The 1,153,433-nt window shown below is 38.9% G+C and overlaps 2 protein-coding genes and 1 pseudogene across 4 annotated transcripts; 1 reads left to right on the forward strand and 2 right to left on the reverse strand.

Annotated features, from left to right (window-relative positions):
- The first annotated feature begins 116,673 nt into the window (after nt 1-116,673).
- PDE4D (phosphodiesterase 4D) lies at nt 116,674-677,510 on the forward strand. Of its 3 annotated transcripts, none has more exons than XM_060009455.1 (15): nt 116,674-116,849; nt 452,520-452,711; nt 473,275-473,311; nt 481,107-481,180; nt 486,357-486,406; nt 622,547-622,659; nt 660,369-660,462; nt 661,834-662,006; nt 662,561-662,659; nt 663,508-663,672; nt 664,930-665,029; nt 669,580-669,734; nt 671,100-671,222; nt 671,713-671,895; nt 672,606-677,510. In XM_060009455.1, the coding sequence occupies exons 1-15, from the start codon at nt 116,803-116,805 to the stop codon at nt 673,017-673,019; spliced, it is 2,019 nt and encodes a 672-aa protein (XP_059865438.1). In that variant the 5' UTR covers nt 116,674-116,802; the 3' UTR covers nt 673,020-677,510. The 3 variants fall into 3 exon arrangements, with proteins under 3 accessions (XP_059865438.1, XP_059865440.1, XP_059865441.1); XM_060009457.1 differs by lacking the exon at nt 116,674-116,849 and adding an exon at nt 318,930-319,229; XM_060009458.1 differs by lacking the exons at nt 116,674-116,849; nt 452,520-452,711; nt 473,275-473,311; nt 481,107-481,180; nt 486,357-486,406 and adding an exon at nt 622,350-622,460.
- A 137,843-nt stretch (nt 677,511-815,353) lies between these two features.
- RAB3C (RAB3C, member RAS oncogene family) lies at nt 815,354-1,118,117 on the reverse strand. The gene is made up of 5 exons (XM_060009460.1): nt 1,117,978-1,118,117; nt 1,090,985-1,091,212; nt 977,570-977,688; nt 874,293-874,417; nt 815,354-815,869 (listed from the first exon to the last, which is right to left on the reverse strand). Exons 1-5 carry the CDS (start codon nt 1,117,999-1,118,001, stop codon nt 815,682-815,684), a joined length of 684 nt encoding a protein of 227 aa, XP_059865443.1. The 5' UTR covers nt 1,118,002-1,118,117; the 3' UTR covers nt 815,354-815,681.
- LOC132423562 (pre-mRNA-processing factor 40 homolog A pseudogene) lies at nt 1,043,263-1,045,748 on the reverse strand (annotated as a pseudogene).
- Nucleotides 1,118,118-1,153,433: the final 35,316 nt, after the last annotated feature.

A 1,153,433-nucleotide genomic window follows, 5' to 3' on the forward strand; every position in this document is an offset into this window, starting at 1 on the left:
CTCTTGAGGTTGTCAGTTTATCTGTGTGGTGGAAATACTATATAAGGAAGTGATACTGCATATCTCTTTCCAACTCTACATTTAGTGGTGTCACATTGGAAATCAGACAAGGGAGAGGTATTTATACCATGGAAATTGCCAAAGCCTACAGATCAGGGCATTTTCCCCCTGGAGAGCCATAAACATATTTTTGCCAGCACACCAGGGGCTACATGTATAGAGAGATCCCACTGTTTGGGGTAGACATTCATTTTGGTCCATGACATAATTCAGAAGGTAGCCCATTCAGTCATGCCCCAGTTCAGCATGCGCCCCCTTTCCGCAGCTCCCCGTGTCAGACTAGGAACAAGAGGATTGTTTTTAAGATCCACAAGTGAACTGCTTTAGTTATAAAACAGAGAGCAGGTGCCTTTTGGGTACTTCTATTTCATGTCTTTTCAAAAACATCTCAGAACCTTTTTTCAAATCTGTTTTCCTTCCAAAGTCGTCTGATGACTGTGCCTCTATTTTATCATCATTGACAGCTTTTGAAATTACTAGAATTTTTTTTTTTTTTTTTTTTTTTTTTTTTTGCAGTACGCGGGCCTCTCACTGTTGTGGCCTCTCCCGTTGTGGAGCACAGGCTCCGGACGCGCAGGCTCAGTGGCCATGGCTCACGGGCCCAGCCGCTCCGCGGCATGTGGGATCTTCCCGGACTGGGGCATGAACCCATGTCCCCTGCATCAGCAGGCGGACTCTCAACCACTGCGCCACCAGGCAAGCCCGAAATTACTAGAACTTGAAGGACATTTGCAATCTCTCTTAAAAGCCAGGGAGACTATAGCCATGGTTGCAGAAAACAATGGCTTATTCCCCCTTTCACTGTAGAAAACCATTCTTTATCTTTCTGGAAATAAGAAAATGAAATGTTTTGAGAGGTCAAGAACAATCTCAAGATTTTTCTGATAGCCTGTATTCTGACAATGTGGGCGTTACTCTAAGCTTATAGTTCTGCTATGGAAGTCCAAGAATCTTCCTCTTGCAAGGACCCTGAAAAAAGCAAATTGTGCTCATAAATATTATGTTCTGTGCTTGTGCTGAAAGCTGAATGAATGGCTGAGTATTCTTCAGGAATTTTTTATTTCTCAGAAATGCCTTTGAGGGTTGTAATCCTTACTTAAGCAGACATCTGTTTAAGGAAGGATTCTGGAGAATTTTCCTTTCATGATTTTTCAAAAGTTAAGAAAGGTGTTCACCAGTCTGTGATAGATTTGTTGTGAAAGAGAAATGTGGCTTCTCAAAGACAGTGCTATGACTTTGATTCAAGCAGACATAATTAAGGTGTAAACATATCAATTAGTTTGTTTTGATTAAACTTTAGATGGAGATAGAGAATCAAGTTCATTGAGGTCAAAATAAGTATTCTTACTCTGAAATGAATGGAAATAGAATGTCCAGAAACATGAAGACAAGGACCTAAACATCACTAGAGAGACCTTGCAGGTAAATGGAAGTATCCTTGGGAATTATTTAGTGTTTTCCAAGCTCGGTCCTCAGACCACTTGAAAATGGAGCTTATAACACTATATTTTTGGTTGTCTACACCTAACCAACTGTACTGTATCAGAGCAGGGTATAGGGATGGTCAGAAAATTTGCAGTTTTTTCACAAGGTCCTTGGAAGATTTTTATGTCCACTAAAGTTATAACCCACTGATTTAGAAACTGTAACTGGGAATTTGCCTCAGTTTCTTCAACTGCAAAATGGAGATGGTAAAAGTAGGGTTGTTGGCAGATTGAATGAGTCAATATATATAAAATGCTTAGGAGAGTATGCTATAGAAGAGTATGCTATTTTAGAGTAAATGGTATGTTATCAGCTATTATCACTACTGTTGTTATTGTTGTTGTTATTTTTGTCAAGGGATTATCAGTGTTAGCTGGCATGGAAACAAACTAGAATGCTTCTAATCATTGCAACTATCAGAGGCCTTAAATATCTTAATGAAGCCAACACACAGCTGAAGAGCTATCCTCAATTTAATAAATCCTCGATGTTGAATAGCCATCCTAATAATTTTCCATAGTTTCCTACTGAGCATGTAAATTTTTTGTTTAAGCACTGTATTTTTCTGGAAAGGTTATATTCCTTTTTATTACTGCAGAAATGTTAGATGTCATTCTAGAATCATGGCTGTGTCTTTACCTTGCTTGTGGAATTCAATTTTTATATTCTTTACAAACAAACGACATTTATAAAAGATAATGATGGGCTGACAGTGAGTCAGAAGATATGATGTTGATTTACATGGGTTCCCCCAGTGGCTCCGTTCTTCACTGGAGTCACTGGTCCCTGAGGCAGGGAAAGCATCCCTGAGTGGCCTTGCTCTGTGAGTAAGGACACACACATCCTCTCCTGGACAGTGGGCACTTCTTCCAGGTGAAGGCCATGCTGATTGAGGTGCACTGAGGGTCATGAAGTGGATGAAGGCTTTATGCTGCAGGCAACAAAATGAGACAATACCCTGGGGTCAATTAATGTGATTCAGCTGGGAGAGAATGATGGCGGGGAGCATTTCTTCTGTTTTCCATCAGTGACACACCCATCATTCCTGCTTGGCATTGAGCTTTTTTTAATTTTAATTTTTTTTAAATGAAGTATAGTTTATTTATAATGTGTTAGTTTCAGGTGTACAGAAAAGTGATTTTTATATATATATATATATATATATATATATTTATCCCTCCAACCCCTTCGCCTTTGGTAACCACAAGTTTGTTTTCTATGTCTGTGGGTCTATTTCGTAATAAGTTCATTTGTATCATTTTTTGTATCACCCATCATTTATGCTTAGCAATGAGCTTAATGAGAAAAAATTTTTTATCAGTGCCTAGTAATAGATGCTTGACTCCATGACAGTGGAGAAACCAGTGCAGATTTAGAGCCAACCTGGTTGTGATTTTATGTAGTTTCTCATATATGCTTAGTAGCCACACAGTTTTTGTTTTGTTTTTTATTGAGTTGTAAGTGTTCTTTTTTTTTTAACATCTTTATTGGAGTATAATTGCTGATTCACTTTGTTGTATAGCAGAAACTAACACAACGTTGGAAAGCCACACAGTTTTGAGTTACATTGTATTTGAATAAATAACTTGTTTATTATTAGAGTTTTGTGTTTTGTATTAAGGGTGATGATTTGGAATTGCTGAATCAAATATTTTTTTCCTAGATTGCAATGACATACTGAAGATGTTGAGACATTTATATTTTAAATAATTACTCCTCATATCTATTGTAAGATTACATAAAAATTTGCATGTAAAGTGGATTCTAATGTGCTTTACATGACACAGAATGTTCTGTGATACAGCTCAAGGATTTTATAAAAGTGTATTGGATTAGTTATTAAAAGATACGTAGGGGCAAATAGAATGTACCTCAATCTAAAGAACATGAGAATGGTTTCTGGATTAGCTTGTTTACGTATTTAACAAACAGCACAAATTTTGTGTCAGTATATGGCACATTGAAAGTACAATGTAAGTGCCTGATATAGCAAGTAACAAGAAAGCCTTTTAGATAGCTAATACGATTATTAGCCACATTTTACAGATAAGGAATTGGTTGCACAGAAAGGTCAAGTACCTCTCCCAAAGTCACACAGCTTAGTAAGTATGATCCATATAGGTCTTTTATAGGAGTTTGTTAGAATCTAGGTAAATGGCTGTATAGCCCCGGTAAACAATCATCTAGTTGTGGTTCACTAGGTTAATTCAATAAACTTATAGGCAGAGCTAAGGCTGAACCTTTAACACACCCTTCTATTTCCATGGCTTTCAGAGATGTTAAATGGTAAGTGAAGCAGGATTCCCTGTGAACACCTAATGAGTCTTTTAATCACTGTTCCCTTTTCAGTAACACCTTTCTCATCATGTAGTTGTTGTTGTCTTTTTTTTTAATAAAAGAAAAGAAAATACTACTATGTATTACTAATTTGTATTTAGTTGATTTGATTGTGTAATAATTACTTAGTTGTTATAAATTTATCTTGGTTCATTATGCTCTTTGTACTGTAAGTTTTCAGTCACTCTGTAATAAACTAATTAGGTCATGTTATTGATAGAACCAATGTTTTTACGAATTTATCTTATAGGCATTTATAAAAATGTGCCTATGTACAATTATAAAAAAATAATTTTATGGGTACCATAGGCAGTTTTTAAAATATTAAAAATATAGAAAATTCAAAGCTCAATATAATAAATACATGTACAGACCAATTAGAATCAAATTTTTATTATCTTTTCATATTTAAATTTTAAAAATTATAGATACAAATTAGAATCCTCTTATTCTGCATCCTGATCCCATTTCACCCTGTGCAGTCAAACACTGTCATGCAGTTAATGTGTATATTACTTATTCATTTTTATGTTGCTTTAACATACATGCATACACACATATGCATCCATAATATTGTGTTATGTTTTATGTGGTTATAAATTTTACACAAATTACTTATCATGCAAGTAGCATTCTACAACATGCTTTTTTCACTCAACAGTATTTTTTCCCTCCATTTTGTGACTGTACACTTCTTTATTTGCCTGTTACCGCATTGGTGGTTATTTAGATCCTTTTAAACTTTTTAGTATCAAAAACAGTACCGGGGCTTCCCTGGTGGTGCAGTGGTTGAGAGTCCGCCTGCCGTTGCAGGGGACACGGGTTCATAACCCGGTCCAGGAAGATCCCACATGCCGCTGAGGGGCTGGGTCCGTGAGCCATGGCCGCTGAGCCTGCGCGTCTGGAGCCTGTGCTCCGCAACGGGAGAGGCCACGGCAGTGAGAGGCCCGCGTACCGCAAAAAAAAAATAAATAAATAAAACAGTACTGGAACACACCAATGAGGGCACGGAGAATTGTCTGTTTTAGTCCCAGAGATAATCCCAAGCAAATAAAACTGTGCACTCAATGAATATTTGTGAAATGAATAAATGAATGACTAAACACTGCAGTGAACATCAGTGTCATGTTTGCTTGTGCACATTCGGAGAGCTTCTTTGAGGTGCATAACCAGAAGTGGAATTGCTGGGTCTTAGGGTAAATAGGATTACCGATTTCCCTGAGTAATGCAGTTATTCTCTGAATGGTTGCAAGGTGACTCTCCGGTAATCAGCATATGAGTGTTATCTGTCTACGGCATTGTCACCACCATTTTATCAGATTTAAAAATTGTTGTCTCTTTGTTAGATATCTGTCATTATTGTTTTAATTATTTACTTTTGTCCTGATTGCTAGCAGAGTTGTGTATCTTCTCAAATGTTCATTAACCATTTTTTCCTGTCAGTTTTTGCATCTAATTTAAACAAGACTATTATAACTTTATCATATGTTCCTAAAACATATACTTATGTCACAGAAGATCTAAGGGTAGAATGGCAATGTGTATGCAGACCACTTACAGTTTAAATGTATAGATGATAAATAACTTTAGCCACTAAATATTCCACAGTGTATAGTAAAATATTAATGCTGAACGATTCACTCACAAACCAGTAAAAAAAAGTCATCTTTGTTTCTTTATCTATAATGAACATAGAGCATAAATCTTAGGCCCTTGCACGGAGCCTTCTTCTAGTTGCAGTAATTGTGAAATGAATTTTATGTACAGTTCTTTGAGAGTTAAACTTACTCTATAAACAACCATATAGCAAATACATCATAGTCCTAGTATATATATATATATATATATATATATATATATTTTTTTTTTTTTTTTTTTTTTTTTTTTGGCGGTACACGGGCCTCTCACTGCCATGGCCTCTCCCGTTGCGGAGCACAGGCTCCGGACGCGCAGGCTCAGCGGCCATGGCTCACAGGCCCAGCCCCTCCGCGGCATGTGGGATCCTCCCGGACCGGGGCACGAACCTGTATCCCCGGCATCAGCAGGCGGACTCTCAACCACTGCACCACCAGGGAAGCCCAGTCCGAGTATATTTTAAAAATAGCTTAAAGCTCATTGGACAGAATACGTATCAGTTTTTATCAGTACTTCTTGGGCAGGATGAATTCTGTAGGCTAGTAATAAATCTTTGGTGACAGTAGTAGGGTTTTAATTGGCAACATTATAACTTTGGATTTTCATAAAAACAACTACACGTGCAAAACTTAACAGTTATTTCTGTATTTGTATCATTGCGGTTCTCTGATATGTGAAGACTAAGGGAGAGAAAGAGAGAAAGATATTGAGAGAGACAGAATGAAATCATTTAGACCGGAAAGGCAGAATAAGATTGTGAGATTATGGAAAGAGAATGAATATGGTAGAAATAGATGGAACTGGAGATAATGAGGAATTATTGTTCTTTACTTATGAGTCTGCCCCAGGATGACTTAGTTTGATGTTATTTTAGCCATCTCATAGCAGTTTATACCCTAAAAGCAGTAGAAAAAAAAAATGCTCAGTTTCTATACTATCTGAATGTTGTCAGTGCAGGTCCAAGTATCAGAAGTCAAATTCAAAGTCACTGAGGAAAATTCTGAAAAACTCCTGAAAAAAACCAAAGGTACTTGATTTTTTTTTTAAAGGAATTTGTATTTTTTTTAAATTAATTAATTAATTTATTTATTTATTTCTGGCTGTGCTGGGTCTTCGTTTCTGTGCGAGGGCTTTCTCCAGTTGCAGCAAGTGGGGGCCATTCTTCATCGCGGTGCACGGGCCTCTCACTATCGCGGCCTCTCTTGTTGCGGAGCACAGGCTCCAGACGCGTAGGCTCAGTAGTTGTGGCTCATGGGCCTAGTTGCTCCCCGGCATGTGGGATCTTCCCAGACCAGGGCTCGAACCCATGTTCCCTGCATCGGCAGGCAGATTCTCAGCCACTGCGCCACCAGGGAAGCCCAGGTACTTGATTTTGATAATATAATTGACAAAGGAAATTGCAGTCAAATATGAGAGCTAATGAAAGACTGCATGGATAAGTAAAATCCACAAATTATCATAGATGTCATTTAACCGTTTCCCCTTTTTTACCCAACAAGAAAATTTCATGAGAATTGCTATCAATAAAACTTCAACATCACGTAAGCGTTATAAGCTTCCCCCTCAACTAGTCTCTCCAGTTGAGGCACCAACGACAAATAATGTGTCCATAATATACAGAAGAAGGAAGATGTATGATGAATGTATTGATAATATACTATCAATTAAAAATCCTGGAATAATTCAGCAGTGAAGGTGATGAAGGCATGAGAACCAAGCTGTATGGATTAAAACAACAACAACAACAAACAAACTGGGAAGTGTGGGTCGATTGTAGGAAATGACTAACAATCCGTTCTGATTGTGATTCCCAACCAGCTTTTAGTCGGAGCCTTGGGCACAGCAGCTCAATCCTAGTGGGGGGAAAAAAAATGCAGACAATGTGAAGGGAGTGGAAAGAGCAGAACAAAGTATGATGAAAGACCTGAAATATTATGCAACAGAAGAATATTTACAGCCTGGCTAAATAAATGAACATATTAGTTACTTTATTTTTAAAAGAGAATAAATGCTTCAAGGGAAAGAGATTTAAGGGGTGATACTAAGGGCAATTATGAGAATTCCTGGGACAAAATAAAGGTTTTTTTTATCAAGAAAAATTCCTGGGAGTATGATCTGTCAGAATGCAGAAAACTTTCCAATGAAGTTATTACGAATTCCCTTAAGACATTGGTAAGACACCCATAGAAAACAGTGTGAGAAATAGCAGAGTGGAACTATTGTAACTTTGCATCTGTAAGTCCTCTTAGAGAAGGCATGAGAGAACTTTTTGAGAGGCACTAGATCAAATAGTTAATACATTTTGTTTTTGAGTCTCTGTCCCTTATCTGTGAGCAAAGGCAAATTACTCCAACTTTCTACATTTTAGTTTATCTTGTCTGTAAAATGTGCATAGATTTATGGCACCTTATTAGGCTATTGTTAATATCAATTATAAAACCATGTAAAATTTTTACCATACGCCGGTGTCTGTCAGTGCTCCACGGGGGCAGCGATTGGCTAACCTATTTCTTTGCTGTCTAATTGAAAGTAGGATATGTGACTTTTTTTTTTTTTTCTGAAATAGTGAGCTATTTATTGAAAAAAAATGAAAAACTTCTGGAGTCAGAAAGACCTAAATTTTTTTAATTAAAAATTTTGTTTTTAGTTTTCTGCTCTTTTTTTTTTTTAATTGAAGTCTAGTTATTTACAATGTTGTATTAGTTTCTGGTGTACAGCAGAGTGATTCAGATATTATATATGTTCAGATATATATGTATATTTTTTCATATTCTTTTTCATTATGGTTTATTATAAGACATTAATATAATTTCCTGTGTTATACAGGAACCTTGTTGTTTATCTAATTTATATATAGTAGTGTCTGCTAATCCCAAACTCCTAATTTATCCCTCCCCCAGCCTTCCCCTTTGGTAACCATAAGTTTGTTTTCTATGTCTGTGAGTCTGTTTCTGTTTTGTAAATATGTTCATTTATGTCATATTTTAGATTCCACATATAATTGATATCATATATTTGTCTTTCTCAGACGTGACTTTTAAATATCAAAATATGACATCTATAGGATTTATAGTAACAGTGCTGATATCAGTGAAATATATTATTAGACTGGATCTTATTACTTCATTTTTAATGTTGACATTAAGTTAAATATTACTTTTGTTACTTGAGATTAGCCTTTTCTTTTCCCTTTTCTGAGAACAAGTACAATTATGTTACTAATGAGATTTTGAGAGATTAAGGTATAATAGACATTCTCATTGAATTATTAACATGCCGAATTCTAGAGTTCTGTCCTTTGCAAGAATTCCCACATTTCATTTTAGATAAAGAGTAAGTTCTCTGCAGCAGTGGAGGCTTCAGAAGCCTTTGTGCGTTCTTTTGTCATATATTAAGTCGAGGTTTTCCTACTTCCCTGCCTCCTATCGAGCATAAGCCCCTTCTGCACTTTTCAGCGTAACCAGGTCCGATCTCAGCTGTAAAACTCATCTGACTTCTCCGTGTAATCGTTCTTGCCTCATCCCTGTCTCAGCCCCTGACTTGAATTCTTCCCACTTCCCTCCATACTGAACTAGCAGAGTACTGTTTAGTTGTGTAATTGTTTATATACTTGGGACGTGTTCTCATACACATATTTACTCTGTCCCATTTAGAATCAGAAAGCTCTCAAGGATGTAAAGCACATCTTCTCTTTCCCTAATAATCCCCGAAGCCCTCGATGCCATGCTATGCCCCCAGAAGGGAATCAGTAAACCTGATACAATGGATTGGAGCCTCCTCTTCGCCCCACATTTGCCTTAGGCGGTCTCCTGCAGAGCTCTGTGTAAAGTAATTGAGCCTTCGGATTTGTGCTCTCATGCTAATGGTTATTACTTCCTTTATTTTTGAAAAACCGGTTGTTGGGCTCTAAGCTAAACATGCTATTTTCTGCACCCAGTAATTCTCCATGAGAAGCCGCCTCTCAGTCTTATGCTCTCTTAGGCCATCCTCCTCCCCCCAGTAGGAAAAGGATAAGAGGAAGTTGCAATATTTACTCTGAGATGGAGAGCCTTGAGCACTTGAGCCCCAGGGCTGCCTCTGGACCAATGTTTCTGTTCAGCTTCTCCCAGGTTTTTCAGCAAGAGCTGTCAGAAACCAAGTTTGTGCCTGAAGAGCAACTTCATCTGTAATTTCCATTTCTCTGGACTCCCTGCTGTGTTTCTTGCTATCTGGAAACTTCTCTCAGAGTAGCAGGCTCTTGGCACCACTAATCCTTTTCCTCTCTCAAATGCCATATTCTTCCTTGGAATGTTAGTTTCTTTTTCAGAAAATTCTATCTTTGTAAAACTACCCAGAAATCAATGTTAGGCGTTCAGCTGTGAAATTACTTCAAAGAATGAGTTAAAGCAAAAGAGGTGTCATTCTTTTGAAGAGCTTAGATTTTCTGTTTATAGAGAAGAGTTCCTGGGAATTATGTGCTTGGCTGAAAGTATTAAACACTTTTTTCTTCAACATTAATTTTTCTTCCTGGATTTACAGAGGAGAAGGTTACAAGTTAAGGGCTCTAATCATGGTTTATTCTCTAGCTTGGTCATTTGAGGCAAGTTCCTTTACATTCATGGACTTCTATTTTTCTCTTGTATTGATATAAAATGATGAGAAGTGTCAACTGAAAATAATACACAGCCTGAAAGTTGAGAATTATGTTTTATTTGGATTTGCTAAGGACTTAAGCTGGGGAGACAGCCTCTCAGACCGCTCAAAGGGACTGCTCCGAAGAGGTAAGAGAGGAACTAAGATATATAGGAGTTTTTGCAACCAAACAAATAAACAAACAAAAAACAGGTAGTCAGAACATCAAAAAATTACTGTTAAGAAAAAGCAGACTTCTCAAGTTAATAAATTTAGCACTTTTCTATGGATGGAAAGATGCAAGAGTCTGGGCTCATTGAAATCATTCCTTTGATATGTGCCTTAACTATCTAGGGCCAGTATCCTGTTTTCTCCATCCTGAATCCCCTCCGGGTGCACCATAGGTGTAGCTGCAATGGCTGGTGGCTTGACGGCTGCAACATCCTTTGCTCACTGATATGGCAGGCAGCATTCTTCACCCACAGTAGAGTGACATATGAAAAAGATATTCTTTAAAGCACCTTTCAAATTTAAATGTTATTATTCTACCACCAAATTCCCATTCTCAACACCAGATAAGACTTAGTATTAGTGTTGCTGAAAATATATATATATATATTTTTTTTTCCATCTGCACTGCTTGACATGCAGGATCTTAGTTCCCTGACCAGGAATAGAATCCGTGCCCCCTGAAGTGGCAGTGGAAGCGTGGAGTCTTAACCACAGGACCACCAGGGAAGTCCCTATTGGGGGATAGTCTTGATTAAAAAAAAAAAAAAAAAAAAGACGATCCACATGAAAAAGAAAGAATTTTGAGCCAATGCTCACAACTTTAGTCAGGGTGACTTTCATGTCCTAATTTGAAGTAAGCAAGTGGAACATTCATTAATGGGAGGCTTAGGTAATCCCTCTTTTATCAAGATTAATCACTTATTTTTACATTAGTCATTGTGAATTAATATAGCAATTTGATCCTTCCTAGTTATCAGGTTCTTTTTGATGACTGTCTTAGCCTACATTAATTAGAAGAGAATAAAGTACATAGGTGTCCACTTCACATCCAAGCCATTAGGTATAACATAATAACAAAAGCAAATATTGGATTGAATTGTGATTTCCTCTGTCAGCTGAAAAATATGCACAACCTCAAAGTTGAGAATTATGTTTTATTCAGTGGACAAACTGAGGACTTAAACCGGGGAGGCAGCCTCTCAGATACCTCTGAGGGACTGTTCTGAAGAGGTAACGGAGCAGCCAGGATATATAGGAGTTTTTGCAGAAAAGAAAACCACACCAAAAAACCCAAGTAGTTGGAACATCAAAAGATTACTGTCAATTAAAGAAACACCAGACGTCTCAAGTTAATGAATTTAGGCCTTTTCTTTGTGTGGGGTGGGATGGCCGCAGTGCCTGATGGCTGGATGGCTGCAACAGCCTTTGTTTACTGACTCAGCCGGTGGCATTCTTCGTCTCCACCCTGCAGGCTGTTGCTGTCCAGGAAGTACAAACTGCCATCCAGCCTGTTTTCCTAAACTCCGTAGACTCAGCAATCTGTCCTTTAGACGTGCTGATAAGTGTCTTAATGGAAGATGAATGCCAGGCTGATGTGACAGTGTTCTTGGGGCAGGATTAGCTCCGTCTCTAGTCACAATTTGGTGACAGATTCCACTTAAGGCAACAGGACACAAGACCCAGTTGGAGCCCTAGGTGGAGGACACCATTTAGATTCCTGTATATCCCTGTTCATCAATGGTAAGGGTACAGTTTTTGAATCCAATGACATTTCTTGAATTCCACTCAGTTCACCTGTGAGAATGCTTTGAGTTACAGCTCAAGATAGCAACAGTTCGTGCTCTTACGAATAGCCGTTTTTGGCCTCTCTCTCTTTCTGTCTGTCTCTGTCTCTCTGTTTCTCGTACACACACACACACACACACACACACACACACACACACACACTACACTACTTGTACTGAAATACTTTAAGATACATTATTTCAAACTGTATCACAACATAATAAAAATTTCTAGTAGTACCAGAGGATATGTCTCTGAGTACAAAACTATACAAATTTTGTGTAACTTTCTCAAAGTAGTCAATGAATATAAAAATATGTACGTGTAGATAAATCCCCCCCTTTTTTTACATAAATAAGAACTTGCTATAAATACTGTATGTACCTTGGGTTTTTCTTTTAAACATATAAATTCTCCTGGATATCTTTTTATAGCAGCATATATAATACAGCTCTGTTTTCCAGTATATATATTGTGTGACTATATTTGTATAATTTATAAATTAATTTATATTTATCATTTATAAAGTAATCCATATGGGTCACGTGTCCAACATTTTGTATTTTTCACTAGTCTCTGAGTGATGGTAATCATGTGAGCACTCCCAGTTTGAAAAGGTTAGGTCTAATTGAAATTGATAAGTTCTGTCATTCATGAGACCATAGATTGGCAAACTTTTTTTTAAAATAAAGAGCCGAGTTAATAAATATTTTAGGCTTTGGGGGGCCATAAAGATTCTGTCTAAAATCTGTTCTCATAGCACAAAAGTAGCCCATGGCAATATGTAAACTAATGGGCATGGCTGTGTTACAATAAAATCTTATTTCAAAACCAGGCTAGGGACTTGGTTTGGCCTGAGGGCCAGAGTTTGCTAGGCCCTGCAACTAGACCAGCAACTGGAAGTGACCAACTTGTGGATGAGTTTCCACAAGACGGCAAGCTCCGTAAAGGCAAGGATCGTATATTTTCATGTCCAATTCCCCCCAGTGCCTAGGTGAACAGTGACTCAACAAATATTTTTTGAATTGAAGAATTCGTTCACAGAAGAGGTATAGAATCAACCCATTGTTTGACCATTTACTGTCTCTGAACATGAGCATGTTGTTTTTAGCTGAAGATAAATGTATCCCTCACATGTATAGCTAAGGAGATGTATAGGTTTTAAACATATGCTCTTACTAATCATAACAAAACAATTTCACCAAGAAATAGAAAAGCAGTTTTTAACAAAGCTGAGGTGCTTGCTTCATGCTGTAAGTTCCTGCTGTCTTGCTGATATTCTGCTATAAAACTTTACTGGATACTGTGTTTGAATTACTGGTTTCATTCAAAGCGTCTCATGATGATTGACCCAATTTGTTTTCTGTTGTCCATAACCAAAAACAATTGAGCATCACTGATATGCATACTCTCTTCTTTAAGTTTTGAGAAAACTACTCAGTAATATTTATTAGGAGCCATTATTTTTATCAAATATATATATATATCAAATATATATATGTTTTATCAAATATATTTATATTAAGGAGACAGAGCTAGAAAAAGGATCTGTGTTGGGCTTCCCTGGTGGCGCAGTGGTTGAGAGTCCGCCTGCCGATGCAGGCGACACGGACTCGTGCCCCAGTCTGGGAAGATCCCACATGCCGCGGAGCGGCTGGGCCCGTGAGCCATGGCCGCTGAGCCTGCGCATCCGGAGCCTGTGCTCCGCAACAGGAGAGGCCACAACAGTGAGGGGCCCGTGTACCGCTAAAAAAAAACAAAACAAGAAAAAGGATCTGTGTCTCACTGTGATACAATTCTGTGCTCTTCCTATTGCTGCTTCTACCCTACTATATTGAAAATATCTATCTAAATGTGTCATGTCTTGTAAGCAGATGTGCATTCTAGAATTCATTTCTCCCTAAGCCATGAAGCACCATCCATAAACAAGATGAACTCCCTGAAACCTCCGTAAGCCACACTGAGAGAAGAACCTAGGTCAGGTAGAGCTGTGTTTACCTTCTGGGCTAGAGAGATAGTTCTAGGCCTGATAGCCTTATAACTTCAGCCCAGAATGTCAGGCTCCCATTACTTTGGCCCTTTGGTCCAATCACATTGTTTCTGATATCCTAGCCTTTAATTATTTAAATTCCCAATCTTGCTCAGGAAGGTGAGCCTTTGCCAGTTTAGTCAGCCTTAAGCTAATGGCTGAAAGGATTGTCATTGGCCCCTGTATCCAACCCAGTTACTTCCTGATCTGAAGTAGCCAAACCAGCTGGGGCACAAATAACCATGAAATCCTCACGGCCACGCTTTCCCCTGCCTCTTGAGAGAAGCTTCAGGAAAAAGAGCAGAAATGAACTTTTGTAAAGGGATTAGCTTGGGTGAAGAGCATTACCCGTAACCAAATAAATGGATCCTGGTGACTCACCAGGCTAGCCTTCAAGTCACCAGTGCCTCTGGGGATGCTAGGGTCTGTATTTCATTTCTGCAAGTTTAAAAACATCAGGTAACTCTGGAAGGGTACCAGAGGTCAAGGTACAGGTCTACAGATGGATCAAGCAAACATATCAGACTTAATCTCCAGAATTATCCTCTGAGATTGGTAGTACTGTTTTCTTCATTTTGCCATTTGCCCAAATTCTTGCAAGGATTCGGGTACAGACCATTGAACGCCAGAGCCCTGACTTTTAACATTGTGCTATAATCCACCATTTAGAGTAGTGGATCCCACAGAAAGGTAAGTAGGGATCACTGGGCTGCTGTGCTAAGCATTATCCTAGCAAATTCTTGGGAAGAATAAATACCATAATGTATATGGAGTGCTGTGTACAATTCCTGGCACCAAGTTAAGCACTGTAGAAAATGTAGCCATCAATATTAGCAGCTCACATAGGCTCTGGGCAAATTAGCAGGAAAAGCCTTCTTAATTTTATTCAATACGGTGTTAAAATCATCTAACCAAGTGCACAACAAGATATATATACCATAACCTGGGAAAACTGTCTTGCTTTTTTAAAAGAATTGAATTCAGTGAGAAACAGCTTTTAATGGTTGAAAAGTGAGAAGTGTAGGGAATAAGAGACTCTTTCCTGTGTTTATATTTGAGGCTTGCCTTTCTTACTTTCAGCTTTATCTTCATAACTGCCTCCCCTCTGGGTCTGTGTCTTCTTCAGTTTTTTTTTTTTTTTAGAGTGATATCTTCCCACCCAACTATTTAATTTATTTATTTATTATATTTTTAGATGTTGGGGGTAGGAGTTAATTAATTTATTTTTGCTGTGTTGCGTCTTTGTTTCTGTGTGAGGGCTTTCTCTAGTTGTGGCAAGCGGGGGTCACTCTTCATCGCAGTGCACGGGCCTCTCAGTGTCGTGGCGTCTCTTGTCGCGGAGCACAGGCTCCAGACGCGCAGGCTCAGCAGCCATGGCTCATGGGCCTAGTTGCTCTGCGGCATGTGGGATCCTCCCAGACCAGGGCTCGAACCCGTGTCCCCTGCATTAGCAGGCAGATTCTCAACCACTGAGCCACCAGGGAAGCCCCGTCTTCTTCAGTTTAAAGAAGGTGGCAAGACAAGTCCTAGAACATTTTGTTTGTGTGTAATTGACATGACAAATGATGGGCTCTTACCTAAGAGGCCCCAGATAAGAGGTTGGTTACTAATGCAGGGGGGGACCAGTGGGAGCAATTGTCTCTGGTCTCTTATCGAGCCCAGAACAATCTTTCATTTACTATATTCATGCCGCAAGAGCACAGGCAACATTAAGTTCCAGAAAAAGGAAAAACTCTCCCACAGAAACAGCTGTGTTCATTACACAGCCAGTTTACTACAGTGAATTGCTAGAAATGGAAAAGTTTCCATTTCTTTTTGTGTTTATCCTTGACAGTTGTCTTATAAAATCTGCCTTTTGTAAATAAGGGAAGGCTGGTTTTAAACAGCTTTGACTAATATCTGTAGTTGGAGTATTACGTTCTACAGAGTTTCAGCAAATTAAAATAAATCTGATAGAAAGACATATATCTTTCAAAGAAAATATTGTGAAGCATCCTGGCCACAGAGTTCCATTTTTCCCCCATCTTACATGTAAATTGGATTGTGTTCCTTTTATGTCTACATTGTCACTTAGTCTAAAACCTGAGAGATGTCATTTAACCTCAGAGTTGGACCCCACTGAAAGCTTGTCTGTGGACACTATGCTGTCTTTGTGTAAATGTTCATTGCTGATGCATACTACAATGGAAAAAAAAATTAGTTTCTTGAACACCAGAAAATACCCACCTGTTAATCTCACTGGGTTGCAGCAAACAACCCAATGGATTGGTGGATTCTCTGAGAGCAGGAACTTAACTGTGTTCTCTCCAGGTCTTATTCAGTTCCAAGCACAGTGCTGGTAATTCTTGAAGTTCTCAGTCAATGTTGAAGAACTGAAAAACAATCCACAAAATTCAGTTGACCAATTAGCTAGATATGCCCTGATACAGAATTCTGTCCATGGCAGAAGTGTTTGCTGATCAGGGAAATGGAGTAACTACTACAGACAGCCAGAATCCCGTTAAGCATGGTGCGTTAATTACAATAAATAAAAATTTGGTGCTTGAGAGAACGAGTTTTGCAAAGTATCCATATTAATATCAGGGAGTGGCCTAAGCCTTGGGGAGATGAGAGTCCTCTGCTTTTAGATTAATAAAGCTGGGCTTTTGTTTTGTTTTCTTGTTTGCATTGTAAAAGAGGAGCTGTTAACTTGTCACCTACATACTATTGTGTGAGTGACTAAACAAAGGTGAAATCCCAGGTATATTCCATAGTGTTGACAGTGACTGAGTGTTCACTCTGATGGGAAATTTGTCAGTTGAGGGGGTTATCTCCTTCACACTCCTTGAAATCTTTTTCTTCATTCAAATTTTCCTAGCTAGTGTACAAATGTTAAATTTCCTGTTGTGTAATATAGACTGTCTCTGTTTCTGTCTCTGTCTTTCCCTCCCCAGCTTGGCCTCAGGGATATCTAACGAAGTTTGCTCAGTACCCTTGGTCCCTGTCACAATATCAGGCAAATGCTAGACGCTGAATCATGGTTTAATGAATTTCTCTTGAATGGATGTTATCTTGCTTCAAGTCATTCATGCAAACATTGAAGAGGACAGACAGAGCTCTGCTGACCTCCTCTAGCAAACCACTCTCTAGTAGACCTCAACACATCAGTCTGTACTCTTTGGTTACAGTTGTTCAACCAGTTACTAATCTAACTAATTGTAACCGGTTGAACAACTGAACCCAAAGGGTGCAAAGTGGAAACATTTCATTGGGAAGTCGGCTCTGGACAAAGGAAACACCACCAGATCCCCTTCAGTATGCAAAGGGGAAATTCCTTCTCAAGTAGAAGCTGCATGGTGCCTCTCTGAATGATCATTAATTTGTAATGCTGTGTGAGTATCATCTGTTCTTTGGGTGAGGCTTATTTGAAGTGTAAGGTGCTGCCTCCATAGAGGGTGATACTGACCGAGTGTTAAATAACTGTTGTCTGAAAATAACCGATGATATGAACAATAAAAAGCTTTTAAAAATAAGACGTTTCTTTTATTGATAGTCGTCCAGTCCATCAAGGTTGAAGTGACATATGCAATGTGAGATGTAAAATCTGATGTGAAACAGACAATAATTTGTGGTTTATATGAGGGAGTGTATCCATGTACATTGATGCTTAAGAACAGGAGGCTTTTAGGTCATTATTCTAAAGTTTGTTTAGAGAATAAGTTTACTTTTTATTTTCTTCAAAATAAATTTCTTTCTCTTGATATTGTACAGTATTTGCAAAATGTTATGATGAAGCTGTTGCTCGTTGTTTCACAATGTTTTCTCTGTGAGGACCCAGGGAACATTTCTACCTGATGCTTCATGTTGTCTGAATAACTTCAAACTGTAAAAGATTATGTTCTCTTTTGGCCACTAAGAAGCTCACTTTTCACCTGTGGTACCTGTGGGATGCATTTTGAACAATAACTTTGTTTTCTTATTTTTCCTTAGCACCACCAAATCTCTCTTTTTTTTTAAGGCAGACTATAATTAATAAATGCATAGCAAACAAAAACCTGTTTTTAGATGAGATTGCTGTTGATATATGAATTCATCTATCATCCAGCTTCCCATCTTATTCTCTCCTGCCATATTTCTATTGACTAGGGCTTTTATTCCATGAAGAATTGATTAACTTTTGCCATGACCTCCATGCCAAGGCCACACTGAACACCTTTATGCTCCTCTCTGCCTTCAGACCTCTGTATCCACCTGTAGGTGCTCTTTCTCCTGCGGGGCCTCAAACCTAAATGCAAAGCTGTCCAGTAGTTGAGCTGTGTTTCATGAGGAATCCAAGAACCTGCAGCATGGGTGAATTTGACAATTTTGCCAAAACCTTGAAGTGTTGTGAGGAAGAGTCACACTGACCGTGCACCATGCAGCCTTCTTTTGTCTTGCTGGTCTCATCTCCTCACCTAGGCATTCCTCTTGGAGTCTTAGCTTTCTAAAATCAGCACTTCTACTCTCACCATGAGACCTGCCCTAATTGTGAAACTCCCTGGTCTGTGTTAGAGGGCTTCACCCCCCGCCCCATCCCTGAATTCCGAGGAATGACATTTTCTCTGCCTTGTTTACAAGGCAATCAATCAATTCACGTAACAAATCTCTTAAATGTATCTACTATGTTCTAGATACTGGAGATACTAGCATAAATAAATAACACAAATAAAGCCCATATCCCTAAAAGTTCAAATTGAAGGAGTTCAAATTGGGGGGTTAGAGAGCAAAGATTTAAATAGATTAGAGGAAACATACGTGGTGAGTGCCATGATTAGCAATAGGCACAGGGCTTTATGGGAGAGGGTCTCACCTGGAGTGGAAAGGTATGATCTCAGGTGAGTCCTAAGGAATGAGTGTGGGCTTGGGGGAGGAGAAGGTGGAGGTTCCAGGAGGAGGGGGCTAGCAGGAGCAGAGATGTTGAGGCAAGGAATCACATGGTGTGTTTGAGGAAGGGTCATTGACAAGATCTGAAGCTGGAAATAAACAAGGACTGATTTCTAGGGACCTTGTGTGCCAGGTTAAGGACTTTGAGTTTGTCCTGGAACCATGAAGTATTCCAAGTAGTGGGGGGAGGGGGCAAGGTCAGATCCTGGAGGCTGAATGGAGAATAAAAATGCAAGGACAAGATTGGAGGCCTGGAGTGTTAAAGGAGGTCACTGATGTGGTTTGGGCAAAGCATCACGAGGGCATAAGCCAGGTCGGTAGTTCTAGAGATTGAGAGAAGGGCGTTAATTCCATGAATGTGTACTAGATAGAATTGTCATGTTGTACGAGTGTACTTGGGAGGAGGGGACTGGTCATTTAATAAGTAGTTATATCATTGGTGGATTGGTGATTTCCTCAGTTCTTGCCCTTTCAAGGGAAATAATTCAGTTGAGAGATGTAGAGCATTTTTAAGGGGCAAGAGTTTTATTAAGCAAAAGCGGAAGTATGCTCTCGAGAAAGGATGAGAGCGGGCTGTCTGGAAACCAGAAACAGCCCTGCAATGGGGCAGGGATAGGTTTTTTTAGAATGGTGGTCCCTCCCTGTGTCCTGCGTCATTTGACTGACAAAGCTGATTGACAGCTTTAGGTTATATAACTTTTCTCTTAGTGCGCAGGCGCTTACCCGTAAGCTCCCAAGCAAAAGCCACGGGGGCGGGGGTGGGAACTGCAATGCTAATTTGTTACAAATGTGGCACAATGAACCCCCGGGCACCTTAAGTCACCTTTTAGGTCTTGGTGCGTCCTTGCCAACCTGTGCTGGAGGTTTTAATCTTGCTTGGTCCTGATATGGCTGGAAACCTAGCGGTGGTCCTTGACCACAAGAGGGAGGATCTCTGGGTGTGTTCCAACCACCAGTGTCCAGGTGGGGGAGGGAAAGACGAACCATCCAGGATGGGGCGGGACCTGCTCATGTCTGACTAACTACCTAACAGTTATTGGTCATTGATAAATAAGATGCAGAAGAAGGTGAGGTTTTGGGGCAGGTGGAGTGAATTTTGGAGGGAGTAAGGGGCTTGAAGTTATGTAGAACAGGAGGATGGGGAAATCTAGGAGGCAAATAAGTATCCAAACACCTCATGTATACATTTATATAAAACATGGATAAATTTATTCTCCTTCTTTGCCCATTTTTTGGGTATTTTATATAAATATAGCTGTTACATCTGGTAATTTTTTCCTCCCATATAATTTTTGGAATGCAATAACGTGAATCATGAGGAGATGACCATTTCTACTTAATCTCTGCAAAGTTGCATTCTTATCCTATTTTGATTCATAATAAAATGCCTAAGTTGGTTTTTTCTAACCTGAGGCACACGATTTATAGAAGGAAAATAAAAATGTCAAAGGTATAACTGCCCAAACTTGGGATGTTGGTAAAGTGATATAATATCAAAAATGTTTATCTGGTTAGCTGACTACTGAAAAGTTATATTAGTTGTGTTTACAATTAACGGATGATTTCTCTTTAGGCCAGAACCAACAGAGATTGTAATCCCGCAGCCCTGCAATTTTGAATGTTTTTGTTCTCCCTTTTGGAAGTTTTCCAGGTATTCTTAGTTGGCAACTGGAAACAGTTCAGTAATGGCTATGCAGCTTCCTCATGCATGGTATTGAAATTTGTGACCAGGGATCCCTGTAGAGCTACTATTGACATTTCACCCCCCTCTTAGATTAAATCTACCTATACAAGCTCAAGGGGTCCTGCATGGGGCTGTCTGATCAATACTCTATAGCCCCTGTGCAGAAGAAACTACAAAGATTTTCTCAGAAGGTAGACTGTTGAAATTGGATCTAAGTAGTAGACAGTGATTTGAATGAGGGATATACTGACAATTTGCATCAATCTAGACTTGGGAATAGTTTGAAAAAAGTAAATTGCCTTTTGTCTCAGCTTTGAAGGGATAGATGTTAAATATCCCTTGTTCTCTATTATTGCTTCTTAAGTATTTATCAGGAAAGTGGTATAAGTCAGTCCATAGACAAGGCTCCCCTGACCTTTGATCATCAAATCATCCTCCCCGTCTTCCTCTTTGTTGCAGTCACTGCAGTCATCACCACCACCACCACCATCATCATCATCTCATTGTCATCATCACATCATCATCACAGATAGCTCCACTTCTTGGGTGCTCAGGTTTGCCTGTGTTTGAATTAGGCATTATGGGTCCAAAGCCCATGATCTTAATTTCTACTCCATACCTCTTTTCTAATAGCCCAGAGACTCCCATGGGTGGGCAAAAGGTTGGTGCTGTGCTTTTAAAATGGACTTGAGATCTAGTAAGTTTTGTTTCTATTGGTGTCTTTTATATAATTTTGGAAGGTAATGTGAGAAGACTCAACCTTTTGAATTTTTTAAAAAAAATTTTGAGACACTTGTAACCACCAGCTATGTAGCTATAATTTATTGCCAAATTTAGTGTATTAAATTGTAACAGGTATTTCTGATTCTTACTCCCCACTTCTCCCTTAAAAAAAAGCATTTGTTAATTTAGCATACCTCCTTCTGTCTGTTCCATGAAACTATAATTTCTTTTTTTTTTCTTACATCTTTATTGGAGTATAATTGCTTTACAATGGTGTGTCAGTTTCTGCTTTATAACAAAGTGAATCAGTTATACATATACATACGTTCCCATATCTCTTCCCTCTTGTGTCTCCCTCCCTCCCACCCTCCCTATCCCACCCCTCCAGGCGGTCACAAAGCACCAAGCTGATCTCCCTGTGCTATGTGGCTGCTTCCCACTAGCTATCTACCTTACGTTTGGTAGTGTATATATGTCCGTGCCTCTCTCTTGCTTTGTCACAGCTTACCCTTCCCCCTCCCCATATCCTCAAGTCCATTCTCTAGTAGGTCTGTGTCTTTATTCCTGTCACACCCCTAGGTTCTTCATGACATTTTTTTTTCTTAAATTCCATATATATGTGTTAGCATACGGTATTTGTCTTTCTCTTTGACTTACTTCACTCTGTATGACAGACTCTAGGTCTATCCACCTCATTACAAATAGCTCAATTTCGTTTCTTTTTATGGCTGAGTAATATTCCATTGTATGTATGTGCCACATCTTCTTTATCCATTCATCCGATGATGGACACTTAGGTTGCTTCCATCTCTGGGCTATGGTAAATAGAGCTGCAATGAACATTTTGGTACATGGCTCTTTTTGAATTATGGTTTTCTCAGGGTATATGCCCAGTAGTGGGATTGCTGGGTCATATGGTACTTCTATTTGTAGTTTTTTTAAGGAACCTCCATACTGTTCTCCACAGTGGCTGTATCAGTTTACATTCCCACCAACAGTGCAAGAGGGTTCCCTTTTCTCCACACCCTCTCCAGTATTTATTGTTTCTAGATTTTTTCATGATGGCCGTTCTGACTGCTGTGAGATGATATCTCATTGTAGTTTTGATTTGCATTTCTCTAATGATTAATGATGTTGAGCATTCTTTTATCTGTTTGTTGGCAGTCTGTATATCTTCTTTGGAGAAATGTCTATTTAGGTCTTCTGCCCATTTTTGGATTGGGTTGTTTGTTTTTTTCCTATTGAGCTGCATGAGCTGCTTATAAATTTTGGAGATTAATCCTTTGTCAGTTGCTTCATTTGCAAACACTTTCTCCCATTCTGAGGGTTGTCTTTTGATCTTGTTTATGGTTTCCTTTGCTGTACAAAAGCTTTGAAGTTTCATTAGGTTCCATTTGTTTATTTTTGTTTTTATTTCCATTTCTCTAGGAGGTGGGTCAGAAAGGATCTTGCTGTGATTTATGTCATAGAGTGTTCTGCCTATGTTTTCCTTTAAGAGTTTGATAGTTTCTGGCCTTACATTTAGGTCTTTAATCCATTTTGAGCTTATTTTTGTGTATGGTGTTAGGGAGTGATCTAATCTCATACTTGTACATGTACCTGTCCAGTTTTCCCAGCACCACTTATTGAAGAGGCTGTCCTTTCTCCACTATACATTCCTGCCTCCTTTATCAAAGGTAAGGTGACCATATGTGCATGGGTTTATCTCTGGGCTTTCTATCCTGTTCCATTGATCTATCTTTCTGTTTTTGTGCCAGTACCATACTGTCTTGATTACTGTAGCTTTGTAGTATAGTCTGAACTCAGGGAGCCTGATTCCTCCAGCTCCATTTTTCGTTCTCAAGATTGCTTTGGCTATTCGGGGTCTTTTGTGTTTCCATACAAATTGTGAAATTTTTTGTTCTAGTTCTGTGAAAAATGCCAGTGGTAGTTTGATAGGGATTGCATTGAATCTGTAGATTGCTCTGCATAGTAGAGTCATTTTCACAATGTTGATTCTTCCAATCCAAGAACATGGTATATCTCTCCATCTGTTGGTATCATCTTTAATTTCTTTAAACAGTGTCTTATAATTTTCTGCATACAGGTCTTTTGTCTCCTTAGGTAGGTTTATTCCTAGATACTTTATTCTTTTTGTTGCAATGATAAATGGGAGTGTTTTCTTGATTTCACTTTCAGATTTTGCATCATGAGTGTATAGGAATGCCAGAGATTTCTGTGCATTAATTTTGTATCCTGCCACTTTACCAAATTCATTGATTAGCTCTAGTAGTTTTCTGGTAGCATCTTTAGAATTCTCTATGTATAGTATCATGTCATCTGCAAACAGTGACAGCTTTACTTCTTCTTTTCTGATTTGGATTCCTTTTATTTCCTTTTCTTCTCTGATTGCTGTGGCTAAAACTTCCAAAACTATGTTGAATAAGAGTGGTGAGAGTGGGCAACCTTGTCTTGTTCCTGATCTTAGTGGAAATGCTTTCAGTTTTTCATCATTGAGGACGATGTTGGCTGTGGGTTTGTCATATATAGCCTTTATTATGTTGAGGAAAGTTCCCTCTATGCCTAGTTTCTGCAGGGATTTTTATCATAAATGGGTGTTGAATTTTGTCGAAAGCTTTCTCTGCATCTATTGAGATGATCATATGGTTTTTCTCCTTCAATTTGTTAATATGGTGTATCACGTTGACTGATTTGCATATATTGAAGAATCCTTGCATTCCTGGAATAGACCCCACTTGATCATGGTGTATGATCCGTTTAATGTGCTGTTGGATTCTGTTTGCTAGTATTTTGTTGAGGATTTTTGCATCTATGTTCATCAGTGATATTGGCCTGTAGTATTTTTTTTTTTTTGTGACATCCTTGTCTGGTTTTGGTATCAGGGTGATGGTGGCCTCATAAGAATGAGTTTGGGAGTGTTCCTCCCTCTGCTATATTTTGGAAGAGTTTGAGAAGGATAGGTGTTAGCTCTTCTCTAAATGTTTCATACAATTCGCCTGTGAAGCCATCTGGTCCTGGGCTTTTGTTTGTTGGAAGACTTTTAATCAAAGTTTCAATTTCAGTGCTTGTGATTGGTCTGTTCATATTTTCTATTTCTTCCTGATTCAGTCTTGGCAGGTTGTGCATTTCTAAGAATTTGTCCATTTCTTCCAGGTTGTCCATTTTATTGGCATAGAGTTGCTTGTAATAATCTCTCATGATCTTTTGTATTTCTACAGTGTCAGTTCTTCTCCTTTTTCGTTTCTAATTCTATTGATTTGAGTCTTCTCCCTTTGTTTCTTGATGAGTCTGGCTAATGGTTTATCAATTTTGTTTCTCTTCTCAAAGAACCAGCTTTTAGTTTTATTGATTTTTGCTATCGTTTCCTTCATTTCTTTTTCATTTATTTCTGATCTGATTTTTATGATTTCTTTCCTTCTGCTAACTTTGGGGTTTTTGTTCTTCCGTCTCTAATTGCTTTAGGTGCAAGGTTAGGTTGTTTATTCAAGATGTTTCTTAAGGTAGGATTGTATTGCTATAAACTTTCCTCTTAGAAGTGCTTTTGCTGCATCCCATAGATTTTGGGTCGTCGTGTCTCTATTGTCATTTGTTTCTAGGTATTTTTTAATTTCCTCTTTGATTTCTTCAATGATCACTTCGTTATTAAGTAGTGTATTGTTTAGCCTGCATGTGTTTGTATTTTTTACAGATCTTTTCCTGTAATTGATATCTAGTCTCATAGCGTTGTGGTCGGAAAAGATACTTGATACAATTTCAATTTTCTTAAATTTACCAAGGTTTGATTTGTGACCCAAGATATGATCTATCCTGGAGAATGTTCCATGAGCACTTGAGAAAAATGTGTATTCTGTTGTTTTTGGATGGAATGTCCTATAAATATCAATTAAGTCCATCTTATTTAATGTATCATTTAAAGCTTGTGTTTCCTTATTTGTTTTCATTTTGGATGATCTGTCCATTGGTGAAAGTGGGGTGTTAAAGTCCCCTACTATGAATGTTTTACTGTCGATTTCCCCTTTTATGGCTGTTAGTATTTGCCTTATGTATTGAGGTGCTCCTATGTTGGGTGCATAAATATTTACAATTGTTATATCTTCTTCTTGGATTGATCCCTTGATCATTATGTAGTGTCCTTCTTTGTCTCTTCTAATAGTCTTTATTTTAAAGTCTGTTTTGTCTGATATGAGAATTGCTACTCCAGCTTTCTTTTGGTTTCCATTTGCATGGAATATCTTTTTCCATCCCCTTACTTTCAGTCTGTATGTGTCTCTAGGTCTGAAGTGGGTCTCTTGTAGACAGCAAATATATGGGTCTTTATTTTGTATCCATTCAGCCAATCTGTGTCTTTTGGTGGTAGCATTTAGTCCATTTACATTTAAGGTAATTATCGATATGTATGTTCCTATTCCTCTTTTCTTAATTGTTTTGGGTTCGTTATTGTAGGTCTTTTCCTTCTCTTGTGTTTCTTGCCTAGAGAAGTTCCTTTAGCAGTTGTTGTAAAGCTGGTTTGGTGGTGCTGAACTCTCTCAGCTTTTGCCTGTCTGTAAAGGTTTTAATTTCTCCATCAAATCTGAATGAGATCCTTACTGGGTAGAGTAATCTTGGTTGCAGGTTTTTCTCCTTCATCACTTTAAATATGTCCTGCCAGTCCCTTCTGGCTTGCAGAGTTTCTGCTGAAGGATCAGCTGTTAACCTTATGGGGATTCCCTTGTGTGTTATTTGTTGTTTTTCCCTTGCTGCTTTTAATATGTTTTCTTTGTATTTAATTTTTGACAGTTTGATTAATATGTGTCTTTGCATATTTCTCCTTGGATTTATCCTGTATGGGACTCTCTGTGCTTCCTGGACTTGATTAACTATTTCCTTTCCCATATTAGGGAAGTTTTCAACTATAATCTCTTCAAATATTTTCTCAGTCCCTTTCTTTTTCTCTTCTTCTTCTGGAACCCCTATAATTCGAATGTTGGTGCGTTTAATGTTGTCCCAGAGGTCTCTGAGGCTGTCCTCAGTTCTTTTCATTCTTTTTTCTTTATTCTGCTCTGCTGTAGTTATTTCCATTCTTTTATCTTCCAGGTCACTTATCCATTCTTCTGCCTCAGTTATTCTGCTATTGATCCCATCTAGAGTATTTTTAATTTCATTTATTGTGTTGTTCATCATTGTTTGTTCCATCTTTAGTTCTTCTATGTCCTTGTTAAATGTTTCTTGCATTTTTTCTATTCTATTTCCAAGATTTTGGATCTTCTTTACTGTAATTATTCTGAATTCTTTTTCAGGTAGACTGCCTATTTCCTCTTCATTTGCTAGGTCTGGTGGGTTTTTATCTTGCTCCTTCATGTGCTGTGTGTTTCTCTGTCTTCTCATTTTGCTTATCTTCCGGTATTTGGGGTCTCCTTTTTGCAGGCTGCAGGTTCGTAGTTCCCGTTGTTTTTGGTGTGTGTCCCCAGTGGCTAAGGTTGGTTCAGTGGGTTGTGTAGGCTTCCTGGTGGAGGGGACTAGTGCCTGTGTTCTGGTGGATGGGGCTGGATCTTGTCTTTCTGGTGGGCAGGTCCATGTCTCGTGGTGTGTTTTGGGGTGTCTGTGGACTTATTATGATTTTAGGCAGCCTCTCTGCTAATGGGTGGGTTTGTGTTCCTGTCTTGCTAGTTGTTTGGCATAGGATGTCCAGCACTGTAGCTTGCTGGTCGTTGAGTGAAGCTGGGTGTTGGTGTTGAGATGGAGATCTCTGGGAGATTTTCGCCATTTGATATTATGTGGAGCTGGGAGGTCTCTTGTGGACCAGTGTCCTGAAATTGGCTCTCCCACCTCAGAGGCACAGCACTGACTCGTGGCTGCAGCACCTATAGAGCCTTTCATCCACATGGCTCAGAATAAAAGGGAGAAAATGTAGAAAGAAAGAAGTAGTAGAAATAGAAAGAAAGCAAGAAAGGAGGGAGGGAAGAAGGAGGGAAGGAAGGAAAAAAAGAAAGAAGAGAAAATAAAATAAAGTAAGATAAAATATAATAATAAAATAAAAAATAATTAAGAGAAAAAAAAGGACGGATAGAACTCTAGGACAAATGGTGGAAGGAAAGCTATACAGACAAAATCTCACACAGAAGCATACACTCACAAAAAGAGGAAAAGGGGAAAAAAATCATAAATCTTGCTCTCAAAGTCCACCTCCATAATTTGGGATGATTCGTTGTCTATTCATGTATTCCACAGATGCAGGGTACATCAAGTTGATTGTGGAGCTTTAATCCGCTGCTTCTGAGGCTCCTGGGAGAGATTTCCACTTCTCTTCTTTGTTCTCACAGCTCCCAGGGGCTCAGCTTTGGATTTGGCCCCGCCTGTGCGTGTAGGACTCTGGGGGGCGTCTGTTCTTCGCTCAGACAGGACGGGGTTAAAGGAGCCGCTGATTCGGGGGCTCTGGCTCACTCAGGCCAGGGGGGAGGGAGGGGCACGGAGTGTGGGGCGGGCCTGCGGCGGCAGAGGCCGGCGTGACGTTGCAGCATCCTGAGGCGCGCCGTGCGTTCTCCCGGGAAGTTGTCCCTGGATCCCGGGACCCTGGCAGTGGCGGGCTGCACAGGCTTCCCGGAAGGGGGGGTGTGGAGAGTGACCTGTGCTCGCACACAGGCTTCTTCGTGGCGGCAGCAGCAGCCTTAGCGTCTCATGCCCGTCTCTGGGGTCCACGCTTTTAGCCGCGGCTCGCAGCCGTCTCTGGAGCTCCTTTAAGCAGCGCTCTTAATCCCCTCTCCTCGCGCACCAGGAAACAAAGAGGGAAGAACAAGTCTCTTGCCTCTTCGGCAGGTCCAGACTTTTCCCCGGACTCCCTCCCGGCTAACCGTGGCGCACTAACCCCCTGCAGGCTGTGTTCATGCCTCCAACCCCAGTCCTCTCCCCGCGCTCCGACCGAAGCCCGAGCCTCAACTCCAGGCCCCGCCCCTCCCGGCGGGTGAGCAGACAGGCCTCTCGGACTGGTGAGTGCCGGTCAGCCCTGATCCTCTGTGCGGGAATCTCTCCGCTTTGCCCTCCGCACCCCTGTTGCTGTGCTCTCCTCCGTGGCTCTGAAGCTTCCCGCCTCCGCCACCCACAGTCTCCGCCCGCGAAGGGGCTTCCTAGTGTGTGAAAACCTTTCCTCCTTCACGGCTCCCTCCCACTGGTGCAGGTCCCGTCCCTATCCTTTTGTCTCTGTTTATTCTTTTTTCTTTTGCCCTACCCAGGTTCGTGGGGGGTTTCTTGCCTTTTGGGAGGTCTGAGGTCTTCTGCCAGCCTTCAGTAGGTGTTCTGTAGGAGTTGTTCCACGTGTAGATGTATTTCTCGTGTATCTGTGGGGAGGAAGGTGATCTCCACGTCTTACTCTTCCGCCATCTCCCCAGAAGCCTCGAAACTATAATTTCTTACAGAGCTATGAGAGTAATACATTTCTCCAGTTCTCAGTAGAAATGAATGGGTTAAGAAATTCTGCTTTAAGATCTCAGATGGTAAAAGCCATTGACCACTGAAAGCTCTTCTGCTTCCTCTGATGGAGAATGTGGTAATGGAGAGGTACAAAGTGTACCACGTACCCAACAAGCTAATTGCCCACTTTGAGTCCTCTCTCAGGCCCAAGTGCCAAGTGAAACCTCTGCTCTCAGGGAAATTAGGCGACTGACACAGAGATTGGGTTCGTTAGCCTTATCTAAATCTGTGATGAGCTGGTGATAGTCTGTGCTAATGAACGTGATTCTTTGAATCAAATGCTTGTTGATGTGGGTTTTCTGAAGTATAATGTTGATTTGATATTGCCATCCCTGTCACAAGAGCTGCATATGTAATTATGGTTTCGCTCTAAATAGATTTGCTTTTGGACTCTAAAGCACGCCCCGTTACTTCATGTTCTTTCTATCTCCCAACCTCAAAAAAAAAAAAAAAAAAAGACAGACCAATAAATCCAAAATATCTTTAAGCACCATATGTGGGCTTGCATTCTTTTTACATTTAGTGTCTTAACGTTTTCAAACAACAAATCAGTTTGTAAGTAAGGTTCTTTGTGATAGGATTTGAGCATGCATGCATGTGATGCTTCCTGTCTCTGTCCTGCCTGACTCTTCATGTTGGTAATGGTTTTAAATGGCCCAGTGGGAGATCAAAGCACAAGTCAACCTTTCAAATATCCATACAGTGTAGAAAGTCAGGGACCAAGGTTCTTAGCACGTGATCTGCTCAGAGGGGACAGGGCTATTTCCCTCCCCTCTAGTACGTACCGGGACACACCTCAGCCAACCATTCACAGTTTGAAAAACATGATGGGCTTTGTCTGGTCCCTGTAGAGGATGCTGTTCTTTCTCCTTCCTTTCCCTAGCATCCTGCTGCTTCTCTCCAATCTCCAGGTCAAAGACCAGCTCCTCTCAAAAGCCTTCAGACAAAATAAGGAGCCTCTCAAAAGCCTTCAGGCAAAATACATCAGAAAGAGAAAGACTAATACCATATGATATCACTTATATGTGGAATTCAAAATACGACACAAATCAACAGCTCACAGATACAGAGAACAGACTGTGGTTGCCAAGGGGGAAGTGGGGTGGGGGAAGGAAGGATTGGGTGTTTGGGATCAGCAGAGGCAAACTATTATATATAGGATGGATAAACAACAAGGACCTACTGGATAGCACAGGGAACTATATTCAATGTCCTGTGATAAACTATAATGGAAAAGAATATGAAAAAGAATGTAGATATGTATAACCGAGTTACTTTGCTATACCGCAGAAATTAACACAACATTGTAAATCAACTATAGTTCCAGAAAACTAAAGATAAAAATACATAGACTGTTACTTGTTACAGTCAGTTGCCAGTCTGTGATTTGTAGGAGCAAATCATCATGGGGATGCAGAGTACTCTTTGGCCCTGCTTCTCAAAAAGTACTGTAGGCACCTGGTCCCTCCCAATCCCTTGAATTAGTTTGAAAGCAGCCTCCCTACTAATCCTGAGATCTCTATGCTGGATCTTCTACTTCAGACTGTGGCAAGAAGAGCATGGACTGGTTGTGCATTCAAGTCGGAAGTCCAGAAGCTCTCTTGATGGTTTCCCACCCAGTTATGGCATATTACTGTAATCCCACACAACAGCTGAAACATCTTTTTCTCATTTCTCTAGATTCCTGTAGCATTTGATGTCTCTACCGTGTAATTTACATTTAATTCTAAGTCGTTTTGCATCATTTTATGGTTATTTCAAGTATAAATGTCTTGCCTTCCTCAGAAGATTTTTTAAAAATTCCTTTTAGAGCAAGGGCTCCCTGCACAGTACCAGGTAGAAACATGGAGTAAACCACGAATACTGATGTCACCTCAAAGTTACTTAACCTCTTCTCAGCAAAGAAGGCTAGTCTAGCATATAACTCATTCTTCTAACCTGTACCTACTTTATAGAGGAATAAATACACTGAGATAGTGGGAGTTTATGAATGAAGTGACCAGATTTTTAATAAGATAATGCAGGTTTTTTTAATTTAAAAAAAGCTGCTAAATGAGAAATAGATTTGGAAATGGAGACTGGGGTTGGGCAAGGGTAAAGAATTGTGCCACAACTTAGTGCTGGGAAAATGTCTGACTTAATCTAATGAATAAATATGACTGTCTTTGAAGTCTTCCATCCCTTCCCCACTCCTCAGTATCAATTCAAATGCTATCCATGTTGGAGTTACCCCTACTTATCTCCACACTTAAGGCAGCAAACTTTGATGTCTTATTTTCATATCCATTTATCTCTTAGAACTGATATTCAGTAGAACAAAGGTAGAATAGATTTATCTATGCCTAAATCCTATCCATAGAAGATTTCAGGCTTATTGTAGCTGAATCTTATATAGGCTCTTTTCATTTACCTTCTCACTGCAAGATGGATGGTTACCTAGAACCTTTGATACTAAGGTGTGATAAACTACTTTGCTAGGAAGTAGATAAAGAAAAATCACTTTCCAGTTACTTAACAAGTACATCCCTTCATATCTCGTCTAACTTATGGGCCAATAACTGTGCTCTGGGACCCTCTTCAGAGTCTTTACCAGAATGGAACCAATGGAACCATTTTTTAACGCCTTTTAAATAAAGTTTCATACCACTGAGTCCAATTATCTCTAAGGATAAACAGTGAATCCACAATAAAAAGTTCCATTTGTTTCACTAAAATTTGTAGATACGTGTGACATTTTAAAATATTAATTCAATTTGACCTTGAAACGAATGAACAAAACTTCTTAACACATTTTTTAAGGTTTATCACATTTCTTTTTTTTGTGGGGGGGGGAAGTTAACTTTAATAACCACATCTAGTATATAGCACAAATCTATGTGATGCTGAGAAAAACATCCATAGGTGTAAAGATTGTTCATATAAAAGTTTTGAAATGAAGTGTTATTTGGTAGAGACTGTGGACATTTGTATGAAGCACTTCATGTTCCATTTGTTTATTTTACTATGTTACCAGCTTATGGAAATAGGGACTTGAATTTCTACCGGGCAATTTGCTCTTGGAGTTAATTATTGGTAAAATTAAGTCTTTGTATATGTTTTGAATACTAAAATATGAGATAAGTTGGTGGTTATTTCTTTGTGAATTTGAAGCCCCAGGTATTTCTTATGTTTGTTTTTTAATGTTATTTCAAATAACCGATCCCCTTGTTTGTGTTCCTCACTTAAGCTACTTCTTTCTTTAACATTTTTTTATTAATCTGAATCTCTAAGAGAGTGACCAAAAACCTGAAGAAAACTGAACTGTTAAACTGTTTCTTGAACAGTTGAAGGATTTTACCTTTAGACTAATATGCCATTTGAGGATTTGGCAACTCCATCCTTTTCTTGTAGCTCCCCAGACATTTGTTTCAGACAGGCCCCTTCTCTCTCTTACTTGGGAGCATTCAGTTCTCATCCTTAGGCAATCAGTAGAAAACGCACTGGTGCCGGGCCATTTGCAGGAGGAAAGAAATAACCTATACATTGGAGTGCTTTGTTATGCAAATATTTCTTGTGTTGAGATACAGCCTGAGTACATTTAGTAAATATCAATAATATTCATTTGCTTATTATTTATTCATTCAACAAATGTTATTGAGCTATGCACTAGGCATTGTTCATTCTTCTAATTTTCAAAATTATAATCAATTCTATTTTTATAACCTATTATTTAACAAAGTACTAATACTGGGATCTTTCTTTCCAACTGAGTTTTGGATGTATAACATAAAGATCATGAGATCGGGCTCTAGAATCAGAGAACTTATGAAAATCTCAGCTCCCAACACTTTTTAGCTGTGTGACTTTGGACAAGTTAATGAACTTCTCTAAGCCTCACTTACTTCATCTTTACAATCGTGATAATAATAATACTTACCTCACCTCCATTTTCTGAAGAGTGAATGAGAAAATGCACGTGAAGTATATTACACTGGGCTTGGCGGGCAAGAAAGTACTCAACAGATATTCTTTGCTATTGTTTTTAAATCATAGTGCTTGGCTACTTGATTGTTATAATCTTTCTCAACATTTATCGAGCATATACCTATGAAGTGTACTCAGAATAAACTTGGACAGTCAGAGAGACAGCACCATCTGGCCTGTTGTGTTATAAACAAAAGCCCTAAAACTGGATCTGGCAGTGGTGAGGGTAACAGATGCTCTGAATGCCTTCTAGAATTTGTTTTTCACTATATGTTTAAGCTGTGATGAATGTCATTAATGTCATCTCTCCTTTTATTTTAGGTAAGTACATCACCATTTTTGAAACTCTGTGCAGATGGGTAAGTCTTGCTGTTGGAGCTTTTCATGTTGATTTGCATACTTGGAGAATCTGGACCAGACAATGTGCTTATCACGGTCAGACAAATGCTTTTATTTTATTCAAGCAGAGATCTGGAAAGATAACAACATTTCCCACACACATTCCATCTCTGTTTCAAATCTTTGGCAGAAAAAAATGCATTCACTATTTTAAATTGGATAACATGTTATGTTTAATCTAAATAATTGAAGCTTGAGTTTTTTACTCTGTCAGTAGAAGGCAGAGTATTTGAGACTTCAGGAAAGAAAAAAATGATTTCCTTTCAATTAACAATCGTAAAAATCTCTCTGAAGTAAACATACAAACCTTTACTTTTCTGCTTGAAAATGAGGAATCTTCCTTTTTTCTTTTTTTTTGGGTGAATAAAAGTCAGGTATTCCACGAGTAGATTATATTAATGAGACGTAATTTTGTAGCAAATAGAAAATGTGGCTAATAGTCCTTCAAGGTCATGTGTACAGAGCATTGTAGAGAGAATTACTGTTATGAGTGAGAGTTTGCATAGTTAATTTAGTATTTCTATAGTTGGCTGTGATCTATCCCCATAGAAACTGAAGTGGAAGAAAAGAGCTTAAAACAAGGGATTTAGTATAGACCTAAGTTGGATGTGAAAGATGATTAAGCTATGAAACAACTCACAAAAGGAAGTTATGAAATCTTTGTCACTGGTGAACTTTAAGAACTACATGGACAGTTCTATTTGTATTAGGAAATTAAGATTTATCCTGCCTTGGGACAAAGTATTGAATTTACTAGTTGTCCAGAATGATAAAAATCAATTTGCTCCTCCAGATTTAATTTCCCCTACTTACTCCATGTATACTCTGTACTTTCTGTGTTAGTCTCGGTCTTCCAAGAAGCCAGTGCTAAAGTGGGATTAGAAATGCAAGGATTTTAGGAAATGCTCATGTAAGAGAAAATAGAGAGGGAGCCAGATAAGGTTGAGTGAGAACTGAGATTATGATATAAATTTGACCGTAAGTGAAGAAGAGAGAGATGTTGGGTGGAAGCATCCTAGATTGGGTTAGATAACGCCTTACACATGAAGTCCTCAAGCCAGAATCGGCCACCAGAGGAGTCCTGTGTTTCCTGGGAATGGGTCCGCCTCAGTGTCTCTACGTGATCAGTCATGGCTGGGAGCAGGTCATGGGAAGTATGGTTGTAACTCAGATGCCGCAGTGGATTTCAGAGGCAGCAGCTGGGGACCTTGGCCAATTATCATCCCTATCGTTGGAGTCTGCAGTGCCTTCTTATGGCCACCACACTTAGGCTCCTAGGTCTTTCTGTTTCTTGTTCTCTATTACAATCCCTCTCCTACCATCATTTTTGATACACATCCTACTCCTTCTTCATGCTCAGATTAATTAGCAGTTCCTTAATGATGTGGGCAAGCAAGTGGCTGGTGGTTATAGCTCTTTTTCGGAATTTTATGATTCTGTGTATTTTCCTATGGTATTTGTTGCCTTTTATTGTCCATTTGTTCAAAAATAATCATCAAGAGTTGTGCTTGTGCTAGACATCTTATTCTCTGGGGAGGGGGTCAGAAAAATTAAGGGCTGTGTAACATTTTGAAAAGCTCATGGTAGCCTAGTGGGAGAGACAATATTATAAAATATATTAAATTAAAACAGTGTAAAAGAGAAGTGTGAGCAAAGAGCTATGAGGCAACAGAGAAGGAAGAATTACATTTTGGGGGAGAAGGGAAGACAGTGCTGAGAGAGGGAGGAAAAACTTCATGCAAGAAGTGACATTGAAATTTGTCTTGAAGGATGATCAGGCAGCTAGGGGTTGCTAGTGGAGAGGGCACCATGTTCAAAGGAGTGGTGGCTCGAACCATCATAGAGAAGATTGATGGTCCAGTGAATCTTACATGACATATACATACAATTGTATATAATTGTAATTCAAGTATCAGAAACAAACGCTTAGCTCTATCAAGTGTGATACATTCTAATACTCTTTCTTTTATTGCAGCTCATTAAGAAAGTTCTGGTCATATCCCACTAAATCAATTTCATAACTTACTAATAGATTACAGCTCACAGTTTGAAAAATGCTTATGAGGACAAAAGTAGACATTTGTGTTATTATTCAGAAATAAATCTATGAGAGCCATTTATTACAATCGGGTCTGAAAAAAAAAAACCCAGCCAAAGAGTCTAAGTACTTTCTCACTAACAAAGGAATTTATTTTAATTTTTAATTTGACGTAATTTCAGATTTACTGTAAAGTTGCAAGAATGGCACAAAAGATTCCTGGGTACCCTTCACCAAGAGACCTCTACCATTCTCATTTTCCATCTTCTCTCTCTCTCTCATCTATCTATCTATCTATCTATCTTCTATCCATATATACACATGTATATATACAAATATATGTTTATTTTTATAGTTTCTTTCTTCTGAACTGTTTGAGTAAGTTGTAGATGTGATACCCTTTTACCTTTAAATACTTAAATATTTCATAAAACATGGAATTAGTTTACATACAGGTCAGTGATCAAAATTAGCAAATTAATAGTGTTACAATGCTATTTTCTAATCTATAGACCTTGTTTCAAATTTCAATAGTTGTTCCAATAGTGTTCTTTATAGCAAAAGAAAATACAAATGAATGCTTTGCAATTAGTTGTCATGTCTTTTAAATACCCATTAAACTGGAACAGTTTCTGAGACTTTCATTGCTTTTCATGACAATGGTGTTTTCTGAAAAGTACAGGCTGATTGTTTTATCGACTGTCCTTCAGTTTGAGTTTTACGTTTCCTTGTGATGAGCTTCAGGTCATACCATTTTGGCGGGACTATTACAGGAGTGATGCTGAGTTTTTGTATCTGGAGGCACATGCCGTTGTTTAGTTGTTTCGTTCCATTACTACAGTTTTAACTTTGATCATTTGGTTAAAGTGATGTCTGCCATGTTTCTCCACTGTAAAGTTACCATTTTCCTCCTTTGTAATAAAGTGTAACTTGTAGAGTGTTACTTTGAGACTATGGAAATATCCTGGTATTTCTTAAATTTTTATCCAACAGTTAGAATTCATTGATGATTTCTGCCTGGATCAGTTATTATTATGATGGTTGCTAATGGTGATCATTTCTTCTTCATTTATTAGTTGCCATCTTATCATATGGAAGAGTGTTCCTTTCCTGTTTATTTGTTTGTTTCTGTTTAGGTGTATGGATTCTTGGTTTAGCAGATTGTAGTCCTTTATTATTGTTGCTTAATATAATTATTTATTTTGATGCTCATACTGTCCCAGATTTGGTCAGTGGGAGTTCCTTCTACTTGGCTCATTGCCATTTTGACATGTCCCAATCATTCCTTCAGTACTTTCTTATTTTTTGGCACAAGAGATCCAAGACTCTAGTACTTTCCCCTGCCTCAGCTTTGGAACCAGCTGCTTTTTTAAGGATTCTTTGTTCCTTTTAACAGAAAAAAAGATATTTAGAAACCAGAATTTGGAGAGAGGGTGTGCTCATTGCTATTGGGGAGTTTTTACTTCTAGGCTCTCTCAGCAGATAGATCTGGGGAAAAAGTATATGTGTATACATACTTATATACATAAATGTGTGCATAAATAGACATACCAGTGTATATCTGTATCCATGTGTACATCCAGGTGTCTCTATAGATTCAATCTGTGATTGCACACTGATACTTCCAATTCCAGTCTAATACCACAGCATTCATTCTATCCTCCATTTTCATCTGTGTAACTTCTTCACAACAGTAAAAAACCTGGCTCTCATTATTCACAATATATTGCATGTTTGCTTCATCCTAGAATGTAGTTTCACAAAATAGTTTGAGAATTGCTAACCCATGCCTCTGTGGAAAAAAAAGGAGAACGTGGGGAAAAAAAAAAAGTTTGTAAGCCTTTAAATTAGGTTTTTAACATTCTTTTGGTCTCGTATACCTAATCCTGTATTCAAAAGTCACCTGGTTGGTTCCCCCTTCACCCGCATTCTCATCCTCCTTCAATGCAGTTGCGTTATTCATTCGAAATATGATTCAGTTGGTTTGTTTCAGTTTATAAGTTTGTTTCCACCTAGGGCTGAATCCTACAATATGGGGATTGACATTTTCTATTTCTATATTTTAAATATGGTGCTAGTAATCCCATTTCCACAATAATGAGAATTGCTTCACCCCATTAAATACCCAGCTGAAGTAGGTACTATTTTTTTCCTGGAGTATATAGCTACGATTTAAGGCAGAGTATCTGCTGAACTTTGTCTTGGACTAAACTTCAGGATCATCTGGAAGGATAGTGCAGGAGTGTTTTCAAACATGTTTCTGAGTGAATTACAAATATATTTCTGGGTTTTGATAGCTGGTTATTTGTACCTCATCTTATTTTGATTAGTGTAGATGATTAAGATTAGGAAACAAAAGCAATCTTATTTATTTATGTATTTTTCATGCTTTTTTTTAAAAAAAAGGATTTAAAGGTATTCTAATTTAAAAAATGTACAAATGGACTAGGTAAAGCTTAGTCAGAAACACAAATGTAAAAGTATATTTCGTGTTTAGAGTTAAATTTAGATCTGAGTTTCCTCAAAGACATAGTAAATAGGGAAATCTGATAATATTAATATCTTTAGCAGTAAAACTTTCATCCTGTAATTAATGCTAAGATTTTTCATTCGTATCTTTGTACAAAGCAGAGCAACAATGTCTTTAACTACAGTTTTATGTGAGTTACCTAAAAGCACATTATTCACTATTCATTGTGGGTAAATATAAGTATTCTTATACTTGGTACAAGTCTAGTTATTGAACCATTATCCTATGTAGGATTTTTGTAAGAGCTTAAGTCATTACAGGTCTGATGACTTGATATTTGGAAACAACTTAGTATACATATCAGAATGGCTTTTCAGCCTTGCCATTGGATTACCTTTGTCATATATCACTTGGTTCAACTTAACTTGACAGGAACTTGATTAGAGAAGCTAGATGGTGTCCAATTGACATTTAGCCCTTTGTTTGGAGTGTGAATAATCTGAGATTTCTATTGGAGTAAGTTCTAGAGGGTTTATGTTACAGGATTATAGTTAGCAAAATCACCAAGAAATGTTTATGGATGCAAGATAACCACAAATATATCTGTTACCTATTTAGAGCACTTGCATTGGAATTTCTTAGTGTTTCTTAGGTAGTCAAAAGCAATAAAATAAACTACAAAGTATTATGTTTTATTTTTTTCCTTTTTACAATGGAAAAGTAATTACTGTATCAAGATAATCAGTTATGTTTCAATCAGTATGGAAAACACCCTTCCTTTAAGCCATTGTTCCTATGACACTTAAATTCTCTAGTCTAGAAAATGTTTCCAGGCTCAGCAACTTTGGAATTAAAATTTATTGCCCTTTCCCTATCCTATAGCTGTAGAAATAGGAACTGTATCATTACAAGAGAGACTGGCCATGTAATACATATTATGGATTAAAAATAATTCTTAAATTCTTCTACTATTGTTGTCTTTTGCCAAAAGAGAGAAAAGAAATTGAGGGAATAAGCTTGTCTCTGAGTCTTTGTTGAGATTAATTTGAAATTTTACTGGAAACATTGCTAACAGTGATACCTAGTGTGTTACATAAAGATGCTCATTAATGAGTTATTGATAATAGTCAAATGTTTGAGGTGAATATATATCAACAGCAGACTATTTAAAATTATGATGCTCCCATATATTTACAACAAAATGATAGAGATATTAACATTAAAATTTGTCACAAAACTATACATACTGCAGTTGGTTACACATTTTTAAATACTTATACTAAAATATGAAACCAGTTCTATCTGATAGAATTATAGATATTGTTTCCTTGTGTTTATAGTTAGACCTTAAATAAATTTTGAAATAATGTTATTACTTTTACAATGAAAAGTTATGACAATATTACAATAAAAATAATCTAGCAAGAATTTTCTTTAACATCACACATTTCTTGAAAGCAAGCCAAGAATACTTTTTTTTATTCCTTTGATGATGAGTTTAAGGTATACGAACAAGTCTTGGGGGACTAACCCTTCATCTTACTGCCTTAGAAATTTATGCATGCACCTCAGTTTTAAGCAATGAGGAGATCATTCATCATTTATTGAGCACTTATTATATGCTTAATAGGACTTGAGAATACAAAGATAAGTGAGGGTTTTGGCCCCCGGGAACTAAATGTTTAGTGGAGAGATGATCATAAACATACACAAATCCATGTTAGGCTGTGCCAGAGTGTGAACAATGTGGTTGGTGACAAATGACTCTTCTTGAAGACTCACACCCAGGAGGGGCTAGAGGGGACACATGGCTGGAGAGTGGGGTGACCTGGATTCCTGGATTGTTGGGTTAGCTCAGGGCTAATTCAGAAAACCTTCCGCTTCAAGTTTTTCTATTAAACACCATTATAGTAACAGTGTCCATTCTGCTATTATTAAGTTAGTCTTGGTCAATAACAGCCTTAGAGTAATGTAGATCTGCCATTCCAAGCATCAATTCTGTCTATGTATATGTAAAAGCAATTTGACTGAACTTTTATAATCTATAATTCTGAGAAATCCACAACTCCCATTGTTCTTTTTCAGAAGAACAATAGAAGAAAATTATTGCCAGTGTAACTTGATTTTCTGTGCATCTCCCTTGCTCATCTGTCCCAGATGGTTCAGGCTGATTGCTGTCTCTCTCTTTTAATGTGATGAGTCAATAAGATGATTACTTCAAAAAACCTTAAGCTTCTACTTAGAAAAGGCTAGATAAATGCTAAGTAGTGTGTTATTTAGGTGGACCAAGAGAGGCCAGATCACTAGAATACAGATAGCATGTAAGTTAAATCACTGGTGTAAGACTGCTAAACAGTGAAGAAACATTTTAATATATTTCATCCAGAATATGCCTTTCTGCACATATGCGATAGCAAATAATGTCGATTCTGTTACTTTGTGGGCATCTATACATAGAGCTACTGATTTTAAAAATTATGTACTTTAAACAGTTTTTTCTTTCAATTGACAAGATTGGGGAATTCGGAGTTATAGCTATTCTTTTCTTTCATTTTTTTTCCTTTTTAAAGCCATCCACATTTTCTTTCCTGCTGCTTTCTCACACAATATAGTATATAGATGCTTAAGTATATGTATTTCATATCAATACATACTTTGTATAATGTCTTTATGAAACACAGAATAGTTTGAGACTTAAAATAGATAAAATGATTCTTTACACTCTAAAAAATTATAAAGTCCTTCAGCTTTTAGTAGCTCTCAGCTGCCTTATTCATCACAAATTTAACACTGCATCTAGGTTTAATCTGTGTTGTAAAACACAAGTAGATCATTTCCAAACCTGTGCTTGTCACAGAGAAGGCCTTTTATAAATATCGGTTGACTCAATGAAGTTATAAATAAATAAATGTTTTTAGTCCTTTGAAATATATGAGATGTGTCTAAAAATATCTGTTACTCAAAGTCAATGCTAAACATAAAATGAATTCCTAAGAAGGCTCTTCCAGGCATACAACCATATGGATTAATGTTTCAAAACTAGTCATTAAAAACCTCTTTCAACTGATTTTATTTTCCTATTTCAAAAGATAAATGCAGTTTTTAGTGTCTTTGCTTAGAGTTCCTGTTTTCTGTTTCACAAAAAGTGTGTACTTGTGTTATTGAATATACAACTTGATCCCTCATCTCAGTTAGCAAGCAAGTCCTCTCTAAATTTAAAATCATTATAGATCACACTGTGATCTCTTAATATTAATTTTGTCACAAGCATGTTTCTTAACAGACACTTCAAAATTACTTTGTAAACTATTGCTCTCTTGAAAGTTCCATGTGTGCCCAAATGAGAACTTTGGGTCACCAAGATTAGCAGAGAGCATCTCCATGAGAAAACTTAGCCTCAGAGAGGTGCAGTAACTGCTCAGACTACAACGTAGAAGAGTCACACTTGCATCCAGGTCAGAAGGCTCTGAAGCCCTTTTAGTTTCCTTTACAAACACTGCTTGATTTGTTCCCCAAAATATCGTGAGAGTTTGTATGTCCATTGTCATTTCATATCCTTCAAACAGCTATAGGTCGGGAGGCTGTAGCCCACAGACACATTTAATTATCTTAGGGACAAACAACTGTGACTTTATGATGGAGAGTTGTATGGCTAAGCTGTAGGTATCTATGGACGTGTTGGTTTAAGAAAAACAAACAAAAAAGCATTCCTTTTCACCCTGTGACAGTCTTTGCACTTTGAGAGTAGTAGTGTCATGGGAGGTTTACTGTAGGTTATGGAACAATTACTGACTTGAATCCCAATTCAGCAACTAGAGAAATCCAAATCTACTTTTTTTTTGAATTTTACTCTATAGAGAAATTAAATGTTTTGAAATATTTATTTGGTAAAGGGCATATCTGAATAGTCTCATTGAAATTCATTATACCCCATAGGGAAAACCTAGTTACAGTTAGTCGGGGTACAAGCGTAGATACTATATAGTTGATGATGACACATGTATGCCATGATTTGCCTAAAACTGACTGGACAGTAAGAGTTGATTAAGGAAGTTTCCTGTGGAGATGAAACGATGTATCAGGCATGTTCCTCGTCTCTGTGGAACTTTCCAGAGGGAAAAGACTGGGCCAAATCTGCCAGGACATCATGAGGCAAGTGTACCTCACACTATTCATATCTTCATAACACCACAGTTAAACTAGAAGAGCAATCATGTGCTTTTTCCTGACAGTAAGGAACTCTTTTGGTTCCACGGTGAGTAATGTTTTATTCTTTAAGTAGTATGCCATTTATTTCATCTAACTTTTTCCTCTGTGTTTTAAAATATTCGACAATTTAGTAACATCCCAACAGGGTGTCTCTTAAAGCCAATAAAATGAGGCATTTTTAAGTAAATATATTTTACAGTGCAATGTTTGAAATTATGTTTCAAAAGTTTCATTAACTTCTAACGAGCCAAAGACATGGTTCATTGATATTAACTGTTCCACATAAAGACATCTATTTTGGAAACTATATGACTATAACAATGGTAGGTTGAAGTTAATATGTGACCCTAAAAAATCAAGTAAGTGACCCTAAGAGACTGGGAATGCCATGTTCATATAGTTATAAATCACGTTTTTAAAATAATGACTATTCAGAATGGAATACATAGCAAATAGCCAGGTAAAGTTCCTGCCCAAGGAATTTCTATTATATTTCTCTTCTTTCAGTTCTACTCTGTAGTCCAATTCCTCACTGTTAATACCGAGTTCAGAAAGAACGCGCAGATGTGATTTCTTATCTGATCGCTAGATGGCATCCTGCTCCCCCATAGAACACAGCTGCTCAGGAATTTCCAAGTGCAGTTCACATAGAAGCCTAGAAGATGAGGAGGCAGTTGATCTTCCCGTACGGTTTTGATTTATTAAAGTCATCAAAGCAACAAATAAGCACGTGTTCCTTTGCAGTCAAAAGGAGGGTAATGATTGGGTTTGTAAACAGTATCAAGGAAACAGTCATTGCTTAGGAAAAACGTGAAGTATGCCTTTAGGAGGTAATTCAGAAGGAGGTCTGTTTTACTTTCCAAAAACTCATCAGAAACAAGGAAACATCTTGTTCTTGCTTGGGAAACTGGTTCCTAGTCAGTGAGCTATGTATTAAAGAATAGAAATACTGGCGAATGTTGTAAAGTGTACACAGTCATTTTCTGCAAACCAACGAAAAGATAAATTGCATTCTGCGCAGTCATAGGCAAACAGTCATGGGCTATTTACTGTCCTACCCAAAAAGGCCATGCCAGATCCCTCAGAGCACAGGGATGTATCTAAAGTGTCCATTTAACCTTCGTGAGCAAAGATGTACACTTGTTAAAATGGAGCAGAAGACTTCTCTGTAGGAAGTACTATTCATGTCTGTAAAATTGTAGACTTTTAGAAAATTGAGTTAAAAGGATTCAGAGGAAGTCGTCTCAATGCCCTTATTTTAGAGAAAATATGGAAGTTGCCATTTCATGTACTTAAGATATTAATGGACTAAATCACAATACATTTGTGACACATTTTCACATTATAATTTCCAAACTATTTGTCAATAAATATATAAGCTCAATGGTATAATTTGGGAAGGTGAGATATTGCTAGCTCAGAATATTAAAAATCCTTTCCCTTCTCTTCTGGCACATGAAAAAATAACTATTCCATAGAACTTTAGAGACAAAAAATCTGCACCAATAAAATTTAAAATAGATTATGCAGAAAGAATTACTGATTACATGCAGTGTTTTTCAGGGTGGTGATTTTAGTATGGTGTTGGTATTTTAAGGATATATGCAAAAAAACAATTATGTATTTGGCTACATTATTGTAATATAGCTAACTACTGAGAAATTGGAAGGGGGTGATAGTAGGTTATTATCAAATTTCAGAACTGGGTTTTCCTGCTTTGGTTCATTGACTGCACTGAATCTTTGTGTTGTGGGTGGTGTGAACGTTTCCTTTTCATTCCTTCTTTTAGGAGTGGCTCTGGGGAATCATTAGGCAAATGTTTGTTGGTTTTCCATAATAATCATCTCTGAGCCTTAATGGTTTCTGGTTTTGGCCCCTCTTCACTTTCTCCAACTTTAGGCAGGAGTTCAGAATGGCTTCCAGTTGCGAAAATAATTCTCAATACAACTTACCATGTAGTCTCTGTCTGTGTGGTCTTGGCCAACTCTTCAGGCCTGGCCAGGCATGATGTTGTTGGCAGCAATGAGGCTCTGCCTCAGCTTGGGCTCCAGCTCTGCCTTTTTGCCTGAAGACTTTCAAGATTTAGGGAGAGTCCATGAATATGTGAAACATTTTCTCTCCAAAAATGAGCCATAGAGACATGGAACTCAGCCATCTTTTAAAGTTCCTGAGTTTAGTACTATACTTCAATGCAAGTTCTCTTAGAATTAAAATTTTTAATCACTTCGAAAGTATCTGGGGAAAAGGAATTCCAGCATTTGCTGAATATTCCATGGGTAGTGCTTTTGATGTGAAAGGTTTATTTAACAGGAAGATAATAAACCAATACTTGATTTCTCTTTACTGTTTGGAAAGATAACTAATTATCATGGTTGTTGTCTTTGTCAACCCCTATATACAGTTTTGTATTTTCATCGCCTACCATTCACCCCAAGCTTATTTAATAGTTGGAAAAGAATTGTGCTAGCCAAACAGGAGTTATCTTTCCATGAGGTAGAGGAGTTATTGCTCTTTCATGTGGTGATCTGTTTACCTGATGTCTATTTGGATCTTTGATAATTTCTTCCTTTGATCCCCCAAGTCAAAGGAAGGTGGTCAAGGCCATGATGTTAGCTTTAACCAGGGTGGGAACCTGACCTCAATTTATACATTGCCTCTTAGATAATTCGAGGAGGTAATTATCAACCAGGACAGGATCACTGACCGTATTTAACTCTGCTGCCGTTGCCAGGCTAAATAGCCAGAGCTTATACTTCATTTCTGCTCTATCTTCAGAAACACTCTGTACATGGAAACATGTGTTGAAAGTGTGTGGGTATTTGTTGGGTGTATGTACTATAAATTTCTCCTTGGAATAGTAACTAAAAGAGCTATGCTGATCATTGCAGTGATTAAATCAAACAAAAATATTAACATTAATACCTGACATAGAAGGGTTTTTTCCCCCATTTTCTTTATTATCTCTCTTCACAATTCCAGAATTATTATATATATGTTCACCACAAACATTGAAATAATGGAATCCTGTAATAATAATAACAAAAACAATAATAATAATAGCTGACATGAGGTATTTATGTGTCAGGTACTCTCTAAGCATTTTATAAACATTAACCCAATTTTCCACAAAAACTCAAATTAGAGGCATGATTGTTACTCCCAATTTTTAAATGAGAAAATGGAGAAGCAGGTGGTCTGATCTGTGTTCTCTACCATAATGCTATGCTATTTTTCATCAGCCTGCCACTGCCTTTTCTGCATTTGTTGATGGGAGTTCAGGGCTATAGAATTGACAAGGTAGAGCACAAATTAATTTTGCATAAGGTGAAAGTGAAGCTCAAGGAACAGTTAGGGAATGGACAATGTGCAGTGTTGTGGATCTAACTTTAAAATCAAGGGATTGAACTAGATGATCCCCAAAATTCTGGGTTTTAAACGGTGGCACTGACTGGTAAAATACAAACTTAAAATTATTTAATGTTTTCGCATTATGAACTAAAAGAGGATGAAAATGCATAAAAAGTTCTGAGACTGTGGGAGGGATCTGTAAGCTTGCAAAAAAATTTTAAAAAAAGAAAAACAGAAAAATTCTTATGGTCCATATTATGATATCAAAATATGGAATGAAAACTCTGGTTTTAGAAGTCTCCCATGAAGTATTTTAAGTGTTGAAAAGCAATGTCCTAGACCAGGGCTCTCAGCAAGCCCATGGCATCCTATAGTGCCTAGCGTGTCACAGCAACGGTCCAGAAATAGTTGAAATTTAACCGTTTTGTGGAGTACATTAGTGTGAAACCAGCTTTTTGACGGATAGGTGGGTGACTTCAGCATGAGTCAAAGAGCAATTCAGCAATCAACATTTATATAAATATTTATTTTAAATTATGCATTTATATGGGGTATTTAAATAATTATTTACATTCAAATAAAGAGAATTATCTGTATGATCATAATATTACAACTCTGTCTTTCTTTTCTTTCATACCCTGTGTCCAGCAGTTTCTGATTCTATTATGTCTTCTGAATTAGCATCTATATTCCAAGAGTCAATGACCCTCAGTAGCCTGTTTTTAAGTAGCTGAATTAATTCTAAGAGAAATATCAGCATTGACCATAAAAGTGATAAACGTAAGTCGAATCCCAGAAGGATGCCTTACAAGCATATATAGCATTAAAGAGGTTGTTGATGACACTTTCCATTATACAGAGCCTGTTAACCTTTACTCTTGCTTTACATATTCATCGTATTTAAAAGTTTCATAATTTCAAGTATTTTCTCAATATCAGTTTAAAGATGCCAAAGAGGGGGCTTCCCTGGTGGCGCAGTGGTTGAGAATCTGCCTGCCAATGCAGGGGACACGGGTTCAAGCCCTGGTCCAGGAAGATCCCACATGCCACGGATCAACTAAGCCCATATGCCACAACTACTGAGCCTGCGCTCTAGAACCCGCGAGCCACAACTACTGAAGGCCGCGTGCCTAGAGCCCATGCTCCACAACAAGAGAAGCCACCGCAATGAGAAGCCCACGCACCACAATGAAGAGTAGCCCCCCTCTCGCCGCAACTAGAGAAAAGCCCGCACGCTGCAACAAAGACCCAACGCAGCCAAAAATAAATAAATAAATAAATTTATTTTTAAAAATGCCAAAGAGACTTAAACTGTTGTAGTCATCATATGTAGTCTAAGGATACACTTATTCTCAACCCTTTAAGGTTTGATGATGGGTAGGATTTCTACAGAAGTTGGGAGAGCACAGTTATAGACAGAGGAAAGAACCCTGGACAAAGGCACAGAAACAGGAAGCATGGTGCAATTTGGGGAGAGAGCCAGTGGGCCAGTGAGCTCAAGAACAGGATGAAAAGAATTAGCAGGCAGATGCTGATGGAATGTCATAGGAAGATCCATCTGGAGTGGTTTCAGGGGAGCATAGACTGGGTGTGTGGTCTAAGAAACATTGACTGGTGGATTAGACTTGGTAAGAGGTAATGTGGCCTTAAGTTGGTGACAATGAAAAGACTCAGGGACAGATAGTACAGGTATTTCAAAGATATTACACCATATTACACAAATCAGTATGGTCGTTGAGAAAGAGTGAGACACCCAAGGTGATTCTCGGGCTCAGGCCTGAATAACTGAGAGAGTGATGAGGCAGGAGCAGAAATAGGGAAATCAGGAGAAGATCCTGAATTGGGAGAAGATGTTGGGAGAGATTTGTTGAGTTTGAGTGTTAGCAGGCGTTTCAGGTAGTTATGCCTAACTTGGAAGTGAAGTCAGGGTGGAGGTAGGAACTTGGAAAGTGTTTATATAATTGGGCTATTCAAAGCCAGTGAAGTGGTTGAGAGAAACTTTAGAAAGCAAAGAGAAGAGGGCTTATGGTTAATCTTCAAAAAGGGAGTGGGAAGTAGATGCAAAGCTTGTGAAGAGAGATGCACCTGAGTAGATAAAGCAGCAGGAGGAGAACCAGAGTAGTTCGATGTCCTGGAAACTCTCTCAGAATTTCATAAAGGGGGATAAGCAATAGTTATCCAATCTTTAAAATCAACCTGAATGATAAATTGTGGCACTGTTATGAATCTCATGAGAGAAGAGGGATGATTTTAGAGACTCCCATCTTCCCTAACACTTATCTTTTAATTAAACACAGATGGGGACTTGACTGCAAATCACATTTAGTACTGTATATAATCTAAACTTAGCGACACCAGTGGTTGCCCCTTCACAACCTATTTCGTCTCTTATGTTGCCAAAGATACTAATTCTTCAGATGCCACTCTTCTCAGGGAAGGCAGTCTTATCCCCAGGTCAGGGTACATTGGGTAGTCTACATTAATCAGGATGATCTCTTGTTCCCTAAAAGTGATTGTCGTAGTAATGGGCAGGTGACACAGTTCTGGAGCATGAGGTGTGAAGTAAGTTTGCTGGAGGGCTTCTTAGCTATAGATGCTTAGGGGAAGCATTTATTCTGTGCCTTGCCATGTCTGCAGGTGATCTTAGTGCTATGGTAGCCATCATATGGTGGCCACTAGAGGAATCCTGGCACTTGCAGGGTGTGGAGCAGAAAGATGGAAAGGATGTGTTTCCCAGGATATTACTGTCATGCACGTAACCAAACCGGCAGTCACCTGTCTGAATTTTCTGGCAGCTGAAATTTGATATTTCCTCATTTTTAAAGCCAGCGGAGTCATAGTTTTCTATTACCTGAAGTCAAAAGCATGCCAACCGATATAAAATATAAAGTTTTCATTTTAACTTTATTGTCATCATCGCGGAATTGCCAAAGCCTCCATATAAAGAAGCCCCCAGAGGACAGCTTGATGAAAGAAATATTTTCTTCTGAACCATAATAAAAATTTCTGGCAGGGAAGCTGAGCAAACCTAGTGAAGTTTCTCAGGCTAACTGGAAATGTGTGTGTTTTGCTAAACAGGCAGCAGTTGGTAAATCTAATTTTTGAATTGGACCGCAAGTTGTATTGGAATGTAATATTCACTCACATTGTGCATTTCACGAAATTACCCTGTTTTTGTTTTTTATTTTGGCATTTTCTAGGTTCTAGTCTGACCCAAACACATTATTCATTGTACAGTACCTAGGTCCTGCCTCACACATGTTTAATACATACACTGAAACTGAGTGTCTGCCATCTGGAAGAGAGTACTGCAGTCCGTCTTGCAGAAAAGAGCTCGAGTATTAACAAAACAACACAGATTTCACTCTGACACCAATAGCATCTGTCATACCCCTAACACAGTCTAATTATAAGCCAACACTTTCATTCTTCTTGGAATCCAAAAATCAGGAGGGTTGAGGGGGCGAATTCTTAAGGGATCGTGAAATCTATCATTAGTAAGACTTTTTACAATTCAGTTGCTTACTCTTTTTAAAGATCTGCCATCCAGGAGTCTTTTTTGGTAACAGTAAGCCATGCTATGCATTCCTATGAATAAAATGTACAGTAACTGCATCCAAAAATCAGTGACTGAGCTGTTTGACTCCTCCTTGGATACTTTTTAAAAATCTGTTTAGGCAGAGACCCTTTATTGCTTGTTGAAAGATTCCAAAAGATTTGAGACTATGTTTAATAAATTGAAGTCACTATATAGGATTCCTAAAGGATTCCTATAGTTTTTTCTAAAATAATGTTTTTGGAGATTTTGTTGTTGTTACTATTATTTGGGGGGAAAGGCCCATTAAAGAATCCAGCAAATATTGGGAGAATTAGTCTTTTTGGCATTTATAGTAAATTAGGTCATTTCAGATAATCTGCACATTAAATTTTGCTACAATAATTGTGTGCTCTGTACATAGGCCATATGTAAGCTATCCAATCATAAGACTTTGCTAGAGGGCCTGAGGAGAAATTGTTTTGAATGTAATGTTGTTAGCGTCTTTTTCCTTAGTTGTATTAGATTTCTTTTTTGGATAGAAATTTTATGTTGGGAAAAGTAAGAGATTCAGTGACCTGAGGCAGAAAAAGTATATTCACAAGAGGGTAAGATAATTACTGCATCAACTTGGAATTCTGTTTAGAATGTCAGCACCAATAAGAGTCCTTGGAGCTTTGTGACTACTCCAGCAAGTGCACTAACATAAGAAGTCTCTCCATTAGCATCGATCACAAGGTCATGGTTACTTTGTTTGCCAGAATACCTGGAGGGAGCTCAAGGTACAAACTCACGTTTCTACCCTGGAACATTTACTTTCATCACCCTAGGAAGACTCTGGGCAGACCACCAGTCGATATTCCTTTGGTGACATTTCAACTTTATTTGTATGGTGTACGAGGTCCAATTTTAGGGGGACGTATAACTGTAGAGAACAAGAGGTCATTATAATGAAAAGAAGTTACCTCATATTGGTGATGAGGTGTATGACTCCATGAACATGTGTTTTCTTAGACATTAGTAATATCCTTTTTGGAGGTGCGATAGCATTCCAAAAATGTCTGTCCACAGGAAATTGGCAGTACCTAAAGATAATGATAATGAGGGGAATATGTTCATCTTAGTCTGATGTACAGAACTTTCTTTGCCATTTAAAAAATTCATTTCTCTGAAGTGTAAATAGGTTAGCTTTAATAAAGAGTAAAATGTTGTTATTGACATCTGAACTTTTATTGACTCTACAAATTTCTTGTCAAGATTTCGACTGTTCCTAAAATACATCAAAATGAAGAAAATGCCTTTAAAAATAGGCAAACCGTGGTTACTTTGGCCTTCAATTTTAAAACAAAGTATAAATCTTTATTTACAGATAGTATATATATATTTTTTGCATGTGTTTTCTGCCCTTAAATCTTGGTTTCTCAGAATTGGGTACCGAACCCTATACACCAAACTCCAATATAGAAAACAGATAAAACTGAACCATTATGGTTGAGTTAGGGCAGGGATGAATCTGGAGACTCACTATTTATCTTTCTCCTTGCATCTTTTCCCTCTCTACTACAGTTTCACTCAAACTTTTTACCGAAAGGTCTTTGTTTCTAATTCCCAAGTCTTGGCACCAATTTGATAGTTTTCTCCTTGAGTCTGAGCTCCATCAAACTGCATAACCTGTACCCCAGCCTCAATTTCCCTTGTCCCTCTCTCTCTTCACATTTCGTCAATCATTGCCATTTCATCACAGAAATGTGGATGCATCTGTCTTCTCTATTCCTTATGTCTTAATTCAGGCCCCCCTTTTTTCTTATTTGGACTGTTTTCCTAGGCCCCTCACTGATTTTCTGTTTCTGATTCATTTGTTAATAGTTTATAATTTTTCTGACATCATATGTCATAAGACAAGGAAAAAGAAAGATTGAGTATGGACTCCTAATATGTTTATCTAGGTAGGTATGAATTTATATGTTATATATATGTACTAATATGTAAAGTTTAAAAAGACAAATATCAAAATTAAATAGGATTTTACATTCACACACACAGCCACACTTTTATATTTCTTCTCATACCCTGTAGATGGCTTGACTACCCTCTAGCATACCCTCTAGTGGAGTGTGTACTCCACTTTGAAGACTATTGCTCTTTGTGTGACAGGGAATCTTTCTGAAATGAAACTACATACTTAAAGTCCTTGAGTAGATCTCAGTGACTAGTAGATAAAGTCTAAGTTCTTACACAGAAGCAAGGCTGTTCATGAGCTGACTGTTGACTGCTTCTCAAATCTAAAATAAAATAATACCTATAAAAGCTCTTATTAAACAGTTTACACTTGCCAAGTTATTAAATGATTTGAACTTATCAAAATAAATATGTTAATACATAGCTTCTTGAACAGTCACAGATTTAATTGTGTTGTAGGGTTGACTGGGCCAACATTACAGCCAGACTATGTGGCATAAAATATCTACTTGACTCTCACAAAAATGTTAATAAACAAAGAATGTTAACTATTTGGAGGGTATTGGGGAATAAAATGCATATGTGGGGTTCTAGAGCATTTATATATATCAGTCCTTGGGAAATTAGTGAGTAAGCAAAATAAAATAAAATAAAATGTTGGTATTAGCATCAGAAATTTCATTGGCTCTACAAATTTCTTGTCAGTATTATGACTATTTCTAAAGTACATCAGAATGAAGGAAATGCTTTCAAAAACAGGCAAACCAACCAACAAAAAAAAAAAACCAGGCAAACATTTGTTACTTTGGCTTTAATTTTAAAACAAAGCTCCACATCTCTTTTGTTTCTTTGTTTTTGTTGAAGTGTAGTTGATTTACAGTGTTTCAGATGTACAGCCAAGTGATTTGTTTACATATATATGTATTTATTCTTTTTAAGATTCTTTTCCATTATAGGTTATTACAAGATATTGAATACAGGTCCCTGTGCTATACAGTAGGTCCTTGTTGTTTGTCTATTTTATATATATAGTGTGTATCTGTTGATCCCAAATTCCTAATTAATCCCCCCCCCCACCGCCTTACCCCTTTGGTAACCATAAGTTTGTTTTCTATGTCTGTGAGTCTGTTTCTGTTTTGTAACTAAGTTCATTTGTATCGCTTTTTAAGATTCCACATAGAAGTGATAGCATATGATAATTGTCTTTCTCTGTCTGACTTACTTCACTTGGTGGAAAAAGAGACATTTCCTGTACCTGTGTTAAGACGAGACGAGCTTAAGAAAAAGAGCAGAGCTTAATGTTATGTTATCCTGCTAACCTTTGTCAGGCCCTTCTGCCTTGATATGGTTCAAATTTCTGCCATATATTTTGATACTTTCTGTCTCCATAGCAGTTGCCCAGGAATATATTGCCAGAAATGACACTGAAAATGCAATTAATTTATAAATAGATCCTCCTGTTTCATAGAAGCCAATATTTAGGAAATTACGTGAGGTATTGTGGGAGACTGAACGTATGGTGGAATAGTTCATTTGCTCAGAAAAATATAAATAGTTAGAAATACCAGAATATAACCAAGCAAGCATCAGACAGATTAAATTAAATGATTATTCAGTATTTCTTTCATATGGCAAAGAAAAGATTTAAAATTGATTTTCTATTTGAAAAATACCAGTGGAAATAAGCAAATGGGTAATTTCTAAACCTTATTTTCTATGTAAGTGATGAAGAAATAAATAACTTTGTTCTAGAAGTATTAGGGAGACAAACGGCAAAGTTTAATATGAAGCGCTGACTCATAATAAATACTTTCTTTAAACCTAGTGCGTATTAAACTAGGGTTAATATTTTCCCACTTAAAATTTCATCACTGATGAAGAATCCTATATGTCTGTTTGTACATACATTACTTATTCATAAAAACGTTTGAGTAGAATTAGAAATGTCTGCAATATATAAACTATTTTGAAAGGAAGACAATTAATGATAAATAGCAGAAGTAAAAGTTATCTTTCTGGAATCTGGGAATCTCTCCCTTCTCTGCCTGTTTTCCATTGTTTGACATATGAAATATTATAAAATTAAAATATAAAACAGTGAGTATCTAACTGTTAAAGTTCTTTTCATGGAGGGTTATTTGCCTGGTTTCTTAGATGCAATTAAAAGGAGAGGGTAAATGTGGTTTCCTTAAGAGAGTGCTTTTCTTTCTTTTGAGTTTATGAAATTGCTTTAGGAATAGCAAACTCAGTGCACCAGTGGTGTTCAGTTCTCATGATTTTTCATTTCAAACCTTTTAAAAAGTAAACTCTATGAGTAATGTGATCAGATGCACGGGAAACTGAAATTAAAGCACTCAAACTGTTGTGACAAACAACAGATATTCAGGGTCAGTGCAAATAAGGCTACAGATAATCACTCTATCTGCTCCACTGTTGGCAAAAATGAAGCCCAGATGCTGCAGTGTACCTTGTCTTCCTCTTGTATCTTGGCCATTGACACATAGGATTTACAAACGGAAATCTAAATTGCTCAGGCTTTCCCCTGAGATCATGTGAAAGAGTTCCTCTCCATCTAAAGTATTTTCTTGTTTTCCTGTTGATTCAGTAGGTTGGGCCACTAGATCCATTAGAAGAAAGTGGAGAGAAGGCCTCAGTGAAACCTTCCTCAGGGTACAGCTGCTTGGGCCTATGGCCATTGAACTGCTGCTCTTTCTGTCACCAGGCCGCCAAGCCATCCCTAACGGACTCTCAACCTAATGCTCAAAGGAAATTAGATTTAGAGAGAAGCAGGCCTCTTATGCTATTTTCTTTTTCTTTATAATAGATAATTACATAGCAGTCAGCTCTGCTGTAGTGACAAGCAGCCCCACTCTCAGTGTCTTAAAAATTCCAAGCCTGTAGTTCTTGCTTGTCTTACATGTAGGTGCTACTAGTCTGCAGCTCTGCGCTGTGTGTCTTCTCGTTTTGGGATTCAGGCTGAAGGAACAACTCCCATGTGGGGCGTGCTGTTCTTATGGCAGAGGGAAAAGAGAAAGAGGCTAGTGGGAGCTCAAGATGCTTTTTAGAGTTTTTGGTCTGAAATGACATACTGTCACTTCCACTCACTTTCCACTGACCCAAGCAAGTTTATGACCAACTAGACAATGAGGCAAAGCAATATATCCCCCCCTGCAAGAAGGCCTAGAAATTCACTGCAAATCTTCTTCTAGAGAAGTGAGTGAATTGTTGAGAGCAATAATGCAACCCACCATGGTATACAGTGGGCAAAATGCCTACCCCCAAGGCACAGCTTTCTCCTACACTGCAGTGTTCCTTTGCATCATTTTTTCCTATCAAAAATGAACCACCCTCAATTCATCTTAACCTGATTTTTACACACCTATAAAGAAGGCAAGAGAGATGCAGTGGGCTCAGAAATAAGTGAGAATATTGCCATATGTGTGATTTATTCTAGACTCTGTCCAGGTTCTGCTTCATTCCTGGATATCTTGTTATGGACGATTAATAGATGAATGGTACACTGCTTATGCACAAGTTTATTTACCTAACTTTAGCTCAGAGAGTACAAGCCAATTACTGGCCACTTAAACATGCAGAAAGAAGTACATCTGCATGTTGTTTATGCAGAAGTCCAGAGTCCTACGTGTCAGTTTGCAAGCAGACAAAATGTGGGCTGCATGTGGGCTAGATATGTCAACACCTTGGTCACTTTACCTGTCATTAATTGTTGTCATATAAATTAGCATCCTAATGACACGCCCTCACTGCTTTTACTCTTTTTTTTTTTGTGGTATGTGGGCCTCTCACTGTTGTGGCCTCTCACGTTGGGAGCACAGGCTCTGGACGCGCAGGCTCAGCGGCCATGGCTCACGGGCCCAGCTGCTCCGCGGCATGTGGGATCCTCCTGGACCGGGGCACGAACCCGTGTCCCCTGCATCAGCAGGTGGACTCTCAACCACTGTGCCATCAGGGAAGCCCTGCTTTTACTCTTTGTCCTCCCTAACCCCTTAACTTGGGCCAGGGAGTAAAGTTTTCAAACATTATTAGATAATTTTATCTCTTCAGAAAATAATACTAGGGCAAAGCTCTTTAATTTGAGCAAATTTTATCTGTTTACTTTTAACAAACATTTATATTACTTTAACAAACAAATATTTATATTGTGAGAAATTTAAAAATTATAATGTGGTTATTAAAATTTGACTTCATAAAAGTAAAACATGCTAAGAGCTTCAGGAAGATCATTGCAGGAGCTAGGTGACAAAAAAAGGTAACAATATTGCTGTTAATGGCAGTGTTGGAAAACTACTCCTGTGGTTACAAGTGCATCAGTGAAATCACCCTTTCTCCTGTGTCTTTTTAGTAGTAGCCATAAAGTAGACTGGCCAGTAGGGGTTACTCTATGCATTACGATCTCAGAGTGGTGAATTAGAGCTTGAAAAAATAATGACAGTATCTTTTAAAATAGCTATTCTCATGGTGAATTTAGTTACAAGACTCAGGATTTGTAATAACTTGTTTTGAGTACTGTTTCAGGAGCTTTTATCCCATTCATATGACTTTGAGGTATATCTCAATAATTCATTCAGTCAGCCTTACTGATTGTCCTTTATTAAACAAAATCCAGAGATTAAAACTGCAAAGTAGCTCTATAATTCCAATTTAGCATCCTTTTTTTTTTCTTGGGCAGTATTCTCCATTTCTGAGGTTTGGATTCTAGACATCTTAGAACACAAAGTTTTGTATGAATGCGGTCACAATGCTAATTTTTAAAAAGGTAAATATACAACCACTTTCAGTGACCCTAGAACAGCACCTGCTCTCTGGTCAGGTGGCTCTTTAATTTTAGAAAATAAATTGCTTTTGAAATTTAGAGAGAAACTTGGAGAGTAAAAGGAGGGCAAAGTAAATAATTCTCATGGTTGTTTGTACTTGAGGGAGAGAAGATAAATGAAAGTTAAGTGGTTTTAAATGCAGTTTCCATAAAAAAAAAAGAAAACTTGAAAAAGATAAGTTTCCTGTCTGAAGCCCACATTGATAAAAATGAGTTCTGCTTTCCAGACATTGGACAGAAAGACTTCATTAGAATAAAATGCTATCACCTTTAAAATAAATAAATAAATATTATCAAAGGATTGAAATGCGAGTGTTATTAATTTGATGTATCTTTTAAAAACATTTTTGTTGATATTTTATTGACATAATTCAACGTTTCTTTAAAAAAATCTAATTTGTTACAAGATACTTGCAAGAGAGTGGGAGTCTTCTCGCTGCCCATATCTTGATGCATTTGGAGCCCAAGGACGCACAGCATGGTTCAGACCATGCCCTGTACACTGGAGCAGAAGGCTGGCCTTTTGATGGGTGGGAAAGAGTATGTTATAATAAATAACTTGTTCAAATATGGTTAAAACTCTTCAGGCAGTTTGGTGTAGATGTTAGTGTAGCTGAACACCATGTCAGAGAAAGGGCACAGCTGCAACAAAGTTCTAAATAAAAACAATATTTTTGACCATCCTTACCTGTTAAGGCTTAATCTCTTCTCTCCTAGCATTACTACTGGAAAGGCCCAGAGGCTACACTTTGAAAAGAAAAGCACTTCTTAGTTGTGGTTTTAGTTTTCATCATAGTTTTCCCCACTCAGCTAGAAGAAACCAAAATGCAATTAGTCATTCCTCTGTACCAACAATCTGTCCCTAACTACCTAGATTTAAAAGATTTTTCTTCCCGGTTTCTTCTACTTCTTGTGTGATGGAATCATTTTTAGGACTTTATTTCCCTTCTGTTCAAAGTTCTCTTCTAGTTCTTGGAAAGAAAGATTTACCCTATTTACCTTATGTTTGCTAATGAGGAACCAGTAGGTTTGTCCACCTCCCTAAGTGATTCACTCTAAGCAATTTCTCCCACCAGACATGTGGTTGAAACTTGCAAAAATTGCTTTTATTTACTGACTAAAACATATCCCTTCCTAGCATAGAGGTCTCTCTTGGAATTTGTAGCTTTAGATTATACAGTGAAAGCTTGGCCTTAAAATATTTAAGTTGCATCAAAATTTTCTAAAAAAAATTAAAAGACATTTTTCAAACCATGCAGTAAAGGAGAATCTTTGGCACTGTCATTTATAATTATGGACCACTGGAGTCATTCAGACAACATCAGACATCAGGTGGCCCATTTGAAAATCTAGCTGTCCAGCTCATAGGTAGTGGGTATAGAGTCAAGTTTCAAAGTTTGGGGTTTGAATTCAGCAGACCCTCAGGATCCCAGTACCCAGGGCTATCACTTGCTTTAGTAAGTATTTTTTCATGAGCTTCAGGTCTTTCTTCCTTTCTTTTTTTTAATCTTAAGCTACAGTAATGATATCTCTCTCTTATAATTTTTTAAGGATTAAATGAGATAATATATTTAAAAACTGATTATCGCTCTACCAGGCATAGAGTAAACAAACAGTGAGTTTTTTATTTTTAATAAGTGGTATTTGTAATTATTCTTTTTATATGTTGATTCTAATTCAACAAACTAGGGTGAAACTTAACGTCCCCTTTCTCACCCATCAAAGGGCCAACCTTTTGCTCCAGTGTACAGGGCATGGTCTGAACCACACTGTGCATCCTTGGGTTCCATATGCACCAAGACATGGGTAGTTAGAAGACTCTCACTCTCGTGCAAATAATAAAATTTCCCCTAAACCTATTTATAAGGATACTTAGGGGGTTTAAAGCCATTATGTATTTTTAGCTATAATTCAAATATTTCGATATCTGTGATCATAAGGGCTATATTAATTTGCAAAGAGGAGTAACATAAAACACTGACTAAATTCAGATTGCAAGATATTAAATAGTGATTATACAATAAAAGTGTAATTTAGAAAAAGCCTTATTGTAACATACAAAGTGTATTAGCACTCTTTGGCATGAAGAGGATTTATATATCTTTGTATTTATTTTATACATCTGTCATGAGCTAATGACGTGTGTGTGCCAGTTTGAAGAAAGAAGATGGTTTTTTGAGTAACAGTCTGGATGAATCTAAATACCAATGGATTGACACACAAATTTCAATCCTCCTCTTTACAAATAATTAGATGGTATATATATATATACATATATATATATGTATATATATATATATGTATATATGGTATATATAGTTAACATAAATATTGTAAGCTTATATGGAAACATATGGAGTTCCTGTTATTTTTTAGGAAGTAAATGATGAAATGTATTTTTCACGAGAAATTTAACCTAAAACTTTCATTTGTTCAGTGGTCTCGATTCATTTTAAGGATTTGGAGATTAAGACACAGTTGCATCCTCAGTTCGTTGGTAATAAAAGGTCCACTCATTGGCAAAATGGGAAAAAAAATCACTAGTCTTGTATGGAATCGTTTGACTCTCCAGACTTTCAGTTTTGCTTGCAATTGTGAAAAATAAATTACTCTTTCTTTTTTTTTTTTTAATAAATGTATTTACTTATTTATTTTTGGCTGCATTGGGTCTTCGTTGCTGTGCGCGGGCTTTCTCTAGTTGCGGCGAGCGGGGACTACTCTTCGTTGGGATGTGCAGTCTTCTCATTGTGGTGGCTTCTCTTGTTGGGGAGCATGGGATCTAGGCATGCGGGCTTCAGTAGTTGTGGTGCGTAGGCTCAGTAGTTGTGGCTCACGGGCTCTAGAGTGCAGGCTCAGTAGTTGTGGCACACGGTACTTAGTTGCTCTGTGGCATGTGGGATCTTCCTGGTCCAGGGATCAAACCCATGTCCCCTGCATTGGCAGGCAGATTCTTAGCCACTGCACCACCAGGGAAGTCCAAATTACACTTTCTGAGACACTCTTCGTTTTAGCAATTATTATAGCAAAGAATCATGATTATTCATAGAAGTTATTTGTAATGTAGCAAATGGTTATCATATTTCTTATAGAGATATTACTTTCAGATAGTCTGTTTTTAATTTTTTCTTTTCTAATTTGTCCTTTCAATATTTCAAAAACTTATGTTGTGACTACAATTCTAAGTATATATTTTTCAGGGATGAGAATAATTGTAACGGTAGCAGTAGATACCATTTATTGAATTCTTACCATGTGCTTAGTATTTAATGTGGAGTTTTTGCTCCTAGAACTTACAACAGCTGTAGGAGATAGGTTCTATTATTATCATAGTAAAGACACTGAGGTTTAGAAAGTCCTAAAGTTCTCACAACTGATGATGGTATTGTGGCTAAGGGCTTAGAAATATCAGAATCCTCTGCTGTTGCATCCTCCATACAGTTTAGGTTTCAGGAGGAGATGCCTAGCTGTCCTCAAAGCCCAGATGCAAATCTTTGGTTCTGATTGCTTTCTTGTCACCCACATGACACATGGACTTGAGAAGTGCTTTCTAGCAAGAGAGATGGCACACCCTGACGCTGGTTACCAGCCAGTCCTGGAGGAAGGAAGATTAAGAGAGAGTGCAGCATGTCTCCTTATCACACTGAGCCTCTACCCTAGAGAACTTGACCCAATGCCTTGTAATCCGATGCATCAAATTCACAAACTTTTCTTCCCTTATGTGTGAACATGTGAGTGTTTTTTGTATGTAGGTGTGAGGTATGAATGTGTGAGAGGTCTGCGTGTGGTATATGTATATGAATGTCATATGCATGAGATTTTTATGTGAGTATGGTATGTGTAGAGTGTGTATGTATGAGTACGTTCTGTGTGTTTGCGAAGTGTTTATGTGTGGGTGTGTATGTGTTCTTTGTGTCTGTGAGGTGAGTGTATGTGTGAGGTGTGTATATGTGTGCCTGTGGTATGTGTGGTATGTGTGTGTATGTGTGTTGTGTATGCATGTGTGTGAATTGAGTGTGTGGTTCAACTATTGTGTGTGGTGTAAGGGAGGCAGGGTTGTAGAAAGGAAAGGCAAGAGTAGTGATTGGACAGAGGGACATAGCTGAGAGTTACTTTTGACTAGAATAGTTATAACTGAAAGTGCTCTAGACTTGAACTTTGGAGTCTTGGGGTCAAGTCCTACCCAGCTCTGTAACTAACTATTTAATATTTGAAAGCAGCTTAGCCAGTTTGATTTTAGTTTTCTCATCTCTGGAAGAAAAAGACTTTTAACTTAAATGCTATGTGGGTTAAGTGAGTAATTTTAGGTTGACGTTGCTGATAAACTGGAAAATGCTACATAAATGTAAGGTATTGCCTATTTGTATTAGTAGTGGTGTTATTTTTCCAACATGTTTTATGTTGAAATTCCAGAACAACAATATAACATGCAAGGGATTGTAATAAATTTATTACTATGTGCTTCTATCTTCAAGGAATTTTTAAAGTTAATTTTCATAGGTAATACATGGTATGTTGTATCAAAAAGAAGAAAGACTTATGCTGTTATAATTCCATGTCTAGTGAATGTCTAGGATATTAAACACTTGACAGTGTTAATTCATGGAATAATAAAGCCCATTTTAACTAGGAGCTTTGCTCTAAGATGTAGGGCAGCAAACTCTACCATAATAGAAGAACTTAACATTGACTTTTTCAGATCCTTATTTTTTAGATATATGAGAAAGGATGAAAACGATATGGAACATAGCCATTCCTCAAATAGTTAAGCGTAGAATTACCATGCGATCCAGCAATTCTGCTCCTATGTATATACCCCAAAGAATTGAAAACATATGTTCTCACAAAAGCTAGTAAATGAATGTTCATAGCAGCATCATTCATAATAACCTAAAAGTAGAAACTCTCCAAATGCTCACTAACTGATGAATGGATAAATAAGTGTGGTATATCCATACGATGGAATATTATTTGACAATAAAAAGTTATTCAGTACTACTTCACACTATTACATGGATGAATCTTGAAAACATGCTAAGTGAAAGAAGCCAGAACAGTATATTACATGATCCCATTCATATAAAAGGTTCATAATAGACAAATCTATAGAGACAGAAAATATATTATTACTTAAGGCTGGGGTGGGGGGGGGCATGAGGAATTGGAGGTTGATGGCTAAGGGGTGAGAGATTTCTTTTGTGGGGTCATGAAAATATTTTAAAATTATGGTTGGGTGTACAACCCTGTGAATATACTAAAGCCATTGAATTGTATACTTTAAATGGATGAATTGTGTGGTATCTGAATTATATGTTGACAAAACTGTTAAAAAATATAGAACAATTTTTCTAAGAAGTGAACCCTCCCCATTGATTGTACCGATAGCTCTGGGTGCAGCCCGTCCTGACCTTCCTTGTTACAAATCCACAAACACAGACAGGATAGGAGGCAGTTATACTAACAAGGCATTCCAGACCACAAAGTCTGCCTGTAAGCTGATGCCTTTTTTATCAAGGGTGAATGTCCAGCAGTAGGTGAGCAACCGTCAGCGTTTTAGTTTCCAGCAGTATGTTCTACAAGCAGCAGGCACGGAGGAATGCTGTGTGAAGCGTCATTCTCTTTTCTCCTCCTGTCCTCTCTCCTCTCACCCTACCCTTCCTCCTTCTCCTTTCGCCTCTCTCTCCCTCCCTCTCCTCTCTATTTTTTCCCCATAAATTGCTCTTGTGACTCATTCATTTAGAGTTACGGTTGAGTGTACATTTGAAGTAACTGTTTTCTTTGCTTCCATGGTTTTGAAGTACTTTCTTAGACAAGATTCGGGAAAGTACAGAGTTAGAGTGAATCTTCTGTGGCCTAATTGCTAATAGGAAGTCTTTTAGGTATGAATGCCCTCATTCTTTGCTCTTTCTGTGACTTCTAACTGAATCTCCAATCCTCCAGAGTAGTATGTTCTGCTTCTAGTCTTACATTTCCACCCCATTCCACTTCCACATACAAATATCACATTCACCATGGTTTCAGATGATCTCTCAGGAGTAAGATGTATACTTCTATTACATTCTCACATATAGTTACTGCCTTTTTAAAACCTTTTTTTTGCTTAACATTTAATTAAAGAATAGTCAGCTCAATATGCAGCTACGTGAATCTAGCCAATAGATGTATTTTATTAGCTTCAATTTTGAAAGGGGGGATAATATCTTTCACTTATAAAAACCGATATTTCTATGAAGTGTCTTTTTTTGCATTGAAATGTTTCTGGAATGTGACAGTTCAGTTCTAATAACTATGATTAAGTATCCATGAATTTGTTTTGAATAAGCACAGCCAGATAAGTGGTGTTTATGTACCTTGCAACACTATTTAAGATTGCCTCCTCAGCATGGAAAGAATCACTGGCTTACCAAATAAGAGAATTCAGGACCTCTTGTTTGTCAGTTCCACGTTAACTGCATTTATAGCTCTGACAGTTTCCATGATGGAATTTGTAAAAAAGAAATGAGTATACAATCAGATCTGAATTGGTATATTTAAATGAGTGTTTCCTGATTTGCAATTAATGGAAGTGTTGAGATTTGAAGAATGCTTGAGGAGTCAAGGTTTTATAATTGCTCTTCTGGAGAAAAAAATGGGTAGAGAGTAAAGTCCTGAAAGCTCTACTATCAAACAAATACACAATCATAAGGAAGTTAAAAAGCCACAGTGAAATGTACACATCCTAATTACGTTAACTTTGATATCTATTTTAAATAGATAACCAGTATTAGCTGTAAGAGTTTCATATGTTTTGCAGGAGGGAGTTCTCTTAGTGTACTCAGTGTACTTATCACTGTTGTAAGCTTATACCCTGAGCTTACAACACAAACATTTTGTGCAAAGAATCCAGGCTGGGATGTATCAGTGCTTATGTGGCCTGTCAGTGGAGATGGGCAGAATGGAAAATATGGAGAATTGGAAAGCCTTCTAGGGTTCATTTTTTTCAGTGGTTTTCAAAGTTAATAGCCAACTCTTATAAAGAATAGTGGTCTGAGGCAGGGACTACCTATATACCCACGATGTTCTGAAATGATTGGTTCACAGACTCTGTGAAGCAGAGAAGCAGATTCTGAGAAAGAGAATTTTGGGACCACCACCTATGGAAGGGGAGAGAAGAAAGAAGGTCTGGAGAAGAGGGAGAAGGAAAAGTTGTTCTGCAGTGCAGTCTCAAAAAAGGCCTCAGCAGACCCAGCAGAGAGTATGGAAGCTGGGATGGGCCTTCAGAGTTGTCCTAAACAACTCCTGAGCTGGGCCTTTATACCCTCTTGTTTACTTGATGTTAGATGCTTGGACAAGGTGGCCCTCATTAGCTGACACAATTCACAAAGAGGGCTGACAACTGAGAGCACTTCCTAAACCTAGGGAAGTGAGTCATTCATTCCTGAAGGGGTTATCATGACAGCATCCACTAGGAATTGTGAGTTATTTTAGAACCAGCAAGCATTGGGAAATGCCTTGTGGATAGACTCCTTGCTTCTTTCATTCCTTTGTTTCCTTCTTTCTCTCCCCCAACCCAGTGTTTTTCCAAAAATAAAGGACTAGGCTGTGAGTTATCATGTGGAAGGAAAAGACATAATCATTTTTATGAGTCCAACTAATCTTTTAATGTCAAGACATGGGTTAGTTATTATTGAACTCAACAATCATAAATGTTTTCCATGGAAAACTTAGCTCCATACATCTGATGACCCAAGTACCCCTTGTGACAGTTCCTATCTATGTGATGCTAGCATCCTGACAGCCAGATGGAATGTCAGGAGGAAGGTCCAGATAAAATTATTTTTTTCCTTTGTCCTGAAGAAAAAAGGAAAGCATATTTATTTAGCGTCCACTAAATGTGACATCAAAGGTTTTTCTTATCTGGATTAGAAGTTGGTAACAAATGAAACAGTACATTGATTTGAAAAGCTTTGTTCTCATTTTAACCACAATTTTTTATAAAATAAAAATTTACTAACCAAGGTATAAAAATAGCATTTAATAAAACCTACGGCATATTTATTTGGGCTGCATTGTTGTTTCGACTATCCACGTTTATTTTTTGGATTTTTTTACCTATTGCATTGTTTTGAAGCACCACAAAATAGCAAATGGTGGAGAAGCTGGTAAATGGATATGCAAAAGCAGTATATTGAATTGGCAACAGAGTGATATTGTTTATTAAGTGCTGATTTTTTTTAGCAAGGCGTTTCAATAAGACAACCTTACCATTAAACATAGCATAGAAACTACTAACTGGAAAACTTCTTAGGTCTTTAAAGTTGTTTTCAATGCTATTTGCTTTCAAGGCACTTAGAAGTGTCACCTAAATGGCCCTTAAGAATGGATATTGGCTAAAGGCTGTGAAGTCTTCTAAGATTTTCATGAATTTTTTTTTTTTTTTTAAAGATCCCTCCTCAGTCAATTCAGGAGAGTTGTAATTGTTGGCTATACAGCACAGTACAGATTCAGCCCTTGAAGACACACAAAGATAACTCAAGGAACTGATTTCTGCATCTTCAGCCACCTTATTCCATTAACTCTTAGAATGAATTCCCTCCAGACATAATTTGTATCAAGCAAAAGATTAGGAGTGGGGACTTCCTTAGCGGTCCCGTGGTTAAGAATTTGCCTTCCAAAGCAGGGGGTGCAGGTTCAATCCCTGGTCAGGGAGCTAAGATCTCACATGCCTCACAGCCAAAAAACCCAAAACATAAAAAGAAAACCAGAAGCAACATTGTAACAAATTCAATAAAAACTTAAAAAAAATGGTCCACATCAAAAAAAAAAAAATCAAGAAAAAAAAGAATAGGAGAATTAGAACAGCTTCTGAGGCTTTTCCGTGACTGAAAGAGTGATTGCTTTTTCAACAACCATAAGTGTTAGATTTACCAAAAGGAAAAAGTGTCTTAAATTGAACCACTCTTCTAATCCGTGAATCTTAGTTCTGAAGGCATGTGAGTAAATACCATGTTGCTGAATCTAATTTGAAAAAGTGAGGGAGGGAAAGTACTGGATTTTTTCCCTCTTAGAAATTACATGCTGTTTGCAGTGTTAGGTTGACTGTACTTTTCTTGTAAAACCTCCTGTACATCAAGAACGAATTCAAACTAAAAATAGAATTGCCGTATGACCCAGCAATTCCACTACTGGGCATATACCCTGAGAAAACCATAATTCAAAAAGAGTCATGTACCACAATGTTCATTGCAGCTCTATTTACAATAGTCAGGATATGGAAGCAACCTAAGTGTCCATCGACAGATGAATGGATAATGAAGATGTGGCACATATATACAATGGAATATCACTCGGCCATAAAAAGAAACGAACTTATTTGTAGTGAGGTGGATGGACCTAGAGTCTGTCATACAGAGTGAAGTAAATCAGAAAGAGAAAAACAAATACCGTATGCTAACACATATATATGGAATCTAAGAAAAAAAGAAAGGTCATGAATAACCTAGGGGCAAGATGGGAATAAAGATGCAGACCTACTAGAGAATGGACTTGAGGACACGGGGAAGGGGAAGGGGAAGCTGGGATGAAGTGAGAGAGTGGCATGGACATATATACACTACCAAATATAAAATCGATAGCTAGTGGGGAGCAGCCACATAGCACAGGGAGATCAGCTCAGTGCTTTGTGACCACCTAGAGGGCTGGGATAGGGAGGGTGGGAGGGAGGGAGACGCAAGAGGGAAGAGATATGGGAACATATGTATATGTATAACTGATTCACGTTGTTGTACAGCAGAAACACACCATTGTAAAGCAATTATGCTCCAATATTAAAAAAAAAAAAGAATAGATGCTCTTTGTCAACTTGTAGGCAAAAGTCTAAGCAGTTCTTTAAAAGAAACTCTGTAGCATAAACTAGCAACATTTTCTAATCTCATGGTCAACTTTGTTTCTCAAAGTGGTGGTTTTAAATGATTATATAAGAATAGAACTATGTTTTTCTTCAATTATGCAACAAACATTTCCTGACAGATGCCAAGCAAGTGGCACCCATGTGCCATTTCTGGTATCAACACTATAAAATGCCCAAACTTTAGTAAAGCCCTCATTTTTGTTATTTCCAAACTTCCCTCCTCCATCTTCATGAAGGTATTACTCCTGATTCAGGAGTAGGTCTATCCATCCTTGTCTTTTGGTTTCCTGTCTCAATTCTGCAATCTCCTCTCCGGCCCTTACACTCTTGAATCGTTTCAAAATCCTGCCTCCCAAGGTAATCTGTCTCGCTTTTCTAATCTTCTAAGTTCCCATTACTCATCATTTCAATTCCTTCTACTGGCTCCCAGTTGCTTTGCTAACCAAATTTGAATTACTTATCCTTATTTCGAAGGCCATTCACCACTCTGCCCCTGCTGACGTCTTTTTCTTTATCACTACTGAGTCCTCCCTTTGCCCACACTTCCACATGCAAGTGCAGTTCCAGAGCATGAGAATGCTTTGGATTTATATAATGCTTTTGCCTTGAAGAGCTTTAATCTTTTCCTCATATCTTCTTAGAGAAGAAGGTAATTGAGCTGTGGTTTAAAATTCATGAATGCATTTGGCAGTAAAATTCTGTATTTTGTGTACAACTTATTCTGTACTGACATCTCTAGTCCTTGGCCTCCCATGTAGCATTCACCGATTGCTATCTAAAGGCCATCTTTAGGTAGCTGCCCTGTTATCAGGCCGTGGCAGGCTCTACGGTGGCCAACAATTATTCTTAATAAATCATAGAACCACAGAATTTAAGTTAGAGACAGGGATTTCCCTACATACCAAAGAATCCAAATTCCCGCTCAGCACAGAAATCCCTCTCAGAACATTCCTGATGCCTAAAATGGTCTTTTCAGGAGGGAAAAAGCCAACTTACAACGACGAGCTCTTTCCTTGTTGCTCACAACTCATCTTGAGAAAAGTATTCTTTGTGCTGAAGAAGTCTGGTTTCCTACCACCTCCTGTTGGGTATCGCATGTCACTTGAGAGACCCGAAATAATTCTAACGATCTCTCTTTGCCTTGAAAATACAACTGAGAACAGCCACCATCTCCTCCGTTAAATGAATCTGTTTGGGGTTAGATGTCCAAGTTGCTTCAGTAATTCCTCTCGTGGCAGACTTTTTTTTATTTGGCTGCGCTGGGTCTTAGTCATGGCATGCAGGATCTTCAGCTGCCGCATGCAGACTCTTTCTTAGTGTGGCAGGCATGCGGGATTTAGTTCCCTGACCAGAGATTGAACCCGGGCCCCCTGCATTGGGAATGCAAAGTCTTAACCACTGGACCACCAGGGAAGTCCCTTGTGACAGACTTTTGGAGAAAGTCCACGCTGTTGCCTCACCTCTTATATAGCAGACTTCACAATCAGGCTTGCTGTCAGTGTCAGGCCTAATGTTGCTTTCACTTACTGCTCCGGTCATTAATATTGAAGGCAGTGTTTTATAACTTTAAAATAAATGAATAATTAATCATCCTCTTTGTCCTTTAATGAATTTGAAAGCTCATATTCATACTATTTTGGCTACTGAAGTATCTCTAAGCTCAAAGAGTATTTAAAATTGTCATGCAATGGTTCTGACAACATAGGAGTAACATATAGTTGTGTTTGAGACTGACTTGGGAAAAGACTCTGGTTTTTAATCTGAGAGTTTGAAGAATTATTGAGATGTCACTGAACAGTATTTTTAGAATTTTCACATTGCTAACACATGAGCACTTTGGGAATTGTTCAGTGGATATGTCTCCTGAGCACTTTGTTCCTTGACATTATCAAAATCTTGGAATTTATTTTTCTCCCTATCTTGTGATGCCTGGGTGGAACCGGGACATCACTATCACATTTAGAAATTCATTTCTTTTCTTTGTTCTTCCCCATGAAAATGCTCTATTCCAGTTGGAAAATAAAATAGATTAGGTTTATGTTTTTTACTCTTTTAGGGGTCTGGAATCCTCTAAGTATCCAATGAGATCTAGCAACACTCTCTTGGAAACTATATGTATACTGATAATCACACGGAGAATTTGCCTTTAATTTTAGGGGTACAGGTGCCAGTGGGATCATATACATGTTACCGTTACAAGGTACTGATTCCAGGTTAAAAATCACTGATTTGGTTGAACCTTAGTTTACATATATCTCTTCCTGAAAAGATATATAAAAATAAAATTGTATTAACAAGTTACGTGTTTAGTAGTTCCATTCAGTAACCTTTTAAGGCAAATTATTTCCTAAATTAATTTTAATTCAAATCTTTATAGAATATTGGGTTTCTTAATGTGAGCACATTTGTATAATCTTAGGCTTCAGCCTTTTTCTTCTGAATGCTTTCTTAAAATATGTTCGTGATTAAAAGGATTGAAAATACTTTTTCTCTGTAAACCCTCACCTCTGACCTTCTTCAGTCTTATCTGCAGTTATTGCCAGCACAAATAATTGATATGGTAGAAGATACATCTTGAGACAAATTTTAATTCTTTAAAATGTGTCACAATACCTGCATATTTTACAGGTATGTTTATGCAGGTATAGGTGTATTTGAAATCACTGTTTTCTTTATTTTTAAAAAAAAATTTAGATTCCCCAACTTCAAAAATAAGATTTATAAATGTATATTTACAAATAATGTACAAGGAAAGGACAGGAAATAACAGCATGACTCATATGTGTATTCAGCATATCTAAATTCATAGTTTTAAATATAATAATCCTATTCTTATTAGCTATAGATAAAGGTTTGATCAGTGTTTTTATAATATTAACCTTAGTTTACCAATATTAACCTATAAATTATTACACAAAAATGATCTGTAACACCAGCTCTATTGTAACAGTCTTTTGTCATGTGTGATTTATGTAATTTGCTGAACCTGATGAAAACGTCTATCTCGGCCTGAAGGCTGTGGAGATGCTGAGCTGTGTGCAATCTGTAGGAAGGGCTATGGGGCTGAACAAGTACAACAGATGTGTGGAATATATCGTTTACAAGTTTTATCACTTTTGGTAAGAAATGTACAAAGCCCATCACAATCTTAATCCTAACTTATATATGCTTGTGAATATTTAATCAGAGGATTGTCAAAATACATTGCTATACATTGAGAACATAAACTTTGGTTTTATGTGTAACGATTTTTAAAATATACTTCGGGAGAACTATGCATTTACATCCAGCACTTGTAAGGCAAATTAAATTCAGAATGTATTATGAGGAATATAATATTTTTATTTCAGTGCAATCACGAAAGGGGGGCAATCTTTTCATCTTAATTAATTAATATATTTTTAGCTTGGCAATAGGAGTAAGCCTATTATATTCCTGGGTGACCACCAGAATCAGTCCCTAAAAATGCTGAATATCACCATTTGGTGTTTAACAAATAGATTCATATTCATTGTATCGTTTAGTCATAGTGTAAAGGAAGTTACCTCTTCATATCTCAGGGTGGCTTTTGTGGTTGACAAGGGGTGGGTCCAGACTGTATGGCACCTGAGCCTTTATACAACTCCGGGAGCCCACTTTAAGACAAATACAACATTAAGTAACAACTGAGTACTTATTTAGACTAAAAAAGGAAATCATGACAAATTACAAATTTAATAACGCTGACAAATTTCACAGGCGTCAAAAAATCTATAAAATTATGATTTGGGGGGTGCTTTATAGTTTTTGGCTGTGTATTCTCTGATTGTCTCTTCATATGACCATGATTCTATAATGTTTTCTATGTAGAGAATGATAGGACAATGCAATTGTGGGACAGCTAGCAGTAACCTAAGGATACAGGGAAGAAACTGAGAGCAACCAAATAATCTCACCAGACCTGAACTAAATGCATCTCTAGTTCAACTTTTAATTAGCCAGATCTCAAAAAGGTCCACAGTCACTCCAGTGCCACCCAACCTAAGGGGAAGCGTCAGTGCATAGAAAAAATCAGTGAGTAGACGTTTTTAATGACTACAGTTAAAATATCTTACTTTTGCAAAATTCCCAAATCATCTGAATATGTCAACCCAGTATTTCCAGTGCCTTGGAAAGAGGCTTGAAACTTTGCCCTTCATGATAAACCCTCTTCTGTGGTGGACAGGAAAATACCTAGACCACAGCAAATTGCCTAAGGAAACAAAGAAGTTGGCCTTACAGTTATACAAAAGTAGTTCTATTTTTCCTAGAGTTTAGCCACCATTTCTCAGATATTTCAATGAAGTTCTTTTCATGCATTCTCCTCTAGAAGTTTTTAATTTCACAACTTATACTACTTTAATTCACCTCAGTCATTTAATAGCATAATCTTTTGAAGGGGAAAAATAGCTGGGCTCCAGTAAGCTTTAAATGTGCATTTGTTTCCCAGTATTATGACCTGCATAGAAAGAAGTAATACCTTTATGTGAAACGTTCCCCTTGGTTTATTTTAAAACACCAAATGGTATTATGTGATAATAGGATGTAAACCTAATTCAGAGAGTAGAAAATGCTATTTATGATCTGGACTGTCCTTTAGTCCTCAAGAAGCTGAGAATTCACCATTGTCTGATTAAAACACACACACACACACACACACACACACACACACACACACAAGAAATACAAATTCTATAAGCATACATATTGATAGGTAGGGCAATACATCTGAAAAACCTGAAATAAATGCTGATGAGAACCTCTGGACTAAGTTTCAGTGTAAACAAGTGGGTTATTTAAATTCTCTCTCAATATAGAAACTTCAAGTGAACAAGGCAGCCTGACTGTAGGACCATAATTCAGAAACAATCTGTAAGGCAAAATATAGAGGCACTAATTTTGTTGCATTTGCAGCCCACATACTGTAACACTGGGTTTATTCCTGTTATTCTGGCTAAAGATGAGTCAGGGACCTCTAATATAGCCATTCCTAAAAGACAGTAATTGATTCAGAATGTGAGACTGAGAGAAATCCTAGAAGTTTGACCTTCAGATCAGTTTAAGTGTAGATCAATAATACATTACTTAGACCAATGCAGTATCCCAAATACCCACAATTGGCTGCAAGATAATATTATGCCTCAAATAATTTGTTTGAGAGCAGTCAATATAGATAATTTTGTCCTGATGATAATTTGCTGATTCAGGGAACAAACATGCAACATCCAGCCACGATGTAGATATAGCTCAGGCCAGCCCCATAGAATATGGTCACCTGGCTTTCCCATTTTCCTATAAATGTCCTATTGGAAGAATAGCTCTTAATGTTCAGTGAAACAAAAGCTTGTTCTAAATTCCCTAGACTTTGCTTCCTGAATGATTATACCTATCTTAGCATGAAATCCTTTCCCTCTTGGAGTTAATAACATTGATATATCTTCTAGAGATGCTAGGCATCATCAGTATTATGGGGAGAAGAGGGTGGGCAGACTCTGGTCTATGGCTTTGTGTGTTATTAGTGAATTATGGTTTGTTAGCGTGGTAAGTCATGATTAAATAGCCACATGTTAGGAAAACTTTGATCCAATAAAGAAAACCACCAAAATTTTACCAAATGTAAAATAGATAGCTTGTGGGAAGCAGCCGCATAGCACAGAGAGATCAGCTCGGTTCTTTGTGACCACCTAGAGGTGTGGGAGAGGGAGGGTGGGAGGGAGATGCAAGAGGGAGGGGATATGGGGATATATGTATATGTATAGCTGATTCACTTTGTTATAAAGCAGAAACTAGCACACCATTGTAAAGCAATTATACTCCAATAAAGATGTTAAAAAAAAGAATTTGCTGCATCTGGTTACAAATTATACAGATATTTTGGTAGCATCCTCACTTGCTTTCTTACAAGGTATTGGGATAGCATGAAGAGATGTAAATTGATGCTAAGTTGCATGGTGTATATGAAAAGAGTTAATTTTAACAATATGCTACCCCAGCAGTCCGTTTTAAATCACATTAATTTTTCTTTACAAAATTATTTTAAAAACTCCATTGAGATAAAACCATATACAATATACTGCACGTATTTAAAGCATACAATGTGACAAATTTTGATGTATATATACGTCTGTGAGAAAATTACTAAAATCAATACAACAATCCTAGATATTACCCCTAAAAGTTTTCTCTTGCCCCTTTGTTATCCCTGCCTCCTGCCCTTTGCTAGAAAGCCCACCAACCCAGCTGATGGATGCTCAGCTGAAGAGTGGAGGGGAGCCACTGGGGACGTCGAAATTCTCTGTCTGGGGGCCCCTCTGTCGCTCTGCTCAGCAAACTCCACCTGCCCTGACCTCCGCACATTCCCAGCTCCATCGCCTCGATTTAACCAATTTGCTAACAAACATCAACTTGCTCCTAACTTGTCGATATTGTTCACTTGTTTATTTCTTTAGTATTAATTTGTAGACAGTTGCTATATCAAAAATAATGTCCATTTAGTATTACAATAGTTCTAACCAAATTACCCTCCAGAAATCTGTCCTTTTTTTCCATCGATATATTACTGTCTCCTTTCAAAAACCCTCTCCAACCTTTAGCATTATTTTTATCTTTGGGATCTTTGCCCAAAAGATCAATATAAATGAATACCTCTGTTATTTTAATTGTCATTTCTTTAATTATTAGTTCGATTTCAACTTGTTTTTCAGCCTTCTGGGGAGGAAGGGGGATTCTTTGCCTATGTACTTTGCCTAGTTTTATTATATGTTGGCATGTTCATCTTATTTTCTAATTTGTAACAAATCTTCTTAAAGGTTCCTTTTTCCCCCTTGGATAATTTTGTCACATCGTAAAGGAATCTTGTTATATTTTTTATTAAAATAAAATTGAGTTTATAGAGAAGTTGGAGAGGGTTTGATGTCTGAATATGGTATGCCTTCTGCAAAGGGAGTACAGGGGTGTGGAGGGAAGAGGGATTCAGAAGGAACCTAAGGGAACTTTTAGGAATGATGGATGTGTTCATTACCCTGCTTGTGGTTATGTTTTCATGGGGATATGCATATGGCAAAACTTGTCAACTTGTACACTTTAAATATGTGCAGCTCATTGTATCTCAGTCGCGGCTCAATAAAGCTGTTATTTTAAAAAGTGACACCAAGCATTCTACCCAAAATGAGAATTGAGTTTGAAAATAAGAATTGAGTTTGATCAGAATTTTTTTTTTTTTTTTTTTTTTTTTGTGGTACGTGGGCCTCTCACTGTTGTGGCCTCTCCGGTTGCGGAGCACAGGCTCCAGACGCGCAGGTTCAGCGGCCATGGCTCACGGGCCCAGCGGCTCCGCGGCATGTGGGATCTTCCCGGACCGGGGCACGAACCCGTGTCCCCTGCATCGGCAGGCGGCCTCTCAACCACTGCGCCACCAAGGAAGCCCCCTGATCAGAATATTTTTGTGTGTCATCTTGGTTAAATTTCTCCTGTCACAGTTACAATGGCTTTCTAAAATAAATGGGGAAGCCAAAGAAAGTCACTTTCACCTTCAATATGAAAAAAATTGAACCAATAAAATAAGTGGTTCTGAATCAGAGTCAGTCTAAAAAAAACCCTGAATAAAAATGACTTCTGGGTGGCATTATATGGGAATCATAATCTATAAATCTCTGGGAATGAAGAAGAGAAAGCAAGAGAGAGGTACAGGATGGCTTTAAACCTCATCCATGTAGTTAAAGAATGATAATGGCCTTATAATAAATTTTTAGAGATTTTTCAGTATTGAGAAAGAGGCAGACTTAAAAATCTTTCCTTTTAGTACAAGAAGTGACTATTTAATGATTCCAAAAAGCAGTATGAGCTTGAGTTGCACCCATACTTATCAGGCAGGATTTATGGAGTCGAAGGTCACTGAAGAGTACAAGAGAAGAACAGGTTACTAGGAAAGGGTTCCGAGTAATATCCACAGGGCTGTGAGTCAGCCAGGGCTTCCAGTTTGTCCCAGTGGGGCAGCAGGCTGAGTTTCCATAGTGAGAACAGACTGAAAGTCTTGTGCATCGGCTCAGCTGTGCAGTACAAAGGCAAGACTTTTATCAATTTTCATGAAATGACTTGAAAGTTTCCATGCCGTAAGCATGAGATAAACTTTGAATTAACAACTTAAAGTTTCATGATTAGAAGGAGGAGAAAGAGAAAGTGGAGAAAGGCCGTAAAGAAAAAAATGATGCAGTTGAAAGATAGTGGGAAAAACTCTGCTGTTGGAGTCTGAAGGGCAGGGTTCAAGTCCCAACTTTGATATTTATCAGCTGTGAAACACAGAAAAATTATTTAGGTTTTCAGAACCTCAGTTTTCTCCAATTGGTAAATTTGTAATAAAAACATACACACCTTTTAAAGTTATAGTAAAAATGTCTTGATGCAAGTGTAAGTATTTTTCAAAATATAATTCTACCTTCCAACAATGTTTTTGGTTCCAGATGCACTCTGATTTTAAGTCTACAATTGTTTTCCTTCCTCAATCAGCATCCTCCATTGTGAGATCAAAGCTATTCTTTAAAGCTGAGGTGTTAATGTTTAAAAATAAAACTAAAAAAATCTGTTACCAAATTCAGTAACTTTGGACAACAACAAAAAGAAACTTTGATGTGTAATCCCTATCCCACCACATACTCATTATATTTTTAAAATTTGAGGGGTGAAAGGAGAAGGTAATGGGAGCAAGCAGATGGGCACGTGATAGCAGAGTGAGTATCGTAAAATAAAACTAGATTTTATTGCTTTCGTCTTACATGTATAGATCTGAGCAGGTCTCTGTCATAGGATCCTATTATAGCTCTACCTGTGCTCTGCCCATTGACTGTTTCTACCAGGATGCCTTGAAGCCACCTCAAGCAGAGCATGTTCAATTTGGAGCTCATTATCTTCTCCCCAGTTGTTCAAGCTAGAAGCCTTCAGGCCACCCTTGACTCTTCTCTCTTCTGAAATCTCTCCTCTGCCCCATATGGATCAGTCTCCACAATCTGTCAATTCCACCTTCTAAATGTCTTTTCTGCTCTTATCACTTGCGCTTCTGTTGCCACTGCCTGAGTTTAGGTTATAGGCTTCTCAGTGTTTGGTCTCCTCTCTCCCCCAATGGATCCATCCCCCAAATTGTCACCACCAAGAACTATCATTCTAAGATACCAACTATCTTTCCAGAACTCAAGACTCTCTCTCCTCTATAGGAATATAACTTTAGGGTGTATTCAGATAAATGAGCCAAGATATCTGTCAAAAATATGTTCACTTCAATATTGTTTATAATAGGAAAAAGGGAAAGAACCCCAAAGAGGGGACCAGTTATACCAATGGTTCTACCAATAGACTATAAAATAGCATTAAAATGGTGCTACAGATCTGTAATGAATAATTTGAAAAATCATTAATTATAAAAATCAAATTACTGCAAAATGTTCATAAAATTGTAGAGAATATATTTTACTATGAAGAGAGATTTCTGGTGGTAGAATTCAGCAGGAATTTTTCTGGTCCCACTTCCCCCAAAACCAAAAGCAAAATGAAACTAAAACAGAACAAAAACCCTCCTATGTGGCTCTTTATAAAAAGTAATACTTTTGGTAAGAATTTCAGTGACCATCCCAACTTCCACAACTCAGCACAGCAAATGTGAAATGCCATAAAACAAATTCACTAATGCCTTAAAAGTTATGAAAACCAGGGGCTTTGAGACATCCTGTATCTTCCCCATGTTTTTCACAAAAAATTTTTGTACAGTCTCTCACATGAAATACCACGTGGTGTCCTCAATACACTATGGTTTACTCCATCTATTCATAATTGTATTTTCTATTTATATTTCTTTAAAAAATAACTACATTCATGTGTATCTTTGAAGGCCAAAGAAAAATAATGCTGTAAAGATTGGGGGAGAGAGGAAGGGACAGACAAACCCTGTTGTTTTCTTGTTTGGTTCTATATTTGTCACTCAGCTAAGGCCCCTGATAGGAGCTAGTTATCCTCAAACACTTATATTGGCTGATTCATTGTCTCTTAAATGGCATTTATAATCAATTTTTCAAAACAGTAGTGGGATCTGGTGTTGCATATAGCCTTGCTCTGTCAGAAGGCTTTGAGACTAAGGCGCCTGTGGGCACGTGCGCGCGCGCGCGCACACACACACACACACACACACACATGCACACTGTAGCTTTTCAATTTGCATATGTTTTGACACTGGTGGGACTGTTCATTGTTTTTACAGAAATGCCGTTATTAAATTCTACGTAGTGTGGTATGTTAAGGGTTTTTCATTTTTTAATAATCAGTTGCCTCATAGCAAATATCTTAATCATTGTCACTGATTAAACCTTAATCTCTTCTCAAATCACTTCACTTTCTATTGATATGATGTTTTCCATCTGCCCCTCTCCACACCCCATTTCTCTTTTATGTTATGAAATATAATAGAGATGAGTAATGACGTTAATAGTATCTACTATTTATTGGTGTAAATATCCAAACACAAAGATTAATGGAGGATTCTGAAAAAGACAGCTAAATAGTTAATACTGGCACTTTTGCTATTTCCATGGTGACTTACTATATATGAAAGATAGGTCTTTCAAATGTATAGAAGAGTAGGATTGTAAAATACTCCATGGTAAGTAGTATTTAGGTCTTTGAACATAAGTATTGATTTTTTTCTGTTATAGATAGCTGTATGTATTATATCTATTACTCAAACTTTATTAGTTTTGCTTTAGAATTTTAAAAATTATCAATGTATGTTAAAATCTTTTTGACCAAAATCAAAAGTAAAGTAATTATCTCAATAGTAAAAAAAAGCCAAATAAGCAACAATAGAAACCTCCTTTTTTAAGGGGATATGGTGAGATGAGAGGGACTGTTATTAAGAAAATAGGCTGTGGGGTGTGATCAGTCTGGGCTCAAACCCACTTTCTAGAATTAACTAGCTGGGTAACTTTAGGCAGCTCACCTGAACTATTAAAGCACTCATTTCCTCCTCTGCAAAGTGACAATAGTAATAGGACATAATTGATCATGTCATTATGAGATAAAATGAGGTAATGCCAGGTAAATTGATTGACAGTGTGCTTGGTACTCAAAAAGTATTGATATTTTAAAATAATTTTTAATATTTCTAAGAGCCGTTACTTATAGATAGTAAAAATTATGCCTTTTGCTTGCATTTTACTTTGCAGTTCACAAAGTACCATCACAAACATGATCTCATTTTATCCTCACCATAAACATGACATAGAGAAACTCTAAATGAATCTCAGGAAAGATCAATGACTCAACAAAGTTCTACAATAGGACTAGGACAAAGTACTTCCTGTGAAGGTCATACTGAAGCTAATTGATATATCTATATCTATATCTAATCTATACCTATATCTATATCTACCTCCTAGATTATAGGTAGGCATATTTAGTATAGGCAGCGGTTGTATTTCTATATGTTCATTTCTGGCATTGGATGCTATTCCTTTTATAAAAGTTGTGACCTTGCCACTCACGGAACAGATGGCATTGCTTGATTAAAGTCAGGCCATATTTAGAACATTTCTAAAAAGCCTTTCTCATTTGGATAAACATTTCTGCCCACTGAAACGGTTTCTTTTCATCAACTGAGCAAACCAAATCATGGACTGTTCTCCTAAGAGCTCTCTGCCATCCATTCCCAGGAGGGCAAGTGTTGAGCTTATATTTTCAGAAGTGAACTTTCATACTTTCCAGAAGAGAATGTCAAAGCTTCTTTGACAAAGGTGAGGGTCTGTGAATGTGCACCCTTGTTCATTAATAAGCAAATTTCCTCATGGAAATAAGACTTTGAACAATTTGTTGTCTTTTGAACAGGTAATAAAAAAGTATCAACTCTTACACATGAAAGACAAGGGAAAGTAGTGGGGGAAAAGACTGAGAAGAAGATTGTGCATTTTACATAACGCTACTTAAATTTACCTAAAATATACAATAGGCTAAACATGTACTGTATGTATATGTAAGTACATATATATAGTATGTATATGTATGTAACAGATGGATAGGTATAGCCATATCCATACTCCAAAGACCAAGATTTATATATTATTAAGGGAATTAAACATAGAATTTGTTTTAAACAAAAAAACCAAATAAGACATTTCTGCTAAATTTTAAAATTTTATTTTAAGCAAAACACTACATTATAGTCATTATTATATAGGGTAATGTTATTTACAGACAAAATTAATTTTTTAGTTTGCATTGAAACAGATATGTGTGGAGTCAGGAAAAGATGAGTCAAACCAGTCAAAGAGAGTAATATCAAGAGGACATTCGGGTGCAGCAGTCAGGCCAACTCAGATTTCTGTCTGGACTCTGCCACAGAGCAGCAAAACTTCCTCAGTGAAATTACTTAATCTCTTTAAGGTGAATAGCCTCATCTGATGAATGAGGACCCCAATGCCTAACCCATAGGATAGGTTTGAGGATTAAAGGACATGCACAATTCACACAGCTTATCCATCTATGTCTACTTGTATTAGTTAGCTAGGACTGCTGTAACAAAATACCACAGATGGGATTGTTTAAACAACAGAAATTAGTGTCTCATTATTCTGGAAGCAAGAAGTCTGAGATCAAGGTGTTGGCAGGGTTGGTTCCTTCTGAGGGCTGTGAGGGGAGATCTCTTCCAGGCGCCTCTTTATCTGGTAGATGGTGTTCTCCCTGTGTTTTTGTCTTTCCTCTGTACCTCGTTCTGTGTCCAAATCTTTCTTTTTCATAAGGACACCAGTCATAATGGATTAGGGCCCACCATCCTCCAGTATGATCTCATCTTAACTAATTACATCGGCAACAACCCTAATTCCAAATAAGGTCACATTCTAAGGTACCAGAGGGTGAGGACTCCAGCATCTGAATTTCAACCCATTACACTGTTCAAAGGTTACTTTTTCAGAGAGATCTTGCTTGACCATCTTTTCTAAAAATGCTTCTAGCCCTTCCCAACACACTCATACTCTTGCCCTACATAAAATGTATAACTGTGGCAAAGTAAATTATATAATTATTTTTTTTCACTCTCTCACACTAGCCTGGGACCTAGACCTTACCTGTCTTATAAATCATTCTGTCTTGGGGCACAGTATGTGCCTGGTACAAAATAGTCCCTCAATAAATATTTGTGGAAAAAAAAGGTAAACTTTCTGGCTCAAGATCAGGGCTCAATAAATGATAAGCACTATAACTAAAACATAGGGTCATTCTCCATCCAAATTGGTAGTCACTAGCCACATGTGAAATAAACTAAATTTTAATTTAATAAATTTAAATTTAAATAGCCAGTTGTGTCTAGTGGTCATCGTATAATGGGCAGTGCAGATATAGAACATCTTCATTATTGCAGAGCATCCTATTGGACATTGCCAGACATGGAGAGAGAACCATGGATGCATAGATGAGGGTATCAGAGACAATGCAGAACTGAGCCAGTGCTGCCTGACAGAATCTGACCACACTGCCCTGCGTCGTAGCTCTCTCCTGTCACTGAACAGCTCCTCTTTTCTTCCTTATGGTACAGGTATATTGCAAACATTCTTTTCTTCAGTTATTAAATCAAAATATATAACTTGAAGATTTAAAAAGCTCTAAAGGGATTGTCTTGAGAATCGCATTAACATAATTGCTGTGGATTGTGCCACAGCAATTTTTACTTTTAATTCCTTTCCTCTTTGCTATTCAGATGAGTAAGAGGTAAGTGTAGATAATTAATCTACAGACTCTGGCTTATGAAACTTACAAATGGCTCTTTGAGAAACAAAATCTTTAAGGACACAGAACAGGGCTATCTCTTTGCTTAACAAGCAAATGGATGCAGGCACAGGTGTGGCTAGCCAGGAGCCAGCAGGTATCTGTGCGTGGGCTCAGTTCTTCCCGCAGCCCCAGGAAGTATGCAGGTTTTCACCAGCCCTGTTCAGCCTCTGCTATGAATAACAATCTGTACCAAAAAGTTTTATGAAAACTCTTTTGGCTTCATATAAAAATCTGTCTGATACTTCAGGTCAGTAGCACACCTTCAAATACATTTCTGAATCCCAGACTATATTCCTTAAGGATGGATTCAGTGATGTTACCTGTTAAATAAAAGGATGGAGAGAGAGGGAGGGCATAATTAATGAAAAATGCAGTTAGAAAGCAATAGAAAGCATATTGTTTATATAAAATGCAGTGCCTGGATAAGAATAAAATATTAAATGTATATGACAATGAACTTAGAATATCCTCCTATTTGGGAAAGAAATCCTAGATTTTTAAAATAATTTGTTTTTGTCAGTTAATCCTCAGTTGAACAGTAGCAAAATATCCACGCCACCTGCTTGGTGACTTTCCTGAAAAGAATAGGTGGTCTCCGCGTATTCCCTACTGTAATGGCATTGATCTGACCAAACTCATCACCATCCAGTTTAATGAATTACTTAATTCCTGAGAAACGTTGCTTGCCTCAAGTGAGCCAGGCATATTTATCCTAGAGAATGAAAAACACTGCTGGAGGGGCTAGACTCTTTGTACGTAACTGAGTTTTTAATCACCTAAATGTGGTTGTAGAGCAGACTGTTCTCAAGCAACTGAACAAGGGAAATGTGAAAAATTAAAGGCAAAATATAAAACTTTATAATGGGTCTATTGGACTGTTTTTCAAAAGAAGCAGAAGCTTTACCATTTGTGGATTGTAGCACTAAAAAAAAAGCAAAGTTGGAAAATATTTATAAGGAATAATTCTTAAGATGTAGACTAAAGATCTTATTTATGTTTTAGGAACAGGAAGCAATAGAAGCATATACTTCACAGGCTCTCAAAATGTCTCCACTCATCACTGCATTTTGGTATTTTAGTTCACTGCTCATTAAGGTTATTACCTTAATTTATTTAATCAGAATATTTATTCTCATGCTGCAAATGACTTGTGACAAGATTTGGTTCTTACTATGCTTTTACCAATGAAAGCTAAACAAAATAATGCTCATCCTTTCACCATTAAAATACTAATGTTTTTATAGTGTTTTTATCTTAGTTTAGAAGTTTCTTTTATAAAAAACCTTTGTTTCTATGTTCACAAACCACAGACTTTCAGTTTGTTTAACCAAAATTTATATAATTAAAATCTCCAAATTAAGAAGCTAGTTAAGTCACCCATTTGTTCTGTAATGTAACAGCCAGTAAATAACAAAATCCATCATTCCCCATTACTGATTTGTTTTGCCTATCTAATTTTCTAATAGAAAATTATTTCTAATAGAAATTATTTATTTGAGTGTTTGAGATATGGAAGCTCATCCCATTGAATACTTCAGAATCCAACTGTGACTTTATAGAATTCAACAAACATTATTTTAATACAAATTAGGACACTAGCCATTAGTTAAATAAATTACCTTATTTTGGAATGTTCTAAGGAATCTGTGATTAATATAGTAGTCCAGCTGATTTTTTTAAAGAGACTGTTGCCAAAATCCCTTTGTTTTTCAACTTAACCTGAAGTGAGACTTTATTTTAAAAGAAAATATACAAATTAATGTTTCAAAGCTATGAGATACTCCTTCCTCTTGTCTATGGATACAAAAGATGCAGCAATATATTATCCAGTTGCTTTTGGCTGTGTTTATTTTTCATTGCTGCATAATAAATTACCACAAACTTAGTAGCTTAAAACAACACCCATTTCCTTCTTTCTTTTCTATAACATCTCACAGTTCTTAGGTCAGAAATCCTGGTTGGCAAGGCTGGGTTAATTGCTCAGAGTCTCACAAGGCTGAAATCAAGGTGCTGGCTAGCTGTTTCTTATCTGGAGCTCAGGGTCACCTTCCAAACTCATTCCTATCATTGGAAAAATTCAGTTCCTTGCAGTTATAGGACTGAAGTCCCTCTTTTCTTGCTGTCTGTTGGCCAGGGATTCCTCTGGCCTTCTAGAGGCCACTCAGGTTCTTGCCCCATTGGTCATCTCCATCTCAGCATTGGAGAACCTCCCTCCTGTTGAATCCTTCACACATTTCTAATCTCTCTGACTTTCTCTATTTCTTCCAGCCAAAGAAAACTATCTCCTTTCAAAGATCTCACAAATTTAGACACTCTGGAAAATTTCTCTATCATAATGTCAACTGACTAGTAACCTTAATTACAGCCACAAAAATTTCTTTTTCCATGTAACTTAATATAATCATTGGGTAATACCAGGGCTGATGGTAATGGGGGCTATCTTAGAATTCTGCATTAAGATGTACAATTCTTGTCAGTTAATTTAAACAATAGAAAGAACATAAAATAGAGTGAATGTTGGGATGACTCATCACTTTATATTTAAATGCTAAGACAAATAATACAGCCATCAAATTTGGTCAAATGATGATCTCTTAGGAATTGAAATATAGGGATAAGAACTGATACAGACAGAAATCAGATTGTAAGGGCTTAAATGCGTGCTGAGAGTTTTATCATTTGCGAAATGAAGAACTACCAGGTAAAATGAAGAAATGCCCAGGTAACTGAAAAGTTATATGAAGTAATTTTTAACTTTAAGACACAGGCTAAATATCTTGATGGTTGGATCCAGAGGCAGAGGCCATATAATACCTCTATGCATCAATCCGTCTGGATATTTTAGTTTGCTGCATATTAAAGCCGAATGCTACTGTATCTGTGCCACAATACATCCATGGCTTCCTACCTCACCACTGCTTGGGGTCATGCTTTGCACTGTACCGCACTTCCCCGCCACAGTTTCACAAAGTTTGAAGGGGTAAGAAAGGAAAGGGAGGAGACTGGAGAAAAACTTAGGCAAATTTGAGAGAGGAATTTTTGGGTTTTAAATGAGAATTTGTAGGTTGAGTGGAAAGACACTCTGTGAGTAGGGACAGAAGCATGTGAAGGAAGGGAGAGAAATGAATGTGCCAAAGAAAGAGAAAGAGAAGGTGCCGAAGGATGAAAGTGTGGATGGAGTCAAGACAAAGATCCTCAAAGGTAGAATTAAGAGCATGCATGGATTGATTTACTTTGGAAAGGGGAAACCTTTTTTCTCCTTTACAGGAAAAGGAAAGAGGACGAGTAGTGGTTTCACATGAGCTATGTTAAGCCAGTTCATGTAAAGTAGCTTCTATCCTTTCATTTTATTGAGACCATTTTATATATATTTCTTCTTCTCTAAAGTGACAAAAAATAGTAGGGCCAAAAGAACACAGCCCATGTGAATATTAAATGATGTAACACATATATCATGCTTAGAATAGTACCTACCACATTATAAATGTTTAGAAATGTTAGCTATTATTATTATTTTCTACTGACAGTAAAGGAAAATGAGGTAAGGTTGGGGACTGAAAAATAATATAATGCTCTTTACTAGATTGTTGAATAATAGGACTCCTCTCCTGGCACTGAACTCCTGGTAAAAGTAAATAGCACTATTCATGGAACATCCAGTTAATGTGGTTAATAATAATAATACTTAACAGCCTGAAATGTACAGAGAAAGCAATGGGCATCGAGGTTTATAAAAAGTCAGAGATAGGAGCTCTGGGGAATCTGGTTATTCTCACGAAGGTAGATATCAAGTTCAGAGTGAGCTAGGAAGTTTAAATAGTAAAATAATGGATTTCATTAGAGATGCAAATTGTGATAGTGTTTTAAGTCTTGGAGATGGAGGGGGAACTGCAGAGCTTAAAGTATCGGAAGGCAGAGTTGGAGGTGACCATCTCCATGACTTTGGCTTTCCAAAGTGAGGTGGAAATGAATACGAAGAAATTGTCACCATGATTAAAATTGTATTGAGGGTAACAGTACAAGCTAGGACAGTAGGATAAGAGTCTTATACAACTGGTGAAAGGAGTTCTGGCTGTCAGGAAATAGAAGATGATATGGACTCCAGAGGAGGCCGGGTTAGTTGAAAGAAGCTGTTCGAATGGCAGACCAGAAGGGCAATGGAGAACCAGCAATTGTTAACCCCTCCTCAAGTTCCAGTAATGTGAGAAACATAAATAAAGTCCATTTTTAAGAACTGCGGGAGAAGTAGTGCCCATTTAATGGAGGCTCAGGATACTAGATCTGGATTCTAGAACTGTGCTAACCAATACAGTAGCCACTAGACACATGTGGCCATTTACATATTAAGTTAAAATAAAAGAAAAATATTTATTTCTTCAGTTACACTAGCCACATTTCAAATGTTTAATAGCCACATGTAGACAGCAGAGAGTTTAGAACATTTCTGTCACTGTAGAAAATTCTAATGGATAGCACCGTATTGGAAGTACAGTGGAAGTGAGAGTCTAGTCTTACAGAAAATGCTGGAGCAGAAGAAAACTATGCTGAATGAGGATATGAGCAAGGACATTCTGTATTTTGACCATTTGAAATATTGTTTTATTATTATACCATTTCTGAAATCAGGATGAGTCATACAATCGATGTGGTCATTTCAGAAGGTAGGGTTTATTTTTTCTCCTGAAAAAAACTGTTAGCAAATTGATGATGCATCTCACAATCAGTGGCATCTTAATGTCAATGGAATGCAGTAAGAACAAAGCCAAAGGGGTTTTCATCTGGGACAGTGATCACTGAGATAAAGCATCAGGATTAACAGGAAGATTGGAGAGTGATGGTGATCATGGGAAATGAGCTAAATTTAGTAAGTACTAGCCCCAAGACACCATTTGGAACTTTGGAGTAATGGTGTATTGGCAACAGTTTAAAGTACTTTCTCAGGTTCTGGACTCTCAGATTCTGATTCTAGATTCTTAGACCTCCTGCTGACTGAGAACTGGGTTGATGGCGAGTCTCAGGCTAGTAACCCCAGTCATTCTAAAGTACCAAACCGCAGTGTTGAGCAAATACCTGGCTTTGACAAGTACAACATGCCTTCCTTAAGATTGGATGAAAGGGAGAGAGCTAGAAATGTGTCCAAAACAAAGGAAAAGCCATTGTGATAATTAAGGTAACAACAGCCATACATCAAGGTAGCCAATATCTTCAGACTGGAGATCTGAACTTGAATGTCGATGGGCCACGAAGTACCTGTCTCAACAGAGAGGCATGTCAGATGAGAGCTGAATTTTTGTTGTTGTTGTTGATTTTGTTCTGCTTTTTGCTTGTTTCATTTTTCAATGTCATAATAACTCTGGCATGCCTTTTTACAGTAAATTAGAATTAAGGTTTTAAAAATTTGTCTCACGTGGTTATTGACAGCTACCATAACACTTTTTTTCCTGGAATTATGTTTGTTTTCTCTTAAAACATACATGTATGCATTTACATATATTGTTATATATGTGTGTGTGTGTGTGTGTGTGTGTGTATACATATATATTTATATAAAAACAGTGTAGTAGAAGGAATTCTATTCTCTGAGTCAAAATATCTGATTTTGAACTTGGAGTCTAGTATGCCACTTAATTTCAGATTTAACTTCAGCCACGTTTTATCTTTTGAAGCCATAGGTCAGTTTTGTGGGTTTTTTTTGTCACTATTTTTAAGACCAGTTTTAGATTTACAACAAATTGAGAGGGAAGTACAGAGATTTCCCACATACCTCCTACCCCTACATGTTCACAGCCTGCCCCTTTATCAACACCACTAGCCAGAGTGGTACATTTTTCACCAAGAATGAACCTACATCAACACACTCTAATCACCCAAAGTCCATACTTTACCTTAGTGATCACTCTTGGTGTTGTACATTCTGTGGATTTGGATAAATGTATAATGGCACAGAGCCATCATTATAATATCATAGTATTTCCAATGCCCTAAAAATCCTCTGTGCTTCACCTATTCATATGTCACTTTCTTTTAAAAGAGGCAATACTTGTCCCCATGGTTGTAAAGATCAGATGAAATAAGATATATGAAAACATAAACTACAATATATAGATATTCTCAACTGTAAAGTGATACACATCGAACGCATTGAAGTCATGGTTGTTATTTATTGGAGTCCACCTCTCAAATGCTGCTTGTTTCTTGGGTACAGAAAATTGAGTTTGACTCTCAGTATTATGCAGCCTAATTTAGCAACATCTCTTTATTCTTTGCTGATATATTATGTAGGAAAAAAAATCAAGTAGAATTATTTAGATACCTGAATCTGAGGAACTCTTGATATAGTAAAAGCCAGACTTGCTAGGGACAATATTATGAGTGCTTTTATTTATAACCATGATCTTTTTTCAACCGTAGACATCTCAGGGTAAAGTCCTGGGGCTCTGTCACTGCAGGAGGGAGAACAGGCAGTAGAAATGTCCCTCAGGTTTAATCAGCTAGAAACTACGAGGAATTAGCCACAGTGCCAAGAATATCCAGTCATTATTTTGCTGTTTGGGTAAGCTGAAGCATCATTCATGGACCTATCAAATTTGCTTTCTGATAATATTTAAAACCTTCACCTGGGTGAACTTCTATGCAAACCTATAATTCCAGGATACTGAGGTCACCAAGGTGGAATTCAGCTGGCTTCTTCTTCATTGCGTCCCAGATGGATGAAGGTGTTCTCTCCAGGAATCACTAAGAATATCTGCCAATTTTGAGCTTTTATTCATAAGACAAAGAGTAATGTTAATCCATAACCTCTGCAAGGGGTCTAATCAATTCTTTAATCTCTGGGGCTGGGTTGTGGTTGAAAAACTAGCAAGGGCAGGCCCCAGGCTAAGAAACTGAAGACACCAGTCTGAAGTCGAGGAGGGAAATTATTGCAGAGTTGAGTCTGGGAGTGTTCTATAGGCCTATATCTCTAACCTGGCCTGATTGAACTGTTAAAAAGAAAGTAGGGATATGTTTGAACTCCAAGTCTATGGGGAAAATAGAGGGAATGAGGGTTTTGAGTGTTTTTCTAGGTTCCTGTAAGAAAGAAGTCTGACAGCACAATCCTACTTCGATTTATCTTTTAATACAAACCACAGCATATCGAAGAGGGTTTGAAATTCTTTGTTGCTTCCCGTGCTGGCTATTTTGCCATTCCCTTCATCTCCCTTAATGTTTCCTTCAGTAAGAGTTCTAAAACCCAAAATATCCTTATAATTTTCCATCTTGAGTGACTTTGGAATCCAGTTAGACAAAACAGGCAGCAACTGAGCTCTGTGGTTCTCAACCTTTGTACCTTTAAAAAATATTCATGCTTTGGTCCTGTCCACAGAGATTCTGATTTCACCTGGGCCTGTGTATTGAGAGTTTTTCTAGCTCCCCAAGTGATTCTGGTGTGCAACCAAGAATGAGAACCACAGCCTTATTCTCTAATCATCACTTTCCTCAGATCCATTGACCTTGACTTTGGTTCTACTCTGACCACTTAGCCCCATGGCCACTCTCAAACCTTGTGATCGTCCAGAACTGCTCCAACCAACCTTAAAATCTTAAACATCCCACACCCTCAACGTAGCTTCCTTTCTTTCTAGCACCTCTCATTACATTGAAGACCCAGTAGTCTGATATTTCAACTGCTCTCTTGCTAAAGCCTTCACTGTTCTTCTGCTATACCCAAATAAGAAGTTCAAAGTCAGGATTAATTTACCTGTGCACTCTCCCCATTTTTATCCCTAGTGTTTCCAGAGGAAATCACAATCACATACAGTGGTGCCACAGCAAAGTTATAGTCTCTAGTCTCAGCTGGAGGGAGCCTCAATGCTACCAAAGCATCCATTTGTTTTCATAGTTGGCCTTGTCTCCATTTCTCCACGCAAGGCCCCTTCCCTTCCTAGGAAAAATCCTACCCCCGTGCCTTGAATCCTACTCCCTCTGCCTCTTTAGTGGACTTGCTCTTTCACCTGTCACTCTTCTTGTATCACTGGCTTTCTCCATATATTGGTTCTTTAACATCAACCTCCATGACAACATGGATAAACCTGGAGTACATCATGCTAAGTGAAAAAAGCCAGATGCAGAAAGACAAGTACTACATGATCTCACTTATATGTGGAATCTAAAAAAAAAAAAAGGTAAGGGTTGAACTCATAGTAACAGAGGCTGGGGGGTAGGGAAAGATATTGATCAAAGGGTACAGTCTTTTTCAGTTATAAGAAGAATTAATTGTGGAGATGTAACGTGCAGTATGGTGACTGTAGTTAATACTAATGTACTGTAAACTCAAAATTTGCTAAGCGAGTATATCTCTTGCATTCTCACCACACACAAAAATGATAAGCATGTGAACTGTTGGATATGTTAATTAGCTTGATTATGGTAATCATTTCAGTGTTTACATATATCAAAACATCACGTTGTACACCCTAAATATGTACCATTTTTATTTGTCAATTATACCTCAGTAAAGCTGGAAAAAAAGATGAACAAGCTCAAAACACTCTCTTCAAAAAACAAAACAAAATGATGAAACAACAAAAACAATGAAAAAACAGACTTTCGTTGGCCCTCTTTTCCCCCTTTGCCTAATTCTTTCCTCCCTTTCACACCCAGAGGATTTTACATTCTGACCCCCATTCTTGCATTTTCCTCCACCAAAGATACTGAAATTTTTAGCACTAAGTCCCGGTGTGTTCTCAGTCAGCATTTCACTCGGACACACTTCAAGACTATTAGTAGAGTCTTGACCCCTCTCTGTTCTTAACCAGTCTCTTCCTGCGTGTACTCCCAGTTCTTCACCTCAGTTTGTCAGTCTTCTCTGAGGTTTCTTCATCCTTTGTTCAGACCCCAGTGTTCTTCTGGGTTTTGTCCTCAGTCTGTTCTGTCCTCATGCCTTATCCCAGAGGCGCTCTGCAGTGGTCATGCATCCAAAACACCTGCAAAACCTGTGCAAACACAGCAGCCTGTTTCCTCTGCTAACCATCTGAATCAGTTCCTATGGGGTGGGGCCCAGGCACCTGCATTTTTCAGCAACTGCACAGATGGTTCTGATGTTCAGCCAGCCTTGACAACCAGCCTGAGCCTGTTATTCTCACCCATGCCTCCACGGGCATCCAGCCCGTCTCCCAATTTTTCATCTGGATTTTTCCCTTGGGCCCGAGGTTTGTTTTCTAGATATGTCTACACAGGGTCTCCAAACTCAGTGTATCTACGACTGCCTTCCTGCCTTTGACCCGTTCTCTTCACATCCAGATCTGCTCCTTCCCCTGTGTTGCTATCTTAGTGAATGATGCCAGACTTCACCAAATTTTACAAGCCAGAAATGTGGTCATTGCTTCTGAATTTTTTCTCTCCTTCATCCCCCATGTCTTGTCCACTGTTTTCCACACTCATAGACACTACCTTAGGCTAAGCCACTATCGTCTCTCTTCTGAAATACTAAAACCACCCCCTAACTGTTCTCTCAGCTCTCACTTTGGCTTATTTCCACCCATCTATTCCTCATACAACACTCAGTATATTTATTTCTTAAAGGTAAATATGATTCTGTATGTTTTCTGCTTAAAAGTTCTATGACTATCTGATGCCTTTAGAATCAAGTCGAAACTTTGTAACACGACATATATGACCTATCAGAATCTGACCCCTGCTGTCTTCTCCGGTCAGGGCCCCCCCTCCATTCTGCACACAGTTTTTTCCTAAGCCTTTATTACTCCTTTTGCCTATAGTGTCCTCTTTCCCTCGGCCCGGGTCTCCCACTTTCCACCCCTGCCTTGGTAACCCTTCTTACTGTTCTAGTTCATATATCACTTTCTAAAAGGATCTTTGCCTAACCCCGCATGATGGGCTTAGAAGAGCTTCCTATCCTTATAGTTCAAGACTTCTATTCTTAGAGTATAAGGCTGTACTCCACTCATTGATTTACTTCTCTCTCCCACCTGACTTTAACTTTATGTTTCTTGAGTACAGAGACTCCTCTTATTCATCATAGAGTTTTTGTTTTGTTTGTTTGTTTGTTTGCTTGTTTGCATGACACACAGCAAACTCTCAATGTCTATTGAAGGAATGAAATGAGAAGGAATATTCAGAAATGTTAGTAAAACAGTTCTCAGAAATGTTAGTAAAAAAACAATTCAGAAAGTAATGGGAGAGTGAGCTCTCCAGAGGAGCGGTCAACAGGTCAGAAGCTACAAGTAGAATGAGCTGACTGGTCTTGAAAAGAGGTCATGCTTAGAGGAAAGAGTCTCACTGGTGTGGTAGGGGTTGAAGCCAGAATGCAGGAAACTGAGGTTGGGTGGTGTATTCGTTTACCAGGGCGGCTGTAACAAAGTACCGCAGGCTGAGTAGTTTAAAGAGCAGAAATGTATTGTTTCACAGTACTTGCTGCGAGAAGTCCAAGCTCAAGGTGTCAGCGGAGACTGCCCCCTCTGAAGACACTGGGAAAGGACTCCTTCCTAGCTTTTGGCACACAACTTCAGTCTTCCCCTGCATTCTCCCTGTTTGCACATCTGTCTCTTTACATGGCGTTCGTTTTATAAGAACACCAGGAATGTTGGATTGGGGGCCCACACTACTCCAGTATGTCCTCATCCTGATTAAACCTGAAACAACACTCTTCCAAATAATGTCACATCCTTAGGCACTGGAGAGGGGCTTTGGAATTCAACATATGAGTTTGGGGGAGACACAATTCAATTCATAACAAGTGGAAATTAATGAATTTTTTCATTTTACTTCATGTGCTATCTTCACTTTACTCATGCGCTATCATTGTCAGATTCATGTAATAGGTCAGTACTAGCTTTTCATCTTTTATTTGAGTACACATTATAGTATAATGTTTATTGTGGTGACCGTGGAAGAGAAGTAAGTAAATAACTTTTATTATACAGGGCTGCAGCACTGGTTTCCAAATTGTGCTCTGCACAGCTGGAGATCCTCAGCCACAGCAACTCTCTCTGTATCCAATTTACCCAGAGAAAGGTTGAAAATCTACCTGTTGAAAATTTAGAAATGTTGGAGGATAGATTTTTTTTTTTTTTTTTTTTTTTTCAGTACGCGGGCCTCTCACTGTTGTGGCCTCTCCCGTTGCGGAGCACAGGCTCCAGACGCGCAGGCTCAGTGGCCATGGCTCATGGACCCAGCCACTCCGCGGCATGTGGGATCCTCCTGGACCGGGGCACAAACCCGCGTCCCCTGCATCGGCAGGTGGACTCTCAACCACTGCGCCACCAGGGAAGCCCCGAGGATAGATATATTTTTAGTCGTAATGTTGATAGCAAATAAGACAATCTGTACTCTCAACAATTGGAAATAAGAAAATTGATGGATAGTTTTAAAAAATAAAATAACAGAAAATATGAAATATTATGTCCCCGTATTATCAAATACTTTAAAATCTTGGATAGATGTATCATTATTAGATCTAAGTAATACACTGGTAAGTTAAACACTTGATTATCTTTGTTGGAATATATATCTATAAGAAGCCTTTCCCACAATAATTTTAGCTCTTGAAATGCATAGAGTAGAAAAAAAAGGAGAACTGTAATCTCCATGGGAGCAGCTTTATACCAAAAACCACAGAAGCAATTCTGTGTGCAACTTGCCAGAATATTAAATTTTAGATTAACTTCAGCGGTTTACTTTCATTTTCACGAATAAGATTTGAAAAGACAAGGGCCAGTGACCATTCCATGGTTTGGGAGAATTGCTAGTAGGCATTACACTATTGTAGAGACTCTGGTGACTTAGAAATAGCTTTTTTTTTATAGGTGGCTCCTATTCTTAAATTCAGTATGAGTTGCCAATTTGGAAAATTGCTATATTATATTTATCACACAGTTATAATTTCTAATGGTTTGAGGAGTCACAGATCTGACCACACCAATACTTGGCTCATTTTCAAAACGGAAAGAAAGTGCTGAAACACCACAATACTGTGCTGAATTCTTCAAAATGGAAAAACAACTGGTTTGAATGTAAAGTAAAATAAGAATCAGATGGGTGGAAATGACTGCATTTTTGAAATTCCATTGTAAATTATAGTCTAAAATATTAAAAAAAACAAACAAACCCAGTATGTTAGCAAACATGTTTGACTTGCAGTGGAAATTAGAGGGCCTTATTGCTTGGTTTTGCTCTTCAGACAGATTGTGGACACTTACATAAAATATACTTTTCTTAGGCCTTGGAAGACCATTTTAAGGACTTCTGTGATAATTTACTAAGTATATTGGAAACTTCCTATACTTTGCTAAAGACTGGGTTAAATGAGATTGGTGTAAACTAGATCCTTTCTAAGGCCTTTCAAGTACTAATTCTCTCTCTTTATAAGATCGTTACACACATAAGGTATCTCACGATATCTCAGTCAAATTCTCAATTGATTCTGAATGGATCAAGCATAAATAAATAATCATTTTTCACTGAATGTAGATTTAAGGAATCAGGGAGGAAAAAAGAACTTCATAAAAAGTTGGAGATATTTTACAAAGCTTTAAATATTTCGAGGAGAGAACCCAGTTTAATTCACAAGATAGTCCTCTTTTGGTATAAACTCATTTCTGTCTAGCTAACTAGCTAGTCAAGAGTGTAAGGTAGGCAGTCTAAGGAATTTTAAACTTACTAGGGTCATGTTCAAAATAAGCCTACAGCAAAACCAGGATGTCAGACTATCTTGGGTCACGGAGACTGCAGCGTGAACTGTGATGTTTGAAGAGCTTCGTTTCCTCACAATTGAAGGGAACAGGAAGACTGGTGAGGTTCAAGCAAACGTGGGTACTTTTGGTCACTTTTATCTTGTTTTGAATATGCTGGCTGAGTCTATGTCTTCTGAGCATCCTGAAGATATTGAGGGGTCAGCAAAGTATATTTGACTCTTTGCCAAAACACTTTCCCTAATGTGTCTCATAGCCTTAAGTTGTTCCTGTGGAATTTAATCCATGTGCTTATGATTCATTTACACTAGACTCATCAAAATGTCATAGGGAGATATTGGATGTCCGAGAAACCTTAAAGTTTATGAGGCCATTTAAGGCATTTATCTCTGAACCAGAAAGTCAGGGTGTACCAGGAATACTCAGAATTCAAACATAATGGGGGCACAGTTTCATTTTGTCTAATAACACCCTAGGAAACCTTGGAGTGGATTCAAAATTTCTACACTCCAAATGCTAGTCTAACATTCACGTTACTAATGGCATCCCAATAACAAGTACAGGGCTAGAACAAGAATATTCAACATTAAAAATATCTGAAAGCCACATTTTGAATAATTTAATTTGAGTATCTGCACAGTGGCCTGAGGACCTATAGATTTAAAGTTAAGTCCCTTCTAAGTAACAAAAGCAATTGGCACTTCTTAAATTTTTACTCATTAAAAAGGAAGTTGTTCCTATGTCAAAGGAATCCTTTGACATTCTTTAATATTCTGTCATTTAAAAAATGCTTTAAAATTTGTAATCTCATCTGATTAAGTAAATAGGTCTGGTGTTGCAATCTCCATTTTTCAAAAGGGAAGATGGAATTATATGTAACTTTGAAAGTTGTTGCTGTAGTTGCAATAATATGTACCTTGTGATAGCTCTGAGCTGTGATTGCGTTCACTAATAAAAGCAGTGCTGCATATATCCCATGTAGCTCTATTTTACCTTTACATTCATCTTTCCCACACTTGAAAGAAATCTTTGACTTGGATTGTTAGTAAAAACCAAACCAAACCAAACCGTAATTCCTATTATAACACAAAGCATGAATATTATAATTGCCATAAAATTCCGTTCCAGTTTTTCTCCAAAAATAAGATGCTTGCTCCAGCATGATTCTCTTCCTTCCTAATTCCACATATTTGCATTTTAAAATGGCCTTTTCCTATGGGGTAACATAAGCTCAGAGTGTTTTTTGAACTTAACGTATACCCCATGGTCAGGTCAATTCCATCAGGGCAGAAACTAAGTGGGCCAGAACTTATTTAAATTATGTAGTTGCCTGGAAATAAGTTTAACTTACACAAGTGTGCTGCAAAATGTGAGTGGAGAATATTTTTCTCCCTTAATAAACTGTAATTCAGATCATTCATTTTTTAAAAACTGAGCCAAAGATTAAGATAGTCTCCATTGTGTAACATTATTAACATAATCTGATAGTGGTCTTAAGAGAGTTTAATTTTGATGAACTGACTTATAATCAGTTAATCTTGCAGATTTCATAATTTCTGGCATTTCTTCCTTCCTTTATTGTTTCTATTTTGTCAGCTGCTTGACTCCCCAAAATATACAACTAAGTTAAATGGCCATCCTGGCGAAAGTTTCTTGGCATGTGAAGCCTGTGACTGAATAAAACTTACAAAGCAGATGTCTCCACACTGACGCTCCGGACCATTCAGAGAAGAAATACTACCTTCACTAGGGTTTCAGGGCATCTCATCCTCCTGGTGTTCCTTTCTACTTTGGTTATTCATTCTCATTCTCCTTTGCCGCTTTCTCTTGAGCTCCTCAAATTGTTAGCGTTGATGTGTCTCAAGCTTAGCCTGTGGCCTCTTCTGTCCTCTTTCTACATATCTCCTACCTGATCTCATGTAATCATACAACTTTAACGTCTATATGCCATTGTCAAATTTCTACCACCCACCTGGACTTCTCCCCTGAATATAGACTTTAATATTCAACTGCCTACCCACCATTTCCACTCGGATGTCTACCATATATCTGCAACCTAACTCGCCCATAACCAAAGTCTTGTTCTTTCTTACCAAACCGGCTTCTGCTACACGCTTCCTATCTCAGGCCAAGCTTTGCAATGATCTTGGACTCCTCTCTGTTTCTCACCACCCTCCCCCCATCCAGTCCAATCAGCAAATCCAGCCAGCTGTCACGCAGAATATAACCCAGAATCTGACCACTTCTCACCACCTCCACTGCTCCCAGCATGGTCCTGGCCATCAATCTTTGTCACCAGCCACCTCTGCACCTGCATCCCTACTTCCCCCGTGCCCACTTCAGTCTGCCCTCCACACATCAGTAGAGTGGCACTGCTGAACCTAGGTTGCGTCAGGTCACTCCTTCGCTCAGAACCTTTCAGTGACCTCTGATCTTTATCAAAGTTAAAATCCTTTATAACAGCCTACCACCCGTGGGTTCCTATTACCTCTGATTCAGTTCCAACTCCTCCCTCTGTGATCCAGTCATACTGATTCCCTCCTGTTCTTCCAACTCTCCAAGTACAGTCCTGCTTTGGGGGCTTTATACTTTCCATTACTTCAGACCAGAACCTGTATCTTCCATTATCCCCTTGTTTTACTTCCTTAGTTCTCTCGTTCTTTATGCAAATATCTTCTTAGTGAGGCCTTTCCTGTCCATCCTCTTTAATAATTATATCCATACAATCCCTGTTCCTGGAACTCTCCGTGCCACTTCCTTTTTAAAATTTTCTCCTTAGAACTCATCACCATATAAATAACTCTATAGATTTTGCTTATTCATTTTATTTTCTGCCTCTCCTTCCCCAAGTAGAAAGAAGGCCCTAGTCTATTTTATAGCTCACTGCTATATTCCCAGCTTCTAGAGTAGTTCCTAGAACATGGGGCAGTCAAGAACTATTTGCTGAATTAAAGAAGAATGAATGATTCCTGCCCATCTTTCACTCCTTAAGTAGAAGCAGGAAATGTAAAAATATGAATTATTAAATTATCAGACTTGCTCATAGTCATCTGTAAATGTAATAATCCAACTTGGTTGTTGGAATATGTCAAAAAAAGTTATGAGAACATGCATTTTTAAAAGCTTGATCAAACACTGTTTTTTCTTCAAATCTAAGAAAAACCCACTGTTAGTCAAGAAACCAGAATTATATTGAATTAATTGTTTCTAGGTCATTAGTCAACTTGACTGTGCTGTTACTCTCAAAGCACTAAATATAGCATGTATCAAACCAAAGGTCCTTCATGATCCTTGAAACTTCCTTGCATTTCTAAAGAAATACCCAAGCTTATGGGAGAAGTTTTAATGAGACATTGTGCTGTTCAGGAAAGAGGAAATCATAATTTTTGACCTCGGGAGCATTGATGAAATAATAGAGCAAAGGCTCTAGGGATATTAGTTTTTAGGAAGTGGAATCCAGTGGTTCATTGCACATTCTAAATAGCATCAGAGTAAGAATGACAGTCTGGCTGATTGGGTTTAGTGATGTGGATAGATCTGGCTGCTGTATCATCCAAAATAGATTGAAAACCCCCAAATATCAATGAGACCTTACAAAGGTATAAGGACTATTGAGCAGTAATTCATTCTAGGACTCCATGTAAGTGAGAACAGCAGGTAGGCCAAGAGAGGTCAGGACAATTTCAGTATTGGAATTATAATCAATGAAGATAGATAATCTTAAATTTGTTCTTGTGCCTATCCTGACTTGTTCAATCCACAGATATTTCTGACACATCTACTGTGTACCGGGCACTGTGTTAGAAAGTGTACACAGCAGTGACTATGACAGATACGATCCCTGCCCTCATGCAGCTTCTGTCCTAGTGAGGGAGACAGACACGTAGACAGACAAATGAGTATATAAGTGCAGATTGTGATGGGTGCTTGAAGGAAGAATGGAAGGGTGCTTGTGGGGAGAACAACAGGGCCACCGACCAGGTTGTCATGAAAAGCTACCCTGAAGGTTCAGTTTCAGTCCTTGAAGTGTTTGAGGAAGCCCTGTGTGCGAATCTTGTGTAAGGACATTCAGATTTGTCCTCTAGTTCCACTTCTTCCCACTTTCTAAGACACCTTGTGCCCCCCGCCCCTATCCTTCAGCCAGTGCTTTCCATTTTTCTCCACTGTCTCCCCACCCTCTGCATGATCAGTTCTCTCCTATTTTGAAATAAAGCCATCACATTTGACTTCTTCTCTCCAGCCTTACTTACTTTATTTCCTCACCACTAAAAACCTCCCATAGTCCCCTCCTAACCCCTTGTTGATTTTGTTTCATTGAGGTGTATTTAAATAGGCTTCTGAGGCATAGGTCTGTCCAAAAGACTGATGCACATATACTTAAAGTTTTAATTCAGCTGAACTACTAACATCTTTGCTTCAAGTACCATGTCATTTTTCATTAAATTATAAGCTACTACATCTTAAAATAATAACCATGTGATAGTGTTATTTTTGCAGTTTCTCACAATAGGTGCAGTTGAGGACAGATTAAACTGTTCTGGGCTAAAATGCAGCTCTTGCCAAAAGAATTTTAAATCCTTAAGCTGAGACTAGATCAAGGTAGAACCACATATTGCCACATGACACAGTGTGGATGTGGAATGGGTGGTTGTAATAAGCAAATTAATAATAAACAAATAACAAAGTGATTGGTTTTTGTGGGGGTTTTTTTGGTGTTTGATCTGCTAGCAGATGGGCGTAAATTAGGTCACATTAAAATGAATTTTCCAATTTTGGTAGTTCTATGCCAACCTGCTGGAGTGTGAATCCCAGTGACTTGCATAATCTCTCTTACTCAAGCATCTCTGAGACCCTTCGGAGCAGCTGACAATCGCCCCTGCGTGGATCTGCCCAGGATGCTACTTTGTACTGGCCTCTGCTCTACCAGTGGCCTCAACCCACATTCATCAGTCTCTAGAGCACCTGGCAGCAGACACCAGCAAGATCGTTCTAGCTATTAATGCTCTCTGTTCCATCTAGGGGGTGTCAGCACATTATTCTCTTGCCCAGTAGAAAGGAGACTGCATCCTCCCTTCTAGTTCTCTCAGGGGAGCCAAACAGCAGTGCTTCTTCTTGAACTCTCAAGTTTTAAGAAATTAGTAAAAAAGTTATTCCAGTTCTCACACTCAACCCTTTGTCTTTCCAGATTGTGACTGGGAGAGTTCATATGCTCATCACCACAATCTACTCAAAATCACTATACTTTCTGGAATCCCAGGCTTTATAGCTGAGTCTGGTTATTCATACTAGATTTCTTAGATTTTCTTAGAGTTAATTCCTACCCAGAGTCTTACTTTCTGTTTTAGTGAGGATGGTCTAGATCATGCTACAAGAAAGAACTCCAAAATCTCAACTGCTTAAAACAATATGTTTATTTCTCATTTATGCTGTGTTTTCATCATAGATTAGTAGTGGAGAGAGGGGGGTTCTGCTCTTTACCTAGGGACATGGCTAAACTTCACCATTTGGAAAGTTTCCATTCATGGTGGCACAGGACACTACATACCGGTTCTTAGTGGTTTTCCCCTGTAAGTGGCATGTGTCACTTCTGCTCAAGTTTCCTTGGCTAAAGTCAGTCAGGGGACCACACTTCAAGGGACCAAGGAAGTGCAGTCCTGCCATGTGCCTTGAAGGAGGTGAACTGGGAATGTTGGTAAACAGCACTAGTAATGATCACACCGCCTTCCTTGAAATTTTGCTTCTATAACCTTCTCCCTCTCCCTGCCCACTCCTGCCCCTTAAGACATAGCTCTATTTGTATGACCTTCAGTCATGTAAATGGCTCAAGTTTCCTCCATATTAGTGAGTGGTTCTTGCTAAGGGTCTCTCTTGAGTTGTTGGCTTGGACTTCAGTCATCTCAAGGCTCATCTGCTTTTAAGGTCACTCATATAGTTGTAAGACCTCAGTTCCTAGCCATGTGGCCCTTTCCATTGGGCTGCATTTAATATGGTAGCTTGCATCCCCCAGACTGAGAGATGAGAGAGAAAGAGACATCCCAAGACAGGTAGAAGCCACAGTGTTTTTTAATCTTATCTTGAAAGTGACATGCTGTCACCTTTTGCCAGATGATGAACCCTGGTACTGTGTGGGAGAAGAGACAAAGGTGTGCATACCAGGCGGTAGGTAATTGAGGACCATCTTGGAGTCTAGCTAGCACTGTCCTTCAAGAAGGCTCCTCACGCCCCATGTAAATCCATGGCTACAAATAAATGCTTTCTGAATCGCAGCTTCTGCCAAGCAGTGTACCCAACACAGAGCAAATATAATTTAGAATTTCTCTCTAAGGGGTCACTTCATTTAGACTAGTGTTGGTCTTCTATGCAGTTAAATAGTCTTGTATCTTAATCATTTTCTATGTCCCATATCCAAGGAAGTACATTTACTCTTCCACAGAACATTTGCTTTATTTATGTTCCAAGTGCTATTTTTAAGTCACTTGTGTTTAGGTGGTGGTTGTACTTCAAATGTTAGCAGACATAATATATAGCAAATAAGAGCAAATAGATACTTGATACTTTCTCCTGCCCCTTTCTATAGAAGGATGAGCTATGTGACCTAAGTGTGACTTTAAATAGGACACTGGGAGGAATTAGAAATTGTGGCATGGTTGCAGAAACCCCACATTACAGTCCATCCTTGTCAGCACTCTGATTCCATATACCAGTATTCCTTTGGGGTTAATCAAGAAATCATTGAAAGATATTAGAGGGAAAATACAATTTTTTAAGGGGAAGGAAGTTCATATTTGGAAGGAGAGATTATGCATGGCCATTATAATAACAAATAGGGGAAAGCATATGTGAATTTTTATGCACTCTTGGTTTTATTGAGCAAAAGTAGGGCGATTTATTTTCCTTTCTTTGTTAATTGTTCATACAGAAATAAACCCTACTGTGCAGGAAACTAGGCACTCTTCCCTACCTTCTCCTGGTATTGAAAGTTTATTGAAATCCTCAAATCAGTTTCATACCATGGTACCAGTGATGTCTCTTGGATTAATTCAGTCAAACCATGCAGTGTGACCAATGCAGACAGTCTGTTAGAAGCGTATGGATAGCTCACCTGTTCTTCATTCTTTCTGCCTCTACTGTTCCTGCATTTTGTTTGCTTTTATCCTGCCGTCTTGAATCTCTTATACCCCAAATTATAGTATGCTCATTATATGCAAGGTTTCTCCTCCTACCCGCCCCCTCTTCCTTCCCCCAGTGACATCTCACTTCATTCCCAAGAAAAACATCACCCTCCCCTCTCAGCCCACTGTGTTTACATTTCTCTGCTCTTTTCCTCTCTCCCCCGGCATGCTGGTTTCATCAATTTTACCAAATGACTTTCCTGGCAGCTGTAAAAAGAAAACTCAGAGCCAGTTAATAGCAATCTAATACAGTACTTTTTGTCATGTCTCTGAAATGTACAGGAATGTTTGGTCATTGGATTGATTTTTAATGATCTAAATGATCAGGTGTCTCAACTCTGCACTGCAGTAGCCTGATAATAAATAGGAAAGGGGAGGGGCTTGGGCACTGGTTGCTCACTCAGTGCCACATAAATAAACCCCCAAATGCCAGCCAAAGAGACAATGTGAAATATGTCTTTGCCAAATCATATATTAGCATTTTTAAACAAAGGCACCTAGCTCTTTTAATTTTGCATATGGAGGAACTAAAACAAGATGTTTTGGATGACGGTTTAGAAAGCCATTGATGGGTTTAGCAATCAGACCGCAGCCTAATTCTATGCATATCTGTTGACATAAGCAGGACGTCAGCAAAGTGCTTCCCAACATCCCCAAATAGCATCCTGGCATCTCAAAGGTAGGGGGAAGCTTTGGCTATCTTTTAAATTAAAGGCAATAGAACTCTCAAACATGTACGGAATCAGTAAACTGCAAAACAAGTCACTTGTTTTTTTCTCTCTGTAAGAAATAAATTTAAAAAAAAAAGATAAGTATGGGGAAAAGAAGCAATGAAATATTATGAACTCCCCATAAGGCTTATTAACTAGCTGTGAAAGCTTGGGTGACTTGCTTAACTATTCTGGGCTTTGGTTTCCTCACTGTAAAATGGACAGACTAGTGGTACTTTTCTGGATGATTAAATGGAGAGCAGCAAGTCAGGTGTTTAGCATTGTGTCTGGTACCTACTTGCTACACAGCTCATGATCATTTTTTACTGTATCTACTCTCTATAATTACCCCTCCCCACAGTCCTGTCTGGCCAGGTCTAAATCCACAGCATGAGGCTGCTCTCACAGTACCGTGGACAAAGTGGTTTGGGAGTCCAGTCGCAGCTCAGACACTTACTTTCTGGGTCCATGAGCAATAACCTAACCCCTTCTAGGCTTTTTAGCTTCCTCACCTATAAAGTGGGCGGTGTTAATACTAGCTTTATGGGGTTATTACAAACATTAAAAGAAATAACTTGTGTAAAACTCAGTGCACAAAACCTTTCCCCATCAAAGGGACTCAAAAATGTTAGCTTTATTTCATCCTTCTCCCCTCATTTCCAAAAGTTCTAAATGCTGTGTGGAAGGAAGCTCATTCGTTTCTTATGCTAATGTTTCAATTAATATGACGTTCTTTTGAGAAACTCAGCTCAATTTACATAGCTGGAGCTATACAGATACATCCTTTACACCAGGCTGATTTGGGGCTCACACTGATGAAGGGAGTTTTATATGTTTTCTGTCAAAAGAGTATAGTTCTCCTTGAGAAAGAAGGCACTGTTTCATTTTAAAGCCTGGGTCTTAGTTATCAGTACAATAAAATAGCCAAGTTGGGCTGCCTACCAGTCTAATGAGTTTCTGTTGGATTAGTTCCATTTAGTCTGTTTCATGGCCTGGGTCAGACAGCTCACTAATGGATGCACTTAACGATGCCACTTCGGTCCAGATGGTGTGACTGAAGAGGCTCAATTTCACTGCTGGTAAAAGTGACCCAGAGGCACTCTTTGCTGACGATATTAGGGGCATATGGTCTTTGTATTTGAAAGACACCATCTCCCTCTCCCCATCCCATATTGCAAGAAAATTAGATTCTAATAGAAAGAACAGGGCCCAAGAGTTGTAGTAACAGTTCATACCCTCATTTGAGAAATTTTGTATTCCTGGGGTAAATGAGATCAATTTTGGCTTATAATAAGTGTTCCTTATGTTTTTCAGATGTTGGAGAAAGTGTGGCAACAAAGCAAAGCAAAGCAAAACTTTGCAGTTACCATGGTGGGTGGCAGTGGAGATATAAAGCAAGAAAGACATAAAACAGAATAATAATCAAAATTATAAATATATTTTACAAAGGATTGGAAAGCTGAATATCAATTATATTGTTAAATGTTTCAAAATTTTTAAATGGATAGAAAAAATCTGTTTGGACTTAGGATCCCTAATTATTATTTATTTTTAGCTCTGAAAACAGCAAATCACCTACACATTTTATATATCTATATCATTGTCTTTGTACATACTAAAAATGTCTCGAGCATTTGTTAGTATTTTGTCTTTGTTAGTATACATTTTTAAGCGTCTTCAACCCTATTAAATGTTTGGAGGCTTGGAAGTTATTAGGGAGGAGAGAGAAAGGTACATCTTCTCCAAGAACTCAGCATCTGGTCAGAGAGATAGAAATAGGATCCTTTTATTACTGTCAACAGTTCCCAAATGAATATCCTTGTGTGTGTGTGTGTGTGTGTGTGTGTCTGTGTGTGTGTGTGTGTGTGTGTGTGTCTGTGTGTATTTGCACTAAAGGAATCCTTTTTGTAGGATAGCCTCCTGCAAATCAAAGTTATGTGGTTTTACATTTTAAAAAGTCTACTCGTTTGTGCTACAAGAAGGTCTTTCCAATCCGTGTTTCCACCAAATATTTTGGGTATACCTGTTTCCCACCCCCTCACCATCACTGGATATTTTTAGTCTTTCATTTTTACCAATGTGATAGGCAGAATTTCTCATTGTAGTTTGAATTTATTCCTTTGGTTATCAGTGAGATAGAATATCTTTTCAAATGGCTATTGGCTATTTGCAGTTCTCCTTATGTGATGTTTATTTGCATCCATTTCCCATTTGTCTTTTGGGTTGTTGGTCTTATTCTAATTAATTTATAGGTTCTGCTTAAAGCAAATGATACAAAAATCATACGATGGCTATGTTTATAGCCTACTCTGCTAACTCACTTTGCATTAGTCATTGCTGGAGAAGCCTATACTATTTAGCTTTTTCATATTTCTACAGTGTTGTTTTTCTTCCTCCCAAATTTAACATTCCCACCATTGAAGTCAGCAGGTTAGATGGCAAACATTTGAGGAGGTCAAGGGCAACAAATATGTATTGATTTCTTGTATGTGTTAAGTGGTTAACCTATACCTTCCCATGTACAGTCATTGTACTACAGTAATCCCAAACAAACCTAAGAAATAGGTATCATTGTTGTTTTCCAGAGGAAAAAAAAATAAGATTCAGAGAAGGTTGAGAAATGAGCCCAAGGTGAATGAAGTGATGAGAGACCTCAGGTCTGTCTAATAATACCAAACACCTGGGCTCCATCCGCCAAACCACACCTTCTTCAGTAACACTTCTATTAACTTAGCAGGGCAAATTAGCTCGTTTATACTCAGGGCTCCTAGAAGATGTAATACAGAAAGAGGCAAAATTGGGACTTAGGTTTATCAATCTCAAGCTTTGGTTGGGGACTAGAGGCGGGAGGACGAGGCTAATGGTAAAAGGGATCAAGTCATCCTTGGATTAACTTGAGTAAAGGAAGAAAAAATGGAAAAGGCAATCTCGACAGTACTGAGGATAGGGTGCCCATATCAGTGAGCTGGAGCTTGCAGACAAAGAGGAAGAAGGGAGAGACCATCCAAATAGAAATGTGCATCCACTTCAATGTTCATGAACCATCAAAGAAACAGCATCAACAGAACAACGACAACAGCATGGACTGGAGAACAGTTAAGACTAATGGTGCCTCATTATGGGATGCCATTCAGACAATGGAGGTTAAAACAAAAAAAAGCAGAACTTCATACTGCTGAAAGTTCTCCCAATAGGAAGCGTGTTCAAATACTAGAGACTTAGTTTCATGAGAAGAGGATTAGTTATACCTTGGCCTGTTTATCCAAAAGCAAAGACGTGGGTAGCAAGTTTACTAGAAGTGTCTTCTTGGAGTATAAGGGACAATTATGATAGCTTAGGCCACCGGCTTTCAGTAAATTCCATCTTGTACTTTACAAAAATTAGCTCATTATTCTGCTGTTCTTATGAATGTGTTAGTCTGCGAACATATCGTTGTCACAAATTAGTCACCTAGTGTTTCTCTGAAAGTGATTTAAAATAAGCACACCCACGTCATAATATGGAATAGTAAAATAGGTCCTGGCTTGATCCTTTAAATGGAATTCAGCAGAAAGTATGCTTCGCTTTCCAAGGGGTTTCTGGCGCACACATCATCTTCTGATTTCCTAAGATTAGAATGTGATCCTTGCCCTCAGTATTGACAATATCATGTAATATAAGAAACCTCTTTAGTTTCCCTCCTGAACTCCAAGAGAGAACCAAGCCTACTGATAAATGATGGATTTGCAAATTGAACATAGCTTTTGTTTGTTTTTATTTACATTGCTTGTCACAGGTGTCATCAGTTATCACAACTTGTTTCAGTTCAATAATAGCAATTTTGAGGATTAAACATCTGATTTTAAAAGTTTAGTTTTGGCAGATGAGCTTACTCACCAGCTGTTTAGAAAGAAAGAAAAAATGTGAGAAACCATAGCTTCCCTCTTCTAACTTGGTTACCTATTGAGAAGTGCCCTGGATTATAATCAGTGTTTCATGTTGAAGTCTCTCAGGGAGGATGCCTTTGGTGCAAGTTTGGAGCTGCTAACTCAATGGCTTAACATAAACAAATAAGGCAGATGTATTGTCTTATAACATGAAATTCCAAGGTAGAGCATTCCAGGGATGGTCTCTTTTTGTTTTATTTATTTGTATTATTTATTTGTTTATTTAGTTAGTTTTCAGGGATGGTAATTAAGAGGCTCAGGCACATCACCCAGGTTCTACTTGCCTTCTTAGCATGTTGTTTTTTTGCTCAGACTGACTCTCCTAATTATCACAAGATCATGGCCCCAGCCAGGCACAAGGTCCAAAGGTAGAAAATGAACCCTTTCTTTCTTGTGCTTCTCTTTTTTTTTTTTTTTTCCTTGCGGTACGCGGGCCTCTCACTGCTGTGGCCTCTCCCGTTGCGGAGCACAGGCTCCGGATGCGCAGGCTCAGCGGCCATGGCTCACGGGCCCAGCCGCTCCGTGACACATGGGATCCTCCCGGACCGGAGCACGAACCCGCGTCCCCTGCATCGGCAGGCGGACTCTCAACCACTGTGCCACCAGGGAAGCCCTGTGCTTCTCTTTTTAAGAAACGCTTCTCCCAGAAGTCATCTCAGCTGACTTCATTTTATATCTCTTTGGTGAAGTTTGGTCTTAGGACATAAAGGAATAATTGGCCAAAAAATGGGATTAGACTGTTCAGGATTTACCCTGAGCTGGGCAGGGAGTCACTTTCTCTGAGTACTTAGCTGCCTCAAAAAGTAAATTCCCGCAAAAATAATTGGTTTTCTGCCAGCAAGGAAGAGGGAGGGTGGATGTTGAGTGGTTGATCAGCGATGGTAAAGGAACCATGGTGTTAACCACATGGTAACAAATGTTAAAACCGCAGTTTCAACAAAGGCAGTGAGGTACGATAGCCACATTCCAAAGTGTGGTGCCCGTCCTAAATTCCAAGTTTCAAAATAGGTGGCCAAGAGTCAGTTTCATGACATTTGGGCCACTTACACCAGGGCCCTTAACTCAGGTCAAGGCAATAACGGAGTTCAGAGAGGGGAAAGGAAGTGCAACTTATGAAAAGCTATTATTCATTTTTTATAGAAAGAGATAACTGGGTGGTGCTATGAGCCCTACCCTCTCTTCCCTCAAAGGGGGCTGCAGTCATCTCATTCACATCAAACCTAGAAAAAGAGGATTCGATGGTGGGAATTTTTCCCATGGACTGCGTGTACACCGCACATGAGAGAGAGCTGGCCCTGAGCCAAAAGGCACTTGGACTTCAACAGCAAGGGTTTGGGTTTATAAGGATTGGATCCCTAGAAAACCGTGGGCTTGGTGGGGGGCTGATGAACCAGCAGTACTCCGAACACAAGCTCTTCCTGGGTCCTAGGAGTTGTCGCCAGAGGGACCAGCGGGGATGTGGCTGATGAACCCACAAAAGTGCCCACGAGACAAAGAAGCAGCTTTCAACATCTGCCAGGTCCCCAACGCAAGTTGCCATCTTATGACAGTGCCAGTTCAAAAAAAATATCTTCTCCTTCCTTTCATCACCTCTCTCCATGCTCTCCGACCCCAGAGTAGTCAGTACCAACAGCTGTGAAGTCAGGCTAGCAAGGAGAGGGGAGATAAACCTTACCGCTGCCTCACCCACTTACCCTGTTGCAAGCAGCTAGTCTGCAGTGGGCCCAGCTGGGAGCTGGAAGATGTGAGTTAAATCAAGTTTGGAGTTTCAGATTACAGTTTGGAAGGGACATTCTATTTTTATTTATCTATTTTTAAATATTTATTTATTTATTTGGCTGTGTCGGGTCTTAGTTGCGGCACACGGGATCTTCATTGCGGCTCACAGGCTCTTCGTTGTGGCATGTGGGCTTCTCTCTAGTTGTGGAGTGCAAGCTCCGGAGTGTGCAGGCTCAGTAGTTGCGGCACACAGGCTTAGTTGCCGTGCAGCGTGTGGGATCTTAGTTCCCCGACCAGGGATCGAACCTGCATTCCCTGCATTGGAAGGTGGATTCTTAACCACTGGACCACCAGGGAAATCCCTGGAAGGGAACTAATATCTGAATAGAATCTGAGTTGATGGTTTAAAGAGAATATAAAGTTCTCTGTTGCCTGAGATTGCCCAGAAAAGTGATAAGACTTTCTCCATAAATAAAACTTAAAGGGGTAGTGAGAAACCAAAATAAAATGTGTTTTTAATATGTATCACGTGTCCTTATTTTCCATGACTTTGTTATAATATTAATACTCTTTAAAAACATTTTTTTAATATCCTGACAATACCACATCACATTTGTATCTCTAGTTGCATGCTTCTCCTTTCAATCATCCTCTAATATTTGAAAGGAAAATTATTTACACTGTCCAGCAAATATTCTGATTTTTAAAACACCTATGTGCCAGTGGAAGAATCTCAAAGAAGATCTGTGTTAAAGGTGTAAGAAGCAGTAAGTCATTGTGAAAAACAAGGGAAATGGGAAAGTTAGTATTACTGGTAGTGCCCTTGTAGCCCACTCCACTGCCTTTCACTTGCCCTTGTCTTTATTCTCTTCTTCTTCCTTTCAGACTCCTTAGGACTGGGAGTTCAGGATTGTCACTTGCTCACAAAAGGTACAGCCCATGAGGAGAAGTCACCAGGGATTCTGGGTTGCAACAATGGCTTGATCCTTCTCCTTCAGGAACAAAAATATTCCAACCCTTGACACACTATGGTAGCCTCATCCAAATGGCCTGTGCCTCTAATCAGTGGGTATTTGTTGGGCAGAGGGAGAAAGGTGAGGAGTTTATTCATTAACTTTGTTCCTGCTTCCAGTGCAACTTCCATTCTTTTAAAAATAAAGCAGGCATTTCCAAAATCACGGAAGCTTGCTGAGAATCCTGGTGACAAAGGTTCAGATCCTCATCTACCTGTTCCATCAGCCATCTAAAGGGGAGGGGTCAGTGAGAAGAGTGGAGAAATCCTCAAAGTAAACTTCCTGTTTGATCAGCTTTGCTACTTTATTTTGTGGAAAAATTTAAAGTTCTTTTGTGTCTTTATCCATTTTACAAACCTCAGAACTAAAAACGGCAGATGAAATCATGTTACAATTCACATTGACTTCTTCCCTACTCATGTGACGTGCTTCCCATAGAGAAAAGTATAAGCTACATGGCTAGGCAATTAGATCACATATTAGTATTTTTCTTTTTTCAGTTTTGGACATGGTGTTTACGTTTGCCTGTTTGTATCTGTTAAGTGAGCTGTGTGGTCTGTAGTGATGCTTTTAGGGGTGAAGTATGCCAGTTAGAGAGAGAGGCAGGCTAGTTGGTAGTTTCAAGTGCCCAGTATTATGGATTCTCCTCCAAGTCAGAACATTAAAAAACAGAGCAGAGCAGAAGGTATTAAATGCTAGGTGACGGAGGAGTTATCTGTCTACAATAGGCAACTAGGATTTAGTAATTAGTCTTGAATTTATTTTGCACTCAAATGCCAAGAATGTTTTAATTAATTATATCAAAATGACTTTAAAACAGTTATTCTAAAATATTGACTTCTGGTTTCAATGTTTTAATATTTTAAAACTGTTAAATGATTATTTTAAAATAATTATATGAATGCCCTTTTTTCTCCCTAAAAAGGAATTATGCCTTTCAAGTACTAAATTCTCTTCCTCCATAAAGCTAATAAAAATCACACTATTTTCCCCCTTCCTTAATCTCTCTCTCTCTCTTTCTGTCTTTTGCCTCCTTATCTGAAACAAATTAACATTCAGTGAATAAAATGATGAAAGGGGTTTGAGAAAAATAAGAAGCTAATATTTTGACTGGAAGTGTAATAGATGTCAGTCAGAGAAAAAGGATGCTCTCTCCAGAATCCCTGCGTGTGGATGTAGATGTAGGTACATTAATTGTTAATTCCTCTGTGTGTGTGTGTGTGTGTGTGTGTGTGTGTGTGTGTGTATGTGTGTGTGTGTGTGTTTTAATTTAAGCCCCTTGATTGAGTAACCATCAATTCAATGTCAAGCTAATTCACTTGGCTAATTCACTATTACAATATAGCCTTAATTTTAAATTGCTTTATTTTGTGGGGGAGGGAAAGGATTTATGAATAGCAACATAAAATTTCTTATATGGTGACGCATTCAGTCAAGATTTTGATTGCAAGAAAAACTGACTTAGACTAGCTTCTGTGGAAAAGGAGGGAATGTCGTTACTGGAAAGATACAGAAAATCACGGAAACAAAATGGAACTGGGTCTTGTTGGATTTGTAAAACTCAAGAATTGAGGCAACTCCTCTTTCTGTGGCTATATAATCATCCATTTCTGTTTGTCTCTGTGTTGCAGCTCTTTGCCTGCTTCTATCTGTAATTGCTACAATTTCCTTAGTCATTAGTTTGCACTTGACCCAAAATGCCTTCAGCCCCTAAGTCCACATAACATTTTGGTTCAAGCTCATCTGGAACTGATTAGATTCCCTATTTTCTTATGACCATTCACATTCCAAATATACAAGATTAATGTTTTCTATCCAGTGAATGAATCAGGTGCCAGTGGGTCAAGTTTTCATACCTGTTGCAGTGAGGTTTTAGGAGGGTAATAAGGGTGTAGGTAAGGAAAGCTCTTTAGAAACAGCTGTAGGCAGACAAAAATAATCATGTTTGGTATAGTGATTGATTCATTTATGATAATTATTCACTCAACAAATATTTCACTGAGCACTTCTTATGCACCAGACACTATTCTAGGCACTGGGGATACCAACCAAAAAAACCAACCAAAAAAATCCCAGTGCCCTGATGGAATTTCTCTTCTTATGATGATCATTAGCCCTCTATTTCAAAGCTAACTGAAGAAAAAAATGGAGTAGCAATGTCCTCATACAGTAAGTACATGTTGAAATAACAATACATATGTATGTGTCTTTATATGTATATGTAATATTTACATTATAAATATATACATATAATTTGTAAATATCATAATCATAATTTCTTTTACTTAGTTAACTGTCAATGGTGTGTGAGTGGGAGCGTGTGTGTGTATTGGAAGCAGCAATTGAGGTCTTTGAATTTTAAATGACATGTGATTTGCAGATTTTGATGCAGCTTCTTTTAACTTCCTATGAAAATGGCTATGAAAATATACCCTCCCAAAATTACAATTAAAAAAGCCCTTAAACCCAGGACCAGGAGTGATTCATTGCCAGAATATTAAAGAAACAATAAATTAGATTGAAAATATAAATGATAGACCATCCATCCTATTCCATTCTAAAAGTAGGTAAAAATAATTTCTTGGATTTACCTGGACCAGAAAACATATATACTGTATATCGGGTTGGCCAAAAAGGTTTGTTCGTGTTTTTCCGTAAGTTGTTACGGAAAAACCCAAATGAACGTTTTTGGCCAACCCAATACTACTACTATAGTAGGTACATAACTACCTTAAGTTTTTTAAAAGAAATATACCAGCAGATACAAAGTAGGATCAGAATTAAGGAGTTAGGAAATCTTCAGGTTTGCAGATACTTACGTATTTGAGCTGGAGTAAAATAAACACATCCTGTTATCAAGATGTGCAATCAGATATTTCATTTTGCAAGTATATATAGCTTTAACGTCGATGGTTCCAACTCTGAATAAGTACTGCTTCTGGCCCCAGTTACAGTGTTTGTATGGGCGTGGAAAAAGAATAAATCAGTTATTCGTTTCTCTTTTTAAGACTTGATATTGATTTAGCTAATGATGTTAGTGCAATGTTTGAATTCTTGAATATACATTTTGAATTTAACTGTTCGGTTTTGAGGTTTGACGTTAGATATTTCAAGTCTACCAGAGATTCTATCTGACAAATATTAGAAACTTGGGTTTGATATTCCAATACACTGATATTAACTATAAATGACTATTCTTCCTTAATAAATACTAGGTATATTTTTCTCTTCATTGGTGTCTCAATTATGCAAATAATACATGGAAATATTCTCATTAAGAAGATTAATCAATTCAGAAATATGTAAAGTAAAAGGTGAAAATCATTTTTTAACGAGGCCTACTTTTACTTCCTTATCTCAGAGGTGATTAGTTTGTCAGTAGCTTGGTGTATATCCTTCTAGATCTTTTCCTCTACATTGGCATAAATATATATTTATATTCACATGCATATTTAAATTCATATTAAATAATTCATATTAAAAATATTAGGCTGCAAACCTGAGGGGTTTTTTTTTTCACCTACCAGTATTTCAGATATTTTTTCCAAGTCATTCTTAGAAATCTATACTATCCCAGAAACATGGGTGTATGTTGAAGCTGGGTCTTATCTTATTACATGAGAAATATTTTTACTCCTTTAAATTTCTGAAACAAATATGATACAAAGCTTTTAGAAAAGTTTAAGGTAGAAATGAAATATAATTCCATTTCAGAAGGGACTTCCAATACTATCTTATTGGTTTTTGTTTCCATTTTTGTTTCCATTTTAATTTAAGTAAATTGCAGACCATGTGAAGAATCTATATTTTATTACATTTTCTAGTGATTGAATTAAAAGTATATGTGAGCAACATTTAAGGAGCTCTCTTCATGTTACAAAGTGTTTTCTATAATTTACCCCAGAAATTTAAAAATTATAATAACCTATAAGTTTGCTATTATTTCTGTTACAATAAGGAAACTGAGCCTCACAGAGTTTTAGTGAGTTGTTCAAAATTACACAAAAAGTGAAAGGCAGAACCTGAAATTAAGGGCTCACATCTTGAGACTCTAAGAAAGAATACAAACTCGACTTTTTCTTCTTCAAACTTGCTGTAGTTTTTTTTCCACATTTGATTTTTGAGTAACCAATAGTAAGTGCTTTCTCTGTATCCTAGCATTAGTTATTCCAACACTTCTACTTTCAAAGATATTAAAAGTGGAATTTAGCAAGCTTTCTAAATATCCCAATTATGAAATGTATTGTGTTTGATGGTATGAGAATTTTGTCTTGTAAATGTGTTTATTTATCATTTAAGATGAGAAGATTTAAGTTTAGGCTATATGATCCAAAATGACTTGTTATATTAGTTAAATCGTGAAAATTTCCATCAAAGCATCTGTTGGTTTTAGGTGATCAAAATGGGTGTTTAATGAATTTCTTTTTCACTTTTCTGTTGGTGGTTGTATTTTTGGTCATAAGAACATGTAGAAATTGAATGAACTAGCAACTTGCTGAAACATGACCCAGTTCCCTGATTCTTAGCGGTTGAAACCAATGGCTTCATAAAGAGCTCCTCTTATTTTAGTTATAAAGGTGCTGAACAGTGTGCCTTCAGGCTTTGCTAGAATTTGCCAGAAGTGGGAAGTCATCACTATCAACATGGTCATTAGTTAACGTTTGTTTACTGAGTGCCAGCAACGTTTTTGGTGTTATAAATACACAGAGAAAGACACTGTTGGGCTTGGGATTGGTTTTCTACAGCGGTGGGAGAGAGGATTTGGTCTTGAATGTTCTTTTCCTACTCGGAGGTAGGGGTGGGGAATGTGCGGTCATCTTGGGTCTCATTCTGTGTACTGGGATGCTACTCTCACCTGTTTTATTAATTGATGATATATATAATACATAGAACAAAAATATGTATATTTACACACACGTGCACATGCATAAGCAAAAAGTACACATAAATTTCATTTTTATTAGACAATTTAAAAAATATTTTGCTATTTTGGCTTTTGGTGAAAAAGTCATATCCCCCAAGATATCCAAGTCACTGTATCTTCTAATTATCTTCTATTTATAACATACTCATACTGCTAATATAGAGAATGTGTTAAAAAATTACGCAGAGGTATTTGTATATATAAAGATTTTTATGCAAAAGTTAACCAGCTTCTTGAAAGAATGGGAAGCTTCTCTAAAATATCTGAAATGACAATTAGGATTCCTAGAAGATTAATCATAGAATACCTTTTAGACCCTTGTCCATAACCAAACCTACAGGAGTTTTAATTTTATTTCACCCAAGTTATTTAAGAGGCAATCATTGATAGTAGCTGTTGGTTATAGCAAAATGTGATGGTGACCGAAAGGTACACCTTAACACTTGAAATTAAAATTTCATTCTGAAAGTGAAACTCGGGAAAATCAATGAGTTAAGTCATTACATCAGATAAGTAACTGTACAGATAAGTGACTATAAAGAGTTTTAGGAAACACACAAGGTTTGGACTAGGGTGTGTCTTTATTATGCTATGCTTATGTTAGCATAAAGATATAACTTAATGATTTGTTTTAAACTCATTGTGAAATTGAAGGGGTTTGAAGAGAATGGAGTCCTGAAACTGACAATACAGGGGTAAGACTTTGCCTAGAGAGTGTTAATTTTGTATTCCTACTCTTATGTTTTTGTAAACATTTTTTAAAGAACTCCCCTTTTCAAACCAAACCTAGATATAAAACAGGTAAAAGCAGAGGGGCTCTGGTTGAAACAGTACAAGGTAGTTGGTCTTCCCTTTGCCCTGAGTTGGCTTGAGGCAACTTTGCCAAACCACAGGACTCCCAGGAATTTAGTTTGAACACCATCACCCTTGGGAGCAAAACCCCCTAGCCATGGCAGAAAGAGACTTTAATTATAGGAAAAGGGCATGGGGACACTGGTTAGTTAATGCTTCTCTGACTTTGAGTACAGTAAACAGTCTTTCATGAAAATGTTAGAGTATTCAGTTTGCTCAGAGTTTGTACTTTACACTTTATCAATAAAATGGCATCCTGTTTTTAAATTTTTTTCTTGTATCAGTCTCCTATGAGGATAGTTAATGTGAGTCCATCCTTGAAAGACCGAATACTCTTGTGCTTATCTTGGAATTAAAATTTTAAAAAGGAGAGGATGACTAGCCTTTGTGTTGTTAGAGCTGAGCCTACACCATGGCTGTAGGAAGTCTGTGCCAATCTGTGGTGTCCTGCTAATAATTAGAGCTCCTTTATTGATTGAAATGATGGGGCTGGGATCTGCCATAAAAGTAATATTTAATGCTTACTCCTATATTTCTTAGAACTTCCATGAAAAGATGATTACCTTTTAGTAGAAAAAACAGATTTGTATTACCCTAGTCCATCAACATTATTCATCTTTGAGAACTTTTTTTTTCAAATTACCAACCTATTAGTTCTGCCCAAATGTTGTTTCATGAAGACCACACATTTGTGAAATATTAAATAAGTCTTGTGAAGTATCAGTTTGTAAAATAGTGGTCATAACTCTGAAGACCCTGTTTATAATATACATGGAATAAAAATGCTGGAAATCAGCTATTTCTATTCTCTAAGCAAGCCCATTCTTTTATATATGTTTGTTACCTTGAGTTTTCAAAATACTCAGTTTAGGATTGCTTATTAATGTGTAATCTTGGTTCCCTGAACTGTGAAGTAAACTACGTTTTTTTCTTTGTTGTCCCTCAGGCAGAAATTTGGCTTTTCTACTATTTATCATAGCTTCTCAGTTGTGTGTCCTTTCTTTCTAATTTATACCTTATTCTAGACAGTTGCACCTATAAAAATAGGAATAAAAAGCCAAGAAAAGTTTACTTTAAAAATATTCAGTTGAAATCTCCTCTTAGTTTACATATATTTTAAGTTTACATTTCCTCTAGTAAGCCGATGACTAAATTATTTACATTTAAAAAATTTTTTAAGTGATTTATTATATCATTGCCCACAAATGGAAACATGGCTAACAAGTATTGAATGTTGAACTGTGTGGTAATTGAGAGAGATTCAGAGATATTTTTGGTATTATTTCACCCATGGGTGTCACTTTGGCATACAAACAGAGTAGAGTAGAATGAAGTAAAAAATAAGGAAATTTCAAATAAATGTTTATTACAAGGGAAAATAAATTTCTATATCATTTTAAAAAATCTTTGTATTTGCTACTTTCCATGGAGACCTACTCTTTAATGTAGTGTGAGAACTAACTATGGGTTTTGAAATAGGTTAATATCCATCATCCTATCATCATCACCATCATCATCAAAGAACACTAACCTGTCAAATAATCATCAAATAATCTGAATTTTCTTCCACATCTACTACTAACATGATTTGTGATGATGAGCAAATACTACCATTTTGGAAATTCATCTCCAAAGTTGTCATAATAAATGTCCTACTCTCCTCAGCATGGTTCTGTGAGGCTAAAATAATACCTGTAAAAATAAAATTTTAGAAAGCATAGCACTAATGCAAGATGGTATTCTTATGTACAGAGGCACCAAAATATAGTGGTAATGCAGGCAGGCTTTGGAGACAGACTTTCTTGGTTCATATTGTGACTCTTACTAGATATTTGACCTTGAGCAAGCTGCTTAATCCTAGAGCACCACAATTTCCTCATCTGTAGATCAGGGCTAATAATAATCCATCCCTGATAGTGTTGTTGTGAGGATTAAATGAGATAATAATGTATAGCACTTAGTACAGAGGCTGGGACGTTGTAAGTGTTCCTTGCTCTTAAATAATATTTAAATATCTCTTGTAATAGCAAATTTTGAATTACTCAGTGATGCTTGGTTCAAGCATTCATAGCTTGTTAAAAACAATTCAGACTGAAGTCTTCTGGTTCAGATCACAAATGACTTTATGGAAGAGATTTATTCCCTTCAGCAAAAGGGGGTCGTGAGGATACTGCCTAGGCTACAGGAAATCCCAGGAAATATTCTCAAATTCCTTTTCAGCTGTGGTACCATCTTTTTGAACCTACAAGTTCAAATTGCTTTTAAATGAATCACTCAGTTCTTCCTCTGGCCAGGAATACTTTCATTAGGATTATCGTTTGATCAAAATGAAAACTCCCCAAATCATGGCAGTTTTCACGACCAAATTTCTTTATACCTGGTTTTGACTTTGTGGGAAATGCCACGCCCCACTGCCCCGACAGCTCTGTGTAATGTTTTCTGCTATGACAGGGCCTCACTGGGGAAATCCTAGCTGAAGATAATAGCATGATATATTAAATGTTGCCAGTATTCCATTTAATAATAAGCAATTGTATAACAGGCTTTTTAAATACCTAAGTAAAAAGTGATACATTAATATTGAGTACACTGCTACTGTAAAGTCCATTCTCCTCCTGATTTCCAACCAACACCATTTAACTGCCAACCTACTATTACAAGAGTTTACTATTTTATTCTTGCTCCAAAATGGCATCAACAGCGATGGGGTGCTTTCAGGGGATTGTTGAACAGATTTTTTTCAACAAAGGGGGAAGCTTGAGGAAATGCAAAACAGCCACTGTAGGCATGGCAAAGCTTTATCTCAGCACGCCTCAAATCCACACACCCCTTAATCAAACAAGCAGCTTTATGGCATGCGCAATTGCAACTGAAATATAACCGACTTCCGCAGAACTGGCTTCCAGAGGATTTCCTGTCCAAAAATGACCGTGTGGTCATCTGTAGCTAAATGGTTACAGATCGTCAAGTCAGCAAGGCACCCCCTCCCCAGCATTTGTGTGTTTTAAAAACAAGAGAGTCGAAGTGACCAAACCCTGTCATTTGCAGATTCTCTCTCTGGACTTCTTTGATTTCCTTTCTTTTCATTGGGTAAAAAGGGGAAAAACAAAACCCAGCCGACAAAAACCCTCCCTCCTTAATATCTGTTTGTTCAATGTGTCATTTCCCTGGGAGGTTATTTACAGGTTTCTCGCTGCTTAGCTTGTCTTGCCTGGTGATCACTGACTGAAAGAAGAAATCTGCCTTTTTGGGGCGAGCTGTGCCTTTAACCCCTTTGGTCGGCTCTTCCTTGGAGGCGAGCGAAGCGCGCTGCAGTGTCCGGGAACCCACCTAGAGGGCCCCCTTGACGCCAGCACATCCCCTGTCGGGCAGCTGCCTCTGCAGCCGAGCGGGCTGCTGCAGAGTTAATGTACAGTACCACGGAGCCTGCAAGTGTCCTGAGCTGTTCAGAGCCGCCGGCAGGCACAGCCCAGGGCAGACGAAGCGGCTGCGACGATTGCAAAGGTTCTGCTGGAAATTCGGCGCTGGGGGACCCCAGTGGGAGCCTGTTGCCATTGTGTTTTAAAAGCATGCAAGGTCTGTATAGCTCGGGCGTGAGAATCTTTCAGAAGCTGTCAGAGCATCTGAGTAAATGACACCTACTGGGAAATTGAATTGGGGGTAAAAAGAGAGAGAAAAAAGAGAAGAGAAAGACAGCGGGGGAAGAAATTCTTAGACAACGTCTGACTTGCAGCTGTGAAAATTCATTTCTTTCCCAGGCAAAATATGAAAAGCCCGCACATGGATTTGATAACAACAAATTAGAGGGGTTTCTGCAGGGAAAGGATCAATAGCTTAGTCATTTGACTGAAAGAGAGCAGACAGCCTTATTAAGGGGTTAGGCAGCAGAAATGAATTTCCTCCTGACAGCACCTTCTGAAGTCATGATGGGAGCTCATGGTGATCCTGTCCTGCAAAGCAGAAATTGCTCCTTGCCTTCCTACTTTTGCAGTTGAAAACCAGCAATTCTGAGATTGGGGAGAGAAGTTGGCTTTTGGTTATACATGGTTGCTAGCCCCTCTGCCCAGGTCTTTGTCCGACACGTCTCAGAAGGCAGCACTGCGTTAAAGTGACCACACATGAATATGTGCCTAAGAAAGAAGAAAAAGCAGTATTCATTTCTAAAGGACAGCATGGCAAAGCAACCTGAAGTTTCCCATTTCCCTTCTAACACTTCTTTAACAAGGATAACAAGAAACTGTCTTTTGACTCCTTTTTTCCCACATTCCAGAGTCCTTCCTGCAAGGATGCATTAATTTCCACTCTAGGCAGTTGGATTTTACTGGGACAATATTTGTCACCATTTAGGATTAGCGAATGAACTGGTTATTTTAGTGTGTTGACTAACTAGTGGAACCTAAATGGGTGGACCGATACCTGCAGTACTCTGTGATGTTTCTTTCTTCAAACCCTGGAAAGGCTTTTGTTGTTGCTCTTTGTTTTTTTTTGTGGGGGGGTGATTTTTGGGGATTCAGTACTTGTTGCAATAATTGCCCATGATAGCTGCTCAAACAGGAGAGTTGGAATTCATCTTTGAAAATCACTACATGTAACATACGAGACAAGGAAAATATTAATGACAGAAGATCTGCCAACATGATGCACGTGAATAATTTCCCCTTTAGAAGGCATTCCTGGATATGGTGAGTAATCGATATCCCCTTCAGTTGGTAATGCTCAGAATTATAAAATTCCATGACAGGTGCCAGAGGTGGGTTTGTCTTGAAAAAGAATATTGGTCTCAAGTGAGGATGAAAAGTAAAACATGTTTAAAACCAAATGCTGTCTGAGAAAGTAATGGTTATGCAAAAACAAATTTCTTGTTAATATAAAAGCATCTCAAGTAAGAAGTCAGATATGAGGGCATTGACAATTGCTAACTGATTTCATTGAGAGACAAAAACAAACCAAAAAAAGCAGCACAGCAACTTTGAGAATGACAACTATTTAATAAGTAAAAGAAAAAGGGAGGTTTGGGATTTGACTTCTGCTTTTTGTCTTCTTTTATTTGAAAACTCCCTGGGGAAGGACACATGTGCATTTCTGACATCTCATGCCAGTTTGCTTGGCCTTAGATCTTTGTAAATTTCCAAAAGAAGGTTAAGGGAAAACTTAGAATGTTGACTCAGTTTTGAAATGACATTAAGATGTGTTGGTGCCTCACACTAAAGGAATATTTTAACTATTCAAGAAATATTTCTACCAGAATGAACCAATTTCATAGAATTCTAACAGATGAATCATGAGGTGCTCAGACTCTCATAGAACATGCTTAGTGCATTGAGATTTGGTCATGTATTAAGGTTCAGTGTAATGAATTAAGGTCCCTGGGCATGTGACATCATGCACTATTTCTTGTTGGAGTTTATGACTAGACATTTATAGGAACTAGTTGCTGAGGGTCGTGTAAGGGCAAAGCTCACTATTTAAAGATTGCCTGTTTCACCACACCTTTAGGGTTGACTGGATTCAATTTCTCATAGCAGAAACTTTGTGAATGCATGATAAAGGCACAGTTTAAGGTTTTGTGGCTATGAACATGGTTTGGTTTGGATACTGCAATGTATCTCATTTTGAAAGTATATTTCTCAGGTATATTTTTTGGCTGACCTTAGGATAAGTGATACACGTCAAATACAGGTTTCTGAGGGTTTTCTAGTTGCTTTTATGGCAGTGTCTCAAATGAAAGTGTCCTGATATCTTGAGGCTCCACCAAAACCCCCTACTGATTTATTACAGACATTTTAGCTGGTTAGCTGAAAATCAGTTACAGAGAAGGGTGAGTGACCTCCTCGGTCACTGGGCAGGTACTCATTTTCTATCAATATCAGATACATCCAGAATCGACACTGTGGCGTATCTTCCTTCTCTGCCACCCAGAGCCACTGTCCCCAGTGTCTAATGTGCTTGGGAGGGAGTCTGGGTGACATGCCTGCAAACCTCAGTGGCCCACTTCCAAGTGCATCATCAGAGTTCCCGACTCGGGGGGAGCTTTGGTGCCATCGCTTTGCTGGACCTGATGGTGAGGGTCAGGCATCAGCAGTGAGGTCTTTGTCATTCTTACCGATACAGTCACATAAATAGTCTTAAACCCTAAGATTAAAAGGTCATGGAAACAGTCCCTGGCACATAGTAGGTATTTGTCAATTTTTTTTTTCATCGATTTCTTATGCCTTCCTTCAAGGTTAATTTTGTGCCTATTAAGATTTGTTTAGGGGACAAAATTACCATTCTCATTTCTATAAAGTGTACTTTGCTATAGAGCAACAGTTTTTGTTCTGCCTAAGCCTTGCTGTTTGGGTCTATTTGTTTATATGACAATAGGAAGGATGCAAGGTACTCTTTGAATGCCTAACATCATAACCACCTTTTATTTTGCTGTTGTTGCATTTACCTCGCCTCTGCTTTTGACTAGAAAGAAACGAGCTATTCAACTCTATAGTTTTTGAAAGAATGCAAATGTGCTTATTCATGCTCCTCTAGATCTGTAACATATATGTTTGAAAGCGTTACAGGGAAGTTGAGAGCCCTGTTGGTTTTCTTTTGTGCCTGAAGCTAGGTAACCCTTCGTACATTTCACTGCATGACGTGCCAATTTGTTGGTATCGTGGTCAAACAGATCCACGCTGGAATGTGAGTGTTCTGTGTATCTATTCTTGCCTGGGCCCTTTGGAAGGATTCATTAATAAGATGTTAAACTCAAAGGAAGAAGGTGGTGGCTTTTTCCAGTTGACCCAATTAATGTTGTGCTCTACTTCCCCAATTGTTGTTTCTTTTTATTTATAACCTCACCTTTCAGTACCATGGTAAGAGATTCTAGGTGTTTGTTGACAGAAAACCTTCTTTCCCTTTGTCCTACTGTACGTGTCCCCCATTGGATTGGATTGCATGCTTATGAATGATCCTGCTAAGAAAAAAGGATTTGCCAAGTTGTTCTCTTTTGCATCTCCAAAGTCTCTCTTTCCTCATTCTCACATGCGGGTCTTTTTTTTTTTTTTCCCCACAAAGTGGGTAGATCAGAAGTTGGCAACAGCTCAATGCCAGGGAGTAATAAACATTTTAAAGGAGATGTGTGCTTCGGGTTTCACAAGCTAATCTCTACGAAGGCTCTATACCCTTTGGATAGGCAGGGTACAGAGGTGCACACTTAGTTCTCTTCTGCTTTTTAAAGGAGCAAGAAGGAGGGAAAGTTGAGCTGCAGGAGGACCACGTGGAGTCTTCAAAAGTTCATCAGAGGTAGTGGTTCCAATAGAAGCCTAGGTGTAGAGTTCCTACTGTATCTCTCATCCTCCAGCCCTGGGGCTAGTGTGTTGATAATTGAGCAATAGTATGACAGATTCATCGTTTAATGGTTCCAAGCAACAGTTAATAAGCAGTCTTTTACTTGTCTTAATAGAACACTACCCTTTGAGAGCTAAAAGAGTCGTAAGAAGAATGTGCTTTCCCAGTTGAAAGCTACGTTAGAAAAATTTGCTGGAGGATTTTATTGCAAAGGCTTCTTTCCATTACACTTTTCAACCTTTTTACTGCCAAGCCAAACAAAGATAAGGGTTCACCTCACTCGGTAAATAAGTACCACATAGCCCTTACTTTTTATTCTGGCTACTTGTGAGAATATAGTGGTAGCCTGGCAATTCAGGAATGGGTCTTCTTGCATGGTTGGAAGAAGGGAAATGCAAGTCAGCTTTCTAGGAATTTAAATTTCATCTCGTAGCTATTAAGAGGACTCTTTAGAAGCATCATGACATGGAATCTTTATGCAGGGATCTAATACGAGGGACATAACATAGTGTGCCTAGCATGTGTTTGCAGCTTTTTGCCTTACTTAAAATATGTAACAACTTTGTATAATCTGATTTATAAAAACTCTGTAATTTCATGCCAGAAATGCCAGGGCCATGTTGCATGCAATTGACTTTGACATTTATAAAATTTAGGAGGGCATTTTATTGAAATACCTTGGCATCCTTTTTTATGATGGACTCCAAGGACTCAGGGAGAGGACTGTGGGAGATAGAAGCCAAGGGCCCCTGCTAGGGCAGACTGTCCTGCGCTGCTCTCTGTGGGCTCCTCTGAGGAAACCTGAGCAAGATTTGGGACTAGTGATTGTGGACGGTGATTAACTATTTCGCTTATTTGACACGTAGGATTTAACTTTTTAAAGCTCACACGTTTAAATACTTTTACCAAACTCTCTCTGTGGTACTGAGAGGTCACTTCCATCAAGAGGCAAAATGGGGTGATTATAGCACTTTGACTCAACATTGAGGCTGCTTTTTCCCTTTTCTAGACCCCTACATCCTTTCATTGGATTTGCCCTTTCCTGGTTCCTAATAAGATTTAATCTAGCAAGTCACAGTTTGGTTGTTCCTCTGTAAACCAAGGGTTCAACTCACATACCAACCCGTTTTGTTTTTTTTCTTTGACCTAATTCCTTTATGGAATGAAGCATGATATAAATATATCAATGATATTGTACACACACACACACACACACACACACACACACACACACACACACATAATTTCAACAGCAAATCCAGTGACATCAGAGAAGGCAAGATGGCCTGCTTCTTAATGAAAGGATAGTCCTTCTTATCTAGCCTGTTAGAGTCTCATCTTTTAAGTTTTTCTTCTCTTTGTATGTCAAGACTACAGGAACTCAACCCAGAATTGCATTTTCCAGAGTTTATGTTTTGGCCTGTACATATAATATTCTCACTTGTCTTATGAGAGTTTTAGTGGGTGGGAGAAGTGTTGCGTTCGATGACTGTATGCTTTGAAGGACAAAATGTATTAAGTCTCATGCAAGATAACAGAGCTCTGCTCATTTTAGTCAAGCTAAAATTCTGCCAGTGTCTGCTTGTCTTCTAATGACATTTCAGGTCATGGCTGACCTTGCTTTAGTAGCATGTCTTCCTCTGAGTGACAGAACTACCCAGAACTTCCCGTATGCAAATACCAAACTCTCAGCTTGATTCTGAATTCCTGTTATGGCCATATACAATTTGTTTGTAAACACTTATGGCCAGTAAAGTTTAGGTAGAGCTCATAATTACACAAGCTCATCTTGTGCACAGATCCCTGGGGCTCAATAGCAAAGTCAGCCACTGTTTAAAGTGTAAGTTCAGGTTAAGATAAAATACAGCAAAGATTTTCTTTTAGATGAAATATTCATCCTATTAAACGTATAATTTTTCTCTTGGCTTACTATTTTACTGTCTTTTAGTGCCCCTAGCTATAGCCTCCTTAATTTCTGTTAGCAATACCTTATAATTTAAGCATGAAGATGAAAATTCATTTTTTACATTTTTAAAAAAATTTGATTAAGGAATGGTATGACAGAGGAGGAAAGTTGCTATCAGTAATATCAGTGTGCCCACAACTTACGAAAATTAAATATAACTTTCAGTTGCAGCAGACTTTCTACTGTAGTAACATAGTTTGTGTACTTTAAACTGCTGATAGGTTACATCCTCACTGGGCTAAGTGGGTGGCCCAAGACAGGGAAGTCTCTACAGAAGGAAGAAAGGGAGAAAGTATTCTCCATCGTCTGAAAATGATTAGCTGTGGGTTTGGGATGTTTTGCTTCTATTAAATTCTTCACTTTCCACCACCTTGTTTCTGCACTCACTTGAGCTGACTGTTACTGAGTTACTTCCACTAATGCTGAGGTATCCAGGTTCCAAGAAAAACAAGCAAGTAAGGGAAAAAAGGAAGATAGTTCAGAATTCTGAGAGGAAGATCCCAAGGAGGGAACTTAACAACCAGTTTCCCACTTGCCTCGGGCTAGAAGTTTCTTTCTTTCTTTTTAGAAAAATAGCCGTACTTCACCCCTTCCCCCTATGCCTTCAGTTGCCCCCCACAGACATTCGTGCTCACAAATACCCTGGCTACCTATAGAATCATCCCACTATTTTTTTTTTTTTTCGCTCCGCGGCATGTGGGATCTTCCCAGACTGGGGCACGAACCCGTGTCCCCTGCATCGGCAGGCGGACTCTCAACCACTGTGCCACCAGGGAAGCCCCATCCCACCTTTTTTTTTTTTTTTTTTACAATAGTTCCAAAGTGTCGCCAGGCCAAAGTTAACTTCTGTAACTATTTACCACTTGATGGACTATTAGATGGTGTTTCTAGTTGTTACAGAAGTACCAGACTATTAACATACCCAAGACAACATATTTCAACTGGTGATTATATTGTGTAAAATTCGGAGATATATATTTGGTTTCAAAGATGGATAATCCAGATTCTATATGTTAGGCTATTGGCTGGAGAAAAAAGAAACGAAACAAAACAAAAACCCTCCAGGTTTCTAACTCTAATTCTGGTGTTACTGCTTGGTGTGACCTTGTGAAAGCTCTCAGAGCTCTTTACCTGTTGAAGACAACTCAGGGGATATTTACCTGCTTCATTTTGAAGAGTAGACCATTAAGGGAACTTTCATAGCACATTGGTAAGAATCACTTATTAGACTGGTAAACATGACATGCCGAAGTCTTTCGGGTGAATTTCTTAAATATAGGTAACAAATGTAACTACTGTGTATTTCATGGAAGAGATCAACACTGATTGAACCCAGGCCACATGTTTTCACATAAATGACATCCTTTAATGACAGTGGTAACTTTCAGAGGTGAGTCTTATTTGAACCCCTGTTTGCAGGTGAGGACAGTAATGCTCATAGAGGGTAAAAAACTTGCTCAAGGTCGCATGTCTATTACTTCGGAAAGCTGACCCACTGAAACCAGGTCTGGCCTCATTTTAAAACCCAGTGTCTTTTGATTCACCATATTGTTCTGTGGCAGACGCCTTAGCATTCAGTCTGTGGACCTTCTGGAAAATAGATTAGCAATAAGACCAGAGAAAATAAGCAGATTCCCTGTTAGTTAGCAAGTTGGGGAATTACACGGGGTGACTAGTGAATGTCAAAGGGTTTCCCTGAGAAACGCATCCTGTTCATGTTAGGACTATGACCTGTACTTCGGCCATGGCAGCAGATCTTTTTGTGTTTTCTCGAAATTTTACAGGGAATTTGAAGTGACCCCTGTTCCTGGGGCCACTCTGGCCTATGAGGTTTTTTTCTGTGAATTAGGGAAAGGTGCTTCTTTGGGCGGATACACTTCAGGCAAATGAATTGAAAATGCAGACAGTGGCGCTTGGTGAATGGACAGAGCCTCTGTGCAAAGCAAGAGGCACCCCTTCCTCTGTGCACAGCCTCAACCAACAGAGCAGAGATGAACTCAGCCTCGCTCACCGAGCTCTTGGGCAGTGATCACACTGCACAGCCCTGGCCCTTCTTTGACCTGGGTTCCACCCCAGGTCAAAGGCGGTTGTGACAGTCAGATGAGAGTGCTTTGCTGCCAATAAACACCATACAAGGTTTGGGTTTTGCTTTCATCAATATTACTTTCTTCCCAATATTCTAATTACAGGTCTTTAGAATTTTTTTTTTTTGCACAGGTAAAGAATATTAACGTTTTCTACAATCAGAGCTAATGCGAAACAGCCAAAGAAACATTTTAATCACAAAATTGCCTGATACCCGAGCTGCTGAAAAATGCCATTCTTAGTGAATTGGATTAGAACACGTGGATTAGAACATGCTGATTTATTTATGCATAGGGGATGCCCAGATAAATATGATAACTACCAGTCCTGCCCCGAAGATACTCATAGACTAGTGAGGAGAACATCCACAGAAATGAATGATTACAGAACAGTGGGGAACATGTTAATACAGGAATATACAAAATGTTATGGGAGTTTAAAGGAAGATGCACCTTCCTTTAAACTGGTTGGTCTAAATACCTTAAAGAAGTCTAGAAATGAGGGACTAAAAGTGTATCTGATGGATTTGAGAGTTAGTAATTATTGGCAACACATTGGAGAGTGGTTGAAGCGGGGGAGTTATACTTCGGGGGTTATAAAAGCACAGAAAAGTAGTGTACACTCCTTTCAAAATTTTGGACAAGAAGGACAGAAAGAGGAGAGCAGAGGGGAAAAGGAGAGGAAGGCGCAGTAGTTAGTGAAGAACACCAGGTAATTTTAATGGCCTAGAGCACGTCCCAAAGGAAATATCCAGATGTAGGCCCTGGACAACGTGTGAAGGACACGACTTCCTCCAAGATAGGAGGGAGGTGTGGAATGACAGAGGCAGATCGTGTAGAGATAAGGGAGGTAGAAGGGGAACTTGAGGCAGTTTGGTCTCATGCCCTCTGTTTTCTTTGGAAGGTAGAATTCAAGATAAAGATCAAGGCTTCCCTGGTGGCGCAGTGGTTGAGAGTCCGCTGGTCAATGCAGGGGACACAGGTTCGTGCCCCGGTCCGGGAAGATCCCATCATGCCGCGGAGCGGCTGGGCCCGTGAGCCATGGCCGTTGAGCCTGTGCGTCCGGAGCCTGTGCTCTGCAACGGGAGAGGCCACAACAGTGAGAGGCCCGCGTACTGCAAAAAGAAAAAGAAAACGGACAGCGATATGACAGAAATGAAACAATCCTGAACTACTAAATTAGGAACTGTTTTGTAATTACAGTTTCTCCTGTTGATTGTGTTTTAGGGTTTCCAAAGAATGCAGAATTGATTTTATCGTTGTTGTCTTCTCCTTGGTAGTGTGGAAGTTGTTTTACGAACATGTTAATTAGACTGCAGTTCCAGTCTCATGACCTGATTTGGGAAATGTGAGATTTCCTAAGCTGCAGGGAAATAACTCCGGGGTGGCAAACAGAAGTTCTAAGATTTTTACCTTGAGTTTTACCTTCAAATGAGTAAAAATCACAGTGAGAAGAGAAGGCAAAATGATCCAACTTTGCTCACTTTTTAATGGGTGCCTACCTTTCAGTGGTTTATATTGTAATGTCACAAATCCATATATATGTAACCTGCTTTTACAAAGATTTCTTCAAAATCCTTCTGAAGTTGACTTGAAAGTGTCACCAGTCTCTGAGAAACTTACTGAAAGTAACAAAACATCATATGACTTTAACCAGAACTGGTATAACCTAGTTTAAATATTTATACATTTAAATTCTCTTTTATGTTTCCATGATACCTCAGGGGGAAAAATGACAAACATAAGGTGTAAATTAAGGGAACATTTTAAACAGCCTTATAATTTTTTTAGGCCATAATTATAAACCCTATCGTGTACCATGAGTTTGGGAGATATTACGAATTCCTTTTATCTCTTCTAATCACTAGAACATTCTCCCAGGTCAGCAGAGCTTCCTCTTTAATATTCTTGGCGTCCAGTGCTCACGATTACTTTGTACAGGGCTTTCTGTCTGGGAGTTCTGCTTCAGCTCCAAAGCTCTAAATAAGGTCCTGAGCAGTCCTAGTCACTTATAAGGAAACTTCATTCTGCCCTCCTTTTTAGTCCTCATGTTTTTCTCTTTTATTTTTTGCGGTACGCGGGCCTCTCACTGTTGCAGCCTCTCCCATTGCGGAACACAGGCTCCGGACGCGCAGGCTCAGCGGCCACGGCTCACGGGCCCAGCCGCTCCGCGGCATGTGGGATCTTCCCGGACCAGGGCACGAACCCGTGTCCCCTGCATCGGCAGGCGGACTGTCAAGCACTGCGCCACCAGGGAAGCCCATGTTTTTCTTCTTAAATCTGAAGATGGGGGGGTGCAACTAAATGATCTCTGTGGTGCTATAAAAATACCTACAGTTCTAAAGATTACCTTATCAATTTACTCATTTCTGGCTTGTTCAGGCATAACTGTCCTTCAGTTAAAGGGAATGCTGAGAAATAATACATCGATCTGCAAGCTACTCCGGGGCTGAACTCCGATGCTTTTCTGAAGTATTTGACCCTTCCTGTAGACAACTCAGCCTCTCAGCCTTAGGTATTTAGCTTAATTCCTTCTACATGCAACTTTATTTTTTAATTAATTTTTTTAATACATCTTTGTTGGAGTGTAATTGCTTCACACAGGGAGGTCAGCTCGGTGCTTTGCACACAACTTGAAATAGCAGCCTTGTTCATGGGTAAGATGGCGATTTTATGCTCCTTAATGCTGATATCACCAGTAATTGAGAAAATGTGTCTCACGCACCATTTATGTGTCCCTTATATCTTCCCAACTCTTCTCTGGGTCAAAAGTCTGAAGCTTATCCTTGTTCATCCAGCCTCCATCTAGTCTAAGGAAGTAACATGGGGTGAAGTTCTCAATATCAGATCCGTAGTTGTTGGGTTGCTTTGTGTATTTGCTTAGTATATTTACAACAAATAATTGGCAACATTATGGAGAGGCCCCTGATGTCTTAGAGAAGAAACGTTAGCAAGTTGATAATGGGCAAATTGATAAGACCCCAGGATTGCTGAGAGCAGTGGAAGAGACCTCTTGGAAGTCATAAAGTGTGGCCTTGGAGTCTTGGCAGTTTGAGTTCTAAAAGAAGAAAATATTTGTGGAAAAATCCCATTTTCTAGAAAGTAATCCAGGCAAGTTTGATTTCTGAGAGAAGTGAAATGTTCTGGTGGGTCAAGTCGTCACCATTTTAAAGATTGGCCACGTTCGGCCTTCCTGCACATGTTGCTTCCAGGAACTTCCTGTGACCAAGCTAACCTGTGAGACTTCGCAGTAACAAATGACATTCCGTTCTCTTCGTGAGAGTAGCCACCTAGACCACTTTGTTCTACTTTCTATCCTCAGCTCCCACACATTGCTACACCCACAGGTACTCTATAAATTTTTCCTCAGTTAATGAGTATGTGCAAAGAAAAGAATGAGTAAAAAAAATTGTATGGTTGGGTATTATTTACTTCAGTAACCTTTTGCATTATTCAAATAATGTTACTGTGCCATGTTTTGAGATGAAACAAAGGAACTTATGCTATTAAAATAATAAAGATAATAATATATATCACATTTGAGAGGTTATTAATGCCAAGTATAGACTACAGTTTCTATATACGTTATCTCATTTAATCCTCCCCAAGATCCATGACAAGGGTGTGTTATCTGCTTCTTAAGGTGTGTAACCTTGGGTAAATTATCTAACCTCTCTTTGTGTTTCAGTTTTCCCACTAGTGAAATAGGGGTAATCAATAGTGCTCACTTCTTTGGGTGGCCTGAAGATTAAATGAGAACACCTGTCGCTCAGTTAAGCAACCAATAAATGCTGGCTGTTGTTATCGTGCAGATTAGGAGAGTAGGCTGTGAAAGGTTAACCAGGTTGCCAAGGGTAATCTAGATGTCTAGTGGCAGGCCCCTTCCAACCTAGGCTCTGGATCGTTGGGAAGACTAAACTGCTTCTTTTGTATCATATTCTTGGAACCTTACGGCATATATCAGAGACAACGCCTTGGGTTGAGTTTGAATTACGGGGAATAATGCATTTCTCCTCATCTCTCTAACCTCAACAAGAATCACCAACCCTTAGAAAACTTCTAGAAATTTCCATAAAAATTTTCATCTTGAACATACATAATTCCCACACATCTTGGTTTCTGACACTCAGGAGAGTTTAACCGAGTTTGCAGAGGCACCCATCCGCTGAATTGTGTTTATCTACAAAATCCAAATGCTATTGTTCCAAATCACCTCTGTATCTAAGATACTCCTTATTTCTTTAAAACCAATAACCAGTTCATTCACTTTTATGTACAGGAATCTTTCTTTCCTTGAAGATGTCTATGTTTTCTCTTTCTGGCAAGACAATATTGGGTAAATTAATATGCAGCCAGTCCGTATCTTTATTTATAACATATGTCCTTTTCTTCATTTATAACATTTTAATTATTTTTTGACAATACATGATACAGTTCTCAGACATGGCCCAGCCTCCATGTATGGCTCTTATCTCCTCTTTTCATACATCTTACGCTGTCAAGCTAGGCTCTAAAAAAGTTGTCCCCTTCATATCTCTTCTTTTGCCTAGAGAGTGTATTGGCTCTGTGTTGTACACCACAGAACATAGGCCCTGCTCACCTGGCCTCTGCCTTTCTTGTCTAATGCATATGCGTCAGCTTCTGTGAGTATTAGTGTTTCTTCCCTTCTTATTCCACTATACATATCCTTGTATATACCCTTAAATATATCCATCTTTAAGACTTTTCTTCTCAAATTATGAGGCATTTATTAAGAACACTGTGCTAAGCACACAGAATTTAGGCAATAGTTTCAATCCTTGAACATCTTACTTGAATATGACCTAACTCTCCATGTACAGTTGTTTAGTTTTATTTTTTTAAATCAGAAAATGTGTTTTATCAGACATACTTCCCATGGATTATTTTTACACCCATAAGTTGCTTGTTTTGGCAAATATACAAAGTCATGCAATAATTATCCCAGTTTCTTTTATGCCCCTCTCCCAGTTCCAGCCCCCAAAAACCACTAATCTGATTTCTGTCTCTATAGTTTTGTTTTTTACCAAATATCACATAAATGAAATCTATAGTTAAAAAAATATATATACACACACACACACGTATATATCCATCTTTAGTATAGAAGTTACAAACATATTTTTAAGTCACAGAACCCTTTCTTCAAGCAAAAGCTTAGGCAGTGACTTAATATGTAAAATAGATATGACAGGTGTTGGGGAGCAGCTTTATTTAAATGCTGCACTTTGGAAGAAGGGCTGTTATAAATAAGGATATGGACTGGCTGCAGATTAATTTACCCAATATTGTCTTGCCAGAAAGAGAAAACATAGACATCTTCAAGGAAAGAAAGATTCCTGTACATAAAAGTGAATGAACTGGTTATTGGTTTTAAAGAAATAAGGAGCCCAGCTAGTCACCAGCCCCCACCTTGACCCCCTCTGCACCTTGCTCTAGCACCCTTGATGGAGCTCCATGGTATCCGAAGACACTACCCTCCTCATGATGGGCCTTGTACTGCAGTGCACTTCTGCCCTCTTGACTTTTGTCATGAGGAACTCCTGCTCCATTGGGACTTGGTTTGCTTGTCCTTCCCTGACCTCCAGGTGGAGTAAGCCTTTCTTCCGTTCTCCTAGAGGTCCCGTACTTCCTGCAGCACAGTTTGTGTCACATACAGTAATTTCCCTCCACATGAAGAGAGATGGCTAACTTAGTGACGAAGAGCACTGACTCTGGATCCAGAGTGTCTGGTTCAAATCTGAACCCAAGCTTTTTAGCTGTGTGACCATGGCAAGTTGTTTAACCTCCCTGTGCCTTGGTTTCCTCATCTGTAAAATGGAGTTTATAATAGTTTTCACCTCGTAGGCTGTTGTAAGGATGGAATGTTGTAACATTTATAAAGTGCTTGGAATGGGCCTGGTGTACAGATGCTCCAGTGCGGTTACTTGTTACCGGAGAAGTTGCGCATCCTGTCGAGTTGGGGTCCCTCAGAAGCAGGCCCTGAGAGAAGGACTTGAGTGCAAATGGTTTATTCGGGAGGTTATTCCAGGAAACACTGGTGGCGGGGAGTGGGAAAAGCAGACAGGAAAGGAGAGAAAGCGCATACAGGGTACGTGAATTAACAAAAAACTGAAGTAGGCACCTGGGTCTCAGTCCTGCTAGGGACCTCTAGAAGATGATGTAGAACTTGCTTCAGAGTTGTCCTTCGCAAGAGATGAGGACCCTGCAGCATTTATCTTCCAACTCCCATTCCTCATTGTCTGATGGCTACTCCTAGGGGTGAATTCCTAGTATTCCAGCCTGACCTGCATTCAGGCAAAGCCTCAGGCAGAGTATTGCACATGCTTAGACTAGGATTCCACTGGCATGTTATTGCTAAGGGGATATGGATAGGGCCCTGACAGTGATTGCTACAAGACTGTGAACAGAATTCTCCAGGGCTTTCTGTCTTATTCTGTTTTATTTTCCCTGGCCCATGTACTAGGCATCCATAGACCTTTATGGAGTGAGTGAATGATTGAACACATGGATTTTCTCTAATTGACCTTCAAAGGTTTTTGTAATTGTGTCTCACCCTATCGGTCTTTTTTTTTTTTTTTTTAACATCTTTATTGGAGTATAATTGCTTCACAATGGTGTGTTAGTTTATGCTTTATGACAAAGTGAATCAGTTATACATATATACATGTTCCCATATCTCTTCCCTCTTGCGTCTCCCTCTCTCCCACCCTCCCTATCCCAACCCTCTAGGTGGTCACGAAGCACCGAGCTGATCTCCCTGTGCTATGCGGCTGCTTCCCACTAGCTATCTACCTTACGTTTGGTAGTGTATATATGTCCATGACTCTCTCTCACTTTGTCACAGCTTATCCTTCCCCCTCCCCATATCTTCAAGTCCATTCTCTAGTAGGTCTGTGTCTTTATTCCTGTCTTGCCCCTAGGTTCTTCATGACATTTTTTTCCCTTAAATTCCATATATATGTGTTAGCATATGGTATTTGTCTTTCTGTTTCTGACTTACTTCACTCTGTATGACAGACTCTAGGTCCATCCACCTCATTACAAATAGCTCAATTTCATTTCTTTTTATGGCTGAGTAATACTCCATTGTATATATGTGCCACATCTTCTTTATCCATTCATCCGATGATGGGCACTTAGGTTGTTTCCATCTCCTGGCTATTGTAAGTAGAGCTGCAATGAACATTGTGGTACATGACTCTTTTTGAATTATGGTTTTCTCAGGGTATATGCCCAGTAGTGGGATTGCTGGGTCATGTGGTAGTTCTATTTGTAGTTTTTTAAGGAACCTCCATACTGTTCTCCGTAGTGGCTGTACCAATTCACATTCCCACCAGCAGTGCAAGAGTGTTCCCTTTTCTCCACACCCTCTCCAGCATTTATTGTTTGTAGATTTTTTGATGATGGCCATTCTGACTGGTGTGAGATGATATCTCATTGTAGTTTTGATTTGCATTTCTCTAATGATTAATGATGTTGAGAATTCTTTCATGTGTTTGTTGACAGTCTGTATATCTTCTTTGGAGAAATGTTTGTTTAGGTCTTCTGCCCATTTTTGGATTGGGTTGTTTGTTTTTTTGTTATTGAGCTTTATGAGCTGCTTGTAAATTTTGGAGATTAATCCTTTGTCAGTTGCTTCATTTGCAAATATTTTCTCCCATTCTGAGGTGTCTTTTGGTCTTGTTTATTGTTTCCTTTGCTGTGCAAAAGCTTTGAAGTTTCATTAGGTCCCATTTGTTTATTTTTGTTTTTATTTACATTTCTCTAGGAGGTGGGTCAAAAAGGATCTTGCTGTGATTTATGTCATAGAGTGTTCTGCCTATGTTTTCCTCTAAGAGTTTGATAGTTTCTGGCTTTACATTTAGGTCTTTAATCCATTTTGAGCTTATTTTTGTGTATGGTGTTAGGGAGTGATCTAATCTCATACTTTTACATGTACCTGTCCAGTTTCCCCGGCACCACTTATTGAAGAGGCTGTCCTTTCTCCACTGTACGTTCCTGCCTCCTTTATCAAAGATAAGGTGACCATATGTGTGTGGGTTTATCTCTGGGCTTTCTATCCTGTTCCATTGATCTATCTTTCTGTTTTTGTGCCAGTACCATACTGTCTTGATTACTGTAGCTTTGTAGTATAGTCTGAAGTCAACACCCTATCGGTCTTTAATTCTCATGATTTCATTCTCATAATTCCCAAACTATATTCCTCTTCTTTAATCATGTCAGTCTTCTTGCTGTTCTCAAATACATCCATCTCTTTACATGGGCTGCTCTGCCCTCTGCTCTAACTCAGCTCTACTCATTCTTCAAGTTCCCTCCTGTCTCCAGCATTTCATCTCTTCCGTGGAACCTTCTTTGAGCTCAGCTCACTTCTCTGAAGTGCCATTAACATAAAAAGACTGCACAATTTAGTGTTTGATTATCTGCTGACTGGTGAGGTTCCATAATCAATGCGTGTTTCAAGGATAAATAAAAACATCCATGTCTTATATACCTCTGGTCCTTTTCACGAACTTGGGCACATCATACGTAGTCAGCACTATTAAATACTGAGAAGCAGTAGTGCCTGGGATTTGGAGTTAGACAACCATGATTACATCCTTGCTCTTTCACTTACGAGCTGTATATGACCTTGGGCAACTGGGTAACCTACTTACATCTCTTTTTTCCTTCATCTAGAAAATATAGCTAATGATCCTGCATCATACTGCTTAAGGATTAAATGAGATATTGTATGTAGCCCAGTTCTTCTCAAGAAGTAGGCGCTCAATCTACAGGATCTGACAGGTTCTTTTGATTCTGAAGTAATCAGTATCTTCTTAGACTTTTTGCATAATTCTTCTTTAGTTTTTCATTTTGCTATTGCTTTGATTTTTAGTTGTTTTCAAGAGACATTAAATGACATCTCAAGACAAAGTTTGATATTTGAAATGTTGAAAATGTTAAAATTTTATATGAAAAATAATTTCTCAGTTGAACCTTTGCAGTGAAAATGCAGTATTTTTCATGTTTCATTTAAAGTATCAATCATATCTATTAGCTAAGATGATAATTGGAAACTTTAAATTCCTTTGCATAGTAGAATAAAGTTTTGCTTTATCATGAAAGAGCATCAAGGACTATTTTATATATATATAATTTTTTGATCGGAGCATACATTGAAAAATTAACTGCAACTTTAACATTTTAAGTTTCTAGAGCTGTGGTTCTCTCGTGGAAATGGTGAGGGTTAGAAAAGGTGTCATTGGGGAAGATAATTGTATCATATATCAGAAATTCCTGGAAGAGTTTGTGCAAAAAAACATTCAGCCCTCATCTTATCATCCCAGTAACAAGGACTGTCAGAATCTGGGGATGGAGGGATGGGTGGGAAGAGGAGATGACATGTGCATTTTGGCAAAGCATTTGAGGGGTCTCATACCCACTCTCTTAGCAGGTAGTACTATGCAAGAGAAGGAACCCACTCTTTAAAACCATATTGAACTGAGTTCAGATTCACCTCTGATAGTGACTGACTCATCTGAGCAAATGATCTGACTTTTATGAGCATCATTTTTCTCATTCAAAAAAGAAAAATACAGTAGTACCAATCATCCAGATTTGTTGACGGGATTCAGTGAGATAATATATTATTTATTTGTTGGTTTAAGCCTTGCCTTGTTTCAGGCAGCATTTAAGGCAGCAGCAAAGATGTAGAACTATAACTGATAAGGGAAAATGGTAGGGAAGGGCAAAGGGAAATGAGGTATGATATTAATACTCATATGCATTTGTAATGAGGTGAGGGAAATTATGTTACCTTCACAAATGGCACCAGAACCTTCTTGGGGAAGAGAAATGCCTTTGCTGGAAGAAATACTTTAAAGATGCCCTTGGGGTAAGGAGAGAGTCCTTGAGGATTTGGCTGCTGGTAGGTGCTCAAGTGATCTGGGGGAGAATTTGGTCCTGCCGAGCCAACTAGGATGGCAGAGAAGCGGAAAAGAGATTAGAAGAGAGGAGAGGAAGAGGAGAAGCCTAGGAAAGGCTGAGACCTCTGTGCACTCTGTCCATATACAGACGCCTCCTTCCCCAGCGACAGGAGAAGAAAAAAAGACCATGAATATCTGTATGTCTGATTTCAAGCCTTAGGAGGGCTTGAAGTAAGTCATTTTGATGGTGTTGATGGTACACAAATCAAAAGGACTTGTGTTGTATTAACAAGAGAGGTCAATGAGCCCCACCCCAAGAAATGATCACATGTCAAGGGTTGAGTTTGGAGACTTGCTGGTCATGAAGTTGGGAAGTTCAACACAGTTTTGTCAGATCTCAAGAGAGCTTTCCAGCTTCTAGGAGTTTAACAGACCATGAAGTCCAAGCGTATTCAGATAAAATATATAAAATTCTTGCAAAGCTTCCTAGGAGCCGGTGTAAATCAGGAAGCTTTCTTACAAATCCCAGTGTCCATTAGATATAAACAACTCAGTGGTTCAGGGGAAGCACACCTACTTCTGATACTAAGATTGAAAGGAAATTTGTCCTAAGGATATGGATAAAGGGGAATGAGATATATAAAAATCAGAGCACCTGATATTTTGATACTTAGGATGTTCGATGCATTTTAATTCCCCTCCTGTCCCTTTCCTTCCCCACAAGTTTCTGTGAAGATTGTAGTATATTTGAAAGCTCTTGAGAAATTGTTAAGTACTGTTGTTAGTTAATAATCCAAAGAAAGTTATATACCATATTTCATTAAAATTTCATTAAATACTATTGAGGTGTTCATAAAAGGATAACCTGAATAACAAAATGTGTTCTTTATGAAAAAAATACTATGTTTTTCCAAGTTACTATCTTGGAGTTAAAAACACTCTCCCATAGTTTGAGACCTCTCATAGGCCGTCCTAGCACCAGGTTTTAGAATCCTGAGTCCTGCTCCATTTGTTATGGCAATAGGATTGTAGGGTGATGCAGGCTTGTGTGACTCTTAAGGAGATCTGCAACTCGGAGTCAAACGTTCTTGAGTCTGTACATGACTTCTGTTGTGTAAGACCAAACATTTAAGTCACACTTCTGAGTGAGGCCGCTCCCAGTTGGATCTCTCAATTCATGTCAATTCACAAGATTGCTTCCCTGTGCTTCAAATGTTTCCAGCATAAATTCATATGATTAGGAAAATGAGAACCATGAAGATGTTTATGAAATGACAAGCAGCCTGGAAAGAAGATGTAGACAAATGCCAAGGCTTCTGGAGATGATGAAATCCTTTTTTATGAGGATTTATGAGGCCAAGTCCAATAAGTAGTTTTTTCAAGAATGTGTGATGTGGCTGCCATTTATTTCCCCCCAACACAATTTCTTTGGTAGTTAAAAAAAATTACTACGTACACCCCCAAAAGAATGGAATTCTAGAATATAGGATATAAAGGCTCCATACATTGTTCCATTTCTTATCATTTCTTCATTGTTTTCCCACCTAGGCGAATTGGCTATTAAATGTTCACACCATGAATTTGATTCTAATACTAGAATAGTGTTTGAATTAGCCACGAGTAAAAGATCTTTGATTGACAGGTGAGTCCATTTGTATCAAACATCTTTAAGAAAAATCCACTCCTTTGGAAGCAATAACACATCAAAAGAATTTTGGAGATTATGGCCATTACCCCCCTTCCTTTCCTCAGAATCTGTTTTTATTCAGCCTCATCGTGAGCATCTCCTTTGGGTAATCTGAGTTGCATGCTTTCCTCACTCCTTCTGTATCCTTAGTGTCTTCAGAGCTTCAATCAAGACAGGCGAAAGATAAAAGAAAATAAAAAGGTTTTATTTCCAGGGAAATGGCTTTTCAGGACCTGATTCTTCATGCCTATTCATCACTGCTAAGTGCTCCAAAACTGCTGAATACATTGTTCAGGAAGCAACTAGTACATCAGTCTTATGTCTATTGTTCTTAAACTGAGGTCCCTGGTGCCTTTCACGTTGTGTTTTGTGCTTCAACAAAATGATGTGTGTAGAACCTTTATGTCTAATAAAGGTTAGAACCTTTATGTCTAATGTGGGAAAAAAATCTCCTTCATTCTCATGTTACCTTAAAAAAAATCAATCTCAAATCAAAATACTTCACGGAGAAGCAAATCGTTGTTTCATATATGCTATAGTGCATAAGAAGAGTGGACATGAGTACCTGTTTCTTAGACATGTGTATGAGTTAGTCTGTAAAAAAAACCCAAACAGTACCATTTCTCTTGTGAGGAGCTAAAAATTAGATATTTTTATGGCTGTCTTTTTCCTGTGCTAATTTATTCAAATGTAGTCTTGACTAATCTATTATTTTGTTAACATGTCTACTTGATTAATATGTTTTTCCTCTCCTCTGATTCTGATCTACAAATTCTACAGCCATTAATTGTGTTATTTAATCTAAGTCCACTATAAATAAACTCCTTAAGATTAACGTTATTCATCTTTCTTGATTGAGGATACCAATAATATCACTAAGTAGCTTCTTTCAGATAGAAATTTGGCTGGTATGTTACTTGTTATTTTTTTCTTGGACATTTGTCATTTTGGGGGCATATTTATCAGTGTTGTGTATTCCTGAAAGCATTAATGTTTAAAATATCTGTATCTTGGTCAGTAAAATTGATAGAGCTGAATCAGATGGATCGAGAACAGGACTTTAAGTGCATTTCAAGGAAATCTATCGCCTGCATTGTCCTTTTATTCCAACACAGTTTTCACAATTTGCAAATGAAATTTTATATACAATTTTATATATTTTCTATAAAGATTAGAAAAATGTATTCTTTGGCATCTGAATTTTAAAGTGTTCTTGAAGTATTCATCAGTATTTTCTACGTGACAACATTATTTATTATCTCATGGTGATACATGTACTTTAAGATATCCAGAAAGTACCAAGAGATTAAATATGGAGATTAAAGAGTACTCTCTTCCTACTGTTATGTTCAGTTCTGATTTTGTATCTGTGTAGCTAGAACAAACAAAGGAGGTGTGGGGTTTATTTTGTTTGTTTGTTTTTGGCTTTTTTGTTTATTTCTGAATAAGGGAAGGATGGGCAGTGTGTCATCTGAGGGTACCTCTGGCTGTGTCATCACAGGAGGGCTGTGATACATGAATACTCAGAGCCTCTAGGAGGCCAAGTATGATATTTACAGACAAATAATAAGGTGCTAACCTCATTCACAGTAATCACAGATAATGTAGTATTTGTATCCACTCTCCCGTTTTGAAGGTAAAATATGGAACTTATTTTGGAGATTTCACATAACAATGTGGGTTACATTAATAGAACTAGAATGACCCAAAATAAAGAGGTAATGAGTGCACTCACCCCTGCATCATTCAGACCTTGGCTGGAGTATTGTGCTCACTTCTAGGCTGCAGACATATCGGAGAAGACTCAGAGGAGAGTGGCAAGGATGGAAGCAAATTCATACCTTGTCACATATAAAGTGATTGAAGGACTGTGATTGTTAAAGAGGATAAAGAAAATGATGCAGTAGTTGAAGGACTGGTGCTTAGATGAGACTGGTTCTTTGTGCCTGCAAATCTGAAATGTAACTAGTGGGTACACCTACCGTAAGAGAGACTTTACCCCAGAATGGGTCTGGGTGTTCTCATAGTCAGAAGAAGCATTTCATGTGACATAGCCTGGTCCAGATGGGGAAGTGTAGGGATGGACAAATGGTCTATGTCTGCTAGGGAGTCCCTTGCTAGGACTATGTTTGCTAAATGGACATGGTTTGCTAGGGTCAAAAATCATGAGCAAGTGATAACATCTGATCAACTTGCTGAAATTTATCTTTTTTCTGGTTGGTTTAAAAAGTTGTATTTCTTCCCTAGTTTGCCCTCTGGCTTTTTGGTGTGTCTTAGAACACTAAACCATTCTTGACTCTTTTCTCTGTCTTTTTGAAAGATACATCCATATGGATAATGCATACCTCCTTTTTAGTAAACTTTTCTTTAAATGAGTAGACTTATAGTCAACTTTTCTTTAAATGAGTCATATGTTTAGCAATTCCCTAACATTCTAACCTGTCTTTAATTGATGATGTGTAATATGATCTAATGTTTTCTAAAGAAATGTAAAGAAAGCAATTAATCATAGAGCTTAATATATGAAGAATACTATGTCTTTTTGTTTAAGAGAATTAAATGTTGGATTATATCAGTAAGAATAGATTTTACTATTTAATTCTACCAGTTTAAATTAAATTTATTGACTTATAGGGTTTCTTTAAAATCAAGGCTTTTATTTTAAAACAGTTTTAGACTTAGGGAAAAATTGCAAAGTTAGTACGTATACAGCACACCCACTTTCGTCTATTAACATCTTATATGAATATGATATTTTTGTTATAATTAATGAACCAATACTAAAAGAGTATTATTAGCTAAAGCCCCTAGTTTATTCATATTTCCTTAGATTTACCTAATACTCTTTTTCCTATTCTAGGGCCCCATCCAGAATAGCACATTACATTTATTTGTCATGTTTCCTGAGACTCCTCTTGGCTGAGACAGTTTCTCAGATTTTCTTTGTTTTGAAAATGATCTTGGCGGTTTGGAGGGTCCTGGTCAGGTATTTTGTAGACTTCCCCTCAACTGGGATTTTCTGATCTTTTTCTCATGATTATACTAGGGTTATGTGTTTTGAGGAAGAAGACCACAGAGGGTAAAGTGGCATTTTTATCTTACTATCAAAATGACTTATTGCTGTTCACGTTAACCTTGATCACCTGGCCGAGATGGTTTTGTCGTGGTTTTTTTTCACTGTATACTTATATTTTTTAACCTATTTTCATACTGTTATCTTTGAAAGGAAGTCACTATGCATGGCCCACACTTAAGGAGGAGGAACTTATTCTCAACCTCCTTGTAGGCACAATATCTACATAAGGTATTTGGAATTCTTCTCCATAGGAGATGTGTCTGTTCTCCATTTATTTAATTGTTTATCCAATCATTTGTGTACATCGGTATGGACTCATGAATATTATTTTCTACTTTAGGTTATAATTTCATACTGCGTTGTGGCTCCGATTGTTCCAGCTGTAGCCATTGGGAGTTCTTTCAGTTAGCTCTTGTTACTCTTTGACATGTCCCATCATTGCGGGATTTTTGTTTTCTTAGAATTTTCTTACTTTCTGTCATTACAAGATGCAGGCTCACCTTGTACATTTCCTTCCCCAGTCGTAGATTCAGCCATTTTTCCAAGGTTCCCTGGTTTCTTTCATTGGAGTTTGATATTTAAAACCAAGATTTGGTGCTAAGTATTCTCGTTGCTGTTGGGTATCATTGCTTCCCGGTCCTCTTGGCTGACAAAGCAAAGAAATACATGTGTGTATACTGACGTGTGTAACTATCTGTATATATGGTTAAACAGAGAGATAGGTAAATAAAAAAGCATGACTTCATACTGGGGTTGCCACATGGATCATTCTAGCTTCTTCCCCTTGCTCTGTGTAACCTTCCATTCCAACAAAGAAACCTCACTCCCACCATCTACCATTGTTCAATTCCAGTGGAGTTGTTCCAGTTATCCTGGCTGAAGTTGAAATACATAAATAAAAGTTGTATTTTTCTAAAAGCCTTATAAAAATTCAGTATTACCTTTTTCCAAAAAAACTTTTTTTACCCCCAAAACTCATGACTTTAAAGTAGTGTCTGGGTTCCAGACATTTTTCTGTATGTAAAGATTGACAGAGTCAACTTTATATTGTTCACAGTAATTTGGGTTATAGATCATGTAAATTCTCAGATATTTCCACAGTTTAAATTTATTACTTTAACCTTCTTTTCTAACAAGCATACTTCCTACACGAACACTATGTCTGTAATAAGAAAATTGACTAATTTGCATTTTACCTTCTTTACATAAACATCTCCACACTTCCTGGGGAGATGCCCAAGACCTGTATGTTGGCCATCTCCTGCAGGTAGCTCAAGGAGAGAAGAAGCTTGTAGGACCCACCATTAGCAACTGAACATAGGCCCCCTCTGATTTACCGAGAGTCCTTGAAATCACAAAGGAAAGCAGGGATTTGACTTCAGACATTAAATCACGTCTTTTTGAGTGGCTAGATGATTAGAAACACACTGAAGAATGGATTTTCAATAATAAACCATACTTTCAATGAGTGTCCTAAGGAAAATAATGTTAAGATCCTGCATAAAATAGTTAACATGCCTCCAATTTGCATTTAATTTTGTGTTAGGTTGAAAGCTAGTATAGAAACCTATAATATAAAAATTATGGAACTCAAGAACACTTGCTTCTCCTTGAACTCTAACAGAAAGTATACTCCCCAGCAGTGCCTTTGTTTGTTGTTGTAGTCTGAGATTTTAGGGAACTAAAAAATAAAAAATAAAAAGCTAAATAAAATTTTAAATAGCCATATTTTCCCACTCAGTCCAGAAAGAAGAAATACAATGTGGACATAATACTTAGGATAGGAAAGTGGTCAACAGAGTATGTTGATTTTGACACCTGTTTTCATCTTCAGGTCCCTCAACCTCTTCCCACACCCTGATATCACCACATGCGCACACATACTTATTTCCATTCACCATTCATTTGTAGACATTGAGGGTCACATGGAGAGCAAAATCAGACACTGTCCCTGTCTACATGCAATCATAGTCAAGTGGGGGCAAGGAAGCATTAATTGGATTATCACACACACGTGCCTGAAACCGCACCTGGGGCAGATGCTACAGAAGAGAGGCACATGCTAAGAAAATGCTAAGAAAACAAAAATCCCACAATGATGGGACATGTCAAAGAGTAACAAGAGTTCAGAGAATCTACGAAGAGGTATTTGACCTAGTCCAGGAATGGCTTCCCTAAGGAAGGGTTGTTTACACTGTGATTTGAAGGATCACTAGCAATGAGCCAGGGGAAGAAAGACAAGAGAGAGAACTTCTGTGGTGAATGGACAAGCAGCGGGTGGTGAATAAGAGCCAGAAGGGAGGTCAGCCCAGAGGGGAGAGATGAGGCTAAGCAGTGGGCAGGGGCCAGCCCAGCCAGGCTTGGTAGGCACACTAAAGATGCTTTTGGTACCCTGAAAGTAATGGGCAACAACTGCATTTCAAGATCAAGAATGCACTTCTCATCTCTGTTCCTCTGAATGTCAGAATATGGTCCATATTTTGGAGGGCAGAGAAAGGAGACAGGATAGGAGAGGACAGGAGAGAGAAGATGATAGGGGATGGCGAACTGGAGTTCAATCCTGAGCACCCAGGGCCTCACCTTCCCAATCGTTTTGCCATCTTTACTTGAAGCTAAGGGGAGTCTGGTGCTTCACTCTTCCTCATGAAGTTGAGGCCATAGTCCATTCACTGGGTCCCTCTCATTTTTCGCTCCATGCAGTAACTTTCTAAACAGTGTACAGCCCTCAGTCTCGCCACCTGCCCCGCTCTCCTTGCCTCTTCCTCCACAGGGATCTCTCTAAAGGGCAAAGGTGAGCCCATCCCTCTCCTGCACATTCTTCCATGAGCCTCCAGAATCTTTAGTACCTGATTTCTCAGCCTTGGGTTCCCCACCCCAACTGCACGCTGTTCGTGGGGAGTGTCCTGCAACGCCTTAAACATATCCTCTTATTTCATTTGTCAGCCTTTGACCATGTGATTCCTTCTGATCAGGTCTCTCCTCCACCCACCCCAGTCTGCCTGGCCCCCTCCCTTTTGGACTCATCCGAAGGTTCCTCTCTTCTTAGAAGTCTTTCCCACCCCCTCCCCTCGTGTTGCATCCCAAATTTCCGTGCTTCCCCTGCAGCCTGTGCATTGCTTTTTGGTTGGGTTTTTAATACCACCTCTCGAATAGAATTGTGCCTCCTCTTTTCTTGTCTGTCTCCCTCATGAGAATGAGTTTCCTGGGGGCTCCTGCCATTTCTACCTGGAATTTGAACCCAGGCCTCTCTGAGGTGAGCCCAGGCGTGCACTTTCCTTCCATGCTATACTCTCCCCCCTCCTACGTAGTCACATGCAATTCAGGATCCACTTCTCAAGGTTTTTTCTTTGTTTTTTTGTTGTTATTCTTTTATTCTTCTTCTCTTTTTTCTGTGGAACTGTTTCAACAACTGTGTACTTCTTGGCACTCAGCACCTATCATTTTCTGTATTCTCATGTTCATTATCGTTTCATACATATAGCTTGTCTCCTCTTGGAAGCAAAGACTGGGAATTTTCTGCATTGTCATTTCCTCCCTGAGAGATGGTAGATCTTGGGTTGTGAGGGAGGCAGGTTTCCTTATTCCGGCTCTCCTTAGTCAAGTTCCTTCACTTTTTAAGCCACTGTTTCTGCATCTGTGCCATGAGGCAAGTCGTGATTCTTACCTCTGAGAGTGACTGTGAAGATGGACTGGGTTAGTGCCCCCAGAGCACTTACAACCACGCCTGGCACATAATGACATTCCCTCATAGCCTGCGGGGTCCTTTGCACCCAGATGATGTCCCTGCATCTCAGTTGAGTGACTGGTACAGGATGTCTTCTGGCTGGCGGCTTGTTGGAGAGTTCTGTTAACTACCATGGGCTTTGATTTGCTTCTCTATCTATCATGGAGCCCTGCTGCTCCAATCCTGGGGAAATGAAACGTTGTGAAAGCTTTTATTTGTTCAAATTTCTCAGACTCCAAGATTCCTCCAGGGTCGCTGCTGAGGGCTTCATGTGGCAGCCCCTCTCTCCTGTCTTCAGCCCTATGGCGATCGTTCACTCAGCAGTGTGTCCAGCACCTGCTGTCACCCGCCCCCCACCCAATCCTTGCCACATCCTGAACAACCTGGCCATGCCCAGAGGGGCTACCCCCGCTTGGAGCCCTCTGGTAACACAGTTTGGAATCAGCAAACTGACAGCTCCTTTCTCCAAATCAGGCAACAGAATCACGTGCACTTTCATATTTATCGATAGTTAAATATTGAAAGATGAGAAAGAGCCTCCCGGTTAATCCCTATCTCTGATTTTACAAAATGACGAAGCCGTGTGTAAAATATCTCACAATAACACGCCCTGTTGTCCTGAAGATTCAGCTCTACTGAGATCCAGTTACCACATGAGAGAGTGAGAAATAGATTTTCTCTCTCTCTGTAGTACACAGAAAATAGAAAATAGGCCGCTTTTCTTGGTCACCAACATCAGCTTCTTGTTAGGGTTTTGCTTTGGTTAAAGTAGTATTGTTTTTACGAAATAAAATAAAATAAACTCTAAGGGTTTTTTCTAAAAAAAGACTCAAAACTAAGTAGATAAATATACTTTATTTCAAGGTTCACCCATTTGACATAACTATGAGTGACAGAGAGGAAAAAAAAACATGGTTTCTTTTTTTCAAAAAAGAAAAGCTAATATTCTAATGATTTCCACCCCAGTGGTTTATTTGGAAATGAATTTCCATCCATAACATCTTCATTTGTCTTCTGATTTTCATGCAATTTGAAAGGGTTAGGTTCCTTACCCAAGGGATCATCCTGACTAGATCTCAGTGGATCAGCTGAGGCATTCTGATTTTACAGGCGAATTTATATCTTGTCATTTCAGGGAGTATTTCAGGAAATGTTTCCTTCACTACCATCTTCTAAGAAATATCTGATTTGGTTTTTTTAATATTTATTTATTTATTTTTGGCTGTGTTGGGTCTTCGTTTCTGTGTGAGGGCTTTCTCTAGTTGCGGCAAGTGGGGGCCACTCTTCATCGCGGTGTGCGGGCCTCTCACTATTGCGGCCTCTCTTGTTGTGGAGCACAGGCTCCAGATGCACAGGCTCAGTAGTTGTGGCTCACGGGCCTAGTTGCTCCACGGCATGTGGGATCTTCCCAGACCAGGGCTCAAACCCGTGGTCTTCTGCACTGGCAGGCAGATTCTCAACCACTGTGCCACCAGGGAAGTCCTGATTTTTATAATATATGGACATAGTATAGTCCTCTCATGAGACTTACTCCATGTAAAATTTTAGATGAGATAAATTATTTGATTTTCTAACCATAAGAATAAGCAGTTTTCCTTTTGATACTAATTTTAAATTCTTACTGGTACAGGAGATTTAAAAGCATTTCCAAAGAAGGGCCTATCAATGAATTCTCCACTTTTTTTTTTTTTAAGGAGATGTTTAGATGCATCTCTGAGAAAGAAGACTTCTGGCTTCCTCTGCATTCTCCAACATTTCTTAACACTTACTGACATGTGGGATAGAGACAAATTGGTGCTGGGAAGCAGGCAGTAAGCAAGCAGAAAGTACAAAGAATAAAAGGCATGTAAACAGGTACCATATTCACTTTTTGGAGCTAACCTATTCTTTTAAGATATTGTAATACCGATACCATATTACTGATGTACTACTTCTTTCTGAAAGTTGTTAAAGTAAATGCACACTTTCTTCTTTGTACTCTACATTTCTCAAATTTCCAAAACTACAAACTAATTGCAAGTAAATAAACAAGCAAAAGCTCTATTAGTTGTCACTTCTAAGATCTGGAAGGAGTGATTTGATTGACCAGTACAAGAAACTTACTTTGGACAGGTAAGCAGCTCTAAGAAGGAACATACTTGTTTTCATTGAACAAATTACAAATCAGGGCTAATAGCATGTTAATTAAAATATTATCACCCTTACTTGGGTAGGTGTATTAGTCAGGGTAGAGGAAGTTATACCGCAGTAACAGACAATCCCACTGGGAATCCAGGTGACCCTTCAGGCCAGCAATCTTCACATGATCACTTAGAGCAACACCTCCACATCAACCATAGGCATCTACACTCCGCACACCAGAAGAAAGAGTTAGAGATCCAAACAGTAGCAATTCAATTCTTCCACCCACATAGAAAGGAATCCTATTTCATTTTCAAAGCAACACAACTTTGTTAATTTCAAGGAGGCAGGGGTGCACAATTCTCCTATGGGGCCAGAAGGAGAAGAAAACTGGAAATTGGTGAATATGTGAAAATGTCTGCCTTAGTTTACAAATGAGGATCATAGTATTATCTTACACTGTCATGTTTTGCAAAATCACTTGCTTACAATTTTTTAGTGACTTCCCAGAGCCCTGAAGATAAAACAGAAAGTCCTTAGCTGGGCCTTTTGCAGCAACCCAGCACCTGCCTCTCTGTCCATGTCCTATTTGTCATGTCCTATAAGACTCTCTCTAGGAACAATAAACGTATTGTTCTCTATTTCCTGCTTACTTTTCCTACCTTTGCACAGTCGGCTTCATCTGCAGGGATCACCCTTCCCTAACTAGCCTTACTGTCCATCTCCTTTGACAATTCTTCTTCCACAATGCCACCTACCTCCTCCAAGCCCCAGGCCTAAGGATGGGATTGTGGCTGTAGCTCTTCCTCTGAGTTTCATCAGCATCCCGGGCAAAACTTTAACATAATTCTTGCTGGGTTATAATAAGCTGTTTACCTGTCTCTCCTCCCTACTGAAGATTAAAAGTACTAGAGAACAAGAACCAGATCCCACAGACCTTGATATCACCAAAAGAGCATCTAACCCAGCAGAGGGGCTTAATATCTACTTGTTCAATAAATGAATGAATGAATGGGTTTTACCTGCCTGACTCTAGCTGATTGTTCGTATTCTTCAGGGCAGTATGTTTTTCTTATGTCTTTGTACAGACAGGCATTTCATAGAGTAGTACACAAGAAATGTTTAAATGAACTGAGTTTACCTCATTTACTTTGAGCTCTATCACTAGGAATTGATTTCTGATCTCTATTACATTTAGACTTTATATGCTAGACTATGTTTAAAAACATGGAGTCACCCATAAACCACATCTGGGACTCATTTTCATGGATTTATTAAACTTCACATTTAATCAGAATATCTACTGCCAAGGCCTCTGGTGTCATATCTTAAACCAAATATTTAAGAAACATTGTCTGCAAAACAAGGCTGCCCTTGTGCTTTGGAAACTCTTTCAAATAACATGTCATCCCTTAACATTGAATCTATTAAAGCCTTACAATTGCAGCAATTCACTGGACTGTATGTCCAAAAAATGTTATTTTGAAAGGATGGCATGTTTCTTCATCTGTATGTGAATTATTCCCATGTGCTTTGGATACAAAAATGGAAATTGTGGAAATGTACTTAGCCCTTAAAGAATGTGATCGATCCAGGAGGACATCATTCCAGAAAATAAGAGCAAACAGACAAAAACTCTCCTTGAGTGCTGTATGCAACTTTTCAAAATATCCAGTATAATCCTGGGAAAGGTTTACATTTTTTTACCTTTCCTAATCAGAAAGTCTTCAAAGCGTATTTTAGCAATGTGTTCAGTATTGTGGATATGTTCTGTTCATGAGCTATGAGGTATAGCTGACCTTTGATATCACAGGTTAACTCTGAGAATGACTTCGTGAAATGTTTTCACACCAGGAAGTTTCACATAGAACAGAGTCAGTTACACTCCTATCTACAATTTACGTCCAACAGGGCCATTAGAGGCTTCGATGCTTTGAAGTTAATAGCATGAAACTTCTCCAGAACAAACATTTAAATTTTTTTCTACCAATTTCCTTAAAGCTCATGCAATAAATGAAATCATCTCTTTTGAATGACATGGTAATGAATCACACATATCAATGGGTCCAGAATTACTGGAAATCCTAACATGGCTCATAAGAAGTAAGAATTACATTATTTTATTTTATTATTTTATTATTATTTTTTTGTGGTACGCGGGCCTCTCACTGCTGTGGCCTCTCCCGTTGCGGAGCACAGGCTCCGGACGCGCAGGCTCAGCGGCCATGGCTCACGGGCCCAGCCGCTCCGCGGCATGTGGGATCTTCCCAGATCGGGGAACGAACCCGTGTCCCCTGCATCGGCAGGCGGACTCTCAACCACTGTGCCACCAGGGAAGCCCAGAATTACATTATTTTAAGATTTTCTTTTTATTTTAAAACTCTAATAATAAATAGCATAATGGGCACATATATTCAGACTTTTTTCTCAATGAATATCTTTCCTTAAAAGATAGAAACCATTACATAGTCTCATAAGATGAAGGGTGACTGGTGCCACGTTAGGAGTTTTACATGTATTATTATTAGAATTTATTAACATTTAGTGAAGGAAGTAACTGAAGTTAAGCAGTTTCCTCATGACCCAGAGGACAGAGCTATGATTCTATTTGAATATGGGGTATTGTGGGCTCACGCTCTTTCTCTTTCCCCCTATTGCCATCAGTCAAGGCCACACTTATATTTTTTTTTAGAGAAAGGTGACTAGCTTGCAGTTGTGAGGTTCACAACCCTTCCACTCCACTCGTTGATTTTCCCCACCTATTTAGTGCATCTTAGATCTATGGAAAATCCATGTGTTTTGGGTACTGCTTCTGAGATTGGGGGTAGCACACATGTTGTGTTCATGACATCTTTGCCTATAGTATGAAATATAAGCACAGTGGACATTAGTAAGTAGCCTTGAATCTCCTGAACTCGCTCATCACCCTAACATAACTCTCCAAGCAGAGATGTGAGAACGTCTCTAATCTTCCACCAGTATTTTTCATGCCAGAAGAAATCGAACCTATCTGCCTGGTATCTGGACAAGTAGCCTGAAGTTATGGTGTCAAATACAAATTTTTTAATGCCTCCAGTTTTATTTTTGAAATCTATGTGTTCTGGCCCTTTACCTTTCTCTGTTTTTTTCTTCAGCATAAAAATAGGTTCTTTGTCTCCAGATTTTTGGCTTTGACTCTGCTTTTCCTATTCCATCATCTGCATGTCGCTGCTTGAGAGGCACAGTCACACCTTATAGAAAATGCTTTCCCCCAGCACATTTAGATTCCAATGAGGTAGTGGTTTGCTTTCCACCAGATATTTACATGGCTTGTTCCCTTCAAGTCTTCACTCAGAAGTCACCTCATGTAGCATTTGCTAGACAACAGCTTGAGAGCTAGACTTCATGTCAACTCCCAGCATTGCTATATTTTTCCTTCTCTTACCACAATCTAATGTACTTCATAATTTATCTCTTCATCTTAATGTCCATATTCCTCCAACTAAAATGTTAACTGCATAAGAAAAGTTGTTCTGTTTTGTTTCCTGTTATATCCTCAGAGCCTAGAACAACACTTAATGTATAGCAGATGCTCAATTCAGATTTGTAGGAAGAAAACAGATGAATTTCCCTTGCTGTAAATCTGCAAAGAGTCATTGTTTAGAAGTATTCTTGAAGTTTATGGTTCCTGCACAACCAAGTATCCCTGTAGAGCCATCAATAACATTCCATATTAAATGTACATTATTTTATAAAGAGGTAGAACTATAGTGACTCTTCACCCTGTCTCTAGCTCTTTCCAGCTGAGCTGAAGTGAGGTACTCCTGGGTTCCTTCCTTCCATAAGTTCCCATTCCTTGCCTTGTCAGTTTACACTTTCCTCCCTTTAGCTGATTTCATTTGCAAATATAGCAATGCTGATCTGTGCTTGACATTGTGTGGCTTCAGTGTTTATTTTCTTTATGTCCACTTTGCTATTTTAGCTCCTTCTTTAGTTCAATAGAATGCCTTGTTCTCTCAGGATGTCAGCAACTAAAAGAAGGGTATGCCAACCATAATGGTTAGTGTAAAATGCTTATATTAGCTCATAAGACATACATAAATGGACGTAAACCTACTGACGAAATTATTTTGGAAGTATATTCTATAAACCATCATTGCACTGTAAACATCTGACAAAATGACGAAAGCTGGCCACAGTCTTCAACTCTGCTCAGTGTCTCTGTGGCTTTTAAGACACGTAGCCAATTATCAAAGATGGCAGGACTGGCACGTAAAGATTCTCAATCCCAAGATGCCAACAGGACCAGGAAATGCTATTCATGGTGTGATATCATTGCAACAAGTATCTACCAGTGTAGGGGTTGAGGATGGATAACATAAAGTGCAAATGGGTATAAAATCGGAGCACGTGATATTTTCAGTAGTTACTACATTTCTTAGAATGGCATAAAGGATCTTATGGATGAAAGCGTAAATCACAGCCGTACAAAGTTTCATTTTACAGTACTCCATATTGTAAGACTAGGTTTAGCAAAAAACCTTTTGGTTTAGGTTTACTCTTGGGGAATCTTGTGATGTAGTGAGCAAGGAACATTAGATCAAAGACTTCTCTGCCTGAAAAAGTTTATGTATTTCAGCGTTCTGCTCTGCTTCATTGTCTTATTTGACAAAGCTTTATATAAAGGATTTCTAAAGATAGTGTTCCGTATAACATTTCATTAAGGTTTTATTTATTAGAAAACAGACCTCCCATTGTTTAAAAATATAAGTGACAGTCATTTTATATGTTTACCTCCTTGACTCCTTCCTTCCTTCCTTTATTTTTTCCCTGCCTATTTATAAAAAGGACTTGCAGTGTCTTACAAAAAGTATAAAGTCAATAAAGTCTTTTCTTAAATTAAGATCTTTAAAAATGGAAAATTGGAGGAAGAGAAAGTGGATATTCCAGTAATAAGGGTCACTGTGTTTTCTCTAAAGGAGCACAGAAATCTATGTCATAGATACATGGTGGCCAGTCTTAGCAGTAAAACAAGAAAAAATGTTAGATGAGAAGAACACAACATCCATTTCTCAGGGAAGACAGAGTTTTCCTTGTACCAAATCCTGAACTGTACTTCCTTGGGGCATACTGTTTGGATAAAGAACAGTGAGTGCTATAATAGCTTGTGTCTTTAACACAATTTCACAGCAGAGAAGAATTCCCAAGCCATGGAGATGGCCCTGTGCAAGTAACCTCTCTTCACCTCGGAGCTCTCTGCTCTCATATTTGGAAACCACAAGTATATCCCTTGTAGGATTGTTGTGCTACTTACCGGAGGGACTCTTCATCCAGTGGACACCTAGCATGAAATAAATATATAAAGAATGAGAGAGAATTTGTATACAAAGTCAAAGTCAAAACATGATGACGTGGGTTAGGAATTCAGTCCCGATTCTGCGAGGTGCTCTATCTCAGGTGTGCAGGCCTGAGATGTCATGTGATGCTCACTGCCCCTCAGGGGAGCTCAGCGTAGTCAGAAAAGGGAAGAAATAGCATTTACATTGGGTTCTGTGAAAGCTTATTAAAAAAATATCATCAAGGACAGGGTTCATAAACTCTGGAAAGCAGCCAGAAAGAACATAGAACATTAAAATAACTTTAGAAGAACTAAGGAAACCTGAACTGTCTATCCACCTGAAGTGGGACCATTCCACCTCTTCCAGCAAACAACTTGAGGAGACCAGGGTCCCATGGAGCACAGATTGTCCCATCTAATGAAGCTCCTGCTCTCCCATCACTAGCGGGAAACAAGGTCAGGGTGTTTCATCCCTTGACACAAAGAGTGAGGATCATGGGGTATTCTCATTTGTCTTGGAATACCCTCATTACAGTTGGGATCTAAGTGGTAGAAAAGACGTGGATTTGCTTGCATACCCTCCTCAGGATCTGAAAATGTCAGTGGTGCCAGTGGTGGACTCCTTTTGGTTCAGTCCCCAAAGGCTTGGGTTGAAAGAGAGTCCACAGAGGGTCAGTAATCTTACAGATTTTCAACAAGTTGGGGATGAGGGGTAGCGAGCAAGACGACCTTAAGGAAAGAATTATACTTGTTACCAGGGGACCAGTGTATTCCTTTAGCTCTTTTCCCTATACTTTTCCACAAATATATGTACTTTCACCTTGTGTGTTTCATCTTCTTACACTCTTACCCCCTCAGAAGTTTAGAATGAAAATACATTTATTCAGATGTTACATACCCTTTGTTTTTCTTACTTTTATGCCAGCATTCTGAATTACTGTGTTGAACATAGAAACAGGATCCTACAGTCTTTGTAGTCAAGCTTGGCTCATGTCTTCTTGGAAAGTGAGACCTGCTTCTGACTTAGGTGTCGACATTGTTTCACGGTTAACCTTCATGACACAGTTTCAGTTGTTTCACTGTGTTCCTTCCTCGGTGGAGACTTGGAAGAAATGATGTCTAAGGAAAACTGCCCACCACAGAATAAGAAATCATAGCCTTCGCTTCCAAGTGCTAATTTAATCGTATTTCTTTAGATTTTATAAAAATTATTCCTCAAGTTCAGCCATCTTTCCTAGTGGAAATTTCTGAAAATATAGTAATTAAAAACTTAGAGCTTGAATTAAATAGTCTGGGTGCATATTCTGGCCCTGTCACTAGCCAGCTCTGTGACCTTGGGTGGGACAACTTCTCTTAAGTCATAAATGTCCTTCTCTATTAAGTTAGGGTTGGAGCGATCACGGTCCCTATTTTATAAGGTTGTTGTGAAGTTTCAAGAAGAAGATGATACAAGTAAGGCACTTAGAACAGTGCTTAGCATGTTGTAAGTAGCTTATAAGTTAGGCATTATGTATTCTCAGATAGAACTTGAGTCAAACTTGAAACAGTGGTACAAGGTAAAGAGCATGGGCCTTATTAATGGTTACTTTCTAGTTCTGTGACCTTGGGGTCTGAGACTCAGTTTCCTCATCTCAAGAATGGGAACAATAATAATTGGTATGTAGGATGGTGATGAGAATGTAATGAGATGGTTCCTATGAAGAACTTGGCACCTGGCACCTAGGAAATGTAAGCTATGCCACCTCTCCTCTGTTCTGCTTCTTATGGTTGGTTGTCAGTTGCCCCAAGTGGTAGAGCTCGTGTGTATAACACCTAGCATTATGCCAAGTGTGTGGCAAGTGCTCAAAAAACTGTAGCTATTATTACATTCCATACTTTGCTTCATTTGTTATCAACTCAGTAAATAACACAGTGCTCCATGAGGGTCTGCTGGAAGGAAGGTTTATTTTAGAAGCTTTGTTTCCTCCAGGTTTTGCTTTGTAATGCTTGACTTATCTTTCATTTTTTTCAATCAACAGTTACTACACTGGTTCCTGAATTATTAGGTATCATTTATTGTGCTCTGTTAATCTTTCTCAGTTAGTGGCATAAAAAATATTTTAAATTTCTATTTGAAAACTCGCACTAAGCATTCATTTAAATGTTGCTCAAAATGTTATATAATATTTAAAAAAGTACATGTTCTTTCTGAAATTAGTCCTGAAGAACTCCCTGGATCCAGAGCCCCAGGTAGTGAGAATGGAGACAAACAGCTGAGAAGTGTTTCTGTTATAAATCTTACTGCTGATTTTGAATTTCGTGAAACACCTATTAAATCACTTAGCAGCTAGATTATGAGGGGTGGGGGGGATGCCTGCTCACTCTTTTAAAGCTGGAAGTGGAAAAGTACTCCCTGGTGATTAGGAAAAATGATCACAGAGGTGTGCATTGTTGGCATGGAGACCCATCTATGAGACGATGGTGTTTCTCTTGGGAGATGGTGAAAACTTGAGAGAGGATGCTTTATTTCTCACCTGCTAAAATGTCTTTCCCAGTTTTCCGTGGTGAGAGAAAATGAGACACAGTCATGTCTAACAGTTGGTGAAACAGTTACATATGTATGTAACTATTTTATATATATATATATATATATATATATATATATATATAAAGAGAAAGAGAATGTATTTTATTAATTATATATAATAGAATGCTATTTACTAAAACTCTTGATTAAATGATGCCTTTCTGTAAAAATATATATTCGTGTGTGTGTATATATATATGTATATATATGTAAAATTGACATAAGTTGAAGTATATAACCTTGATAAAGCAATGTCTGTTGGGAAAAAAAGTGGAAAAGTTGCTTTTCCAAAAAAACAGCTCTGCAAAAACATCAGAGAATTTCTTTGAAAGTGTTTACAAACACTTCACACACTTTGAAGAATAAAAAGCTGGTATGTTATTTAAAATTTTATAAAGTTTGTGAACAGAAAGTCAACTTTACATTTATTGTATGAACTAGACCTAACTGCAATAGAAAATCTCTGACCAATCTTAACATTAAAGAGATATAATCCTAAGTATAGTATTAATAAATTGAATCCTGCATTTTGTTAAAAGATTCATGTTCATGTGAAATAAGAATGATTCTATACATAAACATGTGGTTCATTGTGAGGGAGTCTGCTCACAGGATCCATCATATAAATAGGTTAAAAGAGAGCAAGAGGTTTGCAATGACAGATGTCAGAATTTGACTAGCATGTAATTACCCATTCATTGTTTTAAAAAGCGAAACTCAAGTGAAATAGCAGCAGAATTATAGTGTCTATCTCAACAGCCAAAAATATTTTAAATGAGTCATTTCTATTAAAATAAGCTCAATTATAAGCTCTATCATGTAATATTAATATTTTAATATTATGGAAAGTTCTAGATAGTACAATTATTTGAATCATAAAATATAAAACGTAAAGTGAATTTACTACTCTTTGGGTACATACATGGAAAAAAAAACTAGTTGAAAGATTATTAGAAATAATGCAGAGATTCAGTAAGGTGGCCAAATACAAAAATACATGGACATCATTAGCTTTTCTATAAAAGAGTAATATCAGTTATAAATTATAACGAAAAAACTAAAATACCTTTTAAATAACACAAGATTGCTGTCACAAAAACCTACTGTACCTATGAATGAAAATAATAAGAAATCAGAATTTGTCATCAAGAAACCAATAAATTGTAACTAAAAGAAAACTCAGAGACATAATATTATCTCATACTAATTATGCATTTAAATACCTTACACATTGCATATTAAATCGTCTGTTAATTCTATACAATCCTATGAAGTAGCTAGTTGTTATTATCTTAATTTTACAAATTTGATAACTAAGATTCAGAGAAATTAAGCCACTTGTCCAAGGTCATAGATCTGGTAAGAGCTAAAGCTATGCAGAATCTATGCAGACTGTTTCTGCACTTACTGTGTATGGGAAGACCTATTTAAGACCTTAAAAATATCATTTCTGGCCAATTAAATCTACACAATTTATTCAGTTATACTCAGTACCAGTGAGATATTATTTTTATTTTGATTGTTTCAAAAGTTTACCCAAAAGGATAAATATATGAGAAAGCAAAAAAATTAAAAACTTGAAGCACAATGGGTGAAGGGTAGGTAGATGGAGAACTCACCGTTTCAGAAATTATAACATGTTATAAAACTATAAGAATTAGGACAGTGGTTTAGGTGAAGAATTAAAGATCATTTGAAAAGGCTGTAGATTCCAAATAAGACTCGTGTGTGTGTGTGTTTGTGTGTGTGTGTGTATGTGTGTATCCATGCATATACATATATACACTTACTATGTGATTAGCATTTTATTCAATGGAAAAATAAAAGAGATAGTTTTCAATAAATGGTGTTGAGGCAATAGCTGATTATTTGGGAAAATAATATAAACTTAGATTCCTTCCTTATGTCTTACATAAAAATATATATTAAATAGGTTTTAATGAAGATAAAATAATACTATTTATTAATATATATTTTTTAATGTAACAACTAAACTATTAAATTACTATAAAAATATAGGTGAATACTCATTTAATTTCAAAGTGGGAAAGTATTTCTAAGCCTGTCATCAGAGCTAAAAAACATTAAGAAAATGTTTTACAAATATGTGTACATTTAAAAAATCAAATATTTAGGCACATCAAAACACACCATAAATAAAATGTAAAGGCACATGACAAACCAAGGAATCTGTTTCCAACACTGCTAAAGGGGCATTACCTTTAGCAGTGAAAATTTGAAACAGACTTTCTAGAAGGCAATTGAATAATCATTACCAAACACCTTAAAAAAAAAAAACTTTGTGAACCAGCAATTTCTCTTTTAAGAATTTAACCTAAAAAAGTAATTAGGGACATATGAAAAGATTTACAACCATCATTGTTTATGATAGTTGAAAATTGGAAATGGGTCAAATATGCAGCAATATCAAGGTACATGCATATGATGGAATATTGATGTACAAGGATAATTTTTAACATGGTAGATAGTCACGGTATGTTAAATAAAAAAGTATGTAAACAGTACATAAAATGAGAGAGCGCTTTTAAATATGAGACCTATGCATATACAGCTATATGTATATACTAATTCATAGGAAAATACCTGGAAGGATATTCCAAAATACTAACAGTAGCTATGGCTCAGGGTATTATAGTTGATTTTTATATTCCTGGTGAAGTAACCTCTCTGAGACCTAGTCTCTTTACCTGTGAAATAAAAGTCATACTAGATTAATCCTAAAGTCTTTTCAGCAAACGTGTCTCATAATTCTAAGGATTAATGATAGTTAATAATCTTGAGAAAATGGTTAATGCTTTTTTTCCATTGAACTTTGGAGGTAGTAGAGTAAAACCAGGTTTATCCTGAGCTATCCCTTGTTTTAGTTAAAATTCAAAGCCCAGTGTCCATTTATAAAGTGTGTGTATATGTTGTGCTTTCTTTTATGAATGTCTTTTTGGTGTGGTGTGAGGTGGAGTGGGTAGAGTTGCATTAAACTTAGGTACATTTCCCTATAGAATTCTTAGAAACACAAAGAAATCTTGTTAATATGTAATATACATTTTAGAGTTTCATCTACCATTTGGAACCCTTCCAACGGTTCTTGTTTTTGGACAATTTCTTTAATCAAAATTCACATGGATAAACTATAAGAGATTCAATGCTTGTAAAAAGTCCTTTTGCTAAAGAGAGATTTGTGTGTGCTTTAAAAATTGCTGGAAAAATGATTGTTATTATTTAATGAATATTGCTCTACTCTTATTTCTCACTAATAGTGGAATTGCCTGGAAAATGATAAGGACTAATATTTCAAGTGATTATTCAGAACCTTATTGTGCTAGTGAAATCAAAAACATGCTCAGTTTTAATTTGCTGTTAAATACTCAGTATTCACAGTGGTTGTTTGGAGGCCACATACAATGGTAGCAAAGTGGCTTTTGAAAAATGCTTTGCCTCATTCTTGCTGAATCTAGGTTGTCAAGTGGTAAACCTGGCAGACGTCATGAAACTCCAAGAGGGAACATATTTTATTTGCCTTGCACCCCCAGAGGATTTGGCCAATTATTGCTATTTGTTTAATGTTGGTGTTGACATAGTGCCCTTGCCCTGAGGAACCCCAGGTGCTTTATAAAATTAGTCAGCAATTCACATCACAGCCTTCACGCCAGAGAGTGTACACTGAAAATAATAATGATTCATGGAACTTACAGCTATCCCTAACTCATATTTCTGTTTGCCCAGTGAAACAAAACAAATAGGCCAGTCCCCTCAGAGAGCCAGCAGTAAAAGGTTCTAGTGTGGAGGAGGGGGGCATCAATGGAGTTTCTCCCTTGTGTAAATAGGTGAACTCCTGTCAGGAAAATTTGCCCTGCACCCTACCGGTGAGCCTGACTATACTCTCTTTCAGGACCCATACCTTCCTCAATAAGGAACTCACTGTCTTTAGATCTTTGCTCAAATATCGCTTTCGTAATAATACCGTCCCTGACCATCTATTTAAAAAACAGCAAAACATAACAAGACAAAACCCATCATCAACCCAGACATTGTATATTCTTTTTCCTGCATTAGTGTTCTCTATAGCACATGTTGCTATCCAATATATTTACATGATCTCTTTATTCATCACTGTTGACTCCCTCCTACAGATGATAAATTTTATGAAAGTAGACCGTTTGTCAGTTTTGTTCAATTATGAATCTTCAGCAGGTGCCTGGCACAGAATAGGTCTGTGGTAAGCATTTGTTGAGTGAATGAATGTACGAATGAATGAATGAAGTTGCTGCAATAGTGCAGCAAGAAACAATTGGATTCTCTTATTGTCAATCAAATACAAAGGCAGTAAAGAGAGGGATAAGTAGGGCTTCCTTGGTGGCGCAGTGGTTGAGAGTCCGCCTGCCGATGCAGGGGACACGGGTTCGTGCCCCGGTCCGGGAAGATCCCACATGCCGCAGAGCGGCTGGGCCCGTGAGCCATGGCCGCTGAGCTTGCGCGTCCGGAGCCTGTGCTCCGCAACGGGAGAGGCCACAACCGTGAGAGGCCCGCGTACCGCAAAAAAAAAAAAAAAAGAGAGGTATAAGTAAGCAAGAGTGAACTTGCATCATATCAATAGACTATTTCTTAACATTGAAAAGATCCATATGGTGAAGTGGTATATCAGTCAGACTGTTCTCCCCCATTAGTTGCAAGTAATAGAAACTAAATATTTAAACCAACAGAAAGATGGCTTATGGAATCTTGAAACTGGGAAGTCCAAGGAGTGTAGCTGATTTTCATGGGCACAAGGCTTGCTCATGTGCTCTTGCGATGTGATGAGGACGTTGGTCTGTCTTTCGCAATCTCTATCCCTCTCTGCATTGCTGGCTTTCGCATTGCTGGCTTTCCCTATGTGGTGGCAAAGAAAGCTAAGGCAGCAAGTGGCATGACTCTGCCTGTGGTAATTCCAGTGGCATAAAAGCATATATTTCCCCATGGCTCCAATGAAGACTCAGTCCTGACACAGATGGGTGGACTTGGAGTGCCAGCCTTCAACAGTCATGTGACTAACCAGGCCTCTGTGTATCCCAGTCACAGACGTCAGTTCCATCCTTTAGAGGTGGTTCTCCAACAAGAAATTTTATCAGAATAAGAAAGGAAAGACGCATGACAAATCTGCAGAGACGCACTGTAACCAGAACAATGTCATATTTAAAGAATTTCTCATTTCAATGAGGCAGAATATAATTCCAGATCTTCCAATGTTCTAATTTTATCATATCCAATGGCCATATATTTAATAGGCTAATTGTGAAAATTATATTTTTAGAGGGAAAAAATTAACTTCTGCTTTATTTTCAGTGGCAGGTCCTCTCTACTGGTTTACCTACATGACAGTGAGATATTGTTCCTACCTTAGTGAAAAGGAGATAAAAATATGGGGGAAAAAAGCTCAGTTTTGGCTGTGCAATAAGGAAATGTTTATTCAAGGTTGTTGTTATTTTCTTCACATATAATTTAATAATTCTTATTATCTTATTTTGCCTTATTAGTCATATTTTATGTAGGAAACATGTTATATTCTAATTATTTTCTATATTTGTTTTAAAAAGAGACTACTTAGAATATACTAGATCAGATAGAGAAGGAAAAATACTGTATAATATCACTTATATGTGGAATCTAAAAAATACAACAAACTAGTGAATATAACAAAAAAGAAGCAGACTCACAGGTATAGAGAACAAACTGGTGGTTACCAATGGGGAGAGGGAAGAGGGGAGGGGCAATATAAGGGTAGGGGGTTAAGAGGTACAAACTATTAGGCATAAAATAAGCTACAAGGATATATTGTACAGCATGGAGAATATAGCTAATATTTTATAATAACTATAAATGGTGTATAACCTTTAAAAATTATGAATCACTATATTAGCCCTGTAACTTATACAATATTGTACATCAACTATACTTCAGTAAAAAACTAAAAAGAAAAAAAAAAAGAATGTACTAGAAACCCTAAAATTTTCAGTTCCAAGTACTGGAATTTAGATTGTCGATATACGGGTACTTCTCTTTCCTATAAAAATTTTATGGAAGTTCATGGATAAATACAATTCATAGATAATGCTAAAACTTCATTTCAAGCATTACTTCTTGCCTCTTTCTGTACCAAGAAATACTTGACCAAGACTCCAGAACTGAAGGTATTTGATTTCCACTCCTCATTATTGCATTTGTGTCTGTTGCAGACTAGTTAGAGCTAGAGGAATAATGAGATAGTATGCAGAAATCAACATCCTATTAATTCAGCGGCAGGGTGGCTGAGGCATCAAGGCATGCCCTGGTTGCCATAACAACACAACGGCTGTGTGAACCAATGTTAGTTATGCTGTACCATATGAGAAGGGCTTTCCTGATATTAGCTTTGATACCAATACTAATTCAGTACCAACTCAGTAGTGTAATATGACTATCTACCGAAGTATCCACCTAGATTCAGGAAATTACTCAATTGAATCAGCTAATTCAGTGTTAAAGCAAAAAAGTTTTGTGGGTCAGCATTTCTAACTTAGTGTTTTTCTTAGTTCATCTTCCTTCATTCCTCTGAAATTGTGATTATTTCTCAGTTGTTGCTTTCCGAGTAAAAGCAGAAAGGAAGGCTTTCATAAGAAATCCTTTCTTTCATGGCCCAGTTGAATTGGATTTGTGATTGATATTCATGGATGTGCTACCAATATCCAATCCAACTGATAAGAATTTTCAATGTTTTTTGTTTGTTTGTTTGTTTCTGAGGGATTGGTTTTTGTGGTGGGAGAGAAGAAATAAAAGGCACACAACGTTCATGTGTCCCTAACATCCCAACAAAAAATAATGCCATAGAAAATTTATAAAAATTAAAAATAGCCCAGCTCGAGGCTATACCATGACTTTTGTGGGCCCTACACACTTTGGGCTTTGTGGGCCTCTTTTTCCATTAAAAAAATACTAAAAATTACACTTTATAACCGCCTTGATATAAAGAGAAATGTAATCTAAGCTGGATTATAATCATTTCGTTTCTGATTTTAAAAGAAATTAAAACATTTTCGAGGACTCCTAAAAATATTCTGGGCCCAGGGCAGGGTACCTACTGTGCTGTACCTACTGGTGGTAGGAGGTAAGCTGCCTCTGTTGTAGCTCAGTTGGTTACATTTTAAGCCAAACAACTGTCTTCTGCCTATTGTTCTTTTTAGTTTAAATGTATTTTTATAATTGACATTAGTTGCTCCACGTGGGGTGGGAGTTGGGGGAGCGAGGGTTTGGAATAAGCTGCTCTTAGGCTCCATCAGCAAAGTTATTCCTGAAAATCAGTATCAGGTTTGGGGCCTGTAGTCTCTTTTCACAGGATTTAAAGCTATTTTACTTAGTTTGTCAATATCCGTGTTCTTCAAAGGTTTGCGTTTTTATATGACCGATGCTGTGAAAGGAAATGCCATCATGATTATGTTTACATTATGCATTTGTACAGGAAGGAAAAACTAGAATTTTTCATGCAGAGAGCACTTAGGGGTTTACTCAATATACTTTTTCGAAGTAAAATTGATGCTGGAATATTTCTGTCGTAATCCAGATGAAAAGCCAGCCTCTAGTTGAACAAAGTAAATGCTCATTCATGTGTTTAATAAAAACTCTGCTCCTCCCACTGAGGCTGACTTTTATCTGAATCTTTAGTTTCCTCTTATTTTTTGGTTTTTGGGAAACAGAGCTAACTTGGATACATGAATTCTGTCAACGAGTATTTCTTGAGAACCTCTTGGTCGTTAACTATCTAGAATGAAATGGGTGAACTAATTCCAACACCCATTCTTCTGCCAAACATCAAATAAAATCCAACAGTTTTTGCTCGCTAGGTGTTGAAATTTGACAGTTCTGCACTGAAATCCAGTGTCGTTGCTCCTGGCTGTACGGCTTCAATTCATTCTTGACGTTTCTGATTGTCCACCAGATGCCAATCACTGTTCAAGGCACTGAGGGTGAAAAGGTGAATAAGATGCAATCCCCACCTTTAAGGAAATCACACTTTAAAAGGAAGACAGGCAAGTGAAAAGCTTATGAAAAGAACAATGAAAAATGCAGGGATAAAAGGAAGGTATATGAGCATCTCTTAAATTAGGTTATCCCATCAAGCAAACCTTCTTGGAGGAAGCGATGTTTTGGTGCATCTCTTTACCACTGAGCCTCTTTTGCTCTGTATGTAATTGGACAGTAACCTGCTAGGGTTAAAGATGAAAATGTATGAAATCATGTAGCATCAAGCCTGGGACATGCTTTTTGCACCATAGTTTGCACTTCCATCATTACTTATTTTCTTATAAAGAGATGTGAAAAGGAAAAGATGGAGGAAATGACAAATCTCCAATTAGATAATCAGTCCCTGAATGAAACAGGTAAGAATATAGGGCTTCCCTGGTAGTGCAGTGGCTAAGAATCCACCTGCCAATGCAGGGGACACGGGTTCGAGCCCTGGTCTGGGAAGATCCCACATGCCCATGCCACAGAGCAACGAAGCCCGTGCGCCACAACTACTGAGCCTGTGGTCTAGAGCCCGCGAGCCACAACTACTGAGCCCACCTGCCACAACTACTGAAGCCCGTGCGCCTAGAGCCCATGCTCCACAACAAGAGAAGCCACGGCAATGAGAAGCCCACACACTACAACAGAGTATTAGCCCCTGCTAGCCGCAACTAGAGAAAGCCCGCACACGGCAATGAAGCCCCAGCACAGCCAAAAATAAGTAAAATAAACAATTTTTTAGAAAAAGAATATATATTGTTCATGTTTCATGGACTATGTATATTTGTGTTTCACTAGGAGAGTCTGTTAATACATTCATATGTATCATTTATCCCAGGTGGCTCTGTCTGTTCCAAAACAGTGATGACAAAAACAAAACAAAGCTCAAACATTAATGATTGGAATTTTCTGTTTCCATGCATATATTTGGTTGTGATGTAGAGAGTGCTAGAAAATGAAATGCTTCATGTTAGAGGAATCAATCTATGTTCTTTTTAATTTTATTTTTTTATTGAAGTATAGTTGATTTACGATATGTTAGTTTCAGGTGTACAGCAAAATGATTCAGATATGTATTTTATTTTTCAGATTCTTTTCCCTTATAGGTTATTAAAAAATATTGAGTAGAGTTCCCTGTGCCATATAGTAGGTCCTTGTTGGCTATCTATTTTATACATAATAGTGTGTATATTAATCCCAAACTCCTAATTTATCCCCCTCCTTTCCCCTTTGGTAGCCATAAGTTTGTTTTCTATGTCTGTGGGTCTGGTTCTGTTTTGCGTATAAGTTCATTTGTATCATTTAACATTTTTTATTTATTTTTATTTACTTTTAGATTCCACATATAAGCAATATAGACTCAGTTTGTTGAAGGAAATAAACTAATACTTGGGAGGCATCATCATGTAATACTCACACCTAGAAATTGTACCTCTGTTCTGTCTATAGGTTGCTGACTTGGACGGGAGTTACACTTAGAGCACCCAGTGACACTACAGATGACATTTGAAGAAGCACTTGTTATCCCAGCTTCCTAACAGATCACCTCCCCTAGTACCCACTGTGGAGATAGCTTTTACTTAATAGCTTTAGATCTCCCAGACTAACCAACCACTAATAGCACAGGCTACCATGTGGTGGTAGGAATCTCTCTCTGTTGCTCCGAATATAACTAATAGTGATGGGTTTCTTGTTTTTGTCCTTTCCTTTCTGTGTGGCCAGCAGCAAAGACTGTTTCTCATCAGTTTCACATATCCAAGTTCTGTTTATCTCTCATGCCGACAGATTTAAAGAGTCACATCTTGGGATCGTTGTCTCCTGTGTCCCTCTCTAAAGTCCAAGTCAGAATAGGAATGCTCATGACCAAGGCTGGTGAGAAGCCCCTTTTCCAGCACTTCTCTATATAGGTGTCCTCTCTGTCCACACTAGGGACCAGAAAATTCTGCCTAAATCCAGAGCAACTGTGGCCTTTAGCAGTCTTGTAAGCGTTTGCCTTCTGGCATGGGTAGAACTAGCGTCACCTGGGTAATTCAGTCCTCGAGCTTCTTCCATGAATGAGAGAATCCAATAATTGGCTGCCTCTTCCTTGTGCCCAGTGTCCTTTGATGCAGGGTGCTGAATGGTGACGGTCCATCTTCGTATCCTCCCCGCTCCTGCCACTACAGGATTTATGGTCTGCACGCCCCAGTTGTGAAGCTGGCCTGTGGTATTTTGCTGCTGCAGGCCTGTGGATGTTTAGAATTGTGTGTTTATATTTCCAGGGCTACAGTTTGAAAGTCGAGGGAGCAAACAGATAGCAAAGAATTCATAGGTCAAGCTGCTACTGCTTCCTCCTTGGAGGACTTGTTTTCTGCCTGTTATCGTCCATACCTACGTTCCTATGGAGCTTCTGGTTTTATGACTTTCATTTCTTTGGTTAGATGCTTTCACGTGGGTTTTTCTGTAAGAAATCCCCATAGAAGAGGTGTTTACATGAAGAGATGGGGGAGTGGAGTTTGCCTGACACAAGGAACCTCGGAAACTTCCCCGTAATGAAAAGGTCTAGCTTGTGGGTGGGCGCCCTTCCATCCAGACAGACGGGAATGTGACTTGGCAGCCAGAGACACATGGACTTGTGACCACTGGTAAAGGCACCTCACTAGAAAAATCCCAGCAGCTGGGCCTGTTCATCTCTTCTGAATGTACTGGCAGGCATGAGACTGCTTTAAATCTATACTAGATTCCTTTTATGCCATTGTAGTCATTATTTTCCTCCTCAAGGATTCCCTTATGTGGATGCCCTTAATTAAACCCTTTTTGCCTGCTCCCCTCTTGACCGCGGTGACTTAAATATGAACGTGAATTTCACTAATCGTGAAAGAAATCAACATGGCCTTGGTGAGGCCATTTCCACTCCATTTGGTCCTTTCCTTCTAAGAATTCAAACAAGTCTTTGCACCTAAATGGATGCTTTTAGGCACTTGACAGTTATCATGAACTCAGTGTCCTTAGAGCAGTTGCCAAACTACGCTCCTAAAACTCAGGTGGTGTGATTGCCCGCCCCTCTCCCTGCTCCAGCTCTGGATGGATAAATGCCCTGCATCACAACCAGCACCTGAGTACAGCATCATTTATTTTGGTGTCACTGCATGACGAAAGCCCAGCTGGCATTAGCTCAAGTTATGCAGCTGGCTATTAATTGAAGAAAACTTCTCTGTGAGTCCTCAGTCAAACACAATCTGATTCAGCAGATCCTTTTCACTGGCCTCCCTTCTATTATACCAGAAGAACAAACGTAAATAACTCCCACTGGGCTCAGCTTCTCATGGCTTGTAAATTAGCTGGCAGCATGCAGACTGATGACATTGATGCTTTCTGGGCTGCTCTTCTTAATTGATTTTTATTTCTAGAAGAAGTTGGGGCATCTCATTTCTGAGGCTTTAGTGTTGTCCAGTGGACAGAAATATTGTAGCCTGCCTTTGTTCTTATATCTTGCATAGCTAATTTTCAAAGTCATTTCAACACAATTTCAAATGACATCACCTGTAGGTAGGTGCTGGTCTTCTGTGAGTTGACGTTCTGTTTTTCTATCATACGTGATTGTGCTTGTGGTTGTATTTTAAACAGAACTTCAAGAGAGATTTGTTCGGGATTTTAGAAATATAGAAACATGTAACACGTAGCACATGGTGTGCCAAACATTTCTGATGAGTGCATTTTGTAACTCTTAAAGTATGAAACTACTTGGTGTGAGGAGATGCTATAATATGTTAAAAATCGTGGAACTTTTCCATAAAATAAAATTCTGTACAGAAATGATGTAGGAGAATTCTTGCAGGAGTGCTAAAATAGTATATCAATTTGATCCTCCCTGGATATGAGAATTCACCAATTATATTCTTCTGTAGAAATATGTTTCAGCACCGAGGACCTCTTCAGTGCCCTCCCCCACCCCAATTTCTGTTCTTTGTACAATGTGCTTGTTGGATGCTGAATGACTAGTCATTATTATACCCTGAGCCCTGAAAATGAACTTAAGACATCAAAATTGTACCTTTTAGGACTTAGGGTGTCAATAAAGGGCTCAGTGGAATTTTAGGAACAGAGACTGAGAAAGAAATCAGAACTTGGCAGAAAAGAATAGAACTCTGGTGCTAAGAGACCTGGGAGAACTGCCTTGTCCCTAGAAGCTGGTCTTGTGACTTATTAGAGGAACAGTATCCAAAGGGCATCAGAGAGCCTGGCTTGGATTAGGCTGTCTTGGGTTACAGGAGATCCAAAGCTAGAACTGGAAATAAAGCATCATGGTACGAAGCGCTCCTAATTCGAACATCTGATGCAGGGTCTAGTGTCTGTGAAGTAGGCCTTAGAGGTTTGAGTGATCTGGGAAGAGAGTAGATTATGCAGGAGCCAGAAGTCACAGCTGACCTCTAGATCCAGATCTGAGTGGCATGACCTAGATGCAGCTGATGTGCTTGTAATGGATCCCTCCCCGGAAGGATTCTTTCATGAATTCAGATAGGCTAAGGCTGCAGTGAGTAGATTCAGTTGAAGGGGCTATAAAGCTCTAGAAGCTGATATGACTGCAAAATGGAGAAGATGCTTTGAAGACACCATTGGTGTTAAAAAGAAAGGCAATCACATTTGTCTACTTAATAATTATATGCCCTTGCTACACAATTCTGTATTCCCTCTATAAAGGGAGGTATCTCATGAGGAATTCCTTTCCATTTATGAACTGGCAGACAACTTAATTGAAAAATGTTTTACTAGTTTGGGCATTTCTTGAGTATAAAACCAGGGATTTAGTCCTGAAAGGTAAATGTATATTTATGTTATCGCCAGAAATCTGGGGATGGATATATTTGTAGACTGGGGGTTAGAGGAGGTTATATTCTAGTGAGATATCTTCTGATTTGTTTCCTTCATTTGTAGAAGCAATCTCTGTTTTGGTAACATTTAATTTATGAACTTTGGTATCATGTTACACTTCTTTAATTTTTATTGTGCATCACCTACAAAGCTTATAGTTAGAGCCAGTCAGGCAATAAATGTTACCTATTGCATGCCTTCTATTTTGGGGGCACTCATTTAAATTCTACAGATAAAGCAATGAATTAGACAGAGTCCCCACTCTGAAAGAACCTTCAAAAAGTGGGAGCTTACCTTGTAATGGTCACAGTAGGCGTGCCTGATTTCTTCAGAAGCGATTACTAAGGGCTTTCTTGGTAATCACTAAGAAATCACTTTAAATTCTGAGACTTGACTCAGCTGATGCCAGAACTGATGAGAATTCAAACTCTCTAAGACATCGTATCTTTCTAAGAAGAAGATTGAAATAACAAATCTACAAGACCAAAGTAACCCTCCTCCCAAGCCCAACTCAAGACAAGGTTTTCACCTTGCTCTTCTGAGCACATTATGACAGACAAACCTAGAGGGAACAGAAGGCTTTGGAACAAAGCAATCCCATGAATGTCACTTTGTTGGTGGACTTCACGATTAGTTCTGCATTGTTTAAAGAAAGATGACTTCAAGTTGCTGCTTTAAGTTAAGGCTATAAATGGTTTAAATGGGGGAGGGTGTGACAGGATCGAACATCTTCCCCTTCCTTTGTGGCTCTGAGAATTCAGAATGAGCAGCCACCATTACGTAACAAGAAAAGAGAAGGAAGTAGAACTTGGAATGAGCCTCTGTGTGGGCCCTCATTGTTCCAGGGTTTACAAAGGACTACACTATCATCATATGAGACAAATGGCTTCTCCTCCACTGCCAGCTTAATTGCCAGCTTGGCTTCTGAACAAAGAAATCTCAATTGAGGCAAAACACGCTTACCATTGAAGGTAACAATCTTAGAGCAAGCTTCGGGTTGTGTTTCCATTTAAGTTTTTAAACTTGCAGAAGGAGACCTCTTTTTTAAATAAAATGATGTACCCTTATGCTCTTACGTTTCAGTATTGAGTATATGCTGCACATATTAGGTGGCAAAACTGAGTCAGATACCAATGACCAACGTGGTTAAAATAGTATGTTTTATATTATGTGGCTTTTACCACCATAAAAAAAATAAACAACAGAAAAATAAATAAACAGGAAGGGTGAGTGGGATAGGACATGTCAAAATGCCACGTTACTGGATTGGCCAAAAGCTCGTTCGGGTTTTTCCATAACATCTTACCAAAAACCCAAACGAACTTTTTGGCCAACCCAATATAACTACATAGACAGAGGCAGAATGTGCTCCTCTACTATAGGTTGCATGTATCGGTTACATTGCAAAGTGTGGTCCCTATTGATATCACGAGAACTCCTTAGAAACACAAATTCTTTGGTCCGGTTTCAGGCCTAATGAGTCAGACACTCTGGAGGTGGGCCCAGAAACCTACATTTTCAAAGCCCTTCCGGAGATTCTGATGTGTGCTAAAGTCTGAGACCAACTAATGCAAAAAATACCACAAGGCAAATGTAGAACAAAACTGGTTCAGCAAAATGAATTATGACAATATTTAGAAATTTGAAGAAAGGTATGTAAATCTGTAGTGTTATTTTTTTCTTTCAATCAGAATTCTGTGTTTGGAAATACGGGTTAGAATTTCTTTCATCGTTTTTTTTTTTAATTATTTTTGAAATTAAAAAGTAAATGGGGAGGAACAATGAGGCATTTATGTTATTGTGTGGGATTAATGGAGTTTGTTCTAGTGGAAAAGGGTATCTCATGGAAAAACTTCAGTAATCTGTCTAGACACATATTCTTTTTAGAGGCAAGAGACACAAAAGGAAATTGGCTTCTTCATCTAGTTCAAGGAAATGGTGTTTTAATTCTGTAGAGAAGTAATTTCATTTTCTTGGAGAAATGGGTAGACCGATATTAGTAATTTAATTTTCTTAAGTATAACGATGGTTGCTACAATTCTTACCAATGCTGAAAGAAGTAGGGTCAAAACTAGAAAATGATTGAATTTTTTGGAGGGGGCAGTGATGAAACTGTACGGCAGGGAGTTAACTTTATAATAACCTATAGCTAGCAAATTATCCTGTACTATTTCCTGTAGTACTTTGACCAGACAGCTAAGGGCAGAAACAGAAATCTGAACTCTGTGGTACATAACTCCATTTGGATTTGTTCATTTAACAAATATTTGTGGAATACCTACCATGGGCTTAATATATTAGCATTGGACAAATGAATAAGACAGTCACAGCCATGGTTCTTGTGAAGCCATAGGTCCAATGATAAAGCTAGATGATTAAACAGGCAACTACAAATGAAGTGCTGTAACTTCCAGGATGAGGCAGAATATAGGATGCTGTCTATGAGAGCAACTCTCCTGGACTTGAGGGTATGGGCATGGGTGGGCAGGAGTGGTTCATGGAAAAGGCACTAGAACTGGCAAGGCTGAGCAGAAATTAGCCAGGTGAAGCAGGGGCAGACGGAGAGGAGAGCATGTGCAAAGGCCGAAGGCAGTGACTTTTGGGCACCATCCTGTGACTGAACATGGCTCCATCTGGTGGAGCTTGGAGGGCAGGTGGTGGCTGCACACGTTCTGGAGAGAGACGGGAGATGAAGCTGGAAACATTAAAAAAAAAAAAAAAAGCCTTGCCCACCATGCTAAGGATTCTGGACTTTATTCCAACAAAATGGAAAGCCTTTGAGGTTGTAGGATTTGACCGCATTCTAGAGACTGGATTGATGAAGCACAATGCTGGAGGAAGGGCAGCCAGTGGAGACCCTGTTGCAACAGTTCAGACAAGTATTCATCCCTTAGACCAGCAGCAAGGTGGGGATGAAGAGAAATGAAAAGATCTGGAAAATAGCCATTTAGGAAGTAGATTCAGTGGGATCTGGTAATTCATTAGGTGTGGGAACAACTAGTGCCATTCATTGAGCTAGTGCCACAGGAGGGGTGGCAGGTATTAGGGTGAAATGATATGTTCCATATGGAACTGAGAGTTCCATATGCTGAGTCTGAGAATTCTGTGGTTGTCCAAGCAGAGACGACGAATGCACTGTTGGAAATGCAGCATAGGCCTGGAATACAAGTGATCCGGGCTCTTCTCTTAAGCCACTCTGCCCTCATAAATGTTTTCCATGCTTTATCATGCAGAAACCACAGCCACAGAACTTTCTTTATGGTCCTTGATTACTCCCGTAGCTATTGGGCACTACTTTTTATTTTAAATTGAAGTAGAGTTGATTTACAATGTTGTGCTAATTTCTGCTGTACAGCAAAGTGACTCAGTTATACACGTACCTACATTCCTTTTTTATATTCTTTTCTATTATGGTTTATCCCAGGAGATTGGATATCCCTGTATTGGGCACTATTCTTGACGCCAGTTTTAAGTGCTAAGTGAAACTTAAAGTCATAGAATTTCTCTGCAAGAAATCCTAGAAAGCAATTTGATTTCCTCATTGAAACATACTCACCGACGAAGCATCTTTCAGTTGGTGTTTTATTTCAACAATGGAAGAAAGTAGAGAACTAGAATGATCTAACCCCAATTTAAATACTCTGATCTTCATTTACATTAGAGATTATTTCCCTGTACCAGTAAAATATAAATATATTTACTATAGATTTGTTGTTTGCTGAGAACAACACTAAAATATGAAGAGGTGAATATAATAGCTAAAGGGTAAAATAAGTATTCACATTTTGAGGAAGAATTATGTTTATCACACAACTCTCCTTAATTTTACAGTAATGTTATAGCAGTATATTTTCAAATAAAATATTTAAATTAGAACTTTAGAAGTTTCTTTTGTCATATCTAAAAAGAGGTTGAGGGCATCCCATTTACTGAATAATTGCATACACAAGTGATGGTTTTCGAAAACTAAAGAAAAATCTCATACAAATCATGAACTACTCTGTACATTTTTACCCAACATTCCCTCCATAATTTTGGAACATTTGAAGTTATTTTTAAGAAACCACAAGTTGTCAGAGGAATTAATATACAGACACGTAAATTTCAACTAGCCTTCAGGAATAATGAGAGCAAGCATTGTCATCAACAGAATTTAGAATGGTGAAATCCCATGAGTGTTCGCAAGTTACCAAATTAGAAAAGTTAGGAAGCATGTATAATATATTTCTGATGATGCAGTCTTTTGAACTCACAGTACTTTAGTCTGTTAAGTGAACGGTTAAGCCTCCTTGCGTGATACACTACATGTAAACGTTTTCCGATGAATAATTGGGAGGCTTCTATTTGAAGTACGAAATTCCTGCTCATACATAATGTAGATGAAAGCTGAACAGGTTAGGGGCTGATCAAAACCGTTAAAGCTTGTCTTCCAGAGTCTCATTTTCTTTTCCTGAGCTCTTTGTCCTAATTCAGATCATCAGAACCCTTCTTCTCTCTAATAAATGCTTTATTCCAGCCAGTACAGTGTTCATCCTCATATCCAATCATGACTTTGTCTTAGCCATTCAGCAATGGCTGAATGTGTATACATACACACATGCATATTTAACTATCCAATAAATTATGTTAAATCTTTAAGTTTAGGATAAGCCTGTTTAAATTTGGGGTGAATTTTATTTATCTATTTTTTTAACATCTTTATTGGAGTATAATTGCTTTACAGTGGTGTGTTAGTTTCTGCTGTATAACAACGTGAATCACATATCCCCATATCCCCTCCCTCTTGCGCCTCCCTCCCACTCTCCCTATCCCACCCCTCTAGGTGGTCACAAAGCACCGAGCTGATCTCCCTGTGCTATGCGGCTGCTTCCCACTAGTTATCTATTTTACATTTGGTAGTGTATATATGTCCATGCCACTCTCTCACTTCGTCCCAGCTTACCCTTCCCCCTCCCCATGTCCTCAAGTCCGTTCTCTACCTCTGCGTCTTTATTCCTGTCCTGCCCCTAGGTTTGTCAGAACCATTTTTTTTTTAGATTTGGGGTGGATCTTTACTGCAGCTTTCCAAATGGTCCATAGACTATTTACTGGACATAATATATGGAACAGTATTATACTTAGATCTGAGGTCCTACTTTATGTAGGATGTCCCAAATTTATGGCAGTAAACAAATTAGATTAGCTCATTCACAAAGAATACAAGAATGCAGAATTATCTGTATTTTTCCATAATGTCATTCGCTGCAGTAGGTACACAGTAAACATCATATTAAAGAGTAAAGAAAGTTCATTTTTGAAAACCTGCAGGGGGAAGTTGAATAAAGGCCTTAGAAATATGCTGCATAAGTTAAAATCTAAGAGATCGGGAAAAGTGGGAGGAGCTAAATCTTATAAGCACACAGAGCCCAGAAGTCTTAAATGGACCCTGACCTGGGTAGTGCCAACGTTTGTGTTGAAAAACTTTAGAATAGGCAAAAGCTACCTCCCTAATCACACACTACAGATAGAATTTTATCTGTATTGTTACACTCCACATGTGTGTATCCAAAATTACTGTGATCTGTGCTTTTGCTTTGTATCTTTATTATTTCAAAATAGAATCCACTGAGGCCTTTGTTTTGATATTTTCTCTTTTTTATATTTCTTATTTTTGACTCCCAACATTTTTTCTTCTTCTTTTCTAATAATTTGAAATATTATATTTATGTCAGTGCTCTAAAGAAATATACTTATCCTTTGTTCAGGCATTTTAATTATTTAAGAGCATGCTAGTTACATCTCTGCCCAGGTTTTCCTGCTTCTGAGTTTCAGTCACTGTTCCTTAAGGCTTGGTAGAGATCAATTTCTTCAGCACAACCCAACCCCAAACAATGTAACATTAGTATAATATGTTAACACTACACACGTGCTGATGTCGTTCAGACATTTACAAAATCTTTCTTGAATATTAAGCATGTGCAAGGCAAAGTCAACTTGGGAATTTTAGGATTTATAGGATTTGTCATCTATAAGATTTTATGAATCAAAGTCAACCCGCCCAATGAGTGTTGACATCAGTTTGCATTTACAGCCCCTCTGATGCCTTTTAAAAAATATATCCACTCATTTTATGTCAATAAAAAGGATATATTTATTATTAGTTGTGATAGCTAGTGCTTATGAAAAGTTTATAGCCTCCAAGTTAAAGATAAAAGTGAAGAAATTATGCTACTTTGGTGTGTTTCCCAGTGATTTTTTTATAAGGTTTATATACTCCCTACAGAAAAGTTTTGAAACACTGATGCTGATAATAGGGCCCAAACAAATACCAGCTCAATGTACATATATTATCTTATTTGTTTTTGCATCATCCCTAGGGGGTAAATATATCATGCTTTGACATCATTAGCATCGCAACAAGATTATTAGGCAAATCAACAGAATGGAAATTTAAAGCTACACTATCAAATTGAAAAAGCCTTCACTTATATTTTCAAGCCATCGTTTCCACCCACCTTAAATCACTTGGGGAACTTTTAAAAATCTGGTGCCCAGGTCAGACACTTGACCGATGACATTGGAATTCCTGGGAATAGTACCCAGGAGACGGTATATTGAACACCTTCCGTGACTCCATTGATTTAAAGGCTCACCGACCTCCCCTCGTAGAACTGCTGGTTAAGAAATGCAGCCACCACACCTGTTCTGCCTCCCAGTGATGCTGTTTTCCACCTGTTCCTTTCATTTTGAAAAGTGATCACTTGGACCATCTGGATACATGAGAGGAGACCCCCGCCCCCCACTTCCTATCTAAGCATAAAAGCCTTATTTAGCCATCAACAGTATGCATGGATAACTAATGCAAAAGAAGCACCACACCCAATATTAAGAAATGCTTAATATGAGGTTCAAGATTCTGCCTTGTTTCTCCCACCCCCGGCCGTCACATTCAAACCCACCTTAAGTGTCTCTCAAGTTCTTGCCTGCATCTCTGGCACGCCTGCTTTGACCCCACCTTTCGTTAAGTTAGAAATTGCCAGAATTCTCTGACATGAGTCTCTGTGAGATTCAGTCCAGAGCTCCCACTTTTGCCAGAGCCCATTTTCCTAACAAGAGATTGTGTTTTGTAAATCCACAGCCTAGAAACTCTCATTGGCTCTCTGCTGCCCACAAAGAAATGCAAACCCCTTGACTCAGGAAGTGTGGCGTCCTGCAGCTTCACGGCCTGCACGTTCATCCCAGTAGGTCCCTTCATGATGGGGTGCTCTTGTGTGTGCACTGTTTCTCTTATGGGAAAAATCTTGAATCCCGTTCTGTACCCTGGAAACTCACCATCCAAGACCCAGCTCAACAGTCCCCCTTTTGAGACAATGACCCTGGTTCTCCAGGAAGAATTAGCTGCCACATCCTCCAGCCTCTCCCAGAACTTTGGCATGACCTTTACTATAGCAATTATTATGTAGGTAAAATGATATTTTCAGTTATTAAAACTATAGACAATACGATAGATGTGTTTTGTGCATATTTGACTCACAAAGGAAAATACCCATTTTTTTTTTTTAACTCTGGAAGTTTTAAAATCTAGTTGTGTAGAAAAGAGTTTTGTTTGGTTTTGCCTTTACATGGTTCTGCCCCTAGGCTCTTTAATTTTTGTTGAGAGAGGAAACCTATCTCTGGAAAATATATCTAAAGGATGAGAGAAGAATTCCAATAAAATATCCCAGGTTTCTATTAATATCAAAAAAGCATTTCTTCATATGATATATAATGCTTATTTTGCACAAGTGATTTATGTAAACTGCAGAAGAATAAATGAGACTTTTATATTTGGTTGCAGGGGAGGCTGTATCCTCTATTCAGCTGTTTCAAATATCCAGTTTTCAAAATAATCTGCCCATATACTTTTTAGATATAACTTAGTCCAAACAGCCAATTGTTGACTCCACTTTTCACCTGTTAACGAGCAATTGTGCTTTTCCATATGCAACATCAAACAAGAAGTAAGGCATTACATTTTAGAGTAAGAAAATAAAAGTACATTCACTGTGACTTCAGCCAAGGAGTTCTCAGACTTTAGTGAGGTCTGAGTTCTCAGACCAACTTAAAAAGTATAGTGTTAATATTTTACATTTCTTTAAGAATTTTCAAACCATTTCAGTGTAAATCATATTCACGCTAAACCACTCTGCAAAGCGGACAAAGCGATCACCTGATTTTTCAAATGGCGACTAAAGATTATTTAATTGGAGGGATGCACTCCTCAAACACAGCTAGTAGAGGCCTGTGTTCTAGCACCTGCACTTCAGATAGGGCTCACCGTCAAGCAAATCTGGCTTTCATTCATTCATTGAAAATATTTACTGAGTACATACTGTGCACCAGATGCTGTTCTAAGTGCTTAGGACACAACAAAACAAATGAAATTGCATAACCTCATGGAGCTTACATTTCAGCGAGGGGTATGTATGATAGGCAGAATAATGGTCCCCACAAAGATTTCACTGCCTAATCTACAGAACCTATAAGTATGCTATCTGAATGGAAAAGGGGATTTTGTAGATGTGATTGAGACCTTGAGATGTAGTGATTGCCTTTGATTATCCAGGTGGGCCAAATCTAATCATGTGAGTCCTTAAAAGCAGAGACTCTTTCTTTACTGCACGAGAGGGAGAAGTGATTACAAAAGACTGGTCAGAAAGATGCAACTTTGTTAGCTTTCAGGCTGGAGGAAGGGAGCCATGAGCCAAGGAATGCAAGTGACATCTGGAAGCTGGCAATGAAGGGAAACAGATTCTCCCCTAGAGCATCCAGAAGGGAATGCAGCCCTGCTATCACCTTGACTTTAGGTCCCTGAGACCTGCTTTAGACTTCCCACCTACAGAACTGTAAAATAATAAATTTTCATTGTTAAACCACTGTGTTTGTTGGAATTTGTTACGCCAGCAATGGAAAACTAATGCAGGGGAAGATGGAAAATAGTCAAGAAAAATAAGTAATATATATTGTATGTTGGGTAGTGATAAGTGCTAAAGAGAAAAATAAGTCAAGAGTATCAAGATGAAATGCAATTTTAGATAGAGTTGGCTTCCACCTTGAGACTTGGGTAAAGAGTTGAAGGAGGTGAGGGGTAAAACGTTTCAGAGAACAGGAGGTCAAAGTCTCCCTCAAGGATGATGACCCTGCATGTCTAGATCCTGAATATGAACATGAAAAGAACAACAACCATTCCAGAATATCCTAGCTTCCTCCAACAACCATGTATGCTGATTGGAATAAAGGCTCAAAACTCAAAAGATGACATTCTGATATTTCTATAAGGAAGTAAATATCCTCGTTTAAATAGCATCATTCATTTTTCCTATTTTCAGGAGAGTACATGAAAAAATGCACTATCATATAATTCATACTATATTTTTTTAAAAAAGGTAACTTAAAACTTAGGCTAAAGCAAACACCTTAGGTACATTCAGACCTGAGTTCTTTGGGACCATTTACTCAACATCATTATCAACCAACAGCTTATAGTACTGTAGAGGGATCTCAGATTATATCTGATCCTGGATCGTTGCTATAATGAATTGAGTGCCAGGGAAAAAAAAAGCTGTTATAATTATTTTATTATCAGAGACTAACATACTGTAAATAAAAATAATATCAGACTGCTAATTCAGTGCACCATTGGCCATCAATCTTGATGGAATTATCCATTGATATTTCCAAGTTATCTGATTATGGAGGCCAAGTCAATGGTTTTATATAATCATTCTCTTAAGTGGCTGGAGGAAAAAACCTGGATGTTTGATTTTTATTATGTTTTATTATAGCATATATTTTAATTTTCAGAGAAATAAGAATAGAAACCCTATGCTCTGTGTCAGTAAAAATGTTAATATATAAAGCAAAGAAATCATTGGTGTAGTAATAAACATTCTGCAATAATGCTTCACGGGACATATGCCTTACCTTGCTACTCAAAGTGTGGTCCTTGAACCAGCAGCATGAACATCACTTGAGAACTTGGTAGCATGCACATTCTTGGACCCCACTCCAGACATACTGGGTTACCATCTGCAGTTTAACAAGATCCCAGGTGATTAATAGGCACAGTAGGTGTGAAAAGCATTGGATTGGGGCAGTATCTTGAACCCTCATTACAAATAATGCCACCAAGTATTTAATGTTCTCCAGATTCTGATAGGTCCACATGAACTCATATAATTCTGGATTTAGTGCTTTAGCATATAACGTTTGAGAAGCTATTGAGAAGGGAGTGTAGGATCTCATGCCTCAGAGGAGAGCTACGGGGAAGTAGGTAGTTGGTGTGATGCTTTTTGAGAGTCTGGCAAACCTTTGGGCCATATATTGTTTATATTTCAAAACCTCGAAGTGGTCAACATATTTTTAAAGATATAATAGTGTAAGTTGAGGGGTGAGGGGTACAGAAGTTTAATTAGTTCAAAGGAAGGTACATTGAAAATACAGAGGAAGACAGAAAAGAGTACAAACTTCTTGCTGAAGCAGAATTTTCAAGTTGCAAGAAGACACCCGTGCCCTCTGGTTCAGAGCTAATCCAAGCTATGACTTGACCTTTCCAAGGCTAATGCTGACTGTCCTGTTGAGGCTCACACGGAGAACTCACCCTTCTCCCAGCACCTTTTATATTTTGTTGGCCAGTTCTGTGTTGTCGGCTTGTTCTTGCTTTCACTGAATCAACTTCTGCCTCGATGAGTCTTCCAAGTAGCATTGCTGCTACCTCTGAAGCTTGGAGACACAAAAGGCAAGTGAAATTCCACTTTCTCTTCAGACTCTTTCGTATCTTTAACCATTAGCTCTGTCCCCTATTTGTCCTATTTCTTATGGCGACTACCTGTATACTATGGCATCTATCTTTTCATATCCTGGTCACTCTCCTTTAGACTCATCCCTATCTCACAACATTCTTTTTTTAAATATGTGGCCGAGGGATGAGCAAGTTATTTCAAAGATGATTCAAGTAGCCCAGAACATCGGAGAGACTTTTTTTTTTTTTTTTACCTCATCCTGGACTTTGTCAATGAACGTGACTTGGAATCATATAGACTCTTTGGCTGTCCCATCCCCTTGTTGTCCCAAACTGACACACACTTCACTAAACATGCTTGGCTTGGCCACCATCTCCTTTCCCCTTGGTAGCTGCTCAGTTAGATGTTTTTGTTCTAACCAAGGGGTGGGACTTCAAATGTGTCCCTATTTAATACCATCTTGTTAGATTCGGGCCATTAAGCTCTGTTTATATCATGATTCTACCATGCATCCCAGTAGCTCTTCCTCCCAGCTTGAAGTCCCAAAACCACACCCCTTTCCTTAATAGTCTATCGCTGCTTCCTTACTCCTTCTCAAACAAGCTTTATCATATGTCTGTGAGGAGCCCTGTAGCTGATGTTACTAAGTATGAATTTTTCTGGCACATGTGTATGTGTCCTTAAATGCCACTTAATCACAGTTTTTCAGTTAGATTACAAACTCCTGTTATTAAGAATCTTCTGCTTCGTCTTCACAGCTTGGCTTTAAGTATACATAAATAATGTTGACTTTGCACGATGACTGATGGTTAACTAATAAAGAAGAGTGAGTTGAGGATTTGGTGTTTTGGATATAACAGAAGGATGATGAGGAAATGCCTTTTAAGGAACAAAACTCTAGCTTTTGTTAGCAAAATAGGAGGTTCAAATGAAGCTGGGGTGCATCACAAAAGGCTATAATAGGTTAATTCTTTTCAGTCCCTAACCCATGGTGGTTGTATATTAGCCAAGTACCTTGCATTTGATTTTAAAACAAATCAGAAAGTGGATGACTCAGAAACGGGTGACTCAATCAGATTATAGGCAAATCCCTTGCTGCAGTGATTCTTGTTAATTAAATATCTGTGACAGCAGAATCAAAACAGGAGGAATTGTATACAATTTAGAAGCAAGGCTGTAACATTATTCCTTTCAGCTGAAGACACCTTAACTCCTTAAGCACGTCACATTTTTGAAGGAATAAGAATGGGCCTTATTCTACTTTGTAAAGGAGACTTGAATATTTGAAGTTAGATTTCACTTTATCTCATTTAAATCAAGTACACTAAGCCTCATCTGTTCTGGTTTCTCTCAAACGTTGGAAGAAGAATTTTCAAGTAAACTTTTTTTTTTGCCTGCTGTAATGTACTTTTCTTCAGTGATTGAACAAATGTAAGCTTTGTGAACATATTGCTGGAAAATGGCTATGGTTTTGGCTACTTTAAAAACCTCACAGGATTAAAATCTAGCGTGTTATAAAAAGTACATGCAATACCATCCAATTTTTACAAATTGATGCATTTGTTTATTTACATCTATATATAAGTTTGCAAATTTACATATATGCTTATACTCGGAGAGTAAAGGATAAATGTATGAACACACACACACACACACACACACACACACACACACACACACACACACACACACACACACACCCCACCACCACCACCAAACCATTCAGTGATTATTTCAAAGTAGGATTGTAGATACTTTTAAATAGACACATTTTTGTTCTCCTGTATTTTCACTTGTAAGTTTTCACTTTGACATAAGAAGAAAAATGTAATGTTTTCAATTGAAAATTTCCTCAAAGCATTCTGTGTAGTAGTGAAAAATGGAAATGAATAAAATATCTATTAATAGGGGAATGGGTCCATAAACAAAAAAAGACAAATAAGAAATAATATTATTAAGCTATGGGAAAAGATTCTTGTGGCTATTTTCAAGGTTGATCAACATGCAGATTTCCTTTGGTGTTGGATAGCAAGATAAGCTAACTTCCTGAAACAGCAGTTGTTATAAATAATAACATATAAATGTTTTGCTTTCCCTGACTTTATCTAAAATAAAAGCAAAGAGAAAAAGTGCATTGCAGCAACATACACTTAATTATTTTAACAATAATTCTCAGTTTTAATGTTCTCGAGTCGAACCACCAATGGAATGGTGAGTAGCAGACATCAGTCTTTGTCTTCCCCTGCCTGGTCCCTTTGCTGTCCTTGATGCCAAGAACCAGATAGAGATTCGCTGGCTTCAAAGAAACATGCTTTGATATTGAAAGTGGTAGTAAGTTTCCCCTCATGGCTTCATTGTGGTTTTGTATCAGGCTGCAGCGTCTCCTTTTGCAGAGCTTTGTAGTTGGCTTCCGTGGGACTGTTTGCCCCGTGATGTTCCTGGAGCATGTTGATCTGGAGATGAGCCCCCAGTGGCCCCGGGAAGTGGTTCCACTCTGAGGCTCAGAGCACAGAAAGCAAGGGGGGTGGCGCAGTTTTGCTCTACACTGTCTCTCATAATACTTAAAAAATGAAAATGTTTATGATTGCAAGAGTTGGTTTTTGATAAAGGGAAGTGTATCTTTTTGTTGTTGTTATCTTTCATTTGTTTTTTTTTACAGAGAAGCTTATTAAAGTTAGTAAGTAGTTTTCTTAGGGGCAGCCTTTCTCCCAGATATGCAAAATTCAAATGGAATCAGGCAGAAAACTCTATTCAGAGCTCATTTTGTATAAATATCCTAGGAATGTTTTCGTGGTTCAAAACTGATATTTGATAGCTATGTAAATATGTGTTAGATATCTATAAACATTTTACAAGATATGTCTATAATCTTCAGGTAAAACAGTAGTATTGGTCCTAAAGTTCTGTGTTGACCACAGGTTTTGTGCTTCTGCAGGTACACTTTGATTTACATCTTCTCAGTGGGAAAAAATGAGGGAGCAGTGTGTGTTTGTGTGTGTGTGTGTGTGTGTGTGTGTGTGTGTGAAATGTATGAATAAGGGAAAGGGAAAAAGAAGTGAGAAAGAGAGAGAACCACTGACAGTGGTGTTGGTCAATTTCAAAAGCCACCTACCCCAATTTAGAGAATTTACATTTATGACTAATTAAATTAGAAGCTAATTGAGCAGGAATGGAGTTAAGCTTACTGATGGTGCTTCATAAATATTCATATTAACCATGATAGAAGATGTTCTGTTCCATGGTTTCTAAACTGTATGCCGTGTGAATGTTGGGAAGTCAGTGCTGTTTTGCTCCTGACCTTCCCTGTCCCTTTTAACAATAATTCCTACTCAGGTTAATGACACACAGACCTGCAGCAGTAGAACCCCTCTGTAAACTGAGGAAGTTCTCCAATGCTGTGAAGACGGCAGGCATTTCAGTATCACATCCTGTAGATGGTTAACGTCAAATGGCATAAGCAACTTCCTTCGACCACAAGATTCTTTGCCTGGAATTCACATTTTAATAAGAACAAGTGTTAAAAATTGTTGGCGATTTCTCCAGCTCTTTTGGAAACAAAATGGTCTTCTCAAATTACAGCTTTGGTGCATTAAGAGTTACCCTGGTAGCCTAAGTGAGTGAGTTAATGTGCGGATTAAATATCTGATGCACACCCGGAAGTAACTCGGGACTGGGGAATCACCCTCCCTTGCTCCTTGATTGCCCTTTGCGTACAACAGTGCAGTGAACCTGTTTGTGTGTGGCTAGCAACTGTATCTAAGACTTGGGTTTATAGGAGAATAAAGTGCACTCCAGTTCCATGAGCACACGTATATTGACCTTGATTCATAGGACTTGCTTTAAAACTACCCACCAAATAAACCCGCTTTTAAATTTAATTTTTCTACATTTCTACATGGTTATTCTTAGTTCAAGAACAAAATATTTAAGTGCTAGCCATTTAATGACTATGCCAAGTAAATTTCATTTTTTTTTCTCTAAGGAGATGAATTGATTCTCAAATTTACTTTATATGGACTTAATTTTGGTTAAATTGTAATGCATTTATTTTTTAAATTTGTAAATGTGGGAGATTATACAGTGTTCTGTAATAATTATAACCTGAGTTTTCTTTTCATCTCAGTGAAAGATTATTCCTATTCATTCAGCATTCTTTTTAAGGTGTCTGAGTGCCAGCTGCATCTTATCTGAAATGTAGATTAATATTAAAACCTTTTACATTGCCAATAAATGATCAGTTACTGTCTTCATAGCTTCATGCTCCTCAGTAGTCAACATTCAACCTTCAATGGTTAACAAACATTTAAGTGCTTACTATGGACCATGCAGTTTTCTCCCTTCTGGGAAGACAGATGTAGAATAACAAGTGCATCAAATCTTATAACAGGGAGGTGGGAGAGGTGCCTCAGGATTAAATAAGAGGAGGAGGGCTTTCCTGGTGGTGCAGCTGCTAAGAATCTGCCTGCCAATGCAGGGGACACAGGTTCGAGCCCCAGTCCAGGAAGATCCCACATGCCGCAGAGCAACGAAGCCCATGCGCCACAACTAGCCTGCGCTCTAAAGGCTGCAAGCCACACTACTGATCCTGCGTGCCACAACTACTGAAGCCCATGTGCCTAGAGCCCGTGCTCCGCAACAAGAGAAGCCACTGCAGTGAGAAGCCCGCGCACCGCAACGAAGAGTAGCCCCCGCTCACCGCAACTAGAGAAAGCCCATGAGCAGCAACGAAGACCCAACACAGGCAAAAATAAAATAAAAATTAAAAGATAAAATAAATAAATAAGAGGAGGATATAAATATAATTGTAGAGGTGGGGTGGGGAAGAGGTGGGGGATGGTGTTAGAATAGGTAACTTTTCTAGAACTTACCAGGAAGTTATGTAATGTGGGATTTGGGGGTAGAAAAAGGTGGGGATTGTTGGGAAATGAGGTACAGGCAGATGGTAGAGGATTTGGTATTTACTCAAGGAAAGTTTAGAGGCCATTGTGGTTGGCTGGTGAAGAATGGAGTGCAGAAGGGCAAGTGAAGATGTGCAAGGCTAATTAGGAGGTCACATCTATAGCAAACTCAAGGGATGGGGATGACCTGGATTAAGAAACAAAAACCGTTCTATCTTTTACGTGTAAAATGATCGATCATTGGCTCTGTCTCCCCTCCATGCCAGAGTCAGGTTCTCCATATTATGGGCAAGAGATTGAACAGTCATGCATCTCTTTCTACTTTTATTCTAACTTGGTTGCTTTATGCAAGATGGGCCAAGTCTCCCTGATAAAACATCAAGAATGTACTTATGTAAAGTCAAGACACCTTCGGCTCCCTCCAGCCACCTTTCCTCCGTTCTGGTCCTCATGCCTCGGGTCCTCTCTCCCCATTCTCAGCTGCACATCATTCACTATTGCTGTCCCTGTCCTGCCTTAGTTTCCCATTAGTTTTATTTTGCAGGGGAGATCTTTTTAGGAATGATCCCTTATTGTTCCTTTCGATTCCTTGAAATACACCTAGTTAACCGTGGTGAGCTTCATGAGGCAGGCATATCTCTAAACCTCAGGAATATAAGGGTTTCTTGCATATCTAAAGGACCAATTCCATGCCAATCTTTGAAACTGAAGCTTCTCATAAATTTCATATTTCATTGGTTATGAACAGCTCTTTTTTTTTCTTTTAAAAGCAGAAAAATACTTAAAATATTGACATTATTCAGTGAATCGGTAGTTGAAATTTAAGGATTTAAGAGGCTTTTACTGGTTTAAAAATAAAATCTGTGAAGTAAATCCTGAGCCCTTTTATATCTTTTTTTGAATGAAAGTTCCCATGAAACTTGTCCTCCTTCCTGTCATTTTAAATCTACTTCCCTCTTTTGCTTCTCTTAGTTCTCCTTCTTTCGTGTAAAATACATGCTCAGATGAGCATCAGTTTCCCTGAGAGGCACTTCTCTCCAACACTCATGCCCCTTCTCCTCTTCTCACATGAATCGCCTTGTCCCAAATCCCTCCTGTGACCCTTCTTGCCTCTGTGCCTTTCATTATCCCCCTCGTTTGGGATTCAGTTCTACAAACCTTTTAAGCACCTTTGTCTGAAAGCATGCTTAGGCACTGCGGTCAGCACTAAGGATTACAGACGAAAAAGGTGTGATTGCTGGTCACTGTCAGCAGCCATGGCTTAACGAGAATAGAGCTAGAAAGACAAAAGTGCTGAAATAGAGATTATATATGAGAGAGGGAGATGAGTGGGCCTTTGCCCCCAAAATCCAACTTGTCTGATTGCTTCCAGTGCCTTCCCCCAGGACTAAATATTTGATCTGACTTAGACTGTTGTGGCACCCTCCTACCCAGTTTCCTTACCTGTGCTCTTGCCTCCCTCCAGTCTCTTCCCCACACAGTGGAGTTATTCTACCAAAACAATAATTAGGTTACATTGCATTGCTTTCCACTCAAAGCCATCCAGTAGCTTCCCATACTATTTAGAGTCAAAGTTCAAGTTCTTGCTGTGTCTTTTATTAAAGGTCTGTGTGGTCTGAACTCTGCCATCTACCTCCTAGGGATCTGACCTCTTCTCAAGCCACTGTCCCCCCCACCCAGTCACGGCCACCACTCTGTCTTCATTACTGTTCCTTGAACAAACCAGGCTTTTTCTGCATCGTGGCCTTTGTACTTACTGTTCCCACTGCCAGGGAATTCCTTTTTCTCACTGTATGCATGGCTGGTTCCATCCTGGGCTTCAGATCACTGCTCGTGTGTCAATTATCAGTGAATGCTTTTCTGTCCATGCTATTCCCACCACCATGAAACCCCCTGCTCTGTTTTTCTTCATAGCAGCTGTGACCTCCTATACCATTTCTTGTGTCTCTGTCTATTGACCATCTTCCTCCAACAAGAATATAAGCCCTGTGAGGGCAAAGGCTTTTGCCTGCTTCTTCACAGTTGCATCCCCTAGGCACCTACTCTGTGTCTAGAAGGGTACCTACTATATGCTCAGTAAATGTGCTCAGTAAATGTCTGCAGAAGGAAAGAAGGAAGGAAGGAAGGAGGAAAGGAAGGAAAGAAGGAAGGAAGGGGAAAGGGGGAAGGAAGGAGAGAAACAGGGTAGGAGAGAAGGAGGAAGGTTGGAAAAAAGAAACGTAGGGAGAAAAGGAGGGAGGATGGTAGAGAGGAAGGACGGACATGAAAAAGTCCACGGTAGTGTTACTAAATCTCCAACTTACATTAAACTTTTAAGTTTTACTTAGTGTCACAAAGTCTCTAACACTTCTTAATGTCTGCTTAATATCTCTTTTAAAGAAAGGCAAAACTGACCTCTAGCCCAAACCCTTTGGAAAGTAGCATTCTCTGGATAGAAATTAGTGAGGTTGTTTTCTGTTTACACTGTGTTTATTTTCAGATACCTTCTACTTTTTTATGGGAAGTGGTATTGACTTACCATTTATGGGAGTGTTATAAAGTTTCTCTTTAAATAAAAGCATTTAGGGTTTCCAAAAACTATTCTACTTTGGAATTTTTAAATAAATAATGGTATGGGGAAATTCAAAGACAACAAAACTCATGAAGTTGTACTGTAGATATGGCAAAATACAGAGCTGGTAGTTTAAGGCCTGAAATTGGGGGTAACTGACTTATGAAAAAGTCTACTTGTCTTCATCCATTGTTATTCCCACTTCATCTATAAAACATTCCCTGACTCCTGCCTTCCTCACCTCCTTGTCTTTTATTTTTCATTTGACCTGAACACTATCGTAGGTTGACCTAAAACTATTCGGTATGGCTCATTGTTGCTTTGGGTCCTTTAATTCTGTCTCTTTAAATTGATTTGAGCTCCTTGATGTGAGTGATCATGTCCTGCTCTCCTCTTACACAAACCACATTGCACATCCTAGCGCTGACATAACAGACCATTAATAACCTGCCTTTGTTATTTTCATCATGACTCAACTACACAAGGTGTAGGTTGGGCGTGGAGTTGGAGTGTTCAGACAGCAAAAATACCTCAGCAGGCCTTATGATTGCAAAGCTACGGAATGATAGTAAATGGCAACCATTATTTTGGCTTGCAAAACTGAAAACACTGTTTTGCCCCTAGTAAAAAATAATATTCATATTTATTCAATCTGGTAAGAGAAATTAATCACTAGGGCAAAATCATGAAATAATTGGGGCCGAATTCTAGCACATACAATCTGAATGCATGAGAATTAAAAGCTGCTAAAATTGCTGATCAGAATAGAAGCTATTCATAACTATATTAGTCTGGCACATTTTAATGAAAGTGGGGAACAAACGATAATAAGTTTTTTTAAACTAATATATTTTGATATTCTGTGTGTCAGGGAAAATCTTTGTTGCACTGTTTTACTGATATAAATGGTGTTAGCATTATATTTTCACTGGAAACTTTTAAGTTTAAAATACTATCAAAATACTACCAAGAGGGCTTCCCTGGTGGCGCAGTGGTTGGGAATCTGCCTGCCAATGCAGGGGACACGGGTTCGAGCCCTGGTCTGGGAAGATCCCACATGCCGTGGAGCAACTAAGCCAGTGAGCCACAACTACTGAGCCTGCGCGTCTGGAGCCTGTGCTCCGCAACGGGAGAGGCCGCGACAGTGAGAGGTCCGCGCACCGTGATGAAGAGTGGCCCCCGCTCGCCACAACTGGAGAAAGCCCTCGCACAGAAACGAAGACCCAACACAGCCCAAAATAAATAAGTAAATTAAAAAAAAAAATACTACCAAGAGCAAAAGCTAGATTGTCTGAAATAACCATTGTTTTGGTGATATTTTCTGCAGCATGATCTATTATTGTGTGAATAATGTGAATAATAATAGCTAACACTCATAGATCACTTGCTGTGTACTAGGCCCTGCTCTAAGCACCTTGTGTTTTAACTCACAAACTGCCACAATTTAATGAGGTAGGTGCTCCTTCAGCCTCATTTTACTAGTGAGGAACCAAAGCTCAGAGATGCACAGTTACTTACCCAGGGCCACACAGCTAGTAAGTAGCTGAGCGGGGTGTTGACTACCAAGTCCATACCCCTAAGTATGAGACCCTTGAATGCTGCTGAGTCCTTCACGAAAACCACCTTTGTGGTCCAAGTAGACAAAGCCACAAAGCCACAACAAATGGGTCCCAGGGCCTAATAGGAAGTTTGAAAGGTGGCTGTAAAAGTAAGCATTTGATCCTTAAAAATTAAGTGAATTTGACGTGTCTTTCTCAGTGGCATTTGCAATCAAAACATTTATTGTAATCTACATTAAAATTCCAATATCCTTCTTTTACAAAAAAAAAGACTTTCAAGGAGTATGAATGCATTTTATACAAGGTTGAAGAATGTTTTAATGAGGGGCTGATCAAAAGGGGGTGAAATGCCTTTTCTGTAATACATTTTTAATTGATGTAGTATTAAAATATAAAAAATCATGTGGCCAAGCATTTTTTCTTTTCTTTATAAACAATATAATTATATTAAACTAAGAAAGTTAGTTTTTATCATTTCTCAATAACAGTTAAGTTCAAACATTGAAGAAAAGTTTAACACTTTACATAAAGAATCCACAGGCGATAATTTTTAAGTGACTTAGAAAAGGTTTACCACATTTTATCCTTGAATGACTCTGTATGTGTGTATGTATTTGTGCATGTGATTGTGTGTGTGCATGTGTGTAAAATTTAGTGATTCTCAATGAGTGAGATGTGTGGTCATGTGCAGTTTGTAAAAGTTAAGTGATTCTTTTTTGTCACACAGTTTTTTCAAACTAGTGGTAAGAAAATGATACTAATTGTGGTATTAATGTTAATTTCTCTGTTAACTAACAAATTTGAGCATTTAAAAGTATGATTATTAGACATTCTGCTAATAAAAAATCTGCCCAAGTGTTTTGCCCATTTTTCTCCTAGGCTGTCTTTTATTGCAATGATTTTTAGGAATTCTTTGTGTGTCGTTATAATTCCTTGTTGATCATAAGTATTGGAAGCATCTTCCCCCAGTAACTGTTGAAGCCTTTTGAGAAACAGAAGTGGTTTTTTTCGCAGGAATTTCTTCTAACAGTTTTTCAAGATCTGCCTTTTACATCTAAGTCCTTTTACATATTGAGTTAAATGTTGTATACAGTGTGAGAAGTAATCCAGTTTTATGTATGTGTTCCACATGGCTAAGTACTAACTGACTGCTCCATCATTTCCTGCTGACTGGTAGTGCTACTTTGATAGGTGTTGAGTTTCTTAGTACTGTTGGTCTATTTCTGGGGTTTGTATTCTGTTCCATTTGTCTGTTCCTTCTATGTTCCAACCCCCATGGTGCTAATATCTATAGGATTTCAATAGTGAATACCAGGTAAAAAATTCTTTCTGCCTCATCTTGTTCTTTTTCAGTTGTGTTGACTATTCTTCATCTTTATCACCTCCATAATTTAAAAAAAAAAACAGCTTATTAAGTCCCTCGAAATAAACTATCATGGTATTGATGGAAATTCATTGAATCTGTACATCAGCTTAAGAAAAACTGATGTATTCAGGATATTGTATTTCCGTCTATAATTTATAAATGAATCTCAGTGTTTCTGAGATTTAAACCTACCTTTTCAGAGGTAACTTCAGAAAGTTGGAAGAGTCTGTCATAACATATCATGAAATCCTATTTGTACACATCAAGGCACATTTATTTGTTATAACTCATTGTTTGAGTCTTCAGGTTTCCCTGTCACATGGCCTTTCTTAAATTCATATTTATTTGTTGCCCTATTGGTAACAACTCAAGGAATTTTTTCTTTGATACAGATTATGATACAGAAGAAAATGCAGGAGACATTATCCTGTTCATGAAGAGTATGAACTGAATCTTAAAGATTTAGTTTCCTCATCCATGAAAGGAGTTTGAGCTAGGCAGTCTCTCATCTCTCTACCAGCTCTAATGTTAAAGGATTGTGTTCATCCTTACACAGTGTTTTCTCATTAAAATGCAAATATGCATAATTATCATCATGGAGGTTGATGAAACCCATCACCTAGATGATGTGCTAGACTGATTTTTGTCAATATTCTTGACTCCACTTGAAAAAGTCTCGTTAATATGATTCATATGGTCTAGAGTGGCTAATTAGTTCCAAGCCTTAATCACTCTCTTGGGCATATTCCTGTAGACAATTTTGTAATGATAGATTTCGTAGAGAAAATACAATGATAATATTAAATTAAACCTAACAAAAAAGTAAATGTAACTAAATAGCCATACAGTTTTCTGATTATTAAAAATATATGGGTGAAGGATATTAAGAGGTACAAACTTCTAATTACAAAATGAGTCACAGTGATGAATTGTACAGTGTGGGGAATATAGTCAATTCATCTTTTAAAAATTAAAAAAATAGATATGGGCATGAGAAACCTCTATATTTTTTCCTCATTGTTTAAGGTGAATACTTGGCCCTTCATATTCATCATTGATTTTTTAAAAATCACATTTAGACTTTGGAAATTATATACAATGTGTTTGTATGACAGTGAGCAAAACAACCTAGACTGTACAGTCAAATAAACTGTCTGAATTTTACACTTTGCCATGTTTTTCTTTTTAAGCTAGACATCCCTAATTTTTTTCCAAACATAGAAGTAACTTTTTCTCTTTGTCTTTCGTACTGTTTCACACCTGTTTGTCCAGTGACATTGCTATTCTGTGATAAGATTTTATTAGAGAAAATGTCCCTACTTGTACTTGAACATTAACCTTTCTTCTTTTGTACAAATGCCCCTTGTTTTAACTTACATCAACTGCTTTCTGAATGAATACTATCTTTCCAACTTCCATCCCTTTAAAATGATAAATCCAATGTTACACCCTTTAATAAGGATGAAGCCTACACATGTGTATCTAGAATTTTGGTTTTACCAGTTCAGTGGAGTTGAACGTTTTTGAAATTGGAGAGACATTTCAACGTTTACTTCATGTTCATTCATCTATTCATCTTCTCTTTAATTAGATCTGGTTGAAAAATTATTTTCATTGATTGATGTGGCTTCCGGGAATATGTTTTTATAAAGATTAGGTTTCTGAGACTCAGCAGAAAAGAGTGTTTGGTTAGATAAGTGATTCTGCAGTAGACATATACACACTGAGTGGGATTTACTGACTCAGGGAGGAATATAGCCTTAATGGAGACAAAGGCAGACAAGAGATCTTTAGGTCATCTGACCTAGCCTGTTTTCTTCCAGGAAATACATTACCACTCATCCAAAAGGGAATTGTCTATAAATATTTTTAGAATCCCTTAAGATGTGTATTTTACAATCTGGTATTAAATAGCGGAAATTAATTTTTCATTTTTTTCTCTCTTAGCACTGAATCATTAAAATTTCAGATTTTCTATGGCTATAAGCAGTTGAGCTTATAATACCAGATTTTAATACTGGATACAGTAAAAAATTTAGACAGCCACATCCATTTTATGTTTTGTTTATACTTCATTTTTTTTAAATTGAAGCATAGTTGATTTACAATGTGTTAATTTCTGGCATACAGAAAAGTTATTCAGTTATATTATATATATATATATATATATATATATATATTCTTTTTCTGATTCTTTTCCATTATAGGTTATTACAAGATACTGACTATAGTTCCCTGTGCTGTCCTTGTGATTCATCTCTTTTATAAATAGTAGTGTGTATCTGTTAATCCTGAACTCCTAATTTATCCCCATCCCCTTCTTTCCCCTTTGGTAACCATAAGTTTGTTTTCTATGTCTACGAGTTTCTGTTTTGTAAATAAGTTCATTTGTATCATTTTTTTAGATTCCATGTATGTGATATCACATGCTATTTGTCTTTTTCTGTCTGACCTACTTCACTTAGTATGATAATCTCTAGGTCCATCCATGTTGCTGAAAATGGCATTATTTCATTCTTTTTTATGGCTGAGTAACGTTCCATTATACGTGTGTATATATATATATATATATATATATATATCCCACATCTTCTTTATGCAATTCCTCTGTTGATGGACATTTAGGTTGCTTCCGTGTCTTGGCTATTATAAATACTGCTGCTATTAACATTGGAGTGCAAGTATCTTTTCAAATTAGAGTTTTTATCTTTTTCAGGTATCCCAGGAGTGGTATTTCTGGATCATATGGTAACTCTATTTGTAGTTTTTTTAAGGAACCTCCGTACTGTTCTCCATAGTGGATGCACCAATTTACATTCCCACCAACAGTGTAGGAGGGTTCCCTTTCCTCCACACCCTCTCCAGCATTTGTTATTTGTAGACGTTTTAATGATGGCCATTCTGACTGGTGTGAGGTGATACCTCAATGTAGTTCATTTTAAAATTTCTATAATTCTATTATCTTTTCATTGTTACTGGTATCTGTTCTTACCATTATTTCCTTTCTTCTACTTTCTTTGGGTTTATTTCTCTCTTCTTCCTGTTTTAAAGTAAATCACTTTGTGCATTAATTCTTAGCTTCCTTTATTTGCAAGATGTTCATTTAATTTTACTGCTTTAGCTGCATCTCACATATTTGATACACAGTATATTTACTATTCAAAATACTTCCTTAATTCTATTATGATATCTTCTCTGACCCAAGTGCTACTTAGAAGTTCTTTAATTTTTTTTTCCAAAGGAAAGGGTAATAACCCTAGAAAAATTTCCCTGAATATTTAACATAGTAAAGGCTAAAATTAAATATTTTTCCCCTCCTCCTCAACAATACAAGAAAAATGGATTTTAGTTTTCTTCGCATTTTGGACATTATTATCATAGTCCAGTAATAGTAAATATTCACAAAACATGGACCAATCCATTTTTGTGAATATTTACTAGTACGTTTTCTGTTTTCTTTTCTCCCCCACTGTTTCTTGGCATCTCAGACCTTCCTTGTTCTTAAAGTACATCATTTACAAGTTCCTCTAGTGCCCAATAGTAGAGAATTCTAGTGTTTGATTTTCTTAAAATCTTATTTTGCACTTTACACTTGAAAGCTAGTTTTGCTGTATCAGTATTTCTAGGTTGACACCTCTTTCTCTCAGCACTTTAAAGATACTATTAAATCATCTCTTAAGAAATCATCTTTCAGTTGGAGCAGTGTTCTTTTGATCTGTTTCTTCTGTGTGGTGCTCTTAAATTCTTTTTATCTTTGCTGCACAGTTTCACTCTAATGGGTCCAGATGTTGATTTTTTTTTTAAAAATTTGCCTTACTTAAGATTCATTAGCCTTCCCATATGAATATCTGTATCTTTTTGTTAATTTTGCACAATTCTTAGCTGTTATCATTTCAAATATTGTCTCATTACTGTTTCTTTTATTTTTTCTATGAAACCCTAATAAGACTGATGTTGACCTTCTTACTCTATCGTTCACTTCTCTTAATCTCTCTTTCATATTTTCTGTCTCTTTTATTTCTCTATTACATTCTGAATGTTTCATTCATATATGTGTCTGGTTTACTAATCCAACCTGCAACCAGTGTCTAATTTGTTGCTTAATCTGTTTAGTTGGTTTCTAATTTCAGTTATTGTATGTTCAATTTTAAATGTTCTATTTGTTTTTATTTTAAATATGCCTGGCAACTTTTTAATCATTTTTTAATCTTGCTCGTCTGCTAAATTTTCTATCATTCCTTATATTTATTGAAATAGATTCAATATATTATTTTATTTTATTTATTTGGTAATTCCAATATCTATAATCTTTGTGGTCTCTTTCTATAGTTCATTATTTCTGTCGAGTTTTTTTCGTGGGAGTTTACTTCTTCATGCATTCAGTGATTTTTCTGAGATGCTCCTTAATATTTTATCTGTGGGAATGAGTTGTGTTTACTGTATAGTTTCTCCAGAGAAAATTTGCTTGCGCCAAGAAACTGCATGATCCATCAACTATAGACCTACTTGAATTTAAGTGTTCAACTTCCGGGCCAGACAAATACCCAACCCTTTGAGTATGCACTTGTGATTAGAAATTTTCAAAATAACCTTTTTCAAAAATATGCTATCTGGAAGCAAGGCAAGTCTTATTCTGCATGAAAGGTTTAATCTAGAACACTCTCTGGGTATTGACTTTTGGGTATAAGACTGCCGTGGAGTCTGAATGTGACTTCCTTCTCTATTTAGGCTCAGCGCTTTGATTGTTTCCCCGGCACATGAAACATGGGCAGATGCCTTCAGGATAGACATCATCTCTAGTGCTTATCTCTGTGGAACTATACTTTCTTAATTCCAGGCCTCAAATTAGAGCTCCTAATTGAACACTTTAAAACAATCATCTAGTATAATATTTAGAGCAGATTTTGGTGAATTATATCATAGAGAAAAACACACAAGCCTAACTGTACAGCATGATGAATTTTCATGAAATGAACTTACACATATAACCAGAAACTAGATCAAGAAGCAGAACATTACCAGATTGCTGAAGCTACCTTTGTGCCCCCTTTCAGATACTGCCTCCCAGGAGTAGCTGCTGCCCTGACTTCTAACACCGTAGATGCCGTTATTCACCAAAAATAATGTACCCTTCAGTGTCTGGCTTCTCACGTACTGTTTAGGTTCTTTTTCTCAACATTATATTTGGAACATTCATCTGCCTTTATGTGTGTAGTTGTAGTTCACTTTTATCCTTATACAAATATGCCATAAATTATTTATCCATTTTCTTGTTGATAAACATTTGTTGTGCTTTTGTTTGAAGTTATTACAAATCCTGCTGCTATGAATGTTATTATACCTATCTTTTTGTGCACATAAAGTATACATTTATGTTGGATATATAGTCAGAAGTGAAATTCCTTGGTCGTGAGGCATTAGTTATTTTCAGTTTAGAAGATACTGCCAACAGTTTTCCCAAGTAGTTTTTCCAATTTAGATTGCAGCCTGTACTGTCTCAGTTTTCTGTTTGCTCCACATTCTTACCAGCACCTGTTATGTCTTTTTTCATTTTAACCACTCTGATGGGTATGTAGTGGATGTTGTTGTAGTTTTAAATTTGCATTTTTCCGATGTCCAGTGATTTTGTGCATGTTAACATTTTTTGGTCTCAGCCTTTTTTTTTTTTTTTTTTTTTTGCGGTACGCGGGCCTCTCACTGTTGTGGCCTCTCCCGTTGCGGAGCACAGGCTCAGCAGCCATGGCTCACGGGCCTAGCCGCTCCGCGGCATGTGGGATCTTCGCGGACCGGGGCACGAACCCGTGTCCCCTGCATCGGCAGGCGGACTCTCAACCACTGCGCCACCAGGGAAGCCCGGTCTCAGCCATTTTTATCCAGTCTTTTGAAGTGTTCCCTACTGAAAAGTGTTCCTCCCTGTAGGTAGTTCACCATATTGCTGGGAATTCAGTCTGTATAAGATGCCGTCTAATAATTTCACTGGGCATCTCTGTTCTTAACTTCCTTTTTCTTCGCTTCAACACTCTCTTAAAATATTTTTTTCAGTACTCTTGAAGTCAGCCTTTAATTTGGCCAACCTGTCTTTGAGCTCCCTCTGCTGTTTTCCCACTTAAATTATATACCTGTTTATTAGGCATAATTATCTTTAAAATGATGGATTCTTAGACAATAAGCTATTTTAAACAAAAACATTTCCTTTTCCCAAAGAGAGGGTGTCAATCAATTTAGATACTAACTCAAGACAAAAGAAATTTAAAAGTAATACTTAGAAAACTAGTACTTTAAAATGTTATTTGTCTTATCTAGCCATTTGTATTAATGTAATGAATTAACACTTCAAATTACTTAAAACTAGACAAACTACCGAGTCATATGTTATCTTCTCAGGTATACCATAAACACATTGAAGTCAACATTATGACTTAACCTCTTTCTCTCTCCTTCTTCACAGTTCCCAGAATATTTACTTGGATGTAATTCAGTTATTAACTATTGAAAAAATCTAAAGGCGTTTATTCAGTTGTCTTGCTACATCCAAATTCATGGTGTACATTTCTTTAGGGCAATGTAGCTAAAGTGAATAAAGCATACTGTACAGTGTTTATATGTATTTCATCAACTGTGACAGATAATGTCTCCCTACATTAGAGTATAATAAAGGTTCTCCTGCTCAAGCTTGCCAGTTGATTAGCTTCATAAAGGCCTATTCTACCTTAAAAAATGACCAGGAAGCAAGAAAATTCATAGCCTTATCAATGTAGATTTGAAGCCATATAATGAGTACATGAGTTATGAACTTTGGATGTGACTAAGTCTCAGTAATAATATCTAATCTATAGGATCTTTGTAACGATAAATGCAGTAATGTGTGTAAAATGCTTAGCACGGTACTTGGCACGTAGTAAATTCTAAGCTGTATTTTAAACAGCTATCATGTTATGAATAAGCCCTAAATCGGCATTTTTACCTCTTGAGAATGTTCTATTTGAACGTTGAAAATCTGATTTTCCCCTGTTCATGTTCATTTCCTGAACATTAGTTTTGGAAATGGTGCCACATGCCCCTATATTAATGCACTGCAAGAGGCCAATCAAATGTAAGCATAAAAAGAGTAATTTCCTGCTCTTCTCAGCACTCTCTGCTAATAAAGCTGTTTGAACATATTCTAGAAAGGCTGTTGATGCCAGAGCCAGTTGAGAATTAGGCAAGTGGGTGGTTTTAACTTCTAATAATAATATCACTTCCCTCAGTTCTTGCTGTATTAAAGCTGCAGTTCCCTTTGGCTAGCTTCTGAGTGGAACCTGGCTTATGTTAGCTTTTTTAAGAGGGGCAGAGGAGGACCAAGTAACCAAAGTCTAGGTGATTAGACCATTACAGCCATTGTGTGGGATTCAGATGAACTGCCACCCAATTTGGTTTGAATGTAGAGACTAATGATCACACACACACACACACACACACACACACACACACACACACACGCATGCACCAGGAGGTCATGAAACATTTATTACCTAGATAATTGAGACTTTTCTGGAGCCAGCAGGGCAAGGTGACTGGCTTGGGGATTTTAGGGCTTTTAGGGGGTGAGGCCCAAGCTGACAGAGTTGCTTGGTAGAGGCTTGCGGGGGTTGAAGCTCTCACCGGCACCAAAGGAGAGAATACCTGGGCTTTCTTATCATTTTGCCCAAATGTGGGGCAGAGGTGAAGAGGGAGGTGTGAGATGTAAGAACCATCATCAAACATCAAAAAATGGAGTCAGAGGGGCTTCCCTGGTGGCGCAGTGGTTGAGAGTCCGCCTGCCGATGCAGGGGACACGGGTTTGTGCTCCGGTCCGGGAAGATCCCACATGCCACGGGGCTGCTGGGCCCGTGAGCCATGGCCGCTGAGCCTGCTCGTCCGGAGCCTGTGCTCTGCAACGGGAGACGCCACAACAGTGAGAGGCCCGCGTACCGCAAAACAAAAACAAAAACAAAAACAAAAACAAAAACATGTGGTCACCCTACTCTTTGCTAGTGTCTAGCTACTTCACTGTATTGTACACAACCTGCTGTTTTCTCTTTCTAGAACATCTACTTCCCTCTTTCTTCCCTAGATGCCGCTTTCTAAAGACTTTTTGAGATTCACCACAAACTGCATATACCTCTAGACACACCCCCCCAATTTCCTGCCTTCGGAGAGGCATTTAATACCTCCTTTGTGTTCCCATATGCTGATAGGTATCACTCATTGCACTTGTTATGTAATATTGAAATTTGCTTATGTGTTTATTTTCCCCCAAGGATTGCAGGTTCCTTAAGGTCAGGAGCTCTTCTTTTATATAGTCATGCTGCCTAGTGTATTTATGTTTAACAAATATTTATTGAAATGACCACATTTGAACTTCAAATTTATCTATGTAATCTCCTTTTCCCAGTACAGGTCAAGGATAAGCTACTGATTTTTTTGGGGGGGTGGGGGCAATAAAAGTTTGACAGATTTGTCTACCCCCCAATTTTTTAAACCATCAACTGTATGATCAAACATTATCAAAGTTAGAAGGCAAACAGAGTGAGAAAAATATGTATTATAAGTATTGAAAGATATGACTTTGTTATTATTGGGAAGAACACTTATAATGGGAAGAGGGTTTGGGTTTCACAAGGTGGAACTCTGGAGGCCAAGGATGAGAGATTCAAGAGTGCTAATGTGAATATGGTTGGGAAATGGAATTCTGGAATCTAAGCTAAATAAGGAAGAAAGTAGTTGGTCCAGCACCTGAGGCTATAATATAGAAAAAATAGGAAAAGAATACTGTACTGGAAGTGATAGTGGGGAAAAAGAGAATATCAGAAGGGATGAACAAAAGAAGAAATGGAAGGATTAGAATTTACGAACTTCATCATAAGAAGCGACGCAATGACCAGTCAGGGTGGGAGAGGTGTCTGTACTTCTGAAGGATGGAAATGCAGTGGAGATATGGAGGTGAGGATTTGTGATGAGGCTTGTAGATGTTTGATGATAAATTTCACCATGAAAGTTAGAAAAAGGGTCCAGAGGTTGATAAATACTGGACATGGAGTGAGGGGTACAAGTAAGTATGATGAACTTACCAAAGGGAAGCCTTGTTGAAGAATAGAGATAGGCTAATGGACTCCAAGAATCATAGCACAAGGAAACCACTTCTGATAGAAAAAGCTTTGGAAGTCAGTGTCATCAGGAGAAAGCTTGATTTCAGTGTGGTCAAGGAGCTGAACAGGCCATCTTCAGAACTGACTGAGGATGTATGTGGGTTTACTCACAAAGGCTAGATCACAAAGGCTAGAGAAGACCCACAGAAGGCTCGTGGGGAGGTAACGGTTGGTGGAAGAAGTGCAGCTGAACTGGGCTGGATAAGGCAGAAAGACCATACTGACAAAAATAACAGCCAGAGATTTCCGCCTTAGGTGGTAATCGCAGAGAGTTGTCTGAACGGGATTTGAACACAGGAGTCTGTGTTAGAGACTAGTTTTTTTATGACAGAAATGTAGAGAATGAATCCATTCATTCCAAGTGAGGCTCCAAGTGAAAAATAAGGTTTGGGTTCACCTCCGAGTCTTCCTTAATCACTGAGTGATTTTTTTTTTTTTTTTTTTTTTTGTGGTACGCAAGTCTCTCACTGCTGTGGCCTCTCCCGTTGCGGAGCACAGGCTCCGGACGCGCAGGCTCAGAGGCCATGGCTCACGGGCCCAGCCGCTCCGCGGCATGTGGGATCTTCCCAGACCGGCTCACAAACCCATGTCCCCTGCATCGGCAGGCGGACTCTCAACCACTGCACCACTAGGGAAGCCCACTGAGTGATATTTTTTCTGGGCTTGGGAGAAGCAGACTGCTGGTGGGACTGCTTCAAAGTCCTAATGCAGGTGCATGGAGCCTGTTGCTAGACATTAGGAACTTTCCCTGGCCTCTTGGAAGATGGAGATTAGGGGTAGTTAATAATAATTTAAAAGACCATTGTGCAACCTTGGTCACACTTCTTTGCAATAATTAATGAAAGTCACTTAAAAATTTGCAAAAGTTGGAGCATAGAAGAATTTAAAGCATCCTAATGAAATGAAAGCTATGACTAACATTTCAACTTTCTGCTGATGTCTCACTTTGTAACCGTTAACATGGACCAAGAAAGAAGTTTCCCGGTTTTTAGCTTGGGTTTACAGATCTGGTATTCATATCAAATGAGAACAGTGACCTTCCCTAACAGATATTCAGGAGCTGAATATGTATCCTAATTCTAGCTAGTATTTGTTTTTGAGATCTACAATCCAGTATCCTAACATGGCAATGCCTCAAAAGTTTAATGGCTATATAGCTTCTAGAAAGTGCTTTCATTGCCTGCCTGACGCATTGTGATATCCATAAATGGAGCACAGACAACTCTGACAGCTTAGATGTATTTTCCCTGCCGTTGTTGATCTGAACTCACTAGGTAGTAACACTTAAGAGCATTACATTGTCTGTCACACTGGGCTGCACTGCTTTTCGATATCATGCTGCAGGCTACTAAGGAAATATTTCTCTAATCTTAATTGGGGTTGCAAGGGTCAAAGCCAAGTTTACAAAGCTCATGTTGTTTCTAATCTTCTTCCCTTGCCTGTATAGTAAACCATTTAATTTATGAAGTCTTTATTATAACTGGGGAAAAAGACCTGTTGTGTAGTTGGTCACATGTGATCAGATCACTGTTTTTATGCCCAGATACATACGTTCCACCTTCTTCCATAATGCTTTAATATCCTGACATGGTGCACATCCTTCTGGGATTGTGTGGTTTTGTGAATTTAACTTAAACAGTCGTGTGTTTTCACAAATATGTAGAATCAGTCTTCCTGCCTACTGTAGTGGATCCTACGATACCTTGCCACATGCATCTCTAGTTAATCATTCCATTTCTGTTATAGTAATTTACCTACACACTAAAACGTTACAATTATATATTTAAATCACTGGGACATCTATCATTTGGAGTCTGTAACATGAATTGTTTTTTATTAGAAAAAAACTATTGAGTTTTTATTTATAACTGGATGAGATTCTGGTCATTTAAAATGCAGTTTAACTTGAGAATGAGAGAAGATGGGGAAATAAGAGGCCTTATCATGTTTCAACAACTTGTCATTAATTTTTGAATCTTTACAAAGGATTTTAGCCACCTGAAAAAGAAAAAGTTTCTCTTCTTTACCTAGTTGCCTTTTTTTTTTAATGTGGCTAATGCATATTTTGTAATTTTTGCCAAAATGCTTAAAATAAATTATTGAAGTAAAAAAAAATCATAGTTTGGGACCAATCAGACAGTAAATTTTTAAATGTTTATTATATTTAAGTACTCATTTATTGTTAAAATAAAATCAGATAAAGTAAGAAATAAGGTATCTGAGTTCTTTGGATCTGCATGGATATACATACATTTAATCAGGGATATCGAAAGTGCTCTAAGTTTTTATTTCATCCTTCCAGAGAAATATTGAGAAAAATATGTGAACTTTACATAACCTAGTTATCAGTTACTATACAAAATGAGAGTACAGAGGTTTGCTAAAAATTTTAAGTAAAACTTGCTTTCTATGTTATGTGATTTTCCTGTATAGTAGTTACTTAATTAATACTATATCAATCAATACTGACATTATTAAGTTGCTTCCCTAGAAAGTCAAAGTTCAATCTTGTGACTGAAATTGGTGAGCCAGAAGGTGATGGTATATTGGAAAGAAAATAACTGTAAAAGTATAGGGGAGCTAATATTTGAGAGGTACCTACTATGTGTTATCTACTTCATATATATCTGATTTAAAGTTCACCTCAGCCCTCCCTCCAGAAGTGGCTATTATCAAATGTCATGTTATTTATTTATCCATTTTACTCTTTTTATTTTTCAAATGAGATGCTTCAAACGTAGAGAGAAGTGCAGAAAGCAATATAAAATCACATATGTAATTATTGCCCAGAAGTAACTAATGTTCAGTACCTCATCATAAGGCAAATTTGCTTCAGAAAATAGAAATAAATAAAATCTTATAGATACACTTGAAATACCTTGTAGCCCTTTCATGTTCAAGCTGAGGAAAGATAAGTTCAGAAAGAGATGAAGTAACTTGCCCAAATTCACTTGGCTAGCATATAGACCCAAGATTAGATCCTCCATGAGGGGGCCTCTGGATCTCGTGTTCTTTCCCTCCGCTATGCAGACCACCTCTGTGCTCCCTGATGGGCTCACAGCCCCAGTAGAGACATATTTTGTAGAGCTGCTTTATCGTGGGGGAAATGATCGAACCTTTTACTTTTGTGGTACCGTATCAGTTGCCAGTTAATATTGGCACATAATACAGTATTCTGTGTTCACTGTTCAATTATTTTCTGTACCACATCAAGAGAACAAGATAATTTGGTTATAATAGCTTCATTTACTTGAATTTAATATTGTTAGTCATTCTGGTGCACAAATGCAGGTATACAATGGAATGTCACAAAAATGACAAATGTAGAGTGTAGCAAATAAACAATACTGCATTTCTAAGTGATTTAAATTCTGTATCTGAGCATATATTATTGGAATAGAATTTTTTTTAAAGAGAAGAAACAATTTTAGTTGGTTTTAGTTCTTTACCACATGTCATTTACCTCTCCCTCATTATCTATAAAGTGGGGATCATAATATGTCTTTAATGGGACTCATATAAACATGCTGTATATGTAGATGATGTATATGAAGGCATTTGACAGAATGATTGTCTTACAGGAACAATTCAATACTTATTTTTCATGGTCACTTGAAAACCGGTATTTTGCATGTGGTGGTGTGGTTAGGAAAGAGCTAATATCTTACATATTTTAAAATAATTTTATTTAACTGAGTTCAACCAGCTGCTCTTTAAAAAATCATTTGGCAAGTAGAGAACTATTTTAAGAGGATACTTACTTCATAGCTGATTTAGAAAAGAGAGAAAAAAATCAATCTACCTTCTTGTAAGGGTATTTTATTTTTGTGGTTTATGAGAACTCGAAGAGATAAACAAATATTTGAGAAATGGTATTCTTGCTACACTGGCAGTAATACCAATTAAAGTGTTATTTTATTTAGGCAATGCTCTTATAATAATTTCATTCTCTAGAGAAATACTAGGGATTTTATTAAGCACACACTTTCAAAAAGTTGAAGTCTTGGACAATATTATCATTAATATATATGTGAGAAAACAACTGCATTGGGAAAGAAGTGTTGATAGGTTATTAAAATATAAAGCAATAAGGAGGAAACTGAAAATTCCATGCTATTATCAAGGCTTCCTTGAGACTCAACCATGAACGATTCCTTTATTTTAAGATTTCTTTCTCATTGATGAGTCATTTTGAGCTCTTTTTTTATTTTTGCACAAGGAAATGAATAAGAATTCATCCCCATTGCTAAAGCACCCTGAATCTTATTAATTCAAATGTTGGGAGTATTGAAGCAGTGAAGAAAAAACGAACACTGAAACTCCATATATCTGCTTTCATTAAAATAACAAATATCTCAGTTTCTTACCCCAAACATCTCTGTATTTTCTAAGCGTGGGTTCCTTAAGATACGAATTTTAAACATTGTATGTGATTCTCCCTAGAAATATAGAGGTCTGAAAAACAAAGTAATTCCATTTATCAACTTAACTTGCATTTAATTAAAGAATAGTTCTGACATATCAAGAGAGAGGCTAATTAGTATTTTCTAAAAACCTTTGGTTTTGTAAGAAACAAAAGAGCCGAAGTTAGTATAAGCCTCAGAAGGAGGATGGCATTGCAGAGTGAGGAGTAGAAACAGTTCTTATTAATATTAAAATAAGAAATTGGCTTAGATTGGAAAACAGCCCAAAGCTTATTTGCCACAGGAGCTTGGCATTTTTCTCCTTTTTTGACTCATCTCAATTGGAAAGCACAGATGTTCCTTACATCTGCCTCTCTCCCACTCACCCTTAAGTTTTACTTACCAGCTGAACCATCCATCCTAAAACACGCACAAATATTTTATCATGCTAATAATTCAACTGTTGTATTTGAATGCATACAAATTTCTTGAAACCATAGATCTTCCAACCATACTTTGAAAGCTCTCTGAAGACTCTTCCAAAAAAAAAAAATTGTCCCAATGGTTCTATTTCATTAAAATGTTTATTGTTCTACCGAATATATACCTAGTTATTTTTTTTAATATGAATGCATTTCTTGGCATTAAGTAACTGTTTGCTAAGCAGTGTGCAGAGCTATGCATATACTAATGCCATCATTACCAACGTTATTAAAAAGCCAGGATGCATAGCAAAGCGAAGAAGAGGTGTTCCCAGTAATGGTATTTCAAATGCGTATTTAAATAGCTTATCTACTCTCAGTTCATTTCTGATAGATTAAATAGCTGTATTCCAAGTTTTACAAAATGAACATCTCTTTGCTGTTTGTTTTTTTTTTTTCCTTCCTCAGCTTGCATCAGCTGAATAGCTCAAATTATTTGCTGCAAGTAAAGCATGAAAATGTGAGATAAAAAAGGAAATGAAAGCTATAGACTGAGTGGCCTACAGACCTTAAATATTGTAGCACTTTTGAATCTAGTATATTTATTTTGCTTCAACTGTTAAACTTTTTTTTTTTTTTTTTTGCTCTTGCTGATGTCGTAAGATCTATCTGGGTTGTGTGTTCACTGCTTAATGATGATCTGGCTAAAACCTGAGGGAACCAGGGGCAACCAGTCAAATCTAAGTAATTAGCTAAAGAATCCTTCCCACGGAAGGGCTGGGCAGTGTGCAGGAAGAGTGATGCGCACTGTGCTTACTCCACTGTGTGTCTGATGGAGCGGAGAAGAGAGCAGGGGGAAGTGGAGGGGCAGAAAGTGCTGTGGTAGTTCTCTAAAGAGACAGTCTTCATAGGCTCCCTTCCTTTCCAGCTCCTATACTATGTGCTGTTGTGTAGAGCAGAGGAGCCGAGCGGAAATTAATATTTGTCACTTGCAGGATCTCCTTGATCTCACAATGCTAGGAGGGAGATTTTTCTCTTCTTAAGTTGTGTAGCTCACCAGGTTTCCCTTGTTCAATGGTTGCTTTAAAGCTTAGAGTCAAGTTCATAGCCAAGGCATACTTCTTTATGATTGGCCTTTTTGTATTAACCTCATTCGGGCTCTTTTTCATGTTCTTCCCCTTCCTGATCTACTTCTTAAAATGTTACCTTAACTTATTTGGAGTTAGTATCCAAAAATATACAAAGAATTCATACAACTCAATATCAAAGAAACAATTCAATTAAAAAATGGGTAGAAAATCTGAACAGACATTTTTCCAATGAAGGCATGCAGATGGCCAACAGGCATGTGAAAAGATGCTCAACATCACTAATCATCAGGGAAATGCAAATCAAAACCACAGTGAGATATCACCTCACACCTGTCAGATTGACTGTCATCAAAAAGACAACAAATAAGAAGGGTTGGTGAGAATGTAGAGAAAAGGGAACTCTTGGGAATTCTTGGCGGGAATGTAAATTGGTGCAGACACTATGGAAAATAGTATGGGGGTTCCTCAAAAAATTAAAAATAGAATTACTGTATGAATCAACAATTCTACTTCTGGGTATTTATCTGGAAAAAACAAAAACACTCATTCAAAAAGATACATGCACCCACAGTGTTCATTGAAGCATTATTTACAATAGTCAAGTTATGAAAGCAACCTAAGTGCCCACCAATAGATGAATGGATAAAGAAGATGTGATGTGTGTGTGTGTGTGTGTGTGTGTGTGTGTGTGTGTGTGTGTTTACAATGGATCATTCAGCATGCAAAAAGAATGGAATCTTGCTACTTGCAACAACATGGTTGGACCTAGAGAGTGTTATACTAAGCGAAGTAAGTCAGACAGAGGAAGACAAATACCATATGATGTCACTTGTATGTGGGATCTCAAACAAAATGAACTAACAAACATAACAAAACAGAAACAGACTCATGGATACAGAGAACAAACAGGTTGTTGCCAGAGAGGAAGGGGCTGGAGAGTGGGGCAGACTAGGTGAAGGGGATTAAGAGGTACAAACTTCCAGTTACAAAATAAATAAGTCACAGGGATGTAACGTACAGCATAAGCAATGTGGTCAGTAATATTGTAGTAACGTCATGTGGTGACAGATGGTAACTAGACTTATGATGATGATCATTTCATAATGTATAAAAATATTGAATTACTGTGTTGTATACCTGAAACTAATGTATTGTAAGTCAATTATACTTCACTTAAAAAAAGTTATCAAAAAAGCTTAGCTTAGGTAATTTCTAATTTTTATATAATTTTTAAAGTTTACTTTCCATTTACCGTTATTACAAAATATTGACTATATTCCCCATGTTGTACAATACATCCTCGAGCGTATCTTATATCCAATAGTTTGTATCTCCCACTGCCCTGTTTTATTTTATTTTATTTATTTATTTTTTTAACCAGGTGGACTATTTTATTCTTTTTTTTTTAACATCTTTATTGGGGTATAATTGCTTTACAATGGTGTGTTAGTTTCTGCTTTATAACAAAGTGAATCAGTTATACATATACATATGTTCCCATATCTCTTCCCTCTTGCATCTCCCTCCCTCCCACCCTCCCTATCCCACCCCTCCAAGCAGTCACAAAGCACCAAGCTGATATCCCTGTGCCATGCGGCTGCCCTGTTTTAAATGATTTTTCAGTCATTTCCATTTCTCTGTGTTTAACAATGTTATCTCTGCTTGAATTCCTCTCCCCCTTTTCACACCCAGTAGTTCTACTCCGTTTTCCCGAGAAGAGTTGGAAATACCTTCCCATGAAGCCCCTTTTGTCCTGAAAGAATGTCATTTTTCCATCACTTATCAGACTCTACTTTGTCTTCTATTATCAACATAGAAGTTTATTTCTTCCTTGTCCCCATACTGGCTAGGATTTTGTTTATTTCTTTTCTTTTAATTTAAATCACAGGTACTAGAAAGATGGTCTTAAAATTTTAAATGGTGGACATATGATCCTTATTATTTTACTCCCTCTTCAAAACATTCCTGAATTAGACAGTTCTTGGGTTGGGAACTGAAACAAGAAGGTGTATTAACTATTTCTGTAAACTAAATTATATTTATAAAGTTCTCAATGTAGGGCAAACAGTTTATTATTTACTTTTTGGTTTCCACTACAACACAGGTGTGTCAAGTATTGACTTACAATAAATGTTTAGTAATAACCTAGTGTTTTTAGGCAAGTGGCCAAGGCATTGTATATTTACTTCTTTAAAGGTATATAGATCATTTCTTTTATGTGCTTTCCATGCTCTGAAAATGAAACAATATATACTTACTAATGGCTAACAACATGGGCATTTTAACCCGACTATACAATTAAGCTTTCAGCTTCGCTACGTGCAAGCTGTGTGACACTGGACAAGTCACTTGACAGCTGCGGGCCTATATTTCTTCACCTATAAAAAGGGGATAATGATAATACTATCTCCTAAAGGTGCTGTGAGGAGGGTTGACTGAAATATTCAATAATACATAATATAAATCAGAGTGTAAGAGTATGGTAAATATTTTGTAAGTGTTAGCGTTTATCATTAATTTGTAAAAAATTAAAGATGGCACAGAAAAACATCTATGGGAACCAAGATGAAAGGTTTTTAGCTGTTGGTGGAGAAATAAGTAGAACGATATTTCAAATATTTGAAAACCTTTTTCTGTTTCTGAAGAGCAACCATGGAAAATCTGTTTTGTGGCATTAGATAGTGATTTAGAGAAAATTCTAGGGGAGGTAAGGATGGGGGATGAGAGCTGGGGGAGCGAAAGAATCAATACCATCATAAGGTTTCCTAGACAATGCTGTTTGCAGAATCCCAGAGGTGGGAAGATCATTACAGAGTCTACAGCCAAGTCACATCCATGTGCCTGTAGGAGGTAATTTTAAGCAGGGTGCCAATTGTGTCTACTTTATTTATTTATTTATTTTTTATTTTTTACATTTTTATTTTTTAAAAATCCAAATTTATAGCAAAGTCACAAGAACAGTTAAATTAACTCCTGTATACCCTTTACCTACATTCACTAATTCTTAACATTTTACACAATTGCTTTTTTTTTAACATCTTTATTGGAGTATAATTGCTTTACAATGGTGTGTTAGTTTCTGCTGTATAACAAAGTGAATCAGCTATACATATACATATATCCCCATATCCCCTCCTGCGTCTCCCTCCCACCCTCCCTATCCCACCCCTCTAGGTGGTCACAAAGCACCGAGCTGATCTCCCGGTGCTATATAGTTGCTTCCCACTAGCTATCTATTTTACATGTGGTGGTGTATATATGTCCATGCCACACTCTCACTTTGTCCCAGCTTACCCTTCCCCCTCCCTGTGTCCTCAAGTCCATTATTCTCTACGTCTGCGCCTTTATTCCTGCCCTGCCCCTAGGTTCTTCAGAACCTTTTTTTTTTTAGATTCCATATATATGTGTTAGCATACAGTATTTGTCTTTCTCTTTCTGACTTACTTCACTCTGTGTGACAGACTCTAGGTCCATCCACCTCACTACAAATAACTCAATTTCATTTCTGTTTATGGCTGAGTAATATTCCATTGTATATATGTGCCACATCTTCTTTATCCATTCATGTGTTGATGGACACTTAGGTTGCTTCCTTGTCCTGGCTATTGTAAATAGAGCTGCAATGAACATTGTGGTGCATGAATTGTCTCTACTTTAAATCAAACTATTTTATATCCTGATAGTGGTCCTAATTGAAGGGAATAAAAAAGCATTGATCATGTTCTACAGGCTTACTGTTGGGTGGTGAAAGGCATTCAAATGAGCTTAAACTCTTTTGCCAGTATTTCAAGTAGCTTTGATGGCATTTAGATGGCAGCCTCATTTTAAAGAGAATCGGGTTTCTCACGGAACCCAGGAGAATCAAGCAGCTGGCATAGCCAGTTATCTGAATTTGATCTAAATTGACGTCAGAGAGCTGGGAATGCTCCAGGCAGTCCTGCATTCCTCCTCTTTGTGCACTATTTTAACAATAGTGAGAATGTCTGAGTGTTCATCATTCTCTGACAGTGTTGGCTCTGATGTTATGCAAAAATGAAAGCATTTAGAAACTTTTCCTTCTTACTCTTCAATGAGGGCATTTCTTCCAGAAAAACTATTCTGCAGTAACATTGTATATAGCTCTACAATAAATATATGTACCTATATAATGTAAAAATATGTAACTGCAGAGTTTGGTAGAAGAAGTCTTACTTCAGGACATCATTCTTGGGAAGAGAGGTTATTTTGTAGAATCTTAAAAAAAAATTAAGCCAGACTTTTATATCCAAATATAAATGTTAATTTCCTAAGTATATCTTTTTTTAAAACTCGCAGTGTGGGTATATAAGCAGGGCCAGATGTCTCTGTCTTAATCATTCATGCTCTTTAATAAATAACAGTGACATACAGTCAAAATAAAGCCCAGATGGCTGACACATTGCACAAATCATTGGATGCACTGTGTAGCCATTCGTTAGTTTCCTGAATACTAATATATAGTACAGATCATCTTTTTATTTATTTGTCAATCAAATAAGTAATTACAGTGTTTTCTATGAAATAAGCACGGGGCTAGTGACTAGGCAGATTATAAAAACACAGATACTACCATTTGCTTTTATTTCTATTTTCCTCAGGCTCTAGGCTTCCCTAGGAGACTCAGGTTTCTTGGAATTCTTTTCAAGAGTGCTCCAAAAGCAGAGCTGAGTTTGCCTTGGTGGTTGCTTAACCAACTGGTTTACTAGCTTGAGTCTCATGCATCATGGTGGATATTACTGGTTGTCAAAGAGTGGTTGATGAATCATAGAATCATAAAATTTTAGAATTCTCAAGCAAATTCGGAGCTGACTCAAGTTACATTTTACAGAAGAGATAATGTGAAACAAATGGCTGAGTGATTTCACCAGAGCCAGGCAACTAGTTAGTATCAAAACTGAGGCTTAAACTATAGGCTGCTAACTTGTGATCTGATGGTCTTTCTAGTGTAACTGAATCACAGAAGCGTATGGGATTAAAAATGCCATCATGGGAATGAGGGTATAGTATCGTGGGTTTGCTCCTGACGTTGACTGAGGATGGGATGAAGGAAGAGCCACAGAACATCCCCAGTGTGCCTACTGTGTTTATTTGTTCTGGAATGTTAATGGGGGTGTGGGAAGTAAGAAAATTGGATCTGGCTCCACAAAGCCTTAGCGGAGGCTCTGACTGGTCTAGGATTACCTAGACTTTCTCAAAGTACAGAACACCATAGTCACAGAGTCTTGAATGACAGGGAGGTCATTTTTGTAGGTATGGTATTTACAGGGCCAGTGTGGAAAATAAAGATATGCTAAGTGGTTGGCTTTAGACAACCATAGTCCAATACATGTTGGGCATACAAACACAAGCATTATTCATCAGGTTCTAAGTTGCCAGTTATTACTGGTATTAGGATAAATCCATTTGGCGTGGAGCGTGTAGATGTGACGCTCCAGGAGAACCACAGCTTGGCTTGCCTTCCCCAGTGGAATTCCCCAGAGATGTCTTACTTCATTGGGATCCTCTGCAGTTGATGGTGTTGGGAAGAAGCGCAGAGCCAGGGGAGACAGCAGAGCTGTGAGTCAGGATTATCCCACAAGATGGAGACGCCCAAGTGAAAACCAGATGTGCCTGTTCCCAACCCCCCCTAAATTGCATCATTCCTGTTGAAATGTAGTTATGTTGTCCCTCGAGCAGAAACCGTAATACTCTTTGCTACAGTGGTTCACTTTCAGTGTTTATACTGCTGTTTGCCAACTTAGTTAACGATCATTAACGTTAGCCTTAATAAGGAAGAAAAGGGCATGCTTCTTTCTAGCAAACATAAGACCCAGTCTTAGAGGTAAAAGGAGGTGCAAGTGTGTTACTAAAAACTAAGACGCATCCTGACCCCAGTGTGGGTGGAGGCCACTCTTGACAGGCAACCGGCCTTAACAGGTCATACTTGCGGGTGAGCTTTACATGAGATCATTTCAGCGTCAACCAAAATGCCCTTTCCACTACCTCCTCCAGCCCCTCAAAATGAGCTACTCAAAACAAAGGGGCCAGGATGCTTATTCCATCAGCAACCCTGGAAGAACTCACTGTGTCTTCTCTCAGAAAAATGGGGAAAAAAATAAAATTTTACAGAGTATTGGTTTGTCTGCTCTAGGCAGGCCCTTGGAAATAGGAAAAGATTTTAAAGATTATGAATATTTTTATCTATGGAATTTCAACAAGGGGATGGACTCAAGTTTATACATGTGAGATGCTCCCATATTTTCTTGTTTAAAGATTTTAAAATGTATTTCCAAGTATATATATTCACATGTAAAATAATGATTGAGCTCATATGGGATATAAGAAAATGTGGATTTTTATTAGAGAGGAATATAAGAAAGTGATTGTCATTAGAAAGACCTCTTTGCTGATGACCATTGAACAGGAGTGAATAAAGTTTGCCCTATTATGATAATGATTTATGCACAGGGTGTCACAGTAACTTCTGTGGGTCTGTTTAAAAAGAGCAAGAGAGAATCACTTTTTTTCTTTCATTTCTTTGACTTATTCGGATTTTTTATGAAAAATTTTGAATTTCTGAAAGCATAGTCTCTTATTACTACAGGGATGAGTTTGTCTCAATATATTTGAAATGGCATTGCAAAATGGTCTCCTGTAGAGCTTATCACTGTAGCAGAGGTCATTTTAAAGACAGTATTTTAAAGAACAATACCAAAATAAAAGGCTCCTGTCCCTGCCCTTCTTCCCTAGAAAGAAGAGGTGGAGAGACAGTGGTTGAACCAGCATGTTTCAATAAACACATCATCGCTCAATTAACTGAAACAGTTTTCCAGAAATTATTTTTTAAATGTGTAATTAAAAATCACAAATTTAAAGATTAACACATGCAATACTACAGAATACACGAAGCTTCAAATAAGTCCGGCCATGAAGGAATGTCTGTTATTTGTTAGTTGACAACCTGGAGACAGTATGAGTAATAGGGGTATGTTGGAGACTAGAAGTTTACTCTTTTGAGTCTAATGCATGAGCTTAGAATGTGAAAGTTGAAAACTTTTTTTCGTGTATGTGTTTCCTTTTTCTTAAGGAAGTATGTTTTATATGCACAAAGAATGTAAAGAGAGAATTATGCCTACAAGCTGAGGAGTGGTTTCAACAAAGATGGCATGGCTAACAGTTGACAGTGATGGGAACACCACAGTAACCAAAGGGCCTTATTTCCCAAAAAAGACAAACCATAAAATCTTAATGTTGGGAGAGATCATGGAAGTATTCTGGTCGAGGAGTTTTCAAACTGTGTCCTGGGTACAGCCTTTCCCCACTACCACCTGGAGGTACCTACAGAGCAGAGGAAAGGGGCCAGGAACTTTGTGGAGATTTCCAAATGGTGGATTCGCAGGCCTAATTCAATTCTCATTTTAGAAATGAGGCAGGTGTGTCCTAGAGGGGCTAATATATATTCAGACACACAACTAGTTGCTGCCAATCCCAGACAAGACTTCCTGAATCATATTTGTGTGTGTATGTTTGTTTTGTTTTGGGTTGTTGGTTTTTGTTGGTGTTGTTGTTTTTGTCTACATTATATTCCTTCTCAATCTATTAGAAAGAATAACTGCCGTGTTGAATACCTAGGATTCATGGAGCACAGTCAGAAAGCATTGGTCTTTCCCTCCACTGCCCTTAAAACCCAGTGGAGAGGTAAGACTCAGAATGATTGCAACTCTCCCAACATAAATTCTCTCTCGAATTTCCTGTCTCTCCTTATTCAGTCCTCCTGGCCTCTTTTTAAAGCTGGATGTGGGGTGTCAAGTAGGTCAGAAAAGCTGCACCTTTCAAGTCCTATGAGATGGTCTAGCAACTCCAGGCTGTAGGATTATTTGCCTTTTATTGTTTTGTCTTTGACCTTCTTAGGACCACGGGTGAAATGAGAGGAAGAGCCCCATGAACAACTTGGTACACAAGCAGTTGTTGAGTTCAAGCACACCATGTGCATGGTGTTGCCTGGCCAGTGCTCTCCTGGTTACTCTGCAAACACTAAAGCCTATAGGCCTTGACTTTAAATCCATTTCAAGGGAGGAGAATGACAAATTATTTTAGTCAGGGCAATTTGCTTATAAGGAAGTAGACTCCATAAAGGCTGGGGCCACCCTGCCATGTTGATTAGTATTGACTGTCTGGCACACAGTAGGTACTCAATTAGTGAATGAGTGAACAGAAACTGCTTAAAATTAGCTCAGGTAAAAAGAGATTTGTTGGAAGGACACAAAATAATTTCGGTGGAATAAACATGCTGAAAATAATGCCTGGCTTCACAGGGTACCCCATCCTCACATGCTGGTTCTGTTAGTGTCCCTGCTGATGAAGCTCAGTGACCCAGCATGGCTGTACACCAGGATGATGCGAATACAGTGCCCATCATGAATGAAGAAAAGTAGAAACATTCTTGAGTAGCCTGGACTGGACCAGAAGCTGGGGGTTAGGTGACAGTGGGAAATAGGATAAAGGAGGTAATCTGTGGTAATCTGTGACATTGGCAGACAATGTTTTTAAAATTTTTTTCCTTTTTCTCTTTTTCTTTTTTCGGCTGTGCTGCGTGGCTTGTGGGATCTTAGTTCAGGATCTTAGTTCCCTGACCAGGGATCAAACCCATGCCCATAGCAGTGAAAGCACAGAGTCTTAACCACTGGACTGCCAAGGAATTCCCTTTTTCTTTCTTTCTTTTTTAATGGAAGTATAGTTGATTTACAATGTTGTATTAGTTTCAGGTGTACAGCAAAGTGATTCAGTTATACATACATATATATCTATTTTTTTTCAGATTCTTTTCCCTTATAGGCTATTACAAAATATTAAGTATAGTTCCCTGTGCTATAGACAATTTTTTTTAAAATTTTAGACCATTCGGAGAACGTGGGGGAGCATTATGTCCACTGCTACACTCTACAACCTTAAAAGATAGGTTTTCAAAGAGAAATACGTACTTTCTGGGCAAGACAATAATATTGCCACAGGAAACATCATTTTCTCTTATGTAAATTATTCCACCCTTTTTGATAACTTGGCAAATTTTAAAATATCACTGAACAGTTGAGTAAAAGAAAAACTCATAAGCTTTCGAGTACTAGAATATCCTAGTACTAAAATCTTGGAGAAATTTTCCAATAAGGAAGTTATTGAAGAGTTTACACTTATACAAATTTTCAGTATTGAGCAAACAGAATGAAAAAAATACAACTTCCAAAAATGTCTCCTGTGAGTAGGGTGACCAACTTGTATGGCACAAAATATTAGTAAAACAGTTAAAGATAAAGGCAAGAAAGTTCTTAGGAGTGGAAATTAGAAATTAATTTGCACATCCTCCCTACCCCTATATGCATTTATAGGATATATACCATGGTTATTCTATTAGATGATATTTTTATGAGTTTAGTACTACTTTGGTTAATATCATGACTGGATAAACTCTTATTTTTCATGACATTATAGAGGCTTATCAGTCTTCTGATAGTGAGAAAAAGATAAGGAGTTCAAACTGGCCAAAAGCCCAACAACCTACCGCAGAAATCATTTTACTTTACTACCTAGCACATGTATTCACACACACACACGTATATTTAACTGAGACGAAAGTTTCACAAAGTTCTTCTTACTCTTACTACATGTGATGAATCTAATCTATTCCATTAGTCATAAAATGTGTCACAACCCATGCCATTTGTTTCACAACCTTCCCATTGGTCATGAGCCCACAGTTTGAAATACACTGACCCAAGATAAAACTGCAAATAGGGAATTTGAACATATCATCAAAGATGGAAAGGTTAATAAATAGAATGTTTGTATTATTTTACCTTGCTTTCCTCTGAGGACAGATCAAAGGAAAGGAGAATATAGTTAGATATTGATCAGGAATTGTTTAGACTTAACCATGGCTAGTAAAGGCAAACTATGGACTTAGTATAGTATCTGCCTAAGAATTGTGATGGTATGGGTCTTCCAATCCTAGCAGTGCTTTAGAATCACCTGGGGAACATTAAAAACATATGGATGTCCAGGCCAATTGAATCAGAATCTCTGAGCACAGGCCCTGACCATCAGTACTTTTAGAAAGCTCTCCAGGTAATTCTAAAATGCTGCTAAGGTTAAAATCCTTGCCCAAAACTCTCAGTCCATGTTTCTGTCTCGTGCACTGAATACTCTTGTCATTCTAACAATTCTTTTTTATGTGATATTTTATGGGATGCTTCATGTGCGTCATCCAAAAGCAACAGATGTTACAAAGTTAATGAGGTTAGATAGAGTAAACAAGTATACACATCATTAAGCCTTACATTTTAAGATACTCGTTGCTAAAGTATTATAGCTGTAATTTGTTTACTAAAAATCTTATAAAGAATCCATTGACAGGAGCAGGTACATGTTAAGTACTACTTTGCTAGTTGAGTGTGGCTTAGGAGAAACTAATTAACTAATTAAATCAAATGGGTAGTTTTGAATATTTATGTTTATTCAAATAATACACTTAAATGATCCTCAGATATTTTATCTATTATCTTTCAAAATCAAAAATGAATGCTATAATTTTGTCACGGATTTTAATTAAAATTGTTACAAACACACACACACACACACACACACACTGTAAGTTTTTTTATAACATCTTTATTGTGTTAGTTTCTGCTGTATAACAAAGTGAATCAGCTATATGTATACACATATCCCCATATCCCCTCCCTCCCACCCTCCCTATCCCACCCCTCTACGTGGTCACAAAGCGCTGAGCTGATCTCCCTGTGCTATGTGGCTGCTTCCCACTGTAGCTTTTAATCTCTGTGGTATGTAATGGTTGAATTGTTTTCCAGTGTCTTGAATGTTTAGTAAACTAATTTAGAGTTTTAAAGTACTGACAAATAGAGAATTTTTCTGTACCCAATTTACAAGAAGATAAAAGGATTTGTAGTTAGCATATCCATTTTTCACATTTAAACAGAACTTAAGAAGTTCTTAAAAACAGGTTGTTCTTTTAGGTAATTTCAACATTTCTTCTGCAGTCTTATTTCCAAATTTAGTTCAAAATGTTCTTAATCTATCTGAAAAAAAGTGGTGTGGTTATAAACCTTAGGTCCATGCTTATATAGATTGTTACCATTTCTAATTAGATAATTCTCTGGCAAAAATTACTCATGCCTAAAAGAGAATAAGAAATGGATATTCCTGTATGACAATTTCTAAATGTTCTCAACTAAATCCGGTATTTTTAAATTTTCTAAGAGTTTGTTACTTGAACCTAACCAAATCTGTTTCTTTTCATATCATTAAATTATATACAGTTTTAGCCTTTACTGATTTTTTAATCATAAGTGTACGTATTTCTTCCTTAATATCTATAAAATTAATAATCTATCCTTTTGTTTTTAAAAAATAAAACATATTAAATAATATGAACTCCTTCATATGATTATTAGTAAAACCAATTTAGTAGCCATTGCTACTCAGTGGAATAAGGAAGTTATAGAAATGTTTATCTTAATATCTCTATCAGGTTCTTTTTTTCTAAAACAGAATTAATATTCTCATTACGTTTCTGTAGGTGGTTTTTACATTTGGCTTAAAATATCCCCTGTAAATTGTGAATAGAAATTCAAATTCTTAAATTTTATAATGGTGTGGTTTCTGTGTTCCCTCGCTTGTATTTATAGACAGATGGTCCTATTGTTCTTTTTTATGTGTTATTACAACCTCTGAATATTTGTCTGTAGATTGTTAAAACTTACGAAATTTAAATTATTTACCTTCTAAAATGATCTGTTGTTACGTGTTATAATGCTCTTAGGAAGTGTAGTTTGTGTGCAATGTTTCGAAGCTTTGTCAATTTCAAACATAGCGCAGGATATTTATTCTATAATTATCAGCTACATAGATTCTGTATGAAATATCCTCCTTTCCCCCCTCATGAAATTGATGCTGAGTTGATGCTGAGTTGAGTTATGGGGGTGGGGGAAGATTTGACCACATGCAATGTGGTTTTCCAAAATTTGTAACCCAAAACTATATTCAGAGCAAATGCAATGCTAAATGGGTGAGGCTTTGTACAAGACCATGTTGCATGTGAACTTGTCAGCCAGACGATCCCATCTCAGACTAGCACTTATATAAAAGTGTCAGAGGAGGGCTTCCCTGGTGGCGCAGTGGTTTAGAGTCTGCCTGCCGATGCAGGGGACATGGGTTCGTGCCCCGGTCCGGGAAGATCCCACATGCCGCGGAGCGGGTAGGCCCGTGAGCCACGGCCTCTGAGCCTGCGCGTCCGGAGCCTGTGCTCCTCAACGGGAGAGGCCACAACAGTGAGAGGCTCACGTACCGCAAAACAAAAACAAAAACAAAAACAAAAACAAAAACAAACAAACAAAAAAAAAGTGTCAGAGGAGAATAATTCCAATGGGGGTAAACTTGAATGCATTCAAAATGGCTAAAAGTTAAGATTCCCAGAGAAAAATGTACGTTATGCTTGGATTTTGCAAATGATGTGTTTCCAGGCATTCACCAGCCCTATTACAATCAGTTAACATTTTCTATTAATAAATATGTTATTGAAATAAAACCTATGTACATGTAAGTATCCAATTATAAGTGTAGAGCTTGGTGAATGTCCAGGAAATGAACATATCTGTGTAACCATCATCCAGATCAAAAGATAGAACATTATCAAGTCTCCCAGAAACCCCTGGCACCATACTGTAACCACCCCTCTCCCCACCAAAGGTAACTGATATCCTTTGGTTTAGATTATGTTTTGTCTTTTTTTTTTTTTTAACATTTATGTGTTCTTGGTTAGACTGCTGCTTTTTTGTAAGCTATTAAATCATAGTCAGAAGCAGAACTCAGGTAAATTTTCATTTCACCATTTTCTCTCCCTATAATGGAGGGAAGGATGGAAGGATAGGTGGCTGGAAAGAAATTCCTGCTTCTCATTCATTCCCTACCCTGTGACATATGTAACCAGGCTTTAAGAGTCTTGCTTTGTGTCTTTTGTGATATGCTTGGCAAAGCATTTGAAAACGTCTAGTTTGGGTTCTTTACACGTCATGTGTTGTATAATTTTATTTTGTATGGTTTTAATGATAAAATGGAAACAGTCAGAAATGTTGGAAGGAGAAGAGTGTCTTTAGAGGACCCTACCTACCCTATAACTTCCTCTTGGGCTTGGGTGGCCAGTGGGAACACCTGAGGAGCTTAGGGACACTGAGGCATATAGCAATCAGCAAGCCCAGCCCCAGAGCAATTGAGTCAGGAAACCTTCGATTCTGACAGTCCAAAAAGCACTGTATCAAAAAAAAGCACTGTGTAGGAGGCCAAGCCGAACTTTCATTCTTTATCTTTTTAGAGGGAGACACAAGTAGACTTAGGGACTGGGTAGAAAACTCATAATCCTTGACCCCTCTAACACCTTTTCTGCAAATCCTTTGAGATCAACTCTAGTTAACTTCCTGGTTAGAATTCAAGTTAGGGTTCCTGCTTTGCAAGGCTAATTTGCAGTTTAAAGTGGCAGAAGTAAAAATTCTTGCCATGGCCACATTGATCTGAGGGTGAAAGTAGGGCTACAGATTTGCCATCCCCAAGAGTGGTGTCGAATCGAATTAAGATTATGGTTTATAATTTCTCCTTTAAGTAGGGCCAATGTCTAGCCATGGTTCTTAACCTTATTTTGGATACGAGACCCCTTTGAGAATCTGATTAAAGCGATAGGCCTTCTTCTCTGAAAGTTGTACAGACGTACCTGCAATTTAGCCACTTGCCTAGTCAGACCCCCTTAAGCTAATTCATGAACCCCTTGGGGGATCCTTGAGCCTCATTCTAAAGTTCTCATTCTAAATTCTAAAAGTTCACCAGTGGAAACAATCTGGGAGTGATGCAAGTGTGTCCCTAATAATAGTTTTCTAGGGAAGGAGACTGCACAGCCTTCATTATTTTCCCCAGTTTCATCCTCCTTCCTGATGATCTAAAAGATTTTATTTTCTTCTTTTATTTTCTCTTATTTCCAAACCAAAATCATCTTGCTTCAAGTTAGTTTTTTTTTAATTAAACAGAAGTCTGTGTCTTTGGAAAAATTGTTAATACCTTTCCAGTGGGAAGAAAAAGACACAGCCCTGTTTCTATACTTGAAGATAGTAATTAAGTCAATCCTCAGTTGCTTTTCATTTTTGAACTTAAATACTGGCCATCGTTAACCTTTTTTTTGCATAAAACTCTTCATGACTTCAGTTATTAATATTTTTGTTTTGATGACTCATTGTACAAGTCAGATAGGCTAGACTATTCTGAATTAATCCAAAATCTCAATAGCTTGATACAACAATAGTTTATTTCTTACCCTTCCTACATATACAAGATAGACAGGCAAGGAGGCTCTGCCCATTGTAGCCAATCTGGAACCCAGGGTTCTATATGGGAATTGTCAAAGGAACAATGGCAGTGTTGTTCCATTCTTTATTCAGCAGAACTGACTCCTGTTGTCCTACTTGGAGTGACATGTTGAGTGATGAGAAACTCAAATCTCCTTGGTCATTTTCCTCTAACAGTTTACTTTAAGGCATCCTTATTGGTCGACACCTTCCTTTCAGCCTGACCATTTGCTTGAGGGTGATGAAGGGTGATGATGACAGGATGGATGAGCTCTAGATTCACAGATTTCTTAAACACGTGTGAAATAAATGCAGATCCATTGTCAGGAATAATAACACCTGGAAATCTGGACATTGAGAAGCCCCCTTACAGAACTGCTTTTGTTGAAGCAGAGGTATTTTGAGATGGTAGCAGCAGCAAGCACAAAATTCTTGTCCTTGCAAAATAAACAGGAATTCTGACCAAGTCATCTTGACCATTTTCCATGAGAAGGAAAGGGGTCATTGGTGGATTATTTGGAGTGGTCTGGCATTGGCTACAGTCTTCTAAGTATCACAATTAATTACAGGCTTTAGATATAATTGTTAATATATAAATCTTCATTCAAGGGGCTTCCCTGGTGGCGCAGTGGTTGAGAGTCCGCCTGCCGATGCAGGGGACACGGGTTCGTGCCCCGGTCCGGGAAGATCCCACATGCCGCGGAGCGGCTGGGCCCGTGAGCCATGGCCGCTGAGCCTGCGCGTCCGGAGCCTGTGCTCCGCAGCCGGAGAGGCCACAACAGTGAGAGGCCCGCGTACCGCAAAATAAATAAATAAATCTTCATTTAAAAATTCCTGAGTGAATTGCATATATTATTGCTGTAATAATATGATGAATTATATGATGTCTCTCCTCTGGTCACTGGAAATCAAGGAGCAAAGCTTGGATTAGAAATTGAGGTCTGAACTGTATATTTGGGAGGTTTTAGCATAGTTAAAACTATGAGAGTAAATAGGCTCCCTGAGCTAGATCATGTAAGAAAACAAAAGATCTAGAACAGTCTTGAAAATATCCTCAGCTAAGCTGAGGAACAAGAGATAGAGTAGATACAGAGATGAATTCAAAGTACACATCCCCAAAATAATGAAACAGAAGAATAATGTCTTACACTATCGGGAAGCATGAGTTATAAGGAAGTATTTTCAAACTATAAGAACAGTGAAATGGCAAATGTTCTAAAGCAATAAACTCCAAATGATTGGCAAGTAATCACTTGTCAGGGGAAAGGTTTAGCATGGGGTCTATGTATATTTCAGATAAGGGACTGCATCCAGTTGCCAATAAGGAGTACTTCAAAGTGAAGTCAACTGCCTGTTGCTTCACAGATTTGTTTGATCAGGATCCAGTCGTTAACACTGCAGGAATAATCAGGCTCTTTACAGAATTTGGTTCGTACTTAAAAAAACTAACATTTTGCCCTTTGGACTATTTTTAGAGCAATTTTGGGCTAATTTTGTACTTTGAACTAACTTTGCCCTTAATCACTATAACAAATACAATTTATTCTGCACATATCATATTCTAGACTTTCTTCTAGGTCATGTTTTATTTCTTTTCTTCTATATTTTTTTAATTTTTTCATGAGGAAATGGAGTGATTCGAACTAGATATAATTAAATTGAAAGTCATGAACCTAGCTTTTTTTTTTAGAATCTTAAAAAAAAAACAGCTTTATTGAGATACAATTCACAGATCATACAATTCATCCATTTAAGGTGTACAATTCAGTGTTTTTTAAATACCTTTAAAAGGTTGTGAAACCATTACCACATTCGATTTTAGAACATTTGTATCATCCCAAGATGAAATCCTTTGCCCTTTAGTTATTGCCTCTATCTTCCTATCTCCCCAATCCCCAGCCCTAATAACCACTAATCTACTTTCTGTCTCTATCAACTTTCCTATTCTGGATTTTCAAACAAATAGAATCACAGAGTATGTGGTCTTTTGTGATGGCTTCTGTCGCTTAGCATGATGCTTTCAAACTTCATCCATGTATCAGTACTTCATTCTTTTTTGTGGCTGAATCATGTTGCACTGTGTGGTAGACCATGTTTTGTTTATGTGTTCATCCATGGCAGACTTTTGGGTTGTTTCCACCTTTTGGCTGTTATGAATTACGCTGCTATAAGCATTCATGTACAAGATTCTCTGTTGACATATTTTCACTTCTCTTGGGTGGATACCTAAGAGTACAGTTGCTGGGTCATATGACAATTCTCTGTTTAATCATTTAAGAAACTGCCAGATTGTTTTCCGAAGGAGCTACACCATTTTGTGCAAAAGAATGCCTTTTCTTTGCAAGTAGAAGGATTACAAAAACCCAACAAGAAGTATGCCCTCCGAGAGGATGGGTCAAAGGGATCTGGGGTAGGCACCAGGGGTAGCTGAGTGTCTGGAAATGACTGAGGCTGAGCAACGACCCTGTTCTGCCCCACAGGGGTAGGCATGCAAGAGGGTCAAGGCACCCAGGACCAGTTTTCAGCAAAAACAGAGACATCGAGGTTAATGCAGGACCCTAACAATGAACGCGATCAGAACCAGAGAACTAAGGAGGGTGTGGGAGGGTGAGTTCTGGAGATGACTCCTCTCCAAGATTGAGTCTCACTGCATGGTGCACATCTCCATTCTATAGGCCCTGCTGGCAAGTTACCTGTGGGCACTGCAGGAGCTATCCATAAGTCTAAGGACGGTGTGGAGAAACAAGAACCTAACTCTCTTTAACAAGAAAATCTACATATGGCTGAGTCGCTTTGCTGTGCACCTGAAACTATGAAAGCATTGTTACTTGGCTATACTCCAGTATAAAATAAAAAGTTAAAAAAAAAAAGGAAATCTACACTCTTGTTGCTAGAGTTGACTTACTCCTGTTTACAGGGTCTGATGTGTGTGTGGGTTGAATGTAAAAGAAAGTAATCCTTCTCCTACAACCTGCTTCTAGTCTTTATTTTCCATGTATGTTGAAAGCATTTCCAGTCAGGGTTATTTTTTTTAAGCTGTCAGCAAGTAGTACTCAGTCTCCAGTAACTTTTTAATTAGTTTGTGACATATTAGCCCTAGGAATTAGGGCTAGGATGAATTAGGCCTAGGATGGCTAGCCAGCAGTCCTCAGTGTCGGCTGTAGGTAGGCATTAGTGTGATAGTATGGAACTGGTGCAAAGTCTTAATTTTAAAGCATATCGGAAGACAACTTTATGAATTGTGCTGAGAGATTTATATGACCTGTCAAAACAATTCATAAAATTCCTATTTTGAAGGGGAAATTAAAAGTCAAGGTGATGGGGAGGTTATATTTATGCATTTGCAGGAGATGAACAAAGTAGATAGGATGCCTTTGAAAGCTAATGAGAAAGCTGCTTGTCAGGCAACCTGTTCCAGAGCAATGTCAGCAAGTGAAATGGGTTGTTGCCTTTGGGGAAATGATTCATAGTATCTGAAAACGATGAAAACCATCTTGGTTTAGGAGCTGGGTTGACCATGGCACATCTCTCTCCTGACTTTTCGGGTCTCCCTCCCTTCCTGTTTCCAGCACAAAATCAACTTTTGCTTATGAAGAATGTTATCCAAACGTACCTTCTACTCATGTGTGTTCTCTGTATGATTTTAAATAATGAAATGGACATTGGACACGTCAGGAAACAGGCATATTTACTTTAGTTACTTTTGTATTGACCTACTCTTTGTATTAACTCCAACAAAGTCTGCTTAATTTGAGCCCTAATAAAGTGTTGTGCTTTCAAAGAGAGTATGCGGAATTAAAAGAATATGCAATTCCCCTTTGTGGAAAAAAAAAGTAACCTTTCCCTTTTCTTTTCCTGTGTTTTTCCCGTGTTTCCTGTGTTTTTCTCATCTCCCTGCTATCTGACCTGGTCCTGGCAGAGACCTTATGTCATATCCCTAGTTCTTATATATATGTATATTCTACCATTTTAATGTGTAATAAAGCAAGTTATAGTTTTTAACCTTTTTTTCATTAATACAAAAATAGAATCTGTATTCTAAGCAAATGATCTTGAACACAGAGTAGCTCTTCTGGAAGCTTGGCTACTTGGTGATACATGTGGGGTTATCATGTGCCATATATCACCTTAAAAATAAAGAAAATGGGACAATACTCTCTGTGCTGCTAGAGAAAGGACACAGAGCCAAACTGCTTGTCACTTTATATTCTTCAGGCTTTTTAAACCATCTTCCTTTTGGATGATGCATTTTGTAGCTGTTGTCTCTTGTGCAATTGGAAAGGGAAAGGAAACAAATAACATGAGTTGCAGGAGCGTAGAGGGATGTGAGTCTTATGATGATCCTTAAGATTTACAGAAGCCTTTAAAGCTATTTGTGCTGCTTTGTGGTGCTCTGTGCCCCATGTCAGTTAATATTTCATCTTTACTCCTTTTTTTTTTTTTTTTTTTTTTTGCGGTATGTGGGCCTCTCACTGTTGTGGCCTCTCCCGTTGCAGAGCACAGGCTCCAGACGCGCAGGCTCAGCGGCCATGGCTCACGGGCCATGCTCTGCGGCATGTGGGATCTTTCCGGACTGGGGCACAAACCTGTGTCCCCTGCATCGGCAGGCGGACTCTCAACCACTGCACCACCAGGGAAGCCCTTTACTCCATTTTTATATTCTAAGAGGACCTGTTTTAAAAATCATTGTTTTGACCTCCTTTCCAAGTTCACCCCCAAGTCTTCCATCTTCTGGCCAACACTATTACCTTCTTTGATTTAATCTTCACAGTCCTTTGACTTGGTCAAGCAATGCAAAATGAATGCATCTATGCCAAGACAGACACATAGAGCATCTTTTAAAATGGCAGTACAGGTTCACCTGCAAATATGAAACATGAAGGAATTTCCATTTAACCTCTGATGAGTGTAAGTATTAGTACTGAGGTCACTTCACAGTTGGCTGATATTATGACTAGTTTTTTTTAAGTTATATTTCACTTAGTAGTGGAGCACCTTACTCTGGACAAAGCATCTCTTTGTATATAGTATGAAATTTGATATACTCCTGTAAAGCACTGTCTCATCCTTTTAAATATACCACAACATCCTGGAAGTGAAATCAAGATTTCAGAATGTCTAAAGCAAAGAAATATTGGAATGTAATCAAAACATTTTCTGAAGAAAAGAAAACAACTTATTTTGCATTATTCAGACAGAAATAGCTCAAGGCTAGCTAAGGCGTAGTAATGAAAATGAAGGTCTCCTAGGTGAAGAGATGCTAGAATAATGATGCTAAATTAAAGTCCTCTCAAGTTCACAGGAGTTTGCACTAAAGAGATTTTGCTGTATACTCTGTAATGTTCAAAACTATTCCTTTGATCAATTCACCGATGAAACTGTGAGGGGGTCTTGGTTTGTTTTGTTTGTTATATTTACCAACTGCCTGCAACAGAATGAACTAACAAGAAAATAGTGCCCTCTATGCGTGGGTGTGCAGAAAGCATCTTATTAGCAAGAATCAGTGTCTTGTAGGAATGGAAAACAGCATGTGGTGGCACAGGCCAATTAAAAGAATACATCTTATGCTAGTTTATTTTTTTTTAACCAGTGGTTTGTTGAATAAAAATAAAGGGGACATATTCCCTATCTCTATTCCTGATGTTTTATTTAATTATGATCTTTTATTAAATTCGGACATAATGATGTAGCTCAGTCACCTCAAAGAATGACCTCTGACCAGCAGCACTTAAAAAAGTGAGAACCCACACCTTCTAGTGTGTGGTTCCTAAAATGATATAAAATAATCATAAATTCTCCAGGGGTACTTATTTCTTACTTTTTCTTTATTTTTGGTTTTGTTTTTTTCGTTTTTTTTTTTAACATCTTTATTGGAGTATAATTGCTTTACAATGGTGTGTTAGTTTCTGCTTTATAACAAAGTGAATCAGCTATACATATACATATATCACCATATCTCCTCCCTCTTGAATCTCCCTCCCACCCTCCCTATCCCACACCTCTTCGTGGTCACAAAGAACCGAGCTGATCGCCCTGTGCTTTGTGGCTGCTTCCCACCAGCTATCTGTTTTACATTTGGTAGTGTATATATGTCCATGCCACTCTCTCACTTCGTCCCAGCTTACCCTTCCCCCTTCCCGTGTCCTCAAGTCCATTCTCTACGTCTGCATCTTTATTCCTGTCCTGCAGGTTTTTCAGAACGTTTTTTTCTTTTTTTTTAGATTCTATATGTACATGTTAGCATACGGTATTTGTTTTTCTCTTTCTGACTTACTTCACTCTGTATGACAGACTCTAGGTTCATCCACCTCACTACAAATAACTCAATTTCATTTCTTTTTATGGCTGAGTAATATTCCATTGTATATATGTGCCACATCTTCTTTATCCGTTCATCTGTCGATGGACACTTAGGTTGCTTCCATGTCCTGGCTATTGTTAACAGAGCTTCAGTGAACATTGTGGTACATGACTCTTTTTGAATTATGGTTTTCTCAGGGAATATGCCCAGTAGTGGGATTGCTGAGTCGTATGGTAGTTCTATTTTTAGTTTTTGAAGGAACCTCCATACTGTTCTCCATAGTGGCTGTATCAATTTTCATTCCCACCAACAGTGCAAGAGGGTTCCCTTTTCTCCACACCCTCTCCAGCATTTACTGTTTGTAGATTTTTTGATGATGACCATTCTGACTGGTGTGAGGTGATACCTCATTGTAGTTTTGATTTGCATTTCTCTAATGATTAGTGATGTTGAGCATCCTTTCATGTGTTTGTTGGCAATCTGTATATCTTCTTTGGAGACATGTCTATTTAGGTCTTTTGATCATTTTTGGATTGGGTTATTTGTTTTTTTGATATTGAGCTGCATGAACTGCTTGTAAACTTTGGAGATTAATCCTTCGTCAGCTGCTTCATCTGCAAATATTTCCTCCCATTCTGAGGGTTGTCTTTTCGTCTTGTTTATGGTTTCCTTTGCTGTGCAAAATCTTTTAAGTTTCATTAGGTCCCATTTGTTTATTTTTGTTTTTATTTCCATTTCTCTAGGAGGTGGGTCAAAAAAGGATCTTGCTGTGATCTATGTCATAGAGTGTTCTGCCTATGTTTTCCTCTAAGAGTTTTATAGTGTCTGGCCTTACCTTTAGGTCTTTAATCCATTTTGAGTTTCTTTTTGTGTATGGTGTTAGGGAGTGTTCTAATTTCATTCTTTTAAATGTAGCTGTCCAGTTTTGCCAGCACCACTTATTGAAGAGGCTGTCTTTTCTCCATTGTATATTCTTGACTCCTTTATCAAAAATAAGGTGACCATAGGTGCATGGTTTATCTCTGGGTTTTCTATCCTGTTCCACTGATGTATATTTCTGTTTTTGTGCCAGTACCATACTGTCTTGATTACTGTAGCTTTGTAGTATAGTCTGAAGTCTGGGAGCCTGATTCCTCCAGCTCCATTTTTTTTTTTTTCTTAAGATTGCTTTGGCTATCAGGGGTACTTATTTAAAATGGAAATTCCAAATCTTGCCTTCAGAGATACTCATTCAGTAGGTCTAAGTGGGTCCTAGGAATGTCATGATTTTTACCTAGCAGCCCAGGTGATTGTGACACACTGTGGGCTCAGAAAATGATGCCTTTTGGTGCCTCTGCCCTTGGCATTTCTCTCCTCATTGTAAATAGAGCTCTTCTACTCTTCTCTCAAAAGTTCCATTTTATCTCAGGACCCTTTCTCTTGTTTGGCTTTTGCCTGTCAAGGATGGAATAGGAAAATCATTTCTTCTGAAGGAACTGTTCCTTTGGTTTTTGGTAACTGAGGGACTGAACAAATTTCTTTACTTGGTATGCCCTGTACTTTTTACCACCCATTCCAGTACTGCCAGTCACTAGTGCCATGCCGAGCACATTTCCTACCATCTCTGTGATCAGCATACTCTCCAAGACATCATACCTACATGCAGCTGACACCTTGACAGAAACCACAGATGTTTGCCATTTATGGTTTCAGTGTAACTTCCCTTAAATGCATATAATCATTCCTATTCTCTGCTGTAGGCTACATCTGATTATGTGTGTTAGCTTTGATGTCATCTATGTTAATTATGCCCCACTTCTCATAAAGTGGACCCTTCTGCTGACATTAGAATGGCTCATGGTAAAGGAAGCCCAAGGCCTTATAGGCATGAGGATAACTGTTAGCAAAGCCTTTGTTTCTCTCACAATCTACCAGTGGCAGGCATGTCCCTGTCCTCTCTTCCTGATGCTGTTGGGAAGCATGACATTGTAGCTCTGGTTTAGCAGAGATGTAAGGTCTAGAATCAAGATCTTCTGGCTTAGAATGATGAAAGTGTTATTATAGGCAGTTAACAAAACCTGTTTAAGTACAAAGAGAGATTATAAATTAGCCTCCCCAGGATGGAGTCAGCGATAATGTAAATTGCTTGGAAAATTGAAATGAAAATAAAATCAAAATTTTGCTTAACCTATTCACTTAAGAAAAGAAAAGAGGACAACCCTTTGCTCTTTTAACTTTCAGAAGAGTGTACACCTTATACTTTCATTCCTTGCTGTTTCATCTGCTTTATTTGCTGGATGGTTCAGCGCCTTTAGATGCTTTAGGTGTTTTTATCCCCACCCCACTGCTTTGTCAAGCATTCAGTCCTGCTCACGAATTCACTTTAATCCTTCTCTTTTTGTGTTCTTTTGTTTTTAGGTAAGTACTTTTGGTTTTCCTCTTCCTTAATGCAGAAAGAAAATGCACCTGCTTGATGTAGAACAAATGGCTTATAAACACAAAAACCAAAAGATAAAAAATAACGTCAACAGTAAAGAATGACCTGCTACCCGCTACTGGTAAGAATGTTCAGTGGCATTTAAACACTCCTCTCTTTTCTAAGGAAGGGGACTAACCGTGAAGGAAGATGGGGTGTGGGATTGTTGCTGTGGGAGAAAGGAGAGGATCACAAGGGATGTTCATGAAATATTTATTTACACCTGCTTATTGGGCAGATGAGCAGCTGATGGTTCTAAGCCAGTTTGCCATTTCCCAGATTGGAAATTAGTCACCTAAATGTAACGTTTAAACATTTTCTGAAAATCCCAAATGGAAATGGATGTGGGCAATACTGAGGAGTTTTTTGCCTGTCTGTCTGTTAGGTTGTTTGTAAAATGGAGGTAAATATAGAAAAAAAAAATCATATTTGATTTTCATTTGTATAGGCATGAAGCTATCTACTTAAATGCTTCAGTAACATCTGATCATGAATATATATACATACATATATATATATATATATTTCATCTAGAAAAATCCTAAAGCTTTTGATAAATATGTATAATCTGGATAATGAGAAAGAAATACCAATCAACTCAAACGACATTTATTTCATGTATTTCAGGTATCTTCTCTTTCTCTTTTTATATGTGCCTCCCCCCGTACCTATGAAATAACATATAAAATACAGTTGAATATTAATGCTTCCATGGTATTTTGCCAATACTTACAGTCATTCTTTATTTGGCTATGAATTTTAAGGTTTAAACATGCATGGTAAATAGTATATGTTCATATCAATGTTGGTGTAGCCCTTTGAATAATAACACATTACATTTAATGTAAATTGAAATTCTCTATCCAATATGAGTAAATACATTAATAGAAACACACTAACATTTAATATAAACAAATTGCAAAGGTTCAGGCTTTAAAGACTGTTACCAATGACTAACCTATTTTCTCTATCGATTAAAATGCTTACCTCATTGAGTTTTCCGCTCTCCTAGAGTATCATCTCTCTGGCTCTCCTTCACTTAGTTTTTGTCTGTGTTCAATTCTGACCTGTGTCCTGCACAAAACCTTCTCAAGTACTCCAACATATAACCTCAACCCTAACCCTACCGTAACCCTTATGCATGCTTTGGTAGCATCCCTGTATGTTTGCTAGGGCTGCCATAACAAAGTACCACAAACTGGTGGCTTAAACAATGGAATTTTATTTCCCCATTGTTCTGGAAGCTAGAAGTTTGAGATCAAGGTGTCGGCTGGGTTGAGTTCTTCTGAGGTTTCTCTCCTTGGCTTTGTAGACGGCCGTGTTCTCCCTGTGTCTTCACATGGTCTTCCCTCCTATGTGTCCTAATCTCTTCTTTTTAAAGGGCACCAGTTATATTGGAGTAGGGCTCACTATAAAGACTTAATTAACTTATTACCTCCTTAAAGATACTATCTCAAATATAGCCACATTCTGAGATACTGGGAAGTTAGGATTTCAACATATGAATTTGGGATGGAATGCAATTCAGCCCATAACTGTCCGTATTACAGTTTCTTAATTATTTTTCTAATCATTCCACGTAAATTAGTTCTGTCTTCCCCAGTTAGAACAGAAGTCTCGAAGATAAGGACTGATCATATTTTAAGTTCTATTGACTATTCATAGGACCTAGAGGGCCAAGCACATAATATTAAATAATATATGTATTTATTGTTTAGAAACGTTGGAAGGAATAGGGTAAGAGAACCGAGTGAGAGTCCTTTTGTCAATTCTTGCTGACTTCACCTCCCTTACCTTGCCAGAAAGAAGCCAGTACCATAGGTCTTGGGGTCAGGCAGTGGTCAAATGCATTGTCTACTTCACTCCTGGGAGCCCCATCTGCATTCTGGTCAGCAGAGGCAGTCTTGTGGAATAAAATGCTGATATCTGCAAATAGGTGAAAGTGTAAAGGACGATGAACCCAGGCACATACCACAGAAGACAATTTGGGCTGGTGGAAAATAATTACCCAATTAAGAATCGTCAGATCTAGAGGCAGGTTTTGGAAGGGTAAAATTGTGAACACATAAATGGCCTCAAGGTGGTAAATTAGGTGAAATCATGTTTCAAGTTCTGAAATCCTGCTTAGCTCTTTACTAGTAATTCTAAGAGTATGCTCTCTAATTTTCATGTAAAGCGATTACATCATTAAATTTCCAACACTAAAAAAGTGGGTTCAGTTTGTGACCTTTCTTCAGTTTTTGTTACATTCCATTTTCAACAATTTCTAGGGCCAGCATTCAAAAGTATTTTCAGTGCTTTAAAATAAAGTCATCCCAAATTCACATTATGCAAATGCCCACTTAATGCAGTTATAAACATGGCTCCACATTTCATAGAAAACCCTAAGAAAATACAAAACCCTCCAAACTTCAGTATAACCATGTTACTTTCTCTTCCCGGATGTGTGTTGTTGGATGAGTTACTAAGCCTCAAGTGAGTCTGAGGTTCTCCATCTCTTAAAAGGGAATAGAATACCTACTTTACTGGGTAGTTGCTGGTATTAATACGTGCAAACGGTTAGCCCAGTCCTTGTAAAACAGCTGAGTTCAACAAATGTTCCTTTCTTTTATTCCTCCTTCAGGTTGAATTTGGCTCAGTGGATTAGCCATCTCTATAGAAAAGAGACACACATTTGATAGATTTGATTGATTCACTCATACTCTCATTTCAGCAATATTTAAGTATTAGGATTCACTGTATCCTGGTTTCATGCTAGATGTTGGCTAAATAACAATGAGAAGAAACAGAGTCCCAGCTTTCACGGAGAGATGGGCATTAACTAAAAGGTCCAAAAATATATGCCAAATTAAAGTAATGATAAGTGCTGTTCAGTGCTAGAAGATTTTGTAGCAGGGAGACCTGCCTTTTTTGAGGGCATGTGGAACACATCAGGAAATATATCTCTTTGAATATAGCATGTGAGCTGAGTTTGAAGGTATGTGTGTTTCGGTGTGTGTGTGTGTGTATTTCAGTAAGAATAGTGGTTAGGGTGATGGTGGTAGCAGTGTTAATGGTGGTGGTGATGGAAAGGAGAAGCAGGAGGTGAAATAGCAATAAATAAAAGATGGGTATACAGGGAGCAACATGTGTACAGTCCAGACCTGGGAAGCTGTACAGAGAGTACAGTTTCCCAAAAGAAGGCCAGTGAGTCTGGGATGCTGAGAGCACAAAGGAAGACAGTAGCTTGAGAGGAGGGTAGGGACCAACTGAAGCAGAGCCTTATAGACTAGTTAAGGAGTTTGTCTTCTATCCTAAGAACAATAGGAAGCCAATAAAAGGCATTAGTGGGTGGGAAGGTGAGACCCAAACATATTCAAATTTGTATTTTGAAAAGATTTTTTGGTCCTCCTGTGCTTTTGCAAGAAGATAGCAATTCAGAGTATGTGTATTTACAGCAAACACACAGAAATTTCCCATCTTATCGGTGTTTTAATTGCATTAATTTTGCACATGATCCCTGAATGACCTAAGAGTCTTTAAGGTCCCAACACGTTCGATTTTCTGAATCAGTGACACTTAAAAAGGAATGTTGAGTTAAATTTCCAAGTACAGCTGCTATTTTGACCCAGTTAGCAGAAGAATTTTCTGACAAAATATCTCTCTGCTAATTTCACTGAGCAGTTGCTTGGTATAGCAATGGAAAATTCAAACAGTAGAATGATTGTCATAATTTCCCCTGGAGCACCTTTATTGTCAGAGATGAACCCTTGGCCGCCTGGTTTTAGTAGAAAGATAATAAGGAGTATGTGATTCAGGGAGGGGACAACCACCCCTCTTGATTCTGGAAACATCCTGTGAACCAGGTTGGCACCAGTTATAGATTTTAATAATGAGAAACTTTTGCTTTGTTTCACTGGCAAGAAATCTTACTTGGAGATTCTGTGTATGTGAACTTAACCTTGTTTTCCATTTCTTCTTAAAGCTTTCTGTGGTAAACATATGAAACAAGAGATTAGTGTAATCAGTAAAGATTCATATCAAGTGTAGGGAATTGGAGGATTCCCACATAATACATGTTTTCACAACAAAGCTCATGTTTCAACATGATGTGAATGCATGTTCATCCTATCATTTCAACTGAGTCCTTCCTACACACCCCCAATTTAAATAATACAACATTTTATCCAATTTCCAACAAGAGGCCCTCATGTTAACCTTGAACTATGACAATGCCTACTGGACATGTAAGAAATTTAATTGAATTTCATGACTAGCGAAAGAGACTTTAGTCATTACAACTTCTTAAACAATTATACGTAAAGCATACAGGAGTAAAGGATACAGGTATTTCTAAGTAGGAAGTTTAAATACTTAGTGATGAAAGGAAAATGTGTCTGCAGGTTGCTTACAATTGCCTTATGGAAAGTGATTTCCCCCATTTACTCATCCTGCTTCCTTTGTCATTGGTGGTGGTAGCAGTGGGGTATTTTTTAATAGTTACCAAACAAGCTAAAGAAAAAACTGAGGAAAGGGGGATTACCGATCCACCTGAGTTCCTCCCAGAAGTCACTGCTTCCTTTGTTTTTAAATACTGTTATGGAATCATATTAGCAACAATGGAATGTTAGAAAATAGGATGTTAATTCCACATACTAAAGATGCAGTTTGTTCTACTAACATCATTGAAAAGTTTATATCCAAAGACGTATCTTTGGTGTACCAGTCCAGATTCCTCTTATTTGCTCTCTGCCCCATTTAGTAGATTTCATGCTAGATATTGACCTAAACAAGTCAACCATGGCCAAAAGAAGTGCTGCTGGTTGTATATGTTGGATGGTTAGGAAGAAAATGCATCTGTTTAACAAAGATTGATTTCTGTGTATGTGGGGAAAAAATGATGATAAGATAATACAGGATTGTACTCCTCTGACTCACAAAACCCCAGGTTGCTCAGAACTATTCTAATGTGCAGGAGGCGCTACTTAGGAAGGTAGAGGAACAGCCTGCACATTATTGGCTGATGTACGCACCCAAATAGGAAACACCTAGGATGTCTTGGGACTATCTAGAGACACTAGCTAATCTTGCCAGGGTAAATGGGAGAATCCAAGGAAATAGTTTTGTCACACACAATTGGCAGATGATATAATAATATAACTAAAACTAAAATAATTTGGGAAGGAGATACGGAGAAAATTTAGTTTAGTTTAAGTTCTACTTGCTCTTCTTGGAAGTGTTTACATTTTATCTTCAGAAAAAAAATTGTTAAATAATTGCCTTAACTAGTGTGGTAATTTGCTCATTCTAAACAATTTTATGAATGCTATGATATTTTTCTCTATTACTTAACCTGACCTTCAGAGTACAGCTAACCTCTTAAGAATGACAGCTTGCAAATACCAACCACATAGGCCAGTATGTTTTTTTTAACAAAATACTAGTAATTTTTGCCTTAAATTCCAAACACTTAATCTAGTTTTCCATTAAGAACTCTTAAAATGGACAAGAAGTAGGGACCCAATATGATCATGAATAGAAGAGTCTACTGAGAGCCTCTGGAAAGGATCACCAGATTCCAGAAAAATCTGTCCAGTTTACAAGGTGGCATATTCAAAAAACTAAATTGAGGATCTAAAGAACAACCCTTTTGAAAAGTCTAGTTTTCTCTGAGGCAGGGATTAGTTAAGGCCTACACAAATATACTTATTTTGACAGAGCTGAAAAAATCAGACAGATGGCCAATTCAGTGGAAAAAATATAAAGTTCAGTCTTTAAGTTGTTCACGTTTTTATCACTTTGCATTGTTCTTAGCTGAACTGAATGCAGGCAAAATGGTGAAAACATTTTGGCCTAGAAGGCAGCCAGAATGACCAGGAGAGTAATTTCTTAATCACCAAATGACTCTATTTTATATTGTCCTTTAGGAAACTAAGTTTAAAAACTCTGTCTAGGGCTTCCCTGGTAGCGCAGTGGTTGAGAGTCCGCCTGCCGATGCAGGGGACACGGGTTCGTGCCCTGGTCTGGGAAGATCCCACATGCCGCGGAGCGGCTGGGCCCGTGAGCCATGGCCGCTGAGCCTGCACGTCCGGAGCCTGTGCTCCTCAACGGGAGAGGCCACAACAGTGAGAGGCCCGCGGACCACAAAAAAAAAGCAAAAAAAAACAAAAAAACAAACAAAAAAAATTCTGTCTAAAAGAAGCCCAAGAAGTTTGAATTTTTAGTGTTTATTTTATTTTTTCTTGATTATAAAACTATTTTAATCTTTTGGTAAAACATCGAAGCACTGCAGAATTATGAGATTTAGATTAAAACGCATGTTTGCCACCTTCTCTCCCCTTAGGTAACTGTTTGTAAGACCTTTTGTATGCATAGCTGGATTTTTTTGGTACATGTAAATATGTATACATTTTTTTTTACTGAAATGGAAGTTTGCTACATGCTTTTCAACAAACTTTTTTATATACAATGTCTTAGCTATTTATGTAAGTCAGTACACATTGCTGTATCTATGAAGTTGTACACAGAACAAAGCAGTTTATTCCCCAAGAAAAGCCCTAGATATTTGAGAGTATCCAAAAAGGTTGGGTCAATTTGCACCTGGTTTTGCCTGAGAAAGCTAACATCCTCCCCGTCTAACCTTGAGGGCAAGTAGGTTCCTTCATGGTAGCCATGTGCCCTGGCAGAGCTCATGGACCACAGTTGCAGGCAGTATAGGTTAAGGAACAGGCTTCCAGTGAATCAAGGCTTGGTAAGAATAGTAGAGGCTATAATCCCCCTGGCCCTGCATCATCCCTCTTTCTTTTTTTTTTCTTTTTTTTTTTTTTTTTGCGGTACAGAGGCCTCTCACTGTCATGGCCTCTCCTGTTGCAGAGCACAGGCTCCGGACGCGCAGGCTCAGCGGCCATGGCTCACGGGCCCAGCCACTCCGCGGCACGTGGGATCTTCCCGGACCGGGGCACGAACCCGCGTCCCCTGCATCGGCAGGCGGACTCTCAACCACTGCGCCACCAGGGAAGCCCCCATCCCTCTTTCTTGCTGTCCCATTTTTAGGGCAGCTGTAGAGAGGACCCTTGTCAGTGGGGTTCTGACAAGCCTCAAGGTTGCTGGACTATCTCAGTTTAGATGCCAGCTCGTTAGAGGAGTTGTCTGGCAAAGCCAGCTGCCCAGCCCTGGAGACCTAAGGAAGCATAGGAAGTCACAGCCCCTTCAGCCAGCAAAAGGTTAAGCGCCAGTCTCACGGGATGCTGAGTGTGGCGAGGCCTCTCCAGATAAGAGAAGGGAGACGTTGCCAACAGCTAGTTCATTGTCTAATCAACCCAGTGTGAGCTATCAAGTCATTTTTGGACCGTATCACCCATGATGTTCTCCTGGTTAAATCATTATTCCTGGATAGGCTTGAACAGTAACAAAACTGACATCGTGGCATCACTTCTTGGTTTGGTAACCTCTGTTTAATTTTCTAACACAGTTGGTTTCTGCAATACCTTCCTCTAAGTAATTTGGTGTTGTTTCATCCTGCCAAGTCTTCCACAAAGGCAAGAGAATAAAAACCATCATTTTAATTAGCATAAAATTTGCCTATTATATTTCTATAGGAAATGCGTTAGAATTTTATTAAAAGAATTTTACATTAAATGCTAATCCCCAAGAGAAGCCCTAGGTATTTGAGAGATTCCACAAAGGTTGGGTCAATCCAATTTTCTTATGGATTTTATATTTTATATTCCTTTCCAATTCATATCTGTATAATATACATGGTTAATTAAAGGGTATATATAATTTTATCCTGTATTTTTTCACTTATGTTTATTTTCTAAATATTTATTTTCTAAATAAACATAAGTGAAATTTCTAAATGCTTTTCCATATTATTTTCACACGGTCATCATTTTCCCATTTAAGGCCTTCTTTATTCAAGCATTGACTATTATAAGGCAGCTCTAATTATTAGAAAGTCTTCCTTATACTGATTTGAAGTTTACCTGATGGCAAGTCAGCTATTGTTCCTAGATTTGTGCCTTAGAGGAATCAATGGCTGGCTTCACATGGTCTGGGGACACTGACATTGTACATAAAGTTTTATACAAATATGCAGCCTTCTGGAGAGTGTGTCCTTAGCTTCATCAGATCGGCAGAGATCTATGAGTAGTTAAAAACCACACAGGGGGCTTCCCTGGTGGCGCAGTCGTTGAGAGTCCGTCTGCCGATGCAGGGGACACGGGTTCGTGCCCCGGTCCGGGAAAATCCCGCATGCCACGAGCGGCTGGGCCCGTGAGCCATGGCCGCTGAGCCTGCGCGTCCGGAGCCTGTGCTCCGCAACGGGAGAGGCCACAACAGTGAGAGGCTCGCGTACCGCAAAAAAAAAAACAAAAAAAACAAAAAAAACACAGGGCTGAGTCAGCTCTCCTTCCACAGCTAAAAGAGTCGAATAGACTGAATAAGTTAAGTGATGCCTAATAAAGTCTGTAAAGTTAATTAGATGTTTAGACTACTAGAACTTAGTAGCTACTTTTGGTATGGTTTCAGTATCATAGCATCATCTGACTAGCCAAGCTGTCTCAAATTCCTGTTAGATTGAAACCTTGACTGTACATTAGTTTCACCTGGGTAACATTAAAGATACTGTTGCCTGGTTCCCACCTAGGAGATTTTTGATTCTCTTCGGTATTAAATGGTTAGGGTAGGGGTCAAGTCTGCAGCCAGAGATGAGAACCACTGGATCTGAAGCCTGAATGAATAGAACATGAGATAGTTAAGTGCTGTTGGAACTAGCAAGAGAAAAAAAAAACAAAACAGGCACTCTCCTCTATTTCACCTCCATAAGAATATTTTACCTACTAGAATGATACCAAACCCCTCTAAATGAATACTTTTAAAAATTAACCTGGTCTTCTGAAACACCATTGTTTAAACTTTAACACAACTTTCTCCTCAAATTACTTAAGGATGAAGTAAGCAGTCCTTCTGCTTTGATAGCAGTGAAACTAAAATTAGAGAATCTAGCATAGAGGGACATTGGAGAACAGTTTTTATTCTAAAAGAACAAATTAAGCATTGAATTAATTCATGACATTCATTACAAATTTAGTCATGAAGGAGAATATACATTATTTATATTAAGATAAATATAAACTATTATTAGCAAACAACTTTATAGTTAATTTTTCTAATTTAACACTTTCTGAATCTCTTGCAAATTATGCCTTTTCATAATGCCTCCGGAGCCTGTGCTCCGCAACGGGAGGGGCCACAACAGTGAGAGGCCCGCGTACCACACACACACACACACAAAAATACTCCATCGGTACAATGAAAAAAATAAAATCCAACAAAGCAGAAAATTTCAACCAAATTATTTTAGGAGTCATCAGAACACCAAAAGAGTATATTGTCTTTACTAAACAGATTTACATTTTTTTGTGTGTTTAGAGTTAGCTCAGCCATCTCTCAGGGTCTCTCTGAGTTAATTAGACTTTGATAATGGTTTAAAATCATTCATTCATCAGTTGTGTAGTTACTTTCCAAAATGCAGGAGTTTTTTTTTAGCATGGAAAGCAGTTCAGCAACAATGGAAGGGGTAGGGGGCCCAGCCACAGACCGAGCCCAGAGAACATGCAAAGGGGAGTTTGAGTTCAGGATCAGGCAGTTAATTCCAACTTTGTCTGGTGATACATCCTCTGATGTTCAGTATCTGTTGATTAACTCGTAGACCTCTTTCCAGCAAAGCTTCAGCATGAGTTCCTTACTGTCAGGGGCTGCCTTCCTGTGTCTTAAGCAGCTAGCATACCTTAAAAATTACTTATGCAATAACTCGTTCACCAAATATGTATATCGGAGGCCTATTTTGCTTATTAAGTGCAAGGCATTAAAGCTTTGGTAACACAGCAATGAATACAATTGATAATTTCTTTCCTCACAGAGTTTTCAGTTTAGCCAAACTTACTAGATGCTCGATCCATGTTTGTTGAGTGGCTAAATGAGTAAGTAAAAGAATGACAAAAGTAATCATGTTATCTGAATCACAACCACCAATGAATGGCCACATGCTTTTCTCATCAGTGTTTTGTTTTTTTTTTTTACATCTTTATTGGAGTATAATTGCTTTACAATGGTGTGTTAGTTTCTGCTGTACAACAAAGTGAATCAGCTATACATATACATATATCCCCATATCTCCTCCCTCTTGCATCTCCCTCCCACACTCCCTATCCCACCCCTCTAGGTGGTCACAAAGCACCGAGCTGATCTCCCTGTGCTATGTGGCTGCTTCCCACTAGCTATCTATTTTACATTTCGTAGTGTATATATGTCCATGCCACTCTCTCACTTCGTCCCAGCTTACCTTTCCCCCCCCGCATGTCCTCAAGTCCATTCTCTACGTCTGTGTCTTTATTCCTGTCCTACCCCTAGGTTCTTCAGAACCATTTTTTTTTTTCTTTTTAGATTCCATATATATGTGTTAGTGTATACGGTATTTGTTTTTCTCTTTCTGACTTACTTCACTCTGTATGACAGACTCTAGGTCCATCCACCTCACTACAAATAACTCAATTTCGTTTCTTTTTATGGCTGAGTAATATTCCATTGCATATATGTGCCACATCTTCTTTATCCATTCATCTGTCGATGGACACTTAGGTTGCTTCCATGTCCTGGCTATTGTAAATAGAGCTGCAGTGAACATTGTGGTACACGACTCTTCTTGAATTATGGTTTTTATCAGTGTATTCTGAGAAACATTATCAGAAAGCCAAATAATGCAAAACAGCATACAAAGTCAGTATGACATAGTAACAAGTGTATGGACTCAGATAGACCAGACTCAAAGTAAAGAGTCACCTCTTGGGACCCTGCATGGTTACTTTTCCTCTCTGGGCCTCATTCTTCTCATCTGAAAACGATGAACAATGGTATTATATTCATTTGTTCATTCAGCCAATTTTTACTGAACGCCTCTCGAGTATCAATTATTTTACTAGAAAAGAAGGAAAGCCTGACACACCAGCTCCATCAGAATCCTTGCCTTCATGGGCCTTGCAGTCTGTAACAGAAGAAAAATTTTAGTAAGTAATGATATAAAATGTAGTGAATGTTTTTGTGCTGCCCTTGGGCTTGTCTACTCTCAGACCCATTTCTTGCTCTTCTCTTTCTCTGCCCTTAGTTGTGGGAGGCTAACCCCTGAAGCCTGCAGTTCCCGGGCTGCCATGTCTGTTGATTGTTAGGTGGATTCGGTATGTTGGAGACACTGGCTGAGCGTTTGGAGAGAGAGAGAAGCCAGGATGTTTCCCTCTCTCTGCCTGAGACAGTGTCATGGGCAGTGGCTTGTCTCTTCCAGGGCACCAGCCTCAGCCAGGTGACCCCCAGCCCTGGAGCCATCAGCCCTCCTTTCTCCCTCCAGACCAGGGTTGGCAATAGCTTTTGCTGTTGGTACAACCTTCGGATTGCCTCACAGTCCGCATTTGGCATCTCACCTCTTTCATCACCTGAATGAATTACTATTAAATTCACTCCTTCTGTGTCTCTCTCTTCTTCGTCGAGTGCTGTTTAATAAAGTCTTGATAAGAATGATAAAGGGAGACCCTATGTTAGAAGTAGTCAAAAAAGGTTTACCTAAGATAGTAAAATTTAGACCGAAATCTCAAGAAGGAGTAGGCATCTGTCAATGAAGAAGGGGAAAAATGTTCTAGATCACGTATTGAGGGGAAAGAAAATGAGACACATTTCGGGAACTAAAAACACGTGGATGACTGGAGTGTGACAGAGAGGGAAATACTGAAAGAATATTAAAGGTCTTTCAAGCTTTAAGGATTTTGAATGCAAACCAATTAGTAGACATTGCAGTGGAATGATATGGGCATTTGTGTTTTCTGAAGTCCGTGGCTACAGTGTATAGAATTGTTTGTAAAGGAGACAAAGAACCATTTATAAGACTGTTGCAGACAGCGGTGGCGTGGTAGAGTATATGATAGCACAGCAACAGAGAAAAATGAGCCAGTTTGAGAAATGGAGCTAAGAAGTGGAGACTGCATGTCTTGGTAATTGATAGGCCCTGGAGACAAAGTTGAAGAAGGAGTTAGTATTGTTCCCAGGATTCAAAATGGGTTGACTGGGTGAATAAACGGGGCATGATCTTCACTGCAAGAAGGAATACTGGGGGAGAATTTTGAGCGTGGTTGAGCTTGAAGTATATGTGGGACATCTCCAGGTGGAGCTGCCCAGGAGCCAGGTATGATACACGTGTCGGGAACTCAGGAGACAGATCTGAACTAGAGAAATTGATTGGGGTCTGTCCATGCATAGATAGCCATGGAGGGCATTCGAGTCGATGAGATCAACCAGAGGGTGTGCAAGATTAGGAGAACAAGAAAGTCAAGAAAAAAAGGAGTGTTTCAGAAAGGAGGGAGGGACCAACAGTTTTGGAAATGTTCATTGGATGTAGTGAGATGTAGGTCAGATGGTGACCTGGTGAGATAAATTTCCATAGTGGTGGGAGCAGAAACCAGAATGAGGTGGGTTGAGGTGAAAGTGTGAGAGGGGAATCAAAATAGTCTAAAGGAAATTACCGCAAGAAATTCGGCTCAGAACGAAGAGGAGGTCTGGAGGTAGCTGGATGAAGTAGGAATTGAGCGAGGTTTTATTTAAGATGGGAAATATGGCTTCCATTTGAATTCTTATGGAAAGGCTTTAGTCAAAAGGAAGAAAATAGGAGATGATGCATAGAGCTGGGCTTCTGAGGATGGCAGAGGGACTGAGATCTGACTGAAGCACAGACGCTACCAAAGGTGGTAGCGTTTGCCTGAGGTGGTAACAGGAGCGAAAATGGAAATCATCAATGTGGGTGTGGATGAGTTTGTCAGCTGGGTGGCTGGACATGGAGAACATTCGTTTTTGATGGTTACTATTTTCTCTTTGAGGAGGAAAATCATCTGCTGTGTGTGGGAAGTGGGGAGTCAAGTGTTTGAGAAGAAAGAAGAAAGGACATTTGCTGCAGTCCTTAGGGAAAATGAGAGAGAGAGATGATTAATAGTTGTTAGAATTTTTAAATGTATGTATGGTGCTTGGGTTGTAGTCGTTTAAGGAATATTAGCAGCCTTGCCTCTGCATTTTATTGTTGATGCTGCTAAACCTATGTCCGCAGTCCCTCTTTCGACCACTAGATGGTGCACTCTGCGCTGAAATGCTGACCTGCCATGTTCCTTTTGTTACCAGCCAATACTGACAAATCGGTAAAGTGAGAGGTTAACTTCTTGATATGAATTGAGATGTTTTTCTTTAAAAAAATATTTTCCTTAAAAAAATCTTAAATAACACGTCCCTCAATTTTACATACAGTTTATGGGGCAGAGAATGACTGTGGCACCACAAAAGCCTTAGGAAATACGTGATTTGACTTCATACTAAGTGTAACATGCAAAACATACCATCTCTTTCAAATTCTTTGCCTTAAGAATGCTAATCAGTTGGCACTCGGCGATCATTTGCATAATCAAAATAGAGCTTTTGGCTTAGCATTTTATCTTAAAATAAAGCAGAAATTGCCTTGCTCTGGATGTCAGTATGGTACATACAGCCAGAATGCTGAAGAAATACTGCCAAATGGCAAACGCCACATAGAAACCGAATTCCATCAGTCAGCTACCGTTTGGCAAATGTATGTGTGCTCCTGGGTGACTGAGACGTCAGATATTAGTCCAGATCTTTGTTTTTAAAGAGGTTTTTGTTTTCCTTAAAGGTTTTTAATAGTGCCCTGTAAGTTGAAGTGATACAAGGAAATCAAGTCATTCTATGGAGTTTCCTCACTGCTTCATAACGAAGATTGGGAAGGGGGATGACCGTGAAGCAGGTGGCCTTTTCCTGCCACTATCATTTTTTTAGGCATACCACCATCCCCCCAACATGAGATGTTAGATGGAAAAAACCTATACAATTTAACCAAGTAAAGAATATAGACATTTTAAAAATACTGAAAACAAAGTTATTCTTTTGAATCCCAACCCCAATTATTTGACGTATGTCCTTCTTCTTGCAAGGAATTTGTGACAGGTAAAAAAAAAAACAGAGGTAACAGAAGGGAGTTCTATATGGATAATCAGTATAAAGTCTCCAAGATTAAGAAAGGGATACTTTTGTACAGTGGGTTCAAGATTTTGTTAGGGAGGGTATTTTTAAAGTTCTTTTTTAGCACATTTGGAGAGGGGGAGACCTGGGAAGAAAGCTGTATAAGCCTAATATGAGAGAGCGCTGTGGAAAATTCCTGGCACAAACTTTTCTGGGCCTAAACACTTCCTGATACTGAACCTGGATTTAGAGTGACCAAATAATTTGCTATCTAGGAGTAAAAGGGGAGCTATTGATAATTGTACAGGAATAGGAGCAAACCCAGGAAGAGGTGCAAAGCAGGGCTGTCTTGGGCAGACTAGGAAGGCTCTAGGCAAAATGGAACACTGTTGGGGAAAGGGCATTAACAGTCACTTGAGCACGTGACTGCAAATAGAATTAGTATTTGTAGGACCTGGTGCATCAAAAGTATAGTTACATGATCAGCCATCTTTCACACCTGTCAAGCAGGGCCTCTCAACCTCTCAACCTGGAATTAGGGACCAGAGACGACATATGGGTGGGAGGTGGAGGGTTGTAACAGATTCCCCTGGGGAAAGATATTTTTATTTTTTATTATCATTATTTTTGTTCCCAAACTACAACAACTCTCCCTTTGCTCTCTGTGTTGGCACAGGGGGAGAAAAAACAAACACATTTGAGGATCCCCACTGTAAAGATTATTCTTTGAATTGTGGCTGCAGTTACTTCCGTTGTAAATTTCCGTGGATTATTGTTATAACGATACCGGGAATGATACCCTGGCGTGTTGAAAATTCAAGCAACTTCATTCCCCATTCAACCAAGCACTACTTACTAGGGAAGTGCCTGAGGCACTTGGGAGAACAGAGCCCAGAGAAGAGAGAAAGGAACTAGGAAAAAGCTTCCCCTCGGTGTGTGGCTGACTGGGTGCTGAAGCGTGGCATAGAGACTCTTGCTCAAATGGCAGCGGAAGATCTTATTAGCATTTATTGTCAAAAACATCAGGACAAACTAGAGAAGGTACCATTTTATTTTGCCAAATGACTTTGCCTTTATCAACTCAGACTCCCTTTTGTCAGCCCACCTTGTATAAAGAAAGTAAAAATGTCTGCCCGCTATCTACCCCTGACAACTGTGAACTTATTCTTCGTTTCCGTTGAGACTAGCTACGCTGAGGTAACAAACCACTCTGATATTTCAGTGGCTACAACCACAGTTTTATTTCTTGCTCTCATTATGTATTCTTAGCTGGTCGACGTTGTGCTGTTCCTTACCCTTTTCATTAAGGAACAGCCCATCCGGAGCCCATTCTGAGACCAGCCCCTCCTGAGATGGCAGGAAAGATGGGGAGGGACTTCCCAGGTGATGCAGTGGTTAAGAATCCTCCTGCCAATGCAGGGGACATGGGTTTGAGCCCTGGTCCGGGAAGATCCCACACGCCACGGAGCAACTAAGCCTGTGCATCACAACTACTGAAGCCTGTGCGCCTAGAGCCCATGCGCTGCAACAAAGAGAAGCCACCGCAATGAGAAGTCCACGCACGGCAACGAAGGGTAGCCCCTCTCGCTGCAACTAGAGAAAGCATGGATGCAGCAACAAAGACCCAACAATGCCAAAAATAAATAAATAAATTTTTAAAAGAAAGAAAAGAAAAGATTGGGAGATGGCAGGGCCACTTAGTAATGGCTTTAAAGGCTCAGAAATGCCACAGATCTCTTCCACTCACAAGCCATGGACCAAAGTAAGTCACAGGGTCAAGCTTGGCATCGAGGGGCAGGAAGTATAACTCTTACACAGGAGTGGGTTTGGAAAGTCAGTAAATATTTTGGCAATAACATAATATATCACATTCTTGCAAGTTAATTGTAAAATCTACTTAAAGTTTTAACATATATCCTGTGTCCTGCCCCTCATACTATCTCTAATGTTACTTTCTCGTGGTGACAGATTACTATTCTTTTTCTTCTTACAAATGCTTACAAACTCACACAGTCCAGTAGCACTTAACACACTTGTGCTTGGTTTCCTTGTCTCTCTCCTTTACTCTACTGCGGGCCTTTGAGAGCGGGAGTAATCTGTGAGTCCCTGGTGTGTGGTTGGCACATAAAAGAAACCCTAATAAGCATTTAGTGACTGCTAATGAATTAATAGATAAATGAGGGAGTGTTTGCCTTGCCGTCTCCATCTTCACACCTCACTCCCTTCCAACAAGCAATCTTGTAAAAGGAATAGAGATCACAGTGGAATCTTGAGGAATGGCTAGGCATTCGCTACATGGAAAAGCATGAGGGGGCAAACCCAGGGAAAGAGAAGTTCATGGATTCAGTTGCAGTCTTGTTGAGTGAAGGTAAAATTCTCTGATTTTGCATCCTGAATGCAAGAGTCCATACAACATCAAGCTTGGTCACTGCCAGGTCTGATGTATCCCGTAGCAGTGGTGTAATAAACTGCCCGTGCAGGGCCCAGTCTGACAAGTCTGACCCTTATTAGACTCCCCCGCCCACCAAAATCTTTAATTCACCTGCACAGATGATGCAGAGTCATTGCAGGCATGTATAAATCAATAATTATTTTTCAGGACTTCCGATGTGACATTTTATTAACTGCATACTTATTAAAATCTGCCGTACCATAAAGTCTAAATATAGCATCACATCTGACATTGACTCTGGAAATTACACAGATTTTGCTTTACTATTTTTAAAACATATATGAAGAGAAAAAAGGGAGACAGATTGACAAGAACATACTAGCATGTATACTTTGACCAAATAGAGATTGAGGCTTCCTGAATGGTTCCTGTGGGAAGCTATCCACCTCTGAGGATGTTGCCATTATGCAAATGTTTGGGGGATTCTCCTTTGGAACCTTCCTTCAGAGTCTGTGCTACACTGATTTTTAAATTCATTGATGACAAATATCCATCTGCCGAAGGCGGATCTGAATCTAGGAACCTGCCAAACGTCCTTTGGCATTAAGTCTTTATGATTAAAGCGGATGATCCAGTTAGCTAATGCTATTTGGGTCGAATGGGAAGTGACTATGAAATCGAGAAGCGGTTTTCTTATACACGCTGGAGTTGCTGGTAATGATAATTCCCGAAGCATTATGCCAAAAATGCCCTCAGCCCTGGTAACGTTCATTCATTCAGCAAGCAAGCTCTACTGATTCACTGAAATAAGTCATTTAGGAAATACTAATTTGAATTTGCGAAGTGGTGTACGTGTTTGAAAAATCACTCTCATTACTTTATAGGCAGTTGACTTAGTAATTACTTAAAACGAATATAAATAGAATGATAGATTATGATAGCCATAGAATATTTACATACATAAAGGATTATATATAACATGTGTATACCACATACATATGTAGCACAGTGAGCAAATTATCCTTTTTTATTGAAGTATAGTTGGCTTAGAATATTACATTAGTTTCAAGTGTACAACATAGTGAATTATTTATGCATTATGCATCATACAGAGTTATTCCAATATCATTGACTCTATTCCATGTGCTGTACATTACATCCCTGTGACTTGTTTATGTTATGTTATTCTTTTACAGTTCTTTTCAATTTTTAAAAATCCACATTATGCTTTTAAGCAAATGCATTTGTTATATCATAACTGTTATTTCAGTTTGAAATAACAAACTGAAAAATACTACTAGGTAAATTACTTAATTATTGGGGATTCTATCTTTAAACTAATGGGCTTCCTTTATACCTAGTCAACACTCAGCTGTATATTACCACATGGGATAGTTAGTGACAAAAAGCTACTTTAAAATATACATTGTGTGCTATGTATCATACTTTCTCTTCTTTAACATTTCTAGCAATTGTAAATAAATTATATTGTAAGGCAGAGAGAGATACATTTTTCTAAAGTGATGTATGTCGTCTTTCCACAAATATGTAAATAAATAAATATATACGCAAGATAAATAGTATAATTCCCAAACTATGAAATTTTCTGCTAATCAATCTGAAGCACTTGAGTAAACAAATGGGACCTAATTAAACTTAAAAACTTTTGCACAGCAAAGGAAACCATAAGCAAAATGAAAAGACAAGCCACAGAACGGGAGAAAATATTTGTAGACGAAGCAACCAACAAGTGATTAAACTCCAAAATATATAAACAGCTCATGCAGCTCAATATCAAAAAATCAACCCAATCCAAAAATGGGCAGAAGATCTAAATAGACATTTCTCCAAAGAAGACATACAGATGGCCAAGAGGCACACGAAAAGATGCTCAACATCACTAATTATTAGAGAAATGCAAATCAAAACTGCAATGAGGTATCACCTCACACAGTTCAGAATGGCCATCATTAGAAAGTCTACAAACAATAAATGCTGGAGAGGGTGTGGAGAAAAGGGAACCCTCCTACACTGTTGGTGGGAATGTAAATTGGTATAGCCACTATGGAGAACACTATGGATGTTTCTTAAAAAACTAGAAATAGAGCTACCAAATGATCCAGCAATCCCACTCCTGGGCATATATCTGGAGAAAAACGTAATTCGAAAAGATACATCTACCCCAGTGTTCATTGCAGCACTATTTGCAATAGCCAGGACATGGAAGCAACCTAAATGTCCATCAGTGGAGGAATGGATAAAGAAGATGTGGTACATATATACAATGGAATACTACTCAGCCATAAAAGGAATGAAATAATGCCATTTGCAGCGACATAGAGGGACCTTGAGATTGTCATATTGAGTGAAGTAAGTCAGACAGAGAAAGACAAATATCATATGATATCACTTACATGTGGAATCTAAAAACAATGGTACAAATGATCCTATTTACAAAATAGAAATAGAGTCACAGATGTAGAAAACAAACTTATGGTTACCAAGGGGGAAAGGGTTGGGGAGGGATAAATTGGAAGATTGGGATTGACATATACACACTACTATATATAAAATGGATAACTAATAAGAACTACTGTATAGCACAGGGAACTTTACTCATTGCTCTGTAATGACCTATATGGGAAAAGAATCTAAAAAAGAGTGGTGAGATATATATATATAAAACGTATATATAAAATATATACATGTTACATATATATAAATATATATAACATATATAATACATATATAACATATATATAATATATATATAATATATATATAACATAACTGATTCACTTTGCTGTACAGCAGAAACTAACACAACATTGTAAATCAACTATACTCCAATAAAAATTACTTTAAAAAAAAGACTGGAGTGAAGCTATGCCTACGTGTTGTTTGAAAGTATTTGAAAAGTTACAATTTGTTCATGGTATTATTTTGCCTACATGATCTCAAATAATTTTGACTAAATCAATTGGTATTATTGAGGTCATGTAGATAGTCTTAAATTCTCAAATAATTGACTGCCTTTACAGTTTCACACAATTGCATCAGGAATCTATATATTCAGGCAGTTTAGTCTACAATTTAATGGCCTGTAAATGTTGAGAACAAAATTATTGGAAATTTCAGACATATCACCATAAACCAGAACTGCAATACATGTCAGTCCCATTGAGAAAGTATTTGCAGGCATAAACTCGATATGTTTCTCGGATACATGAAAAATGTGCTATTGAATGATTCTTCCTTCACAAAAATTGACTATATTGATCTTGGTTTAAATATAGGTCTGTATTGGTAAACAAAGGCATTTTTTCACAATACCCTAGTAAGTTGCTGTTACATACTAATGAGGCAATTCCAGAGCTACTGTGAAGCTTTGTAAAGAGTTGAAAATAGTTCCTGAAAATGGTAAGTCACGTTAGGAAGGCCAGCTGAGTGCTAATGTTTTGATTAGAATTTGACCAGTTTATAGCAGATTTACTTCCTTCCCAGCTCAGAGTTTCATTTGAAATGTCTTCAGGTCAAACACTTACAGAAGCTAGGAGGAGTGTATCTGAACTAGGTAGCCTGGCTGGGGATTGCGTCAAAATGAAGAATACCTGCGCCATGTAAAGGAGGTAGCTGATATTCTGGTATAGTTTTAATTCACCGTGTAGGAAGAGAGGGCCTCCCTGTTCTAGACCTTATAACTTTTCAAAAGAAGTCCAAATCTCAACTTTAGTGTAGACATTACCCGTGTGCTTTAAATGTTGGATCAAAAGAAAATAAATTAACAGTGTATTGGTCAAACTCAGGTCTGTTAGCCGTGTGTGGTCCAAGCATGACCAGTTCACCCACTTCTACTCCATCCTACATCTCTTTCCTGCCCACAGTGTTTCCTTTCGTTCCTCTTACATAGAATTGTAAATTTTATACTCCAGTTTGTCCACAGCTATGAGCAAGGCCAAAGGTCTGTAGCCAAGCCCTGGATTTGTTTCTGATATCTTTAGAAAACCCCCAGAAGGATTCTTTGGTTTTTCTCACCATGTCCTAAGGATAAATGGCCCAAAACAAAAAGACAAAGTACTCCAGGTATTGTGAGCTGTTAAGAATCCAGGTCACTTGCTAAAATTGGAGTATGTTCTGTACGAACAGGATGTCATGAAAGAAAGGTATTAGAGTTTGGGATTAGGTACTGTCTTACTTGATCTCAACTAGTTTAATTCTTAGTGACTTGCTAAGAAAGATTGCTTCTTCAGTGTTACCCTGCTGTATCACCCAAGAAACCACGCGTATTTTCTCATTTCTCTCTTGCTTTTTCTTTTCTTTCTTTTTTTCTTGCCTTCCCAGGCTAAATCCTGGGATTTTTTTCCCCATTACCTGTTTTCTGTCATCTTTGTGTCCAGAAGGTCAAGTGAAAGGAAGGGGTACTTCTCAGCTGAATCGGGTTACCTCTTAGAACATCTGAGGGCAAAAACATAAGCAAGGGTTAAATGCCAAATGTATTCACTCTGCTAGTACACATTTGTGGTTTAAAAAGCACACTTCATTGAATAATTTAAAATATGTTTGTACCGTCTGCTCTCTTGGGGATTAACGTTGTTCATGATAGCAAAATAATCACATGTTAAATGAATTCTAGATACTGCATTCTATCATTCATAATAGCAATAATACTGGTAATTCAGATGACCTAGCCTTTTCTTTCTCTATGTAATTAAGATGACCTAGCCTTTTCTTTCTCCACGTAATTACACCGTTGATTTTCCCGTATGGGAAAGAACAACTAAGTACATGCTTTTTCCTAAATGGAACATGCAGTTCAGGAATTCTGTCATTTCTTTTATGGAAATAAAAAAAGTACAAACGTATGCCATCTTTGAAGGTAACGCTATGTAAGTGCTTGGGAATAATATTTGCTGTCTCTTTATCTACTCTTCTGTGTAAATTCATAAGAAAAATGATAAGATTGTCATATGCATATTTTAGAAACTATGCAATCAGTTTTATCCAGGGATTCTGTTGTCTGTCTAGAATGATATAGGGCAAGAGTTTCTATGTAAACTGAATGAGTTTACTTCAGGGTGGAAATTGACTTTTTTTTTCCCCCTGAGCTCTTACATTTCATGTTTGAGCCTCAGTATGGACTGTCTCATACTGACTGCAAATTTATCCATGTGTTTGGGCCTTTTTTTCCCCCAAAACTATTGTAAGCTTTGTAAGGGGTTTCCCACTCTGCTGGGCTTTTCCAAGGGCAAAATAAATGATGAGTAAATGATTGATTTTTTAATGCTATAAAATAGGGAGAAAGGTTAAAAGAAAAAGAAAGTTGATTCTGGTAGCACATGTTCGAGATATTTGGGTCAATGATTTCTTTTACTCACACCTAATTCAGGTGTATAAACTGTGTGTCCTTAGCTTGGGCTCTTCCTGTGTGAACCTCTATGACAGTAGAATATGGATGGAAGGGCCCCTGAGGACATTTCAAAAGTCTTCCAAACAAATACCCTGTGCTTAATAGCCATCTATTGTCAGATAACCTTCCCGAGTTGCTGCATTCTATTCCCCGTGATTCTCTTTGAAACCAAATCTTATCTCCTAAAAGAGGATGGAATGCAGTAGGCATCATTATGCTTTGCAGAAGGTCTCCAAGTCATGTCATTAAATCACCCTTGTCTTCTCATCTCTAAGCAAAATGGCAGCAGTTTATTTAAACATTCTTTCTTAGTCCCAGTATATCCTCCTACTAAAGTTCTCTGAGTATCACTCTTCAAGCTGACTGAGGTCTCTCATTTGATCAAGGAGTCGATAAAAGGCAGATTGAGTTCAAAGACCCTGATGTTGCAATCCTTTTTGTCATCCCATTTGACCTTCTTGCTTTTGTCCTGAGCTGTTAACTTGCTGATTTGTCACTAAATTATCATGTTATGTATACTTGGTATTGGCGAACTGGAATTTCATTCCCCTTTCATGTTCACTATTTGGTGTTCCCCACAAGTTACACTCCCTTGGTCTCCATTAAATTGTTTTTTCATGTTACAAAGTCAACTTAATATCTGAATGATCTTCCAAGATACTGCCTATTATTTCTTTTACTTCTGTGTCACAAAGCTTTCAGTCTGATTGATAAAAATATCTAGTCCCAAAGCCCATCGTTATCATTTGCATTTGCCAATTCACATAGAATTAGTCATAGTCTCACTGTCACTTGTCTGGTAAATCAGACAAGTGCCGTAGAAATAGTGTATTTTTATTTTGGTAAGGAATATGAAAAGGTCTCTTGTGGTATAACTGTAGATACAATGGATATGTGGGCTGGATGAAAATGCAGTTAAATAGTTTTTTTTCTAGTTGAACAATATAGATGAAGATTACTGAATAACAAATAGAAGATTATTTATGCAATCCAATGTACAGAAAAATGGACTTGAAAGTGACAGGGAACACACTGGAATGCAGTCAGGATCAACAGTTATTTACGTTTGCTAATAAAAATGACTGCAACTTCAAGTTCACAGTTAATCTGAATTGGATTATGGAATCCTAAGGAAGATAGTACATTGATTAAGAGTATGGGGAGATTTCTGTCCTAAGCCTCATGTATATAATATTTATTTTTTATTTTAGTTTTTTATTGAAGTATAGTTGATTTACAACATTTAAAGTGTACAGCAAAGTGATTCAATTATATATATATATATATATATATATATATATATATATATATGTTTTCTGTTTCTTTTCCATTATAGGTGATTACAAGATACTGAATATACTGAATATAGTTCCCTGTGCTGTACAGTAGGTTCTTGTTGTTTATCTATTTTATATATAATATTTATATGTATATATTTATATATAATGTGTATATATATATTTTATATATATATATTTTTATATATTATATATATTTTATATATAACATTTATATATATATATTCATATATAATGTGTATCTGTTAATCCCAAATTCCTAATTTATCCCTCTCTCACCTTTCCCCTTTGGTAAAGGTCCCTCTCTCACTTTTCCCCTTTGGTTTTTGGTGTTTTTTGGTTTTCCCTCTCTCACTTTTCCCCTTTGTTTTTTTTTCTATGTCTGTGAGTCTACTTCTGTTTAATAAATAAGTTCATTTGTATCATTTTTTTTAGATTCCACATATAAGTGATAGCATATTCTATTTGCCTTTCTCTGTCTGACTTACTTCTCTTAGTATGAAAATCTACAGGTCTATCCATGTTGCTGCAAATGGCATTATTTCATTCTTTTTTATGGCTGAGTAATATTCCACTGTATATATGTACCACATCTTCTTTATCCATTCATCTGTTGACGGACATTTAGGTTGCTTCATGTCTTGGCTATTGTGAATAGTGTTGCTATGAGCATTGGGGTGCGTGTATCTTTTCAAATTAGAGTTTTTATAATGAACAGAGAAATGCAGATGATTGTCTCTCTCTGCCCCATAATAGTCATATCACACCTGGAGTGTTGTTTAATTTCAGATACAACACTTTTAAGAGGAATCAACAAGCAGGAATAAGTCCAGAAATCTGTTGCCAGGATGGTGAAGCATCTGGAAATTATGACATATTTGGAACAATCAAAAGATCTGAAACTGTAGCCTAGAAAAGGGAGAGGGTGAAAGGAAAATTCTCTTCACAGGGTTGTCATAATAAAAAAGAATCAGGTTTGTTTTTGAATGACTCCAGATCTAGGATCAAGAGATAGTACATGTCGAAAGGTGAACTTTAATTTGGTACAAAGAACTTTACAATATCTGGATCTGCTCAAAGCAGAGATGCTGCCCCGTGAAGCAGGGTGATCCCCATCCCAGGAGGGGCCTGAGCAGGACCATATACTTGTTTCTCCCTGGAGAGTGTTCATGCATTAGGAGAGGAATACATTTCCAGTTGCTTCTAATAAATCTTCCAATTATGATAACTTATTACATAAAAAGTTCTTAGCAGAGTGCCTTTTATAGACTCCTTGATCAAATACTCAGGAGATATTAGCTGTAATTGTTATTGGTAGTGACTAATCCATGAATTTGTAACTGATTATTTGTCTCAAGGGAATAAGTAAAGGGAAGGTGTCTCTGTTTAAAATTTTAGCCAGCTTCTGTTGCTAAATAATTAAGGTACTTAACAAGGGCCTGTGCTACTTGTAACTGATTTACTCTTAATTTATTACCACTTTATGTTTTCTGTAATTGCCTTTACATCCTATGGTACCTGGATTTGGGATTAATTCATCACATTTAATGGGAAAATTTTAAAGAGTTGCTAAATCACAGTTCCTTACATTACATTGTCTAGTGACTAACAATAGCAAATAGTCCATCAACAAAGGATTAAGTCATGACAAAAACATGGATCTCTTCCATTAATTAAAAGGAATGTTTCAGTTTAGGGACTTTTAGAATCTTAAAAACAATTGTGTTCTATGTCACGTTAGCTGCATTGGATTTTTTCTTGGGTGATATATTTATCTTTCAGGATTGCAGGTAATATTTATTGAAGGCATTAATTCATTCACCCACTTATTCATTCAATAAATATTGTACCAAACACTGCCTGGGTCTGCATCTGCCTCCTTATCTCTGTATAGTCTCCTTTTCCCTTTATCCCCACAGGAGTCAGGCACCACAGGAAAACTAGCCCCTGCACATCCCCACATCCCCCAGAGTCTACCACCAAGGGCTTCACGGCAGTGAGGCAATCCCCCTCCTTACCCCATTCCTGAACTTGTTGTATCACTTCCCTGCTGCATTTTTCTTTCTATCATTTATCACCTCTCTTATATGTTTTGCTTAGTTATATGTCCATCTACCTACTTCTACTGGAATGTCAGTTCCATGAAAGCAGACACATTTGTTTTGTTTGCTCCTGGATTCCCAACACCTAGAATAGTAACTTGACAAATATTTGTTGAATGAATGATTAAAGCTTAAGTGTCCTGGAAACTGATACTAGAAAGGTGTCGTTAATCCTCCAGGGTTACCTAACCCATTTTTGGCAGCACAGAGCTGTGAACCAAAGTCCCTTGGCTCCAAAACACCATCCTCAATCTTGATCTCTCCCTCATTTACAAATAACTCCTGAATTTTGCTGAATGAACCCAGGAATCTAGAGGTATTTGACAATGGCAAAGATATTTCACTGCTGTATGGATTTGTGTACAGGGGGATAACTTTTGTATCATCCAAATTTAGGAGAACATCCAGGTCAATACTTACCTGCCTAATCCCTTGCTATGCAGATCACTCCTTTACATTTTGTTTCTTCTCTGAATTTATTCAGTTTGATTAACTCTATCCTGAGCTTTTCTATTATCCGTTATTGTCTCTTGGGTCATTGATGTAGACCCTAGAAGAAGCGGGGTACAGTGATAGATTTGGAGAAGCAATTATGGGTAAGGCTCAGTCTTTGCCTTTGAGTTGCTTTCAAGCTAGTGGCTGAGATAGCCTTGTATATTTGCAGTTCCAGAGTCAGATGATAGCCAGATAATTTAAAATCCAAACAATGATACTTTTGAGAATAAAAGGAGACACTATTTAATAGTCATACTGGGACAATAGCTAGTTTAAAAAGTTAATGAGTATAAAATATGAGTTCAAGTCCTTTTTAACAAATATTTACTGAGCACGTACAACACGTAGACCGATGTACTAGGCTCTGTGGATAACTCAAAGGTGAATATGCATGTATCTGCCCACCTTGTGGTTTGTAATCCACTTGAGGAGAGAGACCATTAACAACTCAATACAGGGAAGTAAACGATGGCATAAGCCGAATATAAACTTGATGTGATGCTAGCCAACCACAAGGTTTCAAATAGGATCAACTGATGTGGCAACTTTTCGTTTCTATCTCACAGTATGGTCATTTGAAGTGAGTCCTTCTGTGATGCATGAATTGGACATCAAATGGATTTATGACTTCTTTTCCTAGTTAAGAGTTACAGCATTCACTTCTTCTGTGTATATATAGAAGATGTTCAACTCATGCTGGCTGACTGGCTAGCTGGCTGGCTGGCTAACTGGCTGAGGTAGAAGAATGAGTTGATATAGTTTTTTAAAAGTCATCTGGCAACCAAATATAGAACAATCTTTGCCAAAGACACCTCCTTTGTGCTTGACCAACTAGTTGACAGAGTAAGAACCTACAGCAAGATTATTTTTCATCTTCAGATTTTATAATGATAGAAGACGTTTGGTTATTGGAAAATAAGCTTAAAAGTGTTTTAATTCTTTCCACTGCTTCCTACTGTTGGAAATTCTTTTGCAGCTGAATACTGGCAACAGTTTGTCTTGGCAAGTAAACAGTGCTGTTTAAGGACGAAAGTGTAGGAAGTTAGTGGAGGACATCTGTTGAAGAAGTCATGTTGTCAAAGCCCATTATGTATGTTAAACTCATTTGTTTCCATTTTCATACATTCTAAAGCAAAATGTCACTCCATTTAACAGTCAGTTTATAAGAGCTTGGAGACAAATTGTGTGGGCCTACCTGAGACTTCAATGAATGAGCATCATTTTATTCAGTTGATTTTATTGCTCATTTAACTCAGACTAAACTTTGGATATATAATAGGTTTGTTGAGATAAGATTATCAGTAGTCGTGGGCCTTTGTTAGGTGTGAAGACTGAAACCGACAGAATTTCCTGCCCCTGTTAAATGATACTGGGATCAGGCTACTTTCCCATCCCTGTGTTAAAGAAAACTGAGAACAAGCAAAAACAACTTAGCTGCTTGCTTCCCTGACTTCTTCTTATAGGGTACTCTTAAGACCCTGTCCGAATGGTCTTCTCCCTTACTGCAGTAGGTTTAATTAACTTTATATGTTTGACAGGTTTCTGCTGGGATTTTGAGAAAGTGACAGTTAACAGATATTATAAAATTTTAAGAGAAATTCGTCAGATGAATAAAACTTTTCTAAGAAGATGAGAAGCTCTGGTTCATTTATTCCAAACTTGCCTTCTTATAAAATGAAGCAGTTGATTAATTTAAAGAAAAGCTATCCTCGCTATAAGGTTAGGCCTGCTGACTAGGCTGACTGATTTATAGGGCTTTATGTTTTTTTAAGTTCTAAAAGGCATGCCATTGAGTCTCTCATGAGTTTTCACAATCTGTGGAATTGAGTCATGCTAATAATTTTCCCAAGAGGCTAATTTATAAGTCAGAATGTTAGCACTATCTCTTACAACTGAAGATATGACTGGTCTAAGAACACCAATTCCACGTGACACCCATTTTCTAGGTAACTCTAATCAAGAAGCCAAATTCTAGATCAGAAAGTTGTGAATGTCAATCAGATTAAGGGGCTTCTGAAGGAGACAGCTGACTCTTTCATTTTTCACTGTATTTTACTTTATAAATTATTCTTTAAGGATTTTTTCATGTGACTAACAAACAAGTTATCTATTTTTAGAATACTCAATGCCTTTGTTACTATGAATGAATTCATTTTTTTCCAACCTCAGCATGACCTATGCCCCCTCTATTTGCATCTATAATAATCCTATTGTCCCCCTTCATTTTAGCATATTTTTTTTAGCTAAAGTTTACAGATTCATTTTTATTGAAATATGTTCCCTAATAAATAAGGAAGCACCTTGACTGCATAAACTTTTGAAAACAGTTCTACGGTCTGTGAATCTCATCTTATTAGCTTTGGTCCCAAAGGATACCTAGATTTTAGGGCCTCCCTTATCTATAGGAACTATATTTTCTTTTTGTTCTCTACTCAAATCAGAGCAATTTTTTGCTAGTTCTACAAATGTACCTGAAGACATGCCAAAGATGCTACAGACACCAAGTGCCAAAAAAAAAAAAAAGTCATCAATATTTCTATTATTTTCTGCTCTGTAATTTGCTAATTGATAACAATCAATAATTTCTCTCTAGTTGATGGAATCCAGATTTTGACATTTTAATAAAATTTCACTTGTTAAAATAGTGCTTATTAAAATAGTAACACAAGAGACATTCTAAAATGCTTAGATAATATAGGTAGGGGAAAAGAAGAAAATTAAAAATCATCTATTTCTTCCCATCCATGTATATTTTTATATTCTGATGTGTATTCTTTTTGTTCTCTTGTTTTTCAATATATATTTTTCCTTTGTTAAAAACAATATCATACTGTTATACTGTTTTATAACCTAGTTTTGAACTGTCAATATTTTATGAATTCTTCTCCATGTCATTAAGTATTATTTCAGAAACATAATTCCCACGATGGCACATAGGTTCCCATGGAGGGTGCCACATACTCTACCCATTTCTTATTCACAACTCGGAGCAAACATTAGCATAATAAAAACTCTGAGGGCTTCCCTGGTGGCGCAGTGGTTGAGAGTCCGCCTGCTGATGCAGGGGACACGGGTTCATGCCCTGGTCCGGGAGGATCCCACATGCCGCGGAGCGGCTGGGCCCGTGAGCCATGGCCGCTGAGCCTGCGCGTCCAGAGCCTGTGCTCCGCAACGGGAGAGGCCACAACAGAGAGAGGCCCGCGTACCGCAAAAAAAAAAAAAAAAAAAAAAAAACTCTGAGTTCTCCTGCTCCTCCAAAACCACCTATCTAACTTTGTTTAATGGAGAATTTCCCAAATGCACGTGTCTATGGAATTCATGTGTTTGTATTTCTGTGTTTAAGATGCCTATAAGCATATCTTAGTGTAGTCTGAGAAGAGTTTTTCAACACAATCATTTTAATGGGTTCATGATATTCATACTGATTGGATATTCCTTTTTCTTTTCAAGCATTAGGAGATTAAGGATATTTACATCCTTTTGATAACCTTCATGGTAGTTTAATATTCATATGGACTTGTGGTGTTTCCTTCTGTTTGAAACCATTTTGTACATGACTGTGTGAAGTGTCCTATGTGTAGTGTTTCAGAAGCAGATTATCAGAAAAGCTAATGCTTAATAGAAGAAGACTGATAAATTAATTAATTTGAAATTTGCCGGTTGTATTCTCAAAACATAGAGCGTGACTAAATAAAGGCATAATCCCATGATTAATCAGGTGGTTGAACAACTACTTGGATAATTTTTACTTACTGAACTGAAACTGTCGGCCCAGGCAGACACATCTCCATCACCCCCCAGCTAAAACCCACGTATACTCCTTATTCGCTGTGAAGGGGCTTTGTCCTCACATTATAGTGGATGCTCTTTGGAAAATATTTCTGTTTGATAAAATATAGTGAATAGCTCGACTCCTAATGTATTTTAGTAGTTAATAAGTTTATTATTATTCTGGAGGAGTTGCTGAGAATGAGGGATTCAGGAAAGTCTTTGGGACATGCAGTGCCTTACAATTTCAGCTGCCTTATTTTACAAGCAAGTATGGTTCGACATGCTCAAGTTGCAAGTCAAATAAGGCAGAATGTCTGCCCTCAAGAAACTCCAGTGCCACAGGGAGAGTTATAAATGTGTGAAGAGCTGTGAAACAATGCGCTAGAGTCATAGGTGGGTGGGAAGACTAGAGGAGCGGCATCTCAGTGAGACTGAGGAATGGAGACCATGTTTCAGAAGAGATGACACTTCAAAGGAGTCAGCCAGTCCGAGAAGGGAGAGAAAAGTCTGCTGGTCAGAGGGCTTCTCATCTTTGAAGACCCAGTGGCGTGAAAGAGCCAGACTTCTCAGGACATTTCCAGGGTTACTCATGGCAGATACAGGAGAGAACGTCAGAGCAACATCAGAGGGGATCTCTGTGCTAAGCTTTGGATCGTAACTTCTGAACTTTATCACTACAGGAATGGGGAGTCATGGAATGACTATAAGCAAAAGAATCACACGTTCAGGTTCCCATTTTCAAGTGGCCCACAGGACATGCAAGTGAAGGATGGAATTAAGGTGAAAAAGCCTGGAGATATTAACTCTAGGTAAAAGATGAAAAAATGGAAAATTATTTAATTAATTAAGGAAAGCAAAATCTGCCAAGAGGAATAACATAGTCTGATTTTGGGAGCCAGGTTAACTGATGCCTGACTCTGATTCCACCACTTAACACTCTGTTGGACCTGGGGCATCTGTCTCAATCCCTCTATGCCTTGTTTTTCTACAAAATGAGCATAATGCTAGTGCCCAATTCATAGAATTTTATAAAGATTAAAAGAGCTAATTCCGGGCTTCCCTGGTGGCGCAGTGGTTGAGAGTCCGCCTGCCGATGCAGGGGACACGGGTTCGTGCCCCAGTCCGGGAAGATCCCACATGGCGTGGAGCACCTGGGCCCGTGAGCCATGGCCGCTGAGCCTGCGCATCTGGAGCCTGTGCTCTGCAATGGGAGAGGCCACAACAGTGAGAGGCCCGCGTGCAGAAAAAAAAAAAAAAAAAAGAGCTAATTCCTACCAATAACAGTGTCTAGTGCATAGAAATTACCTGATCAAGGTTAGCTATCATCTATTGTTAATATTATTATCATTGCTAATCTAATCTAATTATAATATAATATTATTATGTTATAATAATATATTATTTAATGTAATATATTATTGAACATTATTTATGTCTTTAGGATTCATGGCCTGATTAGAAGTGATTGTCGGGTGATTGGCTGAATGGTGAGAGGGCCAGAGAAAACAGGAAGAAATGTGTTTTGGGGGGGTAGGGAAAAAATTGATGTGAATTCCATTATAAATGCTGGAATGAGGTAGCTGTGGGACTCCCAAATGGAATTTTCTTGTGAGCAGAAAGGTATGGACTCTGGAAGAAGATGCGGGATTGTCTTGGAACATCATGGGTATTTGACGCCACTGGATTGGATGCATTCCCTGGGAAATACGTAGGTCAGAAAGTGAGAAAAGCTTGGACAGCTGAAGGTGGGTTTGAACCCCAGAAGCATTGCTTGCCAGTCTGGGTGTGATAGAGAACACAGGGTCTGGGAGGGAGTCCTTCTAAACCACGAGTAAGGGAAAATGATTCAGCTGATTCTTGTGCTGTAGGGTTGTAAACAGATGATTTCCTGGTGTCCTGAAAGAATTCCTCCAGCTTAGCGAATTGCCAAACCCAGGCCAGGGTAGAGCTAACAGCTGAAAGAATCTTCTTTAATAAATAGTGGAATTATTAGAAGAAAAGTGCTCTTGCCTCAAACTGTTACTTTCTAGCAATTACTTTTAATTGCTGTTAAGAACATTACCAGCATTGAACTTCTAGTATACCGAAAAAATAAAAATGGTTTTCTAGATACCCTGATGTGATTTCTGCCCTTGTTTCAGAGTCATGGGGTTGATGAGTGAGATTTATGCTAGATTTCCATGCCCGAATGCCATGGGCAGTATGCAAAAACAAACAAAATGTAACTAGATAAGCCTGGTCATTCCTTAGTGACATTTGAGCCCTATTTTATAACATTAAGTTCTCCAGTGTGTTTGTATTTTCCATAATGTAGAGTCCCTAGCCACCTCTACCAAGCCTCAGAGAAATGGAATTGTGGAAGATAGGAAGGTTTGATTTTTGCCTCCGAGGCCACCCCTGCTAATTGGCCATCATTCCCACAGATTCTAAATTCTTGGCAGGTTGGATTTAAGATGTAATCCCTTCTCATCTCAATTTAAGTACAAGTAATCCCCAGGAAACCCTGCCAGGCTCATGGTAAATCATTGCCGAGGACAAGCAAAAACCTAGGGGCAGGACAGGAATAAAGACACAGACATAGAGAATGGACTTGAGGACACAGGGAGGGGGAGGGGTAAGCTGGGACGAAGTGAGAGAGTGGCATTGGACTTATATATACACTACCAAATGTCAAATAGATAGCTAGTGGGAAGCGGCCGCATAGCACAGGGAGATCAGTTCTGTGCTTTGTGACCACCTAGAGAGGTGGGACAGGGAGGGTGGGAGGGACGGAGACGCAAGAGGGAGGGGATATGGGGATATATGTACATGTATAGCTGATTCACTTTGTTATACAGCAGCAACTAACACAACAATGTAAAGCAATTATACTCCAATAAAGATGTTAAAAAAAAAAAAAAGCCCTGCTAAGAAAATCAAGGAATTTCACCTATCTATCGGTGGCTGTATATTTCCTCCCCTAGAGGTTTATATCTTACCCTTCAGTTTTTTATTTCCACCTCTTTTAGGAAATTCTTATTGGCAGCAGATCTTATTCTCGAGTACTGGAAAAAGACTCCTAAATTAGCTTACAGATAAAAATATTGTGCATTTGTTCTTAGGACTCTAAGATGGGCAGTAGGTCCAAAGGGCCTCTTAAATTTGAAAACTATAAATTATACACAGTTGTACATCACAATTAGTTGGTAATCATTAGGCACTACCTCCACGTTGTAAAATTATATGTTTCCCCAATTATGAAGTATTATTAAGGAAAATATACTAAAGAGCAGAAATATAGCAGGAACTCCGTCCATATTTTATCTCCCCTTCATTATGCAAATTAAGCAAAAAATTCCTTGCTACCTCTACTTTGCTTGGGTGTGTTCTCTCATGTTGATGAGGTTCCAGACTTCTGCCTGGTATATCTCAGTTCAGGTAGGTTGCCCTTTCCTTCATAGGCACCTTAATAACAGTTTCATTTTTACAAGGAACCGTATGCAATCCCAGGGCATTTTGGAGAGCTGGCTACCTTATTTTTCTGCTATAAGGAAACAGATTTGAATGTCAGTAGAGGGTGTTGTCAAGAGTATGGGCAAATAGACCTCTTCCGACATTTTAGGAGTATGGACTGCCATAGCCTATTAAAGGGAAAACTGCACAGGATTTGGGATCTAGCAACCCACTTGCAGAAATAAAAGCACCAACCAGTAAGAATATATTAACAAATGTGTTTATTGTGTATAGAAGCCCATTCATTCTATGGAGTCTTATGTAACTATTAAAAAGAACACACTGGGTTTCTATGCATTGCCTGAAAAATTATCCATGATTTATTTCAAGTACAAAAGTACTTGTAGAAGATTATGTATAGTATAGCCCCACTTTATAGAAACAGGATGGAGAAGCCCTGTGTATGTGTCAGTGTGTGTGTATATGTATTATAGTGTGTGTGTGTATGTATATATCTGTATGTATATTGATAGATTGATAGAATTAGCATAAAGAAAATGGGTGAGATTAATGCATAGGAAAAGACAATAAGGGTTTTATTTATATACCTTTGTGTCATTTGGCGTGTTAAAATGACCATGTGTCATTTTGTAATAAAAAGGTACAAAAAAGAGAATCATTAGATAGGAAATGCTTCTTGTCAAATGGGAAATTATCTTCCCTTTCGAACTAAAACAATTCTGAATTTAAATGGTGTTATTTAAATCCAAACAGTGTTTGAATTTGGCCACTACAGAATAAGATATAGCTTTCTCTCGGTATACTTTGTGTTTGCCCAGGTCCCAGGACTCTTAAATAAATAGGTTGTGTTTATTCAAATCCTGGATAAGAAATCATTTTTCAAACATAAAAATTACCCTGCACAGTACTCTGAACCCCTATATTCAGACTACACACAAGGGCTGCAATCGTTTTGTTGCTGTAACACTAGGAAATGAGGTAGAGACTAGAAAAAACTGTGGGCTCGTGAAAGCTGTAACTTTTCTCTGAGATGCTGCAGCCGTAGGTAGAATTTTGGAATGATTTACACTTTGTCCAGTTTGTCTTTCATTGTTATGAAAAGTTAACTTCCAATTAGTAAAGAATTTCCTATCAGTTTTTCGATAGGTCTTCATCCGATGAGCAGCTAGAGGTTCCTCCTGAGAGAATATTTCTAATAAGAAAAAAAATCAGTTTCAAAGTTCAAGTTAGTATACAAAGGGCTTTGCTGACAATTTTTATGTTCCTGAGAGTCTAGTGCAATTCTGTTGTGAACAGTAATTTATGAATGAGAACCCACAGTTTTTGACCAGCAAATTGGAAAACCCCCATAATCATTTCCATGTGCCCATCTCATTTTCTAAGGCTCTATAATCAGTTTAGCAAACAGTTCTCCCCCTTTGAAAACATACCAAATACTTGATTATTTCCTCCCTACCAGATGCATGTTTGGTGTATAGGTAAATAACTGATTTCCCAACCACTGTTACATTAGGTCGATGTGCTTTTAGACATCAGATATTTTTTATGGATTAAACCTTGCTACCTAGTCAAGAGATCTGGTTTGTGGAAATAGGTTTTTTGTGGCGCTCTACAGAATTTCTACCTCATCTAGTCAGACAATAATTGGTCAGAGCACTGACTCTGGTTAGAAATAAGCAGCAAGCTTCCCGTATCCATGAAAAGAAAACAAGAGAGCGCGTGTAGCCTCCGAGAAACACGCATTTACTCTTGAAGCGAAGCAGCACCCGGCGACCAGAGAGCAGCATATGTCTGAAATCCATTCTCTGACAGGTTCTTTCCAGCATTCCCAGGAATGCTGGGCTGACTACTAAGATTTGTGTTTACTTCCTGCCTTTTGGATAAAATGAGTTTGCCAACCAGCTGTGAGTTCCTAACACTGGGGAAGGTGGCTAGGTTCCGAAGCGCTGCTTATGTTCATGGATCGCCTTATGCAACCCACAAGCCCATTGACGTTAAGCCACAGAGGAGACGGTAACTGCTTTCCTTTCTTCTAGTTGTTTGTCTGTAAAAACATGTTTTGTTACCCTTTGGTAGCTGCTTTGGAGGTCTGCTGAGCTGGGAGGGTCAGGGTGAGAAGTTAGTTTTAAAATCCAGCATACGGGATAGTTCGGAAAAAATTAACCAAAGAGGAAATCTGGAAATTATTCTTCGCTTAGTTAGCAAAAGCCGATCCGGTTTCAGGGTCTGTAGGTTTTAACCATTTGAGAGATTGCTAGTGCTTGTACTACCTTCAGAATCATCCATGAGGAATATTTGAAAGAGGATTTGGCCAACTAATGGATATATTTATTAAGATCTCTTATTACCAGATACCCAGTATCTCATAATGTACGTATAACATTCCTTAATGCCAAAGTGCAATAAATATGTTAAAATTCTATAAAAAGCATTCATTTTCGTGGAGGCCAGAATAGGGTTAGATATTTCTCTGAAGAAGAAGATGTCATTTCTAGGTCAGTGTTCCAGAATTCTGCGAACTCACAGTCTCCACAACCCGCCCCCACGCTACAGACACACTACCCAGGCAAACTCACGTTGTATAATTAGGAATTTCAAAGTTGAGCTCAGTGTTTTCATAACAAGAAAAGAGAGTGCGCAGTAAGGAAAGCCTTTCCATCCTCTACCCTTTTTATTGCAGTGTCAGAATGGGGATGATACGTTTGACTAATAGGTCCAAAAAAATCATCCATCAGTTTAGGTTTTATACAGTCATTTTATTCAGTGTTTCAGAATGAACTTCAGAAACTTTTTACAATGATATTCTGTTCTCTGTGAAAATGCCAGTTCTCCATAATTTTATGAATTCTTGAAATCAAAATCCAAAATTCTAAAAGCAACATAATTTACTGGAAGGCTATCATTATCATCTTATGCTTCTACTTTTCCTTTTCTAATCACACATGCATAAACTCACACATAAAGCATACATTTTGCCAGCTATGACCTTATTTGTAAACATAAAGGAACATTCAGACATTTAAGTGATTTTTTTCTAAAAGTTACCAAACTTCAGAAATGCCTTGGGATTAGTTTTTCAACTGGAAAAAAAAAAAAAAATTGGTGTGATGGGAATGAACTATTTTTTTTAAGTAGATTATATATTGTTCAAGAGAATTATCTGTAGCTCTTTTATAAAGGTAAAATCAAAACTTCGTGATTTAATTCATTCAATACACACATGCACACACACATATATATGTGCATATATAAAATTATTGAAATGATAATAACTCAGCTGTTGAGCTTAAAATAATTTTAATAGATTATTGAATATTCCATTTTACTTGGCTAGGTAAAAATATTGTTAAACACATGTAAAACTGAGAACCTTTAGTCCTATATATACATTAAAATATATCCTTGATTCCATCTTTGGAGGTTCACTGGAAGATGAAGAAAGCATATGATAAAAAAAAATAGGAGAACATCTGAATTAAAATAAAAACTACAGATGTCCGAAGCATTATAAATTATACTTAAATGCCAAACTTCAGGTGATCGGGAAACATATAGAACTGATTATGCTAATTATTCTGAGCAAGTTGAATAATTAGCCATTTAAACCTATTTGGAAATGCCACAGAGAAAAAAAGTTTAATGCTGTAAAAAATTGATTACATTTTTTTAGAGGGAGATTTCAGGAAGAAGTATGACCCAAAGATATAAGAATGACACCATCAGATCTTTACTAATTTACTGTGGCATAATGTCATGCCCAATTATAGGGCAACTTTGGTTATACCTCCCTGAGAACTATCCATCAGTCATCAAGGTTATATTAACTCATAATAAAATATATGCAGAGGAACTGTAGTATTTTAAAATATTTTACTAAACTTACAGTAATACTGTTTATGAAGCAAAAATAATAGTAATGCCATGGTGCAACCACTTTGGAAAGCATTTTGGTCTTAATCTTTTTTGTTGTTGTTTTTTTACAGCAGGTTCTTATTAGTCATCAATTTTAGAATTTTATCCACATCAGTGTATACATGTCAATCCCAATCACCCAATTCATCACACCACCACCACCACCACCCCTGCCGCTTTCCCCCCTTGGTGTCCATACGGTTTTTCTCTACATCTGCCCTGCAAACCGGTTCATCTGTACCATCTCAGTTTCTGCCCTGCAAACCGGTTCATCTGTACCATTTTTCTAGGTTCCACATATATGTGTTAATATGCGATATTTGTTTTTCCCTTTCTGACTTACTTCACTCTGTATGACAGTCTCTGGATCCATCCACGTCTTAACAAATGACCCAAGTTGATTAGTTTTTCAACTGTAAAAAAAAAAAAAATTGGTATGATGGGAATGAACTTTTTAAAATTTTTGTGAGTGGAAATATTCGATTCTCTTCTCCAAGTACCATGGCTCTTCCTGTTGACCTATAACACCATTTGAATTTATAACAGGCTGGCAGCAACTAGCAACTGTGTCCAAGTACATTTAGGAGAATGTGTCCTGAGACCCCCTACACAGCTCAGTGTTCATCAGTCACCCAAATCCCTTCTGTAATCAGGGGTGCGACACCACAAAGGCACACAAATTGCCAAATTGTTAATGTATGTTCATGAAAATGTAAAATTCTTCCATAATAGAAGATGTTGCATCTTGAAAGCCTAGTTGAAATGGATATGCCATACAGATAGATAGGATTATTGCCTATAATTTAACTTTGACAAAGTTAGGTAATTTTTACTAATATCTCATTCATTGAGCAAGACATAGTGGTTATGGCATTGGCTTGAAACCAGTTAAAGAGGGTTCGATTCCTTACTTTTTTATTTTAAATTTACAGAAGTAGGCTCTTCAAATGTGTCAATGCTATGTCCCTATTCACATTTTTTCTTACTTTTTTCTCCACTTAAAAGTAATCAACTTTCTGTGTAAGTCAGTGGAATCATGTGTTTATGTAACCTGATGAATATATGCATGTAGTGTGGACTCTTAGCATACTGTATTATACTCAGGCAATTTCAGACTTGCCTCCAATCAGTTTTACATCGGGCATCACAGTGTATTTTGCAAGCAAATATTCTTGCAAGGCGTTTGGCAATAACCAGTATTTTGTAGTATAGACCTCAAATTTGTAAAAATATCAGGTCCAGCTTGTCCTTTAGTACAATACATTGCTTATATATAGCAAGTAAATGGCCTTTTGTTTAAAAGATGTGTAGTCATTAAATCATTATATCTAGAGCTTATATCCCATAGAAGTATAACTATGGGAACAAATTTGTAATGACGATGGTTGAAGGGGTGGATGAACGGATGAAGGAAGATACAAATCGTAGACAATGTCTTTTTATTCTGTAAATCATTTTCTAAAGTTGTAAATTTCCTTTATTTGAACTTCTTTTTATCTGCTGAGAAAACAATACATCTGGAACTGTGGTAGGTCTTTGTCCTAGATGCACTGAACTTGAACCCAAATTAAATGGTGAAGTTCCAGGATGCTTGCTGGGACTCATCTAAGATTTGTCTAAAACAGTGTGTTTAAGTTTATTTTCATGTAGTTACAGTCGTGCTCTTTGGCAGAAAGGATATTGTTTTGATAATTACTAAGAGGGAGGGAAGGAAGGAGGGAGGAAGCAAGGAAAACATCTAAAGAAGAGGAGCTGTATGTTGATGTTTTAACCTAGTCAATGAAGAGTAATATTGAGGTGGTAAAAGAGATCTGGCTTTTCATTAAATGGAGAGAATAAAGTAGGAAATCTAATCAAATATGCAAAATATAGCTCCGACTTCCCTGGTGGCGCAGTGGTTAAGAATCCGCCTGCAATGCAGGGGACACGGGTTCGAACCCTGGTCCAGGAAGATCCCACATGCCTTGGAGCAGCGAAGTCCGTGTGCCACAGCTACTGAGCCTGTGCTCTAGAGCCCACGAGCCACAACTACTGAGCCCACGTGCCACAACTACTGAAGCCCGTGCGCCTAGAGCCTGTGCTCTGCAACAAAAAGAAGCCACCGCAATGAGAAGCCCACGCACCGCAATGAAGTGTAGCCCCCGCTCACTGCAACTAGAGAAAGCCCGTGCACAGCAACGAAGACCCAATGCAACCAAAAATAAATAAATAAAAATAAAACAAAATATAGCTCAATTTAAATCCCAATATATCCTTATAAAGTAATGACTTCTTGAAAGAACAGCATGTTGTCTTAGAACACAGGGGAAATAATTTTCCATATTAAAAATTAGCAGTATTGGAAGCGTGACCACATGGTCATTTGAAGTTCTGAATTCTTGTTTCAAAAGCAGCAATGAAGAGATTAACAAAGCAGCTAACAGTCCTAAATCTTAATTAATCTCAGTGTTGAAGAGAATGACAGTCCTATCATCTGTGATCCTAATAATTTTCTATATTCATGATTTTAAAACATTTTCCTCCGCAAACTCTAGGACTCTGTATTTACTCTTGCAAGAAAAATAACTTCCTTTAAATGTTATAATACTTTGAAGTCTCAGTTTTAATCCATAGAGAAAAAAGTAACCAGATTTAATCTGGTTCTCCTACTCCGTCCTCACCCAATCAGGCTGCAGAGTTTTTGAGTGTGTGGATGACGTCTTGCTCATTGTTACATCCTTGGTGCCCAGAATAGAGGCAGGCACAGATCAGACAAATGCTTGTTTAATAAATGATGAGAAAGTGATGTTACCCATCTTGGCATAGGTATATATATCACTTCTCTGGGCGCCACCATATGGAGTCTTTGGCAAGGCTTTTGCCTCTGCTCTTCTCCTGGGTCAGCTGAGTTCCCTTCCTCATTTCCCTATAGAATCTGCATACAGCACTGATTGACTTCAGATCCCTGGCTTAAATGGTTGGGATCATGGCTTTTGTTTTTATCAGGTCAGCAAAGCATATTTTTTTTTTTTTTTTTTTTTGCTTCATCAAATATAACCATATAGTAAAAAGGAGAAGAAATAGTCACCGTGAGAGGGGACAGAAGAAAGTTCCTAGAGGAAAAAGGTATTGCAACTGTCAGAAATGTGATAGAAGCGCAAAAGTTTATAAAATAAGTTACAAAAATTGCGAACTGTAAGTTCTAGTTTTGTTTGTCCTGCAATAATGTAAAACTCAGAAAAACAGTTTTTTAGCAAAATAGAAAACAAAACTTGGGAGCAGCGAAAGAGGTGGGTCAGGACTCGCCAGCACCCTAAGGTACAGAAAGCACCTGTGCTCCTGGGCAATACTTCTCACAACCTAGCACAGGTCTGCATCTCTTCCCAGTACCTCTGGGGGCTCACACATCTCAGCGGCTCTGCCCCGTGTCTCTGGCTGGTGGGGCTCTGTCCTGTGCCCTGCTCTGAGGTCCCTCTTGCTTCCCACCTTCTCTCATCCCCTCCAGCCTGTTCTCCTAAATCCTATAGGTATGCTCATTGTCTCTGTAATCTCTGGGATCAGAAAAAAGCACAGCGCAAGAGAGCCAGAAAATAGGAATGAACACCAGGAATCTGAGTATATCTTAATCAGCCTGTTTTCTCCTTGAGGAAAGATTACAAAATTGCACACTTAGATTTCTAACCAATCATCAAGATTTCGTTTACTCAAATTATTACTTTTAGTTCATTAGTATTATTATTCTTAGTAAATTTTTATTCATATTTGTTTGCTAGGGCTACCATAACAAAATACTACAGGCTGAATGGCTTAAACCACAGAGATTTATTTTCTCATAGTTCCGGAGGCTAGAAGTCCAAGATCAAAGTGTTGTCAGGTTTGGTTTCTCCTGAGGCCTCTCTCCTTGGCCTGCAGATGGCTGGCTTCTCACTGTGTCCTCACATGGTCTTTCCTCTGTGCCTGCACCCCTGGTGTCTCTGTGAGTCCAAATTTCTTCTTCTGATGAAAACACTAATCAGATTGGATAAGGGGCTCATTCATCACCCCTTTAAAGACTCTGTCTCCAGATATAGTCACATTCTGAAGTACTGGGAGTTAGGCTTCAACATATGAATTTTGGAGTGACACAGTTTAGCGCATAGCAAATTGTGTTCATAGAAATGCTTTGCTAGTAATGACTGTGGAAGGAGATAGGAATTGGACTATGATTCCTCAATAATTGGTGACCTCCTGTTCATAAAAATATGTTCAGTCAATGAGTCTGAACTTGCACAAGTGAGGCACTGCAGAGTATAGATGAATACTTCCCACTTTCTGTACCAAAGGAAAACCATTCCACGCTGTGAACAGTCAATCTTTGTCAAATATAACCTCTTTAACCTGGAGTCTAGAATCATTCAGACAGGGCCGAAGCCAACATTTGCTGTTCTACAGCCCTTTTTGAAAAGTGGATATTAAATTTATTGTCAATGTAGCCAGTAGTTTTCAACTGGGGCAGTTTTACCCCCAGGGAACATTTGGAAATGTATAGGGACATTTTTGATTGTCACAAGTTGGGGGGTGACTAATGGTATCAAGTAGGTAGATGAACAGGATGCTGTTAAACATTCTCGTATACACAGGGCAGCCCCTACAGCAAAGAATTATTCTTAAAAAAAAAATGATACAATTGAGCTTATTTACAAAACAGAAATAGACTCACAGACATAGAAAACAAACTTACAGTTACCAAAGGGGAAAGAGGGGGAGGGATAAATTAGGAATTTGGGATTAACACACACACACTACTGTATATAAAATAGATAACCAAGAAGGACCTACCGTATAGCACAGGGAACTCTACTCAATATTTTGTAATAACTTATAAGGGAAAAAATGTGAAAAAAATATACGTATGTATGACTGAATCATCTTGCTGTACACCTGAAACTAACACAACATTGTATATCAACTATACTTCACCTAAAAAAAAAAATCTTAAAAATAAAAAGAAATATTTGACCCCAAATCCCAAAATCCCAACAGTGCTGAGATTGGGAAAGTCTTGTATAAACAAATTGGATTGGGGAGTACTTTGAAGCTCTTTGAAGGCCTGTATTTGTATCCAGATAATTGATTTTTTTTTGATATTTATTCATGAAAACACCTTCATTTTTCTCGTGGTAACTACTAGATAATGCTCTCTTAGCCTGGTTAAAAATAGACAACTGCCACACTTTTTAAATGGTCTAAAATATTCAGTGATTCAAACAGCTTTATTGCATTGTCAGGGCCTGTTATTATTTCAGCAGAGCTACTACGAAGATTTCATTACAGAAAGCTGAATAAATGCTCTAATACATTCTTGTCGCTCCAGGCTAGGTGCTAAACATTGATCTGCTTTTCAAAGTGAAGTGAAAAATACTAGGTAAAATTACACAGAAGATAATGAATATCGAGTGACCATCCCACTGGCCTGGTATAGTGAAGCTCTGCTGGACTCTTGTCACCTGTCCCCATGCCTATGTGCATGGGCACATGTTTTGGGAATGTGTGAGCCAAATGTGGGTTTTCATTATAACCAGCTCAGCTCATCCTAGCAGCAAAGAGAAGATTTCGTAAGGGGAAGATTCTGGGGGAAAAGGAAGTACTTCCTCTGATAAGAGGTCCTTCTTTCCACTAACTAAAACTTCTAATTATCATCAAGATTTCTTCTAAGCCTCCTTTCATCTGGATAGAAATTATTGGTGGTAACAGTTTGAACTGGAATGTGTATTACCAGCCCCTCATTCTCTCCTCAAATCCAAAGCAGTGTTACAACTGTCTGCTAGCTAAGGGTTCTCCAGAGAACTCAGACTCAACATATTTGAAATTAAAATTACTCAGGGTCTCTCACCATCTTCCATTTCCTCCATGATCCATGGCGCTTACCAAAAAGTCATCCTCACTGCTTCCTCTCCCTCAGACCACCCACCCCATCGCTACCTAGCATCAGGTGCATTCTTTCTCCTTCCTTTTGTTGCCATCCCCAGCACGCCATCCTAGCTCAAGCCCTCATCCTCTTTTGCCTGAAAGACTCCTAGCCTCATAATTGTTCTCTTTATTCTCCTATCATCCTCTTTCTGATTGTCATTCTCTAAAATTTCATCATGATGCTTCCATGCTTATGCCAGTAGCTTTTCATTGCATACAAAAAAGGCTCGATTCCAAATGTTCCTGGTCTACTTCCTCCAAACCCTCTACCCTTGTAAATGCCCCCTCATCACCCACTTATACTCTGTATTGTAGGTGTAAAGAGCTACTGACTATACCTATTTTTAGCCTGTAGTTCTCCTCTCCCCCCTTCTGTGATGAACCCCAACTCATCCTGCAGATATTTTTCATTAATCCTCTCCTGATTCCCTAGTTCCAAAAGGAAGTTTCTCCTTTAGCTAGCTGTTGTTTCTTTTCTTATATGTTTATCACAGCATTATCATATAAACCTCAGTTATTTATATACTGTCTTTCCTGCCATTTAGTAGTGGCATGATGGAAACAGCTGTTTTAGGAAGAATAATTTGGCAATATCTCGCAGCATAAACTGAAATGGAAAAGACTGGAGCCGTATCCTGTTTGAAGCAAGGAGAGTAAAATCCTGGCAGGAACAATTTCATTACAATTACAAAATACATAAGTATGTGATTACAATTGTGAGAACGGCTAAAAAGGAGACAAGGGCCCAATAAAAGTATATAAATACATACCTAACATAGTCTGAGCATTTGGAAAACGTTTCCCTGGGGGTGAGGAGGCCTGAAGATGAGTAACATGTTCTGCAGAGAACTGTATGAGGGAGGCCCTGACATTAATGTTAAAGAAACTAAAAGGATAAGGTGTCTGGGCTATAACAAGGGAGGGCAGAGAGTGGCAAAAACAAAGTGACAGAGATTGGTCTTAAAAGTAAATGAACAGGAGGCTTCCCTGGTGGCACAGTGGTTGAGAGTCTGCCTGCCGATGCAGGGGACACGGGTTCGTGTCCCGGTCCGGGAAGATCCCACATGCCGCGGAGCGGCTGGGCCCGTGAGCCATGGCCTCTGAGCCTGCGCGTCCGGAGCCTGTGCTCCGCAACGGGAGAGGCCACAGCAGTGAGAGGCCCGTGTACCACAGGAAAAAAAAAAAAAAAAAGTAAATGAACAAAATAATTTCTTTTTTGGAGAGAAACATCAAATGATTTTTTAATGTAATTCTTTCATTGGAAATGCAGTTTTAAAACATATCCTTTGTGTCTTATTTATCACTGAGGATTTTAAAACACTGAAATAAACAGTAGGTAATATTTTCCAACTGAAGTTAGAAAAAAACGGTCTATTTTCCTATCTATTGCCAACTGCTAGAGATTAATAAAACCAGTCATAAATATTCACCTTTGTCCCTCTGCACCAGTTCAGCGTCCACCCATCACCTAACCATACAGCCTCTCCTTTGCCAAACGGAGTGAAATGAGACTATTTAGAATACTTAGAATGTTTACTGCCATGAAGTACAGGAGATTCTACACAATCGCAGTGACCTTCATGTGTTAGTCACAGGACACGGGGAGTGGGCAAGGTAAGCTGGGATGAAGTGAGAGAGTGGCATGGACATATATACACTACCAAACGTAAGGTAGATAGCTGGTGGGAAGCAGCCGCATAGCACAGGGAGATCAGCTCAGTGCTAGACCACCTAGAGGGCTGGGATAGGGAGGGTGGGAGGGAGACGCAGGAGGGGATATGGGGATATATGTACACGTATAGCTGATTCACTTTGTTATAAAGCAGAAACTAACACACCATTGTAAAGCAATTATACTCCAATAAAGATGTTAAAAAAAAAAGACATCAAATTACCCATCCTTTGAAACTTCTTTCAGTAATTTTCCTTTTTTGTTGTTTTGGTTTGTTTTTCTTTCCTTTGGATTTTTCTCTTTCATTAAACAAGATTATTACATAGATAAACTCATGCTACAAAGAGAAAGCTTTTATTATCACCTTCATTTTACTTTGTTAACTGCATACATGAAATCGTGAATTCTGACAAGCATTGCAGGCTTAGCATAGCACCTTGCTATCAAGCAGATTATATATTGATGTAGAAGGTCTGAAAGAAGCAAAGACAAAAAAAAAAAAAAAAAAAAAAGGGATGGGCAGTCAACTTTAAACTAAGATTGATGGCTTTGGACTTGATCCCTAATGCCATGTTTTCTACAGCCCCAAGAGGAGGGCTGCTTCAGCACAGAAGATAGTTTTGCCAGTGATGATACCCTGGAAAGAAGAAGTTTGTTGAGAAGGAAGTTTCAAGTGTCCAAGGGAAAGCTAATCAGCTTCCCAGACAAGATGGAATGTGTTCTAAATTTCAAAAGATGGTCAAGGCTTCATTCATGTGGTTTTCAGTAGCTCATGGTGTTACTCATCCTTCAGGCCGCATCATCCCCAGGGAAACATTCCCTAAACACTCAGAATCTGTTAAGTACCTATTTATATACTCCTATTGCACCGTTATCTTCTTTTTAGCAGTTCTCACAGTTGCAATCCCATATTTATGTATTTAATTGGCCTCAGAGCCTACTTCCATAGTCAATTATGGGATCATGGGAATAGGGTCTAAGTCTGTGTTTTAAACCACAGTGCGTCCAGTGCTTTGTACAGGGCCTGGAACATAATAGGCATTCAGTTAATTCTTATGAAATGTATTATTCTAACTGGGAATAAGAAAGTCATCAGAGACAGTAAATAAACATGTACCTCTTGGAGAAACATATTTCATTCAATCTAGCAACTTCCAAACTTGTATCTCAAGCCCTGACCGCTCTTCCCATTTACTTGTATCATTCTCACTGCCTTAAATTATTATGAGTGTTCTCATGGCCAACATTGAACTCATTGTCTTACTCTTAAGATTTGTTTCTCTTCCATTCCTTGATTAGAAGGTCTAATGGATTACTCCCCAGTTACCCAAACTAGAAATATGGGAGTCACTGTAGTCACCTCCCTTTATTTTAACTTGCTCCCTCATCACCGGGTTCTCTTTTACCTACTATTAAATTCTTGTGTCAGACACTTCCACTCTGTCTTTACTAATACTGCCCATTAATGTGACCTGTTATTAGAACCTCTTAAATGATTTCTGCGTCATTGGTTTCTGTATAATCCACCCAGAATGGCTTTGAGTGTGTTTGTTGGGTTGTTTTCGTTGCTATAGTGATACTTCCTTTTTTTGCCAGACTAGTAAATTATACCAAAACCCTTTGGTGGTAGATACTCAGTTCCGAAGCTTTATGATTATCCCAAGTATAAAAAATACAAAATTCTACCTTTGTGGTGTTTTTTTCCTGAGCAATGGCTGAGTCAGGAAACAATGAATTTGCCTAATTTGCATGATAAAGACGTTTAAAATTCCTCTAAGATTTCTTGAAATCTGAGCTGATGATTGTACAAGAATTCACAGTAAACCATCTCACAAAACAGGTAGCCTTCAGTTTATCATAATACATGAGGGATTAGTGGCATTTAGTTATTGATTTTTAATCCAGGCAAAAGTTAGAAAAATATATATACATATAGCTACAGAAGTCTCCAAGTCTGTTGAGTAGTCAAAATTCTTCAACTTGCCCTTGTGATAGGCATACAGCTTTCCTAAATTTGCAGTTGTCCTTTGGTCCCTGCCACCTTGATGGAAAATATGTGCTCTTGTCTGTGCTGTTATTTCTGAACAGTGTATACTGGTATCTGATGTAAGATGAGTCAAGCGGTACCGGCGTTACCATGGTAATTCCTCATGTAATAACAAGAACATCAAGAATACCAGCAGCTTGCTGTTCCCTTTGAGTTTCTATTTTCTTTCCTCTCTCTCTCTCTCTCCTACTTTAGGAAACCAGTGGCTGTAACACCAAGAGTAACACAATCAAATTTTCCCTTTCTGTAGTTTGTTGGTAGAATTCATACTCTGCTAGCAAAGGAATTCTTGGACATTTTGACTTGTAAGAGAGTTTGCTTCTCCTTGATATTTCTTTTTGTCAGTATAGTTTTCTTCCCTCCAGAGGAAAAATCATTTGAATCCTAAGGCTGATACATGTCAGAAATCCAGCATGATAAACTCTGTGAAACCAGAACATTCCAGCCTTGGGGTTGCCATTGTCTCTGACTTCAGTATATGTTCAGAATCACCTCAAAACAGAGTTAGAAAATGAAAGTTAGCCTTTACATCACTAGGAATTTTTAACATAGCACACTAGGCTCTCCATGTCAGACTTGGAAATAAGGTATTACAGGGATGATTGGGGTTAAGTTACTCAGGACCTAATGATGTTTATAGAGATCCATTCATCTTTACAGGCTATTGAAAAAAATTTCCTGCGCTGTGACTAAGGAGATACTGTAAAAGAGCAATTCAGTAGAAGTGCACTGTCCTAACACTTAATAATGCAAATTCAAATATACATGCTAAGCCAAGCAGGAGAGATAAAGGAGAGAGAAATACCAATTTAAATAGGCAAATCCGCTTTCTCCACCTGCTACCACATTGAACGAATCTATGCCCACTAGTAAGTGTGAGGTAGGAGATGGGAGTCTTTTGCTCTCTCCCCATCTCAGTTCCCCTGGGCCTGCCATAGCAAGAACATCTTGACTTACATTTGGGTGTTTTAAGGGATTCTGCATGATATGGAGATATGGAATGGATTCTCCATTCTCCATGATATTGACCAGACTAATTTTCGCCCCAAGGGCTGATGTTAGAACGTAACCTAAGTAAGATCTCCCCCCACTGAAGTTTGTATTACTGTACCATCAAAAGATGTATCTATGTTTATAGACATTCTTATATTTGATTTGAGAAGGAACTCCAGTGTTGATAGTAAATATAATTAGCCTCATTTGCAGAGTTAAACAGATATTAGGATTGCATGCACACCAGGAAAAAAAAAACTGTCGCACAGGAAAGTTCTATATGAAGGAGCATTTCAACTCATGATCCAGCTGAGCTACATTTTTCTATTCAACTTTCTGTAAGTATTTGTTCTGTATCATGCATATGGAACTATATGGATACAAAGATGGATCACCCAAGGAACCTCTACTCATGGAGCTTATAGTCTAATGAGAGAACACAAGTACTAAACATAAATAACTGATTCACAAGATCCAGATATCAGCAAATTCATTTATTTATTTATTCGTTCACTCATGTATTCACTCATTCAATGAACATTTACTGAACAGGAATTGAGTTCAGAGCTTTCCACTATGATTGTACAGCTAGGTAAGACAAATTTCCAGCCTTCAAAAAGATCGCAGTCTACCTGCTCTGGCAAAAAATTAAATTAAAAAATTGAATTATAACCACATAAAGACTTTAATGATCCTCTAGGGACACATAGGGCCAAACACCACCACCTGTTCAGGGAAGGTCTTACAAATTAAGTCATGAAAGAGGATGAACCATTCTCTTTAAAGGCAGTGCCTAAAAGGGAACACCTGGCAGAGAATGAACTCCCAATATATAGCACTTTGTAGTTTACAAAGTAGATTTCCATATATCATCACCTTTGGTTCTCACATCAACTGATAAGAAAACTGAGGGTTCAAGGGTCTTGCTCACAGCCAGAGAGTTACTTAAATGGTAGAATTTGTACTCAAGTCCCAGTCATCTGTCTCTACATTTTGTACTGTGTACCCCTAGGAAAAGCAGAAGCAAAACACTTTGGCAGCTCTGAGAAGGCAGAGTTTACTTCCAACTAGGGATGCCATAGCGTGCTTAATGGGCAAAATGACATTTGGTCTTGAAGTTTGCACTTAGTTTTGTGGAGTTGAGAATCTGGCAAAGGTATGGTTATGGGAAGGTAAGTGAACATTTATAGGGAAAAAAATAAGTGTGGCCAAAACTTAATGAACTTGAGAAGCAATCATGGGAAATAATATTGGAATGAGTGAGACTGTATTTTTAGGGTCATGAAAACCAAGCTAAGGAATTTTTTCTAAGCTAAGGTAAGCTATTGAAGATTTTGAGCAGGGGAATTCCATAATCTTAGCCTCTGCTTAATGAAGAATCAAATGTCACCAGTGAAGACATAGTTTGGAGCAGCAGAAGATAGAGTAAGGAGACCAGTGGGAAGGGTTATAGCAATAATCTACTCTAGAGGTAATAATAATACTCCATACAAGATGATGGATCAAAGTATTAATTTATGTTATTCTTTTTGTATATTTTACATTTTCTACAATGACTGTATAAAAATTTATGAGGAAAAGTAAGGTTGTCTCTTTTAAAGAGAGCATATAATTAGGGCCTAACATGAAGTGGTACATGTAGTAATAAGTTGATAGGAGGGAGACATGGAGGAAGGATCAGCAAGACTTGAAAATTTTTGTGAGAAAGAAAAAGAGGATGCCGTTTCCGTGGTGATACCTGGACATCACAACTCTTCCTGAATTTCTGGCAAAAAGAATTGTACAGTTAACAGAAATAGGGACTAAGAAGAGGAGCATCGGGCTTCCCTGGTTGTGCAGTGGTTGGGGGTCCGCCTGCTGATGTAGGGGGCGCGGGTTCGTGCCCCGGTCCGGGAAGATCCCGCATGCCGCGGAGCGGCTGGGCCCGTGAGCCATGGCCGCTGAGCCTGCGCGCCGGGAGCCTGTGCTCCGCAACGGGGGAGGCCGCGGCGGTGGCAGGCCCGCATACCACAAAAAAAAAAAAAAAGAGGAGCATCAGGTTTGAGAGTAAAAATAATGACTTACTGATGAATAAACTGATTTTGAGAATTTGTCAGGACAAGTAGATGGAGAAGAGCAAACAAATATCAAAGAAAGAGTGAAAAGAAGTCAGTGTTGGAGATATGAAAACTGAAGAGGGCCAAGCGAAGGTCTTTGGGGAACATCTACATTCGGAGTTAGACTTAAATTTAGCAAAGCTTAATTTTTTGTCAGAGTCAATCACTTTTTTGTTTATTCGTTTCCAATTCAGAACCTGACGTTCACCCTGCAATATATTGTGCAGATCTCTGAATGCATCTTGAATAGAAGATAAATAATTTTCAGAAACATCCAAAATACATCAGACTTTGTCCCTAAATATTTTATTGCTGAGGTCACTCAGATGCTGGCTGAACTGTAAGATTGTAAGGCTTTGTAAAATGGCATTTATTTTTAAACTGACCATGAATTTCAAATCAAATTGTCATAGTGAATCCTGAATCTTTTTGTAACCAACAAAGGCTTTCACAAAGTAAATATTAACAAGATGATCCAGTACTGATCTGTTCTACTACTATTATTTTCTCAGAAATAAATATTAAATGAGAATGTTGAAGTGGCACAATTGCCAGAAATCAACCAAAAATGGCCTAATGTTTAGGGATGTGTTGACTACGGATAGAACTACATAATTTTGGAATTATAGAGGACAGCAGAGAAGCAACCAACAAAAAATAACATACTGTGACCCAGTCACTGGAGAGAAGTATGTTCATAGCTGCACAGTGAGAATTAGCTATGAGACTGTGTTCTATCCTTTTCTATTGTGTTGCTTGTGAAAAACAATGTTAAAATAGACTCTTCCTTTTAAGCAAACATTTCTTACTGGAAATTCAGTAGGCACACGTTTGTCTTGTTTGGCCAGATGTGGGTATTTGTCTTACTCCCTTTTAGTAGTTCTGAAAGCACTTTTATCAGTAGTTAGATACAGTCCTTTCCCAGGAGCTTGGGTGTTTTATTGAGGCTGTTTCAAATGCACTTAATGTCCTCTCTAACGGATTTGTTTATCTGTTTCCCAAAGCCCTCTTTTCTCTTGGCCAGAGAAGTTACTTTTCATGTGCCTTATAGTATGAGGACCTCATTGCTACAACCTATAGTTTATGGCACTTTAGTATTTCATACATCCTTTTAATATGATATATATCATATATAACTTGTAAGTAAAAATTTATAGAGAATTTATTGCTTGTGATCTCCTTGTAGAGAATTGTTATAAACAGTGCATAGTCAATACTTGAAAATAATAATTAAAAATTAAAAAGGAGTGAAGTAGATCAGTTTATCTTTCGCACTGAGACTTCATATACAGTAGTCTCAAAAATTGGAATATATCTTGGAGGTTGAAATTATTTCATGCAGATATCATATAACTGTGGAAGTATAATTTTATAATTTTATCCTATGGGCTGGGAAGACATGGGCTACATTTTCTACACCAAGAACATTCTCTAACCTGCATGAAAGTTTTTATGAAACCTAAAAACCAAAGGAGGATTTAGTGGTAAGTTAAGAACAGAGTGCTTAATTGAATAAAGGCCAGGAAACACACACATTCTTATAATGGCATTTGGCTACGAATTCACTGACCTGAAGTATTCTGTGGGTAGATCCTAAGTATGTCAAGGGAGCTGGCATAGAGAGTGGAAAAAATACTACTCCCCTTAGCTAGCAAGTAGATGTGGATTTCCGACGTCTGACTTTGGTCATTCTGGGATGAATCAAATGTTTACTCTGACCAATTTAAAACATCTGGATAATTCCAATTTGGGGGACATATTGCTTCAGATACACTGAATCCTGAAAATTCGTAGAATTTTACATTTCTTCTCTTGATAAATGACATTGCCTTAATTTTTGTCATACCCAAAGATTCACAAGTCCCTAGCCCTTGCACTATTCTTTACATTAATTAAATTCTTCTACCTTCTATTACACATATAACTCTCAGAAGAGCAAATGTCTGGATTATTATCAATAGTTCTCAAACACGCCAAGGTTTCACTATCAGACTATAATCCCCCATTAAAAAAAAAAATCCAGGCATACAAGGCTATACTTTGTTATTGAATAACTCCTAGTTTTCTAGCTACTATTTTCCTAGAACAGCTCTGAGCAGTTCTTGGTGGGGTCTCCTCTGGGGTTTTGTTTTTGTTTGTTTGTTTGTTTGTTTTATGGTACACGGGCCCCTCACTGTTGTGGCCTCTCCCGTTGTGGAGCACAGGCTCCAGACGCGCAGGCTCAGCGGCCATGGCTCACGGGCCTAGCTGCTCTGCGTCATGTGGGATCTTCCCGGACCGGGGCACGAACCCGTGTCCCCTGCATCGGCAGGCGGACTCTCAACCACTATGCCACCAGGGAAGCCCTCCTCTGGGGTTCTTTGATAAATCAGTTCTAGATTGAGATTGACATGAAGATACAGCTTGAGATGAAAGATAGAAAACAGCTGTGAGCAAAGTAATTCACCTCTGAAAGGTAAACAAATACAAGACATACCAAGAAAAGGTAGTTAGAGTTGTTGTTTTCCCTGAAAATGGTGAAAGAGTTGACAATATAAAAGAGTGGGGAGATTAACAATCAGTCCAGGGCTCAGCGTCCCACTGAATTAAGACAATTTCTATATTCTCTACAGATGTTGTCAAAAATAGTCATCCGGAATGGAAAAAGAAATAACCTGTGTTCCCTTAACTATGTCATTTGTCTTGTCATGCAGTTGACCTCTCATTTATTTATTTCTCAGTATTTAGACCTACAATAGCCAATAGAAATACTATGCAAAACACACTTGTACTTTAAAATGTTCTGGTACCACATTTAAAAAATAAAAAGAAACAGATAAAATTAATTTCAAAATATTATAATCAATATATAATCAATTATTATTGTAAGCAATATATAAAATTATTAATGAAATATTTAAAACCTTTCCTCATTCTGGGCCTTTGAAATCCTGTCTGTGTTTTATATATTGATTTAGATGCTAACTTTCCATCAATCTTGCTAGATCTAAATTTAGATTTCATAAAATTTACAAAGAAATGTAGATTCATTTACTCAAGTTTCAGATTTCCAATAACTGAATCAGCTGTCAGTTTCATAATTTAAATATTAATTACTAAAAATTAAATTTAGTTCTTCAATCACACTAGCTTCCTTTTAAGTCTCTATAGCCCTGTGTGACTGGTGGCTGCCATATTGTACAGTCCATATTTAGATTATCTAGGTTTGAGCTCAGGCTCTGCCACTCACTTACAGTGTTACCACAGGAAAGTTGATTTCTCTTTTTGTGCCTTAGTTTCCTCATCTCTCAAATGGAGATAATAATAATACCTGCATCTGATGGTTATTATGAGAATTAAATGAAATAATGCCAATTATACATATAAAACACTTAACACAGTGCCTGGTATGTAATGAGCTCTCAACAAATATTAGCCTTTATTATTACTGTTGTTTTTATTGTTATCATGTATTTGCTCTTATGATTTATAACATTATCAATTCTAAGTATCTGGCAGAAGTAAACGTCTCATCTTTGGGGTTTGTAAAGCAGATAGATGCTGGACCAAATGCAAAAATGTAAGCTTTTTTTGCTCCAGATCTGTATCTCTAACTGCCTAGATATCCTACTGTTCAAGTGTCAGCCTGGCTAACCTGAACTCACCTTTCTTCTTGAATCAGTTCTGCTGAATAAGACTCACATATTCCTCTTCAGGACAATGCCATTTTCCCATTTACGTAAACTCAAAACCTTAGAGTCATCACTGAATCCTCCTCTCTCTCATCTGACCCTCATCAGTCAGTCATTGTCAAGTCCCTCAAGATTTTCAGTATAAAAACTCACGCTTCCCTGCCTTTTCATTTCCACTGCCACTACCTTTCCTCTTGCTGGAGAGCTGAACTGATCTTCTATTGAATGAATTGGAGTCTCAGTTTCCAGTCTCTAACCATCGTATTGTGCCCATTGGATGCTACTGAATTAATCTTCTGAAAATGATATTTTCATCATATAATTCCACTGTTCGAATCCTTTCTTCATTGCCCATCACTTCCAGAATAAACTCATCTCCTCTATGAAGCCTTTCTCAACAATTCCTATGCCCATGATAGGGGACCCAAATGACGACCCCCTTGCTGTGTCACTGTGACTGTCACTCAAACTTCTGCCACAGCCCCAGAGCATTATTCCATGTACTGGGGCAAGTGGACCTGTAGCCCTAGAAAGACAAAGCCTATTTTGTTGCCAGGTTTGTTTTTTGGGGTCTTTGTTTGTTTGTTTGTTTGTTTCTTTTACGTCTTGATATTTCCACAGTGCAGCACAGTGCTTCCTCAATAAACTCATTTGTTTTATGAGCTATCGAATGACACTCCTGTGTCTGGCCTTCAAGGCCTCTAAAATTAGCCCCAATCTACTATTCTGGTCTTATCTCTGGCTTCTCAGCCACATCATTTATCTCTAAAGAAATTGGTTTGTAGCTGTCTCACAGATCTGCCTTCTCTGTTTCCATCTCCACGTCTCGGTTCACCATCCCCTCTCCTGAAGTATCCCTCTCTCCTCTTGACCTGCCCAAATTCTACCCTTTTTTCAAGATTCAGCTCATCCTTCTGATATGGTAACATGCACAAAGCACCATGTACTCCACCATGTTTCAGAGTCAGGATTGCATGACCTCAAGGAAAGAGACCAGACTTGGGGTCCGAGTGGATCTATTTGTTTTCCTGACCAAGCTGCCTACCTTCTCTGAGCCTCACATTCTTCCTCTATGTAATTAGAGTAGCAAAGCCTAAGTTTCAGGGCTATCTTGAATATTATGACTAATGTATATACTGGCATGCAGTGAGGGTTCAGACGGAATACGTGAGTTCTCTTATTTTCAGTTCCATCGTAGGGCATCTAATCATGCAGCTCTTTTACCGTGAGATTTCACTGTCATTTGGATCACTCTACAATACATGCTTTATTCCCAACTAGACTACAAGTTTCTGGGCTAAACTAGCACTTAGTTGAATTGTGGGCACACATACACAAACAGATATATGTGTATATATTTATAGACAATAAAAGAGAGAAGGATGTTTATTGACTTTCATGTATATTGACTTTAATCTTTCCAAGAAAGCACCATTTTACGAGGAAGTTGATAATGTCCCTATTTTATTCATGAAGAACTGAGACTTGGAGAGTTTGAGTCCCTCCCAAATCAATCCAGATCGTGGTGATAGAAGCAGGAAATTCAAACAATGCTGACATATCTTCCCCAAATCTATTTTATTTTATTCTTTTCCACATTTCACATCTGCGAGGTCCTCTGCCTAGATCAACATATATGCTCACCCCCTGTCTATTTTGATCTGCGTGCACTTGGCAGCCAGGTTCAGGGGTTGTGGAGGGAGGTGGATAGCTGTAGGAAGGATACCGCATAGTGTGGGAGGCAAATGAAGGACCCCTTCAACAAGACAACCATGGCAGTTTTCGTTAGGCCACTCAGCATTGCTGTCAGAAATGACAAATGATGCTTGAGTTCCTTTTTTCCTGAAAAAGAGTAAAAACGGCCTATAGGTAAATACAATGAATATATATACACATAATATATAACAAGGCTTTGCTGCAGACAATGGTTTTGTGATTGGAAAATCCTAAAATTTAGTTTATTTTTATCCAAATGCTCCCTAGTATCAGCAAAGTTTAAGGTTGGCTTAATTTCACATCTGGACCATGATGCAGCACCAGTCATGCCAAAGTAGAAAATTTTCAAGGAAAGATACAGAATAAAGAAGACCCCATATAAATTATCATCTTAAGGTTAATCTTACACACATAGAAAATCCCCTATAGCCAATGGAGGGGGAGGGAGATATATGCACAGAATATTCTAGAGATAACAGGTGATGATTTCTCATCAAGAAATTCCAGGTTAAACCAAAATCGGTCCTCATATTTTAGTAAAGGACTGAGATAGCTTACTAGTAAGTGAAATGATCATTTATGTATTGCTTTATAATCATTCTGCATGCACGTTGTATAGATGGTCAAGGCAGAGATCAGCAGTGCAAAGTAACAACCTCTCATTGCTTAAGTTCAGGTTAATCATTAATATTTTTCCATGGATCAATACCCCTTAGAAGCCAGAATTGTAGCCATGCTCTTCAAATCCATGTGTTTGCCAAGTGTGAAAAGCCATGGGCCAGACTTGTTGGAGCTTTGTCATATGCTACTTTGTCACAAGCTCTTCTTAGCTCTTCTCTGAATGGTTCTTCCCCCGCCCCAGTCCTCCTCAGCCTGCCCTGAGAGGGTAGATGTGGGTGTGTAGCTATGGGGGGGGAGTCCTTTTAATGCTGCTCTATTCTTAACTTTCCTCTTCAATTGAAAGTTGAGTTGATATATTCCCTGAAATGAAATGGTGTAAGGAAAAGTAAGATAAGACAACCCTTCTAAGTGTGTGACTTCTGAGTAACAAAAGTGACTTTTTTTTTAAAGTGTGAAACATGACATTTTATGTAAAAGATGAGATATGTTAGTATCCACTTGGAAACATTCTGTCAAGTTTTTTCAGAAGAATCACCATTAAGGTGTTAATAAATATTTTAAATTTTAAATTCATAGATTGGGTCTGACTTACCTTTGTATCCCTTGTGCTGCTGAACCAGAAATCTTACAAAAATAGATGCCCATTAATTGTTATTTAATAAGTGAGTGAATGAATTAATGAATATTTATATTCTTTTTTCTATTCTTTTCCATTGTAGGTTATAGCAAGATATTGAATATAGTTCCCTGTGTTATACAGCAAATCCTTGTTGTTTATTTTATATATGGTAGTGTGTATCTGTTAATCCCATACTCTTAATTAATCCCTCTCCCCTTTCCCCTTTGATACCCATAAGTTTGTTTTCTATGTCTGTGAGTCTGTTTCTGTTTAGGATACAGGATATTTTCAAGATGCTTGGAGTAGTGTTAAGAATTTTTTAAAAAGTTTTTAAACATACCTTTGTTATGGGCTGAATTTTGTCCCCTCACATTTCATATGTTGAAGTCCTAATCCCCAGCACCTCAAAAAGTAACTGTATTTGGAGGTAAGATCTTTAAAGATGATTAAGTTAAACGATTATGTTAAAGGCGATTAAGCTAAAAGTTTAGAGTGAACCCTAATCCAATATGACTTGTGTCCTTATAAGAAGAGAAAATTTGAAAACACAAAGAGAAACACCAGACATATGGACACACAGAGGGAAGACCAGGTGAACACACAGCAAGAAGGCAGCCATCTGTAAGTCAAGGAGAGAGGCCTCAGAAGAAACCAAACCTGCTGACACTTTGATCTTGGACTTCTAGCCTCCAGAACTGTGAGAAAATAAATCTCTATTGTGTAAACCACCCAGTCTGTGGCGTATGCTATGGCAGCAGGAGGAAACTATACAACCGTCTTACGCTGCAAACTTTGAAAATCCTCTCTTAAAATGATGCTAAGAGAATAGAAGGGTATAAATCCCCAAGAATAGAGGGATGAGGAAGGAGAAAACTGGACATAAGAGAGGAGTATTTTAGAAGTGGAAAGTAGAGAACTGGAATTAGCAAGGTTGAGAATGCTAATTACAAAATGCCCACAGAGGAGGGTATCAGGAGAGGAAAGCAACTCCCTTTGTGGAAATCTGGAAAGAATTGGGACTTGAGGAACCAAGTGTGCTTAAAAATAAGTGAAGATTGTTGGAAAATCTGCATATGAAATGGAGGCTTCCACAGCCCTCCTCTCACCCTGCGTAGCTAAGAGACCGATTCCATTCCATTCTCATCAGAACACTGGAAATTTATTCTATGAAAAAATTAAACAAGAGGGGTTCAGCCTTGGAGATACCAGATACAGTGGAAGGTGAGAGATTAAATAGAAGTCTATCAAATGAATACCAAAGCCCTGGCTTCCCTAGTAGCATTTTAGGACAAGAAGTCTGCCAGTCAGTCTTAAAATGCCATGGCAGGAGATTGAAGAATCCTTCTCTAGAAAAATGGAATCACCACTCACAGAAAAGACCTACAGATACTGGGATTACACTGTTGCCAGTGAAAAAGGCAAAGTTCTTTATTTCCCAGTTAACCTACAGTGAATCCCAAGAATCCATGAGCCCACTTAGGACATGCAAAGCTTCTAGTCAGCATTTTAGTGCCTCCCTCTTTAAAATGAATGAACTGCCGAGGCTCCACAAACCTTTAAGGAAACTCCCCCAAAATAAAGTATAAAACAAATGAAAATAATAAAACAATGGACAATTTAAGAAACAAATAAAAGTTTCAGGAAAAAATATTATCTTCTCAAGAGGCAAAAACTTATTACATTCATTAAACAAGATGATAACATACAAAATTAACAAGTAAGAGCAAAAAAGAGTTATTAAAATTTAAGACAATGATAAAATTAAAAATTTAATGGAAGAGCTGAAAAATAAAGCTTTAGAAACCTACCAACAAAAAGGCGAAAAGATGGACAACAGAAGTTAAGAAAATTGGAAAAACAATTCTGTGACTAAGCTCTAACTACTAGGAGTTTGAGAAAGAAAAACAGAGAGAGAAGAAAAACAAAGGAAATGAGGTCATCAAAGAAATAACACAAAAGTTTCCTCAAATTGAAGAACATATTTTTTTTTTCATTTAAAAGGTCCATAAGTACCTAGAACAATGAAGGAAACAGACCCATACAAAGGATATATCTTGACATTTCTGATAGGGCCTCATGAAATATTGATTTTATCCTCTAAAAAGCACATTGATGCCTAGGAGACAATGGAACAATGCATTCTAAATTCTATGTGAAAATGATTTGCAGCCCAGAATTCTAAACCCAGCTAAATCGTCAATCACGTGTGAGGGAACTGATAAAATAATTGATATGCTTTACCCAGGCAGAAAATATATTACAAAGAGCTTTTGAAAATTACTTTGGAGAGTTCTGGAATAATTAGTGATAATGCCACATAAAATTAAGCAAATAAAAAGGAGGCAATTTATAACTCCAGAAAAAAACAAAAGGTTATTCAATAAGTGAAACATAATCATGGTACACTATTTGGCTTATCAGTAAACATTACTTCCCAGGGATAAAAAGATAAAACCTGAATATCCATTTAACTATCAATTGTTAGGTAACTACATTGAGAGGATAGAAGGAACTAAGTGAGGAATTGAGATGGTAAAAGTGTGAAATGCTCTTTGTCTATAATGGGAAGCCAGAGGTATGGAGTTACATAGCAGAAGAAAGGACTAAAAGAGTTTCAGAGAGAGTGAGAGGGATGGCACAAAGGACACCTGTTTCTAGTTCTAAGCTAGTATAGTACAATTTTGGGGGGAAATGGGTTAAATAATTCTTTTGAAAATTTAAAAGGAACCAAAGCAACCAAATTTCCAAATATGATAAATGTCCTATGTTTATTGGCATGATCACAGTTAAATGTCTTGGGTTGGGGTTGTACAATATTAGAGTGGGCTATTCCATTTCCCCTTTAATACTTGGTAGGTTTAATAGCATTACTAGCTGTAGAAAAGGGACTGATGGTGCTCTTTATTGACAGAAGTGAGGCTGGCTTCCCCTAACCTTTCAGGAGAGAGAAGTCATGAACCAGTCAGACTAGCAGATTCAGTGCTGGTTGATGAGTGAGGTTTCAGACATTGAAGGCAGTGTGTTGTTCAGGTGTTAGATTATCTTACTGATTCTGGTAGCTTGGCCTCTGTGCACTGGTGCCAAATCAAATCTCGGAGACAGTTTTAGGTGAAGTAGAAAAGAATAGCTGTATTGCTTTGCCAGGCAAAGGGGGACACAGTGGGCTCCTGCCCTCGAAAACTGAGTGTCCCGATTCAGTAAGATTTGATGAGGAGTTTTATAGCAACTGTTCAAGGGTGGGGTTGCTGATGAAGATTAGGGTGTATGCAGGGCCTGCACTCCTCTGATCTGGTCTCAGGTAATCTTCTTGATGAGCTTCTCTGGTTCCTGGCTTCAGGTGGTCTTCTCTGGTATGAAGAATGCTGACATCTTCCATTTGTTGGGTTTTAATTCTATAAATAGCTTAAAGACATTGTTATGTATATCCCTTGAGGCAGAACCAGGACCCTGCCCCAAGGCTGCACCACTGTTTCTTGGCTGCCCCTCCCTTGTCTTTGCATTGCTTCCCAGATTAGTGACTGTTTGAATCTGCCCTTTGGAACTCAGGGAAGTTCATGAAGGCTGGAGTAAAGAAATGGGGGACAGAAAGGCTTCCTTGCCCAGGAGCCCCACAGGGTTCTAGCTCAGTTTCACTACTACAGCTCTCTAAAGATGATTTATAAATGATGCTTTCCATTTCCAGTCTTTTCACTTCTCATGTAAAATAATCAGGATAAAAAGAGGTCGCTATATCACTTTGAGTTACTGCATTCACACTTAGAGGAGGTTATCCTCCTTACAAAGAGTGAAATAAGCATAAGCAAGTTGGTTTTCTGTGCGGGGCTTTGCAGAATACATCTGACTTGTTTACAGTCACACTTTCACTCTCAGAATTACCATGACCCAAGCTGTTCCTTGCAGGTTTGGAATTCCCTTTGCCTCAAAAGCATCTAGAAAAAATTGTTTGACCTTCACCATGGTTGGCAGAACATATGCTGTGAGGGCTCCTTGATTTGACAGAAAAGTCCTGTGCTTTCCAGCATACATTCATTTGGCTTGTTGGACTGCCAGCCTCCCTGAAAGACTGGTGTGTTGGGAGTAGAGCAGACAGAATCTCACAGTGTCAGACTTTTCCCTCTAGAGCAGCACAATTCTGTTGCTGAAAGGCAAGGACCAATGCCGTCATGCTGTTCCCTCTCTCTTTTCTGTTAACTTGGAAACCCAATAGCTGCAAGAATGACATCAGCAGAGCTAAATGTAAGTGAAGTCAATAGAGAGAGACAAAGAGCCCAGGAGAAGCTTGTGTATCTCAACGTGATGCCGCAGAGTTCCACACTATAGGCCTGGTGTTCTGGAGCTCATCTCTCACTTGCCCCCCTCACTTGCACACTGGCATTATTCATGTACACATCTCTCTCCACCATGGGATCACAAGTTCCTGTGAAGGTGGGGCCTGTATATTACCTCCACCTTGCATTTCACCCACTACTTAGTGTACAGCTTTGCACATAGTGGGCCCTCAAAAAACAGATGTTAAATGTATTCTCCAATGGACATCATATGTTGTAAAACACGATCCCCTCGGTGTTAATTCCTTGTGGTCACAACCTGTCTCACTTACACCTGCGTTTCCAGAATGCGTTGTCTATGGCCTAGCACACTGGTGAAGGGGCCAGGCTTTGGACTCAGTATCTAAGTTAAAAGCCCAAGCCCTCGCTTATTAGCTGTTTGTCCTTGGGTTCTTAGAGTTTTATCATCTCTAAAACCAAGATGGTAATGTTAACCTCTGTGAAGGCTAAATGAGATGATATCTGTATTGCAGATATTAATATACTGACACATATTAAACTCACAGTGTTTGCTGTTATTACTATTACTGGCATTATCCATTATTACTGTTATTATTTTCCTAATTTCTAAATGAAAACAATAAAAATAATAATGCCAATCTTACAGGGCTATTGTGAGAATTAAAATAGTTTATATGAATATATATTTATATATATGTATATACTATCTGTATATACATATATATTCATACACATGTATATGTGTATATACATACATATACATATATGCACACATACACATATATATGTATAATAGTAACTAACACATAATAACCACTCATGTTAGTTTTTATTGCTGTTAGTATAAAACAGCAATAATGAGTATGAGTAATAACTATGAGTAATAACTATTACTATATTATATATTATATTATATTATTATATATATTATTATATTATAATATTATATTATATTATTATATTATTATAGTTTTCTCTTATATCTAAAATGAGGTTGGTAATGCTAAGCTTATAAGGTTGTGGAAAAGATTTTAAAGTTAATGTATTTTAAGGTCTTGGAACTGTTCCTTGTTGATGGTGAGCACTATAAAAATGTTTACTTTTGTTATTTTTACTGGTAATACTAAAAAAAGATGATTATATAGTAAACATGTAAGATACCATATGCTCAATAAGTTGTTAACTCACTTTGGTATTCATTTCCTGGTACACTGATAGCATTAATGGAATGACTATAAATGACCACACATGCTTTAACGGTAATATTAATTATCTTTCTACATACTGGGAAAAAAAATTCCAGGATGGCAAAACATCTTGGTCCAGAATTCTGCCGTCAGCAAAACAATAAGATGTGAGTGAGGAAAATATGCCTAGAGGAATTGTGAGGGTGGCATTTTGCCTGCTATGAATAGTGATTGCCAATTTCCCTCTCAACAACTATGACAGTGACACTGATGCTAGTGGAACAACCTGCATAATGCTTCAGGGGCACATCCTTTCTCTGAGGCTGCAGGCTCGCAGAGGAGACAGGATGCATGCTTGATTCCACCTGTTGTCATTTATCTGCCAGTACAGATAGCAGGCATCTGTGGGGCTAACAGACTATCTTCTAGCAACTCAAAGGAAACCCCCTCAGAGTATTACAGGTGGAAAACACCTTATGATCCCTTCAATCCAAAGAAATGAGTATCCAAAATTTGAAACATTAGACTCCAAAGGCAATGGCCCCTTAATAACAGAATAAAAAAGAAAACTTCCAACTTTATAGACTGAACTTGTTTTAAAGAGTCTGGAGAAAACTTTTATCAATTTATCTTCCACTTTTAATGAAAGTACCTGTTTTCTAGAATGACAAAACTTTGGTTTTAATCAAGTTTTAGAGGAAGGGCAAAGAAAGGAGACCACCTGTTATGTTCTTAGTGCTGTCCTTGGTGCTGCCCTATGTTGAAGAAGATGAATTTTATACAGCTTTTGAATTAAAAATAACCAGAGTCTTTTTAAAAATTAATATTATACAAGCCAGAAGATAGAACTACTTTCTCTTTACTCAGAGATTTCCACAGAGTATATAAATGGTCTGGACATAGAAAGTCAGGAAAGGAAAAGGAGGGAACCTATTCAAATATTCATGGTGCCGTTTATAACTTGTGTTCACTAGAATGAGATTATCTTAGATTCAGAATGGAGAGGGAAGGGACACACATGGAGTGTGGAAGCAGCCAGTTTCAACACACTGCATCATGTGCACTTGTGTTTGAGTAGGTGTGTGTCCTTTGGATGGGGGGAGAGAGGAGTTTTTTCTTCACATCTCATTCCAACCACTTGACCTATAGTTGAGAATCTTCTCTTCTATACCCTATTTTTATCTCTTGTTCTATATATTCTGTTCTTGAGATGGTCTTCATCATAATGTGCCTTTTCATAGGTGGTATATAAACACAATGCCAAATTGAATCCTCATCTCTGATATTGATCTCAAAGTCCTTTTTCATTATCAAATACCTTTGAATCTGTGTCTTCAAACTCAGCTTATATTCATCAAGATCAGTATATTTCTTTCTACATGTAGGTCTTCTGATCTCTTAAGTTGACTCTTTCCCAAGTTCTCTTAGAACATGGGGAATTACCATTCTCTTAATCAATCACTATAGAAATATCAGTCATCATTACTCTTTCTTTTCCTTCGTTTCCAATATCCAACACATTCTTAAGTCCTGTTAATCCTTCCTTCAGGCTCTGCTTCCTCAGCATGTGAACCTGCCACAGTCCTCGTTGTTTGTACCTGGACTTGGACAAAAGATACTGGCATGTCTGCATCTAGTATTGTTACATCCGTCCTACTCACTACTCCCAGGTGATGTGGTGAAAGTTCTTATTTGATCCTCTCACTTGCCATTTAGGGCTCTCTCAGCAGAGGTCACACATCAATGGGGGTCAGGCAGTTGGAGAAGGCAGGCGATGATTCTGACCCAAGGGAAAGTGCACCCTGCTCTGCCTGCACAGCTACTTCTAAGCACCTAACAGTTGTTGCATGTGAAAGCACAAGCCAGTGTTGGCAGAATTTCTGATTTTTCAGGAGAACAAATAAACCAAGACTTTAAAAAAATGTTTATTCAATAGATATCTATTGTAGGCATACTAAGTTCCAAGCTTTATTCTATGTGTTGGAGGAGATAACAGCAATGAACAAAAATTATACCCTCTTGATGGTTATATTCTTGTTGGGGGAAAAGATAAGAAAATAATAGAGAGAAAGAGAGAGGGAGAGAGCGAGTGATTTTTGTGATCAATGCTATGAAGAAAAATGTATTGGGAAAGAAGTTAATGAGTGTGTGTGTGTGTGTGTGTGTGTGTGTGTGTGTGTGTGTGTGTGGTGGAATTTTCAGTAGGATGGTTAGGAAAGATCTTATTGAAAAGGTGGAATTTCAGCACACACATGAAGGAGGTGGGTATATGAGGGAAGAGTGTCCTAGGCAGAAGGAAAATAAGGAGTCTTGCTGCCATGATTGAGGAAGAGTCAGGAAGCCCTGAGGGCTGGGGTGAAGTAGCAAAGTGGAGCACAAGAGGAGACAAAGTTGGAGATGAAACATAAGTGGGTAAAGGGGGTAAGGGTGGGGGCAGATAAGTGGCAATTCTTGAAGACCTTTGTGGACCTTCCTAGTGACTTTGGTCTTAATTCTGAGTGAAACAATAAGCCAGCAGGGAGCTTTGAACAGGTTTTAGCAAGATCACTCTGACTACTAATTTCAAATAAACTTTAGGAGGTTAAGGGAAGAAGCAGAGAGTCTAGGGGGGACATTCATCGTGAGAAATGATGGTGGTTGACCACGGTTCTGGGCTGAACAACTGGAAGGATGGAGTTGCCAAAAACTGAGATGGGACAAGACATCAGAAAAAAATAAGGCTTGGAGAGGGAAGATTAGAAGCTCTGTTATGAACATATTAAATTGAAATGTTTATAAGGGGATGTTGAGTAGACAGTCTGACTTGTAAATTTGGAGTTCAAGGTTGAAATGGAGGAAAATTCTGAATTTGGAGAGAGACAGCTAGACCACATGCCTCAGCTCTCTTTCTCCTAAGATGAACCCTTTTCCCTGAGGTCTTTGTGATTTTTGTTTTCAGTATCATCATCTTTTAATGAGGCAGAGACTGCTCCTCTAAACCCAATTTATCCAAATATGGGGAAAAAACAAAAAAGCCCTTTGTTTTTCGGTGTCAACAACTGAGACAAAGTAGACATTTTTAAACAAGACTTTACTGACGAAAGGAAACATGTAAAATCAAAACAGCATGAGACTAGATAATTTGACTTATTATAGGAGCTATTTTACTCAAATTCAGCCCCTTATGAAAAGCCTTCCCTCTGGCTCTCACTCCACACCAGGCAGCAGAGGCCTTACCACAAAGATAAATTCTTCTCTCAAGAGAGAGAGAAGCATGACAGGGAAGCTTAATCTCCTCTTATGCTTACAGCTCACCTCCTTCATTCTGATTTTCTATCCAAGGACCTTTCTCTTCCTTTGGTGATTGTATACTGGGATTTAGTACAACATTTAGGAAAGAACCACCTACCCTCAAAATATCCAAATATAGCACCACAGTTCCAATACTTTAATAAGAGGCACATGCATATATCATTAAGTTAGAGGGATTATTTAATCGCAGCATGAATCATACTGTGTCCTCAATAAACATTAATTACCTTTCCTTCCCCGTGGAATGGCTTTCAACACTCTATAACTCACCCAGCCTTAACTGCAGGGAAGCCATTTTCTTGCATGCCATGACCACATCATGCCAAGCTTTTTCTTGTGATATTTGCCCTTTCTGGAATATTTCCCCTTACCTTCCTCTCATACAAACCTTGCAGTTCTTTATAGGTCGAACCAACATCACAAGGTCTTTTATCTAATTGAATCCCACATTGATGTCTCCTCTTCTTTGTACACCTATAATTTGTCTATACCAATCATTTTTCATGTAAATATACTATGAAGTGTTTGGGTATGGAAATTTTGTCTTCCCTGAAGGATAAAAACCACGATTTGCTTTTTAAACTTTAACTCCTTTTTAAAAAATTCATCAGCATGCATAGCACAGGGCTGTGTATGTAGGAGACAAATAACAGTGTGGTAATAATGTAGTAAATAATCTGTAAATGTCTGCAATATCTGTTCATTAATCCATTCACTAGAAAAACATTAACACTTTGTCAGGCATTGCTAGATATTCAAGCACAGAAATAAAACAATGTTGGAGAACCATTTATTGTGAATATGAGATTTTTAGATGAAGAAAAGATGTTAGAAATAGCTTTTAAGAAGCTGGTTTGGTAAACTCGTATATCCAAGATTATAGAGAGCCATCTTGTGGGCAATTCAGTTTCTCACTCAAATAAGATCTTTAAATAGAGTTTATATATATAAACTTTATATAATTAAGTATATTTTAACCAGTTCTCATAAACTACTTATAGTCTTTACAGTGTTTTTTAAATTTCTTAAATATCTAAAAATAAAGGTCCCAGCAAAGAAATTACTAAATGTCATAAATATGACTTATGATACTTTCCATAAAACATAAACTGTGATCAGAAGATAAAGAGCATCCTTAGAGATTATCTCCTCAAATGATCTGTCACTTTTTGGAGGTTTAAGGGTACTTTGAAAATTTGATTAAATCTGTGATTCTGCTCCCTTGAGAAATGTGAATATACATACAATTTTGCATATAATTTCAGGTTCTTCAGCAACTCCCCTGCAGTTTACTCATGAGCCTGTTCATGGACTTCATATTTTAAAATCCTGTATTTTACATAATACACAGGAAGGTCTAGCAGATTTGGGTGAAAAGAAAGATTTGATCCCATTATTTCTCCATCCCCAGAAGCTCATGGTCATACATCAGCTGAATAAAATCATGATGAAATATTTTTGCCATATTGTTTGTGTCTCTCAGCTAAATCTTAATATTTATAGTGTTTAGTTTCTTAAAGTTCTTGACATCAACAAAGACAATGTTTTAATATTAGGTCATGTCATTCATGTTGTGTCAAAATCTGTGATGTTTCTTTTCTCTAAAATAAAAGATGTATTTTGGAATTACATCTTACCCTTGAACCCACATTCATGGGTAAATGAAGTCCTGGCAGTATGAGGTTGATACATTTGAGCAAAAGGTCCTGAACCATATGCTACCCTACACATATACATACAATCAGACTGTTCTCTGTCTCCTCTTCCTTTCTCACTGAGAAACCAGGTGCATTCACAAAAATCACCTCTTTTGGTCAGGACCGTTGGAGCCCTTTTTTTTTCTTTTAATACAATACTTATGATAGTTTATGTTTTCTTCATCTCTTGCTACTAAGAACTCTAGTAGCCTAAGTCAGTATGTCCCAAAGTAAGTTCTGTGGAATACGAGTTCCATATAATATCAATAGGTGCTACAAGCAAAACGATTCTATGGTCAAATAAGCTGTGATTCACAAAATTAAACTGATGTATAACTGTAAGACTCCTAAAGTCTTTAACAGACTAAATAAGTATTTTAAATCTCCAGGAAAGAGGTACCATATGCAGAATATTCCAAACTTTATTAAATACGGAACTTTTTTGTTTCTTTATTTTCAGAGTATCTAATGGGTTTGGTGCTCCACAGAGAACATTTTGGCCCAAGCTAAACTAGAAATACAAAGATAGATTTAAAAATACACAGGGATTTCTTGAACAAGTTTCAGGATGGTGAGAAACTGACTTATAGTGTAGAATATTCTGGGCAAGGAAATTTTACATTAAATGATCATAATTCAAATATTATAACTAATTTTAATTTAGCAGGCAATTTGATCTAATAGATAAAAGCACTCACCTGAAAGTGAGCTACTGTATTTTGTTCCTCAGTACAGTCATACTGTTTTTCAAGTGATTAGCAATTCATTTTACCTCTCCAGTTAAGTGAAAACAATTCTTTAGGAGTAATAGAAACACTATGATTCATATAAAACTCAGTTTAAGATGCCTTGTGCAGCAATTCCCAAGTAGTATTCTAAAAGATGACTTACTCTGATATTAACTGATGTCCGTGGGGAATGGTTTAATTTTTCTGCAAAAGTTCTCCACCTTCTAGAATAGCCTCATTCCAATTATTATATCCAAAGCTCTTAGAAGTCCTGCAATGAAAAAAAATGTTTTTCTTCAAAACTGTCAAGCCAGTATCTCCCCCATTGTTTATATTTTACTCCCCAAAATATGTTTTTAATTCACAGATTTCCTGGGTCCAGGGAATCATTTAAGTTTTTGGTCTAAAACTCATCTACTAGGTTCAGATTATATATGAAAAAGGACTCTATTCATAGAGAGAATTGGCCTTTAGAGAATCTCACTGCCAGCCCTACTGGCATCTACAAGAACTAGAAAGCATTATTTACAGAGAATAATCCACACAGTGATAATTAAGGATTAGCTATGCTTATGATGACAATTTTGCCTAATTTACTGAAGAAAGAAGAATTAAAATGCACTCTGATTTGAGATTTACTGATCTTTTTCTTTTCTCTTGCAGGTAAGTTTGGAAATAATTTATTTTGCTTATGGAATAGAGGTATGGTGTCACTTTTTTAAAATTTTAATTGCTTTTAACATTGGGCATGACAGATGATACGTTTCACCATGCATTTTGTTGCTGCTGTTGTTGCCAGTATTTGAAAGGTAACATTGCGGGTTTCTTTGATTCAGAGTTTTCAGTATGTGATTCCATAAAGTAAGTCTATGCAGGGTTTGTATTTGGGTTTGTGTTTAAATGATTTCTGTGTCAGATACAAGGATGGAGACTGTAGTAGGAGGGTGAGGGAAATATAAGAAGAGTAGATAATACGAAATCAGTGAGAAACTGTAAGGCTGAGAAGGGCAGCAAACTTCAGTTCCAGGTGTGTAATCTACGACGACCATGAATGTGTATCACAAAAATAAGATGCCTTTTCATTAGCAGAGGTAATCAACCAGAGACTGTTTTCATTCACTTTTCCAAACCTGTGGTGTTGTGTTTTCTTCTGTTATTGTACAAAATTTCTGGCCAGGGTATTGTTGATGTATATCTTTGTAAAAGGAATGGCTATAACCATTGTGAATCAGAAGTCAATTTTTAAGTTAGAAAACAGTAAAATAGGTCCACTCCCTGAAAACCATATGGAAAAGAAAAAAGAAAAACTCTAATGAACTACAATTAACCATTTCCGATAAGAAGAAGGAAGTTTCAGTAAATCTTCTAGATACACAAATGAGAAGGTGAAATATCAGAGGGGCTTGGGAAGAAGTGGGATTTGTCTTAGGGAAGGAAGGTAGCCTGTTAAGTTGCCCACATAGGACTATGGCCTTATTATTGTTCATTATACTTTCATTCATTTATGAAAGAAGTGATTGAGATTTCAATCAAGCTTGAAACTGAAGTAAGCTGCATGTTAATTATAACTGATATGTTTACTTTATTCTAGAAAGACTGTATGAGTTTGTAAAAGCAATTGCAAGCTTTAGTATTTATTAAATGTATAAAAATAGAGAACTTGCTAGTCTGAGTTCTACCTAATCAATAAAAGATGATGTAGCTCAGGAGGCAAGAGAGTTCTTGGGCCCTTGGTCTTGGTGGGTAAAGAACTTTAATCTTGTTTTATTCTCACCGATATAATCATATCAATACCAAAGTCATCAAGAAGGAGTCAATATTATCACCCTGAGTAGGCGTGTAAACGTTTTCACTGAGAAAATACAAATTTCGTACTTGAACCACAAAGCTAATTGACATGGCTACTACTCTTTGTTTGAACTAGTATTCCATTGTTTGATGGAAAGGAATGGAATTAAAGGACATTGTAAAATGTCATGATATCGTTAGGAAAATACATGTATTTTTTTCCTCTTCCAATCTAAGTATCAGAGAGATTCTTTAACCCAAGGATAAATCAGTAAAGTTTTTCTGTGAAGAGGTAGATAGTAAATATTTAGACTTTGTAGGACATAAGGTCTCTGTGGTACAACTCTGCCTTGTAGAACAAACGTAGCTACCCATAGACAAAATGTAATGAATGAGCATGGTATATTCCCATAATGCTTTATTTACAAAAACAGGTGGTGGGTGGGATTTGCCCTGTGGTAGGTTTGAAATGAAATTAAATGAAGAATTTTAAGTAATCTTTAAAATTTTTGGAACAGTGTATATGTTGGCCACCTTTTGCTATAGAGAAACCCTGGTATAAGTAAGAATGAAATGGTGTTCAGCTCTAGTTTAGAAATGTTACAAACTTCTCAAAAGGTTGGATGAATTTAAACACTAGAGGGCACAAAAGGATATTTTTAAGTCAAGGACCTTTTCTAAACAGAACTCTACAATTATGAAACACTGTCTCAAGTCAAGTGCTGTGACCTCAATGTACTTAATTTGTCAGGGATGTGGGCCTGCAGTTCCAGTAACCTCGCCAGCCACAAGAACTTGAAGTAGTTGACCAACTCTGTGTTGCTATAGTAATAGCCATATGTCTTTTTTTTTTTTTTTTTGCTTGCTTGCTTTTCCATAAAATGTGGCCCAAATTAAGGATTTATAGGGCAGAATTTTTTCCGTCTTATAAGAGAAGAATCATTTTTTGATTGCTCTAGGTTCTGACTAATTTTCATGTGGTGAGAGTCTCTTTGTAGTAAATAACAAGTTATTTTCAATTATCTTTTGTTTTACTAATCCTAGTTTTACTAATCCTAGTATTATGACTATTACTAGTCATAATAAAATAATGCATATATAGTTTTACTTTGATTTTTCAACTCATTTGAGGGTTTTAGTTCATAAAAATGATTAAAAATCATTAGGAGCCTCAAGCCTCAAAAATACTCCTGCCCTTTAATCTAGTAATTCTACTTGTAGGTATTTGGATTAGGAAAGTAATCTGAGATATTAAAAAGATTTATGTTCAAAGATATTCACCACGAAAGTACTTACAATGTTGAAAACCTACATATACTCTAACTCTGCCACATAAACTAATGTTTAAATACATTTTCATATTAGACAGAAGAATCTTATCAACCATTAAAAATATTTTCAACTAATTTTAGGATATGGGAAATTTCTTATGGTATAACATTAAAGGCAAAGCAGAATCCAAAATCTTATACACTAAAATCTCAATTGAATGTTAAAATTAGATGCATATATAGAGATATGTATATACATATAAAAATAAGGAAAAAATGAGCCACAAGACTTACAATCGTTACCTCTTGTGTACTTGCTCTTTCTTTTTTCCTTTTTCCTTTTCTGCATTTTCCAACTTTTCTATAAGGAATATTCATCATTTATATAGTCATGAAAAATAAATGTTACTCAAACAGAAAACTGTTTCAGCATTCTCACAACACTTTTTTTAGGTGTGATTTTTAGGTTAATGCTGGTAAAAGTCAGCAAGGTTATAAGCAAAGTCTATTATTTTATGCATCAGAAAATCCATTTAAATGAATTATTGATTGTTAGGCAGACACACCAACAGAGTCACCTTTTTAGGCCTGCAGGACAGACTTCTGTGATGTGGTTGAGTAGTAAGAGGGGCGCAGAGGCGGGGGAAAGAAGACCAGTGAAGCAAGAGCCTTCTGGAAAGGCCTGGCGTGCTGAGTTTTAGCACAAAACCCCCCTGTAAGCTCCCTAGACTGTGGTAAATCAGGACGTTTGCAACAGGCTTGCGTGCGCGTGCACACACACACACGTGCACGCACACACACACACATCTCTTGGAATCATTCTTCCTCCCTTCACAATCTGTCTGGTGCCCTGGCCTTTCCTTGCTAATGAACTTCAGAGTATGTATGGAGAGGGGCTAGAGATAGAAATGCAAGAGACTGAAGGATGCTAAATTGGACTTTGCCTTGAGGACAGAATTCCTGGGAAATGACTCTGCATAGAATATCAAAGGAAATCCCATAAATAATATTGGCAAAAATACCACAATCATATGGAACAAAGCAAAATATTGTCGCTAGTGTCAGTTGAGCTTTTCCTCGAGACATTTCTAGTAGGATGAATTATTTACTAAAATTGTAGTTTTATCTTTTTTTACTTTATAAAAAGATAGCTGGTTGTAACATTTGTGACTATAGTGAATAATACTGGAAAGGGTGAATATAGCATGAGCATAGGCACACAGGTTGAGCTACATGGAATTACTGCTTTCTTCATTCACTGTGGATTTTGTAAATTTCCTTGGAGCTTTTAATCCCTAGTACCTAGGAGATTGAGAACCATGTCTACATGTTTACCTGGCAAATAATTTGATGAACTGAGTGAAAAGGTGTAATTGAGACTGCCTAATGCCATCAAACAACCCTTAGGACTTAATTTTCTCTCTGTATAATTTTCCCTTCATTTTAAACTTTTGAACCAAATTGTCTTGTAACATAAATTGATAGAATCAGTCATTTGGAATTTTTCACAAAGTTATGTCAGACATTCTGAAGTTTAAATATGGAACTTTTTTAGTTTATATTCCCAAATGATAGTGGTTTATATATATATGGTATGTCTATGTATTGTTCTCAAACATATCAAGGTCAAATAAAGCTGTGAACATTTAAGCACTAGCTGTTGTCCACTGGGTAGTGCAGAAATGGATGACTTAGTTTATCTAAACTAATTACCAAAGGAAATAGAGAAGCCTTTAGTCCTTTCTTGAACAAGGCAGAATTAAATATTCATGACAAGAAGGAATAGTAGAATTTAGAGCAAAATAATGAAATGTCCCTGGAGCCTGACTTCTAAGAGGTTTGAGGGGTTCACCGAACATACATTTATTTAGCTCCTACTGTGCCGGGCAGTCCCAGGGTTATGTGGCCCCAGGAAGTTCACGGCCGAGTAGAACACTGAGAACATAGCACTCTTTTTCTTGACAACACAGCTCCGGAGACAGGATGCCTGCAATATGCATTATGTCCTAGAAAAGAAACAAATTAAAGTGACTACAGGTGCCTTCAACATGTTTATCCCCCATGCACTCATACCTATAGCTCACCAGCTAACTCACAGCACATTTCTATCCAACCTTATCTTTTTTCACTTCCTTATTTATTAGTTCTCAGATAACCTGAGGAGAATGAATCTGACTTTTTCACACCTGTAGTAGGTTCACTTTCCATTCCAGAGAAACCATAGACAGACCTTTTCTCAGCTAAAGTATGTTAGTTAACATAAGCAGCATGGACAAAGAGATTCCTAATTGAGCATGTAAAACATGGAATAATACAGTTGTCTAAAAACTGCGTTGGAAAGATGAATGAGTTCTAGAGAGCAGCTGTATACTATAGTGCCTATAGTTTACAGTGTGGTATTATGCACTTAAAACTTTGTTAAGAGGGTAGATTTCATGTTAAGTGTCATTAACGCACACACACACACACAAATCCGAAAACCAGAGCGACAGAAGGAAACTTTTAGGTGAGTAATATGTTTCTTACCTTATTATGGTGATGTTTTTACAGGTGTATGTGTATGTCCAAGCTCATCAAATTGTATACACTAAATATATACAGGGTTTTGTATATCAATTATACCTGAATAAAGCTGTTTTTTAGAACCATATTGATTATATATGCTAATGTCTTGGATATTGAGATAAATGAGGATTTGAGGGGGAGAAATCCATGACATTTGTCTCCCTGGCTCCAGTCTTCCCTGCTCAAATCCTCGTGGAATAGAGTCAAGCATCAATTGTTCTAAAATTCTGCTTTCATTATTTTGCTCCCTTGTTCAGAAACTTTTGATGATTTTTCACTTTTAAATGGAACAAAGGTACCACTCCTAACAAAACATTCAAAGTGTTGCACACTCCAGTCTAAACCTTTCCTTCCTACCTTTTCCTGACAACCACTGTTCATAATAATCTCCCCTCTGAACTCCAGTGGTTCACCATGCATGGGATACAGCTTGTCTCCTCGTGCACTGGATACATTATGCTTCTGAAGAGCAGCAGCTGCTTCTACAAATTTGTCACAGGACAATGCCAGTCACAGTGTTTAGTAAATATTTGATTAATAACTATCAGTATTTATCTCATATGGCTATGAGACCAGTGAATTCATCCACTTAGCAGATATATATTGAATGCCTACCACTAACAGACCCTATTCTAGTTGATGGTAAACAGCAGTGAACAAAGCAGAGTCTCTGTTCTAATGAAACTTGATTTTTGTGCGTGGAGGGGAGATAGACAATGTAAAATACACAAACATATACAAAATATACAGTATGTCATGATGATAAGTTCTATGAAGAAAACTAATGCAGAGTAAAGAAATAGAGTGACGGCAGTGCTATTTTAGATATAGTCAGAATAAGTAGCCCTGTCTATTTAACTGACATTTGGATCTTAACAGAGTGAAAGGACTGTGCCAATGTCTGAAGCGAGAGCATTTCCGGAAGAGGAAACAGCAAAGTGCAAAGGTCCTGAGGCAGGAGCAGGCACGCTGTGTTAAAAGAACAGGAAAAAGACCAGTATGGGTCAAACCAAGTAAGCAAAGGGGAGAAGAGAAGGAAAAATGGTCAGGAGATAGTAAAGGGCTTTTGTAAGCCATGGTAAGGAGTTTGGATTTTGAAGTGGGAACCTAGAAGAGGGTTTTGAGCACAGAAGGGACGTACATGTGCAAAGGATCACTCTGAGTATTCCGAGAAGAATAGACTTGGAATGAGGCCGGAAACAGTAAAAATGGTTACGAAGCCACTTCAGTAGTCTGGGCAAGAAACAATGGTGACCTGGACCAGGGTGGTGACAGTGGAAGTGGTGAAGAGTGACCAGATTCTGGCTCCAATTTGAAAACAGAGCTAACAGTATGTGATGATGGATTTTCACATGAGAAAAAGGGAAACAGAAATGAGTCAAGATGATTCAAGGCTTTGGGTCTGAAAATATTAAAAACTTGTGTTTTCATTTGCTGAGTTGAGGAAAGACGAGAGAAACGTAGATTTAGTGGTAGGGTGCTGGAACATGAACCTAAAATTCAGCGTGGCACCTTAAGTCTGAGCGGCCTATTTGTGGCGGAGGTTTCGGGCCCCGCCCCATTTCCCCTAGACTTACCCCAGATGCCCCCTGCCCCTGTGGCGGGCAGATCCTGTGTGCTCAGTAGACTTCTCATTTGGGCAGCTGGGTACTTTCTCTGTTCAAAGGAGCTTGCTAGACTGGGTGTGGGCTGCCCAGAGGGCAATCCTCAGACATTGAAAGACCAGAGTATGCTTCCATGCCCCACGTTTCACATGCCTCAGTGGGATGAGTCCTAGACGTGTGTGTACGGTCACTCAAAGGGGTCCCCAAGAAGCTTGAGTTCCATGTGCTCGCAGTGGTCACCTGCTCATTAATGCACACTCCACTGATTCTCGTCTCTCCCTTCCCTACTTCCCCAACCCCTAACTTCCTACAATCACCTCCCTGCTTCCTCTCCAAATAAAGTACCCACACCAAGATTTTGCAGCATCTGCCTGGAAGCAATTCAACCTAAGACTATTATACATCCAAATGTCAATATTCAAGAAGGAGGAAAATATGCTCTTTTGAAAAGAGGGGAAATGTCAGGGGTGGAGTATAGCTGGGAGATGTTAGTCTTTAACAACCCTATGTGAAAGCACAAGGTGTAAATACGGGTTGGTTCGTATACATGTTTGTTCCTTTCTTCTCTGCCGCATGGTCATTTCTCCGGGTGAATACAATGGTGCTCACTAATGAACAATCTGAGCTTTCCGCAGAGGCCACAGCAGAATATCTAGAGAGTAGTAGCCTGAGGAGTGATGACAATTTGATTGGAAAGAAGGGGATCTTGGGAACTTGTCTTAAATCTGCATTTGCATAGGCAGGCCATTGTTTTGACTTTTCTTCTATGTTTGTTGGGGTGGTTTTGAAGAAACTGGAGATTATAGAAGGCCATGCCAAGCCACCCTTTGGTGTCGTCTTTACTTTTTCCTACTAGTTTATGCTCAGCCATACTATTTCTCTTGCCTGGCTCAGGAGCATGTTTTCTGTGCCAGTTTGAGGAGGAAAGTGAGTAGCGATGAATGAGATCCTCATTAACTAGGTAGGATAGCCAGTCGCAGGCAAAGCAAAGACCGTTCTTACTTGCAATCAATTGTTCAACTGAATGTGAAAACAAATCAGTTTCTCTTGTTTTGAATGAGAAGATCAGATAAAACACAGTTCTCTTTGCCATACATTGTATCACATTCCAGAGTAATTTCAATTTCACCTTTGCAGGAAGCATCCAGAATTTAATGTTTTCTGCTGAGCAGTTATCCAGATCATTGTAAACCAGTGGAAGCATTGACATGAATAAGATTTTTCTTCTAATTAAAGAGCTAATTCAAGCATAGAAAAATGTTCCTAGTTCTCACTAAAATGGTATTTTTTTTTTTTTTTTTTTGTGATACGCGGGCCTCTCACTGTTGTGGCCTCTCCCGTTGTGGAGCACAGGCTCTGGACGTGCAGGCTCAGCGGCCATGGCTCACAGGCCCAGCCACTCCGCCGCATGTGGGATCTTCCCGGACCGGGGCACGAACCCGTGTCCCCTGCATCGGCAGGCAGACTCTCAACCACTGCGCCACCAGGGAAGCCTGGTAATATTTTTTTTTATCAGTCGTTATCATGTAAAGTTTCAGGTGACTAATACATTTCCAAATGGCCCTCATAACCATGCTAACATTTTATAATTACATGGTTCTCTGTTTTTAAGATGAATGGACAATATCTTATTTTTAATATATTGTCCAATTTTCAATATTCATTTGCCTTTTGTCAAATGGAGAGACAGTATTCATCAGTGCAAGAGAGCAAGTTTCTGAAGTAATGGGGGCAAACAGGGATGCTGATTTCCTATACTGGGAAAGTTCTTTTTAAAACATTAAACATTAAGAAACACAACCATGTAGAATATTTATGTACACATTTAATAACAGAGAAGTAGGTTACCAAGTCTTGGAATTGCCCATACCCACGTATGCGTCCTCCGTAAGGTCCGTAAGTCAGTTCCCAGATGATGAAGACTAAGCAAATGCCCTGTAGGTCTAGTTGAAGCTCTGGGCTCTTTCTTGGGGCGAAGGTACAGTCCTGAAAACCTCTCTTAACAAGGGGGAGCTGTGCATACATCTAGCTCTTTTCATAGAATTTCCTCGCAGACTGGCGGGAAGTGGGTCTCTAAATCTACAAAGAGCTTGGTCTCTCTTTTTGCTTCTTTTCTGGCCATGGTTTGTTTACCTCGAGGAGGCAGACTGCTCTGTCTTCTCTACTTAAATGTCTACAGATGGTATCACGCTGCCTCCAATTTGATTTTACGTCAGATCTTCCTAGGCGTTAAACGATGTGTATGCTTTCTGGCTTCCCTGCACTTCTCTCTCTGACCCTTTAACATCTCAGCAACGTGTAAATTATGAGGCGCGTTTAATTTAACATGGATTCAAAAGTTTTTGTTCATGACCTTTGGTTGAAATTTAATCAAACTAAAAACCTAACACTCCTAGTGGTAAAAAGAAATTGGGTTATTCAAGGTTTTTAGTAGCAAATATTTAGTTTTACCTAATTATAGAAATAATCCCTATGCACGGTAGAAAATTTGAACATTACAGAAAAGAACATTTAAAAAGGCCTATGATCCTAATACCCAGAGATAACACTGTCAATATTTTGGTGTATATTTTTATTAATTAGATTTAATTGGTAAATGCTTTTCACGAGTAACTAGATTCTACTTAGTAATTTATAATGCACCTCTATCATGTCACATAATTATTATTTCTTTTTTGTGGTGGAAATAGTTAAGATCTAGTCTCTTAGCAAGTTCAGTGTTTATAATACAATACTGGTGTCTATAATCACTATACTGTGCATTAGATCTCTTGCAAATTTGTACCCTTAAACAAAATCCTTCCTGTTCCCCAAGCCCCCACTGCCCCAGCTTCTGGTAACCACCATTTTACTGTTGTTTTCAATGAGTTCAACTTTTTTGGATTCCACATGTGAGTGATATCATACAGTATTTGCCGTTCTCTGTCTGACTTATTTCACTTAGCAGAATATTCTCAGGGCCCATCTATGTTGTCACCAATGGCAGAATTTCCTTCTTTCTCACAGCTGAATAATATTCCATTGTGTGTGTGGGTATTTTATATAAATATGTGTGTGTGTTTATACACCTTACGATGCACTTTTTAACAAGGTATTAACATTAACATCTTGAAAATGCCACTCTATGCTTTTTTTTGCTATATTTGCCATTTTCACTGACCTGCTATGATAAGTTACTACTAGAGTTGCAAATACACATCCTTCAATGTACCTGAAGAGACATTCCTCTGAATCTGAGATGCTCCACAGTCCTTGGAGCACCTGAGAGCCAAGGCTTCTGAGATGACTCTGCAGTACTTACTCCTTGATTGGATTCAAGTACCCAACTCCAAACATGGGCTGAGAGTGTTTAGTAATTATTTGTATGAGTTCTTTAGTTTCATGGAGACTAAAATTAGGTTTCCTCTGTCACTCTTATGATGTCATTTGACCTTGACCTGCATCTCAAATTGCTGAGACGGTAGCAAGCTTTCTCCCTAAGCACATCAGAAATAGTAGGTGAGGAGGGGACATTTAAGATGGTGGAGGAGTAAGGCATGGAGATCACCTTCCTCCCCACAAATACATCAGAAATACATCTACATGTGGAACAACTCCTACAGAACACCTACTGAACGCTGGCAGAAGACCTCAGACCTCCCAAAAGGCAAGAAACTCCCCACATACCTGGGTAGGGCAAAAGAAGAAAGAAAAAAGAGAGACAAAAGAATAGGGATGAGACCTGCACCAGTGGGAGGGAGCTGTGAAGGAGGAAAGGTTTCCACACACTAGGAAGCCCCTTCGCGGGCAGAGATGGGTGGGTGGCGGAGTGGAGGTAAGCTTCAGAGCCACAGAGGAGAGTGCTGCAACAGGGGTGCGGAGGGCAAAGCGGAGAAATTCCCGCACAGAGGATCGGTGCTGACCAGCACTCACCAGCCTGAGAGGCTTGTCTGCTCACCCTCCAGGGTGGGCAGGGCTACGAGCTGAGGCTCCGGCTTCGGTCGGAGCACCGGGAGAGGACTGGGGTTGGCGGCGTGAACACAGCCTGCAGGGGGTTAGTGCGCCACAGCTAGCTGGGAGGGCGTCTGGGGAAAAGTCTGGACTTGCCGAAGAGGCAAGAGACCATTGTTTCAGGGTGCGCGAGGAGAGGGGATTCAGAGCACCGCCTAAATGAGTTCCAAAGACGGCGTGAGCCGTGGCTATCAGCATGAACCCGAGACGGCCTGAGACGCTAAGGCTGCTGCTGCAGCCACCTAGAAGCCTGTGTGCAAGCACAGCTCACTATCCACAGCTCCCCTCCTGGGAGCCTGTGCAGCCTGCCACGGCCAGGGTCCTGTGATCCAGGGACAACTTCACAGGGAGAACACATGGCGCACCTCATGCTGTTGCAACATCATGCTGGCCTCTGCTGCCGCAGGCTCCCCGCACACTCTGTACCCCTCCCTCCCCCTGGCCTGAGTGAGCCAGAGCCCCCTAATCAGCTGCTCCTTTAACCCCATCCTGTCTAAGCGAAGAACAGACGTCCTCAGGTGACCTAAATTTAGAGGTGGGGCCAATGCAAAGCTGAACCCCAGGATCTGTGCAAACAAAGAAGAGAAAGGGAAATCTCTCCCAGCAGCCTCAGGAGCAGCGGATTAAATCTCCACAATCAACTTAATGTACCCTGCATCTGTGCAATAGACAACGAGTCATCCCAAATTAAGGCACTGGACTTTGGGAGCAACTGTAGACTTGGGGTTTGCTTTCTGCATCTAATTTTTTTCTGGTTTTATGTTTATCTTAGTTTAGTATTTAGAGTTTATTATCATTGGTAGATTTGTTTATTGATTTGGTTGCTCTTTTCCTTTTTTTTTTTCTTTTTCTATATAGCTATATATTTTTTTTTTCCTTTTTCTCTTTTTGTGAGTGTGTATGTGTATGCTTCTTTGTCTGATTCTGTCTGCATAGCTTTGCTTTTACCATTTGTCCTAGGGTTCTGTCCATTTTTTATTTTTATTTTTTAGTATAGTTTTTAGCGCTTGCTATCTTTGGTGGATTTGTTTTTTGGTTTGGTTGCTCTCTTTTTTCTTTCCTTCTTTTTCTTTTTTTATTACTTAACATTTTTTTATTTTTAATAATTTCTTTATATTTTAGTTATTTTATTTTATTTTATTTTTTCTTTCTTTCTTTTTTCTCACTTTTCTTCTCAGCTGTGTAGCTGACAGGGACTTGGTGCTCTGTCCAGGTGTCAGGCCTATGGCTCTGAGGTGGTAGAGCCAAGTTCAGGACATTGGTCCACCAGAGACCTCCCAGCTCCATGTAATATCAAACGGTGAAAGCTCTCCCAGAGATCTCCATCTGAATGCTAAGAACCAGCTCCACTCAACAACCAGCAAGCTACAGTGCTGGACACCCTATGCCAAACAACTAGCAAGACAGTAACTCAACCCCACCCATTAGCAGAGAGGCTGCCTAAAATCATAATAATGTCTCAGACACCCCAAAACACACCACCGGAGGAGGTCTTGCCCACCAGAAAGACAAGATCCAGCCTCATCCACCAGAAAACAGGCACCAGTCCCCTCTACCAGGAAGCTTACACAACCCACTGAACCAACCTTAGCTAGTGGGGGCAGACACCAAACACAATGGGAACTACGAACCTGCAGCCTGCAAAAAGGAGACCCCAAACACAGAAAGTAAAGCAAAATGAGAAGACAGAGAAACACACAGCAGATGAAGGAGCAAGGTAAAAACCCATCAGACCAAACAAATGAAGAGGAAATAGGCAGTCTACCTGAAAAAGAATTCAGAGTAATGATAGTGAAGATGATCCAAAATCTTGGAAATAGAATGGAGAAAATACAAGAAGTGTTTAACAAGGACCTAGAAGAACTAAAGAGCAAACATACAGTGATGAACAATACAATAAATGAAATTAAAAATTCTCTAGAAGGAATCAATAGCAGAATAACTGAGGCAGAAGAATGGACAAGTAACCTGGAAGATAAAATACTGGAAATAACTACCAAAGAGCAGAGTGAAGAAAACAGAAAGAAAAGAATTGAGGACAGTCTCAGAGACCTCTGGGACAACATTAAACACACCAACATTCAAATTATAGGAGTCCCAGAAGAGGAAGAGTAAAAGAAAGGGACTGAGAAAATATTTGAAGATATTATACTTGAAAACTTCCCTAATATGGGAAAGGAAATAGTCAATCAAGCCCAGGAAGTGCAGAGAGTTCCATACAGGATAAATCCAAGGAGAAACACGCCAAGACACATATTAATTGAATTATCGAAAATTAAATACAAAGAAAAAATATTAAAAGCAGCAAGGAGAAAACAACAAATAGCATACAAAGGAATCCCCATAAGGTTAACAGCTGATCTTTCAGCAGAAACTCTGCAAGCCTGAAGGGAGTGGCAAGACATATTTAAAGTGATTAAAGGGAAACACCTACAACCAAGATTACTCTACCTAGCAAGGATCTCATTCAGATTCAACTGAGAAATTAAAACCTTTACAAAAAAGCAAAGGCTAACCAGCTTTACAACAAATGCTAAAGGAACTTCTCTAGGCAGGAAACACAAGAGAAGGAAAGGACCTACAATACCAAACCCAAAACAGTTAAGAAAATGGTAATAGGAACATACATATCGATAACTACCTTAAATGTAAATGGATTAAGTGCTCCAACCAAAAGACACAGACTGGCTAAATGGATACAAAAACAAGACCCTTATATATGCTGTCTACAAGAGACCCACTTCAGACCTAGGGACACATACAGACTGAAAGTGAGGGATGGAGATAGATATTCCATGGAAATGGAAATCAAAAGAAAGCTGGACTAGCAATTCTCATATCAGACAAAATAGACTTTAAAATAAAGACTATTACAAGAGACAAAGAAGGACACTACGTACAGATCAAGGGATCAGTCCAAGAAGAAGATAAAACAATTGTAAATATTTATGCACCCAACATAGGAGCACCTCAATGCATAAGGCAAATGCTAACAACCATAAAAGGGGAAATTGACAGTAACACAGTCATAGTAGGGGACTTTAACACCCCACTTTCACCAATGGACAGATCATCCAAAATGAAAATAAATAAGGAAACACAAGCTTTAAATGATACATTAAACAAGATAGAATTAATTGATGTTTATAGGACATTCCATCCAAAAACAACAGAATACACTTTCTTCTCAAGTGCTCATGGAACATTCTCCAGGATAGATCATATCTTGGGTGACAAATCAAGGCTTAGTAAATTTAAGAAAATTGAAATCGTATCAAGTATCTTTTCCAACCACAACCCTATGAGACTAGATATCAATTACAGGAAAAATTCTCTAAAAAATACAAACAGGGCTTCCCTAGTGGCACAGTGGTTGAGAGTCTGCCTGCCGATGCAAGGCACACGAGTTCGTGCCCCGGTCCGGGAAGATCCACATGCCGCAGAACAGCTGAGCCTGTGAGCCATGGCCGCTGAGCCTGTGCGTCTGGAGCCTGTGCTCCGCAGCTGGAGAGGCCACAACAGTGAGAGGCCCGTGTACCGCAAAAAAAAAAAAAAAAAAATGGAGGCTAAATAATACACTACTAAATAACCAAGAAATCACTGAAGAAATCAAAGAGGAAATCAAAAAATACCTAGAAACAAATGACAATGTAAACACAATGACCCAAAACCTATGGGATGCAGCAAAAGCAGTTCTAAGAGGAAAGTTTATAGCAATACTATCCTACCTCAAGAAACAAGAAACATCTCAAATGCACAACCTAACCTTACACCTAAAGCAATTAGAGAAAGTAGAACAATAAAACCCCAAAGTTAGCAGAAGGAAAGTAATCATAAAGATCAGATCAAAAATAAATGAAAAAGAAATGAATGAAACAATTGCAAAGATCAATAAAACTAAAAGCTGGTCCTTTGAGAAGATAAACAAAGTTGATAAACCATTAGCCAGACTCATCAATAAAAAGAGGGAGAAGACTCAAATCAATAGAATTAGAAATGAAAAAGAGAAGTAACACCTGACATTGCAGAAATACAAAGGATCATGAGAGATTACTACAAGCAACTGTATGCCAATAAAATGGAAAACCTGGAAGAAATGGACAAATTCTTAGAAAAGCACAAATTCCTGAGACTGAAACAGGAAAAAATAGAAAATATAAACAGATCAGTCACAAGCACTGTAATTGAAACTGTGATTAAAAATCTTCCAGCAAACAAAAGCCCAGGACCAGATGGTTTCACAGGCAAATTCTATCAAACATTTAGAGAAGAGCTAACACCTATCCTTCTCAAACTCTTCCAAAATATCACAGAAGGAGAAACAGTCCCAAACTCATTCTATGAGGCCACCATCACCCTAATATCAAAACCAGACAAAGATGTCACAAAGAAAGAGAACAACAGGCCAATATCACTGATAAACATAGATGCAAAAATCCTCAACAAAATACTAGCAAACAGAATCCAACAGCACATTAAAAGGATCATATACCATGATCAAGTGGGGTTTATCCCAGGAATGCAAGGATTCTTCAATATATACAAATCAATCAATGTGATAAACCATATTAACAAACTGAAGAATAAAAACCATATGATCATCTCAATAGATGCAGAAAAAGCTTTCAACAAAATTCAACACCCAGTTATGTTAAAAACCCTCCAGGGAGTAGGCATAGAAGGAACTTACTCAACCTAATAAAGGCCATTTATGACAAACCCACAGCCAACATCATTCTCAATGGTGAAAAACTGAAACCATTTCCTCTAAGATCAGGAATAAGACAAGGTTGTCCATTCTCACCACTATTATTCAACATGGTTTTGGAAGTTTTAGCCACAGCAATCAGAGAAGAAAAAGAAATAAAAGGAATCCAAATCAGAAAAGAAGAAGTCAAGCTGTCACTGTTTGCAGATGACATGATACTATACAAAGAGAATCCTAAAGATGCTACCAGAAAACTACTAGAGCTAATCAATGAATTTGGTAAAGTAGCAGGATACAAAATTAATGCACAGAAAACTCTTGCATTCCTATACAGTAATGATGAAAAATCTGAAAGAGAAATTAAGGAAACACTCCCATTTACCATTGCAACAAAAAGAAAAAAATACCTAGGAATAAACCTACCTAAGGAGACAAAAGTCCTGTATGCAGAAAACTGTAAGACACTGATGCAGTAAATTAAAGATGATACAAATAGGTGGAGAGATATACCATGTTCTTGGAATGGAAAAATCAACATTGTGAAAATGGCTATAGTACCCAAAGCAATCTACAGATTCAGTGCAATCCCTATCAAACTACCAATGGCATTTTTCACAGAACTAGATGAAAAAATTTCACAATTTATATGGAATCACAAAAGACACCGAATAGCCAAAGCAATCTTGAGAAAGAAAAACGGACCTGGATGAATCAGACTCCCAGACTTCAGACTATACTACAAAGCTACAGTAATCAAGACAGTATGGTACTGGCACAAAAACAGAAATATACATCAGTGGAACAGGATAGAAAGCCCAGAGATAAACCCATGCACCTATGGTCAACTAACCTATGACAAAGGAGGCAAGGATATACAATGGAGAAAAGACAGCCTCTTCAATAAGTGTTGCTGGGAAAACTGGACAGCTACATGTAAAAGAATGCAATTAGAGCACTCCCTGATACCATACACAAAAATAAACTCAAAATGTATTAAAGACCTAAATGTAAGGCCAGACACTATAAAACTCTTAGAGGAAAACAGAGGCACAACACTCTGTGACATAAATCACAGCAAGATCCTTTTTGACTCACCTCCTAGAGAAATGGAAATAAAAATAAACAGATGGGACCTAATGAAACTTAAAAGCTTTTGCACAGCAAAGGAAAACATAAACACAATGAAAAGACAACCCTCAGGATGGGAGAAGATATTTTCAAATGAAGCAACTGACAAAGGATTAATCTCCAAAACTTACAAGCAGCTCATGCAGCTCAATATCAGAAACAAACAAACAAACAAACAACCCAATCCAATACTGGACAGAAGACCTAAACAGACATTTCTCCAAGGAAGATATACAGATTGCCAACAAACACATGAAAGGATGCTCAACATCACTAATCATTAGAGAAATGCAAATCAAAAGTACAGTGAGGTATCACCTCACACTGGTCAGAATGGCCATCATCAAAAAATCTACAAACAATAAGTGCTGGAGAGGGTGTGGAGAGAATGGAACTGTCTTGCACTTTTGGTGGGAATGTAAATTGATACAGCCACTATGGAGAAGAGGATGGAGGTCCTTTAAAAAAGTAAAAATAGAACTACTGTATCACCCAGCAATCCCACTACTGGGCATATACCCTGAGAAAACCATAATTCAAAAAGAGTCATGTACCACAATGTTCATTGCAGCTCTATAGCCAGGATATGGAAGCAACGTAAGTGTCCATCAACAGATGAATGGATAAAGAAGATGTGGCACATGTATACAATGGAATATTACTCAGCCATAAAGAGAAATGAAATTGAGCATTTGTAGTGAGGTGATGGACCTAGAGTCTGTCTAACAGAGTGAAGTCAGAAAGAGAAAAACAAATACCGTATGCTAACACATATATATGGAATCTTAAAAAAAAAAAAAAAAAAAAAGTCGTTCTGAAGAGCCTAGGGGTAGGACAGGAATAAAGACGCAGACTTAGAGAATGGACTTGAGGACCCAGGGAGGGTGAAGGGTAAGCTGGGATGAAGTGAGAGAGTGGCATGGACATGTATACACTACCAAATGTAAAATGGGTAACTAGGGCTTCCCTGGTGGCGCAGTGGTTGAGAGTCCGCCTGCCGATGCAGGGGACACGGGTTCGTGCCCTGGTCCGGGAAGATCCCACATGCCGCAGAGCGGCTGGGCCCGTGAGCCATGGCCGCTGAGCCTGCGCTCCGCAACGGGAGAGGCCCGCGTACCGCAAAAAAAAAAAAAAAAAAAAAAAAAGGATAGCTAGTGGGAAGCAGCCACATAGCACAGGGAGATCAGCTCAGTGCTTTGTGACCTCCTAGAGAGGTGGGATAGGGAGGGTGGGAGGGAGACGTAACAAGGAGGAGATATGGGGATATATGTATAGCAGATTCACTTTGTTATAAAGTAGAAACTAACACACAATTGTAAAGCAATTATACTCCAATAAAGATGTTAAAAAAACAAAAAAAGAAATAGGAAATAGGTTAAAAATTGTTTCAGTGATATTGGGATTTTTTTTTTTAACAAAACAGAGTCTCTTATCCATAACACACTAGGCCTAACACTGATATGTTAAAATATATAAAAATATAACAAAATATATTAAAATATGAAATATAAAAATATAAAAAAATATATTAAAAATATAACAAAAGGAAACACAAAATAAAACCCAGAGAAAAACCAAAGTTCCCATTTTTTGAAACAGCTCCTGATTCATAGATTTTATAGGGTATTTTGTACAATATCAGAAACGGTGTAATATGCCCAGTCATCCCATTTCTAGTCACCTGACTGAAGTCATAATTTACTGAGAATTACCCTGTATGAAACCATCCAGAAAACGTATTACATAGGACTAATGTGGAGTAAGAGCTCATGATTGACAGCTGTTATCACCTAAATGGATATTGATTTTGATAATTCATAATCTTTAGCAGATCTTTAACATTTACTGTGTAGTCATTAATTTGCTTTTGCTAGTAAGATTTAGGAATTCAAATACACTATGGTATTTACATTACATTTAACAAATACATCGTCTTTGCCTATACAAAGTCCACACTTTACAATAGACTCAGTATGAACTGAGAGACTTAAATGTAGGTCATAGGGCATAGAGACTTAAATGTAGGTCAGCATCATGTACAAGCCATGCATATTGTTCAGATGAATCTCACTATAACAGTATAGTTCTCGTTGCTCAAGTCCAATATAATAACCACCTGTTAAGAAGCAAGCTCTTAAATGTTACAGGCAGAACCTAAGTTGTGGCTGCACAGCTTAGGTAAGAATTCACTGTAGAATTCTTTCAACTTTTCTAAAATTTTGAAAATTTTCATAATACTATTTTGGAAAAAAATCTCTTTTTGATATGGCAAGAACCATATTCTACATTTTTTTCTGAAACAAGTTTTACATGGCTCATCAAGTTTGTGTTTTTGCCATCTGTAATTCAACTCATTCTGGAATATTCCAGAACTGAGTGCCCTATTTACAGCATTCTTTTTTGTGCCCCCTTTATCTGTAAAAGAAAAATGCCAAGGGACAGTTAGTCAGTTTTAATGTTGTGAGCAATACTGATACATTTTATTGAGGAAATGCTGACCACCATTAGGTCACAGAGATGTTTTTATGAGGTAAGATGTTTTCTCAGTCACAATCCTCTACAAAGAGGGACCATTTTTCTTTTGTATCCTTAGCCACTTCGCACCGATTTAGACCCACACCCACTCTCCCTCATTCATTCCTCAGCTCACTTATTGTCTAGGCATATACTGGTTAACAACCTAGGTTTTATAACTGTTGAGGCCTCAATTTTAACCTCAGCTTTGCCACTCATTGGCTGTGTGAGCATAGGGGCAAATGACTAACTTTTTAAGCCTCCATTTCCTTAGCTAGAAAACAGAATAAATATAAGGTAAGCTTTTATCGGTATATTGTTGTGAGGATAATATAAGTTATCCTTATCACACTGTAAATACCAAATAAGTAGTTGATATTGTCATAGTAAAATAAGGAATTAAAAAAATACCCTGACCTTATGATGATGTTTACTTCACAGAATCAGTCAGTGCACGGGGAGTGGCAGGGTGAGGAAGGCGTCCTGGGGGTGTCAGGTCAATAAGTGCCCAGGAATGGGAAAGTTTATGAATATTGGCTCCAATAAACGGATATCCAGATTTAGTGAGATATTGAACACTGTCATGGAAAAACTTCCTATCGCCAAAGTTGAAAGCATGAGATTGTTGTTATTTAGAGATTCATGGTATTTGGGGACTTTTTGCTTTCTCCCGAGGGAGTAGTTTTGTTTCTCAGCCTGGTAAGTCCATCACTGCTTTTCTTGTTTGTTAACATAATTCTAAAAACTCAAAGAGGCCATTTCTGCCCTTATTTGGTGTGTGGTCAACAAGGAGAGCAGCATGAGTTGGAATCAGTGCTGCGCTGCAGATGCTTTTCCAATTAAACACCTTGTTTTCAGGATCCCATAAGTTTTCAAAAAATAAATGGTAATGGGGCTTCCCTGGTGGTGCAGTGGTTGAGAGTCCGTCTGCCGATGCAGGGGACACGGGTTCGTGCCCCGGGCCGGGAAGATCCCACATGCAGCTGAGCAGCTGGGCCCGTGAGCCATGGCCGCTGAGCCTGCGCGTCCGGAGCCTGTGCTCCGCAACGGGAGAGGCCACAACAGTGAGAGGCCCGCGTACCGCAAAAAATAAATAAATAAATAAATGGTAATGTTTCTATATTTAGGTGAAGCCCAGGATTTTGAAGAATTGAGAAAAATTCCATCAGCTAACTTTAGTAGAATCTCTTACCACTTAATTTTTTTTTTTTTTTTTTTAGTTTTTTAAACAGAACCAGTAGAGGGTTTTCAATCTGCAAATAAACATTAAAATTTTGCTGTGAGATTAACCTTTAAACGTAACAGCTTGATATTCTGTCCTTACACACTTAGGATAAAAAATTAAAAATGGGGGAAAAAAGGACAATCAAAACTGAAGACTGTTACCCTTCTGAAACAGGTTAAATGATATGCTGACTTACCATGCTCATGAAGTGACCATTTTAGAGGACAATTCTTAAAACTAGAAATGTTTCTAACAGTATGGATAATAGTTTTTCTAGTTCTCCAAAAAGCTTATAAACATTAGTAGCAGTGCCTAAAATCTGGGGTGACATTTTCTAAATGCTTTTTTTTTTTTTTCCGGTACGCGGGCCTCTCACCGCTGTGGCCTCTCCTGTTGCGGAGCACAGGCTCCGGATGCACAGGCTCAGTGGCCATGGCTCACGGGCCCAGCCTCTCTGTGGCATGTGGGATCCTCCTGGACCGGGTCACGAACCCGTGTCCCCTGCATCGGCAGGCAGACTCTCAACCACTGCGCCACCAGGGAAGCCCTCTAAATGTTTTTATGTAAAGTACTCCATTCATCTCAAAAACTCTGCAATGGTTCTCTTTTGGATAAGACACTGAACTCAGCAAGGTCAGGCAACAGTGCTCAAGGTCATATGACAAGTTCATAGCATAACTGTGGCTCTAATCTCCCTTACTGGGGCTACCCTGAATACTTGCCCAATGGTGTTTCATCAAAAATCAGACAAACAAACAATTCTGGAGACAGGCCTGTATTCATTTGGTCATAACAATGACAGTGGTTTTTCTGGTTTTGTTATTTTATTTTAATTGATTGATTGCTACAGTTGTGACTTTGTCAGAACGTGCATCTAAGGACAGAGAAAATAGGTAAGTCCCACCTAAATTACCCATGGTGAAATTTTTTACCCTTATTTAGGAACATAAAAGAATATAATGTAGGTGATGCATCTTATTTTCAAGAAGTCCTGAGATGGTTGGTTTACTGATTCATTAAACAGAATTATTGTGACTTGTTTATTTTGCTAGGCACAGAGGATGCAGTAGGAAAGCAGGCACAGTTTATGTCCTCATGATGTTTAGGTCTATCAGGGAAGCCAGACATTGAAAAAGTAATTGCAAATGTGCTGACAGTGACAAAGATTAAAGTGCAGAGTGCTGTGGAGACATCCCTTGGTCTGAGAAAGCAGGGAAGGCTTCCTGGAGGAAGTGGCTTTCAAGAGGAAGTTCTGTATCCACCCTTTCACTCACCAGTCAATAACTAAGGAGGATTTTTTTTTCAGTCTTCAATCATGAGTACAATATTGAAAATAAAATTTTTCTGACTTTTAAAATCTTCACATACAGAAATTTAGACACTTACTGACCCCAGAAGACTTTTACACACATTTTAAAACATCATGTTTAGTTCTTTATTTCAAGTGATTAGCCTATACTAATTTCAAATGTTAAAGAATTTGACTCTAGAAATATTTCCTGTTGACTACTTAAAAAAATCTCCTAGGACTTTGTCAGTCACTTACTAGACACTTAAGAAACATAAAACGTCTTTCTCTTCCCTCTCATTTCTTCCTCCCTGTTTTTTCCCTACAACCTTCATTTACCCAAGTGTTTAAATAGAACTCAGTGCCTTACTGATAGAAAGGGCTTGACCTAATTATCTTCCAAATTGCTAAAACATTCCTAAAACATGTAGATAGAAATCTTGAGTGTATAACAAAGAACTTTGATTCACAATCCAGTTTTATTTTATCTTTTATTCTTATATTTAATCATGCCTCGTCATTTATTTTATTCTATGTCTTCATAATTTTAGCTCTTTTCAAATAACAATTGCTGGAGAGGGTGAGGAGAAAGGGAACCCTCCTGCACTATTGGTGGGAATGTAAGTTGGTGTAGCCCACTGTGGAAAACAGTATGGGGGTTCCTCAAAAAACTAAAAATAGAGTTACCATAAGATCCAGCGGTTCCACTCCTGGGCATTTATCCAGACAAAACTATAATTGAAAAAGATACATGCACCCCTGTGTTCAAAGTATCACTGTTCACAATAGCCAAGACATGGAAACAACATGAATGTCCAAAGATAAATGGATAAAGAAGATGTGATACATATATACAATGGAATACTACTCAGCCATAAAAACAGAATGAAATAATGCCATTTGCAGCAACATGGATGGACCTAGAGATTATCATACTGAGTGAAATCAGATAGACTAAGACAAATATATGATATCACTTATATGTGGAATCTAAAATATGACACAAATGAACCTATCTACAAAACAGAAATAGTCTCACAGGCAAAGGGAACAGACTGGTGGTTGCCAAGGGGGAGGAGAGGTGGGAGAGGGATGGATTAAGAGTTTAAGGTTAGCAGATGCAAACTATTATGTATAGAATGGATAAACAACAAGGTCCTACTGTATAGCACAGGGAACTATATTCAGTGTCCTGTGATAAAAGAATATAAAAAAGAATGTATACATATGAGTACACATGTATAACTTAGAAACTTTGCTGTATAGCAGAAACTAGCATGACATTGTAAATCAACTATACATCAATTTTAAAAAACTTTTAAAATTTTTGTAATAAAATAATTACTAATAAAATAATAATAATTTTAGCTCTTTAATTACATTTTATTCCTGTTTGTGTCCTGGAATATATATGAATAAAGGATGCATTTGAAGCAGATTAATATGCACAGTATGCTTTCCTAATGCTCGTAAGACTATGGGGTACCTTCAATTCTGTTAGCACTCCCCTGGGTTACAGCTCATAAAAAACAGTTTCTGAAGTTTCCTTCATTTCAGAACATGGAATAATTCACCTCTAAATCAAGTAGACACACATAAGATTTACAATGACTATTTGAAAGCAATTCCAAGAAAACAGCGTTATTTTGCAGCATTTCCATTTGGAGTAATAATTGATAGTTGATGATGATACTGTATTAATGTAATAAGAGGGCTTGTTTAAACCACAGTTACTTACATGGAATGAATCAGGTTTCAGAAGTGCACAAGTCCACTTGTTAAATTTCCTTTCGGCACACTCTTTTGCAATGGATCACCCTGAAAATCGAATTGTTATGATGAAATGCTTATCAGAGGTAGCTGGTAACATGAAAACGAAATGCGATTGCTGGCTTCCACATTAACTTCTGCTGCCTTTGAGTCTGCAACCAGCAGCTATTTCAAAATACTGCATTATCCTGCACCCATATCTCTGCCTGCTCTGGTTTCCTGAGGCAATGTATTTCAACATCACACAAGCCCATTAATCTAACTGTCTGTTTCTCTGAAGTTTAGCTCAAAACTTCTCCTTCCGCCTATCAGACAGTGGCTTGGTGTGTAAATAAATGCTTGTGTGGCTTATGTTTAAATTCTCCTACTTTTAAATTTGGGATTTTTCAGATTTCATTCACAGTAGCCATCTCCTATAAAGGAAATTCTGAATTTCTGTGTCAAACATCAAACCCCAAACTTGCATTTTAACATCTGGAATCTTGGAACCAAAATCCCAGAAATGTTCAAGAGGCAAAAACGTCTTACTTAGAGCTCTGCAAAACATAAGATCTACGTTATTGGCAGGAGGCAGGCATTTTCTTGCGATTTTGGAGAGGATAGGAATTATGTGAATAACAGTTGGGGGAACACAAAGTTTAGATTTCAGAATGTGGTTTTCTCTGCCATATAAGTTTAGTTTCCAACTTGTAAAAGAAGAGTTTGTCTCAGGGACAAACTGAGGGAACATCTCTCCCTGATATTCAATCATGCTTTTCCAAAAACAACTTCTGGGAAATAAATGCTTACTAATATAACAAATTAAAACATTTAAAAGATTCTACTTCATTTCCTTCTCTGTCCTTTAGTACATGTGAAGTGAAAGTTATAACCAGCTGTTTGAAATACAAATGACAGCACAGGTTCATCCTAGCAAACATCTTATTTAATTTTCTTATTGTTTCCAATTGCCTAAATTCTCATGTCTGTGAAGTACTAGCCAGTCCCTCAAAATAATATTAATGTTTATACTTGAAATCAAGGCTTAACTTCGCTCATAATTAATCTCAGAAATAACTAGTTTATTTCCGTGACCTTGCTGAGACCTGGTCACCTAACTGTACAGAAGAAATGGGATGGAGGTGGTGAGTAATTATTTTTAAGGAGAAAAGAACATTAACATTGGCAGATACTTCTTGTATCTTTATCTAATTTCACATTGGGAAAAAGGACCAAAGTTTCCATTTTTCTGCTCATCATTTCACATTTATAGTTCCATTGTTTTGATCTTGCTTAACTGTTCTAGATATCTGCTTTCAAGAAGCAGAGAGGGAAAAGAAGAAACGTTTCGGCAATAATGAAAAAGACAACTCTGCATCTCCTTCAATTTCTTTTAGAAGAAGGTAGACATTCTATAATACCTTCATTGTGCATTATTATTATGCCCTTATACTTCATCAATTAGATATCAACTAACAGAACACTCTTTTCAAAATGTAAATTGGTATGAACAAAGACAAGCATCGATCAAAATGCGTGTTGCTGGCTTTAGCCTGGCTGGGAAGACAGGGTCCATCTTTCCTTGACAAGTGCGTTTGGGCTAACAATGCAAACAGTATTTTTCTGCTTCCAATGTTGTATATATGGACTGCAGCTTTCGTATTTAAAAACCAGTGATGCTATTTGTCCTACAAAATTTGAAATGCCACTGGATAAAATGAGAGCTTTGTATTGCATGGAAGGTGAAGGAAGGAACTCTTCGCCAGTACCTTCCCTCCTATTCTCTTACTTGTTCTGTGTCCCCCCGCTTCCTTCATGCCAATCCACCTCCCACTCTACCAGTTTTCAGAGACATCCCCCCTCTTCACCCAGACTCCCAGTTTTCTTCCACTGTCTGGCTTCAGTCTCAGATGAAGCCATTCTATTCAACCCCGACTTGTTCAGCTCTGTGTCAGCTCTTCCAGGAATGTTTGCACTTCCTAAGAGCCGTCCTGACATGGGAATTAAATAGAATACGGGAATAAAGTGCTAATGGTGGAATTTCATACACCAGAAGGGCAGGCTGGGGTAGGTATGGACATTTTCTCTGTCCTTTCAAAGAATACCAGGAAGTTGACCACCAATCTTGCTCCTGTGAAATGGGGATCCACATACAAAAGGGTGTAGTTTGTGGAGCATGAAAATATTGCTAGTTGATTCGGAGAGGCTGTGTTTAGCTTTGAACTTCTGGCTTCTCCAAGGTCGCTGCTGTTCAGTCAGCTATCACTCACCCTCTTTTAGCCCATCTGTCAGATAACACAGAGGTGAAACCGTAAAAACGTTTTCTATTACTCATTCCCGAGGCTGATACGGAACCTGTAGCGTTCTCAGGAACCCCTGGTGTGCTGGATGCTGTCATGAAAATAAGTGTCATGTTTACTGACTTGAGCTTTTACAGAAACTACGGGAATAGTTTGGACCCCTTGGGTATATAAGAAGAGATAGTTTGGCTACAGGGTGTCTCAAAATTTGGCAGACGTGGTGATGCTTACCAAACTCAACTATTGGTTATATTTGTCCAGTCCAGAGGGAGTTAAATCACTGCTGGGCACTCCACGCCTCTCTAATCTTATCCCAGAGAAGTGGAGCTCTGCCTTGGTTTATAGTTGAGGTCACAGGCGGGGCAGTGTTTGGACGGGGACTGGTGGAATTATGCCACATTGTTAACATTAAATAGCACTTGGTGGTGAGGACCTATGACAGCACTGGGGTCCTTTGACTCCTGAAGCATACTCTTGAAATAGATGCCTCGCTGAGATGTGCTGGACTCTTACAACATGTGAAGGGCTCTATGTGGCTTCCATCATTTATTTCATTTGAAAGAAGTTTGTTTTAAGAGACTTATCAGACAGTTAAGAAATGTTTCTAGGGAATAGAAAATGAACAAGAAAATTGATCTCTGTTGTCAAAGTCACGCGTTATAACTCACTTTCCAAGGTGACACAGGATCTCCTTGAGGGAAAAACTGCCCAAAGCGCTGAAAGTGATCTGCCTGCTTTCTTCTCAAGCTGACTTGCAAGGAGGTGCGGGTCTATCGAGACCATTAAATCCTTGTGTGAGGTTTGCTAATAACTATGTACATCCCTGTTTCTAAGAGAAGTTGAAATAAGGAAAATGATATTTGGTGGCTAGTTGTGTGAAAGTTAGTAAATCTCTGTTGAATTTCCCAGTCATGGGCATGTATTTACTTTTTTTTTTTTTTTAAACAAAGGCCCTCTGTTTACTTTTTTTTCTTAAACTTCACACTTCAATCATGCCTTTCACAGTGTGTGTGTGTGTGTGTGTGTGTGTGTGTGTGTGAGTGCATGTTGTGCTTTGCAGGAGTGGCATGTGACTGTGCTGTTTAATCAGGGCTATATTTAAAAACAAATTTGCAAGGGAGCGTTTCTCACGTTATTAACGAGATAAAGTCGAAGTGAAGCAAGCTCTGTCGCAAAGGGCGAGTGTCACGCAGCAGGAAGTCCCAGCCACCTCTTCCAGTCCTGCTTCAGCCACCCGCCACCTCCCTGGCAACACAGAGCACCGCACAGAGGAAATGCCCTCCCTTGGCCACAAGTACCTCCTGGTCCTCCGGGGGCCATCCGGCCCCAGGGCCCTGCATCCACTCTGACTTGCCAGCGATCCTGCCAACTTCTTTACACATGGCTTTTGTTTGGGATCTTCGGGGAGTCACAGTGCCAGGACCCTCCACAAGAGTCAAATCAAGATTGCGTTTCTCAAAGTCCTACAGGTATTGCTCTTTCTTTTTGTGGCTGGGAAGAGTTTTCTTTTTTCATCAGCCTCTGTAGCTTTAGGCCCCCTGCAAACAAGTCTTTGCCCTGTGTTGATCTGTTTAATTTCTGTTTCCTATACTACATTACATTGGCAGGATGAATTGGTAGTGTACAGAATAGGAGCTAAGAAGATGTGAACCGTAACATAGTCAGGGGTATTTGGGAACCCACAGAAGTAGAAGGAAATTGACTAACTCTAAAAGCTGATTTTGAGAGTTAAATGGTGAACTTATAAAAGCATTCCTGTGACTGGTATCTGGAAAAGAAGTGTGTTAGCCAGCCAAATGGACTTAATGTAGCCAGAATTGGTCATACTAATCTTCAGTTAACCCTTTAAATGTAAGGAAAGGGTTCTAGTTTGATTCAGCAAGCAAACAAGCAACAACAACAAAACACTGCTGTGTTGTTTATAAGTGTTTCAGGTCACATTCACACGGAAAAGTGGAAACTATCTCTGTGGTCTAGGTTGTAGTTCAGAGTTTCAATGTTGCCCAGGAGAAATAGAAACTATGAAATTGAAGTATATATGTTATTAATCTGTTATGTCTAAAGATTTCTATAGAAATCATATGAAAAATGTTGACCTCATGACCTCAATAAATTGTCAGTTACAGCTTTGCTTTACATCCAAGCTAGCTTATTTTGATCAAATAACTAGGAAAAACAGAAGACAGAAAAATCCTTGATTTCCTTCTTTGCTCTAGTGTTTTAGATATTTACAAGAAAAAAGATTGATTCTTCACACAGTTTTTGTTTCTGATCGGTTAGTCTGTAGCACCGCAAGCTATTTCACCAATAGCAAATGGAGGTGAAGTTGTCTGCAAAATCTCAAGAATAGGTCTTCCTTCTTTAGACCAAATGTAACATATGTAGAAACTACCAGCCTTTATAAAAGTATGTGTTAAATTTGGATTAAAATGTGTTCTGATTTACTCGCACAGAAAATATTCAAAGTTTAGATTAAAATAATTCACAAGAATTATTTATTTGTTTTAGACAGGGTGAAAGATAGTACCCTTGGAATATTTTAGGGAGCTATAAAATCAGAGGAATCAAATTACAAAATTCCCTAGTAAAAATGCATAAGCAAACTTTGAAAGGGGTAAATAAAAGTTGGCAGTTAAAGGTGTAAGTAGTACTTCCTTACTACTAGATGTACATCTACTTCTACTTCAAAACAAAATAAATGCCATTTATTTTTATTAATTATGTTAATTTGTTACAGTTAAGACTCTGCTTCAACATTAGAAATTATATGCCTACTCTATGCTTTACTTTCTACTGAATGCACTTCTCATGTTTATTATTTGCATCTCATGCTTATTATGGGCTAAGATGTATGCTCATCAAAGATTTGTAAGCTTTACTGTACATATTTCCAATAGATGGTAGTTTCTAGACACTTCTTATCGTTGAGATCTGATAACAAGTTTCTAAATATAAATATCAAACTGCTGGGTAAGGTGAAAACAATAGTGTGTTGGACTAAAGAATTTCAGAAATCTCAGGAAATGCAGAGTTTAAGCTCTACTGTATGATTTGTAGACATATTATGAAATTTGCCTTCTTGGTATGCCAAAGATATTTTCCTTTTCCTTGGTCAATTTAATCCTTTCAGAAATACAACAAACACTGGAATGTCTAAGGATGAGTTTTCTATGTATTTAAATGCCCTGTGTTTGTAGTTCTAACAAGTTTCTTTCATAATGAGTTTAAGAGGTGAGAGTGACATCCAGAATAGCCATCATGGGCCAATCTCCTTTGAAACCTGAGAGACTTTGTCCCTCATATATTTGCTTTTAATTTGAATATTAATTGCCCGTAAAATAATTAATTTTTTATATGTACTGTCTTCATTGTTCTGTGGATCCTATTTTCTCTCTCCCTGTGGACTATAAATTCCTTGAGGCCAGAGGCTCCCTTACATGCGAGGAGATGCCATTAATGCATGTTCGATGAAGCATCTTGCTACACTCTCTTAGTTGGTGTCACCCTTTTATTTGTAAAATCAACTTGCTGATATGATCAGGGCCTATCATAGGCCAGGAGTCCAGTGGAAGGTTAAGGAGCTAGTACAGCAGTTGGACACTCTCATGTCACATTTTCAGAGATTTCTCAGTGCTTAAAAAAAAGAGAGTATGCATCCAGTCCCAGCAATATACTGACAATAATGAAAAAAAGATGCTTATTGTACAGCTTTAAACTTTTAGCAGGCCACACCACCTCAAATGCACCATGAATGGAAGTATTTATGTATGTGTACACACACACACACACACACACACACACACACACACAGATCTTTAAAACATGGAAGTAACTTAAGCTTATCTTGACCTTTGAGAGGCTTTACACATAATTCCACTATTGAAGCAACTGAAATAACTAGGTGTTAACCAAAATTTCTTTGTTGAGTTTCTCCTTTACAAGTTGGTTTCTTTAATAAAAATAATTTTGTATTTTGTAAAATCCCCACACGTGTCTAGTAGAGTGTTAGTTTTTTCTTTGAAGATTGAATGGATATTACACATGATACTGGTGATACACTTGGGTTTAAGCTGGAATATTTGTCTCTGGCATTGTTTTCACTCCCTGGTGGCATTCAGGATGAAGAAAAGCCAAGTCTGTAAAGAGTCTGATTTTTTAAAGTAACAGTAAATCATATGTATTTGATGAGTGTTGATCCCTGAGAAATACAACCTTGGGTAGTTATGCTTAAAGTAGATTTGAAAGTCGTTTTTCAGCGGTGGCGAGTTTTTGCCTTTTATTGGTAAAATGTACTTACAGAGAAAGCCAAATATAATTAATATGTAGCTTATTAAGCTAAGTTTGACTTGATACGGAAACAGAGAGAGTCAGAGACAGACAGAGAGAGAAAGAGGATTACATCCTAAGGAGGCTAATTTTCCTCTGTGGACCTGGAATAAGAATCAATCATTACTTTAGAGCCACACCTCTCGTGTCTGTCTTAGAGGAGAGAGTGGGGGGAATGATGTGCTTATGTTAGATCTGAGAAAATAATGTCAGTGAGTGAACTCACGTTGAAGGTTTGAATATAGGACCTGAAAAAAATTGGGAAGAAAATGATATGGGAAGCGAAGAACGAACAAGGAGCTAGTACTTAGCAGATTGGTGGGCTCTGACAACTCCCCAAGGGAACACTAGGACATTTTGTTTTTTAAAAATGTTGTTGTTTAAAGTTATAGTAACAGTCGAGGAAACTTGAAATAGCAAGTTACTCTTCTAGAGATGGTCTTGTCTTCCAACCAGAACAAATCACAAAACTTTCTGCTTTCTGTCTTCTCAAAAAGGAATGTTAAGAGGAACATATTATATGGGGACTGTGGAGTGGGTATTGTACAAGTAGAGGAGAACACCATCCAAGGTACCTTGAAGTGCGGGGTAGAGGTGATTTCACTAACATCCCACAGGTCAGAAACAAAGCATGCTCTAGTTTTCCTGCCCCTTACACTAATAGGCGTCATGGATTATACTACATTATTGACTATTTGCAGAAACAAACAACCCTAGATAAACTTAAATCACCTCCTGTGCAAATCTTGGACAGTTATGCTGAAATCCACAACTTTGATCTGGAGATTTTTAAGTAGCAGTTAAGTAGCAGGGACAATTGGAAAATACTGTCTCTTAGCTACTCTTTGTTCCAACTGAAACGGAAGTGTAGCACATCAATAGCTGTCAAATTAAACCTCAGTTTTCCCACTAGAAAATGCTGGCTAGAGCCCAAGTCTTAGAAGGAGAAAGGAGAAAGAGAAAGGAGCGCCACCCACAAATCAGTAAGCTAGGATGTAACTTTCTAAGTATCACATTAGCACCTCCTGTTGTATGCCATTAAAAAAATTTTTTTGGAAAGCTTTTCAGATGTAACAGATGTTAATAACTGCTCTTTTTAGTTATCTGTTCCGTAGCTCATCTCATTCAATTTTTTAGGGTAAGTGAAGAGGATGGATATAATTACCACCAAATAAGAGAAGAATTGCAGGTTCAGGGATCAGAGGCTACACAACACACATGTGGTCAGAAGTCCAGAGTAAGAGTAATAAGTTTTAAATTGTATTGGGAACTTATTATGTGCCAGACAGTGTTCCCAGGGCTCTACATACATTATCTTATTTCATCCCACAAAACAACCACACAAGGGGGACTGGCGTTGCCTTTTTCTTACAGATAAGGAAACTGGGCAGAGAGAGTTTCAGAAACTTGCCCAAGTTTGAACCTTGGCAGGCTGTCCTAGAGGCTAGACTTCTAGTCACTTGGCCACCTCCCGTTTCCTGATCACATCTTCTCATCACCACACAAGGAGAAGTTCCAAAATGAGAGGTGTCATTCCAACAGACTAAATTGCCTCATTTAACTCAACTCAGAATCTTCCTCTGAAGAAAGAACACTTGTAAATTTGGTGTAGAACAGGGTTTAGTGATCGATCAAAATATAAAGTTATCAAATAATATCTGAACAGATAGCCTCATCCACCAGAAGGCAGGCAGCAAAAGCAAGAAGAACTACAATCCTGCAGCCTGTGGAACAAAAACCACATTCACAGAAAGATAGACAGGATGAAAAAGCAGAGGGCTATGTACCAGATGAAGGGACAAGATAAAACCCCACAAAAACAACTAAATGAAGTGGAGATAGGCAACCTTCCAGAAAAAGAATTCAGAATAATGATAGTGAAGATGATCCAGGACCTTGGAAAAACAATGGAGGCAAAGATCGAGAAGATGCAAGAAATGTTTAACAAAGACCTAGAAGAATTAAAGAACAAACAAACATAGATGAACAATACAATAACTGAAATGAAAAATACACTAGAAGGAATCAATAGCAGAATAACTGAGGCAGAAGAACGGATAAGTGACCTGGAAGACAAAATGGTGGAATTCACTGCTGCAGAACAGAAAAAAGAAAAAAGAATGAAAAGAAATGAAGACAGCCTAAGAGACCTCTGGGACAACATTAAATGCCACAACATTCACGTTATAGGGGTCCCAGAAGGAGAAGAGAGAGAGAAAGGACCCAAGAAAATATTTGAAGAGATTATAGTCGAAAACTTCCCTGACATGGAAAAGGAAATAGCCACCCAAGTCCAGGAAGCACAGCGAGTCCCATACAGGATAAACCTAAGGAGAAATACACCGAGACACATAGTAATCAAATTGGCAAAAATTAAAGAAAAAGAAAAATTACTGAAAGCAACAAGGGAAAAAAGACAAATAACATACAAGGGAACTCCCATAAGGTTAACAGCTGACTTCCCAGCAGAAACGCTACAAGCCAGAAGAGAGTGGCATGATATACTTAAAGTGATGAAAGCGAAGAACCTACAACCAAGATTACTCTACCCAGCAAGGATCTCATTCAGATTTGATGGAGAAATCAAAGCTTTACAGACAAGCAAAAGCTAAGAGAATTCAGCACCACCAAACCAGCTCTACAACAAATGCTAAAGGAACTTCTCTAAGTGGGACACACAAAAGAAGAAAAAGACCTACAAAAACAACCCAAAACAATTCAGAAAATGGTCATAGGAACATACATATAGATAATTACCTTAAACGTGAATGGATTAAATGCTCCAGCCAAAAGACACAGGCTTGCTGAATGGATACAAAAACAAGACCCATATATATGCTGTCTACAAGAGACCCACTTCAGACCTAGGGACACATACAGACTGAAAGTGAGGGGATGGAAAAAGATATTCCATGCAAATGGAAATCAAAAGAAAGGTGGAGTAGCAATACTCATATGAGATAAAATAGACTTTAAAATAAAGAATGTTACAAGAGACAAGGAAGGACACTACATAATGATTAAGGGATCAATCCAAGAAGAAGATATAACAATTATAAATATATATGGACCCAACATAGGAGCACCTCAATACATGAGGCAACTGCTAACAGCTGTAAAAGAGGAAGTCGACAGTAACACAATGATAGTGGGGGACTTTAACACCTCACTTACACCAATGGACAGATCATCCAAAATGAAAATAAATAAGGAAACAGAAGCTTTAAATGACACAATAGACCAGATAGATTTAATTGATATTTATAGGACATTCCATCCAAAAACAGCAGATTACACTTTCTTCTCAAGTGCACATGGAACATTCTCCAGGAAACATCACATCTTGAGTCACAAATCAAGCCTCAGTAAATTTAAGAAAATAGAAATCACATCAGGCATATTTTCTGACCACAATGCTATGAGATTAGAAATGAATTACATTGGAAAAAAACGTAGAAAGCACAAACACATGGAGGCTAAAAACTACGTTACTAAATAACCAAGAGATCACCGAAAAAATCAAAGAGGAAATCAAAAAATACCTAGAGACAAATGACAATGAAAACACAACAATCCAAAACCTATGGAATGCAGCAAAAGCAGTTCTAAGAGAGAAGTTTATAGCTATACAAGCCTACCTCAAGAAGCAAGAAAAATCTCAAATAAACAATCTAACCTTACACCTAAAGGAACTAGAGAAAGAAGAACAAACAAAACCCAAAGTTAGCAGAAGGAAAGAAATCATAAAGATCAGAGCAGAAATAAATGAAATAGAAACAAAGAAAACAATAGCAATGATCAATAAAACTAAAAGCTGGTTCCTTGAGAAGACAAACAAAATTGATAAACCATCAGCCAGACTCATCAAGGAAAAGAGGGAGAGGACTCAAATCCATAAAATTAGAAACGAAAAAGGAGAAGTTACAACAGACACCGCAGAAATACAAAGCATCATAAGAGACTACTACAAGCAACTCCATGCCAATAAAATGGACAACCTGAAAGAAATGGACAAATTCTTAGAAAGGTATAACCTTCCAAGACTGAACCAGGAAGAAATAGAAAATATGAACAGAACAATCACAAGTAATGAAATTGAGAGTGTGATTAAAAATCTTCCAACAAACAAAAATCCAGGACCAGATGGCTTCACAGGTGAATTCAATTAAACATTTAGAGAAGAGCTAATGCCCATCCTTCTCAAACTCTTCCAAAAAATTGTAGAGGAAGGAACACTCCCAAACTCATTCTCTGAGGCCACCATCACCCTGATACCAAAACCAGACAAAGATACTATGAAACGGAAAATTACAGACCAATATCACTGATGAATATAGATGCAAAAATCCTCAACAAAATACTAGCAAACAGAATCCAACAACACATTAAAAGGATCATACACCATGATCAGGTGGGATTTATCCCAGGGGATGCAAGGATTCTTCAATATACGCATATCAATCAATGTGATGCACCATATTAACAAACTGAAGAATAAAAACCATATGATCATCTCAATAGATGCAGAAAAAGCTTTTGACAAAATTCAACACCGATTTATGATAAACACTCTCCAGAAAGTGGGCATAGAGGGAACCTACCTCAACATAATAAATGCCATATACAACAAACCCACAGCAAACATCATTCTCAATGGTGAAAAACTGAAAGCATTTCCTCTAAGATCAGGAACAAGACAAGGATGTCCACTCTCACCATTGTTATTTAACATAGTTTTGGAAGTCCTAGCCTCGGCAAACAGAGAAGAAAAAGAAATAAAAGGAATACAAATTGGAAAAGAAGTAAAACTGTCACTGTTTACAGATGACATGATTCTATACATACAGAATCCTAAAGATGCCACCAGAAAACTATGAGAGCTAATCAATGAATTTGGTAAAGTTTCAGGATACAAAATTAATGCACAGAAATCTCTTGCATTCCTATACACTAATGATGAAAAACCTGAAAGTGAAATTAAGAAAACACTCCCATTTACCACTGCAACAAAAAGAATAAAATACCTAGGAATATACCTACCTAAGGAGACAAAAGTCCTGTATGTAGAAAACTATAAGGCACTGATGAAGGAAATTAAAAGTGATACCAACAGATGGAGAGATATACCATGTTCTTGGATTGGAAGAATCAATATTGTGAAAATGACTATACTTCCCAAAGCAATCTACTGATTCAATGCAATCCCTATCAAATTACCAATGGCATTTTTTATGGAACTAGAACAAAAAATCTTAAAATTTGTATGGAGACACTAAAGACCCCAAATAGCCAAAGCAGTCTTGAGGGAAAAAAATGAAGCTGGAGAAATCAGACTCCCTGACTTCAGACTATACTACAAAGCTACAGTAATCAAGACAGTATGGTACTGGCACAGAAACAGAAACATAGATCAATGGAACAAGATAGAAAGCCCAGAGGGAAACCCAAGCACCTATGTTCAACTAATCTATGACAAAGGGGGCAAGGATATACAATGGAGAAAAGACAGTCTCTTCAATAAGTGGTACTGGGAAAACTGGAGAGCTACATGTAAAAGAATGAAATTAGACCACTCTGTAACACCATACACAAAAATAAACTCAAAATGTATTAAAGACCTAAATGTAAGACCGGATACTATAAAACTCTTAGTGGAAAACATAGGAAGAACACTCTTTGACATAAATCACAGCAAGATCTTTTTTTGATCCACCTCCTAGAGTAATGGAAATAAAAACAAAAATAAACAAATGGGACCTAATGAAACTTAAAGTCTTTTGCACAGTAAAGTAAACCGTAAACAAGACGAAAAGGCAACCCTCAGAATGGGAGAAAATATTTGCAAATGAATCAATGGACAAAGGATTAATCTCCAGAATATATAAACAGGTCATGCAGCTCAATATTAGAAAAGGAAACAACCCAATCCAAAAATGGGCAGAAGACCTTAATAGACATTTCTCCAAAGAAAACATACAGATTGCCAACAAACACATGAAAGGATGCTCAACATCACTAATTATTAGAGAAATGCAAATCAAAACTACAATGAGGTATCACCTCACACCAGTTAGAATGGGCTTCATCAGAAAATCTACAAACAACAAATGCTGGAGAGGGTGTGGAGAAAAGGGAACCCTCTTGCACTGTTGGTGGGAATGTAAACTGATACAGCCACTATGGAGAACAGTATGGAGGTTCCTTAAAAAACTAAAAATAGAATTACCATATGATTTAGCAATCCCACTACTGGGCATATACCCAGAGAAAACCACAATTCAAAAATACACATGCACCCCAATATTCATTGCAGCACTATTTACAATAACCAGGTCATGGAAGCAACCTAAATGCCCATTGACAGATGAATGGATAAAGAAGATGTGGTACATATATCCGATGGAGTATTACTCAGCCTTAAAAAGGAATGAAATTGGGTCATTTGTTGATACGTGGATGGATCTAGAGACTGTCATACAGAGTGAAGTAAGTGTAAGTCAGAAAGAGAAAAACAAATATCGTGTATTAACGCATATATGTAGAACCTAGAAAAATGGTACAAATGAACTGGTTTGCAGGGCAGAAATTGAGACACAGATGTAGAGAACAAACGTATGGACGCCAAGGGGGGAAAGCCGCGAGGGGGTGGTGGTGGTGGTGTGATGAATTGGGTGATTGGAATTGCCATGTGTTCACTGATGTGTATAAAATTGATGACTAATAAGAACCTGCTGTATAAAAATATATTAAAAAAATAATATCTGAACAGTCTTCTAACCTAATTGAGATTGGCTTAAAGTAGTGTTAAGCGAACGCATCAAAATATGTGTTTCTTATGGAAAAAGAAAGGAAACTAATCAGTGATTTTATGTGCTTCTCTCCTCTCCCTGAGTTTTGCTTCATCAGCTTCCATCTAGTCTATTTCCTGTGGCCAAAAACACTGGTCATGGTCGTATTTTACTACCAAAGTGTTGCTCCTTGGCCAGCTGTTCAGAGGAGCCAGAAGATTCTCTGAACTACAGAGGTCAACTTCATCCTGTCTCATGCCTATTTATTCCATTGGCATTGTCTTGAATGTAGAAACATCATTCTTAATGATATTCCAAATCGTGAGTAATATTAGCTAAATTGAAGATGAGTAAAATAGTTTCCTTATAGGCAACACAGCAGTCATTATGAGAATAACATCATGGTTACCAACCATTGCACATTGTGTTAGGGGGCAGGGTAGAGGAGGGAGACTTTGGCTTTAGAGCCAAACAGACCAAGCTTGAATGCCAGCTCTGCTGCTTTCTTAACTGGGTAATTCCCTAACCTCCATTAGCAGATTCCCAGTCTGTAAGTGGAAAATAAAAATGTCTGCTTTAAAGGGCCAGTGTGCCCTTAAATGAAATATGTACATAAAAGTTGGCCTGCCTACCATCTCTTTAATAGCATTTTCTACACTTCCCTTAGGGTTTCACCAATTCTGTGATGCTTCTCTTGTAAGTTACATAGTGGTTAACTGTTATCATTGGAACCACTCTTGGTTACAGAATAGCACAATACAGCTCACCTATAAACAATTATCTTATAAGCAACTTGCACATAGAAAAACAGCGTCACCTTGACAAGGTGCCGGGTATGGTGATTAAGAGCTGGTTGTCTCTCCAGCTGCACTGCTGAGGTTGAAATGTCAACACTTTTACAGCTCCGAGACATTGGTCAAGCTACTTCACTTCAGACTGCCTTAGTTTTCTCATCTGTTAAATGGGAGGGTGTGAGGATTAAGTGTGTTAGCCATAGGTCATGCCTGGCACGTAGACAACACTAAAATTAATGTTACTTAGTAGTAATACATACTAGAATGTAAGCTCCATGTGGCAGCAATTTTTGTCTTTTTTTTCACCTCTGCATTGCCAGTGCCTCGAAGGTTGTGTGGCATATAGTAGATGCTTGATGTATATGTATTGAACGAATGAACCGATCAGCCAATGTTTTTAGGCCCCTGACAAGAGTAAGGACACTCTGCCCTCTTTCCGCGTATCATGGCACAGAGAGTTAAAGCTGAAGAGACGTCGGAGTTCGTCAGCTCAAACCCATCACCCAGCATTGAAAAGCCTGAAGACCACTCTAGCTCTTAAGTAGGTGAAGTCAATGTAATGCAAAAGACAGACATCCCAAGAGCAACAAATGTGTAAGCGACATTCCAAAAAGAAAGGCTGGGAGTGAACCTGAGAAAGAGGAACTCTGTGCTGGGCTAGAGGAACACACTCTGTAAGAACTAACGTGACCATGAATAAAACACTCGAATGCATTCATTCAGAGACTGTTTGTTAAATGCCAGTGATAAGCCTGGTCAGTGGCATGCTGGTAAATGTTAACAGCCAGTTCTCTGTGAAGACACCAGAAAAGCTTATTTGTAGTATTTGCTGATTTCTGTGGCAAAAATTCTGGCACCAGCCCACTTCAAGCCACAGAGGTCACTAAATATGCAGTTGGCGAGAGATGCAGAATGGCATATATAGGTACAATAGACGTAAATGACCTCAAGAACATAGATAATAGTAAAGTGTAGTCAAATTACTAAGTGATGGGGCTTCCCTGGTGGCGCAGTGGTTGAGAGTCCACCTGCCGATGCAGGGGACACGGCTTCGTGCCCCGGTCCGGGAAGATCCCACATGCCGCGGAGCGGCTGGGCCCGTGAGCCATGGCCGCTGAGCCTGCGCGTCCGGAGCCTGTGCTCCGCAACGGGAGGGGCCACCACAGTGAGAGGCCCACGTACCGCAAAAAAAAAAAAAAAAAAAAAAAAAAAAAAAATTATTAAGTGATGAGTTTTGAATATTTAATACCATTCTTTTCAACATAATTTATTTAATTGTAAGTTTAAATAACTTAATTTTTATAGTCACTAGGTATAACAACTGACTTAGAAATACTCCTGAAAATGTAACAGTTCACTTTTGCCAACTAGTGTGGACGGTTCCAGCACAGCCCTGTGCCTGGTGCTTTATTAGCCACGTAAAAATATTGACCTTATATTGGGGATAAAATGAAGAGGAAAGTGGTTGGGGGATAGGTCTTTGCTCTCATAAAGCTTACTTTCTAGTGGAGGATAGCAGAAAATAAACAACAAAACGAAATAAAATAGGGACTGCAATGGGAGATTCTGCTTGGGGAACTCAAGGGAGCCTTCATGGAGAAAATGTCAATATGTAAGTTGAAACATTTTCATTCCATACATCCATGGGTACATTTGCAGTCCTAGGCAGACAAGGCATCACTTAGATTGCATCAAGTTGATGAAACTATATGGGTATTGACCTCATTACTGACTGTGTTCTTGGTCAGATCAGACTCCAATCTCTTGAGTGAATTTGCCTTTGCTTCACCTTTATTGTAAAAATACACGGAAATATAAGGAGATGGAAGAGAAGGAGCGATTTACACAATCCAAGAAGCTATACTAGATTCACACACAAAAAAGAAAAAGGAATCCAAACATAACAACAAAGATAGTCATCAAATCACAAGAGAACAGGGCTTCCCTGGTGGCGCAGTGGTTGGGAGTCCGCCTGTCGATGCAGGGGACACGGGTTCGTGCCCCGGTCCGGGAGGATCCCGCATGCTGCGGAGCGGCTGGGCCCATGAGCCATGGCCGCTGAGCCTGCGCGTCCGGAGCCTGTGCTCCGCAATGGGAGAGGCCACAACAGTGAGAGGACCGCGTACTGCAAAAAAAAAAAAAAAAAAAAAAAAAAAAAATCACAAGAGAACAAAAGAAGAAGAAAGGAACAAAAAAGACCTACGAAAACAACCCCAAAACAATATACAAAATGGCAATAAGAACATGCATTCAGTAACCACTTTAAATGTAAATAGACTAAATGCCCAATCAAAAGACATTAAGTGGCTTAATGGAGAGAGTGTTTTTTTTTTTTTTTTTTTTTTTTGCTGTTGTGACATGCGAGTTGTGACATGTGAGCTCTCTAGTTGAGGCGTGCGTGCTTAGTTGACCTGCGGCATGTGAGATCTTTGTTCCCCAACCAGGGATTGAACCCAAGTCCCCTGCATTGGAAGGCAGATTCTTAACCACTGGACCACCAGGGAAGTCTCAGTGTGATGAATTTTTGATCTTCAAAACTAATCATACAAATGTAAAATCTTGGATTAGAAGGAAAGCTAGCCACACCAAACTTTTCTCTAACACATACATTTTTTGGATGGTACCTTTAAGTATTAGTCTTCTAATGCTTGTTGCTTGATCCCTCTTGGCAATTAACTTGTCTTTAATTGATTTGTGGACTATCTACTGAAAATTGTTATGAGTAACAGAATGTAATGGCAGAATTTGTTTATATAGAATAACAAAGTAGATTGGCTGGGAGGAGAGGTTTAACTCTGTAAAGTATCCATGGTTTTCAGAGATTTTTCTTTTTACATATGGCAGTGTTGAGATAGAGAATGAAAAACTAGCTGAATCTGATTAGTGTTCTCATCCAAAGGGAAGGTTGATGTCCTATTTAAGAATCACATTAGCTTGATGACATAAATACATTCTCTAGTGAAAGGGTGGTCACTTTAGGGGAGAGAAAAACATAAGAAGAAAATCCTTCTGCCATCTTTGGGTTGTACTTTACTAAAAGCTCTCATCTGTGGGTTCCACAAAGTATCACTGCCCTGGTATCAGATGAACTACAAGAGGAAAACATTTTATCACTCACATTACCATTTTATTTTTATAATATTACTGTTTCCTAGAAAATGACTAGATATTTCCCTGCCATAGCTTTCCTTAGCTCTTTGTCATAAACTTCAAAATGTCTTGAGCAAAGTTGCCAGTGGTACTGCTGCCAGTGGGCATGGTTTTGCCCTGTCTTCCCTTGTCAAGGATAAGAATGACGCTTACAACTTCTGTTGTATGTGCTGCTTTCCTAAGCCTTGGCTGAGATACTTAGGGACAAGAAACATCAGGTTTCTCCTGCTAAAGAAATCCATGTGAGCTGAGGCAACAGAGACATCGGGAACATATGACTTGCAGAAATGCCAAGAAAGGGGAAGAAGAAGTTATTGGCTGGGGAGACAATATCTTGTGTTTTGGAATGAACTTAAAAGGCTTAATGTTTATGTTAGCCCTCTATGACTTAAAAAAAAAAAAGTATCTTGCCTTCCCAGTGTTGGTTAAAAAGGGAGAGGTTCTCTTTCTATGTCCAGTTATTTCTATGTAACCCTTAGCACTCTGTGAGATTCTAATTGGTTATTATAGGTGTGAATGTGCTACTAGGTGAGAAAAAAAATGCTTAACCAATTTTACTCATATAACCAGTAGTCAGCTCCCAAGGATACCCCTTCATGCCTCCCTCCAGTCACTCTCATTCCAAAGATAAGCACTATATTAACTTCCAAGAGCATAGATTTGTTTTGCCAGTTTTGTGCTTTTATGAATGGAATTGTACAATACAATCTCTTCTGATTTGGCTTCTTTTGGTCAACAATGTGCTAGTGAGATTCTTCATCCATATTCTTTTGTGTGGTTATAGATTTTGCTCATTCTCATTGTGATAGTATCGCATTGAGTAAATTTACTGCCAGTTACTATTGTTGGTGGACACTTGGGTATTCCAGTTTGAGGCAACTATGAATGGAGCTGCTCTGACATTTTAGGATATGTCACTTGTTAAACAAATTTGCATGTAGTATGTGTAAGTTTGTGTGCATACACATAAGTTCGGTATATCTCAAGGAGTAGAATTTTGGGGTTGTAGGTTATGTGTATGGTTTCAGATATTGCCAAATAGATTTCCAAAGTGACGGTACCCTTTATATAATCCCCAAAGCAGTGTTCCAGTTTTCCACATCATCACCAATGAGGTATTCCACTTTCAATGACAGCATCTTAATAAATGATTACTTAGTAAGAGCAATGTAGTCTAATACCTTTTATTTACAGAGATGGATCTTCTGACCGATTGGACCCGTTTTTCCAGGAATGATATGGGTAATAGTGAGATATTCACACTGTATTTCTCCTAATGAAGAATAACACGTAACTGTGAAATAACTGACTATAGTAGGAAATTTGGCCTGTTGTGCAGAAATAGAACTTTCCCTCTCTTTGACCCATATTTAGTTTAAGTCTGTGATCTTATTCTTACATTTTATCCATATACATTTGTCAGCCCAGTAATAATCATTGTTATCAAAATCAGTTAGTGATCTTCTATTTTAAAATTTCCGTCTCCTATTTTTTATTTCTAGTTATGCATCTTGTGCTGAGTTTAAGTCAAGTTTTCTCTCCCATAAATTATTTCTTGGAAAAGTTGTCTTGAATGTTTCCTAAGTGAACTTAACCTGTTTAAACATGCTAGTACATAGGCAATGGAAGTCAAGAAACAATAAATTTGTATTGCTTTTTTCAAAGATTTTTTTCAACTCATGCACTTAAAGCAGTTTTTTTTCTTTTCTTCTCTTTCCTCTTTCTTTGTCATTATTATTTTTTTAATGTCGAGATTCTGCTGACATATAAAATCCTGTCTTGCCTCTAAAGTTCATCATAAACTGATTGATGATATCAGTCTTACCTCTAGTTTATCAAGTAAGCAGGCTGACCCAGGTTCAGTGTGTACCATGTCAAAATGTAATCATTAATTTCTCAAAGATGATTGGAGAAATGTAGCGTGTGTAATAACTGTGGGTCCTATTTCTTAAAGTTTTCAAAATCCAGTCCTAACGTCCTCTAATTGGTGGCATATTAGGTAGAATAAAAAGGAAAGTTATGGCCGTATAAATGTATTCTGGGGGTTTCATGACATGAAATAATATATACTTTATTACCAGACAGATGCTTGAAATCATGAATTTTGAAAAGTTAGTGTCAGAAATTGGGAAAGGAATTAAGGATTTATAATGTTCTCTTTTAAAATTTAGTCTCTGCCTTAGTGGCTTCTGGATGTTGTTATATTTGAAATTTACTTTTAGATTCCTCGGAAATGAGGTTTTCCTAAAAATATAATCCTCAGAACCAACTTTCCTCAGTGCCTCAGTAACTCCCTGGGTCTGGCTAGAAGTCGTATTCATTTTTTCAGTTCACTAAGATATTGTTTCCGATACAAACCAAATAGCTTCTTCAAATGGCTAATTGTTTGATCAGTGATAAATTAAAATTTATTATGTGGCATGATAACGTCCACAGGATTCACTTGACCCAATATTTCAACCTATCACACATTTCAGCCAAACTACTAAAGAAAAGCAAAATGACTAATCTTAGTTTTCAACTCCCTGTTGTCCTGTCTGCTGCCAGGGTGATAACAAGGTACAAAATATCCAAATTCAGACAGAAAGAGGAGCGCTAGGGACAAGGATCATCCTCTAAGTAGATAATCAGCCCCATATTCATTGAATACAGATTGATCCACGTGGCATGATGGAGTTCAACCTCCATTGGAGGAACTTATTCTGAGAAGGTGCCTTATGGAGGAATCTGACAGCAAAATAAACCTGGGAAAATAAACAAAGGACGTGGTCTGTTTTTCAGGGCTTATTTTTACCTTGGAAATGTTTTTTCTTTCTTTTATTTTCAATCATTTTACTATATTTGAATAAATAGCTAGCTTAGGCCCAGCACCAGAAACTGCAGGGGTACTTAGGCTTTTGCTGAAGAGAACAAGGCAACTTATAATCAAATACTAAATTCTGTGGCTTAGGCCAGGGCCTCTCAACACTGAATGTACACACTTAATTCCTGGCGACCTTGTTAGAATGCCGGTTCTGGCTGAGTAGGTGTAGGGTAGGGCCTGACACTGCATCTCTGACAAGCTCCAGGATGGTGTCGATGCTACTAATCCAGTTTGAGTAGAAAGGGTTTTTAGGATGTAGATGTTAGAGTAAATCCTTTCAGATGAAGTAAATTTTGCACATAAAATACAAATATCTTGATCCATGTGAAATCGGTATGAAAAAGTCATGCTTTTAGCAGAATCCAAAAGTAATCCTAATTCTTATTAGCGTAGGAGAGATTTCATAATATCATAAACAGATGCACAAACAAAATATTTAGACACTGGAAAGAAATCATGGGGACTTCTGTAAATACTTAAAATAAATACATATCTGCAGCATTTAATGATGTACTCCTGCTTGACAGAAGCAGTCTTAAGATGACACTATTGAGAGGAAACATGGAGAATGTAAGCTATTTTTTTTTTTTAATGTTCAGAATGAGGTTTCCAAGGCATCTGATTTTGCATCAAAAAGTTAGTTAATGAATCTTCATTTTCCGTGACTGATTTAAGCCACTGAAAAAGAGTCCCGAGACATATCTAAAGTAAGAATTAGAGAGGCTGAAAATCTGGCCCCATCCACCCGTATCATTTCCATTCTCTGAGACGAATTTGTCATGCTTCAGAGAATGCTGTCATCCTACGCCATTAGAAATATCAGGAAGTCTGTGTCACAAAGTTAATAATCACTGGCCACTTTTCAAGCATTTTATTTATCCTTTACTATTGGTGACAGTCAGTGAACTAAGAGCTGAAGGGAAGGCATGGGCCAGTGCCTCTTTCAGTTTTCCTTGTTTGGCAATGAAAACTAAGTAGTGACTGAATAAGTAGAAAGTTATTTTTTTATTATGACACCCGCAGCAAAGAAGTCCCTCCCATAACCCATTCTGTATATTGTATGAAGACATAATATAGTGTTTAATACACAAATCCAATCTCAGACTTCAATTATCTACCATTTATTATCTATTTCATCATGCAAAATATAATTTCTTATTTTTACTATAAATTTTCTTTATTATCATTGTGATGAAGTCCCAACACACAGTGTTTCTTTAGGTTACATTTATATGATGATCAAAATATGAACTATATCAGTTTTTGCATGGAAGACTGGCAACCAGCTGAACGAGATTTCCATTCTTATCTTGGCTCATTATATATCAGGCAAGTTCTCTGGGTCTCAGCCTTCACATGTGAAATTAAGTATATAGACTGTATAATTACTGTGTCCCTCTAAGTTTATAGGAGTAGCATTATGGAGGTGTAAGAAAACTATAAATGACCCTGGATATATGCCCAAATATTTCTCCATACATCAAGCATTCATTCATTAAATCAACACCAAGCCTGGGAAAGATCAAAGAGCACTTCAATGTCCTTCTGAACTTATGTTCAATTCCATCATTCATTGAACAAATGCCTATTGAGAACATATAATCTGCTACATGTGTGAAGTCTCCAAATGTATGCTTTCAACTCTGATATCTGTTGTTTAAATCGAGGGTTGGCAGACTTTCAAAAGTGACTCTGTTGCTAACATTACTCTTCTGAATAATAATAACTATTAATAATAACTACTCAGAAGGAGAAGAATTATTCTTCTGAGTATAAGCAGGAAGTATGTATAGTATAAGCAGGAAGTAAGTATAAGCAGGAAGATGGATATGAAGATGAAGACTGATTCTTACCTTATGATGTGTGTTCTGGGGTTCCAAGAAAGATACCTCCCTAATGTCTACTCTCAAACGGATTAATATGAAATTAATGAGCTGTTTACTTGCCCAGTTGGTTCAACTAGTTTATGTGCAACTATTAGCCATTTAAACCCTGCCACATTGTCCAAATAAAAATTTAGGTACGACTAAGGTAAACTTGTTCATTCTAAAGTTTCAGTTTAATAAATGAGAGAAATAAAAAGGCTTAGTAAAAATTATATGAAGAAGCAAGTCCAAGTATGGTAATTTACAATTCAAAGGAGAAAGGTATTTGTCATTTCTCAAGAGCCACTAGACCACAAAACGTCAACATTAAAGATGAATGCAAGCACTGGGAGAAATGACACAGATATGAGACGCCATATGTTTTAGATTCAGGAATTCTTCAGAGATAAGGAATGAAGCTGAGCCTTTTCCTGGATGGATCTCGATGAAATAAAATGAGAGGTAATGCTAAGTATAAAACTATGTATTTACAAAATTCTTTCCCACTAAGATCTTCAGAAATATTTAAATTCATAAGAAATATCCATATTGTTTTTAAGTACCTGTTAGACAACAAACTGTTATCTAGAAAGAGAGTGTGTAGAACATCACACGTTTAAAGTGAGTAGTTTAGCTTTATGGTTGAACAGAGATTCCTTTGTTCAAATTGTGGCTTTCCCATTTGCAAGTGTATGACATTTATTAAATTTCTTAAATATACTCTATTTCAGTTGCCTCTGCACCTACGTCATTAACTGCTGTGAGTATTAAGAGAGATAAGGGATGTATAGCCCTTAGACCAGTGCTTGGCATATAGTAAGCAATCAGCTTGTGCTAGTTATCATTATTCACAAGAGTAGGCTACAGATTTCTTTCCATCAAAGGTAAAGTTAAGTGTGAATAGGAAGTTTGTTTATGAAACAAGACTGATTCTCTGTTTTTTTATCTATGGTGCCCATTATTAAAAAAAAAAAAAAGACAAAATAACAATCACCAACCATTGACCCTTTTAGAATGGGTGGAATTTATGCTCTACATGTATACATGCATATGTGCATATATGCATATATTTGGATATATATATGTGTATTTGTGTGTGTACATACATACATACCACTGCGAGGAAAATTGGATTTCTAGTATCAAGTAACTATTCTGAAATGTCTTCATATCTAGTCACTATTCCGAAATATCTGTCGAGACCCAGCCAAGTGTCGTGTATGCAATTGGTATTCAACATATATTTGCAGAATTTAACTTTTTTTAAAATTTCAGATCACTATTATTGCTTTTTCTACTTGTAAAACAATTACAATAACCCCTTGGCTTTTGTGATTTGGGCTATTACGTGGAACTCTGGGACTTCATGACAGGTAGTAATTTGATCCCTAGTACAACCAAGCTCTTCTGTGGATTCAAGTTACTTAACTATGGAATGAGCCAGTATCCACATCACAATATGGTTTCTTCATTCTCCATTCTTCCTTGCAAATGCAATAACTGTGAAGTGATAAACACATTGTATCTGTAGAAAAATGGCCCCCAGAAGAAAGCTGACTGTTGATCTAGACCTGGGCTGTCCAACAAGGTAGCCAGTAGCCACAGAACCCTTGAACTGTGGCTAACCCAAGGGAGAGGTGCTGTAAGTGTAAAATGCACAGAAGATTTCACATACTTAGTATGAACACAGTGAAAACTCTCTCACTAGTAATTTTTATATTGACTACAGGTATAAATGGTAAATCTTGCACATTTGGGGTTAAATAAAATATATTGTTAAAATTAACTTTGCCTGGTTTTTCCAAAATCTTTTTTTGTAATGTGGCTTTTAGAACATTTAAAATTATATGTATGGCTCTCTTTTGTGGTTTATATTGTATTTCTGTTGGACAGCCTTAATCTAGACAGAAGTGACAAGAAAGAAAACAGCTAAGAAAATGATAATTCTTAGAAAAATGATAAAAATTATGAAATTTAAAATGATTAATGAGAGTACATTCTATGAACCAGTCCCCCATAGTCCACCATATGTTTGTTTTCAGGAAAAAAAAAATATTGGGGGATTTTTCATAGAGCATTCCAGTCAGTGTAAGATTGCTCATCCAGGGAGAATTAAAAATTTAGCACACCAGTACTGTTAATGGAAGTGAGATTCTAGGAAAGGCAAGAAGGCTGAAAACATTTCCATAAAGTAACAAGTGGTAAAAGCACCAATGAGAGTCTTTATTTATTTTACTAAATTTTCTAAGGGAAAAGTATACCCCATAGCGATATTAGTAAATTTGGAGGTTTGTGAAGCTGCATTTGAATGTCAAGGATATAATGCAGTTTTCCCCAGTATTTTTAAATTTAATGATCTTTTGTTAACCTCAAGACATCAAGGCTTAGAGCAGTTCAGCAACTCTTTCAAGGCTGCACAGCAATTCTGAGCTGGTACAGGAACTCAGATCTGAGTGACTCCCAAGCTCATGTGACGAAGTGTACCCATGAGATCTTGGTTCTGGGACCACTCTGCAAAATAATGCTCGTATGCTCAAATAGTTTTAAGAAAAGCTGCCTATTCTGTTTCCTTCTCAAACAGTATCCATTCATTAGCATATTAAAGGTACTGGTAAATACTGAAAAACTTTGCTATATTTTTTTCTCAAACGTATTTTATCACATAACATCTGTTCCCCTTCATATGCATCTGTATATCGTATATCACCTATGTATTCTAGAACTAACCTAGAGAACACTATTTGGAAATGCTAAAGTATATTCAGCTGCCTCCTATCATCTTTCATTATTGATTACTAGGGAAAATGAGAAGATCTAAAATAGTCAGGAAAATATATACTTTAATGTTCTGATGGCTCACTCCTAACTTGATCAGAGAACCAAACCTAAGATTTAAAAATATACTTAGACATATTTCTTGGTTATTCTTATATCCATAGTGTGTGATCTAGAGAGATTGAAAGAAAGCTCTCTTTAGACTGATCACCTGCCTAGGAGTCTGTCTGCACTGGACAAACTGTAGGACTTACATGCAATGAAGCTACAGTTCTGAGTAAGAACTTCTTGGGATTTGGAAAAGCATTGGCAAGATAACAAATACATCATCACCATCAAAAATGTAAACTGTTGCACAACTGGTGCTGGTTACATGGTGGACAGAAGTTTCATAGTGTATCTCTTATTTTACATTATTTTTTTAATTTTCTGACTTTTTTTTCTATAAATCATGCTAAAAACGCCATCAGGGATCATGAAAATAGACTGTCATTAATAGTTGCTATAGCAGTGATACATTTGTAAGAGTTTAAGTCAAAAATAAAACTTGTTGTTATTTAGCTATTCTGTATGCTGAAATTAAGCATTTCTCAGGGGGCACCTCTGCCCTCAATCTGTCCCCTGGTGCCTTGGACACTGCATACTTATACTGGGGTTTCCAAGTAGTATCGTAATCATACTACTTTTATGTCCACCATACTCTGATTATCTTGGATTCAAAATATGACCCTCTACCTTCTATACAGAAAGAAACAACTTAGGAACATGAGCTCCATGGTAACAAGTTTCAAGAGCTAATGGTGTGCATTCTCTCAGCCCTGCTTCGCCAGACACTGTTGAGATAACCAGCTTGTTTAGATTTGACACTTGAATGAATCCTAAAATAAACAAAGATATGAGATTGTTGGGCCTTGATTTCCTTGTGCAGAATTTAGTTCCCTGAGAAGACTGTTTTCACCAAGTCATATGCTAAGAGTATAACAGAAGACCTTTTGCACTGATGTAAGTTATTACTGATGGGAATTGTGGACCTAGGTGCTAGCTTTAGGTTCTGTTTTGACTGTGCCACATACCTTGGATCCCTATCTTTGCCTCTGTAACATAGGGCTGTTTTTCTCCTTCCTACTCATCTCACAAGTGTGCTATGTGGTTCAAATTAGATCATGCTTACGAAATAACATAGGGATGTGTAGTATCATCACGGGATGCAACATTTGCTGGTGGGCATCGTAGATGAATGGAACCTTATAGAATCCTTGCTTGAGAGACTGAAAGATTCACATGAAATCATATATGAGACCAGTGGTTCTTGTGATTTTTAACCTATGAACTTTCCCGAGTCTCTTCCCACAACATCCCTCCCCACTACCAAAGAAATGCAGTTTACAGCCATGTGTTTTGTAACATGAATGAAGATGGGAATGAAGGTGGTTGGAAAGAGGGTCCACAAGATGGAGAAGGATCCCATTGCCATGCCTAGCTTTGAGCTAATGCCCCTATGACCTCTTAAAATTTCTCCATGCCCCCTCAAAATTCCCCAAGAATACGTTGGAGGCAGAAAAATTGACGTTTTGAAATCATTCTGAATGTTTTAGTGGAACTGTGTGCAGGTCCTCTTGAGTTCAACTGCTCGTCCAAGGGAGGCAAAGTCCTGGTCTCTGAAGTCAGACCAGATCAGTCTGCTGCCTCCTAGCTGATTCTAACACTTACCAGTTGTGTTCCCTCTCTCTGCCCCAGCGTCCTCATCTGTAAGTGGAAATAATAATAGTATCCAACTCACAAGGTTTCTGTGGGAATTAGTAAGATAATCTTGTAAAGTGCTTAGTATAGTACCTGGCACTTGGTAAGTAGCCCATAAATGTTAGATGTTTACTACTGTTGCAGCTGCTGCTATTTGCAACCATCGTCATCAAAGAGGGGTATTTATGAATGCCTTTCACATGCACTCATGCCTTTAAAAATATACTAATAGTGCCATTAAGAGAATACAAAAGGGATAATAATGGCAAACTACGATAAGTTCCTGGCTACCAAATTCTGTTCTGGCAAAACTGCAACTTGTTTTAAGTGGTTCTTTCTTTTAAAAAACGAATATAGAATGCATAAATGCTATGACCCCTTTCTTTGGCAAGCAAACACTTCTGTATCTGGGGTTAAGAGAAGTTTATATAGATGTTAGCTTTTCAAGATACTGTTTAGGAAACAAAACAGTAAGCTTTAGCTAAACTCAGGATAACTAATTCCCAAGTATGTGATTGTACATGAAGAGAGTAATGTAGATTCTGAAGGTCTTAAATCTCTTTTATGTTTTCTTTTTATTCAAAGAATAGTGATCAGCCATAACCTCTGGAGTCGTTCTCAATACACATCTATGAACAAATGAAATTCATGCTTTCCTCTTTACTTCTCAGAATACTAAGATTAATTTTCTTGATGATTAAAAGTTCACTTTTAATGGCATTTTAAGCTTTAAAAAATTTTTTTTTTTTTTTTTGCGGTACGCGGGCCTCTCACTGTTGTGGCCTCTCCCGTTGCAGAGCACAGGCTCCGGACACGCAGGCTCAGCGGCCATGGCTCACGGGCCTAGCCACTCCATGGCATGTGGGATCTTCCCGGACCGGGGCACGAACCCATGTCCCCTGCATCAGCAGGTGGACTCTCAACCACTGCGCCACCAGGGAAGCCCTAAAAATTTTTTAAACGTTTTGCTTAATAACACAATTGTTTGAATACTTATTTTAACAAATAAAATTCCTATAGAATATATTAAGTATAGTCAGTCCATATCAGAAGAATATTCAGCATAAGTAATGCAAAACTTAACATAGATTATATGCCCAGTTCAAACATATAACAAAGATTAGCTACATTTTAATGATGGTAAAAATGAGGCTCTTAGAATCTGTAAACCTCAACAAATCAAGAAGTCATTCATCTGCTTGGCCACATATAAGTGTAATGTTGTCCAACCCACGTCTGTGTGCCCAATGCACAGTGAGACCAAACCAACCAAAATGTCAGAGTTTGGAGCAGAGAAAGGTTATTGCAGGGACAATCAAGAAGAACAGGTGGCTCATGCTCAAAAGACCTGAACTCCCCAATGGCTTTCAAGGAAGGGTTTTTAAAGGCAACATTTAAGGTGAGGGCTGTAGGGTGCACGATTTTCTTCTGATTGGTTGGTGGTAAGGTACCAGGGTGGTGTTTCGGGAATCTTAATCATCACCCTTCAGGCTCCACGTGGCCTGGGGTCTACCTGTTGGTACTCAGCAGGTAGTCATCATCCTCCACCTGAGTGGGGGGGGAGGTCTTAGTTCCTGCAGAACAACTCAAAGATACGCATCAGATTGTTATGTGTATCCCTTGCGGGGCTAGGACTCTGTTTTATCACTGAACTAACGTTTCTTGACTGCTTTTCCTTTGTTTCGGCATTCCCTCACAGCCCTAACCAGTAACTGCTTGAATCTACTCTGTGGAACTCAGGGAAGGCCTAGGAAACTAAAGCCTTTTACTACAAACAAGAAACAGGGGACACAGAGGGGTTTTTGTACCCGGGAGGATCCCGCAGGGTCCTGCGTGGTTTCAATAACTTACTCTAATGATACGAGAGGTAACTATCAACTAATACGCTTTTATTTTAACAAAAGGGAAAACATTGCACATTAGCAGCATTTTTCTGGGTAATATCTCAGTGTAGGGCATTCTAGACTCCCACTTTGTATAAGCTGCTGGATATTTAAAAATAAGATACTTACTGTTTTACTTATAGCTATGTATTTGAAATATCCAACTTCCCCCGTTTCACATTTTTCATTTTTAATATAGCTGCCCATAGACCAAATACAATGTAAAAACACCCATCTGTGAATTGAATTTTCAAAGAATCCCATAAATAAGAGCTTTGGATAATAGGTCAGATTACTATGACAGGCAAGATGAGGATTAATTTGGGGTTGATTGTTTGTAGAACATCCCTGTGAAAACAAATATTAGACCTAAATATTTTGGCTGTAAAACATGAAAAGCTAGGAGTACACAATGTAAGAGGCACACAGGATTGATTCACCAAAGAATTGGGCAGAGTCAGGGTGAGCTAGTTCAATAGAGTGACTGAGGGCAGGTAGCTTGTCTTTTGAGATCTTCCTCCTTCATCTTTCTCCTCTTTCTGTGTCCCCCTTTCTTCTCAAAGACAAAGCCCTTGCTCATTCTGTATTCTCCTTAATAGAATCTGCTCACAGTAAATTGTAAAAAATGAAGAAGTGTAACTAAATAGTTAGACATGAATTAATGCTTTTTTCCCCTTGGGAACTTCTGCATTCTCACATGAACTGAGCACTGAGTAAACAGACTGAATCCTTAATGGGGCTACATCCTGTGTCAGCCACACAGAGCTTCCCAGTGGGCAGCAGACTCATCAGGCAGTCCAGGTGGTCAACTGCTAGGAAGGCTCATACACTGAAGATGGAGAAGATGAGGAAGAAGAAAAGGCCAGAAAAGAGGAAAGGAATGAGATTTTGAGACATTAAATCCAGATTATAGACCTGACCTTGTGCTGGCCATTTTCAGTGGTCATTTGGTTAATCCTCACCAGCTCCAAAAGGTGGGCATTATCATTACACACACGCCCACTTTTGTCAATAGCTGTGAAAACAGCAGTCCTGTGGGCAGTGCTTGCTGAAGGTCATATTGCTAGTAAGTAGCTAGTACACTGAGGTTTGAACGCTGGGCTGCCTAGCTCAGCAACTAAACTTTTTTTAAAACTATACCTGCTTCTAATATCAATAACCAAAAGTACCTTTCCAAATATATGATAATAGTCATAAATAGGAATAAAGAGAAGTCATAACAAGAATAGCTCAGTTGGGGCTTCCCTGGTGGCGCAGTGGTTGAGAGTCCGCCTGCTGATGCAGGGGACACGGGTTTGTGCCCCGGTCCGGGAAGATCCCACATGCCGCGGAGCGGCTGGGCCCGTGAGCCATGGCCGCTGAGCCTGCGCGTCCGGAGCCTGTGCTCCGCAACGGGAGAGGCCATAACAGTGAGAGGCCCGCGTACCGCAAAAAAAAAAAAAAAAAAATAGCTCAGTTGAGGTCACGGAGGGATAGGAAAAAGGAAATAAATGCAACTTCTTTTCTACAGGGTTTCCTCTGAGGATCACTTTCCCTGGCTGTCTGGCCTTGTGAAATTATACCTTCCCTGATGGCTTGGAGCTGAGCGTGCCCTTCTTTCTGTCAAGGGCAGCTTGAAGCTCATGGAATAGTTTATTTGAAGCTTGCGGGTACCAATTCCAGGCAGCAAGATACTACTTTCAGAGACTAAATTAGCTTTCTTCAGAGGCACGGCAAAAAGAGATACAATTAAATTGATTCCTTTAAAGTGCCTTCTCAGTTTTTTTATTGCTTCTTGAGCCAATTTGTTCTCTCAGCGGTGTCACTCTTACAGAAGTTAGTCTATTCTGTATTCTCATTTTATGAATAGGAATCATCTGTATATAGCCATAGACATCTAGTCTAGACCATTTTTCTCAGAACTACAAAGATGGGGAAAATTCCAAACCGTACTTGTTCCAAATGGTGGGGAGTGGCTTGAGAAGTTATTTCTGTAATCTTTTGAACTATTTATATTATTTATGTGAATACTGCCATTGGTTGTAAGCATGCTTATATCTAGTAATTGATAAGGCCTTGGGAAGTTGTGATAAAACCAAGGCAGTCTGCTGCCACCTAGCTTTTTCTGTGTCCATCTTCAGGAGTTCCCCCCAGGGTTTTACAGAAAGATATTTTTTAAAAATCAGTGCTTCTTTCATCGCTGAGAGGGAGACACTTGTAATGATACTGCAGAATCTCTTTAAAAAAAAAAATCTTTATTTTACTTGTGTCTTTTTTTTTTAAGTTGATCCTCGAGTAAAAATGATGAATGAAAAAAAATAAGATGAATGTTCTAAATCCATTACAATAACTAAGCACCAACCCCCCCTTCCAACAGGGGCAAAATATTTTTTTTTGGTAGCAAAGAATAGCCACCACCATGACCCTTGGCAACACTGTGAAACAGATGCAGTTCTTTTTTGCCATCTTCCTTTTTTTCCAGAGTCTGAGCACTTCCCAATCTTTACAGCACTCTCCTCTGCAAAATGGACATTTTGCAGAAGGGAAACTCCTGCTGTTGCTATTCTTCAGGGCCTGATTCCCATGCTCTGAACCCAGGAAGGCAATGTGAGCTCTACTGCCCGATACATTTATTGAGCTCATATATTATCCTGTACTAGACTGCGCTCCGCTCTGAGGAAACAGAGGTGAATAAAACAGACATGGTTCCTGTCCTGGAGAGTCTGACAAACCTTAAACGAGTCATCCCCAAATGAAATGCGTAATTAGATGAAGTGCACTGAAGAAGAAGTAAAGATTCCAAGAACATATTATACAGGGGAGAACCAATTAATTTGGGGGTGGGAAATCAAAGCTTCTAGGACGAAATATGTAAGCTGAGAAATGAAGTGTGAACAGGAATTAGTCAAGTGCAAAACAGAGATAGAATATTGAGATGAGGGAAAAATATGTACCAGTAACATTTCAAAAAGAGGTGGGGAAAGTCAGATGACTTACATCATTTTTCCTAATGAGTGACTGACTCATTGGTTTATCTCTTCTGTGGATGATGTGTATACAGTGTAATTAATTACTCGGCTGCAAGAAGAAATTTATTTCCAGGAATGGGGAGGTAAGGAGAAGCCCTGGTTAGTGTTATGTGCCCATGTTAATATAGTTCTGCTTTGCCTGTAAACCTCAGTAAAACAATAGTGGTACCAAGGGGTGGCTGGGAGGCATTCGTTTTCTTAGCATACTCCCAACTAACATAAAATCTAAATCTCACGTAACCAGTGTGCTTACCGAGCAAGCACAGCATCTCCTCCAGATCGCCTCCCCCAGCTTGTTAGCCCTAATTCTTTCCCATTGAGCTGCTTTTGTCAATCCTACAAAGGTTCTCAGACCTGTGCAAAAAGGACACTATTAATTTGGAACTTCTTAGAGGTGTAATGATCCTGTGCGTTTTGTGTGTAAGCTTTGTATCTAAAAGAGAGCCCTATAGCTTAGCATTAATAAACAAGTAAGGGTACCTATTGTTCAGACAAGCAGTAATATTATTCTATTTAAAGACTTGGCAGCTTTGGATCAACATAAACAAAACCTTCAGGTTTAGAAACTTGCATATATTGCCTGTATTATATACAATTTTGTATGTGCTTCATGAGATTACTGTCCTGGGGTTTCAGGATGTGTATAAAATACAATTAAGGCATTAAAATCAAATATAAATTGTCCCCACCGGAAATAATCCTAGCTGGTTATTTACTGAAGAATCGGTGAAGCCAGCAGATCCAGGGGAACTCCCCAAGGAGACTTTAATTAGAACTCTTTAGGACTTGGATGAACTGGAACCAAAATCCCTCCATAAACATGAATAATGCCTCGGGCTATGTCACTTATAAAACCTGAAGCCCTACAGCGTTATGGCATTGCACCAGCTGATTTTAATTGCTCTGATAATAAGCCCGAGAGAGGTACAATGAGCTTCCTGAATTTATGTTAGAAATAAATGGGATTCTTACCCACTGGGGATCACAGTTATGAGGTGTTCTGCACAAGGAATGTAAAACAAATTTTTTTAATTAAAAAAATAGGTGGACAACAAACATTCTATGCCATTCTATGCCTTCTTCACTCATGGAGAAGGAGATTACAGTAATGTTTATGTGAAGGCTATCAGTGGATTTCTCACTTAGGTCCCTCCTTTCCATCTAATTTTTAATTTAACATTTTCCCTTCCTTAAGAAATTGTTAATAATAATCCCTGAGGGAAAAGAAAGAGGGTAACAGAGATTCTCTTACTGATGAGTGATTTATGTGAAAATAGCCAGCTCACTATCCCTTGCTTCCTTTTTTAAAATTAATGTGTTTTTTATTTTGTATATATTTTTCATTGAAGTATAGTTGATTTACAATGTTATGGTTGTTTCAGGTGTACAGCACAGTGATTCAGTTATATGTGTGTGTGTGTGTGTGTGTGTATACACACATATATATATTCTTTTTCAGATTCTTTTCCCTTATAGGTTACTACAAAATACTGAGTATAGTTCCCTGTGCTATACAGTAGGTCCTTGCTGACCCCTCGCTTCCTTTTGACCTAGGGAACTGGATTTGTGGGTTTGTAACTAGATTTTGATTAGGGAGCACATTCTAGGGGCCATAGGGGCCAAAGAAAAGGTTTTCTTTGTGGAAAACTCAAACTGTCAGCTCTGGTGTATTAGTTTTGAATGCTTTCAGCTATAAGCAACAAGAAACCTGGACCAAAAATCGCTTGAACAAATATGGGTTACTTTGAAATAAGTGGCCACTAGAGCCATTTGAGCTGCTGTATGACGTTATCACCATTTGCAGAAGGCCAGCATCTATACAGTTTTCTTGGCCTTTCCCTCATGATGGCAAGATGGCTGCTGCAGCTTTAGACATCACATCTGTGTTCCCTGCAGTGAGGGGAGGCGAGAGGTGGAGGGGGAACAGCTCTAGTCATATCTACCCAGTTACCAGAAACCCAAAAGCCTTCCCCAAAGCCTTCAAAAGACTTCTGCTTATAACTCATTAGCCAGTACTATGCCTTATGGCCATCTCTAGTGGGAAGGAGATTAGAAAGTTAACATTTGCTTTCTAGGCTCTATAATACATGCAGCAAAGATGAAGGGAGTTGGAAAAAGCTATGAACTAGACTATGAAAACTTTGGCCACTTATGGCCTATATTAATTTATTGTTCTCAGAGACTTAAGGCAGCTTATTAAGGTTTCTGTAGGAAAAGAGGATAGGGGAGAACTAAGATCTTTGTGCCAAATGCAGAGTAAACCTTGGAAAGAGTAAAGTAGAAGGGAAAATAAATTATAATTGACCTAAAAGTGCCTTGAAGACAGAGCTTACAAAATTTTTGGCAAACCTGTCACTAAAAATATATTCTAAGGTCCTTTAACTCATAATGTAGATAATAAGAACATTTCTACTAGTTTTCACAAAAGTCACCAAAAAATTTTGGTTAAAAAAAAGTGTGGGGCTTCCCTTGTGGCACAGTGGTTAAGAATCTGCCTGCCAATGCAGGGGACACGGGTTCAAGCCCTGGTCCGAGAAGATCCCACATGCCGCGGAGCGGCTGGGCCCGTGAGCCGTGGCTGCTGAGCCTGCGCATCCGGAGCCTGTGCTCCACAACGGGAGAGGCCACAACAGTGAGAGGCCCGTGTACCGCAAAAAAAAAAAAAAAGTGTGTGTATATGTATATGTATAAGATTAGCAATCTATAATTGTTAAAAATAAAAAGTAATTTGTTATTTGGGGGAGAAAAATAATCAACCAAAATAATCATTGACTCTTTTAGTCATCAAGCCGTGGTTTATGCTGTGTCTATAAGCTGAACAAAAGAATAAATAATAATTGATAACTGTTGGAGATATTTTAATCATATTGACACCTGAAACAATTGATGTCAAGTAGACTGGCTTTAATCAACTCAATAAATGGTTTATTCAGTACCCATGATACTATGAGCCCTCTGTTAAAGGGGTACTTAGGATTTAGGGAGTGAGGAAACCGGCAGAGAAAGATAAAATAAGAGAGGTTCAGGTAAATGGGCTATGGCTCGGGACCCAGGAACCACAGTTGTTTGGAAGGATGTAGAAGAGATTGAAGAAAGGTGATGGTAAAGTAAACTGACATTTGCTTAGCGCTTTGAAAGATGATGCCATTCTTAGAAAAATATAAATGGAAACAACGGAAGCACAATATAGAGGCCTGCGTTTGAGTAATCCAGAGTGACTATGTTTTATTAGAATTATACGAAAGGAAACTTGAAAATGGAAATGTGGATTATAGAGGGGCTTGAATGAGAGAATGAGGAAATTAACATGGCACAGTGGGGCTTTGGATTCTGAAGAGAGCGTGTTTGTTTAAGGAAGTGTCTGTGGCTGTGGAACACAGTTTTTCTAAAGACAGTCAAAATAATTCTGGGGAAAAATATTATGACATTCTGAGATGAGAGCGTGTGCCACAGGAAGAACATGAGTGCTGTAGACTGAATTGTGTCCTGCCAAATTCCTGTGTTGAAGTCCTAACTTCAGTACCTCAGAATGTACTTGGAGATTGGGCCTTTAAACAGGTGACTAAGGTAAAATGAGGTCATATGGGTGGGCCCCAATCCAATCTGACTGATGCCCCAATAAAAAGAGGAAATTGGGACACAGACAGGCACAGAAAGACCATGTGAAGACAAAGGGAGAAGGTGGCCACCTACAAGTCAAGGAGAGAGGTCTCCAGAAGAAACCGGTCCTGTCCACACCTTGATCTTGGATTTCTAGCCTCCAGAACTGTGAGAAAATAAATTTCTGTTATTTAAGCCCCCACCAGTCTGTGGTATTTATTATGGCAGTCCTAGAAAACTAATATAATGAATAAATATTATTTTTGTTAAAAAAAAAAGAGTGATGAGACAATAAACTAAATTCGTGTATGTGGAAATAGAAAGAAGGTAGTTTCTGGAAACATTGTATAGGTGTAACATCATTGAAATTTGCAACGAATGCAGTGGGGTGTGGGGATGAAAAGTCAGTCATAACTGAACTCTAAAGACTGGGAAATAGGAAAATCTAGAAGGACAATGGGCTGGTAGAAGAAAAGGATGAATATGGTCTCAGCTATGTTCTCACTGAGGGGGGCTGCGTCCTCATAGTAGAGGCATCCGTCAAGAAGTCAGAAATGGGGGCTTCCCTGGTGGCGCAGTGGTTGAGAGTCTGCCTGCCGATGCAGGGGACACGGGTTCGTGCCCCAGTCAGGGAAGATCCCACATGCCGCGGAGTGGCTGGGCCCGTGAGCCATGGCCGCTGAGCCTGTGCGTCCAGAGCCTGTGCTCCGCAACGGGAGAGGCCACAACAGTGAGAGGCCCGCATACCGCTAAAAAAAAAAAAAGTCAGAAATGTGTGTGAGACATGAAGACACTGATGAGATGGCTGAGGAAGCCAATGTTGAGTATAAACAGAGAAGCACCACAGCCTGAACAACCAATGAATCAATTGTGCAGTTCTTTTTAAGTCGCTGAAACAGCATGATCCAATTTGTCAATTTAGTTTGTATATGTACTTTCAGTAACAGGCACATTTCTTTTATCTTAAAACCAAAAAAGCAGACCAAATGACCATATCTTCCTGATGCCCAATGCTTACAATTTCTTTTGAAAAGGAAAAAAAAGTTTTTTTGTGTTTTGGCCTTTTTACACAGAGGTAAGGCCAAAAAGGTAAATACCTCATAGAAAGGTAAAATAATGGTTTGAATTCATACAAGTATGAATATCTGAGATTAGATTCTTTCGCAAGAACAGAATTTTATTGGCATTAGTGGGGAGTGGGAGAATCTCAAGACATGCTTCCCCCTCCCTCACAGGAGAGCCATTTTGTGGGCGGAATTGATGAGTGCCACAAAGAACAGGTCACCTGGGGCCAGTTTGCGGACAGCATCCAAAGCATCTCCCAATAGTGAAAGGAAGGATCGTATTTTCCCTACCAAGGGAAAGTTGTCTTCAATTATGCATTCCACTTCTGTGCCAGATTTTGCTTAAATGCTACCCTCTGGGAAAATCAAGAAATTTAGACTCAGTTTTCCAAATCAAGAGAGTACTCCCTGCTTTTAGCTCTTGTTCCTGAAATGTCCTGCTGGTCCTCAAGTGTAATGCTTGGCTCACATGCCTGCATGAATTGTTTATATTGTTCATTACTTAATGTGACGAACATATTAAAAACAGGACTCCCAGTTTTCATCCTGAAGTCGTGCACATAATAGCAACAACCTTTAGCCAAGTACTGCATTATTTATTTATAGAATGGCTTTGACTCATTGAATAATGCTCTGTAATTCATTTGTAGATTACTTTTTGACTTTGCACAATTATAATTTAGCATTATGTTCCCACAGAGGAAAACGTTTTTGTTGTTGTTGTTTAGTATTGATCATTTTCTCTTGATGTGCTCAAGACTATTATGTCTATAGATAAATGTAAATATTAGTGTGGTTAAAATGACCCAAACTTTGCAGATACTCATTTATTTCATAACTATTTTGAATATCTACAATGTTTCAGGCAATGCTGCAGGTGTTGGGGGGATGATGTTGCATAAGCAGAGCCTGCCATTACTTGTTTTATATTCTTTTACATTCTTGTTCAACCCTTAAAGTTTAAGTTCAAGTTGTAGGAGAACAAAAGATGATGAGAGAATTTTTAAAACCATCTTGTTTTATCCTGGAGTGAATACAGATGTGCTCAATTTTATACATTTAATACCTAAAGTCTCATCATGGTTGTTAATCCAACTCATGACCTTCAGATATTACACTAACCTTAATAATAAAAGATTATCTGTGTTTGATATATTCCATTGTCATGATATATTTAAGAATTTCAATAAGTATTTAGACGAAAGAGAGCAACTCGATCAGGCAATGTAATTTCCGAAGAGGATTTCTTTCTGAAGCAGGCATACTGATTAGATTTAACTGGGGTCTTACAAATGGTATATGTCAATGCTTTTCTCTAGGGGGTTTTCCTAGCAAATGCCTCCCTAAAAACGTTTGCATGGAACTCTCATCTCTGCCACATTTGCCTGATCTTGGGTGTCTAAGTCAACAATGCTGATGTAGCAGATGGTCAAATTAGATAAGAAACAGGTCACGACTTTCCTGTCCGGTAGGTGTAGTCTCGTGGAAAATCACTACTGAGTCCAACAAATAGAAGGAGGCAGCTAGTCGTAGCCTATGGGAAAATCCTAGCGGAAGTCCCCAACTAGCCGTCTCCTTTCCTTCCTCACACCCTTGGACTTGGTGAAGCAACCAAAATGACCTTCCTCTCAAGGAAGATGCAGTCAATGATTCACTTACTGACAGATAGCTGTTTGTGGAAGACATGACCCGGCTGCAGTCCAGGGCCTGAGCGGTCTGCTGAGCTGATGAATTGCCCCTCTGGATCCTTCTGGGCTTGCAGTTAGCTCAGATGAAAAACCCAGGCTTAAGAGCTGCCAAAAAGTATTTGGCGAAGAGCCCACCTTTTTTTTTCTCAAGTGCAAGTATTCAGTTGACTTGATTCCTCAAAGAGATATGTGAGAGTGAAAGTAAGTTCATTGTTGACCTTTCATAGTCCTGAACTTTTAATGAGGTAATGGATGTGAAAGTGATTTTTTAAATCACAGTGCAAATACAAGACACTTCTGGGTGTTATTTCAGTACCTGAAAAAAAAAAAAGTAAAAATAAAGAGGGACTCAAATTTGACCAAGGTCCCACGTGAGTGTACTTTGTTTCACCGTATATTTCAGCCCTCTAAAAAGTGTGGGCTCATCGAGGCTGTCGTTTTGTGAATTATGTACTGAATTGCTTCTCTTTGTTCTTCCAGCATGCGTTTGGGGTACTTCCAAAGTGTGCATGTGAGAAATCTATGCTATTTTTCAAGCAATGTAAAACAAATGCTAGCCAAGAGTTAGCCTAGAGTTTAAAGAAAGCATCATAGAATGAACACCTAAACAACAGCTACACTAATATAATGCTTATACGTGCCAGCCCCATTCTAATGTTTTATATATATTAAGTACTTCATTCCTCACAATAAGCCTATGTATTATTATTATCCCCATTCTACAGATGTGAAAAGTAAAGAATAGACAGATAAAGTGATCTGTTTCAAATCACACAGCTAGTATATGATAGAGTCAGAACTCAGATCCTACTAGTTTGTCTCCAGAGTCTGTACAATTAACCATTACATCATATTCTTTTAAATATTAGTTTTATGAATATTGTGCTGTTTCTAATAGGAGACATAATATTTTTGTTATATACGTTTCTTCTTTGTCTTCTCCTTTGGATCTAGGATCACATGTTATATGACCAGATTTTAGCTCATAAGAGACATCTGTGATGATTATATATGAAATAGTTTACATTTGTAGAACACTTATACATTGTTAAATATTTTCCCTTACCAGTATCTCATTTGATCCCCTCGCTAACCTTTAAATACATAGGACTTTATCCTTATTTTTCAGATGAAGAAAACAGGTCAGAAAGATTAAACAGTTTGTTCAGTTTCACATCACAAGTGCATAGTAGCTCTCATAAATCAAACTTACTGTTGGTCTCCAGCACTCTTCCCAATATATCAGACTGTTGCCTCATTTCTTTCTCTTCGAGTTTGGAAAAAAAAACTGAAAAGAAGTTTAAGAATCCCAGTAAAATTGGAAAAGCACTTTTTAGAAACGTTTAGAATAATTTGAGAACACTCCTCACTAAAGCAGAAGGTGAAAATGCATCCTGTGAACAGTGAACTTGGTTAAGTAAGTGCATACAGCTGGCTTCTGGCTCAGTAATTTTCAGTGTCTCATTTCTCAGCCTGCCCTATGTGAACATTTGGACAGGACGAGTCTCAAGTGCTCTCTTGCTTTATGCTGCTGCTTTTTTAAGGCAGCTCATTTGTATTTGTTCATCATGCTCTTTCTTCACTCAATCCCGGAAGCTGTGTTGCTAATTATTGACCCAGGAAAGCCTCAAAAAGGACAAAGGCAGCTAAAATTGGAGAGCTCTTGACGTAGAAGCACAATGCAATTTACATTTTTCAGAAAGAGCAAGGCATTTTTAGTTGTCGGATTCAGAGACCATTCAGTTATATGGACACGAGTGTCTGCTAAAGAACTGCAACTCAGTTTTTCAAAACAAACACTTTTTTTGGTATTTCATTCACAGCCAGGTTATTGGTGTGTATGTGTGTGTGTGTGTGAGAGAGACAGAGACAGAGACAGAGAGAGAATTTTTTTTCTTTCTGAATCAACATGTAAGACAGGGAAGAATAATATTCATTAATCCCATAAATATTTCTTGAAGACTTGCCAGGAGTAAAGAGTAGTACTAAATACAGTGGGAGATATTTAGATGTCCAATTACCTTATCACAGGACCTAACACATGATAGATGCTCCAGAAATATTAGTTAAACTAAAATGAGCTATCCCATGAACTTGGAACCTATTCGGGAAATTATGAAGTCATTAAATATTTGAGAATTGGAAAGGAATTCAGGAATCATCTCAAGCAGGCCTTTTATTTTAGAGGTGAAGCAGTCAAGACTCAGACAGTTTCTATGAATTTTCCAAGAACACACATCTATTTAGAAGGAGTATCCTTTTTTCATCATAATGTGTTTCAGAGATTATACATGTGTCAGTGTGTACAATGCAGGGCATCATGTGAGAGGATCTGATGAATGTTCTTGAACAGTGCTACCTAATGGAAATATCATGCATACCACATATGTAATTTAAAAAATTTTAATAGCCATATTTAAATTTCTTTAAAACTTAAGCATGTATTTTAATTCAGTATATCCAAAATATAAGCTCAATATGTAATCAATATAAAAATTATTAATGAGTTATCTTATATTCTTTTTTCATACTAAATCTTCAAAATCCAGAGTGTCTATTATACTTTTGACACATCTCAATTTGAACTAGCCGTATTTTAAGTACTTAATAGCTACATGTGGCTTGGAGCTACTCTGTTGGATAGTATAGCTCTAGAATCATCGGGGGAAAATAATTATGCATTTTTAAAGCTGTAGTACTTTTATGATTACTTATTTTTACAGTTTGATTTTGATGTAAACCCACAAAAATAAAACAACCCAAACTGACTCAATGAGATATAAACAGACTGGAATAGACTTATAACCATTAGAGAATTGAGTCAATAGTTACAAATTTAATATCACCCCAAAATGAGTACATAAACAAATCATCAAAAATATTGACTCAGATGGTTTCATACTTCTACCAAAATTTCGAGGAGGATGTAACTTCTACCTTATACAACTTGTTTTACAAGTAACTGTCCACAAGTATACAATCAGTTCTATTTGCAGCACTAATAGAAACTTAAATTGTTTACCAGTTTTTGAAAAATATGATCAAACAATAATCTTGTTCCAATAATGTGGAGCAATATCCAAATTCATTACCTTATGAAAATGAAGAATTGGTTCTGTTTTGGTAAATGGCAGGGAGCTGCTATTTAATAACCAGCTGCCTCTGTCCTCCCTGACATCTACTTAATATTAAATGCATAAAAATGAAGGTAGGAAGAAACTTCCTATCATAGGAATCTAAGCTCACCAATTTTTTTTTTTTTTTTTTTTTTTTTTTTTGCGGTACTCGGGCCTCTCACTGTTGTGATCTCTCCCGTTGCGGAGCACAGGCTCCGCACACGCAGGCTCAGCGGCCATGGCTCATGGGCCCAGCCGCTCCGCGGCATGTGGGATCCTCCTGGACCGGGGCACGAACCCGTGTCCCCTGCATCGGCAGGTGGACTCTCAACCACTTCGCCACCAGGGAAGCCCTCACCAATTTTTTTTAGGCCAAAAATAGAGGATTTTTCTTTCTTGTTATTCTCCACATTCCTGTTTCCAACAAGAGATTCTGCCGAAGCAGAAAGACTACTGCATTGTTCAATGTTCAGATCCACAAAAGGTTAATGTGACTGTGGGTTTGAATATCACCTTGACCTTTTCTTGGGTCTTTGTTCAGAGCCTAGGTGAATATGTTGGTGGGATTTTTCCCCTTTTAGGTTCTTCAGCTTTTGAAGTAAAACCAGGACTGGCATGAGAAAGAAAGAGGAAGGCAAGGGGCTAAATAAAATTAGGTCACATTTCTGGAGGCTTCTGAATTTGGTACAACCCCTGTGATCACTTTATACCCAGCTTTTTAAAGGACTATTACAGGTTCATTTTATTCTCTGGCCCAGAGAATAAATCAGTAGATTTCTACAGCATTTTCTGTAAAAGCTGATTCTGATTCTCTCCGTAGTACCACATGAATAATAATTTTCCTTATTGATTACCGTAAAGCCATGCAACCTTCTAAGATGTTTTCTTTAAATTCTTAGTCCTTTTACAGATCCTATTTACAAACATAAATTCTTATTCATATCAGTACAGTAAGGAAGATAGACAAGTGTGTAAGTCAGAATGCTTGTAGCTGTAACAGAAAACTTGAACTCAACTGACTTAGACCGTAAGCAGCCCTGGACGGGGAGGCGGGGCGCAGCTCAACTCACTCAGTAACTCAGTGACGTAATCAAAGGCTTGAGAGTCTTTTCTATCTTTATTTTTTGCCTTCCTCAAGTGTTGGTGGTTTTTCTGGGTTGTTCCCCCATGATCTTAAGATGTCTGTCACAGTTCTAGCTATCAAAGGCAGATATCCATGACTAGTGAAAAAAGAAGGATCTTTTCTTTGTCTTCTTTTAAGAGAGAGAAAAATTCTTCCCGAACAGCCTCCCGTAACTTCTCTTCAGTGTCTCATTGGTCAGAATTGCATCACGTGCCAACGTCTTAATCACTATTGCAGAAGTAGTACCTTCATGATTAGCTGAGACAATCAGGCTTCCTTCATGGGAGTTGAGGCTGAGGCCCACCTTTCCATAGGTGCATGGCTACAAAGGTGTGTAGATATTTGAATTACACTAAGGTTCTAGCTGGAAGATGAAATGGCTCTTGGTTAGGCCAGCTATAGAGTCAGCTGCAAACTAATTAGAAATTGCAGTGTAGGATAACAAGTGCTATAGGGAAGCATGTAAATCCAGGATGCTGTAGAAACATATAAGAGGGGCACTTTCCAGGCCTATGAGAGCAAGGGGGAAAGGAAGGAGTCGGAGTGGTCTTCTAAAGAAAGTGTTATCTGACCTAAGACATAAAGGACAAGAAGAGAGAACCAAGGGAAGGGTCGTGAGAGGAGAAAGAGGGTATCTGATGGACAGAACAACATGTGTAAATGACTGGGAGTAAGAGAGAACATAATGGGTTTTGGGTGATGCAGAAAATTCAGTTTGCCTAAGGTAGAGAACACAAGGTGGGAATTAATCAGAAATAGGCTACAGAACTATACTGAGGTAGATAATAAAAGGTCTAATAAGTCAAATAGAAATGTGCACTTCATCCTGCTACAGTGGGGAGCCAATCAAAGATTTTAAGATCAAATGCCATAATCAGATATGAACTTTAAAAAATCTCTTTGGCTGCTATGGGAAATTGGTTTGCAAATGGTTAAGATTGGAGATAGGTGGCACAGGTGAGAATTAATTACAATAATCCTGTGGGGAAATGGTGATGGGGCTGCAGAGAAGTGGATAGATTTGATTGAGATCCAAAAATCCTAAATAGGAGTTTTGATGAAGCAGGACTTGGTTAATAGGTGAAAGGAGTAGAGATCAGTTATCACTCAGATTTCTGGCTTGGGCAACTAGGAAAATGGAGAAGACATTTATTGTGTTAGGGTCTATAAAGGAGAAGCAGATATGAAGGGGAAGTGGATTGCTTTAAATTGTACCTGATTATTTGAGGGGCCTATTCTTTTTGAAATTCGAGAGAAATATTCCTGTTCTTAAAGTTCTTTTAGATGCTAAAGGATATATTAACCAATAAGTGATACAGGAGAATACTAGAGGTACTGTAATTTGTTGCAGAAGGTGATATGCAAAAGAAGAGAGGGATACAGTTTAGAGAAGGAAGTGCTTCTTCCTGAGGGATAAAAGAGTGGAAGAATCTGAAATTTTTTACGAAAGATAAAAATTTTAGTTGAATTTTATGTGTAAAAATTAGACAAATGGGAATTGTAGAGGGATGAGAGTATTGTATTATTTATCAGGCAGATTTGAGGAATGGTATTGGCTGGATTTCTAGGGCAATAAAGTTTGTGGACTGAATTGGCCAGAACTCTTGGGATCCCAAGAGAAACTAATTATACATATTAACTATATTGGTCTTTCATTGCAAGGTGTGGTAGTTAGCTGTTGATACAGTAACGCTACCTAGCAACCAACCACAATACCAGTAGCCGGTAACTATAGGTGTTTGTTACCTGCTCGTCAGTCTTCTCATAGGTGGGCTGGGATGCTGCTGCTTCATGTTGCCGATTGTCTTCTTGTTTATTCTCATGTTTCTTCTTCTTCTTGGACCAGTCAGTTTCTTGGACCTGTTCTTGTCATGGCATTGTTGACAACTCCCAGAGTGACAGGAGGAATCCCTTTGTAACTTGTAAGGTCTCCGCTTGGAAGAGGCATAGATCATTTGAGCCCACATTCTGTTGGTCAACCCACATAATCTGACCAAGCTCAGTATCATTCGGGGGTAAAAGGACAAGGAAGGCAGTGAATGTTCGATGAATAACAACCTAATTTATGACACAAGGTAAACAGAAAGCTGAGATATCATGGAATTTGACCCATCAGTCACAAAACTGTTGGAAAACCAAGGTTCTCAACTGTGGAGTGCCCAGTGGGCTTCTTAAACAAACGCAGGAGAGCAACCCAGTTTGAGCGACCTCCTTCTTTGCCCTGTGCTTCTGCTTTGCAAAGAAATGTCATGGGCTCATGAGCTGCTCATTGGTCAGAATCAGAGCCAGCTGCTCGTGACCCTCCTTGGTCATGATGAGTTTCCTTTGGTCTCATGTAACAGTATCAGTCCCTTTTTCTAGGACTAGTTAGAGTTTGATATTACCTCCCTCACCACACTAATGAGTGAGTGATGAGAACTAAAGCAATAAAAAAAGATTGTATTATTTTCCTTAGCATGTATTTTTTGGACTTCTTCCAAAAGTCCAGCACATTTATGAAAGCGAGCTAAGGCATCATGCTGGCTATTATCCAATAATGTGTCTTAACTATCTCTAAGAAAATATGCAGCGCATGGGAGTGACATAATTTTCCCGTCATTGCAGAGCTGCATTGTATGCCTAAGACTTGAAGACATCCTCAAACTATGTTATCTCCAAATCTCTACTTAACTGCTGCATAAGCAAGAGATTTTAAACATGTTTTTGAGTTCCCGAATTGAAGATATAGGACAATTGCATTAATTGATCTATAAATTCTCAAGCCCAAATAGCCCCATGGTGCTTGAGTAGAACCTATAGTGTGTGTGTGTGTGTGTGTGTGTGTGTGTGTGTGTGTGTGTGTGTTCTGTTTTTAGAAGATCTTTTAATATGAATACTGGTGATATGGTCAGATAATATGCCAAGGGAGCTCACTTCCTGCTTCTCTATACTTCCCAAATTCTACTCAGCACTTTCCTCATTAAATTCTGTGGCTTCTGTTCTGCTAGCAATGACCAGTGACTCAAGAAGGCTGCATACAGTGAAAAGAGATTTCCTTTCCAGGCACAGTTGTTCCATGAGGTTCCTTTTCCCACCACCAAGATGCAAATGTGTTACCGCTCCTCTTCTCTCCATCCCATACACATTTCAGAGCAAAGCTCGGGCTTCTCTTTTATTATTACTTTTCCACTTCAGACTCTCTTTAATGCTAAAGTAGGCCTTTGAGAGAGAGGAAAGAAGAGCAGGGGGAACATGAAGACAAAAAAGATGAGTGAGAGGCCAGATTTAGGAAATACATTCGTGTTTAATCCTTTACAAATTAAATCCTACCAAGGCTTAAATATTAATTGTCACAGGGATACTGGGATTGTGCTTGAAAATCTGATTCCAACCCTGAGCATAAGTATCTTATCCAGGCAGAGCTGTCCATCTGAGGATTCATTACTGCACCTGTCATTGGAGTTAGGGCTCAGTCAAGGCCAGTTTCAAGGAGTGGCCTCTCAGGGAGCAAGGAAGACATAGTCTAGGTACCACAGCAGGTGCATTGTGAGAACCCATGAGGGTGCCAAGTTGGAGGAATAAGAGGAGAAGCAAAGTCAGAGAGCAGGCTTGAAAGCCCAATAGACATAATAAACTGAGACTGGGCCTTCCCTGGTGGCGCAGTGGTTGAGAGTCCGCCTGCCAATGCAGGGGACGCGGGTTTGTGCCCCGGTCCAGGAAGATCCCACATGCCGCGGAGTGGCTGGGCCCGTGAGCCATAGCTGCTGAGCCTGCGCGTCCGGAGCCTGTGCTCTGCAACGAGAGAGGCCACAACAGTGAGAGGCCCGCGTACTGTAAAAAAAATTAAAAAATAAAAAAATAAACTGAGACTGAACAAGGTACAGATAGAGTTAGGTCAAGTTTAATATGAATATTGTGAGAGCCTGTGTTCTATCCCTGGGTTAAGTACTTCCCTGCTGGGATGAGTCCTTAGAGCAACAGACTTTGGAAATTGAATAACTTTAACTTATCTGTTTGCTACAAATACACTTACCAATTGAAAAAACAGTAGACTACTTAACTGGTTTGCCTTAATGAAAAAAACAACAAAAGCCTTCAACAAATCATTGTTGTTTGGCTGGATGGGTTGAAAGAATGAACAAAAATTAAGGGAGAGAGGGAGGAAAGAATGTGTGGAAGGAAGGAGAGAAGCGAAGAAAAAAAGGAGAAAAAGAGGCAAATGAAAGAGGGAGGAAAGGAAGTGAAGGAGGGAGATCAGCGAGGGAAATACGTCCCCTAATTTCACTAGTTTTTTTTTTTTTTTTTTTAAGCTATGTATTGATGTTGTGCAGAGTAGTAGTTTTCAAACTTTCTTGTGCAGTGGAATCCTAGAGGACTTGTTAAAACTGCTTGCTGGGCTCCATCCCAGAGTTTCTTTTTTTTTTTTTTAAGATGTTGGGGATAGGACTTTATTAATTAGTTTATTTAGTTTTGCTGTGTTGGTTCTTCGTTTCTGTGCATGGGCTTTCTCCAGTTGTGGCAAGTGGAGGCAGCTCTTCATTGCGGTGCGTGGGCTTCTCACTATCGCGGCCTCTCCTGTTGCGGAGCACAGGCTCCAGACACGCAGGCTCAGTAGTTGTGGCTCACGGGCCCAGTCGCTCCGTGGCATGTGGGATCTTCCCAGACCAGGGCTTGAACCCATGTCCCCTGCATTAGCAGGCAGACTCTCAACTGCTGCGCCACCAGGGAAGCACCGAATTTCACTAGTTTTAAAAGCCAATGTTTATTATTAATAAATTAGGTACCCTCTCAATCAAATCTTATACTCCTTTTTTTCCAATCTTCACAACTCAGATTTTCATATCTCAGTGTAGTATGTTCATAAAACGCTTTTTTGGATTTTTAAAGAGATGATTAACAACGTTAGCAGCTCAGAGGTTTTTTGCTGGAGACTAATTATGGATAACAAATTATATCAAATAAGTATAATTACAAGTCAATGCTTCTAAGTTTAAATTCAGTAAGTTGTTATGGTTAAAAACATTTCACTCTATTTTCTCCCTGTATAAAGGCTTCCTATAAATAATAGCTTATACTTACAGAGTGTCCATAAAGTCTGGAAATATAATGTTTTATATTTTAATAGGCCAAAGATATCCTTTTTGATATCATGTGTTGTCACCCATGTTTCCAGACTAAGTTCCAGGCACTGTTCTAAGTGATTTACATGTATTGATTCATTTAGACTCTGCTTCGTTAGTATTTTTCTCACCTTATCACCACCTCACCCCTAGCAAGTGAGTTTGCACACACACACACACACACACACACACACACACACACACACACATCTTTGCAGTTGGAATTCTGGCTCTCATGGAGTTCTAGAACATGAGAGCACACGATTGGCCACAGAGACTCAGAAAAGCGTAGCTGCGGATGTGACCAGCACTACCCTAGCATTTATGGGTGTGGACGGGTGGCCGCCACACTCACCCTTGGCTGTGGTTTTGCTTCCTTGCTTTGGAAGTGGTGTGGAGAGTTTTATTTTACTTTTTGGTGTTTCTCTTGGTTCCTGTAGAACTGGCTCAAGGTTCAGAAGGTATCCTCCCACATGCATTTGGAAAAATACATTTTGAAAACTTTTCCTGGTAATGGAAATTTTAAAGTCATTGAAAAACTTGTGCGATAGCATTTGTTGAAACAATTTCATGACAGAGTGCTTTATTGCTTTTCCCAGCAGAATTTTAGTTGTATATAATGCAAAAAAGTACATAGTCGATAAATCTAAGAGGCAAAACTATATCAGATATAGCAACTATAGATCACCTCGGAAATATTGGTGACATCTTTTTTATACAGACTTTGTTGATATTTTACGCACTCACGCAAAAGAAAAAATGCAGAATCATGGCTGGAGTTTATATAGGGCCAGTCTAAAGCCAGCCATAGCCATGTATAATTTCCATGATTTTTCTCCCCATCAATGGAAAATTACTGTCAGCTGAGCTGGGGTCTACAGACTGTGAGCAAATGTCTGTTTTCTTTGCATAACTGAGTGTTTGAAACTTTTTTCAATCTGTAAAATTACCACTAACGGTCAGAGATTAGTTTTTCATGCATGATTAATTCCATTTGCTTTAAAAGTATTATACCAGGAGAGTAGGGTTTTTTTTCTGACTTTAAAACCAAATTAGAATTCAAATATTCACAGTTTTGAGTCAACCCCAAACCATTTCCTTCTGTTTATTTTCCCTTGGCAAAATGGTACTTTTTTAAAATGGAGATGAAAGACTTCTGAAAGAAATATGTATGTTCTCCCATATTTGAAATTAGCAAGCAGTCTAAAGATACTGAGCACCAACTCGATGGTTCAGTTTAACTTGTCTTTCATTAGATTCTAACCACTTTGAAAGCAGGGACTTTGTTGTTTAAATAAATACCCTTCGTAATTGATAACCTGTTTTTTTTTTTTCCTTAACTAATGACTGCACAAAATAAACATAAAGGCTATGTTCTTCCTTCTTAAGGAAAAATTTTCCAACTCTATGATTGGAGATAAAAGATCTTAAAAATTAATCTGCATGTAGATTGAGCTAAACTGCTATGACATCAGCAGCCATCTTGTGCAGAGAGGCTGGGCTTCCATAATTTATCACTTTAACACATTGCTGTTAATTACAAAAATAATACATCCAGAAGTTGTGGAACAAGAAGTTAAAAAATCTCACCTAATATTCTACCACAATAACACAATTATATTTTAACATTTTTTCATATTTCTTTACCTATTTTCTCTTTCCATAAATTGCAGTCAATCTGTAAATGTACTTTTCTGCTCTGCTTCACTGACTACAAGAGAATAGTTTCCCCTCTTTCGGAACCTTTATTTACCTTTTTAATGACTTCTTCGGTGTGTTTGAAGTAATTTCAGCTTAACTTATTGCATGTACAGATCTTTCTCCACTTAGGATGGGGTTATGGCCCCATAAACCCACCATAAGTTGAAAATATCGGAAATCAAAAATGCATTGAATACAGCTAACCTATGGAAGATCACAGCTTAGCCTAGCCTACGTTACACACTATTAGAATATTTACATTAGCATACAGTTGGGCAAAATCATCTAACACGAAGCCTATTTTATAATAAAGTGTTGAATGTCACATGTAATTTATTGAATACTGTACTGAGATTGAAAACCAGAAAGGTTGTGTGGGTACAGAATGGTTGTAAGTGTACTGGGTGTTTATCCTCGTTATCGGATGGCTCACTGGGAGCCGTAGCCCAGCATCATGAGAGAGGATCATACCACATATTGCTAGCTCAGGAAAAAGATCAAAATTCCAAATTCCAAGTACAGTTTCTACTGAATGTGTATTGCTTTTGCACCACTGTAAGGTCGAAAAATCTTAAGTGATACCTTGTAAGACCTTGTAAGTTGGGAACCTTCTATTCTGTAAGCAGCTGCCCCTCAGGGAATACACAGGTTTTTCTTTCAAATATCAAGGAAAATGCAGAGTATTTTATGATTTTAATTAATTACTTCTTGTCAAAAAATTTAGGCTCGGGCTTCCCTGGTGGCGTGGTGGTTGGGAGTCCGCCTGCCGATGCGGGGGACGTGGGTTCGTGCCCCGGTCCGGGAGGATCCCACATGCCGCGGAGTGGCTGGGCCTGTGAGCCATGGCCGCTGAGCCTGCGCGTCCGGAGCCTGTGCTCCGCGACGGGAGAGGCCACGGCGGTGAGAGGCCCGCGAACCGCAAAAAAAAAAAAAAAATTAGTCTCACATTCTTACCCCTGAAGAGGTATGTGTCCCTAGCTGTGTGGCCTAAGCAAGTTATTCAACTGTGCTGCACCTCAGTTTCCTCATCTGTAAATGAGGATAGCATACAGAGTAGGACTAAATGCTAATTTGTTATTGTTAGTATTATTTTTAGTCTAAAACTTCCTCTAATTTGACAGAAAAGATACATTCAAAACAATTCACTAGGTTTGTAATAAACTATGTGACAGTTATTTAAATGCCTTCAGTGTATCCCACACCAGAAGAAACTGGGACTTAGACTCAAATGTTGATTAGGTATTCTTTCTCAAGGTACCTGCCATTAGTTAATTTAAAAATGCAATCTATTCTCTGTCATTTGTCAAAGCTCTATTACTCCTGGCTTATTTTACATAAAGAGGAGAGCCGTCTGTCAAGGAGGAAGTAAGATGGGTGACAACGAAAATTCCATATGTGCTTTAATCTTGCTGCCTTCTGAGAGGTTGAGATCAGACACATTTGCTTTGGTTTGAGGAATAACTGGGTACCCAGTCCACTGTCATCACAGAGAGACTGGAAGTACCAGAAGGTAGAATGAATAGTTTACAGTGAGCCTCTCTGCTCTCAGCTCTGAGAATATCCAGCTGCATAACCTCAAGGGAACTACATGGAAAAAATGAAGGAAATGCTTTGAGTTGGAGAACTTTGCATTTCCTGTGAGCAACGCATCTTCCGCCCTGCTCTGGCCCGCATCCCCATTATTCTCACATCACGTCTTCCGGCTCATTCACTGCCTGGACCTGGTGATCCAGATCCTTAAGATGTTTATGAATATGAAAAACAGATTAAGTCAGACTGAAGTTGACTGTGCCTGCTGGGACTGTGGCCGGTAATTTGGGGTGTCATGTTACGTTGCAGAGACTGAAAGTGGGATGGACCTAAAATATGTCTCCTTAATGAAAAGGCTGTTGGGAAAGCCTGCTGGTCCCCTCACTGGGTGCTGCTATCTAAGTGAGGCAATGTGCTGATTGATTTCAATGAAGAGCTGAAAAAAAAATCATTAACCGGCCTCCCTCCCACTGACTGATGAAGGAAGATAACACATGCGCGCTTGCCCTGTTTGTCCCCTCTAGGGAGAGGTATGAATGCAGCTGCTTCTGGAGGGCCAGGATGGGGTCTTCTCAAAACCTTCCCTGGCTGAGGTTCTTCCTGCATGCCAGTTGCTCCCTACCAAGCCAGTGGGTGCTCTCAAAGTCTAGGCAAGTGCCAGAAACATCTTGGTTGACTGAGATGTGCACTGGCCTGCTAAAGGCAGCCGGTATGTGAAGAGGGAATGTCACCAGCTCCCTGGTCTCAAATTATCAGCCTGCTTTGACAGCTGAGCAGGTGGTGCATGCCTGTCCTCTGGCACTGAGGCCATGACCAGTGTTTGTGGAGTGACCACAGTCTCAATCCCTAAAGTAGCCTTGGAAATATTCCACTGAGACCGGAAGGCAGCACTTGAACCTGGCATCAGGTTTTGGAGTTGTGTCTAAAAATGGGCTTTCTCGTTCCTCTACCTCTGCCCATGTGTAAGGCAGCAAATATTTTCATAGAGGTGAGAAAGACGGGTATTTATTATGGTATCTGTTTATCTCAGACCAGTCACCATGCCAAGTTCACAGCCGTCATCAGTTAAGTTTGGTGAAGATTACCTCCTCCACCCACAACTGAAATGACAGTAACCACATTCTAGAATTCATTATGCAGAGCTGTTCTGTGGATAAGTTAATAGGTAGTTTAAAAAATTAACTAGATATAGCCTTTCCTCTTCCACATAAGTCAAGCTGATTTCTCTACTTCTCCTCTGCCCATCTGAGTATAGTTTGTTTACAAATCAGAGGCAAGATGGAAATTTACTCTGAGCTTTATGGGGTCTTAACCTGCTGAAGTATCTAATTCTTTATACATTTCCTTCTTCCCCATTTCTAACCCCAAACACACCTGCACTTGCTTGCTCTGGAACGTGATCATCTATTTGGAGGTATATTGACAAACCAACATTGTATATATTTAAGGTTACGACAAATTGGTTTGTTATACGTATACATTCTGAAATGATTGCCACAGTCAAGTTAAGGTGCACTTCTGTCACCTCATAGTTACCATTTTCTTGGTGTGTGTGGTAAGATCACTTAAAATCTATTCTCTCAGCGAATGTCTATATACAATACAGCATTTTCGATGGTCACCATGCTGTACATTAGATCTCCAGAACTCATTTATCTTATAACTGAAAGTTTGTACCCTTTGACCAACATCTCCCCATGTTCCCCACTCCCCAGCCCTTGGTAACTACAGTTCTACTTTCTGCTTCTATGAGTTTGGCTTTTTTAGATTCCACGTATAAGCAAGACTACACACTATTTGTCTTTTCCTCTCTGGTTTATTTCACTTCCCATAATGCCCTCAAGGTTCATCAACATTGTCTCAAATGGTAGGATTTTCTTCTTTCTTATAGCTGAATAATATTCCCTTGTGTATATGTACCCCATTTTCTTTATCCATTCATCAGTTGATGGACACTTAGGTTGTTTCCATACCTTAGCTATTGTGATTAATGCTCCAATGAACGTGGGAGTGCGGATATATCTTCAAGATAGTGATTTCATTTCCTTTGGATATATACCCAGTATTGGGATTTCTGAGTCATATGATGGTTCTATTTTTTGAGGAACCTCCACACTGTTTTCCATAGTGGCTGTACCAATTTATATTCCCACCAACAGTACACAGAGGTTTCCTGTTCTCCAAACCCTTGCCAACACTTTTTTTTTTTTTTACTTTTTGATAAACGTCATGCTAACAGGTGTGAAGTGATATCTCATTGTGGTTTTGATTTGCATTTCCCTGATGATTAGTGATGTTGAATACCTCTTTATGTACCTATTTATGTATGTCCTCTTTGGAGAAATGTCTGTTTAGGTTTTCTGCCCTATTTTTAATCAGATTATTTGGGTCCTTTCTTTTGTTTTTTGGGTTATTTTGCTATTGCGTTGCCTGTGTTCCTTATATTAAATATTTTGGATATTAATCCCTTGTCAGATATGTGGTTTGCAAATATTTTCTCTCATTCTGTAGGTTGCCTTTTCATTTTGTTGATGGTTTCCTTTGCTGTGCAGAAGCTTTTTAGTTTGATGTAGTCTCACTTATCTATTTTTCCTTTTGTTGCCTATACTCTGAATGCCATATCCAAAAAATCATTGCCAGGACCAATGTCAAGAAGATTTTTCCCTATCATCAGCTACATAAGCTATCTCTATAACATAAAAAAAAATACATTTAATGTTCAAAGAAGGAGTCCAGGTAATATCTTTTAAAAGAAATAGTTTTACAGAAACATGTGAAGAAAAAAGTTGCTTTCATAAACTTTGTGATTATGCTGGTTCCAGATCTCCAATATGTCTTTATGATTGCAACACCCTATAGCTCTGAAGCTACAAGCATTCATAATGTGGAAGTTTGGGCAATTATTTTTATTTATCTTTTGATCAAATATTTAAATGATTGTGAAAAGTCTAGAAACATTTTACCCTTCTTTGTTCTCTCATTTCTTTCTCATTCTTTCTTTCTCTCTTTCTTTCTCTTCTTAACATTTAAAACAGCTCTAAATTCATTCCTATTCCTACTCAGCAAAATGGAGATCAAAATCACACTGAAATGTCTATTCCCCGCTCCCCCCGCCCCCCCGCCCACCGCTGTCTCACCATTTCACAGTGGGCTTTCTCCTTCCTAAGCATTTATGGAGGGAAAGAGTCGAAAAGGTCCTCTACTGGCCTCAGACATCTGAAGAAGATCTGTCCTTTTTCTCTCCCCAAGTTAAAATACTTGCTCTAAATAATTGGAGATTTGGGGGCCATTCTGACACATCTGGCTTTTTAATAGTGTTGACTAATATGAGTCTATGGTGGCTCCAGGCTTGTCGTTTTTGTTTTGTTTTGTTTTGTTGTTGTTTTTCTTAAGACAGGTAAACCTTGTTAAGGTTTATTGTTGATTGATTTTCAGTATCTTTAGTGTGCTCATTTTATAAAGGGATATGTCAAGTGCACACACATGTATGTGTGTTTATGTGTGTGTTGGTTCACACCATCAGAAAATATACTGATTTCAGAGTAACACTGATTTAGGTCCAGGCAAATAAATGCACATTGCCATTTCTTCTAGAAATAACATTTGCCTGGCAACATATGATTTATTCATAATGAGTGCCTAGCACACACACAAATGGTAAAGTATGTTTTGGTTCATGTAGTAAACACTCTGAAGCTGTAAGCATTTTTTTTTAAAATTTCAATGTTTCTTATTGACCTACCCCCGTGGCATCCCACTTCATGTGTGTATGTGCCAGGGGCTGAAGAAGCCAAATGTCAAAGAAAAGCAAGGACGTAAAGAAAAACAGGAGGAACTTGAGAAAGGTTGTATTAAAGTAAAATGGTAACATTTCAGTGTTTGAGAAAGAACAAACAAACATAACAATCTCACTTTAATCCCCTTTTATTTATAGTTTCCAAGTCCCAATCAAAACTCTTCTTTGGTGTCACAAAATAATGGAAGAGGCGTGTACTGGTCTAGGTTTCCCCAGAAGTAAACCTGAGACAAGAAGTACCACTAGTTTATCTAGAAAGTCCACAAAACATAAGTAAAGAAGTGAGGAAGTGAGACAGGGAATGGAAGGACACAAATGCATCCTCAAGCCAGTTACCCCAGTGGGCAAGTGAAGCTGAGTCCCACTGGGCACACTCGCAAGACAGTGTGTGTGGGATACTCCTCAGAGTTACGCCATCCATGGGATGAGGAAGCTGGAGTCCTTATCCACCAACTCCCCCATCCATCACCTGTTTCTGGGGGTTATTAACAACCCACCACTCTGGTTTACTTATCCATGGGTCAAGCATGTTACCTATGGCCAGAAAAATAGCCCTTAGACAAAGACTCGCAGGTATTTAAAAAACAAAACCAAACAAGCAAACAAACAAACAAAAAACGTTCAGGTGGGGAGCTGCAGATTTTGGAGGATTCAGCTTTGAGAGGCAGGTATTCAGAGGATATAGGCGCCAATACCTGCCTCTATGTAGGTCATAGATACTGAGTTAATTTCATCTGCATGTTTATACAAGTATTTTCAATTAAGGCTTCTCTTTATTCCGTGTGTTTGGAAAATGTAAACAAAACTATTATTGTTTTTACATTAGTGTCTTGGCATTTGAATATATGACACCAGAGATGATTTAATAAATATAAAGCAAATCCATCTGATTTCTCACAGCATCAGATGTATGGCCATATATATTTACTTGAAGTTCTCTGTAGACTACCATTTGAAAGAAGAGCTTCCATAGGGTGTGATTTAAAGACATTTTTCTACAAGCTGTTTAATTAGAATGGGCTTTAAAAATACTGTATCATATCATAAACCTTCAAAACAAAATGGTTAATCGTCTTCTGAAGGCCATAGAAAATGTTTCTTAAATGTCATTCTCAAATACCACTTCTAGAGTGAAGGTAAAACAATTGTTTCCCCACCAGCTGAAATGTGGTTTCGCCAAATACAAGATGAAATAACTCCAGTGGTTAACTTAGCTTTCTCTTGATTTAGGAAGATAAACGCAACATTTTAGTTATGATTCACTCAAGGAATTTAAGAAGTTCTCTTAAATTATTTTGAGCAACAAAGCAAAAACAGAGGCCTGGAATCCCCGTGTTCGAGGGAACCTTTAAAAGTTCTACCTGCTCCTCAGGGCCTGACTGCCCATTCTCACATTTTCATTGTGTTTTTGTTCTACCTAAAGCTCCAATACGTCTCCTCACAGAAATCGCCTCTTCCAGCAACCCCAAGGGAGCCTATTCTATTTTTGTTAAAACGTTCTTCTTTATGTAATTCCAAGTCTCTTCATCAAGATTTCCTGGTGGAATAACACTTTACATCGCTGTAGGCATCTCTCAGGTCTTGCCCATCCTTTTTGTCTCTGTCATTCCTCCCAGAAGAATGGTCTTCTCTTTTCTACCAGCTTTCAAGACCCAATCCAGGATCCTGTTTCCTTGACATCTTCTCTGACTATCCATCCCACAAGGATTTTTTCCTTCTCTACCTTTTTATCATAACATTCCTGATCTGTGTCATTCATTCATTTGTTGATCTGCCCAATGTTTGTTGAGTGCTTCCTATGGTCCAGGCACTGTTCCAGTTACTGGAGATATAGGAGGATGTAAAGCAGGCAATTCCTGTGCTCATAGAAGTTCTATTCTAGGAGGTGAGATCCACAATGAAGAACACAACAATTTCACATATGATAAGACCTAGGAAGTGAATAAAATACAATAATGTGGTGCTTTTCATGGGTGTGTGTCTCTTACCAACCACCCCCTCTTCTTATTGTAAACTCCCTGAAGCAAATACTACCTCTTTATATTTATTTGTATTTATTATAGTGACCCCAAAATACTGACTCATCTTCATAAGTATGTGATACTATTCTAAATAGATAGTGTTTAATCATTTGGGATTTATGTGAAGTTGGATTAAGTTGGTAATGTCTTAATTAGAGTTGATGCTGCTTGGAAAAAACACATTTGACACTTGTGGAAGCCTTAACAGATGTCAGAGTGTTGGTAGGTTCCCTTACACGATGTTAACTCTGAAGCTGTCCTGGAAGTGTATGAACTAGTTTCACTTTCAACTGTCTACCCTTGACTTCCTATGAAATCAAGACAGATTTTGCTATCCCTTAGCTTTCCCCTAACTTCTGTTGACCCCTCCCCCTCCAACCCCATCAGGCCCCCACTTCTCCTTTAGAAAAATCGGAAAGGTTAAGTCACCTACTTACATTTAATTACACGCCCAACTCTGTTTTGATTTTTGTGTTGACTATAAGGAACTATGAGATCCCAGTTAATGTATACATTGTATACAGTGCCTAACAATGAAATATGATGACTCCAATTAAGATGAAACAGCTTCTATTTATCAGCACAGAATTATTCCCTTTGAATGATCATACAGCAGCTGACCCTGTCTAAGCGCATGAACTTAACCTTGTTTTTAAATTATCATACAGCAGCTGACCCTGTCTAACCTCGTGAACTTAACCTTGTTTTTGGGTGTGTGTGTGTGTGTGTGTGTGTGTGTGTGTGTGTGTGTGTGTGTGTGTGTGTGTGTTTTACTGATTGCCAGTGGTACCAGATCCTGAATTAGTACTTAGCAACATCAACATTCATAGCATAAAAGAAGTGCATGGTCCAAAGGAGTTAGGCATGACCTTTCCAAACATCAACTTACAGCTACAAAATAATGAATAATTGCAACTCCTTAAGGGGTTGTTTTGAATATTAGAAGAAAAAACATAGATAAAGAACCAAGTGTAGGGCTTCCCTGGTGGCACAGTGGTTGAGAGTCCGCCTGCCGGTGCGGGGGACGCGGGTTCGTGCCCCTGTTCGGGAGGATCCCACATGCCACGGAGCGGCTGGGCCCGTGAGCCATCGCCACTGAGCCTGCGCGTCCGGAGCCTGTGCTCTGCGGTGGGAGGGGCCACAGCAGTGCGAGGCCTGCATACCGCAAAAAAAAAAAAAAAAAAGAACCAAGTGGATAGTAAGTGTTAAACAAATACGAGTTTCCTCTACCTTCTCTGAGTTACCAAATTACTCATTCAGCTAGTCACTCAGACTTTGGTTAATGATTAGCTAAAGAGTAACAGTGAAGATTTTTATTTTTTTAATTGAGTCTACTAGGATTGGTTTCATGTATGGATGGAATACGCACTTGCCGTTTCATCACAATTAATTCTCCAAAAATTTTTTGTTAAAGGCCTGAAATGTTTGAAATTAATTCCACTGGTTAAGTTATTGTTATTTACTATACCTACTCTTAAAATATAAATAACTGATATTAACTCACTGTTGCATTAGCCAGTCTACATAAAGGAGTTTCTCTGAGATTAGTAAAACGGTAAGTCAGTAAATCCTAAACGATGGTTAAAAGGAAATTTGGTAACACAGCCAGCACTCCCCACATCAGATTTATTTTGTTTGGCTTTACAGTGTTGGCCAGGCAGTATTTTATAAATTTTGAGTTAGCACCACTATTTTAAAAGGAGAGATCTCTCATATAATTCCAAATTTCTGTTTACAAGCAAAAAACGTTGGTCACGTTGGGGTATCATTCCTGGTGGATGAGCCATTCTTTAGGAAAGAGTGGCTTTTTATGGACATCTGATTACCCCAATAAAAATCTTCAAATGGTTCAATGACCTTTGGCCATCGTCTTTTCATTTTCTCCAAAAGCATCCTGTTAAACTATTCCTAGTACTCCACTTTAAAGGGCACATAGAAAATGTTTCCTCTGGAGCCATAAATACTCTTGAGGCCAAATTATTATTATAATACAGCTATGATTGTTTTTTCATTCATTCCAGAATCTTAACAATTGAACAAAAGGGAGATACTATCTTCTTTAATAGTAAGAGTTAACATTTATTGAGTCTCTGACTACGTGCTGAGCACTGTTCTAAGCATTTTACCTACATCATCTAATATACTTCTCCCAGTCACCTCAATTACACCCATTTTACAGTAGAACAGACTAAGGCATAGAAAGGTAAAGCCACGTGGCTCGGGTAAGGAGCCAGGTTGGGATTTATATGTTGTCACTCTGACTCGTGGTCTTCCTAACCACTGTCTGATACCACTTTCTCTGTATTGCCCAGTGTGTTAGCCTCAGTGCTTCAACTGGAGCCTTTGGGATCTATTTAAAGATGAAAAACACAGTTGTATTGTCTCATCATTTGAGAAACAGAAAGATAGGACTGCCATGTTGCAGGACTCAAAAGACACAATTCACATCATGGGTTGTGTAAATGGTACCCCCTGGAGTTGTGCAAAGTACAGTTTGCATAGACATATGCAGTGGCCCTGCTAACAGGATCCTGCCCACAAAAGGAGATCTTTACTGTTTGTTCCTTTAAAGATTTTTAGTGAGCCGCCCCCCAGACAGCTTCTACTTAGGTCTCTCCTCATGCTAGGAATCAAAGATCACCATTGTTTCCACAATTAGTTCTTTCACATAATCTAAAGACTGCCAGGCAGTTCTTTAGAGTGAACTGAAATTCTCTGTAGCCGTTTCTTCTGCTTCCGGTCATGTCAAGCAGTAGTTGAAGACATACGTTCTCAGAAATAATCTCTAAGGAGTTGGAGCCAGGTTGCTCACACGTTATTTCCCCAGGATAAGCAAGCGTGGTTTTGGCTCTTCTGTGCTGTTGCAGAGCTTGGTGTGCAATGGTGACTCACCATCCTTCCACAGCACATGTGGTAACCCTGCAGCCAGACTGTGCCCCGTGGTATGTGACTCCCATTGAGTCAGGAGAGTCGCTCAGGCATTAAAATTTGACCTCGTGGCCTACCTGCCGGTTACGAAAGGGCAAGAATTCCTCAGCATTACTGAAGCCGTATCATTTTCATTGTAGGACCTATTTAGGTAACAGCAACAGCAATGAAGAAAAAGCATTTGGTTATTGAGGCCCCTGTTGAATATCTTGTGCTATTTCAAAAGAACACATTCCATTTATCCTTAAAAAACAGAAAGTTCATTTCAGAGGAAATATATCAATTGTACTCACGGAGCAATGGAGCAGAATAAGAGTCAGAGTTAACTCAGATATGCCTGTTTCACTGTGGGCTGAAATCTTCTCTTCTTGTTTCTAGTTTCTCTAATTGAAATGGAAACCTAACCCCATTTCAAAACACTATCCCCTGGGCCTGAATAAAAATAAAGTTGGCCTCATAAGGAGTCTCATCTGTCTTCTTGCACTATGGCGGAATGCTGGGTCCCCAGCAATTATCTTAGTGCCTAAGTCACTAGGCAGGCGTTTTAAAGGACAATTTAACCAACGATTTTGGTACAACCAGACAATAATATTACTGTTTTAGTCTGGTCACTCAAGTACCCAAACCCTGAATTCATTATCTCACAAGCACATGTGTTCAGTTATTAAAGAGAAATTCTAACCTTAAGGAGAATAGTATTTTTTCTTCCCAACTGAAGTATTAGGTCCTCCAGGGCGGCAACCACATCTTGTGCTTTTTTATCGTCCATGGGATCTAGAATGAGTAAGTCGTGAAGGCTGGATGCCTTACTTCACCTCTTAGCAAAGTAAAGTATAACTCATAAGTATCAATGTAGTGCAGGAAATAGCACACTATCTGGAAAGGTTAATAAATATGTCTCCTTGCATGAATCACTTCTTACCAGAATTCTCTTTCCTCCCAGATCCCAGCACCAGGGTTCTGTTGTCCATGGCACGTACTCTAGTCCTCAGTGTCTAGAGCCTGTGAACTCTTTATGGGCCTTTGAAAATATTTGAGAACTGAAAAGTAAAGTAATTGACTCCAAAATACAAAAAGAAAACTTCAAAATCCTGATTGAAGTTTAATTAAATGTTCAAAAGTGTAGCATTATGTCAACTTCGATAATTACTAAGTATTTATAAAAAGTTTATTATATTTGGAAAAAAAAACTTGTGGGCTGAGGTTTTTTTTCATTTCACAAGAATTCTAAAGTGTGTTGGATGATTGCAGAGAAAGCAGGGTTAGTCGTTAGCTAAATGAGTTTAGTAGCAAATAATTTCAAAAGCAAAATTATAAAGATCCTTTCTAGATTTTCATAACAAAAATATTGTATAATGTGGGAAGTGGATCCATTTTAATGTACTGGATGTAATGTGTAGTAGGGATTAAACTACTGTCCATTTGCAGGATTATTTTTTAAATAACTTATTTTTTTATTTATTATTTTTTAAAAAATAAAACCAAGCTGTCATTGTCATTTGGAGTTCCTATAAGGTAACTCTTAAGAAAAAGGTTAACTATCTGCAGAGAAGTCTGAATGTTAACTGGGGACTAACTTAGTCCTGGGGGAAACTAACTCACGGAAAGACTGTCAGCTGAATGAAGGCTTAAATTTCATGGACTTGGAGGGAGAGCCTTTTCACATTCTCTTCCCATATGGAATAAGAATCTGCTCTGAAAGTGGAGAGTATTTTGCATTATCTCTTCTAGCTCCTTTGCTTTCGACTTTCCATAAAGCAACTTCTGCGAATTACCATCTTTAAGACTCAACTTTTTTGCAAAATTGTCAAAGTACTCTCTTTAAGAACACAGAGAACACACTAAAGTAGTTCCTCTGAAAATCACAGTTCTCTGCTGTGTACAGCTATTTTTTTAGAGTTCACTGCCTGCCTGGAATGAACAGGCTGTCTTTCTCCCCAGAAGAGCACAGGCTGATACACAAGGTCAAGTTAAACAGTATCTAAGTCTGCTTTCCTATCCCTTATACAGGAATTATCTGTTCTAAAAGCAAAATTTAACTGTAAATATTAATATACATATAGAAATTGTTGAGTTCAAAAGGAAAATTAGTCTTCATTTTGAAAAAGAATCAACATAATAAAATAAAAGTGTGTATTTTTTTTTCCAAAAGTGATTGTTGACTACTACATTTGTATATCTGGTATCTAAAATACTTGAAATATTTGTAAGTTTTAATTCCTAGAATGAAAATAATGGTTAATTTCTAACGATTTTGATGTGTCCACAAAAATAACTGTGACCAGTAGTGAATGTTTATCCATCCCATCATCTTTATCTTAGGATTGCTTTAAAAAGTTAAAAAATAAAAAACTCTCCTGCTGAGATGCTATTAGCAATGCTATTTGTTTAGTTCTTGAGGTCTAAGTCCTACCCTAAGGCCTTGAGAATGCTCCTCCAGACCTCAAGGCTCCTTTCCTCCTCAACCGTTTGAGGAGGAAACTATAGTACTTAGCTCATGAGTTTGTTTGTGTGTTTTCTTTTCTTATTTTTTAAATTTATTTTATTCAAGTATAGTTGATTCACAATGTCATGTTAAATCCTGCTGTCCAGCAAAATGATTCAGTTATACATATATATTCTTTTTCATATTCTTTTCCATGATGGTTTATCTCAGGATGTTGAATATATCAAGTTCCCTGTGCTGTAGAGTAGGACCTTGTCGTTGATATGAGTTTGTTTTAAATATTAATGAGATGACATGTGTGAGCACCTTACCCGGTGCCTGGCACATGGTGAGCCTGAGTTCTAGCCACTCCTTGCACTCAACTCTCTGGGGAAGCACTCTCTGGACTTCAGTTCCCTCACCTGATAAATGGGTACGTAAAGGCTTCACGTGGCTGATGTAGAAGTCAAGTGTGTTAATAACATCAAACATTCAGTGACTCCAAACAGGTTCTTCGAGCTCTGGCCAGAGCAGACTTCCCGTCCAGAGGCACGGCTGGCTCTCTCATTCACAGGCCGATGGGTAGTTGGCTTTGGCAGATTTTGTGGGTCTCCACAAGCACCCTCTCATTTTCCTTTCAATATGTGGTAAAACTCTTCCCGGAAAAGTCATTTCTTTGAATTGAGCTTGAAAATATCCCTGTTAGAATTGAAGTAGTTTATCTGGATTTATAGCACATGACATAATAGCTTCTCCTAAACACTTAAGAAAGAATCTTTTCCTCCTTAAAAATGATGCTGGGGTCAACTCACTGACTGCCCAAGCCTTCTCCCAGTGTGTTTCTTACCCAGTTCCTTTTTCTTTGGGAAAAAATTTTTACTGTAAGGATGTGGGAACTCTCGGCAAAGAAGGTCAAAAGTAGCTTTCAGAGATAGAGGGTTATGAAAAAGAACTCAGGCAAGATCAATTTTTGAATTCTAATTCCAGCCATGAAGCAAATGCCACAAAAGGGCACAGGAAGAAAATCTGTAAAATGCTTATCTGCCATGGTTAACCAAAAATGTACTCTGTTGTTAAGCTGACACCCTGTGAGCCAGATATCGTGCTAGGCACTGGGAATACAGAGATGAATAAACCGCATTCCTGCTTTCAAGGGGCTCCCAACGTTGTGGGAAAGCCCACATGTCTGTTTAGGGCCAGACACTGGGGATACAGGGATGGGAAGCCACGATCCCTTCCCCTTCACCAGATAAGGAGAGGATCACACTGTGTTCGTAAGCACTCCGGTTAGAATTAGCACCGGAATCTGGAATTTGCTCAGCCTAGGGCAGACTGAAAAGCAGTGGGACTAGAGGAGCTGACCCCTGAGTTAATTCCTGACCAAAAAAAAAAAAAAAAAAAAAGAGAGAGAGAGCAAGAGAGATAAAAGGGAAGAACAATAATGCTGCCAGAGAAGCCTGTGCAAAGATCTGAAAGTGGAAGAGAAGGAAACCTTGCAGGTGGGCAACATGTTGTCTCCTTCCATCCCAGAACAACCCTGGGAAGAAGATAAGTGTGTTATCTCATAGAAGAAAAGTGGAATCTTAGGAGATTAAGTTGTTTTCAAAGATCCCAGTCAAAATCAGTTGGTTGAACAGTAGCTGTGGAACTCTGCTGTCCCTATAATTGCTATTGCATACTGCTGAGCATTGTAAATACATTACAAAGAAGTAAAACATATACATATATAATAGTAGTAATCAAAATTAACCCAAGATATTCACCAAATTGAATGAAGCCAAGGAGACTGAACTTCTGAGCTTGTCTTGGAGTTAGCTGGCCTTTACTGCTGCTTGTGTTAGATCTTGAAGGGTGATGGGGGAGAAGGTGAAAGGCCCACAAGGCAGGGGAAATGGCATGGGAAGATTTGGGGCAAGGAGTGTACCATGTGTATGGCTGTCATCATAGGAGAAGGCTGTAATTGATTCGGTAGGGAAGAGGAGGCTATTGAAGGTTTTTAAGCAGGGAATTTAACATTTTAAGTTTTGTCTTTGAAAGATAACCCAAAAACAATATAGAGACTAAACCTTAGATGTGTAAGATGGGAGGCAAGAGAACTATTCACAGTCTATTATGTAAAGGGAGTCAGGGGATCAGGGTCAAAACTAAGACGGAAACATAAAACAATGATTTTATCTTTTTTAAAATTTTTTTATTGAAGTATAGTTGATTCACAATGTTTTAGTTTCAGGTGTTCAGCAAAGTGATTCAGTTTTATGTGTGTGTATATATATATTCTTTTCCCTTATAGGTTATTACAAAATATTGAAAAATATTGAGTAGAGTCCCCTGTGCTCTACAGTAGGTCCTTGTTGGGTATCTACTTTATATATAGTATTTGTGTATCCATTAATCCCAAACTGAATTCATCCCTCCACCACCCACCCCTTCCCCTTTGGTAACCATAAGTTTGTTTTCTATGTCTGTGGGTCTATTTCTGTTTTGTAAATAAGTTCATTTGTATCATTTTTTTAGATTCCACATATAGGCGATATCATATGATAAAATGATTTTAAATCAAAGTATTATAATAGTAACATCATACACTTTAAAGTTTTAAAATCGCTCTCCCTCATATTTATTGAATTCTCTTTTAAAACTTATTTTTAAGAGAAGATATCATATATCGAGCCCTCACTATATGCCAAACACTTTTGGCAAGATTTTATGTGTCTCATTTAATCCTCACAAACCCTATTTTATCTCCATTTTATAGCCTAGGAATCAGGCTTAGAGAAGGTTAAGTACCTTGTTCAAGGTCAAACAACTAGTCACTAGTGGTGTTTGGATTTGCACCCAGGCAATCTGACCTCAAAGGCTACTTTTTAACCCTCTTTAATTAACAGACATTGTCTCAAAAAGCAGACTTTTTAAATTAAATAGAACTTATTTGTAATTGTGGTCAAGGGGAAATTACTTGAGTTGCCTGGATTATTTTACCATTACTTTTAACATGGGCAAGGAAAAATGTTATCAAACAAATGTAAATTAAATGAGTCCACTGAAACTTTGCTTTCTAGTAAATCAATTTCCTTCATTATCTATTGCATCAGGTGTTAAATTATCATTAAAGGACATTCTATGTGCATTTATTTTTGACACATTTTTTTCCAAATCCTATTTTAATGAAAACCTCCAGTTGTCTCACAATGTTAGAAACAAGGGCTTCAGTTGGCAATGTGATTTTTCCAGTTGTATGATGTCTTTCAAAAAATCTTTTAAAAATTATTTTTATTAATTTAATTCAATTTTAGAATATAGCATTGTCCCTTGAGATAGGTAAATAGCATTAGGAACCACTTGATTAAACATAGGCTCTGGTATGAATCTGAAAGCAGAACTAAAGATATAATATGACCTATAATTTGGATACATGCTGATAACATTTATGTGCATTTAAACAAAGTACCAGCTAAAGAGATGATTTAAAGGAAAAACAGACATTGGTCAAGGCAATATTTTTGCTCTTGACTGTGTCTATGTAACAGCAAGCAACACTATAAAATAGAGTCAGTGATGAATAAAGCAAGTACATTGATTTCTCAAGGTGAGAATCCATGTCTTAAACCTTTTACTTCTTTTTCTTTTCTTTTTTTTTTTTTTTTTTTTTTGCGGTGTGTGGGCCTCTCACTATTGTGGCCTCTCCCATTTCGGAGCACAGGCTCCAGATGCGCAGGCTCAGCGGCCATGGCTCACGGGGCCCAGCCACTCCGCGGCATGTGGGATCTTCCCGGACCAGGGCACGAACCCGTGTCCCCTGCATCGGCAGGCGGACTCTCAATCACTGCGCCACCAGGGAAGCCCTTAAACCTTTTATTTCTAATGCTTTGCTTTGCTCTTTAAGAACGAGACATCTAGAACAAGACTGGCTATCAGTTCCTGAATGTACCATTAAAATTTAATCTTTTTGATTCCACTTACATCAGTACTTAAATTCATGGAGACAGAAAGCAGAATGGTGGTTGTCTGGGTTCAGGAGGAGAGGGGAACGGGTGTTATTGTTTAACGGGTAATACATCGTTACACTTTGAGAAAATGAAAAAGTTCGGAGACGGATGTTGGTGATGGTTGCCCAACAATGTGAATGTACTTAATGCCATTGAGCTGTACACTAAAAAGGGTTAAAGTGGTAAATTTCATGTTATGTCTGTTTTACCACAGGAAAAAAATAAACTTAATCTTGACGTTTGCTTATAGAGGGTCCAAATATAATTAGCCGTTTGATAAAGAGAATAGCTAATTCCTTCATTTTAAAGTAAAATCTATAGATTGCTAGCTTCAAAATGGTGGACAGACGACCTCCCTACCCCACTTTTCTCTAAAAACATCACCCAAATCAATAACATGAGTGAACTCTGAAAATAGGGATCGTACAGAGGTGTGTATAGTGTACACCCATCCACAAGCCCTCACTCTCAGTATAGTCAGCGTACCCTCCCCTTGGAAGACAGAGATTCTGGAATAACAGGCAGAGAGAGCAGCAGGAGTAGCTGTGCAAACAGGAGGATGAAACAGAACTCTGCAAATTGATCAGGAAGACCTCCACTTCCCTTCTGTTGCCCACATCGGAACGCTAGCAGGCAGATTTACACCCGTCCCTAGAAAACGCAAACTACCTCAGAGGAAACAGTCTTACAGTGACATTTAGGGTGGTCAAATAAAATACCTGCTGGGCACTGACCACACTATAGCCACCCCCCCAGTGCACAAGCCCTACCCAGGCACCCACAGCCAGCATCATGCTTCTAGGCCTCAGCCTCATCTATGAACCAGAGTCAGGGATCCAGGCAGGAGTTTGAGGATCCTACTCTCACCACTGTCTGATGAGCTATTTGAATGCATCTCTTTAATACCATTTAAATATTTCATTAAAATGAGGTTACATTTACAAAGATACATGTAATTTGAGAATTAAGAGGACCATGAAGAGTGAAAAAAGGAGAAGCAGGGGTTAGAATATAAAGGAAATACAATAGCACTTATGAAACTTTAAACAACTTACTTGATCCATGCCATGTGGGTTTTTGGGTTTTTTTGATCCAGTATTTTGAATTAGTGCAAAGTTCTCAAAGCCAATTATAAAGTGCATATCCTGTCCACATTACTGATCCCAGGCAAAAATGTTGATACTAGTTTTAAAAACTAGTTTTCTGCACCTTTTAACTGACAATATAATTTGTTGACAAATGTTGAAATCTATACCTTATCAGAAGTCTCACATATTGTTACCTTTTAAAATGATCATTTGTTAGCCAGTATTACTTAATGAGGCAATCAAAATGCCATGTGTTGTGTAGGTAACAGCAAACCACCCTTACCCATGCTAGGAGTAAGACTAAAGACCTTATCCCACTTTACAGCTAACAGGCTCATGATCTTGTCATATATATCCTCATTATGAATCTAAAAATTAGAAAAAGGACAGTGAACTTAGATTGTTTAATCCTGGATATATTGAAAATCTAGAATTTATTGGCTGTTAAATATGTCCATTGTTATGCCAGTAACATGCACACATACACCATTTACAATGGATATTTATTCATTGCTGCTGTCCAGCTGAAGAGAATGGATGTCTTAAAAACAATTCCCCAAAACATAATAGCAACTTTTAATCTCCCTCTCTTCTCCCTCACCAACCCACTCCCCTTTCTCATAAGCAAACACACACACGCGTGTGTGCACACGCGCACGCACGCACACACAGCAGATACATCTGGATCCAATTACTTTTTCTACCGCCAGTGATATGACTTTGAACAAATCACTAGCTTTCTTTATTCATAAAATTATCACCCCTAATTTGCAGGGTGGCTGTGATGAATAAATAAGAAAGTATATAATGTACTTATTAGGTAATTAGTAAATAATAGTAATTATTATTTTTTTAATTTATGACAGCTTTATTGTTTTAAATTAATTTTTCAATGCAGAGTCAATCTCTAATCAGTGTAGAATCATTTAGTTTTTCCATTTGTTTTGTCAATTTTGTTGGTTGTGTTTTTCAAGGAATTTTTCCATGCTGCTTAAAATTTCAAATTTATTGGCATAAAGCTGTTCGTAATACATTTTCATTAATTTTTTTATGTCTATAGAACTGACACTGATAATTTGTGTTTTCTCAGATCAGTTCTTTATCAGCATTACTAGGTGTTCGTCAATTTATTATTCTTTACAAGGAACCAGCTTTCGGCTTCGATGATTTTCTTTTTTATGTCATTGTTTTATACTCTTATCTTTATTTTTTATTTTATTTTTCTTTTATTCTACTGTTAAAGTATAATTAGCTGTTATCTTTCTAGCTTTTTGATATTATACTTTATAAAATGTTGTCAATCTTTCTTCTTTTCTTTTTACCCCCCAGCTTTATTGAGGTATAATTGGCAAATAAAATTATGTGTATTTAAAGTGTACAACATGATGATTTAATATTTGTATATATTGTGAAATGATTACCACAATCAGGTTAATGAACACTTCTATCACCTTACATAGTTACCATTTTTTATGGTGATAATACTTAAGACCTACTCTCTTAGAAAACTGCAAGTTTACAATACAGTATTAACTATAGTCACTGTGTGGTATGTTAGAGTCACTGAACTTATTCTTCTCATAACTGAAGGTTTGTACACTTTGACCAGTATCTCTCCATTCTCCCCTCACCCATATTACCATTCTAAACTCTGTTTCTATGATTTTGACTTTTTTTTTTTCTTTTAGATTCCACATATAAGTGAGATCATACAGTATTTGTCTTTCTCTGGCTTATTCACTTAGCATAAGGTCCTCTGGGTTCATCCATGTTGTCACAGATGGCAGGATTTCCTTCTTTCCCGTGGCTGATTAATATTGCATTTTACATATCTATAAATATATATACACACACTACATATATATGCTATATATACTATATGATCTATGATATATATATCATATAATCTTTACTCATCCATTGGGGGACACTTAGGTTGCTTCCAAATCTTGGCTGTTGTGAATACTGCTGCAATGAACATGGAAGTGCGGATATCTCCTTGAGAAACTGGTTTCTTTCCTTTGGATAAATACCTAGAAGTAGAATTGCTGAATCACATGGTAGTTCTATTTTTGATTGTTTTGAGGAACTCCATTCTGTTTTTTATAATGGCTGCACCAATTTACATTCCTACCAAGAGTGTACAAGGGTCCCCTTTTCTTCACATCTTTACTAGCATTTGTTATTGCTTGTCTTTTTGATTAAAAAAGTCTTAATAGGTGTGTGAGGTGCTATGTTATTGTGGTTTTGATTTGCAATTCCCTGATGATTAATTATGTTGAACATCTTTTTATGTACCTATTAGCCATTTGTATGTCTGCTCAGGTCCTTTGCCATTTATTAATCATATTATTTGGGTTCTTTTGCTATTGAGTTGTATGAGTTTCATATGTATTTAAAATATTAACACTTTATCAGATATGTGGTAACACTTTATCAGATATGTGGTTTGCAAATACCTTCTCCCATTCCATAGGTTACATTTTCACTTTTGTGATATTGTGATTTATAAGAAATATATATTTGGTCATTCAGCTGACCAAAATCTCTTTCTAATATATATTAGGTCTTTTTCCACTCCTTCCTGGTTCATACCTCTTAAAACCGCTGGAATTTCCTGTGGTAAGGGCCATAAAGGTGTCTTTTGTTTTGTTAATGAGGTAACTTAAGGAAGAGGACTGTTGGTAGGGGAACCCACCAATCCTTTAGAGGGTTGGAACTTTCAGTTTCACCCAGACCTCTGGGAAGGAGAGAGGCTAGAGGTTGAATCACTCCTCAAAGGCCAGCGATTTAATTAGTCTTACCTGTAACAAAGAAGCCTCCATAAAAACTGGAAAGAATGGGGTTCAGAGAGCTTCTGGATTGGTGAATATGGGGAGATGAGGGCCAAGTGGTGCTCTAGAAGAAAGAGTGTGGAAGCTTTGTTTCCTTTCCCCGTACCATGTATGCATCTTTTCCATTTGCCTGTTCCTGAGTTATATCCTTTTATAATAAACCAGTAATCTAGTGAGTAAATGAGTTTCCTAAACTCTTGTTAGCAGCTCTAGCAAATTAATCAGATCCAAGGAGGGGGTCATGGGAACCTCTGATTTATAACCAGTTTTTCAGAAGCACAAGTAACAACCTGCGCTTGCAACTGACATCTGTAGAGAGCAGGAGGCTGTCTTGTGGGACTGAGCACTTAACCTGTGGAATCTGATATTATCTCCAGGTGGATGGTGTCAGTATTGGGTTGAATTCTCAGACACCCTGCTGGTGTCAGAGAATTGCTTGTTGGTATGGGAAAGCCTTCCCCACACTCACACACTTTACAATTGGGTGCAGAACCCAAAAGAATTTCGTTGATGATTTCATTTGCTGTGCAGAAGCATTTTAGCTTGATGTAAAGATTCAATGCAATACCTATAAAAACTCCAATGGCATTTTTCACATAAATAAAAAGGACAATTCTACCATTCACATGGAACTACAAAAGACCATTAATAGCCAAAACAATTCTGAAACAGAAGGACAAAGCTGGAGGCATCACATTTCCTGATTTCAGGCTATACTGCAAAGCTATAGTAATCAAAACAGTATGATACTGACATAAAAACAGACCCACAGATCAATGGAACAGAATAGAGAGCCCAGAAATTTACCCATGCATTTTTGGTCAATTAATTTTTAATAAAGGAGCCAAGGACATACATTGGGGAAAGGATAATCTCTTCAATAAATGGTGTTGGGAAAACTGGATAACCACATGCAAAAGAATGAAACTGGACCCCTATCTTACACCATTCACAAAACTTTACTTGAAATAGATTAAAGACTTAAATAGAAGACCTGAAACTGTAAAATTCCTAGAAGAAAATAGGGAAAAACTCCTTGACATTGGTCTTGGCAATGATTTTTTAGATAGGACACCAAAAGCACAGGCAACAAAAGCAAAATAAAACAAGTAGGATTACATCAAATCATGATAATTATTGTTCTAACCTGACATTTTACAAAAGAGGTAGGAAACCTGAAGGTCAGAAGCCTTCAAAATGTAATACTTTGAGCTTTTCCTCGGAGTTAAGGAATTTAGCTCCAAAGACATTTATGCTTATAGAAAAGTCCTTGAATCCAAATGTATACTTAGTGAGTGTAGTAAGATAATAGAAACAGCTCAAAATCTGCTCCAGATTCCCCTCCAGATAAAGGAAATACCACATTATTCCTCAATAAGGAGGAAGTGGTGCAAGATTTCAAAATGTCTTGTTTTTATAATATTAGAGTACAGTGTAGAATGCCAGGAAACTGTAATCAAAAACAAAAAACAAAACCCTGCAGGTCCATGGTCATTTTTTCCTAAAAAGTTAGTTGACATATATACAGTCCTGAATTTAAGCACATTTAACAGGCCTGCATATATTGTTAGATCATAGCATGGTTCTCAAAAATCTGCTCATGACAGATCTGTTGTAATCTGAAAATAAGAGTTTACTCAGAGAAGATGTGAAAGTGGGCAGAGTATTTCAAAGTAATAATATCTGAAAAAACTTGGATTGTATAGTAAAATCATTCCTTAACCGTTCATTCAGTTGGTTTCAATTACTGTTTTATGTTTAACTCTTGGCTTTTGGTAAACGTCCTTAGTCCCATAAGTCATGCTCACCATTGAATAAGAGAAGGGGAATCATGTTTAGGGTGCACCCAGTCTAGTTGCATGCAACTGGTGCTTTCCACAGGAGTGTTGCCCATATTGCCTTGTGACACCAATTAGTATGAGAGAGATTTTCAGTGATAGTTGGACCTTTTTTTTCTCTATTAATACTTATATTGGGGGGAAAATGTAATCAGCATATCAAACCCATTTATCAAATAAAGTTATCATTTAAATTTATGTTAAGTTAAAAAAAGTGAGTCAATGAATAAAAATATCTAGTAAGTAATGGTATAGATGGTATAGATGCCAGTATGGCAGAGTTGTAGAGGTTGTGTCCAGATGCCTGAGGTTTAGGAAACATCATACTGCACAGTGGTTTGATTCAACCAAATGTATATGGTTGGATGACCTCAGTGAACATAAACATTTGTAGTACAGTCCTTTGAAATGTTGTGGTGACAATAGTCAAACAGAGGTTTATACAACACTATACAATTTAGTGCATCGGGGAAATGCTAGAAATCATAACAGCTTCTAGATTAAATGTATGCTCTTCAAAGCCATCCAGACAAGTGCCTCATGGTTCCTAAAGTCCACTCTCCTCAGATTCAGGCATCCACGTTAGCCATCTTATACACTATCATATATTTGTATACTAACAGGAATGTTTGGCATTGGGAGCAGAGCTATATCCCTCCATTCTGAGAAGCTTTTCAGAGGAAAATTATGTGATAGTCAACATATAAAACATTATTTAAGAAATTTCCCTGTGACTCCAATAAAGATGTAAAAAAAAAAAAAGAAATTTCCCTGTGAAAAAATTGCCTTAGGATGGAGAAAACACTGTAATATTCAGCAAGTATTATTAGGGTTTTTGAAAATTATTAGTATTTTGTCACTACCTTTTTTTTAGCACTTTTTAAATATTTATTAAATTTAATTAATTAATTAATTAATTTTGGCTGTGTCAGGTCTTAGTTGCCGCATGCAGGATCTTCGTTGAGGCATGTGGGCTCTTTTGTTGTGGTACTTGGGTTCTTCGTTGCAGCATACAGGCTTCTCTCTAGTTGTGGCGCCAGAGCGCGTGGTTTCTGTAGTTTGTGGCACACGGGCTCTCTAGTTGAGGAGCGCAGGCACAGTAGTTGTGGCACGCGAGCTTAGTTGCCCCTTGGCATGTGGGATCTTAGTTCCCCAACCAGGGATCGAACCCGCATCTCCTGCATTGGAAGGCAGATTCTTTACCACTGGACCACCAGGGAAGTCCCCTGTCACTACCTTAAATGTTAAGGGTAAGAGCAAAAGTAAAAATTTCATCTCCATGGCCTGGTACTATTGTGTATCTGTCTTTTTCTGTAATGGCAACCTTGAAGTAGGGATCCAGGAAGCTTTGAATCTTCTGGTTAGTCTCATATGTTGTCAGATTCCCCGCTACTTAAACTCAGTTTCTTTGGGCACAGGGATGATATATTAGTCATTAAGGGACTGTTACACAGTGTTTAGGAGATACCCAACAAGTGGGCTAGGATTTTCAGAGATAGATTCTTGGAATACGTGTAACATTGAGCAGCACACAGGACAGCACTAACCTAAAGAGGTTAAAGATGTGTTTGTGACAGGGAAGGGAGTGCCGGTGGGCTAAGTAATCTCACTGGGACAGAGCGCCTTCTGGTGGATGGTGGAGCACAGGACTGACTATTTCAGGAGAGTTTAACACACAACATTCAGACATTACATTTTGTGATCACTGTCATTTTCTTTCTGAAATGACAGTTAGAAGATATTTGCTGGACCTTGCATGATAGAGAACAGTGCTTCAAATAAGTAATAGTAGTTGGTTACTTTTACTCAGTCTGGGTTTTTTTTTTTCCCCCCACATTAAAATTCCAGGAAAAAAAGATAAACCTCTTTTTGTAAGCCCCCTGAGTAGTTCCCTCAGCTTTCTTTTGAATTTCTGAAAGTATGTGATTGGTTAACCTGCCTTAAAGTGGCAGCAACATGTTAAACACGGAACAGAGCCAAGAATCCATGAAGGCCCCTGAATAGTCATAGGAAAACTGAAAAGCTTAAGGAGATAACTATATGTCAAGCAATTTATTGGTATTTACCTGAAGAGTCCTGAGGGTCACTCAGAGGAGACTAAATAATAAATGCACCTTGAAGTGTGACCAGGGGAGGAGCTGAAGTGTTTGTTGTAATGAGCAGCCAGAGGTCTGGCGGGATGCCTTACTACATTAATTTTCCAAGTCCTTTGGGTGGGTCACAATTGCGCTAAAACATCCTGCCTGCAAATGCTAAATAAATACCAAGTTCACGTCAGACTAGAGAACCAACGTACTAACTAATGTCACTTAAGAAATCAGAACGCTTAAATTATTTTTCACTTGATAGTTCACATCCAAAATAACTGAAGTTGGCACACCCAGAGAAATATATATCCTCGGTGCAGATGTTTAGAGGGATGGGGAGGGAGGTCAAATCCTCTTCTCTTAGAAGCAATTTGAATTGTTTTGTTTGTTTGTTTTTTTGTGTGTTTTTAAAATTTTTATTGGAGTATAGCTGATTTGCAATGTCATGCTAGTTTCAGGTGTACAGCAAAGTGATTCAGTTATACATATACATATTTAGTCTTTTTTAGATTCTTATCCCATATAAATTATTACAGAATATTGAGTAGAGTTCCCTGTGCTATACAGTAGGTCCTTGTTGGTTATCTATTTATATACAGTAGTGTGTATATGTTAATCCCAAGCTCCTAATTTATCCCTCTCCCCAACGTTTCCCCTTTGGTAACCATAAGTTTGTTTTCAAAATGGGTAGGTTTAATTATGTTTACTATAATAGAAAAGTTTTTATTTCAAATGTAGGAGGTGGGGCAGGGATTAGTCTTCACAATAAGAGATGTTGAGGTGATATGATATAAGCTTCATTCCTTACTGAAGGACTGTTAGGAATTTGCAAACCCAGAGTCTTGGTATATATAAAGCAATGAAATTTGCATATGATTTTCAAAATGAAATAAGATTTAGAAAACATTGTGCAAGAAAACAGCCTCAGTACATGTAGCCACTTGTCCAGCAGAAATTCATTAGATTTTTCAGTTTAAACATCACAGCATGACCTGATGCAACGTTGCCTGCTACGTTCTGTTGGATTTTTAAGAGGCAGTTTGTGTCTCTACAACCAAACCCAAAGTGTGACATTTCATTAAATGGACTCAAAATGAACAGCTGCTAAGTTCCCCAAGTCCTCTCAACTTTGCTTTTGACTAGAAATTTTAGTTTTCAGTGCCAGACTTTGAGAAAATGATTTTTTTTTTTTTTGAGGGAGGATAAACAAGTCTGTGGAAAAGGGGTGTGTTCCTTATGAAGGTGCTCAGGGAATCTTACCCTGAATAACACAGACACCTCATTGCCCAGACGAGGAAATGGATTTATAAATTTTGAGATGTCTTCTGCCTGCTTGGCTGGTTTACACTCCAGGTCTCTGGTGCTATCTGCGGCGAAGCTTTATAAGTTTCAGCAATTGACGAGGCTGGCTGGGCGCCAGGTCTTTTTTTTTCCCCCTCTCACTTCCCTGCGATGTTTTGAACTGCCTTCCTACAGACGTCATACAGCCCTTGAGGAATAGTTTCTGCCTGGTGAGATTGAATGATAGTTCTCATTCACAAAGGCTTGGAGTCAGATTCTAAGCAGGGGACACAACGGAAATTACGTTCACAGGTACAGCAGCGAGCCCAGCTCAAGTGTGGAGAGCTTTGTTCCCTCCATGACTTATTGGCTCCCCCCGGAGAAGAGTGTTTTCCTGTGGTCGCCCTGAAATGGAACTTCACTGACAGCTCTGTGGTGTTACTGTACCTCGCGGTCATTTTCGTTTCCTTTCTCTCTACCTGAGCACTTTTAGAGTGTCAGAAACCTTTAAACCTTTTATTGCGGAATTGTAAAAAGGATGCGATCAAGTGGCTCTTTCACTGTGTTGGTTGCCTTTGTGACCAGATGAAGAATAGATTCAAAATCCAGTTCCTCCCTTGGCAATGCAAAACAGAAAACAAACTGTCACTTAAGAACAGCCCGGTGCTGGCGTAAATTCGGTATGAAAGAGGAAAAAGCTCCTATGTCTTAGAAGCCTCCCTCAGTTCTGGACTGGAGGCAGGAGTTGGACTCCGGGAAATTTGGATTTCTTCAAACAACCTCCTTTGGAAATGGAGTATATTTCAAGCCATCTTTTTCAAAATACAGCTGAAATGTATTAATCAGAATACTTGAAGATTTTTTCTTTCTTTTTTTTCCTCCAAAATGAGCATTATTATGAAGCCAAGATCCCGGTCTACAAGTTCCCTGAGGACTTCGGAGGGAGTGTGGTAACGTGCTTTTCTCTCCTGCTTCTCCCCTTCTTTCCTTTTAAGATTGACGTAATAGTGGAGTATTTAGTAATTGCTGACTCGGAGCTTCAAGAGTTAAGTGTGATGTTAAGGCTTTGTAAGAAGGAGCACACTGTTGGTGACACTTTCATTCTCTATTTTGTGCCTGATTTTGTCTGTTTTAAAAACAGTGGCGCTCACACTTTTTTTTTTAACTCCACGTGGACCATAGCAATTCATCTGGTGACAATTTTTAGAAGAGGAAGGAAACTCGCAAAAAACGTTGGGAGTTTAGAAAATGAAAACTTGTCGTTTTTCACTGCCTGATCAGGCTGTGTGTTTTCTTATCTTTCTTGCCTGATGCAAGCAGGCTGGTAGTTGACAGTCTTTGTCATGGTCTTTAAAAGTAGTACCTTGGCTTTTAGCACATGTGTGTTAGCGTAATTAATAACGTCATATATTTTAATCATATGAACCAACTTGAATTTAACTATGACTAAATGTATATCAAGTTGCTTATCATTCAGGAATCTCCTACGTTTTATTTTGTTAGTATAGTGTTCCATGATAATTATGTTTTTTGGTAATTTTAGTGTTTTCATCCTAACAAAAAGTATGTTAATTTCAATTTATTGCAATATTTAATTCTACTATTTCCTCAATATTGTTTGATGTGGTCATACACACATGGTCTTTAAGGAATAGTTTCTCAATAAAGTAATTTTTGTGTCTAAAATAGTTATTTACAAAAATGTTTTTATGGCTGTTTCAGAGGTTAATTTTACTTTGTTTATCTTAGTGATTGATTGTAAATAAATAAATAAACTCACTTTTTGAAATGGAAATAATCCTTCAGACAGGAGAGTTAAAAGCAATGATTGAAGGCAGGTGTTGGGGATAGAATGGAAGCAGGCAGGTAAAATGTATTACATATAATTATGTGAGCAGGCAAATACACAAATAAATACTTACGTTATTTGCATAAGGAATTCAGTCCACATTTATGTGATTGGGTAATCATTTGCTGTTATTGTACTAGTGTTTTCTAGGGGACTAGAATCAAGAGTTGTCCCTTCAGTGGTATTTCTGTGAGTTTTAATAAACTATAGATGCAGATTTCATCTCATATCACTTGTGATCTTTTAAATAAATATGTGCAATAAATTCCTCCTTGAGTTTATTTAAAGAAAAGGTTGCATCTGCAAACAAATTCGTATGGCTCTTTACACCAAGTAATAAATACTGGGAAATACTTAGAAACCTTCTATTAGTTACCATAGCTAATGTAAATCTCTAATATAAATGGGTGATCAGAATTTATAAAATTCACCTGTGATTTCTATCCTCTTGTATGTGAATAAATAGTATTTAACCAACCTATTTCTTATTTGTGCCTAAAATGCCGGGAGACATTTCCAAATTCAGGGTTCAATCAATCAGTAACAGTTAGTTCATTTCAGGAGTCTAGTAACATTGACATCCTTTACTCCTCCGAGAGTGTCATGGTCTGTTTTAATCCACAACTGCTCTATTTTATTATTCTAAATTATAAACGGTATCATCATAGATAAATAGGGCCACAATTCAAAGTATATTTTTAAAAATATTGATTTATGAATGTGTATATTGTTCCATTTAATTTTAAATAGTTTGCATAGTGTTTGGGTCAGAATGGTGTTTATGTAAGAAATAAATGTCTCTCTTTATGCTGATGATTCCTAATGGCACACTACGGAAACTCCCAGTTATTAATCTTACATCTGTCTTATTAATAATATGACTGTTTAGGTATATCACTGCTACCTCTAAATCATTTGACCTGAGATTGTAATTGCTGTAATTAGTTTAACTGTTTTATTATCCCTTTTATCATTCAAATTCTATGCACACATTTATTTATTTATATTTATATTTTTAAATAGTAGAATCTACATAGATTATACATCAAGTGTATAGAGGAAATATACATGTGTATGTGTATACGTATACATCTGATTAGGAGATTACATGGCAAACTCCTAATGATATTATATACCCTTCCTCTTAATTCATCTACTTAAAAAACACGCCTTACTTATAGTTAAAATTCTATTAATTTCCAAAAATAAGATTAAAATAATCCTGAAATTAATCTGTTTCCTGATTATATAATATTGTAAATATATATAAATTTAAAGTATTATATGACAAGAATATATACTAGGTAGCTTTTAGCACATCTTTTTTTTTTACATCTTTATTGGAGTATCATTGCTTTACAATGGTGTGTTAGTTTCTGCTGTATAACAAAGTGAATCAGCTATACATATACATATATCCCCATATCTCCTCCCTCTTGTGTCTCCTTCCCACCCTCCCTATCCCACTCCTCTAGGTGGTCACAAAGCACCGAGCTGATCTCCCTGTAGCACATCTTTATATGTGTAGGTGTCTGTATATCTGGTAAACAACAATTTGCTCAGTGTCTAAGGTATGGCAGATAAGCATTCCAATACTGTACAGATGTGATTTTCTGAATAACATTGCTTCTCAGATCAATAACTGATTTCTCTTTTCTATTAACTCTCTCCTCCTAAGGTTATAAAAGTTCGGGCTGGCTGAGAATTCTTATTTTGGCCTCATGATCATAGTAAGAGTATTTGAGTAGACTAAAACTACTAGTTTTCTAATTGAGAATAAAAAGATGTAACAACAATAATATTTTGGAGGGAAAATTACTTATAACCCCCACTATCCCATCCTCAACTATTCTCATTTTTCACTTTACTTACATATCTTGAACAGTTGTAAATTCTGTGCTCTGCTTCTTCATTTACATGTCAGCGTGTACTTTTGTAATAATAATACTTCTAGCTTTCATTTTATTGAGTATCCCTTGTGAATGTGGACTCTGTAGAGAATTTTACATACAGTATCTTGTTTAGTCCTTATAACAAAATTGAAGGGAAGGAGTTGTTAACCCATATTTTACAGATGAAGAAATGAATCTAAGTGATAAAATAACTTGAACAGGGCCCTTTAACTGCCAGGGAGGGCTGGGATTGAACCCAAGTCAGTCTACTTCAGAAGCAGTGCTCTTTTTATTTCAGCATGTTGCCTCCCTCTGCTGTCTATCTAAGTATCATTTTTAATGACTGTAAAATTATTCATCTTGTGGCTATATCTAAATGCACTAAAATATTTGGTTAGATATTGGGCTATTAAAGAAGTAAATTGGAAGTTGTCTTTTGATAGGTATGATAGCCTACAAAGTTTAAGGCTGATGTTGGGCATTGAAAAATGACTATTTGAAAAACTTTTGTAATTATTTTCTACTGGTAGAAAAGAAGGTTCTCTCTTCCCTATTAAAGAGAAATAAGAAGCAAAAGTCAGTGCTTCTCAGTTCTGAATAGATAGATCATCTTTCCAATGACATTAGCAAGTTTTACTTTGTTCTCTGCAAGCTCTGTAAGGCTTCAGGTAAGAAACAAGTACTATGTCTCAGACTTCGTATGAAGTTTCATACTGTTTTAAGTCAGCTTTGAAAAAGGTACAAAATCTTCCTTTTTTACATCGTTTATCTTACAGGCCTTTGTAAATGGGAAGACAAATGGAATCTGCACACTTTCTGCCTGTTCAGGATACACTGACTTGGCTTAGGGAAGTGACTATTTTCAAGATTGGTTCAGAGTTTTGAACCTGCAATAAACTTTTTTGATCCTATTACCTAAGTTTGTATCATATCTGGTATATAATACACCTAGAGATAAACAGCTTTGAAGAGAAGTGGTTAAGATACCTTGAATATAATTTAAGACATAAAAAATGTTTTAATGCCAGGGAAGCACAGAGTGGATCACAGATAGGTTTACTCTTTAAAGTCATGAATTGTGAAATTCTCTGAGAAAGCCGTTTGTCCACTCTACGTCTAACTTGCTTTGTGTCCCTGGAGAAGCCACCTAGTCCCTCTATAGCCAGGTTTACTCACCTGTCAAATAAAGGGAATAAGCTAGATCAGTGAATTTCAAACATGTATTTTCAATGAACACTTTTTACAAATGATATGCTAATATAAATAAGGAAATGTGTACAAAACATTTAAAATTGTATGTTTATATTTGGTATATAGAGATAAATTTTTTAAAGTATATATGTATGGTATATATAAGTAAAAATCTATAAACATACATATAACAATAAAACAACCACTGAGCTAGCACCTTTACTCCCCACCCTTGCAGTACCTTTAAAGAGCTTTTTTGAAAACCACTTTGCAAATAAACTACTATGATCCCTTATAGTTCTACTTTCTGTAGTGCTACACTGCCACTGGAGAGTCATTTGTGTTTTCCGTATCCCTTTGTGGACTGGGATAAACTTGCTGGTAATTAAACTTCCTGGGAAGTTCAAATAACAACAGTTCAAAGACTTGAAAGACTTTAACATTAGGGGAAAAATCTCATTTCTGGGAAATCACAGAAGAGTTGTAGTTAAGATCCACTCATTTTATTTAGCATCTTATTTTTTACAAATCTATTTTAAACTTGTTTTGGGTGGGAAAATATTTGTTTATTACATATACAGATAGTGGACGTCAGGAATACAGCATGGCAGTTGATAAAGAAATGCTGAATTGGTATTGAATTGTTTAGAAGAAAGGTGTTTCTTTAGTTTGGGTATTGACAAAATGGGGTTTTCAACCACTTTTTCTATCATGTCACTGGTGACTAAAGGTCATAGGTTAAATTGCCCTGTGCAGCACTCTCCTTAGCTACACTGCAATCTATAGCCTCCACATGAATAGAACTGGCTGTGGTTATGTGTGCAGCAACACTTACTCCGACCTGTAACTCTACTCTTTTCTTCCCCAACACCATGGTGTTTGCCCCATCACTAAAACCTGCCTTTCAGCATAGGTTTTTACCTAATAAGGTCTTATTAGTCCCTCTGTCAGTCATTCCAATCATGTAGTGAATTTTATCAGAAGAAGTGAAGATATGAACGCAATCATGGGTATAGGAGTAGTTAGTCATGGATCCATCCAACTGTTACTAGCAAGATTGAGTAAAGTAGATTCTAATATGAAGCTGAAGAGGTTCAAGGAGATTTTCCTTAGGGAAAGATGCCTGAGAGATATGTATAAATATTCTGAATAATAGAAATACTAAACATATAGAATTGCAAAAGCCTGGATAAAGGTAACAAGAATGGGACCTGGTTGCTATTAACTAGGTTGGTGAAGAATATAGTCAGAAAGAAAGCACAGTCTTAATGAAAAGCCAACGTAGATTTTTAACGGAGCTCCTCCAGAGATTATCCAACTTCTCAAGAGATAAAACAGAGGTGTTTTGTCTCTTGAGAAGATATATTAGAAAATGGATACTAGAAGTAAAGGATGCTCTAGCCAAAAGCACCAAGTCTCTCCAGGGATCCGAGCCTACAGGAAGCCTGGGGTATCACAGAGGCACAAAGACCAAAGACAGTGAGCCTGGATAAGGCACTATTAAGTGTAACCACATAAACGTAACTAATGGGAGGCCATGCCTGTGATGTGTCTCAGCTCTCTAAATGCCTTGCTCTGTGGTCAAGTTTGGCCTAAACTCGGAAGTCCTTCAGAAGGATGGAGAATAGGTAGAAGTCCAGAACCTATGGATGCAGCTCTTAGCGTAACAGGGGAGGTATGAATGATATATGTTCATTATCTACCTTCAGCCTTCCGTGGGGGTTGGCTCTCCTAGGAGCATCCTGGGTGATGCGTGAGGGGGTGAAATGGGGAAGCTAAGCTAAGTTGCTCTTCAGAGAAAAGTGAGAAACAATAAGGGAAAGATTGTGGGAAAGAGCTGAAGAAATGGTTAGAGAAGTAAGAGGGATGGTCAGAGGGGAGGCCGGAAGAACCCCATCCCATTTTGAACCAGACATCCACCATCTGGCACCCTGCCCTGTTTAATTACACTGCCACCTTCTGGCAAAAGCTCCGATAATGAACTCGAATGTGGTAGTGGGGTTTTCTTGTTTGTTTGTTTTTGGGGGGGGGTTCTCCCCCTCATCTCAGCACTAAGAACTTCTGCCAAAGGATACAGAGAGTCAACTTCAAGTCTTTCCATTTCTCTGTTAGGTGAGGGAAAACAAGAAATTAAAAAACTAGAAACTAGGCGTAGAATATATGCACACCAGGATTACAGCTTCCAAAGCTTCCCTACTGGAAAAGTGCTGATGTTTTAAAACCTGCACAGTTCTGACGTTTTGTTTATATCTAATACTAGTCTCCCTTGCTTAAATTTTAACTTATTTCTTCCTAGTTATCAGGGGTAGTGAATCAGTAGTTAAGCAGATTCTCCTTTATGATATTTGAAAACTGCTAGTAAGTGACTTCATGGTCTTTTTTCATTTTATATTGCAAAATATTCATTCTGAATTGTAGAGATGGCACCAGTGTGACCTGTTAAAAGAAAGGTTTCATAAAACATAGTTTCAATATGTAATTGTTTTCAAGCCTCCCATTGTGCCTAATTCTCTGTCCTGTTTAAAATACATTCAAGTTAAGAAATTCAACTTTCTAAAATGAATACGTATGAAATATTCATGTATATATGCAATACAGAAAATAATCATTCCTAACATCCATGATTTCATTCCACTTCAGTGTGGTACAGAATTTCTTCTTTGTGTCAAGGAATTTATATGACCGATACTATTTTAGTTAGGATAAATTCCTGCAGAATGTGTCAACTTTTAACCAATGGCATTCTGGCATACAGACAGCCACTGCTGTAATGTTTCATCTGAAACAGCTTTGTCGTGGAACAGCAGGTGACTGATTGGCAGCTAGATCACCAGCTAGCTAGGACAGCAGCTCCTAAGTCTATAGTGGTAATTGGAGTGGTGACCATTGTAATGAGGACAGCTGTACAATATTGAGCACCTACTGTTTGTCAGACACTGGACTTGGTGCTGTACTTGATGTAGCTCATTATGTCTTCATAACAACTATATGAGACAAAACTTGTATTTAAATAGCAGTGCTGAAGGAAACATGGTCTAATTCTAAATCCCACATTTGTTGTTGTTGTTGTTCTTGTTTTATTTGCTTTTCCCCACTATCTCCACTGCTTTGGCCGCCCATGGTTCTGCCTCCTGGCATTCCAAAAGTGGTCAGTAGGCTGCTGCTTTATACCTTTCCTTCCTGTCCTAGATTGTTCAAGTTTCTCCTTTTAACCATGTGCAACTCAAGAACAAATATCTTTGTATTTTTCTGCCTTCTTTCTCAAGATTTGCACACAAGCCTTCCACCATGGACCATAGAGATGGATGGAGAAGTAGAAAATGGACTTTGACCCAGATTCGTTCTCTAGAGATCTCGCTAGTTCCTGATGCGTTCAATTTATTGACCCTCTCCCCCTGGTCAGACTATAAATTGCACTATCTTCCTCTCTGGCACTGGACCAATGATTAGAACCATAAAATCTTGGAAATGAATGGGACTACAGAGAATAAACTATAATCTAATTCTCCCCACCCCTGACCATATTTCGGAAGTGGACAAGTTTTGCTTAACATTTCTAGTCAAGTAGGGTCAAGAAAAATGGTTAGAAACAATGTCAATGATTTTGTGGCAACAGATTTTGTTGGAGAAATATTTTCTAAAAACAAACGTGAAGTTTGAGGTGAAATAGAGAGCTAAAACTTTGTCAGCCAAATGTGTGAAATCATTTCTATTTATAATTTGTATGGGATTTTAATGTAATTCTTAAACTTATATTTGTAAAGTTAGCTAACACCATGATAATTCTGTCATAACTTCTCAAAAAATTGGATTGGAGGAATATGTACGGAGAGGTGTGGCAGATGAGACCTCAGCGATCTCCTGAAGGAAATTTAAGACAGTGCTTTGACCAAAGTCCTGCCCAGATAACTGAACTCTGATCACTACATTTTTTGGAAGCCACATAGCTAATTAAGTTGCTAAAATCCATGTCTTGAAATTGTAACTTCACTCCTCTCTGTTCTCCTAATATAGTCTGCACAGAAATAAAAATCGTGGTAATTGTTATTTACTAAGTGCTTCTGTGTGGCAGGTACCAGGCTGTGCATTTGACAAGAATTATCCCATGAAGTCCCCATCATAAATCCTGTGAGGCACCCATTCTTATCATTCCTCATTTTATAGGTTAGTGAGGCAGACTTGCTTGCCCAATGTTGCGTGGTAAATAAGAGAATTTCATGGAGTCACATGCTTTTTAAAATTATTAAATGTTACCTTTAGTAATTATATATATGTTAATATGTCAAATGAGTTAACTCAATTAAAATTGATTAAAGTCCTTAGCACAGTAGCTGATTCCTCGTGAGTACCGGGAAATGTTAGCTTGTATTACGCATTTTTCAAGTTTGTATATTAGTGGTACTTTCTGAATAGTCAAGAACTGTAAGTGTGAAACTGATTCAGTCTATAAGAGCTTCTTTTCCATAAGGCAGTCTTCTTGGGCACACCTCAAACGGAGCACTTATTCAGAAGCTAGGTATTCTGGATAAATCCCATTCACACTGTGATTCAAAGAAGATTTACTTCTATTCAGGTGGGTGGATCAAAGAAGTAAACTACATAGAGAAGGTGGCAGAATAAGAAGTAATCAGTTGAAAGCTAAAATACCTCTGATCTAGTTATTTAAAAATTGGTCAGAATCCTCTAGGGCAGCAGTCCAGGCAGGGGGTTAATCTCACAGGAATGGCTGGGAGCCTGGACTTCATCCGTAGATGCATCTGTGTAAAGACTTTCTCCATGTAACCTTCCTACTTGGGGCCTCCTGGTGGTTCTGTGTTACTCTATCTCACTGCCAGGCCTTCCCTACCTCTCTAGATCCCTTGCTCCTCTTGTCCTGACATGCATTCTGGGTTGTGTAATTCATAGATTGTTATCTCCTAATTCACAGATTGTTAACCTCTGTAGCCTGCTTCTACTCCTCCTGAAGCAGATCCCAGACTGGGTAGGACTCCTATTTAGTTTATCCTGCCATCCTGGCATAGCAGAAAAGGTCTTAAGCCTCTTTCTCCATCTGTTTCTAGAAAGACAACAGGCACAAAAGGGATCTGGTTAGAAGATCTGTTTCTATGGCCCAGAGTATGATTGCTTCAGGATGAGCTGAAGAGCATAGAGGCTAGAAATGTAGTGAGTCCAGTGGTTTCGTGAGAGCAGTTAATTAGTATTCCATTGTCTCTGGTATCTACTTATTTTATTATGAGCAGTTACCAATAAAAATGTGTAAAAGTATTACTTGGTTATAATTAACAACTGTACATTGGGTTAAAAAGTGTGATTGAGGGTGCAGTTAACCACCTTGAGGGAAAAACCTGGGTCACTAAAGATTCCCTGAATCTCTGCTTGGAAAAAATATTCCTAATTATTTATCTGAGTCCTTTTGTTAAAATTGCATCTAATTGTATATGAATCAGTGTTTCCATGGTAATGTAAAAGACGGAAAGCAGCAAACTTGCTGTTAGCAAACATGCCTTTATAAAGGTGTGATTATAATTGGGAAAATCATTTTACATACATAGGGGTGAAATTTTACCCTGACCTAGAAATACATTGAAATTTGTCCTTAACTGTAAGGTCTTTCTCATGTAAATAACAAAAGAATTAGCCAGTCCTCATTGTTTAAAAGCAAGGTGGCTTATCGTTTTCATCTGTGGTCAGTTAGTAGTAGCCACATGGAATGAAGTACTGGGAGCTGCACTAGGACTCAGAAGAGGTGCTGCCATCAATTGGTGATGCCACCGGAGAGACGAGGAGCATCGTGTGGCTGTTTGCCATTTAAGTGGCCCTGGTGATCTCATAATTCTTTTTTTTTTCCCGGTACGTGGGCCTCTCACTGTTGTGGCCTCTCCGGTGGCGGAGCGCAGGCTCCGGACGCGCAGGCTCAGCGGCCATGGCTCACGGGCCTAGCTGCTCCGCGGCATGTGGGATCTTCCCGGACCGGGGCACGAACCCGTGTCCCCTGCATCGGCAGGCGGACTCTCAACCACTGCGCCACCAGGGAAGCCCTGATCTCATAGTTCTTTATATCTAAACTCTGCCATTAAATTTGCATGCAAATGAAGTTGTATCAAAAGCAGGATTTGTACATCCATACAAATGTGCGTGTATATTTTTAGAAATTTTTGACATGTTTTTGGTCATTTGTCACCTATGAAAAACATGTGTGCATATCATAAACCATAACAACTCTTTTTGGATGTCGCAAACCAGAAAAAGAAAGAAAGACAAATTAGTAATTCTGATTATCAGTGGCTACCCTTATAATCACCATCCAGATTAAAAATAATGCTACCAGTAACCCTACAGCCACCTCTGTGCCCCTTTCAGCCAGTGCCCATCAGCACCAGGTATAACAACTATCCTGATATCAAAAAGCACAGAATACTATTTTCTACTTTTCAATGTTATGTAAAAGGAGTAATGCAGTTTGTAATACTATTTTTGTGGCTGGTTGGGTTTTTTTCCCCTGCAAATTAGGTGTTTGAGCGTTTATCCCACGTCGATGTAGTTGTATGTAGTTCATTCATTCTCACTAATGTATAGTTAATTAAGCAAACTTTTGTTTGAAACATAAATTCAGGGCAAAAATTATTTATGCTAATTGCTTAGATCACAGTTTGGTATATAGGACTATATGCGCATTTAAAACTGTTTGCAATTTACCGTAATCATTTGAATACAATTTCATGTGCAAACTCTGTTGCTTAAATTCACCCTCGATGGACGTTTCTTCTGGGAAGCCTTCCTAGCCTCCCCATTCAGAATGAAAATGCCCTTCTATGTGTTCTCAGGAGACTGGGTCCATTTCTCTAGCACAGCTCTTGAAGCATTGCAACAATGGTCAGCTTTCTTGCCTGCCTGTCCTCTGGGACTGTGAGTGGGTTGTAGGGTAGACTGGGTTTATTCATCTTTGTACCTGTGCACCCAGCACAGTGCTCGTCCCATCAGCAGCATTCCACATCTGTCTGGTGCATGCAGAGAGAACAGAGAGTAGTTTTACATCACCAAGAAAACGTTCCAATCTGTTTTTATGTTTAATTTTCTTTTAATAGATGGCACTCTGCTAGGGATTGTACTGAGTGAGTTGTGGAGACAGAATTTACTCTCTGGGGCAAGGAATTGTAAAGTATTAGATCGGGGAGGACGTTTGCCTGTTTCCTGTGGGCTTCACCCTTAGTTTCCCACTTTCACTAGTAATTCCAGCCTCAACACTTTTCCTCATTCCCTCATGAGTCTCCTGTTCTAGAATCTACACTTCCCAGTTTTCCTCAACATCTTCTCCTTGCCTGAGTGACTCATCTCAGTACCATCAACTAGTCGTGAATGGCTCGTACAGATGCTGATGTGTGTTGCACACGTTAATCAGCCAGTTGACGTGGCTGACCTTCTCTAACTCTATCAATGCAGTGGTCTCTCCATCTGAGACACCTGCTGGGAGTGAGGACCACGACCACCACTTCAGGCTCACCCCAGCTTCATTGTCAGCCTTTTGAAACCAAACACAGCTGTCCCATCAGACAGACTCCGTAGCTGGGATGCTGAGTCAGAGACCCAAGTGTGGCCTAGAGCCCTAACAAATGGAGTTGAACTCTGACCTCCAAAGTCAGGGTTAGCGTTCCTGCCTGGATTATGCACTTTTCCCACTATTAAGTTGCTTTTAGCTTTACCACCTAGATTTAAATTTTTTGGAATGCTAAGAAATTAAGGCCTAATCCTTAGTAATTGAGAAAGTGATTTGTTTTTAGTGTCAGACAAGATCATTTTCTAGACACTCGACCATGTAATCTGATTCTGTAGCTTAAAATGTATAGTCCTTAAAGAAGAGTTTTCTTTCTGTAGCTTTTATTAGTTGCAAAAGTAAACATGCATTTTTTTTAAGACTTTATTTTTTTAATTAATTAATTAGTTTTATTTTTTTGGGCTGCGTTGGGTCTTCGTTGCTGCATGCGGGCTTTCTCTAGTTGCAGCGAGCAGGGGCTACTCTTCATTGTGGTGCATGGGCTTCTCATTGCAATGGCCTCTCTTGTTGCGGAGCACGGGCTCTAGGCGCACAGGCTTCAGTAGTTGTGCCTTGCGGGCTCTAGAGCTCAGGCTCAGTATTTGTGGTGCACGGGCTTAGTTGCTCCGCAGCATGTGAGGTCTTCCCGGACCAGGGCTCAAACCCATGTCCCCTGCATTGGGAGGCGGATTCTTAACCACTGCGCACCAAGGAAGTCCATCGTGCATTTTTCATTGCTTCACTTAACGATGTTTATTAACTCAGTTCTGCCCCAGGCACCCTGATGGCTCTTAGAAAGACACTGATGAAGTATTAGCCCTCACCTTCATAAAATTTCCAATCCAGTGACTTTCTAAACTATTCCTGTGGGGCAGAGGATTTCTACTTTAACATTTTTCTATATCCCTGGTATATTTTTTACTTTCATGATAAAAGTACATTTATAGTTTAAAAGTGGCTCAGTTGCTGTCAAAAATCCCGTGGTGAGCAGAATAATTTAAAAACCTCACTGCTTAAATTTGGGGTGGGGTTATATGAAATAAATCTGGAATATTTGATTTTTTTTAAACCAAATATTTTCCCTGAGCTAGAGGGATATTTTCATTCTAAGTAAATTGTTTATTCACTCACCTCCTAACAAGGCCATGTCAGCCAAGTTAAATATTTAAGTTCATTTTATTTAAATAAGTTTTAAAACCAACAGATTTCTTTCATATTTAGATGAATTTAGCTTTTAATTTTGCAAACAGAAAATATATAAACTAGGGAATTTTAATGTATAGAGGAAGAGAACATGAGAAGGGAGCATCAGAAAAATAGGAAGAAATGAAGTTTAAACAAAAATAACTCAGGTTGACATTTGACGTAGTTTAATTTATTGCCAAAATGTGTGTCTTCACAGATAATCTCCAGGAGACTTTAGTGTTTATAGGTCCTAGTTAAGTTTTGAAAAATGTTTGAGGGCTCTATTTCACTAATAAGGGAAATAAACTTATCCTTTCCACAAATGACTGCTACTAGCTTCTTTGCCAGCTCTGTAAATAAACTCATTTTACTGTTACCATGGTTGAGTGCAGTTATATTCCTTTAAACATCTTGCATAATCCGTGGCTTCAACTGCATTAATCTAACTAAGGTCATGTCATCAAATAGGGATCTAACAGGAGCTTTGGAAAGAACTGTCAAAGACCAGATTCCATATCGAAATCAGAAGAAAATGCCATTCATGTCTCACTGTAGTTCAGTGTAAAGGATTTGCCCCTAGTGATTACAGCTGCCATACAAGGGGACCACACAACAATGGAAAACCTGTTTGCCAACAAAATATCAAAGTATTATCAGACTTTCACAGTGAACCATATTATTACATTATTTCCATCAAAAATCTGGACTACTGGTATTTTTGTGCAATTATAACAGCTCTGGCTGTATATTAACTAGTTTTGAACTCAGTCTGACATTAGAACCTACCCCATTTAGTATACTGTAACTTTTCAGTACATATTGTGGGCAATTCCATAAATAACTTTTATAAACTTTAGCCAGTAGTCAGAAAAACTATAAGATTTTGTTTATAAACTTTATAAAGTTTATTTATAAGATTTTAATTAAATTACAAATTAATTTCTCACTTGAATCTCCTGCTTCTCCCAGCATTATACCTTTGGTCACCCCTTCTTAAATGACTAGTTTTGAAATTGGTTTTTCTTTTCTACTTCTAGTTTTGTTCTGTTGGTGATTTGACTTCCTTTGTAAACTGTTGGTAATTTCATGTATAAAGCACAGATGTTCATTCTTTTAAATTTCACCCATGTGTCGTACCCTAATAGTCATAAATTTCCAATACACAGAGCAACATTTTAGATAATTTACTTCAATAAACTAGATAATTTATTCAAAGCACCAAACCTGTTTGCTTCCATGATTCATGCCATTTTTATGTGAGTGAATGTATACACAAGAGATGGGTAAAGTATGAATACAGACCTATACATGCAAGCCTGGACTTCCCCACATCTTTAAAGTACTAAATTCCCTTGGTGCCAATCCCTCAAGGCATTTCATGTTCGCTCAGCTGCTTCCTGAATATTGCATAGGTATAACCAACCCTGTAAATTTCAAATTCACATAAAGAAGCTCTAGCCTTCAAAGCAAGACTTAATTGAATACCAAATGAATACCTATTGTTTTCTGAAATATTTCTGAATAAAAATTGCTTTTAAAGTCTTCTTTGACTTTCTGTATTCTTTCTTAAAATATTTATTTATTCATTCATTTATTATTTTTGGCTGCGTCGCGGACTTCTCTCTAGTTGTGGCATGCAGGCTCCAGAGCTCCAGAGCGCGAGGGCTCAGTAGCTGCAGTGCACGGGCTTAGTTGCCCCGTGGCATGGGGGATCTTAGTTCCCCGACCAGGGATCAAACCCGCGTACCCTGCGTTGGAAGGTGGATTCTTAACCACTGGACCGCCAGTCCCTGACTTTCTGTATTCTTTAGTGCCCAAATTGGAATGTCACCCTATTTGAAGAGAGAAAAAAAAAAATCTCTCAGGACAATCTTTTTAAATGGGTGACAATCTGTTCTGGCTAAGAGAGAGTACATTCAGTAGTCTGATAAAAGCAAAGGTAGTGCCTTGCATATCAACTCATGTTGGAACTTGTGATTTCCTATAAAGTTTGCTGGGAAAGGAAGTTCAATCCATGAAAACTTCTATAGTGTTTGGTCTCAATCCTAGCGATTTCTGATTCAGTATAGCATCCTGAATAAATTCATCCATACTGGTGGGGAGAAAGAAATATTCCTTGTAAAATATGAGTTGTGAGTAAGAGGAGTAATCGTTAGAAAATAAGGGCCGAGACGCAAGAGGGAAGAGATATGGGAACATATGTATATGTATAACTGATTCACTTTGTTATAAAACAGAAACTAACACACCATTGTAAAGCAATTATACTCCAATAAAGATGTTAAAAAAAAAGAAAAGAAGGGCCAGTCCCTCAAAATAATTCTGGTGACTTAAGACAGGTTTGGAGAGGGACTCTGAGTAACTTGGAGTTGCTTTTACTGGTAGGTGGGTAGGTGGAAAGTTATGCTGCATATAAAGATATTTAATCTGGAATCTTTGAGAGAAAGTCAGTTCTTTTTTTCTCAGGTATCTAAGAAACCCTTTATCCATTTTACAAAAAGAAATCAAAAACACTTAGAAAGTTTGACGTAGCCTGTTTAAGCTTCCTGCGCGAGGAGTAGACCAGATAGTCACGTTCTTAATGGCTCTATAGCTACTCTTTTTTGTTCCATGTAAAAGTTAATGGCTAGTTTTAAACCTTGAGATCACTTAGATGTGAGACCTTATCTGCTTTACTTCATTCAAAGTATTTCTATTTCTTTAGACCCTAGGAAAACACAGCATATGGCATCATAGAGCTGAAACTCGAGGAAGTTTGGAATTGCCAACAATAGGTCATGGGGAGATGGGGAGGGTCCTGAACTCAGGTCAAGTTCAAAACTAGGCTCCTCCAGTTACAAGCTGGGTGATCTTGGACACAGGGAAAAACAACCCTTGGAGTTCCTAGAAAGACTTCATAGAAAGTGCTTTCTTGGCACAAAGCTGGGCACACAACAAACCGAATAAGTGTTAGCCAGCTTATTATGATTAGGAGGGGAAAACTCCTAATAATGTTTTCTTGTTTCTGTTTTAATCTTAGTTTTCATGTTAGTTTAGACTCAAGTTACTCTTTGATACAAATTATTGTTTGAGGCTGTAAGAATTTTGGCCATTTAACAAAATGGTATAAGATACGACATGTATATAATCTTTCACAAGTGAAATGATAATGGAAATTTTACTGAAAAAAATGTCGTAACAGCTCTAGGTAAAATCTAATTATTGTTTAATATGAAGATGAATACATGTAAATCTTTGCTTGATCTAAACTTATTATTCTATTAAATAAATTTACATGAATATGGAGTAAATCAACCTCACTTCCAGCTAAATCTAGCCTGAAGCCTTCTTTGACATAGCCCTCTTAAAAATAGATATTATTTTCTAAATATTACAGTATTTAGAAATATGTTACTTTGTTCTGTGCTTAAACATATGTAAGTTACATTTTAATAGTAGTCTACAATGATGCCACAAGAAGATAGAGATATAAAATGCTTTTTTATGAGAAATAGTTCAACCAGGCTTTTTGTTTAGGACAGTTTGCTGTAGTTTTGTGTAGGGTAGTTTCTATAAATTTCTATACAGACAAATACATATTTGGTCTCTTCTATGTGCCAGGTGCTGGGGATGCATTGGTACTTCCCTCCCTTCATGGATCTTACTGAGTAAAACTAATTATTTTTAATTATGTTTAATTAACAAATCAAATGATTCCCAGTGTGGTAAGTGCAGTGAAGAGCATACTACACAGAGGACTAAATTAATGTCTGTGTGTGTGCGTGTGTGTGTGTGTCCTGGAGATGTACTTTAGTTGGGTGGTTGGGGAAGCTGAGAACTGAAGGAACCCGTCAAGTAAAACAAGGGGAGAAGAGGATTACCTCATTTATATGGGCCTCACATTCAGATTTCCAGTGAAAGTTGGAAATCTTGAAATGATGGGTTCCCCACTGTCAACCCTTGGTTTTGGTCTTTGGCTGGGTTCTTTTCTAGCACCAGCCTAACCTCAGGTGCTAGAATGTTCTTGAGAGTCCCGGTGGGCTGAGGTCAGAAAAAGTGAACATGCTTAGGGATGGAAGGAGAGCCTTCTGGAGTAAAGGTGCCCCCAGGGTGATATGCAGCTACGCATTTCCCCTCTTAATACAGAGTTTAAGAGCCCCCCAAGAGTTGACTTGCTAGGATTGGAAAGCATTTTTTATTAGGCTTAAGATTTTCATTGCCTTGCAATGCCTCTCCCAGCCAAGGAAACTATAGAAATGCCAGGAATCACTAAGAACTACTTAGCCCTGTGATCACACTTAAAACATAACACTAGCATCTGTGTTTCCTTATGGCAGATTTACCTGTATTTTAGGTAACAAGTTGCTGTTGAATTTTCTCTTGCTATGAGTTCGTAGATTTCAGTGTTCTAATACCTCTGTGGGCTAAATTTAAAGTTTGAATTCAAATCGTAATTGGTAAATGGATATATGTGTGTAAAAACATGGTTCCAGCAACTGGTTAGAATAATTTGCCCAGAGGATATAATGTTGGCCTTCAGCTGACAGGAGGGTGTGTCCACCGTGACAACATGAATAGTGCAAAAGACAGAAGTTCTAACTGGTAAGACTGCTCGAGACATAAGTCGTGTTCTTTTCCCTGCCACCCTTAAGTATTTCATGAATGGGTTCTATCAGCTTCAGACAATGAGTACACTGAAACCCGTCACAAATTATCACCACAGTCATCATCCTGTGCTCATCCTCCAAGTTCTCAAGTACTTCCTGGATCAAAAAAACAACAAAATAATGACAAAGACAACAATAACCAAAAATAAGTAAATTAAGGTCTTAGTGTGAAATATAGCATATTGCATTCTAATTCTTTTGACAACCTAATGTTTATTAAAGGTATATGTATAACTCTCTGTTACTCTGTCAACCATAAGAGTTTGTTAGTTAGTATCTACTATTCCTTGACCATAGTGAATAACAGTTTCCTTTGCCCAGCTATGTCTATTTAAGTAGAGATGATAATGCAGCTAAGAAGAACCACTCAAAAACAACTCCAAAATGAGCCAGAGAGAGTGGAAGGAAAAAAAGGGGAGAATGCATCCAAACATAGCCCTGAGTTCCATGGACACTCAGTAATATCTCTTTGCACCATCAAAATTTCACACACTTAAATTTTACCACATTTTCTGCTGCCCTGATGCTTTCCGTTTTTTTGATGACGGTTTTGCCTTCTTGGAATTCAAATAGTCTAATCGGGTCTTGACAGTTGATGTTTATCTTAATTGAAACTGAGATTTTCTTCATCCTTTTTCTCGGAGACTCCTACTTTGAGGCTGAAAGGTCACTTGAAATGTGCACAGCATTTGGGAAACCACAGAATGAATTCAAATAAATTCATGCCTATTAAAAGGAGGCCTCTTGGGGGCTTCCCTGGTGGCGCAGTGGTTGAGAGTCTGCCTGCCGATGCAGGGGACATGGGTTCATGCCCTGGTCCGGGAAGATCCCACATGCCGCGGAGCGGCTGTGCCCGTGAGCCATGGCCGCTGAGCCTGCGCGTCTGGAGCCTGTGCTTCGCAACGGGAGAGGCCACAACAGTGAGAGGCCCGTGTACTGCAAAAAAAATTAAATAAATAAATTAATTAATTAAAAAAAGAGGCCTCTCTTGCTCGCGTTCCAGAGCTTATGTAGAATAAACCATTTGGGTTTTGTCTGAATTTATTTTCAAAGGACCTTATTGTGCTGCTTCTTTAATGCTCTCATGACAGAAAATGGGAAAATTCTCAATTTTCATTTAATCTCTTTCAGAAAAATGCATTTTGCTCAGCGATTATGATTAAACTCTGAGTTTTTACAGCTGCTACAGCTGTCAACAAATTTAAGAGGTATTCTTTGGTTACATTATTTAAGGATTTCTTTATATTGTGTATCTTTAATGTAGCAACTCCACTTTAAAAAATTTTTCTCTATCCATATGCTTGTGTGTAAGTGCAAAAATATATGTATAAAAATGTTCTGCAGCAGTTTTTATAACAGAAAACTAGGAACAGCCTAACTGTCAATCAGTATAGGGCTAATTCAACGATTTTGTACAACAGCAATGAAATACTGTGTAGCTGTGAGGAAGGTCTCATGTACTGGTATGGAGCTATCTTCAGGCAATGTTACTGTTATTATTACTGTGATAATTTGGAAAGATGGTACTCATGTTCAGAGGTCTCCACTCTCATTAGTTTTCTTTGTGTATCCCTTAGAGTTTATGTAAAAGCAAACAATGAGACTAGGTTCTATTCACTCCCCCTTTTTACACATAAAGAAGCATAGTCGATACTTTCACTGTCCTGCAGCTTCCATTTTTCACTTGACAATGTGTTGGTATGTGAAGAGGCTTCTTGCTTTTTTTTTTTTTAGGAGATTTATTGAGATAGAATTCACATACCATATTATTCACTCACTGAAAGTATACAGTTATTTAATTATTAGTATATTCACCCAGTTGTGCAACCGTACCACAATCAATTTCAGGACATTTTATCTCCCTGGAAGAAACCCAGTACCCTGTAGCTGCCACCTTCCAATTCTCATGTCACCTGCTCTACTCTAAGCCCTAAGCAACTATTAATCTACTTTTTGGCTCTATAGATTTGCCTGTTCTGAATCTTTCATTTGAATAGAATCATGTAATATATAGTCTTTCCTGACTGACTTCTTTCACTTAGCATAACATTTTCAAGGCTCACCTATGTTGTAGTGTGTATCAATCAGTATTTCATTTCTTTTTATGGACAAATAATATTCCATTGTATAGATATACAAACTTTAGTTTATTCATTCATCTGTTGATAGAGATGTGGGTTGTTTTCACCTTTTGGTTATCATGAGTTATGCTGCTATGAACATTTATGTAAAAGTTTTCTTGTGGAAAAATATTTTTACTTCTCATGGGTATGTACCTAGTAGAAGAATGCTGGGTCCAATGATATGTCTATGTTTAACTTTTTTTTTTTTTTTTTTACTATTTTCCAAAGTGGCTATATTCTCACTCTTTTTTTTTACAGCAGAAAGTTATGCTATGGAATAACTGCATCATTATTAATTTAATTGTCTAGGTACGTTTTTAAATGACAAAGTCAAAGTACAATGTTTTGTAAATATACAAAGACTCTCAACCCACATGAATATGTTTTCACCCGCCGGCGTATTTCTGCGTGTGCACTCAAGGCAATGGCGGTAGTTGCTAGCTTTAGAGAAGAGATGGCTGCTCTGGGCATCTGAGGTGGAAGGGGGCTGAGTACTCACCATTTTGAATTAGAGGGATTTTTACTATGTGCACAGATTAATTTTTCAAATGAAAATGTGATTCATTATGTAAAAAGAAGAGATATATTTTCTTGGTACTCTTCTAACAAATGTTGGTCGGGCTAGAGACTTCTTTATCTGTGCTATGCATCAGTCTTCCTGCACTATGAGGTGTCAGTGCTACACAACCCGTCTTCTGCCCAGTCTGGTGTCAGTTTTAGTTGTTAGGGCAAAACATTAATGTCTGCTCTTCTATCTTTAAAAGCCAAGGTATCATTTCAAAAATCAGATATTGTTTAGCTCTTACTCTAAAATAGTGTTTCCGAAGTGTTTTGTACAAACCAGTCCACGTCAAAGGCAACAACAACAACAACAAAAAAAGCTAGGGTGAGCATCTGGGTGAACCCTGGGATTGAGAAACAAGAGGAAGGTGGGTGAAATAAAGATGAAAGGTGTGGTACGTGCCGAAAGCAGGGCTGCTTAGTCTGAAGTCCTTCAGTTTCCTGTACAGTCTATCCAAGTATTGTGTGTTGGTGACTGAAAGAGGGAATCCTTACTTCCTGCACAGCGTCCATCATGTAGTTCTGAAACGGTTCTTTGCTTGCTTTCATCTGTGCTTGAATATCAGATTTTTTTTAGTGTGAGTTTTTCTAATTATGTAAGACAGAACCTATAGTGTTTTTTTCTATTTAATCTACGGGTGGTTAAACACAGTACATTCTGGTTTCTGTCTTTGGTTAAATGAGCTTGTCTTACTGAATGATAGAAACATGCCTGCCTGCATTTGCTTGTTGATTTGTTCATTCTTGAGTTCACTCATTTATTCATTAAGCATTTATTTCTTCAACACTGCTGTGACACTCCACCTTAGTGAGCGATGGTTCCTTCTGTGGTGCTGGGAAGGCATGATTTGCAGCTGGAGAAGAATAATTTCTCATCCTTTAATCGTCAAAATCCTTAACTATTTTTTTTTTACATATACTAACAAAACCTAATTTTGAAAACTACATGACTTTGGTGCACTTAGTTCTATAAAATGAAAAAGATCATGGCAGTGATCAGTATTGATTAGCTTAAAAATATGTCAAGAAAGATAGAAAGAGGAGATTCTATAAAAATAAGTCTTTAGGAATAATGTAAAATAATTTGATTTTATCAGAAATTTATAAAACAGATGTTCCTTAGGGCTAAAAAGTCTTTTTCAAAGGAATAAAACCATGGATGAATAAATGAATACATTTTTCTTCAATCATTGTCTACATCCTGCTGTGGGGATGAGGAATATGCTGTGTCTGGGGATGGAGGGGGGTTGAGTGATGGAATTAATAAAGATGCCACCAGAACAAACATTACATCCAGTTGACTTGCCTATTAACAATCTATTCCTGAAGAGTTCATTTTTGAAGATGACTGTAACTAAAGAGAAGTCTTATTATATTTCATTTTATTTAAATAATCGAGCTATCTTATTTCGCAAAATTTATTCCTTTCAAGTCATGATGCATTTTGCCTTTGGCAGGACTATTGTTATTTTTAGAGAAGATGCTGATTAATCACAGTATTTCTTCAGAAATAAATAGGGATTTTTCTGCCATGAGGCAACTAGTAATTCATTTACCAAATGTCAACAGAGTTAACAAAGAATTTTGTATCATAAAAACCTCACAGTTGCCTACTTTTCTCTCTCATAGTAAAAAAAAAAGCAAGATCTTTCACATTTTTATGTGTAATGTGACAAGAGAATGTGACTCCACTGTTGATCATGGTCTAATTGCAATTGCTAAGGACTGAGGCTGAGCTGGCACTGGGTTATATACATTGATTTGCAAGCACCCAGTGAAGAAAGCCATGGTGAGGGTATCGCTGGTTATTTATTTATGGATCTCTTTCTATCCGTTCCTTACTGTTGCTTCTCCATTTACAGTTTAGATGACATGAATAATCATATGAAGCCATCATTCAGTTATTAGAAAATGGGGTTGATAAGGCATCTGTGCAGGGGAAACAGTGATAGTATCTGGTTAGTCGGGTGAAGCTTGCAGAGATAGGGTCACCTGTGTACCGTCCCTGTGCCCTACGTGGTGGAGTGAAAACTCCCACCCAGGTTGCCGGACACCCAAGCTCACACCCTTGACCGCTCTGCTGTACTGTCTTTCCGACAACTTGCCTTATGGGAAACTGCCTCAATACAACTTGTAAAAACAAAGCATAGCACAGTTGTGGCTTGCCCCCAAGTCAAATATGAAAGGTGTAATATTTCACAGATTCTAACCATGTTCAGTTGTTGAGGACTCCTTTATATTTTACTCAAATAGGAAAACGTTATTAATTTAAATTTTCTTTTCTATAATCTGCAAAATATTTACAATCAAGGCACACTAACCCTCACATATTTTCTTTTATTAAAATAAATTTTATTATAAAAGCAATTCATGTGTGCTCTAGGATCTTTTGAAAATACAGAAAAGTGCAAATACAAGTTACTCATAAACTCACCACTCCCCAAAATGACCACTGTGAAGTCTTAGGTATTTTCTTCCAGTATTTTTCTAAGCAAACATGGTACTGATAGCAGTCATATGACTCATGTACTTTTACTTCAGGTTTTTAAAAATTTAACGTTTTAGCATGAGCATTTTCCCATACCATTTAATATTATTTGAAACACTATTTACATGCATGCACATATTCTACCTTAATATATTTCATAATTTAAATATTTGACTATTGTTGGACATTTAAGCTGTTTCTAATTTTTCCCCAACTTAAAAATATTAGCCATTCTTTGAATTTTCTATTTGCCTATTAGTTGTTTTTCTCTTGTGGTCATATAGTTGTTCTTGTTGGTTGTAAAAGTTCTTTACATATTAGATATATGAGTCTTTTTCATCCCACATTTGTGGTAATTATATATTCCAGATTTTAGTTCTTTTTTACTTTTGTTTATGGTGTTTTATATAGTCAAATCTATTGTTTTTTATTCTTTTATAACTTCTTTCTTTGCTTTAACAGTATGACTGTTTTTTCCTCTACTAAGAGCGGATAAATATTTAACCATGTTTTCTTTGTGAATTCATTTTTTACCTAATTCTTTAATCAGTTTGGAATTTATTTTAATATAAGGATCCAAGTTTACCTTAGTTCCAAATAGTTAAGCATATGTTCCAGGACCATTTGTTAAATACCCCCTACTTTACTTATTTTTTTGTATCGCATATAAAATTTTATGTGTCACCTATCATGTGTACACTTGTCAGTTATAAAATTACATTTTACAATTAACATCTTAAAAGAAACCAGTAATAATTTTAAAAGCCTATGCAGTTCATTGATAGAAACATACTATATTAAACTATTATAATTGTTTAACTGTTTTTACATTTACCTTCAAGAACTTTTTATTGCTTGTGTCCATTTGCTCACCTTTGTAGAAACCTTTATCCTTTCTTATCTCACAGACTTGATAAGTTAATTATATTAGTGTAAGGCAAAATGAGAGAGATTGGAAGCTAGAATGAGCCCTTTCATTAGGATAAAGCAGAGATTGGTGGGACCTGGTGGTAGGTGGGTGGAGGAGGTAGATGAAAGCAAGAGCACTGGACCACCCAGAGGGGCTGGGGAATTCCATCTGGCAGGCATGATGACAATATCATCTACCAACTGCTGTTTGGGGACAAAACATGCTAGTGTCCTAACAAGTGGCTCAGAGCAGGTGATTCTTAGAAATATATGCCCAGAGTGTGGACAAGACAACTTAGTGGAACGTGGAAAGAAAATGGTATATGTTTTTCTCATCCTCTCAGAATTTATCTTTGTAGTATATTTCATAAAGTAGATAATATTTTGGTATAGTAATGCAAGAATATAACATAACTTATTAAAAATAAACACCAAATGGAGGTGCTTGCATTTAGAAATGTGCTCTCCCGTAAGATCGGAGATCACTGGTCTAGATCATGTGACCCCAGGGAGGTCTGTAAACCAGCTTACGTTTCAGGGATAGAATAGGAACAGAACAGCCAAGCCTACCTCTGGACGTCATATGAACTGAAGTCTCAGAAAAGGAAGACAGGCACACGGAACCAAGGAGGAAGCCAGTAATGAGATGAGGCATATATTCGAAGTGACCGTGGCAAGTGTGATGCCATCTCCCAGAGTGATGCTGAAGGGCTCCTAAATTCGCTCCTGCTTAAAATCAAAATTATTCCTAGAGAACGGGTAGGAGCAGAGCAACAGGTGAGGTTCAAGTGACCTCAGGTTGCAGAACCTGCGATCCAGGTCACCTTTCAGCAAGTTTCCATTTTTCAAGCAAGTTTCTAATATATAATAGAGGGTATTTTTGACCAATAATGTAGCCTAGGGCTACATTCCATTTCTATTTAAAAAGCATCCACCAGTCAAATGTTGCACAGCAGATTTCATGCATGTGAAAAGCCATTGTATTCAGTCTGGGCAAACTATCCCAACCTGGTCTTCCTGAAGTGTCCATTGTGGAGGCTCTGGGAAGGTGAGATTGCCCTTCGCTGGGAGTGAATATGGGCAGGACCTCTTGTTTCTGCTTTACTCAGCACACGTAGGCTTCATCTGCATGATGGTGCCCACAGACTTTGAAAATACTAACCCAGCTCCTGAAAATCAGCACTCTACTGTTTTCACAAGAATCATGCCCAATATTTGTCCTGTTTTTAGAAGATAACCATCAGGGAGAATATGCACTCTAGGGGACTTGTTTAGCTGTTGGTTGAGGGACTTTGTTTTTTCCCATTTTGATCTTGTATCAATTAAGGGTAGACTTTAAGCTGTACAATAATATATTACAAAAAAAATAAGGTATAAATCATCTTTCAAGTAAAGAATCACATTTCCTGCTTACTTAGAGTTTAACTTCTGAAATAATTGATCATTATTGCAGATTAATTGTTAGTAGGAAGTAGATGAACACTTCAGCCTTCACTCTCAAGTATTCTCATTTCTCTCTTGAAGTAGCCCATGATTCAACCTAGAGTCACCACAATATATATGCATAGTGTACAGATCATGAGAACAGCTCTTTAAGAGAACTCTGTGACAAAGTATAAAACCCATAATTTTCACACTTCGAAAATTGCTTTTGCTTTGCATAACCATAAAGGGAAAATTAATATTTTTAGCTAAAATAGTGAATAAATAAACATTAGTCTTTGCTTTTTCTAGATTTTAACCACATAAACATTTTACTATAAGAAGGTATTTATACGTTCATGTCTTTATTCATTAAAACTATTTATTGAACAAATGCTGTGTGCTAATGTGACCTGTGTTCCGTTTAAAAGTAGGAGAGATGATCTGGTCATCTAAACGATATATCTGAGTGAAATATTTAACCTATCACGATGTTGCCCTTTTAAGGGATTGTTTACTGTGTGCCTTTTAATGGAAGAGCATTCACTAATTTAACAAGGGTTGCAGGACACATGTCATTAATTAGCTCGGCTAGCGTGGCTGTGGGGTAGATGGTCCTGTAAATCAACGGCTCTTACAGTCACTAATTAACTGACTTAGTTTCATGGCACAGGTATGTATTTCAATTAGACTGTGGTTCCTGTTATGATCAAATGAGGTCAAGTATACACAGTAATGTGAAAAGTAGGGACACCAAAGGGGAAAAGTGGCGGGGGTGGTGGTAGTGGTGGGATGAATTGGGAGAGTGGGATTGACATGTATACACTAATATGTGTAAAATAGATAACTAATAAGAACCTGCTGTATAAAAAATAAATAAATAAAATAAAATTCAAAGAAAGATAAAATTGAGGTATAATTGACATCTAACACCATATTATTACTTGAAGGTGTGCAAAAAAAATAGTAATGTAAAAAGCCATATTATAATGGTGCATGGATGTGTATGTATGTGAGTGTAGGTGGTTTTACAGGCAAAATGTGTAATACAAGCATTATGGCTTGTAACTGAAATAAAGTTTACAAATTTAATTGGATTCTCATCCCATAATATATGCATACATGTATGCACATGTACACAAACACACACACACACACTGTGATAGAGTATTTATCTATGTATTTGAATGATATAAATATTTAATTTTTGGAGTCCTGACAAAGAAATAAAGTAGTCACACTTTATCTGGGTGAAGATCAGCATCTGGAACTATACAAATGAGCATTCCAGATTTTTGACTAATTTCATTGCTTTTATTAGTATGTTGACTTCATGTAGATCCAGCCTTCCTTTCAAGGGGGAACAAACATGTAGAATACTTCCATAAATGGTCTCTCTTCTCTCAATAAGAGCAGCCATATACAAATTATAGAACGTTTAGTCATCATGGTTGAAAGTATCACATAATGTTAATATAGTCCCCATCTGGTGATACATTTTAAAATCGGATTTATTAAGATCAGAGTTGGTTTTGACTAGGGCTATGACATTAACCACTGTTATTTAATACGAGATAGAAGGATAATTGTCTATTTCTTTTCAGACATTTATGTGTTTTTATTAGGATAATGAATAATGAGTACAGAATTATCAACATCATTTTGTGTAGTTATTCTGTTTGTTTTTAAATAATATCTGTAACGTCAAGCTCATCTTTATTGCATGACCTAAGTACACACAGAGCCTACAGTGAAGCAAAACAGAGGTTGAAACATATTCATTGCCCTTGGCTTTTAAAGAAACCTCTGAGAAGTTTGCCTCAATATTTAAAAGGAAAAAAGATGGGTACCTTTCTGAATAGATGCCATTGTGTTGCTCAGACAAAGCTGACTCTGTAGAAGAGAGATTTTGCCTTTGTTTTGCCTTTGACCAGTGAGCATTGTCACCTGAACAGAACTCACTAGGGACAATAAAGGATTTTCAAAGGTTTAGTTGTTGTTTAAGCAGATATTAGTTATTATTCCAGTCTTAGAGATATCTAAAATATATATCTACATCTATATCTCTATCTATATGTCTCATCACACACACACACACACACACACACACACACACGTTTGACTACATCCCTTTATTCCTTGAAATGCTTTGAGAGGCCTGAAATCATCTTTCGGTCACCGAGAGGAGACTGGGTTCAAGTTCACTTGTATTCGGTCTTTGCTGTGTGCCTGGCTTTGTGCTCCATCCTTGATTCTCATTTTTTCACCCAACCTCCCAGGACCCTGTGTAGCATCAGACTGTTTATATTTACAGATGACAAAACCAAGATGCAGAGAGGCTAAGAAATCTGCCCAAAGGCACAAAGCTATTGGCAGAGCCAGGATTTGAGGCCAAGTCAAGGTTCTAATACACACGTACCTAAGTGTGAACTCAAACTCAGTTGAAAATAAAGTGTTAAAGAGGCTAAGTGTCACAGCTCCATGATAAGAAGTTTAGGTTTGTTAAGATCTTTCAGGAACTCAGAGGGTTTATTACCAGTTTTACTCTTCTCTTAAAGAAGGGTTTTCTCCCATTGCTGGCATGTGCAGTTATAAAAATAAATTAGAGGTAAACAGATAACAGTTTCCTGGCTGCCTTCATGTCTGTGAGCCTGACACAGATCCCAGAAGGAAAAATATGCTGCAAGGAGGCTTATGTGATGTTGCTTATTCAGGGATCCTTTGATCACTTATTTACGATATCCAGTTACGGCCACGTTACTTTCCTTTTTGGGCAAAAGCACACATTCACTTGACCATTCTTCAGGCGGAAGCTGACATTGTCTACCACTTCCAATATGTCCTTGTGTGCCCAAGCTCATAATTGCGACATTTGAGTTCAGAGCTCCCATGACAGCACAATTACCACCAAATTCACCGCCGTTGGGAACATTGGTGAGGCCTGCCTCAGAGGCCTCTTTGTTAGTCAGGAACATGCAGACATGCTTCATTTTGCGTCATAAAGGTATTTCCAAAAGGAGTTTCTCATTGAATTATTTTGTAATAACATATTTTTCTAAGTACAAAATAAACACATGTTCTTGGTGGAAAAATTGAGAACTACAGAAAATACATGTTATAATATATAAATAACCTGCAACAGCAGCATGCAGGGATAGGCATCATATACAAACAGGTTGGTTTATTTCCCGGATAACTTTTTTTTTTTTAACATCTTTATTGGAGTGTAATTGCTTTACAATGGTGTGTTATTTTCTGCTTTATAACAAAGTGAATCAGCTATACCCATACATATATCTCCATATCTCTTCCCTCTTGGGTCTCCCTCCTCCCACCCCCCATCCCACCCCTCTAGGTGGTCACAAAGCACCGAGCTGATCTCCCTGTGCTATGCAGCTGCTTCCCACTAGCTATCAATTTTACATGTGGTAGTGTATATATGTCCATGCCACTCTCTCATTTTGTCCCAGCTTACACTTCCCCCCTCCCCGTGTCCTCAAGTCCATTCTCTAGTAGGTCTGCGTCTTTATTCCCATCCTGCCCCTAGGTTCTTCATGACCATTTGTTTTTTCTTAGATTCTATATATATGTGTTAGCATATGGTATTTGTTTTTCTCCTTCTGACTTACTTCACTCTGTATGACAGACTCTAGGTCCATCCACCTCACTACAAATAACTCAATTTTGTTTCTTTTTATGGCTGAGTAATATTCCATTGTATATATGTGCCACGTCTTCTTTATCCATTCATCTGTCGATGGACACTTAGGTTGCTTCCATGTTCTGGCTACTGTAAATAGAAGTGCAATGAACATTGTGGTACGTGACTCTTTTTTGAATTATGGTTTTCTCAGGGTGTATGTCCAGTAGTGGGATTACTGGGTCGTATGGTAGTTCTATTTTTAGTTTTTTAAGGAACCTCCATACTGTTCTCCATAGTGGCTGTATCAATTTACATTCCCACCAACAATGCAAGAGGGTTCCCTTTTCTCCACACCCTCTCCAGCATTTATTGTTTGTAGATTTTTTTTTTTTTTTTTTTTTTTTGTGGTACACGGGCCTCTCACTGTGGTGGCCTCTCCCATCGTGGAACACAAACTCCGGACGCACAGGCTCAGCGGCCATGGTTCACAGGCCCAGCCGCTCCGCAGCATGTGGGATCTTCCCGGACCGGGGCACGAACCCATGTCCCCTGCATCGGCAGGCAGACTCTCAACCACTGTGCCACAAGGGAATCCCTGTTTGTAGATATTTTGATGATGGCCATTCTGACTGGTGTGAGGTAATATCTCATTGTAGTTTTGATTTGCATTTCTCTAATGATTAATGATGTTGAGCATTCTTTCATGTGTTTGTTGGCAGTCTGTATATCTTCTTTGGAGAAATGTCTATTTAGGTCTTCTGCCCATTTTTGGATTGGGTTCTTTGTTTTTTTGATATTGGGCTGCATGAGCTTGTAAATTTTGGAGATTAATCCTTTGTCAGTTGCTTCATTTGCAAATATTTTCTCCCATCCTGAGGGTTGTCTTTTCATCTTGTTTATGGTTTCCTTTGCTGTGCAAAAGCTTTTAAATTTAATTAGGTCCCATTTGTTTATTTTTGTTTTTATTTCCATTTCTCTAGGAGGTGGGTCTAAAAGGATCTTGCTGTGATTTATGTAATAGAGTGTTCTGCCTGTGTTTTCCTCTAAGAGTTTTATAGTGTCTGGCCTTACGTTTAGGTCTTTAATCCATTTTGAGTTTATTTTTCTGTATGGTGTTAGGGAGTGTTCTAATTTCATTCTTTTACATGTAGCTGTCCAGTTTTCCCAGCACCATTTATTGAAGAGGCTGTCTTTTCTCCATTGTATATTCTTGCCTCCTTTATCAAAAATAAGGTGACCATATGTTTGTGGGTTTATCTCTGGGCTTTCTATCCTGTTCTATTGATCTATGTTTCTGTTTTTGTGCCAGTACCATACTGGCTTGATTACTGTAGCTTTATAGTATAGTCTGAACTCAGGGAGCCTGATTTCTCCAGCTCCATTTTTCTTTCTCAAGATTGCTTTGGCTATTCGGGGTCTTTTGTGTTTCCATACAAATTGTGAAATTTTTTGTTCTAGTTCTGTGAAAAATGCCAGTGGTAGTTTGATAGGGATTGCATTGAATCTGTAGATTGCTTTAGGTAGTACAGTCACTTTCACAATGTTGATTCTTCCAATCCAAGAACATGGTATATCTCTCCATCTGTTTGTATCATCTTTAATTTCTTTCATCAGTGTCTTATAGTTTTCTGCATACAGGTCTTTTGTCTCCTTAGGTAGGTTTATTCCTAAGTATTTTATTCTTTTTGTTGCAATGGTAAATGGGAGCGTTTTCTTAATTTCACTTTCAGATTTTTCATCTTTAGTATACAGGAATGCAAGAGACTTCTGTGCATTAATTTTGTATCCTGCTACTTTACCAAATTCATTGATTAGCTCTAGTAGTCTTCTGATAGCATCTTTAGGATTCTCTGTGTATAGTATCATGTTATCTGCAAACAGTGACAGCTTGACTTCTTCTTTTCTGATTTGGATTCCTTTTATTTCTTTTTCTTCTCTGACTGCCGTGGCTAAAACTTCCAAAACAGTGTTGAATAAGAGTGGTGAGAGTGGGCAACCTTATGTTCTTCCTGATCTTAGGTTTCAGTTTTTCACCACTGGGGATGATGTTGGCTGTGGGTTTGTCATATATGGCCTTTATTATGTTGAGGAAAGTTCCCTCTATGCCTACTTTCTGCAGGGTTTTTATCATAAATGGGTGTTGAATTTTATTGAAAGCTTTCTCTGCATCTATTGAGATGATCATATGGTTTTTATTCTTCAGTTTGTTAATATGGTGTATCACATTGATTGATTTGCGTATACTGAAGAATCCTTGCATTCGTGGGATAAACCCCACTTGATCATGGTGTATGAGCCTTTTAATGTGCTGCTGGATTCTGTTGGCTAGTATTTTGTTGAGGATTTTTGCATCTATGTTTCTCAGTGATATTGGCCTGTGGTTTTCTTTTATTGTGACATCTTTGTCTGGTTTTGGTATCAGGGTGATGGTGAACTTCTAGAATGAGTTTGGGAGTGTTCCTCCCTCTACTATATTTTGGAAGAGTTTGAGAAGGATAGGTGTTAGCTGTTCTCTAAATGTTTCATAGAACTCGCCTGTGAAGCCATCTGTTCCTGGGCTTTTGTTTGTTGGAAGATTTTTAATCACACTTTCAATTTCAGTGCTTGTGATTGATCTGTTTATATTTTCTATTTCTTCCTGGTTCAGTCTCAGAAGGTTGTGCTTTTCTAAGAATTTGTCCATTTCTTCCAGGTTGTCCATTTTATTGACATATAGTTGCTGGTAGTAATCTCTCACCTGCATAACTTTTTAAAGTATACATACACACACACACACACATAGATACACAAACATATTCTAACACACACTCATATATGTATATGTAAATAGGGAATGACAAAAAAATTAGGTCACAGAGATTGAACATTTGAAACATGTTTATTGCTATATAAATCTTACTGTCGTGTACCAAATGACTGTCAGGACTATATATATCATTTTTTTCATTCTGCATTTCTCACTTTACCTTTGAAATACGTATTTTCCCATATCATTTTGTATTCTAGGAAAACCTGATATTCTGATGGTGGCATAGAATCCTTTTTACATAAAATAAAATGATTTATTTAGCTATTCTTTCAATTGTTGGGCATTTAAGCTTTCTGCCTTTTTCTCTATTATAAATAATCTTTGTTATAGAAATCTTAATCTGTATCTTTGTTATAGAAATCTTAATCTGTATCTGATTAATTAGGCAAAATTCTTGGAAATACCATTACTGGGCCAAAGAGCTTAAATGTTTATTAATCCCTCAATACACACTATATTGCCAGGTTATTTTTTTTTCTTTTCTTTTTTTTTCCCTTGATTTTTTTCATTTTTTTATTGCCAGGTATTTTAAGAAACATATTTCAAGCCTACTTAAAGAAAATTGCTTTTTCAAAAATGTTACAGTAAATTTTCTTTTTTTTAAGGACAATCACTTGTAATTGGTATTTTTAATAAAATCTAAATTTTCATAATATTTTATCTAGTCAGACACTTTTTTTTACAGATGGGAAATTAAGGCTCAAGTTCCATACAGAAGACAGAGTAACACAAAATCTATCTTCCAAGCCTGGTCAAAAGCCGTTACATTTGTGTTATCAATTCAGTAGAGAAACAGTTTGGGTTTCAATGGTTGAGACAATTTCTGGTGGGAGGGAATATTTCAGTATTTCCTTTAAGTGTGGTGTTGTGTTTTGACTCTCATAAGTAGGCCTCTATGGTAAAATGAGAATCATTTTATTCAATCTGGTTCATGTAGCAATAGTATTCTGTGAAATCCATGCTGCATAAAAAAATATGGTGTGCGTAAGAAATACTGTGTATGTGTGTTTTTAAATGTGGAGTCTTGGTTTTCATCCTTAAGACTGATTCACTAGCTCTGAATAAAACTTAGAACTCTTCTTTTTAACAAGCAACGAGTTAATTCTGGGGCAGATGTTCTAAGGCCACACTGTGAGAAATACTGGTATGATGATGAAAAAGTCTGTTGGACCATGGTGCTTCGACTGTAGCTCTAATCTGTCTGTAATTGACTTAACTTCTCTCTGCCTCAGTTTTCTTATCTATAAAGAGGGGAGAGAAATACTAGTTTTCTCCAGCTAGGATTGTTGTGAGGATTTAGTAACATAAGACATGCAAAAGGATTTAGCGCAATTCTCAATAAACAAATCCTCAGTAAACACTAATTTATTGCCATTGTTTTCATTGGCATCATGTCTAGGTCATTATTCCTGCACTGGCAAATTAAAATGGATACTTTTAAATGGTTGGTATTGTTGGTGAATTATTGATTGTGATTTTTCCTGTTGTCCCTTCTGACATGGCTAACTAAATTCTATTTACTTAGATATTTCCCTTTTATTTTTCTCTTGTTTCCATCCATACACGCCACTATGGTTGAAATTGAATTGAGGTCACAGGTAGCAAGACCTACCCAGAGAGTCTGGTAGGACCAGTTGAAAAAGTATCAGTGAGTCTTGCTGCAGATAAAATAGTGATTCTGCTGCTCATCTGCTGAGAGACCCCATTAGGAAGTGTCAGTTCTCCTGAACACTGTTGAGCTACAATTTGTGCATCATATCAGCCATGGCATGTGTTTGCATAGTTAATTCCCCCTCAGCTGGTCCAGCAATAAAACCTGTGTTAAACAGAGAGATTCCTTTAAGTGGTTGTTGAAGTCTAGGTATAGCATACACATTCAATAAATAGTTATTAATTTCCTACACATGGTGTCAGAACTGTGTTTGGTGCTGGGGATACAGAAATGAATATATTAAAGTAATTTAATTCCACTGTTTCCTGGGATCATCTTTCTTTTTTTTTTTTTTTGGTACGCGGGCCTCTCACTGTTGTGGCCTCTCCCGTTGCGGAGCACAGGCTCCGGACGCGCAGGCTCAGCGGCCATGGCTCACGGGCCTAGCCGCTCCGCGGCATGTGGGATCTTCCCAGACCAGGGCACGAACCCATGTCCCCTGCATCAGCAGGCAGACTCTCAACCACTGCGCCACCAGGGAAGCCCTGGGATTATCTTTCTGAACAAAACAGTATGATACAGAACCTTCAGGCACTATTCAATTCATGGCTACTTCCTACTAAAGCTGAATTTATCTGAAATTGCTGGCTGCTAGATATTCCAAGCATTTCAAATAGTACTAATTTAGCTAAAGAGTCTACTTGGACGAAAATAGGACACCTTAAAGCACAAGTCAAAGTCTTAAGAGAAAATGACATCACACCAGCAAAATCTCTGTATAATCCCTAAAGAAATGTCCTCTCAAAGCCTATTTATTTCAGGTCATATTTAGTTAAACTACATAACTTAGGCATTCCCCTGAGTGTCAGTAGAATTTCTCCCGGCGCTGTGAATTTGTCAAGCCAAGTTACTCTCTCTCCTGATCCATGGAAAGAGACAACATTTATTGAGAGGTTATTGTATGTCAGTCCTTAAAGTGGGTACTCACGTGTCCTCTCATTAAAACCTTCTAACAGCCCTTTCTTATAGCTGGGACCTTGTAAAGACTATGTCAGGAACAGAACAATAGCGTTTTAAGGTTCAGGCAGCCAAGAAGCTGTTTTGCTCAAGTTCAGAGAAGCCATTGCTGCCAAGATCTTGTGGCTGGTACAGGCTGGTGCTCCTTGGAGAGAACAGAGGGCTGTGGCTGGACCCATTGTCCTGCCTCCTCAGGGCCAGGCAGGGTAGCAGACCCAGTTGTTTAATGCCCTTTTGTTGATATTTTTACTTTAATAGGACCTTGTTGCTTCCATGGTAGGTGGATTGTCCTTAGCTGGTTTTAACTCTTTCCCCATTTCATAGAAGAAATTCTGAACCTGGAATCCACAAAGAGGCTTTAAGGACCTGTAACTCCCTTAAAATAATAACAATAAAAATTTACAAAGCACTCAATGTCCCCCTTCACATTATTTATCTTATTTAAACCTCATCATGGCCCCGTCAGATAGGTGCCGTTTTTATTTCCATTTTGAACATGAGGAAAATGAAAAGAGGTTAAATATCTTGCAGAAAGTCTATAACTATGTAGCAGCAGAGTAAGGGTTTTAATTCAGGCTATCTGGATCCAAGCTAAAACTCGTAGGCCTAACCACTAGGCCATACTAAACTTTCTGGAATTATATCCAAAGGGGTGTGTGTGTGTGTGTGTGTGCGTGTTTTTGTGTGTGAGTTTTATTCTGAAGACTTACATTTCTGAAGATTTTCAAGTCATTTGATTCTTAAAGAGATCTGTCTTTTTTTAATTCAACTATAGTTAATTTACAATGTCTTATTAGTTTCAGGTGAACAGCACAGTGATTCAGATATAGATAAAGACATAGATATTCATTTTCAGATTTTTTTCCCATATAGGTTATTACAAAATATTGAGTATAGTTCCGGGTGCTATACAGTAGGTCCTCGTTGCTATCTCTGAGCTCTAAAATTTGAAACCCTCTGCTACAGAGTTGCTATTATGCATGAACATTTATTAGAATGATCTGAGTGGAAACAGTCTCTTCCATACCTTTGGGGAGTCTATACTTGTGTTATCAGTTGAACCACTTGGTTCATTCACCAGGAAGGTCTGCAGGTCTTGAGCTGAGAGCCCAGCGCTTCCCAGACCTGCATCATTCCTTCCTTCTGCCCTCTGACCACACCTCTCCTTGGAGCACCACACCAGGTTTTATTTCGAAATAAAACCTATGCCACTCATGAGGTATCCGGAAAACTAGGAAAGCTGCAGGAAACTAAGAAGCAGGTGAGCTCAGGGGCAAAGAAATCATAAATTTATAACCTTCCATTTAGCTTTATCATATCTTGCTAAAACTGGCATGTTAACCTAGGCGTGGATTGGAATATGCTATTCAACAGTAAAGAATTTTCAACTAGTTTATTGTAGTGAAATTCGCTTTTCTTGGAACTAGGATTAAAGTCACATCCTTTCTCTGCTCTAACAAAGCACAGCCACATAAAAGGAAAGTCTTAGAGTCCAAGTAATAACAAGATTTTGTTACGATAGAAACTATAAGTATACCAACACCTCTTTTAAAAATATAATTGGACCCCCTGAAGCGAGGAGGCTATATATTGGCCATTAGTTTCAGTCACTGGAAGGGCTGCAAATAATAATTTCATTTGTGTTTCACTGGCCTCAATGTGCATGCAGTGAGTCAAATTACGACCATCTTAAAAAGGGAATTAACATTTATTGAACACTTACCACCTTCAAAACACTGTCTTGGGTGCTTTAATGTTCATTAGCCCATTTTGGTTTTCTACATGTGAGTGCTTTATAATCCCTTTTCAACAAGCGTGGAAGCTCGGGCTTAGAGAGCTTTGCTTAAGGTCCCAGAGCTGGCAGGGAACAGAGCCTCTTCAAATCCAGATCTGATCCCAAAGTCCATGTTGTTTCTACTAAGATATGATACTTGGGGGACCTAGTTTTCATTAACTGCATCAGTATTTTTTAATGCTGGATCCTAGAGAAGCAATGATGTATAATAGATAAAAACTTGAACTTCAGCCAAGTTACTTCTCTGAGCACCATTTCTTTCTCCAGCATAGTAATAAAAATCAAATGAGACAATGGATCTAAAATGCTGAGAATACTCTATTCTCTATTGTTATTGTCTATTGTTATTATTGTGTTATCCTTAAAAGGCCTATAGAACAGGGGCAGTAAGGTCCCCATGGACAGTGAGTCTCCCACTTGAGGACTGTGTGGGAGGACTTGCCTTTGGGAGCTGCTAGGATATCAGCTCTGATTCTGTCAGGGATGCAGTGGCAGAGAACAGGGTTAAGGAAAGCTTGACAGATAGTCAGGTCTCCAGTGTGGGAGACATGTCATCAGAGTAATCAGTGTCATCAGCTTTGAAAGACGTTGAAGACCACACTGTCTTCTAGGGACATCAGCCAAAGTTGGAAGCATCCAGGAGAAAGTATCTGTAGAGCAACACATAACAGTTACAGCACTGATGGTAGATTTAATACCGGGCTCCCAAAATTGTTTGCCTATTTTACTTTACCAAACAGAACTCCAGCAAGGATGGGAAAACCCTACTTCTGTGGTTCCTCTCTCTTGTGTACTGTTGCTTAAGCAGTGTTTATTTTGGTAACAGGAATACCTGGCCTTCCAGAAGCAACTTAATCTTCACCGTTCCAAAGATTATCTCTGTGCAATAAATAGCGCAGGTTTCTTGTGATTCCCAAGGACACAGATCTCACATTACTTACCATCTTATAGTCAAAAATACCTTTGCTCTTCCTTCCCACTATATACAAGGCTGGAGAATGGAAGAGATGATTATATTTTGCTTGATATATTCTGGCATTACCAGTAGCGTGTACTTTTATTATTACAATTTTTAACTATGGTAAAACACGTCTGAGATTTTTCAGGTGAAATAGAGGCTGCGATGTAGTGTTCAAAGGGGAATAACTCTGATTCCGGGAAACACGTTCTAAAGCATTGGCACCCTTTTTCTCCTCTCAATTCTTTCTGTTTGGTGGTGGGGCAGGGAAAAAAGAGGTAGATTCAGTCCTGTCAGACGAGAGCATCAAAGGCAGTAACTGGAGCTGTTCCACGAAGGTCAAAGGACTTTTTTTCCTACTCCATTCATAAATCCATGAGCACGGATATCTCATTGTGTTTAAATACAAAATGCACACTCCCATTTCTTTTTTCTATAGATACGTGAGTTCTCACGTGTTGTCCAGATGCTCATCTAATTACCATTATCTACTAATCCAAATAGAAATGACAAGGTTACAGTGTTCCTTTTGTTCCTGTTTTACAAGAGTTACCAATACATTTGGTTGAGAAGCATAAAGGCCAAGTATTCTCTCCTTGTGATAAGCATAGTGCCTCCCAGCACAGGAAAGAGCCAGCAATTACATAGTACTGAGCACATGCCAGCTACCAAGCTAAATGCTATTTTTTTCCATTTCATGGAAGAGGAAAGTGAGGCATGGAGAGGTTGAGTAACAGCCCAGCTCGCATGGCTAATAAGAGAGAGAGTCAGGTTTTGAACCCAGACAGCCTAGATCATGCGTTCTTTTTTTTTTAATTAAATTAAAATTATTTTTTTATTGAAGTATAGTTGATTTACAATGTTGTGCTAGTTTCATGTGTACAGCAAAGTGATTCAGATTCTTTTTTCTGAATCAGATTCTTTTCCCTTATAGGTTATTACAAAATACTGAGTTGAGTTCCCTGTGCTATATAGTAGGTCCTCGTTGGTAATCTATTTGATATGTAGTAGTATTTATCTGTTAATCCCAAGCTCCTAATTTATCCTTCCCCCCTCCATTTCCCCTTTGGTAACTATAAGATTGTTTTCTATGTCTGTGGGTCTATGTCTGTTTTGTATATAAGTTCATATGTATCATATGTTTAGACTCCTCATATAAGTGATATCATATGATATTTGTCTTTGTCTGGCTTATTTCACTTAGTATGATCATTAGGCTTACTTCACTTAGTATGATAATTAATCTCTAGGTCCATCCATGTTGCTGCAAGTGGTATTATTTCATTCTTTATTATGGTTGACTAATATTCCATTGTGTATATATATGCCACATGTGTTCTTAACCACCAGGATGTAGTGCCTTTTAATGTTTTTCCCTGAAGATAAGAGGTTAAATTCTCAGGAACAAACATACCCACCACAGGTAGGCATGTGCACAGAACTCAGGCACAATCAACAGAATGACTGCCTGTCACACAGTGTAGAAAGCCAGCATATAATGAGTACTTGCTCTGTGCACTCTGTACATGCACTGGAAGGGTGCATTTACAAATTTTATACGATGGAACTCTCTCACACACACACACACACACACACACACACACACACACACACACACACAGAGTATTATTTCTTCATGCGATAGATGAGGAAAGAGAAGCTCAGGCAGATTAAGTTGTTCAATGTTGTCCAACCAGCAAGTGGTGAATTCAAGATGCAAACAGGTTTCTCTGTCATCAAAGACCATTATTTTCCCACAGTGCCAGGATGCCTCCTCTCCCCTGTCATTCATGCACTCAATCATTTAATATGCATTTATTGAGCACCTGCTATTTGCTAATGCCTTGGTAGGCAGTATAGGGGAAGCACAAGATTTAAGTTCACAGGATCTAGATTCAAATCTCAGCTCCGTCATTAATCAGCAAGTTATTAAATTTTTCTGAGCTGCAGTTTCATCATCTATAAAATAGAGAGTGACAATCATATGCATCTCATAGAAGTGTTATCAAGAGCAAATGAAATAATAGATACAAAAAGCAGTTGGTAAAAAATAAAGCACCATGTAAATCTTATTTTTATTATGATAATTAAAGGAAGTGGTATGTAGGTAGCCTCCCAACCTCAAATAGCTGGGGAGGGGCAGCTGATAAGTGGAGAGATGTTTCTGAAGCCTGTTGCAGTACTCCAAAATAATGCTTTATTGAGGACGCGAGTAAGTTGTTTGGAATTGCAGGAGCAAGAATTGGAGGCATATTAGCCATTGTTTAGTCCATGTGGAGCTTTGAAGAATAAGAAAGATTGCATGGGTAGAAATAGGTGGGGCTCCCATAAAACTTCATCGCCAGCAAATGTACTCTGGATATTGAGTACAGCGTGAGGAATAGTATCTTTGGAAGGACCAGAGATGAGGTTTGGGAGGGAGTTGGGACCAGATTTTAAAGAAATTCAAATGCCATGACAAAGAATTTTCATCTAGTTTTATAGGCAAGAGTGGTTATCCAAGGAAGTAACATAACCACGTTTTCCCACCACACCACGTTATCTCTGGCCCCCTCCTTCCTCCTCTACCCCTCTTCCCTTCTTCCCTTGTTTCTTCCTTCCATTCAACTATGCACAAAATCCCAACAGCAGTGTAGAGAATGGAGTAACACAGCAGACCAGTGGGCAGGACACCACCTAGGAAGCTGATATGACAGTTGGGTTGAGAACAGCACTGGCTCTGGATACCCTGCCTCACGAGTGAGGGTGGAGTCCAGGAATACAAGCTGAGTTCAGTGCTGTGCAGCTGAAATCAGAAATGTTAAGGCTGGAAGAGGTCTTGGAGACAAATCTGGTCTTCCTAACTTGCCAAGACATCAAATCGCCTGGACAGCTTTTTAAAAATACATAGTTCTGGGTCCAACCCTAGATCTACTGACTCAGAGTGTCCAGAAGGAGACCTAAGAATCTGTATTATTAAAAGTCTTTCTGAGGTGGTATGCAGACCAATAATTGAGAGTGACTGGTAGTCAACCTTTTTATTTTATTGATAAAATTACTAAATCCCAGAAAAGTCAAGCGGTTTGCCAATGTCACAACTAGTCGGTAACAGTGTTAGAACTCAAACTTGGTGTTCCCAATTCCCAACCCAGTACTATAGCCCAGGGTCAGTTCTTATCTTTATGCTAGAGAGAAATACATTTCTTTTTTGTCATATACTCCTGCTAGTATGAAATTAGAACCCCTTTGTCTTGCAGAACTGGTCCGTATTGTATTTAAGTAATTTTAACCACATGGTTGTTGGCTACATCTTCCTCCAATTATTATTAAGCATTTACCAAACATTCAAGGCATTACAGTGTGGTCAGGGTGATTAGCAAAGTTACCAGAGTGGAGGACCCTTACTTTAATTCCTTTCAAGTTTTTGTCATACTATTATTTAGAGACATGTAAACATATCCATTCATTTCAGCAAAATGTCATGTTCTACACAAAGATTTTGAAGGTTATGCTCAAGGCAGCTAGATAACATCTCACATAGGGGACCATAAAATAAGAATTTGTCTAGGTTTCAAGCTTTATGAAATTAAAACGAATCCAGTGGTACAATCCTCCATTTAAATCTTTAGTCCAAAGATCAGAGTATTTTGTTTTAAGTCATAATCCAGTCACTTAAATCAGTGAGACTCCGAATAAACCATTGCCCTCCTTCCCGAGCCTCAGTTTTCTTTTCGCAAATGAGGATGAACATCCACAGCCCTCACCCCCACTGCCATTGCCCGGGGTCACTGTGTGAATTCCACTGAACTGTGACAATGAAAGGGCTTTAGAAAACGATGTGGGACTGCAGAGGAGAGGCACAGTTAAGGAGGGGCCTTTGGGAGAAATTCTTTTGTTTCCCCAGGAAGGCTCATCATAGTACAGGTCATCAAGAGCCACAGATGGAGCTCAGGGACATGGCAAATGGCTACAGCATCCTGCGAGATTATTTCCATGTGGACTGGGGGCCCAAGTACGTTAGTGGGATTGGTGGCAAACATAGTATTCAAACTTGGGCTTCCCTGGTGGCGCAGTGGTTGAGAGTCCGCTTGCCGATGCAGCGGACACGGGTTCGTGCCCGGTCCGGGAAGATCCCAAATGCGGCGGGGCGGCTGGGCCCATGAGCCGTGGCTGCTGAGCCTGCGCGTCCGAAGCCTGTGCTCCGCAAGCGGAGAGGCCACAACAGTGAGAGACCCGCGTACCGCAAAACAAAAACAAAGTATTCAAACTCATAATTACATTGCAAGTTTAAAGGACAGGTGTGTACAAGGAAACCAAGAGCAGAATAAGCATAAATGTGGTGTGGATTTTTTTCCTCTTCTCAAATTTGATTTCTAGGTCTAAACTTACAGGAAAAGAAAAAGAAGTGTAAAAAAATCACGTTAAGATTTTTTTAAGTTCTAAAGCTAGGGAAAAAAGCAAAAAATAATAATAATAAAATAAAAAATAAAACAAAGAACCCTCAACTGAATGAATGCTTATAAAAACTCCGATTTGGATTTCGAGACGTATAGGTATCTCTAGGCCTATTTTCAAAATTTGGTCAAAATTAAATTTTAAAGATCAGCAAAGTATGTAATCACGTTTGGGTTTTTTTCTTCCAACATAAGTTTAAACAACTGACATCTATTCTTTTTTAGACTCTCTTTAATGTATGCAAAAGAACAGGATTTATTTTATAAGATATCTATTCTGTGAAGGTAAACACATTTTAAATTAGATTATCTACCAGTGGTACTGATTTTGTATAGGCAGGCTGGAGAATAAGGTTTATTTACATATTTACACTATGGTGGTACAATGAAGTACTAAATAGTTTACATAACAGGAATCAAAACAATTACAGTTCCTATTAGGAAAGAATATATCTGAGGATTCTGGCATGACCATCTATAGCCAGTTAGAGAAACTTTTGCTAGATTGAAAGGTTGTCCCGTTACAAATGTCCTTGTTTATGCTGTACTTAGAGCTCCATGTACCATTTTGGACTCCTCATTAAAAAAGCATAAATCATTTTTTAAAAGGAATATAAATTCTACCAAAAAGGAAAAAGAAAGACTAAATATACACAGTTGGATATCAGAATCCATCCAGAAAAGAGGCCAGTTGGCACAAATGGATGATTATATCTAAATATTTGGGATCTATCATTGCATAAAAATGAAAGGAATTTTTATGGCTAAAGAAGTAAAACTTGACTTTTTAAAAAAACATAATGTCAAAGCAAAGGAGGTCAGCAGTGACAGCCATGCATTTTTCTTAACTATGGACTTGGCAAGTCAATAGGACTTATGAACCGTCTCACCAGGAGTTTGGTTGTCCTGAAGGAAAAAAGTCTCATTTTAATTTAGGAGCAGAAATTCAGTGCAACTACTACAGTCCTCGTGCCTTCTCAGAGCACTCCATTTCTTCCATGATATTGGGCAGTACTAGGTGGTTGATGAGTATCTGTGGAATCGATAGACTCGTTTCTGTACCTACTTCATCACCTTCAGTATGTATGGATCATTTGAGTTTGATCTCTAGGGTGACAATGAAATATTTTTCATACCAGAAATACATTGACACTCAGTGAAGGGAAAGAAGCCCGAACTAGACAGTACTCCATTATTGTAGAAGCCATACAGCCCAGAGAATGTCCCAGGTAACTTCCTTTCCTCCTTCTAGAAAAACCTATCTGGCTCTAGAAGGGCATTTAGTCTATGAGTTCAGAACAGGAAGGATGGCTTTAGACATTTGATTCAACTTATATCATCATTCCCAGTCTGAAGAATCAACTCAGATCTGATTCTATTTCAAATGAGGTAGAAAATGGTGAAGAGTGGTTCTGTTCTAGATTTGACTAAGCTATGAAATATTTCTAGAATTTTTTTGTAGTCTCTGGCTGTCCTCTTCAAAATGTACACATTCAGAATGTCATTTTGGTCTGGAATCCTATTCTAAGCAAGGCAAGCCTAGTTTGATCCGGTGTTTCTGAGACCTCATTGACTCCAGTGGAGCATGGATCCAAATCCGGGGGAAAGGCAACTCCTTGTCCTGTATCTCTTCTGTGATCCAGAGACAAACTCATGTTCAGCTGGTCCTTTCTAGCTTTCCGGATTGTCATCAAGGAAGGACAGAACCAGGCTGGCTTTCGCTCTTTACAGAACAGCCACCACTGTGTGTAATGGTTATAAACTTATTCTCTAACACTTCTTCGGCACTGGATGATAAGAAATGTCTTCATGAAAATAAGTGCAATCGAGGAAGATGGCGGGGTGTGGGGGGAATCTCAACCAAGTGTGAAGACGGTAGAATTAAAGAGGCAGTGGGTTTCACTTGGGCCTCTATGGGGCGCTTTTTTTTTTTTTTTAGTCCAGAGGTAGATTGCATGTGAATGTTGACAGTTTAATACGTTTTCAGTACTGCCAACTTAGTTTGGTGTAATGTAGTGCGTTAGATGTTATTGTGAAAACAAATAAACCCCCCCAAACTGAATGTTTTTTAAAAAGTGAGTTCATTTTTCATCAAGTAACTATCTAGGGTGGTGTTCAGGAAGACAGGGCAGCTGTCCTCCTCGTTGTCATTTGGGGACCAGGATCCTTCCATCTTGTGTTCCCACCATCGTTCGTGGCTGCAGAACCTTTGGCATCCAGCTGGCAGAAGGAGAAAGAGCACACAGCCAGGCATGTGGGAGGAGTTATGAGCCAGTCCTGGAAGTGGCATGCGGGATTTCTGCTCACATCCAGTTACGTGACCAAATCTAATTGCAAGAGAAATCTAGAAACCAGCACTTCTTGTCTGCCTAGGAGTAAGCAGAGAATGAAATTTGGCAGATGGCAAGCATAAGTTGCCACATTCACGGTCCTGATTATCGAATTCTATGCTTTTCCAAGATTGTTTTGTCCTTAGTCAGGATTACAGATAAAACCATTTCAAGGAAATATAAAAAATATCTTTACTCTTCAAAATCGTTACTGAAGTGGATCGACCCCACAGCTCTTCGACAGTCCATCCCAATGTCATAAAACATTTGAAGGATCATTTGCAAGCACATCCAGTGTAGGAAATCACAAAGGAAAGCAAATATCGATGGTCCTATAACACAATGATATGTAGGCAGTTTGGTGTGGGCATTTACATCTTTCTTTTTATTCTCTGTGATGTATTTTTAAAGAATTGTGAAAGAGTGTGATTGTTTATGACCATCATAGGACAATATTACTACAATTGCTTTACCTTGGTAGAATTGAAGAAATGGTATCTAATTCAGGCCACACTGCTCTCTGAAGCCCTTCTCTGTTTGTTCCACTTCCACTAAAATGGAAAAACCCATCTGTTTGGATCACTGAGATTGGAAACTGAGTGATATCATTTCTCCAAAATAGATTTAATAGTATGGCTTGGTGAATTGTTTCCTGACCTGTTTGAGGGAGAGTCCACACCTAGAGAAAAACATGGTGTATAAGTTTTCATATTCAGTAGTGGAAAAGAATCAGATTTGGATTATATACTTTTTAAATTTTATTTATTTATTTTTGGCTGTGTGGGTCTTCACTGCTGCACGCGAGCTTTCTCTAGTTGCGTCGAGCAGGGGCTACTCTTCGTTGCAATGCAGGGGCTACTCTTCGTTGCAGTGCAGGGGCTTCTCATTGCAGTTCTCTTGCTGTGGAGCACAGGCTCTAGGCACGCAGACTTCAGTCCTTGTGGCATGCTGGATCTAGAGTACAGGCTCAGTAGTTGTGGCACACGGGCTTAGTTGCTCCGCGGCATGTAGGATCTTCCCGGACCAGGGCTCGAAACCATGTCCCCTGCATTGGCAGGCGGATTCTTAACCACTGCACCACCAGGGAAGTCCTAGGTTATATATATATTTATTTTATTTTATTTTATTTTATACAACAGGTTCTTATTAGTCATCAATTTTATACACATCAGTGTATACATGTCAATCCCAATCGCCCAGTTCATGACACCACCATCCCACCCGCTTGCATCTTTCCCCCCTTGGTATCCATACGTTTGTTCTCTACATCTTTGTCTCATCTTCTGCCCTGCAAACCGGTTCATCTGTACCATTTTTCTAAGTTCCACATACATGTGTTAATATACGATATTTGTTTTTCTCTTTCTGACTTACTTCACTCTGTATGACAGTCTCTAGATCCATCCACGTCTCACCAAATAACCCAATTTCATTCCTTTTTATGGCTGAGTAGTATTCCATTGTATATATGTACCACATCTTCTTTATCCATTCATCTGTCAATGGGCATTTAGGTTGCTTCCATGACCTGGCTATTGTAAATAGTGCTGCAGTGAACATTGGGGTGCATGTGTCTTTTTGATTATGGTTTTCTCTGAGTATATGCCCAATAATGCGATTGCTGGATCATATGGTAATTCTATTTCTAGTTTTTTAAGGAACCTCCCTACTGTTCTCCATAGTGGCTGTATCAGTTTACATTCACACCAACAGTGCATGAGGGTTCCCTTTTCTCCACAGCCTCTCCAGCATTTATTGTTTGTGATTTTCTGATGATGCCCATTCTAAATGGTGTGAGGTGATACCTCATTCTAGTGTTGATTTGCATTTCTCTAATAGTTAGTGATGTTGAGCAGCTTTTCATGTGCTTCTTGGCCCTCTGTATGTCTTCTTTGGAGAAATGTCTATTTAGGTCTTCATTTTTGGATTGGGTTGGTTTTTTTTTTAATATTGAGCTACATGAGCTGTTTATATATTTTGGAGATTAATCCTTTGTTGATTCATTTGCAAATATTTTCTCCCATTCTGAGGGTTGTCTTTTCATCTTGTTTCCTTTGCTCTGGTTTCCTTTGCTGTGCAAAACCTTCTAAGTTTCATTAGGTCCCATTTGTTTATTTTTGTTTTTATTTCCATTACTCTAGGAGATGGACCAAAAAAGATCTTGCTGTGATTTATGTGAAAGTTTGTCCTTCCGATGTTCTCCTCTAAGAGTTTTACAGTGTCCAGTCTTACATTTAGGTCTTTAATCCATTTTGAGTTTATTTTTGTGTATGGTGTTAGGGAGTGTTGTAATTTCATTGTTTTACATGTAGTTGTCCAGTTTTCCCAGCACCACTTATTGAAGAGACTGTCTTTTCTCCATTGTATATCCTTCCCTCCTTTGTCGTAGATTAGTTGACCATAGGTGCATGGGTTTACCTCTGGGCTTTCTATCTTGTTCCATTGATCTATGTTTCTGTTTTTGTGCCAGTACCATATTGTCTTGATCACTGTAGCTTTGTAGTATAGTCTGAAGTCAGGGAGTCTGATTCCTCCAGCTCTGTTTTTTTCCCTCAAGACTGCTTTGGCTATTCGGGGTCTTTTGTGTATCCATACAAATTTTAAGATTTTTTTTTTCTAGTTCTGTAAAAAATGCCATTGGTAATTTTATAGGGATTGCATTGAATCTGTAGATTGCTTTGGGTAGTGTAGTCATTTTCACAATGTTGATTCTTCCAATCCAAGAACATGGTATATCTCTCCATCTGTGTCATCTTTGATTTCTTTCATCAGTGTCTTACAGTTTTCTGAGCACAGGTCTTTTACCTCCTTAGGTAGGTATAATCCTGGTATTTTATTCTTTTTGTTGCAATGGTGAATGGGATTGTTTCCTTAATTTCTCTTTCTGATCTTTCATTGTTAGTGTATAGGAATGCAAGAGATTTCATTTCCTTTGGATATTATATACCCAGAAGTGGAATTTCTGGATCATATGGTAGTTTTATTCTTAATTTCTTGAGGAACTTCCACACTGCTTTCCATAGTGGCTGTACCAATTTACATTCCCATCAACAATGTACAAGAGTTTCTTTCACTAGGAAGCTAGCTAGGAAAGGCTAGGAGATTAGGATGGCAATTTTAAATAGAGTAGCCTGGGAATATCTCACCGTGAAGGTGACATTGAGCTGATACCTGGGTAAAGAATATTCCAGCAGAGGGAACTACAAATGCAAAGTCCCTGAGGAGGAAGCGCTCCTTGAACATGTGTTCAAGGAACAGCCAGGGGACAAAGAGGCCGAGGCACAGTGAGCCAGAGGGAGAGAGGTACAGGGTGGGATCAGAGAGGCCTCAGGGGCCCATATCCACTGAGGAGGGCCTTAAGCCCCCGTAAGGACAGAGTATTTATTCTGAGTGCAATAGAAAGCATTGGAGGTTGCTGAGCCGGGACTTCTAGGGATCTGATTAACGTTTTAGTGGGATCACTCAGTTTGCGATATAAAGAATAAAGAAGTCGGGGGCACACCATTGATTACCAGTGTTCCAGTGTGGGCTTATCAGAGCAATCTTAGTTGCTCTGTGTCACAGAAGAAATAAATATACACAGAAACATCCTCACCCCCACCTTGTTAACAAGACGCTCTTCCTCTCTTGGGCTTTAGCTTAATGAAGCCAAGGTTTGATGAAAACTGCATTTTGGAAATAAAAGAGCTCAGACGTGGTCTCAGAGAGCAAAAGCCTGGTGGTAAGGTTGGTATTTTCCTTGCACACAAAGAAAGTAAAACAAGGGGAAACCTTGCAGGACTGCATCTGATGCTCACGTCCAGCCCAGCCGGGAGACCTGTGCTTTACTCTTCCCGTCCCCTCCATACTCTCAGTTTGAGATTAGCACCTGAAAACTGGATGTCAAGGAAAGGAACACGTGCTTACTTATTTTATTCTCAATCACAGTGAAGCCTGGATGACATTTTCAGAAATATTAAGGTCTACCAACAACTACAAAAATAGACACTTTCGTTGTCAACATATATAGAGGTTAAATATATGACTTGAACCATTCATTAATTTTAGAGATTTACTGCAAGTATGGACCTCACTTTGCCACCGCAGGCTTTGCCTCTAACTCCCAACACTGCAGCCCCATGTTAGGACCTGTTTGAGAACCTTTGTTAACAAATTTTCAGCCATAAAAAAGAATGAAATAATGCCATTTGCAGCAAATGGATGCCACTAGAGATTATCATACTAAGTGAAGTAAGTCTCAAAGAGAAAGACAAATACTATATGATGTCATTTATAAGTGGAATCTAAAAAGTGACACAAATGAACCTATCTGTGAAACAGAAACAGAATCATAGACATAGAGAACAGACTTGTGGTTGCCAAGGGGGAGGCGGTTGGGAGAGGGATGGAGTGGGAAGTTGGGGTTAGCAGATGTAAGCTTTTATGTACAGAATGGATAAACAACAAGGTCTTACTGTATAGAACAGGGAACTATATTCAGTATTCTATGATAAACCGTAATGGAAAAGTATTTTAAAAAAGAATGTATATATGTATAACTGAATCACTTTGCTGTACAGCAGAAATTAACACATCATAAATCAACTATACTTCAATAAAAATAAATTTTAAAAAGAAATAAACCTCAAGTAAAACAATTCTGAGTTTGAGCTTTTTAAATTTTAGATCGAATCTTTTAGAAAAATCAGCCTTTTGCCATTTTGTTTGGCAAAAACCTACTAATCAAGTCCGGCTTATTCCTTCTGGCCTCCAGTCCAAACATCAAACTCACACCATCGTTTTCATCTTTAATCTCTTTATTGGCCTCTGTGACTTGAGAGTGGCATAGACATGTCAGAAACAAATGTGTGTTCCCTGAGATCATCTGATATTTTTACTCATAAATAAGCATATTCCTATACCCTTTTTGCCAGGCTTTTGTTTATAAAAACCATGTGTGAAAACAAAGGGTAAAATTACATTCTCCATGCAAATATACGTATTATGCAAGATAACATGCACACTGTCACCTCTGTAATCCACTAATGTGCTAAATACCATGCCCTCTCATGGTGTCCTATTCAAATTTGAGATGCAGTTTTGGGATTGATTGGAAAAAATCGTCATTTATGCATATCACTGTAAAATGCATTTTTCCACAGTCTCATCTCTATAGATAATCTGAACAAAGTAAATATTAAAATGGGGAATTGGAAGAAGCAGTATTTATTCTCTTTACTCCAGAGAAGGTATTTGATCTTGCAGGAAAATTTTGAATGCTAAATATCACTGGCGTTGATTAGAAACAGGTTTCATAGCCTCGTGGTATTGATAACAATGGTAAAATACTTATAGAGAGAAAAAATATTGTTTTACATCTTTATTGGAGTATAATAGCTTTACAATGGTGTGTTAGTTTCTGCTTTATAACAAAGTGAACCAGTTATACATATACATATGTTCCCATATCTCTTCCCTCTTGTGTCTCCCTCCCTCCCTCCCTCCCTATCCCACCCCTCCAGGCAGTCACAAAGCACCGAGCTGTGCTATGCGGCTGCTTCCCACTATCTATCTACCTTACGTTTGGTAGTGTATATATGTCCACGCCTCTCTCTCGCTTTGTCACAGCTTACCCTTCCCCCTCCCCATATCCTCAAGTCCATTCTTTAGTAGATCTCTGTCTTTATTCCTGTCTTACCCCTAGGTCCTTCATGACATTTTTTTTTCTTAAATTCCATATATATGTGTTAGCATACGGTATTTGTCTTTCTCTTTCTGACTTACTTCACTCTGTATGACAGACTCTAGGTCTATCCACCTCATTACAAATAGCTCAATTTCGTTTCTTTTTATGGCTGAGTAATATTCCATTGTATATATGTGCCACTTCTTTATCCATTCATCCGATGATGGACACTTAGGTTGTTTCCATTTCCAGGCTATTGTAAATAGAGCTGCAATGAACATTTTGGTACATGACTCTTTCTGAATTATGGTTTTCTCAGGATATATGCCCAGTAGTGGGATTGCTGGGTCATATGGTAGTTCTATTTTTAGTTTTTTAAGGAACCTCCGTACTGTTCTCCACAGTGGCTGTTTCAATTTACATTCCCACCAACAGTGCAAGAAGGTTGCGTTTTCTCCACACCCTCTCCAGCATTTATTGTTTCTAAATTTTTTGATGATGGCCATTCTGACTGGTGTGAGATAATATCTCATTGTAGTTTTGATTTGCATTTCTCTAATGATTAATGAACTTGAGCATTCTTTCATGTGTTTGTTGGCAGTCTGTATATCTTCTTTGGAGAAATGTCTATTTAGGTCTTCTGCCCATTTTTGGATTGGGTTCTTTGTTTTTTTGTTATTGAGCTGCATGAGCTGCTTATAAATTTTGGAGATTAATGCTTTGTCAGTTGCTTCATTTGCAAATATTTTCTCCCATTCTGAGGGTTGTCTTTTGTCTTGTTTATGGTTTTCTTTGCTGTGCAAAAGATTTGAAGTTTCATTAGGTCCCATTTGTTTATTTTTGTTTTTATTTCCATTACTCTAGGAGGTGGGTCAAAAAGGATCTTGCTGTGATTTATGACATAGAGTGTTCTGCCTATGTTCCCTCTAAGAGTTCGATAGTTTCTGGCCTTACATTTAGGTCTTTAATCCATTTTGAGTTTATTTTTGTGTATGGTGTTAGGGAGTGATCTAATCTCATTCTTTTACATGTACCTGTCCAGTTTTCCCAGCACCACTTATTGAAGAGGCTGTCCTTTCTCCACTGTACATTCCTGCCTCCTTTATCAAAGATGAGGTGACCATATGAGCATGGGTTCATCTCTGGGCTTTCTATCCTGTTCCATTGATCTATCTTTCTGTTTTTGTGCCAGTACAATACTGTCTTGATTACTGTAGCTTTAATTTCTTTCATCAGTGTCTTATAATTTTCTGCATACAGGTCTTTTGTCTCCTTAGGTAAGTTTATTCCTAGATATTTTATTCTTTTTGTTGCAGTGGTAAATGGGAGAGTTTTCTTGATTTCACTTTCAGATTTTTCATCATTAGTGTATAGGAATGCAAGAGATTTCTGTGCATTAATTTTGTATCCTGCTACTTTACCAAATTCATTGATTAGCTCTAGTAGTTTTCTGGTAGCATCTTTAGGATTCTCTATGTATAGTATCATGTCATCTGCAAACAGTGACAGCTTTACTTCTTCTTTTCCGATTTGGATTCCTTTTATTTCCTTATCTTCTCTGATTGCTGTGGCTAAAACTTCCAAAACAATGTTGAATAAGAGTGGTGAGAGTGGGCAACCTTGTCTTGTTCCTGATCTTAGTGGAAATGCTTTCAGTTTTTCACCATTGAGGATGATGTCGGCTGTGGGTTTGTCATATATGGCCTTTATTATGTTGAGGAAAGTTCCCTCTATGCCTAGTTTCTGCAGGGTTTTTATCATAAATGGGTGTTGAATTTTGTTGAAAGCTTTCTCTGCATCTATTGAGATACTCATATGGTTTTTCTCCTTCAATTTGTTAATATGGTTTATCATATTGATTGTTTTGCATGTATTGAAGAATCCTTGCATTCCTGGAATAAGGCCCACTTGATCATGGTGTATGATCCTTTTAATGTGCTGTTGGATTCTGTTTGCTAGTATTTTGTTGAGGATTTTTGCATCTATGTTCATCAGTGATATTGGCCTGTAGTTTTCTTTCTTTGTGACATCCTTGTCTGGTTTTGGTATCAAGGTGATGGTGGCCTCGTAGTATGAGTTTGGGAGTGTTCCTCCCTCTGCTATATTTTGGAAGAGTTTGAGAAGGATAGGTGTTAGCTCTTCTCTAAATGTTTGACAGAATTCGCCTGTGAAGCCATCTGGTCCTGGGCTTTTGTTTGTTGGAAGATTTTTAATCACAGTTTCAATTTCATTACTTGTGATTGGTCTGTTCATATTTTCTATTTCTTCCTGATTCCGTCTTGGCAGGTTGTGCATTTCTAAGAATTTGTCCATTTCTTGCAGGTTGTCCATTTTATTGGCATATAGTTGCTTGTAGTAATCTCTCACGATCTTTTGTATTTCTGCAGTATCAGTTGTTACTTCTACTTTTTCATTTCTAATTCTACTGATTTGAGTCTTCTCTCTTTTTTTCTTGATGAGTCTGGCTAATGGTTTATCAATTTTGTTTATCTTCTCAAAGAACCAGCTTTTAGTTTCATTGATCTTTGCTATCGTTTCCTTCATTTCTTTTTCATTTATTTCTGATCTGATTTTTATGATTTCCTTCCCTCTGCTAACTTTGGGGGGTTTTTTTGTTCTTCTCTCTCTAATTGCTTTAGGTGCAAGGTTAGGTTGTTTATTCGAGATGTTTCCTGTTTCTTAAGGTAGGATTGTATTGCTATAAACTTCCCTCTTAGAACTGCTTTTGCTGCATCCCATAGATTTTGGGTCATCGTGTCTCCATTGTCATTTGTTTCTAGGTATTTTTTAATTTCCTGTTTGATTTCTTCAGTGATCACTTTGTTATTAAGTAGTGTATTGTTTATCCTTCATTTGTTTGTATCTTTTACAGATCTTTTCCTGTAATTGATATCTAGTCTCATAGCATTGTGGTCAGAAAAGATACTTGAAACAATTTCAATTTTCTTAAATTTACCAAGGCTTGACTTGTGACCGAAGATATGATCTATCCTGGAGAATGTTCCATGAGCACTTGAGAAAAATGTGTGTTCTGTTGTTTTTGGATGGAATGTCCTATAAATATCAATTAAGTCCATCTTGTTTAATGTATCATTTAAAGCTTGTGTTTCCTTATTTATTTTCATTTTGGATGATCTGTCCATTGGTGAAAGTGGGGTGTTAAAGCCCCCTACTATGAATGTGTTACTGTCGATTTCCCGTTTTACGGCTGTCAGTATTTGCCTTATGTATTGAGGTGCTCCTATGTTGGGTGCATAAATATTTACAATTGATATATCTTCTTCTTGGATCGCTCCCTTGATCATTATGTAATGTCCTTCTTTGTCTGTTCTAGTAGTCTTTATTTTAAAGTCTATTTTGTCTGATATGGGAATTGCTACTCCAGCTTTATTTTCATTTCCATTTGCATGAAATATCTTTTTCCATCCCCTTACTTTCAGTCTGTATGTGTCTCTAGGTCTGAAGTGGGTCTCTTGTAGACAGCAAATATATGGGTCTTTATTTTGTATCCATTCAGCCAATCTGTGTCTTTTGGTGGGAGCATTTAGTCCATTTACATTTAAGGTAATTATCGATATGTATGTTCCTATTCCCATTTTCTTAATCGTTTTGGGTTCATTATTGTAGGTCTTTTCCTTCTCTTGTGTTTCTTGCCTAGAGAAGTTCCTTTAGCAGTTGTTGTAAAGCTGGTTTGGTGGTGCTGAACTCTCTCAGCTTTTGCTTGTCTGTAAAGGTTTTAATTTCTCCATTAAATCTGAATGAGATCCTTGCTGGGTAGAGTAATCTTGGTTGCAGGTTTTTCTCCTTCATTTAAATATGTCCTGCCAGTCCCTTCTGGCTTGCAGAGTTTCTGCTGAAAGATCAGCTGTTAACCTTATGGAGATTCCCCTGTGTGTTATTTGTTGTTTTTCCCTTGCTGCTTTTAATATGTTTTCTTTGTATTTAATTTTTGACAGTTTGATTAATATGTGTGTTTGCATATTTCTCCTTGGATTTATCCTGTATGGGACTCTCTGTGCTTCCTGGACTTGATTAACTATTTCCTTTCCCATATTAGGGAAGTTTTCAACTATAATCTCTTCAAATATCTTCTCAGTCCCTTTCTTTTTCTCTTCTTCTTCTGGAACCCCTATAATTCGAATGTTGGTGCGTTTAATGTTGTCCCAGAGGTCTCTGAGACTGTCCTCAGTTCTTTTCATTCTTTTTTCTTTATTCTGCTCTGCAGTAGTTATTTCCACTATTTTATCTTCCAGGTCACTTATCCGTTCTTCTGCCTCAGTCATTCTGCTATTGATCCCATCTAGAGTATTTTTAATTTCATTTATTGTGTTGTTCATCATTGTTTGTTCCATCTTTAGTTCTTCTAGGTCCTTGTTAAATGTTTCTTGCATTTTGTCCATTCTATTTCCAAGATTTTGGATCATCTTTACTATCATTATTGTGAATTCTTTTTCAGGTAAACTCCCTATTTCCTCTTCATTTGTTTGGTCTGGTGGGTTTTTACCTTGCTCCTTCATCTGCTGTGTGTTTTTCTGTCTTCTCATTTTGCTTATCTTACTGTGTTTGGGGTCTCCTTTTTGCAGGCTGCAGGTTCGTAGTTCCCATTGTTTTTGGTGTGTGTACCCAGTGGCTAAGGTCGGTTCAGTGGGTTGTGTATGCTTCCTGTTGGAGAGGACTAGTGCCTATGTTCCAAGGGATGAGGCTGGATCTTGTCTTTCTGGTGGGCAGGTCCATGTCTCGTGGTGTGTTTTGGGGTGTCTGTGGACTTATTATGATTTTAGGCAGCCTCTCTGTTAATGGGTAGGGTTGTGTTCCTGTCTTGCTAGTTGTTTGGCATAGGATGTCCAGCACTGTAGCTTGCTGGTCGTTGAGTGAAGCTGGGTGCTATTGTTGAGGTGGAGATCTCTGGGAGATTTTTGCCGTTTGATATTATGTGGAGCTGGGAGGTCTCTTGTGGACCAGTGTCCTGAAGTTGGCTCTCCCACCTCAGAGGCACAGCAGTGACTCCTGGCTGCAGCACCAAGAGCCTTTCATCCACACGGCTCAGAATAAAAGGGAGAAAAAGTAGAAAGAAAGAATTAGTAGAAGTAGAAACAAAGAAAGAATGAAAGAAAGAAAGGAGGGAGGGAAGAAGGAAGGAAGGAGAGAAGGAAGGAAAAAAGGAAAGAAGATAAAGTAAAATAAAATAAAGTAAGGTAAAATATAATAAAGTTATTAAAATAAAAAATTATTATTAAGAAAAGAAAAGCAAAAAAAATTTAAAAAAAAAAACGGACGGATAGAACCCTAGGACAAATGGTGGAAGCAAAGCTATACAGCATAAATCTTGCTCTCAACGTCCACCTCCTCAATTTGGGATGATTCATTGTCTATTCATGTATTCCACAGATGCAGGGTGCATCAAGTTGATTGTGGAGCTTTAATCCGCTGCTTCTGAGGCTGCTGGGAGAGATTTCCCTTTCTCTTCTTTGTTCTCACAGCTCCCAGGGGCTCAGCTTTGGATTTGGCCCCGCCTCTGCGTGTAGGTCGCTGGAGGGCGTCTGTTCTTCGGTCAGACAGGACGGGGTTAAAGGAGCCGCTCATTTGGGGGCTCTGGCTCACTCAGGCCGGGGTGGGGTGGGGGAGGGCGGGGCACGGAGTGCGGGGCGGGCCTGCGGCGGCAGAGGTCAGCGTGATGCAGCAGCCTGAGGCGCGCCGTGAGTTCTCCCTGGGAAGTTGTTCCTGGATCCTGGGACCCTGGCAGTGGCGGGCTGCACGGGCTCCCCGGAAGGTGGGTGTGGATAGTGACCTGTGCTCGCACACAGGCTTCTTGGTGGCGGCAGCAGCAGCCTTAGCGTCTCATGCCCATCTCTGGGGTCCGCGCTTTTAGCCGCGACTCGCGCCCGTCTCTGGAGCTCCTTTAAGCAGCGTTCTTAATCCCCTCTCCTCGCGCACCAGGAAACAAAGAGGGAAGAAAAAGTCTCTTGCCTCTTCGGCAGGTCCAGACTTTTCCCCGGACTCCCTCCCGGCTAGCCGTGGCGCACTAACCCCCTGCATGTAGTGTTCATGCCACCAACCCCAGTCCTCTCCCGGCGCTCCGACCGAAGCCCGAGCCTCAGCTCCCAGCCCTGCCCGCCCCGGCGGGGGAGCAGACAAGCCTCTCGGCCTGGTGAGTGCCGGTCGGCCCTGATCCTCTGTGCGGGAATCTCTCCGCTTTGGCCTCCGCACCCCTGTTGCTGTGCTTTCCCCCGCGGCTCCGAAGCTTTCCCCCTCCGCCACCCATAGTCTCCGCCCGCGAAGGGGCTTCCTAGTGTGTGGACAGTTTTCCTCCTTCACAGCTCCCTCCCGCTGGTGCAGATCCGTTCCTATCCTTTTGTCTCTGTTTTTTCTTTCTTCTTTTGCCCTACCCAGGTACGTGGGGACTTTCTTGCCTTTTGGGAGGTCTGAGGTCTTCTGCCAGCCTTCAGTAGGTGTTCTGTAGGAGTTGTTCCACATGTAGATGTATTGCTGATGTATCTGTGGGGAGGAAGGTGATCTCCACGTCTTACTCTTACGCCATCTTCCGGTGAAAAAAATGAGAAAAAATATTTTTGAAATAATTTTCCAACTTGCTTACACTTCATTAAGCTTGAGGGCGAACCATCCCCCTCATCCTGAGTGGTAAAGCACCAAAATGGATTCCGTCATACGGCCAACAGCATGGGCTACCATACATACAGCAGAGTCAGGTAAAGGAGAATAAACAGCACTGTAGTTGTGTCTCAAGTACCGGTACCAAGCTAGACCCAGTGGCTGGAGGCCTGAGGTCGGAAGGACTGTTCCTGCTCATTCTATTCCACCGGAACCCCACCCAGGTTGTTGGGATCTCCATGCCTTCCATGTTCCTAGCAGGAAATTGTTCTTTCTCCTCGGTGAGGAATATCTAGAGAAAAATCAACAGTCTCTACTCTCTCCCCGGATGTTATCACACTGGAATGATGGAGTGGAGTGGAGACAGCAACTAAGTTATGAAAGCAGCTCAAGCCGTAAGAGCGATCTGCCTCTAGCACCTGTCACCTCCTTGATTGCCAAGGTTGATCCTGGTGCTTTGGCTGACCAGCCCTCAGTTCCCTCTCTCTCCCATCTCTCCCTGTAGGTTCTTCCCAAGGCAGTGTGCTCAGGAAAAATCTGTATGGAAAGTACCCCTTAAAGAAAAAGGGTAATAATAGTAAAAACAACAATAGCTGCTAAGTATATGGAATGTGCTGGCTGCCAGGCAGTGTGCTAAATGCTTTCCAAATATTATATAGGGCCTTATAATTGCCCTAGAACTAGATACTGTAATTGTCCTTATCAGGGAATGGGAGCTTAGAACGGTACAGTAACTGCCCAAGAGCATGCAACTAGAAGGTGGCAGAACCACGATATGAAATTTAGACGTTTTCTAATTCCCAAGTGAATGTCTTTGGAATATTTTTGGTATCTCCCCATCTCCCAGCGGGAAGATCTCTGTTGTCAATGCACCATTGTTAATACACAGCAACAGAAGCAGCTCTCAGATGCCCCTGACTTGAATAGAGCCTTCCAGGGTCCCCTCCAGCGTTCAGCAGATGCTCGTTCTCTCCAGGGTCTTCCCCGTGGGAGCTCTTCACAGATGCTTTGATAATGGGACCTCTGTTGATCGGGGCTTCCCGCAGCTGCTCCACTGGAGTCCTCATGTGTCTCACCTTCATCAGACTCCACACTGGAGGTCAATGTTGAGTGTAAGGTCCTGATGGCCAGGTGACATGAGATGAGCTGTTCACCCGGGATGATAGCAGGACCACGGCTCAGGAGAGAGTCCACATCATGGGCAAGAAGGGATGCAAAATATGTAAACCAGAGAAGCAGGGTGTAGCATCAGGCCAAAAAACTGAGAAATGATCCCAAGCGGACAGATGATTACAAGGTCAGTAGACACAAAGTGTGGGAGCAGTGGAAGAGGCTGAATGGAAGGTGGATCACGACAGGTAGTCCAGTAATTCTACTGATTTGGAACAGTGTAGAGAGCTGGGGAGCAGTTTGGTTGGTTGGTCAATTTGCTTGTTTTCTCTTTGGTTTTTAAAGGGTCCTGAGTGGAGTGAATGGTCCTGAGTAGTGCTAGATGCACACAGCCTTCAGTAGTTCTAATTGCAACAGGCTGGCAGGGCCATTACTCTTTACCGCCCCCCACTGGGGACCATGCACAGCTGCGTTGCTGCTTCTCCACTAATGACTTCTTGGTAAAAGCCAACTCTGTCAGGGAACATATACATCATTGAACTGCATTAAGGACAGCAAACATGTGGGACAATGGAGCATCTCGCTTAGTTTCATTTGCTAAGACCTTCTGCAGACTCACCATCCCTCCTTATTCCAAATGAACTCTAAAACTCTGTAACGAAACCCACCCAAAAGGTTTCAGCAGAGACTGTTTTGCACCTTACTGTTGTTTCAAAACTGAAAAAACAGAGGATTTCGAAAATTCCAAAATTGGGGGTCATATAAAGACCAAGGCCCAGAATTAGCCTTGGCAAACGTGATCCATAAGTTGTTCAGAATGTTAACATTTGAAGTTCTATCCTGGTGAGGAAGCTAAGAGATGTTTCTCTATTTTTATAATGAATAAGAGGAGGCTTTGCAATAGAGAGAGAAACACAGGGGCCATTCTCCCAGGCTCTGGAATCAGTGGGTTGAGTTTAAAACCCACTGACAAACTGTATGGCCTTGAACATGTGACTTAACATAGAGCCACTTCTTTATGACTCAGATTCCTCATTGGTCAAATGGAAAATATAGTGGCTACTTCAAAGGGTTATTGTGGGGATTCAATGAGATAATGTACATAAAGCACACAGCACAATTCCTAGCGCTTGGAGAGTGTTTCAAATGCTTTATTATCATTATTATCATCATTATGATTATTATTCTCACCATCATTATTAGTCTCAGACATTCTTACTCTCCCCAAATCTATACTTCCTTTCCTAAACTTCTGCTAATCTTATACTTGGGCTTCATCTAATTGGCAGTGAGTCAAAAGAGGATTCATTATATCAAAGTGTTTGCCAAAGAGTGTTTTTGGCAAATTCACAACTGATCTCTTTGGTCCCAACGTCTAAGGTTAGGGTTACCCCTCATCACCTTCTTGTCTTGTTAATAATACCATGACATTGACTGTTTATAAAGTTACGTTTCAAAAATGAACAGCTTATTTGAAGCCATCCATATTTTCAGGCTAAATAAAGTCTCAGTTAATATGCTATCCACCGAATGAAGTACTGCCTTGAAGTGTTCCCAACCTAATCTCTCCCAAGAAAAGATCCTTAGTTCTAATATTTGAACAAAAGAGCTCATTTTTTTAAGTAAGCATAAATGTCTAATAACAGATCAGTGACCATTTTTTAGATCATTCTCAATCTGTTTGTAAAGCTAATACTAATATTTCTTAGGCTAATATATTTTCATCAATATTTGGTAATCACTTCCTATAAATTTTGAGGTTTTATTTTTTGGATAATATTTAAGAGGTTGTTTTCATGAGTCTTTAAGAAAAAGATAGTTTTGGCCTTTATTTACAGTAGATTTTCCTCAAGAAAGTGATCTCCATCCAATGGCCAACTTGTTATATTACAACCTGCAAAGAAAAGTATCAAAGCCCATATACTCCCATATCAAGCACTTTATGACCTACTAATAACTGTTTGGTTTTAATAGGTAATACTACCGCAAAAACTGTTAAATATTTTAAGATACTTATCAGTATTTGTTCCAAAACTGATAGTGGAGAATTTTTTTTGTTAAGTCAAGACTTGCTTAATTTAATTGGAAAGATTGTAATAATAAAAAAGTGCAAATTTCTGATTTGGGGGTAATATTGGTATTTCCTCAATTGAACTGAGAAAAACTAAGCCAAAAATCGTACTCCTGTATCTCCTATATTTCTGTTTCTGCATAGCATGAAAAGGATACCATATTTTATTTTTTAAAACAGTAACAACATTTTGATATTGAAGGGGAATCAACATAAACATTTTTTATGTGATCACATTAAGACCTCTTCATGCTGAAGAGCGGCCATCACTATCTCCTTAGAGCAGAAATCACCCCATCCTCTCCCTATGCAGAGGTCTTTTATGTCTTTCAACTGTATACTGAATGCCTTCAAAAGCCCTCTTTAAATACTACTTTTCCATGAAGATTTCTCAGATATCCCAGCTTGGATTAATCTCATTTCCTTTATTTTTGTACCTCAATGTGCTTATGGTAGGTACTTAATAAATGCTTATTGAGTTAAGCATATCCAAGAAGAGCCTGCCAGAGATCCTGAATAAGTCTCTTTAATGATTAGAGGTCCCTTCCCTTTGGCCTTTCTCAGGATTGTTAAAGTCCCAGATGCATGAAGTATCTGTCCGCAAGAAACAGATGTCCCTGTTTGGGTGTCATAGTTGCTGGTTTACAGGATTATGCATTACAGCTGGGAGAACTTCAGGAATAGTAGATAATTAAATCCAGTTAGCTCAGTAACTTGGTCAATTAACCTTTCTAGGAGCTGGTATCCTTGTCTGTAAAATGAATCTGCTCAAGTAGATAATCTCTCAATGTCCTGTAAGGACCAAATGAATATATCTGTAAAGTGACAAAATTCTAAGAAAATTTTAAATTGAAAAACATGTTTATGACTGGCTAAGCTAGATTATGAGTTTTCCCTTTTTTTTTTTACTAGACGGATTGATTTGGAGTCAATGTTCTACTTTGGTCATAGATTCATAGGTGATTCATGAAACATCAAGCCCCTGGGTAATTCTTCCAGTTTGGCCTCCAATCTTTGGGTCATAACACTATTTATTAGTAACTCCAGTAGAAAAAGTAAAAGAATATTTTAAAATTAGCCAGTTAATAGTTTGGATAAAAGTTGTAATAGGAAAAACGTTGTTAACAACTGAACTTGAATTCATTTGTTCACTTCATTCAACAACTTTTTAAACCACATACTTGCTGAGCTATCCTGAGCTATCACCCTCCTTTTATAAGAACACATGAGAATTGACTTTATTTTACTACTGGTTGATGCTAGACTAGAAAAGCTCTTTGTAGAAAGTTTATCTAGATTATAAAGACTGTGATGTTAAGAATGGCATGTATGGTTCTTTTTTTCCCCCAAACTCTAAAATCTGTATTGCCAAGTATCATGTCTTTCATTCATTTGATCATTAATTCAAACCACTTAGTAAAAATTTTCTGAAGTGCTTAGAACACCCAGAATCTCCCTTCTCAGAGAGCTCACAGTCTAGGAATGGAGATCAAGTGGTAATTATTTCCAGCTCATTGTAAACGCTATCAGTGGGGAGTGGGAAAGAGTCTTGGGAACACAGAGAAAGGGCATCTCATGAAGCTCTGGGGTATCAGGGCAGCATTTCAGATGAAGGCTAAGTCCTCAAGGATAAATAACAATTAGGCAGGAGATTGGAGGGTTGAGAAATTGGGGAGCAGAAGGTTAGGTAGTGAGAGTCTGATACAAGTAGGTGGTGGTTCAATATGAGGGGAGTATGAAGTTCCCGACGGAAGAGTGTTGCATATCGAGGTTGCGAAAAGCATTCGTTGTCTTTGAGAACAGATGCTTAAGACTCTGTCAGTTCAGCCAAGAAATGTGAACTTTATCTTGAGGACAACAGTGAGCCACTGTAAGGTTTTGAACTGATGAATAACACAGTCAGGTTTAGATTTTAAGAAGAATCATACAAGGTGGAAAATGGATTCAAGAGACTAATTTAAAGGCTCTTATAATAATGTAGGTGACAGTTGACAGAATCCTGAACTTAGTATACTGGCAGTGGGGATGGAGGAAAGTGGCCACAATAGAAATTAGTGATTGGGTAGGTGTAGGTGGGAGTCGAGAAGCCCAGGTTTGGGGAATCAAGGATATTAGGCATGTAATGGGCACTTGTTGAACTGAACCCAAATATTTAGTGAATTACTATGTAAAAGGAATTCTGTACTTAGGAGAGCTAGTCTTTGCAGAATGGCTCCTTGTAAACTGAAATTGAGTTCAGAGAGACCTATATATTTTGTATTTGGTCAGTGAACAAGGTACTCGAAGGTGTAGGAAGACAAGTATATAAAGTCAGTGTTTTTTTTTTCTTTTGTGTATTTTGGTATTACCATTTTTTTTGACAGCAGGAATCAGCTGTAAGTTTTCCTATTGTCAGTTCCTAAACTGAAGTCTCCCTTTACTAAACTATTAACATGCAATTCACAGCAATGTCATTCTTTCTCCTTAATTGACAGCTTCGATGTGGACAATGGCACATCTTCTGGACGGAGTCCCTTGGATCCCATGACCAGCCCGGGATCTGGGCTAATTCTCCAAGCAAACTTTGTCCACAGTCAACGCCGGGAGTCCTTTCTGTATCGATCCGACAGCGATTATGACCTCTCGCCAAAGTCTATGTCCCGGAACTCCTCCATTGCCAGTGACATGTAAGTGTGAGGGGGAGCAAAGAGAAGAGGGCGTGCTTAGAGAAAAATCAAGTAAATTTCCCTCTAGAGTTGATAAAACCAATGATATTTGTTCAACTGCATCATTCTCTAATTTAAAAAGGATGGTGGCTAAAATTATACAAGTTGAAGATAAATGGTAGATTGAATCTGTCACTCTTGATAAGAAACATTTATTTTCCCAGAGAATACATTGTCTGGGAAAAGAGAGAATTAAATTTGCAATGGAGACATTTACACTTAAAACTTTAGCTTATATTCATGTAGGACCTGAGTTTAGCTACCCAACCATGTGAATATTTTCGAATATTTTGACAGGCTTTAAACTCAGTTTGCAAGTCCCTGTGATATTAGCACATAGAGCCCTTTGAATATATCTCCATTGACGTACTGTGCAGATGTTAGCCCTGGTTTGCCAGTTCATTTGAAATCTTTGTGAAGGTTTGCCTAAATTAAACCATTTTGGGAATAGTAATCACGGGAGGCAAGTACAGAAAACATTAGACAGACTTGAATATCATTTTAGACATGCCACAGCTTGGAAAGTAATTAAAACTGATAAGCAGGTTCGCGGATCATACACCATCATTAGCTCATTTTCTTGTGCTTACTGTAGTGTTCATTAGTTTCCTAGTTTCTGGAGGCTTCTAAATAGGGTCTAACTCTCACTCAATACCTGCACTGTCGTTGGTGGTCACTCTGCCTCTGTGTAGAGTTAGTGTCTACTTTCCTCCTCTGCATCTAGGCAACTGTCTGATAACATCACCATCTCCTCATGACACCATCTCAAAAACTCAGCACAGGTTGCAGTACATCTTAGAGGAGCTGTGGGGTTCCCGAGGGTCTACTGTTATTCTTGGTTTTCTAACAGACCATCAAGGTATCTTAATAGGTCTCTGTGGGATTCTAGAAATGGACTTATGCTTTACTCACTTCCCAACCTATGGCTCTTAGTTGCCATTTATTAATGGTTGTAAAATGACAACATTGTCTTCTCCCTAGGAATGAGCAGCTAAAGTACAATCACTTTGATTCAAATTCTGAATTATGAAATTCACATTGTGTAACTGTCTTTGAGAACTGCAGGAGAGAGAAGAAAACTCTAAGACAGAGTTCTTGTCTCAGATAACTAATAATCTTATGAAATGACACGTTTTAGATCAAATAATTAGTGAAAAAGACAGTATGTAAGTCCTAATTTCTGTCCTTGTGGTCTACAGGCAAAAGCATCTCATCACCTACCTCTATGCACAGGTCTCCACCATCTTTCAAAAACTATCCAATCTACCCTCCTTTTTTATCTGTTGTTTTTGGTAATAAAACTTCTGCATAATCATATCTCTGCCCATCCTTCCAAGCCCACCCCAAGATCTACATCTGTTCTCTATATTTCCTTATATGTTGTTGTTGCCTTAATATTCTGAAATCTATCTTCAAATCATACTGACCTCTGAAAATCCATGAATTCAAGTAATGTTTATTGGCCACCCATAAAGCAGAAGGCATGGTGCCAGTTATTAAAGGAAATACAAGGTGCATTTCATCTCCTAGCTGCCATCACTGTTGTGTGCTCTCTTCCCTACTGCTTGCAGACCTCTTCTTCACCAGCTTCTCTTATCACCCCTTAACACATTTCCCCAAAGTATAGCCCGACCCTCTGGGCTCTGCTTTAGAAAACTCTTTTGTATGTATGTTCGACTATCAGCCTTCATCAGATGACTTACTGCTCAGTATCTCTGGCCCTGCAACCTCAGTTGAGCTCCAGATCCGTAGCCCCTAATTGCCTTCTGGAAATTTAGACTTTCCCGTTCAACTGTTCCTTCACACTCACTAATTAGTACATATTCAGCATGAATTCATTGTATTGATGGTGTCCACTCTCCTTCACTACAAAACAACTTCCTTTTCCCATTGGCTTTATTTCTATGTTATTTTTATCCCATTTTCTTAGGTTTGAAAATTAAGACATTTGTTTATTCATTCACATGTAATAAAAATACGTACTGAAAAGCTATGGTGTGTTTAAAGCTCCCCGTCTGCATGGGGGTAGGGGGAGAGGCAGGGCAAAAGAGCTGACCTTTTAGACCTTTGGAATAAAATCTGGTGAGCGCCATCCTTGAGGCATTTATGAGAGCAAAGGAGAAGCGAAGGAGAGTTTGCCAGCCAGGGATAGTCAGGTGAAGGGGGCAACATTTAGGTAATGTGGGACGAGGGAAGTCATGGCTCAGTTAAGGAATGACTGGTTGGTGTGAGTAGGGAAATGTGGCAGGAGAAAAAGAAGGTCGGAATACAGCGTATGGGACCTCAGAGCCACAGGTTTTTAGCTGGGATCACGTGATCGCATTCTTGTTTTTATTGCTTCTGATTACTCTATTGTTGAATGATTGTATAGAATGAAGTGATTACAGGGAAATAGATCATGTTGAAATTCATAGAAGCAAAGCAGGCTGAATATGATGGAGGCCCAGGTCAAGGGAGTTGGGGGTAGGATGAGGTTAGTCCAGATGCAAGAAACAATAGGCTTACAGAATGGTGTGTGTGTGTGTGTGTGTGCGCGCGCGCGTGTGCATGTTGGGAGATAGCCAGTGGGCAAGGAGAATCAGAGAGAATGTTGATGTTTTGACCCCGAACAAGTAAATGAATGGTGATGTTGACATGGGAACACAGGATAGAGTGGACAACATAATGACATAATGAATTTGGCTTTTACACGTTGAGGCCAGAACTCTAGGAGAAACAAGACAACAATTAAAGGACAAGGACAGAGAGCAGAAACAACAGTGCAGAGGGTGAGGGGAAACTAGAAGAACCAATTCCCTTCTGTAATGACTCGATTTGGGATGAACAGTGGGAGAAGCATCTTAGTGGGGTAATAGAAGAATTAGTGAAGGAGTGAATTGAAAGTAGAGATAGCAGCAAGTGCAACCATCTCTTTAAAAGTTTAGTAAGTTAAAGAGGAAAAGAAAAACTAAAGCTGCTTGAGGGAGAATTAGGTTCAAGGGAAATTTTTTTTGAATTCAGAACACTTAAGCTGAGGGACGCAGAGGTTAAGTATGGAGTTGTAGCTGCTGATGAACATATGATCACGAGCCTAAGTAAAGGGACTAACCTTGAAAAAGTAGTAGAGACAAGTACTGCATTCTTTATAACAATGAGAAAAAGAAGTGAAAGGGGGAGCTATAAATTTGGAGATGGATGGCTGAAATGTTTAGAGAATTGATGGCTTCTGATCTCTACTTTTTCGTGCAAGTAGAAAGTATATAAAAAAAAGAACATATATATGTGGATAACTGAGTCACTCTGGTGTACAGAAGACATTGGCACAGCATTGTAAATCAACTACACTTCAATTAAAGCAAAAAAAAAAAAAGAAAAAGAAAGTATAGCCATCGATGATTAAAGGAAAGAGTGATGGGGTAGCTTGAGAACGGGGAAAAAGCTTAATAGAGCCACACTGCAATTATAAAAAGAGAACAGAATAGGGGTGAGTAGAAAAGAAAAATGCTGAAAAGCCCTATAGATAATTATATATAATGTTGAATGGATGAACGACCAGGTTGAAAGTCATCTCCTCCAGCTTCATCAAATGTGAAATAACTGGGCTTTTGATAGAGGCCAGGGACAAACTCACAGTGACTTAGTAGACTCTGTTTTACATAGTTATGTATTCTATTGGTATTTTCTAAAATTATAGCAAATTGATTTTTGGATACCAGTGTGTATCCGTGCATTTTATGAAAAGGCTACCATATTTAACAGCTAAATAGTGCTTTTCTTTCCAAAGTAAACTTACGAGGATGACCTCATTTTTCCCTCTACCTATTCAAGAGTTCCTTTATCTGATTGGACTCACATAAGAGTGACAAATCTAATTAGACCGTGATGCAACTCTATATTTTGTTGAAAAATAATGTCTTGACATGTTCAGCTTTCTCATTCCCCCTGGGTATTTATATTGCAGCTATACGGTTTTCCTTTGACAGTAACTGACTCCTGAAAAGCATTCTTTCTACTATGGAGATGTTTCTATGAGAAGCAAGGTGAATAGAATAAATAACTACCATTTCAGTCTTCAATCTGATACTATACATTCCATCTACAAATAAAGTGTTATCCTTTCTCTTCATGTGGCCATATGTAAACCTCCATTTTCTTACCTAGTTCATGATAATGCTGGGAAGATTGTTCGGTGTCTTTAATTCAACTGCACTTTATAGAGAATGACATTATTATATATTTTAATCACTTTTGATGATTTTATACTTAACTGTTCTAGTTAAGTTTTCCTATTGAGAAAATCCCTTAGAAATTTCAAATACAAACAGTAGCAATGAAAGTTTGTGATTATCTATTTGAATGAAGTGTTTTGGAAAACCATTAAATGCTCTTTAAGTTGAAATATAATTGTTTAATTTGTTGGTAAAGAGAGAAGGAAGATAATTACCTCCTATAAGACAGGATGGCATTATCTTATCTTCTATAAATAGATACTGATTAAATAGCTGAGGCACAAGAAGAAAGTAAGACTAATAATGGTAGTAATAATAATCACAGCATACGTTGCATGTGGACATGACTCTTCATTCTTCTAAGTATTTCACATCTGTAATCTCATTTGATACCTTCCACAGTCCTATGCAGAGGGATATTATTACGCTGTTTTACAGATGAGAGACCCAAGGGCCTGAGAGCTTAAACTTCTTGAAAAACACAACACACATTTCGATCATTTCTACGAGAACATTATTTGCAAATGCCATAAAGTGCTGTGAACTATTGTGGCAAAACTGCTGAGAAGCAGAAGTACCTGTTCACCAAATCCAGTTGATCAAATGAATGACTTGGCATTATGAAAATTTAGTTTCCATTTATAGTTTAAGAATAAAAGAAGATACAAGCTCACATTGGTCAGAGAAGTAATAAAGAAAATATGCAACTGACTCTTGGAAAATATGCAACTGACTCAAGTCTATAGAACTAGGCTAAACTCAGCATCTAAAAAAATTAGCTTGTACAAGGCAGAAGAGAAGTTCCTGGCAGCCTCTGCTCAGAAGACTGTTACATAGTTTGTTAAATGTAATCCCGAGAAGCAACTTAATTCTTAAGAATAATAAGAAATAGAAATAATTTTAATGATTAGCTTGAGTACAGTAAAGAAATAAATACATGAAAAGTAAACTTAAACTATCATTAAGGGCTTCCCTGGTGGTGCAGTGGTTGAGAATCTGCCTGCCAATGCAGGGGACACGGGTTCGAGCCCTGGTCTGGGAAGATCCCACATGCCACTGGGCCCGTGAGCCACAACCACTGAGCCTGCGTGTCTGGAGCCTGTGCTCCGCAGCAAGAGAGGCCGCGACAGTGAGAGGCCCGCGCACCACGATGAAGAGTAGCCCCCGCTCACCGCAACTAGAGAAAGCCCTCACACAGAAACGAAGACCCAACACAGCCAAAAATAAATAAATAAATTTATAAAAAAGAATTAGTATTTTTTTAAAAAAAACTATCATTAAGAGTAAAAAATTATTTTATAGGAATAGAAACAACTAGATAACAGAAGGTTGCCCAAGTGCTGTCATGAAGAAACATGAAGAAAATTACAGAATAGATGGATAATTACATTAAATATGTGCAGGTTTTTTTCCCTCTTAAATTCTTCAGAATGCATTTAAAACTATTTTAACTTCTGGATAACAGTTACTTCTGTTGCTGCACTTCATTCAATGATATGTTATTTGTATTTACAAATACATAGATACAAGTCCCTGGGAAAATTAACAGGAGAATTATCAGTAACAAAACAAATAGAATTTAATCATAAAACTATGAGTTTATTGAATACAAACTGCCTGTCAAACCACATCAGTTGAAAACACGTTTCAATTCATCTGGATAATGGACCTCTAGTCTCCGTCTTCTGCTGAATAAACACTAACACAGAGAATCCAAAGATGATCCAAGTTGCTCTTTACTCATATCTACATACTGATACATACGGGGGAGGGCGTGGAAGGGGCAATGAAGAGGAAGTGAGCGGACCCAATGTACCATAGAAAACTGGGGCACACTTGGCAGTCTAGCTAATTAGTCCCCGTCACCATACAGAAGGATAGGACCTCATTTATCAAGGCTTTGGGGTGCCCCATGTGGGCATTCTTTCAGCTAGGAGACACTATCCCCCATCCCCAACTCAAATTTCTACCCTTTCTTTAGCAGTTAGGAAGTCCCTCACCACCTCTTGAGCCTTTGTGAGTTTTTGTTTGTAGCTGTTCCTGGCCTCTTCCTATGACTATGGGGTAGAAGGTGGTATTGCCTCTAGTCCTGAGTTTGAAAAAGGAAGAATGATTGCTTATATACCTATTCATCAATTCTATTGCAGGTTACATTATTCTTCATTAGTCTTACTAAGGCATCTCTGAAAATAAAAATAAAAAGAAATGTTGCACCACAAAGGTTCTAGTCCTCACTGGATCTACATGAAAAGTCTGTAACCCCACCTAACTATATTTTTAGATCTTATTAGCACTGATGAGCATCTGTCTCTTTTCTAACCTTGATCTGCCATTTGAAAGTCCTCTACCATCATGTAAACACAGAAAGGTGCTGTGATCAAATAATTCCTTCCTCAATTCCTGAGTTTTCCCAACTGAGGGAGTGTCCTCACCCCTCACTCAATGGTTTAAGAGTAATGAAACTAGGGCCAGGACATGTGCTGAGGTACCCTGGACCACCACAGGGAACTCACAGGGGTTCCAGAGGTATTTTAAATTTTCAGGGAAAATTTAAACGCAGAAACATCTGTCAGTCACCTGGAGAACTAATAGCTTGAAATAGTTCCCAGTTTCAACTTTAGATCATTCCTTTTCTTTCCATGACATCATATCTTTGCAAAACTGGGTTATTGACAATTGCTGTGATAAGAAGCAAGCAATGCACAAAAATCAGCGTGGACCAGGAAGTGAGGGAGGCAGAACATCCAGGCTCATTCCGGAGTGAGAAGTTGTGCAGGACTCAACGAGTGCTCAGTTGTGGAGGCAAAACCTTATTAAATCGTTTGAACTAAATTCTTAAGAATTGCCACTGGTAGTTATTTCTTTTGGCCAGTGAGGTGCTGTAAAAAACTACTGAGGTGCTAAGAGTATCATGAATTGAAGAAGTTTGAGAACCTCTGGATTAGGGTGTTTATTTGTGTCCTTAGGATTGGAGCTAAATCAAATCTTTGTGTGAAGAGAAATTTTGTTAAGAGAAAGAAAAAATTCAGCAGATTTTGAAAGCCATGAACTTCCGAATGAGCTCTAGAATTGAGAATTTATCCTATCCTTAATTCTGTTAGGACCCCAGGTAGACAAATAATTCATTATTATCAAGAGTGATATCATTTTGGTAGTGAGCCAGATAAACTAGGATTTTTCTTCCACTCCTTGAGGGTTGGCAAGTTACTACTAGTACTATTATTATTATTATTATTAAGTATTGATACAGACACTAAACTTACACTAGCCATTAAATCCCAAGAAGTCTATTGACAGAATATTCTAAGGTCATTGGCTATTACAGTACTACTACTAGTTGTGCTACCTTTTCTCATCTTTCTGTTGTTTTAAAAATTCCACTTCTCTGTTCAGTCCCTGGGGCCGTTTTATTTCTAGCTCAAAAAACAGGAGGGCCATAAATGGTTAAAAAAATACTTATAAATTAGGTAAACATGCTTATTCAATTTTTGAATTAAGGAATTAAAAATAGCAGCTGAATACACATTTTATATTTCTAATCTCATACTTAAAAAATCATAAAAAGGAAGCTCTAATATTCTGACATTTTGAATGAGCATGTTTGTTAATGACACAAGGTAAAAATAGTGGATTTTAATGCATTACCACAGCATTTGTTTAGTATCATTGTGCTATGCTCCAGTCTTTTAAAACAACAAATTAATTATGTGTTCTAATATCCCTTGCTTATCACTGCCAAAGTGATATATCCTGAGGTCTTAGGGGACATGAAGAGATAAATATTAGTTATGAAAAGTTCTTAAGGCAGAGGGAAAAAGAAATTGAGATTGACAAAACTTACCAGTAACTCATTATTTTCATGCTAAGGTTACTAAAATGCTATTACGTCTTTAGGAGAGTTTGCCCTAATATTTAGCATCCAATTTCCTTTTCTGAATTTCCTTCATACCCAGTATGCTCCTCAGTGTTTGGACTCTAGTTTTAATTGTGAAAAAAGAAAAAAAACAGAAAAATAGTCACCTGAGTGTTTCTCAACTCCCGTAACTTTAGAAAAAAAGGCACTGTGAAGGTAAACTATTTAAACTTGTAAATGATTGACTATGCAGTTATGCTTTTACCTCAGACTTAATACTTTACACAGGGTAACATCTGCTTTTTAAAAAAATGTGGGAGAATGGTAGCTTAATAATAAAAGTGATTACTCCATAATTTTGTGAGATCAAATCCCTGCTAGAGAGCAAACTCATATCAACCTTGATCAAGGAAGAGCTGGCTTATTATGCAGTGTATACAAAGAACATCATCTCTAAGAGCAAAGTATGAATAAAATTAACTATGCAACTAAAATTAGGAACATTTGAAAACCGTCTTCAATGAAAAAAGCACAGTAACCTGCATAGTGCTCTCAGTGCAGTGTGACCCTAGATGAATGAACCAAGTTGAAAATTATGAGCTTTTCCTGCTTCTTGTAATGAACAAATGGCCATTACACAAGAGGATCTAGTTCTGTCAGTTATAGATACCGTGCCTGGGGACTCTCACTTGCTTTTTTTAATCCCAATGCTCTTTCCTCCATGTACTAAAGGAGACTAAAGTCAAAACCATGCTCTAGTGTTATAAAATGAAAATTTTCTGAACTTTAAATCTTGGTAGTAGGTGGTGGGAATGGAGCGAATGGTGACAGGTCAGGAGAAAGGAGAAAGCTGATTTCCAATGGAGGTAATCTGTGTCTTCTACCACATTCTAAATAAGTATATTGATTGGCTGCATTTTTGAATGAGAGTGTCATGCTTTCACTCAGCAAATATTGACAGTACCTACTTCATGTCTGGGTATCATTTGAAGACACCATAGACCCATGGAAACAAGACAAAAATTTTGTTTGGATGATGCATTCCTGTCATTTAAAAAAAATTCTAGATACTTACCCAGATAGAAAAGGACATTTACCCAGTCAATATTGATATTCCTATGTAAATCCCTGTTTCCACTAATACATCAATCACTTTAGCTATTGATTTTGTTTGACATTCTTAGATCCTTAGTGAATTTTTCTCAGTGTCTCCTGTACAGTTGTATGAGCCATATAAGGAAAAATAATCACACTACTGGAACATTTATGTGATGTGCTTCTTGAGATAAGATATACCAGGGATTGTTAGTAAATCATCCTTACTAAATCCCTGTAAGATGAAAATTTAAAGATATGCTATTTACAAATATGAAGAAAGCCTTCAACCATGCCTGTGGTTTTTCTTCAGAAAAAGGCAAGTCAAGAATATCGAACACTGGGCTTTGCTATCAGATTCCTGGCACTTTGTGGCATGGTTGAGGTGAGATTCACTGAAGAAATATCCCCAATTATTCCATCCGCCTATTGCGGTTTCTCTCAAGCTTTGTGTCAGCTTCCCATTCATTGTCTTGAGACTTCAGGGTTTTCTTAATCTTGGATGAAGAAAAATTTGTTGTCATTGACTACTGGATAGTTATGTCTAGACATATGTAAGACCTTAACTCCTACAACCTGTCAATGGAAGTAGAAGAGTTAAAAGCAGAAAAAGAGCTGCATGAACTGTTTGTATATTTTGGAGATTAATCCCTTGTCGGTAGCTTCATTTGCAAACATTTTCTCCCATTCTGAGGGTTGTCTTTTTGTTTTGTTTATGGTTTCCTTTGCCATGCAAAAGCTTTTAAGTTTAATTAGATCCCATTTGTTTATTTTTGTTTTAATTTTCATTACCCTGGGTGGTGGATCAAAAAAGATCTTGCTGCAATGTATGTCAAAGAGTGTTCTGCCTCTATTTTCCTCTAAGAGTTTTATAGTGCCCAGCCTTACATTTAGGTCTTTGATCCATTTTGAGTTTATTTTTGTGTATGGTGTTAAGGAGTGTTGTAATTTCATTCTTTTACATGTAGCTGTCCAGTTTTCCCAGCACCACTTGTTGAAGGGGCTGTCTTTCCTCCATTGGATATCCTTGCCTCCTTTGTCATAGATTAGGTGACCATAGGTGTGTGGGTTTATCTCTGGGCTTTCTATCCTGTTCCTTTGATCTATATTTCTGTTTTTGTGCCAGTCCCATACTGTCCTGATTACTGTAGCTTTGTAGTATAGTCAGAAGTCAGAGAACGTGATTCCTCCAGCTCCGTTTTTCTTTCTCACGATTGCTTTGGCTATTCAGGGTCTTTTGTGTTTCCATACAAATTGTAAAAAATTTTGTTCTCATTCTGTGAAAAATGCCATTGGTAATTTGATAGGGATTGCATTGAATCTGTAGATTGCTTTGGGAATATAGTCATTTTCACAATATTGATTCTTCCAATCCAAGAACATGGTGTATCTCTCCATCTGTGCTGTCTTTGATTTCTTTCATCAGTATCTTATAGTTTTCTGAGTACAGGTTTTTGCCTCCTTAGGTAGGTTTATTCCTAAGTATTTTCAAATAAAACCAAATAAGCCAATCAAAAAATGGGGGGAACATCTAAATAGACATTTCTCCAAAGAAGACATACGGATGGCCAATAAACACATGAAAAGATGCTCAACATCACTAATTATTGGAGAAATGCAAATCAAAACTACAACGAGATATCACCTCACACCAGTCAGAATGGCCATCATCAAAAAATCTACAAACAATAAATACTAGAGAGGGTTTGGAGAAAAAGGAACCCTCCTACTCTGTTGGTGGGAATGTAAATTGATACAACCACTATGGAGAACAGTATGGAGGTTCCTCAAAAAACTAAAAATAGAACTACCATATGATCCAGCAATCCCACTCCTAGGCTTATACCTGGAGAAAACCATAATTCAAAAAGAGACATGCACCCCAATGTTCATTGCAGCAGTATTTACAATAGCCAAGACATGGAAGCAACCTAGATGTCCATCAACAGAGGAATAGATAAAGAAGATGTGGTACATATATGCAATGGAATGTTACTCAGCCATAAAAAGGAAGAAAATAGTGCCATTTGCATAGACGTGGATAGACCTAGAGACTGTCATACAGAGTGAAGTAAGTCAGAAAGAGAAAAATAAATATCGTATAATATCGCTTATATGTGGAATACAGAAAAATGGTACAGATAAACTTATTTGCAAAGCAGAAATAGAGACACAGATGTAGACAACAAACTTATAGGTACCGAGGGAGTGGGATGAATTGGGAGATTGGGATTGACATATATACACTACTACGTATAAAATAGATAACTAATGAGAACCTACTGTGTAGCACAGGGAACTCTACTCAATGCTCTTTGGTGACCTAAATGGGAAGGAAATCTAAAAAAAAGAGGGGATATATGTATACATATAACTGATTCACTTTGCTGTACAGCAGAAACTAACACAACATTGTAAACCAACTATACTCCAATAAAAATTAATTTTGAAAAAAGCAGAAAAAGAAAGGACATCTGTTTACATCTCTGCAAATGTGGGAGTCAACACTGTGACAGAAAATCATTTAAGCAGTTCAGTGCATGATGTTGCCTGCTAGTAAGTGTTATGAATGATCTCAAGACCAAGCCCTTTTAGCTCCTAGTTTTCTTTCCAGGGAGAACAGGGCCACATGCAGATCTCATGTTTCCGTGTCTCAACATCGATTCCTCCTTTGGGACTTAGAGAACTCCAGACTGAATTTGTTCTATCCACCAGGGCCAGTTTTGTTTGTTTGGCTGGTTATTTTTTGTTCCTTTGTTTGATTTTTGGTTTTTTTGCCAGGAAAATCAGAAAACAAGCATTATGATTTATGTGTTATCTAAAGGTTCCTGTGGTGATCTTTAAAAAAGTGCAATAAAACTTTCATTCAATCACTGTTATTTTCAATTATGAGTACATTTTTACAGAAGCTAAAAAAGAAGGCAGTTGGTAAAAAGAACTCTTTTGCATCAAATCACGGAGTTAATTCCATGTGTTGACAGCACACTTTTGTTTTATGTCTTTTCATGCTCATTATTTATCTTCAATACATTGAGTTTCCATTCATTTCTCCCACCTACTATAGAGATTAGATAAAATTTCCTACATGTTTCACTATTTCTTGGTGTTTTTTGTTTGTTTGTTTGTTTGTTTTACATTTGTTTAAAGGTAGCCCATCTTGTACTATATTTATCCAGGAAAGGAACCTGATGTTTCCCAGACAGACAGCTTATCTATAACCCAGCACTCCAAACACCAAAGCACTTTGAAAGTGGTGAAAGGATGTCTTAAAGGTTCATGAACAAACCTCGAAGACATCAGTTTAAGTTCAGGATATTTACAAGGTCCACCATGTTTTGCCCTTTGTGGCTCTAAGTTTCGGTACACTCTTTGGGAAGTGATGTATATAGAAAGGAATATATTCTTAAAATTGCCTGAAGTCTGTATAATCTTTATAGCTGACGTAGAATTCTCCTCTGAAGTTTAATACTTGATCCTCAAAACAATCATGTAAGGAAACAATGGAAAATATTAACTCAGTTTCAGAAATACAAAATTCTGCTCAAAAATGTGTCTTGCATATGCACACACATGCACGCCATGAATTAGAATCCAGGTATCTTGACCCTGAACATACTGATTTCGATCAGCAGCTGCTGCTAGACCATACTTTTTGGCATTTGCTGGCCGGCACAGTAGCCTCTAGGTGAGAGTATAATAAGCAAAGCAATTAAACTAAAATCTTTATTTCCCTTTCAGGGGTGGAGAATCTTGATGGCCATTTGGGCAAATCTTTCCACTTAGGGTCTTTGCCAAACAATCAAGTATTTTTGTTACGTTAATATATCAATGCTCTTCTGCCCCCAAGCTTAGAGTAGATTTTTGTTTTTTTCAGTTATATAAAACATTGTCTTCCCTTGGCAAACTTAAAACTGAAGTTTTGTAAAGATTGCTCAAGAGCTGCACTGGTCAAGATGATAGCCACTACCCCAGGTGACTTTCTCTTAATTTAAATTAATTAAAATTAAGTAAAAGTGGCATTCAGTTCCTCACTTGCACTAGCCACATTTTCAATGCTAAGTAGTAACGGTGGCTAGTGGATACAGTATTAGACAGCACAGAGAGAGAACATTTCCATCACAGCAAAAACTTTTGTTTGACCGTGATGTTCTAGAGTCTAGAGTATGTACTTTTATGGGGCTTCAGAATAGCCTGAATCCGTTTGTGCCTGCAGAAAGCAGCATGATGCAGTAGAAGCGAAACGGTATTTAAAGCCTGGGTTTAAATCCAGCTCCACTGCTCATTTTCATGCCTTGGGATTTCATGACTCACGAAGACTTCAAAAACCATCTGGGGGACTGACCCAGGGTTACTAAGTGCTTACTTTGCCAGATAAATGACTTTATTTATTTAACAAGGAAATTCCCGTCGATACACACAATCATTTTATTTTCCAAAGGCATTTCGCTAGAATTCTTTACAAAGGGAGTGGCACATATTCTCAGAATAAAGGAGAGTTTTCCAAAGGAATATGGTTAGCTTTTGTTTTTTAATATGACTTTTTAAAAATCCTTACTCCATGTTTCATGTTTATTCTCACCTTCACAAGAACCAATGAGCATTCTCTTGGGCCAGTACCAGGTCTCAGCCTGGCATTTGGAAACCACTGAACTCTGCCACTTGCCAAGGGCATGACCACCGATGAGTTACTTAAGTTCTCAGAAACCAGTTCCTTATCTTAGGATGGGAATATGAGCAACCATTTAGTGCAGAGGCATCAGAATTAAATACCGTGTTAGTAGAGCAGGGTCTGGTAATAGTAGGCATGCAGAAGACATACTGCTGTCACTCCTCTCCCCATTTGATCACACCCTTCCTTTTAATCTCCTGAATCATTTTACCTCATGCAAATCTTAAAAAATTGTTGTTCTAGCTACCCATAAATCTTTTCCCTGGGAACCCATCCTAGAGAAAAACCAAGAAGGCAGAGCCACTGACGGTAAGAACGGGCCTGTCAAATAAGATAAACTAGAAAAGAAGAACCTGTTCCTACAACAGAGTGAGGGCACTTGTGAAAGATTGCTGTGTACTTGGTCCTTTCCCCGTCCTCCTTCCCCCTCCCCCCGCCCATGGAGGTCAGTCATCAAACTTCTGTGACAATAATTTGTGACATCAACATGCCTAGAAGGACCCCTTTCTTGTATTAGCTTTTATTAAACAAAATAAATAGGCTTAGCAAGTGTGTCTCTACATGTGCAAAACACTTAACTTCTTACAACTGGAAAATCTTTTGCTGAATAATTCTGAGAACAGATGACCTTTCATGCCATCATTTAACTAACAAATTTGAGGCCATTTATTGGCATCATGTACGTTCTCTAACGAAGCCTAAATTTTTGTTTTATGACAAATAAAGAAGAGATTACACTTCACACTAGAGAATTTTTGCTTATGTTGCATTAGCTCCAATTTCATTTACTTTCTCATCAGTGTATGTGATATGAGCACACATGGGACAAAAACTGAGGGTTTTGTTTTTAGAATGTTTTTGGTCAAATATCAGGCCAAGGCCTTAATTATTAAAACTGTGAATTAAGAAGTGAGCAAATGATTTAGATTTCAGAAGACTAAATAACTTCCAAGGTCACATCCCTTTCTAAAGTTATACGATATATTTTTGTCTTTTTAATTTTTTAAGACTTCAGACAGCATTTCTAGTTTCACAGCAAAATTAAGACGAAGGTATAGAGATTTCCCATATACTTTCTGCCCCCATAACAGAGTGGTTCATCCGTTATAATTGATGAACTTGCATTGACACATGATTTTTTTTTTTTTAGATTTTTTTTGATGTGGACCATTTTAAAAATCTTTATTGAATTTGTTACAATATTGCTTCTGTTTTATGTTTTGGTTTTTTGGCCACAAGGCATGAGGGATCCTATCTCCCTGACCAGGGATCGAACCTGCACCCCCTGCATTGGAAGGCGAAGTCTTAACCACTGTACCACCAGGGAAGTCCCCCCATGATATGTTTTTAATCTTAGGAAGTATACCTTAAAATGTAATATTTGCAGAGCAGTTGGTCTTTGAAGGGTTTTTATACTGAGTAAATATAAAATATAGTAAAAATATAGCAAAATAATATAGTAAATTTTCTTTATGCGGGTAAGTATGGTGGTGGGTACAGTACCTTTATCTCCCTCCCACCCCATTTGAAATACAGAGGCAGAAAATCAAAATGCTTTCCCTAGGATTATACTCACATGCACACACAATATATACATAAATACATTTATATGTAGATGTTTACATATACATGTATATATGCACATAAATGCCATCTCCAGAGGCCTTTGTTACATATGATATGCATGTAGTCTTGCTACACCCTGAATATGGACATATGATATTAAACTCTCAGCCAGAATTATCACCTCAGTAGGAAACCAAAAATTATTTTATTTCATTTTATTATTTTAGCTTAGGGTAGAAGGACATGAAAATCAGCAGGTGGGTAGAGATTGTTTAGTTTTGTAAGTCATTTTAGTAATTTTTTTGTTTTAATTTTTTTTGCATTTATATGTTAACTCTTCCATTTGTTGTCTTTATGGTACATATCATCTTTATGAAATGGAAAATGCCTAGAGATTAGGCATTGTTTGGGATGTGCTTTTGGCATTGATAAATGCCATTACTGGTGCAGAATTGCACAGTGTTTAAGCACAGACCCACCAGAGTCATATTGCCTGCCTTTGAATCCTGACCCCATCACGCCATGGGCGTGGTGATTTTTTTTGTCCTTCTTGGGCCTTCCATTCCTCATGTACAAAAAAAATTAAATAGGAGATAATCAGTGAAATGTGCTTTGCACAGTTCCTGGCACAGAGTAACCATTTGATAAATATTGGTTATCATTATTGTTTTATAAAAATTATAACTGTTTGAAAGTAATACCATTATTATTTATCAGTTTGTTGGATATTTGTACTCTGATTTTTTAAAATAATTATATTGAAAGCCCATTTAAGAAATAAAAAATACTGGGAACATATTAAAAGGGCCCCCAGAGCTGAAATAAACAAAACATTGAGTGACTTTCCTGGGCATCAGTGAAAGGGATGCCAGGATTAGTTACCACTCAAGCCTATTAGGAAATTACAATTCAAGGACAAAGAAAGCTGTTTCCTCATAAAGTTAAGAACTTGGATGACTTCAGTCACCTGTTTTTGTAGAATAAGTATTAGTTTATTTGTCTGTTAAAACTGGGGAAAGGGCTGTAATTTGGTTTCTTCTTTTGGTGCTGATTTGGAATATAAACACAAAGGTGATCTTCAAGTGAGGGTAATCATTTCAACCTGATGATTGATAACTAGTTAGCATTATCGATAAACTATCAGAGTTGTGTATACAGACATGCACAAATGGCTTGGAATTTGACATTGAAAAATTTCAAATTGAAAGATACTACTGTACACAATACTGAACTGCTTTAGTTTTGATCTTATATTAATGTACATTATTTTTAGTTCTCAGTAAAATGTTGCTGGACATTCTTTCCAAAATGCAAGTTTCTGTAGTTGTGATTTTGACCACAGGACCAAGCTTTTGTGTTAAAGGGATTACTTTAATTCTAAGTGGCAGTAGCATCAAAGAGGAAGATCACTTTCAGGTATGGCTGAGGTTGGCTTTGTGTTATAGGAACTTCAGTCCCTGGGGTTCCATAAGGCGAAAGGACTAGTTAATTCTTTTTACTTACAGTGGAGCTAGTTCTAAACTAAAAGGCCAAGCAATGCAGAGAAGCCATATCCTCAGGTGAATCTGCTACCGATGAAGCAGAGTTTTTCATTTGTGTTTTGTTTTAGTAGTATTTTGTTTACTAGAAGTTTATGGAAATCATAATACCTCCTTCAACAGTAATTTTAAAAGCCTCATTATATTCTTAAATGTGACATTTACATTTTCTCAGAGCCCACATTATTTTTTTGGAAAAAAACAAATCATTACAACAGTTATCTTTGGATGGCTCTTAAAATTTTTCTGTATTTCCCGAAGTTTCTACAGTTAATATGTGTTTTATATTCAGTATATGTATAAATGTTAGCTTTTACAAGATCAAGTACATTGTGTATGTATTTGTTTGTTTATTTTCTATGTCTGTACTTCTGTGAACATGGGAGTAAAGAGTGGTGAGTAGAAAAGTTCCTCCTGGGGCGAATTCCTGGGTGTTGTCAAGCAGGGCTCCCAGAAGCATTTTTATGCTTCTAAATGCATTTTTTGTGTTGGGCTCCCAGTAGCATTTTTATGTGCATATTAAAAATAAGAACATACTTGTTCTCTAATGACTCTCTAATTTTAAAAGAGGTGGATCAAAGATGGTGATGAATGGGTGATAGTTTTGAGTCTAAGGGAAGAAAGACACCAGGATTTCACAATACCACTATCTTAATCCTACTGACAAACTCCAGAGGAGAATGTCTTTCTGGTTTTATAGCCAGAGAGAGTGAAGCACAGAAGATCAAAAAGTTTGCACAACATTCAGGAAGTAAGCCTCAGACCATGGTGTCTCTTCAAAGCACTAGTTCATCCAGCCACTTACCATCCTGAAATTTGCAATGCGTGATATTCAGAAGCAGCAGATACTTTGTGGCCTCTGATGCTTTTCACAGCTTCGTAGGATTAGAAATCTTCTCTCAATAAAATATAAACTTTCTTCTAATTAACTGCTGGTTTGGTAAAAATAAAGCGTGGAAAGGCCCTTTTCCTTCTGGTTTGGTAATAATAAAGCGTGGAAAGGTCGTTGCCTCGTGTGTTTCAAACACAATCTTGAAATGAACTAGGTTACAAAACGGTATTTTCAGGCGCTGCTGTTGGTTGAGTTTATTTTGCAAGAGGGCAAGAGGCTTTTCCCCATTTAAGTGCTTAAACAGTTTTCTGGATCCCAGTGAGATGTCTGTGAGGGTTTGCTTTTTGATTTCTCTCTTTCAGTTTCTTGCCAGTGTTTCTGGCTTCTTATTACAGAAAGAATGAGAGTAGAAATGAAAGCACTGTAGTAAATAATACAAAAGTAGCGGAAGGATGGCCAGAGACATAGGGAGTAGTTCTATCGTCATACCTCCCTGGAAGAACAGGAAGTTCAGTGGTGTGCTACTGTACTGAGCCTCCTATCCCCACCTCCAGTGGCCAGCAGTGCAGGCTCAGAACTCCGCAAGCTTCTCTTTGAGGGAGGGGAGGGGCTGCCCCTGCCCCAGGGGCCAGAGTGGGTGGCACCAGTTCAGCCCATGGTCTCGAGGGCAGGCTACCGACAAAGGCTTGGACAAAGATTCTGTCATTATACATTCGGTATATATTCAGAGATAATGTATTTTTTTTGAAAAATTTATTTATTTATGTAAGTATGTTTGGCCGCGTCGGGTCTTCGTTGCTGCGTGCGGGCTTTCTCTAGTTGCGGCGACTCGTTGCGGTGCACGGGCTTCTCATGGAACGGGCTCTAGGCGCGCAGGCTTCAGTATTTGTGGCTCGCAGGCTCCGTAGTTGTGATGCACAGGCTTAGCTGCTCCATGGCATGTGGGATCTTCCCAGACCAGGGCTCGAACCTGTGTCCTCTGCTTTGGCAGGCAAATTCTTAACCTCTGTGCCACCAGGGAAGTCCCTATTCAGAGATAATTTAAACCTTACATAATTTTGAAAAGAAAAGGATAGGTTATTTATTGAGGACATTTGCCACTGAATTGCTAGAAATAATTCTACTGTGACTAAAATGAGACGGTCTTGAGATATTTGGCAAAAACAATTTCTGGGTAGGTCAAGAGTGAAATATTTCCATCACTAAAATTATAACTAATTTTCTTTATGCTTTGACACGGAAAGAAAGCAAGACTGATAAATTACCCTAAATATTGTATATTCTAAATAAATATTTTATAGTGCTTGGGAATGAAATACAACCAAAGATAGAATTAAGTGTTTTAATACACATGCACATGCTTTTCAGTTTAGAGTGATCAAGTCCAGTGTAATTCATGTGAAAAATTAAAAGACTTATTTCCAGGGATTGATTTCAGAATGATACTGTGCCTTGGCCAAGATGACTAAGTTCTTAGAAAATAAACTTTGTAGTCGGGAAATTATAAAGAATAAAATGGAAGCAAAGACTGTACCTCGGGAAAATATCTAGATTTCGTATTAGTTAAATTTTGGCCCTCTGAATGATCTCTCCAAAGAGCAGTGCCCCTCAAAAATGTAACTGTGGAACGAAGAGGGTGCAAAATAACACACGTTTCCTTTAGAGTGTGTTCCACCCCTTTTCTGCTTTATTTTTCCCACACTTTGAATTTCAAGATCTCTGTGTAATTTGATGATGCCCTTAACAACTGGTCTAATTATTGGCAGCAATCCATTTACTAACGTCATCCATATGCTGCCTGGGCCGAAGCATATTTCATGAGTGCTGTTGTAGGTCACTCAAGCCCTTTCCAGAATTGTTCATGAGTGAGTGAACCATTTAGTTGCAATATTCTCAGTTAGGGTCATGTCCGGAAGCTTTCTGTGTAGAATAATTCCATTCCCTTTTGATTAAAGAGTTCCAGCTAGCTAGATCAAGAAATATCCCGTGGAGAGTTTGGAAATCCTTCTCATGAAGTATTCATACTAAGAAACACCACGAAAGAGCTTTGGGCCTGGGTTTCTTACTTTCTTCCAAGCAGAATGTTCACAACTTTCCTTGCCTCTCCCTGTCCCTCCAAGACACGTCATGCTGACACCTTGCTCCTGCATCCTCGGCACAGTGTCACTGAGGTTGCTGTAACAACAGCACACACGGGGTAACATTCCCCCGTAACTACGCCGGCTGGGACGTGAGTCAGTTGAAAAGTTTCACTGGTTTTTATTAGAGTATGACGCAGTCTTATGTCATCCACAGTTCCAAGCCCATCCAAGGCTCACACATGATGATGCAGAGCACCTGATGCTCATCACCTTCCAACGTTAGATGGTCCAGGGACCTCTCACCAGAGCCATTGCCGTTGCTGGCTCCTTCCATAGTGCCCTTCAGTAATACTCACCATAAGCAGCAAAGAGTAAAACTCAGGCCCCGCTGCTGGAACTCCGTTTCTACTGTTACATATTCCGTGTGCATAATAAGTGCCAGTGACCTTGGTTGATGATCAAGAAGCCCCTCTTTTCACCCAGGGAACTGGACAATGGTTAACATCCCAGAAGACACATCTTCACGCCCATGACTGAGAAGAACATGTGTTGAAGAATAAGGATGGAATTACTGTAATTCTCTGTGGGGATTTATGAATGAGAAACTTACTATTTAATATTGCTTGAAAGTGGTCCTAGAGTGATCAGTGCCATCTAACGTGGGCTTTGGTTTGTTTTTCAGACATGGAGATGACCTGATTGTGACTCCCTTTGCACAGGTAAGCCCAGCTTGCTGAATGGACAGGTTTCTCACTCATCTGAAAATTTAATCGTGAGGGTTAGTTCGGGTTCTTCATTTCATTCTAAATCAAACACAAGTACAAATACAAATTCTGTGGTTCATTCCAGTAATTTAAAAGCCATGCTAGAGAATGTGACCTTTGCCATATTGGTCTGTTTCCTATAAACCCATAGACCCAATGAGTATCTTTGCTTCAAATTACAAATTACCCAAGTGACATACTTAAATGGGACCACATTTCCTTAACTGACATAAGCACTAAAAGAGGAAAGCTATATCATGGATTAAGTTACATTTATTATAATTAGGTGCGTGGTCAGTTCTTGAAATTCCATATTCCACTTCAACCTGATGCTTTATTGACTCTTTTTTTAAACACGTTATTTGTCCAAAGATTTAACTGAGTGACACATTTGTGTTTATTTATTCCTTTTAGGTATACAAATCATGAAAATACTTTAACCACATGACAGAAATGCTAGAAGGTGAAAAAACCATCTAAAGAATTTTGAAATATATATAAAGTGGTTGATAACCCGATATTCTTTGTACAGACCAGTGCTTCTCAACTCTAGCTATGCAATAGAATCATCTAGAAAGATTTTATCCCATGCTGCACCTCTGATCAATTGAATCCAAAAATCTGGGGGTTGGACCCAAAGACCTGTAATTTTTAAAGGCCCCAGTATTTTCTGAGGAAAAGTTGAGAGCCACTGGTATGGACAGACTATGGATAGAATGGGATAAAACTGATTCAACCTGGGGCATGAAGCATGTTTAAAGCCAACTGTTAATAGGACTGTTAATAGGAAATGTTAACTATCGGAATACAAGTGATCTAGAGGGTTATAAAAATCATAATCAAGGCTACATCAAAACTAGCTCTACTGCCTTGGGCAACTCACTTAACTTGCCTAAGACTTCTTTTTTCCAATTGGTAAAATTGGGGACTCAGCTGGATTAAGATAGTCAGGGCCCAGTCAAAGCCCATCATCTACTCTTGCTAAATGAATGAACTTGGACAACTGACTGAACTTGGGCAAGCCTGGTTTCCTCCTCTGTGAAATGACACTTACAAGACTACTCACCTCATAACATTGTCAAGAGATTGAAATAGTACCAAGCTTGTAAAATGCTCAGCACAATTTCTAGAAAATAAAATACTTACTGAATTTTGTGTTGTTATCAGTAAGGGCTCTTTCATCTCCAAAACGTCATAATACGCATTGTTTTTAAAAAATGCATAATGGCAGGGTTTGGATAGCAGTATTATGTATGATTCTTCCACTTTTTCAAATTTCCTGAAATTTTTTAATTGCTATAATTTAGACCAAAACTTTAATGAGTCAGTAAATAGCAAAGTATATAGTGATCTTTTTCATTGATGCAGACAATTAAAGATAGAATGCAACCACCATCCTTTTAGAAGGTTAATGTCTCATTTGCGTCAAGTTTTGCTGGATATCATTAGTTCTTTCTAATATCTATATTTCTATGTTCAAAACATTTACAATCATATGTTTTCATCATATTTTGTGATAGCAAATCTTACGAAGCTAAGGACTTTTAATTGGTTGCTATTGAGGACCCATAACTTTATATCTAAGAGCTCAGAGCTCTTAGATATAGAGCTCTCAGTAGACAGAATAAATCAGGCAAAATAATTTATAAATGACCATCACCAAATGTAGAAACAATCATTCCAACTTGAGTTTATTTAGTTTATTATTCTTGCTTCTAACTAAAATCTCTAGGTATTGTTGTAAGAAAAATATATAGAAAAATATGGAAAAAAATAATCTGTATATGATACCTTATCATCTTACTTCAGGTAGTTTGTATGAATCTCCAATTAACTGGTCAATAAATTTGACTTGAACCTTGCTATTAGCACCCTTAAATTCTAAGGAAATCTAGTCTTTTACATAATTAGACATTTTTTTTAGTGTACTTACAGCCTCCAAAAAACTAATAGAATTTCAGTATACTGAGAAATATATATATGTAAAATATCATTTAGTCTGTGTTAGTGAACTGTTTAAATAAATAAGATATATACTTAATGCCCTTGAAATTGGAACTTTGAATAAAACCAGCTCTGTGTAATTTGTAAGCATATACGATGCCTGAAAATAATCCTGGAATCTATTTAGGAAAGTTTCCTTATGATTAGCTTAATGACTCATGACACCTTATAGAAGGTGGTTATTGCCCCAGAGGCTGCAGATTCTTTTTCAGTGGCTTCGTCACAGTTTTCACAAATGGCCTTTTACTAGGGTATATGATCTAGAAAGCTCTACTAGAATTTTTTTTAAAAGCCTGTTTAACCCTGAACAGTTTTGATAGAGTACTTTGGGGAAGCAGGTAAGAAAGAAGGCCCAGTTAGTGGCAGTTGTCCATGGCCTTCTCTTCAGCCCGATTGGGCACCACTAACTTATTTCATTGACCTAACCAATAACTCCTCAAATTTTTAATACAGGCTGGAGTATTCACCATTTAATGCTAAATATTATAATGCTTAATCTGTAAGATGTTTATGTCACTTGAATTGATACCAACATTATTTGGTCAAATATACCAATGGACAGAAGACAGTGGACATTAGACAGGTCACTCAGGGAAGTGTTCAAATAGGCCAAAGAATTCCCCCCTTTCCCCAGCATGCTTTGGGGTTTGGAACTTCACTCTAGATCATTCTGGTGAAAAAGCCATACTGCTTTCAAAATAAAATCTTTTGCATAGAAAAGAAATATAAGCAGAAGGAAGAAAAAGAAAATTTCCTATAATTCCAAACCCCAAAATAACTACTATTGACATTTTACTTTCTATCCCTTTCGGTTTATTTTTCTGTGCCTAATTTCCTTCCCATAATTCTTTAAAATGGGCCTCCCACTCTAAACTGGTCAAAGTCTCTTCCCAAGCCCATCTTATCTTCTGCCTCCTCTTGAGAACTTATTTCTTTATGCTTGCCTTCATCTCCAAAACACGAAAAGATCCCTCCCTGTTGTTTCCCAGTCCCAGTTTACTGTGAAGCTAAGAGAATAAAATCTTAAGTTACGAGAGAATTTAGGAAGACGTGCAAGGTCATATTCCACTTTGGTGGATAGGGCTGAAGCATCGTGCACAGACGTAATCTTCAGCAAAGATCCTACAATACAAGATCCTACAATACCCCTCCATATTCTATTCCCAAGTCTAAAACACTGCCAGGGTTAGAAATTCTTGCTGGTGTTCAACCTAAACACTTTTCCACTTCCAATTTCTTATGTTTTCCCCTATAAGCTCAGAATCCTTTTGATCCCCAGGAAAATAAATATTTCATTGGTTTCCATTTTGAACTATTCTCCTGTGTTTGGGTCAAAATCTTTTGGTTTGGGTATTCCCTTAGGGTAAGTGTTGACAGGGATGATGCCGTGTCACCTGATGCCAGTCGGCAGGTGGCCTTTTCCTCCCAAGGGTGTAGTCACAATTTGGCCAGAGTTCTTGAGGGGACCAAGGAGGCACAACACTGATGAAATGTAGGGAACCCTGCTTTGTAGTCAGTTGCCTTCAGCCCCACCTGTCCCATTATTTGTGTTGCATCATTTGTGACTACCTTGTAGAACTCTAAGTCAACTAGAATCCTCCTCTGGAGGTGTGCAATAAAAGAAGTGGAATCTTTGGTTAAGGAAAAGGTAGGAAATATCCAAGTATTATCCTGGATCCTTGGAGAGACCTTCACGTCATTCAGACTGAGCAGATATGCCTGATTTAAAAATACAGGGTAGGAACAAGCAAGTCATTTCACCTTTACTCTTACCAAAATACAGCACGTGGGATAATTTTAGGAAAAATGCAGTGGTTATTAACGCTGTAGAACATTACTGTTCCTTGGTAATTGGACATTGTCAATTTTATAAAAATGCCCTTGCGTGTCTCTTGCCCATTTCACCCAGAAACAGGAATCTTGTGGTCTCATCATTGAATCCAACAGGCTCTCCCTGCCGGGCTAAGAAAGAAGAAAATCATCACATTTCAGTTGCTTATACCTGTTAGGTTTTTTTTATCCTTCATTAAAATAAATTTCAGTAGCATGTTCTAGGAATCTAAGTACTTTGGGAGTTGAACTATACGAAACTATCAATATTCAACCTTTGCTGACATACAAAAACAGCAAGTTCATATGGTTTAACCAAAACGTAACTTGGAAAGAGGTTTTCTATCAAAATGACCTCTTTGTCTTGTAAATAATCATAATTTGGCTCCAGGTTTTTCTGGAGGTAAAACCAAGGCAAGGAGTTCTTTCTCCCTCCTCAGCCCCTCCCACCCCACCCAACCCAAGGCCTGTGGCAACTCATGGTCTGTGTTTTAGTGCCATCTAGTGGCATAAAGTGTATTTGGAATCAAAAACAATCCTCAAAACGATTTTTTCTTTGTTTTTGTTTTTTTTGGTTATTTTTTAAGCAGGAGTTTTTTTTTTTAACACGGATGTTATTGCCACATCTTTTTTTTTTTTTAAAGCAATCTCCTCTTCAAATCTTTATAAGAATTTATTATTATATACGTACACATTTCTTTTAGGCTAGTGTGTTCAGATGTTTAACTTTTTAATGAAGTCCACATTTTCCTGCCATTTTCAGTGAATCTTATTGGTTAATAAATGTTTAGGAATACCTAAGAAAATCTGAGATTAGTGTGTGCAAATAGCATTTAATCCCTCTCACAGACCAGTACAACTCTGTGCAAAAGTTTTCCATAACAATGTCATCATTTCTTTCCTAAAGTGTATTATTTCTCCTCATTCCCAATGTATTTTGACCTTGACTGATTATACTTTTGCTTGGAGGGGCAGAAGAGAAAGAAATGACCTTCATTTTCTAACGGTTGAGCTGGGTGGGAGAAAACCTCAGGGACCTTTTTGGGTAGCAAGCATTAAAGAGTGAAGAAAATTATAGGAGCGTCAGAGCCCTGACTATAGCTCTTAGAGGGTTGAATTCAAGAAGAGTGAGAGCTGCCCTGTAACAAAAGCAAAGAAAGATTGAACCCTAACTAAGGGGCTTGTGTAAAACTGTTTCTAGTTCTTCCCCACAGCCTCACTCTTTGTGTCCTACAATGTAGATGCCTCATTCTTTGTGTCCTACAATGCAGACGGGAACAGAAAAGACTAACACAGTGCCTTTGGGATGTGGTCACCCAGGATCACTCAACTCGGCCTAGGGCAACACCCCCTTATAACATTTGGTTGAGACTTTTATTTACACTTCTTGCCAGTATCATGTGTCATAGTGCAGGCGAGAATAGTTAATACTTAACATAACATGTATAAAATATTATTTGTCCTACCACAAAAACAACAATGTAATACTCGCACACATAGGGAATGACATAGCTGCAAGGTTATTTACTGCAGCAGTGTTTGTAAAAGTGAAATTTAGGAGACAATCTAAAAGTCAATGAGGAGAGGGCACAGGCAGCTGAATGGAGAAGGGGCTGAAAGGGAAATTTCTTTCTTCACTTTCTATTTTGAAATATTTCATCCATATAAGAGAAGCTATCTAGTGACTTTCTAAAATATAAAGAATAGTACTCAAATCAACAGTTTAAGAACTAGAACAGTGCCAAGATTTTAATGCCCTGAGTGTCCTTCCCTGATTTCATCTATCTGCCTCCTCTCAGAAATCACAATAATTTTGCTTTTGTCTTTGTTATTGAGAAAGAGACAGTCTACGTTTGCTTAAATTCTGTACCATGTGGGGATAGAGATTATGCAAAAATAAATATAAAATTTAAAAATTAAATTTAAATTAAAAACCAAAATAAAATCATCTAATTTAATATCTTTATTATCACAGAGGCAAAAACCTGTATCCAGAAAAGCAAGTGGAGTAGATCTTTCATGAAGTAATGCTTCCTTTCAAATGAGCAGAGAACATGAATTACCTGCGCTACTATTTCTGTTTGCCCAGCTGTCAGATGCAGTGCACTTACTATAATTTATTAAAATAAAGTTCTCTGAATTCTGAGGTTAAATTTTTGCCTAGAATAAAGATCGATCAGGGGGTACAATAATCTTATTTAAAATGCTTTATTAGTGTATTTGATATTCGGTTCTTAAAGCGTAAATTCAGCCTGCATGATTTGTCAGATTTCTTTCTGCATCACTCAAGATTTCATGCCTAATAAAAGACATCGTGGTTTGATGTCAGCAGTTGGCTATTTGAATACTCCGTCATAGGCAGCGTGACCTTTCGGCAATGTGAGTTGTTTATATGTGATAATGAGCCAGATTTTTCCAGTGACTGAGTTAATCGTGGTTGGCACCTTAGGAAACACCATTAACTCCTTCAGGGGATAATGCTGTAGGTCACTGTCCCAGGGCATAAGCAGTATCCCAGTGACTTAGAAGAATGAATGCCCGTTTCAAAAATGTCTGAGACATTTTGTCTTAAAACAAAATTTAGGCTGACTTTAGTCTAGGTCAGTGCCAAATGACAAAATTCTGGAATCAGCTCTGGAACCCTTGGAGCAATTATAAAAAATTTGCCCTGCTCCCACTGCCACCGGCATATTGTCAGTTACAGGCATTAAGTGAATTCCCTGTGCGCACGCCAAATCATTAAATGGAATGTTGCCATAATGGGCTAATATTCACTGAGTGCCTTCTGTTTGCCAGGCACTGTTTTTGGCACCGAAACTGTCATTTAATCTCATTTTCACAGCAACCCTGTGAGGTAGATGTCACTATCCTGGTGTACAGATGAGAAACTAAGGGTCAGAGAGATGATGCAACTTGTCTAAGTTCACACATTGACTATATAACAGAACTAGGCAGTCTGGGGTGTTATTGGTACCTAATAAGACATCTGAAATCTATGTTTTAGGTAAACTTAACATTGTCGTTGTCACCCAGATGACCCATAACCTCACCTAATATAGGCTCCTCCCTGGGGGAGACTTGTCCATTCTAGGAGAAAGTGAGGGGGGTAGAAGGAGACAGTGCTCTTGTCACTTTTCTCTCCTAGTCTTTCGATTCTTTTGCCACTTTATAGTTTCACTAGAATTAGAAAAAGGAGGGGCTATCAGAGGTAGTGGGACCTATTGGTCCAGCCTTGTGTATGTGGATATGTTGTGTCTATGTATTCATTTATTCAACAATAAATTCAACTGAGTGCCTTCTGTGGGCCAGGCACTGTGCACGTACAGGACAGTCTCACTTTATTTGAGACCACGTAATTCATGATTCAGATAACCTTAACGAAGAAAAGAACCTGTTTACCAGCTAGAATAACCATGTGGCAAAGGTGAAAAAACAATTTAAAATTTACTTTGTTTGCCAATTTCAAGATTATGGCATCATTGGTGAACGTTTGAAGAGAACTTGGGGGTCATTTTGTTTGACATTTTGCCCCTATAGTGAGACTTTATTAATATTTTATATTATGCTATTTCAAATATGCATAAAATGCAACAGCACGCTATCCATATTGCCTGGGATACTGTTTTAGTGGCTGGGGAATCCAGGAATACTGTGCAAACTGCTGCTATTGTCACCATATTCATAGACGATGAGGAGAAATATCTGGAAAATCCTTAAGTCTGGCCTCTCTGGCTTTCAAATGGATCCACGTAAACTTTACCAGGTGCTGGGAGATTCTTCAGTACTATATGAAACTAAGTTGCAAGCAATATCAAATTTTCACTTAACAAACCATTTTTAAAAATCACCAAACCACTTCATAGTGCATTAAAGAGGGCCTTATTTCAAGAAGTTTAAAGAATCATTTTTGTTGTAGGTCTTGGCCAGCCTGCGAACTGTACGGAACAACTTTGCTGCATTGACTAATTTGCAAGACCGAGCACCTAGCAAGTAAGTTATTCATTTTTCCCCCCTCCTTCTGGCTGAACTTTTTATAGTGTTTTTTCCATTTGATTGAACTCAAGGCAGCGTATTAGATTTCTCTGAATCATTGCCATGCTGTCTAACCATTTACACTAAGTCATATGAAGTCCTGTTAACTTTCTGTAAATACTTTGTAGTGATGGTTCTCATAACAGAAATGAATCAGGATGGCAAATAAATATGGTGATTCCATCTGTCAGAAATCACCTGGCAGGATCAGTCCTCTGCCCAGTTATTTACACTCAGGGTAACTTTATAGGTTTGGCTTAATTCATAAATTTACCATGGGCAAATAACGTCACCAAGCTTTGAAGTCAACCCAAAGTTATCCTCTTACTTCTAAGACAACCATTACTTGGAGAAGTGTCCTATCATAGGGAAGATCTCTAATTCTCTTGCTGTTACTGACTCATATCGGCAGCAGCATGGAAGAGTTAACAAGATGGGGATTTATGGGATAACAGGGGAAGCATTTGAGAGAGAAAGCTCAGATGGAAAATAACTATAATTTGGGGGTCCTAATAAAGATGGAAAATGAAAAAAAGAAAATTAATTTTCTAAGATTAAATGGAAAACTGATTATTCAAATGCCATAATTTTGACAATCTATTATGAATAATACAATATTATCTTTAAAATATCAACTCTGAAGAATTTTCCAGAAATAAAACCATTTCTTTTTTTTTTTTTTTTTTTTTTTGCGGTACGCGAGCCTCTCACTGCTGTGGCCTCTCCCGTTGCGGAGCACAGGCTCCGGACGCGCAGGCTCAGCGGCCTTGGCCCACAGGCCCAGTCGCTCTGCGGCATGTGGGATCTTCCCGGACCGGGGCACGAACCCATGTTCCCTGCATCGGCAGGCGGACTCTCAACCACTGCACCACCAGGGAAGCCCAAAACCATTTCTTTAAATCAATATTAAGAGGACAGTGAATAGAAATTTATTTGAACTTATCTAAGCATATAAAATTTTGTTGTAATTACTACTTCTTAAAGAACACATGAAAAAAATCTAAACTTTCCACCCCATAATAATAGAGTCTACCTCCCAAATTCACATTTTCCATGATTAAAAAAAGCTCTGGCCATTATGCACATACTTCTTGTGATAGAACAAGGTTTTTTTTAAAAAAAAAAAAAAATCAATATAAATGCCACAATGCAAATAATTGGAATGGAACCCAGAGGTGTCAGTTGACTGTTGTGTGTTGCAGGTAATGAAATTTTGCAGTCCTGTTCCCTTAGCCTGAGCATTTCTCACCTTCTTCTTCCCCTCCTCATCCACTGGGCTAATTGTAATTCATTCTTTAGGTTACAGCTTAAATATAATTTCATTTGGGGCACTGTCTCTGACTAACACCCAACATGCATGCACACCCACAGGCCCCAACCTGGGTGGTATGCTTTTCCATTGCCATCTGATTGCATCCTGTCCTTAACCCCTGCTTTAGCATGTTTCTCTCAGTGTCCAGTTACCTATTTGCTTGTCTTAAGAATGTCAGTTCCCAGAGAGCAGAGGTCATATCCAGTCCACATTTGAATTCCCGGTGCCTGGTGTAATACTCAGCACAGCGTCATCACTCTGCACGTGCAGCAAACTGGCTAGAGGGGTGATGCCAGGATGTAGAATGGGAAACCTGAGCGTGGGCTTCAAGCTGTTTGTTCATAACCAAACACATCTTCCATGTTCAATCGCCCCTTTGGGGCTTTCGGCATTTGGTAGCTCCTAGGTATAGTCACCTCCTCTTTGGAAAGTCTCAACCCTGCAAGAGAAATGAAATTACTGGTGTCCCTTACAAACTTTTTTAGCCTCAACTTTTGTCCATGAAATTGAGATTTTTGTCTTTGAAAGGTGAACAAAACTTTTATAACGAATTCCTTTTATGCTTCCTTCAGACTTGGTCACTTGTGTAGCAGCATCTCTACCTGTGGCAGACACATAGTTGTTCAGCAGGTGTGAAGGCATCAGGCTGGCCTTTCTGTCCCCAAAGAGATGATCTGAGGCCCATTCTATATGAGACAGAGGTTTTCAGCTGACCTACAGGGACAAAACAGATTAAAATGGAAAAGAGCATCTACAGGAGGGTAGAAAATCATACTTTATGCCTGAACTTGACCTGTTTTATAATGCCCTGGGTGAAGTCTAACCAAACAGTATTATCTGGCAGACCCTAAGTACAGGTGTTTGTGGTCTCTCTGTTGGTCAGTACAGATTTGTACCTCCTTTACTGATTCAAACCCAATCAGCCTTTTCAGGTATCAGAATAGTAGGACTCAATCTACACATAGATAAACTCTGTTCTTTTCAGTGATAGCAAAATGGATATGGATAGCAAAATGGTGCGTCACGTGATGACCCCAGGGAGCCAGAATTCCCCCGCAGGGTACTCACAGTGCCACTAGAACGCTCCCAAGCTTACTGCTGGATTTTGTGGAAGGCGTATGCTAGCTTGCATGATGCACCTTTACTATTTACTACAAGAAAGGAACCTACAATGGTGTGTTAGTTTCTGCTTTATAACAAAGTGAATCAGTTATACATACACATACATTCCCATATCTCTTCCCTCTTGCGTCTCCCTCCCTCCCACCCTCCCTATCCCACCCCTCTAGGTGGGCACAAAGCGCCGAGCTGATCTCCCTGTGCTATGCGGCTGCTTCCCTCTAGCTATCTATTTTACATTTGGTAGTGTGTATATGTCCATGCCACTCTCTCACTTTGTCACAGCTTACCCTTCCTCCTCCCTGTGTCCTCAAGTCCATTCTCTGGTAGGTCTGGCAGTTCCTTAGTAAATTAACATGAAATTACCATATGACCTCATAATTTCATTCCTGGGTATACACCCAAAAGAAGTGAAAAGGTGTTCAACAAAAAGTTGTACATAAACATTCTTAGCAGGACTATTCACAATAGCTAAAAGGTGGAAACAACACAAATGTCCATTAGCTGACAAATGGATAAACAAAATATTGTTTGAATAGAGTACTGATACATGCTACAACACAGATGAACTGTAACATTACACTACATGAAAGAAACCAGTCACAAAAGGCCATATTATATAATAAGTATGAAAATAAATATTTTATTTTCACATGTTAGAGAAAAAAAAAAAAGAAAAGAAAGGAGCCTAGAAGGATGCATCTGAAGCCCTGAGCCCTGAAGGTGCTCACTTGCACGTGGCTGACTTTTGCTAACTCACTGCTGGTTCCTGTCCCCTTGCTCTTCCTTGCCCTTGAGATTTTCCATTCCAGAAGTGAGTTCTGGCTCATTCTTCAATAACTGATTTATCACTGTAGCCATGGATCAAATGATTGATATTTTCTGCTTGTCATTACTTGTTGAAATATCAAGTTCCCAAGTGCCCGTTATAGGATTGAAATCAAAAGAAGATAATAAGAAACAAGTCCATGATGTGGTTTTCAAAACTATAGAAAAGTTTAAAAATATTTCTTTGATGCCTTTCCTAGACAAAATAAATGCTTTCTAAATTTTCACAGAGCAAGGACTAGAAAGGAGTAATCATTATATAAATGATTTGAATGATAAACTCTCAGCAAGTAGATATCTATTAGTATATAGACCAAAACTATTTCAGAGTAGCAGTTTTAAACATTAACCTTTCTTTTTTATAAAGCATGAGTTAAGTTTCAAATTCCCTCATTTTATTTCATAATAAAAACTGAAATAACTCAGAAGTAGATTTTGGTGCATTTTCAATCAAATGCAAATTTTCAATCCCAAACTGCTATCAGTAAATTTAAGAGCAATAAGACAGAGCCAGATGCTGACTGGAACCAAGGCAGTGGGAATTTAAAAAGTACCAGACTGCTTTCCCCATGTATCTTCCAGCTCTGCTAAGAGATTCATCATCTCAGGAAGGCAGATTGGACCAGGGCTCTGCAGGAACCTGCCATCTGCAGAGGTTCCACGAAAGCAGCCTAAAAATAAGGCAACATAGCAGGGTGCAGGCCCTGGAATCACATTGCTTTGGTTCAAATCCCAGCTTTCTAACTTTGAAGAAGTGATTTACATTTCCAAAGCTTGTGTTTTCCTCATTGGTAAAATGGGAACCATGAGTCTGCCTGCCTTAAGGTTTGTTATGAGGGATTAAATGAGATAATTCATCCAACGTGCTCATTTAGCACAGCATCGGACACACAATAAGTCCTCATTAAAGTGTTAGCCACTACTAGGAGTACCAAAACAAACAACCCCCAGAAATGAAAACAAACATTTTTCTGACACCCTTGAATGTATCTATTTTCTAAAATGTTCTTAAAGATCACTAATTTTAAGAGCTTTCAATTGTAAGTAAGAACTTTATAAAAAATTTAATAGAGATTCCATAAATGATAGTTTCTTCAGCATAATTGATTAAGCAGTGGATACATTGTGCTGGGCTCTGCAGGGAATACAAGTTAATCAAATAGCATGGGTGTTTTTTTGTTTTTTTTTTTTACCCCAAGGGGTTTATAATCATCGTGTGAAACTTCGCCAACATCTGAAAAATTAGAGAATACAAAATAGAATTGGTTTAAGCACCTTTAGTTTATAGTGTTTCTAAAGTCTCCGTAGCATCTATTTGGACCCATCGTTAATATACCTCTCTAACAAATGGATCAGAGATGTTTCTTAATATAAGAAAATAGAAAGGAAAAAGTTGAAGTACAATAGCTTCTCAAAGTGCAATATAGTTTACAAGGAGTCATTCACTTCTGATAATGTATAGGCAATCGTGAGAATTTATGCCAAAAATAAAAGTTTCTTAACACTGTATTAGAGAAACCAATTGTAGACTGACTGCTTTTTCAAGTTCAGAAAGTCTGTGTTTGCTCTGTAAGCCCGGGCTTAATTGAATACGGTCAATCAATAAGGACTTCCTCTTCTCTCTTGTCTCTGTGACATTTACATCAGCTTTATTTACCCCAAAGTCTATCACCATGTGATTTAGCTTTTTTTTTTGACACGTGATCAAAGGGTACCTAGGAACTTGACTGGCTAGTCTGAAAGAAATCTTCATTTGCATGTCCTAACTTAAAAATAATCCTTAAATTTAAATGGCATATCTGAAATGACTCAGAGAGTCCTCAGACCAACAAAGTATCATATATTTACAGCTCTGTATTTTTCTCTCTTTGTCAGAAGATCACCCATGTGCAACCAACCATCCATCAACAAAGCCACCCTAACAGGTAAGAAGGACCTGGGAGATTATTCTTCTCACATCTAGGAAAAAGGCATATTTTCCAAGATTCAACCTTATTAGCACCAGTTTTTTTCTGCAATTCTAAAATCGTTAAGAAATTAGTCCTTTCTTCTCTATATTATCATTTCTCTCACTGATCTCACAAGCTGTCCATTTAACCTATTGGAAAAACTTAACTGGTGTGCCATTTTTTTAAAACAAGTTAAATGTTTGCTCTTACTCTGTTGAGTGTTGCTCTGGGCGTTTGTATTTTGAGAGATAGCATTACCTTCGAAATGCTGACCATGTTTCCGAGCTTGTGTTATCAGCATGATGTTAACATATGGTAGCTTGGTTGAATGAAAGTCAAAGCATAAATAAAAGATACCTTCTTGGTTAATGAATTTCCCAGTTGTGTGTAGGAAGGAACACCATTCCAGTACTCCTGATTTGGACCCAGAGAGTTGAGATTAAATTCAGTCTGAGATTAAATTCCGTATTTTACAATACAGAAAAGTTCAATGAGATCAAAAGAACAGATGTTTGGGGAAGAGAAGTGGATGGAAGGATGAGGGGCGTAGAGGTCAGAAGAATAAAATTACTCCGATTCCTATTAGTCTATTTTAGACATGGGGCTTGACCTCAGCTGAGCCAAAAACAGAACAGATGATCTCATTTTGCTAAACCTGAAACCAAATTGAACTCATTTGATCATTTCTTGAAACCCCAATTGATTCATTAAGATAATTGCCTGGAGAAGAAAACCCATGTTTTCTAAAATTATTACCAGAAGACAATTAACATATTCTCCAAACTAGACCAATACTTCACTTGATTCAAGTGTCTTCCTGGGACTCCAGCTCGTAATATGCAGAGGAGCTCATTATTACATTATCAGTGACTCTACTTTGCTTGAAAGTTAACTTCATCATGTCCAGTCAGGACCTTTCAACTGGGCTCCTTTGTGGTCACCACATCAAAGTGATTCTGGGACAGCAGTTAATGTTGGTCTTTCCTGAATGCCTTTCAAATGGGACTTGTGTTCCACTGACTATTACATTATTGGTTCTCTTTTCCACATGTATCTTTCAAGATCTTATTGGTGATGATTTTCAACTGGCATTTCATAGTCTTATATAAGTCTGGTTTACCCATTTTCTTCTTGGCATTGGTCAAGAGATGAACAATAATTGAAATTCCTACGGATTAAAGTAAGTTCTTTGAGTAACAGATTTCTTCTTCAGAAACCCCGATTTAATATGAAAGAGCCCAAATCTACCTGGGGCCTCTAATGAGAGAGACCACATGGAACCTGGTCCCCAGCCCTGCTCCCAGCACTAGACCTGACCCATATAAAGAGGGAGACCATCACCCCCTTTATCTTTGCAATAAGTAAGACTCCTCTGACATCAGTTTGTGCAGAACTCAGTGCTATTTTGGCCCCTGAAAGCTTGTAGCTTGAGGTCACATATGAGCCAGCCCCACAGAGCATCCTACCAGAAGAGCAGCTGCAGGTACCAGTGGAGGCTGCTGTGTCCACCAGGAGGGGGTGGGTGCTCCGTGGTCAGGGCAGCTGTCCGGCCACCCTGGCCAACGTCTGGCACTGATTAGAGAAGGAGTAGCTGCACTCAGAGGGCACAGACTTGGCCTTGAACACATATGAGAGGCCCCGTCGAAGCTCCCAGAAATTTCACATAGTGCTGAGGCCCGGAAGCAATACCAGAGGGGACTGTGAGCCACAGAAATCTGGGCTAATATGGCCTCATTTGTACCCACATGATCTTGACCTGAGGCCTGGGGACAGTGGGGCTCTAGAAATATCTTATTTAGGAAGGGAAACTAATTAACTGTCATTAAGGGCTTTGTGCGGCTGTGTTCATCCCAAAGCACAACAGGAAATTAAATGACTTGTGAATGGAAGCCTTTTTCCTTGCCCAAGAATAGCAAACCAAGGTGAAAAAGTCAGATGAGGGGGTGAGGGAATGAGGGCAACAGCAAGGGACATTCCTCTCTCTGAGCTCATTCTGAAAAAGTATGCCCTTAAAACCATAAATCATGAAAACAGTAGTGGTTGAGACTTCGATGGGAGACTTCAGACATACAGAAAAGGTGGTGCTTGTGAATTCCTGCCCTCAGCAGCTGACTGCTCAGGACTTCACTCCAAGTTTGCTCCCTGGCAAGTGAGTGCAGTGGAGAAGAGCGTTAAAAAGAGTCAGTGGGGCACGCTTGAAGAAGAACTTGGCCTTCTTAGAAATTTTTCTTAGGTTCTAGAGGAACAGTGTAGTATGCAGGTAAGTTCATGTTTGGTCCAGAAGGCCGCTGTGGTGGACAGCACCAGGGGCCTCTGGAGGGCAGCTCCCTAGAACAGCACTGACAGGGCGCTCCTGGAATTGGGGGGCAGGGGGCGGGAAGCTGCTCTGCGTGTCCAGAATTCAAGCCATGTTCTATCATGATAGCTGTGTGGTTCTGGGCAGGTTACATAGCCTATCCCTGCCTGTTTTCCCATTTACAAAACAGCGATCATACTTCATACAGTTATTGCTAAATAAATGAGTTCATTTGTACAATGCTCTTAGCATAGAGTAAGCACTCAATGCATCATTTTATTTCACTTTGTTGTTGTTTTTATTGGTTTTTGTTTTTAGGATTCATGCTGTATGTAACTAGGGGTGATGGAAAGAACAGGCCAGAGAGATGAGAAAAGGAAAGGGAAGAGTGCAAGACAAACTGGCAAGGTCATAGGAGTAAAAGTTATGGATCCCCCCCAAAATGGTCAAAATGCACACACTTCCTTTGTGCCTGTTGTAAGTGGGGCCTCTGCTCCCAGCACTGTATCCCGGCCTCTCATCACAGCCACAGGCATTGGTGCCTTTGTGGTGTGGATGATAAACTATTGTTCAGGATTATTTTCAAAGTTGAAGAACTTATTTTTGAGTCACAGAACTTTGAAGACAGAAAATTAACTCTCCGTAAGTCAACTTCTTGAGTTTTATAAAAGAAGAGTTGAGAACTTTCACTCTCTCTGTCTGTCACACTACACCTTCTAAAACTTGCTCCCATGGAACTTAGACAACTCTTTTCCCCCTTAGAGGTTATTCCATTTGACATGTGTTAAAGCCAGGAAAGTTTGAGTTTATATCATTAGGGCTAAAGCATGTTAGTTAGTTGCCAGATTTTATATCTATACATAATAGGTAAATTCATAGCTCTACAACGATTTAACAATTAAAAAAAAAAATAAAGTTTCCAAATGCGCGTTTAGAAAAGAGCCTTCCTGCTAAATGGCTCTCTGTTCTTTAGTGTAATATAACAAACAGACTGGCGTGTGGCATTTGGGGCCTGAGTGCAAACCCTGTATCTCTCATTCACTTTATTCCCTCGTTTGAAAAATGGAGATAGGAGCTCCTCTCAGTGCTGTTGCAGGAATTCAAGGAGGTAAGTTAGATGAGGAACAGAAGCCTGTCATGAGTAACTCACCAAGTGTTTCTTCCTACAGCCCTCCTCCATGCCTGACATTTTGTTGTTGTTCCTAAAGCTATTTTAAAAACGGGTAGCGTAGAGGAGGACCTTGATGACGTGTCAGCTTTACTCGTGCACTTCATTTATGATTTTGTTTGCAGACAGTAATGATGGGGCATTTTTAGGAATCCCTGTACTTAGTGCAAGGCTCACGTGCATAGGTCCTTAGCGGATGGTGAAGAGCAGAACTAAAGAGTGTGTTGAAACATGAGAGGGCAGCAAAGAGTCAGAGCTGCCCAAGCCATACCTGCGTTGTGACACTGAGCCCTGGTTTGGGTGCAGAGCCATGTCTTTGGCGGCACAATTGGTTCTCTTGAGCATTTCATTTTCAAATGATATTCACTCAAGAAAAGAGTTCTGTGGCCATCTCATGAGACCTTATCACGTCTCCACGATATCACTTTACAATGTTTGTTATTTACATATTTTCTGTCCCTTTATTTAATCATATTTAAACTGAGGATTTTCATGTGAGAATGTAACTGAGAGAAAATTTATTTAAACTTCTCTATTTTAAAGATGAGAAAACTGAGACCTAGTGAGAGAAAATGCTACTTAGAGGCAGAGCCAGGAATAAATGCAGGACTCCTTTTGGCCAAGTCTAGGATCCTTCTTATACATAACCCTATAAAATTATCCATCAAATTAGGGTAGCCTTCAGACCCACCATGGAAGTATATGTTTTGGAGAAAGTAAAAGAAATCTTACAGGATATTGATTTCTGGGTAATAGATATAACATTGGATTTTCTTTGTATATGGACCCCAAAATTTGAAAATATCCTGTCCCGATTTCTCACTGGACAGGTCTTTGTATTTAGAGCTATTTTTATTATATCCACAGCCTATATCTTAGAGGCCCTCAGGTAAGTAAAGATTGGCAGACTAAGGAGAAAATACAACTTCTATCCATGCAATAAAACTAGTACAATTGCCTCCTCTTTACCTGTAGAGGGAGTGCAGGGACAAGCGTAAAATAACGCAAAAGTAGTTTTAGTCCAAAAAAAATTTTGGTGTATCTCCACTCATATTTTTGCCCTGAATATTCCTAACTCCTTTAAAAAAAAAAAAAGAAAAAAAGAGTGCATTTTCAAAAGAATTTAATCAGTTGGTAAGCAGAGGATTTAAAAAGTAAACTATCCAAATATACTAGTTAGTCAGAATACAATAAGACACTTACTCTTGTTTGTTTATTGTTCTTCTAAAGCACAAAGCAGCTTATAAAATCCATTGAAGAAAAAAAAAAGCAGATTTTTAACTGGAACAGTTATTTTGTTATTACCGGGACTAATCATTTAACACTTTGTGCCACTAAAGAAAGGAAACTAAACAACTACTTCATGTGACAATAGCAATGCTAGTGACTTATGTAGGTTTGCCTTTTAAATCTGCGCGTGCGCGTGTGCGTGTGTGTGTGTGTGTGTGTGTGTGTGTGTGTGTGTAATAAAAACAACTAGTGTACATAACGTACATATATATTTAGTAGTTGGAAGCACGAGCCGCTAAAGAAGGCAAAAGAGACCTCAGTGAGAGCAATACGCGAAAGGGCTGAGGGGACATCGAACTAAAAATGTATGTTAGGGCAGCGAGTGTGGGAGGAGGACGAAGACCCAGCCATTGCCCTGGAAGTCTCACCCTCTTCATCAGCCACTAGCAGGCACTAGCTTCATCATGCAGCTCTTTTTCTCCTTTCTTTTAACAAGAGCAAAGATTGTGGCAACGCTTTAAGGATTGCAGAGAATGAGTGCGCAGTAAGCTCTTTTAGGAATGTGATTGAAGAATGCTGAGTACACATTATGCTTAATAGCTTTAATAAAAAAATAAAAATTGTGTATGTGAGTGTTAGACATTGGCTTTTGTGGGGAGTTTTTTTGCTTGTTTTACTTTTATATTTAATACATCTGATGAATGTGGAGTATTCTAAATTTTTTGAGCCAGAGGAGTTTACTTTTACAAAAATCCCCACATTAAAAAGACCTCTCCGGGAAAAACATTGAACTAAAAGATTTGCTCAAGTGCATGGAGTATGACTACTTGTTACTTAAATTTATGATCTTTTAGAGGGTCAAAGCCTGTTTTCTTCCTTATAGGCTAACTTGTTTTGCCTTCTTATGCTTTCACTAAATAAGTAGAGTTATCTCTATTAATTTGTAAAAAGACCAGGTCTGACAATCACTTTTTGACCAGGAATTGATTAAAGTTATATTTGGTTTTCTAAACAGTAAGAAAACAAGTGAATGTCACAATCATGGGAAAATATAATCAAATTGTAACTGTATTGCCTGAATATCTGCTCTGGGTATTTTGTTATAACTTTAATTGAAACAATTAAACAAAACTGCATATTCATTGAGTCAGAACAGCAAAAAGGTTATGAGTGAAACCATATAGATTGAAAACCCAACTTTCCTCTTACTAGCTATGTAATCTTGGTCAATTTACTTAAATTCTCTAAGCTTTCATTTTCTAATCAGTAAATTCTAAGTCAGTGATTAGCATAGTGCTTGGTACCCAGAATGTACTCAACAAATGTTAACTATCATTATTCCTTCAATTTTATTATTATTATTATCATTATTATACATTCGGTCAACAAATATTTTCTGTGTACCTTATATGTGGCATGCAATAAGGTAGGTGTTGGAAATAAAAAGATGAGTGAAAGGTGACTACTGGCTTCAAGGAAGTCACATGGGGACACCGAACGGAACCAGGAATAATTAACAAGCTAAGTGCCACGACTGAAGCAAATTCAAATACATAAATGTATTTGAAGGAGAGGGCAAGTGATTCTACCTAGGGGAAGCTCCCTGCTGAACTTAGAAGAAGGTGGAGTTCTCCATATGGTTAGAAGGAGAACACCTCATGCCAAGGGACCAACAACAGTGAGTGCCGGTTCAGCTCAGGGGACTGGAGACAGTAAAGAACAAAAAGAGTTCAAAATGTATGGGAGCAACAGAACATGATCTCCAAGCGTAGATTAAGGCAGTAGCATGAAGAGCATTAGAAGTCAGTGTAAATAACAGTGGACTATATTTTACGGGCAATGGAAAATCATCAGTCATTTCTAAGCAGAGGAACAAGTACATATGTTAGAATGACAATGTTGGATGCTGCATAGAAAACAGATTGAAAGGAAGAGAGACTAGCGGCAGCCTCATACTCATCCAAAGGCCATTACAGGCCAAGTACCCGCTGAAGCTCATGTGAATCTGGACTGGGGTGGTGGTGTTGGGGGTGGAGATGAGGAAATGGATTCACAAGTCTTTTCAGAGAGTTGAGAAAGCTTGGTGGGTGATTAGATTGAGAAGTGAGGGAAAAGAAGAGAAAAATGAAGTCATACACACAGGTGTTCATCACAGCATTGTGCATTTGTACAAGAGACTGAAAACAACCCAAGTGCTAAATAATATGTGAGTTCTATTTAAGTATCAAAAATTCCATAATAAAAAAATTTAAATAACTTATTCATGAGAAAAATTTTATAATGTAGAAAAATGCACCTAATTTAAAGAATATATGTTAAAGTTCTAAGTAAGCAATAGCCACACATTTCATGTATTTTAATTATGTATATTGTATTTAATTTAAGACACTTTTGGATGTTGACTGGTAACTAGCAAAGGCCCATTTTACATAGAATCTGGTGACAAACTTGTAAGTATCTCTCAGATCAAGATTTCTGTTTGCCTCTCCTCACTAGAAAAGGTACTAATGAGACACTGCCAACTGATCTTTCAGTATTATTGTGCCCCAGTGAGCATTCACTGTATTTTCAGATAATAATATGCCTTGGATAGGGCAGCACTCATGGTGGTTATTGAGCTTATGACAAGACAGCTCTATTATCCTCCAGTCGATCAGAAAAGCTACCATGAAAATAGAGGCATTAAAGTCACCAAAGTCCCCTTTAGCCTGTACCCCTTCCTCACCACCTCGAGTTAGAAAAACGCAACATTTCCCAAACCTGCCTGATCTAAGGAACCCCCAAGGGATCCTTGAAAATAAACACGAAAAAACAGATCCCAAGACAGTGCAGGACGAAATCTTTGGGATAAGTCTCAGGATCTGTATTCTCAACAAGTGCTCCAAATTAACGAATCAGCCAAATTTGGGAGAATAATCGGATACTGGGTGAAGTAGGCAAGAGTGCTGCTCTGGACAGTGTTGACACTGCGTTGCTGGACAGTTGTTGGAAAATCATTGTCTTTCTGGAAAATGTATATAGTGACACCCACACCCCCATCCAACAAACAACGCAGCCTAGGAAAAACAAGATAATATGTGTGAGGTGCTTTGCGATTAGCAAAGGAAATACAAGGTGACGTTATTATCTGTGCCATCCTCATCATCATGGTCATCATCAGCTGGCCCATCATCCCTCTTATCTCTCCAAATGTATACAAATTTTAATTAGGCCAGCTTGCCCCTCTCCTAGAAGAAAATGAAGTATCATGTCCATCTTTGCGTATGAGGGTGGGAGTGAGTTTGGGAAATGTTATGTTTAGTAACTGTATTCTTTTTGTCTTCTCACACACTGTACCAAGTTTCCTTTAAAAAAAAAGAAAGAGAGAAAGAAACAACAAAAGCTGCATTCTTAAGTCACTCCCTTTATCCACAAAGGGCTTCCCACCCATGTATGCCTTAAAAAGTATTCCCCTGGGCACACTCAAATACAAGACTGTGGTAGGGCAAAACAATGAAAATTCCTTTGGGTCTAATTTCCCAAATTTTCCTATTTGAGTGTTACACTGAGTTATTTAACTCTATGAATAAATGAGGATTTCACTCACAGCATTCTTTCTTTCACTATCTCAGAAAATGCTTTTTTAAAAATTGGATCTATTATTAATACTAATAATAATAAAAATTAACATTTTCTGACTTTTGATATTAAAGACTCTACCTGCATAATCTCTTTTAAATCTTATGATAATTCAATATATAGCTTCAAATGACAAAGTGTAGATTAAGTATGACTCAAAGGCAGAACCTAGAGGCTTCCCTCCCTTAAAATGTATTGATCCATGCACAGAAACACACACAACCTGCTGTCATCTTCTCCCCAAAGTTATTCTTTTCTTTCTTTCTTTCTTTCTTTCTTTCTTTCTTTCTTTCTTTCTTTCTTTCTTTCTTTTTCTTTCTTTCTTTCTTTCTAAGAAGAGACAGCAGAAAATGAACCTACGTTGTCTATTACGGAACATGTATGAATGGAGGGGATGATGGAGGATGGATTAGATCTGTGGATACAGAGCAACCCTTTGGGAAACCCAAAGGATCAGTTTTATAAGCTAAGGAAAGGACTTTTGCTTGTGGGGTAGAATTCCTCAAGCCTTCAATTCTCACAGTTCTCTTCCTGACTCCTCTGAAGTGCCTGTGTGACAGCGCCCAGGGCAGCAGCATCAATAAGGAAAGGACCCCACAGTGTGTGTGAGCAGTGAGGATGTAAGAAGGTTCGGCATAGGGCAGTGCTTGAGCCTCTGCGCTCACCTTGCTTCTAGGACCAGTCACTGTTAACCCCTGAGATAACAGTTTCTATCATGGGGTGATATTCATCTTCTCTTTGTGCGTAGACTCACCGTAGGCTCTTCATCTCCATGATCATTTGCTTGGGTACCAGTTCTAGCCATGACATTCCCCAGCTCTCTGTGCCCCAAATGCACTTCCTCTAGATATTTCTGATGTCTACATATCCAGTGCTTTTTAGTGCGCTATCTTCTCTTTTGTGGTTCTTTTTCGGCCCTGTTGGCACTCTGAAAGCATTTCTAATTCACTGGACTGTTTTCTTCTACCTGCCTAGCAAAACAAATGGATGTTCACGTCTTTTTTTTTTTTTTCGGGCATGTTTCTGGTATTTGCATATTGCACACTGAATTGTCCATGTGGAGAACTTCATTAATGGGTTTGCTCCTTCACTCATTCAGTCACTTGGATGTGAAAGACTGCTTGGGCTCTCAGGACCCAATGAGGTATAAGATACTTCCCCCGAGCTTTACGACCATTATCCTAGAGGTTTGTGGAATTTAGAAAGATAAAATGTGTTCTGTTGAATGATAGAAAGCATTAAGTAAATAGAAAACAGAGGGTTTGTAAATGAGTAGATAAATGAGTTGATAAAATAAGGAAAGTAGGAAGAAAGGGAGGAAGGAGGAAATTGATCAGGCTGAGATCGTTTTCCGAGAGAGCCAGGAGGCTGTCTACAGTGTCATTTAGCTTAGAGACTGGAAAAAGTCTGGGAAACCACTTGAGGAACTTAGGGACTTAGCAACACAAACATGTAGAGGAGTGAGAGTAGTAAAAGAAAGGTTTTCTGAATCACCAAGGAGGAAAATAGCAGACGATGGGTCGGGGAACTGAGACCTCAGTTGAGGAAGATGTGACAGACGGTCTCTAAGATACTTCTTCTGTCACTGACTGTGCACTGACTGTGCTCTTTTAAATTGCTTATGTGGAAAGAGATCTAGGTTTTCTCTTCCAGCAGGTTGTAATTTTGTAAAAAAATTCAAAATGTTGTATGTTTTGTTTGCTTGTTTGATGTACAAGTTAGAACGTACATAGAGGACTAAGAGCAGGGCTCAGAAGTTGGGAGGTCTGGGTTTCATTGCTGGCTCACCTGCTGACCCACGTTGTGACCTTAGAAAAGTTCCTCAAACGCTGTGAGTCTTTTCTGTTAAAAGTGTTGAATAATAACAACAACAACAACAACAATAATAATTGTGCTAATACTTTCCTGATCTTGAGGAACATACAGGACAATCCATGTAAACATTTTGTCACAGTGTCTGGTTGTGTCATTCATGCTGATCCTCAAAGTTGTCATCTTTGTACACCGTACACTTTTTTGGCCCTGCTGCCATTGATAAAAGCATTGGGGGAATGGCTTTAGAGACAGTTTACAGGCCATACAAGAAAAAGCCATCTTATTGGTTTACCGTCATGCTTCACTTTTGACCAAAAATATTATTTCCAATATGATTACCAACCTTAGTCACCAAATAAGATATCAGATTAGCCTGGATGAGGCTAATTCTAAAAATGTAGCCATTCCAGGGGATGAGACGATTTTGAGGCATTTGAGAGAAGTATAATGTGGACTCTGAAAGCAGTTCCAAGACAGAGTGTCACATCATTAGAGTGATGGCAATATATGGAATAAGCACACACACACACACACACACACACACACACACGTTTTCCCAGTTGATACTTTGAAAGAGATAACTTCCTCTGAATTCTATGGGGTGGAAATGGTCTCATCTCTAGGAGTCCTTTTTACTTTTCAGCCACACTTCATAGAGTCTGTGTTTCTCCAGATCTTCACAGCCAGGTTCCATTCCCTGGGAACTGCCGAAGGTGCCATAGATAAAGGAGAGGGCTGGTGTGCCCCAGCCCACTGGCCAGGGAAGGCTTCACCCCTCATCATTTCCACAGAACGGGCAGCAGAGGAAATGAGCCTGGCACTTGTCACACTATTATTTCTCACTGCCTCTATTCAGTTATTACCGGGCACCTATAGAGCCTCAGCATCCTGTTCTTTGAGCGTTCCATACAATTCTCTCCTAGGCTGGCTTATAACCCCGCCTTCGATAACAGCGTATCAGCAGTGATCCTCTGGTTGCAAGATTAAAAACCAACTCTGCTCACTTAAGCAAAATGGGATTTAGTGGAAGAATATTGGGAGAATTTCCAATTCCCTAAGAATCAGTGGGGAGGCTAGAGGATCAGAGTTGAAGGAATCAGTACATCTTCAGAGTAGTAGAAAGCCAAAGGGTAAGGGGAAAATCTCATGGCAGGATCAATCAAGTGAGATCCCTGCAACTGCTTTTAGTTTCTTTGTTACTCTGTTTAAGAGTCAAATTCCAGTGAAGGGGTCCAGTGGGTCTAGTTTGGGTCTTGGGCCTTGGCTAAAGGAGAACAGGGCATCAGGCTATTTCACCAGACCACGTAATAGGATGTAGGGGTGAGAGCCTAAGTGATGGGGCCAGATTACGAGGATTCGTTTTCTAGTTCTCCCACTTCCAGATGTTTCTCCTCAAACGATTCATTTAACCTCCCAAAACCTCAAATTCCTCGTTTTTGAAGTGGGCAGAATAATAGTAATTATCTCCTAGGGAGTTCGTGAAAATTATTTGAGAGATATTAAAGAAAAAGTAAGCACAATGCATGGGCACACAGCACTTGATCATTGTGGGCTGTTTCATAGTTAGGATTATCTAATGGAAATGCCAAGTAATTTCCTGAAAGAAATTAGGGTGCTGTTAGAAAGGGGAAATAAATAAGTGCTGGCGGGCCAGAAATAATTATTGAGTATAGTGGAATAAGAGGGTTGGCCTCAATCCACTATTTATTTTACTAATATATTTCTCAGTAACCTACGCTTTATGATATTAAGGTTCTTAGGGATGCAGGATGGTACCTGTTTGTTAAGGTATCCCTGGGAACTCAGTTCCTCTGAAGGCATGTGACTTCCTGATCATTTGATCCACACCCATTTATTGATGCCTCCCTTATGCTTAGATCTAGACAGGATGCCATGGTCTGTGGCTTCTGGTTTACTCACAAGTGTAGGAATCAAAGTAAGGCATAATTTGCCTTCCTCTGATCTTTGTTTAATAGTCATCTAAATGGACTGTTGTCTAATAAGTCACCACCTAATTAGGTTTACTTTAAGGGATACAGGATTATAGAGAGAGAAGGATTATTTTTTAAGCCTCTCCACTTCCTGAGAACAACATTGAAGTAGGCCCCAGCATATGAAGAAGCTGGCATTCTAAATTCATCCAAAGGTTCATTGTTTGAACTTTAGAAAAGACTATCCACACACTGGCACTCATCAAAAGCCCCTTAGAACCAGCCTATATATCTCCATTCCAGGAAAGTGCAGGTTTTCCAAGGAGAGAGAATCTGAAGGAGAATTTGAGGTCCCCGAGAAAAGGCATTTAGGTCCATCAGTGGGATGAGATGGGCTGAAATCTCTGAAGGCCAATGAAAGGTCACTGTGGAACACTGCACAGCCTACCCACTTGGAAAGTCAGAGTCATTGCGAGGAGGAGAGCCCAAGCCCAGGCTTTGGGAAGCTGGATAGACAGAGTGTCATGCGCCAGGACAGAATCAGTCAGGCCACACCTCACTGCCCCATGGCTGCTGCCTCCAAAGCCATGGAGGTGCTGACCTCTGACTACATGCTGCCACCTGCCCGCCACACCCCTCCACCTCACACGCTGACTGAGCTTCTGAAGCCACCCAGCCTGCAGCAGGCCCTGGCCTCTGTCTCTAGCATCTCAGCCCTGACCGCCGTCTCCATTACCCCTCACCCAGGACCAGTCATGCCATCCTCACTACACCTTTTCCAGCATCCAGCCTTCCCCAGACCTGACCAACTCTGGCCTCTCCTCCAACCTCACCACACCATGTCACCCAACACCAGAAAGGCATGACAGAATTGAAACGGAAATGGAGCCACCCTGAGTGTTAGTTTCTTACAAAGGTATCTGTCTTTTTCCAGGGGTGTAGCTAGTAGGCATTGTAAGAGGGTGGGCTTTGGATTCCTTGAATCAATACAGAGAATTCTAGCTATGCCACCTCTTAGCGATTTGACTTTGGGCAAGTTATTCTGTAAACCTCAACTTTCTAATCTACAAAATGTAGATAATAACAAACCTACCTCAGAGGGTCACAATAAGGATTAAATGAGATGTATGAGCACCAAGCCTAGTACCTGGCACATTAAAGAAACTAAAAATGAAATGCTAATTCTTGAATAAACTTTTCTTTTTTCTTGCGTGTACTGTGACACTTCCATCAGTGAGTTTCAGAGGCAAATGAATCTCTTTAGACCTGGAAGCTTGACACAAGGAAGAATGAAGTAAAGAAAACAACTGAATTTCTCTTAAAAGCATTTTCCCTTACTGACTTTTCTTCCGTTGTCTGTGTTCATAAGAAACCAGCTATGCCTGCAGAAATGTCTGCCTGTTTCCTTTTCTACGTGTTTAAATTCCTAATTGTGCACACAATCTTAGTCACTGTATTTTCACGTGCAAGCAATTAAGGACTCATTTAACAGCCTTCCCCCTGGAAGGTTTTGTTCTCCATCTGCCACAAATCAGATTCCTTAGGAACATGTTTGATTTTGAAACAATGTGAAAGTACTGTTCATTTTGTTCAAATTTCATTTATGTACCATTTTTTAAAGTGATGTAAATGGACAGCCACAAAAAGCTCAGCAGCTGGTCAAAACAAGACTTCAAAGAAACCATTGAAATGGGGCAAAAAGAAATTTTTTTTTAAACTAATATGCTAGGACAAAGCCAAATAAAACCATAGTATGATAAACAGTCCTCAGACATATTTCACTCATAACAAATATTTACTTTACAACAGATTTCAAATACAGGAAAATGGGAATGCACCCCAGTTCCCATTCTGAATCTTGGAAGTCTTGAGCTCACAGCAATGAATGTGAGGAAAAAGGGCAGAAGAAGCCAGGAAAGGGGAAAACAGGAAAAGATTAGATTTCTCAGGCTTTTTGGAGAAACATGGTACAAAGATACACATTTCAATAATAGTAACCGGAAGAATCAAACAGATTTATATGACTCTTTGTTGCTGTACACCTGAAACTAACACATCGTAAAGCAACTGTACTTCAATTTTTTAAAAAATCAATTAGATAACTAATTTCTCCCTCACCACAGGTGAAGTCCATTTTTGTTAATTTGTTCAATAGGTTTCCTTACTTTAGAACATCAAATAGAAGCTAACACTTGGTCAAATTAAAGGCAAAAAAAAAAAAAAAAAAAGGTTAGGTTCTGAACACAAATAAGTGCCTGTGAATTGGTAACAAAAACTCAGCAAACATTTAAAAAGGATTAGATTTTCTAGAAGAGTCTCAAAATTAGATATCGCCATTTGAAGGCAGCTTGCAAAAAATATTAGTTTTCGCTACTTACATTTCCCGTTGTTTCGGGACTTGAAACAAAAAACCAGCAGAGTTAATGCAGTCAATCCCTATTTATATATTAGTTGGATATTTTGTCCACCATCTTCCTGAGGCTTTATGAGCTGAATTGTTTTGATATCATTCAAGGAAACGTTCTGTAAATGTTCAAAGTATTGCTGTTATTTTGGGCAGTCACACCTGCACGTTTAAAATGCCTTTTGTGCAGAATGTAGCCCAATTTGCTTTCAAATCAGACCTTCAAAGAAGGGTAGATTTATACCTGTGACAGATCCCCTGAGGTGCTTCCCTACAAGGAAAAGTTAAAGCTAAGAGAGCCACTCCCACCCACCATCTTTGTGTCTTTGTGCTTAGGCATCAAATGGCATCTCTAAAAAGAAGAGCAGAGAAAACATGAGTACCTCTCTGCTGGAGATCCAAAGCAAGATACAGGTCTTCTGGAAGAAATGGCACCTAAGAAGTTGCAAGTAGTTGGTAAATAAATAGAAGGAGAAGGTGAAAATGGAGGAGTCCGCACCTCTCACGAGCAGTGAATATTTATTAAAAGGCAACTGTTTTGTAAGAGCAGCTAAGCTCAGAAATCAGAGACATGGAATGTCTGCCATTAAAGGAGTTAGTTCTACTGTAGGGTGTAATTAAGAGTCAAATGAAAGGTGTGCTAAGTATTTAGGATAGTGGTTCACAAACTTATCTCTTCATTAGAATCACCTGGGAATCTTTTAAAAGTTCCAAAAAGTGAAGGTAGAAAATATCAAAGGTTTGGAGACCAGTTGGAGGACAATAACACTGTTCAAGAATAAAGTCCAATAAGGGCCCTACTCCAGCAAAGTAGCTGGATAACAGGAATATAAAGGAAGTGGAAGAGATAGTTGTAAAAGATGAAAGGAGGACCCATGTGTAGGATTTAGTAACTACCAATTGTATGATTTTATTGAGTGGATGTAAAATGTTCTGAAATATATGAAGATTTATAATCTTATATATGGGATATATAGGATTATATATAGGATAAAAATAGGTTGACACTTGGATTCCAATGTAGAATTGAAGCCTGATTTATCTCAGTGCCTAGATTACCTACATTTCATTTAGGAGAAAATGTTCTATATGTCAAATATTCTAGAAAACCAAGGATCATAATCTTATATGAACTATTTGGAATAAAAATCTTTAAAAGGTGTTATGTTCCTTCTCAATCCCTTAAAGGCATGTACTGAATGTACTTAAATCATTTTTCGTGGCTCTGGTCGTCATTGTGCACATCTGCTTTTATACTCCTGTGTCAGTCACAGATGCCCCTAATGATCTGTGGACGTTTCCCCCGACTGTAGAGGCCCCCAAACTTGGCTGCACTTTAATTTCTCATCGCCTGCTCCCAGTGGCCATTTCTTGATGTTGGTACTGAACTGGCCTTAGTGCCGTCTTTTCTGATCTGCTGCTCCTTTCTCCTTGACAAACCAGTTTACCAAGCCGTTGCATGGAGCCTAAAATAAGAGCAAATTAACTCAAAATTAAAATGGGGTTTGGGGGCAATCCATTTCAGAGGAAAGGCTTTAGGATATTTAATGCATATAACAAATATGGCTTTAAATTCATTTAACTAGTATTTTGGAGTACATTTCACCTACTTAACTGGTGTTGAATAGTATAAATTTCTGGATAATTAATCTCTGGACAAGTAAGTTGTTACTCTACTCCTAGAGCTAATAAAATTAATACCGGTTTATCTTTAACCAGTCCACAAAAACATGTTTAATTCTGTGCTCTGGGCATCAGGGCAACAGAAATGAATAAGATGTAGTCCCACCACCCCCAAGGACTTGGCAAGATATAATCGTACATAGGTACATGAAAAGGTACCACGAATCTAAGTCCCAGGATTCCACAGAGAGTAAGTATCATAAGAATTCAGAAGGAAAAAAAAAAGAATTCAGAAGAGCCAAAGATCAAATTCAGACAATAAGCAGTGATGGACCTTGAACATTTCCCAAATACTTTAGAATTAGTGAAATGTCCCACCTGGCCAGACTTTTATAATGGGAGTGTTAATGGATGATCACTACCTAACCACAGAGATTTAGGACTGCTTCCAGCATCCCAGCAAAACAGCCCTTTTCACCCAGGACCATTTGCTATTACAAAAGAGAGGTGATGGCTTGTGATTTATTAACATTCCTTCATTTTGCATCTGACACTGGGCTTGTGAAACTTGTGGAAAGATCAATGACCTCAGGGTTTAGGGAACAGAGCTATAATTCCAGCTCCGTCCCCAGCTTCCTGTTTAACATTTGGTCAGTAATTTAACCTGGTTATTCTTCAATAAGATGAGGATATTAGGTTAGATAATATCTAAGGACCCAACTAGCTCATTTTATAGTGTTTTATTATTTTAAAAAATGCATGCTTCTGATTAATTGCCTTGATTTTCTTTAGTTCTATTTCCCTAAGACGTGAATATAAGATGCACTAAATCAGTATATGAATTCGCTTTTCCCAATAGATAGAGGCTATCCCTGACACCATTTGCTGTTTTGAGTTTTCAACAAAGAGTTAAAAGAAAATTCTGGCTCCCCTGGCTATCATCCTCTCCAGTTGGCAAAAGTCTTCATGCAGACTTGATGGTTGCCTAGAGCAACAAAATATTAGGGACAGAAACATGTTCAGGGACTCGATTGTATAAGTGACTCAGAGCTGAGAGACCTTTCCCAGCTTGAAGGGAGCCCATACTTAGCTAGAGTGGGTATTTGTCTATGCCTGTCTGCACTACTCTTCTGACTTAGAGGTGACCATAATTTTGCTTACTAAAATATAGACACCAGCCTTGAAACCTGCAGAGAGGAGTTATATGGTCAGAAGGCAATCTTCTTCATTCAGCATGTCTCACACATGAAAGGTCATTAGGACGAGTGAGTATACACAAGATGAGGAGACCAATCGGGCTTTTGAAGAGCACATACCAAGAACATTATGAGAACTCAGTAAAAATTCATTGTCAGAGCCACTTTTCAAAGCCAATTATCTCTTTTTCTTTTTTAACATCTTTATTGGAATATTGCTTTACAGTGTTGTGTTAGTTTCTGCTGTATAACAAAGTGAATCAGCTATACACATACATATATCCCCTCCCTCTTGCATCTCCCTCCCACCCTCCCTATCCCACCCCTCTAGGTGGTCACAAAGCACAGAGCTGATCTCCCTGTGCTATGCGGCTTCTTCCCTCTAGTTATCTGTTTTACATTTGGTAGTGTATATAAGTCCATGCCACCCTCTCACTTTGTCCCAGCTTACCCTTCCCCCTCCCCGTGTCCTCAAGTCCATTCTCTAGGTCTGTGTCTTTGTTCCTGTCCTGCCACTAGGTTCATCGAAACCATTTTTTTGTTTTTTTTAGATTCCATTTGTTAGGAGAACCCAGTGGAGGAGCTACTCCTGAAAATTCAATACCCTTTTCCTTCCCTCTGTTGGAGCCAGACATCACTAACTATGCTGTGAACTAAAATGTGAATTTAAAAATAGTTTTTCTGTTCCTGCACTCCTTAAATCTGAGGTCATCCCCTCTCTGTTCCATCAGTCTGTCTCCATGATAACCAATTACTCAAGCTTGTTCAGGGAGTTATTAGCATCCGGGAGTTCAGTCTTTTTTTTTTTTTTTTTTTTTTTTTTTTTGCGGTACGCGGGCCTCTCACTGTTGTGGCCTCTCCCGTTGCGGAGCACAGGCTCCGGATGCGCGCAGGCTCAGCGGCCATGGCTCACGGGCCCAGCCGCTCCGCGGCATGTGGGATCTTCCCACACCGCGGCTCGAACCCGTGTCCCACTGCATCGGCAGGCGGACTCTCAACCACTGCGCCACCAGGGAAGCCCCGGGGATCCAGTCTTTTGCTTCTAGTCAATGTTGCCTAGAGCAAGAATTAGAAGAGGATTAGCCAAGTCTCCGTACTTGAAGTCCTTTCTCTTCAGCTGCTTAACTAGGTTTCATTTTAATTATGTGTTTGGTTGGTGTTGTTTCTCTACCCAGTACACATTCTTCCCACTTGCACTTGAACAAGTTCATTATGATAATAATCACAATTATCAACTATTACTTTTTATCCTGTTTGAATACTTACTGAGTGTCAGTATAATTAGAAACTGGAGTTCTTGGTTTGGACCTTGTGATTTGTAATGAATATTCTTTTTGAGTGATTGGAAACACAGTCCTAAATTCAAATGGTTTACAGTAGTAACCCCCGAATAACCGTAGCAGCTGTTTGGAAACATGGCTTCAGATCAGTTGTTTGCAAATGTCTTTTTCAGTACAATCCTGCATGGAGTGGAACCCATATACGTTACTTGACATGTGAAACACATGTGACCCAGGCAGATGATTCGGCTGACCTTAAAAACTACAGCTGCTAGTGCCTTTAAAAACAATGCAATACAAGTGATTTACTAGGCTTGGGCTTAAACCATTTTATGCTGACTGAAGGGAATTCTGACCCTTCAGGGAGGGGATAAAAAAAGTATAAGACAATGGAAATGTGTCATCCTGGGTGTTAATGTTGTCATTCATTTTAACACATCTCTTTACAAAAAGTGCAGAAAAGACTGCTTAGTGTTACAAGCAAAAAACCCCAGTAATATCCATGTGGCTTTATTTTGCTTTATTTTATAAAAATTTAATGAAGTCCAAGTTTCAACTTTGTTTCCTCTCCATCCAAATCAAGAGCAGTCTATAATCTTCTAAAAAGAGCGACGCTTCTTTACTTACGTCCCTGCTTAGGAATTACGTTGTGGAGCATTAACATTCTCTTCTAAGCTGGCCTTATATGTGCTCCAGTTGCTATATATACACACTATTTTAGCTAGAATTTTGTTCAGCTAGAGTGAAAGAGACCTGAAAAATTATGCTTTAATAAAGACAGAAGTTTGTATCTCTTCCCTATAGATAGCTAGTGGGAAGCAGCCGCATAGCACAGGGAGATCAGCTCGGTGCTTTGTGACCAGCGAGAAGGGTGGGAGAGGGTGGGAGGGAGGGAGACGCAAGAGGGAAGAGATATGGGAACATATGTATAACTGATTCACTTTGTTATAAAGCAGAAACTAACACACCATTGTAAAGCAATTATATTCCAATAAAGATGTAAAAAAAAAAAAAAAAAAGAGAGAGAGACACAGAGTGGGTAGTCCAGAGCTGGTATGGATGTTCTAAGACTGTCAGGGACCTATGGTTCTTTCAGGTAATTCCTCCATCGTCCTAGATTATGGACTTTACATCCATGGTCCAGAATGATTTCCAGAGCTTTAGCCATCACATCTAAATTGCTAGCAGCAAGATGGAGGAAGAAGAGCACACACCTTCCTTTTGAAGAGACTTGCCAGAAATCCCACGTAATGCTTCTGTTTACATCTCCTCGACTCAAATTCCATCACATGCCACATCTAGCTGCAAAGGAGACTGGGAAGTAAAGTATTTTTTTTCTGGCAATCCCCTAATTTGAGGATTTCAATCTCCCTCGAGTACCCGAGCCCTCACCCAACCTCTCCTTCTTGTCTACCCAGTCTCTCTCATCTACCTTGCCATCCTGTTCTTATACCTCTTGGGAGAAACCCATCCCTCTGTCAGTTTCACAATCAGCCTTCTCCACTTCCTTTGCTGAACTCCTGGTGGGGAAAATCCCATGTCACAATACTTTAAACTGGAATTCCGATTAAGTCAAGAGCGCTCACCTCAGCTGGATCCTGAGATTCACTTGACATTTTTTTTGGTTTTTGGTTTTTTTGGCCATGCTGCGTGGCATGTGGAACTTCCCCAACCAGGAATCAAACCCGCGCCCCATGGCATGGAGGCGCGGAATCTTAAGCACTGGACCGCCAGGGAAGTCCGCGCTTGACATTTTAATCCTTGCTCTTTTCCCTCTCTCAGCCACCTTGATGCTTATTCCAAAGCTCCTCCCCATTCTCAAGCGTCCTGAACCAGCAGCTGCTCATCACCATTCAGCAAACTATTTTATTCTTTGCTCAGTGAAGAAACTCATTGTCAAGACAGGAACTTCCTCAGTTCTTACATCCTCTTCCTGCCATCCGGACCCATCCTTGCCTCCCTCCTCCCGGTCTCAGCAGATGATGTGTCCCTCTTCCCGCTTTAAGTCAGCCCCTGCTTCCATGCTCCTGATTTTCTCTCCTCCCAGCACCTCCAGGTCCTTGCTCCATCTATTTCCTTTCTTTTTCTCGCATCTTCAATTTCTCCTTTTCTTCTGGCTCTTTCCCTATTCGTGTGTCTCTTGATCTTAAAAACAATACAAAACCAAACAATAGCAAAGTCTAGGAACAGACCCTTTTTTGATCCTTTAGCAAGTTCTCGGCAGTCAGGTGGCTTCACATCCTCACCGCCCATGAATTCCTCAACCCATCGTAGTAGGATTTTCTCACACACACTCTGCTTCAACTGCTTTGCCTTCTCCTTGCTTGTCTTAGAGGCCTTCCTCTGAAACTCTCTCCTCATTCATTTACTCAGTAAATATTTATTCGACACCTTTTTATGGGAGCCATTCTCTCCCAGGTGATGCCACTCTCTTCTTGCTGCTCTGCTACTCTTTCACACCATCCTCTGTGATCGGTCTTCCTCCCCTCATCCCCCCACTTAAACATGAGTCTTCTGGATGTGACTCATTGCTTTTCTCAGTCTGTGCATTCTCTAGATGTTTTCATGTACTTCAGTAGTTTTATTGCCCGTCCTGTGAAGGTGATTCCCCAAACTCTATCTCTACTCAGACCTCTTCCCTGATTTTCAGACTCCTATATACAACACAAAAGCCCAATGCCAGATGGTGTTCTAGTATTTTCAAAACTGGATTCAGGCATTTCTTTGCAGATCAGCTTCTCCTGTCTCCATCAGAAGCACTTTTATCCTGGAATGAAACTTGGAAACCATACACCCATCTATGAATGATATTTTTATTTTACTTTCTAAATACCTCTCAGATCTGTCCTCTCCTCTCCAACTCACTAATACTTCTCGAGTCCAGGACTCACCAGCTCTCCCCTGGATTACAGTGGAAGTGCCCCAAATAGTGTTTTTATAACTGTTGGTTGCATGTAGCATTTTATAAAAAAATATTATATAGAATTGAATTGAAAATAATGGAGTAGCAAACCACATCTGTAATATCAAGGATAAGTATTGTTTTATGAAAATGTTGATACACACACACACACACACACACACACACACAGAGCCATTTTGCCGTGAAAATGTATTTCTTACTATAAATCGAAAGATTTGAGAACCACTTTCCTAAATAGTCTGTCTCTAGTATACGCTCCTCAGCTCTGTCTTCCTCAGTGCAACCAAACTGATGTAGCTGGAAAATGAGACATTCTGAAAACGTCATAAAACCCTTATTAGTCACAAGATGAAATCTAATCTCCTTGGCATTGGTACACGAGGCCCCTGCCCAGCTGTACACCATCCCTCCTCTCCAGGCAGTCCCTGCCACCTGACGCTTTCCACCCGCACACTGTGCCTCACAGCTCACTGCGTTTGCTTGTTCTCTTCTTCCCGTCTAGAACTCACTTTTATCTCTTAATTGCCTGGTTCACTTCACCTCATTCTTTGGGTGAGGTGACACCTGAAATCTAAGTCCTATTCCCTTCCTCAGGTTGGGTCAGGCCCTTGTCCTCTGTGTTTCCATGGCCCCGTACCTACCTCTAGCGTAACTCTAATGAAATTGTTCTAAAATTGTAGTCTATGCCTCTGTATTCTCAAACAGCCTGCCCAGTGCAACGTCAGTTCTTTGCTGTCTTCACCGTACAGTGTGTGGTACTAGGAAACCACTATGCTCAACTTGTGTGTGTCCAGGAGACCGGAACTCCGGAAAGTCCTCGCCTTATATTTCTTCTCAGAACTTCCTAAAATGATAATTAAGGAGACTACAGAAGGAAAACATAGGGCAGTAAACGCCAACAATGAAAACTTTTTTTTCTCCTGCACAGCAAGGAAAAGTGGGATGAAACTGTGCTTCTTGAACCCTTTGATAGAAGGCAATACCTTGAAAGAAGTGGGTGAAGGATGGTCTTCTCCATGGTGTCACACTTATGAATCAGAATGTGAGAAGCCATGCCGTTACTGGCCTATTGTTGCATTGGCCAATATGTTTAATAACTCAGGTGGTTCCGTAAAAGGACAGGTTTTTGTGAAAAGAATAGGACTCCTTTTGCTTTATTCTGAGTGGCATTTAAGAGTAGCCTTACTCATGGTCAGTGAGGGTTGGGCTCTCACCCCCTGGTCACTGGTGAGTCGATGAGCGCACTATTTGTTCAGCTTTGTGGAAATGCTAACGCGGAATGTCCGTGATCTGCCAGCGTGCAGCTCCATGCCAAGTGCACCTTGGAGCATTTCTGTGATGAGCGTAATGAGTTTTTTCCTTCTGATTTGGTCTGTAGTTTCATCCCTCCTCCCCAGTGTAAGACTAGACCTCTTTGATATCTCTTTTCATACTTTGGCTACCCTACCCCTCCACTTTTCCTTCTCCTTTTCTTGAGAGGGCCAACTCCGAAGAGCCTTCCTTTTGTGCTTTGGGCCAGTTCTGTTGAGTTGTTTTATGGTCTTGGACTTAGAGCTGCCTCAGCACTCAACACTGGCCCCTGGACTGTGAGACTAATGAGAAAAGCAAAATAACCTCAAGTAAAAGGAAGTGGTTTGTGTTGTGGAGAGAAACTTGGAAAGATACACCACCAAGAACAGGAGGGGCTCTGTTTTCCCTACTGTCTACCACTGGGTTAACACATTTCAAAATAACCAGTCAATTTAGTTAATTCCATCAAATGGCTAGTCAATACAGTCAAGAGGAAGGGAAAATAAACAAATGGTTTTTTGGATGACTGGTTTAAGCTTTGTGTAGCTTTAATCTTTCTCATTTCCAGGGAATAATTTTAACTCTTAAGGAAATGCAGACTACTACAGGTTAGTTCAGTACAAAAATACATTTTAAAAGGTATTCATATTCAACACACAGGTGGTTTTCCCAAGAATCATTAAAACAGGTAGAAATGAGATAGTGGGCATAGAAACTTGGAATGATAGTATGAGGAAAGTAAGGTTAAAATCATTAGCAGAAATTTACATCTTTTTCATTCTTCCACTGTCTGACTATCTGTCCTCCCTACTTCCTTCATTTCGTTCTTTCCTTTGTTCTTCTGTTCCTCCTCTTTAAACCTCGGTAACGGTGACACAAACTCTGTGCCAAGCATGGTGTTAAGAGTTGACATACATGATCACATTTAATTCTCACAACAACCCACTGAGGTAGGTAGAAGGATTACATCATTCTACAGAAAAGGAAACTGAGGCTCAGGGAATTTAAGGACATTTCCCTCAGTTGGAAATTCTGGAAAGTTGTAGAGCTGGGATTCAAACCTTGGCAGTTATATTTCAGATTCCACACCCTGAACAAAATTCTGCTGTCCTTCTCATTTCATTGAAGTTCACTTTAGTTTTCTCCACATTCTCCTCTTTTCTTATCTTTTGCACTATACTCTCTTCCCATTTCCCTTTCATTATATCCTCTGCTTCTTCTTTTTCCAGTCTTCTCTCTCACTTTCCCCCCTGTTTCTCTGGGACCTCCCATTCCTTATCTAACATCTCTTTCCTTACCTTCTTCTCAACTCCCTAATCCTGCATCACACTCCCCTCAAGATGTCCCCTCATTCCTCACTGCAGTCTTTCCCAGGTCCAGACCCTGCCCCATCTGTCATTTTTCCGCCTCTGCTTTCCTAACATCTCTCTCTCTAAGTTAGAAGTGGTGCCCAGTTTTAAGCACAAGACAAAGCATGGTTATGTTCAAGAGCCTGTGTCCCTCTGCTCCCATACACAAGGAGTACTGTCTGTGATTATCAAGTGATTATAAAAAGGAATTTCATTCCTGCCAGAGATCTCACGAATTAGGTTTCTGTTGAACTCCAGATGGTCTCTAGTGACTAGAATGCCTCTCGCTCTGATCACTACCAGGAAGTGAGCTCCAGGCAACAGATAGAAACCAACCCCAGAACTGTGAGATCCAAGACGAGTAAAATTCCTATGTATAATTCAATTTCAGTAAACGCTGAGGGGAACACCGTGATGTAGTACTTTGAACAAAATTATATTTTACTCAAGTGACCATATTTTCAACCAGTCAGTACAGAAGAGTTTCATTTCCTTGAATCAAAGCTGTTTGGTGACTTTTCCTGGAAATACTCTAAGAGTTCCAAGAAAGGACTCCAGATTCCCAAGCTGCTGGCAAAGAGCAGGCATCTTCTCTTCACACAGTAATTCACAAAAGTTCCTCATCAGCATATGGTAACATTACGATCAGATTGGCTTGGTTATCAGAAATAACTAGGTCAAAATAAAAGTCATTCTTAAATGAATGAGGGTGTTAAAGTTTTGAGGAATCATCACATTCTAGAGACCTTCAACTTTCTCTTTTGCTTGTACGACATACAGTATCTTTCTTGAGACTCTGCCGTTTGTTTGTTTGCTTGGTACGTCCAGTGTGTTTTCTTTTTGCGGACTTGCTTCCACTCTTCATCCTCTGCTTTTTTGTTGTCCCAGCTTGCACATGGCTTTTGCCAAAGCTTCTCCAGCCCCAGTTTTACTACAGACCACCTAGAGATGCATTTTTTTTGACACCTCTTAACACCAATTACCTTACTGGCAATTTCTCATTTATAGTTACAAGTAAACAGAGCCTACAAATTTACAAATACAATAGGACAATTTTTCATTCTCCTCGTATATTATAGGCCATTGGTTACTAATGCGCCCGTGAATTGCCTGCCTTTGAGTTAGATCTCCAGACTTGGTCTATTCAACAATTTGGACGACATTCTCTTAACAAATAATTTCTTGATAGTCTCCCACGTGCCAGACCTAAGCAAGGCTCTTGGGATCCAGTGATGACCCAAAGAGGCTTTATCCTTGGTCTTAGTCCCTATAATTGGGGGCCAGGAGAAGGGCCAGTATTAATCAAATAATCACAGCACTGAGTATAAAATTCCAAACTAAAGTATGTGATATGAAGGAAAATTTTTATGAGACTGGCAGGCTAGAAGAAGCCCAGTCTGCCCATGCTCCCGGCATCTCCTGCAAAAATAAATACTTACGTCCAGCAACCTGAGTGTTCTGAGAAGATTCCAGAGGCATGTCACCCAATCAAGAAGAATGAGCAAATTTAGCCCAAAAGCCATTTCTTCTGTTTGTGATGATCCTACTTCGGAGCTTCGCTCCCGGCTGTCCCACCCAGAAAAGGTCTCTGTCTTGGAAAGGTGGGCACTGGCTTCTCTGCCTCCATCAAAACAACTGGAACGGGCTGCCCTGGTGGCGCAGTGGTTGAGAGTCCGCCTGCTGATGCAGGGGACAGGGTTCGTGCCCCGGTCCGGGAAGATCCCACATGCCGTGGAGCAGCTGGGCCCATGAGCCATGGCCACAGAGCCTGCACGTCCGGAGCCTGTGCTCCGCAACGGGAGAGGCCACAACAGTGAGAGACTTGCGTACCGCAAAAAAAAAAACAAACAAAAAAACAAAACAAAAAAAAAACTGGAACATCTTCCTTTCAGCTCGAAGGCTCTGAATTTGGACCTCCCACGTGGTAGGACTCTAGACTAATCCCTTAAGCCTGCTAGATTTCCAAAACATTCATTCAGATTTGGAATGCCTGGGGCCTCTTGGGTAGCCCTGGCTGTGTTCCTTTCTGCACTTGAATTTTAAACCCCTAGAGTCAGGATTTCACCTGAAGACTTCCAAGTAATTGCTTAGATGGCACCAAAAAGATATCCAGGTTAAAACAAAAAAAATTCTATACGAATGAGTCTGTTGGGTTTGTTTTGCAAGATACAATGATGGGGGAGGGACGGGCTTCCTTTTGGACAACTCTGCCAAAGCCATTCTGAGTTGTAGTCATGCTTGATCCCAAATCTATTGACAAGAAAAATTCCAGGAGCTGGGGAAAGACGAAGTTTACGTTTGTCTTTTAACTAACCAGTACAGCCACAGAGAACCAGCCATAAGAACCTGACATGAAAATCTTAAGGACTGTTTTTTTCAGACTCTGAAATTCTCCTAAATCCCCATCGCAATATCACTCAAGGTCTTAAAACCTTTATTTGTCCCTAAACTGTAACTTGTGCCTGGAATTCCTACTCTAGGGTTCCCTGGTAATTTTAATAGTGTGGTCTGATGTTGCAGCCAGCTTCTCCACGGTTTGGGAGTTAAATGGAACGCACTGATTTGGTGTGCTCTGATAGCTCTTGGAGGAATGTTAGGACAAATTAAATTCCAAATAAGGTAGCACCTGAAAGAACCCAGTCACTTAGTGAAAGGACTTAATACTACAGAAAGGAGGGCTTAGCAATTTCTGTTGACCCCTAAATGATTAAGAGGAAGTGCTTACTATTGATCGAACTGAATTTGGAATTGGCTTTGGACTCAAATGCAGACCATTCACTTAGATTCACTGATCATTTGTGCATCTAGTTCTTCTGTTCGCTTCTCTGCCTAGTTAAGCCTGAGGATGTGTGTTAAAGAGAAAGTGGTATTCTTAAACTAAGGGGTACCCTTACAGAAATGGGGGAGGGCAATAATTCACACCTTTGCTCAAAGCACCAAGTTCTGTGAGCTGATGATGGCCCAGTTTAGGCAATGATTACTGCCATTACTACTCAAATAGGTCTGGCATTTCTTACACATAATCTTGATGCCCAGGTCCATGCTGAGCAAAAGCATTACAGGATTTCACAGCCTGATGTTGGGCAGCTTTTCTTTTGAACAATAGTTAAACATCATTGGTGCGTTTGGATGGTGTGTGGTTTTAGAGTAATAGAAATATTTTTTAGAACAAACCAACTTTAAAAAAACATATATATATATATATATACATATACTTTATATACTATATATTTCTATACATTATAGTATACATGTGCATATGTATTTTGGTAAACAGTTTTATTTCCTGTAGATCTTTACTATAGGTCCACTGAATAACCTATTATCTATGGAGTTCCTTTTAAAAAGTCTTCATTGGGGATGGATTTATTCCAGGGAGAACAGGTTACATGTAAAATACAACGAATACCTAATTAAAATAATGACAAATAACTTGCATTCTGAGCTTCCTATGCACGTGCCGGGCTAAGCTCTCTACCTGCGTTGTTAATTCTCACTTTCATACATGTGAGCTTCAGGTCTGTCGTTATTATCTCTATGATACAAATGAGACACAGAAGCTTAGAGAAGAGGAATAACCTGAGGGTTTAGACAGTATTTGAGGAGTTACAGTAAAAAGAAAACAGAGAAGTCTCCTTCAGTTTTTGTAAATGTGCTTCTTGCCCCACTTGTCATATATAATTTTTCTCCTCTCCCCTCAATTGAAATAAGGGCACACGGCCTGTACATTGTAGGACCGGGGCTCTAAAGTCACTGCCACCAAAATCCCAACAAAGTAAAAGTCAGCAATTTAGGAAAATACATTTTTTTTCTAATTGAGGATACCTCCATTTGACATGACTAAATTACCAAGTTAAGATTATTGGCTTGAGTACCAAATCATCTCTCTGCTAAGAAAAACAGGAAATAACTCAGATACGAATGATGCAAGTGACTGCTGAGTTAGGAAGACATCCGAAAATCCCCTCATGCCAATAAATTACACATTGGTGGCCTAATGTAATTTAGTGGGCGATATTTGTAACTGGCTCTCTTATTTGAAAGATTATGGAGACTAGAGAATGGGAAGGCCAAGAAAAAACTCTTCAAATAATAGAATTTTATGGGAAAAAATAAATACCACATCTCACTGGACATTGTTGGAGAGAAGCATAGAAATTTTGGCAAAAAGAAACCAACAATAAGAAATAGAGTTACTAAGTTAAAGCTCTTGAGTTTAGTTTATAAATATTTATAGAGCCAACTAGAATTGTGGAGACAAAAGCAGGACTTTAAGAAATTCTAAATGCCATTTATTTAGAGAATCATTAAAGGACTAGAGATTTAAACAGTGTCAAAACTTGTGATCTTCAGGGGTCACACTCAAGGTGAGATTGTAGACCAGTAACACTGTGTTCCAATTTAGCCAATTTGGTCTTCACACCACTGCTCAACTCATTGAAAAATGTAGGCAGCTTGGACAAGCAATTAATTTTATCAGTATTCAAAACTGACTCCATCTTAGGAATAACTTGAAGATTTAGACAATATTTGAGTTTTTAAAAGTCTCCCCCAGTCCAACTGAAAACTCTTGATAAGTATTTCTTTTCTACTGCTCAAAATAATTTTTGTCCTCTAGTCTCAACCGTACCATAAGAATTTATCTTTTGTTGTGTTGTAAGGAATATTTAAAACAGAAGTATCAAAGACACTCGATTTTTAAAATTTTACATGGAACTGTTGACATCATGGCCAGAGATGTGAAAGCATTGTTCAAGGGAAATATAATTCTAACCTGAGTATATCCTTTATGACATTTCTATTTATTTTATTAAGGTAACTTTTTTACTCAGGAAATAAAGCTGTAGGCAATTGTTTTCTGCAGTTTTCCTGTAGAAAGCCTTATCTAATTATATTATCAATTTAAGTCCTACTGCTGTGCTCTGGACAGAATATGGATAAGGAGAAACTCTCCAAATCCAGTTTGGAAATAAAAGTATCAAAACTCAACAGTTTGTGCTGGACTGAATTATTTGATCTGGAAGAAAGTGAGTCAAACCATTTCCATTTCTTTTTTTAGAATTTATTTTTGGCTATGTTGGGTCTTCACTGTTGCACGCAGGCTTTCTCTAGTTGCGGCAAGCGGGGGCTACTCTTCGTTGCGGTGCGTGGGCTTCTCATCGTGGTGGCTTCTCTTTGTTTCGGAGCACAGGCTCTAGGTATGTGGGCTTCACGTGGGCTCAGTAGTTGTGGCTCAAGGGCTCTAGAGCGCAGGCTCAGTAGTTGTGGGCATGGGCTCAGTTGCTTCGCGGCATGTGGGATCTTCCCAGACCAGGGCTCGGACCAGTGTCCGTTGCATTGGCAGGCGGATTCTTAACCATTGTGCCACCAGGGAAGTCCCCATTTCCATTTCTTGATGAAACAACTAACTCATTTACTTGCTTTAAAGAAATGACTCTCTTCAGTGGCTTTGAACATGTTACATTTCTATCCTACACTCCCTGTAGTAATTACCCCTCACAGTTAGAACTGTTTTTTTTTTATAACTGAAAATAGATAATAGATGCTCATGCTTCAAAATTCAAAATGTGTCCTAGCAAGGATCAAATGTTAACAGTATCTTGTGTATTATATAAATATATTTTATGCATATACAAGTAAAAAATACATATTTTCTAAAAACCTTTTAAAAACATAATAGGAAAGTGTTTAACCTTATTTAGTATTTTGAAAGGTATCATTATGGGGAAAAAAAGCTTCCTGCAGTTTTTTTTCACTATTATTTTTTTAAATAAGAACAGGATTTTGCTTTTTGTAAAAAACCTATTAAAATTGTCTTCAGACACATATTTTAAGTTTTTCTTAAAATATATTTGTAAATATATTTATATTCATTAGACACTCTGCATAATTTGCCTGGACATGGAATTGTGTGAATGCAATCAGCAATTTTCATTTAGGGCTTAATATCATTAGACAGAATATATCTTTCTTTCACCCTTTGCATCTCTGGCATAATGTTTTTCTTGCTTAATTCAGTAGATTTCTTATACCTCTAGGAATGGCTTATACCTAGTATATTCTTTTTTTTTTAAATAAATTTATTTATTTATTTTTGGCTGTGTTGAGTCTTCGTTGCTGCACACGGGCTTTCTCTAGTTGCAGAGAGCGGGGACTCTTTGTTGCGGTGCACAGGCTTCTCATTATGGTGGCTTCTCTTGTTATGGAGCATGGGCTCTAGGCTCATGGGCTTCAGTAGTTGTGGTGCACGGGCTTAGTTGCTCCACAATATGTGATATCTTCCCAGACCAGGGCCCGAACCCGTGTCCCCTGCATTGGCAGGTGGATTCTCAACCACTGCACCACCAGGGAAGCCCATACCTAGTACATTGTTTGCTGGAGAATGTAAAATTGCATTTAAAATTCATTCATTGGGAATCTGATTTTCTAAAAATCATACTAGGAAGGTGAATGTACATTTTTAGTAACCCAAGCTGGTCAGTAAATCTCATAGTATTATTTTCTCATAATCTTTGTCCATAAGATGTGAACCGGGACTCCCCACTCTGCCCCCGCCTACCTCACCCTAAGCCCAATTCCAGACAAGCACTGAGGATGAAAGGAAGCATGAAAGAGTGGAAGAGCATGAATTTGGGAGCCTGCCAAACCTGGGTTTAATTCCACCTCCCCGATTTATTTACTGCGTGAATTCAGGAAAATCACTGGCCATCCATGAGCCTCATTTCTATCATCTGTCACATAGTATGGTGATAATACCATGTGTTATTACAAAGATTAAATGAGACCATATGGAGAATGCCTAAGACAACTTTGTACTTGAAAATGGTCATTCGATTAAATCCACCCTTTGTTTTCTTTAAGATTAAAATATATATTTTTCTGCATTTTCCAACTTCCTATCTTTCATGGTATATATATTCTCTAATAAAAAACCACATATTTTAACATCTCTTTAAAAGAGCAAGGACATCTATAAAATAACAACAACAAAAAGTAACTTCTGGATAGGAATCTTTCATTGTTAAAGGGGGAGAGTCTCTAGCAGGGAAATCTGAAGAACTGTGTTAAACATATAAACTATTTATGTCATAACCCTAAGTCAGTCTAACTAGGCTGATCATTTGTTTTGATGTGATTTATACGTCACCTTTTAAAGAATTTATATTAAATCTGCATTTTTCTTACCTGCCTACTTGATTGCATGCTGCTGCAGGATAGAATTTATTGAAGCCGAACTTTGTCAAAGTCTGAGACACCTAGATACAAACTTTATACACTGTCACGTGCTCAAAAATGCTTGCTGAAGACACACAAATCCCTGTTATATGCAGCCAATTAATTATGAAGGTAATTTTAACAGCTGAAATATTGTGCAGATTAACATTCAAAACACCACTCATCTTTTTTTCTCATTGAAGAATCTAATGAATAGCGTTCATTGATTTTTTATTTTTATATTTTGGTCTCATTCTCTCTTCTATGAGTATACCATTTACAGCCTTCTAGTTCATCTGGAAAAGTCACTTGGTGTGAAATAATGGGCTGTTAGGGCAGGAAAGGACCTCACTGATCATCGATGCAAGGTCCAGATTAGAGACAAGGCAAGTGACTCATCTCAGTAGTCAGTGGTCACAGCTGGTCAGTGACCAAAACTCACATTTCCTTACCCACAGCACATTTGGATTTCCACACGACTGGCCGTCTTGGTTAAGGATAAGAGAAGAATTATTTTCTCTTTACCAAAATAAAATTAGACTAATAAAGTCATTAGAAAGATGTTTCCTTTTTATTAACCATAGAGAAGTTCCTAATGGTTCCTTTTTTTGGATTTGTGATCTTCAAATCATGCAGCAAACCTCTATAATTGGATTAAAGTGAAAGCCCATGATCATGAGGAAATTGAAGTACCTTTGCCTAATTCTCCTTTGCTAGCCAGCTTCAGGGATGGAAGCACACATTGTGACAAGCAGTGAACCAACATTAACCCTGTGCAATTCTTGAGACTGAGCTGCACCTTCCCAAGTTCAAAGCCTACCAATTCATTATTTTTTTTTGAATTTTTGAATTTTATTTTACTTATTTTTTTATACAGCAGGTTCTTATTAGTTATCCATTTTATACATATTAGTGTGTACATATCAATCCCAACCTCCCAATTCATCCCACCACCCACCCCCACTCCCGCCACGTTCCCCCCTTGGTGTCCATACATTTGTTCTCTACATCTATGTCTCAATTTCTGCCCTGCAAACTGGTTCATCTGTACCATTTTTCTAGGTTCCACAAATACACGTTAATATATGATATTTCTTTGTCTCTCTCTGACTTACTTCACCCTGTATGACAGTCTCTAGATTCATCCACGTCTCTACAAATGACCCAATTTCGTTCCTTTTTATGGCTGAGTAATATTCCATCATATATATGTACCACATCTTCTTTATCCATTCGTCTGTCGATGGACATTTAGGTTGCTTCCATGACCTGGCTATTGTAAGTAGTGCTGCAATGAACATTTTGGTACATGACTCTTTTTGAATTATGGTTTTCTCTGGGTATATGCCCAGTAGTGAGATTGCTGGATCATATGGTAATTCTATTTTTAGTTTTTTAAGGCACCTTCATACTGTTCTCCATAGTGGCTGTATCAATTTACATTCTCACCAACAGTGCAAGAGGGTTCCCTTTTCTCCACACCCTCTCCAGCATTTGTTGTTTGTAGATTCTCTGGTGATGCCCATTCTAACCGGTGTGAGATGATACCTCATTGTAGTTTTGATTTCCATTTCTCTAATAATTAGTGATGTTGAGCAGCTTTTCATGTACTTCTTGGCCATCTGTATGTCTTCTTTGGATAAATGTCTGTTTAGGTCTTCTGCCCATTTTTTGATTGGGTTGTTTGTTTTTTTTATATTGAGCGGCATGAGCTGTTTATATTTTGGAGATTAATCCTTTGTTGATTCGTTTGCAAATATTTTCTCCCATTCTGAGGGTTGTCTTTTCGTCTTGTTTATGGTTTCCTTTGCTGTGCAAAAGCTTTGAAGTTTCATTAGGTCCCATCTGTTTATTTTTGGTTTTATTTCCATTACTCTAGGAGGTGGATCAAAAAAGATCTTGCTGTGATTTATGTCAAAGAGCGTTCTTCCTATGTTTTCCTCTAAGAGTTTTATAGTGCCCAATCTTACATTTAGGTCTCTAATCCATTTTGAGATTATTTTTGTGTATTGTGTTAAGGAGTGTTCTAATTTCATTGTTTAACATGTAGTTGTCCAGTTTTCCCAGCACTACTTATTGAAGAGACCGTCTTTTCTCCATTGTATATCCTTGCCTCCTTTGTCATAGATTAGTTGACCATATGTGTGTGGGTTTATCTCTGGGCTTTCTATCCTGTTCCATTGATCTATGTTTCTGTTTTTGTGCCAGTACCATACTGGCTTGATTACTGTAGCTTTGTAGTATAGTCTGAAGTCAGGGAGCCTGATTTCTCCAGCTCCATTTTTCTTTCTCAAGATTGCTTTGGCTATTCGGGGTCTTTTGTGTTTCCATACAAATTGTGAAATTTTTTGTTCTAGTTCTGTAAAAAATGCCATTGGTAATTTGATAGGGATTGCATTGAATCTGTAGATTGCTTTGGGTAGTATAGTCATTTTCACAATATTGATTCTTCCAATCCAAGAACATGGTATATCTCTCTATCTGTTGGTATCATCTTTAATTTCTTTCATCAGTTTCTTATAGTTTTCTGCATACAGGTCTTTTGTCTCCCTAGGTAGGTCCATTCCTAGGTATTTCACTCTCTCTGTTGCAATGGCAAATGGGAGTGCCTCCCTAACTTCTTTTTCAGATCCTTCATCATTAGTGTAGAGGAGTGCAAGAGATCTCTGTGCATCAATTTTGCATCCTGCAACTCCACCAAATTCATTGACTAGCTCTAGTAGTTCTCTAGTGGCATGCCTAGGACTCTCCATGCACAGTATCATGTCATCTGCAAACAGTGACAGTCTCACCTCTTCTTTTCCAATTTGTATTCCTTTTATCCCTCCTTCCTCTCTGATTGCCATAGCCAGGACCCCCAAAACCATGTTGAATAATAGTGGTGAGAGTGGACATCCCCGCCCTGCTCCTGATCCCAGAGGAAATGCCCCCAGCCCTTCACCATTGAGAATGATGCTTGCTGTGGGCGTGTTGCACATGGCCTCCATTATGTTGAGGTAGGTTCCCTCCATTCCCACTCTCCGGAGAGCCTCCATCATAAATGGGTGTTGAATTTTGTCAAAAGCCCTCTCTGCATCCATTGAGATGACCATATGGTTTCCAGTCTTCAGTTTGTCAATATGGTGCATCACATTGATTGATTTGCATATATTGAAGAATCCTTGCATCCCTGAGACAAATCCTACCCCATCATGGTGCATGATCCTTTTAATGTGTTGTTGCATTCTGTTTGCTAATATTTTGGTAAGTATTCTTGCATCCATATTCATGAGTGACATTGGTCTGCAATTTTCTTTTTTTGTAGTATCTTTGTCTGGTTTTGGTATCAGGGTGATGATGGCCTCATAGAATGAGTTTGGGAGTATTCCCCCTTCTGCAACCCTCTGAAAGAGTCTGAGAAGGACGGGTGCTAGCTCCTCTCCAAACAACAGAATTCACCTGTGAAGCCACCCAGTCCTGGACCCCTGCCCATTGGAAGATCTTCAATCACAGTTTCAACCCCACCATTTGTGATCGGTCTGTTCACGCTTTCCACTTCCTTCTGGTTCAGTCTCGGAAGCCTACACCCCTCCAATAATCTGTCCATCTCTTCCAGGCTGTCCATTCCACTGGCATAGAATCAATTGTAGTAGTCTCCCAGGATGCCCTGTATTTCTGTGGTATCTGTTGTAACTTCTCCTTTATCATTTCTAATTTTACTGATTTGAGTCCTCTCCCTCTTTTTCTTGATGAGTCCAGCTGAAGGTTTATCAATTTTGTTTATCTTCTCAAAGAACCAGTTTAGTTCTTTGAGTTTTATCGATCTTTGCTATTGTTTTCTTTGTTTCTATTTCATTTATTTCTGCTCTGATCTTTATGATTTCTTTCCTTCTGCTAACTTTGGGTTTTGTTTGTTCTTCTTTCTCTAGTTCCTTTAGGTGTAAGGTTAGGTTATTTATTTGAGATTTTTCTTGTTTCTTGAGGTAGACTTGTATTGCTATAAACTTGCCTCTTATAACTGCTTTTGCTGCATCCCATAGGTTTTGGATCATCGTGTTTTCATTGTCATTTGTCTCTAGGTACTTTTTGATTTCCTCTTTGATTTCTTCAGTGATCTCTCAGTCATTTAGTAATGTATTCTTTAGCCTCCATGTGTTTGTGATTTTTATGGTTTTTTCCCTGTAATTGATTTCTAATCTCATAGCATTGTGGTCAGAAAAGATGCTTGATGTGATTTCAATTTTCTTTATTTACTGAGGCTTGATTTGTGACCCAAGATGTGATCTATCCTGGAGAATGTTTTGTGCGCACTTGAGAAGAAAGCGTAATCTGCTGTTTTTGGATGGAATGTCCTATAAATATCAATTAAATCTATCTGGTCCATTGTGTCATTTAAAGCTTGTTTTTCCTTATTAATTTTCTGTTTGGATGATCTGTCCATTGGTGTAAGTGAGGTGTTAAAGTCCCCCACTATTATTGTGTTACTGTCAATTTCCTCTTTTATAGCTGTTAGCAGTTGCCTTATGTATTGAGGTGCTCCTATGTTGGGTGCATATATATTTATAACTGTTATATCTTCTTCTTGGATTGATCCCTTAATCATTATGTAGTGTCCTTCCTTGTCTCTTGTTACATTCTTTAATTAATTAATTAATTTATTTTTTACATTCTTTATTTTAAACTCTATTTTATCTGATATGAGTATTGCTACTCCAGCTTTCTTTTGATTTCCATTTGCATGGAATATCTTTTTCTGTACCCTCACTTTCAGTCTGTATGTGTCCCTAGGTCTGAAGTAGGTCTCTTGTAGACAGCATATGTATGGGTCTTGTTCTTCTGTCCATTCAGCAAGCCAGTGTCTTTTGGTTGGAGCATTTAACCCATTTACATTGAAGGTAATTATCGACATGTATGTTCCTATTACCATTTTCTTAATTGTTTTGAGCTTGTTTTTGTAGGTCCTTTTCTTCTCTTGTGTTTCCCACTTAGAGAAATTCCTTTAGCATATGTTGTAGAGCTGGATTTGGTGGTGCTGAATTCTCTTAGCTTTTGCTTGTCTGTAAAGCTTTTGATTTCTCCATCAAATCTGAATAAGATCCTTGCCTGGTAGAGTAATCTTGGTTGTAGGTTCTTCCCTTTCATCACTTTAAGTATATCATGCCACTGCCTTCTGGCTTGTAGAGTTTCTGCTGAGAAATGAGCTGTTAACCTTATGGGAGTTCCCTTGTATGTTATTTGTTGTTTTTCCCTTGCTGCTTTCAATAATTTTTCTTTGTCTTTAATTTTTGCCAATTGGATTACTATGTGTCTTGGCATGTTTCTCCTTAGGTTTATCCTGTATGGGACTCGCTGTGCTTCCTGGACTTGGATGGCTATTTCCTTTCCCATGTTAGGGAAGTTTTCAACTATAATCTCTTCAAATATTTTCTTGGGTCTTTCTCTCTCTCTTCTCCTTCTAGGACCCCTATAATGTTAATGTTGTTGCATTTAATGTTATCCCAGAGGTCTCTTAGGCTGTCTTCATTTCTTTTCATTCTTTTTTCTTTATTCTGTTCTGCAGCAGTGAATTCCACCATTCTGTCTGCCAGGTCACTTATCCGTTCTTCTGCCTCAGTTATTCTGCTATTGATTCCTTCTAGTGTATTTTTCATTTCAGTTATTGTATTGTTCAACTCTGTTTGTTTGTTCTTTAATTCTTCTAGGTCTTTGTTAAACATTTCTTGCATCGTCTTGATCTTTGCCTCCATTCTTTTTCCGAGGTCCTAGATCATCTTCACTATCATTATTCTGAATTCTTTTTTCTGGAGGGTTGCCTATCTCCACTTCATTTAGTTGTTTTTCTGGGGTTTTATCTTGTTCTTTCATCTGGTATGTAGCCCTCTGCCTTTTCATCTTGTCTATCTTTCTGTGAATGTGTTTTTTGTTCCACAGGCTGCAGGATTGTAGTTCTTCTTGCTTCTGCTCCCAATTCATTATTGATACTAAGATCTAACTTGGCAGGAGCATCCAGTAGTTTTTACAAAATTATCTCACTTGAGTGAGATAATTGTAAAACACAGTAGAAGCACATGAATTAAATTATTGCATACTCATTTGCATAATTAGGTGGAATACTGGAGTGTCCTTTGCTTTATTACTTTGCAATGATATGAATAGTATATTATAATGTTAACACTATATTAATTATATTTGTTGAGTACTTACTATGTTCCAGGCATATCTAAGCTTTTTATGAACACATTATCATTTAATCTTCACAATTACACTTGGAGATGGATAGTGTTATCCCCATTGTTTGTAGGAGGATGTGTAGTTTAACTCTCTCAAGGACATACATGGTGGAGCTGGAGTCCAGACTGCATCTGGCTGACTCAATAACCTCTTAATCCCTGTGCTAAATCAATTTCTCTGCCCATGCTATAAATTTCCTTGATTCTTTAGTTGATTTATTGATGGTGACATTGAAATTTAGTTTTCTTCAAAGTGGAACCCTTTTACCCTTACTGTAAAAGCAAATCAGATTGACTGGAGTTTGAATTTGGATAAATGTTTGGAGATAACTGAGCATTTAAGGGTTCTAGGAAGGATGAAGGATGGAGAAAAAGAGGGAGGGTGGGAAGGGGAAGAAAGGAAGGGGTGAGGGAAAAGGAAGGGAAGGAAAAGTAACTTAGTGCCTCTTTAGGCACTAAGTGTTTTTTATGAATATAAATTTTAGAACATGTTTCCCAATCCTACTTTCTATTCCCATTTCTAACCCATTACTTACAGATCATTCTTTATAATCGTTATTAAATCCCATTTTAGTAGGAAAAATTTCTTTCATATTCCCCAAGCAAATACCTTCAGGAAAGACTTCTGAAAAATGGAGACACTAACTTTAAAAAGTCTTATTCTGTGGAAGATCTTTTAATTGCGATGATCTCTGCGAAAGAGATTTTGGTCTTCATGATGGGAGAAGCATAATTTTTAAAGATACTTATTGAAGCGAAAATATACATTAGAAAAGTGTTAATAGAAAGCTTTTCTCAGACCCCCACGCAGCCTGAGAGCCACTAATTGGTGTGGTTTCTACCCTTTGTATGCTTCTAAAAAGGGCCCACCTTTAGGCAAAACTTAGCAAGAAAACAAGTGACTTAGTCACTAATTGCCTGAGGTCAAGTATCTCCCCCCCACCCCCCACCCCCGCAGTAAAACTGTGAAAAGGACTTTAAATTTGAAGATTACAACCTGGAGTTTGCTTTGAGATGGAAATACTACATAACGTCTGGGACTGTTGTAAGCCTTCTTGACCTAATTTGCAATTAGAATTGAAAGAGGAAGGAAAGTGAGGTTGGAGAGCTTGGAGGTTGGGAGAAAGAAAATTTAGACTCTCCTTATAGGTAGGAAAAGATGAAATGTAGCCCAGGAATAAAATAGTAAACAAAAGAAGAGAGAAAGCAATCATAAAAATTTCTAAGACTAGTGGAAAATGAGGTTGAACTCATTTACCTTCCTAACACATCAGGAATGCTATGACCTTGTCATTTCATCATTGTTACATTTACTATCTCTTATCTCTTTCCCTGCAGTTATTATCAACCCATATTCAGTCAGTCAGTCGGTCACATGAGTCTCAAGGCTTGTGCAGAAACAAAAAGGTGGGTCCAGTTTAGGAGATTGTGTCCCTAACCTGAAAGTAGGTGTGTCACAAAAAAGTCAGGGCTGGCCTTAAGAGACACAAGCTAACCATATCCCATGGGTCTGTGGAAGAAAACAAGAAGATAATTAGAAAATCATCTGAGGTCAGAAGGGATCCCCTGGAGGTATAACTACAAGAACCTCCAGACCCTATAACAACGAGGCCCCAAGACACCAAGTTAGATTCTGGGGAAAAATCCAAGATGAGTAGGACAGGGTTCTGGCCTTTTGGAACATGTAGAGTGCCCACAGATGTCGGGACATCTTCTCTTTCACATGCCCAATCTATCAGCAAGGTCCTGCATGTTCTCATTTAAAAATTTCATTTAGCAGAAGATGTCTTCCTTCAAATCAGTGTTATTCAGAAAGAAGCCCGGTATATAACTCTGTGTAACACAGCAGACCTGCTTGAGGTGAAGTGTGGCCAGAGGCCACAAGCCCCACCTGGTTGCCTCTTTACCTCATTTACTTTCCAGGACAGGGCCCTCAGGAACTGCCTCAGGACCAACAAAACATCAAAAAACAAGATCCCGAAGTTGTCCATAGTCTTGATTTTGTTAATGACAGATTATGGCTTTGTGACCTTGAAAAAATTGCTTTACCTCTCTGGGCCTCATCAGTGAATTACAGGTGTAGCCGAAACTACTTTTTAAAGATGGTTTTAGGTGTGAACTTCCTGAAAATTGCTGTCAAGCTCATTTGGGCAAGCAGGTTAGTTGCAGAAAAGGAACTGAAAGATTATTTAGACTGTGGTATAATTTACCTTGAGGGATATTTCTATTTTGTAGGTGCAAAGAAATGATTATCTAATTGTGAGTTTTCAAGTAACAGTGTTTGTAGGAAATGTTTTTTATTAGAAGTTGAAAGATCACCAGACTGGTTGCCGTTTTACCAGTTATATTGCATTTTTTTTTACTACCTGTAGATACTGAAACCTCTGGAACTTTCTTTCTGCCACGCAAGTCAAATGTCCACTTGCAGTATGTGTAAACCACTTATACTTTATAGATGGAGGATTCTTTCTGATTTTACAAGTAGAATACGTATGCATAGGTATAATTTTTACCTTCAAAGGAACAAAGTTTCCCTTCAAAGGAACACTGATTATTCCTGAATCTAGCCAGACTTTTGCAACCTTCAAAGAACGACTGTCTCCTTGACTCTGAGATGTAAATCTGGTAAAGGTTTTAACCTTGTATGACAGAATCACGTCGAGGAATATTACTACTTCTTTAGTTCCTGTAACCATATCTTGATGATAAGGATATTTGCTTGCCATCTCAAAATCTTGATCCTCTGGTGCAAACACTTCTCCCTACTATAAAGTACAGATGTCTGTGTATATCTTATATGTATACAACAGAACATATATTTCTGAACAAGATCAAGCCGCAAAATTTTCACTGAAAAATGTTTTTCTAATTCTTTCAAAAACAATTTCTAGCCTTCTGGACTAGAGCTTATGACAAAGCAGTCTTTAAGAACAACACTCTGATTTTTGGTTTACCTCCTTAATTTGTGCAAAATCAATGTATATCTGAAAAAGATACATTTCCAATCCAAAGAGGCATTATAATACTGTCAAATTTTTAATTCAAGAAGTAAATTAATTTTGCCAGCCCTGAGTGAAGATCCCAATCCACTCCCCTCTCCTATTCCTGAGCTCTTTAACTAGACCTAATTTGCAGGACATGACTTGATGGAAATTTATAGCTACACTGAGACATACTGCTAAAGAAAGCTCTTAGGCCAGCCATCACCTTAAACTTCTAAAGTAGTAGGATCACTTAACAGGAGTATAATAACCCTTGGCATTAATTACGTCAGTGCAAGTTGCAACTGCTTCATCTTTTCCCAGTGTCTCCAGCTGTTGCCCTTAAGAAGAATGGATGTCTTCTGCCAGCCCGGCCATCTATATGGGACTATATCTGTATGCATTTTGTGTTTCTCAATTTTGGAAATTTATTATTATTTAGCCCTCTAACCCCTCCCCCAACCCCACTCCCCTTTAAGATGGACCAGAGTTTCCAGGATCCAACTTCATCATTTCACACTTGCATGTTTCTAAACATAAATGCAAGAATGACCAAATCAAGTCCTAAGAAATCCTCAACTTTTCTGTACGAGCCACGAGATACTGACCTTTGTTGCAAAAAAAAAAAAAAAGAAAGAAAAAAAAATGTTTCTCTCTCCTTCTGGGAAAGCTCCCTCCCAGTTTTCCCTGGCTTCAATTCCCCCTCCTGAATGTAACTGTCAGAGTAATTTTTTTCTAAAATGCAGTTCTGATCATATCTCTCTCCTGCTGATACCGTCAGAGTCCTCAGTGCCTTCAGGGGAAGGTTTAGGCTTCTTTACCTTTCAGTGTCCTGTAGTAAAATGACCAGGGGCTTTGGTATTAAATACACCTGACCTCAAATTGTGGGTCAGCCCAGGTGTATAACCTTTCTCATCTTCTGTTTCCTCATCTGCATGATGGAGTAACAGACGTTGTTAGGAGGTTATTGGAATAATCACACGAGATACCAAATATAAAAAGTCTGGTACAAAATGAATTCTCAGTTAATGACTGCCCTTTCTTCCACCTTCCCCTCACTGTCTGCTCTCACTTAAACCGGTTCAAGTTCCTTCCTTCCATCCTGTGCCCCCCCCGCCCCCGATTCCAGTCCACAGTTTGTAGTTTCCTGATCAAGCTCTGCTCTCCCACACCTCTGTAGCTTATGCTTATACTGTTCTGCCACCCTTGGAAGTCTTCCCCACCCTCATCTCTTACAGAAACTGGAGGGTCCCTCCTTGCCCTTAAAATGGCGATTTCTGACTTCTTCCTGAGTTTAAGCTTTCCTCTTCTCTATGTCCATAAAATCAAGGACACACCTCTTTCATCTTACAATGTCCTAGTATTAGTTGTCTTGTCTTTTCCTTCATGTACCATTACCTCCTGGGACTGAAATCTGTGTCTTCCTCATCTGTGAAATTCCAGCGCCCACCCCCTAGCAGATATTAGCTAAAGGATTGCATGGCTTTGAAGAAGTGGCAGAGGCTGCTGATATATCAATGCAAAAAGCAACACACCCACCCACTAAAGGGCAAAAGTGTTGAAGGCCGGAGACTAGATAGCTTGTAAATCACAGTGAGCATTTTTTTCTGTAGGAAATCTTAGAAAATGCAACCAAGCTGAAACGGCTTCAGCTTTCCTTCAGTAAATGGTTACTGCGGGGACGGGACATACACGAGAGGAATACCAACATCGTCATGAGAAACACATGCACTGAATAGCTATGCTTCTGATGCCCTTGTTCCCAAATCGGAAACATTACCCGCTTTCAGGGACCAAAGGGAAGTAACATGTGTCCCCAATGTTTGGCTTCCCTCTTGCCATGGACACTGTAAACAATGAGATTCCCCAGGGACTTCTCCTTAACCCTTATTAGGGTTGATGAGGGCCATCGCGTGCACACACCACGGCACCTGCCACTGGGGATAATTTAAGTCTTCTGCTGTTAGTTACTCCCTCCAGAGTGTCCTGGGTCATATAGACAGTGTCAGAAGAAGCATCCACGTTGTTAATTACATCCAGTGGTTCCTAAGGGTTGGTGTGTTTTGTTTGGAGAGTTTTCCCCTAAGACGACCCCCATTTTTATTTCACTTAATTTCATAGATATCAGTTCACTTTTTCTGATGAATATGGGTTTGTCCCTTCCCATCCATACCATGAAGTTTTTTTGTCACCTTGAAAACCTCTTTGGATTTATTATTCCCAGACCTACAAATAACTTTTTTTCCCCCTCAGATCCAAATTCCTTCCCTCCCAGTTCTTTCGCAACAGCTTCTTTTTTGCTGGAAAACTGTATACAAACTCCAGAAAACCCCCAGTTTTAGATCCTAATCCCAAAGGTGACATCACCAAAGCAAACTCAAAATTCTTGCACCAAAGGATAGAGGTGGAATTCTGGGATAGGGAAAATTGTGTGGACCCTTTGACCTATAGGTAGAGGTACAGGGAAGCTGGAATGTGGGCAGGAAAGAAAGTATGTCAGCTTCTCCTATGCCTTCAGTAAATGCATAAGTCTCTGTAGTAACTTCAGGGTTGGCTCCAGAGACCAGCAGTTCCACATGGCCTGGGACTGAAGAGCTTCTGGCATGTGGGACATTCAGGACTAAAACTAGAAAAGTCCTGGGCAAATTGGGATGAGTTGATTCCCCTACCTACCCTTTGTTACTATGCTTCTCTCTCTCTGTCTCTCTCTCGGCCCTCTTTAAGTCCTCATTCCTTTAAAAACATGTATTGATCTTCATTTCTTCCTGATTCAAGCTATATGCAAATCTTCAAAGATCTTGGACCAGCACATCCTTCCGAGAGAGCCCACTTACAGTAAACGTTATCACGTGAGAGAGCAGGAAAGCATATAGGTGTCCCTTGTACCAATTCTAATTGATGGGTCATGACGATCTAAAGTGTTACTAGTTTCTTGCATATCCTTCCAGAGAGTACTACGCATACTATTCTGCGCCATGCTCTTTTTAATGTAACAGTATATCTTCCGGCTCTTCTGTATGTGTTTATATAAATAATGATCTACATCTTATTCTTATTACCTGACACATGGTATTTCCCTATGTATGTGCAATAATCCATTTAACGCTATTGATAGACCTGTAGATCATTTCCAGTTTTTTACTACTACAAATAACACTGTGAGCTTCCTTCTACCTGAACATTTTTGTGTCCTTTTGTATGTTCATTGAATAAGTGTTTAGCAGTGAAATTGCATCTAAAAATTTCATGGATGTTGCCAAGCTGTCTTCCAAAAATACTACTTCAAGTTAGAATCCCAGGATCAGCCTAAGAAATTGTTGTATTCCCACGCCCACTGACTCTGGAATTCACAAACAGAATATTTTGCCAGTCTAATTTCATCATAAATGAGGTTGGTCACGTTTTCATATATTTATTGGTCACCTTTTTTCCACTTTTTAAAATGAATGTAAAAGATTCTTTAAAACAGTTATCCTTTCGGGAGTTTTGTATATATTTTTTTATCAACACGTTAATGTTTTGTTAAGAAAATGAGCCTTGTATGCAAACATTTTGTTTTCCTTATTCTAATGCAACTTTGTTTAGGGTGCTTTTTACCAGTTAGGCTTTTAAAATATTTCTGTAGCCAGTCATCTTTTTCATATGATCTCTGGATGCCTCAGTATCTTTTATCCTTGTTTCCTGGCACTTGGTGTGACATCTATTACATGGTAGATCTTTCGTAAATTTTTTTTTTTTTTTTGTCTGCATTGGGTCTTCGTTGCGCGTGCTGGCATTTTCTAGTTGTGGTGAGTGGGGGCTACTCTTCATTGTGGCACACAGGCTTCTCATTGAGGTGGCTTCTCTTGTTGCAGAGCACGGGCGCTAGGCACATGGGCTTCAGTAGTTGTGGCACACGGGCTCAGTAGTTGTGGCTCGAGGGCTCTAGAGCACAGGCTCAGTAGTTGTGGCACACGGGCTTAGTTGCTCCGAGGCATGTGGGAACCCGTGTCCTCTGCATTGGCAGGAGGATTCTTAACCACTGCGCCACCAGCGAAGTCCCCAATAAATGTTTCTTGAATGAATGGATAAAAAAAATCTGTGGAAAAAAAAAAAAAAAAATCTGTGAATAAATTGATATTTGCTTCTTCTTATTCATCCTTTGGTACATAGAGATTTGGAAAATGAATGCTAAAACCTCTATTTCAACAGGATGTTACAGTGGGTCATCTTAGGGCAGGGATCTTGCTCGACATGTCATCCCTGTCACATGTGTCACAGTGCCTGGCACACAGATGATATTATATGTGTTGAAAGAATGAATGAACTATCAGAATAATGAGATAAATAAAACTTGGATGGACTTTATCCTCCTATACCAATGACAGGCCTTTCTGGAAAATGAGCCCAGACCAGAGAGGGTTATACTTCCTGGCCCAGAATTTCAACTTATCTTAATATTGCTGGAGTTTCACACTTCTTTCCTTGGTTCCAAGTACATTAAAGGGAGTGGCAAGAAAAAGAAAAAGAGTTCTAACCATCATCCTGGGACCAGGGACCCTGTTTAATTGAATTTATAATGCCTATAACATCTCTGCTGTGTTTGAAAGGTTAGAAATTTCCTAGAGAAAACAACTATTCCTACTGCTTGCCAAAGTACTCATAAAAAGGCCTGATTGCTAAGAACAGAAAACAAACCAAACCAAAATAAAATGAACCAAATAGCAACAGAAATAAATGTGCCTTAGTGTCGTTGGATGATTACCAGATCTGTTCTCCACAGACCACCATCCTTCAAAGTAAGGCCATGTCCTTCAGGATAAGTGCATCCTGGTCAGGGGATGTTTAAGGAGGTGCAGTCCCTTCCGTGCGTCAGTTTCCTGGGTCATTTGGGGTCTTAGGAAAATCCTCTTGTTAGTGCACTGAACTGCACATGCATTATGTAACTCATTGCAACCCAATAGCTGAGCCCATGGTTTCATAGCTCTTAAAATATGCCACAGACCAAACCACCTGTGAGGCGCCAACTCAGCAAATGTGCCTATGTGAAAAACAGTCATAAAAAGTACAGAAAATGAGGATGAAAGAAGACTGAATAACAAGCTAAAGCTCATATATTTGATGTCATGAGGCATGAGAGGAAAAGTGCTCCATGTTAGTTGAAGGAAGATGGCAGCCATGGGCACTGGAATTGAAGACCATTGTCTCTATGTGAAAGGGTCATACAGTGTGGCATGAATCAGACTGACCACTGTGGGTCCCCTGTTGGAAGAACTGCAATTATGGATAATTATGTGCAAACACTAGGAGAAATGCCAGCCGTTAGAATCTATGTTTAATGTGAAAATTGCATTTCGTTTTTTGTGGAACCTCAATATATAGCTTACTCTATAAAATGCGGGCATATTTCTGAAGGAAAGAAAAATGCCAGAGTTGCATTTTAACATCCTGTTACATTTTAGTTAAATACAAAGGAACATGGCTTTTCAAAGAGAAAAATCTCTCAATATCTCTCTCCTTCTCTCTCTCTCCGTCTCTCCTGCAAGACAGCATTAAGTGATTCCAAACATCTTATCTTGGTTTATAAGTTAAACTAGACTCTATGGAAGAAAAGGAATGATGGTTTGTCCTCAAAATCCCCTTGTTCTACTGACTGGATTAGTTATTCTTTGTTAATAAGGTGGGAATGTGGCCTTAAGGGCTTCTACTGTTGAGGGAATCCAAGGAATTATAAATAAGTTGAATTGGTGTATTGATGAATTATGAATTTTCTCTCTCTCATTCTTGTAGTATAGTTGCCTTGTTTTTCCTAAACCTCAGTCTTACCCCAGATTCCCTTAGAGATAGCTTACATGCTAACATTTTATGGGAGAGGGAGAGTCGTGTATCTCAAGGAAGCAAGAACAGAGTGGGGTTGAAGGGAATAGCAGGAGGGGAGAAGAGAAGTAAATACAAAGTAATGTGTTACCAAGCTTGTCACATCTTTACAAGAAATGCCACAGCTAGTTGCTAAGTTACAAAAAATATTGCTTATGAGGTTGTATAGAACCTCATTTCCACTTGGGGGAAGAGGGGTGAGCAGATTTTCTGCCCCAACATCTATTGTCTCTCATTGGTCAGTTTGCTCTACAGAACCTTGACTCCCTTGACCCTCCAGAAGTCCCTGGGGAAGCCACAGGTTCCACATGTCTTACATGGAGCCAGATGGTTCCTTTCAAGTCAGAAACTGTTGCTCAGGCCAGGTCCTCCAGAAAAAGGATGGGGAAGCAGAAAAGATGAGGCAATTGCAGTGATGGCCAAGACCTTACTGGGGCTGCTCCCATCAGGAAGCTGGGAAAGTAACCTGTGCCCAAGGGGTCAGCTGGGGAGAGCTAACCTGGGAAGGCCATACAGGGGGCCCAGTACACTTACCTACAGTTTACTGTCAGAATTAGAATGGATCAGACCAGAGGCTTATTAAATTAAGCTTCTCTACTGTCCTGATATAGCGCACTGTAGTTTAGTGCTGTATCTCCTGTTGTCTGAGTGCCTCATTTGTATCAGATGTTGTGCTAAATGCTTCAAGTAAATTATCTTTCTGAACTTCCACAACTCTATGAAATCTAGTTTACAGACGAGAAAACTCAGACCGAAAGAGGTTAAGTAACTTGTCTGTGTTCACATAGCTAGGAAGTGGCGGAGCTGGAATTTGAACCCAAGCCTTTCTAATTCTAAAGCTGCTGATCTCCTACACCATGGAATGAGTATCCATTTGACTATTCCTACTAGAGAAGTATGAATTCTAGCTATGAGTCACAGTGAGGAGGGGCACTCTCTTCCGCTTCATGTTATCAAAATCTTCACCTTTTTCTTTTTGTGTTTCACGGACATGGCAAGATTATCACAGATTGTGTGAGAGAGAGACAGAGAAAGAGAGAAAGAGGTAAATTTTTCAGGTGAATTTTCCAATTCTCCAAATAACACGAGAATGGAAAAACAGATGAGTGATGAGCAGAATGTCTGATGCCAGCGTGTTCTTGGACATAGACTGATAACGATGCTAACTTCAGCCAAAGGAATAAAGAAATTCCTGCTGCAATAGGAAGATCTCCCTTCACTAGAACAGTGAAATTGTCAAATTTTGTTAAATCAGGCTGAACATGTGTAACAACATGATCATTTTTACAGCTCGTGGGGTTTGACTCACAAGGACATTTCTAATATATCATCTTGAAATCAGGTATTAATGCCAAAGCAAAGCTAAAAACCAATGTCACTTCCCACAATCAAATGGAAATGTTAATCACATCAACATGCCAGTAAATGCCATGAGGTCCCATGCTGTATATGTAACAGGAAGAGCAATAGGAACTTTTTTAAAAGAGAGGATAAAGCTACTGTTCTCTTCATTTGTTCATTATTGTATGCTTCGCTCTATTACCTGTTTTTTAAAGCTATAGCTGAAATATAAAATTTGAAATCTTATTCCATTGAATAAGGTCATCTGAATAGTTGTGAGTTGTAGTGTTCTCAGTTTCAACTTACGTGTACATTGAATCATGTAAAGGTCATTTAGATCAGTGCTTTCCAAATGGCACCTTTGGAATTAGATTTCTAGTGAAGGCTAAGTATATTTCTAGTGAATGCTAGAGTAAGTAAGGAATGTGGCTTGTGTTCCGTCTCCCACGCGTTTGCCTCGAAATCCGAGAGGAATCACTATCTTGGCTCAATTTTGATCCCTAACCCTTGGCACACTATTAGGAGGTCTAATGTATGTAGAGAAAACTTAGTCTACCTTTCCTTTAAAGGTTATACCTTTAATTATTCCAGTGGACTGTGGGTGAGTGTATCAGACCCATCTTTATAAGGTATATAATTGGAATTTTAAAATAACTTCTCTTAAAGTGAAATAAACTGTGTAATAGATTCGGAAGGCCTCAAGTGGGGACAATCATTATACAGAATTGCACTTTGAAAATAATAAAGTTAGGAAATAGTATGGTTGTAGGAAGCATCTGAAAAGTTAAAATATAAGGATTGGGAAGTAAAAGAGGGAAGAATCGTAAGCTGGAGCCGCGCACAATTAGAAACAAAGACGCGTATCACAAGAATCCTCATCTGGGTTCCGATGGGAACATGCTGCTGCCAATGGTTCCCAGACTTTGGAATTTCAAAATAAAAACTTCAGAGGTCCAGTATAGGATTATCAACTCATCAACTCTGTTTTTAGCCAAATAAAGCTATTTTCAACGGAACAACTGCCATATATGAGAACCATGATTTTATATGAGGATATTTATATCCTACATCCTACATACATGTAATATCAAAAAACAGGAGAGGACAAAAAGAGCAGTCATTCCCCAAAAGGGGACTTTTGAAACCTTTCATTAATGTATGTGTGCGTGCGTGCATGTGCGTGTGTGTGTGTGTTTAACTATGTTACATTGACCTTACTTTTTTTTTTAATCATTTCACCAAATGCCCATAATGTTTGGGTGTGACCATGATAAAGTCATTCACGAGGGTATGGAATTATTTCATATCCTCTCAAAAATAACTTCTAGGGCTTCCCTGGTGGCGCAGTGGTTAAGAGTCCACCTGCCAATGCAGGGGACACGGGTTCGTGCCCCGGTCCGGGAAGATCCCACATGCCGCGGAGCGCCTGGGCCCGTGAGCCATGGCTGCTGAGCCTGCGCGTCCAAAGCCTGTGCTCCGCAGCGGGAGAGGCCACAACAGTGAGAGGCGCGCGTACTGCAAAAAAACAAAAACAAAAAAACGTGACTCTAATACCTTGAAAATATCAGTACAAGTTGCTGTGAGAGTATATAGTCAAATCAGCATTAAACTTTGCCTGACAGGACTGCCCCTGTGCCTTTTGTATATTTAAGTCATCTTTTGTGTATTTCTAAAAGGCACCATCTGTCGGCAGAGAGATTACAAAAGGGCCATCCCCTTGGATGGATGAATTAGAAAGTGACTCTCTTTCCTCAGGTTTATACAGGCCTGCCCGCTGGGAGCATGGCTAGATGGATGGAGCCTCTCTAGTGAAGGGTTTTAGGGGAGGGAAGAACATGATCAAATTTACATTTTAACTTATTAGTTTGGGTAGTTAGAGGTGACTAAACCCTTTCCATTTGCTTGAGTGAAGTGGAAGCGATATCAAACATTCACAGTTGGCTAAGATATCGATTGGGTACAAAACTTTTATTAGGTTGGTGGGTAAGACCTAAGGATTCATTTAGAAAGGAGAGTGCTTTTTCTCTAGTCTCTTTTTCTCTAGTCCCAGGCAGAATTGATTGATTCAGGGCTAACTCACCAAGATGGACACCCTTTTCTGAATCACACACAGGTCTTTTGACATCTGAGTTTCCTTGATTCACATCCAACCTAGCATTTACTCAGATCACTCCGGTTTTGCTTATGAAATTTAGGTGAGTCACCTTATACAGGCGTGGCTGTAATTTGTTTCTGAGTTAAACGCTATTATCGTTTTATATTAGATTATTGATTTCTCCAAAGAGAAAGCATTTAAATTTTGATACATTATGATGTTAATTAAATGAACTAAGTTTTGCAGTAACATGGTATACAGTGAAAACAGGCTTTATGGGAAGCTGTGGCTTTGCTTCCAAATGGACAGCTAGGCTTTCCAAAGCCCTTGCGCTTTTCCTGTGGGTTTGCCTTTAGGTTTAAGGAATTACTTAGGCTTCTTATCTCAGTGTACACAAAGCTAACTTATTGCCTAGATGAGTACTGGTAGTTTGTCTCAGAGAGAGGAGAACCAGAAAGTGGCTCAGCCCCTAAGCACTTACCTTTCAAGTCTCTCTCACAGACCAGTTTCAAAATAATCCTTGAAGAATTTTTAAGAACACAATTAGATTTTGTAGCTACTTGACATTCAATTGCAATTAAATGCTCAGTGCAAAATGCATTTTATAGAAACTTATCATGTGAGCCTATGCTCATATATTTGGTTCGGATAATTTGTTTTTCACTAGAAGAATTCTTTAAAGGAATATACCCTTCTAGTTTTAGTGGTACTTCTCAGCTCTAACTCTGGTCACAAGGGAGAAAATACTGTCTGTCCTCTATCTGCTGTTTGTGCTACTTTGTTAGTCCTTACCAATTTTATGATTCTCCCCATTCATTTTCTGGATCATCATTTGTATCATTATCCTTTAATGAAGTTTCTCTTATGTGCTAGACATTGTGCGAGGAGCTCAGTAAGCATCATCTCTAACCCTTTCAATAACCCTGTAAGGTAGGAATTATTATTCCTATTTTACAGATAAGGAAACTGAGGCTCAGACAGGTTGAGACATGCCCTAAATTTTTATAGTAGCAAGCGGTTAAGCCAGACTTCCAATTCAGGTGTGTCTGACTCAGAAGCCATCATGTTTCAACTCCGTCCCATCTCTTCTCCTTCATTCTGGACCAGAATGTGATACATATCTGTCAAAAAGAAAGTGCCAAAAGGTGACTTAAAAAAGTACTCAGAGTCCTGTGTGGAGAAGGCAAAACTAATGTGGAGAGTGCTGGGGGGAGGGGCGTCATGAAGAAGGGGGCTCTAAAGATCTTGCGTAGAAGTGAGGAGACAGTAATCCAATGGCTTGAATCAGGGAACGAATGAATTCCATGAGGATTACAACATTACAATCAGGTGGCTGCAAGCTAGGTAGTAAATGAGGCAGAATGATGGCTGGGTGCAGGGGGTTCACATATTTGGAACCCAGATAAATCTTTGCTCTTTCTTCCCAGACTCTATCATTACTTTTTTTAAGACCACCTGAATTTCATGCATATGTTATTTTTTTCCATTCTATTTAATAATCTTGTCTTGGGACTTCCCTGGCAAGTTCGGTGGTTGGGACTCCACATTTCCACTGCAGGGGGCACGTGTTCAATCCTGATCCCAGTTAGGGGAACAAGATCCCACATGCCTCAGGGTGTGGCAAAAAAAAAAAATAATAATAATAAATAATCACTAGTTGTGGAACTTACTGAAAACAAAAAAGAAATTTCATAGAACTCTGTTCATTCAAAAATTCCTGAAAACACACTTTAATAAAGAAATTCAGAATTATTCTTCAAGTTTGTATGAAAAATGGAAAGGTCCTAGGCAAATGGGTTTGGGCTTTTAAATAATCAGGAGCACAGTGTTGTAGTAGAGAGAACGTACCATTTCGCATGGGATAGTTTGAGTTTATCAGGCCTGACACTTAATAGTTGTGTGACTATGAATAAGTCATGAACCACCTCTGAGCCTAGTTTCCCCACATGAAGCTGGAAGGGTTAAACCAGATGTAAGCAGGTGCCCTTTAATTTTGTGATTCTAAATAGTTCTAGTTGGAATTAATGATTGTGCATTTCATATGTTGCTAAATGGCTTCTTTCCAGTACAGTCGCTCCTAATAAGTTTATTATGGATGGCTCAGTAATCTTCAAGAGGAACCATTGTTATTTGGATACCAAGACCGTTTTGATGTGTCCCTGTCAAAGATTGGGAAGATGAAAGCTGCCTAGATGTGTACCATTCTGTCATCATGTTAAATGACCTTGAGTCTTCAAACATCTAGATTTGAACTGGAGACATTTCCGAAATGCCTGGGGGTACATTTGGACCATAATAAACTCCACTGCAAATGAAAGTTTCATCATCATCATAACATCTTCCCCCAAACTTCTGGGTGGGAAATGAATGATGATTTTTAACATCTAGGCTACCTTATAACATCAACCTTTGAGATCAGGCCTCTTAAGTCAGGAATATTTAGAGGAAAATGTTAAATTCTCAATGATGCTTTTTTCACACTCAGCTATTATTATTGCTATTACTGTTGTTCAACGGTGATTCCTTCCCCTCTCTGCTCAACCTCCTAATGTTTTCCTTATAATAAAAAGAGGAGAGGAGTGCTTGCTGCAACCTGGAGAAGTGAAAATGGGCTTTTGCTTTTTGGACCTGGGCTCAAGTTCTGACCTAGAGAGTAAGCTAGGAGCACTTCACCGAGTGGGTCTTGTCCATGGCACGTTATAGGGGGAATCATCAAAGGCTTTAGCAAAGCCTAAAGAATAATCAGAAGTAGGTCAACCAGTCTTGCCTAGGTGGAGGTACACACACACACACACACACACACACACACACACACACACACACACACGGGCAGATCTCTGAAAGCTGGGACACAGAGAAGGCCCTGTGATCCACTTAGTCCTCTCTTCCCCTTTGGGGTCTTTGCAGGCGAGACCACTAAGGAACAGCCTTAACTGTCAAGCTCCATCCAGAAGAAGAGGGTGTCTGGCTGAGGCTTGCTAGGAAAGAGGAGTTAGTCCCTTTCATTTCAGAAATCCACTCCACGTTTTACCAAGAGCCCAGACCCGGTGAATAAGAGGAGCCTCAGAGGGCTGGTTTCTGATGTCGCACTAGGCACGATAAGAATGCCATTGACGTCAGCAGAGTCATCATCAGGGAGAATGGCACCCCAGCTCTTGAAACCACACCAAGCAATTGCAGTGCTTTTGAAAATTAAAAGCCGGTGCTCGGGGGGGAGGGGGCATGAGGGGAGGAAGGGAAAAAAGCAAAGACGGGGGAGTGCTGGCTCCCGCTGAACTCTTTTCTTTCTTTAGTGCATTTCCTGTATTTTCAAAAGACAGGCACTCGGGCGCTCCTGGGTCCAGCACACAGACCCTTGCCTCAGCTCGGCCTCAGTGGGCACTTTAACCTGAGTTGGTGGGGGAGGAGCTGGGGAGAGGATGGGAGAAAGAGGGGGACTGGAGAGAGAAGAATTTAATTTGGTTAACATTTCTGAATTCAGAGAAGACAAACCGTGCCACCCAGGTGCTGGACAGAGGCCCTGAACCACAGGAGAAAATATACACAAGCCTCGGGAATGAAACGGTTGAGCTAAAACTGATATGCTTGAAATGCCTGTTGATGAATAGATTACAAAGGAGGAATTAAACACTTCAAAAGAGCTGCTACAAAGCAGCCTCCCTTCCCCACCCCCACCCCAGCATCACTGTGGGCTCGTGAGTGTTTGTGCATCTGCCTGAGAAAATGACAAAGTCGTGGGTTTGCAAAGGGAACGCTGTGGGCAGGTTGTGATTGCAGCTTTCAGAGGCCGCGCCAAGAACATCACCTCCAGCTGCAATTCAAAGGGTCCCTCCGCTGGAAAACGTCTTGGAGGTTAGGAAGTCTTTGAAAACAATTCTTTAGTGTAAATGGTCCCCACTTTCAAATTCCACCATTAATCTAACCCTTTCATTCTCTTTCGCTCTCCCAACTGTTCTGCCAGATTCACCCTCACTCCAGCGCCACCCGGGCCCCTCCCCTCCCCTCCCCGCGCAGCGATGTTAAAACCCCATAGAGTAGACTTGATGGCATCAGTGCACAACGTGCTTTATTTTACAGCATTGATTGGCGGCTTCCCAAAGCCATAACATCTTTTGCTGATCTGATTTTAATATCCATATCCTTCAGCTATACCAGAAAGAATGGTTTCCGAGTTGGGGAAATGTTAGGAGGGAAACAAAAGAACATATGCACATAAACCAGAATCTGGCAGAAAACGTGGATTTCATAAATTGCATTATTTGAAGCTCCTATTTTAAAGGGACTGGTAAGAAAGGAGCATGAGGGAGAAGCACAGTAACGGATCTTTCTTTTCAAAGACCTGTTTATTTTTGAAAAGGAAGAAGCGGCCAGCAGCACTCCTTTCAAATGCACAAATAGTACTTGGGGTGGAACCCTCTTCCTCCCTCCCATTTGTTCTTGAAAATTGTACAGGTTACATTAAGATGGGCTTCCTCCTTTCATGTGACCGATTAAATACAGGAAGAAGGAGTTTAGCACAGCACGTTTACTAGGTACACTTAGTGCATCCATGCGGTACTGTTGGTTGCGCCCTCTGACAGGTCCCACGTAAAACATCGTAACCTGGCTCATATTGGCTGTTTTTGTTTTGTTTTGTGTTCATTTTTGTTTTGTAACAGACCTCCCTCCCTTCCACCCTCCCTTCCTTCTTTCTTTTCTTTTTAAAAATACTGAGTACTTTTTTTTTTAACATCAAAAAAAGAAAGAATTCTGAACCTGCAGTCCCAGCATCTTACAGGGGCCTGAGGAGAATCAGAGCCCCCGCTCCAGTTGCAAGAGGTTGAGTATGTGAAGGTGCACCAGGTGATGGGGTGAGGGTGGGGTAAGGATGAGGAAGCAGGGACCACAGCCTTCTCACACGGCTTTGTCCACAAAACGGTTAGAAGTACTGACTTTGATGTTAAGCCTGTTAAACACAACGCAGACCAACGGTTTCCATTCTCTTCACCTTTTCTGCTCCGTTGCCTTGATTACAAGCATTCTGACCTGTCTCCCCAAGTTGTTCCCGTTCCTGTCGGTGTGTCTGTCATCCCCCACTCCTGCCCCAGCCCTCCCCCTTCTGTGGTTATCCGTTATTCTCTGTCCAGATCATTTCCTCCAGCAAAAAATGGCAAACGCCTTTCTCCCTCCTTCCTACCTAGAGATTCCTTTTGTCTCTTGCTATATTCCTTTCTCATGGCTGGAACACTCCCAGACCCCTGTGATCCACCACTTCCTGGCGATGCTTAGGTGCGTTTTGCACCAGGCACCCTAGCAGGAAGCTCAGAAGCCCCCCGGAGTCTGGGTGTGTTTTAGAGATGTCAGGCTCCAATTCACTGAGCACTAATTTGCAACGGGAAGTCCTAGTGAGCCTGATGAGGGATGGGAATTAGCAAATAGGGTTGGCAGTCAATTGACAGAGGAAGCTTAAGGAAGGGGTTCATTTAGAAAGGAAAAAGAATTTAATCCTTTTCAGGTGTGTTAATTTCCTTTATGGGCAGAATTACCATGGACTTAGGGTATTTTTTAGTCTTTCTTTTCCCTAAGGTCTGACCTCATTTCATAGGAAGGAGGAAGGATAAATGCAGTGAATTTGATTATGGACACTAGCCTAACCCTGGCTTAATGAGCCATGGAAACAAAATAGCTCAATCTCCCATAACTTCTGTAATCCAAAACTAGAAGCACTGAGAGCAGTGTGGCTTTGGTTACACATATTTGTAGTGTACGCCTTGCCCCAGCATTTGAAATGTTCATCAAGAGATCTGAAATGTCTTAGTTCTTTGAGTAGCAGGTATCAATGTTTTTAGAATTAGTTTAGAAAAAACAATACCAGAAATGAAGAGATCTAAAAAAAAAAAGAAATCCACAACTTAGAATTAACAAATATTAATATCTGTCATAGCTGCCTCTGACTTTTTTTTAATAAAAGAAATAAAACAATAGAGATAAATTTGAAGATCCTATGTCCCCACCACCAGCAGCAGCCCCACTTCCCTTCCTTCTCCAGAACAACCTCTGCCATAAATTTGGGAAATAGTCTCAAAGTTTTATCTTTTTACTATAAATATTTTATTCATAAATAATATACTATAATGTTAAAAAATACCAATATCTTTTAGCTTAAAAAGTTTTATCGGGCTTCCCTGGTGGCGCAGTGGTTGAGAGTCCGCCTGCCGATGCAGGGGACACGGGTTCGTGCCCCGGTGCGGGAAGATCCCACATGCCACGGAGCGGCTGGGCCCGTGAGCCATGGCCGCTGAGCCTGCGCGTCCAGGGCCTGTGCTCCGCAACGGGAGAGATCACAACAGTGAGAGGCCCGCGTACCGCAAAAAAAAAAAAAAAAGTTTTATCCAACATTGTGTGTTGGATTTTTTTCTCTTTTCCTTTTCACTATGTAATTCCCATTAATTAACTGGTTGCAGTAGATCAGCAGTAAAGTAAGTGATATGAGAAGGTTAGTAGAATTACCACTTTCAGAAGGGATCTCAGATGGGGGGGCTAGTTAGGCTGCAGAATGATCAGGACAAAATTCAGCGAAGTGGCTTCGGGTCAGGCTGAGCTGCGATAAATGAGGAGAGGGAGAAAGGAGGACATGGTCGAGTCAAGGGGAAATCAAACTTGCTGGGGACCAGCTTAGGATGGGCTGGTTTTACAGCATGCTTTTCTGTGTGACCTTGAGCAAACCACTGAGCATGATGGCCTCTCTCTACTCCTTGGTGGTTCTCAAGTTTAAAATGCAATCCCGGAATCCCAGAGTGCAAGTAATAGAACTCTTCCTCCACCCTCCCTGAGTTAATAACCAAGGAATTGAAGACCTATGATTCGTACATACCCATCAGAGTGAAATCGGAAGCTGGGCGCTGAGTAGGAAAAGTTATTCCTCTTTGAGTACATTTCCAAAAGTTATACCTTTTCAGCAGTTTCCAAGGTAATAAGTGGATTGACTTGACAGTTGGTCAAATACTGAAAGTGGTGTAAAGGCAAGGCCTGTGCATTAAACAATGCTGCCTTACTACTGTGTACAGCTGACGCTCAGACGATTTAAGCAATGTGTTGAGGGTTGCATAGCTTATAAACGGTAGAGCAAGATTTGGCTCCAAGTCTGTCCACCTTTCACAAACATGTTTTTTTTTTTTTTTTGCGGTACGCGGGCCTCTCACTGTTGTGGCCTCTCCCGTTGCGGAGCGCAGGCTCCGGACGCGCGGGCTCAGCGGCCATGGCTCACGGGCCCAGCCGCTCCGTGGCATGTGGGATCTTCCCGCACCGGGGCACGAACCCGTGTCCCCTGCATCGGCAGGCGGACTCAACCACTGCTCCACCAGGGAAGCCCCCACAAACATGTTTTGAACTGCTGCCCCAGTACAGGCTCCTTTCAAAATGCCCTTACTTCCATACATCTCTGCCACTTAAGCTGCCCCACCCAGAAGGTTTCAGATTTATAAGGACATACCTATTTCCTGTCTGTAAATATTAGGGCACAGGGTGTCTGGAATAGAACCTCAGAAGGAGGGTGAAAGATGCTGGTATTAAGAACTTCAATGTCAAGAGAAGGAGCCTTGGCAACTAATACTTTCAATGAACTGGAGAGGTCACAGGTTTTGGAATCAAATGTTTTGCTGGCAAACAACAGTGTAAGAACCAAGGATTGGAAGCGTTTAGAAAAATTAAGAAGGAAGAGGATATGTAAACCACAGGCTATGGAAGGGAAACCAAGATTACCTGGAAAGAGTTTTGCTTTCTTAATCAACTAAGTTACCTGAGTTGGCAGTAAAAGTAAATATCAAAGCATTTACTGACAGAATTGCTGATAGAAAATTAAACAAAGAAGATGCAGTGGAGACATTTTTAGAAAAAGCTGAACTGCTGCTTATGGCTGAAGACAGAAAGAAGATTGTGTGGGCTTTAGACATGAAGTGCTGAGGCACAGGGGATAAATCAACACACAGATCTGTGAGTTCTTCACGTTGATTGAGCTTTAGAAACTGTGTCATAATACTATCAATACAACAGTGCCTTAGCTACCAGCCCGAAGGAAACATCTACAGGCTTTGGGAAATGAGAATCTGGAAAATTGACCAAGACTGAAAACGAAACAAAGAAACAAAATGAAGTATGCCATTTAAAAAATCCTAAGATAGAAGACTGACTCTGATTTTAAAAGGCTCTTTGAAGCAGTATTTTCTCTCAATGTCATTATTTAAGTTAGAGTGATTATTGACATAGAAAAGTTTTTCCAAAATGTGTTTTTAAATGAAGTCTTCCCACACGTTGAAATTTAAAGTGGTCTTGGAGGAAGAAACTGCTTTATAAATCAGGGATTTTATTGGAATGATAGAAATCTTTGGAACTAGGTAGAGATGGTGATTGCACAATGAATTTCACCTCACTAAATTGTATTGAGAGAGAGAGAGAGAGAGAGAGAATTTAGCACTACAGCTTTATGAATTAAAACAAAAAAGTGATCTTGGCCACCATAAGCCTGTGATGTTCTTGAGGGTTTACTTTGTGTCTTATTGACAGTGGAATTAGCAGTACTCAAAGTGCCTGGCACATAGATGGGATTCATATGTGTTAGATCAATGAATGAATGAATGGATGATCCTGACCACGTCATAGCCAGTGAAGGCCACTTCATGGGGTGATCACTTGACTCTATTTTGTGGGATATATTAAAGGAAAATAGGACACGAAAAAATGAAAGTTACTTTCAACTTTTTTCTTAGGTTGGTTGGTGGAAGAATAATATTTTCAGATTTTAGATTGTTGTTGGTTTGATCTTGTTCTGCATTTTTCTCCATCAGCTTCTGTGGAACTATAGATCACAAGTAGGATTTTCTTCTGTCCTGCTTCTCTGTCTCAGGCCCTTCATCTCCATTTCTCTGAATATGAACAGTTGGAAAGGTAGTGGAATTGAAATGAATCACAAGACGTTTCCACCCTATCCTTCTTGGAAGATGGTTGAACAGCTAATGTCAAGACATACAGCAGAGCTCCACGGTTGAAAAATAGTGATACTGAAATGAAAATCACTGTATCCTAAGTTTTCTTTATTATAGGCTTCTGTTATTTTCTTTGTCATATTAGCACCATTGAAAAATACAAGTTGGAGGTGGGATGGAAAAAAGTAATGACAGTCAGTGTTTTATAAAAAGTAAAAAAATTCAGGCTTCATAAAATTCATCTATATCTTCTGCTCTGGTGTTCGAAACTTTCTACTTGAACTCTCTCAAGAATTACTTCAATTCCCCAAATAATATACTTCTGTAGATAAAGCCCACATGTTGACAGCCCCTATATATTTTTTTCCCCACACACACACACACACTGTATTTTATTTTTACAAGAGATAAATAGACTGACACCAAGCATTGTAAATGGATGACCACAACAAAAGCAACAATGATTGCAATTACCACACACGAAACACACTCACACTATGTCATAATATTGACATTCAGTCCAGGAATCCTCCACTGTAACAGCTCCTTTACTTTGCAGTGAAAATTGATTTGTATATTTTTTGCCTCTGAGTCCTTGTGGGATTTTTTTTTTTATTCAAACAGAAAGTCAAGGAAATTATAATCATCCTCATCAGTTCACTCAGTCCCATGTAATTTTTTTTCATCTTGATCTTTTGTTAGCACTTTTATGAATTCATCAGTTTTCCATTAGAGTTCTGAAGATGCTTATTCATTCAGTTCAGCAGTATACTCAGTTACCAGAAACCTGTGCTTGTCAGAGTCTTTTCCATGAATTCCTTGAAGATGAAACCCTTTTATAGGAACATTTTTACAAAAGCATCAGAGTACACCCAGAACTGTCTGTAAATGACAAAAGACTTAAAAATGACCACGGTTAAAGATTTGATGAAAGTTCATAATAATGCAGTTGACAAGGAAATTTAGTCATTTCTGAGATATACATTTTAAAGTAATAACTAGAATTATGACTTATAACATTATACCAGAACATATAAGATTTTTAGAAATTTCATGTAATGTCTGAAACATTTATATTAACATATTTCCATACAAATAACCCAAAGAAAGTTTAGTATTAGTTGTTTTTTTGGTTTGTTTGTTTGTTTGTTTATACTGCAGGTTCTTATCAGTCATCAGTTTTATACACATCAGTGTATACATGTCAATCCCAATTGCCCAATTCAGCACACCACCATCCCCACCCCACCATGGTTTTCCCCTCTTGGTGTCCATACGTTTGTTCTCTACATCTGTGTCTCAATTTCTGCCCTGCAAACCAGTTCATCTGTTCTAGGTTCCACATACATGCGTTAATATATGATATTTGTTTTTCTCTTTCTGACTTACTTCACTCTGTATGACAGTCTCTAGATCCATCCACGTCTCTACAAATGACCCAATTTCGTTCCTTTTTATGTCTGAGTAATATTCCATTGTATATATGTACCACATCTTCTTTATCCATTCTTCTGTCGATGGACATTTAGGTTGCTTCCATGACCTGGCTATTGTAAGTAGTGCTGCAATGAACATTGGGGTGCATGTGTCTTTTTGAATTATGGTTTTCTCTGGGTATATGCCCAGTAGTGAGATTGCTGGATCATATGGTAATTCTATTTTTAGTTTTTTAAGGCACCTCCATACTGTTCTCCATAGTGGCTGTGTCAATTTACATTCCCACCAACAGTGCAAGAGGGTTCCCTTTTCTCCACACCCTCTCCAGCATTTGTTGTTTGTAGCTTTTCTGATGATGCCCATTCTAACCGGTGTGAGATGATACCTCATTGTAGTTTTGATTTGCATTTCTCTAACAATTAGTGTTGTTGAGCAGCTTTTCATGTGCTTCTTGACCATCTGTATGTCTTCTTTGGAGAAATGTCTATTTAGGTCTTCTGCCCATTTTTTGATTGGGTTGTTTGTTTCTTTAATATTGAGCTGCACGAGCTGTTTATATATTTTGGAGATTAATCCTTTGTCCGTTGATTCATTTGCAAATATTTTCTCCCATTCTGAGGGCTGTCTTTTCGTCTTGTTTATGGTTTCCTTTGCTGTGCAAAAGCTTTGAAGTTTCATTAGGTCCCATTTGTTTATTTTTGTTTTTATTTCCATTACTCTAGGAGGTGGATCAAAAAAGATCTTGCTGTGATTTATGTCAAAGAGTGTTCTTCCTATGCTTTCCTCTAAGAGTTTTATAGTGTCTGGTCTTACATTTAGGTCTCAAATCCAATTTGAGTTTATTTTTGTGTATGGTGTTAGGGAGTGTTCTAATTTCATTGTTTTACATGTAGCTGTCCAGTTTTCCCAGCACCACTTATTGAAGAGACTGTCTTTTCTCCATTGTATATCTTTGCCTCCTTTGTCATAGACTAGTTGACCATAGGTGCGTGGGTGTATCTCTGACAGCCCCTATATTCTATATAGAGGGCATAACTTTCCTGTACTCTCTTGATATTTAATAGTAATTAGGATTTTTCTAAAAGCATTTTATTTTTATTTTGCTTTCCCATTGTTAGAAGGAGTCCTGGATCTATGAAACAAAAATAAGATTTTGACAGTTTACAGAGAAATTCACTTCTGTGAATAGGGTAACATCAGCTATCTTCCTTAAAGAAGGAGGCAGGCAGTAAATTTGAATTAAGAATTTTAGAATATTGCTACCTTATTTGGTTCTCAAAAAACTTTAAAAAAAAATTTCATCCTTTCCACCCCAGTTTATACAATTCTCTTATGCTTTACTTCACTCTAGTATCGTTTCCCCTTTCTTCCTTAATGCCTTACCTCCCCCAAGTCCTGCGGCCTATTTTTCATTTGTAAGGCATTAAGCATAGAACAATAGAACGACAGTGAAGACTTCCCAGGGATAAACAAGGTATCATTTGGATTGTGGTGCATCTACACCACACTACACTACACTGTGGTGGATGCTGAAGAAGAGGAGAAAGAGGACAGAAGCATGTGCACAAGAAAGGACATACAAACTAGAAGACAAAACCATGATCCTGAAGAGACAGGAGAATGCGGTCAGACACACTGGATGGTGCATAGAAAGAAAGCAGTGCTGGGAGTGCTCATTGAGATGGGAATAAACTCTCTCTTTGAAATTCATGTCCTGACAGTTACTTTGTATATTTAAAAAACAGTGGAGCAAAGTCACTGAGGCCTATTCATTAGAGTCATCAATGCTGTGAACAAGTGCCAAAGCAGACCTGCCTTATATAAATGGCTTTATTCATTTATCTGAATTGCTGTGTTCCCTGTCAACAAATATTTATTGGAGCACCTTCTGCGTGCCAGGCATCTCAGACCTGGGGAAAAGATAGGATTTAACATTTACACCGCTTGCTGTGTAGTGGAGAGATAGACAGGTCAACAGACAATGAAAATACAATGTGTTTAAAGTGGAGTTATTAAAGTCACAAAGGTCACTCAGTGGAGGTAGGGCTTCAATGGCTTGGGCCAGCCAAACTGGGGAAGTGGCCTGTGGAAAGTTACAAACTTAGGAAATACCTAAGATGTTTGGGAAAGAGCTCCAAGGTTCTAAGGCTAGAAGTGAAAGGGCAATGTGGAGCCCTGGAAACTGAAGCTAGAAAGGTAGAATGATCGGCTCTTCATTATATGCTGTGCTGGGCACCATAAAGAATACAAAATATAGAGGAGATATAGCTAGCTACTATGGAGTCTACAGTTCAATTTTGATCCATGGATATACGTCCACGTTGGAATTTAATTCCTTGGGAAGTCATGGGTTACTTAGTCCTGGAAGTATTTAAATTTATATTGGCTCTCCATAATAGGGAATTGACACAATATTTTAATCGTAGTAAGGAGAGTTAGATTGGAGAACCTGTTGCAGTGGTGTGCTGGTAGACCAATTCTCTCCTTTTCCCCTTTTCCCACCAAAAAGCAATCAAACAAACACAACAAAACCTGATCGTAGTGTTGGCCTATTGGCATCATTTAAATACTCCCACCATGGCTGATTTCAAGCTACCATTGGTTTAACAGTCCTTTTGCAAAATTCTTGAGTAGTTAACAATTGACAACAGTCAGTCCCAGAATATCACTGCAACAGTAATTCTGTAATTCTTAAGGTCAAATAAATAATAGAACCAATAAATCATATAGATATGAAGGAAAAGAGGAAGAGGAAGAAGAGGAGATCTTTGAGAGCTAGATTAGTCAGGATATGCTCCATGGAGGAAGCAAGGCTTGAGTTGGGTCTTATGGATAAAGTATTTAAATAGATAGAGAGGAACAGCCATCCCAAATGAGATGGACAGATGTTGAATCAGGGATGTATGTGACAAAGTGACAGTCTTGTAGCAGAAGTCCAGATGAGTGAGGTTAGAAGGGATTTAGGTTGTGAAAGCCTTGGCCAGTCAAACTATGATGTTTTGGACATTAACCTAAAGTTAGTAGACAGTCATTAATGGTTTTTGGACACAGATGGGCATAGCAATATTTTCACAAAAACAATATTTTAGAAAAATTTATCTGACAATGAAATGAATAACTGATAGCAGTGAGACCCCAGAATAGAGTAATATGCCAATGAGAGCTACCTTGTGCAAATAAGAGTAATTCAACTCAGCTGCAATCTTGGAGTTTTGCTTTTGACTTTTTTTTTTTTTTTTTTTTTGCGGTACGCGGGCCTCTCACTGCTGTGGCCTCTCCCGTTGCGGAGCACAGGCTCCGGACGCGCAGGCCCAGCGACCATGGCTCACGGGCCCAGCCGCTCCGCGGCACGTGGGATCTTCCCGGACCGGGGCATGAACCCGTGTCCCCTGCATTGGCAGGCGGACTCTCAACCACTACACCACCAGGGAAGCCCCAATCTTGGAATTTTGTAACAACTCCCATGTTGAGAAATTGTAGCCTAGAGTGTTGGGTAAAGCCACTGTGAAGGCAGTGAAGTAATAGTGACTAAGTGTAGAGAAACTGAATTCAGATGGAGTTGGCACACAAACCCACGGCATATGTAAAGTATTTTTATTGGTATTAGTCTTGCCATTATTGTTGCTAATGATGATATTGAATAATTATCAACTGTTGTTAATTATTTAAAACCAGGTGCCTAAAGCAAGCTCTCATCTTGCAGAAAGTTGTCTTTCTTTGAACTTTTAAAAAAACTTGTTTGAAACATGGAAACTTAGAATAGGAGGTCTACCCCAGCAGCACATCTGCAACCTGTCTCATTCCTGTTGTCTTTTCTTCCCTTTCATCTTACACTCCTGCCCCCATCCTTCTCCGGGCCAATGCAACTTTCCAAGCTTTCCAATCCTTCTCCCACCTCTTGCCTGGCTTCACAATCATCGTTCAAACAGCTCTGGATCTGTATCTCCTTTCACCAGAATTCCTGCAGCCGTGGAGTACATGCAGAGCATCTTTCTTTGGACTCTCTTAAAAACTCTGAGGGTGTTTTCTGACACACATTGCTTTATAATTCAATAACAGCGCAGTCGTGGCTTTTTTTTTTTTTTTTTTATGGCTGCGTTGGGTCTTCATTGCTGCGCACGGCTTTTCTCTAGTTGTGGCGAGCGGGGGCTACTCTTCGTCGCGGTGCACTGGCTTCACATTGCGGTGGCTTCTCATTGCAGAGCACAGGCTCTAGGTGCGCGGGCTCAGTAGTTGTGGCACGTGGGCTCAGTAGTTGTGGTGCACGGGCTTAGTTGCTCTGCAGCACGTGGGATCTTCCCGGACCAGGGCTGGAACCCGTGTCCCCTGCATTGGCAGGTGGATTCTTAACCACTGAGCCACCAGGGAAGCCCTGTGTGGCTTTTTTAATTGCAGTTATGCTGATTTTTAAAAGCACTCAGAGTGAGAAAGAAAGGAAAGGCAGTAAAACACGTGTACGTAGATGTTCACTGAGCACGTTTGCACATGCTCTTGGCAAATGTTATTTTCAAAACCTGTCTGAGCAGGTTTGAGCTGCATTTTGGTAAATCAGGGTCAGAGGGCAAAAATTTTGCTGTGTCCCCACTGTAGAATGTAAATTACACATCTCATGTACATTATAAAGAAATCCAAGGGATGAGCTTTCTGAAATTTGTTCCTTCTTGTTTACTCTAATTATACAGTGGGGAATTATATGCTTTATGCCATTTTAATTCCTTGAATATATTTGCTCAAGAAAAGTACATTATAATACAGCTTAGTACCGTACATGCTGAAAACAGGTTGATAATGAATCTGGGCAAAAATTCCCATTTCATTTCCTGAACTTTACAGTTTTTGGCTATATATTTATTAGTTAGGACTCCAGCAAGCATTAAGGCACCGACTCTCTGAGATAAGAAGTGTGTTTTCCAATAATAATTATAAATCTGCCAGAATATTGTAGAAATTACGTTGTTGGGTATCTAAACAGAACCAAAATCATTGCAAATTTATTTTAAAACTGTTGTTAATTATTTATATAATCATAGATTATGGCTTGCAGAAGATGCTGATGAGATCGTTCCACAAACTAGCTATGTAAGTTTTGTAGAAGGGCAGTAACTCTTGATAAATAAGCTCAGAGTATTCCATCAGCCTTTTCTCTATATACACACTATGTTTTGGTAAACATGATATATACATATACCTCAATTATTGACAGCAATATACATTCTGACTATTAAGAATTCAGCTCCCCAGCCCTCACAGCATCCCTTTTCTCCTATAATAGAGATCAGCACCAAGAAGGAAGCAACACAGGTCTCTGAGTACCCAAAATAGATGTTCGCAACTTCACCCGGTAAAGATAACGCACTTCATTAGCAAGAGAAATGTATACCCATGTTTTAGTGATGATTCATACACACTTGGTTATGTGGTTCCAAGCCTTCCATAATCGGATGAGCAAATTAGAAAAGGGTGGGTAGGAGATTGCAGGGAAAACCACGACTCATAGTAGTCAAGTGACAAATGATAGCCTGAAGCAGAAAGTCTATCAAAATCAACCAAAAAAGCACAGCTGTCTGGGGCCTTTTGGAAAGGGACAATAAGGTCAACCTGTTTTGAGAAACAGTAACAGCATCTCTATCTGGACAGCCGAGTATAGCAATTGATGTTCAAATTGATGACACCAAGTCATCAAAAAAAGGCTAACTTATATTCTGCTCAATCTGTATTGATTTTCTATGTAATATGATAGAGAGATTTCTATTTTATGCACTTAATAATAAGGGGGAATACTCCAAACCTAAACCTGTCCCCTTCAGTATTTCCCCTGGCTATTGCTCCATCCATCATATTCTCTCTTTGACCTACTCTCTACTGGTTTCTTCTTCTTCAGACTGGTTGAGTTCCTCACTTCCTAAGGAAAAAAACTCCCTTCTCCTTTGATTCTGTGTCAACCATACCTCTATTGATTTTCTCACACACACTTTTAGAAAGAGTTTATACTCACTACCTCCATTTTCTTTCCCTCCCTTTTATTCCTCAATTCACCTGCAGTCAGCTTGCTGTCCTACAACTCTATTGCAACTATGGTTCCTCTGATCTAACTGCCAAAACAAATACTTTTCAGCTCATTTCTTACTAGGTTTCTCTAAGGCACTTGTCTGTCTGTCCTCCTGGCTTGAGGTCTTGCATTCTTTCTGTCTCCCTCCTTGATTTCGATTCCTCTTCCTCCACCCTTCCACCTTGGTGGAAACACCTTGGTGTTTCCAGGATCCTGTTCTCAGTGAGCTCTCCTCACTCTTCATGTTCCCCAGGATCTACTAATTCATTCTTGTTATTTTAACTACCACCTCTATGCTGATAACTCCTAAATTCACATCCAAGTCTATCTTAGCCTCTTCCATAAAGCTTGAAAACTCAACTATTTATTGGAATTTCCCACCTGAGTATCTCACAGGTTTATCGAATTCTTTATATCCAAAGTCAAATTTAGCTTTTCCCCTAAATTTCTTCCTTTTTATGTATCTCAGTTGGTCTCACTACTCAGTCATCTGAGCACTTCACTCATGTTCAGAAAATGAAATAAAAATGAGTCACAAAAAATATTAAAACCTCTACAGACCTAGACATGCAGAGATAACCACTGTTACTATTTGCTTTATAGCCTTCCAAATGTTTGTGTACTTCTGCATATTTTTAATGAAATCATAATATTTGACCATTTACCATTGCAACAGTTTTTTCATTTAACAAAAAAAATCTTTTTTTTTAATTTATTTTTTAAATTGAAGTATAGTTGATTTATAATGTTGTATTAGTTTCAGGTGTACAGCAAAGTGATTCATATATATATATATATATATATATATATATATGAATCTTTTTCAGATTCTTTTCACATATAGGTTATTACAGAATATTAAGTATAGTTCCCTGTGCCATACAGTAGGTCCTTGCTGTTTATCTATTTTGTATATAATATTGTGTATATGTTACTCTCAAATTCCTAATTTATCCCTCCACCATCCCCACCTTTCCCCTTTGGTAACCATAAGTTTGTTTTCTATGTCTGACAAAAAAATCTTGAACATTTTTCTGCTTCAAAATATACTTCTTCAAAATTATTTTTGAAGTTGTTTGCGTTCAAGCCAATAGTGTTACTTTTTTTTAAATTTTTTTAATACAGAGAAATTCCTTACCTTTTTCTTTTTCCTTAAATTTTATTTATTTATTTTTGGCTGTGTTGGGTCTTCATTTCTGTGCGAGGGCTTTCTCTAGTTGCGGCGAGCGGGGGCCACTCTTCCTCGCGGTGCACAGGGCTTCTCACTATCGTGGCCTCTCGTTGCGGAGCACAGGCTCCAGATGCGCAGGCTCAGTAGTTGTGGCTCACGGGCCCAGTTGCTCTGCAGCATGTGGGATCTTCCCAGACCAGGGCTCGAACCCGTGTCCCCTGCATTGGCAGGCAGATTCTCAACCACTGCGCCACCAGGGAAGCCCCTAATAGTGTTATTTAACCAACAGTATTGAGCATTTATATTGTCTTTCTCAACTTTCTTTCCCTCCTTGCTCTTTCCTTAAGAAAGAAATTATTGCAAATGAGAAAGAAAAAAAGGCATATAACATCAAATACGAAAATAAGCTCCTGCGAAGGGAGGAGAGAATTCCTTGGTGGATGGTAGTAGCAGTAAGATTAGCCTAATTACACTCAATAAGTAGCACCATCAATTGAGTGCTTTCTGTGTGCCCCACTGTTCTAAGGACTTTGCATAATCCTCACCATAAATCTGTGAGGCTGGATAAATTATTGTTCTTATTTTATAGTTGTGGAAACTGAGACACAGAGAGGTTAAATAACTAGCCCAGGGACACATAGGTAATACAAAACAGAGCCTGGAATCAAACTTGGGCAGTCTGTTCCAAAGATCAGTCTCCTGACAGCAGTGCTAAGCTGCCTTTTGTTGTACCCTAGGGCGTCCTTTCTACTAGAATGTACCACTTAGCAGTCAATTTCTTAGAATAAAACCAGTAAATAATGTAGTTAGTTGAGTTCTTGAAATCTTTAATGGATAGTGGAGAGAGAAACAAAAAAGATGCCATTTCTATGAGATAGTAATGAATGTTTCATTCATATCAGTGGTTATTCTGGTTGGTTTGTTTTTGATAATATGGTGGGCAAAAAAATGTGCCAACCACTTAACGATGGAACCCTAATTTCAGGTTTAACATAATTTTCTAAGTAGAATCGATATGGAAGTTTTGCTACATTTTCCAAATTATGGTTAAAAAATTGTGACTTCCTCAAATCTGTTAATATCAGAAGCTAAATTTTTAAGAGGTGAGTGATAGAATGCAGGAGGTGCCCTGCCATCAATTCATCACTGCCTCATTCTGTCATTCACATTCTGTTTGCTGGTGAGATGCATTGAGTCTGTTGTATCTCAAGGTATAATGTCTGGCATTTGTAGATGTGCATGAAAAGAAGGAAATAAGGAAGAGTGGGGTAGAAGGAATAAAAGAAGGATGGAGGGAAGGAAGGGAGGAAGGAGGGAAGGAAAGAAAGAAGGGAAGGGGAGGGAAGGGGAGGGGAGGGGAGGGCTGATCTCCAGATATTCCCAACCTCTTCCCAATTTGCTCTAATCATATCTTCCCCATCTCTCTTGCTCAGACCAAAGTTTGGGGATATCTTTGTGTGTCTTCTTTCTTTTCTTTTCTTTTTACTATTTATCTATTTATTTGGTTGCACCGGGTCTAGTTGCAGCAGGCAGGCTCCCTAGTTGCAGCACATGGGCTCCTGAGTTGCGGCAGGTGGACTGCTTAGTTGCAGCTCCAGGGCTTCTTAGTTGCGGCTTGTGGGCTCCTTAGTTGCAGCTTGTGGGCTTCTTTTTTTTTTTTTTTTTTTGCGGTACGCGGGCCTCTCACTGCTGTGGCCTCTCACGTTGCGGAGCCCAGGCTCTGGACGCACAGGCTCAGTGGCCATGGCTCACGGGCCCAGCCGCTCTGCGGCACGTGGGATCCTCCCGGACTGGGGCACGAACCTGCGTCCCCTGCATCGGCAGGCGGACTCTCAACCACTGCGCCACCAGGGAAGCCCTTGTGGGCTTCTTAGTTGTGGCATTTGAACTCTTAGCTGTGGCACGCATGTGGGATTTAGTTCCCTAACGAGGGATCGAACCCGGGCCCCTTGCATTGGGAGCACGGATTCTTATCCACTGTGCCACCAGGAAGTCCCCTTGTGTGTCTTCTTTCTGTTGCATCTCATTTCCAATCCATCAGGGGTCCTGAAGCCCCTACTGTGAAAATATACCCAGAGCCCAAGTCCATCTCCCCACCTCCAGTTTCTTTTCCTGTTGCAAGCCATCATCTTGTCTGACCTGGATGATTGCAGTGGCCTCTTAATAGGTATCTCTGCTTCTACCCTTGCTACACTACAGTCTGTTCTAAGACAGCAGCCAATGCGGATCAAAGTGCTTATTGTGGCTTACAACGTCCAACCTGACTTGGTACCTCTTTCATCTCTGACCTTCTTCCCCATTCTTCTCCCCTCATTCACTCAGCTCCAGCCACACCAGCCTCCTTGCTGATCTTTGAGAACATCAGGCACTCATGTGTCTTAAGACCTTGGTGCTGTATGGAATGGTCTTCCTTCCACTACCTTCAGGCCAGTTCCCTAATTTTCCTCAAGTTTCTGCTCATGTCTCATCTTCCCCATGAGGCCAACCGTGACCATACTATTTTTAACTGCATCCTGACTTTTCTCCATTCCCTGTCCCTGCTCTACTATTTGTATGTTTGTTGGCTTTCATACCATGTCTTTCCTTCTGACATAATTTACTACATTTATTATTTAGTGTCTCTCCCCATTAGACTGTGAGCTCCTTGTGGGCAAGGATCTTTGCCTGTTGGGTTCACTGGTACAGACATATATAGAACAGTGCTTTGGTCATGGTAGGTGCTCTGTACATTCTTGAATAAGTGAATAATCACCCTACTCAGTGTCTCTTATAGAAATGATTTGGCTTCAGTGGCTTCCCATTAAGAGCATTGTTCTCATTGCCAAATCCATGTCCCCAGTCAAGAGGTTTCACTAGGAGATCAGGCACATCGGGGACAGCCCTTTCGTGCCTGAAAGCTGTGGTCTTGGTCTCTGGCTGCCTAATTCCCTCTGGATTTAGGATAGGAAAATGGAGGTAGAGAACACATTCAAATACCCCAAACTTAATAAATATTTTAAAAGAAAGGATGACATTTTTTGAAAAATAATGTCTTAGTACTGATTGACGTTTGTGTAAATGACCAGTCCTACATTAGGGCACTTACACAGTAGGAGGCATCCAGGGGGACACTCATCACCCCAGGAACCTCTCCAAAAGTAGCTTTCTATTATCACCTTAGGAAACTACAGAAAGTTCCCCAAGGATAAGCCCGCATTTTGCTGACCGTCTTCTAGTTCCAGCCTCATGCTCGCTCAGTCGTAGGTTGGGAGGAGCCAAATTGAAACAAATTAAAAATATGCAGGTACCATCCCCTGTGAGATCACAGAAAAGCCAGAAGGAGAAAAGATGGGATTATGGATAGGGAGCTGGGCTACTTCTCTCTGATTTGGGTGAAGCATTGGTGAACCCAGAGGAGAAAACATCCAAGTCCTGTGTGACACCGAGAAAGGTGCGTAGATCATCAAAGCATACAGGTAGCGGTCCTTTGTTCTCCCTTCTCCCTTCAAAGAAAACAAACTTCACAAGCTAGAGTTTGGAGACGAATGCACTTCTAGACAATCCTCCTTGGTCCATCGGCATCAGCAGGAGGCAGCATCCTATAGTATTGGTCCAAGGTGCCAGCTCCGGAGTCACACTGCTCTGAATCCCAGCCCTGTCATCACTGCTCTTGACACCTCTTGCCTCCTAACCTCAGTTTCCATTGTCGGAAAAGAGGAATAATAATAGCAGCACCCTTAGTAGGAGGATTAAATGAGGTAATCCACACAGTGCTCGGCACAATGCCTGGTACACGGGCAGCGTTCAGCAGAAGGTGATGTGCTACAGAGCTGCTGGAGCTACTCTCCCTGTAGAAATCTTACATGAAAAATGGCATGTGTGTTGGGGGCGGAGGATTATCTAGGGTTACTGCCTGGGGAGGGACAGTTGGCCCCCCAGACAGATCCTTACAGAGTAGTATTTTCCTTGGTGAATTAACTATATTCCAGGGTTTGCCTGTCAACCATGCAGTCTTAGAAAGATGATCTCGTGCTTCTCAGGAATGCTGACTGCCACTTTCAAAGCCCAGAAGATTTAATTTATTTTATTTTTTTTATACAGAATGTTCTTACTAGTTGTCTATTTTATACATATTCATGTATATATGTCAATCCTGATCTCCCAATTCATCCACCACCACTGCACCTGCCCCGCCAGTTTACCCCCTTGGTGTCCATACCCAGAGGAGCCTTAAAGCTAGAATTATCAGTTGATTAGTGCACACGTTCTCCCTCTACAGGTAAGTTCCAAAGGCCAAGCGCCTACACAGTGTGGATTTAGAATAAGCAGAGTCAGAAGGTTTACTGTCTCCTGGTTTTGAGGACCTAGGACATGCAGGTGAGCAGGAAGGACAGTCTTTTTCAGGAGGACAGGCTCACTCCCTGGGCACACACAGGCACCCCCTCTTCCCAAGGGCATCACAAGTCAAGTCGCCTTTTTCTCCAATTTACTTGCTAGCCACCCTCCCTTTAATGGGAGCATTCTTTCTCCAGATGTGTCAACACCTTGACCAGTTACTGTCTGGGTTCAACTTGGGTGTCTGTTGCAGATGATTTTGCATACCTCTGGATCAATCTCGTAATTCCATCCTGAAATATGGTAGATGATTTTATTTCATCCATTTCTGGACTCTAAGAGGAATACTTCAATGTTGCCCCCTTGCACTCTTTTCTCCAGACCCAGCAGACCAAGAATTGAGAAAACGCTGAATAAAAGCTGGGCCCAACAAGCTAAAGGCCTGTGCCAGCACTGCACCCAGCTTTAGGACTGGATAGAGCTTCAGCCCGGCCTAGGCCCCCCTTGGCTCTTTCAGCACCTCCTGCTGTGCTCCTCTGCTAGTCCTTGGCAGGCCAGAAAGTCTGGAAATGCTTTGTCTAAAGACTGACCTCTATGGCTTTGGCCTTGCCCTCACTTGGCATCCATGAACAGATCCACTTCCACACTCCACAGTCAGTGGAGTCTCCTTATGGCTTTTTATGGTACCCATACTTTTCCTTCCCAGCGTTTATCACAAACGAAATGAAATCATCATATTTTGTTGTTGTTACTGTTTAATGATTAATTTGCCCATGAAAGAAGAAACTATGTTTGTTTTTTTACTGCTGTGCCCAAGAGTTAAAACAATGCATGGAACATACAGGGTTTAATGAATGTATATTGATTGATTAATGATCCTCAGGACAACTGTCTTTCAAACTGAGGGGCTTAACCTACTTATGTGTTATGAAATCAGTTTAGTGGGTCACAACCAGCAGGAAGAAAAGAAGAAATGGAGTAGGATAGAAAAGAAGAAATGGAATAGGATAGAAAAGATGATCATGTATCACACATAAGGAATTCTTTACTCATTCCATGTGAGTATGTCTAGACAACACAACACATACACACATGCACAAATGCACACATACTCTGTAATCTGAATAAGGTGCTATTGTCTAGGACGGGCAGAAGGAGGGGTGATGCAGGGAGTGTTGTTTGAAAAGCCTGCTCACTTTTATAATAATTTTTATTTGTAAAAAAGAAAAAGAATCCTCGAATTTTGTGCACTCAACTCTAATAATAAGGTTCAAAACCAGTTTTGACTAGTGTGTGTAGAAGGACAGGGCTAAATCTGAATCTCCAGGTAGGTGTATGAGTTTTATATTCATCAAAAGGAGGTGCTGGGCTTCCCTGGTGGCGCAGTGGTTGAGAGTACGCCTGCCGATGCAGGGGACAGGGGTTCGTGCCCCGGTCCGGGAAGATCCCACGTGTCGTGGAGCGGCTGGGCCCATGAGCCATGGCTGCTGAGCCTGCACGTCCGGAGCCTGTGCTCCGCAATGGGAAGAAGGTGCTGATTTAAAATATTGATATATGCTCTGTTTCAGTTTTCTATGGCTGCATAACAAACTCTTCCAAAGAGTGGTGTCCTAGAAAACAACCATTGTATTCTGCAGTCAGCCCTGGGCTTAGCTGGGCAGTTCTTCTGGGCTTCCTGTAGTCCTGAATGTGGCTGCGTTCAATTGGCTGGTTGACTAGAGGCGGGGGGCTCAGCTGAGATGACCTTACCTCCGTGAAGCTGTCTCTCTTCACCGAGTCTTGGGTCCTTCCTCTCTCTCCATGTGGTCTCTCCAGCGAGGTGTACAGACTTCCTTACTTGGCAGCTCAGGGCTCCCAGGACTTCTTAATGTGTAAGCCCAGAACTGGCACCTGGCCAACTTTGCCACCTTCTGTAGGTTAAAGCCAGTCCCAGGCCCAGTCCTGATTCAAGGAGAGGAGACTATACAAGTAGTAATATTACGACAAATGTAATAGCATATCATACTCTCCTTGGTCCAAACTGCATATTCCTCCCACCCCACCTCTGATGTTTTGCTAACGTGAGCCCAATTTCCTGCAGTGCCTTCCCTTGACTTCTCCATTTACTGAAATCCTATTCATTCTTCCGGGTCCGGCTCAAAGCTACTTCTGCGTCTGTTTCCTTGACACATCCCCTTATCTCATGCTGGAAAGAATCATGCCCTTATCAGTATTCTCAGTACTCAGTACTCTCATGGCGTCATGTCTGTATTTCATATCATGCCTTGACATAGAGTTTTACAAACAACGCACACAGGTGTATCTCCCTTTCTAGATTCTAAGCTGCTTATCTAAGATTAAGTGATCAATAGCTTTTGAAAAATAAACTGGTTCTTTGTGCCTTTTCCATGATAACCCTACATATTTATAATTTCTCACTAGTATAAGGAGACAGGTAGTGAGATGCTTAAAACCATTCGAGTAAAAAACCAATATGGAGCACCAGCATAAAACAACAATTACCTTTTACATCTTTAGAAATCCCTTTTCTAGACAGTAATTTTCACACCTGGATTTTTTTGTCTTGCGTTTTTCCAAAATAGTATATACTTAATTTCTTTATATGGTGATTTCCCTTTGCCTATCACAAAGAAGCTTCATCTCTTACATTGGAAAAATATACATTTCCACCCATTTATATTTTATGGAAATGATTGAAGAACCATCAGCCTTTACACAGTAGTATCATCGATCAAATACATAGCAGATTTGAAGTTACCCTCTATTACTGTTAAAACTATGGATTTTTCCCCTGCCCCTACTATGTACATTGGTAGTCTTAATTTGTGATCTGTGGGCCCCATGGTGGTTTATGCCATTCAGAAGGAAGTTCAGTGAACTTTCTGAAATTATACGTATGAATGTGGGTACACATTCATATCTGTATTTTTCTGCGGAGTTAGTCCAGTCATCATGTTTTTAAAGTTGAAGAACCCCAATTATATATTGATTGTAAATCTGCTTACCCTCTTAGCATTCCTCTCTTACTAATCCAGAAATAAGATTATTTTTGTACTTCATAGGCAATCAGTTTCTTCTGGAGAAATTGGACATTTACATAAACGCTTCACTCTGTCTTTCATCTTTGCCTTATACTTCTAGTTAACACTAACATTATGCTACCAACTCTCCTACCTGAGATTCCCTGTCATCTCTCTGGAAACTTCACCAACATGAGCTTTCTTAAACTGGTGGACTTGCTACCTCTCATGTGAACCCTGGACCAGCAGTGTGAGCATCAGCTGGGCACTCGTGAGAAACTCGAAAAGGCAGACATGTTAAATCAGAACCTGGGGACTTCCCTGGCAGTCCAGTGGTTAAGACTTCCCCTTCCAGTGCGGGAGTGTGGGTTCGATCCCTGGTCGGGGAGCTAAGATCCCACATGCCTCAGGACCAAAAAACCAAAACATAAAAAAAACAGGAGCAATACTGTAACAAATTCATTAAACACTTTAAAAAATGGTCCACAACAACAAAATCTTAAAAAAAAAAAAAATCAGAACCTGCATTTTAACAAGATCCCTGGGAGATTCCTAAGGACATTAAAGCTTAAGAAACCTAGAACTGGTGCATCTAATATCTCACTTTCCTGTTTTTCAAACTTTAAGGATTTGCGTTTTAAATTTTCTATAATTCCATTAACAATTACCGTAAGATTTATATTTTAACATCACCTAACAGTTTTGAGTAAATCTCTTAACTTCAGAATTTGCAAGGGGCTAGGAGTGGGAGAGTGAGTCAATTAGTTGGTCTGAGTATTAAACAGCACTACTATTCAGGACATATGTATAGTTTCTGTGATTCCCAGCAGAATTTATGGTACCTACAGCCTCTACTCTTTGTTTTAGTGACTGTGCTTCTCTACTGTATTTTAAAAACATTTACAGGGAGAGGCCAGAAAATTAATTATTTTAAGATGAATATTATGGAAGAAATAACTTTACTAAAAATTGAAAATGCAGTGCTTATGTTGAATTACATTGGAAAAATCCAGTTTATAATCTGAGAATTTTCTAAGGCAGAATTTTCTGTCCCAGTTTCTCATGGGAAATCTAGCAGTACCAAATTAGACATCTTTTCTGCTCTATGGTGTGTGTACCAAACACTCTTTCTCTCCAACATTGGACTTTCATCTCTAAGAGTTTAGGGAATTTATGGCTTGGTGCATTTGATGTGGCACCATTCCACATGTGAGGCATGGTAATTTGGATAACACGATAGAAGTGTGTGCCAAGAATAATTGGCTTCTGTATTGCGGAACAACTCAAATACTCTGTGTATCACAGCATGTAATTTGGGTGTACAAGATGCCTGTAGTTCAAAGTGCTTTACTCCTCTGCAGTGGCAAGCCGGGCTTCCTGTTGGCTGGCTCCTTGTGTTTGCATTCAACAGCCTGGGTGCAGTTAGAAAGAAAGAACCCATCTAGAAAGTGCATTCTCATTATCCTGCAAATGGATAGACCTTAGCTCCAAGATCCTTTCCCTCCCTCCTTCCTCCCATTAAAAATAATACAAAGCAGTTCTTTCTCTGCTTACTTTGACTCTTTGTCAGCTTTCTCAAGCAGTGTTTCCTTGCTATTATTAAAAATTAGCTGAGGCTCTGATACAACATGCAGATTCCCAGGCTACTCCTCTTCAAATCTGATTGAGTAGCTTGGGAAGGAATAGAAGAACTTGCATTTTAACTAGTGTCCCAAGCTTAATAACCAAGCTAGTTTGAGAAGCACTAAAGTTCTCATATGGAAAGGCTTTGGAGTAAGATGGACCCTGGTTATCAACACCTGCTGTATGACTTTGGGTAAATTACCTAAACTTTTTGAGCCCTGGTTTTTAATGTGTAAGAGAGGGGTAATGCTAACTCCTAGTATTGCCATAATGGGACAGTCTGTATAAAGCACCCAACATAGTGCGTGATTTATAGTTTATAGTCAGTAATGTTTATCCCTTTATCTCATTGCAGAGTAAGGCTTTTGAAGGGTTAATTTTGAATTTTCCCAAAAAGTTTATATGTGTTAGGTATAATTTCTAAAGTAAAACACAGGTAATGAAACACATCCAAATTTTAATTCAGCAAAGGTTTTTGAGGGTCTATGGTATGTCATGAATTTGAACATACAATTATCTAATTTAATCATCACAATAAACCCTATATGTGGTAGATATAGTCATTCCCATATAACAGATATATCAACTGAGGCTCAGGGATAACTTTACACTTAGTTAAGTGGCAGAAGCACATCTAGATATTAGAGGCCCAGTCCAGTAGTCTTTCTCTTCTATCACGACAACTTTTGCCCTCGATATTTTGTCTGTTTTTAAAATAACTAACGTCTACACCCTTGTCCACATATTTACACAAATAGCTATGAAGGTACAAAATAAAGTTAATTTTCTGAGTGATTTTTTTTTCAGATCATCTCAATTATTTATTTCATGAAAACATTTTATATGGATCAGTGGTCCTCAAACTTAAATGCATGAAGGGTCGGGTAGGTAATGTAAAAGGACGAGCTGGGCAGCTCTCAGACAAGAAGGAGTGGTAGGGACTATGGCAAACTAGAGGGAATAGCCCCTCTAAAGGAAGCAACTTCTGTTCAGCTCCAGGCTCTTGTTGAAGGGCCAGGATGTGGGTTCCCTAATGTCAAATCTTTAGCTTTTTTAAGACAGGAAGAATTCCAGAATTTTATGTGAGATTTCCCAATTTTTAAACAATGTGTGTGGGCCAAACCACATCTGTGGACCACATCTGGCCGGAAGACTGCCAGTTTGCAGTCTTGACCCAGCTGCCCTTAATTCTCCACTTCTCTTGACCTGGTAAATAGTCCATTTAAATAGCTTGGATACATAGTGGGCCCTTCTGGGTAGTGTCTTCACAATATACATAAATTTCAGGACTGACCTTTAGTTTCCCAGGTTCAGAATTTCTATTTTCTCAGAACCCAGTTAGGTTGAGTGCTCTTACTGTTATTCAGGACTCAAGAACTTCATGCAAAAACAAGGACACTAATGAAGTAATTTACAGTGAGAAATATATTGCTGAGTAGATAGGATACTATATTAGCCTGATCAGTTAGTTCTCTCCTTGTAATTCATCCACCTGGGAAGCAAACTCCTAATCAGAAGCTGCTTTCATGCATAGGGAGTCAGAACCCAGAAACAGACGGACTTGAAAGAAGTACCTCCCTGTAGTGGGTCTTAAAATCTTCCTCTCCTTATGGGAGCCTTGCCAGTGGGTTGAAATATTAGGACTCTGCCCCCACCCCAACTCAGATATGCCAAATACACACTGACCAAGTGCCTTCTTTACTATTATAGGACTGGTTCTCAAACTCAAGCCCAGAGATTTTATTAAAACACAGATTGCGGGGCTTTATACCCCAAGGATTGTGATTCAATACTCCTGAGGTCGGACCTGAGAATTTTGCGTTTCTAACAAGTTCTCAAGTGATGCGGATGCTGATGGGCTGCTAGGTGGGGAACTCCCTTTGAGAACTATTGGGTTGGCCAAAAAGTTCATTTGGGTTTTTCCACAAGGTGTTATGGGAAACACAAACGAACTTTTTGGCCAACCTGGTACTTCGCTCCAATTCATCTTCACCTACTGCTCTTGTCTGTGTCTCTGCTATGCTAAGATAGTCACATCCTAATGCTGGGGATGGAACCCGGATGTTTGGACAATTTTAGGTTGTCATTTTTACCTTTTTAAAGTATTTCACTTAAGTGAAAATATTTGATTAATTACTTTAATTTGTCAAATCCAAAATGCCATTGATTGTTAAACGCACCTAGAGTTTAGAGACATTAAAATTGCGAAAAAATGAATGCACTATGGGGCAATCTCCCTGGATTATGTTATATAAAGCTCAACTGGGTGGATACATTTGAAGAAAGGACCTGTATCTTCTTTGAACAAACACAAGATGAATTTGAAGCTTACCTTTCCCAGTTCTTTTGTTTTTTTAAAAAATTTTTATTGGAGTATAGTTGATTTACACTGTTGTGTTAGTTTCAGGTGTTCAACAAAGTGAATCAGTTATACATATGCATATATCAACGTTTTTTTTTTAAGTCTTTTTCCATATAGCCACCTTTCCCAGTCCTTAGTAGAAAAGACACTGCTGGCACAGTGATCTATGGCTGACTTTGTCATCTAATTGAAATTTATTGTTATTGTATTTGTCCTCTGCTGCTCCAATCCGACCCTGGAATGCCAGATCTTCACTATGGAATGAATGTCTTTTTGCCTTACTAGATTGGTAGGGCCATGCACCTTTTTAAAATGGTTCATTATCAGACTCACTGTTTCCTTGGCCACACAGGAAAGGACAGTTAGGACAAGGGTTGCTCAACTGTCCTAATCCTACCTTGTCTTTATGGTCATAAATTACTGGTCCTACGAAAAACGGACTTGGAAAAAATGACTGTTAACTTTAGTAAGCATCTTCATGCATATGTAAGAGGATGACTTGAGAGGCAGAAATTCTGACTGTATGCTTGCACTTCTCAGTCTATTATTGGAAACCTCTTGGGGGTTCATTTATTTATTAGTTTTTGAAAAAAATCACTAAGTGAAATCCCTTAGTTATGTAAATATTAGGCCAGGCATCTCTTTCTTCAGAGAAAGAGTGTGAAAGGAGCTCCCCCTTTTCATTAAAACCTGCCCCTCTCCTTGGCAATATTTAAAGAGAGAGTAGACCAATTTACCTAAGAATTTGGGAGTGTACTAGGAGAAAAAGAGACTGAACCCTCAGCTTTCTCTCTGAAATGAGAAGTAAAGGAAACACATTAAATGGATCAAGGTAGCATCACGCGGTCTGTGGTCAGGAGAGAATGTTGATACAACAGGCCTTGAAGGGGTTAACACATCAGGATGAAGGGGAAGCCTGAGCTGCCTGCTCTAGGCAATGACCTAAGGTTGATGATGAGGGCTGATTTTTGTCTAAATAAGTGAGAGTGATCAAAGAGCTACAGTCTTGGTGTTTGAGGCTGGTCCCTCCTAGAAGCCAGGGGAGTCCTGAACCAGCAGATCATAGAACTTCACAGGACCAGTGTTCAGCTGTGATACCACATGGCGATGGCAGAAGCCTTCATGCTAATTGGCAGTCCTCTCTCCACCTGAAGTTTAGAAGCAAGGCTCTACTAGACTGAATAACCAAGAAGGGGGAGTTTTCAAGGAGGGTGAGACTGGATTTCCTACTGAAAGGCTCCAGTAATTAACTGGAAAAACAAAAGAGATGTGACAATATTTACATCTAAGTATTATGCCAGCCTCTGTGGATATAGAATCAAGTGAGACAAGATCTATTATGACAAGCAGGTAGACTCGAAAGAAAAGTATTCAAGGTTAGTTAGGGAAACTGACAGTTATTCATTTAGCAGACTATTGAGTATCTCCTGTGTGTCAGAACTGGGACCCACAGTAAGATGAAATAACACAGCCTCTACACTCAGAGGGTTTTCCAAACTCAATGGAATAGCTGTAATACTGGAAGTGCTTATAAAGATATACTCAAGTTTGCTGTCCAAGTTTCCCTGTCTTCTAGAAAAGGCTGGATATACATACTGTAGATAGTAATTGACTTACACCCTAGAGGCCATTTGGAACCTCTCCATAAATAAAAGAAAGAAGGGCATTTCAGACAGGGAACAGCATTATAAAGTCAGACATGTGGAAAAAGAGATGATTATTTCTGAGTAGCTAGTAGTATATAGGGTACAAACAGATGGAAAGGAAAGGAGTAAGATTAGGTATGAATGCAGGTGGAGGCCACCTTCTAAATTTTTTAACTTATATTTACAGATAGTGGTGCACCACCAAATATAAGTATAGCTTGCTGTGTTCTATATTTTTGAGAAATCACTTAGGTGACCTAGGTGGAACAGGTAGTGAATGAGACTGAGAAAAAAGGATCAGTGAAGCCCCTGGAAACAGGGAGGGAGACCAGTTTGGGAGAGTATTAAAACGTGCTAAGCATGACATTGTGAAAGAAAATTGGAATCTGTACCATACGCTGAGTGTTATGGACAATAAAGATGGTATAGACCCTGCTCTCAACACGCTTAAGCCATAAAACAAGTAAAACATGAGAGCAGGAGGCTACGTAGTTCAAAGCACTGAAGAAAGTATACAGTAATGACTTACCATCCTGGTTATATTTGGTTGAGAATGCTGCTGGGAGGAGAGTGTGAGGAAGTGATTGATGACTGTCGTGGAGGAAGAGATAAGAGGATTAGAAGCAATAGCTTAAAAGAAAAAAGGCTTCAGAACATTCAAACCTCCTTCGTATAATGGTGGACACTATTTTGAGAATGTCAGTTTCAGGAGACACCATAATAATGTGTTTGTGTGTGTGCTTAAAAAGCCACCACCATAAAAGATCTGGAGTCCACTCATAAAGTTCAAGTACCAATTTTTGCCTGTGAATGAGGAACATTCTGCTTTCCTACAAACATAACTGTCACATTGTAAGGCATAGCTCTCATTTTCTTGGTAATTTAGTGTCAATATAAACACGTATATGACTTGTGGTAAATATGGTGATTCTCACTTTATAACCAAAGAGGGTGGATGTTACAGCTTGTGAGCAGTTATAACCGTAAAGCCTGCAGTGTGAGTCACCAGGTTGGCCCAGGAATTAAGATGTGTTATTATTCATGCTGGTTAGCTGAAGTTCCTGTGCTAACCTCGTTGGAGTTTGCATTGTTGTCAAAGGACGAGATCTTTAGTGGTAGATCAAGTGTGTGAATTCTGCTCCTAGTTCTTTTGCTAACTGGTTCTGTAGTTTGGGGCAAACTTTTTAATCTTTCTGTTCTCAGTTTCTCTATCTGTAAGCAAGGGATCAGACCAAATTCCACCCGATATTGAGAAATCAGCGATTCTGTGGTATGGCAGAGACTGCTAATGATGACTAAATATCCTCAACAGATTTGTTCAGTTGGTGACCAGTACAGTGATGGTTACAAAGTGAATCTTAATTATATTGGGTGGCATCTGCCAAGCCTAAAGACAACATTTCTTAGCCTCCCTTAGAAATAGGTATAGCTAATGAAATGTAAGCAGAGGGAGCTCCTGCCCAGAAGCACTCCCTTTTACCCTTGCTCCTCTTCCTGTAGCATTGACTTGGGATAGTTCATGTGATGACTGGAGCACCAGTGGCCATCTTGCAACCTGAATGGTCTAAAGAATACGAGGCATATCTTAAGGATGGTGGAGCAGAAAGATAATAGGAGCCTGGTTCTCTGGTGAAAATAGTGTCATCATTCAACCTTGGCCTACCTCTGGATTTTCTTCATATGAGACAAAAATAAACCTCTCTCATTGAAGCCACTACTAGCCACCTAATTCAATTTCTAACTAATGTATTGGTATCAGGTTACCTTTATATAATTTTACATCACTAGGTTCTCTCTTTGCAATTTTGGAGACAATAGCTTATAATAAACCTGGAAGTTTTTGGTGCTATGAGGTACAACATAATTCACCAAATATCTAAAATTAATTAATGAATGAATTTATGAAAACACAGCCACAAGATGTAAAGAATTGCCAATGTTTGGTACAAACTGGGAGGGAGAAAATCAAGGGAAGTTTATTAATCAAGGAAACTGCAGAATTTTTAAAATATTGGAAGTTGTTGGGATTTGGGGAGCTAAAAGTACTTTTGATCTTAGTTTGTAGCAAGTTCACATTTTAATAGAATGGAAACCTCTAGTTTTCAGTACACCTGTGCTTTGATCTCCTTGTCTGTCATTGCAATGTGATTATGAGGATTACTGGGTCATTCTCAGACTAAGTTGTTTTTATGATTTAATTTTCTGGGAGAGGAAGGGGATCATTAAAGGATATCATTAAAAGGAGAGACATGAGGCTTGTAATTGACCTTCCTTGAAAGTAGTCCCATCTGGAAGATTTTATCGGTAAACATTTATCAGTGCATTTGGCTTTTAAGCAGATTCTTCTCCTCTATTCTTTAAAATAAGCAGGCAAAGTCTAAAAAGAAACCACATGAGTGCCCATAGGTTGCTTTTGTGCATACTCATTGGGAAGAAAATTCTCTCCTAAGATAATTATACGATTCTTTTTTTAAGCTTTGCTTCAGTGATTCTCTTTCTCAGATTATAATTTGCAGGTAATAGTGTTCTTCAATGACAGTGCTTTGTTGTGATTTGTTTTCATGTATGTTCAGAGTGGAGGTGTTAGGGATGGGATATTTGTGAAATCTAGTGTGCAGGTGCTTTGAAAATCTGTTAAAACTCTGTTAAGCCCAGCACTAGTCTGAAACTTCATATTGTACTTTTCTAAAGTACCGCAACTGTTTTTTAGGAAGACAGACGTTGCTGTGGTTTGAATAAAAGTACCAACATGACGTTATCACCTACCAGTCAGAAGACATAACCCAGGCAGTCTCGTAAAGTTGTGTTTTGCAGGTATCAGAAGAGTTGCTTCCATTTTCACACATCTTAAAGTTTTCCTGTTTGGTTGGTTTTGCTTGTTGACTTGTGTGTGTCGATAATCACAACCTTTGTCATTTTCCAGTTCCATATCCACTTTCAGAGAGAGAAAATTTCTTTTTTAAAAATTTTGAAGTTTTACATTTCCTGAAATATTTCCCCTCATTGATAGCCAACTCTGTTTCTTCCATTCCCTTGAGCATACTCTCTAGTCAATTTAAAAAGCAACATTGACATATCACACACCCATAAGCAGTTGTTACACACTTGTTTTCACACTCAGTAAAATGTCCTGGCTGCATTTCTCCTACATGTTGTATATTAGTGACGTCATCTCTCCACTTAATGGGGTTCCATGAGGTTTTAGGTAAAGTATGGGTACCATTTGGATTAGTCTATGGGTCCTATTATCAGAGCTCTCTCCAATTTTGGCTTCATCCCATTTCCATACACCTGGGGACAGCACCAATGTCAGAATCCTAGAGCTGTATCTTTCCAGGTTTTTCATCCAACAAAAAAAAGAGCTTCTCTCTCTAGTAGCTCCCATACAATAAGGTTGTAGACACTACAACCAATCACAGTGACCCCACCTAACAGTGAGCAGGTTCCCTGAAGGGAATCAGAGTATTGTTTTCCAAGGAAAGGAAAACCGAATGCTGGGCATCCGTAACGACCAATTGCTCACTAGCGATACAGGCCTATTTCTTCATGAGATAGCAGCTTCTCATTGTGTATGGACTTCATGACAGATCTATCATAGCTAACTAGTAAATTCTGAAGTCTTATTGCATGCCTGAACTCTAGGCCAGTTACATCTGTTTATAGCTCAGAAGGACTGCCGCAGCAAAGGGAGCAGGGCAAACAAACCCCATTACACTAATTATCAAGTTAACCATCGCTAGGGCCCACCTTTGTTCACAACTTGATGCCCCTACAACAGACTCCCACACAGATCACTTATCTCCATCTTGAAGGAAAACACTAGATGTTTTTATCCTCTTACTTTTCTCTGCAGTAACCAGCACAGTGCGTTGTACATGATACACAATTAAGTAACATTTGTGAAATGAATAAAGAACATTTGGGGGAAATAAAAAGCAATCATTCCTCATCAGGAATGAGTTGAGAACCACCGGCATAGCCTGTTTGACAGCTTGGACTGGATTCTGTTTCAGGTTTGGTTTTTGGAAACTCTCCTTATTTTAAGTAGGAATGATTACTCAAATGATTTCATACTTATTAATCTATTATTATCAGTCTTAGCCAATTATAAAAATGGCATGGAAAATTAGGCAGGAAAAACTTGAATGTTATAAACAGTTGAGCATATTGTATACATAGTGAAGAAAATATTTTCTTCATTTTTTTTTTTTTCTGGTAGCTGAGGTAATACCAGAAGAACTCAAGAGTAGACTTGAAGTGATATCAGAAGAAGGTGGTTACCCAAGTTTACTGACTGCTGGTAGGTGGCCAGAAATAATGAGAGGGTACAATAGATATGTTCAGTTTTCTTGGCACACATAACTATTTAATTATCTCATTTCTGAAAGAACTATAGCTCCACTGTTACCTAAGTTTATCCTTTAGCCGCTTAATATAGTAATACCCCTGGTGTAAAAGAGGGAATCAATTACTGTGATAACCTGGATCCTTTGTAAAAGAATACTAGCATACCAAGGAGGGTTTTTGTTTTTTGTCTTAGTCTATTTTTTGTCCCATTCCTTTTTAGGTAAGAATTAGCGTCTAAAAACACCACATTATGGGATTGTAAATACAGTGTTTCCGTTGTAACTTAATAAGCATAAAAATAAACAGTCACTTCTCCACTTTTGCCATACAGGAGAGTTGAATGCTGGGTCATTAGTTACTAGCAAAAGTCCTTCTTTTTTATTTTTTTAATGACTTGCAAAATTTGCTGGTAATACACAAAGTCTAAGCGAAACTGACTTCAGAATGAGTATTGGGCTTTCATTGTTTACTGCATATTGCTCACTGACCCATCTTTTCAGAGGTATCAGCTGTATGAAAATAATAGTACACTTTTTCAGAAGCATAAAGTCGGTCAGAGTTCATCACTTTGCTCAGCCTCTTGAGACCCTGACCCAATGATGTTAGCAAAAAAGAAATTGTCTTAGGACTCCAGAGTCTCAGAGAAGTGCTAAGAGTACCCATCATTCATTCCTGTGTTTCTACATTTAGTTTCAAAGTTAAGGATAAAACTAGCTTCTGAGATTCCCTCCTGGGGCATCTTTTGTGTCTACTTGGGTTTCGCCAGTCCTTCATTTGAACACTCAGGCATCTCAGGCATGGTTTAACTGTAATTGAATTGTAAGTTACAAATATATTTTCTCAACATTTTGCAAGCATCCTTCCATTGTTTTCTAACATTGGTGACATCCCAATGTCTATTCAAAACCTATTTTTCTTTGTAAAAAATTTTTTATGAACTTCTCTTCATCCCTGATATCTCTACACTTCATGATCAATTGTCTTGGTCTGGGTGTTCATCTGCTGTCCTGGGCGCACACTAGATCTTTTCACTCCAGACATATGGGTCCTTTAACTCTGGATTTGTTTTCTTTTCTTAGTTCATTCATAATTGTACCTTTTCCATTTTCTCTGTTTTCTCTTCCTGGGATTCGTTAGTTGAATGTTGGACCTCCTAGATCAGATCCTTTAATCTCCTCACTTTTTTCTTCTTCTTTTTCATCTCTTTGGTGTTTTGTTATACCTTATAGAAATTTCTTCAAATTTATCTTCCAACCTTTCTATTAAAATTTTCATTTTGGCCATTTTATTTTTCAATTTCAGTACTTTCTTGTCCTCTGCTGTTGCCTTTTTAACAGCATCTATTCTTATGTCAGGAATGCATTATCTTTGTACACAAATGATAGTTCTTTAGAGGTTTTCCTCTGTCTGTTTCCTGTGGATTTCTTTATTCAGTTGATGTGGTCTCCTTATACTAGTCTCTCTTCTTTATTCTGGATAATTTCCTCAAGAGGCTGTCCATTCATATTTAAAGATCTCACACCACACACACACACACACACACACACACACACACACACAAAGACAATCAAACAACAACGATGATAACAGCAACAAATATACCACCAAAGTTCTTTGAACATGGACGGGGCTTGTCAACTGCAGGGTTTCACTATAGCATGATTGGTTGTTCAGTTGGGTTATTCTTTGGGAATTCTGAAGTGTCATCATGACAAGATTCTCCAATTTCTGCCTGGAAGATATGCAACTGAGGGCATATACCTGACTGCTAGGGTTTGGGGAACATGGCTTATAAGGAGGTTGTGTGTCTTACTGGGAACTCTGCAGTTAAGCATCTGTTTTTCAACCTTGGGTGTCACCTTGTTTGCCACAGTGCCTGATGTCCTCAGTTTGATGTCTCTCTAGCTTATTTTCTCCAAAAAAGGTAAGATTTAGTCTCCAACAGGAGAGGGAAATAGTTGGGGTCCAAAGTCTCCATATAATTTTCATGTACTTTCAGCCTCTCACTAAACTCCTGCCTTCCTTAGTGTAAGCTGCCTCTGAGCTCTGCATGTCTGGGTTGGGTAGAACGTGTTGGTTCACTTTCCCTTGGAATTTGCTCTCTGTAATCATCTTCTCAGTTGTGCTAAGGCAGTTTCTACTTCTCATCCACTCTCTCCTTTCTAAAAATCATTGAAATTTCTCCTTTGATGATCTCTCCTCCCTCATTATCTATGCCTTTGTAGATCTGTGTGTTTTTATTCCCTTACTTTCATTTTAGTGAGGTGTCAGAAAGAGAAGATAAGCATGTATAGTTTCCCCATCTTTGCTAGAAATCCAGGGAAACTATAACTGAGGAGGAAGGTGGCTTGGAAGAGGACTTAGAAAAAAAGTGATCAAACAAGTTGAATGAAAGATAGCAAGATTCTAGAAGGTCCTGCTTCTGACGATAGCTAACATTTATTGAGTGCTCATTATGTGCTTGGAGTTTTGCAAAAAGTTCTTTATGCGGGACATTTATTTTTGTCCTTGTAAGAACACCAGGAGGTAGGCACTGAGAAATAGAGAGGTAATATGACTTGTCTACATTAGTAAATGGTAGAGCTGGGATTTAAATCCAAGTCTGACTCCAGAGACCATCCTCTCAACCACTAAACTATCTTGCCTCCTGTAAGTGGCTTAAACAGGGATTTTAAATGAAAATGTATCTGAAAAAAATATTTTTCATGTCTATGATTTAGGAGACTTTCTTTTCTACCAAAATTATTAATTGGCCTATTTAATAATGTTTTAAGACTAGAAAATTCTTTCAGGTTTGAAAAGTAGTAAGAGAACTTTCTTCAGATGAATAGGTACTATCTGTAGGACTTTATGAGACTTAGGTACTCATCATTTTACAAACCTATAGACCATCTATTTGAATTCTGACCTCTTACCATTTTGTAAAATAAATATGCTCTTTACAACTGTGGTTTTACCTTTTTTTTTTTGCGGTACGCGGGCGTCTCACTGTTGTGGCCTCTCCCGTTGTGGAGCACAGGCTCCGGACATGCAGGCTCAGCGGCCGTGGCTCACGGGCCCAGTCGCTCTGCGGCACGTGGGATCTTCCCGGACCAGGACACGAACCCGTGTCCCCTGCATCGGTAGGCGGACTCTCAACCACTGTACTACCAGGGAAGCCCTGTGGTTTTTCTCTTAATATTCATTGGCATATAGTTGCTTTATGGCATCGTGTTAGTTTATACTGTACAGCAAGTGAATCAGCTATATGTATATGTATATCTCTTCTTTTTTGGATTTCCTTCTCATTTAGGTCACAGCAGAGCATTGAGTAGAGTTCCCTGTGCTATACAGTAGGTTCTCATTAGTTATCTCTTTTATGCATAGTATCAATAGTGTATATATGTCAGTACCAATCTCCCAATTCAGCCCACCCCCCCCCAACTGTGTTTTAAATCATATGTAGAGAGATGGAGGTTGCGTCTGTACAACACCAAACATCTGGAAGAAAAAAATCCCCCACCAAAGCTTGTTAAAAGAGATTCATAAGCAAAGCATGCTTTTGAATTATGAAAACAGATTCATGTCCAACATCTTGAAGAACTCTCACATGTATGTTTATGTTTCAAATATAGCTTAGAGATCATTAAGATTAAAATTCAATTGTGTGCTCTGTTGTCTTTGCCATCAATTTCAGTTAAACCAGACTTGCTTGGCAATTTCGGAGAGAAAGGTCTTCAGTGCTTTTCCTTTTGCTATTTTGACTTCGGGTTTTTTTTCCCCCCATAAGTACATATTATTTAAGGAGACTCTTTATGTTAAACCTCTAAATCATTCACCAGGTGGTCTTCATCAGCACTTATACAGATGAAATAGAACTAAAAGTTTCCATAAATTAATCTTTTTTAGGCTTTGTAAAATTTTTGTGAACTTCCAAGAAGCCACATGTGTTCAGGTTTTTGTCTTCTGTTTTTATTTTTTTGTTTTTTAAATAGACTTTATTTTTTAGAGCAGTTTTAGGTTGACAGCAGAATTGAGTGGAAGAGATTTCCCATGTACCCCCTACCCCCATATGTGCATAGCCTCCCTATCATCAACCCACCCCACCAGAGTGGTACATTTGTTACAACTGATGAACCTACACTGATACATCATTATCACCCAAAGTCCACAGTTTACGTTAGGGCTCACTCTTGGGTTGGGAGAAATGTATAATGACGTGTATCCACCATTATACTTTCATACACAGTATTCTCACTGCCCTAAAAATCCTCTGTGTTCCACCTGTTACGCCTTCCTCCCCTCCCTTCCCCCACTGGCAACCACTGATTTTTTTAACACTGTCTCTGTAGTTTTTGTCTTTTCCGGAAGTCATATAGCTAGAATCATACAGCATGTAACCTTTTCAGTTTGGCTTCTTTCACTTAGTAATATACATTTAAGTTTCCTCCATGTTTTTTCAAGGCTTGAGAGCTCATTTCTTTTCAGTGCTGAATAATACTCCATTGTCTGGATGTACCACAGTTTACTGATCCACTCACCTACTGAAGGATAGCTTAGTGCTTCCAAGTTTTGGCAATTATGAATAAGGCTGCAATAAACATATATGTACAGATTTTTGTGTGGACATAAGTTTTCAGTGTTTGGGGGATAACTACCAAGTAGCGCTATTGCTGGCTCACATGGTAAAAGTATGTTTAGTTTTGTAAGAAACTGCCACACTGTCTTCCAAAGTGGCGAAACCATTGTGCATTCCCACCAGCAATGAATGAGAGTGCCTCTTGCTTCTCCACATCCTCTCCAGCACTTGGCGTTAACAGAGTTACAGACTTTGGCCATTCTAATAGGTGTGTAGTGGTATGTCATTGTTTTAACTTGCATTTCCCTGATGACTTATTTGGAGCCACTTTTCATATGCTTATGAAATGCGCCTCTTAAGGAATTCACCTATTTTTTAATCAACTTACTTGTTTTCTTACTGTTGAGTTTTAAGATTTCTTTGTATACTCTGAATGACAATTCTTTATCAGATATGTCATTTGCAAATATTTTCTCCCCAGTCTGTGGCTTGTCTTCTCATTCTCTTAACATTGTCTTTCACAGAAGAGAAATTTTAATGAAGTCTAGATTATCGATTATTTCTCTCATGGATTATGCCTTTAGTGTTGTATCTAAAAAGTCATGATGAAACCCAAGGTCATGTTTTTCTCCTATGTTATGTTCTAGGAATTTTATAGTTTGTGTTTTACGTTTAGGTCTGTTACCCATTTTGAGTTAATTTTTGTGGAGTTAATTTTATAAGGTCTGTGTCTAGATTATTATTATTATTACTATTTTGCAATGTCTAGTTCTTCCAGTGCCATTTATTGAAAATAACATCTTTCCTCCATTGTATTGCCTTTGTTGAAGATCGTGCTTCTTTGTCAAAGATCAGTTGACTGTGTTTATATGGATCTATTTAGGAGCTGTCTGTTCTGTTCCATTGATACATTTGTTCCTTCTCTAATACCACACGCCTTGATTACCATAGCTTCCTAGTATCTTTGTAAATTTTAAAATCATGAACTATAACAAACATTTATAGAAGTACATAAAACATAAGTGTTAAGTTTAACCAACAATTTTAAAGTAAACACCTATTTTAATCGTCCCTCTGAAGCACCCTGTTTCTGTTTCCTATCTCCAAAGAGATAACTACTGTCCGAATTTTTTCTTTTCCTGCTTGTGTCTATGGTATGGTTTACCACTTATGCATCCATCCCAAAACAAAGGAGTTCAATTTAGTTTGTTTTTTGTATTTTATGTAAATAGGCTCATCTTGTGGATACTTTTATGTTTTGCTTCTTTTACACAATGTTATACTGGTAATATTCATCAATATTGCATGTAGCTGAGGACCACACATTTTCATGACTATATCGTGTTCTGTTGTATAAAGTAACCACAATTTATTTGTCCAATCTCCTCTTGTCAGGAAGTTGGGCAGTTTCCAGCTGGAAAATATTATGAATAAAGATATTATGGATTTTCATTTACACGTATCTTAGTGCTTATTAGCATGCATTTCTGTGGGGGAATGCACCAAGAAATGGAATCTTGGGTCATGCATGTCTTTAACCTTGCTATGTAAGGGGAAAGTATTTGATAAAGTGCATAAAAAGTGTATGAGAATTCCTGTAACTCCACATCTTAGCCAAAAAGCACATTGTATTGTCAGACTTTCTAATTTGTTTCAAGTATGGAGATTTTATAATGAGATCATTGCATTTCCCTGATTACTAATGAGGGTGAGTGCTCTTTCATATGTTTAGTGGATATTTGAACTTGCTTTTTGTTGTTGTTATGCTTCTTCATGACAAGTGTTTTCTAAAAGGCATTTTCAAGCACCGTTTAGGAAACCAAAGGCCCCGTAGATACAATCTGTGCCACAACCTGTAAATGAGAAAGGCTAATAATACTCTAGAGGACTCAATGATGGAAGCTTCTGAGAATCTATAGTATATAGAATGCAAATATTAGTTTGGATTCAGTGTCATTGTTCTTGTTTCCTATCCTATCATATTTTGCATCCCTTCTCAACATTTTTATAATTTGGGACTGCCTTAGAGATATTTTTCCTTATTGTTGCTCTTGTGTATAAAAGAGATGGTAGGGCTTCCCTGGTGGCGCAGTGGTTGAGAGTCCGCCTGCCGATGCAGGGGACACGGGTTCGTGCCCCGGTCCGGGAAGATCCCACATGCCGCGGAGCCTGCACGTCTGAGCCTGCACGTCTGGAGCCTGTGCTCCGCAACGGGAGAGGCCACAACAGTGAGAGGCCCGCGTACTGCAAAAAAAAAAAAGAGATGGTAGTAGTGCTTCTCAGGCCAGTATGTCTGTGTATAGCTTATCTTGTAAAGAGTTTAAAGAACTTTACATTGTCTTACCAATCTTCAGAACATCCTTCTGAGATAGAGAGGTGGCCAGGGCATTAACATGCTCCTTGTCACTGGGGGAGGCAGATCTCCCCAGAGGGAAGTGGCTGCTTCTTTATTGACATGGGCCTAAGCTGTGCACAGAACTCAGGTTTTTTAACTCCTAGGCTAACGCCAAATGCATTAGACATGGCACCAATTGTTCTATGCATAAAACATGAGCAGTGTTCATCACCCGATTGCTAATGCCAATTACCTAGAACATGAATTTTTTAAAAGAAAGATATATGATGAAACTATATATGATTTTATAGATGTTTCTGATAATTTTTAACAATTTGACGGTATTTTTATACTTTAACTCCTTCTCGAAACCCCATTAACTCTGCTTATCCTATAGTAATTGTTAACGTTCTTAAACTGATCAAGAAAATAATTTATATTCCTCTCTAAATAGCCAGGCTTCCTACCTTCTTGCTTCCTACTCTCCTCCCATCGAATCTCTCCCTTGGGTTTAGCAATAAAACATGTAGCTTAATATGTTTAGTGGGAGCTTAAACATTCCATGCTGGTGTCTCATCTCTGCCTTCATGTGGACTTTTCTCGAAGACTCTTTTTTTTTTTTCAGATTCTTTAAAATGATTTAATGTACTGTAAAAAAAAAAAAATCCTTGAATTTATGACACTTTTCAGTTTATAAAAGACTGTGTAAAGGCTTCTCCTCATAGGCTGTAAGGAGTGCAAGGACAGTGAAACTCAAATAATCAAATGATATCCTTAAATTTATTTCACTATTATTTACATGGCAAATTCAAGATTAAAGACCTGGTTTTGTAACAATCCATCTAGTACTGCTTTTATAGGCAGCATAGTACAATTGTAAAACGTACAGATTATCTGTGCTTAAATTCCAGCTCCACGCTAACTAGCTCAGTTACCCTGGGCAAATCACTAAGGCTCTCTATGCCTCAATTTCTCCAGTAGTAAAATGGGTATAATAAGAGTTGTTGTGAGGATTAATTAATACCTATAAAGGTGCTAAAGGGCTTCCCTGGTGACACAGTGGTTGAGAGTCCTTCTGCTGATGCAGGGGACACGGGTTCGTGCCCTAGTCCGGGAAGATCCCACATGCCACCGAGCGGCTGGGCCCGTGAGCCATGGCCGCTGAGCCTGCATGTCCGGAGCCTGTGCTCCACAACGGGAGAGGCCACAACAGTGAGAGGCCTGCGTACCGCAAAAAAAAAAAAAGGTGCTAAAAACAGATTATCCAATATAAGTGCTCAATAAATGTTAGCTCTGTTGCGATCTTTTCTGATTATTTACTCTTAAAGAGCAATAACATGTTACCAGAAATAAGAGGTAGAGCTGCCAGAACTAAAAGTGATTTTTGTAATCATACCTATCAGCCTAGATTAATAGCTTTGATTTCTTCATCTATAAATATAGAATAATTAATCCCTAAAAAATCCCTAAACATTGTAAAACTAATACATAATGTTGACTAGAACTCAATACCGATTAGTCTGTTTATCTTGATGAAACCGTATCACCCTCAGAGCTAAGCTGATAACCTGAAATCATGCACAGCCTCTGTTTCTTTTCTGAACTCATAATTCCATCCTCCAGCCCACTTAGTACATTTACGCCAGAAAATCTATAAGTTGCCACAATTGCTTGAAGTATAACACTGGGGGTTTCCACGCAGCAGGGTCTTCTGATGTAAGTGTACATTAATAGGCATCGTCTAAAGGCAAAATGAGGCTATTCCACAAATATGGATTGAATTTCTACAATGGTCTAAAAACTGTGAGGAACAGAGAAGATATTATGAGTTCTTGCTATTCTTTTGAAGCTAAGACCTACATGACTAAATGATTAGAGAAAAAAAATATGCTCTATAGGGGCCAGAATGATGTCTAATTCACCTTTGTGTTCACTCACACTAACAAATAAATGATTATTAGTGAATGAATGAATTGCAGTAGGAAAAAGAAAGATAAATACAGATAGAGGTCATTGGTCCATTTAACAAACACCTGTTGAGTGCATTGGAATTGTCAAGGTGTGTAACTTTTAGCTATGAAATTTCTCATATAGGCACCCTCTGAGAGTTGTAAAGTGTACTTAGAAATCTGTGACCTCTTAAATTTGAGAAATGCTCATATGGAGATAGAATCAGGGTGAATAGGGGAAAGACAGGCACCAGGAAAACTGCAGTAATCACACACGAAACAAAGAGGACTTGAACTAAGGGAATTCAGAAGAGAAGAAATAAATCCAAGTTATTTATGAAGTAAAACAGTCAGAACTTAGTGATGTCCAGGGGTTTGGGCTTGAGAGAGAGAGGACTCAAGGAGCATGCTTGGATTTCTGGCTTCAGTAACTGGGTGAGTGATTGGGGCATCTCAGTAAGAGATCTCTCCATAGCAAGGTAGCAGACAGAGTAAGTACCAGTGTTGGAAATACGGAGTGTGAGGTGTCTGTGCACATTCAGGTGGAGATCTCTGGAATGTGGAAGAGCAATTTAAACTGTAGTTTTCAGAACATAAGTAGGTAGATATTGCAGTTTTGGGGGTAATTCACTCACAGGGGCAATGAGTAGGGCGAGAAAAGAAGTGTAGAGAAAGATGAATCCAATAAAGAGATTGAAAAAGAGTGACTGAGAAGTAGGCAGAAAATCAGGAGAGTGGTTCCCAAATCCAAGGTAGGAGAGAATTCCAAGAAGGTCTGAATTGTTAGAAAACCTGTGTGGAGAAGGTAATTGAACTGGGTATGGAAAAACAAGTGGAATAGGTAGGGCAGAAAGAAAGGAAGAGGTATGGATTCTGGGTTGGGAGACATTATAAGCAGTCTTATAAGAGATGTAAAATGTGTACAAGAGGGTTGGCTGGAGTAGGCAGGACAGCACAGGGCTGAAAGATGGGCTCTGAAACCGAACTCCTTAGGTTCAAATCCCAGCTCCCCACTTTTAGCTATGTGATCCTCAGCAAGTTATATAACCTCTGAGCCTCAGTTTTCTCACGTGTAAAATGGGGACAATAAGAGTTCATTCTTCATTAACTTGTTTATTTTTTACTCTCCTGTATAGATGTCCTTGCAAAGTCAGAATGATTTTATATATACAATATTGTTTTTAAGTATCTCTGAATATTTTATTCTTTGTTCTCCTACCATCCCAGCCCCATTTATATTTTCCCATTTATGGATACTTTATTTTAATAAACAGAAGTTTTAAACTCTTTATATATAGCCTATATATTAAAGTATATAGATATATTTGATATATCCTTAGCAAGTCTTTTCCTACCCCAATATACGTACCTATGTTTTACTTCAGTCCTTTATGGATTTACATTACATGTTTAAATTTTTAATAATTATGGAATATATTTTATTGTAAGTCACGGCTGTGATAGTCTTTACCTAGGTTTCTTAGATTTTCAGAACACTATTTATTAAATAATCCATAGTTTCCTTATTGGCTTGAGATGTCGCTTCTCTATTTTACTAATTTTAAGGGTGGCTGGTTCTGTTTTTAATCTTTAGAGACTGTTCCTATATAAAAAGCACCATGGTATAATTAGTATTTATAAACAATACATTTTAGTATCTGGGAGAACATGTGCCCTCTTAATTAATCTTATTTTTCACAATTTTCCAGTTATTCCCACTTGGTCTTGCTAATTTATAAATATTACTTTAAATATTATAAAAATTAATTTTATAATCAATTTGCGAAGCCCTCCCAAAAAAATCCTACTAGAATTTTGATTGAAATTGCATTAAGTTGCTAATTAAGCAGTGTACAAGTGCTACACAACTGCTTATGAAACTCCTGAGAAACTCCTAGTTCTTAAATTATAAATATTCACAGTCAACAAAGGATCACGAGGCGTTTGAAGAAAACCAATAGCAAGAACAAGAAGAAACTAATGAGTGAACAAAACAAATGTATTTTTCTAAAGTAAATTTGTCTTCTGTTTCCAGAAGAAACAGAGATGATAAAAGGTATAGGAAAAAACCCTTAAAATATTAAATTTTCAGAGATTAGGGGAAGAGTACATTCATTAAGTATGCTCAGGTTTCTGTGAAATAGGAGCAGGATGCTGAAAAAATAGGAAGATTGGATAAAAGACTGAGTGTGCTTGGAGTCTGAATTAGTCAAACAAAATCTCACAGAATGTAGAACAAGAAGAGAGGGATACAAAATATGGTAGAAAAGAGATAGGAAGAGTGAGATGGGAGTAGGGAAGTGAGAAGAAACAGGAAAAAAATAATTGGAAAAAACAAACAAACAAACAAACAAAAACCCCTCGACATGAAGAGTGATTCAAGTCCTCAGACTGAAAGGTTCATCCAATGCCTGACAGGGGAAAAAAAAACAAACTGAGACACACGCTGATAAAATTTTGGAATTCCAAGGATGAGAAATTGATCCTAAAAGGTTCTAGAGAACAACAAAGGATCTTTCAAAGGTATCAGACTTCTCATCAGCAAAGCTGGAAGCTGGGACAGACTAGGCAATGTTTCAAAGTTCTGAGGAAGATTAAGCAGAGCCCTAAGTTGATAGCCAAACTATCAAGTGTTGGGACAAACTAAAGATGCATTTAGACACATATGGGCTTTACACTCCAATAAAGATGTTAAAAAAAAAAAGAAATTAAAACTGAAAAAAAAATCCATATATGGGCTCAAGTTTACAAGTTTACCTCCTATAGATCCTTCCTAATGAAAAAAATATATATATTGCTCAAAGATACATTCAAGCACAACAAAACAACAAGAATTCTACACAGTTCACCTAGGATACAAAGAGCACTGGAACCAAGCCAGCTGTCTTACGAAAATAAATCCCAGGATGACAACAGTGAAATAGGCCTAGAAAGCAGGCAGCCTAAATTAGAAAGAGTTGTCACAGAGTTCCAAGAAAAATGTCTTCAAGAAGAAAGTAGGTATCGTAAATCAAATTGCATAGTTAAGAACCTTTTAACATTTAAAGCAAAGTTAATTGCCTTAAAGTTATAGATTAATCTGTCTTTATAATATTGAGTCTTCCCATCCAGGAAATTAGATATATGTATATTTTTCTAGTTTTTTTTTAACGTCCTTCAGTGACGTTTTATAGTATTATTTATACAAGACTTTAATATCTTTTATTCAATTTATTTCTAGATATTTTGTATGTTTTATGCTATTGTAAATGGGGTACTTTCTCTATTTTCTAACTGGTTATTGCTGGTATATAGAAAGCCTATCGTGTACTATATGCATTTTATAATGTTTGCCTTTCTTATAAATCAAAATGTTCTGCCTTTCTTATATATTTTAGTTGGTTGTCCTGAAATTTTGAGTTACAGAATTATCATTTGAAAATATAATTTTGTACCCTCCTTTCAAACATTTTGTACTTTGTATTTGGTTTTCTTATTTAATTACCTAGGTTAGAATTTTCTGAGCAGCATTAAATAATTGGAGACAGTGGGTAGCCTTGGCTTGTTTCTGATTTGCTTCATTGTTAATTATAGATATTGAATGAAAACTATGCACTAGCATAATAAGGAACCCTTCTTCTATTCCTGTTGTACTAGGAGTTTTATTTTACTGTCAGCTTTCTAATAAGCTTGCTGGGATGCATCATGGACATTGTTGAATGGTAGGAAAAAGATTGTGGATTCAATTTTATACTATAGGGGACCATTGTAGAATAATTTGATTTTGAGGAAAAGGTACATAAAACTGTTTAGTAATTCACCCATCCAGTGATAATTGTATAACCATATGGACAAAAGTAGAGGAAGTACATACAAGAGGATTGAATTTAATAGATAGGTCAGATAAATAAATCCAATTTTCTTTCCTGATTTCTTTTTGCCCAAAAGACTCAGAATATTTGATAGCAAAACAATTTGAAATCAATGTTGAATAAAATTTATACACGACTGCTAAAAGCAGACCTATTTTTCTGCTTCTTATCATGTATACATATGTATAAAAAGCAAAACTGAATAGCAAGAAATTATTATTCCTTAAAGATAGGACAGCATTCAACTTTCCCTTCTGACATAGGGAACACCAATGATTGATACTCTAGTCATTTTTCTCAACAATTTTCTAGTTTTTATAAAATATTGTTTAAGCCATAATTGGCTCCCACCATCTATTTTGATGACTTAAATTTTTTTCAAATAAAACATAAATGAGTTTTCATATTATGGATAACCTGGCAGCATTTAAAAACATGAATTATCCTTGGAGATGGCAGGACTATGCTTTCTCCTCATTTTTCTGTAAACAATAAAGTTTCAATAAAAATAATCAATAATTTGAGTATTAATATTTACTTGAAATTAGTCTATCACTGTTTCATTAAAAATGTCTAGCACATAAACTTCTTGGGATGTTGATGAAAACTTTTCTTATTCTGCCCCTTCAAAATGACAGATAGTATCAGGCTATAATTTTATTTTTAAGATTTTACGTAATTATATTGGGGGTAAGATTATAAATTTATATACTATCTCCTTCATATTAATAGTACAGATCTTGAATTATGAGTTTCATGATTGTATTATAAGATTAAACATAACATTGGGGAAGCTTCACATTTCCTCTTTGTGAATCTGACTTCCATGCCTGTCAAGATTGGTATAGATTCAAGTTTGTTTTCAATAAACTTCAAAGAAGATCAAAACCAGGGATCATCTGTATCATTGCTCTCACATGATAGCTGTTTAGGACCCCTGTTTTGCCCCTGTTTTTCCTAAGGAGAAAGCCACATTTTCAGGTGACTACTCGCTTTTACAGGGTTGGTATTTGTTTTTTTTTTTAACAACTTTAGGTAATGAACTGCAAAAAACAATGTGAAAATGTTGGTAGACGGAGAGATACACTCCTTCACCATCTGGTGAGCATCCTAGAGAATGGAGACAAATCCCACACCATGGAGGAGTGAAGTCATTTTTGCAGGAAGTTCAGCTTTGAGGATTAGTTTGAGAACTCAGAGCCGGCTATATTGTGGTGGACAGTTCCGCATGATTCTTTGTGGTTTTTAGTAAATTACAGACTGTTTACACTGGAAGGGACTGTAGAGGTCAGTTTAGAGATGAGGAAACTGAGGCCCACAGAGGTCCAGTGGAGTGTCCATAACATTGACTTGAACCACGTATCAGAATCCACATTCCAAAATGTGCAACTGCTGTCTTATTAAGGAATTTACAAGGACACATTCTGAGGTCATGCAGGAAATGGACTGAAATGCTAGGGATTAGGTCAGTAGCTTGAGACAGTGCAGTCTTCCAGGCAGTCTTCAGCTTCCCTAACCCAACTGGGACGGGGAACATAGAAAACACGTGTGTGTGTGTGTGTGTGTGTGTGTGTGTGTGTGTGTGTGTGTGTGTGACTATAGCACCATCTATGCATCATGTTTTCAGCTGAGCTTTAAGTTGTACAGAAAGAAACCACAGCCTACTTTGGCCAACAGTTCCTAATACTGCTTCTTTACAGAAATCAACTTTTTTCAATATTTCAAACATTTTAGAATATCAGGTCAATGAGATGAGACCCAGTTATGCTTAAAAATTTACTGTGTGCATATATGTGTAGAAAAAATATTAACTTTGAATAGTAATGAACATTGGGTTGTAGAAGTAAGTATATGTGCTTTTTCTTTATTTTCTCTACTTCTTCTGTATTTCTTAATATTTCTACCATAAGATTGTCTTTCAATGTATAGTTTTATTACATAAGTAATAAATAAATACTTTTATGTCATAAAATACTTAAAATGTTGTGGAATATGGGAAAGACCTCCTCCATGTTCCTTTAGGCTTGCTTTCCTTGAAGGAACCACTTAACGATGGATACAGTTTGGTGTATAACCTTCCAGAATTTTTAGCTGAATATTCAGTTATTTGAATTGTGGAAATGTTTAAAATCAAAAGTGATAAACTACACATGCTTTTCTAAGACTGACCTGTGTTTGCTATGTTTTGGAGAATATGTATTATTACATTCCAGTACATATAAATCTGTGCCGATATTCTTAAGTCACCACATACCATGTATGTCAAATTTCTTATTTAATTATATTCCTATTGATGGACATTTTTTTGTATAACAGGCAGTATGTACTGCAGTGAGCATTGTGTGCATGCTTGTTTGTTGCGTTGAGTTTTAAATCTGTGAACTAGTTATAAAGATGGAAAGAAAGACGACAAGCAGGGAGATGGACATGAGAAGAAGAGGTTAAAGGAGATAGAATCAGATATTTCTGGAGGACAGAATATTCATCCCCTAGGTCTCATCAAACTCCACAGAAGATTCAGATGCTCACTCAGGAAACAGCAACTCTGCTGTAGAATATTTTTTGGAATTCAGGGCTGCTAAGAAGTTTGGGTAAAAACCCACACTACCAAGATGGTTTTGGGCTTTGCTCTTCTTGTGCAAGAAAGAGCACCTCCTCTGACCTACAGGTGGAACGTGGCTGCCTCAGGGTGGGGGAGGGGCAGGTGTCTGATGGGTGGGAGGGCAGGCTCTTGGCCGATGCCATCTCGAGTCTCCTGTCCTAGCCCTGAGGCAGTCTCCTAGTGCAACTGACTGATCCTAGGCACATGGTAGCCCTCAGGTGTGTCTGAGACAATAAATTATTGGGAATTCTTGCCAAATCTTGAAAATCAGCTGTCGGACTTATGCATGTACGGTATGGTGTAACTGCTCCAGCTGCCTACAACTCTCTTGTACTATTCAAAACAAATGGGAGAAAAATGGGGGAAATTTTTCCCCTAGAAAAGCAAAATGACAAAAAAGAATTGTTAAAAATCATGGTTGCATTGAATGCACCTTAAGGACAACTCCTTCATTTATTTAAAACTTCAGTTCTCTAACAGCTAGCCAGTATTTGTTATCGTTTTGTTAACTTTTTGTAGACATTATGCTAAGAGTTTTGTATATAATGCCTTTTTAATACTCAGAAGAGCCCTATAAAAACTGTCACAACTTTACAAATAAGAAACCTGAGACCTGGTTAAATAACTTAAATAACTTAACCAATAGTCATGCAGTTTTGAACCCAACTTTTATTATATTTAAAATTCTAGCTCTTACACCAGATTGGAAATAAACCTATATTTAGCTGTTAGCATGTTTTCATATTGGTGGCAACTCCAGCAATAATAGTATGTTTCACCTAATACATATGTTGTCGATTAGTACTTTGGGTTATATTATCGCTTCAAATTATGGTATCTTTTGTAAAATATAGAAATGCTGCGTTGTAGATAAGACCATATAGCAGTAAGAAAGATATGACTTTTGCTTTTATTTGTGTCAATCATACTATCTTGTTTGAGTTTTAGAAGAGGGAAATGACAGGGTGGGGAGAAACAGAGCAGATTAGCTGGTATATATGATTCTAAAATCTGAGTTATTTGGCATTTTTAAGGCTAAGCACTGATTCAGTTTTATAAGCAGAAGTTGGCAAGAAAATTAATACCATGTGCTCAATAACAATTCTTTGCTCCTAGGAAAGAGTATTTGTTTCAACTTGAGAGTCATAATCATATTTATCAAACTTGCTGATTGTGTGAACTGTATGTAAATTGTCAGACTCGTAAAGGTATGCATTTATGGTCACCAGGTGCTCCTAGCTTCCATATTTGCATTGTTGGGGGAGTTAGATTTTTTTTTTTCTGTGTCTCTTATTGTCACTGAAGACTTTAAACAGTCTAGCTGGTATTTTCTGTGATTATATAGGAATATTCTCAAACCTAATTGCTTACACAGAGTACGAATAAGAGACTTTTCCTGTTAGATTTTTAAAGTACTTGTTCTCTAGATTTAAGCTCCAGTTTTACTAATGGGAATAAGTTTTTCTTTTATTTGCCAAGAAGCTCCACTTACAGTTGGAGAAATGTGTTGTTTTCCTATTTATAAAAGTGTGAAGCATGTACTGTGTAGAATAGAAATTACTGTTGTGAAGTGGCCGTTTTAGTTTACATTGATTGTGAAAGTGAGCCAGGGGATTCTGTTTGATTAACTTTAGGGAACCTATAGTTTTCTTCTGTCTCTTTAGCCTTCCTTCTGGTTTACTCCAAGAATTTTCAGCAGGTTGCTCCAGAGCTCCAGAGGAAAGTACGATTCTTGCAAAGTGCTTTCTGGAAGGATCTGCAATGGCATTTAGGACTGCCAAGCATCAGGAAATAGAAAAATGGAGAAATAAATTACCTCATTTACAGAGAATGTCATTTTAGGTTAAATCACATAGAAAAAAATGGTATGGGTCTTTAAAGACTACAAACAGATATTTATAACTGAAAAATATGGATAAAAAGTAGGTTGTGGGAAATGTTTAGAAAAAATAAAATAGTATTCTAAAAGGTAACTTTTATGTCTTCCTAATGTTCATCTTGGAAAAATGGTGAGAATCTCTTGTATGCTCTATATTTGTAAGAAGTAATAATAGATTTTGAAATAATTCCATATGATAGAAAATTTTTTTCTTTGTACCTGATTCCAAATAAGCAAATGTTTGAAGAAAATCTGTGATTTTTTTATTTATAAGAAATGCAGTCTATTAATAAATACCTAATTACTTAAGTCAGAAGATAAACAAAATCTGACAGAATGAGTTTCCTTTGCAACAAATATACATACCCACAATTTGAAAGTTTAAAAAAATAACACTTTCTATTTGAAAGCAATCAAGGTGATTCAAGAATAGTTTTGCATAATCTCATAGCGAATAGTAAGCCTACCCACTGTCCCAAAGAGCAAACTAAAACAAGAAATGAGTTGAAAAGGGAGAGGTTTCAGGTAATCTAACCCAACATTTAATGACTTTTTCAAAAGAATAAATTTGATAAGATAAACTAAACCAAAATGAGATTAGTCATAAATTATATGTGGTGTACTCTTTTCTTTCTTATTTTCCATTTCTTGTTCCCCATTACATCGTTCCTATACATGGAAAATAATTGTGTGGCATTTCCCTCATCCTGTACCCATCATAGATATACATAATTAAGAAATCGTGCTATTTCTGTAGACCTCAGAATCCTTCTCAACAAAGCATTACAAAGGACCCACTAGCAATAGATTAGAATTGTATGCTAATTGTGCCTCCTAGATCTTCTGATCAGTTCTTTTTATACTTGCTCTCAGGAAAATAATCTGTATCTACAATGAGACGTAAGGAACTGTGTGATATGATAAAAAATGCCTAAGAAATATCAGAACATAATGTCCTAGTCCTGTTTCTGTCACTGAGAGGAGAATCTTGGCAACTTGTAACTTCTCTAGGACTGATTTCCAGTCTGTAAAATTGAGGGGGTTAGGCTAGACTCTCTTTCTAAAATCCTGTCTAGTGTCAACTTGTTATATTCTATACCTTCAACAACCCCCCCGAAGACTTCTCACCATTCCCTAAATACACATTGTTTTACATCTGTGACATTGTGCACATTCTCTTATTTCAGCCTGGGAAGGCTTCTGTCACCTTTGCAGCCTGGCAAAACCACCACTCATCTTTCAAGATCCACCTCCTTAGCGCCAAAGTCTTCCCAAGTTTCCCTCAACTCCCAGATCAAGGGAGTTGTCCTCAGCTTTGTGCTTCTGATCTACATGAGCCTTCATTGCTTTATAATTATTTATTGATCTGTCTTCTCCTGAAAAATCCTGCAAGGAAGGGACTCAGACCCTTGAAATTTATACTCTCCAGGATGTGGTGCTTTATACATCCCAAATGTTCCATGGAATTGTATTGAATTAATACAGTTGGAGGTCAATATTTGCCTGTTATAAGGGTAAAGCCTAGCGATAGAAGGTTGTTCTTTATATGATTTTACAAACATGTATTTTGGTGAACTATTCATAGTAAGTTTCATTACATCTGTTCCATCTAAGCAATACATGACCTGTGTACGTTCTAAACCACAGGTACCACAGATAATTCAGTGAGCTTTGAGATCAGTTGAACTAAAGATATTAGAGGTCAGGGGTTAATACAGTAACAAAGAGCTCATGCAAATAAGTAAGGAAAACACAAAAGCTTTGATGTTAAATCATCAGAGACGTGTTCAGACTATTCACAAAAGAAAGTATATAAATGACAAGTTAGAATAGTAAAAAAAAGAAAAAATTGGGATGTCTGGATAAAGATAGAGCAATTAACACATTCATTTAACACCTCTACCTTCTGAAAACCATAAGCATAAACCACAATGACAAAGAAAGTGAGAAAGGAGTAACAACAACAAAATTTTGTAAGCTCAAAACAAATGGTCAAGTGGTAACTGCCTTAGTAAACAGTTAAAGCTGAATCCTATGCTAGCATTGGGGAAAGCAGAAAGAGCAATCCCACTAATAGTGCCAAACAGCAAAAAGACAAAAATCAGCCATACCCAGTACCTAAGAAAGTGGTGTAAAGTCTAAAACTGTTTAAGAAGCGGTTAGACGTGCGGATCCCATCATATGTTCTATGGAGCGGTGTGACAGTGCCTCATTCACCCCAGCAAAATAGTGGACATTTATTCTCAGAAGGGTAAAAGCCCCAGTCCTTATAACAGAGAAAGTCATTTATTGAGACAATGCCAGGTCAGGTTAATGGTGCCAAGAGTGGAATCTGGATGAAGGCTAACCTAACAAGGCCATCTGGAAGTGTGAGTCACTCCAGCACCATGGACCAGAGGCTTGTGCAAGTGTGCCCTGTGTTGCAGTGACTGCTGTTTTCGTGATTGCCCAGGAATTTCCCAGGGAAGAAGGAGAGGGCTTCCCCGTTGGATAAAAAAATGAACTTCCTGTCTTGGAACAGAATCCACAAATAGTGTATGTGATAAGGGATGGGTTTTTATTAAGGTAGAAAATAATGATTAGGATGATGGTAGAAGCACCGCTGAAATATTCCTGGACCAATTTTTGGTCCTTTAATTGCATATTCTGGACCTGCTGGAGCATCCAGACTCTCACATGGGATGTGTTTGCTGTTAACTTTTCTTTCTCTGTTTTACCCAACGCTGTAAAATCTGCTAATCTTGATATACCCAGCCTCTTAACACTGGGTTATTATAAAAGAGGTCTGTGTTTCCATGGTATGGGGAATGGAGACGAGATAAGGAGAAAGAAGGATTTAAGTTAGTTTTTAGGATGCTTTCCTTTGTTTATCAGTTGAAAGAAGAGGTAGAAAGGCGGTTAGTTATATAACATTATGCTCCAGCTGCACTGATCATCCAGCCATTTCTCCAAGAAACCATTTTAATTCCAGCCACTCGAATTTGCACTCTGTTCCTTCTCTCTAGAACACCCTAACAACCTTTTTCTGTCTGATAAACTTTACTGACTCTTCCAGACCAAGTTGAAATGTTCCCTCCAGTGTGAAAACTTCCATAACTCCAGAATATAACATCATAATAACTGCAATTTAACGAGCCGCCTGGCCCTTTAGCCGATTCTTATCTATCAGATAAGCAAGGTAGTTTTCTTCTTTACAGAGAAGGAAACTGAAGCTGAGAAGACTTGAGTGAGTGGCTCAAGAGCAGAGACAGTTGTCCCTCAGTATCTGCAGGTGATTGGTACCAGGACACCCCTCAGCAAAATGTGTGAATGCTCGATTCCCTTATATAAAACCGTGTAGTATTTCCATATAACCTAACATCCTCCCTACACTTTAAATCATCTCTAGATCACTTATAATAACTAATACAATCTAAATGCTGTGTAAATAGCTGCCAGTGTGAAGCAAATTCAAGTTTTGCTCTTTGGAACTTTCTGGACATTTTTGGGTGAATACTTTTGATCCACAGTTGACGGAATCCAGGAATGTGAAAACTGTGGATACTGAGGACAGACTATAGTGAGATTTGAAATCCAAAGCCTAAAGCCCATTCTTTTCGAAATCTGCATCACTTACCAATCATTTTGTTTTATGTTTGTTAACATGCTTGTCTCCCTCACTGGACTGAGTCTTTATTCCTTCATGGAAAATAAATTGTCTTGGCGGGGGGTGGCATTTTTACATATAACATTAATCAGATTTAAATTTTTCATTTATTGTTGACATTCCTTGTTTGACTCTACAGTCCACAGGGCAAGGTGTTTAAACCAGATATGTTTTATTCATTATTGAATCCAACACCTGTCACAGTGTCTGCCACAGGAATTGCTCAATATATATTTTTGAGTGAATAAATGAATTAACTAACAACTGAATGAACAAATGAATGAAGCAGAAGGACTGAAATTCAACTCCTAGCAAAATCATACTTTTTTTTTTTTTTGCGGTACGCGGGCCCCTCACTGTTGTGGCCTCTCCCGTTGCGGAGCACAGGCTCTGGACGCGCAGGCTCTGCGGCCATGGCTCACGGGCCCAGCCGCTCCGTGGCATGTAGGATCCTCCTGGACCGGGACACAAACCCGTGTGCCCTGCATCGGCAGGCGGGCTCTCAACCACTGCGCCACCAGGGAAGCCCTACTTTTTTTTTTTTTTTTTTTTTACTTTCATTGTCCCCATTGTCTGAATAGGCAGTGATTTCTTAAACTAATGTGAAATATACCATCAATGTCAACAATCATGTTGACCCAGATGAAATCTGTACCCTAACAGAATCTCAGCATGCTGGCAGTGTGGGTTAGGGGCAAGTTTTACTTTCTTGTAAACAAAGAGACTGAGACTTCAGAATACTCAGCCATAGAGATGTTGGATTTTGTATTTCTTACATATAGGCTGTTGGTTTTTTTTTTTTTTAAGGAGGACAAAACTAATATACTTTATTTTTTTTTATTGCAAGACATACAAAGACATTTGGATTTTTTTTTCTTTTTAAAATTTTTTTATTTTATATTGGAATAGAGTTGATTCATAATGTTGTGTTAGTTTCAGGTGGACAGCAAAGTGATTTAATTATACATATTTATGTATCTGTTCTTTTTCAGATTCTTTTCCCATATAGGTTATTACAGAGTTAGGCTGTTTTTAATTGAGAACTCAAAGAGACAGTTTTAAGCTCTGGACGTCAAGCCAGTGTGGTTCATGTTTTTTCACTACAGGCTCTACAGTAGAACTTTATTTTAGTAGTCTTATGAAGTTTTCTTAAATTTTGAGTGATTAAAAACTGACCACAAAGAGTATTATAAAAGATTGCACCAATTACAAGGTACTTGGCCTCTAGGTACTAACTTACAATTTCCTTAGAGTAAATTGAGAAATATATGTTTACTTGGAAAGTCCTTAAAGTCTAAAAATAGTATGCTTTTTGTAAAGAAAGCCCACGTCCTATTTTTCTTTTTTAAAAAAATTAAAGCCCATTAGAAATAAGACGTAACAAAAAGTATTCAATTATTTCTTCCATAATAGCACAATCCCACATCAGATTTTTAATATTAATACAAAAGAATAGGCAAAAGGATAATGGCACAGACTTCAGTTCTAACCCAAATAAGGCAGGAAATTTAGTGAAATCAGTTTTCCTCTAATCTTATGTGGGAAAAAAAAGTGTCATATGGCAAACCCATATGATTCCAGTCTGCTGGGCTTATTCATCCCTGCAGTGACATTCAGAAACTATATCAGAAACATAGTCAATATTTCAACACCATCATGCAGGCTAGAAATGTGGGTAAGGTATGTGATAACTTACTGCATTTCAAAAAGAAGTGTCCTTGGGCTTCCCTGGTGGTGCAGTGGTTAAGAATCCACCTGCCAGTGCAGGGGACACGGGTTCAAGCCCTGGTCCGGGAAGATCCCACAAGCTGTGGAGCAACTAAACCTATGCACCACAACTACTGAGCCTGTGCTCTAGAGCCCACAAGGCACAACTACTGAGCCCACACGCTGCAACTACTGAAGCCTGCATGCCTAGAGCCTATGCTCTGCAACAAGAGAAGCCACTGCAATGAGAAGCCGTCGCACCACAGTGAAGAGTAGCCCCCGCTCACCACAGGTAGAGAAAGCCCACACACAGCAACGAAGACCCAACACAGCGAAAAATAAAGTAAATAAAATAAATTTATATGTATATAAAAAAGTGTCCTGATTGGGACAAGATGTTGATCATATATCTTCTTCTCTCTTCAGAAACTTATGTCTGTTTTCTTCCTTGCAACTCATTCTCCGTAAAGGCATGTTTTCTCTTCTTTTCTCCATAGAATGAAAAAGAAAAAGAAGAAGGATCAGTATCTTAAAAATAAGCTTTCCTACCACTTGGGGAGATGACCAACTTCCTTTACTAGTCACTCATTTCGCATGATCCTCTCCTGCTTCAACTTAAAATGTTCTCCCACACGTGCACCCTCTCCTATAACAAATACACCGTTCTCATGACTTACACCTTTGTCCATGTTATTCTCTTTGTCTGGGACCCCTCCTCACCTCCCCACTCCTTCCCCCACTCCACCCTTGCTCCTCTTCCCTGCATCTAATTCCTGCATTTTTTTCCCCCTTTTTTTTTTTTTTTTTTTTTTTTTTTTTTGCGTTACGCAGGCCTCTCACTGTTGTGGCCTCTCCCGTTGCGGAGCACAGGCTCCGGATGCGCAGGCTCAGCGGCCATGGCTCACAGGCCCAGCCGCTCCTCCCGGACCGGGGCACGAACCCGCGTCCCCTGCATCGGCAGGCGGACTCTCAACCACTGTGCCCCTCCTGCTTTTTGATGTATCAAGAATCAGCTCCTCGGGCTTCCCTGGTGGCGCAGTGGTTGAGAGTTCGTGCCCCGGTCCGGGAAGATCCCACATGCTGCGGAGCGGCTGGGCCTGTGAGCCATGGCCGCTGAGCCTGCGCGTCCGGAGCCTGTGCTCCGCAACGGGAGAGGCCACAACTGTGAGAGGCCTGCGTACCGCAAAAAAAAAAAAAAAAAAAAAAGAATCAGCTCCTCTAGGAAGCCCCCCAAGAATAAGTTAGATGCCTCTGTGTTCTGAATGTGCTGTCGGAACCCTCCTCAGTGGTCCACTAGGATTGTTTGTTATCTTTCCTCACTTCTTGACCAGACTGAATTTCTTAAGGGCAAGAACTTATCTATTCATTATTGCATGTCCAGCGTTTAGTATATATTACATGTTCAGTAAATGTTTGTTGAATGAATCAATGAATCAGTGGTTTTCCATTAGGAGAGTGAAGAAGGTATATTTCTTAGAACAGAATCCGAAAAGCACACAGGAAGAATTGGGACATTTTTGGTTGAGGTAAAAGTACTTTGACAGGGACCACCTTTGAAACTCCATCTACTCGGGCCTCTTGTATTCTTTGTGAGATAGGAATATTAATTCTCAGATCCTATCAAAGGAGATCTAGTTATTAAGGGCCAAAACAAATTGGTATAAAATCAAATTTCTTATAAGAGACTCTCAATTCATATATCCTAAAGACAATATTATAATGAAGTCTCAGTAGCTTCCAAATACTAATACATGTAATATCATATGATTAAAACAGTATGAGTCAAAGGAAGGAACAGGATGTCTAGGTTTTCAGATTATTTGGTATTCCTTAACACAATATTTTATTAGTGTATAGTCTCTTGACAATTATTTCCTGATCTTATTTCCAAGGAAACTTTAGACTTAAGATGTTTATTCTGCAAAGATAGGTGTGTGATATTTTATTTTCATTATAGATATAACAAGTAGAATGCATTTATCCTTTGTGGCCAGGGAATAAAAGGAGCCCCATGTGTAGAAAGCAATGAAATCTCCAAAATATGAAAATTGGGTGTGGGTAAACTTGAAGTCAGTGTGTAAGGCAAGCATAGAATCTTCTGACTTTCTTTTCTTTAATAAAACTTAATTATTTATTTATTGTTAAGGAAAGTCGGAGACCCTGTGGACATTTCTACAACTGAAATACTCCTTACACTTGGAAGTCAGGCTATTTGTTGGAAGGATAGAAAAAAAGGTAACGCCTAAAAGAAAACTAAGCTTGGAGAAGGGATCATCACTAATAAGAGATATATATAAGATATATATATATATATATATATCATATATATATAAGACAATAATAAAAATAATAAGATATATATATATAAGATCCATGTATTGCTGATCCTCTGATTAAATACTTTTTTAAAAAAAGTTATTTGGTGAATGAATAAAAACAGATGGTTTATTGACATTTTAGAGAGGAGTAACAAACTCTAGTAAAAAGAGTCCCAATCTGAATTAACAAATCACCATGTTGTGCAGGATGTTGAAATTTCACTGCCAGTAGATTCATGGCCTGTTCTGAGTATTTCATTCCCATTTGACTCATTGTGATAAAATACTGGGGCATGGGTAGTCTTTAGGACCTGACAGCAGACTCCACTTTAGTAGGACCAGCATCAGGGCTGTGTGGTTTCTTTTAGGAGGCAATGTAGTCTACCTAGCCCCAAATGGACCAATGAGAGCTTGGCTAGGACTTGCTTATGGTAGCCCATAGAAGTCACCTGAAAGAGTACCAAGGATGCAGATGTCACCTCGGCCAGTTGGCCTATCAGTTGACTGAAAAAATAAAACACATTTCTAATGTAGTTTAGCAAAATACGATATTTTGAAAGGGGTCTGAAATATAACAGGGATCTTAAAGCTGGATTTTTGTTTCTTTCCAGACTTTGTCTCTTTGTCTGTCAGTCAGTCAGTCTCTCCGTCTCCTTCCTCTTGTCAACTGGTAGGTAACAAGAGAAAACATATATATTGTCTCATGTTTCTTTATTAATAACAACAACCAAACACTTGAATTCTGGCCACCGTCCACGTCAGATTTTTAATTTAAATGGTCTCTTCCTTGGAGTTACCTTGGAATTAGGTTCTTATTCCTTCTCTGTCTCTTTTGTATTTCTGAAAGATATTCATCAATTTAAAATAAGAATTCCAATTTCATTCTAGAGAACTAATACTATCTGATTCTCACTCATTTTTTACTTTCTTTTTCATTCCCCATACCTCTGCCACTGCCAAATAAACTGATTATCTCAATTTTTATCTTCTCCTTTATATTTTTAAGGCAATAACTAAAATTGGCTTGCTCCGAGGCAGATACTCTAGGTGACGGGATAACTTGAGGCAAAAATGGTTTGAATCAATTTATGGGTAGTTTTGATCACATCTATCAGTTTTATGACCTGCCATTCATAATAGATCACTTCCTAACCTGACCCTGGCCCTGGCCCTGGCCCAGTTTAGAAAATTACTAGCATAGTTACTGGTTGACACTTAAATGCATATCTTCAAGTTTAGTAATCTGAAGGAAAATTTCCAGAGGCATGATAATAAGGAAATTTAATTAAGAGCTCATGTTGACTCAGGAATACTGTGTACAGCATTGATCCATAGTATAGCTAATACATTCATTATGCTGCAGGTTTCAAGTGATTTCTTAGTACACTGGCCAATCAGAGTGGAACCTGTCTCAACAGGAAGGTTGAAAGAGGCAAGGCAATGAAACTTTCATCTTCACTGGGAGTGAACTAACTTGCCAAATCTGGGCCATCAATCATAGTGAATATGTTCAAAACAAATCATACATCTTCCACAGTTCATTGTATTCATCAGCACGTTTGAAGTCAGCAGTCCAAAGTAGTTGCTTTTGGCCAAGTTTTCCATAGCCTGTGGTTTAGGCAATATGCTTCAGCTGTCTTTTTCAAGGCTGTGGTTCTCATATAGTTGTACTCCATGGGCCAGTGTCAACGAAATCTGAAAGGAGAAAAGGGTGGCCTCGTTTATAAGGAAGGTCATTACATTATATCTTTGAAAATGCTGTCTTAAAAATCAAGGCATTGTCTAAAAAGTCTTGGAATCACTTAGAGCTTGAATGCATGAATAGATTGGAAGACTGAGTTTCCCACTCATGTACTGTGCTAGCACTCACTGTATAGGCAAAAAAGTGCAGTATGAAGTGTTTATACATGGGGGGGTGCAGGAGAGTGTTCAAACATGAAATAATTTATTGTCACTGTTCTGATTGCCTCTTTAAAAAAATGTTTTATTTGGAAATCATATCAAACATAATAGAAAGCTTTGTGAAGAGTACAGAGAACCCATATGTATTCCTCACCCAGATTGACCCATTGTCAACACTCTGCCCCATGTGCTGTATCACTGTCTTTCTCTTTGTGTACACACACACACACACACACACACACACACTACTTTTCTTCTTAGAAGCCCTTGAGAGAAAGCTGCACACATCATGGCCCTCCATCCTCCAACTCCCCAATCTATATCTCCAAAAAACAAGTATACTTTTCTAAACAACTATAATATAGCATCAGACACCTGATTGCCTTTGGATATTTCAGCATGAATTGTTTTTATACCTTTTTACCTCAAATTCTAACCCAGATACTGAAACTGGTAGAAAGAATAACTCAACTATCTAAAAAAAGTCATATCACTCCCATTTTAAATTTTGCCAACAAACATGGTATGTCAGTATGTGGGAAATGACTCATTGTTGGTTTTAGGAAAAATACACGTGTTAATACTAATAGAGATTTCCCTTAATAAAGAAATCTTATCTGTTTAGGGATGCATCTTATCAGTGGCACTACAGTTAGCTAGCATTCATTAGGACAGACAGAACATCTTGTCTTTCTGTATTTTTGACCCTGTTTTTCCTCTTGTGATCAGATAACCCCAGGTTTTGAAAGATTTCAGTAGTTTCTACTTAGTCAGTGCCCTTGCCTTTCTCCCTGGCAGTAAGCAGCAGAGAAGTGGAGGGGGCATTGGCAATGCCAGATGGGTTTTGGAGAGATCAGGGGTCCTGTGGTCATTATCCTGACACTACACCACAGCCATTCCTTCACTGAGACAGTCCCAAAATGGTTCTTGTAGCTGTTTTTATCTCCTGTCTTATTTTTTTGAATGCAGGTTTACACTGCTGTGAGTAAATAGAACTGAGATTTATGTTTAATAAGCTATGTAGCTAATTTTGATAACGCATATCTGACAGTTGCAATTTTTTTCCCAAAGGGCCTTGAGCTGGTATATCCCTCTCCACCCCAGTGTATCCAACAATATGCCTATGTACTGGGGGATCCAATTGAGAACAACAGTGCTTCAGGTATTTAGAATGGGCAGCAAGATTTTCTGTAGGACGAAGTTGCGATGCTGCAGCAATTTATGAAAAACTGGCCCCTTGGTAACTATGGTGGACACTATAGTGGCACAATCCTGCAAAGTCGTCCAGGAGGTTGTGTGTTCATCCAGTGACAATGTACACACAGAGGTGGGTCTCAAGTATGTGCAAACAACAAGTTTACTACCCTGAGCAGACTCTTCATTTATTCATTTAACGGATTTACGTTGAAAGGGAATGTTCCAGGAGCTGGGGATTTGGTAGTAAATAAGACAGCCATGGTCTGTAGTCTCATGGAGCTTACACATAAACTGTTTTGCTTTAAACTATTATACATTAAGAATTATTTGTTCTCTGACCATATGACCACCGTATGTCATTCTATAAACCTTTCAGACATGACTTGGATCCACAAGAATTTAGTTTTAAAGCTGTTGGATCTGCAGGAGGAGAGAACATTGGCTTTGAATGACAAATCATAGAAAGAAATAATTTTGAAAAAGATCGTCCAGGTTGTAGCGATATAACAAGAGCAGTGTGCTCAGAGACTACTGAGTCAGAAAAAATATGTAAGCATCCGTGTGTTCAAGTGTATAAATGAGTGGGGTGGGAGTCCGGGGGGAGAACCTTCCCAGAATGAGGACAGTGTTCTTCTTCATGGTGGGGACACCATTTTTTAGTTCATCACTTCCAGGCTCCCATCAGCTTCCAGGCTGGAATGGCTTCCAAATTAGGCTGGAAGGGCAAATATCTGAACCCTAGGGGAAGCTCTGGGGGTTCTTGCAGGGTTTTGTTTGGCCTGTTTTCTCAAAATTATTTTCAGATAGTTCCAGAGCAAGCTCTTAATTCACAAACTATCACTGCACAATATCTTTGAATTAGAGTAAACCAGAAACCAGTCATCCGTTATCTAAATTTCAGCCTGGCCTATGTCAACACACTTCTTGTTGACAAGACTAAGCTATAGTCCTAGATAATAGGTGAATAGGAGTTTTATTAATGGTTTTTGTATTAGTTGGGATTGTATTTGGCTGTGAATATAGACATTTAAAATAGAAGTGGTTTAAACAAGGTAGATGTTTATTTCTGCATCATGTTAAAATCAGAAGGTAGGTAGTCCAGAGCTCATGGGGCAGCACTTCTATTCCATAAAGTCTTCAAGGACACATGCTCCTTCCATTATGTTGCTATTAGACGTGGCCTCAGTGTGTAAATTCAACCCATGACCTGATATGGCAACCCCAGCTCCATCCATCCACTTCATATTCTAGCCAGTAGAAAAGAGAAGGGAATGGAGAAAGACACATAAAAGATATATGAGAGATGTCTTTTAATGAGAGTTCCTGAAACTTCCATATAACACTTCTACTTCCAACCCATTCACTAGGACTTAGTTGTATGGTAACACTAGGATTCTGGGAATTTTCTGTTTTGAGTATCCATTTGCTTAGGTAAGAATTGGGATTCTAATAGAGACCTGATAAAGAAAAGCACCAGTGTTAGGGACCAGCCAGCAGTCTCTGCCACAATGTAGCCTGTTAATAATGTTGCATGTGTTTTAAGTATTTGACATCAGTGTGCAGAAGTGTATTTGCACTATCATTTGTAGTATGATCTTGTACAGTACGAGCTTAGTAGCTGCAGTTTTCAGGAAAGTCGTGTGAGGCTCTGCTAGAATATTTTACCTACCCTGGGTAAGGGTCTAAAGATTACATGTGCTAGCCTAATGACTAATTTCAATGGTGTGTGGAAATAGATTCCCTACCTCAAAGGTGGTGTGTTCACCTACAATTGGGGAAAGGAGAAACTGGTAGCCCAGAACAAAAGTCGTTTGGGCTCTTAAGACTGTTTGAGGCTCTTCATGTTCTTACCAACTCATACCCTCATCTAAATTTGAATCACGGGTACATTTTGAACTCACAGTACAGTCCTAAAGTCCCACACGAGGATTACTCTGCTTGTTCTAACAAGATTGTGTCCCAGCAGGCATGCCACAATTTGAGGGTTACAAATAGGGAGGTCTGAAAAGAGAGGGGCGGAGGGGGTCATTTCTCTTAACTCTACTGCAGTATCTTGGATTAAGGTAGATAATGGTTCCCATTTTGCTGACATGAGGCAGCTATGTCACTAAATAGAGAGAATGAACAGTCCCAGAGCTGATTTAATTTCCAGCGGGGTTTATGGAAGCACTGAAACATGCTGTAGCCAAGTGTTCCTAAAAGTATGAAGTAATCTAATTCATTCCATCATTACAAGAAATTAAAGCCAAGAACAATTACATCCCAGTAGTAAAAAGAATCAGTTCAAGTGCCATTGTTATTGACTGAATGAAGTGAGCTTTCTGATTACCTTGACCAGCCAACATTTTAATTTTCGTCTGTCCATTTATTCCAAATCGCATTAGAGGGGCTTAAACTGGTTTTGACCAAAGAAGCTACGTTATTAAGGTGCAGTTTAATCTGAGAAGCTTAATTACTAGATTAGAGTTTTTGAATGGACGTGTCTTCTAGATTTCAGTAACTGGGGATGTAATCGTTAGTGATTCTTTGTTTCTCAGTGTTCCTAAGTGGTTCAAGATGAAAGAAAGACTTAAATTTAGAGAACTGATTTTTTTCTGTTGTTTCACCAAGAGTGTCTCTGAACAGAGGTGCCTGTTCTTCTAGCAGTAGGCTCAAAGCTCCTGTATGCTCTGGTGATTTGAGAGAATTGCTTCCATAGAGGAAAGCCTTGGGCCGGTGTGGTACCCAGACTTCCGGAAGAGGCAGGGCTGGGCAGCTAAATGATGTGTGATGAACTCTCCCATAGTGTCCATATGATTTAGCTTCCACACCAGGACACTTCTGAGAATGAAATGCAATGCTATTCATATTTATGCTGGGATAACAAACATAAACCTGGTAACTTCAAGGTCAATTAGAATATATGAAACCCCTACCCATATGGAACACAGGGCAATAGATATTTAAACAAACAAATGAAATGGGGTGTTTAGGCACCCAGAGAATAAGCCATTCTGTAGGGCACTAGGAGGGGAAACTGAAGATAAGGTTCACTATGCCAGGGATTTCTCTTCGCAGCACAGTTACTCTAATCACGCAGTATCTCAGAGCATGAGGCTTACTAGCCCCTGAAGCATGTTAATATTTCTCTAACAGTCTAGTTGTTGATTCTCAGAGGTGTGAGAAGCTCTGGAAACATCACAGAAAGGTAGCCTTAATAAAGGGACTGTTTCATGCTTTTTCAGTTCAATTCAATTCAACAAAAATATTGGATATCTGGTACGTGACAAACCAGTGTTTTGCACCAGAGATAGAAAAATGTATTGATATGATCCTAACCCTGGAGAAATTCATTCTAGTATTAAACAAATCATGGCAATAGATTATTTAATGATTTAATTACTCGAAAAGTTGGCTTTCATGCATCAAATATGATATCTGCCAGTCTCTGTCTTTAGAGGGAACTCCTGCTGGGTGGTAACCTGGGTTTTTCCAGACCCCCTACTCATGCTAGACGCTATGGTAAACAAAAGGGGCGAGTGGGTTGTTATAGTGACACCGTTTTTACTCAGAGGTCTTTGTTTTCCAGACTGTTAATTTACTTTTTTTCCACCTGGAAAGCCCTTCCCAACCATCTGAGCTGTTCTGACCAAATCAGCAGAGACAGGCTACAGAGATTCAGGATGTCTGGGTTAAAAAGGTTTGTTTGTTTAATTAGATAAACAATTTGAGAGTACTTTCCAGGATTACTCTTCTTAGTCACCTCGGTAAAGGCTGGGAAGACCCTCTCAGTCAGTCAGTGAATAATAGAATCTGGGAGAGGAGTGAAACGCTGGAAGGAGCTGGAAATAATTCAGAAAATCCTAACATACTCTTTGTGCCTGCATGTAAAATCCCGCATCATCATGCTTTTCTGAGCACTTACTTTACACACACGCAATCCAATTAATCTTCAGAATCACCCTGTGATGTAGGTCCTGCTCTCGGCATTTTTCAAATTAGAAAACAAGCTTAAACAAGCGAATTAGCTTATATGAGGGTCTCAGGCTAGTCAGTGGCAAAACTCAGGTTGGGAAACAAGGACTGACTTACTCCAAACACTGTTCTCTTGAAGTTTCAGTCCCTCTGTGGCGCAGAATAAACCAGCATATAGTCCACTCAGAGATTAAGGGGAGTCGGGGCCCACCCAGCCTCGTTTCTAAGTAAAAGAAGAAGGGGTGGCGGCAGCTCAGAGCTCCAGTAGGGGCTTTACTCCTGTAGAAGAAGCACCTTCCTTCTGCAGCCAGCCGGCCAGGTTCAATTCAAGTGTCAGTCTCACCCTGAAGGACAATTACGTTATCAATGGTTACTTGCCCTGATGAATTCATTTCTAAACTTTCAATCCGCACAAAGAGAGCAGGACCCTGGGGCCCCAGAGACCAACTCATGGGGAGGAGGACGGGGCACGCAGAAGGGGCAGCAAATGGGGAATTCGAGCTGCAAACTTTAAATTCTCAAAGGGTTGGATTTTTTCCACCGGCTTATCTGCCAGCCCCAGGTTTTCTCCTCTGCCCCCAACAGTTTCCTTGTCCTTTTCACATAAGCATTGTCTTCTTCATGTTCTCAGCTTCCAGTTGGCTGGATTTCTCCACTTTTAGAGACCCATGCCTACCCTTTCCTCCTTTGCCCCCGTGCTTGTAGCTCTCTGCCTCCTTTTCTCTCTCACTCCTAGGCTTCCACTGAAGAGAATTTGGAGACTTGGAGAAGGAAAAGACTGTTTTTGTGTCTGGTGTGCCTGAAGCCTAGTGCCACGAGCTGGTTCTTGCCCCATCTGAGCCACCAGGTCCACTCTTGCTGTTCCCTAAATCCCAACCCAGTTTGCAAACTCTGATCATGAGTTACCAGGTAGAGGAGGGCTTGGACATTGTCTTCAGGAAGACTGGCATGCTTCTGCCTTAGCACGCATGAATTTCTTTTTCTTTAATTTTTATTTTATATTGGAGTAGAGTTGATTTACAATGTTGTGTTAGTTTCAGGTGTACAGCAGAGTGATTCAGTTATACATATACATGTATGTATTCGTTTTCAAATTCTTTTCCCATTTAGGTTATTACAGAATGTTGGGCAGAGTTCCCTGTGCTATACAGGAGATCCTTGTTGGTTATCTATTCTAAATATAGTAGTTTGTATATGTCAACTGTTTGAAATCACTGTGACTGTTCATTTTTGGATGAGCACCTCTAGACTGGGGGCTCCCTGAAGCCAGAGATCTGAATTCAGCTCTGTACACTGAGCACCTCTTAGAGTATCAGATACCCCCTAACAGATGTTCAACAAATATTTGTTGAGTAATGAGTCGAACCAAAGTTTTAAGTAGACAAGAATGAATCAATGCCAATGAAATCAAAACAATGTCTAGTTTCCCAACTTTGTCCAGCAAAAGGACTTACCCCCTTGGTAAAACCAAAACAGACAAAGTATATGGATTCCCTCCAGCTCCAGAACCCATCATCCTAAATCTTCTCCTGAGTGTCCCCCTCCCTGGGTGATCTCAGGATCACTGCTCCCCAGACTTTCCTGCTGCTCCTAGGGAGAGCTTGTCATCGGCTTCTATGCAGAGCTTCCTTTGGAAGAACTTTTGCATGAAGGAAGTGGCCTGTGAAAGGCAGGAATGGAGTAGATGGAAGAAAAGAGGGAATGAAGGACTGGATGAGCAAGGGGTAAATATGACCAAATGTGCAGATGTGGGACTCTGGGGGGACTTGCTGACAGGAGGTGGGGAGTGTAGGTGGGGTCAACCACAAGGGATGGTGAGGACAGATGGGTCTAGTGAGATGGATTTTAAAGGACATCCCAGGAGTCTAACTGAAGTTTAGATACAAACCTATATGCATTAGAATCCAGAATATGGTCTTGTGTAAGGAGAGATATTATTATTATTATTATAGAAGAGGTGCTTTGGGAACATAAGATTATTTAGGAGGAATTGAAAGAGGAAAAGACCCCTAGAAACTGAGGCAAGAGCTAGGTTTTCTGGGAATTTCTTTGTAAGAGTTAAAATGTGGGCCAAATGGAAAAATTTATTTTTTCCTATTCACTTGCCAATGAAAGGGATAGGATGTGTGGCAGTTTGGGGGAAACAGTGCTCCCTGTTCGGCTGGGTCATTAGTAATTTTTAGGTCATTGGAGTCATATCTTTTTGGTCAGGCCAAGTTCCTCACAGCACATCTCATAGGGGTCCAGTTGGTGCATGGACAGCTGAGATCATTTGGCCAAGACCGTCCCTGAGTAATTATTGGAACCTGGTAAGGAATCTCTGTCTTTTGACTCCAAATCAAAAGTCTTTGTGACCCTACATTAGCCTTCCGGATTCCAGAAACATTTAACTTAATTTTTCTACCTTGAAATTATAATGTCCTTATAGGCTTGTCTAAAATGCTGCTCTCAGGAAGACTTCTGTCACTTGTGCTAATAAGCACTGCAGATATTAGACGTTGCAAACTGGCCACTAAGGGTTATGACTTTTATTTTGTTCCGTCCTTAAAATGTTTAACTTTTTAAAACTAGTTGCCAAAACTTTAAAAACAAATTTTGCATATAAATCTCCAAATGTGGGGATTCTTTTGAAAAATCTGAAGATCTGGCAACAGTTGGCCATCGTTCCCACATGTGCCCTCTGACGTCTCCACCTGCTTCCCCCTCAGTACCCCCAACCACATCATTCATCCATTCATTCATATGATCTGTCTGGCTCCTATAAGGCTTGTTAGTGAGTGATCTATGCTTTATGTGTTCAACTGCTAAGCCTCTAGTGTCCTAAGGAGCCCCACACATGTATGGAGAAATGACTTATGAAGTATCTGCATGTTAGACAGCTCATACCATAAAGAGCCCTGTGTTCTACTTACATCTCCCTTGCAGTAGAAAAGTAGAGGGAGAGTTTTTGTTTGTTTGTTTGTTTTTGGTTTTTTTTGCAGTACGCGGGCCTCTTACTGTTGTGGCCTCTCCCATTGCGGAGCACAGGCTCTGGACACGCAGGCTCAGAGGCCATGGTTCACAGGCCCAGCCGCCCTGCGGCATGTGAGATCTTCCCGGACCAGGGCACGAACCCATGTCCCCTGCATCGGCAGGTGGACTCTCAACCACTGCGCCACCAGGGAAGCCCAAGGGAGAGTTTTTATTACAAAATGGGAAGAAGAAACAAGAGGGAGACAAAACTAACAATTATTAAGCTAGATGATTCCTTACCTCCATGTTTTCAAACTTATTGGTAGATTGCAAAATCAGTTTCATGGGTCACAATCAATATTCTTAAAATGAATAGAATAGAAAACATCAGAGTGAATCATACATGGTAAGAGTAAATATTTCATGTAAGTTCTATTCCAGTTCTTTATATACTGGATCAAATATGTGTCCAGTGTGTATGTGTTTCAATTATGTATAGATTTCCTTTATATGGTGTGTATATCATTCTTTCACTTTCACTTAAATGCATGGTTTGTTAAACAAAGACTATAAACAAATTTTGCCATGACCATTATATATAACACACGAAAGTTGCTTTTAATAGGAGCTCACTCCCTCCTACCTTTTATTTTTTTTCAGTAGTGTGTATGTGTTCATCCCAAACTCCTAATTTATCCCCCCACCTTTCCCCTTTGGTAACCATAATTTTGTTTTCTACATCTGTGAGTCTCTTTCTGTTTTGTAAATAAGTTCATTTGTAATTTTTTTTTGGATTCCATATATAAGTGATATCACATGATATTTGTCTTTCTCTAACTTACTTCACTTCATATGATAATCTCTAGGTCCATACATGTTGCTGCAAATGGCATTATTTCATTCTTTTTTATGGCTGAGTAGTATTCTCTTATACATATATATATAGTTATCTAGTTATAAATATATATGTGTATGTGTGTATGTATGTATATATGAAACCACATCTTCTTTATCCATTCATCTGTTGATGGACATTTAGGTTGCTTCCATGTCTTGGCTATTGTAAATAGTGCTGCTATGAATATTGGGGTGTATGTATCTTTTCAAATTAGAGTTTGCACCTTTTCTGGGTATATGCCCAGGAGTGGGATTGCTGGATCATATGGTAGTTCTATTTTTAGTTTTTTAAGGCACCTCCCTACAGTACTCCATAGTGGCTGCACCAATTTACATTCCCACCAATTGTGTAGGAGGGTTTCCTTTTCTCCAACCCCTTACCTTTTTAAAACAAACAGGTATCAAAACCTTCCTGTACATATTTTTTATAGGAGGAGTCAGCACCCACACTTCTTCAAAAAATGAGCACAATTAACAATAGTATTCATTGTACTTCCTACTTTAAACAAGTATACTGGTCATAGTATAAAATGTGTTTCTTACTGTGGTTCACTGTCAAAAATATTTGAAAGCCACTTCCTAATTTCATAAAATCTTCTCCCAAAACTCTGTATGGGTAGAGTCTGAACCTTTAAGAAAATGACAGTCTCTACAGGAGTTGAAGTTCCCCATAATTTTTACTTGTTGGAAGGTCTCAGAGAATGCCAAAAAGGAATTAGCTGGGGCCTTGAAGCTGATGAACAAAGGGAACTTTCAAGCTGGGAAGCCATGATTATTAGGTCACCAGGACAAATTATGAAAACAAAATATACAGACTGGAATTAGAATGTGGACCTAAATATCCAGAAGCTTCTCCATTGGTTATTTTGCAACAGAAAATTATATGAATGAAATAAATAATGCCAGTGAAATGGTAGATGCACTGAGAATAGTGCTGTTAGCAAAATGGCAAAAATCATGAAACTTAAAAGTTGTATTTCAAGAGTTAAGGTATGTAATACCGTTTAAAAATATAAAGTAAAAAATATGAAGTCACCAGAAGGACACACCACAGCAACTTATTTTAATGGATCTCAAACTTGTCTTAAATCTAAACCCTTAATGAACTCAATGTGAAATGGCCACACGTTAAATAAATAATTCTAGCTGGTAAATATATCCTGGAGATTTATAAAAATATTTATAATATATGTGTAATCATTATGTTTTCAGACAATAGGAAGAAAATTTCTATTCAACTTTTTTCTCTCTAATCAAGGAGCTGTAATTTATGCATAAACCTGGAATGCTCAAAATAAAATATGGTTTTGCAAGATCAGAGGATGGCAAGAAGTGTCCAAATTGTTTTGAAATAATATATATTTTCAAAAGCTAATCTTAAGAATGAAATAAAACACGAATGGCATGCTTTAAGCATCTAGCTTGATAAAACAACTGCAGTTTTTTGTTGTCTTTATTGGAGTTTAATTGCTTCACAATGTTGTGTTGTTTCTGCTGAACAATGAAGTGAATCAGCTCTCTATATAAATACATCCCCTCCCTCTTGGACCTCCCTCCCCCCCCCCATCCCACCCCTCAGGTCATCACAGAGCACGAGCTGAGCTTCCTGTTCTTTACAGCATGTTCCCACTAGCTAGCTATTTTACCCATGGTAGTGTATAAATGTCAATCCTAATTCTCCCAGTTCGTCCCACCCTCCCTGTCCCCCTCTGTGTCCACATGTCCATTCTTACGCCTAATAGTTTAAAGTAACAGGTACAATGAATACTCTTGCTCATTGTGTTAATTTTCAGAGAGATGCAGGGGCTAACTACTACTAGTATCAAAAATATGTACAGAATTGTTTTGATAACTGTGTTTGAAGAAGAGATGAGGAGGAAATGGATGCAGTTAAAATCAGCTGTTACATTGGGCTTCCCTGGTGGCGCAGTGGTTGAGAGTCTGCCTGCCGATGCAGGGGACACGGGTTCGTGCCCCGGTCCAGGAAGATTCCACATGCTGCGGAGCGGCTGGGCCTGTGAGCCACGGCCGCTGAGCCTGCATGTCCGGAGCCTGTGCTCCGCAACGGGAGAGGCCACAGCAATGGGAGGCCCGCGTACTGAAAAGAAAAAAAAAAAATCAGCTGTTACGTGTTACATGTAACAAACTTGATAAATATTTATAATTTTTTAAACAAATCATGCATTTAAGTTGAAAGGAAACCAATAAAACGAAATAGGCATATGGATATGTGATTCTTTAAGTTAGTCTTAAATTCAAATAAAATATGGAACATGGCCTGGGGTTCAATCTTCTGTGGGGTGTATTTTTAGCTCTATTTACAAATGAAAAAACTGATAGATTGAAAGTTCAATAATTCACCCGGCTTTGCCACATTGCTAAGTTGCAGAGCCAACATTTGAGCCTAGGTCTCTGTCCCCAATGTCATGCTCTTCCTATTGCTCGTGACTGTCCTAGGAGGCCACTAAAATAGATACCTCTAGAAATCTTGGTTCATTGCTCACTGTGCATCTGGACTCCTGCAATGCATTCTTTTATTTATTTATTTATAATTTTTATTTTTGGCTGAATTGGGTCTTCGTTGCTGCATGCGGGCTTTTCTCTAGTTGTGTCGAGTGGGGGCTACTCTTCGTTGCAGTGCGCAGGCTTCTCACTGCAATGGCTTCTCTTGTTGCGGAGCATGGGCTCTAGGCGTGCGGGTTTCAGTAGTTGTGGCTTGCAGGCTCTAGAGCGCAGGCTCAGTAGTTGTACGGGCTTAGTTGCTCCATGGCATGTGGGATCTTCCCAGACCCGGGCTCGAACCCGTGTCCCCTACATTGGCAGGCAGATTGTTAACCACTGTGCCACCAGGGAAGTCCTGCAATGGATGCTTAATCTACCTCCTCCCTTCCTCATTTTATCCTCCTGGGCCACAAGTACACTTATGCAATTCCCTTAATATCCATTAGCTCCAGGCCACACATTGAAGTATTCCACTGTTTCCCTCCTGCTCCCTGGAAGGAGTCTACTCTATCCGGGCTATTTTCCACCCACACATGAAACCTTTATTCAGGCTTCAGATGTTTGTTTCTTCTACCTGAAAAGAATGCCAGTTGACTCCCTCCTCCCACCCACAGCCCTTCAAACCACAGACTGCGCCGAAGACCTCCATCCAGGTTCACCTTCTTCCTGGAACCCTGCACACCTAGCTGCCGTCCATACCTTCTGCTCCCTGCCCTGAGCCACAGTAGCGCTTCCAAGCTGATGATTTCCATGCTACCTTCCACTGTCTCTAGGCAGCAACTGGTCATGTGTCTGATTTTCTCAGCAGGGTATTATAAGTTCCTTCCCAGGCCGAGGCCGCCGAATCTTTCATGTTCTTGTGTTTCACAGCAACCAGCACATCAGAGAGGCTCAATAAATATGTATGGATTGTTGGACTGCTCTCTTTCTGGGATGAGAGAGAGAAAGGGGGAGGAAGGGGAAGAGGAAGATTACTCTCTTGCCACTTCTCAATAGTACATGAGGGCAGGAGGAGGGGAAAGAAGATGTCCTTGGTGGAGATTTCAAATATATGGGAACCTACAGAACAGATGTATTGTGTTTATGTTTTTGGACTCACCTGACATGATATAGAGCAAAGTTTTCCAAAGTATGCTTCAAGACATTATAGTTGTTGCACTCCAAGATCAAATATGTTTTAATAATACTTGTTAAGTGACATTAAATAGGTCTCTTTGCTGTAGAGCTTCTAGCTTTTGGTAGGTTCATGTCCATTAAAATCACTGCTCCTTAAAATCATATGTAACATTTCCCAATGTTGTTTGCCCACAGAATTCTCTTAATAAGGAGACTCTCATAGCAATTATGTTCATTTAAACATTCTTTGGGAAATGTTGGAGTGATATCTCCCAGTAACTTCATAGTAAGTGGTGTTCTGTCATTAACCAATGACATATTTGTACTTTTTAAAAAAAAAATTTATTTATTTACTTATTTATTTTTGTTGTGTTGGGTCTTCGTTTCTGTGCTAGGGCTTTCTCTAGTTGTGGCGAGCGGGGGCCACTTTTCATCATGGAGCGTGGGCCTCTCACTATCGCGACCTCTCTTGTTGCGGAGCACAGGCTCCAGATGCGCAGGCTCAGTGGTTGTGGCTCACGGACTTAGTTGCTCCGCGGCATGTGGGATCTTCCCAGACCAGGGTTCGAACCTGTGTCCCCTGCATTGGCAGGCAGATTCTCAACCACTGCACCACCAGGGAAGCCCCCGTATTTTTAAATGCTAGTGACTTTGCGTGATTTGGTGTGGTCTTGTGAAGGCTATTCTAGATCTTAGATTCTTCACTCATGTTCAGTGCAGAACTGGTTAATAATTGAAGGATGATGGTAAGAAAATAGTAATTGGCTTAGGATTGAGAACCTGTGAGAGTGGAAGTAACCCTTTATGTATGAAATGCCTTATTGTAGATGAATTTATTTAAACAACCTTATAAATTGGGTCAGAATAATAGTTACTATTGATTACCTGCTATAAGTCAGATATACGTGCATTACATGCATTTTCACATGCATTTCTCATAAAAATTAATTCCCAATTTATACAATGGGCTCCGGTATTTAAACGACTAATTTAAGATAACAGGATGACTAGAACAATGGCAAAGCTGGAAGTCAAATTCTGAAATCTATGCTCTTTCCCATCTGTCATACTGCTTCCCATGGGGAACTCTACGGGTTGTGGGTCTTTGCATGTGTGTGTAAGAGCTTTCTTATCCAAATCTAAACCTCCCCAGATACTCTTGTACAATTAGAAAACTAATTTTTTTTTTTTTTTTTTTTTTTTGCCGTACGCGGGCCTCTCACTGTTGTGGCCTCTCCCGTTGCGGAGCACAGGCTCCGGACACGCAGGCTCAGCGGCCATGGCCCACGGGACCAGCCGCTCCGCGGCATGTGGGATCTTCCCGGACCGGGGCACGAACCCGTGTCACCTGCATCGGCAGGCAGACTCTCAACCACTGCGTCACCAGGGAAGCCCGAAGCTAATTTCTTTTACTTAAGCTTGTGTATGGTGCCAGTTCATGCACAAGTAGACCATCCATGTATATATGGTATAATCTTGAGTACTAAAACTTGCTCTATAATGTATACACATTTAACAAATGCAGGTTTACCAGTAGGCTGACGTGGCTTCTCACTCATATGTTCTACTTATAGCACAAGTAGTGAGTATAAACATGGGACGTAAGAAGTTACCCTTCTCAAACCTATTCATAGCCTATTTGAAAGAGCCTAGTCTTTCTCTGGACACCTTTTGTATAGATATATTTTTCTTAGCTCAGACTTCAATTCCCTTAAATGGAATGAATGTCTCTTTGGCATTACTTCTCTTTAGGTATCCCTAGTGAAGGGTAGTAAGGAAACAAAGGAGGCAGCAGAGGTACCAATTCAGAGTGAAAAATTCTGGAGCAGTTTTGATTAAAACAATTATTTTCTTTTCTCCATGCAGGAAGGAATTCTCCACCTGGAGTCCTTGGGGACTTCAGGGAAGCCAGTGAACACTTTTAAAATAAAAACTCTGATTATATGAACCTATGTCCAGTTTTCTGGAGAGGTTTGCTTTAGATTCTCAAAAGGTTTATTAGACTTCCAAAAAGGTTTACAAGCATTGTGCCTTTTGAAGTACGGGGAATCAAAATAGACCTACCACCAATGTCTCCTTTATGGGCAATCACTTAAGGGAGTTTTCCTTCCATGTGAAAAGTCAGAACAAAGATTGGGAGATAAGGATGATGGAGTGTACAAGATAGAATAGTGAGCAATGAATCAAGTATAGGTAATGGTGAAAAGAAATACGTGATATAATGTGACCATGAATTATAAAGATTGAGAAAGGATTCTGAAGACAGAAAGGTCATATTCTAAGGAAAATCTAAATAAAAGTCTGGAATTAAAAAATCTAAATTATTTTTTAAAGCGTAAAACCAACAGAGTATGTATGTGTGGGGTGTAAGAATGGGGAAATAGATGGGGATGGGGTGGATGGGGGAGATGAAGTAGTGAAAACACAGAATAATCTAATGGGGAGGCCATAGACAGTATTTAAGTTTATTACATTGAGAGAGAAATATAGATTTAAATATGGCTGTTAGAAAATAACATGAGCACGACAGATTGGCTAAACTCAGAGCGGCAAGAATAGGTAAGTAGGTAGGAGATCCAGCTATTCTCCCAATTTTGATTTGCACGGGGAACCTGTTCTCTTGATCTTGGTCGGATGGATGGCACACAGCCTTTAGTTCATTCACTTGTTCCCCTCAAACTTCATACCTGCATATTGATGGAATCTTTCAAAATTTTGCCTGATTTTATAAAGTTCATTCTCTGTATTTATCATAATACCTATCATTTCAGTATAATATTAATATATCTTCCAAAAGACACCATGATGCATTAACCATGCCAAAGTTCTGGCAATGTTAGCTTCTGATACTCTTTAGCAACAGACAACACAGTTTGAAAGCAAGAGATGTAGCATAAGAGATACACGAAGATGGCTACATCTAGAGAGGCATACCCAGGACATGATGACTACTTAAATCTTACTTGGAAAGAGATATTCTTATTTGTTATAAAGCATGCCTACTTATTGGTTATTTGCTCACAAATACTTGTTGAGTGCCTGTAAATGTCAGCAACTGTCCTACGCACTTGTAGAAAAGCCTAGAAACATATATAAAAGTGACATAAACACAGTCATAGAGACAGGAGCCAGCAAATTGTATCTAGGTGGAAGGATTGGCTAAGAATGGCAGCCTTAGATGGGATGGTGAATAAGAGGATCTGGAATGGTGTGGAAAAGCCCACTGGGAAAAAAAAAAAAGGCCTTCTGTGAACTCAAGAAGTATGGCTTTCATAGAATAAGAAGGAGGGAGTTTGTGCAGCTGAATTTTGAGTGAGGAACTTACACATTAAAAACAGAGCTTAAGTAAGATTATTCTGACTTTATAAACAGGACTGTGGTGAGAAAAACTGCACCCAGGGAGATCCAGTAGTCCGCTGTTACACGAATCTGGAAATATATAGATGAGGATTTGACTGAAGGTGGCAGTTGTATAAATTAAGAAGAAATTGGTAAATCAATTGGCAAAGTATTAGATGGGAATATGGTTGGGGGCAGGGGTAGAGGATATAAATATACAGCAGAGAAAGCAAGACTTTCTATTTATCAATAACTTTCTTTCTCAAAATATCTCAATTTCAAATGTAAAACACCCATACCTGGTATACAGTTGAACCAAACTCACAGAGTTCCAGAACCATGGTATTGGATGGGACCTTTGAAGACATCTGGTCAATTCTGGAATGCCCTCTATAGTAATACCTGACCCCACCCAGGTTAATCAGTCATGAACAACTTCAAAACCAACACCTCACCCAGATTAACATAGTGTCAGAAGTTATGAAATAAGCAAGTATCAGAGCTGTGTAGGAAGTAGAGATCACCTAAGCAAACTCCTTACTTGCTATAAGGAATGCTTTGTGCAAGAACTGACAGAGATAAAGATGACTGTGTCATCCCTGAAGGTTGACGGAAACACAGATACCCTCTCCTACAAGCCCCCTCCCCATGGGAATCAAAATGACTCCTAAAGTTGTAACAGGAGTATGAAAATAACATACATAGTTCTAATAGTTTTTTTTTTCAGCCTTTTTGCAAAATGTTTGTTGTTCTTTTATTGAAACAAATTCCCAGAGAGAAGCTTCCTCACTAGCATTTCTAATCTTTGTTGGTGAAATATAAATTGGGAATGAAAATCATCTTACCTCAAACTGGTGGGTGTCTATGGTCTGTTTTGGATATCAGTGGCTATGCCTTGATACTCTCTCCTTTGAAATTCTTTTTCTTTGCTCCTGAGAGGTTCTCTCCCTACCTTTCTGGCAGCTTCTCCTCTCACACTAGGCCTCCTAACTGGTCTTGTCTTTCTCCAACCCTCTTTTCACACTTCCCAGAGTAATCTTTCTGAAAAGCAAATCTGACCATGTGACATTCTTGCTTAGATTTTTAGTGGCTCCTTGGGGAAAAAACCATAAACCCTTGGAATAGTATACTAAATCCCCCATAACTGCCTCTCCACCTTTATCTTTGTCCATTGCTGGATCCCAAACTTAGCATTCTTCTCTGCTTGTAGCTACCTGAATGGCCTATGTTCTCTAACTGGCAGTGACACGTTACTCTCTATCTTAGATGTCACCTCCCATTTCTCACCTGGTTAACTCTTCAGTTCATCCTTGGAGACTCCAGGCTGGCATTCCCTCTTTCAGAAAGTTTTCCCAGATCTCTCCTGAGATGTGGTAGTTTGCACCTTCCCTGTTCCCCATCTCTGCCTTATGCCGACTTTGCCGTACCTACTGCCTGGTTTTGGTGGAAACTTACATACATATCTCCAATAATTGCCTTCCTCATTGGACTATGAGCTTCTTTAAACCCAAAGTTATTTCCTTCCATTTGGTGTACCCAGGGCCTGGGACCTAGCAGGTGTTCAATATATGTTTATTCAAATGAAAAGAAAATTATTATAACCAGTAGAATGTAAACTCCTTGAGAGTAGGCAGGAACTTTTAACTACCTTGTTCATTGCTAAATCTCCATCATTTAGTGCAGTGCCTGGAAAAGAATCTAGTAGGTAAGCAACACAAGGTTATTTAACTCATGGTCTCTCACTTAAAATAATCTACAAGGTTCTTGTTATTATCCCCAAACTACAGGTGAGGAAATTAAGGTCCAAGAAAGATTAGGTGATGTGCCAGGGATTATGGCTTGTATGTAGTGGAATGGAGATGGGAACCACCTCCTACTCTTCTAGTTTCCATCAAGGAGTAATATTACTTATAGTCGTTCACATGTCACATGAAGTCCGCAATCCAGATGTCTGATTAAGCTTAGCTCAAACTCCAATTCCTTGGACAAAATTCCTTCCTGCTCTTACACTGAGTTCCAAAAGCTTCCTTCTCTTTCTCTGTCTCTTCTCAGTGTCAGCTCAGGCTGACATTTCAGTTTGAGCCAATCTGGCCTCCAAGCTCAGATCAAACAAAACAAAATCTCTTTATCTCAGCATTTTGTACCTTCAGTAACTTTATTAAAGACTGGGGGGAGTGGGAGATTTATAGGGTGAAATTATCCTGTAAACAAAACTGACTCCTTTCTGTTATACACGCGCGCGCGCACACACACACACACACACACACACCCCCCCCCACACACACACATATATTCCCACTGGAGCAACAAGCATATTCTTCCCCTTTCCTATGTGGAAGAGACCACAGGTTAGTCCCGCCCAAACTTCTCAAGTCCCATCTTCTGTAATAAGTAGCCTTGTCAAGCACTTTCTTGCACTCTCCCTGAAAGAAATTCTGGTGAACAGAGTTATGATGAATACAATATGATGACAATTTCAGAAGACTGTAGTTTTTAAGAGCAAGAAGTCTATTCCTTTGGAAGTCCCACTGAGCAGTCCTTCAGTTCATGCCTGACATGTCATGAGAGCATATGCTTATGTCAAATTTTAATACTGAGGGCTTCCCTGGTGGCGCAGTGGTTGAGAGTCTGCCTGCCGATGCAGGGGACACGGGTTCGTGCCCCGGTCCGGGAAGATCCCACATGCCGCGGAGTGGCTGGTCCCGTGGGCCATGGCCGCTGAGCCTGCACGTCCGGAGCCTGTGCTCCGCAACGGGAGAGGCCACAACAGTGAGAGGCCTGCGTACCGCAAAAAAAAAAAAAAAAAAAAAAAATTAATACTGAGATTGTTTTAGGTAAGAATAATCATCAGAAAAGCAAATATTCTGTAAATTATTAATTTTATTCTACCAATAACATGGCTGAAGATAATGGTCTCACTGACTTCAGCCTTGCCTCCCTCAATCCCATTTACTGCAGAGTCCTAGAATTTTCCATGTTAATAAAACCAGATCCCCTATTGAGCAGTACTCCAAATCACTCAGTGGCTCGTCCTTTTGAAGATTCAGTCCAAAGCCCCTACACATGCCTGACAAGACTTCCATGACCAGTGTCTGTGGATTTCTCCAGCCTCTTTCCCCCTGAGCAAGGTCCTACTCATGGGAGTTCCTTTCCCTACATACACATATACATACATCTTTTGAACACAGGCCCATGTGCTTGTTCATATTATTTTCTCTTAAAAACTCTTCCCACCCCCTTCACTTACCTCCTGTTTCATTCTTTAAGCCTCAGCCTTCTCCCACTCCACCTCTGATTTAAATTGCCTTCTGGTATTCTCCCATAGCCTACATGCTTCCTTCTTTCAGAATGCTTTCTACAATATAGTATGCTGAAACTATCTCCACCCCTGGACTCTTAAGCTTTCCTTGGATAAGGGGCACATTCTTTCATTCATCTTGTTTTTGCAGACTCTAATAAAGTGTGTGACACATACTTGGTGCTAAATAAATGTTTGTTGAATTTCTCATGGTACTAGAAGTCAGTGAAATCCAGTCTTGTATTTATTTCTTTAAAAAATTCTACTAGAGCCTTAGGCAGACCCAGAAAGAAAATCATAGATAGTGGGAAGATAGAAAAAAACTCACAAAATTATGTACACCTGCTCCTTGGAGGTCTTTTGAAGTACTAAGCGAAATTTTATATTTTTCATAAGATTTTAAAACAAGAACTTGATGCCAGAAATACACTTGGAAATGAGGACAGCTTGCCACTGGCAAGCTCTGCTTAAACCTGTTACATGTACACATTGAAAGTGTAACCAACACCTTCATGTATTTCCCATCAGATAAAATGTAGAGACAAAAAAAAGTCAGCAAAAGTTAGAGCTAAATTGCATCAATCTTTTACTGTAGCAAATTCAGGGAGTGACTAGCTTGAAGCAATACATGGTGAAGTGGAAATCATTTTTCTCCAGTTCTACCTACTTTAGACACTATCAATTCCATCCTTAGGAACAAAGAGGGAATTTGGGTGGGAGTTGGGAAAGGAGAAGCTGGAATTGCTTAGGAAGATATACATTTAATTACTCGCTCTTAGGAGATGTTTAGTGAAGGGCTTTTTTTTAAAGAACAATCTGAATCAGCCGTTACAGTTTGTATTTATTTTTTTTAATGAAGGGAAAGCAAATGGTGTCCAAGGTAAAGTGATTTTTTTGGACTTGTTCTCTTCATTTACACCAATAGGCCTGTCTAGGAGTTATGACAAATTTATACAGACCTTTAATCAGTCAAGAGTTGGCAAAGAAACTGACATCCATAGAGTCACACATTATGTAGAACGGATCCTTTTACCTCAATGGTCAACATCGCTGTAAGTTGTGGGTAAGAGTAAGCGGCTGAACATTTCACAAGAAAATGACCTCAACCTCTAGCTCACTGCTGTGGCTCTGAGGCAATTAGTTTTTTCCTTTTCAAAAGGAAGCTGCTGCTTCAGCATCTTCTCCTGGAGCTCCTGGCACCATTTCAGGCCATGTGTCAGGGGAACCCTTGATCACATCACAATGACGGAAGCCAAGTGCTGGCCTGCAAGAATTGAGGACTGTTTGTTCACAGAAGATCCTGAGCAGAAACACGGGTGTCACATAGTTCAAGGGGGCCTTGAAGGAAACTGATGCTGCTGTAGGAGGGGACTTCCAAAGGCTCAAGTTATTTCTCAGTTGCTGTTCCAGAGCCCTCTCCTGGCTTTTATGGAATTTGGCCAAGAGTTGTTGCTTAGACAGTTTCTCCCTGTGGTCCCTTGACTTAGCAAGATTTTGGACGGGAAAATAGAATAGTTTTCTTATATTTTCAAGTAGTGCCACAGTGACTGCTACTCTCTGGGGAGAAAAGTATTTTATTCATGAATGCAGTATGTGTTCTTGGTAAAACCCCAAATTAAACTAGCTCACTGTTTTTGTCCTGCGAAATGTTGGTGACATTTAGGTGTGTTGTTTGGTGTGCTGACTCAGTTTCCTGGAGGATAGCTGGCAACTCCACATTGAGGCTTTTTTAGTGGGGATGAAAAAGTCAGTTACTTCATATTTTAGAACATTTGGGGTTAAAATTCCTAAAAGTTAAGCTTTAACACTGATCCTGAAAAACTGTGGCTACCCGTATTGCCTATAAACCTAGGAATTTGGAAAAAGTAGTATTCTCAGCTCTTTGCTAATATCAACAGTAATTCTTTATTTGAGCAACAGTTTTATAGAACAAACTGTTCTTTGCTCTGTTGTTAGTAATTATTTTCTTACTTATTGGTATGTAGGTGTGCTCTGGTCTTTTTTTTTTTTTTTCTTTTTTCATTCCCCAGATTTATACAGTGCATGCAGAAGTAGTTAGAAGTTAAAATACATACACAATAAAGGTGTTTAAAAAAATAAAAATAATAAAATAAAATACATACACAGGCCACATTCTTATTGTACTCAAATGCTGATTTTGTCAAAATGACTAATCTATGATTGGGACGTAAAGTAGACCTTCTGAAACAAGCTGTCCCTCTTGTCGCTGTACTGCCTTCTTAAGAGCAAGTCCTGTATTTAAGTACCTAATGTCTTGAGGCATTGAAACTTGACTGAATTACTTCTTCACTATTACAATTAAAAATTAAACACTGGGCTTCCCTGGTGGCGCAGTGGTTGAGAGTCCGCCTGCCGATGCAGGGCACACGAGTTCATGCCCCGGTCCGGGAAGATCCCACATGCCGCGGAGCGGCTGGGCCCGTGAGCCATGGCCGCTGAGCCTGTGCGTCCGGAGCCTGCGCAACGGGAGAGGCCCCAGCAGTGAGAGGCCCGCGTACGGCAAAAAAAAAAAAAAAAAAAAATTAAACACTGAAGTGTAATACGTGGTGCCACATCCTGCTAGGTCCAAGGCCTATATTTCTGAAAAGCTTTGAGGAGTTGGTGAAGATGGGAGGGGGACTGGGAAGTCCCCCTGGGGCTCAGACTTTGGAAAAGTTGGAGAGCAGGGGAGAGGAACACGGAACACCAAGCCTTTGAGGTGTGGAGAGGGGATTCCTGGCTTCTAGATATAACCAGTGACTGGAAAGATGGCAGTGAACAAATCCTAGATACAATGGTCATGCATCTTTAATCCATTGGATGAGCTAACTATGGGTAGCCCAAATCAAATCACCTAAAATAAGTTAATTTCCTCTTAAAATTCCTACATCCTTATTTTATACCTTGGAAGAAAAAAATGCCAAAATAAAACCATATAGTACATGTACTTCCATCACAGCTAGGTAATGCTATAGTTGCATATGGAAGATATTAAGTAAAATGAAAATGTGTTATGGTCATAGGCTTAATTATTATTTGTGATCTTTAGGGTATGGGATTACAAGGAACTTTCTGCATTACATCTTTGTGTAATGTTTCAGATTTTATAACAAGCATGTTCTAGTTTTATATACTTAATCAGGGAAAGGCTATACAGATAAAATACTTTATACTTACGATTTAAGATTATCTTTAAGGCTTTTCCTTTTGTTGGGGGAAAAGCTCCAATCACACTTTAATTCACCTGGCAAGGTTAGGTAGTTGTTGTTCCCCAAAAGTATATATTTACAGAGATTGGTGCAGGAAAAAAAAAAGTGGAATAAAAGAGGCAATTTTTAACCTAGAGTTCCCAAAGTGAATAGAAAACAGTTCAAGAATCCCTGATAATAATAAGCCACATGGCCCATGTAACAAATACTTTGAAAGTTATTCTAACTTTTACAAATGTTATATAAAAACCTATCTGGAAAATCCCAGGAGCCCGAGATTCAGTCCATGAAATTTTTTGTTGTGCCACTCATCATTTATGGAGTCTAAATTTCAAGGGCAGAATTTCTTCTTCAATACCTGTATATTCGAAGACCAAGGAAAAGGATCTCACCAACTTCATGTAAGCTTTTCAGTGTATTCTTTCTAATTGACAGTAACAAAGTTTCATAAGATGGGCTCTTGGGAGTTTGGATGTTTTCCCTCCTCTAACAGGTTCACTTACCTGCACACTAATATAGTGAAGTTCTCTGCAATTGATCCCTTACTGTAGACCTCCCCCAGGGTCAAATTTTGTAAATAGAACCTGCTTCCATACGCTGTCTTTGGATGTGGTCTTTCCATTTTCTCACGTTTGTAGTTTTTCCTGTGCACGGTGGGTAGAAACACTCTTCCAGACTCTTCCCATTGGCATCGAAATACCATCCCGGTCCCTGATTTGCAATTCCACTGACGAAGGAAGCATGTATGCAGGACGGGCGTAAATTGCCCATACGGCGTGCTGCATTCACATTGCTCTTCCTTTACTGTAACTCTTAGACAATTCTGAATGTGAAAACACAACATATTGCCAAATCTGTGAATTCTAAGGCGTTCATATCCACAACATTGTATGTTTTTGTTTGCTTGCTTATGTCCATCCCGAAATTTAGACGTATGGTTCTTAGCAGAGGCTGGGCTGGGAACTGAGGGTCTGGTCTTAATAGAAATACTTTTGATTGCACAACCACCCTGTCCTCTTGAAGTAGGTAAATCCTAAACCCTCAGAAACGAAGCCTCAGAAACACTAAAACCCAAACCCACACAAACGGTTGCGCGGGTCCTAAATAACCATCTTTTGCCGCCCGTCGGGCTCTCCGGCGAAAGCTCGCAGGAAGCACGGGACAGTGGAGACGCGGAGGCTCGGGCCGTCTGGGCAACCGGGAGGGCCTCGGCTTGGCTGGGCGCGCGGGGTCCCCGCGGGGCAGGTGCGCCGTCGCGCGCGCGTGCGCCCCAGGGCCCGCCTGAGCCCCGCGGCGGGCGCGACCCCGGGCGGCGGGCGAGCCGGCGGCGGGTGCTCCACGCCGGGTTTTCCGCCGCTCCCCTCGCCCCGGCCCCTGGCAGCAGCACCAACACACACTCTAGCGCCCGCGCCTCCCCAGCCGGGCTTCGGAGCGAGCGGCGCGGGGCCGCGCGGGGTGATGCTTAGGCGAGGCGGTGGGGCGGCGGGGGCCCCTGGCGGGCCGTGGCTCCGGGCGATCTCGGCGTGAGAGAGCCGAGGAGGAGCCGGGCGGCGCCAAGGGCCGTGCGGGGCGCTAGGGGTAGTGTTCCCGGAAAGCCGCGGCGATGGAGCCGCGCTGCGCCCGCCGCCGGAGGAGTTGAGAAAGAAAACAGGAAACGTGGTGGCTGCGCACCCGGCCGCGGCTGATTCATTCGCTTTGAGTGAAGGCTCGGCAGGAGGGGCGGGCGCGGGGCCGCGGCTCGGGGCCGGGCGCCGCGCAGATCGCGCCGTGGACCAGACGCTCCCTCCGCGGGGCGGGCTCCCGGGCGCGCGCGCCATCCCCTTCGCCGTCCTCCGGCACCAGGACTTCTTCAAAGTCGCATCTTGAGGGTTTTGGTCCGTGTAGAAGTTGGCTTGCCGCACTTGGCGCGCCCTTCCTGGACGCCGAACAGAGACGCCAAGCTGGAGAGGGCGTGCGTTCCCGAGACCGGCCGCACCGTTAGCAGAGCCCCGGCCCCCGTCGCGGTGCCCGGCTCGTCAATATGAAGGAGCAGCCCTCATGTGCGGGCACCGGGCATCCGAGCATGACGGGGTACGGCAGGATGGCCCCCTTTGAACTCGCCGGCGGCCCTGTGAAGCGCTTGAGAACTGAGTGCCCCTTTCCCTATCTCTTCGCAGAGGAGGCCTACCAGAAACTGGCCAGCGAGACCCTGGAGGAGCTGGACTGGTGTCTGGACCAGCTAGAGACCCTGCAGACCAGGCACTCCGTCAGTGAGATGGCCTCCAACAAGGTAAGCCCCGGCTCGGCTCTCACCGAGGCTCCTAGGCTGCTGTTTCCCACGCTGGTGAAGCCACCAGTCCCCGTGGCCCGCGGAAATACATACAGGGGTTTGTCACACTCACTGCATTTTGGCTCCCTTAGAAGGAGGTTCCTGATGCCATGCCTTCCCTCTCTCTTCTATTCACTCCAGAGAAATTAAACATTTTGCAAAAGCAACTTTGACATAGTTTGACTGCAGTACCCCCAAGGCACTGTTCGTGTGTGTGTGTGTGTGTGTGTGTGTGTGTGTGTGTGTGTGTGTTTGGAGGGGGTACTTCTAAGTGACACTTTGCCCTTGCAACAGAAACCGAGTCTGGTCTACAGGCAACCCATGTTGTAGGGTATTCTTGGGATTCCCAGTGGAAAATAAGAGTTACTAGAGGTCAGTGCAATCCCTTGGATGTCACCACCTACTGAACTCAAACGCAGAAGAGTTCACTGAACTTGGAACCTTAACCCCCATTTATCTAAGTGTCAGGGTACCCTGTAAGAACTGAGCCTTTATCTTTTTGCTTGGCCATATGTGTCCACAGGGGACGTCAAAGTTAAGGTTCATTGCGATCACTGCCTTTGTTTCCGTGAATCTTGGAGAGAGAGTCCAGTTTTCTGAGGTTATTTAGTTACAGTGATGCTTCAATGGGGCATTTGTGCCGTATGCCAAGGTGCTGGTCTTGGTGGATAGTGGAGGTTTGAGGGCTGAGAATCAACCCTTAGCCTGGCACAGCCTTAAAGCAAGGTAGAGTGTTGTCAGTTTTGGTGTATTTTTTGGAATTCCTTGTTTGTTTTTTTTAAAACAATCTTCAGTTATGTAAGGAAATAATTGGGATTATGTATGTTTTTAATGATTGTTTGGCTCAGGGGATAGGAAAGGAGGCATGGGCATGTTGGATGCAGGTGGCTGAGGGATTTAGCCAGTAAGGACTGGTAACTTTGTGTGGTGATTAATAACAGTTGCCCCTAAAGATATTTAAAGATCTTTGGCCACCTATTTACAAGGTCAGGAAGGTATACCATTTTACTGTTTATCTACATGCACATATTTTTCAGAGAGCTATGCTTTTTTTCTTTTTTTAGTTTACTATAGTTTTTATCCCAGCTTTTTTTTTCTCATGCAGTTTTAAAAAATATCATAGCATATCACCCACTTGATTGTCTTATCTGTTGACAATGCTTATACAGACAGCATGGTTTTTAAGTAAAAAGTTAGCTTCCAATAAGATAAAAAGGACGTCCCAGTCACTATCTGAGGGCACTAATCTACCCGTCAGCACACTGACCTACCCATATGCACACTGATGATCAAATCTGTATTTTTTGTTTCTGTCATTGAAGCCTCATTTCTAAATTTGGTGTGGCTCCGCGTCAAAATGATGGGTTATTACTCTCTTACTCCCTGCCGTGGCATCAGGTGCCATTGTTCTCATCTCGCTAGCAAATTCTTAGTTCGTTGATTCATTTTATAACATATAGATTGTTCTTTCATAATTTGGTTCATAATAGCAGTAGACATATGCTGAGTATCTCCAGTGTCCTAAACGCCGAATGGGACCATTCTGCAGTGGGCCTGAGTTCTTATTCTCTTGTCTGGTTAATTCTGTGTCGTAAAAGGAAAAACCAGAAGGCACCAAAAGATGTGCAAGCCTTTGCTTATATTTTCGAGATGATTTGACAGTACTTTTGCAGCACAATGAACCTCAGCAGCTACAATTACTTTCCCGCTGATCCATACTCTTAATGATGAGACCTCTATTTGAATTTAAAAATTAACATGAAATCTAATCATGTATTGTAAATGACTTCAACTGTCAAGTATTAATTTATCTATACTTTAAGATGAAAAAATAAAACTTGAGGTCACAGTGATTGGTCAAAATGATTTCTTTCTTTTAAGGGCATTTCTTTCTTTTAAAATTCCTGTCTTTTAAAGACAGGGATTTTTTTTTTTAATCTTTATTGTGAAGGCCCCTCAGACTTTAGGTTAATTTACAGGTTTAGTGTAGGAGGTGAATTTATTTGGTTGAAGTGCAATCTAGGTTAAGTAAGAAAAGACTTTTTCAAAATATAGTCATTCTAGCTGTGTTTATGTCTTGTAAGATTATTGACATGACTTTTTTTTTTTTTACATCTCTATTGGAGTACAATTGCTTTACAATGGTGTGTTAGTTTCTGCTTTATAACAAAGTGAATCAGTTATACATATACATATGTTCCCATATCTCTTCCCTCTTGCGTCTCCCTTCCTCCCACCCTCCCTATCCCACCCCTCTAGGTGGTCACAAAGCACTGAGCTGATCTCCCTGTGTTATGTGGCTGCTTCCCACTAGCTATCTATTTTACATTTGGTAGTGTATATATATGTCCATGACACTCTCTCACTTGACACTAATTTTTAACATTAAAAAATTCAACTCAGCTGAAGCTGTTGATTAAACTTTTCATGTCTAATTCATTCATTTCTTTTTTTTTAAAAACCCATTCATTTCTAAATGAGTGCTAAGCTCCTGTGACTTTTTATAGATGAAAACGGATTAGCATAGAAGGAAAAAGAGCTCTTGGTAAAGGTTGTAAAGTTACCCTTCAGCCAGATAACAAGGGCACAAATAAGTCACATCCACATGAGCTGTAAACTGAGTTGGAGCAGCTGGTCTAAAGGTCCCCAGGAGTGATGCGGAACCTAAGTCTGAACTGGAAATGTGACAACTTGCGTCACATGTCCGCTAGGTTGTCGAGCATCTCTTAAGTGTGAATGAATAATCTGAAACATTGCTTTTGATTAGTAGTCTTATTGCCATCCATTCTTTTCACATGTACTTGTTCGAACCAAACCAGTGTTTCCCTTGAAAAGTCATGAAGTTTTTCTTTGTTTTCTTCTCTTTTTCAGGCTTAAAAAAAAAGTACTCTAATAGATTAAAATGACACAATAAAATACTAGTAAGAAATCAGGATTTTTAAGTGATTATGTAGAGAAAATATTTATCATGGAGGTGGATTTGGGTGTTAGGAAGAAGGAAATTGATTCCTCAAACTCATTTAACAAATTGGGTTAATGAATTCTTCATATTTTAAAAAATCTTAATAGAAGGAATCTGAACTATTAGCAGTTTTTAAATGATGCTTTAGAAGCAACTAGATGTATTTCCTGATTGGGATTGTAATGTGCATAATGCTTATTGATGGTATTGAGACAGGAAAATTATTGAATTTTTGGCCACTGCCAACATTGGCTATAATACATGTAGGATGCTTGTACCAAGTAGGGTTAGAGACTCCAGATGGCATTTAGTTTGAGAGGTTAAACCTACAGCATTTAGCCTAATAAGCCCATTAATCTGCCCAAGATTTGTACAGATTTCCTTTGAAACCTCACTGCTAGAGTTAAGAGAGGTTTTGGTGAGGTCTCAAAGCTTTGGAGGCAGACAGACCTGGAAGTTGAATCATGGTTTTGTTCCTTACTAGCTGAGTTACATTAGAGAAACGACAAACTTTTTTTAGCTTCGGTTTCCTTAGCATAAGATGAGCACAATGATATCTATTTCGAAAGGTCAGTGTAAGAATTTGAAAGAATATGTGTAAAATAGTTAGCTAATAAATAGTGTCTGATAGGGACTATACCTGCCATTATTGGTATTATTATTGAAGGTTTAGGTTAAACTTGATTGGTTGCCTACTTGGCTAAAATATTTTTTTTACCATTCAGTTGTCATTTATACTTGATGTTTTAAGTTTCATGGATTTTTATAATACAATTCTTAATAACTGTCTTTAGTGCACAGTTCTGTATTGTAAAAATGCTTAAGTTATGTTTATACTTTTTTTAGTATAATATAGACACAAACATTTTGAAGTTCTAAATAGAAGCTTAATCTTTTCTTAAATTTCAGCTACAGAATTCCAGACAGCTAAATACTTTTTCTCTTTTATTCTAAAACTGAAAAAACAGCACTGATTAATTTTGAGAAAATATTAAATATAATGTGGGATTGGTAGGTACATTTCCATCCTTTTGTACAGGTTTTGCAAAGCTAAAGTAACTTTTTAGACTGTTTTTAAGGCAGAATAGCTTCACAGTGTTTTTGGTTACCTTTCTCTCATAGAAAGTAAACTTGAGGATGTGAGGAGTGCAGGCTAGGACCTAAGCCTCAAGGTTATGCTGTGGAACCCTGTAACTTTATTCTCTTGTGACCTAATAATGAACATTTCACCACATCTTCAATGTAGGTGTGGCGATGTTTGAAGGAGAAAAAATCATCTTGATTTTCCCCGAAAATATACTACTATAAAAATGTATTGTTTCTCCTCTCTGAATTTGGGGCAGTTCCGAGGCTTGGCATTGCTGGAACCTACCATGCTTCAAGCTGAAAGTCTGCCTTGAAGTTAGGATTCAGGCTTCCTTCTAAGAGACTTAAGGTTTTTCTTTAGTTCTTTCTAGACGTACATAGGTAGGCCGGCTTTGCAAATGTGAACATGAATTTTATATGGAATTTAGTTTGTCTGTTTGGTTTTTAACAAAGATCTCTATCATGTTTCTGTTGCCTATAAATTAAGTTGCTTTTCTGGGGTGCTTTTTCTTAGTGTTTTTGCACTCTGCTCCCCCTGCTGCTTTTTAATAGTCAATGCATACGTAACATATACTACAGCTTTCTGTGACTGCTGATATATTTTCTTCTGGGCAAGAGTGGTCCTGGAATGAATATAAAATGTTCATAGAAGTGGCTAAATCTTAAGATTTTTCAGCATTACATGATTATAAGATAGCTCAGAACAGAAATAAATGTTTAATTTTGCTGAGAAGGAAGGTGAAACTAGTTGGAAAAGGCATTTTAATTTTATGAAGAGCAAATAGCAAATAACAGTCATTTACTTCAAAATATTAAAACTTATTGACATAGTCATACAGAGTTGTTGAGAGTTAATCAGCATACCTAAAGGAAAACTCTAAATTTTAAAAGAAAACATCTTTCATAAATATAGAAATTCAGCTTACTGATGCTTTGAGTTTGCTATCTGCTTTTTCACCTACTTTATAAAAGTAGATTTACCAAAGATTTATGTTGTTTACATATAGAGCCTTAAAGTTAATATGACAGATTGTGCATGCTTATTTTTATGATCACTGTTTAAAAAACTACTTTCTTTGCTTTTATTTTAAGTAACAATAGAAAGAGGGAAGCACTTTTAACAGATATTTTTATGTTTCATTGAATAGTGAAGCCCTTGACTTGAACTTAATAAAACAGTAAAGATTAAAGCAAATCTTTATTTATCTCTACTGTCATCAACTCAGTTTCTGTATCAGTATTTAGTGGCAGTAAGCTTAAATATCCTTAACATTTAATTATCAAAAACTTCTATTTTTGTGATTCAGTAAATTAGTCATTACTTGAGAAATTGCTTTCAGTTATTGCATTTTGATTTAATTATAGGAAAGCGGTAACTTCTTGTCTCAGAGTGTTATGAACTATGTCTTTTTTTTTTTTCCAAAACAAAAGGCTTGGCCAAGATAAAATAGCACTTTTCCCAGTGTTTGAGTAGATTAAGCACATTTTTTCCCCAAATAGCAAGGATGATAGGTAATGATTTTGTTCAATTTAAGAAGATTCCTATGATAGTCGTAGATTGTAGCTATTCCATAAGATATGTATAATTGTGGCAGATGTGAAATGCTGATAATGATTTTCAGTTGATCCATAAAATACTATGTAGAATCTGATTTTCTCTTTTTCAGAAAGAAACCAATCCTTTTAAACTGCAAATAGCTGGAGTCTATTTTGTGACAGCATAGCCCTGCCAGGGCTAGCTCTGTACCTGGCTAGTTGTGATAGTTGAATTGGCACTTTTAGCCTGAGATCTTTCTAGGAAATAGAGCATGGGTAGCCCTTTAGTTTGCTGTTCACATTAGTTTTAAAAGACATTTTAAGAAGGCATTTTCTTTTGTTTACTCTAACAGGGATTAGGATGGGGAGAGGTGAGCCTTCCTGTTTGCTTAAACAACAAAAAATTCTGCTTTGTTCATCGGGAAATGCGTTAAATTGGATTACCAGCTGCAGTGATCATAGCTTTATTATCCTTTACACTTAGAGAATATTTTATCTTTCATGAAGTATTTTTCTTTGTTATTATTGTTTAATATTCTGGGGTTTCTTTGGTGCCTGTTTTGCTGTGTTTTGTGTGTGATGGAGATGAATGGTATTTACTCTTTCTCCTGACATATACACCAATGCTTATGGCAGCTTTGTAGAGTGGAAAGGACATAGATGTTTTTTGTCGGGTGGACTTGGTTTCAAATTCTAGCTCTGCTGCTTCCTACCTAATGTTTTGGGGAACATGCCTCACTTCTCTGAATCTTGATTTCTTCATTTCTAAATGGACATAATAAAAGGGGAAAATAAAATTGAAGGTTAAGAGCATTAGATATAATATATAGAAAGCTCACTTTGCTGAATAGCATATACTGGCTGCTTAATAAATTACGTGCTATTTATTCTAACCCTAGACTATATTGGAAAGGAGAGACTAAGAAAAACCATGTGTCATATGCTCCTTGTAATATAAGAACATCATATTTTTCAGAAGAAAACTGTGACCTTTATTCTATAATAAATAACAAGTCAAAATTAGTGTTCTCAGACTTCCTGTGTACATTCATAACTACTATATGTTAAATGCTTTCATTTAAAGCATTTATTTTTTAAAGTTAAGTGTCCACCTGAGTGCCTCATCTTAAGCAAGGAATTGCATGAAATCATGGATTTGATGTTCTAGTTATTTTTTATTATAATATTATAATATTAAAATGTTATTCTTTAATATAATGTTCTAATGTTTTTAATATACATTGAAATTAATTTGTAACAAAATGAGAAAATACTCATCCACGCCACCTTAAAGCATTTTACTTACCACTCACAGACAATGGGCATACTTTTCATTGCACTAGTCTAAATTGGCAGTAAGAACCATCTGGGGAGTCAGTTTTGGTTAGAAAGGTATGTCTGTTTTAAACAACCTATGGTTTTTCTTCTCTGCCATGAACGGGATTTCCCCACTAGAGGAGAAGATGCCAGCTATCATCAGCAGAAGTCTTCCCATTCATTAGGCTTTCATTCCGCAGGCAGAATGGTCTATGGGTTTAGAGCACTCTCCTGCAGCCAGACTGCCTGCATTGGATTCACTCTCCGCCCTTTACTAAATCTAAATGGGACAATTTACCTTCTGTGCTTCAGCTTCCTCTTCTGTTAAAGCGTTACTGTGATGATTTAATGAATTAAAAGATGGAAATTGTCTAGACAGAGTCAGGAACATAGTGGGTGCTCAATAATGTTAGGTCCTTTATATCCATCTATAAAGGAATATCATCTTTCTTTTCTTATTTTGTGGGGTGAGAGTTAGAGAAGGTGTTTGTTTGCCATCCTGAGCCTTATGCTTCCAGTGACCTTTTAAGAGAGAATGGTGGCCTCATGATGTTGATGTGAACCAAATAGGACTCTTGGAATGTTTCATTTGCTCTTCTCCCCATCAATGACTTTTCATGGAGTTTACCTTTTGTTTCTTTGTGTAATTTTATGGTAGAGCCCATCAAACTGGCCTGAGGGTTTTCTCAGAGTATCTAAAACTCTCTAAGCTGTTTCTAGCAGAAATACCTAAATAGTGGATAATAGTCCAGTGACTTTTTTTTCATAAATGAATGCACCTTGTTATTCCTCTGAATGAGACTGAAAGTAACCCAGGCACAGAATCTCTTATTAGCACTTAATGTTAAGAAAACTGTGTTCAGGACATAGCCTTCCATGGCACTTCTCAGCAACTTTACCATCAAGTATATGCAAACATTTCCTTGTTCAGTCAGCCGAGAGAACCTAAAGCAATGACACCCCAGTAGCATTGAATGCATCTAGCACCCTCATCTTGGTTTCTAATACCATTCTCCAATAAAAGGAACCAGGACTCCTTGAAGTAGCTGATTCTAGAACTGGGGCAGGAAATGAGGCTGGAGCCATGTTGCAGTTCCAGAAAGTAAGGAAGTGGCCAAACACATGTTGATGGGAACATATCAAAGGGATACAAGAACAAACTGAAAGAGCTCCCAGTTCCCAGCTGGAACTATTTGATCAAGAAAATAAACTAGTGTTGAAATACAACTCAAGGTATAAAACAAATAGCCATGAGTTCAACTGATATAATTTATTGCATAACTAATTAAATGGGGGGAAGAGACAAATCCCTTGTGCTGAAGAATTCCAAATAATTTATGTATATACTCTGCTCTCAAGGAAGGAAAGTATAACTCTCCACTCCTTAAGTGTGGGCTGTGCATATTGACTTCCTTCCAAAAAGCACAATGTGGAAAGAGGGAAAGAATACCTCTACTGTGGACAAACCTGATAAACACACACTACCTCAGCCAGTGATCAAAGTTGACATCAACGGTGGTAAGTCAGGTTGTAGTAGGTACCCTTGATATGATCTGATGAAAATGGTACTGACATCTGAGTTTTTTCTACCAAATAACCCCACTCTAATCATGAGAATAACATCAGATAGTTCCTAGTTGAGGGACATTCTACAAAATACCTGACCAGTACTCCTCAAGACTATGAAGGTCATCAAAAACAAGGAAAATTTGAGAAACTGTCACAGTCAAAAGGAGCCTAAGGAGACATGCTGACTAAATGTAATGTATCCTGGATGGAATCCTGGAACAGAAAAGAACATTCGGTAAAAACTAAGGAAATCTGAATAAAGTGTGGGCTTTAGTTAATAATAATGTATCAATATTGGTTCAATAATTGGGACAAATGTATCCTATACTAAAGTAAGATATTAATAATAGAGGAAACGGGGTGTGGGGCATATGGGAACTCTCTGTACTTACTTTCACAATTTTTCTGTAAAACTGAAGCTTTTCTAAAATAAAAGTTTTATCAGACAAATCTTAACCATCCTTTAGGGTCTACCTGCAATACTACCTCTCCTGTGAAGCCTTTTCTGTCCTGTCTTCTCCCATATCTCCCATCCCAGCCTCCCCTAATTGGGTGTAATGTCTTCCTTCTTTGACCTTCTACAGGACTTTATTTGTAGTTCTTTTAACTCTCCGTACAATATTTGTTTCTTTGTTTTATTCCTGTCACATTTACACTAGGTCATTAGTCTTACTCGTTTGCCAGCCCCCATCACATGGGACACAAGGCCATATTGAATAGGTGCTCAGTAAACATTGGGTGAATTGTATGAATGGTGTTGTGGTGGTGATTCTGGAAAAGCACCATTCAGTGGTTCTGATCTCAGTGTGGTAGGAATCATCACTGATCAATCTCAGGGACTAAGTTTATTTTTACTCATCTAAGCCCTAAGGCTTAGAAGATAAAAATTCTTCTTCCTGTATGGGTAATAGCTTCAACTTTATTGTTTGTCAGACCCTTTGCAAGGGAGTTACTGAACATTAGGTCAAATAATTGAAGAAATTTATCCTAATTTTTCTGTCTAATTATCACTTGAGTGGAATTAATAGAAATTAGTAAAATGAAAATATACTCTGTTTCTGCCTACCACTTAGTTCTTTGGTAGTTTTGGTGGTATTTAACATGATCAGTATTTCAAAGCTGAAATACTGAAATACTGTTATCCATTATTCATCTCACACTCAAGCCTTATGTGTTAGAACTAAAGGAAGCAGAAGTGATCATTTGTCTGACTTATCTCAGTTAGAAAACGAGGCCCAAAACTTGTCCACGTCCACCTACAGTTAGAAATCTCCTGACTTCTTACGTAGCAGTTCATCTTCTAGAGGGTCTCTGCACCATTTGGAGTTTTGTATGCAGCCTTTATCTCCACTCATATTCATAAATTGTGGGAGGGAGATACAACTTTTTATCTTTGAATGTGTTAACGGAATACAAGCCGTGTTTCTGATAAGTGTATGGATTCAATAACTGTTCAAGTACATAACCAGTGAATTTTCTACCCAGCCACTAGGAATACTGAAGTGTCCTACATGGCTTCTAGCCCAAACCCAGTGAGTGTCAATATATCATTTTGTAGTTGGTCATATAAATTAGTACTGGATGCATGGTGTTGGTTAAAGTAAATGCCATTTTTCACCTTGGATTGGTAGACAGGGTCTGTACATGATAGTTGATATCTTGCAAGCAAGTGGCTTTTCTGTTATTGACAAGAGTCCTGATCATTTCACACTTAAAAATCTCTTTCCTGCTTATAGATGCTCATCAGAAATTTTAGCATAGTTTATGCTGGGTTTAGTTTCATCTCATTTAAATTAAAAGTTTGTATTATACAGACAACTATACAAGTCATAACTATACAAGTCATATTGATGGCCTTAAGCTGTTCTCTCTCCACTGTACCTGTTTTAGCAATAACATTCTTCTTATAGGTTTGTTCCCAGTAAAAATGACATATCTGAATACTTTCCCTGCTAGCCTGGGAAGAAAAGGTTGTGTTTGTTGGTTTTTGCCTGTTACAGAGTATTCTGTGCAGTTTTACCCAGGTCGTGCTTGGGCTCCTGGCAGCATCTCTGGTCTGCTGCACTGTAATCCCTATTGTGGCAGCCTCTGACATTTATTGCTGGCAAGCAGTGTGCTTGCAGACGTAGGCACCATAATAGGAAACACCTCGGCCTGTCATAAACAGGTCTGGAGAGTAGAAAGCAAGGCCTGACAGGGATGTGTCCATAGCGAACAGGCAAAGATGAGGCTGACATTGTGCAGTAAGTCCAGGCTGATGTCTGTCTTCTTCATTTCAGAAAATAACCAGCTGATTTTTAAGGCTGCTTTTCCATTGTTGGCATAGCAGTGTTTTGGTTGCTTTGTTTTTTGTTTTAGACCGAAACATGAATAAAGACATCTTAAATAATACTCTCCAAAATATTTTGAGAGGATACTTCAAAATGTTTTCCTCTTGCTAGTCTCCTTCTAATTCTACCTGATCATTCCAATCCATACCCATTAGGGAGAAGGAACAGCTATTTCATTACAGTGGAAAATTACTTTTTAAAAAAGAATCATATAAAAATAAAATTATCATGTGTATATTTAAAGAATTATAAATTATACTGAATTATAAAGAAAAGAGCATTTCTTAGGTGACTTTTTTATGCCTCTACATCAAGTTCAGAGTTTAGAAAAGGAGTACATTCTTTGACCAAGAACGTTTCTATTTTATATTCGCTAGGTTTTTTTTTCAAGTCTCAGAAGAATGATGAGCTACAACTTTAACAATGATGAGCTTTCTCACAAGAATTTAGGAAGAAGATAAATTTCAAAATTGAAAGGACTTTAACAGTTTTTAATAAACAGATAGAAATGCTCTCATGGGTGCTTTAAATATATATGTGTCATTTCATTATTTGCTAGGAACCTTATTTCACAAAAGAGGTTCAAGACTGCAAAGGATGAAAAAGCTGTAATTTTGCTAGAAAGAGCGTATTAAAATTTAGATAGACACAGGTGAAAGTCTTGAACTTTTTGGGTTTTTTAGATTAGGTATTAGGTGGCTGTTTGCTGACCTGCCCCTTCCCTTTTTTTTTTTTAATAAGCACCGATCTTCTTGTACTTTTTTATTTTGAAGATTTCAAGTCAGTTTCAACAATATGCTCTGATAAGAATGAAATTAATTAATATTATCTTTGATACACACGTTGATTTTCTGCTCTTTGTTTTCTCAATCTTATATTCTCAGTGTGGTCTCTTAGATCTCCGTAAGGGTAAGTGATAAGTGGGGTTTCAAGAAATCATAGGAATTTTTATTTACTAGAAATAGTCTTATTTCTTTAATATGCATCAGGAAAGATTAGTTTACTTTCTCCTGGAAGATACTGTTTGGGCCTACATCTTAATTTTTCTAGATAGTGTTAAAAAGCAGTAAAATAATAAAGGGTACATAGTGGAAGAGCCAGAAGAGGGCTTGCATCATTACAGGCTGAATATTCGGCCCCTGTATGAGAGGAATTTGTTCTCTCCAAAGTAGAATTCAGTGGAAAAATTGCTTGTTGCCCTTTAGCCTTATTTTCAAACATTTTAGCATTATCCATTTGATAATGTAGTCTTTGTAGTGTTTGACTACACTGATCAGGAGATATCAGTATGTGCCTTACTTTCTGATGTGAGATATGATCCTGATGGTTACTCATACCTCAAACCTTACATTTCTAACTTAGTTCCAGAAACAGTACAGTACACACCAAAACAGTTTGTCCCATTTTTAAAGATGAAAAACTGAGGCTCAATTAAACTTGTCCGAGATCCATATGCTTCTTAATAGATGTAAAGATAACTCTTCTTCTGAATGTAGCATCTGGGGGAAGGACTGGGAGGTAGGGAAACAAGTGTTTGTTCTCAGGCTGCATTTTCAAAATATGTGCTAATTTATTTATTTAGTGAGTACTAGATTCCAAAATAGCAAGAGCCATTTTAGCAAAATATCAGCCCTAGAGGGAATCCTGTTGTGCAGCTGAGTCTGCCTTTCTTGTTCTCTGTATCATGTCAGGACGGGCACAGAGAGGACCTTCCTAGCTCCTAGCTCCTAGCTCCTAGGAAGAGTATGATGGTGGGATGGATGGCTTGTTAGGCTGGGAGTCAGCCTAGCAGTCAGGTGGTAAACAGGGCACAGATGTAAAATGAAGGATAAAAGGGTCAGTGGATGAGAAGACCAAGTGACTAAAGCAGATCTGAAATTCTGAGCTGGCAGGGGGTTTGAGGTGGAGGCAGATAGAATTGGATGGGCTGAAGCTTAATAGTGGGGAGGGCGGCAGCAGATAGAGAAGGTATAGAATGAACTCAGGGAAGGTGTAAGCGGGTATTAGGATTTTTTAAATGACCTATTACTATGGAGTTGCCTTGGAGGTTTGTTTTCTTATTGGGGCAAAATGGGAAAGGAAGCTGGGCTTGTGGATAGAGTGAAGAGTGAAGACTGAAGGAAAGAAAAGTAGGAAGGCATATTAGACAGGAGCAGGGCTGCCCTTGGCTGGAGACAGGCTGACCGCTTCGTGTTCCTGTCCCCCTCCCACCTCAGGAATGCTGAAATCTGGTTGGGATAAACCTTTGGGACAGTCTCAGAGGAAAAAAGAAATCCCAGAGGGGTCACGTGCGGGTGTGAATGTTTAAGAGAGGACAGTCGGTCTCGGGGGTGCGGGGGAGGGAGAGAACCAGCTGGAGAGGGGAGATTTATAGACATAGGGTATTTCACGTGGCGTGAGTCTTTTTTAGTACCAATAGCTGGCATCACCTTCTTCACCTGTTGGCTCCTTGAGTCATGGCCCAGTAGCAGCATGGGTGGGTTGTCACATCCAAGTGCTGGGCCATCCCCTAAGGACCTGTTGCCTCGGAGTGAGGACGTGGGACAGCAAAGTACAAGCTGGAACAGGGTGCGGAGAGACTGAGGCTGATTCACTCATAGTGATTAAGTATTAGATGCCAAGAGAAAAGTGGAACAGAATAGCCGATGACAAATGTGAACCTTTATCTTGATTCTGCTTCAAATCTCGTACGTTCCAACGAGCTTAGCAATTCCCCTTCTGGATATGAACGCGCCCCACTAGAGTTGTGGCCTTGGACACTTAAATTGCTTCAACTTCTCTGAGCCTCTGCTTTCTCGGTAAATCGGAATTAACAAAAATCTATCTCACAGGATGGTTATGGGACTTTAAATGAAAACTTACGTCAAGTGCAGAATATGGGGCACACCTCTAATAGGTACTGTGGTCTATCTTTAGTTGGGAAGGGAACTAATTTTAAACTTAAAAGGTGAACTTTATATACTGCCACATAGGTAACCCAGTGCAACTGGAGCTGGAATCAACAGGCCTGTGCAGATGAGCTCAGAGTATGCATTTGAGATCTTGATCGCCATCATAGTGATTTATGAGCCCTCGTCAGCTTGCATATGGGATGGCCCACTGAAGTTGTTTACTTTAGTTTTAGCTCGTTAACCTAGCATTCATGGATAGCATATTTTTATTTACGCTCTCACTGACCACTTAACCATGATTACTTTGAAATAATATGTACGAAGGCAGCCACGAAAGAAACATTAGAGTGGTGAGGGCCTCATGTGGACCTTCTGTCCACTTTGTCTAAAAATTGGCACATTACTCAGACTTTGCTTTTCCCTCACCCTGGATGACCTCAAAGCCCCCTCCAACTAATTTTTCTGATTCTGTGAAATATTGAGATTTTGATGATTAACAAAAGTGTCAAATATCAATCGATATCAGGTTACTAGATGTCTATTCTTGGGCAAAGAAGAAACACGAACCAAAAATAGAACTCTTTAATCATTGCACAGATTTAAAATGACAGTTAAGCTGAGAAACAGAGGAATGGATGAAATGACCTTGAACGTAGTTCCAGCCCAGATGGGCTAGTTCCAGTCTGAGTCATGGGTCTGACACTAGCCGTAGCCAGAGGGAGAAGAAATCCCCCAGCCGTGTAGTTGTTATGAGCTGAAAATGAATAAGTGATTGATCCCTTTCCATTTTCCACTTGCCATCAGCCATTTTGCAGAGAAATCAAACTTTGGTATGCTCAATAAAAAAAGTTCTTTTCTTTTTTAATTCCAAAAATCCTTAGAGGTGGAAGAGATTTATGAGATCAACCTGTTCACTTGCTTCATTACAGATGAGGTATAAAGGCATAGGAAAGTTAAAGTGACACACGACAAAACAGTCCTGTCTTACTTCTGTCAAGGCTTTTATCTTGTGGGAAATAAAAATTTTTCGTAGTTAGACAAAACCCTGATTTCAGTCTTTATTGATATTATCACCTTCTAATGACATTTTTAGTTCTGTTTTTAGCCAGATACGATTTTCATGTGGGACATAAAACAGGAGGGTTTTTTTAATTGTTGTTTTGCACCTTTTGACTTCAGATAACCTCAGTTAGGCTTTCACTAAGGAATTTTTGTTTTTGCCTGGTTAATGTAGGACATATATCTGCTCCAAAGGCTTTCATAGACGAGATGAGCCTTTTACATATGTGCGTTTGTATTCAAGTATATAGAAAGAGAGAGACACACACACACATACATACGTACATAAAAACCAAGACATATAGACATATACATTCAAAGTATAATATGGTAGCCATATTAGTAAGCCTGTTGCATGTTAGAGAGTAATTCACGGTGCTCTGGTCCTGTAGGGGAGCTCAGGGTGTGTTCAACACTAAGGACGAGAATGATTGGGAAGCATCCCAGAAAAAGTGCCACTTAGGCTAGATCTTGAACATAAAAGTTTCATATAGGTTGCCAACGAGGGAGGAGATGATACTCCAGGGGCTGGATGAGGCAGGGTAGGATGGGACACTCCTGTGCATTTACCTTATTGTTTGTGGGAGTGGGTAAGGAGTGGGTGTCCTGTATGAGTGAGCCTTCCTGGAACAGAAAATCTGATTATCGGAACAGAGGCAGGTGTAAAAAATGCAGATTGGGGTCCTGCAATGTAGAGCACCTTAAGTGTCAGACTAAGCCGTTTGCACATTACCCTGTAAGCGCTGAAGAACCGTCGCATTTTATTATCAGGAAAATATTACAAGGAGAGTAACAAAATGATTTTAGAAAGATAAATCTGATGGTAGTACGCAGGATGGATCATACTGAGGAGAAATAGTGAAAGCAAAACAAATCCTTTAGGGAATTAAGCATATAAGTAAGGAGGGCCTGAAATACGATGGGAAGGAAAAGAAAGGAATGGTTAGGAGAAAGACTGCAGGAAAGGTGGCAGACTTCCGGTATCAGACTTCCGGGGGAAGGCACTGCAGCCAGAGGAAAGTATGAAATTCTCAACCCAAGTAATAACAGAACTATGGTTGGAAAATCAGGAAGAGAAGGTTATTTGAAGAGAGTGGGGTGGAAAATATGGCAGTTAAATTTTTAGACATGAAATTGGAGTGAAATTATATATCGAAGTAGAAATATCCTATAGGCCTTCAATTGTCGTGACTGGATTTCTGGTGAAAAGACAGGCGACCTGGGAGTTGCCTGTACAGAATTGATGGTTAAGACCTTCAGGCTCATCTGTAAAATGGGAATAATAATAGTCCTCATAGGATTGGTATTAGGAATAAATGAGATGATGCCAGGCAAGTATTCAGCACTATTCCTGACACATAGTAGACAATAAATAAATATTTATCAATATCAATCAATAAATATTAGCCATTAGTATTTTCTACTATGTGTTTTAGAGACCCATATAATATGAATTATTAGAACTGGTATTCTGGAAGCTCTATTAAAGCCATCTGTTTGGTGAGTTTTCTTAATACCCCAAATGGAAGTTCGTATGTTCTGATTCACATGCTTGCTTCCCTAGCTGTTAAGGGAAAGTGACAGCCCCAGCTGAAATTGCTCACGTTTAACTGTTGATCACTGTTTGTAAGACCTGGAGTGTTTTTTTGTTTGTTTTTTGGCTTTGGTTTTTGTTTTGTTGTTGTTGTTTTTTTAAACATCTTTATTGGAGTATAATTGCTTTACAATGGTGTGTCAGTTTCTGCTTTATAACAAAGTGAATCAGTTATACATATACAGATGTCCCCATATCTCTTCCCTCTTGCGTCTCCCTCCCTCCCACCCTCCCTATCCCACCCCTCTAGGTGGTCACAAAGCACCGAGCTGATCTCCCTGTGCTATGCGGCTGCTTCCCACTAGGTATCTATTTTACGTTTGGTAGTGTATATATGTCCATGCCACTCTCTCACTTTGTCCCAGCTTACCCTTCCCCCTCCCCATATCCTCAAGTCCATTCTCTAGTAGGTCTGTGTCTTTATTCCCGTCTTACCCCTAGGTTCTTCGTGACTTTTTTTTTTCTGAAATTCCATATATATGTGTTAGCATACGGTATTTGTCTTTCTCTTTCTGACTTACTTCACTCTGTATGACAGTCTCTAGGTCCATCCACCTCACTACAAGTAACTCAATTTCGTTTCTTTTTATGGCTGAGTAATATTCCACTGTATATGTGTGCCACATCTTCTTTATCCATTCATCTGTTGATGGACACTTAGGTTGCTTCCACGTCCTGGCTATTGTAAATAGAGCTGCGATGAAGATTTTGGTTCATGACTCTTTTTGAATTATGGTTTTCTCAGGGTATATGCCCAGTAGTGGGATTGCTGGGTCGTATGGTAGTTCTATTTTTAGCTTTTTAAGGAACCTCCATACTGTTCTCCATAGTGGCTGTATCAATTTACATTCCCACCAACAGTGCAAGAGGGTTCCCTTTTCTCCACACCCTCTCCAGCATTTATTGTTTGTAGATTTTTTGATGATGGCCATTCTGACCAGTGTGAGATGATATCTCATTGTAGTTTTGATTTGCATTTCTCTAATGATTAATGACGTTGAGCATCCTTTCATGTGTTTGTTGGCAATCTGTATATCTTCTTTGGAGAAATGTCTATTTAGGTCTTCTGCCCAGTTTTAGATTGGGTTGTTTGGGGGTTTTTTTATGTGACTAGTTAAGGATGTGAACTACTCTTCTGTTTGTTGCAACTTCTGTAATAAAAGCCCTGAACCGTATTATTTTTCATCTGCTGCGTCCAGAGTCAAATCAACTTTGAGGGGTTTATAAAGGGCTTTTGAAGAACGGTATTAGCTTGATGTAAGCAAATGATCATTAGCTCAATATCATCTCAATGTTTTAAAACTACATTCGTTCACCCAACGTGGAATGAACTTACACAAGAGTAGAAGAAATCCAGGAGAGGTGGACCTTACTTATGTAGGACTCCTGTCTGGGTAGAAGGTTGGACTAGATATCTTCCGAGGGGCTTTCCAGCATGGACGTAGTCCGCAGAATCCAAGCACTGTCCTCTGTTTGATGAGCCTGCCTCACCTCATGTGTATGGTTGACGTGCTGTCTCACAGGGCATTAGATTCACATTTGGAAGGTCAAGTAAAACAGACTTTGTTGTCTGGTTTTTAGTTGTATTATTTTATTTTGCTTTTCCCTACTATCTTTACTCCCAGAGGCAAAATGTTTTACGTTCTCCCCTCCAAAGGATACAAATATAGACAGGTATTTTAGAAGAATAAATGTCATGGTGGTTAATACCAATTTTTATTGAAGTATGAATAAAAATAGATTAAATTATTTTTTTTAACCAGGTTTTCAGGTCTAAGTGCTTTGTTAGAAGGAATATATAGGTGCATCTTAGTTTATGGGCAATTAGAAAAATTGAATTTGTTTTTCAAATATTTTAGTGCCAGTAATTTACTCTCAAGATATAAGAATAATCATGTTTAATTTTAAAAAATTGTTTAAAAGCAGTATTTTGAATAAAAATGACTGCTATAGTATTAATGACAATTATCTAACCTTACACTGTATTTTATAGATAAAATACAGTACACTTAAAATATGACAAGACTTCCTTTTCCAGCAAAATGGCAACATGTATCTAATTTGAATTCCAGGAGAGAATAAAGAGAATGGGAAGAGGAAATATTCTAGAAGTTCAGTGAATTCCAAACAGGAAATTTTTTTAAAAGAAACTCACATCCAGAGAAATCACAGAAACAAATAGATCCCAACACAGCCAGAGAGAAGAGGCAGGTTATCTACAAAGAAATAACAATTAGATTGACAGCTGTTTAATTTGTGGGAAGGAGCGGGGGTTCTGATTGGAAGAAATTAAATCACATCTGAAACTTTAGCTGCAAGGGCATTGAGGATATGGATTTTTCACATGTCCAGCCTAAGGAAGGCTCATAAAAGGAATGTGGGGGGCTTCTCTGGTGGCTCAGTGGTTAAGAATCCGCCTGCCAATGCAGCGGACATGGGTTCGAGCCCTGGTCCGGGAAGATGCCACATGCTGCGGAGCAACCAAGCCCGTGCGCCACAACTACTGAGCCTGCGCTCTAGAACCCGTGAGCCACAACTACTGAGCCGGTGTGCCACAACTACTGAAGCCCGCACTCCTAGAGCCCGTGCTCCACAACAAGAGAAGCCACCACAACAAGAAACCCGTGCACCGCAACAAAGAGTAGCCCCCACTCGCCAGAACTAGAGAAAGCCCACGCGAAGTGACGAAGACCCAACTCGGCCAAAAATAAAATAAGTAATATAAATAAATTTATATATAAAAAAAAGGAAGGTGGGATGGCTACTGTGCACACCTGTTTACCTTCTGAATCCCACACACTACTAAGTAAGCTACTTCAGAGCAGTTTGCTGACTGACCTTTCCTTAGTACCTGGAACCGTAGCTAACACATAGTTGGTGCTAATTAAATATTTGCTGATTGAAAGGATTAGCATCTTAAATCCTCATTGGTACTGGGCTTGATCTCCTTGATTCGAAGGCACCTGTAAAGTTGTACCTACCTTTTCCTCTGGAGATTGGAATTTGGTCCTGAAACCTGAAGGGATGTCCTTGCATTTGTCAGGTCAGTGCATCCTGAGAAAATTATCCCTGTTTGTTTGATATCTCCAAAAGCATTTTCCACTGGTATCAGTGATTCTAATAGTTTTCAGACAAACCATTGATTGCATAAGCAATTGGGTAGATATTACTCTAGGAATCTTCATACAGCTGTTTTAACCAGATTGTTTTCCTTATGACAAGTTTCAGTGTTTCTGGTCCCAATGTAAATAACTTATCGCGTTCCTGACATCTACTTAACACACTGTCCTAGATGACTTTCATTAACTCCAATTCTCCACACAACCCAGAGACCTTGAATAGCTTGCTGTGTATTATTGTGCTCATAATAGGCCGGGTCAAGATTAGAACTCAGGTGAAGCCAGCTAGAGAAACCAATGCCCTATACTATCGTATTTCTCATCATTCTCATACTCTACTCTTCTGTCACTGTTGCAAAAAAAAAAAAAAATTCCCATTATTGAACGATTTTTAATTGTGTTTATGATTGCCTGTAGTAAAGTCTTCCTTCCAAAAATGCCTAAAGAAGACATATCACTTTAATAAAAATATTGCCAGCTGTGAGTGTTAGATTCTAATTTTGGTTATGTTGTGTGACCTTGCTTAGGCTTTCACATTAATAATTTGCTATGAGGATGGGATTTTTAAAAATAGATTATCCGTTGATGCCCTTTCTTTTTGGCTATTCTAAAAACATATTAAAAGATCTGGAGGAACGTGGTCTATCCTAATGTAATGTCATTAGAGTATTTGAAAGTAACTGTATATTCACCACTCCATCATCGGATAGCTTTTCTCATCCAGAACTCTGAAGAACTTCATAGCACTCTTCTTTCTCCTTCTTTATCCTCCTCCAAATCTTCACCTCCCCCAGGTTTCTCCACAGCAAAGGGCACAAATATCCTTTCAAGGCAGGGAGTCTAGGAATTGATTCTTCTTATTTCTTCACTTCCAGCGTTCAAGTCTTATCAACTCTTCCTCCATGCTTCTTCCTCTTCTATCTGCTTTTGCCTCTCTATGAGCCATCCTCTACAGAGGCAAGTTTTTAAAATGTAAACCATGTCATGTCCCTCCCTGCTCAGAACCTTCTGGTGGTACCCCACCCCCCCTGGAAGGCTTGCAAGGACCGCATGATCTTGCCCTGACCCATCTCTAATCTCATTCCGCATACCTATCCTCCATCATGCTGGCTGTGTTTTTCTAGCCCTTGCTCAGAGTGCTTTGGTCCAAATCTTTCAGCTCTTTCTAGTCATCAGTATCTCATCTCAGATATTACCTTCCTGACTATTTAATAGTCTACCATCACAGTATCATGTTACCCCCTTTTCTTTTATCCAGCATGTTTGTCACTCATTTTTTTTTTGTCTGCTTGTTTTTTGTCTTTTTGCCCCAAGAGTCCAAGGCTTACACTGAGCAGAGAACTCTTCTGTCTTGTTCAGTACTATATCCCTCATGCTGGCACAGAGTAGCCGTTTAGTAAATATTTGTTGAGTAGGTGAATAACCATTCTAAACATTTTTATTACTTGATAGCTAAAGACCATTACTTCCCACAAGAATTTTCAATGAAATCCTGGTATTTTTGTTCATTTTTGCTTGTTAATAAATGTGAAGGGAGCAGAATTAAGTACTGGAATAATTTTGAGAAATACTAAGTTAAACAAAATAAAACAAAGTTACGTAGTATGGGTCTCGGCAGAGCCTTTAATATGCTAAAGTACACAACTTCCAAGAAGGTTAGCACTGTGTCAGAAGTTTGACACTGGATGTCTTCTTTGGGAATGATCACATGGCATTACTGTCCTTTACAACGCGTTCTGGGAAATGCTGCCTTAGACAAAAACCCGTCATAACGGAAAGGGGAAAGGGACGCTATATTGAGTATAAGGAGGCAGATATATTGACCATAGGAGAACAGGCTGACAACCAAGGACTCAGAAAAAACTAAAACCCATGAAAAAAGGACAGAAGGACTCAAAAAGAATACAGCAATGGGACTATTCAGTTTTCTGCAGGCTACTCTACCCACTTTACTGGATTTTTCTATCTCTAGCAGCTGGCACAGTGCTTGGAGTAGAATGAGCATACAATGAACATGTGTTGACTTTTCAGAGATGAGTGAATAATGGTGGCCCAGGGTCACCATAAAATAATTAAATTAAGATAGTTTGGTTTATTTAAGAAAGCAGGAAAATGCCTGAAGTATTTTAGGGAATACGTCATTCTAAAGGATTAAGATTAAAATGTTATTAGTACTTATGAGAATACTTTCATCGGTTATTATATTGCCTAAAGGCTTTGTAACTAGGAATTTACTATATATTGTTTTATTCAAAGCTGGCACAGATTTTAGACAAACATATGCATGTTAGACTGGAATATTATGGTGGTTCTCTTTAGAAGGGTACAAATCTTATTTTACCCAATGGAACTATGCTTCAGATTTTAGTTTTTCATTCTTCTTTAGGCAAAGTTAAGCAAATTTGGAATTAAAATAATTTGATAACATCACCTAACATTTTTTAAAGTCAGGTAAAATTTACAGATTGATAAGACGTACTTTTTAAAGATATAGTTGAATGTTTTTTGACAAATTATACAATGGTAAAACTACCACAATAATCTAGATATAAAATATTTCCCTCGCCCAAAGTTTTCTCTTGCTCCTTTGTAGTCATTCCCCTCCCCTGCTCCCAGTGACTGGAAACCAGTGATCTGACTGTCCCTGTAGTTTTGCCTTTCCAGAATGTCATGAATGAAATCATACAGTGTGTGTGTGTGTGTGTGTGTGTGTTTGTGTGTGTGTGTGTGTGTGTGTGTATATATAGCCTTTTGTTAATGGCTTCTTTCACTTTTCATAATGCTTTTGAGATTCATCCATTAATAGCTTGTTGCATGTATTATTAATGTTTCTTTTTATTGCTTTCTAATATTTCATTTTATGGATGTACCACAATTTATCCATGCACCAGTCGATTGACGTCTGGGCTTTTTCCAGGTTTCTGCTATTAATAGAATTTCTAGAAACATTTATACGTAGCTCTTTGGACACATGTTTTCATTTCTCTTGGGTAAATGACTAGAAGTGGGATTGTTGGATCATATAGTCGGTGTTCTTGTTGACTTTGTAAGAAAGTGCCCCACTGTTTTCCAAAGTTGCTACACTGTTTTGCATTCCCACCAGCAATGTGTGAGAGTTCCATTTTCCCTGCATCCTGGCCAAATTTTATGACTTAAATTACTATAAGATTCACATCTAAAAGTGATGTTCATAAAAGATTGAATATGGATTTACAGAAATATGCCTGTTTGCACTTTTTATTATTGCTTTAGAAGACAGGTATTCTCTGTTTAAATTGTTTTCACAAAGCATGCCATGAGGTACAGAGCGGTACCTAAGTATTTTGTGGTGATTATAGTAGTCATCATAAACATGGAGAATTGGTATTAGGACAGTTTAAGTGAATTAGGGGTCCTCATTTTCTCTGTAAGTAGGAAGTTCCCTTTCATGCAAGATTATTTCTGTGGACGCTTCCTTTATGTGAGGCTTGTATACCCATTCATTGCCTTAATTATTCTTCAGTGAAACAGAAGTCCTTGGTAGGTATGATGATGATAATGGTGTGGTGGTTTCAGCTAGATTTACTAATTAGTTATGAACAGAGAACACTATGTATCTACTCTGTATGATTCAAACTGTATTAACAATTACAGGATACTATGCTAACATTTAATGAGAGTTAGCCCATGTGGAAGAGAAATTTAAATAAAGGTATTATCACATCAGTTCTCATGTTATTTCAGCTTTAAGGAACCTTTCAACAAAAATAAGCTTTCTTATATTAGAATTTCTTTCTCAGTAAATGTTACAGGTTTTTCCTGTTTTAAATAAAACTATATTTTGGTGAAAACTTTCTAACCAGGTTAATTAAAGAATGATTCTTAGCTTTTCAGATGATTTTTAGGTTTCAAAAATATCAACCTGAAAAAACAAAAACTGAAAAAAACCCCAAATCAATCAGGAGTTCCTCTTAATCTCAAGCCTCCAAAATATTTATAAAACGTTTTTGTTTTCTGAAATGTGATGGCTCTTCAAGAACAGAGCTGTTCTTTAAATCGCATTTGGATCCCTTATCACTAGAGGGCAGTAAACACAAACAGATTTAGTGGATTTACTTGTGTTGTTTTGTACTATTAGCATTAATCAAAGAAAGTGTCGTTTTTATAATGTAAAAATAGATTTAAAATTCTGTTATTTGAAATACAGGTTGTCAATTAATTCTAGATCATTGTCTGCCTCCAAAACTACTTTTAAGGCGTTTGAAAGCAAAAGAACACTCAGTGATTTCAGAGACACTGGTATGCCGTCGTTATTGTATTTAATATCTGAAGTTTAACCTTACCTCAGAATTCTTCCAGGGTCTTTTAGCAATTAGATTTGCATATGTTTAGCCGAGCAGTATTGGATCTGTGAGAGCCTACTTTATACAGATTTGCTTCTTGATTAATAACAACTCCCAGAATTTGATCCTAAGTAGAAAGGTGTAAAATAAATATAACTGATTATAGGATAAACTATTTTCAGATGTAAATTCTACCAAAAGCACTGCTGTTGCCAGGAATATCCCTTAGTTGGGAGAACTCTAAGAGTTAATAACACTTATTTTAACTAATTTTTAAATATTTCAAGGACAATAATAGATTATATAGCTTAGAATTTATTATGTTAATAGACATAGTGTTTACAGACTCTAGGGTAAATGCAGATTAATGCCTGAAATACTTTTTGGCAATTTGGAGTACTCTGAAGCCAGACAGCCTGCGTTCAAATCCCAACACTGCTACTTTGGCTTTGTGACCTGGGCTAAAACACTTGACCTTCTGAGCCTCAGCTTTCTCACAGTTTGGTTTATTTCTTTTTCTTTTTCCCTATTCAAAAATGTTTTCTCTCTCTTGACCTCTGTTGCAGAGGCAGTGATGCCAGCATGTGTTAGTATATCAAAGACTCAACTCCATCAGCAGATTTTTAACTATCCTGAAATAGTCCACAAAGGTTGTTGATTGCTTGGGGTATCGCTTAAGGACCAATGAAATGAAGAATAAAATAGGAGTGACATCTAGAGATCCTGAAGATTATTATTAGGAAAAGAGAACTGAATGCTACAGAAAATTATGTATTTTTTCTATTTTGGTACATGCACACACATTCACATGTGAAATCATTTGGATGTTTGAGAGGAAACTCAGGAAACCTGAGTTCTCCCTGTGTGTGAGGGCATCTGTGTCTTGTTCACATGGTGCCCGCACACACAAGTCTCACTGTCAGGTGAAGCTGCCTGTCTTTCTCTGGGCACCAGCTTCCTGACTGCACTAGTTAGTAGGTGGAATCAGCACAAGGATTAAGAATAAATGAATCCACTCCTAAATTCATACCATTTATCATAGAGTTTGAATCAGCCTAATTATATGACGAGCTATTCATCCACCATGAAGAGCAAAGACAAAGAGACCTAGACTCTCATCTCAGCCCTGCCACGTCCAGGGCAAGTTATTGACTATGTAAGAGTGTCTGTCTTTTCATTCTTTAAAATGGGGATGATATCTATCTACCCAGGATGTTGCAAAGATTAGAGATAAGATATAAATATAAAGCACTTGGTGCAAAGTAGGTGCCTAATAAATGCTGTAAAATTCCTGTTACGGTTTCCCCATTAAAACTGTCAGAAGCCAAGTCTGTCTATAAACATTGTATCTCTCGGGCTCCATCCATATTTCTCTTCTGGGTTGTTTAGATTTCTTTCTGCAGGCTCTACAACTGTGGCAATGGGAAGGAGCTTCTAGTCTGCTTCTTATAATGGGAATAATTAAATGAATTTTAATTTGGCTCAGAGCTTTAAAAAAAAAAGATTTCTTATTCCCTAGAAATATGGAAACCTTCCTTGGTACTTTTTACTTGATATTATTATTACTACTACAACTACGACTACTACTCCTCTGCTCTTACTATTATCTCCCCCTGCTATAGCAAATTAGGGTCTACAGTTGGATCTCTTTGTGCCTGTGGCTCTCTATCTGCTTTGGGAAATATAAAGAAAGAATGTCTTTCTTGCCTCAAGCATCCTCCACCCTGGTTGAGGAGACAAAGTTCAAGGCAGTTGTAGCAACTAGGACAGTGTTACTTAACACTGGGGAACATTGAGGTACACGGACGGGACTGTACTCCCGGCATTTCATGGACAGAGCCAGGGAGGCTCGACGTCCTAGAATACATGGGGTAGTCCTTCACCAGGGAGTGTTTCTCTGTGTCGGCAACCATTCACGTAGGTTGAAAAATTCACTCACGATTATCTGAGCCTAGAACACAACATATAAATGCAAAATGTTTTTTGCATGGTTTTAATCCACACTAAATTTTTGAATAATGCAACCACAGTGTATATTGAGGAAGGATGGTACTTTGTTACATTTGAAAACCTTTCCAAGAGCCATTCACCACTTAGGAAAAAGATCACCCCTCCGCTACAGCACTCCTGTAGTTATTTCCATTTTGCTTTCACATTCATGGTGATTTCTCCACATCAGAGGAATCAGAGCAAACACTTACACAGCACGTGATGTGCTAAGTGTTTATGTGTATGTACTGATTAAAACTCACAACAACCTGCAAGGAAGTTACTATTATTATTCTCATTTTCCAAATGAGTAAACTGAAGTATGGAAGGTTTAAATAACTTTCTCAAGGTTACACAGCTAGTAAGTGATAGTAAAATATAAGCTTTTGACTCTTTTATTATTTTTTAAATGTAGTTTTGTACAAGTATTTATATTTTGCAGTGTTTAATATAAATTACTCTTCTTCACCATTATGTTACTGATAAGCCATTATACTAGGGTTTTTTTTTTTTAAGTATCTATATAAGGATTTACTTAGTATGTATGTATGTATTTAGTAAAGTGGGTATGCAGGAAGAGCATTTAGGAATTTAATTTCAGGATAAAAAGTATTTGTTATGAAAAGAAAGAAGTCACTTAGTTTGAAGTTCATCAAAGAATAAAACAGATTGATGGATGGATACAAAAAGGGAGCAGTAGGTCTGATATGGCTGAGAACCCCCATAAAGCATAGTTAGGATTTAAATGATTGTATGACCTACCTTGCTCTGGGAGAGCTCACAAGGCCTGCTCCTGCCTCAGGGCCTTTGCCCTTGGCAAACCCAACACTTGACTCCCTCTCCTTCCAGATATCCACGTGCCTCTCTTTCTTCAGGTCTCAGTGTGTGTCACCTCATCAAAGAGGCTTTCCCTGATCGTCTTATAAGAGAGGAATCTTTATCCCTAACACCCTCCTTATCGTTTCTTTTTCTCTATTGCACCTACCATCACATGACATATTATATATTTACTGACTTAGTTGAATGTAAGCTCCAGGTGAAAAACCTTTGTTCACTGCTATGTCCCCAGTATCCAGGACAGTGTCTGGAATATAATAGGAGAATAACAAGTAATTATTAAATAAAGGAGTGAGTGTAGAACAGTTAGAGTTTGGAGAAGGGCTGAAATATTTGGTTTTGATATGTACTTTGAATGATTTAAATCTGACTTTGAAAGACCAGCTTGAGGTAGATGGAATAAAAGAAGCAGAGTACTCTAGGCAGTGAATTCTCTGTGAGTAAAGATAGGAAAATGGGACCATCTGCCATATTGTAGGGATGGGTGGAATAATAGCCTGTTGGGAACAGAGCAAGCGTGTAAAGAGCTGTTGAAGATGGGCTTGGAGTTGGGGATTAGGGTCAGAGGCTGTCAGGCTGGAGTTGCCAGAGGAGTCTGGAAGGTGAAGCAGGTGATGCCGAGTCGTCAGTGACTGGCTTTGGAGTGGCAGGCTGAGGCTGGAGCTGAGGAAAGCTGGCCTGGCAGTGGAGATCAGAAAGGGGTTGGAAGGAGAAAAGCCAAAGAAGATGAGCTAAGAAGCAATTATAGTGTTTTGGGTCTGAGACATGGAACGATGTGATGCAGTTGGAAGGAAACATGATATGTTTTTTTTAGAAAAAGGATAAGCCTGGGAGTTAAAGTATGTCGGCACCTTCATGGAATAGTTATGATGATGATATCATCATCATCACCTAATACCTGTTTATCACTATGTATCAGATGTTGGGTTTTACTGGGGGGCTGGGGTTGATTTTTGGTTTTTTGTTTGTTTGACCATGCATCCCACGCAGCGTGTGGGATCTTAGTTCCCCGACCAGGGATTGAACCCGTGCCCCCTGCAGTGGAAGCATAGAGTCCTTAACCACTGGACCCCCAGGGAAGTCCTCATATGATGTTTTAAGTGCTTTGTGTATAACATCTCATTTATCCTCATAATAATTGTTCTGGTTATTTCTATATATAACAAATCACTTCAAACTTAGTGGCTTAAATTATCAAGTTTTTATTACTTTTCATCGTTTTGTGGGTCGATTGGGCTTGGCTCAGCATTCTCACTTGGAGTCCCTTATATGGTTGCAGTCTGATGGTGGCAAGGGTTGGAGTCGTCTAAAGGGGCAACTGCCTGAATGACTGAGATGGATTCTTCACTCTCAGGTCTGGCTCCAGGCTGGCAGAGCTGGAGACCGGCCATGTGAGCGTGTACACTGGCTCATCCTCTCTCTCTCCTCTTCCTCTGCATCTGCTTCTCTCTGTCCCTCTCCCAGCAGCCTCTCCAGAGAGTTAGCATGGGCTTCCTCCTAGCGTGGCAGTCTCAGGATAGTCGGGCTTTCTTACAAGGTGGCTCAGGGAGCCCGACAGCATGTTCACGGAGGCCAGGGTGAGAGCTGCGGTACTTCCTGTGACGGCCTCCACAGTCAGGCCGCGTCCCTTGTTGGTTACACAAGCCAGCTCAGATGCAGTGTAGGGCAGCGTGGCTCATTAGGAGGCATCTTTGGAGAGCAGCTACTACGGTAAACAATTTTACAGATGAGGAAACTGACACACTAAGAAGAGGGAATAAAGGATTTGAACTCAGAGTCTGGTTCTTAGGACCTGGGTGAACTTGGGAAAATCATTGTCTCTCTAGGTATCCCGTTATATGGAAATGAGGAAATTGGAGGAGAGGATGTTGAAGGTACTTCCATTTCTCTCAGCCTTTAAGCCTTTGGATTTAGATGATGGGCCTGGGAATGAAAGGAACAGACTAAGTGAAAAGGCATTCTGTAGAAGACAGTAGTTTGAAACAGTGTTGGTGGAGGGAAGGTACGGGGTGGATGGGGAACACGTAAGGGTTACTCAAGGATTCAGTTGTATCATTGTATGAAACATCTAACAGTGTTCAACTCACATGGAACACCTATTGAACAGCAGGAAAGAGTCATAGATTTCAGTCTGGGACACTGGAATATGGGCCCACTGAAGGAAATGGGAGTAGTCATAATAAGCACTGCTTTAAGTAGAAAAATGGATCCACCAATTTTGAAAGAGTTTGAGATGACTAGCAGGGCATTCCAACGGGAAGACTATCTTTTAGTCATTTGGAAATAAGGTGCAAAAATTCAGGTTAGAAGTGGTCGTTAGAGAGTGTTGGCCCTCCGAGAGAGTCTTTGTGGATATCCCAAATTAGAGCATGAAGAGAAGAAGGCAACAAAGGTATGGTCAGAGAAGTGGGAAGAAAACCTTCATAAAGAAGCTGCAGGTCTTGGGAGTGAGGGAGAGGGGAGAGGGTGGTCAAACAGTGTTGAACGCTTCAGAGAAGTTGAGGAGAATGAGAGACTAGTGAAAGGGGAGCACCTCTGTATTCTTCCAGAAGCAGTTTTAGTGGAGTATTGGGGGTTTAGCATCTTTCTTTTGTAGAGGATTAAGAGGAACTTAGGAAATGAATACAGTGGGTGTGAACTGCAGCTGAGGACTTTGGCAGCAGAGGACCAATAGAAGCTCAAAGAGGCAGGGATTACCTGGCTGTTTCTGATGAGGGTGTGCTGTCTGCGAGGGACATACCTGATGCAGGAAGACTGAGCAGTCACCCAGTCAGCAAGTCATAGACGTGCCGAGCAGTAGGTACAAACTGAGATGGAGGGGAGGTAGAATGGACAGAACTTCATGCTGAAATAGAGTAAAAGCTAGATTCCCCTCATTTCTTATCTGTAAGACCTCTTTAGTATAAAAGTTACAGAATAATGCTGTCCCAAACCAAGTAAGAAAGATCCTTTTTTCCCAGAGGAATTTAGATTTCTTATTTAGCTCTTCTTGTAAAAGGCCTGGTTACTCTTGAGCTCAATTCTGTATTCTTAAGAGCCACTCTATACCTTTACACAGTCATAAACATGTTCTCTTCTGATCAAAATACAGATCCTGAAATCTGTACACAGGACACTGCATTCTTTAACCATACACAGTGCATTAGCTCTCAGGGTTTTTTTTTTCCCCCACAATCAGATTTATAATAAATCATCCCCACCCTTAGATTTTTAAGATTGTGGAGCTCAACCATATATAACAATAGAAACAAAAGGAGCTGAGAATAGCAATGCCACACAGGTGAGGAAATGTATCACTTCCATTTATGAATTCTGGACATTAATCGTATTTTATAATTACAGTATGCTGTTATGTTGGACTGAGGAAGGAACTTCAGCTATATCTGTGTTACCGGGGAAACCACTTGTTTTGGATTTGACAGAGGGAGACAATTAAAATGCCTGATTGCCATTTTTAGAGCAGCTTTTATTTTATTTATTTATTTATTTATTTATTTTAATTTTTACAGCAGCTTTTATTTTGAAGAGAAATCAGAGAATATTGAAATTCATAGAAATGACTCTGAAAGGATTGGCAATTCTTATTTAAGAATGAACTATGAATTATGTAGAGTTTTATGGTGGTTATTCATCACTGTGAGAGGGGAAGCCCATTCATCTTTTCATGCGGCAGCCTCAGCTATAGGGATACCATTATTAAATGGCGTTTACCAGAGGTGAGGAGGAAAACCTCCTCCCCAGAGGTTCACCCTTGCCAACCAATCACAGAGCAACCTGGGCCTGGTCCACACCCCCTGCCCTGTTAGACCCAGGGACGCAGTGTGATTGGTGCATAGTTGGGGTTTTATGGGAGGGGTTTCTTGTCACTCTTCCTGGCTTCCCTGCAGTTCCTTATTTGGTAGCTTTTGACAGAACTAGTCTTTCTTGCAGCTAAGCATCTTGACATACATTATTCATTAAGCCCTGGAGCTCAGGGAGAGAAAGATGCAGACCCTTAGATCTTTAGATGTTTCTTTATCACAGGAATTGTCTTTATTCAGAATAGTGGTTGAATTCTGTTGCATTCTGGAGTTTTACAAATGGAATGCATTCAATGGGAAACCAACTGGATGGGATCTAATACGAGGCTTTCTTATGTGTACTTAATTACCAAAAATCTTTAAAAACCTACATACTCTGTGCTTGTGGAGATTGTTAAAGTATCAAGGTTTTGAAGATACACATATTTTAGAATTTATTGTCTCTCTATATAATCAATCAAAAATGCCTGAAGCAAACTATTTACTGTCAGTATCTTGGGGCTACATAAAGGTAAGATTTATTTAGCCTTTGTAAACTCCTGATTACTCTGAGTACATAACTAATAATTTTAATAAATTACAATGGAGTTAAGCTTTCTAAGCAATCTTTTATTTTTTCCTTAGATATAAACTACAGAAGAAATGTGGGTTTTTAGTGGTCAAGATAAGGAGAAATTGTAGAACTTTTATTAGTTATAATTTGCATGTTAAAATAGCTTTTTAATGTTCAGCGTTTCTTCTGTTTTGTCATGTGGTATAAATTTGAGTTATTCTTTTAAGTATCAAGGTAATTAAATTCATTGGAAATAAATACTTGGGCTAAATTATAACTGGTACATGGGCTCTAATTAGTATGTAGCACTTAAAGTTTATAAAAATTAATTTGTAGCTTTTTCTAAAAATCTGTACTGCTTTTACCTGATGAAGAGTATGTTTTTTTTCACCTTTGGATATAAAGCTCTAGATGACATTAAAGTTGACATCACTTGACGTTTCAGGTGATATCTTATTAAAATGAACACTTGATCCTCTATTTGTAAAACTGGAAGATGTAAATTTATATGATACTGCTATTTTTGTTAATCTCAAAAAATGAATTAGTACACTACATTTAATAAAATTGTGTTCCTGCTTGGCAAGCTTCTTACACATGCCCTGTGGTAATGCTAACCTGGTGATCCTAGCTGTTTAATAGAAACCTGAAGTAGAAAAACCTTTTTCAGTCCTAAAGGAGGCATCACTTCAGAAATTAGAATTTATTCTGGAATATTTGAACAAATCACAATACACATTTTTAAAGAATCCTTTTCCATTACTTTAAGGACGCTCAGATTGTAATACTTTGCACTTTCTTTGTTTCTTTTTAAAGGAGAATTTCCTCTTTCCTGTGAGATTTACTCGCATTCTAAGCAAACTTATTTCAGTTTTTGTTGTCTGAATAGTCATGATTTTCCACCTCCCTTTAAATCTAGATGGTCCAGATTTTCGTAATTTTCATTATTTGAATTTTGCTAGCCATTTCTTAGTTTAAAATGTTTTTTAAATATAGAAAAATGTGGAGAATAATAAAGAAGCCCCCTCCCTCCAGTCTCCCTAGAAGTCATTTCTTAGCTTTTAGACAGTTCATATTTGATAGCTTTTTAAAGGGCTTCACGTTTGTGTTATAATTATGAATAATACCTTCAGGGATCTAAACACAGAATTTTAGTGCTTTTTGAGCAAATGTTTGCTGGAAAGCTTTATGCTTTTAATACCATATTGCTAAAAACACTTAGGAAGGACCAATATAAATGCATTTAGTCTTATTATGTATTTTGAAAGATTTATTTTTATATAGCTAATACAGTATTTATTTTAGCTTTTAATGCTGATATCCACCAAAGTTGTAGTGTATCACAGTGCAGCATATTCAAATGATTTTTAGCAGAATGTTGTGGGGAAAAATAAACATTTACTTAATATTTAAACTTTACCACTTTCTTAATTATATAGTAGAGGATATATAATGTACCCAGTAGCACATTGGCATGAGGGGGAAGTACAGGGATTAAATTTAAGAATACTTTAATTTTGTTTTATTATTTAATTTTGTTTCATGCACAGTCTTAAATATAGAACATAAATTGGAAAACTGGAGTTTAAAAAAGCAATATACAGTATTCAATTCAACTGCACTTTCACTTTCTTTTATGCTTTAAATTTGCTGCATACAGACATTCTGATGCATGATGAGAACAAAGGATTTGAAAGCATTCACTTAGAGATCTTCCTCTGTTTTTCTTTGTTGCAACAATAATTCTACATATTATTTCAGACTATTTAGAGACCAGAAACAATCAGAATAACTCATCAGCCAAAAATATTTAGAGTCACTTTTAAAGATATCTAAATGCTCAATTAAATTGCTCTGCATTTTGCAACCAGTTCTTTTGAAAAGCAGTTCTGTATTTTGTCACTTATTGACAACCCATAACAGTGTTCCTGAAAAAGTACATTTTATTACCTTTTCTAATCATTTTCCCCCTCATGGCAATTAAATATCATTATCTTAATAAATGGTATGTAGTTATCTTAAAATGAGAGAAATTCCACTTACGTTTTAAAATGATTGTTGAATGGTTAAGTTTATTGTTCTTTAGCACGTCCTGCTGTGCACTCCAAGACCAAACTGTAAGAGCAACTACCAGTTGAGAAAACTCTGATGGTAATTTTTGTGGTTATTAATTTAGCTTCCCTGGACTGTATGTTTTATATCAATAGCACAAAAAGGAAGCCATATTAATTCCTCTTAGAAAGTGCCCTTGCGTTATAACTTAATTGACTCTCTGGAAATTGTCTTTAGGAAATCTCCCATACTCTTGGGAAAAAGAGGACTGCTTAAAATATTGTGTCATCTAATTATGTTGAAAGGAAATGTTGACTTCCTTGGAGCACCTCACAAGTGGGAGGGAGATAAGTGTGCCATGAAGGGTTTCTCCACCCATGCTTTTGAGTTTGGAACAAAGGCAGAAGGGTAGTCTGGGAATATATGTGTATGAATCAGAAATAATCAGTAGAATATAATCTGTCATTTATCAGTCTGTACAGTAGAATCCTTCCACTGGCATTTTTTTTGCCTCAGTTATCTGTACCAACTGGCTATTTTGATGAGTTGTGTAATCAAACTGACAGGAAAAGACACCTCGTTCTTCATATTCTGACAGATAAATCCAATAATTTGTGTGGCATATCTGCAGATACCAAGCAGTTTTTCTGCTTGGGCGTATGGCATCATATTCCTCCTACCAGGTTGCTTACAAGTTAGAAGGTGTCTCTATAGAAAAACTGGGCTCCTATCTAACTTTTCCAGGGGCACCAACTCCCCCACACCCCACGGAGGTTGCATCGTTTTTTAGTTACATTGAGAGAAATTCACGGAGGGCAGGTGGACAGTGGTTCCTGTATAGCACACTGTAGAAATGCGAGGAGTGGCTGATAGCCTTACCTATTCCCCCAGCTTTTAAGAAAGGACTTTGTCATGACCAGGCAGTTCTTAATAGCAACTTTTATCTCATAGCACAGACAATTCAGGTCAAAGAAATATTTCATTAAATATATGTTTAAGATATTTAGCAGACTCTCTTGAATATATATTTGCCCAAAGAGTAGATTTTTTCCAAGAGTAAAATTTCATTCATTAAACAGGATTTAATTACCTTTGTGCCTTATGTGTGGTATTATTGTTATATTTTTGAAGCATGGTGACCACTTCTTATATGAATAATACCCTAATTATTTTTTGGAATTGGTAAGAGAGCTAGATATTTAGATATATATTTTGTGTGAGCATAAGTGTAGTTAGATCTTCCATCCATTTGCCCTGCAATGATAAAAATCAGCTATCACTATAAAAGGGCCCAGGAAACTGGGAGATAGAAAGAACTCAATGTTGAGCACCCACTGTGTGCCAGTGCGAGTTAAATAATCTAATACATCCCTGGTTGATAGCCTATAATTTACTTAAGAAAACATAACTTTATAAAAAGATCAGCAGAAAATTTTTTGAACACTATTGGAAATGTCTTCATGAACATTCTTGGAAGGTTCCAAATTTTATGTTTCCCCCAGCGGATCATAATATATAATGCTCAGTGAAAATAAGCAGTAACCCATGTTTCGTACACTACGTGATGCCAGTTTTAAAAATATATATACATCCTTGTGACTTATTTATTTTATAACTGGTTGTTTGTACCTCTTAATCCCCTTCTCTTATTTTGCCTATCCCTTACCCTGCCCCCCACTCTGGCAACCACTAGTTTTTCTGTATTTGCGAGTCTGTTTCTGTTTTGTTATATTTGATCATTTGTTTTGTTTTTTAGCTTCCACATATAAGTGAAAACATACAGTATTTGTCTTTCTCTGACTTCTTTCATTTAGCATAGCACCCTTCAGGTCCATCCATTTGTCACAAATGGCAAGATTCCATTCTTTTTTATGGTTGAGTAATATTCCACCGGGTATGTGTGTCTATATATATATAGAGAGAGAGAGAGAGACACACACACACATATATATGAGAGATATATATATATATATCATAAGATGTAATGTACAGCACAGAGAATATAGACAATAAAATTACAATAACTTTGTATGGTACAGAATCTATAAAATGTTTAGTCACTCTGTTGTGTACCTGAAACTCATATGATATTTTTAAGTCAACTGTACTTCAACAAGTATATATATACAAATGAAAAAAAAGGCATAGAAGGAAATATAGCTATTTATATATGGTTATTAGCAGTGGGACAGTGGGGTTGTACATGAGTTCTAATTTTTTCTATATAGCTTTCTAGATTTTTTATATCCCATATGCATTTTATAACCAGAGCAAGTTATAAAAAAAAATACACAAAGAAAGTGAACTTTGTGTTCCTGAGTTTGAGAATAACCTCTCTCAACCTGTAAGTTAAACAACCAGAGGCATTTCTATTGGTTGTAGCCAGTTCTTCTGTTTTGACTGCAAGAGAATGCTAATATGCATTTATTGTATTCAAAAGTCTGTTGAGGGCTTCCCTGGTGGCACAGTAGTTGAGAGTCCGCCTGCCGATGCAGGGGACACGGGTTTGTGCCCTGGTCCAGGAAGATCCCACATGCCGCGGAGCGGCTGGGCCCGTGAGCCATGGCCGTTGAGCCTGCGCGTCCGGAGCCTGTGCTCCGCAACGGGAGAGACCACAACAGTGAGAGGCCCGCGTACCGCTTAAAAAAAAAAAAAAAGTCTGTTGAAATTTTTTTTTGATCTCTCTCAGTAATTTACAGTGATAAATTCTTATATCTAATCTAGGTGGTCAGTAAGATTAACTCTGGAAGCTATTTGCCAAATTATCTTGAATTAGAACACCTTGGTATGAATTATGCAGAGAATCAAGATTTTTTTAAAAATTCTAATAAAGTAATTAAATACTGAGTTAGAATTACATTTTAGACATTACTAAACAATGAACTCACTACTCTCTTTTTCCAGACTTAAATGAGGATTTATGGGGAAATTCAGAATTTTAAAGGCTACTAAATATTAGAGTAATATGTGACTTTTTTGGATTAAGTATCTAATAGTTACTGTATGTTAGTGTATGTTAAGAGAAATATTAAGGTATATTAAAAGGTCTATTTGGGTTACTTTGGAAGTCAAAGGAAGATACATTAAGAAGCAGTTGAAGTAGTTGAGAAAACCATAATTCAAAAAGAGTCATGTACCACAATGTTCATTGCAGCTCTATTTACAACAGCCAGGACATGGAAGCAACCTAAGTGTCCATCGACAGAGGAATGGATAAAGAAGATGTGGTATATATATACAATGAAGTATTACTCAGCCATACAAAGAAATGAAATTGAGTTATTTGTAGTGAGGTGGATGGACCTAGGGTCTGTCATACGGAGTGAAGTAAGTCAGAAAGAGAAAAACAAATACCATATTCTAACACATATATATGGAATCTAAAAAAAAAAATGGTTTTGAAGAACGTAGGGGCAGGACAGGAATAAAGACACAGATGTACAGACGTAGAGAATGGACTTGAGGACATGGGAATGGGGAAGGGTAAGCTGAGACAAAGTGAGAGAGTGGCATGGAGAGATATACACTACCAAATATAAAATAGGTAGCTAGTGGGAAGCAGCCGCGTAGCACAGGGAGATCAGCTCCGTGCTTTGTGACCACCTAGAGGGGTGGGATAGGGTGGATGGGAGGGAGATGCAAGAGAGAGGGGATATGGGGATATATGTATATGTATAGCTGATTCACTTTGTTATGAAGCAGAAACTAACACACCATTGTAAAGCAATTATACTCCAATAAAGATGTTTAAAAAAAAAAAAGAAGCAGTTGATGGATGGAAAAGCATAACATCATGGAGAATTCTGGATTTTGATAATGCCATGTAGTGGTGGTAGATAAATTCTAGGTGGTAGACAAATTTCTTTGGATAAAATAGGCACCGGAGCACCAGTAAAATAAATTGTGAAGCAGTGAAGTTTCAATTGAACAGGTCAATTTTCAATTGTTTTTATGGGACTTAGGAAGATTGGTAAATTCTGTGAATGTTTGAGAACCAATAAATCCCTACTTAGAAAAAACTTTACAAAGGAAATATCATATAGTATCTATTCAAATATTTTCTCCATAGTTCTGGGAGAGTATTCAAATAAATCTATTCAGTTTTACTTTGGGGGAAAAGACTACATTTTAACCTCTGACCAGTATACTTACTCATTTCTGCTAATGACAAATTAATTGATGAAAACATACCATGTTTTATTGTGTGGCAACCCTTTTGTATGTTTATAAATTAGTTTTTTCTCTTCTCTAAATACTAATAATGCATATTATTTTTTATGCCTTTTTTCCCCTTAATTAATGTCATCCTTGAGTGTCTCAATCTGTGCTGTCCAATATGGTAGCCCCTAGCTACATGTAACTATTGAAGTTTAAGTTAATTAAAATGAAATAAAATCCAGAGTTCAGCTCCTCATTTGCACTAGCCACATTTCAATTGCTTGATAGCCACATATGGCTAGTGGCTCCTGTAATGGATAGCAGAGATTATAGAATTTTTTCATCATTGTAGGAAGTTCTATTGGATGGGACTGATCTAAAGAGTCAGGACAGGTTAAAAATTCTTTGGCATATTTTCTGTATCTTAACATATGCTTATGTTATTTCACTTCAACTTTCCTCTTCTGTTATTTCATTTTATCTTTCTGTTTTTCAGTTTAAAAGGATGCTTAATCGAGAGCTCACCCATCTCTCTGAAATGAGTCGGTCTGGAAATCAAGTGTCAGAGTATATATCAAACACATTCTTAGGTGAGAATAACAATTTAAATGCAATTTTTTAAAGTTTTTTGCATTGTTTGTTTTTGGAAGCAGACTGGGGTGCAAACTTATTTTGGAAATAAGAGTTAGGAATTCCATTTGTTTTCATTCATCATATTAATAATTTGAGCCTCTAAGCTTTAGAACCTAAGGTGACAAAGGATGTGTTTTATCTTTTTGTTTTATTCAGGACTTCAGGGATTCTCTGAATTAAAGTTGTATATTGTCCGTTTTTCCAAAGTACTCAACGGTAAAATGTATCTTATAGAGAGATCTATTCATGCGTTCAACAAATTCTTGTTAAATGCCAGTCATTGCTGGGCACTAGGTATTTAATGATCAATTAGAAATGGTCCCTAAACTCAATGAGTTGATAGTCTAATGGGCACCATGCCTGGTAGACTGGAGAGACAGATAAATATAACACAAGAGCTTAAAAAAATGCTTGCTGATAATAGCTGACAGTATGGTGTACTGGGACACCACTACCCCACCCTCCATCCACAGAAAGAAAATGCAGTAAAGGAAAACCAATAACTTGAACACATCCTTGATCTGAATTTACTTTCAAAACAAAACTGTCGTAATAGCTAATTAGCACATTCACTAAACAGGCATTTATTGAACACACAGTCTGTGCAAGGACAAGTTAAAGGAGCTCACTGTCTTGAAATAGTGAATGAGTGTACTGAGACATCTGATGTCTTATTTGAAAACAACAAATTAGCTTTTGTGAATCTGATATTTAGTTATCAGATAATATTGGAGGTACTCTGTGCTCCCCATAAAACCTTATTGCATGATTCCCCCATCTCACTATCGTATAGAAAATGTAAACTAGCAGTAGCAATCTAAGTCCTTCACATACGCTGTGTATGCTCCCACAGAATGACCCATTTCAGTAAGCGGTTAGGTTCACACAGTGCTGTTTTTATATTCGTGCACGAAGTTTCTTCCATTTCAAAGTAGGTATTGAAACTGGAGTTCTTAATTGGCAAGAGCAGTGTTCTCACCACTAAGTGAATTTTAAATAGGAATGAAATCGATGAGCAGTGGAAATAACCAGTGTCTTTTGCCTTTTCCAAGTTTGCTATCGTAAGTTTTTCAAAAGACGTAATCACTGAATACATTTGATGTTAATTATTTTGCAGTGGAATTTATTTGCTTAATTTTGTGTTTGAGAGTTTCAAATTAAGTCCACATCGAATTATAAATACTCAACTTCTTTAAAAGGAGTTTTACTTGGAAATATTTCCTAGAATATATACTGATCAATTAAAATCCGCCATTATGCATGTTATAATAAAAAAAAACCCAGGTAGAATTAATAGTAAATGAAGAATTTTTTTTTTAATTTTTAAGATAAGCAACATGAAGTGGAAATTCCTTCTCCAACTCAGAAGGAAAAGGAGAAAAAGAAAAGGCCAATGTCTCAGATCAGTGGGGTCAAGAAATTGATGCACAGCTCCAGTTTGACTAATTCAAGCATCCCAAGGTTTGGGGTCAAAACTGAACAAGAAGACATCCTTGCCAAGGTAAGACGATTTCAAGTATCCTGATCAGAAATATGCAGTGAACTTTGATACCTTCTCTTTTAAATCAATGGAAAAGTTTATTAATTTGTGGGAGGTTTTTTGGAAGATGGGAAAGCGCTTTATAAAGCTCTTTCTAAATCACTTGGGTTTTATTAATATGTGGGTTTAGACAGGCAGTTTGGTGTTCTTTATTTTTGCATCTATATTTGATTCTTTGACCTTAAACAATTAAAAAGTCTTTTAGGAGAATAATTAAAGTTTTTGAGAGTAGGTTTTAACTATTGGAGAAATACTTTGAGATCAATATTTCAAGTATGTAAATATGTTTTATTGTCAGAGACATAAGGTTACGCAACACCATTCAGTTTCTAGTACGCTTAAGCGGATTTGCCTGAAGTTTGCCTGTACTTACATGGTGCATCATTACATTTAAAATGAATTGTTTTTTAATTTAATGATCTTTTCATTGAAGTCAGTAATTTTTAAATGATTGTGTTCATTGTTTCCTGTTCTACTTCTGCAATCAGATTTGTTCTATCTTTCGTTAACCCCAGGAACTAGAAGATGTGAACAAATGGGGTCTTCACGTTTTCAGAATAGCAGAGTTGTCTGGGAACCGGCCTTTGACTGTTATCATGCACACCATTTTTCAGGTAATGCAGTTAAGTTCTATCACCTCTCTTTTATTTGGTGTCATAACGTCCAGTCTGTGAATTGTGCATGCATTTTATCTTCTTCACTACTTACCCCCTTTGACTTATTTTGATAACTTTTTTCAAAATAAGGATACAGCAAGGTTAGCATATGGGTAAAACACAAATCAATTGTGTTATTTTTTCCATTGAAGAAAAAGATGTGATGTGGGCAAATTAAAGCAATTCATTAAAATAATAGTTTAAAAATCATCCACGTGATCCTGACTTGCATAGAGAATGGAGTGCTAACTTTACAAATTGAATAAGCCCTTTGCTGACTAATCTTAGTATGTAATTTCTTCAGTCACTGTCTTGTGGACTGCTCTCTTCTTCACATCGGTTTCTCATTCTTGTCAAGTTTTTGCCCCAGTTCAGTGTTAGGATTTATATGAGAAGTTGCAGCTATAGACACCCTGGGACTTGGAAGGGCAGCTCCAACCCTCGAGAGGATATTGTGTCTCACTTGTTTTGACCCAGTATCCTTGTCATTGGTGTTGTACTGAAGCTGCCTTCAGGATCCCGGGACACAGATACTTTGATAGTTGGCAGCTCATTCCTGACACCATATAACTTGAGAAAAGCATTGCTGGGCTCCAGAAGGACAAGTCGACTCTGGTTTTGCCCCTGAAGTCCCTGGATCATTCCCAAGGGTTTTCATTGTCTTCACTAGACATTGAGAGAGTGCTACTCCCATTTCTGGGTTATCCATAGGCGACACTGGGGGTGATATTTTGTTGTTGTTAACATACTGTATGGAAAATCTTTTCTATAAGGACAAAATGTTAAGAGAATTTCTTCTCCCGCAGGAACGGGATTTATTAAAAACATTTAAAATTCCAGTGGACACTTTAATTACATACCTAATGACCCTGGAAGATCATTACCACGCTGATGTGGCCTACCACAATAATATTCACGCTGCAGACGTCGTCCAGTCAACACACGTGCTGTTATCTACACCTGCTTTGGAGGTAAACCTGGTTTCTAAACCTTTGAAAACACTAACTTGCCACTCATAATGGTTTCTTCAACTTTTATACTGAAGGGTGCACAGGGCAAACAATAATCGACTTCACTAGAAATATTATTGAGTTATGGGAGCGAAATGTCATTGTGGTAAATAAACAGTTGAGTCTTTGATGAATTTTGTCTTTGATAATTAATCAAAGATTTAGGGGGCTTCCCTGGTGGCGCAGTGGTTGAGAGTCCGCCTGCCGATGCAGGGGACATGGGTTCGTGCCCCCGTCCAGGAAGATCCCACATGCCGCGGAGCGGCTGGGCCCGTGAGCCATGGCCACTGAGCCTGCGCGTCCGGACCGTGTGCTCCGCAACGGGAGAGGCCACAGCAGTGAGAGGCCCACATACCGCAAAAAAAAAAAAAAAAAAAAAAAAAAAGATTTAGGGATTCCTGTGTTTTATGATACCGCTTCTTTGAAATGATCTAGTGGACATTCCACAAAGCAAATCTGGCTTCCTCAGTTTTCAGTTAGTGTGGGGTTTTTTGGGAATTTAGCCTGAGGATTTTTTCATTTATAGTTCAAAGATGATTATTTTATAAAATATCAATACTAGCAATGCATTGGTATTTTTCATAGAACTTATTAGAAGGAAACACATCTTTAATGTTACCAGATCCTATGAAGTTGTTCCATTAAATGTTTAGTAAAGCAATTTCATTTCCTTCATTGTTTGGGAGAGTGATTCTCTTTGCTAATATATTTTATAGTTCAGATTGTTTCATTATAAAACTGTTACTATGTCATCGTTTGAGTGAGGAGTTCTCAGCTGGGGGTGATTTTCCCTTTTACTCGTACTCCTCCCTGCCCCCAGGGACATTTGGCAATATGTGGAGACATTTTTAGCTGTCACAACTCGGGGGTACATGCTACTGGCATCTCATGGGTAGAGGCCAGGGATCCTGCTAAAAATCCTGTAATTCACAGGATGGCCTCCCATAACGAACAATTATCCGGCCCCGAATGTCAGTTTTGCTGAGATTGAGAGTCCCTGTTTAGAATGGAAGAAAAGAAAATAATTGCTCATGTCATTAATTTTATGCACATTTTCAGAATATCCTTAAACATCATCTTAAATACTTTTAAAGTAAGCTATTATTTTCTATAAAAAATTTGTAGATGCTCATTTTTTAATATTTTAAAAAATATAACCATTGGAAAAGGTTTGATCATGAGTTATAATAAAATCAGATATTGTCTGGATTTTTTCAGGCTGTGTTTACAGATTTAGAGATTCTTGCAGCAATTTTTGCCAGTGCAATACATGATGTAGATCATCCTGGTGTGTCCAATCAGTTTCTGATCAATACAAGTAAGTAAAGCATACTTATTTTTGCAGAAAAAATTTTCCTTTGTACATTTTAGAATGACTGAGAATCTTTATAGAATGACTGAGAGTCTTTATGTTTCCAGAGCCATAATGTTCTCTTGAGATGTGCAGATAGGCGTTTCAGTGATAGCATATGTTAATGTAGTCTAGCTCTAAAAATTATATTCATATCCCATGAGGCATATGATGTTTGAAAAACATGCATTCCAGTACTTCTCTAGAAATAATATATTACCATATTAGTAGACAAGGGTAATCAAAAGTGAAAGTTTGCCGAAAGATGTAGATAGTTAGATTGCTCCTAAAGTTTCAAATAAAAGAAGTTATCAGAATAAATGTTAAATTTGTCATTTTCTGTAGGTTGTCATTTAATCCTCTCCAGAGGCTGTAACTCCTCTTTCCCTCTCCACCACCGTGCCCTGCCCTGTTCTTTCCTTTTTATTTTATTTTTTTATTAGAAATATCTTCTTTATTTTATTTTTTTTTAATTATTATTATTTTTTTTAATTTCTCGGCGCAGCATGCAGGATCTTAGTTCCCTGACCAGGGATTGAACCCCTGCCCCCTACCAGTGGAAGCGTGGCGTCTTAACCACTGGACCGCCAGGGAAGTCCTTGTTCTTTCCTTTTTAAATCTCCTGCTGAGGGCAGTAGGAACTTCTCTTTTGACTATCTCTTTTTATTTAATATTTTTTTAACCATTAATTTTTTCTCACTGGTGACATTTCATAAAATAAGTCATCACTGAATTTGGAAATATAAAGAACAGTAGACTCTTCAGTGTGCGACACCTCTGACACAGCTGCATAGAAAACCTCTGTAGGGAATGTTAGTGGTGCTTGAGCTAGGCTTTTGCAAAGAGGTTAAGCTTTACAGAAATTCTGTTCTTTCTGTACTTGAAGTTCACTGGTAAATAATTTACGTGTACCATTCATTATTAAATTCCCTCACACCATGGTAGATTAACATTATAAAGTCAGTTTTATATGTGAAAAAATAAAGTTCAAAATTGTTAATGTTTTTCATATCTGTTAAGGGTTTGCCTTTCCTCTTTGCCGTGAGTTGTGGATAATAGTCTCCTCGTGCCCCACAGCAGTCTAGCTCCAGTAGCATCTGTGCCTTCACCATTCATTCACAACACAGCCAGATTTAAAGAGAGAATTTAAGTATAGCCTTGTGTTGAGAGATTTAACTCAGATCTTTTGGATTATTTACCTATTTGTATATTTTTAATAGCCTCTGGACTGCCCTGTAACAACATGCACTTTAGTAACTCACTCATATATAGGAGGATTGAAAGTCATGGATTTCCAAAAACGTGTGGATAGTCAGTACATTTTAGAAGTCTGGTTTATGAACTTATTTATCTAGGATTAGACAGGATAACATTTCATGTTTCAGCCACCTTATGAGAACCTATAATGGGGTGCTTTCAGGAGTCACCAAAACATTACTATATATTGACACATAAATATTAATATACATTAGAGGCAGCTATGTGAGTTTACATTGTATCATTGGTTAGGGTCGACTGTGTCCTTTCTGTAAAGAACAGGAAGTTCATATAGTAAAAGGTACCCTGCCAATTTTTTATTATCCTGGCTTGATTCATTTTTTTGATTCTTATGTATGTCTTGATATGCTCTTAATTTTATAGATTTTTAACAAGTATATATAAATTTTGTTTTAATTTTTGCTATTAAGAAAGGTGTGCATTTTTTCTTTAAATTAATAATACCAAAATCAGACCTATGTGTTTTCTTTGCATCCTATTATATATAATATTGTATGTTCCCATATTATAACATTAGAATTAAGAATAGAGAACAAATTAAAACAAGTGATAATAAAGTCACTGTCTTCCAAGTACTCTGATAAATTTTTCAAGAAAAATGAGGACCAACTCTATTATTCTTTCTTGTGGACCCTCTAAGGGCAAGTGGGCTTAGGCTGGCATCAGAGTACCCATGGAGTCTGCAGTTTAAACTAGCAAGGCCTCAGTTCACAGATGAATCTGATGCCCTTTAAAGTTTGAGAGCCACTGAGAATAGATGATGGAGACATGTAGGGGGTAATTATGCATACAGGACAGTGGCCAAGGGTGTCTGTTTATTAAGGTCATTTTGCTGATGATCTGCCTGAGGTGGAAGGGTAACTGACCATGTTTCTGGAAGCATTTTGTTATTCAGTGATGTTGTGCAGATCTCCTTTCCGTGGGGCCTCAGCAACACAGGGTAGTCAACAGCTTTGGATTGCTGATGTTTCCTTGACGGTGGGGTGTGATGAGGCTGTGTTACATCTGAAAGAGTGAATGAGCATCATCACCTGGTAGATGAAAGTTATGCCAGGGTTGATCAGAACCCCAGGGCATTATGAGAATTACTGCCTTAGTTAGCTGTTAACGAGGGGTCAAGCCAGCCATCATTTTATTTCAGGACTCAGAAGAGGCTTAGTAGCCAGTAACACAAGTAAGTTTTAGCTTCACAGCATACTCTGAGGGAGTCCCTCTAATAACTTGCAAACTTGTAAGAAATAGCCTTATGAAATACCCTATCAGAATTATGTGATTATTTTTAGCCTACAGTAAACCCTTTTTTATAGACGTTAAATTTGTGCTTTCTCTTTCTTTTGGGGATTGTTTGAGCATCAGTGGCTCAGGCTGGCACACTCTCGGCTCTTAGCCTGGAGCTGGCGCTGCCAACCTGTCCAAAGCCAAAGGCTGAATCTGTGTTTCTTGTAATAAAGACTTGGAATCATCAGATCAGACTTCCTGTAGATGGGAGGTCACCTGTCCTATTTTAAGGGAGGCTGCATGGCTCGCCGTGGTGGAGGGGCACTGCGGCTCACCTGGCTGATTCCTAGGCCAGAGACACCTCTGCTTCTTAGTTGTGGTGACAGTTTTCATTAATCATTCTGCTTGTATTAGTTTTAGGCACCAAATGATTTGCTGTTAATGACACGTACACTCCTTGTAAACATGCTGCAGGTTTTGAGTCAGTTAAGCTTTTATATATGATGTAGGGGAATGGGGGACTCTGAATAGGATGTAAAGAAGTGGAAATTCCAGGTGAGAAGCTGCATAAGTCTTTTTCAAGGACAATACTATGTAAATAAATCCATAAAATGTAAATAGCATCATGAAATATTGAATAGAACACGTTAGGGGAGATTTATCTTAAAAAAAGCATTTCACATAACAGCATTATTTTCTGAAACAGTGAAGCAGCATCAGAACATATATAGCAGTAAATTTTACTTGGAAGACGAATACTTTCTGTTTATAGCAAAGATGCCTGGGTTTGGGGGGAAAAGATCTCCTCACACATTTGAACACAGTAGTCGTGTTCAAAGCATATGACTTTTGAGATTCAAGAGCAGAGGCATTTCACTGTATGAAGGTGGAGCTGGACCTAGCGACAGTACACACACTTTATTTCACTGATCTCATTTTAAAATAAGCTTTCCACAGCTATATTTGTAGCTTATAAATAGAATGTTATTTTTCTGTATAAACCTAAAATCATAGGATTTCAGTCAAAATATCCTTGAACCCCTCTCGTCCTCCCTAGCTTCTTTAAAATAGTCATTGAATAGTATTGGGTATTTCTTTATTAGAAAAGAATATATATTTTCCACACATGAGTCAGAAGAAAGATCAAATACATATGCTTTTCGTCTTTACAGTGACTTAAGTGGCAACAGGATGAAGCACCAGTCAGGTTTTTTTGATGACTACCTTATAGGTCTGAGTCTGCTATTATAGGAACTAGGAAAGAGGCAGGATTTGTCACTACCTAAAATAGGTCCAGGACAATTGTGGGGGAATGGCAGAATCTTCACTCTGGAGAAATGTAGGCAGCTAAACACCCGTCTCTGTGTGAAGCCCTGAACATGCAGCTGGGACGGGCAGTATACATGTGTATAGTGACTGCCAAGATACTTGGAAAAGGAAATGGAAAAATGAATAAAGCTTTGCCTTTCAGAGCTATACTATGAACCAAATGAGCACAAGCATGAACAAATCTGATATCGTTCATGTGTTCCAAGCTGTTCTTGTTCCTTCTCAGAGCACGAATAATCCTGAGTCACGTGATCTTTACATTACATACAGTGTTGGGTAGGTGGTCCGCAGTTGTCAGGAATACAACATTCTATGCTCTGGACATGTTGTAAATGTTAGGGATAATGTCTTCTTCTGCTGAGCTTACGGAGCTGCCTCTGGCAGATCCGGAGAGGAGGTTCAAGGTAATCTGGCCTAACTCTTCTTTCCCTTTATAGCGGAGGAAGCTGAAGCCACAGGGTGAACTGACTTGCCGTGTGCCGAGAGCATTAGAATACACTCCCAAGATTCCAGGGATCTTTCTGTGGCTACATTAACTAGCAGACTTTCTCCTAGGTGTTGTCATGTAATGGGAATGCGAGCAGAGACGTTTAGGGGAAATTGCTTCCTAAACCCAAAATATCTCAGAATATGAAGAATAAGATAAACTTAGCATAAATGGCTTTGCTAACCTTCTCTCTCTTTCTTTCAAGACTCTGAGCTTGCCTTGATGTACAATGATTCTTCTGTCCTGGAGAACCATCATTTGGCCGTGGGCTTTAAGTTGCTTCAGGAAGAAAACTGCGACATTTTCCAGAATTTGACCAAAAAGCAAAGACAGTCATTAAGGAAGATGGTCATTGATATTGTAAGTAACTGATAAAAGCAAAAAGAGAACTGTGATGCATGGTGTTTTTAAAAAGAAAAAAGAGTGAGATGACTATCAGGGAAAGCATCATGTATATTTCAAGGTAATGCTGCCTTTTTTGTCCCAGAGGCTGGCCCTGCTGCTGGCAATGATGCTCTACTGCTAACAGTCTGGGGCTAAGAATAATGACAGCTTACCCTCATTCTAGGTTTATTTTCTGAACTCCTCCTGTCTGGTGGCAGACAGAGATGGCTAACAAAAGCACAGGGAGCTGGCTAAAAAAATGGATTTTTTCCATTCAAAAACTGGAAAAAAAATCTCTGTCAGCACAAGTGCCATGTAGAAACATGCATGACATTAGTCTTTTCTCTATGCATGTTTTTCACAGCGATTATGAGACACACGGATATCTCTGGTTGTCAAAAACTTAATCTGTTAAGCTTTGTACATACAAAGAAAGGCAGGTATTATCTGGTTTGGATAAGCAGAAAATTGACCAGAATATTGTTTCTGAAGTACTCTGTAAGCAACCTTGACTCACTCCATCGTAGTCCAGTAACCACTTTCTAGCACAAGGGATAGAAAAACTTCAAAGCGTGCAATGGGGCTTCCCTGGTGGCGCAGTGGTTGAGAGTCCGCCTGCCGATGCAGGGGACACGGGTTCGTGCCCCGGCCCAGGGAAGATCCCACATGCCGCGGAGCGGCTGGGCCCGTGAGCCCTGGCCGCTGAGCCTGCGTGTCCGGAGGCCACAACAGTGAGAGGCCCGCGTACCGCAAAAGCAAACAAACAAACAAACAAACAAAACGTACGATGATGTCTTATCTATGGAAATATCCCTTTCTATCACTATGAAAGTGGCTGCCAGTGCCTACTGTTTCTGTATATTGGACACATGTATCTGGGCTTCCAGGGAAAGTGATAGCAAAGGGGAGAAGACTCTGCCCCAAGAAGCAGTAAAGGATTCCCACACACAGCTATTAGACGACAGAGTGGTTCTCCATTTCTTCTCACGTTCTCCATGATATTTTTATGTGCATGGGACTTCCCTGGCGGTCCAGTGGTTAAGACTTCGTGCTTCCACTACAGGACACACGGGTTCGATCCCTGGTCAGGGAACTAAGATCCCACATGCCAAGCGGTGTGGCTAAAAAAAAGAAAAGAAAAGAAATATCTCTACTGTATAGCACGGAGAACTCTACTCTCAGTGCTCCATAATGACCTGTATGGGAAAAGAATCTAAAAAATAAAGAGTGGATATATGTATTGTATAACTGATTTACTTTGCTGTACGTGTGAAACTAACACAACATTGTAAATCAACTGTACTGCAATAAAAATTTTTTAAAAATACTCTGTCTTTTAAGGTACTTGCAACAGACATGTCAAAGCACATGAATCTGCTGGCTGATTTGAAAACTATGGTTGAAACTAAGAAAGTGACAAGTTCTGGAGTTCTTCTTCTTGATAATTATTCTGATAGGATTCAGGTAAAGCATTCGAATTTGCTGTGTCTGAGTGTGTGTGTGTGTGTGTGTGTGTACACGTGTCTGTGTGTCTAGCTTAGATAAGATTTATGTCTCCTTTTCTCCAACTTATAATTTTAGTAGCTGTAAGCAGGATTTTTATCCAAATTCTTAATCTTGAGAATTAACCAGATAAAATCCTGTTGGCCTTTTCAAGTGGAAATGCGTTAAAAAAAAAAAAAAAAGTAACATCCCACAAAACCAACCACTTAAGCAGCTCTGAATTTAATCAACCATGCACGTGAACAGTTTCTCTCATGATACTTAGATGCAGTAGAAGTGGCCTAATTTGGGACTATTAACACAGGTGTGAACGTCACACAGACACACCATGGTCGAGCTGTCTGGCACGACTCTTACACTACATGTATTTTTAAGTGTCACCGTCATCTGATGTGAATTTCTAGTAAAAATGGAGCAGCTGCTAAATAGAGAAGGCATTGATCTGTTTTAGGTCCTTCAGAACATGGTGCATTGTGCCGACCTGAGCAACCCAACCAAGCCTCTGCAGCTATACCGCCAGTGGACGGACCGCATCATGGAGGAGTTCTTCCGCCAAGGGGACCGAGAGAGGGAGCGGGGCATGGAGATAAGCCCCATGTGTGACAAGCACAATGCCTCTGTGGAAAAATCACAGGTGATGCCTTAAGCACAAAGCTTTCAGAGAGAACACAACTACACGGAACGTTTGGTTACGCCGTATGCATGTCACACAGTATTTTATTGGGTTTTCTTAATTACTTTCTTTTGTCAAGCTCAATGTCCACCTTAGTGTTTGCAAGCCAAAAAATTCTTCGATTCTTAGAATTTATATTCATATAGTCATATATACGTTCATAGGACAGTATATTCATTCAGCGTGACTGTATGTATATAGTATATTCGTATGTGTAGAATTATTTCAGCTATCTCAGTTCGTAAGCGAATAAAGTTATATGAATCCATATAGAGTACGTGGCATTATCTCTGTGGATTTACCTACGAACGGGCTATTCTAAATAAAGTCTCAGCCTCAAGCCAGGTCCTGCCATGTAAACAACTGGAGGTTTTTTTACATCACACACTCTTGGATTCAGAGTTCGAGAAGCTGGTTTTTACCAGCTAGTAATGACTTTTTTTTATTGGTCTGCTACCTAAAATAATGACTGTTTTACCAAACTAGGGTTAGTAGTCTTCAGCTCAGTGTTATCCTTGCAGAGCATATTATATTTTATTTATTTTTCTGTAAATTCTGTATATCTTATATAAAAATTTAATTCAACATATGAATTAGTGACATTTGAGGGGGCTCGTTAACCTTTTCCATTGTTTCTTAGTCCCAATCGGCTTTGTGTTTTTTTTAATCAGGTGGGCTTCATAGACTACATTGTTCATCCTCTCTGGGAGACGTGGGCAGACCTGGTCCATCCTGACGCCCAGGACATTTTGGACACTTTGGAGGACAATCGTGAGTGGTACCAGAGCACGATTCCTCAGAGCCCCTCCCCGGCACCGGATGACCAGGAGGAGGGCCGGCAGGGTCAAACCGAGAAGTTCCAGTTTGAACTGACTTTAGAGGAGGACGGCGAGTCAGACACCGAAAAGGACAGTGGGAGTCAAGTGGAAGAAGACACTAGCTGCAGTGACTCCAAGACGCTCTGCACTCAAGACTCGGAGTCCACCGAAATCCCCCTGGACGAGCAGGCGGAAGAGGAAGCCGTGGGAGAGGAGGAGAGCCAGCCCGAGGCCTGTGCCATCGGCGATCACTCGCCCGACACATAACAGGGCAGAGACTTCCATGCCTTTTGTTTGTTTTTTTTGTTTTTTTAAGTAGAAACATTGTTTCCAAAGTGCATGTCACATGCCACAACTACGGTCACACCTCACTGTCATCTGCCAGGACGTTTGCGGAACAAAACTGACCTTGACGACTCAGTCTAGCGCTCAGGAATATCGTCACCAGTTTTTTCACCTCCATGTCATCAGAACGAGGGGGACATCTCCACGAACGGCAGCGTCCGAAGACTGCAGCTCGGTCGAGCTGAAGAAGCAGAGAAAATCAACTCCAAAGTGTTTTCTAGGGAGTGTGGCTCATCAGGCAGCCCAAAAGTTGAGATGATTTGGGGGTTCTTTTCCTTTTTATTTGTTTGCAATATTTTCAGCAGAAAGAAGGCATTACGTGGACGGAGTGAAGCAACAGATGGGTCAGGAACAGGACACATTGTGAAGCTGTTACCAGGAAGAAGATGAGCCACAGAAATTGCATAATTTTCTAATTTCAAGTCTTCCTGATACCTGACTGAATAGTGTGGTTCAGTGAGCTGCACTGACCTCTACATTTTGTATGATATGTAAAACAGATTTTTTGTAGAGCTTACTTTTATTATTAAATGTATTGAGGTATTATATTTAAAAAACTACATTCAGAACTTCATCTGCCACTGGTTATTTTTTTTCTAAGGAGTAACTTGCAAGTTTTCAGTACAAATCCGTGCTACACTGGATAAACCTAATTTACAAATTTTACTTGCACCTTAGACTTCATAGCAATTAACTGATTTGTAGTGACCCATTGTTTTATATACCAATGACTTCCATATTTTAAAAACAAAAATTGACTTTATGTTGCAGGAAACCCTTTTTGTAGGTCTTCGTTTACTGGCTTTTCGTTTCACTCCTTTCAGACATGCAGAGTTGCTCCCCACTTACATTTCTCTTCACCGTGTGCAAAGTGAATACTCGTTCCATAATACTTTGATGTGCATCCTGTCTAATGTGTCTCAAGCCTCATGGACACTCAGTCATCAGTTGGTGTTGTCTGAAGCAAGTGAGAGATATAGAAATACCCAGTAGCTAAAATGGTCAGTCTTTTTTAGATATTTTCCTACTTAGCGTCTTCTGAGAACATTTTGCTGTGGCGATAGACCCTCATTTCACAAGTGCATGTCTCTGTAATAACCCACACATTTCATGCTCGTTTTTGTTTTCACAGTCATAGTAAGAACTTTTCCCCCTTGTGCTGCTTCATTACCAGTGTGTGTTTGAACCTCTGTCCACGTTCACTGCGTGGGGTCTTATCAGATATATCACCACCATGCTGACTGATGCAAAGAACAGGTAGTCAAGTTAGAGTTAGCATTCTTTTCTGCCATGAGGTCATATATAATGACTAGCTTTTACTTTTGATTTACAAAGAAACGTTAACAGCTAGCTAGGTAATTTTTTAACAATATTAGCAGAATATATTAATGAAGACCAGTACAGTGAATGCTCTTTTGTTTCTCTGATTTCACCATGGGATTAAGAACTGTATGAGGAATATTCCTGAGAAGTGATTTTAAGTGTAGCAATGACTCTTCCTTAAAGGACAGCCATGTAACATGTAGCACTTGATTTATCAGTTATCATTGATCCATAAGTATGTCTCGTGGAGAAGAACTTCTTTAAATACACTGACAGAAAGAAGTTGATGATGCCCCTGGCACCAGAGATTTGGCAATATAATGCCGTTTTAAAATACTGGGCTGGGTAAGAAGATTCCGCATAAGTCAGACATTAGAGATCGCTGTTGGCTAAATTTAGCATCAAGAAATGTATTACAATTTTAGAGATTGATTCCCAGTATTTACGTTCAGTTGGCATCTTGGGGCATTTTTTTAGTTTGGACTTCCTTCCCACTTCAGCTCTTAATAAAGTGTTTACCATCTCTGTGAAGAGTTTGGAGCCCGAATAATCATTTTTTAGAGCGACATCCAAGAACCCAAGTAGAGGCTAAAGGAGTATCAGACCAAACGGAAAATAAATAAAACACTAAATAAAATTGTAACCCTGAAAAACATTTATATTGGGGATGTCAAAAGAAGCCATCTGGGGACTAATCACTAAGTCAGCAGCCAGGGAAATGACCCAAGCTGAAGATACTAGTTTAATCCCCTGAGATCCACTGACGCTTAGAAATTTGGATAGAAAAATTATGTAGCTCTGATCTTTCACACAGAGCACAGGATAGGAATTGACCAATTAATTATCAGATTTCCACCCTCCTTCCCCTGTAAAAACCAGACTTTCAAAGAAAGTCTTATGTTTGGCAAGTGGTTTCACAAGAATATTTGGAAACTTGTTTCCATTTTAATTTTATTTGTCCCTGATGGAGGTTTAGAGGAAAAGGCAAAGAATCTAGTGTTTATTCCTCTCTCCAAAATATTCTCATTCCCTCCCCTCCCTAATGCTTGGTATTTCCCCCACAGAGTGCCTAGAATCTTAATAATGAAAAAAAAAAAAAAACCAGCAATATGTCACAAACAAATCCAGACCTGAAAAGATTTATAACTGCAGTAAAAAAGAGAGGCTTTTTTTTTCCAATTTGTTGGGTTTTAATGGTCACATGTTGTAAAGATATCCACTGATGGACAATCAAATTGTAGAAGAGACATAATATCCAAAAGATAGGGACTAGTGCACTATACAATATACTTCTCCTCTCCCTTCCCTTTCGCCAAAGTGTGCTTCAGAATTATACACCGCTTTAAAAAGAATATCCTTTTACAAGTGACTTTACGTTTCCTAAAATGCCATAAGAAAATGCAATATCTGGGTACTGTACGGGGGAGAAAATGTCCAAGTTTGCATAAAACCAGTACATTTCAGCTTGCAAGTTACTAAACACAATAATGCTGTTTTAATTTTCTTTAACGTCACTTAAAATTCACAAGAAAATAATGTAGATAGAACAAATTGCAGACAAGGAAAAAAAAACTTGAATGAAGTGGATTTTACAGAAAGCTTTATGATACTCTTTGAATGCATTATTTATTTTTTGTGCCATGCATTTTTTTCTCACCAAATGACCTTACCGGTAATACAGTCTTGTTTGTCTGTTTACAACCATGTATTTATTGTAATGTACATACTGTAATGTTAATTGTAAATTATCAGTTCTTATTAAAACATCATCCCGCAATGGGATGGTGTTGATATATTTGGAAACTCTTGGTGAGAGAATGAATGGTGTGTATACATACTCCTTGTACATTTTCTTTTCTTCTATAAAATAGTCTTGTCACCTTTGAGCTTGTTTATGGAAGATTCAAGAAAACTATAAAATACATAAAGGTATATAAAATTAAGAAAACATAGCTGCAGGTCTTTGGTCCCAGGGCTGTGCCTTAACTTTAATCAATATTTTCTTCTGTTTTGCTGCATTTGAAAGTTAGATAGTGGTGGGGCTAGGGCTGGGCATTTCACATCTGAGCTTTGATCTGTTGGATTTCTGGCAACAGCTGGATTTTACAGAAACACAGACAACCTCTGGAGCATTCTGAGACCCTTTTGAGAGACAAGCCCTTAGGTACTTTTTGCCATGAAGCAGCATGGCATATACGATGGTGATTTTTCCCTATCAGATACTAACTGAGCTACGTTAGTTAGTTACATTTGATTTTTTATTTTCAGACACTACTGGGAAGATATATTCTTGTCCAGTGATTATAAAAAGTCTTTTTTGGCTTCTAGAGCACATGGGCAAACGAATTTGATTTGAAATTAGAGCCGTAGGTGACGTGTGTTAGTTATTCCCTGGCTTCCTGTCATGTTAAGGAAATATATAATATGAAAAAGGTCATGTTTTTAACCCTTCAACTAAGATGAACCAAATTTCCTTACGTATTACTTACGTAAATTTACTTACGTATTACGTAAATCCATGTATTTAAACACAAAGTTTTATATGATGCCAATTCACACGGCATAATGGATTCACCATTCTCTAGAATCTGTTTCAGCAAAACTTGCATTGCTTTAGAATTTTTAAATTCAACCTTGCACAGCTCCTAAAAGCTATGAAAAATTCCCAGTGGCCCAGCCCTCAGGATGTGTGACTTAGTGAAAGGAGAGATTCTTTTTCTAGAAAAAATGAGCCTCCTTTTATTTTCTTTCTCTCTTTCTTTCTTTCTTTCTTTTTTTTTTTTTTTTTTTTTGACACAAACTGTAGATTTTAGCAGCCCTGGCCCAAAGGAATTTGATTACTTTTGTTTTAAACAGTACAACGGGGACACTATAATTACAAAAAAACATGCTTACTGATTTTAGTTGTTTTTAATTTGATTTCTTTGGATATGTTTTCGGAGTGGTAAATTGTGTGTGAGCATTACAAATGATGATTCTTTTAGTGGTTTCATAGCCTCTCTTACAGCCCATGGGGATAGTACTGTACATCAATACCTTCATATGAAATTTTTATATGCAATGGAAATAAAAGCATGGGTTGATTCTGCCTATTTGTGACTCGATCTTTTACAAATAAAAGGTTATTCATTTTAACTTGTAGTTCAGTCAGCACAGGTTCCCGAGGGCCATGGAGATTGTTAAGGTGGAATAGAGGAGGATAGTGACGTCATACATTACTATGGATAGTCACAGTCCAATGAAACCAAATTATGTAGATTAATCTTGCTACAGAAAAAAATGCCAAAATTATGTAAATGGCCTACAACATTAAGCACAGTGTTTTGTAAACAACCTTGGGAAGGGGACTTCTCTAATTCTAACTTCTCTAATCCTGAAAGTTATTCAGATACTCCACAGTTATTTGTTGGGTCCCTACTCTGCAGACTACAAGGTTGTGAGGATTCAGCAGGGAACGAGACATCATTTCTGCTTTTGTGAGCTTACGGTCTAGAAGAGACAAAGGTATTAAACCATCCCATACACAGCATTGTAAGTGTCCTCGGTACAGCAAAGAAGCTCAGGTGCTGCAATTGAGCAGGAACCTGACCTTGGTCTCTTCTGGAGGGCCAGAGAAGGCTTTCTTTGGGAAGCGATTTGGGGCTGAGCTCTGAAGGATCGTGAGAGATAACTTGGCAAAAAGCAAGAGCTGACACAAAGAAGAGGAGGATCCAGACAGAGAAAACATTTGCAGAAGTCCTGAGGTGCAGATGAGCTCCAGACCTCTGGAGAAATGGAAGGAAAACACTCCTGTTCCATCACTCTTTACTCCCTCACCCTGCTTTCTTTCCTCTATAACACTTATTGCAAATTGACATATGCATCTGTTTGTTTATTGTCCGTCTCTCCCACCAGAACATAGCTTTATGAGAGTAGAGTCTTTGCTCACCGGTGTATCCCTCACACCTAAAACAATGCCTGGTACACAGTAGGTGTTTAATATTCATTGAATAGGGACTTCCCTGGTGGAGCAGTGGTTAAGAATCTGCCTGCCAATGCAGGGGACATGGGTTCGAGCCCTGGTCCAGGAAGATCCCACATGCCGCAGAGCAACTAAGCCTGTGTGCTGAGCCTGCACTCTACAGCCCGCGAGCCACAACTACTGAGCCCACGTGCCACAACTACTGAAGCCTGCGTGCCTAGAGCCCGTGCTCCACAACAAGAGAAGCCACCACAATGAGAAGGCCGTGCACTGCAATGAAGAGTAGCCCCCCGCTCACCGCAACTAGGGAAAGTCTACGCACAGCAACAAAGACCCAACGCAACCAAATAAATAAATAAATAATATTTGTTGAATATAGCCACCAAACTGATATTGGATATAATTCAATCCGGTGATCCAGACATTAGGGTTGATACCATAAAAATATTCTGGCTGTTTTTTTTAATTTTTGAGCTTGTCAAGATCCTGGATAAAGAGAGGTTACCGTTTTCTACCCTGTTGCTAAGTAAAGACTCTGCCTCTTCCTCACAATTTCTCCTTTTTTTCCCTGAATGGCAGAAAATCAGTTTTCATGATGAGGAGAGTAAAGAAATCAGCAAAAGTTGAATCCCTAAATCGTAACTAGAATACAGTTAATTCAATAGAAAGACTGTGCTCAGCCTCTTCACCATTTCCTCCCAACACCGCAGAGAACGACAGAGACTAGAGCCTAAAGATGACCAAATCGTGCCATCCAGGAAGGCCTGAGCAAGCCCAAGTCCCCTTCCTCAGTTTACGTCCCCAAAGTGAGACTCTGGGACAAAGGAACGAGCAGCCTTCTTTTCCCCACTCGTCCCCCCATGCTGATTTAGGCCAATTTGGGTGTGCTGAGCCCACCTGAGTTTAGGTCTTTGACTGGAAACATCTCCTCAGGTACACAGCTTTGAACCCACAACAGTAAAACATTCCACAGAAGAAAAGAAAACCTTCTTCCCTGTCGCCAGAGAGCACCACCCCCAGCAGGGATGCTCTTGCTTACAGAGCCTTGTTTTAGTGGAATTCCACCTCTGCATTCCCAGCTTTCTGACTTGGGGGCTGTTTCTTTCGTAGCTATTCTCATATCTCCAAATATGCAATGTCAGACTCAGTGTAATTAATGGGTATAAATCTCAGCCCATGCACTCAAGTGTGCAGGATACCCCGCTTGCTTTATTTCCATCAATTAACATGGGCTTTACGTCCCCATCCTACTACAGTCTTGGGACTTTCCATCTCTGTCCTTATTAGCACATCCCCTCACCCTCCCAACATAAAAGTGCTCTCACCTGCATCCCAGCAGAAACACCACTCCTGGGTGTTGTCAAGACTGCAGCGATTCCTTACAGTTTCTGGGCTCTTTGCTTCCTTCTCACGCACGTGGTGCCCGCTGAGGCTGGGAACCCCTTACGCCCACCACAGATGCAAAGGATACCACCCTCCCAAAATCCAGAGCCACTCCCCAAGATAGTCCAAAAAAAAGACGGAACTAGACAATTCCTCTGAGAGCTGGCCACGGTCAGTAGGACCCAAGCCGCAAATGAAGTACGTTCCATTTCCTGTCCGGCCTTATATGAGCTGCGAACGGAGTGCAATCCACATTTCTGTCGGGCCGTATTTTGGGGTCCCCAACTGGAGGGTTGAGCTGCCTGCACAAGAAGGAACTGACAACCTGTGTGCCCCAGGCAGGCAGAAAGTCACGCCAAGTTGGCAGGACACAAAATGAGACAAACAAGGAGGCAACGGCTCTTCCTGGGAGAGAAAGGATCCACAACCAAGGGCTCAGGCTTCGGAAAGGAAGGGAGAACTTGAAATTTTACCTTTCTCAACGGGGCACTACAGAGATCCAAGCGAGCTGACGCTGGTAAGAATTCTCACCCTTCCTTGGCTTTTCTGCTGGTTTTCCTAGGACCCCATCTGCAGGCTCCAGAGTGAGTAGGGTTTCAAGTAGAGAGTGTAGCCCTGTGTCTGTGAGAACCTGACAAGGCTTTTCATTAATTTGAATGTTAGCTTCTCCTGGACTGTTGAAGGGAATAACTGATAACAGTTGACTGGAGAATATCTGCGAGTCTGGTCAACCCTGGGAGGGGCCCTCTTTCGAGGATAAATATGGGGGCATTCGAGTTGGAGTGGAAGGATTTGACAAAACCTTTTTTCCAGTGTCCTAAGTGAATGCCAATGAGACGATTTGTTTTGCCGATGGACCCCAGGAGGGTGCAGTGGGGGAGGCCCAGGTGTTCCAGGTTTCTGACTTTAAGGCTGTTGCCGCTATAAGGTAACTGACTTGGTGGGCTTTTAGTTACGGCCTTGGGGTCTCTTCAGAGTGGAAAAGCAATTCAGCGCAGGCTTAGTGAGTACTCAGGCATCGGAGGGTACAGGCGTCGGTAGGAATCACCTCTTTGGTCTTTAATTTTTCATTAGCCTTTTACAATGAATTTCAATGATGCATTTTTGGAATCTTGAAGCTTTTGGAGGCTTCTGCATGCCAATTAATATAGATATTCCATTCTGTTCATTGGTTTGGGAACCCTTGCTTTCAGGTGCGCTTCTTAAATGAACTATCTTCCCTAATTGGAAAGTTCCCCATGACGGCCATTGTAATTCTAGGTTGTCTTAGTAAGATTTTGCCATTTTTGTAGATATCTATGGCTTCCCGGACCACAGTTCTTAGACTTAAAATAAGCAGATGTGCCGGGAGGTGGCATACTCAAGTCTTTGAAACTTGAGGATCCCGTTACTTTAGCTAAGCCTTCGGTCTCTAGGAGACAAATGAATACCTAAGGGGGATGTGCTGTTGGGCTAGGGCTTTTGTGGTGTTTCAAAAAACTTGCCAAAAACTGTTTAAAAACGATGAAAGAAGATAATTTGGGTGGTACAAATGGAGAACTGCCAAAGGGGGAAGAAAGCAAGGAGCTTTTCTAGGTTAAAGAATAAAGAACAAGGAAGAGACAAATAGAAAATATCTGCTTGGCTGGGGACAAATACTCAACCTTGTTTGGGGCAAGAAGCCGGAGGCGGCCTGGTGTTTGGGGATTGGCTGACTGGATACACTGTGTTTCTGATCAAGAGGCGCATTTACAGGAACACGAGTTATGTAAGTTTTGGTTTGTTGATGTGGCATCTCAGGCAGGAGCCGCTCCATCTTGGGCCTAGAAATTTATTTCAACAGTATTTTGTACATATCCCTAGATTAGATGTGTACATACCCCTCACTAGCTTGTGAGATTTTGCAGAAGGTGTGCTCCTTTTGGTCTGGCTAGTAAAGATTTAAGTCAAGACATCAATATTTGCCTGTTCCTTCTCCTCTAATACCAGTGGTCCTTGCACTGACATCAGAATCAACTAGATTCTTGTTAGAAATGCAAATGATCAAGCCCCAACTCAGATCTTGGGAATAAGAATCCCTAGGGGTGGGTCCCAGAATCTGTCTTTTAACCAGTCGTCCTGTTATTCCTATGGGCCATAAAGTTTGAGAAACTCTGTTCCAGACCTCTTGGAGTTGTTTTTTCCTCTTTCGGTTTTGCAGAAAAGCAGAATTATCTCAACCCCCTTTCTAATTCACTGCATTTACTCAAAGGGATGCATGTTACAGCAGGAGTTTCAACAGGTGTCGCAGTGACAGCTAATGGCAATTGGAGGAACGGTAGAAACACAGGTTTAACCAGCCAGTTTCCATCAAGCAGGAATAGTGAAGCCAGCTATTGGCTCTCTTCAGTAGCAGAGGAAACCTCAGGTTAGCTGTTACCATTATGACAGTTATTGACATAATTACGGGTTCTGGACCCAATTTCAATGTGGAGGGTTGGAGTGGGTTCTTCATACCAACAAGGAATTCGCTTACACCAGCTGGGGGTCCTACAATTCAACTTAATCCTGGCACTATCCACCTGGAGATAGTATTGGATTCCACAAGGGCTACAGGACTCAGTACTAGAAGACACTCACCCTCACCCCTCCATCCCCACCTCCTCCACTTCAGAGGCCAGTGGCAAACTCAGGTCGTTACCTGCACTTCTGACCTACTAGCTATAGATCGGGGGTTCCAGCGACACCCCCGTCTTGGGTTCCATTAATTTGCTAGAGTGGCTCAGAGAAATATTTTACTTACTAGATCACTGCATTATTATAAAGACATATCACTCAGCAATAGCTAGATGGAAGATATATAGAGAGCAAGGTATGGGGAAAGGACAGAAGTTTCCATGCCCTCTCCAAGGACATCACCCTCCCCAAATCTACAGTTTTCACCAGCCTGGAATCTCTTTGAACCCCAATCTTTTGGCTTTTTTAATGGAGGTTTCATTCCATAGGTATGATTGAGTAAATCATTGGCCATAGGAGATTGAGTCAACCTCCAGCCCCTCTCCCTGGAGGTCAGGGAGTGAGACTGAAAGTTCCAACCCTCTTATCACATGGTTGGTCCTCCTGACAATCAGCCCCCATCCTTAGGTGTTTTCCAAGCCACTATTAACATAATAAAGGACAACTTTACCACTCTCAACACTTGGGAAATTCTGAGGGTGCTCAGAGCTTTATGCCAGAAACTGGGAAGAAGACCAAATATATGTTTTTATTGTAAGTTACAGTATTACATATCACAGTTGGCATGGGCTAAAGGGTGTAAGATTAAAATATCATTCAAAGAAGAGATGAGACAAAGGAGAGAAGATCCCGCCCATATCCTCCCTGCAGGGCCATTAGTGTAATAGATGGGGACTGAGTACCTTCTCCCTTCTCCCAGGCTTCAGTGGCCCCATTCTGGCTGTCAGTCACACAGCGCGTGCCCCTCTGCTTTTGTAATTGGGTGAAACCCCACAGCACAGGGCTTGGAATGTGGCATCACAAGGGGCCGCCAAAGGGGCCACATGACACACCCAGAAGTTCAGAGGGTTAACTTTTTTTTTTTTTTTTTTTTTGCGGTACGCGGGCCTCTCACTGTTGTGGCCTCTCCCGTTGCGGAGCACAGGCTCTGGACGCGCAGGCTCAGCGGCCATGGCTCACGGGCCCAGCCGCTCCGCGGCACGTGGGATCTTCCCGGACCAGGACACGAACCCGTGTCCCCTGCATCGGCAGGCGGACTCTCAACCACTGTGCCACCAGGGAAGCCCCAGAGGGTTAACTTTGACCATTGGGAATCCAGAGATGGGAGGAAGCCAGGTCAGTTAATTTCTTTTCCTTCTTTCTCTGTGGCTACTCTGAGGCAAGGTTTCCTCTTGAAGCCACGGGGACAATCCCTATATTCCTATCCAGTGGAAGCCCCTCTGAAGCTGCCTGCAGTGTCTCAGCTGCACCTTGTGAGGCAGTAGCCAGCGTGGAAACATCACAGCACACTGCTTCCCATCTTTCCTGCTTCCCTTTTTCTTCCTTCCTTGCTTCTTTCAGCCTTAATCCTTTTTTTCTCACCCCACTGCCCAAGGGTTTGCACCTCCCAAGTAAACTCCCATCACTTTAATCTGTGCCTCCCGTTCTGTTTCCTAGAGACCAGGGGCTCCATGCCATGCTTTACGTTCAGAACAGCAGACACATATATATATATATACTACCAAACGTAAAATAGATAGCTAGTGGGAAGCAGCTGCATAGCACAGGGAGATCAGCTCGGTGCTTTGTGACCACCTAGAGGGGTGGGATAAGGAGGGTGGGAGGGAGGGAGATGCAAGAGGGAAGAGATATGGGAACATATGTATATGTATAACTGATTCACTTTTTTATAAAGCAGAAACTAACACACCATGTAAAGCAATTATACTCCAATAAAGATGTTAAAAAAAATATCAGCAGACGCCAAATTTGAGTATATGTGCGTGTGCATTGCGTTTAAAATAAGACCTTTGGATATTATAAGCAGAGACTGTGCCTTCCTCATCTTTGTTTTCCTATAACTCAGTTCAGCATCTGTCATATAGCAGGTGTTCATTAAACAGGAAAAGAATGACAAGTGGGTGAGTAACTGCCTGAAAGAATGAGGTTGATGATGAAGAATGGATGGAGAGGGTGTGAACTGGCCTAGAATGGATAAACAGGAACTGACACAGTTAAGGGGCCAAAGGCAGCTAGAGGAGAATATGGAAGCAACCCAAGTAGAAGTTGAAGGGATTAGTCCTTCTAATTAGAAACAAAGGACATGGGAAGAGAGATACTGTGATGCCCTTCACCTTCTGGGAATTCTTATTCGTACCCACTGTAAAGGGACACTCTTGCTTGCCTACTCTATTATTACCACCCCCCACTCCCACTTCTTCCTGGGGAGTGGAAGTTGGAATTAGTTTGGGTCTTGTGAAGCCACGGAATTCTGGGGAAATTCGGCCCCTCCTTAGTCCCACAGGCTGATTCTGAACCTTTTATGGAATTCCTCTGCCTTTGCCAGTGATTAGGTTGGAATTGTGGCTTGCAGGGCCACAATTCTAGACAATGAGATACAGGCGACTCCTGGGAAAGTATCCCGCACTCTTACAAAGGGAGAAAAGGAAGGGACTGGGCTTTGGAAATGGTTTCTGAGGCTGCCATGGTTGGACTGTTATCTTGAGACCATGAGAGGAATTATCTGAAGATACAAAGAACATACCAAGGATGACAGAGTTGATGACAGAACTGTAGTCTTTGAAGATGTTTTTGAGCTGCTGAAATAATCAACTTGACTTCTAAGCTAATTATGTAAGATAATGACCAATTTTTCATTATAATGTAAGCCATAACAGTTGGACCTTCTGTTACTTGCCCCTGAAAGAATCGTGACGAACACCTCCACTATCTATTCCAACAACATGCCAGGGAGTCTGGCATGTTGGGAGGCATGCCTGGCACAGTGGAAAGGTTGGGGCTTTGGCTCCAATTAGCTGAGTGACTGTAGGTGTGTTAATTGATATCTGTACCCTACTTTTTCTCATTTTAAATATGGTAATTATGATATTAGAATCTACTCTAATTCTTCACAGTGTTATGAAAGCAAATGACTTAATGCTAATCTAACTGTAAACTTTATTATTTTAATTTAATTTAATTTTTTTATACAGCAGGTTCTTATTAGTTACCTCTTTTATACCTATTAGTGTATACATGTCAATCCCAATCTCCCAATTCATCCCACCACCACCTGCCCCCCCACCCCCGATCTCCCCACTTGGTGTCCATATGTTTGTCCTCTACATCTGTGTCTCTATTTCTGCCTTATAAACGAGTTCATCTGTACAATTTTTCTAGATTCCACATATATGCATTAATATATGATATCTGTTTTTCTCTTTCTGACTTCCTTCACTCTGTATGACAGTCCCTAGGTCCATCCACATCTCTACAAATGACCCAATTTCATTCCTTTTTATGGCTGAGTAATATTCCATTGTATATATGTACCACAACTTCTTTATCCATTCATCTGTTGATGGGCATTTAGGTTGCTTCCATGACCTGGCTATTGTAAATAGTGCTGCAATGAATATTGGGGTGCATGAGTCTTTTTGAATTATGGTTTTCTGTGGGTATATGCCCAGTAGTGGGATTGCTGGGTCATATGGTAATTCTATTTTTAGTTTTTTAAGGCACCTCCATACTGTTCTCCATAGTGGCTATATCAATTTACATTCCCACCAACAGTGCAAGAGGGTTCCCTTTTCTCCACACCCTCTCCAGCATTTGTTGTTTGTAGATTTTCTGATGATGCCTGGTGTGAGATGATACCTCATTGTAGTTTTGATTTGTATTTCTCTAATAATTAGTGATGTTGAGCAGCTTTTCATGTGCCTCTTGGCCATCTGTATGTCTTCTTTGAAAATGCCTATTGAGGTCTTCTGCCCATTTTTGGATTGGGTTGTTTGTTTTTTAATATTGAGCTGCATGAGCTGTTTATATATTTTGGAGATTAATCCTTTGTCCATAGATTCATTTGCAAATATTTTCTCCCATTCTGACGGTTGTCTTTTCATTTTGTTTATAGTTTCCTTTGCTGTGCAAAAGCTTTTAAGTTTCATTAGGTCCCATTTTTTTATTTTTGTTTTTATTTCCATTACTCTAGGAGGTGGATCAAGAAAGATCTTGCTGTGATTTATGTCAAGGAGTGTTCTTCCTATATTTTCCTCTAAGAGTTTTATAGTGTCCAGTCTTACATTTAGATCTCTAATCCATTTTGAGTTTATTTTTGTGTATGGTGTTAAGGAGTGTTCTAATTTCATTCTTTTATATGTAGCTGTCCAGTTTTCCCAGCACCACTGATTGAAGAGGCTGTCTTTACTCCATTGTATATCCTTGCTTCCTTTGTCATAGATTAGTTGACCATAGGTGCGTGGGTTTATCTCTGGGCTTTCTATCCTGTTCCATTGATCTATATTTCTGTTTTTGTGCCAGTACCATATTGTGTTGATTACTGTAGTTTGTAGTATAGTCTGAAGTCAGGGCCTCTGATTCCTCTAGCTCCATTTTTTTTCCCTCAAGATTGCTTTGGCTATTCGGGGTCTCCTGTGTCTTCATACAAATTTTAAGATTTTTTGTTCTAGTTCTGTAAAAAAAATGCCATTGGTAATTTGACAGAGATTGCATTGAATCTGTAGATTGATTTGGGTAGTATAGTCATTTTCACAATATTGATTCTTCCATTCCAAGAACATGGTATATCTCTCCATCTGTTTGTGTCATCTTTGATTTCTTTCATCAGTGTCTTACAGTTTTCTGAGTACAGGTCTTTTACCTCCTTGGGTAGATTTATTCCTAGGTATTTTAATCTTTTTGTTGCGATGGTGAATGGGATTGTTTCCTTAATTTCTCTTTCTGATCTTTCGTTATTTGTGTATAGGAATGCAAGAGATTTCTGTGCATTAATTTTGTATCCTGCAACTTTACCAAATTCAATGATAAGCTCTAGTAGTTTTCTGGTGGCATCTTTAGGATTTTCTATGTATAATATTATGTCATCTGCAAACAGTGACAGTTTTACTTCTTCTTTTTCAATTTGAATTCCTTTTCTTTCTTTTTCTTCTCTGATTGCCATGGCTAGGACTTCCAAAACTATGGTTGAATAATAGTGGTGAGAGTGGACATCCTTGACTTGTTCCTGATCTTAGAGGAAATGCTTTCAGTTTTTCACCATTGAGAATGATGTTTGCTGTGGGTTTGTTGTATGTGGCCTTTATTATGTTGAGGTAGTTTCCCTCTATGCCTCCTTTTGGAGAGTTTTTTTCATAAATGGGTGTTGAATTTTGGCAAAATCTTTTTCTGCATCTATTGAGATGATCATTGAGATGATGGTATTTATTCTTCAGTTTGTTAATATGGTGTATCACATTGATTGATTTGCGTATTTTGAAGAATCCTTGCATCCCTGGCATAAGTCCCACTTGATCATGGTGTATGATCCTTTTAATATGTTGTTTGATTCTGTTTGCTAGTACTTTGTTGAGGATTTTTGCATCCATATTCATCAGTGATATTGGTCTCTAATTTTGTTTTTTTGTAGTATCTTTGGTTTTGGTATCAGGGTAATGGTAGCTTCATAAATTGAGTTTGGGAGTGTTCCTTCCTCTGCAATTTTTTGGAAGAGTTTGAGAAGGATGGGTGTTAGTTCTTCTCTAAATGTTTGATAGAATTCACCTGTGAAGCCATCTGGTCCTGGACTTTTCTTTTTTGGAAGATTTTCAATTTCATTACTTGTGATTGGTCTGTTTATATTTTCTGTTTCTTCCTGGTTCAGCCTTGGAAGGTTATACCTTTCTAAAAATTTGTCCATTTCTTCTAGGTTGTCCATTTTATTGTCATAATGTTGCTTGTAGTAGTCTCTTATGATGCTTTGTATTTCTGCGGTGTCCGTTGTAACTTCTCCTTTTTCATTTCTAATTTTATTGATTTGAGCCCTCTCTCTCTTTTTCTTGATGAGTCTGGCTAAAGGTTTATCAATTCTGTTTATCTTCTCAAAGAACCAGCTTTTAGTTTTATTGATCTTTGCTATTGTTTTCTTTGTTTGTATTTCATTTATTTTTGCTCTGATCTTTATGATTTCTTTCCTTTTAGTAACTTTGGATTTTGTTTGTTTTTCTTTCTCTAGTTCCTTTAGGTTTAAGGTTAGATTGTATATTTCAGATTTTTCTTGTTTCTTGAGGTAGGATTGTATTACTGTAAACTTTCCTCTTAGAACTGCTTTTGTTGCATCCCATAGGTTTTGGATCATTGTGTTTTTGTTGTCATTTGTCTCTAGGTATTTTTTGACTTCCTCTTGGATGTCTTCAGTGATCTCTTGGTTATTTAGTAATGTATTATTTAACCTCTATGTGTTTGTGTTTTCTTACTTTTTTCCCCTGTAATTTATTTCTAATCTCATAGCACTGTGGTTGGAAAATATGCTTGATATGATTTCAATTTTCTTAAATTTACTGAGGCTTGATTTGTGACCCAAGATGTGATCTATCCTGGAGAATGTTCTGTGTGCACTTGAGAAGAAAATGTAATCTGCTGTTTTCAGATGAAATGTCCTATAAATATCAGTTAAATCTATCTGGTCTATTGTGTCACTTAGAGCTTGTGTTTCTTTATTAATTTTCTGTCTGGTTGATCTGTCCATTGGTGTAAGTGAGGTGTTAAAGTCCCCTACAATTACTGTGTTACTGTCGATTTCCTCTTTTATAGCTGTTAGCAGTTGCCTTATGTATTGAGGTGCTCCTATGTTGGGTGCATATATATTTATAATTGTTATATCTTCTTCTTGGATTGATCCCTTGATCATTATGTAGTGTCCTTCCTTGTCTCTTGTGACATTCTTTATTTTAAAGTCTATTTTATCTCATATGAGTATTGCTACTCCACCTTTCTTTTGATTTCCATTTGCATGGAATATCTTTTTCCATCCCCTCACCTTCAGTCTGTATGTGTCCCTAGGTCTGAAATGGGTCTCTTGTAGACAGCATACATATGGGTCTTGTTTATGTGTCCATTCAGTGAGCCTGTGTCTTTTGGTTGGAACATTTAATCCATTCATATTTAAGGTAATTATTGATATGTATATTCCTATTACCATTTTCTTAATTGTTTTGGGTTTGTTTTTGTAGGTCCTTCCTTCTCTTGTGTTTCCCACTTAGAGAAGTTCCTTTAGTATTTGTTGTAGAGCTGCTTTGGTGGTGCTGAACTCTCTTAGCTTTTGCTTGTTTGTAAAGCTTTTGATTTCTCTGTCGAATCTGAATGAGATATCTTGCCAGGTAGAGTAATCTTGGTTGTAGGTTCTTCCCTTTCATCACTTTTAATATATCATGCCAGTCCCTTCTGGCTTGTAGAGTTTCTGCTGAGAAAGAAGCTGTTAACCTTATGGGAGTTCACTTGTATGTTATTTATCATTTTTCCCTTGTTGCTTTTAATAATTTTTCTTTGTCTTTAATTTTTGTCAGTCTGATTACTATGTGTCTCGGCATTTTTCTCCTTGGATTTATCTTTCCTGGGATTCTCTGTGCTTCCTGGACTTGGGTGGCTATTTCCTTTCCCATGTTAGGGAAGTTTTTGACTATAATCTCTTCAAGTATTTTCTCAGGTCCTTTCTCTCTCTCTTCTCCTTCTGGGACCCCTATAATGTGAATGTTGGTGTGTTTAATGTTGTCTCAGAGGTCTCTTAGGCTGTCTTCATTTCTTTCATTCTTTTTTCTTTATTCTGTTCTGTGACAGTGAATTCCACCATTCTGTCTTCCAGGTCACTTATCCATTCTTCTGCCTCAGTTACTCTGCTATTGATTCCTTCTAGTGTATTTTTCATTTCAGTTATTGTATTGTTTATCTCTGTTTGTTCTTTAATTCCTCTAGGTGTTTGTTCTTTAATTCTTCTAGGTCTTTGTTAAACATTTCTTGCATCTTCTCGATCTTTGCCTCCCTTCTTTTTCTGAGGTCCTGGATCATCTTCACTATCATTATTTGGAAATCTTTTTTGGAAGTTTGCCTAGCTCCACTTCATTTAGTTGTTTTTCTGGGGTTTTGTCTTGTTCCTTCATCTGGTACATAGTGCTCTGCCTTTTCATTTTGTCTATCTTTTGTCTTTCTGTGAATGTGGTTTTTGTTCTACAGGCTTCAGGATTGTAGTTCTTCTTGCTTCTGCTGTCTGCCCTCTCATGGATGAGGCTATCTAAGAGGTTTGTGCAAGCTTCCTGATGGGAGGGACTCGTGGTGGGTAGAGCTGGGTGTTGCTCTGGTGGGAAGAGCTCAGTAAAACTTTAATCCACTTGTCTGCTGATGAGTGGGGCTGAGTTCTCTCCCTGTTGGTTGTTTGGCCTGAGGCGACCCAGCACTGGAGGCTACAGGTTCTTTAGTGGGGCTAATGGCAGACTCCGGGAGGGCTCACGCCAAGGAGTACTTCCCAGAACTTCTGCTGTCAGTGTCCTTGTCCCTGCAGTGAGCCACAGCCACCCCCTGCCTCTGCAGGAGACTGTCCAACACTAGCAGGTAGGTCTGGTTCAGTCTCCTATGGGGTCACTGCTCCTTCTCCCTGGGTCCTGATGCACACACTACTTTGTGTGTGCCCTCTAAGAGTGGAGTCTCTGTTTCCCCCAGTCCTGTCGAAGTCCTGCAGTCAAATCCCACTAAAAGTCTGATTCTGTGGGAATTCCTCCTCCCATTGCTAGACCTCCAGTTTGGGAAGCCTGACGTGGGGCTCAGAACCTTCACTCCAGTGGGTGGACTTCTGTGGTACAACTGTTCTCCAGTTTGTGAGTCACCCACCCAGCAGTTATGGGATTTGATTTTTTTGTGATTGTGCCTCTCCTACCATCTCACTGGGGCTTCTCCTTTGCCTTTAGTTGTGGGGTATCTTTTTTGGTGAGTTCCAGTGTCTTCTTGTTGATGATTGTTCAGCAGTTAGTTGTGATTCCAGTGCCCTCTCAGGAGTGAGTGAGTGAGTGCACATCCTTCTATTCCACCATCTTCTCTCACTGTAATTTAAAAGATGGTTGCATCGAGTACTAAAAATTAAAAGAACTAAAGTGGAACAGAAAATATTACTGTTGCCACACACAGTAAGTTTAGTCTTCTGCAATTATTGTTTCATTCACGTGTGTAGTTGTACATGCATGCATGTGTATGTGTGCATAGCTGTCAGGTTAAATATTTTTCTTGCTTTAGGTCATGCACAAAAAAGTTTATGAAGCATGGATTTAGAACAAACTCAACACCTGAGATGACTAGAGGAACCTGGGTCTCTCTCATCAACCCCCACACCTGCCAATTTACTTTCCTTCCAGAATTCCAGAATGATTTCTAAAGATAAATAAAAATTGACCAAAAATGTAGTCCTAATGTGAAACATAATAGGTAGCCACTGCTGGTTTTAGGGCAGTATAATGGTGCAGTGTTTGGGAAAAGATCCCAACAGTGATATTTCAGATTGTGTGGAGAGGAAAATAGACAAAGTGATTTCCAGGTGTATTAGTCAGGGTCCTCCAGAGAAACAGAACCAATAGGATGGATAAGTAGATAGAGAGATAGATAGGTAGATAGATAAATACAAGCAGAAATTTATAGAAATTGGTTCACACAATTATCAAAGCCAAAAGCCCCATGATCTGTTATTTGCAGACTGGTAGACCAGGAAAGCTGGCATTATAGTTCAGTCCAAGTCCAAGGGCCCAAGAACCAGGGAGCCAACTGTGAGTCCTGGTCCAAGTTTGAAGGCCTGAGAAGCAGAAGCACCAATGTTTGAGGGGAGGTAAAGATGGATATCCCAGCTGGAGCAAAGAGAGAAAATTTGCCCTTCCTCTGCCTTTTTGTTCTATGCAGGCCCTCAAAGGACTGGATGATGCCCAACCGCATCAGTGAGGGCGATCTTCTTCACTCAGTCTACTGATTCAAATACTAATCTCTTTCAGAGGCACCTTGGCACACATCCAGAAATCTGGGCATCCCTTAGCTCAGTCAAGTTGATACATAAAATTACCCACCACATTTGGCTTTTGAGAATCTGTGGTTTCCAGAGCCTTGTTCTAGAAGACTGAAGACATAGCATGCCAGCTTATCTGTGTGAGAGGACAAAGGCAATGCCACACTCGGGAATACTAGTTGGAAGTCTCAGCTGAAAATCAGCTACTGGACTAATACATCCCTTGAGGGTTAGGTATGTAGCTTAGACTTGCCTGGGTCTCAAATTGCACCTGGTCTAGTGCTGGATAGATGTAAGCCATTCATATTTGAGCCATCATCCATTGCAAAATTTTCAAACTAATATACATTTCCTTTCCCTTGTTTTGATCCTCTGCTGAATGTTGGGGTAGTCTTCAGGTGAATTGTGGTGATGTGCAGTGTCTCCTGGGAAGAGACAGAGAACAATGGAATGCACCCAGAACCAATAGGATACCCCACACCTCATGGGAAAGTTGGCTGCTTTGGGGGACAGGTAGCTTTGCTCTGTTTTGTGAACATAGGGTACTGCTTAATTTTATGCTCCCTTATCAGCAACGTACATCCTAGAGGGATATGGGCTAAAGAAAAGAGGAGAATGAATTTTGCAATTCTTCTTACTGCCTAGACACAAACAGGAGACACCTAAGTGGAGGTGGGGCTTGCTCACCATGACCTTTAATCAGCATGGGGCTCAAGTGTGTGCACAGGCAAGAAAAGCAAAAATTATTCCAGTGCAAAGGAAAGAATAAAATCAAATCCTTTCAAAATGCAGGTTCTGCCATGGATTGTTTTTCTTCTTTTAATGAGCAAGTAGAGAAGATTAGACAAAATTATTTTTTAGATCATTCACACTTATCTGGGCAAGGGATAGGGCCTTCAACCATGAAGAGAGAACGGCAAATTCAAAATCAACTGAGTGATAACTGCCTCACTATGGACCACTGTGTTAGGTGCCTTAAAGGACTGGTGCTTGACTCTTGCTTTTGAGGAGCTTTCAGTTTGGTTGGAAAAGGATGGTGGAAAAGGTAGGAATCAGGGAGGAGTATAGTGAGTACTGAGGCCACATCACACCTGTGCTTTTTCATTTCAAGTTGACAGGAACACAGTGTTCCCTCTGTTTTACAGAGAAGTCAAAGGAGGCTGAGAAAGATAAGGTTGCTCATTCAAAATGTCAGAGCTGATATTTGAACATAAGCCTGCTTGTCTCTCAAGTCACCTCTATCCCCTGGAAAGGAAAATCTTTAACCTGATTGTTGCTTAAGTTCCTTATTTCTTTTGCTTAAGTTCTTTACCTTGTCAGCTGTGAGTATTCAAGTTATTATTTTGGGGATTTCTTTTTCTTATCTCAAATTTCCATCTTCTTTAATAACGACTATCAATATTATTAAAGTAATTAACATGTTGGGAATGTGGTTATTTTGCTCTACATTGAGCAAATACTTAACATACATTATTACCAGATCTTATTGCAAAAGTTGGTGATCACCACCTCCCCCTCCCCCTCCCTCTTCCTCTTCTCATTTTAGAAATTAGAGATACAAGTGAAATACAAAAAACTTAAAAACAAACAGACAACCTTGTGTCCTCAGTATATGGCAGAGCAGGATTTCTAACTTATGCTGGCTGACTTTTCACTAAACCTCTAACATGTACACATATATGTACATGTGTGTATTTAAAACAGTTTCATTCCCATGTTTGAGGCCAATCAAATACGAGTGAACACAGAAAATCCTAATAATTCATTCTCTGTATTCTGGGCCCTTCTCAAATGCTCTGCAGATGCCTCTTTGTAGCAGCCAGTCTCATTCAATTTCTTAAAGCTGATGAAGATCAGTGTGTTCAGTGCTCATGCAATGATTCTCAACATGATGAGTATTTTTTACCAAGAGTTGAATTGCAGCATAGTGAAATATACCACCATGTTTGCCAACCTTGGAACTCAGAAAGAGGAAGAGGGCCACAAGTTTTGGTTCCTGCCAACATCCTCCATTTTTCTCTAATTTATACACATGCTAACAAGCAGCTGGGCTCAAAACATGGACTCACCTTGCCAGGAAGGCCCTCCGAGACTTGACCCCACTGTTGGGACCTTCTCTTCCCTCTCCCTGGATAGCCTTAGGGAGAAAGGGGAAGTTCCCCAAGAGCCTTTTGTAATTTCATCCCTTCTCTGGTTTTACTCAGGTTCATAGCGCTGTGACCTATGTGAACTCTTTCTCTTTAATACAAGAAATAAAAATGTTTCTTCCATCAATGCAGACCTCAAGAGAACCTCTGAGTTCAGGTCTCTCAGTACAAGGGCCATGTCTTTCTGCCAGAATCACTCCCAGGGCAGCCCTTGAGCTGGGGAGTGGTGTTCAAAAGTATGCTGATGTGGGCTTCCCTGGTGGCGCAGTGGTTGAGAGTCCGCCTGCCGATGCAGGGGACACGGGTTCGTGCCCCGGTCCGGGAAGATCCCACATGCCACAGAGCAGCTGGGCCCATGAGCCATGGCCACTGAGCCTGCGTGTTCGGAGCCTGTGCTCCGCAACGGGAGAGGCCACAACAGTGAGAGGCCCGCGTACCGCACAAAAAAAAAAAAGAGAGAAAAAAAAAGTATGCTGATGAGATCTGAAGAAATGAAGAGTTGACATACTTAACTGTCCTACCCCAACCTGCAGAGCTTTGTAACCAAGATGGTAGCTGAGCGGTGATAGTAGCCTAAGGGAGAAGGATGCAGAGGGCGTTTTCCTCCAGGGCAGTCCAAGCTATTGTTCTGAGCAGTCAGGGTCCAGTGCTGCCAACACGAAGGGGCTGAGGTCTTTGTGGGGCCCCTTGGACCCTGAGAGAAACTTGGAGATCTCTGGGCCCAGGGAGTGAGATACACCTGGCTTCAGATTGTCACCCTGAGCATATTCTTCAACTAATCTGAGCTCCAGTTTTCTTTCCTATAGGATCTATTTCACATGCTTCTTATATTTATTAACAATTTTAAAAATTTTTATAAAAGCAATACAAGTACATTATTTTAAAAGTCCAATTTTTACATGACTCATTACCGTGTATTAGTTTACTCAGGCTGCCATAACACAGTACCATGGACAGAGTGGCTTAAACAACAAAAAGTTATTTTCTCACAGTTCTGGAGGCTGAAATCCCAAGATCAATGTGTCAGCAGGTTTGATGTCTCCTGAGGCCTCCTTTCTTAGCTTGGAGACGGCTGCCTTCTCCCTGTGTCCTCACATGGTCTTCCCTCGGTGTGCACATCTCTGGTGTCTCTGTGGGTCCAAATCTCCTCTTATGAAGACACCAGTCAGATTGGATTAGGCCTACCCATATGACCTCATTTATCTTTACTCACCTCTTTAAATACCCTATTTCCAAATACAGTCACATTCTGAGGTGTGGGAGGGAGGCGGGGTTAGGGTTTCAGCATGTAGATTTGAGGGGGGCATAATTCAGCCCATAACAACCAACAAAAGGAAACCCTGTACCTATCCCTGCACACCCTGATTTCCACTTTCTGAGAGCCTAGCCCTCCTTTTCCTTTTTCTTCCTGTATTTACTGCCATATTTATAAATGACTTGTTTGTACTGCTATTTTTTGCTTTTCTGATTTTAGCTCTAATCTGATTTTATTATCAGAGATGAGGATATACCCTCAGTTCCCATCCCCACATGCTTTCTTAAAGTCTTCTACCAGAAGTGTATCATGTTTTTGGTTAGATTATAATTAAGAGTTTGCATTGTTATAGTTATGTAAAAAATTATATACAGCCAATCCATGTATATATAGTTTGTTATAATTACATTTGCATTTTTCTGTAATGCCTTTCCTGAAGATAATAATTATTTCCATTTTTATTACCTTAGTTTTCAACCTCCTTATCACTGTTCATCCCATGCTCTCCACTGAAGCGAATCTCCTTTCATTGTCATGAACACATCAGGGAGTTCTGGCTTTCACTGGCACACCTGCTCCATCCGGGATGGTTGTTTTCCAAGCCTGTGGCTTTGAGATCTTGTCTTGACTACTGTCCTTGGATCTTTGTTCAGCATCCTCCTGGAGAATCCCTTCCCCTCTTGCTATATTGGATCTTCTGTTTCCTGGATCTTAGTGTTTTTGGTTTTCTTGGCTTATTTCTTATTTTACTTACTTTGGTGTAGCTCATGCCTTTGTAGCTTCCTGAGAAAGAGTGCATAGTAGATAAATTTGATAAGACTTTGAGTATGAGAATGTCTTTATTTTACTCTGCTATTTTCATCTTAGTTAAGTAGAGAATTCTGGGTTGGAAATACATTTTCTCTCAGATCTTTGCAGATGTGCTAATTTCCTGCCTTGGCACTGAGAAATCAACTGACTCTCTGATTCTTATGTAGATCACCTAGTTTTCCTTTCTTGTTGTTTTTTCTTCGTTTTCTTGATGCTTTTAAGATCTCTTTGTCCTATTTCCAACCAGCCCTCCTGTTTGCAGAACCCACTTGTGCCCTCATTTCCACAGGTCCCTGGATTCTTCAGTTTCTGAGCCTTTCCAGGATTCTGCAGAGCAAATTGCTTATTGATGGGCATCCCTTGCTCTGGGCTGTGTTTTTTTCTAATTCTGCTCCCAGCTCACCTCTCCATCTGCTTCCAGCTTCTACCATATGGTTGTGACATCTTCTTTTCCATTCTCTTCATCCTTGTGGGTTTATGCCTTTAAAGAAAATCCTTTTACTGTCATCTTTGTGGAAAAATATACAAATATGCATATTCAACCCCACTTGTTTAAGTGAAAGTTCCTCACAGAATTATCATAAAAATTAGAAATTCTATATATATATTTACAACCACTTATCATATATAGCACCTGTTACATAGCAGGCACTGAAAAAATAATATTTATGTATATATGTGTAGCAGAGGGCTAACAGGGATTTAAACACACTGAGGAGCATATGATGGCCTGGAAGCAACCTCTGCATGAAGACTTACAAAAATCTTAAGAAAAAGATGGAGCCTGGCATGATTCAGTAAAACCACAGTTAGAGGGAGAAGTACTTCTGAACATAGGACAGTATTTTCTGTTACTAGACTCTGCCACTCTCAGCCCCATGGATTCATGCCTATGCCCTTGATAGGGAAAAAAACTCTAAAAAGGAATGCAGCAGACTTTGGTTTTAGGTCAGTATTTGTCCATAATCTGCTGTTATGCTTCAGCCTTCAGAAAGCCTACTTCATTATTTCCAACATCTGTGTATCAGTGATGATATAGTTACATATCAAATCAGTGTAACAGCATCAGATACACGAACAAGGCATGTAATTAAAGGTATTGTTAATATCTCTACACTGTCTTTCAGATCCAACTTTAGAGAACAAATCTACAATGTGTGAGAGGAGAGTTGTGCTTAATGAGGGCTATAGAAAGATTTTGAATATTAGTTCACCTTGCTGAAAGGACACTCAGAGAAGGTGCTGCATGAGTTTGGAGGCACTGGGTAAAGAGTTAGACAAATCAATTTGCCACTCACATTCATAAGAATTGGTGATAAAAACTACAAGAATTCTGAAATATCTACGAGTTGCTGCACTGAAAGTAAAGAATTAAGGGGAAAATGCCAAAAGGTAATGAGAAAAGAATCAGCAAAGGGGAAATTTTCAATTAATCAACCCAGGATACTTCTTGAGCATATTTTGTGTCAAGATCCTAAAGAAGTGGCCAGAGAGATAAGGAGGAAAGAAAAAGGAGGTCATCCCACCCTGGGGCCCCATGTCTGTTGGATAACAAGGTAGTATTTTATTCATGACAAATCTGGGCAGAAACCAAAAAGAACAACAGTGGGGAAATGGGATTTGAATTTGGTCGTGGTCAGAGATGTGGGTAAATTCAATGATTTTCAATCAGGTGGGAAAAAGGCCCCCAAATCTAGCTGTTCAAAAATTTACAAACAGAGCTTCCCTGGTGGCGCAGTGGTTGAGAGTCCGCCTGCCGATGCAGGGGACGCGGGTTCGTGTCCCGGTCCGGGAAGATCCCACATGCCGCAGAGCGGCTGGACCCGTGAGCCATGGCCGCTGAGCCTGCGCATCCGGAGCCTGTGCTCCGCAACGGGAGAGGCCACAACGGTGAGAGGCCCGCGTACTGCAAACAAACAAACAAACAAAATTTACAAGCACATGACAAGCATACTTAAAAGCTAATGGCAGAAAGTGACAACAAAGGTAACCTGAGGGTCACAAGTAAACTGGATTTCCTGAATAGCTGGGCACGCAGGTTGCATTTGGGGAAAGCACCAGGTAAGTGTAAAGGGAGGGATTCTCCTTTTCATTCTCCTGAGAGACTTCACCTTGGAAAATGATGGCATTATTGCTGCCTTTTTGGAAGGCAAAAACCAAAGGATCCTATTGGGTTGGAATGACTTTGAGCTTGTACCCAAATGTGGCCAGCCCCTTTGCAGACAGCTTATTTACCTGATCGTTTCCCCTCGTATCTGGAGTCCCATCTCCCACCTCTCTGACTCCATTAGCTCCAGTTCCTCTCAAATGCCAGCTGAAAGCATTTATTTTTCTCTGTTACCCAGACCCCTTAATTTGCAGCTTCGTTGGCTTTTGCTTAGTATTAGCAATCCTTGGTGATTATTTCCACACTGGTGATTGTTGTGGCATTGGCAATTGTATGAAGTGTTTGGTGATATTGTTGTTTGGGGGAAGCTGGGGGAGTGAGGGAAGTGTTATCGTCAGAATTCAGTGGCCTTTAAATGCAGTTTGGTGCCAGTGCACTGGGGGATTCTCTGACACTCGTGGGAGTATTTCATTCTTACATACTAGGAACGACCCGAGAGACCCACCCCAGTGCATCATTCACAATAGAGCCTGCCTTTTAAATAGCTTTTCATTTGGTTGAAAGAACAGATTCCCACGCAGTTTTTAGAATGCATGGAAAAGCCCCTATCATTTTCCTGCCTCGACACCCTCTTCACATGCAACCACACAGTTCTTTGCTCTATGAGAGAGAGAGAGAGGGAGAGATGGAGGGAGAGAGAGAGATGGAGGGAGAGAGAGAGATGGTGGGAGGGAGAAAGAGAGTGGTCACAGATGACTCTCTGGGCTGTGCAATGACCTTTCCTTCTTAGCTGTTCTGTATAAGGTATATGCCTTCACTAGGCGGTGTGCAGAAATAACGAGTGGGTAGGAGATTTATTCTATGCTAGTATCACCACTGCCACCACCCACACGGACATATGACTGCATTCCACGATCGCTTCCTTTTGTTTCTATGAAACACTTCTGACTATGAAAGGAATTATAGAAGGAATATGTACGTGCTCATTGTTGAAAACTTGGATAGAAACAAAAAGCATACAAGGTACAAGAGCAGAAAAGAAAGAAACAAACTCGGAATACCACTCTCAGAGCCAACTACTTAATACTTTGTGGTATTACAAATCAAGGATTTATTTAATAATATATCAAAGATTTACTGAGTGCTTACAACATACCAGTCATTACGCTACTTGCTGCAAATACAGAAGCAAACAAATGAGGTCCTTACTCTTGTGAAAATGTGCCCCTGTGAATGTAAGTCCTGTCTGAGATGTTTCCTGACCTTCTAGCTCCTGTACAGTGTGTTCTGCAGTCATAAAAGGCCCACTTCCGGGCTTCCCTGGTGGCGCAGTGGTTGAGAGTCCGTCTGCCGATGCAGGGGACACAGGTTCATGCCCCGGTCCGGGAAGATCCCACATGCCGCGGAGCGGCTGAGCCCGTGAGCCATGGTCGCTGAGCCTGCGCGTCCAGAGCCTATGCACCGCAACGGGAGAGGCCGCAGCAGTGAGAGGCCCGCGTACCGCAAAAAAAAAAAAAGCCCACTTCCTAGGGGCTCTCTAGGCTGGGTTAGCTGATCCCTTTCCTGTCTTTATGCAAGGTTCTTCGTGGCTTATCAAGCAAGATGGTGGGCATCCTGCTCTGAAGGAGGGAAGGTGTGAACATTTGTGCTCCTGAACATCTGGCCAACCACTACATCCTCTGGGGACTGACAAAGATTTATGGAAGAGCCCATGCTGACAAATCGAGGGATTTTTGTCATCATTGTTGGTGTTGTTTTTTATTTTAAGCAAGCAAGCCACTGGGCTGGTCCTTAGGTCACTGTAAGCACCTCAGCCGAGTTTGCTGGTGTCGCCATGGACTCTGTTCATCTGTTTATTTATGTACTTCACAAACTTTTACAGAGTACCAGTCACTGTGCTAGACACTGGGATTGCAGAGAGAAAAAACAGCAGAGAAACTCACTCTCTAGTTGAGGGGAGATTCCTTATAGACAATTACAGTGCAGTGTGCTAAGCACTCCAACAGGCTGGGAGGAGAACCAAAGGATGGTCACCCAACTTTACTGCGGTCTGGGGACAGGTAGTTCAAGAAAGTCTTTCTGGAGGGGAGATCTGATCTTGAAGTTTGAATAGAAGAAGCAGATGAAGGGTGGGGTCGCAATTAAAGAAGAAACAGCATGTGCAAATGCCAGTGAGCATTAAAGAGGCTGGTGCCGTGGAGAGACAACCAGTAATTCCCTGTGGCTTGTTCACTTTGCAGGGGTACAGTGTGAACAATGAAGCTGGCCAAGTGGGATTGATGCCAGATTTTGAAGGGCTTGTTTCTACTAGGCTTGAAGGTTTAGACGTTGTCCTGAAGTTGTCCAATAGCTATCAAAAGATTTTTTTTAAAGCAGTGGCAGAATCAGTGCATAGTATGAAGAGGACAGGGAAAGAGGATGTTTTTATAATTCAGGTGAGAGAAATAGGCCTAGCAGAGATGGAGAAAAGAGTTGAGAGATGTTAAGGAAGGAGAAGCAACAGAAGTTGATGGCTGGCTGAGTGCTGGAGGGTGAGGGTTGGGATGACTCCCTGGTTTCTGATTGGACAACCCAGTGGGTAGTGATGTCCTCCACTGAGACAGGTGATACTGATGGAGGGACTCAGCTAAGAGATGGGTATTCAGAAAGGAAGAGGGACTGAGGAGGAAGGTGAAAAACCAGCAAACAAGCACATTAACAAACAAAAAAAGCCAACCAGAAAGAAGAAAAACCAGGAACTAGGAGATCTCATGTGAGCTAGTCAAGAATGATTTCCTTGGTATAGTAGGGGCCAGGGAGAGATTACAGTGGGTTAGGGGGTACGTGAGAGGTGAGAGGGAAGGAACAGCCATGGCAGGCTGCTGTGCAGCTGAGCTGGGAGGAGGGAGATGGGGGCTGTGCACCAGCCCGAGGAGGACTTAGTGATAGATTGGGGTGGGAGTGCCTTCATTATGGCACTGAATTGAGGAAAAAGGGCAAGTAGAGAAGGCGAGGTTGAAGGTTAAAAATGAAGGGCTAACTGATGAAACAGACTCCCTGAAGAGAGATCCAGAACACAGACCAGTACTTGTCCAACCACACAAGGGTGAAGGCTCTGGCGGGAAGCACCTTGGAAATGTGTGGGGTATCACAGTGCTTTGGGGCTGTTAAGGCATCACATGTGCAGAGTCCAGGCATGTTCTGTGTCCTGCACGGGGTGATATAGTGAGGAAAGTCTCCACATTCCAACAGCTTTCAAATGACCTACCAGCCAGGAAAGTGAGAACCCTCTTTAGCATTACCTGAGTCTGGAACCTAGCACTGTTTTTCATAGAGACAAAAAGTAATTTCTAGGTAGTTTTAGTATAGATTAAATTTTCCGAAGTTTCAACCACAGTATAGATCAAGGGAAGATTGTACTGCGTTTTACTGGGACTTATAAGGCATTGCTTGTCGTTGTGGAGTGGCATTTTTCTCCTGCTGTTTGAGTGCCAATATTACATACCCGTGTCTGTCTCCACGTTCGTAATTCCCACACAGCGGCTCCACATCTAGATGTAAGGCTTTGTCTACCTAATGTTGTATCCAGTATAATAGTACGTGAGCTTTCACATACTGAAAAGCATACTACTTTCCTTTCCTTTTCCTTTTATTTTATTTATTTATTTATTTATTTATTATTTTTTTTTAACATCTTTATTGGGGTACAATTGCTTCACAATGGTGTGTTAGTTTCTGCTTTATAACAAAGTGAATCAGTTATACATATACATATGTTCCCATATCTCCTCCCTCTTGCGTCTCCCTCCCTCCCACCCTCCCTAACTTTTCCTTTTATTTTAGAATTATGCTATTACATCCATTAAAGTATAATTATCTAGGTAGGTTATATTCGTTTCTCGATATTAAAGGGAAGGAGAGTTACAAAATATTTTATTTTTATAGAAAGAGCATAGGATCTGATTCTGCTGAGAATCGCCAGCAAACGTAGAAGCGTTTAAGAGGAGAAGCTATTAAACACTGCCCTAGAGAAGGCAATAAGGATGGACGAGACTCACAGAAGTCAAAGGAGGGGGGACATGGAGTTGAGGGAATCATCCTGTCCTTTATCCTCTGTCAAGTAGGAGGTTAAGATGTGTTCAGAGTGAAGGAGACAGTGAGCTTGAAGAAAGTGCCGTAAGAGAGGGAGAGGAAAGCCAGTGGTGGATGAATGCTGTCTTCAGGCACTTGGAAGATCACCAGGCAGTGTTAAAAGTCCAGCTGAGGTTGGAGACCATAAATTTGTCGAGAGCCTCAATCAGCACGGCTCTCGCCTTTGCCAGAAGAGCTCAGTAGGAGCGCTTCTCCAGGGGAGTGGAGAAGGCTGGCTGGATTCATCCAGGGTTGGAGTTTCCCTAAGCAAGAGTAGCAGAAGAATAAAAGATCAGGTCACCGAGAACACTGACTACCAGACTTAGCAGTGAACCATGATTAGGGCCAGAAGGGACACCTAGGAGACTGTTACATTATAAAGGCCCCTGGTCAACCTCAGGGGCCCTCAGTGGTAGTGCATCCTTCCTCTTTCTATTCCAAGAATGGAACCAGCTTTGTCCCCTACCTGGTTTGTTAGTTGGTGAAGCTCTTTTAAAAGATTTTCCTTTATTTAGCTGCATGAACTTTTTTGCTCTGACTTACATGGGCTGACATTCTCCCAGGACTCTGTAAAGAAAAAGTGCAGCTTCCTGGCCTCCTGATGTAAATGGAGGCAGGCTTTGCTAAGATGAAGGTGAGTGTTCCCAAATCCAGAGGGAGAGTGTCTTTTAAACGGGAAAGTCAGTACAAACTAAGCTGAAAATATGAGGTATAGCCAGTGGAAACCCCTTGGTTTAAAAGAAAAGAAATGCTCTGTGACTTCCCACATGTCCTCTGAAGAGTCAGACTTTGTAGAATCAGGTGGGACCTTCCAATTTGCTCATCTAAATTTCCATCCTAGTTTCCATTGCCAAGTGTTGGAATCTTAAGTTGTAGCCTCTGGCCGCACAATCCGAATCCCATCCAGTTCCCCTCTTCTCCTTAACGGCGGTGGAAGCAAAAGAGGCACCAGGAAAGGAAGAGGGTCGCCATCAGATGGCCACATTCAGATGCGGGGACTAAAACATGGAAAGGGAGGGAGGGGCGAGTTGCTTCACCGGTGCCGTTGCTGGAAGCTGAGGACACTTGGCAGCTTGGAGACACTGGGAATGTCAAGGGCATGACTGGGGCAGGGGTGCACACTCATGTGGGACTTGGATATGGGTGGCAGACCTAATGTAGAAACTGATATAAAATGCTGTGAGGTCTCGATGAATAAGGTGCTGAGAATATCTTCCTTGAAATATCATGAATAGAAGTGACTAAAACCAACATGAATTCATATCAAGAATATACAAGAAGTAAGAAAAGGGTATGATGAAGGCAAAACCCAAATGGAAAACCCAAATGGCTAATTGTTCAAAAGTATATGAACAATTACACAAACACTAATAATCATAGAACTGCAAATAAAAATGGGGCACTGGAGATCGGAAAAATATGGAAACTTAAATAACAAAGCATTGGCAAGGAGGCAGAGGATAGGAGTCCTCAAGCATTGCTGGTGGAGCTGCAGACTGTTAAAGCCATTCTGGAAAGTGATTTGGCAGTACTTAATGGAATTAAACATGAGAATACTCTGTGACCGGCTGTCATCCTTGTCTACTTATACCCAAGAGAAATTCTTTCAAAGATTCCTAAGGGAGGCTTCCCTGGTGGCGCAGTGGTTGAGAGTCCGCCTGCCGATGCAGGGGACACGGATTCATGCCCCGGTCCAGGACGATCCCACATGCCGCGGAGCGGCTGGGCCCGTGAGCCATGGCCGCTGACCTGCACGTCCGGAGCCTGTGCTCCGCAATGGCAGAGGCCACGACAGTGAGAGGCCCACATACCTCAAAAAAAAAAAAAAAAAATTCCTAAGGGATGTCACAGGGCTATCGTTATGGTGGTGTTTGTGGTAGTGGGGAGTTGGAAGTAATCTGGGTGTCTATCACTAGGGGAGTATGTAGGAAAAGTACGGTGCTCTGCAGCACTTAGAAGTAAGAACTAGATGTGCTCATTGTAGCAAGGATAGAGTTTTTAAAATAGCACTGAGTGAAAAACCTAAGAAACAGAACAATACCATTTAAAATGGGAAACACATGCAGACATATTAAATGCCCTACACACTTTGCAAAGATGCTGTATTTATTTAGGAAATTGGATCAATGGCTGTAACAGAAGGACTCAAAATAATGATTAAACTGGATGGATTTTTCTCCTGTTAAAATTCAGGTAGGTGATACAGAGCGGGTGCAACATCATCAGGGACCCAGCTGTTTCTGTCATTTTACTTTCCCACCTTCAACTCGTGACTTTTATCTCAGGGTCCTCTGTGGCTACCTGATCTCCTAGCACACAATCAGAATCTGCCGGGTGGGGAGAGGGAAAGGAAAGGAAAGGACACATTTCCGCCTACAGAGCAACCTAGAAGTTGACACATCACTTTTGCTCATATTCCGTTGGCTAACATGAAAGTGTAGTCATGCCTAGCAGCCAGCTACGAATTCTGTTAGGATGCAAGGAGGACAAGGACCAGTGCCTACCATAGACATGTACGTGTGCAAGTAACACAAGTCAGGCGCCTTAGGGTGGGGGCCTGAGGACGGAGGAATGGGCGTCGGGATGAAAGGGGAAGAGTGACATTTGTACAAAATAAGAAAGAGTCTTCGTGTAGATTCATGATGAAAGTGTATCATAAACTGAGACCTATGATAACAGCACTCCTCTGTACCTATGGAAGGAAGGAAGGGAGGGAGAGAAGGAGGAGAGAGGAAGGAAAGAAGGAAGAGAGGGAAGAAAAAGAAGAAAGAAGGAAAGAAAAATGGCAGAGGTTATGGTCACACGAGAGTCCCCGGGAGAGCAGTGTGGGGAGACATAACACAAGTAGGTGAGTGCGAGGTGTGCCAGGATGGGAGGGAAATTTTCCCAATAGTCTCATGAAACCAGCAGAAAGAAGCAGAGCTGGTCTCTGGTGTCATAGGTCAGCTTGGCTGCTGGCTTCCCTCCTGGTCACTGGACTGGTCACAGATATTCCAGTTGCTCAAGTGCACAGAGTCAATTACATGTAAGATCAAGGGCAGGGTTTTCCAAGGCTGAGTATTTTGTGAGTCAGTGAGCTCTCCACATTCTCTTTTGCAGACAGTGGGGAAAACAGAGGGGTGGGTACTGGGGTAGAGCTCCCAAGCCACCATGCTCTGGGGAGGAAATAAAGAGGAGGATGAAGCAGGCTTACCAGTCTGAAGACTTTGCTGGAAAGCACTGACTTAGGTTCAGAGTTTAGCAAGTCTCGTTTGACTTATGCAAAGGAGAACGAAGTCTCAAAAATGATTATGCTATAGTTAAATCTGAACGGCTACAGTGAGTATCTTTAACTGACTGGCTAATATCTATGTATTCTAATAATCAGTTCCTTTGTAATTATCCATTAGCAGTATCTGTGATGGAATAGGAAGAGAATAGCTTAGAAATGGTACAGGTGCAAGTTCACATTCTTGCTTTAGTACTTGATGTAAAGTCTTGGGCAAGTCACTTAACCTTTCAAAGCCTCCCTACATTGGTAAAATGAACATAACAGCAGTTACCTAGCAGAGTTGCTTAAGATACTGTAGGTAAAATAAAGTGTCTGCAGTGCCTGTTAAACAGGTGTCCAACAAATGCTAACCTTATCCGCTAAATACCAGAATAGGTCTTTTCCCATATTATTTTTAGTTGGTCACTTGGCTAATGCAGACGTTCACTATATTTCTAGTTAATAAGTGCATGTGTGAAGAGAAAGCGAGAGCATTAACACTGATCAACCTATTTCATTTACATATAAAATTCTCATCTTTTTTTATTTTATTCAAGTATAGTTGATTTACAATGTGTTAATTTCTGCTGTGCAGCAAAGTGATTCAGTTATATGTATATATACATTCTTTTTCATATTCTTTTCCATTATGATTTATCACAGGATATCGACTATAAACCCCTGTACTATACAGTAGGAGCTTGTTGTTTTTCCATTCTATATATAATAGTTTGCATCTCCTAACCCCAAACTCCCGGTCCTTTCCTCCTCCCACCCCCTTCCCCCTTGGAAACCAACAGTCTGTTCTCTATGTCTGTGAGTCTGTTTCTGGTTCGTGGAGAAGTTCATTTGTGTCATATTTAGATGCCACATATAAGTGATATCATATGCTATCTGTCTTTCTTTTTATGACTTACTTCGCTTAGTATGATAATCTCTGGGTCCATCCATGTTGCTGCAAGTGGCATTATTTCATTCTTTTTTAATGGCTGAGTAGTATTCCATTGTATATATGCACCACATCTTCCTTATCCATTCATCTGCCGATAGACACAGAAGTTGTTTCCATGTCTTGGCTATTGTGAATAGTGCTGCTATGAACATAGGGGTGCATGTATCTTTTTAAATTATAGTTTAGTCTGGATATGTGCCCAGGAGTGGAATTGCTGGATCATATGGCAACTCTGTTCTTAATTTTTTGAGGAACTTCTATACTGTTCTCCACAGTGGTTGCACCAACTTACATCCTCACCAACAGTGTAGGAGGGTTTCTTTTTCTCCACACCCTCTCCAGCCTTTGTTGTCTGTAGACTTTTTTTTTTTTTTTTTTGCGGTATGCGGGCCTCTCACTGTTGTGGCCTCTCCCGTTGCGGAGCACAGGCTCCGGACACGCAGGCTCAGCGGCCATGGCTCACAGGCCCAGCCGCTCCGCGGCATGTGGGATCTTCCCGGACAGGGGCACGAATCCGTGTCCCTTGCACCGGCAGGCAGACTCTCAACCACTGCGCCACCAGGGAAGCCCGTCTGTAGACTTTTTAATGATGGCCATTCTGACTGGTGTGAGGGGGTACCTCATTGTAGTTTTGATTTGCATAAAATTCTCATCTTTAATGTTGTCAATCCTTTTAAACCTACAAGTCAGTCATTTTTCCCATTGTTGAAACAGTTGATTCTGGGACACATATCCCACAAAGAGCATGGCAGCAGGAGGGGAGAACACATGAGACCAAGTGACACGATGAGAGGGCTGTCTTTTGACCACAAATTGGGCAGCATTCACATCTTCGGTTATGACATTAAAAAAGAAATGCCACGAAGAACTTTTGAAACAGTTGAAGGAAAAACAGTCAATGGAACAAAGTCTTGAACGTAGAGAAACCTTAGCTGTCCAAGAGAACAGTCCTGCTGTTTTCTGGGAACACACGCAAAAGTAGAATCAACGGTCGCATGCCAGTTCATTCAGCATCCAGCTTTGCACTAAGGGAGAGCCAGAACGAAGCTTCACCTAGCTTAAGGACCAAATGAATCACCACAGAACTCAGATTTCAAACACACCAATGGAGAAATGAGTAATTTTCAGTGAATGACTTTCAGCATATACTTAAATCTTAAACTAAAAGAAATCGAATAAATAGCAAGGAGACTCCTCCACTAGCTGGGGTTTTCATGAGATAATTACACCCCTGGAGGATTAAGGTATCACCTTTGTTCTGGGCTCTGTAAGACTATGGAACTGATTGTCTTTCAGTTACCACCCCCTGCTCTGTCTCTGGCTCCAAGACCTGATGGTAGGTAAGGGAGAATATATTTGTGTGTAAAATCATGGATATGTTTTATCTGGCTTGCTGTCACATACCTTGTGTTTCTTAAGGATAGCAGAATAATCATAGAAATCAGAGAATCCATTTGCAGACTTTAAACTGAACCTCCTTTCAACCCAATAAGTTTGAAAAAAATTATACCCACAGCCATACATACACACCCACACCCACACACCTAAAGGAGGACATTTATAATCACCATTTTCTCAAAAAGAATCATCATAGCTTAATGGGATAAGCTCACTTCCAGGAAAAATTTTATCTTTAGATGAGTTTGTATGTGTATGCAATGAAAATATAGTAGATTATTTCTCTTTTCACCTTAGCTTTTAATTGCAACAGTTCCTTTTATGCGGGTGCCTTGTCATATCTACTCCTTTATCTCTTTTATAGAATCTCTGTTTGGTTCCTTAATCCTTAATTGTCCTATTTTACATAATGTTTAATTTTATGAGATGCCTGGAATATTTCTGGAAACGTAGATGTTTTAAAATCAGTTGAATAAACCCTCCTTTTCCTGAATAGAAGGAGATAAATTCCTGTAAATATTCCCTTGCCAGATTCAGAATTCTGCCACGGTCTTCAGAACCTCTCTTGTTCAGGTGTTCAAGTTGCTTCTTTCTCTGCAAACTACTCTGTCCCCTTAACCTTCACCAACCTGTCCTAACTCAAGTGGTGGCTTTATCATGCCTAGATTACACATACAGTGTCCACCCTGGCACCCTCTCCAGCCAAATTTCCCCTCCATTTAACCCCCAAAGTGATGCCAAGCCAACCTTTTTATAGACAGCTCGGGGTCTCCTAGGTCACTGACTATTGTGGCTAAAAGCTAAGGTTATGTCCATTCAGCCCCAAACTTTAATCGTCAGTGAGCATCTAAGCCCCAAGGCCGACGTGATCAGCTTCCCAGACCCTTACGCCTAACCAGGAGACTATGTTGCCTTCTTCTGGAATGACTAGGACTTATCCTCTTGAGATCAAATAGAGATGATGGAGTTTGTACTCCCAAGGATTGTTTTCTTGTCCCACAAGTCTGAAACACAGGGCAAAGGCTCTAGGAGTTGGCAAGTTTATTATCGGACAAGGTGACAACCTTTCATGCTTCTGGTTTGTTTGACTGGAAACAGGAATTACAAACTCCCCCAAGGACCAATGAAGGAGAAGCATCTTCAGCTAAAAAACAGTAAAAGCATTTCTGTGTAGCACATGCTCTTTCCCTGGTACTCCTGAAGTTCCCTGGGATCTGTACAAGTTTACCTCTACACACTGGCCAGCTCAGGGTGACGATTATCAAGCTGATTTTATTTGGTGTGCTCATTTTTTAGGACTGCCGAAAAAGTACCAAAAACTGGGTGGCTTCAAATGACACAAATCTATTCTCGCAGAGTTCTAGAGTCTAGAAATCTGAAAGTAAAGTGTAGGCAGGGCCATGCCCTCTCTGAGGCTTCAGAGGAGAATTCTTCCTCACCTCTTTCTAGCTTCTGGCGGTTGGTTCTCAGCAACCTTTGGCGTTCCTTGGTTTGCAGACGCATCACTCCTGGCTCTACCTTTTCCAACCCGCAGCCATCTTCTCCTTATGTGTTTCTGTCTCTTCACGTTCTAGCCTCCTCTCTAAGGATACCAGTCATACTAGATTAAGGGTCCACCCTACTCCAATATAACTTTATCTTAACTAATTATACCTGCAAAGATGTATTTCCAAATGAAAGGTCGCATTCTGAAGAACTAGGGGTTAGGACTTCAGTGTGTCTTTCAGGGGGGACATGATTCAACCAGTAAAATTTGGGATAAATTTAGCTTAATGCCTCCCAGATGCCCTTATATTCTGCAGGAAAGAACTTGTCCTTAAGGTGAAGGGTACACAGTTGGGGTGGGTGTTGGAGAAAGCACAGATCCTCACCTCTCCAGTGCTCAGAAGGAAGAAATCACCCTTTGCTCTTCTGAGGGCCTCCATTTCTGTCCGCCAGTTGGCACACACTGTAGCCCGTGTCCCGACAAAGGTTCTGTCTGCGTTTGCAGAGCGAGCAATCAAAACTACATCTGTGCTGTGAAAACGCTCGCAAATCTGCCAGGAACATGAATAACAGGCATTTTCCACAAAAGTTCCTCTTCCTCAGTCAAGCCAGGAACTGTTTTCTGAAAGCACCACAGAGGCAGTGAGTTTTCTGGTTGTAAATCTCTTTGTATGGAGTCAGATCAAGTGCCAACTTCCTCTGCCCAAGTTTCCTCTCCTCCGGCCCCGAGGCTGGCCTTAAGGGAGAAGCTGGGAATGTGCTTCTGCCTGGGGACCACAGGCAAGGTCATCCTTGGGACATTGATGGGGGATGAGAAGGAAGTAGAGGGCGCCGGGGAGGGCTCAGGTCTGCCTTTGGCTTCCTAGTGAGGAGCTAGTGGGCTGAGAGTGTGGGCGGACAAGGGTGCGGGCTGTGCTGGAGCAGCTGGCCTCCCTCCCAGTCCCCCAGCTGCTTCCCTCCCTGGTGGCAGCTGCCTGGGTACTCCTTTGATGCAGCAAGGACACTCAGAAGGGGCTCTGTGGGGCGGGCTCTGTGGGGCAGGCCCTGGGCAGAGCTGTGAGAGACAAAGCGTGTCAGGGCTGCCGTGCCACACACATGCCCCCTTCCAGCACCTCAGCCCACTCCATGCCTCTGCCCATCTCAGCCAAGCTTGCCTCTCACTTGGCTGCTCCTACCCTTTATGTTAAGAGGCAGACAGACCCAAAGTCGATCTGCGCCTTTTTGCTCCATCAACTCCTATCTCAAAAGAAATAATATCCAACAAGAAAGCCTTGAAAAACACCGCCTTTCCTGATAGCTTAAATAAGGTGGTAAAATGGGTAGCAGGCAACATTCTGCCATAAAACAATAAAATATCGAAAACCTGATCTTAAAGATTCTCCCCCCAACATGATTGCCTCATACCCTCTCTTCTCTTCTCTCTCCTCCTCCAGGTTTCTAAACCACTGTTTCTTCTCGTGTAAAGTGATCTTGGCTCTGCCTTTCTTCATTCTGCTTCTGGACCCTTTGCCTTTTGTCATCAAAACAAAGGCAACAAAGCATTGTGAACGAAAACTCTTCCCATAGAAACCTGGTAGAGGAAATACTGAACCAGTAATAATTTTGGTCCATATTACACTCTCCCCAAAACTTGAAAATCTTTTATTCCTTAATGCACTAAAAAGTGAAGCTTTAATTGGAATTTTAGGTACAAAGTGGAGGAGTTACTGCTGGTATGGGGGGGAGGGGTGCAAGTGGAGAGGTTGGTGGAGAAGCGATTACCCGTCTCCTCCTAGAATAGCTCTGGGGCCCAGTGATGGCTCCGCCCCTCTATGGAAGTTTCTGGTGAAGGCCCTAACTCCCTGCCCTTCTACACCCTGGGCACAGGGCTGACTCAGAGCACCCAGGTTCAGGCTGGGTTGTATGTCTCAAGAGATCCAAACTGGTGTTGGCTGTAGCTGCATGCACAGTGCTACCAGGTTAGGCTGTAACCATAGATCATCATCTCCCCGAAATACCCTATTTTAATTGTATTTAGTTTCATCTCCAGGTGATGCAAATGAATCGTTGAAAAGTTGTGCTTTTAGCTCTTTGTTACAGCCCCAAGGAGGTAAATCCCCTAAAGTGAATTTTTTTCTTCCATACTTATATAGAAGCTAGCTTTACCTCAAAGTTCAAGACTGTCCCACTCCTACACATCCTGCCATGAGTTTGTAAATCCTCAAATTATTTAAAAGGCTCAGCATCTCTGGTTCTAGTCCACAGCTTTGAGACAGTGGAGTGAGCTGAGGTGGAGGGAGTAAAGGGATGGGGTGGGGGTTGAGTGGGTGGGGATGACAGGAGAGAAGATTGTAGTCATGAGCACACCATGTCACCAGTCCCCAAACTCACCTCAACGCTGTGAAGTCTCAACACAAAACTGAAAGTGTTCATACCTAGGACACTGAGACTTCCCCTGAGACATTCTTATGAGTTCATATTTGACTAGCAAGCTCTGGAAGGGAAGCCAGGCCCTCCAGTGACGGCATGGGGTGAAGGAAAGGGGTTATAACCTGGGGCAAAGAGTGTAGTTTGCTAGTGGTTCTTCCTATTCATAGTAGTTATTTCTATTTTGTGCCATTTTCCTTTCATCCTAACTCATTTTTGTTAATAAAGCTTGTTGTTCCTGACTCAGTGATGAGATACCTAAGGAGGTTCTTATCCTAAATTACTGATTTGTACTAACATCCATAACCACTAGCCTCCTTCATTTATCTAAGAAAGGCTTTCCTGAAAGAAGATGTTGTTGTTGAGGTGAGCTAGCCAGTGACTCATTAAAAGACCTTTTACACACAGATGGGCTGGTAAGCAAGGGAAGGGGTGGACAAGCAGTTCCTGGAGTTCAGAAGCAGCTATAGTTACAGATCTCTCCAGGCTGCTGGAACCACAGCCGAGGTCTCCTGGGCAGTCCTCCAGACCCAACCAAAGCTACCCTGGCTCTACTGCCTGGCTTCCAGGTGGCCCATGCAATGTGTCCACCTACACCATGGCTTTGGTAAGAGTACTGTGGCGGTGCTACTATCCTCAAGGCTGATTAGGGCAGATCCAACCCTCACTGGGTAAACCATCGACCCACACTTGGAAGATCAGTAACTTTGAAGACAGAGAGCAAAGAGAGTATGATTGAAAACAAAAACCTTTTGCCCCAAATTCACCTTTCTTATATTGTATTTTTTTAACAAGTAAGACTGCCCAAATGGTTCCTTTTTCAGCAAACCTAAAATATTAGTTTTCTAAAAGATTGACGGGAATACAGATAACATAATTTAGATTATGATCCTATAAATTGTACTGCCTTGGTCCAAAATTATCTAGCCGGTCAATTTCAGATAACTATCAAAGAAGAGAAGCTGAAGCATGGCATTTGCATGGTCAGCTCTAAAAGAAAGGATGAGATGGTCAGATATGGAGAAACTCTCTTCATCAGTTAGATCACTGGCTAATTATGCCAGGCTTGCAAATAAAAATCTCCCTTAGACTTCCCAGCTTCACTCAGAGAAAAACTCTATTCTATAGCTAGATTATACTCCAATATCAGCAAGTCATCCCACTAACTGCTGGTCAGGAAAATGTGCAAACAGCAAAACGCGGGAAGTTCAACCAACACATCCTCATGACTGTGTAGACAGGATCAACTGAGGAGGGACTGGGGGAGTCATCTCCAAATAGCAGTGGCATGTCTGGAACCATGCATATGTGCATATACAATACGTGTTTATGTCTCACATACATAGTCAAGACAGTTCCAGCTCTAACTAGTACATCCGTGAGCCGGTCGCACAGCCATCACCCGATTTCCTTTTATGGGCTTGGCACTTCACACACCATTCATTTAATATGAGACACTTTAAATTAAAGAAATTAAAAAAAGAATTTGCTGATGTCTGACTCAGAGAAAAAGAATGGAAAGCTAAAAACAAGACACAACTCCAACTGAAATAAATTTGAATACTCACCATTCTCTATATTCTCAGTAGTCATGTCTTAGGCTGAAAGCTCTCAATTGTTCGATGAACTGAGTAATACCAGTGACTGCAATTGCTGTCCAGATGACATGAGTTCACAAGATAAAGATAAAAACATTTAATTCAGTGTTACAGGAAAATAAAAGTGTTCATCTGGTTGAGAGGAGGAAGACACTAACAATTACATTCTAGAAATTTCTATGGCTATAAATGTCTGATTCTTTTTTTTAATTTAATTTTTATTGAATGAAAGATTCTTTAACTTCTGTAGTGCTCTACTATTTTCAAAAGTTTCACACAAATGATTTTATATAATACCATAATAACCCCTTTTCCCCCATACCCCTGTATTGCCCCTCCCCCTTCGCTCTCCCCACTGATAATCACTAGTTTATTCTCTATATCTGTGAGTCTGCTTCTTTTTTGTTTTTTTTCACTAGTTTGTTGTATTTTTTAGATTCCACATACAAGTGATACCATACAGTATTTGTCTTTCTCTGTTTGACTTATTTCACTTAGCATAATGCCCCTCAAGTCCATCCATGTTGCTGCAAATGGCAGAATTTCATTCTTTTCTATTGCTGAGTAATATTTGTGTGTGTGTATATATGTATATGTACACACACAACATATTCTTTCTGCATTCATCTGTTTATGGACACTTGGATTGCTTCCATATGTCGGCAATTGTAAATAATGCTGCTGTCAACACTGGGGTGCATGTATCTTTTCAAATTAGTGTTTTTGGTTGTTTTGGACACATACCCTAGAATGGAATTGCTGGGTCATATGGTAGTGATATTTTTAGTCTTTTGGGAAACCTCCATACCATTTTCCACAGTGGGTGCAAAAATTTACATTCCCACCTTTACTCCACATCCTTGCCAATTGTTATTTGTGTTCTTTTTGATGATAGCCATTCTGACCAGTGTAAGGTGATATCTCAGAAATGAAAAAGAAGCTACAACTGACACCACAGAAATACAAAGGAACATAAGAGACTACTACAAACAACTATATGCCAATAAAATGGACAACCAAGAAGAAATGGACAAATTCTTAGAAAGATACAATCTCCCAAGAATGAACCAGGAAGAAATAGAAAATATGAACAGACCAATTACCAGGAATTAAGTTGAATCAGTAATTTAAAAACTCCCAGCAGACAAAAGTCTAGGACCAAATGGCTTCACAGGTAAATTCTACCAAACACTTAGAGAAGAGTTAGCACCCAGACTTCTGAAACTATTCCAAAAAACTGAAGAGGAAGGGACATTTCCAAACTCATTCTATGAGGCCAGCATCACCCTCATACCAAAACCAAACAAAGATATCACACAAAAAAAGAAAATTACAGGCCAATATCACTGATGAATATAGATACAAAAATCCTCAACAAACTATTAACAAACCTGAATGCAACAATACATTAAAACGATCATACACCATGATCAAGTGGGATTTGTCCCACGGATGCAAGGATTTTTCAATCAATGTGATACACCACATTAACAAATTAAAGAATAAAAAAAAAGATCATCTCAATAGATGTAGAAAAAGTTTTTGATCAAGTTCAACAGCTATTTATGATCAAAACTCTCCAGAAAGTGGGCATAGAGGGAACATACCTCAACATAATAAAGGCCATATGTGACAAACCCACAGCTAACATCATACTCAATGGTGAAAAGCTGACAGCATTTTCTCTAAGATCAGGAACAAGACAAGGATGTCCACTCTTGCCACTTTTATTCAACATAGATTTGGAAGTCCTAGCCACAGCAATCAGAATAAAAAGAAACAAAAGGAATCTAAACTGGAAAGGAAGAAGTAAAACTGTCACTGTTTGCAGATTACATGATACTATACATAGAAAATCCTAAAGATGCCACCAGAAAACTACTAGAGCTCATCAATGAATTCAGTAAAGTTGCAGGTTACAAAATTAATATGCAGAAATCTGTTGCATCTCTGTACACTAACAATGAGCTATCAGGAATAGAAATTAAGGAAATGATCCCACTTACTATCACATCAAAAAGAATAAAATACTTAGGAGTAAACCTACCTGAGGAGGTAAAAGACCTGTACTTGGCAAACTATAAGATACTGAAGAAAGAAATCAAAGATGACACAAACACGTGAAAAGATATACCATGTTCTTGGAAGAAACACTGTTGGTTAAAATGACCATGAAAGGCAATGTAAAGACTCAAATCAACCCCTATCAAAATGCTAATGGCATTTTTCACAGCACTAGAACAAATAATTTTAAAATTTGTATGGGGGACTTCCCTGGTGGCACAGTGATTGAAAGTCCACCTGCCGGCGCAGGGGACATGGGTTCAGGCCCTGGTCTGGGAGGATCCCACATGCCACCGAGTGACTGGGCCTGTGAGCCACAACTACTCAGCCTGTGCTCTAGAGCCTGAGAGCCACAAAACTACTGAGCCTGTGTGCCACAACTACTGAAGCCTGTGTGCTTAGAACCTATGCTCCACAACAAGAGAAGCCACTGCAATGAGAAGCTCGCGCACTGCAATGAAAAGTAGACCCTGCTCACCGCAACTAGAGAAAGCCCATCCACAGCGACAAAGACCCAATGCAGCCAAAAATAAATATTAAAAAAAAATTTGTCTGGAAACAAAAAAGATCTGGAATAACCAAATCTATCTTGACAAAGAAGAATAGAACTGGAGGAAACATGCTCCCTGACTTCACACTATACTACAAAGTTACAGTAATCAAAACAGTATGGTACTGACACAAAAATAGATACAAAGATCAAGGGAACAGAATAGAGAGCCCAGAAATAAACCCACACACTTATGGTCAATTAATCTATGACAAAGGAGGCAAGAATATACAGTGGAGGAAAGACAGTCCCTTCAATAAGTTGTGCTGGGAAAACTGGACAGCTACATGTTAAAAGAATGAAATTAGAACACTTTCTAATACTATATACAAAAATAAACTCAAAATGGATTAAAGACCTAAACGTAAGACCAGATACTATAAAACTCCTCAAGGAAAGCATGGGCAGAACACTCTTTGACATAAATTGCAGCAATATATTTTTGGATCTACCTCCTAGAGTAATAAAAATAAAAACAAAAATTAAAAAATGAGACCTAATTAAACTTAAAAGCTTTTGCACAGCAAAGGAAGCCACCAACAAAATGAAAAGACAACCTACTGAATGGGAGAAGATATTTGCAAATGATATGAATGATAAGGGGCTAATGTTCAACATATATAAACAGTTCATACAACTCAACATAAAAAAACACAACCCCATTAAAAAATGGGCAGAAGAATAGAGGAGACAATTTTTCCCAAAGAATACAACAGGTACATGAAAAGATGCTGAACATCGCTAATCATCAGGGAAACGTCCATGATTCATGACTGAACTCTGCCTCTGCAAATGTGCCAGGGAGCTGCCATCCTTCCATGTCAGGCCTGGCCCCAGGCCTGTGCCTGAACCCACAGCAAGCCCCCACCTGGATCGCAGGCCAGTTGTTCACATGTGGAGCTTCTTGCCTGTAAGGTGTTAACCTGAGCCTGACAGGCAAAGATCGTTTCCCACATTTACCCTTGGTGCTTCCTGGATCGAACTTTAGACTCTCTGTTGACTCCATTAATAATTAAGAAGGAAAGAGAGGCTGTTCTGTTGTGACATAGAATGATGCCGATGAGCTTTACTTTTACACCTCAGGATTTCTGTTTCCTCCATCATTCAGGAAAGCTGTTGGATAACTCTGGATGATGTCACTGCAGACCTCCTCCCTGTGTCCTGATACTAGATATGGGCAGTTTGAAGTAAGCTTTAAGGGATCAGCTCAGAGGAGGGAGCCAAGTTTCCACACATAGCCATGTGGTGACCGAGTGACAGCACAGAGGAGAGGAAAGGGGCTGTGTGCCTAGAGCGGGGGAGCGGACGCTGGGAGCTGAGGCTCCATCCTCCAGTTAGGACTCTAGCTGATTAGCTTCCCAGCGTACAGGTCTATGACACGAAAAGCCAACGATCCCATCTTGGAAGTCACTGCAGACCACCTTACCACACCAGTTCAACTAGTCTAGATTCTGGGGTTCAAAGCCTTGTAATTTATAGAGCAAAGGTCCCCTAAAGTCAGTGTGGGAAACTGCAGATTGGGAAGCCAATAAAAACTAGGGGATAGAAGCCACTGGTATTTAAAAATGCTTTGATAAGATTGATTGAAATATTCCAGGGACCAAAATAGGCTATTTTTAATATCCGGCACCTTGTCAGCGTACAAAGGACATTCACCTTAATCAGTGCAGAGTGGGGGGGTGGGAGGACTTTAACGTTTTCTTTCTGAAGGTCAGAGTGTCCTGAGGGTGTGTGGGTGACGTCTGTTTCACCACTGTTATGGGAGGTTTTGTTGCTGTGGCCCACGTTTAGCATAGCCAGAACCGCAATGTTTCTTAATGACATTTAGCTGGTGTAAAAAGGCACTTAATAACAACAGCAAAAATCTCTTCTACCGTAGTTTTTATCTTCCCGTCCAGGACCACTGAAGGCACCTCTCTTCCATCACACCCTGCTGAGGGGATCTGAACACCAAAGCACTGGGCTTCACCTCAACCCAGTGACCTACATAGTGTGCGCTCAGCCATCCAGCCTCCTGCAGGCAGCAGACTGTGTTTCAGCATCTCTCCATGGGCTGCTACTGCCATCTCGGGGGAGGGGAAGCGGGGGGAGTGGGAAGCCAGGGGAGGGGAGAGCTGGGGTTAGGCTTGGGCAAGTCATTGCATAGGGCTGCCTCTTACAATGAGGAATAGTAGCATGTCTGTTCCCCTGCCCCACATTCAATGCCAGAAAATCCCTTCCCTAATACACATTTTCAAATGTCCCTATGGGAAGGAGAAATGTGGTTAAGAAACTTTATATAAAAAGAAGTGAGTCATAAAAATTCAAGCCTCTTGCATAGCTGCGTATGAAGAGTTGAAGAGTTTGGACACCACATGGCCAGTCTGCATGGAGGCATCTTCTAAGGAGGCATTATTCTGAGCCCAGGGGTTTTGTACCCCATAGTTTTCCACAAATGATCTTATCTGTGATCTCAGAGAAAAAGAGACAAGTAGATGAGCAGAGAGAAGTGGCAATGAGATAATGTTCAGACAAGAGATTGATGCGTGTCCCTGGTTCCCAACGCTGTCCCAGTCCCTCCCTCCACAAGTGTCTCATGAGACCTGCTGGACTTTCCACTCTTAGATCCGTGGGATTGTCCACAGCCTTAAAATAAATCTCCTTCCCCTTTTGTTTTTGGCTTAAGCTTGTTTAAGGTATTTCAGTTATTTTTAACAAGAAAAGCTTGACTCAGAACTTAGACTTGAAAGGATAATTTTTAATGCATGATGCTCATAAAACAAGCCATAAACACAGCAAGATCATGGAGGAAATGTCATACATATGGTGACCAGGTTTGCCTGTAAGTCTTAGTTTGTATGATTGCCCCCCTTTCATGTGCAGTGTCCCAGTTTGCCAGTAAATTATATGGTCACCCTAGCCAGAGGATCCAAAATGAACAACCAAGTTTTCATGAAGAAAGTTGACCTTAACAGAAGAAGGACTTCAGATAAGAGGAAGAGGAAATATGTTGCCTCAAAGAGTCTCCTTTAGCTGTAGATGCACCTGAGCATGGTATAAGATGAAAAATAGCTGGTCCTCAAGCAATCGGCTGTGGATAAATAAAAAAAGGAGAGAGTAAGATTACTCTATTCTGTTTACCTTCACTGACAAACCCATGTACTAAAATCTGTTACAGTGGGCTTCCCTGGTGGCGCAGTGGTTGAGAGTCCACCTGCTGATGCAGGGGACACGGGTTCGTGCCCCGGTCCGGGAAGATCCCACATGCCGCGGAGCAGCTAGGCTCATGAGCCATGGCCGCTGAGCCTGCACGTCCGGAGCTTGTGCTCCACAACTGGAGAGGCCATAACAGTGAGAGGCCCGCGTACCGCAAAAAAAAAAAAAAAAAAATCTGTTACAGTGACCCATGGTAGTAACTAATTCTGGTTTGGTAGACAGAATGGCTAGTGTTTTAGGTTTATAATCCATTAAGAGGAATATTACCTAATCAAAGTGCTTAGATGACCCCGTCTAATTGGAGTCCTTTCTTGTTGCAAGAGGAGCAAAGCAGCAAAGGGATTCTCTCCCTTATGAGAGCAATGGTGATTTCCAAGGTTAAGGGACATATGAAGAGAAGGTCTATGTGCAAGTCCAGGGGCCACATTTAAGCAGCACTTGGCAAAAGCCACTGTACCCCTGGCACCAGCCAATGGGTTGTTTCCCTTTGAGGGTTCTTGTTGCTGGGGTAATGGCACTCTCTTATAGAGTCGAAAGTCAAAAATGCTTTTTTTTTTTTTTTTTTTGCTTTTGGTTTTTAATCTTATCTCATTAATTTTGGATACGTGGGTAGTGTTTTGAACACTTAATGTCTGATCCTTTTTCTTGCAGCAATTCATTTTATCAGCAAGACTTTAGTCAGTCATGTGGTTCTGCTCATCACTGGGGCCAAGTTGCTCTGATCAAAGAGGTCTACTCCCTTCAGCAAAAAGTTCTTTTCTACTCTGTGCGTGTGTCATGTTTCTGTTTTACGTTTCTACGTCTAGGAAGAGAGAGAAGGAAAATAAAGATTGGACTACTTTCTCCCATTTTAGTCTTTGGTAGAGAGGCAGTATATCAATTAATTAATTAAACAATGGGACGAATGTTGAACATCACCTGTGTTGTAAACTGCTTGCTATGAGTTTCTGAATACCCCTGTGATGGTTAATTTTATGTGTCAACTTGACTGGGCTAAGGGATGCCCAGGTACCTGATAAAATATTATTTCTGGGTGTGTCTGTGAGGTTGTTTCTGGAAGAGACTATTATTTAAACTGGTGAACTGAGTAAAGCAGATGGCCCTCCCCAGTGTGGGTGGGCATGATCCAATTTCCTGAGGGCCCTAATAGAACAAAAAGGTGGAGGAAGGGTGAAATCTCTCTGTTGGAGCTGAGGCATCCATCTTCTCCTGTCCCCAGACACCAGTGCCTCTGTTTCTCGGGCTTCTGGATTCAGATCAAGAGTTACGCCATCCGTCCCCTATCACCACCACCACTAATTCTCAGGCCTTAGGACTTGGACTGAATAACACCACCAGTTTTCCTTATCCTCAGGCTTACAGATGGCAGACTGTAGGACTTTTTGGCCTCCATAACTACATGTGCCAAATCCTGTGATAAATCTCCTCTTGTGTATGTCTACATATATCTTATTGGTTCTGTTGCTCTGGAAAAACCTGACTAATACAACCCCTCAAAGAGCTTCGACTCTCTTGTTTTTTTCTTTTGGGCTTTGCATCTGTGCAAATAGCAGGACTTCAATTTGTGACTATTGAGGATGCTTTCTGTTATCTGGGGATTTTATTTTTTTTAGTTTTTTATTGAAGTGTAGTTGATTTACAATGTTGTGTTAGTTTCTGGTGTACAGCGAAGTGATTCAGCTATATATATGCATACACAGGAGATTAAAATCCACAACTAACTAAAAAATATATATATATATATATTCTTTTTCGTATTCATTTTCATTATGGTTTATTACAGGATATTGAATATGTTTCCCTGTGCTATAGAGTAGGACCTTGTTGTTTATCTATTTTATATATAGTAGTTTGTATTTGCTACTACCAAACTCCTAATTTATCCTTCCCCTACCCCCTTTCCCCTTTGGTAACCATAAGTCTGTGAGTCTATTTCTGTTTCATAAATAAGTTTATTTGTGTCATATTTTAGATTCCATACATAAGTGATATCATATGGTATTTGTCTTTGTCTGTCTGACTTACTTCACTTAGTATGATAATCTCTAGGTCCATCCATGTTGCTGCAAATGACATTATTTCATTCTTTTTTATGGCTGAGTAATATTCCATTGTGTGTGTGTGTGTGTGTGTGTGTGTGTGTGTGTATACATACACACACACACCACATCTTTATCCATTCATCTGTCAATGAACATCTAGGTTGCTTCTATATCTTGGCTATTGTGAATAGTGCTGCTATGAACATTGGGGTGCATGTATCTTTTCAAATTAGAGTTTTCTTTGGATATATGCCCGGGAGTGGGATTGCTGGATTATATGGCCATGCTATTTTTAGTTATTTGTGGACTTCAATCTCCTGCCTTTCTTTTCTGAATTCATAGACTACTGTTTTTTTGCTGTATTCACCTTCTCTGTTGTCTTTATCCATCTTCTTCCCCCGCTCCTGTCCAATCCCATTTCCCCTTTTTACTTTGCTATATTTACAGATCCAATGTATTGTAATGTATGTACCTATAGAAGGCTCTAAAGTAGATCAGTACATTCATCAAAACCAAGGCCAGAGCTGGAATTTGCCTGCTCTCCTGTTTCCCAACCTGTTATGTCTGGCTGCTTTCTCCATCACAGCCTCAAATGATCCGCTAAGAAAGTAAATGGAAATATTGATATCAAAAGCATAAAGCCGAGTCCGCCTGCCGATGCAGGGGACGTGGGTTCGTGCTCCGGTCCGGGAAGATCCCACATGCCGCGGAGCGGCTGGGCCCGTGAGCCATGGCCGCTGAGCCTGCGCGTCTGGAGCCTGCGCTCTGCAACGGGAGAGGCCACAACAGTGAGAGGCCCGCGTAACCGCAAAAAAAAAAAAAAAAAAAAAAGCATAAATCCGCTCTAACACTGAGACTCTGGCCATATGGACATGCCCTGAATTTGAATACCAATGTCATCACTTGGTCAAATTCTTTTTTTTCTTCTGGTTTTATTGAGTTGTAATTGACATATAGCACTGTAATAGTTTAAGCATAATGGTTTGATTTACATACGTCATGAAGTGGTTATCACAATAAGTTTAGTGAACATCCATCATTGCACACAGGTACAAAATTAAAGAAATAGAAGGCAGAGATATTTTTCTTGTAATGAGAATGCTTAGGATTTAGTCTCTTAACAAGTTTCATATATAACATATAACAGTGTTAATTGTGTTTATCATGTCGTACATTACATCCCTAGTATTTTTTTATCGTATAAATGGAAGTTTGTTCCTTTTGACTGTCTTCATCCAATTCCCCCTCCCCTCGCCTCTGGTAACCACAAATCTGATCTCATTTTCTATGAGTTTGTTTGTTTGTTTCTGAAGTAGAATTGACCTACAACCCTATGTTAGTATCTATTACATAACATAGTGATTTGATATCTCTATGCATTTCAAACTAATCCCCATAATAAACCTAGTTAGGCTATGCCCACAACATCAAATTCCTGAGGTAAAGTCCAAGTATTACTTGGTAAAATCCAATTCAAAAAAGTCTTAAAATTCAGACTCAAATTTCCCTTTAATGAGTTGAAAGTCTGAAGTCCAAAATTCTTAAGTTAATGTCCAAAAACCAACTTCAAAGTTTCTTATTCTTTTCGGTTTTGTCAGAACCCCAGTGGTTTCTGAGTGATGGAGAAAAAACAAAGGAAGACTTTTTGATTTGTCTCCTTAAGTTGTTGGTCAGTGAACGCTAGTTGTCCAGAACCCATGACGTGTAAACTTTAATGCAAAGAGGAGAAATATTTTTGGCATTAGACATTGCTTTGCATTAGAAAATTCGTCTATGTACACCCTCCACTCTCTGAAAGTGGCTTTTGAGATACTGCTGTCTTCTTTCAGAGTCCAGAAACATGCAATAGAAGCAGCCCTTCTAAGTCACCCTTCTCATTTGACTTGCCTTTCTTCCCTATCCAGCATAATCAGAATCTCTTAATTTTTATTTCTTCTTTGAGCCCCATGTTCCTGTCTCCTCTCTGACCCTCCAACTTCCACACTGTGTTGTACGAAAGTGGGACTTTGTCTAGTTTCCTTGTCTTTACTATCTCTTATAGAGCAGGCATTTTCTATTCTTTGCTAGATACAGGTGGTGCTTCTTATCTGTGGGTTCTGCACCCGCAGATTCAACGATCCACAGGTCAAATTTGTGGTTAGCTGAATCCATGGAGACAGAAACCACAGATGTAGGATCCCTTGTAAATGACTTGAGCATGTGGGGATTTTGGTATCCACGGGAGTTCCTGAAGCCAATCCCCTGCAGATACGGAGGGAAGATTGTATCTTTTTTCCATGCCTTCTTGCTGTGAAATTGCTTAGGTCTGAAAACCTGTCACCCGGAGGAGGTTCTCCCTTCTCCCCATATTTGTTGATTTTGGAGAATCACATTGAACAGATTCCCAAGCAAAGCTGTTGTTGATGCTTCTGAAGCGTGTGTCCCTGGGGCGTAGAGACCAGCAACGTTTCTGCTGCGCACACCTCCAGACGCAGTCCTTCTCTGCTTTTGGATATTCCAGACCTTGAGTAGCATTTTCTCTGCTGCCTCTTTTGCTGCAGTCCTGGCTTTGCCTCTAGTGTTTTATCTTCCTCTTCCCTGCTGCTCCTCTGCTTTGGGGAAGGTTCAACTGACTTCTAACTTTTGACTCTGTTTCTCAAGCTGGTGCCCTGCTTTCCCAAATCGTTTGCTGGAATTAAGAGCCTGCCTTCCTTTCACATCTTCATTGCCTTCTGGCTCAGTCATTTGTTCCCAATTTGTGTCCTGTAATGAAAAATATCAAATCAACCGTTGCATGGGTAAACATTCATTTAACTGTGTTGTGTCCAGCAGTAACAAGGAAGGAACTATTGATCCACCCCAAACAGAAGGGTGTCAGGTGCACTATGCTAAGTGCAAAAAACCAGACTTAAAAGGTGACACACTGTGTGATTCCATTTATATGGAAATCTGGAGAGTTATTATATGGACATTCTGGAACTGTCAGAAATATCCTTATTTTTAAATAAATCTTATCAAACTTCTCCTGCTTGACTGAGGTAATCCCTCCTGGGAGATAGTCTCCCATCAGAATAGAATGTAGCTCAGGCCTGACTGGTCTCAGTCTATACTCACCTTTCCTGGTTCTCCTTTCATCTTTGCAACTTTCTTTTTTTTTTTTTTTTGTTTAACATTTATTACCTTTTTTTTTTAAAATCTTTATTGGAGTATAATTGCTTTATAATGGTGTGTTAGTGTCTGCTTTATAACAAAGTGATTCAGTTATATATATACATATATTCCCATATCTCTTCCCTCTTGCATCTCCCTCCCTCACAACTTTCTTTTAGAATCTTAATTCTGCAGATTTCTTGGTCATGCTCCCTTGTGGTACAGGCAGTGATCCAAGGACTGTAAACTTTTAATCAATCAAGTTGTGCTTTGACTATTTTATATGACTCTTTTTGGCCTTCCCACTCAAATCTGTCCAGATCTACTGAATAGAGTTTACAAAATCTTTACACAGCTCTCTTACTATGGATTTCCACGTAAAAACACCCTCATAGAAACACTCATAAAAGTGTTTGACTCTCTGGGTACCCATGGTCCAATCAAGTTGGCACATAGGCTAATCATCATCACTAATATTCTGGAATCAGACAGTGGAGAAGGTTGCACACATTGTGAATATACTAAAAACCACTGAATTGTACACATTAAAATTAGGTTAAAATTGTGAATTTTATGTTATGTGATTTTTATCTCAATTTTAAAAAGTTAAAACCACAGGAAGTACCACTACATATGTATGTATGTGTGTATATATATGTATATATATGTGCACATATATATTTAAAGAGACAGAGATACACATGTATATAAACTTATATATATGCATAAGAATTGACAATACCCAGTGCTAGCAGAGACACAGAGTAAGTATAATTCTTGTACATTGCTGTTGGAAATGAAAAATGATAGTCATTTTGGAAAATGGTAGTTTCTTAAAAAAATAACCATACACTTACCTTAAGACTCGGGTATTCCACTCCTAGGTAATTACCCAAGAGAAATGAAAACTTATATTCACATAAAAACAGTATGTGACTGTTGATAGCATCTTTATTTTAGTCTCCTTACCTCCTAAATGGAAACAACCCAACTGTGCCTCAGTGGATGAATGGACAAGCAGCCTGTGTTGTGCTGGGCAGTAACAAGGCAGGAACTATTGATGCACCCCAAACAGAAGGATGTCACATGCAGTATGCCAGGTGCAAGAAGCTGAACTCAAAAGGCGACATACTGCATGGTTCCACTTATAAGGAAACCTGGGGAATTATAATGTGGGCATTCTGGAAGAGGCAGAGCTATAGGGATGGAAAACAAAGCAGTGGTTTCCAGGTTCTAGGGGTAAAGATAGGGGTTGACTACAAAGAGGTGAGGGGGGATTTGGGGGCTGATGAAACTGTTGTATATCTTCACTGCGGTGATGGTTATACAACTTATATATTTGTCAAAACTCCTAGATTTACATGGTAAAAAAAGTCTAAATTTTATTGTACGTAAATATCTTAATTTTTTAAAATGGGGGAAATGCATATACGTATCCTTGGTACAGCATCTGACATAGAGTCAGGGACTCAATAAATGTTAAACGTAATCTTTTGTTTTTTAAAGGGTTAAATGATACGAACACCTAAAACAAAAGCTAAACTTTAATTTGTTGTAGGTTATTGAAACTTTTCCTGGCAGCCGTACTGATATAATGAGAAATCCCCAAGGGTATTAAAACATAAAGTTGGGAATGGTTGATTTAAAGTTTCCATGACCTTTGGACATCCTTTATTTGGGGCAGGTATTTCAGTTGCCCTTGATTTATGTTATGCCGGAAGGAGTCCAGCTCTTTTCAATTTGTATGGAAAGGAGGACACTTAAAGGGGCTCGAGTCTCAAATTGTGGCTGACAGAATACTTAGAGTACCGATGTGAGGTAAAATGAAAAAGGTAAGCATAAATAATGAGTTTTCCCTAGAACTAGATCTATTCAGCTTAAAAGACTGCCCTTTATTCTGAGATCATGTCCTTTCTTCTTATTTTGATACTCAAAGGTCTTTTATTTATGAAATAGTGGTTATGGTGGATAATTTTTTGATATTTTGTTGTTTTTTAGATGTTACAAGAAGAGTCTACAATGCTATTTCAGTCATTCTCTGTTCTCTCTCTGTCTCTCTGTTTCTTTATCTGTCTGTCTGTCTCTCTCTCTCACACACATCTATCTTTACCAGTCAGTGAAATCCAAGAATCTGTCTGGTAAATACCAGTTAAGACCTGAGTTGAGCATGTTGTATGGGGGTCATGAACCTGGCCATGCCTGGCTGGACCTCCTGTGGCCCTGGCTTTCCTTCTTCACTGTCCTGTCTCTGCCCAGGCTCTTGTGCCCAGCTGACCTCAACAAAGGCAGCAGCTTAACGCATCTCAGAAATGTTTTGAAATTTTAGGAGGCATTTTCTAAGTTCCAAGGACTTGCTCAGAAATGTTGGATTGAAATGATCAAAATCTAGGCTTTGCAGGTTACCTGTTTTGCCCCATGAAGGGTGGAATTCACACCTCTTTGGATACTTCGCTGTTTCACCCTGTCTGCCTGGAAAACAAACAAAACAGCCCTGGTTCTATCAAGGCTGGGTTTGGATCATGCCTTTTACCCTGCTCTCAAACAGGACCCCACTGTGATCACATATTTTCATAGATGCTGCCGCTCTCCATTTGTACACTTCACCTGCCGTGGAGAGGTCTTTCCACTGGCCTGTAAGAACATGTCTTTTAAAGGCATTCTCTGAGCTGAGTATCATTCCACTGTTAACTCTACTGAGAGTCACGTTATTTTTGCAACCCGACTGAGATTTAACTAGGCTGCCATGCTGTGCGACAGGCTCCGGGAGCCCAGAGTCCAAACTCAGGGGTAGTAAACAGCCCTCACTGACTGCCGTCGGCCAGCACTTTAGGATCAATCTAAATTTGTCTTGACAAATTACAGTACCTTATAATAGTTACACTCATTAACAGTTTATATGATTCTTTGCATATGTGGTTTTCTTTACAGATGATAGTTTTATTAATCATTCCTTATAAGAAGCCCATAAAACCAATTGTTCTTTGCCTGGGAGGCCATCATTTGTCTCCCTTTTCACATCTTCCCATCTCCCAAACTTGGAGTGATAGTGTAAAATGAAAGGCTGGCCCCCTTGCCTCAAGAGGGGCTAACTTTGTGGGGCAAACTCTGCATAGGGTCAGACTGAAGTTAGTCTCTGGCTGAAACCATATGTGGCTCCATTTTTTCCCTCCCTCTTCTGCTTCTCTCACACCCCCCCCCCATCCTGACAGCATCCCCCAATCAATAATTTGAACAAGAATCTCTGTCTCAGGCTCTGCTTCTAGGGAACCCTATAAGACTGGCATGACCCCAAAGCCGCCACAAATGGTACAGATGTGGAAAAGCCCAGCTGCCTTTGAGATAATTTGTCAAGAGCACTTCCCACTAGGGACAGTCCACATTATGTGGCAACGAACCAGCCCAGGCTTATCTTCTCTTTGAGGTGAAAGTTGGCCACTGCATTTCAGGTTATTTTCCTGAAACGAGGGGAAGAAACATTGTTAAGATTCAATAAAGCATATGACACATCATAATGCTGGATACTCTGGGACTCAAAGGCATCAATGGTATTGAGGACTGTATACATTCCTTGGGGCTACTGGAACAAATTATCACGAACTTGGTGGCATAAAATAAATTTATTCTCTCACAGTTTTGGAGTCCAGGTGCCCAAAACCAGTATCACTAGGTCGAAATCAAGGTATCAGCAGCAGGGCTATGCTCCCTCTGGAGGCTCCAGGGGAGAATCTGTTCCTTGTTTCTCCCAACTCCTGGTGATAGCCAGCATTTCTTGGTCTGTGGCTGCATTACTCTAATCCCTGCCTCTGTGGTCACAGTACCTTCTCTTCCATCTGTGCCGTATCTCCCTCTGCCTCCCATTTATAAGGATGTACGTGATTGCATTTAGGGCCCACCCTGATAGACCAGGATCATCTCCTCCTCGTCTCAGGATCCTTAACTTCATCTCAAATGGAATGATCTTATTTCCATGTAAAGTACCATTCACAGGTTCCAGGAATTAGAATATGTTATCTTTGGGGTGACCATTTTTCTACCTAACACAAGGAGAGAATTGCAGTTCTACTTTGTATTCCTGTGTTCCTTGTAAACCACTATCACCAAAGGTGAACCAAAAACTTTTGCTTTACTTATTTTATGCTTACCACAATATATACTATGGAAGATATAGAAAAGTGAAATCACAGTCCTGCTCTCAAGATCTTGCCATCTATTTCAGGAGAAGTACCCCATGCTCAAATTAACATAACTTATTACCACTGACACAGGAGTCTTTTTTTTTTTTTTTTACTAAAATTATCTATTTTATTTATTTATTTTTGGCTGTGTTGGGTCTCTGTTGCTGCGCAGGGGCTTTCTCTAGTTGCGGCGAGTGGGGGCTACTCTTTGTTGCGGTGTGCAGGCTTCTCATTGCGGTGGCTTCTCTTGTTGCAGAGCATGGGCTCTAAGCGCATGGGCTTCAATAGTTGAGGCACTCAGGCTCAGTAGTTGTGGCTAGAGGGCTTAGTTGCTCCGCGGCATGTGGGATCCTCCTGGACCAGAGCTCGAACCCATGTCCCCTGCATTGGCAGGTGGATTCTTAACCACTACACCACCAGGGAAGCCCGACACTGGATTCTTGTAGGCCTTGTATTCCAAGAAGAGATAGAGAAAGCCAGTGGGCTGGAGTGGTGAAGGGAAGCTTTAGAGAGAGGTAAGACTTGAACCAAATCTTGACATTTTGTTGAAGTTGGGCAAGCAGAGGAGAAGAGGGTTGTCTTCTTTCGTTCTGGCTGCTGTGACAAAATACCACAGACTGGGTGGCTTATAAACAACAAAAATTTATTTTTCACAGTCCTGGAGGCTTGGAAGTGCAAGACCATGACACCAGCATGGTAGGGTGAGGGTTATCTTTCAGATTGCAGGATTCTCATTATACCCTCACAAGGTAGAAGGGGCTAGGGAGCCCTGTGGAGTCTCTTTATTAGAGTACTAATCCCATTCACGAGGGCTCTACTCTCATAACCATCACATTGAGCATTAGGATTTCAACATGTGAATTTGGGGGAGACACAAATATTCAGACCATAGCAAGAGTTCAATTTATTTCCTCATTTGATTTTTACAATTGCCCTTGAGGGTTGTTTCTTTGGAACATTTTTTGGCCTGACTCATATTAAGAAATATATTTTATATTATGACTTAGTGTATGAAATATACTTATGGAATAAAAGTTTCATAAGACAATATTTATTTTTAACACTTCCAATCAGTTCTGATTTTTTTAAAAAATTCTATTCCGTTCTATTCCATTCCATGTTATTTCATTAAAAAATTGCTGGTTGAGGCTCACTAGCTCACTAAATTAGATCATGACCACTAGAATGGATTGAGATACAGATATTTGAAAAATACCACTTCAATGCAAATACTCTCTATCATGATTTCTGACCATATTGGTTATTAGTTATCTATCGCTGTGCATGACAAATTATCCACAAACTTCCTGGCTTAGAACAATACCCATTTATGATCTCAGAGTTTCTGAGGGTCAGGAATCTAGGCATTGTTTAGCTAGGTATTTCTACCTCAAAGTTCTCTCACAAGGCTGCAATTGAAGTGTTAGTCAGAGCTGCGGTCTCATCTGAAGACTTGACTGGGAAGTGTTACTCAGAGCTGTGGTCTCATCTGAAGACTTGACTGGGGAACAGAAGGATTAACTTCCAAACTCATTCATATGCTTGTTGGAAGGATTCAATTCCTTGTGGACTTTGAGAGTCTCCATTATTTGCTTGCTGTTGGCTGGAGGCCTCCCTCAATTCATTTCCATGTGGACCTCTCTACAGGGCATCTAGTGACATGAGAGCTGGCTTCATTAGAGTGAGTAAAAGAGAACAAGAAGGAGTGAGCAAGGCACAATCACAGTCGTTTCATAATGTAGTCTCAGAAGTGATATTCTACCACTTTTGCTGTATTCTCTTTGTTAGAAGTGAGCCACTAGGCCAAGCCCACACCTAAAGGGAGAGAATTATGCAGTGGAGTGGGGAGTCACTGGATACCATCTTATTGGCTGCCTACCACATTGGAAAACCTGGTATCAGCAAGAGAAGAAATTAGTGGTTCTTGAGGGAATTGAGCATAATGTGAAGTCTAATTTGCTTAATCCATTAGTGAGCCATCTTGACTTGTGATATCCAGAGTGTGACTGTTGTCTACAGGTATGACCTTGAGGAACAAAATACTGAAGAGCATGGCTTTAAGGCAAATAGGGAAGCAAGAGTATTGCCTTAATTTGACATTCAATGAAAATGAGCTGTGATGGTTGACTTGCTCGTGCTCATATTGTGAGTAAGTGATAATACTGTAGTTACCACCCAGTTCGGGCTAGAGAGATTAGTAACTTGACCAAGGTTGCCCAGTTCTCCTGACTTGATAATTTATTAACTTGACCATGGTTACACAGTTAGATGTTAACACAATACTATACTCTCTTGTACCAGGCTAGAAGTTTGAATAAGAAGAACTGATGCTCTCTTTCATGTTAAATTAGCCAAATTTAGGAACTTTTTACTTTCTCTGAGGCAAGGAGGATAGTATAGCTCTTATGGAGGAAGCAAACCCTTTTAATTTTTTTCAGATTTTATCTCAAGAAGTAGGCATTCTTCTCTTCCACCTAACCCCAGTCCATTCTTCATTGGGAACAAGTAATTCTAGCAGTCTTTAGAAACTTGATAATGATTAAAGAAAAACATTGAGGAGTCTTAAGAACAGGATGCTATATCACACAAAGTTAAGGTCTTACTATCTTTTATTTATTTATTTGAGGGATTGAAAGATTGGCATTTGGGAGATACACTTCAAGTTCTTTTTAATTTCAAGTTCGTAGACTCGTATTTCTCCTGGGGCTCCAAGTTTGACCTATATAATGTCTTAGGAATGCTCAGATGATTAGCCAGTGAGTCACTGATAGACAGTTGGTCCTCTGAATCTGTGAATTCTGCATCCAGAGATTCAACCAACCATGGATTGAACAATTTACATAGCATTTACATTGTATTTACATCTATTTACACAGCATTTATATTGCATTAAGTTTATAAGTAATCTAGAGATGATTTAAAGTATGTGGGAGGGGAATTCCCTGACGGTCTAGTGGTTAGGACTCCGAACTCTCACTGCCGTGGCTCCAGGTTCAATCCCTGGTCAGGGAACTAAAAATCCCACAAGCCACATGGCGTGGCAAATATATATATATATATATATATATATATATATATATATATATATATATATATATTTATTTATTTATTTATTTATATTTATATAAAGTATATGGGAAGTTATGCATAGGTCATATTATGCAAATACTATGCTATTCATATAAGGGATTTGAGCATCTGTGGATTTTGGTACCTACAGGGGTCCTGCAGCCAATCCCCTGCAGACTGAGAGATGACTGTATCTATTTTATATATATACAATTTTCCAGTTTGTTGAATGCAGTCTAAATACTAGGAGGAAGGGGGTGACTTCCAGTAGCAAGAGGTGGTGAGAGATCTAGCAGGATGTAGAAGAGGATAAGTTTGAGCACTCAAGGCCCTTTCTGTAGCATCACCCCAGGAGGGAACAATAACACTGCTCTTCTTTACCCTGCTCTTGTTGCTGTGGTGATCTCTACACTCACAGCAGCCAGAGACAATTGTGCTGAGACTCATCTCCTCCAAGATCCTCTCCTCGTGATAAACCACTAGAGAGATTTCAATGACAATGCTCACCTATGATGCAGGCTGCATTCAAATGATGGCATTGAAGGCTTTGACTAGCAGGAGGAACTATCATGGAGTGACCCAGAAAAGGAATTTTGTAAAGAACTTTCTCCTGAACTAGGAATAACCTTGGGGTTTGAGAGAATTTTCTAACCTTTCATTCTGTCTTCACTGTAATCATACCTCCGAGGTTCTGGAAAAAAATCTGCCCTGAGCTTCCACTTTAGATTAAGTGGGAAAGAAGGTTGAGGCATGAAATTAAATGAATATTTCTTTCTTTTCCTGTTTCTCAGAATTTTATCCAGGGATGGTGGGGAAAGGAAGATGGAGATGGTGTTTTTTTATCTGAGAGATCTTTCCTCTCTCCGGATGCTAAGACATAGCAAAATAGAATAAAATTGATCTGTGAGTTCAAAAAAGGAGACTGAGAAGGCCAAAGGAGGATTTGGATACCTTGAAATTAATGATGAAAATTATTTTAAATATAATGAAAATATTTTCGAATGATTAAAAAATTAATAATATACACTTATCTTTTGATTCTTTGTTTTCAATAACTGCTGATCATTTTTAGCAAGAGATCTTTGCAATGCAAGGGTCTTGGCTGACAGAGATGTTGGTAGAACTTCTACTCATGAACAAGTTCTTGAAACTACTCGAGTTTTCCATTCAGGGCCTGTATTCCTGTCTATTTTCTTTCTTCTCTCCCTCCAGTCTTTTCTTCCTGTCTTCCTGTGTTGTAGTTGGTTAAGCATTTGATCTCTTTGGTTAACATGCACTGGGGAGTGGAGACTGCCAATGGGAATCTCAGCTGATAGCTGGGTCTTAAGGAAACTCAGGAAGAGTTGACTCATCAGGCTCCACAGAGAGAGCAAGAGGCTGGGAAAGCCTGGCCTCACAAAGCCCAGGAGGGGTCAGGATGGCTGTTTGGAATGCCAGCCCCCTTCATACACACACACTTCCAAACACACCCAGCAGCAGGACTCAATGTCTCTTGGCCTGGTGCTCTGCCTTTCCTGTGGTTCTGCTATACTCAGCTTCTGCTTGCCTTGGCATCTTCTTGCTTTTTTCTTCACGGCTGATTCTCTCTACATTTCCCACTTCCAATTCTGAGGAAAGGTCTGGCTGGCCACCTAACTGTCATCATCTCTCTTTGCACAGAGCTCTTTGTGCAAGATCACATCACGGGTCCCAGGCCCATGTGGGAATTGGTAGTTTTTGTGCCAGAGCAGATCACGTAGCCTGAACATTGCCAACCCTACTGGAATTATTGCTTGGGAGCCCCTCTCCCCAGTGGGGCAGTTTTTCTCAATGGGACGGGGAGGTCTCACACGGTGACTGTCTGCCAGGAACACTCTTTTCCACTAAGACACCCATGGCTTCAACAACATCTTGTCCCACATGTTTTAATCTGACTTAAGAATGACTGCTCATTTACTTGGTAATACTCCCTTGAAGGAAATTTGCAGGTGGGCTAGGCAAGATCTTCTTTCTTTACTCACAAAGGAATGCTATTACAGGTAAGAGTACACCAGTGAGATTTTAGAAAGTGTAGGTGAAACCTCCTCTAATCTTGCTTTAGATTGGCCGTGACGATTTGCTAACCTCTTCCTTGGTGTGTGAGTGGACATTGAACAGGAGACTGACTGGAGCTTATGCATGGACACTGCCATCATCTGTCCAGTTCATCAGATCAGCCAAACCATCCATCTAAAATGGATTAAATGATAATGACCTCAGACTGTGGATGAATCTGTTTCCCTACAGGTGTTTCTCATTCTGGGTCAACTGGTTCTCATCTTCCTTGCACCACGTGGCCAAGAGTCAGGGCAACGTGGAAGATGCAGACAGGGAAGGCTGGGCAGTGCAGAGGTGAGTCATACATGGCTAGCTTGGGTTTTGTTTCTCTATTTCTTTGTGCCTGACTGCTTACATGTCTTGTTTGGGGTCGGGAAGGATACCATTTGGGAATACATGCTTTCCTTTTGAAAAGGACTGATATGGGTAGAGTTTGAAAAGTCAGCCATTTCAGGAGCTTTACCAGAGTTTCCTCCTTGACCTAGTTTGCAAGTCTGCTGCTGTGTTTCCTATTTCAGCCCTTAAGATTGAGGTTGCTATGAAATGCCTTCAGTTCAGTTTGCTCCAGAGGCCAACGCTCCAGCATCTGGTCCACAGCAAGTGACGGAAAGTCACTAAATTTCTCAAGGTGTCCTCAGTGTAACCAATAGCCCGCCTCCCACTAAGGCAACCAGCTTGGAGCCCTGCGTTCTAAATGTGAGCTCATCTTTACACAGTGAGAGAGAGAATGAATTTCTGTGAACCTGCGTTCTACACCTCTATTTATACATCTACATGTTTTCTGCTTCCCTTTAAGATAACAAAAATCTGTAGCTGAAACCACAAATTGCGTAAATGACCTCATTTAATCTGCTTACTTCTTCCTCTTCAAGATTGTATTTCAAGAGTTAAAAAAAAAAAAAAAGGACAGGAGGATATGCAGGTATAAATTTCAGATTTGCTGTTGAAAATGCAAAACAGTGAAAAACTACCTGGGCAGAGAACTTACTGAGAATAACAAATGATGGCGAAATGCCTGAGGATGTCTTATGAATCATTGCATATTGATTCATGTTTTTGAGTTCTGGTTTAAAATTCACCGTCAATGCCTTATGTGGGAGCTTCTTACAATGCAGAATCTCAGGTCCCAGCTCACAGCTGCTGAGTCCAAATCTGCATCTTCACAAGTTTCCCAGGTGATTCTCAGGCACTTTAAAGTTGGAGAAGCACTGGCCTAAATACTTTGTTGGTTGTTGTCATGACAACCTGGTCACTTTGATTCCAGTTGTTTTATTTTTAATCCAGCCCAATTGCTCCCTGCTCAGTGGTCTGCAAGTCTTCCCCATTGCCTGGCAAACTGAGCCCAATTTTTTTTTGGGGGGGTGGTGGCATAAAGGCTGGGCACAATATCTACAACCTACATTTCTAGGCTCGCTTCTTCTTAGTCCCCCGTACACACATGTATCTCCATTCACACTAGGATATTTCGCTCATCATGCGAAGGTGTGTGACTTGACATCTCTTATGCTGTTCTTTCTGTCTGATGCACCCTCTTTTCCTTTCCTCCCTGTATGCTGAGATCCTGTCAGGTCTATAAGACCATATCAAATGGTCTATCCTTTGAGAAGCCTTTCCACAAACGGACAGGATTCCTCTGTCCTTTTACTCTTGTAGCACTTGGTTTATAGCTCTTTTATGGTGTTCTTCTGAGGATGGTTCATTTTACTCCCAGAGTGCTCATCTGAGCTTCTCCTACCTCGCCCAGCCCTACTGCATATTGTAAGCTCTTTGAAACAGTGGCCACATCTTAACTCATAACTGTCCTCCCAAAGTCATGGCCTCAGTACCTTGCACGTAGTGGACAGTCAGTAAATTAAACTCCTAGGCAATACAATTGGTGAATATAAAATCATCATATGGTAGGCTTCACATATAAGGTGGTGCTGTACACATCGTGAGCAGGATTTTTAGTGCATGAAGAACACACTCTCGCTCAGTTCTCTTTTTGAGTACTTGCTTCAGTGGCAAAGGACAAGAATGAACTCTTTGGCCTTAGAACGTTGTGAAGCAACTTGGTCCCAGGATGCATTGCATCTGTGGTTTGCCCACATTCATGTGGGGCACCCACCAGGATGACGAGCTCAATGTGTGAATCTTGGTTCTTTGACTTCCTAGGTTTATCCCCTCGAGCAGGTAATTTGAGCTCTCTAAGCCTCAATGTTTCACATAATTAAATAAGACACAAGACCTTTATCATGGCGCCTGGCACACAGAAAGCACTTAATAAACAGTAACTATTTTGATAATTTCAAAGATAATGATGAGAATTGTGATAAAATTAATAGGACCATCTATTTTATTATTCTAAGAAAACATTTAAACCACCAGATCTTCAGATGATATCTAACCTGGAGTGTTCAGTGCTGGTCTTCTACGGCAGACAGTAGTGGACAGGTCAGAACCCACACGAGACACTTCTCACTTGTCATTGGACAGCGTTATCTCCAAATGCTAAAGTGCTGTTAACTCAGTCACGGAAAAATAGTATTTTCCTCTCTTTTTCTCTCACACCATTTAAAAAATGTCTCTGCATAATTTATTATTTTTAAATCAAATCCTACACAGAATAGCACCTATAGTTTCTAGCAACTTTAAAGTAAGAATAATCCATGTGGAATAACGTAAATAAAGAAAATTTGTTATCATCCTGAACACTGACAAGTAACGAAGGTAGAGGGGAAAAATAATTAGATCATGGCATTACGAACATCCCCGTTTTCCATTTGTGATATTGCTATGGTGATGGAGGAACCAGTTAGTGGAACAAAATCTTTTCCTTGCTTGGCTTATTTTGTCGCCTGTCCTATTGGAAAAAGTAGCATATTGATAGCTCAACAGTTTTAACATAGAAATCTTGATTAAGTTGATGGATTTCTGCTTTCTTGAAACATCCGTCATTGACTAGCTCTTCCTTTTCTGACATTGCAATTTTCAAAATAATTTTCCTTTCCTTTCCATCCTCCAACATAGCTCATTCTCTCTGGCCTCAGATTTTTGTTAAACGAAATCATATTCTCATCTTTCATACTTGTTACTTTCTTATTAAATTTCCAACTATTTCAGTGCATTATTTAATATTTCCCATGACATCAATGACTCCACTGCCCTTTGGACTTTCTTCAATTTGTTTCGTATGTTAAATTATGTGAAACTGAAAGGAGGATTTCAGACATTTTTTTACTGGCAGTTCTCATTAAGAAGGGTCTCAGATTATCACTATCATTGGAGAGGCCTAGAAATTTGTAGGAAAAAATGAAGCCAGTGGGATCTTACTGTGTCAATAGAAAGGATTAGAAAATTCTGTGGGCTCTAGAGACCTGTTTTTTCCCTTGCCTGCTATCCTGTTCTTCCTTTGATAGCAGCATCTCACTTTCCTTTGGGGGATGCTCCTCTCCCACACTTAGACCATATGATCAGGTCGGGCTGACCTCATACCCTCTTCAGAGGCTGGCACATGGCCCACACCTGGCCAATGAGGTCCCCGGCCAGAACTTTCTCTGGATTCAGTGTGAAAGGCGTTTTTCCAGCTAAGGTGGTGAAGTAGGTAAGATGTAAGCTGGAGCTGCTGTTGCCTGTCCTTGTCACCAGGGCAGAGCTCACCTTTGGATGAAGCCATAGAGAGAGAAGCAAAGCTGAGATGAAGTGAGAGTGACTAAGGACCCACTAGGCTCAAAGTCAGAGCTTTTGGTTACATGAGCTATTGAAGCTCCTAGCTTAAGCCAGCCTGGGTTGTGTTTCTGTTACTGTGAGCTGAATTAGTCTGATACAAGTAACCTTGATTCATTCTTAGCTATCTGTGGCATGGAACAGTAAGGAGGAACTAAGAGTGCTTCTGAATTTCCCTGTGGGTTTTATCACGTAAGAACCTAGGAGAATCTGGCTTGACCCTGTTTACATAGACTTGGAAGCAGCTGAGCACAGTGGTAAGAGCAAGAGCTTTGGGAACAAAAAATACTTGGCTTCAGATTCTACTCTTGCAGCTCTGTGGCCTTGGGCTCTTTGCTTAACCTCTTTGACCCCCAGTAAGATAGCATGTGGACAAGCCTGGGGGGCGGGGGTGTGCAGGGTGACATTTTGGGAGGGTGTGAAAGGAAACTCAGCGTCTCATGATGGTAAAGCACCTGCAGCCTCGCAGGACAGGAGCAGCCATTGTGGCGACCGCACCTCAGAGTCCTGTGCACAACCCTGGGTCTCATCCACTGTGTGCTCTGTAGAAACCCATGACTTTGTAAACCAAGCACCTGAATCCAGCCACGTCACTGCCATTTTTAAAATCCCTCAATAGCTACTCGTTGTCCAGTCTTCTGAACTTATACATAAAAAAACTCTTCCCGATCTGACCCAGAAAGCCCACGGATGGCCGCTGAAAGATAGATGGTACTTGGCGCAAATTGCATAAAGGTATGCAGGGAGAGGTTGAGTTACAAAAAGGCCCTTTCCTGGGTGGGTGCAGGAACGTTATGCGGTGTGCAAACAGCACAACCTTCTATGGGAGGGCCTGCCTCACCTCCACCTGGCACTTTTTTTTTTTTTTTTTTTGCGGTACGCGGGCTTCTCACTGTTGTGACCTCTCCCGTTGCGGAGCAACAGGCTCCGGACGCGCAGGCACAGCGGCCATGGCTCACGGGGCCCAGCCGCTCCGCGGCACGCGGGATCTTCCCAGACCGGGGCACGAACCTGTGTCCTCTGCATCGGCAGGCGGTCCCTCAACCACTGCGCCACCAGGGAAGCCCCACCTGGCACTTTTGCCTCTTTTCTTAGGCAGGGTAGCACCATCCTACCTTCTGGCCATAGAGAATTTCTTCCACTTCTTTAAAGGCCTAACAGCTTTCCTCCCTCTGGCCCTGTTATCAAAATCTGTTTTCTCCGTCTGGAAGCTTTCTCACTTCCTTGATACCTGGAGAACATCTACCTTTGAGGCAGGTGTGAGCAATTCTCCCAGAAGCCTTCCCTGATCACATCTAGGCTAAAGGTGACCTTAGTATCCCATACTTAGCCCTTCCATGACACTTGTCAGATGTTATTTTTATTATGATTGCCTGTTGAATTGTCTGACTTCAGACCATTGGGTCTTAGTACGTGAAGGCATCACAGTCACTTAGGGATCCCATTTAAAGTGTAAGATTTTGGGGATCCAATCCCAGAGATTCTCCTCCAGTTACTCTGGGCACTGGGATTCGATCTTTTTAAGGTAGGTTTAGGGTGTAAGTACTGAGCCCAAACTTCCAGATTTAAGTCATGGCTCTGTTCCCTAATGGTGTGACCTTTGGCAAAGTAATTCACTCTTTTGTCTCAGTTTTCTAGTGTGTAAAATGGGGATAATAATAATAGGTCAAATATAGTGTTGGTCTGAGAATGAAATTACACTACGTGTAAAGCACTTAGTTTAGTGGCTGCCCGTACCATGCCCTTAATACATGGTAGCTGTTACTGCTAGTGATGATTCTGAGGCAGATGTTCACCAGACCACACCTTGAGAGGCACCACATTAGATGATGAGCATTCCAAGGTCAGCAAGCAGGTCTGTCTTACCCACTTGAGCCCCCAGAACGGAGCACTGTGCCTGGCACATAGTAGTCACTCAAACAACCCTCTTTTGCTTTTTTGAGTAGTTGGTATCCACACCAGTCATTTGGCACCTTTCCTTATTTTAGTGTATATTATAGATTACTCACTGCTTTCTGGCCTTTACCTTGTCTGTCATCCAAATCAGAGGTATCACAAGGGCAGAGGGTGTGTCTGACACCCCTTGTATTTCCACCCAGCAGGACTTCCCCACGTTTCTTCATGGAAACAGAGCTGAGCTCATCACTCTGCTTGGAGTCATCACACATCTGACCCTTCTGGAGAGCAGAAGCCTGCAGCCCCTAGCATGGTTCCCCATATAATGTGGAACATTCAATTCCCTAACTTCTTCCTCTCCCACATGTCAGGAGACAGATATACTACATCAACCTTAGTAACATGAATGCTTACTTCCAAGGTGGGTGGTATACTGTTCAATGTTTAAAAATAAGCTCTCTGGAGTCAGGGATGGGGAGACCCCTGGTTTACTGTGGTTACCAATTTCCATGGCATAAATATTTCCACCATGCCTGATTTCAAGCTACCAATGAGATGCAGCTGGATGTAGAGTTGGAAAGAAACGTGTGCAACCCGCTCCTGTGAGCTGGTCAGATGTGTGATGACTCTAGCACATCATTAGTCCATGGGTAAGTAGCTATTATAATTTCTGGAGGGGTGGGAAACCTATATAGGGTGCCACTGAAAGGCTCCCCAGAAGATTCTGAGAATTTCCTTTAAGGGGGAGCTCTGCCCTCCTTTTCTATGAACCAGAATTACCTTTGTAGATAATTATCAAATTCAGAAAGCTGCTGGGATTTGGGGGAGGGGTATAAGGAACATGGATGCTGATTTTTCAAGTTTTGTCCGGGTACTTTGGGTCAGGGGCAAGGATATTAAGAGAAGCTCGGGTGTTAGAGTGTATGTTTAGCAGTAATTCTCCTGATGATGCAAACTGCAACCACTGTAGCAAGTATTCCTCCACCTATTGCTGGTACTGAGAATTTCTTTCTCAGATGAGTTTTCAGAAATTGGAGAGTTTCATTGTTGGGTGGTTTCACATTTTATCTGTGTTTATTGATGAATGCATGAATCAAACTATCCAAAATTTTTTTCTACTGCCTTCCAACGCAAACTCTATTGTAGAAGGTCTGGGATTTTCATTGTTTTCCAAAGCCCACGCTCACTCTTGCTTTTATACCTTTGCATTTTCCTATTGTCCTTCTTGGTGGCATTACTCTTTCTCCCATGGTGGAGCCTAGGGCATGGGAGATGAGGAAAGGAACTGGACACAAATGTACCCTCTCTTCTTGGCTAGATCAGAGTCAGGAAGAACTGCGTATGTGTGTGCGGGTGGGTTTGTGTGTTTAGAGTCTGTTATGTAATAATGGCCAAGAATCGTTGAGTCTTTACTACATAACAGGTACAATGAAAATGCATTAGTTCATTTCATCCTCAGAACAACTCTGTGAGGTAGGTACTGTTAACATCCCTTTTATAGAGGAGGAAATGGAGGCGAAGGAAGGAAAAGCAAATTGCTCAGATCACACAGGTGGTTGATGGGAGAGCTGGGATTTGAACCTAGGCCTGGGCTAGATACATAGGGCTGTGAAGGGCTCCACTAGGTTCTCACCCCAAGCTGTGGCTTGGGTGGCGGTTGGGTGGGAGCAGTGTGGTGGTTACCACACTGCTTACCTTTCATTATTTCATCCACCTTTACCTAATCCCATAGGATGGGACCATGTACGCCAGTAACTATGATGTCTTTTAAGAAGGCATTGGCTATTAGTTGTCCACACTCCAGGGAAGATCCCCTTGGTCAACCTCATCCAGTGATACAGTAGCAATCTTTCCCTGAGAACTCCCCCACAGCCTAGTCAAGAGGGGCATGCTAAGAGGGGCAGAGAGCACTGGCTCTCCTCTAATCTTCTTTCTTCCCTTCTCTACGTAGAAACAGAGGTTCTAGCTGGGTAAATGCCAGTGATGGCCATAATTCCCAGGTTCCTCAGCAGCTTGATGTGGCCAGTTGACTGCTTTCTGGCAAACGGGATAGGAGAGAGAGTGAAACATCCAATGTCGAGGTTACGCCCCTAAAGGGAAGAGTGTACCCTCACTTCCCATTTCAGGCAAAGGAACGCAGTCTTTCAATTATGCTTCTTCTTCTTGGACAAGATGGTGGCAGCCATGAGTGGAAGCCATGCATTGAAGCCTGGACTCCTGACCACTTTGAGAAGCAGAGTTTTACTATCAGCTTGGATTTTTATGGGAAAGAAACTATTAAGTATTTAAAGCACTTTTGTTTTCGCTCTCTGTTATATTACCTCAATCTAACTAAGACATCGAGAGATATTCAACATTTGTAAATCACAGCAATTACTTCCACTTCCTTACAAAAATCTTTTTTTCTGCTTACATAGGCCCTTTCATGCTCCTGTTACCACTCTCACTTGTCCCCATGGAGAGTGTCTTTCCTCCAATTCTCCGTACCGTCCATCTCCCAGAGCCCCACTCCCTTTATGTCTCTCGCTGAGACCAAGCCCACATATATTAAGCAGATGAGGAGTGAGCTGGGATTCAGGCAAAGTCTGGGGATGATGCTGAGAGTAAGACAGGGGATAGGATAAAAGCCAAATGTCAGGCGAGGCAGTGAATCAAGTATCTGCTTGCAGGGAGGAACCAGGGAACAGGAAGAAATGGAGTCAATACAAAAATGAGTCCAAAAGGCAGGCAGGGACGTAAGACCAGAGGACAAAGAAGAATTCGGAGGTTAAAATGCAGCCATGGGTGAAAGTCCGATGTGCATTTGGGAGAAGAAAAATAGACACATCCAAAAAAAAAGCAAGGAACCTTTGGAAGTTAGGTGAAGCTGCCCCAGATAAAAAGACTCTTAGAGCTTGCCTGCTGTAGCAGGAACTCAGGGCTGACTCAGGCTGAGATCCACCGAGAGCCCGGGATAGCAGCTCACAGCTCCTGACTGGCCTCCTGGCCTTGTTCACGCAAGAGCTCAAGTCGTGCATGAACCTTTCTCGTCTAGTAGACACTGTGGTGGCGTGGTACATCCTAGGGGCTGGCTCAGTCAATAGCCCTTCCAACCTCTTCTTGTCCCTTCTCCACATTAGAGTCAGGAGAGTTAAAGGGTCCTTGAAGCCTGGTTATAGATGTAGCCTCAGTTCTGCTGAGCAGATGCAGCCCTATGCTGCTGGGAAGGAGGATGTGACCCGTGTGCTCAGCTCTCCTTGTAAGCATGGTGGCCGAGCTCTGTTCCCCAGGCATCTCTAGCAGAGCTTGCACTCTCCGGTGTCACTCTCGTGTCATTGGTGCTGAGTGGCAGACAGTCATATCACTGATTTCCGAAAGAATGGTCCTTGGGTGGTTGGTTACTTCCTCTGGCTGCTGCTTAGCCTCTTATCCTGGCTTACTGGTCCTGCAAGAGCTTCTATAAGCCACCTAAGAAATTTCTTTTTGCTTAAAATAGTAAGAGTCGGTTGTTTGCAAATTAAGTGTTCTGGTGGCTACATGCATATCATTTTACATTGTCTTTAGATCTTTTATATCTATTGCTATATCTTGCCTTCACAGCTATAGCATAAGCAACTTTTAGATAGAGAACATGTTTTATTCCTTTATTTACTCATTTTTTGTTCCTTCCATAGTGCTGAGTACACAGTAAAAGCTCAAAAAGTACTTTTTTTAAACTTGAAATGTGGCTCTTTTTGAGGAAGGAAATATGAACTGTTCAGTGATCTGTGTGGGAGATGCATAAAATGAGCCATTGTTGTGCAAGAAGAAAATATTAGAATAGAAACTTAAAATTTTATGAGCATAATTTTTTATCATTTTACTAATATTTAATACAGATTGATAATAGTACATACACATGGACAAACAAATGTGGGTGTGCACTGCCAGAAAGTTGTTACTTATATGGGTGAGAAATTTTAAAAAAATATTGGAGGCCCCTGGACTGAGTGACCTTTCACGATGCTTTCCAGTGACTTTTTAAAAAACCACTCAGATTTCTCATCAGAGCCAAGAGACGGGCAGAGAGCTTAGTAGAGTGCCATCTGGTGGTGAGTACTTCAACCTGCAGGGTCGATCCCGTTGTTCCTCCAGCAAGCTCTCTCTTAGCTGGACTGCAGGCATAGGGGACAGTTCGTAGGAAGGAGAGAGTGAAACTCATCTGGCCCGAAGGAAGCGAAAGGGTGGAGAAGGCATAGAAGCACAGGACACAGGACACAGTGAAGAGGGAGACAGGTGGGTAGAGACACAGACTAAAATAAAAATCTGTACGTAAAAGACACAATGTGACTAAGACAGAAACATGTTGCAAAAAGGATCGATCGTGCCTCCTGGGTTCTACTTATCCACGTTCATCATCAAAAACCAAAAGGCCAGGATGGAGGGTGCCTGAGCGCTCCTCTCTCCCTGGGGCCAGGTGTCATCGCAGAACAAAGAGACCTGCAGGCTAAACTTTACTTCGCTGAGAAAGAAATTATCTTTCAAAGACAAACACGTGGTACCTAACCACAAAGAGCAGAGCCTGAAATTCTCTTCTCTACCAGATGAATGACGTCATGTTTCCTGTTCTGGATCCTTGTCTCCTTGACTAACCGCCCCTCTGGGGGAGGTCTGGTCATAAGCACGTTAGAACAGACACTGCGTTTTTCTGGGGCATCACAAGGTCACTGGCTGTAACGTCAGAGGAGGCTGCTCCTTGGGAAAATGGAAGCAAACAATGACAATTATGCTTCCCAACAGATGCCTGTGTCCTTAATCTGCCCGCTGTGGAGTGAAACAGCAAAGGAGACATTTGAATCATCCCGGGATGAGGTGTCAGGACTGTCCAGTTTTGATGAAGAGGCACTGGGGAACAGGGCGCTGATGTCTTCTCACTACAAGTGTCCCCTCTCTTTTATGCACAGGGGGATAAAATAAATCAAGAGGAACAGGTGAAGGAACGCAGGCAGGGGAAGGAGGGAAATGATGCCTGAGAGAGGGAGGGAGGGGATAGAGGGAACCACACAGCGGGAGTTCCCTGTTCTTCTAGGCAGAGAATTTCATCAGGATAGCACGTAGGGGTGAGGAAGGGGGAGAGGGCTGGAAGGAAGGTCCGGCAGAAACAGTTACCTTCAGAACAAAGAGAGAACAAAGATCTTGGGACCTCAGGCTTCCATGACCGCGCTGTGGGAGTTTGCAGGAAAGCAGAGTCTGCGCGTTGGCAGTTTGGTCTCAAAAAAGCAGAAGACGCTGATCAGGAGCAGATATTGGGGGTTTCCTAGCTGGAGTGTCACAGGGAAGATTCTTCAGTGACTCAACTTATGGGAGTCACTGAAGGAGGTGGGTTAAAGCTGCGTTAAATGTGCAGCAGAGCCTCCTATGTGCCGCGTGAGGGAGCGTCCCCGGCTCTGCTGAGTGTTGGCAGGGGGCAGGACAGAGTCAAGGTGACCTCAAGGGTCTGCTCACTGAGCTTTACCGTGGTCATCGTCCATGGAACACAGTGCTGTGGGGAAAGGGGTTCGGGAGACCACTTCCCCTGTCCTTAGGTTCATGACCCAGTATGTGTCTCATATCTTCTCTAGCCTTATTTCTTTATCTGCAAAGTAGGTAGACTCGTCCTTGTTTAATCATTCATTCGTTCCTGATAGAGTTACTGAGCAGCAATGAAATGCCCACAACTCTGCTCCGTGCTAGGACTGTAAAATGAATCAGCCTTGCCCTGCATCCAGGCCTTACCCAGCCCCATGCACTTTATCTATTTATTTTTTACATGGAAATTTTTATTTTATTTTTTTATTGAAGTATAGTTGATTTACAATGTTTTGTTAGTTTCAGGTGTACAGCAAAGTGGTTCAGTTATATATATGTGTGTGTGTATATACTATTATTTATATTATTTTTTAGATTCCTTTCCTTTATAGGTTATTACAAAGTATTGAGTATAGTTCCCTATGCTATGCAGTAGGTCCTTGTTGGTTACTTATTTTATATATAGTAGTGTGTGTCTTTTAATCGCAAACTCCTAATTTATCCTTCCCTCCCTTTCCCCTTTGGTAACCATAAGTTTGTTTTCTATGTCTGTGTGTCTATTTCTATTTTGTATATAATTTCATTTGTGTTTTTTTTTCTAGATTCCACATATAAGCAATATCATACGATATTTGTCTTTCTCTGTCTCACTCACTTCACTTAGTGTGATAATCTCTGGGTCCATCCATGTTGCTGCAAATGGCATTATTTCATTCTTTTTTTGTGGTGAATAATATTCCATTGTATGTATATGCCACATCTTCTGTATCCATTCTTCTATCAATGGACACTTAAGTTGCTTCCATATCTTGGCTATTGTAAAGAGTGCTGCAGTAGTGAACATTGGGGTGCGTGTAGCTTTTTAAATTATGGTTTTCTCCGGGAATGGGATTGCAGGAGCTTATGGTAGCTTTATTTTTAGTTGTTTAAGGAACTTCCTTAAATGTATCAACTCACTACCACTACCCTCAGAGGGCAGTGCTTTCATTATCTCCATTTTACAAGTGAAGAAGCCGAGCACAGATTAAATACCACACCAAGGGTACACAGCCGCCAGGAATTGGAGAGTCTGAATTTGAACCCAGGCAGCCAGCACCAGAGGCCAAGTTCCCACCCTCTGCTCTGCTTCGGGGTAACCACAGGCTTGTTGTTTTGTCTAGAAAATGGAGGAGGTTGACTGCATATTCTCCGAGGTTGCTTCCATGCCTAGGTTTAAAGAGCCAACCATGCAGTATCTCAGGGTTAGAAAGAACTGCCTGCAGCCAGGCTTACTCCACGTGCCCTTGTTCCACGCAGAATGTGGGAGCAGACACCCTCCCCAGTTCCCCACGACTCCCCAGGCTCTCAGCCCGTCCCCCTCTGTCGTGGCCAGAAGTGGACGCACAAATGTCATCTAGTTGAGCACAGATGTGAGTCACCGTAGCTTTTCTGAGAAGAAAAGAGGGAACACTGGATGTTAGGGCTACCTAGGAGAATATCTCATATTTTTTTTTAATATGCACGATTTTACGTCATCTACTAAAACTGTGGTTAACAGGCTGACAAAATTATATGCTCTGGATGCCCTGATATCCATGACAATAAACTGCTACTTGAGGCAAAAATGATAATGTCCACTTGGCTCAGTGTTTGTTTTTGTTTTTTTCAAAGCTAGTTAAACCAGTGTTAAAAAGAAGCTTATTTTTCTTCTATCCCAACCCTGCTGGTGACCTGGTCTCCAGATGTGTACATCCCAGAGGGGCTAGGAATGAGGGTAGAGTTGGCGGTGGGTGATGGAGGGGTTTTCAGACAAATGAAACAAAAGCCAGTGCTGGCTGACCTTCGGGGGGCATACCCAAGACGGCAGGGCCTGAGTGGTATGGTTTTTGAAGGAGGGAAAAGGATGTATGTTTGAAAAACAACCAACCAACCAACAATACTCCCATCTCAAGAAGAAGTTGTAGGTTCCTATATATATATATATTTTCGGTACGCGGGCCTCTCACTGCTGTGGCCTCTCCCGTTGCGGAGCACAGGCTCCGGACGCGCAGGCTCAGCGGCCATGGCTCACGGGCCCAGCCGCTCCGCGGCATGTGGGATCTTCCCGGACCGGGGCACGAACCCGTGTCCCCTGAATCGGCGGGCGGACTCCCAACCACTGCGCCACCAGGGAAGCCCCAGGTTCCAATATTTTTAAAGCATTACGGGCAGAGGACCACTCAGGGGAAGATGATGGTTGCCTTCTCCCTGCATTTCTGCTCCACACATTTCTGCTACAAATCCCCACGGAGGGGTGTGAGGAGGGGGCTCTGTGACTGGAGAGCGGGCCCCCTAATCAGGGACACTCGTGACTTGGGGGCAATCCTTGTCAGAGCGTTAATGGGCTTTTTAAAAACTCATTTTTCTGTGTCAAAGAGAGCCTGGATAGGTCTGTGGGTCCAGCAAGAGGAGGTGGGGACCACCCAGGGTTGGACGCCAGGGGGTAAACCGGGGAGACGAGATGGAAGACACACAGGAAGGCACAGCCCCAGCCAAGTGACACAGAGCCCAGAGGACCAGTACCGAGCTGAGCAGGCCAACAGCTGCCCAGACAGGGTTTGCACCAAAAGCCAAAGACTTGGGACGTGAGACCAGCAGGGAAACAGTTCAGCCACTCCAGAAAACAAAGGTCTGCCCTGGGATAAGAGCATGGAAAATGCCAGTTGGCCTGGGAATGACTCTTCATCTCCACGGCAAGGCCTGAACCCTCGCAGGGAAAGCTGGCCACAGACGGGCTCTGTCAGAGGATGCTGAGTGCTTGGAGACCAACTGGGAGTGGACCTGTGACCTCCCCCAGCGCCCACCCCGCGATTCGGAAGTGTTTGCTACCGGCATTAAACCAGCTGAGGACGGGAGGGCAGTGACAGGATGTGCTGGAGAACAGGATATCTGGGGAGAGTCTTCAGTGAAGAAACTCCCCATAGTTTCGCCCTTGGAAATCCACAGAAGGAATCAACAAGAGCCTTGCCTGGGAGGAAGCGTCCATCTGATGGGGAGGGCTGTTCTGGGCTTGGGTAACACTTGGAATCACTTTAAGATGCTGGGAGTTGGTAGTAGAAAGCAGACAGGATACAGAAAGCGTTTTAAGTCAAAAATTACAGCTGAGTGAAAACAGAAATGCTTCTGGAAGAGTTAATGATGTCCTGAAATCAAGCTGAGGAGTAAAAGACTGAATCTTTCCCAGCACTAGGGGGATCGGAGAAGGGGAGGAGAGGGGTTACCAAACCAGACGCTGCGTCTGGGAGGGGCTTGGAGGTGGACTCTGGCGGAGCGGGGTGGAGGATGCACACCAGGGCCGGGGGATCACCCCCTTCAGTCTTGGTCTTGGGGGTCTCTCTTGCCTCACCTTCGAGAACATACATATTCTGCCTAAACTGAACCTATACAGGCTGCAGACTCCGCCTTTCTGAGGCGCTGTGCCGTTTGGAGATTGCAGGCTCCCACAACTGCCCTCCTTTTCTGTGCCTCTTAGGAACGCAGAGACGTGTTGATATTATAAAGTGGTAAATGGGATTCAACTATTCTCTGAGAGTAGACACACACACACACACACACACACACACACACACACAGAGTCTCCTTCATATTAAACTATCTCAGTGTATTATCAGTAACACTCTTCACAACGGAGTCCAGAACAGTAAAGAACTACAGCTTCAGGCAACTTGAAAACAAGAGACAATTGAGTGACACATTCCAGCCACCTTCCCGCAGAAAGCTCAACTCAAGATGCATCTGATCTACAAGTCCCGTGGGTCTCAGCCTTAGGGTTTGGGTTCTCTCTCAGGCACGTGTTTTTCTGGTCTCCGGTGAGAATGCTGCTCAGGCCACTAGCCTGCACCATTCCGGCCTGACCGGAGGGCGCCCTCTAGTGGCTGTCTGGAGCAGGTTCTTTTAATTTCCAACCCACCAAATTTAGAAATACATAATCCCAAAGGCAACTGTGGAGTTCTTAAATCTCTTAATTCTTTTTTTGATAATGATAATTGCTAACTTGTTTGAACACTTAATACCTAGATGTATTAATTCTCACAATTGTCTCCTGTTTTACAAATGAGGAAATGGAGGCACAGAGAATTTACCTCATGTGTCAAGGTCATGCAGATGCGTGGTGGAGCAGGGTGACTTTGAACAGCCATATTCTAGAGCCCAGGCCCCAACACTGCCTTCTTCTCTCTTCCTAAGCCGTGTATAGGGCCCAGAATGCCAGGGTCACCACGTCGGTCTCTAGGCCTTCATCAGAAGGGCACTCAACAGATTCTGTAACTAGCACTTGGATTTCTTTGTGAATCATCACTTTAGACAAACTTGTAGCTTCATTCACTGTTCAAAGATGGTTCACTTTACAAGGTAAGCTCCCTGAACAAGGTTCTGGGCTCAATTTTGCTACCATAGCAAAAAGCATTTAAAGCTTAAAGTATCTTCTATTCTTCAATTTCCTCCTATCTAAAATGTAAATAACACATTATTCCTACTTTTTTTCCTTACAGATCCTAAGCTCTGTAGACAAATTTAATAGCTCTTTGGGGTTTTGAAAGCTACTGTCTTCCTGTTATTCGGAGAGTTAGATTCCTGAGGTTTAGAGGACATTGGTTTTGAAGCCAAAAAGAATCAGGGTTGCATCTGGCTCTGCTTTTCAGCAAAGGGTTGACCCAGGCAAGCATTTAACATTTCTGGATTCCAGTTTCCTTACCTGTAAAATGGAGGAATTTAACCAGATGAATTTTAAGCCTCCTACTAGTTGGAATATTAAGTATTGGTAGGTTATGAGAGGAAAAATATAAAAAAATGCCATCATGATTAAAAGGTGTTGATAATTTGGTTCATACAATCGTGTACCACATGCTCTACCTTCTAGATCTGGATAAGTTAAGCTCGTTATTATCTAAATTCCTATGGGAAATGGGCTGGCTGACTTGGGATCCTCAATTAGGAATGTCAAGGTGAAAATGAAATGCCCCATCCAGTCTCTGAGTAGTTCGTATGAACTAAAATAAATTAGGATACATTTTCCAATCTTGTGTTAAAATACTGGCGTGCACATGGCCACACACTTTCTTCTGTTATCTGTGTACCATGGAAACCCACGGCGTATTCGTAGTAATATAGGTGACCCATGTTATTTAAAAGGAGTATTCTCCTTTTTCTTAATTTGAGTCACAATCGGCCTCCTCTGAAAAGCAACCAAGCCCAGGCTCAGATGCGTGTGGCTGTCCATGATTAACCTTTACAGAGTGTGAGTGCAAGAAGTCAGGAGTAGAGCTTTTCTTGAAACCACTAAAGAGCAGGGTCAGGCCTGGATTGAAGAGAGGAAGAGGAGGATATTTGGATCTGAGCTTCCTGCAGAGCAGGAAGTAAGCAACTCTCTTTTCCTGATCTGCAAGTGATCAGCTTTTACAAGGATTATTTTTTTATTATTTTTATTTTTATTTTTTTTGCGGTACGCGGGCCTCTCACTGTTGTGGCCTCTCCCGTTGCAGAGCACAGGCTCCGGACGCGCAGGCTCAGCGGCCATGGCTCACAGGCCCAGCCACTCCGCAGCATGTGGGACCTTCCCGGACGGGGCACGAACCCATGTCTCCTGCATCGGCAGGCAGACTCTCAACCACTGTGCCACCAGGGAAGCCCAAGGATTATTTTTTAAGTCAAGTTATAGCAGATCAATTTTAATGACTGGAATCAAAGGAAGGAAGCATTTTCTGGTGCAGGAACAGGAAGCATAAAGTCAGACTTAAACTGTGGTTGGAAGATGAGAGAGAATCAGCCAGGCATCAAGTGTTCCGGTGTCCAGGAGAGGGCGTCATCACTCAGGGTTTTCAGTTGGCAACAACAGAATCCACCTCTGGCTTAGTTAATCAGGGGATTCTCAGAATGCTTGAAAGGGTTGAAAACCTAGGCTTTGAACCTAGACAGCCAGGAATGGGTCTTCTCTGCAGGCTTCCTTCCCAAAATGATTCCACACAGCTCATTCTTTTGCTTTCCCAGTTTCAGATTCAAGTTCTTGCATGGATGCACCCAACTTGCGGAGCTCGGGTCACATGCCTCTACCCCAGGTGCAAAGGAAGCTGGGAAAGTGAGCTTTGGGCTTCTGTAAAAAAAGCTATCTCTTTCTCCTAAGGGGTGGGGAATTCTCCAAACCAAATATATTAGTCAGATTCTTAGCACTCTCAGCTGGGATGATTCAAGAGTTTCATGAAAAACTACTCTAATTATAAAGGTGGGGACAGCAATAAGGAAAACCAACAAGTTCCCCAGGGCCAACAACAGAACAGAAGTCATTACCACGTCCAGACCTGAAAGGATAGGGAGATATCACTGCAATGTAGTAAAACCTGTAGCTATAGCAGTTGTGGCTCCATAAAGAGGAAGGCAGCCGCTATCAACCTGTATCCTGGCACCGGACACAGGTTGCCAGGGGAACCTGAGTTGGGGAAATAAATACCTTGCTTCCTCTCTCCCCACTTTTCAATCTCCTGCTGGTGCCTCCCATTAACTGAACACAATTGGAAGCTAGCAGTCCAGGGAACTCATGATGCCGTCCTTGGAGATTGGCCTTTCAGGCACAGAGCCAGATGAAGAAAGGTAAAGATTGGACATGGAGGGCCAAATGGAGACTATCCAACACCTAGGAAGGGAAATCAAAGGTGGGGGCTGCCTCACCATCATAAAAAATATTCTCTACAAAGTTGAGGGAAAGGGACCCAAAATAGAAAGCCACATGGTGCTGTTGCCAGCAAACAGAAATGATTTCACTTCTTCCTTTCCAGTTTGGATGCCCCTAATTCTTATTCTTGCCTGATTCCTGTGGCTAGGACTTCCAGTACTGCGCTGAATAGAAGTGGGGAGAGTGGGCATCCTTTTCTTGTTCCTGATATTAAAGAAGAGACTTTTTACTTTTTACCATTGAGTATGATATTAGCTGTGAGTTTTTCACATATGAGTGTTATTATGTTGAGGTACATTCTTTCTATATCTAATTTGTTGAGAGTTTTATCATGAAAACATACTGAACTTTGTCAAATGTTTTTTATGCATCTATTGAAAATGCCAAATGATTTTTATCCTTCATTCTGTTAATGTAGTATATCACATTTATTGATGTGCATATGTTGAACCATCCTAGCATCCCAGGGATAAATTTCATTTGGGCGTGCCGTTTGATCCTTTTAATGTGCTCTTGAATTCAGTTGCTTGTATTTTATTGAGGATATTTGTGTCTATGTTTATCAGGGATATTGACCTATAATATTCTTTTTTTATGGTGTCCTTGTCAGACTTTGGTATCAGGGTAATACTGACCTCATTAAATTGAGTTTACAAGTGTTTCTTCCTCTTCAGTTTTTTGGAAGAGTTTGAGAAGTATTGGTATTAATTCTTTGAACGTTTTGCAGAATTCACTAGTGAGGCTATCTGGTCCTGAGCATTTATTTGTTGGGAGGTTTTTTTTTATTACTGATTCTATCTCCTTGTTCATTATTGGTCTGTTCAGATTTATTACCCCATGGTTCAGTCTTGGTATGGTGCATGTTTCTAGGATATTATCCATTTCTTCTAAGTTATCTAATTTATATAATTGTTCATAGTAGTCTCTTATGATCTTATGTATTTTTGTGGTATCAGCTGTAATGTCTCCTCTTTCATTTATACTTTTATTTGAGTCTGCTCTCTTTTTTTCTTAGTCTCAACAAAGTTGTGTCAATTTTGTTTACCTCTTCAAAAAAACAACTAAATTTCATTGATCTTTTCTGTTGTCTTTCTCAACTCTATTTCATTTATTTCTGCTTTAATCTGTTATTTCTTTCCTTCTGCTAACTTTGGGTTTAGTTTGTTCTTTTTTTTCTAGTTCCTTAAGGCATAAATTTAGGTTGTTATTTGAGATCTTTCTTTCCTCTTAATGTAGGCATTTATCACTAAACTTTTGCCTTAGAACTGCTTTTGCTGCATCCCATAAGTTTGGTATGTTATATTTCCATTTTTGATGTCTTAAGATCTTTTTTAAATTTCCCTTTTTATTACTTCGATGACCCACTGGTTGTTCAGGAGTGTGTTGTTTAATTTCCACATTTTGGTGAATTTTCCTACTCTCCTCCTGTTATTTATTTCTAGTTTCATACTATTGTGTTTGGAAAAGATATTTGATATTATTTCAATCTTCTTAAATTTGTTAGGATGTATTTTATGAACTAACATATTATCTATCCTGCAGAATATTCTGTGTGGTATTTGAGAAGTAGGTATATAGTGCTGTTGGGTGGAATAGTCTATATATGTCTATTAGGTCCATTTGGTATAAAGTGTAGTTCAAGTCCATTATTTACTTATTGATCTCTGTCTGGATGGTCTATCCATTGTTGAAAGTTGGGTATTGAAGTCCTCTACTATTATTGTTTTGCTGTCTATCTGCCTTCAATTCTGTTGACTTTGAATATCTGGGAGAGAGCTCCAGAGTCAGTTCTGAGCCCTGAGGATGTATGAGTTGGAAAGGGATGCTACCATAAGATGCTTTGAAAGGAGAATTCATTATCTTGGGTGCAGCTGGGTGTCAGTACAGAGCCATCCCAGATATCCTAATGACAAGTAAATGAGACCTAGACCAAGGAAGCAACAATGAAAATGGAATGAAGGGCTGGATTTAAAAGCTATGGATTTATGGTCACCCATCATAGGTGCTACAGTCTTTAGCAAATAATAACTTAGCAGGGAAAGAGTCAGAAAAAATTTAAGATGCCTAAGCCCTCAGTATTTTGTGGCTAGGAGAATTTTGATGTCATTAATAGAAGGAGAGAAGTCAAGAAGAAAAACTATTTAGGAAAAAGATGTGCTGATAGTTATTGTTGAAGTTACAAATGTAATCTTCTGCAGAAAGCTGCATAATTCCTGCTTCTAGGAGAGATGAGGTACACACATACATAATTGGGCAAAAATATGGAGATGGTAGGTGCCATATGAATGGTACCCAGAAAGGTGTTATGGGAATCTAGAGGAGATTACAGCTGGGAGAGTCAGGGAGGGCTGCACTGAGAAGGTGGAATTCAAGCTGGGCCTTGAAAAATGGGCAGGATGTTGATAGATACTTAAAAGATGACAAGTATCTTTAGATACTTAAAAGATAGATATTTAAAAGATGACATAGGAGAGCCAATTGGTCATATGTAGTAAAATTGAAAATTACATGTAGTCAACAATCTGTAATTCTACCTACAATTATACACCTTAAAGAAAATGTAACTTTTATATATAAGGATACATACACAGGAAAATGTAATGAGTAAGACTGAAATCTCTCTAAATTTCCATCTATAGGAGAATTGATAAAAGATGGTGTTTCATGCAATAGAGTTCTATATACCTATTAAATTAAATGAAGTAGTGCTACATGTATCAACATGGGTATATCATAAAAATATTAGTAACGAGAGAAAAGAGTATATGTGCCAGGGTCCCATTAGAAAACATGGTACTCTGATGTTTGATGGAGTTTAACTGAAGATAATTGAATGAAGAGACTATATTCAGAGGTGTGGATGAGTAAATGGAATCAGAGCGTTGGTAAGATACTTGGGAACTAGTAACAAAGGGAAGTTTTCACCACTTCTAGACTTGAAATGTTAAAAAGGAGGGATTGGGGTTAATGGAACCTGGTTAGAGATGAAGCCACAAAAGAGAGGCTGCTGGAAGGGAGTTATTGTCAAAAATGAAGCCACTGACAGAAATGCAGCTAGACAGGGAGATAGCAGAGGGGATGAATATCTTACACGTATGAGATTCCTATATCTGCTATAACAAAATGGCATAAAACTTAACATTTATTATGTTAATGATTATGGAGGTCAGACATCCAAATTGGGTTTTACCAGGCTAAAATCAAGGCATCAGCAGGACTGCATTCTTGCTGGAAGTTCTAGAGGACACTATATTCTCTTGCCTTTTTTCAGCTTCTAGAAGCCGTCTGCATTCCTTGACCTGTGGTCTTTTCTTCCATCTTCAAGGCCAGAAGTGTAGCTATCTTCCAATCTCTCTCTCTCTCTCTCTCTCTGACCCCTCTGCCTACCTCTTATAAGGACCCTTGTAGTTGCATTGCACTCATCTAGAGAATCCAAGATAATCTTCTCATATCAAGATCCTTAACTAACCACATCTGCCCCCTTTGCCATATAAAATAACATACTCACAGGTCCCGAGGAATAGTACATGGACACCTTTGGGGGGTCATTATTCTGCCCATCATTTCATACTTTCTCTTCTGCCACTCTACAATCTCCTGCTGTTGCTTTCCAATGGACAAATCCAACCAGCAGCAGAGAGCAAGGAAGCCCAAGGATGCAATCCATGGAGGTCACTTTTTTGGGGACAGCTGCAGAGAAGAACAGAGAATAGAATTGGGGTGGTGCATTGGCAACTAACCACTGAAAAAATCTAGTTATATAATGAAATGTATAGTATGCTATCATTTATACAAGCTGGAAAACCTATAGAACATTTAGAATAATGCTACATGTTGTCAGTGGTTATACATAGGTGGTAATAATATTTTTAAGATAATCTTTTTATGGTAGGATAAACTTAGATTTACAAAAAAATTATGAGAACAGTACAGCTAGTTCCCATATAACTATACCCAGTTTCCCCTATTATTAACATCTTACATAATGTGGTACATTTGTCACAAATAATGAATGGTTGCGGATGCATTATTATTAACTGAAGTCCCTGGTTTACTGAGATTTCTTTGCTTTTCCCTAATGTACTTTTCCTGCTTCAGGATTTATCTAGGATATCACGTTACATTTAGTCATGTCTTCTTAGGCTCCTCTTTGTGGTGACAGTATCTTAGACTTTTCTTGTTCTTGATAAATAATAGTGTTTTAAGGGTGTAAGGAAATCACAAGCACCAGTTCCAGGACATCTGTTACCTCTGGGGAGGTTGTGAGGGCCACAGGCTCAGGAGCAGATACATGGGGGCTTCAGATACATCTGTAATGTGTGATCTCTTTAAAGAGATGTAAAGTACGTGTGACAAAATATTTAGAATTGATAGCATTGGGTGGGGTTAAGTTTATTATTCTATTTTTTATTTGTTTGAGATATTTCAGAGTCAAAGGATTTGACGGGTCGAGAAGAAAACTGCCAGGTAGTTGGAGGAGAGTGAGAAAAGCAGAGAGAAGGGGCCGCAGTCTAAGGAGGAACGGGCTGTGGTTAGACGGAGCTGGAGCACAGGGTCCTCAGATGCTGTTGGAGGGATGTGTGGCTGGAAACTCAGGCTCTGGACCTACTGTGGATGCTGCTGATGGAGGACGAATCGAGCTGCTTCATCATCTGAGGGCCACTGACAACGTTGGAGTGGGATTAGCATGGTTCATCTTTGCAATGTGTGGAAGTTGCTTTGGAGAAGAATTAAGGAGTCAGCTCAGCTAGGAGAATGGTACAGAGGTACAGGTGTGCAGTGATAAGGCTTACATTTAAAGGGCAGCAAATACTTATTGTTGACTCTTCTAGTGCTCTGTGTTTTATTTGATTTCATTCTCACAACAACCCATTGAGGTAAGTAGTAGTATTACCACCTGTCTTTTGCAGATGAGGAAGCTGACCCACAGAGAGGTTAAAAAACTTCCTGATGGGGCTTCCCTGGTGACACAGTGGTTAAGAATCCACCTGCCAATGCAGGGTACACGGGTTTGATCCCTGCTCCAGGAAGATCCCACATGCTGCGGAGCAACTAAGCCTGTGAGCCACAACTACTGAGCCCACGTGCCACAACTACTGAAGCCCGTGCAGCTAGAGCCCATGCTCCGCAACAGTGACCACAATGAGTGGTCCATGCACCGCAACGAAGAGTAGCCCCCGCTCGCTGCAACTAGAGAAAGCCCATGCGCAGCAATGAAGACCCAACACAGCCATAAATAGATAGATAGATAGATAGATAGATAGATAGAGAAATAAAACAAACTTCCTAATGTTCATAAATCTGGAAACTAGGGACACTGGATGGGGATGCAGCCAGGCTTGCTCCTGCAGACATGCACCCAATGTTCCTGCTCTGATCCCACCCTAGGCTGATAGCACTGGGAGAAGTGAGGAAATCCAGGCATTAGGGATAAGGAAGACGTGGGTGTGGGGGAATTAATGGTTTCAAGCCTGGTGACCAGAGGATATCGTTACCCCAGAGAGAAACTTTAAGTATCAGGAGGAAGAGCTGGATTGAGGAGTTGGCTAATAGGAAAAGTTGTGTCTGAGGGGCTGAGGAAATGTCAAGCAGGCAGCTGTAGAAGTGGGGACCAGCTGCTCTGGAGCACGAGAGTTAAAGCTGTGTGACTGAGCCAGAATGTTTCCTTCAGGGAGGAAAGGAAGAGAGAAAAGTGAAAGGCAGGAAGGTATAAAACTGTAAAGATAGAAATGGTTTTATAAACTTGGCTCATGAAATATTTAGTAGGCTTTTTACTTAGCTATGCTATTTCCTCCCACCTTCGTTTTGGGCGAGCTTGAGTGAGGTAGTTTGTCCTTTCTTTTTTACAACTTCTTCCACTCGCAGAAGGGGTTCTTGGCTTGGTGTGGTTTCTAGAAGGATGAAATAGCATCCCTTTGCCCCAATTTATTCTCATATTATTTATATTATCCTTTCCAGTTTAGCCAAGTTCTTTCCACTTTCATCTAAAGAGAATAATATTCCCTTTCTTTTCAACATTTTTAGTTTATGCGAACTATGCCTCTTTCACGGTAAGATAACAAATAGAAGTTGAAATAAACAACTTAAAAATGTAGAGTGTGTGGGCAGAACTTTGCTGACTTTTTAAAACTCTGTCTTTGATGTCAGAGTGAAATTAAGGTTTTATGTGCTTATTTTCTTTTGTCGCAATGAGGAGGTATTGGGGACGGGACTCTAGCTTCTTCGTCCTACAGTGGTTCAGAGTTGAGTGTTACTGAGGCCCATTTTAAAACACACTGAGGAATGAATACCTTATAAAATGTTTGACTGCAAATTGGTAAATCTAGGCAGTCATAATACGTCAGATTACTGTAAAACATGAACTATCTGCTGAAGTATGTTATAAAATATGCATTTATTGCAAGACTGCTCTAGGGGCTATGAAATGCAAGCCAGAATCAGGTCAGTCTTTTTCTTCAGGTATTTCTGAAGAAATCTAAAAAGAGTTAGAGGAGGAAAGTGTTGATATAAACTCGAACTTTGTTGTTCTCATAGAAAGGAAGATTTGTAGAATGTCCTTTATTAGTCAAATCGCTTATATATGCTATATAGAATTGCATGGAATAAACAAGAGGGGAAGCCAGGAATGGAAGGAATGTTAAAACAGGAGTCAGGAGATTTGGTACCATCCCTAAACTGCTATAATCCTGGACAAACCAGGGTTTGCTCCCACCCTCAGAGATACCATTTTCATTGATCTGGGGGTGAGGTCAACGTTTGGTATGTTTAAAAGCACTTCCCAGGTGATTCTACTGGGTACCCAGCATTGAGAGCCGTTGCATACCACAACAGTTTGGTATCACGGGACAGCCAGTGCTCATTTTAGGAGAGACTGAAGCAGAGTTGGAGGGGAACATAGTGGACATTTAATTGACTTTCAATATCCATCTCACTCAAATGCTTAGCCTAAGCCAGCTAGGGGACCCTCCTTCTCCTGCTGGTAATGGGCTCAAGGTGGAGCACATAAGCCAGTTGTGGTTGATGAGACATAAGAAGTTCTCTGCTGCTGCTAGCTAGGGCCTGGGGGTGTCATTCTGGGAAAGGTTTCTCTCACCTGAGAGAAAGTCCCAGAAGGAGATACTCTCTCTTCTTCCTCCTGCCATTTTTGTCTGGATGTGATGCTTGTTTCCACCAAAGCTATCTGGCTACCTGCCTATAGAGGGAATAAACATCAAAGCTCAGAAGACCCTGGGTCTTGATGACATTGTTAAGCCACTGTATCAACCTGCCTTGGAGCCCATCCTACTTCTGAGATGTTATAAAATAGATATTTAAAGACACTTTGATTTAGATTTTATTTGTAGGCAAACACACCCTAAATGATGTAGCGAAAGATAGTTCATTCCTGACATAAAGACAAAGGAGAGTTTTCTGATGGTGGACCTCTCTGGAACCAGGGCAGTCTTTGTGTGGCTTGGGTGAAGGCCAAGTCTGAGTTCTGGAATCATAGACTGATAGACTAAGAGAGCCATATTATTCCAACTCCCTATTTTTGCTGAATAGGTAAGAACCAGAGAAGTAATATGACCTTCTAAGGTCACACAGCAAGTTGGTGATGTGGTTATGTCTAGAAAACCCAACTCAGTTAGAAAGACCACACCATACCATACTTCTAACGTACAACTAGGTCTTTTATATCCTCCATGTGTACAGTGACGCCACGTCCTCAGTATACACAGTGATACCAAGAATGTTTCTTACCAAACTTAGAAAGTGTGAAATATGGTGTTCGAGTTTTCAAATCATTATGGGGTCTTGCTCTGAGAGAAAGGTTTCATTCTGAACAATACAGATTTGCCAATCAAGAGAAATTAGGTAATGGACCAAATTCCTTTTGCTCCATATCATAGGCCATCAGACCTGGTTGAACCTGTGCCTTGCCCTGGAGCAAAGCGGGTGTCCACCTCCTTCACATGACTTTTCAGAAACGTGAACAATTCACTTGCCCTTCCATGCCTTCCCGTCACAGACATTACACTCTGAACTTAGGATTCCTTCCTTCCGTCTATGGCTCTTTCTGATATTAAAAGGAGAATAGGTCTGGGAGGGGTAATACTCAAATGCATGCTTCTTAAGCAGAGGTAAGGGGACCCCTGTACAGCCTCCCAAGGGGAGGGCAAAGGGGAAACAGGGCACACCTTCCTAGAGAACAGACTTAATCTGATGGTAAAAAAGAAAAAGGTATAGGAGAAATCCAGTTTCATGGGGGATCTCTTCACTTCTTTCTGGGGAACTTTGGGTGGAACAGTTTACAAGTTCTGATAAGTTGCTCTGCCGCAGTTTGGATGAATTTTTTCTCTAGAACATTTCACTGAATGTTAGCTGAGCCTAAAAATGGAGCTGGCTATGGTCAGAGTTCCACTTACCAAGATTGTGTGGCACATTGTATCAAAACTTAGTGGTGTCAAACAAACAACAAATTGTCATGAGCATGGATTTTGTGGGACAGGAATTTGGACAGGGTACAGCAAGGCTGAGGCCTTATTTGAAAAGCTCACTGTCAAGCTTGAAGGCTGGAAGGGTTGTTCACTTACCTTTTGGGGGTGAAAGCTGGCTGTTGGCCGGAGCATCAGTCCTCTCACATGGGCTAACTTGGGCTTCCTCACTGTGTCCACACAAGTGTCCTAAAAGACAGAGCCAGGCAGAAGCTGTACCCTTTTTGATGACTCAGCCTCGGAAGTCACTTAGCATCGCTTATGCCATATTTTATGGATGGGAGCACTCAAAAACCTGCCCGGAATCAAGGGGAGGGGACACAGACCCCACCTCTTGGGTGAGTGGCAAGGTCTTGGGAAAGCAAGTGAGACTGGAAACACTACTGTGGCTTTTTTTTTTTTTTGCGGTACGCAGGCCTCTCACTGTTGTGGCCTCTCCCGTTGCGGAGCACAGGCTCGGGACGCTCAGGCTCAGCGGCCATGGCTCACGGGCCCAGCCGCTCTGCGGCACGTGGGATCTTCCCGGACCGGGGCACGAACCCGTGTCCCCTGCATCGGCAGGCGGACTCCCAACCACTGCGCCACCAGGGAAGCCCTACTGTGGCTTTTTGAGAAAATAAAATCTGCCACGGTTAGCTTACCTTGGTCATGGGAATTTCATCTTCTTTTGAGTCTATCTTCTATGGCTATAGAGAAATCCTTCCCTTTGTCTATATCTCATTCAGTTGAAAAGTTGTTTTAATAAAAACCTATGAAGATTATGGATGCATCAGTCTAAACCTGTTTGTAGTGCTTGAAAAGTACTTCCAAATGAAGGCCCTTCAGGAACATCTTTACAAACGATGAAAAGTACATTAAATCTGCCTCTGAAGATAGTGTTGTCAAGGTAATTAAGCAGCAGATACTCAGAAATGAGCTGGATCCTGATGCTGTCTTAGACCTTCTGAATTTAAATTTCCTCCCTCTGAAAGGTAAGACCTGGCTCTGTCCACCTCAGAAATTTGCAAGACAGTGTTGTGTGGTGGGAAGGTTGGGACTTAGAGGGTTTGGAATCAAACCTTGACTCACTGCCCAACTCTGGTCTTGGACAACTACATCATTTTTAAAAGGCTTTGTTCCTCATCTAGAGTCTAGAATAAGGACCCTAATAGAAGCTACCTCCTGAAAATGTTATAGTTATCTCATAAGGCCAGCTGTGATGCGGATTCAGTGGCAAAATGCAGTTTAAGTCATTTTGCACACTGTAAACCCTGTGGAGAATTTGGTATTATTGTTATTATACCCAATTTGCTAGCTCTCACCTAGCTGAAAAGTTCTGAAATCTGGTGCTGATGAGATTTACCCAATAAAATAGTTTAAAATATGGATTCTTGCCAACTAGTTTGAGAGATTTTACTCAGTGGGTCTGAGGTTGAAGCTGAGAATGTGTAATACCCCTGCCCCAGGTGATTCTGATGCATCGGATGAATTCAAGGTGGGCATTTGAGATCTACTAAGAAGAACCCTAGGGAACCTGAGCCCTTGAGCAGTAAAGGACATGGAATGGAGTTCTGCTTCATAACAGGCAGTTGGGGGAGCTCCTGCTACAAAGTCTGCAGGCATCAGAGGATGTCAGGATGCCTGCCCACCTGGGAGGGACACTGGGAGGAGGGAGGGGAGACCGCCAGACAGAGGTCTGTCTCGATGGGAGTCTATTAGCCTCATCATTGCCCTGGGTTTAGTGGGTATGAGGGTTTGTCTATAGTATCGATTAAGGAAAGGCATTTTTAGCTAATAAAGTAGGAAAATTACCCAGGACTCAATTTTTGTTTGAAAGATCAAATAACTGAGGAGCAAACCACACTTTGCAGAGGACCAATTTACATGTCAAGCAGCATTAAAAGAAGCTGCTGATTCCTTTCGCCCCATGGTGGATTTGGTATTTCTGACAGAGATCTGCAGCAGTAAGCTGGCGGTCGATACATCTGGCCCGTAGTCCCCTCTGCCTTTCCGGAGGAAATGTACGCACCAATTTCAAGGACTTGCCACTGAGTGAGACACTGACAAGAAGTCAAAAGTGTTTTATCTTATTTTCTTTGGGAAGCGTATTCCCGGGGCCGTCTTGGAGAACTCAGAATGGTTATTTTTAAGGAACAATTTTCAATCTGTAACATAGTTTTGCCTGCCTCCTTCCTTCCAGCATACTCTTACTTCTGTGATTTTTAAAATTTTAACAGTTTTTGGTAAAACATTTGCCACTTGCATGGTTTAACAGAAAAAGTTGTATCAATTGAATGATTTTCCATATCCCCATTTATTCTCTTTACCCACACATCATAGTCTAAAATAATTTTAAAGATATTGCTGAGTATCTTTCCAACTTAAAAAAAATCCTCATAATTACTTTATATTTGTCCTCACTACCAAAATTTCCTGTTTTGAAAGTATTCATATAATTGAATATATATGGAATGTACATTGAATTTATGGAATGTAAAATAATATTCAGTTTATTATTCTTCATGTATTTCTTTTTTCATGTTTTTGTTTCTTTTTAAGTCTTTTGTAGCCTCCTCTCGGGATCTAAGGATTAGTAAATGGTATCTAAGTTATGTATTCATATCCCATTCTACTTTCCCTTATCAGAACTGACATAGAAAAAGACACAATAATTCTTACTCTGCCCTCTGGTGGAGACAATTGAGTACACATTTCCTTTCTAGCCTTGTCTACTGTGCAGCATGTAAAGAATCATACCTACCACACGTTACGCATTACATTAAGCGTTGTGGCAGGCACTGCATCCATCGATTAAGTCTGACAACAATTGAGGATGATATTATAAGGAAATTGATGATCACAGAAGTCAGCAACTAACACACAGAGGCAAAATTCAAATCCAAGGCTGTCTAAATCCAAAGCTTTGCTCATGCCCTTATGCCATGCTGCCTCCCATCCAGTATCTTCAAAAAAGAAAATAGCCTAATGAAACTATGCATTGGGTCTCTGATAACTATATGCAGGTTTGCCTATAGGATTTCATGTCAGAAAAACCTGGCTTTAAGATCCATTCCTCCCACTTTCTGTCTCTGTCTCCTTGGTCACCTTATTTAATATCTTTAAATCTCTGTAGTCTCATGTATGATTCTTGATGAGGATCATGGTGGCCACATTTCAGAGGTCTTTGTTGAGAATTAAACAACTAAAAGAAATCCATAAACACACAAGGTAAGCAATCAGTGCATGGTTGGTCTGATGACCATAATCTTGTTGAAAAATATTGTGCATGCCCCAAACTCAAATTTGTTGGGTACACTTTCTGTTGTTGACTTTTATGACTTCTTCATAAATTTTAAATGCAAATTTCCTGGTAAAAAGGGACTTTGAGTCTTTTGACATCTCTTGGCGCTACCCTGGGGACTGCCATTTTCCCCTCAGTGGGTCTAATTTATGAGAGAGTTGCTTTTGTTTTCCTAGGAAGGGGCAGGTACTCAGGCTCAAATGAGAATATGGTCCCTGAACCTTTGCTTCTTGTATATAATTCTTTTTTTTTAAATTTATTTATTTTATTTTATTTATCTTTGGCTGCATTGGGTCTTCGTTGCTGTGTGCGGGCTTTCTCTAGTTGCGGCGAGCGGGGGCTACTCTTCTTTGCGGTGCGCGGGCCACTCATTGTGGTGGCTTCTCTTGTTGCGGCGCACGGGCTGTAGGCGTGTGGGCTTCAGTAGTTGTGGCACGTGGACTCAGTAGTTGTGGCTCACGGGCTCTAGAACACAGGCTCAGTAGTTGTGGCGCACGGGCTTAGATGCTCCGCGGCATGTGGGATCTTCCGGGACCAGGGCTCAAACCCGTGTCCCCTGCATTGGCAGGTGGATTCTCAACCACTGTACCACCAGGGAAGCCCCTTGTATATAATTCTATTCAAAGTCATTTAGGAATTCATCTAATAAGAAAATGTATGAATTTATTAATTTAATGGTTTACTTATGATTTGGTCACTAATTTCTCTGTGGTGCCAAATCTTGCTAACTAAAGGGCCTCACTTCTTGAAAAAGAAGTCACCTTCCAATGAAAATGTTTTCAGTGAAGGAAACAGAATGGTGTGGGGTGGTTGAAGGATGGTAAAGCTCTTTTTAAACTCAAGCCTCAGAAACTCATGAAAAAATAAATAGCACAATTTAAAAAATCCACAATGCTTGCAAGAATGTGGTGAGACAGGAATTTTTATGTCAGTGAGTATATAAGTTGGCATAGTGTTTTTGGACAGTAATTTGTAGTAACAGCTTTGAACACATTCATGCACACTGAATTTTCACTTTCAGAAATCTGCCCTAAAGAGCAAAGCAAGCAAATCTTTAGCTAAAGAGCCGCTCATCATAGTATTACTGATGACCAAAGTTAGACGTGACCAAAGTGTGAATAATAGAGGATAACTTATATAATTTACTGTATTTATAGTACAATGAACTACAGTATATCTATTAAAAATATTGGTATGGGAGATGACTTGGGAAAATACAACACAGTGACAGGTGGAAAAAAAACCAAAATACTGAACTATCTATACTATAAACTATGTGTGTATGTATGTATCTATGTGTCTATCTATCTTCAAATTATATACATATACGTCCCATTATAAATACACTATTTCCTTCCTATTCCATTCTCCCTCTTCCTAATCTAACAGAATTTTCTGTGACACTCCAGAGCTACTTCTTGCCTCCAGTAGGTCATATAATCAAGAATGGATTGTACTGAATCAGACATCTCCACTGCTGTTAGAAATTGCTGTGTTCACATTTTTGTTTTTGCCTACCATGGGTTGTTGAATAAGGAAAACATCCGACAAACAACAGGGGTATGGATCCAGAAATTATGATTGGCTGTTTATTTCTAATGTGTAATTAATATAATAACATCATTATTTTCTGGATTTTTTTTTTTTGGTCTGTTTAACAAAAAAACCAGTTCTATACCTGGCTTTAATTTGTGCAATGTTCAAAAGAGCCAGATATCCCTTCAATAATAAATCATAGCATTTTAATCCTATTATGTATCTTTTGCATCTTCAGCTCTGGTGAATTATATAATTGACATGTAATAAACACATATTTAAAGTGTATAATGTGATAACTTTTGACATATGTACAAACCTGTGGTATTAGTTATCCTGTTGTGTTACAAATTAGCCCCCCAATTAGTGGCTTAAAACAATAAGCACCTGTTATCCCACAGTTTCTGTGGATCAGGAATTTAGGAGCTCAGCTTTTGGGATAATGCTCAGGACCTCTCACGTGGCTCCGGCCAGGATGTTCAAAGGGCTGCAAACATCTGAATGTTTGACTGAGGCCAGAGGATCTGTTTCCAGGATGGCACACTCTCATGCCCATTGGCTGGAAGCCTCAGTGTTTTTGCTTGCTGTTGACAGGATGCCTTAGGTTACTTGAGTGTCCTCACAATGGCAGCTAACTTCCCCCAGAGTAAGTGATCCAAGAGAGGACAAGCGAGAGAAAACTGCAGTGCTTTACGACGTGGGCTCTGAAGGCTATCGTCACTTCATCTTTATTCTACTTGTTAGAAGCAAGTCACTAAGTGCAGCCCTTACTCAGAGAAGGAAGCTTAGGTTCCACTCCTTGAAGGGAGGAGGATCAGAGAATCTGTGAACATATTTTAAAACCAGCACACCCATGAAATTAGCAACACCATCAAGATAATGAATATATACCATATTAATCAGATTCTAAGCCAAATTAAATGTTATTGTGTTTAACAATATTTTAATTTTGGTGAAGTTACTAAATTGCACACAGTAGTTTTGCAAATACCACTGTTCCCTTGTATTCACAGAGCACCTTTCAGACTGAATTATGTTTTAAATGTTTTCAAAATTTTTCTTAGAGTAGTCAGCACATCTTTTATGCATGAGGCTGGTGAACATCCAGCAACTTCTGGCCAGAAATATAAAAATTCCTTATTTGGGGGATAAAGAAAGGGGAAAGGATGCAGCAGAGGATAAATAAGAACATGTACATAAATTATATTTCCTTATGTCAGGCCTTTGACTTCCTCATGGCCTCACCGGAACAGATTATTTGGAACTCCTAAAGAAAGATGTTTTTCTGATAAATGCTGAAAATGTGTACTTACTTCTAGTATGCTCACCCAGCATCTCTTCAACAAGCACATGGAGGGCACGTTTTCTAGCTCCTGAGTTTTTCTAAGAGCAAAGGGTTTTCTCTGCCGTTTCTGCTGACACATCAAGCACCTATGTGACGACCACAGCAACACAAGTGCCATCACCACCTTCCCCATAGTGTGCACTTCGTGTGTGTATCAGGCACTGTGCTGTCTGTTGCACGCACATTAGCTCATTTCTTTCTTACTCTAGCCCCGTAAGAGAGGGGTACTTTTCTCATTTTATTTTTTTTTCTGTTAAGAAAATTGGTGAAATTAAGACAGTTGCCCATGGTCATTCATTCAGTAATTTGCTCACCCTTCATTCAACAAATATTTTAGGAGCGCTAGCTCTGTGCCTGGCAGTCTAGGTGCTGGGGATTTGAAGGAACAAAAGAGAATTCTCTACCTTTAGAACTACATGAAGGAGGTGAGATTTAAACACAGGTTGTTCAAAGTCTGCACCCCTAACCACCATATCAGTGGTTCTCAAACTTCTATGGGAATAAACAGCACCTGAGAATCTTCTTAATAAGGCACATTTACTCCTTATTGGAGGTTTTATTCAGAAGGCCCAAGAATCTGCAATTTAATCAGCCATCATAGGTGATTCTAATATAAGTAGTCTGAGGACCACACTTGGAGAAACACCGCTTCAACTACCAAAGAGAGGGCACACTTTTCTTCATTGTGCCCAGTTATAATGTATCCTCAGTACTTTCCCCCCTATTTATATACTATTTAAATCAGTCTCCTTGAATCCAGAGTTTGTATGTCCCAAGTTCATAATAATGTAGGTTTCTCTTATCTGGATTCTACTTCTCTATTTTGGAAATATTTTGCTCTAAGCAAACTATAACGGTTAAACCAGGGCTAAAAGGGTGTTTGAAATACTGATACTTTTTGTTCCACATCTAAATATACCCAGTTTCTACATTGTTAACAAACATTTTTCCCCTTGTCCACAATAATAGATCTTAGGGACTTCTAGCTGAAGACCTCTTCCTGCAAATGGAGAGGAATAAAGTACCCCCAGTTTTAGAAAAGCTCAGGAAGAGAGTGACTGGGCATATTAGTTATCTATTGCTGCATAATAAAGTATTCTAGAATTTAGCAGCTTTAAACAAGCATTATCTCAGTTTCTGTAGGTCAGGAACCTGAGAGTGGCTTAGCTGGTTATTTCAAGATCAAATTCTCTCAAGGATGTGATCAAGAAGATGGATGGACCTACAGCTGTCTCAAGGCTCCACTCCAGGTAGATGTGCTTCCAAACTCATTCATTTGGCTGTTGCCAGACCTAAGAAAACCTGCTTCTGCTTCCAAGCTGAATCCCGGGGACGTCTCCACTATAGGTCTGCCTCACAACATGGCAGCTGGCCTCCCCAGAGTGAGTGATCAAGAAAGAGTGAGAGAGAGTGCCCCAGGATGGAAGCTGCAGTCTTTGATAATTTAATCTTGGAAATGATGTCTTGTAACCTCTGTTGCATTCTATTTGCTAGATCCGTTTCCCACTTAAGGAGAGAGAATTATATAAAGGCATGTGGTAGGCACACTAATGGCTCCTCCTAAAGATGTTCACTCCTTAATCCTTGGAACCTGTGGAGATGTTATATTACGTGGCAGAGGAGTTTGCAGGTGTGATTAAGTTGATTGACCCTAAAGTGGAGAATATTCTGGATTATCCAGGTGGGGCCAATGTAATCACATGATCTCTTAAAAGCAGAAGAAGAACGTGAAGGGGTGTGGCAGAAAGGGAAGTCAGAGAGATTTTAAGGCTGAAAGGTGTTTGAGGTGCAGGTTCTGAGACGTAAAGGTCGTGTGCAGTGACTGGAGAGAGGCTTCTAGGAGCTTATCCAAAGCAAGTAAGATACATAGAGGCTCCAGCAAAGACTGGTCCTGGGTGACAATCAGTAAGGAACTGAGGACCTCAATCCTACAACCAAGGAAACTGAATTCGGCCGGCAACCTAAAAGAGCATGGAAGCAGATTCATCCTCAGAGCCTCTGGTAAGGAGTGTGTCTCTGTTGATACATTAATTTTTAGGCTGGTGAGACTAGTAGGACTTCTGCCTACAGAACTGTGAAATAATATTTGGGCTGCTTGCTTTAAGTTGTTAAATTTGTTGTAATTTGTTTTGGCCACGTAACAAAACATGATACTACCAGGAGATGGGGTCCTTAGGGGGCAGCTTACCATACTGAGTGTGTGCAGAGGTTGAATGAGTTTCTTATAGAAGCATGGGGAGCACATTCTGCAGCGCCTAGGTTTACCTGGGAATAAAGAGGTGCTTCTGCCAGTACAATGGCAAATGTAATGTCCCTGCGCTGTTGCAAGAGGAATGGGCAAACTCGTTTTCATGGGCCACGACCAGAAAGTAGAAATGGCTTGAAAAGAAAAGGAGATAAAAGGGGAATTAATGCTATAGGGGCCATTCACTGTTGGTGGGTTTGTTTGGTGGGTTGTTTGTCATGATGTTGTCATGGCTTCAGTAGCACTGACCAGGGCTCCGTTTGCATGCTCAGATGTTGACCCTACTGGTAATAAGGCAGCTGCTGCTCTTGGACTTAATAATTCCTGGTTGGATGAAGAATAGGGAACAGGTGGAAGGGCAACTGTAATGGCCCTTGAATAGCTGGATAACCCTTGATGGAAAAGAAAGCTCTACTTAGCTCAGTAGTTTGGGAAAGCTGTACCAAACTGGTATCTCCTGTTAGGTTTTTCATGCTTCATAAAACTGGACCACATGAAAAACACCTGAGGAGCTTTTTTTTTTTTTTTGCAGTACGCGGGCCTCTCACTGTTGTGGCCTCTCCCGTTGCGGAGCACAGGCTCCGGATGCGCAGGCTCAGTGGCCATGGCTCATGGGCCCAGCCGCTCCGCGACATGTGGGATCTTCCCGGACCGGGGCACAGACCCGTGTCCCCTGCATCGGCAGGTGGACCCCCAACCACTGCGCCACCAGGGAAGCCCTGAGGAGCTTTTAAAAAATACTTAGTCCTGGGTCTCAGCACCAGAGAATCTGATTAAATTAGTCGAGGTAGAGTTAGAGAATCAAGTTGACAAGCCCTTCTCTCTGGGCTCAGAGGATAATAAATTACCCCAGAGGATAATAAATTCAACTTATGTGCCTGACACATAAAAGCTCTTTATGTAACATTTATTAAATGCATAGATGAATAAAATAATGCACACTGCCCCCAGAAGATTGAAAACACCGTAAAACTGTACTTGGTTTTAATGATCAGATCATGCAGTGACTTGAGGGTGGGCTTAACATTGAATAATTTACATTGAAAGTCCAAGGGTTCTTTCCAATTAAATCACTGTATTTGAGGATGGCCTGGGGTCAAATGGAAATGATAAAATTCCAAAAAGCTATTATACTTTTCAATATCGTAATGCTCTTTGAAGAATTTTTTTTTTTCCTTTTCTACTGACACAGTACAAGGAAAATGTTCTAGGTCTTTACCATTTAAGAGCAGACAGATAGTGAGAGAAATACTGAAATGTCTTTTATAGAGAGTCACAGTAACCTTAGGAGAACACCAGCAATTGTGTAGTATAGCAACTGCAATTTAAACTACAGAAAGGGAAAAAGATTTTTCTGGATGTCCTCTTAAGGTCCCATTCAGTTTTTGATAATATATAAAAATTGTGAGTATTTTGTGAAAACCCTATTTTCAGCTCTAGGATTGGAATTCATGGCACCTAAGAACCTAATCTATTTTCCAAGACCTTTTTTTTAAACTAGCTTTTGATTTCTTGCTTATACTGTCAAACCTCCATAAGAAGTTCTCCCTCCCCTCCCGCTTCCCATTGCAAATCCTGACTGCACTTTAGCTCAAGTATCAACAAATGGCCTTTTGTGAATGCCATCTTTTTCCTTGCTAAGCCTATGTGATGTGTCAGTTTCCAGGATTTCTACTACCAACACCACTCCTCCCTCCAAAGTTCTATTTTTAAATGTCCTTTTAATTTTGACTTGCTCTCCATTAGTCTACCCGTCTTTTGCCTTTTCTGTTCTATGAATAGAGGCAAGGGCAAAAAGATGCCAAGGAATATGTTATTTTATACTTGATCTGAAGTGATGTCAACCACATGGAATGCATCACACCTGGTGTATCCCAATGAGAAAAAAGTATAAAGGAGCAGCTGCCGGCTTTTCAGAAATATCACCTTCCCTTCTCTTGCAAATGGTTTTGTGATTTGGTGGAAAAACAGCAGTTTAAAACCTTAGCTCCGTTGGGCTTGTCACCCACTTAACGAATGGTTTCTGGTTTCTTCAACATTAAAAATGTAGTCATCACTGTCAAGATGAGGTAATGCTTTTCTTGGTTAAAAATTTTTTTAATAATATTCAATGTCTGTTTCAGTATGAACCTTAAAAAGATAGTTGTTTTTCATCTCATCGTAAGTAGTTGTTGGAAGCTCCATGCCCTACAGATTAGTAAAAATATTAGGAAAGGACAAAAGCAATTAGTTTGAGATGGTTGTATAGAAAATAAAGTGCATAGAGAGGGAGCAGAGGAGAGAGAAACAGGAGTACAAATGGGAGAATAAGACTTGGATGGAGAGGATATCAATTTTTGCTTATATTTTCGAACTCTGTTGGCTCTCTTTAACATTAAATGATATGTAAGCATCTCATTTTGGGAAATAAAACCCTCCTTTAGACTATCCTCATTAAATAACCCTCACTTGTATCTTCAAAGTACCTGAAAGAATAGTGTCTTATCTTCATCATTACCATTTGATTCTCTGCCCATTGCAATCTTTCTCCTCCATTGCTATTCTACAACTGCCCCTGTCGACATGACTGGAATTCCTGATTTTAATTCACATAATCTGAAAATGTGGACCACTTCTATCTCAAAACTCTCTCCTCTCGTGGCTTCGTGTATCCCACTCTCATCCCATTCTCCATCCATCCCTTTTTTTAATTTAAGTATACTTGATTTACAATGTTGTTTTAATTACTGCTGTACAGTAAAGTGACTCAGTTTTATATATATATATATATATATATACACACACACACATATATATATATACACATTCTTTTTCATATTCTTTTCCATTATGGTTTATCACAGGATATTGCATATAGTTCCCTGTGCTATATGGTAGGACCTTATTGTTTGTCCATTCTATATATACCAGTTTGTATATGCTAAACCAAAATTCCGAATCCATTCCTCTCCCAGGCCCCTCCCCCTTGACAACGACCAGTCTATTCTTTGTCTCTGATCTTTTTCTGTTTCATAGATAAGTTCATTTGTGTCATATTTTAGATTCTACATATAAGTGATATCATATGGTATTTGTCTTTCTCTTTCTGACTTACTTCACCTAGTTTGATAATCTCTAGTTCCATCCATGTTGCTGCCGATGGCATTATTTCATTCTTTTTAATGGCTAAGTAATATTCCGTTGTATATACATACCACATCTTCTTTATCCATTCATCTGTCGATGGACATTTAGGTTGTTTCCATGTCTTGGTTGTTGTGAATAGTGCTGCTATGACCAAAGGGATGCATGTATCTTTTTGAATTATAGTTTTGTCTCGATATATGCCCAGGAGTGGGATTGCTGGATCATATGGTAATTCTATTTTTAGTTTTCTGAGGAACCTCCATACTGTTTTCCACAGTGGCTGCACCAACTTACATTCCCATCAACAGTGCAGGAGGGTTCCCTTTTCTCCACACCCTCTCCAACGTTTGTTATTTGTAGACTTCTTCATGTCCATCCATCTATTTAGCCTCTCCTTTTTCAAGTCTTTTTTGGGAGCTTGCCTTCCTTGGTTGCCTATAGATGTAGTGTATCCTAGTTCCCAGTTTACTCTTCTGATATGTGACATTCTCCCGCATTTTGTTTTCTCTACTCCCCAGAGTTTTGGTTATTGTACCTGTTTTTTTTTAATTGAGTATATTTGACATACAACCTTGTATAAATTTAACGTATACAGCATGTTACTTTGGTACTTACATATTGTAATATAATTTTGTAGCTATATTTATAACATCACATAGTTATAGTACAATATTGTCTAAAGTCATTATACTATGTGTTAGATCTCTATGGCTTGTGTGCTACTCGTTGCATATTTGCACCCTTAAACAACATCAGTCTTATCCCCCACCCCATTCCCTGGTAACCATCATTTTACTGTTTTTTATGAGTTTGACTTTTTTATATTTCACATATAAGTGTTATCATACGGTACTTGACTTTCTCCATCTGTCTTATTTCACTTAGCATAATGTACTCAAGGTCTATCCATGTTATTGCAAATGGCAAGATATCCTTCTTTCTCATGGCTGAATAATATTCCACATCTTTTTATCCATTCATCCACTGATGAATATTCAGGTTATTTGCATGTCTTGGCTATTGTGAATAACACTGCAATGGGAGTGCATACATCTCTTCAAACTCCTGTTTTCATTTCCTTTGGCAATGTAATGGAAAAATGCAGTTTTCCTCCTTCCATTGTAGGAAAAAAAACAGTTCTTCCCTACTATGAGTTTCCTCCCTGTGAGTCTCCTTTACTACTCATAAAAAAACACTTCACTTTTGGTCACCAAATATGTAGAAGTTTTTCCCCACACCAAGCAATTCTCTGTGACACCAGCTGGGTGTCCTATAATTTAGCCCAATTCTAAAACTCTACCTTTATAGAGTCAGATCCCATAAGTTAAGGGCTCAGTCCTACAGGACTTCCTTCCAACAACTTCCCAGGTTGTCACCTGGGCTTTTTGAGAAAATGGCTGTTGGTTGGAGGTTATGACAACTCCTTCCTCATGTTCAATTTGCTAGAAAAACTCACAGAACTCAGATATGTTTTACTTTTCTACCAGGATATGCTGAAGGATATAGTAGAACATCCAGATGAAAGACAAGTGTAGGGCAAGGTCTGTGGGAAGGAATGCAGAGCTTCCATGCCCTCTCTAGGTATGTCAGTCTCCTAGCACCTCCACCTGTTCACCAACCTGGAAGATCTCCAAACCCTGTACTCTTTGGATTTTACAGAGGCTTCCTCACCTAGGCATGATCAATTATTAACTCCATTTCTAGCTCTTCTCCTCTCTCTGGAAGATGTGGGGTGGGGTTGAAAATTCCAAACTTCTAATCATGGCGTGGTCTTTCTGGTGACCAGCCTCCATCCAGGAGCCCACTCAGAGTCACCTCCATATAACAAATAAGAGCCCTAGGGCGCATTAGCACTTAAGAAATTCTAAGAGTTTAGGAGATTGCACAAGATGGTGGAGTAGAAAGACCTTGAGCTTACCTCCTCTCACAGGCACACGAAAATCACAACTTTTTGCAGAACAACCATGGGTGAAAAAGACTGGAACCTACAAGAAAAGATCTACAAATGAGATGAGGAGGGACAGAGTTGTGATACAGTGAAATCCCCTACCCCCAGGTAGGTGATTCACAAACAGGAGAATAATTACAATTGCAGAGGTTCTCCCAAAGGAGTGAGAGGTCTAAGCCCCGTGTCAGGCTCCCTAGCCTGGGGGTCCTGCACTGGGAAGATGAGCATCCAGAGCATTTGGCTTTGAAGGCCAGAGGGGCTTGCTTTTGGGCAAGCCAGAGGACTGTGGGAAATAGAGACATTACTCTTAAAGGGTGCACAAAATATCTCACATGCTCTGGTGCAGAAGCAGTAATTTGATAGGAGTCTGGGTCAGATCTACCTGCTGATACTAGATAGTATCCTGGAGAGGCAGGAGGCAACTGCATCTTACCCCTGGGGATGTAGACACTGGTAGCAGACATTATTGGGAGTTAGTTCTTCCACTTGGATACTGGTGTTGGCAAGCACCATTTTGGAACCTTCCCTCTAGCTTATTAGCCCAGGGCCCAACGCTGCCTTGGCCCAATCATCTGTAGGCCCCAGTTCTGGGACATTTCAGGCCAAGCAATTAACTGGGAATGGACATAGCCCCACCCACCAGCAGACAGGCTGCCTTAAGAATCTCTAAGCCCACAGCCACCTCTGGACATTGCCCTGCCTTCCAGAGTGTCCAGGACCCAGCCCCATGCACCAGTGGGCAGACACCCGGCCCAGAATCACTAGGACCCCAGCCCTACCCACCAGTGAGCCAGCTCCAAGATTTACCCACCAGCCAATGGACACCAGCTGTAAGAAAACCATAGCACCACAGTCTGCAAACCTGGCCCATACACTAGCAGGCCAGATTCTGCACTGGGACCAACTGGGCTCAGGCCCCACCCACTAGCAGGCCAACACAAGCTTCAGGATACCCTGGGCCCACAGCCAAGTGCATCAGGAGCCAGTCCCACCCACCAGCAGCCCAACACCTGCTCTAGGACCCATGGGCCCTGCAACCAGACCCCAGGACGCAGCTCTGCCAACCAGAAGAGCAACACTAGCCCCAGGATGTGACTTCACACACTAGAGGGTGGGCAACAGCTCCAGAGTCACCTGGACCCTGACCCTGGCTTACCCCAGTAATCCAGCACTAGCCCCAGGGATCCTGGTGTTCTTCAGCCAGCCAGCTGCCTCATGACTCAGTCCCTCCAACAAGCAGCTGGCAGCCACCGCACAAGGCAGGACCTGGCAACCAAACAGACCAGGGGCCAACAAAGCCTACAAGATCACCCACATAGCCCACCACAACAGAAAGACCCATGCAGCCCTCATAAGGGGAACACCTAGAGCATATTGCTCTGGTGAAGAGCGGGAAGTGCACTGCTGGAATGCATAGGACATCTCCTACAAAAGCCTACTTCTTCAAGATCAGGAGATGTAACCACCTTACCATAAAAATTAAAGAAGCAAGTTTGGCAAAATGAGGTGACAGAGAACATGTAAAAATGAAGAAACAAGATAAAACCCCAGAAAAGAACTAAGCATGACATGGAGATAGGCAATCTACCCAAGAAAGAATTCAGGGTAGTGATTATAAAGATGATCAGAGAACTCAGGGGAAGAATGGATGCACAGAGTTAGACGTTAGAAGTTTTATAACAAAGAATTAGAAAATATAAAGAACAACCAAATAGATGTAGAATACAATAATCGAAATGAAAAATACACTAGAAGGAATCAACAGTACACTAAATGATATGGAGGAATGGATTAGTGAGCTGGAAGACAAGTAGTGGAAATCACTGATGCTGAAGAGGAAAAAAAAAAAGGACAGTTTAAGAGACATCTGTGACAACATCAAACACTAATATTCACATTATAGTGGTCCCAGAATGAGAAGAGAGAGAGAAAGGAGTAGAAGACATAATTGAAGACATGGTAGCTGAACACTTCCCTAATCTGGGAAAGGCAACATTCAAGTCCAGGAAGTGCAGAGATCCCCTTACAGCAGGGGTCCCCAACCCCCGGGCCATGGACCAGTACTGGTCCATGACCTGTTAGGAACCAGGCTGCACAGCAGGAGGTGAGTGGTGGGCAGGCAAGCAAACTTCATCTGTCACTCCACATTACTCCCCATTGCTCACATTACCGCCTGAACCATTGCTCCACCCCACCCCGGTCTGTGGAAAAATTGCCTTTCACAAAACTGGTCCTGGGGCCAAAAGGTTGGGGACTGCTGCCTTACAGGATTAGCCCAAAGAGGACCACACCAAGACACATGGTAATTAATATGGCAAAAAAGAGAGAATATTAAAAGTAGCAAGGGAAAAGTAACAAATAACATATAAGAGAACTCCCGTAAGGCTATGAACTGACTTTTCAGCAGACACTTTGCAGGCCAGAAGGGAGTGGGATGATATATTTAAAGTGATGAAAGAGAAAAACCTACAACCAAGAATCTTCAACCTGGCTAGGTTCTCATTCAGATTTGATAGAGAGATCCAAATCTTCAAGACAAGCACGAGTTAAGAGTTCAGCACCACTAACCAGCTTTACAAGAAATAGAAGACAACATACTGAATTAGAGAAAATATTTGCAAATAATATAACTGATAAGTGATTAATATCCACAATATATAAACAGGTCATACAAGTCAATATCAAACAACACAATTAAAAAATGGGCAGAATACCTAAATAGACATTTTTCCAAAGACATACAGATGGCCAACAGGCACATGAAAAGACACTCAACATCATTAATCATCAGAGAAATGCAAATCAAAGCCACAATGAGCTATCACCTCACACCTGTCAGAATGGCTATCATCAAAATGACCACAAATAACAAATGTTGGCAAGGATGTGGAGGAAAGGGCATCCTTGTACACTGTTGGTGGGAATGTAAATTGGTGCAGTCACAGTAGAAAACAGTATGGAGGTTCCTCATAAAACTAAAAATAGAACTACAATATGATCCAGGAATTCTACTCCTGGCTATATATCTGAAAAAAATGAAAACACTAATTCAAAAAGATACATGCACCATAATGTTCATAGCAGCATTATTTACAAGAGCCAAGATATGGAAGCAATATGTGCCCATCAACAGATGAATGGATCAAGAAGTTGTGATACAAACACGCACATCCTTAAAAATGCAATATTGCCATTTGAAACAACATGGATAGACTTGAAGAGTATTATGCTAAATGAAATAAGAGAAAGACAAATACTGCATGATATCACTTACATGTAGAATCTAAAAATAAAACTAGTTAATATAACAAAAAAGAAACAGACTCAAAGATAAAGAGGACAAGTTAGTGGTTTCCAATGAGGAGAGGGAACATGGGAGAGCCAAATTAGGGGTATGAAATTGAGATACAAACAACTATGTATAAATTAGATAAGCAACAAAGATATATTGTCTAGCATAGGGAATTATAGTCCATACCTTGTAATAACTTTTAATGGAGTATAATCTGTATAAGTACTGAATTACTATGCTGTACACCTGACACTAATATAACATTGTAAATCAACTATACTTCAATTAAAATTTTGGGAAAAAGAAAAACAGTTTAAGGAGCTCTGTGCCAGGAAGCAGGGACAGAATCTATAGCTATCTATCTATCTATCTATATTTTTTCTATTATTCCACATGTTATATACCCAGAATTGGAATTGCATGATCTTATAGTATTTCTATTTTTAATTTTTTGAGGAACTTCCGTATTAATTTCCATAGTGGTTGGACCAATTTGCATTCCTACACTTTTCACCATATCTTCGCCAGCCTCTGTTGTCTCTTGATTTCTTGATAATAGCCATTCTAACAGGTGTGAGGTGATATCTCATTGTGGTTTTGATTTGCACTCTTCTGATGATTATAGATGTTGAGCATCTTTTCATATATCCATTGGCCATTTTGATGTACTCTCTGGAAAAATGTCTCTTTAGTTGTTCTGTCCATTTAGAAAATTAGACTGTCTTTTTGTTATTTTATGAGCTATTTATATATTTTGAATATTAACCTCTTAATATATGGTTTGTAAAAATCTCCTATTATGTAGAATGTCTTTTCATTTTAATAATTGTTTATCTGTTTATTTATTTTGCTTTTTGTTGTTTGTGATTTTAGCATCATGTCCAAACAATCATTGTCAAGACCAATATTAAGGAGTTTTTCCCCTATGTTTGCTTCTAGTAGTTTTATGGTATCAGGTCTTACATTTAAGTCTTTGACCCATTTCAAGGTTAATTATTGTGAGTGGCATGAGATAGAGGTCCAGTTTAATTGTTCTGCTCGTGTTTCTTCCTTTCTCCCAGCACCATTCATTGAAAAGCTTATTCTTTCCCCGTTGAGTGTTCTTGGCTCCCTTGTCAAATATTAGTTGAACATATATGCCAGAATTTAATTCTGTGCTCTGGATTGTGTTCTGTTGGTTTATGTGTCTATTTTTGTGACTGTGCCATTCTTTGTAGTATAGCTTGACATCAAGAAGCATGGTACCTCAGACTTTCTTTTTTTCTCTGGACTGCCTTGGCTATTTGGGGTCTTTTGTGGTTCCACATAAATTCTAGAATTGTTTCTTCTATTTTTGTGAAGAATAATTTTGGTATTCTGATGGGGTTTGTATGAATCTGTAAATGGTTTTGGGTAGCATGGACATTTAAACGATATTCTTTGCATCCATAAACACAGGTGTCTTGTTTGTGTATCCTTTGATTTCTTTCATCAAAGTCTTATAGATTTCATTGTATAGATCATTAACCTCCTTGGTTATATTTATTCCTAATATATTTATTAGGAATATTTATTCCTAAGTATTGTTTTTGATGCCATTGTGAATGGGGAAGTTTTATTTCTTTTTCGGATCTTTCATCATTAGTATAAAAATGCAAATTATTTCTGTATGTTAATTTTTGTATCCTGCAACTTTACTGAAATCATTGATTAATTATAAAAGTTTTGGCTGACTGATATTTTCTGTATATAAAATCATATCATCACCAAATAGCAACAATTTTACTTCTTCCTTTCCATTTTAGATGCCTTTTATTTCTTTGTCTTCCTTGTTGCTTCAGCCAGGATTTCCAGTACTATATTAAGTAGGAGTGGTTAGAGTAAGCATCTTTGTCTTATTCCTGATCTTAGAGGAATTAATTTCAATTGTTCCATCTGATAATCTCCAGGTCCATCCATGTTGCTGCAAATGGCATTATTTCATTTTTTTAATGGCTGAGTAATATTCCATTGTATATATATACCTCATCTTCTTATCCGTTCCTCTGTCGATGGACATTTAGGTTGCTTCCATGTCCTAGCTATTGTAAATAGTGCTGCAATGAACATGGGGGTGCATGTACCTTTTTAAATTATGGTTTTCTCTGGAAAAAACCCAGGAGTGGGATTGCTGGTTCATATGGCAGCTCTATTTTTAGTTTTTAAAGGAACTTCCATACTGTTCTCCATAACAGTTGTACCAATTTACATTCCCATGTTGGATGGAAGAGATGGAACACCATTCTGACTGGTGTGAGGTGATACCTCATTGTAGTTTTGATTTGCATGTCTCTAATAATTAGCGATGTTGAGCATCTTTATATTGCTTTTTGGACATCTGTATGTCTTCTTTGGAGAAATGTCTATTTAGATCTTCTGCCCATTTGTTGATTGGGTTGTTTTTTGATATTAAGCCGCATGAGCTGTTTGTAGATTTTGGAGATTAGTCTCTTGTCTGTCACATCATTTGCAAATATTTTCTCCCATTTTGTGGGTTCTCTTCTTGCTTTGTTTATGATTTCCTTTGTGTGCAAAGTCTTTTAAATTTAATGAGGCCTCATTTGTTTATTTAAAAAATTTTTTCATTACTCCAGGAGGTGCATCCAAAAAGATATTGCTGTGATTTATGTCAGTGTGTTCTGCCTATGTTTTCCTCTAAGAGTTTTGTAGTGTCCAGTCTTACATTTAGGTCTTTAGTCCATTTTGAGTTTATTTTTGTGTATGGTATTAAAGGATGTTCCAATTTAATTCTTTTACATGTAGCTGTCCAGTTTGCCCAGCACCACTTATTGAAGAAACTGTCTTTTCTCCATTGTATAGTCTTGCCTCCTTTGTCATAGATTAATTGACCAAAGGTGTGTGGGTTTAATTCTGGGCTTTCTATCCTGTTCCATTGATCTACCAGTCTGTCTTTGTGCTAGTACCATACTATTTTTATTACTGTAGCTTTATAGTATAGTCTGAAGTGAAGGAGCCTGATTCCTCCAGCTCCATTTTTCTTTCTCAAGATTGCTTTGGGTATTTAGGGTCTTTTGTGTTTCCATACAAATTTTAAGTTTTTTTTTCTGGATCTGCAAAAAAAGACATTGGTAATTTGATAGGGATTGCATTAAATCTGTAGATTGCCTTGGGTAGTATAGTCATTTTCACAATATTGATTCTTCCAATCCAAGAACATGGTATGTGCTTGTGTGATCTTCTATTTCTCTCATCAGTATCTTATAGTTTTCAGAGTACAGATCTTTTTCCTCTTTAGGTAGGGTTATTTCTAGGTATTTTATTCCTTTTGATGTGGTGGTAAGTGGATTATTTCCTTAATTTCTCTTTCTTATCTTTCCTTGTTAGTTTATAGCAATGCAACAGATTTCTGTGTATTAATTTTGTATCCTGTAACTACCACATTCACTGATGAGCTTTAGTAGTTTACTTGTAGCATCTTTAGGATTTTCTATGTATAGTATATCATGTCATCTGCAAACAGTGACAATATTACTTCTTCTTTTCCAATATGGATTCCTTTTCTTCTCTGATTGTTGTGGCTAGGACTTCCAAAACTATGTTGAATAAAAGCGGCAAGAGTGGACATCCTTGTCTTATTCCTGATCTTAGAGGAAATGTTTTCAGCTTTTCACCATTAATTATGTTGTTAGCTGTAGGTTTGTCATATATAGCCCTTTATTATGTTGAAGTACATTCCCTCTATGCCCACTTTCTGTACAGTTTTTATCATAAATGGTTGTTGAATTTTGTCAACAGATTTTTCTGCCTTTATTGAGATGATCATATGGTTTTTATTCTTCAATTTGTTAATATTGTGTATCACACTGATTTGCGCATACTGACAAATCCTTGCATCCCTGGGTAAATCCCACTTGCTCATAGTGTGTGATCTTTTTAATGTATTGTTGGATTTGATTTGCTAGTATTTTACCAAGGACTTTTGCATCTATGTTCATCAGTGATATTGGCCTGTAATTTTCTTTCTTTGTGGTATCTTTGACTGGTTTTGGTATCAGGGTGATGGTGGCCTCATAGAATGAGTTTGGGAGCATTCCTTCCTCTGCAGTTTTTTGGAATAGTTTCAGAAGGATAGGTGTAAACTCTCCTCTAAATATTTCATAGAATTCGCCTGTGAAGCCATCTGGTCCTGGACTTCTGTTTGTTGGGAGGTGTTAAATCACAGTTTCAGTGCTTGTGATTGGTTTGTTCATATTTTCTATTTCTTCCTGGTTCAATCTCGGGAGATTGTACTTTTCTAAGAATTTGTCCATTGCTTCTAGGTTTTCCATTTTATTGGTATATAGTTGCTTGTAGTAGTCTCTTATGATCCTTTGTATTTCTGTGGTGTCCATTGTAACTTCTCCTTTTTTATTTCTAATTTTATTGATTTGAGCCCTCTCCCTTTTGTACCTGATGAATCTGGCTAAAGGTTTATCAATTTTGTTTATCTTTTCACAGAACCAGCTTTTAGTTTCATTGATTTTTTCTATTGTTTTCTTCATCTCTATTTCATTTATTTCTGCTCTGATTTTATGATTTCTTTCCTACTACTAACTTTGGGTTTTGTTTGTTTTTCTTTCTCTAGTTGCTTTAGATGTAAAGTTACGTTGTTTATTTGGGATTTTTCTTGTTTCCTGAGATAAGATTGTATTGCTATAAACTTCCCTTTTAGAACTCCTTTTGCTGCATCCCATAGGTTTTGGATGATCATGCTTTCATTTTCATTTGTCTCTTATGTATTTTTTGACTTCGTCTTTGATTTCTACAGTGATCCATTGGTTGTTTAGTAGCATATTGTTTAGCTTCCACATGTTTGTGTTTTTTATAGTTTTTATTTTCTTGTAGTTGAATGCTAATCTCATAGTGATGTGGTTGGAAAAGATGTTTGATATGATTCCAATTTTCTTAAATTTACTGAGCCTTGTTTTATGGCTTAGCATGTGATCTGTCTTGGAGAATGTTGCATGTGCACTTGAAAAGAATATGTATTTGCCTGCCTTTGGGTGGAATGTTCTTTATATATCTATTAAGTATATTTGGTCTAATGTGTCATTTAAGACAGTGTTGGTTTTCTGTCTAGATGATCTCTCCATTGATGTAAGTGGGGTGTTAAAATCCCCCACTATTATTGTGTTACTGTCAATTTCTCCTTTTATGGCTGTTAGCATTTGCCTTATATATTGAGCTGCTCTTATTTCGGTTGCATATATATTTACAATTGTTATACCTTCTTCTTGGATTGATCCCTTGATCATTATTAATGTCCTTCATTGTCTCTTGTAACTATTTATTTTAAAGTCTATTTTGTCTGATATGAGTGTGATTACCCCAGCTTTCTTTTTTTGCGGTACGCAGGCCTCTCACTGCTGCGGCCTCTCCCGTTGTGGAGGACAGACTCCGGATGCGCAGGCTCAGCAACCATGGCTCATGGGTCCAGCCGCTGCGTAGCATGCAGGATCCTCCCGGACCGGGGCACAAACCCCTGTCCCCTGCATCGGCAGGCGGACTCTCAACTACTGCGCCACCAGGGAAGCCCTCCAGCTTTGTTTTGATTTCCATTTATATGGAATACTTTTTTACATCCTTGACTGTCAGTCTTTATATGTCCCTAGATCTGAAGTGGGTCTCTTGTAGACAGCATATATACAGATCTTGTTTTTGTATCCATTCAGCCAGTCTATGTCTTTTGGTTGGAGCATTTATCCGTTTACATTTAAGGTAATTACTGATATGTATGTTCTTATTGCCATTTGGTTAATTGTTTTGGATATGTTTTTGTGGGTCTTTTTTCTTGCCTTCCTATTCTGTTCTCTTGTGATTTGATGACTGTCTTTTGTGTTGAGTTTGGATTCCTTTTTCTTTTTTTGTGTGTGTATCTACTGTAGATTTTTGGATTGCAGTTACCATGAGGTTTTGATACAGAAGTCTATATATATATATATATATATATATATATATGCACACAAGATTGTTTTAAATTGCTGGTGTCTTAATTTCAAATGCACTTCCAACATCCTGCATTTGTATTCTCTTCTCATGATTGCCGGTTTTGATATCATATTGCATTTGGGGGATTTCCTACATTTACTCTATATTTGCTTTTACCATTGAGCTTTTCCATTCATAATTATCTTGTTTCTGGTTTGGGCCTTTTTTTTTTTCCACCTAGAGAAGTTCCTTTAGCATTTGTTGTAGAGCTGGTTTTGTAGTGCTAAATTCTCTTAGCTTTTGCTTGTCCGTAAAGCTTTTGAGTTCTCCACTGAATCTGAATGTGAGCCTTGCTGGGTAGAGTATTCTTACTTGTAGGTTTTCCCTTTCATCACTTTAAATATATCATGTCACTCTTTTCTGGCCTGCAGAGTTTTTGCTGAAAAATCAGCTCACATCCTTATGGGGTTTCCCTTGTGTGTAATTTGTTGCTTTTCCCTTGTTGCTTTTAATATTTTTTCTTTGTGTTTAATTTTTGTCAGTTTGATTCACATGTTATCGACCAGGGGATTTTTGCAGAAACTAACACCTGTGCCCAGTGATTTCTTATGTAAGTGAATATTGAAACACCCACATGTGTGTAAATATCAACAACTTTTTTTGCACTTAATGTATTTATTTGAAACTTTTATGTGTCTTACTAAAGCATTCTAATATTTTGTTAGACTGTGATAGGCAGTACAGCAGGCACCTCTGTGCAGGGGAACAGAATATCTGTTACAAATATACTGTGTTTCACTGCACTTTTCCCTTGAAGAGCAGACTCTACACTTTCTGGAGGGTTTTTTTTTTTTTTTTTTGTCCTGTTGGTATTATTTCCTCTAGATTATGTTCTTTTATTTTACCTGATTGTCAACAAGGTAGATCTTTGTAGGGGGCTCTTTTAGAAACACCACAAGAAGAACCAGGTGTGGAACTACCACTACATTCACAAGAATGGTCAGTTACCTATTCTCTAGCTACTGCTAACAAAAATTGCTTGTAAGTCATTTTATTCTGTGCATTAAGGCTACAATAAATTTTAAACACATTGAATAAACTGCAGTTACTCAAATAGACACCCACTTTCTTATATCATTTTCGAGTTTTCTGGAGGATATTGAAGTTTGCTAGATATTGCTCAGATCAATCAATTACTTTCCTATATTTATTATACTCTAACATACAAGTGGACTTAGTTATCTCATGGCCGGTCCTCCTGTCTTCCTTTCCTATAGATGCTATGGAGGCAACATGAATAGTTGTCACCATGCAGGCTAGCTTCTTGTCTTTCCATATAAGAAGAATCACTTCTCCCTTCTGTAAGAATGTCATTTCTCCCCTCTGTAGATTTTTAGATTTCTCCTTTAATTAGTTTAGTAGACCATGATTCTCTCTTATAGTCCCACAGACTCTGGTTTTATTCTTCAATAATATTTCAGATGTGGACACATTGTTGTAATAATTGGCTTGCTAAATATGGTGCCATGAACCAAGATAAGGTTGTAGGACTGATAATATTGTTTCTTGCAGTTTCTTTCCTTTACCCTTCTAAATCTCAAGTTTGCATATACATCCAGTTTCACTTTCACTAAACATCCTGACCAAAATTTCATATTTTGTAAGTTTTCTAGAATTATAGGTTTTGAATCAGAGTCATCCTCTCCATTTTATCATTGCCTCATCAAGTGATAGCTTTTGTTTGGGTATATAGATCGATTGAAATTTTGGAAGAAAATAATCCAAAAGAAGTTTAACTTTTGAAATTCTGTCTGCAAGAAGTGGAGTTTCCAAGTTATCATGAAAGTGAAGAAATGTCATTATTTGTTCGAACCCTCTTCTCGTCATAATCTTTGAAAAGATTGGTGTTTCAAGTAAGGGATAAGTCGGCCAGTATTCTTTCCAGTGTGACTTTCTTATTTGTGCTATCAAAATTATTAATCCAAGAAACTTCTTCATGTCACTATTGGTTACATCAGTCCATTTTAAAGCCTTGTCATACTTTTTATATGATTTTTCATTCTGTTGCCAATACAAGTTTTTTGAGAAGTGACCAACTCGAAAAAGTCGTTACCAAAAATTGTTATTTCAGGCTTCCCTGGTGACGCAGTGGTTGAGAGTCTGCCTGCCGATTCAGGCGATGCAGGTTTGTGCCCCGGTCCGGAAGATCCCACATGCCACGGAGCGGCTGGGCCCGTGAGCCATGGCCGCTGAGTCTGCGCGTCCGGAGCCTGTGCTCTGCAATGGGAGAGGCCACAACAGTGAGATGCCCGCGTACTGCACACACACACAAAAAATTGTTATTTCACTGACATTTTGCAGGTTATTACATTCAATAGTTACCCCTGGCACACCTGTAAAGTCTTCTAATTTTCATGAAATGTTGTCCCCATCCACTCTTCTGTAGAAGCAAAGGAGCATTCTACAGCACCATGAGTTTCATTTTCACTTTCCATATCAGAATCAATCACTAAAATTTTTTGTCTTTTTTTGGTCTAATATTCACATTGTCTGAATCAGAGCTATATTCTGAAGAACTATCATCTTCTGAGACACTAGTATATATGTCACTCAGACAATCAGAAAGTATATAAATAAAATTCACTGAAAAATTATTCTTCACTCAAAATTTTCTGATGTATAATTTTTGAAAATTTTATAGTAATAAACTTGCATTTATAATATACACAAAGTTGGAACAAAAACCTGATGGAGCAAAATGTGAATGATAACAACAATCATAAGTTGTATAATGAACCCTTGATCAATTTTAAGCTCTAACAATTTCACACGGTGATGTTAATTATATCACTCTCTAAAAACGTATTGATACATTTCCGGTCAGTAATGTTCAGATAACAAAAGACTTATTAATACATCTCCGGTCAATAATGTGTTAAAATGTGTCTCGGCATATTCTTCCTTGGGTTTATCCTGTATGCAACTCTCTGCACTTCCTGGACTTGAGTGATTCTTTTCCCATGTTGGGGAAGTTTTTGGTTATTACCTCTTCAAATATTTTCTCAGGCCCTTTCTCTCTCTTCTCCTCCTCAGAACCCTATAATGTTGGTGTGTTTAATATTGTCCTGAGGTCTCTTAAACTGTCCTCATTCCTTTTCATTCTTTTTTCTTTGTTCTGTTCTGTGGCAGTGATTTCCATCATTCTGTCTTCCAGCTCATTTATCATTCTTCCTCCTCATTTATTCTGCTATTGATTCCTTCTAGTGTTTTTTTTTTTTTCATTTCAGTTATTGTATTGTTCAACTCTGTTTGTTTGTTCCTTATATCTTCTAGCTCTCTGTTAATCATTTCTTGTATCTTCTCAATCTGTTCCTCCATTCTTTTTCTGATATCTTGTATCATCTTTACTATCATTACTCTGAATTCTTGCTCAGGTATATTGCCTATCTCCACTTTAATTAGTTGTTCTTCTGGGGTTATATTTTGTTGCTTCATCTGGAACATATTCCTCTGCCCTCTCATTTTGTCTAACTTTCTCTGTTTAAAGTCTTCATTCTGCATGCTGCAGGATTGTAGTTCCTTTTGCATCTAGAGTCTGCCCCCTGGTGGGTGAGGCTGGTCTAAGAGTCATGTGCAGGCTTCCTGGTGGGAAGGATTGGGTCTCGTCCCTCTGGTGGGCAGGGCTTTGTCAAGTGATATGTATAGTGGCTGCTGTGAGCTCAGGAAGACTTTAGGCAGCCTGGCTGCTGATGGGTGGGGCTGTGTTCCCACTCTGTTTGTTGTTTGGCCTGATGTGTCTCAACACTGGAGCCTACAGGCTGTTGGGTGAGGCTGGGTATTGATGACAAAATGGCAGCCTCTAGGAGAGTTCATGCTAATGAGTACTGCCCAGTACCTCTGCCACTAGTGTCCTTGTCCCCACAGTGAACCACAGCTGCCACCCCCACCTCCCCAGGAGACCCTCCAAGACAAGCAGGTAGGTCTGGCCTATGATCCTATGAAGTCACTCCTTTTTCCCTCAGTCCTGGTGTGCATGATACCTTGTGTGTGCCTCCAAGTGTGGAGTTTGTTTCCCCTAGTCCTGTGGAGTTCCAAGCCCCACTGGCCTTCAAAGCCAAATGCTCAGGGGGCTCCTCCTCCCATTTCCATACCCTCAGGCTGGGGACCCTGAGGTGGGGCTCAGAACTCTCACTCCTGTATGAGAACCTCTGCAATATAATTATTTTCCAGTTTGTGTTTTGCCCACCCAGCGGGTATAGGGTTGGATTGTATTGCAAATGCGCTCCTCCGACTGTCTCATTGTGGTTTCTTCTTTGTCTTTGGATGTAGAATATCCTTTTTGGTAGGTTCCAGTCTTTTTTGTCAATGGTTGTTCAGCAGTTAGCTGTGATTTTGGTGTTTTTGTGAGAGGAGTTGAACTCAAGTCCTACTAGGCCATCTTGTCTCCAACACCTTCTGGTTTCTCACTGTGGTGGATAGAGACACAGGGGCTTGATGATGCTAAAAAGTGATGGGGATTCTTTCCTCTTTTACCCAGTCTTTATGTTGCTTTCAGTGTTACTGAGTGTGGTTGTTTGTGACCTTGGGCAGGTTGCTCACTCTTTTCTGGTCTTCTTTTTCCCATATATATATATATGTATTTTTTTTCATTTGTTCTTTCTCTAGTTTCACTTATTCATATGGTGCCATGTGCAGAGACCTTGTCCCCAGGCACTTCAGACCAGAGTTCCTAGTGTGAAACTGCTGTGCTGATACTGCATCTCGGGGGACGTTTTCTTTTTGAAAATAGCCATTCTAACAGGTGTGAGGTAATATCTCATTGTGGTTTTGATTTACATTTCCCTGATGATTAGTGATGCTGAGCGTCTTTTCATGTACCTCTTGTTCATCTGTATCTCTTCTTTGGAAACATGTCTATTCAGATCTTCTGCCCATTTTTAAAAATCATACTTTTTCTGCTGTTGAGTTTATGAGTTTTTTAATATATTCTGCATATTAACCCCTTGTCAGATACATGACTGGCAAATATTTTCTCTCATTAAGTAGATTGTCTTTTTTTTTTTAAGAAGATGTTGTGGGTAGGAGTTTATTAATTAATTAATTTATTTTTGGTGTGTTGTGTCTTCATTTCTGTGCAAGGGCTTTCTCTAGTTGTGGCAAGCGGGGGTCACTCTTCATCACGGTGTGCGGGCCTCTCACTATCGCGGTCTCTCTTGAAGTAGATTGTCTTTTCATCTTGTTAATGATTTTCTTTGCTGTGCAGAAGCTTTGTAGTTTGATGTAGTCCAATTTGTTTATTTTTCCATTGGACTGTGATTCGATGTCAGTTTGAGATAATTATTTCTTATTCTGTGTGAATAAACATTATTATTGGAATTAGGCTGGTAATAAAAACATATGAAATAGTGGCTTTTTTGTAGGGTGGATATATGTTACTTTTGTAAATGTTACAGTTTGTTATTGTAATTGGAATTGTTAAGATAAATAATGTGACTAGTATTAAGAAGGTAAATAAGTTTATTACTTTTACTGGGAGTTGTTACAATTTTTTGGTTCCTAAGACCAATGGATAACTGCTATCCTTTTTTTTTTAATATAAATTTATTTATTTATTGGCTGCATTGGGTCTTTGCTGCTGTGTGCGGGCTTTCTCTAGTTGCGGCGAGTGAGGGCTACTCTTTGTTGTGGAGCACAGACTCTCTAGGCATGCAGGATGCAGTAGTTGTGGCACACAGGCTTAGTAATTGTGAATCTTGGGCTCTAGAGTGCAGACTCAGTAGTTGTGGCACATGGGCTTAGTTGCTCCGTGGCATATGGGATCATCCCAGACCAGGGCTTGCACCTGTGTCCCCTGCACTGGCAGGCAGATTCTTAACCACTGCGCCACCAGGGAAGTCACTGCTATCGTTTAAAAGCTTGAAAAAACCATACTGTTAGGTATGGAGGCATGAATTAGCAGTTCTTGCATAATTTTTTGGTAAATGAGAAGATCTAGTCTTCTGTTACTAGATTTACAATCTAATGTTTTTTTAAACTAAATTTACAGTACAAGGGCCCTAAAATGATTTTGGGGTTTAATGATAGGAGTAATCGAGGTAACAGGTGAAGGGTTATGAGGGCATTTTCTAGTGCAAATGATGGTTTGATATTGTTGATATTATGTGTATATTTGTCTCATTGTGTTATGGTTAACATATATAGGGAGTATAGGGCAGTAATTATATTAATTGCTATTAAGATAATGGTAATGTTTGATCATGAAATAATATGTAATATTACTACAAATAACTCTGATAGGTTGGTAGTTGGGGGTAGAGCTAAGTTTGTTAGGCTTGCTAATAGTCATCATGTTGAAATTAATGGGAGAAATGTCTGTAAGTCTCAGGCTAGAATTATTGTTTGGCTGTGGATACTTTCATAATTTGAATTTGCTAAGCAGAATAGTGTAGATGATGTGAAGCTGTGAGCAATTATTAGCGTGGTAGCTTCTATATAGTTTCAAGGTGTTGGATAAGAATAGCTACGATAACTAAAGCTATATAACTAACAGAGGAATAGCGATTTTAGGTCTGTTTGGCGTTAAGCAAATTGAACTGGTTATAATTATTCCTCATAAAGAGAGTATGAGGGAGGGATATGATATAAAGTACGTTAATGGATTTAATATTTTTGTAACTAGCAATATACCATAACCTCTGAGTTTTAGCAGTATGGCTGCAAGGTCTATAGACCCTGCAATGGGGGCTTCTACATGTGCTTTAGGTAATCAAAAGTGGAGACCATATAGGGGTATTTTTACTATAAAGGCTGTTATGCATACTAATCATATGAAAACGTTGGATCAGGTGTTGGATATTGCTTGAGTTCAATATTGGATTATTAGAAAATTAATGAGCCTGTGATATTCTGAATATATACTAATGCTACTAAGAGTGAGAGGGACCCTACTAGTGTATAAAATAAGAAATAAAGTCCTGCATTAAGTTGTTCTGTTTGATTGCCCTATTGGGTAATGAAGATAAGTGTTGGGACTAGTGTTGCTTCAAATAAAATGTAAAATAAGATTTGTTCTGTGTGGCAGTAAATGTTATAATTAGGAATATTTGTAGTTTTACTAGCATAGTAATATATAATTTTTTTCCAGGTTAATGATTCTTTGAACAGGTGAAATTGGCTGGCTATTAGTATTAATGGTAAGAGTCATGTTAAAATTAAAAATGGTGCTAATAAGGAGTTGGAGGAAAAACTAGTGAAAAGTTAAGATTTTTGTCGTTGAATTGGTTTAGGAGAAAAAGGCTTATGAAACGAATTAATAGGCTATGTACTGTAGTGTTAATTCAGATTATGTTGCTTTTTGATAGTTATGCTGGTGGTATTAATATAATTGTAGGGATAATAATTTTTAACATTGGAGATGTTTAAGGTTTTGTACTTAATCAGTGCCATATGTGTTTGATACTATTACCAGTAGGGATAGTCTGAGTGCAGCTTTGAAGACGGTGAAGAGTAGCAGAACGATTGGTATTATGCTGGCCAAGGTAAAATTTGTGTTTAGGACTATTAGGGTTGCTATAATAAATAGTGATAATATTATACCTTTTAGGCATAGTAGTGAGGATATTAGGTGAGATTGATATATTAATAACCCTATGAGAGATACTATAAATACTATAACAATATTTATATATACTAAAGGCATTTGGTAATTATGAACTTAATCATATTCTAGAGTCAAAATCATTTATTTTAAACTAATTACCATATTCAGTTCATTCTAGTCCTTTTTGGATTCATTTGTAGTCTAGGCTTGTTGCTAGTAATAAGATTAGGAATAGTGCTATAATGAGTATTGTTTTTAGATTGTTTGAGATGCTTATGGTAGGGGTAAAAGAAGATCAGTTTCTAAGTCGAAAAGGAGAAATGTAGTAGCTACTAGGAAAAATTTTATGGAAAAGAGTAGATGGGCTGATCCTATGGGGGTCAAATCCACACTCACAGGGACTTGCTTTTTCTGTATAAATATTTAATTGAGGGAGTCAAAATGCGACAAATACAAGAAATGAGGCTAGTGCTATATTTGTAATTAATGTCAGTATCATTATTCTTTTTCAGATTATACCAAAACTGATTGGAAGTCAATTGTACTATTTAATACTAAAAGAATAAGATCCTCATCAAAAAATAGATACATAAAGGAATAGTCATAGTACATCTACAGAATGTCAGTATCAGGCAGTGGCTTTGAAGACTAAATGATGATTAGATGTAAAATGATGTTTTAATTGACATAAGAGGCAGACAATAAGGAAGGTAGAGCCAATAATTACATGTAGTCTGTGAAATCCTATAGCTATGAAGAAAGTTGATACATACACTCCATCTGAGATTGTAAAAGATGTTTCATAATATTCTGAGGCTTGTAGAAGTGTAAAAAAACACCGAAAGCAATTGTAATAAAAAGAGTTTAAATTATGTGTTTGCGGTTTCCTTCTATGAGGCTGTACTGGACTCAGGTAATGGATACCCCAGAGGCTAATAGTACAGAGGTATTGATGAGTTGAACTTCTAGTGGATTTAGGGGACAGATGCCTGTTGGTGGTCAGCATCCTCCTAGCTCAGGTGTGGAGGCAAGGCTTGAGTGGTTAAAGAACTTAGAAAAAGCCAGTAAAAAAAGAGGACTTATGAAATAATAGGATTATTCCATATCAAAGTCCTTTTAGAACAATTGGTATATGATGGCCTTGGAAAGTGCTTTCTTGGATGGTGTCTCAACATCATTGATATATTGTTAAGGTATTTGTTAGTGGGCTTGGTGACAATAATGTTGAATTAAAGTGAAATCACATAATTAGGACTGATGTTATTAGGAGGGCTAAAAGAGCTCCTGTGAAGGGTCAGGGACTGGGGTTTACTATATGATATGCATGGGTTTGGTGGGTCATTATGTATTATTATGTAAGTAAAGGCTTCCTAGTAGGATAAATATGTAGGCTTGAATGATGGCAACAGCAAATTTGAGAATGGTGAGGAAGATAAGGATAATAAATGTAATTAAGGCTGTGGCAGTGCTAATATTTAGTAATGTTGGAGTTGCTCTTCCAATTAAATGAATCAACAGGTGTCCTGTGATGTTAGCTGTCAAGTGTACAGCCAGGGTTATTGATTGAATAAATAAACTGATAGTTTCAATGATAACTAGTATGGAAATAAGAGGAACTGGTGTTCCTTGTGGTAGAAAGTGAGCTAGGGATGTTTTTACTTTGTGACAAAAGTCTGTAATTACAGTCCCTGCCCATAGGGGAACTGCCATGCCTAGATTTATTGAGAGTTGTATAGTAGGTGTAAATGAATGTGGTAGTAGTCCTAGTAGATTTGTTGATCTGATAAATGAGTGATATTAGTATTAGTGTTCAGGTCTGTACTTTGTGATTGTGAATAGCTGTTATTTGTTTTGATGTTATTTGAACGAATCACTTTTGAATAGGAGTTATATGCTTGATTAGTCGATTAGGTGTAGGAAATAGAATGCTTGGAAATATGATAATTAAGATAACAACAGGAAGCCCTGTTAATGAAAGAAGCAAATAAATTTTCATTCATTTTATTTCTAAAGGAGTGGGTTGTTTCAGTGTTTTGGTAATATTGATTCTGGGTTTGAATAGTAAATATGTTTTGAAATTTTTAGTTGAAATATAATGAATAGGACTAGAATTATTGATAGGATAGTAATAAATCATGTTGATGTATCTAGTTGCGGCATATCATTAAGGGGAGGATTAACTCCCAAGCTTTAACTTAAAAGGTTAACGTTATTTAGCTTCTTAACGTATTTATAGTATTGATGCAGATAATTTCTCAAAGTATTTTAGTGGTACTAATTCAAGGACGATGGGCATAAAGCTAATCATTTCTCAAAGTATTTTAGTGGTACTAATTCAAGGACGATGGGCATAAAGCTATGACCCACAAATTTCTGAGCATTGTCCGTAATATAGACCTGGTCATGCTTCCTGGAATGGCATCTGTTTTTAGGCCTAGTGAAGGTATAGCTCATGAGTGTAAAACATCTTTTGAGGAGATTAGTATTCGGATTGTTATTTCTATAGGAACAACTACTCCGCTATCTACTTCTAATGGTCGTAATTCTCCTGGTTTTAGATCTGATGTAGGAATTATATAGAAGTCAAAGTTTAAGTCTTCATAGTCTGTATATTCATAGCTTCAGTATCATTGGTGTCCTATGGTTTTTAGTTAGAGAGGGACTATTAATTTTATCCATCATGTAAAGAATTCATAATGATAGTAAGGCAATTAAAATTATGATAATAGCTGGTAAAATTGTTCAGATAGTGTTTAATTCTTGTGCATCTATTGTGCTTGTATGTGTTAATTTAGTTGTTAGTATAAGTGAAATAATGTAAAGAACAAGAGAGCTAATTAAAAATATGATTATTAATGTATGATCATGAAAGTGTAGAAGTTCTTCTATAATGGGTGATGTTGCATCTTTAAATCCTAGTTGGAGGGAATATGCCATGGAAATATATAGGACTTTCACCTATAATTTAACTTTGACAAACTTATGTAAAATTGTACTAATGACTCATTTATTGAAAAAGACATAATGGTTATGCTGTTGGCTTGAAACCAGTAGAAGAGGGTTCGAGTCCATCCTTTCTTCACTATTTTAAATTGACATAAATGGGGTCTTCAAATGTGTGATATGGTGGAGGGCATCCAGTATAGTTACTCTAAATTTGTAGTAGTTAATCCTACTGCTAAGACTTCTCGTTTTGATGCAAATGCCTCTCAAATTATGAAAATTGTTAATATTACTGCTATTAGTGAAATAAAGGAGCCTATTGATGAAACACTATTTCATGTTGTGTAGGCATCAAGGTAGTCAGAATATTGTTGTGGTATTCCAGATAGACCTGGAAATGTTGTGGGAAGAAGGTTATATTTACACCTACAAATATAATTACAGAGTGACCTTTTGCTCATGACTCATTGAGTTTATAACCTGAAAATAGTGGGATTAAATGTATGAAGCCTCCTATAACAGTGAATACTGCTTCTGTTGATAATACAGAGTGGAAGTGTGCAACTACATAATATGTATTGTGAAGGACAATATTTAGGGTTGAATTAACTAAAACAATTACTGTTAGTCCTTCTACTGTGAAAAGGAAAATGAAGCCAAGAGCTCATATTATGACAAGGGATCATTTGATATTACCTCCGTGAAGTGTTACTAGTCAGCTAAATATTTTACTCATATAGGAATGGCAAAAATTATAGTAGCTGTTGTAAAATATGCTTGTGTATCAACATCTATTCCTACTGTAAACATATGGTGGACTCCCATGGTAAACCCTATGAAGCTGATTGACATTAAGACTCAAACTATACCTATATACCCAAAAGGTTCTTTTTTTCCTGACAATATGTGGAATTATTCCAAATCCAGGCAAAATAAGAATATAAACTTCAGGGTGTCCGAAGAATCAACATAAGTGTTGATATAAGATTGGATCACCTCTCCCTGTGTCTAGGTTTCGGTCTGTTAATAGTATAGTAATTCTGGCTGCTAAAACTGGTAGTGATAGTAATACAGCTGTAATTAGAATGGATCATACGAATAGTGGTGTTTGGTATTGGGACAGAGTGGGTGGTTTTATATTAATAATTGTAGTAATAAACTTAATAGCACCTAAGATTGAGGAAACACCTGCTAAATGTAGGGAAGAAATGGTAAGGTCAACGGAAGCTCCTGCGTGGGCTAGGTTTCCAGCTAAATGTGGATATATGGTTCAGCCTGTACCGGTGCCAGGTTCAACTATTGATGATGCGAGTAATAGTATGAAAGAATATGGAAGGTATCAGACGCTTATATTATTTATGCAGGGGAAGGCTATATGGGGTGCTCCAATTATGAATGGGACTAGTCAATCTCCCAAACCGCCAGTTATAATAGGCATAACTACAAAAAAGATTATTAAAGCTGCGTGGGCTGTTACAACTACATTGTAAATTTGATCATCTCCAAGTAATGTTCCGGGTTGACCTAATTCAACATGAATTAATAGGCTTAGAGTAGTGCCTGCTATTCCGGCTCAAGCAGCAAATAATAAATATGAAATACCAATATCTTTGTGGTTGGTTGAGAATAATCAGCGGTTCATGAGCACAGGTAAAATGGTTAAGTAAGCATTAGACTGTAAATCTAAAGACGGGTTAAGTCCTCTTTTTGCTATGTCCTGTGGTCAGTCTAACATACTGAATTGCAAAGAAGCAGCTTCAATTCTGCCCGGACATCTTCTGCCTGTTTTTCCCTGACCATGGGGGAGGTAGATTGAAGCCAGCTGACTAGAGTATTTGGCCTTAACTAAAATTTCCTGGGAAATGTGAGCCCACCAATCTAGTGAGGATTTAGCTTAATTACAGTGTTTGATTTGCATTCAATTGATGTAAGATATAGTCTTACCATCCTTATTAAACAAGAATTAAGTAAATTATACTTATTTAGGGTTTTGAAGGCTTTTGGTCTATACTAACCTAAATTCCTAGTCCATTACTGAAAAGACTGGTGTAAGTGGTAATAGCATTGTAGATATAATGATTACTGTTGGTAGGAAGATCATTTGTTTTGTGAAATCAAATTGTCATTTTATTTTTATGTTGTTGGTGGAGGGAAATATAGTCAGTGCTGTGGAGTATGTGAGTCATATGAAGAAATACAGATTAAGTAACGTCATAATACCTATTAATGTAGGTAAAATAATGTTATTTTTTGTTCTTTCTTGAATGATTATTTATTTTGGTATAAAGCCTGATAGTGGTGGAAGACCTGCTGATAATAGGGTGATTAGAATAAAGGTCGTGAATGGGCATTTTATTTCATGTCTGTGATAGTGATAGTGTAGTGGTGGCTGAGCTATAAATAAATAGTATAAATATGGTAAACATTATTATGATATAGGTTAGTAGATTTAGGATTGTTATAGTTGGATTATACAATATAATAGCTTATTATAGTTATTCACGCAATATGGGTGACTGATGAGTAGGCTATGATTTTTCGTAATTGGGTTTATTTAGTCTGCCTCATCCTCCAATTATAATTGATAATATAGATATAGATAGTATTAAACTTAGGTTAATGGATGGTGAAATTTGGTATAATACTGATGGGGTGCGAGTTTTGTCATGTTAATAAAATTAAGCCTGCTATTAATGAGATGCCTTGTGTGACTTCAGATAGTCAGAAGTGGAATGGAGATAGCCCTAGTTTTATGATTAGGGCTATTGTTATTACTGTTGATGCTGCTGAGTTAAAGATTTTTGTAATAGTTCATTGGCCGGAATATAATAGGTTAATTATAACCACTATTCTAAGTAATAATGATGCGGTGGCTTGTATCAGAAAATGTTTAATAGATGCTTCCATGACTCATGGGTTGAATTTTTTTATTTTAATGGGAATAATGGCTAGTATACTTATTTCAACTCCGATTCAGATAAGTATTCAGTGTTAACTGGTAACTACATTTATGTTATTCCTGAGATAATGGTTGTTATGATGATAATAAGAATAACAGGATTTACTAGTAGGGGAAGGATATAAACCAACATTTTCGGAGTAGAGTTGATCATATCAGAATCAAGGATAGAATGCTCAAATTCATAAGAAGGAAATTGTTGATAGTAGTGTTTTGATAATGAAGTTGGTTGTGTATAGTTCTGATGTGTGGAGGTTGTGCAGGGCTCCTAGAAAGAGGATTGTTGGGAAAATATTTGTTATGATGTTGTTGGCATATTCTGCTAAGAAAAATATAGTGAAAGAGCCTACTGCATATTCTACATTGAAGCCCAATATGAGTTCAGATTCTCCTTCTGTTAGGTTGAAGGGGGCTTGATTGGTTTCTGCTAGGGTAGAAATAAATCATATTATGGCCAGTGGTCATGCTGGGAAGATTATTTATAAATGTTCTTGTGTTGTGATGAGGGTTGAGAGGGTAAAGGATCCGTTTATTCGAAGGATTGACAGGAGAATGCTTGTTAGTGTTACTTCATATGAGATTGTTGGTGCTACTGCTCATAGGGCTCCAGTTAGTGCATATTTTGAATTGGAAGCTCATCCAGATCGTAGGATGGAGTAGACAGCTAGGCTTGGCATAGCTAGTATAAAAAATACCCCTAAGTTTATATCAGTAAGGAGGTAGGGTATGGGTAGGGGAATTCATATGCTTAGGGCTAAAGTTAAGGCTAGAATGGCTGTGATAAGAAAAATGGAAATAGAAGATGTAGCTGGTTGTAGTGGCTCTTTGATGAATAATTTGATTGCATCAGAGATAAGTTATAGTAGGCCATATGTTCCAAAGATATTTGGTCCTTTTCGAAGTTGCATAGCCTGGAATATTTCATTCAGTTAATGTTAGGAGTGCTACAGCTAGAAGAATAATGATAATGGTATAAAGATATTAATTATAAACTTTTTTTAGGGAGAGGATTTGAACCTCTGGTTATAAATTTTTAAGTTTTACGCAATTACTAGACTCTACCACCCTAACAAACCCTGTTCTTGGGTAATGTTTTCTATGTGTTAAGATTATATCATTAACTGATTTTAAGGTGCTTTTAAAAGGTAGGCCTCATTTCTCTTGTCCTTTTGTACTGGGAGAAATATGTAATAGATAGAAACCTACCTGGATTGCTCTGGTCTGAACTCAGATGACATAGGACTTTAATTGTTGAACAAATGAACCTTTTTTTTTTTTTTTTTTTTTTTTGCAGTATGTGGGCCTCTCACTGCTGTGGCCTCTCCCGTTGCGGAGCACACGCTCCGGACGCGCAGGTTCAGCGGCCATGGCTCACGGGCCCAGCCGCTCCGCGGCATGTGGGATCCTCCCGGACCGGGGCACGAACCCGCGTCCCCTGCATCGGCAGGTGGACTCTCAACCACTGCGCCACCAGGGAAGCCCACAAATGAAACTTTAATAGCGGTTACACCATTGGGGTATCCTGACCCAACATCGAGGTCGCAAATCCTATTGTCAACATGAACTCTCGAATAGGATTGTGCTGTTGTCCCTAGGGTAACTTGTTCCATTGATCAAAATATTTGGATCAATAAGTGATAATGTGTTTTGACTAGTAGGTCTAGATTTTAATCATGAGGAAGCTTTTTTGTTCTGCAAAGTCACCTCAACCAAAACTGTCAGACCCTCATGAAAATTATATTATTCCTCGGTGGTTAAGTTATATTTATTGGGGTTAATTAATTAAAGCTCCATAGGGTCTTCTCGTCTTATTTTTTTACTCCTACTTCTTCACAGGAAGGTCAATTTCACTGATTGAAAGTAAGAGACAGTAAAACTTTTGTGTGGCCATTCATACAAGTCCTTATTTAGAGAACAAATGATTATGCTGCTCGGGCAGGATACCACAGCTGCTTAACAGTTATCACCGAACAGTCAGTGCCTCTAGTTATACTAGAGGTGATGTTTTTGGTAAACAGGAGGGTTTATGTTTGCTGAGTTCCTTTTACTTTTTTAAATCTTTCCCTGGGTGCATACCTGTGCTGGGTTAACAGTGTACTTAATAAATAATTTAGTGTTGAATTGTGTTTATTTGCTGTTAACTATCAGTAATATTATCAGTTACCTTTGTTTTGGATATTAAATCCAAAAAATAATCACAAAGACTGATGTTAAGGAGAGTGCTACCTTTGTTTACTTCTAGGAGTTTTATGGTTTCAGGTCTTACATTTAAGTTTTTAAGCCAATGTGAGTTAATTTTTGTAAATGGTGTAAGATAGGCGTCCAGTTTTATTCTTTTGCAGTGGCTGTCCAATTTTCCCAGCATCATTTATTGAAGGGACTGTCCTCTTCCCACTGTAGATTCTTAGTTCTTTGCTTGTAAATTAATTGACCACATATGTGTGCACTTAACTGCTGGGCTCTCTGTACTGTTCCACTGAGGTATGTGTTTGTTTTTATGCCAACATCAAACTTTTTTGATTACTATAACTTCACAGTCTAGTTTGAAATCAGCATGATGCCTCCAGCTTTGCTCTTGCTCAAGATTGCTTTGGATATTTGGGGGTCTTCTGTGGTTCTATACCACTTTTATGATTTTTTTCTATTTCTGTGAAAAATGCCACTGGAATTTTTATAGGGATTGCAATGTCTCTATAGATTTCTTGGAGTAGTATGGACATTTTAACCATATTAATTCTTCAAATCCATGAGCATAGAATATCTTTTTATTTATTTGTATTTTCTTCAATTTTTCTTCATCGATGTTTTGCAGTTTTCAGTGTAAAAATTTTCACCTCCTTGGTTAAATTTATTCTTGAGTTTTTTTTCCTTTTTAATGATATTTTAAATGGGATTGCTTTCTTAATATCTTTCTGATAGTTCATTGTTAGTGTATAGAAATGCACCAGATTTTTACAGACTGATTTTTATATCCTGAAATTTATTTAGTTCTTGCATTTTTTTTGGAGGTGGAATCTTTTGGATTTTCTATATATAAGATCAGCAAATAGTGACAGTTTTACTTCTTCCTGTGTGAGTTGTATGCCTTTTATTTCTTTTTCTTGCTAATTGCTCTGGCTAGGACTTCCAGTACTATGTTGAATAAGACTGGTGGGAGTAGTCATCCTTGTTTTTTCCTGATCTTGGAGGAAAAGGTTTCAGGTTTTCACCAGTGTGATGTTAGCTGTGGGCTTGTAACTGATAGGTATGTCCTTATTGCTATGTACATATATGGCCTTTTATGCTGTGGTTTGTTCCCTTTATATCCACCTTATTAAGAGTTTTTATCATAAATGGATGTCGAATTTTGTCAAATGCTTTTCATTAATATGATGTACTACATTGATTTGTGAATGTTCAACAATCCTTGAATCTCTGGAATAAGTTGCACTTGATCATGGTGAATGATTCTTTTAATAGTGAATTCGGTTTGCTGATATTTTGAGGATTTTTGCATCTATGTTCATCAGTGATTGTAGTCTGTAGTTTTCTTGTGGTGTCCTTGTCTGGTTTTGGTATCACGGTAATGCTAGCCTTCTAAAAAGAGTTTGGAAGTGTTTCCTTTTCTGTTTTTTTCGAGGGGTTTGAGGAAGATTGGTATTCATTAAATATTTGGTAGAATTCACCAATGAAGCTGTCTGGTCTTTGACTTTTGTTTGTTGGGAGGTTTTGGATTACTGATTCAATCTCCTAACTAGTAATTGTTCTATTCAGATTTTCTATTTCTTCACAATTCAGTCTTGGTAGTTTTTATGTTTCTAGGAATTTATCCATTTCTTCTAGGTTGCCTAACTCAATGGTGTGTACTTCTTCACAGCAGTCTCCTGCAATCCTTTATAGTTCTGTGTTATGCATTGTAATGTCTTTGATTTCTGATTTTGAGTCCTCTTTTTTCTTGGTGAGTCTAGCTAAATATTTGTAATTTTTTTTTTTATATCTTCAAAGAACCTGCTCTTAGTTTCATTGATTTTTTTTCTATTGTCTTTTTAGTCTCCATTTTGTTTCTATTCTGATCTTTATTTCCTTCCTTCTGCTAACGCTGGGTTTTAAGTGTTTTTTTTTCTAGTTCCTTGAGTAGTAAGTTAGGTTTTTTTTTTTATTTGAGATATTTGATTCTTGATGTAGGTATTTATGGCTATGAACTTCTCCCTTAGAACTTCTTTTGCTGTATCCCATAAGATTTGGTTTGTTGTATTTCCATTTTCATTTGTTCAAGTTTTTTTTTTTGACTGCATTGTGTCTTCATTGCTGTGTACAGGCTTTCTCTAGCTGCGGCAAGTGGGGACTACTCCTCATTGCAGTGTGCGGCTTCTCATTGTGGTGGCTTCTCTTGTTGTGGAGCACAGGCTTTAGGCATGTGGGCATTAGTAGTTATGGCACATGGGCTCAGTAGTGGCTCGTGGGCTCTAGAGCGCAGGCTCAGTAGTTGTGGCATACAGGTTTAGTTGCTCTGCGACATGTGGGATCTTCCCTTGTCCCCTGCTCTGGCAGGAAGATTCTTAACCACTGCACCACCAAGGAAGTCCCCAAGGTATTTTTTGATTATTTTTTGGACCCATTGATTATTCAGTAGCATATTGTTGAATTTCTACTTCTTTGTGAATTTTCCAGTATTCTTTAGTAATTGATATTTAGTTTCATATCATTGTGGTTAAACAGATGTTTGATATGATTCAGTCTTCTTAAATTTATTAAGACTTGTTTTGTGGCCCACCATACGATCTATCCTAGAGAATCTTCCATGTGCACTTGAAAAGACTCTATAATCTTTTGGGTAGAATTTTCTTTATATACCTGTTAAGTCCATCTGGTCTAATGTGTCGTTTAGGGCTGATGTTTCTTATTTATCTTCCGACTGGGACAATTTATCCAATGATGAAAGTGGGGCTTTAAAGTCCCATACTACTATTGTATTGCATGGCTTATTCATTTAGGTCTATAAATATTTGCTTCACATATTTAGGTGTTCCTATGTTGGGTACATGAATATTTACAAATGTTATATTACCTTGTTGATTGAACTGTTTTCATTATGTAATGCCCTTCTTTGTCTCTTGTTACAGTCCTTGTTTTAAAGTCTATTTTGTCTGATATAAGTATACTTACCCTAGCTTTCTTTTAGTTTCCATTTGCATGGAATATCTTTTTCCATCCCTTTACTGTGTATGCCCTTGTGTCTTTTGTAGCCAGCCTGCAGATGGTTCTTTTAAATTTTTATTTTATCCCTTCAGGCACTCCATGTCTTTTGAGTGGAGAATTTAATATATTTATTTTAAAGTAATTATTCATAGATAGGTACTTATTGCCATTTTTATTGTTTCTGGCTGTTTGTATTTCTTCTGTTCTTCTCTTGCTCTCTTCCTTTGTGATATTATGACTTTCTGTAGTGGTGTTTTGTATGTCTTTAGCTTTCTCTTTTGTGTAGCTACTGTAGGTTTTTGCCTTGTGGTTACCATGAGGCTTTAATAAAACAACTTACATTTATAACAGTCTAATTTAAGTTCTTAACAACTTAAGTTCAAATGCATCTAAAGCTCTACATTTTAATCTCCCCCCTGCCTCATTTTATGTTCTTGATGTCATATTTTATATTTTTATCTTATGTATTCCTTTCCTAATTATTGTAGTTATAGTTATTTTATTACTTTTGTCTTCTAACCTTCATACTAGCTTTACAAGTGATTAATTCACCATTTTACATTAGATTATTCCTAATTTTACTATATATTTACAGTGAGATTACTTCATATCTTTTCCTGTTACTAATTAGTGCCCTTTCTTTTCAGCTTAAAGAAGTCCCCTTAACATTTCTTTTAAGGACAGTTTAGTTATGATGAACATTTTTAGATTTTGCTATCTTGTCTTCAATTCTGAATGATAGCTTTGCTGGGTAGAGTATTCTTAGTTTGAATATATTGTGCCACTTTCTTCTAGCCCGCAAAGTTTCTGCTGAAAAATCTGATAGTCTTAGGGGGGTTTCCTTTATGTAACAAATTGATTTTCTCTTGCTGCTTTTAAGATTCTCCCTTTGTCTTTACTTTAGACATTTTAATTATGTGTTATGGTGTGGGTCTGTTTTGGGTTCATTTTACTTGCAATTTTCTGGATTCCTGGATCTAGATGTCTGTTTCCTTTCCCAGGTTAGGGAAGTTTGGGGCCATTATTTTTTCAAATAAATTTTCTGACACCTTTCTTCTCTTCTGGGGCCCCTATAATATGAATATTGGTATGCTCAATGTTGTTCTTTAAGTCCCTTAAGCTATCTTTACTTTTTGTCATCATTTCCTTTTGCTGCTCTGATTAGATAGTTTCACTGCCCTGTCTTTGAGTTGACTGATTCTTTCTTTAGCTTCATCTAGTCTGCTATTGAAATTTTCTAGTGTAGTTTTCAGTTCATTTATTAGATTCTTCTGTTCTATGACTACTATTTGGTACTTTCTTATATTTTCTATTCCTTTGTTGAAATTCTCACTGTGTTCATTCTTCTGAGTTTGTTGAACATCTTTATGACCATTATTTTGAATTCTTTATCAGGCAAATCAGTTATATTTGTTTCATTAAGAACTTGTTCTTAGGTGTGTTCTGCCTTTTAGAACACATTTTTCTGTTTCTTCTTTTTCCTTGACCCTCTGTGTTAGTTTCTATGTATTAGATAAAACACCCACCTCTCTCAGTCTTGAAGGAGTGTCCTCATGTAGGAGATGAACCTTATCGTTCAACCCTGCCCTAGCTCTTGGTTGCCTTTTTTGATTGTTCAAGCAGATTATTTTATTCTTAGTGACTCCCAGTAGTTGAGGCTGTCAGTGTCCTAAAGGGGAATAGCTCAGTCAGTACATAGATTCAAGCTGATGGAAGCCAGACCCTTAGGCAGCAGCTTTTGAAGTACACAAATATATATATGGTCTTATGTGACTGTATGCATAAGTTTCACTGGCCACAGGAGTCCTGGAATCTAAAGGCATCTTGTGGGTGGCAGTTGCAAAAATTGGGGTGCCAGATGAGTACACAAGGTCCTTTAGAAAAGATACAAGTGGCCTAGAGCAAGGCATAGGGAGAGCACAAACATGGAGTCCAGCAGCTTCTGTCCTTGGAATGCCCCTCTGTTAGGCCCTAAACATGTGACAAAGTAGAAGCCTGTTCCCCAGGCTGAAGAACCAGGAGAAGCAAATAGACCTCTATCACATAAAGACTGGGGATGTGTTTCAGTCTGCTGTCTGCACAGTGTCTTGGGAGTGGTAGCTTGCCAAGAACCATCTCGCTGTTTATTACCATCCCATGGAACTCAGGAAAGCAAGCCCTGCTGGCCATCAGAACCAGGCCATCAAGGGGCATTCCCTGGGGGGCAACCACAAAAACAAAAGCACCAGACATAAAAACTGGGCACCAGACACATGTAAGAGCCCTCCTCTTGGGGTGTGGCAGAGGGAGAACACAAAGATTGTGCCTGCCCTCTAAGGTTTCTGGAGAAGATTACATTAAGCTCTTAGATGTCTGTTTAGTTAGAAACCTATCCCTCAGGCCGTAGCTTGAAGATAAGCTGGTAGGCCTCTTTCACAGAAAGACTGGGTGTCTCAGTCTGCTGCCTCTTGCTGTGCTCTGGGGGTGGCAGCCATGTAAGAACTCTTTCTCCATTGGTTACTATTTTTTAGGATTCTCAAGCTTGAGCTCCACTGGCCACCAGAGCCAGGCAATTAAACTTGGCAGGGTGCCAGAGAGGGTAAGCACTCCTTTCTAAGGGATAAAGGTGAGCTGAAGCATGGCAGAGAGAGAGCACAGAGATACTGCCCGCCAGCCTCTGTCTCTGGAGAGTACCCTATCAGGCCTCTAGATGTGTATTAAATTGGATGCCTGCCCCTCTGGCTGATACTTTATGTGAAAGAGGCTTACTTGCTTGTCTTAAAGCCTGGGCTCCTCTCAGTTGACTGCCTCTGTGCTGGTTTCTGAGGCAAACGAATCTTGAGTCCACAAACTCTTTATGGGCTGTTTCTCGGTTTGCTATAGACTCATGGGTCTCATGGATGTGAGCCCCATTGATTTTAAAAGCTAGATGTTTTGGAGTTTATCTCTCAGATGAAGACTTTAAGAGTTGGGGTGCCTGATGTGGAGCTCAAACCCTTTCCTCCACAGGGAGAAGCTCTGGGTTTTGAGTTCTCTCCTGATTGTGGGTCACCACACTCAGTATGGAGTTTATGGTGAGACTGTCTCAGCCTCTCTTACCTGCATTTTTTTTTTTTAAATTTGCCCAGTGTATAGGGGTTGCTCAGGTAGTTTTTCATTTTCTTTCAGTGGAAGTTTTTCGATATGTAGCTACAGATTCAGTGTGCTCATGGGATGAGGTGAGTTCAGGATCTTCTACATCAACATCTTGAACCAGAACCTGTACTTTGTCTTTGAGTTAGTGGAGCTAATATATACTTAAACTGAGCCAGAAATGTCAGTGTCTCCTCTCAGTTTCTAGTTCTCACTCTTGAAATCCTATTGGTCACCATTACCTACTTTCTAAATTGAACTATCGTGTATCCTGTACTCTTCACCACTACTGAGCCACCTTTATTTCAAGCATATAGATAACCTAACAGCTTTTTAATGCTTGTTCTGTTTCCACCATTGCCTCCTATTAGTCCATTTCCTATATTGCCATTTGAGTGATCTTTCAAAATTCAAATCTGATCAGACTAATTTCTTGCTTAAATTCCTTCAAGAATTTTTCAAAGCTGGAACATGAAATCCAGACTTTTAAAGTATTTCAGAAAAGTGTGATGATCTCAACACTGAGCCTCTCTTTTTCTCTTCCATCCTGTGATGACCTATGTGAATGGCTTTGGAGTTCTAGGAATACACAGTACTCTGCTCTACCTCTGTGGTTTTCTTTTGTTGCTCTCTCTGTGTGGAATAACCTTCTTCTTCCACTTCTGCTCCAGCATAACTTCTACATCTCCTATATGTTTTAACTCAGGTCTCTTTTCTTCTAGTACACTTTCCTGGAACATCGCAATCTTTGCCTCCAATCTGGGTTAATTGCCCCTCTTCTGTGCTTTCACAGTAGTTTGTATGTAACTTCTATATTGGCACACATCAAATTGTATTGTAATTGTCTGCTTGGTAGTATACTGTTTTGAAATTTTAATCCAGACTTTCTCCCAATACTTGCCTTCTTATATTGTCTATACAATATATTATCTTTGCCTTTCTACCATTCAGTCAGTAGAATTGCTTTAAGGGGGGAACAATATACTTTAAAAAAGAATATCATTTTTAGTTGAAATTGCCTGAGATTTAGAATTAATAAAAAAGAAATTCTAGTGCGGAAGGACTTGGGGCATAAAAAATAGATTAGGAAGAAAAGTTGAGCAGTCAGACTACCTCTCCACCAGACTAAAGATTCTTTGGACTTGGTGGGTATGGGGTGAAGTGAGAAGAAATTTAGAGGAGAAATAAGAGAACCTTCAGACTTGAGTGTTCCCGAGAAGTGTCCAAGACCAGAGCCTGCCATGTGGCCTTTTATTTAGAAGTCTTTTTCAGGACCAATAGGAACCTAGCAAAAATGATTAGCATCTTCTGAGGGTGCCAGATATATTCTTTCTAGGTCTACCTTTTCAAGGTTATTGAGAAAAATAGACACATAGTAACTTCATTTTTTAAAAATTAAAGCCAGGGTGATTATTTCTGAGGGGTGAACATAGAGGGGGATTCCTGCTAAAACCAGTTGGAACTGGTTTAGCCACAGAAACCTCAGAATGACCATGAAGCATGTGTAGGTCTTCTGAGGTCTTGCTACTGGCAAGACTTTTACCTAGGGATAGAGGACTCTTGTCTAAAAAAATGTATTTCATAAGATTTCAAGAAGACATTTTTGTGAGTTCTTTTAGAATGAAACAACTTTCTAATGTTCACTTCAATTATTTATTAGACACAAATATTAGGAAAGAGTAATATATAAACTGTGGTAATCTATTAATATTAACTTATACATTTTCCTCTATCACAATTGTATGAGTTCACTGAGGTAGTATTCTATTTATGTATTTTCATGTACACCAAGAAATTAGCACATAAAAGACATTCTATAAATGTTTGTTGATTAATATAACTGGAAGTCCCTTAATTTATTATTTTCCATTAATTTTGATTCTTTTCATGTTGCCTGCTTTGTCTAGACAGACAGGTGATCCTCTTGTCACTGAGTTCTGTTCAGGAAGTTATTTTGACCCTGTGGACCCATGTGGATATTCCTAGGACCGTCTTGCTTGGCTTATTTTTAGCACAGAGTTTGGGAAACAGCTTTAGAGGCATATTTGAAAGAAAATATGTGGAAATAGAGCTGTTGGCATGATTAGAACATTAAGCAATCTTAAAATTAGTAGTAGATCTGCTGTGATGCAAATAGATGGATAACTGGGTGCTTCACCATGCTCTGAGGTCCAAGACCAAGGCAAGCCTGCATATTACCTGAAGCATCACTGCATCACACACCATTCATTTAAAAAAGCCTATACCACTCACACATCCCATCCATACATTACCTGGTTGAATGCTTCTCTCCCAGGCGGTGTCAGTAGGGTGCAAAATAATCATTGGATCCTAGAATTCAGATACAGGAACACATGGTCTTCAGGTAGCAGAGGTGACTTTTTAATACCATAGCAGCCTTTCTTGATTCTACAACCAAGAGCTTTGATTCTGGAATATAGTCAGTCAGGTATAAAAAGTTACCTACCTTAAAAGATGACAAATGTTAGAGTTAACTCCTTTGCCTAAGTCCAAAATCATGTGTAGGAAACTCATAGCCCTAAATAAAAATACACTCATTCTGTCTCTAGTTCAAGCTCAGCACTGTGCCTAGGATTGTAGATGAGGAAGGAAAAAAATGGAAATAGGTATCCTAGGACCAAAAGTAATACAAATTGAGAGGAGATGAAAAATGTTCTCAGACCAAGACTGAGAAATTCAGGAATATAGTCTCTTAGATATTTATTGTAATCTCCAAATAAAACAAGATAAACCCAAAGAACAAAAACCACTTTCTATACAGAATTCACATACAAACTTAATACCTAATAGAGCACATACAGTTCTTACACAATTCATTTTAATAAAGAGAATTAAAACTTCACAATGTGAATACACATTATAGCGTTAAACCCAGACAAGAGCTCCTGTGGACACATGAAGAGTCATAATATTTGCTGTGCAGCAGTAGTGTTCAAATAAACATCACGATCACTATATGAAAGCATTAAGCCGTTACTCAGTTTTTTCTCAAGAAGAGCTCCACAGTGCAGTCACTAAGAAGGAGCCGAAAGTGCCTGGTTACAAAGGAAGGTATTCATCTATGCAATTCCCCACACCCTTTATGGGAAACACAGAACGACAGAAAAATCTCTGGGCTCACATCTGCCTGGTTGACGCTGGATTTGACAATGCCTTGTGGTTTGGTGCATGGGCAAAATGTCTAAATCTACTGTTCTTATGAGCTTCAGATTAATTTGTGTTTTGGGCCCGAGTCTGGGGCTGTTCAGCACAGAGGAATATGACGATACTGCAGCTTGCTTTCCTCATGGGGATAAAAACAGAGAGAACCAAACTGGGGTAATTTATTGGGTTTCCGAGGGCCAGTCTGGTTCTCTGGAGGAAAACAATGATCTCTAGCTGCCAGCTCTGTCCCCCTTCCATTCAAGGGAACAAACTGTGACCTTTCCCATTTATTTGCCTGGCACAATCTCCTCTATCTAATTCTTTCTGGGATCATGTCTCACCTCTTCAATGGAGCCATTCTTGACTTTTCCTGTTTTTGTAGGTTTCACATTCTCTGTGCTCCTATAGCCTGACATAACATAGCATTTAGATCATATCCTGGTATTTTGTTCCTTGTTCTTCAGTCAGTAAGCTTATTAGAGGCCAGAGCCATACCTCTTCCATGTTTGATTCCCACAGCACTGAGTACATGGTATTCAGTAACTATTGACGACTAAACATTTAAACACACCCTTAAATTATCATTCTAATGTTGGCTACCTGCTTATATTTTTTTTTTTTTAAATTTGGCACGAAGTAGTCTCTAACCTCCCTGTTTCACCCACCTCTACTTGACTTCTGTGGGTCCAAGAGCAGGCTATCACATGTAAAATAGGGCCACATATCGCTGGTAGTGGTCCAAAGCCATTTAATATGATTGGCACATTCTCACATGTCAATTTCAGGCAATTGCCATAGAGAGAACTGAAGGCTTCCTGTGATGTACAGAGGGCCATGGTCATCTAAAACCAACTGTTTTTCATCATTTTTAGTGAAAAACTCAACGTTTTTCCCAAGGGTATCATGATTTACTCTAACTAGATGAAAAGGCAATACACAGTATTACAATGAGTGTTTTGCCTTAAAAATTAAAATGGCAAATAGGAGTTTAAGGTAGTTGTCCTACTTGAAACTTCATATACATAAATACATAGTTTTTGGTAATCCAGCAACCAGGCCTAATTTCTTGATTTTGTATCTCATTGAAGTTCTATGCCACCAATTATGAGATTAACCAAGGGAGTCTGAGGACGAATATATGAGTTTATGATGACATACCAAAGTGATTTAAGGATTCTGACTTGTTTCTCCTATATTATCAGTGTGGACAATTGAGAATTGAAAGTGAATATAATATTAGCAACAACCTAAAAAGACATCAATATTTTAGGATTCTCAGGATTGACAGTGTTAAATTTGCAAACCAAACACAAGGTTGAGTGACAATGAAATATACACAAAAATATGAGTGAAAATTCTTAGGAGACAGAACATGTGATCAACATTTCAGAGAAAAATAAAAATGACTTTTCCTTATGTGCATATTTTTTCTTAGGTTTCTAAATTAACCTCTTATAAAAGGCTTAAGGAAGATTCTGAATTAAAGAAGGGAATGCCTATATAAAATAAACTAACAGCCATTCTGTCTTGAAAATAAAATCCACAATTCTAAAAGGCAAAATTGACATATATTCCCAGATCCTAAATGTTTGGTCTTATAGGGGAAAAAAAAACATACCTTGAAGTAGGCACAGAGGAGTTTCACATGACACCAATAAGGTATTTACTGTATAAATTGTACCACTAGACAAATACAGCTACACGAAATAATCTGAGTAAGTCAAACAGCCATCAAAGCATCTCACACATTCATTATAATTCACTCTTTCACACTAGTTTATATACACTGAGTAAGTCATTAAATATTGCACTTATTGGCCCATGAACCCTCAATTCTGAGGTGTTGAAAAATAGAAAACAAATCTATTTTTATAACATATTTCATGCAACATTTAAGACATTTCAGTTCCACAAACACCATTAAGTAGTTGTACATTTGGACAGTTCAACGGTATCACATCACGTCTGACATTAACAATATATTAACAGGAATTACAGGAAATTTTCATTCAGCACATATCCTAGGGATGATGAGACAATGCATGGAAAACCATCATACTGAAACAGCAAACAATCCCCAGATTTCACTTTTATGAGGCGTATGGAACCACTAGACAGATGTAATTTATGCTCACGTCCCTGAAAGGCCAGGTGTCTGTGGCTCATGTACCATCTGCATCTTTAAGAATGGCATTCATGAACCTAAGCAACCTCTAGTGCCAAATAATATGACCATGGAAACATTTCCATTAAGAAATAAAGCCACAGCCAACTCTCAGTTGTCCACAATGAAGGAAAGTATGAACACAGGTGAATGAAATACACAGGTACCCCCCCCCCCCAACTTCATTTCAGCAAGTAATGACCGGTTGAAACTCTACCACTAACTGTACTGATGGGAGGTAAATGGTGAAACTTGAGTCTCATTTCCTATTCTTGGTCCTGTCACTCTGTGAGGAGAGTGCTTTAAAAAACTGAGATGATAAAAAAAATCAGGAAGTAGAAAAGAGAATTGTAAATAGAAAGCTCAATTTGTCCACCAGCTGCATGGTCTGATCTTAATACTCGAACTCTGACAGAGGCTTTGAAATAATTTCTTTTCTCTAGAAGGTTTGCAAAATATATTCTCTCTATCCTCCCCTTTTAATGGGAATTAATTCTCTGCACAGAGGCAAATCAAATCAGTGTGAAGAATCTATTTTGTAGACCTTTTTAAGGGAAATGCCAGTTACAGTTGTTGGAGCATAGTAAAATCTCCCTTTTCCCTAGCACTGAGAAAGCACCATATATGGAAATTTTCCTTCATAGAAAAGGTATCTGTGTTTGAGTGTGTATGTGCTGGGAGGGGCAACACTCTCTGTGTGGCCCAAGTGTAAATATTTTAATCTACTTAAGCGAAGTATTTGACTAGAGTGTCAAGCATTCCTGTAAAGGTTTTTAAGAAAAAAACATTATTTATGAAACAACAATAGGTGGATATATTTTAAATAAATTCTCTAGACCTGTTTTTGTCCCCTTAGAGGATATTGTATTTTTAGAACCTGGAACCCTTTAGGTTCACTGTAGAGATAATCAAGATGCCTTTTTTCCTGGTTATAAACTTCATCTTTTACTCAATTTTCCTAATTTGTTTCAGAATATAAAACAGGTTTTTGTCTTTAACTGGCTTTGATCAAAAAGTTATCTGAAATATAAAGGAATCTAAAAAGCTGACCCTGATTGTTCAGCTGATCAGAAAGAATTCACCATTTTACTGGTAGACCCCTAAAACACAGGTATTATACACAAAAGGGCAAAGCCAAGCAGATCTGGAGTGGCTGCATCTTCTAGGGGGTGATTAGAAAGGCCACATGGGTCTAGTTGCTCACATGGCAGCCTGACATGGCACACTGAGTGAGTACACACACAAAGGAACAAAGAGTTCTAGTTACCAGTCATGCAAACTATAATTTAGAGAGAGAGAGAGAGCATTCTTCAGACAGAAAGGCTACCTCCCAAGTATGCCACGCCAAAAATTCCTGATGGAGCATTCCAATAGTAGATGGAAATTATTAAACACTTTTTGACCTAGAAGGGTTTTAATCATGACTTTAAGATTTATCTTAGTATTTCACATGCAGCTGCTACCTCAGCCTTGGGATAGGTTGGGAGAGTCTGGATACATTTTTAACGTAGTCTCACAGATGCCACACAGTTGACTGAAGGATGGCACAGTATATCCTCACTGAGCACGAAGAGACACATTGGATAAAGTACATCAAAATGAGCCACTGATTACTGACTACCACGCTCCAAAATTAATGTTGCTTCATGGAAGTTCAGTTAACAGTAGACTGTATTTTACTTTAAAGCAAGAACATTGTATCCCTGAAAGTCTATCCTCAGTATAGATGTAGTTAAAATGGGAAGGTTAAATTAGTTCCTGAAAGATAACCAATGTGCTGAACCAAAGAGCTATTATTAATCTGGATAAGAGTTAAGTAGGTGAAATACATATTTGTTTGTTGAGTATGTAGATGTCTTGTATAATTGCGGTTGTAGTGGAATGCATAGTTCATATTTAACATAACGCTGAGGCTTTCTGCAGCAACCAAAGACATCATCATAGTTCCCATTCCAAATAAAAATCTTAGCATTTATTTACTAGGCGGGCAAAGGGATAATGATTTTAAGTTAAACTAAAGAGGTGGTTAGAAGTTTATCAAGGCAGTGGAGGCTGCTCAGCGGGGGCAATGAACTAATTCACTGTCTTAAAGCAATTCTTATAAGCCCGTAGATATAATGCTAACTTGTAAACTGCCATCTTAGGACTTAAGAAACTTCATGCACCTTCTACATCCACTCACAACCCCGAAAGCTGAAATGCGGGTCCACTAAATGGCTGTTTTTGTTTGTTTGTTTGTTTTGCGGTACGCGGGCCTCTCACTGTTGTGCCTCTCCCGTTGCGGAGCACAGGCTCTGGACGCTCAGGCTCAGCGGCCATGGCTCACGGGCCCAGCCGCCCCGCGGCATGTGGGATCTTCCCGGACCGGGGCACGAACCCGTGTCCCCTGCATCGGCAGGCGGACTCTCAACCACTGCGCCACCAGGGAAGTCCTAAATGGCTGTTTAGAGGAAATAATTTCCAGTCCAATTTTTCATTTACATTTAGAACAGAAAGGAATGTCCCCAAACCAAAGCTCTTGGAAGTATCTGCTCAAAACAATCAAGGTTTGATTATAAAAGTAATCGGAGGGATGGGGTGATGAGGAGAGGGGTGACAGAGGAAGAGAAATTTGTTCTTGAAACACTAATTGAGTTGCATCAAAGACAAAACATGGCTGTCTACAATTTACACACTAACACAAACATACACTTTGTAAGATGTCTCTGTTCTTTTGAATACAAATTTAGTTAGGCCATTAGTAAAAATGATCTGTGGTTATTTAAGCTGTTGGCAGACAGAATATGGGAGATATTGTATGCGTGTGTGTGTATACACATTTGTGTGCATGATGGCCTAAAGGGTGAAAAACCTTGGAACCACAGCATTATAAATAATATAGCTTGATGCCAATAGAAGTTTACTTAGTGAATCCTAGGCTGGTTCTTCTTTTGCCAAACTTGATTTTAAAACCAGGATCTATTGATGAGATTAGGAGTCGAGAATTTTTCTCTCTTTTCATGTGCTTTACCGCAGGAGCATAGGTGCTCAATTCATTGAGCTCTGTGACGATCCTTTTTGGAAGCGTCTCACTTAGAAAATCACGCTGGGGTAGGGACTTCAGAACTGAGAATCAATTAGTAAGCCTCTACTTCCATTGAGGCTTGAAAAATAGAAATTATTGGATGTCCCTTGGCACTGACACCTGGGCCATTCTTGCATTCTGCTCCCGACTGGCACACAGTAGCTCAAGTCTGGTATGTTTGACACTGTGGAAGTGGGTACTTGGCTTAGGTCTTCTGGTTCTAGAGCCGTTTAATTTCAATGGCAATTAGCTCTTCAGGGAAGGAGTTTACAAGAGGGCAAAACTCAACTTTCTTTCCCATTTTCTACCCTCTCTGATTTTGCTTTCCATTTTACAATAATATGCATATCAATGTTCTTCTGAAAAAGCCATCTGAGACATCATATTGAGGTCCTTGACATCTGTACGTATGTATGTGAGATCAGGTCTGAGAGAGGATGCGAAGGTCTTCCTAGTTCTATTGCTTCATATTAGATTGTAAAAGTCAGCTTAACAGCTATATCATTTAACATGGCCATTTTCTAGACCATGTTAAAGAAATATTACAGTATCATGCAAACAGGCTTCTGTTGCAAACAAATCTGCTTTGATGGCCCCTGCCTTCTCTTTCTTCCCTTCACTTTAATTTCTGTGATTTTTGAAGCTAGTTGCCCCATTAAAATCTAATAAAGCATTAATGTCTTCTTCTCTTCACTAGGCTAAGGTCTACCTTGCAGAGTGCCAAAGTGAAGATTTATTGCCAATTAGTGGATCTTAAGCTAAGATGAGCAATAATAAGAATGTGGATATGCTTAAGACATCCCAAATGCTTTCTCCTGTAATTTTCATCTTCTAACTTACTAGTAATATATGTGACCTAGTTCCCTGTCTTGCAGGCATTTATCCTCCAGAGATCTCTTTAGATATGCATCTTTCCCTATCAATATCCTTGCTCAAGAATCTTGCGCTCAATACTTTCATGGGAAGTGTCTCTGTTTTTGAAAAGAGAAAAAAATCTTTTACATGATCACCAAAAAAGGGGAAAGTTCACTTAATGGAACTGCCCTTCCAAATATGCCAATGTGTGCCTGCTGCCTTAAAGTCCTAGCCGTAAACAATGCTGGGTGGTGATACAGATGCTGTGTCTCTTTTCAGTCCTCACTTAGAATCGCTGGTGGGATTGGTTTGCTTGTTAATCATATATGGTCTTCAGGAAATCCAGGCGAAGGAATCTCTAGGAGAAAGAATCTGGGTGTTCAAATGGTTTCCTTTCTCCTCTCAAATTGCTTATGGCACCCTAAGATTTTTCTGTAACTCTCAGCTCCAAAGAGAGGTCTCTGAGTAACTTAAGCATGTTTAAAGGCTTACAGAATGGGGATACGCCTTAAAGGTATAAATACTTGGATTGAAAAAGATTAGAGATGATAATTGTCTTTTCCTCAATCTGAGAGCCATGGAGATACTGTTTAACTGATTTCTAGCCAGGTAAAAGAACCTAGGGAGGTGCGAGCAGAAGGCAATGTTGGGGGAAGCAAGCCTACATCCTATGGGAAGAGGTGCTCTAACAAGCTTCAACTTGACCTCTGTTCCAAGCGTTGGTAATTGTTCCAGAAAGTCGCGGTGGTATATGTCATGGGGGGGAGCTCAGGCCTTGGAATCCCACTGCTACTCATATCCTTCTTGGTTAAGACGCTTGCTACATAACACATTCAGCAGATACCTCTGTCTGTCAGTGCCCTCAAATATTCAGAATGTTGGGTGGTGCTGTCTTGGGTTAGGTATTCCTTATTTAAACATCTAAACTAAGACTACTGTTAAAATCTACTTCCAGTCAGGTAAATATTAATCTCTTGGTAAATTTGCAAGGGCCTTAAACAATATTTCAAGTTCTTTATAGTCAATGGTCTTCTCAGTTATAATAACACTGAAAAATAGATACCTTTCCTGAACAGTAAACCAACCAGACCCATGACAGTCTCCCTAATCATGAGTAACATTTCCACTTGATTTTCGATTGAGAGTAAAGCAAATAAGGCCTCCTGAGATCTCGCCCTGCTCACACCACACACACAACCAATTTCTTGGTTATCATCCCTACAAGTGAATAGCATAATTTGAACCCGTAGCCCAAAACTCAGTTGTACTGAAATTATAATCAGAGGTCCCAGCAGTAGCTTAATCTAAGAAACCTGAAACAAAAAGAGCCTAGAAGACAAATAACAAATCACATGCAAACATCTGATGTTTATAGATGGATAGTCCTTACAAAGTTAAGATCACATATTTGTCACTTATTAACACCGGAAATCTCCCCGGAATTGAATGCATGTTCGAGCCACAGACATCAAAGATTTCCCTCAAATAATTATTAGGCAGTATAAATGAAGGCTAATTGACCATTTATAAATGCTATTTTTAGCAACCAACCCCTCTGGAGCTGCCTGTACCGGGACACTAACAGCCACAGTTGGGCTGCGGTGGAGGAGGCGTTTCCCTGAGCCTCGTGTTCTGCTTTGCGGCAGTGATGGCTGGATCTGTCTCCAAACTCTCGGACATTTTGTCGCAGATGATATCCACGAGACGCTCAAATGTCTGCTTCACATTAACGTTATCCTTGGCACTTGTTTCAAAAAACTCAAAACCTGGAAGAAACACAAAGAAACACAGCTTGGTCGCTTCATACTTCTGCGGAAATTAAATGGGACATGGTGATGGTAGGACAGCAGTGCTGGTAGGTTTGGTTTGGGTGGGAGATGAGAGGCAGGATTGAACAAATGCTACCATCTTGCTATCCATTAACAAGAATTATAAAGTCGAATTAGTGATGTTCACATCTAATTTTTCTCTAGACAAAAAAAAAAAAAAGCCTTGGCAAGAGTTAGTTAGTAAGGACGACATGAAGAATCCTTGACACAGTCTGTCTCTGCCATCTCTTCCTGCAACCCCTGGATCAGCATGCAGCCTCTTCTAATCTTTTCTAGGTCTGGGGTTATTTGGCATTTTTTTAAAAAATTTCCTCATTTCAGATTCTACCAAAATTATTAATTTTCATTTTTTCTTTAACTTCAGGCTTAGAAGACTTCATGTTCATATTCTGCTGTGAAAGGGACTCCCAAACTCCCACATAATGCAGCTCTAACTTTTTCCATGTCTGTCCTACTGCTGCCTAGTAAAGTGTTTGAGGGTAGGCCTTTGGTAAATTTCCTGTATTTAACTGGACATAAGGTGGCACTAAAGAATCATTGGATTTACCCTAAGCGTGCTCCAGCCTCCTTTAGGAAATTTGAGTGGTGTTAGCCTAACAGCCCTCCAGGGCTTTGTATACCATTGCAGCTAGCTACTGGTGCTGATTTTTCCATATCTTCTGTTACCTGTCAGCAGCAATGTTTTATCAACATCTGGGAAAGGACACGATAAATTTCAAATAAGCTGCCAGAAGTGCAAGAAGTTACAAAAAAATGCAGTGACAGTTTCACGCATCGACTGATGTGTCACTGTACCTGGGTAGAAGCAGCCTTAGTAGGCTGCTCTGTACACAGCCTTGTCACTATTGTTCGCATTCACATTCCACGGGCTGAGCTTGCCAGTCAGTTGCCATGACAACCTCCCCACTAGGCCAGCCAGAGATTGCTCTGGTCCATCCAGGGAATGTTGATTTAGGATGTATTGGGTTGAACACAGAAATGCTGTCCTAATCCATTCTGAATTTTACACCCTATAAATCCTCTGGTTACATCTGGCCCTATCTCTGAGGAGCCACATGGATTCAGAATGATTAAATCATGTGATTTCATCCCAGCTCCTGGGGCCAAAAGAGGAAAAAATGGATTAATATTTTGAATCCATGTCAAAATCGCTCTCATGAGCTAGAAATATTTATTTTCTTAAGCAGTATTGAAGATAAACAACAAAAAGCAATTTTCGTGAATTAAAATTTAGTTAAGATAGATGATGATATCTGAGCTCGAATTTCTTTAGTTACTGTGTATTCTACTGTTAAAATCCGAGTGAGTAACCGCAGGATTTGAGCTGAAGGAGCGAGCATGAGTTAAGCCAGGTTCTATAAAATAGAGAATATTTCAAGCCCTCTTTGCCTTGTATTTATTTCCCTTGCATTTGTCTCTCTGGACAGTGTTTATATAGCTCTCTTAAATTCCTAATTTCTTTACAAAATTCTGGCATTAACAGAATCCTCTTTTCTAATGTTTGCAATCTATAGGGCTAGATCGTTCACCTTTCAGCAATTTGATCCAGATTTTGGAAAGCACAATTGCTTAGAATCCATACTTGCCTAGATGTCAGAACTATTTGCATCCTTGTGGGGATTTTCTCAGTGTTAACAGGAGGGTGCTTTAAGTCACAAGATACCAAAACCCCACTGAAATCAAGATCCCTAAATGAGACTTTGTGATAAATTATGGGATTTTTTTTTCTCCAAAGGTTTCACTTTTCTCTCATCGCTTCTGCTGACACATCTTTTATTTATTAGCATGATTTGGGGGAAGGCACTGAACTTGAAGGGTATCATAAAAGATTTGGCCATTGTAAAACAAACCACAGTAATCCGTGCAAACCTTTATCAAATGTGATTCTTTTAATCTGGGCTTAGAGACACACAATGCTGCTGGTGTACAACTTAAGGTCAGTAAAATGATCCTTGAGCCCAGGAGCCAGAATGCTCTGTGTCTTGACCTTACCCTGGAACCCCAGGAAGAGAACACCATATTATAACAGCCCTCCATTTATCCAGCATGGCTGGAGAAGGAGATGCCATAATGTGGTGAGAGGGATGGATTGTCAGATGGGAGATTTAGCCATAGGAGCAATACTTACTGGCTTTGTGACCATGGGAAAGTCATGTTTTTATTCTTATGTTCTTTATTTATGACATTTGTCTTACATTAGGCTCAAATGAGAAAATATATGTAAAAGTGCCAAGCAAACCAGAAAATGTTATTATATAATTATACAATAACTATATAATTAAATAATACTATTATCACAACAATAATAGTAAGAAACTAACATTTGGGAGGTTACTGTAGAACAGGTGCTATTTAAAACACTGTATCTGTAAGGTAGGTGCCAGTATTTTCTCCAAATTATTGATAAGGAAATAGAGGCAGAAAATGGCTGAGTACTTTGCTCATTTACTTGATCAGCCAGTAGTGGCAAAGCTGGCATTTGAACTAAACCTGAACACTCTCCTCCTCCTTCAGATACTCTGCAAAGCCTACTGTTTGGTTCCAGTTGAACTGGAAGTTCTATGTTAAGTAATACAACAAACTTTCATCAATTTACATAGTTAGTGATTAACTAGATTTAACACTCCGGGTGAAACATATGAAACATCTTTTCTTAATGATTCCAAAGGTACTCTGGTATTTTGTGCTGCTTAAGGTTCATCAAGGTGGCCATCAGGACAGCTATATGTCTATAGAGAAATATGTGAAAGGTTCTGGAAATTAGGCCTCCTCTCATTGACCACATGTGCTGTTGGTCATAAAATGAGATATTCAGGATCAAACTCAACATCATTATTTTAGCATATAGTTGTTTGGATTCAGGGCAAAGCAAGTTTACTGTGCAATAAATGATTCTCCATCCTGGGGGATCAGTATCTACAACCAAGCAACTCTATGTGCGACCACACTCCACACCTATGGGTGTCCATGGTGTTTAAAGCTCATGAACTAAATTGTAACCACAAATTCAAACACTTCAGCCTACTTCAGCCTTTATTCTTCTATTGAGTCATTGTTGGGTTTTATGGCCATTACCTACCAATGTATCATACTAAATTCAACTATAGCAGCATGACCTTGTTCTTAGAAATATTTAACCTCCCATTCATACACACGAACATCAGTGGAAAGCCAGCACTTCAGTCAGTGATCCCTAGGAAACAGTCTTTTTCATAAAACTTTGAAGATCATTTCCAATTTACTAGGTAGGACAGCGTGATTTGGCAGATCAAATAAGTAGCCCAAGGTCACAGAGCAAGCTGATTGTGAAGGGTGACAGAGATCTCCTAATAAATAGGTTACTGACTTAGCCTACAGCCTTGGACACCTGTCCCTCAGACTATATCATCCTGTATCAATAATTGCAGCATACACATGTTTTCATCAACAAATCAGTGAACACTTTCAGTTGGTCACAGAAGCACTAATCATCCATTCTAATTTCTCTCTGGCACAGACAGCACTGTTCCAAGCTGGATAAGCCTTGCACCAGGGTTCAGAACATCTTTTTTTAATAAACATTTATTGGACTATAAGTTGATTTACAATGTTGTGTTAGTTTCAGGTGTACAGCAAAGTGATTCAGTTACATACATACATTCATTCTTTTTCAGATTCTTTTCCCGTATAAATTATTAAGAATATTAAGTAGAGTTCTTGCTGGTTATCTATTTTATATATAGTAGTGTGTATATGTTAATCCCAAACTCCTGATTTATCCGCCGCCACCATATTTCCCCTTTGGTAACCATAAATTTGTTTTTGAAATCTGTGAGTCTGTTTCTGTTTTGTAAATAATTTCATTTGTATTTTTATAGATTCCACATGTAAGTAATATCAACAGATATTTGTCCTTCTCTAAGTGTCTTACTTAGTATAATAATCTCTAGATCCATCCATGTTGCTGCAAATGGCATTATTTCATTCTTTTTTTATGACTGAGTAATATTCCACTGTATATATGTATCACATCTTCTTTATCCATTCCTCTGTCAATGGACAGTTAGTTGCTTCCATGTCTTAGCTATTGTAAATAGTGCTGCAATGAACATTGGGGTACATGTATCTTTTCAAATTATGGTTTTCTCTGGAAAAAACACAGGAGTGGGATTGCTGGCTCATATGGCAGCTCTATTTTTAGTTTTTTAAGGAACCTCCATACTGTCCTCCATAACAGTTGTACCAATTTGCATTCCCACCAACAGTCTAGGAGGGTTCCCTTTTCTCCACATCCTCTCCAGTATTTACTGTTTGTAGATATTGTAATGTTGGCCATTCTGACCATTGTGAGGTGACACCTCATTGTAGGTTTGATTTGCATTTCTCTAATAATTAGTGACGTTGAGCATCTTTTCATGTGCTTTTTGGCCAACTGTATGTATTCTTTGGAGAAATGTCTATTTAGATCATCTGTCCATTTTTTGACTGGGTTTTTGGTTTTTTGATATAGAGCTGCATGAGCTGTTTGTATATTTTGGAGATTAATCCCTTGCTGGTTGCTCCATTTGCAAATATCTTCTCTCATTCTGTGTGTTATCTTTTCACTTTATGGTTTTCTTTGCTGTGCAAAAGCTTTTAAGTTTAATTAGATCCCATTTGTTTATTTTTGTTTTCATTACTCTAGGAGGTGGATCCAAAAAGATACTGCTGTGATTTATGTCAGAGTGTTCTGCCTATGTCTTCCTCTAAGAGTATTATAGTGTCCAGCCTTACATTTAGGTCTTTAATCAATTTTGAGTGTACTTTTATGTATAGTGTTAGTGTTCTAATTTCTTTCATTTATGTGTAGCTGTCAAGTTTTCCCAGCATCACTTATTGAAAAGACTGGCTTTTCTCCATCGTATATTCTTGCCTCCTTTGTCGTAGATTAATTGACCATAGATGCAAGGGTCTATTTCTGAGCTTTCTATCCTGGTCCACTGACACAGCAATTTGTCTTTGCACCAGTACCATACTGCTTTTTTTTTTCTTCTAATTTTATTTATTTTTTTGGCTGCATTGGGTCTTTGTTGCTGTGCATGGGCTTTTCTCTAGTTGTGGGGAGTGGGGAGTACTCTTCGTTGCCATGTGTGGGCTTCTCATTGCTGTGGCTTCTCTTGTTGTGGAGCATGGGCTCTAGGCGCGCAGGCTTCAGTAATTGTGGAATGCAGGCTCAGTAGTTGTGGCACATGGGCTTAGTTGCTCTGTGGCATGTGGGATATTCCCAGACCAGGGATTGAACCTGTGTCCCCTGCATTGGCAGAAGGATTCTTAACCACTGTGCCACCCAGGGAAGTCCCTACCATACTGTTTTGATCACTGTAGCATTATAGTATAGTCTGAAGTCAGGGAACCTGATTTCTCCAGCTCAGTTTTTCATTCTCCAGGATGCTTTAGCTATTTGGGGCTTTTTGTGTTTCCATACAAATTTTAAGATTTTTTGTTCTAGATCTGCAAAAACAGCCATTGGTAATTTGATAGGGATTGCATTGAATTGGTAGATTGCACTGGGTAGTATAGTCATTTTGACGATATTGATTCTTCCAATCCAAGAACATGGTGTGTCTTTCCATCTGTTTGTCTTCAATTTCTTTCATCAGCATGTTATAGTTTTCAGGGTACAGGTCTTTTGCCTCCTTAGGTAGGTTTAGTCCTAGGTATTTTATTCTTTCTGATGTGATGATAAATGGGATTGTTTCCTTAATTTCTCTTTCTGATCTTCCATTGTTAGTGTATATAAATGCAAGAAATCCCAGTGTATTAATTTTGTACCCTGCCGCTTTACCGAATTCATTGATGAGCTCTAGTAGTTTGCTGGTAGCATCTTTAGGATTTTCTATGTATAGTATCATGTCTTTTGCAAACAGTTTTACTACTTTTCCAATTTGGATTCCTTTTATTTCTTTTTCTTCTCTGATTGATATGGCTAGAACTTCCAAAACTATATTGAATAAAAGTGGTGAGAGTGAGCATTGTCTTGTTCCTGAGCTTAGAGGAAATGCTTTCAGTTTCTCACCATTGAGAATGATGTTTGCTGTGGGTTTGTCATATGTGGCCTTTATTATGTCGAGGTAGGTTCCCTCTATGCCCACTTTCTGGAGAGTTTTTAATAATAAATGGGTGTTCAATTTTGTCAAAAGATTTTTCTGCATCTACTGAGATTATCATATGGTTTTTCTCCTTCAGTTTGTTAATATGGTGTATCATATTGATTGATTTGCGTATATTGAAGCATCCTTGCATCCCTGCGATAAATCACAATTGATCATGATGTATGATCCTTTTAATGTGTTGGTGAATTCGGTTTTAATGTGTTGCTGGATTCGGTTTGCTAGTATTTTTATTGAGGATTTTTGCATCTATGTTCATCAGTGACATTTCCCTGTAATTTTCTTTTTTTGTGGTATCTTCATCTGGTTTTGGTATCAGGGTGATGGCAACCTCAAAGAATGAGCTTGGGAGTGTTCCTTCATCTGCAATTTTTTGGAAGAGTTTGAGAAGGATAGGTGTTAGTTCTTCTCTAAATGTTTGATAGAACTTGCCTGAGAAGCCCTCTGGTACTGGGCTTTTGGAAGATTTTTAATCACAGTTTCAATTTCAGTGCTTGTGATGGGTCTGTTCACAGTTTCTATTTCTTCCTGGTTCAGTCTTGGAAGGTTGTACCTTTCTAAGAATTTGTCCATCTCTTCTAGGTTGTCCATTTTATTGGCATATAGTTGTTTGAACTAATTCTTATGATACTTTGTGTATCTGTGGTGTCAGTTGTATCTTATTTTTCATTTCTTTTTTTTTTTAACATCTTTACTGGAGTATAATTGCTTTACAATGGTGTATGAGTCTCTGCTGTATAAAAAAGAGAATCAGCTATACGTATACATATATCCCCATATCCCCTCCCTCTTGCATTTCCCTTACACCCTCCCTGTCCCACCCCTCTAGGTGGTCACACAGCACTTAACTGATCTCCCTGTGCTATGCAGCTACTTGCCACTACTATCTATTTGATATTTGGTAATATGTATGTCCATGCCACTCTCTCACTTTGTCCCAGCTTACCCTTTCCCCTCCCAGTGTCCTCAAGTCCATTCTCTATATCTGCTTCTTTATTCCTGTCGTGCCCCAAGGTTCTTCAGAAACATATATTATTATTTTTTAGATTCCATATATATGTGTTAGCATACAGTATTTGTTTTTCTCTCTCTGACTTACTTCACTCTGTATGACAGTCTCTAGGTCCATCCACCTCACTACAAATAACTCAATTTCATTCTTTGTATGGCTGAGTAATACTTCATTGTATATATATACCCATTCATCTATCGATGGACACTTAGATTGCTTCCATGTCCTGGCTATTGTAAATAGAGGTGCAATGAACATTGTGGTACATGATTCTTTTTGAATTATGGTTTTCTCAGGGTAGATGTCCAGTAGTGTGATTACTGGGTCTTATGGTAGTTCTATTTTTACTTTTAAAGGAACCTCCATACTGTTCTCCATAGTGGCTGTATCAATTTACATTCTCACCAACAGTGCAAGAGGGTTCCCTTTTTCCCACACCCTCTCTAGCATTTATTGTTTGTAGATATTTTGATGATGGCCATTCTGACTGGTATCAGGTGATACCTCATTGTAATTTTGTTTTGTATTTCTCTAATGATTAGTGATGTTGAGCATCCTTTCATTTGTTTGTTGGTAATCTTTATATCTTTGGAGAAATGTCTTTTTAGGTCTTCTGCCCATTTTTGGATTGGGTTGTTTGTTTTTTTGATATTGAGTTGCATGAGCTGCTTGTATATTTGGGAGATTAATCCTTTGTCAGTTGCTTCATTTGCAAATATTTTCTCCTGTTCTGAGGGTTACCTTTTCATCTTGTTTATGGTTTCCTTTGGTTTCCTTTGCTGTGCAAAAGCTTTTAAGTTTCACTAGGTCCCACTTGTTTAGTTTTGTTTTTATTTCTATTTCTCTAAGAGGTGGGTCAAAAAGGATCTTGTTGTGATTTATGTCATAAAATGTTCTGCCTATGATTTCCTCTAAGAGTTTTATAGTGTCTGGCATTACATTTAGGTCTTTAATCCATTTTGAGTTTATTTTTGTGTATGGTGTTAGGGAGTGTTCTACTTTCATTCTTTTACATGTAGCTGTCCAGTTTTCCCAGCACCACTTATTGAAGAGGCTGTCTTTTCTCCATTGTATATCCTTGCCTCCTTTGTCATAGATTAGTTGACCATAGGTGCATGGGTTTATCTCTGGGCTTTCTATCTTGTTCCATTGATCTATATTTCTGTTTCTGTGCCAGTACCATACTGTCTTGATTACTGTAGCTTTTTAGTATAGTCTGAAGTCAGGGAGCCTGATTCCTCCAGCTCCATTTTTCTTTCTCAAGATTGCTTTGGGTATCAGGATCTTTTGACTTTCCATACAAATTGTGAAATTTTTTGTTCTAGTTCTGTGAAAAAATGCCATTGGTAGTTTGATATGGATTGCATTGAATGTGTAGATTGCTTTGGGCAGTATATCATTTCACAGTGTTGAGTCTTCCAATCCAAGAACATGGTATATCTCTCCATCTGTTTCTATCATCTTTAATTTCTTTCATCTTTAATTTCTTTCATCAGTGTCTTATAGTTTTTGCATATAGGTATTTTGTCTCTTTATGTAAGTTTATACCTAGGTATTTTATTCTTTTTGATGCAGTGGTAAATGGGAGTGTTTCCTTAATATCCCTTTCAGATTTTTCATCATTAATGTATAGGAATGCAAGAGATTTCTGTGCATTAATTTTGCATCCTGCTACTTTACCAAATTCATTGATTAGCTCTAGTTTTCTGGTAGTATCCTAAGGATACTCTCTATATATATAGTATGTCATCTGCAAACAGTGACAGCTTTACTTCTTTCCTGATTTGGATTCCTTTTATTTCTTTTTCTTCTCTGATTATTGTGGCTAAAACTTCCAAAAGTATGTTGAATAACAGTGGGGAGAGTGGCAACCTTGTCTTGTTCCTGATGTTAGAGGAAATGTTTTCTGTTTTTCACTGTTGAGCCCAATGTTGGCTGTGGGTTTGTCATATATGGCCTTTATTATATTGAGGTAGGTTCCCTCTATGCCTACTTTCTGTAAGGTTTTTATCATAAATGGTGTTGAATTTTGTCAAAAGCTTTTTCTGCATCTATTGAGATGATCATATGGTTTTTCTCCTTCAATTTGTTAATATGGTGTATCACATTGATTGATTTGCATATACTGAAAAATCCTTGCATTTCTGGGATAAACTCCACTTGATCATGGTGTATAATCCTTTTAATGTGTTGTTGGATTGTATTTACTAGTATTTGGTTGAGGATGTTTGCATCTATGTTCATCAGGGATACTGGCCTGTCGTTTTCTTTTTTTGTGATACCTTTTTCTGGTTTTGGTATCAAGGTGATGGTGGCCTCATAGAATGAGTTTGGGAGAATTCTCCCCTCTGCTATATTTTGGAAGAGTTTGAGGAGGATAGGTGTTAGCTCTTCTCTAAATGTTTGATAGAATTCACCTGTGAAACCATCTGGTCCTGGGCTTTTGTTTGTTGGAAGATTTTAATCATAGTTTCAATTTCAGTGCTTGTGATTGCTCTGTTTATATTTTCTATTTCTTCCTGGTTTATATTTTCTATTCCTGGTTCAGTCTCAGAAGGTTGTGCTGTTCTCAGAATTTGTGCTGTTCTCAGAATTTGTCCATTTCTTCCAGGTTGTCCATTTTATTGGCATATAGTTGCTTGCAGTAATCTCTCATTAACCTTTGTATTTCTGCAGTGTCAGTTGTTACTTCTCCTTTTTCATTTCTAATTTCTAATTTCATTTCTAATTCTATTCTACCACTGCATCATATTCTATTCTATCTTTTTTTCTTGATGAATCTGGCTAATGGTTTATCAATTGTTTATCTTCTCAAAGAACCAGCTTTTAGCTTTATTGATCTTTGCTATTGTTCATTTCTTTCATATTTTTTTCTGATCTGATCTTTATGATTTCTTTCCTTCTGCTAACTTTGGGGTTCTTTATGTTCTTTCTCTAATTGCTTTAGGTGTAAGATTAAGTTGTTTATTTGAGATTTTTCTTGTTTCTTGAGGTACGGTTGTATTGCTATAAACATCTTCCTTAGAACTGCTTTTGCTGCATCCCATAGGTTTTGGGTCATTTTGTTTGCATTGTCATTTGTTTGTAGGTAGTTTTTGATTTCTTCAGTGATCTCTTGCTTATTTAGTAGTGTATTGTTTAGCCTCCATGTGTATGTATTTTTTACAGATTTTTTTCCTGTAATTGATATCTAGTCTCATAATGTTGTGGTTGGAAAAGATACTTGATACAATTTCAATTTTCTTAAATTTATCACTTGGTTTGTGACCCAAGATATGATCTATCCTGGAGAATGTTCCATGAGCACTTGAGAACAAAGTGTATTCTGTTGCTTTTGGATGGAATGTCCTATAATTATCAATTAAGTCCATCTTGTTTAATGTATCATTTAAAGCTTGTGTTTCCTTATTTACTTTCATTTTGGATGATCTGTCCATTGGTGAAAGTGGGGTGTTAAAGTCCCCTACTATTATTGTGTTACTATTGATTTCCCCTTTTATGGCTTTTTAGCATTTTCCTTATGTGTTGAGGTGCTCCTATGTTGGGTGCATAAATATTTACAATTGTTATATCTTCTTCTTGGATTCATCCCTTGATAATTATATAGGGTCCTTCTTTGTCTCTTGTAATAGTCATTATTTTAAAGTCTATTTTGTCTGATATGAGAATTTTGTCTGATATGAGAATTGCTACTCCAGCATTCTTTTGATTTCCATTTGCATGGAATATCTTTTTCCATCACCTCACTTTCAGTCTGTATGTGTCCCTAGGTCTGAAGTGGGTCTCTTGTAGACAGCATATATATGGGTCTTGTTTTTGTATCCATTCAGCCAGTCTATGTCTTTTGGTTGGAGCATTTAATCCATTTACATTTAAGGTAATTATCGATATGTATGTTCCTATTACCATTTTGTTACTTGTTTTGGGTTTGTTATTGTAGCTCTTTTCCTCCTCTTGTGTTTCCTGCCTAGAGAAGTTCCTTTAGCATTTGTTGTAAAGCTGGTTTGGTCATGCTGAATTCTTAGCTTTTGCTTGTCTGTAAAGTTTTTAATTTCTCCATCAAATCTGAATGAGATCCTTGCTGGGTAGAGTAATCTTGGTTGTAGGCTTTCCCTTTCATCAGTTTCATTATGTCCTGCCACTCCTTTCTGGCTTGCAGAGTTTCTGCTGAAAGATCAGCTGTTAACCTTATGGGGATTCCCTTGTGTGTTATTTTTCTCTTCCTGCTTTTAATATTTTTTCTCTGTATTTAATTTTTGATAGTTTGATTAATATGTGTCTTGGCATGTTTCTCCTTGGATTTATCCTGTATGGGAATCTCTGTACTTCCTGGACTTGGTTGGCTATTTCCTTTCCTATATTAGGGAAGTTTTCAACTATAATCTCTTCAAGTATTTTCTCAGTCCCTTTCTTTTTCTCTTCTTCTTCTGGATGCTATAATTTGAATGTTCATGTGTTTAATGTTTTCTGAGAGGTCTCTGAGACTGCCCTCAATTCTTTTCATTCTTTTTTCTTTATTCTACTCTGCAGCAGTTATTTCCACTATTTTATCTTCCAGGTCACTTATCCGTTCTTCTGTGTCAGTTATTCTGCTATTGATTCCTTCTAGATAATTTTAAATTTCATTTATTGTGCTGTTCATCATTGTTTGCTCTTTAGTTCTTCTAGGTCCTTGTTAAACGTTTCTTATATTTTCTCCATTTTATTTCCAAGTGTTTGGATCACTGTTGCTATCATTACTCTGTATTCTTTTTCAGGTAGGCTGCCTATTTCCTCATTTGTTTGGTCTGGTGGGTTTTTACCTTGCTCCTTCATCTGCTGTTTCTCTGCCTTCTCATTTGCTTAACTTACTGTGTTTGGGGTCTTTTTTTGCAGGCTTCAGGTTCGTAGTTCCCATTGTTTTTGGTGCCTGCCCCCAGTGGCTAAAGTTGGTTCAGTGGGTTGTGTAGGCTTCCTGGTGGAGGGGACTGGTGCGCCTGTGTTCTGTTGGATGAAGCTGGATCTTGTCTTTCTGGCAGTCAGGGCTACATCCGGAAGTGTGTTTTGGGGTGTCTGTGAACTTAGTATGATTTTAGGCAGCCTCTCTGCTAATGGGTGGGGTTGTGTTCTGTCTTTCTAGTTGTTTGGCATGGGATGTCCAGCACTGGAACTTGCTGGTCATTGAGTGGAGGTGGGCCTTAGTGTTGAGAGAGAGATCTCTGGGAGAGCTCTTGCTGACTGATATTATGAGGTGCTGGGAGGTCTCTGGTGGACCAGTGTCCTGAACTCTGCTCTCCCACCTCAGAGGCCTCACACCCAGCCAGAGCACCAAGACCCTGTCAGCCACACGGCCAGGTATGTGGGGAGTTTCTTGCCTTTTGGGTAGTCTGAGGTCTCTGTCAGTGTTCTGTAGGAGCTGTTCTGCATGTAGATGTATTTTTGTAGAGGGAGTTGATCTCCATGTCTTACTCCTCCGCCATCTTGAAGGTCCTCCCTCATTTCTATTTTTATTGATTTGAGCCCTCTCTCTTTTTTCCTTGATGAGTCTGGCAAAAGGTTTATTGATTTTGTTTGTCTTTCTGAAGAGCCAGCCTTCATTGATCTTTTGTACTGTTTTCTTCATTTCTATTTCATTTATTTCTGCTCTGATCTTTATGATTTCTTTCCTTCTACTAACTTTGGGTTTTGTTTGTTCTTCTTTCTCTAGTTGCTCTAGATGTAAGGTTAGGTTGTTTGAGATTTTTCTTTTTTCCTGAGGTGAGGTTGTATTGCTATGAACTTCCCTTTTGGAACTGCTTTTTTGCTGCCTCTGATAGGTTTTGGTTCATCATGTTTTCATTGTCGTCTGTTTCTAGGTACTTATTTGATTTCCTCTTTGATTTCTTGAGTGATCCATTGGTTATTTAGTAGCATATTGTTTAGCCTCCATGTGTTTGTGTTTTTTACAGTTTCTTTTTCCTGTAATTGATTTCTAATCTCATAGGGTTGTGGTTGGAAAAGATGCCTGATATGATTTCAATTTTCTTAAATTCATCAAGGCTTGATTTGTGGCCCAAGATATGATCTATCCTGAAGAACGTTTCATGTGCACCTAAGAAGAATGTGTATTCTGCTGCTTTTGGATGGAATGTTCTACAAATATTAAGTCCATCTGGTCTAATGTGTCATTTAAGGCCTGGGTTTCCTTACTGATTTTCTGTGTGGATGGTTTGTCCATTGATGAAAGTGAGGTGTTAAAATCCCCCACTACTATTGTGTTACAGTTGATTTCTCCCCTTATGGCTGTTAGCATTTGCCTTATATATTGAGGTGTTCCTACGTTGGGTGCATACATATTTACAATTGTTAATCTTCTTCCTGGATTGATCCTCACTTTTTCATTATGTAGTGTCCTTTGTGTCTTACAACAGTCTTAATTTTAGTCTATTTTGTCTGATATGAGTATTGCTACATCAGTTTTCTTTTGATTTCCATTTGCATGTAATATCTTTTTCCATACCCTCACTGTCAGTCTGTATGTGCCCCTCAGTCTGAAGTGAGTCTCTTGTAAGACAGCATATATACAGGTCTTGTTTTTATATCCCTTCAGCCAGCCTATGCTTTGATTGGAGCATTTACATTTAAGGTAATTACTGATATGTATGTTCTTATTGCCATTTTGTCAATTGTTTTGGATTTGTTTTTGTAGGTCTTTTTTCTTTCAGTTGTATGTCTTTTTTCTTCCAGTACCCTTTTGTTCTCTTGTGATTTGATGACTATCTTTAGTATTAGATTTGGATTCCTTTTGTGTGTGTGTATCTATTGTATATTTCTGGTTTGCAGTTCCCATGAGGTTTTGGTATAGCAGCCTATGTATAAACAAGAGTGTTTTAAGTTACTGGTCTCTTAATTTCCAATGCATTTCCAATATCCTGCATTTGTACTCTCCTCTTCTGACGAATGCTGGGTTTGATATCCTATTTTTGTGTGGATGATTTCCTGCCTTTACTGGTGAGCTTTTCCATTAGTAATTTTCTTGTTTCTAATTAGTAATTTTCTTGTTTCTAATTATGGCCTTTATTTCCCCCACCTAGAGAAGGTCCCTTATTGTGTGTTAGGCTGGTGTGGTGGTGCTGAATTCTCTTAGCTTTTGCTTGTCTGTAAAGCTTTTGAGTTCTCTGTCGAGTCTGAACGAGAGCCTTGCTGGGTAGAGTATTCTTGTTTGTAGGTTTTTTCCCTTTCATCACTTTAAATATATCATGCCACTCCCTTCTGGCTTACCGTTTCTGCTGATAACCTTATGGGGTTCCCTTGTGTGTTGATTTTACTATTTTCTCTTTGTTTTTAATTTTTGTCAGTTTGATTAGAATGTGTCTTGGTGTTCCTCCTTGGGTTTATCTTGTATGGGACTCTCTATACTTCCTGGACTTCTGTGACAGTTTCTTTTCACGTGTTAGGGAAGTTTACAGCTATAATCTTTTCAAATATTTTCTCAGGCCCTTTCTCTCTCTCTCCTCCTTCTGGCATCCCTATAATGTGAACAGTGATGCATTTCATGTTGTCCCAGGGTGAGGCAGCAGAGAGAGGTGGTACAAACCAGATTTCACTCTTCTAACCAAGGGATGTGATCCTACACCCTAACGTCATACCAGTAGAAGGATACCTTCAGTAGAATCACCTGAAGTACTTAAGAGCTTTTAAACTTCACCCCCAGACATACTGGAATTGTGAGGAGGAGAAGGGCCTTGAATATGCCCTTTAAATAGCTCCTTAGGTGGTTTCTTATGCACACGAAAGGTTAAGATTCACTAGCCTCTCTACACCCATGTTCATTACAGCATCATTCACAATAGCCAAAAGGTGGAAGCTAACCCAAGTATCCATCAACTGATGAATGGATAAACAAAATGTGGTATATACATACACTGGACTATTATTCAGCCTTAAAAGAAATTCTGACACATGCTACAACATGTATGAATCAATGTGAAATAAACCAGTCACAAAGAAGTCAAATTCAGAGAGACTGAAGGTGGAGGGCCAGAGTCTGAGGGAGGGAAAAACAGTTGTCATTTAGAGTTTCACTTTTGCAAGATGTTCTGGGGATTGGTTGCAAAACAAAGTGAATACATGCTGAACTGTTCACTTAACATAAAATTTACCATGTTAGCCATTTTTATGTGTATTTTACCAAAATTTAAAAAAATCGTAGTGATAAATGCCTCTATTAAGAAACAAGAAGAATCTCAAACTTAATACCTCAAGAAACTAGAAAAAGAAGAACAAACAAAGTCCAAAGTTAGCAGAAGGAAGGAACTGACAAAGATCAGAGTTGAAATGAATGAAGTAGCAACAAACAAAAAGTAATAGCTGGTTCTCAGAAAAGAGAAGCAAAATTGACAAACCCATAGCTAGACCTTCCAAGAAAAAAAGAGAACTCAAACCAGAAATGAAAGAAGAGACATTACCACAGCAATACAAATGTTCATAAGAGACTGCCATGAACAATTATATGTCAACAAATTGGACAACCTATGTTTCTAGGAATTTATCCAAGATGGAATCATGAAGAAATAATCTGAACAGAACAATTACAAGTAAGGAAACTGGATCAGTCATCAAAAACCTCTCAACAAATAAAAGCCCAGGATGCTTCACTGGTGAATTCTATCAAAGAAGAATTCATAGCAACACTTCATTTTATGATATTTTTATGATATCAGCATTACCCAGATACCAAAACAAGGACGCAACAAGAAAATTACACATCAATATCCCTAAAGAAATCTTCAACATAATATTAGCAAACCAAATTCAACAATACAGTAAAAGAATTTTATACACCACGATTAAGTGGGCTATATTCCAGGGATGCGAGGATGATTCAACATCTGCCTATCAATCAATCAACATGATATACCACATGAACAAAATGAAAGATAAAAATCATCATCTCAATAGGTGCAGAAAAAGCATTTAACAAAATTCAGCATCCATGTATGATAAAAAAAAACTCTCACGAAGTGGATAGAGAGGGACTGTACTTCAACATAATAAAGGCCATATATGCCCAGCCCACATCATACTCAATGGTGAGAAGCTGAAAGCTTTTTCTCTAAGATCAAGGAACAAGGCAGAAATACCGTCTCTTTCCCCTTTGATTTACCATGGTAGTGGAAGTTTGAGTCAGAGAAATCAGGCAAGAAAAGGAAATAAAAGGCATCCAAATTGGAAAGGAAGCAGTAAAACTGTCAATACCTGCAGATGACATATTAAATATAGAAAAACCTAAAGACTCCGTCACAAAACTGTAGAACTAATAAACAAGTTTGGTAAAGTTGTAGGATACAAAATCAATTACAAAAATCTGTTTTGTTTCTATTCAATAATAACATAATCAGAGAAATTTTTAAAAATCCCATTTTCAATTACATTAAAAAGGAATAAAATAAATTTAACCTAGGTGGTGAAAGATATGTATACTGAACTGCAAGACAATGAAAAAAATTGAAGATACAAATAAATGAAAAGATAGTTCATGCTCATAGATTGGAAGAGTATTGTTAAAATGTCTATACTACCCAAAGGAATCTACAGATTCAATGAAATCCCTATCAAGGCACTTTTCACAGAAAGAACAAACAATCCTACATTTTATATGAAACCACACAATACACCCCAAATAGTCAAAGCAATCTTGAGCAAGAACAAAGCTAGAGGCAACATGCTCCCTGATTTCAAACAATATTATGAAGCTATAGTAATCAAAACAGTATTTTGTGACATAAAAACAGACACACAGATCAGTGGAAAAGAGAGTCCAGGAAGAAAACCATGTAGATGTGGTCAGTTAATTTATAACAAAGGAGCCAAAAGTATACAGTGGAGAAAGGACAGTCTCTTTAATAAGTGGTGCTGAGAAAACTGGACAACCACATGGAGAAGAATAAGACTGGATCACTAACTTAGACCATACACAAAAATTAACTCAACATGGATAAATGATTGAACATAAGACCTAAAACTATAAAACTCCTAGAAGAAAACATGAGCAGTAAACTCCTTGATAATGGTCTTGGTGATGATATTTTAGATCTGACTCTAAAAGCAAGAGCAACAAAAACAAAAATAAACAAGTGGGACTACATCAAATTAAAAAGCTTCTAAGGAAACCATCAACAGAATGAAAAGGTAACCTACACATATCAATAGCAAAAAACAAAACAATCTAATTAATGAGAAGAGGATCTAAACAGACATTTTTCTGATGAAGACAAACAGGTGGCCAAGAGGTACATGAAAAGATGCTCAACATCACTAATCAGGGAAATGCAAATCAAAACCACAATGAGACATCACCTCACACCTATCAGAATGGCTATTATCAAAAACAAAATAACAAGTGTTGGCAAGAATGTGGAGAAAAGGGAACCCTTGTGTACTGTTGGTGGGAATGGAAATTGGTGCAGCCACTGTGGAAAACAGAATGGAGTTCCTCAAAAAATTAAAAATAGAAGTACTGTATGATCCAGCAATTCCCCTTTGGGTTATTTATCTGAAGAAACCAAACAATAACTGGAAAAAATATATGCACCCTCATGTTTATAGCAGCATTATTTACAATAGCTAAGACATGGAAACAACCTAAGAGTACATAGATTGTGTGAATGAATTTTAAAAATGTGATATATGTGTGTGTATATATATATATATACACGCATGTATATATATATATACACACACAAAATAGAACATTATTCAGCCATATAAAGATGAAACCTTGCCCTCTGCAACAACATGGATAGACTTTGAAGGCATTATGCTAAGTGAAATAAGTCAAACAGAGAAAGACAAATGCTGTATGATCTAATTTATATGTAAAATAAAAAGATTAAGCTCAGAGATTCAGAGAACAGATTGGTGGTTGCCAGAGGTGGGGTTGGCAGGGTAGGCAAAATGGGGGTCAAAGAGTACAAACTTCCAGTTATAAAAGATTTACTATCCTTATACACTGCTGATGGGAGTGTAAAATGATGCAGCCTCTTTGGAAAACATTCTGATAGTTTCTCAAATAGTTAAACATACTTATTGTATGACCCAGCAATTCCACTTCTAGGTACAGTACAGCGAGAAATGAAAACAAACGTCCACACAAATCTTACACAGAAATGTTTACAATAGCAATAGTTATAATAAACAAAAAGAAACAGCTTGAGTGTCCATCAACTGATGAATGGATAAATAAAATGTGGAATATGCATATAATGGAATACCTTTCAGCTATAAACTACTGATACAGGCTACAATGTAGATAAACCTTGAAAACACTATGTTAAGTGGAAGAAGTCAGACAAAAAAGGACTACATAGGATATGATTCCATTTATATGGCATGTCCAAAATAGGCAAATCTATAGAGTCAGGAGAAATAGGAAGTAGACACTAATGAGCATAGCTTTTCTTCCTGGGGTGATGAAAATTGATTGTGGTAAATGTTGCACAGCTCTGTGAACATACTAAGAACCACTGAATTGAACACTCTAAACGGGTGAATTGCATGGTATGTGAATTAGATCTCAATAAGGTGTACGTATATATGTATTTATTAAGAATCACTGTTTTAAATGAATGAGAATGTATGTTGTCCAGAAAAGGTCTCTCCAGAAGGAATCTCCATGCCTTACTGGGGGAACCATTCCACCGATAAAGGATTCTGTCAATCAGAAAATATCGCCTCATGCCCAACACAAACATTTCAAACAGGTATTTGTCCATTGTTTTTGCTCTAGCCTCAGTGGAGATGACAGAGAAGCTGCTTATTAGGAGGACATTTGAATACATTCTGGTGAATATGAGGAACACGAACCACTCTCAGCTTGGCTGCTGGTACCACTCTCTCTACTTGGCTCCCTGACGGTCAAGTGAGTGCTGGGTCCCACAGAAGTCTGGCACTTTTTCAGACCAATACCCACACAGGGTAGCTTAAGGCTGAAAGCATGCTTCTCATTAAGGTAGCAGGTCCTGGGAAGGCTCCCCTTGGCACCTGAAGAGTACTGAAATGTCATAGCACCCCACAAGAGACTCTGTTCCCCTTGCAACTGTACTGCATTAGTGGTTATAATCACAGCTCAAATATTCAAATATTGAGCGTTAACTACGACCTTCTCAGCCTTTTCATATTCCCACGCATCAATGGCTATGCCATGTTGTGAAATACCATTTGTTTCCATAAGACATTCTGGGGAACTGTTTCTCTTTCTCCACCCCAGGAAAATCTTAAAAATCTTAAACACCCTTTGGGGCACTATGACTGTGTTCAACTTCATTTTCAGAGAAAAAAAATTACAACTGTCTTTTCGTTCCATAAAAATCATAGTGCAGTAAATCATTTTCATCTCTAATTGTTAAAAATCTATGATCTGTCCTTAGGTTTCTATTCCCAAACTCCTAAATGAGAAGACTTTCTAGCTGCAGTGTCAATGTCTTATCTTCCCTTTCCTGTGGAACTGAATGAACCAGAGCAGCAAGGAAAGGTCATTCTGTTGCCAGGTGGGTGACATTTGGGCCAGATCTTGGGATTGCTGAGCAGCACGACAAGCTATGGTATTAGCTTGTTCCCTGCTGGGCCCCAGGCTGGAGACAGACTTTAGAGGAATTGGTAAGGATTTTGACCCACTTGCCTGAAGAAGGGCCGCAGAAAGCAGACAAAAGCTGGAGAATGGGAGTTCAGCCCAAGGTCTGTGTTGCTAAAATAAAAGGTCAAGTATTCTAGTCTTTGAGTCCTTGCCCTTAGCCAGGCCTGACTAGTTGGTAGCTTTCTCCTGCTTTGTTAGTATTCTGAAACTATGCAAGGATCATTCCTGCTCAATGTAGAGGCTTCCTCCTGGTCCTTCCCTCTGCAGATATTAGCTTAACACACTTCATATGTGGGAGAAGCTCAGCTAAACAATACAGAGGAAAGGAAGCTTTCTGAGCTTGCTGGTGTAGCAGCTCCCCATGCTACAGTTCATCATTCTCAGTCAATCCACCCCCAGAATCCCACACTCAGTGAAGCTTGTCCACTCCCCGTCTGTTGTAGAGACTCAACACAAGCCCCTTGCAGCTGTGCCATGTGAGTTATCTCTTTGAATCATTGTCCTTCACCCTTTCCCCCTTCCCAATCCAACCTACTCTTCAAGACAGAGGCTCCTGTATGTTATATCTGGTCCCCAGACCTAACATTTATATTTTGAGCTTACCTTTAAAAATCTAGATTTCTGGAGTGTTATCACCAAGATGATGACACAAGTCATTCCTGACTTCATTCCTTCACAAGGGGAATGACTAACAACTATTCATGTAATAAGACACCACTGAGAAAATCCTAGAACATGTGAAAGAGGCTGAAGCACCCCCCTGCACCCAGAGAGCCAAGACAGACTGCATTAGCAGGGTAAGAAGAGCAACTATATGCTGACTGTGTTGCTTCTCCCCCAGGCTGGTACAGCACCACACCAAGAGCTGATACTTCTTCCAGTGGGAAAGAGAGCCCAGGGTGGACATTCAGCTTCCCCAGTATTGTGGGTTGCTTCTTAGGAGCCTCCATTCCACACACATCCCACCAGGGATGGCAAGGGAATGTGTAAGGCTCAGCCACTGGGAATCTGATGGTGATAATGTGCAGGGAGAGGCTCACAACAGCCAGCACTTGGATCTTGACAGATTGAGTTCCTATCTGCAGCACCCAAGTAGCAGTCCCAACCAGTGGCTTTGCTCATCTGTGGAGCCAAGATGGTGGTGCAGTCTGACCAGGGAACACAGCAGGGTATGGTTCTGCTTGACACAGGTCCTCAAAGAGTTTTCTTTCCCTGCAACTCGGCCTTTCCCCACTCAGGCACGAGAGCTGAGTCATAGCCTGGCTCACTCCTGAACGTAACTCCCAGCACTGCCTAATCAAAAAGGTTCATCAGAACACCTGGAAGCTGCAACAACACTTGAGCAGAGAGTGTGGCAGGCAGAGTTGGTTTTCTGCAGAGCAAAGACTGTCGGTGGTCCTGTATGGCTTGGGAACTTGGGATGTGGGTTGGCTTGAGATAAGACCAGAAGTGGATCTCGTTCTACTTTTTTGTCGGGGGAGGGAAACTAATTCATAGCTCCACCCATTGCTGAATATAGCCTTCAGCCCACTTGACCAGGGTACCGAACCAGAGCATATGGGGAGCTGTGCAGCCTATCTAATAGCCCTGCTTACATTGGCACTTAAACAGAGAGCACAGCCTATGGCTTTCCTCGTCTTCAGAGAGCAAAACCAGTGGCCCCACTTGGACAGGGAATTCAGTGTACAATCTTGACAGATTCAGGTTTCTAAACAAGCTGTACCACCTCTGGGGTATGTCCTGCTATGCTGCCATGGCAGAGAAGTTAATTCATAACACCATCTACTGCTGAGTATAGTACCCAGTTCCAACGATGTAAGAAGCATGGCCAGAGAACCCAGATAAATACAGAGCCCACCCTGTAGCCTGGCTTGGGCAAGGAACCGAGCCAGCAGCACACACCCACCCCCCAACCTCAGAGCCTGGGCAGTGGCTTCACACCAAGGATGCTGCCAAGAGACACATCCAGAAACCCAAACTGAGCTGACTGGTGAACTCTCTCTGCCAAAGTGAACCTATAAAGTTTGGATGAGGGAACTGTTTACTCAAATGTGCTGATACCAGTGTAAAGAATTAAGAATCATGAAAAATCAGGTAAACGTGACACCACCAAAGGAAACTAGTAAGGCTCTAATAATTGACACTAAAGAAATGGAAATCTATGAACTGTCAGATCAGAACAGTCCTCTTAAAGAAGTTTAGTGAACTACAAGAACACACAACTAAGTGAAATTAGGAAAACAATGCATGAAAAAAATATGAAGTTCAACAAAAATAGTAAACTTCAAAAAACATATCATAGAGCAGAAAAATACCATGAACTAGAGAATCCAATAAAGAGCTTCAAAAGCAGACTCAACCACACAAAAGGAAGAATCAACAATGTAGAATACAGCACATTTACAATTACCCAGTCAGAGGAGCAAAAGGGAAAATGAGAAAGAGTAAAGTAAGTCTGTGGAACTTATAGGATACAGTCAAAAGAAACAATATCCACATTATGGAAAGAGAAAGGAGCAGAAAATATATTTAAAGCAGTAATGACTGAAAACTTCCCAAACCTAGTGAGGGAAACGGACATCCAGATCCATGAATCCTAAAGGACCTTAAGTAGATATACCTGAATATGGCTACATCAGACACATTTTAATTAAATTGTCAAATGTCAAATATAAAGAATTCTGAAAGCAGCTAGAGAAAAGAAAGAAGTGACAAGGGAACACCCATAAGATTAGTGGTAGCTTTCTCAACAAACTTTTTTCAGTCCCGGAGACAATTAGATGATATATTCAAAATACTGAAAGAAAAACTTATATCAGACAAAACAGACTTTAAACTAAAAATGGTACAAAGAGACAATGAGGGTCATTATATGATGATAAAGATGTCAATCTATAATGATATACAAAAATTGTAAGTATTTATGCACCCAACAGTGGAACATCTAAATATATAAAGCAAAAACTAACAGAGCTAAAATGAGAAATAAAGAGCGATACAATAATAGTTGGGAATTTTAATACCCCACTCTCAACAATGGATAGATCATCCAGATAGAATAAAAGAAGCAGGATTTGAACAACACTACAGACCAAACAGACCTACACAGAGCATTCTATCCGACAACAGAATGCAGTTGAAAATCCATGTATAATCTTTGTCTCCACAAAAACTTAATACCCTACTGTTGACTGGAAGCTTTACCAATGACGTAAGTTGATTAACACATATTTTGTAACTTATATGTATTATATGCTATATTCTTACAATGAAGTTAGATGAAAGACTTAAAACTATGAGAAGATATATTTACTGTACTACACTTCTCAATACCATAAATTTGTCATCCATTTACAAGATAAATTGTATGTCAGTACCAACACATTAATATTGTCTTATATGATACAAAACACTGTAGATGTTATACTTATTACTAACACTAGAAATCAAAATGAAAAGATAATGTGAAAAAGTTAATGCATTGATAATGAAGAAGCAGTAACATGATTGCTTCATGGTAGCCTAGCCTACAAATAAATAAAATTATAAAATATTTACGGCATACAAATATTACAGTCATATTCATAAGACAGTACTGGAAACATTTATTTAAAACCCACTTACCAAGTTTCTCCAATTATGAGAGAGGGGCATACTGTATGGTAATGTAATACCATATTATTAATCTTATATTCAATTCACTCACCCAACTGCTATGTAAGGATACATTAGTATTTAGATATATTATATGCATTCATGACATACCTGACTTTTAAAAATATTTTTCAATATTTCTAGGCTATGTGATTTGTCTGTGAGATTTCTCACATTGTTGAAAATCTCCAAATATTTTTTTCAACATATTTATTTAAAAAAAAGCAACATATAAGTGGACCCATGCACTTTATCGTTTTTTTGATTTAACATCCTTAACGGAGTATAATTGCTTTACAATGCTGTGTTAGTTTCTGCTGTATAACAAAGTGAATCAGCTATACATTCACATGTATCTCCATATCCCCTTGCCCTTGCATCTCCCTCCTACCCTCCCTATCCCAACCCTCTAGGTGGTCACAAAGAACCAAGCTGATCTCCCTGTGCCATGTGGCTACTTCCCACTAGCTATCTATTTTACATTTGGTAGTGTACATATGTCCATGCCACTCTCTCACTTCATCCCAGCTTACCTTTCCCCGTGTCCTCAAGTCCATTCTCTACATCTGCATCTTTATTCCTGTCCTGCCCCTAGGTTCTTCAGAACCTGTTTTTTTAAGATTCCATATACATATGTTCACATACGGTATTTGTTTCTCTCTTTCTGACTTACTTCACTCCACATGACAGTCTCTAGGTCCATCCACCTCTCTACAAATAACTCAATTTCATTTCTTTTTATGGTGAGTAAATATTACATTATATATATGTGCCACATCTTCTTTATTCATCTGTCGATGGACACTTAGGTTGCTTCCATGTCCTGGCTATTGTAAATAGAGCTGCAGTGAACATTGTGGTACATGACTCTTTGAATTATGGTTTTCTCAGGGAATATGCCCAGTAGTGGGATTACTGGGTCGTATGGTAATTCTATTTTTAGTTTTTTAAGGAACCTCCATACTGTTCTCCATAGTGGCTGTATCAATTTACATTCCCACCAACAGTGCAAGAGGGTTCCCTTTTCTCCACACCCTTTCCAGCATTTATTGTTTGTAGATTTTTTGATGATGGGTGTTCTGACTGATGTGAGGTGATACCACATTACAGGTTTGATTTGCATTTCTCTAATGATTAGTGATGTTAAGCATCCTTTCATGTGTTTGCTGGCAATCTCTATATCTTCTTTGGAAAAATGTCTAGGTCTCCTGCCCATTTTTGGGTTGGATTGTTTGTTTTTTTGATATTGAGCTGCATGAGCTGCTTGTAAATTTTGCAGATTAATCCTTTGTCCGTTGCTTCCTTTGCAAATATTTCCTCCCATTCTGTTGGCTGTCTTTTCATCTTATTTCAGTTTCCTTTGCTGTGCAGAAGCTTTTAAGTTTCATCAGGTCCCATTTGTTTTTATTTCCATTTCTCTAGGAGGTGGGGTCAAAAAGGGTCTTGCTCTGATTTGTGTCAGAGTGTTCTGCCTATGTTTTTCTCAAAGAGTTTTACAGTGTCCACTCTTAAATTTAGGTCTTTAATCCATTTTGAGTTTACTTTTGTGTATGGTGTTAGGGAGTGTTCTAATTTCATTCCTTTACATGTAGCTGTCCAGTTTTCCCAGCACCACTTATTGAAGAGGCTGTCTTTTCTCCATTGTATATTCTTGCCTCCTTTATCAAAAATAAGGTGACCATATGTGCATAGGTTTATCTCTGGGCTTTCTATCCTTTTCCATTGATCTATATTTCCATTTTTGTGCCACTAATATACTGTCCTGATTATTGTAGCTTTGTAGAATAGTCTGAAGTCCAGGAGTCTGATTCTTCCAGCTCTGTTTTTCTTTCTCAGGGTTGCTTTTGCTATTTGGGATCTTTTGTGTTTTCATACAAATTGTGAAATTTTTTGCTCTAGTTCTGTGAAAAATGCCATTGGTAGTTTGACAAGGATTGCATTGAATCTGTAGATTGCTTGGGTAGTATAGTCATTTTCATAATGTTGATTCTTCCAATCCAAGAACATGGTATATCTCTCCATCTGTTTCTATCATCTTTAATTTCTTTCATAAGTGTCTTAAAGTTTTCTGCATACAGGTCTTTTGTCTCCTTAGGTAGGTTTATTCCTAGGTATTTTATTCTTTTTGTTGCAGTGGTAAATGGGAGTGTTTCCTTAATTTCTCTTTCAGATTTTTCATCATTAGTGTATAGGAATGCAAGAGACTTCTATGCATTAATTTTGTATCCTGCTACTTTACCCAATTAATTGATTAGCTCTAGTAGTTTTCTGGTAGCATCTTTAAGATTCTCTATCTATAGTATCATGTCATCTACAAGCAGTGACAGTTTTACTTCTTCTTTTCTGATTTGTATTCCTTTTTTTTCTTTCTTTTTCCTCTCTGATTGCTGTGGCTAAAACTTCCAAAACTATGTTGAATAAGAGTGGTGAGAGTGGGCAACCTTGTCTTGTTCCTGATCTTGGTGGAAATGGTTTCAGTTTCTCACCATTAAGAATGATCTTGGCTGTGGGTTTGTCATAATGGCCTTTATTATGTTGAGGTAAGTTCCCTCTATGCCTACTTTCTGGAGGGTTTTTATCATAAATGGGTGTTGAATTTTGTCAAAAGCTTTTTCTGCATCTACTGAGATGATCATATGGTTTTTTTCCTTCAATTTGTTAATATGGTTTATCACATCAATTGATTTGCCTATATTGAAGAATCCTTGCATTCCTGGGATAAACCCCACTTGATCATGGTGTATGACCCTTTTAATGTGCTGTTGGATTCCGTTGGATAGTATTTTCTTCAGGATTTTTGCATCTATGTTCATCAGTGATACTGGCCTGTCATTTTCTTTTTTTGTGACATATATCTTGTTCTGGTATCAGGGTGATGGTGGTCTCATAGAATGAGTTTGGGAGTGTTCCCCCTTCTGCTATATTTTGGAAGAGTTTGAGAAGGATAGGTGTTAGCTCTTCTCTAAATGTTTGATAAAATTCACCTGTGAAGCCATCTGGTCCTGGGCTTTTGTTTGTTGGAAGATTTTCAATCAATTTCAATTTCAGTGCTCATGATTGGTCTGTTCATATTTTCTCTTTCTTCCTGGTTCAGTCTTGGAAGGTTGTGCTTTTCTAAGAATTTGTCCTTTTCTCCCAGGTTGTCTTATTGGCATATAGTAGCTTGTCGTAATCTCTCATGGTCCTTTGTATTTCTGCAGTGTCAGTTGTTACTTCTTTCTCATTTCTAATTCTGATGATTTGAGTCTTCTCCCTTTTTTTCCTTGATGAATCTGGCTAATGGTTTATCAATTTTGTTTATCTTCTCAAAGAACCAGATTTAATTTTATTGATCTTTGCTATTGTTTCCTTCATTTCTTTTTCATTTATTTCCTTCATTTTTTTTCCATTTATTTCTGATCTGATATTTATGATTTCTTTCCTTTTGCTATCTTTGAGTTTTTTTGTTTTCTTTCTCTAATTGCTTTAGGTGTAAGGTTAGGTTGTTTGAGATGTTTCTTGTTACTCGAGCTAGGATATTATTGCTATAACCTTCCTTCTTAGAACTGCTTTTGCTGCATCCCATAGGTTTTGTGCTGTCGTGTTTTCATTGTCATTTGTTTCTAGGTATTTTTTAATTTCTTCTGATTTCTTCAGTGATCTTAGTTATTTAGTAGTGGATTGTTTAGCCTCCATGTGTTTGTATTTTTTACAGATCTTTTCCCGTAATTGATATCTAGTCTCATAGCATTGTATTTGGAAAAGATGCTTGATCTGTGACCCAAGGTATGATCTATCCTGGAGAATGTTCCATGAGCACTTGAGAACAAAGTGTATTCTGTTGTTTTTGGATGGAATGTCCTATAAATATCAATTAAGTCCATCTTGTTTAATGTGTCATTTAAAGCTTGTGTTTCCTTATTTATTTTCATTTTGGATGATCTGTCCATTGGTGAAAGTGGGGTGTTAAAGTCCCCTACTATGATTGTGTTACTGTTGATTTCCCCTTTTATGTCTGTTAGCATTTGCCTTATGTATTGAGGTGCTCTTATGTTGGGTGCATAAATATTTACCATTGTTATATCTTCGTCTTGGATTGATCCCTTGATCATTATGTAGTGTCCTTCTTTGTCTCTTGAAGTAGTCTATTTTAAAGCCTATTTTGTCTGATATGAGAATTGCTACTCCAGCTTTCTTTTGATTTCCATTTGCATGGAATATGTTTTTCCATCCCCTCACTCTCAGTCTGTAAGTTTCCCAAGGTCTGAAGTTGGTCTCTTGTAGGCAGCATATATATGGGTCTTGTTTTTGTATCCATTCAGCCAGTCTATGTCTTTTGGTGGGAGCATTTAACCTATTTACATTTAAGGTAATTATTGATATGTATGTTCCTATTACCATTTTCTTAATTGTTTTGGGTTTGTTATTGTAGGTCTTTTCCCTCTCTTGTGTTTCCTGCCTAGAGAAGTTCCTTTAGCACTTGTTGCAAAGCTGGTTTGGTCGTGCTGAATTCTCTTAACTTTTGCTTGTCTGTAAAGGTTTTTATTTCTCTGTCAAATCTGAATGAGATCCTTGCTGGTTAGAGTAATCTTGGTTGTAGGCTTTCCCTTTCATCAGTTTCAATATGTCCTGCCACTCCTTTCTGGCTTGCAGAGTTTCTGCTGAAAGATCAGCTGTTAACCTTATTAGGGTTTCCTTTGTATGTTTGTTGCTCTTCCCTTCCTGCTTTTAATATTTTTCTTTGTATTTAATTTTTGATAGCTTGATTAATATGTGTTTTGGCATGCTTCTCCTTGGATTTATCCTGTATGGGACTCTCTGTGCTTCCTGGAGTTTGATTAACTATTTCCTTTCCATATTAGGGAAGTTTTCAACTATAATCTCATCAAATATTTTCTTAGTCTCTTTCTTTTTCTCTTCTTTTTCTGGATGCCTATAATTCGAATGTTGGTGCATTTAATGTTGTCCCAGAGGTCTATGAGACTGTCCTCAATTCTTTTCATGCTTTTTTTCTTTATTCTGCTCTGCAATAGTTATTTCCACTATTTTACCTTCCAGGTCACTTATCCATTCTTCTCCATCAGTTATCCTTCTATGGATTCCCTGTAGAGAATTTTTAATTTCATTTATTGCATTGTTCATCACTGTTTGTTTGCTCTTTAGTTCTTCAGGTCCTTGTTAAACGTTTCTTGTATTTTCTCCTTTCTATTTCGAAGATTTTGGATCATCTTTACTATCATTTGTGTGAATTCTTTTTCAGGTAGACTGCCTATTTCCTCCTCATTTGTTTGGTCTGGTGGGTTTTTACCTTGCTTCTTCATTTGATGTGTGTTTTTCTGTCTTCTCATTTTGCTTAACTTACTGTGTTTGGGGTCTCCTTTTTGCAGGCTGCAGGTTCATAATTCCCATTGTTTTTGGTGTCTGTCCTCAGTGGCTAAGGCTGGTTCAGTCAGTTGTGTAGGCTTCCTGGTGGAGGGGACTGGTGCCTGTTTTCTGGTGGATGAGGCTGGATCTTGTCTTTCTGGTCAGCAGAACTTCATCCGGTGGTGTGTTTTCAGGTGTCTGTGGACTTATTATGATTTTAGGCAGCCTCTCTGTTACTGAGTGGGGTTGTGTTCCTCTCCTGTTAGTTGTTTGGCATAGGATGTCCAGCACTGTAGCTTGCTGGTTGTTGAGTGGAGCTGGGTCTTAGTGTTGAGATGGAGATGTCTGTGAGAGACCCATGCACTTTAAATCGATGTCATTCAAGGGTCAACTATACACATTCTTTTCAAATGTACATGGAATATTTTATAGGACTGACCATATTATGGGCCACAAAAGAAGTCTTAGAAAATTCAGGAAGATTAAAATCATACCAAGTATCTCTTTGCACCACAATGATATGAAAGTAGAAATCAATGAGAAGAATAAAGATAGAAAATTCATGGAAGTTAAATACTTCGTCAACAACCAATGAATCAATCAAAGATTACAGGGGAAATAAACTATCTTGAGACAAATGTAAATGGAAACACTACTTACAAAACTTATGAGATGCAGCAAAAATAGTTCTAAGAGGGAATTTCATAGAAATAAATACTTTAAGAAGCAAGAAAGGTCTCAAACAACATAACTCTATGGCTTAAGGAACTAGAAAACAAAGAAGAAATCAACCCCAAAGTTAGAAAAAGGAAAGAAATTATATACTAGAGCAGAAATAAATGAACTAGAGACAGGAAAACAATAGAAAAAGTTAACAAAACTAAGAGTTGATTTGAAAAAATAAATACAATCGACAAACCATTACCTAGATAACCAAAGAAAAAGGAGGACTCAAATCACCAAAATTATAACTGAAAAAGGAGACATTATAACTGGTATCTGAGAAATTCAAATGATCATAAATGGCTACTATGAACAATTATACACCAACAAACTGGACATGCTAGGAGAAATGTAAAAAATTCATAGAAACATACAACCTACAAAGAATGAATCAGAATAAAATAGAAATTCTGAACCGACCACTTACTAATAAGGAGATAGAATCAGTAATAAAAAATCTCCCAACAATGACACAAATGAACTTATCTACGAAACAGAAACAGACTCACAGACATAGAGAACTGACTTGTGGTTGGCATGGGGGGGGAGGGATGGATGGATTGGGAGTTTGGGATAAGCAGATGCAAACTATTATATACAGAATGGCTAAGTAACAAGGTCCTACTATATAGCACAGGGAAATATATTCAATATCCTGTAATCAACCATAATGGAAAAAAGTATGAAAAAGAAGGTATTTATATGTATAACTGAATCACTTTGCTCTTCAGTGGAAATTAACATAACATGTAAATCAACTATACTTCAATAAAATAAATATTTAAAAATCTCCCTACAAAGAAAAGCCCAGGACCAGATGGCTTCAGTGGTGAATTTTATCAAACTTTTAAAGAAGAATTAATGTCAATTTTTCTCACACTCTTCCAAAAAATTGAAGAGGAGGGAACATTTCCAAAATCATTTTTTGAAGACAGCATTATCCTGCTACAAAAGCCAGAAAAAAGCACTGTAAGAAAAGAACTACAGGTCAATATTCCTAATGAATACAGATGTAAAAATTCTCAATAAAATATTAGGAAACCAAGTTCAGCAGCACAGTAAAAGGATTATACAACATGATCAAGAAGGATTTATTCCCATTTTTGGATTGGGTTGTTTGTTTTTTTGTTATTGAGCTGCATGAGCTGCTTGTAAATTTTGGAGATTAATCCTTTGTCGGTTGCTTCATTTGGAAATATTTTCTCCCATTCTGAGGGATGTCTTTTGGCCTTGTTTATGGTTTCCTTTGCTGTGTAAAAGCTTTGAAGTTTCATTAGGTCCCATTTGTTTATTTTTGTTTTTATTTCCATTACTCTAGGAGGTGGGTCAGAAAGGATCTTGCTGTGATTTATGTCATAGCGTGTTCTGCCTATGTTTTCCTCTAAGAGTTTGATAGTTTCTGGCCTTACATTTAGGTCTTTAATCCATTTTGAGCTTATTTTTGTGTATGGTGTTAAAACAACCCAATCCAAAAATGGGCAGAAGACCTAAATAGACATTTCTCCAAAGAAGATATACAGACTGCCAACAAACACATGAAAGAATGCTCAACATCATTAATCATTAGAGAAATGCAAATCAATGAGATATCATCTCACACCAGTCAGAATGGCCATCATCAAAAAATCTAGAAACAATAAATGCTGGAGAGGGTGTGGAGAAAAGGGAACACTCTTGCACTGCTGGTGGGAATGTGAATTGGTTCAGCCACTATGGAGAACAGTATGGAGGTTCCTTAAAAACTACAAATAGAACTACCATATGACCCAGCAATCCCACTACTGGGCATATACCCTGAGAAAAACCAAAATTCAAAGAGTCATGTACCAAAATGTTCATTGCAGCTCTATTTACAATAGCCCGGAGATGGAAACAACCTAAGTGCCCATCATCGGATGAATGGATAAAGAAGACGTGGAACATATATACAATGGAATATTACTCAGCCATAAAAAGAAACGAAATTGAGCTATTTGTAATGAGGTGGATAGACCTAGAGTCTGTCATACAGAGTGAAGTAAGTCAGAAAGAAAAAGACAAATACTGTATGCTAACACATATATATGGAATTTAAGAAAAAAAAATGTCATGAAGAACCTAGGGGTAAGGCAGGAATAAAGACACAGACCTCCTAGAGAACGGACTTGAGGTTATGGGGAGGGGGAAGGGTGAGCTGTGACAGGGCGAGAGAGTCATGGACATATACACACTAACAAACGTAGTAAGGTAGATAGCTAGTGGGAAGCAGCTGCATGGCACAGGGATATTGGCTTGGTGCTTTGTGACAGCCTGGAGGGGTGGGATAGGGAGGGTGGGAGGGAGGGAGACGCAAGAGGGAAGACATATGGGAACATATGTTTATGTATGACTGATTCACTTTGTTATAAAGCAGAAACTAACACACCATTGTAAAGCAATTATACCCCAATAAAGATGTTAAAAAAAAAAAAAAAAGAAGGATTTATTCCTGGGATGTAAGGATAGTTCAACATAGGCAAATCAATCAAAGCAATACATCACAGAAAAAAACACTGAAAATATTCAACACCTGTTCATAATAAAAATTCTTAACAAATTAGGTAGGAAGGAATGTGCTTCAATGTAAAAATAAAGGTCATATATGACAGGCCCACAGCTAACATCAATGGTAAAAGGTTGAAAGCTTTTCCACTATGATCAGAAATAAGACAGGGGTGCCTACTCTGACCACTCCTGCTCAACATAGTACTGGAAGTCCTAGCCAGAGCAATTAAGCAAGAAAAGTTTTAAAAAGGCATCAGATTTAGAAGGGAAGAAGTAAAATTTTTCTCTATTTCCATATGCTATAATTTTAGACATAGAAAATCTTAAAGACTTCAACAAAAAACTGTTGGATCTAATCAACAAATTCAGTAAAGCTGCAGTATATAAAATTAACATACACAAATCAGTAGTGTTTCTATACCATCACAACAAATTATCTGAAAAAGAAAACAATCACATTTATAATAGCATCAAAAACAATAAAATACTTAACCAAGAAGGTGAAAGATTTCTACTCTGAAAACAAGACACTGATGAAGAAAATCAGAGGCAAAAAAACTGAAAAAGCATCCCATGTTCATGAATGGAAAGAATTAATACTATTAAAGTGTCAATACTACCAAAGGCCATCTGTAGATTCCATGAAACCCCTATTCAGATTCCAATGGCAATTTTTACAGAAGTAAAAAAAAAAATCCTAAAATTTACATGAAACCACAAAAGATCCTGAATAGGCAAAGCAATCCTAAGAAAGAAAAACTGGAAATCTCATACTTCCTGGTCTCAAACTGTACTATAACTCTATAATAATCAAAACAGTATGGTATTGGCATAAAAACAGACACATAGACCAATGGAACAGAATGAACATCCCAGAAATAAACCCAAACATCATTTGACAAGGGAGCCAGGATGCTCAATGGAGAAAAGAGAGTTGATTCAATAAATGGTTCTGGGAAAATTGTTATATCCACGTGTAAAAAAATTAAATAGATCTCTATCTTACACCACTCACAAAAATTAACTTGAAATAGATTAAAGACTGAAATGTAAGCTCTGACACCACAAACTCCAAGAAAACAGGAAAAAAGCTCCTTGACATGGGTCTTGGCAATGACTTTTTTTCCATATGACACCTAAAGCACAAGCAACAAAATAGAAAATAAACAAGTGTGACGACACCAAACTAAAAAGCTTCTGAATAGCAAAAGAAAAAATTAACAAAGCAACCACCTATGAAATGGGAAAAAAATAACATTTGCAAACCATTTATCTGATGAGGGGTTAATATGCAAAATATACAGAAACGCATACATCTCAATAGCAGAAGAAAATAATCCAATTAAAAAATGAGCAGAGGATACGAATAGATATTTGTCAAAGAATACACAGATGGCCAACAGGCACATGAAAAGATGCTCAACATCACTAATCATTAAAGAAATGCAAATCAAAACCACAATGAGATGAGATATCACCTCATGCCTGCTAGAATGGCCATCATCACAAAGATAAGAGATAATAAATGTTGGCAAGGATGCGGCGAAAAGGGAACCCTTGTGTACTGTTGGTGAGATTGTAAATTGGTACAACCACTATGGAAAATAGTATGGAGGCTACTCCAAAAATTTAAAATAGAACTACCATATGATCCAGGAATTCCATTTCTGAGAATATCATAAAGGAAACAAAAGTACTGTTAAAGCAATATCTGCACCTCCATGTTCATAGCAGCATTATTTACAATAGATGAGGCACAGAAACAGTCTAAGTGTCCAGAGGCAAATGAATAAAGAAGTGGTGGAATACACATACATACACATACACACACACACACACAGGAATATTATTCAGGAATAAAAGTGAAGGAATTCCTGCCATTTGTGACAAGATGGATGGACCTTGAGGGCACTATGCTAATTGAAATAAGTCAGAGCAAGACAAATACCGTATGATCACACTTACATGTAGAATCTAAACAAAACAAAACACCCCCAAACTCATAGAAATAGATATTCAGATTTACGGTTACCAAAGGTGGCATGAGGTGGTGGGAGACTGGGTGAAGGCACAAACTTCCATTTGTAAGATTATAAGATATAAAAGTACTAGGGATGTAACATACAAGGTGAATACTGTAGTTAATACTGTTTTATGATGTACATAAGAGTTGCTGAGTTGTAAATCCTATGTACATAAGAGTTGTTGAGTTGTAAATCCTATGTTTCTCTTCACAAGGAAAAAAAATTTTTTTAAATGGTTGTCAATTTATTGTGGTAATCATTTCACGGTATATCTAAGTCAAAGCATTATATTGTACACCTTAAACTTATATAGTGCCGTCGTCAATTATATCTCAGTAAAACTGGAAAAAAATTCAGATTTCTGGTTTATCTTTAAATTTTGGAATACTCATGGGTCTTTGGTCGCATACCCTGATATCTGTGGCTGGTCTACTTCAGATGGGCAGTCTCTCTTCAGCTGACACAATCTCTGTCACAGTCATGTCTCTTTGGCATGAAATCCATGTTTCAATTGTTAGTTCCTTTTGCACTGGCACTTCTTGACCCCCACATCTCTATTAACAGTGGGAAAATGGAAGCTACATAGAGAAGAGCCTATTGTTTCCAGAGAAAGGAGAGTACATTACTTCTGTAAAACAAACTGTGTTTGAATCTTACACTTAGCAGCTTCACTCTTTCAATTATTTGCATCACCTGCCCATCCCCTGTAGGTATTTGATTTTGAAACTTTCAAGACCTAGCTGATAGCCAAGACATGGAAGCAACCTAAATGTCCATAGACAGAGGAATGGGTAAAGAAGATTTGGTACATATATACAATGGAATATTACTCATCCCTAAGAAAGAATGAAATAATGCCATTTGCAGCAACATGGATGGACCTAGAGATTATAATGAAGTCAGACAGAAAAAAATATCATTATTATATCACTTATATGTGGAATCTAAATAGATTATACAAATGAACTTATTTACAAAACAGAAAGAGACTCACAGACTTCAAAAACAAACTTATGTTACCAAAGGGGAAAGGTGTGGGGGGAGGATAAATTAGGAGCTTGAGATTAACACACACACACACACACAATTATATATAAAATAGATAACTAATAAGAACCTGCTGTATAGCACAGGGAACTCTACTCAATACTCTGTAATAACCTATATGGGAAAAGAATCTGAAAAAGAATGGATATATGTTTATGTATAACTGAATCACTTTGCTGTACACCTGGAACTAACAACATTGTAAATCAACTGTACTCTAATATAAAATAAAAATTAAAAAAAAAAAGACCTAGCTGAGACCTTACTAAACTCTAAGGTCTTGCTGGATGACTCCAGTGTGCACTGAACATTCCCTGCTCCCTACTAATTCTCTTTCTACCTTGTATTTGGAACTTAGTAGTTGCTGTTTTGTACTAGGTTCAAAATTTGCAAAACGTAAATTCACCATTTTAGCCATTTTAAAGTGTACAATTCAGTAGCTTTTAGTACACTCACAATATTGTGCAACCACCACCACTGCCTAATTCCAGAACATAATCATCACCCTGCCAAAATCTCTGTATCCATTAAGTAGTTAATCCCCATTCTCAGCCTCCCTTTACCCCACCTCCTCATGCTAGGTGTATTTTGATCCCCAGTTAGATTGTGCATCCCATAAGGACTTCTCTCTATCTCACACGACATTTAATATAGTGCCTGACACCAGCAGATGTCTGGTAGATTTTGGCTAATTAAAGGACTGATTGCTGGGAGAAGGGGAAGAAAGGGAATGGAAAAATAAAAGAGAATCAGTTATTCTTTTGTTTATAGTTATAAAGTGAGTACAACTGTGAGCAATTTTGTCAGCCAGATTATTTCTAGGTGGGGTTTACCTAGTACAGAATTCCATGTAATATTATTTTGTTTTTGCCTTGCGGAAAATTTGTGATATAAAACAAACCATCTCTATCCAACTGTGAGGAAAGATACATTTCTGAAACTATTGAAGAAACGCAGAGTTGTTACACTTCAACACTTCAATAGTTGTTAATTCAGGTGTTGAAGTGGAGGTTCTGTCAGACTGGTTTTGGTAAAGAAGGATCATTTATGATTGGCAGAGTAACTGTGTAGACGGAAATAGCTGCTGAGTGTTTAAAAGGAGTTTTTCTTAAATCGTTTAAATATTCCCCTTGTACCTTAACATTTTAATAGGCTTTCAGTGATAAAGGAGACAATTTCCAGACAGCCTATTTATGAAGGGAAAATATCAATAACTTTTATTGTGCAGGATTTTAGTTTACAAATATATTTATATGCATTATCAGTGGCTTATTTTTGCTGTGAGGGATGCATGTGACATAGAGCAAGTAGTGTAATAAATGTTCAATTATCAGGGCCCAAATTAATGAGATCTCACTGTGATATCCAAGGATGTGGAATCTTAAATATAACTAACTTTTATTGAGCACACACTATGTGCAAATACTGTGCCAGGCATCTTGCATCTATTTCCTAATCTTGGGACAAGCTCCATGAAGTACTTTCACACTGCCCATTTTACAGTTGAGAAAAGTGATTGGGTCACACGTTTGGCAGACCAGGACAGGAAGTGAAGTCTGACTCTAATTCCTGCATTCTTAATCTCCAAGCATCCCTTAATTTCTATTTTATATTCTGGCAGCACCACACTCAAACATTATAGAATGATAGCTGTCATCTTCAGAAAAATGTTCTTGGGGATTCTTATCCACCCTGAGTAACATATTTTAACGTTTACCCACTCTTAAAATCAGGACATTCTCCTCAAAGCCTAAATCTAGTTCCTTTCTATGGTAACACAGCCTAGTTGTCCTATTTAGAACAGACACAGAAAGCATGTGAAGCTTCATGCAAATGATTTTCCTACATATAGTGAGAGATTCTGAAAGTTGTAATTAAGCCATCCCTTCTCTTGACAAATCTTGAATCTGGAAAAGGAACCATCTCTCCAACAGCAGTTTCGTTGTTCATTAAGCCATCAAGGCAGAGGACGAGATGATGATTAATCCTGCAGTCTTTTTTTCTCCCCAGTTTTAATGAGAAATAATTGACATACATCACTGTATAAGCTCAAGGCATACAGAATGATGATGGTTCAACTTACATATATTGTGAAATGATTTCCACATTAGGTTCAGCTAACATCCATCTTCTCATAAATACAATAAAAAGAAAAGAAAGAAGATAGCAGGAAAAAAACTTTCTCCTTGTAATGAGAACTCTTAGAATTTACTCTCTTAACATTCTTATATACCATACAGCTGTGTGAGCTATAGTTATCATGTTGTACATTATATCCCTAGGACTTATTTATCTTATATATGGAAGTTTGTGCCTTTTGACCACCTCCATCCAACTCTCACTCCTCCCTCCCCCACCTCTGGTTAACCACAAATCTCATGTATCTTCTTCTATGAGTTTGGCTTTTTTTTTTAAAGTTTACACATAAAAGTGAGATCATACAATATTTGTCTTGTTCTAACTTATTTCACTTAGCTTAATGTCTTCAAAGTATAGCCATGTTGTTGCAAATGGTAGAATTTCCTCGTTTTTTTAAAATGGCTGAATAATATTCCATTGTGTTTGTGTATACACTCCCCACAACTTCATGCGTTCATCCATCTATGAACACTTAGGTTGTTTCCATATCTTGGCTATAGTAAATAATGTTGCTATGAACATGAGAGTGTAGATATCTTTTCAAGTTAGTGTTTTTGTTAACTTGGATCATATGGTAGTTCTATTTTTAATTTGTTTGAGAATCCTCAAAAAGCCACTGTTTTCCATAGTGGCTGTACCAATTTATATTCCCACCAACAGGGCATAAGAGTTCTCTTTTCTCCACATCCTTGCCAGCATTTATTATCTCTTGTCTTTGTGATTATGGCTATTCTAACAGGCATGAAGTGAAAACTCATTGTTGGTTTTAACTTGCATTTCCCTAGTGACTAGTAATGGTGAACATCTTTTCACGTACCTGTTGGCTTTTTGCTTATGTCTTCTTTGGAGAAATCTCTCTTCATGTCCTTTACCCATTTTTAAATTGGGTTACGCACTTTTTGCTATTGAGTTGTATGAGTTATGTGTTTTGAATAAACTTCTTGCTTAGAATGGCAATTTCTCTGTCAGTTAAAGCCAATCCAGGAGAATGTCAGTTAATTAAAGTAAAGGCAAAAGAGACAGACAAAATAAGCGTGTAGTATCTAGACTTAGCAGGGGTAAAACTTCTATTCTGATGACTTTCATCAGGAAAAGCTTTCAGCTATTTCTCTAAGAGCAGAAACAAGACAAGGATGCCCACTCTCACTACTTTTATTCAACATAGTATTGGAAGCCTTAGCCAGAGAAATCAGGCAAGAAAAGGAAAAAAAAAAAAAAAAAAGCATCCAAATCAAAAAAGAAGTAAAACTGTCACTTTTTGCAAATGACATAATAGTACATATAAAATAACATGAAGAATCCACCAAAAAATTTTCCAACTAATAAACAAAGTTAGGGAAGTTGATGATACAAAATCAATATACAAAAATCTTCTGTGTTTCTATACACTAATAACAAACTACCAGGCAAAGAAATTAATAAAACTGTCTCATTTACAACTGCACCAAAAAGAATAAAATACCTAGGAATAAATTTATGCAAGGAGGTGAAAAACCCATACACTAAATCTATAAGACATTGATGAAAGAAATAAGATACAAATAAATGGAAAGATATTCCATGCTCATAGATTGGTGGGATTAATATCATTGAACTATCCACACTACCTAAAGCAATCTATAGATTCAATTCAATTCCTATCAAAATTCCAATGGCATTTTTTTTCACAGAAATAGAACAAACAATCCTAAATTTTATATGGAACCACAAAAGACTCTGAATAGATAAAGCAATCTTGAGCAAGGACAAAGCTGGAGGCATCATGTTCCCTAATTCCAAAGTAGATTACAAAGCTATAGTAATCAAAACTGCGTGGTACTGGCATAAAAACAGACACATAGCTCAATGAAACAGAACAGATAGCCCAGCAATAAATATTTTGTCAATTAATTTACAACAAAGGAGCCAAGAATATACAATAGGGAAAGGACAGTCTTTTCAATAAATGGTACTGGGAAAACTGGAAGCCACATGCAAAAGAATAAAACTGGAACCCTATCTTACACCATACATAAAAACTAATTCACAATGGATTAAAGACCTGAATGTAAGACCTGAAACCATAAAACTGCCAGAAGAAAACAGGCAGTAAGCTCCTTGACATTGGTCTTGGTGATGACCTTTTGGATCTAATTCCAAAAGCTAAGGCAATAAAAGCAAAATTAAACAAGTGAGACTACATCAAACAAAAGATTCTGTACAAGAAAGGAAACCATCAACAAAATGAAAAGGCAACCTACTGAATGAGAGAATATATTTGCAAATCATATATCTGATAAGGGGTTAATATCCAAAATATATAAAGAACTCATACAACTCAACAGGAAAAAAAAATCTGATTAAAAAATGGTCAGAGGATCTGAATATACAGTTTTCCAAAGAAGACAAACAGATGGCCAACAGGCACATGAAAAAATTCTCAACAACACTAATCATCAGGGAAATACAAATCAAAACCACAACAAGACATTATCTCACACCTGTTAGAATCGCTATTATCAAAAAGACATGAAAAACAGGTGTTGGCAAGGATGTAGAGAAAAGGGAACCCTCGTGCACTATTGGTAAGAATGCAAATTTTGCAGCCACTACGGAAAACAGTATGGAGGTTCCTCAAAAAATTAAAAATAGAACTATCACATGATCCAGCAACTCTACTTCTGGGTATTTATGTGAAGAAAATAAAAACACTAATTTGAAAAGATATATGAACCTCTATGTTCATAGCATCATTATTTACAATAGTCAAGATACGGAAACAGCCTAAATACCCATCAATGGACGAATGTATTGAATATAAAGAAAATGTGGTACATACTTATACAATGGAATCCTATTCAACCATAACAAAGAATGAAATCTTGCCATCTGCAACAACATGGATAGATTTTGAAGGCATTATGCTAAGTGAATAAGTCAAACAGAGAAAGACAAATACCATATGATCTCACTTATATGTGGAATCTAAAAAAACAAACCAAAAAACGAGCTCATAGATACAGAGAACAGACTGGTGGTTTCCACAGGAGGGGGTTGGTGGTGAATGAAATGGGTGAAGGAGGTCAAAAAGTACTAAGTCATGGGGATGTAATGTACAGCATGGTGAGTATAGTTAATAATGTGTTGTATATTTGAAAGTTGCTAAGAATCTTAAAAGTCCTTATCACAGGGAAAAAAGTGACTATAAATGGGGAAGGGTGTCAACTAGACTTATTGTATTATCATTTCACAATATATACAAATATTGAATCATGTTGTACACTTGAAACTAATATGACAATTATACCTCAATGAAAATAACTAAATGCAGAAGAGAGAGAATAGGGTGTAGTATTTAGACTTAGTGGGGAAAATTTCTATTCTGATGACATTCATGAATGAAATACCATGGTTTAGATATCGTACACAGATATGGAAGAGGTGCCTACAGGTACCAAATAGAATGTATCCTTGGAATTTGGGATTGAAACAAGAAAAAGTCACCCACTGAGGAATAACGGTGCTAAATTAGTGCTACAAAGTACATGAGATTAGCCATATGCAGGCATAATTCACTGCAAGATAGGATTAACAGATGACTCTGGTGAGAACATGCATGACATTTCCCAAAATCCATTAAGGGACTAGGGTGTCTCCCAAATTTCTAACACAGGAGGCAAGATCTTTCTCTTAGCCATGGCCTAATGAGTTTTAAAATTTCCAAGGTGAGACCATCAGGAGAGAATGGAGTTGGTCTGCATGGAGTCAAGAAAAAGGAGAGTCAAGGATTGAGAGTATTTACTGTTCAGCATGGTCAAGGGGAAAGAGAGGGTGCCTGGCCAAGTTGTGTGGGTATTCAGGTTTGCCTACCTGCCCACTTCCATTGGAAAAGGAAACACTGTCCTTGCTCACTGGTATTCCTATAATGTCACAGACCTGGCACATAGTAAACAGTCAATACAATAAGGAATAAATGAGTGAATATTGTTGGGTTCCCTTTTCTTTGCTCTAGGGCCACTGAGAAACCTTATGAAATTGAACGCCTTTTCTAAGGGTATTATCAATTGACAATAGGATGCACTTGATTAGCTGTTAGAAATATTATCAATGATGTAACATTTACACTTCTCAATAATAAAAGGCATTTTTAATTACAAATCAGTCCCTTGTGAATTTGGTTAGTGTGATTTGTTCCCCCGCTCTCCCCTGCTCTGATAATTTTGCCTCAAGGGAAAAGAAATAATATTGGTAAGTGTACAAAGCTGGTAAACAGACCTGGACCTCTGCCAACTGCGCTGACCAAGAATATATTTCACAATTCAGTGTGATCAAATGGTCCTCATTGATTTAAACTCTTTCAACTCTCAACACTTAGCAGATTAAACTCTATACCAATGCTGCAGTTTGTATTTCTTATATCTGATGTTAATTTTATTGTTAAGTAACATTGATATTAGCATTTGCTGTTTTTTTAAAAACCAAATAAAAGACAAAGACACCAGTTTATACAGATTTCTGTAACATGGAATTGGGTTCATTTATAAACATTTCACAAAATAAGAAGAGGTCACAGCTTGGAAGATCATTCTAAGAGGAGAAGCAAAGGTAGGGTTCTGAGCCAAATCCAGGTAAGAAAAGTGAGGGATGGATAATTTTGTAAGATGGGACATGTGACATATCAATTTGAGGTTGTTTAGAAGATAAGCTTTGATTCACAAGTGGTAGCAGGACAATGGGAATTTGGAGGTTCTTTAGCAAGAACATATTGAGCATATCAGCAGCCCTTGGAGCAGCTGGACTCATGGGAATGAGGATATCACCAGAGATCAATGTTGGTAGAAATCTGGATCAGTAAGGAGAAATATGGGAAAGACCACCTAGGTTAGTGGGGTTGACTAAAGAAAGTGGTGAGTCAAAGAAGGATTCACCAGGGTCTTCATTTACTGGGAGATGTGAAAATATTAAATGAGTGGCAGTTCAGAAGAGTAGCAGCATGCAGAACCCCGAGGTAAATGAGGAAGTTGAGTTTACCACTCAAACATGCTGCGTGGGTGGGGATCCATGGGCTGGATGACCATAAAATTTATCATTTAAACCAAGTCATTTTTGAGATTGAAAGGGGGTGCTATTAATACTCATACTGAAAAATGAGCATAAATTGAGACTGTCCTGAGCACACTGGGGCGCACAGTCACTTTATTCATAAAGAACAGATACTTGCTAGGGAGTGAATTTTAGCTTCCAGTAAAGAGAGTAGAGATTCATAAGATTATGAGATAATGGAGAGCAAGAGTTCATATGAATTGGGGAGCTCAAAGGAGACAAGGATCAGGAGGAAGTAGGGGTCCCTTCCCTTCCTACCACACAAGTAGGATCACACCTAAACTAATCCAAACACGTTAAAATGGACCCTGTTGATTTGCTTTATACCTCCTGGGACTACTTAGTCAAAGAGAAAGTGAGCCAGTGGAAATAATTGTTGGGTGGCCATGTTTCCAGGCAGAGAGTTGTGTGCAGACAGGTACTTAGAGCATTTAAACAGCATTACTGGGTACTTAGAGCATTTAAACAGCACTGAATCCAGAAATTGGAAATTCTTGTTCTTTCATAAACACTATGATTAAGATTTAAATAAATCTTTAAAAATCTTCTGAAGAACAAAGTCGATGCATATATGATGCAAGTGGTTTCAGTTTTAAAAATAGGCTTCAGGGTACTGCTCTTCTCATTAGAGTTTGTGGCTCCTCAGCCTGGCTTTATTACAGAATTGGTTTTGTAGGGACAAGAGAAAGAGATTAAAAAACTGAAGGAAAAAAATACGTTATTAAAGTGTGGTTGCTGGAGGCAACATTGCAGGTCTGAGCTTGACAAGAAAGCTTTAAAATAGCCCAGGCAGGAGTGTGTTCACCACCAGAAATGCTCATGCTTCTCTGGCTTGTGTACCCCACCTAACTAAGTGGCCCTTGGCAAGCTAAACTGACACTATAATGATAGGCTGAAGCACACGAATTGAAATTAGCTATAAAAATGTGCACCCCACCAACCATTAAACTAGTTATGGTCTATTGCTAAAGACAAGGTTAATAATGCAGACATGGCCATGATGGCCAGTTCTTATGATTTGCTTTACTTTTTCCTACCAATTAGGAAATGCATACAAAATTAGGAAATGTTATAAAAAATGCATTTAATGGAGGCACGAACCCGTGTCCCCTGCATCGGCAGGCAGACTCCCAACCACTGCGCCACCAGGGAAGCCCCGAGGCAACTCTTAACAACAATTTAAATTCATAGAAAGAAAGGGATGGCTACTTGCATTTGAAAAATAATTTACTGTCATCTTTAAAACTATGGATTTCTGGTTTCCAGTGTCTAGGTTTAATGCTAGTTCTTTCCATTTGCTCACTAGATCTTGTCCCATTCACCCTATGGCTCTCCACCAAGTAGCTCCATTCTCCTGACTCTCCACCCTCTGCTTCTTCTTGGGTTTCTTCCCTTCTGCCTGTTAACATGCTGATTTTACTCCCAAATTTCCCTCCATAATGACTTCAGTTAGTTACTCAAGCCAGAAACCTTGGGTCATCTTTTACCCCCCTCAGCCTTCAGGATCCAGATATTCACCAACTGTTGTTAGTTCTACTGCTTAAATATGTAAAAGTTTCTCTCCTCATTTGTACCCCACTGCCACTGCTCAGTTTAGGCCTATGGTCCTCAACTTCAGCACAATCAGGTAACACATGGGCAGAACATAAATTAGGGGTTCTCAACCCTGGATATACATTAGAATCATCAGAGGAGCTAAAACACCAGTGTCTGTACTCCAGCTTTAGAGATTTTGATTCATGTGACATACATGTGTGTGTGCACACATAAGCTTCCTATTCTCTCCCTATAAACCATCATCTAATCAGTGATCTCCAAACACTTTTTTTTAAGTCTAAGGATTGTACAAACAAAAAAAGTTTCAAATGAAGTGACGTCAGCATCATGGCAGTGTGAGTCATCCCTTTTCCTCTCCCCTTTTATTTACAATGAGTTGGACATTCATAACAAAACCAAACTGCCTCTGTCCATTGTACCAGGACACCCAAGAAATTTCTTCCTGCCTGTGTATTAGAAAGTAAGTAGATAGGATCTCTGAGGATCCAAGAGAGTTGATTAGCCTGCCCCACTCCCATTTGGCACTATGTTGGAACTGAACCATACTCTAAAAAAAATGGACTTAACAGACATATATAGAACATTCCATCCAACAGCAGAATATACACTTTTCTCAAGTGCACATGAAACATTTTCCAAAATAGACCATACAAGACACACAAAAAAAAATCTTAGCAAATTTAAGAAGATTGAAATCATACTATCTTTTCTGATAATGGCATGAACTAGAAATCAGCAAAGAAATGAAAATAAAACATTAAAACTTATGTGATGTGGCAAAAATTATTCTGAGAGGAAAGTTTATACTGAAAAAAACAATGTATTAAGAAATTAGAAAGATCTCAAATAACCTAACTTTACAACTCGAGGAACAAGAAAATGAATAAATTAAGCCCAAAGTTAGCAGAAGGAAGGAAATAATAAAGATCAGAGCAGAAATAAATGACATGGAGTTTAGAGAAGGAATAAAAAGGATCAATGAAACTATGAGCTGCTTCTTTGAAAAGAAACAAAATTGAAAAACATTTAGCCAGACTAAAAAGAGAGAAAACTCATATAAATAAAATTAGAAATAAAAAGGAGACATTACAACTGATACTACAGAAATTCAAAAGATCACAAGAGACTATTATAAACAATTATATGCCAACAAATTATATAACTTAGAAGAAATAGCTAAATTTATAGAAACACATGACCTAACAAGACTGAATGAGAAAAAAATAGAAAATCTGAAAAGATCAACAATGAGTAGAGATTGAATCAGTAATCAAAACTCTCCAACACATAAAACCCCGGGGGGGGCTGATGGCTTCACTGGTGAATTCTACCAAACATTCAAAGAAGAATTAATACCAATCCTTCTCAAACTCTCCATAAAATTGAAGAAAAGGAAACACTTCCAAACTCATTCTATGAGGTCAGCATCACCTTGATACCAAACCAGATAAGGACACCACAAGAAAAGTACAGACCAACACCCCTGATGAATATGGATGAAAATATTTTCAACAGAATATTAGTGAACCAAATTCAAGAGAACATAAAAAGGATTACACACCATTGTCAAGTGGGATTTATCTCTGGATGGTTCAACATACACAAATCAATAAATGTAATCATCATATGAATAAAAGATAAAAATGACATGATCATCCCAACAGATGTAGAAAAACATTTGACAAAATACAACACCCTTTCATGATAAAAACCCTTGGCAGATTGGGTATAGAAGGAATATACCACAACATATATGACAAACCCACAATTAACGTTATACTTAACGGAGGAGAATTGAAAGTTTTTCCACTAAGATCAGGAATGAGACAAGAATGCCTACTCTCACCACTCCTATTGAGTATAGTACTGGAAGTCCTAGCTAGAGGGATTAGGCAAGACAAAGAAATAAAATGCATCCAAATCAGGAATGATTTGCTATTTGTAGACAATATGATTCAGTATATAGAAAATTCCAAAGTCTCAACCAAAAAACTTTGGAACTAATCAACAATTTCAGTAAAGTTATAGGATACAAAATTAACATACAGAAACCAGTTTCATTTCTTTACACTAAGGTTGAAATATCTGAACAAGATACCATTCACAATAGCATTAAAAACATTAAAATACTTAGGAATAAATTTAGCCCAGGAAGTGAAAGATCTGTATAAGACTATAAGAAAACTACAAGGCTTTGCTGAAAGAAACTGAAGACACAAACAAGTGGAAAGACATCATACTGTCATGGATTGGAAGAATATTATTAATATCTCCATAACATCCAAATCTATCTACAGATTTAATGTAATTCCCAACAAAATACCATAGGCATTCTTCACAGAAATAGAAAAAACAATCCTAAAATTTGTATGGAACCACAAGAGACTCCAAACAGCCAAAGCAATCCTGAGGAAAAAGAACAAAGCTGGAGCTATCATACTTCAAACTATACTACTAAGCTACAGTAATAAAAAAACAGTATAGACGCATAGACCAATGGAATAAAGTTAGAGAGCACAGAATTAAACCCCTGCTCATAAAATCAACTAATATTTGACAAGGGAGCCCAGAGCACCAAATAAAGAAAGATAGTCTCTTCAACAAATGGTGTTGGGAAAAATGGATGAACACATGCAGAATAATGAAAATGGACCTTTATCTCACAGCACTCATAAAAGTCAACTCAAAATAAATCAAAGACCTAAACACAATACCTGATACTATAAAACTCCTAGAAGAAAACATAGGGAAGAAACTCCTCAACACTGGTCTTGGCAATGACTCTTTGGATATGATACCCAAAGCACAAACAACAAAAGCAAAAATCAACGAATGAGACTACATCAAACTTAAAAGCTTTTGCACAGCAAAAAAGAAAAAAAAGTTATTAAGAAAATGAAAAGACAACATACAGAATGGGAGAAAAAACTTGCAAACTATTTATCCGGAGAAGGGGTTAATATCCAAAATATATAAAGAGCTTGTACAACTCAAAAGCAATAAATAAACAAAAAATATGATTAAAAATTGGGCAGAGAATCTGAATAGACATTTTTTCCAAAGACGTACAGATGGCCAACAGGTATGTGAAAGAATGTTTAACATCACTAATCATCAGTGAAATGTAAGTCACAACCACAAAGAGATATCACCTCACAGCTGTTAGAATGGCTATTACCAAAAATACAAAAATTAACAAGTGTTGGTAAGGGTATGAAGAAACAGGAACCCTTGTGCACTGTTGATGGGAATATAAATTGGTATAGCCATATATGGATATTCCTCAAATAATTAAAAATAGAAATATCATATGATCCAGAAATTCCACTTTTAGGCATTTATACAATAAAAACAAAAACATTAACTCAAAAAGATATAGGCACCCTTACGTTCACTACATTATTATTTACAATAGCCAAGATATGGAAACAACCTAAGTGTCCATCATCGGATGAATGGATAAACACACATATGCACACACACGTACACAATAGAATATTATTCAGCTATAAAAACGAAAGAAATCTTGCCATTTATGACAACATGGATGAACCTTGAGGGAAATATGTCAGAAGGAGAAAGACAAATACTGTATGATCTCACTTATATGCAGAATCTCAGAAAAAAAAGCAAACCACCTCCCCCCAAAAAAACCCTCCAAAATAAAACCCACCTCAGATACAGAGAACAGACTGGTGGTGAACAGAGGTGGGGGCCGGGGGTTGGGCAGGCAAAATGGATGAAAGGTTCAAAAGGTACTAATGTCCAGTTATAAAATAAATAAATCACAGGGATGTAATGTACAGCACAGTACCATAGTTGAAAATACTGTATTGCATATTTGAAAGTTGTTAAGAGAATAAATCTTACGTTCTCATCACAAGAAAAAAGTTTTTGTAATTATGTATAGTGATGGACATAGACTTACTGTGGTGATCATTTTGCATTTTGCATTACATACAAATATTGAATCATTATGTTACACACCTGAATTAATATATCAATTATACCTCAATAAAATAAAATAAAATACTGTTGACTGAGTCCCACCAGAGAGATCCCAATTTAACTGGCCTGATGTATAGCTTGTACACTGGTATTTTTGAGAACCCCTTCTCTAGATTCAATCTTCCTTCTATTTACTTTTCTCCTCTCCTTGCCCTGGTCTTGCCTGAATTGAATTTTCTGAGAAAGAAGTGAGATCCCCTCAATGTTCTGAGGCCTACCTGTGACTTGAGTTAATTTATCTGTTATTCCTAGTCTCAGAGCAGTCTTATGTTGCTCTCTCAGCGCAACAAAGAAGAAAGACAGCACACTTTACAATACCTTAATTTTTCATTATTTAGAAGGGAACTACCGTAAGTAGTCCTCCTGACAGATTCCCTAAAATAATGCTCTAAAGGTACTAAGAAGTTGCTGTTAACCGGTTAGTGGTAACTGTCTCACCGTAATTTTTTTTTTTTTTTTTTCGGTATGCGGGCCTCTCACTGTTGTGGCCTCTCCCATTGCAGAGCACAGGCTCCGGACGCGCGGGCTCAGCGGCCATGGCTCACGGGCCCAGCCGCTCCGCGGCATGTGGGATCTTCCCGGACCGGGGCACAAACCTGTGTCCCCTGCATCGGCAGGCAGACTCTCAACCACCGCTCCACCAGGGAAGCCCTCAGTGTAATTTTTAAGGCCCAGAGAGTGAGGCATCAAGAATTTTCAGAGGTTTCTTATAAGGCACAGAATGAGTAGTAAAGGAGTTTTCCAATTTACTGGTTGGAGGAAATTCCATAAAGCTGGGCACTGTTTGAAAATAAATATTATGTACTTGGGCAATATTGCATTTGAGAAAATTTATCCTGAACAGTGTTCTAGTCATTTTCTGTCATCTTTCACTGGATCACTGGATCACTGGAAGACTCTGGGGTCCATGAACAGAGTTTAAATAGGCTTATCTGTAATATAGACCCTAATTCTCTCCTGGATTGTAAAATAGAAAACTAAACACAGTTAAGACCTAATCTGTATCTCAAGGTCGTTCCAAGTATACAGTGACTCAAGCGGAGCTTAGCAGTCAGGAGGGTGTGACGCTGGTAATTATAATTCTCTTCAATGGAAAATGTATAAAGAGAATCTGGCTGTGTAGGATCAGGCTGCATGGATCCAAAGTTCAGTGAAGTTACTGCTTTGTTCATTCTCACCTGAGTTGGCAATGAAAGACAAGGGTGTTTACACTAAAAGACTCAAATTAGAAACCAATTGAAGAATCCTAGAATCAGAGTTCCTAAATTAGGCATCCCTGAAGTCATCCAGTCTCAGCAGAAATCAGCAGCATGGGCACTAAAATCTCAGGAGGTAGACTTTCCTGGCTTGGTAACAATGATGTTCCTTTCACCCTAGTTAACATGTCCCCAAGAGTGATATCAGGGCATATGAAGCCGCATGGTCAATGTGCTCAAACTTATTCTTGGTGGGATAGAAATGTCCCATAGAGTCCAAACTCTATTAGCCATGGTGTATCTGCCTTACTTGATTTATCTAGACTTTTGGGGAAGCAACTATATTGAATATATCCTGTCTGCACCACCTCCCTCCTCCAGAAACAATCAGTTCTTTTAGTATATACTTTGTTATGTGAAGGAGTATCCTTTCTGATTTGTCTTTAATTTACCTTTTTCTACTTCAAGAGATTATTCCCTTGAAGGAACTGTTTAATTAAGCCAGCTTTTACTGAATCAATGTTTCAGAGTTTATAGACATAGAATGTGACTTTTTTGTCACTCTTCATATTCTTAATACAGAAGGAACTATATATTTGCAGATCTGTATGTCCCACCTTCATCCTTCAAGTTATACTTGTTTTGAAGGGCTGGAAACAATTTATGCATTCACGATATTTTATTGTATTTTTGACATGCAGACCACACATTAAGCTCCACGAGGAGGAAGATACCTATTTTATGACTCCTTAATATCATTACAGGTGTTTAATAAACATTTGAAGATGAATAGACAAAACAAAACAAGTCATTAAATGTGAAAAGAAGGGGAAACAAATTTTACAGGTTGGAAAGATGGCAAAGTATAAGAATATTTTATAGTTGTCAGAAATCCTCATGGGTTCCCTGTGCTAGACAAGGAGGAAGGATGGAGACGACAGGGTTGGAATTTAGTAATACAGGCACATGATATCATGACAATTATTTGAATGGAGAGTAATAGGATATATGTATCTGTTACTTGCTTTAGGAAGAAATATGAATGCAAATTAAAAACAAAATTAGAGCCTTACAAATTAGTTATTAAAAACATCACTTCTCTCCAGAAGCAAATTTAGTTTATCTGCAATTTTTGTTTCTCTGACTGCATTTTTAGGAAACCTCAGAGTTTCTGCACTTTCTGCCCATTCAGTGCTTGTAAAAATGGTTCAAGTATTCTTTCTTCTATAATTTCAGGGCAATACAAATCCATTCTCCTCCATACATTTCTTTGTTCTTATTCCCAGTTATATTACTTTTATTTTAGGAAAACTTCTATCTTTAATTATTTCTATTTTTTCTAATTTAATATTTTTACATTTAAAACAAATTATGAGACTGTACATATATATAGATTATTGCCATATTATAAATTTGGCATTTGGATAAAAATAAAAATTGAAAACATTCCTATATATTGTTATAGGTACATGTGCCTATAGTAAATACCAAAAACACACATGGGAAGAATGATACTAGCTAGAGGATAATGTTCAGCTCAGGGGCAGTTCCCTACCTTCTCCAAACACTTGCAGCTATTTAAGCCAGTGTTCTAAAATTTTAGGGTTGTAGGAAAGTCAGAATGTTGTTTGTTAAACATGTAGATTCCTGGCCTTCAGAAACTTTGAAGCAGCATGCCTGAGTTAGGGTTGACAAATATGCACTCGAAAAAGAACCCCAGAGGATTCAGCTGCACATTGTTTAGAGGACCACCCAAAATCGGAAGTATTGAATACATGCAGCTGGCAGGTGGGTAGAGGGTCAGGTGAAAGGGTCAGGGCTAAGACATGACTTGGCTGTCATTAGTTTATAGGCAGAGTTCATGCCTCAGAAGTGGTTGGGAATATCTAAGGGAGAGTGCAGAGAGAGAAGAGTGGTGGGCCAAGGATGGAAAGGCAAAGTGCGAGAGGGAGAAAGAGGAGGAGTCTCCCAAGGAAACAGCCAAGGTATGGCTGGAGAGAGAGCACCATGGTATAGAAGCCAAGATGGCAGAATGCAAGAAGGAGGGCATGCCCAGGAGGCCAAATGAAACAAAACAACCAGGAAAGGGAAGACCAGAAAAATGCTGATTGTCTGCATAGTGTATCACAGGCGCCACAACGGTTGCTCCTGAAAGGTAGCATTATGATTGTATTCCCAAGCACCTGATGTATTGTACATGTTTGGATTGGCAAGGGCAGCTGACATACAAGTATTTTAAAGACCTCAGCTACAGCTCAGTTCCATCAAGTACCTTCATTAGGATAAGCAAATGTTATGGATGTAACCATCCACAATGGAGAATTAATTGTAACTAGATCAATACAGTAGTGTTTTTCAACCATCTGCTAAGATGTGGTAATGACATTTATAAAACAGTGCCCAACCTTTGTGTGTGTGTGATGCTGTTCTGGACAATGGAATTTTACCAGTAATTAAAAGAAAATAAAGCTAAGACCTTTAAAATCTTTAAACTGATTGTGAGGTTTTTTTCCCCGTATAAATGATCTCTCATGATCATTTATAGAAGGGTGTGTAGTCATGAAAAGAACAAAGCACATTAAAGAAGGTAAACGACTCTAAGAATGCCCAAGTGTTGGTTGCTATGACAACTGCTGGGGTTTATTGAATACAGAGCAAAAAATCAATCAGAAATCATTGGAGGAATGTGTATGGGTACATAAACCATTTCTGCCTCACAATTTCAGGAACTTTCCTTCATCTGTGTACCGCATGAAAAGGGTTTGTGTCAGTCAGCGGAGTTCCAAGGAAGGCTGCCCTCTTGATGCATTCACACCATTCTACATGTCCCCTTCCACAACATGACCTTCTCAACACCCAGGTAATTTATTACAGTGGTAAAAAATGTAACCAGCTACCTGGCTCAATGTCACTAAAATATTGGCTCCCATCTATTGTACTTTGAACCAAACAATTTTCAGGTTTATATATAGAAGTCACTTACGTCTGTGTAGCAGTTTCTTCCCCCCACATAGGATATGCCTGACTAGTCAAGAAAATACAGGGAGGGAAGAGATTGTCTCAGGCAGACACCCTGCCAACCCTCTCCCAGATTTCTTTTCTCTCTTCTCTTGGGGAATCTACTGTTCTCCATTCCTAACTTCCTGAGGTGCTAAGAGGACTAAGAAAAGATAGCCAAGTTTTTCAGACTTTTGGGGGAAAAAGATTGTTAAATTGATGGAATGGGGAGAGGCCCTATGAACGAGATGATAAAAGCTCAAGGGCAGCCACAGAAAGAACAGGTATCAGCTGTATGATTTTCTCATGGGCGAATGTAAGAAAGTTTGGTGGGAGGGTTCTTGCAGTCATTGGGTGATAGCCTTTGGTCTAATGAGCTCACTAATCTCATAAGGAAATGGTCAAGCTCTCAGACTGGACTGTGCATAGTTCATTTATGAGATGACCAAGTGACAGGGTGCCCCACTGAGAGGATGTCTGCTTCTCTAATCTGTGCTGCACACTCCCTGCAGATTAATCACAAAGTACTCCCTTCAGAACAGTGTTTTTCAAATTATAGCAGGTTGAAGCACATTAGTGGATCCTAAGATTTATTTAGTGAGTTGAAACCATTATTAAAAGAAAATGAAAAATAATAGAAAAGAGAATAGCATCAGAACAAATCTCATCTAATAAGAGTAAATGTGTTTTGTAAAACTTTGGTTTCATTCTCTTTCTACGTATGTATGCACTGGGTTGCTAGATTGAATGCATTTCTTACTGTAGGTCCTGGGCAAAAAGGTTAGAAAGCCAGACTCTCAGAAGGAAGGGAGGGAGGAAAAAGGGACAGGAGGGAGTGAGGTGGGAAGGAGGGAGGGAGGAGGGAAGGACAGGAGGGAGGGAGGGAGAAGGGAGGAAGGGAGGGAGGGAAGGAGGAAGGAAAAGAAAGAAATTCCGGCTCATTTGCTTAGGGCTGGAATTGTTCCCCAAATCCACTCTACTTCCATAACATCACGCTGGGTTCCAACTTTTCCACTCTCTGTCCTCCCAATGTTCCTCTCAATGTCCTTACTCCACTGTGCCCTTTATTCATGATGCTTCTTCTCCTCCTCATGGTTTTCATATTCTACTCTCCTTTCAGGAACATTAAAAACTTGTCTTGCCATTTAACCCATATGATGGTTAGCTCCTCTCATCACTCACCTCTTCCTAGCTGTTCTGCTCATTTCCATACATTTTCCCTGTTTCCTCTGCATTGCTCCTTATCTGCCTCCCGTCTCACTTCACTCTCACACCTCCTTCTAACACCTGTGTCTGCCTCCCTCCCTCTGTTGCTTTCCTCTTGGCGCCTGTCTCCGAGCTTATCATATCCTCATGATGTTATTTTTGTTGTTGTCTTGTTATTTCTGCTTTCTTGTGTGTATCTCTGGTCTCCCCACTTGATTGGAAGCAACTTGAGCCGAGGGACTGTGGATCACACTTTTTTGGTATCCCCCGTGATGTCTGACACAGTGCAGGATACACAACTGGTGCTCAGTAAAAAATGCCTTGAATTAATAAATCAATCATGGCCATTGCAGCCTCTCTCCCCACGCACCAGTCCCTGCTATGGGTGTCCCCCAGCCGCCGCCTCCTCTGTGCCCCCTTCCCAACAGGGCAGGCTCATGTGCTCTGGGGCAGCCTCAGGAGCAGATGCCTGTGGGTGGCCCACATGCATAGGTGGGGCTGAAACCACAGCTGAGCCCCAGGGACCGTGCAACTAAGGAAGAAGAGATGAAATCTCCCCTTACTGCTGTGCAAACTGAGGATTTACACCCCTGCAACCGGCTTTGTAAACTCAGCACCTGCAGAACATCTGAACAGGCAACGAGTGCTCCTACAGCTGAGAGGGTCTAGCTTTAGTAGCTGTGGACTTTGTGGACACGTACACATGGGTGTTGGGCCAGGCCAGAGTCCGAGCTGACCCCATAGCACCCACAGTGGGTGTAGATCCATGATTACTGCAATCCTGGAACCTGACTTCAGTGGACCTACACTAGTGGCCTGGTGAAAACAGCACCTGAGAGACACCAGGCCAACTGCCGGCACACCCACACAGTTAAGGTGGGGCTGAGAGCAGTGCCAACAGCAGTGTAATCTGAGAGCTTGCACACCAGGTGAAAGGTGACACAACAGAGCACACCCACAGGTGAACAGCTCCAGAGGAGGGATACTCAGTGGCTTCTCTCCCAGTGGGAGGGCTCCAGTCCCACCTAACTCACACCACAGATCAGAATCACAGCCAAGAAACAGATCTGGGGGCCTCTACTCCAAGAACTAGGGAGCAGACTCCACCCAACAGGGCAGTGACAACCACAGAACAAAGGGGAGGTTCAATATCCAATGCAGGCTCTTGTCACTACAACATCAGTCACACCTCCTATCAAGGGGATAATGGACAGCATACACTGAGGAAAGAGGTGGCAGACACCTATACTAAAAACAGCCCTAGCACCAAAAAAATTTAAACCCATGCAGGCCACACAGAAACGTTCCCACATAAAAATAGCCCTCCAAGACACAGTCTGAGGATCTGGCATTGGGAAGAAGAACCCCCAGAGCATTTAGCCTTGAAAACCAGCAGAACTTGAGTGAAGGAACTCCACAGGGCTGGGGGAAAGAGACTCTACTCTTGGAGGGTGCACACAAGGTCTCATGTGCACTGGGACCAGCAAAAAGCAGTACATCCATAGGAACCTGGGTTAGACCTACCTAGGGGTCTTAGAGGCTCTCCTGGGGAGATAAGGGTCAGCTGTAGATTGCTGTGTGGGGCAAGGAGACTGGTAGTGGAAGCCCCATGGAATACTGATTGGCATGAACTCTCCAGGAGGTCCCAACTTTGGCACCATACCCAGCCCGACCCAACAACCTACAGTCTCCAGTGCTGGAAAGCCTCAGGCCAAACAACAAAGAAGATAGGAACACAGTGCCACCCATCAGAAGACAGGCTGCCTAAAGTTGCACTGAGCTCACAGCCACCTCAAATCACACCCCCTGACACAGCCCTGTCCACCAGAGGGAAAAGACCCAGCTCTACCCACCAGAGGGCAGGCACCGGTCCCTCCCGCTAGGATGCCTACAAAAGCTCTAGGACCAACCTCACCCACCAGGGGTCAGACACCAGAAGCAAGAGGAACTATGATCCTGCAGCCTGTGGAAAGGAGACCACAAACACAGAAAGTTAGACAAAATGAGACAACAGAGAAATATGTTGCAGACAAAGCAACAAGATAAAAACCCATGAGAACAACTAAAGGAAGAGGAGATAGGCAATCTACCTGAAAAATAATTCAGAGTAATAATAGTAAATATGATTCAAAATCTCAGAAAAAAATGGAGGAACAGACCAAGAAGATATAAGAAATGTTTAAAAAAGAGAAGATTTGAAGAACAGAGATGAACAACACAATAACTGAAATAAAAAAATACACTAGAAGGAATCAATAGCAGAATAACAGGCAGAAGAACACAGTGAGCTGGGAGACAGAGTGTTTGAAATCACTGCCATAGAAGAGAATAAAGAAAAAAGAATGGAAAAAAAATGAGGACAGTCACAGAGACCTCTGTGACAACAGCAAATGCACAAATATTTGCAATATAGAGGTCCCAGAAGATGAAGAGAAAGGAAAAGGGCCTGAGAAAAAATTTGAAGAGATTATAACTAAAAAGTTCCCTAACATGGGAAAGGGAGACACTCATCCAAGTCCAGGAAGTGCAGAGAGTCACATACAGGATAAACCCAAGGAGGAACACATCGAGACACATGGTAATCAAATTGACAAAAATTAAAGACAAAGAAAAAAATATTAAAAGCAACAAGGGAAAAGCAACAAATAACACACAAGGAATCCTCGTAAGGTTAACAGCTGATTTTTTAGCAGAAACTCTGCAGGCCAGAACAGAGAGGTACGATATATTTAAAGTGTTGAAAGGACAAAACCTACAACCAAGATTACTCTAACCAGTAAGGCTCTCATTCAGATTTGAGAGAGAAATCGAAAGCTTTACAGATAAGCAAAAGCTAAGAGAATTCAGCACCACCAAACCAGCCTTACAACAAATGCTAAAGGAACTTCTCTAGGTGTGTGTGTGTGTGGGGGGGGTGAAGGCCACAACTAGAAACAAGAAAATCACAAGTGGGAAATCTCACTGGTAAAGGCAAACATAAAGTAGTGGTAAAAAATCATCCACACACAAATATGATATCAAAACCAGCAACCGTGAATATACAACGGAGAAAAGACAGTCTCTTCAATAAGTGGTGCTGGGAAAACTGGACAGCTACATGTAAAAGAATAAAATTAGAACACTCCCTAACACCATACACAAATATAAACTCAAAATGGATTAAAGACCTAAATGTAAGGCCAGACACTATAAAACTCCTAGAGAAAAACACAGAACTCTCTTTGACATAAATCGCAGAAATATCTTTTTGAATTCACCTCCTAGAGTAATGAAAATAAAAACAAAAATAAACAAATTGGACGTAATGAAACTTAAAAGCTTTTGCACAGCAAAGGACACCATAAACAAAATGAAAAGACAACAAACAGAATGGGAGAAAATATTTGCAAATGAAGCAACAAGGAATTAATTTCCAAAATATGCAAACAGCTCATGCAGCTCAATATCAAAAAAGCAAACAACCCAACCAAAAAATGGACAGAAGATCTAAATAGACATTTTTCCAAAGAAGACACACAGATAGCTAAAAAGCACATAAAAAGATGCTCAACATCACTCATTATTAGAGAAATGCAAATCAAAATTACAATGAGTAGTTGTACAAAACTACAATCACCTCACAACAGTCAGAATGGCCATCATCAAAAAATCTACAAACAATAAGTGCTGGAGAGGGTGTAGAGAAAAGGGAACCCTCCTACACTCTTGGTGGGAATGTAAATCGGTACAACCACTACGGAGAACAGTGTGGAAGTTCCTTAAAAAACTAAATATAGAACTACTACATGATCCAACAATCCCATTCCTGGTCATATATCTGTAGAAAAACATAATTTGAAAAGGTATCCTAATGTTCATTTCAGCACTATTTACAGTAGCCAAGACATGGAAGCAACCTAAATGTCCATCGACAGAGGAGTGGATAAAGAAGATGTGGTACATATATACAATGGAATATTACTCAGCCATAAAAAAGAACAAAATAATGCCATTTGCAGCAACATGGATGGACGTAGAGATTGTTATACTGAGTGAAGTAAGTCAGAGAAAGACAAATATCATATGATATCGCTTATATGTGGAATCTTAAAAAATGGTACAAATGAACTTATTTATAAAACAGAAATAGAGTCTTATTTACAATACCAAAACAGATGTAGAAAACAAACTTATGGTTACTAGAGGGGAAAGGGGGGAGGGATAAATTGGGGGATTAGGATTGACATATACACACTACTATATATAAAATAGATAACTAATAAGGACCTACTGTATAGCACAGGGAACTCTACTCAATACTCTATAATGAGCTATATGGGAAAATAATCTAAAAAAGAGTGGATATATGTACATGTATAACTTATTCACTTTGCTGTACACCTGAAACTAACACAACATTGTAAGTCAACTATACTCCAATAAAAATTATTTAAAAAAAATCAATCAATCATGATTCCCTCCTTTGCATCAAAACTCTACCTTACTCACTCAAGCATTTCTTCCCCTATATACAATGTTTTGCATTTGAAATGGCTTTGCCATTTCTAAAACTCTTTCATATCTATCTCTTATCTCAGTTGATCTTATCTACAAGGACTTGGTAAAGTAGGCATGGGTCATAATACTCATTCTTAAGAGATGAGGAAACTGAGTTTCAAAGAGGTTTGTAACTGTAACACACGTTGCCAGTGGTGTCTCTAGAACCAGAATCTATAACATGACCTATTCTGTGCCTATTACCCACCCTCCTCCAATGGAAACTTGAAAACAACAATCATATAGCATAATAAAGTGCTCACTCAGTATAAAATATTGTATATAGAGAAAAAACCCCAAAGAAATAGCAAGCAAGGCACATTCTGTCTTTCTTATGCAATGGAATTTGAACATCTTGTACTAAATCCAGATGCTGGCTGTCTATTTTGCTTCTGTAATTGTGCTTGGATTCTAAGGATACCACAGAAAGTGGTAGGAAATCCACTTACTACTTACAGGTGATGTGTTGGTTTCTACTGTCAGGTTGACAATCTTTTCATTAAATCCATCCTAGCAAGTAGCTGGGACTCTGCACTGTGTTACAAGTAATTACCATGCTCTCTTTCTCATTAATTTGATCATTTGTTTCTTACCAAGCTGTTCTCCTAAATGTTGGCCCCTCTCAGTTGAGATGACTCGCTCATCTTCCATGTCACATTTGTTCCCAACCAGGATAACCTGGGCATTATCCCATGAGTATGTTTTGATTTGAGTTGACCTACAAGAAAAAAAAAAAAAGGCAAAAAAATGATCAGAGGAAAATGCAACAGCATAAAAGGAAGGAGAAGAAATACATCCCACAGATGACGATAACAGCAAAAAATGAAGCCCAAATACCTGACATTTAGAATTAATTAGTTCAGTGCAATTTCACCTTTCAGATACTCATCAGGGATTGCATGAGTCAAAAATCAGGGGAATGGTGGTGTTGTATTTAGAATTCTTCTGTGTTTGGTGAGATTAATATTACTACTGCTTCTTCCTTTCCCCCTTCTACTCCACCTTATACAGTACTTTTATACCTGGAGTGAGTGGCCAACCATCCCAGTTTGCCCAAGATGTTCCCAGTTTTAGCAGTAAAAGTCCTATGCCCCAAGAAACCCCTCAGTTCCAAGAAACCTGAGATGGTTGGTCACTATTTATAGCCCATCACAGAAAAGAATTTTTACCTTGTTACAGTCACAACTTAAAGAGCTAAGACAATTGGGTTAGGAAATCGGGGGGTAATGATAATATTTTTAAAAAGCGTTATAAGAACTCATCTACTCATGCCTTACATTTTTAAGAGAAAAATGCCAGGTTGATTAATATCAAAATTATAATACAATGAGCTGGTGTTTTAGGTTACTATAAACAGGATATCTAGGATTCAGAATAAGCTTCTGGTACGGATCATAATGCACATAACCAAATTTTGATTTTGAAACTTAGTTGATAACTATAATAGTTAATATTTGCAGGTACTGTTTTAAACTCTTTATATATGTTACCTTAACTTAATCCTTAGAGTAACTCAAGGGAGATAATATTATGATCCTCATTTTATAGTTGAGGAAAATGAGGCACAGAAAGGTTAAAAAATTCGCCTAAGACAACTCAGCTAGCAAAGTGGTAGATCTGGAAATCAAAACGCAGGCAGTAAAGCTTTCAAGCCTGTGCTTTTAAACACGTATCTGTAGTACTCATTACAAGTTTGAGAAGTGAAGTTCCAGTGTATTTTTTATCATTTCAGAGAGGAAGCTGAAAGGAAGCCATGTTCTTTAATCCTTCCTTTTTATTGGCCACGTTCTTATTTGATAACAATTCTAGATAGGTGGGAAAGACATATCACCCAGTGGGTGGTTGAGAGAAAGAGAGAGAGAGAGAGAGAGAGAGAGAGAGAGAGAGAGGCAGAGAGGGAGAGAGGGAGAGAGAGGGGGAGGGAGAGAGAGAGAGAGAGAGAGAGAGAGAGAGAGAGAGAGAGAGAGAGAGAGATGCCAAACAAATGATGAAAGTTTAATAAAGGGATTTGTATAATGTCAAAAAGAGAAGCTTGGCATGTTCTTACTAGCAATTGTCAAATACTTCAGGATTTTTACAAAGAAAATAGTGATGAGCTGTTCTCAGCTTGAAGACAGAATGAAAGCAAATAGGTTTAAACTGCAGCAGGAGAGCTTTTAATGAGATGTCATCACTATTTCTCCCTTCCGAGAAGAAAGAAGAGAGCTAAAGGGCAGATAGGGTCTTATTTCAGAGTACTTCCCTGAACCAAGTACAAGTTTTCAAATGAGATTAAAATATCTGGTGAAAGATACCTTTGGTTCCATGTGAGCGTCCCAAGGCGCAGCATATTTTATCAGAAAAATCTGGGGATGTGACCTTTCTAATTATGACACCTAAGAGAATAATACATTCCTCTAGCAATAGTCACATTCAGCATGTGTCTATAAACTGGGAAACTAAAGGCAGACATTCAAAATCTACACTTTTCACTTACCTCATCTTATGAGTGGGGTATATGAAAAATGATGAATCCAGAGTGAATTAAGATGTAAAAAATATTCTATACCTGGACACATCTTAAATCTCAAGTGCTAAGATAGTTGTATAAATAAATTCCAAAGGTTCTTTCAAAGGAATTCAAATCTAATCAGATTTCCTTAGGTAATTAAAAAAATTATCCCTTTGCTCCTTTAGGTCTTGTTAGCCAAGGCTTGGCCTATGCCTGGAAAGGCCCTAGGTTGAGAGCCCCTATGTTAATGGAGAAAGTTCTTATCCTGGCACACAGCTAGAACACAAATTTGCAGAATGAAGCTGGGGAGACGGGAGTCACAGGAGTGTCATACTTGTGTAAGGAGGAGGCTGGGGCTGGTATGTAATAGCATGGCTTACTGAATTTACCAAGGACAAATGCTTGCCTGAAAAAATTTAGCACTCTTCTGACCTAGTTAAACTCTTCCTGCTGCACCCCTGATTGTATAAACTTACACCGGGCCGGGGTGCACCTTTGTGAAGGTAAAGAAGAAACAACTCAGCTAGCTGATTTGTACTCTTGAACCAAGTTAATGGAACGCTTGCTTCTGCCATTAAACACGTCTGAGTCTCTCAGTTCTAGCATAATAACTCATGGGGTCTTCGGAGGCCACAGAGATAGATTATACATCTATGCATACACAACATTCCCTGTTTATACTGTGTGTGTGTATAATTTGGGGATGCCATGATTACAACAGAATCATCCCCCTTTCCAACTGTACCTATATCAGAAATATTTTACTGTAACCTCTGCAATGTCCTAAATTGCCAATAATTAAAAATGAACACTTTCTGTAATTAGGGAATTATAAAGAACCGTTACCTTAAAAGCTTCAAGAGCCATTGGAGACCATTTCTCTTTTTAATCAAATATCAACTGTGGTCTGAGACATTTGTGTTGAAGTGAACAAAACATTAATTTGCCAGAGTTGGTTAATCAAATAAGATTTGTTTTTGGACTCTGGACTTTCTGATGAAGTCCGCCATCAACAGAGTAGCTTTAGGCAAAGCCCAATCACCAGCTACGGGGGAACAGAACCATGCTGACTGATTTATGAATTACTACATATCATAGAATCTAAGATGCTGTGTATTATAAGATTAAAAATTACTTTACGGATGGCCAAGAACAAAAAGCAGCAGCCTATGAAACTATGATACAATGGTTAACAATTGTCCTGCTAGACATACTTGTCAGTTACATCAGCTTCTTGTTACCTTGAAGTTTTTTTCATGTATTCTGAGGGATTTAGTAATTCTTTCTGTCTTCAGTTGCTTTGTTCATGAAAGATGATCATCCTATGACTACCTCAATAAGTCAACATACCCTTCTGCTTGTGGGTATCTTCCCTTAAGACCTGTAGAGCACCAGCATGTTGCTTTGCAGGGAAATATGAAATGATGGTCATTACTCCAAATGAGTATTCACATCCCTAACATCAAACTGATACTCACCTCCCGCATACACAATAACTTTCTACCTACGTTGTAACAGTTCCACCACTCAGTTGAGGTAAGGACAGTATACACAGCTATGACCCTGTTGGTGCATGTACAGGCAGTAGAATCCATTTCTCATACAGCATCAGCAATTACAATGTCATTTATTGTAAGACACTTCCCAATTTCAGAGATGTTAAAATATGAGTAATTGTGCATCTTAGCTTCTGTAAAACACTATTGTTTTCTTGGTATTTCTTTTATGTATGAAGACCTAGGTTGAAATGGGAGCTTGGATTATTCCTTTAGCTCAGGAATACTTGAAGATGAGAAAATATAAACCTCATGGGTTGAGAAAGACCCAGAGTTGTGTGTAATATGAATTAAGGGCAGAAGAGTGTTGGGATGAAAATCCAATCCCCAACCCTTCCAACTCAGAATCCTAACAATTTTATTCAGCTCATTTAAAAGAGAGTGTTAATACTGAGTATGGGAAAGTCATTCTGCACTCTGCAGCCTCAGCATCTTCATCTGTAAAATGAGGCCACCACAGTTTGTACTTAATCTCTGGGGATGTTGTAGGACAAATGTGGTTTTAAGTAGGGTCATGCTCTACTTTACGTCGCAAGCACCTTTTCACAAATATAAAACATTATTAGTCCCAGCTTGGGCAGCCAGCTGTTTCTCTTCCTCAGTCCAGGTCAACTCATCCTTTCTATAACCTAAAAAATAATTTGAGTTTTTTTCATTGAAGAATCTCAAATTTTGTCTCCGGTTTATACCTTAAGGCTGAGGTCCTGTACAGATACATTACTAAGAAGGAGTAAATGGCCTTTTTTGGTATGTCTATTAGGAGTACGGTACATGTTTATTGAGTGAATCCTCCTTTCATGTGTCATTTCTATGTATCTACTTTTTCAGTCATTTGCTATATTTTGTAAAATTTCTTATTCAGGAATGGATTTTTATCACCTCATTAGGAATTGTCTTATTTCTTTGTCTGTTACGGAGACATATTTAAAGAAAGTGCTGTCACCAAATAACATACATGAGAGAAGATGATTTATTTCTGAATCACTGCAAAAGATCCTTTGGGATTTACTGTTAACCTCAACAAGATTAATGGACTCAGAAGCAACACGCTGGTCACCATGGTTACTCTACGAATGGCAATTAACTCAGACCTTACCAGTAACGAGGTCCTGGTTACTAAAAAAAAAAAAAAAAAAAAGTTATTTGTCTTTTAGTTAAAAACAAAAATAAAACAATAACCCCCCTCTCTATATATATTTCTATATTTTTATGTGTTTCCTCTATAAATACATATGTAGGGAGAGAGGATTTTGATTTTTGTTTTTTGTTTTATATTATGAGGCAGAGGGAGATGAAGAGATTTTCATATTTTATACATAAATGACCGAACTCTGCTCAAAATAAAATAATTTAGGAGAGCTGTAAACAGACAAATCAAATTCCTATAATATCTCTATTTCTCCTCTCTTGTTCTGGGTATATAAATAATCTCCTACGAGTTCAACCTGTTTTCATTGAGAAGAGACTCTTATTAGTGATAATGTTCTGAAAAACAGTCCACAAAATGTACCTCAGGAACCCAAAAAGCAGTTATCTCTTAGGGTCTGATCTGGGCTATACATGGGAAGATGAGGTTGTCAGGGAGAATATGACCAGCTCTTCCCCCTGCAGTGAATCTCAGACAGATCTTAACAGCAGTCCTGTTCTTCATTCTGGAAGCTCAAATTTCTCCTCAGCAACCATTTCCCTTACTCTCCTCAATATTCGGGAGCCTCAGCCTTCAGCATCTCAGCAGACTTCAAGTCATCATGGAATTTCCCAATCTCCTACTGCTCATCGCATAGCATTGGCCCTTCTGTTACTTTTCTACTAACTCAATCATTTATTTATTCAATTTTTCTCAACCCTTGGAGAGCTTTGAAAAATAACTTCAACCTAGAACAGTTAAATCAGAACCTTTAGGGACATGATCATAAGCATTTAAAAAAATAATCTCTGCAGCTCATTTGTATGTATGACTGGGATGGCTCTCTCGCCCACACCTGTTTCAGTTTTTAAAATAATCGGTTTCTTTACTTCCCATCTAACGCTCAAAGTGTTTGCAGGTGGTTTACAGAGATACATACAAATTTAAGATATAAACAAAATAAATTTTAAAATGAATGAGTAGTAATAAGGAAACAAAAATAGGAACGTAATAAAACCTAATGATTTTTATACACTGTAAAAGCTAACAGGTAGTCTCAGAAGTTGAGGAGATAGGCTTTTCATAGGTACATTGACTCATTTAATAAAGGAGTTATAAAAGGAAATGTTAAAAATGTATCCTCAAATAAATGTTCTCCAACCTCTTTTTTTTTTTTTTTTTTTTTTGCAGTATGCAGGCCTCTCACTCTTGTGGCCTCTCCCGTCGCGGAGCACAGGCTCCAGATGTGCAGGATCAGTGGCTATGGCTCACCGGCCCAGCTGCTCCACGGCATGTGGGATCTTCCCGGACCGGGGCACGAACCCATGTCCCCTGCATCGGCAAGCGGACTCTCAACCACTGCGCCACCAGGGAAGCCCTGTTCTCCAACTTTTAATATCTTTAATTACTTAAGAAATAGGTTTATAGTTTTTGGTAAAATTGCTATATTCTCATTAAAAATTCTAATAAGAGAAAAAGCTAAAGCAAAAAATAAAAATTATCAGAAATCTCACTAACCCCAGATAACCACCACTAACATCTTGGTGAAAATCCTAGAGTAGATTGTATTACTGACCTCACTGAGTCATCACCTCCTTCCCTGTAGGTAGATTATATTTCCTTGCCCTCCTGGTTTTGGACTGGGCCAAGTGAATTGCTTTGGCCAATGGAATATTAGGAGAGTTGGTGTGAGCCACTGGTGAGCAATAGGCATCAGAGGCACTGTGAGTTTCATCAGCCCTCTGGTATTCTTGCTCTTCATCATGGAAGAGCCCATCCCAGAAAGGGGGCTGCTCTGCCAGCCTGTCCCAGAGGAATGAGAAAGCAGGAGGAGCCCAGCTGAGTTCTACAGAGATCAGCAAATCACAGCCAAACCTAGAAGAGCCCAGCATTGCTTTCTCATTTCATCTCTTGTACCCAAAGGAGCTATCACTATGGGTGGGTCTAGGTTTTGCAAGGCCTAAAACTAATACAAATGTGAGGGCCCAATTTAAGGAAAAAATGCAAATTAGAAATACAGACAGTCAGAATGGCCATCATTAAAACGTCTACAAATAACAAATGCTGGAGAGGGTGTGGAGAAAAGGGAACCCTCCTACACTGTTGGTGGGAATGTAAATTGGTGCAGCCACTATGGAGAACAGTATGGAGGTTCCTCAAAAAACTAAAAATAGAGTTGCCATATGATCCAGCAATCCTGCTCTTGGGCATATATCTGGACAAAACTATAATTCAAAAAGATACAGGCACCCCTATGTTCACAGCAGCACTGTTTACAATAGCCGAGACATGGAAACACCTAACTGTCCATCGACAGATGAATGGATAAAGAAGATGTGGCACATACATACAATGGAATACTACTCAGCCATAAAAAAGAATGAAATAATGCCATTTGCAGCTACATGGATGGACCTAGAGATTATCATACTAAGCAAAGTAAGTCAGAGAAAGACAAATACCATATGATATCATTTATATGTGGAATCTAAAATATGACACAAAAGAACTTATTTATGAAACAGAAACAGACTCACAGACATAGAGAACAGACTTGTGGTTGCCAAGCGGGAGGGAAGGATTGGGAGTTTGGGGTTAGCAGATGCAAACTAGTATACATAGAATGGATAAACAACAAGGTCCTACTGTATATCACAGGGAACTATGTTCAATATCCTGTGATAAACCATAATGGAAGAGAAAGAAAGAAATACAGAATGAGGTACAGGGCAGTTTGTAGCAGATGCTGTTGGTGCTCTGCACATATTCCCCAGGCCTTGCCACTTCCTCGTGTGCTGGCTGCCTTCCAACTGCCAGTATCTGCAGCTTTTGGCTTTAAAGTCTTCTCTGAAGCAATGGAAGGCCACTCCACCCATCAGGGAAAGTCAAATGTAACAGGGAAAGAGCACACCCCAGGAACAGACCTCAGCCAGTGACTGACAGGAGTTAGCGTGTAACTACTGCCACTCCCTTGCTCCTCCGGCTGCTGCTGCAATGATTCCCAGAATTTCAAGAAGGATGAAACTCTAGTTACCCATAATGGTAGAAACACCATTTATTGGTGGTCTTCCCTTCCCCAGCTAACTTCCCCACCCTCTGTGGCTATTTCTTACACTTTCTGAAAAAAACCACTTGTATACAAATTCCCCTCTACGAGCCTGCTTCAGGAGAAACCCCAACTAATACACTTGGAATGGGCTTGTCCAGGAAAGGGACCCAAAGCTTCCTAGTAAGGTTCTGGAGATGGCAGTACTGGCTTGAAAGCACTGATTATTAAATATTAAGGACTTCTGTGGGTTGGTTGTGAAACTGTACCTTAACATTGACCACGATGGGTGTTTTTATACCATGGAAATTAGCAAATGCTACAAATCAGATTTTTTTCTTTTGTTTTTGCCTTTTTTCAAAGAGTCTGTTTCCTGGTACACCACAGAATGTAAGCTTCATTAGTTTTGCAAGAAATTCACCTGTTGCTATCACATGTGCCATTGTCTAAAACACATGGCCTCTGTGTCAGGCTACCTCACCCTCTTCCATCTGGTCTCCGCTCAATCCCTCCTCTGGACTAGGTGCTCATCATATAGGCCCCCATACACCCTGTACCTCACTCACCTGGACCTTCTCACTTGTATCTCTCCTAGACTACAGGGGGGCAGGGACCCCAACTGTTTTGTTCACCACTGTGCACTCAGGAAAACATCTGGCACAAAGAAGGGTCTCAGCCAGTAACTGTGAATTAGTGACCAAATGAATGAGTGAACCATAGACCGAATGTGGCAAAAATGCCTAAGGAATTCAGTAAGTTCAGAATATCAGCATAAAATTAAAACAGCACAGGAGGAGAATCACCACTGTATGTGATGCCAGTGCCCCACGACATCCCTTTCAGGACGTGTTGCTGGCAGAGTTCTTCCAAGGTCTTTGACATCCTGACCACATCCTTGGTAGAGAAAAGCAAGTGTTGGCCTCTCTACAACCTGCAGGGCCATCTGTGTGATGAGCTATTCATTCCAGCCAACAGGAATCACATTCCTTTCCGCTCCAGCACCAACAGTCAGGGTGAGGATCCTCAGGGAGTAACTTAGCACCTCGTTACCGTGGAATAGTTGCTTTGGAGGTTCCTAGTCTGACTCCTTCATTTTGTAGATGATAAAGCTGAAACTCAACATGTGGAGGGACATGTTAATGGAGAGGATGCAGTTACCTAGTGGCTGACGTGAGTCTGTATCCCAGGACTTTCCATGCTTCCTCGTCTACTTCCACAGGGAAGAGTAGTGACTACATTCTACTGAGCATGGAAGTTGGGAAGAAATTCATGTGCCAAACAGTTGACTGGTTTTTAAAAATAAAAAGTAATATGTCTCCTGAGGAGACCAACATACTCTAAATCTCCATATATATGAGAGTCATGAGGCTGCATGTGGAAATGAGCAGAACTGGATGGGTCTGAAGGATCCGATCCTCTTCGCAGGAAGCCCGTTGCTGAGAGCAAATAGCATTTATTCAAGAACTCAAGAAGCAGTCATCTTGAGCAGTGTGGTCCTGGAACCACGTGGGACCACATCAGATTCTGCATTGTCAGTCTAAAACCAACTTTAGACCCATTTCTATCATGCCTCTGTTATAACTTCTAATCTCATTTTGTTTGTACAAAATGTCAAATTCTATTTTTTTAATCCATATGTGTGGTAGGAACAACTGGACATCTCTCTTCTATGCCAGAAAGAAAAACAACTGGATGGAGGAAACATCACCCACTGGAAAACAGAGACAGAGCCCCCCCTTCAGTGAGCAGAAGGGAGTCTGACCCAGGAAAGGGACAGATGTTCCTAGGTTCTAGAATGCCTGGGTTATTCTTCCACAACTGGCAAGGCCAAATCCAGGTTAACAGAAATATCCTTTTCTCAAATCAGACTGTATTATCCTGGGGGAATGAATGGTCTTTGATAAGGCTTTTTGCTACTTAGCTGAAGGGCAAGCTGAACTTAGAATCTAGCATCTGCTCTGCCCTCACTCAGATACCAGGAAATTGTCCTTCCCCTTCACAGCCCGGGGGGCTGAGCAGAGGAGAAGCTCCACACACATTCGAACAAAGCCTGAGCACTGAGGCATGCAAGACATTAAGAAAGGACCAAGGAGGAGGAGGAGGGAATATCTCCTCCTGTGGGGTAGGCGGGGTTTCCAAGAGGGGAATGAAACCTCAAGTCTTTGGGACTGAGCAAGTGGAAGCCAAAGGGAAATGAGAAGTGGAGATTAAGAGGAGATAACGACGGGAAAAGGAGAAATGTCCGCTAAACCTGTTTGAAGTCTAGGACTGTGAAGCCTCCATTCCAGGCAGGAAAATAAATAATATAGTTATATCTTCCTTTCCTCTAACACTAGCCAACTCTTCCAAGATCCCACTGTCAGGATTAATTGTGGAAGGCTTTGAAGTGGGCAAAAGAGATGTCTAGGAGTTCTGACAAGCATATCTTTCCAGATCATCTCTTGCTTTTCATAGACTTTGAGCTATTTTACAACTCTGTAAATGGGAGAAAATGGATAATAATATAGATGAGTTCTTGCCAATAGGAAATAGAAGTGTAAATGAATTGTGTCTGGGGGAATGTCATTGATCATCGCCCATGGATATTCACCTATTTTGCAAATATTGGTAAATTCATTCCAGCATTCGCCATTGCCTCTACGTGTTTTCACTGACTACTCCCTTGAACCTTGGCAACTTATATTGGTTCCATCATTAACTGCTGAGTTAAATAAAATCTTTAGGGGCTTCCCTGGTGGCGCAGTGGTTGAGAGTCTGCCTGCTAATGCAGGGGACCTGGGTTCGAGCCCTGGTCTGGGAAGATCCCACACGCCGCGGAGCAACTGGGCCAGTGAGCCACAACTGCTGAGCCTGCGCGTCTGGAGCCTGTGCTTCGCAACAAGAAAGGCCCATGCACCGCGATGAAGAGTGGCCCCCGCTTGCCGCAACTAGAGAAAGCCCTCGCACAGAGATGAAGACCCAACACAGCCAAAAATTAATTAAATTAATTAAAAAAAAAGTTGAAAAGAAAATAAAATCTTTAACATGTTTATTTTATATTTGAATGGAAGTGTGATTTTACCTTATTTTAAAAGGAAATTAAGCATTCCAGAGGGGGAAGGGCTCAAGATGGCAGAGAAGAAGGACACAGAGCTCACCTCCTACAAAAACATTAAAAATACATCTACAAGTGGTATGATTCACACACAGAATCTACTGAACACTGGCAGAAGACCTCAGACTTCCGAAAGGGCAAGAAAACCTCCACAAAACTAGGTAGGACAAAAAGAAAAAGAAAGGAATCTGGGTGGGGCCTGCACCTCAGGGAGGGAGTTGTGAAGGAGGAAAGGTTCCTGTACGCTGGGAAGTCCCCTCACCAGTAGGGCGATCAGCCTGGATGGAGGGGGAGCTTCAGAGCCTAGGAGGAGAGCACAGCACCCAGTTTGTGGAGGGCAAAACAGAGAGCAACATGCACAGAAGGTCAGCACTGCCGCCGTGCACTCCCCAGGCTGGGATGCTCATCTGTCGGTGTGGGCGGGGGCTGAAGCTCAGGCTTTAGAGGTTTGACCCAGGGAGAGGACCAGGGTTGGCTGCATGGAGACAGCCTGAAGAGGCTGGACTGTGGTAACTGAGGGTGTACTCGGAGGAGGCCTGGGCCCACCAGAGAGGCAAGATGCCATTGTTGGGGGCACAGAAGGAGAGGGGTGGGACCACCAGAAGAGCTTTTTTCCCTCTGAGTGCTCCCAGGCAATAGGTCACCGCCTACAGGAGCTCTAGGGGCAGGCGCAAGTTGCTGCTGCCATTGTGGGCTCCAGAGGCGAGCAGGGGCCACTGCTGCAAGACCCATGAGCAGGCGCCAAGCACTGCCCCCATTGTCCCGGGAGCATGTGGGCCACAGCAAGCCCCAGGAGACTCATGAGCAGGCGCAAAGCACTGCCCTCACCGTCCAGGGAGCACACTGACCATAGCCGCAGCTACGAGAACTGTGAGCAGGTGCCAAGCACCGTCCCTGCCGTCCCAGGAGTGCACAAGGGCCACTGCACCTGCACACCCCATATCAAGGGGTTAACAGAAAGCACATGCTGAGGAAAGAGGCAGCAAGCATCCAAACTAAAAGCAGGTCCTTGATTCCAGACAAGATGGTGGAGGAGAAGGACTTGAGCTCACCTCCTCTCACGAAAACATCAAAATCAGAACTAACTGCTGAACGACCATTGACAAAAAAGACTGGAACCTACCAAAAAAAAGATTTGACATTCAAAAACAAAGAAGAAGCCACAGGAACATGGTAGGAGGGGCACTTTCAAGACATAATCAAATCCCATGCGCGTGAGGTGAGCAACGCACAAAATGGAAAGTAATTATATCACAGAGGTTCTCCCACAAGAGAGTCCTGAGCCCGATATCAGGCTCCCCAGCCTGAGGGCCTGGCATTGTGAGGAGGAACCCCCAGAGCATTTGGCTTTGAAGGCCAGTGGGGCTTGACTGCAGGAGCTTCACAGGACCGGGGGAAAGAGAGACTCCAGTCTTGGACGGCACACACAAATTTTCATGTACACTGGGACCCAGCAGAAAGAAGTAAATCCATAGGAGCCTGGCTGTACCAACCTGCAAGTCTTGGAGGGGCTCCTGGGGAGGGGGGGAGTGGCTGTGACTCACTGGGGGGGCAAGGACACTGGTGGCAGATGCCTCAGGGAATATTGATCAGCATAATCTCTCCTGGAGGTGGCCATTTTGGCATCAAGACCTGGCCCTACCCAACAGCCTACAGGCTCCAGTGCTAGAACTCCTCAGGCCAAACAACCAGCAGGATAGGAACACAGCCCCACCCATCAACAGACCAGCTGCCTAAAGCCATACTGAGCTCACAGCCACCTCAAAACATACCCCTTGACAGAAAGGAAACCACAAACAAAACAAAAAAAACCACCCACACAATGGGAGAAAAATTTGCAAACAATAGACATACAAGGGATTAGTCTCCAAAATTTACAAACCATGCCTGCAGCTCAATATCCAAAAAACAAACAATCAAATAAAAAAATGGGCAGAAGACCTAAATAGACATTTCTCCAAAGAAGACATACAGATGGCCAAGAGGCACATGAAAAGATGCTCAACATCACTAATTATTAGAGAAATGCAAATCAAAACTACAATGACGTATCACCTCATACCAGTCCAAATGGCCATCAACAAAAAATCCACAAACAATAAATGCTGGAGAGGGTGTGGAAAAAAGGGAACCATCCTACACTGTTGGTGGGAATGTAAATTGGTACAGCCACTATGGAGAACAGTATGGAGTTTCCTTAAAAATTTAAAAATAGAGCTACCATGAGATACAGCAATCCCAATCCTGGAAATTTATCCAGCAAAAGGCATGGTTTGAAAGGATACAGGCAGCAAAATGTTCATTGCATCACTGTTTACAATAGCCAAGACATGGAAGCAACCTAATTGTCCATTAACAGATGAATGGATAAAGGAGATGTGGTACGTATATACAATGGAATATTACTCAGCCATTAAAAGGAATGAAATAATGCCATTTCAGCAACATGGATGGACCTGGAGATTATCATACTAAGTGAAGTCAGACAGAGAAAGACAAATACCGTATGATATCACTTATATGTGGAATCTAAAAAAATGATAAAAATGAACTTATATACAACACAGAAACAGACTCACAGACTTAGAGAATGAACTTATGGTATGAAGGGGGAAAGGTGGGGTGGAGGGTTAGATTGGGAGTTGGGATTGACATGTACACATTGCTATATTTAAAACAGATAACCAACAAGGACCTACTGTAAAAAAAAAAAAAAAATGGAATTTAAAAATAAAAAAACAAAAAACCACACTTTTGACATGACCGTGCCCACCAGAGGGACAAGACCAGGCTCCATCAACCAGTAGGCAGGCACCAGTGCCTCCCATGAGGAAGACTGCACAAGCCCCAGGACAAACCTAATGCACCAGGGGGCAGACACCAGAAGCAAGGCCTACAGACCTGTAGCCTGCAGAAAGGAGACCACAAACACAGAAAGTTAGACAAAATTAGATGGCACAGAAATATGTTCCAGACAAAGGAACAAGATAAAATCCCAGAAGAGCAACTAAGTGAAGTACAGATAGGCAATCTACCAGGAAAAGAATTTAGAGTAGTGATAGTAAAAATGATCCAAGATCTTGTTAAAAAAATTGAGGCACAGGCCAAGAAGATACAAGGAATGTTTATCAAAGAGCTAGAAGATTTGAAGAAGAAACAGAGATGAACAATACGATCACTGAAATGAAAAATACACTAGAAGGAATCAATAGCAGAATAACTGAGTCAGAAGAACAAATAAGTAAGCTGGAAGACAAAGTGGTGGAAATCACTGCCACAGAACAGAATAAAGAAAAAAAATGAAAAGAAATGAGGCCAGTCTCAGAGACTTCTGGGACAAAATTAAACACACCAACATTCACATTAGAGGAGTTCTAGAAGAAGCAGAGAAAGGGAAAGGCCTGAGAAAATATTTGAAGAGATTATAGCTGAAAAGTTCTCTAAAATAAGAAAGGGAACACTCACTCAAGTCCAGGCAGCACAGAGAGTCCCAAACAAGATAAACCAAAGGAGGAACACGCCGAGACACATATTAATCAAATTTCCAAAAATTAAAGACAAGGAAAACATATTAAAAGCAACAAATAACATACAAGTGAATCCACATAAGGTTGTCAACAAATTGAAATTCTGTAGGCCAGAAGAGAGTGGCACGCTATGCTTAAAGTAATGAGAGGGAAAAACCTACACCAAGAATGCTCTACACAGCAAAGTTCTCATTCAGATTCAACAGAGAAACCAAAAGATTTACAGATAAGCAAAAGCTAAGAGAATTCACCAGCTTTACGACAAACCCTAAAGGAACTTCTCTAGGCAGAAAACAGAAGGCCACAACTAGAATCAAGAAAATTATGAATGGGCAAGGTCACAAGTAAAGGCAAACATACAGTAAAGGTAGGAAATCATCCACACAAAAATAGGATATCAAACCCAGCATTTGTGAGAAGAGGAGAGTACACATGCAGAATATTGGAAATGCACTGGAAATTAAGACAACAGCAACATAATCTTGTTTATATATAGACTGCTATATCAAAACCTCATGGTAACTGCAAAGCAAAAATCTACAATAGATACACATAGCAAAAGAAAAAGGAATCAAAACACAACACTAAAGATAGCAAATCACAAGAGAACAAAAGAGGAATGGAAGAAAGAAGACCTATAAAAACAAATTCAAAACAAATAACAAAATGGAAATAAGAACATACATATCAGTAATTACCTTAAATGTAAATGGATTAAATGTTCCAACCAAAAGACATAGACAGGCTGAATGGATAAAAAAACAAGACGTGTATATATGCTGTCTACAAGAGAACCACTTCAGATCTAGGGACACATATAGACTGAAAGTGAGGGGATGGAAAAAGGCATTCCATGCAAATACAAACCAAAACAAATCTGGAGTAGCAATACTCATACCAGACAAAATGACTTTAAAATAAAGTTTGTTACAAGAGACAAAAAGGACAATACATAATGATCAAGAAATCAATCCAAGAAGACAACTTAAGAATTGTAAATACATATGCACCCAGCATAGGAGCAGCTCAATATATGAGGCAAATGCTAAAACCCATCAAAGGAGAAATCAACAGTAACACAGTAATAGTAGGGGATTTAACACCCCACTTTCATCAGTGGACAGACCATCCAGACAGAAAGTCAATAAGGACAGCCAGGCCTTAAATGACCCATTACACTAGATGGAGTTAATTGATATTTATAGAACATTCCATCCAAAAGCAGCAGAATACACTTTCCTCTCAAGGGCACATGGAACATTCTCCAGGATAGATCACATACTGGGCCATAAACCAAGCCTTGGTAAATTTAAGAAAATTGAAATCATATCAGGGGTCTTTTCCAGCCATGATGCTATAAGATTAGAAATCAATTACAAGAAAAAACTGTAAAAATCACAAACACGTGGAGGCTAAACAATGTTACTAAACAACCAATGGATCACTGAAGAAATCAAAGAGGAAATTAAAAAATACCTAGAGACAAATGAAAACAAAAGCATGACCATCGAAAACCTATGGGATGCAGCAAAAACAGTTCTAAGAGGAAAGTTTATAGCAAGAAAATCTTACCCCAGGAAACAAGAAAAATCTCAAATAAACAACCTAACATTACACCTAAAGCAACTAGAGAAAGAACAACAAACAAACCCAAAAGTTAGCAGAAGGAAACAAATCATAAAGTTCAGGGCAGAAATAAATGAAAGAGAGATGAAGAAAACAATAGAAAAGATCAATGAAACTAAAAGCTGGTTCTTTGAGAAGATAAACAAAATTGATAAACCTTTAGCTAGACTCATCAAGAAAAAAAGAGAGAGGACTCAAGTCAACAAAATTAGAAATAAAAAAGAAGTTACAACTAATACCACAGAAATACAAAAGATCATAAGAACTACTATAAACAACAATATGCCAATAAAATGGACAATCTAGAAGAGATGGACAAATTCTTAGGAAGGTACAACCTTCCAAGACTGAACCAGGAAGAAATAGAAAATCTGAACAGATCAATTGCCAGGAATGAAATTGAATCAGTTATGTAAAAACTTACAACAAACAAAAGTCCAGGACTAGATACCTTCATAGGCGAATTCTACCAAACATTTAGTGAAGAGTTAACACCTATCCTTCTGAAGCTATTCCAAAAAACTCCAGAGGAAAGAACACTTCCAAACTCATTCTATGAGGCCACCATCACCCTGATGCCAAAACCAGACAAAGATACCACAAAAAAAGAAAATTACAGGCCAATATCACTGATGAACATAGATGCAAAAATCCTCAATAAAATACTAGCAAACTGAATCCAATAATACGTTAAAAGGATCAAACACCATGATCAAGGGGCATTTATCCCACAAATGCAAGGAATCTTCAATATCCACAAATCAATCAGTGTGATACACCATGTTAACAAACTGAAGAATAAAAACCATATGATCATCTCAATGAGGTGCAGAAAAAGCTTTTGACAAAATTCAATACCCATTTATGATTAAAAAAAAAAACCCTCTCCAGAAAACTGGCATACAGGGAACTTACCTCAACATAATAAAGGCCATATATGACAAACCCACAGCTAACATCATTCTCACCAGTGAAAAGCTGAAAGCATTCCCTCTAAGATAAGGAACAAGACAAGGATGTCCACTTTCGCCACTACTGTTCAACATAGTTTTGGAAGTCCTAGCCATGGCAATCAGAGAAGAAAAAGAAATAAAGGAAATCCAAATTGGAAAAGAAGTGAAACTGTCACTGTTGGCAGATGACATGATAGTATACATAGAAAATCCTAAAGATGCTACCAGAAAACTACTAGAGCTCATCAAGGAATTCAGTATAGTTGCAGCATACAAAGTTAATACACAGAAGACTCTTGTATTCCTATACTCTAACAACAAAAGATCAGAAAGAGAAATTAAGGAACCAGTCCCATTTACCATTACATCAAAAAGAATAAAATACCTAGGAATAAACCTACCTAAGGAGGCAACAGACCCATACTCTGAAAACTATAAGACACTGATGAAAGAAATTGTAGATGACACAAACAGATGGCTAGATATACCATGTTCTTGGATTGGAAGAATCAATACTGTGAAAATGACTATACTACCCAAGGCAATCTGCAGTTTCAGTGCAATCCCTATCAAATTACCAATGGCATTTTTCACAGAATTAGAAGAAAAATTTTACAATTTGTATGGAAACACAAAAGACCCTAAATAACCAAAGCAATCCTGATAAAGAAAAACAGAGCTGGAGGAATGAGGCTCCCTGACTTCAGGTTATACTACAAAGCTACTATCATCAAAACAGTATGGTACTGGCACAGAGACAGACCAATAGATCAATGGAACAGGATAGAAAGCCTGGAATTAAACCCACTCACCTATGGTCAACCAATCCACGACAAAGAAGGCAACAATATACAATGGAGAAAAGAGTCCTTTCAATAACTGGTGCTGGGAAAACTGGACAATTACATGTAAGAGAATGAAATTTGACCATTCTCTAATGCCACGCATAAAAATAAACTCACAATAGATCAAAGACCTAAATGTAAGGCTGAACAGTATAAAACTACTAGAGGAAAACATAGGCAGAAAACTCTTTGACATAAATCTCAGCAAGATCTTTTTGGATCCACCTCCTACAGTAATGAAAACAAACACAAAAATAAACAAATGGGAACTAATTACACTTAAAAGCTTTTGAACAGCAATGGCAACCATAAACAAAACAAAAGGCAACCTACAGAATGGGAGAAAATATTTGGAATGAAGCAACCGGCAAGGGATTGATTAATCTCAAAAATATACAAACTACTCATGCAGCTCAATATCATAAAAACAAACAATGCTATTAAAAAATAGGCAGAAGATCTAAATATACATTTCTCCAAACAAGACATACAGATGGCCAAAAAGCACATGAAATGATCTTCAATGTCATTAATTATAGAGAAATGCAAAACAAAATTGCAATGAGGTATCACCTCACACACGTCAGAATGGTCATCATCAAAAAGTCTACAAACAATAAATGCTGGAGAACAGGGAACCCTCCTATGTAAATGTAAATTGGTACAACCATTATGGAGCACAGTACTGAGGTTCCTTAAAAAACTAAAAAGAGAACTACCATATGAGCGAGCAAAGCCACTCCTGGGCATATATCTAGAGAAAACTACAATTCGAAAATATACATACACCTCAATGTTCATTGAAGCACTATTTACAATAGCCAAGACATGGAAGCAACCTAAATGTCCATCGACAGATGAATGGATAAAGAAGATGTGGTATATATATATATATATATATATATATATATATATATACACACACACATACATACAATGGAATATTAGCCATAAAAAAGAAGGAAATAATGCCATTTCACCAACAGGGATGGACCCAGAGATTACCATATCAAGTGAAGTAAGTCAGACAGAGAAAGACAAATACCATACGATATCACCCATGTGGGATCTCATTTAAAAAACGGATACAAATGAACTTATTTACGAAACAGAAACAGACTCAGATATGGAAAACAAACTATGGTTACCAACGGGGAAACAAATGTGGGGAGGAAGGGATAAATCAGTAGCTTGGGATTAACATATATTATACACACTACTATATATAAAATAGATAACCAATAAGGACCTAGTGTACAGCACAGGGAGCTCTACTCAATATTCTGTAATAATCTATACGGGGAAAAAGAATGAATATATGTATATGTATAACTGAATCACTTTGCTGTACATCTGAAATGAACACAACATTGTGAATCAACTATACTCCAATATAATTTAAAAAATAAGATTAACACATGACACACACAAAAAGTGCATTCCAACCTTTTTTCCTCGTACATATAAAAACATTAACACTTGTAGAAAAGCAGCAGGGGAACCTGGAGAAGTATAAGACTTGGCAGAACATAACTTACAGGTTGTTTATGCTTTATGAGATAAATTAAATCACAGAATAAAGAATATGTTAAATAAAAAATATCAATAAAAGGAAATTAACCATTACAACTTATCACCTGATGGAAGGAAGGCATGTATTTGGAATGACTAGCCAACCTGTACTTGAGAACAGAAATCACCATTGTGCCGCAGTAGATGTACTCAACCATCCTGATGGGTTATTAGGTGTAATGACCACAGGAATCAGCAGTAGACCCAAGGGAGGGCAGCAGTGAGAAACAATCCCAGTCATGTGAGTTGGACTAAATGCCTTAAATGTCCCTTAAATTTAGCAAGGAACACCCTCTGAGGTGGGGAAGACCCTAGCCCTTGTTACCCACATGTGAAGTACTGGTCACTCTGGTGGTATAATAAAAAATAATACATATTTATGTACATATAAATAATATAATATTTAAACATAAAACAATAAATTGATAATAATAAAACAGTAACATCATTAATTTAACCCTTTATGTCAGGCAATGTGCTAAGTGCTTTACATTTATTACTATCTCATTTAATTCTGATAACACTGTAGGAAGATACTATTGTTTTCCCCATTTTGCAGATGAAGAAATTGTAAAATGAACACCTATTGAGGGTAAGTTACCAGAAACCCTCAGCTAATATAATGCAATTGGACTGCAAACCTTTCCATTGGAGTAGGAGCTCAAAGTGGTGGGTTCTAATTTTTGTACCTTATTCAGAGAACCCAGAACTATTCTCTTAGCTTTCTTGAATCTCTGCCGAGAGGGGAGAACAAACCCTAATATTTTCACTAGATTTTCAAGAAGACCAATGAGGAGATGTCCATGAAGGAGTTTTGAAAACCAGAGAGTGCTATATGAATGGAAGGTATTATTATTACCGGCAAATGATATTAATTTTCCATATGGCATTGATATGTTATCTCAAATCATTCTCTAAACAATCCTCATTGTGATTTTCTTTGTTTTGTGATCTTTAATTAGAAAAGGTTAAAGTGGGAGGAAAACAACCACAAAAATAAAATACTAATTCTCTTTCAACCTTACAAATGCATTGTCAGGTGTTACTTGAGGAGCTGGGGACCCAGCAGTAAAGAAAGATATGGGCTGTGCTCTCAGGGAGCTGCGGCCTGACCTCATACTGTGATCTCACAAATACACTCAAATCAGCAGGTGTTTATTCATCAACTACTGTGCATAAGACACTAGTGTCTACAACACAGGGTGCCGCTTTTCGAAAGGGCTTCGGAATCACCTGGAAGGTGTGCTCCCACCTTCTGAGTTCCACCCCCAGATATTCTGCTTTAGGAGGGCTGAGGCAGGGCCTGAGATTCTGCATTTTTAACAAGCACTCAGGTGGTGCAAGCACATTTTGAGCATCGCTGTAGTGGGGGAGAGAAAGAAGTAGGATTTGGCCCCCGTCTTCAGGCTGTTACATTCACTAGAGAAAAGAGTCTAGTTTGAAAAGTTAATGGTCAAATGGGCAGGGTAAGTGGGGGGCCCTTCCAGTGGGAAGGCTGTGGTGATTGTTCCAGCAGCTTGGGGGATGATGGACCAGGGGGGCTGTGACGAATGGAGGCTGGACCTCTGGGAAGTAGAGGAGGGGTGTGGCAGATGCAAGATAGGAGCTAGCACACATTGCCCCTTCAGAAGGATAATCATGGGTCTTTTAGGTATTCATAAGTCTAAGATTTAATCTCCAAGTCAGAGAAATGCATAGACTGAAACAGAGGATCACGGTACTGGGATGGGGTTGGGGTCTCTGGGGTGAAGAGCTGGAGGAGGCCTTCAGAGGGGCCTGAGGAGATAAGGCTGCTTGGGGGTCCCATGTTGGCAGTGGTGGTGGGGATGTGTGGGGCAAGGGGGGGGAGGGTGATCTGGGGGTTCACCATTTCAGTGGTTCGCTGACGTGAATTCAGCTCAGACTGCCCCCCTGTACAGTGAGAGACAGCGGGGGTGTGGGGAAGGGGCCATCCCAGATAGCTTCGTGTCTTGGGGAGAGGGAAGGGCAGTGGGGAGGAAAAGAAAATGATAAACGGGAAACAAAGAAAGATTATCCTCAGGGCCAAGGAACAGACTTTACTGGGGGCTCTGGCCCCTTCCGTAGGCCTTAGGTTCTGGTAAAACAGATTTGGAAGAGCCAGGAACTGTCCACTCTCTTCCAACCCATTTGCCTTTTAACCCCTCCCATTCAACATGTCTGAAGCATTGTTCTATTGTTTGCCATAAAAATCACTGTAAAATCGCCTCTCTTTCTCTCTTCTTTGAAATGACAGTGTTTTTCACATGAGCAAGAGCAAAGAGGTTTTGCCATTGGGGAGAACTCTGGCCTCAGGAATCCAGAAAATATGAAAAGGCTGAGCTCCACAGTCGCCATCTGCCCAGGCTGCAGACAGCAATTGGTATTCGGTTTTTTAGGTGCCACTTTTAGTTGCAGGCTGTGCATATGAACCGCAGTCCTTCTCTAGCAAAAGGCATTCTGCCATAAAGAAGAGTAAGGTTGTGCAGTAAAGATGTGGTTCATAGAACCTGTGCTCAGCTTGCTCAGATGAAGTCCTGGTCTCATCGTGCCTCTGTAGGACCAGAATAATCCATGTCCATAACGCAGCCCTTGGAGGCAAACAAGACCTTGGCGGCACCAGTTTGGTGGGGGAAAATTCTAGAAGTACACCATCATGCAGGCGAGGAGGACAAGCTACAACTGTTGTGCAAGAGCAATACATCAACTAAAAGAAGACGCAGCTCGTGCATATTAGCACGTGTTCTTGAAATACACACCTGCCCTTGTACTCCTGCTTTAGAAGAAATTGCCCAACATCACCATGCTTCTGGAGAAGATCATATTAGGTAGTAATCATCTCATCTCAAATTAAAACAAAACAACTAACTCTAATACACACACAGAGAAAGCACACGCAAAGAAGACTTCTGTACCAACAGAAGTACTTTTGTTTCTTGTCCAGTGCTTTCTAGATGCATCAGTCATTTGCCTATTTGTTCTTCGGTCTGTTTCTTTCCCTTACCATGCTGCGCTCTGTATGGCAGGAGGATGACCCTTGCACGAGTGTTTCCCAGGCTGCCTTGCCAGCTGGTTTCCAATGGGAGACTTGGACAGGAGACTGGAGAGGGAAGAGGGCAGAGCTCAGGGCTCCCCCCGGCTTCTGCTTTGAGCGGCCTCTCTAAAAGAGGCGGCAGCTCTACGGACAGTTCCAGCTCTTGGTAGGTGGTGTCCCCAGTCTGTGGGCTCTAGAAACCCCACTTCAAAACCCAGTGGTTGATAATCTCTGGATTGTCTCATTGCCCCTAGTTATCTGGGATTAGATTCACCCTATCGAATGACCTGGCCAATGTCTGTTTCCTAGGCTGGATCCTCACTGACACACTATGTTAACATTTGAATAGTTTTTTATTCAGGAAACAAAACAGGACACTATTTTGTAGCTCAAAAGTCTAGGCTACCTTATTTCTCCAACTATTGCGGAGGCTTCCTCTGGCACACAGACTTTGGAAAGGAAGAACAGTAAACAATAAAGTTAACATAACTAGAGGTTTTCTCATCATAATTTATCAACTCCAGAAAGACCAAATTAGGCTAAATGGATTTTATGTTGTCAGCTGTGAGAAGACTGAGGCTATACACCAGGTTTTAGTTACTATGCAGTGGGCACTATCCAATGAAATAAAAAAGAAGAGAAAAATAAAATTATCTATACAGAGAAATAATAGTAAATGTAGAAAAATACAGGCTATGTTAAGAAAAAGCCATTTAGTCAAAATTCTAAAGCCCTAGTGTTTACTGAGCTATTTGAAATAACTTTAGCTGGCTTCTGGCAAAAAAAAGAAAAAAAAAAAGAAAAAAAAAGAATTGTAAAATAACAAAACATGACACAGCATTTCTTGAGAATTTGACACAGAGGAAAGCTGTTGAAAGAATAAATAGTCTTGCCTGACTCCAAAGGAGAAAACCAAGAGCTGAAAGGTGAAGTTAATGACAAGAAAACTAGATCTGTCTCAGGAAATAAAGTTAACACTTTCAATCAGTTGACTGAAGTATTCCTCTCCCCCTCCTCATTATTTTTGATTGATCTGATAAGTAAACCCATAAGGCAAATTTTATTTGGCAAAGCAAGCGTCTCGAAAGTTCTTTTCAATTTTTAATTTGACCTGTAATGCAATTAAGTAATTCAGAATGAAATGAATAATAGCATTACTTTAAAGAATTTCTACTCATATTTAATTTGTATTTGATTCAGACTTAAAATAACCATCTTAAAAAGCATTTTGTTCACTGAATTATTTTCTGCCGCATGATGGACTCTACTTGTTCACTGTGGTCTGCTTTTATTTGGACTACTAAGATATTTCAAAATATCATAGCCATATGATAGCCATAACCACAGAGGGCGCTAGAGTTTCCTTTAGTATTAGCAACATCATTCAATCTCCTGCTTTCTGGACTCAGCATTTCAGCAATCAGGTTCATGAAAATCCTATTTGCAAGAGTAAACATTTGAAATTCCAGGTACCATATTTGGTGGTCATGGTTTTCCTCTACTCTCCATGCACTTGCTTTTCTACGAGAAGATAATGTTGCCAGCTTCTCTAGCAAAAGGCATCCTGGCATAAAGAAGAGTAAGGGCAAAAATCCAGCAAAATGAAAGTATGTGATGTGCCCAGGGAATGTTAATAACCCAGTGTCCCTGGAATGCTATGTATGAATGGAAGGGAATATTAAATTATGTGGGGTGTAATGATTTCTTTTGAGTTTGAAATTATTTCATTTTAACCACAAGTTGTTTCTTCTCAGATAAGAATAGAGGGATATCCCTCGAGGACTGTGGCTCTCCCTGAAAAAGATGCTTTTGACTTCACAATATCACTGAAGAATTTGTACCTGAAGTGTTTTGGAGGCAGAACTTTGATAAAAGAGAAGGTCTTAGTTTTGGAAATCTTTTTTGTCAGGAAAAAAAGCATCATAGAAACACAAATTAAAAATTAGAAATATATGACCCTTGAATCTTAGCATTTTTCAAAGTTAGTGATAGAGATGAGCAATATAAGACACTATAGAACCCCCCCCCCCAATTCATATTCACCCCATACTGAATTGAAACTTGAAAATGAGTGTCAGTCTGTGGCTGTGAGCTTTCTAGGAGGAGACAGGTCACCAATCAGTGAGAAAGGTCCTGCTTCCCAACTATAGTCACCATCCAGACAACCCTTTCAGCTTGGCATGCTGCCTTCAAAAGCCTATCATATCAGAGAAAGCAAGAAGCAGAACGTATCTAGTAGATTCACAGTCCTATTACACAGGAGCATTTGAGATAAAAACCAAAGTAATTATTTCTAAAAGAAAAATGGCTCCTCTAACAGCCAAGTAGTTTATTTTCCCATTCTGCAGAAGAAGCGAGGTGATGACATCACTACCAGGTCCTTCTGCTTGGTTGGCAGATGCTACTAGTATTCAGATCTTGCTAAGTCATCTGTGCATCTCTGATTTTTCCTCTCTCTTCGTACCTCTTCACCCCACCACCCAACTGCCACTGATACTGGCTCCTGAAGTGGTTGGTTTCTGCCCAGTGAGGCCACTGAGATGAAAGCCTGGGTTTATTTGAGTGAACATGGGCCAAAGGAACCAGTATCCATTGTGGCCACACTCTCCTGTTTGAAAAACACAGGCAATGGGTTTCCATCCAATGAGTCTAACAGAGGTTCTTGACTAGGGATGATTTTGTCCCCTTGGTGATATCTGGCACTGTCTGGGCACATTTTTTTATTGTCATGACTGGAGGAAGGAGGTACCACTGGCACCTAGCGAATAGAGGCCAGAGGCATTGCTAAATATCCTTCAATGCACAGGATGTCTGCCCCCCTTCCCTAATAGAATTATCTGGCACAAATTGTCAACGGTGTCATGGTAGAGAAACCCTGTTTTAACAGACCAAGGGATTTATTTCCTTAAATAATCACTTATCTAGGGAGCTTGTGCTTTACTTTAGTATGAAGCAGAGTAGTAGAGTCTGATTAGTTCAAATGGATTCAAGCTAGCTACTTACGTTGCTTTGAAGAAGCACAAACAAGCAACAAGCAACACCTGAATGCTTATAACGCTTATTGCTTTATTGGAAAAATGAAAAATGCCATAGAGGATAGTCTTTCTAAGTAGAATGATTCTTTTTGAGGGGGTGGCCTTTTTCATATTCAACAGCAATGTGCTAACCTGTTTTCCTGGGACAAGATCTGTGACTAGTTAGAATAGGTTTAAACTTTGAATCTCCTTCCTGTGGTTGACCAGAGTTTTCAATATCCTTACATCACTAAACATATCCAAGACAATCAGATTCTCATTCAGTCTCTTCATCCTCTTCCCCCTCTAAAACTGAGGCAATGGTTGCCTGTGTTTTCTTTCTATGATCACAATAGCTAGCATTTATTGAACACTTGCAATGTGCTAGGAGCTTTCCAAATGATTTTACATGTTCGATCTCATTTAATACCCAAAACTACCCCAGGAGTTGGGACTGACATTATCCCCATTTAACAGGTGAGTGAAATGAGGTAGAGGGTGTTGAAGCATCTGTCTAGAATTGCACAGCTAATAAATGGAGGTGTGGGGAAACAAACCTAGGGAATAGGCTCCAGAGTTAGCATCCTTCGCTTCTATGCTAACGTCTGGCCCAGAAGATTAAATATTCCGTCTCTCTCCCCCAGATACATTTTCCTTCCTTCTCTTACAATTTCTGTTAGATGTGAACCCATCTACAATCAGGTTGCTTAAAACGACAGGGAAAAAATAAGGGAGCCAGATAACCTATTTAATAGAAATCCAAACACACGTTTTTGAAATTAAATGGAACAAGGTCAGCCCCTGGTCATATATGGACTTGATATCAGACACCACCTCCACCGCCCACCATACCCCCTTCCAGGCTCTCTCTCACGGTAGAGTCATTTTGGGGGGAGAGGGGCTTTGCAGCGCTCCATGTCTGCCCTTTGCACCTTTGCCCACCCAGGCTGAGGGCTCATGGTATCTTTGTAGGAATATTTCTTGCTACTTCTGTTCCCACGTGTTACTCACTCTTCCTCAAACAAGCCCAACTCATCATCTGAGCACATTTTTCTATGTTCCCTGCCTGGAATACCATCTCTTTCCTTTCTACGTACTCAAAGTCTGTCCATTTTCAACTCCAGGACGAGTTCTCCCTTCAAGCTATTTTTCCTGTATTCTTGGTCCTTATAGTACCTGCTATTTATACTGCTCACCTGGCTCTTAATTCTCTACCGTATTATTTTGTGTCGTTATAAAAGCATTATACATGAGTCTTTCTTCTGAGTTACAGAGTTGGATTCTTGAAAATAGAACCTTAGACCACCTTGTATTCTCCAAAGTATTGAACAGTGCCCAATATGTATTTAGTAAATGACTTCAGTTTGGTGAAATTGGACCACTCTAGTTCTGAAACTCACCCTGAATATCTGGATAAATTAAAACCTAAATAAATTAAAGCATACCTTTATCCCTTCCCAATTCTGACTTTCATTACTGCAATCTCCAGCATATAAAAATCATATAAAACATCAAGTGCAAGTCAATAGATGTTGCGAATAAAAATAGGGAAACAAAACTACTATCTTTAGGCCTTTATGAGCACCAAAATGTGAAAAATCTATCTTAATTGCAAATCTTTTAGTAGAGAAGTCATAGCTTACATACTGTAGGTGTTATTAGTACCTTCTGCAAGAAGGGGATGTTAGTTTGAGTGCTCGTGTGTGAACACTTCTCTGCAGAAACATGTATATACTTCTGGAATATGCAACACACCTACAGACACACACCCCACTGTGTACAGTGATTTTTTTTTCCTCCTGTGGCATTCAGCCAAACTAGCTTTAGAGTCATATTCTTTCCTAAATTTGTCTTTATTGCAAATAAAGTGGTAAAGATGTGCTAGCAATGGTGCTAAATAAGACAGATACCTCTTTGGGAAGAAGAAAGCAACCGTGAAGCTACATGATTCATGTGCAGCCCTGAGCCCCTTGCTCATTCCCCTTCCCTGGTTGAGAGTTTGCCTGGGGAGGGAGAAACCTGGATGGAACAAAAGCAGGTCCTGAGGGCTCTGTGAGAGTAACAGGAGTGGAAAAGCACACAGGCAAGGAAAAATTCTGATTGAAAACCCCAATTAAAAACCATGGGGCTCTTGGTACTTGAATGCAGAGGAAGACAAGAAAAATGGTAGGTCAACTGCTTTTTACCAGCCTTCCAAAAAAGGAAAGGGAAAAAATGTTGGTTAAGATATGTCACCAGTAATTTCTGTTGAAGAAATTTCCTGTCAGATAACTGGATTTAGAGAAAGAACAACTAACGAAAGATCCCGGCAGTTTGTAACAATTTCCTATTTTCACAAAGCCCAGAGAACCAGCTGAATTCCTTTAAAGCTTATTGTTCTGAACGCCTTTATCTTCCTGGTCTCCTAACTATCTTCTACGGAGGATTTATGCCTTTCAATCTGCACGATAAATCACCCCAGCTGAGACTGTGCAGCAGATAGTTCTGGATCATTTGCAGAAGGCCAGTTGCTCAGGAGAAAATGGGCTGACATAGATGAGCAAAATCTGTCCTTCTTTTCACATACATAAAGCTGGTTTTGGAAGACAATTAATTTGCTTCTGATATTGAACAGCAGAGGTTTATCTGGTAAGTCTTGTGCACCTCCGTGGCAATACACTGGATACCAGAAGCCACCTTTGACTTGTGACAGTCTCTGAAATAAAGGCATGCATGGACTTCCCTGGTGGCGCTGTGGTTGAGAGTCCACCTGCCGATGCAGGGGACACGGGTTCGTGCCCCGGTCCGGGAAGATCCCACATGCTGCGGAGCGGCTGGGCCCGTGAGCCATGGCTGCTGAGCCTGCGCGTCCGGAGCCTGTGCTCCGCAACGGGAGAGGCCACAGCAGTGAGAGGCCCGTGTACCGCAAAAAAAAAAAAAAAAAAGGCATGCATGATCTCAGAGAAACCTAATGCAGTGAACTTGTCTTTTTTCATTTACAGCTTTTGCCAGAAATGGAGCTTGCCTGCATAGTTCTTCTGGTATCAGAAGCCCAACTGGAAATAATACTAACAGGAGGGAGAAAACAAAGGTGCCACTTGGTGACTGGTCTGCTCTGAGCAGGCACTTAATACCAGAAAACTGCATATGAAAGAGTTAACACTTTAACGTGGTGATAAGACTTTACTGTCCCAGCACTTTATTAAATTGACAAAAATCTGAATTATTCCTCAGACAGCTCAATTATGTATTAACATGATCCTCTTAGAAACAGGGCTTGGTTATGGAGAATAAGAACCTTAACAGTGAGAAGTGCTAGCCAGGCAGTAAATTGCTATTTGTCACTTCCAAATCAGTTTCCTTCTTGGGACAGGGCCACCAGCTAGAGACATCCTTACAGCTAGCTCTTGCTATACATCTGTGATGGTTAATTTTATGTGGCAACTTGACTGGGCCAAAGGATGCCCAGATAGCTGTTAGACATTATTTCTGGGTGCTTCCAGGAGAGATTTGCATTTGAATTGGGGGACTGAGGGCCCTTCCTGATGTTGGTGGGCATCATCCAATGTGTTGAGGGCCTGAACAAAAGGACAGAGGAAGGTTGGCTTTGTTGTCCGCCTGACTGCTGAGCTAGGACATCGATCTTCTCTTGCTGTCAGCACTCCTGGTTCTTGGCCTTCAGACCCAAGCTGAACTCTACACCATCCGGGCTATGGCTATCAGGCTTCTAACCTACACCACTGGCCTTCCTGAGTCTCCAGCTTGCAGGTAGCACATCATGGGACTTCGTCTCCATAATTGCATGAGCTGATTCCTTTTAATGTGCCTACCTCTATCTATCTGTCTAGATAATACATATAATATATACATATCTTATTGGTTCTGTTTCTCTGGAGAATCCTAATGCAATGACTGAGTTCTGGTTACTACAATGAGATCAGAATGGATGGGTGCAGTTTTGCCTTGTTCCCTCAAAAGACAAATGCTTGCCCTGGACCATCTCATGTGTCCCATTCGTAGGAATCTGGGTGAAGCTATGACCCAGCTTCCATCATGCAGATGACATTCATGCTGCAGGAAGGCTGTGGCAGCAAGTTGGAAGAAGCCCGTGTCCCTGAAGGACCTTGTGGAACATGGATGTCCTTCAAGCTTAGTCCAGCTGTGTTTCTTAAATGAAACAGAAAGCAGTGTCTTGTAACATTTAGCCTTGTATTTTAGGAACTTTTTGTGACAGCGGCTTAGCCTTTATCATACCCAATTCTAATACCCAATTCTTTGTCTAAACTTGTATAAATTCAGCCCATACCCTTATGTGCACCCACCTACTGCCATATCCCTTTCATCTGGAACAATCAGTTCCTTTGTATAGATTCTTAGTCCATCACAGAAAGCTGGAAAACTTTTCAGGACCTGTTTTTGGCAGCAGATACAATCAAGTCATTGATTGCTTAGTTATAAGAAAAGTTGTAATTTCTAAAATTTACCAGTCTAGTTATAACCTTGCCAGTGTCAGCAGCCAGGGCCATTACATGTGAGCTGACATTTCTTCCTGTAAACGCTATGAGGTTTCTGCATCATTCCCCTGTCATTTGGGAGTGTGTACGTACAACCATTGCACTATAAATGCATTTTCTCATAAGTACAAACACCAAAGATGCCTGGCAGAGTGCTTATTTGTTATCCCTTTACCTGAAATTAAAGTGTGCTAGTCCACTAGTAAGGAAAATGGGTTCCATTACAAACGAGAAAAAAGAGGCTAATTCTGAATATTTTTTCCAGCTTCATTGAAGTGACTATTAAAAATTGTATATATTCAAGGTGTACAACTTGGTGATTTTATATATGTATCAAAGCTAATTAATCAAGCTAATTAATATATCCATCACCTCACAGTTACTATTTTCATTTTTTCTTGTTTTTTGGTGAGAGTACTTAAGATCAACCCTCTTAGCAAATTTCTAGTATACAATATCGTTTACTATAGTCACATTGCTCTACATCAGATCTCTAGAACTTACTCATGTTGTGTAACTGAAACTTTGTATCCCTTGACCAACATGTCCCCCTCTCCCCAGCAACCACCAGTCTATTCTGTTCTATCAGTTTGACTATTTAGATTCTACATGTAGGTGAGATCATACAGGATTTGTTTTTCTGTATCTGGCTTATTCCACTTAGCATAATGTCCTCCAACTTCATCTATGTTGTCACAAATGGCAGGATTTCCTTCTTTTATGAATAATATTCCATGGTATATGTGCATGAGCTACACATAGATATATCACATTTTCTTTATCCATTCATCCATCAATGGATGTTTCCATATCTTGACTATTCCATATCTTGACTATTCCATATCTTGACTATTGTGAATAATGGTATAATGAACATGGGAGTGTAGGTATCTCCTTGAGATAGTGGTTTCATTTCCTTTGCATATATTACCAGGAGAGAGACAGTTGGATCATAAAGTAGTTCTATTTTTAATTTTTTGTAGAACCTCCATAATGTTTTTCATAATGGCTGTACCAACTTTCATTCCCACCAACAGTCTATGAGGGCTCCCTTTTCTCCATATCCTTTGCCAACACTTGTTATCTTTCACCTTTCTGATAACTTTCTAACAAGTCTGAGGAGATCTCTCATTGTTTTTATTTGCATTTCTCTTACAAGAAGACATACACTCAAAAAGTCAGATTGATTTACTGTAACTAAATGCAATTTTTAAAAATGTTCAAAACAGGTTTTTCATACCTCAGGTTTAAAAATCTTCCAAATTTATATTTCTCTTAGTTATATACTTCTAATGATTCATAGAGAAAAACTTCTGTCTAATGCTTCACTCAAAAGGTAAAATTTCAAACATCCCATATTAATGCGTGGTTTTATGGAGAATAGAAAAGAATGCAGCTCCACAGTTTCTTCACTGTTGCGTGACTCCAGTAATAATCACTAAGGGTGTGATAGCTAGAAAGCTAAGAGCTCAAAGGCCATTAAATTTTTCACATTTACATAAGGAGCAGATTTTCTATATCCCTAGCTACGTTTTGCAGACTCCCATGAAGTAGTTTGGGTATTATGACAAGTTGTCACATTGCACCATTTAAAGGGCCAGCTTTGTGCAAAGCAGTGGAAGTCCCAGGATCTGCTGGTCTCATTACATCTCCAGAGGGTTGACCTCTGACCAGAAAAGATCCCCTTTCTGGGATTGAGATATTAATTTCAAATTTCTTAACTTTCATAATTATCTCTACCGTGAGTATGAGATGATGCCGTGCTGTAGCACAATGAGAAAGAATGTCAGGAGTTTTGAATTCCAAAATCCTTGGAGGAATTCAATCTTCAGTGATTGGCTGGATTTGAATTTTAACCTAGCCTCTGAACTTCCCCAGACACTCACATGTTGCTGGTTCCCATTGGTTCTCATGTCACACTGGAATCGCATAGGCTACTCTCTCATGCATCACCACCAGTTTCCTAGATTACACCATGATGGAATTCTGCATGTTGCTCTAATTCCTTACCCCACTGGTTCACTGTTGCATGCAGTCTTGGCCTTGCCCAGGTCTGTAGGACTGATCCTTGGAACTCTAATTGAGACATTTGGTCTTACCCTTGCTGCTTCTTATTTCAAACATGGGCTTGTATATTTCTTTGCTAGAAACCCTTTAGAGCCAGAGAGAGAGATAGTACTCCAGCGTGAGAGTAGCGAGTTCTGTGGCCAAGAGACATACAGGCATATTCCTCAAGGAGATGCCATAGTCTCAAGCCTCTGCAGGGGCTTTTGCAGCCCTGTTGATATTCCCGTCTACCTGGACGCTCAGGAATGTACCCAGGGCAAATGTAGTTAGGCTGCTAAATACATTGACTGTAAGAAAAATGGCAATCATTCCAGGTGGGAAGGAAGTGACTGAATTCATGTGGTAAAGCCATATTTTCACTAGGAATGACTAGACAGGGCCTGAAAAATTATTTAGTGGCATTTAGTTACACAGAGGATGAAAGGCCACATCAAAGGTCTCTCAGAGCTAAGCCAGTATTTAAGGATCCAGTCTCCTACATTCTCTAATTTTTTTCTTTTCCTCAAACTTACTAAAGAATTCCGTTCAAAAAATGTGGAAGGTTCCCCACAAAATGTGATTTCCCCTGCCCTTCCCCTCCACGTGTGGCAGGTGAAACACAGCACATGGCTGTACTCTGATGTATTCTCCACAGGAGGCACTGAAGCACAGCTCTTTCATTACACAAAGACACTTCAGGGATTTACTTAAACATTAAAAAATACCCATTTTTAGGGGTGGAGAAAATAAGCATCTCCTAGTGGGAGAGAAGTAGCAGCCTATACAGAGGAGCTTCAAACCCCTGGATTATATTTTCCTACGCTCACAGAACAAGATTGCTAATAGCGCCACTAGCCTACTGTGAGCTTTTCCTTCCTGTCTGCACAAAACACTTTTCCAAAAAAAGATCTGGCTCCTGTCAGCAATTCACAGAATCCAAAAACTAGATGTAGGGTAAAACTGGAGGGCACCCATGTAAGGGAGAAGTGGGGCTACTGCCTACATACCACCAAAGAATGAGTTTCCTTTTTACCTGGTTATATTAATTGAGGACATTTAATGAAGATTTATTCACATGCCATAAGAAAATGTTGTTATGGAACAACATAAGGTATTAAAAGAAAATTTAAACTTCTAATGCCATTCGCTACAAAGCCTGAGCTGATTGATCTAAATACATGAACGTGGAGCAGATATTACCTGAGATGGATGTTTTCAAATTCAATTGAATACATTATTGCATGATTAATCACCTCATATACACCAGATAGATCATAGATTTCATAAATGGCTGATAAATTCTTTGAAGAAAGGGGGCCAATGGATTTGAGCCCTTTCCTGAGCCCTTCCTTTGTTCAGATGTCATCAGTGTAAAATGAGTCCGCAAGAACTGTGCATTATGTTGACCTCTATTAGAGCTGTCTTCAAAGTTGCCTTCTGCTGTCTGCTAGGTTTTGTGTTCTGAGATGATGAAAAGTCAGAGTTAATTTAGATCCCAGCATTCCACAAGAGTTTGCATTTTGGGCCTTAATAACTGACATTGAGCGAATTCAAAACCACTGTTTGTAATATTCGTAGGAGAAGGAAATGCCTGCCTCTTTCACAAGGGGTTGGGGGAGGAGGCCAGCAGCACACTTGCACACCAAGCCCAGGTCCTCAGCTCTCAGGGGAGATCCTTAACTGTCCAGGTCATGAGGAACTGAGGGAAATAAGTGACATTCTTTTTCAAGACCATCTCATACTGATTGTGGTCACACGGACTATACCAGGGCCAAAATGTACTGAAAAGTTTGTAAAGTCAGAAAGACCTAAGTTTGAATATTAGCTCTAGCATGTATACTAGCAGGGGGATCTCAACCTTAGTTTCCATTTTTGAAAAAGTGGTATCAATAATACTGTGTGTTCTCCCAACGCTATTTTTTAAAAGTTCAAGCCTACAGTTGTCATACACCCAGCTTTCACAAAAGTTCATGAATTATTAACATTTTGCCACATTTGCTTTCTCTCCACATAACACTTAAGTTGTTGCTGAACTATTTAAAAGTAAATTACAAACTTGATGACACAAACACTTCACAGATTTCTAAGACTAAAAGACAGTTTCCTCCCTAACCACGGCTCCATCAAGTCAACCAAGAAATCTGACCTAATACTATCATTACCATCTAATATGTAGACCACATTCAACTTTCCCCAATTATTCCAGTACATAACTTTGTACCTGACTTTTACCCATCCAGGATCCTAAAAGATCACACATTATATTTTCAGCTGTCATCTCTGTAGTCTTAGATCACTTTCTTTTTTTTTTTTCATGACACTGACGGTTTTGAAGAATTCAGGCCATTTGTGGCCAGGTGAAGAATGTCCCTAAATCTGAATTTGTCTGTTTCCTCATGACTAGATTCAGGTTAAACACTTCAATGAGAACACTTCCCATTACAAACTAACACAAGGCACATAATATCAGTTTGTCCCATTACTGGTGATGTTAACTTTGCTCACATGCTTAACGTATCGCCAAGTTTTTCTATTGTAAAGGTATTTTTTATCTCTTTGTAATTAATAACTAACCTGGGGCATGATGCTTTGAGACTGTGCACATTTTATCTGCTTAACATTTTATCATCCGTTGATGACTTGCTTAAATCAGTTACTACATTCATGGTTGAAAAATTCTGACTTTCCAATTCTGTTTTTCGTTTTCCTTGTATTAACTGACATTCTTCTATAAAGAGATTCCACCCCTGCCACCCTTTTGAGTACCATTAGGGATTTTATTTATTTATTTTGGCCATGCCACGCGGCTTGTGGGATCTTAGTTCCCCAACAAGGGATCGAACTCGGGCCCCCAGCAGTGAAAGTACCAAGTCCTCCTCACTGGACCGCCAGAGAACTCCCCATAGGGACTATTTTAAATTTAATGTGTCACAATCTAATACTCAAGAGTTGTGATGATTAGAACAAAAGTATCAAACTCTTGGTACATATCTGGAGCATACTGGGCATTTGACAAGTGGTAGCTTTTATGATAATTTTATTCTAAGTGCAGAAGCTAAAATGTCAAGTTAATGTCATAGTAGAGTACAAACTGGTCACCAGATATTATCTTGTCCATGGGAGAAATTGTGATGGCGCTACCTGACCAAGAATTTCCAGAAGTCCTCTAGGCCTGTCGTTAAAAGGCTTTCCTCTTGTAGATCTGCATGGTACCTACAGACTGGCCAAATGATTGACAGCTGCTCGTGTCCCAGTCACATCTCTGCTTCCATCTTCAGCATTGCATGGATACCTCCTTCTCTGATCGCTGCTAGAGGCCAACAGGTCCAGCAACTCCAGCAAGCTAACTATCCCCTACCTCTATGGAGGGAGCGGGGAAGACTCATACTTTCAAGTGGAGACAGCTGTAGCTTGTCGAGAAGTTTGCCACTATTTAAAGAATCAGTCTTGGGGAAGAACTGCAAGGAAGTGTAAGCTGCAGCAGTATATGAGTTGCTTGCTTTTTTAATTCGGTCTTGTAGAGAGTCTGATGCCCCTGGTGCCAAATACTCATTAGCAGTAAGTAAGTTCTTTAGGGAAGCACACTAGCTTTCTCAGGGAGAGAAAGGATATTTATGTATCTTAGAGACAGGATTTGGGTCCAAGAGTTAGTGTCTTTCCAAGTATATAACCAAGTGGTCCTGAGGTTTTGAGAAAAGGAAGAGCAATGTTTATCTTGGATTCATTGCTGGACTTGGCACATCATTAATAGGATTACTGGTGAAATAAGAACTGCTTCCCTCAACGCTATTCATGCAGTTTTGTTTGGAAATACGAAGCTGTGGGTGTCTGTGTAGTACATTAAGGTTGAGACATGGAAATGAATTCATTGAAAAAACTCCTGGCCCCCTTTCTCCTTCCCCATCGATCCTATGCTTATCTCTCCCTTGCTCTGTGCTGAGGGAAGCTGACCCCATGAACTATGTCATCTGGGCATCCTTCCCATGTGGCTTCCAATTGGGTCTGGCAATGGGAGGCTCTAGTAGGAGCACAGATGGCAGGAGGAGAAAGAGGCCACTCCTTCCCTGATTCTCTGGCAGTAGCTGGTCGCTCCACACTGTAGGTTTTACAGACTTCTTCACAGCTCCTGCTCTCACTGCAGAACAGCTAACACTCCATCTTCTGTGCCTTCCGCTCTAAGGGTAGTAATGGATTCCTGCTGTAACAGTCTCCAGGCATCTACCATCTCATTTTCTTATCCCTGCTAACACCCTTGTAAATCACCTCTTCAAGGAAGTTATCTTTGAACCATCATGGATGGGTTCTTTTTCCTGGCAGGACCCTGCTACAACTGTTATCTGCCAGGGACTGTCTAAATGATTATTCACTTATCCCTCTCAACCACCCGGTATAGTTACACTATGACCAACATGTTTTAGCTCGGTAGGCTGACACCCGGTGAAATTACTTGATATGCCAAGCATCATACAACTACTAGGTGTTGGAGCCAAGCGTGAGTTACCACTTCTCCAATACTACACACAATGCTTCTAAAACCTGCCAAGCACCTTCTTCCAATATGGTCCAGAAAGTTTTTAATGACATAGGTGAGGAGTTGCCTTATTTATGCCCCTTGGAGCAAACACTAAGAACTAATAGGGAAGGCTTTGGAGTTCCTGGACCCTGTTGGACTGTTATTTTTCTCCTTGCAACCATTTAACCTCAGATTCACAGGAAAGGCCATCTGAATAGGCAAATAGGTTTGCCACAGAATAGGCAAACCCATTACATAAGTGAACCTGACTGGTGGAGATACAGATCCGAGGAGGGTAAGTTTAGTGGAGCTAGTCATTTGCAGGTGTCCCAGGAATTGTAAAAGGAAGGCAGCTGAACACTTGGAGTGGGCTGATGCACTGTTAAGCTTAACCATGGTTTGCTCTGGTTGTAAGAGCCTCACATTTCCATAGTTTTCCACTTTTCCTCTTCCTGCTTTTTCCCCGCTCATTTACATCTTACGCCAACATTTCTATCCTACCTTCTTTCTTTCTCTCACTGCTGTGGAGTTTTTCTTTTGGTCCTAAGGCTGCCTCAGTTCCTGCTGAGTGTGCTGTTCTTTGATGGCAACCCCCATTATCAGGGAATGGAGACCTAACGAGCTAGAAAAAGCTGCACCCACCTTCTCACCTCTGAGTTTTTAGCTTTCATTTTCTCAATCATTTTCACAAGGCTCTTGTGGCCTTTTACCTTAAAGAATGTTGAACACACATTTTCAGGATTCCCTTTTAAAAATATGATCGTTAAAATTTCTGGTTGACAAATACCCAGCAGACCAGGGTGGGTAGGTTGGGGTGTGGCTTCCTGTGGCCTGAGCTCTGAAGAGACAAAACCCAAGGGATGAACATAGCACAGGGTTGGGGAGTTCCTTCATCTCCCTAACTCAGACATGTCTTCCCGAGCAAGCCAGCCCCAGGTGCAAGCCTTTCCCGAGCGTGGTCAGGATTGCCTGATGGCTTGTTAAGATGCAGACTTCTGGGCTCTCTCAGGCCTACTGAAGGAGAATCTCGGGGGAGAAACCGGCATTTCAAACAAGTTCTCAGAGGAGATTATTATGTACACCAAAGTACAAAACCCACCAGCATTCTGGCTACAAATCTAGGTTTCTGAGCTTGCAGATCTGGATTTTAATTTCAGCTCTGTAATTTACTAGCTGAACAATTTGAGAAATTTAACTAAACTTCTCTGAGCCTCACTTCCCTCATCTGGGAAGGATCTCTCTTTCATAGGGGTATTATAAAAATTAACACATTATTTAGTTCTGTCTGTCTGGAATACTTTAATACTCAGTCAATGCTTGTTTATAGCAACTAATTAAAACTGATGATTCACCTATGAAAAAACTGAATTGATCAGTTAATAGTCACAATGACTGGCATTCAATATCTAGCAAGGACATAGACAAAATAATTTTTAAAAGCATAACCAATGATGCAACCTGGACTACAAGTTGGTTCATGCTTATCAGCTGAGAAACCATTAGAAGTTATTGCTTCTAATATTGCTTTTTCCTGTTTCATATAATCCTGCAGGTAGAAAAACCAAGTAATAAGTTACCATGCTTCTCAGAAGCTTCTGTGTTTTGTTGTATTTTTGCCTGTTTTTTTTTCCTCTTTCTTTTGCAATTGTAAATTTTGTCTGAAGGACCAAAAAACGGTATTAAGTAGAGAAAATAGTTTTATACATTTCTGAGGGAGACTCGAGTAATATACTACATATGGGGGTATGAAAAGCACGGTGCTTTTTCACTCACTGCATTTGATGGTATGGAAAGTTCTTTAGTGATCTGCTCTAAGAACAGAGGGTCATGCATTTTAATATATATCCTGCTGAGAAACTTGCAGCTGATTTATGACCCTTCAAACCTGCAACTTTGCATTCTGCATGCACAATTGTAAGAATTCATGGTTTCGTAAAGGGGGAAAAGCAAAGATTTCTTCCACCTTTTAAGAATTAAATTCCAACTCTATATTGAGGTGATCTCCAAGATGAAATAAGGATACAGACAATAAAATGGCAAAGTAGAAATGTAAAATCAGGACCATAGTGAATTATAGAATTTTATGAGCATAGAATTAGAAAAATACAAATCCAGTCACTAGTAAATGATTCCCTCACTTGAGTGACCATCAAAAACACATGAGATGCTTTTAAAGTCTGTAGAGCGGGGCCCACCCGAGACACACTGATTCAGCCTCTTCAGAGGTGAGGCCCAGAAACTGGACTTTTAAAAGCTCCTCATATTGGGGAATAACTAATGTACGCTACAGTGTTATATGTGTGTGTATATGTGAGAGAGAAAGAAAGAGGGGAGAGAGTGTTGCAGAGAAGAAGAGAGGCCAGGGGGAGGCCAGAGAGACCAGGGGTGGTAGTAGGGGGTTGGGGCATGTGGGTATAGTTATTCTGAATTCTGTCTGCCCAAGCAAAAAACTTACAAAGATGAAGTCTGTAATTCTCATAATAGAAATATTTATAGCGGGAAACACAAGAGAAAACTTTCCCATAACTGAATTCTGAAAGCAGTCTCTTTTGGTGTGGTACCAGCAGGGCTCCTGAGGGCTCAAGATAATGGGATCGATCGCGGATCTGATAACGGCGTAATGGGTCTGCTCTGGTGTCAACTATACTAGGTATGTTGCTGCTTCCCTCCACATCCCTTCGTGCCAAAACCAAAAATGTACACCACCGTCATCTCACGGTTGTATAGTGCTTGCTATTTACAAAGCTATTTCATTTACTTATTCCATCCGATATTTAAAACAGTCTGATAATCAGTCATTGTTACTATCAGCCGATATCGTCACCGTTTTAGACATAAGTCATTTGAACGGCTTGCCTAAAGTTACATGGAAGGCCAGTGGCAGAAAGAAGCAGTATGATGTCAGGGGAAACTTTTTCTAAGTATCACTGCCAATCTTTTCATTAGATTATAGCAAGATAGGTCTAGCTCTTTGGTAAGCAGAATGTAGTGAATATTTCTTTTCATTCTGATTTTGTAGTTAAAGATACAAAGGAACTCATACGACAGGGATGGTCTCTGTGCCGGAGAAGTTTATTATCTAGTAAAAGTAGCTCACTCGTTTTCTATAAAAGAGTTTAAGCCTAGTGAGTTCTCACCGTTTATAGTTTCATGAAAGTATCTGTCTCACGTAAAGAAAAAAACCTCAAACTTAGGAGGCTCTGATTTTAAAAGACTGCATCGTAACTTCTGAGTACATGAATGATATGTTCTTTTTCCTTGTACATAGAACCTTCAAGGAACCTAAACATTTGATTTGAGCAGATGATTAAGTGGCTTTTTAGATTCACAATAGTGCAGGGGAATATTGGGGAACATGAATTGTTTCAGCAACAGTATAATCATTGGCAATACTTAAAATTTCTTTTATATCTTCTCCTACCTGCCCATCTTCCCGGACTCATCCCAATTGGACCGTCCCTTTCAACTTCCTGTCTCTCCAGATGGATGAGATGTCTTTCCCTTTGCACCTGCAGAGTTGCATCGGGGACTTCTATGTCCAGCCCAACTTCTGACTCTTCTTTTAACAGGACCCACGTTTTTCCCTGGGGATTCACCCCTCTTCCACTGTGAGTACCACGTGGTTTGAGTGGACCAAGTCTCCCTTGATTCCAGGTGAGTCCATGGTAAAAACCTAGCCAACCAAATCCCCTTGGCCACCTGAAATTTGAAAGGTGATTTTCTTATGGACAATAAGACCCACATGTTCATTTCAGTTAACTTTGATGTAAAACATCTGAGCTTTATTCTTCCTTGGCATCCAGGAGGGAACTATCACAACATTCCCAGTAGTCAGTGCCTGAATTCGCTAGACTTTTAAATTCCACAGAAGCTCTATAAATTTATACAGCAGCCAGCTGGTGGTCTGGCATGTCTATTTTAATCTCAGGATTATGTTTACCTAAAGATAGGAGTCCCTTAGAATAGGAGGCCTATTCTACTCAATACTATAACTAGTGTTAAAAAAAAAAGATGTAGGAAGAGGATAGTCAGGTTTAAGTGGAAGGACAATTCTGGTTTGGACATGGTGAGTTTGAGATGCCTGTGGGATACTAAAGCAAAGATAGCTAAGAATTAGTGGCATGAATGGTTCTAGACTTCAAGAGAAGTCTAAGAGGGAAAGAGCTATTTGACTTTGCATTAGAATCACTGGAGAGCTTTTAAAACCCATGATACCTTGGCTGCATCTCAGACCAATTAAATCAGAATCTCTAGGAGTGGAAACCAGGCATCAGGATTTATAAAGCTCTCCAGGTTAGTACAATGTATAACCAACATTGGGAAACAATGCCCCAGTGTGTCCGGCTGATTTCAACACATTTGAACCACTGGAAAATTCAGGCGACAAATAAAAACACTTGTAGATTTAATTATTGACTTAAGGTGTAGTTCCAACCTTCCCAGGAAAATGGTTTTATTTGTATGTCCCTTTTTCTGCTTGCTATTTTTCCTGTAACAATTGGAAATTAAATCGAGAGGCTGCATAAAAGAAGAACGTGAACTTTCCCAGGTTGGAAGATCCGACTGCAAATTCGACCTTCTCCACTTGTTAGCCTGCTGACCCTGGCTGAGACACTTCACTTCCTTGAGACTTAGTTCTTCTTATTTGTAAGTACTAACTTTCAGAAGACCGTAGGTAACAAGAGAATTCAAGAGAGACCATCAACAAAGGGCCAGCTACTTTATAGCTGTTCGATAGATTGGTAACAGCTGAAAGAAGGTACATAGTTCATTTGCATAATGACAGGAGCAGATTTCTGTTGCTCTGCAGGTCATAGTTGTAAGCACATCTGGTTTGAGGTCTGCAGCCAGCCTGTCTACACACCGTATCTCAAGATCTTGTCATTCACTGTCAGGGTTTTGTAACAGGTTCACCTTGGTTAATGCTGTGAGAACAGACCCTAAATGAGGCAGCTGGTGCTCAAAGCAGACATTGGTGATAAGGCCTGACCAAGTAAGCCAGTGGCTCCTCATTTCCCCCGCCCATCCATACCAAGGCCCGGCTTATCGCTACATTTCATTTTCCTTCCACCCCAGTTTTATAATTATAATGCATATTTTCTCTCATGCCTTTCCCTTACTATTTGTTTCCCCAGGTCGCACGCTTACATACGCCACGCCACCCCTCCGTGCCTGCACCCTCTTCCTTAGCAAAGATCACTAAAGCTAGCCTCTATTTCTTTTTTTTTTTTAATCTCCTAACTCTCCCCCTCACACCGGTGGCATCATCTGGTTTTGCAGATATTTCACAAATTTGACAGTCATTAAACCATGGAAACCACTTAGGGAAATGGGACTAGGACACATTTACATGTCATTATCCCAAATGTGAGATTTCTGTAGCAAATATTGCTTATTTGGGATAATACCAAAATGCAACCATCTATTTAATCTCTTGGCACCTTTCAATACAATTCTAATTATACACATATTTTCATAGTATTTAGAAGAGAACATTCTACAGGAGAAAACGTCCCTCCTTTGCCTACCACACACTGTTCATCCCTAGGAACCTTATTCATGCGTTTGGAATGCACATTTTACTGAAAGGATGCTTGAAGCTTTTATCAAACCTGTCTTAAGACACTAAAGCCAAGTCCAGCAACATTTTCACAACCAGGCAATTATATACAAATGCATGCATTTGTTCCTGATATAATCTGATCGACAAGCAAAATTAAAACTGATTTTCTTTCCATTCATTCACCTCAAAAAGACCGAAATGCTAGAATTCAGCATGTTCTCATTTGCAGGAGAAACAGAAGTGGACCACACAGGACCTACCTGGCAGGCAAGGTGGTGGCGGTGCCACGAGATTTTCGGCCTACAGCATATGCATCGAGCGCAAAGCCATCTGTGGCTGCTTTTCAAGACAGAGGCAGGGGGGCCGCAGAAGGCTCCTGTGAGTGCCTTATATGGCAGGGAGCCAGCCTGGAGCAGCACACAGAGCCGCTGAATTAAATGCGCAGATTAAATGAACAGCTTGCTTTATGTACATCAGTTAAGTTCAAAGCTTTCCGGCCAACTGCTAATAGCAGGCTGGGTGAAGAAACAAACAGTGACCTGGGTGGCACAGGGCCTGGCGGAAGGCAAGGTGACAGCAGCTCCGCTCTCTTCTCCCCACCCTGCATTTCACTTGCCTTCTTCTCTTTACCTGGGGATTTATCTATAGCACCTTCTCTTGTGCAGAAAAGAAAAGGTTTGATCTCTATGTGGCCTGGAGTCCCTGACTGACCACAGCAGAGGGGAGTGTTCAGCACCCCTGGCAAAGGGTTGGAAAATGAGAACTTTCTAGCACAGGCTCTGATTATCCTCATCACCTGAGGAACAAGGGAAGCAGCCCCACCTGCCCAGCCACAGGACTCAACAATCTTCAGGTGCAAGCTGGCTCATGCACGTCAACTGTCGGTATCATTAGACTTATTGTAACTGTGATTAGTATTCACAATAGCTGAGGGCAATTCTAGTCCCCGCCCAGTGAGGTTGGCAGGTGTCCCCCTGGGAGTTCCAGATTTAAGGAAATAGTTTTTCCCCAACCGTCACCCCTGCAGTCCACCGCACTCTCCTTAGGAGGGTAGGTCTGCCCTGGGGATTCAAGATTTACAGAAATGTATCTGTCCAGTTTTCCCAGCACCACTCATTGAAGAGGCTGTCCTTTCTCCACTGTACATTCCTGCCTCCTTTGTCAAAGATAAGGTGACCATATGTGTGTGGGTTTATTCTGAGCTTTCTATCCTGTTCCATTGATCTATATTTCTGTTTTTGTGCCAGTCTAGGTGGGATAGGGAGGGTGGAAGGGAGGGAGACGCAAGTGGGAAGAGATATGGGAACATATGTATATGTATAGCTGATTCACTTTGTTATAAAGCAGAAACTAACACACCATTGTAAAGCAATTATACTCCAATAAAGATGTATATAAAAAAAGATTTACAGAAATGTGCCAGCTCACTCAGAGTCGTAGTGGTGGTAGGTCCCACCCCACCCTGCCCAGGTCACACCCATCCTTGTGACACAGGCTTTATTCACACCTTTCCATAGGGGCACACAGCAAAGCGGGGAGCTGCCTCTTGGGAGGGAGGGGGAGATGCAGCAGCCACATAAGCAGCAGGGCCTGAGGCTCTTTAAGGATGTGGCCAGGGGGAAAGGCCCCTAGAAAACCCCCTCTAGGATTTTCATCACCTACCATCACAGTCCTTTCCAGAGTGTGGTTACCCATAAGGCCCCTTTCTCTCTCTGGCATCCTCTTCCCCACTCCTCTGGGGGCTGTGGGCAGTGGGGGAGGAGCTCGAGGCAGGAGCAACACCCATATTCCTGTCTACCTCACCTGCTGTGAACTGTGCTTTCCCATCGCAGAGGTCCCCTCGCCCAAGGGCCGCCACTCTCCAGAGCTACCCCTAACCTTTTCCTTGCTTAGCCAAATTCAAATCCCAAGCTCAAAGGAAGAGGGAGCTCTTTTTTTTCTTTTGTCCCCATATTGGTACAAAGGGACACGTGCCAATTGATTAACACACATTCGACTTTGCATTCAGGTCTGTTTGCAATTTATATCAACAGGAAGCTGGTGACTTCCAGAAAGGGGCAAGCTCAAGGTCAGGACCACAACAGAGGGTCTGAAGACACCACTGACTTGTTCGTTAGACGGTGCATAGACAACGGGATGCAGGAGGGCCATACTCTCCCAAGCAGTAATGCGGGAGCCCACAGCCCCAGCGCGCCTGCCCACACAGAGGTCCTGGCCTTGCAGCAGGAGGGCTGAGCAGGTCACCGCGCACAGCTGAGGATGAGCCCTCCAGCTGCTCCTCAGCACTGTCCCCTCCACAGTGCTTCTGCTTACCTTTAATAAGTTGTACAAACCCAACGTTCTCCGAGAAAATACAGATGAACATAAAACCCAAACCACTCTCAATTACACTCCCAGATTAACCAACATGACCATTTTTTCCATCTACCCTTCTCCAGGGACTTTTTAGGCAGTCCCAAGTCTCAGTCTCCTGATAAAACCGGATTTTACTATAATCTACTAGGTTGTCACCTACAAAGGCACTGTAATAACTTAAATCGGTACAGAAAATGCTGACAACTTACATAGAGGCTACTTTTTTTTGCTGCGGAAACCGTAAAGAACTCTAAGTTGTAAAGTTCAGAAAAGACTCCGGCGCCAGCCTGGCTGCAGTGCAAGGGGGAAGGTTTTTAACCCTGAGCCCCCAGGGCTTTCCCGTGGGGCAGATGTGAGGCAACCACGGGCATGCAGAGCTCAGGTCCACTAGGCATGCGTGCTGGGGATGATGGGACTGCCTGCAGTGGCCACTCACGTCACCCCCGAGGGCTTAGAAAGAGGCTAGTTTCCAGAACTTCAGATCCTGAAATTATGCTCAGGACTTTCTGGCGCTTGCTACTTTACCTCTAAGCTGACCTCCCGCCCCTTGGGTTTCTTCACTTCCTCTCAGCTTGCCTCTAACATCCTCAAAAAGCCCCCATACTTTTCTATCTCTGTACCTGCCGGGCAGATATAACATGCTTATAGCAGCGAGGATCTTTCTTCTTTGTTGGGGAGTGGGGAGGGGAACCATAAAATAAACCTCATTCTGTTTTCTTCTCACACACAAGTAGATGGTTAATATTTTGACAAATGAACTCATGTTCTTTTCTTCCTGGATGGGCTCTGTTCCCTTTTCGCTTGCCTTGTCCTGTCCCCTGTGCTGCAACGCCAGCTGGGCTCAGAGCCCCAGGGGAGCCTTGTGGTCTCACAGAAAATAAAGATAACCTGCTCGGTCTTTTTTCTGAACTGTTTTCCAAAGCCCAAACCTCTGGGTGAATTTAGGGACTTCATAGAGGTATATACAGAGTGACTTGAAGAAGCGTGGAGAGAGAAAAGCTGAGATCTTCCTGGGCTGGGAGGGCAGAGGGGGGATGGAAAGAAGGGAGCACCACCCTCCTCCGCATGTCTGGGAGATGCCAGGACCCACAGAGAGCGTGGGGTCAACTGCTGCTTGTAGACGGGCCGCCACAGGCTGTCCTGCCAAGACCCCACCTACCAATGGGCGTTGGGGAAAAGAAGGACTGGCCAGCTTCCTTCTCCCAACACATCTCTAAACTCTGGACTCCAGAACTGCGGCCAAACCCGAGGGTGTGGACGGGGGCTCAAAACCCCATGAAGGGCTGAGGTTCAGGGTTGGGAGAAAGGGGCCTCAGAGTAAGAAACTGACTTATCAAGAATATAACTGTGCTTCTTACCCAAGTTGTGGACTAATATCATACTTGTAGTGCTTTCCTACTGCCGCCAAAACAAATTACAATAAATACTTAAAAGAACACAAACTCATCACCTTACAGTTCTGTAGGTCAGAAGCTGGCCTCAAGTCACACTGGGCTAAAATCAGCATGTCATCCACAGGGGTGAGTTCTCTTCTGGAGGCTCTCAGGGAACATCTGTTTCTCTGCCCTTTTTCCAGCATCTAGAGGCTGGCCACATTCCTTGGCTCAGGGCCTCCTTCCAACACTCAAAGCCAGCAATGGCCAGGAGTGGCCAGCGCAGCCTCTCTCCCATCACAGCTCCTCCGCACTGACTCTTCTTCTACAGGCTTCTCCCACTTTTAAGGACCCTTTGTGATTATACTGGATCCACCTGGATAATCACGGGTACTCGCCCTATTTTGAAGTCAGCTGATTAGCAATCTTAATTCCATCAGCAACCTTTGCCATATAACATACTCACAGGTTCCAGGGATTAGTATGTGGACATCTTAGAGGTGGAGGCATTATTCTACCTACCACATACCCAAATGTGTATACCTGAGTTTCTACCCACTGTAGCCACCTTTTCCATGTAACCATCCCTTCCTGCTTCCCTTAATAACAAATGCCTTGATAATGTCCGCTAATCTTCAAAGGAAAGAAGGTTATTTTGAGTAATTCTTCTCCCCCTTTGATGTTCCATATTCTCCTATGCAAAGCGTGATCCGTGGATAGCAGCGTCACAATCACCTGGGAGCTGGTTAGAAATGCAAACTCTCGAGCCTCTTGCCAGACCTCCTGAATCAGGATCTGCACTTTATCAAGATCCCCAGGTGATTCCTATGCACTGATTCAGCACATCCCAAATTGTGGAAGCTTGAATATTACTGTAAAAGTAAGAATGCGAAAAAGCAGGGCAAGTTTTTACTAAAAGAAAAACTGAAGCTCAGAAAGGTCAAATAACTTGGCAAAATCACTTAGTGCAGGGGTTTCCAAACTGGGTCCTAATGCATTAGAATCACCTGAGCTTTAGGAAATCCCAAAGGCCACGCTGCACCCCAGATCAAAGAAATCAGATTCTCTAGGGGCAGGACACCAACACCAGTGGCTTTTACAACTCCCCAGATGTTTCCAGTGTGCAGCCAGCTTTAAACGTCTGGGATTTAGAAGACTTTCAATGGTGAAGAGAGTCTAAATTGTGTTTTTTGAGGATGACCAATGTCCCAGTTTGCCCAGGACTATTTTGGTTTTAAAACTGAAAGTCTCTGGGGACACGAGACTTTCAGTTTTAAAACCAAAATAGTCCTGGGCAAACTGGGACATTGGTCATCCTTGTTTACAGATACAAAATCCAGACCACCTCAAGCTGCGGCAGAAAAAGAGTTGGGTCTAGTTTTCCACCCTTACTCCCCCTCCCCCAACCCCGTTTCCATTGGGAGGCACTTCTAGAATGTGTGGGTCAGACAGATAAACGCTCTCCTTTAGAACTGAGATACATTCTTTTTTTTTTTTTTGAATTTTATTTATTTTTTTTATACAGTAGTTTTTTTTTTTTTTTTTCTGCGGTATGCGGGCCTCTCACTGTTGCGGCCTCTCCCGCTGCGGAGCACAGGCTCCGGACGCGCAGGCTCAGCGGCCGTGGCTCACCGGCCCAGCCGCTCCGCGGCATGTGGGATCTTCCCGGACCGGGGCACGAACCCATGTCCCCTGCATCGGCAGGCGGACTCTCAACCACTGTGCCACCAGGAAACCCCTATACAGTAGGTTCTTATTAGTTATCTATTTTATACATATTAGTGTATATATGTCAGATACATTCTTAAATATGTTCATCCGCATCTCACACAGCCTATGAAAGTTTGCTAATGGTCCTTAAAGGCCCGTAGACTCTTTCCCAGCAAGCTAATGAGGTAAGGGGAAGAAGGGCAAAAGTAGATGGTCTCTCCTTCTTTACACTCCCCCTTTAGTCTTTTTGACTGCCTTCCAGCATTCTCTACTTAAGGAACATATTTAGAATATCTGGTAATAAGAGTAAGGTCATTTATTGGTTTGTAACACAATTGTTTTTCTTTAATGAAAGCAGCCATACATGTAAAGCCAGTCCCTCTAAAGTAAAAATATAATCATTTGTATTTTTATTATGTATTTTGTTATGTATTCCTCACATTTGAGTTGGGAGAGGTGTTCCCAGCCATTAATTTTGAAGATAGTTTTTCAAACAAGAGAAGGAAAAGCAGACCTTCACCCTATCAAGGATGGCCTGCCCGTCTCAGCCACAATTTAAGTGCGCAACAATAGCATCTCCGGGTTCCTGGTTTGCTTTGGAAAACTGAAGGAAATTGTTGTTAGAGGATACAGAGGGAGGACAGAAGAAAGGCAAATTTTGAAAAGTTGAGTCCCCCAGTTCACTTCCAGGGCATGTCTGGCCACCTGCCCAAAGAGACCCACAGGATAAACCCTTCAAGGGAACACAGCAGCCTTACGAAAGCGTTCACTTTACAAGTATTTCATCTAAAGCAAGTGCTGTGTGGAAAACACTTTGCCTCTACTTTCTCATACTTTGTGGGAGACCTACTTCAAAAAACAAATAATGGTTTCCTACGAGTTTCAGTAAAAACAAACAATCATTTATCTGAAACATCCTAATACAAAGATTATGCTTCTTTGGAAGGAAACATAAATTCATTTTGGTGTAATGGGCTCTGGGGAAAATCATTTTGTTCTGAATGATTCACACATGTGGTCTTTATTCCTGCATTTCAGATATTCACTATTCTGAAAGACTTAAAAGTGTCAATTTGAATTTTTTCACCGTACAAACTAATATACTGCCAAGCTGGGGTGAAGGTACTTTACAACCTTTAATCTGAAAAAAGTTCTCTTGATGGGCATATCATACGGCAATTTCTTAAAAATCTTATCTCTGTTACAGGTGCAATTTGGGGGATATTTTTGCTTTATAAACATATATGCATTTGTGTTGGGCTCTTACTAGTTTCTAAAAAAGAGAGGATGGAATAAGTGTAAAAACATATATTCTGACAATACCAGCACTACACTGATGACAAAAACAACTTCCTGAAGCCCAAAGGAATAGCTATGAATATGCAGTGTTACGGAAATCAAGAGGAATTGTATGGTAGTTTCCTACCAGGAAAGAAGTGAAACAACTGAAATAAATCACAGTATAGGGCATAATACAACTGAAGGCTTCACATTTCAAATCTGAAAGGCAAATGTGGTCCTTAGAACTGGGCTCCTGAGAAATAATTCTTATCCTTCTATGTTCTGTTCAGGTGCTGAAGGCTATGAATGTTTTCTAGGGATAACACTCAAACTCCGAGTAAAATTCTGACTGAACCATACCTTGGCATGACTGATGTTCCAACAGTACATTAGAATTCTCAAATATAATGTACTTCAGAAAGGCAAAGTTTTAAAAATTGTTATCATTGTCGAGATGATTTCTGAGCAGGAAAAAAGCGCTTAGTTTTCATGTCTGGGCTGCTTTCAGATAAAGTCATATGTAGCGGTCACTGCAAAGGAACATACTATGTAGAAGTACTGGAGGAAACATTTGCTTTGACGGTCACAAAGACTAGCAATCTTACATGGAATAACAGTGGACACAATGACTATTCACAGTTGGAGTTGTTACTTAAATACTGCATCCAAGGTGTTAAAGCGTGCACTAAGAAATTCTGGGTACAGCCTAGATGGAAGATTTGGGCTGGGGCTATTAGAGGAAGCAGAGGCCGTGTAGATTTTTGAAGGGAGTTAAGGTATCATGGCATTGCACGGCACACACGAGCGTGTAGAGCGATGAGGCTCACTCACTCTCGGGATGCTTTCCTCTTCCAAGCCTAGCCTGCTTAACCAGTTGAAATTAACCCAGTGGTGCGCCAATAGACAGGTGGCAAAGTACTCCCATTCCCATTCATTCATTCATTCATGCTTTTACCAAAGCTTTACTGACATTATACCTCTTAGTCATGAGGATAAGGGGTGAAAGAGGATGCACTGTTCCTCCCTTGGGAGCTTTCAGGCCAAAGAGGTTGATAGGAGAAGCCCTCCAATAAAAAGTGGACGGTAGTAAGTTCCACAAAATAAAAAAGTAAAATCTGGTAGAGATTAGCCAGAAGTGAGATCAGGAAAGGTTTCCTGTAGAAGGTGACATCTGAGCTTGGCCTTGAAAAATGAATGGAGACATACAGAGCGGGGAGTCAGAAACTGGGGTGGTGGAAATGGAGGGGAAAGTTGGAAGAGTACTTTCTGATGTGGCCCAGGATGGGTTGGAGAACTGGAGAGATGCCAGTGCACCTGGCTGTAGGTTGGGTCCAGATCATAGGAGGCCCTACATGCTAAAGGACTTTATCGCTCTCGGGAGCCACTGAAAGATTCTAAGAAGGGTGATGACGTGAACAGAAGAGTGATTATAAGATTAACTTGCTGAGAGTTTCCACTCCCCACTTTGGCAACTGAGAATTGCGTCCTGATGCCTTAAAAGTGGGGATAGTATGTAGCAAAGTAACTTCTCTCCTATGTATCTAGAATGATACTAGTTAAGGACCATACTTGGGAGAACTGAGAAAACAGTTTCTCAAATCATATTTAGATTAAGAAAGAAAGGAAGTGATTGGAAATACAGAGACAAAATTAGGCGACTCTTACGAGTTCAAATGAAAGAAATAAACTAAGATGATAGCAAAGGGAGAGATATGTAAGTACTGATTTTAATCAAATCCTATCTACCCAGAGGACTATTCTCCTGGCCAAAAGGATACGTGTTAACAGTCAACACTAGAAGGTCACACTCGTGTGGAGTTGAGTGTGAATCTGATGAGCAGCTGTGAGTACTTTTGGCTGGAGGTTTTTAAATTTTTTATTTGATTCATTGATTTTTAGGGAGATTTCTCCTTGCTGGAGAAGAGAGAGTTTTAAAGATAGGGCTGGAGTGTAATTTAGGAAAAAAACACATTTGGAATTCTAGAGATAAATGAAGATCTGAGTTAAATTACAGTCAGTATATAGTTGAAAACTATGAGATAGATGATTAATAATAAAATATTAGCTATATCATGTTAGTCACATATCCTTGGGTAGAGTACCTATTTTCAGCCCATTCCTTAAACAATAAACAGCTCTACCTTTCAACGGAGTGTTTTAAAAGGTCCACCTAAGACCCCAGGGGATCCCAGAATGCTGATTATACCAGCTCTAACCTGTCCACCAAAGAGACCTGAAACAGACACAGGCTTATTCTGACTAAGGAGACAGATAGCTGCAGCATCACACAGCCACTATATGCATTTTGCTGACTATATTGGAAGGAAGCAAAGATTTCACTGAAAATCAACTGAAAAGCACTCAGTTCATAAAGGTAACACTCTGAGCAAATACATAAGCAAAGAGCAAAAGCTAGTTACTAAGGACCCTGGGGTAAGAAACAAGATATCCAGACTTAGATGATTTGGAGACAGAGAGCATATGTAAGTTACGAAGAAGGATCCAGACCAGATCAACATTATTTTCTTAGAGAAAAGGACTTAGAGAGATATTGGTACCCAAGGAGCATTCTTAATAGATTGCTATACTTCAGTACATAAACTGTTCAGCCCCAGGTGTCTCAGATCAGTGAGGATAAATGTATTACCTTTCAGAGCTCTTCCAAATATCAGTGCTTTGATTCTCAGGAAACCAAATTCAGAAGCTCCCTCTAAATTATTCAGTCTTCCTTGAGGAGAGATGGGCTGTCTCACTTAATCAGAGCTGCTACCTGCACGTCTGCCGTTCCGTGTTTTTGGAATCCACAGGCCTTACCGTCAGTTTGCTATCTGACGGTAAGGTGGTGCTCCACTGCCCCCAGTTTCCTGCCAATAATACCTCCATGACACTGCTGACCTCCTCTGTTTCTCTGCCCCTCAGTGTTCTCCAGCCTTAGGCCAGTAGGAAGTACCTTTCTGCGGTTCCTGACCACTTATTTGAGAGGACGTTCGCACACCACGGGGTTCGGGCCCTTAGAGTTGTCGTCTTTTTCCCCACAGTGTCTCCCTTCCTCTATGCAAAGTACCACCAGGCACTTATCTCTCTCTATCTGATCCTGACTGTGGGCTAAGTTCAAGTTATTTTCCTCATGGCCTGTTGGTACCATGCACTTTAAAAAATGTGAATAAGCACCTATTGGTGTTTCCTAAATATTCCACACCCTTAAACTCTCCCAAACTCATTGTAATAATTAGGAAGCTGGATGGCCCCGCACACACAGACAATCTTCCAGTGATTCAGTTCCACCTCCTCTAAAACACCCTCTTTAAGTCATATATCTATCTTTCTGACTATCTGTCACGGGTTCATTCTTGACAAATCAACAAGTTCATTTTTTGTAGTTGTTGACGTCACAAAATTCTGAGTTAAAGAGCACCTTCCAGGTTTTGTTATATAAATATACTTGGACCTGGTGGTCAAGACAGTCAGAAATTAAGAGCCAGAGTGAGAACTTGGATGTGGTCAGTTTGTCTTTGTGACTCTGCTCTGTTAGCACTGGCTTGTCCTCTTCATTCTGAGACTGACATTATGAGGGTTCAGCTCTGGGCTGCTTGTATTCGAAAATAGAAAAAATAGAGTGAGATCTTATTATAATGGTTGAGCAGAGACAGAATGAATGTGGCTTAAGAAATGATTGTTGATGGGATGCATAGACCCTCAAAGATGACCTTGTGCTCTCAGTCCTGTCTGACTGGGAGAATGACGATATTATTAATTGAGCAAGAAACGGTAGGAGCTGCAGTAGGCTGGGGAGTGAGGGTGATTAATTCAGCTTTTGACATGCTGAATTAGAGATTCTCCTGACTCATCTGAGTGGAAATGCCCAGAGTCAGCCAGATATAGGGAACTTGGAAGAGATGTCTACACTCAAGACATATGTTTGGTGTCATTCACATAGACATGATAGATGAGGCCAGGGCTATGAATAATTTTAGTGCACTACCTTGACATTCAGCTTGGGTATGAGAGGCAGAGACGTGGGCAAGCAAGTTAGTGTTCTTGGCATGTCTCATTTAATGATGAGGCTCACTTCTTATCACTCACTCCTACAATAAAAGCAAGGCAATCTGCAATTACTAGGCAGTATCAAAGCCCATTCTAGCCTTTATCCAGGCTTTAAAGTCAGGCAGAACTGGATAATTGAGATTCACACCTTTGCCCTGTCTGCATTCCCTTCTTTATTGGAAATGACTCTAAGTCAGTGGAAGTGGAAGAAATAACCAGCTCCCAGAAAACCAACAAATGCCTGCTCTCCTTTACCTATTCTTTAATGAGTCTAGGGTTTGCAATTTGTAAAAATGGTAAAATCCTGGAAGGCCCTACCTCTTGTTGAGATGTAGCCAAGAACTTACTATAGCATTCTACACAATCTTCAGAGAAAAGTTTGCTAACTTGGCTGGTGAAGGATGCTGCTTTTCCTAAATTTTCATCCAAAATCCTATGAGATTTAGATGGCTACTAGCTCCTAGAGCACAAATAATAAAACTCTGAAGTGAAGAAAAATACTGGGCTGGATTAGTCTAAAAATAAAAATGCAGAGCTCTAATTTGCATTATGATATAATTACAAAAAGATTCATTCATTCATCAGGCATCAGCTGAGCACCCACAGTGTGCCAGCTCTGAACAAGATTTAGGGACGACGAATCTGGCTGAAGGAATTATACGTAAAACACAGTCCTCCTCCTTAAGAAATCCCCAGTCTTATGGGAGACAGAGACACATAAAAACAGTTATAAGTAAATGTGCTAAAATGCTATAGTGTAATATGAATTGTTTTGCTGGACACATAAATAAATTATGTCTGACTGTGGGACTTGGGAAGGCTTCTAAGAAAAAGTGATGTTTGAGATGGGTCTTGAGGCTCAAAGAAGATTTTTGAAGTCGTGAAGGAAGGGCTGGACATTCTAGAACAAAGAAACACCCCCGGCACACACACATACATACAGCCTTTGCAGCTTATTGGAGAAAGAAGTAAGGAAGTTTGGTGCAGGGCATAGAGGGAGTTGCAGAAAGGATTAAAGGAGGAAGCTGAAAAGGTAGGTTAGAGCCAGCTTGAGGAAGACTTGTTTTTATCCTGAAGTGAACAGTAGTAAGCCAGCAAAGACTGGGGGCTGAGTCAAAAGTTCCAGCAAGAAGTGATGCGGTTGAGGATTGCAAAGAGCAGAGGAGGTGAGACTTTGCCGAGCTGGAACTACTAAGATTCAACAAATGAAATGGAAGTTGTTTCTCCCGTTTCTATCTTGGAAGCCTGGGTAGCATGGCTGAGGATTCTAGCGATGCCCCAAATGAAATAAATTTATTTATTTATTTTCGGCTGAGTTGCGTCTTCGTTGCTGCATGCAGGCTTTCTCTAGTTGCGGCGAGCGGGGGCTACTCTTCGTTTCAGGAGCTACTCTTCTTCCTGGCCACACAGCCAAGTCCACCGCCCAGAATTCTTGCAGTTAGTTGGGGTGATGCATCTGCATTTTGCACAGTGGAGTGCGGGCAGACGTGATGTGCACACCACTTCCAGACCTGTGCATTCTCTCTCTTCTCCATCGGCGGTAACCTTCTAGGCAAGGTGTTGAAGATGCCACATGACAGGATGAAAGGAGGTCGGCTCTGAAAAGTGCTTGGAGCAGAACTTCCCCGCCACCCCACCCCTGCAGGGCTGCACTGGACCATTATATACATTAGGCTGGGAGCAAGCAATCCAATTTTACTGTAGCAAGGCATGAAGATTTTGTGATTTCTCTCTTTCAGCAGCTAGTGTTACTACCTTAGTAATACTGAGGAGAGAAAGGAGGAGTGGTGTGAATAAAGTAGAAGATTGGGAAGAAGACAATGGCCTTAGTTTCACCTATGTTGACTTTGAGAAGTGCGAGGGCACCCAAGCGCTCAAGAGATCAGGAGAGAAATGGGCTTAAAGCTTAAGAAAGAGGCTCAGGTTAGCCTTGTTATATTTGGAAGTTACTGGCATATAGATATTCTTTGAAGTCAAAGAAGTGTAAAGAACCAGTCTTGATGCAAAAAGTTTGAGATGAGGAAGCAGAACTCTGAGGGCAACACCAGTATTTAAGGTGTGGAAAGGAGAGGTTCATCAAAAGAGTTTGGGAAAAGAATGGTGGGGTTAAGAGAGAAAGGGAGAGACATTTTGTTTGCTTGTTTTAGTTACTTCCTGAAAAACAGCATATTAGGTTTTTAAAAAATATAATTGACCAGGTACATTCCTCAAAGACCCAGTGAGATGGGCACTTCTCAATCTGTGAATTAGAAGACGGAGGCATACAGAGGTTACATGACGTCCTTAAGTTTCTATAGCTCATAAGCTAGAGAGCAGGGCTTTGAATCTAGACCAGTCAGCTCCAGAAAAGTGGAATAGACCTAAATGGTGGCTGAGGGTGTGAGCTGCTGCAGAGAGAACCAGGAAAGATTCTGATGTGTCTGGTGGCAGATGGGGCGAGCAGAACAGAGCAGGGTGTGGTCACAGCCAGGGAGCAAGCAGCAGAAACAAGGTTGGTGTGTGATGCAACATGCAAAGTTGTCCAGCAGGCAAGGGGCTGCCAGGAACTCAAGAGAAAACAAGATCTGAATAAGGGAAATGGCAAAACCTAGAGTTGCATGTAGGAGTTTAAGGCTGCAAACTGGGGAAACAATGAATGACCTTACAGTCGGCACTGACTCAGCAGTTAGAGTGCCAGGCCAGCGTACTCCCTCATGACACTCAGCTCAGCAATTCCTCTAAGAAGCTTTGCAAACTGGTGCCCTGCTGGCTGCATATGACTTACAGATACATTTTTTTGGTCCATAAAATGTTTTTCAAAATTTAAGGTCATTACCAAGATTTAAAAATGTTGACAACTGACACAAAACTTCAGTTTTCAGGATTCTTTGGGAAACTTAGAATGTCTGGCAGCTCTGAACCACTTGCCTATATGACACTTATTGTGGGGAGGTGAGAAGTTTGCCATCTTGGAGGGGTCATTCCATTCCCATCACCTGTCAGCCTTCGTAGGATTTCAGTCTGCAAACACTGTTCTAAGGAGATAGGAAAGGGAAAGTCAGGCCTCAATGGCTGTCGTGATTCCACTACACCAGCCAGGAGGGGTCTTCTGACTCTGCAGTACTTGTAATAGGTAAGGGCACAGTTGGGCTTGCTTTGGCCCTGAGCTTTCATAAAGGAGCACACAGACACTTAGCAGAAACTCCAGGGCCTGGCACTTGGTACTTAGGTCATTTGTGACCTTAGCCAAGGGTATTTTCAGAAGACCAGTGGGAGCCTAAAACAGATGGGAGTGAGTGAAGATGGAGGGTATGGCGGTCCTGGCTGAACTTGCCCAGGCTTCCTGTTTCTACCTCTGCCCCCTGAATTCACAACACAGCAGCCAGAGGGATCCTTTAAATACGTCAACTCACGTCATCCCTTTACTCGAAACCTTCCTATGAGCTTCCCAGTTCATCCAGAGTAAAAGGCAGAGTCCTGACCCGCAATGCCCCCCAAGGCCCTCAGGACCTGGACCCCTGGCCTCATATCCCGCTCCAGTCCCCTCCCCATGCTGGTCCAATCACAGTTTCCCGTGTCGATCCCAATTTACACTAAGGACGCTCCCACCCTGCTGCAGGACCTTCACCTGGCTTGCCCTCTGCTTTGAATGGAATGCAGAGCTTCCACATGGCTTACTCCTTCCCCGCCTTTAGATCTTGGCTGGGTGTCACCCATTCCTGACAGCTCCATTTAAAGGAGCATCCCCACTCCCTCCCTAGTACTCAATGCCCCATTCCTGCATATATTTCCCCAAGGCATGTATACACATCTATTTTTAACTTGTTTGTTTCCTTCATTAATATATGATCTGCCTTGTACCCATTAAAGGGCAGGAGATTTTTTTTCTGTTTTCTTCCCCACTAATATCTCTCTAGTGCTAAGGGCAGTGCCTCGCAGGCAGTAGGTATGCAGCACATAGTAGGTGGATGAGACTGAACCAGAGACTTAAGTACACGTGTGGGCTGAAATGTAGAGGATGAAAAGAGATACAGAAGGTGGAGGATGTCAATGATGGAGCCTAATCCTGGGAAAGATGTGGGCAGATAGAACTGGGAGCCTCGGTGGAGGGCCTGGCCTTGAAAAAGCAGAAGGAGAATTCTCTCTCTCAGGTAGGCATGAAGAAAGCAAGGATAGGTCCCGATACCAGGCGAGGAAGGAAGCGAAACTGACATCTACCAATTACCATTCGCTCATGAATTCACTCATTCATTTATTGCACTCTACTGTGTTTGGGATACTACATTAGGGACCAGGGGTGCAGAGGCGATGCCCTCTGTTTCCTCATTGAGGTAGGAGCAGAGACAGTAGTTGAGAATGAGGAGAGGGAAGAGATACAGGCTGTTTGAGGAGAATGAAAGGCTTTGGAACAGCTGCTTCAGGCACTGTAAATAGAAAGTGGTTAGGACACGTGAAAGGACTGCCGAGTAGTATGGAGGGCCCAGCTGAGGCTGTCCTGGTGCCAACTGGCCCAGGTATCTGATTTCTCCAGCATCATTTGCAGCCTGGGAGCAGAAGCCGAGAAAAGCAGATGATTGGAATAAATTGGTCCTGGGATTGCTAGGAGCGGGTGTCGTGGGAGGAGACGGGAGAGTTGGGGGGAATCAACCGATCAGGCTGTAACCCTAACTGCCCACTGCTTCTTCCGTCACCCTGGGGTTGCTCACCTAATTTGGAAGAATGACACTGATTGACAGCCCTGCCCTCTTCCCCCCAGGAATCAGCACTGGCCTCAATCAAGTGTCCCCAGTATAAATTACTCCACAAACTTTAAATAACGAAAATGTTGATACATATTTCTGGGGGCTCTTCTCTCCACACTCCCTATGAATTATCCAAAAGGGGTACCTATCTGACTTCCACACAATGATGCTTTGAAAACCGATTCTCAGTACCCAACAGACATGCTGGGCCCGCTCTGTGGTGAGTCCTCACTTATTTAGCTTCTGAAGCAGGCAGCTGCAGTCCTTTGAGGGAGGATGACTCTAATCTGATTCCAGGTCAACTTAGGAGAGTCCCTTATGTGAGTTCCCAAGGACATGCTTCTACGAATGGAGGTGACTTTCTCCAACATCCTCCTCAATACAAGCCTCCATTTGCCGTAATTTTGGACACTAATTAGGACCAGTATGTACTCTATTGTAGGCCAAACTTATAGCTGGTTAGTCCCTTGCTCCCAGGCTCATCAATTCTGTTCAACCTGAGGAGGTTGGCTCACCCCACTGTTGACCTGTCCCTCTTAGGAGTTTATCTGAAATCTTTATAATGACTCACTTCCCCCAGACACATAGAATGAATCTGCTGGTCTCCTGGGAGAACTTCTTTATGTAACTTCCAGAGGTCAAATGATACGCATTCAATGCCTGTTTCTGCTGACTGCCCCACCTTCCTACCTGTAACTTGACACTCAGCCTTGGCTTCATGGTCCTGTGAATGCATCATGATTTTACTCTGTCACTTAAAAATATTTTACTTCTCTACTCTTTGTAGGGTTTTCTATACGAGAGAAGTATGATTTCCTTACCTTATTTGTAAAGTTTGAGCAATTTAGGAGTTTTGAGCTCTGAATTCTGGCAATCAGAGGAATGTGAATTTAGATCATTATGTTGGAAGTGAGCCATCCAGGATAGTTAGAAATGCCTGGAGGTCTTGGGAATGAGTTGGAGTGTGCCTTTATGGGATGCCAGGAAAGGAGATAAAACCAAAAGACAAACACCATGGGCTTGTCCTCTTCTCTTTTTTGTTCTCATGACAATGAAAGGACGTATCTATCCTGGAAAACATTCTGCAGGGACTTGGCTAGAGCTGTACACCCCTAGTGGTCCCAGAGAGCTACTGCATCACCATGGTGCTTCAGTCCCTTCTTGCTGTCCTTTCTTTTTTTTTTAAATATTTTCACTTTTTTTTAAATTTATTTTTTTATTGAAGTATAGTTGATTTACAATGCAGTGCCAATCTCTGCTGTATAGCAAATTGATTTTTAAAATATTTTTAATATTAAAATATTAATATTTTTAATATTCTTTTCCATTATGGATTATCACAGGATATTGAATATAGTTCCCTGTGCTATACAATGGGTCTGTTTCTGTTCATAGATAGGTTCATTTGTGCAGTATTTTAGATTCCACATACAAGTGATATCATACGGTATTTGTCTTTCTCTTTCTGACTCACTTCACTTAGTATGATCATCCCTAGGTCCATCCATGTTGCTACAAATGGCATTATTTCATTTTTTTATGGCTGAGTAATGTTCCATTGTATATATGTACCACATCTTCTTTATCCATTCATCTGTTGATGGACATTTAGGTTGTTTCCATGTCTTGGCTATTGTAAATAGTGGTGCTATGAACATAGGGGTGCATATATCTTTTTGAATTATAGTTTGGTCCAGGTATATGCCCAGGAGTGGGATTGCTGGATCATATGGTAATTCTATTTTTAGTTTTCTGAGGAACCTCCACACTGTTTTCCATACTGCACCAACTTACATTTAAACAATACCTTTTAAGATGCAGACATAGAGAATGGACTTGAGGACATGGATAGGGGGAAGGGTAAGCTGGGATGAAGTGAGAGAGTGGCATTGACATATATACACTACCAAACATAAAATAGATAGCTAGTGGGAAGCAGCCGCATAGCACAGGGACATCAGCTCTATGCTTTGTGAAGACCTAGAGGGGTGGGATAGGGAGGGTGGGAGGGAGGCTCAAGAGGGAGGGGATATGGGGATATATGTATATGTATAGTTGCTTCACTGTTATAAAGCAGAAACTAACACAACAATGTAAAGCAATTATACTCCAATAAAGATGTTAAAAAAAAAACCACTGTCACTATGGTTCTGCAAGTTCCCTTAATTAGTTTATAGTATATACCTTGATCCAACTAAAAATGAAGATTAAAAAACTGGAAAAATGATTTTTTTCCTCACTACTCAGAAATTTTTTTCTCATTTTCACTCTAAAAGCATTAACCTATAATCCTTTCAACTTCAATACTTTTCTGTTCTACTTAAAATTAAAAGCGAAAGAACTACCAAAATAAATAAATAAATAAATAATACCTTTTAAAACAGTCCCAAAAATAAATAAATAAATAAAATACCTAGGAATAAACCTGACCAAGGAGGTGAAAGACTTGGCATATGCTCAGAACTATAGAAACATTAATAAAGGAAATTAAAGAGGATTCAAAGAAATGGAAAGCTATCCCATGCTCTTGGATTGGAAGAATTAATATTGTTAGAATGGCCACACTACCCAAGCAATCTACAGATTCAATGTGATCCCTATCAAATCACCCACGACATTTTTCACAGAACTAGAACAAATAATCCAAAAATTTATATGGAACCATAAAAGACCCAGAATTGCCAAAGCAATCCTGAGGAATAAATACAAAGCAGGAGACATAATTGTCTTTTCTTAATGAACAGAGAATATATCAGTGTTGATTGTTTGCTCTTCTATTCTAATGCAGAAGCCAACTTAGATAATGATAATCTTTCAAATGTTCTTACCCTGATCACCAACCAAGCTGCTCCACCTTAACTCCAGTTTACACACCACAATCAAGTTCATATTCTTGAAGCACTACTTTGAACCTGTCAGTCCTTTGTTTAAAAACCTTCACTAATTCCCTTTTGTTAACCAAATACAGTGAATTCCCTTGATCCTGCCATTCAAGGCTGCATTTATCAAGCCTAGGCTTGCATCATGCTTGCTAATGTCCCATTACCCAACATAATCAACATGGCCAAGCCTAGAATCAGTGTGAGGGGACCATATAAGGGTGTAAATACCGGAGGTGCTGTTTATCAGGCGTTACCAATGCAATAGTCTATCACATGTCTCTGCTCTACAAGTAATATTCCATGATTACTCTTTTCTAGTTCCATATTGCAGTATAAGTTTGAGTTTCTTAAAGCTTCCCTTTTCTCTTAATGCTAACAAATAAGATTACAGTGTTTAGCCTTGAGATACCAATTCCCCCATTAACATCTTCCAGTAAAAAGAATCTCAGAAAAAGATAGATGTTTCCACTTCCCTTTCAGACACAGATATTCAGACACTATCTTGCTTCATAAAAAAGAATTTGTTCAAAAACAAGCTTATGGCTAATAAAGGGAAAAGGTGGAGGGGAGGGATAAATTAGGAGTTTGGGATTAACACATACATACTACTATATGTAAAACAGATAATCAACAAGGACCTACTGTACAGCACAGGGAATTCTACTCATTATTCTGTAATAACCTATATGGGAAAAGAATCTGCAAAAGAATGGATATAAGTATATGTATAACTGAATCACTTTGCTGTATACCTGAAACTAACACAATATTGTAAATCAACTATACTCCAATATAAGATAAAAATTAAATGAAAAAAAAGAATTCTGAACGTGAGAACATTCACAAGAGTATCAATCTTAAACTCTGGCTCATTCACAAGAGTAACAATTAAACTCTCCACATAAGTAGAGACTTATGTAACTACAGCTATTCTTTTCTGATTTCTGCTACTTGAAAACCTGTCCTTGAAAGTGTTATTTATAAAAAGAGTTACTGAGGACACCTGTACTCCAGAGATGGTTGTTATATTTGAGATTCTAACCTTTACCTTCTGAAACTTTGAATGTCTGTTTCCCTTGTCTATAAATTTGTTGCTGGATAATATTTTTCACACGGTATAAATGCTTGTAAATTTTTTAGCAACCAAGAAAAGGAGCTTTTTGAGTTTTTCACTTCTCTTTACATTCATTAAAGAATAATAAGCCTATGATTCTGACAGATTATGTTATCAAAACAAGAGTTTTGAGAGGTTTCGTCTCATTTAAATCACTAGTATTTAGTTAAATATTTATTTCTCCCTTGACAAATTGGAATCTCTTTTAAAGCAGGACCAATTACATATGTATACCTATATTTATATAAATTATTAAATATATATTCATACTTCATCATAATTACTTAACCGGTATCTAGCATTATGCTTTTTCCAACAAGCAATTGCTGAGTGGTTTTTTAGTAGCTTACTCATGATTTTGGTCCTTATGAAGACATGGGCACATTGCCTAATTGATCTTGTCAGAGCAGGAGCTGTTGATACCGAAGTTGGGAGTTTGGCCCCTATATGGTCAGATCCCATAATAAGGAAACATTTTCATTGCTCTATGGGCCAGATTACATACGTAGCAAAAAATTTTTAGTCTTTTATAAAACACTTGGAGTATTCATTAAATATTTTGGATCATTCTTTAATTAAAAAATGTGGATGTATTAATTATCTTGTGATATGTATGCTTTTGTGTGTATGAAGCATATGTGAGAGTGTGTCTTTCAGAATCTAATCTATTCCCAAACTATTTGGTTTTGTCTTTAACCACTTCATATGAATTTCATTTAAAATGACATATTTAAGGTCAAAAAGAATTATTATGATGAATCATAATGAATATTAATTATAAACCCACATTTGGGCTAGGCTGTGGAGTAGGATACAATTTGTGGTAGCTTTTCCAACTTTACGTCTTCCTGCTGAAGGTCTGAAAAGACCCATGGTCTTTAAAGAAGGAAAACTATAATAAAATGCCTTTTACTAAAGACCTCTTCTTATAATACATTTGGGAACTTTATCTTTTAGAAACAGTAAAAAATATGAAACATCTTAGGCAAAGAAGTAGGCCACTTCCAAGAAAACCTGAACTGGGTTCAGCCTCACATCAAGCCCTAAAGAAGATTTCCTCTTTGTATTTTGTCAGTCGTCCAGAACAAACACTATTCCAAGCTGTTCTGCTGATTATTCAGCTTCTTTGCCAATATCATTTCTGGGTTACAGACAGTGACTTCTTTTCCACTCTGGTTGAGAAAATGATTTGAATAACCCATTAGCAGGAGAAAACACCTAACAGCCCGCTATATTGCACATATCTTATCAATGAGTCATCCACAGGTAGGAGAAAGGGTGCTTCATTAATTGAACATCCTACTCTCACCCCAGGGCAGAACGTATTAATAATTACCATCTTTATTCTTTAATAATATTATTGTGTTGAAGTGAATAATTAAATTACATAGAAACCTAGCAAAGATCATTATAATTATCATTATGGAATGAATAGTAGCATCATTGTCCATACATTATATTTTTCTAAGCTAGATGTGCCTAGATGTATTTTCACAGGACGTGATTTTAAGGTATAAGAACATCTCACATGTGATTTAGCTACTGTTTTTCATTAACACCCTTCAGAGCTTCATATTTTATCAGAAATTATCTGATCTAAATACTTTACATTACTAGTATTCCTTGGTGGAGAATATTAATTGTAAATTCATATCTTGAAGAATCTTACAGATGATTAAATTTCTCTCAAAGAAACATGCATAAAGTATTTCACCTCTTGGCAGAAGTTACATATGAAGATGCCGCTGAAATGCAAGTTCATAAAAGCAGAAAGAAATAAAAGGTCCAAATCTAATAAAATTAGGCACTGGAAGATTAAGTCAGAATTTCAGAAGCTTCCTCAAATCAAATCGAACTCTGACAATGCTCCTTTCCTTTTATTGTTAACGATGTGGCTGTCTGGATTCTCTTTATTTTTTTAAGCAGAGGTAGTTTCCTAATACCATTTACTCTCCCAGAGAAGAAAGAGCATGAGGAAACGAGCAGCACGTGTTCAGCATCCCCTACCCGTCTGTGCTAGGAAGGAAGAACCAGTGTGCACGTACTTTAATGTTTTAATGCTGGGACCACTTGCATACATCTCTAACCCTGAACTCTTTCCTGAACCCCACACTCAAATATCTAACTGCCAACTCAATATCTCTGCTTGGGCGTCTGGTAGAAATTACAAATATGAGTGATCCAAGATGTAGCCCATACACTGCTACCTCAACCCTCCCCTGATCCCCACTGCTGCCTTAAGCCAACCTCTCGAGGTCTTCCCCACCACTTGCTGCCGCCATCATCTACTCAGGAGCTCAGGACCCAAACTCAGGAGCCACCCGTGGTTCCTCTTGCTCTCTCCTGTCATTGTTACGTCCTGCCTGGCTTCCTTTCAATATCTATTCTGAATTTGCTCACTCTCGCTTCCCCCAGTGCCACTGCCTTGGCCCATGTGGACATCACATCTTGCACGGACTGTGGTCACAGCCTCTACATGGGTCTCTGGGCTTTCCTTTCTTGGATTCCTTCACTCTAAGCTCTACACAGCAGTGGGAGTGATCTTTTCAAAAGGCAAGTATTAAGACACTACCTTGGCTTCCCATTACGCACAGAATAGCCGCTGCCTAAGGAGCCTTCTGAGTAGGGTCTCGTACCTCTGACACTCTCACCCTTGCTCTCTGGGCCCCAGCCACACAGGCCTCCTAATCCCTTCTGGACTCAGCAAGCTCCTGGCTGCCCTTCTCCCACTTGCTGTTCCCTCCTCTGGCTGGACTGCTCCCTGCAGCACCCCACAGTCTTCACATGGTTGGCCTCTTCTTGTCATTCACATCTCTGCTCAACTGTCACTCCTCAGAGCACCTGATCTAAAAGTCCCGGGGCGACATCCCATTACTCAGCTTCATTTTCTCCATAGCATGTATCACCATCCAATACCGTATTATTGTTTGTTACTTGTATCCTTATTTATTTGTCATCTATCTCCCCAGCTAGACCTGTCTGTGGCTGGCACCTAGTAGGCACTCAACAATTTTGTGTTAAATGAATGACTAACCGATCCACCCTACTGTATGGAAATACAGGAAATGCATTTATAAAATCAGGTTCTGACAAAGTGGAACTTAAACTCTTCTCAGTGGTGCCAACATGATTGTTATAGGGTAAGAAGTACTCAGATCAAGAGTCTTTCTAATTTTGTTTTGAGCACCAGGGTGACTGGAGGTGCTGCCTGCTTAGTCCATAGCTCTGCCCTGGATGTCCTACAGGCTTCAAAGTCATGTGCATGACAGGCCCCTGCCTTCACAATAGCCTCTCCCCCTGCCACCCTGCCCCTCGCCCCCTCTATTCCAGTCACAGCGTTTTCTTGCTGTTCCTGCAGGCTCACTACATATGTTCCAGACTTGGAGGTCTTGTACTAATGGGTGCTGGAATCCTCTGTCCCAGGGCTGGCTCCATCTTGCCATTCAGAGTTCAGCTTCAAGGTCAATTCCTCAAAGAGCCATCTATGACTGCTGAGTCTATAGCAGCCTCTCACATCATTATAATTTAATTCTTTGCATAGCCCTTATCACTGGTATTTTTCTTCTTTATTTTCTTCCCCTTCCACCAGGCTATAAATTCCAATGTCTCTCTTGTTCCTACTGTATCCCCAGGGCCTGGAACAATGCCTGGCATATAGTAGGTGATTAGTAAACATTTGCTGAATATGAGTATGACTCTAGCTTGGCTCCTTAAATCCACTGAATACATAAGAAGCGTTAGTTGAAATATTAGCAGAATGCTTATTTCCCCCACCCCCAAGTCTCCTATTGATTTGTAAAGTGATGTTAGTCTTTTTTTTTTTGCATAAAACAAGTTTCTCTTTTAACCCAAACTTCTCTACCGACTCTCGCAGATGTTGCACAGTATAATTTCTCTTCTTCTTTGAAATGAGCAAGGGCTGTGTTTTATTTGTTTGCAGCACAGAGCAGAGTATCTGACGCACAGCAGGTGTTCAATGAATATGTATTGAAAGAATGAATGAATAAAAGAAATGTTTAGAATAAAGCTAAGGATCGGCTGGTGGGCACGCCAGAAATGTAGAATGGGATAAAGCTAGAGCGCTTGGCAACGTCTCAGCCCACCTTTCAGAGTTGAGGATTGTCAAGTGAAGTACTCTGGCCTGATTTCTGAGATTTGGCGGCCCGCATCCCTTCAATTCACTAGAAAACTGCTCACCCTCCTTACAACGTGTTGGTCTGTTATGAAATCTGTGAAGACATCACAGATAACTTGGCTTTCTCTTAAACTGGCAGCACCGGCAGAATTTCGCTTCCCCTGAAAGCCAGAGCACACATATTGGCCCTCTCTTGTCTGATTTCCAGGGCAAAGTTATGATAATCCTTGTCCTGGGTCTCCTCCTGGGTTCTGTGGTCCTGTGTTCACGCATCAGATTCAGAGATGCTGTCCTCAGTCCCCTGAGGTCTACTCCCTACCTCTTCCTGTGTTCACGCATCAGATTCAGAGATGCTGTCCTCAGTCCCCTGAGGTCTACTCCCTACCGTGGTACCTAGGTCCCTCACCTGGATGTTTGGAATTAGCTCCTGCCTGTGTCTCCTGGCTGTACATCCTGGCCTATACTAGTGTGTATACCCTAACAGGTATGTCTTACTGCCTTTGTACCTTTGTACCAAGCCTTTATCTCGTCTGAAAGCTCTGACTATTCCTTTAGCTGAGCTACGTTTACTTCCTAGACTCTGAACCCCACCAATAATCTCTGGTTCATACCGGAGCTTCGGTATCATGTTCATGACAATTATACAATAATTTTAGAAGAATCTAAAAATGCCAGAACCTCTGGATATTCCATCTCCTCAGTTGATAATTTGCTGCCTTGGATTTGGCATTCATCTTCTCATATTTCCACTTGGCGCCATAGGGCAGCTTTGTCTCTGGACTCTTGCCATGGACCTACAGTCTTATTTCTGGACTTCATTTCAGTTTTATCTCTTGCTATCATGTTCGTCAATAAGTGGCTGATTAGATAAATGCTAGATGATGTATCCACGGAGTGAAATATTTTATGGCCACGAAAAGGATGACGCATGACTAGATTGACATGGAAAGATCTCCACGGTATATTTTTGAATAACAATATAGGCTTGCAAAATAATATGTTCAGTATCATTCCATTCACATCAAATTATACACCTCTCTGTAAAGGTAGCATGGGATTTTTTTCAAGAAACATCAGTGGAGGTAAGATTACGAGCCTCTGTGCTTTCTTCTTTATCCATGATGATGCATCGTTTATGTTTTCTAAAATGAGTAAGTGCTATCTCTGTAAATAGACAACCCCATTAAAAAGAGGAAAGAAAGATTAAACTTATGGTACGGACCCATTACACGACCATTTCTTCTCTGATCTGCAGTAAAGCAAGTGAAAGGAAAATGTTAGCTGAGGGAGGTGGAAATGGAAAACCTGTGTCGTGATAGTTTAACAGTCCAGGCCTCCAAAGGCAGGCTGGACCTCTGGGCCTGACCCCACTGTAGGAGCAGAGGGTACTGGCTGTGAATGCAGCTTACCGTGCCTAGAAAGTTAGGGGTCTGTTTCCTATTGACTTTACTTGTCCCAAGCAGTGCATAATCCTTAGTTTTTTAATCAGATTCTCTTTTTTTCATTTTTTAAAAGAATTTTCCCTCTTTTTAGTTGGTATTCTTGACAGTTTTGAAGAAAGTCAATTGAATTGCAAAATACAATATTTCAAAAATATATTTTATCAGAAAAGTTAGTGCTTGAAAACATTAACTATGATATGCATGGAAGAAAAGAAACTCTTAAGGCCAATATTCTCCTTAACGCTTCCTTCTGTTAGGGTAATGGTCATAACAGATAATAGGAAGGGTTGAAAAGAGAAATAGCTGATAAAACCATTCCATGGAAATAGTCATCTGGAAAGCCTCCCGATGGATAGCCCCAAATATAAGTACAGGGCAGCTGCTTTCTAAATGTCATGGCCCAGCTGCACATACCATCCTGCATTTTGACCTACAGGCCTTGACCATGGCCACACAGGATGCAGGTTAGATTCAGAACCATCCTCAGGAAACTAGTCCTTTGTAAATTTACCTGGAGGGGAGATTCCTAGTCCTCAGGTTGAAGGAGTAACTGAAGGGGATTGTCCTCCTCTCTGAAGTTTGACCCTGTATTCCTACATCAGTACAGTACAAATTTGTGAGTTGGGTTCTACAAAGGGATCTCCAAGTTTGATGTATGCCAAAAAAATATGCTGGTTTATTTTAATGCCGTTCATTGTTGATTTGTCTTACTTTTAAGGAAAATAATTAAAAGTTAAACCTTATCCAATCAGAGAGACATGACCACACTTGGGATAAGCTGAACAAGACTCCCCAAGGATGAATAAAAATTGGCAGAGCTGGGTGCAGCCCCTGTGCCTCCTGACTTCCCACCCCCTGCTCTTCCATTCTATCACCCAGTCCCACAAGGAATTTCCAAACACTCCCATGTGTCCCGGTTAGGACGCCATCAGCCATTTCTCTCTGCATTGACACATTTGTTTTACTTTATTGCTATTTCTGCTTGCTTGGCAAAAGAAAATGGCTTTCTCTCTAAATCACTGTGCTTTATTTTCTAAGTCACGGGAAGGCAAATTTTTATTAAATGCCTACCTTGTGAACCAGAAAGGTGGAAACTTCTTCTTCAGTGGAAGTGGAAACAGAGTGATAAGTCCCCAGAACATGCGAAAAGCTTGGTCACCTGTTCCTTTGTGACAGCCCGCAAACTCTTATAATATGGGTTGGATGCCTTCATCAGGAGGGCAGGGAGACTGCTTGGAAAAAGCCCAAACTACTTATCTAGTGCTGGAAGACTGGTTTCACGATGGGACCTGCTTCTGTTTCCCATTGTTTTAGTACCTCTGGGGGGAGGTGCTCCGGTGAAAATGCACTTTTGGAGATCTTCCTTTCAAAGAATCATATTGCTGGAAGCAAGGTTAACAAACATCTAATATCACTCCTTGATTCATCAATGAGAAAAATGAAGCATAATCTTTCAAACGTGCCTAAGCTTACAATTTGGGGGCAGAGCTGGGACTTGGTGGTTTTAAATGGATTATCAGATTCAAAGGCATAAATATAGGTACTTATTAGTTATAATATTTTATAATGTGGGTTCTCTGGGTCTACCATTTTTTCTCTTTTTTCCTTGCTATTTCCCCCTCTCAACTCTTAGTTTATTAATGCAAGTTGTTCCAAAGGTGGAGGAAGCCAACCTCAGCTTAGTTAAAATATCAACCTCTTATCAGGTGTGAGGAAAGGTTTTACAGAGGTAGATGGTAAACCTAAAGTCAAGAGGAGGTAATTAGCAAATTTAATTTAAAAAAATTACCCCATTTCCATTTCCATTACTACGGAAAATTAGATGTAGATATACAAATTTTAATGTGCTTAGAAGTTCAAATAAGAATAATTTAATAAATCTAATTTAATGTGAATAGACATAAAATCTAGTAAATGCTGATAGGCTCTAGTCACAGGAGATATATTCTGTATATTCATGATATGTTATAGCCATATTTCAACAAAATATAGTCAACAAAAGTAACATATCAAGATTTATTATTTTGGGGCTTCCCTGGTGGCGCAGTGGTTGAGAGTCCGCCTGCCGATGCAGGGGACACGGGTTCGTGCCCCGGTCTGGGAAGATTCCACATGCCGCGGAGCGGCTGGGCCCGTGAGCCATGGCCACTGAGCCTGCGCGTCCAGAGCCTGTGCTCCGCAACGGGAGAGGCTACAACAGTGAGAGGCCCGCGTACCGCAAAAAAAAAAAAAAAAAAAAAAAAAAAAGATTATTATTCTGATATGTAAAAAACATTTTGTGTTTCAATGGATAACTGCATTATGTACAGTATACCGTTTTGGGTTATCAGATTTATCAGATTCCAGTCCTACTCATGTCTTTGAGCTAATTTGCCACTCTTTGTAAGTGGTAGGTAAGTGATAGATATGTGAGCTCTGTCCTACCTGGTAGTGATTTAATTGACTTCCCTCTTGTGGGAAAAACATTCCCATTGGCAACTCATCTCACCATTGCTTACCTCCATATAAATTTATACTCTTTTGACTTTTCCTTTGAAACAGTTATAACACCTGCCTGGTTCCCTCATATCATATGAGTAAACTAACTTTTTCAATATGTGTTCATTTTATATCTGTCTGAAAGTCATGCCTTTACCTTTTGCTGAAAATTATCTTTTAACAGATACTAACTAAGAAATGTTCATATTGTAGCTTCCTCAGAAGGCTAGTTACTGGAAAGAAAAATCCATCAAAAGGATAAATAAATAGTGATGAAAAGTGAAAATAAAATATTTTCCATTAAGGAAGACAATTTGACATGTTTATGAGCCAAATTTCAGGAAGGAAAAAAAATCCCGCAAAACATCTTATAACTTTAAATATCTCAGTAATAAAATAACAGCAGTTTTAAGGAAGTGAACAAACCATCTCGATCTCTGCTGTTTGATATGGCAGCCTTCAGCCACAAAAGCCTGCTGAGGGTTTGCGGCCTGGCTTCTCCAAATTGAGATGTGCTGTACGTGTAAAATGAACACTGTATTTTGAAGATTTAGTACCAAAAAAAAAAAAAGAATGTAAAATATCTCATGAGTAATCTTTATATTGATTATGTGTTGAAATGGTAATATCTTAGATAACTTGGGTTAAATAAAATATTTTTAAAAACTAATTTTACCCATTTCTTTTTGCTAGTTCAATGTGACTAATAGGGAATTAAAAATTACATATGTGGCTATTGGATAATTCTGGTACAGAGAATTAAACCACAAATTTAATGTTATTTTGCTATACATTATTGGCATATTCTTGGGTTTCAATATCTATGTAGGAGAAAAACAAAACAAGAAGAAAGGTCATAAATTGAAGAGCAGTTACCTGGGAATTCATAAAAAATTAATATGCTTCCTCTATGAATAATCGCCTAAAGTTTGTCAGTCATCATTTACGATACATAAAGACAGAAGAGATCATGAAACAGCTGCCTGCAGTAAACAGTTTAAAGATCAATAAGTATATATTTAGTTTTGTTGTACCTTTTGTCCTTGATGGAAAGCAAGTAAAATCCTAAGAGAGAGTGTGTGTGTGTGTGTGTGTGTGTGTGTGTGCGAGTGTGTGTGTGTGTGTGTGAAAGTTTAAGGTTTTCATGAGGAAATGAAAAGAGCTGAGCATTCAAAATGAAGAAGGAGGTACAAGCTTGGCTAACCTTTCTAGAGATATGATTGGTTGCCTTGGAAACAGTATAAAGTCTTATATCAAACAAGATCCTGAAATTGATCTATTTTTTTTAGAGCAAGCAGAATATGGATTTAAGGTGTTTGTCATTCCAAAGTGAAATTTAATAAGTGTTTGTGGGTATTGCAAATGCATACATTAATTAATTGCATAATTTTCATTTGTAATGAAAGAACAAGTTATACGACTATCAGGTTAAAAGTCGTGAGGGATAAATTGAACTTTTTCAGGGACTTACCTTTGATATATTTTTACTAAAATAAAATATTACACTGGTTTTTCTGATTAAAAAATATAAAATGCTTATTGTAAAAAAATATTCAATCAATATATAAGGAATTAAAAAAAAGTAGAATGTAACCTCTGCTCACAGACCCAATCCATTTGTTAGAGATGTTCACAGTTAGCAGTTTGACATATGTCCTGCTAAATGTGTTCTTGCTGTGTGTGTGTATGTGTGTGTGTGTGTGTGTGTGAGAGAGAGAGAAGGGGGGAGAGAATGGGATCATATAACTCATGTTATAAAAACTGTTTTGTAAAAGCATACATAATGTCTTTCTTTGGAAAATTAAGATATATAAGTAATACTCCTATCTCTCTAGGACTCTTCACTGACAGCCTCCACCTGTCAGTACAAGTCCAGTACTAAGTACTGGACTTGTACTGACGTTGTTAGACATGTATCCACGCCATGCCTCCAGTAACTAAATTGGAAGCTCCCTGAGGGCAGAATCGAGTTGTAGCTAAATGCACCATGGATTCTAGCATAGAGCTAGGTCCACGATGGGCTCTCAAAAATACGTTTTCAATAATAGGTATTTCTTGTGAATATTAACTGATTATACAAGATCCTGAACACCAGACAAGAAGGAAGAACAGGCAAATTGCTTGGTTAATAATAATTGCTCACATCCCAGCAGGAGTGATATTCTAGGCTTCTGGCCATCCCATTCTTGAGACTCATAATTCTGAAAGGAGCCTTAGAGAGCATTAGTGGATCACCACACTAAAGTGCTTTACATGTAGTAACCCATAGTGTAGGTACTTTTAACATTCCCGCTTTACAATGAGGAATCTGATGCAAAGTGTTAAGTAGTGGCGCTGGGGACTGCATCCAAGCTTCTAACTTCAGGACCCATACTCTCAACCTCTAACTTTCTTTTTTTTTTTTGCGGTACGCAGGCCTCTCAGTGTTGTGGCCTCTCCTGTTGCGGAGCACAGGCTCCGGACGCACAGCCTCAGCGGCCATGGCTCACGGGCCCAGCCGCTCCACGGCATGTGGGATCTTCCCGGACCGGGACACGAACCCGTGTCCCCTGCATCGGCAGGCGGACTCTCAACCACTGTGCCACCAGGGAAGCCCTCAACCTCTAACTTTCATGACTTTTCCATATAGTTATGGTGGACAACAAGCAACTGGCTAAATTTTTCATACAAATAAACACCAAAATCTTATTGACACATAAATCCATTGCACATTTATTTTGATAATGATGCCATTTATCTTACTCATAATGATGCATACTCATCACAACCAAGTGAATGGCAAGGAGGCTGAGTGGGAAGGTCCCAAGTAAAGGATGAAGGGGTTAGGAGTGAGCATCAGATAAGGTCTCTTATCTAGGTCAGAGACACAAAAGAGGGAGAAAGAAACCCTAATCTTTGCCGCTTCTATCAGTTCCATTCTGGCAGTGATATTTTTAATAACAAAGAGCATCTCTTGAATGCATTGCTACTCTGTGGCCCAATTTTCATCCTCTAAATTTGCCAACGTGTACTTTATGATATTTTAAGCTAAATGACTCATCACTAATTAATCAGTATTGTGATGCTAAATTTCGACCACAAAGAGCAAACCAAAGCCAAGTCAACCTGGCTTTCAGTTAATTGGAAAAATTAAATGCATGAGCGAAGTCAGTTCTTCTAGGTATAAATGTGCTTTACACCCCATCTGTTTAAAGGCATCAGCAGAAATAGCTTAATAGCAGCAGACTCTAAAACTGTTCTATCTTCCTCTTCATTATGTAGTTAAAGCTACAGTATGGATGTAAAGTTGGTACTATAGAAAGTAGAATCAAATATGCTAAATATTATAAAGAATTTTATGTTGAATTTTATCAAGGTTATCTTTACTTCTGAGGACAAAATATCTCTTATGCATGTACCCCCTCACTCTTTGCAAAATAGTTATTGAGTATCTACTATGTGCCAGACACTGAGGGTATAGTGGGGAGCTAGGGAATCAGGGTGTATGTGCCCACTTTCTTTGTGACATTGCAAATGCTGTTCCTGCCACCTGGATGCAGGGAACAGCTATTGGTCTCTGGCTAACTTGTACCAGTCTTTAAGTATAGGCTTCACTTCCTCTAAAAAGCACTTTCTTCCTACTTGCCCGGTCTGGACTAGAATTCTCTTGTTTAACCTCCCCCAGGGACCTATAGTTAGCATCGTGGTTACAGCACCTTGCCTACTTGCTCGTTTGTATCCTTCGTTGAAATCTCCACTCCAGTGAGAAGAGGTACTGTCTATCTTGTCCACCATTGTTTTCCATGGTCCGGCACATAGTGCATTCTTATTAAATATCTGTTAAATATTTGAGGTAGGTGGTATTTTGTATAAACTGTCTTGGTTTGGCTATTTGGTCATTTTTGTATCATGGTATAAAAGTTACTGACATGCAGTCACCAGTTGGGGAATTTCTAATCTAAAGGCTGGACGCAGGAAGGGGGCTACAGCAGGAGTATGCCCTGGTCCTCCTTCAGAGGCTGCTGCAAAGAAGCTAGAAGAAGATCATGGAAAAACACCAAAAGAGAAAAAAAATGCACTGAACATCTGCCCAGAGAAGCACCACTCAAACATTCATGAGAGATCATGATGAAGCTGTCCTCCCACATTTCTGTTTAATCATGGCTGGCCTCTATGTTACCTTGGTAATCATCCATTATCCTAGTTCCTGTTTTCTTTTTTCTCTCACAGCCCTTTTCAAAACCAATAACTCTTTTGACACCTTATTTATTATGTACTTGTTTGTTGATATCTTCCCCCATTAGACTTCTTGAGGGTAGGGACTCAATCAGTACCCTCAGCTCCTAGGACAGTTCTCAACACATAGGTGTTTGATAAAAATTTCTTCTAGGCTACAGCTGTCCTCAAACCTGTGGATGTACTTATAGAAACAATATGTCTGTAAGAATGGGAAAGGACGGGTTGCATCTGTCTGTTTCGCTCATAGTTGTATCCCCACAATGTATCAGAGTGCCTGGCATATTGTAGGCACTCAATGAATAATCACTGAATAAATGAGTAAATAAGCCATTCAATTAAAATTCTATTTCAAATTTATAAACCATTGGGAAAAAATTGGAATTCATAGGTCCACGCTGATGATAAAAAGATAAGTAAATAAATAAATGGGAGAATTTTGCTCGAAGTAGAATGCTGAGAGCTGGTGGCAAGTGTGGAGGGAGTGCAGAAATTGGAAAATCTTAATTTTGTACACCTTTTATTAAAGAATGGATCATGCAAGAGTCATCAATGGATGCTAAATCTAGAAGGAAATCTTGATGAGGAACTAGCTATTAGCATGGGTTTAAAGTGTCCCCAACAGGCTGCGTATTAGTTACGGGGGAGAAAATGAAACAGTAATTACCTAGTGGAGAAATCAAAACAACACTCAACTGGGTGATGAGAGTTAACATCACCACAGAGTGACAGATGGACAGAGTATCCCTCCATATATGATACCCTGAGAGGGACACACCATCACCTGGGCAGCATTCCAAATGAGAACATATAACCTGATCGTAATCACGGGGGTGCTATCAGGCAAGTGAGGAATGTTCTATTTTAAAAGGGGGAGGGGTGGCGATTCTCTATGCCTCCAAAATGTCAATATTAGAGAAGACAAAGAAGACTGTAGAACTATTCCATATTGAAAGAGGTTAAAGAGATATGGCAAGCAAATGTGATACCTGCCCCTAGATTTGATCTTATACTAGATGGGAAAATGCTATAAAGCACATTATTGGGTCAACTGATAAAACTAAACTATAAAAGATAGATTAAAGAATTCTATCAATGTTGAATGCCCTGAAGTTGCTTACTCTACTGGGTAAGAGAATATCCACATTCTTAGGAAATATGCACTGAGGTTTGGATAAAGGGCCATGAAGTATGTGACTTATCCCCAATTCCTTCAGAAAAATATTATGTGTATAATAATATGTATATAATACCTATAGAAAGGAAGAGCCAGAGAGAGAAAGAGTGCACACAAAATCAACTGTGTGAAATGTTAACAATAAGTGATTGTGGGTAAAGGGTATATGAGTGTATTGGTGTTCTTTGCACTATTTTTTTTTTTTGAGAGTTATGTTTTATTCGGTAGACATACTGAGGATTTCAAGCCCAGGATGCACTATTTTTATATTTACAGCTTATCCATAAGATTGAAATTATTTCCAAATAAAGAGCAAAAAAAAAAAAGTAAAGGAAGGTAGAAATATGTCATTAAGTATCAATAATCAAATAAATAAAAATTATTTCATTAAATACTTGTGTGGGTTTATGAATACCACATTGATTTGAATTATAAGTTCTCAAACCTTCTTATTTTACATGCTAAAAAATGGTTTAACTTCAAAAGGGAAAGTATAATAAAATCAGTGATAATGTGAAAGTTTGCATACTAATTTGTAGCACTCAGCAGTCCCCAGACTTAGCAGTTCTTTGGGTTCTGAAATGCTGCCTACTGGGAATTTTCAAAATTGGAGCCTCCTAGCTGCCTCTGCCTGACGAGACCATCACCAAGGAGAAGCACAAGCCCTGGCAGTAGGCATTCCCCTCCTGAACGCTGCAATCATCCGGATGCTCCCAGCTCCAGATGCCCATCCTGCCTGCTCCCAAATCCTGATGTCTAGTTCTGTCCAGCTTGGCAGCAGCTCACAGTGATACAGCCACTTCAGCGCTCAGACACGCAATTACTAGGGGTGACTTACACTTTACAATTGTACCCAAAACACGAACATCATTTCAGAATGCACAACACAACAAGTGCATCCTGCCCTGAGGAACAGCAATTGATCAGATGAAAACAAATAGCCAGACTAAAAGGGAAGTGTTAATTGGAAGTAGCCAATTAAGCTTTTATGACGTCAGATTAGTTCAGGCTTACAACCACATTAAATCAGGACATCAAAAGGGAGAGCCCTAGAATAATAAGGTAGAAACCAGCACTGTCACTCAGGTTCTCTGGAAATTATTCGCCTGTGCCCTTCTGTTATCCTCAGGAATATGGCCCTCTTTGTCACAGCTCTGTGTGGCTGCCATGCTTTTGGGGTTGTTGTGTAAGTGATTAGAGAATGATTTCTAGTCAATAACATGTCAGCTGTCAGCTCAAATTGTATGTTTTATATTCTGCATGTTAGAGCCAATCAGATTTTTCTTCTCACTTTTTTTATTCCTTTTTTGGTTTCCTTGCCTATGTTGCTTGGAATTTAACTTGGGCTGACAGAAGAGGTTTTACTGATTTGTGCAGGGGAAGGGGAGAGAGAGAGAGAGAGAGAGAGAGAGAGGGAGAGAGGGAGGGAGGGAGAGAGGGAGGGAGAGAGAGAGAGAGAGAGAAAGAGAGAGAGAGGGAGGGAGGGAGGGAGGGAAGGAGAGAGAGAGAGGGAGGGAGAGAGAGAGACGTCAAGAAAATACGCAAGGAGATTTACACTTAGCATTCTGGATTTTGCTGGGTGACCCAAGATGGAGGTGGTCACAGCCAGTGCTCAGTGTAACAAATACTAGACAGGATGTTATATCTGTGCAATTTATTATTCTGGATTTTGTGCCTCAGTTTCTTGTCTTTCAAGAAGGAACACAGTGTCAATACATTGAACATCATCTTATAAACAATTATTTCTGGTTGCCCTTTGCTGCTGTCCCTCTTCGAGGCTGGCACAGTTGTATGAATGTCCTGTTTATCCTTGGCCGGGGGTAGTTACCACTGTCAGTGTGTTGGGCGGGGTGTATGTTGCCCCCCACAAAAGACAAAGATTACCTCTGCTTTGTGTCTTCCTTATTAAATTGGGTTTGGGCTGTACACCTATTCACGCTGAGTGTGACATTGACCCTGACCTCTTTTCACTTCGGCAAGCATTTTTCTAATAACTGCCACGTGGAAGGTACCTGAGTTGGGAAAGGTTGAACTCGAAATCATAAGACGTAAGGCTCAGCCCTACAATAAAAAGCTTGCCTCCCTGACAATGTTATGTAGATCACAATTGTTAAATTGCTTTGGTTACATAAATTTAGTGTGTTTCTACAGGACCTTTGTTAATAACATGGACAGTATAATAATTGTGTTGTAAAGTGCAAGTCCCAACCAGGGAGAAATAGAGTATATTGTACAGTTCACTCCGCACAACACAGAGATGAAGGTTAACCCTATAAGTGCCAGATTTTAATCTTTCATGATGGAACGCTTCCCCAAATATCTTGCGCACTCTCTCCTCTCTCAAACTGAAGAATCTACCTGTCCCAGCTCTACATACCCCTCCCCCAACCTCTAGCCCTCCCCCATCCCTCCCCAGCCAGCTGGAATCCAGCATCTGACAAATTTTGGCCCACTACTGTTGGCAAGAATTATTCTTCCCCTCTCTTCAACAGAGAAAATAAAACCTTTCAATGCGGAAATATTTAAATGGCTACAGACTGGGGAGGAGGGAAGCCAGGGGTCCCACCAATGAGCAGGGGGGTCTGTGCTCCCTCTCCAGGTGTCCGTCCACCAGCCCCACAATGGTCATTGCAGCCCTGACACTACCAGCACCACTGCTCTTCTTCGTTCTGTTTCTTAATTCTTGTCTCATCACTCCCCTCCCGCTTCTGGCCTTGATGCCTTCTCTGGACAGGGTCAGTCAGTGAGGGCGCCCCCTTCCCTCCTGGCCTTCTGCTTCTCTTCCCGGGTACACCAGATACTGAACTAACCCCATGGCATTTCATGAGAACAGTGGTCAGCCTCAGTTCTGATTGCTGCCCTTTCCAGATGCTCAGGAGTTCCTTCCTGCCTTAAAAGCCTATTGGAGGTAAAGGGGATAGTTGAGGGTGAAGGATTCTATCCGGATCTGAAAAATTTCAGGAAAACTAGAGGTTCTGGAAAACTGGATAATGGGTAGTTGAGGGTTTACTCTATAAATGGATGAGAACTTTATTTTAAAAAATGACCGCTTAAAATCTATGATTCAGGAATGAGGAAAAGCATGTGAGATCTCTTTCCTTAAAAAAAAAACTCTTGTTTCTTTTGGGAAAGAGAAAGTTAATCCTATAGTTCAGTTGAAAGATGCCTCTACGTAGATCAAACTGATAATCCCCACTAGTTTCCTTCACACATTTTAAAATAAATGCAGCCTCCAGACAGGACACCCACCTTAGCAGATAATTATTTTCGTTCAGCAGCAAAACATCAAGCTTCAAATAACTAATTGAGTCCATGAATATTTATGAATACTGGAGGAAGTTTAAGCATGCTCAAAACACCCTATTAACCACTTTTCTAATAGGAATGTCATTTTTTTTAATGATCCCTTTTCACTCTTTAAGGTCCAAGTTAAAACTGACTCTGCCTGGGATCCTAAAATGACGGCTCCCTCATCTCAACTGACATAAAGAGTTTAGCCTAATTCCTTACATGGAGTTAAGTCATCAACAACTATTTTCAGATTGAGAGTGAATTTCCATAATTTAATCTTTGGGGAAGCTGGTATATGATTACATTATTCAAATAACATACTATATTTTAAAATGATGAATAAATCTGCATTTTAGGTAGTTGAGAAGTAATAAAATTGAGCAAAGTAAAGGAATTTCAGTGCTCTATCCTTTCCCCCGAAGCTGTAATACCTCTTTCTTGTTTGATACTTCACTTAATAGCTGGAGAAAGTCCATCAGCAATCATTTCCCATTTGGAATCAAGCAAAGAGACAACTATTGAGAATTCTCACTGACTGGAATCACTGCTGGTACCTCAGAAAACCTTAAAGATTAAGAGTTTAAGATGAACATAGGTAAATGTTCAACACAGAATATATGCATTTTCCTTTGCAAAAATCTTTTTCTGCAGTTGGTTCAATGAGTTTTTTGTACTGTGATTCTGGACCTCTTCCATCCAAAGCAATCCCAGATCTTCTTTTCAAGGATATTCCTTTGGGACACAGTCCTGTTGGGAGTTTTCACTTGGCTGAGTTCTTAAATCCCTGATAGATCATTAGGTGCTAATATCTTGGTCTTTTCCTAGAACTGAATTGCAGTTCTACCATTAAGTTACAGCAGTAGTATTTTGTGAACTGGGTTGTTATTTCTTCCGCTAGGGATACTGCTTAGATGACAGATTTGTTGCTAAATATTTCCAGAATTAGGGAAATACAAAGTTATTAAGTAGGCTCAAGAAGTGATTTCAGTATGTAGTTATGTTGAATTTCATTTACAAGCCCTAGGTTGAGTTAAAGAAACATGGGGTTTTTTTGAATCTCTGAAATAATTTTATTACCAGTTTAAGAAAAGTCTAGAGTTCTAAATACATTTAACATTTCCCTAAGTCAGAAATCAAAGTAATCATACTGAGTCTGAAAGCTGATTTCCATATTTTCTTTTACACTTTATTATGCTTAAATCTGCTATTTTGTTTTGAGGTATAACTGAAAAGGCAATGTTTGAGAGGCTTCAAATTAAGGAAAATCAATAATTACACCTCTGACCTACATTTAAATCATTAATTCACAGTTCTATTTAAAAATACAGAAATAGCAGTTTCAATTCAGCATTCTGAAAAACAATTAAATGTTCTACAAACACAAGGTCAGGTCAGTCAAATAAGCTCTTCATTAACATACTACCTAATGCCAGACGGTCTCTCTCCCTCTTCCCCACGTACCTCCATTTGTGGCTTCTGTCCAAACCTCTTGCGTTAATCTATCTTGTGTTCTGCTTCCTGACCTCCTCTCAGCCTCCCTGACTTAGATCTAAAATTACTCCTTCAGTGAGCTATCTTGCTGGCTGTGACACACGTTTGACACCGAGTCATTCAAAAAATGTTTGTTGAATGCCTACTATGTGTCTTCAAGCACTGTTCTGGTAACTGGAGATATGGTGGCAAACAAAATAGACACTCCTCAATTATACCTTTGGTTTCCTGTCTCAACTATGATCTGGACCTTTTAGCAGACCCGCAAACAGGATAATGGTCAAGATCTATATATGATGGGACCAGTTTTTATTTTTATAAGCAAAGCACCCTTTCTAAATCTAACCTAGTTTTAAGTCTTGGTTTTAAAATGAAGCTATGAGTCATAATGAGCTTCATAAGGTAAAGAGTGAACGTTTTGCAATCTGATTACAAAGACTCTACTGACTGAGGAAATAATTTCCATATATATTAAAGGAACCCAGAGTGAAATCTGATACCCCGTTAATTGCTTTCAAGAGTCAGAGACCTAATTTCTTCTCTTTTTCTTTTTCAAAGCCTTTATAACCTAAAAGTTTCAGTGTTTTCTAATAAATTTCTTGAGTTTTTGTATCTATTACAGAGAATTGCTGAATTCAACTCTTCCCCAACTTATCTGTGAATTGAGTTACTGACTTGCAAAAGAAACTAGTCAGGGCCAAGCAGTGATTCAACACATATATCATGCATCTATTTTCCAAGGTCTTAAACAGAGTCACAAAGAGTAAGGAGATCTCTTTCCTTGAAGCATTCATAGTAGCAAGAAGTAAGCGGCACCAACTACATAGCTTACTATTTCCTTTTTTTTTCTAAACCTTTCCATTGCTTCTTGTTCATTTTATCAGTTTCTAAACTTCTGGCCGTTGGAAATCAGTCCCTTGCCAGAGTGAAAATTGTATAAATTTGAGTAGGAGGGAAAGCTAACATTGAGGATCTTGCTCTATCGTACATAAAAACGTTTATAAAACACCAGGTGTTAAAACCGTGTGATGCAAGTTAAAAATAGAAGACTAGAGGGCTTCCCTGGTGGCGCAGTGGTTGAGAGCCCACCTGCCGATGCAGGGGACGTGGGTTCGTGCCCCGGTCCGGGAAGATCCCACATGCCACGGAGCAGCTGGGCCCGTGAGCCATGGCCGCTGAGCCTGCGCGTCCGGAGCCTGCACGTCTGGAGCCTGTGCTCCGCAACGGGAGAGGCCACAACAGTGAGGCCCGTGTACCACACACACACACAAAAAATAGAAGACTAGAATGATGGAACAAAATAGAGATGCTTAGAATGGAGCTAAGCCTATAAGTTTAATAAATTACAATACCATGGAAAACAAAATAAGGGACAAATAAGTAGTGATTAATAAAAATGGATTAATAATGAAGAAATAATTTATTTGTTATCATATATAACCATAAATCCCAGAAGGACTAAAGAATTTGAGTTAAAAAGCTCTCATGCTAAAAAAAATTGTGAATGAGATTGTGGTGATTGAAGCAAAAAGATAAATTATTAATGGTAAAGTTAATAACTGAAAATTTTATTCAGCAAAAGACTAAAAGTAGGACAAAGGGATAGTTATTCCTGATGAATGTGACCAATTTTGATATGACAAACCAATATAGTTTTATAAAAAGCAGCATCCTCTTTTCATTGTACAAATGGTTACAAGATGTAAACAATGACTCATATCCTTTGACAGATCTCACATTCTTTCTCCAAGACCTAACTCAACGTCACATGCTCTGTGAAGCCTTCTCCTCCAAGTAGCTCTACTGGCTCCCAGAGGCTTATTCATAATGCTGCAACTTTTTTAAAAATGGCATTCCCTTGTAATTTATCCTTTATATGTCTTTTTCTTTAGCTAATTAATCAGTTAACTATCTTTTTATTCCCCAGGCTTAGCAGAATGCATGATCTATATAATGACTGCTAGATTAATGTTTATTAAGTGAAAAGAAAATTCACACAGAACCAATCACTTTGGAATTCTTTAAGAATCCTATTTCCTCAATACTGGGACTTTTCTAAGCACTAGAAAGAAAAGATGGGGAAGGGCAAACTATAAGACTATATAGTCTAAACAACTGCTTCTGGAGAGAACAGAAAAAGCAACTGAATAGGTGTTAAGTAAAATCCTACTAGTAAATTATGTTAGTAGTGAGGCTATTTTCTGGAGCAAACATGCCTACAGCTCAGACATGATAGAAGTTTATTCCTTGTATACATAATATATACAATAAGTGTTCCTGATTCAGGGGGTAGAGGGGAGCTCTCTTTCCAGGAGTGATTTCTAGAAACCCATTCTCCTTCCATCTTTGGGCTCTACTATCTTCACCCCGTGGTCTCCAAGATTCTGCATGGAGCCCATTAAAAGAGGATAACAGGGATGGAGAAAGCAAATTCACATCACCAAGGTCTGGTAGTGGCAGACATTACTTTGGCTGACATTCTGTTGATGAGAACTAATCACATGGCTCACCTAGCTGCAAGAGAAGCTGGGAAACATAGCTCCTGACTGCAACTTCTTCCCAGTAAGTAGTACTATAGAAGAGTGTGCATAAATTTGGTGGAGCCATCTCTGCCCATAAAGATTTCCTACATCTTCTTTTAAATACTTTGTAAATGAATATCTACAGATACACATACACATATGTATACATATGTTTCTTTATCTATGTAGATTTAATTTCTGAAAGATACACACACACACACACACACACACACACACACACACACGCTACTTGAAAGTTTTAAGAAATGAAAGGCTTGTGCTACAAGCAAGCCAACACAGTTAGAGGTATGATTCTTCCTCAAATCAGAATGTTGAGGAGTTTTACCTAACTCTCTCACTGCAATTACATCCTACTTCAGAGCAATGGTTCTCAGACTTTTTGAAATAATTACTGCCACACACTATGAACCAGTCACTATGCTAGACAATTTCAACCTAAAAATGAGGCAAGGCTCTTATCACCTCACAGGAACAATCAGCCTAGGGGAAAGAAAGACATAAGAGCAGGTAATTTTAATATCAAGGCTAAACAATGACAAAATCTGTGCAGATTTTAATGCTTAAAAGGGTCAATTATCTTCCTTATTCTTAGTGTTTTCCCAGCATTCTGTCTGGATGGCTACATCATTTCACCCATGAAATTCTTTCTAAATATTGTGGAATAGCCTATGTGCCTATTAAAGAATTTCCTAATCTCCACTATATTAACAAGAGTGAGGGCAGGGATAGCAAAAGTGGGGGGAAAGTTCTCTACTTTTTTAACACATGTTTTGTTATTGTTGTTCTATCTGTCATTCATTCATAAGGCCGTTACCTTAAGGCCATGTAGTAACACTAAAAGCTCTTTTCTGTAGTTGTTCAAAGATTACTCTAAGTGTACTATTTAAATGCCTGAAAGAATGAAAGGGTTTATTTAATAAGTAGGAGGATTGGGCATAGGCAATATCAAATCTCATTTGGAGCCATTTAAGACCTAGAACTTTTTTTTTTAAGGTCTTCATTGTAATGCTTGCTGCGATCTAAAATAAATATTTCCTGAGTATTTACAAAGTAAATGATTTGGTGCTAAATATCATTAGACTGACAGACTTTTACATTATGTTGTCCCAAGCTAAAGAATAATTCTGTTGATGAACAAAAAGAATATTTAAACAATGAGATGATATATATATATATATGTATATATACAAAATAACACGGAAATAGGGTTGGCTGGGGGCTGTGGAATAAGTATCAATCAACACACATTATGCTGTTTTCTTTGTGAGCATTTCTCACCTCAACCTTTGGAAGCTCAGACATAATAAATATTTTGACTAAATAATAACATGCTTTTGGCTACCAGCTGTGACCTCCAGAAAAATGGGAGAGGCAGATGGCAGAAAGCAATGAAAGGGAAGTTCAATAGAGAAATGTTAGAACGTGAGTGTTTTTAAAACTTTCTACTATACCCAGGTTGTCTGTAAGTCTCTAAAGAATAGCATTACCAGATAAACTAGTGGATGTCCAGTTAGGTGTCAATTTCAGATAAATGATAAAATATTTCTTAGTATAAGTATGTCCTAAATATAGCATGGGAATACTTATACTAAAAATTTATGCATTATTTATCTGAAATTCAAATTTAAGTAGACAGTTTACACTTTCATTGCTACATCCAGCAACCCTATTAAAAGTTCTAGTAAGGAACCTTCGAATGTTATCATAATACATGTCTACTGTTGCCTAAAAATCTCATTAAAAACAAATTTGGTCAGAAATAATGTTAGAAGAAATGTAGAGGATTTCATTGTAGGTGGTGGATCAACAAAAGCTGTATCTACTCATAGTATGTTTTGATTTCTGAGGGAAGTGAGAGGGCTTGAAGCTACTGTCAGAATAACTAAGAATGTGAAAGTGAAATATGTGAAATAAGTCCATGGCTTCAGGTTTAGCTTCCATTGGCCTTTTGCTAGCTTTTGTATGTGTGTCCAGATAGACAAATTAAGTATCAAGCTCAAAGAACCAATCAAGCAGTTTTCTGATCTAGAAACAGGAATCAGTGACATAAATATCATAAATAGTAATTATTAAAATAATAAATTTGCAGAGTGTTACAGTTTTAGGATGTTTTCAGAATCTGTAAACACATTTGATTTGCAAACCAACTTTGTGAAATACTTTTTTTACTTCAGGAAGATCTACACCAGATTCTTGATTTCAGGGAAATTGTTTGCATTCCCTCCACAGCTGCGGAAGAAGCATGAAAAAAATATGGCTTTTCATTCTAGCTGCCAAACATGTACTTTATGGATGAGCTCATTATTATGCAAGATGGTATGGAATCACATTGGTGTGTAGGGGCTGCTAATGAGAAGTCATAAGTCCAAGTCCTTAATGTTAAGCTCAGGCTACAACGGGCCATTCTCTTGAAATATCACAAGGATGGCAACATGTGTGTGCATACATGTGCAATGACTCTGACTCTCAGGAAGTTAGCTGCTTCCGGATGCCCAGTTTAAATATTCAGCATATAACCCATCCTCTCTTCCCTTTGAGATGTCTTTGTTTCTCTTAAGTCCCATATATGTGGGAGCTCTTTACAAGGCTGCCTGAGAATGCCAGAGAATGATGCTGGCTCCTTGTGTTGAATCCCTGACAAACTAGTTACAGGGAGGATGGTGACTGTCTAGAATGAGAGGATGTTTTTTGTTGGTTTGCTTTTGTTTTTTCCTAGCCTCAGCAATGAACAAAAAGACCCTCCTATTTATATTCATCACAAATCCCTTAGAAGTTGGAGATCAGTTTAGGGATATAAAACTCTTTCTAAAGTGAAAATGTTCCCATCTACCCTAGCAAAGCAAATAACAATTTATACACATTCTGTAAATTGTTTTAACCTGAGTTGGCCCTGGAAAGCATCAAACCAATCAGCTAATAGGAGTTGTTTGGACAGGGAGAAAACCCTGTGGAAGGGGAGTTATGTAGGCGAAGGTTGGGCCTGGGCATTTGTGTTCTCATTCATTCACTCATCAATTGCATATTAATTGAGCCCTTACTAAGTATAAGATTCTTTGAGAGATGCTTGGGTAACATAGGGATAAATAAGTCTAATACATATTTGAACATCAAGAACTTCATAGCATAGTGGAGGAAATAAACAGGTAAGCGATGAACATACAAGGCAGGATGAGCTAAGTGCTTATGAGATCTATAAGGGACAGTACAGGGGGAGCCCCTGAGTGAGGAACAACTGATCCTGATCAGGAGGAAGGGAAGGGAACTAACACTTAATGAATTCCTGCCCCGTGGCTGGTGTCAGTTAGGCCTCAGTTAGGACACTACCCGCATTATTAAAAAGGGGGATATTCAAGGTGAGCTTTAGAAGACAAGGAAGACTCCAGAGGTCTGCAGTCAGGACAGGAACCCCTCGTTCTGTTCTATAGAAAAACAGAGGGATCAAGATGCACCGCACATGTGAGTATGGCCCGTGGTCTGGTGTGGTCAGAGTGAAGAAAGGTGCATGCGGTTATGACACCTCATCTACTTCTGAAACAGTAGGCCTGGAAGAATGGGGGCTTTGGAAATCAGAGGGTGGCTGCATAAAAGCCCTGACCCCATGGAAGGGACAGAGGAGAGGCAAGGGCAGAGAGACTGACCAAAAAGGCAATCTTAGAGACAAAGATGGATTCTGCAATAGTGGCCTGGTGACTTTCGCAGTGATTGCCATGCAGAGACCTTTCAATTGCAAAAACCAACCAACCAACCAACCAAGTGACCCCTCCCCCTCAAAAAACATGTGTTGGTCGAATTGAATCTTGTAAGCTATATTCAGCATACTGTGGGCTTCATATCCAGGTTTTAAAAAATATATATGTGTGTGTGTGTATATACATATATAAACACACACACACACATATATAAGGGACTTGAGCATCGATGGATTTTGTTCTGGAATCAATTTCCCTTGGATACTAAGGGACAACCGTGTCTTGAAAAGACGTCCAAGTGATTCTAATGAGGAATCTGGATTGAGCCCTACTGTCTTATATAGACCTAAGGGCAAGATAAAGTCCTTTAGTTTCTACAGCATGCCAGGTACATTACATTGTCTCCTCTGTTCCTACAATCACCTTGTAAGTTAGGAATTCTTTCTCTCTTTTAAAGATAGTCACGAAGGCTGAGAAAGGTTAGATACTGTCAAGTTTCTAAGGTTATACAGTCTTTGGTTTGTTGGATTTGTCTAACTTTGAGGCAGGAGACTTCAATTAATGGTCTGCAAAGCCTTTACAGCTCCCCTCACCAGCCTCAGAATTCTCAGCTTGGTGCCTCTTGCCCTTTCCAAAATAGATCTTTAACCAAGAATTCTGTTCCCTTCTTTCTACCTTTCTCATTCCCTCTCAGATCCCTGTCTCTGTTGGTTTTAAATGGAGGGAATTTTTTTAAAAAGGCAACTTTTCCTCTCAGCTTAAGAAAACTTCTCCTAAAATAAGCTGTTCTATTCAGCTATATAAATTAAGTCATTCTTGGTACTTTTATAGGTCATAGGATATAAAATTCTGTGCTCTAGCAATTCAGAAAAGACTCAGCTCCAGCATATAAACTATGAAAGCAAAGATTTACATAAATTACCATATTAATATTCATATTTAAAGTTCACAGCTTATCCAAAACAGAAAGATAAGGAAATAATTTCAATTATAGCAGAGCATCCATTTTTTTTCATGTTGTTTAAATATGTGATATGCATTTAGGAAGTGCTGGGTCAGTGGGACCACAGCTAGATTTTACTATACTTAACTCCTTGAATGCCATAACAAAGCTTTCAAAAATGTCTTGTTCAGGATTAAGCCCACTGGGATGTAGAGAAGGCATGAGGTTGAGGGAAGGGGTTTGATCAAAAGTGGGGTTAGGGATGGAACTGGAGGTAAAAATATTTGTTGTTCTACTATTGCTCATAAAAAGAAGAATGTTTTGACACTTTGACATGGGCATTTTGATGAGGGCTCTATCAACATGACCCTGTCATACTGGCCTTATCACCACGTTTCACCTCAGTGTCAATGAAACTGATGTGAATAACAAAATTTAGGGAGCCAACAAGGGCAAGAGTGGGAAGAAGTGACAAGGGGAAAGTGAGATGCAAATAAGAATAGTGGGAGGCCCAGGGGAGACCAGCTGGTGTTGCTGAAACTGGCATGCACCACTTTTGTCAGCCTTACAGGGCCCCTTGGTGGGCTTGTTTAGGGCAGCTTTCTACAATGTGGTCTTTCACAAGGGTGTTGGAAGACAATATTAGAAGCTCTATTTATATTTAACTCATCCTTTTTTAGCATCTACTTTTCTGTGTTTGTTTTGTAATGTGCATTATAGATTGGCACAATGGTATATGCTTATTATTTATGAATAAGTAAATGGATGTTGTGTAATAAAAGAATTTGGCTGGTTTTTGTCCCCAACTCCTGAGAGGTAACCTTGGTATTTCTCAAGTGACTGGAGTGTCTTTGTTATTCATGGTGGGCCCTTTAGAGCAAATCAGATAGTTGATGCTAGTGAGATAAATCAGGATGAGAGGGGGGCCATGCCAAAAAGACCAACTGTGTGATTAGACGGTTGGCATTTTGAGTCTGGTGATATCAGGCCATCCTCTGAGGAGGGGAGGTGGGTTGGAAGTTGAGTTCAACTATATGGGCAATGATTCAACCAGTCATGCTGATGTAATAAACCCCCAACCAAAAACTCTGGACAGAAAAGCTTAGGTGAACTTCCCTGGCTGGCAATCTCCTGCACATTGTCACATATCAATGTGCCTGGACGGTGATGTGTCCCTGAAGACAACAGAAGCTTTTCATGTGGAACCCTCCCAGATCTTGCTGTATGCATTTCTCTCTTTGGCTGGTTCTGATTTGAATCCTTTTGTTATAATAAAACTATCATTGTAAGTATAGCACTTTCCTGAATTTTGTAAGTCATGCTAGTGAATTATCAAACCTGAAAGTAGTCATGGGAAACCCTGTATTTGCAGCCTGCTGGTCAGAAGTGAGAGTGGTCCTATGGATGCCAAACTGATATGTAGTATCTGAAGTGAGTCCAGTCACCAGTGAGGGCACCAGGATGGTGCCCTTAACCTTGGCTAACTCTGGGTAGACATATATTGGAATGACTACTCAAAAACTTTTAATGGCTGTAAGTATTTGGTTCAAAAAAAGTTTGAAAACCACCTAGGACACCACTCAGGCCTCGACACATCTCTTCCCTCACCTGCCATCCAGTAGCTGTTGCTTTCAGTATGCTATGGGAAGGAAAACTATAAAAAAAAATTCGTTTGATATATACAAATTACATTTGGATTACAGGATACAATAGACTTTAAATGAGAACTTTTGCAGCAACATGGACGGACCTAGAGATTGTCATACTGAATGAAGTAAGTCAGACAGAGAAGGACAAATATCGTATGATATCGCTTATATGTGGAATTTTTAAAAATGGTGCAAATGAACTTATTTACCAAACAGAAATAGAGTCACAGATGTAGAAAACAAACGTATAGTTGCCAAGGGAGAGAGAAGTGGGGAGGGATAAATTGGTAGATTGGGATTGACATATACACACTACTATATATAAAATAGATAACAAATAAGGACCTACTGTATAGCACAGGAAACTCTACTCAATGCTCTGTATATGGAAAAAGGATCTAAAAAAATAGTGGATATATGTATATGTATAGCTGATTTGCTTTGCTGTACACTTGAAACTAACACAACATTGTAAATCAACTATACTCCAATAAAATTTAAAAAAAAAATAAAGAAGGAACTACAATGAGAAAAAAAATAAATGAGAACTTTTCTAAAGGGTATTCTGTGACTAAAGAACACGAGATTGAGGGCATGGAGAATGTGGCATGGTTGGGCTGCTTGTAACTCCTTTTATTTACACCATAATTCTTGCTCTTGTTTTGGAAATTGATAGTATGGGAAGGAAAAGGTACATGACAATACTTAATATGGGGCTCTGTCTAAATTTAATGGAATCAGTCATCATACACCATGACCTAGCTTCTCTGGTGACAAAACATAATCCTCCCATAACTAATATTGTGCTATTTTTCTGATTTTCTCTTTAGAATAGTTTCCTTCAATGTCTATCAGTTTTTAAGGAGTGGGTGTGTAGGGGGGTTGGTTTACAACTGATAATGAGGATAATTATCTCAATCAACTGGACTGCAGAGATAAATAACCAAGGCCATCCCAACATTAAATGAACAAATAGGGCGCCAGAACCCTCCAGCTAGACTGGGAACCCCACATTAGGCAAATAGTGCCATAGATTTAGAAATAGGTAAAATTAAACTGGGATTGTATCAATTTAGACTGAGAAGATTTGGCCTTTACTCATTTCACAGTGCAGTGGCTGAGTGCATATTATTTGCTGACTGGACAATTAGAAAATGAGGACCGGGACTTCCTTGGTGGTCCAGTGGTTAAGAGTCCACGCTTCCAATGCAGGGGGCCGGGGTTCGATCCCTGGTCAGGGAAATAGATCCTGCACGCTGGAACTAAGAGCCTGAATGCCACAACTAAAGATCCTGCATGCCACAACGAAGATCCCGCGTGCTGCAACTAAAATAAAAAAAAGATCCCGCATGCCACAACTAAGACCCAGTGCAGCCAAATAAATAAATACATACATATATATTTTTTAAAAAGAAAGGAAAATGAGGACCAACAGTATGTGTCATAAAGTACTAAACATTCTAAATATTCACTGAGGTTGGAAAGCAGACTTGATGGAGATTACATTCATGATGGAAAATACTAGTAAGGTTCAAGTAAGGCATGAGCGTAACCATTCATTTTTAAAGCCTAAAACTCTGTTTTCTAAATAGGATCATCAACAATCCCACACATTTTCTTTTTCATTAAAAATATTACCCAGAAACCAAGCTGAACATCTAGAACTAGGAAATGAGCTCTTACCACAATCTCCTCTCTGAGGAGTTATGTGACAGGTATAATTAGTGTCCTTCAAGACAAATCCACTCCCCAAAGACAGGCAACTAATTTCAAAGAAAAGAAGGCACAATAAAATAGATAGGAACCAAGAAAATCCTGTGAGAAAATAACAGTATTTGCAATAAACATTTTGACACACAGCTGCACATAAGGAGCTGCTAAGAAGTCTATTTTCAGAGTATAAGTGAAGCAGAACAAATAGCAATCATATTTATATAATATCTTTCATCCAAGAAACCAAATCTTTTATTTAATCTTCATATTCCCTATATAGCCTGTCTTAGGTAAGGCTGCAGGAACAAGAATTTAGCTTCTAGCCTTGACTTTAGTGTCAGTGTTTATGGAATTATAATTACCACCTCCAAGTACAGATGAGGTTAGGCGACAAAGCACAAAGTCAGACGGGACAGGCATCTCTATTCCCCTAGCTCCTTCTCTGTACATAATCAGCACATTAACTGCTAATGTGTGCTTCATGCTTCAGTCTTCAAGGCTTTTGCTATTTCCTGGATCACCAAAAAAAAAAAGGAAAGATTCTCTGTGACCAGAATATAAGCCCAGGTTTGCCCTCTTTGGTCTGGGCAGATACTGAGTAAACTTAAGTACTTAATTAAAACGTCTTTAGTTCCAGGCTTTACATTTTTTAACGTGTCTGCATTCTTCCTGGAGCTAATTCTGGGCCAGAACTAAGTCCAGCAAATGAAAGAATAAGTGGAAAAAACAAAGAAATAAAAAAAAATCCAGAGACAGAAAGTTGGTTGATGGAACTTTGAGGCCATAAGAGATGAGTAAATATTTCTCATTGAGTTAGATGACATTTCTGGCCATTTTTAGGGGCCCCCAAATATGTGTTGTATATTTATTGTTCTAAGGCATTCCTCACAAAATATCCCTCCAAAAATAAAGATAAAAGAAGACCATTTTAGGGCTGGAATCAGTGTTAGTTCCTACAGGAATTAACCAGGTAACTTCAAGTCACTTTGCCCAGTATGGAAGATGAGACAATTTTGATTTCTCTTCATCAATTCTACCTACATATCAGCTCCATCTTACTGAGAAGTTGGAAGGTCTTACTATATAGACAAAAGTTGGGTGAGATAGGCAATACCTCCCTACACACTTGAACTGAGAGCACTGATTTGTTTTCTTCAAAATATTCTGATACTCTTGTGGCCCTTGGTCATCAACTTTTTGTAAGACATGTAATTGATATGTGCCTGGGACTGTGAAGGCTATGAAGAAACAAAATGAGTAAGATCAAGTCCTATATACCTCTCTTTCTGTCATTCATACATTCATTCATTCAACAAATATTTATTGAACATCTAGTATGTGCCAGGGACTATTCTAGACACACAGATATAAAACTGCATAAAAGGGACAGAGATTTGCTATTCTATGAAGCATGCTTGCTGGGGAGACAGATGTGGTAAATAAGTCAATTAGAAAATATATTAGAGAGTGGTAAATGCTATGGAAACAAGATAAAGCCAAGAAAGGGGATACGGAGTGCTAAAGAGGGTTGCAATATAAAATAGGGTGGGAGGGGCACACCTTGATGATAAGGTGATGTTACAGTGAAGAATGGAAGGCGATGAGGGGAGAGCCATAAGATATCTGAGGAAGAGACTTCCAGGCAGTGGGCATAGCAGGAGTAAATGCCCTGAGGTTGAAGCATGTCTGGTATGTTCTAGGAATGGCAAAGAGGCTGGTGTAGCCCAACCAAGAGGGAGAGCAGGAGAAGGTGAGGTCAGAGAGGCAGTGGGTAAACTGTGCAGGGCTTGTCGGCTCTCGTAAGGGCTTTGGCTTTAATGCAGGGGAGGTGGGATGCTGTGAATATTTGTAGCAGAGGAGTGACACGATCTGATTTACAGTCTGAAAAGCTCATTCCATCTGCTGTGCTGGGAAGATGCTGGAGGCTAGGGCAGTGCTAGAAGCAGGGAGACCGATTAGGCTATTGTAATAATCCAGATAAGAGATGAGGTAGCATAACGAGGGTGGTAGCAGCATGTTATGGCTTGAATTGTATCCCCTCCCCAAAATGTTAAAGTTGGAATCCTTAGTACCTATGAATGTGATGGTACTTGAAAATAAGGTTTTGTAGATGATCAGATTAAGATGAGGTTGTTGGGTGGGCCCTGATCCCATAGGATGGTGAAGGAGAAATCTGGGCACAGGAAGAGACACATATAAAGGGGAGATGATATGAAAACACAGGGAGAATGTTGTCTACAGGCTAAGGAATGCCCGAGGCTGCCAGAGGGAGAGAAGCATGGAAGAGGTTCTCTCTCACAACCCTCAGAAGCAACTAACCCCACCGACACTTTGATCTGGGATTTCTAGCCCCAGAACTGAGACATTTCTGGTTTTGAAGCACTCAGTCTGTGGTACTTTGCTACAGCAGCCCTAGCAAGCTAATACACAGTGGAAACAGGGAGGGGCGGGGGTGGCGGTGGGAATTTGAATATGTGATTGGTTCTTACTATTCACGGATTCCATATTTTTGATTTGCTAAAGTTTATCTGTAACCTCAAAATAAGTACTCATGGCCCTTTCACAGACATTTACAGACATGAGCAGTGATTAGAAATCCGAGTGGCCCAAACACATACTCCTAGTTGAGCTGAACAAGGGCATGTTCTGCCTTCTTGTTTCAGCTCTCACCCTGTAAATAAGTGCCCTTTCACAATACATTTAGAGTCATACTCTTCACATTTTGGTTTTTTTATTGATGATTTTGCTGTTCAATATGACCTCCAAGCATAATGCTGAAGTGCTGTCTCATGTTTCCGAGTGCAAGAAGGCTGTGGTGTGCCTTACAGAGGAAAAAGGTGTGTTGGATAAGCTTCATGTCGGCATGAGTTGCATTGCTGTAGGCCATGAGTTCGATGTCAGGAATCAACAATATATATTAAACACAGTGTCTTGAAGCAGAAACACACCTATCATAAGGAATGTATTGATCGGCTGGCAAAAATGTTGTGAACAGAAGCTCGCAGGAACCTAACCCCATACTTCCCCAATGGGGCAGATTCTGTACTCACTAATTCAACACTCTTGATAACTTTATAGAGCATAACTACCTCGAAGGACAAAAGAGATGTATTTTGAAATTAGAGCCAAGATAATAACAGTATATTTTTTTAAAGACTGGATGTGGGCTCTGAGAAAATGAGAAGTTAAGATTAACCTCAATGTTTTTGGCCTGATAAACTGGAAAGATGGAGACAGAAAAGACAATGGAGGGAACAGGGTATATTTTGTTTTTGTTTTTTGGGAAGGAGCTGTGGATTAGGAGCTGTCTATCTTATAAATATAAACTTGAGCTTAAGTTGGATGACGTGAAAATTTCAGAGGAAGAAAACTGTTTTATGGCTGGGTCCAAGCAGCTGTTAAGAAATGTAGTCATTAAGATCCAGGGAGAGGAGAGACACCTTGATGCCCAGTGTGGGGTGGTGGTAAAGCTCGGGGGTCAGACGTCTGTGCTCTATTCCCACCACTGCCCCCTCCAAGCTGTCACAGAACTGACCTTGTAGTTGAGAAGACCTTGAACAAGATTAGGAAGCTCTGAACATAGGCTTAGCAATTGCTCATCATATCTCGGCTGTTATTACCAGGCTAAAATTCTTTCATATTGAATATGAGGTCACCTTAATTTAAGACCATTATATATTTTTGGAGAAAAAGAAAGAGACAGAAAACTGCAGAGGAAAAGAATATTTGAAGGTGAAATTTCATTCCAGTTCTAGTACATCTGCAATGGTACCCTGAATGTCATGGAAATGAATTATTTAAAACTGGTGGGATGATGGTGTCGGACTTTTATCCTCAGTCTGGTGGTTTTAAAAAAAATATCAACCTGCTCACCAGATTTCCTGCCTTAAAAAAAAAAAAAAAACCTTGTATTTATAGTTTCTCATTGTGTCATCAAAAGCAGAATGTAAATAAATAAGGTGGGGGAAGTAAACCAGAGACAATCTCCTACAGGAAACACAGCAGCTTGTGGCCATGCCAGACTTAGAACAGAAATGCATTTAAAGTCAGGAATGGGGAAGAATTTAAACCAAGTTAAAATTCTCTGCAGTGTGTATAAACATTTGAGTTTTAGTGCTAGACATTCAGGAAGAGCCTGGACAGCAGATCCAAATTCCATATACCTGGGGTCACGCTCCCACGGAGACCCAGGAAACTCTCTAGGCCACAACTCCTCTGAGCAACATTTCAAAGGCAGTGAATTTTCAGTGGTGATCTTCTGTTTCTAGAACTATCTAAATCTATTTGGGCCTTGTCTCTCTAATAAATCATTCATTTATTTCTTAAATCAAAGCCCATTGGAGGATTCAAACCACAGAATACTCTGTTTTCAAAAAAGAGGTAACTTCTATTTTCTCAAAATTATGGAGTCACTAAATTGCTGCTCTTGACTTTGAACTCCACACAGCTGTCTCCTTAACACACTGCAGGTTGGAGCAAATGGGGGTCTGGCCAATTAGTCTAGTTACTGACCACAGTGACACAGTTTCGCCACCTGGACAAAGCTGAAGAACACTGTAAACCTTGTTGCAGCATCCAAAGCGATTGTTTACAGCCACTTCACTTCCCTGTGTCTTTTTAAAAAATATGCCAACCAATTCAGATAACCTCACTAGATGTGTACTTTCCATGCGGGTTTCACTCACTTTCAATAAATAATTCTTGAGCAGTCACTCAGTGCCAGGCCCTGGGGTAGGCAAGGAGATATAAAGGCGAAAAAGAGAAGGCATAGCCCTTGTCTTCAAGGAACTTGGAATCCAGCAGGAAACCATAAAGTGAAATAGGCATTTACTTTATAAGATAAACCACTGGTGGTGTTTCAAGAGCCTACAATAGGAGCAAGTAAACACATCTGGAGTTGAAAAAACCTATCGGAGGAAATGATGGTCAAGCTGAGATCGAAAGGATGAGAGGAAATTAGCTTGATCTGTGTGAGGGCTGGAGGGATGTGGTTTCTTGTAGAAGGCAGGGCATGTGCAAAGGCCTCTTCTGAAGAGGAAGAGAAACAGAAGTATACGGAACCCAGAAGTATTCAAGGAACTAAAAGAAGTTCAAAAACTGGAAAGACTTTGGGGAGGGGGAAGGTAAGCTGGGACGAAGTGAGAGAGTGGCATGGACATATATACACTACCAAACGTAAAATAGATAGCTAGTGGGAAGCAGCCACATAGCACAGGGAGATCAGCTCGGTGCTATGTGACCACCTAGAGGGGTGGGATAGGGAGGGTGGGAGGGAGGGAGACGCAAGATGGAGGGGATATGGGGATATATGTATATGTATAGCTGATTCACTTTGTTAAATAGCAGAAACTAACACACCATTGTAAAGCAATTGTACTCCAATAGAGATGTCAAAAAAAAAATTGGAAAGACTTTAACAAGCATAATAATACAAGGTCAGCATCTGGTTTCCAAAGTATTGGATGCAATATAAAGCAAGCACCTGAGGCCCTCTTCAGAGAACATAAGCTCAAACTGCCTTCTGTCTAAGGTATAACGTAGAAAAATGGAATTTAGGGAGGATAGTCTAGGTAGCATGGAATCCATGCATTCCCTTGAGTGGTTACCATTTGATTCTTGGATCGTCTGAGACCACAAGAAGTCTATGTGCTTGGAGTATATTTTCCGAGCCTCCCACAGGGGCCTTCACTGAACATACTCTAATGTTTGTCTTCTATGTTTTAAAGGCACTATAAAAAAGGAGTCTCATGAGGTCTTTTTAGTACTAGTTGTGAAAGCCATTGTTGACATAAACCCAATGTGTCCCCAAATGAAACATATTTCCAGCAGAATTTAATAAAAAAAAAACAACTTTCTTTGCCCTCAGGGATTGGTATAGCAATTTTTACCCCTTCCTATATTGAGAGCTGTATATTACATCAGGTTTAATTATTTTTTTCAGCCATGATTTTCACCTCGGTTTCAAAGAGTCTCAGAACCAAATTTTGTTTTAAACACAAGAGCCCTTTTGCCCTTTACACTTCCATAAGCTTTAAAATTCTCTATCAGACACCCTCAAACTGGACTCACCTGTCTGAAAGGCCAGCCACTCATTCCATTCCATTCCTGCAAGGGCTCTGCTCAACTGCCACCTCTGTTATCAGCATGATAACATGCTGGGCATGTTCCAAAGTAGCTCACCTCAGGCTAATGCCACACAGCTCTGCCTTCCACAATGAAGCTTCCCTGTTGCCACTGAAATGAGTCATCCACGGATGTGTAACACGGAAATGTGGAGGAGTTAAAGCCTGAACCTCTGACCAGTAGAAGACAAAGGCTCATGGGGAAATTCTTCTCCCTTCCTCTACCTGACGGTCTCTCTGAAGAAGTTCCTGCGAGACCTGTGGTCAGTTGCGCTTGATACCAAGTGGTGACTGGTTTGCCAGACGTCCCCCAGTGTTGGTTCCCCCTTCTCCGTGCCACACACCCCTTTCTTCTCTCTTGCTTCCCTGAGACTGTACTTCCCAACAAAGTATTAGCATTTAAGCTTTTCCCATCCTGTTTCTAGGGAACTAGGGCTAAAACAATATTCCCTCCTGATTTTGGGGGTCACTCTCTACTCCTATTTTATTAAGCATATTCTATGTATCTTTTGTGTTTACTTCACATTCTTTTTGAAAATGTATAGACTCAAGATAAACTTATAAATAAGATCACAGTGGGCTTCATTTTGTATTAACTTTACAGAACTTGGGAACTTGGCTAAAGAGAGTATTTTTATTTAATTTAATTCCTCAAACAAAATTCTACTGGCAAATTCAAAGTACAGTCTAACGTGTTTTCAAAAAAGGAACAGCCTCTATTTCCTCAAAATGATTTGTTACTTTGCTGCTATTCTCTCTAAATCTCTATACCTGCTTTCTTAACTGACTAGGATTTGTGTGTAAATAAATTCTAAGAAACTATTCACTTCATCTAAATCTTCCTACAGTTAGATAGTTTAAGGATTTTACTGAGATCACAGCCAACAAGCATTTTCTTTTCTTTCTATATAATGAAAGTACATTTTGTTGAGAAGAGTATTTGAAACTTTAGCCGCAAATAAATTTCAATTAATTTTTCTTTTTGCTATGTATGATTTTCTGTATTTTTTCTAGCCTTAAGGTCAGTCCTTGGATACCAGTAATTTAAAGAATCTGTTCCTTTGTACTTGTTTTGCATAGGAATACCTTATTTCTTGTTGTAGAAAGGCATCGTGGAATATCAGCAAGTCCCTCCTTCTTCACTGCTGCTGGACAATACCGTATATGTAAGTAAGTTAGTACTGCTGAACTGGATTTTTTCCCCCAAACAGGTTTTTTTTTCTTACTATACAATTCTGTTTCTATTCCTTAAACATTTCCCAAGGTTTTTGATGGGTTGAGTTCATCAATTAACAGTAATTTTTAAAATGCCCATTTTGTGCTAGTTACTACATTAAGTAAGAAATACAAAATTTTTCTCTACAAATAGTTTATATTCTATTAGGAACTTAGGACAACTATATACCTAACAACAATAAAAAGTTGAATATAATATTGCCATAGCAGCAATACACATATGATATTAAATCTTTGCTGGGAGGAAGAATAGAACCATTAATTCCTATGTTGGTCTGAAGTAATTTCTATATTTTTTTGTTGGGTTATCAAGCAAGTATGTGAACCTCTATAGTTCCTTGGATCATCCATTCAAAATACATATTGGATTAATGTGGTATACATATATATACACAATGGAATATTATTCAGCCTTAAAAAGGAAGGAAATTCTGACATATACTACTTCATGGAATGAAACTTAAGAACATTATGCTAAATGTAATCAAAACCACAATGAGGTATCACCTCACACTGGTCAGAATGGCCATCATCAAAAGATCTACAAACAATAAATGCTGGAAAGGGTGTGGAGAAAAGGGAACCCTCTTGTACTGTTGGTGGGAATGGAAATTGATACAGCCACTATGGAGAACAGTATGAAGGTTCATTAAAAAACTACAAATAGAACTACCATATGACCCAGCAACCCCACTACTGGGCATATTCCCTGAGAAAACCATAATTCAAAAAGAGTCATGTACCAAAATGTTCATTGCAGCTCTATTTACAATAGCCCGGAGATGGAAACAACCTAAGTGTCCATTGACAGATGAATGGATAAAGAAGATGTGGCACATATATACAATGGAATATTACTCAGCCATGAAAAGGAACAAAATTGAGTTATTTGTAGTGAGGTGGATGGACCTAGAGTCTGTCATACATAGTGAAGTAAGTCAGAAAGAGAAAAACAAATACTGTATACTAATGCACACATATGGAATCTTAAAAAACGGTACTGATGAATCTGGCTGCAGGGCAGGAATAAAGATGGAGATGTAGAGAATGGACTTGAGGACACGGGGAGGGGGAAGGGTAAGCTGGGATGAAGTGAGAGAGTGGCATCGACATATATACACTAGCAAATGTAAAATGGATGGCTAGTGGGAAGATGCTGCATAGCACAGGGAGATCAGCTCAGTGCTTTGTGAAGACCTAGAGGGGTGGGATAGAGAGGATGGGAGGGAGGCTCAAGAGGGAGGGGATATGGGGATATATGTATACTTATAGCTGTTTCACTTTGTTGTGCAACAAAAACTAACACGACATTGTAAAGCAATTATACTCCAACAAAGATATATATAAAAAAAGAACATTATGCTAAATGAAATAAGCCAGTCACACACAAAAAAGGAAATACTGTATGATTCCACTTATATGAGGTACTTAGAGTAGTATGAATAGAGCAGTCATATTCATGGACATAGAAAGTAGAATAATGGTCCAGGGGTTGGGGATAAAGGAGAATGGGAAGTTATTTAATGGGCACAGAGTTTCAGTTTTGCAAGATGAAGAGTTGTGGAGATGGACTGTAGTGATGGTTGCACAACAATAAGAATGTATTTAATACCACTGAACTGTGCACTTAAAAATGATTAAGATTGTAAATTTTAAGTTTTGTATATTTTACCACAATAAAAATTTAGAAAAAAGTTTTAATAAAATTGTACTGTATTCAGTACTAGGGAAAAGAGATGAATGAACTCACACTGCAATACAGAAGACAAAATGTAATCAGATAAAAACAGAGTCTGCTAGGTTTTTTATGTGGTCTGCAGAAGTGCTAGTGTGGCATGGAAGCAGAGATATGGGAGTGAATAGCATTGTCCACTGGGAATGGAAATTGTGGTGGGTGGGAAACGAGATAGTGGTATCTTCAAAAGCTTCATAGAAGAGCTGTTATTTGAGATGGGCTTGAAAGGGGAATAAGAATTTAGAAAGATAGCAGAGAAGGTATTCCAAGCAGAGGAACAGAGTTATTGAAAGAATGGAACATTAGTAAATTGAGAAAAGTTCTGTCTGGTTGAAACCTAGGACCAGTGGAGGAGAGTGGTAGGAGATGATGTTAATGGAATAGCTATGAGGAGGCAACACTGCCCACCATGTTAGAGGGTGTGGACTTCATTCTAAATCAATGGTCTTAACCAGAAATGGGCATCAGGATCACTTTTAGAGCTGACACACATACATATACCAATATTTATCACTGCAGACTTGGTTTTGTTTGTATAGAGTGGAGCCTGGGCTTCTTCATACTGTCAAGGTTCCACAGTGATTCAGAGAGGCTCCCAGAATCTCCACTATAAGTAATAAGATATTATTAAAGGTTTTATTATTAAGATGAGAGACGTTACTTAGCTCTGACGGCAATATGACAGATGACCTGGAGAGGGTGGGACTTGCCAGTAAGCATACAAGGTAGAAAATTCCTAAAGTGCTGAGAGCTAAGGTTCTTAAAGAGCTCATGACAGTCTGAATTTAGATAGTGGCAGTAGGAACAAAAGCCTTCAGAAAGTTAAAACTACTGGACTTGGTGGACAGTGAGAAGTAATGGGTAAAGAGAGAGAAATCAAAATTAGAGCTCAGATTTCCACATCAGACAACTGGGTGCAGGTGGATCCACTAACTGAGATAGTAAATATTGGCATAGGTACTAACTACAATATCTGGCAGATTGTCAAAGAGTAGGTGCTCAATAACTGTTGAATGAATGAAAAATCCCTAGTAAACCAATGATTATACAGTTGTGGATGAAAACATGACTAAGAGTTGGTTTATGGATAAGCTTTGTGGGGTTTTGACAAATCTAGATATCCGGGGGAGGTAGAGTGGAAGGTTGTGAAAAAGAAATGCAAAACAGAGGGTACCATCAAAACACAAAACCCACAAAGGTTGGAAAGTTTAGGCTCGGTTCCAAAAACAGTGAATGGTTCAGTATGGCTTTAGAATAGTGAGAGATGAGACTGTAAAAATATAGGGACTCCATGATATCATGTGTCTGAAAGTCAGTCTGAGGAAGTTTTAATTAATTAAGGAGTGATGGTAAGTCATGGCTTTTGGGCAGGAGTCTTCCATGATCTTTAGGATCATGTTCTTTTGGGAGACTCTTATAGCAGCAGTGGGATAGGATGGATTCGGATGGGAAGAAATCTAAGGGGGAAAAGATCAGTTAGAAGGCTATTATAAAGGAAGAAGCAAAAGATAAGAAGAAGAAGCTGAGCCATGATGGTCATGTGATTTCTCAGGCAGGAGCAGATTCAAAGGATAGTCAGGAAAAAAATTAATATGCAAGATCAGGCTCCAGAATAGGATGGATGGAAGTTAGAGTTGGATACAAGGTGGAACCTGGGTGGCAAAGCATTGTGGTCTCAATGAACAGCAAAAATTGAAGTCAGGAAGGTGAGCAGTTTCAGGTGAAGACAAGTGATTCTGAAATGGCAGCAGGATGTCCAGGTGTATAAATATTTCGGATACCAGGAAATGCAACATTGCACTTCACAAGACAGACTGGGGCCCGGTAGTTAAACTTGGGAGCCATCTGGTACAAGTGATAAATGATGTGTACAAGTGGATAAGATGGCCAAGGAAACAGAATAAGCCCAAGAAAAAAGCCATGAGAGGATGCTTACCCTTTGCTGGGTGAGGGAGGGAGTGAAAGCTAGGAAGTAGAAAGAGGAGCGGTCTGAGAGACACAAGAATAATCTGGGAAATGTGCCTCTAAGACAACAGGAAACAGAATTTCAAAGGGAAGAGTGGGTAAATAGAGTCAAATAGAGAATTGGAGGAGGTAGGGGAGAAGTGAGGTAGGGCAGATGGTCTCTTGACAGGTGAGAGAGCCTGGGTGGGGTTGCAGAGGGAAGGCGTGGAGGAGGGCATGAGGAACACTTTTCCACAGTGTTTCTGATGCGAGAGTCAGAGGTACTGCTAGGATGGCTCTTGGCACTGTTACCATTTGGTTTCAAAGAACTCAACAGATCCATCTCTTCTCAGTCATCATATAACTTTCATTGGAACAACGGGCCAGAGCTATGGGTGCAAACAGATTTAGGAACCCTGATGTCTGAAATCTAATTCATGAACACTCCTGGGTCTTATCATTTCCAGAGAGGAAATAGTCAAAGTTAAAATGACCATTTTGTATGACAATATGTGTGCCAGAGCTATGTGTGGCAATTAACTGGATAGCACCATGGTATTCATTGGACCAACCTTTTTGTTACTAATTTAAAATGCTACTTTTATCATAAACCAAATCCCATATGGCTTTGTGTCTATATCTGGACTCTCTATTTCATTCCATTCTATACCAAACCTCCTGGTATTTGATTGGGATTGCCTTGAGTTTATGAATTTATTTGTGAAGAACTGGCATTTCTTACAATATTCAGTCTACTGAAAAGAGGGGTACTTAAGCCTTCTGCTATGCCCCTCAGTTGAAGATAATTATTTTTTCATAGAGGTCCTAAGCTTGTCTTTTTCAGTTTACAGCTATATATTTCCCTTTTGAGTTGCTATTGTTAGTGGTATTATTACAATTTTTTTGTATTGTAAGTGTGTGTGTGTGTGTGTGTGTAAATAAGAAAGATGTAGGTGCATTTTCAGATAAGCAAAAAAATTTTAAAGAAACAATCTAAGGCAAACTGAAATTTTTAATAGCATCTGACCTTCACTGAGCTGATACACATATAAAAAAATCATTTTGGATAATACTATCATGTAAAACAGAAAAAAAATGTTTATTTTACCTGTGTAATTTTTCCTTCGATAAGATAAGCCATGACTGTATTTGGAGTTAAAATGTGGTGTCTGTTTAGTCCTGGTCCTACCAGTGAGCTCACTTTCCTCCTAATACCACACAAAGCGCAACTAGACTCTGGCTCTTTCCCCAGAAAAGTAGCCCTGTTCCGCCCTGCTGCTTTAATTCATGACCATGACCATGACCATCAGCTTTTCCGTGTCTCCTCCTGAGGTGCTGGTGGAATAGGCTGAAGGAGCTGCAGCCACAGCAATCAACCCCCCATAGCAAATCCCACAGACAGAGGTGTTTTCACATGGTTTGATGTAGCTGGGAGTCAAGAAAGGTTTCAGTTTTTTCTTTTTCTTCATCCCTGTCCTTTGGAACTTTTCAATTTGAAGAAAAACTGGAAACTATCTAACAAATCCAGATAAGGGGTCAGCAAACTTTTACTGTAAACAGCCAGACAGAAGATGTTTTAGGCTTGTGGGCTCTATGGTCTCTGTTGCAGCTACTTAACTCTGCTGTTGTACCATGAAAGTAGTCATAGACAATAAGTAAATGAACCTGGCTGTGCTCTAATAAAACTTTATTTATAAAACAAGTGGTGAGCCAGTTGTGGCTCATAGTTCAAATTTGGCCTCTGGTTCATGGTTTCCAGATTCCTATTTTAGACCAGTATGCTTCCAGACCATTCATTATTTGTACTTCAAAAAATCAAAAGCAATGTACGTGTCCCCACGGAACTAAAGATCACAGGATGCAAAGCACTGGAGTGAACAAAATAGAGCAAAATCATCAAAATGATTTCTTATCAATCCTTAAATGGGTCTGAGCATAGCTAGCCCTTATTTGCTTTATGAAACACAAGTGGGATCACAGTATATAAAAATACACATATTACATTGTGGTGTGATCACTGCTTTGAGGAGGGAGAGAGAGGTGAGTGAAAAAAAGTCATTATTAGTAATGCGAACATTTGCTCTTACTTACCAATCCTGTACTGCATTGAAGGATTCTTCATTTGTGATGTCATACATTAAAATAAAGCCCATGGCTCCACGATAATAGGCTGTGGTGATAGTCCTGTATCTTTCCTGGCCTGCTGTGTCCTACAAAATAAAAATAATAATCTGTCAAAAAATGAGGCAATACACCTTCTGGGAAGTGATTAGTTATTCCCAAAATAGTCATAACAGAGAGTCTAAATTGTATTTACAATGTATAGCTATATATGTTTTTCAGTCTTGTTTTTCCTAATGATTTTCATATGGCCGCTCTGCAGTATTATGAGCAAATCTTTTTTTTGGGGGGGTGTAAAGAACTAGCTCAGAGTACCTTCTACATATGTTCATTCCCATTAAGGAGCATTTAACTATAGAAAAGAAAATAAGAAGAAAAATCATACATATCAAAATCTGTGGCTTTTGTAGAGTTTAAAACCAGAAGAGTACATTAGCTCCAGCATTATGTATTTACTGTCTATCTGCTAAGTACAAGCCTCTGTGGGGGAAAAAAGAGAAAAGGACCTTTTATGAAAAGGTCCCTGCATTTAAAAGCATGCAGTGTAGTTTCCAGTTATTCAATGGTAAAATGACAATTAAAATACCTACTTTGTGTGGGTGTTTGAGTCGGACAGATCTGGAGTTCCCACTCTCCCATTAGAGAGCTTGGGGGGACATGCACAGGCTGCTGAGCCTCTATTAACTTAAACCCCCTAAAGTCTAGCATGCCTGTTAGGGTGACATGAAATAATGCATGGAAAGTGCTTCACTGAGCCCGACACACAAAAAGTGGCCAATAAATGGTAAGAACTGGCTGTTATTCCTGAAATTTGGGAAGGCAAGGCTAACACAGGATGGTAGATGGCAGCTTACAAATGCAGGGGCTCAGGGCCTGCAAAATAGTCTCATGCAGCAGTGAAATCTGAGAATCAGAGGCAGCTACAACACTGAAATGACCTATATAGGTCACAGATACTGCACGATGTAGCTGAAGAAATTATTCCTCAATTCAACTAACTCTTGCTCCTTTGTCTTCTCAGGATCTGGGGGTATAACTTACAACCCAATGCTCCTTGGCTTCCCCCTTCACCACTTTCCCAGGCGATTGGGCTCTGATTTCTCTGTCCTAGTATTCTAGGTGCTTAGCATTTTGGACAGAAATGTCACCTTCTTTCTGACTTCGGTCTGGGTCCTCTTTCTTCCCTTCTCCCAGAGATGCCTCCTTTGTATACAAAGTGCATCCCAGTTCCCCCTAAGGCAATATTAATAGGTCTTGAAGGGAAAGCTAATGTGTTGGAAGATGCAAGAAGTTCCTTTAGCATCAAAATGAAGTGAACAAAGCACCGAGCTTATCTCCCTGTGCTTTGCGGCTGCTTCCCACTAGCTAGCTATTTTACGTTTGGTCGTGTATATATGTCCATGCCACTCTCTCGTTTTGTCACAGCTTACCCTTCCCCCTCCCCATATCCTCAAGTCCATTCTCTAGTAGGTCAGACGCAAGAGGGGAGAGATATGGGAACATGTGTATATGTATAACTGCTTCACTTTGTTATAAAGCAGAAACTAACACACCATTGTACAGCAATTATACTCTAATAAAGGTGTAAAAAAATAAAATAAAATAAAATAAAACCTTAAAAAAAATGAAGTGAACATCTCCTGGGTCTCACTCTTAGAACAGGCTCATGTTGGACACACTGTTCCTCACCTGTAGGTACCCTCCTGCTCAGATGCTTGCACTCCACATCGGACTAACAGTAGGAAACTCAAGAATGCTCACAATTTTCTCCTAATTTGTGTGGTTTATTCTATTTGGCCCCTGAAAATTCAGAGAATGGTAACCAAAGAAGGTTGAGGAAATCAGCAAATGATTCTAGGAGAATGTGGGCGTGTGAAATAAAACTTGAAAATTAGCAAAGGGTGTGACTGTTCATGAGCAACAATTCCACCCTACACTTGGAGCAGGGATAAGGCTGGCCTGATTAGAGGTGTTTATTAGGTAATATTATTGAAATAATTTCCAAAGGTAAGATAAAAACAGGTTATGGTATCCAAAATAACAAAAAATGAAGCAAAACAAACGAGGAAGGTCTTTCAGAACATACCACCAATTGGCAGAAAATAAAAAGGGAAGTCTAGGTTTCACCACGTGAAAATGTGACCATTCCTTGAATATAAAAAAAAATGCTATGAAGAAAATTGAAATGATATATAATCAAATGATATTTGAATATTTTACTGTACTTTGCTTAGTATTTTATAAATATGAAGGTATAGATATTAGAGATAAACTTGGAAATCAAAAACTGCATGTAATTGGGACAATCATAAAAATTTATTAGACAGAAAGAAGACAATCTTGAGCTTATTTGGATATTTTTGGATATTCGTTGGATATAATTCCATTAACAGTATATCCAACTGTGAAATGAAGGAGAAAGAGAACCAAATGCTCAAAGACTGTGTTTAAAAAGCAAGGTATAATTAGAGATTGTGTAATATATTTTAGCTCCTGGGGAACAGAACCCCTTATAACTAGTCATTCTATTTTAAAACTTAGGCACTTTTGTCTTGGGTTCATATTTTTCAGAATACATTATCTATAAAATTACCACTTTTTTTTCCTACTGTGAAGTAATTTTAAATAGCTTTCTTTATCTCTTGGTAAAATATCTTTTTTGACATTGACCAAGTAGCCTTCTTACAGGTTAGGGACCCACTTCCTGCTGCTTTCTCTATACAAAAGACAGCTTTTCCCCAATTTCTCAATAGGAGAAAACAGCCAATATGCCCGAGGCACTGCTAAAATGTGACCCAGACCCTTCCTGTCAAGCATGTCTTCAATACAGACACTAAATAATGTTGTGTTGAAAAACTATGACATTTTCTCTCTCTTCTTGACCTCTTCCAGTGATGGCTTCTTCTTTCATAAGATGTTAATTTTATTTTGACAGCAAAGAAACTAGATCTAGTGTTATAAAACATATCAATTTCACACTGGAAGTGTATTTAATCTTCAAGGGAGCAGAAATCAAGGTCCCGTTACATTATGATTGAGATGTTACAGGAAACCACGGGGTTGGATAGCCATTATGTATCCAAATTTTAAAACAGAGAGAGGGGGACAAAAACAGCTTTTAAGAAAAAGAAAAAAAAAAGAAGCTTTCAGACAGCACTTAAGTCACAGCAAGGGGCAGGACCTTCCACAGGATTCTGACTTGAACTCAGAAACACAATCTAATTGGAGGTAGTTGTCACCTCGGAGCTCTCAGGGAGAATAAGAAATTGCACCAAGTAGGGGAAGTGTAGTAAGAAATACAGAGAGGAAATTTCCTTCCCAAATGCAAATAAAATAAAAAGAGTAAAACTAAGCTAATAGACACTAGTTGGCTCTGCATTGGTTTTGAGTACTGAAAACAATTTTAAGATTACAAACTCATTAGCATTTTCTCTCCCATTATATTAGGAAGAAAAAGGAGTCAGAAAAAATACCTCATTACATTTGACATTTACCAATAATGATAGAAGGTTATATTGGAAAGAAAAGAACATTTATAATGTCAAGTGCCACTAACGTAATTAAATGTGAGAATCTCAAAAGGTAACTGACTAAGATGGTACTTCTCAATCTGCTCCGGAAAATGGCTCTAAACTCTGGCTTTGCCTTGCTGCTCTGCCCAGTTGATTCTGATAACTGGAGATACCTGCTGGTTTTCTATAAATGTAGGCTTCTGGTGATTGAAAAACACAACAGGAAATCTTTCACAAAAAAAGGGATAAAAATATGATTTAAAAATGAAAGCTTTCTTCCAAGAGAGTTAGCTTTCATTTTTCTCTCTTTTAAGAAAAAATAAAATCATCTTAGCTGGCTTAAATATTTTGACTTCTCAATCATGTTTTTAGGAGGAATTTTTGGCTTAAATGATAGGTTTGATTAGCAAATACTTGAATATCTGTCAAAAAAGAGCTCTAAAATGGAAAACATTAGCAGTTTGATAAGTAGTAGCTAGGAACATTTTCAGTTTGAATTTTGGCATTTTTGCCTGTTTTTGCCTTATGTTTTCTTTCTCTGGTGAAACATTTAATTTTTTTAACTGCATGTAGTGCATTCTCAAACACTTCTGAGGTCACACAGAGGTAATGTGCAGTTTTAGGATCGAGGAAATAGCTGTCACTTGTAAAATCTGGGTTATATTGTAATTTGTTTTTGTTTTGGTGGTTACTTCTCTCTGTATTGGATTAAAGGGAAAATGGAAGACACCATTAGTAAAGAAACATAACTCAAATAATATCACTACCCTCAAAATACATTTATTGAATGTCTAGACAGAGAAAAATAGATTGAAGGACAGACAATCCTGATACATGAAAAAGTAGGTAATTTTATAGATGGAGAAACCAAACCAGAACACATTGGTGTTAACTGATCAACAAAGGTAATTTAATTAAGCTAAAGGAAATAATATGTAATAATCCAAAGAGGAAATCAACAGCAATGTAGGATGAGAACACTGCAACATAAGACATAAAACACATTTTATCTAGTGAACTTCTAAATAGACACAAATATGTGAAATGGAATAAACAGTCATTTAGCATTCAAGCAAGTAGCAATCTTTTAACTTGTACCTTGCTACCTTCTACCTGTAGGAATTATTTTGACTCATCAAAGGAAGATTAAATTATACTCAATATAATTTAATATTAATGCTGATTGGTTGATTGATTCATTCATTCAATAAACAATAAGTGAACACCTATTACCAGTTACAGACTGTGATAGATATTTATTAAATTTATTTTATGTATTCTAGACGTATTTTTTATATTTAAAAACTCTATACTTTAAAAGCATTTCATTAATCAGGATATCATATTCCTCACATGTCTACAAAATATTAGACATGAAATATCATTTCTAAAGAACCAGATAGCATAGCAATTTAAAATTGTAACTGAGACCATCTGCTCAGTGGTGAGGTTCTCCAATTCATAGTCACAGTTATGGGCTGTACTGTGTTCCCCCCACCAAAATATGTGAAGTCCTAATCCTAGAACCTGTGAATGTAACCTTATTTGGAAATAGGGCCTTGGCAGATGTAATCAAGTTGGGATGAGTTCATACTGGATTACGGTGGGTTCTAATCCTATGACCAGTGTCCTTTCAAGAAGGGAAAACAGAGACACAGAGAAGGCCACATGAAGGCAGTAGCAGAGATTGGAGTGATGTATCAACAAACCAAGAAACGTCAAGGATTGCTGGCAACCCCTAGAAGCTAGGAGAGAGGCATGAAATGAATTCTCCCCCTAGAGCCTGAGAGAGAGCATGGCCCTGTGATACCTTAATTTAGGACTTCTAGCCTCCAGAACTGTGAGACAATAAATTTCTGTTGTTTTAAGCCACCCAGTTTGTGGTACTTCATTATAGCAGCGGTAGGAAACTAATGCAGTCATCGACCCCAGTCTGCAATCTTCATGATCAGGGCAAAAACAATATAAATTTCACAGCTATCCACATACCCCTTTACTACTTTACAGGAGAGAAAATATAGAAGATTAACAGTAGTCTTATTGAGAAGCCTAACATTGTCTCACAAAGATGTTATGCTAAAATGCATAACTATATTCCATTTATGAAAAATTAATTCTATTCAAAAATGGTGAGTTGATATATCTTATTGCTTTAAAAAAGTAGATCTTAAATATACATGAATACATACATATATTGTTCTTAGAAGGACAGAGCACCATTGCTTGAAGCGATACACATTATATACTGTTTCCCGTTGGAATTTCATCCCCAAATTTTTGAAATGCTGTTACAGAAAAACCTAAAGTCATAACATATACTGAGACACTACTCTCCAAAACAACAGAAACAACAAAATGCTGATTATTATACATTAATTCTTTTAGGTGATGTTACTTTCCTTCCAGTTGTATTTATTTTTTAATTTGCATAAATAGGCAGGCATAAAGCAGCATTGAACATAGTCTGATAAAAATAGTAAGCAAAACAGGAAGCTCAAATATTTTATGCTTTCTTGTTGCATGCTTATTTTTGGAATAAGAACTTTTTTTCCTTACAGCATTTAATCTTCCATTAAAATGAAATGTACAAACCACTTTTCCCTACTGATCTTGTACAGTTTGAATTCATTTACAGACACTTAGTTATACAAGCATCTGTAAATGAAGCTCACATTTTAGAAGAGTTCTAATAAACTGGCCTCTAAATAGTTCTTTGATCAATGTAGATGTTCTTCTTACCTATTGTCTTTTATCCATCCTCTTCACACCAGCCGATTTTATTGATCAGATTTTCTTGGCATGATGTTTAGCTTTGAAATACCCAAACCTTCATTTTACAATGGCATCCACTTCCAAGCAAAACCCTAATAAAATAACCCTGAGGCACAGGGATAAAACTTGACCTATTATTTCTTGGCAGTGTTACCATGGCAATTCATCCTTCCTGGAAGAGAGGAACGGTTGTATTGTACACTTACAATTCTTTTATAGGGGGCCTTAGACTCTATTGTCAGTGACAACCCAACACATCTACCAATTGTGTGTTCCTGCTCATGAAAGTTGAGACACTTTTCAGTAAACGCCATTTCAATGCTCAGATGGACTCTCTTCAAGACCTTAATAAAATTTACAATCAAAAGCACGTAAAGGCATCTTCACTCATTTAAGAGCTTGTTATCTAAGAACAATTAACACAAAGGCAGAGAAAGGTGCCATTTTTTCTTTCTTTTTTTTATTTATTCATTTTTCGCTGCGTTGGGTCTTTGTCACTGCACGCAGGCTTTAACTAGTTGCAGTGAGAGGGGCTACTCTTCGTTGCGGTGCAAGGGCTTCTCATTGTGGTGGCTTCTCTTGTTGAGGAGCAGGTCTCTAGGTGCACAAGCTTTAGTAGTTGTGGCACACAGGCTCAGTAGTTGTGGCACACAGGCTTTGTTGCTCCGCAGCATGTGGGATCTTCTTGGACCAGGGCTCGAACCGGTATCCCCTGCATTGGCAGGAGGATTCTTAACCACTGCGCCACCAGGGAAGCCCTGCTTTCTTTCTAATTAATCTTTTCGACATTCTTCTCAGTGGGATTTTGATTATGCTCAACTTTGTCAAAACCTAGGGCATAAATATTTAAATGAAGGCAGCTTGGAGCTTTTAGTCAAAATCAGTGATTGCTTTTCTTCCCAGAATGCAATTCAAAATGCTTGCCAGCAGATCAAGTGCTCTGTGTTTTAAACGATAATAGGCTTTTGAGTGGGATTCTTATTGTTGCCTTAAAATTGGCACTAAGACTCCAACCAAACTTCTTACAAAGGGATGGAGCTTTCACTTGCACAGCCATGTGCCAGTTGGTTGGTTGGATGGATGTCTGCTTAGGCAATGGAATTGCTGATCTGCGCTTATGTAGGGGTATTTGAGACCTGGAGAGAGATGGCAGGGTTGAGGAGGGGGAGGTGGTAGAGGAGCCCGACTTCCCACAGGTTAGCAATAAACACCACAGCAGGCAGCTGCTCTTGAGACATCTTGCCATTAACCCACCTCTGAGAGGGCTGTCTCCTGGAGGAAGCTGGGGAGGAGATGGGGAATACTAACAGGGGTAAGAGGGGTCAGAAGGAATGTTAACAGGTTCTGGCTGAATATCTGGCACATTTTAGCTGTGTGAACTTGGTTATCTCACTTGCCCCTCTGGGCTTTGATGTCTTCATTTGTAAATGAGAAAATAAATTTTCTAAGTCTGTTTCAGCTCTCAATTCATAGAATGTCTTTAAATACCTTTTCCCCTCTTCTAGGATTTTTGGGCTAGTGCATCACAATCTTTCTACTGGTGAAATCTGTCCATTAATATTTACCCTAATTACCACTCTCTTTGCATAGATGTTTCCCATCTTATTTTATATTTGGCTTGATTTTCCTGTCATTCTTTCTATTCATTTCCTGCTTTCTCTTTGGCTGAATGTTTTTCACTTTTTTCTAATTTTATTCTTCCCTTTATTAGTTTGGAAGTTATACCTGCTCTATATAAAGTGATTATTAAAATTTCAAAATTTATGTTCAAAAAATTTAATTATATCTTTATCTTTATTTACCCAAATTCAAGTATTTAGAATAATCTGTCAGTCATCCCTTCCCATTCTACATAATAATGCTGTACAATGTTCCATATTCTAATACTATCTTGACTTTTTACTCCCTGTATTAGACATTATTATGTTTTACACAGACATTATTCATTTATATTTATCCTATGTTTTCCAGTTTCCCTGCTCACAATTTCTTCTTATCAATACATATTAAACTACCATTCCATACTTCTGAAGTGCGTTCTTCAGAAATCTCACCGGTGAAGGTCTTTTGATAGTAAATATTCTCCTCCTGCATGTCTGAAGATATATTTATTTAGCCATTATTCATGAATAATGGCTAAATAAATATATATTATTGGGTGTAAATTCTAGTTATACTCTGTTCTTTATAGCATTGTGCTATTGTTTATAGACTTCAGTTGATACATTCAAAAATATGCTATCACTCTAATTATTGTTCTATTTTAGGTAAACTGTTTTCTCTGAAGCTACTGTTAAGAGTTTCCCTTCATCTTTGGTGGTCTTCAGTTTTGCAATGATGTGGCTACACTTACAATTCTTTTATTTATGTTGCTTGGGGTTCACTGTGATTCCCTATTTTGAGGATTCTTGTCTTTCAAACTTTTAGAAAAAAATCCAATCATTATCTCTTCAAACTACTTTTCTCCCATTCTTTATTTTCCCCCCTTTATTTTGGACTTACAATTAGATATCAGGAAAGTAAGGTGACCACACAGCCCGGGCTTCTCAGGAAAGTCCCAGGTTATGCCTTGTGGTAGATCAATGAACACTCAAATAATGAACTTATTGACTCAAGAGTCTTCTGGAACTTTTTCAATTTAATTCATATCTGAAAACATGCCTAGATCTATATAACAAGTTCATAGTTTCTGACACGTTTTCTGTCAGTTCTGAAGAGTTTGGAAAAAAAGGTTTGAAAAAGTTTTAAAGGTCAGCTGAGTCACACATTGTAAAACTTGTTAACTTTAAAATGAAAGTAGAACTGGGTATAAAATATATGCTGTGGCATGAGTCTGCCTCTAGAAAAGGAGTGTTTCTGTTTCTCGTGAGGTCTCTGACCTGTTAAATCATCACATTGGCTGTTCAGCTTATTTTTTTCTCTGATCAGCTTTATTTAGTTACCCATGTTTAAAAGTGGTTGTGTCACTCATTGCAGGTCAAGATCACAGGCTGGTATCTGATTCACTGGTGTTTCATGTGATTAACACAGTCGTTAAAAAATTGTAAGCCAACATTGAAGAATGTGGAGATTTTTACACAAAAGCCCAGATTTCCAATTTCTTTTGAAAAATGTTAAAAGATGGTAACAAACTGCTGTATGGCCATTGAGGGCTGAGGCTGGGTAGCAGCTGCCTCTTTTATACAGTCATCTGCCTTTCTCTCCTTTCTGCTGTTGCCTGTTCCCTAAGGCACTGCTATTTGAGATCACCCAGCATCTACCACCATAAGTATTTCTGTTTATCCTCTGTTCAAAACCATCCTATGTCTTCCTTTCAGCCTGAGGATAAAGTCCAAATTCCTTAGGCTTTTTTCCATTTGGCCCCATCATCCCTTTCCAATTTTATCTTTACATTTATATTTATTATATGTGTTTATTCTTCTTTTCGATCCCATTGTGTCAGAATCTGACCATGTTTCTCAAACCACGCCCCCTGTGTTTTCTGACTTCCGTGTCTTCTTCCTGTGTGTATACGCCTCCACGTGCTTGTCCTCTTGATCTTGTGTTTTCATCCTCAGTAGAATCCAAGTATATCTTTAAAAAAATGTCTTATCAAATAGCCATTCTTCTTATTCTTCTGGACTGTCTTAACCAAAGAATAAAACTAGTTCTTAACCTAGCCTAGGCAAGTGAATGCCTAGGTGAAAGTTACATTTGGGATCAAAATTTATACAAGGAAAAAGTCAGGTTGTCTTAACAAATCAATATTCTGTCTGGGTTGACTTCTTGTTAAAAACTAATCAAACACTGGAAATCTATATTCCTAACATTATACTGGGTACCGAGAAAAATACAAAATAAGCATCCATATGATACGATCTCTAAAACAAAGAGTTTGTATTTCCCACAAACTGCCAAAATAAAGCACGTAACGTGATCTGAGACCCTGGCTGTATTTGCAGTGTTTATTGTATGATGTGTGCAGTCTGTGCTAGAGGGGTTGACTGAAATGAGCTGGAAAACGCTCCAGGAAAACGTAAGGCCAGTCCTCAGGGATCAGTAGGTTTTGAAGGGCAGAGGTGAGGTAGTTAGCAGACACAACCACAACTGGGATCATGGAAAGACCATGGCAGTGACGGAGTGGAGAGACTGGCATTGATGTTTATCCTTCATATTTACTTACCTCAATCCCTCTGCAGGGATTAAAACAACGTTTATTGTGAAGTATTGCAGAAGGCTTTTGTTTGGTACCTGATAATTCACCAGGCACTGCAAATGGACAGTATGATTCCCTACTCCCTTTTAAATTGTAGTATCTTGTGGGGGAAACTGAGAACAGATTCTGTTTCTTCTACAGCAGGATCCATAATCCGAAATGGAAGAAAGAAAATGTAATCTATGACCCAGTACCAGGTGGATTAAGTAATTAAACCCCTCTGAATTTTCACTTTATAGCTAAAATACGGATAATATTATCTACCTATCTTCCTTCTCAAGGTTGTTGTAAGGATTAAATAAATGAACATATTGAAAGGCTTCTAGCACACACTAGGTGCTCAATAAATGGGTTCTTTTTTTTTTTCTAGAAGCAGCAATGTGTGGAGGAAAGAACAAGGATTTGGTGTTAGAATACCTGGGTTCCTACTCTGGCTCTGAGACTCACATGCTGAGCGATTTTAGAAATATCACCTAACCTCTCTGAGAATCAGTATCCTGATTTCCAAAATGAAATTAGTAACTGATACGGAGTTGAATTGCAAGTTGCAAATGACAAAAGTTCTCTGTAAGCTATAAGTTCTCTGTAAGCTATAGGTAATATCATTACTAGTGAATGTGTTAAGGATAGTACAGAATTGAAACATGTCAAATCCCAATAGAAAGTATTTGTTAAATGCAACTGGATTCCTCGGTAGAACATTGTTCCTTATATCTCCCATCTCCCAGAGAGGAGAGAAAATAAAGGTAGTTGTCCTTCAGAATCATCCAGGATCTACATACCCTCATTTTCTCTCTCCACGCCCCCTTACCTAAAAAAGGAACAGAATTCAAAGATGAAATACACAATTAAATCCTTATCATGACAATTACTTGATTATGCTTACTAATTTCTTTAAGATCCTCTGCACAGTCTTACTTTTATGATTGTTTTGACCTGCATTGAAACAAAAGGCCTAATGAATAACAACGGTGTTTCAAGGTTAGAGGAATGATTTCCACATCTCAGACTACTGCTCATTGTAGTTGATAAGTATCATTGAACGACAAGTACTATGTCCAATGAATGAAGTCTCAAAAATACAGAGAGAGACAAAGGGAAATGAAAACGTAGAAACCAGATGCTAGAGAAACCGAAGTCGCTGTAGCATCTCATTATGTGCTCCGAATCCAGAGAGAGAAAGCTCGGAGCAGGCAGCTAGCTGTGCAGCAGGCCTGGGCAGCAAGAGGATAAAGTGACCGTCTGGCTCTGGAAGGAGCACAGGAAGGCCAGGGAGAAGTTTACTTTGGAAAGCCTTCTTGACTTGACCAGAAATAGTACTACTGTCAATAATGGCCTATATTTCTCTTTTTGAAGTGGGTCTAATATATTTATTTGTTTGTTTATATATAACCTTCATCATAAATAATTCAAAAAATATAATGAGATGTCATTACATCCATATGAAATATCTAAACATCAAAGGCAACTTTGAGTTGTTGATACTATTTTACAAGTTGTTAAGTTGGTAGAAAATATTAAGCCCATTGCCTGGCATTCAAGAAACAGGGACACTCAGACTCAGGCCTCACCCAGCATAGGGCACTTTCATGTGTGGCCTTTGTGACCTCACATTTCTGTATGAGATTATATAGGATCAAATTTTATAAGGCACAAAGCCATACAGGATCTCCTAAGATCAATGGTAATCGCAAATAAGCTTTGGAGATCACACAGCTAAGTAGAAGACAAACCCTGGCTTCTGCCTACTTTTTTTGGTTATGTTGAAGCCATTGAAAGATAGTTTCAATGGCTATTTAAGCAGTTCTCTCTTTCCTTTCTGTTCAGTTCTGAACAGACACCCATGCAGAGTTGAGTCTGGGGCTCAGCTTCATAATCAGAGGGACTGAAATCGAAGGCGGAGGTCAGAGGTGGGTTACAAAGACGATTATAGGGTTAAAGAGAGATGTGCTCGAGGGGAACAACTCAAGCTTTATTAAGTCTCAGAAGTCTGAAAGTGACTTCCTTAGAACTTCAGTATTTTGAAACCTTTCTGATAGAGCATGAGAAGTGGCTCTTTTCTTTTTATAAATCTTCATTCAAGACAGGACTAGACTTATTGGGGGAAATGGGGCCTGGACATTGGCTGCAAGGTGTGTGGAAGCTGGAAAGGCAGACAGGATATCTAAGGGCTGGGCTGTGAGTTATGGAGGCCCCTCTGGGGAGGCAGAGGGGCCAGAGCCGGGAGAGGAGAGCCCCGTGGGCACTCAGGGCCCCTTTAACATTGTTACTATGGACGCTGCTTTTGAAAGGGCTGAAACCTGACCACAGAACCAAAAGAAAACAAAATCTAAAGGAGAAGCCAAATTCGTATTAAAACGTGATACAATCTAAATCTAGAATAACATCTATAGAATTGATTCAACCTGAATTCCATGTAGGGGTTAAATCTTCTATTAAGTCAGAAAAAGTAAATTTCCAGGAGTCATTACAAATAAATCAACCACATTATCTCCAGATCAAATAAAAAAGAGCCTGTATTGAATTGTATGAAAGAGGATACAGATAGGCAGATTCATGTTGTATAGTATATACGACACTCACACATTAGCATTTTACATTTAAGAAGCAAAATTAACTAGGATGAAGAAAATCATTATTGATGTGAAATAAAACCCATGCATAAAGAAGCATTTAGCTTTCATTTTTCATAGTAAAAAGTTACCCAAATCACTGTATTACAAATAGACCAAATAGAACTAAATCATTTGCCAAACAATCTGACAGCCCATAAAATCATTCTTCCCACATTTAAATTTCACTAACAACATGGCTGCTGGCATGAGAAGCCTGAAAGGGCATTCATATTCCAAATATAATTCAAATTTCTACTTTCAATGCAAAAAGTTCTTTTATGGCTTGTGTGCCTGACAAACATATTTTTCTTACCATGTCAACAGAACTCTACTGCTTGAATAGCTTGATAAGCAGAGTCAGAGAGCAGATCATTCTCCTACAGGAAAGACAGAAACTTCTCCAGCTGGGTAACACTCAGCTGGAGGATGCCAGGCCTGAGGATCACGCTGTGCTAATAAGGTCAGGGTCTGATCCCTGTGTGTTCTTCATTCTGCCCGATTACACGCTCAACCTGGTGAGTTATTTCACAAATGTGAGAGGCAGGCAGATGGGCAAGGGTGTAAGGCTGGACTTGCACAGATCCATCATCCTTCATAGAAGGACAAATGAATGATTCATTATATCCAAAGAAAATTCTAAGCTACTTCTGAAGAACTTGACCCAGTGGGTCAGAGTTTCTCCCATTTTGCAACCAAGAGCAATAAATTCTGTTGCTCAGAGTTGGCTTGGAGGGACAGATAAGACGGAGAGTTACCTCTTATCTTCAGGGAAATTTTAGGAGACCTATTCCTTCTCAATGGCTTATATAAAAATTACATTTGGTCATTTAAAATAGTGCCACACTCTCAGAAGTTCTCCTTTGGTCGATTTGGTGGTGGAGTCTGGGGATGTGCACTCTCTCCAGGTACCTTCGGTCATTCTGACACTGGTGGTTTGACTAATGCTGAATACCTTTGAGGTGCAGGGACTCTGGGGTTAGGTGATTTGGGCTCATACTGTGGCTCCATCACTTACTAGTTGTGTGACCTTAGAAAAATCAACTCATCTCTCTAAACCTCAGTTTCCTCAACTGTAAAATGGGATCATGATAGATTACCTCTCAAGGTTGTTATGAAGATTAAATGAGCTAACACAGGCAATTTGTTTACTATAAGAGCTCAGACTAGCAAGTGAGCAATACATGGTAGTTACTGTAACTCCCAAATGCTCTTTCATTTTTTAAATTTTCTTTCTTATATGCAATGTTTTATCTATTGATATGTTTCATGCTTATATTTTGGGTTTTTTAAGTCACTGCAGAATATACAAATAATGCATATGCCATAAATTGTGTGTGTATAATATTATACACATATATATATATTATTGGTGTGATAGATCTAATTTTGGATGTCATTTTTTTCAAAGATGTGACTACAAACCACTGTTAACCATTCTTACTTAAATAAAATGTGAGTGACCAAGGAGTAAAGATGTCTTATACTTTGTCATTCTTTGCTAAAATGTGATCTTCTTTTTCTCAAATGGAAATGAGATTACTGCTGCGGTCTTCCGATTTGTTTCAAGTGGACAGGCAAACATCTCCAAGCTTTAAAACTTCTTTCTGACAGAAGACCTACTTCAATGTGTCCGAGGCAATTTAAAAAACAAATAGAGACAGGCAAATAAAAATTTGAAATTGCCACAGAAAGAAAAGCAAACAAATAATGACTAAAAGTTTGCTTGGGCCTTTATCCAAGCTGGTTTTAGAAAAAGTATGAAGACTCTTTGCCTCAATGGTAAAAATGATTGGAGATATATAGATTTTGATGAAAACAGAGAAACTTACTAAGAAAAAAAGGGGTTGCCTCATGAACTGGCGAGTACTTCATCACTGGACACGTTGGAACACAGGCTGGGTGAGCAATGTTAAGGATGTCGTAGAAGAGAGTTATGCATTCTGTAAAGCGTTAGACTACACAACCACAAGATTACAAAAGGAAAATGATAGATGGTGTTAAAGTTGTGAAGCTGGGTATTGGAAGGTTCGTCATGTTTTTGGTAACTACAAAGAAGTAAAGAAGTTACTAAACATCTGTGAAAAGACAAGGAGCTCAGATTTTGGACATATTTTATTTTAGCCCTAGGTGGAAACTCCAAAGCAGAGATGTTCTAAAACCAAACAATCTATAAATAGGTATGTCCTCATTATATTACCAACCTACATTTTTTTCTTAATAACTCTTTTTGATTACTGGTTTTTCTGCTTTTCCTATCATACAAGTTTCGGTGATTCAATAAGGGAAGTAGCCATTTACCTGTAAATAAAGATACAAACTTGGGATGGGTGCCCAAAGCAAAAGGTGAAAAATATGTTTATCCAGAAGGTGCTCAAACTCTCTCCTTCCAAGACCATTGTCCCACAAGTTGTAGCTGAAACTGACTGACCCCTCCTCTTAATCAGTGAGATAGTAAAGCTTACTATTCAACATGGCCACAATAAGCTACTCCTTAAGCAAAAAAAAAAAAAGAAAAAGTTTCTATTCTTGGTATTTCCTTTACACGTATTACTAGATCACTCAATGGTTATTGACACTAGATTAATGTGCATTTAAAAAAAATTGTACCAACTATCCCCAAAACCATCAGAGAAACATTACAAGTCATAAAATCATAATTTTATATTGGAGGCACCAACAATATAATATCCAGTATCTCCTATGATCAAATGAACTACAAGGCTACTATGAGAAATCTAAAAATAACAGGAGGTGGATTGGTCAACATAAAATCAAATGCAGCCTAATCTCCTGATCATAGGAAGATGGATACTTCAGGCATAAGCACATTAATATGTAAAATTTAATTTGCTCCATTTCCAGAAACAAGTTAAATTAGGTTAGAGACCAGAGGGCCTCTTTCCAAAGAGACAGGAAGAGAGGGAGGATGGAGAGAGGGAATCAGAGCAAGTGGAGAGAGGTGGACAGAAGTGCTTGGGAACAAGTCATTTTATTCAAGGAGTCCTTTCAACAGTAAGTTTGTGTGTCATCTAGTTCTACTCCATAAACCCAGTTCCAAGAGACTTACACTCCCTCCAAAAGAATTCTCTTTATCCTTATAATATTCACTGAAACACACATTTGTTTTATCTTGGATTCTGAATTCAAGTCCTTCTTACCTGCTTTCCTAATAAATAAGAAATCCAAATGCCACAATGTCAAGCTCATCATCAAAAATTTTTAAGAGTTTATAAAAGAAAGCCAATTGTTTGTAGATTACCAGTAATTCCATTTAACAGTGATACTGCAAAACTGCTGGCCATGAGACAGAAGAATCTAGTTCACATTTGGACTAGTCACTTATCTCTAACTGCTGAAATAAAATTCACTTGTGAGAAGCTATCTTCTTCCTGAAGGTCAAGGTTGCTTTACCTACTTAAAAAATAAGAACGCAAAAAATACTCTATGTGATATACAGTTATTTCATTAGTCAGTTGTTTATCTAAAAGTATTTTGAGAGCAGAGATTTCCTGAAGAAATATCTTTCTAACATATAACATGATGTCATAAATAACCAGATGGTTAAAAAATCATTACTGAAGATTGAGGAAAAAATCAAAAGATCATAGTGATGGTCAAAAATAATAAATTACGTTCTCCTTTGCTTCGATGAAATTGGTTCTGAATATAACACTGCACTGTCACTCGCTTTGAACCTACCATCCATGAAACAAAGCAAAAGGAAATGCATACAGTTAGCTACGAGCTTGAAATTCTCTCTGATTTGGTAACACATGTTTCTCATGGTGTTAATTAATGGTGAGCACAGCACTGTCCAACAAATCAGTCTTTCCAGTATTGAGCAAGGGGCCACGGCTCCTAATTCAAACTGGAGCTAAATGTCCAGCTAGAGAGTGGCTGAAGGTTACAGCAATAAAAAAAAAGAGGAAGAGCTAGCTCCCCTTCAGACTTCTGAAAATATGGCAACCAAAATAATTCAGGCAAAATAAAAGTCATTTTAACTGTCCATCATGTATCTCTCTCTCTTTTTTTTTTTGACTGCAGTTCTGGAATGGAATAGAATTTCAGCACCAGAAACATTCTGCACAGATCATTTGTACAGCATTTTTGTTTTGTTTTTTATCTAGTCTCTTAGCAAGTTTAATGTTTATAACAAACACTGTTGTCTATAATCACTATACTGTACATTAGATCTCCAGGACTTATTTACCCACTAGTTGCAAGTTTACATCCTTAAACAACATCTCTCCTATTCCCCCACCCCCCAGTCCCTGTTAACTACCGTTTTATTCCCTGTTTTTATGAATTCGGCTTTTTTAGATTCCACGTATAAGTGATATATACAGTACCTATACAGCATTGTTCTTATAAGATTCTCAGTGCTTTCAAGAATTGTGTTTGAGATTATTTTCCGCTATTTAGATTACTTTTCACCTCACTAAACAAGGAGAATTTTTTCCTGCTCTGGAAATAGAGATATCTATGCAGTTTATTCTATCACAATCCTTTAATTTAGCGCTCTCACTGCTTCCTCTTATCTGAGTACACCAGCAGGCAAACTTAAGAATTATGGACCACAGATTATATGCTGTATGCAGTTAACAAAGGAGACTTCATGGCTCTGCAGTTTTCACAATTACATTAAAGCCAGGCGTGTTTCTCTTTAAACACCAAAATGTGTTTTTATAAAGAAATTGGTGTTAGGATTTGTCATTAGAAAGTAAATAAGCAAGGATTAAAATGGCATTTACTGTGAGGAAACAGAGGCTCGACATAAGTCACCCAGCAGCTACAGTAAAGCACACTCCAGTCTGCAGAAGGAAAGGGCTTTGGACTTGGAGTCAGAGGTTCTTTTTGGGTAACAGGCTCAGTTCTTTCACAAACTGGCTCTGAGACTTCGGAAAGGTCACTTCATCTTTTGAGTTTCCTTATTTGTATAGGGATGTGATTGAATTACATAATTTTTAAGGTCTCTTTCAATTCTAAAGACTACTAAGGTTAAGTCTTTTTAAAGGAATTTATTTCTTGGGAGAATGTACATTAACACACACTGTAGGGCCCCTAAAAAGCTGCTTAGTACATTGATTTTTAAGAGTTTTAAGCATTTCAGTGCAGTGATTCTCAAACTTTGTTATACATCAAATTTGTTAATTGTAAATTCCTGGGCCCCGTCATTAAAGACTGATTCAGGAGGACAGGAGTGGGCTCAGAAATCTGCACTATGAATGGCTCTCCAGGAAATTCTGATGGAGGTGCTCTGAGGACCTTACTTTGAGATTAAACTAGTAGCTTGAAAGAAATAAAGCAATTTCTTCAAATCCTGGCTTAATGCCTGGAAAAACTGCTTCAACAGGATACTAAGACACAATCATTCCAAATAAAACCTTCTTTTGCCCTCAGAAATAGGATTATAAAAGAATAAATTTGATGTTATTCATAAGGAGAGTTCGGATTTGGCTGCCACATGCAATTTCTGAATCATCCCTTTCTTCTTTTATTAAAAGTTCTTTACATTTCTCCTCCTCGTGGAAGTCACCTTTAATTACCACATACCCTGAGTATTAGCTAACCCAACATATAGGTTGCCCTAGATTTTTCTGTTAAAAAGTTCAGGTTCTAGCCACACTTACTATCCAGGTCAAAGCCAAGTCTATTCTTAGCAGGTTACAAAATTCTATAGTGGAATCCTAGTTTTGCTTAATAAAGTATATCGATCTAGATATCAAAAAAGATTAATTGAAAATATATAAATATTAGCAGTTACCTATTTTCTGTTTATTGTTCTGTATTTAAATTTTTTTCTACAAAGCCTATTATATTTTTATAATCTTGCCTTTAGAAAGAAAAAAGAAAGAAGAAAAGGAGGAAGGAGGGAAGGAAGAAGGAAGACAGAAGAAGGAGAAGAAAGAGGAGGAAGAGGAGAGGAGATGGTATGTGTGCATTACTATTCATTTACAAATATGAGGTCAGCCTAGTCTTTATCCCTGCATATTATTTTCTTATGAGGAAATATATATTTGTATTTCTGGTAAACGGTACATCAATTCTTTTTTATTTTTTTTTGACAAATGCATTATCTAAAACATTTAAACACACATTGATGATTCTACTAGCTAAGCTTTGAGTTTATAAAACACTGCAATAAAAAGGCAAGTGTTGGGCTTCCCTGGTGGCGCAGTGGTTGAGAGTCCGCCTGCTGCTGCGGGGGACGTAGGTTCGTGCCCCGGTCCGGGAAGATCCCACATGCCGCGGAGTGGCTGGGCCCGTGAGCCATGGCCGCTGAGCCTGCGCGTCCGGAGTCTGTGCTCCGCAACGGGAGAGGCCACAACAGTGAGAGGCCGGCGTACCGCAAAAAAAAAAAAAAAAAAAAAAAAAGGCAAATGTCTATATTTTGGGATGTATTTAAATTACATATACATACAATCTTATTCTCTCATTTGTATATTACACATACTTTGAGTTTCTAAGTATGCAACCATTTGGAACGATTTTCATGCCAGATGTAATACATGAATCTAAATAAATTGTAATTGTGCAGCAGGCCTACTCATCTTTGAGTGTTCTGACCTTGAAGAAAAAACATCACTTTATTGCTTTAGCTGAAGTCTAGACTGTGATTCCTCCAGTCCAAAATGTGCCTGGATCCATCAATCTTCAGAACACAATCACATTTTGTGAAAAGAAGAGTAGAATGATTCATTTATGATTAAAGAACAAGAAGACCAGTTCCACATTTTAATTAAATCATGGTATAAATGGGATTTATCTGCTGTACTTTTTTCAGTGACATTAGGTGAACAGAAAACAGGTAAAATCTTGTCCAAAACAATATAATGCAAAATATATATTCATATATATATATATATATATATATTTTAAGGATCAAACACCCACTTGGTGTTCACTGAGCATCTGTGTTCTAGGCGCAATGTGCAATGAAGGAAGCCCAAGTCATGATCCCCACGTATCAGAAGCTTTCTGCTCCCTGGAAAGACATTTTGTACCAAGTCAGTTCCTCCTGAATGCCAAAGTCTCTCACACAGTTCTTTATGTCTGGTAATCATCCATATTTTCCCCTTCCAGCTAGACCAGTGCATTTAAAGACTGTGAAAGTGTTTTGGCTAGTTTCCCTCTGACATCTACGTCAATGTGGAGCTTCTGGAGACAAACACAGACAAATATCTCTTCTTCTCTTCTTTGTTTCTTCCCTTGGCTTTCCATTTCCTCCAGACTTTATCAATACTCACCAAGTAGATGCCCCATCTCTGTGTCCCTAATACTCTGGTTATTTAAAGCTCTTCTCTGTTTGGAGGAAGAAACCTTAGTCCATTTATGAAAACATGTAGAACTTATCCCACTACACGTTCACCCACAGCAGACAATCTAAAATGTAAAGTCCTCCAGTGCTTTCCCACTGAACTTGAAATACAATCCAAACTCTTTATATGATCAATAAGAACCTATGTAATCTGTTTCTTAGCTACCCCTTCCAACTTCTCTCCTTCCCATCTCTCCTTCATTCCTGCCACGTTGACCAGAATCCTTCACAAGAAGGACTGAACAAAATGAAGAGGATATGAATATTCTATAGAGGAGCTACTTCATTGCATAGATGGGTCAGTCTAGGAACCACAAGAGGTGTCTTACTGCCAGATTCATTGAATATATTTCTGCTTCTCTGTCCATTCAGGCCATAAAATCCAAGTGTTGTCCACTTTATTTCTTTCCACTGCCACTACAGAAGGGATCAATGCAAGTCTGATGACCTATAATTCTAGTATAAAGAGAGTTCAGGAAAAGAATCAAAACGAATATAAAAAAATATTAGAAAAGGAAATATAAATTCAACTCATCTTTACTCCTTCAGCTCTGGTGCCATTTTCATAATTTTTAAATTGTATTGTAAAAAATATATATATATATGAGATAATAAAGAAAATAGCCATCTATTGAAAGATTTATGAATCAAAAATATAATAAATCTACTATAGAAAATAGAAAAATTGACTATAATTTGGCTTATGTAGCAGGCATATACATGCCATTTATGAAAAGCCTTCATTTAGTCTCATGCTTACATTAAACACCACCATGAGTTGCTCAGAGCAAGGACTGGGTCTTTCAAATCTAAAAATCCAGTGTTTAGTATATAACAGATTCTCAATATACATGTCATTTGTATGGAAGAAATTAATTGATGGTAAAAGGTCAAGAGTTACTAGATCTGTATCTCAAGAGAACCTAGAAAATCTTAAAACTTGATAATCTCTTCAAAACAGAACGGCCAAGCATCTCAGATATGCTTTAGATATCTAAGGTATTTTCCTGCCTGAGACACAACTGATTTTCTGAGTGCTGGATCAGTCACACCATGCTGGCCTTCCATCATGACCCCCTTATATATATATATATATATATATATATTTTAAATAAATTTATTTATTTTATTTTTGGCTGCATTGGGTCTTCGTTGCTGCATGCAGGCTTTCTCTAGTTGCGGCAAGCAGGGGTTACTCTTCATTGCGGTGCACAGGCTTCTCACTGCGATGTCTTCTCTTGCTGTGGAGCACGGGCTTTAGCCGCGCAGGCTTCAGTAGTTGTGGCACGTGGGCTCAGTAGTTGTGGCTTGCAGGCTCTACAGTGCAGTCTCAGTAGTTGTGGTGCATGGGCTTAGTTGCTCCACAGCATGGGGATCTTCCCGGACCAGGGCTTGAACCCATGTCCCCTGCATTGGCAGGTGGGTTCTTAACCACTGCACCACCAGGGAAGTCCCATGACCCCCTTATATTAACTTCACTGATGGTGATCAAGGTAGTAAAGGAGGGAAATGCAGGTGCCTGAGACCTTATCCCTTGCAAGTTCTTCCTACTCCTGAAAATAGGTAGGTTCTTTTTGGAATATGGAGGAGGAAGAACAAAATAGTCTAGTAGGTTGAGACATCCTGGATGTGAATTTGGAACCAATAACAGCATCCCTCTAGAATTTTAACTTACTGAGCTTCGAAGCTCAGTATGAATGCTTGCTTCTTGGTGAGTCTCTGACACTGTCCACCCTTACGGTCGCAGCAGTGGGGAATTCACCACTTTGCTCTTTTATCTTTCTATGTTTCCACAGCAATTTGTTCATCATATCAACAAAGTGAGCCATGTAGGTTTATCATCACTCACTGAGTAGACTCGCAATATTTCTTCCAAAGTGTCCCTAGAAATAGCAAAATAAGACATCTACAAATGTCGACATCTACAGATGTCGAAGAATTGTGGCTACTGTTATGAAGTAAATTCTGCTACAGCCAGACAACTAATTTTCAAAAGCAGGAAGTGCACATAAAAACACTTTCCCTTCAATGATTCCTCTGGTTTCATTCTATCTCAATATGGACCAAACACTGGACTTTTCCAAGCTCATACTTCCATGGTGCCATGAAAAGTTTTTCATTAGTTTCATAACTACTCCATACACTGTGACTTCCCCCTTTTCTCTAATATTCTTTAAAATAATAATACTTACAATAAACTTTATTGCCTGTCAGAGTGATTGCCAGTCTTTACCTTAATCTTACAAGATATAAAATTACCATGCCTTATAATCAGAGGCTCTGGTCTTAAAATACCACACAACATGACATTCAACAAAACTTACAAGTTAAGCATACCACAGCACGGAGCATTTTCTCTCTTTATTTCCTCCCTAACCAGCTTATAGAACTTCCAAGAGAACATCCAGGCAGCTTTTGAAAGGTTTTCAGGTTACTTTTTTTACTGGAAATGTTATGAACATCATAATTTGTGAATTCTTTATGAATTAAATATAAGCTATTATTAATAAGCTAGATACAAAAATGGCTTAAGAGCAACTTAACATGGAAATCTACCTCTGCAAATTACCATTAATAATAGCCTCTTATCTCATGATCAATTGCAACAATTCTTAAATGTGTTAACTGGGTTTATTAGTTATTACAAATCTTATTCATCCCATTACTATTTTATAAACTAGGAACTGCAGTAGTCGGTAACATTGGTTACCATGAGAGGTACTATATAATAATGGTTGGGAATTCAGGTTCCGGAGTCAGACCTTCTAACTTGAATTCTGTTCTAACCTCATAGTAGTCACATTACCTTGGAAACATTATTTCAATTTTTCTGGGCTTCAGTTTTCTCATTTGTAAAAATGAGAATAAAAGTAACATCAACGTCATAAAGCTTCTGGGGGGATTAAATGAGAATAAACTACATAGAATACTTAGCATAGTGCCTGGCACACAGAAAAAGGTCAATAAATGTCAGCTGTCTCTATTCCCTACTATAGAGGATATATATCCAACTCAACAAGAATTCTAACAAATTATTAACGTAAAAATTACAAAGGAGGTAAAACCAAATCAAATACATGTTTGACTTCACTGAAATCATTATTGAATCCATCAGGAGACCATTTCTACTGATTTTCTGAATAGTATTAAGTTATCATCATTAATAACCAAAGATGCACATTACGTTTAAAGAGCCTAATTTATAATCAATTCCTGTTCACAGAATTAAAGGTCAAAGAAATACCAATAAAACATCCAAAGAAATTAAAATGGATTGCGAAATCATAAAGAACCTAAAGGTGCCCTAATTTCTCTATTGAATCTTTGGCCTGAGAAGACAGTAGCACTGACGTGTTCTTATGAGAGCTGAAGAGCTAAACCTTTTGTATAGAGCAGTACATTAGTTAAGGACTTTGTAATTTAGCAGCGTAAAAAGATTGACTTCAAAATGGAATAGACTACATTTAAATACAAACGAATAAGACCATTCCTATAGACCTGAGAGAGGTAAACATGTTGCCAAATACTGAAGCCTGCAATTTAGAGCTGTCCTTAACTTATTCTTGGTTTTGGAAATCCTTCTATTTACCTTAAAGAGAAAGATGGAAGAGGTAGGGTCGTTCCATGGAACACACAGCTGCCATAAAGAACATGCTGTTGGGTAAAAAACCTTCAGCCAGCCAGGCTCAGAGCTGTGAGGGGCATCTTATGTTTAAAGGAGGAAAAAGTAAACAAGGAAAAGTCAACAAAATTGATAACATTTTTAATGGGATTCCTTCCTTATGGGAACCCTGCAGAAACCAGGAGAACGCTCGGCTCCAGAGTCACAGTTAGAAAATTCCAGTTTCTACCAGAGAGCAAACTTGGTACCAAGAAAAAAGGATTTGAGGCATCTCTATAGAAACAAACATTCTGGCCTTTGCAAAACATTTGCGAGAATTAATTAAAACAGCTGATATGTTGGGAATAGCATATTCAATCAAAGTGTCAAAGATGGTTAATAGGTGAGGAAGGTTAAATAAACAGACATTATCAGCCAAATAAAACCTTAGCAATTCTGTTCAGGAACTTAGATCAGAAATGTTTTCAATAGTAAAAGTCTAAGACTTCATAAACTGAAGAATGCAAAACAATACAGCAGTGACTAGAAAAGATACCAGTACATCTAAATGCCCAGCCAATGTTCCTTCTTAAGTATATTTTGAATTTATCTTATATGCAGGATCAGCTGCACTAATACTTGGATTAGGCTCGTTACACTGAATGTAATATGTGCCCTATTGTCTCTAGGTGGATTGGATCTCCTTATTTTTTGCCCTATATCTCAATTTATGGCACATTTATATAGACAAGGATTTATTAGGTAGAGCTTCCTAACATTCATATAATATTTCCTAAATGCAGGAAAAAAGGTTAACTGCTGCAGCAAGCATATTATTACTGAAATGTTTACTGAGGTTTATTTACTCGCAATTACTATTGTTGTTGTTTTAGTACAGAATTAAGTTCATTTTAACACAATTCTATCTAATTCATAACTGAAAAGAAAGAGTGTCAAGGAAGAAATCAACTTAAATGAAACTACCCTCCAGCTGTCTACCATGCGCCAGCACTAGAAATAGAAAAGAGAACTTGATTTTAAAATGAATTCTGGCATGGTTCCCTCTCTTCTAAAACTTGGCAGAAAATGATTTGGGGAGTGGCTGCACATTTTGCCAAGAGAGTAGGTTATTTTGGTATCTAGTGGGTGGACAAAATGAACCGCAATCATTTCTAGAGGGGTTTCGACTCACGAAGGCTGACAGAATGATCCTGTTCCCAATAAACCACGAAAGAAAACAAAGATGACTATATTGTCATTATTATTCACAAGGGAGCTGGGTGGTTGGGGTTGTTAGCAAGGGAAAAAAGTTGTGGAGCTCTAGGTCACTGGTTGAAATCACCTGGAGATTTAAAACTAAAGGGTTTTTTTTTTCAACTCTATTTTTAGAGTTATTGGGCTTAAGTTAAAACTGGTAGTGTTGTTGGGGAGATCTTGTTAAATAGGTTAAAGCTTCTACTCTCCTCCAGGTGACTGTTTTAGGAGTCACTGGACTGGATAACTGGATGGGTCAAGAGTTGACCCTGTTATGTATAAATTTATTTCAAAATTAAAACCATTGATAAGAGGTTTTCCTCTCCTCCCTATTTAAATAGGAGAGCTGGTCCTAAGAATTCAATTTGTATTTGTGTGCATGTGTGTGCGTGTGTGTGTGTGTGTGTGTATGTGTGTGTGTGTGTGTGTGTGAGAGAGAGAGAGAGAGAGAGAGAGCGAGAGAGAGAGAGAGAGAGAGAGAGAGAGAGAATGAGAATCAGAGAGATGCAGAACAAAGAAAAGATGGACACATATTTAAGATGGACACAGATTATGATAGAACTCCTAGGTCATAATAGGAGTAATTGTTGATATTTTTGTTAATTGGACCTAAAAAGGAAGACATTTAGGGGCAACTGTAGGTGATTACTATATTGTTGTTTGTTTGTCTTTGACATTGTGTACACAATTATATACATAATTTACATAGAATAGATAAATAACTTAGAGGATTTGGGCACAATTTTTTTCAGTTCAATTATACAAATAATTGTCTCAGTTTCCCCTATACCTATCACGTCCAGATAAAAATCCTAGTGAATAAGTGGTTAGGAATAATTCCTTAAGCAGAAATAACCTAGTGTAATACCCAACTTTAGAGTGGGAAAAGAAAATTTGAAAGAAGAAATGACATTTAATTCTGTTCAGTTCAAGCAACATTCATTGATAACCTACAACTTGCCAAGCACCTCATCAAGCCCAGAGAATAGAGAGACACAGAAAATATATTCCCTGCCTTTGTGGAATGCATAGACGAGGGGCCACAGGGAGAGGTGAACCAATGACCTGAATGAGATGGGAAATAAAATTATCTGATGGTAAGCTGGTAGATGCTGATTACTTCTTCTTCCCTTTCCTTGTCCTCTTAAGAATTTTTTAAACCTTTTTTTCAAAAAACAAAATTTCGCTTTGCTCAGTCTTTCATCTCATTAACGAGTGTTCAGCCCCCTCTTCCCCACCTGCCTGAAGCTTATTTAACTTTAGTGTCAAAAGAAATGAGCACATCCATTGGATATAATCAAGTCCTATTAGGATCTTGTGCATGGTTTTACGAGCAAATTTTTATTTGATTGATTATATCAATAAAAATGAACAAAGATGCTGATCAAGCCATTTCCTGCCACCCTCTCTTTTCACTCACTCCCCTTCTTGCTCCATTGTTTATATAACTCCTTAGGGCTCTTTTCTTCTTTTCTGACATTTCTTTCCACAACTTGCCACTTCCCACCAACTCAACTCTCCCTCCTTCCCCTATGGTAGTGATGATTCTCGAAGCCTAGAGAGCCACTGTAATGCATCAGAGTGAAAACTGAAAATTGGAAAATCTGATTTGTAGTCTCAGCACTACCAGGAAGTTTTGTAAGATCCCAGGCCAGCCTCCAGCTCCCCCTTCAACTGCACTCTCTGGTCTCTCCCTGGGATGGCCTGTGGTGGAGGGGGGGTGGTGCTAGAGAGTGTTCTGCTCCCAAAGTTGTGGACTCAATTCCTCCCCAGTATTAGGTTGCCTCATTATGTAACTGCTCAGCTACATAGTTAGCCTAATGGATAAGATGGTAAATAACCAAAACAAATTTCTTCAACTTGCTGTTACTGAAAGGAAGCTTGTGATGGGTAGTGTTAATAATTGCTTCAAGAGATCTTAATGGTGAGTCCACGCTTTCATATACATCAGCAAATAAAATGTAACCTCCTTTAGATATCTGTACTTCCTCTGCTCTGTGCTTCTCTCTCCTGATCCTCTCAAACCTTTGTTTGTTTTTAACCTTAATAAATGCTAATTTTAATCATAGTTACATGTACACCTAGTTTAAAAAGCATATTATGAAAAACAGCAGTCCAAGGCCCCAACACTCTGATGCCTATATTTCTCAGTAATATATTTTTCTTGCTATTTCTAATTGGTCAGTTTTAGACGTTATCTATTGGCTTCCTTTTATAATAGAGGAGGTTTGAGCTCAGTGATACCCTTACCCCAATTTCCTTTCCCTCCAAACTCTCAATGAAATTACAGCAAAAGAGCACAAGGTTTCAATCCATCAAATGGTCTGTTTTATAACTATGTGACTATTTTTCACTGTTGAGAGAAGTAGTGTCTCTTGTGCATCTTTTAGATTTTCTTGAAGTTAATAATGACCTCATGCTTCATTTGTTTCATAGTCTGTGGGCTCATGATTAATTCTTTCCAGTAGTTCCATCAACCTCTTAATACTATTATCATTTGGTCAAACACATCAGGGAATCTATCAGATCATCTCCATCATTTCCACCTTTTATGGTGCCTGATGTTTTCAAGTTCTGAGATTTACAAGGTTCAGCAGCATGGATCTACCCTTTCCTTGGACCTGAAATGCAGCTCCTACCACCTGGTAAGTCAGTTCCTCTTTCCAGTGGCTTTCCCTGTTCAAAAATTGTGAGCAACATTCATGCCCTCCTCTCTCCTGCTCTCTTATTGGGGGCTTAGAGGGCAGAGAGAAATAACAATGTTCAGCCTTCTCTGTTTAACCAGAAGTCTCCTTTCCTATACTTTTCTGTTTTCTCCACTGTTTAACAAATCACCTTACAACCTCAACTTCTTCACTGTATGTGTAGTGGAGCTCCTGTGTGAGAAAACTGGGTGAACTGAGTGGTTTTAGTCAGAGAGGGAGGTCAGACTTTAAGAATTCAAAAGAGATGCCCAGGATATAACCCTAAGAGTAGTCAAATGACCTAGAATGAAAGGTGAAGGTGATACAGACGTCAAGGAAATGAGAGGCTAGCAAGTTAGATAACCCATCTCTCCAGGCAAGGAGAAGCACAAGTCTGTGGAAATTTGTAACAGCAGCAATAGGAAACTAATGCAGGGAGTAACTGATTTTTTTTCCTAAATAGCTGCTTGGAATTGTGTGAGGGTGTGTATACATTATAAAAGCATCCAGGTCATTATCTTTTCACAGTTCACTTCAATAATGCTACATTCAAAAAGTGTGATCTTTCTGAATCATTCTTGATCTGCTTCTGGGCATTATAAGTTTTTCTCTTTGGTTAGACAGCCTGGAAAAATTACCTATTTTTTTTAGGTTCTAGGACTTTGAGGGAAGGTTCAAAGGCCCACTTAACATGGAGCTAAATTGCTGGTATTGTCTTGAGGTGTTCCATTTTCTCTAAATGGGCGATTTCTGAACTCCTGATTCATAAACTATATAACTCCTTCGCTTTGATTATTTTATTTGCTATAAATTACTGCCACATTTCCCTATCACTTGTAAACAAAGCTGATTTCCCCACTTGTTTCAGTTTATAAAATTATGGCCATCAGTCATTTAAAATATTCACATGGAGGAATTTTAGATTTCAAAAGAAATAAGCAAAAATTTGAATGGCACAAAAATCTGCTGACAAACTGAACCTCTAAAAGCCTGAGCTCAGCAGACATTTCTTACTTCACATCAAACATTCCGTTTCCTAAAAGGATATGTTTGCCATCCATGGACTCAGAAGAAAACATTGCCTCTGCTTATTTCACTGTGCAAAGAAAAGGCTGCATGAATTTGCTGACTAATTCACATTTGGATTTGCTGGTTCTGATTCTGGTTTTTGAGCCAAGGAGCAGCAGAGAATAGCTTAATTTGAGGTTAAAATCATTCGAATACAGTAAAGACCACCTGAAGGCATTCTTTTCAGGAAGACAGCTACTGAAAATGTTAACTGGAAAAGTTGCCTTTGGTAAGAGAAAAGAAAGCTATGAGACTATCAGGAATAGAAAGTGTCATTCCATGTGGAAAAACTATCAGATGAAAGGACTTGACAGGATAACGAGTGTCTTCTAGATGAGAACGCAGGCTCAACGTGTAACAGAGTTGTCTGCCTCCAAAATATTGAGATGTCAATCCTGCAAATTTGTGTCCTCAATCAGGACAAAGATTCCCCTTTCAAGGGAGATCCTGTTAAGAGTAATAGAAACCTAGCATCTGAGAGATGAAGGGGGCTATAGAGAGTATCTAGTTCCAGCTGTTGAGATGAGACTCAAAGCAATCAGTTAACCCAATGAAAGTCACAGAGAAAGTGAGCCACAACTCAAGCCCTGGACCACAGCATTTGCAGCACTCTCACTGTCTTTCCTTAGTTGTACCACCCACCCCACACTGTGTCTTCTCCTTCACTCCACACCATTCCCTCCTCACAGCAGCCGACATGTCTCCTTGTTCTGGCTTGGATGACTGGGGTGGAAGAGTATGTCAGGGGCACATATAACCAGTATGGAGTCCATCAGGTCAGGAAGCACCTATTAGCCAGAATCTAAAATGATAACCTTCCCTAAGCAGACAAAAAAGTCTTCTTTGAATATATAATGGCCTCCTAATAGCCTCTCCTTGGTTATACAGGGCTTTTCTATTTATACCCACATCCAGCAAAGACAGCAAAAGGAGATTTTTTTTTTTATCAGAATAATCTTTTTGAGTCAATGATAAAGGAGCTTAGCATTATTCATATTATTCTAAGCTTTTTAGAAAAATCACGATTCTATTGGACTTGGTATGACTTGCAGTTTGATTATTGTTAAAATAGAGAATAGCTGTATTGAGATTTTTACTCAGTTTAAAATAAATCTCTTAGGCAGAGTTAGGGAAAAATTTTTCTAGTAATATAAGAAGTATTTTTTTCTAAAAGTTAACACATTAATGCTCTTTTCTGAGACACGCAGGGAAGACTGTTAAAATACAAAGCAGTAAAAAAAAAAAAAAAAAACCCACAACACATTGTTTTACTGAGAGATGACCACTTGATAATAATTTTTTTCCTAATCATTTCCCCAAAGTCAGTGACTTATCTTGTCACCTTATATGACAAAGCATCTTTACTTAATGAAGCTAATCAACAGTCTGGTTGACTCCATGTACTTCCTTCAAATTACAGATGAGTAACTGTAATTACTTTGAACATGAATATACATGACACTGTATGAATTTCATCTATTTGCAGTAAAATGTTCCAAGTATGTCTTTTTGTTACCAAACATCAAATATGACCCACATAAGTTTCATTACTAGCTATCAAAACTTAGTTTTCAATAGTTTCTATAACTTTCATGTCTTATATGAAAAATACTTATGAATTTAGCACCATAAATTAGGATTATCTAAGCTTTAAAATTTAGAATGGATCAACAATCATTTTTATCATTGCTCTAAAATGTTGCTCATAAGTATTTTCAAGAGCTTACATGGCTGCTTCTTGGCCTCTTTACTTACTGGCCACCCCCCACATATGTACACTGAATACATGTACACACACACACACACACACACACACACACACCCCCCAAATAACGTAGCTGATACCTCCCAGTAAACCAGTGAAAGAAAAGGACATCCGTTTTACAAATCAGTCTTCAATTCTAGCTCATCACCCTGTCCTATAGGCTACTGAAAAAGATATGTCACAGAAACATTGTTTATTTCCTTAAATAAGTAGAAAATGCTAGTATTTCCTTTAACCCAATATCCTTTGGTTCACAGCTATGGGCCTTGTCATTTCTCTAGGATTTCTTCACAACCTGAAATCAAACAGTTAGATAAGCTATCATCTAGTTAGGAAGTTAACAATTCAGTTCTCTGGTCGGTGATTTGACTTAATTTAAAGGACATTTATTTAGTACCCGGTTATGATTCAAATACTTTGCCAGGTTCTGAAGAGGATAATATAATGGATAAGACACTTTAGTTTGTGCTCTTTAGGAAAATATCAAGGCATATCCTTACCCCTATCTTACACTTTATACCAAAATAAATTTAAGGTGGACCACAGATGGGGAAAAGAAAAACAAAACAAAAAACAAACCAAAACTATCAGTCTGGCTTGCTGGCCATCTGAAAGCTCTATAGGAAAGTCAGGATAGTTTTAATAAATATTGGAGCATATTATGGGTTGAATTGAGCCCCCCTCCAAATTCATATGCTGAAGTCCTAACCCCCAGTACCTCAGAATGTGTATAATTAGTTAAGCTAGGATGAGGCCATACTACAGTAGGATTGGCCCCTAATCCAGTATGACTGGTATCCTTACAAGAAGGGGAATTTTGGAAATAGAAAGCACACAGGGAGAACGCCATGTGAAGATTGGAGGTATGTTGCCATAATCCCAGGAACTACCAGAAGCTAGGAGAGAGGCCTGGAAGAGATTCTTCCCTAGCACCTTCAGAGGGAGCATGGCCCTGCTGACACCTTGATTTCAGACTTCTGGGCTCCAGAACTGTGAGACAATACATTTCTGTTGTTCAAGCCACTCAGTTTGCGGACATTTGTTATGGCACCCCTAGTAAACTACCGGAACCGAGTAGAACCCTGCGCCCCCCCACCCCAAGTACAAAGGCCCCTCCATGTCTCCTGCCTCTTGTTTATAGAAAAGCTGCAGTCTTCCAGGCCTCCCTGAGTCACAAAAGAGGAGGCTCGAGCAGTTAATGATTAGGACAATAGAGTCACAGACTCAGTGTCTGATGCACATTCCTGAGTCATTTTACAGATACTATAACTGCCACCAGAGAAGAAAGCTAACTGCACGATGACCAGAATCCATCTTGAGCAGTACTGAATTTATGGCTAACACAATTCCAAGAACTGGCCGTAAGAGAATGGGATTAACACTATTGCTTATAATCATCTATACCTTTGGGGACATCAAAATAACTGTAGCTTGCTCTGCCCGTATATGTAAACGGACAACTATAACTGTCAACAAAGAGATGCTACAGACCCTTGTTGACATCTTCCACTCTAAGAATACGGCAGCCTATGGGCACCCTATGCCAGCAGGAAGAAGTTACAGAAGACGGACCTTCACCCATAATCCCATAATAATGGAATGTTTAGACAAGTGGGGATTTGTAAGCGGCTTTTGGCAGGAAAGAGCATTCTGCAGGAGGCCCCTTTTGTCTTGTCACTAACCTTAAACTAGGCACCCCATGCTCTACTCATCTCTGCCCCTAGCACGCCTTTCAAATCTTTTGATCACGCAATATCTTGCCTAATCTGCTGGTTCTTTCCATAAATCAAAGAAGTAAAAATGAAGAATAAGTAATTAATAGATGACCAGATCTCTCCCCTAGCTTTCCCTTCAGTAATCTTTCCAACAAACTGTGTGAACAAGATAGTGTCTAAAAGAAAAAATCACAAGTTGACAAGCCTGCAACTTGCACAAGCCTACACACAGTGGGGGATGGTGAAAACTCTGACCCCCGATCTCAATGATTAACTGAGATTATTTCCTTTTTTCCCTTTAAAAACTTCCATGGCTGAGCAAAATCTTTGGGGGTGGTTTTTGAGGAACACTGAGTCCACCATCTCCCCAGATTGCCAGCATTTTGATTAAAGGCAATGTTCCTTTCTATCAACATTGCCTCTCCCGAATATTGATTTTTAAATGGCAAGTAGTCGGACCTGATTCGGTAACCCAAATACAGAGTGAGAAAAGCCACTCTAAGCAAATATAAAAACTAGAAACTATAAAAATCATTGATAACTTTAAGTAGATAATTTTTTAAAAATCTGTATGACAAAGAAAAACAAAACAAACCAGAATATAAAACAAAAAACTTCCTGTTTTGGAATTTCAACTGAGGGCCCAAAGCTGAGGAAAATATCTATCAAGTATCCTCACATACTAATCAGGTTCTATGGTTATCAATGCAGGGCCTGAAAAGAGGGTGATCAAACGGCTGCCAAGATTAGCCCATCCTCCACCAAGAGTCTGTAAAAGCAAGGGCTGAGAGAGAATTCAGGGTGACAATGGGTTCTTCAGTGGTTAGAGAGAAGGCTGTCAGAGTGCTATAGAATTTCCTTAGTCCTTAATGGAGGTGGAATGAGGGAGGCTTCAGAAAATACCTGAGGAAGAGCAACCTGGGTCTCCTGAGGCTTGGGGAACACAGGGACTTTTTCTTTGAAGTGACCCTAAAGGCAAGTGACTGATGGGACCAAGCTGCATGGCAGAGCCAAGAGCCAAGCTGTGCCAGGAAAGGGTGTCCTTTCACAGTGCCACAGGGTGAAGACATAGGGCCGATCCCTTGGGCCAGATGGGGACCTGCTAAAAGAGTAAGGTTTAAGCTAAATGGAAAGGAACCAAACCCAAGAAAAACAACCTGGAGGAGAAAGTGGATGTCAGAAGAGGGGTCACCGAAGTAGGAAACCAGAAAGCTGAGTAAGGATGACTGAGAGCTTAGAAGATACATTCATCTCAGATCACCATGAGGAATATTTTTGAACAGGAATCCTGAACATTATATGATCAAATCCGGTGATTTGCGTAGCACTGGTGGCAGGTGCTACTGATTTGGGTTTTGATATTTTCTTTTGGTAGTCATTTGCTTAAAAGGCTAAAAAAAAAAAAAAAAGGGGAGATAAGACAAATGGCCTCTGGTGGGAGATGCTGATGGGGTGTTGGGAAGCATATTTCCTTCCCATTTCAGTGTAACTGTGACTCCAATTTGCTGTGCTTGAATGTCTGCCATGTGTGGAAATGAAGCAATGGCAAGGCTTTCTGCTGAGAAGAAAATTTAAATAGCAGATGGGAGAAAGAAACAGAAACCTTAAATTATGATATATGGAAAATTTAAAATGTATCTTGACAAAGGAATCTTAAAAGCGTTTAATGAAAAATTGTGATTACAGAGATGGGAGTTAAGTAATGGTATAGCCCAGGAAGTATTGATAGAGGTGAAGAAAATTAGATTTGGAGAAAAAAAATGTTTCTCTTTTAAAGAGATATTTAATGTCATCTGAAATCTAGTCTCAAAGAGCCTAAATGAATGGGGTATGGGATGGACACAAAGCCATTTTCACGAAGTCTGTTGAAAGGTATGTACTAAGCCTGAGACAGGTCTGTGGTTGAAGCAAACCTTGGTTGGGGTGAACATGAGAAAGCTACTCGAAACGATAGACATGCATGAGAAATGGTTGGTAGGGTTTGGGAACTCAACTCAAAAACCTCAATATGATCCCAAAGGTGTTGGAGTCACCATTAGGTCTGAGGAATGCACTCAGAGGAATCCTCTGAACCTCAGGAAAATAAATGGAGGTTCATAAAGTTATGGTGCTTTGGTTGTTTATCGTATCATTCAGGAGTGAGTTAGACTTCAGATTGGGAAAGGTTTATATTTTTATGCAGATGTTTCATCTGCATAAAAGTGTTACTTTCACTAACTTCAAAGAGAATTCAAATTTCTAAAGACCAACAAAACAGGTCTTATACTTTATATCTTTACCTTCTTTGGTGTCTTAAGTTTTGAACATATTTTCACATCTTCTAACACATTATAACCTATAGAAAAGATCTCTATGCATTTAAAATATGATACATTATTCAATGTAAAGCATCATAACATGCATGTTGAACTTCATGCTATTGGAAACTAAATTTCAGTGTTAAGTGTTACATTGCTGTATTGCATTGCCCACACAAGCTCCTGTACCATCTCCATTTGTAGTTTGGCAGATCTTTTTGACTGTCATCCATATATTCTTCACATGGATTGAGCAGAAAGCATGATTTCTTGGCATTAGGCATGATTTCCCATTGTTTTCTCTTGTATAGGAGAAAAACTTTCAAGTAGCATCCATCAGACACATTCTTTATAGAGCATTCAATTAAAAAACTAGGACACATCAAATTTACCGAAAAACACATCAATGTACATTTTAAAGAGATAAAGCAACAACTCAAGCTCTAAAGTTGTTTCCTGGCGCATTAGAGACATTATGTCCTGAGGTCTAAATCTAATATACACAGGGATGATTTACATAGAATATACATACTCATTGTTCTTACTAATAATATATATCACATCACATGGAATACACTCAGTTCTGATCCTGAGATAGTTTCTAAATTCCCCGTCTAGATTCTCTCAAATATTTATTAAGAGTGAGATTTTATTCTGAAAAATGCCAACACCCTGCATCTTCTCAGAATTACCAATCCTATGCTGCAATTTGCCTGTACTGTCACTGACCTGTTCCCTAATCCACTAAATACACTTCAATAATTCATTGATTTATGCCATTGATTTATGTCATTTATATCTATAAAATAATTTCTATATACAGTACACATTTCTTTGATTATGTATTGCTTGTGTATATTTGCCAGTGCTGGAGAAAGTATCTAGGTCTTATGGTAGGAGTCATGATCCCTCTTTGCATTAACTCTGAATGCCTCCGAGTTATTATAGACATGATCAGCTTGTGGCACCCTTGAATCTTACCAAACAGATGCAGATAAACAAAAAGTATTGGAACATAACTGAAAATCTTGATCCTCTTGGTTTGGAAACATAATATAAGAGAATCAAATCCAAATCCAAGCCCCACCCCCCAAAACATCTAACCATGTGGGCAACTGAAATTTTGAGAGGCAACATAGGGGCAGTGGAAAGAATTTGCTTTAAAATCAGACACCCCTGGGTCAAATCCTATGAAACACAGGTTTTTCAAGTTTTAGTCTATATAAAATGGAAATAGGCCTACTTTATGGGATTGTCAAGAGGATTGAAGATAACATGTATGTAACTGGTTTGTTGAGGAGAAGAAAGGAAACAAACTCTCACTTCTTCAGTACCAATTTCCAAATTGGATCAGGCTTGATGGGGGAGAAACTCTGAATTGGATCTCAGATGAACGTTTCATTTTGGATCAGGTTGGACTTTCTAATATCTGAGAGTGATAGCACTCTAATACCTAAAACTAATCGGAGAATTTGTGGACACTGACAAAATATCCCACCGGGCAGGGAAAAGCTCAGGAACAGAACATGTTTTAAGGGGATTGTGGGTTCTATCAAGGGCAGTCTATTCACTAAATAGAGTTCTCAATGCAAAGCACCTTGCCTAATGCCTAGAATACAAGAAAACACTCTTAAAAGTTTTCTATTTTAATACATAGTAATCTTGCCCATCCCCAACTTCTCCTCACCCCAAAGAACCCAACTCCAAGAACCTAATATGTTTATTAAAATTAAATACTAATATATAATACATTCCTGGAAAATCCTTAGAGATTACTTAGAATAGCAAAGACTAGAACAACTGGATGACCGAATGGGGGTGGAGTCCAAAAATAACAATCATTATATATATATGGTTTCATCTTTTACCAGCATATAAATGTAGCCAGTGAGGGATAAGAGAACCGTAGGGCTTTACCAGAAACTAAGTGGGTTGAGTTTTCTCAGAGCATACATCAACTTACAAGAAAACTACAGGATAAAAGAGTTGTCCAAGAAGAAGCAAGAATGATATAAGGCAGGATAAAATTTCCCAGAGTTTGATTCCTTACACATTTTCAGTCTCAACACCATGGAATGATGGAGATGGACATGACCTTCAAGAACCATCCTGTCCAATCTCGTTTTACAGGTGAGGAAACTGAGACTCAAGGAGTAACTTGGAAAATTAAAGGTGCAGCTTAGAGAACATAGGACTCCTAACTCATACAAATGCGTTTTTCACTCTGTCCCATTATCCTGAAAACAATGGAGCATTGGACTTTTAATACATTTTGTTTTAGAGGCAGACGAGGGGAAGATGGCGGAAGAGTAAGACACGGAGATCACCTTCCTCCCCACAGATACACCAGAAATACATCTACATGTGGAACAACTCCTACAGAACACCTACTAAACGCTGGCAGAAGACCTCAGACCTCCCAAAAGGCAAGAAAGTCCCCACGTACCTGGGTAGGGCAAAAGAAAAAAGAATAAACAGAGACAAAAGAATAGGGACGGGACCTGAACCAGTGGGAGGGAGCTGTGAAGGAGAAAAGGTTTCCACACACTAGGAAGCCCCTTCGTGGGCAGAGACTGCTGGTGGTGGAGCGGGGAAGCTTCAGAGCTGCGAAGGAAAGCGCAGCAACAGGGGTGCGGAGGGCAAAGCGGAGAGATTCCCGCACAGAGGATCGGTGCCGACCGGCACTCACCAGCCCAAGAGGCTTGTCTGCTCACCCACAGGGGCGGGCGGGACTGGGAGCTGAGGTTCGGGCTTCGGTCGGAGCGCAGGGAGAGGACTGGGGTTGGCAGCGTGAACACAGCCTGCAGGGGGTTTGTGCACCATGGCTAGCCGGGAGGGAATCCGAGGAAAAGCCTGGACCTGCCGAAGAGGCAAGAGACTTTTTCTTCCCTCTTTGTTTCCTGGTGCACGAGGAGAGGGGATTAAGAGCACTGCTTAAAGGAGCTCCAGAGACAGGCGCCAGCCGCGGCTAAAAGTGCGGACCCCAGAGACAGGCATGAGACGCTAAGGCTGCTGCTGCCGCCACCAAGAAGCCTGTGTGCGAGCACAGGTCACTATCCACACCCCGCTTCTGGGGAGCCTGTGCAGCCCGCCACTGCCAGGGTCCCAGGATCCAGGGACAACTCCCCCGGGAGAACGCATGGCGTGCCTCAGGCTGGTGCAACGTCACGCTGGCCTCTGCCGCTGCAGGCTCGCCCTGCACTCTGTACCCCTCACTCCCCCCGGCCTGAGTGAGCCACAGACCCTGAAGCAGCTGCTCCTTTAACCCTGTCCTGTCTGAGCGGGAACAGACGCCCTCCGGCGACCTACATGCAGAGGCAGGGCCAAATCCAAAGCTGAGCCCCGGGAGCTGTGAGAACAAAGAAGAGAAAGGGAAATCTCTCCTAGCAGCCTCAGAATCAGTGTATTAAAGCTCCACAATCAACTTGATGTACCCTGCATCTGTGGAATACATAAATAGACAATGAATCATCCCAAATAGAGGAGGTGGACTTTGAGAGCAAGATTTATGATTTTTTCCCCTTTTCCGCTTTTTGTGAGTGTGTATGTGTATGCTTCTGTGAGAGATTTTGTCTGTATAGCTTTGCTTCCACCATTTGTCCTAGGGTTCTATCTGTCCATTGTTTTTTTTCTTAAAAAATTTTTTTTCTTAATAATTATTTTTAATTTTAGTCACTTTATTTAATCTTTATTTTATTTTATCTTCTTTCTTTCTTTCTTTCCTTCCTCCCTCCCTCCCTCCCTTCTTTCTTTCTTTTGTCTTTCTTTCTTTCTTTCTTTCTTTCTTTCTTTCTTTCTTCTGTCCTTCCTTCCTTCCTTCCTTCCTTTCTTCTTTTTCTCCCTTTTATTCTGAGCCGTGTGGATGAAAGGCTCTTGGTGCTGCAGCCAGGAGTCACTGCTGTCCCTCTGAGGTGGGAGAGTCAACTTCAGGACACTGGTCCACAAGAGACCTGCCAGCTCCACATAATATCAAATGGCAAAAATCTCCCAGAGATCTCCATCTCAACACCAGCACCCAGCTTCACTCAACGACCAGCAAGCTACAGTGCTGGACATCCTATGCCAAACAACCAGCAAGACAGGAACACAAACCCACCCATTAGCAGAGAGGCTACCTAAAATCATAATAAGTCCACAGACACCCCAAAACACACCACCAGACGTGGATCTGCCCACCAGAAAGACAAGATCCAGCCTCATCCACCAGAACACAGGCACTAGTCCCCTCCACCAGGAAGCCTACACAACCCACTGAACCAACCTTAGCCACTGGGGACAGACACCAAAAACAATGGGAACTACGAGTCTGCAGCCTGCAAAACAGAGACCCCAAACACATTAAGATAAGCAAAATGAGAAGACAGAAAAACACACAGCAGATGAAGAGGCAAGATAAAAACCCACCAGACCTAAGAAATGAAGAGGAAATAGGCAGTCTACCTGAAAAAGAATTCAGAATAATGATAGTAAAGATGATCCAAAATCTTGGAAATAGAATAGACAAAATGCAAGAAACACTTAACAAGAACCTAGAAGAACTAAAGATGAAACAAGCTATGATGAACAACACAATAAATGAAATTAAAAATACTCTAGATGGGATCAATAGCAGAATAACTGAGGCAGAAGAACGGATAAGTGACCTGGAAGATAAAATAGTGGAAATAACTACTGCAGAGCAGAATAAAGAAAAAAGAATGAAAAGAACTGAGGACAGTCTCAGAGACCTCTGGGACGACATTAAACACACCAACATTCGAATTATAGTGGTTCCAGAAGAAGAAGAGAAAAAGAAAGGGACTGAGAAAATATATGAAGAGATTATAGTTGAAAATGTCCCTAATATGGGAAAGGAAATAATTAATCAAGTCCAGGAAGCACAGAGAGTCCCATACAGGAAAAATCCAAGGAGAAATACACCAAGACACATATTAATTAAACTGTCAAAAATTAAATACAAAGAAAACATATTAAAAGCAGCAAGGGAAAAACAACAAATAACACACAAGGGAATCCCCATAAGGTTAACAGTTGATCTTTCAGCAGAAACTCTGCAAGCCAGAAGGGACTGGCAGGACATATTTAAAGTGATGAAGGAGAAAAACCTGCAACCAAGATTACTCTACCCAGCAAGGATTTCATTCAGATTTGATGGAGAAATTAAAACCTTTACAGACAAGCAAAAGCTGAGAGAGTTCAGCACCACCAAACCAGCTTTGCAACAAATGCTAAAGGAACTTCTCTAGGCAAGAAACACAAGAGAAGGAAAAGACGTACATAAACGAACCCAAAACAATTAAGAAAATGGGAATAGGAACATACATATCGATAATTAACTTAAACATAAATGGACTAAATGCTCCCACCAAAAAACACAGATTGGCTGAATGGATACAAAAACAAGACCCATATATTTGCTGTCTACAGGAGACGCACTTCAAACCTAGAGACACATACAGACTGAAAGTAAGGGGATGGGAAAAGATATTCCATGCAAATGGAAACCAAAAGAAAGCTGGAGTAGCAATTCTCATATCAGACAAAATAGACTTTAAAATAAAGACTATTTCAAGAGACAAAGAAGGACACTACATAATGATCAAGGGATCGATCCAAGAAGAAGATATAACAATTGTAAATATTTATGCACCCAACATAGGAGCACCTCAATACATAAGGCAAATACTAACATCCATAAAAGGGGAAATCGACAGAAACACATTGATACTAGGGGACTTTAACACCCCACTTCCACCAATGGACAGATCATCAAAAATGAAAATAAATAAGGAAACACAAGCTTTAAATGATACATTAAACAAAATGGACTTAATTGATATTTATAGGACATTCCATCCAAAAACAACAGAATACGCTTTGTTCTCAAGTGCTCATGGAACATTCTCCAGGATAGATCATACCTTGGGTCACAAATCAAGCATCTTTTCCAAATACAATGCTATGAGACTAGATATCAATTACGGGAAAAGATCTGTAAAAAATACAAACACATGGAGGCTAAACAATACACTACTTAAAAATGAACTGATCACTGAAGAAATCAAAGAGGAAATCAAAAAACACCTAGAAACAAATGACAATGGAGACACAACAACCCAAAACCTATGGGATGCAGCAAAAGCAGTTCTTAGAGGGAAGTTTATAGCAATACAATCCTACCTTAAGAAACAGGAAACATTTCAAATAAACAACCTAACCTTGCACCTAAAGCAATTAGAGAAAGAATAACAAAAAAACCCCAAAGTTAGCAGAAGGAAAGAAATCATAAAAATCAGATCAGAAATAAATGAAAAAGAAATGAAGGAAATGATAGCAAAGATCAATAAAACTAAAAGCTGGTTCTTTGAGAAGATAAACAAAATTGATTAACCAATAGCCAGACTCATCAAGAAAAAAAGGGAGAAGACTCAAATCAATAGAATTAGAAATGAAAAAGGAGAAGTAACAACTGACACTGCAGAAATACAAAAGATCATGAGAGATTACTACAAGCAACTCTATCCCAATAAAATGGACAACCTGGGAGAAATAGACAAATTCTTAGAAATGCACAACCTGCCAAGACTGAATCAGGAAGAAATAGAAAATATGAACAGACCAATCACAAGCACTGAAATTGAAACTGTGATTAAAAATCTTCCAACAAACAAAAGCCCAGGACCAGATGGCTTCACAGGCGAATTCTATCAAACATTTAGAGAACAGCTAATACCTACCCTTCTCAAACTCTTCCAAAATATAGCAGAGGGAGGAACACTCCCAAACTCATGCTACGAGGCCACCATCACCCTCATACCAAAACCAGAAAAGGATGTCAGAAAGAAAGAAAACTACAGGCCAAATATCACTGATGAACATAGATGCAAATATCCTCAACAAAATACTAGCAAACAGAATCCAACAGCACATTAAAAGGATCATACACCATGATCAAGTGGGGTTTATTCCAGGAATGCAAGGATTCTTCAATATATGCAAATCAATCAGCGTGATACACCATATTAACAAATTGAAGGAGAAAAACCATATGATCATCTCAATAGATGCAGAGAAAGCTGTCAAAAAATTCAACACCCATTTATGATAAAAACCCTGCAGAAAGTAAGCATAGAGGGAACTTTCCTCAACATAATAAAGGCCATATATGACAAACCCACAGCCAACATCGTCCTCAATGGTGAAAAACTGAAAGCATTTCCACTAAGATCAGGAATAAGACAAGGTTGCCCACTCTCACCACTCTTATTCAACATAGTTTTGGAAGTTTTAGCCACAGCAATCAGAGAAGAAAAGGAAATAAAAGGAATCCAAATCAGAAAAGAAGTAAAGCTGTTACTGTTTGCAGATGACATGATACTATACATAGAGAATACTAAAGATGCTACCAGAAGACTACTAGAGGTAATCAATGAATTTGGTAAAGTAGCAGGATACAAAATTAATGCACAGAAATCTCTGGTATTCCTATAGACTAAGGATGAAAAATCTGAAAGTGAAATCAAGAAAACATTCCCATTTATCACTGCAAGAAACAGAATAAAATATCTAGGAATAAACCTACCTAAGAAGACAAAAGACCTGTATGCAGAAAATTATAAGACACTGATGAAAGAAATTGAGGATGATACAAATAGATGGAGAGATATACCATGTTCTTGGATTGGAAGAATCAACGTTGTGAAAATGACCCTACTACCCAAAGCAATCTACAGATTCAATGCAATCCCTATCAAACTACCACTGGCATTGTTCACAGAACTAGAACAAAAAATTTCACAATTTGTATGGAAACACAAAAGATCCCGAATAGCCAAAGCAATCTTGAGAACAAAAAACGGAGCTGGAGGAATCAGGCTCCCTGACTTCAGACTATACTACAAAGCTACAGTAATCAAGACAGTATGGTACTGGCACAAAAACAGAAATACAGATCAATGGAACAGGATAGAAAGCCCAGAGATAAACCCACGCACATATGGTCACCTTATCTTTGATAAAGGAGGCAGGAATGTACAGTGGAGAAAGGACAGCCTCTTCAATAAGTGGTGCTGGGAAAACTGGACAGGTACAAGTAAAAGTATGAGATTAGATCACTCCCTAACACCATACAGAAAAATAAGCTCAAAATGGATTAAAGACCTAAACGTAAGGCCAGAAACTATCTAACTCTTAGAGGAAAACATAGGCAGAACACTCTATGACATAAATCACAGCCAGATCCTTTTTGACCCACCTCCTAGAGAAATGAAATAAAAACAAAAATAAACAAATGGGACCTAATGAAACTGCAAAGCTTTTGCACAGAAAAGGAAACCATAAATGAGACCAAAAGACAGCCCTCAGAATGGGAGAAAATATTTGCAAATGAAGCAACTGACAAAGGATTAATTTCCAAAATTTATAAGCAGCTCATGCAGCTCAATAACAAAAAAACAAACAACCCAATCCAAAAATGGGCAGAAGACATAAATAGACAATTCCCCAAAGAAGATATACAGATTGCCAACAAACACATGAAAGAATGCTCAACATCATAATCATTAGAGAAATGCAAATCAAAACTACAGTGAGATATCATCTCACACCAGTCAGAATGGCCATCATCAAAAAATCTAGAAACAATAAATGCTGGAGAGGGTGTGGAGAAAAGGGAACACTCTTGCACTGCTGGTGGGAATGTCAATTGGTACAGCCACTATGGAGAATAGTATGGAGGTTCCTTAAAAAACTACCAATAGAACTACCATATGACCCAGCAATCCCACTACTGGGCATATACCCTGAGAAAACCATAATTCAAAAAGAGTCATGTATCAAAATGTTCATTGCATGTCTATTTACAATAGCCCGGAGATGGAAACAACCTAAGTGTCCATCATCAGATGAATGGATAAAGAAGTGGCACATATATACAATGGAATATTACTGAGCCATAAAAAGAAACGAAATTGAGCTATTTGTAATGAGGTGGATGGACCTAGAGTCTGTCATACAGAGTGAAGTAAGTCAGAAAGAGAAAGACAAATACCATATGCTAACACATATATATGGAATTTAGGGGAAAAAATGTCATGAAGAACCTAGGAGTAAGATAGGAATAAAGACACAGACCTACTAGAGAATGGACTTGAGGATATGGGGAGGGGGAAGGGTAAGCTGGGACAAAGCGAGAGAGTGGCATGGACATATATACACTACCAAGCGTAAAATAGATAGCTAGTGGGAAGCAGCCGCATAGCACAGGGAGATCAGGTCGGTGCTTTGTGACCACCTAGAGGGGTGGGATGGGGGGGGTGGGAGGGAGGGAGACACAAGAGGGAAGAGATATGGGAACATATGTATATGTATAACTGATTCACTTTGTTATAAAACAGAAACTAACACACCATTGTAAAGCAATTATATTCCAATAAAGATGTAAAAAAAAAGGTATATTTCATCTACATTTAAACTTTTTAATTACTAGGCAAAGTAATCTTTCAACTTGTTTTTCTTAGATCAGTCCTGATTATCAACATTTTTGTTACTTTTTATTAATAAAGTTAATTTTTTCTCCCCAAAAATATATACATTTTGTTTTAATTTTTAGCCCCACCTGAAAGCTCTATAGTAACACATATTAAAAGTATCTTTACTGTAAAGTTCTGGCATTATGGCACCTAGTTTATAATCTACCAAGCTGAAAAGATGAGTTATGAGTCACTGGTGAGTATGTACATAATTCCTAGTTAGCACAAAAGTTATTTCTAGAACATGTCTTATTTGTATCATGTCATTTCTAAATGTATTTTAATTTCACTTAATTTCTCAGTCTTTCTCCTGGTGGAAATGGTATATTCTCAGTATTTCTGAATAACAGTTGTATTTCACTAATATCCTATTTCTTATGGAAATGAACTCACAAAGATTTTGGATATCAGCACACATAAAAACAGATGAAAAGTGAAACCTCAATTAACTTTGAGTCACATACACTACAAAAAAAACTCTTCAGTGTAAATCACATTTTATTTTGAAATTCTATCCAGTTGGTAATCTGTTATGTTCGTAGCCAGAGTGCTGATACGAAGAAATGCGAAGGCCTTAATTAAAAGCAAATATGCTTGATAGGAGAAAAAATTATGTCAACTGTTTTAGGGGTGCAATTCTGTAAATGATTCCAATTCCAAAGTATGTAAATTTTGGTTAAATGTCTAAAGTCCAGAAAAATATGCTGGAAAATAAGCAACTTAATCTAGGAAGTCTAACGAGAAATACTCTATTGCTTTACCGCAACAGCAGAGTCTTCATGCATGCCTCTCTGCAACCAGAGAGCCTCTGCTCTGCCTCTTGCTAACTGTGTGAACGTGACCAAGCTATTTAACTTCCCTGATAAGCAGTTTATTCATTTTTCAATGGGGGATAATAACAGTACCTAAAACATAAGGTTGTTGTGAGAATTAAATTTTTTTTTATTAAGCATTAAGAACAGTGCCTGCATATATACAATGGAATATTACTCAGACATAAAAAGAAACGAAATTGAATTATTTGTAGTGAGGTGGATGGACCTAGAGTCTGTCATACAGAGTGAAGTAAGTCAGAAAGAGAAAAACAAATACCGTATGCTAACACATATATATGGAATTTCAGAAAAAAAAAAGGTTATGAAGAACCTAGGGGCAGGACAGGAATAAAGATGCAGACCTACTACAGAATGGACTTGAGGACACGGGGAGGGGGAAGGGTAAGCTGGGACAAAGTGAGAGAGTGGCATGGACATATATACACTAGCAAATGTAAAATAGATAGCTAGTGGGAAGCAGCCGCATAGCACAGGGAGATCAGCTCGGTGCTATGTGACCACCTAGAGGGGTGGGATAGGGAGGGTGGGAGGGAGACAAAAGAGCGAGGGGAAATGGGGATATGTGTATACGTATAGCTGATTCACTTTGTTATACAGCAGAAACTAATACACCATTGTAAAGCAATTATACTCCAATAAAGGTGTTAAAAATAAATAATAATAAAAAAGAACAGTGCCTGGCATGAGTCAGTGTCAGGCTTTTGGTAACTGTTAGTATTATTATCTTCAGGAAAGGAAAGAGCACACAATCAGCAGCAGCCCGCGGTTGATGGATCGTGAGGAAGGGGAGAAGGAGCATTGAACATGACCTGAGAGGTAAGGTTAACCTGTCACTTGGTAGAAGAAACGGGGGCCCAGAGAGGTTGTGACTTACTGGAACAGAAACAAGAGCTGGGATCGCCTCTGCTCAGAAGTCCTGCAAAATGTATGACGGCCAAAGCATTAGCATGAGTTTGATTTCATAGACGTCATTCCTTACTGACTATGTAGATATGGCACCTGAAGTGCACTCTGTGAATCATCAGGGCAAAGCTGGACTGAGTCTGTAGTGGAAATGAGACCAGAATCTGACTTTGACCATGAAGTCGGCCAGCTTCTACATGTAATCAATAAAATGAAAATGACCCAGCTGTCACACAAAGCAGGCATAAGGCTTCTGCTTAACTTCCTTTCATGTAATTATGCATCAGGCATAGAGTTTAAACAAATAACTGCAATTCTGATTTTAAGGTGATAAATACATAATTTGTCTTTGATAACATTTCCCCATTTTTAGGCGCATTTTTATGGGCACCTTGACTTTTTTATGCTGGAAAGGCATAATGACATAACTTTGCGTTGAAATTTGGCAGATCCTCAACAGATATTTGGCTAACTTAGAACGTTATCACATTCAGCACAGCCTAGGAAGTCCAAAATCACCAAAAAGGGAAAGATAGTGGAAGAGAAATGTGTCTTCTCCATAGATGCTGAGAAAAAATCACTTCTGTTGTTGAGCAATTTTTTTCCCTCAAATTATATCTGAGCCAACGTTTAAAAAAAATGTTTTTAATCCATCCTTTGGAAACATTTTTATTTTAAAGAGTGTATGCAGACTTAGAATCTTTATCACAGGCCTTCCCAAAGGGTCAGGAAGAGGCACCAGGGGGTGTCCTGGCCTCTGAAATTGCTTGCACGTGCATGTGATAGCAATGCTGGTGAGAGAGGAGATGACAATAGCTTGCATCAGATTCTCAAAAGGTTTTATGATTCCCCCCTCACCCCCATCAAAAAAACCAGTCCTGAGAATAATGAGAGGGGTAGAAAAATGATTAGTGGATGTGTGCATTCCTGGGGAACGTTCATGCAGATGGTATAAATGGCTGCCTGTCGCCTCTTCTCCAAATTCTCAAAACAAAAGAGGGTGAGGGCAAAAAAAGATTATACTCTTTAGAAATCTCCAAATCATCCCATGGAAAAAGTGTGGGTTAATGAAAAACAAATTGGAAGAGTTGGTCTTTATGAGAACAGAAGGATGACTCACACCTTGGTTTTGCCTGTATGCGCAGTATGTAGGATCATGACAGACCCTAGGGCTAGGATCGGCAGGGATTACATTTACATAATCCATTCATTTGATCTTTTCAACACTGTGGAGTTAATATTGTTAGGTCCATTTTGTAGATGAGAAAATCAAAGCACAGCGAGGACAAGCGACTTGCTCAAGGTTAATTTAAGGACCAGTTATCAATGGAGCTGGCATGTGACCCCAGTTATTTTGACTCTTGAGCCGCTGCACCTAACACGGAGGTCCTCCTGCCTCCAGGGAGGCCCCAGCTGACCTAGGAACCTGGATTTATACCATCACTGTTAGTTGTACTCCGAATCTGGGGCTGAGGGAGCTTGTCAGGAAGCAGGCTGGATGTGAGGTGAACACCCCCTGCCCCATGCTAACTACCCACCCCCATGTTCTAACAGCCTCTGGGTGTGGTCTGCTATGACTTGGGGAGCAGGCTCTTGGAACATGGGGTTGCATCTCAAGAGTGGGATTTTCTCTAATTCTCTCAAGGGGAAATGATATCATACGTGACCGCATTAGGGATGGGGATTAGATTTCAACAACAAAGGACACACTTGAAAGTCATCAGTTGCTTGAGCCTACAGCTAAAAAATTATACACATCTACTGGGACTTAGAATGTGGGAAAAAAATACTAGGGGAATCTTTCACAGGAGGCCATGGGGGACTAGAGAGAATCTTAAAGTAAGATTTAGGATCCCCTAATTCTAGTCCTGGATTAGGTTCGAGCAGGAATGACTCCAACCTCTTAGCTATAGTGTTTTCATATAAGAATGGGTATATTAAACTAGATACCCTGAGGTCTTTAAAATTTGATGATTCTATGATTTGACCCTGGTTGTGTGTCGTAACTATATACTTCATGTGAATTCAGAAGATATGATTTTGTAAACTTGTGTGATCCTTTCCATACAGGAGAATTAAAACTATTAGTTGAGTTTTAATAATGATTTTGTAAAACACTCAAGTGCCAAAGAAATTTCAGTCATTTTGAGGTTAACTAGAATTCCAGACTGACATTAAAGTCTAATTTAAAACTGGATTCTCCATTTATCTCTCAGGTTTCTAAGCTTCCACCCCCATATCCAAGCTGCAAATAAATTCTAGATAGTGTGAACCATTTCTTTGCAAGCTAATTTTCCCCTTTACCTCTGAGGTTCAGGTTAATTTACTCCACTTAGTGTTCTAATCACTTTTCTTTAAAAAGGAAAGGAAGGAACATGACTTAGCACGACAGGCTTTTAAGGTAGGCAGCTGTAATAAAAAAAAAAATTAATGGGGCTTCCCTGGTGGTGCAGTGGTTGAGAGTCTGCCTGCCGATGCAGGGGACGTGGGTTCGTGCCCCGGTCCGGGAAGATCCCACATGCCGTGGAGCGGCTGGGCCCGTGAGCCATGGCCACTGAGCCTGCGCGTCAGGAGCCTGTGCTCCGCAAAGGGAGAGGCCACAACAGTGAGAGGTCCGCGTACCACGAAAATAAATAAATAAATAAAAATTAATGAAATTTCTGTGCATGGGTAATGTATATTATATACTGGCAGAATCTACAGTGGAGCCATTTCTATCAAGCCAATGTCTCTCCGTAGTCTATGTCCATGTTACAAGAATCAAAACCGTTTCACTTAAGAGAAGTTTCACCTTATTTGAACCCAGTGGGAGGTAAAGATTGATAATTACAAGTCAATATAATATGCATAGGACAATATCACAATAAAGCAGGTGTCAGGAGACTATCTTAGGAGCTGGGCCAGGTTAAAATAAATAAGTCTCAAATCTACCCAAGTAGATTTACACTGGCATTATTAAACATGCGCTTTTTCTTAATGCTGTTGATTCTCCTTAGAAACTTTTGGTAGAATGGAACAATATACCTCATGGTGTTGCCATGAAGGTTAAATGATATAATACCTATACAATTCTTAGTGAAGTAGTTGGCATACACATATAGTAAATTCTCAATAAATGATACCCATTTCATCTGTTAGGAATGTTGTTTGGCTCCATATAACAGGTACACAAAAGCAGCTGCTTAACCAAATACTTTCCTTCCACAGTAGAAACCTGGGGTAGGCAGCCCAGTGCTGGTACGGAGGTTCCAGGATGCCATCAAGGTCCCAGATTCTTCCATCTTTCCATTTGGCTTCTGTCCTAATGCTGCAAAGATGGGTCCTATACCTTCAAGTCTTACAACCACATTCTAGGAAAGGATAAAGAGGAATGGCAAAGAGCACTATTGCAGCTCTGTCTGTCATTTTATTTCTTTAAATCAGGGAAACAACAGGATTCCTGGAAGCTTGCCTAGAAGACGTCTGCTCATATCCCTCTTGCTAGAACTCAGCCATGTGGATGAACGTGGCTGTAAAGGAAGCTGAGAAATGTAATTTTATAACTGGACATGTTGCTACACTCAATAAAATCTGCCTCCATTGCAAGGGCCATCAATAGTGTATAAAACTGGGCTTCCCTGGTGGCGCAGTGGTTGAGAGTCCGCCTGCCGATGCAGGGGACATGGGTTCGTGCCCCGGTCCGGGAAGATCCCACATGCCGCGGAGCGGCTGGGCTCGTGAGCCATGGCCGCTGAGCCTGCGCGTCCAGAGCCTGTGCTCCGCAATGGGAGAGGCCACAACAGTGAGAGGCCCGCGTACCGCAAAAAAAAAAAAAAAAAAATAGTGTATAAAACTAATCCCATTTGTCCTCAGTTAACATCATACTGTGGTGCTGTTGGTATGGAGGATGGGTGAAAAGATATTGGGAAAGCAACCAGGAGGGTGTGACACAGCTATTACCACGATGCATTGACACACCATATAGTCTATCTAAAGGCATCATATAATTTTGTTTTCCAATTCTATGGCAATGGGTTTTCTCCTTCGGATAAAATGCCCAAAGGTTCAGAGGCAACAAAAGAAATCTTTGGCTTTGGCCTGACGTTCCCCACACACACGTCACCACTTGTTTTCACATCTCCCTTCGGTTTTGCAGCAGCACTTTCCATAAATCACCTCCATTATCCTGTGAGTCAGCTCCCACGTAATTAGCATCACATTCATCATCTGTCTTCAGAGGCGCTGCAGTTTCTTCCTGGGGAAGACGAAGGCCTTTCTGCTCCTACCTCAGCTGAGGCCTCTGGCTGCTTTGCACCTAACTTGCAGCCAAGTGGAGTACCAGCAGTTCCCATCTCTAGTGCTCGTTACACGGCTAACTCTGGCTGGCCTGGCGGGGTGCTCCAAAGTATGTGGTGTGCAGACCAGTATCACCTGGGAGCTTGTTAGAAATGCAATTTGTTTTGCCCTCCTTGAGTGTCTGGCATCAGAATCTCTGGGCGTAGGGCCTAGGAATCTTTTTTTTTTTTTCAGCTTTATTGAGATAGAATTGGCCCAGGAACCTCATGCTTTTAACAAACTCTTCAGATAATTCTTACTCAAGAAACATTGTCTTTGTCCTCCAGGTGGCTTTTAGCATATCTCTAACCTAAACACTTAGCAGAAGTAGAGATGCTCAACCACCAGGCTACCCACTCAGACAGTGTAATAGCTTATTTGCCTTCTCTGTCAACTACCATTTACAAGCAGAAAATGCTTTGAATATTTTCGGTTTAATTATAGTCAGAGCAGAGCTGGCTTGGGGAAACATGAACATTCCAAACATAATAAAATGCAGTCAATTATATTGGGCTGTGCTGATTTCCTGAGGGCCAACGAATGTCACCCTATACAGTCCCTAACCGAATAAACATAGCTTCCTACTTAGCGATTCACCCTCTCACACCTGTGTTGGAACCTGCCAGAAGCACTGAATTAAAATAGAGTACAGCCCATCATCTCTTCATAAAAATCTATGGCAGCAAACCCAGAGGAGTTTGCAGTGCAGGCAATAAAATGGTTTTTTTCTGTCACTCAAGAATTTAGTGAGGGGTGTTAGCCTCCATGGTCCTCAGTGGACGTGCAGATTTCTCATTAACTCTTTCACTTAAGAATGTCTAGAAGGCTAGCATTTCATGACTTTATGGAGTTTCAGAGGAAATAAGCTTATGAAAGTTTCCTATTCCTAAACATGTGAAATGGAATCAAATGTCCTTTGTTTATTCATTTCTCTATTCTTTTTTTTTAATATAAAATTTATTTATTTATTTATTTTTGGCTGCATTGGGTCTTTGTTGATGCGCACAGGCTTTCTCTAGTTGCGGCGAGCAGGGTCTACTTTTCGTTGCAGTGCACAGGCTTCTCACTGTGGTGGCTTCTCTTGTGGAGCATGGGCTCTAGGCGTACGGGCTTCAGTAGTTGCGGCACACAGGCTCAGTAGTTGTGGCTCGCAGGCTCTAGAGCACAGGCTCAGTAGTTGTGGCACATAGGTTTAGCTGCTCCACAGCATGTGGGATCTATCCGGACCAGGGCTCGAACCCGTGTCCCCTGCATTGGCAGGCAGATTCTTAACCACTGCACCACCAGGGAAGCCCTCATTTCTCTATTCTAAAATACATTTCTGGAAAGCCTATACAATGCAAGCCATTCCGATGATACCAGGAAGATATAAAATGAATAATACAGAGTTTGAATAATTCAAGGAGAAGCAGTCCCAGGACTTGCATAGAGAAGATGATTCTTCCACAGTGTGGGTCCATTAAGGAATTAATCAAATAACAACAATGAAATGAGTGCCCATAGATTGAAGAGCATTTAATTGACCAATTATTATACTGCTTCAATGTGAAATCACTGGTACAATACACTGGCAGTCATAAAGACTATTTTGTTTGTAGGCAGGGCCCAAGCTTTAGTGTCTTCTAATAAAGAGAGGTCCATAGCAGCTAATTCCTCAAGAGTACAGCTTAAAAGAAGTAACTAGAAAAACTATTGCAACTGAAAGACGTTGCTAACAAGTTTGTACACAAAAATTTTTCCATAGATCATATTCCCATATCTTCTGTAACACAGTAATGCCCATCAGGTATTATTTCTCTCTTCTCTCACTTGTGATATACTAATCCCCGTCCCCAACCCATAACAGCAATATGCATTACCAGCCTGGCAGGACTAAATAATATATCATGATTTTGTGTTAAGTTTTACCCACAAATACTCTCATAGAGGTATGTATACTTTCCCAAATTGCTTTTGTTCACTCAATTATTCATTAATTTAATAACTGTTTACTTAACAAATATTTGTTCTAGGTCCAGGGGATTTAATAGTGAGTAGGGAAAATGTGGGCTCTACTCTAATGGAACTTAATTACTATTCATTGTGGTAAATAAATAAAAATGATACTATAATGGTAAATTTTATGTTATGTATATTTTACCACCAAAAAAAGTGGGAAAAAAAAAAGATATTGTAGTGTCAGGTAAGAATACCCAAAAGGGAAATTAAGCAGCATCAGAGAACAGAGACTGATATGGGAATGGGTTTTGTGTCCTTTTAGATACAGTGGTCGGAGAAGTCCTCTTGCAGGAGGGGATATTTTGCCAAATGGCATTAAGTGAGCAAGGGAGATTAAGGACATGACCTGTGAGCAATTGCACTAAAGGGAGAGAGTAAGTCATTCTAAAGTCTGGAAGAAGAGCATTTCAGGGCTAGAGAGCAAAGAGCCTGAGATGTGAAGGGCCTTGGAGTATTTGAGAATTGGAAAGAAGTCAAGTGTGGGGTGCAAAGTCAGCTAGAGGAATAATGGTAAGAAATGAGCTGGAAGGAGATGCCAGGGGCCAGATCCTGCAAACCCTGTGAGGTAATTTTGAGGCATTTTTGGGTTTTGAGTGTGATGGGAAGCTAATGAATGATTTTGAAAAGGAGGGTTATATGATTTAATGTGCTTTTTAAAAATTAAATTTGCATTTTGAAATAATTATAGATTCACATGTAGTTGTAAGAAACAATATAAAGAGATCCTGTGTACTCTTTACCCAGTGTCCCCCAATGACAACACCTTACAAAAACTATAGCACAACACCACAACCAGGATATTGACACTGATACAGTCAAGTCCAGAACATTTCCAGCACCACAAGGATGCCTCCTATTGCCCTTTTATAGCCATGTCCACTTCCCACCCCCTCCTCTGTCCCTGCCCCTAGCAACCACTAATCTGTTCTCCATTTCTATAATTTTGTTATTTCAAGGATGTTATATAAATGGAATCCTACAGTATATGTCCTTTGGGGATTGATTTTTTCAATCAGCATATCCCTGGAGGTTCATCCAGGTTGGTGTGTGTATCAGTGGTTCATTCCTTTTCATTGCTGAGTAGCGCCCCTTGTACGGATGAACTACAGTTTGTTTAGCCATTACCCACTGAAGGACATCTGGCTTGTTTTCAGTTTGGGGCTATTACGAATAATGCTGCTATGAACATTCATGTACAGTTTTCTGTGTGAACATAAGTTTTTCTTCCTTTGGGATAAATGCTCAGGAATGCTATTGCTGGGCCCCATGTTTAGTTTTACAAGAAACTGTTACACTGTTTTCCAGAGAGGTTGGTCCATTTCACATCCCACCATCACAGCAGGAGAGGTTCAGTTGTTCAGCAACCTTAACAGCACTTGGCACTGTCAGCTTCTTGCTGTTGTTTTTATTTTTGTTTTTTACTTTAGTATTCTAATAGGTGTGTAGTGGTATCCCACCGTGGTTTTAGTTTGGACTACCTTAATGATTAATGATGTTAAGCATCTTTTCATATTCTTGTTAGCCATTTGAACACCTTCTTTGTCACCTTCTTTGATGACATGTCTGTTCAGATCTTTTGCCCAAGTAACATTTAATTTTAGCTAATAGCTACATCTGGGTTAATCTTTCCCCTTCTATTTCACCTTAGTAAATTGAGTTACATTTTAATATTTAAAACTCAAGGTTCTTAGGAGAAAGATAACTAATCTCTTAGCAAAATTAATTTTCCAACAAATAACAATGAAATTTTATTCACACCTCTTAGTAAAATGTGTTTACAAGGCAGAATATCTGTGCCAAGGGTGGGTCTACTAATACTATCCTTTTGATCTGAACTAACATTAATTTTATAACCCACATTTCCTCCTGCGGTCAAGCTAAGCATTAGTCAACAATGTTTATCTGTACATAACAATGTCCACAGATATAAGTACAAATGAAAGTAATCATCTAAATATTTTAATTCCCCAAAATGTGCTTTTGTTTTAATTTGAAGAAGAAAAATAATTAAGCAAAAGAATGGATGCTGTACTCTGTGTACTCTGCGTGTTTAGACATAACTTGAGTAAGTGTCTGTTAATTAAATACAGTGAAACATTCAGTTGTTGACTAGAAAAATGCAGAAGTACTATTTGGATGATTCGGATGAAAGAAACATAAACAACTCCTTCTTTAAGAGCCAGTGATTCTGCACTTACATTCTTTATCCCATCTTCCCCTATGTAGACATATACAGATTCCTTCTTTGTGGCAGTGTCTCATTGAGGAAAGTGTGCTTTATTGGTAGGATCATTTCCTCTTTTTAAAAAAAAATCAATTTTATTGAGTTAAAATTTACATACATTAAAATAAATCCATTTTTGCATAGAGTTCAATGAGTTTGGATAAACATATGCTTGTTTAACCATGGCCACGATCAAGAAATAGAGTATCTTCAAAAAAAAGAAAAAAAGAAAGAAAAAGAAGAAGGAAAGAAATAGAGCATCTTCATCATCCCAAAAAAGTTCTCTCGTGCCCCTTTGAAGTCAGGACACTCCCACCCCTCACCCAGGTCACCCCTCATCTGATTTCTATCACTATAGCTTAGTTTTTGTCTGTTCTAGGATTTCATACAAGTGGATCCATACAATATGTTCCCTTTTGTATCTGGCTTTGTTTGCTCTGCATAATGCTTTTGAGATTCATCTAGTTTATTGAATTTGAATCCCAGCTCTTTTTATGAGCTGTATGGCAAATGGACCAATTATTTAACTTCTGTTTTCTCAGCTGAGGAATTGTCTTATTCGTACATTTCTGAGGGGGTTGTTATGAGAATTAATATCAAGGTAGCTGGCTTGGTGCTCAATAATTTTATCCGTATGGATATAAATGTGATTTATATCATTATATTTTTTTCCTTCATTCTCTCCTCCTATCAAAGGAGAAGTGGATAATTCTGAAGCGGCCACAAGCCTAATTCAACATGTTCTATGAGAGAAACCAGCACAGAGAAAACTCTGCCGTCATAATTTTATTATTGAACAAAGACACTCCCCTGAATTTCTGCCTCTTTCTTCCCCATCTCCTTTGGCCTTGAGCAAATTGGTTATAGGCAGCTCTGCCTTCTCTGCCCTAGGTTCCATTCTGCCCCTTCCAGAGTCAAATGACTTCCAAGAAAAGGTCACAATATCCCTTCCCTCCCAACACAGTAAAAGAGAAAATGAAACTACAGGCCGCCCCCTCCAGGGGCTTTCTCAATATAAAAGACTAAGTACAAGAGGCCTTTCCTTCTCCTAACAAAAATCTCATCATTCCTGACCTGATTCCATCAAGTGGGGATTCGGGATATGGGAGAGGAAGAGCAGCCGGAGATTCGGTATTTCCTCCCTGATCGGTCACCTCTGCCAAATCTCTTCCTGCTCACACTAGAAAATGATTGATATTCTAGCTTCTTTTTGCTTTTACCACTGTTCACCCCATTTTGTTCTCTTACACTTTTGTCCATCTCTTCCTCTGTGGTGCATTCATGATATTATAGTATGAACATTCATTCACAGGAAGCTGGGGGGTGGGCAGGAGGAAAGATACAGGGCCTATAGTTCTGGCAATTAGCAACTTTCAAGAATAGGGTTAATGGATTTAACTAGCGTCCCTTTAATCTTCTGAAAGACCTCTCTTTTGGCACTGCCCCTGGCTTCTCAAGCATTGCCACCCACTGGGTGTAGTCAGGTCACCAACCAAAAGACAGCTCTCATGTGTTTGATCAAAGTCAGATCTGTCTCTACACACTACTATATATAGGGAACTATATTCAATATCCTATGATAAACCATAATGGAAAAGAATCTGAAAAGAAATATATTTATATATGTATACTGATTCACTTTGCTGTACACCTGAAACTAACACAACATTGTAAATCAACTACACTTCAATAAAAAAATTATACTGAATATATCCAAATAAAACTTATTACATCCATTAAAAAAAAAAACTTAGATCTGTCTCATCTAGGGTTTATCCAATCAGTCAGCTGCAGCCCCACCTGCTCAGATGGGTCTTTAACACTTGAATTATTAGAGTGGCTTAGTCAAGCGTACAACGGTAAATACAAAAAAAAGTGTGTACAAAAATGGTTTTCAGTAGCGAGTGTTTGGTCCCAAGAAATTAATAATTCTTTGGAGTTGATACAAACTGTTTTGCTATGGATGGAAAGTACATGTCTAATTAACATGGGTATGTATATTAGAAATAACATGGCAGGAAAAAAAAGTAAGATGGACACACGATTCCAAATGATATTCAGATGCATTCATTTCCAGTTATTGAACTTGTTTATTTCTCTGAATAGAATGATATTTGCTGCAGGTAGCAAAATTCTAATGAAAAACCCGTGAGACATGACTGTCCTTTAAGGTATGCTTTAGCTTCTGTTCTTTCACATGCTAACGAAAACCCTGTTGTTATTTCATGAAAGAAATGAAATATTCACAAAATTAAGGCTTTAATGGGACGTTGAAATAAGAGATGAATTTTAGGGGTACATGAACATTATAATGTTTTAATTTTGATAGTGCATGTTAATCAAGTTTCTCGGAATATCTCCCTGAGTCAGAGGTTGTTGGTATTCCTCTATACTCCCCCAACCCCAATCATCCATTCTAGATGGGTCCTACGATTCAGTTTTACCAGTGGAATGTGAGGGAAGTGAGACCTATCCATGGCAGGTAAGAGTGTGTGTGCTTTCTCCATGCAGTCTCTCCTTTCCTTAGAGTTAAACATAAAGGAATCCAAGATGGTAGACTTAAAAGATGGAAGAAGCCTAGGCTTTGTGCTTCAAGGAGGGCTACACAGAAGAGCTACCCAACTTGATTCAGACCATAACATAAGAAATAAATAACCACAAGAAAAAAACTGTATTACATTGTCACTATGATATTAGGGTTGATCTATAGCGTTATTAATTTCCCTGGCTAATGTAGTCTCTTTCCCATATCTGATTTGTGTGATGAAATGGGGTTGGTATTCACAGAACCAACTCCGGGAAAACACAGGCAGCTATCTTTGAAGAACCATTTACTTCCTTATTTTATTGTTGTTTCTGTATAGGCTGGGGTGGGGTAGCAGATGGATGGGTAGCGGGATAAGTATACCCTTATTAAGAGTCAGTCTCAGGGACCATATCATTTCTTACTTTTCAAATCCCAGGTAAGGCATAACAATTAGAATTTCTATAATGGACTACTAAAATCTTACGGGTTTAAGGGAACCTTATAATATGTTTCATACTTGTCTACCTTGCAGACATAGAGGCAGAATATTATTTTGTTTGTTTGTTTCCTTTTGGGTTTTTGCATCCCAAGGTAATTACCATATTAAGAACTTAAGGAAAGAGGTGATCATCATGAAATCAGTGGCCAGTGAATTAGAACCAATTTCTAGCTGCTTGAGAAAGAATTAATTTTATTATTTATTTGAAAATCTAATATTGGTAAGAATTACTTTATTATTTCTTTGAAAATCTAATATTTGCAGTAATTAATTTTATTATTTCTTTGAAAATCTAATATCTTTTTCCTATAAAAAAGCCAGCTGGGAAAATGAGGCTTGGTTCTGCCAGAGTAAAGTTCTCCATTATGAGCACCCATGGTATAACTAAATGGTCCTGCCCACCACAGACTCTGGAGGGGTAAACTATGTGTTATCTAGGAAAAAAGTCCTGTCATCTCCCTCACTGGCAAACATGAGTGATATAAGAAGAGATGATTGCTTCTTACTCTCTGGGACTAAAGGAAGAAAAAGATTACATAAAGCCTGGAAAGGATTATTCACCCAATATTTGTTGAGAGTTTACTATGGGACAGGCATAAATTCTCAAAAGGGACCAAAGAAAATATTATATGTAGTGAAGACATTACCCCTTCCAAAAGAAGAGACATAATTTCAATTCATTATACTTATTCATCTGAAATAAAATACCTTATAGGGAAATACTTATATAATACATGTATGTGTATGTATGCATTCATAAAAATACATACATGTGTGTGGACTTCAAAAAGCAATACTGAGAATTATTTTTCTATGCAATTAACTCACATTTTTGCCTAATGTGGTAGATTGCAAAATAGCCACAATTCTTCAAACCTACCTGTCTGCGTGCCCCTTTTATAACTTTGCAGCTTCTCCTATCACAATATGGCAGTTATTTTTCCTCTCCTTTGAATCTGGGCTGATCTTCTGACATGCTTTGGCCAATAGATATGACTGAAGTAATGATATGCAAGTTCTGAGTCTAGGTCTCAAGAGGTCTGTATGCTTCTTCCCTCTTTTGAAACTGTCAAGGTAACATGTAAACAAACCCAAGCTAGCCAGCTGGATGATAAGATACATGTGGCCCAACAGCCCCATTGCCCCACTGCCCAGCAAACAGCCAGTCAACCTCAGAAGTAAAGCCTCTCTGCTGCTGACCACAGATGTGAGAAAATATGATCAAAACTCAACGCTCAGAAGAGCCACCCAGCTGAGTCAAACTGTTGACCCAGAGAATGGTAGGCTAAATAAATTTTTGTTGTTTTAAGCCACTAAGCTTTAACATGGTGTGTTAGGCAGCAAGAGATAAGTGATGCAACCAACAGGGGGATTTTAATGTATGCATTAACCATGGAAGAATTTTTAGTAGGCTGCTAAATAATATTCTACTTATTTTTAAAAGTAAGGTTCTCATTCCTAAACTACAGTCCTTTCCTCTAGTGCTCACTGTGGTAAATACATAAGCAAGCTGGAGTTTAAATCTCAAATTCACACTTATTTACTAGGTAGACCTCGGGGAAGTCACTTGGCCTCTCAGGTTTTAGTTTGTCCTACGTTAAGATGGAGATATGCTATTTCATCGAGTTTTGTTGGGAGGATTAAATAAGCTGACATAAGTAAATTGTCCATTACTATACCTGCAACATAATAGACACACACAAAGCAGTTCTTTTTCTTCCCAAGCTTTCTGTTTCTTTCTATTTTTAATTGTGCAGTGATTCCCAGTGTCCCCCTCTGTCACTAATTCTGGAACTATCACTTTGAAACAGAGTTAACTAACTTTCATTCTAGTGGCCTCTCCCTTGCTTAAAACAACTTTTTTCCCCATGGGTTTTACACAAACTAGGTTTATTACACATATAACATCTACCTTTAAAGAAATTATGTATATGTTTATATTGTATATATTATATATAGTTATAAATTATACATTATACTTACTGTATGTGCATATATGTGTAATTTGCTTATCAGTACCTGAAATTAATGTGTATATTTCTATACTTACATATTTGATTACTTAGTATTGTTTGTCTCACCCACAAGAACATCAGCTCTCTGAGGTTTTTGTGTTTCATATCCCCACCCCTGGCACAGCACCTGGGACACAGTAGAGGATAAGTATTTGTGGAATGAGAGGATAAATGAACAAATGCTTCTCAATCATTACTATGAAACAAATTTACACATTCGTGGGAAAACATTTAATTCAAAGATTTTTTTTTTTCAAATGCAATTTTGAAAGACATTAGAAAGAGAGAGAAGTAACATGACATGAAGGGATTTCACTATTGCTTGCTTTATGCAGTTTGCCTTTTAATGGTTTTTCATCACAATGAGGATTTCCTAAAATATTTTCTCATCTAAGACTGAAGATTTCATTTGAAATTTTGAATAGTAACTCTAATTAATTATGTAAGTACTCTCTGTAGTAGAAACTGTTCCTATGACTTAAAACAGTTAAATTATAACTATGAACAGCATAATCAGACATATATGCTCTGTCATAAAACTGATTTGAAAAGTTAGATTTGAATCTCATAGGGTAAAATTAAACTCTTTTGGAAACTCTTCTTATTTCTCAGTTTAAAATGTATTCCAACTTGCTGTGTTCCCCGGAAGGAACCTATAAATCCTTGACCATGAAAACCCTTTTATTATCTGCTGTTAAAAACGATTTCCTTCGGGCAAATTGCACTCTCCAAGCAATCCTTTATTGCCTACATGACATATTATGGTCCAACAGTGGATCTAAGAATGCTTTGGAAACCTTAAATTGCTCTAAGCTTTAAAATCAAATGCTTAGACTAAGCCAGTTCGTCTAACAAAAAGAGCAAGCAGAAGAAATCAGGGCAAAAAAAGAGGGAGAAGCAAATGCAGAAAACATTAACTTAGAAAGTCAGAAAATATGAATTTTTATAGTTTGGGGTTTCATTTCCAGGTCATTTCATCTAAAATGCTTTGTCTATTCTTCAGGCTGCTGTCATTGTATGAATAACAGGCACCCTAAATAGATTATGTGTAAACTGAAGACTATGGAACTTAATAGGCACAAAACTCTGTCATAATTTTTCTTTCAATTAGGATAAAGTTTATCTTTCTGTGACTTCAACTACCACCTAAAGGTGAATGATGTCTAAATCTGTCACCAGTTCCCTTCTCTATCAAGTGTTCCAACGGTCCTCACCAAGTAAATGTCTTACCACCACCTCATCACCAACCACCAAGTCAACGTGACCCACACAAAACTCAGTTATCTCCTGTACTTATCTCATCCCATGACACAGTAACCCACCAGGCTCCCCAAGCAGAAGTCTTGCAGTTTTCCTTTCTCACTCTCATTCTCTCTTTAACCACTCACCAGACCTGTTGTTCTACCTTCAGATTCCAAACTTCTAACCATCTTTCACAATGTAGTCTCACACCACCTCCCCAGATCATTGCCTTTCATTTTCCCTTCATTCCTTCAGGCTGCTGAAGATTATTCTTCTTGGGAGGTGTTGATTTGTTAACAGGAAATATTTCCCAAACTCAATATTCCTCCTTATATCAGTAAAATTGTGAATACATATAATATTACTCTTTCATCTTGGTGTTTCATAATTTTATGTACATTTAAAACTTAATTTATTGATACTTTTTAGAGAAATTATTTTTTCCATACCTTTGTTAGTTGTGTATACTTGTTTTATAAATATATTAAAAACACTTATAATGCATAAGTAATGATCTGCAATTTTTCTTCCAGATTTACAATAAAAGCTCACCCATATCAATTTTAAATAATAACGGCAAAAAAAAAGAAGATCCTTAGAAGAGATTATGATACTAAGTGAAGTAAGTCAGAGAAAGACAAATATCATATGATATCGTTTATATGTGGAATCTAAAAAAATGATACAAATGGACTTATTTACAAAACAGAAATAGACTCACAGACATAAAAAACAAACTTATGATTACCAAACGGGAAAGACAAGGGAAGGGATAAATTAGGAGTTTGGGATTAACAGATACACACTACTATTTATAAAATAGATAAAAAACAAGGACCTGCTGCATGGAACAGGGAACTATATTCAGTAACTTGTATAACCTACAATGTAAAAGAATCTGAAAAAGAATATATATATATGTCTGACTGAATCACTTTGCTGTACACCTTAAACTAACACAACATTGTAAATCAACTATACTTCAATAAAGAGTTGTTTGTTTTGAAAAAACAAAAAAGACCCTTATAAACCAATAACAATTGACACCTTTTCTAAAGAAACAGAAATTTACAAGTGAAAAGTAAAGTTTCAACTCACTCTAACAATAAAAATCTTGAAATATCTAGGAATAAATTTGAAGAGAAGTGTGAAGATATTGTATAGGGAATATTATGTAACACTACTGAAGAGTGCAATGTAAAAACTGCATAAATGAAGAGTCAACGTTTTTTCTTTGCTCTAAGAACTCAGTATTGTGAAACTATCAATTTTCCCTAAATCAGTCCATAAATTCAATGTGATCAAAATAAAACCCCAATAGTATTTTATTTTACAAGTTATCAGAATTTTTCTAAAGTATATCTGGAAGAGTAATAAAGGAAAATTTCAAACAATAAAGAGTATAGAGCAAGAAAGTATCCTTCCAGATTTAAAAACGTATTATAAAACCAGAGTAATTAAAACCAATGTACTGGGACAGGATTAAACAGATCAATGGAAGCTTTGTATAGAAATCTAGTCAAATATACAATGGAAAAGCAAAGATGGTATTCCAAAACAATAGAGGAGAAATGATTATTGAATCAATGGACTTGGACAAGCTAGTATCTTTGGAAAAAAAAACCTGGATCCCTCTATCCTTTTCCAGAATAACTTTTATATGAATCAAAGATTTAAATGTAAAAAGCAAAAATAAAATTACCAAAAGAAAACACAGAAGTTTAGTACTTTCTAAACATATTAATTATTTATGGAAAATTAAATAATAAAAGAGATATTGGAAAAAATAGCAATACATGACAAAAAATTAAAATCCTTTTATATATGAAATAGGTTTTATACATATGAAATATTAATGAGTACGATGGCAGATTAAAGAGTAATCTGTAACATGATGCCATTTATATAAGACTGTTTACCTACTTCTATACATCTATAAATGTATAAAGAAAGGTCTAGAAGAATATGCTACAAAATAATAATTATATTCTCATAGGCATGGGATAAGATTTTTGATAATTTTTATATTATTTGACTATATTTGCATTTTTTCAACTGTTTATAATAAACATTTATAATAATTATAAAAATAATAAAGCTATTTTAAGCAAAATTAAATTTGTATGGAATAATAAACACAGGAAAAAGCCAAGAGAATACTGCAAAAGGAAAATAAACAAAAACTACTACTCCATATATTTTTTAAACATTTTTTATTGGAGTATAATTGCTTTACAGTGGTGTGTTATTTTCTGCTTTACGACAAAGTGAAACAGCTATACATATACATATACCCCATATCTCCTCCCTCTTGCGTCTCCCTCCCACCCTCCCTATCCCACCCCTTTAGGTGGTTGCAAAGCACCGAGCTGATCTCCTGTGCTGTGTGGCTGCTTCACACTAGCTATTTTCCATTTGGTCTACTCCATATTTTTTAAAAGACGATATAATTCACATACACGTAAGAGAGAAACTATGTGAATTGGTGTTCAAAAAGAGTTCATTATTTATTCATCATTTATTATATTTCATTCTCAATTCATCCTCTGGTTTACCATGCAAATAAAATAATCATTTAAGATATTTATGACTCAATTTATCTGTTTTTGACTGATATAAAGAAATATAAGGAACCATATTTTAGGCATAGGACAACGCTTAATAACCCTTTCATTAGAGCATTTTTTTTCACTAGAAGAGATTTAATAATTGATAAAAATGTACAAAAATATTCAAATCAGAAATGCTTTAGAATGTGTACCACAAAGTCAGTACTTCTCAGTGAGTAGGGAAGGTAAGACTTCCTCAATGAAAAAAAGCAAGAGAAAGATCAGATTGTAAAAGAAAAAAAAAAAGAAAAAAGACAACTGTTAAAAAAATCGTTTAAGGGGCTTCCCTGGTGGCGCAGTGGTTGAGAGTCCGCCTGCCAATGCAGGAGACACGGGTTCGTGCCCTGGTCCGGGAGGATCCCACATGCCGTAGAGCGGCTGGGCCCATGAGCCATGGCCGCTGAGCCTGCGCGTCCGGAGCCTGTGCTCCGCAACGGGAGAGGCCACAACAGTGAGAGGCCCACGTACCGCAAAAAAAGAAAAAAAAAATCGTTTAAGTCAACATTGATTTGTTTTAGACAAGGATATTGCAACCATCACTTAAGGTTTGGTGGCACAATCTTTATTAGGTCCTTAAGGCAATATATTTAAGCTAATTTACAATTTAATTTGATGTTAACTTTTTAAACATCACCTCAAAATAATGCCCTCACAATAGCCTTTTTAAAATGCATTTAGAGAAATACGTGAAGACACATATTAATCAAACTATCAAAAATTAAATACAAAGAAAAAATATTAAAAGCAGCAAGGGAAAAACAACAAATAACATACAAGGGAATCCCCGTAAAGTTAACAGCTAATCTTTCAGCAGAAACTCTGCAAGCCAGAAGGGACTGGCAGGACATATTTAAAGTGATGAAAGGGAAAAACCTACAACCAAGATTACTCTACCCAGCAAGGATCTCATTCAGATTTGACAGAGAAATTAAAACCTTCACAGACTAGCAAAAGCTAAGAGAATTCAGCAGCACCAAACCAGCTTTACAACAAATGCTGAAGGAACTTCTCTAGGCAGGAAACATAAGAGAAGGAAAAGACCTACAATAACAAACCCAAAGCAATTAAGAAAATGGTAATAGGAACATACATATCGATAATTACCTTAAACGTGAATGGATTAAATGCTCCCACCAAAAGACATAGACTGGCTGAATGGATACAAAAACAAGACCTGTATATATGCTGTCTACAAGAGACCCACTTCAGACCTAGGGACACATACAGACTGAAAGTGAGGGGATGGAAAAAGATATTCCATGCAAATGTAAATCAAAAGAAAGCTGGAGTAGCAATTCTCATATCAGACAAAATAGACTTTAAAACAAAGACTATTACAAGAGACAAAGAAGGACACTACATGCTGATAAAGGGATCAATCCAAGAAGAAGACATAGAAAATAATTGTGGCTTTATTATAGTAGTGCTCAATAGCACCACTATAGTTAAGGGTCTACCAGGTTTCCATTAAGAACACCTATTTCTGAGTTCACCGTAAAAGATCATATTGGCTTTAACCAGCTGGATAGTGCACAAAAAAGCAGTCTTATCCGTTGCTGGTGCTTTTTCTGTACTACTAGATATCAAAAACCTTCATTGTATCTTCAAAATCCAACTTGTATAAAGTAAATCAAATCACCTCATGATTTAGACTTTAGAACAAAGTAGAGACACCTGTAGTTATCAGTAAATTGCCACCTTTCTATTTTTTTTTTGCAGTACGCGGGCCTCTCACTGCTGTGGCCTCTCCCGCTGCGGAGCACAGGCTCTGGACGCGCAGGCTCAGCGGCCATGGCTCACGGGCCCAGCCGTTCCACGGCATGTGGGATCCTCCCGGACCGGGGCACGAACCCGTGTCCCCTCCATCGGCAGGCGGACTCTCAACCACTGCGCCACCAGGGAAGCCCCTTAAATTGCCACCTTTAATCCATTCTGCAGTGCCCTATGAAAGGGTCACAGACCGTTATGACTGTATGAAAATATGATTCTTCATACAGAATCAAAAGTTATTTTTAATTTCCTTTGTTTTATAAAGTCCACAATAACAATAGGTAAATGTACTTTTATTTCTGTGATATAATTAAAACCCAGTGTTATTTCAATTGACTTAAAATAGAATCCCTGGTCTGAATTAGACTTTACATCATACTGTAAACATATTTGGTATAAGTTATTGATCATCATCGAGTTGCTCCAAAGGGTGCTTCTGTGCTCTTCCAATTCCCCTTCACTCAGTTCACTGCCAGAAGTATCCCAATTACCAGAATCCTTTGCAGTCTTTTTCTCAGGTGATTTGTGTTTTGATTCTGATCTTTGTCTAGTTCTGTCGTTTTCGCTTTCCCAGTCTTTTTCTTTCTTATCCTTCTCCTGTTCAGCATCTGACTCTGGAGAGTCAGATTTATGTCTTCTCTTCTTGCTTTTCTTCTTATGTTTTTTTGATTTCTTATAACTTCTCTCAGATTCAGCACTAGAAGAATGTTCTGAAGCAGAACGAGACTCTGATTGCTGTCTTTTTTTCTTTGAATGGCTGTCGTCATCATGTGAATCCGACCCTGATCGAGAGCGGGAGTGTTTCCTGTGATGTTTTTCAGATTTCTTAGAATGTTACTTATTCTTTGAATGATGATGTTGACATTCATGATCTTCCCAGAGAGCAACCAATTCCAGTGGAGGAGTGGCTTATTTCAACATACTCTTAAATGCAGATTCTTTTCGTTTCATCTTCCAAGCCTCCTCTTTTTCTCTTTCATGTTCACGGGCTTCTGCCTTTTCTAGTAAACTATTGAAAGCCAGCTTAATACTTCCTGCATCTATGTGGTTGATCTTTTAGTCAAACTGATTATTGCCACAAAGTCTTCAAAAGTAGTATTTACTTCAGCTACAAATCCTTTATTCTTCAGAATGTCTTTTATTGTCTTCTTCTCATCATGATAACATGCTTTAAGATCTTCAACGTAAAACTTGAAAAGGTCAAGTGCAGTTGATCCTGGCTGACCAAGCATATTAGTGAATCTAATGTCAGAACTAATTATTGGATACAATTCCATCCAAGATGACATAGCATGCAGTTCATCTAAAAATATCTGAAAAGATTCTCTGTTTTTACGCTGTCGTCTCCTTTCCCGAAGCAAACTCTTCTATTTTTCTTCTTCTTCTTCCTTTTCTAAAGCCCGAATGTGTTCTTCAAAGCAAATTAACTCATCTTCTTTATCTATGTTCTGTAATTCTTTATCTTCTGCAAAAGTTGGATTATCCATCAGATACTGCTGGGCTTCAGACCAAGTAGTAGAGTATGTCACATTAGCCATGTTGTCAAGTATGTTTTTGAAGGCTTCCCAATTTCTCTTTTGCAACTGCTTTGCTTGCTCCTTTTCTTTTTTTGAAAGAAAGAATAAAACATCTTCAGAGATTTCAAGATGATCACGTTCTGATATTGCATCACAGACTTGCATCTCTCCAAACGTTTGCTCTGCTTTTTTGTATCTAGTTGTGGAAGTCATTTTCTCATGATTTTCAAGAAAACGCTGAAAGGATTCCTCAGCCTCTTTGTATTTGGAGCTTGCTTCTTCTCTTTCTTCTTTCTCTGTCTGGACTTTATAAGCATCAAAGGCCTGCTTTTTTTTCACTCAACTTTGCTAAAGCACTGTATCGTGGATCATTAATGATCATTTTCGTAGTTTGCTCCCATGAAGCATTAGATGGTACCCGCTTTTCTTTCAATAATTCTTTAAATGCTTGCTTTGCCTCCTCCTTTGTATTCCAAGTATATGCGTTTTTTTGCCGGTTGGCTTTCTTCCTCCTCCTTTTTCAGAGTAAAATCAGCTACAGTTTCCTGCTTAGATGTTTCTTCTCCCGTATTACTAGACACTTCAGCACTCTGATCCTGAACAGCAGGGGTACTACTAAGTTGTGCTTGTTCTTCAGTCAAAACTGTTACTGTATTTTCATTATCTACAACAGTAGCAACAATCGAAGTAACCTCAGGCTCAGGAACAGCTGGAACAGTTCCACCGACAGTACTGGAGGCAGAGGTGGAAGCACTGGCAGCGGCGGCAGCCATGGTGCTCACTGTGGTTGGAATTTCTGTTGTAAGAACTGGGGCTATTGATGTTATGGCACACTCTTCTTGTTTACTGCTTTCTTCAGCTTTGATCATTGTGGGCAGGCTTGATTTTGTAATAAGACTTCAGCAACAATGGTATTCTCGGATCCTTCAAGATCTTCAAGTTCTTTAGGTTTGGCCCAGTGGAATTCTTTTGTTTGAGAATTGTGATAGGAAGGCTTTCCAGAGTCAGATTTGTACTGCTTCCAGGGCATTTAGATGAAAGTTGCTCAGAAGGACTTTTAAGATCATCTGGTTTCTCCCCAGTAGATTGTTTTGTTTCAGTATTGCAATAGTAGGTCCTTCCATCGGGTGATTTATGTTCAGTCCACGTTGATTTTGCACCGGGTGTTGTACCTGCTGCTACATCCATGTTATTTACTCCTGGCAGTAAAGGCAGGCTGCATGGAAGCCTGACACATAGGAGACATCATCATTCCAAGCATTACTGAAGACATCATTCCAGGCATTTGTCCCACTGGTGGTCCTCCCATTGGGTGCATCATTTGGGGCATCATTCCATGAGGTACAGGAGGCATATTCGCTCTCTGACCCATAGGATGCATTCCCACTGGGGCATAATGCATGCCAGGGTGCCCCATCATAAGGCCTCCATGCTCAGCTCCCGTCCCCAGCCTCACCGTCGGACCGATTAGAATTTTAAACTAAAATGTTACCTGATTTTTGAAAGACATGTATTTTATTAAAAGTTGTTTTCATTTAAAATTTTAATTTTTTTTTTTTTTTTTTGCGGTATGCGGGCCTTTCACTGTTGTGGCCTCTCCCGTTGCGGAGCACAGGCTCCGGACGCGCAGGCTCAGTGGCCATGGTTTACGGGCCCAGCCGCTGCACGGTATGTGGGATCTTCCCAGACCGGGGCACGAACCCGTGTCCCCTGCATCAGCAGGTGGACTCTCAACCACTGTGCCACCAGGGAAGCCCTAATTATTTTTTAATCAAACTTAGATGTTTAATACTCAAAAGTTCATATAAATTTCAGCAAACTTGTCTCATCTTTTCTCTTTGTTTTCTTCTTTATCAAGGAAAAAATCCCCTAACTATTCCATATATAGCTCTGCAGGGGTGTGTACGCCTGTGTGCACATACCAGTACCAGAGGTTTGGAAATGCAAGTCACAATGTATCATTAACTGCATCTCTCCTGTTATTTCCCAGTGGAATGACTGTACCTCTGGGCCATGCTTAACCTTAGATATGATACTTCTTCCAGCTCAGCAGCTCATATAATAACAATTTCACTTCTACAGTAGGTGATGGAGAAAAGAAAACATACAAAATTAAGTTTTATGACAAAAAAATTCACTTTCCCATTTTTTAGGGAATATAAACTGATGGTGGATACTATACTTTATGGGACAATTCATGAGAGGATATTATAAAATATATTCCAATTTCCAAGGAAAACTATAAAAGAATAAGAAGTCAGGAGGCTTTCTTGATAACTCCCACCCGTAGGCTAAACCAAGTTCCTCTGTTATAAGCTTATATTCATCACCCTGAGAATTACTATTCCAAGTAGACTGTAAGCTTTGAATGGAGGACTTGTATTTATTTTGTTTACAATTGTATCCTCAGTGCCTAGCATAGTGCAGGGCACAAGATACAGACTAAAAATTGTTTATGGAGTGCATGAATAATTAATTAAATGCCCTGGGATTAAAATCAAAATTCTTCATTGTGTATAGTTTTGTTTTTACACACATACAAACACATAAAATAACATGTATAACATGTATAACATAGTATATACTGTACTATTGTACCAATGTATTACGTATATGGAAACACATACATAAATTAAATTTTAAAGCCATAAATACATTTTCTAATATTTACTGCTAATGTATTATCTTGTACACCCTCTGGAGTGAATGCTACCTCTACCATCTCCCATCACCCCTGTCACTTTGAAGATAACTGATCTAAAGAATTACTGACAGCCTCATTTACTGACTTATTGAATGGTGACAGAAAACATGCAAAATAAACAGGAATCTAGAAAAACAGTCAGTGTCAGTCATAATTAAGAAAGTGGTCAATGGTACGAGACCAGAGCTAGTAAAGACCAACATTTGCATCTCAAAACTCTATGATGTGACATAGTTTATATCAGAGCTTTGCGGTCACTGCTACTGTGGCTGATCCAGCAGATTACACAGTGACAGGAAACAATCTGGTTTTAAGGAAGGTCTGATTTGCCTAACTTTAACATCCCCATATCAGTGACATATTATAGACTGAATTTGATTCAAACGACAAAGTAAAGACATTACCCAGCTCCTGTGGAACCAAATGCCCAATTTAATTTAGGCTCCAAAAGAGTGATCCCTCTGGATCATGAGTAATCCTGCTTAATCCAAACATTCAAAGCTGTTCTCTATTTCAGTTCTGAGTTTTCCTTTTTCTCTTCATCTTGGAGATTAGTCTTTTCCAGAATGGAAGGTACAAGAATAATGTGGAAGTGATTTTCAAAGTGGGTGCCAAGGATTTCCTAGCCACTCTCAATAATTCATAGGGGAATCACAGTCGTTAACGCCGGTCCTCAAACCATCTACAAAAACACAGCTACAAGAAATTCACAGATAATAATAAATGGCAGCTTAACAAATATGGCCATATTTCTTCTTCCAGCAGTAGCATCTCTAGTTATAATTTATAACCATAATCATGGAAGCTGATTAAACTGAGGTATGAAAGATTTCATTATATGTGAATGCAGAGTTGATCCTGCTTATCACATGTATCTAAAACTCCCAGGGTTTCTTCTGACTCAACTGGAGTTACTATATTTCTTGCTAAATCCATTCTTTATTATTCCTCATTCTTCATTCAAAACCCAGAGTTTTACATTTGGTTTTCTTAACTTTTACTGTTTGCTCCTCTGCTGTCTAACTGTACCAGCCTTCCCTCCTCCACACCCTCTCTCTTGTACTCCCACCATATTTCCCTGTTTTGCTTCCTCTCTTTCTTCCTAGACTCTGATCTTTGCTCTCTTACCTGATATTACTAAGAATTTAGCAAGAATCGTCCTTTTTCTAAATCACTAGTACAAGATGAATCTTGCACCTTAAATTTGAATGGAGATCAGAGTTAGAAATCCTCGTGTCACATTTAAGAAAATGTGAACCAGTGCAAAGCCACTATTTTATACCTGTTCATTTAAAATGTCGCTGGCTACATGAGTTGAGGTTTTAAATGCATGTAATTAGGGTTCCAACAATGAGATTACACAATTTTTTTCAGTTTGTAATGGTCAGATGCCGAAAATTCTTTGCATATAAATTGTAAATTATAAACAGAAAGGCAGGGAATCGGGAAGGCAGGAAAGAAATCAGGGCCTGTCAGAGACAGGGGAAGAAGAGTGTAGTTTGATGCCATTGTAGTGCTTGAAAGAACAAGAATGTGCTGCTTTTTGAGCTAAGGTTTTATCTTCACCTGTCTCCAGCTGTCAGACAAATGCACTGTCTAAGATGGGCAGACCATTAAGACATTTTAGCAGAGATGTGTTCATTACTTTGGCTAATAGGGTTCCGAGTTCCCTGAAAAAGTGACACTGGCCAGGCAGATTCTGATGAGGAGGGGATGGAAATACCTCTTCATTGAAGGGAGGCTAAGAGAGAGACAGGAAGGAAGGAGAGGCCAGGAGCCTGTGTCAGGCGTGGGGGAGAGTGACAGTGATGAGTCCAGAAAGCCCAGGGAATTATGAAGACTCTGTGTGCCTTGGAATGTCAGACTCCCCACTTAGGTGGTTAGGACACTCAGGAGGAGAATGGCATGAATAAGGTGGGGATGGACTATGGCTGTTAAGTCAGGGTGGAAGGGAAGATGGAGAATTCTGGGAAGGTACCAGTCATCAAGTCCAAAGGAGCTCCCAAAGGGAGGATGAAATCTGGAATTGGAGGTCAGTGACCACAACAAGCAAGTTAGAGCCAGAGAGTTCGGAAAATGGAGCTTGGAAAGATACCTGAATTGCAGGTGTGATCTGCAAAATATCTAATCAGTAGAGAATGAGCACCACCAATCAGAAGAGATGGCAGGGAGAGCAGTGGAAGAGTATTCTGGAGGCCAGCTCCTTTTGGGTATTAACCCTTTAGTTGCTGGACTGTTCAGGGGCTCCCAGTGGACCAGGTAGTGGTGGGGCACTTGGGGAACTTGAGACAGGAGCTATGTATTTACTGGAGAAACATGGCTGAATAACTAAAGTATATGTTAGAAAGTGGCTGCCTAGCCAGAACATTTCTGGGCTCCCCTTTCAGCAAGCAGGGGCTGTATGACTAATTCTTGACAGAGGAATATGAAAGAAAGTTCTGTTTGGTTCACAGCTGAGGTAACTAAGCACTGGGAGTAAGATGATTTTCCCAATGATGACAGGGAAATCTTGAAGCCACAGGAGGATGGAGCCATAGGATGGAAGCCCCGGATCCTTGAGTTACTACTTGAAGGAGGCCTTTCTCAGGAGAACTGCTCAACAGGAAAACCAGAACTGGACTCAGCATGACTGAGAAATTAAATTTTGTTGTATAAGCCTACTCAGTTTTTAGGATTTTTATAGCAATTAGCTAACCCTGAACAAAACACGGAATAAAAATACTTTAGCATTTTAATGCATCCACTTCGCACTGATAAATATGAGCAAATTTCTTAGTTTACTTGTCTCCTTTGAGAGAATGTAGAACATTCTACAGAGACTTTTAGGTCACAATTAAAAAACCATAAATTTCTATGGTTACCAAAGAGGAAGCAGGGGAGGGATAAATTAGGAGTTTGGGATTAACACATACACACTCCTCTATATAAAATAGATAACCAACAAGGTCCTACTGTATGGCACAGGGAACTATGCTCAATATTTTGTAATAACCTGTAAGAGAAAAGAACCTGAAAAAGAATATATATATATATGTATATATAGTTATATAACTGAATCACTGTGCTGTACACGTGAACCTAACATGACATTGTAAATCAACTATACTTCAATAAAAATAAATAAATAAATAAATAAATATGAGAAGTATCTGGATCTTATAGTTTCATCTTTCCAAGAAATGAGAGGTTTTATTGTTTGTTTTCTGTTTTCCTTACATTTTGGAACATGAGTTCTCCTTCTTTTATAAAAAAAACTATAGGGGTTCCTATATTACATTGAAAAGCCTGTTTTGTAAACCCAAAACCCACACAATCACACAGTAAACTGATTTCTCTAAGGGGAGATGCTCAGAGCAAAATCTCATTCAACTCTGTATCCAAGAGGGGGCCTATAGGGCTCATCCAGTGAGTGCTTTTTGAATGAATGAATGATGTCATTGCTACTAGAAAAGCAATGTTCTGAGGAAAAGTAAATTAGAAGGCAATTATGGAGAGCAACCTGGGGTCTTCTGCTAATTAACCTTATGATATAGAATTCTCTAGTCCTTATTTCTTTGACGGACTTTGGTGACTTTAGAGTTTTGGCTTCTCATTTTCCAGGGAGAGAGCTGTGTGGCCCTGAGGAGTGATCAGCTCATACCCAGAGAACTATTTTATATCAAAACTTAGATGAAAACTCTGACTTTCATAATCGAAGAGTAGTAGTAGTTTCCCTTACTGTGGCACCTACTATTTTTTTTTTTTTTTTTTTTTTTTTTTGTGGTACGCGGGCCGCTCACTGTTGTGGCCTCTCCCGTTGCAGAGCACAGGCTCCGGACACGCAGGCTCAGCGGCCATGGCTCACGGGCCCAGCCGCTCCGCGGCATGTGGGATCTTCCCGGACCGGGGCACGAACCCGTGTCCCCTGCATCGGCAGGCGGACCCTCAACCACTGCGCCACCAGGGAAGCCCGGCACCTACTATTTTTGACTCTCAGTTGTTTTTCATCTGCAAAACTTAGATAACATTCATTTCACCTCACACAATGACTGTAAAGGGAGCACGAGGCGGTATCAAAGTGCTATATTGCACTCAATATCAAAGGAGTGTGGCGACCTCCAATCTCCAGACCTATTTAGTCAACTCAGGGACATGTGTGCATCATTAAACCTGAGGACTGGGATTATCTTTAAATTCAGCGTGTCATTAAAAAAATCCTATAGTACTTATTTCTCCTGGACTCAACACAATTGCATCAGCTCTCAGATACTCTTGTGAGACATAAACCATCAGCTAAAGTAGTAACTAAAAGTTTGGGGGTAAGGAAGTTATTATTCTGTTCATCAGAAAAGAGCTGAAGTATCTTATCAGCTAAAAAGCTGGTTGTAGGGATTTTTCTTATCCCGAGTCCTGCTTTTCTTTTAGTTGTCTTCAGTGCCTTATCCAATAGCTCTTCAAAATAGAGGATCTCGGTTTGACTTGAGATGCAGCTTCGAAAGAGGAACACTGAATTGAGTATAGCATGCTCCTCCTTTATATCTGGCTACTTCTGGGTGGACCTAGATCACCAATAGTCACAGCCTGCAATAGGAGGTGGGCAATACAGAGTGTGATCATCCTTCTCCGTAACTGACTCGTCACACTTCGATACGATACAGCAGAAGGTGCCAAGGGGCAGCTTGGGGAAAATTACTTGTGTGGCTCCTAATTGGATGTGTCAGCCGTGAGTGATCACTGGGCTCACGATTTAATGAACGAAGTAAAACCAGGCTGGTGAGGCATGGGGCTGGCTTTCCCTGCCCCAGTGAGTGGAGGTGGGGGGCAACCTTGGAAGGCTGGAAGCAAAACTGAGAAGCAGGCAATATCGAGTTTGCCGCCTTCTCTTTCCACTGTGTGCTCTGCTCTCCACTTACAGAGCTCCCACCCAGCGGAACAAGCTTGGTGTCCACCAGTGAAAAGTCTGCTCTTTCCTAGGAGCCCACAGCAGGCCTGGAAGCCCGCCAGTCACCCTTGAGAGAACATCGCCTCTGCTTTGCTGGATGGGTGACTGGTATGAAGCTTGCCCCATTGACAGGGTTTTTCCTAGGAAATCTCATGTATAACAGGTTTCCTTAAAACTCATCAGAAGAGCCAAATCATATACTCATAGGTTCATTCTTCTAGAGAACCTTTATGGAGAGCTAATATGTGTCAGGCTCTGTCAAGCGTTAAGGATGCAAAGGTATTGAATAAACACATTGCCCGCTGACCTTCAAGAATGGAGGCGGAAGCTGTTTCTAAGTGTCAGTGACAGCAATAACATGATAAGTGCAGTGAGAGACAGTGTGAGCAGAACAGAGGGGGTCCCAACTCCACCTTTGGATGGGCATGGGTGGCACCCCAGAGGCTACCCATAACTCAAAGAAAACAGCCCCAAAGTAATCAAGCCTACCACCAAGGGAAAAGTCATCAGGCCTCATCTTTCTCATAAAACCTATTCAAAGATTCCTCATGAGATTCTGTGCTGGTAGAATGTCCATTAGGCTCCAGACACCATATCCTGACCCACCCAAACCACAACCAGCAAAGTGAAGGTACGTGAAGTTCCTTTCTGGAATCACTCTCCTCTCCTGGAGTAGAGAAGACTTAGATCCTCACTTCAGGCCCTGCCCAACCAGTGTTGTCCACAGTATCTGCTACCTGAGGCCCCAGGCCCACCTTGGCCTCATGCTGTTCCCTCTGCCCCGAGTGAGTGCCCTCCTTCCCAACCCCCTTGCTCCCTAGTTAACTCCTCCTTGATTTCAGGACTCAGAGAAATTACCACTTCTTATTCCAGAAAACATGCTGCACTCCTCCCATAAACTGAGATTCTCATTTTCTCTGCTCCCACGATACCCACTGCTTGGTTACTTCTAATCTGTCACAAATCACACTAATAACCCTGACTTACAGTTTTCCTTTTGTCTGCTTGAAGAAGACAGATCTATGTCTTCTTCTTTGTACATAGCACCTGGCAAACTCTGGGTACACGTAACACGTGTGTAGACTAGATAAATGGGTGGGTGGATGGATGAATGGAAGAATGTTGTGCCCTCATTTTTCTGCTGTCTTTAAAAGGACCCTAGGACTCCCCCAGTTATTCCACTCAGAGAGTCATGGGTGCTGTTTCTTCCTCCATATTTCCATTTAGTTGTATTTCATGCATCTGAAGCATATTTTCTGTATTGGAAGCGAGACACATGATTGGTTATGGAAAGCTATGCTCTGCATATTCATTTAGGAGAGCTACAAGAGAAAATTAGAATCCAGTGATCTCTCAATTTGTATTCCGTGGCGTTATAATCGGCCTGTGGCACTTGTTGACACGCTGCAGCCTAATAAACTTTGCAGAGGGAGACCTGCTCCATCTCACTTGAGCCCCAGTGATTCTAATATGTCTACTGATGGCCTTGTAGCTTGTACAAGAGATGGCCTTGTAGCTGTATGCAAGAGGCTTCCTCTGAATCATGTCTCTTTTCCCTTTCCTAATATCTCCTCTGCCTTTAACACTCTCTGGGAAATAATGTTCCCCAAATGACAATTGCTTTTGATCATAAATCACTTACTTGTTAATATTACTTGATTCTCAAACCACTCAGTTTGGTTATTAACCAACAGAGAGCCGAATCAGCCCTTCATTTGTGCTCTGTAAATACGATGTGTAAGGATCACGCGTTCTTCACTGTGTGCTCCTGTGTAACTTTCCCAATCTTCCTGGGTCCATTTTCAAATGTGACGAGACACAGAGAACAGAAGCTTGAAATGATGGCAGCTCAGCTAGTGCTGGTTTTAACAATTTATCTTCATACTGGTCAAATATCTTAAACAATTTTAACACCACATATAGCATGAAAATGAGGAAATAAATTATAAACGAAGAACCAGGAGAAATGGTTAGGATAGAGACATTTCTTTTCCCTTCCTCATTTTTCCTTTCAGCTGGGGAAGATCAGTGAGAGGAACACTCCTGGCCTCTCTCTGTCCCTCACTCAACTCTGCCCAGAGTGACTTATGTGATTAGTGGGTTTGGGGAAAACAAAAGCAAACGAATGAAAAATCTGCTTACGGAAGGCTCACTCTCTGCTCTGTTCCTCAAGGAGAGGCCTAGGTGGACCATTACCTTCCATTGCTGGGGGATAAGTTTGTCTAACTCTGGGGCTTTCACACTTAAGCCACTCTCTCCAATATCTGCCTAATAATTAATAAAGGTGATTTTAAAATTTCCTCCATTCGTTAACTATTTTGCCTTTTTTTCTCATTTTTTCTGAAACTCAGACAGGAAAGAGAATTATTGTTTATGTTATTTATGTTGTAGAATTTCTGGAATATACGTCACCGGTGGTTGGTTTGCCGGAAGTGTGGTAATTGAAAATATAGGCTTCCTAGGTTTGTATCCTGGCTCTGCCATTTATCAGCTGTGAGCTGTGTGTCCTTGTGCCCATAATATAATTCCTCTGTACTTCAGTTTCCCCTTTACAAAATGGGGGCAATAATAATGCCTACTCACAGGGTTACTGGGAGTATACTAGCCTAACACAGTTTCTGTGAGCTATTTCCGTTATCATTAAGCCATGCCATTTGCTTGATGGAATGCCTTGGATGTCAACCTCATGTTGATTCCAAACATGCTGAACTGTTTGGCTTGAGCCATTACTAAATCATAGAATAACAGAACCAAAAGAGACCCGAGAAATCTTAGCTTTAGATCCTAGTTCAATGGAAGATGAGACGGAGGCCCAGAGCATAGAAGTAATTTACCCAGGGTTGCACATGGCAGGTCCAAGCCAGGATATCCCATCTGTCTGGACACCTGGCCCGTTGAATCTCCCTCTACCTTAGCTGCTGCTCTCACAATTATGATTTCTGTTAACTGCACTTCTCACATTCACTCTACTTGCCCACTTAATGCAGTTATTAAGTCTAGTTGCCAATCACATTGTACCTCCGAGGGTACAATACCAGGCCTCAATAGAATTTTGAGCATTACAACAACAATAAGAACGAGATATTGCTCCCTGAGCCTCTCAGTATATTTTTCCTATTTGAGAAAGCTGAAGTCTGACTCACCCAAGATAATTCATGTAAGAGAAAGCCCATTAGAAAAGCAGTGCTGTTGATTTACTAGCATCCTGGTATTGCTTTGTTCTTTACAACGCAGACCATTTTTAAAGCCAGATATTTATTTCTTGATTGTTCTCCTAACCCCACTGCTTCCTGCCTAGGGAACTCACTCTTCTGTTTGTAGCATCCCAGGGAGTACAAACTAAATATAGTATTGAAGTAAAATCCCTGCAAAGCTAATGAACTACTTTATGGAGATTGAAGCAGGAAACCTTTTCAGGAGTGGTGTTGCAATTAATTGGATGTGGCTACACAAAGGCACAATTTCAGAAACAGGCAATTAACAATAGGGAATTCAGAAGGTCACAAGTGATGGCTCGAAAGGTAGAAAATGATTACTTTCAATCATGTATCAGCCTGGATGCAAAATCAGACATTTTAATATATGTTTTCAATGGAGTGCAATTTGCCTAAATTTCCAAAATGAAAATGTGGCACATTTGCCAATAACTGGTCTGAATAGCTAATTACTAATTACATACCACTGAGAATCTGATGCCTGTCATGTTGTAACCTTAGATTTCTCAAGTATGGGAAAGGTGGTCAAGTACGTTAGCAGATAAAGTCATAACAGCTAAAAGATCATTGTCCTTTAAGACCCTCAATATTAGTTAAATATGAAAATAATCCTTTTTGGTGAATTTAGGATAAATGACACAATGGATCAATAACAGTTAGCCAGATTATTTTTAGGCATGTTCAGCTATTCTGCTACTCGTGACACTTACGGCTATTTTTAGAACCCAAGTAAAGAATAACTTTTTTTTTTCTCTTTCTACATATCTTCAGGGATTGTTCTTCTATTTAATTATTTATAGAAACTGGAATCCAAGTTAAGTTGACCACGATGTTACCAAGTCATAGAGCTAACTGGATTCAGATTATGAAATTGAAACAATTAGCATCAATTTTCATCTCTATCAAAGTGTGTTTAAATTGACAAAGCAATACTGTTTTTTTCCCACAAATTATTGAACTTTATGAAGTAATATGTATAGAAAAACAGGATTAAAGAAAGATCTTATTAATCGTTTTACTAGAAATTGAGTCAGACAGTAGCCTAATAGATAACAGTGTGAGATCTATGAGCTGTATTCAAATCCTAGCTCTGCCACTACCTAGCTGGGTGACTGGAAGGGACTTACTTAACTTCACTGAAATTTAGCTGTCTCTTATGGGAATAGTGATATCGACTTTACCTGTGTGGACTTCATCATGTAAATGCATGTCAGATGCCTCACCCAGTGCTGGCATGCATGATAGGTGGAAGATATTCACTAAACATTAGTCATCATTATGACATCTGAGAACCTCAAGGATCAGGGAGAGAGTTTTTAAGGAAACTTAGTTCCATTTTAGATCATTAAGCTTGAGTGTCTGAGGAATGGAATTGACTAGTGAGCCTCATGCATGGTCAAAAGAGGTCAAAAGCAGATATTTACATTTTGGAGATATAAATAGGTCAAATGGATCATCTAGGAAGACTGAGTAGAGGTGAAAAAGAAAAAGATCAAAGGAAAAATCTAGGAAGTGCCAATATTTATGGGAAGAGCAGAGAGGAACAACTAATAAAGAGAACTAGAAGAAGTGGTCAGAGAGTTGAAAGGGGAATCAGGAGGGGCTGACACCACAGACCTCAAGGAAGATCCAAGGAAACAGTGGCTGAGTATCGGGAGGATGAGGCCTGGAAATAGGTCTTTGTATTTAATACTTAGGATATAATTTCCAGCCTTATGTGAACAACTTCACCTGCCTGTGGGGACAGAAGCCAGACTGAACGGATGTGAAGAGTGACTGCAACCCAGGAAGAGGGGACTTTTAAGAGGGCTGGCAGAGAAGAGGAGAAGGCAACAAGGGCAGTCAGCTCGGGAGGGAAATGAGCAGAGAGGGGGAAGCGTAGGTATGGCCCAGTCTATCAACAGTTCACTAAAATCTGCTTTAGTGAAACATCCTAAATGCACAGCTAGTCTCTATTCCCTAGCCTCTCATAGTTACGTGTAGCCATTAAGCTGATTGTTGTCAAAGGAATGTAGGTTGAAAATATATGCCAATTCAAAGCCAGTATATTTAATAAGCAGGTGTGTCTTCTGCAGGCGTCAGGAAGCAGCACCTTCCTCACTGTTCACTTCAGGCCCTGACTCCACACCCTGGGACCCTCTGTCCTTGTTCCTCCGTGGCCTCATCTGATGTTGGCATTGGACAGGATGCCCTCCTTGGGAAATGCAGGTTTTGCAACCCACTTTCTATGAGTATCAAGGGTTGTTAAAAAAAAAAAAAAAAGTCACAGTCTTATTTTTGCCAGTGCCCTGGTTTCTACGGCAATATAATAATATAATTTCCTCGAAAACTAAACAGGTTTCTAATCTTTTTGTATCCAGTCAAGTCTAAAGTTCTTTCTTTGACATAGTTCTCAAGAACGCTTTATTACAATTACAATTTTTTTTGGTAGCTTAGGAATTATATACAGTTTTTAGCTCTACCAGGAAACTAACCATTTCTGTAACGTTTTTAAATAGGAAAGTATGTCCTAATTCCAAATGATGATGTAAAAATTAACATCTGGAAGTATGAACAACAATTTTTTTTTTTTTTTTTTTTTGTGGTACGTGGGCCTCTCACTGTTGTGGCCTTTACCGTTGCGGAGCACAGGCTCCGGATGCGCAGGCTCAGCGGCTATGGCTCACGGGCCCAGCCGCTCCGCAGCATGTGGGATCCTCCCGGACCGGGGCATGAACCTGCGTCCCCTGAATTGGCAGGCGGACTCCCAACCACTGCGCCACCAGGGAAGCCCAACAACACATTTTTTTTTTTTTTTTTTTCCAACAACACATTTTTAAGATAGAGATTGCATATAAGATAAATGTATGGGACTTGTTTTGAAATTGTTGGAATAAAGTATGATGAGGTTATTGGTGTGTTTAGTCTACCTGGGGTTCTGAGAATCACAGATGCTGATATTGAGGTGGAGATCAGTTAGGACACAATCCCATAATCTCTTCTCTTCTTATATCCAGATGGGTTCCTGTCTCTCTTAATGACTTTTTTCCCCCTTGGGCTTACTTGCACTACAATTGGCAGGGCTCATTCTTATACATTCTCAGATAAGAGAGTGAGAACAAGGGAAAGTTTGATAGATAGGACAGTGTGGAAGCAGCCCTCCAGCTCTCCGTCCCATTGACCACTGAGCACAGTCGCTCCAGCAACACCCCCTGCCTCTTTAAGGGTCAACTCATGTCCTGCTCACACAATTAACCTTGCTCTGATAAAAATCTGAGAAAGCATGCTTGATTCTCTTATATGAAGTTGATTACAGGTGTTGACAACCAGCCTTCGGGAGAGATCAAAAGTGGCAAAAGCAATTTATTCACTCACATGACTCTAGGATGATTGGTCTGAGGGGATAAACCATAATCCAAGGAAAGATCTGATGAAAAGATTTATTTCCTTGTTCTTAAAACCTTAGTGCAGAATACGAACAATGTAACTCAACTAAAATTATTTTTTGGAAGCTTCACTGTTACACAATTGGAAAGTTAGTAAAATTACAATATTGCACCTGATTCCTAGTTTACAGTAAAAGAATTGCTGTTCTCATTTTGTAACGATAAGTGCAGCTAGCATCCTAGGGAAGAGGGCACCTACTCTGACGACACCGTCCCTGAAAGACATCTGATATTTTATTCTGTTCTTCCATGTCAGGAATTCTTAGGCCATGCTAATGAGAGTATTTTTAGTCATATATTTCAGCTGCATCTTATATACCACCTGAAGCAGGGCAGCTTCAAATAATAACAGCACTAAGCAGCATAGTAATTATTATTTATAATTACTTCCGCACGGTAGGTTGGCTCATAAATTTTAATGGAGCTCTTTCCACAGTGGTGATCGCCAACCTTCCTGGCATTTGTGGGATAAATGTTTATCCAAATAGAAATAATGTGGTAGAGTAATTTCATAGTCAGCCTGAATCCTCCCTTCCTCACTCTCCCTAGAGGTTATTTTAAATGCATAGAATTGGAGGGGAGGGAGGTGATAGTTATCCTACTTTGGAAGTTCTGATGTCCACACACTGACGCCCGATATTCATTTTCCTGGCAGAGATGTCGGTTGGTGCAAAATAGCTCCTGGGCAGGCAGACAAATTTACTGCCAGCAGCTGGAAGCTCAGTTCTTTCCAAGAGCTAGGTAAGAGCTTGACTCCAGGAAAGGAATCAGGAGAAGCTTCCCTCCTTTCTCTCCTCTGGATTCATTGTTAGCTGGAAAGGGGGTGAGAGAGAAATCAACCGCACTTTACAAAGACACTAGAAATAGAATGTGTCTTTGCAAAAAGAATGCATAGCATGAGGGGATTTTTACACTATACCTATATGTACAGTCGATTCCATTTATGCAATGAAATTCTCTAGTACCTTTAAAAATCACCGATTATTTGACAGAACCTGGGGACACAGAGATTGGAATCCCTGATGGTTAAACGTTGTTGGGGAAGGAAGAGGAAACATCTTTACAATTATAAAGGATCTTTGAGGATTTTATTTCATCCAAGTGCAATTAACATATATATGTTTAAGAAGACATTGTTGGGCTTCCCTGGTGGTGCAGTGGTTGAGAGTCTACCTGCCGATGCAGGGGACACGGGTTCGTGCCCCGGTCCGGGAATATCCCACATGCTGCGGAGCAGCTGGGCTCGTGAGCCTGCGCGTCCGGAGCCTGTGCTCCGCAACGGGAGAGGCCACGACAGTGAGAGGCCCACGTACCGCAAAAAAAAAAAAAAAAAAAAAAAGAAGACATTGTTGGAATTTTGGTTCCTCCAAAAGCAGAGCCTGAGAACATAGAGCAGGTAGTTTTTTGGGGAGGTGATGCTGGGAAACAGGAGTGAAGTAATAGGGAGAATGAGACAGGAGAGGAGAAAAAGACGAAAGCCATCCCCTGGCTCTGGTCTCTATTAATTGAGGGCTATTACGGGGTTAGGGGTGATTCACAGCCCTGCACTTCCTGGCTGTGCTTGCAAGCATGGACCTGGTGAGTTGTGCTGTTTTAGAAGGCCCTGGGGCAGAAAGCAGAAAGGCGTGCGTGATATGCTTGAGGTAGACCACTGAGCATGCACAGATTTGCTCGCTGCAGCTGAAAATCAGAAGCAGGCCAAGGAGATGGGTGGGGGCCTAAGAGCATCTGCTACTCACAGCCACTTAATAAGGAAAGACCATTTTAGAATGATGATGTCAACTGCATGAAGAGCTTCTAACTGTGTTTCCTATTCTTCCTTTTAAAGGTGCACACACATCTAACGTCCCAGGTGACATACATCATCTGTTTCCTGCTATATTCAATTCCAAACTTTGAGTCTATTCTGACATTATTGTTCCACAGGTTCTTAGTCTTTGCTGAAGTTTCCATTATACTTAAGGCCTAACACATCTGCTTGAGTTGTAAAATGGATTATAATTTCCAAAGAAAAAGGACATATTTATGATTTCATAATGGTTTTGACATTAGTATGGCTTGTTTTTTTAAACAATCATTTTAAAGGAAATAATTGATAGATGTGGCTCCGTAAAAATGAGAGGAAAAGAAAGGTATGCCCCAAATATGCCATAAACAAAACTAAAGGCAAACAATTAGGGGGAAAAAACTTATTTGCAAGAAATACAAGTTTATGTTCAGGAAAAATTGTCACAAATCAATAAGAATAAAGATATATAGCTGAAAAGTTAGTAACTTATGTAAGAAAAAATGCAAATGGCAAAGAAACATTTGAAAAAGACAGTCCAAGAGATGAGAGTGAAATTATAATAAATATAAAATTGGCAATGAAAAGAATGATCATGCTATCTATTACAGGTTCAGTGAAATGGGCATCTTGCGCCCTGTTATTGGGAGTGTAGAACTGGAGCATTTCTGTTATGTCAACTTGGCATAACAGAATTTACAAAATTTTAAATTTAAAAACCGAGAAATTCTATTTCATACGATTTACCCACCCACATAAAGAGGTAAATTCGGTAAAGAGGTATCAATGCAAATTCCCATCATTTACTGTGGCAAAAAGAAAAATCAGAGAAAAAAGAAAACTAGCAATAAGAGATTGTTTAAATAAATTTTTATGATGTTGCTACTTAAAATCAGGCTTTCAAAGTATATTTAAATATTTTAGAAAAGGTTCATAACATAGAAGAGAAAACACGGTTGGTGATATAGCAAGTATCTTCTTTTTAAGTATGGACTATACATATAGAAAACAATTGGAAAGTTATACACAAAACTATTAATAGCTATCTTTGGGTAGTAACATTCCTCGTGATTTCCTTTCTACTTTTCTATATTTGCATATTTTCTACAATGCCCATATGTACTTTTTTTTTTTCTTTCTGTACGCGGGCCTCTCACTGTTGTAGCTTCTCCCGTTGCGGAGCACAGGCTCCGGATGCACAGTCTCTGCGGGCCATGGCTCACGGGCCCAGCCGCTCCACAGCATGTGGGATCTTCCCGGACTGGGGCACGAACCCGTGTCCCCTGCATCAGCAGGTGGACTCTCAACCACTGCGCCACCAGGGAAGCCCCCATACGTACTTTTAAAATACTAGTCAAAACTAATTATTTTTCAAAAATCTACTTCAGTGTTAAAATTAATTATGACTAAGACTTGAACTTAGTCAACTTCAACTACTTGAAGGCAGCTTCAACTACTTTTTCTGTCTTCCCTCCTTTTCTTTTAGAAACTTTTATCTTCTAAAGGAACATATTAATATAGTATATCTGAATTTTAAAGTCACTCTAAATCTACATGATTTTTCTTCAGTTAAATCCTTTTATGGGAAAATTCCGGAAAGAATTTGGAGGCATCAGCGATAGAGAGTCTAGTTTTTTTTTTATAGTTCTAGCACCAGAATATACAAGGATAATGAATTATCTAGTCATTTAGAGAGAGAGTGATGGCAGGAGAAAAAAAGAAAGGGGAAGAGAGAAGTACAAATGAAGAGACAGAAAAGCACGTACAGAATTACAGAATGTAGCTTGGATGTTTGAGACTGTTTTTGTTTCGTTTTCCTTCTTGAGTCATAAAGGTCAGAAAGACTATTAAGAGATTATTAAATGTTTTGGTTTTCCAAATATGACTCTTCTGTATATAAGAAAACATCAAGAGTGGGGAACTAGAAGTAAAATTTTTAAATCCACTCAAATAGAAAGTAAAAATGGAAAAATTATTTTTTGAATAAAATAAATTAAATGATAATGCTTTCTCCTTGTACTCAAGCCTCTTCCATGAGTACTACCCAATAATTGTAAAACTGGCAAGGAAAATAACCTAATGTACTACCCAAAGTTTCTTTCCTAATCAGATTTCTGATTTCCATATGCTCCTTATTAGTTTCTCCAACATTTTAAGGTGGTGTATTAAATATACAAAAGTTACACAAAGGCAAAAAATTAAGAAAAGCGTGTACTACGTGTTGACATAATCAAAAATAAGAAGGTTGAAATTCTCGTATGCCCTTTTTTTTTTTCTCATGGCAACAGCCTGGGAACTTTGGACGAGACGACTCGGAGGATCATGATTCACCACTTGTGGGTGAATGATTTGTCATCCTGGTCTGGCACATTTTTTCCCTCTTCGTTTGATCTTGCCTCATTAGAGGCAGCTGACAAAACAATCTTAATTGAAAATAGGATGGAGGAAGCATCTGCTGAATATGGAGTCCAAATAATGCACTGGGACATGGGGAGTCAAATCATACAACTCAAGAGCACGAGTGCAGACAGATCAATAAGGTGAGGCAAAAGTAAAGAAAGGAACAAGAGTGCAAAAGCAGAGTGATGGTTAATCAAGAGGCAAACACACAAGGACGGGTCCATAGATAGGACTCAAAGTTGACCTGCCCAGAATCCAAGCAATATACAGGCATTAGCATTCAGGGGCAGGCGTGCAGTTTCTAAAATGACTGTGATATTAAGGAAGGACATCTAGGCAGAAGCCACCTGCAAGAGAATGGAATGGAAGATAAAGGAAACCAGAAATTTCCAGTTTCTAGGAAATCAGGATCCCAGGAAGACCAGGTAGACGATCTATTTGAAATATGTTTGGATTTTATATATTCCCTTCATCCAAGAAGGATTGGTCTCAAAGTAGGGGTGGAGCCCAAATAATAAGTAATTATTTCAGCTGTCCCAAGTCCTCAGGTTTGAGAGCTACAGGAGCAATAAGATAATTAACATAATGCTATATTCTCTGTGGTCCTCTAACTTTTCTTGTTTTTTTTACATTTGCTTTTCCATAAACTCAGAGACTTCCAATGTTTTCTTTTAATCCATTCCCCAAAAGCAACTATAAATTAGATAAGCAGAATTATACAACATGTTAACATAACGGTAACACATGTCCTTTCCTATGATTTCCTGCTGTTTCCATTATCAAACCCCATGTGCTGTCCACCATCTAGTGACCTACATGCCCCTGAGTCCCCTGGTAGCTATGATGTGGCCATGCGCCTTCTGAAACTGTAACAGAAGGGTTATTTCATTTTCCTTTCTGTGTCAGGAAAGAAAGCAAAAGCTAGGGGACAATCAGTCAAGAGGTACAGTGTGCTCTAAAGTACAGCCTCAGGGACTCAGGGAGGAAGTCAGAGAGAACCTGAGGATGTACAAACCCTGGTCCTGACAACACCAGTCAAGACATGGAGGATTCCAGGTCCAGACGCAATTAGTCTGATTTTGATTCCTAGGATGACAATTCTGTGCTTGGTTACAAAATATCCAATTCTCTAGAAATCGTTCCTATCAACACAGAGATCATTCTGCATGCCAGATGACACAACTTAACAAAAAACGTATTTTTTTGGAGGCAGGAGCAGCCTTTTTAAGTCATCAATTCACTACTCTGCTTTCTTTAAACTATTGCACCTAGATTTATTTATTTATTTATTTATTTATTTATTTTATTTCTTTTTCGGTACGCGGGCCTCTCACTGTTGTGGCCTCTCCCGTTGCGGAGCACAGGCTCCGGACGCGCAGGCTCCACGGCATGTGGGATCTTCCCGGACCGGGGCACAAACCCTTGTCCCCTGCATCGGCAGGCGGACTCTCAACCACTGTGCCACCAGGGAAGCCCTGCACCTAGATTAAGATGTATTCATTTGGAAAGCTTCTGTTAAGGATGGACTGCAAGCACCCCATGTAACAGATCCCATGTTTGACAAAACAAGATATTCTTCCTTATGCATTTGACCATAAGCTTGTCATTTGGCCATTTTAGTATCACACTTCCTCCTTTGTCCTCAGAGCAACTAGAGAAGGGTTGATCACCTTTACACACACATCAGTATTCCAGAGCTGTGTCTCCAAAACAGATGGCTCAGATGTCTCATCCATTCAACTCATAGACACAGAGGCAACAAATTTCCTTGTCGCCTCACAGAGTATTCTTACGTCAAATGCCCCCCTTACTGTGGGCACCCAAATTGAACTGAATTCAATTCAACAATGCACTTTTACCAAAAAGTGTTGTTCTTTTGCATAAATGTTGTCCTTTCCTATCTCTATTTTAGTCCCACTACAAGTCTTGATCTTACATGTCTTTTCCGTCTGCAGTGAGGATCAGCAACCTCCAATATATTGTTACTGAGCTCAAGTTTCTTCCCACTGCCCTGGAAGGGAAGTCTAAATGTGGGTGAATGCAGGTTTTGTGAGGCCTGGAGTTCATACAATTTGTGGGTCTCCTAGCATCTTACAGAACATCCAGTGTTTCTCAAGAGGTCAGAGAGTTATGTTCCTCAGTGGTGACAGTGGGGCACTCTCACTTGGTCATATTATATCAACAGGGGAAAGTCTCAAAATGACAACACACAACTTTCTGAGATTAGATGTTGAGGTTTTTACTGGGTCCAAGCCACAAATAGTGACAAGAACTAACCTTTATTGGGTATTACTGGCTACAAGGTGCTAGGTTAAGTGATGTACACATTTGTTGTTATTCATAAACACATTATGAGAGGGAGATATCCTAATTGTGCCCATTTTACAGATGAAGTAACTGGGGCTGAGAGAGGTTAGGAAGCCACGATTCAGGATTTGAACCCAGACACTTTGCCATCAGGGCCTGTACCCCTAACCAGGATGCTGCTCTGGCTTCTGAGAAGCAGAGGCTCTTGCAGGGAATCCGCTTTCCTTGTGCAATATTTCCTCCAACTTTTAAAAGGTGTGAATAAATATTCTTCAACCTGGACAACTGAAATAATGTGAGGGAAGAATGGTGATGGTTATGAGAACTGGAAATAGGTGGATAAAATTTAGGATTGCAACCAAATAGACTTCACAACCAAATATCTATAAAGCAAATGGGCATGATTAGAACTCTATTAGACAAAAACATGCTCATGCATGTGCTCAACGTGTGCTGGTGGCTCCCATGGGCCAGCCGTCACAGACACTGGGACTCCTGAGTTGAATAATGCACAGTCTATGACCCCCACAGAAGCTCATAATTTATTGGAAGAAAGTAAAAAACTAAATGACAGATTGATCATGTAAATATCAATTACTAATATGACTTTTAATGGCCAGTTTTAATCTCTTGCTCTTACCTTGATTCATTCCTCTTCTCTATGTGGAAAGAGTGTCCACCAAATGTTTTTCCTTGCACTTCTGAATCTTCACTCAAATACACCAATTAAAAGATTAGGGTCCTGGTAGATCCCCCCTGGGGGTGAGATGTCCTAAGCCGATGCTCTCCCCTCCACTTTCCTTCCCGTCACCTAGTTTTTAGAGCCTCTGGGCTCTGTCCATAAGAGCTGCCATTTTGCAGGGGGTATGCCTGATGGACAGAGTCAGCGAGAGGTACATCCATGTGTTCTCCAGGCTCCTATTCTAAAAGATATGTGGAATGGTAGTGTTCCAGGCTGCACTTTCCCTGCCCTCATCTCAGTAAGGGATTAGGAAGTTGAAGGGAATGGACTCTGGGCTCTTCACTTGCTTAAAACAGGTCAGTTTTCTCCAGTCACTAGGATACCACACAAGCCTGTCTTTAAGAAATGACTAGATATCCTAAAAAATATTTGAAAATCACTGTGGCAAATGATAAAGAGTTTGAGGAAACAAACCTCTTTGCTTGAGATCGAGAGAGTACTGGAACCTTCCCATTTTAGTTCATGATGTATTCAGAGACACAGAATAAAAACCTGAGCTAAAGGGGAATAGAGAGAGAGTACGTGTAGACATCAGTATCTAAGGATGTATCAAACAGCAGGGAGGGCTTCCCTGGTGGCGCAGTGGTTGAGAGTCCGCCTGCCGTTGCAGGGGACGCGGGTTCGTGCCCCGGTCCGGGAAGATCCCACATGCCGCGGAGCAGCTGAGCCCGTGAGCCATGGCCGCTGAGCCTGAGCGTCCGGAGCCTGTTCTCCTCAACGGTAGAGGCCACAACAGTGAAAGGCCCGCATACCGCAAAAAAAAAAAAAAAAAAAAACAGCAGGGAAAAGAATCAGGAGCAAAGTTAGCAACCAGTGGGGAGTAGGGCTGTATTTAATCCTGAAGTAAGGGAAGGATGATAGGCAGACAGGGCAAGAGGAGAACGGGATGAAGAAGCAGGTGGACCCATTGTCAGGTAGAGTATGTTGGAGGCCCTGAAGCTTCGATGCTACATATATACCCTGTCTCCAGCTACTCCAAAGGATAGACCTCCAGCCAGAAGCCACATTTGGGTCATCCTAAGATGTTCTCTGGCTCCAGAAATCAGAAGGAGATCAGATCTGAATATCTAAGTCTACCCCTCCCCGTATCTATCCTCGACCTTAACAGACTAACGTAGACCTACCTCCTGTTCTTCATGAGCAGACACGATGTGACAAGAGTAAATTGGTCCATTTGAGTGGGACCGGTTCTTTAGAGCAGCAGTTATCAAACTTTATTGCATCAGACTCATCTGGGAATCTTGTTAGAAATCCAGATTCCCTGGTTCTGCTCACAGAGAGATTCTGACTCGGTGGGCTTGGGATCTACATTTTTAACAAATTCTCCAGATTATTCTGACAAGTGCCTGCCTCTGGGGCCACACTTTGAGGACTGTCTCTCTGGAGAGACTGTGGTTTCCGTGCTAAAATCATTGACTAGACACTCCTCTGGGGAATGACGCTAGGACCCTGCTTCATACAGCCTTCTGTGCTTACTTTCATATGTGTTTTTCTCTCATATTCCGAGATCCGCCCATCTGCAGAGTCAAGAGCCTCCCAACCATAGAATCGCCTTTACATTGTTTGAGTAGGTATCATCAACAAGGCCAGGTAAAAAGGTCTCAGAAGGTCTTGATTTTCACCAGTCCCTGAGTAAAGGGCCTGTCCTTCCACCTCTGTTTTCAACCCTTGGCAGCTATGTTACTACAAAATTTACTTTAGAATTTTACTCTCAAAACCAGACCTACAGACTCCGTTACAGCATTCACGGAAGCATGCCATAGAGCAAAGCGGAAAAAACGCTTTCAATTCTCACTCTCTTGTTTCCAATTGACTATAAATTTGTGAAGAATTAAACAGTAGCGATGAAATCTGAGCTTATCCTGACCCAGAGCTTAAAAGCTTTGCAAAATTTGAAGGGGTAAAAAAAGTCACTACTGTACTTTTGCTTAAAAGAGGAGGACGGACCTACCCGCTAAGATAAAATGAAACGATTTATATCTGCACATTATTCCCCTCCATTACCATAAAGGGGCAACAATGTACCTTAAGAGTCTGGGTCAGCCTTTCACACAGGTGGTATAAGTTGAAGAGGCCAGGGAAGGTGGTCCCACTGTGACACCCACTGCTGTGAGCTCCTTCATTCCTTTGGTTAACAAGCTACTACCTTTAGTATATTTCAGATGTGAGTCTATCAGTTATGTATAATTTAGTGTAAATTAACACTTAGCCTCTGATAAACTTTGAAAGATTAGAATTCCAGAATCCAGGAGGTTGCCTTCACCAGCAGTGCTCTCTCTGAGACTTATGTCAGGAAATCAAATGGCCTCTGTGCTCAGTTGTCCAGTTTGTAAACTAAGTAGGAGTTGGGAGAGGATTTGCCACACTTGTCACCTGCCTCCGTCCCCAGAATGGGGGGAGATTCTTGCTCCAGTGAGAAGATTTGAGGAGGACCTACTTTCCAGTCTCTTGCACTTGCTATTGCCATAACAGCTTTTGTTGCCATAAAAGATGTGGGTGTGTGCTTTAATTTTCTCATTCTCTCATTCAGATACTACTGAAAAACTTCCTTCCGGTTCAGCCTCTATTTACAAAGACTTGCGCTCTTTGCTCTGAGCCTCAAACCTGGCTTCTAGGAAAGCCACCTACTGTCAGAAGATCTTCCTTTACCTACCAGCACATGGGAGTAGAAAGCAGTACCTCTATATAAAGATGTGCCCTGTCAGGTATGTGTCAACAGTGCTATAAACTTCTGCTAATATTATTAATAATTTATTGGAGGCCTAGAGCAGCTCTACTCAAAATATGGCCTGGGGGCCCCCAAACTCTTTCAGAAAGTCTCTGAGGTAAACTTTAAAATAATGCTAAACTATTATCTATCTTTTTCATTCTCATTCTCTCACAAGCATTCAGTGGAGGTTTCCAGAGGTTATAGGTTACATGACATGTGATATAGCAACGGATTGAATGAGGAAGCAGATGTGAGAATCCAGCTGTCCTCTATGAAGGCAGACATTAAGGAGATTTGCAAAAATACAAAACAATATCACATTTCTCACTACATTTTTTTCCAAGATGTAGTTCTTTTCATTAAAAGTATATAATTTATGTTTACATGCAATGTGTTTATTATTGTTATTTTAAATAAATTAGTAAACTTTTTTCAGTTTTAATTTTTAGTACGTAAATATTAATAGATATAATCCACATATACACAAGATCTTTGGGTCCTCAATAATTTTTAAAGGTATAAATGGACCCCAAAAATATGAGAACACCATACAAACCATATTCCACATACTATGTTATTAAGGCAAATATTCTTATCCTTATTTTATAGAAAATGAAACTAAGGCATAACAGGGTTACATAATTTGCCCAGAATCAAATCATCGGACACCAAAACTCATTATTTCTCCTTGTGTTATCTCTCTTGCTGCCCTCATGAAAGCTGGCCTTGTGTTTGGCTTGCTTGTGAGTCTGAATATACAAACGGACAACAGGCAGACCATATATAAAAATAAAACTTTGACCCACAACCTGTAGCAACCTGGCAGGAAACCCGCCCCCTCATCTCCGATAAACAACTCAGAATGCCAGCCTGCTGTAAGTCAGACTTGCAGGAAGCCAAATTGTTATCTCTAGTGACAATCCAGGAAGCTAAATCATAATTTCTATAAACTATTGGCCCCAAAGGCTCAGGACTTCATTAACAACGGACAGCTTCTTCTCTTTTTGTCCCCACTTCCAACTTAGGACCAATCAGAGAAAGCCAACTAATCAGACAGCCCTAACCAATCAGAAAGAAGTCTCCCCCCTTCTCGTGACCTCACCTACAACTTCCCCTGCCAACAGCCTCCAATCACTCAGGACATCACCTGAAGCCTTCCCTCTTCTCTCCTAGAAAGCTTTCCCTTTCCTCTTCCTACCTTTCAGTCTCTGCCAAAATACAATGGTGACTGACTCCCGAGCTCTATCGAGTTCAGCATAAAGAGCCTTTGCTTTTCTCCTTTGGTTGTTCTTCATTTATTTCCACACTTATTTCTGTGCCATTATCCTGTAAGTCGCTGAAAGACAGGAAGCTTAAAAGTCCTTGGCTCTCTCACCTCCGGAGGCTAGCACTTTATACAGCACAGAGCGATCACTCATAAACGTCTGGTCATTTAGGAGAAAGCCATCCTGGGGTCTGTTTGACTAAACCAGGGTGACTCCCTGGCTATCCAGCTGTTCCCTCCACGTTGTCCAGCCTAGTGGGGTTATACCACACAAACCCCCATGTCACTGATTCCCAGACATTTGAGCTTCCGAGATCTAAATGACACAAATAATTGTGAAAATTTTCAATCTAAAATGAAACTAAGGGGTATAAAATGCATGTGTCCTCAGGAAAATAAAACTTAAGGACTGAGAGGCTGATTTCTGATAAATGCCTGATTCACAGAAAAATGATAATACTGGAATTTTCTTAAATGATAAAGAAATGGTCAGGGGCTGCCTAATATCAATCCTGGGAAGTTTTGCTTATAGTTTCCAGAGGCATGAACAAGAAATGACCCAGGTAGGGTTGGTCTCACAAAATAAACTGAATTGAACTTTGATTATATGACTGGACTGATTTTGACTGGTAGGGGAATTTTCAAAGCTGGTCTTTGTTTGTTTTCTATTTTAACAGACTCTAACTGAACCCTCCCCTCTTGCCTGCCCATAAAGAAACCCACCCCAAACCCTCAAAGGAGCCTGTGTCTTGCTAGAGTTTAAATGTCCCAAAGTGTAATTCCTCTGCTATTCCTGAATAAACTCACCTGTTGAACAATGTTGAGTTTGCCTCAGCTTACCTCTGCATTCAGGTCAACATAATAAATAAATACAAATGGGCAACTGACAGAGAACTGTCATATTTTCCCCACATCTCTTCCAAGAGGATTAGATAAAAGACCTGCGTTCACTGCTATTTTTATTTTCTATGCAGACGTTCACCCAGATTTGAGTGAAAATTAATTTCCTTATGAAGCAGACCTTAATGGCTATATATGTGTTCAAAGTGCTAACTCATTAGCAATATCTTGAGCGTTTGATACAATTATCCAGTGAATGCGCATTGAAAAAGTTAGGGAGGACCATGTGATCAGCCAAAACAAAACGAAAGTTGTGAAATGTACCATATTATTCAAATTATCAGGGGTATGAATATATGAAGAGCATGCCATATAATAGCTACGATTCAAGTTCTCTAAAATGTGGATTTGGGATGTCTGCCTTCTTATTTGATAATTGAAAGGTTTTATATAGAAAATGTAAAACACTACCTTCTTCATTGTACGGGATATATGCCTTCACCTTTCCAGATGCCCTCTTTAACCCAGTTCCATCCTGCTCTGTGCTCCAGGGGGCTAACTTCTGTGAATTGCTAAAACAGAGCTCCCTTGATGGTGGGCTCAGCCAGTAAGAGACACAGGTAAAAGGTCAGGAGTCAGGAGGAATGAAACATCGGGACATTTCTTCCCTTGGCCCCTTCCCTGCAGGGCCACTGACTGGCAGAAGCCTTGGTCTTCTGGAAGAACACAGTCCCCCTCCTACAGCTACAGCTACAGCTCTCTCCTGGTCCCCATTCCCTTCAGTCCAAGGCATGGGAATGGCTCTGAGGTCTGCACCATCCCTTCTTGCTCCCCTAAACCCCGCACATACCTTTGTAAAATCATTAAACTCTCCTAAATCACCTGGTGCATTTCTCCCCCAAACCCTGTTGATACTTTCACCCACTTTAATTCTTTTAAATTTTCTGTCTCTCTTGTACATTTAGTTTATACTCCAGAGTTTTGCATATGATGCTTTATAGACATTCTAGGATTGATTAAGTTTTTTTCAAAGACTGTAAACTTCTTGAAGGTGGAAACCTTGCCTTTCACTTCTCTGTATCAATCAAAGGGTTGGGTAAAGTGATTTCTGTCAACTGAAACTCACAGTTTGATCTTACTGGTTGAGTTGTCACAGTGGCCATGCCCAGGACTAGCAAAATTAATGTTCTGAGAGCAAAAGCATAGAGCAATTCATAGTACTGAAAATAAGTACTATCTAGCTTGGGAAATGCTGTGCTTTCTCCTTAAATCTGACTTGAGAAACAAATATGAAGTAATTAAATGTTTCATTTGTATTCAGATTTAAGCTGTGTTTATATAACATCAGAACTGGTCAGTTCAGTATCACTTTAAACAAATCAATAGAGAAATAATAATGAGTGACGGTGACACACATACAGCCCATATCTTATATCAGAAGCTGCCGGTATCACTGGGCAATATCCTGAGGAAATTATATCCCAATATTTTAATAACAGCTCTCCATCCATGGATCTAATGATTTATAATTGTTTTGTTACAGGGCAGAACATCAATTTTATGAGCATTTAATAAACAGGCTTATGGGTTTGCCTTTCCTGTGCAATTCATGGCTCTAACTAAATGCACAGATGGCTCCAAAACACCAAGAAATACCTCAACAACACAGCTGACTGCACTTGGGCAGATTAACACTTACCAGTGGCTGTTGAGAGGAGCCCAGGGGTCCAGAAGATGTTTTATCTTGTCAGTATGCCGGTATATTTCATTACCATGTCAGGACACCAAAAGAAAGGTCTTCATATAAGTATCTGCCTACATTAGAACTGGCAATTTATGGCCCCAAAAGTGTATGTTCAGTTCCAGAAAGGATGGAGTTAGGTAGATGAGGTCAATAGTATTGGTAAAATGCAGGAGACTGAGAAAGAAAAATGACATACTATGTGTCAGGCACTATGCTAGGAACTTCATAAATATCATTTTATTTAATCTTTACAAAGAGAATAATAAGCAAAGTCTTATTATTATTAGCCTCAGTTTATAGGTGGAAAAACTAAGGCACAGAGAAGTTAATTTGCCCAAGGTCACACACCCATAAGTCTTAGAACCGAGATTTAAACTCAGACAGCCCTGCTTTGGATTCCATTTTTAAGCACAACACCACTATATGATATTGCCGTCTTAGGGGAATTTAAATCCAAGTAAGTCTAGAATAGGCCTAAGGTCAAACTAACACCAATGTGTTCAGGCAGATTAAATGTTTTAGTTGATACATTTGTGAAGATAACAATACAGTAGCAAAAGGAAGCCTCTGTGAAGTCAAATTAGACCTTCCAGCACCCTTATGCCAAAGCTCGTGCATATTCTTTTTCTCACGATACCTTTTTTTTAACATCTTTATTGGAGTATAATTGCTGTACAATGGTGTGTTAGTTTCTGCTTTATAACAAAGTGAATCAGCTGTACATATACATATATCCCCATATGTCCTCCCTTTTGCATCTCCCTCCCACCCTCCTTATCCCACCCCTCTAGGTGGTCACAAAGCACCGAAAGCTCCTGCATATTAACACAAAGATACTCTGAGCCACTTTGCTCTCAATTCAGCTAAGATCAAAGAATTTGATATACAAAACAATACAACAAAAGTAAAACATCGAAATGGGAGAAGAAAGCAACTAGAAACATGAAGGGGGACAGGGTGATATTAAAAATAGAAATATATAAGTAGATCCAAGACTACGGAAGATATCATCTGGTGACTGTTGAGTAGAGTGGTAATCCCCAAGGGATTCATACTGATAATTCTGAGAGTCAAGTCCAAGACAAGTTCACTTATCTTTCATGTTCTTAGTTTTGTGTAAGTAAATGCACAACACAGATTAGAAAGATTTTCATTAAAATATGTAATTTGTTTAAGATTTTGGCAATTTAAACATTCAATTATCTGGAACCTCACATGTGCAGAACTCCCATTCTCTGCTACCAAAGGTGGCATTCCCATTTTTAGAAGGTTTTAGAGCAGCAGTCTTAAGCCAGAAGTCCCTGTAGGAAGTAGGATGACAGGAGAGTCATGAAAGACACCAATCTGGATAGAATATATTGTCATGATATATTTTTGGAAAAAATTTACTCTGTTGATTTTTGCCTACTTGCTGATTTATTTATTTTTTAATCAGAGAGTTATAAAGTTCAAAGTTACTCTAAAAGAAGTAGAAAGAGCTCTGTGACTAGGAGGAAATTACTTAACCTCTCTGAGTCTTAGTTTCCTCATATCTTTAAAAGAGCTATATTAATACCAACATTTCAAGGTTGTAGTACTAAACATAAAATGTGCAAAGCGGATGGTCCAGCAATTATTCAAAAGTGGCACTTCTAGAAAAAAGATGTTAAGAGAAAAGACTCCAAGGCTAGGTGGCCCATACTCAGCTCTGCTAACTACTTGTTAACTATGTGACCTTCGGCAAATTATCTGCACTCTCTGTGCCTCAGTTTCCCTATCTGTGAACTGTAGATAAGAACAACATCTATCTCACAGGTTTTTTATGAGGATTAGATGACTTAATACCTATAAACACATACAGCAGTACCTGGAACATTAGCAATCATTGAATGTCAATTTTGGTTTTGTTTTAGTTGAGTCCGTCCCCTTCCTTTTCAAGATGAGATAACTGATACCTAGAGAAGTGAAGACATTTGCCCCAGGGATCCAATCTCCTACCCCCAATACTCCCACTTCTCCATCCCACTGTCTCATCACACCTTTGTCTGCACGCTCCCAGTGGGCGTTCCTCTTTTGCACTAGTTGTAACTGCTTCACATCAGCCACATGTCCTTCATTCTCTACAGACATGCAGGAGAAATTTCCACAAAGGCAGACGTGAATTGCTATGATGCTGACTGAAGGTTAAACTTTAGGTTCCTTCCAAGGGGGTCCACAAATGTGTTCGTCTGCTTTATGCTACTTTTGCAAAAGTAAGGTGTTTTTGTATCTTGTTCCTTAAAGACGATTGCCAAACTGTAAAATCTTCAGGCCCTAATAATCTAAATCCACAGTTGCTCAAATGGAGGGCAAAACAAGATGAAAGTCAGGATTTGAAAAACAAACAGTAGGCAATGAATGCTCTATATAGAGCTATGGTGGAAAAAAATCAGAAAACAAAGACTCATTTTGAAAAACTTTCACTTTTTCAGAGACAGGGAGAGAGAAAGCTCCCTGTTTTTTCAAATAGCTGGCTCCTTATCCTCTGTGTCTCAGCTCAGTTATCTCATACAAACCCACCTTGATCATCTAACAAAAATATTCTTTCCCTCTTCTGATACTGTTTTGCATTTATCAGATTTTTCTGATGATTTCTCCATAGCACTATCACAATCTATATTTTTTCTGTTATTTACGTTCAACCTCAAATTCATTCACTGTGTCTGGCACACAGTAAAAACTCAATAAATGTTGATCAAGTGAATGAATGAATGAATAATTCCTTTTCACTCATCAGTTCTTGGCTCAGATATAGATGCTCTCAGGAAGCCTTACTAGAGTCCTCAAGACCAAGTTAGGCAACTTTTCTGTGTGTTCTGTGCCCCCTACCTCCTGGGAATTTATTATAGAAGATGAATTCTCTCTTCTCTCATCTACTGCCGCATCAGATGGTTGGCTCCTAATGGCCAACCCTGTGCATCCTTCACTATTGCATCCCAGCACCTAGTACAGTGCCTGGTACATAGTAGGCACCCAACAAATGTTTGGTTTGATTAAATTACTTGATTGGGTACAAAAGTCTGAAGGTTGGTACACTGTTTACAAAAGAAGAAAGCTAACATTTATTGTTAATTTTGCACCTAGTATTGAACTAGGTATAAGTATTTATTATAGCAAATACTTAGCAGCTAAGGGGTAGGTGTTATCTTCTCTTGTTTCACAAATAAGTAAATGGAGACATAGGGAAGATTGGGCTTGAGGTCACATAGCTAGTGAGATCTGGGTCAGTATTTGAGCCACAGAGTCCCCGCCTGTGCCACTGAGCCACTCTGCCCCTTGGTGGCAAAACACTTACTGATCCGTGGGGTGATCTTTTCTTGCATGTTTGTTTTCATGTCTTCCCACATGGCTGGTAAGCTCTATTAGGCCAGGAACAAGGTCTGTACCATCCTTTGTATTTTGTCAATGCTCAGAAGAGTGGTTTAAACACAGCAGGATGCAGGAGTCACTGCTTCCAGCTGTCTGACTAAGTGAATGTTTGCATCTTGACATTTTGCACACAGTATCAACTTCTTGTCAGGAGTGAAACTAAATCTTGCCTTTCTCAATATCCCAGGAAAAGCAGATGCTAAGTTAGACGAAATGTGATGGGAGGAAAAGACCATATAAATGACAGCACCAGGAATGGTCTTAGCAGCTGTCACTGGCTTCTGTGGTTCTCTTAAGGATTCTCCTGGGCAGAAAATGTTGGTTCCTTATCCACAGACTAGAGGGTTGAACACCATCCTGAAATCAATGGGCAGAGTGACTAGGCTAAGTGAGCACCAAATGCAAAGATTACAGTCAGCACTATTTTCCTGCAGGTATTCATTCCATTTACTCAGACACTTCTTTCCAAATACTCTTCTTTCTATGCACACTCCCCAGAGGTGGAAACAGGCATTCCAGAAATGTGCAAGAAGTGAATGGAATATGTTCCAGTCCCTCCTATTGTGCATATCTATGTGTTTTAAACACAAAACAGATAATGCACAACCTGTTCATGCTGGCAGATAGTAAATTACAAGCAAAATAACTGATTCCTTTCTGTACCTATAAATAATTTCTTGGAACAGGTAAAAAGGGAATATAGAAAGTTGTCAAGCAATTACTTAGTGTGGAAAGGGTACTTGCTGGGATTAAGATATGTAGGATTACAGGGAGTTGGAGACAAGACGGAGAAGTAGAAGGACTTGAGCTCACCTCCTCTCACGAAAACAACAAAATCACAACTAACAGCTGAACAGCCATCAACAGAAAAGACTTGAACTTAACAAAAGCAATATTCTCCATCCAAAGGCAAAGAAGAAGCCACAACAAGATGGAAGAAGGGGCATATTCGCAATAAAATCAAATCCCATACCCTCCAGGTGGGCAACCCACAAACTGGAAAATAATTATATTGCAGAGGTTCTCCCACAGGAGTGAGAGTTCTGAGCCCCAGATGTGGCTCTTCAGCCTGGAGGTGTGGCATCAGGAGGAGAAGTCCCCAGAGAATTTGGCTTTGAAGGCCAGTGGGGCTTGATTGCAGGAACCCCACAGGACTGGGAGAAACAGAAACTTCACACTTGGAGTGTGCACACAAGGTGTCATGCACACCAGGACCCAGAAAAAGAGCAGTGACTTCATAGGAGCCTGGGCCAGACCAACCTGCAGGTCTTGGAGGGTCTTCTAGGGAGGTAGGGGGCAGCTGTGGCTCACTATGGGGACAAGGACACTGGTGAAAGAGGTACTAGGGAGTACTCATTGGCATATTTGAGGCTACCATTTTGACACAAAGACCTGGCACCACCCAACAGTCTATAGCTCCAGTGCTGGGATGCCTCAGGCCAAACAACCAACAGGGCAGGAACAAAGCCCCACCCATAAGCAGCAGGCTGCCTAAAATCTTCCTGAGCCCCCAGCCACCTCTAAACACACCTCTTGATACAGCCTTGCCCACCAGAGGGACAAGACCCAGCTCCACCCACCAGTGGGCAGGCACCAGTCCCTCCCACAAGGAAGCCTGTACAAACCTCTTAGACCAGTCTCACCCACCAAGGGCCATACAACAGAAGCAAGAGGAATTACAACCTGTAGCCTGCAAAACAGAAACTGCAATCACAGAAAGTTAGACAAAATGAGGTGGCAGAGGAATATGTTCCAGACAAAGGAACAAGATAAAACCCCAGAAGAACAATGAAATGAAGTGGAGACAGGCAATGTACCTGAAAAAGAATTCAGAGTAATGATAGTTAAGTTGATCTAAGATCTAGGAAAAAGAATGGAGGCACAGACCAAGAAGATACAGTAAATGTTTAACAAAGAGCTAGATGATATAAAATACAAACACACAGAGATGAACAATACAATAACTGAAATGAAAAGTAGACTAGAAGGAATCAATAACAGAATAAATGAGGCAAAAGAAGGAATCAGTGAGCTGGAAGACAGAATGGTAGAAATCAATACCATAGAAGAGAATAAAGAAAAAAGAATGAAAAGAAATAAGGACAGTTTAAGAAACCTCTGGAACATTAAACATGTGAACATTCATATTATAGGGGTCACAGAAGGAGAAAAGAGAGAGAAGAGGCCAGAGAAAATATTTGAAGAGATAATAGTGCAAAGCTTCCCTAACATGAGAAAGGAAAAACTCACTCAAGTCTAGGAAGAGCAGAGAGTCACATACAGGATAAACCCAACGAGCAACACACTGAGACACATATTAATCAAATTGGCAAAAATTAAAGACAAAGAGAAAATATCAAAAGCAACAAGGGAAAAGCAACAAACAACATAGAAGGGAATCCCCAGAAGGTTAACAGCTAATTTTTCAGCAGAAACTCTTCAGGCCAGAAGGGAGTGGCATGATATATTTAAAGTGATGAAAGGGAAAGACCAAGAATACTCTACCCAGCAAGGCTCTCATTCAGATTCAATGGAGAAATCAAAAGTTTTACAGATAAACAAAAGCTAAGAGATCTCAGCACCACTAAACCACCTTTACCACAAATGCTAAAGGAATTCTCTAGGCAGAAAAGAAAAAGACACAACAAGAAACAAGAAATTTACAAATGGGAAAGCTGACCAGTAAAAGCAAACATACAGTAAAGGTAGGAAACCATCCACACAGAAATATGATATCAAAATCAGCAATCATGAGGAGAGTACAAATGCAGGATATTGGAAATGTATTTGAAATTAAAAGACCAGCAACTTAAGACAGTCTTGTGTATACATATAGTCTGCTATATCAAATCCTCATGGTTACCACAAAGTGAAAATCTACAATAGATACACACAGCAAAAGAAAAAGGAATCCAAACACAACACTAAAGTTAGTCATCTAATCACAAGAGAAGAGAACAAAAGAGGAAGGGAAGAAGAAATGACCTACAAAAACAAATCCAAAACAATTAACAAAATGGCAATTAGAACAAACATATCATTAATTACCTTAAATGTAACCAGATTAAATGTTCCAATCAAAAGACATAGACTGGCTAAATGGATATAAAAACATGACCTGTATATATGTTGTCTACAAGAGACCCACTTCAGATCTAGGGACACATACAAATAGAAATCAAAAGAAAGCTGGAGTAGTGATACTCATATCAGACAAAATAGACTTGAAAATAAAGGCTGTTACAAGAGACAAAGAAGGACACTACATAATGATCAATGAATCAAAGAAGATACAACAATTGTAAATATATTTGCACCCGAGGGGTGGTGGTGTGATGAATTTGGAGTCTTGGATTGATATATATATATACACTAATATGTATAAAATGGATAACTAATAAGAACCTGTTGTATAAAAAAATAAATAAAATAAAATTCAAAAATTCAAAAAAATATATATATATGCACCCAACATAAAAGCAACTCAATATATAAGGCAAATGCTAACAGCCATAAAAGGAGAAATCAACAGTAACACAATAATAGTGGGGGATTTTAACACTCCACTTATATCAATGAACAGACCATCAAGACAGAAAATCAATAAGGAAACATGACACATTAGATCAGGTGGCCTTAATTGATATTTATAGAGTATTCCATCCAAAAGCAGCAGAATACACATTCTTCTCAAGTGGACATAGAACATTCTCCAGGATAGATCACATCTTGGGCCACAAAGCAAGGCTCAGCAAATTTAAGAAACCTGAAATCATACCAAGCATCTTTTCCAACTGCAATGCTATGAGATTAGAAATCAAATATAAGAAAAAAAATTGTAAAAAACACAAACATGGAGGCTAAACAATAGGCTACTAAACAGCCAATGGGTCACTGAAGAAATCAAGAAGGAAAGTAAAAAAAAAAACCTAGACATAAATGAAAATGAAAACATGATGATTCAAAACCTATCAGATGCAACAAAAGCAGTTCTAAGAGGGAAGTTTTTAGCAGTACAATCATACCTCAGGAAACAAGAAAAATCTCAAATAAACAACCTAACCCTATACCTAAAGCAACTAAAGAGAGAAGAGCAAATAAAACCCAAAGTTCGTAGAAGGAAAGAAATCATAAAGATCAGGGTAGAAATAAATGAAAGAGAGATGAGGAAAACAATAGAAAAGATCAATGAAACTAAAAGCCGGTCCTTTGAAAAGATAAACAAAATTGATAAACCTCTAGCCAGACTCATCAAGAAAAAAAAAGAGAGGGCTCAAATCAACAAAATTAGAAATGACAAAGGAGAAGTTACAATGGACACCATAGAAATACAAAGGATCATAAGAGACTACTACAAGCAATTATATGCCAATAAACTGTACAACCTAGAAGAAATGAAAAAATTCTTAGAAAGGTACAATCTCCCAAGACTGAACCAGCAAGAAATAGAAAATATAGACCAATCACAAGTACTGAAATTGAAACTGTGATTAAAAAACTCCCAACAAACAAAAGTCCAGGACCTGATAGTTTCACAGGCGAATTCTATCAAACATTTAGAGAAGAACTAACACCTATCCTTCTGAAACTCTTCCAAAAAATTGCAGAGGAAGGAACACTCCCACACTCATTCTATGAGGCCAGCATCACCCTGATACCAAAACCAGACAAAGATACCACAAAAAAAGAAAATTACAAACCAATATCATTGATGAACATAGATGCCAAAATCCTCAACAAAATACTAGCAAACTGCATCTAACAATATATTAAAAGGATCATATACCATGATCAAGTAGGATTCACCACAGGGATGCAAGGATTCTTCAATATCTGCACATCAATCAGTGAGATACACTGCATCAACAAATTGAAGAGTAAAAATCATATGGTCATCTCAATAGATGCAGAAAAAGCTTTTACAATATTCAACACCCAATTATAATAAAAACTCTCCAGAAAGTAGCATAGAGGGAGCTTACCTCAACATAATAAAGGCCATATATGACAAACCCACAGCTAACATCATTCTCAATGGTGAAAAACTGAAAGTATTTCCACTAAGACCAGGAACAACACAAGGATGTCCACTCTTGCCATTTTTATTCAACATAGTTTTGGAAGTCCTAGCCACAGCTATCAGAGAATAAAAAGAAACAAAAGGAATCCAAACTGGAAAAGAAGAAGTAAAATTGTCACTGTTTGCAGATGACATGACACTATACATAAAAAATCCTAAAGATGTTACCAGAAAACTACTAGAGCTCAAAAATGAATTTGGTAAAGTTGCAGGATAAAAAAGTAATACACACAAATCTATTGCATTTCTATATACTAACAATGAAAGATCAGAAAGAGAAACTAAGGGAACAATCTCATTTACCATCACATCAAAAACAATAAAATGCCTAGGAATAAACCTACCTAAGGAGGCAAAAGACCTACACTCCAAAAACTGTAAAACGCTAATCAAAGGAATCAAAAATGACACAAACAGATGCAAAGATATACCATGCTCTTGGATTGGAAGAATCATTATTGTCAAAATGACTATGCCACCCAAGGCAACCTACAGATTCAATGCAATCCCAAATTACCAATGGCATTTTTTACAGAACTAGATCAAAAATCTTAAAATGTGTATGGAGACACAAAAGACCCTGAATAACCAAAGCAATCTTCAGAAAGAAAAACAGAGCTGAAAGAATCAGGCTCCCTGCCTTCAGACTATCCTATAAAGCTACAGTAATCAAAACAGTATAACACTGGCACAAAAACAGAAATATAGATCAATGGAACAGGATAGAAAGCCCAGAAATAAACACACACACCTATGGTTAATTGATCTACAACAAAGGAGGCAAGACTATACAATGGAGAAAAGACAGTCTCTTCAATAAATGGTTCTGGGAAAACTGGACAGCTACATGTAAAAAAATGAAATTAGAGCATTCTTTAATGCCATACACAAAAATAAACTCAAAATGGATTAAAGACCTAAATGTAAGACCGGATACTATAAAACTCTTAGAGGAAAACATAGGATGAACACTCTTTGACATAAATCAAAGCAAAATCTTTTTAAATTTGTCTCCTAAGTAATGGAAACAAAAATAAACAAATCTGACCTTATTAAACTCAAAAGCTTTTACATAGCAAAGGAAAGCATAAACAAAACAAAAAGAGAAGCCCCAGAATGGGAGAAAATATTTGCAAATGAAGTGAATAGCAAGGAATTAATCTCCAAAATTTACAAACAGCTCATATGGCTCAATATCAAAAAAACAAACAACCCAATCAAAAAATGGGCAGAAATTCTAAATAGACATTCTCCAAAGAAGACATACAGTTGGCCAAGAGGCACATGAAAAGATGCTCAACATCGCTAAGTATTAGAAAAATGCAAATCAACACTACAATGAGGTATCATCTCACACCAGTCAGAATGGCCATCATCAAAAAGTCTATAAGCAACAAATGCTGGAGAGGGTGTGAAGAAAAGGGAACCCTCCTGCACTGCTGCTGGGAATGTAAATTGGTACAACCACTATGGAGAACAGTATGGAGGTTCCTTAAAAAATTAAAAATAGAGCTAGCATATGACCCAGCAATCTCACTTCTCAGAATATATCCGAAGAAAACCATAATTTAAAAAGAGACATGCATCCCAATGTTCACTGCAGCACTAATTACCATAGCCAAGGCATGGAATCAACCTAAATGTCCATCGATGGATGAATGGATAAAGAAGATGTGATACATATATACAATGGAATATTACTCAGCCATTAAAAGGAATGAAATAATGCCACTTGCAGCAACATGGATGGACCTGGAGCTTATCATACTAAGTGAAGAATGTCAGACAGAGAAAGACCAATATCCTATGATATCACTTATATGCGGAATCTAAAAAACATGATACAAATGAACTTATTTACAAAATGGAAACAGACTCACAGACTTAGAAAACAAACTTAAGGTTACCTAAGGGGTAAGGTGTGGGGAAGGGGAGGAATCAATTAGGAGTTTTGGATTAACATACACACACTACTATAGATAAAATAATCAACAAGGACCTATTGTAGAGCACAAAGAACTCTACTCAATATTCTGTAATAACCTAAATGGGAAAAGAATCTAAAAAAGAATAGATATATGTATATGTATAACTGAACCACTTTGCTGTACACCTGAAACTAACACAACATTGTAAATCAACTATACTCCAATATAAAATAAAAATTATTAATAAAAAATATATGTAGGTTTACAGATTGGATCCCCTGAAGATCTCTGACAGATCACTTGGCCTCCTTTTACCTCACTTACAAGTGTGGTCAAGTACATGGGCTTTGATTTCAATCCCCTGGTTCGAATTCTGCTTCTGACATATCCTAGCTAGGACCTTGGGCAAATCCCTTTATTTTTCTGATTCTCTGTTTCCTCATCTATAAAATGGGGCTAATAATACCACCTTCCTTCATGGGGTTTGGCAAAAAATAAATTCTAAAAATGCATATAAACATAAAATGCTTATTTATGGGTCAACATTGGGTTCATTAAGTGATGCTATTATCAGTTGTATGTTTGAGGTCTCTAAATACTGAGACCCAGAAATGCACTGAGTCTGCAGTGAGAATGGTTGAAAACATAAGCATTTGTCAGAGTGGAATCAATGACAGAAGCCACCCCTGGGACTCTAAGAACCTGCCTTTTGTATTAAGCATGTCTGTTACTTTCTGTATTCAGATGCTTTGACAGCTGGGGCCTTATGGATCCTGGAGGGACTGCCCTACCCTGAGTTACTCAATTCTTTTTTCTTTTTTTTTTTTTTTTTTTGCATACTCTCTCGTTGCGGAGCAACAGGCTCCGGACGCGCAGGCTCAGTGGCCATGGCCCACTGGCGCAGCCGCTCAGCAGCATGTGGGATCCTCCCGGACCGGGGCACAAACCCGTGTCCTCTGCATCGGCTGGCGGACTCCCAACCACTGCGCCACCAGGGAAGCCCTACTCAATTCTTAAAGACACTAAACAACTCACTGAAGCTCACTTGTCAAATGCAAACCACCAATACAGAGCTCATAGGGCTTGCTCCATCTTGGGCTCTCACACTATGAGCCACTATCCACCTGCCCTAATTACCCCAGGCACCTGACAACTTAGGGAAGTCTTTATGCCCCAGGGTCTGCTGCAGGTATTCAAACTAGCCAGTCCTAAGCCTGTTTACCCTGCCTGGCCCATTCCTTATACAGAAACCACAATAGAGGCTCTTGTCACATTCCTCCCGCCCCTCCTTCTGCCTCCTGACCCACGCAGGGGATTCTCCTCACTCCCAAGTGCCCCCCTCCCCAGCCCATGTGTCTTGCTCTTAAAATCTGTGAGCATAACGAACTACTATTTCAATGGCAGTTGTCTCCTGACCTGTGGGCCTCGCCACACCTAAATAACAATAAAACCTATATTTTAAAATACCGTCTTCCTCCAGGACTGGGCTGGGGAAGCAGGGCTTGTATTCTCTGTTTACTCATCCATCTCCTGCATAAGATTGTGATATAGCTACTGCCTATGTATATAGTTGCTGTATGGAAATCAGAATTCCCTTTGGTTGCATGTGGACCAGAAGCACATGTTTGACAGCAGATGACACCTTTGTGAAAAAGAAAAGGCACCCCTTCCTGGAACTGAGCACAGCTTAGCATGTGGCGCTCTGGCTGGAGAACAGCCCCACTTGACCCCTGGTTGGTGTCTTTGTCCAGTGCACAACATGTGCATCTGTATGTGGCAGCCCTGACCGCTGAACACACTGAGGACGTTTCTTATTAACTCAGGCTGGCCAGGGCTCAGAAATGAAGATGGGAAAGAGAGAGGGAAAGGGGAAGGAGGGAGAGAAAAGACAAGGAGTGGTGAAGGGTGAGGGTGGGAAAAAGAGAATGCAAAAATGATAAAATGCTAGTTCTAATTCCTAAGGAAACAGTGATCTCTGCCTACCTGCCCTCTGCTCACTTTAAACCTATATTCTCTAACTAAGCTACAAATTTTTCAAGCTAAGTCTTTCATTAGTTAGAGTCAACCTTGATTTTTGGACTTGAACAATGTAGATCCAACTGAAAAAGGAGACCCATGTGCTGTCTTTCTTTCTTTCTTTTTTTAGCACCTTTATTGGAGTATAATTGCCTTTACAATGGTGTGTTAGTTTCTGCTTTATAACAAAGTGAATCAGCTATACGTATACATATATACCCATATCTCTTCCCTCTTGTGTCTCCCTCCCTCCCACCCTCTCTATCCCACCCCTCTAGGTGGTCACAAAGCACCGAGCTGATCTCCCTGTGCTATGAGGCTGTTTCCCACTAGCTATATATTTTATGTTTGGTAGTGTATATATGTCCATGCCACTCTCTCACTTTGGCCCAGCTTACCCTTCCCCCTCCCCGTGTCCTTAAGTCCATTCTCTAGTAGGTCTGTGTCTTTATTCCCGTCCTGCCCCTAGGTTCTTCATGACCTTTTTTTTTTTTTTTTTACATTCCATATATATGTGTTAGCATACGGTATTTGTTTTTCTCTTTCTGACTTACTTCACTCTGTCCATGTGCTTTCTTTACACAAAGGAAATTGCCTTTTATTCAGGGGAACCACACTGTCAAACCTGGCTCTCTACACAGCCTAGTTTCAAGAATTACCAGCACTCTTTACTTTACAGATTGCTATAGGCGTCATAGTTCATATAGTAGTAATCTAGACACTGAAAATAAATACAGTACTAAGATATTCTTAGTAATGGTTGCTATATTATTTTTCAATCTTCTTATTGGGAGGAAATCCACTCTACATAGCCTTTCCCAAAGCTAAACTACTTTTAAATTAGAAGCAAAATATTATAGACTCCAGCTGTGAAATATTTTCCTCTAAGTAAAGTGAAAAACCCATGCTAGATTTTTCTCCAATATATTCTTAACAGCATTAGACACAGAAAATGAAAGAACCACCTCTAATACTTGACATCTCAAAATTTTTGAAAATTTTTGACTTGAGAATCATAAAAATGATAATAAAATAAAAGTGCAATAAGAAATGTTAATGTAGTGAAGGACAGAGGGATTCATAAATATACTAAAGGAAAATAAGGTTTGTAACTAAGTACAAATGAACGATGTTATTTCTCTAGACAAGTTTATTCCAAGGCAGTAGTGAACTTCCACAGAGAGGAGGCGTAACACAGCCAGAAAGAAATGTCAATGTTTGTAGTAGCCGTTAAAAGCTTTCTTTAAATGTGGACTGTTAAAAAATCCAGTTTGTGGTCTCAGAAACTTCCCCCACAGCACATGCAAAAAGCAACCCATCAAGTAGAAAAACTGGGCAGTCTTCCCACCCAGGTTCTTTCTTCCTGACCTTTTAGAAATACTACTTGAAATCTGGCTTCAAGTTTGATGTTCCTATGCCTGATGGCAACACTGGCAACCAGGTATGAGATTTATCCCAATTGTCATAACACAGCACTTACCTTGAGAGTGAACTTGGTGTACTAGCAACTGGACTGGCTTAGCTAGCAGGAGACCTGGATTTTAGACTCTACTCTGGCACTAACTGTAAGGTAAGGTCAAACCACTTAGCCCACTATATATCTTCATTTCTTAACCTGGAAACAGTTCTATTTATGGGCAGTTTAAAATAGAGTCATCAGAGTCATGTTAATATCTGTAGCCTGTCTTGGTTAAGGTAAAAATGCATTGGACTAATCCATGACAGTTTTCATTACTATGAAACAATTTTGCTTCTCTTCCTTTGAAATATATAATAGTGTGATAGACCAATGAATACATATTTGGTTTTCCTCCTGGTTCCTGACAAAGAGCTTCTACAACCCTTGGAATTTCCTAAGAGATGGGGGAAAAAGGATCATCTTTTGTTATTCATAATAAGCCCCTTTCAGCCATACCAGAGTTCATGCTAATGAGGTGACTGTTGGTTAGCCCCTAGATAGCTTCAAAATGGGGGCTGATTACAACATCGTAAATCACCTATACTCCAATATAAAAAAAAAAAAAGAATAGGGGATGATTGTTAGAAGAACAAACCATGTGATCAAAAGGTTGGAACTTTCAGCCCTACCCCCGCCCTCTGGGAGGGGAGAGGGTCCGAAGACTGAGTTAATCACCAATGGCCAAGGATTTCATCAATCATGCCTATGTAATGGGAGCTCCATAAACATCCGAAAGGGTGAGGTTTGGAGAGCTTTGGGGTTGGTGAATATATCACAGTGCTGGGGAGACTGCATGGAAGCTGCTCCCACCCATCCCCACAACAATTTGCCCTATGCTTCCCTTCTATCTGGTTGTTCCTGAGTTGTATCCCTTATAATAAACCGGTAATAGTAAGTAAACTCTTCCTGAATTCTGTGAGCTCTTCTAGCAACTTATCAACCCTGAGGGGTGGGACTGTGGGACCTGCGAGTTTATAGCCTGGAGGTCAAAAGCACAGGGCACCCAGATTTGTGATTGATATCTGAAGTGGGGTGGGGAGGGGAGGGATAAGCTTATGGAACTGAGCCCTTTACCTGTGGGATCTGTGCTAACTCTGGGTAGTTAGTGTCAACATTGTATTAAATTACAGGACACCCAGTTGGTGTCTGCATAGCAATGAAGAATTGCTTGGTCTGGAAAACCCCGGCATGTGGTGTCAGAAGTGTTGCACGTAGAAACAGATCATAGTATAGGCTAAGATAGCTGTGGATACCTTAATGAATTCGTTACACATTAATACAAGTGCATAAAGATACTATAAGCTGGAAAAAACAGTTCACGTTCAGTTATTTAAATACGAGAAGGCAAACCATCAGTGCCAGATACAGTCCCAAATAAATAATTTGTTTAAGTCATAAAATAAAAGTTGTACACAACTAAATATTTTCTAGTATACTTACATTATGGCATAAAGCAAGAACCCCTAGAATTACTGTGGGAATGTCTAGACTTAGGTAACCACCCTGTTGCTCCTTATCCTGTCTCCCCCCGCATGACTCAGTTCATCGGGATGGTCAGACTCTTTTAAAAACATCTTCTTCAGCATCCCAGGATACATTGCCTAAGATCACCATCTTCACAAAAGCACCACCATATTCAAGAAGACTTCTTAATTAGGGCAGCATGGTGAAGGGGAACAAGCCAAAGCATTAGAATCTGATAGACCTAGCCTGGAACCAGCCTCTTGCCACATATGACCCTGGACGAGCTATTTAATTTGTCCGACTTTCAGGTTTCTCGGATAAAATAGGAATAATAATAAATACAAAGTTGGGTTGTTGTGGAAATTAGAAATAAGGTATAGATGATGCTTGGCATAGTTCTATGTTCAATAAATGTTAGCTACGTATAATATTTATACAATTTGATATTTGCTTATAGACATACATATATAGTTACTCCGTGAGTATTCATTTCTTTCTCCAACTATACTACAAGTTCAATGAGAACAAAATCTTTGCAGAGTACTGCTTTTGAATGGTTCACAATATAGTAGACCAGTTGGTATATGGTAGTGTAAAATCCATTTTCATACCCCTAGAATCACAGGTACATTAAGAGCTCCCAATAGCCCTAAGAGGAAGAAATAAGATTGTTTTGATTGCAAAGAAAACAGTGGCCATCAGACTACTGTTGTGACTGAGGAAGGTCTGGGTGAAGGGTTCCTGAGTGGCTGACCCCTGAAGGGAGTGTGGGTATCCACAGAATGGGAGAATGAAAACCCTGGAAGGAGGTCCCAGGCTGGACGGAGCTGTGAAGAGAGTTGGAGGTTTTGGGAAAATGGTGGATTATGGATGACTAGAGACAAGATTTATATGTCCCAGGCTTTTGAGTGAAATTATGGAAATTGAGAAGCATGAGGAGGTATTAGAGGAGAAGCAGCCCAGAGACCTGAGTTGGCATTTGCTTGGCTCAGAGAAGAGCAATTTTCACGCAGAAGTAAGACCTGGACAGAAGTAACGGAACTTCAGTGTCCAAGAAAAGTACAGGAATGAGCTGTGGCCTGGTACTAGCACTGAGGGTTTTGAAAAAAATATTTTTGTAAGTGTGACAATATAATTCTCAAAAAAGGTATATTATTTGAACTTTTTCTGTTTTACATTAAGGACAGATGATTTTACACCTCTACAAAGCATTCCTGTCAAAAACCTAAATTGAGAAATTGTTAGAGATTATAGGATTGACTTTATACACCATGTTGATGTTTTACCTAAACAATCACAACCACCACCTTTAAACATCCCTAAGATATACGGCAGGAGCTGTCATACAGAGGAATAATACTTCTTTGATATTAACAGAAAGAACATGGTCGCAGAGGTAGGCGATGTGTAGTTACCAAATTAATTTAATTTTCAATTCAACAAAGCCCCTGAGAGTTAAGGGACCTTTCTTAAGCCTGGATATGAAAGTTATCTTCACATGACAATTGGTTGCTTAAAGCTCAAAAGGAAGAGAATGTGAAGCAATAAACACAGCTCTTCCTGTCTGTATCAACAGGGCTGCGTGTTTCTAAAGTATCTAAAGAGGGACCCCCTTCCCAACAAAAATGTCTTTGGGGACCAGTAGAGCAGCAATGGGGGCTGGGCCTATTTTTCCAAGTTCTTTTCTTTTTTTCCCGGTACGCGGGCCTCTCACTGTTGTGGCCTCTCCCGTTGCCGAGCACAGGCTCCGGATGCGCAGGCTCAGCGGCCATGGCTCACGGGCCCAGACGCTCCGCGGCACGTGGGATCTTCCTGGACCGGGACACGAACCCGTGTCCCCTGCATCGGCAGGCGGACTCTCAACCACTGCACCACCAGGGAAGCCCCCAAGTTCTTTTCTGAGTTCTAATTAGACTTGGAAGACTCCAGAATTAGAATAAGTAAAATAGTAACAATCTCTTGTAAGCTGCCTAAGAGGATACCTACCTGTGTATATACCTGCATCTTTAAATTTTACTCCTAAGAGCTTTAAGATATGAAAGGACATCTGGAATATTTATAATGCTATCTTAAGGGCTCTTTTATTAAAAAAAAAAAAAAAGTTTAAACGTTTTACTCTGAGATTTGTCTTTCTTTCAGCTTTCCATATCTGAGGAGGCAGGCTTATCGTCAGACCTACAAATCAACCATGGCACCAGTACCAAATGGCAGTAGACATCAGAATTGTCTCAGAAGAAGGCAGAAACCTCATCTCTTGGGAAATGCCTTTTTAAAGCTCAAATCAATTTGAGTGGCAGAAGTATAAATGAACAGGGAAAGGGGACCAAAACTAACTGTAAAAACATTCTACCATTGTACCCATACATTGCATGATGTACATAAAATGCTTACTACGTAACTCTATTTTGGTATAACCAATTTTTTTGTTACTTCAGCTCTTATATTACCTTGAACGTGTACCCACACACACTTTTTCTTATGTTTCTCACTTGCTATTCTCCTAAATTTATCCCAACTATTTAGTTAAGGAATCTCTGATCTTCTGCAGCGGGTGAGGAGAGGCACAAAGCTAGCCACACAGTTGCAAAGCTTATTGGAGAACATTCTGCTTAGGGAAAAACCCTATTTAAAATAAATATCCTATTTGTTTTGTTTTGTCTGGGTAGGTAAACATAACTCTTAGAGCTGAAAACACAAGGTTTGTGGAGATTAAATAGACCCTTTTCAAATTTTAGCTGGGGCTTTATGAAGGGACTAAACCTAAGCTTTCTCTATAGCTGGTTGTTTACCTTCTTTAAAACGACCAGGGCAGGCTGCTTCCTGCAACCTAAAAAGGCTAAATTTACTTTGCCTATTTTGTGTATTAGAAAAGTGGCAGAGAAGGATTCAGAGACTTGCTCCGGGTCACACAGACCATAAAAGACAGAGCCAGACTTTCTGTTGAGTGTTCTTTACCACAATAAACAGACATTTATATTTTCTTTCTTCTGAAGACTCTTAAGAAGCATCAATGACAATAAGGCTTAATTCAGTCTCCCTACCTTAAAGAGGCAACACTCTATTGCCTTTGAAACAGAATGTTCTGTGGCAAAGAACCTGGAAATGGAGGCTTACAGACCCCATGGGGACAGAACAAGGCAGAAAGGTTTCCCTCACACACTTATATGTTCAATGCCCTAGACTGAAGGATGCCATCAGTTCAAAGTCACTTACCCAAATCTGAAGCTTGATTCTCTTTTCATTTTTGAATACAGTTTTGACTTTGAAATCAATCCCAACTGTGCTGACGAATGCAGATGTAAAGGAGTCATCCGCGTAACGGAACAGAAAAGATGTTTTCCCCACACTGCTATTGCCAATGATGAGCAATTTGAACATGTAGTCAAAGTTCTGATCAGAGGAGTCTTTCTGGCCGTACCTGGCATCTTGGGCAGAGGCCATCTGTGGTAAAACAAAACAAAACAAAACAAAAGAGGTGTGGATCAGTCTCCCATTTGCTATGAAGCTAGCAGCACAGTCATTATTGGTCTTGCCAGAAACAGATGTCAGACCACTCAGGAGACAAGTTGAGAGAGTTCCCCAGCCTTCCTCTGATGCTGGTATCCATGGCAATAATTCCCTGCTGGAAGACAGAAAAGCAAATCTTACGGCTCTTTCCAGCTGTGTTGGTGTGTGTCACTGCTCAGCATTCAGAACGAATCAAAGACACAAAAGGAGATGTAACATGAAAAGCAAAGATATGAGGAGCTGGCCAGGGCATGTGGATTCTGAAAGTTTGTAATTCCAGTGATGGTGACACCAAGGTGGCTGAACAGCAGGGTGTTTCTTCCTGAGTCATCTAAATTATTAGAGTCTCTCTTATTTTCTAGGGAAGCACTCCCAAAGCCTATCTCTATTTCATCTATTTATATCACTTTAAATCAACATCCTAACATATATGACCAATCTCTTTCAAATAATGATAATGACAAATACATACGGTTCAAACAACGTGCCAGGAACTGTTAACTTACTTAACCCTCACCACACCCTATAGGTGGGTACCTTTATTATTTACATATTAAAAGGAGACAATTAAGGCTCAGAGATACTAAGTCATTTGCTCAATTTCACATACTTTGTAAGCAGTAGAGGCGGGTTTCAAATCAGGCGGTGTGGTGCCAGGGCTCATGTTCTTAATGCCTCCTACTCCCTGCCCCCCAGCCCCGGTTCCCAGTGAGAACTAGGGAAATTTGTACATGTGCTCTAAAGTTGAAGTGGGAAATATTCATTGTGAGATTCATTAATGAAGGTCCCTACCTGGGTTCAAACCTCGGCTCCACCACCTACTGGTTGTGGAACTTTTGCTTTTTTATTTTAAATTGGTGTAGCTCAGTTTCCTCTCTTGCGTGAAATGGAAAAAATTATTACCCAACTTGAAACACTTGTGAAAATAATAATAGATGATAGAAATAGAAAATAATAGATGATATATCTGTACAGCAGATATATAAAGTGCCTAGCAAAGAATAGAGAATAATCTATTCTCTATAAATGCTCTAGATGGATTTTTCCTCATCTTTTTTGATGATCTTTTTCACGTCTATCAAAAGTGCTGCAGCATTACTCTAAGTACCATTTGGCTCCATATAGAAAAGAAGCATTTAGGACGGTGAATCTCAGTGATTAGTGCACTTACCGGGTCACCTTTTTGGATGCTATGAATTCTTTGCCAATTGCTGTGCTGCCCAATACAGTAGCCACTAATCACATATGCCTGTTTATATTTAAACTAAGTAAAATTAAAAATTCAGTTCCTCACTCACACTAGCCATACTTCAAGAGCACAAGAGCCACATGGGGCTTGTGGCTATGACACTGGACAGCGCAGGTTCAGGACACTGTCATAACTGCAGAAAGTTCTATTACTCAGTGCTAGGCTAGACAGTCTTTTTTCATTTCTTATAAAATCTGATTAATAATTACATATTTCTCTTGGAGGTATGGCAAAGAGAAAAGCCCCAGAAGATAGCGGAATGCTAGAAACAGTATATAGTGCCTAGTCTCATCTAAGACCACACTGGTTGCTGAAATCAGGTGTGTGTGTGTGTGTGTGTGTAAGAAAACTGAGGGAAAAAGAAAAGGGGAGATGGGGTGATAACGTATTCCCTTTCTACAAATACTCACTGCCAGTAGGAGAACACAATAATATGAGCAAGAATAAAGGCAAAAAGAAAATCTGTATATATTATGAAATTTAAGGGCAATAAACATTCTGACTTCATTTCTTATTAAATATAAGTTTAAGCATTTCTCTTTTTAAGTCCATGTAACCACATTGCTGTCTTCAGTAAATATACCTTGTAATGATTGTCTACCAGTGGGAAAAACTGGGCCAGTAAAACAGGCAGATATCATCATTTTCCTTTCTGGCCCTGGAGTCTGCGTGCTAAGGTAAACTTCCCCCAACACAAGCAGCCCACCAAGAACAAAAATAGGATTATAATTCTTGACTTTCAGTTTGAACAATGATGTCTTGCTCTGATGACTTCTGACACCCCAGAAAGCCAGGTAACTATTTCATTTGACACTCCTATTCCTACAGACATAAGCCTTTCACCAATTAAGATCCCCCCCTTATGGAGGTGCTAAGTTCAACCAGGCCTGCAAATGACCTTTGTTAGGAAGATCTTTTACCATCTTTTATATGAAGCAGCCCAGATACTACATTCTGGATTAAGCATGTTCAGCTAAGCCACAGTTAGAAAATAGACTCTACAAGTTTCCTAGAGCTGCTCATTTTCTCAGCCTGACAGCCTACCATTACCCTGAGGTGGGATTCTGAGTCCTGTGGATTTCTAGGCTTCCTTGAAAGAATATGTGATAAAGAAAGCCACTATCAATCACAAGTCCTAGTCCAAAATTAGACCAACTCCAAAGCCTGAGGAAATATAGACATCACCATTGTATGTACTTTTTAAAGGTAATTGTAGAGATTTAGATAGAGAAAACCATACTGGAGTTTTCTCCAGCATGAGAAATAGAAGATGTTCAATTTTAAGGACAGATTATACCAGCTGTATTAGCAGCAAAGAAGGTGGTAGGAGCACCGAGGATGATGGGGCGTGAGGCTGGTGGATTTGTGGATCTAGATCCTCCAACGGATGAATTAGAAGAGTTTGCTAACCTGCTCTTCTTGAAGATGGTGTGTGGTTTCTTTAAATTATTTCCTGATTTATATCCCCAAAAGTATTCACAGAGAGCCCCAAAGATGTGTATTCAGAACATATGTGTTTCCTAAACTTTAGAATAATGAAATAAATCCTGGCTTAGAGAATGGAGAAGTAGACTGCCTGAATCTTGCTGAGAATAGAAATGAAGCAATTTTTATTTACAAAACAGAAATAGAATTACAGATGCAGAAAACAATCTTATGGTTACTGGGGGCGGGGGTAAATTGGGAGATTGGGACTGACATATACACACTACTATATATAAAACAGATAACTAATAAGGACCTACTGTATAGCACAGGGAACTCTACTCAATACTATGTAATGACCTATATGGGAAAAGAGTCTAAAAGAGTGGATATATGTATATGTGTAACTGATTCACTGTGCTGTACACCTGAAACTAACACAATATTGTAAATCAATTATACTCCAATTAAAAAAAAGATGAAGCAATTTGACAGCATATGAATGTCAAAGGAACATATAGACAGTCACTATGTAAATTTACTAACAGTTCTAAATACTAAGTCATGTGAATGTCTCCAAAATTTTCATGGGAAAATATGAAAACAGGAGTGGACATGAAGGAACCTCCCAGAGAGCAAACAGGATTTTATAAAACATACATAAGAAACCCTTTAAATTGCATTAATCTTGAATTAATTTAAAAAAAAAGAATCATAGAGTGGGAAAGACTCTTCAGCGAAGCCCTCCTTCCTACTCATCCCCAAGTGTCCCTCTTGTCATTGGTATTCTAGCCCAGCCCTTCAAAGCGAGTGACAGAAAGTTTGCTAGGCTGTGAAGCAGCCTATTTCATTGCTGAACAAGTGCAATTGTTATAAATTTCTTCCTTAGATTTGAGTTAAAATCTACTTCCCTGTAGCTTCTGTCCATGTGCTCCAGATTCTGCCTATGAATCAAAAGAGTTGATTCCTTTCCCAATCACAGCTCCCTAAGCTTTCTCTCCTCCTGCCTGGATAATCTCAACTGCTTTAGCCCCTTTCTCCACCCAGGGCATGTCCGAAAAATCCCACACGTCTTCTAGGTTAAAGGGGACATCTCTGCAGATGTCAAAGTCCCATGCATGGTTCCCACAATTGGTCACAATATTCCAGATATTTATCTGGTCGTTGCAGGGTGAAATGAGATTCTCATGTCCTGTCACATCTGTCTTCACAATAAAGTCTCCTCAAATGCTCAGCACTTTTTTCACATTCACTGTTATAAACATAGGTCTCCCCTAACCCCATCCTATGCCTCGGCAATTTATGTATTTTAATGGAAGTGTCAACCTTTATTATGTACTCTATTACATTTCCTTTTGTTTGTTTTGATTTACAATTCCATTCTGTTTTGATAACTTTTTGTCCTTTCATCAAAAATATTAGTTATCCCTTCCAGATTTGTCTCATTCCTAAGTTTGATCAGTATGCATTTCATATCCTCAAGATGCTAATCAAAATGCTAACCAGTTTGTAGACAAATCACAATGAAATTTTTTTTTACCTTGCTGAATACATAAATCTATGGACGAACTCTACAATATGTCATTAAGGAACTCAGCAAGTTTGAAGCAAATCCTTAACCTCTGGGAGTTGGTGCCTTGCAAAGCCACTGTGCTATCCCTCTAGGTGTGCCTTGGTTCAGTAGCAGGGGAACAGATCATAGATTTAATTGATGTGTCATTTTTAATTTCAATTCTAGTCTCCCCAGAAGTCCTACTGACCAGGGACCAAGCAGATTACCTTTGACTAACACATGTAACCATAGCCTTCTTCAGAATTTTTGACATTAGGCTTTTCCAAATAAATGAGAAAAGCAAATTATTTGCAGGGATTCCCTTGGGTGCTTAAGAATCTAAACTATACTAAGCCATCCGTGCATCTGATGAGAAAAACAAAAAGAAGTCATTTTAAATGTACTATGTTCCATCTACTATTACTGATAACATCCTGAGGGTCAGTGGGAGAAAGAACGAGGGTAAATTATCCAGAAAATGCAATGCAATTCTTTGAAATTGGAAGAGTGAAAGCAAGGATGGGACATATGTATGGGAAGTGTGGAAATATGTAAAGTAGTTTCAAATCTCAATTGTTGTTACCTAGGGGAAAAGAAAAGAAAAAGGTAATAAGAGGAGTTATTCCTGAGAGCTCCAAAGTAAAGACTAAATTTTAAAACCAAGAAGGAAAATATTAAAAGATAGGATTTCCAAACACATGTCATCTGGCCCCTGGTGGTTTCTCGTAGTGAAGGTCTCATCTGCGCTTGGTTGCCTGTCTCCCTGTTTGTTTCTCAGGGTGGATTGGAATTGTGATTCTCTTTGCAGTCTCTGGCCAGCAGTTTCTCCATGTGTCTGCTACTGTTTGCTCTGGCAAGAGCCAGCTGAGAAGCAATAAACACTACTTGTACCACTGTGGACACATCACCATCAAGCTGAAAGGATGCTGTCCAGGGAATTGGAAGCAGCCAAGGCACTAGAAGACTTAAACTCTAACCCTGGCCTCTGAAGTAAAGGGCCTGGAAAGTAGGGCAGCATTTGGAAATCGTCTTTGTCTCCTTTTATGTTAGCAGGGATTGACTAACTACTATATTTCTTGGGACTCCTGGAGAATGTATATGATGGTATGCCAAATGATGGTAACGTTTCCAGGATGCAAGTTGCTCTATGTTTTAAGGGTATCCCTCAAGCTCAGTTTCACAGAACTCCTTTCAGTCTGCGTCTGGACCTCTATTTCATGCATAGCTTCTTTAGTCCATGTGGATAACACTTGGCTAATGCACAGGAAGGTGGTACAATAACTGCAACAACAGCTCTTACAGACACTGTACTCTGCTTTACACATATTATCACACCTCATCCTCTCACTGTCCCCAGATTTCAGAATCTAACTCTTAGCACCCCCCTGTTAGAGGAACAGAATGCTGAGTGTATTTCAGAATGGCTACCTTCCCCAGCCCCCTGCCAGAAGCATGAGCAGATTTTTCTCCAACCTTCACTATGAGAACTTAATAGACCTCCTGAAGGTAATATTCACAAAAGTGTGAGGCCCTCTGGAGCTTTATGTCTTAGACTTGTCCACACTGAGCCTCCAGCAATTCATCAATTACAGTCTACATTTTCTTCATCAATTACATTTAGGTTTTCCTACCCTAGTACTGATCCCCGTGAAGGTTTCTATTCCAGTAAATTGTGATTCTCTGTGTCTGCCTATTTGTCTCTCCAATTTGCAGGGCAGCAGTCTTCCCCGTGACCCCACTTTTCCAATGATCTAAGAAGAGTTGTTCATTTTCAGTTTGTTCAGCTTTTTTCTTGTGTGAGAATGGGAGTGACCACTTCCAAGCACCCTCCGTACTGGACAGAAAACTCAAAGCCTTTATCCCCATTTTAAGGATGAAATTAAGAGTATTTGAGAGGAAGCTACAGTAGAGGGGGAGGTCCTTGTTTTTCAGTAGGTTGTTATCCTGATCCCTCTGTCTGCGTACTGACTGTGCCTTCATGACCTGGACCAAATGGATTAGGACCTACTGTATAGCAGAGGGAACTCCACTCAATATTCTGTAATAAGCTATATGGGAAAAGAAAAAGAATGAATATAGGTATATGTATAATTGAACCACCATGCTGTACATCTGAAACTAACACAACATTTTAAATCAACTACACTCCAGTAAAATTTTAAAAGCAAGAATTACAGACATGCAGCTCAGCTACTTCACTCTTCCCTTCATCAAACTAACAAGTCTCAGCCTTCAATCACAGAGAATATTGAAAGAGGTGAGGGTCCTTCTTTTCTTTGCTTCTAGAAGAATATCCATTCCTTTGTTGAAGAGAGGTATGCTCTAAATTTGATACATTTTAAAGTTCATTATAATGGTTTTTGCAACTCCTTTGATGTCTATACATGTTTGTTACTACAGTGTCAAGAAAAAGGAAATGAATTTTACCAAACCATATAAAACTGGTTCCTATTAGTATCACAGACCAGTGTTCTCAGCCCATGCTACATTTCACCCCAACTCCTAGTGTGCTTACTGAGGGCTCCCGGCAGGGAGAGCCTGTAGAGGGCTGTGCAGCAGCTGGTGAAGGGGCCACCCAGATCACACAGACAAGAGTGCGAGCGAGGTCTGCTGTGAAGGGAACCACGGTGGCTGGGAGAGCTCTCCAGACTCCAGTGATGCAACCCTGACAGCTGCCATGAAGCAGAGCCCTGCCCAGTAGCTCCTGTACATCTTCATGGATGCTGAAGCCAGAGGGTCATTAGTGCAGTCCTGGGGTGCTGGTGATCACCTAGCTGCTGGTAACCCAGGCTTTATAATCACAGTGGGAAGAGAGCTAGGGAAACACCATTCCGCTTCTTTTCTACCAGGTCTGAAAGTATGTGCAGCAGACACATCTGTGAAAAAGAGCATTCCACATTCTTGGTGTAATGTGGGTGTAGGTAAAGAGCACACTCTCTTGGGTCAGGATAACTAAGAAGGAATCCTAGGTCTGTTACCTGTGCAAACTTGGGCAAGGTTTTTGTTTTGTTTTAAATATTCTAAGCTGCAATCTCCTCATCTATTGGAGAAATAGAAAACAGAAATAATAGGAATAATAGTGGGATCTTCAAAGTAAAATTGCCGGCACGTGTAAAGTCCTTGAATAGAGCATCCATTATCGTCTTTGTTATTCCTCTTGTTATACTGAAATGATACACAAGCCACTCACTTTCTCCCAACTCCCACTGTTGCTACTCTCTGAAATGGAAATGTTTGATTTTATAGGACATGTTCCCTCTCATTTCCTAGCTTTAGAGGACAAGAGGCTTTGATACCCAATACTCCCACTCTGTAGAGTTTCATAATTACCAAAATAAACACATTACATTTACTCTCTCATTTCAAATATTGTGTCATGGAACAAAGAGCATTCATCAAAACACGTCTGGGGACAGAAGCTGAGACCCTGAGTACCTGTGGCAAAGATAGAAGTCTTCTGTGGTCTGGAGAGGCTGTGGGGAGGGAAACGTGGCCAGTGGCCGTACACCCTGTGATGTGACCTGTCATATGACACCGCCCACTACCCGGTCACATTTGGAGAGTTACTAACTCATGAAACCCTTGGGTGTGGGTGGACTTTTATGGAAACTGGGATTGGCCTAATAAGGGTGCTCAGCATACGGATGGCCGACAGGCCCATGAAAAGAGGCTCAACATCACTAATCATTAGAGAAATGCAAATTAAAAATACGATGAGGTACCACCTCACACCAGTCAGAATGGCCATCATCAAAAAGTCTACAAATAGGGCTTCCCTGGTGGCTCAGTGGTTGAGAGTCCGCCTGCCAATGCAGGGGACGCGGGTTTGTGCCCCAGTCCAGGAGGATCCCACATGCTGCTGAGTGGCTGGGCCCGTGAGCCATGGCTGCTGAGCCTGCGCGTCCGGAGCCTGTGCTCCGCAACGGGAGAGGCCACAGCAGTGAGAGGCCCGCGTAACGCAAAAAAAAAAAAAAAAAGTCTACAAATAAATACTAGAGAGAGTGTGGAGAAAAGGGAAACCTCCTACATTGTTGGTGGGAATGTAAATTGGTGCAGCCACTATGCAAAAGAGTGCGGAGGTTCCTCAAAAAACTAAAAATAGAGTTGCCATATGATCCAGAAATCCTACTCCTGGGCATACATCCAGACAAAACTATAATTTAAAAAGATACATGCGCCCCTATGTTCATAGCAGCACTATTCACAATAGCCAAGACATGGAAACAACCTAAATGTCCATCAACAGATGAATGGATAAAGAAGATGTGGTACATATATATAATGGAATACTACTCAGCCATAAAAAAGAATGAAATAATGCCATTTGCAGCAACATGGATGGACCTAGAGATTATCAAACTAGTCAGTAAGTCAGAAAGATAAAGGCAAATACCATATGATATGACTTGTGTGTGGAATCTAAAATATGACACAAATAAACTTATCTACGAAAAAGAAACAGACAGAAAACAGAGGTGTGGTTGCCAAGGGGGAGGGAGAGGGGGGTACAGATGGATTGGGAGTTTGAGATTAGCAGATGCAAACTATTATATATAGAATGGATAAATAACAAGGCCCTACTGTATAGCACAGGGAACTATATTCAATATCCTATGATAAAAACCAAAATGGAAAAGAATATGAAAAAGAATATATATAAATGTATAATAGAATCACTTTGCTGTACAGCAGAAATTAACACAATATTGTAAATCTATTATAGTTCAATAAAATAAATTTGAAAAAAAAAGAAAGGGAGCTCCAGGAACTAACTCCTAATAATTATGGGGAAGCTTTCTTCTTATAGGGCCTTAGAGTAGGTCTTAGGTAAAATTTAACCTAATTTCTGATGTGGAATTTGATAAATCATCAAAGCCCACAATATCATTATAGACAACAATACTGAATTATGAACTTCAAAGTCTTTAAGAGACTGGAACTTAATTGTTCTCACCATGTAAAAGAAATGATAATTATGTGATAAAATAGAGGTGTTAGCTAACACAACGGTGGTGACCATACTGTAGTATATAAACATATCAAATCAAAGTGTTGTACACCTTAAGTCTATACAATGTTATATTTCAATTCTATCTCAATAGAAATAAAAAATTTTTAAACCCCACAATAAATAAATAAACAGTATCTTGCATACATGATGGTTATTTCCAGCATTTGCTAATACCTCTCTAAAATAATGGCAAAGGGTATTCACAAAAGTAAAATTCCAGATAGACAAAGAAAAGTAGAAAAGAAAGGTCAACAAAAGTTCGGGATTTGGAAGTGCATGACTGGGGAAAGGGGAATCCTAGGCCTGCTAGGGAAGTCCACAAAAGCCCTTACCCTGTAGAACTTGGGATGGCCTTGGGATTGGAGACATCAAGTGTCTTGATCACGGGGTGTGGCTAGAGTGACCAACTCTCCTCGTTTGCCAAGGACTGTGGGGTTTCATGGTGCACAGCAGAACTTTCAGTGTTAAAACAAGCAAGCTGAGATGTTGGTCACGCGAGGTGTTTCTAGGGCATGCAAACAGGAGGACTAGCTGAAAATCCAAGTCCCACATCTCTCTCTGACCCTGTAGAGCCAAGCAACCATCTTCCCCACGTATGACTTCTTTAAAACAAAATTAAGTTTAAAATATAAAAAAGTCATCAAACATTCTTGGCATTCACACTTCCTATATGCAGATGTCAATTTATAAAAATGAAAGAGCCTCTCTCTTAGCAACGAAATGTAAAGAATCCTTTAAAACGTTTCTCATGAATATGGATAAAATATACATATGCTTTCTCATCATTTCTTGGTAGCAAGAAATACCAGACATTGTGTTCTCAAATATCCGCTCTCTAGAGCTGGATATATTTTTATTCAGGAATACAAAACTAAATATTCACTAGATTCAAGATTTCCAAACCTGGGAAACTCCACCTGAATTCTGCAAAATTAGAATATTCAAGGTGGGGTCAGGTATCCAAATTGTTAAAGCTCCCCTTGTGGCTCTTTTGACCAGTCACGTTTGGAATTTATTGGATTAACAAATGTCCGCAGGGAATCCAGGGCCCATGTCTGCTGTCAAGGCCTCAGGGACGTACATACAAGGAGACTAAGTAATCTGATATTTAAGCTCTGATCTGTGGGACAGGAAATGGAATCTTAGTGCTCTCTACCAGCTGTGGTCTTCACCAGTCACCCCTTCCACTGATGGGGACAGCTGATCTCACCAGAATGTTGACTCAGCACAGACGGTCTATACCCTAAAATGCTCAGCCTGCACAGACAAGCTGGATTCTGAGAAATGTATTATCTCTGCCCTGGGAGGAGCCAGACCTTCTGAGGACCAGTGATACAACTCACTGTGAGCTCCCCGTCAGACCCAGAGGAAGTACAGCCTAGTGAGAGGTAGCAATCCTGTTCTCACAGCACACGCAACTCTGCTCTACTCAGCTCTGTGGTGCGTGGCCCTGCCTTTCTTCATTAGTCATTTTTAAAAATAACACACAATTAGATTTTTCTTCCCTCCACTCCATAAGAAAGCACCCAACAGCTATAGGAGGCCAATGTCTAAACTGAAACCACAAAATGAAGAATATCTCTTCCTGAGAAGAAAATAAAAATTAAACAGTAGACGTACCCAGTACTATGTGGTATAAGGAAAACCTCTCTTAAAAACACGTAGTAAAATACTCTAAAAATCCCCAGTGGGGGGAAAAAAACTAAATTTTAATATTAACATGTGTTTCCCCTCAAAATTTCATCATTAAACATTTTTAGAACATTAAACATTTAAAAAATATTTCACATGAATTTTAAATATTTAAGGCCTTGAAAAATGCCTCCAGAGATTTGCTATACATTCCTTCTAAATCTCGACATTTCTCTTCCCCTCCTCCAGTCATTGAGGTAGGTCATGTACAGGGGCAAACACCCCATGGTCCACACATTTATGAGACAAAGGGACTATCGGGACCATTCTTGAGGATCTCGGTGGGCTAGCAGTCTACATGTCTGTGTTTCCAGACTGTGCAAATGGAATGACTTACAGAGCCACTTTTCTAGTTATAATTGTCCCTACTTTTCATTCAAAAGCTACTGCTACTATTATTTACTACAAAGAACAAGCCCGCCCAAGCACACTTACAAAAGAATGTTCACATGCACAGGTGTACTGTGTTTCCATTGTCCCCTTTCATCAGTCCTGCTACTCAGACAGGTGTTCAGTGAATCAAACATTTGAAAGAAAAACTGTCTTTTACTGCGAACACCATATATAAGTGTCACGTGGGAGTCATATTTTGCTAATTGGTACTTAACATGCTCTTTCCTCAAGATCTTTAAGGCTTTTCAAGCTATGGCTATTTTAGCAGGAATCACTCACTGTGTTGACTAGGAAGAGTCTCTAGCTCATGAGACTCAGGCATGCATCTGAGCCGCTCTGGACAACTAACAAGTAATTAAACTAAAAGCAGGTAGACTCATGATGAGAGGATCAGTGCCTTACCTCTTAAAGTTACATTATGATTTGGGTTCCCAGACCATGAAAAGTTGACAGTGTAGGAGCAAAGTGACTATGGTTCCAGGGTTTTCTCAGTTAGGAGGCCAAGTAGGCACAAAATGAGACTCTTTTAGGCCTGCTAGAGCTAAATTCCTAATGCTAGACCCAATCCAATCAGCTTACTGAAGAGTTCATCAGGGAACTACTGACCCTGACTTTTTACCAGTCGCTAGGTGACTGAAGACCTAGTGCATTCACTCTTATGGTTTCATTGTTTAGTGGACAGAAGAATATTTCATGACTCCAATAAAACTAACATAATGCTTCAAACCAATCTCAAACATGCTGGTGTTGGAAAAGGCATATTGTTTCTGCAGAGTTAAAGCTTTAAGGAATATAGTATATATACATATATATACAGGCATATACATGTGTGTGTGTGTATATATATATATGCATGAGAACACTATTAAGAAAGCAAGAGTGTCTGTATTAATATGGAGTAAATAGACTTTAAGACAAGGAGCACTGCCAAAAATAAAAAAGGACATTTCATAATAATAAAAAGGAAAAAATTTCAGGAAGACACAACAATTACAAATGTGTGTTTCCCTAATAAAGGAGTTCAAAATATATAAAGCAAAACTGAAAGAACTAAAAAAATGGAAAGATTGATTACCATAGTTGGAGATCTTAAAACCTTTTTCTCAGTAATTGATAGAATAACTAGACCAAAATCACTAAGGTTGTAGATGATCTTAGCAACACCACACAAAACCATGAGCTAATTGATGTTTACAGACCACTATACCTTACAACTGATGCATGCAGCATTCACAGTGCACATGAAATGTTCATGAAGTTAGACCAGACACTAGCCTGAAAACAAGTCTAAAAAAATTTCAAAAGAATGAAATCTTAAAGAATATGTTCTCTGGGGCTTCCCTGGTGACGCAGTGGTTGAGAGTCCGCCTGTCGATGCAGGGGACACGGGTTCGTGACCCGGTCCGGGAAGATCCCACATGCCGTGGAGCAGCTGGGCCCATGAGCCATGGCCGCTGAGCCTGCGCGTCCGGAGCCTGTGCTCCACAACGGGAGAGGCCACAGCAGTGAGAGGCCCGCGTACCACAAAAAAAAAAAAAAAAAAGAAGAATATGTTCTCTGGTAGCAAGAGAATTTAATTAGACATCAGTATCAATAAAATATCTGAAAAATACCCAGTTATCTAGAAATTAAACAACATACCTCTAAACCCATTAATTAAGGAAAACACCACAAGAAAAGAAGCAAATAGTTTGAAATAAAATATAATGCAAATACTATACTCAGAAATTTGTGGGAGTCAACTACTAAAGTAGTAAAGATTTATCTTTGTAAATACTATGTTTATTCTTTAAAAAGAAACATTTAAACTCAGTGATCTAAATTTCTAAATCAATAATTTAAGCCTGATAAACAAAAAGGTTATACTAAAGTATTATACAAGGAACACAGTTGTTTTCTAAAAGCCCAAGTCAATACAATACAAAATAAACAACAAAAAAGTTAACAAAGGCAAAAGTTGGTTATTTGAAGACATTAATAATATGGATAAATATCTAGTAAGATTGGTGAGAGGGAGGGAGGGAGGAAGAGAGAGAGAGAGAGGATTCATATTATCAATAATAGGAATGAATGAGGGGATATCATTATAGATCCTAAAGAAATTAAAAGGTAATAAAAATATTTTGAACAATTTTATGTCAATAAATTTGAAAAATTTGGTGAAAAATATAATTTACCAAAACTGACCCAAGATGAAATAGGAAATTTTATATATGCATAATTAATTTTCTACTGCTGCCATAATGGATGTTTAAAACAACACCCAGTTATTACTTACCGAGTCAGAAATCTAGACACAGTGTAACTCAGCTAGGTCCTCTGCTCATATTGCTAAGGCATTACAAGCCCAAAATCAATGTGCCAGCTGGGCTGGGTTCCTACTTGAAGGTTCTGGGGAAGATTCCACTTCCAAGCTTTTTCAGGTTGTTGGCAGAATTCAGTTGCTTGTGGTTATAGGACTGAGGTCCCTATTTCCTTGACATATAGCCTTCTTCATCTTTAAACCAACAATTCTCATGCTTCAAATCTTTGACTTCCCCTTCTGCCACATCTCTCTGACTAAAGCAATATAATGACTGATGTCATTATACTGGACTCACCTGAAAATCCAGGTTAATCTCCTTATTTTAAAGTCCATAACATTAATTACATCTGCAAAGGCCCTTGTGTTGTGTAACATAATTTACTCATACGTTCCAGGGATTAGGCAGACATCTCTGCAAGGAGTTAGGGAGAAGGCTATTCTGCCTACCACAATATACTAAAGGGAGACAGATAGATAGATAGATAGAGTAGATAGCTGGAAGATAGAGATATTTGTATATCAAAAAAGTTGTATTTGTTTATAAAAAAAAAGTCCACAAAGAAAACTCCAGGCTCTAATAGCTTCATTGATAAACTCTACCATACACTTGCAAGAACAAAATATATCTATCTTACACACCAAAATCATTCAAAAAGTAGAGGGAAAAAGAACACTTCTCACTTGTTTTATACGGTTTCCATAACTCCTACATTATAACCTCATAAAAGCATTAAAAGAAAATCATATATCAACATCCATCATGAACTTAAGTGCAAAAATCTTCAACAAAATATAGTCAAATTGAATTGAGACAGTACATCATGACTAACTGGGGTTTATCTAAGTAATGTCACACAAAATAAAAATCAATCAGTATAATCCAATAGAATAAAGGAGATAAACCATGTGATCACCGCAACAGATGCAGAAAATGTATTGACAAAATTCAGCAACCATTTATTTTAAAAACAAATATTCTTAGCAAACTAGGAATCAAAAGAAATACCTTCTGTATGATAAGGATATCTATAATAAAAATAACAACAACAAAAAACCAATTATAGCTAACTTCATACTTAATGGTGAAAGATGGCTTTCTGCTAAGATTGGGAATAAGAAAACAATGTCTGCTCATCACTTCTACTCAACATTTTACTACTCCCTCTTTTGAGAACACCAGAATCACAACTAGCTGCTGAACAATCATCGACAGGAAGACACTGGAACTAACTAAAAAAGATACCCCACATCCAAAGACAAAGGTGAAGCTGCAATGAGATGGTAGGAGGGGCACAATCACAGTAAAATCAAATCCCATAACTGCTGGGTGGGTGACTCACAAACTGGAGAACACTTATACCCCAGAAGTCCACCCACTGGACTGAAGGTTCTGAGCCACACATCAGGCTTCCCAACCTGGGGATCTGGCAACGGAATTTCTAGAGAATCAGACTTTGAAGGCTAATGGGATTTGACTGCAGGACATCGGCAGGACTGGGGGGAACAGAGACTCCACTCTTGGAGGGCACACACAAAGTAGTGTGTGCACTGGGACCCAGGGAAAGGAGTAGTGACCCCATAGGAGACTGAACCAGACCTATCTGCTAGTGTTGGAGGGTCTCCTGCAGAGGCAGGGGGCAGCAGTGGCTCATCAAGGGACAAGGACACTGGCAGCAGAAGTTCTGAGAAGTACCCCTTGGCATGAGCCCTCCCAGAGTCTGCCATTAGCCCCACCAAAGAGCCCACGTAGGCTCCAGTGTTGGGTCGCCTCAGGCCAAACAAGCAACAGGGAGGGAAGCCAGGTCCACCCATCAGCAGACAAGCAGATTAAAGTTTTATTGAGCTCTGTCCACCACAGCAACAGCCAGCTCTACCCATCAACAGTCCCTCCCATTAGGAAACTTCCACAAGCCTCTTAGATAGCCTCACCCATCAGAGGGCAGACAGAAGAAGCAAGAAGAACTACAATCCTGCAGCCTGTGGGACAGAAACCACATTCACAGAAAGATAGACAAGATGAAAAGGCAGAGGGCTATGTACCAGTTGAAGGAACAAGATAAAACCACAGAAAAACAACTAAATGAAGTGGAGATAGGCAACCTTCCAGAAAAAGAATTCAGAATAATGATAGTGAAGATCATCCAGAACCTCGGAAAAAGAATAGAGGCGAACATCGAGAAGATGCAAGAAATGTTTAACAAAGACCTAGAAGAATTAAAGAACAAACAAACAGAGATGAACAATACAATAACTGAAATGAAAAATACACTAGAAGGAATCAATAGCAGAATAATTGACACAGAAGAACGGATGAGTGACCTGGAAGACAGAATGGTGGAATTCACTGCTGCAGAACAGAATGAAGAAAAAAGAATGAAAATAAATGAAGACAGCCTAAGAGACATCTGGGACAACATTAAATGCAATAACATTCGCATTATAGGGGTCCCAGAAGGAGAGGAGAGAGAGACAGGACCCGAGAAAATCTTTGAAGAGATTATAGTCGAAAACTTCCCTAACATGGGAAAGGAAATAGCCACCCAAGTCCAGGAAGCGCACTGAGTCCCATACAGGATAAACCCAAGGAGAAACACACAGAGACACATAGTAATCAAATTGGCAAAAATTAAAGACAAAGAAAACTTATTGAAAGTAGCAAGGGAAAAATGACAAATAACATACAAGGGAACTCCCATAAGGTTAACAGCTGGTTTCTCAGCAGAAACTCTACAAGCCAGAAGGCAGTGGCATAATATACTTAAAGTGAGGAAAGGGAAGAACCTACAACCAAGATTACGACACCCAGCAAGGATCTCATTCAGATTCGATGGAGACATCAAATGCTTTACAGACAAGCAAGTGCTAAGACAATTCAGCACCACCAAGCCAGCTCTACAGCAAATGCTTAAAGAACTTCTCTAAGTGGGAAACACAAGAGAAGAAAAGGACCTACAAAAACAAACCCAAAACAATTAAGAAAATGGTCATAGTAACATACATATCGATAACTACCTTAAACGTGAATGGATTAAATGCTCCAACCAAAAGACACAGGCTTGCTGAATGGATACAAAAACAAGACCCATATATATGCTGTCTTTAAGAGATCCACTTCAGACCTAGGGATACATACAGACTGAAAGTGAGTGGATGGAAAAAGATATTCCATGCAAATGGAAATCAAAAGAAAGCTGGAGTAGCAATACTCATGTCAGATAAAATAGACTTTAAAATGAAGAATGTTACAAGAGACAAGGAAGGACACTACATAATGATCAAGGGAGCAATCCAAGAAGAAAATATAACAATTATAAATATATATGCACCCAACATAGGAGCACCACAATACATAAGGCAACTGCTACCAGCTATAAAAGAGGAAATCGACAGTAACACAATAATAGTGGGAACTTTAACAACCCACTTACACCAATGGACAGATCATCCAAACAGAAAATTAATAAGAAAACACAAGCTTTAAATGACACAGTAGACCAGATAGATTTAATTGATATTTATATGACATTCCATCCAAAAACAGCAGATTACACTCTCTCCTCAATTGTGCTCAGAACATTCTCTAGGATAGATCACATCTTGGGTCACAAATCAAGCCTCAGTAAATTTAGAAAAATTGAAATCATATCAAGCATCTTTTCTGACCACAATGCTATGAGATTATAAATCAATTACAGGGGAAAAAATGTAAAAAACACAAACACATGGAGGCTAAACAATATGTTACTAAATAACCAAGAGAACACTGAAGAAATCAAACAGAAAATCAAAAAATGCCTAGAGACAAATGACAATGAGAACACGATGATTCAAAACCTATGGGATGCAGCAAAAGCAGTTCTAAGAGGGAAGTTTATAGCTATACAAGCCTACCTCAAGGAAAAAGAGAAATCTCAAATAAACAATTTAATCTTACACCTAAAGGAACTAGAAAAGAAGAACAAACAAAACCGTAAGTTAGCAGAAGGAAAGAAATCATAAAGATCAGAGCAGAAATAAATGAAATACAAACAAAGAAAAAAATAGAAAAGATCAATAAAACTAAAAGCTGGCTCTTTGAGAAGATAAACAAAATTGATAAACCATTAGCCAGACTCATCAAGGAAAAGAGGGAGAGGACTCAAATCAATAAAACTAGAAATGAAAAAGGAGAAGTTACAACAGACACCACAGAAATACAAAGCATCCTAAGAGACTACTACAAGCAACTCTATGCCAAAAAAATGGACAACCTGGAAGAAACAGACAAATTCTTAGAAAGGTATAACCTTCCAAGACTGAACCAGGAAGAAATAGAAAATATGAACAGAGCAACCACAAGTAATGAAATTGAAACTGTGATTAAAAATCTTCTCAGAAAGAAAAGTCCAGGACCAGAGGGCTTCACATGTGAATTCTATCAAACATTTACAGAAGAGCTAACACCCATCATTCTCAAATTCTTCCAAAAAATTGCAGAGGAAGGAACACTCCCAAACTCATTCTATGAGGCCACCATCACCCTGATACCAAAACCAGACAAAGATACTACAAAAAAAGAAAATTACAAACCAATATCACTGATGAATATAGATGCAAAAATCCTCAACAAAATACTAGCAAACAGAATCCAACAACACATTAAAAGGGTCATGCATCATGATCAAGTGGGATTTTCCCAGAGATGCAAGGATTCTTCAATATACTCAAGTCAATCAATGTGATAAACCATATTAACAAATTGAAGAATAAAAATCATATGATCATCTCAATAGATGCAGAAAAAGCTTTTGACAAAATTCAACACCATTTATGATAAAACCTCTCTAGAAAGTGGGCATAGAGGGAACCTACTTCAACATGACAAAGGCCATATCTGACAAACCCACAGCAAACATCATTCTCAATGGTGAAAATGTGAAAACATTTCCTCTAAGATCAGGAACAAGACAAGGATGTCCACTCTCACCCCTATTATTCAACATATTTTTGTAAAACCTAACCACAGCAATCAGAGAAGGAAAAGAAATAAAAGGAATACAAATTGGAAAAGAAGAAGTAATACTGTCACTGTTTGCAGATGACATGATACTATACATAGAGAATCCTAAAGATGCTACCAGAAAACTACTAGAGCTAATCAATGAATTTGGTAAAGTTGCAGGATACAAAATTAATACACAGAAATCTCTTGCATTCCTATACACTAATGATGAAAAATCTGAAAGAGAAATTAAGGAAACACTCCCATTTACCACTGCAACAAAAAGAATAAAATACCTAGGAATAAACCTACCTAGGGAGATATAAGACCTGTATGCAGAAAACTATAAGACACTGATGAAAGAAATTAAAGATGATACCAACAGATGGAGAGATATACCATGTTCTTGGATTGGAAGAATCAATATTGTGAAAATGACTACACTACACAAAGCAATCTACAGATTCAATGCAATCCCTATCAAATTACCAATGGCATTTTTTACAGAACTAGAAGAAAAAATCTTAAAATTTGTATGGAGACACAAAAGACCCCGAATAGCCAAAGCAGTCTTGAGGGAAAAAAATGGAGCTGGAGGAATCAGACTCTCTGACTTCAGACTATACTACAAAGCTACAGTAATCAAGACAATATGGTACTGGCACAAAAACAGAAATAGAGATCAATGGAACAGGACAGAAAGCCCAGAGATAAACCCACGCACCTATGGTCAACTAATCTATGACAAAGGAGGCAAGGATATACAATGGAGATGAGACAGTCTCTTAAATAAGTGGTGCTGGGGGGCTTCCCTGGTGGCGCAGTGGTTGAGAGTCCGCCTGCCAATGCAGGGGAAGTGAGTTCATGCCCTGGTCTGGGAACATCCCACATGCCACGGAGCGGCTGGTCCCGTGAGCCATGGCCGCTGAGCCTGAGCGTCCGTAGCCTGTGCTCCGCAACAGGAGAGGCCACAACAGTGAGAGGCCCACATATCGCAAAAAAAAAAAAAAAAAAAAAAAGTGGTGCTGGTAAAACTGGACAGCTACATGTAAAAGAATGAAATTAGAACACTCCCTAACACCATACACAAAAATAAACTCAAAATGGATTAGGGACCTAAGTGTAAGACTGGGCACTATAAAAGTCTTAGAGGAAAACATAGGAAGAACACTCTTTGACATAAATCACAGCAAGATCTTTTTTGATCCACCTCCTAGAGTAATGGAAATAAAAACAAAAATAAACAAATGGGACCTAATGAAACTTAAAAGCTTTTGCACAGCAAAGGAAACCATAAACAAGATGAAAAGACAACACTCAGAATGTGAGAAAATATTTGCAAATGAAGCAACTGACAAAGAATTAATCTCCAAAATATATAAACAGCCCTTGCAGCTCAATATTAAAAAAACAAACAACCCAATCCAAAAATGGGCAGAAGACCTAAATAGACATTTCTCCAAAGAAGACATACAGATGGCCAAGCAGCACATGAAAAGCTGCTCAACATCACTAGTTATTAGAGAAATGCAAATCAAAACTACAATGTGGTATCACCTCACACCAGTTAGAATGGGCATCGTCAGAAAATCTACAAACAACAAATGCTGGAGAGGGTGTGGAGAAAAGGGAACCCTCTTGCACTGTTGGTGGGAATGTAAATTGATACAGTCACTATGGAGAAAGTATGGAGGTTCCTTAAAGAACTAAAAATAGAGTTACCATATGACCCAGCAATCCCACTACTGGCCATATACCCAGAGAAAACCATAATTCAAAAAGACACATGCGGGCCTCCCTGGTGGCGCAGTGGTTGAGAGTCTGCCTGCCGATGCAGGGGACACGGGTTCGTGCCCTGGTCTGGGAAGATCCAACATGCCACGGAGCAGCTTGGCCCATGAGCCATGGCCGCTGAGCCTGCGCATCCGGAGCCTGTGCTCTGCAACGGGAGACGCCACAACAGTGAGAGGCCCACGTACCGCAAAAAAAATAAAAGACACATGCACCCCAATGTTCATTGCAGCACTATTTACAATAGCTAGGTTACGGTAACAACCTAAATGCCCATCAACAGATGAATGGATAAAGAAGATGTGGTACATATATACAATGGAACATTACTCAGCCATAAAATGGAATGAAATTCGGTCATTTGTTGAGACGTGGTTGGATCTAGAGACTGTCATACAGAGTGAAGTAAGTCAGAAAGAGAAAAACAAATATCATATATTAATGCATATATGTGGAACCTAGAAAAATGGTACAGATGAACTGGTTTTCAGGGCAGAAATTGAGACACAGATGTAGAGAACAAACGTATGGACATCAAGGGGGGAAAGCGGTGGGGGGTGGGGGTTGTGGTGTGATGAATTGGGCGATTGAAAAAAATAAAAATTAAAAACTAATTAAAAAAATAAAACATTTTACTAGCTGTCCTATCCTGTGGAATAAGTTATAGGAAAAAAACAAAAAAAAAGGAGGTCACTGGAAAGAAAGAACTGTCTCTATTTGCAAATGATACAATTATTTATGGGGAAATTCTTAAGGAATCTAAAAAAATACTACTAGAAATAACAAATGTATTAAGGTCTTGGGACATAGTTAAGACAAATAGATCAAAGAAAGTACAGAGTCCAAATATAGACCCCACCTATAATTAATAACCTAAATTTCATCAAAATAAAAATACTCATCAAAAGACACTATTAAGATATGAGTATTCAAGGCACAGACTGGCAGAAAATATTTTAATACATTCAAAGAACTTGTTTCAAAACTAAATAAACAAACAGATATCAAAAAAGAAAAAAAAACCTATATAAAGATCTTCTGCAACTAAACAATAAAAAGACAACCCAGATAATGGATAAAAGGCTAAAGACACTACACAAAGGAAGATATACAAATGGCCAGTTAAAAGATACAAATATAATGAACATCACCCTCATTAGAAAAATGCAAATACAGATCACAATGAGATACCATAAACACCCATTAAAGTGGTCAGAATTTAAACGGCCACTGACACCAGACACTGTTAAGGATGTGAAGCCACTAGAATGTTCATACATTGCCGGTGAGAATGTGAAATGGCACTACCATTTTGGCTAGAGATTTGACAGTTTCTTAGAAAATTAAACAAAGACTTACCCTTACCTCAACGACTCCACTTCTAGGTATTTACCCATAAGAATGAAAACACATTATCATAAAAAGACCAATGTGATAATGTTTGTAGCCTTCATTATAGTAGCACCAAATGAAATTACCTCAAAGTCCATCAACAGACAAATAGATTTTAAAAGTGTTGTAGATTGATACACCAGTATAATATGCATCAATAAAACAAAATGAATTATTGATACATGCAAAAGCATGAATAAATCCCTTACACATTATACTGAGGAAAATAAGCCAGACTTAAGAGTACACACTGTATATTCTGCAATATGTTCATTTTGTATGCTTTCCAGAACTATATAGAATTCTAGAACAGGACTAATTTATGGTGAAAAAAGTCAAGAATTTATTGCATTGGTAGATTAACTGGAAAAAGAATATGAATGAAGGAATTTTGGGGGCTGATTGGAAATATTCTACATCTTTATAGTGGTATGTATTACACAGGTGTACCCATTTATCAAAATTCATCAAATTTGGGACTTCCCTGGAGGTCCAGTGGTTAAGACTTCACCTTCCAGTGCAGGGGGTGTGGGTTTGATCCCTGGTCAGGGAGCTAAGATCCCACATGCCTTGCAGCCAAAAAACCAAAACATAAAACAGAAGCAACATTGTAACAAATTCAATAAAGACTTTAAAAAAATAAAAAATTTTTTAAAATTCATCAAGTTGTTCACTTAATATTTGTACATTTCAACATATAGAAATATATCAAAAACTGTAAATAAACAAATGAAAAATGCTAAAAATTTATGTAAATCCAAATAAATCTAAAAGATTTCATCTTCACAGGTCATAGTATGCATGGTAAAAAACTATGAGCTGTTAAGAGGGTTCCTTTAGAACCTCTGGACCCAATTAACGAATGAAAAATGGGGAAAATTGTTGGACGACCTTTAACCAATACAACATTTTTTTCAGGTGGCACAACTGTTTATACTTAGTAAGTTGAGTATCCTTGGTGTAAGAATAGTCCCAGGAAAATTCAATCCTTAGCATAAAAATGTATTTCCATCTTGGCATATGATGGTCAGGAAAGGAACCTGCAGTTCCAATATAAGCTTAGAATGGCAGGGGAAAATTGTGGTTATGCCATGTAATAAAACCATGACTTCTTGGACTAAAAAAATGAAAATGGAAAATCATTCTTACACCACAGAAATTTATTTTTACTGTAATTCTCCTCTCTATCCTCCACTTTCCTTTATGGAAGGAAGGTGGATACTTGAGGAATTTGCTCAAATGGAGTAAGAAAAAAGTTCTCGTTTCTCCAATGTCAACTAGAGTTTTTCTCTATCTCTGTAAGGGATGAGGACTAAACTTCCATTTCTTATAAAGATAAAGGGATCATCATAGAGGCTGGATGTGGCTAGAAATTCCACAATAATAAAATGCAAGATTGCCATGTACCTTCCATAGCCAAATGAAACAATGATATTTAGACTGATTCTTTGTAAGTTGTTTTTGTTATATAGCATGGCTGTATTTAATACCTATTGTGGTTTTCACCTCAACCTCATTTTTAGCCTACACTTATATTCTTTCTTCAATCATCCTCATTTTTAGCCAAATAACCTTTTTTGGCACTCTGCTCCATGCTTTGAGTAGTTGTTTTCCTTTCAAGTTTCCTAAATAGTTAGAGGGCTCTGCACTTATGTGATGACCCAGAAAGCTTGTGGATGACAAAATTGAAGATAAGCATTTAAACAGAGACAATGAATTCCACTGGTCCTGCAAGAGAGTAAGTAAAGCTGCAAGAAATTCAAACCCAGGAAACAGAAAGCTAACCATTTTTAAAACATGGCCTTTCTCAAATATTTGGTTTAGTTCATGCAAGATAAATTTATAAACAGAAGAGACAGTTTTCTTTCTTCTGAACCAAATGAATGAATCAAATTATATCAATAGTGCCCTCATTCATTACACCACCATTTTGTGTCTTCTTGAGGAACCCAAAATAATAGAGGAAAGAACAAGGGCTTTCTAGAGTCTGGCAGAATTTTGAATTTACCGTGTTGGGAAAGTTTTTTAATCTTAAAAAGTTCTAGTTATCTGCCCATAATTAGGATAATGGTGACCTCTAGGACTGTTTTATATTTTACACACACACACACACACACACACACACACACACACACGCAGAGAGATCTGAATGCAAGGCACAGTGCTTAGCACAAAGCACTAGATAAACTGGAATTTGTTCAACCTGGCTCCTGAATCAAATGACAATTTGTTCATGAGCGTCTTGCCCTCAAGTCACGAGCGCTGCTATTCCCCATTTCATTTGGCCCTCAGGATTTATGGATGCACTGAATGAAGAAACACAAAATGACCATTTCCTGCATTAAAATTCTAACCCATCATTTGGAACACTTACCAAATGCTATTCCTGGTTATTTAGTTGCAAAGGAAATACAGACAGCAAAGACTATTACGGTTTATTATTTTAATAATCCCTATAAAACAATTATTATCCCTTATTTTGCATCAACTCAGAGAGAAATATTCTTCAGAAAATTTGCATATATCAAAGATAACTACCTTGAACAGAGCACCAAGCTATGTACATAGGCACAATAAATACTTTTTAAAAGACATTAATTTTTAAAGGATTCTTTGATTTAAGAAAATAAAATAAGTAAATTAGGAAATCAAGAATTAAAGAGCACATTTTGTTTCACTGAATAAATGAACTAAATATTTTTATATGGGGAAAAGAATCTCTTAGGATAATGAAACTATAGAATGAGGTTTTGCTTGTGACTCATTTTCCAGAAACCTAAGGGAAAACTTAGGGGCATGTATTTTAAATGATGATGTGGTTCAGTCTTTAAATGTAAAAGAAAAAAAGTCAACTATTCATCTCATTGCATTTTCATATGCCAAAATCACCTGGAATGTGATTATGTGCTTATGATTCAGAAGTACAGGTGCTGAGACATTATTTGCCACTTAAAAAACATATATATATGAAGCATGTTTATAGTTTTTATTCTTCCTATCATTATATATGTTTGAAAACCTGACAGTAATTGAGAGAGGGCCACCATAACAATTTACTTGGTAAATTGAATCAATAAATGTGCTGAAATGAAATATACTACAGAAAATAGTCTTTGATTTTTTTTAATGTACATGTTATTCTTGATAGCATTTGGGCATTGAAAGTTTTAATTTCAAAAATCAAGTCCAGTGAATAAAATACATCCTAAATATGACAACTCCATCCAGAAGCAAATTAATTTTGTTACCTATTTTTATATTAATTATTCATTAAAGTTCTGACTAAAATATGGAATTACAGTGCCTACTACAAAGTTGATATGAAATAATTTAAAATAGTTCTCAAGGCACTAATTTCATACAGTTCTGTAACATTTTAATGACCCTTTTGAACATTCTAAGCAATTATTATAAGAAAATAAAAAAGATGCAGTGTGATTTATTTGTTAGAAATTTATTTTAACATAAACACCTCAGTGCATATATGGGTTTGATGTTAAATACTAACAATCTACTTTTAAAATCTACTGTCAATGTTTACTTGTAATCAGATATGCTTAATTTAGCCAGTTGGTTCCTGGCAGTACCTCTAGTAGCGGGAAATTATCATAAGCCAATATATCTTGATTGAAACAGCCTGTACCTTTATTGTCTGTCCAGATTCTTTTCACATCAGGTCTATAATGAAAAACTAAGTCACAAACAGAGGTATTAGAAGATTCACAATAGGGCCAATGTTCTCTGGACCAAATCAAATTTTCAATAACTCATAAGGTAATTCGAGAGCTTCTATTATATAATCCTTCAACAAACAATTAAATTCTACAGATCTTTTTTCATTGAACAGTCCAGTCAGCATATATGTTAATATACATAACCCATACCATAAATAAAAAGTAAATTGAAGCATACGTTTAAAGCCCTTGATTTTTGTGGAAAATGTTTAAGCACGAATTAAAGTCAAACATTTATATTGGTGGATTTGGTAGCAGGGTTGGGTTCTCAAGAGAGACAACACGTTCCAAACGTATGTTCCATTCCCCTCTCAATCCCATTCATAAAGTGCCTTTCTGTTACGCAATGGGATCACTCTGCTTGGTAATGAACACAGGCTGATGTTTAGCGTTAACTGATTGTATATACAAAGGAGACAGCATCACTCATCTTTACTTAAAAACAAAACTTAAGCAAGGTGCTTAGGCAGAGGCACCTTTGCACCGGAGTCAAAGGAAGCAAACATAAGAATGTGACAGAAATAGGGAATCGGAACGGACAACAAATGGGCACATTACTCAGGAAAGCTCAGAGGATAGTCTTTGAAAAGCAGCAGTAAACCAGTTGTGTGGACAGCGATAAAGGCTTGCTTACTTCTGGGAAGAGTCAAGCCCCAATGGGTTTGCTTTTTCCGTTGATACTACTAGGACCCTAACTGAAGAAAGAGGACTATGGGGACCCTAACACTGGCTTCTCCTTTCTTAGCGCGCTCTTAACCAAGCGGTATTCGCTCTATCCCGACTCCAGTAGAGTTCGCAACCCCGAACCTCGCCATAAGTCCGTGTGTCTGCACCGCGATCACAACCAGGCAAGCCAGGAAGGACAATCAATGCCAATACGAGATTGCATGCTCCTCTGACTTTTGTTTGCTCAAGTTTACGTTTTAGACACTATAATCCTCCTTGTGGAGCCTAGAAAGATAATGTATACTCTTACCCGCGTCAAAACATCCCTAGTTACAGCCCCGCGGAGAGTAGAGGAACCCAGTTCTGTTCCATGGACCAAGTCAGAACCGCATCCCCGCGGGTGGCTGCCTAAGACCTTCCCTTAGATCGGGCGCAGTTTATGCTGGGAGCGAGGGAGAAAGCATCTTTCTCAATTCCTCCCGAGGCCACACTTTCTATATAGACCCACCTGCATGGGAGCTTCGTGTCTCATTGTTCGCAAAGTGTCCTCTCTCCCTGGCTAAGACAGTGCTGGCCCGGGAGCCCGATCAAGCGTGCACAGCCCGCGCGCTTCACGCTCCACACTGCACTCTTGGGGTTCGCTAACCGGCTCCAACATCAGCACCGGAGCTGTCCCTTCCTGGCGCCGCACACGCGTACTGGCTGGGAGCCCCGCGTGCTCCTGGGAGTTGTAGTCTAACCCTGCTGAGCTTTCCGGCCAACCGCTGAGCCGTGAACTACATTTCCCGGCAAGCCAGCATAAAAAACGGGCTGCTCCTCCTGTTGGACTCGGCCGCCGTGCCTCCCTTCTCTTTTGGAATCGCTCCCGGTTGTTGCTGCTCTCAGCCTCACAGACCATTTCCTCGCAAGGTGCAGGCGAAAAGTGACCCCGACTCATCTCAGCTGGAGATTTTTCTTTGCTACCTATCGCTTTCCGAAGCTAGATTGTGATTTTTCTTGTTAGGAAACGCACTACCTTGTGCTAATTCCCAATCTAAACGAAACCTGCGCTGCATTCTGGAACTCTCCGCGCTACACCTCCCCATCCTGAATCGGGAAAGTTTATACATTTCCATAGGCAGAGTGGGGTGGTTTTACAATCTCATTCACCAAACGCGGGGGAGAACGAGAATGAATGGCACACACATAAAGAAAGTGGTTTACTCACACAATTGCATTGAGAAGGCACCCACGCGCGCGCGTACACACACACATACACACACACACACACACACACACACACACCAAAGTCCATCAAAGCAAGATTTCACTCAGAGCATGCAGAGGAACTCCCTTCTGCTTACCTTTCCATACAGCTCCATTGCAACTCAAGGTTCCGAAATTCTTAGTAATCCGTCCTGCTACAAACGAGGTTAAGGTCTCACGCAGGAAGAGAAGCTAAACGCACTACACAATGGAAGGGGTGGGGGTGGCGGCTGGCGGAGGGAGAAACGAGGGACGAGAGAGCACAGCTAATTTAGATAGATGGTTTCTTTTCTCTGGAGGGAGAGTGTGGAGGCTTCAAGTACCAGCTGCAGAGAAAGAGCTGAGAGTCTCTTAGGAAGTGCCAGGGGCGCGATCGTGCAGGGCAGCCCCTCCCCAGGCCCTCCCCCAGACACCTTCCACCGTCATTAGTGCGCACACACGGCCGCTGCTGGCCCAGGGCTGGAGAGCTGATAGGGCACCGGGTTATTTACCCAAAGGAAGTCACAGAAAATGAACACATTCATCACCAGAGCCTAGAAGCACCGTCACAGAACAAGATAGGAGACCTCTATTAAGTTATCCTGTCCTTTCTTTAACACAGAGTCATGCCTTACATTACAATCATGCTCCTCCAGACTAGTTCAAAAATAGTTTTGAAATCTCGGAACTGTACTTTTATTACACGTATCTTTTCCCCTCAGTTCACAAATACGTGTGACTATCCATATTCTCTGTACCGATCTAAAAACTCTCTTTTCCCTTTAAGAGTAAATGTTATTCAGTCCAGTAATCATCCCCGCCTTTCACGTGTGGTCAAAAATTGGAGGCAGAATGGGAAAAGAATTAACTTGATACTGACAGAGACATGGAAGTAATAACTTAAAACTGCTTGAAACTCCATTGCCCTAGACAAAGCAGTAGAACGGAGGTTCTTAAACTTAAATGTGCTTGAAAATCTCTTGGGGGTGTTAAAATTCATATTCTCAAGGTATGCATAGAGATTCTGATTCACTGGAAGTGATGATGTGTCTGGGAATTAGCATTTTAAACAAACACTCCAGCAATTCTGATGCAAGTTGATCTTAAACAGAGAAACACTGCCTTAAAATTTTTTATGTGTAAGAATTTTTCAAAAATACAAACCTCGAAAACTTCACAGACTGACTCAATATTGCAACAACAATGCATTGGGAACCTACCATGTTCAAACTGTCCCAATAATTTTAGATTGTGTTTTTGCCGTTTTTTTTTTTTTTAAGAAATCTAAGATCTGTCTTCTAATCTTGCAATCAATGAGAATGGAATTGATATCACCTAGGTAAATAGTTTTTATAGCTACTCAGAAAACACATTTGAAAATGCTCCCCTCATAGGGGAGCATTGGTTATGTGAGGTTTCAAGCAATTTCATTTAAATTAGCTAATAGCAAATAAAATTAAAAGGTAAAAGCCAATATCTATATGTTTCTTGATAGATTATTACACATAAGCCTTCTGCAGATCTTTTGTAGATCTATGTAAAGGTACACTTCTTTATAAATTTTTTCCAAGAGAAGTACCAACAAAGTAATACTGACACTTAAATGTGTATAATTATTGGCATTTAATAATAAAAATATGCACAGCTACTTAGAGCTTGTCTTTCTTCAAAAAAATTTCCTATAATTTTCATACTATCATCATCACCTTCTGAAATTCTCAGAATTCAAAGAGTCTGATACCACAGAACATGTTGAAATATTATAAGTGTTGAACCCTCCCAGATTTACTATTATTTGAGAAGTTCATCCCTTCTTAAAATTTTATTACAATGATTTACCACCTCAGTTTTCTAGTATGTCTTTTATTTGTGGAAGAACCCATGAAAATTGAGTTGCAGAAAAAAAAAAAAACGTTGTGAAAGGTTTTGGGGAACTTAGTTCTGTCCTGTTTCTCCTGCCTCAGTTGGTTACTTAAGTGGGTGAAGAGAGTAAAAAAAAAGCTAGTCAGGGATCAACTCAACAAACAAAAGTGGACTGGAACTGATTATCTCCCTAAAGTCAGAAGAGCACTTTATCTTTGCTTGAAATTAGGCCACCATCTGTGAGTTTCATTCCCAAGGTCACCAGATGACTGCTGGAGCTCCGTCTCTTATATCCACATTCTAGCCAGCAGGAAGGAAGATATGATGAAGAAGGGCATTCCAGCATCCCTTTTAATACACCAGTGCTCTTACATTACAGTGCCTAGACCTTAATCTTATGATCATACCTACTTGCAAGGTAGGCTGGGAAATGTAGCCCCTACTCTGGGTAAACTTGTGCCCAGCTGAAAATCAGGAATTCTGTTATAAAATGGGTACTGGGGAAGAACAGGTGCTGGCAGACAGCTGGTAATCTCTCCTACAGGGCATAAGGGGGACTATAAGATAAATCTTGCTGCTTTTTTCCTTTCACAATTTTACTGAAATGTGAATGTCCAATAATTTTAAAATTTATCCATTCCCAGGGAGCTCTGTAATTTAACAGCAATCAAAGCCTTAAAATCAAGGAATTACCCAAAGGTTAGAATAGTCTGGTTCTTGTTGAGGAAATAAGGAAAAAGGGAAGTCTTCTCCACTTACATATGAATCTGGGGTTAGTTGACATTAAAATGGTTTTAAAAGGCAAAGTAGAGTTAAGTGAAGGCAAAGAGCCCGGCAGTGAGTGTCACAAAGTATGTAACATGAGCACTTTCCCATATTAGAAAGTAGAGCAGGCTCAAGGTCCTGAGGTCCAGAGAGCATGACTTACCCAGGGTCACATAGATCATTAGAGGGATAGCTGAGATAAGAACTCTTAAATCTTTGTCTTAGGATTCAGTTTTCTTTTCATTGTCTGACATCACTCTTCATTATTGATTGGCTTTTACCTATCCTGTGTTTATCTGATATTTACTAGCATTTACTTTGTTTTTTGTATTTATCTAGTTTATCTATTATTCACTTTGTTGTTATCAGTCCTTGTCTATATCAGCTCTATTAAACAGTAAAATTCTATCAAGTAGGGTTAAATGGGGATAATTTATTTGGCTAAAGAAACCCAAGAACAAGGATAATTATTAATTAGTAATGATGATATTGGTTAAATGAAAAATAGCATTAGATATTTTGTTTCTACCATTGTTACTATCTCTCTGTTAGGACTTACACTGAAAAATAAAATGACTGAGGCTTGGTATAAGAGATAAGCATGACCCTGGATATTCACTTACTCCCTCATGCATGCCTTACTCAAATCCACTGTGCAAGGATATGGCTGGGTGTCTAATCCTAGGTGTTTCTGGGACCATTTCCAAACAAACAGGAGGTTTTTCTAGACTGAGCCCCATTACCTTTGTCTGACTCTGTGTTAAAGCTGTCTTTGATTTCAACTTTGTGCAGCATCTGTATCAAGAATTGCTATTGATTGTCTCATGTTGCCTTTGGAAGAAATTGAATATCCCCATGATGTTATTGATCTCTTTTTAATTAAAAGGAAAATAATTTTAACTCATTCTTGCTCATGATTTTGCTTATGGACACCTAGTCAGCAAGATGTTGGGCCAGGATTTGAAGCTCAGGGTTATCTGATTCTAAAGCCCAGATTCTTGCCCATAGTTTTTCTCACAAAAGGCAATATTGAGAGGGCAGATAGCAGAAGCAAGAAGAACTACAATCCTGCAGGCTGTGGAACAAAAACCACATTCACAGAAATATAGACAAGATGAAAAGGCAGAGGGCTATGTACCAGATGAAGGAACAAGATAAAACCACAGAAAAACAACTAAATGAAATGGAGATAGGCAACCTTCCAGAAAAAGAATTCAGAATAATGATAGTGAAGATCATCCAGAACCTCGGAAAAAGAATAGAGGCAAAGATCGAGAAGATGCAAGAAATGTTTAACAAAGACCTAGAAGAATTAAAGAACAAACAAACAGAGATGAACAATACAATAACTGAAATGAAAAATACACTAGAAGGAATCAATAGCAGAATAATTGACACAGAAGAACGGATAAGTGACCTGGAAGACAGAATGGTGGAATTCACTGCTGTGGAACAGAATGAAGAAAAAAGAATGAAAAGAAATGAAGACAGCATAAGAGACCTCTGGGACAACATTAAATGCAACAACATTCACATTATAGGGGTCCCAGAAGGAGAAGAGAGAGAGACAGGACCCGAGAAAATCTTTGAAGAGATTATAGTTGAAAATTTCCCTAACATGGGAAAGGAAATAACCACCCAAGTCCAGGAAGTGCAGAGAGTCCCATACAGGATAAAACCAAGGAGAAACACACAGAGACATATAGTAGTCAAATTGGCAAAAATTAAAGACAAAGAAATTTATTGAAAGCAGCAAGGGAAAAAATACAAATAACATACAAGGGAACTCCCATAAGGTTAACAGCTGATTTCTCAGCAGAAACTCTACAAACCAGAATGGAGTGGCATGACATATTTAAAGTGATGAAAGGGAAGAACCTACAACCAAGATTACTCTACCCAGCAAGGATCTCATTCAGATTCGATGGAGACATCAAATGCTTTACAGACAAGCAAGTGCTAAGACAATTCAGCACCACCAAGCCAGCTCTACAGCAAATGCTTAAAGAACTTCTCTAAGTGGGAAACACAAGAGAAGAAAAGGACCTACAAAAACAAACCCAAAACAATTAAGAAAATGGTCATAGGAACGTACATATTGATAATTACCTTAAACGTGAATGGATTAAATGCTCCAACCAAAAGACACAGGCTTGCTGAATGGATACAAAAACAAGACCCATATATATGCTGTCTTTAAGAGACCCACTTCAGACCTAGGGACACATACAGACTGAAAGTGAGGGGATGGAAAAAGATATTCCATGCAAATGGAAATCAAAAGAAAACTGGAGTAGCAATACTCATATCAGATAAAATAGACTTTAAAATGAAGAATGTTACAAGAGACAAGGAAGGACACTACATAATGATCAAGGGATCAATCCAAGAAGAAGATATATCAATTATAAATATATATGCACCCAACATAGGAGCACCGCAATACATAAGGCAACTGCTACCAGCCATAAAAGAGGAAATTGACAGTAACACAATAATAGTGGGGGACTTTAACACCTCACTTACACCAATGGAAAGATCATCCAAAATGAAAACAAATAAGGAAACAGAAGCTTTAAATGACACAATAGGTCAGGTAGATTTAATTGACATTTACAGGACATTCCATCCAAAAACAGCAGATTACACTTTCTTCTCAAGTGCGTACAGAACATTCTCCAGGATAGATCACATCTTGGGTCACAAATCAAGCCTCAGCAAATTTAAGAAAATTGAAATCATATCCAGCATCTTTTCTGACCACAACGCTATGAGATTAGAAATGAATTACATGGAAAAAAACGTAATAAACACAAACACATGGAAGCTAAACAATATGTTACTAAATAACCAAGAGATCACTGAAACAATAAAAAAATACCTAGAGACAAATGACAATGAAAACACGATGATCCAAAACCTATGGGATGCAGCAAAAGCAGTTCTAAGAGGGATGTTTATAGCTATACAAGCCTACATCAAGAAATAAGAAAAATCTCAAATAAACAATCTAACCTTACACTTAAAGGAACTAGAGAAAGAAGAACAAAGAAAACCCAAAGTTAGCAGAAGGAAAGAAATCATAAAGATCAGAGCAGAAATAAATGAAATAGAAACAAAGAAAACAACAGCCAAGATCAGTAAAACTAAAAGCTGGTTCTTTGAGAAGATAAACAAAATTGATAAACTATTAGCCAGACTCATCAAGGAAAAGAGGGAGAGGACTCAAATAAATAAAATTAGAAATGAAAAAGGAGAAGTTACAATAGACACTGCAGAAATACAAAGCATCCTAAGAGACTACTACAAGCAACTCTAGGCCAATAAAACGGACAACCTGGAAGAAATGGACAAATTCTTAGAAAGGTATAACCTTCCAAGACTGAACCAGGAAGAAATAGAAAATATGAACAGACAAATCACAAGGAAAGAAATTGAAACTGTGATTAAAAATCTTCCAACAAACAAAAGTCTAGGATGAGATGGCTTCACCGGTGAATTCTATGAAACATTTAGAGAAGAGCTAACACCCATCCTTCTCAAACTCTTCCAAAAAATTGCAGAGGAAGGAACACTCCCAAACTCATTCTATGAGGCCACCATCACCCTGAGACCAAAACCAGACAAAGATACTACAAAAAAAGAAAATTACAGACCAATATCACTGATGAATATAGATGCAAAAATCCTCAACAAAATACTAGCAAACAAATCCAATAACACATTAAAAGGATCATACACCATGATCAAGTGGGATTTATCCCAGGGATGCAAGGATTCTTCATTATATGCAAATCAATCGATGTGATACACCATATTATGAAACTGATGTATACAAACCATAGGATCATCTTAATAGATGCAAAAAAAGCTTTAAAAAAAAAAGGCAATATTGATTCAAGATAATATGTTTAAAATGTCTTACAAAGAAGTTTTACTAGACTTTGTTGCTGTTGTTGACCTTGCTTGGGAACAAGGATACTACATATAGTCCTCTCATGGAATTACTGGATTACTTATATCTTTTCATACATTTTTAAATTTGAAAACTGTCAACATTTTCAGATACTGATTCATTTGATGCACTAGAGATATTACTAAGGAGTTTTGTATCAATTTCAGATCTTTTGGTAAAGTGTATATGTTATATTTCCAAATCATAGAAGATAGCTTTAGAATAAACAGATTATAATTATGCAGATTATGAGAAAAACAAAGGAATTTTAAACGACAGTCTGCACATTTCATGCAAAGTACTTATTCAGCTACAGGTTTCAGATTGGTAATCTTGCGTGAAGGTTATGTGACCTACATCTTTACAGAAGCCAGGTCTTACTTCCAAAGAGCTAGATATCATTATTTTTTTAAAATAATTATTTTGTAAAGCTATTACAAATTTTGAAAATAATTTTATAATCAAGACCCAACTTAATTATGTCAAGTGTAGATATTAAGTTTTCTACCTCTAGGCTTCTGACCAGTCAAAAAAGAGTCAATCTAACATACTAACTCTGAGAACAAAGGGTGGCCCTAAGCAGCATCTCTTAGAATTGCAACAGTGTGGAGTGTGTGTGTGTGTTTTGGGGGTGAAGGTGGGAGGTTGAGGGGTGAGATGGAAGAACATGCTGTGGGCACCCAGCCAGAGCACCTGTAACAGCCAGCCTGCACGCCTTCAATAGCTCTAAGCTAAGCTTATATCTAAGAGCCAAGTCTAGCTAAGAAGAATGAGGCTCATGACAAACATCTATGTCCTGAACTTCCATAGCACTTAAAACATGACAGACTAGTACATGAAGAAGCGTTCTTACAGATGATCTAGCTGAATCCTCCCATTTTATGCATTATAAATTAGATTCCAGTAAAGTGAAATGACCTGCCTAAAGTACCACATGTCATCCGATGCCATTGAAGGGCTCTAACAAATATTGGAAAAAAGGCTATCTTGAAAGTACATCACAATTTATTAATATAGTCAATTTTATGTGTATCAATAATTTTCATTGAGTTATTTTTAGGTTTACATTTTATACTTTAAAATGCACAGTCAGAAAGGATAAGACACCACCCTCATCCTCAAGTGGGGTTCCAAACTAGTTCAGAAGAGCAGATAAACAGGTAACAGATAACAAGATATCAGTGGCAGAGATAACACAAAGTTGGGCCTGATTAGCTGCCTGCCCACTCTTCTCATTAGTAACTGCTTTAAAGATTTATAGGAAAGAGTAATCAGTTCAAGGATATTCTATGGAGAAGTAAATTATGCCTCTGAATAAGAAGGTATCCGATTGTAAATGTAGAAGGCAAGACAAAGACTAGAAGACCTTCAAAGGGACTTAAGGATTATTTAGTATTTTTCTGAGTTTCCAGATAAAGGCTCAAATATGGGTGATGACTCACCTAGCATCACACTACTTAATAACTGAGCCAAGACTAATATGCAATTCACATGACATTAAGACCAGAGTTCTTTGTAAATATACAACATTTCAACAATCACTACTTTGGACTTGAACACTTGTTTGTTATCTCATAACTTAACCAAACTTTTGCTCAAAAATCATGAAATTACCACACATTAAATCAGAACTCAAAAACGTCCTCCAGAAAGTTATGTGATCTGATGGTTATCTCTCCTATGCTGGCTGAGAAACAGGGTATAAAATCTAAGGAAAGCTGAAGTATAATACTTTCCTTTTCACATAAGGGCTTGTTAAATATTTTAAATTTTATTATTTTAAAAATGTGACATAAGCTACAGAACTAGGTTTTATTATTTTTCTAATTGAAATAAAGTTTGACTCAAGTCCCCACATATTAAGATGGTTAGAAAGTTCAGTATCAACTGATCTGACAGAAATGGGGGCAAGGGTTTCTCCTTCCTCCCTCCTCAGATTACACAGAACCCTGAAGGACAGGGAGCACAGCAAAATGGTACATGCTGGACATCTCTGATGGTCACTGATGCTGCTTTTTTTCAGGTCAACATGGCCCATTTGTAGTCAGGTAGCACCATTCTCCCCATGCCAAGCTAGGCCACAGAGATTCTGATCAAAATCCCAAAGTCATAGGCACAGAGTGTATCAGTTAGCTTTGCTGGGTAACAAATAATCTCAAAACTTAGTGATTTAAACATTCTTAATTCATGATTCTATGGGTTGACAATTGGGGCTGGACTTTGTTGAGTGGTCTTTCTGTCTCACTTGGGTTTACACATACGTCTGTGGTGAGCTACAAGTCAGCAAAGTGGCTTCTTGGATTGTTTGGCTATCAGATGGGGAATGGGAGAAGGACCATGCCATGTGTCTCTCATAGAGTAGGATATTTCAAATCTGTTCACATGGCAGTTTTCCAGGTTCTAAGAGAAAGAGCAGAAACATGCAAGGCCTCCTGAGACCTAGATTTGGAACTGGCATATCATCCCTTCCACTCCGTTATATTTACCAGAAGACATCACAGTTCAGCTCAGATTGAAGAGGTGGAGAAATAAACTCCACTTCTTGACAAGAGGAGCTGAATAGTCACATTTCAAAAGGACTCAGATACAGGAAGCTGTGGAGACTGTGGCCACTGTTTCAACTTGCCACACACAGCCCAGCATTGCATCAAGGCTCTACCATCAACGGCTCTGCATTTCCATGAGCACCTGCCTCTGCTGCTCTTCACCAGAACTCCCACCACCTCCCTGGCTTCAGAGGATCTATCAACCTCACAGAGCCCCTCTTCAATCCTCAATCACAGTACTTCTGCTGGTTAAGTTTCTCTTTGAGTAATCCAGTTTCATTATTTACATGGACCTAAGCCTTTAATAACAAAGTCATGTTCAGAAAATTCCTTCCAGCATACCTACAACAACTGATTACTCCTTCTTCTGACTGTTAACTATCCCCGGGAGGTAAGGAAAGTTAAGGATTTCTGGACAAAAGAACTCACAAGCCTCATCACCCCTACTGCAAGGAAAGAACACCTTTCATTCTTCCGTGATCATCTTATGGAGAAAAGGGAGACTCGATCATTTCCCAACAGATATTCTGTCACATTTAATTCTCAGTTACTCTCCCTGCCACAAAATCTATAGGAAACTTGAGCTAGAAATATTATCAATCATCTCCAAAACAAATTTTTGTAAGCAATATTTTGTCCACAAAGCTGTTGCCTATGTCAAATAAATCTTTTTCTTCTGTCTGACCCTTGTGCTCTTTTATAGCCTGAGTATGGATGTGTTCCTGAAAGGAGGGATATTATATCATTATAAAGCACACATTTAACTCTGGTCAAAGCACTTATAGTCGAAGTACACTTTTCTTTAGATTGCCATGACTCATTGAAAGACGCATTTTCTTGATTTCATTTGCTAATGACCCTGATGTAAGCAACAGTTTTTTTTTCTTTATAGTAACAAAGACCTATTCAAGGAGAAGTTATTAAACTATTAAAAATCAGATTTAGTACAGATTCCATACTAGCATAGATTAGTACCTTGTCTTTAGGAAGGCCAGAGTGTTCTACAAGAAGGAGAAGGAGGGTGAGAGAGTCATATTTGCTAAGACTTACTTTATATTAGGAACTCTGCTGGACATTTTGCATAGTTTAACTTAATGTTTACATTAGCAAGAGGCAAATATGGGGCTTCCCTGGTGGTGCAGTGGTTGAGGGTCCACCTGCCGATGCAGGGGACATGGGTTCGTGCCCCGGTCCAGGAAGATCCCACATGCCGTGGAGCGGCTGGGCCCGTGAGCCATGGCCGCTGAGCCTGCGTGTCTGGAGTCTGTGCTCCACAACGGGAGAGGCCACAACAGTGAGAGGAAAAAAAAAAAAAAAGAGGAAAATATGATTGTTGTCTGGATAAACAGGCAAAGATTGCACAGTCAAACTGGGTAATTGGTAGAAAATTTAATAAAGGGGCTATTTACAGAGCCATGGCAGTGTCAGTGGAAACCAACAAGAGATGGTAGTGTACCCTGGGACTGGAAGCAACAGAGAACCAGGGAGAAGTTACAGCCAGATGGCTAAAGTCCAGGAAGGAAGCATTGAAGAGAGAAGAAACTACTGTGGAAGATGGAGCCTGCACTGGAAGGAAATAACCAGCCTTCCACCCTCTGTCCCCTGCCAGCTCCCCATTGGCTAAACCCAGTCAGAATCATGAGCCTTGGAATCTGTTGATTCAGCCTCCTAAGACAGAGAGCAGAGTAAAGAATGGCAGAGTAGAGTGGAAAAGGAGGGTAAATAGGAGGTATCAGCACACTGTCCCATTTTAAAGATGAGCAAATTGAGAGTCAAAGCAAATAATAACTTTTGCAGGTCACAGAGGCAAAACAAAATTTAAACTCAGATCTTTCTAGTTCTCTTTGCATTCATTATATGTATTAACTATGCTATTGAGCTTAGTTAAGAGAAAAATTATCTGTAATTTCATCATAGGGAGTTTTCCCAAAATTCCAACTCCATTTTCCTCATTTAACTTTCACAGCCTTAACATCCCCAGGACTATACAATCAAGTGTGCACATGCATCATCACATTTCAACTGGACCCTTGAATAATTTCTATGTACCATCTCTTTTTTGTCTACTTTTATTATTGTTTCCTAATGTGAACAATTTCACTAGTGAATTTTTTAATTCCTCAAGTCAACAAATACTTATGAATTGCCCAATGTGCACCATAGTTGTTTTTGACACTGTAGAGGATACAACTGACATATTTGCATGGTCTGTACTTTTTAGTGCTTATAATCCTATTTTTTTAATGAAGGACTATATGCTCCAGGAGACCAGGGGTCCTATTTAAGTTGTTCACTACTATTTAATAACTACCTGGCAGATGGTAGGTGCTCAACAAATTTTGATGAATTTAAATGTAAAATACTGAAAAACAAATATAATGAAGCTCATAAGTGTGTGGCACATGTAGTAAAGGGTTAGAGGTCTGGGAAGATGAAGCTCAGGGAGGATCAGCAAAGAGCAAGGAAGCTTTGGTGGAAATGGAGATGTTCAGAGGAACCTGAAAAGATGAACAAGGTTTAATAGATACAAATAGGAAGGGCACTTGGGTACTTTAGAGGGGAAATAGTTTAGAGGACTAGGTTTTTCCTACAGGAAATGAAAGCAAACATGATAAAAGGAAGAAGTTTGCTCTGGAGGAACACACTCTGCCCCTTTCTGGTGCCTTCCCAGATCTTTCCTGTCCTCATTCCCCCTCCCCCCACTCTGGAGCATCTCCTTTTCCCAAAAATGTCAGCTGTTTCTGGTTGCATGATATTCAGGAAAACCTGCCTGTCTAGCCTCCTTTCTCAGAGTAAGGCTTTGTTTAATGACTTCTAGCACTAAATTAAACATGTGTTTAAGATCCCAGCTTATGTCACAAAAAACAGACACCTAGATCAATGGAACAGAATTGAGAGCCCAGAAATAAACCCACACACTTATGGTCAATCTATGACAAAGGAGGCAAGAATATACAATGGAGAAAAGACAGTCCCTTCAATAAGTGTTGCTGGAAAAACTGGACAGATACATGTAAAAGAATGAAATTAGTATATTCTCTAACAGTGTATACAAAAATAAACACAAAATGGATTAAAGACCTAAATGTAAGATCAGACACTATAAAACTAGAAGAAAACATAGGTAGAACACACTTTGATATAAATAACAGCAATATTTTGGGGGATCCATCTCCTAAAGTGTAGGAAATAAAAGCAAAAGTAAACAAATGGGACTTAATTAAACTTAAAAACTTTTGCACAGCAAAGGAAACCATCCACAAAACAAGAAGACAACCTACTGAATGAGAGAAAATATTTGCAAATGATATGACCGATAAGGGATTAATATCCAATATATATAAACAACTCAACATCAAAAATAAATAAATAAACAACAACAACCTGATTAAAAAATGGGCAGAAGAACTGTATACACATTTTTCCAAAGAGGAAATGCAGATGGTCAACAGGCACATGAAAAGATGCTCAACATTGCTAATCATCAGGGAAATGCAAATCAAAACTACAATGAGGTATCACCTCACACTTGTCAATAGGCACAAACTATTGGGTGTAAGATAGGCTCAAGGATGTATTGTACAACACAGGGAATATAGCCAATGTTTTGTAATAACTGCAAATGGAAAGTAACCCTTAAAAATTGTATTAAATTTTTTTAAAAATTAAAAAAGTTCTCAGCTATCACCATCTAGGAAGATTTCCTTGATTCTTCCAGGCTCCAGGTATATTTGTCCTGTGCTCCTATAGTACTCAGAACTTTGGCCATCATAGCACTTTTTGAGGTGTATTGAGATGGCTTACCTTATGGCCTCTCTCCCCATAGTAAGTGGCAGGAGTTCTGGGACTGTCTCCCTGTTGCCATACAATGTATGAATGACTGTATGTTACCAATAAGCCACAGGGAGGATTTTAAGCTATTTTATGAATATGCTTCTACTTATCTTTTCTCAAATGCTGTATTTCAAGCTGATGAAGAAGCTTTTCTGGTGAAGGCATTTTTGGAGCCCTGAAAATTACATTGTAGATGTGGCTAGGTGTAGGACTGACTTGGTTCGGGATACAGGGTGACCAACCATTTCAGTTTGCCCAGGACTGAGGGCTTTGTTGGGATATAGGATTTTCAGTGCTGAATCCTCAAAAGTCACAGCAAACTGAGGTGAATTGGTCCCACCCTAGTGGGAAATGAAAAACCGATAAAAAGGAGCATTTTTTATGCACTGTGCTATGCCTGTAAACACTAGCTAAGGTTATGTTAGTGCTGAAAAATATAATTTCTGATCTTGCTTTTTCATCTTTTGACTAATGGAACATTATGTCTTAGTAGAAAAGCTTTCACCCTGTGAAGAGTAGCCAATCAAGAGACTGAGAATTCTTAGGCTCTTCCATTATGTTGCTTTTAGCATACCACAGTAATTGGCTCTCTCCAAGTTCCCAGTTAGTCCTCGTGATTTAACTGATTGTAAGAACTTCCAAGTAGGGAGTTTTCATCTTAGATGTTTCATTACAGATGGATTTGTAGGAAGTGTTTTTGTAGTTGTTGATTTTTTGCTTTTAACTCTCAGAAGCTACTTGAGGGAGAAATTACTTTCATCTCTTAGAGGAGACACTGGGTTGGAACATTCACAACCAAGCACCTCAGCACTATTTGAATTGAGCCCCAGTGAATGGAATTTCAGTTCAATTCACTCCATTATTTCTTTACCGGGTTCCTTGTTTTTGCCTGTAGAGAAAGAGATTGGTGGATGATAGAACAAGGATAAAAATTATGCAAGGTTTTGAGGAATTGATTTTCTTATTCAGGAAATGAAGTGGATGGAATATACTCTAAGGTTGGAAGTGCCCTTGAGTCTAACACTGAAGCCAGGAGAGCAGCAGCAACTCAGCTCTTTCGTTAGCTTGGAATCCAAGAGATGATTAGAAGTTTAACTCATGCAGCTCAAGTGATTTTCTGGAACAGTACGTAGGTGAATACATAAGAAAAAGTTTCGCTCACTAAGAGTTTTATGTTTTATGTGCTTGTGAATGACTGTGGCTTAAATTATTGGCCTATTTGTTGTCTCATTCTTACGGACCACAGGCACAAATTAGACAAAGGCAACCCTAAGGCATTCTTTTGAGGCAAAAACGTCCAGTAGGACATTTAATAGCTGTCTTTTCAAGAGAGTTTAGTAAGCTTTTTGTACACGCAGTTTTATCATTTTCTTCTCACATAAAACCCACAAGATAGATATTGTGATGATCCTTGTTTATAGACGAGAAAACCAATTGAAGCGTGGGAAGTTTAAGAAGTTTGCTTTTTGTCAGCAGAAACGTAAGCATTCCAATTCAGGTGGTGCGGCTCTAGAGCTACAAGCTTATCTACTATGTCACAGGTATTTCACATGAGTGAACAAGTGACCCCACCCCTCTATAATGAGAAATGGTCTGCAGGACTGTTTTTGAAGTTCTTGAGTAATTTCCTATAACGTCAAAGAGGCAGCTTTGGTATTTCGCTTTGTAACTACAGAATCTGAGTTCCTTAAGTTTAAAAAAAAATTACTCCCAAACTAGCATACAAATTGCCAACTGTCCCTTTAGGTACGTATTCAGAAATCAAGTCTCAGAATTTTCCTGTCCAAGAATCTTCATCCTAACTTCCACAGAACAAATTTTGAATTAAGAAAATTATCAATGAAAAAGATAATGATAACAGAAACATAATGTTGGATTTGAATTTTGAAGGAGGAAAATATGCATTTATTTCTTTACAAAGTTAATATTTTTGAGATTCATTAGGTTCATAGGATTATATGCAGAGTGCATGTGTTCCTTTTTCACATTATGTTTCTTCTGTCCAAATAAAATATCTTCCCTTTTTAAATTCTGTAACATTAGCTCAAGTCTTTTCAAAGTGAAAGGTGTGGTATCATAAAACTTTTGAAGAAAAAGTAAATTAGTAAAGTAATAATTTCTTATATCTTCATACCAACTGTGATATAAGCATTATTATTATGAATCTCACTTTATAGATGAGGAAACAAAACCAAAGTTAAAGTGAATTACCTAGAGTGCATGTCAAGCAAATGGAAGACCCTAGACTGGAAGGCAGTTTTGCAAAAGAAGAAATGATTTATCCTGGACTTAATAGCTATCCCAGGAAGTACAAGGTCATTCCCTTGGTCATCACTCCAGCACTTGAGTTGCTATGGGAACCGAGCAGTTAGAACCTAGTAGAAATAAATGTACCATTAAAAAGGAGTCACTCACATAACCACGAACATTCATTGACACTGAGGCTCTTTCCTTACTAACATCAGCCTTCTTTACTGAATCCTAAATCTGCATATTGTTTGGTTGATGCTGGATTCCTCTGGAATGTTTGAATTCATCTGGTTGAAACATAAAATACTGCTAATGAAAGGATTCTTAAGCAGGGTGATTTGCTTTGCAGTGGGATGACCCTACCTAACTGAAATAGAACTCTGATTGCTATCATTAATAAAATAATAAGAAGAATACCCCCGTTTTCCCAGGGATACCTACCATTTACAAGTCACTTTCATATTAATTAAGTCATTGATTCTCAATATAATCATTTAGGTGGAAGATATGCTGTTTTTAATTATGTTATATATTTCTATGGCTGAGGGTAGACTAAGGAAACATTTATAGGTGGATTCTCCCTATAATGGTTCATAAATTTATAATAGAAGAAATTGCAAGTGTCTTTTAGTATCGTTGCATTGATCACTGACTTATACTGCTATTTCTCATTAATTTCCTTATAACTGATGGTTATAATCCTAATGACAAAATTTAGTATTTGTAGAAACTTAAAGGTTACAAAATCATACCCCCATATTTTAATTTTACTTTATGGCACCAGGAGAGTCTGAAACTAAAACAGAGAAGTAATCACTAGGGTTCACATTTATTTATTACTTTGTTTTCAGAAAGAAGTATATACCTTCTAGTAAAAATTAGTGAGTTCCTAGAAAAATCATGATGCTTGCTGTGAATAATCAGAGGTCCAATTTCATACTCAGACAAACCAATATAAAGAAACAAAAACTCCACTGAAGTTATGGACCATAAAGGTTTTCTAAGTTATTACTATATTAGTCAACAGGTATTGAAAGCTGGTTTTATAGTATCAAAATATCTGAATGAAAGTTCAGCCACTCCCTTTTCAGAGTAAGAAACATTGATTAGTCTCTCGGCTTCTGTGAGCCTTTATTTTCCTATCTGTAATATAAGGTCAATCATGGCTGCAGGGCTGTTTTTGAATATGTCCACTGTAAAGAGCTATACTGATGGGATTGATGGTCAGAGGCACTAGGATGGACTTCAGTGAGCTTGGACAAATTATTGAATTGAACCTCAATGTCCTTGCCTGTAAAATAAGAATAATGTTAATAGATTCCTCTGAGGGGTTTTTTTTTCAGGATTAAATGATAGATGTATGCCTGTGAAAAGGCTTCAAATGACAAAGCATATGCTAGCCAGACCACCTTAGTATAGACAGGAAGCACATCCACAACTAAAAAACATTTTGATATCTTTGGATCCCAATTGCATTTCATAACCACATATTAATTGTGGTGAAAAGAAAAAAAGTGGAAGGTTGTGATATGTCATATTTTAACCTGATTTAAAAACTAGTGTCTGCTGTTTTGAAGGCTCCCCTTCTCTTTCCCCACTGGATATATCAGTGTTACTCTTGGTTATAATTTGCTCTCTCTCCTGACTTGTATCTACTGTCTTCCTAGATGAGCTCACCCACACCCTCAATTTTCATTGACCTAATGATGCTCCTAGATCCATATTTTGAGCCCAGATTTTCTCCTGCCCTTTAGACTGGTTCAGCCAATTGCCTACTGGATCTCTGCACCTGTATGTCCAAGGGTACCTAAGCCACAGCAGGTCCAAAAGAGTCCTTCCCTGTTCCATACTTGCACCTTCCTCTGTGTTCCCCATCTTTGCAAGTGGTTCCACCATCCACCTAGCTGCTCGGGTCAGAAATCTTGGCTAGATATTGACTTTTCAATCTTCATCATTCTTCAAATCCAATCAATCAGCAAGTATTGTCCTTTCTACCATCTAAATATCTATCCAATTAAATCCTTCTCTCCATTTCTACTAGGTTACCTTCATTAGCCATTTGAATTTTTGATTGTAGTCCCCAGCCTCCATTTTCTCCCAATCTATTATCCATATCACGTCCTGAATGATCTTTCTGAAATCCAAAATTAATCACTTGTTCTCTATGCTTAAAACTCTAATTTCTTCCCTGTGCCCAGCAACTTAACATGACTCACAAGGCCCACATGATCTAGTTTCTGCTTGTTCTCACAGCCTTCCTCTCTCACTTCCACACTCTACACACCAGCTCTACTGAGTCTCTTTCACTCATCCATTGTGCAATGCTCCCTTTTGCCTCTAGACTTTAGCAAAAACTAGGTCTTCTGCTTAGAACATTTTATCACCATTCTCCCTGTAATACACACACACACACACACACACACACACACACACACACACTTTACTTTTTTAATTCACAGTCAATTTTTTAACTCTCAAATTAAACTTTCCATCATCTAGGAAATGTTTCTTACCCATTCCACTCTGAAGTCTAGGCTAGGTATCACCCAATATATTCCCTGTACTTCTACCATCAAAAAATTATTTTGTAATCACCAGATTACTTCCATGTCATCTCCACCAAACCACACAATTGGTAAGGACCAGATCTGTGTCTATCTTTTAGATTCCTCTCTCCTTAAGTATGTCAGGATTCAACCAGAATCACAGAACCCATAGGAGAGATACAGCAAGAGATTTTTTTTTTTTTTTTTGCAAGGAATTGGCCTATGTAATTGTGGGAGCTGGCTGGACACAACTGAAATGTGTAGGGCTTGCCATCAGGAAGGACAGGCTGGAACTCTTGGTAATGAGCTGAAGCTGCTATCCACAGGCAGAATTGCTTCTTCAGGGAAGCCTCAGCTCTGCTCATAAGACCTTTCAGCTGATTGAATCAGGTCCAGCTCACTCAGACTATCTGAGAAAATCTCCCTTACTTAAAGTCAACTAATTATAGACTTTAATCACATCTACAAAATACCTTAACAGCAACACCTAGATTAGTGTTTGATTGAACTAGGGACTATAACCTAGCCAAGTTGACAAACGAAACTAACCACCACACCTCAACACCTAAATAAATATTTGTGAAATTAATGGCTGCATGAACTATTTTGTTCAGGAAGAGCACCCCTGGGGTACAAATGAAATATTCCACTTTGTACTAAGGACATTGGTGCTATTACATTATTTATATTTCATACTTATTAAAATCTTCTGGGTTTTCTTTTTTGGTACCTTTGAAAGGAAAAAAATTGCACACTTTTTGCTATATTTATGGTCCCTCAGATTTCTTAGGAGAGAATCAATCCACATGATTAAATGTAACAGGCTTTGAGCTTCCTGAGGTCAGGATGGTGTATTATTTATTGTTTGGCGTCCTCTCAGCCCTACCAACTGTATGTGCACAGCAGCTGCTCAATGAAGATCTGTCAAAAAAGAACAAAATTAACCTGCTAGGGTTCTTCTTAAGACAGATTTTGAAATTGTTCTGGGTGCTGTGGGTCCTGTATTTTTTTTTAAATTAAGGTATAATTTAGACAGAGCAAAATTCACCCTTTTAGGGTGCACTTATGAGAGTTCTGACAAATGCATGCAGTGGTTCATTACCCAAAAATCTTGTCCATACACTTTTATAGTCAACCCTCTCCCACCTCAAATCCTGGAAACCAGTATGGTCTGCTTGCCATGCCTAAGGTATTGCCTTGTCCAAAATGTCAGGTAAATGGAACCATACAGAATGTCATATAAACTGCAGATCTCAGACTCTTTTGTGTCTGGTTCTATCACCTGGCATAATGCTCTTGGGATTCACCCATGTTGCTGTTATGTCAGTGTCAGTAATTTCTTCCTTTTTCTTGCTGAGTAGTATTCTACAGTATGGATGTATCACAGTTTGTTTATCCATTGTGGGATCTGCTTTTAATTACTCAAGATTTCTCTCTCTTCATTCTTCCTCAATTCTTTTTTGTTTTCTCTTCCTATTCATCTCTATCTCCACCCAGAATCAGGCGAAGTACTGTTCTATTTGGTCAGATTTTAAGATAGTTATTTGATCCTATTTTGTGGCTGGAGCCTAGTGAGCAGCAATAAACTCATACTAAGCCAATGTTTTCTCTCAAGACACATTGTGGTGGTTAAAAGAGAAGGTTTTCTCCACAAAAATGCTGGGCAAAGATGTGGAGAAAAGGGAACCCTCGTGCACTGTTGGTGAGACAGTAAATTGGTGCAGCCACTATGGAAAACAGTATGGAGGTTCCTCAAAAAACTAAAAATAGAGCTACTATATGATCCAGCAATCCCACTACTGGGTATCTATCTGAACAAAACAAAAAGACTAACTTGAAAACATACATGCACCCCAATGTTCATAGGTGCATTATTTACACTTGCCAAGATATGGAAGCAACCTAAGTGTCCATTAACAGATGAATGGATAAAGAAGATGTGGCATATATGTGCAGTGGAACACTACTCAGCCATAAAAAAAGAATAAAATTCTGCCATTTACAACAACATGGATGGACTTGGAGGGCATTATGTTAAGTGAAAGTGAAATAAGTCAAACAGAGAAAGACAAATACTGTATGATATCACTTATATGTGGAATCTAAAAAATACAACAAACTAGTGAATAAAACAAAAAAGAAGCAAACTCACAGGTATAGAGAACAAACTTGTGATTACCAGTGGGGAGAGGGAAGTGGGGAGGGGTAATATAGGTGTAAGGAATTAAGAGGTACAAACTATTAGGTATAAAATAATCTATAAGGACATATTGTACAACAGGGGGAATATATCCAATATTTTGTAATAACTATAAATGGAGTATAACCTTTAAAAATTGTGAATCACTATATCATACACCTGTAACTTATATAATATTGTATAGCAACTATACTACAATAAAAAGATTCTTTTTAAAAAGAGAAGATTTTGTTTGTATCCCTCCTCCATCATTTACTAGCTGTGTGATCATGATCAAGTTAACTAATCTCTCTGTGCCTGTATTTCTTTATATGTGAAATGGAGATAATAACAGTACCTGTCTTAGCTTATGAGCATTAAATAAGTTAATAATTACAAATGGTGTAAAACAGTACCTGGCGTATTGTAAACTCTTAATAAGTGTTGGCTGTTATTATTTGGAGCCATTTCAAGACACTAAGGGGTCTTTATTTTGAGTAAAAATGTAGCATGTACAAAACTTGCTGAAAAGTTTACTTTTGCTCCGAGAGGAGGGTGGACCCATGGTCTTGGGAGGGTGATTTTGGGCTGTGGGACAGGAGCTTGAAGCTCTGTTCAGCTTTAAGTTATGGAGGTACCCTTTGGGTGGTGGTATAGAGTTCCTGTATCTCTTTACTTCTTTTACCAGTGGAATGCTGCCTAATATGTCCTCATGCACTCTTCCCATTGTCCCTGCTCTGAGATAATTGGATTGACCTAGCTGGCGTAAAAGCTGTGTCTGGGTGAATTACGAGTTTGGCATTTATCTGATTTACACAGTTCTCTCAGCAATAGGAGCACAGGCTTGCTGGGAAATATTGCTGCCTCAATCCTTGTGTGGGCTCCCAGGTCGTGTCACTCCTGTGGCTATTTTGCCACCACCCTCAACGTTATTCTGTGCACATTTTCACTCTTTGCTGGCTTGTCCCTGGAAAAGGGAAAAGAGAGAACTACAGACAAAAAAATAATTTTAGTTTCCTTTTATTCTTACTTCTTTAGGCTTGAAATATTGATAAAATGAGTTCTTCCAACCTAGTTTATAATTCCCATGCCTCAGTAAAATGTTTGTAACTTTCACTTACTGTGTCTGCTCTGCTGGAAGATAATTCCTTTGTTCATATTATTCTATAAACCTAGTATTTACTTCATTTATGTGATCTTCCACTGAGATTTTAGGAACCCATTTTTTTTTTCAGGTGTGGCTCTATATTCCTTGGGCTTCTATTTTTATAAGCAATCTAATCTCCTGCAAACCCTGCAGTAATTATAAAATGGTATCAGAATAAATTATCACTGAGTTATAAGCTTGCAATATAAAAAGAAAACCTTTTCACTTTTAGCCTTTTTTAAAATGATAAAGCATTTTTATACAAGTTATATAAGTATAACTTAGATTTTTGAAAGTCAGATAAAGAAGAGGAGAAAATAAAAAATACCCAAAGTACCACTTGGAGATAACCTTGTTTTTGATTGAGCTTTTCCAGAATTATCAATCTACCATATGTGTATAAAACAAGAGTCTCATGCTTTATTTCTATGCCAATAAGTACATTTCTACATTATTGTATTTAATGTACGTTATTTATTGTTTTAGTGGCTTCATGAATTTACACCATCTCTATGAGGCACGGAGTAATGTATACATACACATATAAACATAGATGTGTCTGTTTACTGACTTTTTCTCCATTCTTTTATCTTTCTGTATATTCCGATGAGAAAATATCTTGTGATGGTTTAGTTTTCGTAAATTTATAGTACTTTTTCATATTTAATTGAGCAAGTTGTCCATAATTTCCCGTTTTTAAAAATTTGAAGTAAAGGCCTGCTATTACTTTAGTGACACTGTCTAATCTTAGAAGCCGATTGTGATTTAAATGATATTTCTCCACCTTACTATGCATATTTCACAAGTGTAAACATACCCCTTACAGCAGATTTATTACAGGTAAATGGTGAAGTAAAGAGAGTTGATTTCCAGTGTTCTCACTCCTTTCCTTACATGGGCTTCTCCTCATTCTTGTAGTCTCTGGAGGTGCCTGGTGTTCTCAGGGTGTCTCTGCCAACCCCCCATCAAATTTTCCTTTTAGTTAGTGGTCCAATTAGAAAGGAAAGGCAATCCCATGTCAGACCTCCTTCTTACAGATATATGCATTTTAAAATCATCCACTTCTCTAACCCACAAAAATAAAGCCCCGATGCTGGAGTTACAGTTCTCTAGACATGGTCCACAAAGCAAGATGTTTTTCATCTCAACAGGTAACCACATACTTTACAAACTAGGTACCAGACTCATGTATCATGCTCTGTGCCAGTCTTTTAAGGTTTAAAATAATTCCCTAGCATTAAAATTAATACTGAGTATTGACTACTATACACAATGGAGCCCTTCTCATTTAGAGAAGTTACCGTTTAAATGGTTGGAAATGGCTCACTAATGGGGAGCATGTGAGGAATGATGTGATGAAGCAGTGTTTGGGGCACTGATGTGACATCTGCATGCAGGATAAGCTCCCAGGGAAAGGACCTGGCAGAGAAAGGAATCATCTGGATCAGAGGGAGGCAAATCAATCATCTGGAGGCAAATCAGAATCATCTGGATGGGATTGAATGAATACTGGAGCCTTACATAAAGGAACAATTAAATCCCAACATCTTGGAGTGGGGCTGGGGTTTTGTTTATCTTTTATTATTTGTTTGAATGCTCTCCAGGTGATTTCAAAATGACTTAATTATTATTGTACTGAAACATCTGTAACAAAAATTATAATTTTAACCATCTTTAAGTGTACGATTTCCAGGTGATTTTAATCTAGGCTCTCAATGTGTTCTAGATAAGCAGATGGGGAAAGGTATATGTGTTGGGCAGGTAGAAGACTTTGGAAACAATGCAGCTTACTGTTAAACGTAAGTTAATCTGTGACATCTGTGGGACCTCTCACTGTTGTGGCCTCTCCCGTTGCAGAGCACAGGCTTCGGATGCTCAGGCTCAGCGGCCATGGCTCACGGGCCCAGCTGCTCCGCGGCATGTGGGATCCTCCCGGACCAGGGCACGAACCCGTGTGCCCTGCATTGGCAGGCGGGCTCTCAACCACTGCGCCACCAGGGAAGCCCGACATCTGTGATTTTTAAATTCATGGTGACCCTCACTAAATAATAAAACATTTGAGTTATCAAGACTAAAGAAATAGTGAATTAGAGTAATCACTTATGTAGGCAAAAGCAAAAATTTTACATAAATTATTTGTCTACCTCAGGGCTTCTTTTGATTTATAAGTGCATCTCAGATTTAGTAATGAGGCCCTTCCCTGCTGGGTAGCCAGTGTTTGAAGCTCACATTTTACTCCGTTAGAGCCCTGCTTTCTGGCAAATGCTATACATTTTAGATCTCATACTCTATATGTGTGTGTGTGTGTGTGTGTGCGTGCACACGTGCGTGTGTGCACGTGCTTTTCCTGAGGCTAGATCTCGAAATAATTTCTCAGATTATCAGCTTCAAATATAAATCATCACCTAAAGTATCACTAAGTGTTGCTATGATTATTAAAAATGAGTATGCAGATACCTTACCTCACAGTCAACTAAATTAAATCAAGCTAAAAAGAATCAAACCCTTGAAACAAATCTTACCTCCACATATGCTAAATCTGCAAATGTAAAAGCTTTGGTTTTCTCTAGCTTCTTTCCATTTAGTTTCCCGGCAACAATATCTACCACTTTACAAAAGCAGCAGCTAGTGTTAATCGTTATAAATTTTGTTTATGGGTTTTTTTCAGTGGTTATTAAATGTTGAAGAGGAGGAAAAATAATTTTCCCTCCAGTCTTCTGAGTTCTTGGCTGAGATCTCGGTAAGAAAAGACAGATTAACAAGAGAAAAACAGAAGTTAATTAACATGTATATCTCACATTTTCATGAGAGAACCCAGGAAAAATGAGTAACTCCCTGATATGTCCCAAGCCACCATCTTAGATACCATCTTCAGGTAAAGACAAAAGGAAGATGTTGGGGAATTGAGGGGGAGCAATTCACAGGGAAGGAGAGGGGAGTAAACGTTTGATAAACAAAGTTGCCCTGACATATGGATAAATCTCTCAGGTAAAAAAGTTATCTCTGGTAATAGCTCTCTTCCTGGTACAGACATCCTTTCTAATGTAAATTTCCATTATAAATGAAGATTTCCCTTAAAAAAGGATAATCTCTACTCTGCTTTCAGAGCTTCTCCTGTGTGTGCAGTTTCTCAAAATAATCCTTATACCAAAGACGCTTATTTTGGGGTGGCATATTCTGCTCCCTTCAATGTGCAGCATCAAGGGTGGTGACAATACAAACTACTATGGCCTGTTAAGGTCACCATGTCTGAATGTGGTAGAGAAAAGCTCATTTTAATCCTTGACTTCTAGAATAAAAATGAAGATTCTCAGAAAGCAAGTGGTCAGTGTTCCACTGTACCAAGGTACAAGGAATCAATTACAGCAGTATTTATCAAACTTAAAGTGAAAGACCCTTTCTTTAAGATTTGGGAAGTCAAAATGGCTAGATTGATTCTGTGCAAATCAAGGTCAAAATCCTGAAAACAACTGCTTCCCTTTGAACTTAGAAAACATCACTCCAGAAGAAGAAGGTTTAAGAAAAGAAGCTAAACCAGGTACTTTCATATTATTTCCCTAGGATGAAGTAAAAAGATCATTTGGTTAAGATCAGGATTTTGATATTGTGATATTTTTATGTCAGATTAAAATGATCCAAAAAATCTAAAACCTTCTTCTCTTGAAGAACTCTGAACAGATTATTCTTTCAACTGACTTAGATAGTTGGGCAAATCTGAAACACAACATGAACAATGTGTTTAATCATAGAATCAGTATCTCTAATAAATGTCAAAGGAGTGTTATCTACCATGTCTCCTTTCTTGAGATACTTAAAATTATATGCTATTTTAAGGAAGTTAAAATAAATTGCTGACAATGGAATTTCTCAATATTAAAATCAGCATGCTATACTCCTTAGTCCCACTGTGATAGACAAGAAGAAATGTTTCCAGGCTCATGGAAATTCTAGGGTATCCTCAAAGGATGGGTAACCTTACCTAAACACGGCAGCCCAGTCCCTAGAAAGCAAGTGTATTTTCCATGTTCTGGGGCTTTCAGAGCTTCACTAGGGAAGCAGGTTAAGAATGGAACCACTTCCAAAGACCAGAAATTTTCCTTTTTGGCTCAGGTTCATTCCCACTCACGGCGCGGTTAACACTGAACTTCTTATAACTGACTTGAGTCTTTGTTGCAGAATTCCATTCTGTTAAAGAATTTCAAACAGCTGGGCCATTTGCAAAGATAAGCTTTTGCATAAAAAGGTCATGAAAAGAAGAGAAGTGGAAAATATACTAGAAGAGAAAATAATGGGGAACCTTGAATAAGATGCTAAACTTGGACTTTTCCAAATGGCAATGCAGAGTCATCCAAGTACTGGTGGGGGAGGATGCAGAGTAGTGATGCAATAATATGCTGATTTAAGGAAGATAATATGGTATCATGATGAAGATGGGTTAAAAGGGGAGTTGACTACCAGCTGAGAGATCTGTCTGCTCTGGCCATTCTGGAGGTGGGATGGGTTTTAGTAAAGAGTGAATGTCATTACAAATACTCAGTGTTGAAGCGGTAGATCATAGGGAGGTCTTTAGCCCTCCTTATTCCTGGCCTGGAAGATCAGGGTTAAAGGTGTTCCTCTGGTTCACTTATGCAGCACTGGCATACTCATCTTGTTGTTTGACTCCCCACCCTGGAAGGACCAAGCATATGAAACACTGTCTCCTTCTGTTATCGGAGCCCCATGCGGAGAAAAAGACAGACCTTTAAATTCTGTCCTGGACTATCCCATAACTAGACCTCTGGATATCCAGATACTGGCAAGAGCAAGATAGCCTATGGACATATAACTCAGGCCTCTCAACCTCATTCGCTCAACCGACTCAGTGAATCAAATCCTCAGCATCACTATTCGTGGGATAGAAGGAAGCATCTTCTGTGGACCCTCTGCTGAATAACAGTGAGTATTATCAGCCCTGGGAAAGCAGAATCATCTTTGCTAGTTTGTAAAATCTCTCCAAAGAGATGGTAAACATTGAGAATTTGTTTTGAAGCAGAAGAATATTAAGAAAAAAATTTCTGGAAAGGAATAAAAGGCGAACACATGCGCCCAGAAATGATTGTTGGTTTTATAGTACTCTTCAGAAAAGAAACCCACGTAGGCTGTGTAACAGATTGCAGGTGTTTAATGTGGCCATTGTGGACAAGACTGGCAGATAAGTGCTTTCGGAAGGTGTAATCAACCCCTCAGTTACCTCTGGGCTGACAGTGCTGCTGAGAGCTGTTTAGCATTCCAGTTCCATTCTTGAGTTCTGGGCTTGGAGGGCCTCTAGTGGCTGTCAACCTCATTAGGAAAAAAAAGAACAATTGCTATGTCATCTAAAGAGTTTTATGCCCAGAATGTAAAATGTGACAGTTTTAAGGCTGCCCTCTTTTTGTGATAGGGAGTTTTAGAGTGGAGTCTATAAGAGAGAAAGAGAGACATTGGTCATTCTTGACTTTATTTGTATGTTATTGAGTTAGTACCACAAGCAGGTCCCTGATAAAAAGAAGAGAGATGGTCACTGTACACTGTACCAAGAAATGTAATTCTACCATCCTCCCATGTCCAACTTAAAATGTTGAGTAGGTATATAAAAAAACTTTAGTACATTTGGTTACACACTCTTACCTCTCCCCAACCCACCCCCCCATGCTCAGAGAGCCCCTAAGAAAATAGAAGAAAATGAACACAGCCTTTGGTGGGAGCAGCAAAGTGCATCCAAGCTTTCTCCTATGTGACTCTCACTGGTTCCTTTTCCCCTACAAAATAGTATGAGGGCCTGGAAATGCATTCTGCTGATAGGTGCTCAGGTCAGAAAAGCTGATAAGAACTCAGTGGGCCTGGATTAACAAGAATCCTATAGAATGAAGCTATACAATCAGAGGAAACATGTCATCCTGTCCTCCACTCTATCTCCCATGTATCACACATAGAAAATATCTAAAATACATTTTTTCCAATAAGAAAATAAATTTTAACATATCAAGTGAATTTCTTAGGGCTGGCTCAGTACCAGGCTGTGTGAGATGCTCCCTGAAAGTTCTTTGTAATCCAGCCTGTAACACCAGGGCAAGAGTCTACATAGGACTTTGGGGAGGGAAAAGGAGATATGCCAAGTAGCAATTAAAATGTTCATATTACCCAAATCCCCCAAATTATATATTCTTGGGAATAATGTAGTAATCAGGAGACTGAACAAAGTGTGAAGCCAATAAGGAAGAGCTACCTGAGGCCCAGAAGGCATGAGCTACAGCTATTAAGAGGCAGGGAGGGGGCTCTATAATCCTTAGTATTTACAAACTCACAACAAATGCCTTTACAGTTAAATATTCCTCTTTACATATCATACTTTGTACTTGATAATGATGTGAGATTAACTAATTAAAAGCAAGTGTGTCCAAATGAGCTGAGGTAAACCAAGGGATCCTTTTAAAATACATTTTCAGCAGTGGTCATTAAAGATGGCCATCTGGACATCTGTATTTATCTCCTCTCCCACCCAAGTCCCCATTAAATCACTCTGAAAGGAATTTAACAATGTATTCATGCGTAATAGCAGACAGAATTGGAGAGGGACTATCAGTCGAAAAGAGATTTCAATACGTCTCTGGAAAGCAGAAAGATAAAGATGGTGCTGACCATACAGCTTGAGTGAGAGCAAACTGGAGCCAAGAACTCATGCTTTCTGAGCTGCCACCAAAGAAACAAATAGCCTGCCCAGTGGAGCCTTGGCAAAGCTTCAGACTCAAGACCCTATGGAGGGAGCGAAAATAGGGGATTACTGAAAGGTCTGAATACAGAGTAGCTGACTTCCCCACCCCATCACTCCTGAAAGCTGTGGATCAGGCATTTATCCCTGAGGGGAAACATGAGGCTTCCTCCTTAAAGAAACTGGACAAAAGTTGTCTGGGAGAACCAGGGCAGCCAGCACGAATGTTGCCATGCCAAAGCAAATCTCAGGGATTCCTGGACTTCGGGGACCATCCAACATAAGGACCAGCTTCTTACCCGTTCCTCCTAAAGCCACAGTACCCATTAAAATGTATACCCAGGATAGCCTTTTATGATCTTGTTCTGAAATTCAAAATGACCCAGTCAATGCTCACCAAGACTTTTAGGAAAGACTCCTAAATGAAAACAAAAGAAAATAAGCAAATTTTAAGAATCACTCAGAAAGAAATTAAGATTGTTCTGGAAACGGAATGTTAAATAAGTAGCTTCAGAGAAATTTGAGAAGATATTATACCCACAAACCATGAACAGTATACTATGAAAAAGGAACTATTAGAAAACATGAAAGAGGTCTTGGAAATCTAAAATACGATTGACAAAATATAAAAATCATTATCAGGTTTAAAAGACAAAGTCAAAGAACTCTTCCAAATAGGTAACATTTTCCAAATAGCCAGGAACTGTTCTAAGCAGTTTAGTCAACACAAGCCCATTATGTAGGTAATAATATGATGCTCTTTTTTAAGCTAAGGTATAGAGGAATTAAGCAACTTGGTCAAGGTCACTTAGTTAATGAGCTAGGATTAAAACCTAGTTAGTCTAGCTCCAGAGTCAATGAACTTAACTGTGATGTTATACTATTTCCAAAAATAAAGCCGGTATTTTTAAGCACTTACTCTGTGACAAGCACTGCGCTAAATGAATTAACTCATTTAGTCCTCAGAACAACCTTATGAGTAGACACCACTATTAGTCCATTCTAGAAATGAGGAAATGTAACAAGAAAGGTTAAGAAACTCCTATGGGTAACACAGATAATAAGGGGGAAGTGGGATTAAATTCATGCAGCCTTGTTCCATAACCTATTATACTATCTAAAACACAAGGGGCTAAAATATGAAGGTAATGGTAAAAGAAGGTCTACAACCAAGCAAGTTAATATCTGACTTAGAATAATTTCAGAAAGAAAGAACAGAGAAAATGGAGGTGAAGAAGTCATCAAATACATTTTAAAAGGGAAGTGCCCAGGCTGAAAGAAGACATGAGATTTCCTATCAAAAAAGGTTATTAGAATAATATAGAAGTTGACTTTTTAAAAAAAACCGATACCTAGACAATCCCTGTGAAACTTGGGAGCAATAAAGAGAAAGAGAGTATGCTAAAAATTTCCATTGGCAGTAGGGGTATGCTGGTGGAACAAGGGAAGAGAAAACAGATAAAATATGATGTAACTGAGAATAGATATCTCATCTGCCAGACTTGATGTGAAGACAATGGAGCCATAACATTCTTAAAATTCTAAGAGGAATGGTGCTCAATCTAGAATTCTGTTCTAAGATGAATTATCAGTGAAATTTGTAGGCAAAGAGAAGATAATTTAGATGTGCAAGGAATGTGAAACTTCGTCTCTCTGGTAGGCACTTACTTGAGGCTCTGTTCCAACTAGGTAAAACAAGACAGTAAATTTTTTCAAAAGACATGAATTCCAGGAAATAATGGCATCAACCCAAGAAAATAATTAGAAAAACCCAAGCACACAGCCGGTTCCAAGATCAAATAGTCTAGCCTAAAGCAAGGGAAGGAGGGTTCCAATGAGGAAGAGGGAGAGAGAGAGAGAGAGGGGTAATATAAAAAAGAAAAATGGCAATTTTGGAAAAACAAAGGGCTATACAAAAAATAGGAAATGTAACCATACTTTTGTCTACAGTGAATAATATATTGGTATAGTAATGAAAATGCTTTATATTAATATTCAATCTGTATACAAAGTACATGTAATTTTGGTTGCAAAATAGAATGTAAAGATTGAAAAGTAAAGTACATTTGGTAATAGTGGGAAGTGGAAAGAGAGAGGAGGAAAGGAGGGGTGGAGTCAAGGCTGAGTGGATTGTTGGACAGTTTGCGCACTGTGCAAAGGTACACAGATGATGGGGCAGTGAGGGCTGAGAGCTGACACCTGCAAGAATAGGCCTGTATTTTTTAACCACTAAGCTTATTTTCTCTCATTATACAAAAAGGGGTTTGTTAGTGTGATTTTTTTAGTGGATGATATGAACTTAAAAAATGAGTAAAAGCAATGTGAATTAGAACGGGAAGTTGGGAGAAGACAGAAGTGATCCCCTCCTAGTTGAACACTGTAGTCAATGCAGAAGAGGGAGTAACCAGATGCAGGTGTAGAGAGAGAAATACTGAGTTTTAATTTTTTTTTTTTTTTTTGAGAAGTGAAACAAATGTACAAGAAACTAATCTGGATAATAACACGGTCCCATCACCTTTTTCCAAGGATTGTTTTCACATTATATACATTCAACTGTGGGATTTGACACTAAATATTTAAATGGTGTCTTCTAACCACATTTTCATATGTATATATGTATAACATTAGATATTTAAATGGTGCCTTCTAACCACATTTTCATTATAATGGTGACCTCAACCTATTCTGGATTATTCTGGCAAGGTTTAGGCTCAGCCTAATGCACTGGTATAGTTAATAATCTGTACATTTCAATTGGGGCAGGAAAACCAAAACTCCTTTTACCTTTTCCACACCTTTACTTCCTTCCCCAATTAGCTCCCTGTCAACTTGCTAGAGTTGTTCAAATTCCACAGTTGGTTGTTTTGGCTCCTCTCAAATGCAAATCCTCTCTCGGTGGCAAGGAAATACATTAATTTACATAAAAGAAGTTGGCATATGGGGGTCTAGGAGTTAGAGGTGGAAAAGATATGGGAAAAGGCACCAAGACAAGGAGAGAAGGAGAGAAAGGGTGAGCCATGTTGAATATGAAGTGGCGTGCTTCATTTCATAGTTTTGCCTGAGGTATTTGAGTATGGCGATAAAACAGCACACGTTGTGTTTCCAACCTTTAAAGCTACTGTGGGTAACTTTTAGGTAAACCCCTCAGAGACATACAGTCGGACACACTCACAGCTGCTAACGATGAGACAGTCTTACCCAACACATAATCTCATTTAAATTATAAGGAGCTACATGCAGCTCAATAACAAAAATCAAACAACCCAATCCAAAAGTGGACAGAAGACCTAAATAGACATTTCTCCAAAGAAGATATACAGATTGCCAACAAATACATGAAAGGATGCTCAACATCACTAATCATTAGAGAAAGGCAAATCAAAACTACAATGAGGTATCACCTCACGGCAGTTAGAACGGCCATCATCAAAAAGTCTACAAACAATAAATGCTGGAGAGGGTGTGGAGAAAAGGGAACCCTCTTGCACTGTTGGTGGGAATGTAAATTGATACAGCCACTATGGAGAACAGTATGGAGGGTTCTTAAAAAACTAAAAATAGAATTACCATATGACCCAGGATTCCCACTACTGGGCATATACCCAGAGAAAACCATAATTCAAAAAGACACATGCACCCCAATGTTCACTGCAGCACTATTTACAATAGCCAGGTCATGGAAGCAACCTAAATGCCCATTGACAGATAAATGGATAAAGAGGATGTGGTACATATATACAATGGAATATTACTCAGCCATGAAAGGAATGAAATTGGGTCATTTGTTGAGACGTGGATGGATCTAGAGACTGTCATACACAATGAAGTAAGTCAGAAATAGAAAAAAAAATATCGTATATTAACGCATATATATGGAACCTAGAAAAATGGTACAGATGAACCGGTTTGCAGGGCAGAAATTGAAACACAGATGTAGAGAACAAATGTATGGACACCAAGGGGGTAAAGCGGCGGGGGGTGAGGGTGGGGTGTGATGAATTGGGCGATTGGGATTGACATGTATATACTGACGTGGATAAAATGGATGACTAATAAGAACCTGCTGTATAAAAAAATAAATAAAATTTAAAAAAAAAGAACATACATAAAAATAATTACCTTAAATGCAAACGGATTAAATGCTCCAACAACAACAACAACAAAAAATATAAAGCTACTTTGGGTAACTTTTAGGTAGGAGATAAGAGTGTTAATCAAGATAAAGTTATCAGGGAGAACACAGCAAGAAGAAGGAAGGTGCAGCAAACACTGGGCTGTAAAATTACTAAGATGCATGGCGGGCAAATTAATATTCCCAGAAGAAAAGCAGACAACTTTCATAATTAAATGATGCCACTATCTCACTTAAAAGAAGTGCGGAGAATTTTAAGAATCTGTCTCAAAGGGATTGTGAAAACATTTCTAGTTCTAGCAGAGGACATAGAAAGCAGAAAATATGAATGCTTAACATACGATTTAACAATTCCATTCTGAGAAGATGCTAATGCAGCATCTCTACTTTGTGAAGATTTAAAAAATTCTTTTTAGAAAATTGCCTCCTGAGGGCTTTGCACTGTCATTTCTCTCTTGGTGTTTGAAGTGTAAGAGTTGTGGCAGGTAAAAATCCATTATCACTTAACATGTCAGCTCAATCTGTGATATCCATGTAAATGTGTTAACCTAAAACTAGTGACAGAATGTTTAAAATATGAATTTTATACAACTTTAGATAGGTGTTAAAATTACTGTAATTTTCAGGAATACTATTAATAAGTTACAGTACCTATTTGTTTTTAAGAAAGCATGCATTGAATCAGCTAGCACTGCACGCCCTACTGGACACATTAAGTAATGACTTTGTGATGTTGACGTATACACACTACTGTAAATAAAATAGATATCTAATAAGAACCTACTTTATAGCACAGGGAACTCTACTCAATACTCTGTAATGGCTATATGGGAATAGAATCTAAAGAAGAGTACATTTATGTATATGTATAACTGATTCACTTTGCTGTACAGCAGAACCTAACACAACATTGTAAATCAACTGTAGTCTGATAAAAATTAATTTTAAAAAAAGCCTAAGTTGGGTGTTAAAATGTCATTCTGTAACATTTTGTTCTGAAAGAAGTATTTGACTTTTAAACAACATTCTGCAGTAAATTCAGATTTTTGAATCTCGAACTCTACAGCAAAGACAACTTGTGACCATTTCTGTTTACTTTTGAGTTTACATTCTCCTCAGGAAGTAAATAAATATTCAGAGGTTAATAAAGCTGCTGTAGACACTCATCCACTGGTCTTTGTAGGGACATATGTTTCCTGTTATCTTAAGCAAATACCTGGGGGGGGGTGCTGAGTCTTATAGGAAATAGCTGTTTTTCTTTATAAGAAATTGCCAAACTATTTTCAACTGTAACTGTACCATTTTGCATCCTTGCAATGTGTGAGAGGTTCAATTATTCCTCAATCTCCCAAAACTTGCTATGGAGCCCTTATATTGCATTCATTCTACTAGGCATGTAGTGGTAACTTTTTTTTTATATATAAACTTATTTATTTATTTTTTGGCTGCATTGTGTCTTTGTTGCTGCGTGCGGGCTTTCTCTAGTTGCGGCGAGTGGGAACTACTCTTTGTTGTGGTGCACAGGCTTCTCATTGCAGTGGCTTCTCTTGCTGCAGAGCACAGGCTCTAGGCATAAGGGCTTCAGTAGTTGTGGCACACGGGCTCAGTAGTTGTGCTGCATGAGCTCAGTAGTTGTGGCTCGCAGGCTCTAGAGCACAGGCTCAGTAGTTGTGGCGCACGGGCTTAGTTGCTCTGCGGCATGTGGGATCTTCCCGGACCAGGGCTCGAACCCATGTCCCCTGTCTTGGGAGGTGGATTCTTAACCACTGCGCAACCAGGGAAGCCCATTAACTTATTTTAATTTGTATTTCCCCAGTGATTAATAATGTTGAGAAACTTTTCATATGCTTATTAGCCATTCATATATTTTCTCTAGTAAAGTGTTTCTTCTCACTTTTTGTCATTTTTATTAGTGGGATTTTTATCTTCTTACTTAGTTGTTAGAGTCCTTTTTATTATCTGGATACGTGCCCTATACAAGACAGTTATATTCCAATTATTTTCTCCAACTCTGTGGCTTGCCTTCAAAGACTCAGCTTTTCCCACTGTATTAAAAAAAAATTACAAGCTGAGTTCCACAGATAATCAGAATTCTGCAGAGCTGCCTGGGGCTGCTGAGGTGGGTAAGGGGCTGAATGGTTTTGCTGTCTATCTGTCTGCCTGTCTTTCTATTTACATATTTTTAATATTGGAGTACTGCAAAATATTTTGCTTTAGCAAAACATTTGAAATTACCACTATAACAGAGCAGCTTGTGGTAACTGTTTACTAGGTCAACTATGATCTGACTTTCCAAACTATTATGAAGCTACAGATATAAACATAATGGCAGTTTGTGGTACACGGGCCTCTCACTGTTGTGGCCTCTCCCGTTGCGGAGCACAGGCTCCGGACGCACAGGCTCAGCGGCCATGGCTCACGGGCCCAGCCGCTCCGCGGCATGTGGGATCTTCCCAGACCGGGACACGAACCCGTGTCCCCTGCATCGGCAGGCAGACTCTCAACCACTGTGCCACCAAGGAAGCCTATGGCAGTATACTTTAATGGGGATGTCTTAAGACCTTAGAGGACTTTTGGCATCCTTAAGTTTGATGGTGTCCCTATAGTATTCTAAACATTTTTAAATTACTCACATTAAATATATTTAAATTTCTTAATTCAATTACTTATGTCAGTATGGATACATAGATGTTCATTTTATACTTTAGGTTACAATTGAATACAATTTATTTACTTTATTGCTCAAACTGTTCCAGTTTTGGCTACTTGGAGCTCTTCATGTTGTCCCCTGTGTCC

Source organism: Delphinus delphis, chromosome 3 (genome assembly GCF_949987515.2).
Source record: "Delphinus delphis chromosome 3, mDelDel1.2, whole genome shotgun sequence".
Classification (NCBI taxonomy): domain Eukaryota; kingdom Metazoa; phylum Chordata; class Mammalia; order Artiodactyla; family Delphinidae; genus Delphinus; species Delphinus delphis.

Bases quoted from the DNA above. Each gene is read 5' to 3' on its own strand.
- PDE4D (XM_060009457.1), top strand. From the start codon at position 319,141: ATGGCTTTTGTTTGGGATCTTCGGGGAGTCACAGTGCCAGGACCCTCC. The intron at 662,007-662,560 runs GTAAGACGATTT...CGTTAACCCCAG, and splicing joins AAGAAGACATCCTTGCCAAG to GAACTAGAAGATGTGAACAA. The intron at 671,223-671,712 runs GTAAAGCATTCG...GATCTGTTTTAG, and splicing joins ATTATTCTGATAGGATTCAG to GTCCTTCAGAACATGGTGCA.
- RAB3C (XM_060009460.1), bottom strand. From the start codon at position 1,118,001: ATGAGACACGAAGCTCCCATGCAG. The intron at 874,418-977,569 runs GTAAGTAAGAGC...TTTTTCTTGTAG, and splicing joins TTCAATGCAGTACAGGATTG to GTCAACTCAAATCAAAACAT. The intron at 815,870-874,292 runs GTAAGAAACAAA...TGTTTCTTCCAG, and splicing joins ACATTTAGGAGAACAGCTTG to GTTTTGAGTTTTTTGAAACA.